This window comes from Canis lupus, chromosome 10 (assembly GCF_011100685.1).
Source record: "Canis lupus familiaris isolate Mischka breed German Shepherd chromosome 10, alternate assembly UU_Cfam_GSD_1.0, whole genome shotgun sequence".
Lineage (NCBI taxonomy): Eukaryota > Metazoa > Chordata > Mammalia > Carnivora > Canidae > Canis > Canis lupus.
The window spans coordinates 31,425,616-32,579,048 of NC_049231.1; the positions used below are offsets into that span (position 1 = coordinate 31,425,616).

The window sequence follows — 1,153,433 nt, forward strand, 5'->3', positions numbered from 1 at the left end:
TGACCTGAGGGGGTTCCTCCGGAAGTTGTTTTCTGTTGTGCCTGGGAAGCAAGGTAGCCTAGTAGGCAAGAGCTCAGACTCAAAAAGTCCTCGTTTTGAATTCAGGATGGGCCACTCCCAGCTGGTCCTTGCACGTGGCGTGTCTCCATTTCTTCATTTGGAAGGTGATGACACTGAGGATCCCCACTTTCAGGGGCCAAGAGGTTTACCCGGGACAGCACCTGGGGCACAGTAGGTGTGCGGCACACGGAGCTGATGCTTCATCTTCCCTGTGTTTTCTCTGCCGGCTTCACACGTGTTCCCTCTAGAATCCTTGACTTAAGGGAGTAAATTCAGGTCTCTCGGCGCCCCGGGGAGGGGGGGGGGGTGGCGATGGGCAGGGGGAGGCCCGGATGGTGGGGGTGGGGGGATGGGATATACTTCCTATGCCAGGAAGAGGAGAGGGGAGGGCGACACACAGAAGAGGAAGAGACGGGGCCTCGCGACAACCTTCTCAGTGATGCCCAGGTCGTGGCAGATAACGAGAAGGGCTGAGGCACGGCTGTCCTGGCCCATAGCCCGCACGGGCCACCGGGACTGGCCAGACTGCAGGAGGCCGGCAGGCCCGGCAGGTAGCGGCAGGCCCCGGGGTGGCTGAGGCTCAGAGCACCGCGCCCTCCGGAGGTCCTGCCACCGCGCCTTCCCTCAGGCCCGAGGCTGGCCCAGAGCCCCGCCCCCAACCCCCCAGTCTCCACGGGGCTTCGGCGGCGGGGCGGCGGGGCGGCGGGGCGGCGGGGCGGCGGGGCGCGGGGAGGCCGTGCCGGGCCGCCTCGCCGGCGAGGGCGGGGGGAAGCAGCCGAGGCCCGGGGCCACGGAGAAGCCCGGTCGCCCCTCGGGGCCAGGCGGCGGCTCGCTCCCCGGTGCCAACGCCTGTGCGTGCTGCCTACGGAGCGGCCCCACGTGGCGGGAACGAACCCCGGCGCTGGGGGGGAAAGGGAAAGGAAGCAGGGGCTCGGCCCCGCCGGCCCGCGGAGCCCCCCGCGACCTCCCCGCGGGGTCGGATCCCCTCGCGCCCCGCCCCCACCCAGCGCCCCCGCTCGGCCCGGCCCGACCCGCGCTCGCGGGCGCCCCCTGAGGGCGGCTCGGGGCCCTGCCCGAGGCCGCCGGGGACTGGCGAAGGGGAAAATCGAAGGCTCCGCGGGGCTGGAGGTTAACGCCTGCATGGAGCAAAGGTCGCAGAGGTCGCCATCAGTCCCCCGCGGCTTTGCGTCGGGAGGCGGACCCCGGGACGGCGACGCGGGAGGCGGACCCCGAGGCGGCGCGCAGAGCAGAGCCCGCGGGGAGCGGGAGGCCGCCGAGGCGGGGCGGGGGGGGGGTGTGCGGGGGGCGGGGGCGGGGCCCGGGCAGGCGGCAGAGGCGTCCCACGTGGGAATCTCCGGGAGAGGCGCCGAGGAAGAGGCCTGGCGACGTAGCTCTTCTTGATTCAGGTGCGGTGAGGCCGGCAGGTGAGATGATGGTTATTGAAGAGTTTGCTCCTCGCAGCTCCCAGGACGAGGGGGCGCGGCGCGCAGGGCCCTGCGGGTGGGTCAGGGCAGGGGCGTCGGAGGACCCCGGGTGGGTGAGGGCAGGGGCGTCGGGGGACCCCGGGCGGGTCAGGGCAGGGGCGCCGGGAGACCCGGGTGGGTGTGGGCAGGGGCATCGGGGGACCCCGGGCGGGTCAGGGCAGGGGCGCCAGGAGACCCGGGCGGGTCAGGGCAGGGGCGCCGGGGGACCCCGGGCGGGTCAGGGCAGGGGCGTCGGAGGACCCTGGGTGGGTGTGGGCAGGGGCATCGGGGGACCCCGGGCGGGTCAGGGCAGGGGCGCCAGGAGACCCGGGCGGGTCAGGGCAGGGGCGCCGGGGGACCCCGGGCGGGTCAGGGCAGGGGCGCCAGGAGACCCGGGCGGGTCAGGGCAGGGGCGCTGGGGGACCCCGGGCGGGTCAGGGCAGGGGCGTCGGAGGACCCTGGGTGGGTGTGGGCAGGGGCATCGGGGGACCCCGGGCGGGTCAGGGCAGGGGCACCGGGAGACCCGGGTGGGTGAGGGCAGGGGCGCCAGGGGACCCCGGGCGGGTCAGGGCAGGGGCGTCGGAGGACCCTGGGTGGGTGTGGGCAGGGGCATCGGGGGACCCCGGGCGGGTCAGGGCAGGGGCGCCGGGGGACCCCGGGCGGGTCAGGGCAGGGGCGTCGGAGGACCCTGGGTGGGTGTGGGCAGGGGCGTCGGAGGACCCTGGGTGGGTGTGGGCAGGGGCGTCGGGGGACCCCGGGCGGGTCAGGGCAGGGGCGCCGGAGGACCCTGGGTGGGTGTGGGCAGGGGCATCGGGGGACCCCGGGCGGGTCAGGGCAGGGGCGCCGGGAGACCCGGGTGGGTGAGGGCAGGGGCGCCGGGGGACCCCGGGCGGGTCAGGGCAGGGGCGTCGGAGGACCCTGGGTGGGTGTGGGCAGGGGCGTCGGGGGACCCCGGGCGGGTCAGGGCAGGGGCGCCGGAGGACCCTGGGTGGGTGTGGGCAGGGGCATCGGGGGACCCCGGGCGGGTCAGGGCAGGGGCGCCGGGAGACCCGGGTGGGTCAGGGCAGGGGCGCCGGGGGACCCCGGGCGGGTCAGGGCAGGGGCTCCGGGGGACCTCGGCGGCAAGCGCCTGGATTGGGGCGGTAAGCGGGCTGAGCACTGGCTAGTTGGAATAACTCCAGGGAGCTCTGGGGGTCGGGCTGTGTGGTCCCCAGCCCTCCCGGTGACTAGAGCAGGGGAGTGGCCCACGGTGCAAGAGGCGATGAAGGCGGTGGTAGGGGTGTCGTTGGTCTGCCTATGGAAGGCCAGCCACGGGAGGGGCCGTCTCTCCAGGGTCGTCAGGAACACACAGTTCTTGCCGAAAAGCAACATTCAACCAGGCAAACAGACATCACAAACCTTCCATAGTGGCTAATAATGATGCTTCTGGGTCTTTTCTATGTTCTGGAACCAGAGAGTGGAACTCCATAACACCAGGAGAGACCTCTCAATTGAATTACCACCATTTGGAGAAGTAAGGATGGGCATTATTTTCAGCACCCTGACAGCAAGTAATTGCAGATCAAATGACCCAAGTGGATAAACTAATTGGAATTAAATGAGATTAATCAGAATAAGCTCTGTTATTCCTGTATCAGGAGTGTCAAGACACTGTTTGCTAAAATGAAGAAGTATATGTAAATGTGTGTGTGTGCGTGTGCAATGCACACACAAATCAGGCTTGCAGAGAAATAGAAGGCATTTGACTGCCCCGGTGGCCAGGAAAGTGTGACATGACAAGGGACTGAAGGAATGTTGTTCCAAGTTATTTTTTCTTCCTTTGGATGGTTCATGGATATAAATAGAAATCGGATCTGCCTCCTGTATTACTTATCCTTAACACTATTTGTCGGTGGGCTTAAAGGCAAGGAATGGAAATAGGAATCAGATAAAGCTTTCAGCACTTCTTAGGGTGAGGATACAATTTCTTATCATGGCTTCTGGGGAGCCACAGACTCTAACTTCTACCTCCATATCTAACCTCATCTCACACCTCGCTCTGCCCAGCCGCCTGATATGCCATTTGCTCCCTCATCCAGCCACCTCAGTCATTTTCCCGTTGTCAACTCCCGGCATCCAGCTGAGGAGCAGGCCTCGACCCCCATCCAAGCCAACACCTCAAACTATGCTGTCATGGCACCAAGGCCTTCTCCGTAACACCTTCTGCAGCTGTGTCTCACAGGTCTTTATGTGGACATTTGCTCAGTGACTCCCTCTCTGACAAGGTTGGAGGCACTAGAAGTAGGAAGAACTGAAACTGGTTTCACTCACTGGGGTAGCTCAAGACCCTAACACATAGGGGATCCTAAATAGATATTTGCTGTATGAATGAATAAATGAGTGAACTTGGATTCTCTTCCCAGACCCATCTCTACACAGATTCTCATTCCTGAGCTAGTCACGTTCCCTCTCTGAGCTTTCCTCTCTTCACCTGTGAACTGGAAACACTGATCGTAAGGGTTTCTAGAGCCTCTCCTGTTTTCTGTGCTGTTAAGGGCTGTTCAAAGGCTTTCTGTGCCCTGTGTATGTGTGTGGGGGAGGGTGGGGGTGGAGGGAGTGTTATTGCCTAGCCAGCGAGGTTTGTTTCCTCCTTGTGGCAAGGAGAAAGGGGCTTCTTAAAGATATGGGAAGGCTATGGAGGAAGAGGGGACTTGTAATGTTAATGGGTGGCTAGGGAAAGCCTCACTGATAAGATCAGAGACTTAAAGGCAGTAAGAGTGAGTCATGTGGATATCTGGGAAAGAGTAGTCAGGTAGAACAACACGTGCAAAGGTCCTGAGGCAGAAGAATCCTCAGCTGGCTAGATGATTAACAAGAATGCAAGGATGGCTAGAGCAGATTGAGTTGGGGAAGAATGAGAAGCAATGAGGACCCAGAAGTCAGGAAAGGAGGTGAAAGAGCACACAGGGCCTACTGGGCCATTGTAAGACTCTGGCTTTCACTCAGAGTGAGATGACAAAACATTGGAGGGCTTGGAACAGAGCAGTGACATGAGTTTGGGACCTAACTGGGTTCCTGGATGACAGTGAACAGATCAGCTGTTGTAAATGGAGCTTGTATTCCCTACAGAAGTGAATTCCCTCGAGACCTATTTCCATGAATCTATGTCATGCCATAAAGACACAGTCTGTACTGGAGAACACAAATAGACACAAATACGTGCCTCGTAAAAGACAGCCTTGGAATTCCAGTCTCTTCTTCCCTACTGCTTTCCAGTGGCCTCCATGTGTACAGTATATACAAATATACCCCGGCTTTGGAGTAAACCTAGAACTTGAATTTTGTCTCTAAAAGTAATCACTATGAGACTCTGAGCAAGTAATCACTTCAATTCCCAGAAATTTGTCTGCAAAGTGAACACACAGAAACGTGTTAATATGCACCACATGGGGCGGTGTGAAGGTTAAAAGAAAACACACATATAACATATAACATCCTTAGCGTAGCACTCGGTGCGTTCTTGTTGCCTAGCACATGCAGGTCTCCTTTCCTCTCTTTGCTTTTAAATGGCTGGAACAATAACTAATATGGGGATGGGAGGCTGGGATTTAGGGCGCATTAAGATTATAACACTACTGTGCCATTGTTTTTTTTTAAGATTTTATTTAGTTTATGGAGCATGTGAGAGAGCACAAGCAGGGGGAGCAGCAGAGGAAGAACAAGAAGCAGACTCTCCCCTGAGCAGGGAGCCTGATGCAGGGCTTGATCCCAGGACCCTGAGATCATGACCTGAGCCAAAGGCAGATGCTTAACCAATTGAGCCACCCAGGCGCCCCTATTTTTTTTTAAAGATTTATTTATTTGAGAGAGAAAGAGAATGTGTGCGTGAGGACGGAGGAGGGGGACTGGGGGGCTAAGGGGCAGGGGGAGAGCATCTTTAAGCAGACTCTCCTCTGAGCATGGAGCTGATGTGGGGCTTTATCCCAGACCCTGAGATCACGACCTGAGCCCAAACCAACAGCCAGACACTCAACAGACTGTGTCACCCAGGAGCCCCAACCATACTGTACATTTAAAGAGACCTTAACTAAGTTTCCAAACACTACCAGACAATTCTGTGAGCTCTCCAGAAGAGAGATTATTATCCCCATTTTATAGATGGGAAGAGTAAACCCCAGTAAGTTCGAGTAGCTCGTACAGGATCACAGAGTGAATCAGTGGCAAAGCAGGGGGTTTGCAATTCACCCAAGAGTTTTGCTTTTGCCCGTTTCCCTCTGTGCTCTTTCCAGCTCCTTTTCCCCAGTGTTTGGCTTCAGTATGTTTCCAAGGTCAACCAATTTCAAAGAATTCAGGGCATCTATGAATGGCTTTAATAGCAAAGGCTTTCCCCATAGGTGTTGTCCACACTATGCCTAAGAATCTCTTTTGAAGAATATCCACATGTGGAAAATCACATTTGAGGGAGTCAAGGAGCTGTGTGTCTTTAGGTAGATTAATTCGGCTGGAAGAATTACTGCTGATAAATTCTTGGCTTGCCTTGCTGGCAGTTCCCTGCCCAGCTGGTGGAGGAAGCAGCAAGAACTGCCATTCCGGACTTGTTTTAGATCAGTAAGAAACAACTGACTGCTTGTCTGGAAATGACAATGAAGGAAGAGAAACGATTCAGCATGGGGTGAAGGGAGGGAGCTCCCCCTCTCCCCAGGCCTGGAACTTTGATAATGCAGATGTCAAACATGAGGCAAAAAATGAACATGGTCCCAGGAACTGATTCTTCACAAAAGCAAAATACTTTGGAAGAAACCTAAAAATGAAATCTGACAATATAATTCAAAGTATTCCTAGCCAGAGATGGGTGAGACACCTTGAGAAATTAATGCATTCGCACAGGTAGGGTCTGTGTCTTAAATAGGATCCTTTTGAGTACGAATTTAAAAATCACTCTGAATTAAGTTTTAAAAATCAAGTAAAGAGGTATCTATTTAAAGCATTCTAGGATAAATCATAAAATCCAAGGATGGCTAAGCCTTTTTAATCTGAAACAATAAACTCAGATAACATGAGAAATATTACAGCAACTTACATCGGGCTTCGCTTCTCCTATCTTGTCAGGTTGGAGGGATATAAAATCTTGGTTCTCTGAGGGGACATCCTTGCCTGCCTTTGTCCAAGGGGGCACCAAAGAACAGAAGAGGCCTCCTCAGTTTTTGATCAGCAGTCCTGAGTTTCCACCCATTGCTCCATTTTTGCCATTGTCCTAATCTGTCACTTGGATGATGAATCAGACAGGATTCAAGCTGGCTGTGCACAAAAGTTAAAAACAAAATAGCAAAGGCTTGATTAAGATAAGTCTTTTTCCCTCCCATACAAAAAAGATCCAGCTACTTTGACATGGGAGGCCAGCTAAAATTTAGCAGGAGGAAGGAAAGAATAGAAATTGGGGGGCAAAAGTAAAGAAATTGAGGGGCAGCTAGCAGTGTGGTTTTCATGCGAGCCTCTGGACGTGGGGACCTCTGGGGAGACGTAGGAGCAGGGTCCTATTTTCTCAGACTCATGAGGCAGCCCTCCTGTCTGAAGTCCTCAGACACCCTGTCAGAGTGTTGCCGGAACCACTGCTCTTCCAGGCCATTCTAGCCTCTACTTTAACTGGTTGGGTTCCTCCCAATATGCTCCAGGTCCTCAGAGGTGCTCCTCGCTCTCTTTCACCTTCTGGGACATGTAGCACTGCTCTTGAGTTAGTTTCGGGCTTTGGAAAAACACACAAACAAAGGTCATAAAAACACCTTGCACCTATTAGTTCTTTTGTGACATGATGGTAATTGTTCTAGGGATTTTACATGTTTAGTTCATTGTCACAATAATCCTATGAGGTAGAGGTAGGCAGCATTATCCTTATTTTACAGATGGGACAGCCGGGTGATTAAGTCACTTGCCTAGGTTCTCATAGCCAGGAGGTGACGTGGATTCTTCTAAACCAGATGGCCTGTCTCAAGATTCTTGCTCTTACCTGCAGCCCTGCACTGCTTCTCCGTTGCCATCAAGCCGTCTTTGCTTTCTGCCCCGTCATGTGGACAGTCAAGGAAGTAGCAATAGTCTAGCTCCTGCCTCGTAATGGGAGTGGGGGGAGCAAAGAATACAAATTGAAATTTCCAGAAATTATCCTGCCATGCTTTACTAGGACCTGGAAAGCCATCAGGAGCTCATCTCCTTGGCTCGGTATCTCCGTCCACTTCATTCTACACATCTGTCCATTCTCCATTCAACATGGCAGAGGAAGTAGGGCATCATGGGTCCAGGTAGTGAGCAACAGTAGGCAATCGAATTGAATCATGGGTCAAAAATCAATGATGACATTTCCAATCTTGGGAAAGAAGAAATGGCAAAATTGAGGACTGATGTTCACTTAGTCAACAGTCTGTGATTCAAGCTAATTCCCTGATCTGGGGGTGGGGGCTTTCTGAACCTGGTCAGAATTTCTAGCATGAGTCTCTCAATTTCTCAGCATTTGCAGAGCACTTTATTAGTTGCAAGCAGAACACCGATTTTATCTTATATCCAGCTTGATAATGAGTAGCTTGAGACATGTCCAGGTCCCACAATCAGCATATTTCCTACTCTTTATTCTTTCTAAATTGGAAGATTCCAATTCACAATTGTAAGGATATTTAAATAATTCTGGGTATTCAAATAAAACATTTGACTCAGAAAGAATAGATTTATCACTGAAGATTGCTTTCCATGTTCCATTAGAAATAAATACATCATAAGCAAAGTTTTAACTTTCAACTTGAAAGATGAATACCAATTCATTCTTTGGTTGAATGTGTCTCTGGAATATATCTCTAAATGGTTTGTGGCAGCATTGGGATATGATTTTTCAAACATTATCAATAATATATCATCAGTTTCTTTCTCTGACAGTGGAAGAAAATTATTAGCCATAATGATCGAAGGATTTCTTCACAATGTATTCTTAAGAAATTCTAATATTGTGTTCTGAACATTAGAAATTATAATCCTTTAGCTCTGAAATGACAGATTCACTTTATTCAAGATACTTATATTTTGAAATATATTAGTTCATTCTAAGTAATTGAAGTGATCAAGTCACAAAGAATTGATTTTTTTATTTCTAACTTTTAAAAATCCATTTATGTTTTTTACCAACCACTATGTGTCAGTATGAAAAAAAAATAGTTTTGTATTCCACCAACCATTTCTCAACACGTTGCAGTGGAGAGAGATGTACATATACCGGCTATGATTCAGTCACATAAAATTTCCCCAGTATTTTCAATCTTGGATCAAAATTGAGAGGCATATTGTTGGCTACTGATTAGTCTCTGTCAATAAAATATTCAAGAAAATATGTGTGCACTGTTGGTATGGGTCCCAGTGTATTTGTACTGTCCTCTTCTTGGCTCACAAAATCATTTTCTTTTAAATTAAGAAGTCTGCTTATGGCACAGGCTTTCAGTGATAATGAGCTGTTGAACATGCCTCTGTCATATATGCAGAGCACATATTCAAGGAGTTGACTTATACTCTGCATACCAGTAGTTTGATCTACATGTAAAGCAAACTTTGTGCTAGAAATGCACACCTAGTGATTTCTCTTCACATTTTTTACCATTGATAGTATGCAGTCTCCAAAAGTGTTATTGGATTAAGGAATTTTTGCAGTTTTCATGAACTTTTTGACTAGTTTAACAGGTTTTTCAGCAAAGGTGGTGATCTGTACATTTTTTAATAATGCCTCTGGACATGTTCTGGACTCTCTTCTACATTTGGATATACAATTCACTTAAATCATACTAGCAAATACTATTTGGTGCAAGGACTGGGGGGGGGAAAGTGACTGGATTACCAAAGAGGTTCTCTTTTATTTAAAAATGTCACATATCTTTGGCTGTCAGTATTTGCAAAGACTTAAAACTGACAGTTCCTGGGGCATCAGAAGCAAATGGATTGCAAGCGTAATAAAATATATTTTCAGGTATGTGTTATTACATTTTACATTTACTTTTTGGAGGGCTGTAGATTTACTCATCACTCTATGTTACATGAAGACCTTTCCATAATTTGTAATATTATTTTAAATTTCTATTCACTCTGCATGTATGGAGATCTTTCCATAGCTTACATTTATAATATCATTATGATTTTCATTACTTTTGTGTTTCAAAGAACTACTTAGAGGCAATGATACATTTTTTAAGGAACATTTTGGAACATAAGGTAACACAGTAGAGTAATATTGAAAAATGAAGCTTTATGAATGAAAACAAGCACACTGATGATATAAATGATGTAAAGTATTACACTATGGCCATGTGTGGCATGCATACAATTTTTAATGAATGCAATGATTTTAAGAAACAATGAGATTTCTATAAAAAGTATAAGTAATTATAATTCGTGTCAAATATATGAGCAAAATTATTTCCTTGTTTTTATGCCTCCCTCTCTGCCAAACCACTTGCAAGTGCATTAACTATTTGGGGTGGGGGTGGGGGTATACTCTTAGCATAGAGATAGGGAAGTGAGAAGGTGAGGGAAGAGGGAGGTCAGGATATGGAATGTGATCTGCTAAGAAAAGGGGCATGTTCCCATGTCGTCTTAGGGATGCCCACATCATCAGGAGCAGAAGGAAGTACCCAAAAGGCATGACTGGGCCATCAAATACCAGAGCGTGGGAATCATATTTAATAATCAAATCCCAGAGAAGGGATGGGAGAAGCTTATTGAATCTTGCTTCAGCTTGTACCTTCTTAGGAGCTGAGAGCTCTCTGAGACAGGTGAGAGCTGGCAGTAGCTCTGGTTTTTGTAACCTGGAGTCACCAGAAGCAAAGGGAATAAAGCAGAGCTATTACTTCAGTTGCTGAATCTTAGATCTCAGAAGGGAAGCTTCTCAAATTTAATGAAAAAGAGATATGAATGACAAAAGCAGAACTCCAGATTATCCTGGCAGGCTAGAATGAAGTGTCTAAGGCAACTAAGTAAAAATTTGTAGGTTAACACGAAACGTGTCCATTTAATTTCCAAAACTCAGTTGCATGAGTGGAAAGGAGACCTAAATGGACAGAATTCTTGTGAGAATGAAAGAGAAGATATTTGCAGGACCACAAATTCAAGAGTACCAATTCAGCATCTAGAATATTAGTGAAACTTCAGTTACATTAATCATTGTGTCCAGACATAAATATGTAAGAAAGTAATGGTAATAATAATGGCTTACCTTTTGGCAATATACTATTAGCAAAAGTATTTCATTCTCTTTGTGTTTTCCCATTGCACTCTGCATAATTTCATCCAAAATGGGATAGTTCTTGTCACTTTATTTATAAGATGATAGCCCTTTGAGTCACCTTCATGAGGTTGTCATAAATAAATTAGATTAGGATATGGGAAGCCAGCACAGAGCACAGAGCAGCTCCATAAATGATAGTAGAGTCTAAAAGAGCTGAATCCATAGTGGTACATGAAAGCATGAGGATAATATTTTTCTTCTAGATTATTTTATCTAGTTTAATCTTCCTAATAACCCCATAAGCTTGGTTCTAGATGCTCCTCACCTGGAAAACTGCTGTATATTCTTAAGGGCTTACATTAAATATTTTTTCCTCAGGGGATGTCTACTCTAGTCCCAAAACAAGGTTCAGTGGTTCCATTCCATGCTCTCATTTAATTCTGTAATTTCCACCTCCTGGTGCTTGTCTCAATTTGTTGTTAACAGTTGTTAATTATCGTTACTCCTCACTGGATTACCTACTTTGTGAAGTTCATGACTGCATCTGTTTTGTTCGATATTATATTCCTAGTACTTGGACAATGCTTGGTTTAAAAAAATAGAGCTTAACAAGATTGGTTGAATGAATGAATAAATAAAATTGAGGTTCAGAGTATCGGAGATGCTAAAACTCTCATAGTTTACAAGTAGTAGATGCCTATAACTACACCCATATTATCTTCCTCCAAATGGTTTGGAAGCTATGTCCTGAGTATTTACTTTAGGAAAGATCTAAATTTTTTCAAATCCTCAAAAGTGTGTCATATACAAGGAGTCAATTTGTTCTGTTACTTCAGTGAACTAATCTGTATCTAATAACCTATAGGGCAAGTAATTTCATCTCCAAATAGGAAAACTTTTTAAAAAATCAAGTAGAACTGTCCCATCACGGCATTTAGTACCTCTGGGGTTTCTTGTCACTGAATGTTTCAGAGCAGAAGAGAATAATCACTGATCAGAGATGCAGATGCTGAAATTAGTAGGGATCCAATCACTTTAAAATTTTTTTAAATTGTGGTAAAATATACATAACATAAAATTTACCATCTTAACCATTTTAGGTGTACAGTTCAGTAATGTTAAGTGTGCTCACAATGCTGTGCAACAGATCTCTAGAACTTTGTCATCTTGCAGAAATGAAACTCTAAATTCATTAAACAACTCTCCAAATCCCCTCACCCAGCCCCTAGCAACCACCATTCCACTTCTTGTTTTTATGAGTTTTTCTACTCTAGCATCTCATATAAGTGGAATTACATAGTATTTTTTTTTTGTGACTGGTTTATTGCATGTTGCATACTGTCCTCAAGGTTGATCCATGTTATAGCATATGTCAGCATTCTCTTGCTTTTTTAAAAATTTTTTTATTTTTTCTTGAAAGATACAGAGAGAGAGAGAGAGAGAGGCAGAGACATAGACAGAGGGAGAAGCAGGCTCCCTATGGGGAGCCCCATGCGGGACTCAATCCCTGGACTGAGATCATGCCCTGAGCCAAAGGCCTCTGAGTAACCCAGGTGTCCCGCATTCCCTTCCTTTTTAAAACTGAATTATATTCCATTCTATGTATATGTCACATTCTATACATCCACTCCTCCATCGATGGATATTTGGGTTTCTTCTACTTTTTGGCTATTGTGAATACTGTTGCTATGAACATGGGTAGATAGGGGAGCCTGGGTGGCTCAGTCAATTGAGCATCTAGCTCTTGACTTCAGCTCAGGTTGTGATCTTAGGGTCATGAGATCATGCCCTACATTGGGCTCCATGCCCAGCATGGAGTTGCTTGAGATTCTCTCCCTCTGCTGCTCCCCTATTTGAGCTCTTTCTCTAAAGTAAATAAATAACTGAAACCTTTAAAATGTAGATTTAGATATGAATATAGATATAGATATATCTATCTTTGAGGTCCTGCTTTCAATTCTTTTGGTATATACTCAGAAGTGGAATTGCTGGATCATATGGTAATTCTACTTTTAAGTTTTTCCATGGCAGTTTTACCATTTTTACCTTCCCATCAACAGTGCACAAGAATTCCAATTTTTCCACAGCCACATCAACACTTTACTTTCTGTTTCTTTGATAATAGTCATTGTTATGGGTATGGGGTGATATTTCATCATAGTTTGATTTGCATTTCCCTAATGGTTACTAAAGTTGAGGGGGGATCCAGTTACTTTCCATTGTCCTTTCCAATTCTGAGTCTATGATAGTGGATTCTTTGATGGCCATGTGTTACATCAGGCTATTCAAGCTTTTTCTAATTGAAGTTCTAGTGCATCAATATAATAGGAAGTAAGTATTGAATTTGTAAGTCACTGTCAGGAATAGGGAATTTTCATTTACTCATTCATTCATTTCTTTACTTATGCACCAAGACAATGTATTGATCTTATTATGGCAGATCATAAGAAAGCCATAGGAACACAAAGATGTAGTTATTGATTAGTTCATGTTGATCAAGAATTTCCCTGAGATAAACCAACAGATCAGAGAGTTTACTTACCATAGGCTAGGTACTGTGCCAAACTCCCTAATATGTTAACTCAATCCATAGAACTTACTTGACAGGTAAGATATTTGTGATAGGCAGAATCATGGCCCCCTAAAGACATCCACATCCCAATCCCTGGGACTTGGAATTATGTTATGTTACATGGTAAAGTGGGTTGAGGCTGCAGAAGGAATGAAGATTGCTAATCAGTGACTTCGAGATAGAGGGATTGCCCTGGATTATCTGAGTAGGCCCAATATAATCACAAGGGTCCTTATAAGTGAAAGAGGGAGGCAGAAGAGAGAATATCAGAGTGATATGATGTGAGAAAGGCTAGATTGGCCATTACTGACTTTGAAGATGGAGGGGTTGCAAGTCAAGAAATGCAGGCAGCCTCTAAAAGCTGAGCAAAATAAGAAAATGATTTATCTCCTAGAGCTTCCAGAATAGGAGGCCACTTTGCTTATGAGTCCAGTGAGACCCACTTTGGACTTCTGACCTCCAAAACTGAAAGGTAACTGTTGGTTTGAAAATTGGCCCCCATACACAGAGGGAAGGAAATTATTGAATAAAGAGACAGACCACTCCAGGTTGATAGGTTGGCAGTTCTAAGAAGCAAGAAAACTTAGGTACAAGGCTTTTCCTGGGCAGCTGCAAGAGGAGTAATCTCTGTAACCACCTGCCAGAATCTTAAAAGTTTATATAGAGGCCTTAGTTGGGTTCCATACTGTATTCAGTCCAGATGATCTCAAAAACACCTTCCTCTCTCCAGACTATGTCCTTGAAAACAGTGCCTATTATGGGAATGATGGGCAGAACATAAATTCCAAGGACAGAGGAAGGAGTGAGAAGGCTCTGATCTTTAGGATTGAGTTTGTGCGTCAACTGAGGATCATATCCTCTTGATTACCTCCTTCAACAGTAATACATCTATGTTGTCTTAAGTCACAAAATTGGTGGCAATAGGAAATGAAGACAGCATTATTATCTATTTTAGATACAGGTAAACTAAAGCTTTAGGAGGTTAAAGGAAATTCACAAGCTACCACAGCTCTGAGAGATGGGGTTCCAGTCAATGTCAAAGCCTGGGCGCCCTACCCCCTCCCTTATGATCAGCTGCTTGGAAAGGATTACATCTTCTGTACACAACAAAGCCTCCCAGGTCTACTGGCAGACCTGGTCAAATGATGCCATTTTGCAGATTTCATCAACTTGCAAAATTGGAAATTGAGGGTTTGGTGGAATTTTTTTGAGGGAAGTTGTTTTTGCCACTGTTGTTGTGGTAGTTGTTATCCACTTCCTCTTTTCTCCATACACTCCATGATGGAAAGCATCCAGGTGGCCACAATAGCTCTACCACTTCTATATTCCTTCTCTGATTATTAACTAATGCATCATCATGTAAGACTTGGTGGTCCAGGCCATCAGTGAGAGATCCTTAACTATGGTAGGTCAAGAATGGGGACTCTTTAATTATTTGACTTCCATCTGCCTAAAGAGACTACTATGTGTTTATTCCCTGAGATCCTCAAAACAGACCCACTGCTCACATTCTGAGGTGCTTAGGTTGTCCTGAAAAGTGCCTCCATCAGTAACTCCCTTCTACTTTGACTCAAAGTGGAATTTTAGATAAAAAGGCACTGGAGGATGGAGCTGAGGAGAAAAACAGCATGATGAGTCAGGCTTGGGTTGATGCTCCAGTTCGGTTCTGGAGAGTGAATTTGCCTCTTTGAGACTCAATTTCCTCATCTGTAAAATAGGGATGTCACCTCTGCCTTATATTCTAAGAGTTTGTGACAAGAATGGAATTAGCTCATAAGTTTGGAGGGTTTGTAAACTAAAGACCACCATGTAAATTCTAACTGTTATAAGTATATAATATTGCAATGATAATACCTATATTTTCACCTGGGATGATTGTTAGGACTCTTATCTAGAGTGGGTAAATCCACAGGTATCTGCTAACCCCAGGGAAGTACTTGGCTGACTTTGCTACTTACAGAATCAAGAAAGGTGACCTCAAAACTGGTTTTGAATGACCCAACACTTCCAATCTTAAGTATTTACCTAAGAGAAATGAAAATGTATGTCTAACAAAAAAGACTAGTGTATGAAGGCTGATAGCAGTTTTACTCAGGAAAGCCTAAAACTGGAAACAACCAAATTGTCCATCAAGGAATGAATGGATAAAGAAATTTTTGGTATGTTCACAGAATTGGATGCTACTCACAATAAAATGTTAGGAAAGGTCACTGAAAAGACATCACCACCAGTTGACCTGTGACCAGTGGACCCTGGCATTTGGAGGCTTTTGACCCCTTCCCCTGTCCTTGGAATGTGGGATCCACTTGCCTTTCCTGCTCCCAAAGGCTTCTTTTAGGACATGGCCTTGAGTATGTGATGCATTGGGGTGCCTGAGTGGCTCAGTCAGTTAAGCATCTGCCTTCAGCTTAGGCCATGATCTTGGGGTCCTGGAATCAAGTCCTATATCAGGCTTCCTATTCAGCGGGAAGTTTGCTTCTCCCTCTCCATATGCCCCCTTCCCACTTATACACTCTCTTTTCTCTCAAATAAATAAACAAACAAAAAAAGAAGGAGGAAATCTGGAATACAAGGAGAAGGCCACATGAAGACAAAGGCAGAGAGATCAGCATGATGCTTGTATAAGCCAATGAATGCCAAAGATTGCCAGCAAACCACCACAGGCTAAAAGAAAGACATGGAACAGATTCTTCCTCATAGCCCTCAGAACAAACCAATTCTGTCAATATCAGACTTCTAGCCTCCAGATATGTGATACAATATATTTTTGTTGATATGCTTCCCAGTTTCTGGTACTTTGTTAGGACACCCATAGAAAACTAATATGTGTCTCTAGAGTTGAGTTTTCAGCCTTGTTAATTGTTAAATCCAATTTATGTTTATTGAATGACATCAAGGTATCCTATACTATCTTAGGCCCTGTGGGAAAACACAAGAAATAAGAACTTTCCTCCATGGGGAATGTATATATGAAAAAAATGGAAAGAGAAACAGTTCTTTCAGTTCCAGCAGGGGTTCTAAGATTGTATCCATGTCAACCAAAATAATATGATTGCTTTAAAAAACAGAGAGCCAAAATACTCATTTACGATGTGCAATCTATCTGCCAATAGGCTAAGAATGCATCCACCAGCCAACACATTTCCGTCCCTTTTTAAGAAATCTACTTGGGAAGTGCATTAAGATTAGAAGACTGATTGGTGCATATAAATTGAATATGGATAAGGGATATTTTTAACGAGTGCTGGGAGAAGAATGAGTCATCTGTCTCCACCACAGGTACATAACTGCCATGATGTCTTTAGTGAGTAAGGGTTCCCATCCCTAGGAGTATATAATATACTGACCTACTGACAGTGTCTACTTATTATTAATTCTTTCATTTATTCATACATTTAACAAATACTGATGAAGAGCTTTGTATGTGCCAGGCAATGTGCTAAATATTGGAAATTGAACAGAGAAAGACCCAGTCCCTACCTTCAAGAGGCATAGTGTAATAAGGGTGCTATGAGGATTTCCCACTGTTGTTGAGAACTCAGAGAAGGGCAGCTAAACCAGCCTGGAAGAATCAGGGAAGGTTTCTAAGCTAATGGGATGGGAGTGGGTATGTCTAGAGAGGGGAACATATTGTTTCAGGAGATAGTAATAGGATATGCAAAGGTCCAGAGGTGAGAGAGCATGTGTGTTCAAGGAGCAACTAATGGCTTATTATGGCTGAAGGAAGAGCACAAGAGAGTGAATGTAAGTGATGTGGCTAGAGAATTATGAAGGACTTTGACCATGTGAGGGCTTGTATGCCACATTAAGCTGTACTCGTGCAAGTATGAGGCATCCCATGGAAGCTGGTAATGAGAATGCTTTGTTGCCAGGACAGAGAGGTCATTATACGGAGTACATAATCTGGGCAGCACCCACCCAGGAAACTGAGTTTAACTGCATGGCAAAGTGAAGAGTATAGGGGGCTCAAATACAGAAGAAAATAAGTAGTGCTGAGATCCAGAGTTAGCAATGGACAAGAAAGAGTTCCCTGAAGTCAATGGCTTTATGATCAATATATAAGAATACCCCTTTCCCCAGATTGATCCATAAATTCAATGCAATACCAACCAAAGCCCCACTGACACGCTTATTCTAAAATGTGTGTGGAAATACAAGGAATTTTGAATGGCTAAAGCAACACTGAAAACCAAGGAAAAAGTTGGAGGACTTAACCTGATTTCAAGACTTACAAGATCGAGACAGAGTGTTATTGACATGAGGAGAGACAGACAGATCAATGGAAGAAAATGGTCCGGAGATATATCTACTCATATAAGGTCCATTGACTTTTTGGACAAGACACAAAGGTCAATCAAACAAGAGTGGGAGGTCTTTTTAACAAATGGTGTAGGAACAACTCAATATTCTTTTGGAAAAAATTGGCAAAGGATCCATACCTAAAATATAAGAATATAAAGAAGTCCTTTAAATCAATGATAAAAAGGCAAATACCTAATAAAAATGGGCAAAGACTTGAAGTAACACTTTAGAAAATAATTTATGAATGGCAGTATGCAAATATTAATCTTCAGGAAATTTTAAATTAAAACCACATATTTCACACCCTCTATAATCTAAGGTAAAAAGGACAGACAAAATCAAACGTTGATGAGGATGTGGAACAGTAGGAACTCTCATCCATTGCTGGTGGGAGTATAATATGATACTACTATTTTGGAGAATAGTTTGGCAGTTTCTCATAATGTTGAATACATTTCTATATTATGATCCAGCCTTTCCACTCCCAGGCATCTATTTTCTAAAAATGAAAACATATGTTCCCAAAATGGCTTGCAAATATGTTTTCTCCCATATCAGGAGAAATTTGCTATGCATTTAACTGCCATAAGATTGGTGTCTGGAGTTTATAATGAGCTTCTACAAATCTAAAAGAAAAATGTAAACAATAGTAAAATGTGCAAAAGATATGAGGGGACAATTCTCAGAAGAGAATATATGGAAATAATGTCAACTTATTAATAACCGGGAATATTCAAATTGAAACCACTCTGATATACCAATTCATGCTTATGCAGCTGCAAAAAAAAAAGAAAAAAAAAACCCAAAACAATGAATAATAAATGGTGGTGGAAGTGTAAATTAGTTATTTTGTAAAGCTGGTTGGCTATATGTATTTAATAGAAAGTACTCTTCAACCTAGTAATTTTACCCGTTCCCCCAAATTCTGGCATGAATAAACTACCAACAATGTTCAGTATAGCATGGTGTTTTATTGTTTAAAAAATCTGCAGATCTGTCCATTGCTTCTCTTTTCATTCCTAATAAGGTTCATTGTCTTCTCTTTTTTAAATTGATCTTTTGTTTGATTTATTAGTCTTTTGAAGATAACTTTGATTCGGTTGGTCTTATTGTTTCTTTGTTTTCCATTTCATTAATTTTGACTCTCACTCTTAGTATTTCTACCATTCTATTTTCTTTTGGGATTATTCTGTAATTTCTCTTATCTTCTTTATTGTAGCAGCTTCCTAAATTATTTTCAGAATTCCTTGTTTTTCAATATACAAATTTAAAGTTATAAATTTCCCATAAAGTACTATGTTAGTAATATCACAAGGTCTCCTGTATATACTGATTTAATTGTTAAACAATTGTAAATATTTTCTAATTCCCACTGTAATTTCTTCTTCAAACCATTAGTTATAAAGATGTGTATTTTCAATTTCCAAATGTGGCTTTAGCAGATTGTATTTTTGTTATTGATTTCTAATTTTATGGCACTGCAAAATATTTATTCTTCATTATCTGCCAAAATCTTACCTAATAGCTACTTTGTGGTCAGTTTTTGCATTGGTTTCTCACGAGCCAGAAAACAAATATATTCTCTGCGGTGGTGAATTCCTCTATTTGTCCATTAGCTCAAGTTTGCTTATTAGATATTTTTAAATGTTCTAAATACTATTAAATTTGGTCTCCTCAATCAGTTTCTAAGAGAGATATCTTAGAATATCTTTTTGTAATTGTAGGTTTGTCACTTTTTCTTTTAAATTATGTCAATTTTTGCAATATGTCAATATTTTGAAGTTCTTTCGTTTAGCCACTAACAGGCTGAAGATCTATTTTGGAATCCTCATTCTACCCTCAATGTCTAACTTCTATTTCACGTTTTCTTTCTCCATATCCTTTTGCTGCATTCTGGCTAATTTTCCCAGTTTACTTGTTCTTTCTTTAGCTATATCTAATTTAATTTTAACCTAACCACTGGGTTTTTCATTTCAGTGGTTCTATTTTCACTTCCTGCAGTTCCTTTTTTTGCTATTTTTAAAAACTAGTTTTTTTCCTCACATCTATCAGTATTTTTATTCCATATTACTTTGTTCATTTTAAGTATACATACAGATCTTTTAGATTTACTATATTATTTCCAATTTAACAGAGGAGGGCAGATAAATTTCCTAGCATGAAGGTTCATTTGCTTATGTACTTTGTAATTTTTTCCCTAGTAAACTCCATTTTGGCAGAATTTTTTTTTTCACATTTCCTTTCTGTTTGAGAATGGGAAGAGGGAACCATAACCCCTTTGTTATGAAAATGTTCCCTCAAAGTAGTTTTACTTTTGATCCTATTTGAACCCTGTCCTGTTGTTTCAATCTTCTTGGGCTAATTTTATTTTTGGATTTTCAACAAGGGCTTCTTGTCATGCAGGTTTTTTTTACATCCATGCATCGCAAAGGTATGGGTTTTTGTCATCTCATGGATGACTTTCTCTCCACCTCCTCTGCCTGCTACTAAATTATCTGGACAGACAGCAAACTTCCTCACCTCTGATGGCTGTATCCATAATGCATTTATATGGTAGTGAGTTCCCTGTTAGTGGAGAGATATGGTAGAAGGATTTGTTAGGAGCTGGAGTCAATCATGATCCAATGCTAAGCATCCATGATAATCTCTGCTTTTATTTGTTACATCTTTCAAAGCTTATCCACATCCACTGTCTCAGTTAACAACGAGATGCCAGTAATTCCATGGTCTTTAAGCTTCAAGCCTTAAATTTCAGATTCCTAGTAAACAACAGGAGAACAGCCTCCTGAGGCATGCTCAGAAGACACAAAGACTTGTAGATACCTCTTCAGTGCTTGGGACACACTCCGTCTTTTCAAACCCATGGGTAGCTGTCGCATATGCCCATTTCCTGTGGTCTTCTAGCTTTGGGCTGGACTGGCCCTGCTGTTTTGTGTGAAGTGGCAGCAACATCCACCAATACTTTGGTGGTTAATTATGGTTCCTTGATCTCAGCCACAGAAATTGTCAAAACTTTAGCTCCATCTTCACATTCTGCTGAGAAAAAGTTTGAAATTCAGTCTGGCAGAAAGGGCAGTGAAACTTGCAGGTTGACGTGTAAACTGTAGCCCTAACCCAGGGGAAAAAATGTTATTGGTTTGTTCACACTCCAACACTTTCCAAAGTTCCTTAAGCAAGGAACACACACATACACACACGCACACACACTGGCTCATAAATAAAAATAGAACATATGAATTATTAAAAGAAGGGGAACCCAAACTATAGCTCCTGAGGCTATTACTGTGTGGGGTATGAAAACTAGTAGCAGGTTGGGTCTTTCCAAAGGTGGCCTTGATGGTATCTGTCATCGCTGTTTTTCTCTTCTGCAATGTGACCTTCACGCTCATCGGGAAGTGGAGTTTCTCCACCTGTTTATTAGTTTTCTAAGGCTGCTGTAACAAATTACCACAAATTGAAAGGCTTAAAGCAATAGAAATTTATTTTCTCATAATTCTGGAGACCACAAGTCCTAAATCAAGGTGCCTGCAGGGTTGGTTCTTTCTGGGGATTCAGAGAAGATGTTCCCTGCCTCTCCTAGCTTCTGGTGGCTGCTGGCAATCCTTAGTGTTTCTTGGCTTGGCAGTACATCACCCCCATCCCTGCCTCTATCACCACACGAGTTTCTTCCCTGCATCTCTGTCTCTGTGTCTCTCCTCTTACACAGGATGCCAGTCATTGGATTAGGGCCCACCCCAATCCAATATGACCTCATCTTCACTATGTACATTAGTAAAGACCCTAGAAGATAAGTTTACATTCCTGAGATTCTGCATGGATATGAATTTGGGGGAACACTGTTGAACCCAGTTCAACCCTCTTGAGTCCAGCCAGACCTTGTCTTTGCTTCAACTATTAGAATATTGTAGATGTGACTCTGTGCTAACTTCAAGCTAGATTCTGCTTTCTGCGTCATGGAATGTTTGGTCTTGGACATCTTCTATTGGAACCCTACCTTCATGCTGTGAGAAGTACATACCACTCAGAGAGGCCATGTGTGGAGGGGCTCAGGTGGAGCTCCAGTTGAGCTACCAGCCATATATATTCGGTGAGCTATCTTATACATCCAGTCTGGTGATGCTTTCATATGACTGTGGCCACAGCTGACATCTGACGGCAACTACATGAGAGGTTATTTCATTTCTTAAGTATGCCAAGCTTATCTCAACCTTGAGGCCATGGAGCTAACTAACTTTTTTGGCCAAATGACTTTTCCCTCAAGCATTCACATGGGTGGCTCCTTCTCTTCAGGTCTGACCCCCTCAAAGTAGCTCCTTTATCATATAACTTCATTTTCTTTTCACATAGTATTATTGGTATTTTCTTGCTTACCTAGTTGTTTCCTTGTTTTTTATTCTAAGTCTCCTCTGATTACCCTAAAATTTAAGCTCCATACAGGAGAGACCTGCCTGTCTTGTTCACTGCTGTATTCCCAGCTTCAAAATACTGCCTGATACATAGCTGGCTCTCATTCAGTAACTGTAAAATGAATGAATAAAAAATGACAGCATGCATTTTAAAATTGGAAGGGTTTTGGAGTCAAGCAGATGAGTTCAAATCTTTTTTTTTTAAGATTATTTATTTTTATTTATTTATTATTTATTTATGAGAGAGAGAGAGAGCATGAGCAACGGGGAGGAACAAGCAGACTCCCCTCTGAGCAGGAAGCCAGGGTATGGGGCCTGATCCTGGGACCCCAAGATGATGAGCTGAGTCAAAGGCAGATATTAACCAACTGAGCCACCCCAGCACCCAGGGTTCAAATCTTAGCTATAGTATTTAGTAGTGTCTTTACACAAGTTACTTAACTTATAGGGGCTCAGTGTCCTTTTCTATAAAATAGGAATAAAATATCATCTCAAAGTGGTGTTTGTAATTATTTGATAAAATAATTTATGTGTATTGTGTACAAATATTAGCTGAAAACTCAGCTATTTATTTATATTTTAAAATATACAATTACTTAATCTTATTAGAACTTGATTTTTTAAATTATAAGTTCCCTGTGTCAGAACTATCATCTCAGAACATATGAAATGACAGGGCAGCAAGGGTGTAGTAAGGGGTCTTCAGCTACCACTTGTATGCCAACAGACAGAGAAGCATTTCCTTTTATCATCAGCGTGGACGTCTTGTTGGGTAGTGATTGATATTAGCTCCAGTCAAGAGCTTGGCCTATGCCTTGGAATCTGGTTCTGCCACTTCTTTGCCTGTAACCAGGGCAAGTTCTCTCCATGGCACAGTTTTCTCATCTGTAAAATGAGGGCAATCATAATAGCTATTTTGTAGAGTTGATGATAGAATCAAACGATCTGATTCAGATGAAGCTATAACCTAGAACAGCGCCTGGCACACAGGAAGGGTCACACAAATGGCAAGATTGGTTATAACCTCTATGCATGCTGACATTCTCTGAGATGCCCTTGTTCGTAGCTTAGTAGAAAGTAGGTTCCTTTTCTCTTTTTCCTGATGACACAGTTTTTAGAGCCTCTGCCTATCTACGCTAGGTCTGACCTGCTCTTAGGTACAAAGGGCTTGGCCCCGCCACTCTGAATTTGACAAATTTTGCGAGGCGAGCTCATGCTTTCCTGCATGGATATGACATGCAGCCATTTCTACTATGGAATCTTGTTGCCTTGCTATTCTACTTGGGAAAGAGAATCTAGCAAATCCTCTGTACTTTCCCCTCTTTCCTTAAACTACCTAAGGTTTTATGGTGTTCCTTGTGCCTTAGGCCATTGTTATGGGCTAAATAATGGGCCCAGCAAAGTTCATATGTAAAAACACTAACTCCCAGTACATTAGAAGGTGACTGTATTTGGAGATAGAGTTTTTAAAGGACATCTAAGTTCAAATGAGATCATTACGGTAGAATCTAGTCCAAAATGACTGGTATCCTTATTAGAAGAGTAAATTAGGACACCACAGAGGGAAAAACCAGCCACATACAAGCCAAGAAGAGAGGCCTCAGAGGAAATGAACCCTACCAACACCTTGATCTTGGACTTCTGGCTTCTAGAATCATGAGAAAATAATTTTCTGTTGCTTAAGCACTCTGTGGTATTTGTTATGACAGCCAAAAAACCTAGTCAAAAAGTCAATGCAGCCAGCTCTCAGGGTGTCCAGCTAGGAGGCTCTTTTCTCAGAGGTCCTCATCAATACCAAAGCTTTGTGTCCTCTCTGATGTTCTCCCTTTACCCTCATCTGGAAACACTCATCTGCAACCTGCAACCATACCTCTATGGCATAACTCACCACACCTTTCTCTATCTCAGAAAATCTGATCATGGTCCTGTGCCTCCCACAACACAGACTTTGCAATTTGAAGCAAAAAAAAAAAAAAAAGAAGAAAGAAAGAAGGAAAGAAAAAAGAAAAGAAAAGAGAAGAGGTAAGGGACTAAAAACAAAGTATGTGGGATGCCAGAGAGAGGAGAAAACTTATGACACCTGTTGTATATGAAGATCCTAGTGTAAATCTGACACAGACTAAATGCTTTGCAGGTCCGAAAGGCTAGTACGGTATCATCATTGTCAGAAGCAGCAGCACCACCACATAGGCTGCTAACAACCTGATGTAGGCAACTCCCTCTACGGGAAGTTTACCACTCCTACATCCTCATCATACTCTCTTTCCCTAGAGCCTCTCAGAATTCCTCCTTGCTTCCTTATATGCTCAGATGCTGGACCTGCCTCAGAAAACCAGCTCCTGATAAGATTTAGCAAATGTTTGGAAAATGAGAATTTGAATGAGCTGTAATAACTCCAAATTCAAAGCACATCCTACCTTTGAAACTCCGCAGAAGTTTCTAAGGCATGTGAGTTTCCCAGCCCAGAAGACAAATGGTGTGCAGAAATGCCACATGAGGCATGAGCATGGGCTCCTGCTTCCTGCTCTCAGAAAGGTGGATTATATTTGGTGTGCAGTCACTTGTTCATTTTTCTCCATCATCTTGAAGCACAATCACCAAGTTCTAAAAGACATATGAGTCCATAAGTCCCACATCTTGCAAAATGGCTACCATCACTCTCCTGTTTTTCACACTGCCTTACAAATAGCCCCCATTTATCTGTGGCTCCCATGCCACACAGCTTTCTCCTCCCCATTACTGCTTTGCGTTCTTGTCAAATAGACTTCAGTGAGGCCATCGTTTTGGGATACACTTTATCAAAATAATTATGCGAAGAGCTGGAATAGAGGAGCCAAAGTGAGAAAGCTGAAGTTTCAAGGCTTTAGAAATACAGGGAGGAAGACAGGACTTATCTAAAACTAATCTTCAGGCCATCTTCTGCCAGATTCCCAGCCCCATGGTGGTTTTATCTTGGTTAGTTTTTTTGTTTTCCTTTTCCCAGCAGATAAGCATGACAGAGCTCATCCTTGCCCTTGGTCCCCAGATGACGTCCACAGACTTGTCATTTGCAGGAAACATTGCAAGTCAGTGGGTGCACTCCACTTTGATGCTGTTACAGTTCTTGGAACAGAGGCATCTGCTGGGTGTAGAAAAAAAACTGTCAGCCTGTGCTTTTTCTAAATCATTAAAACACCATTGGCATTTTGACAAATTGGCACTGATCATCAGGCTCAGCAACTGGGAGCAATCTGTTTTGCAGACTGAGAGAAACAGCTGTAAAACTCTGGCACAAATCTGTTCTATTGTGCTCAAATACATTTAGGTAGAGAGGCAGATTGGTGAAGTAGAAAAGGTATGGTCTTGAGAGCTTTGGGTCTAGGTTTGAATCCTGACTCCTCTGCCCACTGGCTGTGAGTGGTGAGCAAGCTACTTAAGAATTTTCTCATCTGTAAAATGGGGAAATAAGTAAAATTCTTGCAGAGTTGTTGTAATGATTAGAGATAATACATTTTTTGAGAAAATAACTTTTTAAGTGTCTAGTGCAAGGCTGGTGCATCATAAATGGTTTCTAGGGGGAAGGTAGTGAGGCTAACACAACAGTGGCATTAGTTATGGTTGTGGTGATAGAGGCAATAATAGCAGTGGTTGTTGGGTAAGTATTATCAGTGGCTGTTGTTGTAATAATAATAATAATAATAATAATAATAAAAGTGTAAAAGTGCTGATTTGGTTATGAGCCAGGAGACTTGGATTATACTCATGATAAAGCTGATAGAATGAAAGGGAGATTGAGAATCAAAGACCTAGTATCTAGTCCCAGTAGTTTCTCTACATTTTGTGAGTAGGTATAGGATTATAGAAAATTGGAAGATCGTATGGTCCTCTTTAAATCTTCATTTAGATGCCCTTCTCTTACCTGCAACAATATGTAAATGAAATAGCAAATGTTTCTTCCTCATTCTGTGTTGATTAAGTGTTAATAAAAATAATGGCAATGCATGCTAACTTATATTGAGTATGTGCCATGTATCAGGCACATTTTAATTTTACATATATTGCTTCATTAAATTCTTGCAAGTACTATATGAGTAATGCCTTAATTTTATTCCTATGGTTTGGTATTGAGACACAAAGAAATTGTATCTTACCCAGGGTCACAGAGCTAATGGTAGAATCAGAATTAGATCTCAGACCTGCCTCCAAACCTTGCATCTTAAACTTCTGTAATATACTATGAGCTTTAATGAAATCTGTCACAACCTGGAGGTTAGGTCACATACTTTGTGTAATAGAGATTTCTCTTTCTGTACAACCTGGTTTATAATCTATCCACAGCAAGTTAGCATAACTGAGATGCTAAGACATAAGGAGATAGGAATTGTTTTTGTTTATTCAGCCACGCAACTAATCAACCAACAGGCAACCCATATCTATTTAATATGTAGTTCTTAAAATGAGACTTGTTTTCAAGGGTTAGTGAACAGCCCAACCATTTGGAGGAGAGTGTTAGTTTGAGAAGTAGTGAAAGATTATCTTGGAGAAGTTATGATGGGACATGATAGTGAAAGACAGAATGTCAGACTGAGTCTGAACTATAGACAATGAGGAGTTGGACATCTGAGTGGCCATGGCACCTCACTTTTCTCCTTTAGAGCACACTCACTCTTTATGGGAATTATAAACTTACCTATTTCATTCAGTATCTCATAAGCTCTTCAAGACTGTAACAATATCAGAGTTTTCCTGACCAATCCAGGCAACTATGTGTGTCTTCCAACAGGGATTCTCAGGCCAGTTCAATCACCTGCCTGTAATATGAACCCAGCCTATCTCTGAGAACAGATTTAATCTGAGAGGCTGGAGTAGGTTAAGAATCTGAAATCAATCCTCATATATCTGCCATGGGATTCCCATCTTTTTCTAGAAAGAAAAAGATGGTTCTATTTTCTTTGGGGGAGGGGGGATTCTAAGTCCATAAGTACTGGTTTACAGTGATTTCCAGTGTCCTTTTAATCTGATGCTCCATGGGGACAAGGCTTGGACCTAATTACTCTAGGATGCTCACCAATGTACTGTCTCACCACTGCTCTTGAGTATGAGAGCTGGCATTAAATTCTAGGATGGCAGTTATTTTAATAAGAACTTTGAGATCATTTTACTGTTCTTTGGTCTTTATTGCTGTTTATAGGAACTCTGCAGTCAATCTAATTATAATTCTTTCTTGGATAATCTTTCTTTTTCTCTTAGTGTTTTTAAGGTTCAGAAGTTTTACTGTGATATGCCAGACTATGAGGTGGCTATATTTTCTCTTCTCAGAACTTAGTGTGTGTTTCAAACTACCTTTGTTTATTTTAGAAAAATTCTCAGCCATTATCCCTTTATATATTGCTTCTCTCTCATATTTTCTATTCTTTATATTCACTCTTTATATTTATATTCTTTATATTCACTCTTTCTGAAATTTCTATTACAAGTACTCTTAAACGTTCTTATGTCCTCATTTAAAAATGAGTCATAATTTTATCTCTCTGTGACATAATCTACTTTATTTCCTGAGGTTTATCTTCCAGCTTATTGATTCTTTTTGCAGCTGTATCTAATCTTCTACTTAAATCCAGCATGCTGTTTTCAATTTTAATGACTATACTTTTTGTTCTTCAAAGTTTATTTTTTGCTTATTGTTCAAATATGCATATTATTTTCTGCATACTCCTTCTTTTTAAAAGATTTTTGAAATTTATTCATGAAAGACACAAAGAGAGGCAGAGAACATGCGAGGGAGAAGCAGCCTCCCTGCAGGGAGCCTGATGCAGGACTTGATCCCAAGAACTCAGAATCACAACCTGAACCAAAGGCACTTAACCACTGAGCCACCCAGGCATACCATACTCTATTTTTTTGTTTGTTTATTTATTTATTTTTTATTTTTAAAAATTTTAATAATAAATTTACTTTTTATTGGTGTTCAATTTGCCAACATATAGAATAACACCCAGTGCTCATCCCGTCAAGTGCCCCCCTCAGTGCCCGTCACCCATTCACCCCCACCCCCCGCCCTCTTCCCCTTCCACCACCCCTAGTTCGTTTCCCAGAGTTAGGAGTCTTTATGTTCTGTCTCCCTTTCTGATATTTCCTACCCATTTCTTCTCCCTTCCCTTCTATTCCCTTTCACTATTATTTATATTCCCCAGATGAATGAGAACATATAATGTTTGTCCTTCTCCGATTGACTCATTTCACTCAGCATAATACCCTCCAGTTCCACCCACGTTGAAGCAAATGGTGGGTATTTGTCATTTCTAATGGCTGATTAATATTTATTTTTAAAGATTTTATCTATTTATTCATGAGAGACACACACAGAGAGAGACAGAGACACAGGCAGAGGGAGAAGCAGGCTCCATGCAAGGAGCCCAACATGGGACTCGATCCCCGGTCTCCAAGATCAAGCCCTGGGTTGAAGGCGGCACTAAACCACTGAGCCACGGGGGCTGCCCCCATACTCTTTATTTTTAATATGATTTCTGTTTTATCATTTTTGTCTCTACATATTATCTTTTTATTTTCTTGCCAGCTTGTTTTCTTTTTTTCCATGTTGTGTTAATTCTTTTTATTACCTGCTGAATTCCCTATTTCCCTTTGATTTTTAATTTGCAATTGAATAGGGAACTCATGTTCAGAATTTTTCCCCCCTGTGGTAGGTCCATGTGTCCTGGAAGTATTCTTGCAGAGTGGTTTTAAATTTTTAGCTGTTAAGATCCTTGTAGTCACACTAATTCCAAAACAAATTTTGCCTCTATTTCCTATTTGGGTGTTTTCTGAATTATGATAATAATAAGAATTCAGGTCATCTACCATGTGTGCTTCAGGCTCAACATTTCTTTTTTTAAAAAATATTTATTTTTATTTTAGGAAGAAATAGAGTGTGCAGCCAGAAAGAGGGGGAGAAGGAGAGGAAGAGAATCTCAAGCAGACTCCTCCCCACTGAACATGGAGCCTGACGTGGGGCTTAATCCCACAACCCTGGGATCATGACCTGAGCCAAAACCAAGAGTCGGACACTTAACCAACTGAGCCACCCAGGAGCCACAGGCTCAATATTTCTATTTCTTATGGTGATTTTGTTTTCTCACCTACAGTTATATAGAAACTTCTGTGAGCTGGAGACTGATGTTTTATCTCCTTTTCATGGATGCTTTTCATCTTCCTTTTTATAGAATAGTATTCAAAGCCCCTAGCCTTATGCATGGGGCTCAATCTAACTGGGGGTCTCAGTTGCAGCTCAATCTCTCTCTCTCTCTCTCTCTCTCTCTGTCTCTCTCTCTTTCTCCAAAGTCAAGTATCTTGCCCTTGTGTATTGTAAAAATCTCAATCAGTAGTTCATATGACCTATATATTAGACCAGTAATCCTGTGACCTGTACAGCATTATCTCTTACTTAACACTTTTGCTTAATTTCCTTTGTTTCTAGCACCTAGGTATTTCCTTTGATTCCTTTAGAGTACAAAATAAGGTCAAGCACATGGCTGGTATGAGAGAGAAAGTATATATGTTTAAAAGACTATGTATTCATTTTTTTCTAGTTTTAATGTAGCTAGTATTCGTAGCACTAGAAAAGTCCTGCAACATGAGTTCAGTCTGACCTATTGTCAGAAGTTGCCGTCTCCCAACATCATGGATTCTTCATTTTCACATAGAGCCAAGATTGAAAAAAAAAATATGTAGATAACTTCAGAATTGCTTCCATAGCATCCCTCTGATTTTGAGGCACTGGTCAAGAAACAGAACCACTGCGTTGGATAAATTTTTACTCCCATGTTACATTTGTTTAACCAAGTAGAGTCATGGTAAGGATGCACTCCATCTCAGTTATAATGATTAAATTTGAGTTGCAGCCACACTACACTTACCTTTTATCTGTAGAGCCAGTACCTACCATTATGGTTGACAAATGATAATAATAATTAACATTTACCAAGCTCTGATCTATGTGCCAGGCACTGCTATTAGCACCTCATATACCACTTTGCCTTTTCAACAAAGAACTGAGGTGCAAAGAGGTTAAATAACTTGCTGATGGTCTAAGTAATGAACTACGATTCAAATCCAGACATCGCAATGGATGCACACCTCCAGTGAACGCCTAAATAGCCATTAGATGAACAGAACTATATTGAAGGCATTATTATTACTATTGTCATTGCCATATTTGAAGAAGATGAATGCATTTCAGAGAGAGAGCCTCACTGACTGTGAGTAATGGGAAATTGATGGGCAAGGAACATAGGGGCGGAAAGCATGTTAAGGAAGCTGCGCAGCAACATGCCTGGGCCCCAAAACTTATATTCTAATTGTAGCAAATTGCTTTTTCCTTTCACACATGGCTCAAACACAGTACTCATGCAATTAATCACTGCATAATCTTGTCTTTGAAATTTAGTTTTTCTCCTTCTGAACTCTTCAAGCCTTACTTAGCATTGCAGATAAAAGATTAAAAATAAAGCTAATTAAAAAAAAACACAAAAACTATCTTTGATAACACCATATAGACACAGTGCTCTGTATAGTGGAGAGAACATATTCTTTATTTTTTAAAGACTTTTAATTAAATTCAATTTGCCAACATGTAGTATAACACCCAGTGCTCACCTCATCCTGTGCCCTTCTTAATGGAGAACATATTTTTTAAAAAGTCAGACAGGTATGGAGTCAAATCCAAGCTCCACTGCTTACTGTGCCTCAGTTCTCCCAAATGTAAAACTGAGAGAACATACAACTAACAGGGTTGTTATGAACTGGGGAAGGGGTTATAAGACAATATTTCTGAACCTTGATGGTGGAAAGATGACACACTGGACAGCATTTCTTCTCTTTTGCCCCACTGTGTAAGCCTGGGCTTGTCTTTGGGACTAGGTGTCCCTCTGTGTGGATGGGGACCACTACAGAGAAGTGCGATCAAGTAGTTAAGAGCACTGACTACAGAGCCAATAGACCTGGTTAAATCCTGCTCTGCTACTTTCTGGCTGTTGATGTCAGATGAGTTATCCAGTCTCTCTGTGCCTCAATGCCCTCATCTATCAAATGGAAGCAAAAGTAGACAATAACCTCTTATGATTGTTATAAGGATTTTTAGAAAATATTTTATTATTTACTCATTAGAGACACAGAGAGAAAGGCAGAGACATAGGCAGAGGGAGAAGCAGGCTCCAGGCAGGGAGCCTGACATGGGACTCGATCCCAGGACCCCAGGATCATGCCCTAAGCCAAAGGCAGACGCTTAACCGCTGAGCCACCCAGGCGTCCCTGGTTGTTATAAGGATTAAATGGGCTAATATTTGCACAGCACAGTGCCTAGCACTCAGTAGGTGTTATGCAGGTCTGCTAAATACATACATACATACATACATACATACATACATGAATACACAAATAATTTAGTCATTCATAGGTAAAAGCAAATGATGAGTTTCAAATGCATATACTTTAGACTGGATGGTCAAAATTTGTTTAATAATTATAGGGCTGTCTTCATCATGGGTAATATACCTCCAGCAAGTTCCTTTTACCTTTTAAAAAAATCTTCTGTTTCCTCCTGTGAGGCTCTGAGGATGAGGAGAAAGAGAAGGGGCTGAAATTGTAAACATAGGACTTTTAAAAGAGAATTTTTGTCTGAGTGGATAAATAAGCCCCCATGGCATGGTGACCTCATGCTTGCTGTGCTTTGGGGCTTTAAAGAGGATCCTGCATCTACTCTGGTAGTGAGGTGTGTGTGGCAATGTGCAAAGTGGTTGAGAGGCTAGACCATGAGACGTGATTGAGGCAGCCAACATGAACAAACTTAAGTTCAGAAAGCAGCCTGGAGTGAGGCGAGGGGGAAGTAAATGGGTTTTTTTTTTTTTAACATAAAGCAGTCTTTGGAAACCTCAGAAATGCCTGGGAAATGCCCTGGCTTTCCAGCAAGTTCAGGATGAGTGCTTACATTATTTGGTTATCTACAAATGAAGGCTTACTCTGAAGTTTCATAATGAAGGATATACAATGTCTATTCTTAAAGCAGCCAGCAGTGCCTAACACACCTTCTTCCCCTTATTTTCCTGAATTTTTTGTGGACTAAAGTATGCCCAAGGCACCCCACAATTAGAACCAAGAGGGAGACAGCTTCTACAGCTCTGCTCCCAGGCACAGAGTGGCTTCTGTAGCTTTGCTCAGCAAGTCAGGATCAGCTGCCTCTCCTGGCTAGTCTTTATCACACCCAGAGCTATATGACCCAAGGACACCTGTTCCCTGATAACCAAGCAGATGCAGGAAAGCAGTGTCTTTTGTCGGGATGCTGAGCAGAAGCTCTCTCACTGAGTATTGGACAGCCCTGACAACCGATGCCAAGGGGACTTCATCAGCAAGTGAGAGTATGGAATTATCTGGGTTTCCAGACAGTGACTTGGCAGGTGCTAGTTCCCCAGTAGGGGTCATGCTTATCTAAGCATTTCTTGCAAAAGAAGAAAAAAGTCTCTTCCCTCTTCCAGACAAATGACTCTGAATAATTGTTCTGATTCATTTCCTCTGGCTGGCAGGTGTAGCTCTGTCTTCTTTTGATGGAGTTGACAGCTTGTGAGCCTGTGAGCCTGTGGCCTACCTCTCCGAGTTGTTCCAGACACCAGCTCTTCCTGTCCTTTTGCTAACAAGTGTCACAATCTGTACTGCCTTTGACAAGGCCTGTGGGTTGCATTATTCGGCTGGCACCAGGGAGTTTGTTGGATCTTGATTCAGCTCATGGTGGACCCCAGGACCTAGGGCAATGCTTCCTGAAGCGTGATATTTGCACAATAGTTAATACATGACATGGTTTTCCATGGTGTGAGGTTCGAACATTTTAGTAGTAAAAAGATACCAAGATGCTGTTTTTCATTCAGTTAGGAGTTTTACTCAAAACATTTAAGGATAAAAGTGAGTCAATTTAAAGAATACTAACAATATAATAGTTCTGGAACAACATGGGTGTGGGGAAAGGCACAAAGGTGATATATGAATGAATAAATTTTAGACAAATGTGACTCAGCAAGGATGCTGCACTATGTATACATGTGGGGAATTTACCCATTTATCTATTCATTCAACAGCTTTTTTGAATACCTCCTGTGCTAGGCTGTTGCAGAGATGGGGATTGAACAGGGATCCTGACCCATGGCTGGGCTGCATAAGCATTAGTAAATTGTTTGGGGATTGGGTGAGTGGTATTTACCATGACAAACTGGTAGGGTCAGGTGTTTGGTAGTTCTGAGAAAGATATGGTATCTGAGAATACCTAAAAATATCCTAAAATAGGACGACATAAGAGGCTGGTCTGTACAGAATGTGGATATCTTCAGATAGATATCACCATGGATGGCTCCTGGAGCTCAAACTGAGTCACAGGGCAAAGCCAATCCAGTAAGAGCCTCTGAGGGACTGGACAGATTTGCATGAGGGCTGCTTCCAATGAGCAAGGGAAGAAGGAACTTGGTGTATGGGTGTGCCCCTTTCCCCTAAGATGGTGTAGGACACCAGTCTTTTAACTGGCTCTGCCTGAAGGATAGATTGTACAACTCTAAAGGGCGCCAGTCTCATCTCAGGCATTGTCTATTTGCACCCAAATTGTGCCAATTTCCAGAAGATGATAGTAAACTGTCTCATTCTATGTAAATCCTCATATTATGACCATTTTCCAGTAGCTGGATGTAGAGTATCTTAAGGAAGAGGTGCCTCTGGCAAACCCCAAGCTATTTCACACTGGGTATCTGGTTCCTTTTGATCTGGATTTTGCCTACCATCAAAATTCTTGGCCCATTTTTTTCTCATGGCTCTACCTTGCCCTTCTGGCATTGATTTTTTTGAGGTTTTAGGAAGTGATTTAGTAACAGGCTACTTTCTCCACCTGAGAGATGGGCAAAAAAGTCAGATAGACAGAGATTAAAATATCACCCTTATTACTAATGAAGATGAGTAAAATGGACCAAGCCTGGGGCAAAATGGTCTTGCTAATTAACCCTGAGTAAGACATGCTTATTCATCCTGACACTGGCACAAATTCTTCACACTCACATGCCTCTCCTGATAGGGGCAGCAGAGAGCAGATGAAAATATGCACATGGGCAGATCCTGAATAGCAGAAATAGGGAGGGTCTGGAAACTCCATAATAAGTCATTTTGCTTTCTGTGGGAAAAAAGGCCAGGAATGTTACTCGGATGTCCCTACTCTACAGAGTGATGTGCAGATTCAATGCAATCCCTATCAAAATTCCAATTGCATGTTTAATAGAAATAGAAAAGATAGTCCTAAAATGTGCATGGAATCACAAAAGACTCTGAATACGCAAAACATCTTGAGAAAAAAGAACGCTGGAGTCATTACATTTCCTGATTTCAAGCCATAGTAATCCAAACAGTATGGTACTGGCATCAAAACAGACACATAGATCAGTGGAACAGAATTGAGAGCCCGGACATAAACCCATGCATACACATATGGTGAATTAATTTATGACAAAGGCACTCAGAATGCACAATGGGGAAAGGACAGTCTCTTCAATAAATGGCATTGGGTAAACTGGATGTCCACATGCCAAAGAATGAAACAGGATCCCTAAGTTACACCATATACAAAAATCAGCTCAAAATGGATTTAGGTCTTGAATGTAAGACCTTGAAGCCATAAAACTCCTAAAAGAAAACATTAGGGGTCAGCTCCTTGATATTGGTCTTGGGAATATTTGGATTTGATACCAAAAATAAAGGCAACAGAAGCAAGAAGCAACAGGTAGGCCTATATCAAATTATATTTACCTTTTATAATTAACATTTTCTTAATACAAAGAAGAAGCAAAAGTTTTTGCTTCAAAATTATGTCCTGGCTTTCATTCATCAAGTAGCCCCTCGCAGAAGAATATCCAGACTGTCAGGGGAGAGAGAGTGAGAATATAAGAGAAGAAGAGACGGCACAGCCATGTCCCCCAGGTGTTTACAGTTGACCCTGCTAGCCAAGTGAACAACATAATATTTCTAACTAGAGTTGTATGTTGAAATAGCCTTTTCAATGATTCCTTTTTGCCCTTCACTGTCTCTTTTCAACAAGGGCAACGTATTGAGCAGAAGAGAGATGCCCCTTACACTTCTGTTTCCTAACGGTGGGAGATGTCCCCTCCTTCTACATCTAGGTGTGTGTGATGAGGCGCAAACTCCTAGATGCCCCATGGGACGTCCTGCCTGACCTTCCAATGTTTCAGTGTTTCCCTCCTATGGGAGTGGGAGAGGAGAATGGGGCAGATCAGAGTCCAGAATCCTTGCTCTCCCCACGCAAAGCCGGTACCTCTGTCCCCTAAACAGCAAGGGACTGCATGCAGCTGTATTTCTAAGAGAGCAAGCATGAGGGATTCAGTTGAAAGCTTTTCTGGGAGATGGTGAGACACAGAGGAGGGCAGCCGGCACGGGCCAGGAGAAGGCACCAATCCAGAGACTATTCTTTTTTTCTGTGTCTGCACCCTTCGCTAAACAGCATTAGACTTACCGTGTCTCTGGACAGCCTCAGTGCTGTGCTCAGGCAACTAGAAACTCTCCAAAATTATCCCTCAATATCTGCTTCAGATTCAGTGGAAAGAAAAACCAGGGTCACTGACAATTTTGGGGAGGCATCAGGACACTGAGAAGCCATGCGCATGCTCTCCTCAAATGAAAGAGGATGAAGGCAGGACCTAAATTTTCTTCCTCTTTCACTCTACCACGTTTTTCAGCTGTCGATGTACTCTGCTTCCTTTCTCTTTGCTGACTCTCCACTCCCCTCCCTTTCCTTCTCTAGTCTTTTTATCTGGTGTGATTTTTCTTCTCCCTTGACTTTTCCACATTTTAAACCACCATTAAAACAAAACAAAAAATAAAGCTGACAAAAGAGCAGATAAATATTGTTTTATAACCTAACCTCTGAGCCTCTAACAGTATTAGCATAATATCTTTCCCTAGAGAGACCGTCATTTTGAGAAAACAGCTTGAGCTGGCAGCAAACTCAATAAATTCCGTGCTTCCCGAGCGGTACGTGACCTCACAAATCCAAAAATGGCCTTTCTTTGTCTCTTTCCATTAAGAGAGGTGAGCAGTTCTCTCCCCAGAGTCCATGGTAGTGGAATTCAGGGTTGAATCAAATCCACCAACAGTTGGATGATCCTAGGGGTTATCGGTTCTCAGAGAAGGCTCCACAGAAATCAAGCTCACCACAGACTTTTATTAGAAAGTAATCATAGGGGATCCCTGGGTGGCTCAGCGGTTTAGCATCTCCTTCACCCCAGGGCGTGATCCTGGAGTCTTGGGATCAAGTCCCGCATCGGGGTCCCTGCATGGAGCCTGCTTCTCCCTCTGCCTGTGTCTCTGCTTCTCTCTCTCTGTATCTCTCATGAATAAATAAATAAAATCTTTTAAAAAGAAAGAAAGAAAGAAAGTAATCATAAACTTTTTTTCTCTTCTCAGGACAAAGGCTATTTGAGGGGGAGGATTCAGGTTGTTTATGAGAGATGTTACTGGGAACAACTGTCCCTGGTTAACAGTGGGGAGTTTGACCTTTACTGCCTCTCAAAGCTTCAGGCCAACTACCTCTCTGTGGACAGGCTGAGCAATAAGTCCAGCAGGCATGGGGTTCTGGCAGCCTTAAGAAAAGCCTCCAGAAAAAAAAAAAAAAAAAAGAAAGAAAAGAAAAGCCTCCAGAATGAAGAACAGCAGAGGGCCATTCTAACAATGGCTTAATGCCTTCCCAACTTAAGGAATCCTAAATGGCGCCATGCAATCGGGTTTAGGGTACCCGCACTGGATCTGGAATCCAGAAGGTGTGGAGTCCTTTTCTGCATCACTGCCCTGTTGGCTCGTACTTTTGTTCACTGACTTAGGCAATGCTTTTGGATCCCCACTCTATGCAAAGACTATCCGAATTTTTTGGACAGCATTGCTTTAAATTTAAAGAAATTTCTCAACATTTAGCACACACCACGTTTTTCTGGGGAGATTTTTAATGATGCAGATTTCTTTTCACAAATACTAGGGATTTTAATTCAGAAAAACCTGAGGGAGGTCCTAAGCTCACATCTGTTACAGGCACCTCTGACTTTACCCCTTTCTCAATTCTAACGATTTTGAGTTTTTAAGAATCTAATTTCCCATTGTGTTAAAATCCTTTTTACCTATGCCTCTTCCTCTTCTAAAAGCCTTGTATTATCACGAGTACCGTGTCTCATTTATTTTTATATTTCTGTATTATCTTGTATATAGTAGGTACTTAAAGTTGGCTGCATGGAATTGTGCCTAACACAACAGAAAGAAGACAAATTGCAGCATCAATGCCCAGAAACTTCTCATGGTGCCTAAGCTTGGTGAACCCAGAGAAATTCATACGAAAGATGGGGCCCACTAGAATACTGAACATGAAGGAAAATCTTACACGCAAACACTTCACTAGGGAGCATTGTCTCAAGGGAGTAAGGGAAATGGGGCTGTGTGGCAAGGAAGGAGAACAGAGCTGGCCACAGCTTTTTAAGGGGCCAAGAGGTTACTTGGTTTCCAAGGTCGTGCTCAGAGACTGCCTAAAATTACTGTGTCTCCAAATAGCCAGGGAGAAGAATTTTCTACTGGATTCCATCTCACAATTAGCCAAACATGCCTATCATTGGCTGAATTGTGACCCCTCCCCTGCCACTTAAATTCATCGGTTGCAGTCCTAACCCCAAGTACCTCAAAATGACTGTATTTGGAGATAAGGCCTCTAAAGGGTGATTAAGTTAAAATGGGATTATTAGGGTGGCCCTAATCCAGTATGACTGGTATACTTACAAGAGGAGATTAGGACACAGACACACACACAGAGCAGAGACCATATAAAGACACAGGAAGAAGGCAGCCATCTACAAGCCAAGGAGAGAAGAATCAGAAGAAACAGCCAGCCAATACCTTGATCAAAACTTCTAGCCTCCAAAAGTGTGAGAAAATAAATTTATGGTGCTTAAGCCACCGTATCAGTGGTCCTTTGTTACAACAGCCCTAGCAATCTAACATAATGCCCACAGGTATCAACTCCCCTACAAAGGAGGGAGCAGCAGAGGTATCAATGGAAGGAGGTACAGAGCATGGGGAAGGCCTGTGAGCACTTGAAAATCAGAGAACACACCTCCCGTCTGCCCGCCTGAGGGGCCTACCCAGGTGAGCCTGTGTGCACACAAGCACTTGGGAGTTGCTCAGTGGGAATGAGGGTGAAACAGGGAAAGCATGCATGGTGTCCTTGCCAGGCTTGAGGCAAGGAGTTATCAGGCCATGCCTGTGAGTGATGTAAGGGCTGGGAACAGCTGGTCTGTCGGCAGGGCAGGCAAAGCACAGTGAAGGCGAAGACTGAGTTCAGCAAAGATCAAACCTTTTCCTCTGTGGTTTCCAAAAATGCAGTTCAGCCTGGTGACCTTCCTGTAACGTCATTAGGCACATGCGATAGAAAACCATGCCTTAGCCAGTGCAAAGATGCACACAGGCAGGGTTCCACTTGCGACTTGCTCTTAGAATTTTCCAGGAAATGGGACAATTGACAAATTTATTTTCACCACTAGATGTCACCCTAGTGCCACCCAGGCTTCCACTTTCGCTAGGGCTGTGTTAGGCACTGGGGCAAAGAGGGTCTGGCAGGGGCAGGTCCTGTGGAGGCCTGCAGAAGTTTGGGGCAGGGTAAACGACCAAGGATGAGGAGTTAAGGGGAAGGGGAAACGGATAGACTTCTGGATTTGGAGCACACAGTTCTGGAGTACTTTACCGTAGTGTTTCTCAACTTCAGCTGCACATCAGAAACTTCTGAAAAGCCTTAAAAAAAAAAAAAAAAAAAAAAACCAACCTGAAGCCTGGGTCTCACTCTCAAGACCCTCTGTGTAATGAGATGGGTGTAAAAGCCCTCTAGGTATTTTTAAGAGCCAGGATTAAGATTGAGAACCACTGCTGCAGGCTATTATAGTGAATCCTGATATCGCATGTAAAGCAAATATTCATCAATTGAATCATTACTGAAATGTACTCTGGGAACCTGCTTTTATGAGCAAAACAGAATAGAGGGAAGTCTGTGGAATTGACCCCCATACCATTACATTTTCCTATGTTTGAATTCAACTTGAAAGATACCTATTAAGTAGTCATTTTATGTCACATCCTGTATGGATTGCATAACGTAGTACGTTATAGCTCTGAAGAGTGCCAGTGGGGGAGGCAAATTACTATAGATTCCATCTGCTGCCTGTGTAGGTGTCAGCTCTGGAAAGCTAGGGTTATGGAAGAGAACCATAGAAGGCAGTTACAAAATGGAAACTGTAAAGAAAAGAGGTGACCAGGTACACGTGATCTTTTTTGACATGTGTTCTCTGAAGGATGCTCAAACTTCCAATGGCCATCACACTAGGAAAGCCTGGGATGCAATACAAAGAGTAACGATGCTTCTGACGCTACAAAGAACTATTACAAGGACTAACTAGAAGAATAATGATGATGTAGTCACTGTGGACTCCTCCTGTTACCTGCTACTAAGGAGCCCAGGCACCTTCAAAGTGCTAGCTTGCTTGAAGTCTAAAACACCCAGGCAAGAGGAAGGGATGGACATATCCTTATTTTTGGGGAATGAAGTATTGAGGGAGATCTGCCAGCCTGTTCTACATGCTTTGCAACATTTCCTTGGATCTCATTTTCTTGGCCTTCCACTTCTAAGTCCTCACCCTTAATTTCTTTTTCTAGATCATCTGCATCTAAACAGGTTTAGCAGAAACTGCAAGCTAATGCCCTAAAACTGAGCACAATGAGCAATGAGCATCCTGCATTATGAGTACTGCACTCCTCTCCAGGTTTATTATGACGAGCCCCCCCACACACACACACACTACTGTGACCAGCACCCATTCATTCCCTCTCCCATCTATAGAAAGAAAAGACTAGAAATTTGACAATGATTGCCTCAACTAACTGAAATTTGTTAGAATATGGAGTCATTCTTTTCAGGGGAGAAAAGCTGAATTTTTTTTTCCTCTTCCCTCTCCTCTTTATGGCATTTACTCCCCACCAAAGTCAACCTGGGGGGTGTTCTGGAAGGACCATTTATAAAGCCTGCATATGGAGATGCCTGGTGGCTCAGTGGTTGAACATCTGCCTTTGGCTCAGGGCGTGATCGCTGGGTTCTGGGATCGAGCCCCACATCGGGCTCCCTGCAGGGAGCCTGCTTCTCCCTCTGCCTGTGTCTCTACCTCTCTCTCTGTGTTTCTCATGAATAAATAAATAAAATATTTTTTAAAAAGCCTGCATGTGCCTGTAAGATGGAAGCCCAGCATCCCCTTGTCCTGTGGACAGCTGCTGGAGCAGTGGCTTTCCCGTCTTCCCCGTTGTGTCTGTTTTATTCGCCAGCTTTGTTGAGGTGTAATTGACAAATTGGAATTGTACATATTTAAGGTCTATAACTTGACATTTTGATATATGTATATATGTATACATTGTGAAATGATGCCCGCAATCAAGCTAATTAGCACATCCATCACCATACATAGCTATCATTTTCTTCTCTTCTCTTCCCTCTCTCCCTCCTCTCTTCCTTCCTTCCATTTGTGTGTTGTGTGGTGAGAACCCTTAAGATCTACCCTTTTAACAAATTTCAGGTATGTGATACAGTATTGTTAACTATCGTCACCATGCTGTACATTAGATGTCCAGAAGTTATCCGTCCTACAGAAGCGAAACTTTGTGCCCTTGACCAACATCTCCCTGTTTCCCTCCTCTGTGTAAATTTGAGTAAGGGGAAAAGAAAGAAATGGATTGGTAGCAGGGGGACGAGAACAGCCGGTAGAAGAGCAGCCTGAGTCCTCACTTCCTGGTGTGGGTCATGTGGAAATCAAGACTTGGCCAGAGCTGAGCCTGTCTTGCCAGCAACCCCTCCTTCCCACCTGCACAGATCCTGACCAACAGGTGAAACTTGTAGTAATAAGTACTCTGGAGTGCATCCCCTGGGGCAGGTGTTTGGTCAAGTCAAAAGGTTCTCCCACATCCAGGAATCATGCGCTGGGGAGTCCTAGGGACTTGCAGAAGCTCTGAAATATGCAACTCAGTGGAAGTCCACCATAGCCAGGGAAGAACCGTCAACCGTAGCTACCAAGAAAAAAATGATTTTGCCACTTTCCTCTAATTCCTCCTTTGAGATCCTGATCTTGGGGAGGTTCAAAGCATCCAAAGAAAGGGGGAAGATGTATGAAGGAGAAGCAAAAGCAAAAAGGTCCAGTCCCCAGTGTGCAAGGCAGGTCTGGGCTGGTGGAAAGGGGAGATACTTTGAATTGGATTTAAGAATAAGATTTTAAATCTGGGGGACCTGGGATGGACATTTTAACATCAGCAAGGGTCTGGAAAGCTGTGAGATCTTCAGGAAAGGAGCAGGAAAGGAAGAACCAATAGCACTTGTTTGAAAACTGAAGGGCAAAAGATAATCTCTTGTAACCCACCAAGTACAGGCATATCTCATTTATTGTGCTTCACATAAATTGCATTTTTTAAAGATTAAAGGTGTGTGACAACCTCACCTCAAGCAAATCTATTGGTGCCATTTTTCGGACTGTATTTGCTCACTTTGTGTCTCTGTGTCACATTTTTGGTAATTCTCACAGTATTTCAAACTTTTATTTCAAACATTTTTTGTTATTATTATTGTATTTGTTATGGCGATCTGTGATCAAAATCTTTGATGTTACTATTGTAACTGTTTAGGGGTGCCATGAATAGTGTTCATATACAATAGTGAACTTAATTGATAAATGTTGTGTGTGTTCTAACTGTTCCACTAACCAGTTGTTTGCCCTTCTCTCTCCCTCTCCTTGGGTCCTTATTCCCTGAGACACAACAATATTGAAATCAAAAGCTAGAAATGATTAAGCTTAGTGAGGAAGGCATGTCAAAAGCTGGACAGGATGAAAGCGAGGCCTCTTGAGCCAGTTAGCCAGGTTGTGAATGCAAAGGAAGAGTTTTTGAAGGAAAGTAAAAGTGATCCTCTAGTGAACACACAAATGATAAGAAAGCGGAACAACCTTATTGCTGCTATAGAGAAAGTTTGAGTGTCTGGATTGAAGATCAAACCAGCCACAATATTCCCTTAAGCCAAAGCCTAGCCCAGAGCAAGGCCCCAATTCTCTTCAAATCTGTGAAGGCTGAGAGAGGGGAGGAACCCGCAGAAAAGTCTGAAGCTAGCACTAGTTAGTTCATGAGGTTTAAGGAAAGAAGATGTCTCCATGACATACAAGTGGAAAGTAAAGCAGCAAGTGCTGGTATAGAAGCGGCAGCAAGTGACCCAGGAGATCAAGCTAAGATCATTAAGGTGGCTACATTAAACAACAGATTTCAATGTAGTAGAACAGCTTTATTTTGGAAGAAGACGTCATCTAAGACTTTCAGAGCTAAAGAGGAGAAGTCGATGCCTGGCTTTGAAACTTCAAAGGGCACACTGATTCTCTTGTTAGGGGCTAAAGCATCTAGTGACTTTAAGTTGAAATAGCCAATGCTTATCTATCATTCTGAAAATCCTAGAGCCTTCAGGATTAGGCTAAATCTGCTCTGCCTGTGCTCTAGAAATGGAGCAACAAAGTCTAGATAACAGCACATCTGTTTACAACGTGGTTTATTGACTATTTTAAGCCCACTGTTGAAATGTACTGCTCAGAAAATAAGATTCCTTTCCAATTATTACCACTCATTGACATTGGACCTGGTCACTCAAGAGCCCTAATGCTAATGGAGATATACAACGAGATTAATGTTGTTCTCAGGCCTGCTAACACAACATCCATTCTGTAGTTCATGGTTCAAGGAATACATTTTGCAAGGTTATAGCTGCCATAGATAGTGATTCTTCTGATGGATCTAAGCAAAGTAAACTGAAAACCTGGAAAGTTTTCACCAGTCTTGATGTCATTAAGAACACTTATGATACATGGGAAGAGATCAAAACATCAACATAAACAGGAGCTTGGAAGAAGTTGATTCCAACCCTCATGGATGACTTTGTGGAGTAAGTACCTGGAGATGTGGTGGAAACAGCAAGAGAACTAGAATTAGAAGTAGAACCTGGAGGTGGGCTGCATTGCTGCAATCTCATAATACAACTTGAACAAGTGGGGAGTTGCTTCTTATGGATGAGCAAACAAAATGGCTTCCTGAGATGGAATCTATTCCTGGTGAAGATGCTGTGAAGATTGTTGAATGACAACAAAGGATTTAAAATATTACATAAACTGAGTTGATAAAGCAGCAGCAGGGTTTGAGAAGATTGACTCCAATTTTGGAAGAAGATCTACAATCCTATCAAATAGCAACACATGCTACAGAGAAATTGTTCATGAAAGGAAGAGCCAATCGATGCAGCAAATTTCATTGTTGCCTTATTTTAAGAAACCGTCACGCCCACCCCAATGTTTGGCCACCACCCAGTCACCAGACAACAACATCAAGGCAAGATCTCCCACCAGCCAAAAGATTATGACTCGCTGAAAACTCAGATGATGGTTAGCATTTTTTTTTTAGCAATAAAGCATGTTTCAATGAAGATATGTGCATTGTATGTTAAACATAATGCTGTTGTACACTTTAAAGACTATAGTGTAAACATAAATTGTATATGTTTATATAAAACATATAAACACTGGGATATGTAAAATTCATCAACTTGCTTTATTGCCACATTCACTTTATTGTAATACTTGCTTCATTGTGGTTGTCTGGAACTGAACCTGCAATATGTCCGAGGTGTACCTGTGTAAGTGTTCTGATTTTTCAGTCAGTCAGTCAATAACTTTTGCTCATTATCCAAGAAAGGACAATCCTGAAGTGAGTCTTACCATACCCTCCCCATTATGACCACCTTAGTCCTGTCTCTCCCTTCATCTCTCTTCCTCTCTATACTTGTAACAGGAAAGTTGTTGTTCTTGAAGTTGATTGAGGGATAGGAGTGATGTGGAAATTTAAGAGCTGGGTGAAAAAGAACTGGAGATTAAATACTTGGAGATACATTTTATAATTAAAATTGCTTTCTGAGGTTCCCTCCCTTCTTTTGGTGATTAAGAAGGACATGTTGCCTGGGCAGCCAGAGGAGATAATTCAGGCACATATTTAACCTCCAAATCTGAGTTGCTGGCATGTTCAGAATTCACTAGAAATTCAGTTATGGCCCCATTGGAACACATTTAACTGACCACTTGTGCTCGAGGATAGGAGAATTAAAATTTTTTAAATTTATTTATTTATTCATGAGAGGCATAGAGAGAGAAGCAGAAACACAGGCAGAGGGAGAAGCAGGCTCCATGTAGGGAGCCTGATGTGGAACTTGATTCCAGATCCTGGGATCATGACCTGAGTGGAAGGCAGATCCCCAACCGCTGAGCCACCCAGGAGCCCCTCAAGAACAGAAAAAAAACCTTTTTCTGAATCCTGTGTGGCTCACTGTCTTCAGATCCACCTGGGGACTGGACATACAAGAGAAGGCAATCAGAAAAGCTCATTGATAGGGAAGGGTGAGTTAAGAAAAGCTGGATCCTAACTCTGGGAAAAGAACAGGGGTAGTGGAAAGGGAGGTGGGCAGGGGTTTGGGGTGACTGGGTGACGGGCACTGAGGGGGGCACTTGGCGGGATGAGCACTGGGTGTTATGCTATATGTTGGCAAATTGAACTCCAATAAAAGAAAAGAAAAGAAGAGAAAAAAAGAAAAGGAAAGGAAAGGAAAGGAAAGGAAAGGAAAGGAAAGGAAAGGAAAGAAAAAGAAAAAGAAAAGAAAAGAAAAGAAAAGAAAAGAAAAGAAAAGAAAAGAAAAGAAAAGAAAAGAAAAGAAAAAAGAAAAGCTGGATCCTGGGACGCCTGGGTGGCTCAGCGGTTGAGCATCTGCCTTTGGCTCAGGGAGTGATCCCCGGATCAGGCATTGAGTCCCACATCAGTCTCCCTTCAGGGAGCCTGCTTATTCCTCTGCCTGTGTCTCTTCTTCTCTCTCTGTGTCTCTCATGAATAAATAAATAAAATCTTTAAAAAAATAAAGAAAGAAAAGCTTGATCCTCCCTTGCTTGTTCCCTCAAACTTGCTCCTGGCACAGTCATTTATTTGCACCAGCAGCTGCATAATAAGGCTATCTTCTCTCAAGTGAGACAAATCCCTCTTCTGTCTCTAGAGGGTGCTCCGAATCCACTGATCTAGACAGAGGCAGCTTCAGAAGAGCCAGAGCAGGAATAACACAAAGGAGCTGAGAGAGCTTCCCTTCCCCTACAAAAGGAAGGAAAAAAAAAAAAAAAAGAAAGAAAAGAAAAGAAAAAGAATATAGAGCAAAATCCTCCTCCTTTAGGGCAAAAGAATCAGTGACCATTGGTTCTCTGGTCTGTTGGCCCACAATATTTCAATGATCACTGGGCCTTCATTCAACAAGCATTTTTGGAGACAGAACTGATCTGTACATTCTTCAGTGCCAGATGCCAAAAGGACAGCAGTATTTAAGAATGGAATAAATACAACTATCATTAAATGTACATCCATTTTGTGTGTCACTCTTTTCAAGATGCTTTACCCACACACTGTATCTTATTTTCACAGCTACAGGATATGTTGAGTTTTATTGCATTCATTTTATAGATGGGAAAATTCAGTTGCAGAGAAGGTGAATAGCCTGCCCAAAAGAAAAACTGCTTTTTGGTACCGGAATAAATTTCAAATCTACGGCTTCTCCAATACACCGTCCAGCCCTTTTCTCAAGATCTCAAGAAGTCCATAATTGAGTAAAGTAATCAATGATTGACACCCTAATGCAAAATAGCGATGCATGATACAGAATTTTAAATGTAGCATATGGAAGATCTAAAAGCAGAAGAATCTCAGGGCTACCTGACCTCTGAGGCCATGCAGTCCAAAACACAAATCAATGAGTCAATCTTCATCACATATTCACAGGGGCCTCTTCAGCTTCTGTTTGAATGACTCTACTGAGAAGGAATCCACTACTTCACAAATATATCCTTCCACTGATGAACTACTCTGTCAGAAAAATTTTCCTCGTGTGACCCCAAGTCTGTTGCTCTGAAACACTGAACTAGCTCCTAAAGCCATCCTTTGCAGCTATGCAGGTACAGGACCGGTCTTCATTTAATACAGCAACATTTCATACGTTGCATGCCCATTGAGCTGGCCCTACCCCTAAGGATTTCTCATCTCCAGGTTAATAAACAAAGTCCCAGTTCCTTCTCTATTGCCTCATATGGCACAGGTTTGAGACTTACCCCCATTCTAGTTGCCTTATTCATAGCCATTCATAAAGGTGGAACCAGGAATGAACAGGTATCTATTCATCACACACACATAAAACAACTCACCTCTGTCCCATCCACTGCAATTGGTTCCTAGACTGTTTCCCTCTGGGATCATTGTGCCCTTCTCAGTGCCACTCCTCTTTCTAGAGCATAGTGGCATGTAGCATTTCTGGGTTGTAATTATATCTCCACATCTGTTCCTTGAACAAGAATTTGAAGGCAGGAACTATATCCATCTTGACGGTCTTAACACAGTGTCTGGAACATATTGGATGCTCAATAAATGTTTCAGTTCTCTCATGACAGAGATTTTGTCTATTTTGTTCACTGATGTGTTCTCAGCACCTAACCAGAGCCTGGCGCTAGTTCTCAAGAAATATTTACTGGATGAATGAGTGAATAACTCAATATAGTGTTCCAGAAAAAACACTAAATCATGAATTCTTTTAAATGGTATCTGCCAAGCCTATACTACATGTGAGGCATTATTCAATTTAAAATAATTCTATAAATGCAGCTCAGTGTATCACTTCATTATTTTGACTGATTAATATGATACAACAGTCTAGGTTGTTTACAGTAAAGACAAGACATTAGTCTTTTTTTTTTCCCAAGAGTCCTCAGTGAAGCCATCCCTCTCACTTACACTCATGCCAGTGTTTGGAGGTCTAGAGGCAATGTTTTAGATTTATTTCCAGCGCAATTCAACTTGTTATTTTCATTCCTTCATGCCAGGCTATTGATAGTTTTGTGAATCCCAGTTTTCTATTATATAATCCATTTGTTCTTCTCCTCAGCCTTGGTGTATCCTGAGATTTGATTAGAGGGCTATCAATGCTGTCATATGAAACACTGATAAAAATGTTCAAGTAGAAAAGACCAAACCTGGAGCTCCTTCACAGAGACCATTTTTCTAGGTTGACATTGATCTATTAGCATTCTTAGGACACAGCCATTCAGCTCATTCCACTCAGTGGTAATGTCATCAGTATTTTGCCATTTGTTCACAGAGGCATAATGGAATTTTTGGTAAATGCTACACTAAAACTCGCATGCCCTGTGACTCTGGTAATCCTGTCAGTGATTTATTTATGAGCAAACAAACAAATAAGGTGAGTTTGGTATGATTTGCTGTAAGTAAACCTCTGATGTTTCTTTGTAATCACTTTTATTTTCCCAGTCTTCATGTACTATCTTCTTGGTATTCTTAGCTAGAAACTCTCCTAGAATTTCCATTAGGCCACCAACTATGGTTTATGACTTCCATTTTCTGCCTATATTTGAAAATGGGCACCATTTCCCTATATCCCCAGGAATCCAGTCTCAATACCTCTATGATCACTAAAGCTGTTCAAACAAATTAAGCTGCCTTTGAACACTTAATGCTAATTTTAAAAAGGGCAGGGATATAACCTGAGAAAAGTATTCACAATACTATGACTGAGGGCACTGTTTATGTTCCCTACTCTGAGAATCTGCACCAGACCATCTGCTGGCAACTCACTGCCATTCCCCACCGTGTCCCCTCTGTGATCGTCCCTGTGTCACAGGGGCCAGAAAATTATGAAGGCAGGCCACGTATTCCAGAGTCCCTAACAACTAGTTTGCCCATGAGGAATTTTCACAAATTATGGAAGACTGGGATGGATGGATGAATGGATGGATGGATGGATAGATTGATTGATCATAGGTAGTCACTGCTTCTTTGGAAACAGAAGATGTGTGGGCTGCAGCAGATGTGAAATTTTGAGTAGCCTCCAGGCATTTTCTTGCGGCTCACCCACCACAGCACTGAAGATGTTTGTAGTTACTGCCAGCAGCTTCCTGTTGAGGCCCTTAGCCTTCCTGATTGCTTGAAAACTAGCAACATAACTGAAAACTGCCACCTTCCTTGGCTTTTTTCCCCCTCTGGCTCTTACTGCAGTTGTATAAGCATCTAATCTTCTATATAAAATCCCTTACTGCTTACAAAATAGGGAGTGTTTTCTGTTCTTTTAATCAAATTCTGATAAAGGATGCAATCCACCTTCACCCTATGTGAACCTTATGGAACTGACAATCAAGATATCATTTTCTTTCTAGCCCAAGAACAGGTTTCTACCTCAGACTGGCCAATGTACCCCATCCTCTAGTACAGTGATTGATCCAGAGGTAAGTATCTAAACCAAGTAGAGAAAATAAAAAGAGTATTTTAACTTTTGCTATTAGGTCATTGGAAAACAGATTTCCCCTCCTCTGCATAACGGACTGTAAGGATGTAGGGCTGGGAGTGCCAGTGACTCTCTGACCTGCTTCAAAGAAGATGCAGCCAACACAAGAGGAAGGCGGGTCTAAAATATGGAAAGAAAATGTCTTGACATTGCAGAAGCCCCGAAATCCAGATGATTCTGAAGCCAGATGTGTCCTGGGACTTCCGGTTTATATTGTCAATGCCCTCTGGCCAAATATCCCCAGTGATGCACCTGCAGTTGAACAAGTTGGGGTTCATGATTACTGCGGTGGGAAAGGTGGGACAGGGAGAACAATGGACTGTTTCAGTAAAAGGGCTTTAGAAAGGATATAAAGGATTTGACATTGGTTGTGTGATTTGGGGAAGGGTATAAGGAAGTGGGCTTTGCTCTAGATTGGAGATTGTCAAGAAGCAGGGGTTGTTTTCTCCTTGGATATCTTAATAACTCTTATTTACAAGGAAGTAAGACAGGAGCAAGGTTGAAGGAGGAATTGGAAAAGAAGCAGAAGTCACTCCTATTACTCAGGATGTTTGATTATTTTCATGGTCATGCTTTTATCTTGTTCCATGTTAGTTATAGAGTGACTTTGCCTACTATCGGCATTTCTGTGAAATTGTTTGAGTTCAACAGACCTAGCTGAGTTCCAGGCTGGCTTCTAGAACACCAAGCCTTCTCTGCCAGCACCAGGCCAGCTTCTCGATGTCAGAGATTGCTTTTCTTTTTCTCAGCATGCACCCAACTAATGTTTATTAAATATCAACTATATTCCAGGTACTCCTGGATATTGACATTCCTGAGAGAGACATATAATATGTACACAAATAAGATGTAATAGGTAATTACAGATTTGGTTAAGTTCTATACAGTAAAGAAATAGTATGACCTTCAATTACTGAGTAACTTCCAGTGGCCATTTTAAGTAAGATGGTTAGGGAAAGACTCATTGGAAAGGTGACATACGGCATGAGACATGAAGCATGGGAATAAGAGAGATGTTTCAGGCAGAGGGAATAGCAAGTGCAAAGACCCCAGAGCAGACAAAGGGTTTGAGAGAACTCAGAAAAGGAAAGGAGATTCATGTGCCTGGAATATGGACAGCAAGAAGGTAAGACCAAATAAGAGAAAGAGTCAGGAGGCCAATCATGCCAGGTCTTGTAGGTTCTTAGTAAGGACATTCCAACCTCCACTCCTTCTGTCTCCATAGGATGCAACTGGACTAAAAGTTCTAGTGTCCTCCTCTTTCACCTACCCTTTCTTTGGAGGAACAACTTATCCAACATATGACTTTTAGAAAATGAGCCCTAGCCTTTCCTTCTCTTCTTTAGCATCCAAGGTGCCTAAAGGAGGCAGATATTCTCTGTTCCCCCTTGCCATAAATTTTACATGGTCAAGCCCTTCAGGAGGAAGCCTGAGGTTGTCCACATCTGTGTATGAACCTATAAATCAGACTGTCTCTTGGGTGCTGTCTTAGCAACCTCCTGTATTAGTTTGCTGGGGCCACCGTAACAAAATATCACAGACTGGGTGCCTTAAACAACAGAAACTTATTTTCTCACTGTTCTGGAAGCTGGAAATTCCAGATCAATATGATTGGGTTCTACTGCATGCTCACGTCCCCCTCTCTTCTTCTCCTCCTCTTCCTCTTCTTTAAAGATTTATTTATTTATTTTTAAAGATTTTATTTATTCATGAGACACACACACACACAGAGGCAGAGACATAGGCAGAGGGAGAAGCAGGCTCCGTGCAGGGAACCCGATGTGGGACTCGATCCTAGGTCTCCAGGATCATGCCCTGAGCCGAAGGCAAACGCCCGACCACTGAGCCATCCAGGCATCCCTAAAGATTTTATCTATTTATTTATTTGAGGAGGGGTGGAGAGAATCTGAAGCGGATTCCACACTGAGCACAGCCCAACTCAGGGATCAATCCCACAACCATGAGACCATGACCTAAGCCAAAACCAAGAGTCAGACGCTTAACTGAGCCACCCAAGTGCCCCTCTTCTTTGTAAAGACATCAGTCCTATTGGATTAGGGCTCCACCCTTATGAACTCACTTAACCTTATTTACCTCTTTAACAACCCTATCTCTAAATACAGTCACACTGAGAGGGCTTCAACATATGAATTTGGAAGAACACAACTCAGTCTATAATTCCCTCAGATTTCAACCTATTTCTCCACAGACTTATGCCATATACTCCAAACAAATGTATGGAAAATATTTATCTATGGCTTCCTCAGTTCTGAACTCAGGTGGGGAATGAAAATAACATGTTCCAGGCTACCAAAAACCCTCACATAGACCAAGGTAAGGCATAATAATGGGACTGTTTCATGCAATGGGAATATTTCAGAGTTTAAGCGGGAAAACAACACAATGTGATTTATAAGGATTAATCTGGCTACTGTGTGGAATATTCATTTTAAAGCACTAAGTCTTTTTTAAGCCCAGGTGACCAGGTTCAGTTATAAGTGTCTTAAATTACTGAATTTGTCCTTACTACCACTCCAGAGATCGATGTTGTTATCCTCATTTTGCAGGTGAAGAAACTAAGATTGAGGCAAGTAGCCTCCCTAAGGTTGTGCAGTTCTGTGGATCAAGCCAGAACTAACATTCACTACATTTAACCCATAGTTAAAAATGAAAATCACATGGAAACAAGTTTAGATGGTTGTTTCAAAAGTATGAAGAATGAGAGAGAAGCTATTAACAATATCTGCGTCTGGATATGATGATGTTAGCCACCATAATGTAGTGCAAAGAAGCTGCAAATAGCAGTTAAGAGCACATGCTCTGGAATATATGTATAGATAATAAATAATGGACATCAGCACTTACTATTTTCCACACACTGTGCTGAGTGTTTCACAGATGTTAGCTCCTTTATTCTTCAAAATAGATCTGCCTGCCCTTAAAATCCCATTCTTTTCCCTCTATTGAATCTTGTCTGGACAACTGACATTCTTCTAACAAAATAGCATAAGGATGAGACTACTACCAATAATATTACTATCAGTTAACAGTCACTACATACCAGGTACTGTTCTAAGTCTTTAACATATATTAGCTAAGTGGATCCTCACAACAACAGTGGGTACTATTCATATCCCCATTTTACAGAGGAGACACCGAGGTACATGGTTATGTTACTGTTGTTTAAAAAAACAACAACAACATGGATTTATTAAGTTGGAGAATCAGGTTTCAAACCAGAGCACAGCTCCAGTATTTGAGTGCACATTCTGGTTATCATCCTCCCTAAACAAGTGAAAACAACCAAGGCTTAGTGGGGAGGTTAAGTACCTTTCCTGAACTAACAAGTCATGGACATAACTGGGTGACTGTGCACAGCTGCTTACATTCTCTTGGCCTCAGTTTCATTAGCTGTAAAATGGGTAAACCCTACATGCACAATAAGTTTGGGGTGATAATTATTTTTTTTATTTTTAAAATTAAATTAAATTAACTTAGTTTTTTTAATTTTTTTTTTAGAGAGAGAGTGCATGTGTGCACACTTGTGAGGTGAAGGAGGGGCTGAGGGAGAGAGAGAATCCTAGGCAGGCTGCATGTGGGGCTTGATCTCATGACCCCAGGATCATGACTGGAGCCGAAATCAAGAGTCAGATGCTCAATTGACTGAGCCACCCAGTGCCCCTGGGGTAATAATTAAATGACATAAATATGTAAAAGGCTTTATGCCCACTTCTTGCCACAAAGTTAGTGCTCAAAATAGTCCCTATTGATAGCTTGAGAGTTTTACAATGAACATACATTCCTTCAAAATCAGCAAAAACAATAAAGACATTCCCATTTTGAATTGAATGCCTAAACAATAAGACTTGAATGCATTTAACAGAACAAGACACACTCTCAACATTTTTTATTTCCTCCAACCAATGTTAGCTCCCACTCTCCTGACTCAATGATTAATTTTCCTGGCAGGAAGGACAGAGGCAAAAGAGGACTCTGGTCATAGGTTATACTTCTTCTGTGGACTTCTTGAACCGAACTAAAATAGCCTTCCTATCAACCTGGCTGTTTCTGTTTCCAGACCTCTTCAAAGGGGCTCTAGTCTGCCCACCCCACCTGCCTCATTTTGGACACCTCTTTTCCATGTCCTACGTCTCAGGAGAGCTCGCCACCCAGACACATTGACCTCCTTAGACAATAGCTCTCCTCACCGCTCCACTTCCTTCTCACCAGGCCATTTGTACCTTTTAACTAGGATTTCATTTTCCAAAGGGTTTTTCCTTGTAGTCATTCATTGGTTGCATGTGTTACATTCTCTGAGTGCATCCTGTGACGATGGCTGTCACTGCCAATGATGACAAGTGCTTCTACTCACTACATGGCAGACACTGTGCTGTGTGCTCTATGTGCATGATCTCATTGAATCCCTTAACAACTCTAGGACTAGGGCACTATTATTATCCTCCATAAATAGTTGAGAATAAAAACAAAAACAAAATGAAGTCTTAGAGAGGTTCAGTAGCCTGTCCGACACCACAGAATGAACAAGTGACACACAGTCGTCCATCTTCCTCTATACCTGCCACCACTCCCAGATCAAGCCTGCCACTCCATCACCTGACTGGTTCATCAGTTTCCTAACTGGGCTGCCTGTCTCCAGCCTTGACCTTCTGCAATCTATTCACTACTCGGGCAAGTTGAAGTTTTTAAAAACATAAATAGGCCATATTGCTCCCTTGTTTAAAACCCTTCAGTGGCTCCTCATTTTTCTTATGATAATATGCTAAGTCCTTATATGGCTTTGAACTATGTGGATTAGCTTGAGCTCTACAGCCTTAATTATTCCCCTGTCTCTTCCCCATAGCCTACGACCCACCTCCATTAGACTTCGTTTGTCCCTAGGCTTTGCATGGTCTATGCCCTCAGCTCAGAAAGTGTCCCTTGCTTTCCCCCCGGATCCCTGAGAGAAAATAAAGGCATCTCTCCTGCTGCTCTGCTTCATACTTCCTCCAAAAGCACAGGAATTTCCAGGTAATTTAATGCATTTGCCAGGTTTCTACTGCATCGTTTAATTCATCCTCACTCCTCTACAGATGAGGAAGCTGACCTCAAGTGACCCGTTCAAAATCCTAGTTCTAGCAAGCGGCAGGGTAGGGGTGCCAGCTCATGTCTGTCTGCCTCCAGACACTGATCTTTCCTCTGAGCTTTGTTGCCATGACGTTTGTCGAGGTTAGAAACAACAGCAGGTAAACATGGGTACAGCTGGAGGGAGGGATTGTCTATGAGGCTGAAACTGATCTAATAAATGGAAAGAAAAGACATTTTAACCTATGCCACTGACAGTGGGAAGGTCAGGAATTGAGCTCCAGCTGGAGAGTGGGTTTCTGCTTTTTGACCGAGAGTAATTTCCTTGTCTACCTTTGTGTGACTACAATGACAGAAGCTGTTTTATTAATGCCCTTGGCAAAGCGCAGTGAGATGATCTGTCCTTAGCAATGAAGGGGTATCTGAGGTCAGTTCTAAAGAGCCAGAGACTCAACAGGGCACTTGCAGGAGAACAGAAAGGAAATTTGTGAGGCAGGCAGGGATCCTGAGAAACCAGGGTTCTAGAAACTAGCTCCAGAGGCTCTTACCACCTCTCCCACAAAACTGAGTTCTTGCTCTGCTTTAGGACTTTCTCATGTACCATCCAGCTTTAGTTCCTTCCTTTAAAAATGTAATAAGAGTGCTACTACTGCACAGGGTTGTTGTGATTTTCTTGACATCATTATAGTAAAAGGGACTAGCACAGTAGCTGGTACATAGGCAAGTTTTTGGTTTTTCTATAACTTATCTATATGCTGTCACTGTCCTACTCCCAGAGAAGTGAATTGAGAAAATGCAAAGATTCCTGTGTAAGACGGAATGCCTGAAGCTTTGGGCCTATGCCTGCACCTAACTTGCCTAAACAACCCTCATCTGAGTCCCCTCCTCTCCTATCTGAGCATCAATCTGCTTGCAACCACTGAGTGCCCCACTATTTGCCATGCACTGAGAAAAACAGAGATGCATGTAACCGCTCATTGCCTACTGGCCCAGCAGATGGACAACTATCCTTCTCGTCTGCTAGGGCTGTTTCATCTATTAGGTTCCATGGTAACAGGAGCTGGGGCCTACATGCTTTCCAAGGGCCTAGGGAAATCCTTGAGATCGCAAATACAAAATTATTGGCTCTGAAATACAAGAGTGGTATAATTTAAACTAATTAATGTTTTGGTTAGTGTGTCTACAAAATGCATCATATCAATTTTTATAATTTTTTTTTAAATGTAAATTTCCTTTTATTTATTTATTATTTTTTTTAAATTTTTATTTATTTATGATAGTCACACACAGAGAGAGAGAGGCAGAGACACAGGCAGAGGGAGAAGCAGGCTCCATGCACCGGGAGCCCGATGTGGGATTCGATCCCGGGTCTCCAGGATCGCGCCCTGGGCCAAAGGCAGGCGCTAAACCGCAGCGCCACCCAGGGATCCCCAATTTTTATAATTTTTAAACAACTTTTATAGTGTCATTTTATAACTTATCATATATAAATTCTATTTAATGTTGGACGTGGGGGCAATTTAGTATGACTGAGCTGAGGAACCAAAGTTAGAAGCCCTAAAGTTAAAGAACAATTGTACTAGGACCCCAGAATGGACAAACTCCATCTGCTTCCTGATAAACCCTCACTCATTTGGTTTTCTTTCCAGAAATGACTCCTCCCCACTTTGCAGCTAGTACTGATTGGCACTGGGCAGGGCCCTCTACCTCCTCAGAAAGCTGTCCTCTCTTGGCTTCAGCACTCCTCTATCACTCTCTGTTAATATGGTTCAACTTCACAAACCCTGAGCCTACCCCTGGGTGTTGGGGGCTTCCTTCCTCATGGAGAGAGAGCTTCTTTGTCTCTGAAGATCTCACCTTTGCATGAGGGATGTGGATAAATCCACACAAAAGCACAGCATTAAGCCAAACTTCTAATGGATGGCAGGTATCCTCTCTGGCTTTCTCTGTCTGAGAATTACAGGGATTTGTAGGACCTCTCGTTAAAGTTCTGGAATCTCTCTTGGCTGGACCCATTGTTTTCGGAAGGTGCCTTGATTAGGGCATGTCTCTGTAAGGTCCTCTATGGATAGGGGGAAATCAGGTAAGTTTGATAATAGCTACCACCAGCTCCTCCTAATTGATAATCAGGTCTCCAAGGGAACTGGTGCTTAGTGTGTGATAAAAGGCTCAGTGCCTTGCTCTGTCTTTGGCCCAATTCAGTTTAGCATTTTTTAAAACATGCCAGACGCACATCATACAGTTTTATCTTTATATAAGCCTTCCTTTTTAGCAGAGCTTTTACATCTCTGCCTCACATGGAATTTTCCCCTTTGTTGTTTTTATTATCTAAGCAATGCATATTTATTATGGAAGAATTAGACCAACAGATAAACAATGACTCAAGCCACCATTACGTTGGCATTGTGACTGATGATCAAATCTGCCACGATAGCAGAATGCCAAAAGCCTTCTGCCAGATGGTAAACAACTTGGGTAGAAAAGCCAAGTCTGCAGCCAAGCACTGTAGGAAGGCATGGACTGGGGAGTCGCCCTGGTTCAGACCTGGGCTTAGAACCCAGCTCTCTGTTTTGCTGGCTGTGCAGAAATCCTTAGTGGGACCATTTGGAACAATAAGGACATCCATTGGCCCATATCGATGGAAGCTTGAGGGTTAGCTTAATCCAGTAGTGTCTGTGATTCCCCTGGCCATGCCCACCCCTTGCACCATGGGCACCCACCTTCAGGCTGACGGCAAGAGGGCTACAGCACCTCCCTCTCCCCCTGCACATGTTGGAGGACAAGATTATCTCCTACTGAGGATTTCTCTAATGAGTGAAGACAATATTTGCAGAAGGTGCAGAAAACTTTCCAGTGTACCTTTTTGATCCAAATTTACACTCAGCTAATCCTGTGGCCAACAGAATGCTCTGCACTAGTTGGCTTAGGCCTGGGTTCTCCCGCTGGAGACTGGGATATGATTTCCATGATTAGCTGAGATTAATCAAGCCCTGCCCCTGCAGATGGTGTGGACTAGACGTTGGGAAGTCGACAGCAATTCTGTGGTCTTGGACAAATTACTCAACTCCAATGAGCATGGATACTGTTGCTTATAAAACTGGAATAGTGATACACATTGTGTGGTGGAGAACACCTGAGGTAATTCATATGAGATGGCAAAACACCATGCTTGACCTTTAGTAGGGGCTTAATACGTGAATAAGTGTTTGATGAATCCATTAATTAATTAGCCAGGGTCTTGAAGGTGACAATGCCCAAGTAGATTAACATTCTCATTTGAACCCAGAATCTGCAACTTCCTGACCTTGGAAACATGACTCTCTCTCCCCAAACCTCAGTTTCCTCCTAGGTAAAATGGGTCAACAGTGGGTCAACACTCATTAGACATTCTGCTTGACAGGCACCATTCTAAACAATGTACAGGTAGAGTCTCATTCAATCTTTTCCACCACCCACCATCTTGGCATTTTCACGACCTCACTATAAAAGAAGACGACTGAGGTACGGAAAGTTACTTGCCTAAAAGTACCAATTTATTAAGTATGGAGTCAGGATTTTAATATAAATAGTTTAGCCTCAAAGCATAGCTTCCTGATAATTAAATTCTACTGCCTTTCAGTAATAATAGATCTATCTCAGGGATTTTTGTGGGGATTAAATAATAAACGCGGGGGATCCCTGGGTGGCTGTACAATGCTCAGAAGGCTCTGTACACATTATGAATTATTATTATTTGAAACATGTGGTAATGAAAGAGACTTCTATGTAAGCCCAAAACTTCCACTCCACTGTAACAATCATCCCCCTAAAACTTTTTGATTCATTACTTCAGAAAATACCTATTGATCGTTCAGTCAATCATTCCCTTGAATTTGATGAGGTTACATGACCCTGATGGTTCTCCTGTTCCCCAAGGAAAAAGTCCAGTTTCTCCCTGGATTCGGCCCTCACCATGGTGCACCACGGAGCCTGCTCACCAGGCCTGCATGCTCCACTCCCTTTGTTCCCTGTGGCGGAGTATCACCTGTCCACCCACCATGCTGACTGACAAACTCCATCTCCTTCAGATGAATCGCTCCTTCCTCTGTGTCCTGGAACTAGTGGGCAGAGCCGTCTGTTTGTATAGACTGTAACTGATTTGTTTCCTCTGTTTACCTGTCTCCCTCCTGGTCCTGGGATGGGACACTGTGTGCCAGTCATCTTGATACAGAGCTGGCACATGATACAATATTTGTTGGATATGGATATTTGTTGGATATTTGTTGAATAAATCCCCAAATCACAATTAGGATAAATACCCATTAAACACTGACTGTGTACGACGAGGTAACATCCTAGGTGCTTCACATGCTGATTACAGCTGTGGTTATGAATGAAAAATGTGTAATTTACACAAGCTGATGAAAAGGAGGGGAATCTATGTGACAGTATAATCTGGTTTTTTTTAATAATAAATTTATTTTTTATTGGTGTTCAATTTACCAACATACAGAATAACACCCAGTGCTCATCCCGTCAAGTGCCCCCCTCAGTGCCCGTCACACATTCACCCCCACCCCCAGCCCTCCTTCCCTTCCACCATCCCTAGTTCGTTTCCCAGAGTTAAGAGTCTTTATGTTCTGTCTCCCTTTCTGACATTTCCCACACATTTCTTCTCCCTTCCCCTATATTCCCCTTCACCATTATTTATATTCTCCAAATGAGTGAGAACATACAATGCTTGTCCTTCTCCGATTGACTTACTTCACTCAGCATAATACCCTCCAGTTCCATCCACGTTGAAGCAAATGATGGGTATTTCTGACTGGTGGTTTTATACATATATTTATTATATATGGATGGATACATGTCTTATTCGTCTTCTGGATGCTTATTTTTATTCATGTTCCATGTGTATATCTCGAACTTTACTTATTTAATTTTTCAAGTATCAAAACAAAAACTTGAAGGTGAAATATCTCATTAATTAGAAAATCACAAAATTAAATGATGCCTCATGGTAGTATTTGGAATATTAAAATATGTAATTAAATTTTAATATTTGTTTTAAATGTGGTTTAAGATGCAATGTCTTAAAATAATGTTTTAAAATGATTAAAAGGCATATTGGAAGTGCTAGCTGCAGTAAATATATTGGATGGTAGTAAATATATTGGATGGTAGTAAATATATTGGATGGTGATCCTAATAGGACTAGAATCTTCACTCACAGGCATTATTAAATCTTTTACTCTTGGGATTAAAAGTTTTCTCAGTCAAGGGGTGCCTCGATGGCTCAGTCAATTAAGCGCTTGGACTCTTAATTTTTGCTCATGTCATGATCTCAGGTTCTGAGGTCGAGCCCTGTGTCTGGCTACCTGCACCGGGCATGGAAGCCTGCTTGGATTCTCTTTCCTCCTCCCCTCTGCTCCACCCCTTCCACCACTAAGCATACGGGGATGCAGGTGCGGGTGCATGCTCTCTTGCAAAAAAAAAAAAAAAAAAAAATATATCTTAGTCAAGTGGCCCCTGTCACTGCATGTGGATGATTTTTCTTTCAATTATGGGGATACTCAGGGGTAAAAGCCATCCTGAACTATTTTTGCTGTCTGGAGAAAACTATATGGATATTAAAATGTTGAATCATCTGAGGAAAATGAATTTTGACCTCTCTGTTCCTTTCATACTGATCTCTCTCTCATTAAAACTTTTGGTTGAGATGGAGAAAATCTAGTATCAGATCGAAGCCCTCTTCCACTTGGACTACTGTGGACTGTTTCCATTCTGAGTTCCTTTTGTGTATCTTTTAATCAGGGCTTAGTGAGGCCATTTGTGCTACTGGTTAGCTTCTTTTTAAAGAAATTTTATTTATTTATTTGAGAGAGCAGAGTGAGAGAGAGCACACATGAGCAGGGGTAAGGGGCAGAAGGAGAGGGAGAAGCAGACTCCTCACTGAGCAGGGAGCCCAATGCAGGGCTCCAACCCAGGACCCTGGGATCATGACCTGAGCCAAAGGCAGATGCTTAACCCACTGAGCCACCCAGGTGCCCCTACTGGTCACCTTCTTGTTGTTCATATGTCTGTGGACACTCTTGTTTGCTGGACAGGGAGTTTTTGAGGGAGACTTTCTTTTTCACTTCTCATCCCCAGCTGTCTCCCAGATGCCTGGCCCAATAAATCAGTGGATGCCAACTGAGCCTGGTTCATGTAAGCAGCATCTGCCATGGGCCATGTCAGCATTCCTTTCTCCACATTTAACATCCATGCCAGTCTAGGACCTGACAGTGAACCAGGAGACCTGGCAATTGGTAAGTAACTCAGATAAACTGAAAGAACTCCAGAGCCAGAGGGAAACTTGAAAATATCTGGACTTAAGTTTTTATCTTGCAACTGAGCAAAAGGAAACCCAGAGGGGTAAAGAGCATTACCTGATTCAACACAGCTGGTCAGCAGGGAACCTGGGGTTAAACCTCATGTCACTTGGCTTCCAGCCCAGGCTCCTCCTCCCTTGTCACCATGCTTCCCCAGCTCAGAGGGATGTGTGCCTTCCCTTTATACTAGCACAGAAAGTTTCCACACTATGAAGTACCACCATGCCATCTCCAGGAAGGGGAGCTTGCTGCCACCTTGTCTTAGGAGAGCTCATTTTTCAGACTTACAGCTCTTGGCATAAACAACCTGGGGCCTACGGGGGATGTTTCTTACAAGGAGCTGCAATGCAGTGATTGTTCACTCTGAGAGCTCTGACTCACCCCTTTCTCAGCCCCTGGGCTTATTTTAGCCCCACTTTCTGGAGGAGGAAATGAGAACATGATCCTGTGGGAAGAGCCCAGGGGCCTCCAGTTCTCACTGGAGGCTTCTGGCAGCAACTTGCAGCTCCAGCTTCATTAGAAATCCACAGCCAGAGGCTCCTATAGAATTAGGGCTGCTAGCCTGGCCAGGTTACAGTGCACCTGCTTTAAGAAAATCTGCCATCCAGAAATGAGAATTAGGCAAAAGGGATGAATTTGAAGCTGATTATTGACCTAGCAAGGAGCTTCTTTCCTTTCTTCATTAAATGTGGAACAGTAGAATGAGCAAGGCTGTTGGGAGTCCCTGCTTCCATTAATGAGCTATAAAACCTTGAGTTTGGGATTAACCTTTCTGAGATTGGGAAGTTGGGGGTGTGCAGGGGAGGAACCTTGAGCTGGGTCTTGAAAGACAAGTAGGGAGGAGGAGAGGGAGTTAGAGCTGGGGGAGGGGTACACACAAATTCCCAGAGGTGTGAAAGTACAGGGAGTGGTCTGGACCATCTGCAGCAAAGGAAGAGAACCTGGATAGGCAGAGTCTGGAGCAGTCTCCTCCATCTTCCCCAACATAGCATGCATATTCCTGCCCATACACTTTTCCTTAAATCAACCCCCTTACCTAAATGCTTTCCCTGTTCTCTCCAGTTACCAAATCCTACCATCCAAAGCTTAGTTGGGTCACTTCTCAGGGCCTCACATGACCAAAATCAAGGTGTCGACCAGGCTGTGTTCCTTCTTGGATGCTCTGGAGAAATCATTCACTTCCAAACTCATTGAAGTTGGTCAAAATCAGCTCCTTGTGGTTGTAAGCCTGGGGTTTTCTTTGTCAAGGGCTTCTCTGGGCAACTAGAGGTCCCCCATGTTCCTTGCCATTTGGCCTCCATGGGCTGTTTACAGCATGGCTGTTGCTTCTTCTTCCAGGCCAGAAGGAACATATCTCTTTCACTTCATCCTCAATGACCAAGTGAAGAAAACTTTCTGCTTTTGTTTGTTTTGTTTGCTTCGCCATGTGGTTTATTTATTTTTTATTTTATTTTATTATTATTTTTTGCCATGTGGTTTATTATTATTTTTTTAGTAATGCACATTATAAGTAAATACATATTATATATTTATATAGATTTCAATTTGAAAATTACAGATTACATATATATATATATACACTAATCGTCATAGTTATTCAGTGATTTGTTTCTAAAAAGGTTATAGTAATTCCTATTACCATTAGCAATGTTTGAGAGTATGCAACTCCCCATATCCATACTCACAATTGAAGATAAGAATTTTAAATGTTTTGTTTGGAGAAAAGTGACTGTATTATTTTAATATGCATTTGTTTTACTGAGAAATTTATCATTTTCACATGTTTCTCAGTTATTTGCACTTATTTAAATTTCCTGTTTATCTTTTTTATTCATTTTTCTTTTGGGTTATTTATCTTTTCTTGTCCATTTGTTACAGCTCATTTTTCTACTGTAGATATTAATCACTGAGGTATCATTATGTGACCATTTTTTTCAACTTATCTTTGGTTTTATGACATCAAATATATCTACATGTCGTTAATAACTTCTGGGTTTCCAATCTTGGTTAAGATCTCCCCTGCCTGAGATTATACACAGTCTCTTAGATTATACTGTAGAACAATTTTATTATTACTACACTTATGTGTGTAATATATCTAGAAGGTCTCTTTCGATGTTTTAAGGGCAGGATCCAATTATACTTTCTTCCACTTGGATAGCCAGTTGTCAGCACCATCTATTAAGTTACCCATACTTTTTCATTTGGTAAAATCACTTTAGTCAAATACTAAATTATCATATATGTTAGGACCTACTTTAGGATTCTACATTCTGTTCTACTGACTGATAAGTTAGTCCATAGCTATGTCAATGTCATATTTGTGAGAACCCTCTGTTTTCAAAGTGCCCACTTGAATAGGTCAAGCTCCCCTTGAGCTATCCCCCTTTCTTAAAATCAACAACCATGTAACACAACCTAACTACAGGAGTAAAATCTAGCATGTTCATAGTCCTGGACATAATGTAGGGTGTGCACTCCAGGAAGCAGGAATCTTAGGGAACATTTTAGAATTCTGTCCATCATACCCTCCATGCTCTTTTCTATGGAGGAAGGAGTTTTGCTTTCAGGTCAGTTTCTGAGCTCTCTGTTGTAACCCAAGAACTGGACAGATTTCCACCTAGAAGCAGTGAGAGCTACAGCCACACTTTCTTTCCCAACAGGTGGCAAGATATGGAGAAGGCTAGGAGTATATGCTTTCTGAAAGGAAGTGGGCCTATGAACATCAAGACTGGAGGAGGAGGATGTCAGAGGAAACAGCTGACGAGTGAGGGATGGGCAGGTGGGAGAGGCAAGTTCTGGGCCTTACTACATGAGTAGGAAACAGGAAGAAGCAGGTAGGGAAGAATCATGGGCTTGGTTTCAGGTAAGGATTTGATGGGAATATGAAAATGAGGAAAGGAATCAGGAGTAACAGGGAAAAAAGATCCTAAGAAGCACTGCTCTGAGTCACAAATTATATCCTCTAAGACACTTATTAAGAAAAGCCAGTACAGGGGAGCCTGGGTGTCTCATTTGGTTAAGTGTCTGCCTTCTGCTTGAGTCATGGTCCCAGGATCCTGAGATATAGGCCTGCATCGGGGTCCCTGCTCAGCCAGGATTTTGCTTCTCTCCCTGCCTCTGTGCACCCCCTCCCACTCATGCTCTCTCTCTCTTTCAAATAAAATCTTCCTTTTTTAAAAGAGAAGCCAGTAAAACATAGATTTGCTTTTAATAATGTTAATACTGGACTGTCTTTCCTTGACTAGGTCTGTGCAGAGACTGGGTCTGGTGACATATCTTTCAATTGAGTATGTAGGAACTTTATTTTACTGTTTAAGCTACAAGCCGGGTTGCCCTATAATGTCAACAAAAATACCAAGCTGCAGAGTACAAGAGAGGCATAGATTTTCATAGAATGTGCCATCTTTTTCTTATTAAACAAAGTACATAATATCTCATTCTCAAAGACCTATACTGATGCCAGACATCTGCAATTCTACCTAGGAGCCCTTTTAGGTAATGATCATCACTGTGCTTCCTAGTCCCTAGTATAGGGTAGATACATGAGAAAATATGCCTTGCAATAAAATTTATTTGATTAATAAATATAATCATTAACACTTACAAGACACTTCCAAAGTATCAGACATTATAAAATACTATTCTATCTGGATGATAGAAACTGTGGCACAGAGAGGTTAAGTAACTTGCTCAAGTTCACACAGCTAGTAGATTCTAAATTTAACATAGGCATTCTGATTCTTTAATCCATGCACTTGTATAAGCCATGAACTTCTAGTAAGGGACAAAGGGATTAATATATTATGTGTCCTTTTTTACCTTGAAGAAAGAAAGAAGACCCAGGATGGGTGTGGAAGGAGTTAATGCAGAAGCCTCCTGGGCACCATCTCTTTCCTACGAGTACTGGAGAACATGCCCTGACTTCTTAGTCTCTGCTACTAAAGGGTGGCTGGTGAACCATCAGTGTCAGCATCACCAGGGAGCTTAGTGGAAATGCATATTCTTAGGTGCCACCTCCAGACCTAATGAATAAAAATCTGCTTCTTAAAAAGACCCCCTCGGTGATCTCTATGCACATTCAAGTCTGAGCAGCATACGGCTTGAGCCACATTACCTAGGCCCATGCAGCTTAAACTTCCTGCTGTGATGGGAAAGTCCTATATCTGCACTGTCCAATACAGTAAGCGCTAGCCACATGCAGCTAGCATGACCAAACCAGTGAATTTTTCATTTTATGTAATTTTAATAAATTTAGATTTAAATAGCCACACATGGCTAGTGGCTACCTTTGTGAGCAGCAAAGATTCTAGATTTGTTGTTTCCCCTAGGTTTATTTCCCTATGATCCAATAACCCTTTGTGAAGTCTTATTTAAAGAGCTTTGTCTTGAAACAGCCATGTTAGGGAATATAGTGGAGGATTTTGTGTCTCTTCTTGGCTTGGGTCAGAGCATTAAAGGAGGCCAGAAATCATAGCACAGAAGGAATTCCATGGTCTGACTGACCTTGTTGCCTGCCTGACACACCTATGTGCTTCTTCAGCTGTCTGTGCATTCCACGCTCACATAGGTAATATCATCTTCTGGTTACTCACCTGTATTAGCTGCCAAACACAAGCTCTCTGAAGACAACAGCCAAAGCCTGATTAATAAGAGAAAAATACACAAATTTTATTCATATGTGCAGCATGCATACACACAGGAGAAATCCAATGATGAGTAACTCAAAGGGGTGATTAGAACTTGGACTTACATAGCATCTTTTTTTATGATTGTATTTATTTATTCATGAGACACACAGAGAGACAGAGACATAGGCAGAGGGAGAAGCAGGATCCCTGGAGGGAACCTGATTTGGGACTCAATTGCAGGACCCTGGGATCATGACCTGAGCCAAAGGCAGACGCTCAACCACTGAGCCATCCAAGTGCCCTATCTTTTTTTTTTTTAAACTTAAATTTAATTAGCCAACATAAAGTATGTACTTAGTTTCAGATGTAGTACTCAATGATTTATCAGTTGGGCATAACACCCAGTGCTCATCACATCACATGCCCTCCTTAATGCCCATCACCATTTTCTCTTATTAATCTGTCTTTGGTCAGTTTAATATACAAGTCTTCAGCAGGGCCTCCTAGAAAACATAGAGAGTAGAGGAGAAAAGTTTTCTTCCTCCCCTGCGTGTATCAGATGGAAATAAGTGGTACAGAGAAAAATAAGCATGAAAGGTAGATAGGAGTGTAAAAGAGGAGGGTGGTGATTTAAAACAACAACAACAAAAAATACATTTAAAGGGTTTCATGTACCTAGTTATTTATTAATAGCTACCATATGATTGAGTTTGCCACTATATACCATGAGCATTTGAAGCACTTGACAAACATTATGTCATGTAATTTTTACAGTAACTGACAGAGTGGTGGTATTCTTTCAGGTGAAGAAACAGACAATCAGAACAAGTGCATCCACCTTCCTCTCACCTGACCTAAACGCTTGATTTTTGAGTTTGCTATTCAAAAGATATGAAAAGATCTTCTAGGAGCCACTGGAGCTCCTAATGCTAAAATTCAAAGAAAATGAGTTAATTCTCTTGGATAGAAGTGTCTTTAGAGGCCATTAAGACACAGTACTCTGTGCTGACTTATGCTATTCTTGGGGAAAAAATCGAATTAAATTTGATTATCTCTTTTGCTGCCCCCTTCCTCCATATTAATAGTTTAATATGCATGATAAGTGTTGTATGTGCACCGTGGGGCTGTTTACAGCAATTGGTGAAGTGTTTAACATTCTAAAGAAATTAACTGTTGGTAAAGAGGACTCCAGAGACAGAAGAGTAAGAGATAGATAGATGGGATGTCTGATAATCCTGGTGTTCTGGAACGAGGATAAATGAAAGTTTCTTTCTGGTTCTCCTCAAAACTCACTGATCGCTCTCATTTTCTTTCACTATTATTTCTTTCTTTGCTGTGGATGTTCCCGAGGTTTATCTCTGGCTATCCATTCCTCCAATGCTGCACTGTCTCCATTGGGCCTTCTCATCTACCCAGTGTCTCTCAGGAGGCAAGGAGAGGAGCCTCAGATGAGAAGCATCAAGAACCCAAGACCACCCAAGGTGGTATTTAAACATATACCCTTCCATTCCCTTCCCTTTACTTCCTTCCCATTTCCTTTCTTTTCCTGTAGGAAATCCAGAGATTCCAAAATCATTAACCTTTAAGAGAATTCTTTGGGGGTGCCCCAGCCTTGCCCAGAACAGAACTAGAATAATTTGGCTCCAGAAAAAGAACTGTGATCTGAATATGGCCAGTCACCCCACTGCATGGACTCATATACATTCAAAACCCTGCAGAACAGCCAGGAGGCTGCAAACCAAATGAATCCAAAAGCCTCTGGAGAGTTCCTTGGGGATGCTCTGGCCTTGCCTGGCACAGGTTCTAAAACTGTGTCCTCTGAATCTGGATGGACTGGTAAAATTTCACAAATAAGTGACTGATTGACAGCATGCTGCTACCATCTAGAAAAAGAAACATGCCTGGAATAAAGCAACATATAGAAGGAAGCAGAGCAAAGAGAAAGAGAGGCCAGATAATGTAGCATCACTGGGACTCTTGATCCAGCCATGCTTGAAGCAAGACTATCCCAGGACTTTCCAGTGATATTCTTAATAGAATTCAAACCTCCATCTTTTTTACTGTTTTGTTTTAATGTGGCTTGAATTGAACTTTCTATTCATTACCATCAAACGAATTCTAACAAAATTTCCATCTATGTATAGATGACCTCTAACTGGACACCTACCTATGTCTCTTTCTGGAGCTTCAGACCTGGTATTCAGTGACAAACTTATCTGGATACTTCCCTGGAAATCCTTACAACTGAATATGGCACCATCTGAACCTGCCATCCCTTCTCCCCTACTTTTGTCCCGACCCATGATCTGCTTCTATGTCAGTCTTTATTATCCCAGCTCCCAATCACCTAGTTTCCCCTTTTCATTCCCTGCACACAACCATTCATTCATTGAGCTGTCCTCCAAAATAGTTTTTAGAGTTCCTTCTCTCTTCAATTCTCCTTGTAGTTCCTTGAGTCAGCCCACCATCACCTCTTAGCAAAACTTCTGAGTTGGTCCCCATTCTCTGTTTTTTCCTGAGTGTAGCCTACAATCATCCTACTCTGTAGATATAAAACTGTCTCTCTGCCCTCACCCTACCACTTTAAAAGTCTTCCATGTTACCCCATAACTTTCAGGATGAATTTCAAATCCTTTAGCATGGCATTCAAAGTCACTTATAGCCTTCCCAGTCTCCATCCCTAGTCACTGTGCCCACTTCCCCCTCCATGTTCTATGGTTTTGTTGTTCCCAGAATATTCCATGCAAACTGACACCTTTGTGCTTTTGCACAGGTAAAACTGCACCTGCTATCAGTACCTTTCTCTCTGCAGCCATCTCTGACCACATCTCTGAATCTCTGAGTCAAAATTAATTGCTCCTTGTGTACTCCCTAAAGCACTATATATGAAACTTCGTTAATGAAACTTTTCCCACTGTGTTATAATTAATTTCTGTCCTATGTTTATCTCTTTCACTAGACTTCTGAGAGTTCTGTGAGCAATTGAACAAGAAGGGCTTATCCACTTTTGTATTCATGAACCTAACATAGTGTCAGACTTAACAGATGCTGAATAAAAAATACTGACTTAAATTGAAATTGAAGGTGTCATTGACACCATCTCTCAGCTTACATATTTCATGTTCCCTATTCACAAACAGTCCTCATTTATTTGCTGGTCTTTGTAGTAGGACATACACTTTTTTTTTTTTAAGATTTTATTTATTTATTTGAGAGACAGAGGGTGAGTAGAGCAAGAGAGAGCACAAGTGGGGGTAGGGACAAAGGGAGAGGGAGAGCAGACCCCCTGCTGAGCAGGGAGCCAGACCTGGGGCTTGATCCCAAGACTCTGGGATCATGACGTGAGCTGAAGGCAGACGCTTAATCAACTGAGCCACCCAGGCATCCCAACATCTACACCTATTTGAAAAGTTGTAATGTGCTATACATATAGGGCAGAAACATAACTTACTAAGCAAAACAAATAAAAAAAGACATTGATCAGCTGAGTATTATTTGGTCATTTTATTTGGCCTCTGCCAGAGCAGGAGGAGAAATACTGAACAATATTTTGTTCCTATCCTACATCTATCACTTACTAGCTGTAGCGAATTGTAAAGATAAACACAAATCTTCCTATCACTATATTCTTGCCCTTTTGTAAAGTGACCTTAAAGCTCCTCCCATCAAAAGGTGGGTGCTAGGGCAGCCCCGGTGGCGCAGCGGTTTAGCGCGGCCTGCAGCCCAGGGCGTGAACCTGGAGACCCAGAATCGAGTCCCATGTCAGGCTCTCTGAATGGTGCCTGCTTCTCCCTCTGCCTGTGTCTCTGCCTCTCTCTCTCTCTCTGTGACTATCATAAATAAATAAAAAATTAAAAAAAATAAGTGAGTGTGGCATCATGATGAGATTCAGGATATCTGAAGTTACTGGACCCCAAGGGCATTTTTGAACCCTGGGGACTGTCCAGAAGGAAAGCAGGGTCTGCCATCTTTCAGAGTCCCAAGGAAGTATTGTAAAGACTACCAAGAGCCACAAGAACAAGTATCAATATTCAAATGCTTTTCAACCAAGTGCTTGCATCGTATTTGCTACTGTCTCATATGGTCAAGGCTATGTTCAACATAAATCATGTGGTCAAGGCTATGTTCAAGGAGCATATGGTCTCTACCTCTTGATGGGAGGAACTGAAAGGTCACCTTGCATAAGAGTGAGAATACTAGGATAGGAAGATTGTGCATCAAAATACATTTTGAATACCAAATAACTAATAAATTATTTCTGTGTCCAATATCTCAGCAACCTAAAGACTGGGTGTCATCCCCATCTCACAAGTGAAGAAATAAAACACAGAGAATAAGGGTGGGAAGTGGGGACTTGCTTCAAAAGATCCTACAGGTCTATACTCTGTGTAGATGCAGAGAGTAAAACCCTCACTACTGCTGAATGGGAACAGGACCCTGTGATCCTCAGGTAATGGGGGTCCCAGCTGGATGTTAACACCCCTGAACTTACTGCCAGGGAGGTCCTGAATTAGTCATGAGCACTCTGGCATCAGAAACTCTGGTAGGTCTATTTAAAGCTATTTAAAGTTCTTACTCGGGGTTAGCTCAGGATTGTAAAAGATACAGGTACTTTATGGGGAGGAAATGAGGGCTGAAGCCACATCTTATTCTCCTCTGAAACCTCAGCACCTAGCATAGGACTAGCATAGATGAGGGCACACAGTGAATGAGTGTATACTGAGATAACTTATTCTTCCTTTTACTTGTCATTTATGCCTTCACCATTTAATGAGCATTTTTATGTACCTCTTATATGCCAGGCAATGTCAATACATAAATATATAAAAACTGGTGTTTTCAGTAGAATTGTGTCTCCCAAATAAGATATTTTTAAGTCCCAACCCTCCCCAACCTGCAAATGTGACCTTATTTGGAAACAGGGTCTTTGCAGATATAATGAAATTAAAATGAGGCCTTATTGTCAGATTATATGGACCCTAATCCTGTGACTGCTATCTTAGAAGAGAAAGGAGAGGGAGACTTGCGTAGAGTCACAGGGAAGACGGTCATGTGACAACAGAGGCAGAGATTGGAGGGATGCATCTGCAAACCAAGGAATGCCAAGGATTGCCAGCAATCACCAGGAGCTAGGAAGAGGCAAGGAAAGATCTTTCTCTAGAGCCTTCAGTGGGAGCATAGCTCTGCAGACACCCTGATTTTAGACTTCAAGCCTCCAGTTCTGTGACAGAACACACTTCTGTTGTTTTAAGTCAGTATGTGGTACTTTTATGGTAGCCCTAGAAAAGTACTATACTCTGTCCATTCATACTCTAGTGGAGGAGACATGAAGAGATCACTGTAATAGAATACATCAATTATAATGCAATGGAGCTATGTGCAAAGTGTTTTAAGAGCATGGGGGAGGGAGTAATAAACTTTTCCTGAAGGAACCAGTAAGTCCTCATAAGTAAAATGATATTTGAAAAGGATCTTAAAAAATGGATGAGAATTCATTAAGCAAAAAAACAAAACAAAACAAAAAACAAAACTAAAGAAGGTTATTTCAGGCAGGGTTGGCAGCATATACAGAGGATATTGGAGGCTGGGACTTGAACAGTATTTTTAAGGGATTGAAAATAATTTTAAAACCACAACTAATGGGGCACTGGGTGGCTCAGTCATTTAAGTGTCCAACTCTTGATTTCAGCTCAGGTCATGATCTCAGGGTTGTGAGATCAAGCCCTGCATCTGGCTCTGCACTGAGCATGGAGCCTGCTTGAGATTCTCTCTCTCTCTTCTCTCCCTCTGTTTCTCCTCCCTCTTTGTGCATATGTACATTCTCTCTCACTCTTTCTCTAAAAAAATATGAAGAATAAAAAAAAAAAAAGAAAAGAAAAAAAAAGACCACAGCTAAGAGGAGGCTGGTTATAAGGTAGGGAAGTTCCACTGAAACAAGAAAGTGAAGTAGGCAGGAGCCTCTTGATTGCCAGGAGAGCCATTGAGAGTAATGTCATAATCAGAGCACAGGGAGAACTGGGGTTGAGACTGGAGACAGGGACCTAGATAGGAGATTGCTAAGTACAACAGTCCAAGCAAGAGATGAGGAGCTCTCAACCAGGATGGCAGAGAGAAGGGCTCAATTTGGCTAAATAACCAGTCCTCATATTGGTCCTGATATGCTGCAGCCTTTTTCCCAACTCCCCATCTCCCACAGCAGAATGGCTACAGCCCTTCAGGGACAGTGTCTGCCCTTATCCCTTGGCATCAGATGGGCAGTGAAAGTCATATTCATTGCAGAGCTGTGTCCAGGATGGGAAAGACAGTTCTAGTGACATCCTTTCTGCCATATTACAAGGAAAGAGCCCGCTCTCCTGGATTTAGAGTAAAGGCACATTATGTTACAAGGTTAGGCAGCCAGAATGTAGGGGAATCACTTCATCCACTCCTTCCCATAGTATTTGCCCATGACCTCCTGAATGACTCCCTAAATCACCTCTACAGCCTCTAAGGAGCTGGACATTGGGCCAATGAAACTTATTCACTGTATTTTTAAATTTGTTGAAGGAAATAAAACCCCAATAGACTCTACATATCTCCTATTAAGGGATTAGAAGAAGAGCATAAAGAGTATTTCTGCTAGGGACTTAGGAGGTTGTATTTTATGAGATCAGGCTCTGGGAATAAAATGTTACAGAGGATGTGGGGAGGGAAGTGTTGTCAGAAGTACAGAAGAGATTTTCAATAACCAACTTCAAACCCTTACAAGATTCCAGGCAACTATAAACTCATCAAACTACTAAATTTTTGCAACACATCTCTATCTTCACTTCACAGATAGAGAAACAAAGGTTCAGAGAGACTAAACTATTCTCCAGAGCCACACAACTATCAAGGGGCAGTGCTGGGATCTGAACCCATGCCAATTGGTTTCAAAGTCTTCCTCCTTCATTATATGACCATCAGGATGCAGGCCAACACCCAGTCCAAAGATGGGATGTCTCTGTTCTGATCTTCTCCAGCCAGGCACATCTGGGCTGCCTTCTGGCCATAAAGTACATAGAGCTGGAGCAGAGTCAGAGGAGAAAGAGCAGAAATTGCATATATTTGTCATACAAGAAATGACAGCAGGAACTGGATATTGGCTTACGGAAGAGAAAACTCTAGGGATGTGGCAGCTGTCTTCAAATATTTGAAGGGCTGTCATGAGGAAGAAAAATTAGACTTATAGTCTGAACGGCCTTCAGGGGGTAGAAATAAAGGTGATGGATGGCAGTGACAGGCAGTCAGATATCAGTTTGATGAAAGAGAGACTCTTCCACCAGGCAAAACTAGAAAGATGGGTTACCTTGGGAAAATGAGAGCACTCTGTCACCAGGGTATCCAAGAAAAGGCAAGATAAGATGACTCTATGCTGGCAATGCTGTGGAAGGAATTCACAGATTGGTGAGCAAGAAAACTCCATTCTTTTAAAGGTCTCTGATAAAAAAAAAAAGTCTCTGATAGCTCAGAGAATCCAATTTTGCAGTCTATTTATACTCTCAATGCCTGAACTGATTTGGAATCACTATGCAATTAGTAATACTAGGCCACAGTCTTCACAGTGTCCTACAAGGCCCTATGTGCTATGGCCCCACCTCTGTCACTCCACTCCAGACACATTAGCCTCTTTACTGTGCTTTGAATAGACCAAGTACACTCCCTCCTCAGGGCCTTTCCAGTGGCTGTTCCATTTCCTATCATTCTCTTCTTCTAAATAACTCTGTGCTTATTTCCCTGGCCTCCTTCAATTCATTTGCCCAAAAATCCTATTCTCAATGAGACCCAATCTGAGAATTTTGTTTAAAATTATTCCCCACCTCTGTATCTGACAGTTCTAATTTCCTCTAGTCTGTTCAATTTTTTTTTCATAGTGCCATAATTTTCTAACATCCTGAGGATTTTGCTTATTATGCTACTATTTATTGCCCATCTCCCTTTACTAGAATGCAAGCTCCAGGGAGGTAGGATTTTTTTTTTTTTACTATTTTGTTTACAGTTGACCCCCCAAGCACAAAAACAATGTCTGATACAAAGTAAGTGATTAATAAATATTTTTGGAATGATTGAATGAATGAGATTTTCCTTTCATTCTCACTTTCTGCTTCTTGGGAGGAGATTCTTTGGTAAGCCTAACTAAAGAGGCAGAAATTACTTAACAAGATAACGCAGCTAAATTAAGCTATGAAATATGGTCAAAGTCACAGGAAGATTAAATAGATATTCTATCCTGCAGAAAATGAAAGACTTATTGCCGCTTCCAATGATGAGCTGGAGCTTAAGGACTTGTGATTTCTTAAGTTAGAACCAGGACACTGTGTGTCGGACAGAAGGATTAGGGGGGAGGTAGATGGAGAGAAATCATAAAAAGAAGGAAATTCCTGAAAAAGACAGTCTCTTCAATAAATGGTATTGGGAAAACTGGATAGTTACTTGCAAAAGAATGAAACTGGAAACTGGACCACTTTCTTATACTATATACAAAAATAATTTCAACGGATTAAAGACTTAAATGTGGGACCCAAAACCATAAAACTTCTAGAAGAAAACATAGGCAGTAATCTCTTTGACATTGGCCTTAGCAGCATTTTTCGAGACAGGTCTCCGTGGGCAAGGGAAACAAAAGCAAAATTAAACTATTGAGACTACACCAAAATAAAAAGCTTTTGCACAGCAAAGAAAAAGGAAACTTTTGTTTTGTCAACAAAACAAAAACACAATATACTAACTGGAAGAGGATATTTGCAAATAACATATCCAATAAGGGTTAATATCCAAAATATATAAAGAGCTTATACAACTCAACACTCAAAAAATGGATAATCTGATTAAAATGGGCAGAGAATCTGAAAAGACATTTTTCTGAAGCAGATACTCAGATGTCCAAAAGATACATGAAAAGGTGCTCATCAGGGAAATGAAAATCAAAACCACAATATAAGAAATAGTGAAAAGGATTATAAGGGAAAGGAGGGAAAATGAGTGGGAAAAATTAGAGAGGGTGACAAAACATGAGAGACTCCTAACTCTGGGAAACGAACAAAGAGTAGTGGAAGGGGAGGTGGGTGGGGAGATAGGGTAGCTGGGTGACAAGCACTGAGGAAGGCACTTGATGGGATGAGCACCGGGATTTATGTATGTATGTATGTATGTATGTATGTATGTATGTATGTATTTATTATGATAGACATAGAGAGAGAGAGAGAGGCAGAGGAGGAGGGAGAAGCAGGCTCCATGCCGGGAGCCCGACACGGGACTCGATCCTGGGACTCCAGGATCGCGCCCTGGGCCAAAGGCAGGCGCCAAACCGCTGAGCCACCCAGGGATCCCCGAGCACCGGGTTTTATTCCATACATTGGCAAATAGAACTCCAATAAAAAAAAATATACAAAAAAAAAGCACAATGAGACATCACCTGTCAAAATGGCTAGAATCAAAAGGACAAGAAAAATCAAGGGTTGGCAAGGATGTGGAGAAAAAAGAACCCTTGTGGACTGTTGGTGGGAATATAAATTGGTAAAAACACTGTGGAAAACAATACGGAGGTTCCTCAAAAAATTAAAAATAGAAATATCTTATGATGCAGTAATCCCACTACTGGGTATTTACACAAAGAAAACAAAAAATACTAATTCGAAAAGATAGATGCACCCCTATGTTTATTGCAGCATTATAGGTAAGTTATGGGAGCAGCCCGAGTGTCCATCAATAGATAAGTAGATAAAAATCTGGTATATTTACACAATGGAATATTAACCATATAAAGAATGAAATCTTGTCATTTGTAACAACATGGATGAAAAAAAAAAAAAACAACATGGATGGACCTAGAGGGTATTATGCTAAGTGAAATAAGTCAGAGGAAAACAAATACCGTATGATTTCACTTATACATGGAACCTAAAAAACAAAACAAATGAATAAACAAACCAATCAAAAAAACGGACCCTTAAACATAGAGAATAAACTGGTGGTTGCCAGAGGTAAGGTAAGTAGAGGGATGGGTGAAACAGATAAAGGGGAATAAAAGGCACAAAGTTCCAGTTATAGAACAAACAATTCATGGACATGAAGAGTACAGCATAGGGTATATAGTCATTAATATTGTAATAATGTTGTAGGGTGACAGATGGTGACTACACTTACTGTGGTGAGCACTGAGTAATGCATGGAATTGTTTAATCAATATGTTGTACACCTGAAACTAATATGACATTGTATGTTCATTATACTTCAATAAAAAAAGAAAAGGGGGGTACCTGGGTGGCTCAGTTGGTTAAGCATTCAACTCTTGATTCTGCTTAGGTCATTATCTCAGGGTCATGAGATTGAGCCCCGTGTCAGGCTCCACACTCAGCTTAGAGTCTGAGTCTGCTTGAGATGTTCTCCTCTCCCTCATCCTTTACTCTTCTCCCCACTTGCACTCTAAATAAATAAATAAATAAAATCTTATAGAAAAAAAAAGAAGGAAATTTCTAGGTGTTCATCCACAGTACATTCAGCATGGATGATAATCATCATTAACCATTTACTGAGAGCTTACCAAGTATTCTTTAAAACAATTTATAAGGGTTATCTCACTCTTTTATCAACTCTAGGAGTTAGGCCCTGTTATATCTCATCCCCAAGCTATAGATGACAAAAATGAGCCATGGCAAGTTAGTTAATGTGCCCAAAATCATACAGCTGCTAAATCCTAAATCCTAAATCCAGAATCTTAAATCCCTTGGCAGCTGAGCTGGGTAGTCCTGCTTACCACGACATGGATACTTTCTGATTGGTGTGGCAATCAGCCTGAGACAGATTTCCCACTGGCAATGACAAGACAAAAACACTAACATTTGGACAGCGTTTTAAAACTTATAAATAGAAATATTTTTATTTGATCCTCACAGCAAATATGTGAAGTATTGTAAGCAGTCTATTTTTCTTTTTTAAGTAGGCTCCATGCCCAGTGTGGAGCCCAGCATGGGGCTCAAACTCATATCCTTGAGATGGAGACCTGAGCTGAGATCAAGAGTCAGATACTTAAATGAGAGCCACCCAGGTACCCCAATAAGCAGTCTTTTTAAAGGAGGAGAAACCTAGCACACCCAGCTAATGACCTATAGAGTAAAGATTACAACCCTAGTCATTTGGCCTAAGCTAAGGTCTGTTGATTTTCTCCATCATACCATGCTGCCCTCATGGTTCAACTACTCCAACCTCTAGAATCCCCAGTAGTCTACTAAAATTTGGACATTGTCTCTATATCATTGATCTTAGATTAGAGAGGAGTTGAAAATGATGCAACTATGTTTAGGTCTCAGTTTCCAGGGTTCAAATGTAAAGTTGGAGAAAGATATATACCTGAGTCAGCTAATTCTAAAGATGGTTGTTGACTGCATACAGTGTGTTCAGTCTGTGCTGTCCAGTTCAGTAGCCTCTGGTCACATGTGATTTTTGAGGAGTTGATACTAATGTACTAATGTCATTGAGGAATTAAAATTTTAATATTATTTAATTTTTACTACTTTAAATTTTAATTTAAAAATGGAAACAATATAAAATACTTTCTATTAAACATAGGTTTGTTTCAGTAAAAGAATACTTCACTTTAGCTTTTGCATTGCCTAAGACAGTACTGTTGTATAGTAATGTAGTTATCGGGTAAATGGATTGTTTCCACTAACACACATAAACACATCACTGGTCTAGTTAAGGCTGATGGATTGATTCAGTTTGAATGATTTTTTTTCTATACATGCAATATTATAATGTTTCTTAGAATATTCTATGCTGACAGCTCCAGCTACTGTGATAATTATGTGAATTTTAATCAATAATTAAATTGAAGTATTTGCTACTATTTTAATGATAATACCATTAGAATTATTTATTTATTTATTTATTTATTTATTTATTTACTTATTTATTTTTTATTGGAGTTCAATTTGCCAACATATAGCATAACACCCAGTGCTCATCCCATCAAGTGCCCCCCTCAGTGCCCATCACCCAGTCACCCCACCCCCTGCCCACCTCCTTTCTACCACCCCTTGTTCGTTTCTCAGAGTTAGGAGTCTCTCATGTTCTGTCTCCCTTTCTGATATTTCCCACTCTTTTTTTTCTCCTTTTCCCTTTATTCCCTTCACTATTTTTTATATTCCCCAAATGAATGAATGGTTTTTTAATATGAAGAATAAGTATGGAGAAATTTTAAAATTTCAAAACAAAAAGCAGACTAGTGATAAAGAATTAAGTGGAAATGCAAAAGCTAATACTATGATCAGAATAGAAAAGAAAATAGGAGATTGGAAAAAACTTTTACAGGGAATGGCAATTGCAGTTTATTGTAACAGAATAAAACAAGGAAGCTCTCTGTTTTGTTAATAAAAGATAGTAGACAATATTAGGAACACTTGCAGCAATATGGTTAATTTGATAAGATGTTTCTTTTCAATAGTAAAAAAATAATTGACTAAATCACCTAATATCAGAATTAAGCATTAACCAAAAATTTTAAAGATTTTTAACAGAATCTGAGCTTGTAATTCTGGCAAGCCATGCAAGACAAATTTTTTTTTTAAGATTTATTTATTTATTTATTTATTTATTTATTTATTTATTTATTTATTTATTTATTTAGAGAGTGAGAGTGCTAGTGCATGCAGAAGGAGGGGCAGAGGGAGAGGAAGATAATTTCAAGCAGACTCCCATGGAGAACAGGGTTCAATCTCACGACCCTGAGATCATGACCCGAGCCTGAAACCAAGAGTTGGACCCTTAACTGACTCAGCCACACAGGTGCCTCATATACAATACATATACAATACAAATTCTTACATACACAGAACCATTTTTGATAGTAAAATGAATTGTTATTGCATTTATGAAATTTTTTTTAGAAAATTATGAGGAAAATACTAAAAATGAAACTTTTACAAAAGTGGAAGATCTTCAATTAACACACCAAACAATTGCTGACAGACTGTAAGACCTTTCTAACAATAGCAAAGATCAATTAATCCAGATTTGAAAATTTCAAGTATTTTTTTAGCTTTTAATGGTTGGTAAATATATACTGCCTAATTAATACCCTGCGTACATGTTGTCTCAAATTTATAATAAATGTTGTAATTTGTATATGTAAATGTAAATGTTCAAATTTATAATAAATACATAACTTAAAACATCAAACTTGTGGCATATTTTTAAACCTTTTATATCTGTCAAAGAAGAATTTTACTGAGATGTAAAATGAAGTTCCTATCATGGATGATGCTCTAGCTAAAGATTTAAAAAATAATTTTGATTTTTTTTTTTTGGAATTTTGAACAAGAGACTGATACTTTAATTTTTTTCACTGTATGATTTATGTTGAAAATATTTGGACTGGGGATCTCTGGGTGGCTCAGTAGTTTAGCACCTGCCTTCGGCCCAGGGTGTGATCCTGGAGTCCCAGGATTGAATCCCACATCAGGCTACCTGCATGGAGCCTGCTTCTCCCTCTGCCTGTGCTTCTGCCTCTCTCTCTCTCTCTCTCATGAATAAATAAATAAAATCTTAAAAAAAAAAGAAAGAAAATATTTGGACTAAGGTTATAAAGCATACTCTATAATAAAGTGTTATGTTTGTAGTTGTTAAATTCTTTAGTGTATATATATATATATATATATATATATATATATATATATGTAAATGCTGTGAATCATTGCCAGTTTACAGATCTGTTGAACAAAACAGAAGAGCAATGAAGTCAATGATCTGTTGGGGGTTTTTGCCAGTACTTATCAGTTGAGCTTTTTTATATAAAAATTTACTGTATTATTAACTCTAATTCAAGATTTTCGTGAAACAAAATTCAGTAAGTCAAAGACAAAAAAATGTCAGTGTGATACAATATCATACTACAAAAGAACAGGGGAAATTTGAAGTTTCATGGAAAAGAAAAGCTTACTTGTGACCCAGCAAAACCAGTGTGAGAACTTGCTGAAATTAAAAATTCCATTACAGAGAACAACAATAATTTTGTGCCTTTTTCTAATGGGAATCAATATGCAGAAAATTGTCAGTGCAATTAACAAAATTATGTACTTTGGCTGCAAAAATGACAAGAGAAATTTGAAGGTTTTTTGTTGTTGTTGTTACTGGTAAATTTAGACCTGCTTTTCAATTTACACGATATCTTTTGAACCCACTAACACTGAGTTGACAGAGGAGTTGGTGGATCTATTGTGCACATAGTTTTGAAATGGATATGTTTTAGCTTGAAAGTCAGATTAATTGTACTAAAGATGATGAGCCACTTTTTGTTGATGTGGATTTGAATATTAAAGGAAATGACATATTTTTAAAAAATATTTATTTGTTTGAGAGAGAGAGAAAGAAGAGAGAGAACATGAGTGGGGCAGGGGCAGAGGGAGAGGGAGAGAGAATCCTCAAGCAGACTCCCCACTGAGCGTGGAGCCTTATGTGGGGCCTGATCCCAGGACCGTGAAATCCGGAACTGAAATCAAGAGTCAGACATTTAACCAACTGAGACCCCCAGGTACCCTGGAAAATTATATATATATTTTTAGTTTTCTTTTATCTTTTTAAAATATATATATATTTTTTTTATTGAAGTTCAATTTGCCAACATACAGTATGACACCCAGTGCTCATCCCGTCAAGTGCCCCCCTCAGTGCCCATCACCCAGTTACCCCATCCTCCACCCGCCTCCCCTTCCACTATCCCTTGTCCATTTCCCAGAGTTAGGAGTCTCTCATGTTTTGTCACCTCCTCTAATTTTACTCACTCATTTTCCTTCCTTTCCCCTATAATCCCTGGTTTCACTCATATGGGGAATATAAGAAATAGTGAAAGGAAAATGATATTTTTGAATTTATATCAGTTTTTTAGAAAACTTTTAAGAATGTTTGGAACAGTTTGAGCATGTGGTTATACTTTTTTGAGAATAAATTTTGTAAAATCTAAACATAGATCAAGTATTTCTGATGAAAATGTAGTTTCTGTGTTGACATGGCTGTAAGCACAAAATACTCACCAGATTCTGAAGATTTAATGTGATAAACAGAATGTGAAATAGCTCGTTTATTATTTTCTACACCAATTATGTGTTGAAATGGTAATGTTTTGAATATATTGGGTAAAGAAAAACAATTATGAAAATGAATTTCATCTGTTTCTTTTTACTTTTTAATGTGGCTCCTAGTAAATTTTAAATTACATATGTGGCTTGCATTATATTTCTGTTGGAAAATGCTGAATTAGGCAAAGAGGATATAGAGGTAAGACCTAGTTCCTTCCCTTAAAAAGAAAATGAAGCACAGAGACTACTCATGGTAAAACAATATGGAAGCTAAGTGATAGAATCCAAAAGATGTGGAAGAAGTAACAGGGAAAGTACCTAATTAGATTGAGGAAAATCAGGAAGACTTCTTGGATGAGGTGATAACTGGATATGACCTTTAAAAGAGGACTAAGGGGGGATCCCTGGGTGGCGCAGCGGTTTGGTGCCTGCCTTTGGCCCAGGGCGCGATCCTGGAGACCCGGGATCGAATCCCACGTCGGGCTCCCGGTGCATGGAGCCTGCTTCTCCCTCTGCCTGTGTCTCTGCCTCTCTCTCTCTCTCTCTCTCTGTGACTATCATAAATAAATTAAAAAAAAAATTTAAAAGAGGACTAAGGGGACGCCTGGGTGGCTCAGCACTTCAGTGTCTGCTTTCAGCTCAGGGCATGATCTGGACCCTGCTTTCTCCCTCCGTTTATGTCTCTGCCTCTCTCTCTCTGTGTCTCTCATGAATAAATTAAAAAAAATAAAAGAGGACTAAGGATTATATAAATGAAAAAAAATAAAAATGGCTTTCCAATGGAGTATTTATTATAGGCCAAGGCCTGAAGGGGTAAAATAGTATACTCATGTGGGGAATGAAAAGCAATATGGCTTCTGAGGGTGTAAAATGTGAGAAGAATATGGCCAGAGATCAGGCTAGAGAGGTCTGTTGGATCATCATGGGCCTAGTAGAGCATGCTTGGATTGGAACTTATTTTGCAGATGAATGGTACACTTTGCCAGTAAATTATGTAAACTCTAGTTCCAATAGGTTTTTTTCTTTCCTAATCTGTTTCATTGGGGAGGAGTGGGCACGCTGTTCATTTTCACTGAGGGGTTGAATAGCGTCAGCCGCAGGAAGCTTCCCTGCACCTCCCTCTTTTTTTTTTTTTTTTAAGACTTTATTTATTTATTCATGGAGGGGTGTGGCACAGACACAGGCAGAGGGAAAAGCAGGCTCCATGCTCCATCGTGGGACTTGATCCAGGGTCTCCAGGATCCCGCCCTGGGCTGAAGGTGGCGCTAAACCGCTGAGCCACCCGGGCTGCCCGAGAGATGAACTCTTATTGGGCAGCTGGTTTCATGTTAGTAGATTCAGACTATTCCTCATATAACATATTTCTAACTCACATGGCTGATATTTTGGAGCCTGAAGCCTTATATTTCAGCGTTTACTTATTCCACTGATCACTCTCTGCTATAATACATATTTGTTTGTGGTTCAGGTTTCCCCCTTGGAATGTAAGTTTCATGAGGCAAGAGAGATTCTGTCTTGTTCATGACTGTTTCCCTAGCACCTATAACAGAGCCTTTCAAACAGTAGGTATTCCTTAAACAGTTTTGAATATATAGCACATTAGATAAGATGGTGGTACCTACTGGCAGCATGTCATATTGCAACCTAGCTCTACTGCTTCTGTAGATACTTGTATAAGACACTAAAGAAGCCAAATTCCACCAACAGGGCGTTATTATTTCTGAATGATGCTGACCTAACTGGCTCAAAAAATTAACTACAGCAAAAAAAAAAAAAAAATAACTACAGCAAGTGGAAAAGTCAAGGGAGGAAAATGCATATCTAGAGAAATGAGGCAGCCTCGTGTAGTGAAAGAAAAAAGACTTTAGACATGGATTGTCAGGTTTCAACTCTCAGCTCAGGCTTTTACTTGCTGTGTGACACTGTGCAAAGAAACTCACATAGCTGAGCTCAATTTCTTCACCCTGTAAAATGGGTAATAAAAGCAACAGTGTTTTGACATTGGAAATAACATATTGAGAGTGTGTTCTATAAAGGATAGCTAGTAATAGCTTCAATAGAAGACTGTAAGAGGGAAGAAAATGGAGTGAATGATTTGCTTTTCTGTTACCAACTATTCCACCTTCATTTTGGTCTGGGAGGACCCTTCCAATCATTCTCATGCCCTTGCCTTTTCAGAGAAGTTAGTTTCTTTGCTCATCACATTAGAGACTATTTCCTGGCCCTGTGTGGTGAGTGAATAAGAAGATGCATAGATTGTTCAGGCTGATGAGACCAGAAACCTCTCTCAGGAGGTTTTTCAGGCACTAGAAATCAATATCTATTGTCAAGCAGCTTCAAAGTGATTATCTTGAAATGAATGGTCATGATTCCTTTTTAGGTCACCATCCTCCTCTTATTCAAAGGGTTGGCTGTAATACATTAGGTTCCTAATTAAGAAAGATGATGCTCAGCAAATGACTTTTTTTTTGAGCAGAATACTAAACCACTGGACAGTCTTGGAGCAGGTCTTCTGGCTTCCACACAGAGACAACATATGTGGATAGAGTTGGTGCTGCCTTAATTGGTAGTGGTGTAGGGATTATATTTCACTGCTCTGCTGGGAGTAATAAAGACTGACGTTATAATCAGTGTGACAGTAAAGAAATGGAAACAGAATCTGAGCTGCTCTGCTATTCAACTAGAGCCGGTTGAAAAGGAAATGGATACTGCCCCAGCTGGTTGAAAATACAGATCCTCCACCTAATAGTAAAAATACCCTCGGTAGAATGAAACTGGAGCCTACATCTAATGATAATAATAATATCTCTGTAGTGAAGCCAACCTTGATTCAAATTCTTGGTCTTTCCTTTACTACCTGTTTAGCCTACGGTATATTGCTTAGCCTCCCCAATACTTGGTTTCATCATTTATAAAATAAGACTTTGAAAAATGTGTTAAATAAATAAGTTATCACAACTGGCAAAGTTTGTGGCACAGAGAAAGCTTGCCAACAATGTCAGTTTCTTTCTCCCTTCGCTTTCCCTTATGTACTGTTCAAAATGTCTTTTTAAGAATTCAAATTCAAGGGATGCCTGGGTGGCTCAGTGGTTGAGCATCTGCCTTTGGCTTAGGACGTGATCCTGAAGTCCCATCAAGTCCCACGTCAGGCTCCCCGGGGGGAGTCTGCTTCTCCCTCTGCCTTTCTGTGTCTCTCATGAATAAATAATCTTTAAAAAAAAGAAGATAAAAATTTAAATTCAATTAGCCAACACACAGTACATCATTAGTTTCAGATGTAGAATTCAGTTCCTTGCATATAACACCCAGTGCTCATCAAAACATCTTTATATTTTCTACAACTTCCCAACCTGTGGCCTGGATGGACATGACAGCTGGGGGCTGTAGAACTCCTGATATTATATGTAAAATGTTCTATGAGTTTTGTCTTTTCTGGTGAGCACGTCTGTGGTTTTCAGCAGATTCCCAAGGGGGTTTTTACCCCAAAACATAGTGTAAAGTCACTGGTCCATATCTTTCTTCTATGGTCTGGTTTCTGCCTCTCTCTGCACCTTCATTACCTACAATTTTCCTCCTCATTCATTATACTCAAGCTATTCTAACCCTTTCTCTGTTCTTCAAGCATGCCACACTCATTCCTACCTCAGAGTCTTTTGCTTGCAATTCTCTCTGCTCCCTAGATGTTCACATGATAACTCAGCTCAAATATTACTGCTTGAGATGGTCCTTCCCTGATCTCCCAATCTAAAGAACTCCCCACCCTGTCCCATTCTATCATATGTATCATTAGTCTATGCAGGAAGGATATAGACTGCTGCATAGACTGGGGGGTTTAAATGAAAGACACTTATTTCTCACAGTTCCAGAAGCTGAGAAGTACAAGATCAGGGTGCTGGATGATTCAGTTTCTGGTAAGAACTCATGGGTTGCTGATGGCTACCTTCTCACTGTGTCCTCACATGGTGAAGAGTAATCACTCTTTTTCTCTTTTTGTAAAGCCACTAATCCCACCATGAGGAACCCAGCCTCATGACCTCATCTAACCCTAATTATTTCCCAAAGGCCCCAACACCAAATACTATCACATTGAGGGTTAGGGCTTCAATACATGAATTTTAGGGGGACATAATCCAGACCATATCAGTATCATTGTGTTTTATTGGCTTCAAAGCCTTTATCCTTACCTTGTTTATTGATTCACTCCCTTTTTTATTTTATTCTTTACCCAATGCCTCAGAGGGTGTAGAGGAATGTACCCTTCACAAGCACAGGAACTTAGTCTTATTCACTGAATCACAGCAATTAGAACAATAATTGGCACATAGTAGGCATGCCAATTACTGCAAGAATGGATGGATGGATACCTGGACGGATGGATGGATGGATGGATGACTTTTGAGTGTATCCTTGTGATATAGAAGAAATCTTTTTTCCCCATTTTTCCAGATGAAGAAACAAATTTAGACAGATTCAGTGCCTTGGAAAAGGTCTATGCATAGTTAATAGGAGCAGTCTCTAGAGCTGACCACTAGAGTTGAAATCCCAGCTTTGCCATTTAAAAACCCTACGACCCAGCAATTGCACTGTTGGGGATTTACCCCAAAGATTCAGATGCAATGAAACGCCGGGACACCTGCACCCCGATGTTTATAGCAGCAATGTCCACAATAGCCAAACTGGGGAAGGAGCCTCGGTGTCCATCGAAAGATGAATGGATAAAGAAGATGTGGTTTATGTATACAATGGAATATTCCTCAGCCATTAGAAACGACAAATACCCACCATTTGCTTCAACGTGGATGGAACTGGAGGGTATTATGCTGAGTGAAGTAAGTCAATCGGAGAAGGACAAACAGTGTATGTTCTCATTCATTTGGGGAATATAAATAATAGTGAAAGGGAATATAAGGGAAGGGAGAAGAAATGTGTGGGAAATATCAGAAAGGGAGACAGAACATAAAGACTCCTAACTCTGGGAAACGAACTAGGGGAGGTGGAAGGGGAGGAGGGCGGGGGGTGGGGGTGAGTGGGTGATGGGCACTGAGGGGGACACTTGACGGGATGAGCACTGGGTGTTATTCTGTATGTTGGTAAATTGAACACCAATAAAAAATTATTTTATTAAAAAAATAAAAAATAAAAAAAATTAAAACTAGGTAATTTTGGGCAACTCACTTAACCTCTCTGTTCTTCAGTTTTCTCATCTGTAAAATGCTGATAATAATAGTGTATTATGGTAGCCTTAGAGCTGTTCATCAACATTCTGGTTCTCTTCTTTCAGGCACATAGTAAGAAATTTCTTCCATGGCCACTTGAAGTTAGGACTTGAGCAACTGTGTCATTTCTATATGGAAGTTTTTAAGAGCTCATGTGTGATCTGTCCTTTTCTTTTCCCTGCCATGAAATGTGAAACATTCCAGATAGATATTTTTTTATTAGCCCTGGTCCTGGGGTAAACATAATGTGGAACCTACCAAGAACATAAAGCATGAGTTAGAAACAAACCACTGGGATTTATTTGTTATTGTAGCTTAACCTAGCTTAGCTATATATATATCCCCCAAATCACTGAGCTCTTATGAGGATTAAATGAGTTGATGAAAGTATCATGTCTAGAACAGTGTTTGGCACGTGGTAAGTACTACATAAGTAGTTATTATTATTATTACTCAGTTAAGGTTGAACCTAGGACTGGAACTCAGGTTTTCTGACTAGGATTATGATGTGATTATCACTACATTTTGTTATTCCACAATCTACAAAAGAACACTTGAGAGGGAGAAGGGAAAGGATAGGCAGAAGTCTTACCCACACCTGCCAGGTGCCTCTGGTTCTAAGAATCCCAACCCTGGAAGGATGATTGCTCCTGAAGACAAGTTCTGAGCACATGCAAGAGCAGGGTCACCCTAGCCAATGATTTCAGTTTGGGGAGAAGAGCAGTGACCCATTGCCGTGGTTTTCTCCCTCAGCAGAGCATCCTTCTCATCATTTCCTTTCCTTTTTTCCTTGGGGTCCAGAGTGAAACTGTGCCTTGAGGGGAAATTTCTAAGCAGCACTAGTTGGCTGGGATATTCTCAGCAGAAGAGACAGTTGAATTTTTGAAAGGAGAAGGTCACTTCTTGTCAATCTATTTTGTGAAGAAACTGAGTTTGGTAACTGTGTTGATGCTTCTGGAAAGCTGGGACAAGCCTGAAAGAAAATGATAGTGTGTGGTCCAGTCTAGTCCATATGATCTTTAATATAACAATAAGGAATTAATAAAGTAATAAGGGTTGTGGGTTATAAGAGTGATAACTAGCTACTGTGGGGTGCTTTTAAGAAAAATGCCAGGCCCTGCTTCAAGTTATTTGTAGACCTTAACCCATTTAATCCTCACTGCACTATCAGGGAGTTATTAGTTTTACCATCCTCATTGTATGGATGAGAAACTGAGGGACAAATAAGCTAAGGAGGTTGCCACTGGTTACGAGGTAGAGCCAGGATTCAAATCCAAGCAGTTGGGTTCCTGGATCTGTGCTTCCAATCACCATGAGGTACTCTCATCTGTCTCACACTTCCCTGCCTTTGCCTGTGCTGTGTGCTCTGAATTTTTAAAACTTACATCCAGAATCATCTCACTGTGGAGCTTACCCTGACTTCTCCCATCCTCCCCTTTGAAGCTGTCACTTTTTCTTCTGTGACCCTCTCTGCCTTTATTACAACAAATTTCACACTAAGCCATGAGTACAGAAACTACATCTTAATAATTTTAGCATCCTTGTATCTGGCACAGTCCCTGGCATAAAATAAAGGTTAATTTATTGTCAATGAATCGCTGTGTAAAAAATTGAAAACCATGAGTACATAGAAGATGGTAGACATAGCAACACAGAGTATATAGACTCTGGAATCTGACTGTTGAGCTTCAACTACCAGCCATTAATTTTCATAACTCACAAGAATGACCATGGGAATTTTTATTTTATTTTTTTGTGGCTCAGTTTGTATGTCTATACAGTGGTAATAATAACACTACAAACCTCCATGGGTCACTGGATGGATTAAATGAAATAAGGTAGCAAAGAACTTAGCCTGTGTCCTGGAACATAATAAGTTAATGAATGTAGTGCTCAATGTTAGCTCCTCCCGCCTGAGCATCCTGGAACATTTCACACTGAAGGTGCATTATAGCTATGCCTATCACTGACTAATGAGAAAATAGCTCAGACGAATAAGGCTAAATGATGACAACTTGGCAGACTGAGAGATGTAAGCCAATCTATCTGTAAAGCTGCTGTACTCTCGTAATTTAGTGCTTGCCCAACAGCAATCAGCGCATGCTTAACATTTTTCCATTCAGATGGATGGAGGTTGAGCAGTGAAAAATCGGGAGAAAGAAATAACCCTGAGAAAATTGATTATATCATTACCAGTTATCTTCTGGGACCATAATAATGTAGCTTTCATTATTTCTTTTATATGCCAGTCTCTTACTGCAAATTGAAAATAGTACATGCAATTCAGATATCTCTGAAAAGAAGCCTAGTTTTGAAAAGAAATGGATGCAAAACAATGGTGTATAAGCACATCCAGCCTGATTAGACATGAACTACAATCTGTTATATTCAGTGTGCAAGTGGAATTTGAGGTGAAGAATGTTCAGTACTCAGGGTTAGACTATTAACCCAATAAACTCAGAACAGATCATAAAAATTATTTTAATATCTGGATTAGATGTGAGACAGTAAACTAAAAAGCATAACATGTTCTAATCTCTGTGTCAAGATTAGTAGATAAAATATAGTGTATGTTGGGATGCCTGGGTCGCTCAGTGGTTGAGCGTCTTCCTTCGGCTCAGGTTGTGATCCTAGGATTCTGGGATCAAGTCCCGCATCACGATCCCTGGGAGGAACCTGCTTCTCCCTCTGCCTATGTCTCTGCCTCTCTCTGTGTCTCTCCAGAATAAATAAATAAAATCTTTTAAAAAATATAGCATATGTTTAGGACCTACATGCTAATTGTGCTTACTGGAAAAGGAATAGAAAAAATACTGCTTCTTTTCCTATTCCCTCAAGTAAAAAGGCAGAAATATTGGAAATTCATCATGTTTTCTGTGAGGCTATTATACCTCAATATTGAAGGAAGATTTTCAATGTAAAAATCCCCCTTGAGCTACCACTTGATCATCTATAGACAATGCTCCTTCCAGACCCAGACTGCTTTCCATGTTACCAACTTGGGGAATCAAAAATATTGAGAAATAGTAAAGTGTTGTGTTTAAGGGTCCAGATTTTGGATCTAGATAGCCTAGGTTCAAGTCTTAGTTTTATTTTTTAAAGAATTATTTATTTATTTATTTTAGAGAGAGAGAGAGTGAGCAGGGGGAGGGACAGAGGAAGAGAAACTCAAGCAGACTCCATGTAAGTATAGAGACCAATGTGGGGCTTAATCTCATGACCTGAACCAAAACCAAGAGTCAGACACTTAAATGACTGAACTATCCAGGCACCCCCAAATCTCAGTTTTAAAACCGCTATGTGGCCCTGGGAAAGTTACCAAGGCCTATGAGGTAACTTTGTCTATGAGGTTCCTCACTTTATGATGGAGATAATAGGGATGCCTGGGTGGCTCAGTGGTTGAGCATCTGCCTTTGGCTCAGGGCATGATCCTGGGGTCCCAGGATTGAGTCCTGCATTGGGCTCCCTGCAGGGAGCCTGCTTCTCCCTCTGCCTATGTCTCTGCCTCTCTCTGTGTCTCCCATGTATAAGTAAATAAAATCTTAAAAAAATAATGGAGATAATAGTAGCGCCTAGATCGTGATACTGTTGCAAGGAATTAGTAAATTAATATGTCACTTACATAATAATCTCCCAATAAATTTTAATCATTATTATGTGTCTTGACTATCTTTTTCATAAATATCCTTAACAAAAGGCATGGAAAGAAAAAGTATAATAACAATAATGCATAGCACTTTCAATGTTACAGGTTCAGTTCTGAGTAGTTTTTGTATATTAACTCTTTTGATCTTCATAGTAACCTTTGAGGTAGTCTTACCAGGTAGAGGTGAAATGACTTATCCAGGGTCACACAGATAGTGAGTAGCACACCAGGGTGTGAACCCTGACAGTCTGATTTTAGAGGTCTCATTTTTAAGTGTTAAATGTATATTCACTTCTTTTGAGCACTATGCCTGAATGTATTCACCATCCACTCAAAAAATATTTATTGAGAATCTACCCGGCACTAAGTACCAATCTACTCTGAGATATGTTACTAAACAAAGAGAGACACAGGGTCTCTCTCCCACATATTTAATATGTTTAATACATACTTCTATATGTATTAATATATATTAATATATATAATACATACTTTTATACATGTACTGTTTCTTTTAAGCTTGTCTATGTTCATTTTGTTCATAGGGATAAATACTATTTCCAGGTCTATAGCTCTTTATGAAGTCTAAACATTTGGTTTTGTTTCTTTTACCTTTCCCCTACCAGCTTAAAGTATCCACCTTTGAAAGTATTCATTAATGTCTTGTACAATTCAGCACCAGGGACAGCAGACAAAACCTATTAGCATTAGGAAGATATATGAATTTTTTCTCTCAGAATTCATGAAGATTTGATACTTCAGAACACACATGCAGACACACACACACATTAAATATTCAGAAAGATCTTAGGAAGAATCCTACAAATTACCAAACACATAAGTCCCTGGAACAGAGAGGGAAATGCGCATCCACAAGGCCATACATCTGAAGCCAAGAACTAAGTTCCTAGGACTAGTCTAGTTACAATTAATCTCAGTGCACTGTCATCACCAAGCAGAACTGTATATATTCAGTGACATGGATGTGGAATACGGTGACAATTCCTTAAATAGGAATTGAGGAAGAAGTCAAATACTCTGGTTTAAGCTCCAGAAGAATCCTTATTCACTCAGAAAGATTCATTTCCTAATAATGTTATCTATTATTTCATATTCCCTATATACTTCCTAATATATTTGAAAGCATGGGTGGAAAGAAGTTTCAAGGTTCATTAGAGGAGAAACAGATCCAAGTTACTACTGACTCTGCCTTACACACTACATTTTTTTTGACATCATTCAGTACATTAGAATTCTTTCCGGCCTATCAATGTTTATTAGATTTGATGCTGCCTAATTCTGACGTCTCAAAGGAAGGTGACTCACTCCCAGTAAGTGTGTTATCAGTTTCTAAGGACATGTCTAATCTGGATGACATCATCTTGTCTGGAAGACACATTTTAGGTGGACAGTTCCACAGCTCATGAAAGAAAAACTTTCCATTTGCTGTGTTTCACTAATCCCATTCCATTAAAGCAGCTATGAGAGCCTGAAAGGAAAAAGAATGTGATCCTGTGAAGGAATATAGAATTATAGATTTAATCACTCAAGACTATATTTATTATAATAATCAGTGCAAAGCTCTTCAAGGAGTCTCTTTTGATATAAATAAGGATCACCCTAAATCTTTCTCCTCTGAGATACTTTCAACAATTATCCAAGTACTAGCATGTAATCATGGAAAGTTACTGAAGTCCTCTGGGTCTCAGTCACCTCTTCTGTGTAATGAGGGCTATTTGACTTGTGATTCCTCACTGGGGCACTGTGAGGAATAATGAGATAATTTGCTACCACATGGTATAAAACAGTGGCAAGCAGAAGCAGAGGAAATGGGGCACAGGTGGCTGATTCATCTAAGGGTGCTGACATACAGATTTTTAAGAAAAAGAATGAAGGAAATCCCCCTAAAGACTGGAAGAAGGACTTTCCTTGTCACTGCCAAGAAATTTCTTCAACTACTCAAATGTTAAAAAGCCATGAAATGGGACACCTGGGTGGCTCAGTGGTGGGATGTCTGCCTTTGGCTCAGGGCATGATCCTGGAGTTCTGGGATTGAGTGCTGCATTGGGATCTTGCATGGAGCCTGCTTCTCCCTCTGCCTCTTATGAATAAATAAATAAAGCCTTAAAAAAAAAAGCCATGAGATTTGAAGTAAGAACCTTCCTTAAATCTCATCTCTAGCACAGATTAGCTACCATATCTCCCTTCTTCTCCAACTTTTACTTCTTCAGGCTACAAAAAATATAATTATTTCACTGGAATATAGTTACCACCATATATTGGTAAAAGATCTAGCTAGGAGGTGCCTGGCTGGCTCAGGGTTGTGAGTTTGAGCCCTGCATTGGGTACAGACATTACTTAAAAATAAAATCTTTAAGATAATAATAATGATAAAAAGAATCCAGCTAGTTACTTGGATTAAAAAGGTAGTTAATAGTGCAGGCTCTAACAGTGATTGGCTTAAATTCTGGTGCTACCACTTACAAACTGAGTAACTTTGGGCAAGTTCCTTAATTTCTCTGAGCCTGCATTTACTCATCAGTAAAAAGGGATAATATCAATAACCCTCTCATGAGGATGTTATGAGATTAAGAATGTTAATAGGTATAAAGCACTTAAAATGGTATCTGATACATAATAAGGACTCAGTAAATGTCACAATATAGAGAACATGCCAACCAAACATAAAGTAGTTCAGGACCTTCGGACAGGTACCCTCTTTACTTATTTCCCAGACAGGAGACTAAAGCCAGAGAATCTTTTATCCTTTGTAGATCTGCTTATTATGAAACCATATCTTATTTTTCATTTTTTAATTTTTCTTAAGGCCATTCTTTGCTCAGTTGATGATAATTGTGATCATGATTATGAGGGCTATTGCTTCAAAGATATTTTATTCTAAATCACAATGATGTATGAAGAAGTGAATTCAATGGAAGTAAAGGAGAAGTGGAGGGGGTCTGAGTGAAGGAGCAGGAGACCAAGCTATAAAGAAAAGTGAAGAAGAAGGCATGAAACCAAGCTTTGTGCTCTTTTCCTAACATTTACAAATACTAACCTAGACCTCTGTTGATTCAGCCAACTTGTCATGCCTTCCTGTTGACATGAATCCAGGACATAGAAATATAATAGTAATCACTAGAATGAGCAGAGGATCTGGAAGAGCTTAAGATGAGAAGGGGAGAGAGATGCAGGAAGGACGCCTCTAGTTAGGCATGATGAGGGGTCTGAACACCCTCATGCTACTGTGGGAGGATTATAGGAATACCATAGGAATACTATTATAGTGGTTGTCTACAGAACTGTGATCTGTAGTATAGATGATACCCCCAAACACATACATGAAGGATACAAGATTTATTAGTGTGTCCATGTTTCCAGCCTCCATATGCTCTATGTCACCCCCATTAAACAATTTTTCTTATTTGTTCAGCAATCGGTAGCGTTTGGTTTGCTATTCCAGTTACTACGGTTTTGTGACACAAGTTCAGAAGAACAGAAAGAATGTGAAAAGAGAGACAGGTCTAGAGATCCAAAAGAAAGGAAAAGAAAAGAAAACAGTAAAAGCTGTAGGGGTTAGGTGTTGAGGTCTGAGGGATTTCATTAGGATGGGTTCTGTAACACCCATGGGGTGGGATAGAATGGAGAGGATTTTAGAGAGTTGTTCTAGGTTGTAAAATGGACTCCTATTACTGGTTTTCTTTTCTTTTCTTTTCTTTTTTTCCTTTTCTTTCTATTATTGGTTTTCAAGAGGGCTAAGTATAATTTAAAATTCCTTTTGACTGCTAGATTAGACTTTTTTAAAAAAGATTTTATTTATTTATTTGAGAGAGAGAATGAGTGGTGGGGTGGGGCAGAAGGAGAGAGAGAGAGAGAGAGAGAGAGAGACAGAGAGACAGAGGGAGAGAGAAGCAGACTCCCTGTTGAGCAGGAAGTTGATGTGGGGCTCAATCCCAGGACCTAGAGATCATGACCTAAGCTGAAGGCAGATGCCTAAGCCACCCAGGGCCCCAGGATTAGACTTTTATAAATATTACTTTATTTAGAGACTGATGCGGGGTCCAGTAATCAGGGTTATGGATGTGCACACTAAAGTCTAGAACTTCACTCCCATTCACTAAAGACATGGATTGGGACACACAAGCCCCTATATTCCATTAAAGGCAAAAGGAATGGTTGGTGAAGGCAAATGAGAAAATATCAAGTTTTATTTAAACTTTGAGAATAAAGTTTAAAGAGAATAAAACAAAATCAGTCTTTTCTTGAGCAGAAGCAGGAGGAATTTCACTATCACTTCTAACCCCTATGGGGAAGAAAAGTCAGTCAAAAGATGACCTGTTTAAATTGGATGGGACTGACATTATGTGCACATCATCAGGGAAATTAACAACTCTAAGAATAGGAAATGTATATCCCTTGAGACAGCTGCAAGAAAAATTGCTCAGAAATGACTGTGCTGGGGACTCACAGGGAGTGCAGCTGGAATAGGAACAAGCCCTGGGGTTTCTGAGACCAGTGTTTGACAGCCAGGACTGTAAACAGCCTTCACTGGCATAAGCAGAGGATCTGGGGCTATGAATGTAGTCTGCGGCGGGTGGCACTGGGCTGGGACTTAGACCCGGGACAGAGAGAATCAGAGTTGGCTTACAGAGAAGATGAGGTTGTGCCAGGCTGGGAATTGGCTCATCACCCACTAAATGTTAGCCCACACCTGCCAGTTGGGCTACACATCAGAATCTCCATGGACTATCTTTAGAAACACACATTCCTGCACCTTATCTGTGGAGACTCTGATTCAGAAGATCTCAGATGAGGCCTGGGCATGACTCTTTCATAAGCTTCTCACATAATTCTGGTGAAGCTTATTCGCACACCAGAATTTCAGAACTGCCAGTTGAGGAAGTCACAACTATTCTTTTTCTAACCAGACCATTAATGCAATGATTCCATTTGTCACAAGCTAGTTAATTAGGGGCTTTTTTTCATTTCCATAGTAAACTCTCTTCAGGACAAGATGAAGAAGAGTCTCATAACCTCTCTTAAATGACCATGCAATCTTCTTCTCTTCCTCCTTCTCTCTCTTTCCCTCCTCCTCCTTTTTCTCCTCCCTCAACCCCCTTTTCCTTCTTTTTAGTTTCACACCAAACACAAAACAGAGATTTAATGTGTACAAAATCTACATCAAAACATAAATGGGCTTTACCACATAGCTGTCTTCAAGCAGTTCTTGAGAGACAATCTTGTAAACTCAGAAATGCATGAGGGAGTCATGAGTGTTTTGGGAGGAGGTGCTGAGAGGTGGGAACAAGAAGCAAACATCTCACCAGTGTCAAGTAGATATGGTTCCCATTAGGATTTGTGCTATATAGTACCCACAGTGCTCCAAGCTCAGTTCAGAGGATTCTAACAGGATCAGGAAAGTGGGCTGGTGGCTCAGGTGCAGTGAGACCAGGGGCTTCAAGGTCCCAAGTGGCAAGAGTCAAGAAGAGCCAGTATATGAAAGTTGGGGCTGTGATGTCAGGTGGCCAATTGAAGACACATCATCTGTGATTGACAGCACAGTGATTCCCAAATACCAGCTTCTGGACATCAGAAGTAGTCAAGGAACTAGTTCAAAATACAGACTTCCAGACCCCACCCCAATTGTGTTCTTTGACACTCTCTCTCTTATTTATAATATTCATTTAGTCAGTGCATAAACATGTATAAAGTGGCTACTCATGATCACTAGTCTGCTAACTGCATGAGAACAGGAACTGCATCTGACTTGCTCAGCCTCAGTGTCTATCTAGCATAGTGCCAAAAACTATAGCCATTCATTTAAAAAAATGCAGTAAGTGCTTACTTTCTACCAAACTGAGCTAGGCACTAGGACACAGTGATTAATAAGTATGCTCCCTATATTGAGTCTAGTGCGGGAGATAGCCTAGGGATTAATAAGTTACATTAACATGACAAGCGTTTAAACAATATACATAGATATTTCCTACCTTCTGAATCCACCCCACACAGGAGCCAGGGAGATTATCCTAAAACACGAATCCAGCCATGATATTGCTTAAAAAGAGTCAATAGTTCTCCTATGATCCCTCATCCCAAAGAGGGTCTGTAGACTCCATGAAGATAGATGTCTAGAAAAGAAAGAAGTTTCCATGGTCAGATAACTGTGGAAGACTGGGATAAATGAAACAAAATGAATCAAGTTTGTTTAATGCAGGATTTTTCAGAAACTGTAGAATACTAATGAGCCTTTTAAATCTCCAAAAGGTAAAGGGGGGGAGGTAAGTATAAAATGGGGGAAAGGAGTAGTATTCAGCACATTCTCATTCTTATTTGATTGTGACCCTTTTGGGGCACATCTTAAATAACCGGTGCTTAGAGAACAGACTTTAGAAAATTCTTGCTGGCCACAACATGCCCAACATTCACATTAAGCATCATAGGGTCCCCCATAATCTCCTGCCCAAGCCTCTGCTCCCCACTCTGCTTCTTGTATTTTTTTAAAAGATTTTATTTATTTATTCATGAGAGACACACACAGAGAGAGAGGCAGAGACACAGGCAGAGGGAGAAGCAGGCTCCATGCAGGGAGCCCAACGTGGGACTTGATCCCGGGACTCCAGGATCACGCCCTGGGCTGAAGGCAGTGCTAAACCGCTGAGCCACCCAGGCTGCCCGTGCTTCTTGTATTTTAACAAAACCAAACTCCTTGTTTCCAAGCCTTTGCTCACATTGTCTGCCCCCCAACACACACACACACACACACACACACACACACACACACACACATTCTTCAAGCCCTGAAACATCCTCCAACACACATGGAATTTGCCTGAAGATGATACATGTCCTTGAAAAATCAGTTCAGACATCAGCTCCACCAGAAGCTTTTGCTGTTCAGGTGCTTCTTCTGTATGTGCTCAGAATGCTCTGTCACAATTCCCACAGAGCAGTGTGCTGTATTATTGTGGTCCCGCTAGACCATGAGGTTTTGGAGGGAAGGAGTCTTTATGAGGCTTTATCTCTGCTCTGCTATACTGGAGTTTCTCAACCTTGGCACACTTGACATTGGGGCTAGATGAGTCTTTGTTGTGAGAGGCTGGCCTGTGCATGGTAGGATGTTTAGCAGCATCCCTGGCTTTTACCCACCAGATGCCAGTAGTGCTACCAGTACCTGATCCCCCTTCCCCCAAGATGCAAGAACCACAGAATCTCCAGACACTGTCTGATATTTCCTGGGAGAACAAAACCATCCCTCATTGAGAATCACCGTCCTATATCTAGTATAGTGCCTGGTATTCATTAAACAAATATTTACTGAATATATACTACTTGTCAGGCCTTGTGCCAGGCACAGATAATACAACTGTGACCCAAACGCTTGCTCTTGCCTATAATCTTCAGGAATCAGGAAGTAAACATACATGATTATGATTGTAATGATAACCATAGTTCTATGAAGGTTGAGAGAGACTTGTGTATTTTGTTCATTTTTATATCTCTCAGCTCCTAGGACAGTACCTGGTACATCGTAAGAACTCAATAAATATTTGTTGATGAAACATATTATCTAAAATTTACAGAGCACTTATAATGCGCCAGAAACTATTCTAAATCCTTTGTTTATATTAAATTAATTTAGCTCCATAATGAAACTATGATATTCTATTATCATACTCATTTACAGATAAGTAAACTAAAACATACAAATTTTAAGTAACTTAGCAATGATCATGTAATGAGTGCAAGGTAGAGCCATGACTTGAACTCAGGCAGCCTGGTTTCAGAATCCAAGCTCAAGTGCCCCACATGTTACTGCCAAGGATGACAAACATTGATGGAACCTTCCTTTGGACTGGCATAACAACAACACAATAAGTTGTTTCTTTTATCTCATCCTTAGCACCATTTTATTTGAGAAAATGTAAAGCACAGAAAGGTTAAGTAACCTGAATTCTTCCATAAATGGTAAGTGCCTAAACTGTTTTTTTTTTTGTGCTCCATCTGACCATAGGGACCTGTGCCCTTGACCACCATGCTATACTGCCCCAAATATGGAAGCATAATAAATAATGATTAGATGACTGAATAAGGAATGGTTTACATGCTTTCTGCATCCCCCACACCACCAAGCAGAGAAACTAACATAGATGATGCCCTCCCCACCCCCACACATGATTTTTTTAAATGATAGCAGTGAAGTACAAGGAATGGGACACTCAGTTAGGGATCAGATCTGACTTGTCCTCCTGATTCTGCCTTTGAGTTGCTGTGTGACCTTGAAGACTTCATTTCCTCACAACCAGGTCCCCATTTAGTTATCTAAAATGAGAGGTTTTGAATTTCTTGAGTTCCCTTCAGCTCTTTTTTTTTTTTTCCTTCAGCTCTTTTGCTGATTCTAGCAGCCATAGTCCTGAGTGAACCTGGAGAGCTCTCTTTCCAATCACAGACCAACCAGGTAAAGCTCCTCCCCTGACTGTCTTGATTGGTTTGCTCACCTCCTGTGCAGGTGCTGTTTTGGTTGCCTGGTAACACAGTGATAGAGACTGCCAGTTCCCAGAGGAGAAATGAATGAATGAGCAGAGATAGTCACACTAGGAGCAGTGGCTACAGCCAGAGCAGCACATTGCAGATTTCATAACTCCACCTGTCTGGAATGGGCTTTTCACATAATGCTGATACAGCAGCCTAATGGGGATTCTGGAGGTGGCAAAAATCCTAATGCACAATCCTATTTCCCCATAAGGAGGTGACTCTATCACAAAAATTACAAGCACAGAAGTGTGTTTTAGTATCACTAATAAAAGATCTCCCTCTGCTCTCTTCCATGTAAAAGACTACTGTTTCTTGTGTTCCATCCTGCCTTTAAATCCAGGTTCTGTGCTACTGGACAGGTCATGTAAATTGGAATTGATCCCCATGATCACTCTGAAAAACAGGCAGAACAGAAATTCAACAGATAGGGAAGTCTTTTAAAAAGTTCAGAGCAATGAACAGAAATAATGTAGACCTGGGTTCAATTCCTGGCTTTGCCACTTATGAACTGTGCAACTTTGAGTTAGTTTCTTCATCTGTAAATTGGGGGTAATATATCTATCTCAAAGTGTCACTGAGAGAACTAGGTAAGGTAGTAGAAGCTGAAGCACTAGTCCAGATGCTGGAGTATACATGCACAATTTTTATCATTATTATTGTTAGTGTTTAGGGTCACACACCACTTAAATGACAAAATTGGGATTTGAATACAGGTCTCTAGTAGTGCCAAGGCCAACTTTTGTCATTATTTCATTCCTTCTTTGAAAGGAAAAGCCATAACCATGCGTTTTTTCGACAAATACTTACAAGCCACTATGTGATGGTGTTGAAAATGATACTAACTCTTACACAGCAGTTTTTAGACCAAGCAGTGCTTTTGCATGCATCCTCTCACTTAATATGATGGCCACTTCTCTGATGTCTGGATGGAGATCATTCTGGACAAAGCAATTATCTGCCTCTGGAAGTTAAACTCTCCTCTTTCCCCAGGAGCTTGAAAGCCAGGAGAAGCCTCATCCCCCAGTGCAATGGAGCCAGCCCAAGGGCATGCTGGCAAAGGCCACTGAATTGTGTGCTTAGGTTCCTGATCCTTTATGTATGAGTGTGTGATCTTAACAAGTTCATTTACCACTGTAGGCCTCAGTTTTCAAATCTGTAAAATGGGAATCATGTATATGCTTATCTCTCAGAGTTGTTGGGATAATTCAATAAGCATATGACTGCAGAATGCTTAGTACAGTATCTCCTCGGCAGCTGCCACCATGAGGATGACAATCGGCATGATTCTTATGATTCTTCCAGAGGCCTGCCTGCAATATGGGTACCTACCAAGGAAGGTGGGCCTAGGTGAAATACTACAGTCAGCCTATAATCTCTAGGGGTCATAGGAAAAAGAAGAAAGTGAAAGAGGAAGGGGCAAAAGGAACACCTTTTACTGTCTTCGTAGCTGGCTCCAAGAGAGTAGGGTCAGAGGCAGGTGCCAGACATGATCGATACTGTTGCAAAATCCATGGTCCATTAAAACACTTGTAGCCTGGGGGCACCTGGGTGGCTTAGTCCGTTGAGCATATGCCTTCAGCTCGGGTAATGATCTCAGGGTCCTGGGATCCAGCCCTGCACTGGGTTCCCTGCTGTGCAGGGAGCCTGCTTCTCCCTTCTCTCTGTTCCTCCCCCTTCTCGTGCATGTTTTCTCTCTCAAATAAATAAATAAAATCTTAAAGGAAAAAATAAAAATAAAATACTTTTCTGGGGGATCCCTGGGTGGCGCAGCGGTTTGGCGCCTGCCTTTGGCCCAGGGCGCGATCCTGGAGACCCGAGATCGAATCCCACATCGGGCTCCCGGTGCATGGAGCCTGCTTCTCCCTCTGCCTGTGTCTCTGCCTCTCTTTCTCTCTGTAACTATCATAAATAAATAAAAATTAAAAAAAATACTTTTCTGGGACAAATAATAAGCTAGTGGTGCTTAATGTTAGGCTCCACTCCTCTGGGTTGCAGTCTCTTATAACTCAGGGATCAAGGGATCTGCTCATTGTTTGAACTCTAGATGATGAGATCTATGTTGTTCTTTTTGGAGAAATCTTGGATTTGATCATTTCAATGCAAGTAAAATGGGAGCACTTGAAGACCACTTATTATGTGCCAGGGACTGCCCTAATTTTCTATGTTTTAATAGATTTCACCCCCCTGCGACTCCTGAATGTAAATTTATCACCCTCTCTGTGTAGATAAGGATCCCAGGCAAACAGCTTGCCCAGAGTCAAAATCTAAGAAGTAGCAGAGCAAGAATTCAAACAGTCTAGTGCCAACTTTCATGTTCTCAACAGCTACAGTTACTGGCTCTCCATGTTGTCAAAGGAAAAAGAATCCATTCTCTGTCTTGCCTGGTTATTCCTCTAGTGATTGAGCTTGTCTGAAATGGCGGGGGTCTATATAGAGGCCAATCTATGTAGAGTTATTATTCTGTGGGGTTTAGGAAGGAAGAAAAATGATGTGGAAGGGGTAGATTTTGTTATGTCTCTGTCCTCCAGACACTCAAAGTGGTGGAAACGGACAGCAAGCAAGGAGATTTAAAATTTTTTTTTTTAAGATTTTTATTTATTTATTCATAGACACACAGAAAGAGAGGCAGAGGGAGAAGCAGGCTCCATGCAGGGAGCCCGACGTGGGACAGATCCCGGGTCTCCAGGATCACACCCCAGGCTGCAGGCGGCGCTAAACCGCTGTGCCACAGGGGCTGCCCGCAAGGAGATTTTAATACAAAGAAAAAAAAAATGTGGGTTTCCCAATCCCATGCTGGTCCTAAGTCAAATGCAACTCTATTGAAGTTTTGGTAATGGCCAGGCTCCTTGGTTAAGCTTCACAATAGTCCTGCAAAAATGATTATATTACCTTATTTTATAGCTGAACCACCCAAAGCTTGGAGAAGTGAAGACGCTAGCCTGAGACTTTAAGCCCAACAAGAAGCATGGGCCTGGGACTCAAAATCAGCTCAGCAGTGCTCAACCTTGATTATACAAAGGTATCACTTGGGATGCTGACAAAATACATACCTACTGGTGAGAATATATACCAAAATATATACCAGTGATGTGAATTGCTGTCTAGGTGTCTTCATGGCCCATCATGCAGGAGCTGGTCTTCTTTCTGCCTCAATACAGCTGCTTCCCAGTGAGTCGTGAAGGCAGATGTATTAGAACATTACCTTGAAAGTGACTTGATCAGCTAAAACGTTCAAGCACCCTTAATTACAAAGGAACACCCACTGACATCTGCCTCCCCTTAAGGGGGACTCCAAGGATTTGGAAACTTATTTTTCTGGTTGCCATGACAATCTTTTGCAACGTCAGCAAAAATGCTCTGTGTTACAAACAGGCAACCATAAAACCACTCAAAATCTTTAGCTCAGAATTTGTCTCAGTTCCAGACCATGCCATGCCCCCTCTGAGCCTTTACCTAGACTCTAGAAAAGAACTGTAGATATTAGGACCTTCTAAACACTCCTCACATTTTACTAGGGGTAAGAGATGAAGGGAACTGCCTCACGTCAGGGAGTAAATTAATGTTTTCATATTTTCTTTTATTCTATACCTCACTTCCTCATCTTTCTAAGACATTTTTTAATCTAAAGATAAAATAGGTGAAATTGAAAAGTTCTCTCACGTTTATCTTTCTTTTTTTATAAATCAAATTTATTTTTTATGCTTTTTAATTAATTTACTTTAAAATAAAAATTGTATCTATTTAAGGCATACAACATGATTATCTGCATATACATAGTGAGACGATTACTATGTCAACCCTCTTTGGATAGACTCCAGAGGCTTTATACTCCTGTAGGTGATAAGATTTTACATTTTAACTTTCAGAGGCTTATTTGCATTTGTACCCTCAATCAATCTTTAATTATAGCAATTCATCTTTGTGCAGATTTAGGCAACATGAAAGGTAGAGAGGATGATATACTGGAAAATCTTTCTTGTCATCTTAAAAATCTTGCCATTGGCCGCCTTGGTAGTAAAGTGTCCAACTCTTGGTTTTGGTTCAGATCATGATCTCAGAGTCATGAGATCTAGACCCACCTCAGGCTTGAGCTCTGTGCAGGGTCGGGATTTTCTCTCTCTCTCTCTCTCCCTCTCCTCCCCTCCCCCTAGTCTTGCTCATGCACGCACATGTCTGTACTCTCTTATAAATAAATAGAATCTTTAAAAAAAACTTCCTATGGTTGGATAACAAAATTAACTCTGCCCTTTTTGGCAAGTATGAACAAGCCATAGCTGAATAGGTGTTCCAATAGAGTGGAACTTTCCTGACTTGGGACCTGGGTTCCACCTGCACTCTGTCACTCACTAGCTCTGTTACACGATATCAAGCTGTGTGCATTAAAGGCACACATGGCCTTCATTGTCAGACAGCATTTTGAGTTCTCACCTCAATTTTGTGCTAAGTGACTTTGGGCAAGCCTCCATTTCCCCTACGAAATGGAAATATTCTCTCCTTAACAGGGTTGTTGCTTTCTGGGTATGTAAAGCACTTATCACAGTGCCTGGTACACAATAATCAATAATCAATAAATGATAGCTATTATTACTTTAATCCATTAATACTATCTAATCTGCCTACCTCACAGGAGAGCATATGAAATGAGGGACTTTGAAAACTACAAAATTTACATGTAAAGGGGCTTATTTCTACAGTTGTTTTGTTATTATAAGGACTTGCTCACTTTTTTTAGATCAGATAAGAATAGCAGATCTGGATTCTTCTTATCAAAAATAAATATCTTTTTAAACCACCACCACCACTACCACCACCCTGTAGGGTTGGATTTCTCAACTGAGTGGTGAGACAATGTGTACACCTGTCACTGTGGGTGCATCCATATGTATGCAAATTCCTGAGCTGAATTGTTCCCCAGAGAAAGGATCCTATGATACAATATGTTTCTTTCCTTCCTGGGCCTGTCAGGATTCTTGGTTAAAAGTAAGAGAAATAATGTAGGCTGTTAACCCAAGAAGGGGATTTAGCAGAGATGGAACATTCACAAAATAAAATTGGATGGGGGATGGGATGGCATGAAGAATCAAGCTTGGGAAACAGGCAGAAATCAAAGGAATTTGGAGGTTGGCCAACAAGATTCATGACCAAGCAGTAACCACTGGCCCAGCCTCTTTCGGATGCTGAGATGCTGCTGCCATCATCAGTCTGATCAATCTCACAGCCCATCTCTTTCTTTCCATCCTTGTCAATTTCTGAAGAGACAAAGTTCCAGGAGTGTGCATCTAATTGGCCCAACTTAGGTGACATCCCTCAAGTATTTTTGGGGACTGAGAGAAAGCAAGTCATGGGAGGATCTGGCCCCGGGAATTGCCAGGTCCTCACACAATGAAACACTTCCCCTAAAGAAATGTGGAGGTATAAATATCTTCTAGGAAGCCACCTTTGGTCAAATTCTTATTTCATTGATAAAGAAGGTGCAGAGAGGTTGTTCAATGACTGTGTGTCAAGTCTTCCAGCTTCCAACCCCATATTCAGTCACTCTCTTACACAAAACCCAGCAATTTATAAAGTCATAAGCTCTTTCTCCAGCTTTAAGCAACACTCAGGTGGGGACAAAGGGACTGACTATGGAGAGTCATTATCTGTTTTCAGATTCTTTTTATTACATAAGCTCAGCACATAAGAATAAATAATGCTGGCATGCAGCTGACCTCCAATACATGATGGGAGAATCTCATTACTGCAAAACCCTTGGCGATAAATATAGAGAACTGGCTTTGATACATTGAATTTTCAACAGAAACCATTAAACACTTCTGCATCTAACTGCCTTTTCTTTTCTTATTCATAGTGCAATAAAAATAATTTTCCATGCCATAATTTGCCTGATTTTTTCCTCTACACTTCCATCCTACTTCCTGTTTCTTTTCTTTGTTTAAAACTGATACTAGTGAAGCTTTTTGAATTTATAGACCCAGACAAGAACACCCTTTCCATTTTTTTCCCCAAGCAACTCTCCTGTGCATATTTGAAAGCCAATAGTTTTTTATTTTTTTTGAAAACTACATATAAGTCCAAATCTTAGAGTTGGGAGGTATCTTAGGGGAGCTCTTCTCTGACATCATTTCACAGGTGGGGAAATGGAAACTTAGAAAGGATATGGCAGGTGGGTAGAGGCAGAGATGGGCCAAATACCATCAAAGACTATGCTGGGTTTTTGAGTGGAGATTTCCTTGATCCTCTTATGTCCACGATTGTCATTATCTGGGTGTGAACAGAAACTTAGGAAGAATCTGAGGTACTGCCTAATACAGAGGTGGAAAGTAGTAGCCAAAGGGGCAAATCCTGCCTGTACATGGGTTTGATTTTGCTCAACATTCTTGGCTCACACAGTCCTTTAAATTTTTTTAAAGTTAATTGCCAACATGTAAAAACCTGGAGATTTAACATCATTTGATTTTCTGACCCTTTAATAAAACTCAGACCATCTGGCAACTCAGGGTCCCACTATATGGCAAAAATGAGTTGTTTCTCAGTAACAATCTGCCCCCCTTAAGCAGGTACACACATCTCAGTATGCCACAGTCTCTACCCTGCCCTGCTCTATCACAACTTGCCAACTTCACTTGTTACATTACTGCCTGTCACCAAAGTTTGTGATTCCTGAGCTAGTCTTACTCCCTTAGTTACTACAGTTGGGTCACTCCCTCCTGTTGACTGAGGTCACTTACTAAGGGTAATGCAGTAAATGGAGATGTTGGAAGACAAACTTCCAAGGGCTCAGTCCTTGGCTCTCCTCTCCTCTCATGATGCCTCAGGTCAGAACACTACCCCGGGGAACATCTCCAGTCCCAGACTCACGTCTGTGCTTTACACTTGGGTATCCAGCCCTCACTTTGGGCAAGTTGCTTAAGCCTTTCAAGTGCCTTCATTTCCTCATCTGTGATATGGCGACAATGAGAGTACTTTTCTACTATATGATTATTTTGAGAATTATACGTACAATTGGCTAATATATGCAAAACAATTTGAAGAGAACCTGACACTGTTGTTGTTGTAAGTTGCCTCATGGGTCTTTAGAATGTACACGGTAGAGCTTTTAATTTCCTTCTGCCTCCAACCTGTTCCTTCCTAGTCTCCATGTCAGTAACAGCACCATTATCCCATGGATGGCTTGAGCTAAACACCTGGGAGTCATTCTTTGTTAATCTGTTTTCCTCATTCCCTAAATCCAATCATCATCAAGCCTATCCAGGATACTCTAAAAATGTATTTCAATTGGTCTCCTCTCTCCATCTCCACTGTCACCACCTTGGTCTAAGGTGATGTCATCCGTTGCCTGGGTTTCTGCAGTATCCTCCTGTTATGCACTGAACTATGCTCCCCCCATTCACATGTTGAAGCCCTAACCCACAATGGGATGGTATTTGGAGATGGGACCTTTGGAGGGTAACTAGTTTGGATGATGCCTTAGTAACTAAGGGAGTAAGACTAGCTCAGGAATCATGAACTTTGGTGACAGGCAGTAATGTAACAAGTGAAGTTGGCAAGATGTGATAGAGCAGGGCAAGGTAGAGACTGTGGCATACTGAGATGTGTGTACCTGCCTAAGGGGGCAGATTGTTACTGAGTAACAACTCATTTTTGCCATACAGTGGGACCCTGAGTTGCCAGTGGGGACCTCATGATGGGGTCAGTGTCCTCATACGTAGAGACACGACAGAACTTGCTCTCTTTATTTCTCCCTGCCCTGGAGGATACAGGGAGAAGGCAGTCATCTACAAGCCAGGAAGAGAGCTCTCAACAGAAAAAGACCACGCTGGCACCTTGCTCTTCACCACCAGAACTGTGAGAAAATACATTTCTGGTGTTTAAGCCAACCAGCCTACCGTATTTTGTTACGGTAGCGTGAGCAGACTAAAACACCTCCTAAACTGACCCCCCTGCTTTGTCATGCTTTCTCTTGCAAAATCTATTCTCCACACAACAGCATATCTTTTAAACATGTCATGGCCCTCCCTCCCCTAAAACGCTTCTGTGGCTTTTTTTTTTTTTAATTTTTTTTTAATTAATTTATTTATTTATTTATGATAGTCACAGAGAGAGAGAGAGAGAGAGCAGAGACACATGCAGAGGGAGAAGCAGGCTCCATGCACCGGGAGCCTGATGTGGGATTCGATCCTGGGTCTCCAGGATCGCGCCCCGGGCCAAAGGCAGGCGCCAAACCGCTGCGCCACCCAGGGATCCCTCTGTGGCTTATTTTTGTTCTTCCAACAAGCCGAAGCTCTCCGGGGTGGCCCTCGGGGCTCTGGGGACTTCCGCCCCGGCCACCTCTGCAGCCTAGCGCACCTTGCCCTCGCCCGGCGCTCCGGGCCCTCCTCGTCTGCGTTCCGGCCGCAGAACCACGCTGCATCTGCTGCCCCCTGCCGGCCACGCTCTTCCTCCAGCCGGGGAATCCCTTTCACATTTCAACTCTCAGAACAACTCCCACCTCCCCAAGTGGCCGCAGGGAACCATCTTACTCACAGCGTCCCCGACCCCCTTTCTTATTTAAAACCACCTTTCTCTGCCATAACAATCTGACGTGATCTTCTTCGTTTCCCCGCATTTAGCTTGCCCCCACCCAGGCCCCATGCGAGCTACTGAGGGCGACAGACTTGGTCCTGTTCCTGTGGCACCCCGGGCGCTGAGTGCCCCCCACACTACCTGAGACGCGCGCAGACGGTGCGGCCGGGTTTCTCGGGGGCGCCTCCTGAGGTCCCGGGAGGTCAGGTGCCTTCCCCAAAGCTGGCTTCCAAGGGCGCTGCACTCTTCGCGCTCCCCAAGGGGCGTCGGGACGCTAGAGATGCAGCACGATCACGGCACTCGGCTGCCTGAGCCAGGGCAGGGAGCTCAGGGTCTGGGAGCAACTTTCCCCGCGTGGAGGGGTGAGGATCGCTGCGGGGGGAGGCGCGGGGAGGGCCTGTGGGGGCGGGGCCTGCGGGGGCGGGGCCTGCGGGGCGGGGCCTGCGGGGGCGGGGCCTGGCCGCCCGAGCCAATGGGGCGGCGCGGCGCGGCGCGGCGCGGCGGGGCGGCCAGGCGGCCGAGGGGAGACGCTGGAGCGCGGTGGGGCGCGGAGGCTGAGCTCGCGGACCCGGAGCGCATCCTCAGGCGGGCGCCGCGGCCGAGGCACCCCCCTCGCCACCCCCGCCCCGGGCGCCGGCTTCCTGGCGGCTCGCACGGTAAGAGGAGCGCCGCCGCGAAGTAGACTTTGTGGGGCTACGGAAACTGGGAGCCCCTCCTGCCCTCGGCGCCTCAGACCGGGCTGCCGGCGGCGTCCTCGCGCCCGGCCGCGTCCCCCGCGCGCCGGCCCTGTGCCCGCGGGAGGCGGGCGCGCGGAGGGCGCGGGAGGGAGGCGACGAGCCGCCGCGCCCCGCGCCCTCCCGCAGCTGCCGCAGCCCGGCCGGGGCCCGACCGTGCGACCCACAGGTCGGCGCGCGGGAACTGCCTGGGGCCCGGGAGCCTGAGGGGCGCGGGACGGCGGCGTCGGGCCGGGTCTCCGGAGACTTGAGGACCTGTTGGCCCGGGGCTCGGGGTCAGGTTTGCCGCGCTGTCGCCTCTTTGCAGCCGCCCTGAGGCGCAGGAGGTCTCCGAGCGGCTCCCGGCGGAGCTCGCCGCGGAGACTGGCCCTTCATACCGCGCCGCACGTAGTTCTTTATTCAGCGTTTACCCGGCTGCCGCCGTGTGTGCCAGGCGCTGTGCTGAGGGAGCCCTGAGGCGCGAAGACGGGCCTTGGAGGGGCTCCTGCGGCGGAGGGGCGCGGTAGGAGGGATAGTTACCCAACAACACTAGTACCGGGCGCGAGGGGGAGAGCGAGCCAGGAGGGCTTCGGCGCGGGGGTGACCGCCCAGGGTGGACTGGAGGAGTCGGAGGGTCAGCCCCGCTGGGAGCGGGGGGGAGGGGGTGCCGGGGGAGGGCAGGGGGATAGCGGGCGTTCCAGAGAGATTTTCTCGTGCGAAGGTTAGGGAGCCGAAGAAGTCCAGTCTCCCATCGGGTGATCGCGTAGGACCAGGGCTTACTGTGGGTAGGAAACGAGCTGTCGGCGTGCAGGGAGGGGGCTGATCCACGCCCAGGCCTTCGAATGCAGCCTTGGACTGCCTCGGATTTTGTCCTGGGATGGGCTGCAGTGGAGGAATTCCGACCAGTAACCAGGTCCCTCTGGCAGCTCTGTGGAAAAATAGGTGGAGCCTGGAGCAGCGGAGAGCTGGTAAGTGTAGCTGCTGTTCAGACTTGGGAGTGAGTACTCTGGGTGGGGAAGACAGTCGCAACTGCCCAGGAGCCCTGCTCCCCGGCCTCTGGGCATGGATTTGGGCCAGGGACTGTCGTCCGTGTGACACTTGCTTCTGCAACCCGGGGGCCATTTTAATATCGTTTCTGGAGGCTTGGACCTCAACCTTGCTATCAGGGATGGACCCTGGAGGATTGGGAAGGGTACCGCTCCCCTTCTCTTTCTGTCTTACAAAGGCTCAGTCTCAACCGTGAGAGGTTGTAAAAAGCAAGGTGTCACTGAGAGTCAGACCAGAAAGTCACTTTAGCTATGTGCCTGGAGGATGTAATCAATCTTTCTGATTTTCAGTTTTCTGATTTAAAAGGAAATATATAACTACCTTTATTAGGTCAGGTTCCCTGGAAAAAGGACTCAGAGATTCTGAGGTTTGTCTGTAGGGGAACTTTGGGGGAGTAGTTTCACTGATCCAAGGTGGGTGAGGGGTGAGAAAAACAGGATTGGGCAGAGGGAGAAGTGAATCTGTGGTGCAGTGCAAAAGAGGCCTCAATTGAGGCATGGGGGCGCCAAGCCTTTGAAGCCCCATGTTGACCAGCCAGTAGATGCAGGGGCATAACTTTGGTTGTCCCTTCAGCAAGACAGTTCCTGAAGAAGGACTCAGCCAGCACTCCTGGACGTGGAGCATATAAGAGTAAGGAGCCTTGGTCTTGGAGGGGGATTGAGAACTGTACCGCAGCAGCCACCTCTGCAGGGTGGCCTTGGGAAGTAAATGTAACAACTTGACAGAAATTGGTTAGCACTACATCTGGTGCAGAACAGGCATTTAAAAAGTGTTCCTTTCTCTCACCGTTAAACTTCTTGACTGTGTCTGAAAGTAGGTTGGGAAGTTAGAGCTGGATAAATAGACATTTTAGAGGAAAGGACTTTTAACAATAATAATAGCCACAATGACTACCACTTCCCGTTATTGAGTGCCTGGTATCTATATGCATTCTCTCCTAGTTGTCTAGTAGTATTCTGTGTCAAGTATTTTTACTCTTATTTTATAGCTAACCCAGTCGTTTCCAAAACCCAACAGAGTATGTGTCCTTTTGCCATAAAATAATAGCAGTAACAACAGCAGCAATCAAAATAATGATTTGTTACACTTTATGAAGTGATTTTATTGGTGGCTTGTTAATTAATTCATTTATTTATCAATTATTAATTCAACAATGTGCATTGAGTGCTTCCTAAATGGCAGGGTGCTGTCCTAGGTACTGGGAATACAGTGCAGTCTATCAGGGAAGAGACAGACATTAAATGCTTTGATTTTTCAGGAGCAAACATTTAAGGATAGAACATCCCATTGCACAACCAGGAAGGAAGTGATAGAGAGTAATTGGCCCTTTTCCCGATTGACTTTCTCATTCTTCAGTTTTAGTATAACCTCCTCAAAAAGGCCTCCTGGACCATCCTGTGTGAGGCAGGTCCCTCCCTTTTACTCTCCTCTCATAGTACTTGTTCATTCATTTCATTTATTTCCTCGTTAGTGGTCCTCCCCATTAGACCGAAGGCTTCAGAAGGTCACATATTGCTTTATCCTAAGATCCCAGCACAGTGATTAACACATATTTCTTGAATGAGTGAAATGAATGAGACGTCTATCTGTTTAACAGAGTGGCTAGGGGAGGTCATATTGAGGAGTGATGTTTATATTGAGATCTGAGAGATGAGAAGGACCCAACAATGCCAAGCAATGCCAAGATTAAGAGGCAGAGAGAGCAGCTTGTTCAAGGATCATGAGGTGGAGGAATGGAGCCCAGTGCGATTGGGGAACAGCTTGAGATGAATTTGGAGCAGTAGACAGGTCCTTGGAAGGCCATTCTGAGCTTGGATTTTATTCACAGTGAAAGATCATTGAGGGGTTTTAAGCCTAATAATGACTTTGTCCATCATGCCTCTTGGAGGCAAATTCCATGATGGAAAGTGTTCAGTAAATATTGTTAGAGTTAATGGATGATCTGGTTCATGTAACTACCAAGTGAAAAATGGAGGAGGGAGAGGAATGGGTTTTTATCACAAATTAGGAGTTAGATGAGAGAGAAATGTTGGTGTCTTTGCTACAGAACAGCAATGGTGTTGGAGAAAAGTAGAAGGACTAGAGTTGTATTTGGTTATAAAATGGAAAAGGACTTGCTGATACATTAGGTGTTGGGAATAGAGGAAAGGGAAGAAGAATCAAGGGTAACCTGTGGGTTTATCACTTAAGATTGGGTAGATGCCAAATGTCTATCAACAGGTGAATGGATAAACAAAATGTAGTACATACTTAGAGTAGCATATTATTCAACCATAAAAAGGAATGAAATGCTCCTTTTACTACAATATGAATGAACCTCAAAGACATGCTAAGTGAAAAAAGACAGATACAAAAGGTCATATGCTGTATGATTTCATTTATATAAAATGTCCAGAGTAGCTAAATCCATAGAGACAGAAAGCAGATTGGTGTTTGCCAAGGACTTGGGGAAAAGGGTAAATGAGGCATAACTGCTTAAAGGGTAAACAGTTTCCTTTGGGTTGATGAAAGTATTTTGAAACTAGTTAGATGTGGTGGTTGTACAACATTATGAATATACTACATGCCACTGAATTGTGCATTTTAAAATGGTTAATTTTGTGTTATATGAATTTCATCTCAATTACAAAAAAAAAAAAAAAGATTGGGTGGTTGAGAGCACCAATAACAGAGTAGAGGAGACTGGGTAGGGAGCAGGTTGTGGAATTCACGTGCTGTCTTAGAGATACCCATGAGACATCCACATGGAGCCTAGGGGGAGGTCTGGGCTGGAGATATAAATATGAGAGTTGTCAGCACTTAGATGTCAGCCAACAAAATGGATGAGATCTAGGGAGAGACAGTGTAAAGGAGTACATCACAGCCTGGATGGTTCTTTAATTTGGCCTTCATACCTACTTACAAGGGAAGTGCTCTTGTCTTCATTATCAGATGAAGAAACCAGCCGCCTTCCCTTGGCTCCCAAATAAACTTGCCCGGGGTCAGACACTTTGTTTATGTGCACCTTATGGCTTTCAGGGCTTTGCTGTTCCCATCTTGGCATGATGCCATTTAGAACTCTAGCAAGGGCCTTACCTCCCTTCTCCCTCTCCCTCCAATCCAGACTGAGTACTCACAAATGGCAGGCACTGTGCTGGGCATATGTTGGTGGAGAAGGTAGAAATGGCTCTAATTTTGTGGAGTTTACCCAGTAAACAAGCAGCTGCAGTCCACTGATATAGGGGACCTTAGGAGCCTGGAGCAGGGGCATCTACCCCAGGTTTGGGAGTAGGAGGAGGCTTCCTAGAGAAAATGGCAGCTAAGCTGAGATTTGCAGTAGAAGGAGAAAGATGGAGCCCTAGAAAGAGATGGTTCTCTGGAGGGCTCATGATCCCTAAACACCTGCTATGGGAATTCAGTGTTCTCTTCATTCCCCAGTTCTTCACAGGTTACTTGCATTTTCTAACTTATTGTGAGGGTTTTCTGTATTTTCTATAGCTCTGGAGGCAATAAGCAGACAAATGGCTTAGTTTGACTTCTAGTGGGAGCTTCAGAGGGGTAGCCAGGTAGAGTGCAAACAGCCAGGTTTTCAAAGCCAGCCTCCATCTCTTGAGCAAGTGACTTATTCTCTCTGAACCTTACTTTTTATACCTATGAAATGGAGCCAATAATGTCCATTGCTTAGTGTAGGAAATAAATGAAATGATACAGTAAAGTATTGGGTACATAATAAATGCTCAGAAAAACAGTATCTCTTTTATCTTTTGGAGAGGGAGATTTTCTAAATAGACCAGTAGTAGTCCTCCACTCTATACGCTATTTAAAATACAGATACCCGTCTTCCCTCTGAGGGCTCTATGGTTCCAGATGCAGCACAGTGATCTGTATGTTTAGAAAGCAGCCTACATGATCCTGGTAAAAACAAGTCCAGGAACCATTGGCTTTACCAAATACTTGAGTCATTGCTATGATGAACATGAAAGGGTTAAGCACCTAAAAGCAGAATTTTTCCTTCTAGGAATTATTAGCCAATGACAGTGCTGACCGATGATGTAATGGCTTTGGCTGGCGCTCCATTGGTTAAGTGTATTGTTTCTCTCCCTGCTTCAGCTGTGTGAGGAGCAAAGCTGGAGCCCAAGGGTTAATTATTCTGTGGCAGCAGATAGAGCTATTTTTTTCCCATTCCTCTTCTGCTAGGGGTGAGTGTACAGCCCAGCTTAGCAGATTGTTGCCCTTCTCCTTCCAATAAACAGCTGCATCTTCCTCCTTACCTCCTCCCAAGCAGAGCACATGTCTCCGTAGTACTACAGAGGAGGAGGAGGGAGAGGGAAGAAGGAGGAGGAGGAGGAGGAGGAGGAGCAGCAGCAGCAGCAGCAGCAGCAGGATCCTTTAGGGAGGAACCTTTCAAAGTTCCACGCGGCAGTCTCTCCTTGCCACTGGGTACGGGCACAGCCCCCGGCTGCCCTGGCCTGCAAATGTCCCACTGGATGAATTGCTAAACTGCCACCTGCTTCTGGGCATTGTTCAACCTGTCAGGATCCTCAGAACCAGGAGGTGAGCCTAGGGTTTCGGAAGAGGGAGTGGGCCTAGCAGAGGGGAGCTCTAGACTAGAGGTCTAGAGAGAGGGAACAGCTCTAGGCTGAAGGTCAAGCTTAGGCTCCATCTTATAGCCCTGGCATGTGGTGTGAGCTTGGGCAGGACTGTTTCCCTCTTTGGGTCTGTTTGCTCAAGTGCACAGTGTGAGGCTTGGATTAGGGATATCTAAATTCTGGGAGACACTGGCCACAGTGTCTGACCAGAAGCTATAAACAAGCATGTTCTTGTTGTAGCTTTCTATCAAATGATCTCTGTAGTTGAATGCTTTGCTCCGGCAATCTTGGGCAGCAGTGGAATGTCAGGTGAGGGCTTTCTCCCTGGAGCCAGCTATCACCCAGGCCCCTCCTCATATTGTCTGGACTCTCTCTTCAATGCCCCCACTCAGCTGAGCAGCCCTTGGTAGACTCTGGGCTGAGGTTTCTCTAGAAACATCTGAATGGTCTCAGGGATTTTGATCATGTCCTTTGAGGGGAACTTTGGGGTCACACTGACCCTTGAGTTATCAGTGTGCCTTAATTTGGCTTTCCTAGTTGTCCTGTGCTGGAGCTCCTAAGGTAGGAGAATTATTTTTGCATTATTGGATGGCTTAGCTGTGACAGTTTTCTTGTGTGTTTTTAGTGGGGCATGGATTATTGCCCCAGCCTGAAACTTCTCACCTTGTCCAAAGAGGTCCTAGTGTAAGCGTGTCAGCCTCAAGGTGTAAATTTAAAAAAGTAGAAATGGGGTGGAGTGGGGTGAGAAGATGGTGGCTAAATAACTGGAAAAGGCTGATGATAAAAAACTCTGACCTTCATTTCATTGTAATTCAAGAAAGCCTGCATTTTACAGATAGGCTCTGATGCTACTTCCCTCTTGCAACACTCCAAACAATACAGAAATAAAAGCTCTGTTATTTTTATTTTTCGGAATTTAGTTATGTGTGGGGAGTTATCACTTTCCTTGGGGAGAGTAGAGACTTCAAAGTGTTCTGTGTCTTGTATAACCCTTGGTACCAGCTGCCCTGTGTTCTGGGTCAGGCTTTGCTGCTGAAGAACATATGGGCCCTTGGGCAAGTCGCTGTGTCTCTTGGAGCCTTGTTTTCTGCATTTGTCAATCACAGGGTCAGGAGGGAGTTGGACTGACTTTTAGAACCCTTATAGCTCTGGCTGTCTGTGCTTTGGATCACAAAAAGCCTTTGTGATTTGAGGCTGTTGATGAAGTGGGTTGGATAAGTAAAGAATCTTTGAATAAAGGAACATGCAGCATGGGTCCTGTAAGTGTAGGGCTGTACACATGTTTTAACTCATTTCACTCCCTCAGGTAGCACTGGGAGTAGATGGAATTAACCTCACTCTACAGATAAGAAATTACTCAAGATCATCATACAGTAAATGCTGAGACTGGTATTTGTGCAGGTGACCATACTGAGATGGTGGCACGTCTTAGGATAATGAAAGGGCTGGAGCTGGAATCCTTACCTACCTTTGCTTCCATGCATGCTCTTCTTTCTACTATAAAGCAAGTACTGATTTTAAGATTGACTAGTCTGGCCAGATTAATGTGGACTATCCAGTTTAATATCTGGGACAGCAGAAAATTAGGGGACCCTGGGTCTGGAGGTGAATCCTTTGGACAAGGCTCTCAATTTACAGCTGAGAAAAATGGAGGTCCAGAGAAGTTAGGTGACTTATTCTCTGTCACTCAGTGAGTCAATAGATGGCAGGGATGGAAACCAAGACTCATTCACTTAGGTCTTTGAAGGTGTATTGTTATTAATGAGTTTTTTTTTTAAATCTTCATCTGAGAAATTTGGCATCATTTGAATTTAGCTATTCTCACCTTTGTGTATTCTCACCAGAATTTGTGAGATTTGTGTATTTGGCTCCTTTGAAGTGCCAAAGGGTTGAGGTAAGAATCATTGAATACTTAACCTGCACTTGGCATTGTGGCAGGTGTCTGAAACATGAAAGAAGAGTGGTAAGCAAGCTGAGTATGAGATGTGGCCAGTTTCCTTCAGGAGCCTCACAAATGCAAGCTGTATTTCATGAGAGTCTAACTCACAGGTCAGCAATCTTTCTTCTTCTTCTTTTTTTTTTAAGATGTATTTATTCATGAGAGACACACAGAGAGAAAGGGAGAGACACAGGAAGAGGGAGAAACAGGCTCCATGCAGGGAGCTCGATGCGGGACTCGATACTGGATCCTGGGATCACGTCCTGAGCCAAGGCAGACTTGAGCTCAACCGGTGAGCCACCCAGACATCCCAGCAATCCTTCTTAGTGGATGAACTGGGTGGGACTCTGACCCTTTTTCTCGGTATATGGCTGGCACCTAATTTATACCACTACAGGAATACTTGCCACATGACATGTGGTCTCTGTTCTTTGTCTTTCCAACTAAGCTTCATGTTTCCCAAAGTGTGGAATTTAATCAGTGGGGCTGCCTAATGGGGAGGTAGATGTCAATGTCTTGGATATGCAGAGATGTACACTCAGAAATAAAAAGCTATCAAATGATTATTAAGGGCAGCCCTGGTGGTGCAGCGGTTTAGCGCCACCTGCAGCCCAGGGCGTGATCCTGGAGACCCTGGATCCAGTCCCATGTCAGGCTCTCTGCGTGGAGCCTGCTTCTCCCTCTGCCTGTATCTCTGCCTCTCTCTCTCTCTGTGTCTCTGTGAATAAATAAATAAAATATTTAAAAAATGATTATTAAAAAGAGCAATGCAGATACTTGACTCCTTCCTTGATCAATGTAATGAAAGAATCATCTTGGAGCAATGTGAAGAAGAAGAGGCGAGAGCAACCCCTGGATCAGCCAAAGCGCGTGCACCGCTGCATCCCCACGTACAGTGCTTATGCCCTGCTGCTGTCACCACCATGCCCAAAAGAAAGGCTGAAGGAGATGCTAAAGGAAATAAAGCCAAGGTGAAGGATGAGCCACAGAGAAGATCTGCAAGGTTATCTGCTAAACCTGCTCCTCCAAAGCCAGAGTGCAAGCTTAAAAAGGCCCCTGCAAAAAGGGAGAGAAGGTACCCAAAGGGAAAAAAGGGGAAAGGTAATGCTGGCAAGGATGGAAATAACCCTGCAGGAAATGGAGATGCCAAAACAGACCAGGCACAGAAAGCTGAAGGTGCTGGAGATGCCAAGTGAAGTGTGTGCATTTTTGATAACTATGTACTTCTGGTGACTGTACAGTTTGAAATACTAATTTTTTATCAAGCTTCATAAAAATACAGAGAAAGAGAAAGAATCATCTTAATACCATGCTTCAAATATCCTAATGATTATTACAGGAGAGAGGAGTTATAAGTTTTTTGCAGGGCTGAAGGGCAAAGCTAGCAGCAATGGGTGGAAGTTGGAGGGGAGCAGGTAGCAGATAAATAGAGGGAGAGTATACTGATGGTAGAGGCTGTCCAGTGGGTAAGTCCACCTTCTACACTTTTGTCATCAAGATGTCATGTGCAAACTAGTGTGTAAAACACTGATTTAGACTAAGAGAAGTAGCACCACAAAGTCTATATGCAGTTGTTTGGGTCTTTCTACTGCTTTGTCTTTAAAGTAATTATAAAATTCCTCACCTGCATGGGGTAGGGGATGGAGAATTTTTAAGTGTCCTTGCTTGCTTGTAGTTATAATGCTATTCTGTTCAGATAAACAGTTTTTAATACCATTAAATGTGTTTAACAGTTTTTTTTTTAATGATAATGAAAATTAAGTGAAATAATATGTGTAGAAACCTTGAGCCCGGGAACTGTTACAGAGTAGATGCTCAGTATAATTTTACTGAAAAGAAATCAGCAACTTGCTTTGCATACTTGTCTATGCTGGTCTTTGAAAAGTTTTAGAGAAGAGCCTGGCCACCTGTGTCCAGGCTGGCATTTCCTATTTGAGTTTGGCATGTCCTGTTTGGCTCCTCTGCATAGTGTTCACCCTCTTACCTCTGAATACTGCTTCTAAAATCCAAAGTAAAAAAAAAGAATGAGTTTGAAAGCTTCACAGACCTGAGTTCAAAGCACTAGTTCAAAACATTACCTCGCATATCATTTTCTGGCATTGGCCATGTTACTTAACCTCTCCGTGTTTTTTTTTTCACTTATGAAAATGGGATCAGTATACCTCACCTTGAGGGTAGATGGGGGCTTAAATGAGAACCTTAAAAGAGTGCCTGAACATATATAGAGTAGGTGTTCTGTAAGTGGCTAATTTATTTGTTCTCCACCGAAAAATGTTACAGAGACGTGGTTTTTTTTCCCCTTCAATCTTACCTCAAACTTCTTTGCCCACATTAGTAGTATTTCTACATAGTTTTGTATAAACTTTCAGGAAACCTCACGTGACATTATTTTTAGAATGCATTTGCTTGCAGCCTTATTCCCTCCTCACTCACCTTCATGGCTGTCACCTAACTAAGCACTCAGAAGGGAAATGTGTTTAATCCAGTTGTAAAACTCTAGTAACTGATTTAAATATTCTGGGCTGGAATGCTCTTTACTCAGGGGCCAACTGAGCAGGTAATTTGAGGGTTTCTCCCCTCATAGCTCCAAGTTCAAAGCATTGGGGAATTTCATCATTGAATTTTCATTCCTTGGGTTTGTGTATTTATCCATTTAACAAATATTTATTGAGTTCTTATACTGTGATAGGCAGTGTGCTAGGTACTGGGATCAATGACCATACAGACAAGATGTTATATTCTGATGGGGGAATGGAAAATAACTACGAAACAATTAAATTATAGGATGTCAGTGGCAAGGGCCATGAAGAAAAATAAAACAGTGTAAGGGCATAGGAAGAAGGCCATATAGAAAAATCCATTAAAAGTCTCTGAGGAAAGGAGAGAAAATGAGTGAAAATATCAGTGAGGATGACAGAACATGAGAGACTCCTAACTCTGGGAAACGAACAAGGGGTAGTGGAAGGGGAGGTGGGCAGGGGATGGGGGTGACTGGGTGACGGGCACTGAGAGGGGCACTTGACGGGATGAGCACTGGGTGATATGCTATATGTTGGCAAATTGAGCTCCAATAAAAAAAATAAATTTAAACAAACAAAAAAGGTCTCTGAGGAGTTGCTATTTCAGCAGAGGGAAAGTTTGAGAAGGTATAACTAGAAAAGTACCCAAAACCAGGTCTGGTAGGGACTCATGGGCTGTAGAGAGAGGTTTGCATTCTACTTTTCCCCAGAGGCTTTGAGCAGGGAGGTTAAATGGTTTGACTTATTCTTTTGGGTTTTTTTAAATTGCCATATAGAAATTTGACGTTGTTTTGGTGTAGATTCATGGAAGTACCAACATCACAGTGAGGACACAGAACAGTTTCATCACCCAGAAACTTCCTCCTAATGTCCCTTTGTAGTCACAAACTCCCCGTCTCTGACATTTGGCAACTACAGCTCTACTTTCCATCATGACCATTTTGTCTTTCTGAGGATTGTGTGGTCAGGGGAATCATACCATATATAACCTTCTGAGGCTGCTTCATTCCCTGAGCACAATGCCTTAGAGATTCATCCATGTTGTTGCGGGTGTCAATAGTTTGTTTTTGCTGGCTAAATATTGTGTGGTTGTACCACAGTTTGTCTATTCATTTACCCTTGAAGGACAATTGGGTTGTTTCCAGGTTTGGGCAGTTACGAATAGAGCTGCTATAAACATTTGTGCTCAGGTTTTTGTATGAACACACATTTTTGGATCTCTAGGATAAACACCCAACTGTTGGATCACTGGGACATAACAAAAAATTTGCACTTAATTTGTTAAGAAACTGCCAAACCGTTTCCAGTGTGGCTTTACCATTTTGCATTCCCATCAGCGATGTGTAAAAGCTCCACTTACTCTGCATTCTTTTTTTTTTAATATTTTATTTACTTATTCCTGAGAGATGCAAAGAGAGAGGCAGAGGGAGAAGCAGGGTCCATGCAAGGAGCCTGATATGGGACTCAATCCTGGGACTCTAAGGATCATGCCCTGAGCCAAAGGCAGATGCTCAACCGTTGAGCCACCCAGGTGTCCCGTACTCCGCATTCTTGTCAGCACTTGTCATTGTCAGCATTTTTCATTTTAGCCATTCTAATAGTTTATTATTTCTTTCCATGGTTTTAATTTGTATTTACCTAGTAGCCAATGATATTGAATATCTTTTCACATGTTTATTTGCCATCCTTATATCCTTTTTAGTGAGGTTCTGTTCAAGTCTGTTATCCATTTTTTAAATTGCTGTTGTGTTTCTTACTATTTAGTTTGGAGTATTCTTTATATCTTGTGGATATCAGTGCTTTCTTGAATATGTGTTCTGTAAATTGTTAACTTGTTTTTAAGGAATCATTCTGGATTCTGTGTGGGAGGGCTGCTGTAGTGAGGAGGGGTGGAAGCAGAAGGATCAGTAGCAGATTATTGTAGTAGTCCATGGGGAAAGATGATGGCAATTTGGATTAAAGTCATTTGGATGTAAGAGGTGAGAAGAGGTAAAAATCAAAGAAACTTTTGAAAGTAAAGCCATCTGAACTTGATGATGGGTAGAATGTGAAATGTGAGGGAAAAGAGATGTCAAGAATGGCTATAGTGATGGAGGGGCTGAGAATTTAAATATAACTCAGGTATGGTATCTGCCCTTAAGAAGCTCTCAGACTAGTAAAAGGAGACTTACTGTAAGCAGTTTACAGAATACAACCGAGTGTGCTCAGAGAGATCATGTGAAAAGAACTAGGATATTGCAGGTGATGGAAAATTTACTAAGGGTAATATTTGTGAGGCCAGCTCTCTGGACAGCCACTCTCAGACTTCAGTGTCTGTAAGAATCAGGTGAGAAATTTATTAAAAATGAGCTGGTTAGGCTCCTGCCCCAAAAGTAAGAAGCCTGTGGTTAGCAACACCACAGATCATTCTGTGTAGGGGATTGGTTGACCATTATGAGAAACCTTTGGGGGAACTGGGAGGACTTCAGACAAGTGATGCCAGAGTTTCAATGTTCAGTGGGAATTCTGACTTGAAGGAAGCTGTGGAGAGGGCAGCCAGGCATGGCTTTGTGGGAAGAGAAAGAGTAAAGGCTTGGAAGAATGATAGAGACTGGCTGGATCCTAGAGTAGTATAGTATAGGTGGGGTGATGATGATGACTATTGACCAGAGAGCATGTGTCTGGGAGTTAGTGATGAATCATGGAAATTCCTGTGCTCAATGAGTCTAAAGTGGTTGCCACCACCCAGCAGCTGCCCAGATACTAACAAGAGGCCTGCCATAGTGAAAGGTATCTGGCAGTCCAGTGCTGGGTGTGCAGAGTGACTGTCTTGTGACCAAGTGCCTTTGAGGAGAGAATGAGCCAGCTGGGGGTACTGTGTGTAGAGATTTGCAGAAGGATGCCCTGCCTCTAGGACCACACTGGGTCTTCTTTGAAGCTTACAGACTCTGTATTTCCTGTTCACACATGATCTTGCCAACTTACCAAGGTTGCTGAGCCCCATCTTCCTGTAGCATGACTACTACTCACTGTGCGTCAAGCATAGTTCAAAACGCCTTACACGGATTAACCCATTTAATTCTCCCAACAAGCCTGTGGATGAGATAGAATGGCTATTTCTGTTTTATGATGAACAACTGAGGCACTGAAATATGAATGACTGGCTCTAGGGTGCAGTGCTACAAAGTAGAAGAGCTGGCATTATTAAGCAAGTAGTTTGGACTTCAGAGCCCATGGTTTTAACTGTTATGCCGCATACGCCCTCTGGGGGCATCTGTAGAGGGTGAGAGGCTGGAGAAGCCGGAGTGGCAGCAGTAACACATACGCTGTGCTTACAGTATCCCAGTCCTTGGGCGACATTTGTGGGGTTTTCCCTGCAGGTACTATTTCAGTAATACACTTTTATGTCAGAAGTTTTCTTCTTTGATTTTAGCTTTTGGGTTAAAACTTACTATTTTTATTCTTTCTTGTCTAGTTAATAGCAATATGGTATATCTATTGTGAAATTTGAAAGAGTAACATAAGGTGTTGTAGTATCATGATGCTCCTTAAAATTGTTGTTATATGTGGAACTGTTTGCCCATACACTAAATGGCCCCAGGTTATTATGTTTTAGAGTTCTTTTAAATCTGTCTTTCTCCATAACTTCCTGTGCTTCAAGCAGCTAGTGTGTTTTCCTACAGCAAAATTCTTTCTGATTTATCCCGTCTGTTTGGCTGAAGTCAAGGAAGGCAAGCGACCAAATATATGTGCATTGTTTCCTAAGGAAAAATCAATAGGCTCTGACTAACAGGCTTTTCTCCTTTTTTCTGTAGATTTCAGAGAGAGGTACAATAAACTGATGGGTCTGAGGCCACTCCCACTTTCTTTTCTTCTTTCTTTTCTTTCTTTTTAAGATTTTACTTATTTATTTATTGGGGGGGGGGGGCGGAGAGATTGGTGCTAGGATCATATGAGCCAAAGGCAGACACTTAACTGACTGAGCCACCCAGGTGCCCCTTTCCCATCTTATTTCAAGGTTCTAAACTGCTGCTGTACCAAATTTCTGTAGACTGGGAGTTTAAACAACAGACATGTATTTCTCACAGTTCCAGAGGCTGGGAAGCCCACAAGTCAGGGTATTCAGTGTATTGGGTTCTAGTAAGAGCCTTCTTCCTGGTTCATAGAGGGCCATCTTTTTGCTGTCCTAATATTGTGGAGAGCAGGAAAAGAGGAAGTAAGCTTTCTGAGTGTCTCTTCTTAGAAAGGCAATCATCCAATCCCATCATGAAGGCTCTACCCTCATGACCTGATTATCTCCCAAAGGCCTCATCTCCAAATACCATCATGTTGGGGATTAGAGGGGTTCAACACAGGAATTTGTGGGGGACACAAACATTTACTGCATAGCAGTTGAGTAGTTGAGTTTGCTACACAAGAGAACTCCAGACAGTGCAGAAGGAGTGTAGTGTGATCTAGGAGAGTTTTAAAGTTCTCTTAGCAGAGAGAGAGCTGGAGTTCTAGGGAGGCTTCTGAACCTAGAGCTGAGTTTTGAAAGATGAATGGAGTACACTGATCCCATGGGGTGGGGTGGGGCTTAGAGAAGAATAAAATCGGATGCCATTCCAAGAGGCAGGAACAGCATGTACAAGAACACATGGCAAGTGAGCAGATATGTGTTAGTGAATGTAATGGTGCCACATGAGGCTGGAGACAAAGCTGGCACAGATCAGAAAGGGCCTCAGTGCTGCATGGAAGGGCTTGGGCTGACATCAAGGAGCAGCTGCTTTGTTTAAGTAGGATAGTGACCTGGGCAGGTTTTTGTTTTTAAAAAATGTCTCTGACAGTCTATCCTGTGGAAATGCATTTGGAGGAGACCTAAATATATGCAGGGAAACCACACTTCTGCAGTGGTCTATGCAAGAGATTACATGTCCGAGCTAGAAGTTGAGAGAAATGAAGTGACTGTCAAAGCTTCCCTTTTATTGAGCCCCACACCCAGAATAATCTCCTCTGTTATGGGGCTGTCTGAAAGTAAATTTGATATGGTCTCTGTCCTCAAAAAGCTTATAATACAGAAACATCTAAGAAACCATTGGCAGTGCTGAAGATGGATTCACCAAGTTTCTTTGATTCACGAATGTCTTTTGAATGTTTTCTATGTACCAACCCTTTCTGGTTGGTGCTCGAGATGTGGCAGTTAAAAAAAATCAACAAAATTCCTGTCCTTATGGGGATCACATTCAAGTTGTAGGGAGCACAGAAAGGAAACATGACAAAGGTAAGATACATGTTATGTGACAGTGGGTATTACAGACAAAAGAGGGAAGGGGGAGAGGGGTGTTGGAGAAGGGGCTGCAATTTTTTAAAAGGTAACATTTGAATAAAGAGCTAAAGGGGGAAAGGGAATGGTATCTTAAATATACAAATATAGAGACTAAAATACCTTTCTGGAGTGTAACAACTTTGAACATGAGCTTTGGGGAAAGGCAGACTTTAATTTGAATCCTGGCTCCATGCCATGCTGGCTGGGTGACCTAAGACGTGTTATTTTCACCTCCTTGAATGTGGATTTCCTTATCCCTAAAGTAGAGATTGATGACATTCATCTCCCAGGATTGCTGTCAGGATGGAAAGAGATACTTCTTGCTTAGTGCTGAGCCTGGTGCATCGAAAGTGCTCATTGTGTGGTACATACTCAATGTTAGAGATGATTCTGGTAGAGCATCACCAAGGAAAAGGGCCCTGGGAGGTACACCAGGGGGTCTGAAACAGGATTTCCTGACTAGGGCTCTCAGCTCTGCTGTTGCAGAACTGAGCCATGGGCCCTGGGGGCAGAGAGGCAAAAGTTCCAGAACAGCCTTTTCAGTAAAGAGTACAGGAGAGCCTGGAGACCCAGTGTCCTGCTATGTTGTGTGGTCCTTCAAAGTCTCTGCATCTTGGGAAGGATTCTGTCCTGAGGCAGGTCCCAATTCCCTGGGAAAGGATGTGAGAAAAGCTTTATGTGCTTTAAAGAAATAATGGAGGTGAAAATTGGTGGTTGTGAAGGCGAGTCTGGCTTTTGTTCAGCAGTTTTACTGGTGAGCACAACAGAAATGGTTGTTTTCTGCGGGGGCTAGAGGAGGCAGCTGCCAAAAAAGCCCTTCCTTGCCTGCGAGTGACAGAGGAGAGGGCTGCTCTCTGGAAGGAGTCGGCAGCAGCTGCTGGGGAATCTGGGTGGAAATCTAGGATATGAAAGCTCTGCTTCCCGTGGGCGCTTCCCTCTGCCTGTCACATGTCATCAACCATTGGTATCATGGTGCCTGCCTGAGGGGGCATTACTGCCTCTTGGCTAAGGCTAGCCATTTCCCAAGACTGCTTTAGGGGGAGGGTCTGGCAGCAGCAAGCCACTGCAGAGCAGGGGAGTGAGTAAGAGTACAGCATTGGTTGGGATTCCTCTAATCTAGTCCTTTTTCCTTTTTCTCATTGTCCAAGTCTTCTGTTTTCTTTTCATCTATTCTGTTTCATTATTTTATTTATCTACCCCTCATTCTTTTTCTTCTTTTTCCTTCCATCCTCATGTTCTTCTTAGATTTTTCTTTTTACCCCCCCTTTGTTCCTCCTTTTCATCTATTCATTTGTTAATTCATTATTAATCCATCAAGCATGTTCTCTGCACAGTGCTAGCCCGGGGCACTTATAACACCTTTCCTGCACTCAGGAACTCGGCTGCTGCAGTAAGGGGGAGGAGGGGAAATAAACAGGCAAAGCCTGCAGTGAAGGACCTAGACCCTAGAGTCAGACAGACCTGGTTGGAATTTGCCACTTATGTGTTATGTTGGGCAAGTTACTGAACCTTTCTGAGCCTCACATGCTACAGCTCTCAATCAGAGTACTAGACCCTTCTTCCTAGGATTGCTGGGAGTGCAGGAGGGAGTGCAGGTAATGTGCTTAGCAGAGTATGAGGCATGGAGCAAGAATTCAGGCAATGTTATTATTAATATATTCTGGCAAATATTATTAGGCATCAAGATAAAGGAAGGGAGAGAGAGGAAACCACTTTTCTGTGTCTGGTTCTTGCCCCTGAAAGTAAGCATCAAAGATATGCAACAGAGTTCCTCAGTCCTCATTTTATAGATAAGCAAAGAAGCCTATGAGTAGAGAGGTGACCTGCCTTGGGGATGCCTAGGGATACAGTAGAGTCCGCCATCTGGGTCGAATCTTCATACCACACAGAATCCTGGTGGCAGCTGTGCAAGTTACTCTACCTTTTGGGCCTCAGTTTCCTCTGTATGTAAAGTGGATGATAACAAAGGATTACTATTAGGACTAATTGGTTTAATATATGACCAGGGCTTAAAAAAGGACCTAGCACCTAGGAAATAGTATAAAAATATTAGCTGCTATTACTATTGTTATTAGTATTACTGTCATCATTTTCACTATAGTCAGGGTCACACAGAAGGCCAGTGGTAGTGGTCACCACTCACCTCCTTTAGTGGACATATGTATGCTAGCCTTGCCCACACCAGCCCCTTTGTGCGAGCAGTGAGGCTGCCAGCTTTCCTAGCCTGCAAGAGGGAGTTATGTCCCCATAATTGCAGCTGAGCCCGCATAATTGAGCTGTTCCCAGAACCTTCTGAACCAGTGCCTGGATTCAGGCTCTCTGAGGTGAAGGGCACTGCAGAGTCTGTCACAATGCTGCCCAGTAGGTGTCAGGTTACAGGGAGTACCCCACTGAGGTTTAGCACCAGGAGAGTTAGGGGAGAGTAGGCCAGCAAGCCAGGGCTGTGCAGTCGTTGAAGGGCTGCATCTGGAGACAGACTAGACTGATGTAGAGGCAAGATTGAATTTTGCCACTAACCTGGTACATGGTGGTCTGCAGTTCACTTCACCCCCTTCAACCTTAGTTTCTCATCTGTAAAGTGGGTTAATGGTACTATTTGCTTCACAGGGTTCTGTGAGGATTAGTGAGATGATGCTTGTAATGAGCTCAGTGCTAGGAAGCAAGTGGGTCACATGGTGGCTATTACTTTCTGCTATTTAATAGAAGAGTGCTCCCTGTCTGGAGAGGGTGAAGTGAATGACTGGGAACTAAGCATTGATATACAGAGAATCTTATATTTTAATTGTGGTAATTTGGAGTCAGGAAAAAAACACGAGCTAAAGACTTAGGAGACCTATGTTCTGGGCCTGGGCTGGCCTCTACTTCATTGAGTGATCCTAGATAACTCTCTTCCTTGTGTGTGTAGTCTCCCCATCAGGTAACAAGGTCATGGGAGCGGGGCTGCCACACTGCGCAGTTCTGTGTCTTTCACAGGGGCCCTCTCCAGGTCCAGACCCTCCAGGTAACTGTCTCTGCCAGAGCACAGCCCATGCCCCCCGGAATCCCAGAGTTCTTTACCAGATGCTTCCTCAGTGTGCAGTGTGTCAGTCCTGCATCCAAGTGCTGTGCACGGTGCCAGGATGAGAATGAAGTGGGCAGGGTCATGGGGGAGTCTGGCAGGAAGTGAACCCACTCTCAATATAAGGAAAATGCTGCAGGATAAGGGAAGAAGATACACAGTGGGCCCCCCTTATCCGCGGTTTCACTTCCCGCAGGTTCAGCTACCTGTGGTCAACCTCTGTCTGGAAGCAGATGGTCTCCTGTGGTAGCGTCAGAAGGTCATAGCAGCCTCTATGCTGTGTCACCATACCTACATCATCCGCTTCACTTCTTCTCATCACGTAGGCATTTTATCATCTCACATCGTCATAAGAAGGGTGAGTACAGGACAACAAGCTATTTTGAGGAAGAGACCGTGTTCATATAGCTATTATTACAGTGTATGGTAATAATTGTTCTATTTTATTATTAGCTATTGTTGTCAATCCCTTACAGTACCTAATACATAAATTAAACTTTATCATAGGAAGAAAACATAGCATAGAGAGTATTTGATACCATTGGTGGTTTCAGGCACCCACAGGGTGTGTAGGAACATACCTTCTGTGAATAAAGGGGGCCTACTGTAGTTGGTGAAGGGCACTAGGGTCAGTATTAAATGGAATGGTCAGGAAAGGACGCTGAGGAAGTGACATCCTGAATGACAAGGAGGCGGCAAGGGGAAGACAGAAGAAAATTCTGGGCAGAGGGAAGAGCAAGTGCCGAGACCTGAGGGTATTGGGGCAGGGATGCTAGAGAGTGAAGTCAGCTTGTTTGAGAAATAGAAGGGCCAGTTTGGATATAGAAAATGAGCTAAGGGAAGGGAGTCCAGATGATGTGTCTTTTCCTCCCCCCGAGGCCGTGAAAGAAGCTTGAGTGCTATCCAGACCACAGTGGGGACCGCTGAGGGGTGGGAGTCACGGCAGGGAAGCAGGTGCCAGGGCAGGAAGGGCAGAGGGGAGCTTCCTTGTTGGTCCAGGTGAGGATGACGATGGCTTGGACCCTAGTGGTAGCTGTGGAGTTGGAAGAAGTAGATGCACTCAGAGGCTGTATTGGGGAGGAGAGTTGATGGCCTGTGGAGGGTGGCTGGAGAGGGGAGAATTATGGGATCTTCCCACATTTCTGTCTTAAACAACCAAGTGTGGTATTTACTGAGATGGGAAGATGAAGAGAGGGCAGTTTGGGGTGGGGAGATGGCAGAAAATGGAGTTCTGTTTGGGATCTGATAAATTTAAGATGTTTCATAGCATGCTTTTGCTGCTCTCCAGAGTAAACTTGCTAAATTACTCATTAGGATGGCACCTGCCTGCCAGAAGCACCGCCAGGCTGGCCATCTGCCCTGCCAAGCTTAGACAGGAGGCTGCGGACACCTGAAGGTGATAGGATTGGATGTACAGTAATCAGCCTGGTCTCCACGGGCTGTGCTCTTCCCCTGTCTCTCTTTTTCTACTTCTGTCTCTCTCTGTCTCCCTGTCTCTCTCTTGCTCTCTTTCTGTCCCTCTCTATGCCCTTCTCTGTCTCTGTGTCTCCCTGTCTCTGTGTGTGTGTGTCTTTCTGTGTGTCTCTCTGTCTCTCTTTTACCTGTTAATAGCTTCGTTCAGATGTTCCAGATAAAGTTGGCGTTTCCTTTCATTTCAGTCCTTCTTCCTTTCTCCAAGTGAGCCTCTCACTCTCAGAGTGAGCCTCTCCTGTATCTCTAGGAAGAAGGTTATTTATTTGGCTCTGTGTGTTTTCTGATCTGGCACAAGGAAACACCGTGTCTGGTTCCTGGATTGTAGTAATGCTGGCATCCTTCTTGACTCTGGGCTCCCAGCTGTGCCTACTACTATCTCTAACTCAGTGATTCTGTAGCCAGACATGGTCCCTCCCCTCAAACCACAGGGACAAGTGTGCACAGGGCTTTGCAGGGACACAAAGCAGCTCTCTTAGTCTTAGTTGGTTGGTGAGAGTAGTCATGGAAGCCTCCCTAAGGGAGAAGGGAATGAGCTGCATCAGAAGTAACCAGCTGAAGAACATAGAGTGAAGGGAAGGTCATGCCAGGCAGAGGGAACAGAGATGTAAAATCATTGCATGGGGGCCAGGGCGTAGGTGACCAGAACTCTGAGCAGCTCTATACACTAAGCTATGTTTATGGAATCCTAGAAGCCAGATTGCAGATTCAAGGAGGCCCAAGGTACCGTGACATGAGAGAAAATCAATAGGCCCATGCCCTGGGTTTGAATCCTATTACCATCGAGGGGCAGTGCTGCCTAGTGATTAGGATCATGCTCACAGGAGCCTGGTTGCCTGGGTTTGAATAGAAACTCTGCCTCTTAGCAGTGTAACTTTGGGTCTCATTGTCCACTTTTGTAAAGTGTAGGTGATAATAGCACACCTGCCTCATAAGACTAGAGGAAGCATGAGTTAATATGTGTCTGGTGCTTAGAACAATGCCTGACAGAACTGTGATGATTATTTACAAATTGAGTGACCACATAAATTACTTATCATTTTTGGTCCTCAGTTTCTTCCTCTGTAAAGTGAGGGTAATGGCACTTCCTGAGCAGGATTCATATATATTTATATCCTGGAAACAATAGCACTGTGTTTGGCACTTCATAGCTGCTCAGTAAATGATAGCAGTAAGTTTTACGTTACAAGCCCTATAGAAGGGAGTTCTGCATGGACTAAGAAATAGTATCAACTTCCAAGTCCCTTTCAAATTCAAAATTAGGAGCAGCCAGGTGGCTCAGCGATTTAGTGCCGCCTTCCTCCCAGGGCGTGATCCTGGAGAGCCAGGACTGAGTCCCACATCAGGCTCCCTGCATAGAGCCCGCTTCTCCCTCAGCCTGTGTCTCTGCCTCTCTCGGTCTCTGTCTCATGAATAAATAAATAAAATCTTTAAAAAAAATTCAAAATTAGTTCCTGAAAAAGCAGCTCTGATTTAATGGAGAAACGGAAGATAAAGAATTAGGAAGAAAGAAAAGAAGGAAAGGAAGGAAGAAGAGAGGGACGCCTGGGTGGCTCAGTGGTTAAGCACCTGCCTTTGGCTCAGGGCATGATCCTGGAGTCCCAAGATCGAGTCCCACATCAGACTCCCTGCATGGAGCCTGCTTCTCCTGCTGCCTATGTCTGTGCCTCTCTCTCTGTGTGTCTCTCATGGATAAATAAATAAAAATCTAAGGAAAAAAAAAAAAAGGAAGGGAGAAGAGATGGAGGGGGGAAGGGGGAAGGAAAGAAAGCCTCCTTGGAAACACTCTTTGTAAATGGGACAAAGACAAAAAAGACGGAGTTGATGCCACCCAACTTATATTTTCTGAGCAATCCCATATGCAAGATGAAGTACTGGCAGCTCTGCTGAGGGTATCATCAAGGGTCCCCCACTGTATTCTGCTGTTCCCAGCCATACTATGCACCCCACTGGCATACCCAAAACCTCAAAACCTCCTGACTTCATACAGAGATAATCCAAATGTGTTTCCTGGCCTGTTGCTGCAGAGGGAGGTGTGGGCAAGAGGCCCTTCAGGCAGGTGCTGCTCCAAGGGCACAGGCATTGGAGAACAGAGACCCACAGTGATTGTGCAGAGACTTGGATATTCCCTTGAATACTATTTTCCCCATTGTATACAATAGCCAGGTTTTCTCAACAAGATCAGGACAATAGGGGCTTTCTGAGTTTTCACTGGCAGGGATTGAGGGAGCAGAACATTCTCCCTGCAGAGAATGCAGAGCCTGGAAGTGGCTAGCCCTTGAGTTTCCAACCAGGTAGATGGGCATGGCAGCCATAGCACTAGGAGTTACAATGCTCTCCCAGGAGTTAGGAAGTAGATCCTCCTGGGGGAATGCTTGGGGACCAATCCTTGAAAGAGGGCTCTGGGACCCCAGTCATAGATTCAAGGCAGAGATTGGATACCACAGTCTTGTTGGATCACTGGGGGCTGTTGAAGTAGAAACCCCAAATGACCACAGAAAAGAAAACCTAAGCAAGGTCAGCCCTTGGGCCACTCAGATATCTAATGTTAGGGGTAATAGGCAGTGGTATTTTGACCTCAGGATTATACAGGAGCCTGGGGTGCACATGGACAAGCTCTCTGTGTGACTGCAGGAAAGGTGATCTGGGGACCCGAGAAGTCCCAGCCTTTGTAGTTGGTTTTAGAAAAGTGAGTTAAACCTAACCCCTTTCAAACAGGGCCACAGGGAGCATTGATTAGAATTTTCTCAGGAAATAGAGAAAGAATCAATCAATTAATTCTATTATCTACTGAGGTTGTACAAGGTGCTATGGATACAGAGCTGGAGTACAGACCCTGCCTTCAGTGATCCCGAAATCTAAGCCAGTCATTGCTGTATTAGGAGCCAATACATGACACACAATCACAAACTTGATGGTATAGATTGATAAGCATTTGTTTTATTCATGCTTCTTCAAGTTGACTGGGAGCTGACGCATCTTGGTGGGGCTCATCTGGATGACTCTAAGGTACTGCTTGGGTCTAAGTCTTCTTCAGGTGTCTCTGTTCCTCATCAGATCCACGGGACATGTTCTCATGGCACTGGCAGAGGTACAAGAGGGCAAGTGGAAACATGTGATGTCTCTTAGGTCTGTGGCTCAGAACTGGTGTACTATCACATCAGCCAAAATTAGTCACATGGCTGAGCCCAAAGTCAGTGGGCAAAGGAGTCACTCAGCTTCAAGTGGAAACAACTGCAAAATCACTTGACAAACTGTAGATTCTGGGAGAAGTATAGAATTGTAACGAATAATTCAAACTATCAAATTGCCCACCCCAACGTAGGTGTGTTCATCTATGTACAAATCATGAATATTTTACACATATACTGTAACCACAAAATGTACACACAAAAAAGAATTTAGATTGAAAATTTGGAAATAAAAGTTCAAACAATTTTTTACGTACACTGCAGTGCATCATTTTGAAAAGCCTTAGGGGATGCACTTCCCATTTTGGATGTTCTGATCCAGAGAAGTATTTCTCAAAATGTGGTATATACAACAACTGCAGCAAATCATTTGACGAGCTTGTTAAATGCTTATTCTGGGCTACTTTTCCAACCTACAAAATCAGAGCCTCTGAGGGTGAAGCCTAGAATTTGTATTGCTAGGAGCTCCAGGTGATATGGGTATATCACTGAGACTTGTGAACCAACAAAGCAATCAGCCTCTGGTGGAAAGAAATTGAAAAGTGGTTTCCAAGAACATTGGAATACCCCCCTTACCCATTCTGGAGTGTGCTAGGGGTGGTCAGGAAGGCCGTCCTGATTGAGTGGTGCAGGAGGTGAGTACTGAAGGAAGGGGGGATTTAACCATGATGTGTGGAGAAGGCTGAGCCGGGCAGAGGTCTCTGCATGTGGAAGAGCTGTCCTTGAGAAAGGACCTGCCATGTTCAGGGAGCCCTATGGTTAGAACATGTGGAGCAGAGGATAAGGAAGGCATCCTGAAGAGTGAGTTAACAGATAAATAAGGCTGAGCCAGAGAAATAAAAGGACAATGGATTGGGGGCAGAAGTGGTCTGATCCAAGCTGGAGGTGAGAGGGCTGGAGTTTCCATGCCTGAATGTGAATAAGATAAGGATCTTGGAGGCCATGGGCAACCACAGAAGAATTTTCTGCGGGAAGTGACATGATTATATGTAGGCAAGGGATTGGAAGTGGAAGCAGGTATGCAAGCTGTCACACTTGTACCCCAGAGAGATGAGGGTGCCCTGGCACTGCAGGGAGGACAGAGATGAGATTGGATGCCAGAGTTGTTTAGAGAGAATCTGTTGAGCACTAGAGAAGCACCAAAGGAGAACTGGGGAGGTATCTTTGAGTGTTGAGCTTGACGGCGTGAATATGAAGTGGTGATGGAAGCAGAGCTGTTCACCCTGAGAAGCGGGGTTTGCCCAAAAGGGTCCACATTCTAGATGATCACCAAAGTGGGTACCTCTCTGGCCCCAGTTTAGAGTGAAAATCCCTGGAAATAATATTATGAAACACACCCCCAAACTACATATTGTTTATTTTGTAATAAGGTAACATTGCTAAAAATCACCTTTATTTATTTTAAGGGCCTATGACGGGCAGCAATCACAGAGGCAGCCCAAGATGGCCATTTAGTTCCAGACCTCAGGTGATCAGGAGCCTTTGTTTAGATTTTTAGCATGACCTTCAGATAAAGGTCTAGATCAATCAGAGGCAAGCCAGTGTGATTGTCAGGTAACATTAAGCTTGTGTCTCAATCCTGCCTTGTGCTGCCTGGAAAGCTTTATAAATTCTGCCTGTAAATAAATCCTGTGGTTATTTTGTGGGTAACAGTTATATATAGTTGCTTTATAATTGTAGGTTAAAAACTTGAAGCTATTTGATGTAAATGCTCATGTACATGAGTATTTTTTTGTGACCCTGTTTTGACATTTCTCCATTTGAATATAGTTTGAATTGAGGTGGGTGATCTCAAATAAATGGAAGACTCTCACTTCTCTCGATCCCTGGGAGACTCTCTTCCATATAATTTCCTGACATCTGGAGGTGCTCTCCAACAAGGGGAGGGAATTATTGATACAGAAGCCTCTCTCACCCACAAATCCTAGCTTTAAAGCCTGAATCCTTGGCTGGGGACCCACAGTGTCCCACCTGTGGGAACAAGAGTGTTGCCACTCACAGGAGGTAAAGGCCTGTGTGAGTGGATTTGAACTCATCAAAGACAGTGGATACTTTCATGTAGATGTGGCTCAAACAGAGCTCTGCAGATGAAAGACCCCACAGGTCTGTCTGTAGGTGGAGATGGAGCTGCTCCCTTGGCAAAGATGCAGGTTTGACCTTTTTTCAGGAAGTTAAGTATCTCTTAGCTTTGCAACTTGAGTGGTACAGCCTCTGGATTCTCCGGCTCACCCTAGACTCCCACACCGCCAGTGCTCATCAGTATATTGATGAAGCTGAGCCCATGTTGTCTCCATGAATTTTTAAACTTTCTGCTCCTGCAGAAAGGGTTTTAGCAGCTGTTAATTACGCAAATGCTAGTTCCTAATGGGGAAGGAGGAAGAAAAATCTGTCAGCATTCACTGAACAGAAGCTGGAGAGAGAATTTATCATCTTGGTGTGTTTACATGAGGGAAGAGCTCACCAAAAATTAAATCAGATATTCCTTTGCATTATTCCAGCTTAGGCTTATGTGTCAGATGTTCTGATAGTTACTTTCCTTGTATATAATTGTATTTTTAGTCCTCACAAACAAAGGTGAGTGTGGTTTAATTTCATTCATGTTATTTTAAACAAATTCACTCAACAAATATTTATTGATCCCCTACTACATTTTTCTAAATGCTTGGGATATAGCAGTGAACAAATCAGACAATAATCTCTGTTCTTAGGGCACTTTCTATCAGAGGGAGCAGAGAATCAACAATAAGCAAAATAAGTATATAGCTTTTTTTTTTTTTAAGATTTATTTATTTGAGAGAGAGAGCAAGCACGCAGAGGTGGAGAGGGACAGAGGGAGAGAGAATCTCAAGCAGACTCCCCGCTAGGTAAGGAGCCTGCACTGGGCTCAGTCTCACAACCACGAGATCATGACCTGAGCCCCAATCAAGAGCAGGACACTTAACTGACTGAGCTGGTGCCCCCCAAAGTATATAGTTTTATGGAAGGCAATGCATGCTATGGAAAAAAGAACAAGTGGAATGGGGAAGGAGAGAACCAAAGTACCAGACGGTTTAACATTGGGTGGTTAGGAGGAGGCCTCACTGAGAAGGTGACATTTGAGCAAAGATCTGAATGACATGAGGGGGTAAGCCATGCAGGTTTCTGTAGCAAGAGTGTTCCAGGTGAAGGAACAGCCAGGGCAAAGGCAGCTGGTGAGCAGGAAGTTCAATTGTTGGAATTCATCTTCCTTTATTTTCTAAGTTATATGCCAGGCCTCAAATGTTCTTTAGCTAATGTCCCATTGTAAGAGATCCAGGTAATAGCCCCTGAAATATTATGCAATTGACATTTGCAGAGCACTTTAAAGATTAAAAAGCAATTCCATGTGGGTCGATGGAAATATTCTGTACCCTGGTTGTGGTGGTGGTTACATAAATGAGTTAAAATTCATAGAACTCTACACCCAAAAAGTCTATTTTACTCTATGTTAGCTTATAAAATAAATATTTTGAAAAGCAACTTAATACACTTTATTTTGTCTGCTCAGAGACCTGTGAAGTAGGAAGGATAAGGATTAGTATCCCTGCTTTGCAGATCAAGAACCTGTGGCCTGGATATTACTTAGTTGCAAGAGGCAGAGTTGGGTCTCAAAGTCAGATCCTTTCCAAAGCCAGTTCTTATGTAAATACTGCAGTCTCTGCCACTTTGTCTCCCACACTAGTGCTGACCATACTGTTTAGACCTTCAGGCAATGGGACATGCACAATGTTAAAAAACAATCAGAATAATAACAGCAGCTAACACAGATTGCTCATCATATGCCAGCATTATTCTAGATGTATGTAAAGTCACTTAATGCTCACAAGCATCCTGTAAGGTAGATACTATTAGACTATCCCCACCTTACAGGTGAGAAAACTGAGGCACAGAGAGGTTAAGAAGTTTACCTGAGGCCATGTAGGTACTAGATTGCAGAACTGAGATTAGAACACAGGTCCTGTGGCTCCAGGGTCTGTGAGCATAACCTTCAGGCTTGCTCCCTCTGTCCTGCAATGTCCAGCCCCAGAATGGTGAGGCAACGATAGTCTTTAGCCTGATCTTGGTAGAGGTCTTGCACTTAAGAACACCCCCTTTTTTTATCAGAAAGGCATTATATTCTTTTTAGTTTAAGGTTCACGACAAATTAAGGGGAAAGTAGAGATTTCCCATGTATCACCTAACTCACACACAAGTGTAGACTTTCCCACTATCAACTTCCCCACCTGAGGGTACATTTGTTACAATTGTTGAATGTACACTGACACATCATAATCACCCAAAGTCTGTAGTTCACTTTGTGGTTCACTCTTGGTGTTGTATATTCTATAGGTTTGGACAAATGTATAGTAATGTGTATCCATCAGTATGGTGTATGCTACAGAATATTTCTGCTCTCCTAAAACTCTAGGTGCTCTGCCTATTCAGTACCCACCCTTGCCCCAGCAACTCCAGGCAACCACTGATCATTTTACTGTCTTTGTAATTTTGCCTGTTCTAGAATGTGATATAATTGGGATTACAATTATACCATATGTAGCATTTCAGACTTGCTTCTTTCACTTAGTAATGCACATGTAAGGATCTCTGTGTCTTCGCATGGCTTGACAGCTCATTTCTTTTTTCCTACTGAATAATATTCCATTTTCTGGATTACCACATTTTATTTATTCATTCACTACTGAAGGACATCTTGGTTGCTTTTAAGTTTTGGCAACTATGAGTAAACCTGCTAATATAAACATCACTGGTGGGTTTTTGCATGGTCGCAAGTTTTCAGCTCCATTGGGTAAATACCAAGGAGCATAACTGCTGGATAATAAGAGTATGTTTAGTTTTTACAAGAAACCACCAAACTGTCTTCCAAAGTGGCTTTACCATTTTGCATTCCCATTAGCCACATCTTACCCACATTTAGTGTTGTCATTGTTCCATTCTAATAGGTAGTATCTTGTTTTAATTTGTATTTTCCTGATGACATTCAAGGTGGAACATCTTTTCATAGATCTTATCTTCTGCCTTTTACTGTCTTTGGCCCATTTTTAAATTTATCAGCATGTGAACCAAGACTATGGTAGGAGTGATGGAGAGGAGTAGATGATATTAAAGATGTTGGGAGAGACAGCAGTGACAGGGCCTGGTGACCGAGTGGCTGAAATGGTGAGGGTCAAGGAGTGACTATGAGAGTCCAGTTTCTGGCCTGAGTGGACAAATAGTGGTACTTCTGGGAAGAAGTGAGGGATGGGGGCCCAAGTGCAGAAACTCATTTGAGGTTGAGCAAGGAAGTGAATCTGCAGTGTCTGTGAGCCATCTGAGCACAGGTGTTCACTCTCCTATCCAGGCTTATCAGTTGCTCATCTTTTCCCAAAGTAGCCAGTGTTACTTGTGAGGCAGCTCTTATTCTAATGGAGTCTTTTTCACTTTTAAAAAAGATTTTATGTATGTATGTATGTATGTACGAGCATTGAGGGGTGGGGGCAGAGGGAGATGGAGAGAATCTCAAGCAGACTGCCTGCTGAGTGGGGGGGGGGGGCTGATGCAGGGCTCAGTCTCACAACCTAGATAGAGATCATGACTCAAGCAGAAATCAAGAGTCCAGTCTTTCCTACTTCCATGCAAAACTTGTGTCCCTATGATTTACATTTTTCTTCTTTGTTGTGGCTCAACCGACAGTTCTGAGAAGTACCTTATTTTTACTCTTCCCAGTAAAGTCTTCCTTCCTGCCACAGCCCCCAAGAAGGAAGCTTGCGAAAGTTATTTTCTGCAAGTGTTTTTTTTTTTTTTTTTTTCATTTTTCCTTTCTGGTGTGGCCACTCCTGCCCTCTAGTGGCCACTTGTGGGGCAGCATGGGGCTGTGTACTCCCCCTGGCTTACACCATTCTGTCCCAGAGAGATTTCCTACCCTTCTTTTCCTCCTAGAATCCTTCTCATCCCCACCTTGTCTCACTATCAGATTACATTTGACACTGAAGAGATATTCAGTGTCCAATGGCACAAGAAATGAGTGACCCACAGAATAGGAAAACACATTGCAAACCGCATAATCCAACTCGCTTCTTTCACACCCAAGGACCCCAATAATGGCAACAGCCTCCTAACTGGTCTGGCTGCTTCTATTCACACCCTCTACAGTCTGTTTTCCACTCCGTAGCTAGGTTGACTAGTCCATGTCTCTCTCTTGCTTACTTTTGCACTTGAATTAAAATAGAAATTATCATAAGTATGGCCCTTCATGATGTTGTCCCACTACTTCTCTAAACATTTTCTTAGAAAAATCTCCTTCTTGTTTCCTGATTGGGCTGCCCTTCCTTCTATTCTTCAAATGTACCTAGCTCTTTCCTACTTTTGGTCCTTTGCATATGTACTTCTCTTTCACCTTATCTTTCACAACTTAGCTGAAAGGTCATCTCCTCAGAGAAGCCTCCCCTGGCCCAACACCACTTAATCTTTATAAAAGCACTCTATATTCCTTACTAGCACTTGCTGCAATCGAGGAATATTTGTTCACTTTTTTTTTTAAGATTTTATATATTTATTCATGAGAGACAGAGAGAGAGAGAGAGAGAGAGGCAGAGACATCGGCAGAGGGAGAAGCAGGCACCATGCAGGAATCCTGATGTGGGACTTGATCCCAGCATCGGGGATCACGCCCTGAGCCAAAGGCAGACACGCTCAACCGCTGGCCACCCAGGTACAGGATGAGCCTTTGACTAACACTGGAGTTGGTCAAAGGATAATGAGGTGATTTGTCTGCAGGTGTGGAATTCCCAACAGTGTAAGATTGACCAGAGTTCCCAAAGAAGGGGTTGTTAAATAATCTCTAAGTCCAGTCAATTCTAGTATTTTATTAACTTTTCTATCCAGTAGATTAAAAATGGAAGAGGTCCAGATTGAATAATGACTCAGTAGCTCATGTTGGACTAATCCTTGCATAGTTGATAATTATAAACTTTGGGTACAGTATTTGGGATCCCTGGGTGGCGCAGCGGTTTGGTGCCTGCCTTTGGCCCAAGGCGCGATCCTGGAGACCCGGGATCGAATCCCACGTCGGGCTCCCTGTGCATTGGAGCCTGCTTCTCCCTCTGCCTGTGTCTCTGCCTCTCTCTCTCTCTGTGTGACTATCATAAAAAACAAAAACAAAAAACAAAACAAACAAACAAAAAACTTTGGGTACAGTATTTAAAAGACACCATCTGAGGTTCCTGGAGAGAAACAAAAGTAGGTAGAATCTGGAGAAGATATGACCCTTGAAAGAAGAGAATCACACCCGCTAAGTGAGATCTACATTTATGTGCCTCTTTTCTTAAAGCATTCCCCAGTCCACATGGCACGGAGCAGCTAAACCAAAGCAGAAAGCTGCAGTTGTATTGGTTTGACAGGTTAGCAGAGTATAGGCTAAGGAAGTAGCTGGAAAATGAGGAAAGCTAAAAAGATGCCCAGCTTCCATCAATAAGTCTGACTGATGCCTCCTTTAAAACTGTATTGCAGTTCAACTCATTTCTGTTTTTCATACTTTCCCACATTTGCTAATCTTGGGAGCACTCTCCAATAAACTTCTCGCTTGCAAATCACCATAGCAGAGTTGGCTTCCTGGCTGAGGAAACTGACTTGCAGCAATCCAATTGATATTTATGGAACATTACACTGAACAACTGTAGACTACCCATTCTATTCAAATGCAAATGGAACATTCATTAAGATAGAGCCTACTGAGCCTACATGAGTTTCAATGAATGTCAGAGATGTCAAAAGTTTAGAACCTTATAGATTATGTTCCTTGCTCACAGGTGAATCATATTAAAAATAATAAATTATCTGAAAGAGTGGTGGAATTTGAAAATGAAACATGTTTAAATAATACATGAGTCAAAAAAGAATCACAAACAAATTAAGAATAATTTGAATTCAACAGTAATGAAAGTTATGAAATGCCAAGTTTCTGAGATGTAGCTAAAGCAATGTGTAGAGGGAAATGCATTGCTTTAAATGCTTATATTAAAAAAGATAAAAGGTTTAAAATTAATGGTTTATATTTCTATTTTAAGAATCTGGGATCCCTGGGTGGCGCAGCGGTTTGGCGCCTGCCTTTGGCCCAGGGCGCGATCCTGGAGACCCGGGATCGAATCCCACATCGGGCTCCCGGTGCATGGAGCCTGCTTCTCCCTCTGCCTGTGTCTCTGCCTCTCTCTCTCTCTCTCTGTGACTATCATAAATAAATAAAAATTTAAAAAAAAAAAAAAAAAGAATCTAGGAAAAAAATCAAACTCTTAAATCCAAAGGAAGGAGAAGAAAGGAAGTAATAAAGAGCAGAAATGAAATACAAAACAAACAATGGAGAATATTGGAAAAGCTGCAAATTGATTCTTTAAAAGATTAACAAAATTTGTAAATTCCTAGCAACACAAATTAATCCAAAAGAGAGAAACAACAAATTTCTCCTATCAAGAATATCAGGGAAAATATCCTACAGGGAAAAGGATCCTCCAGAAAATGAAAACATAATAAAAAAATTTATGAATAAGCTTATGCCAGTAGATTTCAACAACTAAGAATGGACAAATTGCTTGAAATCACATATTGCAAATACTGAAATAAGAAACAGAGAATATGAATAGATTTATAAAACAGATTGAGTTCATTATTAAAAACTTTTCCATGAAGAGAACAGCCCCAGATGGCCTCACTGTTGAATTCTTCCAATAATTTAAGAAAAAAGATAATACCAATATTACATAAACTTGTTCAGAAAATAGAAAAGGCAGGAACACTTCCCAGCATATTTTGTGAGCTCAACATTACCCTGGTACCAAAATCTAGCAAAGATATTACCAGAAAAAGAAATTATAGACCAGTACTTTTCATGAACACGGATGTAAAAATCCTCAACAAAATATTATCAGATTGAATCCAGCAATATATAAAGCTGGTAATTAACTATAACCAAGTGGATTTATCTCAGGAATGCAAGTTTGGTTAAACATTGGAAAATCGATCAGTTGATTCACCACATTAAGCAAATAAGTGATTTTAAAAACTATAGTCTTCTCAGTTGAAAATCGCTTCGCAAATTCAACATCTGTTTCATGATAAAAACTCTCAGGCAACTAAGACTATTAAGGAACTATCTTTGATAAAGTGCATTTACAAAAATCTACAGCTAACATCTTAGTAATGTGAATTAGTGAACATTTTCCCCCTAAGATTAGGAAAAGGTAGGTGCCTACTTTCATCATTTCCATTCAGTAGTGGGATACTAGACACTGTAATGAAAGAGGTGAGGAAAGGAAAGGCTTTAAGGTTGGAAAAGGAGATGTAGAGACGCCTGGGTGGCTCAACAGTTGAGTGTCTGCCTTTGGCTCAGGGCGTGATCCTGGAGTCCTGGGATCAAGTCCCACATCGGGCTCCCTGCTTGGAGCCTGCTTCTCCGTCTGCCTATGTCTGTGCCTCTCTCTCTCTGTCTCTCATGAATAAATAAATAAAATATTTAAAAAAAAAAAAGGAAAAGAAGAAGTAAAGATGTCTCTATTTGTAGATGACATGATTGCTTAAGTAGAAAATTTTAGGAAATGTATAAACAACCACTAGAAACAATAATTGAATTTATCACATCAACATATTGACAACAATTGGCAAATATATGATACTAGCAGAAAACAAATGGAAATTGAAGCTTAAGGAACAGAGTCTTAAAATGCCACCCCCCCAAAAAAACCCAGAAGAAATATTAGGAATCAGTTTAACAAAATACGTGCAACACTTCTATATTGAAAATTACAAAACATTTCGGAGAGAAACTAAAGAAGATTTAGTAAGTAGAGTGCTCTATCATGTTCATAAAATAAAACATCCAGTAGCGTTGAGATCTTATTTCTACCCAAACTGAGCCGTGGATTCTGTATAATCCCAAACCATATCCCAACAGACTTACATACAAGTTGATTTTAAAATGCATATGAATATAGGACCTAGAATACTCTAAACAATCTTGAGAAAGAAAATCTAAGTTGGAGGACTCATTTTGTCTGATTTTAGGCCTTTAAAGCCGCAAAGCCATAGTAATCAAGGCTGTGTAAGGACAAACAGATCAATGGAGTATAATAGAGTGCAGAAATAGACCCATACATACACAATTCATTAGTGCCAAGAAAGCCACCAAAGCAATTCATTGGAGAAAAAATAGTTTCATAAATGGTGCTAGAAAACTGGATAAATGAACCCTACCTCACACCACTCGAAAAATCAAGTTTGGCTGGATTATAGACCTAAACAAAAAAGCTAAAACTATTAAGTTTCTGTAAGAGATTAGAAGACAGTATCATCATGATCTTGGGGTTGGCAAAGATTTTAAAAGCAGATACAGAAAGGTTTAATGATAAGAAAATCTGGACTTCATAGAATTTTAAATTTGTTTAAAACATCTGCAGATAAATGTAACAGATTTCATATATGTACATATAAATATGTATCCCTGACATGTATATGTATATATATTTGTATGTACATATAAAATACTCCTAATCAAATAATCCAAATCAATAATAAAAATATAAACAACCCACATTTTAAAAATGGACCAAAGACTTAAACCGACACTTCACAAAAGAAGATATGTTAATGTTAAGATATGTTAATGTTAATGTTAAACCCATGGAAATTGCTCAACCTTTTTCAGTATCAGAAAAAAGAAATTAAAATACAATTAGATACTATTTTATACCCAAAGGAATGGCTAAGATTAAAGATTGACAGCAACCAAATGTGTTAAGGATGTAAAGCACTGGAACCCTCAAATGAAATATACAAAAGAACACAACCACTATGGGAAAATTTTGGTGGTTTCTTACAAAGGTAAACATATTTCTACCCTATAATCCAATAAATTCATTTCTAGATATTTTCCTGAAGAAAAGTCTCCTTTCACTCTCTCTCACTTTCTCCCTTCTCCCACAAAAATGCTTAAATAACAAATCCCCGTAACAATCATATTCATAATACCCTCAAACTGGAAACATTTCAAATATCCATCAAAAGGAGAGAGTGTAAAAAGTTGGGTTTATTCATCCAGTGAAATGCTACTTGGCGACTGAAAAACAGAATGACTATTGGTATGTGTAGCCTAGATGAGTCTCAAAACCACTCTGTTGAGGGCAGAAAGCCCTTCACAAAAGATTAGTGCATATAATTACCTTTATATGAAGTTTAAGAAGAGGTAAAATTAATATATGGTGACAGACATCAGAAGAGGGTTTGTCTATGAGAACGTGTGGACTGAGCAGAAAGGGGCACAAGAGAACTTCCTGAGGCAACATAAGTATAATAAATCTTATACCAGTTACTTGTTCAATACCAGAACTCAAAGAGTTGTACACTTGAGAACTGTGTATCTCAGCAGAAGTAAATTTCACTTCAATAAAACTATAATCTCAAAAAACTAGAAGGGATCTAATTGTATCGTTTAAATAATCATTTTTCTCAGTGGGATATCTGGATCTCAAGTGAATAATCTGTTTTTTCTGAACTTATTTTTTTCCGTCCAGAAAAGTAATATATATTAGTCTGCCCGGGTTGCCATCACAAAATATCACAGACTGTGTGGCTTAAAGAACAAAAATTTATTCTTACACAGTTCTGGAGGCTGGATGTCTGCGATCAGGGTCCCACTATGTTTGGTTTCTGGTGAGGGCCTCTTACTGGCCTGCAGACAGCTTCTTTCTCCCTGTGTCCTCACCTGGTGGAGGGAGAACAAGCTCGTTAGTGTCTCATTTTATAAAGGCCCCAATCCCATCATGAGGGCCTCACCCTCATTACCTTAACTAACTTTTGTTACCTTCCAAAGGCACTATCTCCAGTTACCAGCACACTGGGGATTAGGGCTTCAACATGTTTTGGGGGATGCAGTTCAGTCCACACAGTATACTAGAAAATCTGGAAAATATAGGTAAGTGGAAAGAAAGTAAAAGAAAAAAAGCCATGTCATTGCATTACCAAAATATAATTAGTTATTATTCCAATGTATTTGGTTTTCAGTTATTTTATCCCTTATGTGGTAGTTGTTCTGTCCCAATAAACTTGGAGCGCGAGTTTTTTAATTACAAATGAAAAGTTTTCTGTGGTACTAAAATCTCTTTATATGTACCCCTGTCTAATAGCCACAAAAGTTTTCTACTGCATGACTGTGCTGTAGTTTATTTATTCATTATTTTGTGACTAAAGGTTGGAATTCTTTCCAGTATTTTGCTAGTATCAGTAATGCTATGAAAAACATATTTTGTGCAGGAGGCTTTTTCTATAACTGAGATTCCTTTCTTGGATAGAATTCCAGAAAATGGAAATTGTAGGTTAAAAGGTTATGCTCTAATTACATGTCGCCAGATTCCTTTCCAAAAGGATGTCCCACTTTATACTGCCCCCAGTAGTGGAGCAGGAAGATGCCATATCTGTTTGCTCTTAAGGGGAGGAGGTCATTTCTACTAATGTGTGTGTTGGGTTGTTTCCACAGGTTAGCAAAGACAGCTGAAGCCAACTTGTACAGGATTCCCCTGGCTCTTCTGGCTTAAGACCCTACCACCTCCTCTCCTCGGCATCCTGTGTTCTGGGCCTCACCCAGACAAGTCTGAGTAGGAACAAGCCATCTCTTCCATCCATAGCCATGAATTTCCTCCGGCGGCGCCTCTCTGACAGCAGTTTTGTGGCCAACCTGCCTAATGGCTACATGACAGACCTGCAGCGCCCAGACAGCTCCACCAGCTCCCCTGCCTCCCCAGCCATGGAAAGGAGGCACCCCCAGCCCCTGGCAGCCTCCTTCTCCTCTCCAGGATCCAGTCTCTTTAGCTCCTTCTCCAGTGCCATGAAGCAGACCTCACAAGCCCCCGCAGGGCTGATGGAGCCTCCAGGTCCCTCTGCTCCCATTATTCAAAGGCCCAGGATCTTGTTGGTGATCGATGATGCCCACACAGATTGGTAAGCCAAAATCTACAGGTGCTTCCACCTAGGCGCAAGAGAGGAGATGGGGCTTATTTCAATCTTGGAGGGTAGTGGGGGTGGGGAGCTGAGAGGCTTGGTGATATTACAGATAGGCCGGAGGGAAGGAAACTGAAACGATGTTTACCATGTGGCTGCTGTATGCCAGGCACCATGGCACCTTCTTTGTGCTTTACATTTACGGTCCCAATCCTTTACCTGCAAATCCAAAACCCAAAAAGCTCTGACAACTAGAAAATATATTAAAGATTTTATTTATTTATTCATGAGAGACACAGAGAGAGAGGCAGAGACACAGGCGGAGACACAGGCAGAGGGAGAAGCAGACTCCCCTCAGGGAGCCTGATGCAAGACTTGATCCCAGGACCCCAGGATCACACCTTAAGTCGAAGGCAGATGCTCAACCATTGAGCCACCCAGGCATCCCTAGAAAATATTTTATAATCCATTTGGCAGCAAAGCCTGGTCTGAGGGAAAGTGAGACTATAATAGTCTTCATTATACTACTCACTGTGCTTGACCATATGAGCTACTGCAGTCTTGTTTTACATTAGCTATGGGGGTGCTGCCCAGAGCTCATCACAAGTATTACATAATATATGGTATGTGTGCCATATTACCTTCCTAAAAATGGAAAACTTTAAAAATTTGAAATAACTCTGGCAAGTTGCTTACTATCTTTCTGCCTCAGCCATCTTCCATCCATTCAATTAGGTTGCTGTGAGGGTATAAGAAACCAACATAGGCCCATGGTCCTTATCTAACACCCTTAGGACCAGAGTGCCTAATTTTGTATCCCATCTCTTCCATGGACTGGCAGTCTGGCTCCAGAATATATTCTTCTAACACCAAGTATGGGCAGAAATGATGTGCCTTCCAGCCTCTCGTTAGGCATGCTGAGAGATGGTTAGCTCTCCAGAGGCAGAGACTGGGCACGTGTGTCCAAGTCATTGCGGCAGCTATCCCCCGAGTAGTTATTGAGCACAGCAGAGTACAAGTCACAGTCTTAGGTACTCAGGTAAGTGATGAACAGACCCTGCTTGCGTGGATATCTGGCAGTTGGAGAATAAGGTCCTATACCAAATTTTTGGTAGAGATAGGTGATAAATATTATTATCAGTCCTAGTTGGAGACATAGAACTTGCAGTCCAGGAAATAAGTCCAAATGTGAGACATGGAAGCACTCTCTCCAGGGCATTTCTGATAGTAGACCCCTAAATGGTCATGGGGCCAGAGAGTGAGGTTGTATGCTTGTCTCCAAAGGCTGCCACATCACAGGTTCTCAGTAATTATGTCTTAGGTAAAAAAAATTAATGCATTCGGTTCACTGAGCATGCCAGAGGCTCTGCTATTCCTACATGCATGTGTGTACTCACATTCATTCCTTGAGAAGTTAACTCAGGTTGGGAATGATTGAGCTTGTGCTTTGGAGTGGGAGATATTTATAGTATATAATACATGTTCAGGACAGTCAACATGGAAGCATGTTCAGCAGGTGTAGACAGCAGTCTTTACTTTCCTGCTAAGAAATCAGTTCTCCTTAAGCAAGATGGTCATATGCATGGCCTCTTTTCTGATCCAGTCTACATTGTCTTCAGTGTTGCTTGAAGCCTGTCATTGTGAAGCCTCATTTATCTGTGTCTGTGCTTATGTAAAGCACCATCTTTAGGTTCTGAGTGTAGCGGTTGATTTCTGCAGAGATGTTGCTTCCAGGCATTCTTGCCTATATAATCCTGCTGCCTGTCTGCCCAGTAATGAAGATGCCTGCATGGCCTTTGCAGTCCTCTGTTTCTTTTTAACCCAGTGCTTGACCTTGATTTTGAGCATTCTCTGCTGTGTTATCTTTGGCTTAGTCAGGGTTTGCCATGATATGGTGGTAGTGGTTGGGGGGGGGGTGTTATTTAAAAACCTGTTTGTCAGGAAAGTTACTTTCCTGTGTGGAGGCTGAGCTGATAAATGACAGCACAGTACAATGGTGAGGAACACAGACTTCAGAGCTAAGCTGTCTGGGTTCAGATCCCATCTCTACCCCATTGTATCTAATTGACCTTTGCAAGTTACTGTACCTAAATGTGAATAAAATAGTACCTACCTTGTAGAGTTAATGTATGTAATTGGGTTAAAATCTGGGTTAATATAAAAGTGCTTAGGATGTGTCAAGTAGACAGTAGGTGATACTTAGGTGTGAGTTACTATTGGAGACTATTTGTGACCTTCTTTGCAACATTAATCATCTTGATGACAGCCCCTCATGGGCATGTTTGTTTAATCTCTTCATCCCCAATAATGGGCAGAGTGGATTAGGATTTATCCTGTTGTACAGAGTTTTCTATTAATCATTCGGACCTGTTAGCTCCTGAGTGATAAAGTTGGGTCTTATTAATCTGTCCTCCTGATGTCCATGTGGTAAGTAGTATGGTGTAGGGGCACAGTAAATGAGGTTGAAATGCAATGAATGGCCTCACTCAAGTAATATTTATTTATTATTTTAAACAGTTTTTATTTAAATTCCAGTTAGTTAACATACAGTGTTATATTAGTTTTAGGTGTACAATATAGTGATTTAGTACTTCCATACATCATTCACTGCTCATCACAACAAGTGCACTCCTTAATACCCATCAGCTATTTCACCCATCCAGGTAACATTTAAATTTTGACTTGGATCTTCCATCTCTAATCCACAAGCATGACTAATGGATGAATTACAGGCTGTGCATACTGATGAGTGACATGATTTTGGCCAGAGGAATGTCTCCTGGTGTTTTTCAATCATGCCTTTTATACTTACACTTCAATCAGGTCTCAAAAACAGCAGTCTTTTTCTTGCCCCTCAGTGGGTAAGAACAGGGAGAAGGGAGAAACTAACACTCATTAACTTACCTGGGAGCTGCCTCTGCATCCATTGGACATTTGTGATAGAGACTTCCTGCCTGCAGGCACATCAGCTTTTCCTGCAGGACTCCATCCTAGATTCTTCTCCAACTTCCTATATTCTCTGAATCTCAATACATTCCCAGCTTTCTCCAGATCTATGCAGGCAGCCTGAGAATCCCAGTCTTCCTTTGCAGAGTTCCTGAAGGATGCTGGTCCCTGCCACCAGGAGCCGCCAGCAGGTGGCGAGCCAACCCCACTGTCCCAGGCGGCTTTGGCAGAGCCTGGGCTGCCTTGGTCAGCCCCCGCCCAGCCCCTCCTCCATTGTGCAAACTGTCTCCTGAGAGGAAGAAGTTGCTAAAGGGGAGAAGCCAGCTCACAGGGCTCCTCTTTTTACCCCCCTTTGAGATGATAATGAAGGGGGAGATAGCCACTGTCTGGACTGAGAGTGAACCCACCAGGAACAATGCTGCTCCCTTTTTTCCTTCTCAGCCCCAGATCCTCTGTCTTCCCATTCTGGGTCCTAGACCTGCCTGCAGAGTCAAGTTTCCTTGTGGTGAGGGAGTTTGTGGGGAAACCCCCATCCTCTCCCTCCTAATGGGGCCAGCTTGCAGATCCTCTGAACCAGTGTGGGCCCCCCAAGGACTATCTGATACCTGCCCAGTGACCTGACTTTTCATCCTTGGAGGAGAAACAGAGGGCCCCAAAGTAACCTTTGCTGAGGTAAACAACTCATGGCTGAACTTTGTAAGATCACCTTTTGGAGTTGGCCCTGGAGGTGAGCCTGGCTAGAGCAGTGGCGTTTGGGGAACTTTGGACCAGCTCAGTAGTAGGTCTGAACTTAGGTTGGTGTCCTCTGGGATTAGGGGAGATCAGTCAGTCTTGAGAACCACAAGGGAAAGGAGAAATAAATAAATGGATTTCAAGCTCAGTATTTTTCAGCCCTACTATTTGTCTACTCATTCTCCTGCCTAGAAACTTCTAGCAGCCTCACTGGTCTCAGACCTCCAGTCTTGACCTCTTGGTTACCTCCCATGTTACCACAAAAGAGTCATCTTTTTGAAACACAGACTTGATCAGTTTGCTCCCATCGTGCACCCCTAGTTATAACCCTCTGTTGCTGCATCATTGCCCTCAAGTTCAGATTCAGTCATCAGCTTGCCTGCCTCCCTCTAATTCTGTCTCTGGCTCCACTTCCTGCGTATATTTATTCTGCAGGAATAACAAACAACCTGTACTTCTCAAACACACTTGCCTTAGCACATTCTGCTCCCTGCTACCTGGAATACCCTTCCCTATCTTGTTCACTTGTCCAATGTCCATTCATCCTTTAAAAGCCTGCTCAGGTGTCACTTCTTCTGTGAAGTCTTCCCTGGCATGCTCTACCCTGCCAGCAGTGCTAACAACCACCTCCTTTATACGATTTAAACATATGTCATTGTGCTACCGTAATTTCACACTGCATTATCATTGGCTGCTAGGTGGCTGTCTTTTCTGCCAAAACAAGGCCCATGTCTTGTTCTTCCTTATATCTCTGGTGCTCAAAACACGGTCAGTGTTCAGTTAGCATATGTCATTGCCTCCACTCCAGTCCAATGAGGATAACTTTTAATGGGTATAATGGGGCCTGAAAACTGCCTTATCTTAGGAGTCAGCAATGTAATACATATAGTTGAGGGGTTTCTGTTTTTACTCACCTAGGTATAAAATCTTGGCTCTTTATTTTCCAGTATGTGAGGGTAACTATGAGCTGCTATTCAAGATCATTAAAAGAAAGTTGGCACAAAGTTTTATTATTACCCACAGAATGTACCAGAACCCCAGATTTAATTTTGAAATCAAACACTGAATGTGACCAAAAAACAAACAAACAAAAAGATTGCTTATAATTGAGTTTGGGTTGGATTTACCTGTCTGCTCATGATTTTACCTACAAGATCTTCAGAGCCTGGATGGAGTTGAGGAGCGGGGTTGGGGTGAGGTGATAGAAGCAGCTAAGCCTTTGCCCCCAACCCCTCCCTCCAGTGGCCTGTGGAACTCTGGCTCTCCTCTCCTCTTACCTCACCCATGGCCTTGTTCCCAGAATGTCTGCTATTCCATTTCAACAATGATCTATTGTTACCTTCCCTTCAATTCTCCACGCTTCTCTATGTTTCTTTTTTCTTTTATTTGTTGGGGAGGAAATGAAAAAAGTATTCTTGGTTTGAAACACTCCTCTCCTACTGCCCTTCCAGGCTGGAGTGTATCAGGACACTGTCCTACCAAATAATGATCGGTGATACCCATTAAACCATCTGGTGCATTTCTAGATTCACCAAGAGATGCTGTATGATAATTTATGTTCCCACCACCACTCACCCCACCCACTCCCAGATGGTGTCTTTGTATCTCAGCACCTACAACAGGGCAGGCAGTTAATTAGGAAATGTCTGTTGATTGAATGAGTGACTTCGGAAGTGATGAGTTATTGGTAAGGACAGGTAGGTGTGGTGACAATGAAACTAAGGAGTGAATTTGGACATTCTGAAATCCTTTTTTCCCCTCTCATCTCATTCTTAATCCAACAGAAAGTCACAGTATTCACATGAGAGTATTTACACCACAGAAATTGGCAAATGCTACAAAACACAGGGCTTTCAGTTCTCCCCCAGACTACTGGTTATTAATCATCTGCCAACACAGCACTGGTCGTAGGTACTTCCTGAGATGCCCAGGGGGCATAGTACAGGCAAGGAAGCAGAACACAGAGACCATACCCCTGCTCAAAGAACTGTTGGGTGGCTAGGCTGGGACTTGAACAGGACCAGCTTCTTAAAAGGAATTTCTGGCACCACAGCTCCTGGTAACCCTCACAGAGGACTTCAGTGTTTGGCAAGATGTAGATATTAAGAAGTCTTGGTTAAAAAAATGAATAAACACCCAAATGAATAAACTATGAGCAATTTGGGGTTGGGGTCATGTTTTCATCATTGTCATGTGGCAAACATTTGTGTACTTTCCACCACCAGACATTGTGCTAAGTAGTTTTCATAGTTTTCTAATTCAATCCCCCCAACAACTATATGGAGTACTTTTACTATTCCCATTTTAGAAATAAGGAAAACTGAGGCTCTGAGCCCAAAATTGAAACAGATGTCAGTGGCATCGGGGACCCAGCTCAGACCATTCTGGACACCCCTGTTCTCTCTGCATTTTTCCCCCTCCTACCTGAGCATAGGCCCTTCTGTGCTGTGTGAAGCCTCTGGCCTGCAGAGCCTGCCTGCTCAGGAGGCTCGCACATGTACACACACCCACACACACCCAGTGTCTGAGAGTAATGGGAGGAGACCGGGTGGCAGGACTCCATGTAACAGCACTGTGGCCAAGCACAGGATCCCAGTGACCTCACCCTCAGAGGAAAGTGCCCCACCTCAAGCCAGGCAGCCCCACCCTACTGGAGTCCCGTGGGCAGCTGGAACGATCTGGTGCCAGGAGGAAAAGGAGTTCCTATATCCATCCAGACACTCGTGATCTCAGGTTTGGGAATTGGATCCTTCATAGAAACTGCCTTTGGGTTATTATCTTCTTTTTAAGGTTCCAACAGGATCTTTTCTGCTTTCTCCTGCTGTGTTCCCATGTTAAATGTGTAATTTCCTAGCACATTTCAGACATGATGCCTACGGGAGTTAAAATGGGAAGGAAGATGAAATGCAGAGAGCTTGGGGCTGGCAGGCTGCAGGTCAGGGTTGAAGCCCCAGCTTTGCCATCCACCAACTCTGTGGTCTTGGCCAAGCTGCTTTACCTTTCTTTTCTTTCTTTCTTTCTTTTTTTTTTTAAGATTTTATTTATTTATTTATGAGAGATACACACACACACAGAGAGAGAGAGAGAGAGAGAGAGAGAGAGAGGCAGAGACACAGGCAGAGGGAGAAGTAGGCTCCATGCAGGGAGCTTGATGTGGGACTCCATCCCAGGACTCCAGGACCACACCCTGGGCGGGAGGCGGCACTAAACCACTGAGCCACCCGGGCTGCCCTACTTTACCTTTCTGAGCCTCAGTTTCCTTATCTGTAAAGTGGGGACCATAATGCCACTACTCTTGCCATTCCACGAAGCTCGCAGAACTGTTAAAGCCTCCAGTGAGAGCACATTGTACCTTCCCCTCACAAGTATTGTTCCATATGTGCAGTTTGTTTGCCTGTGCTGTGGTCCTGTGTCAGAGCATAAGCTCCAGGAGGGTAGAGCTTAGGGTTCCTTTGTTTGAACACCATATTCTCAGAGGCTAGCATAGTACCTGGCACAAGGTAAGGCAGGATACATGAATGCTTCAATTAGTAAATAGATGCTCTTGCCAAAGGCTGATATTACTGTTAAGGAAGAGTTCAGGATTGAGGATGCCCTGGGGAGAGTCTCTCTCAGAGAACACAACTGCCATGGAACTCGAGAAGACTACCTAAGGTCCACATGCTATGCCCAAGGCTCCCCTTCCTTTTTGTACAGCTGGGAACTCAAAGGCTCCAGCTTCCACTTGAGGGGCTGAACTGCCAAAGGTTGCTTTGACTGAAGGCATGAGGGCTTCAGGGCATCTTGACAGGCCCCTCGAAGCCTTGCAGTGGGCCTAATTGGCCCCATGGTGACCAGGATATTTTGCTTTCCATTGTGCCACCTACAGGGGGTGTTTGGACTCAGAGCTGGTGTCACCTGCAGTACCTTTGGGGTAGGGTTGCTGGATTCAGAAAAAAAAAAAAAAAAGAAAAGTACAAGATCCTCAGTTAATACTTAGATAAATAATGAATCAGTTTATCTCATGCAATATTTGGTATAGACTTATAATATATACTTAACACGTTGTCGGTTAAGAGTTGTCGGTTTATCCAAAATTCAAATTTAATTGGGTGACCTGTATTTTATCTAGATAATCTATTTATGGGGGATGGCAACAGAGAGAGTTGCCACATCTCGGCCCTGGTAACACAGTCCCAGTGAGAGGCTCCCTTTGCACTTCCTTGCCTTTTGGTTGGAGAACCAAAGCAGGCCCCCACATTGATCCCATTCTTGAAGGGCAGCTTTCCCCTCCCATGACAAGGACTGAGGACTGTCAATTACCAGCAGGGAGGAAGCAAAACTAGTAGAGAGTCCCACGGCCTACTGCCTGGGTCTCTTCTCCTTCTCACTGTGTGACCTTGGGAAGTCTGACCCCTGAACCTCACATTCTTCACCTGTGAGATGGGATGATGGTATATCTTTTGTGAAGGGTCATTGCAAAGATTAGAGATGATGGCTTGGCTAGGGCTGGTACAGGGGCTTAACTTGTCATAACAGGCACTGAAATGGTAACTGTACTAACAATTAATTGCAATTACTAATTGCTGATGAATATAATGGTGCTGGAAGCCAGGGGGAAGGAAGCCACTTGGCATGCTTCTCAGTTCAGTTGGATAGGCTCAAGGGCTGTCTTCCAGAAGCCCTGGAGGAGGGATAGCTGGATGCTGGTAAGCTGGCAGGCACTCTACTGTGAGGATGAGAAGACGAAGGCCTGGGTTGGTCCCCCCTAGACTCACTTGGGGGTGCTCACAGCAGAGACATGCACCAACCTGTTGAAGAGACGTGGCTTTGGGAAACAAAATCCTTACATATACCCCCACCACTTCCTCTACCCCTAAACCTTTCCTTGAACAAGGCAGGCCCTGGCTGTTGCCAGTGGGGGAATGTAGGGGTGGAAGGGAGAGGGAGAAAGGAAAGGCCTAATGTCACCTTCCTCCTCACTTCATTCACCAACTCACATAGGCCACCCAACACCACCTAGAGTGGCTCTGGACTTCTGGACTTATCCCTCCCAATCTGGGCACCTGGCCTGCTCTCCTGCCCCTCCCCCTTGCCTCCCTGGCCCTGGCCCTGGTGCTGGGGAAGGGGAGGGGCCTTGGGCATTCCCCAGCAGCCTGCCTAGTCGCCTGGAGACAGGCTCCGTTTTCCCAGGCCCGGCCCCTTTTATCAGGGAGACAATGTGCGCACACAGTGAGGGCCTTGTGTGGCACCCAAGCCCCAAGCCCTTTGACTTGAGGAATTTTTCAAGTGCTGACCTCTCTCCGTGAGGTCTTCCTGCTGTCCAATCCTGAGGCCTGGTGCCCCTGCTGCTTCCTACCCAGCTCTTTCAGGGAGAGAAGCAGGAGGTGGGGGGGTAGGGGAACAGTGAAGAGCTGTCTCTCCCCTGGTAGAGTCTTCACCCTCTGAAACTGGCTAGAAAATCTGGGGGAAATGTCTTTGAGCAGAAGGGAATGTGGGGAGAAATTTGATAGATGCTTTTTCTTCTGGATTACTCCCTTCTCTGCTGATGCTGGATCTTAGTGGAGTCACTGTTCTCTTTGGTCCTCAGTTTCCTCATTGGTCTAATGATGACAGACTAAGATCACATTCCCCAAAAGACTGTTTCTATCAGAACAACATTCAGATTCCCAGGCACCTTCTATATTAGGAAGAGTTCTTTGTTTGCAAGAAAAAGAAATAGACTTTGGCTGACTTAGTCAAAATGGGGATATATTGAATGTGGTAGGCTCACAGAAGCAAAAGAAAATATGAAGACCAAAGTCTCGGAGAGACCAGGACCCAGGGCTCCACTGGGATCTAGGAGGCTGGGACTTGTGGGCAGCCTTCTCTAGAGAAGTCACCTCCTGCTTCCCTCCAGCCATGTGCCTTCTGCTCACAAATCAAATTCCTGGGGAAGAACAAACCTGGCTGGTTCCACAGTGTGTCCTGGGACAGTCCGACCAAGACCATGTGCTGGAGAACTGTTTGGTTTCTTCAATGCAAATGCAAATGGAGGTGCTGTTGCTGGATTGGTACAGGACAGGCCACACTGCCATGTGCCCTTAGAACCACTGAATCAAAATATCTAGAGTGGAGCTTGGGAAACTGTATTGTTTTTAAATGATGACGAGCCAAGTTTAGAAACCATTAAGTTAGAAGACTTCTTTTCATGTGGCTCCCAACTGGTAGAGCCAGGAACAGTGGGGCCACCTAAGCAGAAGATCTGTTTCAGTTCAATATATAGAATGGGAAAGTCATCCAAAGATCAAGTGGGCTGCCCATTGGGAGTGAGCCTCTCATCATTTGCACGTTCAGGTACTGGGCTGGCCATTTGGGGAAAATGTTGCAGAAGAGCCCTGAGTATAAAGGGATTGACCTATAGCCTTTTCAGGAGGTTTGAGCCTAAAGCTTTGTGTTTTTCCTCTCTGCCTTTATGTCTCAGTAACTTCTCTGGTCTTGCCTTGCTTTTCTCTGAAGAGTTCAGCTGTTTACCTTGTGAATCTCTCCTCTCCCTCCAAAATGTGGTTGTCTTGCCCAGGTCCTCTGAATGACCTTTTCAGTGTAGTCCCTCAGATGCCATGCATGGCTTTCTTAGCAATAGGTGTTCCAGTGCTGGAGTCTACAGACTTCACCTCACCTCATGACAGCCTTGCCCTGGGGGAGGCAGGTCACTGGGCAGATGCCAGCCTCATTACAGAATGTCTCTTCTCCTGGGGCCTGTGGAAGCCTGCCTGGGATGTGTTTCCTTGGCAGGAGGGATGCTGTCTGTGATGGCAAGAGAGAGGATGGTGCTTTGTGTCCATTCTTCCTGACCTCCCACCTTGGATCTTCAGGAAGGGTAAGGATGCGGGTTTCCTGAAGATTTGCACTGAGCTAATTGCCAGCTTTACAGGACTTCGTTAACTTAGGAATTGCCTGTGCCACTACTTCCAGGCAGGATGGCCAGTGACTGAAGGGGCAGGTGGTAGGAAAAGGCACAGGCATAGAGAAATATTTCCCTGCTATAAGGAAAACAACAATACATGCTTTATGACAAATGGTATCTGCCCACTTGGTTTCAGCTTCAGCAAAATGATGGCGCGTTGGAGACTGTGTTAGGTGTGAGAACTGGTGTCCCTTCTGAAGGTAGCAGCTGCAATTCACTCACTCAGTTGTTACCATGCAGGAGTAAAAGGCTGGTGTTGCCAAATCATTGATTTTTCAAGGGCAGCCAGAAATCTTAATTTTTTATATGAATTTACTATTTTGAAATTATAAGTATAAAATTTAAGTCCAAATTAAGACTGTGGACTTCATGAAGTTTACCAGTTGGTAACTTCTGATAAAGAAGACAGGAGTCAGGATGAATAATGCAGTCTAGCCCTTCTTCTGGGTCTGTCTCCCAGCTAGATGATATGTACTCTTTTGTTTAGTGCAATACCTAAGGTCTAGCACAATGCTGGGCACAGAGTGAACCTTGGATAGATGAGTGGATGAATGAATGGATAAGTAGTTGTATAGATGGATGGATGGGTGGGTGGGTGGGTGGATGGATGGATGGATGGATGGATGAATGGATGGACAGATGGATGGATAAATGGGTGGATGGATAGAGGGAGGGAGGAAGGAAGGACAGGAGGGAGGGAAGGAAGGATAGAAAATAACTTTTCTCAGCCTTTTTCTTCTGTTCCCTGTCCTTTACACCTTGACAGGGCCCACACCCCCTTTCTAAATCAAACATTCGATATTCTCATGGTCCCCTTCTCATCCTCCTTATACCATCTAAATCCCTTTTCTGGAATGACCAGATATTAGTCACTTGCACCTTGTATGAATTACCTTTCAGTATATTACCTTTCCCATGGGCATTTCCCCAGGTTGGACTCTTAGTAGATGCTCATTAAATGTTTGCTAAGTGAATGGCTTAGCTTTCTAAATGTTAACAAACTCCTTTGTGTCATAAAGATTGTGGACTTTCAGATATTTATAGGAATGAGGGTGACACAGTGTAGTGTCTCTGGTAAGGAAAGGGGTAAAGACTGAGATGACATTCTAGCCTGATATCTGTAGTCATGGAGAGTGGGTGGCAGATGACTTTGTTTGCCCTAAAGGCCTGTACTGGGGAGAAAGAGGAGATCCCAGGGAGTAGTCAAGGCAGGTTTCCATTATGCTAGACATGAAGCAGGAGTTCCATTTAGAGCAAGGAAGATACTGCTACTTCCTCCTCTTAGAGAAGAAATAACATGTCACTTCCCCGGGGACACACCCAACTGGCCTCAGCCCTCTACCCATCCTGGTGAAGGTCAGAGGGGAAAGGGATGAACATTAAATGCCTGCCATGTGTCAGGATGTGTCAGGGATATTATTCATGGGCACTTATAAATGAAACAGGGTTGGAAAGGTTGATGCCTGTCTGAAGCAACATAAGGAAAGAACAGCAGAGCTAGATGAGACCTAAGTCTGTCTCCAATGCTAGCAGTGCCCATCCTACCTCTTTACTTGGAAAAGAGAAGTTCCATCTTTCAGCCCACTGGTGAGCAGCATACTTGCTAGCACATTTTTGGCAGCTTCCCAGAGTCCTCCAAATCTGCATCCTCATTTAAGCCTTATGCTAACCCTGTGGGTAGTCTTCCTGTCCTTATTCTACAGTTGAAGAGGTAAGGGCTTGTCCAAAATCATGTAGCATTTGCCCCAGCTGCCAACTCAAATCTAGGTCTTCTGCTCCATGCCTGTCGCTCATTTTTTCTACACCTTTAGGATATGCCCCAGGAGAATTCATCACTTCCCTAAGCACCCCCAGCAGCTACCCATTTTGTTTACCCTTGTCTGTGCCTTTCACACATACACACACAGCCAGACCCTCTCATATTCATCTTGGTGGCCCTTGGCCTTGACAAAGAAGAGGCCCCAAATATTGGATGCAAGGATGGATGAACTGGGCCACTTCACAAGGGAAGTAGCCCCTGACATTTAGACTAGACTGGGTGTACCTTTTTTGGGCTGATGTCCTGTGTGGTCATTGTCCATTTATGAGTCTCTCCCTCCTGTTAGGTGATAAGCTTCCTTAGAGCCTGCAGGCCCTGGCCCATAATGATGATCAATAAATATGTGTTAAGCATCTTCCAAAGCCTTCCCTGACCAACCTAAGTCAGATCTCCCCTGCTCTCCACATCTTATCCTCTATCACTTTGTGCATTTTATTCTTAGTACTCACCATTTCTTTTTTACCTGGTTGGTTTTCTGACTTTTCTGGGAGCATGAGCTCCACAAGAGCAGGCACCATGTCAGCCTTTTCGCCTTATACCTAATAGGGTGCCTGGTCTGTACGAGGTTCAGTACATAGTGGTTACATAAGGGAGTGAATGGTGACCATATCTACCCATAAAAATCTCCTTTCCTGTTACTGTCAGAAGCCAATGAGGGGACATTTGTCATACTCTGTGGTGTGGAGCTCTAGTTTCTTACCTCCATAGATCTTTATATGGGTACAAGGGGCCTGGCCATGTCCTTCCTCTGCCTGATTCACTGGAGTTCCCTAATTGCAAGGTGGTATGGAGAGGCTGCCCCATAACTGGAGGATCCCCTCTGGGAGTGGGAAGGGGCCAGGCACATTAGCTATTTTTCAAGTAAATAATGGAGCTAGAATGGATCTCTGAATTGGACCTCTGTGTTCAAAAGTCCTGCTTTTGCCACACCTCCATCCAGCCTAGGTGCCATGTGATTCTCCTCATCTTACTGACCGGGAAAGCCTTGAGCATGTCTGCCTCCAGTGGTTTCCTGCATGGTCCGTACTCCATCTCCCCCTGCTTAAGTCCAGGCCATGAATAAGCAACCAATATGTTACATCAGAAATGTGAGACTCCCCTCCTAGGGCCAGTTCCCTGCATCCCTGCCCGCCCTCTCCCTACAGGGGTGACCTGTGGAAAGAGGGCTGTGTCTGAGACAGAACATTCCTGATCCCTCCTCCCTGGGAAGGGCATAGCCAAGGCCCAGCCACATTGACTCTACATCCCAGACACATTTATTAGGAGGGTGCCGCTTGGACACAGGTGGATCCTGTTTGTGCTAATTCTCCTCTTCCTTCTGCCCCTGCTGTCGCCATGAAAGAACTCAGTACCCACTCCTCATAAATCTCTCTCACACACCACATCCCGCCTCCCCAAACTTGGGATTTCCCACCCCAGGCAGCACTGGTTTTATAATATTCTCCTTCCTGGTGCCTCTGATGTGGCAGTAAAATATGAGACCACCCACAGAGAAGGAAGCTTACTGGAATCAAGAGTTTCCCCCACCCCCTTCCCAAGGCCAAGGCCTGAGTGATTGGCTGGGATATTCAGGGAGCTCATTATGAGAATAAACATATTAGGGCAGTAGGAAGAGGTCTGTATTAGGGAGACAGCCTTCGGGCACAGTGAGGCCATCAGTTTTGCCTGAGGTCAAACAGCCAGGCAGTTACAAAGGCAGCAACCCCAACCCCCAAGGCATCTAGAATTCCAAACCATCCCTACCCTTCCCTCTGCCAGACAGAACTGTTCAGAGGCGGCTCAAGCCTGAATGAGCCCCCGGCAAGGAGGCAGCAGTCTGTGTGGCCTGTCAGGAGACAGACTTCTGACTCCCAGCCAGGCAGGGGGATGGACTGCCTGACCCCCAGCTTTAGCCCGAGTCCATCTGCCAGGCTCTGCAGTAAACATTCCAGAGATGGGCAAAACAAGTGTTTCTCCTGGGAAGGTGAGGCCTTGTGAAGGCCAGAGCTGCTTGGGTGGTATTGTTATAGGGTAAAGTGCTCTGGGTTCTGGTTAGAATCGAGTTGAGGGCTACCAGTCAGTCATTCAGGTTGGACGCTGTACAAGGACCCCACATCATAATCAGTGCAGAATTGTAAGTGTATTACAGCGGTGTACCAGTAGATGACAGTAAAGTGTCTTAAGGACAGAGTATGCTGTGACTTATCCCTGGAAGACATTGTTCATTTACTCAGTGCGCAAACGTTTGTTAAACATGTGCGTTGTGCCCTGGCACTTTGTACCAGATACCAGATGCAGTGAACATTGAGACAGTTTCAGGTTTCTAGAAGCTCACAGACTAGGTATGTGGGTGCAAGGTAAAAACAAACACCATGCAATCACAACATGGAATGATATGTGTTTTAATGGTTGTTAGTATAGGATGCTGTATGGAACCCCAAGGAGGAACCCCTAACTCAGCCTCATTGTGGAGGAGCACTTTCAGGGAAAACTTGATGGAGGAGGTAAGTGAAGATCTTGGAGACAGCCAGGCAGAGAAGAACAAGAAGCCATCCTAAGCAGAGAGAACAGCCTGTGCAAAGTTTCTGAGGCGTCAAATGTAGGATGAGGCTGGGGAATCACAGGAAGTTGTGTATGTCCATGAGGTGGGCAGAAAACCAGAGGAGAAATGGGCCAAGTCAGCAGGGTCCAGATCATGAAGGACACAGAGGGTCTGAACAGAATCCCCAAAATCTTGAAGCTTAAGATCTAACTCACCATAACGCTTAGAGATTTTATATGTCATTGACAGAGACTTCACCTGGAACGTGTGGGGACTGATCCCTACCATTTCTTCTCTCAGGGTTGATATTAGAGTCAAATAGGAGGAAGGATGTAAAGGTACTTGCAGGCCTTATATACCAACAGCATCTATTTATTATTATCGTTGCACTGATGGAACAGATCAATGTGATGTGAATCACATTTCTGTTTTGCAACCTCTGTGAGGGCAAGATTATGTTTTATCTGTGGATCCCCACCACATAATACCCACAGGCATAGAGAAAACATTTAATAGTTCTTTGTTGTTGATTCTGTGGTAGGCCCTGGGCTGTGTACTTTGGAGCTAAGAATGTGCAGGAACTGTTCTGAGTGCTTTTATGTATCTTATCTTGGTTAGTTTTTACAGCAACCCTGTGAGTTAGTTACTAGTAGTAACCCCACTTTCCAGGTGGGGAAAGTGAAGCACACGGAGGTTGGAGGTTGAGTGAGTTACCCAAGGTTGCACAGTAAGTGGTAGAGCTGGGATTGCATCCATGTGGTTGCCCTGAGTTAGCTACTCTATTGCCTTGTTGCATAGAGAATCAGGTGAATTTATCCCTACAGGCTTGGCTATAGATGTTATCACCCTTGACAAATGAGAAAACCATGACCCAGAGGGGTTAAGTACCTTGGCTTAGAACATGTGGTGAGTGAGTTGTAGAGCTCAAATTTTGCCCAAGTCTTGCTTTTTCAAGTGTACCAGTGATTGTTCTCATTAGTTACCCTCTGAGGTCTCACCTAGTACTTCTTTTAAACCCAAGCTAGAAGGAACCTTGCTTAAGTCTGATTCCAGCCCTTACCAGCTGTACCCCTTCTGACCATGGAGGAGGTCTCTGCACAGGACCCTGTAAATGATACCTTAGACCATGCACTGGATACACAGAACCCTAGAGTTCCTTGCCCAAAGGGACCCTGGCCCAATTCCATGCCCTCTGGAGACCAGTTCCCTGATTAATCCTCCCAAGGCACAGTTGAGGGGGCATGAGTGAGGAAATGAAGCATGACACATAGGCTGGGCCATCCATGAGCCTGCACAAAAAGCCTAGGTGGTGCAGGACAGAAAGGAGGGTGGGAGGAGGATTAGGGAGGAGGGTAGAGACCAAGATATGGCGATCCCCATGTTGCCTTGTTCTGAGTAGAACCCTAAGAATTCCACGAAGTCTAAATTCTGATCCTTCTAGATCATTATGAAGTTGTATTTGTCAAGGAAGGAAGACAGAAATGTTTTATTTAAATGTTTGCTGGCTTTATATATCAATTATAAATATTAGACATATGATACATAGGCCTTCATTTGTTCTTTTGCCCCAGGCCCCACAAATATTAGAGGTGGACTTATCCCAGTGTCTGCAGTTTGCTGATGCTACCTTTAAAGGTTTGTGATAAAATTCACAAGCTAGGTGGAAAGGTTCCCTTTGCATGAAGCCTCACTGCCCACATGTTTTGTCAAACACCATGCCTGAAAGAAAAAAGACCACATCTTCCTTTCAAGTCATAATAACAGCTCCTATCCCACTAAAGTTTTGCCTAGTTGACAGCTAAGTCTGTCAACATTGTGAGAAAAAGTAATGTTAATATTAGAGCTATCAGTCAGTGATTTGGGCAGTCTTGGAAAGAAATGAACTCCATTGTCATCAGCTGAGTGTAGATAGAAACTCTTTGGAAGCAGGCAGACAGAAGTTTGGTCAGAGAATTTGTAGAAAGGATTCTTTCTTTCCAAATGAAAGGTTGAAAAAATAGCAACATGGATGTTCCAGGAAAAAAGAATAGGGGAAGAAACTAAGAAGATTGTTAGATGACTACTTACAAATTATTGATTTGAACTCAATCACATGACCACACCTAGCTGAATAGAGTTGGGATATTCATTCTTGTGTGTGTGTGTGTGTGTGTGTGTGCGCGCGCGCCAATCCATAAACTCTCTTACTTTGTGAAGGGGAGAATGGGTATTGGAATAAAGAGCTGTCTCTTCCCTAGAAAGGTTTATGGAAATGCTTAACACAGTGCTCAGTTTACAGCAAATGACTAAGAACTGTTAGTTTCTTCATACCAAAATCCAAAAGAGCAAACGGAAACTTTTATTACTTTTGCCTTGTGTGTGGGAGGACGTCTAAACCCAGAGTACCCCAACATTTGCTGCTATTTTTCAAGGTTGAACAAAAACATAGATGTGGAATTAGAAGAACAGGATAAAGTTCTTTAGGCAAAACATTTTGTCTCTCTGGGTTTTGGTTTTCTTTTTTATAGGTTGGAAATAATAATGCTTTCTTCATGGTGGTGGTTGGAAGCATTAAAGGAGAAAGGCAATATAGGTTAAAGCCTACAGCACAGTTTCTGGCACAGAGTAAATACTCAACGAGTGGGTTTTTTTCCCCATCTATCTCTTCATTCATTTATTCATTCAAATATTACTTGAGCTCCTACTGTGTGTTAAGCACTCTGGTAGGTGTTGAGAGTATTTGTTCTTTACCTCAAGAGGCTGTGTTATATAGTATATTGAGACAGAAGAATTAAACACAGTTACTGATTATAACTAATTATAATTGTAATAAGTACTATGAAAGAAGAGTATGAAAAGAGAATTGATATGAGAAGAGAGATGAGGGGGCCAAGATTGGGGTGCTTATAGAGAAAAAATGGGCAAGTGGATGGATTTGGGAAATAATTAGAATATAGAGTTAGTGGGTATGGGGAGAGAGAAAGAGAACAAAAATGATGTCTATGTTTCTTCCTGGAGCAGTAGGTAGATGGGATGCCATTTACTGAGAAGATAGAAGTAGGGGTGTAGAGGAAAGATGATGGAAGGATGGCTGGCTGGCTGGCTGTCTGGATAAAGGGACAGATGAGGGCTGCTTCATTGGACAGATTGACAAATGGACGAATGGGTGGACAGATAATTCATGAAGTATATAGAGTGTAACTCACTAAAATAATAAAATAATTCTCATTACTTATGTAGGATTCTTTATTTCATTTGATCTTTAAAATAACCCTTAGAAATATGTCATGCAGGTATTAATATCTTCCTTTTACATATGATAAAATTGAGGCAAAGGGAGGTCCAGCCATCTGGCAGAACCAGAACCTGAGGCTCCAATCTTCCCATTCAGTATTCTTTCCCTTCTTGCACACAGTACATACAAATAATAAGAAAATCAGTCAAGGTAGGAGGAGAGAGCATGAAGGTACAGATGTGTCTGACATGCACTTCTTGGGGTAAGTAAGGCCTTTGGAAGAAGGAAGAAAACAGTAAAGCAGTCTGCACTCTTACTCAGTAGCTTTCTTCCTCTCTTTCACAGGACCAAGTATTTTCATGGAAAGAAGGTGAATGGAGAGATTGAGATCCGAGTGGAGCAGGTAGGTTGGAGCTAGGTCTTTTATGCTATCGCCTTGATGTTTTCCACAGGGGAGTCATTCCCAGGAGCAGCCTTGATCCTCATGTTATGTGGCTACCATGAGTCAAGATTACCAGAAAATCCTGGCTTATACATGAGAGTTTTATTAAATTCCAGAGTCATTTAGCTTAATGGTTTTTGTTTTAGCAGCAGAACCTTTCTTCAAAGGAAATCTCAAGTAGGAGGCCATTGTGCAAAATAGAGACAAGTAGAGACAAGAGAACTGATGAAATGGGCGCGGGGAACCCAAAAGTCTGTCTGCTCCATCCTGTTCCACTTTCCTCCAATTCCCCCAAAGCCCCCAAGGCATCTCCTTGGAACCACTGGAGCCAGAGAGCACAGTGGGTTTGAATCCTGGCTCTCTCATTTAATCGGTATGGGGCAGGTAACCTAATTATTCTATGCCTCAATTTCCTTGTATCATTGTTGGGATTAAATAATTTAAAACCTCAAAGAGTTATGAATATTGGCTCTAATGTCAACATCCAGGCACCTCATTTATTGGGAAAGAAACACAGACTTGTTCAAGGCTACATAGGAAATCTGTGGCAGAATTGGGACTAGAACTTATGACCTCTAGATCTAGGGCTCCTCCCATTCATTCAGTATATGCCAAGCATCCTGCTCAGCCTTAGGAGAGCTAAGGCTCAAAGCCTGGGCTCTGGAGCCAGACTTTAGGTCTGAATCCCAGTGCCACTCCTTACTAACTGCAACTTTGATTGGGCTGTACTAAGGTCTTTGCAGCTCAGTTTCTTCATCTATACAATTGGGTAATAATAGCATCAATTTCATAGGGTGGCTATGAGGATCAAATGAGTTAGTCTCTAGGTATTTGGAATAGCACCTGGCACTTAGTAAATGTTATTCATTTATCATCATCATCGATGTCATCATCATCATCATAAAAGACAAAGAGTTAACAAGATAGACAAAGTCCCTACTATAAGATGAAGTCAGAAAAGTGCAATAAGAAAATAGAGGGTGTGACTTTTTTTAGCATTCTTTGAGTTTAGTGTGTTAGAAGAACAGAAAGCCTTTCTGAGTATCCAATTTGAGTTGGCTTAGTATTAAAACACCTTAAACTTGAATTTCAATTTGATCCTGTGGCTTTCAAGTCAGTCCAATGTCTACTGGTTTTCCTTCCATGGCAAAGAGTAGGTTATTTTTGTTCACTTAACAAATATTTGTCAAATGTCTACTTTGCTAGTTCACTAATATGTGGGAAAGGAGGATATAGAAACAGAGGCTCTGTCCCAAAAAGTTTGTGGTTTAGGAAGGGAGGCAAGATAAGTCTTCACAGAACCTCAGTGCAGGTGGAGTCCAGGAAAGGGAAGTCCAGACTTAGTGCCAAGGGCAGCAGAGGCCATGGGGAGTAAGAATGGCTCTAAGGAGGAGGTGGTATTTAGAGGGCATCTTGGAGGATGGGTAGGATTTCAATAAGTGGATATAGCCACATGAAGTGTACATGAGATGGAGCAGTGTGAGCAAAAGTAAGGGGGCTGAAGAATAGAGAGTGTGGAATGGTGAGATTCCAGTTTGGTTGACTCCAAAATGGGGCACATCATCTTCTCCTAGCCCCAACTTACTTGTCCTCCCAAGTTACCTCTCTCAATAAGAGTGTCACCCTCTACCTTCCCATTAGTCAGAAACCTGCACAGGCTCCTGGATGCTTCGCCTCCCTCCACCACTACACCCATTCAGCTACCAGAACCTGTTGACTTCACATTCCATGTCTCCAGTCCACGCACTTCTCTCCATCCTCATTACCTAGATCCTCAGCTGAACCATCATCAGCTCTCATCCAATCTTTCTCATCAATAGCCTTCTAACTCTTTTTACCCACTTCCAATTTATTTTTATTATTAAAGCTGCAGTGATCTTTCTAAAAAACCAAATAGATTCTTTAAAGTGTTAGCTTCTTTTAAAAAAAGGTTTTATTTATTTGAGAGAGAGAGAGAAAGACAGCATGAGCAGAGGGGAAGGGTAGAGAGAGGAGAGAAACAGACTCCCCACTGAGCCGGGAGCCCAATGTGGGGCTCGGTGTGGGCTTGATCCCAGGACCTTGAAATCATGACCTGAGCAGAAGGCAGACACTCAACTGACTGAGCCACTTAAGGCCACTAAAGTGTTAGCTTTTAAATCCGTTCCTCAAGGACTCTTCCTTTCATACCTTGATCTAAATCCGCTAACTTGGTTATTCCCTATCATAGCACCCAATTTGGCCTTCTTAGCCCTTATCCATATATTTAGCTGTGGGATTATTTGCATGAGCATAAGGACCATGACTGTTTGGATCTCACTTTGTTAAGTAGCACACGGCCTGGCACATACTAGAACTAAAGAAATATTTGCAGAATGAATGACTGATAGATTCCACAGATTCCAGGCTACTTGTCAGTTTCCAAGGGAGATAAATCATTGCTTCTTAATCCCCCTCAAAAATCTGTTTTTTTCATAAACCATCTGGTAAATGCTCAGTTGCCAGTTCAGCCAGCCCTGTCTCATCCCATTCATGAAAACCCCAGAGACATGTTTTAATTTTACCCATTTATCTCAATGATGCCCCTAGCCCAGCTTATGGGTATAAAATCTATAAGTAGGAGCATCATTGGGAATTGCCCTAAGAATAACTCACTCGGCTCTGGGGACACTCAGCCAATCAATGAAGGCTACAGTCATACTGGAAAACATTGGCTTATTTAGCATCATCCTGATTTCTAGCCACGCCCCTCCATAGAAGCCAGAAGGCAAATTAGCCAAATAGCAGGTTATTTGGGCATTTTTCCCTGAAAGACATGCCTTCCTAAACTCATCTTAGAGTCTGAAATGATTGTTTTTTTCCCATCTGGATGAATGGTTGGGTCACATAAGCAACCCCCCAGGAATCTCACACGTATCCTCTCACACTGAGGAAAAGTCTTAGGATGGAAGCCACTGTTTAGTCTGAGCTGGACTCACATTTTGGAAGTCTGTCTCCCAACTAAGGGCCAAATTAACCAGATAATTGCACTGTCTGGGTTTTGCTGGACAGAGCAAATGAGTTAGTTGTGGTTGGCCTAGAGGAAGCCTCCGCCTCTTCTCTCCACCCTCTTCCCCCCAAGTTCAAAAACTGCTTGCCTCAGCACTTACAGAGCCAGGAATCAAGAAACCCTGGGGAGGCTGGGGAGGTGTGTGTGTGTGGGGGGGCTGCATCATGTTTCATTCCATTACCCAGAATGCCCTATTGACTCTGTGGGACCTCACAGCAGTGTCCTTGGAGGGTCTAAGACGTTTGGGCCAGGGTGGTTGACCTGTCAAGTTCTTTTCTGTTTATATTTGAGCAGAGGGTCTTTTTCTCCATAGGTACAAGTCACCCCTCAATGGGACTAAACAATGAGGTTGATGAATGGATTAATATTGAATAGACTCAGTTCTGAGAGATGAGCAGACTAGGACTTGTTCGGACAGAGCCTTGGACTTCTTTCCTCTCTAATAAAAGACTACGATTACAATGGTCAGTCTTTCCTCAGTGATAATAGAGGTACCAAGGCATAAGCAATGACAGTGTCCTGCTCTAACAGATGGAGGGAAAGACAAGAAGGTGAAGCATCTGACCTTGGCTCCAATGGAGGAAGCTGGACAAGCCACAGATTTACATATGAATGCCCTTGGAGTCCTGCTCCCCCTGTGATATTGGAGTTGCAATAGGGTTAGGTCGATGTGTGCAGATCCCAGGAAAGGTTCTTGATGCAACTGCTATTCACCTTCTGCTCTTTATATATTTCCTCAACTCAGATGTCTTAGGGAAGCAAAGGTAGGATTTTTTTTCCTCAACATATGTAAGCACTCTTATCATAGTTTGGCTATTGTGGACATTGCCGCTATAAACATTGGGGTGCAGGTGCCCCATCATATCATTAGTAGATTTGTATCTTTGGGTAAATGCCTAATAGTGCGATTGAATGGGAAGAAATCAGAGAGGGAGACAAACCATAAGAAACTCTTAACTGTAGGAAACAAACTGAGGGTTGCTGGAGGGGTGGTGGGTGTGGGGGTTGGGGTACCAGATGATAGGAGGGCATGTGATGTGATGAGCGCTGGGTGTTATATGCAGCTGATGAATTACTGAAGTCTACATCTGAAACTAATAGATGTACTATATGTTGGTTAATTGAATTTAAATTTAAATAATAAAATAGTTTAAACACTCAAAACCATCATGTATATAATTTTGCATGCCCACTTCAGCTTTCTATCCACAGTTCTCAATGGGTCAACCTTTCTTAGAATGAATCTTTGCTGTAGATGTTATATTGACCATAAAGATCATGTGATATTTCAAGAAGTAGTTGTCAACAAGATAGAGAAATAGAAGTTGGATGTTAATTCAGATCAGTGAATTGGTAACAAGTTGAACATTACCCCCATTAGGAAATGATTACTTGATAGAGATACACCTTGAGAGAAATACATGTAATAGCAGAGCCCTTGGCTTTATTCTTCTACTTAACTGAGACTTGTCAAATTATATTTGCTGATGACTTGAAGCTGAATAAGAGAGAGAATATGCCATGCTAAGCCTGATACAAGCGAATTGAAGGAGGTTGTGATATAAGGCCCTATGGAAAAACTCAGCTGAAGAGGAGCAAGATTAGGGAGACTTTGCTTATTAAAATCACAAGGAGGGGGAAGGGGATTCCTGGGTGGCTCAGCGGTTTAGCGTCTGCCTTGGGCCCAGGGCGTGATCCTGGAGTCCCGGGATTGAGTTCCGCATCGGGCTCCCTGCTTGGAGCCAGCTTCTCTCTTTGCTTCTCTCTCTACCTCTCTCTCTCTCTCTCTCTCTCTCATGAATGAATAAATAAATAAATAATCTTTAAAAAAATCACAAGAGGAAAGAAAAGACCTAAGATTTGAACAAATTCTTAATATCTGTAGAGGAAGTCTAATGTGGAGGTTAAGATTGTGACTTCAGAGTAGGAGGGACCAGAGGTGGATCTCAGCTCTACCATATTTTTTTGTGTTGGCCTTCTATTTATAACATTTATATGCACGTTTTGTCATCTGAAAAATGAGAGTAATAATTTCTATCCCCTAGAGTTACTGTGTCGATTATATGAGTCAGTGTAAGTTATATGCTTAGCGTAATTTCTGGCACATATGTTAGATGCTCAATAAACTATAGTTATGGTTGCTATTCTCCCAAAACCTGATACCTCTTTAGGCTGTGTTATCAAAGTACAGCATTTAGAATCCGGGAAGGTGCTGGTACATAAACACACATGCACACACACACACACACACGCACACCCTTACACCCCTACACACCTATACTGTCCTGGTCAGACGCTAGGGACAGGTCCAGTTTTGATGTCACATCATAAGGGGGTATTCCACAGAATGCCTTGTGAAAAGAGTGATTGGAGTCTGGGGAATCTGACATCTGTGAGCAAAGGGTATCAGTATAAGGAACTGAAGATGTTTAGTCCAGAGACAAAGGTCTTTCAGAGGATCCCATCTACTCTGTGTAGTGTCTACTACCTGAATAAAGTAGGTGAAAATGGTAACAGTTACCATATGTTAAGCACTTACAAGATCAGGCTAGATGTTTTTCATTGTTGAATGAGCATTGTCATTGCCTCCATCTTAAAGAATCTGAGACTCAGAGGGAGTAAGTGGCTTTCCCAAGGTTGCCCAACTTAAAATTGGCAGGAGCTTGTCTTTGAACCCAGGCAGTCTGACTTCAAGGCCCTCCTATATTATCCACTGCATTTTTCTGCCAGTGGTGCAGGTATTTAGAGCCATAATCGAATGTGTTGGTTAAGTCACATCCATAATCTTATTCCGGCCTCACCACAACCCTTGGAGATGGTTGCTATGATGCTCCCTGTTTGGCAGATGAAGAAAATGAGGCTCAGAAAGGTTCCATAGCTAATCTGAAATGAGTGATAAAAGTGTCATGTGTGAGTGTGCTGGAAAAACCACCCCAGATTGTCTCACTGGGGTTACAGTTCAGGCTAATAGTACTATCCTGCAAGAACATGGATTTCAACTTGGTATGAACAGAAACTATGAAGCAGTACTAAGTAATGATAAATGGGCCACGCCCCTTGGTAGATGCAGAGTTCCAGTAGAAACTGGGTTGATGAATGTAGTGAATATTTCATAGGAAATTTGGGTACCTAATTGGAGATAACCTTTGTTTTTTTTTCTCTTTTATTTATTTTTGGGGTAAAGATAATATATACAAATAGCAAAAGTTGAAAAGATTAAAAATGGTATCTAATGAAAAGTTCACTTCAACTTTGCCCCTACTAATCTGTTTTCCTTAACCATCCATGAACTTCATTTAACCATTATCACTAATTCCTTGGGCAACTTTCTAGAGAGGTTTTAAATGCAATACCAAATATATGTGTATGTGTATTTTCCTTTGTTTTTCATAAATAGTAGTTGGTTTGAAAAACAGAAATCATTGTAGGTATTTCGGAAGAAGACTTAATGGGAAGATTAGTTACAAATGGTTCAAAAGGGAAAATCATATTACCCAGAACCACAGCAGCCCTACATTCACTGCTGCTGTTGTCACTACCACCATGGCCAGTGGAGAGCCATGAGTCTGCCCTCCCACTGCGCTGCAGGAATCGCCACCAATCTGCTCTATCTGCAGAGGCTGTCAGTGAAGCTTCTGTAGCTACCACCAGAAGCAGAACAATTGCTATCTCCTTCTTAACCTGAACTCTTGCATAAATGGCTCCCATTGTTAGAAATTAACTGAAACCATGTGGCAAAAGCATCTGGGATGTGTAGCTTTAGGCTTTCAGCCCCCATAGTGCAGGAAAGAGGGATGGGTGTGGGACTGAGTGGCAATCAACAGTGAGCAGCACAGTCCATTCTTTTAGCTGTTCAAGGTCCACACATACCCTTCTACATACCTGTACTGTTCTGAACCCTGACTTCTCACTTAATATACTGGTTGTTTCTTCCATGAGAGTATGTGCAGAGCTGCCTCATTCTTGTTAATGATTGCCTGGAGCACCGTCATATGGATATCCAGTAATTTATATTCCATAATTTTACTATAACAAATAATGCCAAACCTGTGTCATTGCAGACGTCTGTTAGCATACCCATAGGATTCCTTCCTAGAATTAGAACAACTGGTTCTAAGAGCAACGCATGCCATGAGTGCTGTCACGCACCTGGAATACAGGGCTTTCTGCAGCTGCTGGCATTGCTACCACCCTCAGCAATTAGCTCTCTTCCACCCTCAGCAGTTAGCTCTCTTCTGGAAGTGGCCCAGATGAGGACAGCTGCCTTGCCCAAGCTCACCTCTCTTTCCTGATGGCAGCTTCATTCAATGACCGGGCAATGCAAAGACCTTGCCCATTTACCCCAATTTGGGACAACTCTGAAGGCCCATCCCAGCTTCAGAGCTCTTTGTGGAATTGACAGAGGCCTTTGCTGAGGTAGCAGTGCAGTCTAACTTCTCCTTCTGCCCAGTGCTGCTGCTTTCCATTTTCTTCTCATCTGATAGTGGTGATACCCAGAGCACTCCCTAGTAAGCCCCCCACAGGCTGGTGTCTATCTCAGAGTATACCTCCCACTATGAGTGTACACTTAGGATCCTGATAGCTATTGCCAGATCGCCCTCCATAGAGGTTGTATAGATGATCTATAAGACCCTTCTGATGTGGATTTCTAGGACTGTAATTGACCCATGGGTTCTGGTGTCCAGCGTGCACAGAATGTCCTCCTGGTTTCAGCTTAAGCATTGATGCTGAACACTGAAGTACTTCATAATTTGCTCTTCCTATTTGACCTTCTTGTGTTTGAAATTCACCAGAGCTTGGCGTTTCTCTGCAGGGCTGAGTCCGGCAGAACTCTACCCGCTCTGATCCACTAAGCCTTGTTTTGTTAACACAATCCTGCAAGATTTATTTGTTTGGCTTGGCTTACCCTGACCTCAGACATTCTGTTTTGTATTATTTTTAAAAGCGTGCAGGTCTCCATGGAGGCCTTTTTCTTTTCAAATCTAAGAACCAGCTGGGGGAATGAAAAAAGCAGGTGGGACACTAGGGCATATTAGCTGAAACATAACTCATTAGAGGAGCAAGTGTGTCTTTTCTTAACCATGGCATTATGAATGTGGGTGAGTTAATCACCATCCTGGCTCTATCTTTAGGCCCACTAATTTAAGAAGACAACAGAGAAATGGAGAAACAATAGCAATGGTGATGGTGGTTAACTTTGATTGAACATTTTCTGTATGCTGGGTGCCATGTTAAGTGCGTCCAGTGCCTTAACTCATCCCACATGATGTGCCTATTGCTGAGGAAGCTGAGGCTCCAAGAGCTTAGATAAATTGCCCAGCCTGGGTCACACAGCTGGTAAGAATGTGCTGCCGCTGGGATCTGAACCTAAGTCCAGCTGACATCAGGGGCCTGCTTAACCAAAGTAGATCTAGTAGAGTATATGTTGAGTTTTGAATTTGTCTTCATTAAGCTCTTTTTCAGTTCCCCTCTTGGATCAGGTTCCTCAAGCACATAATCCCACCGTCAATTCCTATCTTACCTTACTCTTTTGATCTGCTGGATAAATTACAATTTCTTAGGAGGTGTCCTTCTAGCAAAAGACTCCTCCTTTTCTTGCTAACCCCGGTGGCTCTTACCCATCATTTGATGTTTCTGGCTTATTGCTGGATAGTCCTCCTGTTAACAGTTCTGTTTGTTCTTTGTTTTCCTCAAAAATAAATATTTACTATTTGTCTCTAAGTGTAGTGGTACACTTCAGACTATATTAAGACTATAATAGCCCTGACTCTGGAGTCAGACCAGGGTTTGAATCCCAGCCCTGCCACTCCCTAAGTGACCTTGAGCAAGTAACCTGACTTCTCTGTGCTTCAGTGTCCTCAAATGTAAGATGAAAATAATAATAGTAATAATAATAACCACAAGATATACCTACAGAATTGCTAAACCCATGTTTCAGTCTCTGGGATTATTCAGAAATGGAAAGGATATAATTCATGCTTAAAGAAGTTTGTTGTATAGTTAGGGGTGGATAAGAAATATAAAACATTCATGTTTATGTGTGTGTTTTTATTATTTACATATATTTCTAATCATATTTCCCCAAACATATGGTGTTCAACTGGCATCTGGTGCAAACTTCTAACTTTTCCTTGATAGCAGATAGTATAGGTCCTGGTCAAGGTATTCAATAAATGCTTGTTGAGTGAATGTGTGAATGAATGGATAGTGTGGTACAGTCATAGTAGGGTAGGGCCAGAAAGGGACCTTGGAAATCATCTAATCCAACCTGCATGTTTAATAGCTGAGGTTCAGAGCAGGGAAGTGAGTAGACCTAGCACACACATCAAATTATTGTAGTTCCATGTAGAGACCCCTGGCTCCCAACTCCCATATCACCCTTTTTCCTACTACATGTCTCCACTTGTCAATGTTATCATTTATCTTCCCCATTTAAGAAACTATTAGTGTCTTCTGATGGTTTTGGTAGCAAACAAGTTAATCTAATTCTGTAGTCAGGAAGTCCATGTTTTCCACATTTACCCACAAGATGCCTTCTCCTTGTGAAGGCAGGGGTGCTAGGATGGATTCTGAGCCACAGCTAATGGCCGAGGCAAGCTCCAAATAATGAGGGCTGGAGGAAGATTGAGACTATGGTTGGATGAGCCCTGCTGATCCTAAATGCAACAGGGACTGCTTTGCCACTTGGATAGTTCTTCATGGCCTACCTCCCTGGTTTGGCTATACTACTCATTAGCCACTTAATCAAAGATGAGAAGAAAGGTTCCATGAGAACGAGAGCAAGTCCATCTTCTTGTGCTGGGAAAGCTGGCTCATGGTATCATAGCCTCTACCTACTCTGATAATTTTCCTGTCCTTGATGCCATCTCCCTCCATCAATATCTGCTCTGCTCTATCACATTTATCATAGATAAATGTGTCTCCAGTGGAAATTAAGCAGCAGTTCTGAAGGAGAACTTAATAACCCTTTAACTTCTTGAGTGGTGTGTATTAAAAAAATAAACAGAACTTGACTTCTCTCAGCCTGCTTCTTAATTCAAGAAAACACTTACTGAGCACCTGCTCTGTATTTGGCCTTAATGACAGCCTTCCGCTCTCACGGTATGCTCCTTCTGGTGGAAAGATAGATATTTGGGGGGAGTGACTGTAATACATTAGAGACCTGTGCAAACCTTAGTGAGCACAGAAGAGGGATTGCCACCGTTGCCTTGGGACATTCTTAGGAAATGCTTCATGGAGAGGTTAATACTTGGTTGGGATTTGGGGAAAAGAATTAGCTTTGCATCAGGCTGCAAAGGAGGCAGATGTGAATACCAGGTCTCCCAGCTCAAGAACATACTTTAAATTTCAGCTTGTCACATGTGGGGAAAATGACTGGAGTATAGGGTGCATGAGGAGTGGGAGTGGGAGATAAAGCTGGAAAAGAAACAGAACAATCTCTTCGGGGTGGGCTTTGTGCAGCAAGGCAAGCAGCTGGAAATCATGTCATAGAGGCAGTGGGGACATACCTGTCAGATTTTTTAAGCTGTGGAGTGACGTGATCATGTTTTCATTTTAGGATGCACATGCTAATAGTGGTTTAGAAGATTGGCTGGGTAGGAGCGGTGGCCTGAGACTGCTTGTAAATCCCTGCCACATGGTCTTTAGCTTCATTCTCTACCTGCAACTTGCATTTGAAAAGGGAGAAGATGACCTACTTTTTCTTTAAAGCAGAGAGGATGGAACCAGAGCCACACAATGTGTTTGAGCTAGCATCCCATAAAAGCAAGTGCTATCAACTGCTTCTTATTCACCACCTTTGTCCCAGCCACTTGCCCAGACCCAGTTCACTCCCTACATTCCACTTTACTCTCAATCTACCTAAGCTCTCGCCTTGTGGTGCCTTCCACTGCTTATGATTACCACTCCTCTGCCCATTCCTCTGCCCACTCCTCCCCACTTTTGCCCCTCCTTACACCCTTTCTGGCTTTGTCCTTCAGCTTTTGCTTGGCTAACTTTACATTTACTGCCAGCTCTGCTGTCAATCTCTACCATTTAGAGTCTGGCTCACTCCCTGATGAAGGGAGCTCCCACTGGCTTCACCCCAGCCCTGCCAGCAGCCCCTGCCCGGATGTGCTTACACACAGGATTTCAGTAGGAATCAAGGGTTATTAATTAACCCAGGGTGGAGCCCATTATGAAACATCCCAGAAAGCTGGAACAAACCAAAGGGACTTCTGAACTCGCAGCAGGGAAAAATGCCTTTTAATTGACTGGGATGACTTCACCACAAAAATCTGTCTAGCTGTTATGCTAAACTGGAAACTAATCTATTAGATTGTCTAAGGAATCTCCCACCCCACCCTGACCAGAATCTCCCGAGGAGGGAAGTCAGGCCCGCACATAAACAGGACTTATGCTTTGAAATGGATTCTTTTGGATCCTACCCAGACTGGCTGCATTTTCCAGTCGCTGGGAAAGAGAAGGGAGACTGGTATCTGAGAATAAGTTTGTATGTCCTATGGTGTCTACCTTTAAGATCACAGGGGAGATTTTTAAGGTACTGCATACTTTAGAATTCAGCCTAGGCTGAACCTGTCTGGGACCTCTTCTCTCAGGAAGTTTAGAGAGTGGCATGAGAGAATTTCCATGGATGGTGTTGTCTTGGGCTTGGAAGGGACTGATAATAGCCACTGCCTAATCCCATGCTTACATGCCATGCACACACTGAGCACTTCGTGTGGATTAGTTCATTTCATCCTCACAGCTTTCCTGTGAAGAGTAAGTATTCTATAGTTTCTCAATTTCCAGATGAGGAAATGAAAAGGGTCAGAGAGGCTATAAGGCTGCACAGCTTACAGGTGGCAGAGCCAGAATTCACAGTCTAATTCCAGATGCTATTTTAGCAGGCAAGGTTTATTACAGGAAAGTGAAATCCAGGCATAACTTGGTGAATTTCTTCTCATGTGTAGAGAGAGCTGGCTTGTGCCTGAGACTTGTTCCAAGGGACACAAGCATGGCATCCAAGCTAGCCCTTGCCTGCCTTTTCTTCTTCATCCCCTCCATTATGTAGCTTAGATTGTAGTACTAGCAAACCCTTTGTGGCTCCTTTCCTGTCCAAACACCATCTTGTATTTACCCCATCCATGCCTTTTCTTATGGAAATCTCTTCTCCTGGGACATGCTTTTCCAAATTTTGCTTGTCTTCAAGATTTAGCCCTGGTATTATTTTCTGTTCTTCCCCTGACCACCCAGAGGAGGCAGGGCGAGTTGCTCCTTATCTGTGTTCTCACACACCTCATGCATATGTCTATTATTACACTTACCATATTGCTTTGGAATTACTGGTCCACCTGCCTATCACTCCCTTTAGACTCTGGGCTAATAGAGAACATGGATAGTACCTTTAGTCATCCTAAAAATGTTTATTGAGTGCCTACTATGTGCTAGAGCTACAATGGTGATTAAAAACAGATGTAGCCTCTACTGGATAGAGCTTAAAATCCAGTGGAAGAGTCGGACATCAACTGCATCTTCAGTCTTTCTCTCTCTCTCTCTCTCCCACACACACACACACACACCCCACACATCTCATAATTACAAGCTGATTAGGAGCTGTGAAAGAAAGATTCACAATGTTATAATAGCATCTGTGGGTAGACTACCACTGGGCACTTGTTCGCATACATAGTAGGTGCTCTGTGTACTCAGATACATGATCTGTGCTCACTTAATATCTCTAACTTATCTGTGATAGGGAGAAATGAAAAAGGAACAGAAAATATTGGATCCACCAAAGAACGTCCCAGGAGATAGACTCACCCAAATATCCTTTTGCCTGGTAAACAACACAGGTCAAGCACTAGTCTGACACCAATGATATAGAAAAGCAGTGATACAGTATCATACAGGGAAGGCAGTGCTTGACATTAAGTGAGCCACCATCTAGGAGTTTACCTCTATAAATTCATTTAATCTCACCACAATTACACCAAAGAGACACTGATGGAAGTAAGACTCAGCAGGGTTAAGTGTCCTGCCCATGGCTGCACAGCTAGTAGGTAGGAGAGGTGGAGGCTCCAAAGATGCTCTGGAGCCCACACCGCTGACCCTACATCTTACTGCCTTACACCCTCCTGTAGAACTGGGACTCATCATGGCATACTTCCTTGCTCTAAGTCATGATGCTGGTAATAGTAGAGCCAAACTACCCCCACTTTGTCTCCTCTATTTTGAAGTCTGGCATTCAAAGCACCAGACAGGTGGCAGAACTGAGCCTCATCTTGGGGGATCTGGGGTTACACGTTGGGGGTTCAGAATGCGTGTTAAAGGAAGGAAGGAAGATTGGCTACTGCAGGTCTACTGTGTGCTCTTCATCACATCACATATATCATGTTTCTATATTCAGTCCTTCAGCAACACCTGGGGTGTGAGTCTTGTTATTGTCCAGATGAGGAAGCAGGCTAGGGGACGCAAAGTAGGTGTTTGCAGAGTTAGTGGCAGAATTATGACTGAAACCTATATCTGTCTGTTTTGAAAGCCCATAATTTTCCCCTTAACTCACCTGTTGCCTAGCCAGACCTGGAAAAAAGGCTTGCTTTGTCTGGCCTAATGCAGTTTTTCTGACTGATTTTCTCGGAGACCATAGACAGACAGCCCATCTGGGTTTTCTGACTTCCCTCTATCTGTGTTGCTGGAACCTTTTTCTGATCTCTGAGCAATAGCCCTGAAGTTCCCTTCATGAGCTTATGGGTGGGTTCTCAGCCTGTTTAAGATAAAGTGAACCAAGTGACTTCCCACCCACCCCAATGGACCTACATTCTGTCCAGACAGGGAGGAGACCAGCAGCCCACCCCTCTGGCTGCCAGGAAAAGCAAGGGAAACGGGTGAATCTCCACTGACTGGGCCAGGACATACCAGGGCCCCAACTTTGCGTTCATTAGACAGAACCAGGTTTTGATCATTTGTCTTAATTTGCTTATTTTTGTACAGCCACTTTGGTCTCCCTCTGGCTGCCTTTGCTCTCTAGGCTCCTTCATGTCTATGGGGATAAAGGGGCCAAAGTCCTCAGGCAGCACCAAGGCTCTTCCCAACCAGGGACCAGCCTGCCTTTCTCACAACCTCTTTGCCTCTTTCTGCTCAGTGCTGCCCCCAAGAGTCTTTGGAGGAGCCAATATTTAATTTAGATAGTCTCTTGTTTATAGCAGCTTTCCCTTTGGTGCTGCATCTTGGTTTCCAAAAATGTTATTTCTATGAATATCTATCCATCCGCCTCTTCTTCCATCCACATACCTATTTGTTTATGTGTTCACCTTCTCTCTGGAACCTAGGTCTCTCACCACTCCTTTTTTTTGTAGTCTCAAAGCAGTTTACAACTAGCCTTCTTTCCCCTGAATACCTTCATGAAATTTAGTATTTCATAGTACCTACCAATAATAGCGATAATAGGACTTTTGTATATTAATCACTTGCTGCACACACACACACACAGCTCTGATACTCTGGCAGGAGCTTGCTATACATACCCTCACTTCATCCTCACAGTGACCTTGTAAGTTGTGTATTACTGTCACAGGTCCCACCAAGCACATTTAAGTTGGCAGAGCTGTTTTGAACCCCTGGCTCCCAAGCAGCCCATACTCTATAAAACACTATATTTTCCTAAATCTCACTGCTAACTCACCCCTCATTCCTGGATATGCATCTACTGCCCATTCTGGTTTCTTCTAACCTTTGCTTTAAATGCCCTTTGCATATCTTTATTGGGAAATGACACTGAGATTCTGGAAGCTAATAGGCTCATTTTTATTAATGCTTATTACTACTGTATATTTTACTTATATAGAGGAAAATTTATTGTTGCCTCAGAAGAAAGAAAATAGTTTGAGACAGTTCGGTGTGATGGACGAAGCTGTGCCTTGGATCAGAAGAGCAAGGGATCGAATCCTGACACTGCCTCTTATTACCTGTGGGACTTTCGGCATGTGACTCTGTGTTCCAAACTTCAGTTTCTTGATCCAAAAAATGAAGATGATGATGATAATAGCAGTACTATCAGCACATTGTAAGAATTTGATCAATTTTCATTAAGTCAGAGGGGATCCTGGATCTAGGTTGATCATTTGTAAAAGGAGGAATTGGCAAATGCATAGAGCACTTTCTACCTGCCAGCCCTCCCCCAGCCACAACAGATACCACTGCTCAATGAAGGCATGCTTCCCAGCCGAGCTTAGGGCAGCTTCATTATTCTTCACACAGCAGCCAGAGCTGGCAGTAAAATGAAACCCATTGGTGACCCCAGAGGAACTTTCAGTTCTCACATTCTGTGGGTTTAAGCCAAGCCTGCTTAGAAAGGATGGCAAATTATGGATAAGGTGGTTGAATCATGAGAGATGAGCTCAGCTAGTAAATATATGAAGGGAATGAAACCAAGAACTCTGAACAGCAGACCTCTGAATCCTATTCTGGTGATCCGTAGCCTGGAGCTGTCTGCTAGAGCAACTGTTTTCCAGTTGTATACCTTAGAACCATGGTCTTCCACTGGGGTACCTAGGGTTGTAGACTCCTGAGCATCTTTGGAAAAGCAGGGGCAAGAAAAGAAGGAGGGAGAGGGAAAGAGGAAGAAAGAAAGGGAAGTGAGAATGAAAAGGAAGGGAGAAGTAGGAAGAGGAAGAATGAGAAAAGGGAGAAAGCTTAACCATTCCTTCTTCTATATCAATAATTCACAACCAGGAGAGATTTTGCCCTCCAGGGGACATTTAGCAATGGCTGGAAACATTTTTGGTTGTCACAACAGGGAAATGCCACTGACATCTATGGGTAAAGGCCAGGAATGTTTCTAAATATCTTAAAATACACAAGCTAGCCTCCCACAGCAAAGAATTATCCAGCTCAAAATGTCAATGCTCCAAGGTTGAGAAACCCTGTTCTAGAGAGAAACAACTCAGAGATGACACCTTTTGTGTGGTGAGTCTTGTTGTTCCCTAAAGATAGGTGATGGTAGTATAATTTATAGTGGTGAGGGCTTCCCAAATCAGACCTCTCCAAGGAAACTTCACCTTCACAGTTCCTTTTAGTCAGCATCGTAGCCTTGGAACAAGGACAGGGCAAGGGCCTTCTCTCCCATTCTTACCTGACAAAGACAGTGAGGCAGAAATTCCTGTGTGACTTCCCCCAAGATCACACAGCTAGGAAATTCCAAGAATGCAGTTGAAACCTAGGTCTATCTTATCCCATGTTGAGTGATTTTGCAACACAATCCCACATAATAAATGTGTCCCCTGGCTTGTACCCAGTAGCTCAGCAAAGGCCTAAAGTCTGTTGAAATCTTTAAGGGCTGGACCAAGCCTGTTGTAAAAGTACCAGGATTTGTTTTAGTTGAATATGGTAAGATGCAGAAGTGACTTACATGAATGATCAAGTTCATTGTATTAGTAGTCCTCTAAAAGTAGGGATGTCACACACTTTGGGGGACCACATGAACACCATGGCCAGTCAGGAGGCAGAAGGAGCTAGGGGGAAACGTGGGCAAGAGCCTTTGTTATGGTCTTGCAGGAAGGAATGGGCAAGCAGGGTAAGCAGCCTTATGACTGGCTAGTTGGAATAGCTTCAGCAGGCTCTGGGGTGTAGGGGGTTGTCCTTGGTTTTCTGGTACCTGGCCCTTGAATCTTAGGGGGATGGTCGCCTAGAGTGTGAGAGCCCCATAGAGCAGGTGGTTGGCACATGGGCTCTGGATTGGTTTTGGCTTGCATTTGAAAGGCGTTCTCTGTGGTGAGTTATTTACCATCTCTGGGAATTGACTAAAATTCCTGTGAGAGGCAGTCTTTCCAGGGTCAGCAAGGCCTCAAGATGTCAAAACATCAGAATACAGAAAATAAGACATGGTTACTACACCTGTGTAAAATCCAAAGCCTCACCATACTACAGCTTTTTTTTTTTTTTTTTTTTTTTTTTAGATTTTATTTATTTATTCATGAGAGATGGGGAGAGAGAGAGAGGCAGAGACACAGGCAGAGGGAGAAGCAGGCTCCATGCAGGGAACCTGACAAGGGACCCGATCCCGGGACTCCAGGATCACACCGTGAGCTGAAGGCAGGCGCTCAACCGCTGAGCCACCCAGGCATCTCTATACTACAGCTTTTTAACAGTCTTTTAAAACAGGACTCTTTTATTTCCAATTAAATCTTATATATAAACCTCACATTTAAATAAATTAAAAAATAAAAATTACTGCTTTTCTTGATTCTTAGCTGGAAAACCCTGAATCCTTTGAACCTTCAGGAAGTGACTAAAGCCCCCTCCTTAGATGGCCTCTTCAGAGGTAATTCTCCCGCAGTAATCCTACCATGACCTCCAGGCCCACTGCTCCCCTTGCCTCAGGTTGCAAGAAGTCTAGTAGAGTAGCTAAGAGCAGGGAGCCTGGAGCCAGACTGCTTGTGTTCACTTGGTCTGTAACCTCCCAGCTGTGTGACCTTGGGAAATAAATGCAGTGTCATTGTACTATAGTGCTCCCAGCTATAAAGTGGGCATAATACTAAGAGGACCTACCTTAGGTAGTTACTGTCCTTAGAACAGTGGCTGGCACATAGGAAGGGCTTAAAAACTATTATTCATTTTAATCATAATGTAAATATAATTTACTATATGCAATTATAAATATATTGCCACTGGAAATACCAGTGGTATTCATAGAGCTACCTCCTCTCGTCCTATTATAGCTAGTCAGTAGTATCACTACTTTCATTTCTGCTTTTCCAAAGACTACAACTGCTGCTTCTACTTTTGCCTCTGTTGCTCCTGTTTCTCCTACTATTGTTTCTACTGGGAATAACCACTGCCACCACCACCACTGAACATTACTACCACCGAGTAAAAGTAATGTCAGCCAGGTCCTTAGAGTCAAAGCAGGTGTGAAGGTGCAAAAAAAGGCATGATCCATCACTGCTGGGCCACCAGTGACACACTCATCCTGTTTCTCTTATACCCTTTTTGCATTCCCCTTCTTCTGGGTTTAGGGGAAGTTATTTATGAAGTCTCCAGACATGTGGGGCCATCATTGATGAGGCTCTGTATGTGATTCTAAATTGATGAGGTGTTTTTTTGGCACTGGATATGGGAGTGCCATTGTGAGTTAGCAGTGCAGAGGTCCACCCTGCTCCTGGAAATGGACAGAAGACCCTCCTTCCCTTGGCTTCTTGACATGGGAATGCATTGATTTCAGGTGATTCTTCTTGACACTGTCCCTTGCAGTCCCCATTGGGAGATTCGGTTCAGGTTGGCCCTGAGCCCTATCTGGATCATGCTGTTTTGGAACTACTGGTGCCCCTGGGGAAGAAAATGAGCATCTGAGAAGAACTTGGCCTTTAGAAACCAGAGTCCCTGCTGAGGAAAAGGAATCGAGGAACAGCTCCTTTGCAAAGAGGAAAGTGGCCCTTGGTCTCCCCCTTTCCTGAGCCCAGCCTTAATTTGGAGATATTTCACAGTGGACTTTTGAAGGGGTGACTGGTTCATACCAAGCTGCCTTAAAGGCTTGGAGCAGAAACCTATGGGGACTTGCAAATCAACCTCGGGAAGAGAAATTAGCTATGTCTTGTCTCAGAACTCCCAAAGCCTGCTCCAAAATAAACACATAAGCTGTGCCGGCAGGGAAAGCTTGGGCCTTTTTTCTTCTTCATTTTAGAAACTCCATGTGTGCATTATTTTAAATAGGCGCCAGCACACGAGGCCCTTTTAACAAGATTGAAAACAGATGGGGCCTCAGGCTGTTCAGTAGCTCTCAGAAATGAACATGGGAAGTGCTAAGCCATCTTGTGTCCAGGCAACGTTCATTTTCTCCTCGAAGCATCAGTCGGCCAGGCCTCTCATTTCCAGGGAGCACAAGTCTGTTTCCTGCATCAGGTGTGTCAGCCAGGGGAAGGAAGTATCTCCTTTCACTGAATTTATCTGTGTTTGCATTTACTTAACCCTTTGGCAGCTTGGGAGAAAGGAGGATTGTGCTATCCTTGGAGGCCCCAGGCTTCTGGAGCTGGTAGCATTAGATTTACCATCCTTATTATCAATGGGATTATGATCCTTCATGGTTCACATCTCTCCAAAGGCTCCCAGTCTTGCTCCATCTATTAGCCAGAGTCCTTCCCATAGCTCTAGACCCTTCGTGGTGTGACTTCTCTGGCATTCTTCCTGCCCTTTCCTGCCTTGTCCTTCTTGCTTACTCTGATCCAGGTACACTAGACTTCTCATGGTTCTTTAAAATCAAGGGACAGAAAACAAGTGTTGGTGAGGATGTAGAGACATTGGAAACCTTGTACACTGATGGAAGGAATGTAAAATAGTGCAGCCACTGTGGAAGACAGTATGGCAATTCCTCAAAAAGTTGAACATAGACTTACCATATGATGAGCAATTCTACTTCTGAGTGTATAACCCAAAGAACTGGAAGCAGGGACTCAAGTAGATGTTTTTAAATTCATGGTCATAGCAGCATTACTCACAATAGCCAAACGTAGAAGTAACCTAAGTGTTCGTTGACAAATGATATGTAAACAAAATGAAATCTATCCATACAATGGAATATTATTCAGCCTTCAAAACTTCAAAAGGAAGGAAATCCTGACAAATGCTTCAGTGTGGACAAACCTTGAAAACATGCTAAGTGAAATAAGCCAGACGTAAAAGAACAAATACTATATGATTCCACATATATTCACATTGTGAATATACTTAATGCCACTGAACTATATGCTTAAAAAACAGTTAAAGTTGTGAACTTTATATTTGGTGTATTTTACCACAATGAAAACAAACTTTAAAAAACAAGTGAGCACACTCTGCTTTAGGACCTTTGCTCTTGCTGTTGTTTTTGCCTGGAACCATCTTCCCCAAGGTATCCTTACCGTGGTTCTTTTTTCTTTCTTCTTCTTTTTTTTTTTTTTTTAAGATTTTATGTGGGATCCCTGGGTAGTGCAGTGGTTTAGAGCCCGCCTTTGGCCCAGGGCGCGATCCTGGGGACCCAGGATCGAATCCCACATCGGGCTCCTGGTGCATGGAGCCTGCTTCTCCCTCTGCCTGTGTCTCTGCCTCTCTCTCTCTCTGTGACTATCATAAATAAATAAAAATTAAAAAAAATAAAGATTTTATGTATTTATTCATGAGAGACACAGAGAGAATGCAGAGACATAGGCAGAGGGTGTAGCAGCTGCCTGGCAGTGGCCTTCACGTCTACATCTCAGTCTCCAAGCCCCCAAATTGTCCATCGTTCCTCTGGGGAAATGTGGGGAAACTTTCACACCTGGTTTGCTTAATCCTATAAATACACTTTTCTGAACATTCAGCAGAAAAGTGTTTGAACATGTGGAGCAAGCTCTGCAATGAGGAGAAGTAGAGAGAAGCAGATGTCAGGGGGACATTAACCATCATTCTCTTCTGCATAGTTAAACTGTGGTCTTAAAATTCCTGAACATTTGCCTGATCTGTTGCAGGAGCAAAAGTTTGTGGCAGGTGGCAAAGTTCTTTCCTAGGTCTCTCAACCTTAAAAGCTCTGGGGGCTGAGGTGGTGCCACCATTCTGTTCCCCCTAAAGGCTTCCCCTCCTTCTCTTTTCCCCTGTCTCTCATTCCTCTTCCCCACTTTTCTCTACCCCCGCTTCTTCCCCTTCTTCTTCATTTCCTTCTTTCCCTGAAGACATTATCAAAAGCTTTCACTTTTTTTCTTTTAAAGATTTTATTTATTTATTCATGAGACACACACACACACAGAGAGAGAGAGAGAGAGAGAGAGAGAGAGGCAGAGACACAGGCAGAGGGAGAAGCAGGCTCCGTGCAGGGAGCCTGACTTGGGACTCGATCCCGGGTCTCCAGGATCAGGCCCTGAGCTGAAGGCGGCGCTAAACCGCTGAGCCACCCAGGCTGCCTGCTTTCTTCACTCTTGTAGCTGACCTGGCACAGGGAAAAGGACGATGGGTACAATGGTTGTTTTTCTTTGATTCTCACTTGCTCTTGTTTCTTGTGGGTCTTTGATTCTCACTTGCTGTTGTTTCTTGCGGGTCCAGTTTTTTTGGGAACCGGAGCAGGAAGGGGTAACTAGCAGGGCAGAACTAGGGCATGCCTGGGTGCTCTGGCTGACATCCATCAGAACCCCACCTTAATCTCTACTCAGTGTACATCTAAGCCCTGGAGAACAAGCAATACTGGGCCATGAAAAAAATTCCTTAGAAATCAGAGTGCCACACTTACTGGTGATTTTTTTCAAACTGGACTTCTTGAATTCTTGCATTGCCAAATATGATGATGATGGCGGTGGTGATGTTGAATCTTCATCATTATCTTTTTTTTTTTTTTCATCATTATCTTCATTGACAGTGTGAAGATGATAATGTTGCTCATGAGGATGGTGATGGTGCTAACATCTTAACCCTGTGATCCAGACGAAAATCCTTACTGGGATCAATCCACTGTCGTTTCTCCAACCTCTTCTTCCACTCACTCCCTCACTATCTCTGTTCCAGCCACACTGCCTGCCTTGCTGCTCTTGAGCTACATACATAATGCTCCAGCCTCTAGGCCTTCCTCCTTGCTATTCTCCCTGCCTGCAGACCCTTTCCACCTCTTATTGTAGGATTTGCTCCCTCCCTTTGCTTGTAGCACTGATAAAGTGCCACCTTCCCATGACCCTCCTTATTTGACATAACGCTCACCTCCCAGCACTCTGTCCTCTTTCCAGAATCTGTTTCTTTCCCTGACATATTGTTTATTGTTAATGGCCTATTTTCCCCACTAGATACAAGTTCCATGAGAATGGGGAGTTTTGCTCATTTGCGGTCGTGTCATTAGATCCTGTCCTTGGCATAGTAGCTGTCAAGTGCATGAATGAATGGATGAATGGAGTCAGAGTTGTAGCTCTCTTGCTCCATAACCTTGTGATCTTGGCTGAGTCATTTGTTCTCTCTGCTCCTCAGTTTTCTCGTCAGCTAGTGGAGATACTAATACTTCGCCTCATATCAAGAGGTTGTTGTAATGATCCAATTAAATAACATAACCATGATAGCTAACATTTATTGTGCACTTATTTTTGCTTATGCACCTTGCTAAGGGCTTTTATCAATTCATTTGATGCTCACAATTACCATGGGAAGGCTTATTTTATAGACAAGGGACTGAGGTATAGAAAGGCTAGCCTGCCTCAAGTTTTACAGCAGGTAAGGCATAAGAGCTCACAGACTCGCAGTCTGATTCTGAAAACCAGCCTATACCAATCACTTTGTAACCTGCAAATCACTGTTGCTGATTTTTTTTGTTTAGTTTTTAAAATGTGGTTAACTCCATCTGATTTTGGATTTTCTATTACTTGAACATTTAAGAATTTAGGGTTTGTCATTTTAACTTTTTCTGTATTTTTATATTTATTTTGACATGTTTTTATGGATTATTGCTCCCTGCCCTGCCTTCTACACACACACACACACAAAGTGTTATGTTTTGATGAGCTGAAGATACCTTTGCGTCTACACATTGTAGCTGGGTGCTTTCACTGAGCTGCCAGGCACTGCTCCTGAGTGAGATTTCCTCATCTGGAATGGGCCACTAAGAGAGTCTGCAGACTCTCAAAGCCTCTTTTGTCTACAAGGTGAATCTGAACTGGTGGAAAAGACTTCAGATGCCAGGCAAGGAAGTCACTGAGCCCACTGGGCCCTCAGAACTAAAAACACAGCCTGTGCTGGGAAATCTACAGGAAGCAGTTCTTGCTGACAGCAGGCCTTGGGCCACCTGCCAAGTGTTTGCAGGAGCGGGGCAGTTGGAAGAGGTAGAGTGGTGAAGGAGGGGCAGGGGCCCATGGGCTTTGCTGACATGGGAAGGTTTGAAAATTAGGGCAGCCACATGCACAAGCAAAGCCCAAAGCCAGCCAAGCAGCCCTTTAGCTGACCCAGCTCTGTGCAGTAGAACAGAGTCACCTCTAGTAACCCACTTGGTGCAGTGTGAAGGATGTTGGCCTGGGTTTGAGTCCCAGCTCATGTAACTATTGGGTTGTAACTTTTAGAAAAATCACTTTGCCTCCCTGGGCCTCACCTCTGACATCTACAAACTAGACATTCATTTATTCAATGATATTTATTAGAGCATTGTGCTGAATGTCAGGTACTGGTTTGGGTGCTGGGATAGAGCCATAAATGAAACAGACCTCTGCTCCCTACTCTGGTGAGAGAGATGGACAATTAAATACTAAAGTGGAATGGATGTAAATCATGTCAGATGGGAAAAGGGTACAATTATGTCATTGGGGATGAATGTCGTAGGGAGAGTTCAAGCAAGGAAAGGGGGCATGGAGTACCGCAGGTGCTTTGCAGGGAGGTGCCTCCTGGGGGTGCCACTGAGTAGAGATGTAGGTAGAGTGGGAAGGTGCCCTTGTTGCCATCTCCAGGAAGCTCTAGGGGTTGGGGGACTGGAGCCTGGAGTTTGCTCAGCATGCTTGACAATGGGAAGGTGACCAGTGTGGCAATGGCAGAGTCAGACAGAAGTGGAGAATAGGGGATGGTGGAAGGCCATCAAGGAGGTCATCAGTTCTTTAGTGTCTAAACCATGTTGGACATTAGAGACCAGGTAGCGCTTAGGTTTTTTGTGTTTAGTGCTACTTGATTGTTGTTGTTGTTGTGCGTCCTTCTAATGAGTCTCTTGGACGTTAGGAAACTCTGTGAAAGAACTTAAGACATGGAGAGGATCAGAGTACATGCAGAATGCTGATTGTTTTTAAAGGAATTTGTTAATGACACAGTTTGGTTCCCAAGAGTAAACATAACAATCTGTTAGGGATTAGAGTGGAATTTTGATGATAACTTGCTAAAGGATGCAGGAATGCCCTAATCCTACCTTGAAAATCACCACCCCTGTTCTAGGTTCCTAAGGTAGCCAAATACACAGGGAAGAATAGCAAATAAGTCCTGGAATACCTTTAATCGTTAGCTGGCCTGGGCCCCCCACCCCAGTGCAGGGCTCTTTGCTAGAGCTGGTGTGAATCCTGCAGTTAGGCTCCAGATCATTTGTGGATGTTATTTATTAAGCATGTGGCTGTTATTACTAAATAGACCCAAGGTATGACAAACACAGTTATGAAGAGAGAAAGCAGGACATCTGGGACTTTTGGCAATCAGAGTTTACTGCTGCCAACTCATGGAAGAGAGAGCAGTAGAGGGAAAGGTGGATGCTGAGATGAGCATCTATGAGGAGCTACAGGCAGAGGAGAGGAATCGACATGATGACCACACACATCATCAAGCACTCAGCTGCAGAGAAGCCAGTGTCACATGTGGTTGCCTGGCTTTTCAACCTAGCAATGACCTTGCCATCTGTCACCTGTAGCATTATGATACCCTGACCTGCAGATTAACAGTTCCTCTGCATAGGGTGTAATGGGAAAGGTTGGAGAATGGGGCTGAGGGTCAGAGGTTGACCACCCAGCATTAGAAAAGGTACTGGAGGCTGCCCACCTTCTCCTGTCGACTCTGTGTCTGTCTCTTTCTCTCTCTTCCTTCTGAAAAATCTGTGATATGCTTAAGGCTTTGAAAAGGGGCACATTCTAAGGTTTAAGGGTACAGTCTCGACCAGATGGGTCTTTATAAACTGGCAGGAATTTCTAGTATCTTATCAGCCACCCTTGGATTCCAGAACAGTCTGTCTGCAAGCTCCTTGCCTTTCTCAGGAACTCTGGACAACATCTTTTTGTGTCAAAATCCTCCTTCAGTCAGGCTTCATGGTCAAGGCTGAAAGCTGCCACCTTTGCATTCCCACACATTCTTGGTTTCTTGAGCACATTCCCATCAGTCATCCAATTGCAAGTCCCACTTTCAGTTTTTCTCTCATCGATCTGTTGGCCTAATAGCATCATTCAGCTTATTGTAATGATGACTGCACACACCATTTCCATTCTATCATCAACATCATAATCACCATAGATGCAGTTATTAATAACCAACCATGAATACCCCATACTTTCAGTAATATTATCTACTTGGCATCACGTGCTTGCCAGGTACCAGTTCCAGGGAGAACACCCTACGGGTAGCCAAATACCCTACGGGAAATTGAATGCATTCTGTCTTTTTCCCTGTGTGCATGCGTGTGTATGCTTGTGTGTGCACATGTCCATGTGCGTGTGTGTTTCAGAACGGGACATGAGTTTAATTATAAAGAGGTGCTTATGTTGCCTTCTGATCTAGGGGGTTGTGGAAGAGATTTTGTTAGTGGATAGGATTCCAACCATATCTAATACCTGTAACAGAGCTTGGAGACTAGAAAATTCTTTGTCAATATTTGTTGTTAAATATGTAACCACTCCCCTCCACTGCAGCCTCTAGTGTTTTCCAGCGGCTTCCTTCCCCCCCCCCCCCGCCACAAAATGTTATACCCTACTCCCTGGAACCTGTGAAAATGATATTCAAAAGGGACTCTGCAGATGTGATTATAGTTATGGACCTTAAGATAGGGAGAGTGACCCTGATTATTCAGGGCCCACACAAGCCCTTAAAAACAGAATTTACTCTGGCTAGAGAGAGAAATGTGGCAGAGGGGGAAGTTAATAGATTTCTAAGAATATGTGACATACAGTGCAAGGGGCCTTAACTGTCTTGGAGAGGCTCCCAGCTGACACCAGCAAGGAGGCAGAACCTCAGTCCTTCAACCACGAAGAGCTAAATTCTGCCAACCACCTGAATGAGCTTGGGAGCAGTTTCTTCCTAGAGTCTTCCAATAAAAGCCCAGATGATTGACACCTTGATTTGGGCCTTGTGAAGCCCACAACAGAGAAACTAGCCAAACTAATATGGGCTTCTGACTACAGAGCAGTGAGATAATAAACTTGTGTTGTTTGAAGTACTTTGTGGTATTTGTTATGAAGCATGCATATATGCATATACTTTGTGGTATTTGTCATGAAGTATGCATGTATATTTGTTATGAAGTATGCATACATTTGTTATGTATACATATGTATGTATACATCATATACATAGATGAATGCACTATACAATGCACAGCAGAGTTCAAGATCCTTCTGGACTGGTCTCTGACCCACTTTTCTACTTCTGCTTCCTATTATTTTCCTCCATAAACTCCATGCCCCAGCTACAAAAGACATGTCACCATTCCATTGATCCAATAGCCCTGTATTCTTACCTGTGCTTTCATTACTAAAAGCTTACATTGGGCCTTTCCCCTCCTTTCTGCCTGGAAACACCCTCCTCAATGTTATAGGCTAATGGATCTGGCAACGGACAGTTTCAGAAGGCAAGCTACATACATAGCATTAGTAGATATCTGCTTATCAAAAATAAAAATAACATTTTATTTAGCAAGCATTTTTGAATACCTACTGTGCTCCTGAAGCTGGATATGAGGCAGTGAAGAGCTTTCTAACAAAAATACTGCTTGGCATTCCTTTTTCATAAGATGTGATGTGATAATAGATTTTTCCTTCAGTGATAATTGAGGGACGCTAGTTGAGAAATAAATATCTGTAAAAATGAAAGGCACTGTAGATGTGATTGACTCAGTTGATTATAACTCTTTCATTTTAAAGATGAAGAGAGGGCAGCCGCGGTGGCTCAGTGGTTTAGTGCCGCCTTCAGCCCAGGGTGTGATCCTGGAGACCCAGGATCGAGTCCCACGTTGGGCTCCCTGCATGGAGCCTGCTTCTCCCTCTGCCTGTGTCTCTGCCCCTCTCTTTCTCTGTGTTTCTCATGAATAAATAAATAAACAAATCTTAAAAAAAATAAAGATGAAGAGAATTACAGTGGATAGTGAAGGGTTTGCCTGTGGTCATTGTCATTAAGTCATTGTCAAATCCAAGGTTTAGATCCCTGCCTCAGACAACAAGGCGAATTCCTTTCCCACTATTCTTTGATTCTTCCATGTACATGTTTTTAAAAGTCATAAACAGGAAATCTCAGGTAATCCAACACTTTCAGGTATTGTTGTGATCAGTGTTGAAAGCCTCCCACACCAGGTCTTAACAAGAGTAACAAAATACAAAAGTCCCTATATGTGCGTAATACTGCAAAAATCTACTTGTCTTTTTTTTTAAAGGTTTTATTTATTTATTCATGAAAGACACACAGAGAGAGAGATGCAGAGACACAGGAGAAGGAGAAGCAGGCTCCTTGCAGGGAGCCTGACGTGGCACTCGATCCGGGTCTCCAGGATCACACTCTGGGCCGAAGGCAGGCACTAAACCACTGAGCCACCCAGGGATTCCCTCTACCTGTCTTTAATGATGTCTAGAGACAATCTCCCACAAATGTATAACATGACTATTTTCCCTTTCAAAACATTCAGCTGGTTTATTTTCTTGGGCTGCTTCCCTCTTAGAATATTATACTACTTGATATCAAGACTCACTGTAAAGCTGCAGGTAATTGAGAAAACTTGGATCAGACTCAAGGATAGACAAATAGATCATATATGAAGTGACTTGATGTTTGACCAAGGTATGGTCAAAAGACTCACTGTAAAGCTGCAGGTAACTGAGAAAACTTGGATCAGACTCAAGGATAGACAAATAGATCATATATGAAGTGACTTGATGTTTGACCAAGGTATGGTCAAAAGTAGAATTTAATCCTTTCTTTAATGCCATTAAAGAAATGCCATTAAATTGCAAGGTATGCAATTCTATTGGGAAGGAATAGTCTTTTCAATAAATAATTGCAAAGTATTTGAATAACCATTTGGAAAAATTGAACCTCAAATCTTACACAAAATATTAATTCTACATGGATCACAGATGTAAATGTGCAAAGACCCTATTTCTAAAAAAGGTCATATTGTGGGTATCAGGGTTAGGGTGTGGATATATCTTTTGGGGAAGACAGTTCAACCCACTGCAGTTTTTACATGAGCTCCGAGGCTCTTCAAAAATAGTTGTTCTTTGAGATTCTACCGAGGGCCATCATGCTATCACGAAGGAGAAGTATTTGGATACCTCTGTGTTCATATACAAGTTTTGTTTGTTGAAATTTTTAAAGAGTAAAATATAGAAGAGTGCCCTCTCTTTACTACTGTGGCTCTCTATGCTTGATCCAATAGAGGCTTGCTACCCCTAACAACCGAGGCATTTACCTCCTGTAATTATTCATAAACAGTAACTGGGAAATAACTCTAGAAATCCTGACCTGAACATGATGAACTTCTAACTTGTATATCTAAACCTGAGTGTGTCTTTTTTCCAGATATCTCTTTCCATTTGGGCAGCAAGACAGCCCATGAGGCTTTGCCACCTTGGAGTTGGAGATTCTATCATTCAAGATTGATTTATTCCTTTTCTTCAAATTTTTGGTGCCCAAATGTTCTGTGTTGCAACTTTCTTCTAACTTCTTTTCTCCACACAGTCAAGCAACAACTTTTATTGCTAATTCTTTTTTGTATTCTCACCAGTGAAGTATCTTAAACATGATGGGACTGAATTTTTAGGGCCTTAGACTTAATAAACAGGTCATTACCACTATTTACTAATCTGGACTCATTAACAGAGCTCATTGCTTTTCACCTTGCCACGACATAATGAGGCTATTAATTAATGCAAGAGATGTAAGTGTCCTGGGTTTTCTTTAATGCCATCTGGGGAGATGACTAGGTCTTTGGTCATAATTCTGTTAAATGTTTCCAAGGGGATACATTTCAGTCACTGTGAAATGATATTTTCCTTCAATATAAACTTGCTTTTCTCTTAAAATGGGCTATTTTAAGGTCCCTAAAATTCGCAGTTGTAATCCACCCGGTGCCTTATTCAGCTAAACAGTGGGGTAGTGGGGTATAGCAGTTAAAAGCATAGGCTGGAGTCAGACTGCCTGGGTTTAAATCCTGGGTTTTGCAAGTTATTTAATCTCTCTTTACCTTTTTTTTTTTTCCCCAATCTGGACAAGTATGAGGATTAAATTAATTCATACATGTAAAATGCTTAAGACAGAATCTGACGCATAGTGAGTTTTTCATATGTAAGAGAAGTTATTTATATTCATTTAATCCTGAGAAATAGCTTTTGGCATCTATTGTGTAAGAGGCACAGTTTGGTAGTATGCATTTTCTAGGATGGGGTTACAAGTTGAAGTGTCTGCACCCTACAGAATTTACATGTTGAAATCCTAAGCCCCAATACCTCAGAATGTGACCTTATTTGGAGATAGGATCTTTATAGAGTTAAGCGAGGTCATTAGAGTGGACCCTAATGCAGTATGACTAGTGTCCTTATAAAAAGGGGATCTTTGGATACAGAGACATGTGTAGGAAGAAGACAATGTAATGAAAAGGGAGAAAGTGGCCATCTACAAGCCAAAGAGAGAAACTTGAAACAGATTTTTCCCTCACAGCCCTCAAAAGGAAGCAACCCTACCAACACATTGTTTTTGGACTTCTAGCCTCCAGAGGTGTGGGAAAAGAAATTTTTGCTGTTTAAGCCACCTAGTGGTGGTACTTTGTTATGGCTACCTTAGGAAACATGGTTATGATAACCTGGAATCACTGTCCCCAGGGAGTATATAACCTGGTAGAAGGGATGTATTCCATAGGGCTTTGGTCACAAGCAACAGAAATTCAGCAGATCTTGCTTAAACGAATAGGAAAACAAAAAGATGAACTTATAAAGATACAGATGTATTGCAGTAAAGCCTAAGGGCAAGATTATAGCTGGCACATAAACATCAAGACTACTCATCTCTTGTCTCTGCCCCTCTCTTAGAGACTGTGACATTTTCCCCTCTGCCTCCTTTTTTTCTGTACTTTCCCAATCCAGATAGCAGAAAACATGGTCTTTGGTTATACTCAGGTTTTGTATATTAAATACAGCCTGTAGAAAGAAACTGTGTGAATCACTCAGCAGTTTTAAATTCTAATACAAGGGCACCTTATTCCTCCACCCTGGGTCAAGTGCCAGCCCCATCAGCTGTGACTGAGGGGCTGAGAACTATTTCAATGCACAGCTCTGGTGCTTCTACTGTAACCATGTAGGTGGATGAGGGAGGGGCTATGACCAAAAGAGGTAGCAGTGGGCAGATGATGAGGAGGACTCCATTAACAGTGATAAGCAATCACTAGCTGTGATGTCATACTACTGCATAACCTGAAGCTGGAGAAATCTAGGGAAAATGTTATATTGAACAGCCTTTGGCCTCATGTAGTCCTGAAGCTGGAGTTGCTTCTTCCACTTTCAAGGAAGTAGAAATTAGTAGTGGCTAATAGCATGGGTCTGTGAATCGGAGACATAAGAGTTTCAATCCAACTTTGCCTTTTATTATGTGACCTTGTACATAGCACCATGCTTGTGCACCTTGGATTCCTCATGTTTCAGAAAGGGAAGTAAAACATTATCAACTTCCTAAGATTCAGGTGAGATATAAGTGTATACTTGGCACATACAAGTACCCAATAAATGTTAATAGTTTTTAGCATCGTTATTTTTTTACGAATCCTTTTGTGTTTTGCTTTCTCCTTCAGGCTGAATTCTCAGAGTTGAACCTAGCTGCCTATGTTACTGGGGGCTGTATGGTGGACATGCAAGTCATGAGAAATGGGACCAAGGTTGTGAGGTAAGGAGGACTGAGATATAGAAAACCTTCATTTGAGAGGCATGTGTGTGGGTACCTCACAGAGCTAACCCCTCTGTCTGCTGCCTCTGACCTGACTCCCACACCACATGTACTTTCACATACTGAGTGTTACTTTCAAAGAGTTTTAGGTGTCGTTGTGATTGGAATTACTAGCCACACAAATAATATGGAGAAGCAATGGTGGTGTGCTGGAACGAGCCCTGAGCTTGCAGAGAAAAGACTGGAGCATTTATGGCTTTGTGACGCTATTTCAGGTATATTATTTAGTCTCTATTACCCTCAGATTCCCATCTGCAGCATGACGATTGCAACACTCAAGTAAGAGACATGTATGTGAGGGTGCCCTGTTCATTCTAAAGTGCTATACAAATGTAAGGGTTTATTAGAATGAGCTACAGCCTGCTTCCAGCATATGGCAGACTAAATGTTCGAAGAATCCCCTCCTAGGACATCAAACCTAAAAGTACTGTATATACCATTTTCCAAAGAATCTGTTTATAATGTATGCTGAGCTTGAAGAGGAGTAAGGGAATTCTGCAGAAGCCCAGAAAAGTCAAGAAAGTACAAATCCACAGAAGAGATAGAGTTGTGTTATATACTTCTACCTATTAACATATTTCTACCTATATTTCTAATATTAATATATTAACCAGAATAATACGGACCAGGTCTCCTGAGGATTTAGCTGGGGGAGAAATAGGATTCAGATTTGGGGAAGTAAGGAAAACAGGAAGAACTTTTGAGGAAGAGGGGGCATTGGTTTTGAGCCTTGTCAGTGGTAGAATATGGGCATTCTCTGCATCATAAGGGTAGGAAACAGTCTTTGTAAATGCAGACAGGCAAAAAAAGAGAGCATGTTTGGAAAATTATGATAATTCAACTAATTCAGCCATCATTTACTGAGAGACTACCATGTGCCAAGAAAGACGTTATTTGGCTATTTCTAATAATGATGGGCTAGATTATTTGGACCAACCTTGCCACTGAAAACAACTTAAAAAACTGGTTTTAAATAATGATCATCTTGAAAGTCTTCAAAGAGTTGGCAAGACATTAAGGAATTACCAAGAAGAGAATAATGAGGAAAAGGAAACCCAGAAAGATGAATAAGTACAAAAGTTACCTTTTTCTTGAGAGCATTTGCGAAGTCTAGCAAATTTGAAAATTGATTTTGATAGCCTAGCAGGAACAAGGGAGACAGAGGTCAATGTCCAAGGCCACACAAGGTGGGGAAAGTAATGATAGCCCCCCCACAATAAGCTGAAACCCCAAAGGACCACATCTTCAAGATAAATGAGAATTCTAAGTACATGAGTCCTCACAAGTAATTGCAGTTTAAATTGCAGTTTGATTGAACTTCTAGGCAGCCTTAAACTTGGTTTATGGTGATCCCAAACATGCCAGACATAAAAGCAAATTGTATGTAGAGGAAGGTACTTTCATCCTAGGCTTGATAAATTTTTTTTAGAATAGCTAGCATAAAGCCAAAGACAACCAGGCACAGACACCACGAATGAGAAGAAACAGAAACAATAGACAACAGAAAGAGACCCTGAAAGATGTAAGGTACTGGACTTATCAGATAGCAGTTCTTTAAAAAAATAATAATTAACTTGAAAAAAATCAGATTTGAAGATATCTTCTAGAAATAGAAAACAATAGTAATAAAAAGTGACACAACCATTTTTTTTAAAAAAACAAATACAACTTCTAGACTTGAAAACTATAATAATCAAAATTGTTGGATGTGTTGTGTTTAGCAGCATATTACACACCATTGAAAAGGTGATAATGAAGTAAAAGTTGAGCTGAAGAAATCTAATGAAGCACAGAGAGAAAAAGATGAGAAATGCAGGAGAGTTGATCAGATCTTTTGAGAAAATCTTACATTTAAACAATCTCAAAATGAGATGGAGCAGAGGCAATATCTTAAAAATTGATGTTTGAGAATCTTTCAGAAAGTTACCAAACCACCAAAACCAGAAGCTCAGCAAATTTCAAGCAGGATCAATAAAAAGAATTATACACCAACACGCAATAGTGTAAGTACAGAAAGATGAAGAAAAAGCATCTTAAAAACAGCCAGAGAGAAAAAGGCAGATTCTTTATTGGAGTAACAGACTGAAAGCTCCCAGGCAGCAGTGGTAGAATGACATCTTCAAGATGCCAAAAGAAAATAATTGCCAAGCTCTAATTTCATCTTCAGGGAAACATTTTTTATGAATAAAGGCAAAATGAAAACATTTAGACAGAGAATACCCTCACTAAGGGAAGAGTTTAAAGAACATGCTTTAGGCAAAAAGAAAATGATTCTGGAATAATATAGAGCTGCAAAAAGATATGTACAACAAAGAAGGTGGTAAATATTAATAAATATTGTCTTCAAATAATATCTATAATAATAATCTATAATGTCTTATAGATTTAAAAAATATGTGAAGAATTAAAATACATGACAGTAAGATAGTAGGGACTGGGAGAAAATAGAATTAAGGTGCTCTGAGGCCATTGTATTGTCAAGGAGGTAAGTAAACATATTGATTAATAATAGGCTTTGAAAAGTCAGAGATGAATGAGGTAGTTATACTGGGGTAATTATGTAAAAAAAAAAAAAAAGAATGCAGTAAAACTTAAAAGCTATAAGGGAGGGAGGGGCACCTGGGTGGCTCAGTCAGTTAATTCTCCAACTCTTGATTTTAGCTCAGGTCATGATTTCAGGACCTTGGTATTGGGCTCTGCATTGAGCTCTGTGCTCAGCGTGGAGTCTGCTTGTTCCTCTCTTCTGCTCCTTTCCGCCACCCTGCTCTTGCTCTCTCTCAAATAAATACATAAAGCATTTTTTTTTTAAAAAAAAAAAGCTATAAGAGAGGGAAAAGAAGAAATAGTAAAAGAAGACATGAAAGGCAAGAAAAACCAACATAGAATGTGTATTACAAATAAAATAAGGCGGTAGATTTAAATCCAGATATATAAGCAGACTGATATAAATGGCCTGTACAGCAGTGCTGGTTATAAAGTACTGAAAATTTTCTATACAAGTTGGTCAATAGCTTCTGCTCATAACCCAATGAATACCTTCAGCTACACTTACCCCATGGATGGGCATGACCACTGGGCTGCTCTTTTGTTCCCCAGTTCACCACACTTCTGTCCTCAAGCACACATCCTTATTCTTCCCATGGTCAGAGGATGCCCAAACATTGTAGGGAAGGCACACCCTTGGAAGCAGTGGTGGAGAGAGAAAATGCCTGGTTTCTTCTGTCCCTTCAAGGCTATAAATGTCTGAGTCCACTGGAGTCGCCCTCTCATGGTCACTTGTGAGAACTACAACCTTCAGAAAGTATCCTGTAAGTTAAACTATTTGCTATCAGGAGTATATATCATTAATTGCATTAAGTATAAAAGGACTGAATGCTGTAATTTATAGGGCATCTGCATCAGAATTTTCACAGTAGGTTTTTAAAAATCCAGCTATATTCTATTCAAGATATTTATCTAAAACATAGGAATATAAAATTTTGAAAGTTAAAGGATGGAAAAAAAATATATATATATACCATTTAACTGAAAAGAAAGCTAGGTGATGTAGCTGTACTAATATCAGGGGGGAAAAAGAGATTGAAAAACATTACTAGGGCAAAGGAAGTAATGCATTATCATAAAGATAAGAAAGAGACTAATTTTAAATTTATGAGCACCAAACAAATGCCTCAAATTATACTTCAGAAATTATCAAATTTATCTGTGCTTATGCCCCACTCTATCTGGGAAAGGAACTGAATTGTCTTATTTTGTAATATATAGAAACAAGAATGTCCATCCTATTAGACCTCAAATTTGGCTACAGATTAGAATTATCTAGGAAGTGTTTTAAAATTCTGATGGCCAGGCAATATGCTAAACCAGTTTCGCCAGAATCTCTGAAGGTGGATTTGGGAATCTGTAGTTTTTACACTCCCTAGGTGTTTCCAGTGTGTAGGCCGATGGAGAACCTCCCCAGAAAGCTCTCACATCGGCCCTGCACTGGGTCTGGGTCAGCTGGGGCTACGTGTGCTGCCTGACACAGAGACAGGGAAAAGTGCCATGTGATGATGAAAACAGAGTGAAGTGATGTATCTACAAGCCAAGGAAAGCCAATGATTGCTATCAGTCACCCTGAGGGAGGGACAGACATGGAACAAATTCCCTCTCAGCCCTCAGAAGAAACCAATTCTGCTGACACCTATATTTCAGAATTTTAGCCTCCAAAATTGTGAGAGAACACTTTCCTATTGTTTTAAGCCATCCAGTCTGTGGTACATTGCTTAGGTGGCCCTAGAAAACTAATACAGTAGTGCTTTCCAAATTTTAAGTGCCTGTCAACTCCCTAAAGACCTTGTTAAAATGCATATTTCCATTCATTAGGTCTTCGAATAATAGCACCTGAGATCCTGAATTACCTACAGGCTCCCAAGTGAAGCTAATGCTGTCAGACCTGAAGCCTCAGCTTGAGCAGCAAGGGTATGGGCAAGCTCCCAGAGGCTGCTAGTGTTGGTAGAAGACCATACCTTGAGTAACCAGAGCTGTGAGGGCAGTGCCAATATAGCCAAAGCACTGGGTTCAGGGTCCATGCAGCTGTTGAGATTTATTCTGTCCAAGTCCAGGATGGTGCTTACAGTCAGATGGACAGCTTGTTTTGGCAAGCCACAAGTTCACAGACCTGAGAGAATGTGCATACAAACCAGGTAGCTCCAGCCCAACTCACGATGTATCCTGCAGGAAGGGACGGAGTCAGTAGGAATCTTCCTCTGCCACATAGTACTGTTTCAAGCCCAGCTGTGGTCTACCAAAGTAGGAACGTTGAGCAGAGTTCTTGACTTGCAATATACGCTTTCAAAGAGACTTAGGTGTTGCACTGAAAATGACTTTAATCACTTTCAAATGTGCAGTATGAGCAAGGCCTACATTTTCTGAAGTCATGCTTATAAGAAGTGCCTTCAGAAAAGTTGACCAGAATGGATGGTAGAGCAGACCACAGCTGGTTTTCTCCAGCATCCATCCTTTCTACTCTGAGGCACAACATCTAGATTTTTCATATGGGTGACCCCTTCCCAGTATACAGTCTGTGTGGTGTCTAGAGCTGATGTCATTTGGTGTCAGACTGAATCAGAATATTGTAATGGGATCTAAGACAAGCCAATGAGGATCCATTGTGAGGCTTTTACTGGAACCCTTGAGTGGGAGACACAAGTGCATTCTGCTGGGGCTGCTGAGCTGGTGGGACGGATACCTCGAGCTGCTGGTGGCCATCTCTTTTTTCCCTTGAGGTTTTGCTAGGGTTGAAGCCAAGGCAAAGGAAAGTATAGCCAAGGGAGGGACAGAGAGTGAATGACCCGATGATGTTATTGAAGGCCCTGGATCCAGATTCATCTCCAAACCTTAGCCAAAAAATATCCCTTTTTGATTAAGCCAGCTTGAATTACACATACAAAATTCATGAATTTTTATTTAACAAACACTTTATAGCATTTCCTACGTGCAAGGCACTGTTCCAAGCACTTAACATGTATTGACTCATTTCATCCTTTCAGCAACTCTATAAGGTATGTACTATTATAATCCACATTTTCTAGATAAGAAGGCTGAAGCACCAGTGAGTTGGGTAATGGAATCAAGGTCTCCAGCCGGTAAGTGGCAAAGCTAGTATTTAGACCTAGGCAGTTTGACCTCAGAGCCCCTGTGGGGCACCACTTCACTGGACCCACCTCTTCAGCACGGGGGAGACTGCTTCATAGAGCTGCTTAAAGAGGCAGTATGTTCCTCCTTATGAGTGTTGTGCAAAAGTACCACAGCCATCTGGTAGGAAAATATTGAGAAGATTCATGCACCTGACTTTTAGTCGGTAGGAATTTACTGAAATGAAAGGACACTAATTAGTGTCCTTAGATAAACATGAAACATATGAAAGAATAAAATTCATCGATAAAGTTTAAGTATTTGGTCAGATGCAGAATATTCTAATAATGTAATACTAGTGTGTAAGTCACTTTTAATGCTCATATAATATTTCGTCTTTTTTTTTTTTAAAAAGTTTCGTGTCTTTTAAATGACTATTTAAAAAACTATAGCTATACTAATTTGTTAATGAATATACAATATAAAAAGATGTGAATTGCAACCTCAAAAACATAAAATGTAGGAAGAGAGAAGTACAAAAGAATCTGTATATGATCAAAGTTAAGTAGTTATGGCTTAAAATAGACTGTTATTAACTATAAGATGTTTTATGTAAGCTCCATGGTAACCATAAAGCAAAAACTTATAGGAGATACACAAAACAGAAAAAAGAAAAATTCAAAACATACCACTATAGAAAATGTTCAGCCATAAAGGAACACAGCAAGAGAAGAAGAAAAGAACAAAAGAACTACAAACCAGCCAGAAAACAATTAACAAAATGGCAATAGTAAGTCCTTACCTATTAATAACGACTTTAAAAGTAAATGGATTAAATTCTGCAAAAGACACAGAGTGACTGAATGAATTAAAAAACAAAAACAAAAACAAAAAACCCCCAAGATCCTGCAATACGCTGCCTATAGGAAAGTTTAAAAACACTTATTTTAAAGATATACATAGGCTGAAAGTAAGGGGATGGAAAAGGATATTCCATGCTAATGAAAACCAACAGAAGTGTCACTATACCTATATTAAACAAAATAGGCTTTATGTCAAAAACTGTAACAAGAGACAACAATGGACATTATATAATGATAAAGGAGTCAGATCATCAAGAGGATATAGCAAATGTATTATTATCTATGCACCCAACATCAGAACATCTAAATATAAAAAGCAAATATTAACAAGTCTGAAGGAAGAAATAAACAGCAGTACAAAAAAAAATAAACAGCAGTACAATAATAGTAGAGAACTTCAGTACCCTTAAGTTACATCACTGAGACAGAAAATCAGTAAGATAACATTGGACTTGAATTACACTTTAGATCAGATAGACCTAACAGAAGGACACAGCACTGCATGCAATTGCAACAAAATATATATTCTTCTCAAATGCACAAGAAACATTCTCCAGGATAGATTATGTAAGTTAGAAAATAAATTTTAGCAAATTTAAGAAAATTGAAATAATATCAAGTATCTTTTTAGACCACAATTGCATGAAACTAGAAAAAAAAATAACAGAAGTAAAACTAAAAAAAAAAAAAAATCTGCACAGTAAAGGAAGCAATCAACAACATGAAAAGACAACATTCAGAATGGGGAAAATATTTGCAAATCACCTGTCTGGTAAAGGGGTTAATATCCCAAATATATAAGGAACCGATACAACTGCAGAGCAAAAGACCAAATATCCAAATTTTTTAAATGGACAAAGGACCGGAGTTGACATTTTTCTTTTTTTTTTTAATTTAATTTTTTTTATTGGAGTTCAATTTGCCAACATATAGCATAACACCCAGCGCTCATCCCACTAAGTGCCCCCCTCAGTGCCCATCACCCAGTCACCCCAACCCCCCGCCCACCTCCCCTTCCACAACCCCTTGTTCATTAGTAGACGTTTTTCTAAAGAAAACATACAAATGGTCAACTGGCACATGAAAAGATGCTCAACATCACTCATCAGGGAAATGCAAATCAAAACTACAGTGAGATACCATAGCACACCTGTTAACATGACTATTAACAAAAATGGCAAAGGGTAGCAAGTGTGGGTGAGGATGTAGGAAAAAGGGAACCCTCATGCACTATTGGTGGGAATGCAAATTGGTGCAGCCACCATGGAAAACAGTATGGAGGTTAAATTTTTAATAAAAAAATTAAAAATAGAGTTATCATATGGATCAGCAATCCCACTTCTGGGTATATATTCAAAGAAAAGAAAATATTTTGAAGCGATATTTACACTCCCACGTTTATTGCAGCATTATTCACAGTAGCCAAGATGTGAAAACAACCTACATATTTATCAGTGGATAAATGAGTAAAGACAACGTGGTATATATACAATAGAATATTATTCAGCCTTAAAAAAAAATAGGAAACCTGCCATTTGCAACAACATAGATAAACCTGGAAGACATTATGCTAAGTGAATTCAGACACACCAGGGAAATACACATGATTTCACTTGTATGTGGATTCTGAGAAAGCTAAACCCAATAGCAACAAATAATAGAATAGTAGTTATTAGGGGCTGGCAGATTTTGGGGAATGGGAAGACATTGGTTAAAGGGTACACACAGTTATAAGATGAATAAGTTCTGGGGACAATGTAGAGCATAGTGACTAGTTGATAATAACGTATACTTGAAATTTGCTGAGTGAGCAGATTTCAAGTGCTCTTAGGAGGGAAAGTGGTAAACTATGTCAGGTGAGGAGAATATTAGCTTGGTTGTGGTAATCATTTCGTAACATATACATATATCAAAACATGTTTTACACCTTAAATATATGCAGTTTTTATTGGTCAGTCACACCACGATAAAGCTGGGGCAGAGGAAGAGGCAGCACTTGGATTTGAACCGTGATTTCTGATTCAATGCCAAGTGAATTTCCAAGTGTCTTTATGTCCTGAGACTCTGTTATTCTCTTCCTCACTGTACCCACGTCCATTCCATGGCCTCTGGCCCTGTCAAGCCTACCCCAGACTGGCATGTGTGGACTCTTGAGTCTATACAGGAAGCAGCAGGACTCAGAGATTTCTCCAGACATTGAGTGTGGTGTAAGCTCATCCTGGGTATAGGATGTGTGTGTTGCTCTCCGTCAGAAATGTGTTGCTCAGATCTGAGAATCCACTTCTCTGAGCCTTCATTTCTTTATCTGTAAAAGGTAATCATATTTTACATAGTTTTGGTGAAAAGTTTACTCATTTGTTCCATAAATATTTATCAAGGGCTTGCTAGGTTGCAAGCTTTATTCCAGATATTGAGCATTGTATCAGATGGGAGCTAAGCAGAAAACAGAATTCACCCACAAATGGTTTATATAAATATTGTAACGAAGGAACCACTTACAGAGAGTAGTGTGTGGGGCTAAGGAAACGTGATGCATCCAGAATGTAACAACAGCAGGAAGCAATTATCATCCCTAGGGATGAAAGGGCAGGAGAGGAAATAGAATTAATAGATTTAATCTAGTAGGTTTCACCTAGACTTAAGCAGGAGAGTCCCGCACTTGAACCAGCAGTGGCGGAGGAACATGGCCACCTCCAGAGTCATGGTACTGAAGCAGGGTGGGCATGAGAAAGAAACACCACCACCCTTCCCTCCCCTGCCCTCCAGGCTCCTGCTGGGGCCTCAGTTCGGCCAAAGAGAAGCAGAGACTGGTGAGCGGGATTGATGCCTTCCACAGATGCCCCACAGCATGAGGGTAGGAGGCTCAAAAAGAGACTCTCTTAGGAAGTCACCACTGAACAAAGCAGACCAAGTCTCTGTTCAAGGTCAGATTCTAGTAATGTTTTATAAATAGCAAAGTATTGCATACAAGTTGGTTAAATCATCAGTAATTATAGCAATTAAAATGATAGAGTCCCTTACTCTGGTTTCTGTCAAATTCCCAAACTAGGGTGCGCTGCCAGGCAGCCCGAGGTGCTTAAGAGCAACCCAGACATCCAGGTTCTCAGTAAAGTTGCAAAATTCTATTTAGAAGGCAGAGCAGGGGCCATCCCAGGGCATGTTAAGATTCATGCTTTGTGATGGCCGTGGCTGTTCTGGGCCCAAATTCAAGACTGGCTCCACAGTGGAGTGATAACAAAGGGCAGCCGTGCCTATACAGACAGATGGGATTCAAAATGCAGGACAGGAGAAATCAGGAATGAAAAATACCCAAGGAGGCAGACGTTAATGAGGCCCCAGCCTAATTACACAAGCCCTGCTCTCAGTTTCCAGCATTAGGCAACACTAAATTACAGGCACCCGTTCAAACCACAGTGGCTGATAATGTGCATCCGCTCATTAGAAGGTCAGACCTCAGAGAGGGTTGAAGAGAGGAGCCAGAAAGCATAAGTAACACAAGACCTTGAGGAAAGGCATCAAAGACTCCGATATTCCCCCTGGTACCCACCCTAGTCTTAACCGTTTCCAGGGAAGATGCTTGGGGCAAGACAGATGTGTCAACCTGTCCCACAGGAGAGGATATTTTATTCAGTCTTAGAAGTCCAGAGTTAGAAGAGTCTCTCTTCCCTTTTCTTTGTGTCCTCATTTTACAGATGGGCAAACAGTAGCTAGGAAGGTTGGGAAGAGGGTGATTTGTTCAAACCACCTATCACATTAGCTCCTGATGAGCTCTCAACTTCCCTGTCTCTGTCCTGGGAACTCTCAAACACCCTATCAGAGCACATTGTGAAACAATGTTCCTTTACTCTTTATTTCACACATAATTGCCTAGAGTCTTCTGACCCTCATGAACCTAGAATTTAAAATTCCATTGGGCACCTGGGTGGCTCAGTCAGTTAAGCATTTGCCTTCACCTCAGGTCATGATTTCTGGGTTCTGAGATCTGAAGTCCCTCATCAGGCTTTCTGCTCATCAGGGAATCTGCTTCTCTCTCTCCCCTTCCCCACTGCTCATTCTCTCTCTCTCTCTCTCTCTCTCTCTCAAGTACACACCAGCAAGTATTATGAAGAGTGAAGGATCTGCTCCCACCTCAGTCCCTGTGCCTGTTTGGAAAAGTTCTCCCTTTAGCTCTCCTAAATGGTTACAGACCCACTGAGCATTCCCTGCTTTCCTTTCATTTATTCATTAAAGATGTGCCGGGCACAGAGGATACCACAGTGAACAAAATAGGCAATAGCCTTTGTGGAGCTGAGATCTAAATTGCAGAAAGTGGAAAACAAACAAATAAACAAATATGCATTCTAATGGCAGGTCATGAGAAGTAGTTGAAGCAAAAGAAGACCTAGAGAGGGACTGCTATTTGAGGAAGTGTGAGCTGGGAAAGTGACTTAAATAGAAATTGAAATGAAGTGAGCAGAGTGAGCCCTATGGAGTGGGAGGAGTTTCCCTCTCTCTTGGTGGCAGACATGCACATGGGTGAAGGTGAGGGATAGCTGCCTGGGGTGGGTCCAAAGCCCACCTTCCACAAGCCTCAGGGCCCTGGACCTCTGCACCTTTCTAGCTCTTGGTTTCCCAGTCTGTAAAGAGGGAAGAAGTGGTCCTTACTCCACTTGAGTGATTTGTATGAAGTAGTGATTTGTATGAAGTAGATAGAGCAGGGCCTAGTGCAGTCTTTACACTTGCTTTCTTCATCCTGAAACACTTCTGCAAATATTACCATGCCCCACCTTCTCACTTTCTTTCAAATTCCTGATCAAATCCTGCCTCCTCAGAGAGACTTGCCAGACTATATATTATCTCTGCTCTCGAGGCCTAACTGAACACTTTTTTCTTTAAGCATTTATTCCTGCTTGAAATTATAGATGATTGGTAGGTGGCCAGCTAGCTAGACAATAGATAGCTAACATAATATAAATAAGATGTAATAGATTTTATTGTATTATTTTCTAGGACAGAAGACTGTAGGCAGGGACTTTGTTTTGTTATTACTGTATTCTCAGGCCCTAGAACACTGCCTATCACATATAATAAGGTTCTCAATAACTATTTGTTCAGTAAGTAAAGGAATGAACCAGCCTTCAACTGATCATTATTAATTCCCCTGTCTCCCACTGGACTGGACCTTCCTTGAGGATCAGGTTAAGGACTCTTTTTCTGAATTGTACCCCCAGTGCCTGGCAAAGTGCCTAAATCTTTGCTGAAAGCATTCAGGACCAGCCGACTCTTCGAATGAATAAGAATCCCACAACTTTGCAAAGTAAAGCAGTAGCTTGCACTGGGCGCGGACTTGCTGACCAGCACACCGCCCACCTCCTCCTCTCCCTGGGAGGGGTTGGGGTCTGGGAGGCCAGAGACAATGAATCATTGAGGTCCCCAGCAGCCTTGGAGGGGGAAGGCTCCGATCTATCTCTTCACCCAGGGCCTTTGCCCTCACCACTGCAGGAGAAAGCAGGATCCCTGGGGACTTGCAGAGGTGGGGCGTGGGAACAGGGAAGAAAGCTGCATAAGAAAGAGACAGTGAGAGTCTGTAAAGAAATGCCAGGCTCTGCTGCCCATGCGTCTCCAGCCAACGGGCCAGCGGCAGATCTGCCAACTCCCCCAGGAGAAGGAGCAGCACTCTGACAGAGAAAAACAGTGTGGCTCCTGATTCCCAGAATCACAGAAATTGGGGGTGGGAGAGGCCTGCAAGACCACGCAATCTTCTGCACCTTCCCACATGCTATAGCCCCTCCTGGGAATGGCTCTGGTGCTGGGTCCCATTTCATGTTCCCTTGGGGGACCCACTCCCAGCCTAACAGTTTACTGTGGAAGAAGCTGCACATGGGGTGCTTGGGTGGCTCCGACTCTTGATTGTGGCTGAGATCATGCTGTCTGGGTCGTGAGACTGAGCTGCGAGACTGAGCTGCGCATTAACTCCGCACTGAAGGCAGAGCCTGCTTGGGATTCTCTCTCCCCGCTCTCTCTGCCCCTCCCCCACACTTGCTCTCATTCTCTCTGTCTCAAAAAAAAAAAAAAAAAGAAAGAAAGAAAGAAAGAAAAAAGAAAAAGAAAAGAAATTGCCCTGATGGTCACTTCACCCTTTTGGTTTCGGTGTCCTGGCCTTTTCTCATTCCTAAGCAATTACTTTTTACTGAAAGGCTACTGGGTACCCGGTACTTCTCAGTGGCAGGTAATTTCATCTGCTTTTGAAAGAAATGGACACTTTGCAAGAAGGGGAATGCCTAGTTGGAGGCCACACAGCTAATGAGTAGAGGAGCAGGGTCCACAGTACTGTGATTTTGTTATCATACAATTCTGCTACCTTAGGGGAAAACCTTAGGGTCAGAGTCAGGTGGTGGTCTTGGGTTCCAATCTTGACTCCCCACTTGCTCTTTGTATGGCTGCATGAGGAACCCCACCTCCTGATTTCCAGGTTTTTCAATTGTGAAATGGAAATAATGCCTACTTGGAGGGACTAAAACAGGGTAGGTCTGCCACCAGTGTCCACTCTCCAAATGCGCACTCTGCCCCTTCCTCGCCCTGCCACCCCATCACTTGTCTTGCACACTCTCTCCTTCCTGGCTTCTCAGGATAAGCCTGGTAGAAGGAGGGAGGGAGAGGAGGAGACGATCTAGGTCCCCCTCCCCACCCCAGGCAACATGGTAGAGTGAGAAGAACCCCACAACATGCATGCAGTGATCATTTATTCTGCTGAACTGTTTTCAGACTCTCTCTCTGCATTTAAGCAAGTCCACCTGCTTCCTCAGGGTGTGTAGATCCACCAATTCAATGACTTTCCAATTTCCTGTGAAGGTGATGAATTTGGGAAACTTCTGCCCTGCTTATTAAAATGCAGATGCTCAGGCCCCATTAGCAGAAAGCCTGATTCCTGGGCAGGGCCCAGGAATGTGCATTTTGTCGAGCTTTCTCTACTAGATTCCAATACCAGTTCCTTGGACCCCACTTTAAGAACCATTGTACAACCAGCCAAATGGAAAGGAGCAGGAGGCAGACAGCTGCAACACAGGATGCTACATGATTTTATTTTATGTAGTTTTAAAATAAGTGAAAATTTTAGTGACATATACTAAACAAATTTGAACTTGCTGAGATGTTGTATGTTCAAAGTCTGTCTCTAGCACTTACTGCCTGTAGGGCTTTAGAGCAATAATTATTTCCTCTCTGAGCTTGTTTCCTCATTTGTAAATGAAGGACAATTGATAGAATCAAAGGAGGTCATATATATGGTCATATTTGATAGACTATAAAGTCATATATAAACATCAGATGTTATATTAAGATGGGCAGTTTTTTTCTGGGACATTCCTACCATAGGCCAACTCACCTTTCTCTGTCTCATGGATTTCTGCAGTACCCTCCTCACCGGTCTCCTTGCTTCTGCCATCACCCACGTCTCAATTGCTATATAACAAACTTCCCCATAACGTAGTGGCAGCTTAAAGCCACAACCATTTTTATTTGCTTGCAATCTATGGGTCAGGAATCTGGACTTGGTCAGGCAGTACTTCTGCTGCAAGCAGTGTTGGTTGGGCTTGCATGCAGCTTGTGGCTTGGCTGGGCTGGAAGGCCCAAGTAGGCTTCATACTCAGGCTTGGTACCTCAGTGTCCCTCCACCTGACTGACCCCTCTTTCTCCACATGGCTAATCCACTTCCTCATAGGAGTGCAGTCTCAGGAGAGTCAGACTTCTCATATGGCAGCTGGTTTTCAAGAGGTCAGGTTACAAGAGGGGTGGAAGGTGTCAGTGTCTTCAAGGCAGAGTTAGAAGGTACACAACATTACTGCTGCCATGTTCTAGTGGCCAGAGACAGGCACAGGGGAAAACTAGATTTAAGGAGACCCCATCTCTTGATGAAAACAGCAGTGGAGAGTCTGAGGACACATTAATTCCCCTTCAATCCATACTCCAAACAGCAACCAAAGTGATTCTTCCAAAATTTAATCAGATACCAAGCCCATGTTTAAAATCTGCCAAAGATTTCCCATCCTTCTTAGAGTGAAATTCACAGTCCTAACCATGGTCTGCAAGGCCCCTACAAAAGTGTTCCTTATCTGTCTCCAGCATGAAAATATAAGCTCTTTGAGTATACGAATCTCACCTGTTTTACAAGTCACTATATCCCTAGTGCTTATAATAGTGGCTGGCACTATTTTGGTTGAATGAGTGACTGATTCTTATATTCCTCCTTTTGTTTTATTTTCTTTGTTTAAGCCCACTTCCCTGTCACCAGGCTGAGAGGTCCTCAAGGGTAGACATGTTGCTTTCATCATTGCAGCTAGCTGGCACCTAGCATTGTACGTGATAACCATTGGGCTTGAGTCCTACCCTTTGTTTGAAGCCTCAGGCTTATGCTTTCAGAAATTCTTATTGTCCTTCTTTGTTCTGAAACATATATTGATCTCTTACTATTCTCCATATAATAAGCTAGTGAGTTACATCCATCTTATCATTTATTTTTTTTAAAGATTTTATTTATTTATTTGAGAGAGCAAGAACAGAGAGAGCGAGAGAGAGAGCACGAACGGCGAAGGGCAGAGGCAAACTGAGAAGCAGACTCCCCACTGAGCAGGGAGCCTGACTCGGGGCTCGATCCTAGGACCTTGAGATCATGACCTGAGCCGAAGGCAGACGCTTAACCAACTGAGCCACCCAGGTGCCCCGTAACTTATCATTTCATTTAATCCTCAACACAACTCATGATATGATATGTCCTGTTGTGATCCCCCTATTACAGATGTGAAAACTGAGTCAAAGAATAGCTGAAAAGCTTGCCCAAGGTCACACAGAAAGTGGAAGAGCCAGGATTTAAACCCAGGCAGGCTAATTCTAATGCCTGCTCTTAACAGCTAAACCATACTGCTTCCCACATGATGTAATCATTGATTGTGGCTGGTCTGTTTGGTGCCATCTTATAACCATTCTGTGCTGGCACAGCCTATTTCCCCAGTTAACTCAAGTTTGTATCTTTCAATCTTTTAAGCCCACTATGTCACTTACACTGTGCAGGCTGATGAATTGTTCTGTGACTCAGTTTCCCTGGATACAAAACAAAGATAATTACAGTGCTTAGTGCAAGGCCTGGTTGAGGAAATGAAATGGGCTTATTCACATAAAACACTTAAAACAGTACCTGCCACAGAGTTAGCTCTCAACAAATCTTACAGTTATTGCCACTGATTTTCCCCAAAGCATGAAACAGCTTTAGCACTGGGGCAGCACTCTGATAAATACTTTTGCCTCTGCTAATAAATGGTGAGATGTGTTTACCTGCTGTGAAGCTACCTGTGTTTTACCATCGCAGGATGTCCACTACCACCACATAAAGAGCTTTTGTGTCCTGACACACTTTCCGATTCTTTACATTGTCATACTCATTCTTTCACATTAGGCTAGTGTGAACTGAATGCCTGTCTTGTGCCAGGCTTTCTGCAAGGTTTTTCCAGTACACTGTGTCACTTTATATGCTTGTCCCCATATCACAGATGAAGAAATTGAAGCCCTCAGAGCTTATGTGACTTGTCTAAGGAGCTCAGCAAAAAAACAAAAAACCTAACTGGTCCTCCCCATTCTCCCTGCCCACTCCAGTCTATTCTGTACATAGCAGCCAGGGTAAGTTTTCCTTTTTTTTTTTTTTCTTTCTTTCCTTCTTTCCATCCTTCCTTCCTTCCTTTCTAACTAATAGACTTTAATTTTTAACTTTTTTATTAAGATTTTTATTTATTTATTCATGAGAGACACATAGAGAGAGGCAGAGACACAGGCAGAGGGAGAAGCAAACTCCTTGAGGGGAGCCCAATGTGGAACTTGATCCTGGGACTCCAGGATCATGTCCCGAGACAAAGGCAAACGCTCAACCACTGAGCCACCCAGGTGCCCCTAGGCTTTACTTTTATAGAGAGGTTTTAGGCTTACAGCAGAATTCAGCAGAAGGTACAGAAGATTTCCCAAATACCACAGGTGCGCAGCCCCTGCCACTATCAACATCCACCACCAGAGTGTTACATTTGAACTTACACTGACATGTCATAATCATCCAAAGTCCTAGTTTACAGTAGAGTTTACTCTCCTTGTTGCACATTGTGTGGATTTTGATAAATGTATCATGGCGTATATCTACCATGTATCCTATAAAACAGTTTCACTGCCCTAAAAATCCCATGTGCTCTTCCTATTCATTCCTCCCCCCACCCAACCCCTGCCAGCCACTGATCTTTTTATTGTCTCTATAATTTTGCCTTTTTTAAAAAAAATTTTTTTATTGGAGTTCAATTTGCCAACATATAGCATAACCCAGTGCTCATCTCGCCAAGTGCCCCCGTAGTTTTGCCTTTTGCAGGATATTGTATAGTTAAGATCATGCAATGTGTATCCTTTTTATTTTTTTATTTTTACTTTTTAAAATATTTAATTTATTTATTCATGAGAGACACAGAGAGAGGCAGAGACACAGGCACAGGGAGAAGCAGGCTCCCTGTGGGGAATCTGATACAGGACTTGATCCCAGGACCCTGGGATCACGCCCTGAGCCGAAGGCAGACGCTCAACCACTGAGCCACCCGGTCGTCCCTGTGTACCCTCTTTAGAATCAACCTTTTAATACTCTGGTTTGATGATGTCACTACGTCAGTCAAAATCCTTTCATGAGGCTATGTGCTCTAGTCCCTGCCCACCCCACCCCTGGCTGCCTCCTCAGTGTCACCAGCTTTTCCTCAGGTCTTCAATCCATTTTTTTCCAATCACTGGTCTTCACAAATTCTGTTCCCTCTGCCTGGAAAGTTGTTTCCTCCCTATTTCACCTAGAAAATTTCTGCTCTGCTTTCAGGTCTCCGGTCAAGTGTCACTCCTCTAGAGAAACCACTTAAACCCTCCTATATGATATTCACTACACCTGGTCCTCAGTGGGCTTGCAGCCAGTCTTCATTACGTGAAAGGACCTATCTGTGGAGCTATTTTAAGCTCTTACTATGTCTCGGGCACTATGCTGGGCACTTTGCATTTGTTATATCTAATTCTTACATCCTCCCTGTATGATCAGTATGATAAGCTTGGGAAATTGAGGCTCAGAAGGGTTCAGTATCTTACCGAATGTCCAACAACTCACAAGGGGTGGGGTTGGCTTTTGAATCCAGCTCTGGCTGAATGTAAAGATTATGTTCTTAAAACGATACCACCCCCCCTGCCTTTTCTTAATGCTGGAGCCAGTGCTTGAGCCTCTGTTGGTGGCAGGGCACAGGGGCTCTCTGGGTGGGTGGGCTGGTGACTACCCATTTCCTTGGGTCAGAGGTCAGGGGAGAGGTTGTTGCCATTTTAATAACATGCAACAGCAGCTCTGCAGTTGGGCAATTGGAGCATTTGTTCACCATATGACGGTTTGGCTTCCATTCAGCTCCCCAGAGAGAGCTATACAGCCATCTTTTATTACCACCCTCCATGCTGAGAGAAAAAAACATAAAGAGATAAAGTGACTGTGTGGCTTGCCTTTGCTTTGGGCGCTTGGGATTACCCAGAGCTTCCTGACTGCACAGCCTGGCTGCATGGTCCCTCCTCTCATCCAGGGCTACTACATGCATCAGGGCAAGTCTGAGACCATCCTTTGTCTCTCATCCAGCCAAATTTATGCTCTCCCTGTGCTTCTCTGTACCAAATACTAAGGCGAGAAAAGTAAGGGTCATTGTGTAAGATTGTGCGGCTTGTGCACTGCTCAAAGGCACGTGGTACCCTTGGAGGGTCTGCCTCTTCTCTCTGTTCACCTGTACTTCTGGCCTTTTTCTGATTTACACAAAGATGTCTATGTCAGTAGGAAAGGCTGGTGAATGTGGCGTGGAGAAAAAAAACCCTGTCAGATAGACTTGGGCTCTGGCAACCACACATCTCCCAGTCTCTGCTTGCGACCTTCATTCACTAATATGCCCAGACTCTGGACCTGTGATACCAAAATTCATATGGGCATAAATTACTGTAGTAATCATTAACTTCCCTTCCACCTAGGCTTAGAATTCCTTATGCAGATTATTATGACTAAGACTCTGACCTTCAGGGTCAATAGCAAAGCAGTTTGTGTTAAGACCACAGTCTGTGCAGTTGAGCAAACTTGGATTCAGGTCCTCCTTCTGTCATTTATGAGCTGTGTGACTTAGGGTCACTCACTTCCCCTCTCCATGCCTCAGTTCCCTCACCTGTGAAACAGACTTATGCTTACAACGATTAAATATATAATTTATGCAGTCATGATAAAAATGGCTAACTACATCCTGCTGCTGTTATAGGCACTATAGAGATTAATTTCTTTAGTCCTCTGAACAACCTATTTTCCAGATGAAGAATCTGAAGCATAGAGAGATTAACCAACTTGCCCAAGGTCACACAGCTGCTAAATTGGTGAAGCTGGGATCTAAATCATGGCTCTCTCTTAACTCTCAAAGTAATGCACGTGGAAGTGAATTCCAGCCCCTGGCACAAAGAAAGTTTTCAGTAAATAAAAGTTATTGCTTTTATCAGCAATGGCAGTGACAGCTACCAGGGTCAGAGGCTGCCAGGGCATGAGATTCTGTAGATCAGCTGTCATGTCATGTGGTTCTTGAACCCCATTCCACAGAGGTACCTCCTGGTCTCTTTCAAATTGTTGGGTCTGAGAGCTGAGTGGGCAGGATTCCCTCTCCCCCCTTCACACTCAACCATCTTTATCCAGAGAATCAGTTCCAATTTCATTTATATATTAAAATTCCAAGTGAAAATTTGTTTTAAAAAGAGCTCTGCTGCCGAGCAAGAGTTTAAAAACACATGGCCCACCTTAACCCATTCATTTTTAAGTAAATATGCCATAGAGAGGGGAGGTACCTTGCTCAAAGATATGCAGCGAGTGAGTTGAAGACCATGCCAGGACAGAGCTACTTCTTGATTCCCAGAGCAGTGGCTTTTTGCTAAGCGTCTTTCAGGGTCTTGTTTTTTGCTAAGCTTCTTTCAGGGTCTTGTTTTTTTCCTCAAGTGCAACCTGGAGAATGTATTTTGCTCACATTTCCCAGAGCCCCTCATTCCAACACACTTCCTCTCAGTTTCTGAGCACACTGCCTATGTCTGTGTCTGACCTGGGTGCACCCTCTCATGTGAATGCTGACAGGTGCTCCCAGTCCCAGGCAGTCTGACCCTGGCACCACCCTGTTTCTCAAAGGCAAGTCCATGAGGCTGACTTCACACTGCTGGCTCCATCTCTCGCTGTGCAGGTCAGACCTGAGCGCAGAGAGGAGGGAGGGCTGACAGGTTCATAGTGTTAATGGGATACATTTGAGAAATGCTAAACCAACAGTGTTTGGAAATTCAGGCCAGCAGCCAGGCATAGAGCCGGCCAAATTTCAGCTGGGGTGGGAGGGGGTGGTTATTCTGAGGCGGAATTAGTGTCTTTTAAAAAACTGGATGAAGACATTGTTTATTCAAGACCCTGGGAGCACAAAGATAAAACATGCATAATGGATTTGGGGTCTTTCAGCAGACAGCTCTCCTAAACTGTCTCCATCATAACAAAGAGTTGCAGCCATCCGCTGAGGCCTGTTCAGTGGCCTGTGCTTGCTAGCTGTGCATAGATCCTCTCCCCCTGTGGTAAACTGTATGGCATAGGTTAGGAGGCTGAGGTTCAGAGAGGTGAAGGAACTCATTCAAGGTCACATAGCTGATGGGTGAGAAGGAGCTAGGATTTAACCAGGTTTCTCCCAACTCTCAAATCTCCATTCTTGATTGAGACTAGGTCCTAAGGCTAGGATCCTGCCCTCTAGTGTCAAGGGCAAAACAACTTAGGTAGAGTGTTTAACCATTGGATTTAGATGAAGACCATTGAGTTTATCTAATCTGGGATGGACAGCATACTGGGTACAGATAATTAAGGCGTCCTTAGAACACTTTAAGCCTTCCCATCAACTTAGGCTATCAGGGCAGGTTACCATAGCAACAAGACCCTGTGAGTCTTGGGTTGTAATGGATATGACAGAAAGGTTAGACATTCCCAGTTAGGGTCCATCTAATCGTTCCTCTAGACTTCATCACAATATGATATGCTAAGGCTTGAGCATTCATTCATTCAGTGAACATTTATGGAGGACCTTCCCTGGGCCAGGCATTGTGCCAAACTCTGGGAAACAAGAAAGTATTGGCATTCATCGAGGAGTCTGTAGCCAGGGAGAGTTGAAAAGTAATAGTCTTCAGAGACACACCTGAGTGCCTAATCCATCTCTGTTCCCTTAACTTCACTCTCTGAGCTTCTGTGCTGATCACAGGGTATTCTACAGTGGTTGAGGGTTGGGCTTATCAAACTTCATCTATTAAGGGCCAGATAGCAATTATTTTCAGCTTTGCAGCTTATATGGTCTCTGTCACTACCACTACACTTTATCATTGTGGCATGAAAGTAGACCTACATAATGCGTAAATGGATGAGTATGGTTGTGTGCCAATTAAACTTTATTTATAAAAACAGGTGGTGGACTGGATTTGGCCAGATTTGGCCTATGGGTTGTAGTTTACATACTTACATACTTCTCTGGTTAAAAGAGTATGGCCTTTGGAGTGTGGCTGCCTGGGTTCAGATTTTAGCTCTGCCTTTTACTGGTTGTGTTGACCTTGGACAAATTATAAAACTTGTGCTTTATAATTTGTGCTTTAGTTTTACCATATGTAAAATGGGGATGATTTCTGACAACAATGAGGTTGTGAGAAATAAAATAATATTTGTAAGGTACTTATAAAAACAGTGTCTGGCATATTGTCAGCCTTCATAATCGTTAGCCACCCAGAGGGAGATTAGTGTATGTGAAACAGTAATGGTATTAATACCTCCCTTTTGGGGCCATTGTGCTAAGGGTGATATCATTTGTTATTGTGAGCTCCATTAGGGCATGCGTTTTTTGAGTGTTTTGCTTTTATATTATTGCCCTCTAATAAAAATTTATTTACAAAAACAGGTGGCCAACCCATAGACCATAGATTGATGATTTGGTTTCTTTAAATATTCCATTTAAATATTATTTATCTTGATTACTGAATTTTAGGGCACCTCTCCCACAAGTTTTATGCCCAAGTTGAATGCTTCACTTACCTCATCCTAGTCCTGGGCTGGCCAGAGCTTACTTAGAACAGTTACTGGCACATAGAGGACATTCAGTGAAAGTCTGTTTAATGCCTGAAGTGCCTGGGCAGAGAATCCAGCACCCAGTGGGTTTTCCATAAATGGAACCTCCCTGCAGTGTGTGTGTGTCACTGGGATTAAGAGCTCCAGTTTGGGAGCCAGATGGCCTGGGTCAGTATTTGGATCAGCCACTTACTGTGTGACTTTTAAAAGTTTCTTAGCCTCTCTATGCCTCAATTTCTTTATATGTAATATGAAGCTAATGGTAGTGCCTATACTATAGGGATGCAGTGCGGATTTTAAATGAGTTGATCCATCTAGTGTTTAGAAGAATATGGGCAGGTGGTGAGCACAAGAGATATTAACCTTTTGATTATTTTTTCCCTACGTTTAAGGATCACTGATGGGCAAAATGGCAGAAATGAGTAGTGCTACTAAGGAAGAACTGGGTGTAATTATTTCAGAGAAGTGGGGTTTTCACTTGTTAAACCTTGGTGAGCGTCACAACTGTCTAATGAGCTATTCTAACATGCAGATTCCTGTTCTCCCCTCCCGAGGATTTAGATTCATTATGTTGTGGCCTGAGAATCTCCTTTTCCAACATGCCAGGTGCATGTGATGCAGGGGGTCCCAGGAGCACACGTTGAGAAACTCCAGATCTTCAGTTTCCAGGGAATGGCTTCTCTCAGGCCTTGCAGCTTCCTGAGAACAGGCAGATCAGCCACTTCCTGTCTCCTTTCCTCCCTCCTTGTCCCTGGAGGAGGCTCTGCTTCCAGATGGGGTCAGTTCATTTCAGCTGCTCCCAAGCCTGTCCCCAAGGCCTCCAGCTGTGCAAACCTCTGGCTGAATTGTCTCAGAGACTTGTCAGCTAGTGTGTTGAGGACTCTGTTGATGCCTGCCCTGCTGCACACCTCTGCTGAATATGGGACCTCTCAGCCAGGGGCACCCTGCAAGCTGAGCTTTCCCCAGCAATCTGACTGTTATTCTTGACTGTCAAAGGGCAGGATGCCAGTATCTCTCCTTCAAGAGCTGGGAAAGTGAGAACAGCTAGAAGAGTTGGGCAGAAAAAAAAAAAAAAAAAGAGTTGGGCAGAGCTGTGCCTAGAGTGGAGCAGGGGCAAAGGGGAAGGCATGCGGGTTCTGCAGCCATACAGACCTGCTTCACATTACCTGAGTGGGGGCTTTGGATTAGTGAATTAATATCCATGTGCCTCTTGTATCACTCTTCTTTGCACAAGGACATTCTTGTCCCCTTAGCAGAGCTCCTATGAGTGTGAAATGAAGTATGAAGACAAAGCACCTCACTAGTGTCTGGGATGCAGCAAGTGCCTGGAATTTAATTGCGCGCATAGAGAATCAGTAATTGGAGGCAGGTCAGGGGAGATAAAGTGGAGGTTTTCCCTCTGCTAACTGACCATCTAGACTCCATGCCTCACTCTCTAGGATGTTTCTTAGTTTTGTACATGTAGTAGTTGTCTTCCCAACTAGGTTGTAGGCTCAATGAAGTCACAAGCTAACAGAATATTCTACATCGGCTTGCCACCCACCTAAAGCATATTGAATACTAACTTTTTGTGAAAAGCAACTAACAGTGAAGAATTCCAATTGCTCTTTTATTTTTCCCCAAAAAAATCTTATTCCTTTTCATTTTGTGACTAAATGAAATAATGTGGAAAAATGACCCATCCTGGAACCAAAATAATTGCTTTTTTGAATGAGATTATAGCAAGTTATAGCTGACAAGAAACTCTCAAGTTCATCTGATTCCACCCTGTGGGGTTACAGATGAGAAAACCAAAACTCAGAGAAGGGAAGTGGCTTGCAATTGGGGGATCCTCCTCTGAATCACAGAACATAGAAAACTATGAGAGTGTCTGTTTTCACAGTTCTCCCAGGCATGGTACATAACTCGTACCCTTGCAGATGGATAGGAGAGAAGTTAACTCATCACATACAAGGATGCCTTTGGATTAAGGGCTTAATTTTCTCCCACAACTGGTTGAGAAGGGTACCTGTTACTATATAATGGGTACCAGAGCTGTGGCTAGCCCAGACACCCTCCCATAGTAGATGAGAGTCACAGCCCAGTGGTTAGTGGTGTGGAAGAAGGGACTGACCCATCACTTGCCCAAATGCTTTGTAAAATCCAAAGACCCTACAAACATAAAGGGTTCTTTGTTTATTTGGAAGAGGGTGGAAAACTATTAGATGTAAAGGCGAAAGGCCTCTAAAACACATGTCCTGGTCTTATTGTGTATCAGAGTAGGCTAATTGTTGTGGGAAAACAAGCTAGGTGGCCTGATGCAAAAGAAGCCCATTTCTCACTCAAGAGTTCCATGTGGCAGAACTTTGTCAGTTTACTCAGGTGCCCAGGTGGGCCCCTCTCATCTTGTGGCTCCATCCTCCCTAGGTCCTCAGAATCCTCTGCAGGCTGTCTGCATCTGCTAGCTGATGAGAAAGAGAAGGAAGCAGACTCTATGGAAAGATCTAGGTCCATGCATCATTCTCACTAGCATTTCATTCCTTCCAGAGGCCTGAACTCAGCCACATGGCTGCCCCCAACCACAAGGGCTGTTGGGAAAAGTAGTCCAGCTTGGTGCCCAGGTGGAAAAGGAAATAAGTTTGGCCAGCAGGTATCTAGTTCCTGTAATGCTTTGTAATTGCAAACAAACTTTCTGCTATTACCCATCTTTAAACCCAGGGAATAAGTCCTGCTTGCAATACAGGATTGTTCCAAGGATAAAGAGACATAAAGGCTGTCATGGTGCTCAGAAGCACTACATACAGGTAAACTTCATTGCCTCCTTGAATGCCTGGCCCAGAGCCAAGTCTATAGTAGGTGCAAAACAAATGTTGTGGACTTGCTCGTCTTCCCACCAGCCTCCTGAATGCATGCTTTGCCTCCGCTAGCTAGCATTTGATTCACACACACATCTTTTCGACAACTTACCCATTGCAATCAGTCATTGCCGATTTCCCCTGCCAGCTATGAGCTGGAACACAGGAAGGGTTTTATCTGAAGCCTGAGACATCCTGAAAGGATGAGGCCTCCCTTCTTGGGTCCCTGGAAGGCTGCCCATGGCACCTCACATTCTTTTCAGCCTAGCGGCCGATGGTAACCATGAGCTCACTGAGGGGCTTCCGCAGCCAGCTTCTGTTGCTGATGCATGAAGCTCAGGGCTTGTGGTCTGGAGACCTTGGTTATTTTCCTCGATCCCTCCATGAACCTTGATGTTACTCAGAAGGAGGAGGAAAAGGCCCCAGAGATGCTGTCAGAACCTGATCATCAGGGTGTACCTAGCTCACCTTACCATATTTAAGTGAGTGTTATGAATGTTTAAGACAAAAGTCAACTCTCAAATAGCAACAGTAGTAATAGCTTACACTTCTGTAATGTTTACTGTGTGCTAGGCATGTTAGCTTAGTCTCCAAGATAAGCCAATGAAATGGGCATAATTATTTTGCCCATCTTACAAAAAAGAAAATTGAGGCACAAAATGTTCACTGGCCTTACCCAGAATCAATCACAGAAGCATTCCTTTGGTTGAGGCATGGACTCTGTAGTTCACTGTAGTTCTCACTACTCCCTGATGTCTCCCAGACAGAGGCTGAATGTCCATTGCCATTTCTCTGTACAAAAAAAGGCAGTCAGAGTGTGATGCTTTAAGACCATGGACACTGAATCCAGATCACCATAGTTTAAATCCTGGCTCTGCCACGTTTCAGCTATGCAAACTAAGGCAAGTAATAAACCACTCTAAACTTCATCTGTAAAGTCTGTCTAAAATCACTGGCTCTCTGTGCCTCCAAGGGCTGTATTTAATCTAGGCTACTAATGTGCAACTTCTGACTTGAGACATATTCAAATCTACTCCATTCGCCAATAGAAGTGCAAAGGAACCTCTGGCAGATGAAAACAGATGTGGAAATTAGAGCTCAGAAAGTTCAAGTAACTTTTCCCATGGTCAGTGACAGTACCAGACCATCCGTGAGAAGTTGGGTCTATAAATCTGCCCACCAGCTGCATCATCCTTTGATGTGCATGTTTTATAAAAGGCTCTGTTCCCAGAATCTGTGGTGGATGTGTTGGAACAACCTGCACTTACTTGCAGGGTAACTTCAAGCAAGGTACTTCCTGAGCCTTCATTTTCTCATCTAAAAAATGGGCTAATAAAAACTTTTCCATAAAGTTGTGGTCTGGAGGGTTGGCCCATCATGTCTGAAAAACCCATTTTGCCCTCTCACCTTCAGAGAATATCCTTGGGCACAGCCAACTCCCACCCATCTTGCTCATTCCCTTTTAATACTTACTTGCATTTAGAAGCCCTCACTGGCTAGGTTTTCCCTCAGTCAGCCCAGCCTGGGATTTGGGAGCTGTGTGGGCTTCCCTCACAACATTGTTTAGAAATGGCCTATGCCCGTGCTTGTCTCCCAACACCATCCCAGACTCAAGGGCTGCAAATGTCTTGCTCAAGAATTTATCTCTAGCTCCATGCCCTGGGCTCCTACAAAAGAAATGTGTGTTGGGAACAGCAACAACCCAGGGGGTGGCATGGGTGTGCCTCTATTCCCTTCCTATGGTGGGGAGTTTGAAGCAGAGCTGGAATATCTTCCCTGACTATGCTGTGCAACCTCTCAGTTCTTATAGGGCTATCTGGGCCTCAGCAGGCTGCACTATTACATGGCTCTGCTCTCCTCAGAAAAACAAAGATGCTGGGAGGCAGGAACCTGGTTGTCCCTCCCTCAAGCAGTTTCAGCTCTAGCTGGCAAAGCTGTGCCTGGCTCAGAGAATGATTGGGGACTTTGTGAGGCAGAAAGTCAGTGTGGCTATTGGGTTCCAGAATGCAGCATTCAGAACTAGGCATACCTGTGTTTGAATCCTCGCAGGATCACTTCCCAGCTGAGTGCTCTCAGCAAGTTACTGAACTCTCCTGGCCTCAGTTTTCTCATCTGAAAAATGGTAACTGACTTCCGAGGGTTGCCCTGGGGACTAGGAATTAAAATCTGCGATCTTCCAGTGATAAGATAAATAAGGACTAGGGATGTAATGTACAGCCTGATGACTATAGTTACACTGCTGTGTGCTATATATGAAAGTTAAGAGAGTAGATACTGAGAACTCTCATCACAAGGAAAATAACATTTTGTATTTACAGGAGATAACGGATATTTACTAAGCTTATTGTAGTTATTTCATGACCTATGTAAGTCAAGTCATTTTGCTGTACATCTTAAACTTATGCAGTCCTGGATGTCAGTTACATCTAAATAAAACTTGAAAAAATCTCTTGAGCATTTAGTTTAGAATAGGATATGGTACATAATGAGTGTAATAAAAATACTTGTTCAATAAAAATCTAAGCAGGAAAAGTAGGGTACATGATCAGTCCCTGTGAGAGAAGCAAATGGTAGGAACAAATGAATGGGAGCTGTGTGATGATAAAAAGAAAAAAAAAAAGATTTGCTGAGACTAAAGAACCTGGCTTAGGGCTGGAGGATGGAGAGGGTCTGCTTTAATGGCAGGAAACAGTAGCAGCTAACACTCATGCAGCTTCGACTCAAAGCCAGACACTAGTACGTTTTTACCATGCATTTGCTTACTCAGGACTCACATTCCCAGTGAGGAAACAGGTGTTCAGGTATCACCTGAAGACTCAGCTGGTAAGTAGCAGAACTGACATTTGGACCCAGATAGTATAGGCTCTGAAGCCCATTTTCTAATAATTAACCTATAGCAGGAATGCAGCCTTTTGCCTTTCACAGCACTGTTTTAGTTGACTGTCAGGTACTTGTTACTGTACTGGAAGACCAACTCCCATTCATAAGTGCCTTCTATGAAGCACATAGCATCTGCTGTGCTCCCATACCCACCTAGACTGATTAGCACTGCAAACTTCAACTTGCATCATTTTGTATCTCCTGCATTTGCCTCTTCATTCCCTAGTACTCATTCATTCAACATTTTTGAGTGCTGTGTGCTAAGTACATGTATCAGATGCTGTTGCTATATCAATAAACTAGACAGACATTTCTAGCCTCATATAGCTTAGAGTGAGGTGGGCAAGGGAAAGATACTACTCAAATAATCAAATGTCCCATCTTAGAATCTAAGTAGGAAAGTGTTAGGCACTGAGTCTTGTCCAGCAAAGATTCTCAATACTTAATAAATGTCAGTGCATTGTTTGGTATGGGGTAACAATAATGGAAGTATTTACTCCCAGGTCTTTATATCATCAGGAAAAAAAAATGTATTAGGGACACCTGGGTGGCTCAGTTGGTTAAGTGTCTGACTCTTGATTTCAGCTCAGATCATGATCTCAGGGTCTTAGGACTGAGCCCCACATTGGGTTCCACACTCAGCACAGAGTCTGCTTGGGATTTCTCTCTCTCCCTCTCCCTCTGCCTCTCCCCACCACCCCCCAATAAAATCTTAAAAAAATATGTACTGAGTATATGCTATCTGCCAGGCATTCCAATGGAGAACTAGGGATGAGACAAGGAGTATATATATAGCCATTGTCCTCATAGAGTATACAGTCTAATAGGAAGGCTGACGTGTAATTTAAAGCCTAATCACACAATTACAGAGGTTTGTGCAAAGGGCTGGATAGAAAATGCTTTCCACGTTAAAATAATATGGCATAGATTTTATTTTTTTCACTGTATATCTAGAAGAATCCTGGCACATAGTAGGTATTCAGTAACTAGTCACTGAATGAATAAATGACATGATATTTACCCTAGGTTTTGAAGGGTAGATAGAAGTTTGTCAGGAAATTTGCCTGGAACTGATGTAATGACCAAGATGTAAGGGATTCCATCAGAGCTGAAAGATGGAAGAATCTGTGAACAAGGATCTATGAAGATGGTCCTGGGCTGAGTGGCATTGTAAGACCTATTCCATTTTGAACCCTCTCTTGACTCAAGTCTATCATGAAGTCAGTCTTCATGCATTGGTCTCAGTTTTGATTGTAAAGTTCCATCAGAGACGGAGCCAGGAGATCACATTCTTTCAGGCTGTTTTAGCTGAAAAAGAAGTTGTTATATTTCACTTCCTCATTTTACCCATAAAGGGGCTGAGGCTCAAGACTTGTTCAAGGTCTTGGGCTGGTTAGTGACAGGGCCAGGACAGGAAGCAGGGTTTTAACTCCAGGCCTGTGTTCTTTCCATTCTGTGAGGGCTTTCCAAGCCTTTTAAATTTATTATTTTTATTTTAAGCAACAGAACCTTTTTTTTTTTTTTTAACTAAGTAAAAGCTTACATGGATAAATGCAGAACTGCCCTGGATAAAGCCACATGGAGGGCCAGTGGTGGACCCGTAATCTCCATCACGGACCAGTTCTCCCCTTTCTACCAGCACACTCCTTCTTTGATAGAGAGAGACAGTTAACATTCTCCCTGTCTTCTGAGGATGAATGCTGTCTTGATGCCCTAACTCCGTTCCCTCTTACAAAAAGATCTTTTCTCCTAAGTCTCACTTCAGAACCAGTGTACTGTAGGTAATACAAGTTAAGCTCTCAATATAGCACCTGGCACACAGTAAGTGTTCAAAACATGTTCATTGTTATAATTTTTATTGTGGATTTGGCTCGGTTCATGCAAATGAGAGAGTGGAGAAGGGATCTGCTGCTCATGGGCCACCAGCTATGAAGTGGGTGCAGGACGAGACACTTACCATACCTATCTTGGTTGATCTTCTGAAAGAGGTCAGTACTACTGTCTGTGTTTCACAGTGGAGGATACTGCAATTCAGACAGGTCCACTACTTGCCTGTGGTCACCCATGTAGTAAGGAGTAGGCTAGGAGACAAGTCCAGGTTTCTTTTTTTTTTTTTTAATTTTTATTTATTTATGATAGTCACAGAGAGAGAGAGAGAGAGAGGCAGAGACACAGGCAGAGGGAGAAGCAGGCTCCATGCACCGGGAGCCCGATGTGGGATTCGATCCCGGGTCTCCAGGATCGCGCCCTGGGCCAAAGGCAGGCGCTAAACTGCTGCGCCACCCAGGGATCCCCAAGTCCAGGTTTCTTAACAGCCTAAAACCCTCTGCAAAACACACACAGAGACTTACACACACACACACACATACACACACACACACACACAGTGAATTCAGCATTCTTTGTCAGGCAAACTGCTATTTATTGTTTCATTCAGCCCTGATAGCAGTACCATTCCTCCATCAAATGAATATTGAGCACCTATTATGTGCTAGGCACTCTAGTAAGCCCTGCGCCAAGCATAGGCAGGATAGATGGGAACAGACAGCACATGAGTAATCACAGGTGTTACTTATTATTACCAAAGGAAGAAAAAGAATGATTTCAGTCTGTGTTATTACTCTCCATTATACAGATGATGAAACTGAGACTCAGTTAAAGACCTGCTCAAAATCACAGGGCAAATGATAATAATTGAAATTCATCATGTGTGTTAACTACATGCCTTCATGCATTTTTCATGAACTCACTTAAATTCTCTTAACAACTCTATGAAGTACTGTTTCTCTCTTCATTTTCCAAAGGAACCTGAGTCATAGAGCATGAAAGTAACTTGCCTAAGACTGCAGGGCTTGGAAATGGTTGAGTGGGGATTTGAACCCCAGCAGTCTGGCTGCAGAGCCTACATTCTCAACCCTTTAAATCCAGATCTGATGGCCCCCACTGCTGCTGTTTCTGCAGGAGGAGGGAGCTAGAAGCAGGTTCAGAGTCCCTGCTCTTTTGGGCATCCTGGACCTCTCTCTGAGTGTCACTGTGTAATTGTCATATCTGAGAGAACCCTGCTCCTGGAAAGCAAGGATGCCCTTCCTGGGCAGTGACAGCTCCAAAACAGCATCCTGCAGCACAGCTTGATCCATGAAGCACCTCCTTGAATAAGTGGTGCTCCCCAAGGGTGGACTTCAGATCGCAGGTGTTCAGAGGGAGATTCATGCTTCAGGAATCTGAGACCTCAGCGGAAAAGAAATCAATGTCTGTGCCACCAGTGTACCTTTAGCTCACATGGGCAGGTGCCACGCCTACGCACTCACATTCCTCAGGGGCACAGGTGCTCAGCAGTTGAGTAGTCAGCTTGGCTGAAGTGGGGTCAGAGCAGCTCCTTCACAGCCTGCCTGGCCCAAGGGGCGTAGAGTTTGGAGGCCCAAAGAGAGCCAGAGAGCGTTCTCTGAGATAGAAGTGTGTTAAACAGGACCCTCAGTAAGGGGATAGGCCCCTTCCAGGGGACTGGGATGGGGGTCGCAGTACAGGCTCCCAAACATCACCAGAGATTATATGATTTCTGAGTTACCACACGGTGATAACCTCACACACTTAAAAAAAAAAAAAACTGTTTTAGAAAAGTTAGAGAGTATATTTCCTCTTGCCACATCCCATGTGAGCCTCGCAATATATCCACGGTCTTTCATCTGTGAAATGAGAATTATGCTCATTATGTAATACAGTGAGGATTAAAAGGAGACCAGGTTTGGAAAGAATTTCACATAGTATTTGCCCTTTCCTCACAAAATTGTTCAAATTCATGACAATGCTTTAAAATTCATGACAGATACTGTTAAAGGATGTTAGAAAGTAATATCTTTTGCTGTTTTACATTGTCACAATTAATATCAAATCCTGAAGCTATCCCCAAATGCCTTGATTCTTTTGTTAACACATAATAATGGTTTTGTCATCCACCAGTTTATCTAGGTCTTCCTTGAAGGCTGAGTTACGTTTTTAGCCTCCTCTCTCTCAGAATAATGAGGTGCTAAGTTTACCTTAGAATGGAAGAAGTAAAGGGGTCTCCCTTTTTTCAGTTGTGGATGTTCAATCTTTAAAGTTTCAGTGTCATATTTGTATATGCATGTGTTTCTCAATTTCCCAACCAGATGCTCAAACCCCAAGGATCTGACCCACGTTTAATTCTTAGCTATGATTAGCATTTATTGAGCCTTCTATGTGCCAGGCACCATTCTGGTTGCCTTACATGAATTCATTGAATCCTCCTGCCAACGCTATTAAAGAATCCTGTTAGGATCTCTACTCTACTAGCAAGGAAACTGATACACATAGAGACTAAGTAAGTGGGTGGTGGAACTAGGCTCCCAAGCCAGAAGATCTGGGCCCAGAATCGCTACTCTTTGATGATAATTCTACTGTCTTCTTGAAGCTGCTCACTCAGAACCCCACATTAAGAGGCACTGGGAAATTTTGTGGGTTTCATTTAAGACTATTCCCTTCCCCTGTCTTACTCTGATTGTATAGCTGAGGAAATGAGGCTCAGAGATGTGAGCTAATTGGGTGGGTCAGGAATGCTTTTATTGCATGTAAGTGAAAACCTGGCGTGTACCAGTGTAGGCAATAAAGACATTGCTTTTTCTCACATAATAAGGGTCTAAATGGAGGTTCATGCTCCTTCGCCACATGTGTATGTATAATTGTGAATCTATGAAGTGTCCACATTGGGTGCAGTGAGAGATTTTGCTGTCAAGGATCTAGATTTTGCTTCTTGTTTTTATATACTGCCATCTTTAGCATGTTGGCTTTTTATTCTCATGTTGAACACCTCAGTGTCTCTGTTAGTCTGAGTTCTCCAGAGAAACAGAACCAATAGAAGCAATATATAAATATGTGTAATATACGTCACATATACATTATGTACTAATATGTATAGATTACAAGGAATTAATTCAAGTGATTATGGAGTTCAAGGCGTCCAAGATCTGTAGTCATAAAGCTAAAGAGCCAGGAGAGCTAATGATGTAGTTCCAATCAGTATCCAAAGGCTTGAGAAGCAGGAGAGCTGATGGTAAAAATTCCAGTTCAAGTCCAAAGGCAAAAGGAGGTTGTTGTCCCAGCTCAAAGTCAGGCAGAGAGAAAGCATTGTGTCTTACTCAACTTTTCTTCTATTCAGGCCTTCAACAGATTGGATGAAGCCCATTCACATTGGGAAGGGCAATCTGCTTTACTTAGTTTATAGATTGAAAAATTAATCTCATCCAGAAACACCTTCACAGACATAACCCCCAAAATACTGTTTAACCAGATGTCTGGGCATCCCCCGTGGCCCAGTCAAATTGACACATTAAAGTAACTGTCACAACTTGTCCCAACTCAGCTGCCATAGTTGGAGGAATCGTGTCAATGTTTGGGTCAGGAAGAAGAGGTCCCAGGTGGCTCTTTTTCTCTCATGCCAATTCTGTTTAAGGGAAATAGAAACTTCCCTAGAAGTCCTTCCCAGATTTCCTCTTTTGCCTCATTGGTTAGAATTGGGTCACACAACTAGAGCTATATATAAGGGAGGTTGGGAAAATTGAGTATCTGACTTTTCAGCCTCAACAATAGAAGGCCAAAAGAGAAGGATGAGTTTCTGAGTTTGCCATCCACTAGCATTTATCATGGTGACCTGTGTAAGGGCACAGGTCCATAATAGAAATTTGAAGTAGGATCCTGGACCATTTACTCTTTTTATAATATGTAAAGGAGAATAACATTTTATTCTCTAGACTATAATTTTACGTCTAAAACCCTCATTCCACAATTCTTTCAATTTCTGTTTTTCACCAGACCCTCGCTCCCAGCCTATAAATGTTTGTTACAAGGTGAAACTTTCAGAGGATAAAATACACACAAACAGGCCAGTGGCAGGGGCCCAGGATCTAATCCTCCTCTAGAAGAAGACTGTCCAGTTGAACAAACACTGAGTGCCTACTATCTGACTGTCACAGTAATAGGCTGTGATAATGCTGTAAAAAGGAAGATACTGCCTATGCTCTGGATGTGTTCCCAACTGGTAGAAAACCAAGTTGCAAAACAAATGTGGGCCGTTGGGGGGCTGAGGGCCATGAGAGAGAAGTGTATGAGATACAGTAGAGCACAGCAGAGAGAGGCCTGTTCCCCTGCAGGGCTCAAGGAAGGCTTTCATTACCAAGAAGGTGATATTTGAGCCGAGTCTGAAAGGATGAGTAGATATTTGTCAAGCAGACTGGACAGAAAAGGCCATTCCAGGCCAAGGGAGCATCATATGCAGTGTGGTGTGAACCTGTCAGGTTTCCCTGACTCTGGAGTGAACATGCTCCTTCCCCACACGTGTATGTATAATTGTGAAGCTATAAAGTGTTGACACCAGCATTCTCTCCCCACAGTGTCTTAATTTCCAGTCTCCTGCACTTAAGCACCCAACCAACCAAAATTTTAAGTCTCTACTTAAAGGTGGACTCCTCCAGGAAACTGTTTCTGACTGTTGTAGGCCTCCCTTCTCTATGCTCCTGTATTATCTCTGCCATTTCTTTATCATTTTAGCAGTCTCTGTATAAATGTGAGCACCTTCCAGTGCTCCATGACCTCCCTGACAGCAGAGTCTGTGCCTTGTTCATCTCTACATCCCAGTGCCTGGTGTTATGCCTATAAGCCAATAAGTAGCTGAGGAATGAAGAGAATGGGCAAGCCCTGGAGGTGGGCATAGCAGACGTGCTATTCCTACATACAAATGAGAGAGCTGAGGTTCAGAGCATTAGGCCTGTGGTCTCACCGGTGGTAAGTGACCCAGTGGGACTGGAACCCAGGTCAGCTGATCCAGTTTTGTTCTGTTTTCACCATGCTGCCTCCAGAAGGAAGTGGGGCCCATTTTTCATTTTGTAAAGACCAGGAATAGATTCCAGTTTATCAGAATTCCTAGCCATTTCCCAGTATCCCAAACAGTGACACCTTCTCCCATATTTCTCTCTAAATTCCCACTTCTCCTATTCTCTAAACTTCTCTCCTTTCCCCCCCCCCCCTTTTTTTAAGATTTTATTTATTTATTCATGAGAGACAGAAAAGAGAGAGGAAGAGACACAGGTAGAGGGAGAAGCAGGCTCCATGCAGGGAGCCTGACGTGGGACTCAATCCTGGGTCTCCAGGATCATGCCGTGGGCCGAAGGCGGTGCTAAACCACTGACCCACCAGGCTGCCCTCCTCTCCTTTTCCCTTAACCTCACCTCTCTGAATTCTGGTTACGCAGCCACCCCTCCATCCCCAACTCCACTTCATAAGTGGGCAGCTCTTCCCAAACGGTCTCCAGTCTGTAACAGGCTGGCATTCCTGAAGCATCTGGATAATCTGAGGGCAAAGAACTGTTCATCATCTTCCTGACCAAGATCTGCATTTCCACTTTCTGAAACTTTCTGATCAGAAGGATGGATAATGGGAGATGGGGCAGGAGATGATTCTGAGGGCCCTAAGTGGCTGTGATGAACAAGCCACATTTAGGATTCTCAGGAATTGCTAGACCACTTATTTTTTTTTTCATTCCTTCCAGATTTATTGAGATATAGTTGACAGATGGTATTGTGCAAGTGTAAGGTATACAGTGATTATTTGATATATGTGTATGAAATGATCAAGACAGTAAGGTCAGTTAACACCTCTATCACCTTACATAGTTACTGTGTGTGTGTGTGTGTGTGTGTGTGTGTGTGCGCGCGTGTGTGTGTGTTGAGAACACTTAAGATCTACTCTCTCCACAACTTTCAAGTATACAGTACAATATTGTCCATGGCATCCCCAGAACTAAATTGTTTCATCCTTCTACCCACTATTGCATAAGAGCAGGGACCACATCTACCCTGTTCAACTCCTCAGCTCCCAGCACAGTACCTGGCACATAATAGGTGTACAGCAAAGCTTTGTTGAATAAGAAAATAGTTTTTATTCTTAGCTAAAAATTAGTCTTCAAGCAATGCCCGATCTTCATGTAATACCTTTTATATAGACTTAGACTTTACTTCCAATTGTATTATCTCCTCTGATCTTCACAGTATTTCTGAGGTAGTTATTAGAGTCCCTACTTTGCATGGAAGAAAAGTGATGAGTCTCAGAGAGCTTAGTTAACTTGCCCAGAATCATGCTAATGCAAGGAAATGCAGCTTGATGCTTGATAAGGAGGTAAGTATTGAGCATCTGCTGCTTGTCTGAGTCTGCATGGCCCTGAGAACGGTCCCCTATATCAGGCATTATCATCCTAATGGTATGATTTTTAGAGATAAGCCAACTAAGGCACAGAGACTAAGCAACTTGCTTAAAGCAGGAATGGCTGAGCCAGGATAGGAACCCAAGCAGGATAGCAAAACCATCCATTTCTATTATATTCTTTGCAAGGAAATCTGCATATAAAGGATGACATGTTTTAGTGGATGCTAGAGACTTTGCAGGGAACACCTGCAGAGAAGAGGGGTGAGAAAAAAACCTGAGCAAGTAAAGAAGTGGCAGGATTCTGAAGCCAAGGGAGATACTAGAAAAATCCACTGGAATTCAGTGCTGGCAACAGAATATACTGTAGGAATTTTTAAGCAGAAAGGAACTTACTATAAGGATTTAGGTATCTAGACCACCATTGAAAGGACTAGAGAAGTGGGCTCCAAGCTGGGCCTCCGGGAAGCTTCTGGAGTACCACAGAAATGACCCACCAGATGTTTCAATTCAAGAGCATTTTGACGTCACTGGGATTCAGAAAGCCAGAATCTGGAAACTTCTGCCGTCTCAATGGCCTCTCAGCACCCAAGAAGCTGGAGCAGGGCCCCAGAGAAACCACATTTATGCCCCCAGAAACTCATCTGCCAGCAGGGAACAGAGGGGGCAGGGAGATGATTACCACCTCACTTCTGCTCTCCGAAGTTCAGCAATTGTTCCAGTCAGCCAAATCTGATTTATATTCAGAATCTTGGCCACAATAGAGTCGAAAATTATGTTCCCAACATTTCATCCTCTGCAGAACAAGAAGACACACTAGCAGGAGGGTAGATTACAAGTTGTGTGAGCATCCATCCCAGGAGGCACAGAGAATCTTTGATACATCTCATACCAATGGGACAGTAAGAGCCAGGAAAGCTAGAATGCCTCCTGGCTTGCTACCAGGTAGCAAGTAACCTCAACTCCATAGCTCCCTGGGGAAAAAAAAAGCCTAGTCAAAGAAATGACAGATTTGGAGAAACTACTGCAAACTATGACAAAGGATTATTACCCTCATATTTAAATAGTCCTTATAACTTAATAAAGATGAATATCCCAATTTAAAAATAAATAGGTATAAACCTAATTAATTAAAAAGATTGGCCTGTGAACAAATAGGTAAAAAGATGCTAAATCTCAATAATTATCAAAGAAAACATAAAGGAAATGAGGAGACATTTTTTCAGATTCAAAAAGATTAAAAGAATTGATTTCATGCTGCTGAGAGAGTAGAGGAAACTGGCTTTCCAATTAACTGTTCATATATAAATGAGATTCTCCAATGGACAGGATAAATTTAAATGTTCTTTGATCCTGTAAGTTCCCTACTAAAGACTTTGGTAAGGACAAAGTTAGAAAGCCCAAACAGAGTAGTAGAGGCATTCTTTCCAGGACTGTTTTTGTAATAGCTTTTAAAAATTTAAATGGGTACCACATATACTATATTGCCAACAAAAAGGTTTAGATGTTTACATTTTGTTGTGCAAAGATCTCTATGAAATAGTGCAAAAAAGAGATTGGGAGATGGCATGTTTGTATAATTCCATCTTATTTAGAAATATGTGCACTTATATGTATGTTTACATATTAAAAATATGGTGGGGGCAGCCCCGGTGGCGCAGCGGTTTAGCGCCGCCTGCAGCCTGGGGTGTGATCCTGGAGACCCGGGATCGAGTCCCACATCGGGTTCCCTGCATGGAGCCTGCTTCTCTCCCCGCCTGTGTCTCTGCCTCTCTCTTCGCTCTCTCTGAATGAATGAATAAATAAATCTTTAAAAAAAAATATGGTGGGAAATACTTTGGAATATCAATATTGTCTCTGAATCTTGAGAGTATTCTTTTACTCTGTTTCTTATATGTTGCTGTGCTGTTTTTTTCTTTAATCACATCTTATTTATTAATAGATAAATCCCTTTAAAACTTTTTTTCCCCCTTTGAGAGAAAATTTGGGCCTTGTAAAGCTTATTGGGCACAGTCACTGCCTTTACCCTTCTCCAGATACTTTAGAAAACCAACCTTCTAAGGCCCCTTGAAGTAAGGGTGTTTAGATTTGTGACATGGAGCTTGGGGCCATGGGATTAATTAGAGTTGGTGCAGGAGGAGCACTGAGGGAGGGAGATGTGCTAATTTTAGCATCTCTGATAGTTGTTCAGGATTCCTGTAATGTCCCCTCACACATGCTTAGCTCTGTCCTGCAGCCCCCTCCCCAGTGATTGCAGGGCTAACACAGGCAGCAATAGACTTTAGATTGTAACAAAATGATCAAAATCTCTGCTGCTTTATTTTTTTTAATTTTTTTTTATTTATGATAGTTACAGAGAGAGAGAGAGAGAGAGGCAGAGACATAGGCAGAGGGAGAAGCAGGCTCCATGCACCGGGAGCCCGATGTGGGATTCGATCCCGGGTCTCCAGGATCGCGCCCTGGGCCAAAGGCAGGCGCCAAACCGCTGCGCCACCCAGGGATCCCTCTGCTGCTTTAAATAGAGGTGTGTGACACCTTTGGGTGGCAGGTCTGGCAGAGCTGGGGCCCTTAGCACTCACCCTACTTTGAGGCTCTGCAGTGAAGCCCCTGGAATGCCAGCCTTCCCTTCATTTCCAATATCTCTAAGACAGAACTCCCCACCATCCCTGTGCTGGGCAGTACCTCCTTTGCATGAAGTCATCCAGCTCAAATCCTCTGGCATTCCTGCTCCACCCCCACTGTTACTTAACTTCTTTCACTCTTTTTCCTCTTCCCCTTCCTCAGGATAAGGATTTAGAATATATTATTAAAAGTACTCTTTGTTGGGGTGCCTGGGTGGCTCAGTTGGTTAAGTGTGTCACTCTTGATTTCGGTTCAGGTCTTGATCTCAGGGTCATGAGTTCAAGCCCTGCATTGGGCTCCATGCTAGGTATGGAGGCTACTTAAAAAAAAAAGAAGCATACTTTGTGGGCCCTTTATAGAATCATAGAACTTTATCTCTTAAGTGACCTTAAAAATAGTATAAGGCATAATAGATTTCTTTTATTTGGTGTCTATTAAATGCCAATCACATTATATATGTATTGCTTTAAGATATCGGGATGGCAATATCTTAAGATTTAAACAGCTACTGACAAAAGAAGATATATAAAAAATGGCCAATAAGCCCATGCGATGACTCCAAACATCCTTAATTACCAGGAAAATGCAGGTAAAAACTATAATGAGATATCGAATTAAAAAGACTAACAATGCAAACTATTGGCAAGGATGTGGAGCAACTAGAACTCTCATATACAACTATTAGTGTGACATGGTACTGCCTCTACAAAACAGTTTGACAGTTTCTTATAAAGTTAACTATATGTTTCACTATAATCCATCCATTCTTCTACTGGATTTTTCTCCTAAGAGAAATGAAACATGTCTACTGAATGACTCATACAAGAATTTTCCTAGCAACTGTATTTATAATCACCCCAAACTGGAAACAACCCAAATGTCTATCAACTGGTGGATAAACAAAATATGATACATTCACATGATGGAATGCTTCTCAGTGACAAAAAGGAACAAACCATTGAGAGATATGTATTAGTTTTCTGTGCTGAGTAACAAATCCCTGCACGTATATTGACTTAAGATAACACATATTTATCACCTCACTGTTTCTGAGGGTCAGAAGTCTGGGCACAGTTTAGCCATATCTTCTGTATGACTGCAATCAAGATGTCATCCAGGGTTTGGATCTTATCTGGAGGCTTGACTGGCAATGGAACCACTTCCAAGTTAATGCAAGTTTTTGGAAGAGTTCTTTTCCTTGTGGCTTTAAAACCAAGGCTTTTTGCTGGTAATCAGCTGAGGCCACCCTCAGATTCTGGAGGCTGCCCACAGTTTCTTGTCACATGGCCCTTTTCATAAACTCTTGTATGATATGGCAGCTTGCTCCTTCAAAGCAAAGGGAAAAGAGAGTGAGTCTACTGGCAAGACAGAGACTTATATAATATAATGTGATCATGAGAGTAATATCTCATCACCTTTGCGATATTCTAGGAAAAAGTCACAGGTCCTGCCTATATTTAGAGGAGGGGATCATATAAATGTATGAACACAGGAAGCAGTAGTCATGTTGGCTACCTTCCAGCCCATCCTCCATAATACACAACACAGAATCTCAAAAATATTACATTGAGCATAAGAAGCTAGACACAAAGGAGTGTGTAATTTATAATTCTACATTTATGAATTCTAGAACAGGCCAAAGTAATCTATAGTCACTGAGAGATCAGTGTTTGCCTAGGGAACAAGGGAATGGAGGGGATTGACTATAGAGGTCACAAGGCAAGTTTTCAGATAATACAAAGTACTTATCTTGACTAGTGTGATGGTTAGATGAGCATATACATTTGTCAAAACTCATCAAACTATATGTTTTAAATAGGTACATTTTAGTTTATGCAAATCATACCATATGAATGGCCATATGAATTCCATATTTTTTATCAGCATTAATCTGTGAGGAAACTGAGGTGCAAAACTTTTGCATAGTCACACAGCTGGTGAAACTGGAATTCTAAGCCAGATCTAACTGCAAAATCCATTCCCTTTTCCTCTATCCATAACATCTTATTTTCCTGCAAGCCACCACTTTCACAAAGGAAAAAAGTAGAGGCCCAGAAGGATAAAGAAACATATCCTAGGCCTCGCATAGAGAGTCAAGAGAGTCTCAAGTTTGTGTTTTCTGATTCAGAGTCAAGAGTTCTTTGTACTGCTAGGTCTCCATTTGTCCTGCCAGACTCCATTAAAGTCTTGTAGCAGATTTTAAGAGTTATTAATACATTTTTAAGTTTATTCATATGTGTCATTATAAATACACTTAACAATATTTTTCTCTTAAAACATATAATGCTCTGAGCCAATTCTTTGAAAGAACAGCATATGGTCATCCATGAAAATAAAGGTTTCAGAAGGTATGCTGTATGCTGTTGGTTGCTTACCTTCTTTCTTTCCTACCAAATCCTGAGTCTATTCAGATGTTTGGTGGCCATATGCTTCAAGGAAACATAGGTCCCTCTCTGATGCCAGGGCATGAATCTTGGTTCCTTTCAGCCAGTTGTGGTCATTTTGTTCCCACTGAGAGATGTGTTTAGGTAAGAGCCTGAGATGCAGTTCTGACCAATGAGGCCTGAGAGGCATGTGCTGGGGGATTCTGGGAAGTCTACCAGGCTTCTTAAAAGTGACAGAAGAAGGGGGCCCTTTCTTGCAGGCATGAGGGTATGACCCAGGGATCTTGAGGCTCATTGATAACATGAACGGACAGTAGGAGGACAAAAGCTCATCCTTGAGAGTAAGAGTCAGAAGGATATAAAGGATGATGTTGAGCCCCTCATGTACTCACCCCTGTGACTCCCTCATCTCAGTGATGTAAATAATATGCTTTTTTAAAAAGGTTTTTTTAAGTTTATTCATGAGAGACACACACACACATGCAGAGAGAGAGAGAGGGAGGCAGAGACACAGCCAGAGGGAGAAGCAGGCTCCATGAAGGGAGCCTGATGTGGGACTCGATCCCGGGACTCCAGGATCACACCCTGGGCCTGAGTGCTCAGGTGCTCAACTGCTGAGCCACACAGGTGTCCCATAATACGCTTTCTTTATTGACTTAGTTATCACTGTTAATTTGTAGCCCAAATCATCTTGCATACAGAAGATATAAGCAAATACTGTCAAATATCTTTTTTTGCACCCAACTCTATGGCACATAAGATTATTATAAATACTTGTTGGCACTACATTACTTTCCAAATTGTACGGCAAGCAATTGATGTTGTATATGCCAGGATTCGTTTCATTCTCAGAAGTGTTTGTAGATAGCTACTGATTAGAAACAACCTAACTGTCCAACTGAGATTGGGTAAATAAATTAGTAAAAAGCCATATAATGAGATACAATTGGAATAAAGATAAAGGAGTATCTCCATTTGTACTGATATGAAAAGATTTCCAAGATGTGCTGCTATGTAAAAAAATAAGAGAACACTATACAGAAGTCTTTGAAGTCCATGGTCATGGAAAAGCATCTGAAACTCATTGCCAGGACTGTGGTGGTACAGGCAAGGAACTTGGAAGGTGGACACAAAATCCTAAACAGAATTTTCACAAGGGGTGGGGCCACTGAGGATATTAAGTGATAATGGTATTGGAAGAAGCCTGTTGCTGTCAACAGCAGGAAATCTGTGGAACCCACTGATGGAGCTACAACATGGAAACAGCTAGTGAGATCTGGCTCTTGAGGGAAAGCATTAAGGATCAGGTGGGCATATAACAGGGCTGATGTATGTGATCTAATATACATGAATTCCCTACGTTTAAGATATTAAAGAACTTTTTAAAAAAGTCATATTCATAGAAACTCTGGAGTCACAAATAAATGCTACCTACCTGTCAGCATCAATATTTAGCTAACGTAACATTAATCAAGAGCTCTCTATGTGCCAGGTGCCAGCCTCAATTCTATCTGGATTGGCTTATTTGATCTTGTAGTAACACATGAGATGCATGTTATTGTTGCCATTCTATTTTTTACAGCTGGGTAAACTGAGGCATCAAAGTGTTAACTACTGTTCTAGGATCATATAGTTGTTAAGTGGTAGAAGCAGGAATTGAGCCCCAAGTCCACACTCAGAACACTCCACTAGTCAACCTCTACGGTTATTAGAAAGATTAAATGAGCTCATGTGTGCTTAACCAGTGTTTGCCTTAGCCAGTGATTCTCAAAGAGTAGTCTATGCACCAGCAGTGTTAAAAATTTGTTAGAAATATCTTTAAATTCTTAGATACATTGGCCAGGTTCAGCCAGACTTGGTTTTATGTGATCACTGCACACTGACATGTCTCTTGGATGGCATTGAGCATGTGAAGTCCCACCCAGCAGGGGAAGGGATAAACCCATGCCCTTGCCAAACCTTGGGAAACTACCTAAGTATTGTATATATAGTTACTACCTTGCATTCTTGTTTAACAGCCATTTATTGACAAGCACTCTGGACTAGGCAGGAAATTACCCTCTGGTCAATCAGTTGTATCTGATGTGGTCTTAGGAAGTACTAAGACCCGACAATTCCCAGTCTGGGTGTGTGATCTGTGCACGCCAAAACCAGCTGAATAATTCATCTGCTCAATTTAGCTGCTCTATGGGACAAAGATCTCAAACTCCTTCCTTCCTCAGTGTCTGTTATATCATAGATGCAAGTGCATTGAATGAAGATGCCATCAGAGTTCACCTGGGTGGTAGTTGTCTTTTTTGCAAAGAACACCTAACAGAAGTTCTCAGCCTTGGCTGTCCATTATAATCACTTGGAGGGCTTCTAAAAATCCCCAGCCTCAAGCCAATCACAAGAGAATATCTGAAGGTGGGGGAGGAGAGGGAAGGAAAAGGTGTGAATAGTTTTGAGAACTCCCCAGGTGATTCCAATATGCTGCCAAGATTGAGGACCCCTAAGCTAGAAGGAAGAAGGCAAATTGCAGAGGATTGGCTTTGGCAACAGCCAAACCAGCAAAGTCACAGTTTGAGATGCAATGGGTAAAGCCCAGATGGCTTCCTCGAAAGCTGCTTCATCCCTCTACATCTTTGATGGGCATGTGAGCTGAGCTGGAAGCAGCCAAGATCCTGTCTTTAGAAGTTCCTGTGCATAGTGAAAGGTGCAGCTGGAAGCATTTATGCTGGAAACCCTGACTGGGTGATAGTCCTAAAAATTATTGCCATATGTCTCCAGCAGGGAGGGCAGGGCCCATGTTTGTTCCCTCCACCCTCCACAGCCTTGCCTCCATCAGCTGCTCAGTCTTCACCCATGGCGGCCCCTGGAGTGGCTCCATTTAGTTTAACAATTTTATGGAGCATCTATATTTCTTGCAATAGGCCAGGCCCTGGAAATACAGATATAAATCCAACATCACCCCGTCCCTGGTGGAGTTCACAGCCCAGAAGGAGAAATGGGAAATAAATCTACAACTAAGATGTGGTATGATAAGGGCCATGAGAATAGTACAGAGAAGAGAGATCTTAGAGGAGGGGGTGAGGAAGGGGCTTTGAGGAGGCTCCAGAAGCTTTTGAGAAGTGGTAACAATGCTGAGGGTTTTTTCTTTTTCTTCTGAAATGTTCATATATATTTTTTAAAGTTTGGAAGAATTTTAAACACGTATAGTTGAACACATCAATTTTAAAAATAAAAAAATAAAAAAAATTTTAAAAATATTAACATTACGCCATGCTTACTTCAGAGCCTTTAAAAAAAATTCTAAACTATTTCAAGCATAGAAAAAGTACAGAGAACTATAACAAACACCCATATACTGAGGTAGTTGAGCTCCCATTCTGGAGCCAGGCTACCTGCCTGCCGTGTGACATTAGTGAAGTTACTTAACTTCTCTATGCCTCTGTCTTATTTAAAAAAAAAAAAAAAAAAAAAAAAAAAAAAAACCACCACCCACCTCAAAAGGTAATTGTCAGGATTAATTAAAGTAAATCTTTTAAAAGACGGAAGGTCCTCACACACACTATGTGCTTAATAAACACGCTTATCTGTGTATTAATGACTCTGCTTGTTGAATCTTAACATTCTGCTCCATTTGTTTTTGATATTTTTTATAAATAGAAGTTTCCTATTACACATTTTTAAAGAAGCCTCTGCATACCTCTCCTGTTCTGACTGCTAAGATAGAATAAAGTTAGCCAGAGGTCCCTGTGGGAAAGTCTACCACAAGGCCCAGGGCAGGGCAGGGCAGAGCAGACCTGGACTTCTGAGGAAACCCTCTGGTCTGGCCAGAGAGGAGGATGACCTCTGGGCAGGGGAGGAGACTAGAGAGATGGCCAGGGCACATCAGGGAAGCCCCCCAAGAGCTCAGACACTGTCCACGAAGCCCATGTCGGGGCCATTTCCCTTTGCAGACCTCATATCCAACTGTCCCTTGCCAGGAAATCCTCAGGGTGTCTTTTAATGGACTCCCTGCAAAACATCAACAAAACAATGAAAAATAAACCTCACCCACACTTGCTCCTCAATCTGGAAAGTTCCACCATGTATGAGCTAGCTTTGAGGAAAGTGGGAAGACCCACTGGGGCAGCAGGATGGGAGCTTAGCCTCCCTGAAGTTATTGCCACCTGAGTGCCCCAGAGGCAGGAAATGAGTGATTTAAGGCTGTAGCCCAGCCCAGAATGTTTAGCTTCCCTGGGCCCCATGACGCTTGCACTGAGCAATTACCTTGGGGAAGGAGTCTTCCTTGGAACTGTGTACCCGCCAGGTGGATACTCATGCTGAGTGAGCTGATAAGAGGGCCCCCTGACTTGTTCGATAGTTAACCTGACAGAAGCACATCTGTGGCTTGTCAGGCATGGATATTTTGGGGAAGCCTTGGGTACAAGCACACACTACCACCCAGCCTGGGTTGAAAATGTGTTCTGTCACCTCCCAGCAGTACCATCATCTTTTATCTCAAAATGGGCTGTCCCCCCATCTTCCCCTCCCCTCCACTGCTTCAGCATCCGTTCCAGCCGCTGCGGAACAGCTGCTCTGAGGTCCGTCTCTCATCAGCTGCCTTATCTCCCTGATGAATAATGTTCCCCTTCCCTGAGCAGCAGCCTGGCAGGAGGCCCGCCCTGAGTGGAACAGGCTGCTGACAGCCCTTGGAGCCCAGGCAGCTGTTGGAGAGCGGGATGGCCCCCTGGCCCCTGCCTGGGGTGAGGGCTGACCCCCACCCCCACTTCACAGAGACCTGCCACCCTGAGGGCACCCCCCACCAGCCCTAGCAAGCGTCAGCTCACAGACTGTCCCCAGTTGCTAGGGCACATGGGGCCTTCAGGGGTGGGGACTGAGGGAGATGCGATTTGTACCTGATAGCACAAACCTCTCTGTACTGCATGTTTAATCACTCCAGGGCTCAGTTTTCCACATCTGCAGAATGGGCTAATTGTCGTGGTGTATAGCTGGCTGTGGTTCTCTGCTCCGATCCCCTTTGCCAGCCAGTGCACCCATCCCCCAGCACTGTGAGTGCCATAGTAACAGTTGTTCCTCTAGCTTCTTCAGAGCCTTTGGCTGATGGGCTGATGGCAACCGCATCCCTGAGATAACCCAAAGGCTAACTCCCTCTGCTACCCTTCCCCTTTCTGTCAGGGGAGTTGGTAACTGAATGATCCTGGAGAGGTGGAAACCCAGGCCTCTGCCCTCAAGGTGGGACAACTTCTGAGCCAGCCCCACAGATGGGGCCGAGACTGGGCTTTACTCACAACTACACCCCTTCCTGTCCTGTTTCCCTCACCCCCTTACAGCTCTGCCTCAAGGGCACACCCTCCCTCCATGAATCATAGCTTTTTAGAAGCTTGTTTTGGGCTTGGGTTCTAGGGGACCCAGCCCTGGATAAGTACCTACTTCACAGGGGCTTTATGTGAGGATTCAAGACGATAAGACTTGAAAAGCCCCTTGTAGGAGCCTGGCACTTGGCAAGTAGCTGATCTCGATTCTTGTCAACTACTGCGGCATGACAGAAGGTCATAAGGGAACTCGGACAGACAACAGAGGTAGGTGTTGAAAGCCTTGATTCCAAGTCTGGATTGGAGGCTGTCATCCCAGGAAAGGACCCTCGGAGGTCATTCAGCCCACCTTTTTTTGTTCTGATGAGGAAACTGAGGCCCAGAGAGAAGCAGCAGTCTCTGAGACTCATGGCAAGTCAGGGGCAGAGCTGGACTGGATGATGTCTTGCTTTTTTCCCCTCACTCTGCCATTTGGCATCTTCAGGCCCTCTTTTTCCTGCCAGTTTTTGAAATGTTTGTTGACTTTAGATAGTCTAGGACCCTGAGAAGTAAAGCCAGAGCACACTTCTTTTCCGTGTAGATCTCTTTAGCACCTACTGTGGACTAGATACCTTCTAGACACTCAGGGAAGGATTCACAAACATATATACCAACCCCTGGTTGTTGCAGAGAGCTTCACCATTTTCATTGTGTGTGTGTGTGTGTGTGTTGATTAGTGAACTCTAGCTTTCCCAAGAAGTGAACAATACCAGCCCATTCTACAGGGGAGATATTAAGAGCAAGCTTTTAAAGACCATTCAGAACAGATGGGTGGGCAAGGAGATTCTTGACTCACTGTGTTTCCATATTAAGCACTTAGAAATATTCTTAATTTCCATAGTGCTCTCTCTGAATGGTCCTTTGATACCTCTTTCATCTCCCCCAAGTCTGTATGGAGTTGCAAACATGAGACAGATCATGGCTGATCTGGGATCTCCCAGATCTGGGAGACAGCTGTGGCCCCACGTGGTTGGAGTATAGAGTGTATCCTGGGGGATGGCCACAGTGGGACTTGAGAAGTAGACCAAATCCATGCCAGATGCAAAACTTTGTGTACCATTCTACTTCAGTCTGCAAACAATGAGCAACATCTAAAACCCACTGTCCAGAACAGTGACACGCTCAGATGTGGGTCCTACAAAGATCTCTCTGGGCACTGTGAAGAGGAGAGTTCTGTCCTCAGTAGAGGACACCTTTGAACAGGTGAAAGGTGAAGTAGGAGGCCACAACTTGTGAGCTGTCAGGAGATATCATGTGGATAATTTCCACATGACCAAGACATGAAGGTGATGGGAATGGAGGATAAGGAGAAATCACTAAGGAAGTGGGATCTGAGTTGAGGGAGTCTTCAAGGGGCAGCTTCCCAAGCATGAGGAATGGTACAGACAGCGCAATGTGAGTAGATAGAAGATGAATATGGAGGGAAGCAGAGCCAGGGGGCCAGGCAGAGGACGTGCAGCTAAGAGGAGACCCAGGCCACTTTCTGGGGAACACTGGATGCCTGGTGAAGAAGTAGGCACTCCCACCTGTAGGCAATAGAGGCTGTTGGAGGGTTTTGAGCAGCAGAGTAACATGAAGAAAGTAGGGTTTGAAGACCAGTCCAGGAGTGGGATACCAAAGAGGTTGGTAGTGGGAGAGTTACTTTCCTAAGTAAGAAGATCACGTGACCTGTCCAGACCAGTTGGGATTGCCTACCCAATGTAGTCCAGCATTTTTAAAATGGAGAGATTTCATGTGAAAGATCTCACATAAAAGGCAGGTTTCCGGCTTCAGGTGAAAAACAGAGGATTTGGTGAGACCAGAGCAAGTATTTCCACGTGGCTGCTGCTGTCTGCTGGAGTCAGGTGGCCATGGTCCCCTTTAGGTGTAGCTTTGGGTTTCATGAGCATTTTCCCATAGAAATCCTGCTTTATTTTTGGTGCCAGTCTGCATGGTGATTTTTAAAACTTCTTTTGAATGAGTCATCAATATTTAAGTTTTTTAGAATTTCATATAAATATCCAGATTTGGGCCTTAACACAGTCATTAGGGCCACCTGGGACCTCATTCATACATGGCCATAAACACTAGAGCTTATGCAATTCTCCCATTCACCAGCCCCCTCCTTCCCCTTGCTCTCTACAGAGGCCTATGTTAGCTGCCATTTATCAAAGAAGTTTTTATGCTTGCCTACAGAAAAATGAAATGTTTCTTGTACTCAAGTCATTATCAAAAGTGGGAAAATGAAAGATGGAGTAAGGTGTATGCCAAAAAGGCCAGAGAGTGTGTTGTGGAAATTAAGAATATTTCTCTGTGTTTACTATGGAAGAGGATATGTGTAGAAGGATACCACCGAAGACGCTACTAGAAAAGGCTAGCCAGCCCTGAGGTCACCTGCTTGGGCCCTGGTATTTAGTTTGGGAGTCCCTGGGGTAGAGGCAGGGAAATTGAGTAACACTCAGCAGTCAGGATTCTGAGCCAGGCCCTGTGCTACACAGAGGAATAAGGTAAAGGATTGTGACCCCAGGGAATGGGATCTGGGGATCTATTGAGGTATCCTGGGAATGAGACAATGGGAGGGACATGAGAGTAACGGGGTACCCTTCTGGAGGGGACAATCAGCAACATTGGTGGGTCCTTACACAGTTGGTGTCAGAAAGAATTGCAGATGACTTCAGGGTGACAGATCCTGGGCTCTTGGGAGCATGGTGGGTAAGAGAAGTCAAGAGATCCACTTTGAGGGAGGCTGATAACTTGGGACCTGGGTGCAGGGAGTTTGAAGTGCTGAGTATTCAGGTGGGTGGACAGTGCTGGTTGCATGGTGGTTATGCATGTTGGCTTTGAATCACTCGAGTCTCTTGTGGACGTTGTTCTTGCTTTGCTTAATCTCTCCATGCCTTAGTTTCTTGAAAATACTTTCCTCCATGCAGGATCATGATGAGGATCAAATACAGCATAATTAAAAGCTTAAAGATGATTCCTGGCACAGGGGAAGTGCTCTGTAAATCTGAGTCATTTTCACCCTTGCCTGTGAGTACAGGGTGGCCAATGTGCTGAACAGAGATGATTCCATAAGCAGAGAACCAACGTGGAAGCTTGGACAAGAGCCACAGGAAGGGAGAAAATGATGAAGTAAGGAGCCAGGAAGAAGCAGCTGGGAAACAATGGGAGAGGGTGTCTTTGAGGCAGGGACGAAAGATTTGGGAGGGGAGGACAAAGATCATGCTACAGAGGCCATGGAGGAGCTTTACAGCAAGAATTCACCACTGGGGGAAATTTACCCCCCAGAAGACTCTTGACAATGTCTCCAGACATTTTTAGTTGTCACAACTGACCTTGGGAGTGCTATTTGCATCTAGTGGTTGGAGGCCAGTTATATTCCTGACACCCTACAATGCACAGGACATCACCCCCCCACCCCCCCCAAAAAAAAGGATTATCCAGTTCTCAATATCAATAATGCAGAGACTGGGAAACCCTTCTCTAGAGAGCCAGGAGGTTCTCAGATTTGACTCATGGTTACATCACACGATGTGTGATTGTGGCGAGTTTCTTAACTATTCTCTGCCTCAGGTTTCCTTGTCTGGAAAATGAGGATAACACCTGCCTCCTGGGACTGCTGTCAGACTTCAGTGAATTAAGATATAGAGAGGGCTTGGAATGGAGGCTTATGGTACATTAGTCGTCATTAGAAATCAGAGGAAGTACTGAGGGGGGGCACTTGGCGGGATGAACACTGGGTACTATGCTATATGTTGGCAAATTGAACTCCAATAAATAAAATTTTAAAAGAAGAAGTCAGGGAAAGTGAGGGCATAGCAGAGGCCATGGCATCTCAGTTTGACATTTTAGAGTGACCTCAATGTGGTTTCATAGAGGTAGAGAGGAGGCTGATCCAGATGCAGAGGGTTGTGGAGATGGGTTCATGGGAATTGGGGCTGGCAGGCTTAGACTGCCCTGTCCAGCAGTTGTAGGAATGGAAGAGAAGAGGCTAATTAGATGACTGCCAGGCCAAGTGAAAGGGCTTGCTTCACATTGATTTCTGTATTGATGCCAACCTAAAGTTTTGGCTGATGTCCAAACCGTATTGTAATTGACCCTTGAACATGTGGATGTTAGAGGTGCTGATCTCTTGCACAGTCAGAAATCTGTGTATAACTTCCAACTCCTTAAAAACTTAAGTACTAATATCTTACTGTTGACCAGATGCCTTACCAATAATGTATACAGTTAACACTTGTTTTGTATGTTATGTGTATCCTATACTATATCCTTATCATAGAGTAAGCTAGAGGAAAGAAAATATTATTAAGGAAATCATAAGGAAATACATTTGCCTTATTGTACTATATTCATTTAAAAGATCTGCATATAAGTGGACCTGAGCAGTTCAAACTTATAGTGTTCAAGGGTTAACTTGGTCAATGGAAATTTTCAAAACGAAAGACATCACCTGTAACCTTACCACCTTAACACATTAGGAAGTTTCCATCTCCTCTTCCAGAACCAGCATTTTTACTGTGTGCCCTTTTCTATTGTTTTATGTCACATGAAATTGTCCCATAAGCATTTTCCATGATGTTCCATCATTGTTATATTTATCATTTTTTTTCCAAAATGAAGATAACCTCATTGTTTTTTCCTGGCTGTTAAAATGCTCTGTTCCCCCCTCCTTTTAATGCAGATAGTACCAAAACGTCTGAAGAAGAATATAACTCCCATTTTCTACCCCACCCTTCAGAGATAACCAGGCTAGCATTTTGGTAAATATCCTTCCAAACTAATCTCCATGCATTTATTGATGTGTTGACTTGTTAATTCTTTCATGTAAATATGAACATTCCTTAACCGTCATTTCATTTTCAGCCTTAAGGCAGAAGTTTCTAATTGTTGGGGTTGGGGTTGTTGTCTTGGCAAGTGGGGAGGTGGCTGTGGATGGGCACACCCAAGAGCAGAGAAAGTCAGGAAGCTCAGAAAGTGGCTAGGAGGAGGAAATGCTGACTAGGTGTGTGGTATACCTGTGTCCTGAGGCTGCTGTGTCCATGCACCACAGTCTGGATGTCTCAAGCAAGACAGATGTCATCTGGCACAGTCCTGGGGGCTGCAAGTCTGTAACTAAAGTGTCGGGAGGGCCACACTCCCTTCTCAGGGATGCAGGTGAGGGTCCCTCCTTGCTTCTTCCGAGCTTCTCATGGTTGCCAGCAGTTCCTGGCACTCCTTAGGGGTGTAGATGTATCATGCCAGTCTTTGATTCCTTTGTCACATGGCATTCTGCTCTTCCTGTGTGTGTCTGTGCCCCAGTTTCCCTCTTCTTCTAAAGACACCAGTCCTGGGATGAGGGCCCAGCCTACTCCAGTGTGACTTCATCTTGACTGGATTAAATCTGCAAAGACCTAATTTCCAAATCAGGTCACATTCATCAGTAACAGGGAATAGGACTTTTGTACCCCAGTGTACCTTTTTGGGGGACACAGTGTAACTCATAACATGTAGGATCCCTGGAGTGATGGAGGAGGAGAACGGAGCAGGGACAGAGCAGTGAGGACTCCTCTGAAATGAAAGGGAAGGAAGAGACGGAGAGACAGAGATTCTTGAGGCTGAGAAGGGAGATGAGGAAGCCTCCTTCCTCCAGCAACTCATGTCTGTATTTTATTAACCTCCTAGTGGTTCACAAAGGGGGCCCTGGGATTCATCAGAGAGCAGTGGCCATCCATACGTCCCACAGGGCTCCTTCCCCACCATCATCATACTGTGCAGCTGGCAGCTGCTGTGCGGGCCCCACAGGCCTCGCTGCAGCATCCTGTTGTCTGCTCCTTGCCAGACTCTTGGTTGGCTGCCACCTAATTTCTTTTCAGCCTGGACTAATTTCTTGCAGTCCTCAGGCTGGCGGGAAGCATCCCTAATTCTCAAAGCCCTTCCATATGGCCCTCCATCTGCAAAGTATGCACAGTCTCCTCTGTTGTATCCTTGTTGCAGGACAGTGGTCCACAAGCCTTCAGGAGCATGGAGACCATTGCTGTGTTTTGATCTCCTCCCTTCTTCTCAGGACACCTGTTTTTGCTGGTGTCCTCAGTTCTTTTGGTCTCCTTTTTCCAGATGCCATACCCAAAGTTGAATTTTCAGAGGTGGAGGGGGACAGAGGATTGAGGAGTGTGGTGACACTTCTGAGGAAACTTGAAGCCTCTCTGCTGGTGGATGCTGATATCAGAAAGTCCACAGCATTCCCAGGTGTGCCTGGGGTCAGATCTGAATGTGATGGGTAGCATGTGACCAAAATGAGCATCATTGATCATCACACTTTGTCATCTAGAATCTTGGGGAACAAGGGACCATTACAAAATTACAGTCAAGTGCCTGAGAATAATGAGGCTTCTGATTATTAACTTAGGTCCCAGGCAAAGCCTAGCCAAGATCTGTTCTTGCCACCACAGGTTTCTGCATATTTGAGGGAAACATTATACTTCTCTGATGGTTAAAAGTCACTCAGCCTTTGGCGTCCTGCCTCTATATACTGCCTGAAGCATCCCATAATCTCCCGGCACTGCATCACCTGTCCCATCTCTGCCATTTAATTATATGTTGTCTTTGGTTTCCTCTCCAATACTGACAGCCACTTCTGAGAAAGATCTGGAATCAGGAACCCAAATAATATAGCTCATATTAAGTCCAAAGCTGAAAGAACAAGAAAAGCCAGATACTGGCTCCAGCCAGGATGTGGGGTATTGAAAGACTTTCTTGCCCAAGTGTGAAAGATGCAGGGCTTGGACTCAATGGGACTATCGAGACAAGGAGGCAAGAAGAGGCTCATGAGAGCCATTAGAGCATCTTACCCAGCCTCATCTCTTGCTACCACCTCATCAGACCTTGTACTCCAGCCATGTAACAATTGCAAACTTTGCCACTTCCTCCCAATATCAGAGCAAGAGTAATGACAAGCACTGAGCCAGTTCAGCAGTGTAGACAACAAAGGGAACTTAATAGGTCAGATAGCTAAGAAGAAAAAGATGGGTACAGGGGCTGTTCCCTTTACCTGGAACACCTGCAAAATGCTACCCATGTGACAAACCCATACTCTTCCTTTAAGACCCAAGCCTTCTGGCACATGCTGATCCACCCCCACCCCCAGACAGAGTTGAATGCATCTTTGGTCCACCTTTGTACACTGTACATGCTTCTGTTATTTCACTTACTTCCTGGTACACTTCATGAATCCTAGTCCTTTAGAACTTCACTCAACTCCTCTTGGATTGTGGGTGTCCTTGCTTTCAAGGATCATGTCCTTGTCATCTCAAGGTCACCAACCTCTACCGGGGTGTTTGGCCCACTATGAGGGTCTGAGAATTGGTGGCTAAATCCTTGGATGTTGGGGTGGTATTAGGATGTGGCCATTCCCTGGCTGGAGAGGGTGGAGTACTGGGTATGAAGAGAGGCACTTCATGCCATAGGTCGCCTGGCTCAAGTCACTAATTTTTCTGTGTTCCTTTCAAATCCCTCATACCACTGTCAGGAGGGACCCTGTGCATTCTATGTAGCAGTAAATTGCAGCATTTGAACTATAACACGTTCCTGGTTTGCCCAGATATATCACTCATAGAAAGTGTTTATTTTTTCACACATTATACCTGAGAATGTTAAGAGGTTCATCTTGAATTCCTTGGGGTTAAAACTTTCTTGATGATGCTAACCTATCTCTGGGAATCAGAGCATGTTCCCTGGTAAAGCAGTCCCTAGTTGTTAGGGCCACATGATATATCCTGGCAGCTCTGGCTATCAGCACCAGCTCTCTTTTCTAGAGCTACAAGTAAAGAGGTCCCTACCTTTTGCAGTGGTCATTTCACTTCATGCCCATTCATTTTCCCCCTCATTTACACATGCATTCATTAACTTAGTCATTCATTTAAAAACATTAGTATGGTCTATTTTGTTCAAGAGAAGCACTTCTGTTCTCATTGAGCTGTCATCTGTAGAGGGAAGAGCAGATAATAAAAAACTAAACAGATCAACAGGAAAAATAAAATTGCCACAAGAGCCGTGAAGAAAGGAAAATAGGGCAATATGGGGTTTGGCACAAATTTCAATAGAATGAGCAGGACAAGTATCTTTGTGGAAATGAACCTGAGCTGATGAGTAAGTGATGGGAATGAGACCTCTGGGGCTACATTTGGGGAAAAGCATACAGGAAGAGAGAGTTAGAGGAAGAGGAGGTGTAATTGTGGCTCAGTGAAGGTGAAGGAGAGACAAAGGTAGAAAGTGAGGATGGAGAGGTGGGCAGGGGCTCTGTTGCCATGGTAAGAAGCCTAGGATCTGCTCTCATAAAGAGGAAGACTTCAGAAAGCTTTTAAGCAGGGAAGGGCTATATAATTTTGAAAGAGCACTTTGAATATAGCATCTTGAGATAGATCTCCAAATCCTTAAAGACAAAAAGGAGGTGACCACTACTTTTATTTCAAAGAATCAGAAAGATTCCAATTGAGAGATTAGTTTTAGAAGTCCTGGAGAGAAAGCACATTATAATATCTGGGGCTGGTATTGGGCCGTCCCAGGACACACCCTCGGATACTCCTCTTGGAAGATGATCTTTGGAAGGGCACCCTCTTTCTCTAGATAGCCAGATTTCTCCCCCAGGCTATGTCTGTCTTATGAGTTCTCCACAAACAGTGAGAAAACTGGCAAACTAACCAGCATGAGACCTTTAATTGTTTCCTCCTGGGGCAGAGTGGAATTATCCCCAGTGAGACACCAGGTTTGCTGCCGCTTGTTGTCTGTGGGAGAGGCCAGACTGCTGGGAGTAAGGGGTATCTCATTGTGAGAACCAGGGCCCTGGAGGACCCTCTGATTATCAAAACAGAGAGAGAAATCAAAAGGGAAAGACTGTAGATTTGACTAGGTGGGAATGGAAAATGGGTTTATATGGTTTTTGGAAGATGCACAGACAATAGAAAAAAAGACAAGCAGACAGCTAGTAAAAATATTGCCATACCAGATGATGTGATAAAGTTAAAGGGAATCATCCTATACACAGAGCTCTGTGAGCAGACTTTTACAGAAAAGAAAATGCACACGGTTAATGAAAGTACTTAAACTCACTAAAGTCATAGAAATGCAAACTAAAACAGCAGTGGGGATACAGGGTATTTTGGGGGAAGTTGCTTATCAAATTAAAAAATGTATTTTTCAAAAACTGCTGTGTTGGTGAAGCCATAATGATATGGACACTGTCATCTGCAATTGGTGGCTTAGACCTTTAGAAAGGGGGCACATTTGGATACTTAAAAATTTTTCGTACCCCTTAAGCCAGTAATCCCACTTCTTAAATTTTATTTTAAGATAGCTTAAAAAGGAAGGCATTGGTTTGTATGCAAAGATGTACATGTGTGAAGTGTGGGAAACAGCCTACTTGATAATAGTGGATGATAAGTTGACTTCATTATGGTATATACATTCAGTAGACTGTTAGGTGGCTGTCAAAAGTGATATTTTGGGGGACGCCTGGGTGGCTCAGTGGTTGAGCATCTGCCTTTGGCTTAGTGTGTGATGCTGGAGTCTGGGGATTGAGTCCCACATTGGGCTCCCTGCATGGAGCCTGGTTCTCCCTCTGCCTCTCTCTCTCTGTGTCTCTCATGAATAAATAAAATCTTTTTTTAAAAAAAGAAATAATATAAGGGATTTTCTCTGAGTCAAGAATTACAGATAATTTTATTTACTTTGTGTTTTTGAAGTTTTTTTTACACGATGAACATATATTCCTTTTCAAATCATAAAGAAACAGAAAATGGTTTTTTGTTTTTGTTTTTAGAAAATGGTTATATTTTGTTAGTGCTGTCTGTTGTCATCAGATCCCTATTAGAGACACAACACTCCTTCCTTCCTTCCTTCCTTCCTTCCTTCCTTCCTTCCTTCCTTCCTTCCTTCCTTCCTTCCTTCCTTCCTTCCTTCCTTCCTTCTCTATTGCTGCAAGAGCCAGTGAAGTAGAGCACAAACAGCAAGAAAGTCAGAGGAGAGACCTGGGTGTTACCTACTGCTCTGGCATGGTTTTGCCTGGGACACATCAAGGCCCTGCTGTGGTCCTTTTTTTTTTTTCCTTTGGTATATTTTTTATTGGAGTTCGATTTGCCAACATATAAGCATAACACCCAGTGCTCATCCCATCAGGTGCCCCCCTCAGTGCCTGTCACCCAGTCACCCCATTCCCCCTTCCACCTCCCCTTCCACCACCCCTTGTTCATTTCAGCTATGGGCCTTAGTTTCCCCATCTGTAAAATATATTAGTTGGACTGGTTCAGCTCCAAGAATGCAATAAGGATATAAACATAATAATTCCAAGCTTCTAACCCAACTCTGACCCTAACTACAGAGTGACATGATTGACCATTTCCATGAACACAACAGTGTCAGCCATACCCAAGATACCACCATCCACCTGGCTCCCCTGGGATGAGTCACAACTTAATGGGGGGGATCTCTGCCATTTTCTTTAGGGATTAGGGGGTGATTTTTGTGTATATCATTCCTTCACCACGCACTTATTACACCTCTGCTCCCATGGCACCAGGCCCTGGGGTTATACAAGAAGACCCAAGCTCAGAAAGATTGAGAAATGTCTGCACCTGCAACACATTCTTTCCTTCTTTCTCCACTGGGGCAAGTCCTCTCCATTTGACCATTATTTTAAGTTACATTCAATTTATTTGAAAAAGAAACAGTTTATTTGAAGCTAAATGTCTAACTCTTATGATCCATAAGCCAAATGGATCATACCATTTTGAGTATAAACCACCTATATACTGTGAAGCTGATTTTCTTGTGTGACCTAGAAGTGAGGAATCTTGATATAGATGGATCCTTGGGCAGTGTGAGTAAAACAATGTTTGAATTTACCTGGAGCCATGTGACGGAGGGAAGAGTATATGCACTTAGAGTGAGATCACCTGAGTTCACACATGGCTCTCTTATTTCCCAGCTTTGTGACTTGGAGAAGTTCACAACTTCTCTGAGCTGCATGTTCCCATCTATAAAGTGAGGAAATAGTCTCGATCTTACCCAGGTCTGCTTGTGGGTACTTATCAGGATTATGTCTCCAAAGGGGCCTAGCAAAGAGCCTGGCATATTCTTGGCCATCACATTAATGCCCTTGCTGCTTTCCAGAGGTTGCTACTTTAAAGGGACAAGACATGTTTGAAGTATATAGGATATATAAAGCATACATATTGTGTCTATATATCTGAGTGCATTATACATACCATGCTGCATGGTGGTTGAGAACTAGGGCCGTGAGGCTGCAGGCACCTGGCCCTGCCGTGTACCTGCAGCATGTCTTTTTGAACAAGTGACTTAATCTTTGTGAGTCTCAGGGTGCTGTTGACACAAAATGAACAAACCTTTTAGAATTTCTTTAAAAAAAAGAGAGAGAATTTTATTCAAGCCCAAGTTAGGACAGCTGCCCGGGATATACAGTCTTCACAAAGAAGAGAGTGCTCTGATAAGGGAACATTTGATGTAGGTTTCTATACATATTTTGCACAAAATGTTGCAAATTATTAGACAAAGAACATTTCAGAAAGTTGCTGGCCTATCTTAAGTTTCTAATATTGGCAGGGCTGTATGACTTGAGTCTTAGGGGAACCAGGAAGTGTTTTACTTTTTCTTATCATTTATGTTCAGAATACTCCTTTTTGATTATTTTCTTTAACAAAGCAGATGTCCACTATGTGCTCTTGGGGCAGAAATAGAGTCTGTACTTTGAGGTTTTGCCAAGTCATTTTGACCTTGGTAAATGTTGGAGTATAGCTTCCCTGGGAGCCCAGGAGCAGGACCCACAAACAGTAAAAGTTGAAAATTTCCTTTATCAGTGCTCCTCTGTAAAATGGAATTGCTGGCAGCATTGCCCACGTTCTTGGGCAGTTATGAGGATTCAGTAAAGTAATATGTATTGCCTAATAAAAATGGAAGTATATTCACTGAGTAATTTCATACATTTTCCTCTGATTGTAAATGAATATTTATTCAATGTAGAAAATCTATTATGCTGAGTGAAGTAAGTCAGTCGGAGAAGGACAAACATTATATGTTCTCATTCATTTGGGGAATATAAATAATAGTGAAAGGGAATATAAGGGAAGGGAGAAGAAATGTGTGGGAAATATCAGAAAGGGAGACAGAACGTAAAGACTGCTAACTCTGGGAAACGAACTAGGGGTGGTAGAAGGGGAGGAGGGCGGGGGGTGGGAGTGAATGGGTGATGGGCACTGGGGGTTATTCTGTATGTTAGTAAATTGAACACCAATAAAAAATTAAAAAAAAAAAGAAAATCTAAAAAAAAAAAAAACACCTAAAAAAGAAACATGAATAAAATATGAGTTGTTTTCAGCCCTTTTATTTTGTAGCTGCTGTGTGTTTGCATCTGACTGTCCCCATTCACACTCCCCCATCCCATCCTCATTCTGAACTGAGAGCTCCTGGCTGGCCCCCACCATGCTGGGTCAGTGCTATCCTCAGCAGGCTGTGGCCCGATGCCCTGGTGTTTCAGCAATGCCCCATGTAGTAATACTGCTACCGGCCCCTCTCTTTGCAGATCCTTCAAGCCAGACTTCATCCTAGTCCGTCAGCATGCCTACAGCATGGCTCTGGGTGAAGACTACCGAAGCCTGGTCATTGGCCTTCAGTATGGAGGGTTGCCTGCCGTCAACTCCCTCTACTCTGTCTACAACTTCTGCAGCAAGCCCTGGGTGGTAGGTGATGGGTCAGGCTGACCTAGAGTGAAGTGGGTGGCAGTGGGTGGTCTCCCAACCCTGAAATGGGCCCATCCTCCAGCATGGAGGCCTCAGTAATGGGTCTTTTTTAAGCAACTTAATAAGCAGATTGGACCCCAGGCCTCTTCTGTTAATTATTGCCTAGCGAATATTCTATAACAACATAGTATGAACATAGTATGACATAGTGTTATCTTATAATAACATTAGTGGTATACTGTTCTTACTAATATTAAATTAGACCATTTGTTAGCAGTGGGCACTATTTATTGAGCTCTTACTATGTACCAGAAAACTGTAGCTGCCCGATGCTCAAACTATTGCTGTCTGGCGAAGTGGACATCATTACTCCATTTTGCAGAAAAAGAAGCTCAGCTTCAGAGCAGCTAAGGAACTCACCCTGGTCATGTAGACCAGGAGGGGTGAAACCAGAACTCGAAGCCATATCTCTCCAACCCCCAAGACTTGATTTTCCCTGCTTTGTAGTCATTAAATTAGTTCATCCCTTGATTTATTTGAATCTCCATTCAAATGTTACCTGTAAGAGAGACTTACTAGGATACTACCCCTCCATTCCCCCAAATACTCTCGATACCCTTATCCTGATTTATTTTTTCCCCAATAGTTATCTCCATATAGAATGATAGATTTATCCATTCTTTTGTGTATTGTCTGTCTTCCCCCCTAGAAGTAATTCATTCATGCAACAAATATTTATTCAGCACCTACTATGTTCCAGGCACTGTTCTAGTCCTAGGAACATGGCAGTGAGCATACCAGACCATAATCCCTACCCCATAGATCTGGTATTCTAGTGAGCAGGGGCACATGCAGTATATTAATAAATATCCCAAATATATAATAAGTCATATAAACACCAACAGGGAAAATAAGGCAGGGAAGGGAGATAGGAAATATGGAGCTGTGGATATGTACAGCATGCTCTGTGGAGCTCTAGCCATCTTGTCTCTTGTTTCCCTCTGCTTGGTCTCTTGGTGGTAGGACAGTGATTAAGAACAGGGGTTATGGAGCCTGATTGCCCAGTTCCAGGAGCCTCAATTTATGAGCTGTCATCCTGAGCAATTTGCTTAACCTCTCTGAGTTTATTTTCCATATTTGTAAAATGATGATAATACTAGGGTCATCCTGGTAGGGTTATGAGTGAATACATTTGGCTGGCACAAAGTGCACACTCAATACATGGTGACAATTATATTCATTCAGTAAATATCGAGTGCCATCAAGGTCTCTGCAACATTGGCATTCAATATTTATTGAATGAATATATACATTAATTTAGTATATATGAATAGTTTTTAACCACTGTTACCATGGCTCTGGTCTCCTCATTCTACCCTGAGATCTTTGGCCTATGGCATCCCATATTTGATGTCACTGTCTGGAAAGGGTCTCGATGGTATTGGCCCACACCCCTTGTTTTTCGATGCAGACATCATGATGATAGCAGCTACTGTCCATCAGCACTGTGTGCTGTGCTGAGCCCTTAACATACATATTGTATTTGATCTTCAGAACACCCTGACAAGTACATATTGCTAATATCTCCATTGTATGGATGAGGAAATTGGAGGTGGGCATCTCCAAAACTTGTGTGCTTGATCATAGACTTATTTTCTCTCTCTCTCTCTCTTTCTCTCTCTGGACTTCAGCATCCTTATCTGTAAACTGAAGGATCTCCTGTGATTTCTCATATTTCTGAGGTCCCTCAAGCCCTCTAAGTGGACTCCCTGTGGGACCACATCTGCAGATTGTACCCCAAGAGTTTGCAGACCAATTCTAGCCTGATGCAAAAAGTTACCCATTCTGTCTGAGACATTAGTGTTGAGTTACTCCTGAGTCAATCTGGTGTAAGACTTAGCACCCCTGCTAGCTATTGGGCATCCACCTTAGGCCACAAACTGTAGCTTACTCCTTCTTCCATACCATACCCTTTACACTTATGGCCACCAGGAGTTCCCTTGTTTCTGGGTAAATTCAAAGCTCCTTGTGCCAGCCTTTAAAGGCTCCCAGTGGTCTCTCATGAATCACCCTCCATCGTCATCTCTCATTGTTCCCTGTACCCAAGGCCACGGCTATGACAGCCACTGTCTCCAGGACACTAGTCTCACTACACACCTGGAGTACCTTTCCATCTTCTCTTGTGTCATCTGCTCCAGGGAGTCATCCTGACCCCTACTCTGTCCCTCTTCCAGGCCCCTCAGTCCCCTTGCTTTCCTCCAGCAAGACATCATTATCTCAGCCATCTGCCCACACTATCTCCCCTCAAGGCCTGGTCTCCCATGCTCAGCTTGTTCCAATATTAAAGCACAGTGCCGAGCACAAAATGAACTCCCAAGGGCGCTGAGTGGTGTGGGGTAATGGAAGAAAATGTAAGTCCAAGGCCTGCCTTCCAGGTGCTTACCCTCCAGCTCTTGGGATGGCAGCTACCTCTATGGCAAAATAAGGCAGTGCTGAAACAAGAGGAGCCAGGTATGGAGGGAATACAGCTCAAGCAGTTGGAAATGAGTGCAATTGTAAAAGCAGAAAAAAAAAAAAAGAGTTGACTCTTGAACAGTGCAGGAGTTGGGATGCCAACACCCAGTGCAGTTGAAAATCTGTGTATAACTTTGACTCCCCCAGAACTTAACTACTAATAGCCTACTGTTGATTGGAAGCTTTACCAATAACATAAACAGTCAGTTAACACAATTTAATGTTATATGTATTATACGTTGTTTTCTTACAATAAAGTAAGCTAGGGAAAAGAGAATGTTATTAAGAAAATCATAAAGAAGAGAAAATACATTTATAGCACTGGCATATAGCATTTATAGCATTTCAGTATTTACTGAAAAAAAGCTGTGTATTTAGTGGACCTGTGCAGTTCAAACCCATGTTGTTCAGAGGCCAACTTTATTTATGATTAATAATAATATCTAGCATTTGAGTATTCCTAGGGACCAAGTACAGCTTTTCATACATTGTGTAATACTGGATCTCTTTTTTTTCTCCATTTACAAATGGAGTGACTTTTCAGGCTACACAGTTAGTAAGTGGTAGAGAATTTGAATCCAGAGTCTACACCATAAACTGTCATGCAGTACAACTTCTCTAGAAAGGCTTTGCAGGCTGGGGACATGGCATGAATATCAGCAGGTTATGCTTGTGTGAGATGCTGACAATGTAGTAAATGTTCACTAAATGTAATTTAGCTGAATTTGGTGGCCTGACAGGAATGAAGGGTTGATGCACCTAGACGATTGAAAAGATGAATTTCCAGCCAAAGAATCTGGTTTTCATCCTGTAAACAGGGACTGACTAGTGCAGCTCAGCTCAGAATTATTAGATACCTGAGGCCTGAGATCGAGTGGGAAATCCCACCATACTATATAAAGATGATTGACCAGTACTCTTCCCCCTTCTTTTCAAGTTCTCTCAACTCATCAAGATCTTCCATTCCCTGGGTCCTGAGAAGTTCCCACTTGTGGAGCAAACATTCTTCCCCAACCATAAGCCAATGGTGAGTGCCCTTTCTTACTCTGATTACCTTCATGATACAGAATGAACACAGATGTCCATGTTTTCCATCCCTTTGGATGGATGAGTAGGCTGAGGGGCCACTCCCTCACCACCTGGGCTCTAGGGAAGAGCTGTGATGTCCTGTAGGAATACCTGGCTTTCCTAGGGAAAGGATTAACTCTTTGGGTAAAATTTCAGGTAGCACGGCAGATGGCAAAGGTAGATGGCATTCCCTGGGACATCGGGTATCGTCAGCAAATCTGGGGACAATCTGAGCTGTCATTTTGGAGCCAAAGGTTGGTAATAAGGATAAAAGATGTTTCAAAGTTTGGAAGTTGTTTCCCCTGAGCACTGGGCAGACCTGATTTCAACTCTTATTTTAATAAAAACAGTAATATTTTATTTGTGTTGATTGTTGAAGAGCAGTTTCTCTGTATGTTCTCTTTGCATATTGACTTTTGGATGTACCTGAGGTTGTCTCTGGGAAGTGGTTGGAGCTTCACTTGGAGCACATGGTAGAGCCTCTCATTTGGAGGACAGCTGGGTGGGAAGGTTAACATCTTTCTGAATAGGGTGGTGAACTCTCCATCCTACAACCAGAAGAAATTGGGTGGAAGAGTTCTGTGCAGCTGGAAATAACCTGTGATGCATCTGCTTGTGTGTTTTGGTGGTCTTCCTAAACTGATCAAAGAAATGCAGGGCCCTGGCCCCATGCTTGCCATGTAAGGAATGTGAATCTTGGGAAACAGGGTAGTTAATAGGGTATCCAAATGTCTCAGCTGGGGACTGTGGCCTGTTTGTAGAATCCCAAGCTCAGGCTGCTGACCTAGAAAATTCTGTTTTGAGACAATGATGGGTAGGACTGTAGGCTCCAAGAAGGAGCAGTCTAAACAGGCAGAGAGGTTTTTCCATTGATTATCTTTCCCTTCTATCTGATCTGCTAAGAGTCATCAAATCCAGGATATGCTGCTTGGATAAGAAGGGTTTGTGGAACCTGGCATATTCCAAAAAAGCATGAACACAGTAGAGAAACTTCAAGGTTTATTACCAAACCAGAATGAGTTTGAATCCTAGTCTGCCAGCGTACTAGGTCTTGAGCAATGAATGGTCTTGGCTTCCTCTGAGTCTTGGCTTCCTCTGAATCTTGGCTCCCTCAGCTGGAAACTATGGAGGACAGTGGGGCAACCTCATTGGGTTGTTGAAGTTTAATGTAATCATATAGAGAGAGTGCTGTGCCTCATATACAATTGGTGATCAAAGTAGACTAGCTTAAAATAGGGGCAAAAGTTATACCCTGGAAAATTGTCAACAATGGGATGAAAGTTGGGTGAGGGGTCTGCAGCCAACCCAGCCCATTGAGGATGACAGATCCAGTTGTAAGCTCTGAGAGGGGCTCACCTGCTAGTGGGACCTCTTGAGTTCCTGGCATTCCCAACTAGGCCAAGCCATAGTTGGAATTCAGGTAGGTATTTGGCATCAGGTACTGATATTTGCAACCTTTTGTTCTCATTTCCGTGGTGTAAGATTCTTAGGAAGAAAACAGGGAAAGCCATACCAGGGCTTCCAACTGGAAATACCTGTACTACTTACCAACAGTTAATTAGATTGAGATCCAGATTCTATAGAGTTATGGAGAACCCTGACCATGGAATCAGGGAGCAAGCTCAAGGCTGGATTAGCAGTCAGAAGGAAATCTAGAAAGCCTCTCCTGAAATCGCTCCTTTCTTGAGAAAGGACTGGAGCTGGGTAGGCTGAAGCTGTAGAAGTGGATGAAGGGAGGAGAACGTGCATGGGCCTGCAGCCAGGACAGGAGGGACCAGCTTCCAAAGCCCTCTGCTGTCCATATTACCCTTAAGGACAGTCAGGATAAACAGGCAAGAGACTACAGGTGTGTGATAGAAATAAAACCATTTTACTGTTTAGAATAAAGGACACACTATAAAAAGTGAACATTATGCAACATTACAGACAATATACATTCACGGAATATAAAATTCATAAATAACATGGAGGAAAACTGTAAACAGTGCTACAAAATTTAGCAACAAATACATTCCTTCCAGATAGGGTTTTCTCTGGTTGGTTTCTCTCCATCACTTCTGGGTCTCAGGACAGCAGACTGGCTAAGGGGAAAGGTGAGAGCCTGGGAGAATCTATGAAGCCCCTCCCCTCAAAGCATGACCTGGTCTTTAAGTTCTTACCCTCCTTCACAACTCCCAAGAGCCAACTTGGGGATTGTTGACATCCACCTCCCCTACACTCCCACATTTTTTTTTGCTTATAGTCATCAGATTTTTAAAGTTTTTTCTTTGTGTAAAACTATTGTAGTGATCTTTTTCCTTTTGGTAGCCAGGAGACAAACACTAGGGTGCCAGCCTGGGGTAATCCATATCAGCGACCATCAAACCCAAGATGAAAGGCTGGAGCAGAGGAGGGTACTATCTCCCAGGAGACCACAGTGTCTCTGAGACAGGATTGTTCCAATAAGTCATTTGTTTCTTTAATTGCTCAAGAATCATTATATGAAAAATGGTGCTCATGGGCTGTATCTCAACTGCCATGATATAGGCCTGGAGCTGAGTGACAGTAAAGGACAAGAGTCTCCAGCATTATCTACTAACCAGATGGAGCATAGGCCTGAGAGGAGAGAGGCTGGGTATAGTGCTTTCTGGATAGGGAGGCAGAAGAGATGGCCAGATGAGGTCAAGAGATCTTGGAATCATAGCTCCCATGGCCCTGGATTTTTAGGAGAAATCATGGCTTCCTAATTGGGTGGTCAAGTTGGGGACAAAGAATGGGAATGGCCAGCAGACTGCCCAGTGCCAGTTGATATAGAGCGAGGACATGAATGTAACTTGCTGTTTTCTCTTCCTACTTCCTACTCCAGAAAGCACTGGGTTGCCAACAAAGGGAGGAGGTTGGATGAGTCTCAAGTGCTAGTTGCTCCTCATTTCTCCAGTTTGCCAGTCAAGCTGCCTGCACAGTAGAAGTATTTTACCCTCCATTCCACGTTAGAATTTGATTCAGGAAAATGGCGGCATGTGGGTTTCATTTTTTTTTCTCTTAAACACAATGTACACATATTAAAGCCTACACATGACACAAGATTTAGCAAAATAAAACGTTCACGATATGATTGAAATACGGAAGTGTCTCAGCTACATAAATGATTTTAAATTATACAGTAAGTGAACAGGTGAAATAAACAAAGCTATAGCTTATAGAAAGCTCAAAAACCGCCCTCTGCCAACATTGCTTTGCAAAGGACCCTTCTTTGCCCAGGACCTGCTGTTCTCTTCGCCAGGGCCTGACAGATGGGACTGTGGTTCCACCAGCATTTCTGCAAGGAAACTTCAGATATGACTCACTCTCAGGCCTCACCCCAGGTCCCGCCTTGTGTGAGTGGAGGTGGCCCCACCAGGGACCAAGAATCACCAATGCTTCATGGAGGGGATACTGATGTCCATTTGTGGGAGGGCACTTGTGTGGGTTGGGTCAGGGGGTCCACCTTATAAGACTTCAAGGTTGAAATCAATAAAATCTCAGGACACCAACGCTGGGGCTTACTCCTTAAAAACCACTGGCCTGCTGACCTCAGATCCTTTTGCTTACACTGCTGCATTGAGAGGGACAAAGCCTCCCATTTCTCACCTGCCAGATGGCATGATTATAAGGTAACAGATATAAGATAATAAAATAGATCCCACAGAAGCCAGATGCCTGTACTGCCTTCCCACTGAGGAGTTCTGCCGAACACCTTGCCTGGGCATTTGTGCGTGCGTGTGTGTGTGCGTGTGTGTGTGTGTACGCAAGACATCACAATGTGTTGTCTGCTTTTTTTTTCTCCTATTTCAATTGGCAGCTCTGTTTCCTAAAGTGGAATGAACTGAAGATACAAATACTAAGAGGATAAATACCCATAATCTGAAAAAAGAGAGCAATCATGTTAAATGTCACCATCCTACCATCCCCAAATCAGTAAAATATACATTATCACCTACTCTTGGCATCTCACTTTCAACACTTAAACTTAAAATACTTTTATTTAATCGGATAACTTATATTATAGTTTTATTTCAAAAAACACAACAAAAACTCTACAGCGGATTGCAGAGTCAGGCTTCCCCAATGACCACCGATTTTAATCCCATGAGGTAAGGACCTCAGGAATGGTGTTCGCCCACCAGTGAGCTGGGGCAAAAAGAGCAGGCTGTCCTGAAACCCAGGAAAATGGCCATCTAGCTGAGGCAGGACACTTTGCAGCTTTCCCTCCTGTGCCCAGACCCCTGACCCACACTAACTCTCATCTCCCACCTGAGCTAAGCCAATAAGGCAATTAAATGAAGGCCCCAAACATGAAGCAGGAGAAAAGGAGAGGGACAGAGGTCAGATGACCCCAGTTAGAAGGATGTTGAGGGTGTTCAGAATTTCAAATTTTAATTAAAATGAAAAAAAAAGTCAACTTGGAATGTCATGATTTTCTTCAAACAAGCAATGACAACAAAATAGAAGAGATTATACTACTGGCATATTTAACAGCATTGAACAGAATTCTGTGTCCTGTAAAAAATTAGCTTATGTCCCCGTGTGGGTATATGCAAATGTGTATACAAACACATCCCCCTAGGTGAGCTAAACCCTACTTTGGAAATAGTACTCTCTACCCAAATCTACTTAGGCTATATCTGTGGATAGTGTATGGTGCATGTATTCCTCCAATTTACATAAAGGTAAGCTCCTGGCCAAATCTACCAAAGAGTTTTCCAGGAGGAAGTCTTGTGGGAGATAGAGAGAGGAAAGACATTCATCTCAGTCTTTCACCTGAGCTTTTGTACAAGGCAGGCAAATTGCCTCCTAACCTCAGGCAGATGTTTAAGTCTTCATCAACTAAGAAAGTTCTGTTATTCTGGTCTGGCTGCTTACCCCAGACTCAGAAACATCTGGTCAACCCAAGCGGCACTGGGCTGGGGGAACTGTGTGTGCTGTATCTTCTCAGACCCTCTCCTGCAGTCTCTTTCTTCCCTCCCTCACTCTTATGTGCAGACACAGACAGACACAGTCTGGTTGGGACATGCAGTAGCATCTCCTCAGTGTATAAGATCTTCTGTGTACCTTGAGTCTATCTGCTTGCTGCCCTGGACTGCTCCTAAAATGGTTCACCTCTTAGCAACTTCCTTGTCTGTGTCTTTTATGTCCTGGGTGGAGAAGGGCCAAGAGAAAAGGATCTTGGAGATGGTGAGGTGGGGAAGAAGAGAGAGGGGTATGTGTTACAATGCCCAAATGGGATAGTTTTTCGATTTTTGTTTTCCTAAAAAAATAGATTATATTATCACGAAGAAGAGGAGTGTACATTCCTCATTCTTCCTGGCATGGCACCAAAAATTCCCACGTGGAAATGGGTGATGTCAAGGCCAAAAAGAACGGGTAGGGTGGGGCCAGGAGGATGGTTCCAAATAAACTCCATATGACAGCATAGACTTTTCCTTAAGTGTTCGAAGTGCTAAATTTGCAAGAAAACAGGCACTAATGTCATTGTCATCATCTGGGAAGAGTTAGTGTCCGAGGGAAGCTCAGCGAGAAGGGAGGGAGGTGAGGTGGGGCAGGGTCTGGTGCTCAGGGGTCTGTGGCATTGATGATGCTTTTGTCTGGGGGCGCCCATCCTCGGTACCAGCTGCAGTAGCCACCCTTCTGCCGGATGCAGGCATAATGTTTGGACTGGTAGCCAGGGTAGCCAAAATTGGAGAGCATGTCGGTCCAGAGGCACTCGTTCTTGGAGGTCACAAAGCAAGGCAGGTAGTAGCAGGATTTGATCTGCAATTAAATAACAGCCAATGGTTGGTGGGCTCTGCCATGGTGGACCCAAGTCTAGATTCACACCAGTGTAGGTGGAGCCTAGGCACATCACTCCCTTAGTAAAATAGAGTAACATTCACTAACACTTACTAAGCACCATTGTATACCAGATATTCTGCTCAGTGCTTCTATGTTATTCTCTTTAGTTCTCATAACAGATTTATTTCCTTTATAGATGAGAAAATAGAGGCTCAGAGGGGTTAAGTAACCTGCTCCAGGTTTCACAGCCAGAGAGTGGTGGAATTAAACATTTGAGAGAACTTTTCCTTCTCAAATGGCAACAGGCAAGGATGTGTGATCTCAGCTGTTGTGGGAATTGAGGAAGTAAGATTAAAGTATAAAGTATGGGCATCCAGCTGCCCTAGGAGAGAAATCGGACTCAGTGAGCTGTGTGACCTAGGGCTAATTAACTTAAGCTTTCTGAGCCTCTGTTTTCTCATCTGCAAAATGAGCAGAGTGGTAATTAAAACCGTACAGAGTTGTTATGAGAATTAGTGAGAGAATTGTGTCGCTCACTCCCACAGCAGGAAAGCTGTGTGCCATGGCGCTGTGCTTGAGTCAAGGAGTTGGGCCTGATTAAAGAGTGACCTTCTGCAGCATGTGGTATCAGCAGTCCTGAGCCAGCTCGCTCACCTGCGGCAGGGGCCACCAATGAAGCAGCTGCCCTGGTAAGCCCACTTGGGACTGCTTGACAAGACCTGAGCGTAAGGATCTTATACCTGCCACAACCTTGAACTACAGGAGGGGCCAGGGGTGCTGAAGAGTCCTTGTGCCCCAGCAGCTGCCAAGTGGGCAGCATGGAGACACCAGATTCCAGCAGAGAGGCATTCTTCCCCTGCCTTCCTCATTGCTCAGCCTGGGAGCAACATTCCTTACCACCCTTGTGCAGACCTGCCCTTCTGCCCTGGCCTGACATGTATGTCCTCGAGGACATATGGCCATGTATACAAGGGCTCGGTGCCCAGTACTGCAGGAACTGGCGTTTCTGGGGCTGTGAGCCAGCACTACCCCTGCCTGCCGTCTCCAGGGCTTACCTTGCAGTTACAGCCCAGGTGATACCTGTAGTTGAGCCCCTTGCGCTGGGAGAGGGTGAGCTGGTCCCACCTCTCCACAAAGTTGCATAGTCCTGTGTACATCTTACCATCATAGACGCGGCCTAGAGGAGAAAAGAGGACAAGGGGAGAGTTGTTTTGTCCAGAGTCCAGCCACAGGTGAAAGAATTCTCACGTCCTTAGACCAGGTACTGTGCTAAGTACTTGCCAGTCCTATGATTTTATTTCATCCTTCCCAATACCTTTGAAGCCAAAAATCTGCCCCCATTTGCAGAAGATCTTAAACCCATGAAATTCCAGAGCTGGGATTAAGGCTAACTCATCCCTTCTCTCATCAGTGGTTTCTTGGTTTTGGTCTCATTTTTTCCTTTTCTACATTGACTGCTTGAAGGTGGGCAGCTTTCAAAGATAGACCCAATAAATATGTTGACTATGAGGTATAGAGGAACAGGTACTAGCAATCCCTTTATATATATGAAGTAATGAGAAACTGCAAAACTAGGCAAAACAAAACTACATTTCCTCCTTGGAGCCAGTGGTGGAGATGAGACTAAACCCAGCCTCAATGTAGAGCTTTGAGTTCCCACCACAGGTCAAGCAAGGTGCACTCTACACAAGATATTCCTTACAATTCACTGGGCATGTGGCCAGGGTCCTAAGGATACTTCTGGGCCTGCTCCTCCTTCTCTATCCTTCTGAAGCAAATGACTGGTGGACCTTAGCCAAACCCTGGCCTAGATGCTAGAGTTGGCTGTTACCTGTCAGCAGGTACTGGTACTTGTTGACCTCTAGCTTAAGGCCACAGAGACTTTCAGAAGCTTCTGTGTGGATGTACTGCACGTGGGGCATCTTGGTGAAGCCTCGGTACATCTGTGGGCAGAAGGAATGTCATGAGAGAAGGACCAGGGCTCAGAAAAGAAAGCATGCTGTCATGTATTCTGTGGAGATGTGACTCCCCTAATCTACCATAGTGTGGTCAGTCACTGATTTACCCACCCCAGGGCTTTCACTTCAGATAAAGCCATCTAGTCTCCTCTTGTCTGGTGCCTTCCCAGAGAAACCTTCCCATCCAGCCAGTCACAATGCCCATTCCAGCATTTCCACAACACTGTACCAGACATATACTCTTCTCATATCCCAACACCTTTTCAGAAATCCAAAGAATTTGTTGTGAAAGGAGTCCTGCCTGCCTCACCAACCTTGGCCCCCAAGTTCTAAGAAGGTAGCTGGCTAGCCTTCTAATGACATCTCTGTGACATTTCTCAGTGTATAAAAGCATTCCACTTACATTCCCCTCATTGTTTCCTCCCAAGAACTGATGGAAGTAGGTATTATTGTACCCATTTTACAGACAAAGACTCAGAAATTGTTTGGTTGATAAAGTTGAACTCAGGCCAGTATTCTCCATGCTTTTCTTTTTCTGAGCATCTGTTGAAAGCACTGGGTTCCTTTACCCCAGACAAAGCATATAAACACATATACAAAATTTCTTGATTTTTAACTGAACACTTTATAAAGTTGAACTGAATGAATATGCTGATATTTGGCCATTTTTATCTACAACATAATCTAAGACGGTGGTTCTCAATGGGAGGCAGTTTTACCCCCACCCCAGGAGACATTTGGCAATGTCTGGAGACATTTTTGATTGTCACAGCTGACAATCAGCCACACAGCCCCCACAGCAAAGAACTATCTGGCCCCAAATGTCAGTAGTACCAAAGTTGAGAATTACTCCTCTAATATTAACCCACTTAATCCCCATGACAGCCCCACGAGGCAAGAACTGTTTAGGCTTATTTTATAGATGAGGAGCCTGAGCGCCAGACAGGTCAAGTGGCTTCTCTAAGGCCATACGGTTGGCAAATGGCAGAGATAGGATTCCAGACCAGAGAATCTGCTCCAGAATCCATGCTCTTAACCATTATCCTATGCTCTCTCTCACTGTGGTCTCACAAGTTCATGCCCAAAGGCCTCTGATACAGGCAAATGCTATTTATAGCTGTTGTGCCTCCTTTATCTGCATGTGCTCAGAGCCACTGGTGTGAACATAATGAAGCTGAACCCGCATGGTGATTCCATGTCAAGACCACGAGTCTTACACGGGTTCAGATCTGTTGAGAAAACTCTATTAACTGTGTGTGAGCTGGCGAGGGTAGGAGAGGACACCAAGGTATGGCCCAATCCCATTATCCCCCTGGTTCTCAGAGCACACAAGCCCTGGATGGCTGGTGCTCTCCAAGAGTTTACAACAGGACAATGTCTCTCCCTTAGTTCCTGGCATGCGTTATTAATTTACTTATGGTAATTAATAAGAAGCCAGACATCCTCTCATTGATGTCTCATCTAAGTGCCTCCCATTTGTAATAACTTCCTGGGTTTTCTCCTTATTTTCTTTTAAGTGGGGACTGGCTGGTGGGGGTAGGTGGTCCACAAGGACCTCCACCATCATAGAGGGTCTCCTGGACTCACAGAGTTTGGGAGCCTCTGCCTTTTTAAGGGGAACATTGTTCTAATTGTGTGCAACCATCAGTGCAGATGGTTTTAATTTACCTGGCCTCTCTTTTAACCCTCTTCTCTTGAGAGGCTCACCAGCTGAATGAGGAAATGCAGCCAAGCACTGTGAGAACTGCTGTCCACATTCAGTTTTCAATTATGCTGCAGGGGATCAGGGGCGGGTCAGATCGTACATACTCCCCACTTCCTCAGTGATGGATGGTGCCTCTCTGGCTTTAACAGGAACCATGCTTAAGAGCACTGCTGTGTGCATGCCATTAAGTGGGCCTTCAAAGAACATTCCTTACACTCTCTCCTGTGCCCAGCAGCTTCTCCTCTGGAGTGGCTCTTCCTTGAGTTCCTGGCAATGCTTCAACTCAGTCCTCACGCTAGGTCCTTTGGACCTAGGCCGTTAGAGCCTCAGTACATCCTTGTCAGTCTTTCCCCTTCATGTCCTCCCTGCTTCATGAGTGAGGATTAAGGCCCTGTGTAAGGTCCAGTGACTTCAGCTGCTCAGTTGAGTTCTCACTCCTTTTGAATTAGGAGGAATTTTGATTTCAACATGGCTTATAGCACTTGGATGCAGAATCAAAACTTTAATGCACTGTGAACAATTAGGTCTGACAAGCACAGTGCTGTCTTTTAGGGTCAATTCTGAGCTTAACAATATGGTAAAGCAGATTGTACTCATTTTGTTATCTTTTCTTTATAATAATCCCATCTTGACCTAAATATCGACCCTGAAAGTATCATTAAGTCTGTATTCATAGAGACTGAGAATTGGTTTGACAAATTTAGGAGGGTTGCGATTGGTTTGTAATGTGCTGACATCAGAGAATCATAGAATCTGAGAATTGGAAAAAACGTTAAAGGTAATCTAATCCAGTCAAAGCACTGGAGGATTAATGGTAAACTCAGGTTCTGGAGACAGACAGCCAATCTGAACGTTGTCCCTGCCACGTATTAGCCACTTGGAAAGCTACTTAACCTCCTTGAGTCTCAGTTTCTTTACCCATAAAATGGGGCAAAGTATTTACTTCATAAGGTGTTTCTGAGAAATAAATGACTTAGAATAGTACTTGGTGCACAACATTCGCCAAAAATTGTCTTAAAACTAGCTCTACCGAAATTCATATTGGCAAAGGAAAAGTTTGGTCCTCTGCTTTCTATGTCTCTTTGCCCAACCTTATCTCTTAATGCAGGAGTTTAAAGCTGATTTGGAACTTAAAACTAAGCAGGTTGTGTTCTCTCTTTCTCTCTTTTTCCAGCTTTATTGAGGTATGATTGACAAATAGAAATGCATATATTTAGGATGTAATGTGATGTTTTAATGTCTGTATATGTTGTGAAATGGTCACCACAACCAAGATAATTCACACACTCACAGAGTTACCTTTTGTGTGTGTGTGATTCTCTTAGCAAATTTCTAGGATTCAATATGGGATTATTAACTATTATAATGCACACCATGCTGTGTATTAGGTGTCCAGACCTTACTCATCTTAGTTCTGTAGAAATGGAACTTTTTACCTTTTGACCAACATATCCCCATTTCCATCACCTCCCAGCCCCTAGTGACCACCATTCTGCTTCCATAAGAAGTTCAACTGTGAGTTCCACTTTTTTAGATTCCACATAAAAGTGAGCTTATGCTGTATCTGTCTTTCTGTGTCTGGCTTATTTTTAGCATAAGGTCCTCCAGGTTCATCCATGTTGTCACAAATGATAAGCTGTCCTTTTTTTAAGGCTGAGTAATGTTCTATCATTTCTAGACACATACCTCATTGGATTCTGTAAGCCTCTGGGCCTTCCCTCTTGGTAGTATGTACACAAAAGTTTGAAGAAGTTAGCTTCCCTTGAGGTGAAGGGACAAATAATGTAAGAAAGAAGTTTCTGAATCTGGGGGCTTTGAATATTTCTTATAGAATGGCTGGTCTTTACCTTGACAGCATGAAATAATCACCATTATGTCAAGTATTTCTGGCATGCCTGCCAGAGATGAGCACTGTCCTGAATGCTCCTTTACATCATGAACTCCTTTAAACCCACAACTTATTCTCATATGCAGACCAAGCAACTGAGTTTCAGAGACATTAGATACTTGACTGAGATACCAAGTGTGCTACCAAAGTCTTTCTTTCTCTATAAGAGAGAAGTCTTTTTCTTAAAGAATACGCTGTCTAACAGAGCGGCCAAGCACGTGAGAATGCAGGCAGTCTCTGTTGAGGGCTAGCTGAGAGACCCAGGCCAGAAAGAGTTACAGGCATCAAGAAGGAGGAAAATGGCTCCCTGTGGGCTGGAGAAGCTTCCAGCTGGAGCTTCAAAGGCAAGACCTTGCAATAGTGCTCATTTGATTAGATAAACCACTAAAGGAAGGAAGTCCCCAGGGACCAAACATTCCAATTGCCCAGCAAATCTGTCCTGCCCAGAGTCAGGACATGCAAAGCACATGACCAGTGGGCCTCCCCTTGGGACCCCCGCCCCTCCAGGACCATCTAGGACATAATGTTCCCCACGTGTTGTCCCCTACTGCGCCAGCCTGGGAGCATATCTCCACTGCACAAACTGCAGCTCCTGGCAAAGCAGACTGCTTTCTCATGGTCCTGATAGGATATAAGGTCCTGATAGATTAATCAATTCTGGCAACTTCTACCTTTGCACTATAGCCCAGTGCCTCTGCTCCAGCTAATCTCCAAGTCTGGGTTTGTAATAAGTTCCCCTAACATTCAAACACTACCCCACACACACACCTATGGGTCTCTGCCCACTCAAGATAGGGCTATGACATTGACCAAAGGTTCTGGAATTAGCATATGGGATTGGGGCTGCCCACCTTTACTCCAGGTGAGAAGTTCAAGGGGGGAGGAGGTGGGAACTCTGAGACAGGGTGGCTCAAATTCTCACGTTCTCCGAGCTCCTTTAGTCCTGTTCTAAGGGAGCCCTTGCTCACCCCGTCTGACTCTCTTGGGTAGACTCTCTAATCCACCAGAACAAAGCCACCTAGGGACCAGTGCCAAAATTCATGCAGGCTCGCCTCTGGCCTCTCCTCCTTCCCTCCTACAAAGAGTTTTCAATACACCCTTTGCAGGATGTTGCAAGTCAAGAGCTACACTGCTGGATGACAAACGGACAGACCCAAGCTAACCTCTTTTTGTTCCTCGGGGGAACTATATACAAATGGGGTGGGGTAGGCCCCCAAGTGTGCAGGAATGATGAATCAGCCTGCTGCTCCACTGCTCTGTAATCTCCCTGTTGGCAAAGGCTCTACAGCTTCCCTAGTGTCTGCCACTTTCTAGTCCTATAAACTTGACTGTTACATAACCTTTCTAAGTCTCAGCTGCTTCACCTATAAAATAGAGGATAATGTGCGTCTACTTCATAGGATTGTTATCAGGACTGATCTGTGCAAAGGTTTAGCAGAACACCTGATACACAGTAAATGCCCAGTACATGTCACTTGAATGGAGTCTTATATTCATTATGACAAATATTATCTTGGTATCCCCAGCTTGAAGCACAGTGCTGATCACAGAGAGAGTGAGAAGGAAGGAGGGAGGAAAAGAGGGAGGGAGGTTGGATGGACTACTCCCATTCCTACACCCCATGCCTGATTAGTAGACTGCTCCCTGGACACCAGCAGAATTCAGTGGTCTCTCAGGACAGAAGGGCAATGACCCTTCTACAAGTTATCTAATACTGGGATGGTAGGAAGGGCAGAGTTAATAAAAAGGCATTACATAGTGATTGATGATCAAAGTGAGATGGCAGGGAGATTTGGGGAGCCATGTAAAGAACACACAGGATTGGGAAGGAATCCCAACACCTTAGCTTGGGAACCAGATCTGTCTTTAATTAAATGCATGACTGATCAAGTCATTTCCCCTGTGAGCCTGTGTCAGAAGTAAAACAAGGAATTTTACTTTCCAGCTCCCAGCACCCTGGTTCTATGAGCCTGGGTGAAGAATAGTGAATGGACAGTGTGATGCCACCAGCCTCAGAGTGGGTGTGTGCTCTGAAGCTGATGGGTAAACAAATGCAATTTGGCCTCTAAACACCCCCCAGCAGCTGGCCTGACACCAGTGAGGGGGGGAACAGGACATTCTGCCCACAGGAAGGGCATCTGATCATCCTGGTGTCCAGGCCCTGAAGGAAGTAGGGAAACTAAGCAAGCTTAGGAACTACTGCCTCCTAGCTCTCGTCTCAGATCTGTTGGCCACATAGTGTCCATAATGTGATGGATTGTTCCAGAGCAGGAGGGGAGTGTTGCCTGAACCTTTGTTTTATCTAACATGCTTTGGCATTTGTTCACTAGCTACTGGGGGCTGTACGGTGGGGGTTTCTTTGGTTGTTGTTGATCTTGTTGACTCCCTGCTCCACACTCTTCTCTCCCCATGGCCATCTGAAGACATAAGCTGGTCCCATGACCAGGCTTGGGCAGCCAAGGGCACCTAGCCAGGGCTGACTCTGGACATTACATAACCAGAAGGCTGTGGATATTTCCAAAGTTTAATCCAAAGCAACAGGTTCCACAGACATAGTACATCAAACCTCAGGCCTCAGGATGCAGGAATAATGAGGCCTGGAGGTCTGCCTCCAGGATGGTCAGGTACCACCTATGGGCTCTCCCCACCTGCATTGAGTTCCACCTGGGTGTCAAGGCTTGTCTCCTTTGGGGAGTTTTCTGGCCAGTAGGGTCTCACTCTCATTTCTCCCTTAGGTGGAGAAACATCCACCAAGTCTCTTTTGTGTGCCAGGTCCTGTTCTAGTTTCTGGGGATGCAAATGTGGGCGGTGAGTAAAGGGCTGGCAGTCCACTTAGACCTGAGCATACCCCATTTTAAACTTATGGTTAGTCACACATATGTGTCTTACGTCTTCTCTCCTGGCCTAATTGTACTTCCTTAACATAGGAACCCCATCTTTCTCTTGGCCTCTATGGCTCCTGGCATTAAGTGCTGTTTCTTGCCAAGGTGGAATGATGGACCAGCTGCTGAGCTATTCAGAGTGAGTGAGTGCAAATACCCCTTTCCAGCACCCAGAGTAGCTCTTGCTTAGAAGAAACACCACACATGTCCCAGGGCACTTAGAATCCTGAAATGCCTGAGCTAGAAGGGCTTTTAGGGGCACCAAGCTCAACCCCATACTGTTACAGGTGATAGAACTGAGGTCCAGCAAGGGGGGATCCCAAGGTAAGCAGGCTATTTGGGAGTGGAGCTGAGGCAAGGAAACAGGTTATGCAGGTTTTACATCTGAGGTTCTTTTTGTTAAGATGGACTTCCCTAGTGGGCTTCATAATGTTAATATGCTCAGGAATATGTTCAGTTATACAAATGTGCTTAGTAAATGGTGCTAACCAGATGGGATGCAAGATCTGGGAAAGACAGGGAAAGAGGGTGCAGTTCCTACTCCGGGATAAGGTTCCTGTGATCAGCCAAAGTTCAGTGTAAGGATTCAAGGAATTAAATGTAAATTGTAACCTCAGCAACTGCATAAGACCAGTAGGCACTATTGAGCTCAGAAGAGCCTGTAAGACAAACTCGTCCCATCCTCTCATTTTACAGATGGATAGACTGACACCCAGAGAGAGGTGGTGACTTGGCCAAGGTCTCACAGTTACCAGGGAACAAGGCTGTCTGCCCTCTGGTTCCAGAGTCAAGCCTCTTTTCAATGGCTTCTGAGGGACTCCACCTGCACTGGCTTTAGGGTGAAGCAGCCACCTTCCCCTCACTACCTGGCATCCCTTTCTTCTGCCTCAGCAATGTTCTCTCCAGCAGTGGGGAAGGGCTATGCACACCCACCTTGCCTCCTCTGGCTAGGACTTTACTGGCAAAAAACCCAAGAGCTCTCCTGGAGCGGGCTTATGTCACTTACCTTCATCTGCTTGATGGTATAGACCAGCGTGCCAAAGGGCCCCTCCTTCACCAGCTTCTTCCCTACCACCTTGGCCCGGATCACTGCAGAAAAAGGCAAGATACAGACAAGAAGGAGATTAGGGAGGCTTGAACCACATCAGAGACCACATCTCAGGTTGGGTGCCTGGAATTGCTTTCTTACCTCTGGGCCAACTTGAATAGACGATTGTATTTATTAAAGCAAGAATTCAGATGAGAGACCCAGGGGTTGGGAGAGGAATGGAGGAAAGAAGGAAGGCAGTCATCATTCAACTTAATTATCCCAAATATTCACAATTGCCGACGCTGGAAATTCCTAGGCTGTACTCACCCCTGGAAGAGTTTCTTGAATCTCTGGTTTCACCATAATCCAAAATCTACTTCTCTTGTTAGAGCCTCTTGCCATCCCCCCATTGTCCATCTGACAGTTGCATGGTTTCCCAGACCTATTCTCTTTCTACCAGGACCTCTTCCTAAATGCTGCCACATTTAGGGGCTCTTCCTTTGCATGCCCAGGTCTTGACATGCCTGCAGGGTTGCAGTGCATTCCAGCCATTCCCCATGGCTGCTCAGCATTCTGATGGGGCCCTTGGTACCCAGCACTTAGATGGCAGGGAATGCAGTAAAGCATAGCTCAATTAGGATGTGATAGAGGAGGGAACAGTTGGGAATAGGGGCTCAGGAGTCAACTGAACCGTTCTAACCCCAACTCTACTCTATGGCTATTTTGGAACTTTGTTTCTGGCCTCCAATTTCCTCTTCTGTAAAGCCAGGATAATGGTGGTACCAATCTCCTGAATTGGAAGGATTAGGTAAGATAATGCAGGTGAAACACCACCATGTCTCTAATGTGGTATATGTTACATAAACATTATTACTATCATTATCATCATCATCAAAAGTGGAATGGGCTTATCCTGGAAGAACTGCTGCCATTAAAGTAGCTCCCATTTATCACATGCTGTGTGCAGTAATACATTTCATTTATTCACTCCTCAAGACCACTTACAAGGGCAGTATTAACATCCATATTATACAGACAAGGAAACTGATAAAGAAGTGATGCCACTTCCTCTTCTGAGCCTCAATTTTCTCCTCTGTAAAGAGGGTGTAAGTCTGTCTACATCAAAGAATTGGAAGAGGATTAAACAAAAGATCTTATGAAATTTCTTAGTACCAACGTCTGGCAGAAAGGAGTTGCTCGGTAAATATTAATTGACTATGAACAGGAAAATAATTAGATCCAATGTGAGGAAGGCTGGAAGACAGGCATTTATTACATGCGGTGAAAACACAGAGAAGGGAAAGATTTACTTTAGTTTATAAGAGGCTATGCATTCTTTTTATATTTTATAGGAAGGAGAAGCACCCAGTAGCTGTCTTCAGATATTTATAGAACTTGCACATGGAGAAGTAATGGACAGATCTTAAGACAATTCAGAAATTGAAGAGAAGTTGTGTTCATTGGCTCAACCAAAAAAAAAAAAAGTCATTTAATAACTAAAACTGGCAACACAAGGGAAGGGGCCTGCCATAGAGTGAGAGTGTCTCCATCAAGGGGTTCTGGAAGCTCTCATGCTAGGACTTGGCCCAGAATGGAATGGATTTTGCATGTATAGCAACCATACTTTGAGTCACAAATTGAACTCTTCCAGCTTTAAGATCCTGTCACCCTTTTCTTACCTCCAGTTGCACTAAGCCCTCAAAAAGAGTAGGTACCCAGTAAATGCCTGTTAAACAGAATACCCTTCACTTATACACACACACACACACACACACACACACACACACACACCTGCCCACCCATTCTGGTAGTTCTGTTATCCTTCCCCATTTCTATGTTTCTCAATTAAGTGACTTTAATATCTTAATTTAAACAAAACAAAACAAAACAAAACAAAAAAACCTTTTTTAGGAACCAATCCTGCCATCCCAACTGGATTCTGTCCTGTTCCTCCCCAAACAAGTTTGGATCCTACTCTTCCAGTCAGACATGAAGTCAAAACCCAGATGAATCAACAGCCCCTCCAGACCTTCTTGCCAGGGAGGCTAAAACACAGAGCCCATTGGAGAAGTTAGTAATTTAGCCGAGGCAACTCAGATTGGGAGGAGGTGAGTGGCTGTTTCCAAGTCTGCTGTAAAAACGAGAGGTTGGCAAAATTCCAGGCCAAGCTCCCTCAAGATTCTGCCTCCACTTCTGTGTCTAACTTTGTAGCAGCATCCTCGGCAGGGAGCCAGGCTCCCAGAGGCCCAGGGACTATTTCCTCTACAGTAACTCCCACAGTCAGGTTGTAACAGCTTAACTGTTGGGCAGAGAGCATATCTGCCAGGACTTTACTATTGATTCTTCCTGAATTGATTTGGCTCCATCCTCTGCTGCTTCATTAACACAGAAGGTAAACTAGCAAGTTGAGTCTCTGCCTTAGAGAGGGAAGAAATAGCAAAAGCAATTTTTAAAATAGCAACTTCTACCCTTTCCTGGCTCAAAAATGGCTGGACTTCTTTTAAATATAACATGTCATAAGCAGACCTGTCCCATAACAACAGTAGGTACTAGGTACTTCTGGAAGCTTCTGCATACACAGTGAGCCAATTCCTTCCTTACCCTGAAATGGCCTGAGCTTGGAACCTTTTCATCTGAGAATAGTTCAATGAAAAAGGAGCAAGTTTCTGTAGTCAGGAAGCCACATTTGAGTTTCAGTTCCACCATTACTATGGCCTCAGGCAAACCCCTGTGTCCCCGACCTCCTTTCTCCTAAATCTTTCTGATTGTCTTGGTCCAATGCCCATCACGTGGCTTACAAGAGATGTCCCTAATTCTAGTGGAGGAGCAACAGAGCAGAGCATTGAAGAGCCAGGGCTCTGGAGCCTGACTGCCTGGGTTCGAATCCTAGCAGCAGTGCCACATGACCTTAGGGAGGTTATTATGCCCTTCCTAACCTATAGCAATTCCTCATTATCCTCATGCTGTGAGGGTTACATTCAGGCACTGAAAATGCTGTGTTTGCTGTCACCCCTGTTAGAGGACCACCACCACTGTGACTTCTGTTGTTACTCGTCTATCTGAGCATCTTTAGTTTCTAACATACACCATAAGCTAAGGCCTAGGAGTTCTCTCTAGGATGGGAAGAGAGGCAAGCTCCTCAAAAATATCTGGCCATGTAAAATTTTAGGGAGGGAGCACACATAAACTGGTCAGAACAAACGTAGAGGTGTTTTTAAGTCTGGAGCACTCACCAGACTTAAAATAGGGACCTGTCCTATCTCATCACTCAGATGTAACCCAAGAGCAGCCTACCAGGACCAAACTCGATCACATGGCTATAGTCCAGAAAGGCTGGTGGAGAAGGCCTAGCATAGAGGCCACACTAGTGTTTTCTTTATAAAAACTAAACTGAACTAAACCGAACTAAAATTAAGTAACATTCTGCTCTCTCAAAGAGATTCACAACGTCCTTCCAGAGTCAAAACACCAGCCAACCTCAAATCTGCCCATTAGGTCTGTGAATTAATATGTCTTTATTTGCTTCGGTTTCTCCTCTGCAATGCAACTGTGTGCTATTTTGTACTTTCTTATTTGGCAATAAGGGTGCTCCTGAGGCATTTGCTGGCCTGGGGGGCCACAGTGGGCAGGGGAGGTAAGGAAGGTCACAGTTCTCCAACAACAACAGAAGACAGTTTCCAAACTTAGACTGGCAGCATGTGGTCTGTTCCTGCCACCTTGGTGGAGTGGCTAGAAGCCAACTTTACAGATGGGCTGGGCTAACAAAGGTTTTCTTTATTCTCCTTCACGATGGAACATGGCCCCATACTGTCTACTCAGTGTCCCCCAGCAGCTAAACCAACATGGGTGTGAGCTGGGTTGGTGTGCTGGTGGGGGTGATGACGAGAAATAGAAGTCCCATTTCCTGCCTCCACAGAGCAGTCTAATGGGAAGACAAAGTTTAAAAGTTCATGGCTAGAGAGCTAATCTCCAAGGTATGAAAGCACAAGTCAGAGAAAGGGGCAATGGTGGACAGCCTGAATCTCAGTCTTGAAGACTCTTATGCTCCTGGGAAAGGAACCTGGGCTTCCGGGGGTATGGAGATCGGAGGAAAACAGAGTAGAGTATTTTAACTTAAAAGTCTGTAAGAAGAAACTGACCAGGCTATGTGTGCTTATGTAATTGGCACATAGATCTGTAAATATGTGTAGGGTCCTCTTAAATATATCATATACCTGAGGATCCAAGTAATAATTTTCTTTCTTTAAATAATTTCTGTGGGGAGAGCTACTAAGAGTTTACAAAATCACGAGAAACAAGGCACATCCCTTCCAGAAATATAATTGTATGCTGCTGGCCCCCACCTCCATCCATAGCAATGTAGAACACAAGCAGCACAAGTTTTGAACAAAAAATAATTCCAGTGGCAAACAAGACTCAGTTTCCAGTGCAGCTTACTGCTGTGTCCAGAAATTGCACATCCGCGACTCATCAGCATATTCAAACGGGGACAAGAGCCCATGAGAAAGCCCCTGACTCTCACCCTCTCCTCCTACCTCCCATGCAACGACCTTCAATCACACCCAGACCTTTCTGCCCAGATCTGATGGTCAGACTTTCCAGCTAGCAGGTTGGAAGGCAAAGTTTGGCTGGGTTTTGGATCAAAACCTTAACTGAATTAATGTATATCAACTTAGACATGGATTCTGCCCGTCTTACATCTTAGGGTCCTGTTGAAAGCACTGCAGATCCTCCCCAGGGTAGAGGAGCTGATGCAGCCATCTAGTGAGTGACATACTTTCAGTACCACACACATGCCCCCACCATACACACACTCTGTCCCATTCCTGTCTCTCTGAAGGCCCTGTGGAATGATTTTGCTGACTTGAGGTATGGTTTTTAGGAGGACAGTGAGGCTAGGTAAGGCACATGTAGCTAGCAGGTAGAATGAATTTCTGCAAAAGCAGAAGTTACTGTTAGTGTCAACCTGAGGAAGGGGAATGTTCTTCTGATGGGATCCTAGCAAGCAGGATCTAGGTAAGCAGAAAGGCCCAGACTGTGGGCTCACCTGTCTTCCTGGATTTGGACTAGGAAATAAAGAGCAGTTGGGAAGTGCCTGATACTCACTTATGTTTATGTCCTGGTTGCCATCCACATGGGCTGCTCTGGGGCTGAGAGCTCATGACAAAGACAATAAGCAAGGGACCCACAGCAAGGCAGGCCCACAGCCCATCTGGCTCACCCCGTTAGGCAATTCCCTGGTCCTGTGCCCCATGGAGAATCCTGCATTTTAGTCAATCCAAAGAGGGCAGAGCCAGGCTCCCTTGCTCCTCCAGCTGCCCACCCATTCATTAACCATCAGCTCCCTGCATTTCATTACATCACATCAGTAAGTCTAGAGGAGAGGGAAGGACTAGAACACACCGATAAGCCCCTCCCCTGTGCTGACAGGTGCTTGCATGCCATCCTGCTCTGTTCTCATGATAACTCTGTGAGATGGCTATTACTGTCCCAGTTTTCCAACAATGAAAAAGAAGATCAGGTACCCTGAGGGTGGTTTTGCATCCCAGCAAAACAAAAAATTGGTGGGTCCCCCAGGAAAGTAGACTGCCTGAGGCCTTTTCATGGGATTCGTACTGATTGCAAAACATTTCATAATTTTCTGTACCTCCCCAAGCCCACTGTCAGCTCTGCTAAGGATCTGAGAAGTGGATTGGTCCCTAGGAGGAAGGCCCCCCTGATAAGCCTCCAGTGACCCCCATCCCTTTGACCACCCCACAACTCTGTCCCAGTCACTCACACACGTTCCCTCTGATTAGTACTAAGAATCTACAAGTAATCACCATTAGCAATAGAATGGAATATCATCTGTTTAGCATACTGTGCTCCCCACCAAGGCTTTTAAGGAAGAAAATAAAATAACTTAGAAACCACAAAAACCTGACAATCCCTGAGGTTTCTCACAACACTATGAGTCTGAGGTTAATTAGGCTGATTAATTAGATGAGACAATGTATATGTAAAAAGGCACTTTGTAACCCTGAAGCTAAACAGATGATATACTATTATGTTGCTGATGGTGATTCTTTGTAGGTTCTTAAATGTGCTAATCAGAGGAAGACAGCAAGAGACCCAATTCAGCATTTCCTCATCCCCTGAGGATCTTTGGTATCTTATCCACCTCCAGTGACCCTTTCCAGAGTTCTTCACAATTTTCTGCTGCCTCTTTGGGGACACTTTGATGATGTCCATCTTTGAGGAAAAGGCCTTAGGAATTAAGGGTGGGTGGCAGAGACCTGAAGGCCTGCCCTAACTGGATCTTTCTGGTTTCCAGCCCATTTATCACCACAACCCCAAACCCCAAAAAGCCTCTCTACAAAGACCCGGAGGTTAAACGGTCAGATCAAGGAAGCCCCTGGAGAAGTGGCTGTGAAACACTGGAATAAACAGGCATGGAGTGCATAGGCCTGGATGCAGTCACTGCCCTGTCACTGTGTAACACTGGGCAAGTCACTTCCCATCCCAGCTTATAAATTGGGGTGATGATTACCAACCTCAAAAGCTTCTTTCCATGACCTAAGCTCCTTCTTTCACTCCTCCAAGCAGCTCTCGTCAAGATCACTTTTGACCTCCACGGTGCTCAATCCAGGCAGTGGTGGGTTCTTCGTCCAACTCTTACTTACACCCAACTTGTGGCTTCATACCATCCATACAACTGGTAGCTCTCATCTTTGTAACCTCCAACCCAGAACCCCCACAATGTGAGTCGACATTTAGTGTATGTTTATACTTGGAGGCCTAATAAGACATCTCCAACTCAACCCATCCAAAACCGAGCTCCTGAAATGCCCCTCCCTCAGCCCTGGTCCAGTTACCTTCCTCATTTTGGAAATAGCCCCATTCCCCTACTCCTTGTTCACCACCCCAAATACCATGTCAGGGCCTTTGCCCTTGTAGATCCCCTGCTAGAACACTCTTCACTTCAGTAGCCACATGGTTCCCTCCTTCATCGACTTTGAATATCACCTGGCCAGGGGGCCTCCACCATCCCCCATCCCTTCCTTCATGCCTTCCCTGTAGCCCTTGGCCAGTGTTCCTGTGCTTCACAGCCCTGACCACCATGACATAGTCTCTATCCATGTGCTGTTCTTTATTTTACTAACTACTGTAGCCTGAGCACCCAGAGGAAAGCCTGGCACCTAGCAAGTCCCTACTATGTATATGCTGAATTCATGAAGTTAAAAGGGCCACATGGAGGGTGATTAAAAAAAATAATAAAGATAAATAACTCCCCTGGATAAGCTCTGGCCTATGACCAGAGTTTCTGAGCCATATTCCATCAGAAGGGGATAATAGCAGGTCTCAGTTCATAGGGCCAGATAAACATCTGTTCAAGAATCATTTACAAAGTACTGTGCTAGGCTCACGGGGACAAGGAGATAAATGAGGCCCCGAGGAATTCAGGGGCTGGGTTTTAAAAGACCGGCCAGGAAATAGGTAAATGATATTCAAATATAGCAAACACGGCAGTCTGAGTAAGAACAAAGAGAGGGCAGGGCACAAAGAGGGGTGAGGCCTGACCAAGGGAAGGGGCATCTGGAGCTCCCCAGAGGCGACAGCGGATCTAGGCCTAAGTGCATCCCAGAGAAAAGATTCAGTACGCTTTATCTGAATCCAGAGGAAGCAGAAGCCTGGACCAGATCGGGTGGGGAGGGTCTAAGGAAGGAGCTGGGAGGGAGGCCGAATCTCAGCCAGACTCTGAGCAGAGCCAGGACTGACTTCCCGCCTTTCCAGGAAGATGGCCCTGGAGAACAGGAGAGGTGCAGGGAGGGGCAGCCAGTGAGGAAGAATGCCCCTTGGAGAAGTCTCACCATAGGCTCTCCCAGAGTCCTACCCTGATCCCCTGAGGGCACTTCTCCTTGTCAGTTTCAAAGGCCTTTTTTGTTGCTGTCAAAGCCACGACCAGACATGGAGATGCACTCCCAATCAAGATAGGGAGTCTCCAGTTCAAAGCCTGTCCTGACTAACTCTTTCCGTTAAGTAAAAATATTAATCTTGGTTTTATTTAAGCAGGTTTTTTTGGCACGGAATGAACCCCTGTGGCTAAAAATAAACCCAAATACACACACACACTCAGAAAAATCTGGAGAGCTGCAAATCATTTCAACCCAAGTTTCCATCTCAGAGAAAGCTATTAAAAGCGGGAGGATATTAAAACCTCTCTGCACAGAGCCTCTTTTCTCAGGGCCTGCCTTGTGTTCTAGGGTCCTCAGGGCAAGGCTGTCCCGGGGATGCCCTGTCCCGGGCCTCCTGGCAAAGGAGGAGGAGGGGCCTTTGTGAGCTTCTAGCTCTCACCTTGCGAGCATTGTGGGTTTCTGCTTGAGCAGTCCAGGAAACATGCTGGGGCCTCAGCCGACGTCAGCTGTGTATGAAATGAAGGGGCCCAGAGCGGCAAGCAAAGGGAACACAGGCTCAGAAAGGTCAAATTGTCTGGAACTTTGAGATTATCCAAAAGGAACACAAGCAAAGTCTATAGCTTACCCCAGCTTTCATGTTTTAAGTGGCAATCTCAATTGTAAAGTATTAAGAGACAAAATGTAAGAGTCACCACCTAGGCATATGTCCTGACTTGGTATTAATACATTTCATTTGCAGTATAATCATTTTCAAAGTCTGCTACCCTCAATTTCTTCCTGTAGCCACAGCCAGTTTGGGAGAAAGGTATGGATCACTTGACCCAGGACAGGGTAAAAGTCCTAGTACTGGTAGGTTCCTGGATTCAGGGCTGACTTACTTGGGGAGTGAGGACCATCAAAGAAGGGAGGTGGTGTTCTTGTGATCTGGATTTCTAAAAGGTTGGTAAGGTGACTACCCTGAAGTATCCACTAAGCTTTCGAATTGTTGAGGCTTTCGTTGTGCCAAGGGCAGCCAGAAGGGGAATATCAGTACCCCAAAGCACAAGAAATAGGAAGGGAGATGCTTCCCTATAGCTTCACCCCCATTCTCTCAGGAACAGATGGGATCAACAACCCTACCCACAGTCCCCCAAGCCTCCCTTGGTTTTGCAATGTAACAGGATTATTTTGAATAGCATAGTGATATATACAGGGCTCTCTGGGGTTCGGGCCTCATCTCAAGTCCCACCACTGCAAAGCCTCTAGCATCCCCTATTGCTTTCCCCCACCCCACTACACTGACCTGTCCTGTGATGCCCCTTGTCTCAGTGACAATGACTTTCTCCCCAGTCGTCTGCCTACGCATCTGTTTCCCTGCAAGACTCATGTAACTGAAATGCCACCTCCTCCAGAAAGCCTCCTGCCCAACCCAGGCCACACTAAATCCCTCCTGTCTTCTCAGCTTCCTTTCTTCCCAAAAATGTTCTACTTTAATGGTCAGTTGCTTGGCACTCCTTAGCCTGAGTTACTAGACAGTAGGCCTGTATCTATGACCCCAGCACCTGACAAGGTGCCTAGAATATGGCAAGGCTTCCCAAAATGTTTGTTGAATGAAGAATGAGGCTACTGGAGGGAATTAAAGGTAATATAATAAAGGGAGACAGAGATGGCTTCAGGTTCAGGCTCTTGGAGTATGGGTCAGGCGTCTGAGTCCCTAAAGATCATCCAGAAAAGAAGAGAGAGAGGCATGTAAAAGTGTGATCTGAGGGACGCCTGGGTGGCTCAGTGGTTTAGCTCCTGCCTTTGATCCAAGGGCATGATCCTGGGGTTCCGGGATCGAGTCCTACATCAGGCTCCCTACGTGGGGCCTGCTTCTCCCTCTGCCTGTGTCTCTGCCTCTCTCTCTCTCTCTCTCATGAATAAATAATAAAATCTTTTTTTAAAAAAAAAAGTGTGATCTGAGAAGCTAAAATGGGCCCCTAATCTCCAAATGCTGAAGATTCATATCTAAAAAGAGGTGAGTCATGGGGTCCTGTTAGAAGAGGCCCCAGTTAACAAATGCCTGTGGAGGTAGAGCAACCAAACTCCACCAACAGATGAGAACCCAAGGCTCAGGCTCAGAAAGGAGGTCAGTGAGACCACCTTCTTATTCAGTCCCCCTCCCTCCTCTTCTTCTTCCTCTTGTCTCCTTGCTCTCCTCCTCCTTCTCCTTTCTCCTCTTCCCTCCTCCACCTCCCTTTCCTTCCATCCTCCTTCCTCCCCATCTCTTCCTCCTTCTTTTATTCCTTCCTCCTTCCTTCCCTTCTGCTCCTCCTTCATCTTTTTTTTCCTCCTCCCTCCTCTACCTTACTTCCCTTCTATCTTCCTCCTTCCCCATCTTCTCCTCCTTCTAACATGAGTATTTGGAATAAATTCATTCATCCACTATTATTTCAGAAGTGTTTGACTACATGCCTTGGATCCTCTGCTTTGCCTTGGGGATTCAGCAGTCAGCAGGTAGATGAGGTCCTACCTTCAAGAAGCTTATTTCTGTCCTGAGACAAAAAGATAAGTGGTTATATACTAGGGAGCCACAGCAGCATGTATTGGACACCCCAGCTAAGCTAGGTAATTTCTGTGCTTTGGGGTATTGACATTCCCCTCCTGATCACCCTTTACAGAGCAAAAGCCTCAGCCATTCCAGTCATGGTTAGTGAATACTTTGGGGTAGTTGTCTTACTAGCCATTTAGAAACCCAGATCACAGAAACACCATCTCCCTTCTACAATGGTCCTTATTCCTTAGGTAAGACCCTGGTGGTACTATGGATGCGTGTTATGGGGAGACATCCTGCCTGAGCTAGGATTTGAGAAGTCAGCAAGAGTCAACCAAGAGAAAGAGAATGAAAAGGCCTTCAGCTCAAGAAGGGAGCAGAGGCAGAGGCAAAGGCCTCGGACCTGGAAAGCCTAGCCCATCAGAGTGACAGAAAGTAGGGTGTGTGACAAGGGGCAGGGGGACAGTGGAGGCCAAGAGGCAGGCAGGAATGCCCAGCTTTGTATAGACTGGGTCTTGCTCCAACACATGTCATTTCTCAGGTGGGCAACATGTGCCCAAATGGGTGCCTAATGGTCGGCTGATAGGAGAGCCTCAAAGCCTCAAGAAACCCCTAAAAACAAGTTCAGTCCTTGTTTGCCCCACTTTGCATCAGACCCACCAATGGTCCCATTCCATTTCACATTTTGTTTCTGATCTTCAAAGTTAAGATTTAAGGAATCCCTGTCTTCCCCAACACCCTCCTCCCAAACCCCTTAACCTCTCCCAGTGGTCTTATCTTGGGTGTTTTGGCTGGCTCAACTCAGCATGTGCCAGAGCCTGGAGGCATCCCGACCTCTAGAAAGCTCTACCCCACTTGGTTCAAAGGCACTGACCTGTTCACTGTCATGCAGGCACATAGGTCAGGAGTGCTCAGAACACACCCCCCTGCTAAGTGCTCCAGCCCTCCCCAGGGGCCCATGGGAAATTTTATCCCACACAAGAGGCCACCAGAATAGCAGCCTGGTCTTCAACCATGGACCCTTTGAAGCAGTGCCCAGAAAAATACCGTGCTGACGAATGGTTCTCAGAACTTCGAGCTTTCAGGTCAGGTCATTTTTGTGAGACCAGAACGGCTGGCAACATCTCAGGAGCTGTCTATAGTATTTTATTTTTCTGCTAATTGGGATTTTGTTTGCTAGGAGAGTCGAGGGACTCCAGGATAGGTCCAGGAATGGAAAAGCCAAGGAACTGTGAAGCAAAGGGACCTCCCTCACTTGTACAGCAGACCTGCAGATGTGTCTTTGCAGACAGACAGTGAATCTGTTCTCAAAATGCAGTGAGGATGGATGGGAGACTTTGTTGTGGTTTGCGTAAGAAGCAATGTCTGCTCTCCTCTCTGTCTCTGAGGATTATTTAGCACAGACCCCAAAAAGAATGTGGTACATTTATAACTTACCCTTGGGTAGCTTTTAAAATAGCCAAGGCTTCCCCCTTCTCTCTTTAATTTCCCTAACTTCAGCCAGGAAGACTGTGGACACCAGGTGGACACAGCGCGGGGAGGGGGGGGGGGGTCCCATAGAAAGCAGGTGCTTCCCTGCCCAGCTGACTCAGAACCTTCCAACCAACTCAGTACCCAGGTAGTGGACACTCAGGCAGAAACCGGTATGAAGAAAAACAAGGCCAGACTATAGATCTTCAAGCCCCAAGACAGTTATCAAAGGTAGCTAATGTTGAAAGTGTGGAGGGATGGCTGGAGATACGATACAAGTCCCTTTAAGGAAGCCAACCTTTGTTTTAAGGAAAAGAAAAAAGTAGAGTGCTAACAGCTGCCCTCTTTGGTCAAAGGGGGTAACAGCAAAATGATAAAGCCTGTCCCTGGTAGTTGCATACAGCCTGCCTTAGCCTGCCAATGTGACAAGAAATGGTGTCAATGGTTAAAAAAAAAAAAAAAAAAAAAGAGAAAAGACTGACCACCCACCGAACACCTTCTGAATGCAGTCCATAGTGCCTTAGCCTCTTGTGCATTTAGTAAGTATTTCTTGAGTGGCTGCTATGTGCCAGTCTGTGTCAGGTGGACACAGGTGGTGGAAACAGTGAACAAAACAGATGCACCTTACAAATATTATAGCTAAGCCTTAAAACTAACTTGCAAGAACATTATTTCCATTGGGTAGATCAAGAAAACAAGACTCAGAATAGACAAGAAACGTGTCAGAGGTCACATAGCAAGAAATTAAATCCACAAATGCCTGCCAGCAAAGCTCATCTTTCTACTGCTTGATATTTCACAAATCTGAAACAATCAGCCAGTCAAATGCATCAGACATGCAGAATAAAGGAAAATTCTCAAGGCTTAGTTATCAGGGAATGCATAAGCCATAGATGGTGAGAACCTTATGGTGGGGTTAACTCCCCAAAACAGAGAAGTCCAGTAACCAGCCTAAAGCCCCATAGTTTGGGGGTGGGGAGCACAGGCCTTAGCTCCAAGGAGAGTGGCAAGGAGGAGACAAGTCAATTTTACTGGACATCTGATTGGCAACCCTGGTCTAACAGCTCAGGTGCAAGGCCCAGGGCCTTTGTACATGTCATTACCTCTGCCTAAGACCTTCTTCTGCTGCCCTTTATTTGGCAACTCCTATTCATCCTTCATATTTCAGCTCCAAGGACACTCCCTCAGAGGAAGCTTTCTGTGACCCCTCCCTCAACATCAGACTAAAACAAGACCCCTGCTAAATATTGTCATATTCTTTAGTTTGAGGGTTTGTTTGGAAATTCATTTGAATATTTCATTTCCCAGCATTACACACTAAATTGGGATCATGACTTGTTTTGCTCATCATTATATCCCCAATACCTCACCCAGTGCCTGGAACATAGTAGGTGCTCAGTAAATGGGTTTTGGGTGAAGGAGGATGTCTTTTCCATCCTGGCACCTATTCATTGCATCCCGAAAACCTCCTGCTCCATCTTCCTCTACTATACAGCTGCTTTACCCACTGGCTACAACTGTCCAAGGCCAGTTCCACATCTATGAGTTGGCCAAGAAGAAATGTGTTGAGTTTTAAATGTGGAAAGAAAAGAAGGGGAATAGAATATGCAAGGGCATGGTAGTCAAACTGAGTCTAGAGTGTGAGAGGTAACATAGCTAAGGGACCCTGATGACCCCAGCTGGCAAGAAGCAGAGGATACTCATTAGTTCGTTCTACCCCAAGGAAATGTGAAGTTCCCTGGGTGATAGGAACTTGAATGGGGGACTTTTCAGGACTGTCTCACAATCTGGGTCTGTAGACAATGATGCTGCTTCTCTGTCCCCAGGATCCTCAGCCCCTCAGATCCTCACTTGGTACAGTTCTGATAACCTTTCACTGGCCATGCTCAGGTTTATGAGTATCTTGGATAATGGACTTCTGAACCCAGTCCACTGACTCATTCCAGTTGGGCAAGATGCATAAACTCTTCAAGCCTCACTTTCTTCATTCTGAAGAAAAGAAACTATTACATTTATGAGGATGAAAAATAATTAAGATGGAAACCACCTGGCAAAGTTTTCTAAAGTAAACCCAAGCCCCTTCTTCTCCCTATCCCCCCAGTTACTCCCTAGTGTGCAGGTTTATTCCTTCCCAACAGAGTTGCCCATGAGCGCAATGAGATCACTGAATGTTAACATAGATAACCTCAAAGGTGGTTTTCATATCTCATGGGGATCTCTGTCCAGCTGCTGGGATGGCACCCTGCACCAGACCATACCTGAGTCATGTTTTCTGGTTCTGTGAACTACCTAAAGTGCCCGTCTCCCAACAAAGTAGGGGTCTGGCTGCCTTCCGCATCTCTCCTCCTCTGAAGAGGGCTGATAACACTGCATGTGCCTGACCATAGGTAGCCCTGTTGCTGGATTCTGGGCAGCCCTCCGGGCAAGTTCCCATGCCACAGAGCATCCCCAGCACAAATGACCTCCCCTGACCACCCCTGCCATACATCTGAAGGCTGTCAGGGCTTCCTACTCTGTCCATGGAAAGCTCACACTCAAAGGTGGGCTAAGATAGTCTCTGAAGCACACCCCCAACCAGTGCTCTTAGATGTTCCTGACTGGAGTAACACAGAGCCAATAGGAACACGTTATCCTTGATATGCCAGGGCTCTCAGAGAATAAGAAATGAGAATATCGGAGATGAACACGTTTGGCCAGACACTTCCACAAAAAAAGCAGAATAGTCACTGGGGGCAGTGCCACCTTTTCCTACTGATAAAAATACTGTTGTCATTAATTGTAATGCTAATTATAAGACTGTGGTTAATTACAGTAGGTTCATCAATTAAGCACTTACTATGCACATTCAGTGCGAAATGCATTACACAGATTTGAACCTCGTTAAGACCTTATACAGTAAGTCTGTCATTAGCCCCATCTTGGAGAAACTGAGGCTTGTAGAGAGTAAGTGACTTTCCAAGATCATGTAACTAGAAGTGGTGGGACCAGCATGCCAATCCAGGGAGCCTGACTCTGAAGTTGCTGCTTTTCACCACTGGGTCCTACCTCCATTGCAGAGCACACGTTTGACTACAGTGCAGTGGGACAGGCACACTTTGCAGGCTTGAGGCTCTAGGTTGAGTGAAACCTTCAAAACCATGCAGTGTAACCTCCTCTGAAATTCTGTACAGTCTCATCGCAGGATTAATCTAGCAACTATGCAAATATCTATAAGCTAGGTCACCTAGCTGGTGCCATGTTGAGCCATATTTTGACCATACCAAAATTATTTAAGCTGCCTCTCTGTGGCCTTCCCCCAACTGGTTGACATTGTAGGCTTACACAAAACAAGATATTTGAACAGCATGGTCATATTCCCTAAATTTTCTTCAGAATAAATATTTTCATCAGTTTTTATGGCTCTTCCCCACCTATGATGTGATTCCAAGTCTCCTTCCATCTCTGTCTCACTCAGGGCCTGTATCCCTCTAATCTGTTGGTGTGTGTGTGTGTGGGGGGGGTGAATTAAAATTTCCTAGGGGTTGCTGCCCAGTGTGCAAAGTTGAAAGAGATTCACCTTCCTCACTCTGGATCCTTTTACAGCTGGCAATGCAGTCTAAGACTCTACCACCATCCATGAAAAACTCCTTAGCATTTTCAAAACAGAATCTGCCTCCCAGCTTTGACATGATTTAATAAATAACCTACTCCACTAAGTAACTGCACTTATTTGGGTTTGGAATTAAAAGGATTTTTTTTTTTTTTGCAGGGGGAGGGTCTTATTATATAGAAACGATTGAGTAATAGGAAGAATTCTGGGCTAGCAGTTGGAAGCTGGGTTATCTTTCTGGTTCTTCTATCCATTTGCTGTAATTCTGATAAATCACATCTCTCTTAGAGCCCTAGTTTTTTTATTCTGCATAAGGGAGAAGTTGGACTGGATGTATCCTATGGTTCCTTACGACCTAGAGGTCTCAGGTTATTTTAGCACCTCCTTTTAATTCCCACATGTCCCTTGAGTTCTACTTTCTCTTCATCAGTAATGATCCTAGATGCCATGTCCTCCCTGTGTTCTGGGTCTAGAATCACATCTCTGAAAAGTTCATCAAACCTAAATAAGTAATCAAGATGCTTCAGGTGCCTCCTCTGGCCTTGCCTTAAAGATCTTCTTTCACCTGTTCTGTCTGGACGATTTGCCCTAACCAGAACTGGCGACAGTGGCAAGTAGGAAACTGACCCCTAAGTTAGCCAACCTGGTCCATCCGCTACCAGCCTGTTTTCTTTATCAGCCACTGCCTGTTCTTGCTGCTATTGTTTATGCAGCAGTCATCCTATTATTTAGGCTGACAGTCCATCAGGGAGTTTATTTTCCCCAAATTCAAACAAACCTGGGATAATCTCAGTGGTTAAAATACATTATGGGAACACTAAACATTAATGCCATCTAGGGTCAGATGGATCCTGACATTAATGCCAGGTAGTGTCTCCTGCTCTGCATGGCCCCATCCCTACTGACAGAAGGATTCTAAAGACTGCTGAGCAGAGGTCTTCTGTCTTTAATCCCCCCAACTGTATATTAATCCAAGGTAATAAAAATGCTTCCAGGATGGCATCTCCATGGGGACTGTGCTCTAATAATCTCACACATACCACCTGGAGATCTGCTATATAGATAAAGATATAGATATGCTATATAGATAAAATTCAGCTACCCTTGCCCTGATGATTTAGTTTAAGTAGCTAAGACAGTGATGGAAGAGATAGGTTGATTCTCCAGCCCATCCAATGCTCTGAACAGTTCACCTCCAGTTTCCTGTAGAGTGGGACAGGGTGCCATCTGCCCCCATCATCCCTGGATGGCTTATTTCAAATGCTCCTTGAGCTCCTCAAAAAAGGAGGAGTTTTTAAAAGAAGAGAGAGCTCTCTTTTCTACCCAGGTTTGACCCCCATTGCCCCTTAAGGATATACTTCAAGGCCAAGTTGCCACCTTGATTCCAAACTTCAACTGCAGTCCAACCTGAACTCACCAAGCTGCGTCCCAGCCCCAGAGGTTTCTATCTTTGAAACAAAAGTAATATTCAATATTTTTCACTCTGTCAATATTTTTACCTTCATCTCCCTCTTGCCACCATGCCCCTGTTTGGGGGGGAAAATAGTTTTTTTTTTAAGGCCAAACAAAAACAAAACTCGGTCCAGGCTAAGGCCAGCAGATCGTGATGTTCTGGACGGATTTTGCTACGTGCCAGTAAAGACTGTCAGCAAGATCTACAGGAAACACCTTGCAGAATCCATTGGGAGAAGCAGAGGCCACCGAGAAATGCAAGGCAGATACACTTTTGGTCTGTGTGACTGGCCTTCTAGGTCAGGGTACAGGAAATGGCTGTGGGATTCCAGGCCTAGGAAGGGCAAACACACAGCTATGGCAGCGGGGGCGGTGCGGGGGGAGGGGGTTGCAGATCCCTCTGGTGTTTTCCATTGGGAATTCCTTCGACTTGCATATCTGTTCCCATATGCCTGTGCATGATCTGTGCTGAGGGGACCCAATAAGAAGGGTCTAGGCAGCTTCCCAAGAGTCTTCTGTTCCAGGGTACAGGCAAGCTGTGTTTTCTGTGAAAGAGGGATGTGCATCACAGTGGTCACAAATGTGAGGACTTGGGCACCAAAGAAACTAGAGTTGAATCCCAGCTTCAACTTGTACAAGCTATGGACACTCAGGCAAATCATTTAACTCCTCATAGGCTTGAGAGTAGAGATGTCATCAGGTCTGCCTCAGAAGGTTGTTGTGAGGTTGAAGTGAGGCATCCAACCTGAGGAACTAAGCCAAGTGCCGGGCACACAGTAACTTCTCAATAGACAGTGGTGATAATTATGATTTAATGATAGCCCCCCTTTCCCAAGGCAGTGAAGAAGCTAGAGGGTGGTAAGAGAAAGAACAAAGCAGTCCCAAGAAGAGAGAAAAGAAAATGCAAAGTACTAGCTGGGACCCATATGGGGCATTGCAAGCTCACAGCCTGGCTGCCAGCTTCCCTCTTGTGAAATGTCGGCTGCCCCACTTACTCTTGTTCAGGACATTGCAATTTCAGGTCAGGTTGAAGTGAAGGACATTAGCTGGTATCAGTCCAAGTGGAATGAACACCCCAGAGTAGTGCAAGAGACAGGGAGAGGAGGCATTGCTAGAAATGCTTATACATAATTAAGCCTTTCAAGGTCACATCTTGGTCCCTTTCTACCCAGGGACAAGGGGAGTTGGTTGTGCCCAAAGTGGTCTGTCAGAATGTGTGGGTAACCCTCCCTAACCTTCCTCGCAGAGAAGCCATGGGTGTGGGAAGCCAGCCCTGATGTGCAAAGTAAGGATTGAGAGCCATGGAGTTGGCAGGCCTACTCGAGCCCGGGTCAGCGGCCAGAGCTCGACATTGTTCTGGCCGGAGGAGGGAACAGCCAGAAGCCAGCATTCTGTGGGGAGGCCATGGTAGAGTGAAGGCCAGATGCAGAGCAATTAGGATATGATGGAAACAAGGGCTGTTTTCCATGAAATAGGATGTGGGCAGCCCTGCTATGGTGGGCATGCTGGCTAGATGAAGCATCTATCACCCATCAATCCTCAGGTCAAACAGCAAACCACCATGTGGGTACAAATGAAGTGCCAAGGGCTCCTGTCTACCCCTCTATCTCTGCTGTAATGAAAGTGCCTGTTGGGATCCAGCTGGGCAAAGGGGGCATGTTTCCTTACTCTATCTATTGTTTGGTAGTCATTATGGTAAAAGGACAATTATTCTTTCAGCACCACCAGGAATAGCAAGCTGGGGGCATTCTTTGAACCACCAGAAGTGATCAAGAAAGGAAGGTGCAGATTAGAGAGGGTACCAGTTTTAATGTGCAACACAACTCATGCCTCTCTGGCTTGGGACTGGAGTCAGCATTGGTGGTTGGGGCTGCTAAGGAGTGCCCAGCTGAATTTAGCAGTTCCTTTTTTTATCACTGTTTCTTCTTCTTCAGTGATACACTTGGCAGGTAGAAACATGCCAGTTTCAGCTAGTCCCTTGTGCCAAGTTCGAGTTCACTATAGGCAGTAAGCCAGTCGTCTCTTCCCACCCCTAAGGCTACTTCTGGGGCAGTGGGCAAGTAAAGACTGATTTGCCCCAAAATACTTGTTTTTTTTCTCCACTTCCCCATCATAGGGACCCCTAATAAGATAGGGAGAGTCTGAATTTCCTTATGTGACTATCTCCCCGCAGCTTGGCCAATGGACTCTTTTGCCTCAATACCATTTCCCTCTGCTGGCCCCAGTATGGAATCTGGGAAGGCTCAAACCAGTGTACTGATGAGCCAAACACATGGTAGAACTGTGTATGGTAGGGTGATAGACTATTTCCCAGGGCCAGCCCCAGGAAGCCTGCAGTGGGTAGGCAAGAACTCTGGCTGAGTTGGGAACTGTTGGCTCTAGCCACATGGACAACTAAGTCATGAAGTAGCCTTTTGGGCAAGTTACTTCCCATCACTGGGAAGCAAAGAGATTGAATAAAAGTCCTTAAAAGTCTGAGTCCATATGGCCCTGCATCTGGTCAAGAAGGCTCATCTAGACAGGCAGGAAAAGCTTCTTTAAATTCTGGTCCTTCCTTCCTGGGTGGGCACCATTTGGTGAGTGGCTGGCTTGCTGACCTCCTTCTGAGGCTCTCTAACACATCAGCTGACAGATGGTAGAATGTCCCAGAGGCTTGTATCCCTGAAAGATCTCCTGCTTCACATCAACATAAAATAATGTTGCCCTGATAGGCTGTTTGTTCCTAAGTGGACTGTAAGAGCTTTCATTCTTGAGTTTCACCCACTCTAGGCTGGGGCATAGGAGCTAAGTTGGAATCCAGCATTGCTGGTCACTAGCTGGGTAAGCTGGGACAAGACACTTCAGTGGTCTAAGCCTCAGTTTCTTTGTCTATTAAAGAGCATTTGTTTGAGGCACCTGAGTGGCTCAGTCAGTTAAGCATCCACCCTCAGCTTGAGTTATGATCCCAGGGTCCTGGGATGGAGCCCTACATGAAGCCCACTGCTCAGTGGGGAATCTGCTTCTCCCTCTCTCTCTCCCCCTGGCTTGTGCTTTCCCGAGCACTCACTCTCTCTCTTTCTCTCTCTTTCTCAAATGAGTAAATAAAATCTTTAAAAAACAACAATGGCAAAAAACAAAGGGCATTCCTTCATGCATTTAACAAATTAATATGTTTCAAATATGTTCTAGGCAGTGAATAAGCAAATGAGGCCTCTACTCTCTTGAGTGCTTAAATAATAATGTAGAAGACAGATAAAACAATAATCTGATGTCAGGTGCTAGGAGAAGAGGATAGAGAATGGTAGTGGTGGGCAGTGATATTTAAGATAGGGTAGCCAGAGAAACCCTGTCTGGGAAGGTGATAATCAAGCTGACACCTTCATGATGATGAAGAGCCAGCCAATGAAAATCTGAGGACAATATTTTCCAGCGAGAAGGGCAGCAGGTTCAAAGACTGAGATGAGGACAAATTTGGAACCTTGAGCATTCAAGGAACAGCTAGAAGGCCAGTGTGACCATAGCAGGGCAAGGGGAGACAGAGGCCACATCCCACAGAGCCTTCTAGAACTTGTTTAAGGAGTTGGGAAGCCACTGAAAGGCTTTGAGGACATTGCTGAAATCTGAATGACATTTTTAAATGGTCATTTTCGCTATTTTTGAGGGAATGGATTGGAGATGGATGGCTGAAGTGAAAGCAAGGGAATTCATAATAGTCAAACCACCCCTTCCCTGCCTACCACCCAAGGTAACTGTAAGGTTCCCATGAGATTCATACTGACACCTAGGAAGGTCCAGAAGCACAGGCAGAGATACGTATCCTCACATGTTTTTAAATCCATTTTTACAAGTAGGAGCTTGTAGAGCCTGGCACCAGCTATTTGGAACTGTGTTCCTGTATGGATTTCAAGGAAACAGGGTAGGGCGGCAGATTCTGCCTGCCTGAGCTACGCAGCTGTCCAGGCCCAGATGAATTCACATATTTAAACTGGGAGCCACGCCTGGCTCTGCTCTCGCTGCTGGTGCCGGACAGCAGTAAGCTAATACCCAGCAATGTGGAGAAGCTGACACTCCATGCAGACTTACTCGCTGAATTCCTGGCAAAAGATAGCTCATCTCTCCTGGCCTCACTTTTCAAGGCTGGGAAGGAAAGAGCAAAAGAAATGGAGATTTGTTCACTTAGGGATTTTTTTTTATTTCAGAGTGGCCCCTTGGAAGGATCATGATCAGTCAAGTCCGGGCTCCCCGAGAGAACTCGTCCCAGTGCTCAGAGAAGCAGGGCTTGAAAGCATCAAGGGTTCCAGCGCTTTTCCTTCTGCTGGGCTTTGGGGCACTAGATTGGAAGCCAGAGGTGTGGATTCAAATCCCATCTCTGCCTCTAGGTTTCCTCAAATGTAGTTAAGAGATGGACAGCAACACCAATCAAGGCTGTTGGTAGGGATCGGGTAGGAAAGCCAATGTGAAAACGCCTAGCTGAGTGCCTGGCTTCATTCACTAACTCACTCACTGACTTCTTCCAGGTGATAGGCTTTGGGCTGAAGAGTGGACATCCTGGTGCTTAGTCAATGTTGGGAAAATCTGAAGATGCATAGTATTTAGCTGTATTCTAGCTAAAATGGAATACTATCTAAAATACCAGGAAGTTCACAGAGGAGAATAATTAGCAGGATGACATGTACTGAGTATCAAGTTTAAAAAAAAATGTTAACTTCTCAGAACCTCAATTCCCCGTCCTCCCTACAGTAGGGACACTGACATCTCCTAAGGCCTCACAGCTGGAACTTGACAAAACAAAGTGTCTTTTTTTTACTGCGGTTCCTGGTCCACACTCTACTTGTTTGTTTCCTGGGACTTTCTCCATGCTTTTTACTTTCTTGTGTTACTTTTGTGTGTGTGTGTGTGTGTGTGTGCGTGTGTGTGTGTGTTACTTCTTTTTTACACGAGTAATACAACTTAAGAAAAGTAAGTTGGGAGGGAAAAAAATGGTAAAAAAAAAAAAAACCACTATATTTTTTAAAAGATGATTCAAATTATCCAAATTCCCACTATCCAGTTATAACTATGCTTCAAAATCATCTGTTACGTTCCAGACCTTTTCCTATGCTCATATAAACCTGTTATGTTTCTCTCCATAATCTATGATGGAATCATCTAGAACATACTTGTTGGTAATCCTGGGTTTTTTCAATCCCAGTATGGCAGTCCATATAGTCCTGCTCCATTCCTTTGAAATAGCGGTGTTGATTTCAATTGCATAGATACACAACAGTTAGACATTTTTATAAACAACTCTGTGATAAACATCCTTGTGTGTTTATGTATATGTACAGATAAATAAAAGTTCACATACATATATACACAAAACATCCATACATATATCTTAGCATACTTGTCTAATTATTTCCTATAGATCTAAAATTATCAACACTTTTAAACCTGTCATTTTTACATTAATTGAATCCAGGTCAGTAGACCCTTCCCACTCATGAGCCAGCTACTTTGGAAATACCTAAGTTTTGCACTGAGCCTCACTAAAGAAGCATTGGGCACAGTTTCCTACAACTCACTCCTACATCCTCCCCATCCTCCCAGCCACAGCTCCTGTCCCTACCCCACCATGGCCAGCTGGTGATCAAGCCTGAAAGAAATTCTATCTGCCTGAGTCCCATCCCTTTTCTGCCCCATTGGACCCAGGCTGCTATTTCACATTTTTTACAGGGTCTGAGTACACATCCCAGGACAGGCAGGGCCAAGAGGAGCCCAGTCTTCTTCTTCTTTTTTTTTATTTTTAAGATTTATTTATTTATTTATGATAGAGAGAGAAAGAGAGGCAGAGATACAGGAGGAGGGAGAAGCAGGCTCCATGCCGGGAGCCTGACGCAGGACTCGATCCCAGGACTCCAGGATCATGCCCCGGGCCAAAGGCAGGCGCCAAACCGCTGAGCCACCCAGGGATCCCCGGAGCCCAGTCTTCTGTGTCATAAAGTCACTAGTCAAAGCTACCTCCCCAAAACAAGGTCTCTTCCTGCCTCCCTGTGCCCCTTTCTACTCATAAAAGCTCTCACTTTTAATGGGCAGTTTTAGTATGCTGCATGGGTAGGGAGCATCCCTTTTCATCAAAGAGTGAATGCAAACTGCCTTCCCCTCTCTTCGCTTAGTATCAAAGGCATTTGCCTCCAACACTGGTCCTGAAGCAAAGAATGACATCGGAAGGAGAGGAAACAGATCAGAATGTTTCTCATGAAAAGAGCTATAAAAATAACACATTCACCTAATTAAAAGTAACTTTTAATTCTGTATGTGTGCAGGGAACCTACACCATACACGCATACCTCTAAGTAATCTGAACTCAGTGATTCTGTTTTCTTTGATTTGAGTGAGCTTTGCCAGGCATCTGCTATCTCCATGCTTTCAGTCCCTGTATGGCTCAGGAGCTCAAAGATACAACGTGTGATTGTCTTAGATTGTGCCCAACACCCCCCCCCCCCGCCCCGCCCCTAGAAACAACCCAGCTCCTCCGAGGCTGAACAGTGATTTATGCCAATGCTGAAGGAAGACCCAGCGCAGATGGAATTTTTGAGATATGGCACTGTGGTTTGGAGGTATTTCAGGGCTCCCTGACTTTCTAAATGTAGCTCTTCACCTTTCTATGTGGTGACTTCCTAAGGGGTCCCTCCATTGCCTTTATATCCAGAGGTGCCACAAGACCTACCCCTGCAATCACCTTGCTCAAAGGACTATAGGGACAGCAGTTTCCTGGGTATGGAGATGGGGGCTCTGAGGTAGAGTGACTTGCCCAAGATTCCATGGACGATGGAGGGTTTTGTGGTAACTGCAACCCAGGTCTTTTCGCTCTGAGTGTACCATTCCCTCCCTGCCCCTGAAAGCTGTGAAGTCTCTCCTGGCCTCAGCTGGTCACCAGCTGCATATCCAGAGCCCAGCCCTCAGGCCCAAGTTCCTCTCTTGGTGACACTTCTCCTTCCCTCCAACTCTTCTTCCTGCTGCTGGTCCCTCAGCTAGTCCCATACTACACTCCTCCACCCCTGGCCAGCTCTGTGCCCATCCTTGGCATCCTGGCTTTTTCTGTGCTGAGATACAGAGGGCCAACTGCATTCTGGTTTCTCAGACGTTGACTCTCTGGCAAACCCCCAGGTGCAAATCTGGTGCATCTATTTAGAAGAGAAGCAGAGGAAACCCACACCGCCCATAGCCCACAATGGGAACACCCCCTCCCTGTATCTCCTATGGCAAGTGCCAGGGGCTCCCCTCCCCCACTGCAGGTCCCGCAGAGACCAGGGGAAATCTAGCACAGGTCCTCAAGAGTGGGACAGATGGGCAGTAGGGGCAGAGGACATGGTAGCCCCTCACCCCCTGGAGCCAAAAGTGAGAGCCCAGGAAAGGCCAGGCTACTATTGGCTTCCCACAGTAGTACTCTAGATCCAATCCAGGGGATCAGCTGAGTCCTTACTTTCCCACCATTGTTCTTTTATCTGATTCTAAAAATAATGTGTCATCGTTGTGAAATTTCATTTTCCTGAAAATAGTGCTCAAAATTAAAATCCCCCCAAATCCTGCAACCCAGAGGTAACTAGTACTGATATTTGGTATCTAGACATTCAGACTTTCCTTTAAGCATCTATATATATATATATATATATATATATATATATATATTCATACTTTTTTTTTTTTTTTTTTTTTTACAAACGGTCTTCTCTTACCCAAAAGTGCAACATGGGAATATTCCCACATCAATATTTATAGACTATTTCAAGCTATTTTATGGCTACCCAGTTGTCCACTGGATGAATGCACCATGATTTAAGCAATCCATTTATGACAGGCATTGAGATTAATCCATTGTGTGTGTGTGTATGTAATTATGAACAATGCAGCCATGGATTCCATTGGTTTATTATTCATTTGAACTAAATCTCTAGAAATGAGATTGCCCGTTAAAGAGTATGCACAATTTTGAGACTTTTGATTCTCGGGGCACACTGTCCCCCAGAGATGCTACACCAATTGCTTTTCCCATCAGCAATCTGTGTAGGTGAGAGACCAAACTCTGTGAGGATGGAAAATACAGACCAAACTCTGTGAGGATGGAAAATACATTCCCCACACCACTCCACCCAGTCCAGGGACACTATCTGGAAATCCCCAAAGACATTAGCATTCAACAAACTCAATACTGGCAGTTAGAGAAAGGACAGAGTGGAGGGGCTCCAATAAGTTCCGGGGCCCATATGAGGCTCCCTCTGTCTCCCTAAAGTGTGCCTCTACTGAGTGGGGCATAGGGTGACAAGAGGGACTCCATGGGGCAGTGATGAGATCTGGCCCAGAAATGTAGTCACTGGAAGCTGCCTTCCCTACTAGCTATGTGACCCTGGGGAAGGGCCTCACCTCTCTGGGCCTCTCTTTTTCCATCTGAGCTGACATTCTTAATTCTTTGATCTCAGAACCAGCTTTTTAAGACCACAGTGGAGGTCTACACTCCATCTTCTCTCCATTCACTGAGTCATTTGCCTTTGATCTCTCCATTATATCCATTTATATAAACTACCTCCCTGAAGAACCACACCAACTTTTTTGGCTTCTGTTTTTATTAGCATAGCCCTGATGACATCGTAGTGGCTTGCAAGAGAGAGAGCAGCTCTTCACTGGAAAGTAAAGGACGTGCTTTTCAAATTCAGCTTCAGCTCAGCATTTGCGAGAGCCCAGGCACTGCTGACATGGCTCCCCCATCTTCCCATCGGCCCTACATTATAAATGGGGCTCTTCTCATTTGCAGTTGGGAAAACCAAGATTCAGAATTTGCATTTCAGTCAAACTTACCCCATGAGTAAAAAGCAGAGTTGAGATTCAACCTCAAGTCTGTTTGACTTCAAGCTCCATCTCTTTCTAAGCTTTCCACTGTCTGTCCAGTCAGCCCTATGGGAGGAGCCTTCATGTTCAGAAACATGGAATTCTTTAATGCAGGGCTGAGAGTTGGAAAAGCATGAAGTCACCTGGATTTCTCAGTTTGGTCATGCTTGGCTCAGGACCGTGAAGCCAATTAACATGTCTCTCCCTATCTTTTATCATCTATAAAATGTGCAGTAAGAGAATTAATTAGCAGTATCTGGCAAAACCTGCTCAGCCTCTTAAAAATCCATACAGTACTTCCCATCCAGTAAGTAAGCAGTAAGTGTCCTTTCCTCCTTCCAAGAACCAGCATCTGCAGCCCCCGATTACAAATAGGTGTGAGCAAGCTTCTGTGATTTCTACCCCGGAACATAACCCAAATCTCCCAGTCCACTCCCACCCTGGTCACAGATGCTTCCTGGCACCTAGTGGTAGCCAGGTCCTGGTGTTGCAAGGGGCCTGTACCCATCCCTAAGCAAGCATGTTGCAGAATCAAGATGTTCCAATGAAATAGGAGTTAGGAAAAATCTCTGGCTGACTCTGAAGGCTGTCTCTCATCCTAAAAGTTAATAGAGTTTAAAAAAAAAAAAAAAAGCCAATGACCTGGGTGCCCATTGGTCCCTGATGTCACATCTTGTCCCCAGGCTCAGCTTTTTCAGGTCCCCAGGTAGTGCCAGGGGCTGCAATAGAACAGGTTGGCAGGCAGAGTGGACACACACACATGCACACACACACACAACAGAGAAAGAAGGGAGGACTGGGGAGTAGGCTGTGGTTGTGCTCAGAGGGAATGAGGGTGGCCTTGGGCATAGAGCCTCAAAGAGTGCCTGGCCAGAAGGGAGGTCTGATTCCCTGCCCTTGCTAAGCCAGGAGCAACTGCTACCCTGCACCTCATATGAATCAGAAAACAGCACCCCCGCTAGGTGTCAGCAGCCTGTATCACACACCACACCAAAAAATACCTCTAAGGTCCAGTGCTCTTGGGCTTCAGGAAAAAAAAAAAAAAAAAAACAGTTGATGGGTTTCCAAAGAGGCCATGAAGTAAGATGGGTACCACAGAAAACCCATCAAAGAACTTCTCGTGGGCCCATGGGCAGAAGAGAAAGTCAGGCAAGGCATGGGCTACAAGAGGACTGATACATTGGCTTCTCCAGAATCCTCTTTTTTTGGTTTTCTGAATCTTTGAAAACCAAAGATGTGGTAGGAAATGAGGGCCCTGGAGCATGCTTCCTGCACATCCTCAATAGTCCAACCTGGAACTGTGGAGAAGGGAGAGCAGAGCCATAGCAAAGAAGAGACAGGCTGAGCAGCAGCTTCAAGGGTGGGGGCCATGGGTCATTCACCTTTGTGACTTCGGTATCTCTCCCAGTGCTTGGAACATAGTAGATGTTCAATAAATCTTTATTTAAGGAACAGATGTGCCCAGAGCAAATGTATTCTTGGGACCTTTACATGGTCAGGAAAGCTATGTGCCCAGCAGGAGGCAGCCAGGTTGGGAGATGATGGTGATCAAGGCCCATGCTTGGTGGTCACAGGCAACCATGTGGCTGGTGGTTGAAGAAGATAGCAATTGGGATGCAGACTTCTGTGTGTTTAGCCTCCCACATGGGGCCAGGCTGAGCTTGGGAAGGAGGCCACAGGTCCTGCCAACATGGCACCCAGCCCTCTCAGTATCCTGAGATGCCTTCTCTTTAAGCCTCTCCAGCCCTGTGGCCCCAGGATCTACAGCCGGCAGAGAGGCAGCTCCTTGCAGGCGTAACCCAGCACCGGGCCAAGGGGGAGGTCAAGCCTCTTCAAGCCAACACAGATTACTTCCTCTTTCACTGCCTCATTCTCTAGTGGAAAAAATAAGAAAACAAAATTCCCCTGAGCAACCTGAAACCTTGTGACCCCTCTGGCTAAGTGGCAGGCCCCAGCTCCACCTTAGTCCCCTCCACTTTTCTCTGGCTCACCTATGCTTAAGCCCAGAGGCCAGCCTCGGAGGTTATTTATAACTGTCAGAGGAGAAGGAGGCAGGAAATAGGAAATCATGAAGGAGGGGGCCAGGAGGAGTAGCAGGGGCCAAGTGACCCCGCTGGCTTGGATCCTCTGCCTGCCTGGCCCGTGGCGTCAGTGCCCCATGACAGGGCTTCTTCCCCAGCTCACACTCCTCCTGGCCCCAGAGCCCTGCCTCCTTCTCTCTGGCCAGCCACTTCTTCCTCAGGCCCAGGTGGAAGCAGTTTCATCCTGAGGCTTCTCTTCAGTCTGGCCACACTCACATGGACTTTTCCAGCTGGAGTTAAGGGCACAGGAGCTGGGGGTGGGGTAGGGACCACCCAACCTTTTACCTCCACCAGCCCCACCCTGCTCTCTTTCCTTCCCTTTTTTGTTTAAATACCTTGAAAGCTAGAGTATGAATAGTCAAGACTTGGGACCAAGGGGCCTTAGAGTCCTCCAGAATTACATAGCTAGAAGGAGCAGAGCCCAGCCTGGGGCCCTATCTCTTGGGGGCTCCAACCCCTTTCTCTGTGTCACCATGCTGTCCTCCAGAACCTCAGCTAGCCAAGACTCTTCTGGTACAAATATGAACATAGTTTATGGGCTGCATAGGCTAGGAGTGTCCATACTTGCATACCCAGAGCCATGAACTAGGAGACGGAATTCCAGCTGGCTACCTCAGATCCTGTGTAGACTGAGGCATAATATTCAGCATTGAGTTCATGCACCAAAACATTCCAAGTGACTGCTGAATTTGCAGTGCCACTAAACTTCAGACAATTTTGGATTAAGTTAGGTTATTCTTGTTTTGTTTTGTCTCGTTTATTTCTTACTTTGTTTTAATACATCATCCTCAACTCAGTGATTCTCTAAGACAAGTGTTCTGAATTGGGTGGATAGGAAGTGATTATAGATGGCCTTCAGGAAGGTGTCAGAAACTCTAGAATTTGTACGTATTCTCAGAGATGCTCCATCCATGAACTGATTAAGATGCTCATCTAAAAAAAGCATAGACCAGAGAGGTGAGAGTTCAAGCTAAGACCAGTGGGGGATCAGGGGTGGGTATATCCCCTTGCTGCCTTCTTTCCACAATACTTGTCCCCTAGACTCTCACGTCTTAAATATGTCACATTCACACCAGCCACAGTTCCCTTCCATCAAGTTTCTAATGGTATCAATAGGATACTAGGATTTTTAAAATCTGGCGTGTGCTCAGAACTGAGCCAAGTAAGATTGTAACACAAGTCATGAACAGAGGCTGGATCCTTAAATCTAGCCAGTGTTTGGCCTTAAAGGTCACTCCTCCCTTCTTCCTTTTTCCTCCAGCCCCTATAAAGTGCCCACTCACTGATGCAGCCATTCTGTTCAGCAGCCCAAGATGAGCATCTTCCCTATGCAATGCAGATAGTATCTCTTACTTTCTTCTTCCCTCCTCAGCATAGTACAGGCAAATGGAAAAAAGTAATTTTGAAGAATCCTCATGTGAGCAGTGTCTTACCAGTGGGACTTAAAGACATTTCTGGGAAAAAACTTGATCAGGGAAACCCTGGATTAAACAGAACTAAACAGGTTACTGTGCAGCAGGACTTCTCAGAGTCTTTACTATGCTAATGGTCATTGTGCATCTCCAAGAAGGAAATACAATAAACAGCTTTCCTAAGTGTGTTGGCTGAATGAACATTTCTTAGGACTGGTGTTTGAAAGATCACACCCTGGGAAACACTGCTTTAGGCTTTCCCACAGTACATGGAAATCTTCCTTGCCCCTATCCTCACAACTCACCTGATAAATTACAAGAGGTGGTGGTGCTAAATTTCTGCCAGGAAAGCAACCTCAATTCTTCCGAGCCAGACAACGAGGTAGCCTTCAGGGAGGACCCAGGAACTCGGTATTGGAGAATGGATAAAAGTCTCAAGACAGATTTGGAGGTTCCTGTCTTAAGGCTCCAAGGAACTATAATCTGCAAAGTGTTGTAGAGAACACCAAAGTCATGATAACAGAACAAAAGGAAGTAATTCCTATCTTTCTAGCCTGGTGGGATAGCAGGCAACAAGCAAACTGAATTTGTCTTTCCTGACATTCTAATTGCCTGTTGTTCACCTGGCCCAAAATAAAAGACATTGGCCTCAAGACAGCAAAAGCAGACAAATAAAAGTAACACAGATCTCCAGCCTGTAGGGAGACCCAAATAACCTTAATCTGAAGTTCTTTTAATATGACCCATTTTCAGTATTTGTTTATTTCTGTACTTTACCTGCATTTATTGAGCACCTACTAGCTGGGATGGCCTGTGGTCAGGAATACCCATCAATTTCCAGGCAACAAGGCTATTCTTAGTTTTCTGGTGTCTATTTAAAGAGCACTAATCCTCTCAGCATCTTCCTCCTGCAATTAGACTCATACCATTTTCCAACCTGGTACTCTGACCTCGCCCAACTGAGAAGGCAAAATGGACAAGTGTTCTTCCCACACTGTTGCATAGGGCCAGGAATCTGGCCTTTGAGGGCTCAGGGCAGCCTGAGAATCAACCAAGCCAGAGGAGATGTGCCTGCTTTGCCCGGACCTTCCAATCAGTGCTGGAGTCCAGAGCCTCCTTTGCTGGTTCTTACTGATAGCACAGTGAGGCAGAAAGTACTAAGAAGTCAGGAGGGGTATGATACAGGCAGCAAAGTGGGACAGTAAGGGAAGACCCTGGACCAGGGAACAGATGTACCAGCCCAAATACCAACTTTGCCATTGCATGGCTGGCTGACTTTGGGCATAATTTGTAATTAAGAGCTTGGACTCAAGTCTAGCATCCTGGACTCAAATCCTGGCTTCATCATGTACTAGCTGCATTTTAGGCAACTTACATAGCCTCTCTCAGCCTTTTTTCCCATGGTGACAATAATGATAATAATTCCTAATGTGTAGGTTTATAGAAAATAGTAAATATATATGTATGTGAAGTTCTTAGAATAGCTGTCAATAGATATTAACTGCTTTAATATTTAATTCCTCTGAGGCCAGGTTTCTTCATTAGCAAAATAGAAATCAGAGTGCTTTCTCATTGGGTGATTATGAGAGTCTTAGGAGATAATGCATGGAAATGTCATGCAACATGACTCCATAAATGTTAAATATTACCAAATGTTATTATTTTTATTCTCTTTCCAGCTCCATCTCGTAGGCCAAACTACTCTACCTCTTTGGATCTTAGTTTCCCCATCTGTCAAGTGAGAGCACTAGATCACATGGATCCTACAATATCAGAGCACAGGGGTTCCCTGCACTGGGACCTACATGGCCTGAAAGTCACTTGCCACAAAGCTGAGTCAGGAGCCTCAGAGTCTTGATTGGCCAGTACACCTACATTTTCCCCACATTTTTGTGCACAGCTCATTAAACAACTGGAAGGAGAAAAAAGATGCCTTGCATTTGCATGCATTCTCTTGACCTGCACCGTCCTATTCATGTGGTGGCCATTAACCAGAGGGGGCTGTTAAGCATTTGAAATGTGACTAGTCCAAACGTAGATGTGCCTAGAGTGTAAAATACATACTGAATTTCAAAAACTTATTAAAACCTTACTAATAATTTTGTAATTGACTACATGTTGAAATGATATCTTGGATAATATTGGGTTAAGATAGTATTAAAATTAAATTAACCTATTTTCCCCCCTTTTTTTAATGTAGCCATGAGAAAATTTAAGATTACATACATTGCCTGTGTTTGCAGCTCTCAATATTATTTGTCTTGGTCAGTGCTAGTCTAGCCTTGGCCTTTCTGTCCCCCTACTTAGGAATCTCCCAATAAGAAACTCTTCTCCAAGGGATATAGAAGGAATTTGAACTATTTGGGGTTAACTTTTTTAAACAAAATAAAACACAGATGTTGACTATCCAGGTGGGGCATTAAATTTTAAGAGTCTCCAGGAATCTACTCTGGCTTAAAGGGGCCCTGAATAAATAAAATCCATCAAGCCGCCAAAGCATCCCATGGTGTTAGCACACTCATGAACACCTGAGGTTTGACATCTGCACTCTGGTTGCCCCAGCCATCTCTTGTCTTCTCTATCTGAAAAGTATGACTAATGGTTTGGGTTTCATTTTCCAAGACAATTACCACTGTTTAGCATGCTATCCTAGCAGCTTAAGACAGCTTTTTCTTATGGAGCCGTTCTGTGCTTAACATGCGAAAACTGATTTCTTTTGTCTTTGTCTGTCTGTCTGTCTGTCTCTCTCTCTCTCTCTCTGATACACACAAGAGCTAAGTACACAATTGCTTGGGAAGGCTGGAATGATATCTTTCTCAAATGTCATTCAAGATACTTTTATTTCATGCCTACTGTGCATCAGGCAATGATCTGGTAAGATGTTACTCTCTGGATTACAGCTGGCTCACCATCTAGGGGGAGGCACCAAGTAGTAATAATATGATGACTGACATTAATCAAAACCCTCACTACATGCCAGGCAGAGGGCCAAGCCTACAACTCCCATTATCTCCATGAATTCTTCTACAACGCTAGGAGATTAAGAGTACTGTTATGGTGTAGTCCATTTTATAGATAAGAAAAATGAGGCTTAGAAAGATTGACTTGCCTGGGATATACAGCTAGCTACTGATGGAGCCAGAGTTTGAACCAGGCAGTCTTAACTCCAGAACCTGTGCTCTGAACCTTCTCAGGAACTGTGGAAAGTGCGATAACAAACAGAAGCAGTATTCTCTGGTAAAACAGAGAACAAGGTACATCATTTTGCCTGAAAAACCAGTTGGTCTTATTTGCCAGAGACCCTAGAGCCTGAAAGAAATTCAGACCATCTAGACTCGGGGTCACAAACTGGTAAGTCACAGGGCTGCATCTGGCCCAACGACATGTTTTGTCTGGCCCACACACATATGCGTGTTTCTCATTAACTGTGCCAAGATTTAAAAATCAAAAGATTTCACATTAAAATTTTGGATATCGAGCTTTTCCTAAAAAAAACGGAAATCTGGTAATATTACTAGGCTCACGTTCTGAGAGACTGGAGCTGAGTACTAGCTGTCCCCTTAAGAAGGTACATGGATGCTTCAGCTCACCACAGTTGCTACCATGCTCTGGTGCCTCCCCCACTGCAAGGCCAAAGGTGAGCTGCTACTTAACATCACATTTGCCCATTGTTTTGTTATTTATCTCAGAATAAAGAAATACTTTTAGTACCCAGTGATCCTTCCACAGTGGGAAAACAAGAGACGAGGTAACCACATATGTGTATATTTGGTAGAACCGAGTAATGTTTCCATATGTTTCATAGGCAAACATCCAGCTTCTATGACTGGCCTCTTTAGGCATTAGGGTTTGTGATCTAACCTAAGTGAAAGGTAAGAAAACCCAGGCCAAGAGAGAATCAGGCAAAGAACAAACTGGAACTCACATCTACACTTGACTATTTCAGGTGCAGGTTTTTTGCACTGTACTCATTTGCTCAGAAAGGTACCCTGAGAATAATATGAATAATATGGATTCTCTTGCATCTCTCAGCCCTTCTGGTAAACATTTGTATCAAGAAGCTACAGTCGGGGATCCCTGGGTGGCGCAGCGGTTTGGCGCCTGCCTTTGGCCCAGGGCGCGATCCTGGAGACCTGGGATCGAATCCCACATCGGGCTTCTGGTGCATGGAGCCTGCTTCTCCCTCTGCCTATGTCTCTGCCTCTCTCTCTTTCTCTCTCTGTGACTATCATAAATAAATTAAAAAAATTAAAAAAAATAAAAAATAAAAAAATAAAAAAAATAAAAAAAGAAGCTACAGTCATGGGAACTTGAGGGTTTCTGTCCTATTGTCAGAGAGGGGAGTGGATTGCAATTGCCCACGAGGGCACATGTTGATCTGTGGGTTCCAAATCTCCCTTTTCATTCATGTGAACTAAGTTCCAGCAGATCACACACATTTTTAACCACAGGTCTTCATGTTAGCCAGGCTTTCACAAGAGAAGTCTTCTCAGCTACATAGGTTTGAGCCAAGCCTTTAGCCAAATTTCCTGGAGCAAGGGACTGCTCAGATAGACTCTGGATCTGGAAGACCTTGTTTTGATGAATATTGAGTCTAAATCCTGCTTCTTATCCATCAGCTTCAGTGGTGGTGTTAATGGGGATCAGAAGAATTTTTACCACGCTCTCCAGACATCAATGACAGATACCAAAGTGACCTTAATTTTAAATTCTAGCCATCAACTAGGTCTGCGAGGTTGCTATCTGTTTGGCAAATCAGCTCTTCTCCAACAGGAAGTTTGGTGGTCAAATATGTCATCCGATAAAGTATGTCTGCTCATTAGTGGTTTTGTCCAATTGAAGCCCTCATCCACTTTTACAACCACAGAGATCCTGGCTCTTATCTTAATAGACATATTTCTAAAGAAGTTACCTTCTAAAAGGTGTTGTTGATAGATGTAGGTACTCAATTATTCAGCTAGACTAGAGAGCCCCTTTGAAGAGAACTTGACATATAGTAAGTATTCAGGAAAATACTGTTACTAGAAGTATATGTGAAAAAGATGCATATATACCACACAGAGCCAATATTGCTCTTTTACAGATAAAAGCCTGAAATCCAGAGAAGTTGACATCACTAGGGTGTTTCCAAAACCAGATGGTGACCCAATTCTAGAACTCAAGTGTCCTGATTCCAAGCCATTGCTCACTCCTGTACACTGTGCATCTCCTAACCCCAGCATAGACAAGGGTAGATGGGGACAGGGAATATGGACTCGACATCCAAGTTCAGTGTCACTAATCCATTTCCCAGGCCCTCCCCAGCATCTTCCACCTGTGCCTGTCAGAGTTTAGGAATATAGAACTTGGCCTCCTAGTTCCACGTGTGGGCTGTGTGACTGAGCTCTGGAATCATACTAGTTGTCACTCTCCACATCTGTTTAACAAGAACAGTGACTCTCCCCATCCTGCTTTTCCCTGGGGGATGTTGTAATTCTCAAATAAGATCAAGTGGACTTAAGACTCTAGAGAACTTGGTTATTGGTTTCAGTGTTTTATGGGAGGCAATGTGGTTAAGTGGGAAAACATTAGACTGAGGGACAGGGGTCAAACAGCCATGATTTTGAAACTTAGCCCCTCTTTATGTGGCCCAAACATCACATCTCTCCAAGCCCCATTTTCCTAACCAAAAATAAAGTGAGAATACTCATTCTGCCATATAATGTAACACCATAACTAAAAACTAATATTTCTTGAACTTTCAGTATGTGGTAGACTCCATGCTAGACATTTTCCTTGAGTTTTTTTCACTTATTCACTAACCCCATGTGGTACTATTATTTCCCCTCATTTTGCAGATGAGCAAACTGAGGCCAGAGAATTTACCCAAGCTCATGAATGGCAGAGCTCACAAGAGCTACTATGTTTCCAAATTTCAAAGGCTATGAGTCTATTCATGATGATCAAGTCCAGGTCAAATGGAAATCCCTCCTAACTCATGAACCATAAGCACTTCAGCCAAACACTGGTGATCCATTAGGTCATCAAACCATGTCCTCATGAGGTCTGACCCAGGTCGTAAGGCTTGCCTTCCCATGCCTTGATCTGGGGGATTGAAGGAGCCCTGAATTTCTGAATTAAACAGCCCTTCTCTATGGGCAACTGGGCTGTCAGATGCCTGGTGCCCCCATTTGAGAGGGACGGGGGTAATTGCCATGTAATATTTAAGGTCTCTGGTTCTAGAATAGCTGTGCTCTGCTCAGGACTTCCCCCCTTCCTTCCCCGCCACCCCTCCCCCCCCCCCATCCATCCCCTGTCATTCAAGGGGACTCTGTTTTTCTACTGGCTGAACTTTACCTTGGGCTCTCTGAGGCCAAATCTCACAGCTTTCCTTCCCTTCCCCACCCCCACAAACAGCCAGGTGGCCAAAGGCCTGGGAATACTTAGCATCTCTCCTCTCTGCCCTGAATGCCACTGTTAGGTGATAAGATTTACGTGAACATAAATCAGAACTGGGTGTTGGGCAGCACGGACCATTCCTTCTGTGGCAGCCAAACCGTCCCAGGTTCGCAGATGGCTATAAATGAATCAGGAAATGTTCTCTAGGCCCCCCTCCCTTCTCTAGACACTAATTTTTTAGCAATCAGGCAAAAACTCTTCTGAGTTCCAATACAGCTGGGACGGACACCTTGTGACCTCCTGTCAAATGCTATTTAGTGAATCCCTTTAGCTAGGATCAGTACATACTTGTCTACTCCAGCCCATCAGAGATTAACACAGGAAATCAAACCCCTGAACCCACATCACCTGCTCTGGAAGGGTATGAAGCTTAACCAGGACATATTAGCTACCTGCTAGCTCTACAAGCCTGTTCTTAGTGCTGTGGGTAAACAGGGAGATGGCAAGAGTAGTGAATGCGTGGACCTGCTCACATGGAGAAGGGATGATAAACTGGTATAAAACTAAATGACTCTCAGAGGAGTGAAGAACAGTTATCTACCAAGGGTCTATCAGCTATTTTTAGCACTTCAGTAGGCCAACCCAAATCATACAATAAACCATCCAGTCACCCATGAGAAAGCTTCTCAGGCTTAATAAGACACCAAGTTTCATTGCTTTTGACTGCAGTTAGTTTGTGTATTAGCTGATTATGTCAGGAAAAAAATGGCTATTATCAGCCATTATAATTATATTTTAACCGGTTTTCATGGAAAAATCATTGACACACAAAATGTGGCAGGTAATTTTTCCCAGCATTGAGAGAATTAGTAAAAATCATCCTTAGCATTGAAAAGGCTGGTTCAGTGGAAAGAGCACCGGGATAGAGATTAGAAATAGGGTTTGAGGCTTGGTTTCATTAGAACCACACAGCAATAAAATTGGGGGCAGCAGGGGAGGCCAGAGCTGGAGAGGCTGGCTATGGAAGAACATCAAAGAGAAGCATAATAAAATAAAATAAATTTAAAAAAATTAAAAAGAAAAAAAAATTAAAAAGTATTTTTAACAGCAGATAATCTTTTAAAAAAAAGAGAGAGAGAAGCATATTGAGTGGAACCCTGGCAGTAGAGAGTCAAAAAACTAATGTAGAGGAGGTTCCAAAAGGAACCCTGGCAGTAGAGAGTCAAAAAACTAATATAGAGGAGGTTCCAAAAGATGTTCCTGGGCTAAAGAGTCATAGCCCTTGGTCTATGCTGATTTAGATTACAAATTTTGGATGGATTAAGCAAGTTTAGATTCTATTTCTTAGAGGTGTGATCTTGGACAAACAATTTTACCCTCTAGCCTCAGCTCACTCACCAGGAAGCTGGGATGGGCCATGTCTACTTCACAAGGTGCAAGGATTTTCTTACAGTGCCTGGAGTACAGTAAATACACCTCAGGGAAAGGTAGTTATCATTTTGAGTGATCCCCTGGTGGAGTGGTATTTAGAAATCTCCAGCTTTTTTCTCTGGGAGTATGAATGGAGTATTATGGCCAGAATATGCAACTGGACTTATCAAGTAATGCAGACAGTAGAGCAGGTTCCTTCCCTCTCAGAGGGTTTAGATGGTCCCTCTGGGTGGTATACAGCCCTTAGATCTTTTCCAGCCCAAGAATGACTCACTCTGGGAATTTTCCATACAGCTTTGGATAATTTGGTTTTTACTAAAGATAGTGTTTTTAAATGTGTTCAAAATTTGAGCAAGGTGTGACTATTCTTCTATGCCAGTGCCAGGGAGTGCATGGGGAAATGGGACCAAATGAGACCTGGAGAATAGGAAGTTGATGAGGGTGTTCAAAACCCAGGGGACAGCATGGGCCAAGACCCAGACAGAGAATCTGAACAGCAGGAGCTGGAAGAGCCAGTGATGAAAGGATGATGAAGACGGAGGCAGGGGTCAGACTGGTCCTCATTAGAGCCATTTTATGACACTTCATCCCAAGAGTTCAATGAAGGGTTTTAATCAGGACAGTGGAATTGTCTGTCCAACCAGACCTTTTAGTTCCTTTAGTTCCTCTAGTTCCTTTTAGTTCCCATAATGACTCTGGCATCTTTCTTGGCTAGAAACCACTGTGCTTTCCCCTCCACAGTCCATCTCCAGTCCCCATGGCCTCCCACCATTCCCTCCAAGCATGATCCAAATGCAATAGCAAGAGTAGTAGGGAAACAAAGGGATAAGTCCCCTCACTGTCACTATGAGTCTGGCTAGGACCAGTCAAGAAGGGGACATCTTTAAGTCAGCACATAAAACCCTGCACACATGTCTTCAACCCTGCAGCTCAGCCTAAACCTGAGCTTACAACAAAACCCCAAAGTCAAGCAACTTAATCCAATGAATGGCCCCCTGCTTATTATGAAAGCAAAAATATAAAACCATATACAACTGAATGACTCCCAAACTGCATCAAGTCAAGAGCCATGGCTTTCCTGGCATGTAAGCCTCTCCCTCCCTATAAAAATACTCCTGTCAGCTTGGTCTAAGTGGTCTTAATTTTGCTCCCTTCCAGAGGGACAAAAGGATAAGCAAAAGAAAAAAAACTTAGAAAATCAGTAAAAATTATAAGCTGTTTTCCATTTGAGAAAGGCATATAAAGTCTCTCCAGGACAGGACTATAATACTCCCTCCATTCCTTCATGTTGCACATCCAAAAACAACTATGTGAACAAAGCCACTCTGGAGGGCAAACTAGCAGGTGCTGTTAAAATTTAAAATACACCTACCTGTGTCCAGGAATTCCAGTTGTATATTTGCTATAAAGAAATATTAGCACACATGAACCAGAGAAGTAGACAACTATTTTTTGCAGTGCTCTTTGTAAACATGAAAAGCTTTTAGAATCCTAGACATCTATCAGTAGGGAAATACATTCTACATACATTCTATACTTACAGGGATATATAGTATAGTAATGTAATAGGATAAAGTAGTATATAATATACCATATTATATAATATACGGTAATTAACATCTAATATAGTAGTTGAGTATATTTTAGAGCCAGCTCACTGGGGTTTAAATATAGGCTCTGCTGTAATCCTGACAAAATCATCTGATTTTTCTAAGCCTCAATTTCCTCATCTGTAAAGTGGGAATGACAGGAGCATGCTTGCCTCAGAGGACTGTTTAGAGAATTAAATGAGTTAATGCATGTTAACTATTTAGAATAGTGCCTGGAACATAATAACCACTCTCTACCTGTTAGCTTTTTATTTTTTTAAAAGATTTTATTTATTTATTCATGAAAGACACAGAGATAGAGGCAGAGACATAGGTAGAGGGAGGAGAAGCAGACTCCATGCAAGGAGCCCAATGTGGGGCTCGATCCCAGGACCCTGGGATCATGCCCTGAGCCGAAGGCAGGCGCTCAACTGCTGAGCCACCCAGGCCTCCCTACCTGTTTGCTTTTTAAAATATAATCCCATGGAACACTATACATAGGATGAAGTAGATATATATGTGTATTAACTGGGAACAAGCCCTAATACATGTTGTTCAATTACAAAAAGCAAAATGCTATATGTGGTATTCCACTATTTATGGTATTCTATCATTCATGTATTAAGGGAAAAACTACTATAAATTTCTCTTGGGTACCTATATATATAAATGCATAGGGAGGAAAGGATCTGGAGAAGAATCTAGAATTAGAGGAAGTGCTCAAAACAAAGGTTACTCTTATCTAATTTTAGATAGATGATAGATAGATAGGTAGATAGATGGATAGATACACATGTACACATAGTTACATACACACATGGATGTCGAATGTATTCATAAGATAACTTTTGATTTTTGAAATGTGGAGAAAACTTAAGGGCCACGGTGTTGCAAGTTATTATTCCCCTTTTATAAATGAGGAAACCAAAGCTTAAAGACATCCAATAACATGCCTAAGTGCGCACCGCCAACAAGCCCCAGAGGAAGGATTTAAACCTAGCTCTGCCCACCCCATGACCTTTCCACCACCCCACACTGCCTCTCAAGGCTGGCCACCCAGGAGTTGACGATAACAAAAGCTAGAAGAAGAGTTCTCCTTGTCCATACTGGCTGGAATGGTAAAAGCCAAATGCAATGGAGAATTGTGTTGTTGTTTTTGTTTTTAATTAATGAACCTGTTGGAATGTGCCATTCAGCAGTGGAGCTGAATGGTTCCTGCTGTTCCTGCAAAACAAACAAAAGTCCCTCCACCCAAGCCACTTCTGTGGCCACTTTTCTAGCCTTATCTATCCAGGGATTGTGAAAGGGACACAGAACTGTGGGAGAGGCACCTTCTCCAGCTAGCTGGGACCCAGTCTCTGATCTTCCTGCCACCACACCAGCCATCTACATAGAGTGGGCATCTTGCCCTGGGCAGCCCCAACTCATCCCCATCAAGAAGGGGAAGAGTCTTGAAGCCCATGATGTCTTGTCTCCATTAGCTTTACTTCTCCCTGGATCTCAGTGTGATAATCTAAGTCATTGTTTATTTTGACCTGGTGGTTTTGAGAATTCTTTCAGTTCTAATAGCCAAAGAACATTAGAAATTTTCCTTTTTCTCTATTTATGTCCTAAACTAATAATAATTTTTCCCTTCCATAATATGATATTTACTTAAAACCTCAGGTCATTTTGGCTCTTTTCATATTTTTAACAAAAACTTTCCCAAATCAATAAGTAAAGCCTTCTTCGAATGTTAACCCTCCATTCCCTTTCAGTCCAAGGAAGGGTTGTTTACCTTAGAATATTAAGGGTAAATGAAAGTCAAAAAGGTTTTGAAGAATTGCCTAGCTAAAAATGAATTCACCTTACCATTTAGTAGCTGGGTGACCTTGGGCAAGCACAACCTTTCCTAGACTTGATGTTTTCCATCTGAAAAAAAATGGTCGTGATACCTACTCTTAAGGTTGCTGGGTGGATGAAGGACATGGAATTTATGAAGTGCTTGCACCCAGTAGGAGTCTGAGAGGTGTCCCTTCCCTCCTTTGTAGAGCAGCTCTCCTCTTTCTGTGGTTCCCAAGATCCGAACAGCCTGGGTCCTCTCTGAAGTCTGATCCTTTTTATTTTCCTTCAGTCACAAAGCCCAGTGTGGATGTGTGTGTGTGTGTGTGTGTGTGTGTGAGAGAGAGAGAGAGAGAGAGAGAGAGAGAGAGTCAGACAGAGAGAGACAGAGAGACAGAGAATGGGTCTGGCTTCTTTGAAAATGGCTTCTTTGCTAAAACCACAACCTCAGATCTGATACCAAAAGAATCTGCTGGCACTGGTCCCTGTCAAAACAATTCAGAGATATCCAAGGACTGTCCTCCAGGGCTGGCAGTGGGCCCCCAAGCTGAGCCTCACTCGTGAATTCCCAAGAGGCTCTGGAGTCAGGCCCCCAACACTCCATGGCACAGCCCCATTCCTCTATGCAAAGGAGGCTGGAGAGAAGGGTTTGGCATTCTAAAGCAAAATTCTCTCTCTCTGCTGCCTGCCTCCTGAAGAAACCACACACACACACACACACACACACACACACACACCAATTTTCAGAAAGCTCTTGGCACTGCCTACCCCTTCCTGAGCTGGACAGAGCTGCTGGAGCAGGATCTGCCCAGCCAAGGCTGCCTTCTTCATTCCCAACCCCCTCTCTTCCCTCCAGAGTCAAGGTTTTGTCAGGAGTTACAGGGGTGCTGACTGGTGGGGAGGGGGTCAGAGATATCCTGGCTGCTGCCAAGTCCTTTTCTTTCCCCCACAGTATGTTTTATAAGCCGGCATGTAGTTTATTCTTCTCCTAAACACTTCACTAGGGTGCAGGGCCTGGAGTTGCCATAGAAACACCTTTTAACTCCTCCCCACCCAGAAAGCAGTGCCAATCCCCAGGGCTTGGGAAGGGGGCGGGGGAGAAAGGCAAAAAGAGACACCTGTGGATGAGGAGAAAGGAGAGGGAAGGTGATGGGGGTTCTTTAGACAAGGCCAAGTCGGGCATACAGTGCTTTGCCCAGCAACATGGCACTCAGCCATGAAGAGAAAACAGCCAGGAAGGTCTGGGAAGAGGAAGCGGGTGGTCTGGCTTGAGCACCTTTAATGGGCTACAGCATTGATTGCTGGGGTCATAAGGGTCAAGGAGAATGGGGAGCTCCTACACATTTCCTTCAGCGTGAGGGCAGGCAGAGCTTCAACCCAGACTGGAAAGGAGAAGTGCTATATGAGCAAGGAAAACTGGGAGCCACCTACTGGACACTAGCAGGGTACTGTAAGGCAGCGGAGGTCAACAAGCAAGCAGCCCACATCCACACCTCCCATTTTTAAAAGCATTATCTCATCCCTACCACTAGTGCAGTGCACCAAACCCAGGCAGAACAGTTCTGGATTGGTGCCAGTGTATCGAAGATTTTTGTTTGCTTCTTTTTTATTTTTGCTACCACAATGTTCTGGTCTATGGGTACTTCCCGGTAACTTAGCTTTCCTCTGGGCAGTTTATTGAGGGCAGGGATTTGTTAAATAAATCCAGAGAAATTACAAGAAACTTTCTGCATCAGCCCAGACCCGCAGCAGGAAACCTGAGTCGACCAGTGCAACCCATTAAAAGCAGGGTCTCCTTGCTGCTGTTTCCACTGTTCTCTGGTGAACTTGCAGGGTGAAAACCCAAAAGCCAAGGGCAAGGGGGAGTCATGAGGTCTCACTCTCCCCACACACCAAAAACTCTGAGCAAACACCCCCAAGCCATTGTCAAGCAGAAGAGGGTACCCTGAGTCCACCTGTCAGCCTCCTGACCTCCTCACTGAGCAAAACCAGAGCCCAGCGGCAGCAGCAGCTCCCAACACTATTCAGGTGGGAATGTCACCAATGGGGTAAGGAGGGACAAGCCAAGTAGAATTTGGGTGGGAGCAGTCAAAGGAGAAGGAAGAAAACCTTCCAGGCCTCAGGCAGCCCAAAAGAATCCTTCAGGCAATCCACAAACCGAAGGGCCAGCTGGATTCCCCTGGGGAGAGGGAAGGGTATACAACATGGGCCCCAGGAAACCTCTAACAAGGGTGACCCCAGGTCACATAAACACCCATGCTTGCCAACTGGACTGACCTTCTGGTCACCACAGCCACCTCCCTGACTTCTCCTAGGCTCAGCAGGGCCCACCAGCAGCGCCCCTCCCAACTTCAGCTGCCTTCCCTGCCAGGCTCCTGTCTCCTCCCCCTCCCCTGCAGCACACTTGTGGAGGCCCTCACCCAGGACCCAGTGGAAAATTTTCCTTCTTCTTTATGACTTAAAACACACACGCTCCATTCTTCACCTCTGAATCGACACAGGCAGAAGAGGGCAGCTAGACTGTGCCCCACCCCACCCCAGCCCGAGTACACACACACACACACACACACACACCACACATACACATACACACACACACACACACACACACACACACCCCGCAGCAGGGGCCACTGGACTTGCATGCTTTATGAGCTGGAAAGGAGAGAAGAGATGTTTTCCAGCTGCTACTCCACCTCTGGCCATCCAAACACAAGTGTCCCAAACACTCCCCAACAAGTTCTCCCAGGACACTTGTGAGGCCCTGGATTAAAACTGGTTCTACTTCTTACTGAGTCTCTAATCAAGACACAAAGTCCAGTTTGGAATTGTCACCATGATGTGATCGTTGGCATCTTTGTTCTTTTGGTGACAAATCTGTTTTCCACTGCTCATTCTCCCCCTCCCCACATGCATTCAAGCAAAAAAAAAAGAAAAAAAAATAACCTTCCTGTGAATTCTCACAGCTATGTGATAAGTGATCCCTCACACACGCCACCTCCTGCTTGCTATCAACACTCTCAAATACAGTTCCTCCGGGAAAGGGTCAACCCACAGCTTTCTTCTCATTTTTCCCTTAAATCCACTCAAACTTGGCAGTCTAAGAAGCTCATTTAGCCTTTGCCTGGGAAGTAGGAGGCTGGGTTGGGTGTCAATGAAAAGAATAAACTAAACGGGTGCAGGAGAAAATGCAAACTCAGAAAACTTCAAGATTCTCCTGCAACTTTGTGCACATGGCTGGCAACTTTTTTTAAACTATTGAACAACTCAGTACTTCAGTTAGTTGGCATTCCAAGTTTTAGGAAAGCCCTCCCACCCTTCTCCCCCAGCCCTTCTCTCTTGAGAGTGAAAAGGGAAATTTTCCAGATGTCAAAAGGACCAATAGGGGCCTCACGCCCTAAAATGAGAGCAAAGGTTGCAAGGGGTTCACTTACCACTGTAGGTTTTCTCTGCAGGGCATCTGCCCCTTCATCTATGCCAGACCCTCTGACTGAAGAAACTGAGTTTCGACCCCCTGCCCCCATCCCAAGCTCAGTCAGAAAAAAGAAACGGGACTCGCTACGCCCTCCAGGAGCTGCACCCCAGTCCGGGCTGCAGCGCAAGACCGGGCACCGCAAAAGCGGGCACCGCAGGGGCTCTGGTGGGGACACCCGGAGCGCTTACCGATGTCAGAGTTGCAGAAGGCGTCCTGGGGGTGGCTGGGCGAGCATGTGCACGCCTCGGCGCCCCAGTGCCCCAGGCTCCAGCTGCCCAGAAGCACCACTAGCCCGAGCCAGGGAGTCATTGCCGCTGTGGCTGCTGAGGCTGCTGCTCGCCTCTCCAAAGTTGTGCGCGCCGCTGGAGGGGCCGCTGCAGCCCGAGCTCGCCTGCCCGGCCTTGCGGGGCAACTTTGGCTTCGGCGCGCTGCCCTCGGGGTGCCCAGTGGGGAGGGAGGGGTGCAGCGAGGCTGTCTCGGCGCTGGCGCACGACTCTGCGGGCCGGCGGTCTCTCCCGGGGAAGGAGCGGGAGCCGGGGCGGAGCAGGAGCAGCAGGAGGAAGAGAAGCCGTCTGAGCGCCCGCCCGCTGCCCGCTCTGCGCCGCTGCCCGGCGGCCGAGTGATATAGTGCGGGTCCCCCCCGGGCAACTCCTCTCGGGCACTCGGGGCCCGCCCCCTGCGACCAATGGCAGAGCCGCATTACCTCATCGGCCCTCCAAAGGGGCGGGGCCGGGGGCGCGGGCCGACGGGGCGGGGCGGCCCCGGACCGTTCAGATCCTTATAGGGAATAATACGGCTGTGGGCACGGGAGTGGGTGAACCGGAACGCGCCTCGGACCTAAGCTTGCCAGGTGGCCCCCGGAGCGGGTCCCCGGGCCCGACCTTGCCAGTGCTCTGACCACACACCCACCCACCCTGCTTGCTCTCTGAGCGCTTCTGACCCAAACCACCCACCACAGCACCAACTCGTCCTCGGGTCACAGGCGGCCCTGGCGACCCTGACCGCGCCTGGTGGAAGGGCGAAGGACAAAGGCTAACTCTCCGGCTTCTCTGGAGAGAGCAGGGTCAGAGGCGAGAGGACCAGCTGACGACCCACACACCTACCCTCCGACTTTCCTGGATGTGAGGGAGCCATCTGCCCTTTGGAGCTGGCTTTAGGGACTGTTGCGCAGCACCCCCACCCCCACCCCACTTGCCCAGAGTAAACTGTGAAGTCACTCAACAAACACTGTTCTGAATGTTGGAATGAGCAAAACAAAGTCCTTGCTTCCATGAAAGTCGCAAGCAGTGCATCAGTGAATTCACCAATATGCCAGGTGATTTTCTATGATGATAGTACCATGAAGAAACAAAACTTAGTAATGGGTTAGAAATTACTGGATGATGGTGGGGGGACTGCTTTCTATGGAATAGTGAGAGAAGGTATATCTGAGGAGGTGACAGTCTGGCTGAGAGGTGAGCAAGGAGAAGGAGCAGGAGGAAGCCCTATGGAAATCTGGGAGGAGAAAATGCCAGTTAGGGAGAACAGCAAGTGCAAAGGCTCTGAGCTTATTTGAAAAACAATGAGTAGAAAGGGCAGGAGAAAATAGTAACCCCACCAAGGCCAGACAAATCTCCATCCTTCAGCAAGGAATTGGGGGTGAATTGATCCAAAACTGGGGTAACTTACACTGGATTCTGGAGAACTATCCAGGATCTTAGCCTACTAGCCATAATGGATGATTGCTAATAACTAATACTATGACTATCCTTATTATTAAGGAACATCTTGATTCTGCCTTATAGTTTCCATGCCACATTTCATTATATCTCACAATTTTTTTTTTTTTTTTTTTTTTTTTAGATAGGAAAAACACAAAGTACTATTCACACTTTCTAGATGAGGAAACTGGCACAGAATAGTGACATGACTTGGCAAGCAGCCAGGAGCTCCATTCACTCATTTGCACCTGAAGAACGATTTTATTTATCTGGACTAAAGCAGTAATTAGCTATCACCGTGCAGATGCCCTTTTGCAGCTGGAGACTTCTGTCTTTCTATTCTTGTGTCTCTCTCCCTTTCTCTCCTAACTCATTCTGTTTAGGAAGGTCCTTGCATGTTTTGGATATAGAAATGCCAAATGTTTGGAACAAAGTGAGGACTGGGAATACTTCTCAGAAATGCAAGTTCAACTTCTTTCTCAGAAACTCTCTTTACACCTCGGATAAGTGGCACTGGGATGGCAGAAGCAGAGCATTTCATTAAAAATGGTATTTCCAGGAACATTTTTTAAACTCCTTTGCCCCTGCTCCTGAAGAATTGTAGCTATAAGGAAGGAATCAAGTTTCCATATTCTCCTGCCCTGTCCCCTTCCTAACTTCTAAGCCCCTTTCCACCTTAACTCTATAGCCTGGCCCAGATAGTTCTTTCCTTCTCTCAATGTTTACTTCAGCACTTAGCTCACTGTTTCATAGAATATAATTGTATCATTTCCCCAACCACACTAGAAATACTTTAAGATCTGAGATACTTAGCCACATTGCTTTTTTGGCCCTCTGAGTATAAAATGGGGTCCCAAGAGACTTAGGTGTGGCTATGGCCAACTGCCCAGAGAGTCTGAAGCAACAGACACACTCTAGGGACCCAGGTTGAATGAGGGCATACTTGGTGGGATTTGAGAGTTTTGCTTATCCTTGCATGGTGCCAGTCATGTGGAAGGTTTTATAAGCCTTTCCAGACCAAGTCCGCTTTGAATAAGCAACTTATGTGATAAAGGCCCTCTCTTCTCTTTTTTCCTTTCACTTGACGGTTTTGTCCAACATGCCAGTATTTTCTCCAAGGGAAGGCTTGCCTAGAACATGAGTATCAGGCAGGTAACTTTTGCTCAACTTCAAGTAGCAGGTTCCTTATAGAAAGCATCTGAAACATTTGATTATGGCAACGACTTAATTATGTAAGCATCCAGAGTAATCTGATTGTTTTTCCAGCTGAAAGGTAATGAAATTGCCTTTTGGTTTATTTCCTCTTGCACCTAAACTGGTCCATGCAGTGTCTTTGCAGTTTAGCTTCCCTTTCAGTTGCAAAGCCCTCCCTAATGTCTAACCCAAGGGGACTCCCCTCTGCCCACCCATCAGAATTCAGTTCAGCCCTCACCCTGAGGAAAAGAAAGAACAAGAATCCTTGTGAAGGAGAGCACAACTGCCAGGGTCAGCACCCCCAGCAAGCAGAGCTCACAGGCATCAATCTGGATGTCATGTTGTCCTTAGACCTAATAATATGTAAGAATTACTTTTTCAAGACTATTTTATAAGCTGGATGGAGCAGACCTGCAGCTAGTGGTAAGAATGACGATACTGGCTCTCCCACTTAGAATAAGAATAAGGATAGGTTTATAAACTTCAGAGGAACTACAGTTTCAAAATCTCTCTGAGCTGTCCTCAAATCTACAACGCTGAGCTGATGTTCTCTTCCCTGGAACTTTTCTAGGGAAGGTGAGTCCACCCCTTTCATTTCAAGTTACGGAATACTGAAATCTATGAGAAGTCTCTCATAGACATTCAGAGGTCCTTAAAAAGGACCTCAGAGACTACCCATCCAACTTTATAGGTGGGGAAGATAAGGTTCAGACAGGTGAGAAAATTGCCTCTCACGGTCATCTTGTGGCAGAGCCAGGATTACTTTACAGTTGCCTGATTCTTTAGCTGGCTCTCTCCCACATTCCTGGGCCTCAGTCCCCCCAGCCACAGCACATGACCTAGTGCTTGCATCCTAGTCATGGAAACTCCAGCCACTCAAGGTCCTGAATCTGCATGTCAGATCTGTATTTCAGGAATTTGTTTCAGTCTCTTTGTATGGTGGATAACACATGGACAATCCCGCCTGCCACCTGCCCTGGCTAAACAGTTCTCCGTCATGATAATAATCACCTCTGAGCCAATCAGAACAAATACCACTCTGTTCTCGGAGGTTTATCTCTTGTGTGTTTATTTTTTCCCTTTCTAAATTATTACTTAATACTTTTTTAAAACATTCCAAACAGATTACTGCAAAGAAATGCATGAAGCTTTATTTCTGGGAGACAAAAAGAGGCTGGAATGAGGGGGAAAAAAAAAAGACCTCAGATTGGTTCGATTGTTGCTGCAGAAGAATAGTTGCTTGCATGTGTGGACAACTCACCTGGCCATACCTCGATTTCTGTGTTTATTGAATGAAAGCTATAACTTAATGGTCTCCAAGATCTCCTTTGGCTCAAAAAGTCAAAGATTCCATAGGAAACTCTCAAGGACAAGAAAGATAGACCTTACCCTTTAAACAGGTTTGAGACAAATTGAATATGCCCAAGACTGAAGCACATCCATCAATCTCTCAATCAACACTTATTGAGTTCCTATTCTGTTCTCTCCTCCAAGGCTCAGGCTGAAAACAAAGATTGTGATGGTGAAGCCATAGGAGAGACTGAAGCCCTTGCCTCTGATAGGGCCCTGTTTAAATTACTTGTTTATCTGTTTACCTCTTGAATCATAAGCACTAAAAGGTCGGAAAATACGTCTTTTATTGCCTTTATATCTTATTTTCAAAATTCACTAAACTACTATTGCAGGTTTTTTTTAAAGATTCTATTTATTTATTCATGAGAGACACAGAGACACAGGCAGAGGGAGAAGCAGGCTCCATGCAGGAAGCCTGATGTGGGACTTGATCCTGGGACTCCAGGATCACGGCCTGGGCCAAAGGCAGGCGCTAAACCACTGAGCCACCCAGGCATCCCCTACTATTGCAGTTTAAATGCCTTCTCCTCCAGAGAGCCTTCTTTCTGTCTTTCTCCCCCAGTCTTCATCAGTCACCCACAGTGGATTTCCACAGGACCCTGTACTCCTTTCTTTCATACCACTTAGCTGGCAATAATGTGATTGTTTATCCATCTCTTTCCCTTCCGGGATAGAGGAAGCCCCTCGAAGACAGTGTTGGTAACAAAGAAGTCAACAAGTACTGGTTGAGTGAGTCAAATTGATTGGTCCCACCAACCCCTTCCCACTTACTCTTATAGGCAGGTGGTAGCTCCTTGGAGAGCTCACAGAGCCTTATCCCTCTGGCTGGTGCTAGGGGGCGCTATAAGCCAGAGAACACCCATTTCCTCAGCCTGCAGTCTCCGCCAGTCTCACTGAGAAGGTGGGAGAGGCAGTTCCACACTAGTTACCCACTCTGAGTGGGTGAAACTAACCCCTCCCATCTGCAATGGCCACAAAGCTGTCGGTCAGCATCTCGTCTGGGTCCGCAGCTGCCCAGCTCCTCCACCCCTGAGCTGGCCACATGTCAACCAAAGGGGAGACATGCTCTCAGGAAGCTGTATACTCATGAATCATGGGTTTGGGGGGATTGGGGAGATCTGGGAACACAACAGACAATGTCATGATCCCACTCTTTCAGGGCATAGCTGGCCTCTGGAAATTAAACCAGGAGAAGGTGCTGACAAGACATGTTGTTTCTGTTGTCTCATAAGGAAACACCTCTTTTCTTCCCTTCCTTTTCCCTTCTAGACCCTGGCCACAATGCCTTCCCCCAAACCCACAGTCCTCATCTGAAAGTCATTACATTCAAAATAGCCCTTTTCAAGCAACAGACAGTCCTGGTCCACCCATCACCATGAGCCCTGGCCAGACCCTCAGTGGGGTTGCTGCCCAGCACTGGGAATTATGAACCTGAGATGGTAAGCACTTCTGGTTCTCTGTGTGTCTGGCACCAACTGGGAGTAAACACCTTTTCTCACTTCCATCTGGAGCTAATTTCATGGCAATAAAATTACAGAGTGTCTCTTGCCCTAGCTCCCCTTAGTCCTGCCATGGAGTGAAGACCCCTTAGTAAGAGTCTCTGGCTGCATACACCTAAATCCTGGGCTTTTCACATTTCCTTCTACCCTTTCTGGCTTAAAAATATCTTCTGGGATTTTTAAGCCAGAAAACACATGTGTACTGTAGAGACATTTTGCTCCCTATGTTTTCTGGTGGTGAGAGATGAGAAACAAAGTTAATATTCCAGCTCTGTTTTAAAATTTTTAATTAATTATTTATTTATTTACTTATTTGTTTTCAAACTGACTATGTGCTCAGTTGGTCAGTTATTTCTGTGAAAGGTAATACTAAGTGGAGGGAGACCTTCTCTTCCTTGACCCTGTCTTAATGTTTTCCTTATGCTGGTGGAGTTCATGTGTTTTTCCTTTAAAACTGAGTAGCTCCTTTGTGGTTTCTTTGAAGGTTGTATGTGCAGCTTTGCAGAGAAATGCATGTGAGTCTCCGCTGGGTGCTCTCATGGCTTGGGAGGGAATAGGATGGACAGTATGGCTGGTCTCCTGTCCGATAGGGCTGGAGATTCTGTCTCTGGCAAGGCACTTGAGCTCTCTTCAAGAGAACTTGCTGGAAATGAAATTGACCTGTCCTGTGTGATGGGGATGTTCCAAAGAGTGTTTGACACCGCTGACCACATCCTTCTTCAAACTTGGCTGCTGAGACTCCAGTCTCTCTGGGTTTTCGATTTCCACCTCTCCAACTGTACCTTCTCAGTCTTCTTGGCAGACTCTTTGAACTCTTCTTGTCACTAGAATGTAGGTGTTTCCCAATTTTCTGTCCCTGGCTGCCTTCCCTTCCCTTTTAGCCTCTGCATTCTCCCCAGCTAATTCTCTACCCTGGTTCTAGCTACTTCTCTGACATGTGCACAGGAATGGGCACTGCAAGCAGCATTATCCCCCTGAGGCCCAGTCTATAGCCAGCTTCCCTCTGGATAATTCCACTTGGAGGTCCCATTGCCTCCTCAGACTCCACTCTTTCCCCTGATGTGGTGTTACCCATACCTGCTGAGGACACTACCTTTTACCAAGTCCTGTGATTCTCACTCCACACATATCTTCCTATCCTCCCTTTCTCCACATTGCCACCATTTCTGCCTTGGATTAGGCCCATGTAGATTCTCTCCTGACAATTTCAGTAGTCACATAACTGGTCACCCTGTCCAGAGTCTTTCTCTGTCAAATGCAACTTTTGCCCTACTGCTCATGTAAAATTTTTCAGATATAAATTTGAAATCATCCTGTCCTTTGCTTAAAATGATTCCTTTGTCCTCCATGGCTTTCTGAACAAAGTCTTAAACCCCCAAAGAAAAGCATACAAGGCTCTGTACTGTGATCTGGCTCTTCCCAGGGCCCCACCTTGGGGGACCATTGCCATGGAATACAATGTGATTGTTCCCCCTATAGTTATGCAACAGTAGGCCCTGTCTTAGCTTATCTCTCCAAACCTATGCCCTCATTCCCATCTTCTAACCCAACATGAGCTTCCAGCTGTCAGTTTCCTGCCTCTGAGGCTTATTCACACTATGCTCTTTGCCTGGAATCCACCCTCCACCAATGTTTTCCCCACCCTCCTCCATCTCATCTGCAAAGATTCTCTTATCTTTCAGGATTCAGCTAGAGTCACCACCTTGTGGATGTTTTCCTGAGCCTCTGTCTTCCTCAACAGAATTGACCTCCTCTCCTTGGCCTCTCTTCCCTCATTCCTCTCCACACACATCGTAGACTCCAGATTTCCACCCAGTACTTCCCACACTCTGTTGCCCCTAGTGGTTGACATGTCTTTCTCTCCTCTTGACAGCTTCTTGGAAGCTTAGCACAGAATCTGCACATTGTAGGCACTTACCAAATATTGAAAGAATAAATAATCAATGAATGGCTAGGGAAGAAAAGATGGGAATGATCAGAGTTATTATCTTCACAAATTCACCATTACAGAGGTTCTGGAATCTGGCTTCTTAAGTCAAGAAACTCATTAAGGTTCGGTCCCCAGACTTGATCAGTCCCGGGGATACTATGATTCATAAGAGACCAGCAAGCCAACCACAACTCCATTGTCTTTGCTTCCAATGAAATACTTGTCACATAGGTTAAAGCACTCATATCAATGTGACCTCCATATTTTCCCCCTTAGAATCATAGAGGGCTTTGTGTGAGGCTAGTTTCTCATCAGAAAGTTGCTTTGCACATGAGAGACACCTAACTCTGGGAAATGAACAAGGGGTAGTGGAGGGGAAGTGGGCGGGGGGTTGGGGTGACTGGGTGATGGGCACTGAGGGGGGCACTTGGCGGGATGAGCACTGGATGTTATATGTTGGCAAATTGAACTCCAATAAAAAAAAAGAAGGTTGCTGTGGTGTATATGGAGTCAGAACACAGGGATTGAGGTCATTGTAAGTAGGTTTTTTTCAGCTGAGATACTATAGAATTTTCCTCACCAAACTGAATGGAAGGCTTTGCCATGGGTATGACAATGTTCACACCCACGGGCAAGAGCCCCTCTTGCTGGAAGGTGACAATGCTGACACATACTGCCAACTTTGGACTCTGGTCTTCCCATTTCTCTGCTCAAAACTTGCCACTCTTCACTTCTTTCACCCAGACTTTTCTGCACTGGGAATATTATAGTCCATTTGGTTTCTGTGTTTTAGATTACAGCCACCATTCTATGATTCCTTCAGGTCAACTAGTTTGGGTTCTAGACTTTGAATGCTTCTCTTACTGTGTCTTGATGTGCTACCACAGACGGCTAATCACATATGTGGTGTGTGAATTTATGGCTTTGGGACTCAAAAGACAAGTAACCTTCTTTCCAAGTTGTGGGTGGACTCTTCATTAACATTGCTCCACTGATCATCTCTATTTGCCTCACATCAGCTCTTTGGAGGAAAGGGGCAGGATTCTCTCCTTTCACCCTGCTTCCTTCAAATATTCCCCAGACACTAATTAAGTGTTCACTGCTACATGCTAGACACTGAAAATCTAACAGTGAACAAGGCACAGACCTACCCTCAAGGAGTTCCCAGTCTCATTATCTCTTTCTCTTGTGGGAGAGTAAGACATGAAAATAAGAGTGGGTGGTACAAACTACAACTAGAGGATCAAGTGTGCCATGAGATCATAGCACTGGGTCACCCAACAAAGAAGTGGGAAGGTGTTTGGGAGACCATATTTTGGTAAGAGCTAGAAAAGAACTGTAGGGCACCAAATCCAACCCTCTCATTTTACAGATATAGAAAAAGGCCCGGAGAGGTAGGGTTTTATATAGTACTTCGTCATCTTTCCATCATTCCATGCCTCTCTAATTTAGTGTAAATAATTCTTTCCCTGCCCTGTAATATGCATCAGCTATAGTATGTAAGCTGAAAAAGATTTCTAAGACAAGAAAAAGGGAGGAAGGGGACTCACATTAGTTCAGTACCAACTATGGACAAGTCATTTCCAATACAGTATTGTCTTCAATCCTCACAACTCTTGATAACAGTTATTACTTTATGTCTGCATTATGGTTAAGAAAACAGGCAAAACCAAAAAATAAAAAAAAGTGCATATCTGTGTTCACTGCCGCATTATGTACAACAACCAAGATGTGGAAATAACCTAAGTGTTATTGATGGATGAATGGATAAATTAATAGTGATACACACACACACACACACACACAAACAAAAACATGGGAATATTATTCAGCCATAAAAGGAAAGAAATCTTGCCATTTGCCAAACAACGTGGATGGACCACATTCAATTTCTCACAAGCAAGGAAGAGGCAGAGCTGTGATTCAGACCCAGGGGCTCTGTCCAAACCAGTACTATTTCTGGAGCCTAAAAATCACTATACCCTCAGGGTCATCAGGACATTGGAAGTGCTAATGATTTCCTCTTTGTCTTTTGGGTTCTCTATAAGGGCTCAGAGTCCTTGATCGTTGTTGGAACCAAGCAGAGGGAGTCACAGTACCTCCCACTGAGGGTTGGAGAAGAACCTTTATCAATAGGGAGGTGAAATACATCTCTTATTTTGCCTGGTTAGCAGTGGAGAGAAGGCAGAAGCAATCACAGAGCAGGCAATTTCTGGGGGTATAGATGTGCCCTTTCTTACTCAAGAATTTGGATGGATGCCACAAGAACATTACATTTGTATTACAAAGAAAGGGCCCTGAATCCAGAAGCAAGCTGATAGAATACTAATCAGTACATTTTTAACAGCCATTGAATATGGCTTCGTATGCACTGAAATTTCAAGCATGAGATTGAGGCAATGTACCAGGTTTTTCTTCTAGTTCTGCTATACACAATATCTGAGTGACCATAAGTGAATCAATGAATCCCCCATTCTTCAAATGTAAAACCAAGGGATTTGACTTTATGATCTCTCTGAACTTCTCAGTGGAATATTTTGGAAGGAGACTGACAAAGGGGTCAAAGATCAACACCTGTGACATCAGTAAAACTGGCTTTTAATCCTTCACTTTTTCCCTCTGACCTTTAACAAGTTCCTTAACCTCTCTGAGCCTCGGATGTTTAGTGGTAAAGTGGCGGAGAGATTCTTACCTCATACCTCATTCATACCTCAATGGAGGAGGATTTTCATGAGGATCAAATGAGGTATGGTAAGTAAGGCATATGGCACAGTGCCTGGCACATGATAAATTCTCACCGAGAACCTCTATGTGCCAGGGTGTGACCCTACAGGTGTAGGGGTGAATGAGGCCTCTGCCTTCAAGCAGCCTGTTGTCTAATGATCTGTGTTGATTAAGGATAAGCAAACTCCCATATCCCCTTTGACCAGGTAAGTAATACCCAGAGAACGGATGGGGTATAAGGAAGAGGAAAAGAAAACAAAAAAATTATAATAATAGTTTCTTCTTACAGAGTACCTACTGGGTGCCAGGTGTTCTTCTAGGCAGCCTACGTATATTAATTCATAGCAAAAACTGTGAGGTAGATGGAATTATCCTCACCATCCCTGTTTTCCTCACATACAGAAACAAAGGTACGGAGAGGTTCTGTAACTTGCTCAAGGTAGCATGGTCAGGATACTGCAGTGCTGGGATTCAACACCAGAGTAGCCTGGCCCAAGAGCCCATGCTTTTAACCATGGGCTCTTAACCCACTAGCCTGCCTTTTCCCAAGGAAGGTGAGCACGCAGAAAGTAACAAGGATACAAAATGGCAGACGTCCAGTGCCTGTTGCCAATGGGTCTTCTTTCCCAGAACGCCTCATAAGAACATGAATCAGATGCGGCCCCGATCGGAAAAGACACTTAGTAGGGCAGAGAGCACCTCTGCAGGCCTTCCTGGAGAATAATACTCAATGGATTCATGGATTCGGTGGGATTTGCAGCCCTCAGAACACTTGTCCAAGTCCCATCTTGTCCATCTACAACATTTCTCCCTAGTTTATATTTATACTCTGTAAAGGGAAAGCAAACATTTCATTGAAATTGGTATTTTCTAGGGTTAACTAATAAATAAATAACACTGACTGAGCACTTATTATGTACTAGGCCCTGTTCTATGTACTTGACAGATATAAATCTATATAACTTCTACAATTCTATGATATAGGGGCTGTTATTATCATGCCCATTTTATAGAAAGAAAAGCTGAGGCACAAAGAGGTTCAGCAACTTAGCTGAGACCCCACAATTAATAAGTGGTAGAACCAGAATTTGAAGTATAGAGTCCAGTTCTATGCTTCTCATTACCTCTCTGTACTCTGATGAATGGTTGAAAACATTTTGTAAACACTAGCTGGTATTGTCACTCTGCTCTCATACCCATGTTCATGCTGTTTCCTTGCCCTGGAGTGCATTTCTTCCTCTCACCTGGCTACCTCTTACTTGTCCAAAGGGCTGAAGAGCAGGCTTTGAAGCACCCACAGGCATCATGGAGCCAGTTTACACTGGTTTATGAGAGCTTGATTGTTAAATTTTCTGGATTTTTTCAAGTCAGTTGTTAAACACAGCCATTATTAAAAATTTAATTACATCAACTTATAATCAAACAAAACATATTAAAAATGTGGTAATGAATACTTAAAATTCATCACTTCCTAATTATTTCGTTGCATTATACTCTCATCTCTAATTTTGAGGCTATGTCCAGCTATTGTGTCTGTGTGGTGGAAGTATTGTATCCTGGCGGGCTGTGCCAGGTTCCTCCCAACTCTGCATTCAGTGACATCACACGGGTAACTTCAAATTGGCCACGATGGGTGTATTTATACCACAGTGATTGGCAGATGCCACAAGTCAGGCTTTTTGTCCTGGAGAGCTAGTTGGTAAATATTCACCCACACACCACTGCCATTTCTTAACTGTGTGATCTTGGACAAGAATTTTCCAGTGCCTCAATTTTCCCACCTAATAAAATAACGACAGCATTAGTGCCTACCTCACAGAGTTGTAAGGAATAGACAAGATGATGCATGGAAAGGATTTAGCAGAATGTGTGGCACAGAGTCAGCCATCGATGAATGGCTGCTGTCAGTGTTAACAGGAAGACAATATTATTATTAGGCATTGTCTCCTACAAGTGGCCTTTCCTTCCACCCAAGCTGGGAGCCACCCATCAGAGATGAGCTCTGACTTGAAACTCACTGCACTTCTTTGGGATTATCAGTTTCTGTGGCCCACTTTAGAAAGTGAGCTAATGACAGAGGTGAATTGAGTTTTCTCTTCTGAGCACTTAGCACAATACCTGACACTCAGTAGGTCCTTAGTAAAACTCTTAGATTAAATTATTAGTGAAGGAAGAGTTCAGAAGTACTGAAAAAGATCACTGAATATCAGAATTAGGACACTTGGAAGCTTCTCTAATCACATTACAAACTTTTAAGAAACGCTTCCTTCACTTCCAAGCATTACTGGAATATTCTGTTTAGGGTTCATGCCTTGGGAGTACCTTATAATGAGGTCATTTTGGAATTTTAAAAACTAAAATCCCCCTGATTTGGTGCCCAGACAGACCCACCACACACTGAACTCTGCTTTATAAAGAAGTTCTCAGTATATAAGGTATGGAGCCCCTATGATAGTCTTAGCATGTCAAGTAGGGATATGACCTGTAATTTTCCAAACTGCTTGAAGGTAGCTAGAACTGCCTCTGCCTCAAGTATTTAGAAAAAAAAAAAAAAAAAAGATCTTGATGTCACATCAACAAACTCTGAAAAAGATTGCACATACCTGGAGTGCTTTTCAAGGTCTGGGAGCCAGTGATTGGTGGCAGTTTCAGGGGGAAAGGAGGGGAGAGGCTGAAGGCATGTTGAAAAATCATTTTTTGTCTGTTGTTCCTTTGTATGAACTGGTCGCTGGCTTATGCAACGCCCAGTAATTAAAATGGCTGGAATGCTTTGCATTTTTACAGCAACGTGAAGGCGGCTTGGAAGCCTGGAGCTAGAGCCAGATGGAGGGGGGCCCAGTGATTCTACCCTGGCTGCCCCTTGGCAGAGGTGGCTGGCATCTGTCTTGGGGTGGAGGGGCTGGCAGGGAGGAGGGAGGAAGTCAAAGCAGCTAGGAGTAACTCCCACTACTCCCTCCTCTGGGCAGGTGCATCCAGGTGCACCGCCTCTAGAATGAAGATAGGCACAGACCACCCACCTTCTAGGAGTCTTAAATGATTAGTGGTGCTGCCTAGGAATGATAAATAATGATAAATCTATCCTTTATTAAATATCCACACTATGCCAGGTCCCATACTAATAGCATCGCATGTATTATCTGCCTTCACACACAAGAATCAGATGTCATTCTTCTGCTTAAAGCTCTTTATAGATCCCTAGTGCATTTAAAATGAATTATAAATTCCTCACCCTTTCACAGCCAGTGTGCTGTAGTCCTTGCTCCTACTGCCCTTCTATTCCCCACTCTCCTTCAAGTTTACTGTGTTCTCACTGTGCTGGGAGCATGCTTTCACCCAGCTGAGCTCAGTCCCTCTCCAGTACTGCCCTGCCTCCTCCCTAGGCCTTCCCTCTGTCTTGCTAACACCAGCTCCTTCTTATTTAGCTTCCAGCTCAGATGTTTATCATCTTCTCAGAGATGTCTGCTATGGCTAAAATAGCACAACTACCTTCGCTCCCACATGGCTCCCATCATCCCATGTTTCAGATTTTTTTTTTTTTTCAGTATTCATCACTATCTGGAAAAGCCTTGTTTGTCTATTTATTTATCCACTGTCTTTTCCAACTAGAATGGAAGTTCCTTGAGGTCAGGGCCCTCATCTGTCTTGCTCACTGCTGTATTTGTAACACCTAGATCCATGTTTAATAAATATCTGTCAAGATAATGGACCTTTACAACAACCCAGCAAGCTGAACATCATTGTCCTCATCTTCCAGATGCAAAAATGGAAGCTCAAGGAGATTAAGTCATTTGCCTGTGGTCATCCCATAGGAACTGATGTCACCAAGGTCTAACTCCAAAATCCATGTTTTGGAATAAGTATGAGCAACCTTCCCCCATGGACATCTACTTTAGAAAATAGTGGGAAGATGGTATCTGTATTTCAAGAGCAGGAACCAGCACTCAATACTGTTAGCCCTTTAGTAGTATAATGATGGTGGCACCAAGAAATGAGGATGTAAACTCCTGATGGAAACCCACAATCCTGGTGTTCTAATCTAAATTCTGCCACCTGTGTGACCTTGGACGAGTTCATTATCCTCTCTGGGTACCGTTTAGAATGTGCAGAGACTTTCTGCTTCTTCTCCCCAGCAGTCAATTACACGATAGTTATGTGAAGCCCCAGCATTCCCATGTCTCTCTCCTGCCCTGGGGTGGAGAGGCTGGTGTGTGCATGGATCACTAGAGTGGAAGCCATACCTTGGGAGAAGAACGCTGTCCCTGACCAAGGGCATCTGCCTGCCTGGGAGTAACTTCAGGAATAAGCAGCTTGTGTTGAGAAGCTGGCTTTGAAGCCTTCATGGGTGTTGGAGGATGGGCAAACATGGCTGAGGATGTCGTCACTGCTCCTATCATTGTTCAAGCACTGCCTTCCTGAAAAAGCCTGACTGCCCAGCCTGGCCTTTTAAACCTCAGCATCTGCCCCAGCCTCACTCCCATTCCGACTTCATTCTCACGAAAAAAGACCTGTGCCTTCCTCATCATGACACAAGTTGCATCTTCTTTCTACCATTGGCTTTTTAAAAGGCATTTTGTTTTGATGTAATTCCAGTTTACAGAAAGGTTGCAAGAATAGTTCAAAGAATTACCAGATAGATACCTTTACCCAGATTCCCCAAATATTAACATATACTGCATTTCCTCTTTCCCACCCTCTCTTCTCCCTCCCCTCTCTCTCTCACACACACTTTAGACACACACACACACTTAGACACACACATACACACTTAGACACACACACAATTTAAGAGTAAGCTGCAGACATGAGACCTCTTTACCTCTAAATATTTCAGTGTTCATTCTGTAAACACAAGGCTGCTCTTAGCTTTTGAAGTCCAGAGCAAGTCAGCCCCTGGAAGTCAGCCCCCAGGGCTTGCATTCCAAACCTCAACTCTACCTGTTACTAACGGAATGCATTTATGCAGAAGCTTTCACTTTTCTGGACTTCAGCTTCCTGGTCTATAGATAGGGGACCCTAAGAGCACCTAACTCATAATACCAATGTGAGAATGTGAGAATTCTTAAGATACCCTGTTTTGCAGGCTCAGCACTGCAACATAGAAAGTAAAAGTGCACAGTAAGTAAATGGGCCGGTGTTTTGCTAGAATGCTTTGGGTTTTTTTCCTCTTTGAAGTTGTTTGGATTCCTTGGATTTCTCCCTCTCTTTCAGGCCAATTTTCTTAAAAAAAAAAAAGCAAGACAGGTTCTGTTGTTGATGCACCCCTTATTTACTGAGCACCCATGCTGGGTTTGACCATGCTCTGGGTACTGAGATACAGCAGCGAATAAGACAGATGCAGTCCCTGGCCTTCGAGCCTGTATTTGCGTGGTGGAGACAGACAGTGGACATGGAAACAGATAGATGAACCATTTTAGTCACAAGTGTCATGAAGAAGGTAAAGCCAAGTGACTGGGAGCCAGAGAGTGTGCAGGGAACTCCGTTAGGGTAACCAGAGATGACTTCTCGGATGAGGCAAAACTACTAGCTACTTTTAATCTAAGAAAGTGCCTTCTGGGAAAATGTCAGACACAATTAATTGCTTGATAAATGTTCCCTCATGACTGAATGCAAGGTAGGATGCATGAGAGTTTTAAATCCTCCCATAAGAACATAATAATTGGAGCATGCCCTTCTCTACCATTTGTTTGGAGCCATGCACCTTCCATATATTATCCTATCAGCCTTCCTGCACTTGTGAAGCAGGTGTCATTAGCCTCATTTAATAGATGAGGAGGCTGAGGTTCAGAGAAGCAAGTTCATTTGCCCAAAAGCAAAGAGAAAGTAAAGAGGGGGGCCCTTTGACAGCACAGAGCTACAAAACTCCACAATGTCAGCCTCTTACTACTCACAAGTAAGAAAATGGCAGGTTTTCCTTTGAGGGAAGAGTGCCACCCTGGTGTTGGGAGGCATGGTTCCGGCCCTGGCTCTGCCACCTATGAGCCATGGAGTCTTGGTAGAATTGTCCGTAACACAGTGTAGTACTGGTTGGTCCCTCATCAGTCCAACTGTAACTGGTAAACTCACCTGTTGGGTTTTTTTTTTCCTTCCTCTGACTCCTCTTTAATGGAGAAAAATAACACAAAGAGGGAAGAGAATTAGGAGGAAAACAGATGGACTACAGTATCATCCACCCCAGGTAATCACTCTTGGAGTCAGAGAGTGGGTCTGCAGTCAGAGGGCAACACAGAAGGGAGATATGAGTCCTCTGCCTCGTGACACCCAGCCCGGTACTATGTACATGGCAGTAGGGGCTCAAGCCCTACTCTCGTATGAATGGGTGCCTTTGTTCTCTTATGTCAATTAGAAGAGCCCTGACATTATTTCATGGCCACATCTTATACAGCAAGCAAATAATGCCTTCTGTGATATGCTGTTCAATTTCAGGAACTCCTGTTTCAAGTAGACCACTAACATATTAGAGAGTCCAAAGTAGGGTGAATGTGGGAGAGTTACTATTGTGGTTAGTTGACTGTTTTAGTTATCTACTACTGCATGATGATATAACCCACACTTAATGGCTCGCTTAAAACACCACACATTTCTTATCTCCTGGATTCTGTGGGTCAGGAGTCCAGGCCTGGCTTTGCTGGGTCTTCTGCAAGGGCCATAGTAGAAATGTTAGTGGGGCTGCAGTTTCATCTGGGACTCCACTGAGAAATAATCTACTCCTTTGCTCACATGCCTATTGGCAACATTCAATTCCCAGTTTCTCTCTGGCTGTAGGCTGGAATTCACCCTCAGGTCCTTGCCATGTGACTCCACAAGGCAGCTTACTATAGGGCAGCTTGCTTCTTCAAAACCATCAGGAAAGCATCTCCTCTCAAGACAGGCATTGCAGTCTTCTACAGTGTGGTCACATAGATATAATCACATGCATCATCCTGTCACCTTTGTCATATTCTGTTGGTGAAAAGCTTTTCATAGGCCCTGCCCACACTCAAGGGTGGGGAGGGATTATGCAAGAATGGGAATGCCAGGAGGAGGGGATCATGGGAGCCACATTGGCTCACCCTCCAAACAGAGTGATCAGAGTGTTGAAAGCCCTGGAAATCACAGACTTAAAATCAGCACTTAAAATGTTTAACCTGGGAAAGAAGAAAATACTGACAAACACTAAGGACTTTTCATATATCAGTTCACTTGACCCTCATACAATCCTATAAAGTAGATATTGTTATCATCCCCATTTTACAGGTAAGAAAACTGAAGCACAGATAGTTCAAGCAATATGCCAAGGTGACACAGTTTTTGAATAGTATTGCTGGCAGTTGAACCAAAGGAGTCTGCCTCCAGGGTTCATGCCCAGTAAGGATGAGGTTGAGTTCCCCCAAAAGACTCTAGGACCAAAGACTAAAAGCCACTAGGTGGTAGATTTAGGGCTTATTATTATAAAGAGCAAATAAAGCTATGAGTTCTGGTGAAGTTTGAGCTCCATGTCATGGGGGAGTGAGAGGTGTTTCAACGGAAGGCTGCCCAACCATATTGCAAAAATGATGTGGAAGGGATTCCTGCATGGCAAAGAATGCTGGGTAAGATATCCTTTAAGCTCTCTTTAAATCAGAGGATTAAAAAAGATTTTTAAACTGCAACCTCAAGGCCAGAGTTGGTCCACAGATGGCTTTTCTTTTGTTTATGCAGCACTTTTGTTTTATTTTTTAATGTAATCCACAATTTTTCAGAAAAATTCCAATTTCCAGCTTCTCCTGAAAACCAGAAGCTCTGAATCCACATTGCCAGGGTATAAAAAGCAGGTGCTGAGGAGCACCTGTCCAGGTTAAACTAGGAAAATATGCTCCTGCACATCACAATCCCCACCACTCCCTCTTGTCTCTTCAACTGAGGCTACAGGTCTGTTATTTCTCCTACTGGCCTGTTTCAAGGCCCCAGGCTGCACCATAAAATCCTGGGCCAGGCATTCAGGCTATATAAACCGTGGTCACAGGAGGAAGCTAAGGTGGAGCTAGGCTTTAGTGACTATGTGAGAAGTTCAGCAAACATAGGAAGGGAGCCGGAGTATGAAAGTATTAGGGGCTCAGCTTCTGCTGTGAATGGAGACCATGCTCCTCACTTCACTGGGAAAGACAGTTCTGATCCCGCTGGTGCTTTGGAGGATCTGGTGATAACCTGGAGAATAGGACTAACTCCTAAACATCTTCCAGTGCCCAGATCCATAGACTTAAGGGAAGCAAGATTTTTTGTGTTACAACTACAAGACCTGAAAACCCATTTGCTTTCTTTCTTATTGGGGAATTTGCCTTTTGAAATCATTTTAAAGGGGGGAAAACAATTTTGAGAAAAATAGGAAGGAGAGGACTCATGGAGGGAAAGCTTCGCTGTGAGGTAGATTTCTTTGCTGGTGCTTTTTTGTTCTGTTCAAAAAAAGAAAGCTATTTTCAAGAGAATAAAAAGGAAAGGGAGGGAAGCATATTCCGCTGCAGATCTATTCAGAAGTTTAAATCTCTGCCCAAAATTCCAAGGCAGGCCCTGGAGAAAGGAAAATGCATCAGAAAAGGAGCTGGGAAACCCTCAAATAGCAGGTGGGTGCCCTGGCCCCACCTCAACGCATCAACAACAATGATGGCTAACACTTACTATGTACCAGATACTAATAGAAGTACTTTATTATAGATTCATTAAGATTCGGTCCAACCCTGTGGGGCAAGCACATTATCATAATCCCATTTGACAGGTAGGGAAGCTGAAACCCAGAGAGGTTAGGTAACTTGCCCAAAACCACACAGCCCATCAGTGGCAGAGCCAGGATTCCAACCCTTGTAGTTTTGCTGTAAGACTTGTGCTGTTAACCATGACCTAGTTGAACCCTCAAGGACTGATTGAGTAGGCACATAGGAAAGGCATTATGCTAGGTATGGTGGCGGGGGCGGGGTGAGAGGGAGCAGGAGGGAGGCATGAGGAAAGAGCAAGACCCTGTTGAGTCTTTGAGGCTAATCCACTTTCTGGCAAAGGGACCTTGAGCAAGACTGTGAGCAACTGGGCCTTGCAGGACATGGAAATTCCAGTGCCTTATACAATTAAAAGTTTATGGAAGGAGGGAGAGAGGGAGACCAACAGGGAGGGAGGGAGGAAGAAAAGAAATAGAAGCAATAATTAACAGTTAGAATAGCAATAACTAATAATTAGCTAAGCAATATGCAATAACTAATAGAATAGTTAGAATAGCTCTTATCAAGTGTTTATTAGGCCAGATACTGTCAAGTGCTTTACACACATTATATCATTTGATACTCATAATAACACCCCTATGATGTGGTTAATTCTATTACTTCCATTTGAAGGCTACAGAAACTGAGGCACAGGAAGTTCAGGAGCTTGTCCAAGGTCATGATGCTGGTAGATTGGAGAGCCAGGATTCTGACCAGGTGGTGTAATTGTAGTGCCCAGACTCTTAGCTGGTAATGAAAACAGTAAATATTTGAGGTCAAGGTGTCATTCTTCCCATTCGCAGGGTACTTGGTGGATTACAAAACTCTTTGCGGTGAGGTTTCCAAGGGTGGAGATGGGGACAGAAATTTCCGGCGATTTCTGGCGAGACTCAGCCAGTGAATCTTAGCTAACATTTAGGTGCAAAATGCCAAGGCATGCAGAAATGTGGAACAGAAACCAGAGCAGCCAATGCTGCACAGCTCAGAGGCCTTTTAGCGGCCTTGTCCTCTCAGGCATGGGTCTGACTTTAACAGCAATACACTGGTCTTCTGTGTTTTTACTCCCCAGGACACACTCTTGAGACTCCCATCTCTTTCGCTCCCTCACCCCCCAGGGCCAGCTGCAGCCCAGGCAGTTTCAGCCCAGCTCAGCAAAGCACAAACCAATTGCAGTGTCCCATAACGAGCGAGCTGGTGGCTGCTTAATTTGTACCCAGGCAGGTAGGCAAAGGGAAACAGAATTCAAAGCAGAAAGCTTCAGGAGTTCAGTCAGGGCACCCCGCCCCGTGTTGGGCTGGGCAATGCCGCAAGCAGAACACAGAGGTTTGCATCGCCTTACCTTCCGGGGGCCTCTTGATTCCAGCTCCCCCTGCCATGTTTGCTCCTCTGCCCTGGTTCTCCCATTGCAAAATGGAGCCCCCGGTACTTGCCTAACCTGTATCATCACTGGTACTGAGGATTGAAGGGGTCAATATAAATGACATCACAGCTCTAATCTGCAAAATTATAGCTGGCAATACAGCTGGTAATATTTTTCCTATTTAATGCATTTCCTGGAGAGGAAGTATGTCTGGGGTGGGGTTGGGGGACATAGTGTGAGAGTCTCATAGACCTGAGTTTCATTTCCAGCTCTGCCACCAGCCAGCTGTGTGTCCTTGGGTAAGTCATTGTGCTTCTCTGTGCCAGGGTTCCCTCCCTTGCCAAGTGAGAATAATGCCCACTTCAGAGTCACTGTGAAGAGTAACTAGATAGCACCCAACTCATGGAAAAAAACGTAATGAGGAGTAACTAGTAATTCTTTGCCTCACATTCCTAGTTCTCTGCCATTATTATTCTCTTAGGGCAGCCTTCTCTGACCTCAGGACCACATCAGAATCACGGTTACCAGCCAGCACCGTGTATCAACCCTCTCTAGTACACATCACATTGTACATTTATCTGGATGACTGCTTGATTAACATCAGCTTCGTTCACTAGCCATATGGAGGCAGAGACTGTGTCTGCCTTGGGCCATCACTCTAACCCCACTAACACAGGCTTGGCATATAATAGGTGCTCAGTAAATATTTGTGGAGTAAATTAACAAAATAAATTAGTGCTCCAATATACTGGTGTATTCCATGTGTTTGCAAGGGAATGTTACAGATAGATCTTTGTTATTAATAGTGAAAGTCCTAGAATTTATTCCTTTTTAAGAAATAATGAAAGCACGCTCAAGATTATCTTTATAATGGTGTCCTCCTCTTTTGCATTTTTTTCAACATGCTTTCTTGGGTGGGGCTACAGTTAAATGCAAGCCCTGGGGATTACATTCCACCCAGTGTAAACCCATGAGAATGTCTCCCTCAGGAATGTCATTTGTCATTGGGTCTGATGGAAGCAGAAGGTTGAAAAATGTGGGTCTTACAATACAGATCCCCATCCCCTTTGCTTGTAGTCTCTAGAAAATTGGTCTAGAAAATTGGAGACAAGAGTGTCCTGTTTCTCCCTCAGATGGCGTGAACGTTGAGAAGTTAATACTTCTAAGATCCTGGGCTGAAAGCAGAGAATTATCTGCTTCCTGCCATAAAACTTCCTGCCTTGAGATGCTGCTTATCAAACTGTTAACCCTAATGTGTCTTGAGCAGACAGGACCTGATAGGAGAAAAGCATTTTCCTCTTGATCTGGCAGCCTGCAGACCTCTACTAGAGCACATACTACCCTTTGCAATAATTCACAGGCTTTAGATAGCGTCCCTATGAACTTTTCATCTAACGGTTAACTTTTCAGTACATTATGTAGTATAAAAAAGTTAGCAAATTAAATCCACAAATTCATGGATATTATTGCTTAGGTAAACCCAATGCTGGCACTTACAAGAAAAAAAAGAGTCAATGCAAAGAAAATCCTAAGGAAATATTAATAGTTAACTGTTACAAGAAAATGGCAGAAATTAATGTTAATAGCTAATGCATCAGTTTCAGGAATGCTGCAGTTATTTTCTTGTTTCTCTTCCCATTAATTTGTGAGTTTCTTTGGGAAAGAGACTGTCTTTTATTCTTTTTATCTCAAGCACTAGTACAGACCCTGGCACATAGGAGCTCAACAAATCTGGTGGATGTGGGATGTGTGGGTGACTGAATGGTGGGACAGGCTTGGCATCTTGGGGTCCAACAAATTCACAGAGGTTGGGGTCTTCCCAGGGCATTGGGGACAACAGTATTTCTGTGTGATAATAATCAGCAAAGGGAGGGTTGGGCTGGCTCCAGCCCATGAAATAAAACTAATGTGCCCAAATGCCAGCTTCCCCACTTTCAGACTGCCCCCTAAATGACTCAAAAGGAGTCATTACGGTCGGGCGTACAGCAATTCTGTGATTCTGGGAGGGGTTAGTTGGAATTTGAAAAGTACAGGGAAGGCAGGTAGAAGGAGGTGCTACTGAGCTGGGGCAAAGCCAGACTCCGGCTTGAAGGAGTGACACTTTGAGGTCTAGTGATCACCTATGCGGTCAGCACCATGAGTGGCTCTGGGTGGTGACATCTGCGAGGTCACCCATGGATATTTCAGGGTTTAGAAGCTTCCCTCTGTGTGTGCTGGGGGATAATTTATGGAGTAGCTTCTACTGCTGGGGTCCCCACCTACCCCAGAGCAGTGGTCAAGCAAGGCAGCCTTGTCTTGCCCAGCCAGGTAAGCAGATTTGCTTCCACTTTGAGTTCTTATGCCTCCCCCTAGGATGGCACTTTACAGTTTACCAACGCGTTTCATGTCCTCTGTCCCATCTGATTCCCCAACAGGATCCTAGAGGAAGCCACTTAGGGTGGTGCAGAGGGAAGGTGGGAACCAAATGCTCAAAGCCATGAGGCTCTGTAGAAAGAGCACCACTTCTACAGGAGGGCAGGGTGCTCACCTCAAGGTGGCCCAGGACATGGGACTTGCAGCCACAGCCTTGTGTTCAAAGGCCAGCTCAACTAGGCACCGTCTGGGTGGCCTTAGGAGAGTTAGCCCTCTTCTCCAGGCTGCAGTTTTCTCTTCTATAAAATGGAAATATAACAATATCTGCCTCCCAGGGCTGTCGTGAATATGAATGACAATTATCTGGCACATAGTAAGTGATCAGATTTCATTACCTCATGATTACTTTGAGGATTTATTAAGGTACTGAGTATGTTCACTTCCTAGAGTTCTCATGACAAAAATACCACAAACTGGTGTCTTCAAACAACAGAAATTTGTTCTCCGACGTTTCCAAAGTCCAGAAGTCCAAAATCAGTATCAATGGCCTGGAACCAAGGTATATGCAGGGCTGAGCCCCCTCTGGAGACTCTAGGGGAGAATTCCTTCCTTGCCTCTTCCAGTTCCTGCCTGTTGCCAGCATTTCCTAGCTTGTGGCTACATCTCCCCAACTTCTGTTTCCATCTTCGCATGACCTGTGAGCACTCATACATGCTTGCGTGTGTTAATTCTTCCTCTGCCTTCCTCTAATAAGGATACATATGATGGCATTTAGGACCCACCCAGAAAATTTAGGATAATCTCCCTGTCTCAGGATCCTTAACTTAATCATAGCTGCAAAAAACTCTTTTTCCAAATAAGAAAACAAGTTTTAGGGTTTAGGATGTGGGTATCTTTGGGAGACCATTTTTCAGTCTATCACGTGGCCCTTTACAAAATATGCTGACCCTATTCTAGAAGGATAGGGAAGCCACTCCCAGGCTGGTCAGCTCCTACCTTCTGACCTGCCTTCTGGAGGCTCCACATTTCGTTCTCCATCTGCATCTCGCCCACACCAGGGTTCTCCATTTTGTTAAACACTTCCTAGGACAACCTATGTCTTCCTCATCCCTGCCCCCTGCCCCTTGCAGAAAAAAAATAATGATAATAATAAAACAACACCAACATCTGCAACATTTTTTGACCTTCTGGTCCTACTTTTCTCTCTCCTGTGGCCCTGCACTGTCTTCAGGAACAGAAGGAATGAGAGAGATTTTAGCAGACAAGTTTTGTTTTCTAGGCTAGGACCCTTTCTTTACCTTATTTTGTAGGCTCAATGGCATTTCCGGATGTCCTAGGAGGATTTTACTTCATCCTCTCTAGCTGAAACTGCTCTCCTGGCATTCTATTTCATCTTTGCCAGCAAATAGCCACCCCTCCCAAGGTGAACTGCCCCAAGCAGCAGTTTGCTAAGAAATGTACTCTGCTTCCTGTTTCAAAGTCTGATCATGGAAATAGATATTTGTTCATTTCCAGGTGTCCTCCTGGGCTGGTAAAACTAGCACAAACAGGGGATCCTTAGGTGGTTCCGTGGTTTAGCGCCTGCCTTCGGCCCAGGACGTGATCCTGGAGACCCGGGATCGAGTCCCACATCAGGCTCCCTGCATGGAGCCTGCTTCTCTCTTTGGCTGTGTCTCTGCCTCTCTCTCTCTCTCTCTCTCTCTCTCTCTCTGTGTGTGTTTCTCAGGAATAAATAAATTTTTTAAAAATACATAAAAAAAAAACTAGCGCAAACATGGTGATCAATGAATGTTTACTGTGGGGATGAATAAATACCACACAAACCCACAGATTCTGCCCCATGTAGACTGTGAATCCATTTGCACACTCCACAGGCTTGACAATGAACAAAGGACATTGTCCATCTTTTGATGGGGTATTTGAAATGGCTAATCAAGTACACTGGGTAGGGGCATCAAAGTTCTGGGGATCAGTATATCACATGACACTCCCCTGCAAGGGGGCAAACAGATACAATTGTCTTTAGTTTACAGAAAGGAAACTGAAGCTCAGAAAGCTATGTCATCCATAGGTGACAGACTTGTCCCATTGGCCCTGGCAGATTGGTCCCATTCCCCACTAGCATTGTTTCTGCTGACCTGGACAGGGTCCATTGTTGTAACAGGCAGTATGAGGGGTGTCCCAGGAGGTGGCTTGACTTGGGAGTTAGAAGGCTGCTTCTGATGTCTTCTCCATCACTAATTCTGTGGGTCAACTTTTTCTCTCTGGTACTTAGTTTTCAGAATTTTACATCTTTGTGGGGAACAACTTCAGGAGACCAGGCTAGTTGCATCATCATCATCATCATCATCATCATCATAGCTATCATTTAATGGAGCACTCACTGTGCTAGGTGCTATTCTATATGCCTTACAAGGTTTAACTCATTTAATCCTCATAACATTCTTATGGGTGTTCTTATTATAGCCACCTTACAGAGGAGAAAACTGAGACACAGAACACTTAAGAACCTTGATTCAGGCCACACACATATTAATTGGAGAAAATGGAGTGTCAGGAATAAAGAAGTTGCTATATTATATAGGTGGGTAAGGAAAGGTCTCTCTGCTGAGGCTGACACATGAAGAAAGGCAAAAAGAGAGAGCCATGTGAATATCTAGAAGAAGGGTTTTTAGACTAAGGTAATATCAGATGGAAAGGTCCTGAGATGGGGGTGTACTTGGGTGTTCAAGTAGCAGCAAATGAGCAGAGGGAACGAGAGGGAGGAGCAGGAGGTGAGATCAGAGATAGGACGGGGGTGAGGAAGGGCAGATTGTGCAGGACCTGTAGCTTATGGGAAAGAATTTTTCTTGTATTCAGAGTGAGATGGAAAGTCATTGCAGGGATCTGAGCACAAGAATGGCATTCAGCTTAACATATGAAAGCATCCCTGTCTGCAATGGGGAGAAATGGTGGTAGGGACAAGGGCAGAAACAGAGAGAGCAGATGGAGGTGATTGCAATGATCCAGGAGAGAAATAGTAGTGACCTGGTCCAGGGAGGTTGTAATTGACATGGTAGAATGTGGTCAATTCTGATTTTATTTTTAAGAGTGGCTTATAGAATTTGCCAGTGGATTAGATGAGGGATATAAGAGAAAGAGAAAAGCTAAGGGTAACACCAAGGCTTTGGGGCTGATCAAATAAAAGGAGTTACCATTCACTGAGATGGGGAAGTCTGCATGTCAAGCAGGCAGAGGGGTGGCTGCTGGCATATTCCACTAGCAATGCCTATTAGGCATCCAAGTGAAGATGATGAAGAAGAAGTTGAATCTAGAGTAGAGGAAGAGGATTATCTGAGGATATAAATTTGGGAGTCATCAATATATAGATGATATTTAAAGTCATGAAACTGACTCGGATCACTATGGGAGGCAGTGTGAATATAAGAGTATAGACCAGTGCTGCAAAATTTAGAGGTCGGTGGCACCTGGGTGGCTTAGTTGGTTGAGTGTTGTCTCTTGGTTTTGGCTCAGGTCATGATATTGAACCCCATGTCCCAGCGGGGGAGTCTGCTTGAAGATTCTCTTCCTCTTCCCTTCCTTCCATGTGTGTCCATGTGCACATGTGTGCTCTCTCTGTCTCTCTCTCTCTGTCTCTCTCGCACGTGCAAATAAATGAATAAATCTTTTTTAAAAATTTGGAGGTCAGGAAGATGAGGAGGAATCAGCAAAGGTGACTGAGATCAATCAGTGGGTGAGAATCAAGACAGGTGTCCCAGAAGCCTAGTGAGGAAAGTGGTTCAGGGAGGTGGAGTGATCAACTATGTCAAATGCAGCTGCTTGGTATAGTAAAATGAGAGTTGAAATTTGGTCATCATATTCAGCATTATGGAGATCATTATAGACTTTGACCTGTGGATGGATGGGAGTGAGTTCAGGAGAAAATGGAAGAAGGGAAGCAGAAGTATAGTATAGACTTTTTGCTATAAAGATGAATAGAAAAATTGGGTGGTAATTGGAGGAGAATGTAGGATCAAGAAAAGGGCTCTATTTTTTTTTAAAGATTTTATTTATTCATGAGAAACAGAGAGAGAGACAGAGAGAGAGGCAGAGACACAGGCAGAGGGAGAAGCAGGCTCCATGCAGGGAGCCTGATGTGGGACCTGATCCCAGGTCTCTAGGATCAGGCCCTGGGCTAAAGGTGGTGCTAAACCGCTGAGCCACCTGGGCTGCCCCAGGGCTCTATTTTTAAGGGAGATATTATAATAGCATGTTTGAAGGATGATCAGAATGTTACAACCGTATAAAAAAAGTTGATACAAGAGAGAGAAAAGAAACTTGTGGAGTAATGTCCTAATATTGGTGAAAGAGAATGATATCTGGAGCACAAGTGAAGGGTTCTCATGGGTAGGAGCAGAGTCCTCCAGAGGAACATGAAGGAAGGCACAGTATATCATGACAGATAATTGGAGGATGAGTAGATGTGGCAGTAAGAGCTTCAGCAGGTCTCTTCTGGTTGCTTCTCAAGTGAAGCAAGGTCTTCCTCACTGAGAATCTTGAGTGGAAGGGTGTATTAAAATTATGAGAAGAAAGGATACAATGTTAAATAGTTGCTTAGAAGAATGGGAAAATGAATGTGCTAGGGACTATCCTAGGATGACAGAGCTGTCCCAAGTCCTCAAGCTAATGGTCATGTTCCTCTCCAGACATGTTCAGATGTGGTATATTCCGATCACCTTAGCAGCTGAGGGCAAGATAAGATGAAACAGAATGACATGTGTAAGTAGGAAGGAAAGATCAATTTTGAACACATGTTTGAGTGCCTACAGGATTAAGTGGCCTGGAGGCGGTGGATAATATGTATGATCTGGAGCTCAGGAGAAGGTCTGGGATAAAGGTAACATCATCAGCAAAGACAGAGTCATTGAAACTGAGAAAGTAGGTGGGATGTCCAAGAAAGAAGTATAAAGAGAAGAGTATAAACTTGGGAAAACAAAAACAGAGAAAGAAGCTGAAAAATTAGAGGAGCATGTTTTTTTCCTGAAGCCTAGAAATGAGACAGTTCAATGAAAACGAAAGAAAATCATTCAGGGAGGCTGGAGAGGCAGCAGGGAGGTGGGAAGAGGAGAAAGTCTCCTGGGTTTGCCCAGAAAGAAGCCAGTACTGGATTATCTCAGAGCACTTAATAGAAATGCAAAGAAAAGGAACTTGTGAGCAAAATATAAGGGGCATGAAAGAAAAGACCCAAGAGAGCTACATACAGATAATAGGAGCTTTAGGAAGAGAAAAAAGAGTTACTGGAAGAGATACTTAAAAGATAAAATAGAAGAAAACATTCCTGAACTAAAGACCTGAGTCATCTGATCAAAGGGGTTTTCTAAGGTCCTAGAAAGAATAATGATGAAATAAATACAAAGACAGAAATCTGATGATAATTCTGAGCTCCAGAATAAAGACAAAAACCTGAAAAGTTTTCAGAGGAAGAAAGATTACATGGCTACTTACAAAGGAAAAAGAAGGAGACTGGCAACAGACCACTCATCTGCAGTACTGGAGTCTCAAAGACAGTGGAACAATTTTCTCAGATTGAGAGAAATATATATTATATAGGATTCCCTTACCCACTCACAACGTCATCCATGTTAGAGGGGCTCTAAGTATACCATCCATATATATACTCTTTCAGAGGGAATGACTTAGGGATATACTCTAGTGAAATGAAAAAATTGAACCAGAACAAAGATCTCAAAATGAAGGAAGACAAAGCATACAAGTAAATATGTGTGTGCATGTGTGTGCGTGTGTGTGTGTATGTATGTATGTATTTTTTTTTAAGTCACCAGCAATTCTTTGAGGGAACAATCCTTGGAAAGTAGTGAGAGCAAAAACTGGGTTGCTCAGAGTTGTAAAAGCAATAGCTAGAGAATACTAGAATTCTCTAGCAATAGCTAGAGAAGAGGAATGGATATAAAACAAGAAGGGAAGATTACTTAAGAAATAAAAAAATACTTGACTTTATGTATAAAAGCAAAGATCAAGCATGTGTGTAGGTAGAGGAGGAGTTGTGAGCAGGCCAAGGTGGAATGTGTACAAACACATGACAGTCCTGAGACACTGTCAGGACTAAGCCATTGCTGGTGATTTGAGAACAGGATCCCTTCATATTATGGAAGGCACTGGCCTTTGAGTAGCTTGGATTTAGGAAGGAGGGAGAAATACTGGAATGGTCAGAAGGAGAGAAGGAAGAAAGGATGAGGGAAGGGAGAGAGTTTCAGGAAACTGTTGTCTACAGATACCCAAAGACCTGTCAGAATTGCATGCATAGGGGTGCCTGGCTGGCTCAGTCAGACAAGCATGCAACTCTTGATCTTCGTGTCATGAGATCAAGTCCCATTTTGGGTATAGAGGTCACTTTAAAAATCTTTAAAAAAAAAAAAAAAGAATCGCATGCATAAAGCATTTATCTTAGTATGAGTGTTTTTAATTCTGTAATCTAGAACTGTAGCCCAGTTGATGAATCTTTCAACTGGGATCTATTACCAATAAACACATAGTTAAAGTGACCTCTGATTGAAGGGTACAAAGGACCAATCATTGTTTGAGGAAGGATTCATTAAAGCATATCTGAAAGTCATGGACTGGGCACCTAGGGAAGAGCATCAAGACATTTGGTTCGCAGTTGGCATGGCAAAAGTGGGAGAGCCCTATGATGGCTGAGATGGGAGCCTAGGACAAAATCAGATAACTTTATAAAACACCATTGCATAAGGATGAGGCTGGCTACATGTACTCTTAATGGTATTATGAGCTGCAGAGATTCAAATCTTGGCTCTCATTCACTGTGGGAGCTTGAGAGAGTGATTTCACTTCTTTGAGCATCAGCTTCCTTATCCATAAAAGAAGAGAATAAAAAAAAAAAAGAAGAGAATAATACAGACCTTGCAGAGCTTTTGGAATATCACATCCACTCAACAGGTTGTTACAGAGGGTCTACTGTGTGCCAGGCATTGTTCCCAAGGCTAGGATTCCTTGGTTAAAAAAAACAACATTCCATATTTCTCCTTCCTGGAGTTTCTATTCTAGGTGATTATGAGAAGGAGAAGAAGAGAAGCTGCCATTACAGAGCCTTTGGCATGAAGAGAACAAAAGGTGCTCAGTAGATACCACTTCCATCCTATTCCTTCCCAAAGTGACTTTCACAAAGGCTCCATCACCCAGAAATGGTGGGCACCCACCCACCCATGGTGGGCAGAACTGCATGGCTCTGAAGACCTTCCCCCAATTTCCATTCCACAAAGATGCAACCTTTGTTGATTATTAGCAAAAATCCTTGAAAGTCAAGCTCTCCCATTTGGACAAGGAGCTGGAGGAGGAAGCCTAGTGCTCGGACCCACCCTCTCACCTTCCCACCACCCCCCACACCCTGCTTTCCAGGACCTGAATCTCAAGCCCCGCTTGTAAAGGATTGTGAAGGATCATTCTCTACAGGTTCTCTGTCTCAGGTTTGGCTTCTTGCCTCTCCCAGACATTCTTCCCCATGGCCTGTATTTTGATGTGTGAGCTCTAGTCACTTAAAAACACAGGATTACACACTCAGTAGTGTGTGTTCTTTAAAAAAAAAAAAAATGCAATCTTTGTATGTGTACAAAGGGGTGCACAGACCCCAGCTTCCCCCTAGCTCCCTTTCCGCAAGCCCAGTGCTTCCCCTGGTCAGTGTGCCTGGTCAGTGTGCCTGGCCACCTGGGCCCAACTCTCCCAGGGGGCCTTCCCGCATGTGGCGTGCCCCCCTTGCCATGTGACTCTCCTGCGCTGTCACCCTCTCACTTCAGTGGGCCTGTCATTTTCTCATTATGGTCACCACCCCAGACCCAAACTTGTCCTCCTCTTTCCTGTTTCCAATTAAACCTTGTCCTATCAGGAATCAGATCACGATGTTCTGCGGTTGCCAGAGAGAATGACAGCATGCACGCAGAGGGGGGGATTCCCACTGACTAGCCTGGTAAGCTTGGCCAGAGATATTCTGGGGGTGGGTTAAAAGCTCTGGAGACCCCAGGGCAGATGGAGTGGGCGAGTCATTTGTGGTGGGTGTGGGCGGGGTGCATTTTCCTTCCTTGTCTCGTGCTTTCTTTTCACAGCTGTGGTTCCCTGGAGCCCTAACATTCCAGTTCCCAGAGCTAATTTTAGGTTCTTGGGACTGGCTTGTTCTAAGTGACCCTGGCCCCCGCCTTTCCCCTTTGCTCGGCATATTCATTCCGACCCTCTGGCTCACACAAGCCACACTCTCTTGCTGGCTCTCAAATCAGTGAAGAGTAATTGTAATCCAGGTCCCCCACCAGCTAGAAGACCCTCAGGAAGCAGGAAACTGAATGGAGGGGGCGTGGAGTGGGAGTCCTGGAAGGACAAAAGAGAATGGGGGTGGGGAGCAACTTCCTGCCTCCCAAATAAGGAGATGATGTTTATTGCACTGGTCCTGAGCACAGGACCTTCTTAAAGCCTTTGAGAGGACCAAGGGGCAGAAACGCCAATGAGGACAGACAGCTGGATGCCTGCCACCTGCTTCACCACTGCTGGTCTCCCTTCAGTATTTATGCAGCAGGTGAACCTGGGCCTCCTGGGGTGACTGAGTTTCTTTCTCCCTGGGTTCTGCAATCATGACAAAAACATTTTATTGAGTTTTAAAGTAGAAGAAACACATGTCATCTTCTTGTGCCTCTGATTCCACAGTGGGGTGAGCCAAGGCCTGGAGATAAGACATGACTTCCCTAAGGTCAGGATTGAGTACAAGGTTATGTGAAGCAAGAACTGGGACCAAGACTTGAACCACGGCCTCAGGCACCTGAGGTTCTTTCAGGCACCAAGCTGCCTTCAGCTGTGGGTTCTGTTCATTTCCTATCATTTGGGAGCAGGCCACCAGTTCCTCTGTCACTAGCAGCAGGGAGATTAGGTACCTCCCTCCCAAACTTACTTTCTCAGCACCGCCTTGACCTGGCTGGCTCTTTACTGAGGGCCTAATGGAAGCTCTGGGAGGAAGTACTCTCCTGGGGAAATGAGCACCACTGGCTGTGGGCCCCACCTGGGGAGCTGTGACCCCTTGGGACAAATTCCATTCCTGAGCTCAATCTTTGTCTCTGCTGATTAGCCAGGAAAGTTGATCAAGAATTAGATCTTCTACATCAAATTTTGGAGACATCAATAATTAAAAACCCTCCCTGGCTATTAGCAGCGACTGTCCCCTTCCTTCAAATTCTCCTGTTGCTCGAACTTGCTTTTCTTTTTTTTAATATAGTTTTTTTAAAGATTTTATTTATTAATGAGAGACACAGAGAGAGAGGGAGGCAGAAACACAGGCAGAGGGAGAAGCAGGCTCCACACAGGGAGCCCAAGGCAGGACTCGATCCGAGGTCTCCAGGATCAGGCCCTGGACTGAAGGCAGCGCTAAACCGCTGAGCCACCTGGGCTGCCCTCAAACTTGCTTTTCTATGCCTTGTTCTCTCTCTCACTTTCAGCTGCACTCACTTCCATGCCCTCTGTTTCAGATCCTGGGGTTTCCTCACCTGGACAAGTAATAAGTTCCCCCTGGGATAGAATCATCCAGTGACCTCTTGGGGACCTCTCAGTTTCCCAGCCACTGGTGACTCCAGCCATTCTCTTGATGTACTGGATCACTGAGGCAGTACCACATGGCTAACAGCATGCAGACAGGCTGGGTTTCAACCCGGCTGTGCCTCACTTTCCACATCTGTAAAATGAGAATAAGCAGTATAGGGCTCTTGACAAAGATTCAGTGAGTTCACATGATGTATACAAATATAAGAATTCATCAAGCAGTACTCTTAAGATTAGATCATTCTATCAACTTACTGTATATGTTATGTTTCTTAAAAAAGATTAAATGAGTTTATACACTTAGTTTATACATTTGACTCAGTGTGGCAGATAGTAAACACTCAATAATGATAGTTGTTATAGTAGCTGCTGTTATTTAACCTTGGCTCTCTGAGGACTAAAATTCATTCCTCCTAAGCATTTAGAGTAATAGTATGTCATATTTGTCCCATGCTTTCCCATTTACCAAGCACTTCCTTGTGCATCCTCTCACTTTGGTTTATCACAGCAGATGGCTTACTATTTTCCCCCATTTTAAAGATAGAAAAAAGGCTCAAAGACAGAGACTTGATCTAGATCATGCAGCCCATAATGGAGAACTAGGATGTACATCTGTGCGTGACTCTCAGGCAAGGACTTCCACCCCACCTTGCTCTGGCCATCAGCAACTCTATTCACAGATCCGTCCCAACTTACTGCTTACACATACCAGGTTCCCTGACCCTGGGCATCTCTGTGTCCTTCTGGAAGTGACCTATGCAAGGTCCTGTGGCTTAATAAACCAAAGCTGAAATAGAACCCACGTCTTCCTACCCACTGGAAAAAAGACAGTCTCTTCAATAAATGGTGCTGGGAAAATTGGACATCCACATGCAGAAGAATGAAACTAGACCACTCTCTTACACCATACACCAAGATAAACTCAAAATGGACAAAAGATCTAAATGTGAGACAAGATTCCATCAAAATCCTAGAGGGGAACACAGGCAACACCCTTTTTGAACTTGGCCACAGCAACTTCTTGCAAGATACATTCATGAAGGCAAGAGAAACAAAAGCAAAAATGAATTATTGGGACTTCATCAAGATAAAAAAGCTTCTGTACAGCAAAAGAAACATTCAACAAAACTAAAAGACAACCTATAGAATGGGAGAAGATATTTGCAAATGACATATCAGATAAAGAGCTAGTATCCAAGATCTATAAAGAACTTATTAAACTCAACAGCAAAGAAACAATCCAATCATGAAATGGGCAAAAGACATGGACAGAAATCTCACAGAGGAAGACATAGACAGGAAGAATCTCAACAAGCACATGAGAAAATGTTCCGCATCACTGTCCATCAGGGAAATACAAATCAAAACCACAATGAGATACCACCTCACACCAGTGAGAATGGGGAAAATTAACAAGACGCGAAACAACAAATGTTGGAGAGGATGTGGAGAAAGGGGAACCCTCTTGCACTGTTGGTGGGAATGTGAACTGGTGCAGCCACTCTGGAAAACTGTGTGGAGGTTCCTCAAGGAGTTAAAAATAGATCTGCCCTATGACCCAGCAATTGCACTGCTGGGGATTTACCCCAAAGATACAGATGCAGTGAACTGCCGGGACACCTGCACCCCGATGTTTATAGCAGCAATGTCCACAACAGCCAAACTGTGGAAGGAGCCTCGATGTCCGTCAAAAGATGAACGGATAAAAAGAAAAATGAATGGATAAAGAAGATGTGGTGTATGTATACAATGGAATATTACTCAGCCATTAGAAATGACAAATACCCACCATTTGCTTCGATGTGGATGGACCTGGAGGGTATTATACTGAATGAAATAAGTCAATCGGAAAAGGACAAACATTATATGGTCTCATTCATTTGGGGAATATAAAATTTAGTGAAAGGGAATAAAGGGAGAGGAGAGAAAATGAGTGAAAATATCAGTGAGGGTGACAAAACATGAGAGACACCTAACTCTGGGAAATGAACAAGGGGTAGTAGAAGGGGAGGTGGGTGGGGGGTTGGGGTGACTGGGTGATGGGCACTGAGGGGGGCACTTGGCGGGACGAGCACTGGGTGTTATGCTATATGTTGGCAAATTGAACTCCAATAAAAAAAATTAAAAAAAAGAAAAAGAACCCACGTCTTCTGAATTTCCAGTCTGGCACTATTTCCTCCACAACCTTTTGTCTTGTTGGCCTGATTACAAATTTAGAGGCATTAAAGACTTTTTTTGTTTTTCCCACTGAATTAAAGGAACCAAAGTATTGCATCAGGAATTGGGATATATTATAGCATGGGTGAAGAACATATGGACACAGGACAAGAAGGTTACAATTCATATTACACTGCTATCACTACAGTGCCTATCATTCAAGTCACTTGTTTGCACTATAGAGTTCTGGGGTGGACTGGGGCAGCTGTTGAGAGTCCTCGCTCCAGTTACCTGAGTCCTTCAGGAGTCCCCAGGACTCTGCTTTCAGGTTTTTCCCTCGTCTTCCACCCCCACCTGGACAATCTCCTAATGCAGTTATTTTAAGGAAAGTTCCACAAGGCAGAAACCTCACAGGATCACTGATGTTTAAGGGTTTGGTTCTTCCTGCCTCCCATTGGAGACTGGTTTTGAGGTTGTTTCGCTGAATCACTGGGCAAAAAGTAAATAAATAAATGAAGGAAGGAAATCTTGCTCAAAAAGAATTCTGTTGCTTCTCCAAAAAAAAACAAAGCATCTCTCATCATCAAAGGAATATGCAGGACCTGGCCTCTCTGGGACTGTACTTCATCCTAGCGGTTCAGAGGCACCCCCATCAGAGAAGAACTGACCCAACACCCCTTGGCCATGCTCAGAACTGGGATGCCAAGCCTCCAAGGCAAGCTGGCTATGTGCCGGGGCCTCTGTGTGGCTCAACCTTGCTGTTGTCCTCTCTCCCCTGCGAGGTAGGAGAAGAACCAGGAGTGACCTGCCTCTGGGGCCTGATATCTTGTGAATGTGTTCTTCTTCCTTTGGGGGTCACCACCTCTTCTGGAGACTTGTGTGCATGGCTTCCACCATCCACCCCTTGTCTCTTTCTCATGTCCTATTACTTCTCTGGGCTCCTCCCACCTCCATAAAGATAAAAGGAAAGCTCTTGATAACCAACTAGTCCAATCCCAACATCTTGCTGACATGGAGACTGGGGCCAAGAGAGCAGCTGCAGCTGACGCTGGGATGTGTAGCACCTTTGCGCAAAAAAATGTAGGAATAGAAAACAGTCAGTGGACCCCAATACCCAGAAGCTGGCAGAGCCACCATACTCTGGATGGGAGAGCTGGCTGGGCCTCCCTGTGCCCTGGGAGCTCCCATGCTAGAACAAAAGGGCAAGGAAATGAAAGATTGAGAGAAACTTTCAAGGAGAACCCTTGTGGCCACCTGACCAGTTTTGAAGTCCATCACTATGGGTAGAATCTTCCTAAAGCATCTCACTGAGCATTTCTTGTCTTGCTCAGAATCATTCTGTTGGCCCCAGAACCAGTCCATCCTCAATATGCCTGGCATTCAAGGCCTCCCAACATGTTCCCCATCTTCCCTCCCAGTCCATCTCTGCTCCCAGTAGGAGCAGAGGAGCCCCACTCTGTGCTTAATGAATCCCAGGAGCTAGGTATTGGGGATCAGGCTGTGGAGGACATATCCATGGTGTTCTGTGTATTCCTCTGTCAAGCTGCCCCATTGTGGTGGAAGGAAGGCCAGCCCCAGCAGGCACTGCCCCAAGCTCACTCTGAGATCCTAGTAAGCAAGTCACTGGCTGTCTCTGAGCCCTTCCCTCATGTGTGAGATGCTTCCCACCTCCTCCCAATTTTTGGAGATTTAACAGCATAGCTTAGGGAAAAATAAAGCTCCTGGTATGTAGGATGTGCTCAGTAAATGTTTGCTTCTCTCCTTCACCTGAATGACAGGGTGGAGGAGCAGATGGAGGGAGCTCAGTCTCCTGGAATGTTTGGAGGGCCTCGGGGATGTGCGAGGCACTGGCCTGTGGTGGGCAAGTGTGGGTGGAGAACATGGCTCCTCACCACCACCTCTGTCTAGACAAGGGCCTCAGAATTGCTGAGTCTCAAGGTTGAAAGGAACCACCTATCCAAAAGGTCAAGTAGTCTAGTCAGAGGCTGATTTGAAAACACTCTTCTGTTAGCTTTTCCATGATCTAGAATTTCATCCCAGCTAAATCAGGACCCTGATTTTCATTGTCAACTCATTGTTGCTGAATTCATTCTACATGCCTCCAAGCTTTCCTGTATTTGGTCACTTAATCCTCTCAAATCAAAGCCCCATAGTATGACCATCATTTCACTGTGAGAGAATTGAAGCTTTGGAAAGTTAAATAATTTTCCCAAAGCCACACAGCTAATAGTTTCATTGTAGAGATATTTATTGAGCACCTAGTTTGTGCTAGGTAGACCTGGAAATACAGCAGTAAACAGTGTAACCTGTATCTTTCTGGATTCTGGATCTTTCCACCTCCTCTTGCTTGCTGCCTTTTCCATCTGGACACTACAACTAAACCGAGGGCTTGAATAACTTAGAAAGATATTAAGAGGTTGGGAAATAATCTTTGATCAAAGCTTAAAAATGTTATCCGTGGTTCTCCACAGGGACAGTACTGTCCAGTACAGTTTGGAAACTGGCAGGAAGACTTTTGGTTGTCGTCACAAGCAATGGGCACTTTGTGGGAGGGGGCAGGGATGTGCATGGAACAGTCCTGCATCCAACAGGGCAATTGACCATCCCACCAGACACAGATGAAAACTCACTTATAATACCCGAACTTAGGACCTAACACCATATTATTCTGTACACAGAACATTGGAACAGGGAGCAATTTTAGTATATACACCCTACCCCCTACCCAAATGTAACCACCATGTAAATTCAGGGCAGATTCCACTTTGTGCTGTTGGAGCCTTAACAAGAGTTGTTTTAGCAAATCATATCACCAATGACAACCCCACTTCTGGCCTTTGAGTTGCCAATTAAAAATCCAAATCAGTCCACATTTGTAGATGTTAAGTTCATGACTGTTTTATTCATAAATGCAAGCATCAGACTATTTCATTATGTCTTCCAGTGTAGTCATGGGCAAATGTTTATAAGTAGAAACATGTTACTTTATTATAAATTATTTCTTTTTAGTTTTTATTAGAAATTATTTCTACTTGATTTCTCTTATATATTACATTTAGGGCATCCTGTTAATTTTTAAAAATTGTGTGTGTAGATTAACCAGGAATTTCATTTCAACATAGGGCATTACATAATATCTGTGAAAGAAAGGAGCATGGGTATGAGAAGCTGGGTGGAGCTTTGTAGTAAGAGAAGGGTCACGTGTGGCCATGAGCTCTTCCTTTTTCATCTATCACTCTTTTGAGGATGGAGTGGGAGCTGTGCTTCCAGGACTTGGAGTAGACATGGGCATGATTACCTGGCCATGAAAGCAGTTAGTCATTAAAGGAAATAACTGAATGGAAAGGGCAGAGATTAGTGACAAAAGATATGAATTTGAATATTGGTTCCGCTACTTACTGAAGATAAAACCGGGCAAAATCTCCCTTTGTTCCTACATGTTAGAGGGAGCGCCTTGAACCAGAACAGGTGATCATTGTAACGTTCTGTGGCTCCAGGATCAGTCTTGAAGGGTTCTCAAAATTCGTTATGCTTCTGGAACAGTGCAGTGGGTCTGGAGGCTGGGTGGTGGGGAAGTGGTAAGAGCATCCACCCAGTCTGAACCTGGATATGCCACCTTTGGGAATTGCTGAAATGACAAATGGCATTTTATTTCTCTTTTAGTTTTAGCCTCAGTAAAATGGGAATGAGAATGGTCATAACTTTTTGGAGTTAAGATGGCATTTTGGGGTGTAACAAAATCTGAAAGGGTGCCGAGCTTAGTAGTTCTCTGTAAATGTGACATGTCAATTCCGTTTCTTCAACCTCCACACCTTCTTAAATTCCCCTGACCAGTTCCCAACCTCTGCCCTCTGCTCTGTTCTCCTGGCCCTTCTGTCCCAGGACAGGACTGGAGAGGGAAGGAAGTGGAGTCGTGCTGAGTCTCCATCTTGTCCTCACATGAAGGGCAAAGGTTAGAAGTCCCCCCACGCTGGGGAGTTTCCACTTCCCTCTCTGGCCAGCTGTGGGATCTATGGGGAGAAAAATGACTAAGATAGGGAGAATTTCTGGAGTTCCTCTGGCCCTGGCCCAAAACCCACCCACGGGAAAAGAGGAGGAAAGTAGTTTGTCAGCCTGAAGATTCTGGACAAAGTCTTGGCTGTTGGGAAATGGAGACTCTCACCTCCCTTTCAGCCAGTGCTCAGAGTGCAAAGGTGTCAAGGTGTAAGACTATATGCTATACTCAGAGAATCTTTGAGAACTTGCTGGAATTCATAACATAGATCCAAGTTAAGGAAGCAGGATCCAGGTGGAGGAACTAAGACCGGCCAGATATAGAAGATCCTTGTTTGCTCAGAGTTGGAGAATTTACATGGCAGGGGATCTGTGGCAGCAGAGGATGGCACAGTAGCTTTGGGAAAGTTCACTAGTCCAGGACTGGGAAGACAAGCAAGTTGTAGGGAAGCAGGAAGAAATAGACATCTGCCATGGACAGCCCCTCTCCCGCAGTGCCCCCTGTAGGGCACCCCTGGCAGCAAGACCTTCAGATGAGGGCTCCTCCTTTCCCAAGCCAGCTCTGGAAGACTTGTTCCAAAGAGGTGTGAATGATTCAAGCCAGCTCTTCCAGAGGCCACTTTATCTCAACCGGCATCAAAACTCTTCCAGGGGAGTAGTTTGCCAACTATGCCATGCCCCGGGGGAAGCATCTTTGGAGGAAGGGGAGGTTGAATCAACAGGCCCTAGGCCTCTGACCCTAGATCACATTGGACATTGGTGACTCAGACTTAAGGGGACACACTGCTGCCCACAGAGACCCACCTTCCAGAGGAGACCAACAGTAAAGGAAGGGCATGAGTGACTCCAGGCATGGATGTGGACCTGGGGTATCTGGCAGTGGGAGGGGCATCTCTGTCAGCCCAGGGAGGAGGAGGTGGGAAAAGTTTCCTAGAGGAGGTGAGGTCGAGAAGAACCTGGAGGAACAACAGGTGATCCGCTGGTTGGAGAACAGGAGGCCATTCCAGGCAGAGGGAGCAGCTCCTGCAAACACCTGGAGGCACGGCCCACCACTGCTGTCTAGGGGCTTCAAGTGGTTGCAGGAAAATATAGGGATGGAAAGAACCATGTTGGAGTTAGACATGCCTGTGTTCAAGTCACTGCTCTGCAGCTCATCACTTCTCTGAACCTCAGTTTCTCATCTGTAAAATGGGGGTGATTCCTCACTAGTGTAAGCTCTGTGAGGATAGGCATCCTGTCTCTCTTATTTGCCCAAGGCCTGGAACAACACCTGGCGAGGTGATCCGTCAGTCTCTGTTTGCTGAATGGATAAAGGACACAATGCCTGTGAAGTGTCCAGCATAAAGTAGATGCTTAAGAATAAAGAAAGTCTTTGAAGTTGGGATCATAGAGCATAACAATGTAAATAAGAATGGTAAAGTGATTTGGACCTTGGATGCTGGTGATTCGGACTTTTTTGGTAAGTAATGGGAACAGTGGAGAATCTGGCGGGCTCCAAAGCCACCAGGTATAAGCTCCTGCTAGGGAGTCTGACTGTGCCTGAGTCCCTTCCTGAGGTGGAGCCAGCCCTCTCAAGACCCTTCCCCCAGGAAGCTTCCCATGAGTCATTGTCACAGGGTGGTCAGGGTCTTCCTGAAGCTCCTCTGGAGACAGCCTGAGTCAGGAATTGGGAATTTCTGGATGTGATCTAATACCAACCCTTGGAGTTGGTCCTTGGACTCAGAAGAAGCACCCGCCTGCCTGATTTGAATGTCACAGACCCACAGGACCCATAATCATTCATCTTTCTGTGCACTCTGATCTACTGACCCTGTTCAGCTCTAATGTTTGGTTTGCTATTGAGAAGGGAGGGCTTAGGCTGAGATGGGGCAGGGCAGTACTGCCCTCTGTGGCATGTCCTACTCAGGGCTCCAGAGGCTCCTTTGGCCACAGCTGGAAGTTCTGGGGCTAGGTTCACCACCATAAGGAAATCCATGTTGTTCAGGGCCAACCCCTAACCTTTCTCATGGCTTAAATAGCCCTGATTCTGGGGGAGGCCATGACTTTCCCCAGAGTTCTCAAATTCTCCTTTGATAAGTCCTGGGCTTTGACTCACCTCCCTTCATTTGTCTGTTCCTCCCTCTACTCCTGTCAGCAAAGCCAGCTCATACACTCCCCTGGCAAAAGGTGGCATCCACCACTGCTGGCACTTCAGCCATGCCCATGTCATCTGTGTCTCAGAGCCTGTCCTGGATCTGGAAGAGACTGACAAAGGAAGCAGGACTCCAGAAGGAATATAAGTTATTAAGCAGAGGTATAGACTGCTTGGTTGTCTGCAAGATAGGAATAATAGGGCCCTTTGAATGTTGCTGTGAAGATTGAGAGGAGGCCTGGAAAGGGATAGCGGAGGAGCACATGGCAAGCACTTAGTAAAAAGATAGGTAGTAATAATAGTAGTAGGAGTAATAGCAGAAATAGTATTAGTAGCAGCAGCAGTAATAGTGGTAGTAATAGTAGTAGTAGTAGCAGCAGCAGTGATGGTGGTAGTAGTAGCAGCAGCAGCGTTAGTGGTGGTGGTGGTAGTCATAGTGGTAGTCACAGGGCAGCAAAACAGCAGCATCAGTAGCAGTAGTTTTTATGATATACTGATATAGAATTAGAGGCACTAAAGAAAGAAAAAGGTTTCACAAAGAAACCTAAGGAACTGAGATCAGGAAGTTCAGGCCCTCACCTTTGTCCTGAAGAAAAGAAACGAGAGGGAGGCTAGATCCAAAGATACAGGAGATCAATCAGTGGTGACGCCATGGAGGGAAGCTCATAACTAAGCAACATTCTGGAAATGAAGAGGACAACTTCTTGGTGAGGAAGGAGGAAGGGATATTCTGAACTGAGTCACTGATCTAGAAACAGCAACCCCTGGGTGGCTGAGGGACAGACCCTGGCACCTAGTATACAGCCAGTGCATAATAAAGGCTTACTACTGCTCCTGGAGTTCTGTTTAGCAAGCATTCACATTAATGATTCATCAAATCATCATGTAGGGGACCTGCAGTTGTGAGCTCATTCAACAAATATTTATGGAGTACCCAAAAAGGTCTTTTATTACAGAATTTCTTTAGAGCAGTTTCAGGTTTACAACAAAATTGAGAGGAAGGTACACAGAGTTTCCACATACTCCAGCCCTCCCACATGCGTGACCTCCCCTGTTAACAGCATCACACACCAGAGCATTACCTGTGTTATGAAGGATGAACCTACAGGGACACATCATAATCACCCACCGTACATCATTTCCAGTAGGGCTCACTCTTGGTGGTATATATGCTATGGGTTTGGACAAATATATAATGACATGTATCCATCATTATAGTATCACAGCATAATTTCACTGCCCCCCAAATTCCCTGTGTTCTGACTGTTCATCCCTCCTCTCCTTCTGTCACCCCAGCAGCTACTGACCTTCCTTACTGGCTCCATAGTTTTGCTTTTTCCAGAAGATCATATAGTTGGAATCATATGGTATGTAGCCTTTTCAGACTGGCTTTCTCCACTTAGTAGTATGCATTTAAGTTTCCTCCACATCTTTTCATGGCTTGATATATATAGTTTCTTTTTAGTACTAATTACTTTTCCGTTGTCTAGATGCACCACAATTTATTTATCCATTCACCTACTGAGAGACATCTTGATTGCTTCTAAGTTTTGGAAGTTACGAATAAAGCTGCTATATGTGCAGGTTTGGGGGTAGACATAAGTTTCAGCTCCTTTGGGTAAATACCGAGGAGCATGATTACTGGATCATATGGTGAGGCTATGTTTACTTTTGTAAGAAACCACCAAACTGTCTTCCAAAGTGGCCGTACCAAAGGAAAAAGGAAAAAAAAAAAAAAAGTGGCCGTACCATGCTGCATTCCCTCCCACCAGCCACAAATGAGAGTTCTTGTTGCTCCACATTCTTGTCAGCAATTGGCAGTGTCAGTGTCCCAGATTTTCACCATTCTAATAAGTGTGTAGTGGGATTTAATTGTTGTTTTAAGTGCATTTCCTTGATGACATATAATGTGGAGCATCTTTTCATATGCTTATTTGCCATCTGTCTATCTTTTTTGATAAAGTATCTGTTAAGGTCTTTGGCCCATTTTTTATTCAGGTTGTTTATTTGCTTACTGTTGAGTTTTCAGAGTTCTTTGTGTTCAGGGATATTAGACCTTCCTCAGATGTATCTTTTGGACACTCACCATGTTTACCCCTTGCCTCACTGTCCTAACTTATTAGTCTCCTCTGCTCATTCCTTCACATTACGTGGGGCCCGGCGTCAGGCCTCAACGCTATCCTCCTCTCTTCTCTACCTGCACCCACCCCTTTACTCCTTTGTCAACCTTGCTGAGTATCATGGTTCTAAAAGCCAAAACACCAGACTCATATATCCAAGATTGCTATGCATTAGATGTCTCCTCAGGACATCCAACAAACAGGCATTCAAGCTCACATGTCCAAAACTGAACTTCTGATCTTTTCCCCCAAATCTGTTTCTCCTCAGCATTCCCCCCACTTAGGCAACTCTCTTCAACCTCAAAACTGTGTCTTCTTCAAGTGCTCCTTCTCTCACTACCTCTTCTTCCTAATAATTGAATCCATCAGGAAATCTATAATCCTTCTATCTAAGGATTATATCAAAATCTATCCAGAATCCAGGATCCTTCCATCTCTCATCTGGCTATTGCAGTCCGTTTCTTTTTTTTTTTTTTTTTTAATTTTTATTTATTTATGATAGTCACAGAGAGAGAGAGAGAGAGGCGCAGAGACACAGGCAGAGGGAGAAGCAGGCTCCATGCACCGGGAGCCCGACGTGGGATTCGATCCCGGGTCTCCAGGATCGAGCCCTGGGCCAAAGGCAGGCGCCAAACCGCTGCGCCACCCAGGGATCCCTGCAGTCCGTTTCTAACTGGTTTTTCTGCTTTTGCCCTGCTGACTTTCAGTATTTTCAGTATATTCAATATATTTATATAAAATATTCAGTATATTTCAATATATTCAAAATATTCAATATATTTATATATATATTCAGTATATTCTCAGCAGAGCAGAATAGCACTGAAAAATGCGGGTTCACCCTTCCACTGCTACAAACCCCCAGGGGTTCCCATCTCACAGAGCCAGTAAGGCTTTACTGCCTATACCTCCTGTTATTTCTACACCACTCTAGTATTTCTCTGACCTCATCCACACTATGTGAAAGGGATTTAGAGTAATAGGAGTCCAGAGACCAGTTATAGTTTTTACACAAGAGATGTGCTTTAATTTCAGGGCCATGGCTCTGTTCTCCCCTATCTAGAATGGTCTTCCAGGTATCCTTGTGGCTCTGTCCCTCACCTAGTTCAGATTTTGACTCAAATGTCACGTAAAAAAAAAAATTATTTGAGGAAGAGAGAGAGAAAGCATGAGTAGGGGAGAGGGCCTCACTGAGCAAGGAGCCCAACATGGCCCTTGATCCCAGGACCCTGAGATCATGACCCAAGCCAAAGTCAGATGCTTAATCGACTGAGGCACCAGGTGCCTAAATGTCACTTTCTCAAGACCTTCCCTGGCCACACTATTTTAACTTGGTATCATCCCAATCCATGGCATTTTCTTTCTTTTCTTTTTTTTTTTTTTTTTAAGATTTTATTTATTTATTTGATACTGAGAAAGAGAGCGAGCTCTCGCACAAGCAGATAAGGGGAGAAGCAGGCTTGATGCAGAGCTCTGTCCCAGGACCCTGGGATCATGACCTGAGCTGAAGGCAGATGCTCAACCAACTGAGCCACCCAGGTGCCCCCATGGCATTTTCTGTTGCCTTTCTCTGCTTTAGTTTTCTCTGTAGTTCATATCCCCACTAATACACGATACAGTGACATTTTTATGTCTATTATTTCTCTCCCACCTAGCCTACCTTCTTTGTCATTGTATCCCTAGCACCTAGAACAAAGCCAGCACATAGTAAGTGTTTAAAGAAATGAGTTTATTGGGCAACCTTGGTGGCTCAGCAGTTTAGCGCCGCCTTCAGGCCCAGGGTGTCATCCTGGGGACCCAGGATCTAGTCCCACATCAGGCTCCCTGCATGGAGCCTGCTTCTCCCTCCACCTGTGTCTCTGCCTCTCTCTCTCTCTCTCTCTCTCTCATGAATGAATAAATAAAATCTTTTTTTAATAAATAAAATCTTTAAAAAAAGAATGGGTTTATTAAAGATACCACTCAGTGTATTGACACCACTCCCAGCTCCTCTGATCGTGGTTCATTGCCTTGAACTCACTTGTATGTATTGATTTTCATTGTGCTTAAGTGAAGTCCTCAAACTCTCATTCAAATACATGTCTATTTGGCCCTGTCTAGTTGCCCTCCAGAAAAGCTTGACATCCCAAGTTTGACTTGGGACTAGTCACTTTGTTACTGTATCCAACCATATTTCAAACCCTACCAAATTAACATATTTCAGAAAGAGGCTAGGTTGGGGGTTAGACCTACAAGTGTTGCCCAGCAGGGATCTTTAGATAAAGCTAAAGTGACATAGTCCAAGAGAGATAAGGGACAGCTATTTGGAGAGGGAATTAGGGGGAGAGAGATGTCCCCAATGCAAAATGTCCCAGAGATTTCAATAAACCACAATGCAGGGAAGCATAGGAAAGTGAACCCAAAGGTGTGCCATAATAGAATTCTAGTCTGGGACTCCTGGGTGGCTCAGTGGTTGAGCATCTGCCTTCGGCCCAGAGCACGATCCCGGGGTCCTGGGATCGAGTCCCACATCTGGCTCCCTGCAGGAGGTCTGCTTCTCCCTTTACCTGTGTCTCTGCCTCTCTCTTCCTGTCCCTTATGAATAAATAAATAAAAATCTTTAAAAAAAAGAATTCTGGTCATCCACTATCCACTAAGACAGAACAATGCCATGGGATGGCTCAGGAAGACAAAGGGAGACAGGGGCTATAAGTGTTCTGAGCCAAAGATCAGAATCGCTAATGTTCCATCTGAGGTGGCCCCATGCCATCTAGAAGCCACCTCTATGCCAGTGAAAGATACAGCATGGGTCTGTTTGCCCACAGCTGCCCTGTTCCTTGTTTGGCAAGGGTGCTTTGCACACAACTCAGACAATCTCAGCACCTTCCAAGTTGTGTCATGATCATACCTACATGGCAGCTGGTCTCCTCCCCAGAGTTAGTGAGCCATGGGGGTTCATTTTGATGCTCACAGGAATAAGCCCAGGGGCTGTAATATAGACAGAATTCCTAAATATTGGATGCATGAATCAATGAGTGAATGAATGGATATACATATTCCCCACTCTAAGGAAGGGAAAAAGAGAATCAACGTTATTATTATTGGTGTTAGATGCTCTTCATTGAACCCTCATTGTACCCATGTTCCTGTTTTCTCAACAAACTTCAGAAGGTAGTTGCTGTCAGCTTTGTTTTATTAATGAGAAAACTGAAGCTCAGAGAAGATATCTGCTCAAGGTTACACAGCTTATCGCTGGCAGTACCAGCATTTAAAACCAGAGCTGTACTACCCCAAGCCCGTGCTCTTTCTCTTGGGCCACCTTCTCTTGAATAAAGAATTACTGAGTACCCACTGTGTAAGCTACTGCAGTAAGACACCTCAGGTAGTTTGCTCTATTTAATCTCCATATTTTGAGATCCATGTTATCCCTTTTTACAAATGGGAAACCAGGGGTCAGTAAGTTTACCCACCTTGCCCAAATTCATCCAACTGCTAAGATCTGGATTAGAACCTGGTTTTGACTCCAAAATTAAGCTTTTTCCACTGCACTACAAGGCCCAGGATGCAAGGCATGGCTGGTTGACTCCTGGTGATGGGCACAGGCTGTTGCTTCTTCCTTGCAAGTATTAGCTTCATACTGTCCCAGCTCTGCAAACTGTAGCCACTGTACCCTCACCCTGAATCACAGGAATCAGTAACCAGGGCAAGTCCAGAACAGGTCAGTCTCCATGTCTAGGGAAACAAAGCTAGCAACATGCCCCTCCTTGGACAATGACTCCTAGGTTCTAGAAGCTACTTACTGCATGATTCCTGCATAGCTGCTGAGGAATAAATCTTAGCAGTATACTGGGTGATTGAGAGCTCAGGCTCTAGAATTTAAGTTCTTGGGTTCAAATCTAGTAGGCTACTCACTGACTGTATGGTCTTCATTTGATTCCTCATTCCTTCTGAGTTTCATTTTTCTCATCGGTAGAATGAGGTTAGTAGTAGAACCTATCTCATAGGGTCACAGATCAGATTGAGACAGTGTTGATAACATGCTTGAAACAGTGTCAGCCACTTTTAATACACATGGGTTAAGAAAAACTGAACAATGGGACGCCTGGGTGGCTCAGTGGTTGAGCATCTGCCTTTGGCTCAGGGTGTGATCCTGGATTCCTAGGATCAAGTCCACATCCGGCTCCTTGCATGGAGCCTGCCTCTCCTCCCTTTGCCTCTGTCTCTGCCTCTCTTTCTGTGTCTCTCATTAATAAATAAAAATTTTTAAAAAACTAAAAAAACAATTCATTAAGCCATGTGAACAGGAAAATAATCTAGAGCTCTCTCAGAGATCATCTTGCACCTTTATGTTGGTCTTAGAAGAACACTGGATCCAGAGTCCAAAGATCCAACTTTAGATCTGGCTGTGTGGCCACTTCACCTCTCAGCCTTTTCTGCTCATCCAGTAAAGAGTTGTGGTGATACTAGAACCTGCCCTACTTAGACTTAAGATTCCCATGAGGTTTAAAGAATATAGTAGATGTGGAAATATTATGTAAAGCATAAAATGCTGGAGAAATTTTATCTATTGTGTGAAGATGGTTTTTCTTTCTTGTCCCCCACCCCACCCAGGCTCTCGTCAGCCAGCAAGTCTACCTCCCACCCTTTTTGGCTCTCAGCTGCCCTGGAATCTCAGTTGGCTCCCAGAAAGGATTCAGAGCACAGCACAAATTGTCCAAAGGTTGCTTCCAAAGCCTCCGGCAGCTAAGCCTGGCCCCAGCCCTTCCTCCTTGAAAATATCTGGCCTAATGGGAAGGAATGTGGGCTGGCAGTTAAATCTCATTCATATCCACAAGCATCCATTGAGTGTCTTCTCCGTGCCAGGCTCTGGGCACTGAGAATCCAGGGTTTGAGCAGGATGGTCTCTGCCTTCAGAAGCTCATAGTCTAGTGAGGAAATAGTCACATCACAGACAAAGACAATAGGGTAGGGTAGCACTGTGACCGGGAGCACAGAGGAAGCACTGTCCACCATGTGGGAGAGAGAAACAGAGAAGGCTTCCTGGAGGAAGGGGGACATCTGACAAGAGCCATACCCCCACCCAAGCATGAGTGAAGCCTTCACCACACTAAAGCCTCCTCACCTTGGTGGTCACAGATTTGTCAACATTCTTAAGATGGAGAAGGCTTTAAAATATTATTTCATTCAGCTGTCATTTTAAGGAGGCCCAGAGAGCTGAGGTGGCTTTCTCAGGTCATCCAGCTAGATCTGCAGGACACGTTGGGCAACTTTTATTTGCTCTTCTTGAGCATCCATTTGCAATCAGACCAACTCTCTGGAAAAGGATACCAACTGGTCTTGAAAATAAATCCAGAGGGGGATTCTTAGAGCTCCCTTTTCTTCTGCCCATTGTCCTTGCACAGCTCTTTACAGTTTATACAGCCTATCATATGCCTCTGAGTCCTCCAGGTGAAGCCATTATCATTGAACATATTTTATAGGTAAGGAAACAGGCTGGACAAAAATCCCTAAGATGCAATTGTGAAACTGGGAAATTAACTTCAAAAGTTAGAGAACCCTGAGTCAACATCCTGATTTGACTCCAAACTGTTAAGTCCATTTTATTACTGAGAAGTGTGTGACTGTTTCCTTGCACACTCCTCTTTCCTCCTTTCTTGTTCTTTTATAACATTGCCTTCAAAGAGGCAGAAATCACTGGTTGGCATGTGGCTGAATGTGGTATCTGGGCTGTTTCTATTTCTTTTGCTTTTTGGTCCTGCCTGTCATCCTTGTCCCTCTATCCATAGCTCTCTCTCTCTCTCTCTCTCTCTCTCTCCCTCTCTCTCTCTCCCCATTCTCTCTATCTTTCCCTTTTTCTGCTCTGTCTCTGCCTCCCTATCTCTCTCCCTTACTCTATCCATCTCTTCTCTCTTTTCTCTCTGTGTCTCTGTTTCTGTCTCTCTCTGCTTCATCTCTGTCTCTCTTTCTTTCTCTGATGTGTATGTCTGTCTCTCTGTCTCTGTTTCTCCTTTCCCTCCTCCTGGTCCCTTCCCCTCCACAGAAAGGCTGTGCAGGTACTTGGAGGTACCACTAAGCTTTGCTCTGACTAGCCCAGGGTTACACAGTTGCTGCCTTTTGCAGACCTTTCTGGCTTCCCAACCTCCAGTTCCTGGGCCAGTGAGAGAGGAAGCTGCCAAGAAATCTGACAAAGCCCTTGCCCAAAGCTGTGCATTCTCTTGGCAAGAAAGGAAAGAGGAGTTCCAGAGAAGAGACAAACAGGAGACATCAGTCAGCGACAGTCCCCCTTCCAAACCCTCCCCTGAACTTCTGGTTTGAGGAAGGGTGGAGTCCACCCCTGCAGATGTGCAGCAGTTTGCAGGAAAAGGCAGTGACTTCACAGATGGCCTAAACAAGGGGAATGGAAGTCAATATTGGTAAAAAGCAAAGCGCATGCTGTTTATCTGTACTGGATGGGGAGCTGGGCCCTGGGTGCTCAAGGTTTAGAGAAAGAAGAATAGAATCCAAGGTGACCCTCATCCATGCCAACTGGTTCCAATCCTGGATCCTCCCCCATGTCCTTCCCAGGCTCCTAATTCCTTACCTAATAAGAACCATCCTTCTTTCCCCCCTAGAGCCACAGTAGCAGTCACTTCTCTAAAGTACCCAGAGCAGAGTGTAGCAGGTACTGGGCACACAGTGCACACTGGTCCCTTCCTCCATCTTCCAGAAAGTCTTCCTGGAAAGCTTGAGTCCCACTACACTCCCGCTTTCTGCTCCCTCCAGCTCGTTGTTGATCTATACGTCCAGCAGTCCTCCTCCAGACCACCTCACTATGGCTCAAGAAGTAGCCACCCCATCATCATCCTATCATCATCGTTACTGCTGTTCCCATTGTTGGTGTTAGTCCTCAGACTGTTTGCTGCTGACATCTTGTTTCCTTGACAACATAAGGAGCCATCACTTCTTGTAGACAGTGCTGACAGGGAGGCACTCACCACAGAGTAGTGGGTGAAAGCGTGGACTTTAGGGTCAGCTAGGTCCAGGCTGGATCTTCTCTACTTATTAGTTTGATCTTCTCTACTTATTAGTCATGTGCCCGGGCAATGATGTAACCTACAAAATGGACATCATGAAAGCTGGATTGGATTCTGAAGATTGAATAGATGAAGAGCTTAACACAGCAGGCACACAGTAAGCCCTCCATGAATCAGGGATCTGACTTTTAGCTGTTATTACATGGCATTTTAGGTCCCTTGGTACCTAACACAGTCCTGTGTATAAAGTGCTAGGCATTCAGTAAGTAAAGATAAAAAGAATGGTGCAGCTGTCACAGATCAATGGCTTGCCATGGAGACTTTTCTATTACAGTTTAGCTTGGACAGGGGCTACTGGGAGTCCTAATACTCAAACTCAGAATGATTTCAGGAGGCAGTGAAGTCTGACACCCATTTCCACATTTAGAAGGGAATGATGAGACCCTGAAGAAGGAAAAATATTTACTCAAACTTCTTATAAACATGTTCATAGAGTTACTTGTTTCCTATTAAAATGAGAGAAGGTAGTATCTGGGCTTTGTGGGTCCTTAACTTCTGAGGGCAGGGTAGTGATTTACAGATGTACTCTCTGACAGCAGGTTTGCACAGAGGAGAGAGAGTGAGAGCAAGGAGTGGCCTGGGAGGACGAGAAATCGGTCACCTCATTAATAATCCCTTCACCAAACTGGCAAAGTATATCCTATTCTCTCTGAGAAGTTCACTTGCTCAAGATCATGCAACTGGTGGTGCTTAAGACCATACAATTCAAGATCCCAGATAGTGAGTCAGGATTCCAATCTGGGTATGTGTGACCTCAGAGCTGGGTTTTTCATGATACCCACTGCCTCTGGATGTGACCTAGTAGAAAAAGAGCCCCAAAGGGGAGGTTTGGACCCCAGGAAGACCAACTCACCACCTTCCCCTGCAGGGTGCATCAGATTGCTCATTCTCCAACCCGGAAGGAACAGGGCAGAAGAGGAAAAAGTTGACAGCCCAGGTGGGCCTTCAAGCTCATCTGTGCTAATTGGAACCCATGATGAGGGGTAGCTGAAGAATCTTGTCACCTGAGACCCAGAGATGCTGACAGCCCTCTTTTTGCCTAGGGTGGGAAAGTGGCTTATTTCTGCAGCTCTTATTTTCAAACATACAAGCACCTTGGTGAAATTCATGGAACTCATGAGATTGATATCTTCCCAAGCAGGTTGGCATCAGCCAGCAACAATAGCTGGCTCAGCCATCAGCCTCTCTCCTCTGTCCTTTTCTTCCCCTAATGCTCCTTCCCTCTTTACTGCCTTTGGTCTTGCTTCCCTGTGTGTGCTGCCACTGGTTAAAAGGGAATCCAGATTACTAGTTGGCTTGGGGCACCAGGATGGCTCAGGGTTATCTGCAGGGGCCAGCCAAAGGTAATTGGTTAAGTCTTGTCCTGCTGATGAGATTGTTCAGAATCAGAGTGGAATATTAAGCATTAGACCATTATGACTTCTACCATGGGCCCCAGCCCCACCACTCCCTCCAGCAAGCCATAGGATTCCATCAGCAATTTCCTGTATTTCCCAAAGCTACATGTGAGTCATACCATTATACTCATGCAGGGGATTACTGAAATAGCTAGCATTAAAAAAAAAAAAAAAAAAAAGAAATAGCTAGCATTAAAAATACCGATTATCTCATATTGATCAACTGATGGATAATTGTAGAGGTCTTTGATTAATCCGAAGGGTTTTATTGACTTGCAATTATTCATTATTATCTAATAGGCAATTAGCCATGTTCCTTTGGGTAAGTTACTTAATGTCTCTGATTCCTCCTCTAAAAATAGAATTATCATACTTCACAGAATCCTTGTGAGGATTAAATGAACTAATACCTATAAAATACTTAGAACACTTTCAAGGACCTGGTGACTTTTCATTGTTAGCTGTTTTTGTGGTTAGCATTGCTATTAATGTCATAAGTAGATGGAATATCTTAAAGCACACTATGCATTCTAGGAGAGTTGTCAATAATGTACACTGCTCATTTTGTGGGTGAGAAAATCAGCCCGAGGAAGTGAAATGGGCTTTGGACTCAGGTAGAGCTGTTTTCTAATCCCAGCTCACCTGCCTCCTCACTGAGTGACCTTGGATGGCTTACTTTTCTACTCTGACCTCTATATCCTCATCAGTAAAGTGACATAAGACATATGTCTCTGCTTGGTCCAAGAGTAGCATTCAAACAAGTTTCCATGGTGATGATTTTCACGTTCCTTCCCACCAACCACTCCTGACCTTTCTCCCCTTGTCTTAACTGCTGAGCTAGCCAGACAGGTTGACTTGAGCCAGATCTTTTGCCCTTCTGTGGTATGCTCTTCTGAAAGTTTCTGCAAGACCCCATGAGAGCCCAAGCTGAGGCCTGGGGTCCACTGTGGGCTGTAAGGTCAAGTGCCAGGAGCTTTAACTTCCTGTTTGGTAAACATGGGAAGTTTTGAATTAGCAAGATAATTATGTGGGCTAAAAAACTAATTTCATATTTGCTTTATCTTATTTATCAAGTAAGAGTTTGAAGCCCTTTGGCTTGGGATACTACTATAATGGTCAATAACAGACTTTGGGGAAGATGTTCCATAAAGAGACCCATATAGTGAATACTGTCTCCTGCTAATTTATCTGTTGGCAAATAAAAGGTCTGTACTGATGCTGAGAGTTCTGTTTAATGATAAAAAATAGAAGCTGGGACGCCTGGGTGGCTCAGCAGTTGAGCCTCTGCCTTCAGCCCAGGGCGTGTTCCTGGAGTCCCAGGATTGAGTCCCACGTTGGGCTCCCTGCATGAAGCCTGCTTTTCCCTCTGCCTGTGTCTCTGCTTCTCTCTCTCTCTGTGTCTCTCATGAATAAATAAATAAAAATTCTTTTTTTTTAAAAAAAAGGAAGCCTGTCCCACAAGGGAAGAGCATACACTACTCTGGTACAATGGTTAAGAACTGAGCTCTAGAGTTAGAATCCTTGGGTTTGAATCCAAGCTCTGGTACTTTCTACAAGTGGCATAACTTCCCCCATTTCAGTTTTCTCACCTATAAAAGAGATACAATTGCAGTGTGGGGGCTGAATGAGTTGACCAATATAAAATGCCAACAGTTCCCATGTGTGTTACCAGCCCATCATTGTCACCTCTTCTCCACACCCCTTCTCCCTCGTGTTTTGGTGAAAGACATTTGGAATCTCTTCTTGATGCTAGAATAGAGAGCCAGAGCCTCCTTTGTTCTCAGCCACCTAGAAATAAAGTTAGCTGAAGCCAGAATGGGAACATTCATCTATAGCACCCGCCTTAGTGGGACTGTTATCTTTAGCTCTCAGCAAAGCCCAAGGTTGCAGTGGATTATCAAGGTCATCTCATCTGACCACTTTGGCTACTGGGTTCTATTTGCTAACCTCTCTTCAAAGCCCCCCACCCATCAGTCTTCGAGTGCTTTCAGTGACAAGAATTTGTCACATCCTGCTCTTCCCTCATTGCCCTTGAGACTGTGTCCAAATTCCTAAGACCTCTTCACTTTGTCTCCAGTTGTGGCCTTTCCCATAAGCCTTTGATTCCAGCCAAAATCCAGGTCTCATTTGTAAATGCTGCACTGTTTTCCAGCAACATTACTTTGCATGTCCTATTCCTTCTCTCTTCCCTTCCCTAACAACCTCCTACATATTCTCTGACTCTGATCAAAATCTGTCTCCCCCAAGAGCCTTACCAGCTCCCCAAAGGGCTTCAGGGTTCCATTCTCTGAATTGAATTTCTCCTTCTGTTTACATGTCTGTATACCCTACTAGTGGCAACCTCTTAATTATTTTCAACATTGTACCCTACCCCAACCTAATTTGACACTAGCAAAGAAGAGGTACCTAGAAACTATTTACCCAGTGAACACATGATGACTGAATTGGCTGGTAATTCCACCCATTGGTGCAAATTTTATCCCTCTTCACACAGCTGCCCTTAAATATATGAAGACAGTCCTCCAGGTCCCTGGAAATCTCTTCTCTAAGCTGACATCCCCAGTTCTGACACCTTTCTTTATATGATATGGTTTCAAGTTACCCTTCAGCCTTCTCACTCTCTCCTAGACAAATTCTAGGTCTTTCATGCTTTTCCCAATGTATATCTTCTGAAGCTGAACCCTGGGCCCTATGGTGGCCTGGCATATGTAACAGGTGACAAGATTGTCCCCATATGAGCTGGGTTTGAAGTGACTCATATCATGGTGAAAGAGTACAGGCAATTAGAACCAGCTGGACATGGATTCAAACTCTACCTTGGGCATCCATCAGCCATTAAACCAGAGATGATACTCTAAATTTTTAACAACTGCCATGGCCCAGGAATTGACCAGTCAGCTATAGCTTTTTAGAAAAGTCTGAAAGAAAAAAAAAGAAAAAAGAAGAAAAAAAAAAAAGAAAAGAAAGAAAAGTCTGAAAGCCCCTGAGGTGCCTGGTGTTAGTGTTTGGACCATAGGAGGGGGGAATGGCAAGGAGGTAGTCAGAGTGGTAGCTAATTAATAACTACTACTGAAATACCTGAATAATTTAACAGCTGGTATGCCAGGTGGCTTTGAGTACTGGATATAACCAGATTCAAGTGACTTCAATACTCTGAGCCTTGGTTTCTCCATCTGATATGGAGTTGGAGGTAGTACCTATTGTTGAGGTCTTTGAAGGGACACAAAAAGTAACACCTTTCTTTCCTGACAAAATTCAGAAGTGATGAAGGAATAAAGAGAAAGAGTGATCAGATGGGAATGAAAATATCACCTTTACTACTGGAGAAAGATTGGAAGGTTTGGCTTGTATCTGCAGGTGAACGGGCTCCTCCTAACTGAACCCAGAATTAGACCCACTCACTTTCAAGGTTACAGGCTGCACTGGACCAGGTTCAGCCTCCTCCACAGTGCAGTCCCCACCTACCACTCCAGGCTTGCCTCTGCCATATCTCGTGTTCCAGCCACACTGAACTTTCTGACAGTCTCTAAACATGCCAGGCCCTCCCATAAGCCCATGCCTTGCCTGCTGTTCTTCATGGAACGTTCTGTCTTCACTTCTCTGACTGAAAAGCTTCTATTCATTTTTGAATACTAGCTTATGTATCCCTTCCTCCAAAGCTTAACTGTACCTATAAACTTAAATTGGGGGCTCTGGACATCATGCTTTATTCTGAGGGCAATTGCAAGCAAGCTATTCAGAATAACCTGATGGGATTCGTTTTTACAGGAAATCAGATTTCATAAAGAACTTTCCTCATAGTCATCGTCATACAGCAAGAGCTTCATTTTGGCACTCTACATTTACCAATGCGTAGGGGGAGAGGAAGTCTACTATGGGGCCCTTTTCTTCCCCATCCAGTACATTTAAAGGCCTTTCAATTTCTATTTCCCATTTGAGCCCTGTATTTCTTGCTCCTTGATGAAGGAGATGTGGATTCTACTTCATGACATAGTGTCCACACTTATGGGAGCAGGCATTTTTTTTCAGGCTTGTTCAGATGTTTGCATTATCTCTGCTAAAGGAATTTAGCTTAGGCCTGAGAATTCTGCCTCCAAGGGAAAGTGTTTTTTCTCCTAGGTCATTAACAAATTCAGAGCTCAGGATAGCCCGCATATCTCTTAAGTCTGTAAGTAAACCAGAAAGGTAAGAAATTTAAGGAATTGTCAGATGTAGAGTGCACAGTGCCTAGGATAAAGTTAAACATTAAATAAATGTCAGTAGTTGTGGTTATCATTACTGTATTCATCAGGATAATTAATGTTCAAAGGCTACAACAGGCAAACTCTTAAAATCTCAGTGGCTTACCACAATAAAGACTAATTTCTTGCTCGTGTGATATCTGATTTGAATCAGGCAGTTCTCCCCAACCAGGAGCTACACTATCTAGAACATGGGCCTCCACAGTCACCACAACAGGAAAGAAGGGAAAGATGGAGGAGGCACATCAGCTCTTAACTACCTCCATCTAGAAGTGATACCGCAATCCCTTTGCACATAGTCCATTGGTCAGAACTGGTCAAAGGCCCCAAGCCTGACTTCAGGGAAGGATGGGAAATGTGGGGAGCACTGGGGTATATGATAATTAATATGATTTCTGCCATAATTATTTAGGTAGGCAGGAATAGGTTTGCTTTCTCACCCCATTTCAAAAAGGATTTGGGAATAATGAAACCATATATAAAGAAGATTCAAAAGGCTTTGCTCAGTCATATTACTTAGCACCACTAACCCTTAGTTTTCTCTTTGGCAAAATGGAAAATCCTAAGAGTACCTACTTTGTGGAGTTGTTTTGGGTCATGAATATGACAATATATAGGACCAGGCTGACCTATTATGACTGCTCTGTAAAAATATTAGTTGGGTCTGGAGCTCTAGCCTTTTAGTTCTATAACGTCATTGAATCTCCTTCAAATTTAGTCTACACACAAACCCTGAACTGTTGTTTGTAGTTCTCTTTCTTTGCTTCTATAGCTGGTTTTGGGGATCCATTGGTTCATTTTCAGAGAGCTGTGCCTGATTGCTTCATAGTGTAAGCAGGACCTAGCACGTTGCCTGGCCCTAATCTGGTAATCACTACATGTTTTGAGTTTGGCATTGAAGAATGCACAGGCTTCAAGCCAGTAAGAACGGGGCCCGCTGGGTTTTTGGGCCTCCTTCAAAGGAGGCTCCATGATATGGGGGAGATCTGGGCCCTTGGATTCCCTAAATATTAAATATTCTGCCTCTGACTTTCAGTGTAATGCTGATCAAATTTCTTCTATTTCTGCCCCTGTTTTTCCATCTGTAAAATGGGAGGTAGTACAGCATGATTCTCAGGACATAGATTCTAGAGTCACATTGCCCTGGTCCGAACATTTGTTCTAACTTTTCCCCACTGTGTGTCTAGGGAGAATTATATTATCTCTCTTGAGCCTCAGATTTCCTGCCCATTAAAAAAGCATGCTAATAATTCTTACCTTGTAAGATTGGTATGAGGACTTGGGGAGAAAATTTGTACAAATCATTAGCACTGTGTTTTACATGTATCCAGTAATGTTGGGAAGTATCATTAAAATGAAAGGGTAGGTATTCTATACTACAAAGTACTACTCATCAACAAAAGAGAGTGAACTATTGATACCAACAACAATATAAATGAATTTCAAAACCTATGCTGAGCAAAAGAAGCCAGATGCAAAAGTACAAACTATTTACTTCTATTTTTATGAAAACTGTAGAAAAGACGAAACTAATCTATAGTGGAAAAAAAAACCAGGTAAGTGCTTAAGGCCTGGAATATGAGTCTGTGATGATTAATGTTACATGTCTACTTGACTGGGCCAAGGGATGCCCAAATGGCTGGTAAAATACTCTTTCTGGGTGTGTCCCTGAGGATCTTTCCAGAAGAGATTAGCATTTGAATTGGTAGACTGAGTAAAGGAGATAGCACCAAAAAAAAGGGGCAAATTTGTTCTCTTTACTTGAGCTGAGACATCCATCTTTTCCTGCCCTCCTTGTTTGGCAACTCCTGCTTCTGGGACTTCCAGACTGGGATCAGAACTCACACCATTAATTCCCCAGGCTTTCAAGCCTTTAGACTTGGGCTAAATTACAGGATCCAGCGTACAGATGGAAGGTAATGAGAGTTCTTGCCTCCATAACTGCATGAGCCAGTTCCTATAATGAATCTCCTTTTATGTCTATCTGTATATATCCTATTGGTCCTGTTTTTCTAGAAAACTCTGAGTAATTTGGGGCCTCACTGTAAAGGGGGCACAATGGAATTTGAGGGTGATGGAAATGTTTTATTTATTTATTTATTTATTTATTTATTTATTTATTTATTTAAAGAGGGAGCAAATAAATAAATTATTTATTTATTTAAAGAGAGATAATCTTAAGCAGCCTCCATGCCCAGCACAAAGCCTGATGCAGGGCTCAATCTCATGACTGAGATCATGACCTGAGCTGAAATCAAGAGTCAGGAGCCTAACTGACTGAGCTACCCAGGTGCCGCAAGTGTAGTTGGAAATGTTTTTTATCTGGATTGTGAGAAATTACATAGGTGTATCCATTTGTCGACACTCATAGACCTGAATATTTAAAACCAATGCTTTTATTGCACATAAATTATACTTTGGCAAAGTAGATTTAAAAACTAAAATAACCAAAAAAAAAAAAAATTAAAGGGTTGGACTAGATGACTTCTAAGTCCAATTCTAGGAGATCCTGCCAAGTATGGGCCCTGCTCTGCCCAGCAAATAAGACTTTCAGACCAGGGGCACTTTTTGCCTGTCCTCCCTTCCTCTGGGCCTCTGCCACGTCTCTGCACATCCTGATCCTATTTTCTACCCTCAAGCCAGCCCACTGCAGCTCTCTGCTGTGTCAGTAAACCAAGATAAGGTTGTAGGCTGGAGTGGTGTGAGGCCCTAGACATGAGTGGGAGCCCCAGTTATTAGCTCATAATGGGGATGAAAATGTTGGCAGCATCCCACTGCCATGAGGCTGGAGGACCCAGTGACCCTTCAGACTGCTAGGGCCTGCTGACCATGATTCACAAGCCAGCATGGGAGGCAGCAGGGGAGTCAGCTGATGGTGATGCTCCAGGATAGGGCCTTCTTTTTCTGAACATTAGCAGCTATGTCAAGAATAAGTCAGAGCCCCCTTTAGCTAATCAGAACTCCCAGAGCCACCAAATCCCAGAGCTAGATGTGGAGGGAAGCTGGAAAGGAGATAGGAATGTTCCAGCCTGTGCTAGGTGATTTGTACAAAATCTTTTGCTTCCCACTGTGATATTATGGGTTTGAACTGCTGATCACAATAATAGTAATAGCAGCTAGCATTAATTGAGGATTTACTATGTGCCAGGCACTTCCTAAAGGACTTCATATTCATCATCTCAGCTAACAATTATGTGACATAGATACCATCATTATCCTCATTTTTCTGGTTAAGAAATTGGGTCAGAGCACAGAGAGGTTAAGTTAACTTGCCCAAGGTCTCACAGCTCTAAGAGGCAGATTTGGGACTTGAACCCAGGTCATCTGATACCAGATCCTACAGAAAGCAGATGCTTTTGGTGTCCTGCCCTTCAACATACACAAAATGAGTTACTAGACCAGAGTCCTCTGTGAATCCTTCCACAGAAGAATCTAGTGGCAGAGCAGAGGCTGCAGGAATGTGGCCTTCCCCCACTTCTGCCTCCCAAATCTTGCACAGGTGCATGTAATCAGGGAAACCCAAACTACACTTAAACCCTAGCTCTAAAGAAGTCTAGGGATGTAGTTTTAACTTTTCCTGATTCTTTCAGAACAGGCAGACACAGTAGAAGGAAAGTGAATGGATGCTAAAGACCATATTACCCTGAGAGTCAACTCTGAGAACTGGGAATCAAAGGCCATGGAGTGGATACATAGAGTATTAGATGGGTCTCTGGGTAAGAAATAGCAAAAACCAGTGTTAGGAAGTATGCTTAAACAGAGATTTAAACTAAGACATACAGAGAATATCTCATGGCATCCAAAAACAACAATAAGTCCAGAAATGGTCTGGAACCGGGAAACATTATCACCTCTGGTCTCAGCCCTGGTCTGTGCATCTGCTTTATCCTTCTCCTGCCTTGAAGATGGGATTCCTCTACTTCTCAGATCCACACAGCAGGAAGCATGGCTGTCCTTACAAGGCCAACCTCCCAGAGTAATTGTTTGTCAATCTCTTTCTCTCTCCTTCCACTAATTCCAAGTGCCCAGGGTATAGATTTGGTTGGGCTGGGCTAGTGCCTGCCCCTGGTCACATGTATGAAAGCTAGGATAGGTGGGAATATATTGTACAAAACAGTAGGTGCGTATCTTCTCTCCCCACCCATTCCCTACCACTGGAGGTAAAGGTGGGGAGTTAAGATGCTGGGGAGGGGAGAGTTGTTGGTCCATAGGCTAAGAACACTCATATATATATACTATACACCATTCACTGGCCTAATCAAGGCTCAGAGATTTTTCAGATTGCTCCCATGTGAAAATATGCCTCCAAGCTGTTGACATTCAGACACCAGGCAAAGGATTACATCTGTTTACCCAGCTCAGGCCCTTTAAGGCAGCAGATTCAGCCACTCTCTATACACCCACAGATCACAGCAGCAATAGCCCTAGACAATCTACATTTATTTTTGGACCTTTTCTCACTCAGATGACATCTCTATAGTCTTGGCTCTTTGTTCAGCTCAATCCTGGCTTCTGGCCCTTTAGACTAATTGTCAGTTTTTGGTTTCCACACTCTACATCTCTGTTCTCTCAACCAGGCTTTGACTAGGCTTGGGCATGTGATCATATAATGTCCCTTCATGTCAAGTATCCTCAGGAAACCCATCACCCACTACCTTAAAACTGACCTCCAGCTCTTGTTCTCCAGCAACCTGTCTGGGCCAATCTGAGATGCCCAGGTTGAAGACTTCAGGAACATCCGTGGGCTTTGGCCATTTGTATTTGGCCAAACTCTTGGGCTTTGGTTCAACATTCTGTCAGTTTGAAATCTGTGCCAAACCTTGTGCCAGACAACAGGACACAGAGATGAAGAATATAAGGATGTTGCCTTCAAGGATACCACAGATATGGCAAAGGTGGAGCTCCAGCAGGCACTGACCATGTTAAACGTTGGATAGCAATCAAGAACCATCTACAAGGAACTGCTCTCCTAGGCCCAGACAGCCAAAGGAGAACTCACGATAGCCCAGAATGTCAGAGATAATTCTGATCCTGGCATAAGAATCTGGAAGATAAGAAGTCTTTGTTAGTTCCTCCTCCATGGGTACAATGAGGTATTCATGCTATTCCCCTCGGGACTTGGGAAGTCTTTTAGGCCCAAGAAAGGTCCGTGCGTCATCATAATTGTGTAATATGGCTGCCTTCTTTCCGCCCCACCCCTTGACATATCCTGGTCAGGCAAGATAAAGTTCTCTTGATGCGCTTGCTTCTGCGGCCACCATCAATCAAGCTTCCTTCAGTGGCCTTTGATTTGGCCTTCCAAAGAGCTGGAAATCTGGGGGCCACTTCCTTCCATCGGTCTCACCCCCTGCTTTTCAGCCACCATGTAAAGGGACTGATTCCATTTAAAAAGCACAGCCTCAAGTTTAACCACCCTGAGTTTGAATCACTTACCAGCCATGAAGACTTGGACAATTTTCTTAACCTCAGGGCCTCAGGATTATGTTTCATTTTGTTTTGTCTTTATCCAATGTGTAAAATAAGACTTAAGGAACAGCTTCATAGAGTTGATGGCCAGATTAAATAAAACAGTACATGTAAAGTCCCTCAAGCTTTACCAGACACCTAGCAGATGCTCAATAAATATAGTTCCTATTTATAGGTTCTAGGTTTGGTGAAATAAATGGACATGGTCTCCACATTCAAGAAATTTAGGATATTTATCATAAAAATAGATGGCTTCTTTATCATAAACATGGATGAGTAGGCCTACCTGTATAATTGTAATCTATAAATTGGACAATAAGATCTACTCCACAGGATGTGTAGGCACTGTTAGCCCCCACTTTACTGATAAGATGATGAGGCACAGAGAAATTGAGTGACTCATCTGTGGTCACAGAGCTGGGAAGTAGTAGAACTGGGATTCGAACTACCCTCTGGCTTCAGAGCCCATGTTCTTGCCACTTCACTCTGCTATCTGCATCATCTTGCTAAGCTAAGTGAATATGAGGAGTCACCAGGAAGCAGAAGGTAGTAGAAAGAAGGTCAAAAAAAAAAAAGAAAAAAGAAAGAAAGAAAGAAAGAAAGAAAGAAAGAAAGAAAGAAAGAAAGAAAGAAAGAAAGAAAGAAAGAAAGAAAGTCAAATTTGGAGTCAGGAAGGTTGGAATCTGACTTCACAATGATGGTGGCTGTGGGCAGATTACTCTGTTTCCTTATTGGCAAAATTATACCAGGAATAAACCCTGTCCAAGAGTTCCTATATAGATCTCACTAGGCCCATTGGTTCAATAAGTGGTTGTTGGAAGCCTACAGTGTGCCAGGCACTGTCCTAGGTGCTGGGGATGAAGCTTTGAACAAGAGACATAGCTGGTCTCAGATCAGGTCCCTGCCCTGCTATCTAATGAGAGAATAAGATTGTGTGCTTGGCAGTATTTCCCAAACAGATGTTTGTCATTAGTAATAAGCAAATGAAAATGTTTGCATCTCTACAGGGACTGGATTAAAGCAAAACAACAACAATAATAACAACAACAGGTACCATGTATTAAGCATTTTCTCTGTGCTAGGCACTATGTTAAGCTCTTCGTGTGGATTTTCTACAGCAGTCCCTTCAAAACATTGCATAGAGGCATGATAATAGGTTCTCATTTTACCAAGGGAAAAAACTGAGGCCTAGAGAGGTTGTTAATTAGCAGCCAGTTGAGCAGTGGAGCTGGTTTTCAAACATAGGTGATCTGCCTTCAGAGCCTCCAGTCCTAAACATCACACCATATGGCTTCCACTTCATCTTACTGCTGCTTCTGGCTACTTGTATCAGGAATATATTTAGAGACATCTGGAAGTCTTGTGAAGGGCTTTATCTTTAAGTGTGGGGAATTTAGCTCACAAGCCTCCATTGTCTAGTCAAGCCTGGCCTTGATCCTGCACTTACTTTAGACATAAAGACAGATGCTCAGCTGAAGGTCTGGGGAGCAGAGCGCCATGGCATTCACTGGCGAGGCCTCCAAGAAGTTACCTCACCACTGGTCTTTACATCACTGCTGGCCAAGCCAAGAGCCTGGGTTGTGTCCTGAATCTAAAAGCCTGACCATAGGCTTTTATGAAGCTGTATCTTGCTGAGAACTTCCTGGGCATTACCTCACTTGTCCTCTATCAGCTTCCCCAGAAACTGTGGCTGGAAGCCTCATCCTAGATTTATAGATTGTGGAGCTACAGGCTCCAGAAAAAGGAAGTGACCTTTTCAAGGTGTCCCAGTACAAATGGGTACAGAGATGTGATTCCCAATCCCAAAATGTCATCTGCAGCGTTAATGGCCAGAGACCTCAAATCGCACCACTAGGGGCAGCAGAGATCAAACAGGAAGTCTGTATTCCTGACTTAATCCAAGACCTTTTCCCTGCATGGAGCTACATTCATTCTTTCACTGAACAGATATTTGTTGATCACCTACTATGTGCCTCAATAGGCACTAGGAATAGCAAGGTGGATAAGGCAGATGCAGTTCCTGCCATTACAGAGCTCAAAGGCCAGCAAGGAAGAGACCTGAATGTTCTGAAGAGAACAACACAGAAGGCTCTGGGACCCATATCTGGTGACCTACCTTGTACAGGGGATCAGAAGAGACCATCATTGAAAATGATGTTTATGGGGCAGCCCCAGTGGCGCAGCAGTTTAGCGCCGCCTGCCGCCTGGGGCGTGATCCTGGAGACCGGGGATCGACTCCTACGTCGGGCTCCCGGCATGGAACCTGCTTCTCCCTCTGCCTGTGTCTCTGCCTCTCTCTCTCTCTATGAATAAATAAATAAATCTTTTTAAAAAATCCAAGATCTTTAAAAGAAAGAAAGAAGAAAGAAAGAAGAAAGAAAGAAAGAAAGAAAGAAAGAAAGAAAGAAAGAAAGAAAGAAAGAAAGAAAGAAAAAGAAATGATGTTTATGGTGACACATAGGATGAGGGAGATTGTTTCCAGTGAAGAGGAGAGAGTGGTACTCTAGGCAGAGGTATTACATACAGAACCAGAAAGAGGTTCATTTGAAGAAACTGAAATATGGTGAAAAGGACAGTGGCAAGAGATATGACTAGTGGGTAGGTACAGGCAAGATGAGGAGGACTTTGAGGTCTGTATTATTTTCTGTACTGCATAACAAATTACCACACATTTATCAGCTTAAGACAATACCCACTTATTACATCAGTTTCTGTGGGTCAAGAGGCATCAGAACCCAAAACTGCCAGCAAATCCTGAGCGAATATGCTATTCAGGGGTGGGTACATGTTAACCAAACTCACATTATAGCTTAAAAGTGAAATGCGATCCATATGGTTAACACTTAAATCAGAACATCCTTGAGGACATCATCAATTCATCATCTTCCACCAAGATATATGGGAAATCTAATTGCAATCAGAATGCCAACCTCTTAATTCATAATAATAGTGTCTGCTGAAAAAAGAAAATCCTGGAATCTTCATGTCCAAGACATTCTCTGAAAGTGGAAACACATGGGAAACCACAGCATACTCAGGTGGCTGTTTAGCAATTGTCTTAGAAGTATCAGTGATGGGAATTAGTTCAACAGAACCAGACTAAGATATCCTGTTGCAGCTACTTTATAGTAGGTTCATTAGGGCCGATGGGATGAGACATTTTTGAAGTATACCCTCAGTAAATGGCAGCTACTATGACTATGACTATTCTTTGTTTTAATATCACATCTGAAGTCATTAAACTAAGTAACTTCCAAGTTCTCTTATAGTACTGATGTACTGTGGTTCCAAAAGCAGCTATTGCTTATCCTAGGGTATAGTCCAGAGCCAGAGCACATTGCCTCCTGAATAGTAGAAGCCTTTGCCATCACCATCAACATCAACATCATCATCATCAGTAGTAGTAGTAGTAGTAGTAGTAGTATAGAAAGCAGTCATTATCTAGGGAGTTCTGCCTACCTTTAGGACATGCTATTAAGTGCTACTGATGTTATCCCATTAAATATTCACAATAACTCTGCTGGGTAGTTATTCTTGCTCTCAATATGCAGATGAAGAAGTAAGAAACTGAGGCTCAAATAGATAGTATAGTTTGACCACCAAGGAAATGAAAGAGACAGAATTCCAATTGCATCCAACCCACTGCCACTCTGCCACACAGATAAAATGGATCATGCTTTGCATATGTTCTGAGCAAGTGCATGCTGTAAATTCAGCCTCTTCTCTCCCACTCAAGAAAGTAAATTGGATTGCAAGTGAGTGAGAATGATGTCATTATAGAGATAATCTTGAACCTACTTTAATTTATTGAAAGAGGAAGTATTTATACAAACATTGGTAGTTATTAATATGATGACTGCTGGCTTCCCAGCAGGTCCCAAATACCTGATAGTCCCCATCAGTGTAGTCCTCAGTTATTCTAGAGGGTCCCCCAAAGATGCATTACCCATAAAACAACCTATCAGCTGTCATCATATGTGGGTATCAGTCACTTTTTTCTCTCGTTTCTGCCTTCCATGTTTATGTCCATCATCCACATGGCCCCCTGGAGTCAACTTCCCACTGAGCTGGGGCCATGCTTTCATACCCAGGTCATGAAGTGGCACATTCATTTACTCATTCATTCATTAATTCACTCAACTAATATTTATTGATAGTCTACTTTGTGCCAGGCATCATTCTCAAGCCTGGGGAGAGAATGGTGACTAAGACTGACAGATCCCTGGGGAGAGAATGGTGAATAAGACTGACAGATCCCTGTGTAGCTAATATTCTAGTTGGGGCTGAGAAGAATAAACAATTAACAAATGGGTAGCTGAACAAATAAGAACATTTTAGATAGAGATAAGAAATACAATGAAAATAAGACTGCCAGGGTGGAGAAGAACTAGATAGGATGGTATAGAAGACACTGTTGATGCCTCACCCCACATTTCCTTGGCCCATCTTTGACTTCACTGGCAACTGCAATGGTCAATTCCCAGGCACAAAGACATCCCACTTGCCTCTCCCCATTTTTCCTTCTGAGGGCGTTTTCTGGTGCCACAGGATTATGCTCCAGCCACACACAGAGATTAACTACTCCAGGGCCAGCCTTTAACCAAGGAGGCAATAGCCAGTGGATAAATACTCTAGCATCTCCATCTCTTGGTGGGACAGTTCTGAGACATGTTCTACATGATATCCCAGAGGTCCCCAGTGGGACTGATCCTTGATTTCCTATAGAAGTAGCCGACTCAGTAACACCCTGTTAACACACCCATCTCTCTTAAACTGTTCCAATTCCCTCACTTGTGCTTTCTGAGATCACTTCAAAATAAGCCACCTGCACCAAGTCTCTTTTAATGTCTGGTTGTAGGGAACCCAGGATGGCATCACTGAAAAAGTGATGTTTGAGCTGAGACCCAAATAATGTGAAGTACTCAAGATGTCAAGATCTGAAGAAGAGAATTTTCCAGGAAAACGGAGGAGCAGGAGCCAAAACCCTAAGGCTTGAAGGAGCTGGTGAACTCAGGTTACAGAGAAGGCTTGTGTGGCCTGAGCACAAGGACAGATAAGAGCCGGTAGGAAGTAAAATTGGAGAGGCAGGGAAAGGCAGGCCATGGCAGAAAGCTTGGATTTCATCCCAAGTTTAATAGAAGCATTGGAGGATGGTAAGCAGGGGAGGAACCCCACCTGATCTGCATTTGGTGCATTGTTGAGAAGAGATTGTGGGATGGTGTAAGTAGAAGCAATGGCTACTTAAAAGGCTAGTTCTGCTGTGACCAGTCTCAGAATTGCCCTTAAATGGTTCCACTGAGTTTTGCCTCTAACACCTCCTCTCCTTTGACGATGCAAGACAGAGTCCAAACCCAGATGTTCTTCTGATCTTCTATTTTCCTAAGCAAGGTATCCTCCCAGCACCTTCCACCTTGCAAAACATAAGCTCCCATATATGAAAACGCAGACTGATATAGGCGTATATGGTGAGGGAGGGAAATGTGAGCTGTATCAACAACAGCCAAACCACAATCTCTCGTGTATTGCTAACAAGGGTGTCGCCTACCTTTCCTCCAAGTCCTGTGTCACACACTCTGCTATCATGGTTGCCATAAATGGCCATGTGACAAGTGCCACATGACACTAAGGTCAACATGGATCAGAATTCAGAGCCCCTCTAAATATTCCAAAAGAGTCCACATGGGGTAATTAGTGAAAAATCTAGACTTTATTGAATATCTCATAGGTAAGGTGGAGAAGAAAGCTTACATTGCACACCTATGTATTCCTGTTTTCCCAAAGACTCTCTCCTGAGATGAGAGAGGTGAAAAGGAGGCAAGTGTCAGGGAGGAGCCAGATCAAGCAGGGCCTTTTTTTAATTTCTTTTTTTTTTCTCCCTCTCTGATTTCTTCCCATTCAGTTTTCCCTCCCTTCTCCTATGATCCTCTGTGCTATTTCTTATATTCCACATATGAGTGAAACCACATAGTTGTCTTTTTTTAATTTAAATTCAATTAGCCAATATATAGTACACCATTAGTTTCAGATGTAGAGTTCAGTAATTCATCAGTTGCATATAATTCAGATTCAGATCACTACATTTATATTTTGGGGGTAAATACCCAATAGTGCAATTGCTGGGTCATAGGGTAGCTCTATTTTTAACTTTTTGAGGAACCTCCACACTGTTTTTCAGAGTGTCTATATCAGCTTGCATTCCTACCAACAGTGTAAGAGGGTTCCCCTTTCTCCACATTTTTGCTAACATTTGTTATTTCCTGACTTGTTAATTTTAGCCATTCTCAGTGATGTAAGGTGGTATCTCATTGTGGTTTGGATTTGTATTTCAAGCATGGCATTTTATGTCATACTCAGGAGCACTTGTTTTGTTTTTGTTTTTTGTTTTGTTTTGTTTTGTTTTGTTTTGTTTGGGGGGGTTATGCTAAAATAAGACCCAAACTACACATAACAAAGCACAGGGCTGAGATGGCCAAGGTCAGATTAAAGCAGAGTCACGACAAATGCTGACTATGTGTCTAAGTTTCTTGTACCTGCTGTAACGAATTACTATCAACTTAGTGGCTCAAGCCAACATAAGTGTGTTGTCTTGCAGTTTGGGAGGTCAGAATTCTAAAATAGGTCTGCAGGGCTAGTTTCTCCTGAAGGCTTTAAGGGAAAATCCCTTTCTTTATCTTTTCTAGCTACTGGAGACTTCCTGGGTTCTTTGGCTTATGGCTTCTTCCCCACAGTACTCTAACCCCTCTACTGTCATCTGCCAGTCTCTGCTTCTGACTCTGATCCCCCTGCTCCCTCTTTTGAGGGCCCTTATACATTGGGCCCGTAATCCATAGTAATCTCTCTGTCTCAAAATATTTAAACTTAATCACACCTGCAAAGTCTACTTGGGCATGTAAGAATATATTCATAGGTTCTGGGATTTAGTTTGTGAACATCTTGGCGGGGAGTGAGGGGCATTGTTCTGTCTACCACACTAAGTAAGCGTGTTTTTAGATGAAGAATTGGAACGTAAATTTTGTGCTGAGTTTTATTAAGAAATAAATTGATTCTAGTTTCGGCCTCAGTTGGCATCCTAGCACTAGCCAGTCAAGGTGGCGGCAAAAGAGTAGGGACAGGTCTGTGCAATGTCTCTCCAGTCCTGGGAAACCAAGGTATATGCTACTGTCATCATACTCAAAAGCAACAAAAAAAAAGTTGTTGCCGTAAAAAGAAACCTCCGGACCTGGGTTCTGATCTATTTACATAATAGGTGTTTGACAAATGTTGGCCCACTCACTATTCTCAGAAGGTGTGAATGAGTATTGCTTAGGAGCAGTGAATTAGGTACTAGAAGACGTAGGCTCTTTCCTTGCTCCACCACTCCTTGCTGGGTGACTTAGGAAAGTTGCTTCCCCTCTCTGGGCCTCTGTTTCAACAGATACAACATGAGGGGCTTCCAAAGAAAAGAGCAAGTTTGCTCTAACACTAGCCTCCCAGGTTTCTAATGCCAGTAGCCCATCTGACCACCTCACCTTGAATTGACCGGAAAATATCATGCCCACAAGACGTGGCATTTGCTGTCACATGGCCACATAGGGCCTGCAGCACTAGGGCCAAACTCCTGAGGCCCCTTCACGTGGCATGACCAACAGCTCCCCCATCCCTGGGACCTTGGGCAAGGATGCAGGCAGCAGCCGGCAGCCACAAGCATGTGCTATTTCTGTGGTTTCTACTTAGAACAGTTTCCTACTTCAACCTGCCAGTTCCTTAAAAGCATTAGGCTGAGGTTTTCCCGAATGACTCCACTCTATTTTCATAAAGGGGTGGAGGGGCTCCTCCTGGGAGCCAAGCCCAGAGCAGGAATTCCACATGAATTAAGGGTATAGAAAGCTTGGAAGTCTGTCTCCTGGAGAAAGAGAAAAATAGCCTGGTGGGTGGTGACTTTTAGAGAGTAAAGAGAGTTTTTCCACTAGCCAGGTTCATGGGCTCAGTTTGCTTAGGTGGCTGCTCTATTTCTTTCTCTGGTCCTCATTTCCCGTGTTACATGAGGGGCTTGGGTCCTCCCTCTACGTTCTAGGCACTCCTAGGCCTCTCAATTAGACTGTTCGGTATAGATTAAGGTAATTTTAAGAGTAGTAGCCAATACTTCTATAAAATTTTCTGTGCTGTTCTAAGCACTTTATAAATATAGTTTCTCTTCTCACTCATAGTAACGCTCCTAAGAGGGCACTCTTACTATCCTCATTTTACATATGAGAAACAGAAATAGGGTTGACAAGTCAGGATTTGAACCCTGGTAGTTTAGCCCAAAGTCCACCCTGCTAGCTCTCTTAAAATAAGACCTTTCTGGAGGCAGACAGCTTAATATTGGGAAGAATGCAGTCGAATTAGTCTCAGAGGGCCTAGGTTTGAGTCCTGGACCCATTTTGTGGGTGGTCTTGGAGGTGTCACTGAATTCTTTGGAGCTTCAATTTTCTCATCTATAAAATAGGGCCATTGTCCCCAGGCTGATAATCTCCCAGATCTGTGAGGAATCTGAGGTGATGATTATTCATAAAGAAGCTCAAGAACAAGATAAGCAGTCTCCCAGCAGAGACTTTTACTATTGTTATTATTCCCATAGAAGCCTCTACCCACAGTTCCCTCCACACTACCCCCCACTCCTCCCCCCCCCGCACACACACACATAGGGCTGCTTCCACTTTGAAGGGACTCTGGGAGGAAGGCCCAGTTGACATCCTAGCAGTTCCAAAGCCCACTCCCTGGCCTGGAGGTAGGAGGGAGGCAATACCATTTTAGCAGCCTTGAGTCAGAGCCTACAGTCCTGTGAGGGCTGGGCGTCTCCCCCTACCCTGTGAGTTTATGTGCAGGCATCTGTGTATGTGCATCTGTATGACCAGCCTTGGCCACTGACCCCAGACATCTATCCATCTGCCTTCTAAGAGGCCTCTCCAATTTAATCCACCCAAACAGAACTCTTGATTTCCCTCTTGAAACCTGCTTCTCCTGATCTACATCTTGGTAAGTGCTACAACCATCTACACAGGCTGCTCGGGCTAACACCTTCCAGACCTCTTCCTCTTTTATGACCCATATCCAGTCCATGAGCAAATTATGTTGACTTTCCAATTCTATCCCCCTGTTTTTTCTGACTCTGCCCTCTCTTGTCCATCATGCTACCACCACCATGAGCCAGGGGAGAGATAATGGTTTCTCTCCATCTTGTGGTTGGTCTATCCCAATAGCCTCCAACAAGACTCCCTGTGTGCACCTTGCCCCCTGCCTCTTTCACATCTCTTCCTGACATAACCGGAGGGATCTTTTGAGAACACAAAACACTCCCTGTCAACCCTCTGCTTATAACTCCCCCGTGGCTTACATAGTCAAAAATTAAACTTTTTACATGATTTAAAGCCCCCTTGAGAGGTACTTAACTGTCTGGCTTTATCTTGTACCACTCTCCCTCTTCTTGTTCATTTGCTCCTGACACACAGTCCTTCTTTTGTTTCTCAAACAAGCCAAACTCATTCCCACCTCAGGACTGTTTGCATCAGCAGTTCCTCTGCCTATAATGCTCTGCCCTCACATATTTCTATAACTGGCCCTTTGTCATCACCTAGATTTCAATTCAAATGCTACCTTCTCAGAGGGACTTCCCCAACTACCTTGTTTAAATATGTTTCCTGCTCCCAACCACTCCTCTCAGAGAGATACCTCTCTTGGTTTCATTAGAGTATTTATCCATCATCTGACTTTATTGTGTTTATTTCTTTGATCAGTCATTTACCATCTGTCCCCATTGCTAGAATGATCATGAAGGCTCAGATATGTGCATTGTTTTTTGCAGTTGTATCCAGAGTGTATCTCCAGTTGGAGTGGGGATCTTGCACATGAAAAAGACTCAGTAAATATTTGTTGAATGGCTACAAGTTAACTCTCTTGGTTTCAGTTTCCCCATTAGTAAAATGAAGAAGGAGAAGGAGACAAGTCATTTGAAAAGACCCTCCTGGTTCTAACTCTGGACTTTCAAGTTCCCATTGGGATGATGGGTGGTAGATGGATGGATAGATGGATGGATGGATGAATGGATGGATGGATGGATGGATGGATGGATGGATGAACAGACAGATGAATGATTCCAGGGGTTTTATTGAAACCACCTAGGACAAAGGGAGTATCAGGAAGAAGATGGGGAGAGAGAAAGAGGGTAGGTCACTCCACTGGGAGTTTGCTTCACCTATACCAGTTGAGAAAGGGGCATGATTCCTTCCATCCTTTCTTACCCTACAGACCACCTTTCCCCATGGCTGTACTGGGAAGATGGCAGCAGCAGCTGCCTGCCCAGAGCTCCACCCAGAAGATAAAAGGAACCAAAGGAATGTGCTGGCAAGGCTGGTGTCCCTGTCTCCTCAGGGGTGTAAATGGCTTTCCTGCTCCCACAGGTTCAAAGAGCACTTCATTTCACAGCAAAAGTACAGCTAATGAGAAACAGATTTTCTGGCTCTGGCCACAGCACTGAGAACCCAGGAGGCAAAGGAAAGCCCCCAAGAACCTGGATATGAACATCTGTACCACAGGGCCTTTTCCTCTCCTTCTCTCTCGGGCCATCCAGCTGTCTCAGCCACAGAGGAAAGGGGTTGTTGAGAGGTGGGGATCAGGACAGGAGCAGAGTCTACATATAGATGGTTGAGAGGGGCCCTCAGGAGGAAGGCTTCTGAACTATGGACCTTCTAATCATTCTGAGTTGGGTTGGGTTTTTTTTGTTGTTGTTGTTGTTGTTTTGTTTTTTTGGTCTGGAAGCCAAGTTGGGCAATACCTAACAAGAACAATAGTTTCCTTGTTCTTGGGGCTGCCAAGGTGCCAGCTACAGGGTAGCCCAGCGGGAAGGCCATTGGCTTCAAGGCCACAAGACCTGATTAATAGACTCTGGGCCTTAGTCTTCTCTGCTGTCTATTGAGCACACTAGTAGTGATCACTGAGAATCCCAGAATTGCTATCCATCATGCAGTGCAAATAACAGATTGAGGCCCAGAAGACCTGGGTTCTAGCCTTGGGTCTGCCATGTGTATGACTTTGGGCAATGCAGACTGGGACAGTAACTCTTGGATGATTCTTTTAAAAGAGCCTAAGTTCAAATTCTGGTTCTTTCTCTCATTTTTCTGGTAGTGTTTGGGCAAGTTAACTTGGCATCTCTGAGCCTGTCTTCTCATCTATAACCCACACCAATAATATCAACTTCATGGGCATGGAGTGAGGATTAAATGAGAAGAGACACATAAGCTACTATACTAAGTAGGTGCTTAAGGACAAGGATAGAAACTTGTTTGCTCAAAGATCTTAGAAGGAACAGAAAAATCTGTGCCCAAGTCAGAAGACAAATCCAGGTTGGACCCATGGCCAAAAAATCCAATAAAGGCAACAATAGTAGAGTGATTGCAATGTCACATACTATAAGCTCAGAATCTTAGTCTCTCCAGAACAACATGTAGGGCAGGTACTACTGTTTTCCCCCAATAGTTAGAACCAGGACTTACAGAGAGAAAGTTGGATTCCAGAATATATGCTAAATCACCTCTTCTTCAAAGCTTTTCCCTTGTAGCCTTCTCCCCCATCCTCTGGGTGCCTGAATACCTCTGGGGGCCTAATCTGTGTCCAGTCTTCAGTGGGCACAAAGTTCCCAATCTAGATCATTAGCTCATCCCTTTTACCCACCTCACTTTTCAGGGTATTAGAAGGAGTATTTCATTCATTCAGCAAGCATTTCCTGAACACTTACTATATGTTGGGCATTTGAGACACAATAGTAAACAGAACAGAAAAAGAAAAATCCTCTGTCCTCATGGAGCTTATATTCTGAAGGGGTGGGAGGAGGATAAAATGAACAAATGGACAAATAAAAAGTCACAGTTTCACTGGCATTAGTTTGTTAAAGATTAGTAAGATACTTATTTGTGGGGTCCTGAAATAATTTGGTTCTTGCATTATTCACTGTAACGTTTAACACTAGCTATGTACCAGGCATTATGCTACGAACTGAGATTTAAAATATGAATAACGTATGTTATTTGGTGAAATTCTATGCTAGAAGGAGAGATCAAAATATTACATAATTGTAATACATGGTGCTAAGAACTGTTCTGGAAGAATTTCCCTCAGTGTCTCAAAGAGGGGATGAGGGAAGAACCAGGAAAAGTCTGAGAAAGGCTTCACAGAGAAGATAACATCTGAGCTTGTCCTTAAAAGATAAGGATGAATTCACCAGACAGAAATGTAGGGAAATACTTCCTGGAGTAAGAATAGTCATAGAAGGAAAAATATGCAAAAAAAAAAAAAAAAAAGGGCAAAAATATGCACAGCATGTTTGAGAACTCAGAATATACATTTCTATGTAGGTAAAGAACAGGATGAATGCAGGGGAGAAATGAGACTGGGGAGTACTATAGGAACTCTAGGTGCCAGCAGGTAAGTAGTGAAGAGTCATGGGTGATTCTTTAAGAATGTGACCCAGTCACACATGTATTTTACTTACCTGTCTTCATCATCACTAATCCCTTCTTCAGCTGTGTCTAAACTGATGCTAAATCTATGTTTTGGGTATACTTAAAATGGGTTATTTCATCTTTTAGTTCTAGAATTTCCAGTTGATTTTTTGTCAGTTTCTTTTTTTTTTTTGTCAGTTTCATTTCTCAGTAGAAATTTTTCGTCTTAAAAAAAATTTTTCATCTTTTCCTCTATTTCTTTTTTAAGTAGGCTGCATACCCAGTGTGGAGCCAACATGGGGCTTGAACTCATAACCCTGAGATCAAGACCTGAACTGAGATCAAGAGTCAGGTGCCCAACCAACTGAGCCACGGCACATCCCCCCACCTTTCCTCTATTTTCTTAACATATGAATCAGTTATTTCCCAGTCTGTGGCTGGTAACACCAATATATGGATTTCCTAGAGTCTTTTCCTCAGCAGACCATTGAGGGGAGAGCAGTATTCCTTCAAAGGGTATGGTGGACATGATTGATATATTTGTTGGGGCAGGATCTGGAGAGATTCTGATGGAAGAGGGTAGGACAGCAAGGAGGATTTCAGAAAGGGGATGTGGAAGAATGTGGGTGACAAGGGTGTGGACTCTCCAGCCTGGGCCCCCTCCATAGTCATTGCCTACCAGCCAGACTGGGAGTAGTACAGCATCAATCACTTTCCCCTCCACCCTGCTCCAGCTGGGAAAGACATCCTGGCTGTGTAAACTAACCTTATGAGTCTAATTCCAAGAAGGCCAAGGAATTTGACAGGAAACAACACAAGCTAGTCGTCTTAGATCTCTGTCTGGGCTTGACGTGATTGGGTCTGAAATAGCTACAGAGAGCTTCATTATTAGACATTTTGAACCCACAAAGATACACACATGTTTGCATGCACAAACAGGAAGGTTTAAAACAAGGCCACCAAAGGGGTAAGGCCATACAGGCCTCTACACAGGAACTGAGACCAAGGCTTCAATTTCAAGTCAGATCCCCAGTGGAGGGTGTTTGACAGGCCTTGTCACTCAGATTCCAAAAATCTGTCTCCACAGCCAAGAATCCTTCATCTCTGTCCCCACTCTCCATCTTGACTATTCTTGTGCATTGCAGGCGGCTCAGAGGTGGCTGTTTTCAAGTGCAGAGTGAGCCATCTCTGCCAAGAGCTTGTCTTGCCAATCACTTCCTTGGCCCTGGCCCTCAGCTCATCCAAGTCTGACATCACCCTTAACCCCCCACCACCACCCCCAGAATAAAGAGCCACCTCAGAGGCTGTGACTGCCAGACCTAGTCCCACTCTGTCCCAGACATTTCTAGCTGACAACTCAGAGACACAGAATCCCTCCCAGCCATATGCACAGCCCTCACTGCTCAGGGTGGTCTGAATACTCCAGATTTACTCTGCTGGGAGCTTGATCATCTGACATGGGAGGGATGGACGGTGTCAGGTGCTGGTCCCCCAGAGGCTAAAGGGTCCTAGCCCTCATGCACCCAGGAGCCTCAAGGGGCCTTAGAGTGGTCTTTTCTCTTATTGAGTCTGGAATGAGTGCTGCCTTAGGTCTGAGGTAAATAAGAGTAATCACATCATGGACTCAGGAGCTGGATCTTGCTGACTTCACTTACTGGCTTTGTTGTTCCTAGCTCTGTGGCCTTGGGCAAATTGCTTAACCATTTCTTCATCTTTTCATTCTTTATGTAAAGTGGAGCTAGTTACCTTATAAGGTTATATTAGGATTAAATGAGTTGATACATGTAAATTTCTTAGAACAAGTGCCTACCAGCTAAGAAGTTGCTAATAAGTAATATCAGGAGAGGCAAAAGGAGAGTAAGTAGTTTATAGGGACAGAGTTTCAGTTTGGGGAGATAAAAAAGCCCTAAAGATGGATGGTGGTGAGGGTTACACAACAAGGTGAATGTATGTAAAGCCACTAACCTATACACTGAAAAATGTTTAAAATGGTAACTTTTATGTATGTATATGTTACCATAATTTTTTTAATTAACAGCTGTTATTACTTGAGGGGCTACACTTTCAGGTCCTCATGGGGCTCTGAGATAAACATGGTATTTTTGCTGCCAGGAAGGGGGAACAGCCTTCTCCTTTAGTATGGAATTTAGGTTTCTCATTGGGCTCCAGCACCTTTTCCCACAAAAGACAATTCAGCTCTCAAGTCTCCAGGGTTCCACCAAGAAATTTGGTTACCTAGGGAGCTCTCTGAATTGCAGACACTTGGACACACATACACACAGACATATCAAAGAGATGGACACATAGAAACATGCCCAAGGAGGCAGACAAGGAAGAGTTGCAAAAGGATGAGGTAATCTAAGAAAGAACTCTGGTGTCTGGAGATGGATGTTCCAGGTAAGACCCTGAAGGAAATTGGATGAGAATGGGGGTGGAGTGACCAACCACATGCTCATTACATTGTCCAGGTCTTGATTCAGGCTCTACCTACTTGGAGTAGCCTCTCTGATCCTCTCCAAACCCTTCTAAACCCTCCCATGGTCTCAGCCTTGGCTAAAGGCTCCCTCCAGCAGAGGGCCCTCCCTGCTTCTCTACCCTCTTGAGGGCCCATTGCATCAAAGCCTCAATATATTCCTCAGCTCTTGTTCATCAATTGCTTTGTGTATTCCCCCTCCTTAAAGATGGGAGCTGTGGCTTTTCTTCCCTGCACTCCTCTCCTTGCACACTACCCCTAATGGAGCAGACCTCACCTATGTCTTTTTAAATGATGACATATTGATGAATTTTTTGAAATACACACACACACACAGTGTATTTGCAGGAACACCAGTTCCATGGGATATCAAGAGGTATTGCAAGAAAAGAAGGTTCCATAGTCTAATATATTTGGGAAATACTGAGCTAAGTAAAGTTAAACAGGTTTATTATAGAGGACATATCAGAGACTATAACATGCTAACAATTATTTCAGTAGTGTGTTGGAGCCAGCTCTTACCAGCCCATTCGGCACATCTCTTCCCAGTTTCACATTCAATGATGCAACATTGGTAACTTGACTTGGCTTTGGTGGAAGTATTTACACCACAGAAATCAGCAAGCACTACAAATCTGAGATTTTGGGGTTTTTTTTTCTTTGTTTGTTTGTTTTGTTTTTCCAGAGAGCTGGTTTACCAGCACATTACTAAATATCACTTCAGGAAGAGATTACAGGATGCAGGTTTTCCTAGTGTATTTGACCATAACATTCCTTTGTCCTCTGGTGGGAAGCATCATGAGAGAAGTAGTGTTCCACAGAACATTTTATGGGGAAAGTTGTCCTATACAAAGATGCTTTAACCTAATGCCAAGGGAGATGATTCAGAGGAACTTATATTAATTGAGCCTCTGCTGTGTGCTCAGCAAGATATTGGTACTTTATGTACATTATCTCACTTAATTCTTACAACAACATTGGAAAAGCTATAAATATTGTCCACATTTTACAGATGAGGAAACAAAAAATCAAGGAATTTCCCCAACTTCACACCACCAGGAAGTGGCAACACAAAGCCGGTCTCAATCAGAGATTACAATGTCTAATGGGGGAGTATTTGCAACAAGATTTAAGTCATTTTAGAAGGGTTTGTTAAATGATTAGTAGACAAGTCATGAGCTGTACTTAGAATCTAGTCATCTAGAATTGCCAGCGACACTTCTAGAAAATAACAAAAAAGTTACTGAAAATCTCAGCTGGCCCACATCTTGTCTTCTTCCTACTTGTCATCTGCCATGGGCTGACACTGCAGAATATCACAGATTTCAGAATCTCCAGGGCACTTAAGAAAAAATGCCCAGGACCTGAGCTCAGCCCTCCCCCAGGGCAGTTCTCACCTGCAGCCAGGATTGAGAACCACTGAAAATTATATGGAAAGGCCCTTAGAGACCAGCCAGATTAATTCATTTTAAATATGGGGAAACTGAGGCCCACAAAGGGGAAGTGGCCTGTCCAGAACCATACACCAGTCAGCTGCAGAACGTTAGACCAGTGCCTAAGCTTCTTGGTCCCTGGGTGATTCCCTTTCCACCTAGCATAAAGGGTCTTCAGAACTCATTGCCTGGGATGCCTGGGTGGCTCAGCGATTGAGCTCCTGCCCCTGGCTCAGGGTGTGATCCGTGGTCTCAGGGTCAGGTCCCACATCGGGCTCCCTGCCTGGAGCCTGCTTCTCCCTCTGCCTTCATCTCTGCCTTTCTCTCTCTGTGTCTTTCATGAATAAATAAATAAATAAAATCTTAAAAAAAAAAAAAAAAAAGAACTCACTGCCTAAAAGAGATTATGTCAACTGAAACCCAAACTGATTTTGGATAACTGAGAATTGGTTACTTTTCCACCAAGGAAGAACTAACCTTATCAGCTAACAGTATTCCAAGTGCAATGGGAAGCGCCTGGAGAGTTTGAAGCTCACAAACCACACCAGATGTCCTAGGAAATACATCAGAACACCAAATCACAGTCTTATAAGCTAAGGAACTCACCCCTGTCAGGCTGACCATGGTAAGACCAACCCACCTTTGCTGCAGTGACTTTTCTTCCCATCATTAATTAATTAATTTGGTCAGTCAGTACTGGCTTACCTGGAGGGCATTGTCCTTGACAGTCCTACAGTGAGCAAAATATACTAGACAAGTTCCAAGGAGCTTACATCTAGTGGGGGAGAAAAACAATGAAAATTAATCATATAATAAGAAATTGTGGAACGTGTTATGTGGAAAATAAACAGTAATGTTATGAAGAGTTTTGGGGGAGGAGGAAGTCACATCAAGTGAGCTAGTCAGGGCAGAGGGAAGAGCAAGTGCTACGCTGGTTGGGATTATCAGGCTGGGGTTAAAAAGCCACAAGGACCAGGAGATAGGTGGGAATCCACATGACTACAGTCAGGTTACCAGGCCAGAGTCCGTGCTGGAAAGGGGAGGCAGGTTGCCAAACTGAAGAGCCAGCATCGGATACCTCATTAGAGGATCCAGCAATTCTTGTCCTGTACCTTATTCTTCACTTGCCCTGACCCACAGACTAAATCCCAGAAGCATGAATTTCCAAGATGTTCCAACTTGGTTTTATTCAAGATATGCAAGTTTTAATGAAATTGAGTGAGAGGTCCATTTTGGCCAGTCAGGTGGATGAAAGATGAAAATGATGGGTTATATCCAGGAGTAATGATCAAGCCTCTTGAGTTGCAAAGAACTAAGATTCCTTCAAGTGAGTTTCTAAGAGGGGGTTTCTGAGAGGGCATAGGTGATTACTTTGGAGGACACTTACACAGGAACCTAGAGAAGAACAAGAAAGCCCTTGGGAAATGCAAAAATCCTATTTCTCTATTAACACACACAGTTACTCTGCTCCTGACTCTTCTTCTTGCAACCAGTTCCTTACTCCTACTTTCCCCTCCTTCATTACTTTGACCCCTTTGTCCACTGTTTAGTTCATGAACTTTCAGACTTACTTCCCACTGCTCATTGATACATTCCTTCCCTCTCCTCAAAGCAAATTCCCAAAAGAGGTCTGATTGATTGGCCCCAGACCATTCCTGTTTGACGAGTGATTAGACACCCTTGGCTCAGGTGTACACTCCCGGTCCAATCAGCTATAGCTAACTCAGCACTGGAGTATGTGAGGCTCTCATAAAAGTCCTGGCTGCACAGCTAGCTAGTATATGGTGACCAACTCATCCCAGTTTGCTTGGGACTTTCCAGGTTTTAAAACTGAGTTATGTCTCAGAACCCTCCTGAGTTCTGAGCAAACTGGGACAGTTAGTCACCCTATGGTTGTGGGTGGGACAGTTCCCTCTGGAGTCCTTGAAGGACAGATAGAGCAACAGACATCTCAGCATGTCAGTGGTAGAGTATGAGGAAGTCAGCATTTTTTTTTTATCCACTGATGGTGGGAGTGAAAATTGTTATGACCTTTCTGGGGGAAAACCTGGAAATATGTGTGAAAAGTAAAAAATATGTATACTCATAGAAACACGTCAATGATTTCTCCAAAATAATCAGTCCAGAGTGCAAAGATTCCTGAACAAAACCATTCATTGAAGCATTATTTATAAAGGTAAAATAATGGAAGTGCCTAAGTTAATTACCAACAGAGAATCAGGGAAATAAAACAGGATATGTCCAATGAATACTTTGCGATCATTAAAAATAATAATGTGCCTTTCTAAATGTTGTTGTAGTATTTTTCTAGGAGGTATTCTTAACAAAAAGGAGATGAGCAAATATTTATCATTCCATAAATAATTACATTTATGTAAAAGGGGGGGGAGGTACATTGAAAAAAATCATAGAAACATCCCAGTGGTGAGATTGCAGATGATACTCATCTTTAAACTGTTTTACTTTTTCTGAATGTTTTTCAATGCATAATTATTATTTCCATATTTGGATTTTTTCCCATTTTTTTAAAAACATAAAACATCCTGGTCCAACAAATCTGATGAAATGGTGTTTTCACTCAAAGATGTTTTTATTTTCCAATTTTGTTCTGGTCCATTAATTTTAGAACACATAGAGGTTTGATTCAGGTTCCAACTGATCCAGTTGGGTTTGGTTTTTTTAAAAAACAAAAACAAAGTTGATTCCATCTGAATTGCATTTATAGAAAATTAATATTGGGATTTGGTTAAGGATTCAACCAATCAAGTGGTTGGTTCCTATTCTTGGTTCACAGTTTATGCAGTTCAAGTTGTTCCTCAGAATTCCCACAAGAACCCTGAATAATTGGAATGAAAGCAGAGAGAGGTTTGAAAGCCTGAATTATCCAGAAAATTGTCGTGTCTCTCAGCCTGGAAGGGCCTGCAAGCAGCCATTTCCCAAAGGCACAGAGCAAAGCCACAGCTGGGACATTTCCAGGAGACCTATTGGCCCTAACCACATTGTGGCTAGAGCCATGCTGCCCCGGGACCTTGGTGTCACTGCTCTCTTACCCTCTGCTTGCTCCCACATGGCAGGAGCTGGCCCTTACTGCCCAACAGTGCCTGGGAGCTTCCTTCTTCTAGGCCAGGCCCTTGCATGGTCAACCAAAGCAGTTTGATTTGGGCCGTACAGCCCAAGGTGAAATTCCTGCAGCATGAGGTCATTCTTCAGCCATGCTGTTCATGCAAGGTCATGGCTTACTTGAGGACAGTGAGAGTGGTGACCAGAGGCCTCACCAACAAAACCTGCACTCTGCTCTTTTTAATGCTTTTTGTTGACGGTGGGCACCCTGGCTCTATGGAGAACTCTTAGAAGCAAGAGACAAGTGTGGTGAAGGTCAGTTCCCGCCTCAGGCAAACTGCTTCCATGAAGTAGGCTAGGGCAGCACACTCACCCAGTTGCCAGACAAGGTCCCCAAAGCATCCCACTCCTTCATGCTTTCCTTGAGATCATCAAAGCCTTAGCTGGAATGGTTTTAGAGCTGTGTTACCTGGAGCCACTAGGTGGGTGACCTTGGGAAAGCATCTTCAGCTGCACCTCAGTTTCTTCAGCTGAAAGCATCTTCAGCTGCACCTCAGTTGTGAATAAGCAGAGAAGCATACCTCTTTCCTAGGGTTGGCATGAATATTATATGAAATCATCTTTCTGGAATCACCTGCCACATAGCCTGCCACCAGCGGAGCCCCAGGGACAATGGGAATGGTCCACCTAGGGTGCATCATCCATGTTGACAGCTTCAATCATTCCTCATACTCTACCACTGACATGCTGAAGATGTCTGTTGCTCTATCTGTCCTTCAAGGACTCCAGAGGGAACTGTCCTACCCACAACCATAGGGTGACTGTCCCAGTTTGCTCAGAACTCAGAAGGGTCCTGAGACATAACTCAGTTTTAAAACCTGGAAAGTCCCAAGCAAACTGGGATGAGTAGGTCACCATATACTAGCTAGCTATGCAGCCAGGATTTTAATGAGAGCCCCACATACTCCAGTGCTGGGCACACCACTGCTTGCCACAGATGGCACACTCCACAAATGGCAGATACTTCTCTTGTATTATTGGATGTTAGGAACAATATATAATTGGCTCTCATTCACATACAATGATAATCTTTTATTTCAGATGTAAGTACTAAGCTATAATAGATGGGGAGATCCTGAGAAGATCAACTAATGGTTCTAAAGGTTTGTTTCTCACCTGATTTGCAGAACACTGGCAATGTACAGAGTGTTTTCACAGGCACAACCCCTCCTAATGCTCGCATGGCCCTCTGAGGTAAGTGCGGTTGTGCCCATGTTATAGATAAGGAGACCAGCCCAGGGGCATTTATGGAAATTAGACACAGTGCCTCCAAGCCCCTTCCCCACCAGCCCTCTGTGGAGCCCAGGGCTTGAAGGATTGTCCCCAGAGATTATCAGTAGGGAGAGAGCAAAACAACCATAGCACTTGGGGCTAATTGGTAAAGAGAAGAGAAAGGGGAAATCCTCCTATTTCCTATTGGGGCCCTCCCACTTACCTCGTTTGGGCATCCTGGAAGCCTCCCAGTTAGGTTCTTCCCATTCACAAGAAAGAATACCAAGTCTCTGGAAGATAAGATTTACTTACCTGGAGGCAGATGGACAAGTAAGAGGCAGAGCCCAATAATGAACCCTGGTCAATGTGAGACTAACACTCTACATCTCCCTCTTACCTCAGTGACCCAACTGGGTCAAGGGAAGGGCCTGATAGCATGGTTGACCAGAAAGAATGAAGATTCTGAGCTTCTAAGTAAGGGAGTATTTAGAAAAAGGAAATGCTGAATCCTATGCTTCTCAGAATCATAGTGGTTCTGAGTTGAGGTCTAGGGACAAAAGGTTTTCTCCATATGCCCTGGGTTTTTCCTGCCTTACACTCCCACGAGTCCCTGATCAATTGTGTGGCAAGTGCCCACGGCTTCTGGGGAGGCAGAAAGATATGTCTGTATCTGCTCACAGATCCTGAGCTTGCATAATTTGAGGGGGGATTGATCATCCTCATTCATTTGTCCCATTAGTTCAATGCCCATTGTGGGTTACTATTATTATTATCATCATCATCATCATCATCATCATCATCGTAATATATGCTCATGTAAGATTCAAAAGATACTGAACGGAAGTCAGCAAAAAGCAAGTCATAGAAGGAGATCATCTTAAAGGGAGAGTGAACATCCCAATATGTGTACAAGGCATAGGAAACAGCAGGAGGAAGATGGTCTGTTGGAGAAGAGAGGCAGGGAGGCCAGGAGAAGTGTGCAGACTTCCAGGGAATGACAGGGACCAGGGAAGAAGTCAAGGGTCAGTAAAGCTATGAAGTGGGTGATTTTTGGAGGGGAGAGGAGAAGAGGGAGCAGGTTTGGGACAAGATGCAGGACCCTCCTGAAGATGCAGGACTCTTTTGGAGAAGGAACAAAAGCAAACAGAAGTGGTGTGATAAGAATGGCTGGTCAAAGGCCAAAGAGAACCTCAGTACCAAAGGGCTCAAAGTCAGTGAAAGAAATAAACATCAATTTGCTGCAAATTAACTCCTCAGTCTCCCTCCTCAGATCCTGTATCTTTTCTCCCAGTAGCCCCATCTCTTCCCTTCAATCTCTTCTTTACGTCTTAAACTCCCTCTTCTGCCAGGAGAACTTCCTTTACCGTTTCTTTTCATACAGATTTGCTATCAGTGAATTATCTCACCTTTTGTTGATGTGTAAAAGTCTTCAGTTTGCCTTAATTTGTCAAAGATAAGTTTTTGGGTACTGAAACCCAATTTGACCATTTTTCTGTTGCAGCATTCTGAGGACATTGTCCTGCTCTCTTCCAACCCATATGGCTCCTGCTGTCATTCTGCTCTTTGTCCCTCTGTACTGAAGATGTCTTTTTCTCTGCTTCTTAAATTTCCTCCTTTTCACTGGTTTTCTGAAACTTAATTTTAAGTTCCTCAGTATACTTGTCTTTATGGGTTCTTTTTTCTATTTGTGGTTCACTGAGCTTCTTGTGCTTAAAATGTCCATCAAATTTGGAATGTTTGCCTGCTGATTTTCAAAAATTTTCCTGTACTCATCTCTTCAGGGATTCCAATTACACATATATTAGACTGTGTGATATTGCCTCATGGCTTATTGGGGCATTGCTGTCTTCTTTTTCTCTCTGTGCTTTAAATCAGATAGATTCTGTTGCTACATCTTCGAGTCCACTAATCTTTTCTTCTGCAGTTACAATCTGCTAATCCTATTTAATGTATTTTTTTCATCTCAGATATTGTGTTCTTCACTCTAGACATTCCAACTACCTCTTATTTATATCTTCCATTTATTTCTTCATCACATTCATGTTTTTCTTTGTATCCTTGGACATATAGATAAGACTTATAATAGCTTTTTAGCAGTCCTTGTCTCCTAATTCAAACATCTTTGTCATTTCTAGATCTGATCATATTTATTGGTTTTTCTCCTGGGTATAGTTCATATTTTCCTGCTTCTTTGCTTATCTGGTAATTTTTTATTGGATAACAAATACTGTGAATTTTATGTTCTTGGGTGCTGGGTTTTATTGTATGTATTCCAAGGGCATTGGATATTGTGCTGGTGAGCAGTTAATTAACTTAGGGTCGATTTTATCTTTCAGGGAATTTCTTTTAAGCTTTGTTATGACATATCAGCCTTTATTTGGGGACTAATTTAGTCTACATTATTGAGGTGTTATACCTTTAAGGACTCTATTCATTGCCTTTGAATTACAAGTTTTTTCTGCCTTGGGCTGTTCAGAACACAAACTATTCCCATCCTTGTGTGAACTCTAACAATTGATTGGCTTACTGCTTTCCAGTGTTTCAGCCCCCATATCTGGTAGCTTTCTTTCATGTGTGCTTAGGTCAGTATTCAGTCAAAGATTCAAGGGGATTCCTCTGAAGATCTGGGGATTTTTTCTTTCTGTCTCTGTCTTTGTGTGTGTGTATGTGTGTGTAGAGTGCCCTCTTCTTCGAGTGTCCTGCCCATAAATTCTAGCCCAGCATCCCTTAACTTCATTCTCTGTCTCCTTAACTCAGTGACACTGTCATGTTCTGTTTCAGTTCCTCCTCCCTGTGCAGCCTGGGAATTGGCTCCAAGCAATAAGCTGGGACAATCATAGGGCTCACTCTGTTTGCTTCTTTTTTCACAGGGACCACAGTTCTTTGCTGCCTATTGTCCAATGTCTGAAAACCGTTGTTTTATATGTTTTGCCCAGTTTTCTACTTGTTTGCAGGGCTAGGACAATTCCTATAACAGTTAAATCGTTCATGGGTGGAATTACAAGTCTCCATTGAGACTTTTTAAAGCAAGAGGGTGAACAAATAAAATGCATATTTAAAAAAAAATCAGTCTCACTGCTTTGTGGAAAATGGAAGTGATAGCGTGTTATAGATGGCCAATTCTGAGTCTGTTGAAGGCAAGAGATTCTGTTAACTAACATTCAGAGAAGCATTGGTTAAGATGGGACAAATAGAAGTGTATTTAAAATGTTTTGAATTTATAGGACTCCATGATTGATTAAATGTGAGAGGTTGATGGAGGAGGAAGTAATTATCAAGGATGACTCCCATTTCTGGAATAAACAACTGAGTGAATTATAGCATCACATACTCGAGTAGAACAATGAAAATTTGGGATGAAAGACCATGAGTTCTGTTTGAAAAAGTTATGTTGCCTGTGAGACATTCAAGCAGTGATGCTGTGTAGGATTCTTCTCTGGAGCTCAAAAGAGGGATCTAGGCTGGCGCTGCTTAATATTATATAGTATTTAAAGCTACAGAGGATGGATAAGATGTTTTTCACGTAATGCCTAGAAACATTAGCCATGTAAGTGTTTCTCTAATCCCCTTAAATTGTAAGATTTTAGGGGTCAGGCTTGGTTTGTTTTCTCTTTTGAATCCCGTCAAAGTGCCTGGCACATTGGCTGCACATGGTAGGTAGGTAGGTTTTAATTCATGTTTGCGAAAGAGACAGTGACAGTCAAGGAAGGGACTCCTTCTTTCATGCTGTGAGCTTTCCATTGCCTCCTGGTTGTCTAAAAGGTTGCCTTAAGTTTCATTGTTCTTATTTGTTTTTCTAGTTGCAGGCAGACTTTTCAAATTAGCATGTTAGTCATCAGCAGAGGGTCATGACTCTCTTGTTCATAATAGGGCTTGTGTCATGTCAACTTGGGTCTCATGTCCTATCCTGGAGCTGGAGTTGGGACCGCTATGCAGGAGGCCACATTCCTTCCAGGGTGGCTGCTGTCCAAGGTTTTGGCTGCTTGGGGAAAATCTTTAGAAGCCCCAAGGGATATTTATGCCTTTGGATTTCACAAATTTCACATAAGCCTAAGACTCTCAGATTCTCCTTGGTCGATCTGAGTTAACCCTGAAAATTGCTCAAAGGAAGAAAGAGATAAACCTGTTTTAAAAAATATGAAAGCCTTAGATTTCAAGCCTTAGAATTGCAGAAAATTTTAAGCATTAAAAACAGTTTAATTTGATAAGAGATTCTGAATTCTGAGTCTGAGATTCATTATACAATGTTGAGAAAATAACCTCCTGTCTCTAGTCTCCAGTTTCCTCATCTAAAACTGGTAAGATTGGACTAGATGATCTCTAAGTGCTCCTCCATTTCTGACATTAGAAGAATTTTATGTGCTGGATAGTATGAGTCATAGACCTTGCTTCAAGGTGTTTAAAATCCTAGAATTGAATTGAGGGGCAGACTGTCTCTCTGATACATAAAGAAGATATCTTATTTTTGCAAATGTGCTTATATAAAAATCTGGAAAGGCCTTGTACATTGAAAACAAAAATCTCACCTTAGACTTCACAATGAAAACAGTTTTTAGAATCTTAGAACTTTATCCTGAAATGAATCATATATATATATGTATGGATCATATATGGATATTATATATATATATGGATCATATATGGATATTATATATATATCTTGAAGATGAAGAAATGGGATCCCAAGAGGGGATATGACTTGTCCAAGGTCACACAGTCAGTCCATGATTGAACCTAACTCATCTACCCCTCCCCTCCCCTCAACCCCACAAAGCTATTTCTCTACCACCACCACCCTCCTTTTGGCACCACATCCTGTCTCTGCAGCTCTGCTGTCTCTGCAGTGGAACATTCCTTCACATAGGGGATTAAAAGAGCAGGGGTGGAATGCTAAATCTCCCTGCCCATTGGCAATAGCTTCTTTCCTGAACTGAACCCAGCGGGCCTTGGCTTAGGGGAAGCCACCAGCCCATGTGCAGCCCTGGATTGTCAGAACCAACTTCAGTCCACATGCCAGGGGCTGTCCATGCACTGTTCTCTGTCAGGTAAAGCCCCCCAAACAAATGTTCTGTGGCGGGAGCACTGCTGAGTTTGGGTGCTGTCCTGGAGCCTTTCTGGGCCAACTCTGTCAGTGTGCCCCGCCAAGCTCAGTGGAGCCATTGGAGACCCTGGGCCAAGCTTTGTGTGAAGGCAGGCCAAGTTTCAGAGTGTCCAGCGCCAAGGCTCAATGTCTGGTTCAGTGGAGAAAGTAAGAGGTCCAGACGCTTCTCTCCAGTTGACCTCTTCTTGGCTTTCTGACCTTGGACCTCAGTGACCTATTGGGGCCTCATGACCATGTGTGGATAAATGGATACAATGTCATCTTGCCATCTTTGAGCACATTATCCCATCTTACTGAGTATTTACACAGTCTAATGTCTCATATCTTATTCATGTAGACAGAGGATAAATAATGTTTATTCTTTATAGTTAGCTCTCATCTACCCATTAGAGAGTAGTATTAAGGATATGGATGCTCTAAAATCCTTCCAATAACATTGAGTATTTCCAAAACCATTTACAACTGCCTAAAATGACCAGGGACTCTGCTAAACAAGCTTAGCTTAGCTCTACTAAGGATAACAGAGCTAATAATACACCATCACTGCCTTCAGCAGGCTTCCTAATGATGAAGAAAAACGAAGATTATTATTATCTATAGACCACTGGCTTTTTTTTTAAGATTTTATTTATTTATTCATGAGAGACACAGAGAGGGGGGCAGAGACACAGGCAGAGGGAGAAGCAGGCTCCATGCAGGGAGCCCAACGTGGGACTTGATCCCACATCTCTAGGACCACGCCTTGGGCTGAAGGCGGCGCTAAACCACCCGGGCTGCCCTAGACCACTGGCTTCTAAGGAGGGTAGTTGCCACAAACAGAAGGACTTGGGTCTGGAATATCTGGGACAAGTCCTAACTGTTCTATGGAAGAAAGAGTGAGATTTTACAGAGGGGAAGAACAGATGGGGAAAAGAATAGATAAAAGCTGGCAGAATAGTGTCCTGTGTGAAGTAAGAGTAAAGGAGAAACTTTGGTTAGCATTTCAGCCAAAGAAATGGGAGAGAAACTGTATTAAGTGGAAGCTCATGATGCTATGTGATGTTAAAATCCCTTTAGACTTTCCCTTGAGGTCCTTAGTAAAATCTACCATATGCTTCTTTTTCTGAGGAATATGAAGAGAATTTTTCAGAGTCTTATGTACTGGAGAGCTTGAGGCCAAGGCAGTGTGTATCAGTTATCCATTGCTATAGTAATGGTGTCTAACAAACAACCCCCAAACCTCAATATACAGGAACATTTGTTTATTGTTTATCAAAATGGCATCAACTGAGGCTGGCTAAGAGGCCCTTTTGATCCTTTTTGGTCTTGCTCATATGTATGGGGTCAGCTAGGTGTGGGCTGATTCAGGGTAGCCTTGACTGAGTAACCAGGACATCTTGGCTTTACTCCATATATCTCACTTCAGCAGCTAATTCAGGCATGTTCTCATGTTGATGGCAGAGTTATGGGAGCTCAAGCAGAAATATACAAGTGCTTGTTCAAGTTTCTGCTTGCTTTGAGGAACCTAACATCCCATCAGCCAGACTCAGTGAGATGACTCAGATTAAAGAAGTGGAAAATATTCTTTGCCTGTTCATGGATAGTGAGTGACAGAACTCCACATAGTGGCTGTTCCACTGAGGGTTACTTGGAGCAGAGCCCCATCTGACCCTCTGTGGACATGTAGCATGAGCAAGAAACCATGTTTTTCTAAAGATAGGAGATGCTAAGATTTTGTTACTGCAGTAAGCCAAGCAAACCTAGCCTGTCATTACTGATATAATCATCTTACATTGATGGCTTATAACGTACTAGGTACTATGTTAAGAACTTTATGTACATTTGTTATTTATTCATTCAACACATATTGAATGTCTCTTTCATGTTTAAGATTGAACTCCATTCATCTTTATAACAACCCAGCAAGATAGATATTATTTTATCAATGTTATACATGAAGAAACTGAAACTCACATTGCTTAAAAATTTGTACAAGATCATACAGCAAATGGCAGAGCAAAACTTAAACACAGGTATGTTGGATTCTAATGATCAAGCTCTTAGCTAGTCTGTTCTACTATTTTTCTGGGGACTGTCCATTAAAAAAATAAAAATAACTTGTCACAAGAAGTGGATTTGAATATAGTAGTCCACTTAGATCAGAGCATTGAAAGCGGGGAAGAGTCATTTCCCTGGTCAGTCTTTTTCTCTCTCACCTGTGTTTGATCCACACCTTAATCCCACTTAATGTCCATGACTTTTAGCACCAGCTGGAGTGGTAGCACACCTGGCATCCTCTCCAGTGAGTTCTGTTTCCCCAGACAGAGATATTTTCTTTCCCCACTGTCAAATCTTACAGCCAAGCTGCAATGAGACATATTGGTAAATGTTGCCCTGGCAGCTCTAAGAAGCCTGCTGAGCCACAGGCCAGGCTCTAACCAGACCTCACCCAGGGGAGGGTTGAATCATTGCAGGGAGACAGGAGACACAAGCCTTGAGCCAAACCATGAGGGGAAGAGAAAGTGGAGAAGAGAGCATGGAGCAGCCCTCAGAACAGAGAGGAGATAGACAGATTCAGTTGAGAATAAAGAAAGTGGGAAGAGTAGTTTTTACCCAAACAAGAATTCATTCATTCTTTCATCCACAAAGCATTTATTGACCATCTACTTTGTTAACCATCATGCTGGGTGCTGGAAAATATCAAAAGCTTAAGTCATGGCCCTCATCTAGAGACCACAGATTACTATAGGAGAGATAGATATGTAAACAAGTTACAAGATGTTTACTGTACTCCCTGCTCTGAAGCCCATTGAATACAACACAAAAAAATGAAGAACGGAAATAGTAAAGAAAATGTCATCTTCAATTAGGAAATCACTATGGGGCTGAGATGATTAACTACTTGCCAGAGTTCATTCTTATCTTTCCATAATAGAGAGGAGTGGACAGGGAACAGCTGCTCAGGCAGAGACCACAATTCCCAGTCTTTCTATTGCATTTTGTTGAGCCATGTGACTAGTTCTCATAGTTGGAATGTGAATAGAAGTGGCCAAGATGGATAAGAGATAGTTAAGATTTCTTCTCTTCTCTTCTCTTCTCTTCTCTTCTCTTCTCTTCTCTTCTCTTCTCTTCTCTTCTTTCTCTTCTCTTCTCTTCTCTCTCTTCTCTTCCTCATCAAGCTCTCTCTCCACCTCCTTGTCTCTCCTCTTCCTCTTGATCCATAGAGGGACCTCTAAGACCAGCAAAGTAGGAGTGCAGGCTCCTGAATCACCATGTGGCAGGCTGCCCATTGACCAGGAACATCTATATCGGACTGCTATGCAAATGAGAAATGAACTTATACCATGCTAAACCATTAAAAATTGGGGGTAGCGTTGTTATGTTATGTTAAAATAATGTTATTCTTAATAAAATAGGCTAGGATGCCTGGGTGGTTCAGTGGGTTAAGCATCTGCCTTTGGCTCAGTTCGTAATCCCAAGGTCCTGGGATCAAGCCCTGCTTTGGGCTCCTTGCTCAGTGGAGAGCCTGCTTCTCCCTTTCCCTGCCTCCCAGCTCGTGCTCTCTTTCACTATTTCTCTCTCTCTTTCTCTCAAATAAATAAAATATTTAACAAAATCTAAAAATTAAAAAAATAAAATAGGCTAAAACCCATACATGCCACATTCAGCGAAGCTTGGACTTCATCAAAGGAAGACAATTAAAGGAGTCACATACATTGCCAGATATCCTTGAAAGTAATAAAGAAGATCCCTAAAAGCCAAATAAATGATCATTTGCTGGAGAGCAAAGGAGCAGAGGTGGGGGTAGGCCATGGAAGAATGAGGTCCCCTATAATGACTCAGGTCCACAAGGTGGGAGGGCAAGGGAGACAGGGCCAAAGGAGGTAGCTAGTATTACTCCTTCATCCCTGACTCCCATTCCTTAAATGTCTTAGAAGTGGAGCAAAAGAGAGAGAGGGAAACAACAATTAGCCTTGCATCTAATCACCGGAAGAGATACATGGGACCCAGCAGCTTTGGATCTTCCTTGTAATCCATACAGACCTCATCCATGGAGAGATGCTTGAAAACTCAGGATAGATGCACTTCCAGGGCAGAACATATTTGGTAACAGATCCTGAGACAAGAAAATCAAAGGTAATCTGTTAGCAGCCCAGCTAACTCCCCCATCCTATCATTATATCCCTGAGAAAATAACAAACCAGAGTAAAACATTTCCAAAGTCAAACTACAAATAAGCAGACAGGATACAAAAAAAAATAGAAAGAAAGAAAGATGAGGGACACTTGGGTGGCTCAGTGGTTTAGCGCCTGCCTTCGGCCCAGGGTGTGATCCCAGAGTCCTGGGATCGAGTTCCACATCAAGACTCCCTGCATGGAGCCTGCTTCTCCCTCTGCCTTTGTCTCTGCCTCTCTCTCTCTCTCTCTCTGTGTGTCTCTCATGAATAAATAAATAAAATCTTTTTAAAAAGATGATTTCTATACACACACACACAGCATACAGGATCCAATGTGAAAAATATTTTTTAAATAATATAACTCTTATAGAGAGAAAAAATTAACATCAGCAAGATATGGAATTCATTTAGTTGAGAGAAGAGCCAATAATATAGGGAATAGGGATTTAAAAATGGAAGAAAGGGGAAAATTATAAAGACAATGAAATAAAATAGAAGACAATACTTGCAATAAAAGGATATTCAAGTATACATACCAGGCATTCCTAAAGAAAAGAAAAGAAAAGAAAAGAAAAGAAAAGAAAAGAAAAGAAAAGAAAAGAACAGAACAATGGGCCACAAACATATTCAAAGGTATTACAGAAGAAAACTTATGAACTAAAGAAATGCCTTAATCTACAGAATAATAAAAATATCCTTAATATGTTAATGGAATTTTGATGGATAATATTCAGATAGTAAAATTAGGAAATACTCTAAAGGAGAAGTCAAACTGGCCTGTGACTTTACACTAGAGTGCCAAAAGACATGGTAGTGATGGACACAAAATTCTAAAGGTAATCAGTATGTTCTCAAATTTGGTAGCCAGTCAGGTTGTCTTTCATGTATAAAAGTAGATGAACGGGTAAAGAAGATGTGATATATATTTTTATATATATACAATGGAATATTACTCAGGCATCAGAAAGAATGAAATCTTGCCATTGCAACAATGTGGATAAAACTAGAAAGTATTATGCTAAACGAAATAAGTCCATCAGAGAAAGGCAAGTATCATATGACTTCACTCATATGTGGAATTTAAGAAACAAAACAGATGAACATAGGGGAAGGGAAAGAAAAATAAGATGAAAACAGAAAGGGAGGGAAACCATAAAAGGCTCTTAAACACAGGGAACAAACTGAGAGTTGCTGGAGGGAGAGGTGCGAGGATGGGGTAACTGGGTCATGGGCATTAAGGAGGACACGTGATGGAATAAGCATGGGTGAATAAACAGGTATTATATCCAACTGATGAATCACTGAACTCTACCTCTAAAACTAATAATACACTATATGTTAATTAAATTGAATTTAAATTTTTAGAAAAGAAAAAAAGTAGCTGAAGGACATTTACCAACAGACTCAGAGAAAAGAGCACATAGCACTCAAGTTTACAGGGAAGGTCAGGGGGTGGAGGACTTGATAATAAAACCTAGTTCCCCCCAAAATATATCAAAAATACCAACTTAGGAATGAGTAGTGAACATTATATTTGTTTAAATATAGAATGAAGGCTGAACAGCTGTGGAGATTATGATCACAGCACAGAATGTAAATGTTCCAAACCACAGCAGTACACAAAGAAAAGCTTAGCCAACAACAATGGTAGAGGAAGGATGTGAAGATGTATACATACCCTGAATTCTATATCTTTGGTGGCAGAATGTTTGTGGATTGGATACAGAGTAAAATTGATAAATCCAGATGTTTATGGATAGTGTTTAAAGTTATAAGGGTGATGACTTCAAGGATTAAAAACAGACTATAAACCTTCCAAGGCACTAGAAGAAAAGAGGGGGTAAAAAAAAGAAACCTCACAAATAAGACAAAACGGGGGGTGGAGGGAGGAGGAGAAGAGAGGGAGGAAGAAGGAAGGGAGAAAAAAAGGAAAAGGAAAAGATTACATGTCAAAAAAAATAAAAAATTCAGTAAACCTTTTATTAAAAAATAAAATAAGATGATGGAATTTAGGTCAAGTACATCAGATAGAACATTAATGTAAAGTGTTTTTCTGCAAAAATGAAGATGTCCAGTAAGGGAAAAGGGCAAGTTGCAGAGCAATAACTTTATATGACCGATTTTGGATCAAATAACTGACTGTACATACCCACATCCTCATATATACTTGATTATAAAAATTTCTGGAAGCCCTCCAAAGAAATTGCTAATAAGGATTAGCTTTGGGCAATTGTCCTTGAAGAATGGGCAGTGGGTAGGGGAGAATTTTGTTCTTCCCTTTATACAGAAAACACGTGTTAGGTCTGTGTTTTAAAAAGTAACTTAAAATCAAGTAAGTAGAAGGCAATATGAGAAATGCCATCACGGCAGAAATGCCATCATGGCAAAGGGCTTTGGGAGGTGACAGGAGGGAGGAACTAATTATGCCCAAGGTGCTGAAAAAGGCTTCAGAAAGCAGATGACCTGTGAGCTGGGCCTTAAAGAATGACCATCAGTTTTTGAGTACAGATCAAGCAGACAAATCAGAGGCTGCAGAGACAGAAGTATGCATGTTTTCCACAAATGAGGAATTTCCCAGGGTGGTGGGAGCACACTGCATGTGGGTCAGAGCAAGGGTCTGCTCCTCCCGGTGCCTGAATGCATGCTAATTGACAAACCCTGCAGAAGTCTCAAAAGAAAGCAACAGAAAGAAGGGGCCACTTCTGTGTTGAAGTGGAGGCTGGCCATTCTCTGAGCTCTGGCGGGAAGGCAGGCATGCAGAAGTGGTTTCCCAAGGCTCCCCTGCACCCCTGGCTGCACCCCCCTGACACCCTCAGGCGCAGAGAGGGTTGCACAGCTGATTCTGAAAGGAAAGCAAGAGTTTTTTTCCTGATCTTGAATCAAGCCATGTGCATGTTCCAGAGTCTAGAATATGGGTTTGGGGACTGGAGCCCCCAGCAAGGACCCCCTGGTCAGATTCGGTGAGACTTCAGGAAGGGAAGCAGAAGTTCTGGAGGAGACAGGAGAGGGCACAGCCATGGCTGAGAAACCAAATGTGAACTAGGAGCTCATCCACTAATGCATCAACCTCAGGCTCCCACTTCATCCCCATCTTGGCTTTCCCTGCAGTGTGAGCACACTTCTTCCCCATTCTATAGGGCTCAAATTCAATGCCACCTCCTCTTTCCTGGTAGTCCAGCCTTTTGTCCTATAATGTTGAACACATTACAACATTTAGAGTGAGCCCCCACATGAATCCTCCCACATGGGCAGCAGAAATGAAGGTAAAGTGGGGCCTCTGTTCTGAAATCAGAACCTACCTTGGTGCCCTTCTCTAATAATCTTTAACTTCTCACACCCTGCTTTCCTGGGAGTACCTGATCCTCCTCTGCTTGCCAGAGCTCCCACCTAACGGAGGGATGCAGGACAGGTAGAGAATCCTCCCCTCCAAATCCCTGCTTGACATGCTGAGGACAGTGCAGAGAGTGAATCTAGGACACTGGGAAGCGGAAGGGGCTCTTGAGTGCAGGAACATGGTGAAACTGCTGCTCCCTTTGTGAGTGGCTGGAATCCAAAAAAGGTCATAACAGCTGGCCTGAACCCATCTGAGCCCCAGGAATCCAGGAAGCCCAGAGCAGTGAAAAGGGGGTCAGACAGGAGGTTTGTATGGCGGAAAGCTAGACAGCTCCCTCATGAACCTGCTTAGTGACCTTGAGCAAGTGGCAATCTCAAGTTTGCATTGTCTCCCCTGTAAGAAAAAGAACTAAGAACAGTTGAAACTTAATAAAAGGTAGCTGCCATAATGTTTGTTATTTAGGAAACAGAGAATGCAGGTATGGATCCCAATTCCTTTTGTGCCTTGCCAGGGAGATGCCCTGAAACAAACTCAGATCCAGGTGGCCCCCAGGCCTTTGGGTGGGAGAAGCCACCAGAGCAAGAGTCACTGGGCAGGGTGAATGGCTTCCTCTATTTTAGTTGCAGTCCTCGTGATGCCCCTTGACATGGAAATCATTGTTCCTATTTTACAGATGTGTCAACTGAGACTCAGGCTAGTTGTCACCCAGTCACCCAGCTAGGATTTGAACCAGGTCTGTGTAGCTTTAATGCCCAGAGGCCACTTCCTACGTCTGACTGGCATTCATCCCAACACCCAAAAAGGGTGCTTTTGCCACTTCTCTAGACTGGATCTTTCAGCTGCCCAATCTTAGCAGAGACCCTCCCTTCCCTAAACCATGTTTCTGATCTTCTATCTCCACCAGCCCCAGCCCTACCAAAAGCTAGAGAAGGGGCAAAAAAGAAATCATGTTTTTAGTGCCTATAATTTGCTAGGTTTTTCTACCACTAACCCTAAATGAGATATTACCATTCCCACTTTACAGTTAAGGAAATTGAGGCTTGGGGCCTTAGGTCAGTTGCCCAAGGACCCAGCACTAACATCATAAGAGCAAAGACTCAAAGCTGGCTTTGCTCACTCCCAGGCCCTTATCTGAGGCCACTTTTCATGGGACACCAGCCCATACTCTGCTCTTAAGGACTGCCTCAGGATACACACAGGACTGAAAATTGAGAGCCAGAGCCCAGCATGGGAGGGTTCCATCCAGTGAGTAAATTGGGAAGCAAGCATGGTTAGACAGTCCCCAGGTGGTGAACTGGGGAGGAATGGGGGCAATAAGGGATAGGCCTCTGCCTGAGGGCCAGGTATAAAAAGTCTTTCTGAAAAACTGGGTACAGAGACTTGGAGATAAAACATGGGCTACCATCCAAGCCTCAGGATTTAGGAGTTGTTTTCCAAATTCCTATCAGAAATCCCATAATTAAACAGGATTGAAAGCAGGTCATTACATTCAAAGCAGCAGACAGTGGGGATCAAGAGTTTTCAGACTGCCCAGAGCTAGCTAACAAAGGGAAAAATACTTCTCTTTCCCCAAATGCTAACCAAATAGCATCTCCCCAGGGCAAGACTTCCTGCCACTGGAAAAAAAAAAAAAAATACACACACACACACACACACACACACACACACACACACACACACCAATTCTGATTTGGGACACAGCAGAAGTCAAATATCAATTGAGCCATCAAGCCAGAGGCAGAGCAGAGCAGAGTCCTGCTAAGCTCAGGACTTAGGGAATGGGGGTTTTATGTTCCCATGTGCCACAGACCATGGAGCCACTTACTGACCCCACTGATCCTCAGTTTCCTCATCTGTAAAATGGCCAACATGGAAATGGTATTGAAAGCTCCATTGGATGTTCTGATGTCTAGAGGTGTACAAATATAAACAAGTATTTACTCAGTATCAGCGAGTAAATATTTATTGAGTGCTGTATCATGCTCTCTGACAGTCACTGGGATATAAAGATGTTAACGAGACACATTCTTTGAGCTGAGGGTACCCTGAAGTCTCATGGAGCCAATAGATAGAAAACAAGCAAAAGCAGTTTGTTACGGAACTGTGATTATGCTGAGTGCTATAGAGGTGAATCACAGGATGGGCTGACCTGGGAAGGAGTCCTCAAAAAGGGGCCATTTGGCTGAGATGATAATGAAAATCACAATAGCTGTTACTTACATAGTACTTAGGATGGGCTAGCACTGCTCAGAGACCTGGAAGGTTAGTTGGGATTAATACCAAGAAGAGATGCATAGAGAGAATTCCAGACACATGGAATGGCATGGACAGAAGCCCTTAGAGGGGAGGAAAATGGCAGGCTAAAGGGGCTGAAAGGCTGGAGGAGAGAGATACAGGATGGGAAGTGGGGTCTTGCAGGATCTTATAAAACTTGGAAGGCAGAGGAACAGTGAGACTGGAGAGTAGTTATGAAGCTATTGCAGTTAGGTGGTAGTGATGGAAAAGAAGAGAAACAGGATATATGCAAGATGTATTCTCGAGGTAGACTTAATAGGTCTTCATCCCTGACCTGTACCAAGGGTAACACCCAGGATTCTGGCCTGGGTACCTGATGGGGTGCTAGCACCGGTTCCCAAGTTGGGGAAAGGTAGAGGAGGCCAGGGATGGTGAGGAAAATCCCAGTTTGGTAACAGCATGGTCTGAGAATCAGAATCCCTTTGCTCTAGTTCTGGTTCTGCCAGTACTTATTTAGGTGACTCTGGGTGAGTCACTTCACAATATCAAAGTCTTATGTAGCATTTAGACTATATTACCTGCAACTATCTTTCCAAGCTCTAACATTTCATGGTTTTACAGCAGACATTTCCAGTGGGTAGCTTGGGGGCTAGTTTCAGGCCACAGGAGAGTTTTATCGACCCACAGAGAGTTTATTCATTGGTAAATTCCCATCACAATTCAGATTTCTGGCTTTTTTTAAAAAAAAAAGAAGATCCACAACACTGGGTCTGAATCAGATCCCCATGTGGTGACAGTGAGCCAGAGTTGAATGGTAGCTGCCAGTTTGGAGAGCCTGGGCTCTGCCTCTCACTCCGTGCCCAAGGATCCCACCACGCTCACTCAGATGCATAGTCTACTTGAGGACTCAGAGTTCAGGGGTCATAATTCAGTGCGTTAAAGCGCAGGAAAGTTCTTTGTAAGGTGCCTTGTGCTATGAAGTGTGAGTCCTACTGGCAATATTTAAAGATGATGTGCTTCTTCTTTTTGAAAAAAAGCTTGATGATGATGGAAGACAGCAGAATTAATAAACTCTTTCAATAGAAAGTAGCAGAATATTCAACTCCAAGTATTTTTTTAAAGATTTATTATTTATTCATGAGAAGCACAGAGAGAGAGAGAGGCAGAGACACAGGCAGAGGGAGAAGCAGGCTCCATGCAGGGAGCCTGACGTGGGACTCGATCCAGGGTCTCCAGGATCACGCCCTGGGCTGAAGGCAACACTAAACCGCTGAGCCACCCGGGCTGCCCATCAACTCCAAGTATTTAAGAGAAGAAGAAAATTCAATGGTCCTTGCATCTCAGAGTCCCAGAGGTAATGGCTTCAGGCACAGCTGGATCCAGGGCTGGAAATGATGTCACAAGGGTACCGTCACTTTCTCTTCTCTCTGCTCTGCTTGTTCCTGCATCAGTGTTTATGGAGAAAACAAGAAGTCTTCTGCCAGGCCCACCTGTGTTAAAAAAAAAAAAGGGGGGGGGAGATACCCTCTTGACACCATATTTCAAAATTTCATAAAAGGACTTTGATTGTTCTTTCATGGGTCATGTGCCCACCACTGGATCAATTATTGTGCCCAAGAGGATGCAGCAGTCTGACTGACCACAGTTGTCAGGAAATCCACCATCATATTTGATCCTCCATTAGGACGCTATGCGGTGGGAAAGGGGTTGTTCTCCTTGGGAATGTATAATAGCTGCTCAAAGGCTACTATGGAAGAAAGACATTGTTATGAATTGAAATGTGTCCTCTCAAAAAGATATGTTGAAGTCCTACCCCCCCCCCAGTACTTCAGAATATGACTTTATTTGGAAATAGGGTCATTGTTGAAATTAGTTAAGATGAGGTCATATTGAGTTGGGTGGGTCCCTACTCCAAATGACTGGTGTTATTATAAGATGACCATGTGAACACAGAGACATGGGAAGAACACCATCTGGTGATAGAGGAAGAGAGGTTGGAGTGATGTAGCTGCAACCCAAGAACACCCAAGATTGCTGAAAAGGACCAGAAGCTAGGAAGAGGAAGAAAGGATTCCCCTACAGATTTCAGAGGGAACATGCCCCTGACAACCCCTTGATTTCAGAATTCTAGCCTCCAGAACTGTGAGACCATAAATTTCTGCTCTTTTAAGCCACCTAATCTGTTACAGCAGCACTAGAAAACTAATATAGTAATGCTAAGCAGAAGAAATTATTTCAGTACTGGCTGAAGGGATAAAAAGTATGGCCATAGAAGCCTTGAGAGGAGAGCATTCCAATAAGTGGCGTGGCCAGCCTGATCACCTGTCTTAGGATGTGGAGGGTGATAAAGATGGAGAAAAGGTGCACCAGCGATATCCACTGCACTAGTCCTCTCCCCAACAGAAGTAGAGCAGGACCATAGTATTGATGTGACCATGAATTATTCCACTGGCATGACTGAGACAAGTTCACTTTCATCACTGCTTAGTATGAGTCACCATTCAGGAATTTTATTGGCTCAGCTTCCTGCTCTCCTTCAATGGCCTGCCTCCCTTATATATGCTTGTCTGGTCTTGTATGGATGACTTTCCAATCTTTGGAGAAAAGACCCTAATATAGACATTTTCAAGGGGTTGGCTCTGCTGGGAAGAATGGTATCAACTCCTTCAGGTGCCTGGTGCAAGTGTCTATTCTTAGCAGAATGTGTAATAGCCTCTTCAAGGTACATCCCAAGGGCATGTTTGCAGAATGATAACATAAGGGGACCACAAGAGAGTTCCACCTGGGTGTCTCCAACAGATTTCTTCATGTGCCTCTGGAAGGGCATGTGCCTAACCTGCAACCAGGCTTCTACTCTATCTGTTGGTAGAGAAATAGCATCATCCAGAACAAATTTTCTGAATGGCCAACAAGTGTAAAATAAAAACATTTTCTTTCTACTGAAATTCTTGTTTGCATTCAGGGATGTCAAGCTACTTAACTCCAATCTAAGTGCTGGGGCTAATAAAGATCAGATACAGGGGCGACTGGGAGGCTCACTTGGTTAAGTAAGCATCTGCCTTTGACTCAGGTCATGATCTCGGGGTCCTGGGATTGAGCCCTGCATCAAGCTCCCTGCTCAGCTGGGATTCTGCTTCTCCCTTTCCCTCTGCTCTCACCCCCACTCGTTCTCTTTCTCTCTCTCTCTCTCTCTCTCAAATAATAAATACATACATACATACATACATAAATATTTTTTAAAAAACAAAGATCAGATACAGTCTAAAGAGGTAATGAACATGAAAGCTTGGCACTCTCTGGGTGCTCAGTAATGTTACTTCCCTTCTTACCTGGCTTCCAAGACCTTCCAAGAAGGGGATGAGTCACCCCATATCTCATGCCTGGGGTATGGTGGTCACCTCCAGGTTTTGTCTTCCTGCTTCCTCCCTTTCCTCTTCCCCACAGTCTATTCATTCTCAACACAGCACCTCCTTTCAAAGTATAAAGCAGAGGACACTCCTCTGTTCTAAATTCTCAAAAGATGCTACATCTGACACACAGCAAAAGCCAAAGTCCTATAGGGCTCTACACCAGAGTTCCTCAGTCTCAACATTATTGATATATGGATCAGGATAATTCTTTTTTAGAAGGGAAGAGGAGTTTCCCATGTAATGTAGGATGCTTAGCAGCATCACTGGCCTTTGTTCACTATATGCCAATAGCATCTACCCCTCCAATATTGTGACAATCAAAAATGGTTCCAGACAAATACCCCCACCCCCAGGGTCAGTATCATCCTTGATTGAGAACCACCATTCCACACATCTGCAGCCCCTCTGATCTTGTTTCCTATACCTTCTCCCCTCTCACAACACCAAGCTACATCGACCTTCTTGCCATTCCTTGAACCATCAGGTAGGTTCCCACTCCAGAGTCTTTGTATCAGCTGTCTGTTTGGCATGCTCTTCCCCAGACTGAGTTCCCCAGACTCTTTCCCCAATCCTACATGACTGTCTTATTTCTTTCAAATATTGGCTTAAATATCACTGTCTCAACATGACTTCTCAACAACTTTATTTTGAAACTGTGTTTACTACCACATGATCTCAGGACTCTCTAGCCCCCTCACACTGTTTTTTTTTTCCATACCACTTATTACTTTCTATTACTTCATACCTTTTTAATTCTGTTTATCATTTTTGTGTATCTCCTTCCAGTAGACTATGATTTCTATAAAGGCAAGGGCTTTTGCTATATTCACTTGTATCTTGATTCCTTAGAGCAGTTCCTGGCACACAGGAGGTGTTTGATTAATATTTGTTGAATAAGGTGACATGCCACTGAGGATGGTGAACTGAGTCAGCAGCTGTGACAGGAAAAGCATAATCTTCCCAGTCAGGCAGAGATGAACTTCAGTCTTGCCTGGTCACCTACTAGTTAGGTAACCATGGTTGAGCACCTCTGCTTCTGTGAGTCTTGGTTTTCTCATATGGCAAATGGGATGATATGTAAATTCCATAGCTGTTGGGAAGAACAGAGGTTATATAGGTGAAAGCATTTAGGACAAGGCACATAGTAGGTGCTCAATTATTCCTAAGATTATTATGACAAAAGTGGGTAAGTGAAACATGGAAAAGACTGCATTGTTCTGAGCTCTACAGGGTGAGTAAAATGTAATAAATGAAGATATGTGGAGAAGAGGAAGAACCATATTTGCTGAGCTTCACAACTTTCTTCTAGAAATGGAAGGAGTTATTTTGCCCAGCCTACATGCCTGGAACTGGGATTTTTAAACTTATTTAAATTCAATTAGTTAACATATAGTGTATCATTAGTTTCAGATGTAGACTTCAGTAATTCATCAACTGCATATAACACCCAGTGCTCATTATATACAGAAGGAACCTGAAGAGAGGAAAATTAATTTTGGAAACTCTTCAATTCTTGACTTCAAATGTTGATTTTGAAATACACCATGAGCCAAGAGAGGGCAATGAATGGAGTTGGAATTGTAGTTTGGACGTTGACATTTACAACTCTGAATAAATAGGAAAATCTGAATCCAAAAGGATGAAAACCATCTAGCAAGCTGAGTAGAAAAGGACAGCCTCTGAAACAGGGAGTCAACCTTGGCCTAAAAAGAGGCTTTATTGGGTAAAGCAAGTAAACGATTGGCCAGTCTACACAAGCAATGCTGTGAGAGTGCCATCAGCCAGATTCCATCCCATTCAACAAGGTGTATTGAATTGAAATATACAATGATCTGGGAGGATACAGAGAAACATAAAACATGTACTCTGTCCTCATGAAGCTTACAATCTGTTAGGGGAGACAAGCAAGAAAACAACACATTTTACTATCACAGAATTTATTTTTTAATATATTTTTATTGGAGTTCAATTTGCCAACATATAGCATAACACCCAGTGCTCATCCTGCCAAGTGCCCCCCTCAGTGCCCGTCACCCAGTCACCCCAACCCCCCGCCCACCTCCCTTTCCACTACCCCTTGTTCATTTCCCAGAGTTAGGTGTCTCTCATGTTTTGTCACCCTCAATGATATTTTCCCTCATTTTCTCTCCTCTCCTCTCCATTCCCTTTCACTATTTTTTATATTCCCCAAATGAATGAGACCATATAATGTTTGTTCTTTCCGATTGACTTATTTCACTCAGCATAATACCCTCCAGTTCCATCCACATCAAAGCAAATGTTGGGTATCTGTCGTTTCTAATAGCTGAGTAATATTCCATTGTATACATATACCACATCTTCTTTATCCATTCATCTTTCTTTTTTTTATTATTGAAGACTTGGACTCATTTATTCATTTAACAAATACTCTTAAAGGATCTACGAAGTGTCAAATTTTTCAGCTACATCCTAAGGATACAGTGTTGAATAAAACATAACCTTTACCTTCTGGGAGGTCATAGCCTCCTACCATTGCCTCATGAGATTACACAAATTAAAATGCCCTTGTGTTTTGGAACTACTGAAACAAAAGATGTGAAGAGAAGAAATGATAATCTTTTGAAATGTTATTGCCTGCCTGCCAGGCACAGTAAGAGGGGTATCCCTAGCTATGCTTTCTTTTTTTATATATATAAATTTATTTTTAATTGGTGTTCAATTTGCCAATAGAATAACATTCAGTGCTCACCCCGTCAAGTGCCCACCTCAGTGCCCATCCCCCAGTCACCCCCACCCCCTGCCCACCTCCCCTTCCATCACGCCTAGTTCGTTTCCCAGAGTTAGGAGTCTTTCATGTTCTGTCTCCCTTTCTGATATTTCCCACTCATTTTTTCTCCTTTTCCCTTTATTCCTTTTCACTATTTTTTATATTCCCCAAATGAATGATACCATATAATGTTTGTCCTTCTCCAATTGACTTATTTCACTCAGCATAATAACCTCCAGTTCCATCCACGTCGAAGCAAATGGTGGGTATTTGTTGTTTCTGATGGCTGAGTAATATTCCATTGTATACATAAACTACATTTTCTTTATCCATTCATCTTTCGATGGACACTGAGGCTCCTTCCACAGTTTGGCTATTGTGGACATTGCTGCTATAAATATCGGAGTGCAGGTGTCCCAGCATTTCATTGAATCTGTATCTTTGGGGTAAATCCCCAGCAGTGCAATTGCTGGGTCGTAGGGCTCATCTATTTTGAACTCTTTGAGGACCCTCCACACAGTTTTCCAGAGTGGCTGTACCAGTTCACATTCCCACCAACAGTGCAGGAGGGTTCCCCTTTCTCCACATCCTCTACAACATTTGTGGTTTCCTGCTTAATTTTCCCCCATTCTCACTGGTGTGAGGTGGTATCTCATTGTGGTTTTGATTTGTATTTCCCTGATGGCAAGTGATGCGGAGCATTTCCTCATGTGCTTGTTGGCCATGTCTATGTCTTCCTCTGTGATATTTCTGTCCATGTCTTTTGCCCATTTCATGATTGGGTTGTTTGTTTCTTTGCTGTTGAGTTTAATAAGTTCTTTATAGATCTTGGATACTATAATCTTTCTTTGAACAAGATATGAACAAGATAATTTCAGAGAGCGATAAGCATCAAGAAAATTACTGTGGAAGCTTGGTTCCTCTCCCAAACTCTCCAAGTAGCATTTCAGTAGGACAGAGTAAGGAGTCGGGCAGGAAGCTCAGAATATTACAGAAATTTTCCTCCTCAAGGAAACACAAAGAAGAAACATTCTTTGGCCCTTCTCACAAAATACTAGATAGGAAGATAGGATTGCCTGGGGAGAGTGTAGAGGGCTCATGAACGCATGTAGAGCTGCCAGCATTAAGATTTTAGATAAAGCAAGAGAAACCAGCAAAGAAGATCAAGGCCAGTATGGGAGAAGAAAATGCAGAAGAGTATCCTATCGTACAAGTCAAGAGTTCAAAGCATTTTCATGAAGGAAGGCATGGCTCCTGAGTCAAAACACTTTTGTGGAAAGAAGAAAGAGAAAGCCTTTGGGAGACATTGATGATCTTAGCAAGAGCTCTTTCAGTGGAGCAGTAGAGATAGAGATGTGTTAGAGCTCATTGTCTTGCTGGGGCTAATTGTTAAAGGATCTTTCCTGGGTATGGTATCATGTGGGATCTGACATCCCACACTTTGAGAGATTTGGGAGTAGACAGGAAAAGTCTAGAGAGGGGAAGGGACTCTGGAAATCCCAATAAGTCTCTGCTAGACTGGACTGAACCACAAATGCCTGGATACCCTGGACATTTCCCCTACTTCACCAACCACCTCATCTCCCATTCTAGGTCCAAATTCAGTTTTGATCTGCTCTCTACAACTGACCCTTGCAACAGCAAATCCCTGTTGGAATGCAGCCTTGAGTCTTCTCAGCTCAAGCCAACACCAGAAAATGCCTGTCCAATTGCCAAAGTAAACCAACCCTCACTCTAACCACACCTGCTTTTCAATTCCTGGGAACCTCCTGATTCCCTCTGAGGACTCACCTTCCTTATGACACTAGAGCAGAACTGTGCTCTTGTTAGTTCCCCTAATAGTGGTTTACATCTCCTTGACTTTGACCTGACTATGTCTTTGCAAGGAATGTGTATGGATTTGTGCGTGTCCATACATGCAAGCACATGCAAAACACTTCTGCAACTTTCTATTCACTCAACAGATCTTATGTCATTTGGATACAACTCTAATCCACTCCTTCTAATGGTTTCAAAATATTCCTTGGTGTGATTGAACTGCAGTTAATTCAGCCATTCTGCTACCAATGAGCCTCCCAAATCTTCTGTGAACAAGGGTATGGTAAACATCCTAGAATGTATGTCTTATATACATTTGGAAGGTTCTTATCCTCTAGAACACTTCTGCTCATTGTTAAAAAGTCTCTCAGGAGTCTCTCCTTCTGAAAAAAAGCATCATATGTTGGCAAATTGAATTTATTTTTTTATTATTTTTTATTTTTTGCAAATTTAATTTAATTTTTTTTTTTAAAAAAAAGCATCACTGATTACCCAGAAAGAGTGAATCCCTGCCCTGCTCATCTATCTTCCTAGTCCTCTATGCTTACATCTCTGCTATAGCGTTTTAGGAGTATGTTGAAATTTCTCTTAAGTGTATTTGACAGGAAGCTCCTTGAGTGCTGGGACAGTCCTATGTATCTCGGAATCCCCTGAGTCTAGAACAGTGCCTGCCTGCTTCCCTTATGTGTCTGATAAGTATCATATTGAATTATATTGCAAAGAGTTTGAGCTTTTGAAACCAGACTGGCTGGAGTTTGAATCACCATGGTTCTGTCACTTATTGTGTCACTTAGCTTCTGAGCTTAGTTTTCTCCTCTGTGTAAAGGAGGAAAATAATCTGTGTAAGTTGAATAAACTGGGTAGAGTTGAGATCATGTAGCACTTGGCCTGGCATATGGATGGTGTTAAAAAATGGATGGTATGACTCCTTGAAGAAGGAGGCCAGATTGAGACTGAGTTGGCACTGGGCCCTTTTGACACACCTTCAGGCTTTGCAGATAGGGAAACTCCCTAAAACAAGCTGACATTTCCCTGACAAATGCGGAGAGAAATCTTGTAGGTGCCAAGCTGTCTGGGACCTGTTGCCATTCTTCTAAATACCAAATCACTAAGTACCCAGGTGGAGATGACTGGTTTCCAATCCTTGTGACACACCTTGATGGACAAGCATTGTGGACATTACTCAAAATTTCTCTCCAAGCCAACACATTGTGCTTTGAAGGTGAGGGGCAATGAATATTGCTTTTGATACACATGCAACTGGGGCAGGAGCTGGATCCTTAGAGGAGATCTTAGGCTGGTGTCATCTAAGATACCTGTCAGGTGTTGATCCAGATGGGGCATTTGCTTTTTCTTTCCCTGTTTCACTCCACCTTTTCCTCAGTGTCTATTCTGGGGGCTTAAGAGTGTCCTGGATCATTGAATAGGGATTGATCACACAATGGCAGTTTGGTAAGAGGTGAACAATGACTTGAGGGCAGATGTTTCCTCTGCTGGGCAATCCATCTGGGTCCTTTATAGGACAGCAAAATCAGGTTACCTGAGCACTGATTTAGCTTCTGGCCTCTCAGGGGTCTTCCAGGCAGAGGAAGCTTCTGCCCCCCTCACTTGGTCCCTGCCTGTGGTCTCACTTCAGCCCTCATCACCATTACAGGGCAGTTTTCATCCAATGTGCAGTAAAAAGAACACAAGCAGGCAAGTGAATATGTCACCCTTCACTTAGCCATCATTTAGCTTAATACTCATCAATGTGGCACCACCTTTGATCTTGGGTTCCATAGCAACCTTCCCCCAAAGCTATTACTCATCTCTGCAGAGGGTGTCCCTGGATGCAAGAGAAGAAATTTGATGTTCTAGGGCCAGGGTGAAGGTACAGAGTTGTATAAAGCACATGTTTCTAACATGTCCACTGTCTACCTATCATACCAGACAGCCACCATCATTTGACCCTGGAATCACCCCAGGCTCAGCTGCTGGACAATTCCAAGTGGCCACCCTGTGATCCCTGTAGGGAATATCACAGGCACCTGCTCCTGGCTCTCCCCCCTGGGGGACTCAGAATTAGGGTAGTTTCAGATAGAAACTAAGTGTTGTGCAAGGTGAGGGTTTCTTGGTGTTTTGTCAGTTCTGGAAAACTATATGACAAGGCCTGCATATAATTTCTTGATAAAGAAACCAACCAACAAGATACAACTTTCCACTGACTGCCCAGCCTGGCCAGGGCCCAAGCAGATCTCTCCAGCCCATTCAGACTCTAGCAAACCTGAAGGTCTCTTGGGACATTGCAGGGATTTTTCTTTTTTCTCTTCCAGCAGTCTCTATTGCAACCATAACTTTTTATTTCTTATCTGAGAAAGGAGCTTGGAATAGAGGGAAGGTGACCTTAGGAGTCAGAGAGACCTGTGTTCATAGCAAGATCTACTCCCTAGAGCTATTGTAACAATTGAAATAGTGTATACAGAACATCTATGAGTTTGGTTCCTGGTGCACAGGGAGGTCTTAGTCAAAGCTGAGGATGGTGGTGATGTTGATGATGACAATGAAACTGTTACTCAACTATCACTATGTGTGTATTTACTTATTGATTACCTAGGCTATGTACTACATATATTCATATGTGCATATAAATGCCACCATTCTTCTCCTCATCCAGTTCATTTCCACCATCCTAGTCACCCTTTGATAAAGGAGAATGATGAAACCAGAATCATTTTATGACGTTTCTGTGACATCTCAAAGGGTCCCAATAATTTCATTCCACTAATTGGAGTGGCAAATCCCTTGACCCTTTATCTGTAGCCTCCATCATTTTTCCACTGAACAAATATTTTTTTTGTGAGTTTCCTGTGTGCTAGGCATTATTCTGTGCTAGGCAACTGGGATACAATAGAGAACAATACAAAGTTTACAGTCATAGTGAGAACATTTTGATGGGGAAGACAGATGATAAATATGCAAACCATAGTCTGTTTCTTTCTGTCAGGACCACTGTCTTTGTGGGAACATCCCTTCCCCTGCCCCCTAGCCCAACCCCAGCTGCAGAACCATTCCTCAGGGACAGATGGGCTGCAAAGCTGGCTTCATCAGAACTAGAAGTGTACAATTCACAGCTTGGAAATCTCAATCTCTATTGAGCCAGAAACTTGGAATCACCTTTGCCTCCCCTTTCTCCCTCCCCATCACCCCCCAGAGCCAGCCTTTCCCCTCACCTGGCACCCAAATCCCACTGCCACTGACAGTTTAGTAACACTGGGATGAATCTGAAGCTCAAGTGGCATGGTCAGACATGAGCTTTGGGAGGCTCACTGTGGCTATCTATGGACATTGCATTCTAAAGGGATAATACTAAAGGCTGGAAGGCCTTCGCTGAACCCAGGCAAGAAATGCTGAAGATGTGATGATATGGCTCCTGACAGCTTCCATAAGTTCTGGTGAGCTGTCACATTGCCCAACATCAACCAGGAGTGAGGGCGATGATAAAATGATCATGAGCCGATGCCAGACTGAGATTGGCCCTCATATCCTCACCATCTCTTGCCTGGGTTTCGCGATAGCCTTCCAAGCCTTTAGTCTTACCCTTTTCAAATCTAGCATCCAAAGGTAGCCACAGCAAGCCCTCCAAAGCTCACATCTTGATCATGCCACCTGGGCTCAGTATTCGTAAGGCTCCTCTATGGCCCCAGGATGATGTCCAAACTCCTTGACACCATCCTGCCTGATTAGGCCCAGGCTCATTTCTCTAGCATCATATAACCTCTCTTTGACTTACATAGAGTAAATCTTTGGCCATATTGAAGTCCTGGAGCATAACTTCTTCCTTTCACCACCAAGCTTTTGTAGGTGCAATTCCTTCTTTCTAGAACACCCCAACCCCTTGTTCATCTGACTAATCCCACTTTATCCTTGAATTCTCAGCTTAAACACTGCTTCCTCCAGAAAACTTCCCTGGCTCCTGAAGTCCTAAAGAGGTTTACCTGCCAGGATCTGCACAGCACCCTGTGCTACTCTATCATAGTGCTATATCAAATTTGCCTGTTGGCTCATCTGCTTTCCCTACTAGATGGGGAACTCCTTAATTTAGGGGGAATCTCTCATGTATTGTGTCTGGGACATGGAATACATATTCAGTCATTTCATCCACGTGCACTGACAAAACAGTCAGTGATTTGCATCAAGGCCCATGGTGGTGAGGGTCCTGACTGGTTCTGTTGGGTGAACAAACCTTAATTCATGCTACTAGATCCCTTTCAGGAAGAGAGGACAGTGAATGAAGGAAAAACCACCTGGCTCATCCCTCTCCATTTCTGACACAGTGTCCTATGCATAGAGACCTCCTCTCTTCTCTCTCCTTCACCAGGTCTCCATAGAGCACCCCTTTTTCCAAAACATGACACTTACTTTGCCAAAGAATTTCTCACCTATTCTCAATCCCAAGAGATTTTGTTTGTTTTTCTAAACCTCCTCTATTGCCTGGAGGAAAAAGGAGTGTTTTCATTTTGTTTTGTAACATCACCCAATCCACATCACACTCTCCATACAGTTCCATGTCATGCCCAATTTACACACCATCCGGGGCCCACAGAAGGACAGGACTGGGCCCCAGCCTAGCCAAGTGATAAAACAGCCAGCCACTTTTCTCTGCCCACATCAGTGTCAGGGGCCAGCCAGTCTTGGCCTGATGGGAGGGGACCTTCTCCACAAAGCTCTCTTTCTCTGGCCATTTCTGAATTATATAGAATTCCCAGGGAGGAGCCTTGGTCTGGCTCCTCCACCAAGGCCAAAGGGTTCCCCAGGCCCCACCCAGTTTCTCAATGTGGGAACCACCCAGCTGGCTGCCTCCCTGGCTCACAGGCTGCAGAGAGAAAGAAAAGGGCTCTTGAGAGTGGCTTTGAGTTCCCACGCAGGAAGGTGCCAGCTCGAGACAGCATGGCTTTGTGCTTGACAGAATCTGTCCTCTTACCAGGCAGAGGGAAATCATGTCCTTAGGAGGGATCAGAAAGACCAGTGAGGATGATGGACTCATCCCTGCCCCAAGCAACAAACTGCAAACATACCTGCCTTTAAGGGGAGAAGGCTCCTGACCCAAACTTAACTCTGAGAAAAGCTGTTCCCAGCCTTCTCCAAGACTACCAAAGTTCTCTCAAACCCCACACACCAGAGTTTCTCTACCTTAGTAACTGTTGATTCAGAAAATATCCCCAAACTAAAAAATACAATACATCCTAATTTTGTTCTTAATCTACATATATTTAAAGATAGAGAGATCCCCGTAGATGGGCAAGATACTATGTATAATAAGACTTATGCATAATAAGACTTATGCAGATCTTTTTTTCATAAGTGCAACACCTCGGAGGTATACAGATTACACTTTGTCTTCTGCCACTAGTAGAAGACACAGGCTATAGCAAATGGGAGAGCAAAAGCAAAGGAGACTAGAAAGTCCTAGACATTTGTTTGGACCTTCATAATCATTATTACTTCTCTCTGTATCAACTGCTGTTCTCTAGAATTTTAGGCTCAAAGCCTCAGACAGTTCCCAATGTGTATAGACTCATGGACATTCAGAACTTGTAAGGGACACATGAGATCATGCAATCCAGCAAACTGATGATTCACAGTCCACCATATGTGTGTGTATGAGTGTATGTGTGGGGGCGAGGGTGTAAGGTGTGTGAGAGTAAGTACATCTGAGTAAACGTGTCAATGTGTGTATGGGTATGAGGATGTTTGTTTTTGTAGGGAATGGAAAGAAGGCCTAGTGAGGATCCCCAACACCCTAACCGATACCCCCAAGAACTTCTGTAAATTAAATTTAAAACTTTGAAAACAATGGAGCAAATTCAAGCTAATTTAATCTCACCACTTTACAAATGTGGAAACTGTGACCTGCTGAAGAAAGGGATGTGCCAAATAGTTTTATGTTGTCAGAGCTAGAAACCAGGTCTCCTGGGTTCCAACTGGTCCATGATGCTTTGCTGCATTACCAGTAGAATCACTCTCACCATTCTTGAACATCTGTAGTATTCACCTAAGGGGTATGCTGTCCAGGTTCATCTCTTTAGAAAATGTGCCCACTCACTTATGCCCTCCTACTCCCCAGTCCCTACACTTATCTCATTGCTCCAAATATTTATCTCACCATTCATTATGAAAGTAACACATACTCAATTGTATACAATTCAGTCTCCACATTGTATTAAATCCACATAAACACATTCTGCAGGAGTTCTCTTGCACAGCATACTTTCTGGCAACAACTGATTGGTCTCCAGGGAGAGCAGCTGAACTAAGATGGGCCAGTCAGAGTTCTTCCCTGAGAGTACTGACAACAGAATAAAGAAAGAGAGTCATCCCTTTCTATTCTAAGCTGTAAAATTCGTCCATGAAGACCTGAGGACTCAAGTCCTTCTAGCTTATTGCCTTCACTCCCTTCTTAGTTTCCTTATATGCAAAATGTAGATATTGATGTATTATGACCCAAGATGGCTGCTTCTGTCTCTCCCATCACATCTGCATTTCAGCCAGCAGGAATAAAAAGGCTAAAGAGGAAAAAATATTTGTGTCATTTCCCCCTTAAGGAATTTTCTCAGGGGCTGTCATATGACACTTCCACTCAAATCTCACTTGCCAGAAAATAGTTATATGACCACATCTAATTTGAAAGGAGCCTGGGAAATATATCCTTGAGTCTAGGAAACCAAATATATGACTATAAATTAGTAGCTTTTTAACCATGGAAGAAGAGGCTGGATATTAGAAAATAATGTGCCCACCATTATTATCATTTTTACTTTTAACAGTTCTGCCATTTTTTCTAGTGGTTACTTCAGCTGTTCCAAGTGGAAAAGGTGGTTTTCTCAGAACCTGTTCTCCTTTCCCCACTGTCTTCTTTGCACTTAGTGTTTACGACTCCAAACTAGTGGTTTGCAGAGATGAGGAGAATAGAATGAACCTCACTTGGAAGTTAGGGCCAAACAGATCTGTTAGAGAATTCTGGAACAGAACCTATGGTTCAGTTTGTCTCTTTCCTAAAGAATTTTGGCCCTAACCCTAGCCAGGCTGCTGGCTCACAAGAGATGACAAGCTAGAAAGTGTGAATGACTCAGTTCCTACACATGCTACTCCCACCCCCATTTTATTAGGGAAATATCTTCTGACAGGACCTTCATAAGGGCAGGTCTGATCCACTCATCATGCGTTTATTTATTCAACACATAGTTTCTTTGGAGGCAGGATGGTGGTTAAAAGGACTAGCCCGAGTCAAATCCTCTGGGATTTGAAACTACCTAGTTTCAAATCCCAGATCTACAAGCCTGGGGAAATTACTTAACCTTCCTATGACTTGGTATCCTTATCTGAAAAATACAGATTTCTGTACCTGCCTCATAGGACTTTGGGAAATTATAACAGGTAACCCAGATCAGACATATAATAGTAAGAGCTCAATAAATGCCAGCTATTTTATCAAGTGCCTACTAGATGCCAGGATTGTGCTAAGAGTGTGGGAAACATAAGATTGAGTCCTTGCAGTTATGGAAGCATAGGCACCATAGGCTTGGAGCTACTCTGGATCCAGTGGGAGCAATTGGCAGCAGCATCTGAGCACTGAGGCCTTTTATGAAGGAAAGAGCAAGATCCTGGAAGCCAGAGGGGTCATGGGAAGCAAAACACCCTACTACCTTTTTCTTTTCCCTGCCCTCCTCCCTAAATAGATGACTTAAAGTGTTTGTGTGCACCATGCATTGAGATGGTCCTAATTCCATGCCCAGGGAGTCCCTTTATATCAGCTCTGCAAGGGTCTGGCTGCCTCCTTGAAATACCAGCAGCTTTCAGCAACACCAAAAGCCACCGAAAGGAAAGAAGGGGGGGAGAAAGGAAGAAAAGACAAAGCCAATTGTCATTTTCACTGAAAAGACAATAACAATGAACAATTCTACTTCCACAGTGTCCCTTTTTTCCCATAGTACACAACTGATTACTTTAAAAGGAAAAAAAAAGCTAATTTAGAATCTTGACATAAGCTTTATTTTCTGCATCTACAAGGTGATCTTTCAAACATTTATCTCATTCCTCATTATAATAAAAGTAATATGTACTCATATAGAATTCACACACTGAGAATAAAAGTAAAAAGCAAATGGCACATACATACACACAGTAGAGTCACACCAAACACATTTAATATGCTCAGAGGAAAGAGAAGTGAAGAGAGCCAGAGATAAGCAATTTAACTAGTGCAGGAAGTTCCTCCCTCCTTTCTCCTCAATGAGAAAATACTCAAGAGGAGGCCCAAGAAGAGAGATGCATCCCCTTCTGTTCCAACAGGAACTGATAACAATTGAGGGACAATTAGCATTTTACAACACAGTGAGTAGTTCTCATGCAGCGTAGCCCCATAATACAGTCTAATAGTTATTTTATCTGGTGGTCAATGGAAAGACAAAAAAAATCTGTTCTTCTTGGAGGAAAACATTGAGAGATGTTGGAACTTTTATACTGTCTCTTACAGGTGATATTAGGGGATTTCCAGGGTAGTTTTCACCACGTGCATCATTCTGATCTTACTGCTCATAATTTAGAACCAAATTCATAGAACATACAACCCCTTCCCCTCCTTCCTTCTGTCCTCCCTTCCTTTCTTTTCTTCCATTATTCTTTCTTTAAAACCAATGAAATAATACCTTGCATACTATTTGGCAATTCTCACCTAACAAATATCTTGATATATGTTTCCATCATCATGGAGTAGTCTATAGAACTAAAGTTTATTAAACCAGGCCCCGCTGACAGTACAAAAGTGCTACAAAGTCTTGGCACACATATCTTTGTATACTTGCTCAGGATTTTTGTAGGATAAGTTCCTTGAAGTGCATTGCTGGGTCAAAGGGTATGCACATTTTAATTTACTAAATGGCCAGTTGCCAGATATATACCAGTGTGTGCTCTGGTGTATATTCACTTTCTTCCCCATAAGCAGTCATTTAAAGGCTCTAACTTGTTTTTTAGTTTTTTATTTTATTTTTTTAGTTTTCTGGAAGAAGAGTAGATCAATCAAAGTGAGGGAAAGTAAAGGTCAAGGAAGGCTTCTAAGAGAATATGACTGTTAAACCAAGGCTTGAAAGATGGCCTGATTTTCAACACAGATAAATGGGCAAAGCACATTCCAGGTAGAGGCTAGAATATGAGGTCAAAGAGGCTCATGGGGCATGGCTGAGTGGTCCATTATATCTGGGCAAATCATTGGCCATAGGTCATCTTTGCCTTAGCTCTCATGAAAGGCTCAGACACTTGAGTAAAGTGCACAAAAACATAAGGAGTTACATTGTTTTGAGAGAGAGAGAGCATGAGTGGGAGAGAACAGATAGAAAGAACAAGCAGACACCCCACTAAGCAGGGAGCCCAACGTGGTGCTCTGTCCTAGTACCCTCGGATCATGACCTGAGCAGAAGAAGGCAGAGGCTTAACTGACTGAGCCACGCAGGCACCCCAAGTAGTTACATTCTAATGGGATAAATGAACATGGACAATGGATAGAACACAAAGCCAACTAACTACATTACATAATAAATGGTAGTAAGCACTATAGGGAATAAGGATCAGAGAAAAGGGACAGAGAATGTTTCTTGGGAGAGGAGCAGGTTACAGTCTTCAATAGGTGATCAAGAAAGCACTCACAAGAAGGTAGGGGGTGAGGGGATTTTTTTCCTTAGAAATCAAGCCCTGCAGATTTCTGGGGAAAGAGCATTCCACAGAGAAGGTACAAAAGGAGAAAGACCCAAAGGTTTGAGAGACTCTGGTAAATTTGAGGAAGAACAGGGAGATCACATGACTCGAGCAGAGCCAGGAAATGAGGGCTAAGGTCTGAGAGGACTGGATGCTGGCAGGCTTTGCAGCCATTATAAGGGTTGGGCTGCTTTTCGGAGTTAGCTAAGAAATCATTGGGAGGTTTGAGCAGAGGAATGACACAGTCTGACATATAGTTTAAGGAGATCATTTTGGCTAACAGATGAGGGCCCAAATGGGGAGATCAGTCCAAAAGTTATGGGAATAATTCAGGTGAGTGATGGTAGTGACTTGGGCCAAAGCAAAGCAGTGAGGGTAGGAAATGGCCAGATTCTGGATATATTTTGAAGGCAATATATCCATAGGTTTTGCCCATGGATTGGACACAAGATGTAAAAAATAAGGAGTCAGGACAACTGTTAAGGTTTTGACCTGAGCAGTTGGCATGATTAAGCTGCCATTAAGTGAGGTGGGGAACACTTTCAGGGCAAAATTTGAGGTCTTTAATGTGTGATTCTTATTAGACATTGGAGCGGAGATGTCCAGTAGGCCATCAGATATGTTAGAAGGAATTCAGGGAGAGGTTAGGGCTAGAAATATAAATAGATGAGTCATTAGCATGTAGATTGTTTTAAGACTCATTAGACTAGATGAGATCACTTAAAGGAATGAGTGTGGACAGAAAAAAGAGAAAAGGTCAGAGAACTGACCCCTGAGACACTTTAATGTTATAAAGGTGGAGACCTCCCTTAGGAGGTGGAATGTGGGAGGCCAAGCAAAGCAAGTATTTGATTGACTATTGTTGCTAAGTCAAGAAAGATGAGGACTAAAGCACTGCCCACTCGATCTTCCCTGGAACACAATGTATTACTTTTAACCAAGTGCTGGTCAAGCCTCCCTGGCCTGGGATGGAAAGCATATTACTTTGCATATTAGCCCCCATGTACTGAGTAGATGATTTAACTTCCATAGAAATATCTTATTTCCAAGTCCTAAAGTAGGATTCCCAACAGAAGGAAGAGTACATATCATGTGCAGAACACTAGACTTAAGAATGGAGTCAAATGACCTGAGTTCTAGCCCTGGCTTACCCATTTGCATCTTGGGTGACCTTGAGACCACCTCTAGCTCTCAGCTTCTTCAAATGCAATATGGTCGATGATAAGCAGAGGAGGCCTGACCAGAGTACCACTGAGATGCTTTTCGTATCCGCTACTCAAAGCTATAATTCAAAGCCACTTCCCTCTCTCTCAATCCAGTCTAGCTACGTAATTTGGAGGCTTCCTTGTTCAAAATGCAAGAAAAATGTACCATTGAAGGTACTATAACATAAACTTTTCCTTTCTTCCACGGTCTCTCTAACTTGTCATGGTTTTTTTATTTGCTATTTAACATGCTAATTACAAATGTTAATAAACAAATATTTAAGTATAAATTTATTTATTTATTTATTTATTTATTTATTTATTTATTTATTTATTTATTTATTCATGAGAGACACACACAGAGAGAGAGGCAGAGACATAGGCAGAGGGAGAAGCAGGCTCCATGCAGGGAGCCTGACGCAGGACTCAAACCTGGGACTCCAGGATCAAGCCCTGGGCTGAAGGCAGGGGCTAAACCACTGAGCCACCCAAGCTACCCAAATTTTTAAGTTATTAACATCAATTTTACCACTTGCTTTTAGATTATGCAATGCCAACTTTATATGGATATATAAGAGCGTTTAGCTCATCCGCAGAATCAATGAAATTACACAGTTCATTATTCATAGCTCACATAGGCATATGTATATGTGGCTGAATAGTGAAAATGTGGCACAAAACTAACTCACCTGTTTTATTCCACTTCTCAATATGCATGCATTCTACCAACTTTCCCTACTTTGGCTGACTGATGAGTAAGGAAGGACTGAAAAAAAGAACTATTGGTTGGTTGCCTTATCTTTTCCTTTCCTTCTCTGTTATCATTTTCAGCAGAAGTTGTTGGCCAGCAGGAAAGACTATGAGAGAATTTCTTGGTTGTTTTTCTTAGAACCCCATTGTCTTCTTTCTGCATTTGAAGCAAGTGTTGGTTCATACAGCAAGCATGGCCTCTCAGGGTTGTCAGCACTCCCTACTTATTCAGCCGTAGATGTCACACACTTAGCTTGTACTCACTTTGAGTCTCACTGAACTCCCATGCATCCACCTGAATCCCAGGTCCACTGGGATTCCATTCTCATGGGGCATCAAGGAGGCTGTCTGCGAACAGGAAGACAAGGAACGGCAGTGGACATGCACATTGCACATAGCCCCTTTGCTCATGTACATGCTCCATTGTCACCACTTACTCAACACAGACTCAAACGTGAAATTATTAAGGACTTCAGAGTGGCAATAGCAGAGACTTAAACCAAGCACGGGGCCCTTCTGAGTGTGGAGCTCTGTGCACCCACTTAGGACACACACCCAGGAAGCCCACCCTACTGTAAGTCTCCCTTTGCAAATACCACCATGGCACTGATCACACTGCCCATGAGGCTTGCTCTTCCTTGTCTGTCTTCCCCATTAGACTGCAAGGCATTGGCTCAGTTATAGTACCAGTACTTCGCACAGCACATGATGCATAGCAGTTACACATCAAATGTTTGTGGGAGAAGTATCACTATAAGAACAACTCAAAAAAAAAAAAAAAAAAGAACAACTCATTCTCTAATGCCTAGCCCATAACCAATAGTGGATCTTTTCCTTGATGGTTCCCATCTCCTCTCATTTTATCCATTCAGCATCTTCAGAAGCTAAGTCTGAAGGGAGAATAGACACTGAAACAGAAAATTCATTCATCCATTCATGCAATCAGTAGCCAGCACAGTGCCTGGCACATAGCAGATGTTCAATGAATATTTGTTATGAGTAAGACACAGTAGTCTGATGGAGAAGGCAAATAATTCAGCATTGAAAATGCAGTCCAGTGAGTTGTATTACAGGAACTCATTGAAGGCCCTATGGAGACAGAAAAAGGACAGCTAACCCAGCCTCAGGGTTGCTCAGAAGAGGTATCTTCTTAGAGGATAATGTGCTCTGATTAGAAAGGCCTTCCAAGCAGACCAAGCAGCACATGGGAAGGCCTCACGATATGCAAGAATATGTCTACCTTGGGCACTCTATACCTTTGGAGCCAAATGTGATGGAAGAGGCAGAGAGAGATGAGGCTGGAAAGAGAGGTAATTAGGACACTGTGTAATAAATGCTATGACAGGGGAACAAAGTTCTCTATAAGAACAAAAGAATGAGCTGCTAATTTCTTATAAGGGCAATTACAGTTGGACTCAGTCTGATGGATGAGTAGGAGTTTGCCTCAGAGAAGAGTATGCATAGCATCCTAAATGAGGAGAATGGCCTAGAGTAATATAAGAGCCTTTTGTCTTTAAGAAATGGTAAGAATTCAGTGTGGCTCAAGTGGGGAGGGTGCTGAGATGCAAAATAAAAATAACAGCTCACATGTATTGAGTATTTACTATGTACCAGGCATTGTGCTAATGCTGTTGAATTAACTCATTCCCTCTTAATGATAATCTTATGAAGGTGGTATTTCTATTATCCCCATTTTACAGATGGGGAAATTGGAGGTTAAGTAACTCGGTCAAGGCCCCGTGCTAGTTAAGTGGCATATCTGAGAGTTGAGCCCAGGTCTATGAGATTCCAAAGCACATGTTTTGAAATATTAGCTATCCTCTTCCCAATGTTGTGTGGCACTAAAGTCAAAGCAGTCAGTCAGCTTTGGAGGAAAATGGTGAGTTTAGTTTGGGGCATCCAAAGAAGGTTCTGAGAAGGCAGCTGTACATATATATTTGGAGCCCAGGAAAGATGAACAGCTGTAGCAAAGATCTGGGAGTCATCAATAGTTTTTAGGCACTGAAAGAAAGCATGAATATGGATATGGGCCTAGGACAGAACCCTCTAGTGCTTGGACATTTCAGAGCCAGATCGGAAGCAAAGAATGCCAACAAGGAGAAGCTAGAGAGGTAGGGAGGCAAAACAGAGGGGTGCAGCCTGCAAGCCAGTGGGCACCAATGCCACACATGCTACAGAGGCAGCCAGTCAGAACTGCAGGACTGCAAAGCGGCCTGTAGGTTTTGCAAATGACCTCACAAATGACCTTGTGCAGACCAGTTTCCTGAGACTGGTAGATAAGGAGAAAGAGACAATTGATAGATTTATAATGAAATTTAGTACAACTTCACACTTTTCACTATTCCTGAAAAAGAAATTCATCCTTTGTCAACTACATTTCCTGATTTGGGGTACAGGAAAATGCAGTCACTGCAGCAAGACGTCAGCTGTAATTTGGCTGTGCAGTATTTGGCAAGCCACTTACTTCCCTTCTTGAGGCATCAGTTTCCTTGCCTGTAGACAAAGGTATTGGAAGAGACATACTCCTAGGTTTTCTCCCGTATCCAAAATTCTATTCTCCTCCATTCCAGATGCTCTTTGGGGATGCCAGTGTTGATGGGGAAGGTGAAATAGGACTCAGGTGCAGGGAAAGAGAAGGGCCCCCTTTAACTGCTGCAGCTGCCCCATGGGGCTTGTTTCTTCTCGGTCTTGTTTGCTCCCCGGTCCTCCAAGGCAGCTATTGGAGCCAATGATGAGAAACACATGTTTCTGGGCAGACCTGGTGTTGCGCAGTGCCGCCAAGGGGAGGGCAAAAAAGAAAAGGAAAAAAAAGAAAAGAGAGAAAGGAAGGAAAGAAAAGAGCTTTGGTATTCTCAGCCTCCACAGACAATTCCCCCATTGATGTGCTGTGAGTCACGGCGGGCCGCCAGGCCATCGCGGTTTCTGAATCACTTCCTCCAAGAGGGGCTCTCCACTTGTTCCCCTGGCTTTGGCCAGGGCTGGAATGCAAGGAGGTTGGGCCCTTCAGAGTGCCTCTGACTGCTTTCTTCTTTGCTATAACTCTAGCAACAGAGGTAGAGGTGCCAGGTGGCAGGACAGGGGGCCTCAATGGAAGATGGCAGAGGAACAGGTTGAACTTGCTATTCCGACTGATAGACCCTCTTACAGCACTAAAACTCATGCCTCCCTCTCGAGTGAGATGGAAATGAAGTAAAAACCCAGATTAAAGGCCACAGTTTCCTGCAGTGGGCACCAGACTCAGCCAGATCTGGATTTTCCATCTTCTCCACCTTGATTCTCTGGGTATGTGAACAAGGCTGATCTCTTTTGGGTAGAGGCAGACATAAAGTTGATTTTGACCATTCCTTCACAACCCAATTAGGGTATTTTAGACTGCATCTCTTGATCTCCCATCTTTTTCATTTCCATTGTGAAGGACAAGGATATTAACAGTCCAAGATGGCCTCACCTGAGTAATGATATTCAAGTGAGAGTCTGTATTAAATTCTTGCTTAGGATAAACATCGTTCATTCAACAAAAAAATTGTGCTCACTCTGAGCCAGATTCTGTGTGGGCATCAGGGATTCTGAGAGGAAACTGACATGGTTTTAACTGGATAAAAGAGAAAGACTGATGAATCAACAATGCAAATTCAATATGGCAGGTGCTCTGGTGGAAGGGTACAGAGGAGATCATCAAACACAAACTTGGAAATGGGGGAGCTCAGGGAAGGCATCCAGAAATATTTGTTGAATTGAATAAGGCAACATTTTTGTGCCATTTCCCTTTGTCTAGCCAGTAGTGCTTTTCATCCCCCCAGGACTTTCCAGAAGGTCAGTACCTTCACTGAACACTGGAGATAAGACCTACTCTCAGCCCTTATGAGATGAAGTGGTCTCTCCTCCATGCCAACAGAGGACACTGTTTCCAATGACCTTAGCCGTTCGGGAATATACTAGAATGCCGCCATCTTGTGGGCAGGCTGAGCCATGTTCATTTTACAACTCTATGCTCCTGGGGCACTTATCAGAGATGGGTCGACCTGAAAGCAATGCCTCTGATTGTAGTTACAGATGAAGGGTAAAAGCAACACCTTTTAAGAAGTCCCTTTGTCCACGTTTAGCTAGCTGGTCTCTCCTTAAAGAGGCGGTTTTAGATAAAAAGCTTCTTTAGAGCAGGCACCATATCTTAATCTTCTCTATGCCTCTCATAGCCTCTACCAGAAGATAGGAAAGTAATAGGTGCTCAGCGCATGGATGTTAGATGGAATCACTCACTATAAACAATCAGCCAGAATAATAGTGCCTTGTACCACTGTGTCCCTAGCACCTAGCACAGTGCCTGGACCTACAAAAATATGTTGAATAAATCCGTGAAATCAGACTCTTGAAAGTAAAGCTCTAGAAACAGCAAACATTGTTTGCTGGAGGAGAATAGAGACCTTGTCTCTATTGTCTACTAGAACCTCCTCTTTCTTGGGTGCAGCACAGAAAGGTACAATGATTTGCCCAAGGTCACACAGCTAGTCTTAGAGCTGGGACTGGTAGGCGTGTCAGCTGACTTACCATTATGATTGCGTGGCAGAGTCAGCCCACACTTACATGAGAAACAAAGTAAAGCAGTGTATCTGTCTAGAGCAGGCGCTTGTCTAGAGTTATACCTGATAGAAGAGCTTTCCAGTGGGAATTTCTGAAAAATCTTCACAAGGACTCTAATACTGGCCTGTGCTTCTGCATAAATAAGGAAGCTAGCTAGTGTGCTGAATATAGAAGTGAAGGATATCTGGTAATCCAAGGAATATAGAAATAGCTGAAATGCAGTCACTAGACACAGAGAATGTTATGCAGAAGGTGCCACAGCCATATTTTAGGGGCCACGTGGGGCCTTTGCCTCCCAGGAAAGCTTGTAACCCATGTCCTGATGGTGTATGAACTTGAGCTTCAGAGTGGGTAATGGTTATCCAGGTGGAAAGAGCAGCTTAGCCCACATGTCAGAACAAAAGATCTGGCTATCTCCCCCAACACACCCCCAATGACCTCATTCTCTCCAGGTCACCCTCTGCCCAGTGTCACACGGATTTTTCTAACAATCCCCTGCTTAGACCATCAGTGGCCCCCCATTGCCAACAGGACACACTCCAAATACTTTGCCTTCCTTTTTCATCTGGCCCACTCCACCTCTCTAGCCATATGTTTCATCCCTTACCGCCTAGCCCTTAACACCTTGATCACACTGTTTGCCTTCCAGTCCTAGACTCACCACCACTCATTACCACTGTGACCTTAAGGAAATCACTTAACTCTCTGCACCTCCATTTCCTCATCTGTAAAATGGAGCTCTCAGTAACATCTACCAGACTGGACCATTTGAGAATTGATTGAGTTCTGTGTATGAAGCCTCCAAAATAGTTCCTAGCACATGTACATTGTCAGTATATGTTAGGGATAGTTACTATTACTATCACTAAATCCACCATGCTTCCTCCCTATGCTTGAAAAGTCTTTCCCTACCTTCTCCGTGAGATGGACAACAGCTCACCCTTCAAGAACCAGCTCAGTGTCCCCTTTTCAGCCACAGATGAAATTAATTGCACCCTCATCTTTGTATACAGCCTACTGCAGGTTCATAGAAAAGTCATTGACACCCTGAAACTCCCCATCAGTCACACAGGGGTAATGGCATCTATGGATCATGATGCCTCATGGATCAGATGGGTAACTCCATAGTCGTCCCACAGGCTGTACAAATCACAAAGCCCTTGAAAACATGAGAGATGTGTATTTTTGTAATTTGAGAAGGAATGTCAGCTGCCCTGCATCTGACCTGACAGAGCAGGGCCAGCCTGTCCCTCGCTGTGGTGACCCAAGACCCAGCCTCCAGCGGCAGTGCCCCTCCCTCTCATACACACTAGGTCCCTCTGCAGCCCTGCTCACCCATGCTTGCTTCCTGGGTACTGGCAGCTCCTGGCCCTCCCATTCCGGGAAAGGCAGGCACTAATTGTTGTTAGCACAAAGAGCCTGGGGAGCCCCAACCACCTCTTCACTGCCCCCTTCTTCCTGTTTCCCCCAAATTCAGCCACCCTGGCTGCCCTCATCTCCCCAGTAAGTTTCTGCCTTACCTTTAAAAAGCACTTTGTTTTTGTTTTTGTTTTTTTTACTGTATTTGCCATAAAATGGAAAGATCCCCTCCTGGATCTCCACTCATTCTCCCTTGCTCCTCCCTCCTCTCCCACAGCTTGTTTTAATGTCCTTTAATAAGCCTTCCTCCATGTACTCATTAAGCATTATGTGAAGCACGTCCTCTCTGCAAGGCATTGTGGGAGATTTCAGCAATGAAGAAGATGCAAACCCTGCGCTAGGTGGAGTGGAGGGGCAGCAAACATTTGTTGAGGGTTCTGCTCAATGCCAGCACCATGTCAGATACTTAGGTTACTCCCCTGAATTTGCACACCTTGGAGTAGATTCTATTACATAATCCCCACTTGATTGCAGACACGACTGAGATTAGGGAATTTACCTGAAGTTACACCACTACTCATTGGCAGAGATAAAATTTAAAACTTGCATCATTTCCCTAAACCGTACCTTCATGTAGCACATGGCACAGTAAGAGAGGTGCGTACAATAACTGATAAGTGGGATCCAGAGCCCAGGGATAAGCATTCTGAAGGCTGTGTCAGGTCAACTATCATCTGTGTCAACTATCTTTGTCAACTATCATATATGCCCAAAATTGCCGAGTTTCTCCCATATTCTTTTGCCTCAAACTTGCTGGAGAGAACCACAGATCGAGCATTTGAGTTATATGATGTCTCCCTGTTCCCTAAACCAGACACCAGAGGACTGGGTGGCACCAAGAATGCTAGCAAAAACTTACAAAGAATGCATCGCACATGAGAGTGTCGAGTAAATGCTTTATGTGCGCTAACTCAATACAACAACCTGATGAAGTTAGTACAATTATTATCAGTGATAAAGAAACAGGTAGAGAGTGAAGAAACTTGCCTAAGGTTACACAGCTAGGGGGCAGCCCAGGTGGTTCAGTGGTTTAGTGCCGCCTTCAACCCGGGAAGTGATCCTGGAGACCTGGGGATCGAGTCCCACGTCGGGCTGCCTGCATGAGCCTGCTTCTCCCTCTGCCTGTGTGTCTGCCTCTCCCTCTCTCTGTGTGTCTCTCATAAATAAATAAATAAAATCCTTAAAAAAAAAAAAAAAAAAAGATTACACAGCTAGAAGTGGCTGAGCTGGGATTTGAGCCCAGAGAGGTTGGCTTTGGAATTTGGGCTCTTAGGGACTTTACTGTACTGCCTCTTAATGGTTTAAAATGTAAATACTCTATGGATGGGGCACTTGCTGTGTGCTGGACACCGTGCTAGATGCTGGGAATACAGTGACAAATAATTCCACATGGCCCCTACCCTAACATAGTCCTATCTCAGGGGAATCAGCTAGCTATAAACTGGCAACTTCAATATAGTTTGACCAGTACCCTGGAGGCCAGTGGGGACGAGGTTAGGCGTGGGCTCTAGAGTCTGCCTGAGTTAGAATCTCTGTTCCTCCACATCCCCATGGTGTGATCTTGGGCATGTTAATAAATGTCTCTATACCTCTGTAAGGTCAGTATCTACACCTCAGAGCATCATTCTGGGAAGGATTAATGAGATAATATGGAGAGTTGGTTACCCTAGTACAACATATTACTTAGGTTTGATTCCTGATTCCATCACTTGCTAGCTAGGTGACCTTGAGCATATTACTTCTCTGTGCCCCAGCTCCCTCATCTATAGAGTGGGAACAATAGTATCTACCTCATAAAGTCATCATCAAAATAGAATGGGTTAAGGTAAAACATGGAACCTGTGGGCACTTATTATAGGATAACTCATTTTTTAAAAATATTTATTTAATTGATGGAGAGAGAGAGCATGCATGCACAAGCAGGGGGAGCGGCAGGCAGAGGGAGAGAGATAAGTAGGCTTGATCCTGGGACCCTGGGATCATGACCTGAGCCAAAGGCAGATGCTTAACTCACTGAGCCACCCAGGCATCCTGATAACTGTCATTAATAGTTGAATCTATCCTCCCAGATATCACCAAGTGTTACCACTAAATCCACCATGCTTCCTCATGCTTCCATCTCTTTGTGCATGCTGTTCCCTATACCTGGAATGCCCACCCCTGCCTTCTCTCTCAGATGGACACAAACCTCATTTTTCAAGGTTCAGCTCAACATCCCCCTTTGCTGCTTCTTGTAGCCCCTGCAGGGGAGGTTATTTATCTCACCTTTGCACATACCCCCTGGTTTCCACCATCCTCCCTTGTGCCTGGCAAAGACAGCTAAATGCTGAGGAGTCTGTGACACTTTTTTTCTACTTCTACATTGAATTGTGTTGCTTAGGATCACAGAGGATTGTTAGTGGATTCTAAAGTTTAGTAACAAACTTGAAAATTAGATGCCATATAAGGGAGTTCTCAGAAACTGTCCCCAAATATAGTGTCTATCTATTATTGAAGATGCAGTTTAACCCATTTTTAATATTACTATTAGGCCATTGTGTAATGTTATATATTGGGCTATACTCTAGGGCATGTTGTTTTCTAATACAAATCATTTATATTCTGGTTGGGTGTATTTTGTTTGTTTCTGAGATCCTGAAGAAAGAATTAAAACAGGTATTTAGCAGGAACTGAGAAACAGTCTTACAACCAATCCTACATTCTGTCCTGTATTCATGCTTGCATCTCTCACTGGCACCACCTACCCACTGAGGTCTGCCTGGACAAGACTGTCTCTAACTAGGCAGACTGAATGTGAGTGGCCCCTGACTGAAGGGTCACTTGGCCCTGGTGGCAGCAACCTTCCTTGAGCTCCAGCCAGCTCTCTACTTCTAACTAGCTTCTACCCCTCCCCCCTCAGGTACTTATGGAGCCTCTGATTCCTTTCTATGTCGCAGGAGAATTAAAGGTGTCTCCAGAGGGCAGACTCAGGCTCTCTCAGGCTCAGGATGACAGGGTGGGAGATATTGGAGGTGGAGAGGATGTCTGTGAGGTGGTCTCTTCCCAGAAGTCCAAATGAGAATTGGGCAGAAGCCTCCCACCTTCCTCATCAGCTCTCTCCTCAACCCAAAAAGGTCCTCAGAGATGGTACTTCAATTCAAAGGTGATGCCCAGCTGCTCACCAGCCCCTCCCTCTGCTTTTCTCTCTCTCTCTCTCTGTCCTCCTCCCACAATCCCTTGAAGTGGAGAAGGCCAACTTTATTCTTCCTCTTCTCTGGACTTCCCTACACCATGTCTTTCTCCGATGGGCATTTGCCATTATGGTTCAGCCTAAAAAGCAACTTATGCACCACTAACTATAATATGAGCTAGAAAGTGGTAAATGCCAAAGACATTTGATAAGGGACAGGAACTGGAAAATTCCAAGGAGTGGACCCCACCCCTAGCATAGAGAAGCATACAGGTCAACAAGGAGGAGAGGGCTAGGCCCAGCATCTTGGGGCAGCCTGTTTTAAGCTGGATATTGACCTACGACCAGGAGAGAGAGAGGGGGGCCCTTCCAAGAGTAACACAGCAGGGCAAAGGCTCAAAGACAGGAAGGCATGAGACAAGTGGTCCTGTTGGGATGGTTTATGGGGGACATGATGGGGACCAAAGGAAGATAAGGTAGGAGCCAGGCCATAGGAGGCTTTGAATATGGAGTCAAGGAACTTGATTTGGGGGTTGCTTGAAGAAGTTGCCAATGATAGATTCACTTTTTAAATCAGGTAAGACTGGAGCCAGGCTTTGAGAAGGTGAGAAGATACCTGAATGAGCAGATAGAGTTGAGAGTAGGAGTTAGAGTCCAGACAAAAAAAAAAAGATGAAGGGGAGTAGAATGGTAAGGTGCGTGAAGATATAAAATAGACAATAAGTTTGAGGCAACCTGGCCAGTCCAGGCTGCTCCTAACAGACTTACCTGGTTGCTGTGACAGCCTAGTGTCTCAGACATGAGCCCAGCAGGAAACATCCGGGCATTGTAGCTCCTGGTATGGGTCCCAGGAGCTGGCGTTAAAGCCAGGACAGGCAGGTCCTCTGCACCTGTCCAGGTAAGCAGATTCTGGAAGAAGTCATGGGCAAGGCCAAACAGGTACTGAAGGTTTGGTGTTACTTGCTCACAGAAAATACCTATCTCTTTCTTACATTCCACGGGCCAGAGAGCAAAGGGTGGGAAAGGAAGCCAGGATATGGAGACAGATATGTTTCCTAAGCACTCACTCTAATCAGCAGGTGCTATTTGCATATTAGAAAACATGGGGCTCAGAGATGTTGAGCAATTTTCTCAATGTCACATAGCTAGCAAATGGCAAAGTAAGAATTTGCACCCCAGTCTTTCTGGCTACATCCACTCAGGACACTGTCTTCTCCAAAGCATGCTTCTCACCTCCTGACCCCCAACCTATCTCCTCCTGCATCTCCTGACTGAAAGCTCTCTGCCATGGAGGAGCAAACTAAAATTGTCTCCTATTGGAAGCCCTTCCACAAAAACATAGTATCAGCCTGGTCCTTGCAGACCCTGTGCCAGGATTTGGTTGGAAGTAGGGTCCCAATATCTTTGTCTTAATTTGTTTTCTTACCTTCTTCTTATTTTTTTTCTTACCTTGTATTTTTAAAGGAAAGAAGGAAAAAATGTACAGGGCTGGGAAAAAGCAGTGACGGGAAGGCAACTTGATAACTGATGATTTTCTGAGTGCTTCAGCCTGAAGGAAGCCAACAGCTGCAACATATTGGTTACATGGAAATCATTAAGTCATTCTGGGAAGGAATGACAAATGTGTGTGCCTGTGTATATATGGTAGACATGTGTTTACGTATGGAGTGAGGCACCCACAGAGGGAACTACTTCAATGCTGCATCCAGGCCAAGAGAAGAAAAGAGAAATTCAAATAAAGCCCCATTGCAGGAGATGATTCTGAAAATCAAATTCTTGTTTAACATGAAGCTTGAGCTTAAAATTTAGGGGAAAATCATCTATTCCTTGACATCTAATCTGATAGGGCCTCCCTTTATCAAGAGGTGGCATGGTGGGGTGAACCAGCCTGGACAGGGTGTGAGATCTCACAACTAGGATGTGATTCTGAGGAAATTTCTCTCCCCTTTTGGGTCTCAGTTTCTCAAGTGTAAAATGAGGGAGTTTGACAAGGTAATCTCTGACATCACTTCCTGCTCTGACATTCTGTCAATGGGCAATAAATTCTTAGAGCATAAATTCTGAGACTGAGCTACTGCTCTTAGAACAGAGCTGCCCGTTCCCCTCACCTCCACCCAAAAAAAGGGTTTCCTTTAATAAAACCAGATTTCTATATAAATTTCATTTGCTTAGTTGCATATATCTGTTTGCATTCACAATTATGTTATGCCCCAAAACTAACTCCCCAGGGTATAAGACAACTAAAGAAAAACAATTAGTTACTTCCAACAAAGGTGCTTACTTCCCAGACCTGGGTGCACAGAAGGACTGAGCATATCATGGTTCATGAGACAAGGAATTACATTCTTCAGTCTTGGCCTCTGAACTAGTAATATATGGACCTGGAGGTGCCTGAACCCTCATGAGGTCTGTCCCTGGACCATAGAGAAACCTGCCAGTCCGTGCTACTTTAAATGTGTGTGTTGGGGTGAGGATTACAGGAAGCAGAAAGCAGGACCTACCTAGTTGTTGGTCAGACCTAATTTAATCTTCTTGACCCTAAAGGTAGATACAATTTTCATCTCTGTCTTGAAGTGAGTGGCAGAGGGTGGACCCAAACTGGTTCTTCTACATTCTGGTAAGTATGCTCTTAACCATAACACTCTAATGCAGGGTCTCTTAACCTCAGCATCATTAATATTTTAAGTTAAATAACTCCTTGTTGTGGGAGTGTTATGGACTCAACGTTTTCATCTCCCCAAAATTCATATGTTGAAGCCCTAACCTCCAGTGTGATGGTATTTGAACATGGCATTTGGGCTTTATGAAATAATTAGATTTAGTTAGGTGAGGAGGCTGGTACCTTCGTGATGGGATTTGTGCCCTTATAAAAGTAGGAAAAGAGAGATTTCTCTCTCTGTTCACATTCACACACCTGGGAAAGGCCACATAAGCACACAGCAAGAAGGCAGCTGTCTACAAACCAGAGAAGGCTCTCACTAGGAACTGAATCTGTCAGCGCCTTGATCTTGGACCTCCCAGATTGCAGAACTGTGAGAAATAATTGTCTGTCACTTAAACCACCCAGTCTCTGGTATTTTATTATAGCAGCCCCCAGCTGACCACAACAGGAGACTGTCCTTTGCTTTGTAGAATATTTAGAAGCATCCCTGGCCTCTACCCATTAAATGTCAGTATCAATCTCTTTAGTTGTGACAACTAAAAATATATCTGGATATTGCTAAATGTCTGCTGAGGGAGAAAACTGTCTCCGGGTGCGAACCACTATTGTAATATCAAGCCCACAATAGGAGGAGAAAAGGGCCATACAACACCATACTCAAATTCAAGTCTAAGGAATGAGTCCAGAGATATAGTTGGGTGTGGCATCAGTAGCAGTCAGGAAAGCAGAGAGTAGGTCAGGAACATGTCAAGCAAGTCCATAATTTCAGATATGAACAAACTAAGATAGTCAGAGTACCCCCTTTGTGGTGAGATGTTAAGAATGGCTAAATTGGGGCAGCTGGGGTGGCTCAGGGGTTTAGCGCTGCCTTCGGGTGATCCTGGAGACCCGGGATTGAGTCCCATGTCAGGCTCCCTGCCTCTCTCTCTCTCTCTCTCTCTCTCTCATGAATAAATAAATAAAATTAAAAAAAAAAAAAAAAGAATGGCTAAGTTGATGGAGTGCCTGCCTGGCCCAGTCAGTAGAGTATGTGGCTCTTGATCTTGGGGTTGTAAGTTCAAGTCCTACATTAGACATAGAGTCTGCTTAAACACCCACACACACTCACAAAAATGGCTGAATTGGCATACATCTGAGCAGGCACTGTTGACCCTTAGTTCAAAGCCTTTTCATTCATTCACTCAGGAACTGTGTGTCAAAGTCTTGCTCAGTTCCAAACAGTAAGTTGGCCCTGGGAAGCCAAGATGAATGAGCAGTGCCTTCTAGGAGTGTGCATTCTGTAGAGAGAAAAGAATGTTAATAATGACATTGGTAATAACAACCTTACCCAGATGTCAGATGGAGATCTCCTGATCCTTTAGGATCTAAGAAAAATTCCTTGGCCTCCCTTGGATTTTTGCTAATCCCTGGTGGACTCATCTTCTCTAGTACACAGTCTTTGGGGCACTGGCATCCTGCAGGCCATCATCTCACAGCACATCAAACAAAACATCAAGTTCAGCTGCTTCTCCCACTCCCACCACAAACAGCAATCTCTCCCATAGGAATGGTGTATTTAGTAAGTGCATGGACAACCATAATCGGGTCCTAGGAGGGGGTCTCATATCATGACACAGAGTCTTCCTTGCCCTCCCATCTTCATCCCCAACTCCCTTCCAGTTCACCAAATCTCATTTTCCTGTGCAGGCCATTCCCTGCCACCCAGGAAGCCTTGGCTCTAGCTGACTCCAGGCCCTTAGGAGGTTTACCTTCCATCTCAACCACTCACCAAAGTATTTTCCCCACAAAAACTTCCCTCCCTAAAGAGAACTGTGGAAGCAGCTATTAGAAGTTAATAAATAAATTCATACCAATGTATTAGGACTTGGTATTCATAATATTTTGGGAGCTCTCCCTAATGTTAGGCAAAGTGCTTGATGTGCATTATTTCATTTAATAATAGAATAGGACCATTACAATCCCGTGCAGTAAACACACAGCTGAGTAATTCAGACCATACTCTAGCATTCAAATTTCAGTCTAATAGCTATATGACCTTGGGTTTTTCACTTCACTGCCCTGTGCCTTTTTCTCCTTCATTTGTAAAATGGGGGTAATAGGAGTATTTCCTATTCCTGTTAGAGTTGTGGTGGAAATTGAAAGAATAAACAAAGGTGTAAACTGCAGAGAACAGTGTCTAGCACTTAGTACATGCTCAGCAAATGTTGACTGTTACTTCATCACTGAATAATTAATAGAGGGATTTGGGATTGAGTATGCATATGACAGGGACAGATCTCAGAGCAGGGAAAGGGGGTAGGGTTCTAAAGGATGAGCAAGAGTTTGCCCCTAGGAACATCTAATGCCCTGAATTTTATGAAATCAAGCCCTGCTGGTTATGCCTTAACCTTGTCAGCTTTCCCTCTTGGCTTTCCCCATCACTTTCTCATTCCCACAAGGTTCAGTGAGACACTTGGGAAAATATTTTCCAAAATAAATTTCAGTCATTATTTGACCCAAACCACCCGATTCTGTGACCCAGCCCTGTCTACTAATGTTACCACCCTGTCCCTATTTAGACTGAGGTTTTATAACTGCCCAGCCCTCTACCAGGGCTTCCCTGTCCTACCACCTCCTGCCTGAGTCATCCTGTGATGTCACAGTCCTAGCTTTATGATGTTGGCCAGTGTGGTTTCAGGAATGACTATGGACGGGAACAGCCTTAGGCCCAGCTGTGAAACCAGTCACATTGTGTTCCACTTCCCACCACCCCATTCTTCCATGATGTAGTGGAAAGATCAAGTTCTGAAAGTCTTAGTTACCTCCAAGCTCTGTCTTTTCCCTGCATGACCGTGGACCACAAGGGCTTTCTCCAAGTCTTAGTAAGATGGGAATGTTTGAGGATCATTTTAAACACCTAAGAAAAAGCGTCTGTGCAGGTACATAGTAGAGGCCATCAACATCTATCAACACAATTCTTGTTCATTAAAAGCCACTCCAAAACTCAGTGGCTTAAAAAACAGCCACTGGGTGGGAATTAGCTGATGCAGATGGGCCCAGCAGGTCTTAGCTCCACATCGACTAGCAAGCCAGCAGGGCAAGGGCAGAGGGACAGGAGGACCCACCTGAACACACAAGTATGTTACTCCACTGTTGGCCTCATGCCTACTAGCATTCCATTGGCTAACACAAGTCACATGGCCACATCCAAAATTAAGGGCGGGGGATGATACTCCTCCTTAGTGAAGGAAACTGCAAAGGCACCTGGCAAAAGGGTGGGATACAGAGAGGGGTGAGGAGTTAGTAACAACGATGCAACCACCAACAACATATGGTCAGGACATATATGTTTCCTTATTTCCAACTTCATTCTGCCACACACACATACCCAGGGCCTCTTAGTTTCATGTTCATCCAAACTCACTGCAAGGGGGAGAAATAGGTGAAGGGGACAAATAGTAGTTATAAAATAAATTAGTCACTGGGCAGCCCGGGTGGCTCAGCAGTTTAGTGCTGCCTTCAGCCCAGGGTGTGATCCTGGGGACCCGGGATCGAGTCCCACGTCAGGCTCCCTGCATGGAGCCTGCTTCTCCCTCTGCCTATGTGTCTGCCTCTCTCTCTCTGTCTCTCTCTCTCTCTCTCTCTTTCTCTCTTCTCTCTCTCTCTCTGTCATGAAAAAATAAAATCTTTTAAAAAAATAAAATAAAATAAATAAGTCACAGGTATGAAAAGTACAGCATGGGCAATATAGTCCATGATATTGTAATAATGTTGTGTGGCAACTACACTTATTGCATAGCTGTTGTGTAACATATACAGGATTGAATCACTATGTTGCACATCCAAAGCTAATATAACATTTTATGTCAACTATACTTCAATTTTTTTAAAAGGGTTTTTTTCTTTAAATTCGATTAGCCAACATATTAGTTTCAGATATAGAAATCAGTAATTCATCAGCTGTGTGTAACACCCAGTACTCAGTCACATCACATACCGTCCTTAATGCCCATCACCCAGTTACTCCATCCCCCCACCATCTTCCTTCCAGCAACCCTCAGTTTGTTTCCCAGGGTTGCATCTCTCATGGTTTGTCTCCATCTCTGATTTCTTCCCATTTGGTTTTTCAAAAAAAAACTCACTGTGAGGAAAGAATATAAAATTCACAAGCTCATCATATAAGTAACCGGTATGGGTTGGATAGCACTTCAGTGTTCAAAGGGTACTACTTTTCTAACATCACTACCACCAACAACAAAAATCATACTTGTTAGTATTTACTGTGCAGCAAGCTTTGTGTTCAGCCTCTATTCTATATGTTTTGTATATTTAATCCTTACAGCAAAACCCCATAAGATGGTACATTCTCATTTTTCTTCTTTTTCTTTTTTTTTATTTCTTTAAAATCAATTAACACATAGTGTATTATCAGTTTCAGAGGGTGAATTCAGTGATTCATCAGTTGCATGTAACATCCAGTGTTCATTGCATCAGATGGGCCTTCCTAAATGCCCATCTCATTTAATGGCTAAAGAAACCAGAGCTTTGAGATGTTAATCAACCTCCCCAAGGTCATACTCCAAAGGGGCCTTACAAAGTCAAGTCTCAAGTGCATCTATATTGCACCAAAGCTGTGTTCTTCCCATTAATACCTTTGAGGACAGAGTTCTAACTAGGGACAAAACTTCAAGTCAAGTGTCCCCAGACTTCAGTCATCAGTCATAGCCGGTAGCTTTTACCATATTCATGTACTACCTATAACTGTAATGCATTCAATTATTGATTATTCTTTAAATTTGATCCATTTTAACTTAAATATATTTTATAAGAAACTCTATGTGACCACCATAAATGGAAAACCAGCGTCTCCTGCCTTAAACAAAAGAAGGTTTACAAAAACAAAGCAACATTATGAAATTCATGCTGGAGACCCTTGTCTGCTGTGAGCTCCAAGAGCAAGTTAGAAGTTGGCAGGAGTGGGGAGGTAATAAAGAACACGAAGCTGAGATTCTTCTTGATGGAATCTGAAGGCTGGAAAGGTCACTTCGACAGTAACCTTCTTATAATGGACTCCAGTCTACAAAGTGCTACATCTAAGCATCACCAATATCCTTGCAGGGACCACCAGGAACTCCAGCCCAGCCTCATATGCCTGCAACCTTAGAGGAAGAGCCCTCAGTAGGTTCAGAAAAGACCACCAAGAGATTTTCTTGGAGGTCCTTTGAGTCCTCTCCTGCTGACCCTTGGGTTTGGTCTTCATAGACTGGGAGAAGGGGCATTCTTGATAGCCTCTTCCAAAGGCAAAGGCCAGTTTTCCTCATGACATAGAGAATAAGTGGAAGAGGCAAAACAAGTGACCAGACCAACTGCAAGCCTGTAGTGGTCATGGGGACATACATACCTGAGCTGATTCAAGTCCAGAGAGGTCCCCTTGGTGGCCCAGCCACACAGGGCAGGGGCTTTGGGGGAATTAGCCCTTGTCTTTCACCCTGATGCTTCTTACTGTCTGTGCAAAACCGCTTGCCAAAAATCCCTCCCAGAAGCCCAGCAGGTCTCCACTCATATCAACCCACCATCTTGTCTCCTCTGAAATAGAACCACAAAGGGAAAGGGACATTCATTATGTGCTGTCCCTGTACCTCTGCAATATCCACCTCTGTTCTTCCCACCATGTCTTTGTTTCTCAGACTCTGCCCACAAAGGCAGTCCCATCAGAAGTACCTCAGCCCTTCACTCAAACCTAGGAAAACCTCACCCAGAGTTTGCAGAGCCTGAGATCTTCTTGAGGTCTCCCTGTCTATAACACTGCATTTGCAACCCTTCTGGAGCACCTCTTATAATACATTCGGCTGTCTTTATTCATCTATTATCCCAAAAATGTTTGTGCAGATAAGTTCTCAGGAAATGTTTAAAACTCAGATATAAGCCTTTATTACAACTGCCAACACCAAGCAAGCGTGTTAGTAGAATCTCAGTCCACGGCAATCCCTGGTTTAGTCAGATGTAAGAAATGGAACTGGATTTTTCTAGGGTTCAACAGATTTTCTACTTCAAGTACTGGCATGGACAAAACCCAATCAGTTTGAGGTTCCCTCCCCTTCTCCTAGAGCCACACCAGAGTTTTGGAGCTTTGGTTAGTTCCAAGGTATTGGGGAGGGAACAGTTAACATCAATGTCATTGGTCCAACTGGCATCCACTGAGATGTCCATCACCTGTGGAGTGGACGGTCCACACAGGTTGAATCCAATCAATTCCATTCCTGTGGTCCCTTTCTGGACCTTCTACTGCTTCTGTGTCCCCTGTGGAAGTCACAGGAATCTTTCTGTTCTTCTTAGACCTCTCATTAGGCACAGGAAGTTCTGCTGAAGGCTCCATCCACCTAGACATTTTATACAACCATTTTTTCTCTAGAGCCTTGCTGCCTCCCCAGTGATGTAGTTCTGCCAGAAAAGAGTGTACAGGTCCCCTCTGCCACCTGGATCCCACAAAACCTCTTTGGGATTTGCCACCTGTCCCCCAGGGCCCATGTTCTGGAAGCAGGGTAGAGCTAGCTCCCTATTCCCTCCCCCACAAAAATATCCACATTTATGGTTTTACCTCCTCATCTCCCCTTTCTCCCAGACAGGGGAATTCTTTTTCTCATCTCAGAGGTGAGAGGCTTTGCTCTCATTCACCCTATTTCTCCCAAATCTATGGCCTGCTATGCCAAGAGTGGTTTGGGTTTTCCAAAGGACTTAGGCTTTGAAAAAAAAAAAAAAAAAAAAAAAAAAAAAAAGGACTTAGGCTTTGAAACTCAAAAGCCAGAAGACACTTCCTTTTCTGTGTTTTTTGCTGTCACATCCCTTTCCTTAGGCAGTGACCACAGAACAGCCAAATGTCTCAAATCAGAGAGGATCTCAAGAGCAAAAGGACAAACCAGAGCAAAAAAGAAAAAAAAAAAAAAACAGTTAATTTTTCAGAAATATTGCCCAGTCTCACAAACATTAAACAAACATGAAAGCACATGTGACTTTTAGAGCAAATGGTTAAAGCAGCCAAATTTAAGATACAAGGAGATATTTTTCTGCTGTTCCTACACCCTTTGCTCTCTCTCTTTTTTAAAGATTTTATTTATTTATTAGAGAGAGAGCACGAGCAGGGGGAGAGCAGAGGGAGAAACAGATTACCTGCTGAGCAGGGAGCCCAACACGGGGGGCTCCATCCCAAGACCCCAAGATCATGACCTGAGCTGAAGGCAGATGCTTTTTTTTATTATTTATTTATTTATGATAGTCACACAGAGAGAGAGGCAGAGACACAGGCAGAGGGAGAAGCAGGCTCCATGCACCGGAACCCGACGTGGGATTCAATCCCGGGTCTCCAGGATCGCGCCCTGGGCCAAAGGCAGGGGCTAAACCGCTGCGCGCCACCCAGGGATCCCTGAAGGCAGATGCTTAATCGACTGAGCCATGCAGGTGCCCCTCTTTACTCTCTTTTAACCTTCCTATAGCCTATTCTTTGCCTTTAGGAAAGATACTGGGTCCCTTGTATGTGACTTTTTAATTTCTAAGAAAATGTTCCAGTGTGTTCACTGTCAGAACACACACACCCCTTACTTATTTTTTATTTTATTTTTTACCTCTGAGCCCTTTCCCAGTCCTCCATCTGTATTAGAACTGGAAACATCTTCTCCACCCCACCTTGCCATCCTCCTATCCCCCGGTGGTTTTACACCCTGACATTAGAAATCATTCTCAAGAATTGAGCTTGGGGGACTCCTTGGTGGCTTAGTTGGTTAGTATCTGACTTTAGCTCAGGTCACAATCTCAGGGTCCTGGGATCAAGCCCCACATCAGGCTCTTTGTTCAGCAGGCAGTCTACTTCTCCCTCTACCTCCCCTCCCTTTGCCCGCGCTCTCTCTGTCTCTCTCTCACATAAATAAATAAAATATTTTTAAAAAAGAAAAAAAGAATTGAATTGGGGTTTGAGATGTGAGGCTCAGAGGTATAGAGACTCCATGATTCCTTAGACTCGAACCAAGCTCTCCCCTACTGCCTCCACTTTTGGAGGACAGTAAGAAAGAGAATTCCTCAAGGCTTCGACACTGGGAAGCCCCCAGGCTGCCTCCCCAAGAATGGAAGGAGGGAGGAGGCCAGAGGTAGAGAGAGGCTCTTCCTAAGGGGATTTCTTTACTTCCTGGCAGGCTCCAGGACACAAAAAAGTTTGTTTAGACGAGAAAGGAATGTCATTGATTGCTTGTGGTGGTGAGGGGAAAACAAAAATAATCTGCCCAGCAGTTCACTCTACTTCCTGAGCATGCAGGCCTAGCAAGCTCCATGCTTGTTTGGACTGGAAGGGATTCATTTGGGAGTGTTAAATGGAGCCAGAGTCTGCTGAAAAGGCACCCCCAGGACACCTGACACTCACCTGGCAGGACAGCTGCCACCTGGCACCCAGAAGAAGGATCTTTATTCTTTGTTATAACTTTTGGGAGTGGAGGAGGTGCCTCCTCCTCTCTCCTCCATCAGAGTCTGGCCCAGTATGTATGGCCTTACATGATTCTCTCTTTATGTCTCTTATCTCCCCAGTAAACTGTTGGCTCCCTGAAGGGTAAATGCTCAGTATATGTTTGAGGAACTGAACTCTGCCTTTTCTTTCCTGCCACCATTTGTCTTATCTCTTTTCTTCATCACAGTCTCTCAGTTAATGCTCTGAACAATCCTATATGGTCAGTACTGTTATCCCTATTTTATAAATGAGAAAGCTAAGCTCAAGGTCACCTTCACCAGCTAGTAAATTATATTGGAGCTTTAAAACACTGGGATTTGAACATGGGTCCTTCTGATATCTTCAGCTAGAGCACTCCCCGTTAGTCCCTCCCCTGTTCTCCTATTGTCCTCCTTTATGAGCCTGCTCTGCCTACCCACGCATACATCTCTAATTCCCCTCCTAAATATTCTTACACACCTTGATTGTTGATTTCAAGGACACTCTGGGCCTCCAATCTCCGGGATGAGATTATTGGGTGGCACAAAGAAAGTGTGAGCATAAATTTCATGCAGCTTTCTGCTCAAATATCACCCCCTCAAAGAAGATTTCCCTGTTCCTTCTTTTTAAGTTCATCTTGTAAAATGTAAATCACATGCATATTTGAGCATGCTCCTAGTGGATCTGCATAGTAATACAAGTATAATTGTTAAATAGATAAACACAAATAACCTCATACGTTGAGATGCATCTGCAAATTGTTTTTATTGCGCATCTAATCAAAAAAACTCAGAATGGGACACTGACCAAGGTCCAGGCACCTCACAGCACCCTTCTGGAAGATGGAGGGAATGCTTAGCCAGAAGCACAGTGAGAAGCTTTCCAGGGGAAATGCACTGGATATGGGGACTCCCATCTTTGGAAACCAAGGAGGAGCAGTCTGCACCCCTGTGAACCCAGCACTGCTTAATTTGAGAAAAGGGTTTCTCAAAAGTGGGACCCTCCCCTTCCTTCAGAGGGCACCTGTTTGGCTCTTCTTCTAACAACTTTATTGAGATATAATTAGCATACCATACACTTCACCTGTTTAAAGTGTGCAATTCAGTGGCTCTTAAGATATTCACAGATATCTTGCTACCATCACCACCTTCACCTTAGGAAGATTCCCTCACCCTGAAAAGAAACCTCGTAGCCATTATACAGTCACTCCACACTCCTTCCTCTCCTCTACTCCCCAGCCCTAAGCAACCACTAGTTTGCTTTTTGTCTCTATAGGTTTGCTTTATTCTGGACAGTTCCTATAGATGGAATCAGACAGTATGTGGCCTCATGTGCTTGGCTTTTTATTTTTTTCCACTTATAATCTTTTCAAGGTTCATCCATGTTCTAGCATATGTCAGCATTTCATTCCTTTTCAGGGTGGAATAATATTCCTTTATGTGGACATATAACATTTTGTTTATCCATTTGTCAGTGAATGGACATTTAGGCTCTGTCCACCTTTGGGCTAATATGAATTATGATGCTGTAACCACTTGCATACAGATGTTTGTGTGGACATATATTTTTATATCTTTTGGGCATGGAAGGGAAAGGAAGGGAATTATTGGGTTAAGTGCACTTGTTTAAAATGCACATTCTTGGGCCTCCAGAACCTCTGTAGCAGACCCTGGGAAGAGGCCTAGAATGCACAGTTTCACACGCTTCCTAGGAATCTAGAAGTGCATTAGAGCTTCAGAACCACTAAGCACATGAGCCCCACCACTCAGATCACAAGTCAGAAGGAAGCTCACCCTGCCTGACAGCTTGTATTTTAATCACCACTCGCCGACATTTGTGAGCGATTTATTTACACTTTTCTCTTACATGATCATGCCGTGAAACCACATTTAATCCTCACAACCGGTCTGAGAGACCAGTATGATGGCCTCCATACTGCTGTAGAAAAACAGATGAGCTGACGCCCAGGCACACCCAGCTGTAAGCTGCAGGGCAAACCAGGGCTTCCTGACTCGAAGCCCTGTGCTTATCCAGAGTACCTCCTCTCTGTTTTCTAAATCAAGGATGAACCCATGTGCTATGACAAGTGTGAGTATGTTTATGGAGACTGTGAGGGGCTAGGGTCTGGAGTCCTGCCTGCTAAACCCCTTCCCTATCCCAACAGTGGCCCCTCCAGCCCCCCTTAGTGGGACCCCTAGTGCTCCGAGGAACCTCTCTAAAGGTTTTAAGCTAAATGAAATAACCATTTCATTAATTCACCAAACATTTCTAAACAACTGCCTTGGCAGGCACTGTAGTAGATTCTGGGCACATTAAAAAAAATTGTTCCCAAGGGGCTTATAGTGTAGCAGGGGGTCAAGTAACAATATAAGTGATAAATTTTGATACCAGCAGTTCATACCTGGGAGTATGGGCAGGAGAGGCAGCTAACATGGCCTGGGGATAAGAGGGAAGTCTTCCTGGAGGAGGTGAGACCTTAAACTGGAACCTGAAAACAAGATAGTCTTTTAGCATGTAAAAAGCACCATGTAGATGAGTGCTCCAATTTCCCAAATGTCCCTGTTTCAAATATTTAGCCTCATTGCTACAGATATGCCCTGATTTTGGTTGAGAAAATTAAGTCAGTGGGATGATACAGTATCAGCTATGAATAAATATCTCCCTCTATCAGACTCACTGGGTATTCTGATCTATTTGTTGCAGCCAACATCTATGGAGCCCCCAAATGTATGCCAAATACAGTACCAGACTCTGAGGATAAAAATAAAGAAGATGGAAGATAGAAAATAGATAGGCAGACAGATGATGGATGGATAGATGTTGGATGGATGGATGAGTAGATGATGGATGACTGATAAATTAGGAACAGGGAGTTGAGAACATGTGAGTGGTTCTGATCAACATCATTTCTGCCCAAAGTGTGGGATGGAGGTGGGCAGAGGATTCAACATGGCAGCATAGAGGGCCCATGGAACCCAATCTAGGGAAACCATGGAGGGCTTCCTGGGGAGGAGGCAAGACCTAGGGGCAGTCCTGGAAGATGAGTAGAAGTTGGGTGAGGAAAACAGTAAAGGGAGAACAGGCAAGCAACAGCATGAGCAGCCCCAAAACCCCTTGGGGTAAAGAAATCACCAACACATGTACTGTGAAAGGCTGCCTGAATTTAACAGGGGAATAAATTTAACAAGGGAGTACATTTAATGAGGGAGTGAAGTGGTCAGATCTATATTCCAGAGCCTAGTTAAAAATCCTTGTCAGGGATGCCTCTGCACCCTAGTCCATGATGCACTGTCTGTCTCCTCTGTGAACAGAGGAGCCAGTATTTTTACTCAGTTCCATAGTATGTAGCAGGAGATGCTGAGAATCATGAATTGATTTGGATAACCATGCTCCTGTTGAGTTGGGCTGTGTAGCATAGTGATTAAGAACATAGATTCTGGTGCTAGACTGCCCACTCAGATTTGAATCTTGGCTCTGCTATTTGTCAGCTTTGTGACCTCAGGCAAGTTACTTAACCTCTCTGTGCCTCGACTTCCTTATCTGTGAAACAGGGATAATACTAGTCCCTACTTGATAAGGTGACTGTGAGAAATTAATAAGTAATTACCTCTGGAGTTCTCAGAACAGCACCTTATAAGCATTCAGTAACTGTTAGCAAGTATTATTTCCATTCTTATCTCCTACAGCTTTCCTCCCAGAATGTTCTGCCCCAGGGGACAGGGTCTTGACTGTCCTCTAAATAGGCTGTCATTCTTGAACTGTCAGTTACTGCTCACGCTGCCTTTTCCTCTCCTTCGTCCACAGGTGTCCAAACCTGCTGTCCTCAGAATCCCACCAAAGGCCATCCCCAGCCACCAGGATCCACCCCCCTTTACTTAATGCTTAAGCACTTGGGACTAACCTTGCTTTGGGGAATACTTAATCCAATACAACCTTATTATTCCCCAAAGAGGTCAGGGGCTTGGGGGACCATGAAAATGGCCTGCCTTGATTTCAGAAACTGTGGGATGGAAACCATGGGCTCTGCCACTTATTGTCTGAGCCAAAAACAAGAGTAATAAAATCATACCAGCTTGATGGAGTCAATGGGTGTGTCAAACCAGAAAATGAATATGAAGGGGTGCCTGGCTGGCTCAGTCAGGAGAGTGTATAACTCTTGATCTCAGGGTTGTAAGTTCAAGCCCCACATTGGGTGTAGAGATTACTTAAAAATGAAATCTTTTCTTTAAAAAAAGAGAGAAAGGTCTCCTGGGTGGCTCAGTGGTTTTGCATCTGCCTTTGATTCAGATCCTGATCCCAGGATCCTGGGATCGAGTCCCACATCGGGCTCCCCGCAGGGAGCCTGCTTCTCCCTCTGCCTATGTCTCTGCCTCTCTGTGTGTGTCTCTCATGAACAAATAAACAAAAATCTTTTTTTAAAAAAAAGAAAATGAATATGAAGTGCTTTGTATAAATAATAAACAATACGTTAGATATTACCACAGGCCTGATGCTAAAAGCTTCACAATGTTATATCAATTAAGCCTCAGCAGGCCTATGTGCTATTTTTGCTCCCATTTCACAGACAAAGAAACAGAGGTACAGAGCGGAAGAAGTAAATTTGTCTGGAGTAATACACCTCTATGTGGAGGAGCTGAGATAGAACCAGAGGGTCATAGCTTCACAGCCAACACTCTTGACCACTATTTAAACTGTCAAGTGCTGGCTAGACGATGGGCTTTGTATTATTATCTATAACGACCCAATGAACTCATGGAAATGAGTGCCAAAGACATCCACAGCAGTGCCTTACTCTTATGCATTATATAAATAGGAAATGAAATTAAGAAAACACAGTGAAGCAGTGATTGCCCTGGCCTTTTGTTTATTTCTCCATCAGTAATATAATCAACCGTTGAGCCAAACTGAGAAATAAATAGGAGGAAGGTTAAGGAGGGTTTTTGCCAGACAGCTGTTGCAGGGCTTGAGAAGGCTTCTACCCCAGCAATGAGCTTCCTGCCCCAAGCCCCTGAGCACAAGACTATAGATTCACAGTCATAAAATCTTAGGGCAGGAAGGAACTTTGGAGATCATGTGGCCCTTCCCTGATCACAGATAAAAATGTGAAGGCCTCCAAGGGAAGATATCTTGCCCAAGGTCACAGTGTTTGTTTCCTACTAATTTAGGACTTACCAAATACTGCACGCTCACAAATATAGTCACATTTACAGATGAGACCCCGAGACTCTAAAAGAGGGAGTGGCAGATCTGAGATGCCGGATGCCCAGGCAAGTGCTCCAGCCACCCTAGCACACTATTTGGGGGGGGGGGGAGGGGACTCAGAACCCCATGTCCAAGGTGCCATTTCCAGTCTCTTCTTAACACCCAGCTCCAGTGGCCCCAGCAATCCACTACTCCCTATTACTCCCACGTCCCAGAAGCCAGTGCCAGAACACCCAGGCTCCACGATGTGCCTTATGATATGGGAGCACCCCCACTCACATACCCCGAAGCCCCTGCATTGTGCAATGAACCTACCCATCCAAGTGGTGCTGTAATACCTTTATCTGTCTAGGGCAACCCCCATCTGCCAACTATAATGTCTCTCTGGCGCCTGGTGAACCAACAGAAGGGGCGACATGATCCTGGCCCTTTGTTTGATCTGGCTTGTTTTTGTAAGAAGGAAAAATAAGAGCCAAAAGCAAATTCCTCACTTCCTAGACCATTCATTCCCTGCCTTTGGTGGCATAAATAGGGCTCTGGCTTGGGCAAAGCAGACCTTAGAATAGAGGTGCTAGAGTCTGATTACTCTGGATTCAAATATTACATCACCTTCTGTTGCTGTATGACTTGGGCAAGTCACTTACCCTTTCTGGGCCTCAGCGTCTTCATCTATAAAACAAAAATCTTAACAGTGCCCACCTCATAGGGTGGTAGGAAGATTAAATGAGATCATGAATATAAAGCACTGTGATGCCTGGCACACAGTGGCTGTTCAGTAAAAAGCATAATTACTCTTGAACCTTAGGAAAGACACAGCACCTAGAAGACTGCTCATCTTTGAAAGCCTGGGGTTGTGTCAGGTGGTTTCCAATGGTCCCTCCTGCTATAAGGATCTGTGACTTATTGGACTCCATGTAGATTTTAATTCTCTTCTGCTTGCCCCTGGAGGAACTTCAGTGTCCCCCTTCTTAAGCCTAGAGCAGAGCTGTGCAGGAGATGTGCTCAGGTGACTTCAGGGCCCAAAAGCTGAGGATTTCAAAACAGGTGCCAGAAATGACACCGCAAACATCATCTGGCCTTTGAAGGATCTTAAAAATGCCCCTCCAGCTAGGGTTAGAGTTAAGGTTGGGATCAGTGTTACTCTTGAATTCAGGGTCAAGTTTGGCCTTGAGAGTCTCAGAAGTGTGGTGAAACACACCTGTATCTGGTTCAGACAGAAAAGTAAGGGGACACACTGCAGTCCAGGAAGGAGCCATGGCAGATAGGTCTTATCTTCACCCTAGCAGCAGTAAGAGCCTACTGAAGCATTTTAAGCAAGAAAGGGTGTTCTAGAGGGAACTTTCTGGAGTTTTGGGAATGCCCTGTATCGTGATGGTGGTAGTCACACAGCTGTGCACATAGGTAAATAGTTTTGGAACCGCACTCTCTAGATATATTCATTTTACTGTATGTAAACTATACATCAACTTTTAAAGTATTATTTTATTTAAATTCAGTTATTTAACATATACCATATTATTAGTTTCAAAGGTAGAGTCCAGGGATTCACCAGTTGCAGCACCCATGCTCATCATATCACGTGCCCTCCTTAATGCCCATGACTCAGCCACCCCAGCCCCCCACTCACCTCCCCTCCAGCGACCCTCAGTTTGTTTCCTAGACTTAAGAGTCCTTTATGGTCTGTCATCAACTTTTTGAAGGTGTGCCCAGAAAAGTGTGCCCACCTAGTAAGAGGCAGAGCCAAGACTCAAATCCACAAAAGGCCAGGATTAGGGGGAGGCAAGTGAGGTAGGATCATACAAACACAGGCTTGGATTCTGCTTTATTTAAAATGTCAGTATTTTGTTCATTGGGGATTTACTTGCATTGAATTATATTTTTAAAAATATTACTCAATGTATTTATTTTGATTACTGAGTTTGGGACACCCCCTTCTATTTTGTATCTGTGGCAAGAGCCTCACTCTCCTTACCCTGGTCCAGGCCCTGATGATCCAGCCGTGGCCCACTCCAGGGTGCATGCTCTTAACCACCCCACAGGTGGCCTCCTTTGCCCAGCTGGCCTCACCATCATGGTGGCTCAAGGAGCTTTGAAGAATATATTAAGAGGTACTTAGACTGAGGAGCTGGCCAAGAAGGAAGATTGCCACAGAGACTCCCAGGGAGTGGCTCTAGCAAAATTTACAGAAAAGCATTTAGAAAGTGTTTAAATAAATCTTTGGATGACAAAAAGATAGTGAGAGAAGGGGAAGCAATTTGGGACCAGGCTGGTAGCAGGGGCTAGCAGCTCAGGGAACAAGTGAACTCCCACTGGCCAATATCCACCACCCCTGCCCCAGAACACCATGCTGCCTGCTCCAGCAATTCCAAGCTGGCTGTCCCAGGGACCTGGCCCAGGGAGTCTGCCTTTCAGTTCCTTTCTTAGCAATGTTCATAATCATCAACCACTCAACACAAACATTTTGAGTATAGTTCTTGTGTGTGTTAAACAGGATAGCAAATGCTTCTTTGCATTGGATGGCGCTTTAGAGTTTGTAGATGCTTCTACACATGCTGCCCAGATGTCTGTGGGCCTTCTCTTCTGGCCTCTCTGAGATCTAGATCTCATTTTCTTGAACCTTCATCCACACCATCTCCCAGGAGATTGACGCCGATCCTGGAGGACCAGGGGTGCCACTCTGCTGTCCCTGAGCCCAGGCCCTCACTGGAACCTGAAGCAATTCCTGAGGATACTGGATTTCACCAACAGTTTGGGGGGCACAGTGGAAAGGCACATGCCTGGCAACTTCAGCTTCCATATCCCAGGCTCCAAGTTCCTTTACCTTCCTGGATTTCCTGGCAAGCCCCAGATTCCCTTTGTCACAGGCAGAGCGGTGCCTCAGTCCCCAGGTGTGGGGAGCCATCTGCATCTAATTCCCTCCAGTGGGCCCCACAGCTCCCCTGGGACTCCCCTCAGAGAGAGAGGAGTCTCTGCTCCCCTAGAAAGGCAGAGGCATTTCAATTTCCATTTCAATTAGGAAAACTGAACACGCACCAAAGCAAACATTCCAGTGACAACACAGGTTGTAGAGGGAGAATCAGGCATCTCCTAGGTGGTAGATAAAGATTCGAGTGATTTTTCATTTTCTTTTCTTGTTTTGTTATCAGAGGAACTATGGAGCCCACCCCTTAGGTCTCCTCTTCAACCTTCTTTTCTCCAGCCCCTTCTGGGCTACAGTTGATGAGCACTGTGAAAAATATATGTAAGTCCTCCAGGGCAGGGTAGATGACTTGCTGCTCCAGCCAGACCCAGATGCCTCCTCCTGAGGCCTCTACCGGCCTATCTCCCCTCACTTCTCCTTAATCATAAAGAGTTTACTTTGTGAAAGAAGAATTCAAACATGTAAATTATATGAGGACACTATGTGGAATATTCTAGGAACACAAACACCACAGGGAAGGGGGAAAGGCAAAAGGACTTGCTGTCTATACCATGGGGCCTTTTAAAACTTTGTCTTGCCTGCCCACTCTCTCCAGAGGGCAGAGGCCCAGGGCTAGCCAAGTGGGCAGCAAGTATGCTGAGCAGAAGCTGTCGGTCTTCTTTAAAGATACTGGTTCCTGGGGAATCAGGGGGTCCCTCTGACCCCTTGGAAAAATATTCCTCCGTGTTTGTCCAGGAAGACCCTGGAGGTAAGAAGACATGAGGACATGTGTGTGCTCAGTCTGTGAACCTTTCTGTGAGAATGGCTATCGGAGTTTCCAAGCGTGTCTCTGTGTGTCATGTGTCTGGATATCTTGGTGTGATGATGTGTATGTGCTGTGTGTCTTGGGGCATAGGGATCTCCACATTTCTAGATAGATGTGTGTATGTTTTCCTTAGCCATATGCATGTGTGGCTGTCCCTCTGTTGTTAGGTTTGGGTGGTGTCTACACATACAGAGGTCTCAGCATCTGGGACATGTGTCTCTGTGTGCCTGAGGAAGGTGCAAGTCAAGGGGTGTGTATGTATCTGGATGTGCAGGTATGCACATGTGTACAGGGACTGGGTGCATGAGGACTTACAGAAGCCACAGCAAGTGTACATGCTGTCTTTGCGAAGCAAGCCATCTGTTTTCCTGGTTTTGTTTTTTCTCCTCCCCGTGGGCTCCAGACCCCACTTGAAAACAAAGGGAGCTTAAAAAACGCAGCCCTTCCTGTGTTCCCAAATGTTCAGAATGCTGCGGTGAGCTCACATGGTGCCAGCTCGGATGCCCAGCCCTGCCGCTGCTGCAGGAAGCCACCAGCCTGCTGGGCTACCACCACCCACTTACATAACCCTCCAGGGAAAGAGGTGGGCAGGATGGAGGGGGGCAAACCTCACTGTACCCCAATTCTTGAGCCAGCATTGGGCCCCACAGGGGACCTGACAGCTCACATGGGGGCATAAGTATCACTGAGGTCTTCCTCCAAAGAGGAGGGCTCACTGGGAGTGGTGGGAGGGGAGATGCATGGAAATTATTACTAAGCATGTGTCCAGGGACTTTCCAGTTTACCATGTCCATTCCAGGCAGAAATCAGCATTTTAATCATGCAACACACATTTCCTGAACACCTACTATGTGTCAGACACTGTGAAAGATAAGAGTACTCAGCTCTGCACTCCCGGGATTTGTGTCCCCTGTTTTCCCCTCCCTGCGGCTTCTCTGTGTCCTCCAATGTAACATGAGGAGGTTGAGCTGGATGTCTCCAAAGCCTTTTCCAGATGGACAACTCCATGATTCTTAGTACAACAACTTGATGACTCTGTGCTCCCACGCTGCTTCTCCCTTCACCATTCCCTTGTTGGAGCAGGTCAGCAGTATCCCCTTCCCTCCCACCTTTGCCCAGATGCTCATTGCCTTTCCTCCCTTCCTTCCTTCCCTCTGCAGAACAAGCTGTCAGTCCTTCACTTGGAGGTATAAATAACTCCTCTCCCTTGTCTACACTTTCATGGGGTTCCCAGCCTTCATCTAATCCCAGCTCCTTCCAGGCCAGTCAAAGCCTCACAGCCCTGCCTCCACCCATCTCTCCAGTCTTAGGTCCCACATGATCTCCCACCTGCCTCTGCACCCAGCCACACTCTGCTACATGCACATCTTTCTCCCCACCCCAGCCTTTCCTCAAGCCATTCCCTCTGACTACCTGGAACACTCTTTCCTCCCCACCCCAACCAATTTCCATCTTTTGAGATCCTAGTCATCCTTTGAGGCCCATCTCAAACACCTTATCTTCCTTCCACCAGGCCTTTTCCTGATTCCTCCTGTCCCTTCCCCAGGAGGTAGAAGCTGTCCTTTTTCAAACCTTCCAAATGATCCAGAAAATTTGGCCTTTACTTCTGGTCATCTGTGTCTTTGTCTGTTGCCCACAACATGCCTGAGATCCTTGAAACTATAAGTCAGAAAATGTATCTTTCTCATGCTTGAATCCCCAAGCAGTACCTCTCTCACAGGTGGTCAGCAAACATCTGCACGGTACAGTGGTCTGGATGCAGCACTCAGCCACAGAATGTTAGGAGCTGAGTATTCCAGGTGGAAAGAATGGCATTCCTGGGGAAGGAGGTGGGCAGAGAGGAAAAGAGAAGCCTCAGAAATCACAGCCCAATAGTCAAGCAATTAACTGTCCCCATGATGGGCCTGAGACCTACAATGCTTCCCATACCGAAAAAGGGCCTGAAACTGGGGAGAAAGATCGTGAATGCTGCAGTGTCCTGTGCACCCCATCTAGATCACAACTCTTCCAAGGAACAAAAAAGCTAGGGAGTGTCATGTGACAAGAAGACTCTGGTCCTAGGGTGGTGGGCCAAGGGTGGCAACCGTGAGCCCCTCTAGGCCAGCAAGTGCCTGGAGCCAGCTGGAGATCTCACAGGAGTGAGTGTTGGCAAACAGAATTACATGCCCCAACCAAAAGGTGCTGGCCCTGCCTCCAGAAACATGGGTGCCTAGGTGGCCAGATCCCTAAGATTATTCAGAAAAAGCCTCATATCCAAGTTTTTATATAAAATCTCCCACTTTATGAGTGTTGGCAACTTATTTAATTTTAAAAAATCAACAACACGGGTTAGGCCAATGAAATAGATCTGCAGGACACATTCAGCCCATGCACTGACAAATCCAGACCACTGCTAAGGTCCATGCCAAGTGTACTGAGTAACACTGATTGTGAATGACTCCCTGCCGAGGCAAAATCTGACACCCACTGAAACTAGAGAAAATGCCTCCTGTTCTACTAAACCAACCATGGGTGCCCAATGGGAGCCACCGAGGGGTAGAAGAATGTCTGGAATGTCTTCATGCTCCTTGAAGCCAAATCCTTGCTCACCCTGATTATCATGATGATGCTACCACCTCCTTCACACTAGCTTGTCACTGACCTGCCCCTGTGAACATTCAGGATTCCTGTCCCCTGGCCCAGAATTTTCTCACTACCTGGTGCCACCTTTCTTTTTGTTTAAGGGTAAGTTGTGGAGTACAGGAGATGTTACTTTGGGTATCATAACCAAAAGGATGGAAGGAAGGCTTGGATCAGCCCCCAACCTGCTGTGACCTGGACAAATAATTTCCTCTTTCTGAGCTTCAGGTTTTCCTCGGCAGATTGAGTGGACTGGACTAGAGCACCTCTGAGCTGCCTTCCAGCCCCTGGCAAAGGAAGCATTAACCCTTGACTACATGAGGACTGGGCCCCACACTGTGGCAAAAGGGAATTCCTGTTAGCAGTGGCCAGGCCTTGCCCCAAACTCACACAGCCATGTCTTCCTGCAGGTGTCTGGCCACCGACGGGCCAACCACAGTCCCTGCTTCCCTTTGCAAGGAGTAGTCACACTTAATATGCAGTATGGCACAGGCATCACCATTGGAAGGCTGCTGGATAGGGCCTAGAGGTGTTTAGTGGTAGGAATTGTGAGGAGTTGGCCCAGGGAAGAACCCAAGGCAGCTGGAATGGCAGAAAGGCACCCCAGCAAATGATTACCAATGGAAATGAAAGTCTTCCAACATTTTACAATGGGTATAGCCAGGCAGGTGCATGTCCACTGACCCATACTCAGCCCTTGTCAGAATGCTGCCCTTCCTGTGTACAGCAAGGCAGACCCAGATGCTGGCAACATATTGGAAAGTGAACCCTCCTCCCAGCCTCTGGGGACCTCGCGGACCCCACTCCTCCCTCACAAGCTTGCTTCACTCCAGGGCCCCCACCCCAGGCCTCCCTGGGCATTGGCAAAGAGCAGGCACCACTCCAAATCCTGACTTCATGCTGACCATCAAATCCCCAAGCCAGGGAGGGAGCAATGATGTCATTGTCCCTGTGTTTCAGAAAAGCAATAATCAGACTCGGAAGAGGATCAACTTTCAAGGCAGAAGGCCAAACAGTTTATCTTGGCAAAGGCCTCCAAGGATTGCCTCATAGAAAGAAAGGGCTGGCATGCTCATGAGCATCATTTATTATGAGCTGGGAATCTGCAGTGTCCTTGGAGTCAGGAAAACCTCCGGGGCCCTTTTGAGTTGGAGGATGTCGAATCTTAAACAAATGACCATTAGTGTCATTTCTTTCCATCAGAACCCTCTCTTAAGGAAGGAGGGAAGCACCTCAAAACTCAAGGTGGAGTCTCTTTCCGACAGAGTTGTGCCACCCAACCCTGGGCTGGAGTCCCCTCTCGTTATTATAAAGATGTCACCAGTTTTCTCAATTTGAACAAGTTCCATGAAGACAGAGACCTTGCTCACTACTGTATCCTGGCATCTGGTACGGAGTTGAGAAATCTATCGGTATTGGCTGAATGAATGGCAAGGAGGAAAGAGCAATGAATTGGGAAGTAGTGTTCCTGGATCCCAGGCATCAGGGGTGTATCCAAGTTCGCCAGCTAGGCTTGGACAGGCAGGTGGGGGGAGAAGGGGTGTTGCCATTGATTGGCGCAGGTGTGTATTAGGTATTTTCAAGGATCTATCCTTTGATAACCTTTGACTCCCTTCTTTCCCTGGATCATAAATCTTGTCTTTGCACTTCTGCTAAAGTCATTATGCTTACTTTTAGAGCCATCTGGTCAAGACTTTTGGGTGAAACACTGTGGATAAGGCCCCACTTTGGGCAAATATGTTCAGAAAAAACAAGTCTCTCCACCACCCATCCTAAATTATACTTCTGCTGCACTGTAATCTGAGCTCAATCACTGCAATGACCTTGAACATGACACTTCACCTTTCTGGGCCTCAGTTTCCCCTTCTACAAACAATACATATTAAGTAGAAGTGTCCTATGTTCTTAACTTTTAGAGGGCAGTGTCTCAGACCCCTTTTAGAAACAGAAGAAGCGGGATCCCTGGGTGGCGCAGCGGTTTGGCACCTGCCTTTGGCCCAGGGCACGATCCTGGAGACCCGGGATCGAATCCCACGTCAGGCTCCCGGTGCATGGAGCCTGCTTCTCCCTCTGCTTATGTCTCTGCCTCTCTCTCTCTCTCTCTCTCTCTCTCTCTATGTGACTATCATAAATAAATAAAAATTAAAAAAAAAAAATAGAAACAGAAGAAGCCCATGGAGCCTCTCCCTGAAAAATACAGTTTCTCACACGTAGAGAGGAACATTTTTGCACCTAGTTTCTGGAGGTCCACAGCCCCCTCGCAGCTGGTGACAGAGCCCAGGGTCAGAGCCTTTTGGACATGCTGAGCTGCGAGTCCCTCCTGGCTCTGAGTTTCTGGAATGTTAACCCAAATGTGGCTGTAAGAAAACACATTCCAGCTGCCCTTTCCCCAGGTCACCTCAAGCCCCCTCGGAGCTGCCCCTCGGAGAAGAACTTGGGCTTCACTGATGGCCCCAAGCACAGCTGGCAGCTTCCTCAAGACCCACGCCTCAAAGCCATAAAGGTAGGCCTCACGGAAATGAGGCAGGAAGCAAAAGGAACTGCAGGCAGCTCAGCCTAAAAGGAATTTCCTCCTCTGCTTCTCCTTCTAATTTGGTCTTTCAAGAGTTTGACAAAAGTGGGGATGGAGGAGGGCAAAAAATGTTGAGAGTTTTTTTTTTTTTTTTTTTTTCTTATTGAGGCCCAGAGAAAGAGGTGGAGATGGGCCACAAAACAGAGAGGTCAGGCATGGGGACACAGGGCAGAGGACACTGACGAGCATGGGTGGGGCCTCAGTGCATTCTCCAGGACAAATTGGACTTTTCCAGCCTGCTGGTTTTTGAAAGCTATTTCCGAAGCTGGACTAATCCAGCCCAGCTGTGAGATGATAAGTAAACAGGACCTTTTGTAGAGGTTCCGAAAACCCCTTCTTAGCTTGTACTCACAGAGCTCACTCCATCCTTTCAGCAGGGAAGGCAATGAGGTGTCAAGGGCAGGTAAAGTTGAATCTGAGTCCAGGACTCATGCCTACCTGTCACCACTCTCAAACCTGGCAAGTGTCACCTGGACATCAGGATAGTCACACAGATCTGAGTCCAGATGCCTGTTCCTCTTCCTGTTAGCTGGGTAAACTTAGGTGTGCTTCTTAATCTGTCTGAGCCTCAGTGTTCCCATCTGCAAAACAGCCATAATAATACCTACCTGGTGGAGTTACAGGGCAGAATCAGTAAGAAATAAAGGTGAAAGTCCTGCAGGCAGTGCTCAATCCAGAGTTGGTCCTCAGAAGATGCTACAGGTCTCTCTTGGCCACCGCCATAGCTCCTTTATCCTTCTCTCTGGAATAGAGATTAAGATATATGGAAACCAAAAAAAAAAAAAAAAAAGATATATGGAAACCTTGAGTGAATTAGAAAAAAAAAAGGCACCCCCTTTAAGGGGGAGTGACTTGGAAAAGGCTGCATTCCTTCAAGCTGAAAAGCAGTCTTCACCCCCCAGATGCATGCATGGCTCAGCAACCAGGTTCCCATTCTCACTCCCCTCAGCCAGGCAACCTGGTGCCAACCACCACCCACACAGCTGTGTGCAAACAGCAACCACAAAACCCAGGTGTCCTGCCTGCCCTTGGGCTGAGATTTTTTCTATTAGAGCTCCAGTCTTTTAGCAAAGTCATTGATCCCCTTTTAAAATGCCTGGCAAGGGTTAAAATTGAAGCAAGACATTTTCACCTGGGTGTAATGAGTTCTTTGTTCATTCCTGCCCTAAGAAGGAGGCAGAAAAAGACAAAGGTAGCTAGGACCCAGCCTTACCTGGCACTCAAGACCGTGCTGTCCTGCCTCACTATCCTAAATGGGCTGCCTCTGTCCTTCAACACAGGTGCCTTAGCAAAGGAAACTCTCTTGCTGCTCTCATGCTATGCCCAAGCACACAAGGCTCAGAACCTAGCATCACTTTTTGCTGCACTCACAAGGCCATCCTGGATTCAAGGGGTTGGAGAGATAGACTCCATGTCTTATTGGTGGGACCTGTCAAGTCACACTATAAAGGGCATGGGCACAGCGAAGCCAGTAATTGAGAACATCTAGATCATACCATGAGTTGGGACCGTGTCTCATGCTGCTGGAGCCTGTTTTCTAAACCAATATTTGAGATTTAAGAGTTGATAATGTGACACAATATTTTCAAATGGGGCTGTCTAGGAGGCATGGTCATACTTCCATCTCTACACCACGCTAACAGCCTGGCCCAGTAACCTCCCCTAAACACATGTTTACTGGTTATCTGGCCACTTCAAAACCTGACATTTTAAACAGGAACAGAATGCCTATGTACATTTTGGAATCAAAGGCTGGTATTTATTAGCAGGTCTTGAACTTTATAGGATTTCAGATCTAGAAGCTGTTTAAAACAATACCTTTTATTCTTTTATACAAGAATAAAGTTAAGAGGTAAAGTTACTTAGCCAAGATCACATGGTCAGAGAAACCAGTGTTTCTCAACCTTAACGTGTACACAGATCACCTGAGCATCTTGTTAAAATGCAGAATCTGAGTAGTAGGTCTGGGGTGTGGCTGGGGTTTAGCATTTTTTTAAAGATTTTATTTATTTATTCGTGAGAGACACAGAGAGAGGGGCAGAGACACAGGCAGAGGGAGAAGCAGGCTCCCCATGGGGAGCCTTATGTGGAACTCTATCCCAGGACTCTGGGATCAGGACCTGAGCCAAAGGCAGATGCTCAACCACTGAGGCACCCAAGCATTTAGCATTTAGCATTTCTAACAGGAGCCCAGGTAATAGCAATGCCACTGGTCCCAGACCCACACTTTGGGTGCAAACCTCAACACAACAGATTCCAGAGAGAAGGTGGTAGGTAAACACCTGCATTTAGAGCCTTTTTATTCTTTTTCATTCCTTCAGTTACACCCATTTTACCAATGAGTAAACTGCAGTTCAGAAAGGAGGTGTTGGTATTGGACCAACTCCCTGAAATTTTTCAGAAGAGGACCCACTTTCCTCCATTCAGTAAGCAGTTGTCAGAGAGGTGAGCCCAAGGAGCTATGGACCTCTTTGAGTTTCCAGTTCCTCAACATAAGGGTGTTCTTCCTGGCTGAGGCCTTGGGCTGTGGGCCATATTTTCACTTGTTGGGGACTAGGTGCTGGCCCAGGGGTCTCTAAGTCCCAAGAGCTGGGATTGTCCTGTCTGGTTAGTGATTTAGGAGCTTGGCAGCCTCTGTTGTTCTATTATGTGGCCTCTGAACATTCCGTCCAACGGCCTTTTGGCATGCCACACATTTTCAAAATGAAAGGAGGAAAAAATGAACATTCTCCTTGCTCATTTGCCTAATTTAAAAGCATCAAGAAGCTTTTTTTAGAGGGGGGAGAAACATCATCCATCTGAAATGGAGGAAGTATCTCATCAAGGAGCCAAGAGAGAGATGGAGACATAAGTTTCAAGGGCTGACATATTAATGGACAAACCCTGTGCCTGATTTGTTTTTTCCCATCCCCTTTAAGCTCAGAAATCACTGCTTTTTTGGAAGCTCTTGCACTGAAAGGAAATTTCTTTTTTCCTAAGAGGAGATCTGAGCTCTCCTCACCTACCTCTGGCCCCAATGTCCTGCAGTTTCACATCAGTTCAGACCAACCCACAGACATTTACTGAGGGGCCACCATGTGTCAGGTGCTGTGCTGGATTTATTCTTTCATTTCTCAAAGATTTAGTGATCAGAGACTACCCCATGCTGTACATTCACCCATTCATTCAACAGTTGGCCATTGCCAGGCATCGTGCCAGCTCTGAGGATAAAGAGCGGCACAGACTGGCCACACCTAGTTTAGCCAGAGAGACAGTAAGAATTCTTACTGACATATCATAATAAGGAATTACTTGTGACAAGGAGCCATAATAGAGCCTGATGCTGGGAAAGCGAAGATAAAGGAGATCTTGCTCACGTCCATCCCTCCTTTCTGTCCCATGGCTACTGACTTTGCTTGGGTCCTCCCTGGTGGCATGGCCTAGGGACAGTGTGGATGAGAAGCTAACCTGCTGTCTCTAGGCCTGGGGCTTCTCTGTGTCCCTGGAACTGATGTGAGAGGCAGAGTGGTCCTCTGCTAACCTGGGCAAGATGTTTAATTCGGTCTTGGATTTTCCTTTGCAAATTAGGGATAACAGTAGCACTAGGACAGGGCTCTCATGAGGATTAAATGAGATGTGTCCATTCAGCTGCTGTGCAGCCTGCCTTGTGTAGACATTGAGTAATTGTCAGCCTCTATCATCAGTGGCCATCATGGCTCCTTCCTTAAAGGGGGCCCCACATCCAGAGACACGTCTTACTCTTTGGCACAAGGTCCCAGTGTCTGCTCAGATCCTACGAGTTTTACCTTTTGGGAGAGGTGGTGGAACTTTCCCTGCTCATCCTGAGCCACAGGCTTTGAAGGGCTTCATAATGGCTCTCAGCAGCGCTGCCCTGGACTCCCGCTTGCCCCACATTCTGACTCTCCATCCAGGAATGCAAGACCAGGGAACCCTGCCCCCTTCCTTCAGGGTCCCCTCCATAGACTGGGTAGTGTTGCTCCCCTTCACTTCCCAGCTGGTTGCAGAGTGCTCCCGTCTTCTCCTGCTCGTCTTCTCCTGCTTGCACAGAACCCTCGTCAGCCAGCACTCCCTGGAAACGTCTTGCAGGCCAGTTGAGACCCTGGGTGGGACTCACAGCTTTTCCTTCAGCTGAATCCACCTGCACACCTTCAACAGAGGGCCTTTTGGAGACGTTAGGCCCCACTGCATGCCCCCGACTATTGTTAGATGCCATCCCAGTGCTGCCCGGGCACCCACCCCTTCTCCCAGGGGTGTCAGGGGGCCTCCTCTGTCCCACCTGAGAGGCATGGAAGGGAAGATAAGAACAAGTCCCAGACTGGCCCTCCTCAGCCCACATCTCCGCGTCTGCAGGCAAGTCAAGGTGGAGAGTCTGCCTAATATCTTCTCTGATTATCTGGGCTTCAAATTGGCTAATGGCCAGTGTTTGAGACCAAGATCCCTCCTTTATCCGAGTGAGCATTCCCCCACAGCACAACTCCCCAAATCGAGTGCAGTGTTTCCACCTGGTGGCTGTTCTTACTTTCTCTCAAACAGGCAGGGCTGGCATGGAACCACGGCCAGATCCGGATGGCTGTGGCTGTGCCTGTTGTCCACCATCTCCTCCCTCACACTCTTCCCTGTCCGTCTTCACATTTCAAAGGTTGTTGTTTGGTTCCAGTGGAAAATGCACATCAGCACTGAACACAGCGTCTGTCTCAGGCAACCCCCCCCCCCCGGCCCCCCCGCCCCCAGTAAAACGCAGGCACAGTTTTAAAGCTTCCCACAGTTCTTCTTTATGGAACAGTATTTTTTTTTTCAACATTTGTCTGACACTTGCAGGATAAAAGCCTCCTTGGAGGCAAGGGCTGCCTCCATGTGGCAGGCACAGCGTGTGTTCCATTGAAGACATATTTTAAAAAGTGGAGAAGACAGAGGCTGGGGAAGAGAAACTTCTGAATTGGCAAGGGGGCCTCACCCCAGAGTTTAAGGGTTGGTTGGTTTCACAGATTCATTTTGTAGCCTCGAGCAAGTTACTTCTCTCTGCATCTCTGCTTCCTTATTGATAAAGCAAGGCAACGCCCTCCCTCTTTTACATCTCATTAATAACCACTGAGGCCCAACAATGCAGAGACTGAAGGGTGTTAGTTGGTGACGTGACCCTGCACAGGATCTCTGCCTCTCTGGCCTGTTTCCTCATACAGTGAAGGAGCTCTGTTGTGCTGACTGATCCCTTCCCACGCCTGAACCCCTTTGGTGGGACAAAGTTCATCTCACTGTCAGATCAGACAAGAGACACTGGTATAAGGTGATAAAGTGGAGTGGTCTCTTGGTGGCTGGGGTGACCCTCAAGGGCTATCAGATCCCTCCACTATGTCCAAACAGAGCTCCCGACTCTAGGTCAGGAAAGAGATAGAATGACCGTCGTCCATCACTCTCTTTGGGTTCAGATTCATCACCTCAGGGCCTTCCCTGTTGCCAGCAGACATCCATCGGCTGCAGATTTTTGACCACGTGGGTAACCCTAAATAAACCTTTGCCATCCTTTAACATGGAAGCCTAGATTCCTCTTGGCAGGTGTCACCTTGGAAAGCCTGGAGCAGGGAAAGAGGGAGACGCAGCAGCAGTTGGACAACAGCAGGGGGTTAACAATAATACCGACAGCCAGCATGGTTCTAGCCAGCCCCACATGCACAGCTAAGTGCTTTATGTATATTAACTCACTTTAAACCCCAAGGCAACCTATGTGGTACATAATATTTTTAGCCCTATACATCAATGCAGAAATTGGGGCACAGAAAAGTGAAGTAACTTGCCCAAGGACTCACAGCTTAGCCGTAGTAGAGCCCAGTCAGTGCTCAGCCCAGGCAGCTGTACTTAAGCGCTCACTATGCTTTGCAGCCTCCTCCATAGATGGAAGGAAGCAGGACGAAAGGGCTAAAGAAAGAGTGGGTGCCCTGCTGGGGCCTGAATATAGATAGAGATATACTGGGCACTGGAATGACAGGAGGTTCAATGCAGTGGAGAGGGCATCTCTAAAAGTAGTGCAGTCAGTACATACTGATAATGATGATGGTGGTGATAATGACAGCACCTAATATTTTTACAGCTCTCAGCACTGTTTCTACATTCATTCGGTGAATTCTATCAACAAATACTGGACACCTGCTGCGTGTTGGGCAAACAATGAACAAAATGAACATTGGCCTTGCCCTCATGGAGCTCAACAAATAAACATGAAAATAAACATTTAAGGGCAATCATGATTTTATTAGCTTTGTTGGCAGGATTATAAATTTTATACCTCAAAGCTTCCTCTCTGGATGGCTTCAAAGTTAACCATGAGCATTTGGGAAAATACGCTCATTTTTAGAAGGGAAAAGGTAATGGTCTTATAAAGGGAAGGGAGAACCAGAGATTATTTTCTATTATTCTGCTCATGGATACCCAAGACTAGCATTTCTTGAAACTTTCTTCTTTGGCTCCTAAACATTCTTCTTTCTTAGCCTTCTCTTTATCTACTTGTTTATGGGATGACAAAGTCAGTAAGAATGTGCTAGAAGCTGAAGTCTTGGTCGCCCCAATAACTGGACTAGTGATCTGGCTCAGGCCTTCTGCTTGGAAGGGCTGAAGAAACAGTGGGGAGTAGAGCAGACAAGGTTTCATACAGGATGTAGATACCTGCAAGCCAGTGTTGGTTTACCAGTAAAAAATCATTTTCCCTCCCAAATATTATATTGATATTTGAGATACCCAGCTGGATATTATCATTCTTTCTGATCCAAAGTATTATTGTTGTTCATTGAAACATGCTAAGACATTCATTTGCCTTCATGGTTTGCAGTCACTGGAAACACATCCAGGCCATTCTAAGATATATTTAAAAATCAGACACCATCCAGACAATGAAATATTATTTTGCAGTAGAAAGAAATGAAGCCCTGACACATGCTACAGTATGGATAAACCTGGAAAACAGGGTGCTCAGTGAAAGAAACCAGTCACAAAAGGTCACATGTTGAATGATTCCATTTATATGACATTTCCAGGATATACAAATCTATAGAGACAGAAAGGAGAGCATTGGTAGCCAGGGGCTAGAGGGAAGAGCACTGAGGAGTGACTGCTGATGGGCATGGGGTTTCTTTTTGAGTGAGGAGAATGTTCTGGAACTAGATAATAGTGATAAAATATGCACAGCTCTGTGCGTATCCTACACTGAATTGTATACTATAAAAGGGTGAATTTTATGTTATAGAAATTCTAACTCAATAAAGCTGTTATTAAAAAAAAAAAAAAAAAAGTCATGGGCAGCCCGGGTGGCTCAGCAGTTTAGCACCACCTTTGGCCCAGGGCCTGATCCTGAAGACCCGGGATTGAGTCCTGCGTCGGGCTCTCTGCGTGGAGCCTGCTTCTCTCTCTGCCTGTGTCTCTGCCTCTTTCTCTCCCTCATGAATAAATAAAGAAAATCTTTAAAAAAAAAAAAAAGTCAGCACAGCTGGGTGGCTCAGTCTGTTAAGCAGCTGCCTTTGGTTCAGGTCATGATCTCAGGATCCTGAAATTGAGCCTCGAGTCAAGGCTCCCTGTCCAGCCAGGAGTCTGCTTCTCCCTCTCCCTCTGTCCCCCCACTGCTCGCTTGTGTGCTCATGCTCTCTCAAATAAAAAGTAAAATCTAAAAAAAAAAAAAAGTCAGGCAGCATTACTGTAGCTGTGATGGGTCAGATCTCACTGTATTAAGTGAAAAGTTATGGAAGATTTACAAGATAAAAACCAAGTGATATGCAATCATCAGAGGTTGAGTGTATTTCTGTACAAGAAAATAAGTACAGGGACACCTAGGTGGCTCAGCGGTTGAGCATCTACCTTTGGCTCAGGTCGTGATCCAGGGGTCCTGGGATCAAGTACCGCATTGGGCTCCCTGGGGGGAGCCTGCTTCTCCCTCTGCCTGTGTTTCTGTCTCTCTGTGTCTCTCATGAATAAATAAATAGCTTAAAAAAAAAAAAGAAAAGAAGTACATAGAGTCATTCTATGTAAGGAATATCAGATCAATCCATTAATCAACTTAATGATAATTTTTACTTAATTTCAAAGCAAATTTTCGCATTAAATAGTACAGAAATGAAAACTTTAAAAGAAATGTTCATAACTGCATCAGGTGGTAATTAGGGGGGTTTTTAGTAAGTGACTGTGCCAGTTCAAATTATCCCTGGGGAATCTCTGGCTGGGATTCAGCTACAGATAGCATGTTTTTAACATACAAACTCAAATCTTCACAATAACTGTAGTTGCTGATGTGCCTCTTCCCATTTATAGGAAAGGCAACAAAGACCTGAGAGGCTAGGAGACTTGCCCCAGGGTGTGCCCGTAGGAAGTGACACCAACACTATTTAAACGCTAGTCTGTCTGGCTTCAAAGCTTGCATTTGTTCTTCTTCCTCATGCTGTGGCATTCCACGAACACAGCTTCCCCAAACCAGAGAAAGTGGTATTATCCCTTTGCTCACCGCCCCAAGTAAGCAGTGCTCATTCTGTACAACACCAAGTATACCTTTAACCAAAACTTTAGATTTATCTTTAATCTTAAGACATTACATTGTGAACATAAACTGAGACACAGAAATGCAGACACCGAAATAGTGCAGTTTTTATTTAACTATCTTCTGAAGTCACTGAGAAGAGGAGCCATATTAGGCTCATCAGACTTGTAAGGAGGGGCTTTCCCCACCTGGAAATGAAACTGAACAGCCTGTAAATAGAAGAAAGTTACATGGAAAAGCCAAGGGCTTGGAAATGCCACGGCAGCATGTCCCCACAGGATTCAGAGTGGTCGTAGACACTTTGAGTCGTTCAGATGATCCCAGAGCCACAGTTTCACTGGGGATGTTGTCTGAACTGTGAACAGCACCCAGGAGAATCCTCATGGGAGACAGGCTGACGGCCTGAGCCTGTTTGGTGCCATAAACATCATAGTAAGAACAAGAAAAGCATATCTGCAGACAAATATTGCCATCCTATCGCTTTGTTTATTTTTGACAATTCCGTTTCTCAGGGAAACAGGAAATGTAAGAGAAAGGAATGTTTGTATTTTGGTAGGGTAGGTTTAGTTTAATTTTTCTAAATATGCCACCAGTATTTTTCCAAGACACACTAACTGTAGGAGGAGGTGAGGCAGAGGGTTCAGAGGTGGGGATTCCAAGGGCAGAGAGTGTTAAGCTGGCCAGTGAAACCATGGACCTCACTCAGCAAACATTTCCTGGGGCCCCTCCCGCATGCCAGACCTGGTCTAGGGCAGTTTTGAGAATGAAGAAGGCAGGCTGGGTCTCTATCTTGGGTACCTGGGTGGGTGGAGGGACGGATGACTGAGGTTAGGATACTGGAGGAGGAGAGAGCATTTTGGAGGGGAAGTTCACGAGGTTGCTCGGAAATGTTGAGCTGGAGGTGCCTGTGAGACTACCTGGGGGCTGGTTCAGGAGGCAGGTTTGCGAGGAGAGGCCCCAAGCAACAACAGACACAGATCCACAGCTCCTTATGGAGCCTACAGTCCAGTGAGGGAGTTACACATTTGTCCAGCCATCACACAGATGAATTAAGAATGGCAGAAGTGCTAGGAAGGAGAAAGTGGTGAGCAGGCTGTGACCTCAGCAGGGAGGTGAGAGCCAGCTTTTTGAGGAAGCAACATCAGAGCTGAGATCTGAAGAATGACTAGGAGGAGCAGGGACAGTGTTCCTGTCAATGATAACAGCATATGCAAAGGCCCTGTGGCTGAAGAGAATAAAGCTAGTATCAGGGCCAGAAAGAAATCCAGTAAGGCTGGGACAGAGAGGCTGAGGGGGGAATGTGGGTGAGATGGGGGTGGGGAAGAAGGCAAGGACCAGTTCACACAGCCCTGTAAGCTGTAGTCTCAACTTGTCTCATTCATCTAGGTGGTAATTTATGAGTTTGTCAGAACAGGATAGAATTGGAAAGGACTATCAAAGGTCATCTTATCCATTCTTCCCCCTCCAGACAGGAGTGTCTTTGTGTGCAGTGCTTACATTCCAAGGAGATTCGGTCAGATACTACATACGGAGGTTAAGGTTTATCAGGCAGCTGTTGGGATATTTCTGTTCTCTCTTCTGAATGAATCTTTTTTGAATGCCCCAAACAAGCCCTGTTTCTGGGCTGCCCCGTTTCTGTCAAAGGCTTCATCATGTTCCCTGCTCACAACCTGGGCATTAGGCTTCCTTCCCCTCTTTTCTTCCCTTCCTGCATCTGAGGACTGAATGAGTCCTATCTATCAGCCTTTAACATCCTCCCAACCCAAGTCCCCCCAGGATCCCAGATGTGAAGGGAATAGGAACCAGTGTGGACCATCACCCTACTCCATGCCAGCTCAGACATTCCCTGACTTAGTGTAAGCCTCTTCACTGGCAGTGAGCATTTAATGACTGACATCTGTTATAATGTTAATTCTTCAATGATCTTCCTGTTTGGCAATTGAGGAAATTGAGTCACAGAGTGGTCAGTGGCTAGCCCAAGGGCTCATCTCATAACCAGAGGTGTTGGAGCTAGATGTGAACTCTGGGGGTCCTTCTGGCTCCAAAGCTCATGCTATTCCTGCCACACACTGACCGGCCTTGTCTTAATGAGTCTGCTGACCTCCACCTACCTATCCAGTCAAATCAAATGAGTGGACACCATTTCTGGGCACATGGGAAGCATTTGATGGTGCATAGAATGACTCTCCAAAAGTAGCACCATGTGGAAGCAGGGCAGTGAGCTCTGGCCAAATCCTAGCTTCCCCACTTTCTTACTGAATGATCCTAGGCAAGAAATTTCACTTCTATTGGCCTTCATTTCCTTGTTTGTAAAATGGGGGTAAAAATAGAGTTATCTCATAGAAGTGTCAAGAGATTTAAATGAGGTGATATACATAAAGTGCTTAGCACCATGCCAGCTACATTGTAAGTGCTCCAAAAATGGAGCTGTTTTTACTATGACCTCCATAAGAGTCTTCCTAAACCTAATTTGTATATGTCTACCTTCTGCACACAAACCCTCAATAGCTGCCTAGTGCCCACAAAATGCATCCCCCAAGCTTACTGCTCCCCAGATTTCCATCCTAATTCACTCCACTTCCCCAACAAGTGCCTGCTGAAACTAACTTTATCAACAGTTTCTCCCCAAATTCTTTCTGACTCTGCCTCTTTGTGCATACCATGTCTCCCCACATGGGAGGCTTTGTCTAATACCCACCCAACAATATACTACATACACAGCATCTACTAGATCCAGTCCTTGTGTGGACCCTGGAGATACAGTGGTAAACAAACCGTAAGAGATGCTGACCTCTAGGAAACAAACTGAGGGCTGCTGGAGGGGAAGGGGGGAGGGGTTCACAGGGTCACGGGCATGAAGGAGGGCACGTGATGGGATGAGCACTGGGTGTTCTATGCAACTGATGAATCACAAAATTCTACCTCTGAAACTAATAATGAGTAAATAAATAAACAAGCTAATCACAGTGTTTTATCAGAGCACCTATAGGGGAGTGGAGAGCTGGACACAAAGGAAATGGACATATAATTACAGTTGGTGCCTCCCAGTATGAAGGGAAAGTTCAGAGTGCCATAGAGAAGACAACAGGAAGCACCTACTTTATTATTTTCACATCTTTTTTTTTATTTATTTAAATTCAGTTAGCCAGCATATAGTACTACATCATTAGTTTTAGATGTAGTGTTCAATAATATAAGCACCTGCTTTAGACCAGTGACCAGGGGAACACTCTCTGGGGACAGAGCATCTCAATTGCTACCCCAAGTGTGGGAAGGGATTGGCCTTTCTCAATCTTATGTGTGTCCTGCACAACACAAAACACAGTGCCAGCCACATGGTTCTAACTCATCTAGTGGCCACTGAATTGGTTTGAATTAATATTATTTTATTGAACATTAGGCAGAGTCTTTCAGAGAAAGAGATCAGCATATACAAGGCCCTGTGGCTGGAAATAAAGTGGCCCATTTAGTAAAGAGCTGAAAGTCCTGTGGGTTGGTGCATAACTGGGAGGCAGAGGTTGGAGTGTAGGAGGGAGACACACAAGACAAAACTGAAGAAGTAAGCATGAGCTACATCAGGCGGAGGCTCACAGGCTTGGAATGAAGGCCCAGCTCCTCATTGGAATCTTTCCAGACTTCTTTAGTCCTTGCTTTCCTCCTCCAGACTCTTCCTGGCCTTGTTTTCTCCATACTTAGCCAGGACCAGACACTGAAGGCGTTTAAATCTCTAGAGACTCATGAATGCAGAAGGAATTGCCTCCTTCTGGGGAAAGTTGCACCAGACCACTCAGACCCCAGCCTTCCGACTCCATGGCTTGAAGAGGAGGTCGCTACAGTGCTGATCTGGGCTCCTACTGTTCTGACTCCAACCCCTCCAGAGAACAGCCAGCATGAGCACTGGGCCACCCCCACTTATTTTGGCTTCTTGGGAGACTCTTTTGAATAGGGCTCTTATCAGGGTGGGGATCTCTGGTTTCAAAAATTGATCTGCCCCTTCTAACAGGATGTCAGGCCTCTCACGCCATTGGGCAGTGCTGAACTCTGGAGCAGCCAGGGCATGTGAGCAGGGACAAGGAGCCTGCCAGAGGCTGGTGGGGCCTCCTATCCCCAAGGGGACTAAATAAAGCTATTGTTGGGAAGAGAAGAGAGAAAATAGCCGACAAGATGTTTTTTGTCCTCTGTGACCTGTGTTAGAGGAGGGTCTGGCATGTTGCAAATGATTGGAAAGGGAATGGCCTCTGGAACCTATTTGAACAGCTCAGGAAGAGAAGGAGCTGGAAAGGGGAGAAAAACTCCACCATTCCTCACCTGTCTGACCTTGGACAAATGGCTTGCCTCTGATCTCCTATCTGTCTCATGGGGCAGGGAAGATGCTACCCTATGTGAAATACCTAGTAGCATTCCTGGCTGTGACAAAACACTCCATAAGTGCAGTTGTCATTAGCCTGGAAGATCACATGGTGGGAGGTCTCACCCACAGTTACAATACCATGGCACCCACTCTCATTCCCTGAGCTCTTAGAAACCACTTAAAAAACCTGCCAGAATGCCTCCAAATTCTACCATTTCTCCCCTTAAAAAGTTCTTGGCCTGGCCTCTAGGAATTAAGACACTTGTTTGTAAGGACATCTGTACAAAGATATTTTGTGGTCTTGCTTAGTAGTAAGTAGTAAGTAGGTCTCAGTAGTAGATGAGAGAGAGGGAGAATGTTACACAAATGTCAGTTAATAGGAAAACATATGAAGAATTGTGGCACCTGTGTCCTGTGGAACACTGCGAAGCTTTAAAACCATTGGGTTAGAGATGTACCTTCTGACATGGGAGAGGAAGTGTGCATGGCATGATATTCAGTGAGAGGAGACATTTTAGAAAAAAGCAAATGTCAACCTTGACCATATATGTGTATATGTGTTTGCAAAGATTGAGCATGAAAAGCGATAGGCAGGAGTACCCATTAGACATACCAGGCAGGTGAGATCAGTTACCTCAGCTGGGAAGTGGGGGTGGGATATAAAAAAAATAAAAAAGATTGTGGCAAGATAAAAGGAAAAAGCTTAGGGTATAATATTAAATTGAAGACAGGTGTAAAATTCTATCTCTAAGATTATTGCAAAATGTCCCATTTTTAAATTGGACATTTTTAAATTTAAAGCGTCACTTTAAAAATAGAAAAGAAAAACTCTTGGGAGTGCCCCCACTTTCTCCACCATCCCCAGCCCAGCCCAGCCTCAACCAGGGGCACTTGGTGTTGGATGTAATCAATTCCAAGATGGTCTGTGACCTGTTGGTAACTACAGATACAATTCATCCTGTGCACAGTGAGCAGGTCACTCTCCTGTTCTAGAACTGAATTATTTTTCCCGACCCCCCGCCAGTCCAAGTGACCTAGATAGACTCTTGTCTTCAGCCTTGAAAGCCCCCCAACAACCTGGCCCCACATTGCCTCTTTCTTCTCTGCAACACTAGCCTAGAGCTTTGCCAACCAGTTCTAAGAAGAATGCTGTTCTCGAGGTGCCTGGGTAACTCAGTTGCTTAGGCATCCAACTTTTGGTGTTGGCTCAGGTCTTGATCTCAGGATTGTGAGTTCAGGTCCAATGTTGGGCTCCACGCTGGGTGTGAAGTCTACTTCAGAAGAAAAAAAAAAAGAATGCTGTTCCCAACTAAAGTAAAAAATGGCAATGAAAATTTTCCCCTACCAAGAAAATGCATTTGCTTTAAATAATGTTTCAAAATACTTTCTTTGAAATTATCTTCCTACAAATTTTCAAATTTTTCTACATTGACTTTCTGTGTCTTGTAAATCTAGACATAATTTCTCATCCCATTATTTCTGACAATGAGTATATTCCTTCAAGTTTAGTTAAAATGGTGGAAAAGGGCACTTAGTTCAAATATATAATTCTATTCAATCATGTCCAAAGTAACTTTATTACAGATAAACTCATTTTAAGTATCATAAAATAATTCCTCCCTTCTGGTGGGTCTTTGGAGCTCATGAAAATTAAGACACCTGCCATGGGAAGACCAAAGTATTCTGCACCATTCACCCCTTCAGGTATGCTGAGCCTTCCATCGACCCATACTTGTCCTTAAGAATCCTTGTCAAAGCCTTCCTTTCTTATGGAGACTTGCTCAGGATTCCATGCCCCACCCAGATTTGGCCACCATGCCACCTTATTCTGCTCTTTGACTGTACAACCCACCTCTCTAAAACAAGAAATCTTGTCTCAGTCTCCTGTGTCCTACACAGCATAAAACACGGTGTCAGCCACATACTTCTCACTCAGTTAATTGATTTGATTTGATATTATTTTATGGATCGTTATGATTAGAAAGAATTTATTGTACCCTAGGTATGCATGTGGTCCCCAGGGAAGTGTGCCTTGATAGAGAAAGTGCTTAATTGAGAGTCAAAACTCATGATCTTGACTTCTTTTTTTTTTTTTTTTTAAGATTTTATTTACTTATTTATTTGAGTGAAAGAGGGAGAGAGCATGAGTAGTGGAGGGGAGGGCAGAGGAAGAGGGAAAGAGAATCTCAAGCAGACTCCCTGCTGAGTTCAAATCCCAATGTGGGCTGGATCCCATGACCAAGATCATGACCTGAGCTGAAATAGAGATTCAGATGCTTAACTGACTGAGCCACCTAGACACCCCAAAACTCATGACCTTGACTTCTCATTCTGCTGTTGTGTGGCATGAAAACAATCACTTCTTACTCTTTGGGCTTCAGTTTCTAGGAGGACACACATACGTATTAGTTTCCTATTGCTGCTCTACCAAACTAAGCTGTCAAAAAGAACGTCTTTTTACTATCTCACGGATCTGTAGATTGGAAGTCCAAGCTGGCATGTCAAGGTGCTTTACTTAGAGTCTCATAAAGCCAAGATCAGAGTGCCAACACACTGCATTTTCCTCAAGAGCTCAGGGTTCCCTTCCAAGCTCATTCCTGTTAGGACAGAATTCAGTTCTTTGCAGTATGATACACCTCAGGTCCCCACTTCCTTGCCAGCTATCAGCCAGGGGCCACCTTCGGCTCTGGGAGGCTACCCACATTCCTTTTCAAGTAACCACCCCATCTCAAAGCAGGAACAGTGTGCTAAGTCTCTCTCCTGCTTTGACTCTCTCTGCCTCCTTCTTCTGCCACCAGCCTGAGATGGTTCTCTACTCTTAAAGGCTCATGTGATTTGATTAGGTTCTCCCAGATATCTCCATATTTTAGAGTCACATGTGACATATAACATAAAACAATCCTTGTGTGACTTTATTTGACAATCTCATCACATTTGTAGCCTCCAGAGATTAAAATGGGATACCTCGGGGAGCATTCCTAGAAATTCTACCTACCACCACATGGCAACATGGGGGTGAGGCAAGATAATTGCTAAGTTCTTTCAGATTTCCCTTCGTGGCCTTCATGTCACCCTCTGCCATACTATCACAGACTGCCAAGCAACAGCCTCTGTTCCTTCCTCTATCATCCAGGTTTCCTTCACCTCTGTCCTCATTCCCACAAAACCAGTGTTAACTTCTTCCTTCCCTCAGTCCTGCTCTACACTTTTAGTTTGAATCTCCCCTTGGTGCTAAGCAGTTTGACAGTCCTTATTTCATTTCTTCTTCCCCCAACTATCAAATGAGTTAGGCATGACCATTCCCACTTTGCAGATCAGAAAACTAAGTTTTGGAGAGGCTAAAGATCTAGCCCCAGACTAGAGAATAAGTTTAACTCCAACATCCACGTTCTTTCCAATATCCATCAGTGTGTGGAGAGATAATGAGGCCGGGAGAGGTGGAGGGGAAGACAGAGCACACTGATTTCCCCTCACCTCACACTCCACCTTAAAATGAAATGGAGACCTCATCTCAAGCCCCAGTAGTGACCCAGGCAGTTCTCAAACTGCTCGAGATGTCCAGGATCTGTGAGTGGATGGCCAGGTGTGATGACCCTGTTTGGGAACAAAGGCCACTTGGTGAAAATATACCCATTCATTCCACTTTACATCACTTGGGTTGGTGAAATATGTCTTTCAACCTCAGGTGTTGGGAGCTCTTTCAGTGCCTATGAGAGTGTAAGTCAGTGCAACCACTTTGGAGAGTTAATTTGGCAATATCTGGCAAAACTGAGAAAAGCATTGCCCAGCCCCAGCAATTCCACACCTGTGCATGTGCCCTGGGGAAACTCCCCTTCAAGTGCAGGGAGGATGGAGTTTGAGAATGTCTGAACTAATACTGTCTATCATTGGAGAAATAGAAATTGCCTAAATGTTCATCAGGAAAGTGGGCAAATGGTAATGTGTTCATATAATAGAATACTATGCAGCAGTAAAAATGAATCCAAGCTAAATAGATGAGCACACGTGAATCTTACAGACATATGTGCTAAAAAAAAAAAAGATTGTCAAGAATCTTTTGATTCTTTTGATATCACTTACATAAAATTTAAAAATGTGGAGTGTATATTGTTTGAGAACCATATGTAATAGTTAAAATATGAATAGATGCAAGGCAATAATAAACACAGAATTCATATAATGATGATTGCCTCTAGGTGGAAGGGAAAGGAGGGTGATAAGAAAGTATATCAGGGACTTCATCTATGTGGGCAGTGGTTTATTTCTTAAGTGAGGTAATATCTACAATATCGCTCTTTAGGTCTTTTTTCATATGTGAAATATTTTGTAATAACTATTAAACTGACAAGTAATCACCACCAGATGCTTACCCCAGAACAGTAAATGGAAAGAGCAGGAAGCAAAAATGGATATTCATTATACTTCCAATATAGAACAAATGAAAAAAATGTGGATTACCAGCAGATAATACACCAAAACTGTTAAAAGTCTGGGGGCGATCATTATTGTCTTCTGTATAATAACAACATAGTGCTTTATTATATTTTCCAAACTTTTTATATAATGAGTACATATTTGCTTTTGAAATCAAAATAAAATATTGCCCTTTTTAAAAAAAAAAAAAAAACATGTGTTTGTTCTCTCTAAGCATTGAGATATGATCAATTTTAGCCTGGGGGAGCCTAGGTGGCTCAGTCAGTTGAGCATCTGACTCTTGGTTTCGGCTCAGGTCTTGATCTCATGGTTCATGGGATCGAGCCCCACATTGGGTTCTGCACTCAGCGGGGCATCTACTTGAGGATTCTCTCCCCCTACCCCTTCACCTGTCCCTCCCCCACACTTGTGTGCTCGTGCTCTCCCCCTGCATCTCTCTCAAATAAATGAATAAATCTTAAAAAAACAAAAAAACAAAACAAAACAAAAAACAACTTAGCCTGAATAAGGGATTTTTTTTTTAATTCAATATCTACTGTAGGAAGCCCTGATAGGCTAGATCTTAGGAGAAACCGTTCATGTCAGGCTTCAAGTCTGACAGGCCCAAGTTTGAGTCCCAATCCACCCCTTCTCAGCACCTGCCTTGTGTCTCAGTGTTCTGTTTATGAAATGATGACTAAAAATCTTCCCTGGTTGCCTCCTGGAGCCACTGTGTGGGTAACATGAGATGAGATCCAATGGATCCATGACCCACAGCAGCCCCTTTCCGAAGCACCTACAGCAGCGCCTCCATGTCAGACTATACTCTGGGCACCAAGAGAGAAGATCCGGGTTCCTCCTCTCAAGGCAGACAGAGGGTCAGGACAGACAGCACTGCCAGAACCAAGTGACAAGCCCCAGGATAGACAGCACAGAGAGTAGGACATGATTACCCCTGGCTGGGCTGATCCAAGAAGTTATTACTAAATAACTAGAAGGGATAACCTTTGCCCTCGAGCACCTCCAGACAGACTTGCAGACACCAAGTAAACACATCTCAAACAACATATGAACAGAATGAAGGAGGAAATGTATAGCTAGGTTTGAACCTGGTGCTCTCACTTCCTAGCTGAGTGACCATGGGCATGCATAAGCACCTAATCTTTTGAGCCCCCTCTCCTCCTCTATCATAAGAAGAAGCATGCATGTCTCATAGGTCTCGCTGAAAAGACTGGTTGAATGAAACACAGATTCCACTATCAAGCACCTTCCCTGGGTCAGGCAGTGTTCTTGGAGATGAGGATGCTACAGGAAACCAACCAGACAAGTAGCATGACTCTCCAAGGGAGATGATACAGGGCATTTGCTCAGAACAGTGCCCAACACAGTGTGGCCAATAAATGCACGTGCCCATGGTGGGCATGACAACTATTATTAAGAAACTTCATAGGGCAGCCTGGAGAAGGCTTGGCAGGGGCGGGGGAGGGGCATGCATTTCCAGATACGTGAAGGTTTTTTGAGGGATAATATAAAGCAGAAATGTGATGGGAGTAACAAAGGTGCTGTTCATTGGGTACTTAAAACATAAAGGTTTCATGTGTGATAATGTGTTTGATTGTCATAGCAACCATATGGATGGATACTCATCATCCCTATGTTACAGATGAGGAAACTGAGCCACAGATCCATGTAGAGCTTGTCTGAGGTTGCCCAAGTGATAAAGCCAGGATCTGATACCAGTCGGTTTGCTCCCCACTGCCATCTCTCCAGATTGGTGGGTTCCCCAGCCAGGCTGGGTTTTAAGAGCTCAAAACTCCTTTTGGAAGCCAATTTCACTGGCATTTCGGGTGTTCAAGCTGCAGCAGGATGACCATCTGTCAAAGCGTTCTTGTGGGGATTCCGAGTAATATCAGATGACTGGATCTTTCTACAGAACAGATGGTGCCCAAAGTCTTGGTGGCAATGCTCTAGGATGCTAATGAGTGATTTCCTCTTATCTCTTACAGCTCACAGTGCCACACTTCCCTGTGGTGGTCAAGCTGGGACACGCCCATGCCGGAATGGGAAAGGTATGAGAAGCTGCTCTTACACTTGCGTTCACACTCATGCGACCTCCCCAGTCTACTTGTTCCCCTCTCCCTCTGTCCTCTGCCAGCCTCTCCTTGACTCAGCCACCCAGAACAGTGTGAGAGGAGCCCAGGATGCAGGACGCACCCTGTCTTCCCCACCCCACCTTCTTCTGAGCTCCTGTGGCATGGAGCTTCTATCCAGCCCCGTCTGTACCGTCTGAACCCTACCTGGAATTGCTAGCTAATTGTTTCCTGTAATTGTGTATTTGGAGAAACGAATGTAAAGCATTTTATAGATGGTGATTCTTTTGTTCCCATCATCATTTCCACAGCTGCTCTCTAAGCTTATGTCTTACTCATCTCCCCACCACCCACAGGGCCAGAACCTAGAAGGAGGTGAATATACATGGCTCCATGGAGGAAGCTCATGGAGTCAGTTAGCTTCTGCAAGAGTAAATCACATATTTCACCCAGTCACAGGTGATATATTTGTCAGAATTGGTCAGATCCTTTCAGTTGCACTTGTAGAAACTCAAATCAGGAGACAAAAGATAATCCATTGGTTCAAGGCATCAGGAAGTCTGGGAGAGTTCTTGACAGGTCTGGGCAGAGCTGGATCTAGGAGCCCAAGCAAGGCCAGGAGAGCTTGGTCTCCTGTATTTCTTGACTCTGTTCCTCTCTGCCTGGTGTTTTCTTCAGGTAGTTAAGATGGCTGTGGGTGGCCTTTATTCTGGTCCCCAAACTCACTTCCTGGAGGAAAAAAGATGGTGCCTTTCCAGGCTCTCTATAAATCCCATAGAGGAACACTGATTAACCTTTCTTGGGTTCCTGTGCTACTAAGATGCACGTGTAGAGATGTGGAGATGTATGCAGCCCCAGTCCAACCCACTGGATCAGGGTGCCCACAGGAAAGGGAGACTTACTCCTAAATAAAAGGAGTGGGAATATGGGGAAGTGTGAGGGCCCCCACAGGCCCACCTCTGAAGCCTCTGACTCAAAGAGATAAAAACCTTGATCTGAGCAGGCACAGCCCAAACATAAATAATCCTGCATCTGGCACCTTTGTTCTTCCCCACCCTGTGATGCCTTCTGTGTCATCTGTTCCCACATAAACTGCATGCCCTTCAGGCAGCAAAGAGTGGAAAGAGCCGAACAGGTCAGGGCATGACCCATAGCTCCGATATTTGTGTGAATTTGTACAAGTTGCCATCTGACCTCTCTTGGCCTTCTCTGTCGAATGGTGATGATTCTAACAACCGTCTTTAAAATAAATCCTCCCTCTAAAATAGTACATCTTCCTGAAAGTACACACCATGAGGGCAGGGGTCTTGCCTATTGGTCCACTGCCATATGCCTGGTGCCGAGTAGCCTATTGGTTTGTTGGGCAAGTGGATGAATGAGTGATTCCCTCTTTAGATGTGCCCTTGTGTCTGTGCCCTGCTCTGTGCCTTCCTCCTAATGCCTCCTGCACCTCTGCCACTGAGCTGAGGCCCTTCCACTCTTCTGGGACTGCCCTTGCATTAGTCCTCAGCGACCCTATGCTGCTGAATCAGCAGACACCTTTCGGACCCTACAGGAGCTGACCTCCCTGTATCTCTTAAAGCTGCTTGCTGTCCTTTCTTTTTTTTTTTTTTTTTTTAATTTTTTTTTTATTTATTTATGATAGTCACAGAGAGAGAGAGAGAGAGGCAGAGACACAGGCAGAGGGAGAAGCAGGCTCCATGCACCGGGAGCCTGACGTGGGATTCGATCCCGGGTCTCCAGGATCGCGCCCTGGGCCAAAGGCAGGCGCTAAACCACTGCGCCACCCAGGGATCCCCTTGCTGTCCTTTCTGTCCCAAAACTCCTTTTCCAGTGGCCCTTGACTCATGCTTCTCTCCTGGCTCTCCTCTGTCTCCACCACTGCTTCACAGTCTCCTCCATGTTGGTTTCTTGCTGCAGCATCTTCAATGTGTCTGTGCCAACAGCACATGCAATCTGAGCACTCATCTGCTCTCTTGGCTTCTACAGCCACCTGCATGCCAACAGTCCCCCGGGTTGCATTTCCCATCCAGACCCTCAGCTCTTATACCCAGCTCCCTCCTCTACATGCTCCCCTTGTCTCCCATGAAAACTTATCCCAGACAACCTGCACTCCCTCTTGTCTTTCTCCTCCCCCACCCCCTCCTGTGGTGTTCTCTACAGCAGGAACCGCCAATCCCTCCATCATCTCAAAACAGAAATCTGGGAGTCATCTTCCTCCTCCATGTCCAATAGGTCATCAAGTCTTGTCACTTGCCTTTGTTAATGTTTCTCAAACCCATCCCTTTCTTTCCACCCACTGCCACCATGTTGGACAACTCTGGGAAAGTTAAAAGAGTTCCCAAGAATTAAATTCGGTGTCTAAAGCTTCAAAGTATCCCAGACAGGAAATATTTAAAGAGACTGATGCAATGCTTGGGGGAAGGGGTGCTCTGAGAAACTCAGGCCCAAAAGGGACTCCCAGAGCATGGAAAGAAGGCCATGTATCCAAGGATAAAAGCCACTGGCTAGAACAAACTACAGTTCGCCGAAATGCTGACACCAAGGGAAAAGGGCTTTTCTCCTTCAGTTTGGAATGAGAAAACTATCAGGGATGGCCTGGGCATGCCAACTGAGCCAATGATGTCATATTCGTGTCTGAGAGGGAGAAAAACAAAATTGGTAACTTCCATGGTACTTCTGCTTCTCTCAAGAAAAAAGATTGTCTTCCTGGAGACCAGCAAAGAGAACATTCCTAGGAAGAAACTAGTGAAGAAGTTGCCAATGGACTCAGTGTTGTTGGAAATCCACCTGCATCCCTGCTGATCCACCCTCAATTATATTTTGCTGCTTTTGTTCATATATATATATTTTTTTTATTTTAATAGAAGCATTTATTAATGAGGAAATAATTAGTTTTGATTAATAAAGATGAACTGAGAAAACAAAGACAAAAAAATTTTTTAAAAGAAGAACTGAGGATTGGAACCCTCTTTCATAGCTGGTGGAAATGTAAAATAGTGTGGCCCCTTTAGTAAAGTTTGGTAGTCAAATTGTTATCTATAGGAGTATCATATAACTCAGCAGTTCCACCATTAGGTATGTGCCCACAAGAAATAAAAATATAACTCCACACAAAAACATGTTCATGCAGGCTCATAGCTGCCTTATGGACAATAGCCAAAAAAGAAATAACCAAAGTGTTGGTCAACTAATGAAAGTATTAAAAAAATTTATTCTATCTGAACAGTAGGATATTATTCAGTCCTGAAAAGGAACTAAGTACTGGTACATACTGCATAGACGAACTTTGAACTCATTTTGGTTTTTTTTGTTTTTTTTTTGTTTTTTTTTTTTAATATAGCAATTTTTTTTATTTTTTTATTGTTTTATTTTATTTATTTTTATTTATTTTTATTTTTATTTTTTTTATTTATTTTTTATTGGTGTTCAATTTACTAGCATACAGAATAACCCCCAGTGCCCGTCACCCATTCACTCCCACCCCCCGCCCTCCTCCCCTTCCACCACCCCTAGTTTGTTGCTTCAACGTGGATGGAACTGGAGGGTATTATGCTGAGTGAAGTAAGTCAGTCGGAGAAGGACAAACATTATATGTTCTCATTCATTTGGGGAATATAAATAATAGTGAAAGGGAATATAAGGGAAGGGGGAAGAAATGTGTGGGAAATATCAGAAAGGGAGACAGAATGTTCATATATATTGATTAGTGCCTACTTGGTGCTGAGAATCAGGAGATAAATAGGACCCACTTTCTGCTGTCAAGGAACTGGAGAGACAGGCAGATAAATAGGTATAATATGTGTTGGGGTTCTGATAGGAGAGTGTGTGGTGAGTACGAAGATTGAAGAAAAGAGCTTAATTCCACCTAGAAGATAGAAGAGTAGAAAGAAGTTCCATGCCTGAAAATAGAAGGAGTTCTAACAAACAAGAAGGACCCAAAGACAAGAGATGGAATGATGCTGTCTTAACAATGAATAGAGGCTGTCACAAGGCACAGAAATCAAAATATAGGGAAATGCTATGCAGTTTGGGGAGCATTTAGGTAGGAGGTAATCATGGGGAGCACCAACAGGTTCTTTAGAAATCAGTCAGACTAGACCAATAGTTCTTATGGTGGGGGGAGGGAATTCTGCCTCCCATGGGGCAATTTTGGTTGTCACAACTGGGGGTTGGGTAAGTACTACTGGCATCTGGCATCTACTGAGTGGAGACCAAGGATGCTACTTAACAGCCCACGATGCCTAAGACAATCCCACAATAAAGAATTCTACAGCTTAAAATATCAATAGTGTCTGAGTTGAGAAACCCAGGAGAAAACTAATTTTATTTCCTTTGTTGAAGGTTTTACCAGTCCAGAAACCAGAGGAAGCAGTGGTTATTATAGAGTTTAACATGCTTCAAAGTCTGTTCCAAAGAATTATAATTATTCAAATGCTAAAGCCTATGTTGGTCAAAGAGGCTTGGAAAATGCTGCGTTAAAGTAAGTTTTTAGTGTGGAACTTAGGAGTCCTAAATTTGCTTAGATACACTGTTGGGGTAAGAGAACATGAAAGATGCGCTGAATTTCCCAGACTTACCTGACCACAGAAACCTTTGGCTGTTTTTTTATTGTGTCCTTTAATGAATTTGTAAGAACTCTTTCCATATTAAGCACATAAAACCCTTGTCATGCTGTGCAACTCTTTTTCTCCTTTTGACAGTTATGTGTCCATTTTATTATTCAGTTTTTAAGCATTTTTAAAGGTTTTTTTTAAATATAGTCAAATGTTTCCATCTTTGGGAGGCAGTGTGTTATAGTGGCTAAAGGTACTGATTTGAATATAGGTTACACACCTCGTCATGAGATGGCAAGTAAGATATATATATATATATATATATATATATATATATATATAACTTCCCCCAAGGTTTCTTCATACGTACAATGCAGATAATCCTAGTAGCAACCTCGTAAGCTGGTTGTGAGGTTTAGGAGACGTGATGCATATCAAGCATATAGCTCAGTGCCTGGAACACAGTGGACACTTGATAAATATTAGCTATTAAGAATGTTCAGAGGTGCCTGGCTGGCTAAGATAGTGAAGCATGTAGTTCTTGGTCTCAGGGTCTTGAGTTTGAGCTCCGTAATGAGTGTAGAGATTACTTTTTTAATTAATTAATTAATTAATTAATTAATTAATTTTTAAAAAAGAATGTCCAGACATGCTTTGGGGACCCAAAATCCAAAATTGAAGTCAGTAAAGAAGATATGACTAAACAGCATCATCTGTCAGAAACTGTATTTCATTTGGCTGTAGTTTCAGTATGAGTCAGATGAGGAGTTGCCAAAGCTACTAAACCATAAATATGCAATAAATAGATGAAAATGGGCTCACCCTGATTAGTCATTAGGGAAATGCAAATTAAAACCACAATGAGATGCCACTATATAACTACCAGAAGAGCTAAAATTAAAAAGATTAATAACGCTCAGTGTTGGCAAGGACATGGAAGAATTGGAACCTACACACACAACTACTGTAAGTGTGAATTGGTACAACTGCTTTGGAATGTAGGTTGATAATATCCACTGAAAAGTTATACAGTTCTGTTAAGTATAGCCAGCTTAAATGCATGCATGTGCACACCAATATTTATGGCAGCTTGTTTATAATTGTCAAAACCCAGACTCAGCCATTAGTAATAGATGAGATAAATTATAGTGTATTCAGACAAGTGGAAAACTTTCAGCAATGAGAATGAATGAACTACAACTATATATAACAACAGGCAGGTATCTCACACACTTATTTGATTGAGTGAAATAAGTCATATACCAGAGAATCCCTATTTTAATGGTTCCATTTATATAAAACTCAAAAAACAGGGAAACTACACCATAGCATTAAATGGGATACGTATTTAGATGATAAAATTTTAAAGGAAAACAAAAAAATTATTACCATAAAAGAGTAAAGGTTGCCTTTGTGGAGGATGGGGGGTGGGGGGTTGAACAGAGGAGGAGGCAGGAATGAGTAAAGTTCTAGTTCTCCACTTAGATGACAGTTTGTGGATGTTTATTTTGTGATAGCTCATTGGACTGTTGTTTTTGTACTATGCAATTCTCTGTATATGTGTTATATGTCAAAGTAAGAGAAAGTTTAAAAAATGTAATCCACTCTTAGGACATATTAATGGAGCTCTAATAACGAGAACATAGTGAGAGTCCTGCACTGCAATGGTCAGTCCATGGCCAGAAGATTGTTTTGGGTTCTGGGCCATACATTCATTCTGGATGTTTGAGAGAGCCATTGACAAATGAGACAGTGTCACCAGCATCTGCAGAAACATGGAGAATTATCATGAGCACCTGGATGGGACCAATTCGAAATAATATCTAGCAGACAGGACTGGGACCAAAGTTAGGAGGAAATGAACAAATGTTAATTGTGTCGATGATGCAAATTTCTAACGATCAGAGGTGAACATTATTGGAATGGACAGTCTTTTAGGTAAGAGGCTCTCATCAATGCAGAGTTGCAGCAAAGATGAATGCTTACTGGAGAGTTTCAAGAGATTTAAGCATTGCATGAGCTCTCAGCCTGAGATGTTTAAAACCCCTAAAACCGAGACAAATCTGTATGTATATTTTTAGTGTGTGAGTGTGTGTTTATGTGCAGATACAGTACAAACTTTCTGGGTGGGAAGGGGTCCATAGCTTCTTTCAGCTCTTCATAGGAGGGTCTGTCACCCTTCCAAAGGTTAAGACAGGGATCCCTGGGTGGCTCATCAGTTTTGGCGCCTGCCTTTGGCCCAGGGCGTGATCCTGGAGTCCTGGGATCGAGTCCTACGTCGGGCTCCTGGCATGGGGCCTGCTTCTCCTTCCTCCTGTGTCTCTGCCTCTCTCTCTCTCTCTCTCTCTCTCTCTTTCTCTATCATAAATAAATAAATAAATAAATAAATAAATAAATAAATAAATCTTTACAAAGGTTAAGACACCCCAGAGACGATTCCTGCATCTCTTCCAATGATGAAAGTTTGTGGTTATAATCAATACTGTGAGTAGGAATGGCACAATATCATGTTACTATCAGAGGATTGGAAGTCAAGTTCAAGGCCAACTGCCAGTATAATGTGCTAGTATAAAGTTATAGCATCTGGAGTCAAGGTTTTGGGTTTGGGTCTAGATTGGTCATTTCCTGGCTGTTTCCTTGGGGATGTTACTTAATATCTTCATACCTCAATTTCCTTGTCTCTAATAGGAGAACAATATTATCCTCTTGGAGGTGTAATAAAGATAGAATAAATCACAAGAGCCTTGGGAGGGTGCCTGGTAAACACTCAGTGAATGGGAACTTTAAAAACCTACTACAAATGTAAACTGTTATTGTGATTACTTAACTGCTTGTCTCGGCAACATCCCCAGGAGAGGCCAAAATAACAAGCTAACTCCACCCTTGGGAGTTGCCTTATCCTTATTTCTTAGATTCACAGACTCTCTGGGCTTGAGTCCTGGCACCTCATCTAGACGATAAGGACGTGAGGCCTCAGAATGGAGAAGCCGTTGCCCAAGGCCACACAGCGAGAGAGCATCCCCAATAACAGAGCAGGAAGGGAAAGAAAGACCTTTCAGATTCGGCCATATTCCATACTTTAGAGATAAGAACAGTAATAATAGGGGCACAGTTGGTTAAGCATCTGCTTTTGGCTCAGGTCATGATCTCAGGGTCCTGGGATCGAGCCCCACGTTGGGCTCCCTGCTCAGCGGGGAGCCGACTTTTCCCTCTCCCTCTGTCTGTTGCTTCCCCTGCTTGTACTCTTTCTCTCTCAAATAAAGAAATAAGATCTTAAAAAAAAAAAAAAGAACAGTAACAATAATACCAACCTAATAACCCCAATAATAATAAAAGCTAATGCTTTATAGAGTTTACTCAGTGCAGGCACTGTCCTAGGGGCTTGAAATATATTTACTCATTGAGTGTAATCTTTATAACTACCCTGTGAGGTAGGTATGGTTGGTGCCCCCACTTTACAGATAAGGAAACTGAGACACAGGGAGTAGGTAGTGGAGTTGGGGTCCAGTTCTGGACAGTCTGGTTCTAGTGACTGAGCTCATAGAGGTGAAGGACATCGACATGGTCATAGTCTCATAAGTCCAGACCCAAATATCCTAACACTTTCCCCTGTGGCACAGGGTTTGCTGTCCTTCTAAGGCTGGAGTAATGAGTGACAGCATTTGGGCATCCCTGTATCTGGTCTGGAGGGTCAAGGTGGCAGTTCCTAAACTCCATGTTTCCAGCAGCCCAGGTGTCTCACACACCCACTGAGCCAGGGCTGCTGCTGTCATCAGTTCTGAGCAACCCGGACTCTGGTATCATCTCTTGGGCTGACTCATACAGCAAGCTTTTCCCACCCTGGTCTGCTTTTTAAGTAGGAATAGTGGCCTAAGAACACAATAGTGGAGGAGGGAGGAATGAATAAATGGACAGATGGAAACCAGGGGAGCAGTTAAGAAAACAGAAGGTTAGATACCTAGGAATAAACCTAACCAAAGAGGTAAAGGATCTATACCCTAAAAACTACAGAACACTTCTGAAAGAAATTGAGGAAGACACAAAGAGATGGAAAAATATTTCATGCTCATGGATTGGAAGAATTAACATTGTGAAAATGTCAATGCTACCCAGGGCAATTTACACATTTAATGCAATCCCTATAAAAATACCATAGAGTTTCTTCAGAGAGTTGGAACAAATAATCTTAAGATTTGTGTGGAATCAGAAAAGATCCCGAATAGCCAGGGGAATATTAAAAAAGAAAACCAGAGCCGGGGGCATCACAATGGGAGATTTCAGGTTGTACTACAAAGCTGTGGTCATCAAGACAGTGTGGTACTGGCACAAAAACAGACACATAGATCAATGGAACAGAATAGAGAATCTAGAAGTGGACCCTCAACTTTACGGTCAATTAATATTCGACAAAGCAGGAAAGACTATCCACTGGAAAAAGGACAGACTCTTCAATAAATGGTGCTGGGAAAATTGGACAGCCACATGCAGAAGAATGAAACTAGACCACTCTCTTACACCATACACAAAGATAAACTCAAAATGTATGAAAGATCTAAATGTGAGACAAGAATCCATCAAAATCCTAGAGGAGAACACAGTCAACACCCTTTTTGAACTTGGCCACAGCAACTTCTTGCAAGATACATCCATGAAGGCAAAAGAAACAAAAGCAAAAATGAATTATTGGGACTTCATCAAGATTAAAAGCTTCTGCACAGTAAAAGGAACAGTCAACAAAACTAAAAGACAACCTACAATGGGAGAAGATATTAGCAAATGACCTATCAGATAAAGGACTAGTATCCATGATCTATAAAGAACTTATTAAACTCAACAGCAAAGAAACAAACAATCCAATCATGAAATGGGCAAAAGACATGAACAGAACTTTCACAGAGGAAGACATAGACATGGCCAACAAGCACATGAGAAAATGCTCCGCATCACTGGCCATCAGGGAAATACAAATCAAAACCACAATGAGATACCACCTCACAGCAGTGAGAATGGTGAAAATAACAAGACGGGAAACAGCAAATGTTGGAGAGGATGTGGAGAAAGGGGAACCTTCCTGCACTGTTGGTGGGAATGTGAACTGGTACAGCCACTCTGGAAAACTGTGTGGAGGTTCCTCAAGGAGTTAAAAATAGATCTGCCCTATGACCCAGCAATTGCACTGCTGGGGATTTACAGATGCAGTGAACTGCCGGGACACCTGCACCCCGATGTTTATAGCAGCAATGTCCACAACAGCCAAACTGTGGAAAGAGCCTCGGTGTCCATAGAAAGATGAATGGATAAAGAAGATGTGGTCTATATATACAATGAAATATTACTCAGCCATTAGAAACGACGAATACCCACCATTTGCTTCAACGTGGATGGAACTGTAGGGTATTATGCTGAGTGAAGCAAGTACATCGGAGAAGGACAAACATTATATGGTCTCATTCATTTGGGGAATATTAAAAATAGTGAAAGGGAATAAAGGGGAAAGGAGAGAAAATGAGTGGGAAATATCAGTGAGGGTGACAGAACATGAGAGACTCCTAACTCTGGGAAATGAACAAGTGGTGGTGGAAAGGGAGGTGGGCAGGGGATGGAGTGACTGGGTGATGGGCACTGAGGGGGGCACTTGATGGGATGAGCACTGAGTGTGTTATGCTATATGTTGGCAAATTGAACTCCAATTAAAAAAAGAAGAAGAAAACAGAAGGTTCCCCGGCACCTGGGAGACTGCCAGAGTGCGTGACAGAAACCAAACTGGGTGAGAACAGGAGAGGGGAGCCAGCCTGCCAGATGTTCCCAGGGAGGAGTGTTCGAGGTCCCTGCCAGGCTGTGAAGAAGGACAGGGAGGGAGCCCCATCCACTCCATTGCGCTCCCTCTCAACTCCTACCTCCCCCATGTCCTCTCTCATCTCCCCTGCCACTCCCTTGAGATGACCACTGGCCTCATGTATTCTCTGCTTCTCTTGAGCAAGATGGACCCTTAGCAGAGATCAATCGGTCCTTTACACCTTAATGAAAATTTTAAGTGCTGTGCTCCCCTTCTCAGAGCCTCTGGCCTGAGGTTGTCCTCTCTACAAGCACAGTATATACCATCCATCCTCATTATGCATGGATTCCGTATGTACAAATTCAGCTACTCACTAAGATGTACTTGTAATGCCAAAATCAATTCTTATGGCACTTTCACGTTCATTCACAGACATGTGCAGAGCAGCAAACAGTGTGCACGTTCCCAGCTGAGGTCAAACAAGGCAACGTTCTGCCTTCTTGTTTCAGCTCTTATGCTATAAACAATGTCCTCTTCTCCATCTATTTAGAGCCACATTTACACATTCTTGCACTTTTTCGTGGTGATTTCATTGTTTAAAATGCCCCCCTGCCCCGCCCCACCACAAGTGTAGTGCTGAAGTGCTGTCTTGTGCAAGAAGTCCTAAGTTCAAGAAGGCTGTGATGTTTCTTACAGGAAAAAAACGTGTTAGATAAGCTTTGTTCCGGCATGAGTTATAGTGCTGTTGGCTACTGGTTCGATGTTAATGAATCAACAATATATATTAAATAAGATGGCTTTAAATGGAAGCACACAAAACAAGGTTATGTATCGATCAGTTGAGGAAAATGTTTGTGACCAGAAGCTTCCAGAAACCCTGCATTTCCCCTAGGAGCAATGGTTCAGTATTCACTAAATCAGTATTTGCTGCAATCTTATAGAACATAACTACCAGAAATAATGAGGTTTGACTCTGTGCACCCATGTGCATGTGTGTGTGTGTGTGTGTGTGTGTGTGTGGTATTTGTATATATGTGTGTATATCACATACACACACATATATTCTGGAGTCCTAAAGGTTTCTTTCTTCCTTTCGATCCCAAAATGCCAAGATCTAAGAACAAACAGAAGCAAACTAAAATGGTCATTTTATGATTCTATCTACCCTGATGTTTGTCATATTGAAGGCAAAGTCACCTTGATCATCGACTCATTTTTCTTATGAGAGTGTCAGGCTTAGATCTCTCATGGTGGCACTTCCTCTACAATTTCCACATCCTTGTATTGCTCTTGGTTGGCCTGGGTTCAAGAGACCTGAGTCCTCCTTGTCAGCACCATACTTCAGAGGCCAGCAGTATCCATCTGGGCAAGTCATTTAAAAACATCAGTGCTGTCATATATGTCAAATATTCATGGTTTTCCTCACCTGATTGCTCAGAAAAATAGTGAGTAAAAATGTTAAAATTAAGTGTGAAATGGGAAGTAAGTAAAGGAGAGTATGGTCTTTGAACTTAGACTTCCTTGGGTGCTCATCTCAACTCTGCCATTTACCAGCATTGTGACCTTGAACAAATTATTCGACTTCTCTGGGATCACTCAAAGCAGACTAGGTGTGAGGATACACAAGGAAAAGTGAGAGGGTGTTAACAATTCTGAGTACCTATGAGCCAAGACACATGCCTTCAACACCTCCTCTGACCCTCAGAGGTACTCTGAGAGGTCTCCCAGCTTTGCAGAAGTTCCAAGAGTTGTTTCTCCCAAGGTCATGGGTAAGTGCTGGAAGCAGGATTTGAATCAAGGTCAGCAGGTCCTTCCGCCCTTTCCTTCAGGCTGCCTAGGGACACTTGGAAACTCACTGGTGGAATCATCTCTTTTCTTGATAAGGCGACCCGCCAACTTCATTGGAGAGTTGACTTATAAAGAATTTCACAGGGCTCCACCCAAAAAACATGTCAACACCTTGGAGACCAGCACTGACCTTTTCATATGAACTGCTCTTGTCTGGTGGGCTGATCTCACCCCAGGCCTGAAGCCAAGACCCGGAACACTGATGCAAGACAATGAGAAGGAGAAAAAGAAAACTATTACTCCTGGCACTGTGTTTTAAAGACAGTGTTTTACTCCCATCACATACAAGACCTATTTTGTCAAGAGGGACAGAAGCCCAGGAACAGATTGATCTGGAAAGAATCAATTACCTGCTTTTGTGGGTACTCACCATGCAAGTCTTCCATGAAAAAGAGAATATTCTTGAACTGACAGACATTGAAAAGCAGTAAGATTTCCTTTCTCTCTCTCTCTCTTTCTCTCTCTCTCTCTCTTCTCTGTTTTCTTGACCCATCTTGGTTTTGTGTGAAACAAAGACCAGAGAAGTCATCCCCTTAGGAGCCCCTCAGATAGAGGAGGGCACATGTGTTGCCTGCTTAGGTGGGAAATGCTCTGTATCATTGACCACAGTGTGATTACTGGCTCCTTGCTTTTCTCCTGGCATTAGATAGTCATGTACAGTTTACAAAACACTTGCACAATGGAGGCCTATTCAAGCTCCAGCGGTAGTTTAGGGTGGGTAGTGCTATCCTGATACCCATTTCTCAGATGAGACAAGCAGAGATCAAGGAGGCAACATGCATGATTCACACAAGGTTGCACACAGCCTGCTGTGAAGGCTGCACAGTCCTGCACAGTCCGCTGGTCCTGGCACCCATGCTGAGAGGAGGGCTGCCTCCAGGCAGTTCCACTGGGCGCACAGCCTGCTGTGCCATCCTCAGGCCAAATATGCAGGTGTAACCCATTTCTACTGTTGGCAGGCAGGAGAAGCAATGTCTTGAAACAAGCAGAGGCTGCCTGCCTCACGGAGCCTCCAGCCTAGGGTAGCCTCCTACCAAGTTTCTCACAGCCAGCCACAACTCTGCCTTTTTGGAAATCGGTCCACTTAGGGGCAGCTGGTATTGCTGCTGACAGGTGGCAGCAGCAGGGTTGTTTGAGAAAGAAAGCCAGAGAAGGAAGGAAACAGGGAGTTTATAACATTTTGAAGTGCACATGTCTGTATGCACATGTGTGTGCACGTGCTTGTATGTGCATGCATGTGGGTATATGCATATTTGCGGCAGGGTAAGCAGATGCCTTAAACACAATTATCAGCAGTCTCTACTAAGCCTCCTCTGGGCAAGCAAGATGCTATTGGCAGACCCTGTCCTCTTGCCTCAGCTCCAGACCTCTAGTTCCAAGAAGCCTCTGAACCAACACCCTATCCTCCAGGATCAAGGCCAGAAGATGCTAAGGAAGCAGTGTGGTGGGACAGTGGATGCTGCTCAGGCTCTTTCATGTCATGACACTCGTAGGAAACGGCTGTGTTTAGAGGATTCAGGGGGCTCATCAATGGAGGAGGCCATTGGCAGCTAACGAAAAGGGCCAGGGGCCTTCAGCCACTCTAAGGGATGAGGAAACAGAAGCAAGGGCACCCAGAGATGCTCTGGGTGATGGACCAACTGAGTGTAGCCCTGAAGTCAGACAGGCCTAAGCTCCTCAATAGCCTTGCTGCTCAAAGTGAGCTCTGTATAAGGACTGGTAGCCTCGGCATCACTTGGGAACCCCTCCAAAACAGAACACAGGGCTGTCCCCACACCTGCTGAATCAGATTCAGCATTTTAACAAGATGCTCAGGGATCCAGAACAGCTGTTCTGCACACCTAGAGGATGCCAACTCAGATGCCCACTGGATCCAGGCAGTCCCAGGAATGAGTCAGGAGGCCCAGGTAGGGGCTGTAATGACCCACAAAGGCCTGGCCAGCCTGGATGGGCCACCACAGCTTAACCCCAGCTGGACAAAGCCCTGAGACACCACACCTGATCATCTGAGCCTTTCATAAGAAGCCAGTTCTCTGGGGCCCTGATATGCATTCCTCTGATTTTAAACGTTGGCAACTAATTTTAAAATATTCAAAACACCATGTAGGCTGAAGAAAAACATACATGTTGGCCACTGGACACCCTTGGGGCACCAGTTGGGGCTCTCCAACTTCAGACCATGAGTGTGGTCTTGATCTCTTTCCAGGGGGCCATGCAGCCTCAGGGTTAAGGCCACAGGTCATGCAGTAGACCCACAAGTTCAAATCCCAGTTCAGCTACTTCTTAGGTATGTTACTTTGGTCAAACACTTGGTGTCTTATTTTCTTATCTGTGAAATAGCCCTAATAGACCTCCCTAGTAGGTGTGGGGTTGCCCTGCTGACCAAGATAAAGCACTTGTAAAAATTTATAGATACTTAAGAGATATTGATTCACTCCCTCTAGAACCTAAGTGCTTCCTGCATTTTCAGCCGCTTCCAGATCACTTGTGAACCTTGTTAAAATGCAGATCCTGATTCCCAAGGCGGGGGGCGGTCAGGGAGGGCCTGCCTGGGAGTCTGACAAGCTCCCAGGTGATATCTGCACTGCTAGTCCATGTCAACTAGTCATGCTAGTCAGGGCTCAGCAAACTTTTTCCATACAAAGACAGATGGTAAATATTTTAGGCTTTCAGGCCATATGGTCTGTTGCAATTACTCCACTCTGCTCTCGTAGAATGAAAGCAGCCCTAGACAATACGGAAATGAATGAGTGTTCCAATACAACTTTATTTATGGACACTGAAATTTCAATTTCATATAACTTTCACATGTCATAGAATATCACCCTGCTCTCAATTTTTTTCTCCAACCATTTAAAAACTCTTCTTAACTCACAGGCTGCACAAAAATTAGCAGAAACCCTCCGGCTCTAGTTGGAGACCCCTGCTCTGGGTCATCTTAAAATCTGAACCAGCCTCCCTTGCTGGATTATAAACTTGCTGGGTGCACAAGCTGCACCCACGGACTCCATCTCTCTTCCTGGCCAAGGCCAGGCCCTTTCTTCATTGTGCACAATGCACAATGAAGAAAGGGCAGCTGAAGTGTTGCCTTACAGAGCTGACACTTGTCAGGTGCCTCCCTTCCCTTCCATTCAATCTTGCAGTCACGTTGTAACTCTATAAACTTGCAGGCAAAAGAATCAGTGACCTGGGAACTCAGGAATAACAGAAGGAGTTTTGATTTATGACGGGGAAGAGCAAAGGAAAGGAACCAGCGAACTGATAAGCAGGATAATTAGGCAGTTCCCTAAGCAGTCCATCAAAGACTCCCTGTTCCCATCACTTCCCACCACTCCTTTTGACACATGACCCAATCCAGCTGGAGCGAGGACATCCTTTGGGCTCCAGGTCTCAGCCTTTGGAAGGATTGGAGGAAGAGAAGACGCTTTTGAAAAACTTAAGGCCGAGGGCTCTTGTAGTCATTCAACGATTGCTAATGGATTTGGTGCCCAGCCGTTCTGAGTTGGGGACTCAGTAAATGTTTATGAATATTTTGGCAAATATTTATGAACATCTGTTATGTGCAAAGAGTGGGCTAGACTCTGGGATGGAGAACTTTTGGTTAAAATCCAGAGGTGAAATTAAAATAAGCCTGTATGTTAACTACACTGAAATTAAGATCTTTTAAAAATCAAGTAAATAAAATTTAAAAAAAAAATAAATTTTTAAAAAGATCCTGAGGTGAAAAAAAGACATGGCTTCTGAATGGAAGGAATTTATGCACAAAACACATAGGCTCACACTAGACTATAGTCTAGTGTAGAGCTTGGCAAACTACCACCCACAAGCCAAATTCAACCCCTGACCTGGTCTTGTTACTAAAATTTTATTATAATATAGCCCAGTCCAGTTGTGTGCATATCATCTATGGCTGTTTTCGAATGACAACGTCAGAGTTGAATAGTTTTTATGGTCCACAGAGCCTAAAATATTTATCATTGCACTTTTCACAGAAATTGTTTGCTGATTCCTGGTCTAGTGCAAAGCTTTACCAAAAATTTGTTTAGCAAACCACAGTAAGTACTAGATTTTGTCTTACCAACTGTTTCTCAGATATTAAACATATGCTATGTTAAGTTTAACATAACAAGAATAAAACTTGCCTTTTCTATGTATGTCCAAGGCATTCTGATATGTATTGTTCCAGTCTTTTATTTTTTTTAATGTTGGTTGTGACCCATTTTAAACCCACAGTTTGAAGAATCCTAGTTCACTAGAAAGCACAACATGTTTACTCATTCATTTATTCAAGAAATATTTATGGAGTGCTTTCTACATGCCAAGGACTATTCTGGACACTGGAGATGCAGTAATGAACACCGTAAAGTCCCTGGCCTCATGGACTTTACATCCAGTGGTGGGAGGGAGACAAAAAAAAGAATAAACAATTAAAAACTATGATATGTCAATGATGAGAAGGACTCTGAAGGCAAAAGAAACAGGATGAGGGACACAGAATGATGGGGATATTAAGGGAGCCTTTCTGTGAGTTGACATGTGGAGCCAATGGGCATATGGTGGTCAAGAGCATGACAGCGAGGGAAGAGCACACACAAAGCCCTGAGCCAGGGCCTCTGTGGTGGTCCAAGAACAGGCAGAAGGCCCGTAGGGCTAGAGTGAGTGCTTGAGGTGAGAAGTGGCATGAAATAAGGCCAGAGAGTTGGGGAGAGGTGGGAGATCATGTAGACAGTTGACTACATTCCAAGCCAATGAAGTAAACCTTCCAGCAGAAATACCAGCCAAGTGCTAAGAAGGGAATCCAGATAAAATTGAATGAAAATGGAGGGGGAAATGTCATTCATCTACTCATTTGTCCAAAAACCAGATATTGTAGGGGTGTGTAGGTACTATACTGAGCAACAAGCTTCCCCTTCAGGAAGCTCCCTTTCTAATAGAGGTGGCAGCCAACTAAGCCAATAATTAAGTCATGATAGAGGGAAATGCCAGGGGGAGTGAGAGCATCTTCACGGGGTACCAGGGCGACTGAGAGGAGGCCGAAGCTTTAGCTGCATCTCAAACAATAGGGAACAATAGGGACACACACTTCAGGTCAACAAGACTGAGAAAAGCATTCCAGGCAGCAGGACACACACACACACACACACACACACACACACACACACACACACACACCATGGCATAAGGGCCCAGGAGAACATCACAAGCTGTCAGATGTGGCAGGTTGTCAGGCTTAGTAGTGCTTAGAAGCACCCAGAAAGCTCCGAAATTATACCTCTGCCTGGGGCCCACCCCCAAAGACTCTGTTGTGATTGGCTGGCATAGGACCCAGGCACTAGCATTTTTTGATCCTGGATGATGCTAACACAAAACTCTGGGCTGGAGTGAGACCTGGACAAGTAAGTGAGGCCAGAGAGGGGACAGGGCCAGATCCTAGATGCATTTTATGCTGCACTCTAAAATTTGCACTTTATCTTCTAGCTAGGAGGGAGAGCCACTGATGGGCTGTAAGCAAAGAATGGGCATGTTTGGATTTGTACACAGTAGTGTGAGAACAGAGAGGAGTGGGGGGCCGAGAGGAAGATTAACACCCTTCAAACCCATGAAGAAGAAACTGTAGCAGTGCAGAAAAGAAATTAGGGTTGGAACCAGGCAGAAACCAAGGCAGTTTGCAATGAGATAAGGACATCATCCAGAGATACAGGAAAATCAAAGCAACTGGATACTGGACAGGAGAAGAAAATTGAGAACATGATGATTCCATTTACTGAAATGTAAAATCAGAAAGGACGGGCTTGAGGGGGAAGATAGTGAGCTGTTTTCAACATTTTGCATTTGAGGTACCTGTGGAAAAGGACAACCATAAGAATAATCACAAGCCATCCATGGAGGCCTCATGAGATGCTAGGCCCTGTGTTTCATGTGTGTGTCTCGCATAATTATTACAACAGCTCTCTGAGGTGGGCATTCTGATTATCTTCCTTTTGCAGAAGGAAACACCAAAGCTCAGAGAAGCTAAGTCAGTGGCAAGAACGATGCTATCTGTGATTGTGTACATAGGCCGCTTCGCACTGAGCTGGGCACATGGTGAGCACTCAGAAAATGTCACTCTAGCCAATTATTCTTATCTTCTCTCAACCATAGGAAGGAGATATGGGTCAAGTCTGCAGAGGAGGGGAGCCAGTTGTATTTCGGGGCCCTGTGTATATATAGATGTATATATAAATGCCTCAGTGTGTGTATCTATATTGCTAGACCCAGTCTGTTGCTGCTTTTTATTTTTGGCTCTTTAATTAGGCAACTCAGATGCTTCTTGATCTTACTCATTCTCAAGCTCGATCCCACGCCCACCCCATAATTATTTTATTTTGTACATTTCTTCTCCCAAAGTTAAACTGAGGCTACTCACATTTGTTCTGTTCTGCGAGGAAAATTGTGTGGCTGGCCATGCAGCCAGAGTAGGTTTTTTTCTTGTGGAGAGAAGGGAAACTTTATTTACTTTTTTAATATAGCTCCTCTCGCCTATTCCAATGCCAAATAAACAAAGCTGCTATTCATTTCAGCATCTCCCCATCTCTGTCGTACCCAGAGTCATTTTATCAGCAGAGCCTCTTGAGCTGTCTCTCTGAGAGCCTGGAACAGCAAATAAGAATGTTCTTAAAATGTGCTGTGAAAATAGAATCCTGTTTAATGAGGCCACCGAGAGCAAGCCTGTTGCTTTCTTGGTCAGGGCAGGAGCAAACATTATGTTTAAAGTCGTGGTTGGAAAGTGCTGTGGCCTCAGCAAAAAGCCTATCTCTGGTTCATGACTCAGGGGCAAAGATCTGAGACAGCTGGAAAGATAACTTAGAATCAGGTCACCACTCTCCCAAAGACCCCATCCTCATGCCTGGGACCCCCAGATGATATATCTGCCATGTCCTGCTCTTCCAGCTAGCACCCCTCAATATTGCCCCTGTGTCTCATTGATAAGCCCCCAAGTATCAGGTTGAAGGTCTAGAGCCCAAGCTTCCATCCAGTGCTTCCTCCCCAATGACCTGGCCCTGCTCTTTGGTCCCTGAGCCTTCTGTCCAATGAACGATAAAAGCATTCAATATATAAACTATATCCATGTGGAGCCACTAGGATGAAGGGAGGAGATCTAGATCTCATCCAACTGGTCTCCTTGCATGGACCCATCCCCCAAAGAAGGAGCCCCCAAAAATCTCCATGGTGTCCAACTTGAAAACCACTCCCTGAGGTCAACAGAGTGCCCAGTGACCATCCATTCCGTTCATTTATTCTTTAGGAAAATAGTTCCCAAACACCTACAATGTGCAAAGAGCAAGGGATATAGTAGTGAATCTAAGAGACAAGTCTCTGCTCTTTCAGAGCTTTATATTTTTGTAGGGTGTATAGGCAAATACAAGAGAATTTGAGAGCATAATAAGTACAAGAACACAAGCCAGCGTGATGCAATAGAGTATGAACAGGGAGTGGAAGAGCTACTTTAGATCAGATGATCAAAAAGAGGCCTCTCTGAGGAGGTGACAACAGAACAGACACAATGAGAAGGAGCCAGCTATGTGACAGATCTGCAGAAAGGGCTTTGCTGGCAGAGGGAATGACAAATACAAAGACCCTGAAGCAGCATTGAGTTCTGCAAGTTCTAGGAACTGAAAGAGTCAATAGGCAGGTGGCAGGAGATGAAGTCAGAGAGGTCAGCAGGGCCAACGCACGTTGTGCCTTATAGGCGCAGGGATGGGTTTCCTTCAGATGTTTCTGGCACCCACCATGAGGGTGATGTGGTTCCCTGCTGAAATAATGAGAACACATTCCTTTGCCATAATGCAAAGATGCTGGATGGGGGACCCAAGAGCCCTAACTTAGAAAATCCTTTCCTCCCTCCAGGGTTTTCCTCTCTTCCTTTGCCTTTCCAGAAGCTACACCACCAGAAATGACCTTGTCCCTCTGGGGTGGCTTCAGTTTTCTCTCCTGTAACATGAACTGACTAGGCAACATCAGGACCCTCCTTTCCCAATGAAATCCTACATGGAGCTTAAAATTATGAGACACAAAAGTAGTATTGTATTAGCTATAATTTTATTCTGCAACTTTTAATTTAAAACATTTACCACTACGTCCATCAGGAGAACACTGAAGGTCTTCCAATGAAATTGGGCCATATCACCCTCAGCATCCAAATTACCTTAATGTTTTGTGTTCTTGCAGACCACAGTTTTGAGAAAATCACCAGCATTTTACCAGCTTACTCTACAATCTCAGGTTACTTTCTGAATAGAAAAGACTTCCACCAAGATGGAAGAAGTCTTAACTCTGAGGGCTCCACAAAAAACAATTGCCTAGGCAGCTCAAGTAAATGTATATTAAACATCTGAGTGTGTTTTTTTGCATGCTTTAAAACGAAGCTTTTAAATATTTTATTTTAACAAAACAGTAATCCAACGTTTATTGCAACACTCCAGATCCTTCCATGGAACACTGAAAAATAGCCAGTATGAGTCAGCTCCAGGACACCACTGCTCCCAGCCCTCATACATAGTTGGTGTTTCTGTGTAGAGCCCCCTTGAATGCCATTACCCCAAAATAGACACCTACAGTGACACACAAGATCCTGAGGCCTTGGGCTGGAGCCAGGGGTGGGCAACTAGACTGGGGTGGAGAGCAAAGGACCAGAAGCACAAGAGCTGGAGTACTTAAGTCCAGAGGCTAGTTTATTGTGAGAAATTTTCCAAGTGTGACCCCAGGGACAGGCAGGGTGACACCTTAAGTCAAGTCTTCCCAAACTTACCTGCACTTAATACATTTAAAATCATACACTGAGATATCTCCCCCCATGGGACTCATCCTTCTAGACTTGGCTAAAGCAGCTTCTCCTCTTTAAAGCCTTCTCTGTCTTGCTCAAGCATGATGATCTGTCCTTCTGCCCTCCTTTGAGCCAGCTCTGAACCTGACACAGCTCTCACTCATTGCACCATCTTATTGTCCTACAGTAAATGTTCTAGGCTAGACCTTGTCAGCATTCTAGGCTAGACCTTGAGAGCAGAAACCATGATTGGAGCCCCAATCATGGGGCCTGATATTTTTGTTAATTTACTCAGTAAATATTAATTGAGCCCCCTTCTATGTGCCAAGCAGTGTTCTGGCCACTCTTGGTCTTCTCTCAGTGGAGAACAAATCAAAGTCTCTGCCTTTATGAGGGTTTTGATTCTGGGAGACACTCAATATACACTGAATTATTTTCTGATAGACCTTCTGATTACTACTCTTAGAAACACTAGGGGAGGAAGGATTTCATTTTATTTTAACCCCAGCATAGAACTGGCACATAAATAGAATCACCCTTCATAGTCTTTTTTTTTAATAGACTTTATTTTTTAGAACAGTTTTAAATTCACAGCAAAAGAGAGCAGAAGGTACATATTTCCCATATACCCTCTTCCCCCACACACGCATAGTTTCCCCCACTATCAATATCTGCCACCAGAGTGGTACATTTGTTACAATTGGTGAATTTTATTCAGCGCTAAAAAGAAATGAGCTATCAAGCCATGAAAAAAACATGGAAGTAACATAAATGCATATTAGTAAGTGAAAGAAGCCAATCTGAGAAGGCTACATATTCTATGATTCCAACTAGATGACATTCTATAAAAGGCAGAACTGTAAAGACAGTAGAAAAGATCCTGGTGCCAGGGGCTTGGGGGAGGAAGGGATCAATAGGCAGAGCACAGAGGATTTTTAAGGTAGTGAAGTTTTCTGTGTGATTCTATAAAGATGGGTACATGTCATTATTCATTTGTCAAAACCCATAGAGTGAACCGACCAATTAGTGAGCTCTAATATAAACTGTGGATTCTGGGTGATAAGGATATATCATTGTGGCCTTATAGTCTTTTGATTTTATTTTTTATTAGGACTTTGGGATATCTGAAGGCCTATTAATGTACCATTGTCATGATACATTACATATGCTGGTTACATATTTATCTACTAGAACCCCTTCGTATCTTAGGCCGAGTTGTTTCACAGGTTAGGCAGCCCTGGCAAGAAAACGAATAGATGAATGAGCTTGAAATTCCTGGAGACAGGAGGCGAAAAAGGCCCAAGGCTCTCCCCACCAGTAGCCAGCGCCCTGTATGAATCCCAGATCCTGGAATGGGGAAGGCTCACTGATTAGCCCAGGAGCAGCCATTCTCACTGCTCACTAGTTATTCTGGGCGTTGGGTTTCATAATAAAGAAGATAAAGTAAGAGAGGGGAAAATATAGTGATAGGATGAGGTGGTGGAGAAGGGAATACAGGGGGTGGGAGTGGGAGCAGAGATTTGCTCCTACACAGACTAAAAATACCAAATTCTAGAAAAACTAAAAGGACCCTCAGTCTTCTCCCTGAAGCACCAATCCCTAAAGATAGGGGACTGTGGTCATGATTTATAACAACTCTACAGGTTATGTGTTCTGTTCTTTATCCAGCATTTTAAAAACAATACCTCCACACATATTCATTCTCTCTCTCTCTCTCTCTCTCTCTCTCTCTCTCTCTCTCTCATGCTGTTTCTTTTTTTTTTTTTAAGGTTTTATTTTATTTATTCATGAGAGACAGAGGGAGAGAGGCAGAGACACAACACAGGCAGAGGGAGAAGCAGGCCCCAGGCAGGGAGCCCAACGTGGGACTTGATCCCAGGTCTCCAGGATCAGGCCCCGGGCTGAAGGCGGCGCTAAACCGCTGAACCACCCGGGCTGCCCTCATGCTCTGTTTCTTAAATGAGTAAATAATTCTTTTAAAATGCCATTTAAAAATATACTTATTAAAAAATAATAATTAAAAAAAAATAAAATAAAATGAAAATATACTTATTTAAGCAGAGAGAGAGCACACGCAGAGGGGAGGAGAAGAGGGAAAGGGACAAGCAGACTCCCTGCTGACCAGGGAGCTCAATGCAGGGCTCAATCCCAGGACCCTGAGATCATGACCTGAACCCAAGGCAGACACTTAACCTTCTGAGCCACCCAGGCGCCCCTTAAATGACATTTTATGTGACAGTCATAAATTATGCGTTTTATGGGCCAGATCATTTTTCCTAATACACATTGAAAATAAATAGCTGTTAAAATTTAAATGTTCATCTGGTGTACCCTTTAAGTCATCCTGTAAACAAGTCACCAGCATCACACACAGGGCCCCATGACACAACTAGCAGAGAGAGGTCAGGGGCCCTGGCACTGAACAGACTTGGAGCCAGTCTTTGTCTTTGATTTTTGAGCAGCTAGGGCAAGTCACCTGTTCTTCCTTGGGTGTCCCCTGTTCATCTCTAAAGATGACAGATGTTGACCAGATGCCGTCTCAGGTCCCTTCACACCCTGAGGCTCTGAGTTGTTCATTCTGTAAGGGTGACACACCCAGGACAGAGTTCTCACAACCCTGCCCCTCCCCTCCTTCCTGAGATTCTCCCTACCACCCTGTCACACCCCCTTTCAAGCCTGCACAGATCCAACCCCCAAATTAAAATTAAGTTGTTAAATTAGAAGAAAAACACTCTAGTTTTCCCAAACCTCAGCACAGCCCTCTTACACCCTTGAAATTTGGTGAAGTGAGTGATACCCTTTGCCAGGGAGGCACATCCCAACCCACGCAGAAGAAATCTCTTTGTTTTTGAAAGATGTTTATGATGACCTTTCATATCTCAGGCTTTCACAAGGGAGCCAGGCAGGCAAGGAGTCTAACCATTCCCAGGCAGCACCCCCACTCAGTGTCCTCCTCCACTGTCTGGCTGTAGATGACACCCCCCAAGACCTTCAGGAAAGTCAGCAGGTTTCACACCCTCCCTAAAAAGGCAGTGTGTGGAGGGAGGGGGGTTAAGTACGGTGTGTAATTGACCACAGAATCTGCACATGAGCGAGATTCGGTTCGGCATTGCTGTACCAACCCACCTTCAGCACAGCCCCTAGTAAAACCTCTTTATAGACAGCTGGCAGAGAGGCCTCCACAGCCAGAGAATGGGAGCCACCAGGTCCAGAAAAGTAAAGGAAATACCTTGAATTCTATCCGTGTGTCTCAGATTTTATGAAATCTCCAGATACATTATTATCCAGAAAAGTACTTCTAGTTAATGACAGGCAGGCTATATCCTCTGCTTTGTGCCAAGCGCTGCTGAAATTGTTTACATTGTTTATTTCACTAAATTTTTGTAGTAACTCTGTGAGGCATGCATTGTTATAAACCCAATTTTACAGACTAGAAAATGGGAGTTTAGGGAATGTAAGAAATTTTCCAAGCCCACACAACTGGTAAATAGTAAAGCCTGATTCCCAGACCCAGCTGTGAAGCAATACCTTCCATTTGTAGGTCATTTTGCATCTTTTAGTACTCTATGCACATCATAATAACCGTCACTTAGAGAAATAGATAGATTATTAATTAGACAAAAAGATATAGAGTTATAATTTCTGATTCTCCCAATACTGTGAGAATAGATATAGATATTATCACCTCCATTTTACACATGAGGACATTGAACCACAGAAATATTTAAGAACCGGTTCCAAGTCATGGCATTTATAAGTGCTTAAGCCAAAATTTGAACCTAGATCAGCCTGACTCCATAGTTTGTGCTTTCACTGTGCTGCCTGCAGAATTTCATCTGATTTTTCTAACAACTTTGTGACTTCTGTAAGAAAAAAAAAAAAAGTGTGGTATAGTAGAGTCCAGATCCTATGAAATGGAATTCTACAAACCTGGCTGATTGCTTAGCTTCAGGAGGTCCCTAAAAATTCAATCAATGCACAGTCATACATCTTCTATCACTTTCTGGCTTGTGTGCTTCAAAGCACTTGCACACAGCTCCTTCTTACCTGTTTACTACCTGTCTATCCATCAAATCACCTCTTTATCTATCTGCCTATTTATTCTTTGCCACTCTAACTAAAATATTCCCTTGTATCTGTCTTACTTATGACTGTATTCCAGTACCTAGCACAGTGCCCTTAATAAGTATTTGTGGACTAAGTGAATGAGCACATGCTCAGAATTAAATGACTAGTAAACACCCCAAGTGGCAGAGAGCCCTGTGGAAGTTCAAAGGAGGAAGGAGAAACCTTGAAGTGGACCAGAAAGGCTTCCTAGGGGAGAGGAGATGGGTTTTAGGGCTTTGTTGGGGGGAGTAGATATTAGGCAGAGGAGCAAGGAGAGCACCCCAGGAAGGAAAGAAACCAGAGGGAAAAGCACAGAGAGAGCAGGCTGGCATCCTCTCGTATCCTGAGACAGAAGTGCCTCTGAGCAGCTAGAAGCAAAGTCTGACTATGCTTCTGCCCTGGGAGCCCCAGGAAGACCCGAACAGCCTTGCCCTTACCATAAGGAGCTTGAATCATCCAGAGGACTTTATTTACCTATGACTGACTAGTCCCCTCTGAAACTGGGGATCATCCTCATTAGTGAGCTTCCCCCCCACCCCACCTCCATTTGTGTATAAAATGGTCATGGCTCTGACCCAAACCAGGTTGGCAAGAGCAGGAGGGAACAGGGAACCCATGTCAGCAAGGGGCTCAGCAAACCTGTTCTTCCTGGGGCTTCATCAGTTTGGGAACATGGAGAAGTAAAAGCAGCAGGGTCTGGGTCCAGACGTCTTCCCACTTTTCGGCTGCGTGACCTCAAGCTGGTTACCTGCCCTCTCTGTATCTCATCAGTCCCATCTGGGGATCTGGAGATAGTAATCCCTGCCCCCATGACTTTAGGATCAGAACCCACTGTCCAGAGTGGCCACCTGCTCCCCTGGTCACACAGTGGGCCACGTCAACTCCACATGTTCAACTTCAGTACATCCCAATTTTATGTAAATCACACCAAGGCCCAACACAGAACATTTCTCTTTCCCTTCTGTGTTAAGAACAAAAAGAGTATGGCGAGAACCATTCTCATCACACACATCTAATTCCAAAGACCAGAAAAGGAGAGCATAATGTATCTCATTCCTAATTTTTTATGAAGATTACACATAGAAATGATAAACATTTTTATATATTAGATTAAATAAAATATGTTCTTAAAATTAATTTCATCTGCTTTTGTTTTCCTTTTTAATGTGGCTCCTAGAAAATTTAGAATTACTCATGTGGCTCTGGGAACAGTGATGCCTTAGACAGTCACGTCCACTCCCTGGTCCCACCTGGATCCCAGCAGTTCAGCATGGTGATAAGGAGTGCAAATCCTGCAGCTCCACGGTTGGGTTTGAGTCATAGCTTGGCCACTTGTTCACTGAATAACCTTGGGTAAGTTACTTAGAACAATGCCTACATATGGAAGGCACTTGATAGAAGTTGTTTCTTCCCACAGAGAGGCAGCCCTGGGAAGTATTTACAGCTGAGAGCTCTGAAATCAGACTGCTGGACAGGCATCCTTCTTTGCCCACTAGCTGTACGGCCTTGAAGTTACTCAACCCTCCCCATACCTCAGTCCCCCCCATCTGCAGCCTAGTAGGAGTGCCATTGGGAAGGACTCCCAGCCTTGGCTGCCATGTGGTAGCATTCAACAATCAAGTTCTATGATTCTGTGCCCTCGCAGCCCCTCCCACCCACCACATGCTTCTCCTGCATCTCCCCCCTCCTCTCTCCTCCGCCCCTCCTCTCTCCTCTCCTTGTCCTGCCCCAGGACAGCTCAGCCTCTCTCCCAGTCTCATTGGCGGCAGTCACTGTCCAAATGATCTCCAGCCTCCTGGCTGGCCCCTCCAGTGCATTTTCCACTGTGGCTGCTGAAGCGCAGGTCCTAAATCCTAGAACTGGCTGCATCACTCCTTGCTTGAAACCCAACAGTGGCTCCATCTTGTCCACAGGTAAAGCCTACAAGATCCACCAGGGTCCACCAGATCCTCCAGGTCCTCTCAACACAGACCCCCTCACCCCCTCCCAGAACTCCAGCCCCACCCAGCTCCTCTCCAGTCCCCAAACATTCCAGGCTGTTCAGGCCTCTCTGCCTTTCCCTCCTCCTTTTATCTTCCATGAGTGCCCCACACCTGTGTCGGACCCATCAACACCAGACCCAGCTCAAGAGTTTCCTGAACTTCTCCCCAACCCCTCAGTGGATGTGACACCCTCCGCTGACTTTGTGCCCATTCTATGCTCATACAGTTCTGCTGCCCCCTGGGGCACCTGGGTGGGTGGCACAGCTGGGTGAGCATCCAACTCTTGATCTCCACTCAGGTTGTGATCTCAGGATCATGAGATCGAGCCCGGTATCAGGCTCCTTGCTCAGCGCAGTGTCTGGATGAGATTCTCTCTCTCCCTCTGCTTCTCCCCCGTTCCCCACTCCCTACTCACACACATGTGCTCTCTCTCATGCTCTCTCAAATAAGTAAATTATTTTATTTTATTTTATTTTATTTTATATCAGAGAGAGAGCACAAACTTGTACAGGGGTAGGGGCAGAGGGAGAGGGAGAAGCAGGCTCTCAACTGAGCAGAGCCTGATGCAGGTTCAATCCTAGGACCGGGGAATCACGACCTGAGTCAAAGGCAGATGCCTAACTGACTGATCCACCCAGGTGCCCCTCAAATAAATAAATAAATCTTAAAAAAAAAATCTGCTGCCCTATCTCTCAGTACAACAGTACAGCCTGAGGACTAGACACAGTTAACTTACTCGACTTACCTGTAACACCTCTGAGTTGGGTATTAATGACCATATTACAGTTCAGGAAACTAGAAGACAAAGAAATGGAGTCAACCCCCCTAAGTCCTTGATGAGCCAGAATTCAAAGCCAGGCAATCTCGCTTCAGAGACCACTCTTCACCTCAGTGTATTTTTTAAATTGAGATATAATTGATATATAACATTGTGTAAGATTAAGGTGTATAACATGTTGATTTGATGCATTTATGTATTGCAAAATAATTGGCACCACAGGGTACTTAAAACCTCCATCACATCACATAATTATCATTTCTCTTTTGTGGTAAGAACGTTTCAGATCTACTCTTAGCAACTTTGAAGTAACCTAATACAGTATTGTTGACTCTAATCACTATGCTGTACACTAAATCTCCAGAAATTATTCATCTTCTAGTTGCATATGTGCACCCTTGAGCAACGTCTCTCCAGTTACCCACACCACCCCCAGACCCTGGTAACCACAATTCTGCACTCTATTTCCTCACATAAGTTCAGCTTTTTAAGATCCTATGTACAAGTGAGATCATCCTGTGTTTGTCTTTCTCTGACTTATCTCACTTAGAGTAATGCCCTCAAAGTCCATCCATGTTGTCACAAAGGGCAGGATGTCTTTCTTTATTATTAGCTGAATAGTGCTCCAGTGTGTGTGTGTGTGTGTGTGTGTGTGTGTGTGTGTGTGTGCGTATGCACATAAAACGTCTATCCATTCATCCAAGGATGGACACTTAAGTTGCTTCCATATCTGGACTATTGTGAGTAATGCTGCCCTGGATTTGCTTTTTTTTTTTTTTCCATGAGATACAGTGGTGATGGCTGGGCTGACTTGCTTTTATAACCTAAGCTAGCATGGTTAATTTTTGAAGTCAGGAGTTCAGAGAGGGAAAGTTACTTGCCCAAGGTCACCAGGGAGGTCTCTTTCCAGCCAGAAGTGGAGTCTGAGTCTCATAGCTCTCAGTGTTCTTTTTCTCATTTTTTTGCTTGGTCCTGTGTCTTTGCCACAAAAGCCCAGGTTGACGCACCCCAACAATGGGCAGGAAAGATCCTGGGCACTTGCCTACAGACATGGCCCGAAGCAATGAAATCTCCACAGTGAGACAGAGAAAGAGCACAGCCATGGGAGCATCTGCTTTGTTTGCTTGGCTTGGTATGTTTTCATTACAAACAATCTGGAATCTGATCCTGCCTGGGAGGCATGAGGCTTCTTTTATTCTCCTGTAGGGCAGAAAAGAGAGTAGGGTGGAGCAGCTTAGCTAACAAGTGCTGACAGGAAGGCAGAACCGGTCAAGTCCAGGGTCGGGACACTCCCTGTGGAAGCCCAGACAGAGGGGATGCTAGCCAGGGACTCCCGGGGGGTGGGCGGGGGGCGGGGGGCGCGGACAGGCTGTCTGTCAGGGCCTGTCACTCAGGGGGCCATCATTTCTCAGTGAGTAATGCCCCTCCAGGCCAACTGAGTAATGCCTCTCCAAGCCTTGCCTGAAGGTTGAGAGTCCTCAGACCCCAAAAAGGAGGTTTACTGCAGATCACATTGGGCAAGAAAAAAATCAGACCTTGAGGAGCTCTGTGAGAGAGAGCCCACAAAGTGGGGCTAGCAAGAAAGGTAGAAAAGGGCAGGAGATTCCAGTAGGGCCAGGGGAATTTCTGGCAACTTCTTTAAAACCGCTGGTAGTGGCGCTATTTGTTATTCATTGTGCCAGTTCTCTTATGAGAAACCATTGAATAAATGCATTTCAGAATTAAGTGTTAGGGGACCAAAAATTTGTCTCTTCTGCAGAACTGGCCCCCTTCCCTTTGTCAGATATCAGAATCTTCAGGTCTCAGACTGGAAAAAAGCATTAAAGGTCATCTGCCCACCTTGCGCTTAACTTTGCTTCTACAGCCAGTCAGCTATGTTGCAGGCTCTGTGTGAGGTGTTAGCATATCATAAGGACTTTGAAAAATAAAATGTAACACCTCAGTACGAATAGAGCTACCAAACAATGTGGCTTAGGTGTGCAGGCAAATGGGTTTCTCATTAGTGAACCCCAGAATTAGAATTACCCATCAAACACAGACAGTGTTGGGCTGCCTCAGGCTTCCCCACATTTGGGGCCTGACCTGAAAAAAACTTATAATCTGGGAAGCAGAGCAGATTACATGCTGTTTGTAGGAAAGACAGCTCCCAAAGAGAAAGGAGAGGAGAATTGGCTGGGCTACTTACTACACTTGCACCATTTCTCCTCCAAACCCACTGATGGAGTAGGTGACTCCCTCTGAGGAGGACTGGGTGGCCAGGGGCAGATGGGCCAGGGGTGTTGCTCCCCTCACATGGAAGGACTTTGGAAATAAGAGATTTCCCCCCGTAGCTTGTCCCCATCCTACAGTTACTCTCTTCTGAAGAAGGACTCAGGGGCCCCAGGTCCCTTCAGAATAAATTTCCACCTCAGATAAGCCTTGGTATGAATATCTTCCCACAGACACACCCACAGGCCAGCAAAGCAGGTTTAGGCAGCCAGTAGCCACTAAATGCATGCACCTTATATCAGGATCATTTTGGCTAGAAGTGACAAAAATTCTACCTTTATCTGGCTGAAACACTCTGAAGACCTGGGGATTAGCATCTCAGTGAAGTCACCAAGGTCCTAGGCTCCTTCTGTCTCTGCTGGCCAGCCTCGGGCTCAGCTTCATTCTTGGACATGTCCCTTGTCCTGTGCAGGCTGGCTGTGGCATTCTGGGTTATATGCCCCATGCTTCCCTGCTCATATCCATCATGGAGTAGGATGTTCTCTTACATCTGATTGGGATTCACAGGTCCGTCCCCAGACCCCAGAGAGAGGAGTGCTGTGTTCTAAGTAACTTAAGATAATCAGTATCTACCTTTTGTGTTGGGAGTAGGGTCAGTTCCACTGAACCCCGTGGCTGGGTGGAGGGAGTAGAAACCTAAACAGAATGGATGGAGAAAGTGGGGGAATGGATGGTGGGCAGAATCTGAGGTGAGGATTTACTACAGGGTGTTTACTGGGGTCTGCTCTGCCAACAGACTGCACTTGGGAATACCAACTTGAGCAGTGATGGAAGTAGGATTGAGGGGAGTGTGAACTACAAGGTGATTACAAGAGGGACCTCAGTTGATCCCACTGGGGTCCTAGAGCTGAGAAGGCCCTTCAGAATGGTCACAAATGGTGGCAAGAAAGCCAGGCCTTTGAACTCCTGCACCAACCAGTCTTGCACATGGCCTGCCCTAGGAACATGGCATGAACTTGGGCAAGGCCCTGCCCCTTAGCTGAGGGCAATTCCTGGAGTCACTCAGCCATGAGCCATCAGCAGCCACCATACCAGACATCAGGGGAATGAGCACTTCTGTCCTGGAGGGGGCATTCAGGTGGCACCTGCAGCATCCACTGCAGAAGGCAGCAACCATCTCAGAGGACCTCCACTTCCATACCTTTTTTCCCTGCTGGGAAGTCAAGATGGAGTCCTGGGATGACATGGCGGTCCCTCCTTGATGCCCTGCTCTGAACACCCCAGGCTTCCCTTCAGCAACCACAAGAGAGAATCAAAAATGAAGGTGCTTTGTAAACCACACAAGCAAAAGAAATTCTGAGCTTCTGGGACATTTGCATTATGATTCCCATCCTGCCTGGTTTCAGTTAGTTGTTTCTGGTCTTCTCCTTTCCTCAACTACATTCCACCCCATGGCTCCTGGCACAGAGGAGACACAAGTGGGCATGAGAGAAGGTACAGGTCTGTGTTGGGGGAAGTCAGGCAAGAAGTAAGGCAGAGAGGAGACACGGGGAGACAATGGGAGGGAGGGGCTTAGACTCACTTTAATGATGAGAGAGCTGATGAGCAATCGTGTGGCCCCTGAGTGACCACCCTGCTCATTCTCCTGGAAAGAAGTTAAGAGTTCTGGGGACGCTAAGCCCTGCTTGGCTTTCCAAACAGGATGGCGCTGTGGAGAGCACTCAGGCTCCCCTGGTTCTCCTGCTACACCCTGTCTATGCCTCACCCAGTCACCTCTGCTGGTTCCCTCTCATGTTCCTGACCCCTAACCTCTGGATCCCCCTCCAGTTCTCATCTTCCTTCATTGGCTATTTCACTCAGTTCCATGGCTTTCCATACCACCTGCATATCCACAACTTCTCAAATTAAATCCCCAGGGGAGTCTTCCCTTCTGAACTCCAGACTTCTTTGTAGAAATGTCCATCAGGACGTCTGACCGTGGATACAACTGGGCAGTTGGGTTTTCCACAGCCTTTGCCATTTGAGAAGGGAGCAGGGGAAGAGAGGGGGATCCATGCTTCCAGCTACTCCAACCAAAACCCTTAAAGCCATTCTGCAGTCCTGCATTTCTCTAGCATCCTACCCATCAGCAAATCCTTTCCACTCTGCCTTCAAAACTGTTCTAGGATCTACTGCCCTGGCTCAAGCCACTGTCATCACTAATCTCTATTATTAAACTAGACTTTCAACAGATCTCTTGCCTTTTTAGCCCTTGCTTTGGTCTCCTCATAGCAAAGTGAATCTTTTATTTTATTTTTTTAAAGATTTATTTATTTATTTATTTATTTATTTATGATAGTCACACACAGAGAGAGAGAGAGAGAGGCAGAGACACAGAAAGAGGGAGAAGCAGGCTCCATGCGGGGAGCCCTACGTGGGACTCGATCCGGGAACTCCAGGATCGCGCCCTGGGCCAAAGGCAGGCGCTAAACCACTGAGCCACCCAGGGATCCCCCAAAGTGAATCTTTTAAACCATAAGTCAGATCATGTCATTTCCCTACCCCAAACCCTCTCTGGATCCCCATGTCATTCAAAGTAAAAACAGAAGTCCTTGTGTTGGCTCTGACATCCTTGACTTGCATCCTTCCCCACTGCCCTGACTTCCCTCCATCTTTCTGGCCTCAGCTGCTTGGCTGCAAGCACACCTGCCTCCTTGTGACTCGTTAATTAAACACAGTCTCGGCACTTGCTCTTCTGTGCCCAGGGTAGGCCTGTGACTCGTTCCTTTGCTTCCTTCAGGTCTCTACTACATACCCCTTTATTAGGGAGGACTCGAAAGAAAACTCTGTATGAAATAACATCCCCACCCTAACTTCCAGAAAGCCCTACCTACCTTAGCTTGGTTTATTTTCCCCCATAACACTTGTCTCCACCTAATATGTCATATATCTGCCTGTTAATTTCTCACCCAACCCTGCATTGTATCCCTGGTGCCTGCAACAGTGCCTGGCTTATAGGAAGGGCTCAGTAAACACTTGTCAAATGAATGGCTGGGCTTTGGAATCAGACATACCTTGGTTAGATCTCAACTCTTCTGTGTGCCAGCCCTCTTCTGTGTGTAATTGCCTGCAGCCAGTTACATAACCTTGCTGGGCCACAGTTTTATCATGTGTGAAATGGGAAAACAATTGTACTTACTGCATAAGATGGTAATGAAGACTGTGTGAATTAATATTTAGTTGTTAGAATAGCACCTGGCACATAAAAAGCACTCATTAAAGGTGACTGTCATTGCCCATCATTGTTGTTACTACAGTCATCATCATTATGTATTCACAGGATGAGACACATGGTCCCAGCCCAGTGCCCCACCCCAGCCCCCAGCCTCTTCTTTTAGCCAGAGGTGGAGGCAAGTGATTCAGGTGGTGGCAGCCTGCCCTGTGACTTAGCCCTGAGTCAGCCACATCGGGGTACCCTGGCATGGGCTGCCTTGGCCAGGGGGCCCTTGGGTTGAATCATCAGGGCCATGATTCCAGCTGGGGGATACCTTGGCTAAGGAGTTCAGCTCATAGAGCTTGCCCTCCCTGGATCCTTCCAGGAGGAGACTGGGCATTTGCCCCATTGTGTGCTCAGGAACTGCACTTTGCCAGCCCAAGTCCATCTGTCAGTAGGGCTTGAAAAAGAGCCAAGTGGGGAAAGGAAAAAGTAGGAAGAGAAAAGTCACTTCAATCTTTTGCCATTAAACAGGGCAGGATGGTGTTGTGAACAGATCATGGGGCTCTAAAGTCACCACGGCTGTATGTGAGTCTCCATCCCTCTTCTTACTAGCGCTCAAGGTTAGTGGGAGAATACACAGTGGACAGAGGCTGTCTTCAAGTCCCAAATCCCTCATGAACACTTTTCAGTGACTGTTGTAAAAGGAAAGAGGTATTCCCTGTCTCCCCGTCCTTCCCACCTCCTTCCCAGGAAGGGAAGGAAACAATTTCATACGTCCTTCTTTCTCCTTTTTAAGATTTTACCTTATTTATTGATCTGAGAGAGAGAGAGAGAGAAAGAGAGAAGAGAGTGTGTGTGTGTGTGTGTGTGCATGTGAGTGAGAGGAGGAGCAGAGGGAGAGGGACAAGCAGACTCCACATGAGTGTGGAGCCCCATGCAGGGCTCAATCCCAGGACCCTGAGTCGAAATCAAGAATCAGATGCTTAATCAACTGAGCCACCCAGGCACCCCCTTCCTTCTTTCATTCAAGAGCCCTTTATTGAGCACCTGCTGCATGCCACGGGCTGTGCTAGGCACTCGATACAGAAGTCATGAGCAGGTAGGAGAGGCAGACAGTGTATATAAATGAGCAGTTAATACCTGATTATTAAAAAAAATTACCTGATTATAAACTGTATTCAGTATGAGGCAGGAGAACAGGCTGTTAAAAGAGAAAACAACACAGTGGAGACAGAAAAACCGGAGTGGTACCATTTAGACAAGGACAAGAATGGCAGCAAGCCAACCATATGAGCCACACAGGGAAGAACCTTCCAGAGGGAGAAAATAGCGCATGCAACAGCCCAGAGGCAGGAAGCATTTAGGGAGTGCAGGAGACCCTGTGTCAAAGCGTCACAGGCCAGCACAGAGTGACAGATGTGGCTAGGAGAGGGCCAGGTGAACATGGGGCACCCTCTTGAATTTCCCTTTTCTGATGGATCCCGGGCTTGCAGTGCCTACTCCCACCACCTCCAACAGTCGCCTTGTAAACTCTTTTTAGTCTTCTAGTTGTTTACAGAGACCGGGCTTGTGTGAAGACATCATAGCCATAGGCATATAACCTATGTAGTACCATTCCTGACACAGTTAGTGCTCATTAAAAAACAGATTAGAACCCTTGAAAGACTGTGTGAAAATACTGAGAGAAGGAAAGCCCCATAACAATCTGTGAGTTGTTGTATTGCCATTTCAGAAAGAAGAGAGAACTTTGAATTTAAATGCATCCTTCTCCCCCTGACCATTACAAAGGGAATTGGGTGGCCTCTGTCCCCTCATGTGGGAACCCTTCCCCACCCCACCCACCCTTCAGGCCTCAGGGTCCCTCCACTGCATACCCAGGGCAGTCTTCTGTTGAATTGTCTGTCCCTGTAACTGTCTCTTCCATGGGCTCCTCAATGATGGGGACTGGGCCTTCATTATCTGTTTAATACAGCCCTTGGATGACATGTTATTTCATTTCAGGTATGTTTAAGGACCCTTCTAAATACCGAGCTGACTCTAAACCACCTTTGCACTAAAAACATGGTCCTTTCAAGCCACTATACCATCTTAATAAAGTGTAACATCCTTTTAATTTTCCTAAAGTGTGGACTGGTTTGAAGTATAGATTGATTCATTGGCTATTTCCGCCTCTGTGGCTTTCTCAAGACCTCCGGTTTCCATGAGGAGCAGGCAGGCTTTTCGCCAGGGATATTGCACCAGAGGTTTGTGTTATTTACTGCTGGGGAGAATGCCAAAAGTAATAACATTAGACCCACGATTCCCAAACCCTACATTCAGATACCCTGGGGACAGCATGGTATATTTTGAATTTTCAAGGAACAGCAGTTCTAGACATCTGTCAGACACCGTGCAGATTGCTAGCCGAGGTAGTTCACAGTTTCAACAGCAGATTACAACATGTTCCTCTCAGTGACATCACATCTTTACAAAGCTGGGGTTTTGGTGGTGGTTACGCTAAAAAAGTAAGTACTCTATGAAAATCAGTGTGGAACAGGAAATGAGGGTGATGGTGTCCGGTTCGGGACCAAGGTCAGGAATTTGTGCAGTGCCCAACAAGCGCACACATCGCATTAATAAGTAATTGTAGTTACTTTAAAGGAAGTAAAAACATTATGCGTATGTTTTCCAATTACCAAGTTGTTAGGGCATAAGTACTTAGTAAGCTATTTGGCTCTAAGTACTTAATAAGTGAAACTGTTTGATATTTCTTTTGGCCTAAAAATGCCGTGAAATAATTCCTAAGATGGAAGCCATGAGCCCAAGAAAGTCTGAGAACTTCTCCATTACATTATAGTGACTCCCACTTACCTCTTTTAGGCTTTCAATGCTGACCTCAGGAATTAATTCTGAGCTAAACCCTAAGCATGGCTTAACATTAATGACCTACACACACAACCTGTACTTAATCCTGCCTCAAGAGTCTAGGAGCTGCGAGACTGGTAAAAATTTACTGGGAGGAAAAACAGAGATGCAGCCCATCCCTGTTCACCCCATCTAACTAGTTTCTTAATGAGCGAATACCACTCTGGAATGAGCTGGATGCACGCCTTCCTGTTATAAAAACAGAAAAACAAGCATCCATTTGTGTGCCAGGGTTACGGTTTATTATCTCAGGCTAGGAGTGGCCTGAATCTCCAGCTGGCCCTGTGAGCTGATTACTGCCAGAAACACCACAGAGCAAGTGTTCTGAAGCTACAGTTATTATTGTTGGTAGCTGTCCTCCCAGCTTTTAGCTTATTCGTAAATAACCTCGTTCAGTAAATTGCCTCATGTAGTTAGTTATCTTTGTTTCAAGAAAACAAGGTTGTCTGGGCCATCACACCAGGAAGGAACATGTTCCACACTGAGCCTTCTATGGGAACTTGATGGAGATGGATTTGGCTAGGGTGAGCTGCTGGTCACATTTGCATGAAATGTGTCCTAGGCTATTGAAATAGGGCAGTGGACTTCAGTCACTCATGTCTCTTGGACGGGTTGATTCCAGACCATTTTCTGGGAAGGATCTTGGCCCCAATCCCTGTGTTCATCTGTATAGGGAGATAGGGTTGCCTGTGTTCAAGCATGAAACCCTATGTTCCCTCAGCTTCCACGAGAAGGTGTTACAGCTCAATTATCTGTTGTTTGTGAGTCTCTTTTCCATGGGTACCATCAGCCTCAGGGCCACTGCACCTGCTTTTCCCTCCTGCCTAGGCTCCCTGCACTCAGCTATTACCATGACTGGGCTCTTCATCCATTCTTTCAGCAAATATTTATTGAGTTCCTCCTGTGTGCCAAGCACTAGACTGGGGTGTTCAGGGTATAGGAGGGGATGATAATAATCATAACAGTTAACATTTACTAAATTCTTGTGAACTAAGAACTAAGCCTTCTTCCAGACCATTTACATGTAGTGTATTATTTAATGCTTGACAACAATCCAATGATGTTCAACAGTAATCCAGCAAATTATCCACATTTTGTTGTGGATCAGCTCCTTTATATCACCAAGGTACCCAACATTTTTCTGATAAGGAAAGTGAGACACAGAGAGGCTAAGTAACTTCCTCCAAGGTCACGCAGCTAATAGGTGATGGACCTGGTGTTTGAGCTTACATTCTTAAACACTGTTACATTGTCTCTCTAGCAACACACAGAAGGCCACTGGTCTTGTTGGCTTTCATTACTGTGGAGGAGAGAGACAATAAGCACGTTAGGTGATAAGTAATTTCAGATCGTCAAAGGTGGTAAGAAAAGAAGTAGTAACAATAAACCAGGGTAATTGGGTAGAGACTTAAGAGCGGGCAAGGAAGAGTAGCTGCTTTACATTAGGTAGTTGGAAACCCCTCCACTAAGGACTCATCTGGGCCGAGACCTGAAGAAGCAGGCCTTGGGAAAGTATTCAGGAAAATTGTTCCAAGCAGAGGGAATAGCAAGTCCAGAGGCAGTGAAGCAGAAACAAGTTTGGCTGAATGCAAAAGAGAGATAAGCAGAACCCAGATCACATAGGGTCATGCTTTGTGACCTGGGCTGCACACAACTGCCTGAGGGGCTTCTAAAAATACTGATGCCTTGGCCAACACCCAGAGATGCTAAGGAAACCAGTCTGAGGTTTGGCCTAGGCAAGAGGAATTTTAAAAGAAGATGGTCACAGTGGTCCAATGACATATGATGGTGGCTTGGACCAGGGTGGTGGCAGTGGAAGTAGCCATGTCTCCCCTTCAGCCACTGCTCCCTCCATGGGGGATTTTAAATGGCTCATGGCTGGGGTCTCTCCTACACAGACCACCTGTGGTTTACAGGAAGTGCTCACATTCTTAGCCTGGATAGACCAAAGTCTGGGGTGCCTAGCTGCAGGTAGCCTGGGAGCACATCAGCTCCAGCATACCAGCTCTGCCTTGCTGCTCATACACACATCCGCCTTGTCCTGCTGATGCTCTTACCAGATATATCAAGAGGAGCAGTAGACTGGCACAGCTTTTTCCAAAGAAATCATCACCTCAAAATCTCACATCTCCAGCCACCCAGCCTTTTAAGGCTCACACAATTATGGGGGGAGGTTGCAGAGGAGGCTGGTAGGCTGAAGATGCTGAATATTGATCTATTCAGGCCTTTAACTGATTGGATGAGGCCCACACCGATTATGGAGGGCAATCTGCTTTACTCAAAAGTCCAGAGATTTATTTTATTTTTTTATAATAAATTTATTTTTTAGTGGTGTTCAATTTGCCAACATACAGAATAACACCCAAGTCCAGAGATTTAAATGCAAATCTCAACCAAAACCCCCTCACAGAAACATCCAGAATATTTGACCAAATACCTGAGCAGATGCATCTTATATCATCTTACACTATTATATTCATAGAATATTTCCAAAAGAGTACAAAGAAATCTTTTCACCAAGGGGCTTGGAGTTTAGAGTAAAAGACATACTTATTTTTTCCCATATATTATTTTTATATCTTTGACTTTATTTTTTGCTCTGTGAGTATATGTATTCATTTCTCAAATAAGAAATAAACTATAAAATTTGGATCAAAATGATCACTGGGTTGCATTTATTGGCTATCTGTAAAACTGCCTTCCTCAAATCATACTTTAAGGAGATGACACAAGTACATGAGCCTACCCTAAGGAGTATCATAAGAAACATCAAACATCATGGAGCATTGTTGACATTTGTTCCACATCACAGTGTCCTCTATAGGAGGAGCCCGGGAGATGCCACATGAATTTTAATTCCAAAAATGGTTGTGGGGTACCAGGGTGGCTCAGTCGGTTAAGTATCTGATTCTTAATTTCAGCTCAGATCGTGATCTCAGGGTGGTGAGATCGAGCCCCGCATCAAGCCCTGCATCGGGCTCCACACTCAGATTCTCTCTTCCTCTCCCAAGCTTTCTCTCTCTCTCTCTCTCTCCCTCTCTCAAATAAATAAATAAATCTTAAAAAAAATAAAAAAGAATGGTTGCAATTCTCTTAGGTATCTGCTTGCATTTCCTCTTCAGGAGACTGAATTTGTGTGACTGACCAAAGTTTCCTACAATGAACCCTACAAAATGGGGTCACATCTCTAGTCAGATATTACCAGATAGGTTTTTAGCCTCCTTTGAAAGACAATTTTACATTCTCACTCTTACTTGTCTTTCTCTTTTAGTCCTGCCTTTGCTTAACCTTTTACTACAGAAATTTTCAAATATACACAACAGCAGAGAAAATAGTAAAGTATATTCCCAGGTACCTGTCACCCAACTTCAACCATTATTCACCGAGTCAGTTTTGTTCTACATACTCCTCCACACCTCCTCTCAAACACCACTGAATACTTTTTCATTTTTTTAAGATGAAATATCATTTTAGTTCTATAAAACTCATCCTTATAAAGTGTATAGTTTAGTGGTTTTTATGTATATTCACAAGGTGGAGCTATCACCATTATATAATTCCAAGATATGTTTATCACCTCATACCCAGCAGAAGTCATTCTCCATTCTCCTTTCACCTCGGCTCCTGGCAACGCCTCATCTACTTTTTGTCTCTATGGATCACCAGATTATTTTAAAACAAATCTCAGATATCACATAATTTCACCTATAATTATTTCAGTATGTATTTCGAATACATAAGGACTCCTTTCTTTTTCCTTTAATATAGACAAATACCATAGGATACCAAAAAATAGTAATAATTCTTCAATATAATCTAATATGTAGTCAGTGTTCAATAGTTCCCTATTAATTGGTTTGTCCTCATTGTATCCAAACAAGGGCTTCATACCTGCCATGGTTGGGATGACATGAGTCTCTTTTGATCTATAACAGTTCCTCTTCCTGTGGTTGATTGGTCACTTATTTGTTAGAAGGGGTGGGGGGAGATCATTTTCCTATAGGATTTTCTACATTCTGAATTTGGCTAATTACAGATCCACTGTGGGTTCACTTATTGCCTGTACATCCTATAAACTGGGGGTTGAATATAGAGATTTGATATGACTCTGGTTCTGGGTTTGGCAAGAATACTTCCCGGTTGGTAGTAGGTGTTTCTCTTGCACATCTGTAGACATAGTCGTGTCTGACTGTCTTTTGCGATTTAAGACTGATCTGTAAATTCAGGTGCTGTCTGCCTGACCAACACATCAGGAAGTTGGCCATCAGCCTTTCCTGAAGGTTTTGCATTGATCACTGTTGCCTAGATTCATTCTTGCCTTAGGGAGATTTGCAGAAGGATGATGCCCTAGTTCTCTTACTCCTTCCTCATTATTTAGCTGTGATTAATCTAAAAAATTTTTTCCTCATCAAGTTAGGTGATTATACAGGAGGTAGATTTTGTAGCTGGATGAATAGTTATGTAAAAAAATATGTAAATAATTATGAAAAAAATCCAACAATGAGTTAAAGAGAACCAACTTTTACTGAGTATCTTCTAAGTGCCAGACACTATGCTAGATAGTCCTTTGATATTCATTATAATGTAATTTAAAAATCATAATAATCTAGGGTGCCTGGGTGGCTCAGTCAGTAAGAATCCAAGTCGTGATTCTGGCTCAAGTCATGAGCTCAGGGTTGTGAGATAGAACGCCACATCAGGCTCTGCATTCAGCAGGGAGTTTGCTTGAGATTCTCTCTCTCTTCTCCTCCTGCCCCTATCTCTGTTCTCTCTCCCTCTTTCTCTCTCTCCCTCCATCCCTCCAACATAAATAAATATAAATAAATTCTTTTTAAAAAATAATAATCCTACAGGACAGTTATCTCATTTAACAGATAGGAAACTAAAACTCAGGGATCCCTGGGTGGTGCAGCGGTTTGGCGCCTGCCTTTGGCCCAGGGCGCGATCCTGGAGACCCGGGATCGAATCCCACGTCAGGCTCCCGGTGCATGGAGCCTGCTTCTCCCTCTGCCTGTGTCTCTGCCTCTCTCTCTCTCTCTGTGTGACTATCATAAATAAATAAAATTTAAAAAAATAAATAAATAAAAAATAAAACTCAGAAAAGTGATTTAAATCAGGTCAAACAGCTGGAATTAGGTATAGGAAAGGTGCACCAAAATTATGAATGACCTGTTAACCATCTAAGTTAACAGGTTAGATGGCAGAGTCAATACCGGGGAACGAAGGGACAGATGGAAATATAAGAGCTTTATATTTACATAGGAAAATGTAAAGTCCTGCTCTGGGACTGAATCCACTCAGGTTCACACTCGGAGAGATGTGACTTATCAGGATCTTGTGTTTCAAAATGAGTGGGAAATACCAGAGAGGGAGACAGAACATGAGAGACTCCTAACTCTGGGAAACGAACAAGAGGTGGTGGAAAGGGAGGTGGGCAGGGGGGTGGGGGTGACTGGGTGACGGGCACTGAGGGGGCACTTAATGGGATGAGCACTGAGTGTTATGTTGGCAAATTGAACTCCAATAAAAAAAACGACCTGGAGACATTAGCTTACAACAAGCTCCATATGGATCTTAGAAAAACTAACATTGTATTAAGCTGCATTAATAGGAGCAAGTAATGAATAGGCTCAAAGCTCCATTTGGATAAAAATCATAAATCTCTTTTTTTCTTATTGTATCCTCAGCCTCCGGCATAGTATCTGGAAAAACAGTCAGTAATTATCTGGATATAATGGGCACTCAATACAACACCTGGAAACACTTAGATATATTTATTCAATCATTAACCAAGTCTATTGGGTGCTTGTTCCCTGAGTGCTGCTATTGGTGCTTGAAATCCAGCAGTGCTCTTGCAGAGCCAACATTCTAGTAGAATGGTAGGGAAGAGGGACGACAAACAAATAGAGAATAGTGTGAAGTAGGGGTGGAAGTGCCATGGAGAAAAATTAAGCAGGGCACAGTGGATGAGGAATGCTGGGTGGGAGGAGTTGGGGCACATCTGAGGGTCAGGGAAGACTGCTCTGAGCAAGTATGTGCAGCAGAGACCTGGATGAAGCGAGGGTGTGGGCCATGCAGGCAGGGAACAGCAGGGCTGGCAAGGAACAGCAAGTGCAAGTGCTCTGAGACAGGCGTATGCCAGATGCATTCCAAGCAGAGGGAAGTGACAGTCTTCTACAGTCTTGGCTAGTGAAACCACATCCGGAGCTGGGTGTGATTCCAGGCACCACATAGTTTAGAAGATTGTCCAATGAGAGCATTTCAAGGTAGTAAAGGGTCTAGAACCTGCTCATGTCAGGGTGAGTTGAAGAAGACAGTATCTTAGGCATACCTGGCTGGCTCCTCAAGTGCGTGAAGAGCAGACACAAGGCTGAGGGCTGAGACTTACTCTTCATGACCAGTAACTGGGACTACTCATTTACTCCAGGTGTAATATACAGTAGAACAAGTTCCCCAAGGGGAAATTCACTTCCTTGCCCAGTAGTGAGCTCCCTGCTCTCAGAGGTGTTCAATCAAATGCAGACAGTCTACCAAAGATGGAAAATGACTCTCCTGTTTCAGGCTGGAATAGGAGACTTCCGAGGTGAATCCCATCAAGGAGATTCAGAACTGTAACCCGACTCCTCCCACTTTCCTCCCTTTCCATCCTGTTTCCATGCTCCCACCGTGCTTACCCTCAGGATGAAAAACACGTGTGCACACAAACACATAAGAGCAGGTACAGGGGATCCCTAGGTGGCTCATTGGTTAAGCACCTGCCTTCGGCCCAGGGTATGATTCTGGAGTCCTGGGATCAAGTCCCACATCGGGCTCCCTGCATGGAGCCTGCTTCTCCCTCTGCCTGTGTCTCTGCCTCTCTCTCTCTGTGTCTCTCATGAATAAATAAATCTTAAAAAAAAAAAAAAAAGAGCAGGTACAGTAGGATAGAGGAGAGGGAGAGTAGTCAAGGAAGGCAGAGAAAGAGGGAAAGAAGAGACAGGGAAGGGGAGATGGGGACGTGGGAATGAGGCTTCAGAGTTAGGGAGGCCTCAGTGACCCCATTGCAGGTCCCCAGAGCAGCAAATGGTAATTTTGAATCACAGCTCATTTAAAGCTTCCGGTGTTCAGCTTGTCTCTGTGAACATTTGGAGAAGTTTCCAGCTAGTAAATACAGCCGAGTGCCAAGACTCCCTCCCCAGCTCAGCAGCCACTTCACCATCCCTGTGGCTGCCTGGCCTCGTACCCTCTGATCCCGCTGTCCTTTCGCCTGAGGACCATGCCAGAGTCCCCTCCAGCACCCACCACACCCAACTCCAGACCCCCTGCCCGCCTCTCTGCAGTTCCTGACTTGCTCAAATTCTCACAATCGAAAGATAAACCTTGGAGCACCTGGGTGGTTGAGTGTCTGCCTTTGGCTCAGGTCATGATCCCTCGAGCCTGCTTCTTGCTCTGCCTCTCCGTCTCTCTCTTTGTCTCTCATAAATAAATAAATAAAATCTTAAAAAAAAAAAAAAAAAAAGATGAACCTCTGAGAGCCCAGGATCCAGGCTAAGCAGCTACAGAAAAATTCACCTTGTAAAAGACAGGTTTTCCTGGGACACTGTTTCTTTGCCTTTTCCCAAACTCCTGTATTCTGTCCACCTCTCTACTCCCTCTCAAGTCACAAGTGAATCTTTAACCAGCCTTAAATTCAGTCCAGCAAACATGCTGGGTGCATCCGTGCCAGGCACCTGTGTTATGACTGGTTGTCTGTCCCCAAGAAGCTGGCAGTCTAATGGGAGGAAGACATGGGTGGAGCTGGGGTGGTGCTGGGGTGGAGCTGGGCTTCACAGGACCGAGACATAGCACAGTTTGAAGACTCTCTCTAAGGAAAAGAACTTAATATTGCCAGGACCATAGGCCAGGGTTTGTCCTAGGGCTTTAGAAGGGTCGGTATACACGAAACCTGGATTATATCCTCACTCCTAGAGAGGGCAAGATGAGCACCCCACCCCAAACCACCCAGAAAGGTACACAAGGAGAGGTTGGGCTGACCACAAATTAATTAGCTAATGAATTCACTAAATGCCTCTGTCTACACTGTCTCTCTTTGATCTCTTTTGTCTATCCTGTGAAGAGATGAATGCAGGCATGATGCATTGAATAAATACTTACTTAGGGCTCCTACAATAATTGGAACAAAGTTCAGCTGTGTAACAAAGACCTAAGGTGGCTTCAGTAAGCCAGGACTTTCTCTTTCACACATGGTCTGGGTGAAAGCAACCCAGGGCTCTCATAGAACTTCCTCAGTTTTAAAGACCCAGGCTCCTTCCATCTTGTTGATCATGCATTCCTGGGGTGTTGCTCTTCAGCCACAATGTCAAAGATGGTCTACACTGCAGCCAGCAGGAAAAGCAAAAGCCCTCCCCTTCCTGTTCGTAGTAGGCCTAGAAGTTCAGACTCTGCTTCTGCTTGCAGAAGCAGAAAACAGGGTCACATGGACACACAGGTGCCAGGGAGATGGGGGAGCGTAATGTTTATTCCATGAGAGGTCATGTGGCCCCAGATCAGGGTGCTTCATTACTGTAGAAGGGAATGGGCATTGTAGACAGATAGAAGTGTCCAAACATCCTGCCATGTATGCTGTGCTGTCTAGGAAACTAGGATGCAGAAGGTCTGGTACTTTCCAGAGCCACCCAGTGACAAAACTGAATTAGACAAGCTGCCCCTGCAAAGCTTCCCCTACAACCACCACCCATTCTTTCATTCTGGTACCTCAAACTCTTCCGGACCCCAAATTTTGACTGAAGATGAAACACTCTGGTCATTAAAGATGAAGTTGGAAGAAGAGGAGGCAATAAGGTGAAGAAATTGCAGAAAGAAAGAATCAGAAGAGAGTAGTGATGTAGAAACCAAGTGTCAAAAAGTTCAGCAATTTCAGATGTTGTGGAATGCCAAACAGGATGCTAATCAGGGATGCCTGGGTGGCTCAGCAGTTTAGTGCCTGCCTTTGGTCCAGAATGTGATCCTGGAGTCCTGGGATTGAGTCCTACATCAGGCTCCCTGCATGGAGCCTGCTTCTCCCTCTGCCTATGTCTCTGCCTCTCTCTCTCTCTCTCTCTCTCTCTCTCATAAATAAATAAATAAATAAATAAATAAATAAATAAATAAATAAAATCTTTAAAAAAAAGAATGCTAATCGAAAGAAGGGTATTGTATTTGCCAGTGAGGAGGTGACAGGTGACCTTGGCCAGCTCAGTTTCAGCAGAGTGATGGGAAGTGAAATTTGAAGATGGCAGTTTAGGGGTGAGTGAGAAGTGAGAAGGTAGAGACAGAGAGCAGTGAGTACTTGGATTATTGAAAAGCAGGAACAATTTGAGGAGAATGGAGGACCCATGATTGGACTGACCCAAAGAATAATGAATCTTCAAGGCAGAAATATAATTTGACAGCTTTAATGAAGACCAAAATAACAGTGAGTTAAACAAGATTAAAGTTTACTTCTTTCTCACATAAGAGTCTGAACATGCACAGTCACGGGCAGACTGGGGACTCCATTGTGTTGGGAATCTAGGATCCTTCCACCTCCTAACTCAGCCATCCTCAACATGTGCCTTCCATCCTGTGGTCCGAGGACCTAGCCAGGTGGAAGAGGGAAAGGAGAAAAGGAAGATTCCCTTTGTGGTAAAGGCACCACCCAGAGGTTGCTCATAGCACATCTACTCACGTGTTCATTGACCAGACTCTGAGACTTGGCCACATCTATCTATGAGGGAGACTGGAACAAACAATCTTTAGCTGAGAGACTAGATCCCCAGATAAAACTAACAGGTCCTATTATTGAAGGAGGAGAGGGCAGTGAGCAGTCAGTCTTAGAAGACCTGGAACAAAGGGCAGCTTCAGCCATGAGTGGGAGGAGCACGCTGCAGCCTGGAAGAAAAGGCAGGAAAGCTGGTGAACTTGGGAAAGGATGGCAAATAGGACTCTTGCTTGGTCACTTTTATTTTCTCCTCAAAGTGGGACTTAGTGTCATCGCTGAGAGGCTGGGACTCTCAGAGAGCCAAGAAGAGAGAAGGTATGCCAAGCCTTGCTCCCCATCATTGTTTCCCATCTGTTAGGTCGGGACAGCAGGCATGCACTTGTAGCTGCCCTCAAGATGGTTTGGAGAACAGCTGTGCTCTTGGACTCCTGAATTTCATTCCCAGCTCTGTGCTTAGCTGCCACATGGCCTTGGACAAAGCAAGAAATAAGTTTCTGCATCTGTTAAATGACCATAATAATGCCCACATCGCCCACCTCACAATCCCGTTTTGTGTCCCATGAGAGAGCTGTGAAACTTCTTTGTAAGTTGTGAGGTTGTGGGTGGGCATCATTCTGCAGGGATGGAGTGGTCAGGGCACTGGTGAGTCTCCAAGGGAGATAAGAGAGGGGCTAAGAGAGATTATAAGGACAGGACAGCCTCCTGCACGAGCTGCCCCACACCCACCCCAACACCCCCCCGCCCCCCCACCAGGGGATCTGAGTTCTGCCCACCTCTGGCCCAACATTAGACCCCCTTGTGCTGTCCCGGTGAGGGTAACAGGGGAGGGGGCAGCACTCTTAACTGTCCACAGCTGGTGGCAATCAGCTTGTGTCCTGTCTTGAGATCACAGCCATAGAGCATTGGCCTCGTCCCCTGCATTGGCCTTGGAAGTTCTCCTGGGACCTCCCCCTGACCCCAAGGCACCACTTCATGTTCCTGGCCTCAGCCCAATAAACAGTGAGTGTCTCCCCCAGGCCTTTGGTTGGGCACAATTAGCCTTTTCCAGTGTATATGCACGTGCACACACACACACACATGCACACGCACGCACACACACTGCTTACAAGCACCACATACAACACGTCACACATACATGTACCCCCCCACAAACTGCACATACATGCAACCCACATGCACATACCCAACACATACATAGCACATGGACATATGCATGCACTGTCTTTTTCCCAACCGGGCTCTACCCCATGTCACATTCAACCCACCATACAACTCGCCATGAAATCCTCCATGTAAGTACTTGAGGGATTTTTCTAAAACACAAATTAGGCTACTTTCTTGTTTACACTCCTCTACTTCTTCCAGTGGTTTTCCAGAGCCTTCAAGCTAAAATTCTAGACCCTTACCAAAGCAATTGAAGTCCCCCAAGGTGTGTTTCCTGACAACCCTCTTCAGCCATCCGTCATCCTGCAGGCCAATCACCCAGTCTGAACCACTTGCACAGCCCTCGTCTCCATGTGGCTCCTCCTGCCTCGGCTTTGCCCATCCCCTCTATCCTCCAGAGAAATGCTCCTGCTGAAAACTGTACTATTCCAAACCCTGTTCAGAGCTTACCTGTTCTGTAAAGATTCTCTTGACAGTCCAAATGGAATGTTCTCTTCCTCATCTACAGGTATGTATGTAGTAGAATGACCTGTTCTCCCTGCTAAGCAGGTGACTTTCTCAAGGTCACTCTATAGATAGAACACTGGGTCCTGGCATTGGGTCTGTGCTCCGTGAATACTGGTGGCTGGCACTCACCCCCTGATCCTCCCACACAGATCAAAGTAGAAAACCAGCATGACTACCAGGACATCACCAGCATGGTGGCTATGGCCAAAACCTATGCTACCACTGAGGCCTTCATTGACTCCAAGTACGACATCCGCATCCAGAAAATCGGATCCAACTACAAGGCTTACATGTGAGTCCCTGAGCAGGGGCTGGGTTGCTGGGAGGAGAGGTGGGAGGAGAGTGTAGGAGGAACAGCGATTAGAGATGCAGGTCCAGCCCTGTCTCCTCCACCGCAGGGCAGAGACCCTTCAGCCCATCTTTACTCTCCCTTTATGTCCTCTTTCTGCCCTTCTTCTCCAGTCAGTACGGCTAAGTGCTGATGCTTTCTCAGAGCTTATCCCAGGGTCGAAATCTGTCTACCCAAAGAGAGCTGTTTCTCTCAGAGGAAGAAAGATACTTGGCATGTTTGGGGGAACTTCAAGTATCCATGGGATGTATATCATAGGAGACCAGACTAAAAGAGAAACTTTGAGGATAAATCAAGGAGGGCTTTGCATGCCTTGCTGAGGGTTTTGGGTTTTGTCTTGTTTTCTTCTGAGCAGAGAAGTGGCATGATCTGACCTGTATTTATAAAAAGCTGGCTCTGGGGCCACAGGCTGCCAAGGGGCTTCTCTAGAATTTTTAAGACCAATTAGGAGATTACATCAGATTTCTCCAGCTGCAAGCAACAGAAACCACATCTGACCACACTGATGGAGTTTTCAAAAGGAAATTTATTAGAAAGCCATGAATGATCAGAAACTCTGAAAACAGTTGAAACCACTCAACTGTCAATTTCAGAAATATTAGGATTTAGGGCAGCCGCAGGAATCTGGGTGGTGAGAATAACAATCTTCATGGTACCCCCACTGGAAAATGAATCTGCTGGAATCATTTTCAGTGCTGAACTCAAGGTTGTGATGCCACGGAAACAGCACTGATAAACCCAACTTGGATCACATGCTTGTTGGTTAGAGAATGGCAGAAAAACAGTATGGAGAGTCCCACCAAGATAACATACAATATGGGCAGGGTCATCCCCCAATGGGAACAGAGGTGCTGTGACAAAGGGAAGAGGAACGAATGCCAGAAAATTCAACACATTCACCCCAGAGGTGGTTCTGGCACAGGATGCCTCACACTCGAGCTGCTGGGTCGTCAGAATGGAAGTTCTTGAAAAGGTGGGAGGTCTTATCTGCTCCAAGGTCTCTCTATGTCTCACTTTGGAATGTTGTAGATTCCCCTTGAAGTAATCTACCCCCAGAGAGCTAACCTGTGCCAGGTTGCCAAGTGTTAATGGAGCACTGGCTGTGCACAGGCTCCTATCTGAGGGCTGCAGTGGCTGGCTCTGGACAGTTGGAAATCTCTCTGTGCGCTTTTGTGCAGTGGAACTCATGCTGTAGGTCAGGGTTAGCAAACCACAGCCCACAGGCTAAATCCAGCTGCTACCTGTTTCTGTAAATAAAGTTTTATTAACCACAGCCAGACACATTCATTTATGCATTATCTAGGGTTGCTTTTGCACTACCTAGATTGCCTCCACTATGGGTCAGCAGAATTTTTCTATAAAGGGCCCAATGGTCATTTTAGGCTTTGTGGGCACACAATGCACAGCAACTACTCCACTCTGCCATCACCTGGGGAACTGGAGAAGATGCAGGCAGTTGACCTATCAAGGAAAGCTTCCCAGGAAAGGGGTGGAGCCAGTCCTCAAGGAATACTTCTGTCTTGCCCATTCCTCTCTTCCACCCCTGAGCCAGGCCAGACCTGTTCCTGCTCTCAGATACCCTCAGAGTCATAAGGTTGGCTCTCCTCTGCCCCCTCTGCGTTGGGGAACATTCCAGTGCAGCCATCCGATGCATTCCTGAGGCCTCCGCCATCCATCATGATATCATTTCCCTCCTCTCCTCATTGTTCGTGTTTCCACTTGACATTGACGACACCTTGTCCCAGTTTCACTTCTTGAAGATTAGCTCACTGCTGCATTCTTTATGCTGAGACTTTCTGCCCTGGCAGCTCCGGTTTGTCATTAGTTATGGATTTTCCTGGACCCTGGGTTGGCCCCTGTCCAAGGGAGGGGGTCTGTGTCAGACCTCAATGTAGAGCATCCTCTCTGCCTGCCACCACCACCACCACCACCATTACCAACCCCGCCGACCATTCAGCCTCCTTTCTGGCCCACTTCCTGCCCTGTATTCAAGGCCTTTGTACTTGCTACTGGGGTGTCCCTGTTACTAGGGCCTCTCAGCAGACAGAGCCAGGAAATACATATGTGTGCCTTAACCCATGTGTGCACATATATCTGTAATTATTTCTGTATGTATCCAGCTCTATCTAAAGCTAAAAAGAGTTCATATTGATATCTCCGACTTTCCTCGGGTACCACATGATTTATTTCAGCCTTCCCAGATTGCTTATCTATAACTTCCTGCTCCAACAGGGAAAACCTGGCTCCTACCATCTGCCATCTATTTACTTATTTGTTCAGTCCCAGTACAATTGCAGAACCATTAACTTGGAGCTCTGTGGGAAAGAGCTTTACCCACGGCAGTACAGTGCTCGTGCACAGCTCCTTCTATGGTTAGTCAGACAGCCTCCCATCCAAGGTTACTTGGGTCCACACCTTATCACCCGCCTCCACCCTCTTCAGCAAGGAGGTCAACGTCATACATTTGCAATATAGGTAGACTTTTCTGTCACGGTCTACATTCTGTCCCACATTCCAGTGGCTGAATCACCTTTGGGCCAAGTGACTCTCTTCCCCCAAGCCTGGGATGGGCTCTGCCATGGAAAGTCATAGTTAGGAGCTTGGAGTTTCTCAGATGGGGATTGGTGGCTTCTGCCGCTCAGTGAGAATGGTAATCACAGTAATATCTGTCTCATTAGTTCTGTGAGCCTGAATGAACCAGGACTTCTAGAGCCCTTAGACCCAGGTCTCAGACAGAGAAAGCCCCCATCAAATAGCAACTCTCACTATTATTATTTTCTTGGCAGGAGAGCAATCTGGCTTGTGCTCCTGCTGCCTCTGGCATTGCAATGCCTTCTTTTCTTGTCTCCAGTGACTGAAAAATAATGGTAGTGCCCCGAGGGCTAAGCCATTTATGGGAATATTTCCTTTAGTCCACATAATGTGGGAGGATGGAGATCATTCCCATTTCACCAATGAAAAAAATAAAAACTCAGAGATACAGCAAGAAAATTATGGAAACAAGATTCAACCTTGCATCTGTCTGACTCAAGTCAGTTTTTCCCTTCTCTTACCACCATGCAGATCCTGCTATGCCAACCCTACCACCCTCTGAGGCACATTCATTGGTCCCCTTCTGGGGTCATGTTGAATGACTCTGGTTTCTCCTTTGCTTTCCCAGAGCTCTTCACTCCTTTGAAACTGGTCCACCCTTCCAGGTAATGAGCAGCCTTAGGATGGGGTCATCTCTGCATACCAAGACAAATCTAAAACCCAGGACATAGAGCAGCCCAGTGAGAGTTTGCTGAATTGAATTGAATCAAGCTAGGCTGAACTGAACTGACATAAAGCTTATCAACATCACTGCGCCCCTTAGCAATTCTAGCTCCTGTTGGCCACCATCTATTTTCAGCATCTGCTGTTTTCAGATACAATTTATTTTCTGTTTTAAGAAGATATATTTGTGTAGCAATTTCTCCCACTTCACCCTTTAATCTCAACCATATACCTTCCCTTACATGCCTTCCCTTGGCCATAAAATGAAAAACTTTACCTCTGCCACTTTGCTTACACTCATTCAGTCTTTGCTGAATCCAGATATCTGGATTTGGATAATCCAGATTATCCAAATAATCTCACTGGAGATTATTTGTCTTGATTTTTTCCCCTAATATAGTCCCTTACCCACGTAGGGGTATCTAGGCACGTAGCTAGTTACTAGGTATCTACTACTTGCCAGGTCCCACTGGACAGCGTGGGGACAGGGGATGAGTCTAACATTTCCCCTGCCCTAGGGAGACTGGACACTAAAGGAGTCTTTCCAAGTGAGATAAGCATTACTAAACATTGGTTTAGGGGCATCTACTCTTGTTGGGGGAGGTGGGCTGTTGGAAGTCACATGTCATATGAAACGTAAAGGATGAGTAGTCCTTAGGGAGGCAAAGATGGAGACATAGACTGAATCAGGCAAAGGGAAGAATGTGTGCAGAAGCCTTGACATAGGAAAAAACAATAGCATTGGAGCACTGCAAGGGAGGTTGGTGTTGCTGGAACAGAAAAGGAAAGACGAACCGAGAGGGTATTGAGGCCAGAAGGCCTTCCTGCCCTTCACCATGAAAAAATGATCACTTCTCTCCATGGGTCATTTTTCCTACATTTTGGAGCCCTCCAGGAATTCCAGAATCATGAGTGGCTCTATTGCTTTGGTTCTCCTTTTCAAAAACAAGAGGCCAAAGCTTGGGGCATTTCATCTGATGGTGTAGACATTTTTTAAATTTAAATTTTAGAGGCACCTGCACCCCAGTGTTTATAGAAGCAATGTCCACAATAGCCAAACTATGGAAAGAGCCCATTGACAGATGAATGGTTAAGAAGATGTGGTCTATATATACAATGGAATATTAGCCATCAGAAAGGATGAATACCTACCATTTACATTGACGTAGATGAAACTGGAGAGTATTATGCTGAGCAAAATAAGCCAATCAGAGAAAGACAATTATCTTATGGTTTCACTCATGTGGAATATAAGAAACGGTGCAAGGGATCATAGGGGAAGGGAGGGAAAACTGAATGGGAAGTCATCAGAGAGGGAGACAAACCATGAGAGACACTTAATCATAGGAAACAAACTGAGGGTTGCTGCAGGGGAGTGGAGTGAGGGGAGGGGGTAAGTGGGTGATGGGAATTAAGGAGGGCAGGTGATGTAGCACTGGGTGTTATATGAAACTGATAAATCACTGACCTCTACCTCTGAAACTAATGATGTACTATATACGGTCTAATTGAATTCAAATTTAAAAAAATGAAAAAAAAATCTTTAGATCTCAAAGAAATCTAGAAAAAGATACATAAGATCCAACAAATAAATAAGATAATCAACATAAAGGAAAATAAAAGCAGGCAAATAAAGCTGGGGACCAGACATGTACCTAATGATATACACCAGCACGTGAGGCAGGTATTTGAATTGGAGCGTCCTAACAGCCAAAGCAAATAAGGAAAGCAGAGCAGTGACAGGGGTCCTAATGCCCTCAGTGTTATTTTTCTGATACAGGCGAACATCCATCTCTGGAAACTGGAAGGCCAACACAGGCTCTGCCATGCTGGAGCAGGTGGCCATGACTGAGAGGTAAGAGACAAGGTGTGAGAGGGTGTGGCACCAGCCCCAGCAGGAGGTGGGGGAGGAGTACCACAAGAGGCCTGTAAGGAGTGCCGCCTCACCCTCCTGCCAGTGCTTCACCACCCACAGAGCACGTTCCTAGGCACGTCAGCTGTTGATTGCTCGGCAACCTGCTGGGTAGATGTTACGTTAATCCCACTTCACAGATGAGAGAAGAAAGTTCAGAGAGGGAAAGTGACTTGTCCAGGGTCACAGAGCTGAGAGTAGATCCCTGATGTCTTAACTCCAAGTCCAGGGGTCTTTCCAGCCCTGCCCAGCTATTGCAGAGAGAGCAGGGAGTCCTTACCAGTCCCCTCTGTGCTCTGACAGGTACATAAAAGATCCTTATTAGGGCACCAGGGCTACTGGAATGTCCATCCCTCTCTCAGACTTATATTTTCAACTCAGTGTCAGGAGGGAGAGGTTATTTCTACTGAGTCATGAATGTGGTATGTGCACCCTGGCTGAAGGCCCCTCAGGTCCCTCTGCCTTTCAGCACTGCTGGGCACTCTCTTCACCTGAAGAAGGGCCAGTCACCTGCTCGCAAGGCCAGCAGCACACACACATGCTTCCCTGCGTGCCTGGTGACCTCTGTGTGCTGGCATGCAACAAGAGTGCATGGAGTGTGGTGCTTTGGGGTCAGGTCTGCTGGGTGAACATTTATTGAGTGCCTACTGCCTGCCATGTTGTGCCAAGCACTAAAGGAGCCAAGATGAAAAAAGGTCCAGCCTTTCCCTTCAAGGACTCTGGGTCCACTCCAACCATCACAACACAAATCTCATTGATCAGAGACAGAAGGTAGATTGGTTGGCTTGTGGCAATGAAAACTGCAGAGGTGCAGCTCTAGGTAAGGCTTTAGGGCTCATTCTACACACCTCAGCTCAGCTTTCTTCTGCATTAGCTTCATTCCACACGGCGGGCTCATCTGGTGGCCCATCGAGGCCCCAGACTTCCATCCTGACCATGTCAAGGAGGGCAGGGACAAAACTTCTCTTTCCCAATCATCTCAACCAAAGACTGGAAGGGAGCCTTGATCATGGATTGGCCTGCTGTGGGTCACATGACCATTGCTGAGCCAATCACTAGACCCAGAAGCGGCACCTGTGAGATTGCTCCGGGCCTACATCTTGTCTCCACCCATTGGAGATTGCCCTGGGGCCAGCTATCGCAGCAATGGGGTGGGGAGGCTTGACTCCACCGAACATCAAAAAGGAATAAGAAGGGAAATCAATGTTGTGCAGACTAAACCTACAGAGGTCCACCCCTGGCTCCCCAGTCAACATAGGAGACATAGTGTGGTATTTTGGGGTGGAAGTGAGCTGTGGTGCTTGCAGGGGGAGCACAGAGAAGGGGCACCCAATGCAGATAAGGGAGGAGTGAGGTCAGAGAAGGCTTCCTGAAGGACGTGGTTCCACAATCACCTTGTAAAGAGTGAGTAGGAGTTGGGAGGCATCCCTTCATTTCCTTGTTGGTTATCTGCTGAGCGGGAGCTGGGAGCCAGGTGTTGAGTGAGGCCCTGGGGGAACTGTGGCAGACAAGACAGACATGGTCCCTGCCCTCATGATCTGCTGGCTCAGGGCCTCTAAGAAGCAGGATGTGAATGAAAATGAGTGGTCCTGTCCCTTCCAGGCTGTGTTACCTGAGGCGAGTTAACTAATCTTTGTGAACCGCTTCAGCCGTTAATCGGAGGTGATCAACTAGAGTGCTGCCGGGGAGAGGGATGGTCAGTACCTGACCCCACAGCCACCGTGGCAGGGTGGGGCTGCCCTCCCTTCCTGTCAGCCCTGGTGGCAGCTGCCGCCTTCCTCTGGGAGCCCGCCTATATCAACTAGTCTCAGGGAGGGCGTGCTTGTTACCTGGCCCACCCGAATCATCTGGTCTGAGGCAGTCGTTTCCTTCCCCCAGTGAACAGCCATGGGGCACCGTGGTCCTTTTCTCTGTGGCCTCTCCAGAATGTGAGCCCAGCCTTCTGCGATGCCCCATGAACTGCTCTCAAGTGTCCCCAGCAGGCCACCACATCCTAGCTCCAGGTTTCTTGGGCCATTCCTGCCAGAGCCTGCCTTAGGCCAGGGTCCACTTAGGTCTGGAATTCACTTTCCCTTCTGTAAAGTCATAGACAGTATTCCCAAAGCCTGAAGCAAAGCTCACCTATCCCACCTCCACAGTGGGAGGAATTCTCTGGGGGCCCATAAACAGGCCCTGGCTCCTTTTTCCACCTGGCTTACCTGTTTGCCAGGTAACCTGACCCCTCAGCAAAACCAACAACGTGGCTTGGTCAGTGCTAGTCCCACCTGGCTAGGGCAGGGGGTAGCGTGACCCATGTTTTCCAGTCTTTCCTGTCCTGCTCCATCCATGGAGCCCCTTCCTGGGCCCTGGGAAAGGGGACCTGTGCCCCATGGATACAGCCAGTAGGTATTCTGGAAGTTCATCATTGGCAAACAGCCTCTAGAAACCAGCTTTCTCTGGGTCTTAGTCCAGGCTTCTGTCTTCCATTGAGAAGAAACCTGACTCAGGGGTGTGTCTCAGGGCACAGGCCTCCCTAAACTGAAGGAGCCTCAGCTGTGAGCCACTACTGCCAAATACAGGGACCCTGTCAGAGAGCCCAGGGGGATCTTAGAACTCTGAGGACCAAAGAGATTCTCATGTGTGGCTGCACATGAGAATCACGTGAGAAGCTTTAAAAGTGTATAGAGAGTATTCTAGCATAGGGCAGGGCCCCCAAATCTGTATGTTTATGTTTGTTTGCTCTACCCTCTGGTGATTCTGGGACACAACTAGAATCATACGTAGGCCTGCCCATTTTTCAGATAAGGAAACAGGCTTCAAGAAGGAGAGGATTACCCAAAATTATTGAGGACTTTAGTAGCAAGACTCCAGGTCACTGGTTTCCCAGGCAGAGGGACAACAGGCTGCCATGTGTCCCAACTGAGAGGAAGGGTCGCTTGCTTGGCCTGTGGAATCACACAGATTCTAGGTTTGGAGGCCAGCACAGTGGCTGGTGAAGCTCTCTCAACCTCAGTCTCCTCATCAGTAAGATGGGTTAGACCTTCCTGACAGAGTTGGGTGGGGGTTAGAGAATGAAGGGTCACCCCCCACAGATGGCCTGGGACCTGTTGGTTGCTGAATATGCATGAGTTTTCATCCTTCCTTTTCCTTCTGTGATCTCACACACTCTCTGTTAGAATTGAATGAAAAAAGCCAGAGCCAGGAGCCAGGAGATCTATGTAATCCTGGGGGTATTACAGTCTCGCTGTGTGACCTGGCCAAACTGCTCTCCATCTCTGGGCCTCAGTGGGCCTTGGCGGTTAAGATGAGAGGGTTGGTTCTAAGAGCACTTCGGCCATGACCTCTCCTCATTCTAGGCCTGTCGCTCAGAGACACAAATAGATCTCAGAGCAGGCGTGCCCTGTGTGACCCTGGAGAGTGAGGGCAGAAGCAAGAATATTGACACCAAGTCCCCGGTGACTCCCAAGTCCGGCCCCCACAAGAGATGCCAAGTGCAAGCCCGGGAAGACTTCTCCAGATACAACCATCCCCTTGTTGTGGGGTCAAAATCCAGTGTCGAGATCTTTCCCCTGCAAAGCAAACTGACCTTATAGCCATCAAGTGGCTGGAAAGGGAACAAAAGCATTGGGTCCAGAGGGCCAGGCCCAGAGGGGAGAGCGGCCTGCCAGGCTCCCCGGCCTGCCCGCCCCAGGCTCAGGGCAGAATGCGCCCTTTGTCCCCCGCAGGCTGTTGTCTAGCGTGCTCACTGGGGCTTGGAGGGTGGCCTGGGAGGGATTCTGAGCCCTTCCAGCAGCTTTCCCAAGGGAAAGGGCCGCAGGAGTGGCTGGGTGTTCAGGATGGCTCCGGATGGAGGCAGGGCAAGCTCTGTGGAGCCAACATGGCCCTGCCATGGCCGGGTCCCTGACATCTCTCCCTCCTCTCCTTCCTTCTGCTCCTCTCCCTTCCTCTCTCCGGCTTCCTGCCTCCCTTGCTAGTCTCTCTGTCTCTCTCTCTGCCCATCCGTGTTTCTGCCTTTGCTTGTACCCCATTCTGTCCCTCCCATTGCCTCTCTGTCTCCCTCTGTGTCTCTGTCTCTCTCGCTGCATCTCTGTCTCTTGTTATTTCTGACCACCTCTCTCTGTTTCTGGATGTGTGCACGTGTCACTGTCCTATGGCCTGTTTGTCTGTGTGTCTCCCTGTGTCTCTTTGTCTCCACCTCTCTCTCTCCCTCTGCTCCCCCTTCCTGCGCTCTCCCCCCACACTCACAGTCTATCTCTCCGTCCCTGCAGGTACAGGCTGTGGGTGGACAGCTGCTCAGAAATGTTTGGCGGCCTGGACATCTGCGCTGTCAAGGCGGTCCACAGCAAGGACGGCAGAGATTACATCATTGAGGTGAGGGCTGAAGCAGGAGGTCCTCCTGGCCTGGTCCAGCCTCTGGGTGGGCATGCCAGAGGGACAGAATCCACCCATGGGCTCCAGCGTGGTCGGCCGTGCCCTGGCCCATGGCCTGGGCACACGCGGCTCCCAGAGGCTTCTCACCCACCGCCCTCACAAACCTCCCCATCCCCATCCTCGGCAGCATCTAGAGCATCTGTGTTCCGACAGGCAGTTTGACAACCCGTGGGCCTAAGGATGGTGGGGGTGGGGAGCATCAGTCCATGAGTCAGCAAGATCTGTGCCATTGGGCCTCTTAAATTTTCTGTGTCCAAGTGTGTCAGGAGGGCACACTTCCCTAGTCACCGTGCAGAGATTCCTCTTCATTCAACAGACCTGTCCTTGGGGTTCCCCGGGGCTAGGCAGGGGTGTGGTTCTGGGGACAGAACTGTGAACCAGACAGACATGGGGTGTACAGGCTGGTGAGGAAGAAGGATGATAAACGGGTCATGGAGGACACTGAAAGTTAGGACAGGGAGCACGGCGCTGCAGGGGTAGGAATGGAACAAAAGACGGAGGGAATTAGAATTGTGAGAGATGCTGCAGAGGAGCTGAGGGTCCCAGAATCTCCCCAACGACCCACCTACAGCCCATGCCTCTCCCAGGCCCACAGCCCGCTGCCCCTGCCAGCAGGACTGTCCCTACCCATCTACCTCTAATCCCCACTCTCCTTCCCCTGCCAGCTTCCTGTCCATGCTCCCTGCCCCCCGACCCCACAGTCCCCCTGTCTCCTCCAGGACTGCCCCCCACACCAGGCCTCCTGGTCCCACAGTCCTCCTCTGCACCCCAAACCCTCTCCCTGCCCCATCTCTCTACCCCACCCCCCGCAGCTCTGGCTCTCCACTGCCCTCCCCTGAAAATGCCCCTATGGCCTCAGAGTCCCCATTCTCCCCCCAACTGCACATCTCCGTGTTCACACTGCCCCCGCAACCCCTTCCCGGGCTCCCCTTCTGTGGCCTTCAAACCCCAGCGGATGGGTGGTGCTGACACAAGGCCAAGACACGTGAGGGAGAGCCCTGTGGCCGCCCCCTCCCAGGCTGTAGGCGGCTAATGGGAAGCACATGGCTGGGCGACCACAGGAGCCAGCTAGTCCCCGGGCCTGCGTGCCTACGCCACTCCCCAGGACCCCCAGCGCAGCACTACCGGTGACTCTGTGGGTGGGGGCCCTGCTATTTTTTGTGGCTGACCCAGGAGAGCAGCAGCCTCCTGCCCAGGGAGTGGCCACCACGGAGGTGTCGGGAAGGATCCAGGGCGGACACCGTCCCTCCCCAGAGAGGCCAGAAAGCTCCCAGGAGGACTTGCATCTGTATTTGCAGGTTCCATCTTGCTCTGGAATATAGCTCTCATCTCAAGTCCAGGAACCACTTCCCTCTGGCTGCTACCATAGCCGAAACCACCCCCACCCCTGCCCCCTCCCCCAGGACACCTTCTCAAAGGAGCAGTACTGGCCTGCACACTTGCTTCTGAGCCAGAGAGAGGCAGGCTGCATCCCAGAGGAGTGGGTGCCCAGCCTTCCTGAGGATGCCCTGGGTGCTTTGGACCAGGGACGGACCAAGGGCCTTCCTGCCTGAGGTCTTGCATCTCTTGAGACCCCTCCTGGCCCTGCTACACCTACATGTCCTCACAGGGACCAGCAGACACGGACACAGCTGTGGCACACATGCAGTCATCCAGCCTTCACTAACCAGTCCTGGTGCTGGGCGCCAGGCTCCAGGCCAGGAGATGGGGACTCAGCAGCAACCATGGCGGCCGGGACCCTCCTCCTAGAGCTTCCATCCAGAGAGGTGACAGCCATCATGGAGGAAGGGCTCCTTGGCTCCCCCCTCACACACACACACCCCCGAGTTTAGCCTCCTCTCCCTTCCATTCTCTCTGCCCCCAAGAGCTCCTGCCTATTTGAGTTTTCTCAACCTTTGTATTTGTAGGCCTAGGCTCCCTGCCTCCAAACATTCAGAGGGTCAGGGATGAAGGACCTCTTACATTAAAAAAAAAAAAAAAAAAGCAAAATTAGTGGTTTTGTACTTTAAAAAACAAGAAAACATCTTCTCAAAATGTTCCAGAAAAAAAAAAAAAAAAAAGATGACTTTTCAGACTGTTTTTTCTCTCAGAAACATTGCAGAGCTGTTTCCCTTGCTCTTGGGTTTACAGTGGGGTCAAGGGAGATGAGGAACTTGCTACCAGGAAGATAAAAGGTATTTTTTCCCCAGTGAGGAAAAAAACAGCAGAAGAGATCCAAAAATACTGTTTTCTTCAGCCACCTCTGTGGTGAGAACATAAAATTTGTATGACATGTTTTGTGATGATCCTCACAGTAAAATACTCAGGGGAAAGACCCTTGAACTTGCCCTCCATGGCCTGTCCAGGGAATGACATTGCTCACTGGAAAAATATCTCCCTGGGGAGACCAGAGTGTCCACTTCCTTTGGCTTTGTCCACCACGGGGATTCGAAACTGCTCTGACCTCAGGTTCCTCGCAGTGGCTGTTTTCCACTGCAGGGAGTGTAGGAAACAGAGACCAGAGCAGACAACGGTGGGCAGGGGCAGGGAGAGGAGGACAGGCGTGTGTCCACGTAGACAGACTCCACGGTTACGACCCAGTTCAGCCCACGTAGGCCAGCAGGCTGTTGGTGTGCCGGGCACAGAGAGCTGGGATGCCAGGGACTCAGGCCCAGCCCACGAGGAGTTAGGGTTGAGGACAGCGCTCAGGACCAGGCTGGAATCAACATTCACATCCTTGAGTTTGCTTTCCAGCCTCCCAACCACAGTGGGTGCTTTGGACACATGGACCCCTAGGTGCCCCAGCTGGGTTTCCCAGCCACCTAAGGCCCTCAGTTTACAATTGAGGAAGAGTGACCTGCCCAACATCACACAGCAAGTCTGTAGCAGAACACAGGCTTGGATTCCAGGTTTCTGTTCCCAGTTTTCACCACAGAGAGCTGTTTCAGTGCTCGGTGAGAAATGGAAGGACTGTGGCTTGCTAGTCACGTGTTCTCGAATTTACTACTTGTTTGATGTCTTCACCTTCCTCATCATTTTGATAAAGATAATAGTGGTGCCTGCCTCCAAGAGCTCTTCTGAGACTTGTATAAGATCATCCACACCCAGTGCTTGGAACAGTGCCTGGCCTGTAATCAGTGCTTAATAAAACATAGCGCACACAGTGTCCTGATCATCACAAGCAGGACTCAGTGCAAGGACCTTCGTTTTTCCATCGTAGGGGTTATTGAGGGCATATCTGTTGATCAGGACCCAGGGTGCATCCCTGACCCAAGGACTTAGAGTCTGGTTGAGAGACACAGGGAAACAGGAGAGGTCAGCACTCCCCTGGGTAAGCTCCCCAAGGCGGGAGTGCGGCTGAGCAGCTGGTTAGAAGTTGCTCAGAGGGAGACGAAGGGCTTAGCTGGGTGTTTCCAGAGGACAAGAAGGAGTTAAGTGAAGAGTGAGCAGAGGGAATGGGTGTAGGTAGGGACCTGGTCAGAAGACAGAGCCTGGTAAGTCCAGAGCCTGGAGGAGGGGAAACAAGGCCATGTGTTTGGTGGCCGGGGCAGGTGAGCAGGCTGGAATCTGGCGGAGGAGAGAGTGTCTGTCTGGGCCATGCTCCACTCCACACCTTCTACAGCTGCCCATGCACGTGCACGGTTGGCCTGTGTGACTTTGGCTGAGTCCCCTCCCATCCCTAGGCCTCAGTTTCTCCACCTGCCAAAAGAGCAGGTTGAGCAAATATGATCTCTCAGGAGCCACCCCCCAGCATGAGTACTTTGCCTCCTTTGAGAAACAGGCTGTTACCTGTGGACGGAGTTTCTCTGCAGGCATAGGCTCTGCCAGAGGCCCCAAGGACAGGCTGCTTCTCTCTGAACCCAGGGCCAACTGCAGCCCATATCAATTTTTGGTCCAAGTTGAGCACCCCCCACCCTTCACTGCTTCTGGCTTTGTGGAAAACCTTGACCTTGGACCAGTGGCCCAGAGGTCAGCCCCAAGCCTGGGTAGGAGCCAAGGTGGGAAAGGAGTGGGCAGAGACCGGCTTCCCCAAGAAAAGAGCAGAAAAGGTCAGCAAAGGCTCGCTGGCCCTTGGTCACATTTCTGTAGCCCAAAAAATGGAGGTTGAATTGAAGCGAAGCCAGAGAGTTGATTGAGACAGAACTGCGGGGACTTGGGTGACTCCAGGGGAGCAGACCCAGCCCAAGGCCGAGACCAGGTTGGCTGGAGAACACCGCCACCCAGCGGCCACTTCTGTGCTGAGCCCTGAGCCAGCCCTCCTGGACCTCGCTAGCGATTTGCGATTTGGATTTGCTGGGGCTCCCTCGGGCCTCCTTTCTCTCCCACAGGTGATGGACAGCTCAATGCCCTTGATTGGCGAGCACGTGGAAGAGGACAGACAGCTGATGGCCGACCTGGTTGTCTCCAAAATGAGCCAACTCCTCCTACCCGGGGGCACTGTGCCCTCACCACTGAGGCCTTGGGTAAGGTTCTCGGGAACACAGGAGACTTTGTGGCCGGGAGAAATGCCAGGCTGTCCAGAAATGAGGAGTCCCTCGGAATCAAAGGAGATGCCCCTAGAATGGCACCTCCCTGGGGAGACAGGAATGGGGTGCAGGTGGAGGTTGGCGTGAGGGCCTGCACCCCTGCTCCAACCAGACAGGGGCTTTGGGAGGCTCTCAGACCTCCCTCCTTCCATGTCATGGGGGAAAACACTCGGGAGATCATTAGCATGAGAAGCCAGTTGTCCCTTCTGTGCCCTCCATGCTGGGCCTGAGCAGGGAGCAGCGGGTGTGTGTGGCCATGTGTGTATGGTTGTGTGCGTGCATGCACAGATGTGTGTACACACATGCCCTTTGTGTGTTCCCAGAGCACCAGTCAATAGACACTATTGTGTCTTCTGTTTCTCCATTCCCCAACCTCCACAAGCTCCCACACAGCTCCTCCATTCCATGGTCCTCAGCATAAATTACCAGATCATTCTCCACAGAATTTGCTAGCTCCTAGTTTTATGGAAAAGCAAGTCTCAAACCTGCTCCCCTCCCCCTTTCCCCCAAAAAACAAATCTATCATAATAGCTGTGGGAATGATGGTCATACTTGAGGGGGTTGTGGGCTGGGAAGGGGCATGGGGCAGCCTTCTCTGCTGGAATGTTCTGTCCTGATCTGGGTGGTGGCTACCCAGACATATACACATGAAAAAAAGTCACGATGGTGTGTACTCTTAAGAATTATGCACCATATATAAGTTCACCTCTGTGATAACAAGATCTTAATGAATCCTGCCTTCTGAGGAAGCAGGTGGCTGTGGCATCACAACAGGTTTCTTTCCTCTCCTGCTCTAGGCTCCACAGACTAAACCAGCAAAGTCCCCAGGGCCAGCCCAGCTGGGGCCTCCGCTTGGACAGCCCCAGCCACGCCCGCCCACACAAGGTAAGAGCCAGGACAAGTCACCCAGAGAGATTATACAGGGAGGATGTTTAAATGCCCCAAGGAGTCCGTGTGTGGTCTCCAGAGGGCACTCGGGAAAAATCCACCTTAATAGTGTAGCCACAGAATGCGTGTACTCTGTGTGCAGAGCGAATGGGACTGGGATGTGTGTCACCCCCTTCCACTCGGGAGGGAAGGACGGGAAGACAGAACTCACGGAGCACCTCAGCATGCCAGGCACCGGGCGAGGGACTTCCCCATCTATTTCCTTCCTTTTTTTTTTTTTTTTTTTTTGTCTCCCAGTCACTCCACAGTGAAAACATCAGTATTTCCTTTCTACTAAGGTGCACATTGAGGCTTTGCCCAAGGAAACACAGCAAGAAAATGCAGGTTTATAAGTCTGGCCTTTTAGATCTTTGAGAAAGTGTTTCTTAGCCCCTAGTGGCGCCTGTTTATGGACTGATGAGCCAACCAGCCAGAGTGAGAAAGAGAGAAACGCAGAACATGATATAAGACCTTGTCGATGGAAATTCTCCCTCAAAAAATATTCCGGCATTACTGTGTAAATGCCACCGTTTAATAGAGAACGGATAGACTAGCGATGACAGGATGAAGCCGTGGCAATAACTAACTTTCTTACGGAATGTCGCCGCTTGAGGGTTCTCCCACGAGGGCCTGGGGAGGAAACTCGCCACAGCGCTCACTCGCAGCCAGAACCTTCCAGGTGCGCGCTCACTGCTCTAGCACCACCTTGGAGCTTCCAGGCAGCTCTGCATCAAGAAGCCCCGCCAGGGGGTTTCACAGCGATCTTTTTAAGAATCTGCTTAGAACCTATCAGGGGAAAAAAAAAAAGCATTAATCTCATGCTCTGGCCTTTCTAATCGCTTTTATTAAAATGATATATTCATTGTTTCTTGGGGAAAAATTTGACCCTGGGCATTTAATGGCTTCCCATTCCACAGGTGTCAGATAAAGTACCCCATCCATCTTTCTCATGTGTGCCAGAAAGTAGGGGCTCCTGGAGGCTCAGTGGTTGAGCATCTGCCTTCGGCTGAGGTCATGATCCTGGGGTCCTGGGATGGAGTCCTACATTGGGCTCCCTGCTCCTCCCTCTCCCTCTGCCTCTTACCCAGCTTGTGTACTCTCTCTCTCTCTCTCTCTCTCTCTCAAACAAGTAAATAAGATCTTTTTTAAAAAAGGCAGAAAGTATTTAAGAAAAGGGAACTGCCTAACTTCTATAACCATGTACATGGACGGCAGGATTCTTCTTGAGGCAGATAAGCGTGTTTATGAACCCTCCTCCGCATGTGAGTACCCTAAGGTCTTGGGCAAGTTACAGGGCTTCTCGGAGCCTGTGTCCCGCAGGTGATAGAACCACTGCCCTGTGTGGTTATGGGGAGGCCACCGTGAGGCCATGCAGGTGAAGCAGCTAGCAAGGTGACAGCACGGAGGTGACGCCCAGGAGGTGCTAGCTCTTCCTACTAATAGTTTACTAGGAATAACTATCTATATAACTTTTACTGTTAGAAACTTATTATCAATAACGTGTGTCTTACTAACAATTAAAACACACATGTTGTTCTTAATGATTGTTACCATTAACAATCCTTATAAAGCAGCCCCAGTGCCCTGCTCCCGCCTGGCGGTAATTCTATCATTATAAATGTTCAAAAATGATTTATTCATCCCCCTGCCAGGCTCCTGGCTGTGCCTCTGCCCTGCCGTCTCCTTTCCCGCTCTGCCCCAGGACTTATTTTTTAAAACACATTTGAACAGAGCACTTTTAAAACAGAGAGCTACTGTATTCTGGTTTCCTCTCCGGACCAGAGTACAGACATGCTTGATAAAGAGATATTATTTTACAGGACGTAAGGCTAAACACACTTTTAGTGAGTTGAAAAACAATCGATTTAAAATCAATTAAGATAATTAAAGCAAACGCTCATTGAATTAACATTCAGATTAAAAATAACAAAGCTAATTAAAGAACAACGCTTTCATTGAGTTCCCGAAATAACAGGATCACATTGTTAACTTGTTTGTTTGAACTCACCGTGAAAAGTGAAGTTTTCTTTTAACAAACCTCATAATTTTTTAGCACCGATCCTGTGCTTAGGCAAATACTTTCTATATATAAGCTAATGGGTTTTTGTATGTGCTGAAATTAAAAATACTGAATTGTTTGCTTTGCCAAGATGCTGAAAGAAATGAGTGTCCCTTGAGGAAGCCCGGGTGTCTAAGAGGGACTCGACAAATAGTTACTAACTGAATGAATGAGGATCCAGATTTTCCAAGATGTAATTGGCCCCAGGATAGGGGTGGGGGGACGGGAAGACTTGAGATAAAAGTAGAAAACAGAGGTTTGCTTTGACTGGAAGTGGGTTAAAAACACAGAAGAGTAGGCCAGCATTTAGAAGTCAGGAGCTCTTGCACAAATATCTTGGTTGCAGGTTCTCGCGACAGAGCAGAAGCTCTGGAAGCCAGACGCCTGCGTTCCTTTCCAGAAACTGTCCCCAGCAGACATTTTCTTTACTTGCACCTCTTTAGAGAAAGAGTTGTCTCAACTATGTTTTTATCTCAAGGAAAAAAATTTAAAGCCAAATGATTTTTCGGACACTTGCCAGCTTCATTTACATATGTCCCTGCTGGTCCTATCGGTGTTTGGGTTTGAGAACCCCGGGCCCTCCAAGCCACCAGGACAGACAGCGAGGAAAGCCACACACAGCAGATCAAGGCCACGTACAACCAGTTGCTGAATCGGTGCCGCCACCCAGTCCAGCGTAGAAAGTGCTGCACCGGCTCTCAGGAACGTTCGCTTTGGAAGGAATGTTGAGTGGCTGGTCTGAGGACTTCATTTTACAAACAAGGGCCCAGAAACACAGAGAAAAGTGACTTACTCATGGTCACATAGCAAGGTAATGCAAGACTGGAGTCAAGACCTGGGGCTCCTGGTGCCAGTATGGTGTCAGGGCCACCAGACATGCAGGTTGTGCCCTCGGCACATGTGCTGGCTGGGATGACGTCTGAGAGCAAAGGTCAGCTGAAGTCTAGGCCCAGCTCCTCCTGCACCGGGCTCAGAGCTGCCACCCCTACAGGAGAGCAGCTTTCCTTCATTTGCACAAAGATGTGAGGCTTCGGGGCAGCCCTGCATGGCATAGTTATTTGGGTTTGGGATTTTTTTTTTTTTTTTTTTTTTTAAGGAAGAACGAGAAAATGAAACAGAGCTTTTGAGTCAAAGAGATCTAGGTTTGAATTTTGGCTCTTCCCCTTATTAGAAGTGACAGCTTGAGCAAGTCACAGTATGTCTGGGACTCAGCTTCTTTGCAAAATTGGGGACATTTATGGGGATGATGCCTAACCACAGTGCTACTGCCAGGCTGCCCAGCCCTAGGCTAGGGATGACGTAGTGTGTGCTCAGTTAGACCTGTGGAGGGCAGGTGAGCGGAAGTCACACTCAAGGTCATTCCCGGGGCAGCTAAACTGTCCCCAAGCTCATGATGCTACACACTCCGGGCAGGGGGAGGGAGAAGCCACGGCCCTTGTGAGCTTCCTGTGGCTGCCGCTTGTAGTTGAGAGACCTTGAGGAGGCTGAGTGTCCACCTCTCCGTGACGAGAAGGATGGCATCTTCCCTGCCAGCCTCTCTCTAGATCGAATGACATACTGCCTTTGAAAGTTCTTAGAAAAGTTCAAAGAGCTATCAAAAAGTAAGGAATAATCCATTGTTTCAAGTCCTACATCTTTTTTAAAAATATTTTATTTATTTATTCATGAGAGACAACAGACTGAGAGAGAGAGAGGCAGAGACACACAGGCAGAGGGAGAAGCAGGCTCCATGCAGGGAGTCCGATGTGGGACTCGATCCCGGGTCTCCAGGATCATGCCCTGGACCGAAGGCAAGCACTAAACTGCTGAGCCACCCAGGGATCCCCAAAAGTCATACATCTTCAATGTGGAAAACATCAATGAGCAAAAGGAAGAGAATTAACCCCACCACTTTGGTCACCATCAAGCTGTGGCTCACTTCTCAAAGTGCAGAGAGTGGAGACATCCCCGGGGAGCTTGTTGGAGATGCAGAACCCAGAGCCTGCCAGTAGCCATGTGCTCGGGCTCCATAGCAAATACCATAGATGAGGTGGCTTCTACAAAAGACGTTTATCCTCTCTCAGTCATGGCAGTCCAAGGTCAAGGTGCCAATAGGGCTGGAAGTTCTCTCCATGGCTTGCAGACAGAACCTTCTCACTGGGTCCTCACGTGGTCCTTCCTCTGTGTGGCCCCTGGGGTCTCTCTCTTCTTCTAAGGGCGCCCGTCCTATTAGATGAGAGCCCTACCTATGACATCATTTAACAATAATTAGTTCCTTTAGGGCCCAGTCTCCAAATGCAGTCACCTTGTGGGTGAGGACTTCAAAATAAGAATGGAGGGGTGAGAGGTGGAGGGGACACAGTTTGATCCACAACACTGTCCCGGACCTACTGGATCAGAACCTGTATTTTGACAAGATCCCCAGTGATTCGTGCGCACATTAAAGTTAGAGACTCACTGGTTTGGGTAGACAACTTCCCAGTCTTTATTTTTTATATGACTATATACGTAGGTGCTAAAATGGAATAAAGCTGTACGTGCTCCTTTGTAAGCTGCCTTTTCTGTTCCCGGTGCACATTCAGCACGTGCTGTCAGTGGTCCTATACGTCACTTACTGTGCCGTCATCGATGGTGGCCACAGCGTATTCCATCCTATGACAGATCTTAGTGTTGCTGACCACTTCCTCGATGGGGCGTTTATACTGTTTTCAGCTTTTCACTGCTACAAACACCACTGTAATGAACATCCGTGATATGTTTGTGCACCGCCGTGTTAATCTTAAGAAAAACTTGAACATAATAATTTTTCGCCCTGTAGGGGGCCCTCGCCAAACTCCATCCCCGCAGCCTGCGCGATCTGGAAGCCCATCCCAGCAGAGGCTCTCCCCGCAAGGCCAGCAGCCCCTGAGCCCCCCATCTGGGTCTCCGCAGCAGCGATCACCCGGCTCTCCACAGCTGTCCCGGGCATCCAGTGGCAGTTCTGCAAACCAGGCCTCCAAACCAGGCGCTCTCCTCACCTCCCAGCCCCGGCCCCCCGTTCAAGGCCGCAGTGCCTCCCAACAGGGGGAAGAGTCCAAGAAGCCAGCACCTCCACAACCTCATCTCAAGTAAGTGCTCTGGGGTTGGGCAGGGTAGACGGTGGAGATGGGGTGTGGGCAGAGCCTGGTAGACTCAAGGCAAGGACTCAGAGGACGAAGGAGGACCCACTGAGGCCTCACCCACATTTTAAGTGGATAGGAGGCCTCAAGGATGGACTTGGGTGTGGCCGCCAGGGCCCAGGAGGTCCGAGGAGAGCATAGCTCCCCCCACGATCCTCCAGATACTCATGCACCAGCTATCTCTTTCTGCGTAACAAACCTCCCTGTAGCTTAGTAGCTTACGAAAATAGCCATTTTCTTTGTTCGTAAGTTTTTGGTTCACCCATTTATTCTGAGTTTGACTCAACTGGGAGATTCTTGTGCCAGTCCCTCCTGTAGAGTTGCCAGATAAAATACAGGATGTCCAGTTAGATTTGCATTTCAGAGAAGTGATGAATAATTTTGAGTATAAGTATATTCTCAAACATTGCATGGGATATACTTATACTAAAAAAAGTATTCTTATGCTAAACCAAAAGTATTTTGTTTTTCTATCGGAAATTCAGATTTAAGTGGGTATCCTCTATTCTTAGTTATGAAATCTAGCAACCCTACTCTCCTGGGATCATTCATATGGCAGCAGTCATCTGGCATCTTCACTGGGGCTGGATGGTCCAAGAGGGCCTTACACACACATCTGCTGTCTGCTGGGCCCCTCTCTCCATGGGCCACAGGCTCCAGCAGGGTGGGCCCCGCTACCTCAGAGGGTAGAATTCTGTTCCCAAAGAACAAAAGTGGAAGCTTTAAGGCCTCTTGAGGCCCAGCTTTGAAGCCACACAATGTCACTTCATCCCACCTCATGCTTTTAGTCAAAGCAACTTCCATGGTTGAAGACTTGTGGCAGGAGGACCTGCAAAGCCATGTTCAAAAGGCTAGACCCCAGGGACGGGAGGGACTGTTCCTGTCATGCCACGTTTGTGGACGACCCATCACGACACACATGCTCATCCCCTTTCCACTCAAGCCTATCACTCGGTTCGAGCTCCCAGAGGTCCCAGATGTGTTTTCCTGGGAAAGCCCCTCCCTTCCTTCCCTGCCAAGCACTAATGTTGATAAGCAGAGTCTTACTCCCAGCATCCCTTGTCCACTTACCACGTGCCAAGCACTTCACGTAGTCGGGTTTTTTTTTTTTTTTTTTAATTCTCACAAGCTTAGGAGTTAGTAACTCTTATTATCCACATTTTACAAATGAGGAGGAAATGTCCAAAGTTCCCACTGTTGGTGAGCGGAAGAGCTAGGATTGAACACAGGGCATCCAGTCCACGGATCGGGCTAACCATGTGTTCGGACGGGTGATACATTCACATGGCCCAAAGATCTAGACGATATTAACCATATCAAAGCTATCCAGTGAAAACCCTTCCTCCCACTTTGTTCCTGACTGGTGCTCTCGTGGCCCCTGCTCCCCAGAGGTGACCACTGCGGTTAGGTCCCTGGGTGTTCCCCAACATCTCCTTGCACAAATACAAAAATATGTATTGGTTCCTTCCCCCCCACACACACTTTTTACAAATGGTTTTACTTACTATCCACCCTCTTCTCCTGCTTTTTACATTTAACAATAAATCCTAAAGCTCTTCCATCAATTCACTGAATTTTTTTTCCTTTCCACAGCTGTATCATACGCCGCCGTCTAGTTAGTTGTACTGTAATCTAACTCCTCCACCACAAATGGAAATTTGGTTTGCTCTTTCAGAGAAGGCTGCAGTGAATAACCTTGCACACGCACTGTTTCTCAGATGTACAGGCTCAGCTGCAGAGATGCCAGCAAGTGTGTTGTTGGATCAAAGGAGAAATGCATTTTGAATAGATATAGATATTAGCACGTGGGCCTCCAGGCAATGTGGCGGCATAGTTGACCGCAGACTCCAGAGTCAGATGAGCTGATTTCAAATCTCAGCTCTCCCGCTTAAAGCTGCGTGGCCTCAGAAACATGACTCAACCTGCCTGTGCTTCTCCTTCCTCACATGCAAAATGGGGACAGTAGTACTTACCCCATAGGGTTACTGTGAGGATGAGAGTGAGGTCCTGCCCAGTTAGTGCTTAGATCTGAGTATCTGAGGCAGCCTCTCACATGTGAAGAGGTGCAGCCCAGCCAATCACAGGACAGGCGAGGGCTTTGGAATCGTGGACAGTAAGTACTGACCCTGTAGTAACCCAATGACGCTGAAACCCCCAGGTTTGTTGCTTTAAAGTCGTACGTGGTTCAGTTCAAGTCAGCAGGTACTTATCACATACCAGAGTGCCGTGGACGGTAAGTACTGACCCTGTAGTAACCCAGTGACGCTGAAACCTCCAGGTTTGTTGCTTTAAAGTCGTACGTGGTTCAGTTCAAGTCAGCAGGTACTTATCACATACCAGAGTGCCGTGGACGGTAAGTACTGACCCTGTAGTAACCCAGTGATGCTGAAACCTCCAGGTTTGTTGCTTTAAAGTTGTACGTGGTTCAGTTCAAGTCAGCAGGTATTTATCACATACCAGTGTGCACCGAGGCCTGGGTGAGGCCTGTGCAGAATTAGCAAGGGGAACGAGACAGTCCCCACCTGGGAGCGGAGCTTGGTTCCTTTATGGTGACGGCAGGACTGTGTGTGGCTTTTACAGCATCTCTTCCTGGGTCTGTCACCTCCACTGGAGTGTGAGTCTCCTGAGAGCAAGGCCCCAGTTCTATTCATCTCCACAGCCCTGTCCCCTGGCACCAGGCGGGCACCCTGAGGATCCTGAAATGGCCGGCCGGTGGGCTAGACCTGCCCTCGCTTGTCCCGATGAGGGGAAGGAGGCCCTTGCCGAGGCCAGAGGGGCAGGTGGCACCTCCTGATTCTCAGGCCTGAGCCAGGAGGTGGAGGAGGGGTGGCCACCCCAGATGGGGTCCAGCCCTTCACAACTGGCCATACAAGTCAGTGCGGGGAGGCGGGCAAGCGGTGGAGTGGCCTCCAGTAACGCCTGCACCTGAGCAGCCTGGGTGGCTGGGAAGCACGTCAGCCCTGGGCACCCCTGTTACTTGGCATGAGCCCATTTCTGCACCTGAACCTGGAGGGTACCAATAACCCCCTTGCACATGTTAAAGACTGTGTGTGAGCGTCGGGACGCCTGGCTTCTCCCTGGGCTCACCCTGCCGTTCCCAGGAAGGCCCCTCAGCCCTTTCCCAGGCCTTGTCGCCCCCCCCCAACCCCCCTTGCCTTTCTGTTTCAGCAAATCCCAGTCCCTGACTAACAGCCTCAGCACATCCGACGCCTCCCAGCGTGGGACCGCAAGTGAAGATGAGGCCAAGGCCGAGACCATCCGCAACCTGAGGAAGTCCTTTGCCAGCCTGTTCTCTGACTAACCTGCCCGGGCTGGGGTGGCAGAGAGTTCGGGCGCACTCTCCTTCTGCCTCATGGTCCTTCTCAGCCTTGGTTCCTGAGGGGAACAGAATGGAGGGCCTGCGAAAATACTCTCTAATGCCTCTGACCCAGGGACTGAGGATCTCTGCGTGTTCCCACCTCCCTTTACCATGACGTTGCAGCGTCATCCAACCATGGTGGGCCTTTGAGGGCCCCTGGGTTCCTCACATCCGGCCCTAATGGCAACACATCGCCCTCCCACCCAGATGCTTGCTCCCCTGCCTCAGATAACCAAGTGAAATGTGCGTGTGTGGCTACTTTTCACATTTCTTGTTAGTGTTTTGCTTGCCTTTGGGGGACAGCCTGTCCAGGCCTGGCCTCACCCCTCCAGATGCAGGCGCTGTAGTGGGACCTCAGCAACATGGGAGGCAATAATCTTTTGACAGTGTTTTGCAAACAGAAGGACAAAAGCCCAGCCAGGGGAACCTACCACCTACCTGTGCTAGTTCCATCCAGGCTCCAGTTCGCCCCTCAGACCACAGGCCAACGCCCATCACCTGTGGCCACCAGTGGGCTCTTGAGAACCGTGGGAAGAGATCAGATGCCATGTGACCAGCGGGGGCTTTCAGAACATGGCAAAAAAGAGGGGAAGTCTTGAAGGGCCGCCCACGGCCAGACTTGACCACCAAGAGCCAACCTCGGGCTCTTTTATGAAGCATCACTTGTTCCCAGCGCAGGACGATGCCCTCAACTTCCCGAGGAAGGAGTCCGTCAGGGCTCCTCCGCCCGTCCCGTGTTACACACCCCAAGAACTCTCTGCATTCCCGTCAGGAAGGCTGTCTCCTCCTCAGGGACAAAGGAGGAACCAGAGTCAGCAGATCAGTGGCACAGGCTGAGAACTCCTAGGCCGCCATTTCCGACCGTTGACAGCAAGGCACGGGTAGGTCACTCAGAAGAGGGTCCCCTAGTCCCACATGTTTAGGAAACACTGTTTCTATTTCCTGTTTTGAGACTGGTAGGTACACATTACATGTCTCTCGGGCTTCCTGCAGTAAAGGAATGAGCTTTCACCTGGTTAACCCAAACTTATTTGGCTAAACAAGTTCAGTGACTCCCTTTCCAAGACCCTTTCCCTACATCAGATGAGGGGCAGGGTTGCCCCGAATCACCATGCACCCGGTGCTAGAAACATGGTAGGTGCCAGAACCAGCCTCCTGGTCTCACCAAGAGTCCAGGACGTTAGAACATAGCCGCTTGCTCTCCCTGTACAGCCGACTTTCCTACTTAAGACATGTCCTCCCCTCCCTGTTGACAGAGGAGAGGATGCTCACGAGAAACATGTCCTTGGCCTGGAGCTACATTCTAATAGAGGAGTGAGAGGAAGCTGGTAGGACAGGGCAACACCAGGCAGCCTGCATGTCCTGGGGAATCAAGAACACAGAGACCACCCGAGGCAATCATCCCTCTTCCACGCTGGAGGGTAGGGTCAGAAAAAGTCAGTCTCACTTGATTCACGCTTAGTGATAAGATGCAGCTCAAGACACAGCGCAGGGTGGTCATGGGCTGCACAGTTTCTCAAAGTGTGGGCACAGCTAGCTTCATTTCAGACCCAGGGAGTCAGGATTTCTCATCATAAGGCCCAGACCTTACGATTGTCTGTCTCCCCAAGTATTTGGCATTTATGCTGAGGTTAGAGCAGCAGCCCTGAGCCAAGCTGGTGGAGAGGCCAGGGACCCAGTCCTCTGGTGAGCAAACCCTGCAGCTCCGTAAACAGTGACTGCATGGCTTGAATTTTCCCCTTCCTGTAATCTGTCCCTTGTCCCTAAAAACATCTCAATATTCATGCGCTCTCTCCCAGATACTCCAGCTACAATAGCACACACTTCTATCAGGCCGGGCATCCGGATTTTATGACCATGTACCCGTGATCCATGATGTGACACTGTAACTGGCCCATGGGAGCACATTTTCCCACTGGTGTGTGTATGGGGGTAGAGACCAACGATGGATGGCCTCGGGAGGGCACAGATCCCCTCTGGCGTCGGCTAGCTCCCATTCCTTCCACACATTCCACCTTCAATCGCTGTGACAGTTTTGAGTGGGAAAGGGCAAAACGATGTGAGGATGGGAGTCACTCTGGGGAGATTCTGAAAGGATGTTTGTTGTGTTTCGCTTTATGTCACAACTTCAACCCAAAGCCAGACTAGCACTTTCCCTCCAGGCTGACCTGCGGAGGCTGAAACAGCAGCAGGATCCATTTGGTTTGTGTGAACGTGGAGCACAGTGAATGGGGGTTTAAGGACATAGTCGCAGGGACACTGCCACCAGCACAGGGGAGACTCTTGGTCTGGTCTCCCTCCTGTCACCGTGGTAGGATGGCACCGTGTTATCTAGGTTGTGAAGTCAGCTTTCCAGGGACACTCAGTCGGCATGTCCTCCCTCTTCCATCACCTCTGTGTTCTCTTCATCATTACTGTTCTCCCTCCGAATGTTCAGTGCCTCTGAGGAGGCAGGGAGGACGGGCCTCACCCACAAGGTCGCACATACCGTGGCAAGACCCAGGAGCCCCCTCCGGAGGTTCTCCGGCATTTGCAGCTGAAGGAGCCTCATGAGCCAGGCACCGGGCACACTGCTTGGCACCCCGGCATTTAGGACATGCTTTAGGAAACTAGGAGACTAGTCAAATGTACATGAAGTGTTCAGATTGGAGAAAAGGGCGGTCTTTAAAGGAATCTCAGTGTGAGGAAGAGTCGCACTGACGTATTAGGAAGCTGAAGAAAATCTGTGGCAGTTTTCTAGCCTCAGAGAGAGGGCTCAGATTCCCCAGGGAGCCTGGGAAGGAATAGGAGCGAGCCGGATCAGGGATCACACAGCCCAGGGCCACCAGGGCGGGAGCCAAAGGGACCAGGTGCCAACTTCAGCGTCGGTCAGATGAGGCTCGCAGAGCAGAGAGCAGGGCCGTGGAGCCCCACGCAGACCACGCACCACAGCGCAGAGCCGCATGGTCACCGTGGCCCCCGGAGCCTGCCTGTCCCAGCGCCGGGAGCGGATGGCTCGGGCTCTATTCCACTTCACCTAATGGGTCAGGGCTCGTTCTGCTTCATGCGCTTAGCGCTGCTGAAAGGACAGGGCCGAGTCCCAGGTTAGGCCGGTCAGGTGAGCTGGCAGGTGCGGCAGGGACCGAGCCAGGTGGAGGAGCAGGTCAGGACCCATGTGCACTTTGCTTGTCCCACACGTTTCTGGATGTGCCTGGAGAGCGTGCTGGGCCGGGACTCAACTGGATTGACCGGTGTCAAAAGCTGTCCCGACTCCCACACGGCCCCTGATAAAATTCAGAGATTCGGTCTAATATTTGGACTCTAAGAGAAGGCAGCATTTGGGGTTTGGTTGGAGACGATTAGAAGTCTGGGCAACAAGCAAGTCGCATCAGTCCGTCAACCAGGCACAACGCAGCACGGGCACAGAGGCTCCCTCGTGTTGCAGAGACAAATAGGCGGCCCCAGTAGGTGGGACCGCGGCTCTCCGGGCGGCCGGCCGAGAGGAGAGCACGGCCAGGAAGTGATTTCTGAAGGCAGGGGGCACTGCTTTTAAGGCGACACCAATCAGAAACGAAACGTTCCTTCCACGAGGCACGCGTGTGAATCCTTTCCATTCCCCTTTGCCCTCCATCGTGTGTTCCGGTGGGTCCTCCCACCTGCGAGTCCCATTTCCAGAGCCTCCCGGGGGAAGAACCCGCTCTCTGCGGCTCCTCCGCGGAGTCAGGGGCAGGAGCGGGCGAGGCCCGGGCAGCCACTGCCCCCGAAAGGAGACACGCCAGTCTTGGCGCCGCCGGAGCCGAGGGAGCCCAGGGAGCCGAGGGAGCGGAGTCCAGCTCCGTCCGAAGAATTAGGGAGACGTGAGGCCCAACAGCGGTCTCAGAACTGGAGGGCCACGCGAGCGCGGAGCACAGAAGTCCACCGTTCTTACGGAGGCAGTCACCGAACCTTACGGGAAGGAAAGGGCCCCTCCCGTGGTTTGAGCGCAGCCACGGCCAAGCGCATCTCCACTCAGAGGGAAGGGGGGAGAAAGGGCAAGCGCCCGTCCGGGAGATCGGCGGGGGAAACACTGGGCGGTAAAGTCGTGAAGGCTCCGCGATGAAGAACCGCGTCTTCCCGGCCCACCTCCCGAGCGCTCTAAACCGTCTCGCCTCCATTCCAGTGTTACCAGTGATGTCAGAAGTCACACAGCGACCGTGCTGCTGCCAAGCCGTGAGCTCACTCTCATTACACACCAGCAATACATAAAGCTCCAGTTTCAGCCTGATGAAAAGAATGTAGGATTTGACAAGCTTCTAACTACAAATTTAGCCGCTCAAGAGGAAAAGCTAGGAGGCTGGTTTAAGAATTTAGAATTAGAATAAGCCACTGTTCGAGGCCTGCAACCTCAGGCCTCGGCCCAGCGCCAGCATCCTCAGCTAGATCGGTCCTATTGCCAGGAGGCCTGAGGGGAGTGTCAGAGAGGAGCAGCACCTGCATCCGTGGGACACAAGCACCATCCGCGGACCTCTCAAGGACCATCCAAAATGACTGCATTTTACAAACTTGTCTTCTAGTATTCGGTGCTTCTGGTCATCACTCCGTCCTTGCACTCCACACCACCCCCCAACCCCCAGTGCAGCCTGACACCCCAGGACAGCCAGAGACAGAGCAGGGTAGACCCACCAAAGCTTCTGGTAGTTCTTCAGCCCAGACCCAGTTAAAGCCACACAGCATCTAGTGGACGCTTTTTTAAAAAGCTCAGATAAATAGCTCAGATACTATAAAATACCACAGAAAGAAATGTCAAAGCCCCAATCCTTCGCCTATATACATTAAGCTACTTAAAAGTGGCATGGCCTCTAGAAAACCCTATTATTGACTGAATTTTCTTCACTGTGATGGGAATAAAGACTATATGTGTAGCAAAAAAATATTTTCACATGTAGGACTCAAAATATTCTTGCAGCATAGAACATTCCAAGCCATTTCCTTATATGCAAAACAGGTTTTTTAAAAAGCAGGAAAACATTGACAATATTCCTAAATATTGTCTGCAAATACTAATAGTGTTCTATTCCTGTGTTGTGATTTGGATTTTAATTTGTCACAATAGCATGTTTCTATAGTTGTATGAGAAGACATGTGTGTTTGGCCTTTCTCTTCTAAAATGAATAAAACCTGAATTTTGTGTATTTTAAATCTTAAAAGTAAAATGTTCTTCAAATAATAGGAGACTATCTTTGAAAAACAAGTGCCTGACCAGCACTTAAAGCAGTAAAACTGATGTTAAAAGATGTCACCTACTTAGATTACAAGTTAGGCACCAAGTGTTCCAAACACAAGGAAAAAAAATTCCACTCCAGGAGGAGCCAGAAAGAGTCCCTAGAACCCAATGTTTGTCAAAAAAAAAAAAAAAAAAATGCTGCTACAGAGCCCAGAGGTTTCACTACTGAACCCGAGAAAGACCTGCAGAGAGAGGAGGTGACGGAGCAGGTGGGTGTCCACAGCACCCACCCCAAGTCCAGTTCAACCGAACTAGCTTGGTTTTTACTCATTTTGTAAGTCAGTCTTCTGCAAATGATTTTGTTTAAAGAAAGGGTGCAACTAAAACATAATTTTTTAAAAATCCCCTGCAACAATCTGATGACATTGAATAGGTTTTCTGATCATTCTGAAATCTCCAAGTAATGTTGTGAAGCTGTTCTGAGTATTTATTCTCTTTCTGTAATAAAAATCAAGACTGCCACGTGACTTATATGTTTTGTTTTTTTTTTTAATCTGGTGCAGAACATTATCGATGAACCACCTTCATTCACTCAAGAGGGGAATTCGGGGCGGGGGGTGGGGGTGGTGTAGGTCAGTAGCTAGCTATTCCCAAGGTCAACCTGGTCATACAGTGACCTCTGGGCCCTACCACCCCTGGAGCTTTAAACAGATCTACTGAAAGGCCACTGTGAGTGCATTCCTCACCATCACAATCAGAAAACACTAGAGATCAGCACCCCAACAAGATGACATCAAAACCAAACAAGCTCCAGAAGTGAGATTACAAATCAATCACATGAATGGTGGCCTGCTGTCAGTTGGCCAGCCCCTGCTGGGCCTTAGGGGAAATCTGTCACTCGGGCCACCCCGCCCTGGCAAGGTGGGGCGAGGTCCCGGAAGCGGGCCAACAGGATCAAAACGTGGTCTGAGTGGAGGGAACTGGCTGGGGGTCTCCCCAGGCCCGGGAATGAGTGAATTGATGGGGTCCCCAACAAAGGGAAGTGTTAATCTTTCATCATATTCTCCACCAATAATTCCTGGAGGAAGGAGAGAGCTAGGAGGAAAAGGCCTGGGGTGCCAGGGGCTGGGGCCAAAGGGGATGGGGTGGGGCGATGAAGGCGGGAACATCATGTGGCGCGCTCTCTGAGCTTCTTTTCTTTGTTTGTACCTCTTCCTGTACAGCTGTAGAAACACAAGAACGAGATACCGTAAGTGATCTGGATGTTTCCCCAAAGTTCCAATTTGCTTCCACTGCGCTATCTACACTTTCCTCTTCCCACACTACGAAGCAGACAAAGGAACCAGTGCACACGAGAGAACGGTTAGCAGTTTCCCTCCCCACGAGTAGGTAGGAGCTGGGCATACAAGGCCGAACCAACTGTTCTCTTCAACCACAGGGCAACCAAGCAACTGTGCCCATTTGGAGAAACACTGAGTGACCTGTACTGTAAAGGTTCTAATCCAGAGCTAACCAATACACGATTTTAGGTCAGCCTTTCCTGAACATGGAAAACATAAATATATGTTGAGAAATATCATGCCACAGAATATAAAGTTAAGTTACTGGGGGCAGGAGGAACAGCATTTAAGCTCACTTTTTCACCTAAATCATGTTCCATCTCAACTTAAACCACAACAAAAGAAAAATGCCAATTTCAGAGGCTGGCACATCTTCCTAAGGAGCAGTGCTGTGCACTGAGGATAGTCTGAGGACCCTCCAGCCCACGAGCCTCCCCGTTTCTCTCAGTCCCGTCAACGTCTTGTACGGCAGGCATCTGCACGTCAAACAACATTCATTCTTTTCACAATGTACTATTCTAATGACTTGAACAGCCAGACGAGTCCAGCACAGAAACTCAACTTAAAATTTTTTTGCAACAGAGAAAGATAGAATGTTTTTTATAAAATCAAGGTGAAAAACAATGCTGTGATAAGACTCCTTTTTCTTGAGTCTAAAAGTTAAAAACACCTTTACTGAAAATGAGCAACAAATAAAAACAGATTTCATTACATAACAAAAGTAATCAATATGCCCTTAATGTATTAACTCACTAGTTATTGCTGTGCTTATGTTAACATTAGCCTCGATATTAATACCTACTTCTTTCCAATCTGTGTCTCGAGCTCTAACAGTACCATCTATAAAGAAAAAAAAAAACAAAAAGATTTAAAATGCTTCATGCATCCAGCATTAAAGAGCAATTTTGCTTTTGTCCTAAGGAAACTGAAGCTTAGGATTCAGCACAGAAAGGAACATGAATCACTTGTTTACCACATCCTGCAGGACCTGCACCTCTTGCGCCTCACTCAAACCGCTCTTGCTGAAGGCACCAGTCACCGTTCTGTGCTCGTGGGAAGTCTGTGCAGGGGCACCCAGGGGACGTGGAGGAACATGAGCTGTCCCTGCCCCTCCCTGCCCCAGCAATCCCCTGCTGCGCCTCCTCCCCTGTCCCATCTGAGTGCAGCTGCTGCCTCTAATCCCGACTCTCTGTGACACCTACTGGGTGACAATCTCTGCCCATCGCAGCCCATCAGAACTACAGGGAAAGCGGACCTGAAGTTTCCTTCCATATCTGGGTATTTTCCCCCAATCAGAGAAGCATGATCCAGACAACTCAATATTTTTTAATATACTTATTTACTTGAAATATGTGAAATGAGGAAAAAGGAAACTCTTCAATTTAAGTCTAATGAAGAGTCTCCATAAAAGAGAGGCTTCCTGAGAAGCTATTACATGGGCATGGAAGGAAGATTTTATAAAAGTTCCAGTCCCATAACATGGTGGCCATAGGGAAATTCATTAGAAAATCTGAACCCTCGGCTTACAGACAAGCTTGTGGACCACAATCTGGAAATGAAATAGAGACTAACTGTATTTTTAACCTGAATTTGAATATGACATAAAAGGGCTTTTTTGCCTATTTTTTATCATAGCCTGGTTTTTTGGTTGGTTCCTCTATATACTCTGGTCATTCTTTTCATTCTTGACTATAATTATTTTTTTAAAATTTGAGATGACACTTGCTGCCTCCTAGAACAAAATGATACTCTGAACCCCGGACTCGGCATAAATAATGTCAAACAAGGACCTTAGGAATCAAGGGGGAGGACACGGAAAAACCAGGTCATTCACTTCTTACTTTTGAAGGGAAAAAAAAGGTTTTTTAACAATCCAAATGATTCTACATAATATTCCTAGTACAAATAAGGAAGGGAATCTACCCGCCAGACTTTTACAGCTGCCAAGATGGTATGTTATACATAGCACCATCATTTGCATTTTCTTGATGTGAACCACAAATATTTTTTACATTGCAACACAATATATACCTATATATACGTATACTGAAATAGAAATTTTTAACTATTTCATAAAATACATACTGATTTTTTTTTTAATGACCCATTACATCAATTTCATGACCCACCTCAGAGTCAAACCAGTTTTAAAAAACACTGATATGCAGAAAAGAAATACCAGTCAGGCTTCTAGGCTTCTATCTGGGAATCTTGATACACCAGGTAAAGGGCTTTTACATTTGGGGTAACATCTCCCCATCCCCAAGTTCCACTGTCATCACTGCTGCAAAGATCACCAGGTCCCCATAAATGAGATTACATGAAATAAAGCTTCCCCAGCAACATGCCACAGGGAAGCAAGCAGGGCTCTCTTAACTTGTGCACAAGGTCACAACCATGGAAGTCATTTGGAAATGCGCCAGACCGCTAAGTCAGATACGGAGGATAGTCTAAAAAGAAAGACCAAACTTGAAATTTTTACTATCCTGAAATATTCTAGTTCATCTACTGGGCTATTTGTGTTATGGGGAACACACACACACACACACACACCAAAAAAAAAAAAAAGCGAAGAATTTTCAGGATACAGGCAAAGTATACAAGGCTTAGAATCTTCCAATAAAGCTGTTAGGATTATTTGCAACTCTTTTTTTAAAAAAAAAAAAGAACCTACAACTAAAAACTTTTAGCAAGCTAAATAACTATGGTAAGAGAGATTAGCATGTCATAACAATCACCTCGAAAATCCCTCAGATATAAACACCTCCAGAGCAGCTGGTCATTTGAAGCAATAAGGAGGTCACGACAAACCGCAGACAAAGAGAGAACAGAACGAACATCCAAAAGTCGGAAGATCCGCAGCTTCAGCTCCAATGGGAGGACCACCAACCCAAATACGTCTGGCAGGTTCAGGGCTACAAGGAAAAAAGGAACAGGTATCACTGAGTAAAGAACATCTGGCTCTCCCCACATAGTTATTAACAAAGTTACCAACTTGTTCCTCAATTGGAGGGTAGTCTTCCTCACCCAAGTATGCAACACCTACAACAAACTTCAACCCCACAGCGACCAGATTGCTACTTCTAAGTCCCTTATTCCCTATTTTGGTGGAAAGACAATTTCCATATCTGTAAGATGGGTTAATAGTACTGTCTACTTCACTCAGTTGAAAATTAAATGTGTGAATACATGCAGAATTAGCAAGTACTATTATTTGAGGTCTAGCAGACTAGAAAAAAGGAAAGGAGATAAATTTCAGAAGCAAGCTAAGAAGGGAAAACAATAACAATAACATACTCCAGTCAAATGAAAATTATTATTAGCTCCTTTAATAGATGTGATACTGTTCTCCACTAGCAAAGATAATCAAAATCAATAAAGGATTTTAAAATTCACATTTTTCTCTTCATCACCACCACCTAAAGACAATGACTGTGGTAACAACAATCTTGGCCCAGGCAACTGGAAACCTAAAATATTGCAATACACAGCAGATAAAAGCCACATATCTGTATAAATCTGAAGTTATTTTCCAGCTGAAGGATTGTGGTAGACTAGGATTCTCATTTTTCTAGCCTATAATTACACTTCCTCACCACACTGCCATCAGGCTCAGCCATTTTGACTGGTTTTGTCCAATGAAATAGGAGTGGAAGTGGCATACCACTTCCGAGCAAAAGCTTTAAGAACCAACACATGGCTGGGCCACTGGCCCTCTTTTCCCTCTGCTACAAGAAGGGCATATCCTGGAGGACTACTCCTGTGGCCACAGCTAACCCACACACAACAGGTACATGAGTGAGAAGAATAGGTATTTGCTTTAAGACACTGAGATTTTAAAATATTTTTGTATTACAACACAAATAAGAGCTAGCTAATATAAAAATTTTGAATGAATTCTAAATCTCACTAAAATAGCTTCATTATCTATAAAATGAAACTAAAATCTCCTTCAAAGTTGTTAGCATTAAATAAGAATGCATGTAAAATATCCAAAGTACCCATAGAGCCCAATAAATCATATTTAAAAACCTAATACCCAACTTACAGGCTGTATATTATTTATGTGTTTACTGAACGAACACCTACGTAAGGACCAGACCCTGTGTTGGGCCATGAGAACACAAAAGTGGACAAGACCTGTTCCCTGCTCTCCAGGTATTTAAAAGCTCAAGTGGAAAAACCTCATATCGACAATATTGATACAGCAGAGGACAGGCTGCAATAAAGATGCACAAGATACTGAGGAGACACCAAGAGGGAGTAAAAACCACGTTAAGGAATTAACATTGAAGCTTATCGCTTCTCGGCCTTTTGGCTAAGATCAAGTGAAGCTTAGTTGTAAAAAAGCAGAATTTCACTAGAAGGAGAAAAGAGGCAGAGGAGAATTTCACTATGTCAGAGTCACAAGCAGAACATATAAGCTTTTCCTACTCTTTCTAGCTGTCTGACCTGTGATCTTTTATCATCTCTCACCTTGTCGGGTAAAAGCCAGAAGAGGATACACCAGCTGGTCTTTGAAGAGTCGAGAGAGCTTCTGAAGATCTTTGTATATCTTGGCTACATTTTCCCCTAGAAGATATATTTTTAATGAAAAAATCAAAACACAAAATTAAGTGGCAAAACTTGAAATGGTATCCTCTACTTCTGCCAAGCCAAAGTGGTAAATTTTCACAAATCATTCCTACATGAACAGATATGAACCAAAGTCTCTAGAAGAAGAAGAAATATATAGTGTGTGGCTCTGAAAACTAAATCTTAGATGTAAAGCTAAAAATCTCAGTTTCAAATAGCGCTGCAGGCAACTTATATAGCTCACAGGCTATAGTTATGGTAGGAAATATTGTGGGGTGTGAATTGTACACACAACACAATTTCCTGAGCACCTGGCTCAACTGCCCAGGTGCTAGGAGTGTACGGTGGGGGACCACTCTCCAGATTTCAGAAGGAGAACGGTATTTGTCACCTTGATGACCAGGTTGGCAACTGTGTCAAGCATTCTTCAAGCTCTCTCTCAACATAAGTAATTCTCCCTAAGTAAGAGACAAATACTCTGACCCCCATTTTAAAAACAGGACAAGATAATGAAAGCCTGTCCAAGGCCTTACAGTAAGTGGCAGAGCAGGGTACAAAATCTAAGTCCGGCTTCCACGCACCCATTTTAGCCACCTCACTGCTACTCCAGAGTGTGTGTCACAGGTCACCAGACCTGGCATCACCTGGAAACTGTTCAGCACTACTGAATCTCAAACCTATGTTTTCATAATCAGAATCTGCATTTTCATAAGATGCCCAGATGATTCACCTGTACACTGCATGGGAAACACTGCCAAATACCACTGAAGTCCCCATTGCGGTTCCACTTATTTGTACCAGGTATATAACCTTGAACTCTCTGGCCCACATTGGCTTGCTCACCTGTCTAAAGGAGACACCACCACTGCACCAAAGACTCGTTAAGATGTAAAGTGAAAAACAGATAATATGCTTGCTCCCTCCCTATTCTGTGACTAGCTCCTTCACTATCTCTAAGAAATAAACACTCCTTTTAATTTGATAATGAAACGAGAAAAGATACATAGCAAATCTCTAAATCTTCACTGCATGAACTACAATCTTGACTTGAAATAAAATGTCAAGATGTTTTAAAAAATCAATTTGGTTTATCGCCTTTATTCATGTGTGAAAACTGACCTTTTTAAACAAGTTTTTCCTTCAGTTATTTATTATAAAAGTAATTGGGAACTTACAAATAAGTATATATGAAGTACCCTATTATAAACCACAATAAAAAGTAATTAAAATGACTTGTCAGATGAGCAGCGCTATATAACCTTACCCAACATTAAAGTACTATATTAAAAATATTTAATTAATACAGTCCATAACCTACTGTAATAGAACAGTATTAATTTTCTTCTTCCCCTTCACTTCCTGTCTCTTTAACAGAAACCAGATAAGAAATATGGATCTGAACTACATTCCTATAAAAGTTTTCTTTAAAAATAGGCTCAGGAGTCAAATCTATTCCAATCTTGAATTCCACCATTTATTAGCTCTATGACCTTGAAGTAATTTAACCTCCTCTAGACATGTCTGCTAATCTGTAAAATGCACATAATAACCTCTGCTATTGTGGAGTGTAGAGTATTTCTACTCTCAAAGCAGGTCCTCCCTAGTGTGAAAGGAATATAGGGTTGTGGCCAAGGAATTTCAAGTTTTTCTGGTCCCAAAGGTAAGACCATCTTCAGAGCTTTATCAGTCTAGTTTATACATCTCCAACAGGGGCAGCATCATGCACAATGGGACAAGAACTGGTTCTTAAAGGGCAAACAAAACAAAACAAAAGCCCTAGCTCTACCATTGGTTTGACCTTCCAAAGGACCACAGTACACAAATGAAAATACACTCTATCTATGGTATTAAAATTTGGGAGAGAATAGATGGAGGATGAATTTTCTACAAAAGCTCCTCAGGGAATTGATCATGAAAAGAGGGCTGAGAAAACACTGGTCTAGTGTGATGTTACATGTTCAGAGACCATTATAAACATGTATCTGCCCATCCCCTTTTCCCATCAGTTGGGGTTCATGGAGATTCATGGAACTCATGGCCCGAAGTCCCCAAGGAACCAACAAAAGTAAGTCTCTAGGCCTTCAAAGCAAAGACCTAGATCTAGGCAGCCTTCTCTCAAGGACACCGCTGTTACTGCCACCACCACAGGGCACCACCCTATGCCACATCTGGATTTTAAAACCCTCTTAAATTTACTAGGAGAATGAAATGGAATTGCATCTGTCAAGGCACAGGTCCAGCACAAAACGAGCACTTAAAGATGTGAGTTTCCCTCTCATGTCCTCTCCTTCAACTGCCTACCTGCATCTCATACTTGGATTTAACTGAAAAAACAAAACTTGTCTCTGCATTTATTAATAATCTTATAGGATACAAGCAAAACCGTGCCTAGAATGGCAACTTCTCGTAAAGTTCCAATCTGATCAAACAGCAACCAAATCTATGCTGGTTTAAGCCAACATTCTGAGTAGTTTTTCCTCCAATAATCTTCACTAATGATGGTGCATTGTACAGCTTCCACAAAACACAGATCCTCTCCATATTGGTTAAATATGATGCTGGAAAAATCCAAAGATTAATTCAGAAATTAGAATATCAGCATAGTGTGGGATGAATTACATACTTCTGTCATTCCATAATGGCAATATAAATATAACCCAGCACTCCAAGACTCTAAGAAAAGCAGGAAAGAGATACTCTGCAACATGTCTTAAATTTGCTTTAATCTCATTCAGAAAGTTTCAATCTCTCAGACATTTCCTTTCAGGTGTTCTAAAGTGAGCATCTCAAAGCTTCATCCCCAAAGTTCAATCATGCTTTTCTTACCTGGTTCTGCTCTGCAAATAAATGATTCTGGCAGCAGCTGCAATCTTTTCACACTTCTGAGCTCAGTGTTGATCTTTAGAGTAGCTGTAAATAAGGAAAAGAGAGACACACAATTCTTTTCAGTTCATTAATGGCCTTCATGTTTTAGCATGGGTTTGCATTTCCCTGTCCCAACATACAAAGGACACGTTACAGAAAACAAAGTGCTCTATGTTTATTTCCTTTCCCTCACAGCAAAGTGTAAAGCTGCCATCACATCAAGTAAAATCACTCTAAAACACCTTTAAAAACTAAAGTATGGGGAAGCCTGGGTGGCTCAGCAGTTGAGTGCCTGTGTTCAGCCAAGGGCGTGATCCTGGAGTCCCAGGATCAAGTCTCACATCGGGCTCCCTGCGTGGAGCCTGCTTCTCCCTCTGCCTGTGTCTCTGCCTCTCTCTCTCTCTCTGTCTCTCATGAATAAAATCTTTAAGATTTAAAAAAAAAAAAAACTAAAGTATGCACCCTTTATATAAAACCCAATAGGTATTACCAATAGCACCTTATTAGTAACTTAAAGATATACAGCAAGGTTAGTAAGAGGCAGTGAAACCATAATAAATCCATTACTTCTAACAAAGTCACTAAAAACTCCACTTATTTTTTTATTTAACCCCTGGCAATGAATCTTTCCTTGTTTATTAAAAGAATCCTGCTAGGTTTTCACATCATCTTTCTAGACCCAAAGGACCAATCTTCTTGACATCACCAGAGGGTTCAAACATTAATCATATATACAAAGGCGCACTTCATCTCATTCCATGAAAGGCCAGTGATGTGCTTATGCACATGTGCCCTGAACAGGAGGTCTTGGGTGAAGGAAAGACTTATGGACACACTGCTCCTTTTCAAAGAATCAAGCCTGGAGTGGCTGGCTGCCACACAAGTCTACAAGTAGCTGATGTGCCAAGAACAGTAAAAGAACAAGATAACAGAAACTAAGAAGCCATGGAGAGATCTAGCAGCCATTCTCTTTATGTTACAGATTCTGACACCAGTGAAGAGAGGCTATTATCCACGATGTTAAAGTGCTTTTCTAAGAAACAGAAGCAAAAATGAGCATGAGCACCTCCTATGTACTGCTGGGTAGCTTCAGCCTTGCAGTTATGATGGGATGGAGCAGAACGACGGGGAAGCAGAAACTACTGATGTTCCGTGTTAAGAACTCCCAGTGGGAAGTTTCACTTGCTCACTGTAATGAACACTGAGGAGACAGAACTAGTCCTCCTGCCACTGGAAAGTCACATCCTGACAAATGGGGATACCACCAAAGCTGTTAAAGCTGTTCAAATCTGAGACTTGAAAGGAACATTTCAAAGAATCTAGTTAGTGATTAAAGGGAAGTAGCAGAAATCACATCACGAGGAACCTGGAACTATCTTTCATTTCAAAGATCAAGACAGTGTAGGATGATGGTTTTCAAAATAAATTTTTGCAGAACAAACATTTTTCAAACAAAATTTTACAAGAGACCTCAATAAATGTAACAGACAAATATGGTGCTGCTCCAGGTTCAAGTGGCAATACGGGGTCTCCTAAGCCGCCTCCTCCACCTCAGCAGAACCAGTAGCTGCTGAGACTAGGGGCTAAGGTGTATGGAAGCAACTGCCTTTGCTCCATGAAAGGTGAGCTCTCCTGGAAAATTGAAAATGCAGTCATTCCAATCTCACCATACTATCTTATCCAGCTAAGGGGATAAACCTTAAAAATCAAAGCAGAGCAGAAAAAAAAAAAAAAAAAAAAAAAGGCAGAGCAGAAAGGAAAGATTCCAGTCACTCCGCTAGCTCTCCAGAATGTGTGATTATGGGCTCGTTCCACAGATCATGGGTAGATAGAGACTTCTGATGGCTTCGAGCTAAAATGAAATACAAAAATGGAATGCAAAGCAATCCCTGTGAAACTGCCAATATAAAAGAAAACTACACAAAGCAACTACTCAGAGTGACCTTCCTGATGGCGCGGGTGTGGGGGACAAGCGCACACACACTAAGGCAGTGCTTAGCTGTGTTTGTAAGCATCACTGTTCAGAGACAGGATCAAAAGTGATCCCCACTCAATCACCTCTTACCACCTCTCAGCTCCAGACCTCGGTCAAAAAAATAAACATAAAGTCATCCACAGGCAGACAGAGCCCATATGTAATAGATCATCTCACTCCAATGATTACAACACCCCCTGAAGCAAAAGCATCACAAGGGTAAGATAGCTGAAGGGCATGGCTGCCCTGGGAGAGAAGTCTGCCGGACTGAACATCAACCCATGTATCCTATGACCTTTCAGACTCGTGTTATCAGCGGCCTAGGGATTAAGAGACAAGAAAAACTCAACTAGATCACGACAGCCAGTCACTGAAGCAGCCGGAAGATGTCTGGAGAGGAACAGGTAGGTCAGCTCTGTAAACTGACAACTGTGGCCGTGCCATCCAATTACCATTTATGACAATCAGCGTTCCCAAAGGCACACAGGTGAGAGCAGCAGAGCCGCCCTCGCAGAGAGGATGCGTGTACTGCAGCTTATACACACCACCTGACTTCCAGTTCTCAGGCATGGACAGAGCTTTAGCCTCAGTCCCCTGGGGAATGAAATGAAAGAAACAAATAATGAGGAAAAGTATTACTCTCATAAAGACTAAAAATCCAAGAGGCCCCTAACTTGTCTGGAAATAAGCATTCCATACAGTCCCCTTAAATAAAGTTTGTCAAATCATTACTATCGTTAGTAAAATTTTGATAGAAAAATGAGACAGGGATTGATTTCTCTCTTTAAAGACTCACATCTCTGCCCAGCAAAGCCCTATCATTATTCAAGACCTACAGCTCAAAGATCATTTTGTGAGTCCTTAAAAAAAAAAAAATCCTGTTTGTCATTCTCTTCTACACCCTAACATTCTGTTCATACTCCTATTGCTACACACTTCTATTATGTTAGAATACATCATATTTTTCTTTTTATTTGTTTCTCTCCCCCGCTTACAGACTCCTTATATCCTGATTTCCCAGCTCAGAGCACTGCATGCTGCGGGTGTTCAATGATCACTGAATTGCTGCTCTACAGCTCTGTTACTCATAACATGGCCCACAGACCAGCAGCATCACTACTGTGTGGGCATATGCAGAGGCTCAGGCTTTATCCTAGACTTACTACATCAGAATATGCATTAGTAAGATCCCCAGGTATCCTCAGGCACACCGAGACGCTCTGTTCTCCTCCATGACTCTCTGGCATCTCAAATACACAGATATCTGTCCTAGAATTTAACCAATATAGTATGACAGATTGTAGACTGCCTCTCTCCCCCACTCCTGGACTACAAGCAACCTGAGAGCAGGGACAAAAGCACTGCATCTGTCACTGGAGATACTTACCAAATGGAAAATGAATGAATGAATGAATGAATGAATGAATGAATGAAAGAAAGAAAGAAAGAAAGAAAGAAAGAAAGTCCCTCTCCCTCAATGAATCTTACTAGATTACTGGCAATTCAAAGCCATTAACATCAGAAATAACTCAGTGAGCCATCCATGTACACATGCCCATCCCACAGTCTTGACCCACAGTTTTACTACGTTATCCTACATCATCTTTTGTCTTTAATACAGAACTCTAGAATACCACAGTACCCCAGTGATGTTTATTAATACACCACCATTCCCAACGGGAAACCCTAATAAGACATTTGATTTCTGCTCATAGTCTCACCTGAGGTATGTAACCTGACTCCAACATGAGAAGATGTATCGATATTATCAAGGCATCATTGGGATTAGAGCAGTCAGCTGACTGATACAGGATCTCTAATGAATGTGGCACTTGCCCTTCCACCGATTCACTGCAGAGCATCGGTTCCAAGGGAAAGACACCTGTGCCCTCTTCCATATCCACAACATCTTGAACTGACCCAGCTTCAAAATTCTGACTAGGTCCCGACTGAAAAAGATAACAAAAAGTATGAATTCATTAAATAGACTTTTATTTTTACACAGTTTACATTGTATCCTAAAGTGAACTCAAATGAGTACTCAAAGTCAAAGCACATTATTAGTTTCAGAAATGGGACACATTTTAAGTGAGCCCTCCTAATTATGAGCCAGCAATCTACTCCTCCATCTTGAATTCCCTATCTCCATTAATTCTGGCCAGTATGCCAAAACCTGGAAATCAACCTAGCCTTCTCCCTCCACCATACTAAACTCCACCTCTCACGTGACTGGTCTTCAAAGTTCCACTGAATCAACCTCCTAAACATCCCTAGAATCTGCCCAACTATTCCCCAATGGTACTTAAGACTCTACCTTCTGGCTTCCAGCAGCAGCCTCCCCAAGTATCCCCGACTCCACTTGGTTTTCCAACATATTCCACCCACTGCTGCCAGAGTTTTTGACAATTAAGAATCCAACTATGTCGCATGTCCCAGCTTAAAATTTCCCAGTATTTCCCCAATGCAGACAGCAGCATTTCCCGAAATTGTGCCTTGGAATGTAGCCCTAGATGTCCTCAGGAAAAGAGTTCTATAATCAACTAGGTTTGGAAACTGCTACATGCTACAGCACTGAACCTCACCCTCCATATTCACAAAATACACAGTGGCATTACAGAGCTCTGACAAGTCCAATCCCAATAATGCGTGCATCATACTTAGCCAAGAACCACCACACTCCTTCCTCAATGCTCAGCATCCCCATAACACCTTCACAGACAACATGTTGACCAAACACAGGCCTAGAAAACGAAGTCCAAACTGCTAAACCTCCTTAGCATACAAGGCCTTTTATCACTTCATCAGGTCCCTGCTCTGTCAAGCCCACTTCCTGCCAGTCCCTTCCTCTGCAAAAGAGGTAGTACAGACTACCAACCTGCCTTGCAAACGCCTTAACTACTGCACACTGCATTGCACTTTCCTGATCACACATCTACATCCCACCAGGACTGCAAGCTTAGAAAGGAACAGACTACATGTCACCCACTTTTGCAGTCCCAGTACAGTATCTGGCACATAGTAGGTGCTTAGCAAATGCTTGCTGCACCAATGTTAAGGACAATATCTTACAATTTCCTAAAGGTTTTGTTTTCAGTGTCTTCTCATTTGCACCATACAAAAATTCTATAAAACAGGCAAGTCAGCTGATGCCTTTTTAAACATGTTTCAATGGTGACTCAGATTTAAAAACAGAATCAAGGGGGATCCCTAGGTGGCGCAGCGGTTTGGCGCCTGCCTTTGGCCCGGGGCGCGATCCTGGAGACCCGGGATCGAGTCCCACGTCGGGCTCCCGGTGCATGGAGCCTGCTTCTCTCTCTGCCTATGTCTCTGCCTCTCTCTCTCTCTCTGTGACTATCATAAATAAATAAATAAATAAATAAATAAATAAATAAAAAAACAGAATCAAGGTTACCAGCTAATAAAAACCTGAAATCAACCAAGATCTCCAGATTGGCAGTTCAGGCTTTCAGACACAATATGCTGCTTCAGTAAGACTGTTACCTATATTAATTTTGCTCAGATTTGTTTCTTACTCATGTGCTCCAACTTGATATAAAACACATGTATCTTCTCTTTAAGTTCATATTTCCATTAAAGAAGGGGCAGAGGAAATTAAAATTATGTAGGATTAACGAAAGGGTGGCTAAATTTATAGGAGCAAGAGGCTGGTCTTCTGAAATCCTTGAGGACCTAACCCTTACTGGCTTATGGAAAAGCTTAAAATTCATTTGTTAAAACCTAGAGGCCAATGAGAATTTGCACTACCCAGAAAGGAAGCTCTATCATATTTCTGATAGAAACTACCTATTAAAACCATTTAACACTTAAATTATGAAGTATGTAAGCTCTTTGCTTCTTACTTACCTACTCTACCTAACTTTTGGCTATTTGCTACTTACTGACAGTTGTGTAGGAGACAATATATGTGGAAAAAATACTAAAAAAGAGTTACTCTAAACTAATAATGCCATGGGAGGAAGATATCAGAATCCCCTGGTGGACTTATCAAACCTTACTCCCTCTCCATGAGAACCACTGACATTCTGAGCCATTCTGATATGAATATTTATCATATTCTTCATGCATGTGGAATGGGAGAAAAATGTTCAACACCACCTCTCTAAACAGATCATTTGTCATGTTATTTACAAATGATAGAACAAGTGATTAAAATTAAGTTTAGGGTTAACATTAGGGTCTGATACCAGGCTATCCCTTTCTCCATTAAAGACTCAACAAGTACTAAGAGAATCCCCAAATGTGTGAAATAAGAAAATTAATTTACACTTAATTAAAAGAGTAAAACTTTCCTATTGCTTCTAGTTTTACCTATTTTCCTTTACTAATACTTCATTCTACAATTAGCAGATCTCTGTTTCAAGCACTTAATGTATACTTATGAGATTTCAAACTCACCTTCCACACTAAGATTTTACAGTCAACCTATACAAGTCTTAGAATACAAAACATGCTTTTAGAATTGAAATGACTAACCTGAAGCAACATTAATTTCTCAAAATTTTCCAAAAGGAAACTAGTAAAATAAATGTCACAGTGAAAAGTTCTTACAGGACATTTTACAAGTACACAAAGGTAAAAGGAATGGACCCTTCTACTAGAATATCTGAATGAGTTTATCAGCAAAGAAGATTTAGAAATTTAATTTAAATATGTGCCTAAATATTCTATTACTTATTCCCTAGATTCCCTCCATGAACAGAAAAATGGATACATAATAAATTTTTTTAAAAAATCAGGGGATTCCTGGGTGGCTCAGCGGTTTTGCGTCTGCCTTTGGCCCAGGGCGCGATCCTGGAGTCCCAGGATCGAGTCCCACGTCAGGCTCCCGGCATGGGCCTGCTTACCCCTCCTCCTGTGTCTCTGCCTCTCTCTCTCTCTCTCTATGTCTATCATGAATAAATAAAAAATAAAAAATAAAAAAATAAAAAAATCATAAAAACATTTTGAGCCTTATAAAGACTTCTTAAATCATTTAATCTCTCTGGATACATTATTAAAAATCTCTGAGACACCTGAATCAGTTAAATGTCTCTTGATTTTGACTCAGGTCATGATCTCAGGGTCACAAGATCGAGCTCTACACTGGGCTCCACACTAGCTAGGCATGGAGCCTGCTTATTAAGATTCTCTTTCCCTCTTCCTCTGCCCCTCCCTGCCCCTGCTTCAGCGTGCGCAGTCTCTTAAAAAAAGAAAAAAATCTTGACATAGATGATTTTCATACTTTACCAATCTTTTAAAAAGTGTTTCTTAATATCTGTCCTGTACTTAATGCCACGACAGCACAATGCATACTTATACTCACAAATGTTTAAGGTCTGAAAGAAAGAAACTAAGCTGAAGTGATAAGTATACACAAAAAAACAATGAACACAACAGCACAGTCTTAAAAACTAAATAATACATGTGATCCAGAAATAAAAAGCTTTGAAATCAATTGCCTCGTAAGCACCAAGGCAATAAGGATCATCAATACAAAGAAATGAGACAGTCCCTGGGCTGTGGCTGGCAGGACCTTGGAAGATGGGCAGAGACAGGAGAGGGAGGAAAGGCCATGCATTCCCAGCTGGGGGTATAGCAAGAGCAAAGGCATGAAACAGTGGGTAGGCTCTGTGTGTGTGTGTGTGTGTGTGTGCGCGCCAGTGAGAACATATGAATGTGCTGGCTGGTACAGGGAAACTGATAAAGGAGTCTGACTGGAGATGATAGTTCACTGGCGGGAAGAACACAAACTAGCCCCAAAAAACCTTAAAAGCTGGGTACAGGAAGAGAGGCAACATTTTCCTCCTAAGATGATAGGGTTAAACACAGACAGGTCTTTTTCAGCTCAAAAATTATAAGCACAGGTAGAATCAGTGACATAGTTACGGGACAAGCAAGGGAACCACATAATCAAAACTGTGCAGGGAAAACTTGAACACAAAAAGCAGACTGAAGGACAGACATTGGAAGCCTGGAATGGAAAGGAAAAACTGACATGGCTTGTTAAGAGGTTGGATATAAAGCATCAAAAATCACTCCAGGGTTTTATTTTATTTTTTTTTTTTAATTTTATTTTTTTTTTTTAATTTTTATTTATTTATGATAGTTACAGAGAGAGAGAGAGGCAGAGACACAGGCAGAGGGAGAAGCAGGATCCATGCACCGGGAGCCCGATGTGGGATTCGATCCTGGGTCTCCAGGATCGCGCCCTGGGCCAAAGGCAGGCGCCAAACCGCTGCGCCACCCAGGGATCCCTACTCCAGGGTTTTAAACTCAAGGAAAACAGTGGTGCCACTGACAGAATGGCTGGTTTGAGAAGAGAACATTAGTTCATATTTCCAAATTGATGTTGGCACAAATGGTGAGACAGCAGCGCTTAAAATCCAGGTAATAAATGTCCTGCAAATAATTTGGAAATAACTGGACTCTAGATAGCCTGAACGAGTAGAGCAGACAAGAGTGGTGAGGCTGGGAATCACAAGCTCATAGGCAGCAACAGGAGCCAAGGGACAACTTATCTGAAGGAGAAAAGGTCTGAACGAAATAAACAGGTAAAAACTGGGTTCTCTCGAATGGCAGTCAAGTAATGGTCCAGGCATTTAGCAGTTTAAAAAATTTCTACAAGACTATAATCTACAATCTACTACTAATAATTATCCTGACTGATACAGAATCCAACTGAGGTATTCAAGTATGCTTTGTCAACCACCTCATTTCTCATTTTGCTATTAATACCTACCATATTGTCCTCATTCCAGACATCAGTTTGGGCTGCCTGTCCTTGGAATGAATTACTGGGCTGTTCATTCTGTATGCTGGACCCATTGGAGCTGGCGGCCAAAGAGGGTGGGTCATTATTCTGGAGTGAGGAATGCTCTGAATCTGTGGATGAAGGTAAGTTAGGTGCTGGAATGGCATCTTCAAGAATCAAACATATCAAGTCCCCAGAAACAATCCCATATGAAGCCAAGGTCTCTTCATCTCCAGTGAGGGCATCCTTGTTGTTCAATGTGATTGCAAACCGGGTATCAGAACTGCCAAGAAAGATGGATAAGGATAGTAAGAGCTACCTACCATTACCTGGGAACATACGTAAGGTACATGTTATGATCCTAGGAGAATAAAATAATGAAAACAAAAATAAAAAGGAAGCCAAAGCTTTACAAAAAACTATCAAAATTATTTGTTCTTAGCACCACATTCCCTGGGTTATAGATCTCTAATGGCTACAATTCTAGCCTGGGGGACACAATATGGTAATTCTCTATCAGTAATCCATCCATGTTCTCATCAATTCTAACATACATATTTTACATCTTTTGTAATTATGCTATCTTCAAAACAGGGATGCTTCTTAAAATTGATGACAAAAAAAAATTGATGACACATCACAACTTAATTGCCAGCATTTTCCCCTTTAGCATTACATAAAACAACATAAATCTTAAGATTGACAGCAGCTTAAGATTCAGTCAATGAAATATAGCCCTTTTAAAATACAAATCACGTCATTCCTCTGCTGAAAATCCTCCAAGGGCTTCTATTTTGAAACCGGAACAGAATCTTTAACATGGCCTTCGACACTTAACATTTGACCCTTCCCCAGTGCTCCTACCACATCCACTCCATCCCCTCAGTTACTGTTCTCTGCCAATATAAGCTTTCTATCCCTTCTTCAAAACAAATCAACCTCACTGCAGCCTCTGGTCCTCAGCATTTGCTCTTCCAGATCTTCAAAGGACTGACTCTCATCATTCCAGTAATTCAAATACCACCTCTTCTGATATTCCTTCCACCTAGCCTCCATCACTCTATTCCACTCTGTTTCAGTTTTATTTTAACATCACTGTTTAAAAATTCCCTATTTATCATCTCTTCTCCACCCCCACCACTAGAATTTAAGTTTTTCATAAGGTCGTTATCTGTCCAGTTCAAAACTGTATCTCCCGCTCTTGGCAAGTAAAAGTATTTGTGGAATAAATGCGACCAACAGGGCACCTGGGTGGCGCAGTGGTTGAGCATCTGCCTTTGGCTAGGATCGTGATCCTGGGGTCTTGGGATCAAGTCTCTCATCAGGCTCCCCATAGGGAACCTGCTTCTCCCTCTGTATGTGTCTCTGTCTCTCTCTCTCATGAACAAACAGATAAAATCCTCAAAAAAAAAAAAAAAAAAAAAAAAAACAACCAACAACAACAACAAAAACCTGCAACCAACAAACATCAGTTGGTAAGATGGAAATGAAACTGAAATAAGGGCTCCCTAGTCAATGTATTTACAGGACAGTCAGCTATGTCTCTTCCAAAACACTAGACCCATGTCCAAGATAAATACTAACAATCACAAAAACATGAGAATATAGAGGACCGAGTATAAATGCATCCCTCCCACTGTTAAGTACAAGGTCGCCTTTGTTACTGATAACGTTATGTATGATGTCTTTTATAATGACAACAGCACAAATCCCAAAGTCCACTGCTAAACAGGAGCTCAAATTAGCCTGAAACAAACTCTCCTCCCTTCCACATCATAGGCTCTCTGATTTGAGAGAATATCCATCATTTCATCACATAGTGGTGCGGAGTAATTAACAAATCGCTGCACATTTTATAAGACACTTAGACTCAGCAATGCTAACTTCATTAACTTTTTGAGAGGTTAACCAAGGATTTGAAAATCATGTTCTGTTTATTCTTGCAATGCTGCATTTTCAAAAGTACGCAAAATAATTCATTTTCTTTCACATGTAAAAACACTTTTTCTTACCAATTAAAGTGTCTTTGGTAGAGAAATTACTAAAATTTTAGAAACTACTCCTGCTTATTAGGAAATAAATAGCTATACTTCTGTTTTCAAACCCATGAATAAATACTGAAGATGCCCCCCAAAAAAACACTATCCCAAGAGAAAAATGTCTCATATGAACTATGTGTTTATGGATCATCTGTCACAGCAAAAGGTTTTTTTTTTTTTTTCAAACAATGTCAATACAATGTTCATCCAAACAACCACCTGTAGAAAAGCTAAAGAACCATATAATTAATAAAAATGCTGGACTTCCCTCCCCATTTAGGAAAAGGGAAGAGCTACTTCTAAAGTAACATATAACTTTCCAGTGGAGGGGTTAAAAACTGAAAAAATTCAAATTCATCAGAAAATGCTATCTTAGAAACACCAGGCCTTTAAAAAATATTCATGTCAGACCCAGATCCACTTGCTCAGTGAAGACACTTAAAAAATAATAGTGTCCTACCGTTGTATTTTAGAACTACCCATTTATTATAAAGTGAACATATTTTCAGAAGAATGAATTTACTTTCAGAAGCTGAAGCTTACATTCCTTCCAGTTAACCAGCCTCAACTATAAAAACAAACCCAAAGGAGAAACTAACTTGGGCTCTTAAACAGTCCTTTCAGGAGTGCCCTTAATTAAAAAAAAAAAAATATTAATGAAATACACATACATACATATGAAAAAATATTTTAAAAAGAAGGTCCTTTTGAGATTTCTGGTGGGGTGATGACATTAACATACAAAATGCTTAGGCTTACCACCAGGAAATAACAATAGGCGTGTCACTTAATACAACACTCAACAGTTCAAATCTCATTTTTGATTTGGAGAAAAAACAGGCTTACTTTTAATATAGTAAATGAAAATGAAAAATGAAAGGTGACAAGTTCATAACATGGCCTCATTTTATTCTATTCCCTAAAAATAAAGTCAAAATCTATAAAAGTCTCAGAAAAAGGACCCACTTAGGGGCACCTGGGGGGGGGGGGCCCAGCTGGTGATCTCGGGGTGCCCGGATCAGTACCGCACCCGGCTCCCCGCAGGGACCCTGCTTCTCCCTCTGCCTGTGTCTCATGAATAAATAAAATCTTAAAAAAAAAAAATCCGCTTAATTAACAGAAAGGTTTCCTTTTGAAGAATTCACCTAGAAAGCCCCAGCGACTACCCTTGTTTCCTCAGCACGCTCAAACGCCCAATTCGCTCGCTCAGTTCGCGAAGAGGCCCACCCCTAGCTTTGTCCCTCGGCCCCCAGACTGTCATCCCCGGAAAACACTCGGTGGAAACGAAGTCTCATTTGCAGCCCCATTAAATTAATAGCGGATTCCGGTCCTTGATTTCTCAACGTCACTGCCCCCAAACCGCAAGCCCTCCAGGGTCACCCCAAGACCCACGTTTACCTTAGTTTTAGCAAAAAAGCAACAGCTCGGCCGGGGAACCAGAAGCACCGCAGCACCCACACCCTGAACCGGGTCCCGCCGCGGGCCGCGCACCGCCCGGCGCAGCCTCCAGCCCGCTCACGGCGGCCTCGGAGCGCGGGCCGGTCCCTAACTTCTGGAACTTTCCCGACGTGTTCCCCGGAACCCTGCGACCGCCGGGGACGGTGACCTGCGACCCCACCGAGCCCGGGAAAGTCCCCCCGGAGCCGAACCCCCGCGCCCGCCCCGGCCGGTCCCCGGCTTCCCCTGCGGCAGAAACGAAGGCGACGGCTCACCCTGCAGGGGGACCGGGTCCCCGGGACGCCGGGCCATGTCGGCCGCAAGCCGGGGGCCGCCGAGCCGCAGCGCTAGCGCCCGCGCCGCCCGGGCCTCCGCGCGTCACAGTCCCGGGGCCCTACCCCCGCCGCCCCGCCGCCCCGCCTCACGTGACCGCCCGCAGCAGGCGGGGAGCCCCCCGCGCCCCCCCGCGCCCCCGCGCCCCGCCCGGCCGCCTACCCGAAGCCCCAGGAGGGCAGCAGGGCCTGGCTCAGGTGCGCGCGCAGCTGGCCCAGCGTCGGCTCGGCGTCGGGCAGATCCAGCGGCCAGGTCCGCTTCTGGAGCCGCACCCGCAGCTTCATGGCGGCGGCCGGAGGCCCGGGGGCCCGGGGGGGGCGGGGGCGACTACCGGAGCCGCGAGGGTGCCGAGGAGGAGCGGAGAGAAGGCCCCGCCACGGCCCCTGCCGGCCGGTCTCTGGAACAGGAGCGCCTGCCCCTCGCGTGAGGGCGCCCCCTGGAGCCACCCCGCGGGCGGGCGGGTGGCGGGCGGCCCCCGCCCAGCCCCGCGGCTCGGCGTTCTGCGATCGATGACTCGGCGCGCAACGGCGCCGCCTGGGCGTGAGAGGCTCGCAGTGCGCAGGTGCCGCGGCCGCCACGCGGGGCGGGGGCGGGGCCGGGGGCGGGGCCGGGGCCTGGGCGGGGCGGGGGCGGGGGCGGCGCGGCCCCTTCGTGGCCAGGGCTGTGCCGGCTCCTCCCAGGCGGCCGCGGAGGACGTTCCGTCGAGGGCGCGGCTGCGGGGTGCGTGACTCGCCGCTCTGCGGGCCCGGGCGTGCCGGGCTCGTGCCGCCTGCGCTCCGCGGCGCTCAGCTCCAGCCGCAGGCCTCGGCTCTGAGAAGCCTGCGGTGCAGCCCAGGCTCTGCCCGTCTCCTCGTGGAACAGCAAAATATGAAACAGCTTGTGGTCCCCTGATCTGTGTCGGAGACGAGAGGAGTAGTGTGTCGCTCAGCAATCACCCCAAAGCTTCGCAGCCTAAAACTACGAATATTAATTGTCCCAGAGGTTCTGTATGGGCACGGCTGGGTGGGTGGGTCTGTCTTGGTCTCTAGAGATTCCAGGCAAGATGTAGGCCGGGGCTGCAGTTACCTGAAGCCTTGACTCAGGCTGGAGAACCTGCTTGCAGGAGAGCTCCCCCGACTGTGGGCGGGAGGCCTGGTTTCCACGGCGTGGACCCCTCCGTAGGGCCAATGGAGTGTCCCCGCGACACGGCATCTGGCCTCCCTCCTAACACGTGGTCCCGGAACGACCAAAGCAGGAGCTGCGATGTCTTTTGTGCTCTAGCCTCGGAAGGCAGGCACCACCACTTCTGTCATTAGAGCCAACCCTTCAGTGTGGGAGGATCAACCCAAGGGCATGAATAGCACTGGACAGGGATCACTGGGAGCCGCCTGGGAGAACCCTATCCTGGGGAGTCGGACAACAATGATGATAACTTAGGGAATGGTCAGATTTCATCCTTGTATGCTAGCCATTGTCCAAATCATTATTAGAGTTGAATGAAGTTTCTCCCAGTAGGTGGCAGTACTTGTCCACGTCCTGATCTTCAAACAGGCATCAACACCTACTTTGGGCCAGGTATTATTCCAGGTGCCTGGGGACTCAAAGAATGAGTGCAGAGTTTACAGTTGAATGAATCAACTCTTGTAGTAGAGTGTAATGATTTTTTTTATTATAAAGAACAATCCCGAGGGGTGGGGTACATACAGAAGAGTGATTGTGCCCCTAAATTCTTTAGTGGCAAGCAATATGAGATTAAGGAAGGCTGGTAGGAGCAGGGTGGCTCAGTGTGACCAGAGGGAAGGACAGAGTGGGTACTTTTCCAGATAAAGCTTTGAGCTAAGCAAAGGATTTGAGACACATTCTAGAATGTATGGGAAGCCAATGCAGAGTTTTAAGCAGGGGATTCTTTATCAGGTTTCTTGGTTCTGAGCAATAGAGATTGAGTCTGGCTGACTAACAGGGAACATGTTAAAAAGGATACCGGATAGCTCCGGGAATTCTGTGAAGGACTAAAGAAGTGGTTCCGGGCTAATTCCAGAAGTGAAACTCAGAACCACGCTGAAGAACTGGCCTGGTGAGGAAACTACTATGACTGATTGGGATTGCAGCTGCTGCTGCTGCCGCACCCCGCCCCAGGATGACACTGCTGTCACCCTGACAACCACTGCAGAATGGCTGCCACCTTCAAATGCCACAAGTTGTTACAGCCTCCTGCACCAACAAAATGCCAAGCTTCCAAAAGAGCCTATTTTCTCACCTTACTTCTAAATCAAAGGCTCATAGGGGGCATCTAATTGAGGGAGACTGAGGCCCACGTCTGAGTCCTGGCTGCAAAGGAGACTGAAATTGGGGGTCTAAACTCTTCCTTAGAAAGGCAGGACCTAAAATAATTGGAATTTCCTCAGTGCAGAAAGGCCATTCAAAAGACGGTAGGAAGCCATGAGTCTGACAGATATACACCACAAGGGGCATAGCTGAGATCTGAAATGTGAACCTATCACCTATTGAGTGTAGGGGATATATTAGATCAGGGTTCCTCAACCTTGGCACTGTTGACATTTCGGGCTTCCTGAGTCTTAGTTGTGGAGGACTCATGTATGCCTTGTAGGATGTTTAGCAGCATCCCTGATCTATCCACAAAATGCTACTAGAAACCTCTCCCCCAATTGTAAAAACCAGAGCTGTCCTCAAACTCTGCCACATACTCCCTATAGGGCGAAATTGCCTTGAAAACCACTGGATTGGAGACCAGCTGAGTTTGAAGGCTCTTTTGGTAACTGAGAGAAAAAAAAAAAAGGAATTAGTAGGATGACAGTAAGAATAGAGATGATGGGTGGACAGGTATGATATTCCAGAGGCAGAAATAATAGAAGCTGGAAAATGGCTATATTTGGAGGCCTTATTAGTTAAGGATATAGCTTCAGCTGCCCTAAGAGATCCGAAATAATAGTGACCAACAAGATGTTTATTTCTCTCTCAGATACCATTCTTGGAGAAAGCAGTGCAAGGCTAATATGATGGCCATCTTTAAAGACCATCTACCGCAGTCTACCTCTTAGTACGATGTAAACCTGGATAAGTTATTATCAATAAAAATGAAAATAGTAATAAGAATGTATCAAATATATCTGTGTTTTATTTTTTATTTTTTTAAAGATTTTATTTATTTATTCATTAGAGACACAGAGAGAGGCAGAGACACAGGCAGAGGGAGAAGCAGGCACCATGTAGGGAGCCTGACGTGGGACTCGATCCCAGGACTCCAGGATCACGCCCTGAGCCAAAGGCAGATGCTCAACCGCTGAGTCACCCAGGCGTCCCATATCTTTGTTTTAAAGATTGAGATAATACCTTTACTGGTTTTTTTTTAAACCACTAAATTTGTGATAATTTATTAAAACAATAGAAAACTAAACTAACTGGGATCTTTGTCTCAATCATTTGCCCAACAGGGTATAACCACCAACATGGCAGAAATAATCCAACCACAGAGGTTTAGAAGGGTCCTGGAAGAGAACCAGAACATCACCAAGGCACCAGCAAGATTTAAGGTACTCTAGAGGATAATCCTCCAAAACTTCAAAGATCTATGACAATGTTATATACCCCTTCTCTCAACTATTTCCCTCCTTGAGAACTTTTTAAAATTTCTTGCAGGATGTCACTTTAATGTCTGCAAGCGACAATTGCTGCAACTTTCAAAGAGTTCAGAAACAAAAAATGTTAATGGACCATTTTATAGAATAATAAAAGGGACAATGTCGCTGTTCTATGGGAATACATACCCTTCCTGTAGACTTTTTTAATAAACATTTTATTTTAGAATGATTTTAGATTTATAGAATGATTATAAAGACTTATATACCACATCCCCAATTTTCCCTATCAATAACATATTAGACGAGTGTGGAACATTATCACAATTAATGAATTGATGTGGATTCGTTTGTATTAACCAAAGGCCCTACTTTATTCAGATTCCCTCAGTTTTTTCTTAATGTCCTTTTTCTGTTCCCAGATCCTGTCTAGGACACCACCTTACACTTAGTCATCATGTCTCCTTAGGCTCTTCTCAGCTATGACAGTTTAATGACCTTGACAGTTTTAATGATTACCAGCCAGGTAGCTTGTAGAACATCCCTCAATTGGGATTTGTCTGATGTATTCTCATGATTAGACTAAGGTAATGTACTCCTGGGAGGAAAACCATTGAAGTCAAGATGCCATTCTCAACACATCAACAGTGCATACTGTCAATATGACTTCTCCCAGTTGCTGTTAATTCTGATCACTTGGCTTCTCCACTGTAAAGTACTCCTTTTTTCTATTTTTCATATTATAGCCTTTGGAAGAAAGCCACTATGCACAGGCCACACTTAGAGTGGTAGTTATGCTCCACCTTATTAGGGATGAAGTATCTAAATAAATTATTCGAATTTCTTCTGTACAGGAGATTTGTCTATTCTCTATTCAAACCTTTACATCAGTGTGGACTTTTTTTTTTTAAAGGTATTTATTTATTTATTTACGATAGTCACAGAGAGAGAGAGAGGCAGAGACACAGGCAGAGGGAGAAGCAGGCTCCATGCACCGGGAGCCCGATGTGGGATTCGATCCCGGGTCTCCAGGATCGCGCCCTGGGCCAAAGGCAGGCACCAAACCGCTGCGCCATCCAGGGATCCCATGGACTTATATTTATTTTATACTTTGGCTTATAATCCAATACTACTTTGTTTTGTTGCTCAGATTTTTCCAGCTTTGGCCACTGGGAAATCTTTCACTTGGCTACTGTATCCATTTGACATCATTGTGGATTTTTGTTCTTCTGTTCTGTTTTTTAGCACTTTCTTATTTTCAGGCATTGTAAGATACTTTAGGACCATTTTGGATCTAAGCTCCTCCCCCAACCCTATAATCAGCCATTTTTCCAAGGTGCCCTAGTTCTTTTCACTGGAGAGTGGTATTAGAAACCAAGATCTGAGTGCTACGTGTGGTCATTGCTATTGAGGTATTATTGCTTCTAAGCCTTTCACCTGACACAGCAAGGAGATACGTGTATGTATACACCGTTTCCATACATAGCCATTTGGTTTTTTTAAAAAATTTTTTATTGGAGTTCAATTTGCCAACACATAGCATAACACCCAGTGCTCATCCCGTTAAGTGCCCCCCTCAGTGCCCATCACCCAGTCAGCCCAAGCCCCTGCCCACTTCCCCTTCCTCTACCCCTGTTCATTTCCCAGAGTTAGGTGTCTATCATGTTTTGTCACCCTCACTGATATTTTCACTCATTTTCTCTCCTTTCCCTTTATTCCCTCTCACTAATTTTATATTCCCCAAATGAATGAGACCATATAATGTTTGTCCTTTTCTGATTGACTTATTTACTCAGCACAATACCCTCCAGGTCCCTCCACGTCGAAGCAAATAGTGGGTATTTGTCGTTTCTAATGGCTGAGTAATATTCCATTGTATACATAAACCACATCTTTATCCATTCATCTTTCGATGGACACTGAGGCTCCTTCCACAGTTTGGCTATTGTGGACATTGCTGCTATAAACATTGTGGTGCAGGTGTCCCAGCAGTTCACTGCACCTGTATCTTTGGGGTAAATCCCCAGCAGTGCAATTACTGGGTCGTAGGGCAGGTCTATTTTTAACTCTTTGAGGAACCTCCACACAGTTTTCCAGAGTGGCTGCACCAGTTCACATTCCCACCAATCATGCAAGAGGGTTCCCCTTTCTCCACATCCTCTCCAACATTTGTTGTTTCCTGTCTTGTTAATTTTCCCCATTCTCACTGGAGTGAAGTGGTATCTTATTGTGGTTTTGATTTGTATTTCCCTGATGGCCAGTGATGCGGAGCATTTTCTCATGTGCATGTTGGCCATGTCTATGTCTTCCTCTGAGATTTCTGTTCATGTCTTTTGCCCATTTTATGATTGCATTGTTTGTTTCTTTGCTGTGGATTTTAATAAGTTCTTTATAGATCTTGGATACTAGCCCTTTATCTGATAGGTCATTTGCAAATATCTTCTCCAATTCTGTAGGTTGTCTATTATTTTTTTTAAATTTTTATTTATTTATGATAGTCACAGAGAGAGAGAGAGAGAGAGGCAGAGACACAGGCAGAGGGAGAGGCAGGCTCCATGCACCGGGAGCCCGACGTGGGACTCGATCCCGGGTCTCCAGGATCCTGCCCTGGGCCAAAGGCAGGTGCCAAACCGCTGCACCACCCAGGGATCCCCATGTAGGTTGTCTTTTAGTTTCATTGACTGTTTCTTCTGCTCTGCAGAAGCTTTTAATCTTGATGAAGTCCCAATAATTCATTTTTGCTTTTGTTTCTTTTGCCTTCATGGATGTATCTTGCAAGAAGTTGCTGTGGCCAAGTTCAAAAAGGGTGTTGCCTGTGTTCTCCTCTAGGATTTTGATGGATTCTTGTCTCACATTTAGATCTTTCATCCATTTTGAGTTTATTTTTGTGTATGGTGCAAGAGAGCGGTCTAGTTTCATTCTTCTGCATGTGGATGTCCAATGTTCCCAGCACCATTTATTGAAGAGACTGTCTTTCTTCCAGTGGATAGTCTTTCCTCCTTTATCAAATATTAGTTGACCATAAAGTTGAGGGTCCACTTCTGGATTCTCTATTCTGTTCCATTGATCTATGTGTCTGTTTTTGTGCCAGTACCACACTGTCTTGATGACCACAGCTTTGTAGTACAACCTGAAATCTGGCATTGTGATGCCCCCAGATATGGTTTTCTTTTTTAATATTCCCCTGGCTATTTGGGGTCTTTTCTGATTCCACACAAATCTTAGATGATTTGTTCCAACTCTCTGAAGAAAATCCATGGTATTTTGATAGGGATTGCATTAAATGTGTAAATTGCCCTGGGTAACATTGACATTTTCACAATATTAATTCTTCTAATCCGTGAGCATGGAATATTTTTCCATTTCTTTGTGTCTTCCTCAATTTCTTTCAGAAATGTTCTGTAGTTTTTAGGGTATAGATCCTTTACCTCTTTGGTTAGGTTTATTCCTAGGTATCTTATGCTTTTGGGTGCAATTGTAAATGGGATTGACTCCTTAATTTCTCTTTCTTCAGTCTCATTGTTAGTGTATAGAAATGCCACTGATTTCTGGGCGTTGATTTTGTATCCTGCCACACTGCCGAATTGCTGTATGACTTCTAGCAATCTGAGGGTGGAGTCTTTTGAGTTTTCTATGTAGACTATCATGTCATCTGCGAAGAGGGAGAGTTTGACTTCTTCTTTGCCAATTTGAATGTTTTTTATTTCTTTTTGTTGTCTGATTGCTGAGGCTAGGACTTCTAGTACTATGTTGAATAGCAGTGGTGAGGGTGGACATCCCTGTCTTGTTCCTGATCTTAAGGGAAAGGCTCCCAGTGTTTCACCATTGAGAATGATATTTGCTGTGGGGTTTTTGTAGATGGCTTTTAAGATGCTGAGGAATGTTCCCTCTATCCCTACACTCTGAAGAGTTTTGATCAGGAATGAATGCTGTATTTTGTCAAATGCTTTCTCTGCATCTATTGAGATCATATGGTTCTTGTTTTTTCTCTTGTTGATATGATCAATCACATTGATTGCTTTACGAGTGTTGAACCAGCCTTGCATCCCGGGGATAAATCCCACTTGGTCATGGTGAATAATCTTCTTAATGTATTGTTGGATCCTACTGGCTAGTGTCTTGTTGAGAATTTTTGCATCCATGTTCATCAGGGATATTGGTCTATAATTCTCCTTTTTGGTGAGGTCTTTGTCTGGTTTTGGAATTAAGGTGATGCTGGCCTCATAGAATGAGTTTGGAAGTATTCCATCTCTTTCTATCTTTCCAAACAGCTTTAGTAGAATAGGTATGGCTTCTTCTTTAAACGTTTGATAGAATCCCCTTGGGAAGCCATCTGGCCCTGGACTTTTGTGTCTTGGGAGGTTTTTGATGACTGCTTCAATTTCCTCTCTGGTTATCGGCCTGTTCAGGCTTTCTATTTCTTCCTGTTTCAGTTTTGGTAGTTTGTGGTTTTCCAGAAATGCGTCCATTTCTTCTAGATTGCCTAATTTATTGGCGCATAGCTGCTCATAATAAATTTTTAAAATCATTTGTATTTCTTTGGTATTGGTGGTGATCTCTCCTTTCTAATTCATGATTTTATTAATTTGAGTCTTTTCTCTCTTCTTTTTAATAAGGCTGGCTAATGGTTTCTCTATCTTATTAATTCTTTCAAAGAACCAACTCCTGGTTTTGTTAATCTGTTCCACAGTTCTTCTGGTCTCTATTTCATTGTGTTCTGCTCGAATCTTTATTAATTCTCTTCTTCTGCTGGGTGTAGGATCTATTTGCTGTTTTTCTCCAGCTCCTTTAGGTGCAAGGTTAGCTTTTGTATTTGAGTTCTTTCCAGTTTTTGGATGGGTGCTTGTATTGCAATGTATTTCCCTCTCAGGACTGCTTTTGCTGTATCCCAAAGATTTTGAATGGTTGTATCTTCATTCTCATTAGTTTCCATGAATCTTTTTAATTCTTCCCTAACTTCCTGGTTGACCCTTTCATTTTTTAGCAGGATGGTCCTTAACCTCCACATGTTTGAAATCCTTCCAAAATTCTTGTGATTTAGTTCTAGTTTCAAAGCATTATGGTCTGAAAATATGCAGGGGATGATCCCAATCTTTTGGTATTGGTTAAGAACTGATTTGTGACCCAGTTTGTGGTCTATTCTGGAGAAAGTTCCATGTGCACTTGAGAAGAATGTGTATTCAGTTGCGTTTGGATGTAAAGTTCTGTAAATATCTGTGAAATCCATCTGGTCCAGTGTATCATTTAAAGCTCTTGTTTCTTTGGAGATGTTGTACTTAGAAGATCTGTCAATTGTAGAAAGCACTACATTCAAGTCACCAAGTATAAGTATGTTATTATCTAAGTATTCTTAACTTTGGTTATTAATTGATACACTTGGCAGCTCCCACATTCAGGGCATAAATATTCATGATTGTTAGGTTCTCCTGTTGGATAGATCCTTTAAGTAGGATATGGTATCCCTCTTCATCTCTTACTACAATCTTTGGGATATACTTTAATTTATCTGATATAAGGATGGCTATCCCTGCTTTCTTTTGAGGACCATTTAAATGATAAATGGTTCTCCAACCTTTTATTTTCAGGCTATAGGTGTCCTTATATCTAAAATGAGTCTCTCGTAGACAGCAAATAGATGGGTCTTGCTTTTTTATTCAGTCTGAAACCCTGCGCCTTTTGATGGGGTCATTAAGCCCATTCACGTTCAGAGTTACTATTGAAGGATATGAATTTAGTGGCATCATGATACCTATTCAGTCCGTTTTTGTGGATTGTTTCCTTGGACTTCCTCTTTCTTTTACAGAGTCCCCCTTAATATTTCTTGCAGAGCTGGTTTGGTGGTCACATAGTCTTTCAGTTTCTACCTATATTGGAAGCTCTTTAACTCTCCTTCTATTCTGAATGAGAGCCTTGCTGGATAAAGTATTCTTGGCTGCATGTTCTTCTCATTTAGGACCCTGAATATATCTTGCCAGCCCTTTCTGGCCTGCCAGGTCTCTGTGGAGATGTCTGCTGTTATCCTAATACTTCTCCCCGTAAAGCTTAGGGATTTCTTGTCTCTTGCTGCTTTAAGGATCTTCTCTTTATCTTTTGAATTTGCAAGTTTCACTATTAAATGTCAAGGTGTTGAGCGTTTTTTTTATTGATTTTAGTGGGGGATCTCTCTATCTCCTGGATCTGAATGCCTGTTTCCCTTCCCAAGTTAGGGAAGTTCTCAGCTATGATTTGTTCAAATACACTTTCTGGACCTCTGTCCCTTTTGGCGCCCTCTGGAACCCCAATTAAATGTAGATTTTGCCTTCTGAGGCTGTCATTTATTTCCCTTAACCTATTCTCATGATCTCTTGTTTTTCTCTTTTTTCCTCAGTTTCCTTCCTTTCCATCAACTTGTCTTCTGTGTCACTCACTCATTCTTCTACCTCATTAACCCTTGTCGTTAGGACCTCCAGTTTGGATTGCATCTCATTTAATTGATTTTTAATTTCGGCCTGATTAGATCTAAATTCTGCAGTCATGAAGTCTCTTGAATCCTCTACGCTTTTTTCTAGAGCCACCAGTAGGTTTTTAATTGTGCTTCTGAATTGGCTTTCTGACATTGAATTATAATCCAAATTTTGTAACTCTGTGGGAGAGAGGACTGTTTCTGATTCTTTTGTGGTGAGTTTTTCCTTCTAGTCATTTTGCTCAGTGCAGAGTGGCCAAAAATAAGTTGTACTGGAAAGAGGAGACAAGGGGAGAAAAAAAAAAAAGGGGGGGGACAAACAGAAAACAAAAAAAAAGTGGGGGAGTATCCTCTGATTCTATATACTGTAAATTCCTTAACTTCCCCTGGAACTTTCCAGGGCTGCTTGGTCAATAACTTGCTTTTCCCCTGTCCTTCCAGCTGGTCTTCTGGGGGAGGGGCCTGCTGTGCTGATTCTCAGGTGTGTGCACCTGGAGAGCTGCCCAGCCCCCTGCCAGGTGCACGGCTCAGTGGGAGCTGTTTATCCTGTGAGGCCCCTGCTCAGTCCCAGGTACAAGGTGACACCAGGAGGAACAACACCGGTGGTGGTGGCCAGGTCTCCAGCTCTGGAGTCAGCAGTAACTACTGCAGCTCCCAGTCCGCAGAGGCCTGGATGCTCCGGGGGCGGGGCGCCGATCTGCACAGCTCGGGGCTGCCCAGCGGCAGGAGCGTCCTTGCTGTCTTGTGTCCCCCGGCGCCCTGGGCTTCGGGGCCTGCACCACTGGAATCGTGCTCCTGGGGCTGCGCAGCCCCCTCCCCGGGGAGCCTCTGCCAGAGCCCCTCCGAGCTACTCCTGGGTCCAGCCGGGCGCGTACTGCAGCCCTTTAGGGAGCTCGGCCGCGGGGTGTGGTACGCTCTCCCCCGGGGTGCAGGTGTGTGTTAGTGTCCCTGGGAGCCTGAGGGTATCCGCGCCCCTCCTGGGATCCTGCCCGAGCTTCCTGAGAGCGCCTTTCCGCCCGGGAAGATTGGTGAAGCTCCTGCTTCTCCGGGACGGGGCTTTCCTGTCCTGGAGGCTCTCGCCGGGCGGCCTGAGCCCAGCTCCTCGCGGGGCCCCTCCCCCTTGGATGCTTTTTTATTTCTCTATTTTTTTTCCATCTTCCTACCTTGATAGAAGCCCAAACGCTTCTCACTGTAGCATTCCAGCTGTTCTCTCTTTATTTTATTTTTTTTAAGATTTTATTTATTAAAAAAATTTTTTTAATTTAAAAAATTTTTTTTAATTTAAAAAAAGATTTTATTTATTTATTCATGAGACACAGAGAGAGGCAGAGACACAGGCAGACAGAGAAGCAGGCTCCACGCAGGGAGCCTGTTCTCTCCTTAAATCTCAGACTGAATTCGTAGGTTTTCAGGATGATTTGAAAGTTATCTAGGTAAGTTGGTGGGGACAGGTGACTTGGGGACCCTACTCCTCTGCCATCATGCCCCCACAAATATCCATACATAGCCATTTGTATCTATATTAAGCTGAGCATAAGTTCTTTCTGATATTTCCACCTATAATCCATTACCACCTGACCATTCTGGTCTCCTTGCTTATCTGTAACTTACTAACCCAACTGTGACAAATCTAGCTCCCCCCATCCACCATCCATTTACGTAATCATTCATTTCCAGCATCTGTGTATAATAGCTTCAGGATTTAACCCATTGTCCACTGGAGTACAGTGTTCCAACAACTGTTCCTTCATCTTACAGACTTCATTCATTCCCAAAGTGACACAGGTCAGCACCTTGTTTCCCAGTCCCCTTCAGCAAGGTTGTTTCATACATTTATAAGACATTTAGATTCTTTTCTCACATTCTGCACCCTTTCTTGGACCCCTCAGTCTCCTATGTGATTTTTTAAAATTTACATACGTTAAGATTCACTCTTTGACCTGTAGGTTCTATCAGTTTCGGCAAATGCGTAATGTCTTGTTTCACTAATATAAAAAATCCCCTGTGTTCAGCCTTCTCCACCATCACCTGCTCCCCAACCTCTGCCAATTACTGATCTCTTTACCATCTCTTTAATTTTGCCTTTTCCAGAATGTCATATGATTGGAATCATAATGTATGTAGCATTTTCTGGCTTTGTAACTGATGTCTTTTACTTAGTAATACGCAGTGGAGATTAATCTGTCTTTTTGTGGCTTCATAGCTCATTTCTTTTTAAGGCTGAATAACATTCTACTGTATGGATGTACTACAGTTTATCCATTCATCTATTGAAGGACATCTCGGTTGCTTCTGGTTTGGGGCAATTATGAATAAAACTGCTATAAACACTTGTAGTTTGTGCAGGGTTTTTACATGAACCTCAGTTTTCAAATCAGTTATATAAACACCCAGAAACACCATTGCTGGGTCCTATGGCAAGACTAGGTTTAATTTTGTAGGAAATGGCCAAACTGTTTCCCAATATGGCTGTACCATTTTGCATTCCCATTAGCAATGAAAGAGAGTTCCTGTTTCTCTACATCCTCACCATTGATTTGTATTGTCGGGTTGTTTTTAACTTTAACCATTCTAATAGATAGTTGTGTCTCATTGCTTTAATTTGCAATTCTTAGTAATGATGTTGAGCATCTTTCTGTATGTTTATTTGACATCTATAGATCTTCAGTGAGATGGTCCTCAAATTTCTTGCCCACTTTTTAATTGTTTTTTTCCTTATTGTTGTGTTTCCTTTAGTTTTCTGAATATAAATGAAATTTCTGTGCATGATGAAAACTCTTCGTAGTCCAGCTAGAAGCCACTTTCTTCAATCTACCCAATGACCCCTATAGAATACTCACACTGCATTACTCCAAAATGCTTCTTCCCCTGCTTTACGTCCTCTCCTACCAAATATGTTTGTGTGCTCCTGTGCTTCTGCACATGCTAATCCTTCTTCCTGGGATATTCTTCTTAGTGCGTTGCTCCTTTTTGTTCCAAGAACACTTGGAACATGCTTTTCAATGTTACCCATCATATCACAGTGCAATTATTTGCACATCAGGCTTTCTCCAGTCTTAGGTTATGTGTTTCTCAAGGGGAAATATAATCCATCTTCACAAAGTTCAATCCCGACCCCCAAGTTAGGACTGGTTAAGCAAAATTTTTAAATGGCATTAAGATATCCATGTTTATATCTGAATTCTTGATATATGTGTTTGGAAAGTAAGGTTTTCATTCTGTCTCTACCAGAGAGAGCCATATTGGCCTTAGTCTGAGTGTTTACTTAAGTCAAATCCATTTTCCTGAATCGTGAGCTTTAATTTACACAGAGTTTCTGATTTAGCAGGTCTGGAGAAGGGCTTGAGGATTTGCATTTCTAGTGATTTCCAGGTGATGCTACTGTGAAGCCACACTTTGGGAACCACTGGTCTATACCATGTGGTCTTGCTATGTTGTTTTGGGTTTTCTCAACACTTATAAAACACTATGAGGTAGCTGCTGTGCTTGATGAGAAATTGAAATGGACCTTAAAAAGTATTGTGGAATGAAATTAGAATCATGCAAGTTAGGAAAAGGATGTTTAGAAGTTGTTGAAATGATTAAAACTCTATCCAAGGACCAAATGAAGATGTCTGGAATCTATTGAAAGAAAGAAATAAAAATATTCTTGGAGGGACGCCTGGGTGGCACAGTGATTGAGCATCTACCTTCAGCTTAAGGCATGATCCCAGGGTCCTGGGATCAAGTCCCACATCTGGCTTCCTGCAGGAAGCCTGCTTCTCCCTCTGCCTATGTCTCTGCCTCTTTATCTGTGTCTCTCATGAATAAATAAATAATATTTTAAAAATATTCTTGGAAAGCAAACTAGAGGGAGGTATACAGAAGACAGGGATAAGGGGTGGGAGGAACATCAAGGATTTTCACATCTTGATACATAAGCCTCAGTATTTGAATCGATGACCAGGAGAATGTATTCAAATATGTATTTGAAAATTAAGAATATTATTAGGAATATTAGAATCTGACATACACCCCACCCCCCAGAGGTGTGCCATTTTCTATAGCAAGGGCTAGATAGAATACTTTAATATATTTCATTTTCTTGATTCTAATCAAGGCCTGTCCAAGGACATTAGCCATAGTCTGGAGACATTTTTATCACAACTAGGGCAGGAGAAAGTGGTGCTAATAACATCAGGGTAGAGGCCAGGGGGCTACAATGCATAATAAGACAGCCTCCACATCAAAGATTTATGGCCCAAAATGTCAATAAGCATTGAGGTAGAGAAATCCTTGTCTGTCTGAACTGGGCTCACAGTGGTGGTTCTCAGACATTTCAGAGTTATATCACACTGTCTTGTCTGGTTGGTTCCACAATATGTCTCATAAAGACATATGTATGTTCATATCAAATTTAACATGAATTTAAATTCACTTTGAACTGCAAATAATAAAATGTAACTCCCTTTTAGACAACTGATAAGTGAGGTGAATAAGTGGGTTTGTTTATTTTTCAAAACCAGAAAGAAGTGGACTTCCTATACTATACTTTCTTACTATACTTCCTTACTATAAACCATTCCAGAATGTGACTAGCGGGAGAGCCATGGTCTGGGTTAGTCATCACAGGCATCAAGAGAGGGTGGCCTGGGACAGAGCTGGGAAGAGAGGGGGAGATGCTGCCGGGTGATAGGATGACTCTGCCAGATGTCTCCTGAGCCTGTCCAGAGTGAACGGTAGGGTTACTGATCTCTCTCGAGAGCCACACAAATTCCAGACCGCTTCCTCCATTCAGGACTAAGCTAGCAACTTCAAACAAACACATATATCTGTGTCACTCTCACAGATTCAGTTAGCAGCTTGGAAAAAGCAGATGTTATTGCCTAGCAACAGCATCCTTCTCTCTCCTCACCTTCCGCGTCCCCTGGGCTGTGGGTTGCTCTATAGCGACCTTCTTGAAGAGGCAGTTTGGCATTAGGGTTAAGAACACAGACTCTGGAAAGCAAGACACCTGGGTCCTGAGTCTTGGCTCTTCCACCTAAGCTTAGGCATATACTTAACCTCTTGGTTTCCTCACCTATAAAATTGAGATAATATTAGTACCTCATACAGTCTTGATGGGTATTTAGCAAGGTAATATATGGCTGGTGCCCGAAGCATAACAAAAAATGTTAGCTCTTATGTTTTCCTACTTCTTATTCCCTCTTCAGGGTGTCCCTTTAACCAGATCTCACCAACACAAAATGTTGGTTCACACCCCCCCCCCATATACAGATGATCCCTCTCCCCTGTCACTTTATTCTCCTGCAAAGAATAGTAAAATTTGTCTTCAGCTAAAAAAAAAAAAAAAAAAAAAAAAAAGCCTGGTATTCAGATTGCTTTTTTTCTATATGAGAATAGCCCAGACAAGTCTAGAAACCAAGCAGTAGGACACTCAGTTCCTCAACACTGCACTTTGAAATCTTTCTTTAATGAACAATCATTCTACCTAGTTAATTATGATGTTTCTTTGGAGTTTTAATTAAAGGTGTCCCTTGATCTGCAGAGACTAACATGCTGTCAGCCATTAGTAAGTGAAATAATTAATCTTGCCTGTAGATTGCCATCGTGGGTAGGCTGGATAAGCAAGAGTTCCCAGCAAATTTTCAGTTAAATCTGAAAAGTTAAAATAAATAGTGAAACTAGACATAGTGCTACTTGATTTTGTTGTGATGATGAATTCAGCAAATTCGCCTGAAAGCCACTCCCTGAGTAGAAAGGAGGCTAAGGAGCCTACTTCTCAGGCCCCTTCTAAACAAAAACAAACTAGCTGCCCTCTCTTCTGCTATCTTTGTTTCCTAAACTCAAATTATTTGAGCCTCTTTTTCTAGAATTATTCCATGTCTTGCCTGAGCTGCACCATTATTTATTTTCCTTCTCTATATAAGTCAGCCTACTTCTTAAACTCTATGTACAATTATTTAGGGGCACCTGGGTGGCTCAGTCAGTTAAGTGCCTGACTCTTGATTTCAGCTCAGGTCATAATCTCAGAGTCGTGAGATTGAACCCCAAGTCAGGTTCCACACTCGGCACAGAGTCTTCTTGATTCTCTCTCTCTCTCCCTCCCTCTCTAAAAAAAATACTATTTTTAAAAAACTGTATGTACATTTTTTAAAGGGAAGCTATGTAAAGGAAAAACTTACAAATTTCCAAATAGAAGGTAAATGAAAAAATATATACCATGGAAACTAAACTTTGTATGTTTAAAATAAAAATAGAGAAACATAATAATGCATCTCATTAATATTGTATGAAAAACCATGTGCTAGTTCATTCAGTTTAACTCTCATTGACTCTGAAAAGTAAGTGTGATCTCCACTTTTACAGAGGATGACTGAGACCGAGGAGTGGAGTAAATTGCTCAGGGTCCCCAGTGGAGTGGGCAGGGCAAGTCCCTGTGAGGCGAGAGCCCCAATTTACTATCTTCAGGCCACACTTCCTGAGAACTCCCCTCAAATCCTGTGCCAGATGCCCCAGAATGAACAACAATGATTCAGGTTTCCACCAAGGCTTTCAGATTTTCCAGGACAAAAGGAAAAGTTAATATTTGCATCAGAAAAATACTACTGTGTTATAATGTTTAGCTTCCCTATAACTCTAGCAGATCCTATGCAGCTGCTTAATAGATAGGAGAGGCAAATAGGGGGCTGAGCAGGACAGGGATCTTACTGACAGGGAAAAGGAATGAGGCAGTTGGGTAGTAGGGGAGCAGGGGAAGAAGATGGGGCCAAGCAGCCACTCTGGGCAGGACAGATAGAGGGAAAACCTAGGACCAGGGGGGAGGGTGGGGAGAAACTGGTACTGCCACCCAGGGAAGATTCTGAGGAAGGGACAGAAATATATAAGGTATTTTATAAATTTTTTCCTTGTGATCTATGATGTCATGCCTCTTCTTCCATGTCTGGTTGTGTATTTTTGTTCCTCACACACTAAAAACAATAATAATACAATTTCAAGTATTTATCTGTCAAGCACCTGAGATTATCCCACAACCCTCCGTAGTACCTGCACTGTGGGAAACTGCCTCACATGTACCTGTCCACTGCTGGCCTTTCATTTCACCTCCAGAATTATGACTTAGAAATTCATATTTCTGGCCAAACTTTCCCCAGAACTTCAACTACCCACCTGACACCTTTTAGGTGCCTAATACCAGTATTTCTATCCTTCATGCAGCACAGGCATACTGTCCACCTTTGTTGTTCTCTCCTCCCATTCCCTTCAGAGCTCAGATTTCAGCTCAAATTGACCTCCTCAGAGAAGACTTCCTGGACCATCCCACAAAGCGAGCATGCCTCCTACAGTGACAGCACTCTGCCAATTACAAGACCACCACACCAATACATTCCCTTATTTCCTTAATAGCATGTGTCACAATCTATACATTTTTATTTATTTTGCTGTTTGCTTGTTTGTTTGTTTGTTTTATATCTTTGTTTAATAAACTTCACCTGCCTGGGGATCCTATTGTTTTTACTGAAGAGGTCCTTGCACATAGTAGGTGCCCAATATTTATGGATTGAATGCGTAGGATCTGTGATGATTGACAGTGATTCTATGAGGAGAGAATGTTCACCCTGTATCACCATTGATAAGGCCACATACTAATGAATAAAATTTGATAGCATTTCTCAGTTTTAAGAGCAAATTCTTACAGATTATTATTATAATCTGGATGTTTGTGTCCCTCCAAAATTCATATGTTGAAATCCTAATCCCCAAAGGTGATAGTATCTGTAGGTGGGGCCTTTATGAGGTGCTCAAGTTATGAAGGTGGAGCCCTCATAAATGGGACTAATGCCATATAAAAGAGGCTCCAGAGAGATCCCTGGCTCCCTCCACTGTGTGAGGACACAGCCAGAAGGTGCTGACTATGAACCAGGGAAACGTGATCATGCTGGCTCCTTAATCTTGGACTTCCCAGCCTCCAGAACTGTGAGCAGTAAATTTCTGTTGTTTATATGCTATAGCAGCCCAAACAGACTGACGGTTACCAACATTTTTTTTCACCAGAACGTATCAAGGTAGATACTATTTTTTTTTTATTTATGATAGTCACACACAGAGAGAGAGAGAGAGAGAGAGAGAGGAGAGAGGCAGAGAGACCTAGGCAGAGGGAGAAGCAGGCTCCATGCACCGGGAGCCCGACGTGGGATTCGATCCCGGGTCCCCAGGATCATGCCCTGGGCCAAAGGCAGGCACTAAACCGCTGCGCCACCCAGGGATCCCCGGTAGATACTATTTTTATCCACGTTTTGTCCCTAAGGAAATACAAGTTAAATGGATAAGCATAACTGGAGGTGCCCTAGGTGAAAAACCTGAAAAGCTGTCAGGAGTTAGACAATGCCAAGTAACATGCCTACTATTCATTTTAAGGTTACCAATATCCTGGGTTTCCCCAGGACTGTTCTGGTTTTATTTTTTTTAAGATTATTTATTTATTTATTTATTTATTTATTCATGAGAGACACAGAGAGAGAGAGGCAGAGACAGGCAGAGAGAGAATCAGGCTTCATGCAGGGAGCCCAATGTGGGATCCCAGGACCCCCAGATCACGACCTGAGCCAAAGGCAGACACTCAACAGCTGAGCCACCCAGGCATCCCTGTTCTGGTTCCAGTACTGAAAATCCTGCATCCTGAGAAAACCAGGGCAGTTGGTTGCCCTATCTTACCCAGAAGATTATAAATAAGATCTTAGATACTTCATGCAATCAGATCCCTGGCCATGTAAAATGCAATGACTGAAGCATGGGGGATGGGAGGGCAGATAGGGTTTAGAACCTACCGATGTGAAGTCACATAGGAGTCCAGGCACCCACCCAACTTAACCTCAAAGAAATGCTGGGAGCGGAAAGCACTAACAACCCCGAAAGGGAGCAGACACTTAGAGATCCCATCTGTGCTCCTACCCTGAAAGATAAAGGCGGTAACTAGGTCAGCCCGGTTATCAACCCTCACACTTTCAGACTGAATCTGATCCACCAAAAGTCCAAAAGGTATTCTGGATAGTGGTGGAGCCATCCACTTTAGGTACCCTGAGCAGGAGAAACTGGCTTATTATCCCAGAAAGGAAAATTCTTCCTCTTCCAATTCAATGCAATTTGACACCTTTTTCAGTACATTGAAAGTCATGACTTAATCATTCTGGTAATGTAGTCATAATAGTTGTGTGTGTGTGCGTGTGTGTGTGTGTATTACAGGGAGTAATCATTGCATGGGTGGCATTGTCTGCTCATCTAGGTAGAGACTGTAGTGTTCATTCATGCTATTGGGCAATTGAAGTGTAGCAATTATGTATCACATTTTGAAAGAGGCATTTAAAAAAATCCACCTGTAGATGATTCAGACTTAATTATCTTGTCTTTTCAGCAGCTGGGTTCAAGGCTCAAGTGGGGAACACATAGTTTCAAAGGCAGAAGGAATCGAAGGTACTCCCCAGCTTTGGATGCTTCCTCGGCTTGAGGTAAGAATCGTGAGCAAACTTCAGATCTCTGCCAGCGCACAATCTCCCAGCGGGGATTACCCTCTCCACTGGCGATGTCCTGGTCAGTCCGCTGTCATGTGGCTTGAGTCATTGTCTGCCTAGGTTTTTCTGTTTTGTCTTTTATGTCACTTAGGCCGACCCAGAAGGCTATGAGCAGGTCTAAGAAAAGAGAGTTGGTGTGAATGACAGATTGACATTTGCCTCATTCAGCAATGTTAAGACAGTCACTCAATCTTCTGGACTTATTTTTGCCTTCATTTCAGGGGGGAACCCAACTCAATGGAAGAAAATTCTAACTTGTCTCTAACTTGAACCAGTGTGGATTTAGGAAGAAGGGGCTGCTGTGATGTCTGTGTTCTGGGACCCAGGTCTCAAACCACATCAGTGACCTACATCCTGCCAGAGCTAAGGCCCTCCCACTTGTTTAACCTGTTTGTGTTAAGTAAGGAGTTTGGGGAAGGCTAGGTGTAAATTTTCAATGCCCTTGTCACTTGAGATCTTGGTAAAAATCAGATGTGAGAGCTGAATTCCTTGAAATAGCCTCCAGTTCTCCTCGTATCCTATACCTATTGATTTAGATGTCTTATACACATTTTGTTTTAACCATTAGGTTGGAATATTCTGACAGTTTAGGCTTCCTTAAACCAATTGGACTTAATTTTTCCAACCTTTGATCCTGTTTTAAAGGCTGCATTTCATCCATCATCTCCTTTAACTGATTTTTCCAAAGCCTATAAAACTCCCCTCAGTAAATACCAATGGTAAGTCGACCTGTCTCAGGAATTTTCTAAGCTGTTCTAGAGTTTTCTTGTTTCTGGTCATCAGAACGGCAAGGGTCACCTAATATATTTATGTCTTTGTTTCATTTTTATTTTAATTCAGGTTAGTTAACATACAATGTAATATTAGTTTCAGTGTACAACATAGTGATTTCAACACTTTCATACAACACCTGGTGCTCATCCCAACAAGTGCACTCCTGAATCCCCATCACCAGTTTCACTCATCCCCTCCACCTCCTCTGCTAACCATCAATTTGTTCTCTATAGTTAAGAGTCTGTTTCTTGATTTGTCTCTCTTTTTTTCCTTTGCTTATTTGCTTTGTTTAATTCCATATATGAGTGAAATCATATGGTATTTTTCCTCCTCTGACTTATTTCATTTAGTATTATACTGTCCAACTCCATCCATGTTGTTGCAGATGGCAAGATTTTGTTCTTTTCTATGGCCAAATCAAATTCCACTGAGTGCATGTGTGTGTGTGTGTGTGTGTGTGTGTCTGTGTATGTATCACACCTTTATCCATTCATCTCTCAATGGATACTCGGCTGCTTCTATAATTTGGCCATTTTAAATAATGCTGCTATAAACATAGGGGTGAAACATAGGGGTGAAACAAAGGGATTCATATCGCTTTGAATTAACATTTTGTATTTTGGGGGGTAAATACTCAGTAGTGCAATTACTGAATCATATGGCAATTCTATTTTTAACTATTTGTGGAACTCCATACTGTTTTCCACAGTGGCTGCTCCAGTTTGTATTCCCACTAATAGTATAGGAGGGTTCCTTTTTCTCCACATCCCTTGCCAACACTCATTGTTTCTTGTACTGTTGATTTTAGCCATTATGACAGGTGTGAGGTGGTATCTCACTGTACTTTTGATTTGTATTTCCCTCATGATAAGTGATGTTGAGCATCTTTTCATGTGTCTGTTGGGCATCTGGAGATTGTCTTCTTTGGAGAAATGTCTGTTCATGTCTTCTACCTATTTTTGAATCAGATTACTGTAAAATTTTGGGGTCCTGAGTATATAAGCTCCTTAATTATTTTGGATACTAACCCTTTATTGCATATGTAATTTGCAAATATCTTCTCCTATTCCATAGGCTGTTTTTTAGTTTTGTTGATTGTTTCCTTCACGTTGCAGAAGCTTTTTATTTTGATGAAGTCCCAATAATTTATTTTTGCTTTTGTTTCCCTTGCCTCGGGAGACATATCTAGAAAAACGTTGCTATGGTAGGGCCATCTAGTTTAGAAGTGTTATTCTGTCCATTTATTGGTATGGAAATGTAATGACTTTTGAGGTTTTGAATCTTGGAAAGAAATAATTCCTTAAACAACAAAATAGGTGATTTGTCGGCAGGGTTTTTAAGTCATCTTGGATCCCTTCCTTTAGCGGGCAACTCATCCTGCCCTTACTTGTCAGCCAAATTACTTAACCTTTTAGGACTCATCTCCTTGCTTGACAAGGTTCCTTCCCTCCTCTGCCCATAAATTATCATCCTAACAAACACTTCACCTGAAAGTTACGTACAATCCTCTTATAGCTCAGTAATTTCATTTACTCATAAAATTTCTAAAAAATATATGTTTTTCTATGTGCAATTTTGAGTTCCTGGACCTTTGTCAAAGTAGACCATTTCAGAGACTTCCTTTACCCAGTGAAGAGAAAATAGAATTTTTGCAGCTGGAAAGGCATTTAAAACTCTATTTATGCCCAAGAAAATATGAAAGGATTTGCACTTTAATGCTTTAAAATCTCCAGATGCTTAATGATTTTTTCCACATAGAAGATGGCATCAAGCATCTCCTAAAGTTCCGAGATGAAAATGAAAAATCCAACACTTACCAAGTAATAAAATTCATAAACACTAGAATAGGGAGTCAGAAGAAAAAGGTGTGGTTCCCAAGTGCCTCACTTACTATATGGTCTTGGGTCATTCAGACTCTCCAAGTCTCTGTGTCCACATGCTTAAGATGGAGGTAGGATAATAGTAACATGAACCTCCAAAAATTGTTGTGAGTTTTGTAAATGGTGAAAAAAAAAACCAAATTCATTATTTTAGTTTTTATTCCATTAACAAATAATAGCTCTGCTTTAGTTTATTATGCTTTTTCACTGTAGAAATGGAGAGTTATTTATATGATGGTTTGGTTTTCTCATTTTTCCCCACACTTTTCTAGAACCTTTCTTTGTTAACCAGAATCTTGTAAGCCAGTCAGTTGGTCAGTTAGCAAATATTTATTGAAGCCCTACTACATGCCGGGCAGAGAGATTATTTCAACCTTAATTTGGATACAGTCTAATACATACAGAATTTTTGGTCTACCTTTTTTTCCCTTCACTTTCTACTGCTATGAAAATGTTTTCCACTTTAAAAAAAATCCCTCTCGTGCCTGCCTTGGCATGACACATCCATTTACAGTTCTTTGCCCACGGCAGTGTCAGAGTGACTACACATCAGTATGGCCTCACCATTTGTTAAAATGTGGACATACTTTTATATCAGTTGGTGAACAGCCCCAGGAGTGTTGCTCTCACTCCCATAGTTTCATCCATCTCTGCCTATCCTCCTCTCCAAGACCCCTTGACCACCACCACCACCCCTGCCACCCCAGGATCAAGGAGGGCCTAGCACAGATGGCAACTATACCTAGCTCTTGCATCCATTCTAATGAAGTATAAGGTGTTAACATCACCCTGCGTCTCGCTTGCTTATCCCACTCCTCACATTTCCACCAACCCTCAGATCACTTGCTGCCTGACCAGAGACAGGTCTCCTACACAAGTCCTCCCCTGTGGCTCTTATTGTCATGACTCTAGGCTTCCCTTGGTGTCCTCTGCACCTGACCATCTCCAAGTCACCCCTCCATAGCCCTGCCCCCAGCATGGCTGCTCAGGTTCTTTCTGTGCATTGTCCAGCATAACCCAAACCAATTCTGTAGGGCAGAAACATCACACTGAATGCTAAGGCCATAGCACTGTTAAGGTATTGAAATGCCTCTTTCTAAATAGTCACTACTCAGAGTCCTCCATCCCATTCCCAGTACCCCAGCCACACTAGCCAGTCCTCTCGAGACCTCTCCCTTCCCCATGATCTGGTACCTAACCTCCCTAACCCTGCTCCTGACCTGTGGCCAATATCTGTTCTAATGGGAAAGTGAAAAAAAAATAATGGGAAAGTGTATTCCACTAGAATACAAATGCTTTGTTAGTCACCTCTGCAAAGAACTGTAATATAGTGCAGAACAGGGTATGGTTCTTCCTTCATTTGTGATTCCCTGATTCATTCTTTTGTTGTTGTTGATTCATTCTACCATTACTTATCAATTGCTCTATACCTGAGACACTAAGCCAGGCTCTAGGACCTCCAAACCAAATGAGGTCTCTACCCTCATGGCACTTATATTCTCATAGAGGAGACAGACAGCACATGAGAAAATAAATATACACACATGAATAAAAATATATATTTTGATCAAGGATTCAGAAGGAAATTAGATAAGCTTAGGGAAGTCAGAAATGGCTTCAGAAAGAAGGCTGTATTTAAAATGGACCTTAAGGATGTACAGAGTTTCCACAGGCCTAGGTGAAGATGAACAGCATAAGCATAGGCATTATGCAGGAAACATGGTGAGTGTTTAGGGACCAGAAGTCCAATTTGTCTGGACAGAGGTGTCCTGGGAGGTCAGATGACAAATGTAAGCAAGTTGACTGAGCCTCACACCTGAAGGTGGATGTATGCATCACAGGACAGGTCAAGACCCCAATTCTCAACCTCATGGGTCTCCAGCAAAACACCCACATGAACGTTCACTAATCTGAACATAGATCCCCTATGTAAATTGGGCAATGTGTTCATTAGACAAAATACCAGCCCATGGGGCGCCTAGGTGGTTCAGTTGGTTAAATGTCTGACTCTTGGATTCAGTTCAGGTCATGATCTCAGGGTCATGGAATCAAGCCCCATGTCAGGCTCTTCTCTCTCTCTCTCTCTCTCTCTCTCTCTCACACACACACACACACACACACACACACAATAAATAAATCAAATCTAAAAATTTAAAAATGCTAGCTCAAGGGGTGTGTAGGGAAGCCCTTGCTCTCCCTACAAGTTGGGCACACTGAACACACTAGAACATTTTCTGCTTGCCCTATTTTGTACCAGAAAGCTGGTATATCTCCAAAGGGCACCTTTTCCCATTCCATACTAAAGGCCAAGTTAGGCTAGCAACAGCCCTGCATAGATACTCCTCTCTCTGGTCAGACTGTTCTATTCCTCTCAAATAAATTCTCTGGAACACCCCTTTTGTCTACATCATCCCATTCCCACCTCTATGGCCTTATCCATAAAGCCCACACACTTCCTTTATCAAACCTTTTTCTTTTCTTGGCCAAACAACCCTCTCCCCCCCCACACACACACACCTCTTGCAATGATTTTTTCCTTCATCCAGACTGCTCCTGAATCCCAGCCCTTCTGTGAATCCTTCCCTGCCACACCTGGCCTGACCCCTCCCTTTGCATGGCTCCCAGAACTTCCTCTTCCTTGACCACCCCCACAAATACTTCCCTGATTTGTCTCAATTTTGTATATTAACTCAGTGGGTATCTGTCACCTGTCAATCTTTAGCACATATGAACGCAGCAAGGGTAGCTCACCAAGATTGTAAACTGCCAGAACTAGAAACAAGGCCAGTGAACGTATCACTCAACTCAGCTGTCATTAAAAGAAACCCATGTCAGTGTTGCTATTTGTAACTGTGCTTCATTCATCAAGAAAATGGGCTGGGGGCTACCTGGGGAGCTCAGTCAGTTAAGTATCTGACTCATAATCTCAGCTCAGGTCTCAATCTCAGAGACATGAATTCAGGCCCCACATTGGGCTGCATGCTGAGTATGGAGCCTACCTTAAAAAAGAAAAATAAAAGAAAATGGCCTGGCATTAATTCATTGGGTCCATTAATTAAATAAATATACATTGAATATTTAATATATTCCAAGCACTAGCAATATAACAGCAAAAAAGATATAATCCCTCCCTTTGGAGTTGAGATTTTTTCTGTGTATATCTACTGTGTGCCAGACATTGTACTAGATTCTGAGGTGAGCCAGGTATGTGTGTTAAGGAAGGAAGTCCATGAGGAGGTAGAAGTGTAGAGCAGGGCAGGGCCTTCCACCTGGGCTTTAAGCTTAAACCCTGTCCTGTGGGCAAACAGGAGTCATTAAGGATCTTTTTTTTTTTTTTTCATTAAGGATCTTTAAGCAGATTGTCCCACATTCTCTGAGGCCACCTGCTTAAACTACTGACTTGTGTTCTAAAACTGTCAAAATTCCTGCATCCCCACCCCCTTATCCTTCCCAAGGCATATCACAATTGTTACATTTACAGTAAGGCTCTTGTGTTGCATTACATTGTATTGTGTTGTACGAGTCATAATCATCTGTGTGTGTCTGACTCACCCACTAGTCTGTGAGAAGCAGAAGTCAAGGGCACACATAGGTCATCTCGCATCCTCAGCACCTAGCACATATTCTGGTGTGTTCAATAAATGATTACTGGATGGATGGATATATGGATGGAAGGGTGGATAGAATGAGTTCTGGAAGTAAGCAGTGAAACAAGAAATCATAGAAAAGCTAGATGGAATTGACCAATGAAAGTCAAAAATAATAAAGGAACCATAAATGTTGGTTAATTGCAGATGCGTACAAAGGCAGTTCAAGTCCTCTGGGGATGTTTCTTCCTGTGGAATCTCTGCATCTCATCCACGCAGACCATTTACCCTGGAATCAAGGCCAGGGTTACTCAGCGGGCTCTGGACTATGGTGAGTCGAGTGCTTCCAAAAGCCAAACTACAGCCCCCCAGGTGGAGTTTGTGATCCAAGCTCATATTGGACGATCTCATGACTAGGGGAAGCTCTACTATGGGATGATCCAGCCCCTTTTGCAGAGTCTGCTAAGATAGCTGGGAAAGAAGTGGTGTCTGAAAAATAATCACCTTGATGATAGGCCTGTCCAAACCCAGCCACAGATGTGCCTTCTCTCCCCACCCCCCTGCCACCTGTACCCTCTCATGCACATACAATGAACATCCCTGCTCTAAAGGAGGATACATCACAGGGTAGAGGGGAGGAGATATGAGAGTAAAAGTAACACCTTAGACCTTCAGAAAAGGCTTGGTTCCAAAAGGAACTTAGGGTCACCTAAAATTGTGTGCCAGATTTAATGTAGATTATGATCGTGCATTTTTCTTGAGAGAGGTTCAATACATTCATTAGACGCTAAAAGGAGCCTGAGACACTGAAAGATTAAGAAAAACCCCTTTGGAGGTATTTATAAACACAGGAAGAGAAGCATGTTGAGCAGAGCTAGGATGAGGGCAGATTGTATATGGGAAAGGAACTGAGAAATCAAAGTGTGTAGGCCCAGTTTTCTCCTGTAAATCTTGGCCCTAGGTTAGCTGAATGCTGGCAGATAGAGTCACTCTGATGCTTTCTTAACTAAAGCAATCAACCTGAGTACTGCGAATATACCCAAGTGTGACCAGGAAATGCCTCACCCACTACACCAAAAAAGAAATACAGGAAGGATAGAGGGAAGAAGGAAAGGGTGGAAGAAGGAAAGACTGAGTTTTGGGCAACTCCCCCAGCACCTCATCTAGCACAGGAAATCTAAAATCGATCCATCTTGCACAATTGTAATATGAGCTGGCTATAATGAGAAATACATACCAGGAATGCATGTGCATGTGTGTATGTGTGTGTATCTTGTTACTATATTAATAACACTTATATACACAGAAATACATATCAGAACTATCTCATAAAGGTATTAAAGTTGTGAGAATAGCTTATTTTACCCTCAAGATCAGAGCAATTAAAAGAACAGATCTAATCAGTTCATATGGGTATGAATTTCAGTCCTGTCCCTTTCCTCAATATGTAGGGTTGGGCCAGTAGATTTTCTCATCTGGAAAATGAGGTGAGGGGAATGACAGTAATGTTGCCCCCCTGTAGTGATGTGAGGACCAAATGGGATCATCTGTCGAGATATGACATGGGTTGATGGGGAAGAACAGGCTTTAAAGTCAGAACCAGGGAGAGGAAATGTGTGGGAAATGTCAGAAAGGGAGACAGAACATAAAGACTCCTAACTCTGAGAAATGAACTAGGGGTGGTGGAAGGGGAGGAGGGCGGGGGGTGGGGGTGAATGGGTGACCGGCACTGAGGGGGGCACTTGACGGGATGAGCACTGGGTGTTATTCTGTATGTTGGCAAATTGAACACCAATAAAAAATAAATTTATTATAAAAAAAATAAAGTCAGAACCATGCCTTGATTGAGCATCTACCATGGCCAAGCTCTTTGATATGTGCCTTACAGGCTCTGGGTTGATTTAATTCCCACAACCACCCTACAAAGAAAGGATAGTCATTTTACAGAGGAGAAATCTGAGTCTCAGAAGCGCTGAACTGAATTTGCCATGTCACACAGCAGTAAGGGGGTGATGCAAGATCAGAGCTCAGGTCCGCCCTGCCTGATTTCCAGACCTGTGCTCTGTTCTCTGCACCCCATTCCTCCTCAAAGCCTCAATAATGATGTGCAGTAGTTGTGAGCTCTTGGGCAAGCCAGTGAACCTGTCTAATCCTCAACTGCCTCCTATGTTAAATAGGGATAATAATACCTATGTCATTGGGCTGCTCTAAGGATCAAAGGATAGAATATGTGTAGAGTGTAGACAGTCTGGCATACATGAGCACACAATTATTATTAAATCATAACAGTGTTAGGATTTGAAACTAACCTGTCTGATAGTGCCTTTGGTTCCATCTTTATATCCTTTACATTCTATCCCTGCAGCCCTATATTACAACATTATTCATGGTATTATAGAGGATAAGATCTGCTCTCCATCTCCACAAAGATAGCCTAAGTAAAAATGAGCTTAAGCTACAAAATAAGAGGCAAAGGCAAAGCTTCCCTCTCAAAAAGATTAAAATGAAAAGATCATTCTTCATCACTATGTCAGTTACTTTTCTTTTTATGTGGAAGAGGGCTCTTTTTCTCCATGAACTCAGAAAAATGTGTTCTGTGGTGCTACTCTGTAAAGACGAGTTTATTCCTGAATTACACAAAAGCAGGGCTTACTAACCTTTTTGGAGTCCTGGGATCCTTTGAGAATCTGATGCAAATGTGGACCCTCTCCTCTGAAAAATGAGAGACAAATGTACATGTACACACACATCCTGCTCACAGTCTTTTACTAGAATTTCAGGAGAGTTAAGAGTGGCCTACAGTCCATGGGCCTCAGGCCAAAACTTGCTGAGCTTAAAGAATCTAGGGGAAAGGAGACAATGTACAATAATTTTCTAATAAGACAGGATTCTGAAGCCAAATTGCCCAGATTTGACTATCATAATGCCCTGTAGTAGTACCCTTTAGTCTTGGCCATGTAATGAGAATCTCTTGTGCTATTAGCCCTGGGGTCCTGGGGTCTTTGTTAGCCTCTCTGAGGACCTGTTTTTCCTTCTGTAAAACAGGGACAATAGCACCCACTTTGTAGGGTTGCTGCTTTCTAAATTTCTCTCAAGAGCATGCCTTACTCAGTAAACCTCACATATACGTTTAATAATGTTATGCCATTGTTGTAAATAAATGTTCTCTTTGGTTCCTTCGTAGGCATTCAAGCTGGAATGGAGATGATTGAGCAAATGATTAAGGAAAAAAACATCCCAGACCTAAAAGGTTCTGAATCTCTAGAATTTCTGAAGGTTGATTATGTGAACTATAATTTTTCAAAGTAAGTAGAAGAGTATTTTTAGCTGTGAAATTAATCTTTAAAATCTTAGGGTTGTGGATGTGCCACCATGTGTTCTGGTGTAACACCAGCACCTACAGAGTAGAAGTTAACCCACCTTTGGTAAGGGGCTTCTCAGACGAATGACCCAAGAAAGAGGGGTCATAAAGCTGACAGAGAGTGTAGGATTTCGGTCAGAGCACCTGGGTCCGAGTCATATCCCTGCTGCACACTGGGTGTGTACACCTGGTGTATCTGCCCAGAGTCTCGATGTCCTTGCCTCTTTTCTAACATGAGAATTCCTTGCCCCTTGAATTCTTTTTTTTTAAGATTTTATTTATTTATTCATGAGAGACAGAGAGAGAAAGAAAGAGAGGCAGAGACACAGGCAGAGGGAGAAGCAGGCTTCCATGCAGGAAGCCCAACGCAGAACTCTATCCCTGGTCTCCAGGATCACACCCCAGGCCGAAGGCGGCACTAAACTGCTGAGGCAGGCTGCCCTGCCCTTGATTTCTTTTTTTTTTTTTTCTTGTATATTTTTTTAATTGAAGTTTGATTTGCCAACATATAGTATGACCCCAGTGCTCATCCCATCAAGTGCCCCCTCAGTGCCCGTCACCCAGTCACCCCCACCCCCTGCCCACCTCCCTTTCCACCATCCCTTGTTCATTTCCCAGAGTTAGGAGTCTCCCATGTTCTATCTCACTCTCTGATATTTCCCACTTATTTTCTCTCCTTTCCCCTTTATTCCCTCTCACTATTTTTTATATTCCCCCAAATGAATAAGACCATATGTTTGTCCTTCTCTGATTGACTTATTTCACTCAGCATATACCCTCCAGTTCCATCTATGTCGAAGCAAATGGTGGGTATTTGTCGTTTCTAATGGCTGAGTAATATTCCATTGTATACATATACCACATCTTCTTTATCCATTCATCTTTCAATGGACACCGAGGCTCCTTCCACAGTTTGGCTATTGTGGACACTGCTGCCCTTGATTTCTAAGAGAAAATTGTATCCATCCCATTGTTACCCCTACCCCAGAAGGCTAGATTTAGGATTCAATCACAGTCTCAAACACGAATCTACTCCATCAAGCCTTTCCTTATTTTAGTGAAGTTTAGTTGAGATTTCAGAGGTCATAGAAATGGACCACAAATAAGACTCATAAGGAAGAGCAGAGGGGAGCCCGGGTGGCTGAGTCAGTTAAGCGTCCAACTCTTGATCTTTACTCAGGTCTTGATCTCAGGGTTGTGAGTTCAAGCTCTGCATTGGGCTTCACACTGGGCATGGAGACTACTTAAAAAAAGGGAAAAAAAGAAAGAGGGATCCAGAGGGATCCTATGGAAGCCCCACAATTTTATTAGAACCCAGCCTTTTTGTATTTCTCTGCCCCACCATCCTCAGTTCTGGCTTCTGTCCTCAAGATTGACCACTGCAGCTCAGCCACAGGCATTGCAGCTTAGCCATCAAATCCATATTTCAGGTGCAAGAAGGCATAAGAGGGCTCTTGTAAGTTGGCTTAGTCTCTTCACTGAGTTGTTTCCTTTAGCCCCGCTCTAGTAATACTCTACCTATACAATAATGAACAGAACTTAGCCTTATGATCATACTTATTATTATTAGCAAGGGAGACTGGAAAATTCACTTTCTAACCAGACATCTTTGCCATCCTAATCAAATTCAGAGATGTTTGGGAATGATAAAGGGAAAGTAGATATTCAGACAGCAGCTGGCAACCTTTGTGGGGTTGCTCCAAAGGCAGTGTAGGGAGAGGATGTCTTTGTCCATCTTGACTTCAATCTTAAAGGTAAAGCAGAGAGTCAAGATTTTATAAGGAATTATCTGTGATTCACAATTTGTCCCAAAGCTTTATCAATCCAGTGATAATTCCCTGCTGCTCTAACCCTTTGGAGTAATAATTTCTCTGTTATCAAGGATAACATTCTATAAAACCATGAGTTTTCGGGGGGATTGGGAGTGGGTGGGGAGAAGAATGGTGATCAAGGGAAAGCTCTTATGAATGTTCTAGCTGTTAATAAAGGCAGCCATTCAACAAGTATTTATTGAGAACCTACTAGGTACCAAGGCTTGTTCTAGGCATAGGGGATATTGTAGTGAATGGCCCAGATATCCCCTGTCCTTAATGTCCAGTAAAAGTGATGGATATTATATATTTACAAAATGAATTATTCAATTAAAGTGATGATAAGGCCTCAGCAGAAAAATCGAAGGTTAATCATATATTATGAAATGTAGGTGAAGATGAGGAAACATAGGGATTGTCATGCATTGCTAGTGGGAATAAATAAACTGGTACAGTACTTTTAAACCTGTGCTGCCCACACAGGAGCCACCAGTCATATGTGTCTACTGAGCACTGGAAATGGGACTAGAGCAAATAAGGCACTGAATTTTTACTTATTTAATTTTAATTAATTTTAATTTTAAAATGGGTACTCAATTCAGTTATTGAAAAGCTTTTAACTATGTGTGGAACAATTTAAGTATGGAAGTGTACTTTTTCAGTTGAAAATTTTATCCCATCTAAATATAGGACAAGTATTTCTGATGAAATTCAGTGTCCAGATTGAGTCATATTATGAGTATTAAAAAAGACCATATTGTGAACACAAGACTTATTTTGAAAAAAGGGAAATAAAATATTTTTATTTTCATCAATAATTTTTATATTATGTGTTGAAATGATGCTATTATAGATATATTGGGTTAAGTAAAAAATATTAAGAAAATCACTCTCACCTGTTTCTTTTCCTCTTTTTTTTAAAAAAGATTTATTTATTTATTTATGATAGACAGAGAGAGAGAGAGAGGCAGAGACACAGGCAGAGGGAGAGGGAGAAGCAGGCTCCATGCAGGGAGCCTGACATGGGACTCGATCCCGGGACTTCAGGATCGCGCCCTGGGCCAAAGGCAGGCGCCAAACCGCTGAGCCACCCAGGGATCCCCTCTTTTCCTCTTTTTTTTTTAATTTTTATTTTTTATTTTATTTTTATGATAGTCACACAGAGAAAGAGAGAGAGAGCAGAGACACAGGCAGAGGGAGAAGCAGGCTCCATGCATCAGGAGCCCGATGTGGGATTCGATCCCAGGTCTCCAGGATCGCGCCCTGGGTCAAAGGCAGGTGCCAAACCGCTGCGCCACCCAGGGATCCCTCTTTTCCTCTTTTAAATGTGGTTACTAGAAATGTTTTGACTATGTATGTGGATCATATTCTGTTTCTATTGGACACTGCTCTTTTAGAAGGTAAAAGGACTTTTTTTTAAATGCCTGCGCTTTTACCTACCAATCCCACTTCTCAGTATCCTTACTAGAAAGACATACACATAAACAGCATGTATGAGGATATTCAGTGTGGCATTGTTCATAATACAGAAATAACTGGAAACAACCTAGATGCCCAGCAACAAAGAAATGATTTTCGTTAATGATACATCCATAGCTTAAATACAAAGAATGCATTAGACCTATATGAATCAACCTTATATATGAAATATTTTCATATTTCTAAGATTTCTAAGATCTGTCAAGTGAACCTCCACCATCTTCTTCCCACAGTGGGACTCAGGGTGTGTGACAAAGAACAGGTAGGAAAGAAGGAAAATAGAAGAAACACTAAATAAGCATTTGTTATCAGCTATAACATTTATGTTTTATATTTTTCCTAATCTTAGTTCATAACAATGCCTTTCTCCTGTGCCACAGTTATACATCAGTGATCTCATTTTGTCTTCTCAACCTACCCATGAATAACCCTTCCTTTTAGTGATTGACTGGAAGAAATTAAGTGTCTTACCCAAAGTTGCACAGCTACCACAAAACTCAGTTCTAAGCCAAGTGCCCCTTGCATAATACATGAAGTGGCGTAGCCTACTGGTTAAGAACACAGTCTGAAGACAGATTGAGGAGGGCTCCAGGTCTGGTTCTACCGCTTATATAAGACTTCAACCATGTTCTTTATCTTCTCATCTCTGAATTGCAGATTGCAAAACCAGCAACAACCTCATGAGATTATTGTGAGGATTAAAATGAGCTAATGGATATAAAGTGCTTACCACAGTGCCTGGTAGGGAGTAATCACTCAATACATGAGCCGCCTACCTGTATAGATTGCATACAGCCCATTGCCTCCTACCTGTTGACAGTTCAGAGAATCCTACGTAAAGTTAATACTCTAAGTTTCTAACCTAGGGAAGATACTGTCCACATAGAGGGCATCTGGGAACAGGAGGAAGGCACCCTTGTGATTATCCCAATGATGGGGGGAGGGGCACTGCTGGCATTTTGTTGGCACATATGCCAGGTACCCTGCAATGTATATTAACAGTCCTCTACACAAAATAGTTGTCCCAAAATACTAATGTCCTCCCTATACACCTTGAAAAATACTGGAATAGCTGAAGGGAAAAATTATGATGGCAGTGTTGTATTTCATACTGTCTTTAATGAAACTAAAGAAATTGATTATTTTCTAATTGGTTTTTATATTTCTCATTTCCCCCTCAATTAGACACCAGGGAGGTGCTTCTTGGCAAGGGTTAAAGGGGAATTAGAAGGCAGTGCCCAGAGCTGCTTAGGTGGGTCAGTCAGTTAAGAGTTTGACTCTTGATCTCAGCTCAGGTCTTGATCTCTGGGTCATGAGGTGGTTGTTTGTTTGTTTGTTTGTTTGTTTTTAAAGGCAGTGCCCAGAGGTAGCACCTCAGACCTGAGGTTCACAATTGCTTCCAGGAGTTCCATAAACGTCCTTTCTGATGTTGCCATATTTAGAGATGTGCTAGAAGACCTCTCTAGAAGACATGTGCTAACCTCCTTGTTTGTTTTTTACAGCATAAAAATCAATGTCTTTTCATTTCCAAATACTTCATTAGCCTTTGTGCCTGGAGTGGGAATCAAGGCACTGACCAACCATGGCACAGCCAACATCAGTACCAACTGGGATGTCAAATCTCCACTCTTGTGAGTATTCCCTTCAAGGCTGTCTGTGGCTCTTCTGGGGAGAAATGGAACCAAAATTGAAAGTACATAAATTCACAGACGCTTTTGATATTAGGCTTCTTTCCCTCAACCATTAACAGTCTTTCTTAAGAACACTTTCTTCCAGGAGAGATTTAAGTCAGGATATCTATGCTGGGGGCTGGGTAGAGGAGGAGGAGGGAGGGCTGAAAAGCATCCTTCCCTTAAAGGCAGAGCAAAATGTCACTTAAGATTTCCCAAGGGCTAAAAGGCCCTGACAGTTGGAGGATCAGACATGTGCTCAACATTTTAGACCTTCAGTGAGTCACTGTATGATCTTGAGCCATTCCACTCACTTCCCCATCTACAGGGGCAACTGATGGAGAAAGGGGGCCTTCTTACCTCACAAGAAGATTCGAGGATAATAGCTTGTGCCCAATTCTCTCCCTAGCAAAAGACCTTTGCACCCTCTTAGAAAAAAAGAGGGATCAAATTCAAGTTACACTTACAGACCATCTGCTGTGTGCAACTCACTGTCCTAGGTATAATATTTAGGTCTGCCTTGGTTGGTGCCCCAGAACAGCGCATCCAGTCATCCACTTAGTCATTCAACAACCACTTATTGAGTGCCAAACAAGTACCATTTATCTCCATCTCAAGAACTCCAGTCTTGTGCATCATAGAGAAATTATATTTTCCCATAAGTAACATAGATTCAGGTATTCATTCATTTTCTTTGCTGACTCATCAGCATATATTAATGCCTCTTCTGTGTGCTCATCCTGGGGAGGGGAGGTAGAGATGAATAACCCACACTCCACTTCCTCAAAGAGTTCACAGACTGTATCTAAGTGTCCCACTCCATCTGTGCCCATCATAAATAAGGCTACCCCATGTCCTCTCTCCACACAAGCATTGTATATGAATGGTGCTTAATATATATTTGGCCTCTATGGGGGACAGAGCACTCAGGATTAGAAAGCTAAGCTAAAGCTGTTACCATTCACATACTCATTGCCTCATTTGTCTAGTAAACATTCAGTACCTACTCTGCTCCTACCTCTTGTTGATGCCAGGAATCCAGAGATGAGAACGTTCCTGCCCTCCAGGAGCTTAGAGGCTGTGGGAGGTCAGAGAAACAAACAGTACATCTCCCCCCTACCCAGGACTGGGTAACCTTATACTTTTTCTCTCAATAGTCAAGACACAGGAGAAGCTGATTTGTTTCTGTCTGGGGTCTACTTCACTGGTATCATTGTCCTCTCCCAAAATGACTTTGGTCACCCAATCCTGAAGCTCCAAGACTGTTATGCCCAAGTGAGCCATGCCCACGTGTCATTTTCTGGAGAACTCAGGTGAGTGATAGCTCCACAATGGGCAATTACAGTGGGGCTGGATTCTCCGGCAGGGTCAGAGCAGATTCACAACCAGCAGATACAATCCCTGAATAAGCCCATGTTTTGTCTCTTTTCCCCAGTGTCCTGTACAACTCCTTTGCTGAGCCCATGGAAAAACCCATTTTAAAGAACTTAAATGAAATGGTAAGTCTTTAAAGGTTATGCAACCACAGTAAAATGCTAAGCAGCAGTACTGCCATGCTTTACCTTAGTCAGGAAACTTTTATGGAGCCCCTGCTGTATGCTAGTCATCATCCAAGGCACTTTCATGTACATTATTCTTTGCAACCTACCAAGTTTTGCAAGTTGCCTACCATGTCCCAAACATTGTGCTAAGTGCTGAGGATACAGAGATGAATGAAACAGCATTCTCTCCCTCAAGTGCTCAGCACAGGCTGAGAAAACAACCAACAGGAGTTTATTTATTGCATACCTACTGCATGCCCAGCACCAGGCTACAGGCTGTTAGGGATATAAAAAAAGGAATAAAATTACCTTCTTTTTAGAAAAACCCAATTCAGTCTTGTGGAACAATAACTTAATGAGTATTTGAATTTAATACATAATTACATGATCATTGGACTGAACCAAAGGGGTTCAGAGAGATGGAAAGATTAAATCAAAGGGCCTGAAAGAATCCTAGAGGATATTATTTAGAGGATGCAGGACTTGAACTGGGCCTTGAAGTATAAATTTGATTTTGATAGGTAAGGAATGGGGGAGAAGAAAGGATATTTCCAGAAACAGTCTGAGTTAAGATAGCTTCCAAAGTTACAAGTGTCTTGGGATCCCTGGATGGCTCAGCAGTTTAGCTCCTGCCTTTGGCCCAGGGCATGATCCTGTAGTCCTGGGATTGAGTCCCACATCAGGCTCCCTGCATGGAGCCTGCTTCTCCCTCTGCCTGTGTCTCTGCCTCTCTCTCTTTCTGTGTCTCTCATGAGAGAATAAATAAATAAAATATTTAAAAAACAAACAAAGTTACAACAAGTGTCTCGATTTCAGAAATCAGTGTTTGACGAAGGGCAAGATGGAATTGGCTGTGTGTGCCTCTTTCCAGTCTAGGCCAGACCATTGCTGCACCCTTTACTCACAGCTGAGGGGAGACAAGGAGAAGGATGAGGACAGGAAATGAAAGGGCAAGAACAGTATCTAGAACCCTCCATTCCCCTCATGCTTGATAGGCAGTCAGTGCTTGATAAACATCACCAAGGGAATCAACACTCAAACACATTCAGCAGCTTGTCCAAGGAGGTTACCTGCTGCTCAGGGGACTCCAAAGTTGCACGGGCCTTCTCCCTTCTCACCTGGCGGGTAATGAGCACCAGTGCACATGCCTGTTGGAGAATGACAGGGAAAGCCTGTCGGCTCAAGGACCCCATACTCACCATCCCTCCTCTGTTGGAGACCAAGTGTGGTTCTTTGGCCTCTAACAGGAAGCCAGTAGCTAAGTTTACCTGAAGTTTGCCTAAGACTTAGAGATCATGGATGCTTTGTTTCTAGTATTCCCTTTGTGCCACAGGAAAACAGAAAAGAATGCTTAGACCACGACTATCTAGGTTCCAAGTCCCAGTTCTGCAACTCACTAAAGATCTCTAAGCTTCAGGTTTCCCATTTATGACAGGGGACAAGGGTGCTCACCTGTCAGCATTATCATGAGGCCAAAATGGGGTTAAAACACAACAGTTGACATTTATGGAATGCTTGCTATGTGCTAAGCAATAGTACATGGATTACTTCTTTTTTAAAAATATTTTATTTATTTATTCATGAAAGACACACATAGAGAGGGGCAGAGACCTAGGCAGAGGGAGAAGCAGGCTCCATGGAGGGAACCTGATGCGGGACTCAATCCTGGGACTCCAGGATCACGCTTTGGGCTGAAGGCAGGCACTAAACCACTGAGCCACCCAGGCAGCCCCAATTACTTCTATTTCTCCTCACAACAACATGATGAAATAGGTACAGTTATCATCCTCATGTTGCAGATGAAGAAACTGAGGACAGAGTACAAATAACTTACCAAGGGAGTCGACCCCAGGCTTCCAAGCGTCTGCTAGTAACTGTCATACTGAGTACTTCGCACACGCCTGGCACACAGAAGCCCACCCATGTCCCATGTCAGTACTCTTCCTCCTTCCTAAAGACAAGCTTGAGCCCAATTCAAGATTGATTTTCTAACTCCAAAAGGGGTTCTGATCCAAATATATGTCTGACTACTGGGCTCTCAAGCCAGCCAAGTGGGAAAGTGAAGCCCCCAGCTTTTACCTCTCTGAGCAGAGAATGGAACCACTGACAGAGGAGGCAGGAGGCTGTGGCATCCCCGCAGCCAGGAAAGGCATAGCCAAAGGTCCTCAGATGTGACCGCACCAAATGCACTGGGCACATGTCCTGTCATGCCACAGGAAGAAAAGCCGAGGGCCCATTCTTTTATTGGACTAACTGGGTATAGTCCTGGTTGCTCTGAAGTTTAGCCAGCATTCAATGACATGCCATCCATACATACATAATGTGTGGCCCAGAGGCATCAATTTCAGGGAAAGTCCTTATGACCAAAGGGAGAATGGCTCCTAACCAGAAGGCCTTTGTTTGCAAGGTCTAGGCCCATAAATAGAGGTTTCAAGTGCAATGTGATAACCTACAGTTCTTTTATTCCTTTTATGGCCAGCTCTGTCCCATTATCACGAGTGAGGTGGAAGCCCTGAATGCCAATCTCAGCATGCTAGAGGGTGAGTCCCAGAACTGCCTCTTCAGGATGGTTCTCTTACTACCTTCTACCTGCTTTAGTCTCTGCAAACTAGAGCCATGGGAAATGCCAGCTCTGACACTAAATTCATCCTCTTTAGAATGAGTCATGCTAGTCTCAACCAAGTTATCCCCTTCCCACCCCGTTCTAACTCCTTTAGTGATTCCTTTTTGCCTCAGGATCAAGTCCAAATGCTTTAACATAAAGGACTACAAGACCTGCCCATCATGCTCTGGCTCAACTTACCTCTCTCGGCCTCATCTTATACCTTTTTCTGCTCTCACAAACTGCTTCTACTGCCCCCATGCCCCTTACTTGGCTCATGCTGCCCTCCCTGCCTAGAAGAGCTTCCCCTCCCCTTTACCAATTCATTTGTTCATTTATGAGATATTTATTGAACACCTACTTCTTTGCCAGTACTGCACTAAGCCCTGAGGGGTCCAGTCCCTTCCACTTCCTACCCCTGAGCCATCCTTAGTCTTACCCACTCCTCATTATCTTTTAAGGCTCAGCTCAGACATAGCTCAGACATAGTGTTATCTGAGAAGTCAAACCCGATAGCCTGCACCCCAAAGTTTTGCCTCCTGTGTGCTCACATGACACTTTGGGCATATATCTCTCTTTGCTCTCCATCCATTCATTCATTTACCAATAGTGTACTGAGAACCGGTAAGAGCCTGGGTGGGGTGCTGTTCTTGGTACTGGGAATGCAACAGTAAGCCCAGAAGATAGAAATCCCTGCCCTCATGGGACTAGTCAGAGGAGACAGACAGCAAGCAAGATAATAAGTTAAATCTATGATACTGATGAGCTAAGTGATAAGAAGAAGGATAAAGTAGAAAAGGAGCTGGGGAAGTGTTTCTGTTAAAATCAGATGGCCAGGAAAGACATCACTGAGCAGGTGACATTACAGTAAGAATTTGAATGGAGTAGAGAGTGAACCACTCCTAATCTGGACAAAGAACACTTCAGATACAGGAATGGGCAAGCTCAAGGGCCCATGTAGGAACATGCCAAGTGTGTTGGAGAAACTGTGAGGAGGCCATACTGGGAATAATATGAGGGGGAAGGGCAGCCAGAGATGAGGTCAGAGTGGGGGAAAGCACTGCTCAGGTCTTCAGGACTCTGCAGCTCCATACAAAGACTGGCTCTTAGTCTGAGATGAGAAGTCTTCAGAGAGTTCTGAACAGGGCTTGCATGATCTGACTTATATTGTAAGGAGATCACCCTGGCTTCCATCTATTCACAACAAACAGGAATGGGGCAAGGGTGGAAGCAGGGAGACCACCTAAGAGGCTACTGCATTGACCTGCGTGAGCCGTGATGGCAGTTGACCTGGATGGAGTGATGAAGATGGCAGAATATGCTCAGGTTCTGGTTGTACCTTGAAGGTAGAGACAGTAGTATTTGCCAACTCTGCACGTGGGTCATGAGGGAAGTCAAGGATGACTCCATATTTTCATTTATGTGACTAAAAAAATGGGGAGAAGGGAAATCACCAGTTACCAAGATGGAGAAGATTATAAGCATAAGTCTGTAGAAGGACCATCAGGAGCTCAGTTTTAGACCTACTCTTACTATCCTGTATTATAATAATGTCTGACTCTTCCCCCAGGCTAGTAGTCCCACAGGCACAGGGACTTTGACCATGTCCCCAGCACCAGGCAAAGTGCCTAACCCACACTAGGTGAATGAATATTGGGTCAATGAAGGGTTGCACAGTGGCTGGACAAGTAGATTGGACTGGGTGCAGATGGATGAAAAAAGGATGGATTGGGGAGGTAGGGAAAGAGGAATATGTAGTAAGGAAAGAACTTGTTAAAGACTCCCATGCTCTAGCTTGCCATGGGCAAGTTTCTCTACCTCATTCTCTCATCTGCAATCGTGCTTCCTACAAACTCCACTTACTGTCCTTTGGTCCCCTGGCCTCTTCTGCTGTGCTCTGAAAATGATAATACAAAAAAATGAACTGAATTAATAAACTGTGCATGAGAATTTTCTTGGCCTCTTTAACTTAGGGAATTTTATCCCTGTCTATCTTTCACAACATTTCTTTTTAAAAATTATTGCTAATGATAACAGTAATACAGACTCATTGTAAAACATTAAAGTTCTAACTATATAGAAGGCTATAACATAGAACTTGAAAGTCTCTCATTACACCAACCTAATATGTGGCTTAATATTAACAAGTGACTTTTGTCTAATTTTCTTTTTTAAAAATATGGGTATATGTGCATTGTGTTTGTATGTACCTGCACATAAAAGGCTATACAACAAAATTTTACTGATGTTTCCCTCAGTCTAATGTGATGAAAAAGGGTTTGACTTGGCATGCCTGGGTGGCTCAGTGGTTGAGTGTCTGCCTTCGGCTCAGGCCCTGATCCCAGGGTCCTGGGATCGAGTCCCGTGTTGGGCTCCTAGCAGGGCACTTGCTTCTCCCTCTGCCTATGTCTCTGCCTCTGTTTGTGTGTCTCTCATGAATAAATAGATAAAATCTAAAAAAAAAATGCAGATTATAATCTTATAATCTTCCCTTTGACTTTCTTTTTTCGATTTACTTACCCATCCTGGGTTTTGAAAAGCAAGCATGTATTACTTGTGAAATAAAGGTAATTGTTATTTTAAATAACAGAGAATTAAAATTATATTGCTCTGATAGATAATAATCAGATGCTATACTATATCTTTAATAAATATAAATTTTCATTTTTATTTGTTTTTTAGTTTTAACCAAGATTGACAACTATACTCTGCTGGATTATTCCCTCATCAGTTCTCCGGAAATTACTGAGAATTATATCGAGCTGAATTTGAAGGTAACTATATCATCACCAGAATCCGCATCCTGTAAAGAAGATGTGGTTTATGTATACAATGGAATATTACTCAGCCATTAAAAACGACAAATACCCACCATTTGCTTCAACGTGGATGAACTGGAGGGTATTATGCTGAGTGAAATAAGTCAATCAGAGAAGGACAAACATTATATGGTCTCATTCATTTGGGGAATGTAAAAAATAGTGAAAGGGAATAAAGGGGAAAGGAGAAAAAATGAGTGGGAAATATCAGAAAGGGAGACAGAACATGAAAGACTCCTAACTCTGGGAAACGAACTAGGGGTGGTGGAGGGGGAGGTGGGCAGGGGGTGGGGGTGACTGGGTGATGGGCACTGAGGTGGGCACTTGACGGAATGAGCACTGGGTGTTATTCTGTATGTTGGCAAATTGAACACCAATAAAAAATAAATTTATAAAAAAAATTCACATCCTGGCTATCAACAGCCAGTATTCGAAAAACAAATATTATATGCAGAAGGAACTATCACTACATACCCTTCAAATAATTTAATGTCCTTTCAAGCAATTTCCTCATGCATATGCTCTTTCAAAGACCCTTCAACATTTTATTGATTGGTAAATGATGGTTTAGATTTGCCCAACATATGACTGCTTTCTCCAAGCAAAGTATCATGGTGACTCTGTCTCTGGGGATAGGTCTGTGGCTAAGAGGCAGCAGGTAGAGTGGCTCTGCGTGTATCAGAACTTAACACATCAGTAGATTATACGTATCAATACCCCTGTTCCTGTCAGGTTAGCCAATTTAACAGAGGGCTCTTGACCTCGTTCAGAGCCATTCACATGCGAAGATGGTGTTTGCTGATTCTGGAAGAGAGATTAATTTTCTTTATGCTTAGTTTTGCCCCAAAGTTAATATCAGTGTTTTTTTTTTAAGTGCATATTGACTTATACTTCAATCACTTAGAGTCACTAAACTCAGCTAAACGTTACTCAAGGCACCATTTTAGAATAACACCCTATAGCCACTGAAGGCAGCATCAGGAATGCCACAGAAATGCTTTAGCCCATTGAGAGTCCTGGGTCCTTCTGAGTCTCTGATACCCCAGATGCTCAGCAGTCATAGAGTTTGAAGGTCAAGGGTTTAGCATCTTTACATAGCACCTCAAGAACTAGGTAGATCTGTGCATCCAGTTAAAATGCACCTGCTTTCTGAGAGAAGGTTACACCCCAGCATGGACAGACATGTCCATATATACTCAAGAAGTCATCAGAGCTGTGAAACCACAGTCATTGATCAAGGAGTCAAAAGGCCCTGTGGTCTTTTAATCCCTACTGAGTTTCTGGTATTTTCCTGATTCTGACATAAGCAGATCCACCTTCGTTAGTGCGCTATACCCAAGTCTTGAACTGATACACTGATCTTTCTCTCTGTTTTCCCACAGGGTGTATTCTACCCACTGGACAACCTCACTGACCCCCCCTTCTTGCCAGTTCCTTTTGCACTGCCAGAACGCAGTGACTCTATGCTCTATGTTGGAATCTCCGAGTTTTTCTTTAAATCTGCATCCTTTGCTTACTTTATAGCTGGGGCCTTCAACGTCACTCTCTCCATGAAAGAGGTGAGGAGAGTTAATGGATGGAACAATCAACACTAGCATTTAGTCTTATTATAAGTAGCCCATTATGGGAATTTTATGTCATAGTTTCTATTTCCTGGCCTTTTTAAGTCTAAAAACTTAGACTATCAACCCTAGCAGGCCATGAATGAAGTAATTGTGAACTGAATACTGTTATTAGCTGGGGAGTTGTTGGGTCTCCAGATCTGCTAATTTCAGTTGTGTATGATACCAGGTCACTGTTCTAGACTGATGTTAAATAATGCCAAGACTCCCCTCCGCCACTCATGGCCTGTAACTTTGGGCATCTTCAATTTATTTAATTTCTCTGGGCCAGAGCATCATCATTTTAAAAATGGGAATAATAATTCCATACTCACAAGGTTGATATGGACTTTAGAGAGGTTTAAATATATGTAAAGCATTCAGAGCAATGCCTAGCACAGCATAAGTATTCTTTAAGTGTTGCTTATTATTGTTGTTAGTATTATTATTATGCCTTGTGTTATGCCAATACAAACTTTTCCTATTGGTAATTTCAACTGACTTATCTACAATGACTGGTAATAGGACACATACTCATGAATTCTCTTTGCCATGCCCCTCCCTTGTATGATGAGAACACTCTCTCCGGGCAGTCAACCAATGACTTTTATTAAGCATCTCCTACTAATCTTCTCATTCCATGGGTCTTCATTATACAAATGGTTATAAAATTTGAATTCAAAATTCTAGGTGTGGTAGCACTGGCTGCCATAGACTACTGAGAATTAGAAAGCTCTAGCTTCAGATTTGGAAACCATCCATCCATGAAGATAAATTACTTAAGCATCCTTTGTCAGTAATCTCTGAAAAGATGGGCAATAATACAAGACTTATTGTTAACCACTGTCGGATATTTACACCTGGATCATACATATATAACATAAACAGTGTTGCCAAGTTTAAAAGGCACTTCCTGTGTGACCTTGGGCAAGTTACTGTACTTCTCTGGACCTCAGATTTCCTATGGCTAGGCTATAAAATGATAGGCCACCTTTAAACACTAATTGATTGTTGGTGTAACAACTTCATGACTCATAAAAATATAAGGAAAGTTAAGTTTTCCCTAAAAAGAGAACAAGGTAAAAATCTTAGAGTAACATGATGGTCTTGATTTTCCAGATTTCCAACCATTTGGTTCAAAACTCTCAAGGTCTTGGCAACATGCTCTCCCGGGTAAGTACTGAGAGTTTGGCTCCTTGGTGTAGTGTATTTGGATTCATTGCAGTTACTTCTGGAGGATTTATGGGTTCTTTCTCTTGCTTTTTGGTCCAATCTGAGTCCATCTTTCCATTCTGAAGAGATTTTTTTTCTTTTTTTAAAGATTTATTTATTTATTTATTTATTTATTTATTTATTTGAAAGAGAGCATGTGAGTAGAGGGTAGGGGCAGAGGGAGAGGCAGAGAGAGTCTTACGCACACTCTACGCGGAGCATGAGCCTGAAAAAGGGCTTGATGTCACAACCTGAGCTAAAACCAAGAGTCAGACACCCAACTGACTGTGCCACCCAGGCACCCCAAGACTTTTCTTTTCTTTTAATAAAACAGCCACAAATATTTACTAAACAAGGTACTATTAAAGGCATTATAAGTTTACAAAATAAATCAACTGTCCCTTCCATAAGGTTTACATTTGAAATAATCAGTTTGAATGGGAAATGGGGGAATAGTGCCCATGTTTGGGCACTAATTAATATTTTCAATGTTAGAAAATATTAATATCATGCCTTCACAGCACCTGGATACTGAACACAGTGTACTGAAAGCTCAGGTTTGGTCTTGAGAACAGAGAGATGCTCTGAGCATCCTAGTTTTAGAGCAAGGATCTTGAGTCAGACAGACCTGGTTGTGAATCCCAGTTCTTCAATTTATTCATTCAGAAGTTAAGGAAATTATTTAACAAAAGACCCCCTGTCTTCAGCTGTGAAACAGGGATTCTGACAGCATCCACCCAGAGGGATTTTGTGAAGATTAAACCAAATAATTTGTATATATTCAGTGAATGTCAGCTGTTGTTATTATTTGTTTTGTGTGCTGGTGTCATGATTATTAAAGAGTTTTGTTTGTATTCTAACTGCATGATGTCAGATTTAATCATCCAGGCACCCCAAATTTGTGATTTCCCCTTATCAACTCAACTCCCTGGTCACTTCTTTCCCTGAACATTGGCAGATTGCAGAAATCTACATCTTGTCCCAGCCCTTCATGGTACGGGTCATGGCAACGGAGCCTCCCGTGATCAGTTTGCTACCTGGTAACTTCACCCTGGACATCCCTGCCTCCATCGTGATCCTCACCCAGCCTGAGAACTCAACTGCTGAAGCCATTGTGTCCATGGATTTTGTAAGCCTGCAAGAGGGGCAGGAGGGCAGACTGTGGACACCAGTCCTGTTCCTACAGTGGGGCCACTGACCAACAGTGCTCTGCTCAGTATCTGGGGGCGCAAGGTCTGATTCATCAATTAGGGGTGAGGACAGAGGTGAGACTGGGCTGGGAGCAGTATGGGAGGCCAGTGCTCACACCCCCTCCAGGGTAAAATAGCTCTTCCCTTCCTCTGCTTCCTGTGTGCCCTTCCTGCCACTGCAGTTACATTGATAACTGACTCTTTTTTTCCCAAAATAAGTCAATCAGGATGGAATTCAAGGTTATTTGAGCAGATGAAGGCCAAATGCAATACAACAGAAAAGGACTACTATGAATCTAAGCAAAATGTCACACACACATGTGCACACACAAACACATACACAGTACATGAGAAAAGACCTTAGGAAAAAAATAGAAAAATAATTTAAGGGAGATCCTTAAAAAGTCATTATAGTTAGGTTTCCTATCTGCAAGAGTACATTTTCAAGCTATTTCTTTCCAGTACCTCTTAGCAATGAGAGGGAAAGTGGAGCTACTACAAGAAATGATATTTGTGGCCAAAATAGACAGAGTCAATCCTCTTAGTAACGAACGCTTTTGTTGTCTGCAGGTTGCTAGTACTAGTGTTGGCCTGGTTATCTTGGGACAAAGACTGGTCTGCTCGTTGTCTCTGAACAGGTAAGTTTAGTTTATTCGACTGTTGAAAACCTTAGTTATAAGTGATTCAGCAGCCCATAGACACAAAGTGAACATAAACAGAACAGGGGAAGTTACCACTAGATAGAACATGAATCACTTAGACGCTCCTCTTGTCGTGATCCAGATGATTTTAAAGTATGGGCTTCACTAAAAACTGTGGTGTGGAGCCTTTCTTTTTTTCTTCCCATTAGATAATGTTCAGATAAAATGAGTGGCCAAATAAGTGTAAATATAGTTCCATAATATAAACTCACATTCTAATGGTACCATAATATACATAAAAGATCCTCATCAGGGCAGCCCCTGTGGCCCAGTGGTTTAGCGCCGCCTTCAGCCCAGTGCGTGATCCTGGTGACCTGGGATTAAGTCCCACGTCAGGCTCCCTGCATGGAGCCTGCTTCTCCCTCTGCCTGTGTCTCTGCCTCTCTCTCTCTCTCTCTCTCTCTCTCTCTCTCTCTCTCTCTCCCTCTCCATCTCTCATGAATAAATAAATAAAATCTTAAAAAAAAAAAAGATCCTCATCAACAACTTCAGGTAGCATGCTATTGAGGAAAGAGCATGAAACTTTGAGGTTGAGGAACAAAATGTCAAATCCCTAGCCACTGGTTCTAGAACCATGATCAAATTTATGAACCTCTTTGTGGCTCAGTCTCCTTGTCTGTAAAATACTGAAGTTGGACTGAGGTCATCTATGAGGTACCTTCAGGCTCTGACCCTCTGACCCCATTACTAGAACATGGAGTTTAACAAAACCATGCGCAGTGGCCTAGCTGGCTCTCAAATGAACTCCATGCGCTATGAAAGGGATCAGAGAGGTCACGTCCACAGACAATTGGAAAGTAATTGCCATTGAGAAGAACTGTCTGCAAAGCCCATTTTCCTTGGCCCTGTGAAGGCAACAGTTGAAGCTATGAATCAAACTATCTGGGGGGAGGAGGAATGATAATCAGAGTGACCAAATGGCCCAGATGAAACCCACAGAAGGGAAAAGAAATTCTATAAAAATTCTCTGCCAGAGAAAGCAGAGTCTGGAAAAAAACAGGAAATCAACAGAAAGGAAAAGTAAGTCAATAACCGTAAGTCAGATGGATGGTTATGAAGCTGTTATTACAGAAACTTGGAAGGTACTTTCAATAAAATGATATTAAATAGGACAAAGAGAATACAAAATTGTGTGAACACAGCAGTCAGATATGTAAAATAGCTTTCCATCTGGATGAGAAACTGAATCACAAATGAAGAGCTGCGTTAGGATATGGATTGAGCAAGGGTTTTCTCCTTAAGATTTTCTTTGTAACTATATTATTTTCCCAATAAAAGGAACAACAACAAAAAAGGCAGTATGGTTTCCCAGAGATAAAAGATTTCAAGAAGGCTTTATTACATTTTACCCAACTCTGCAACACAGGGCTGATTTCTCCGTTAGTCTCAGCAGGCGCAGAGCCTAGAGCCCATGGATACTTTAGGGACCCCATGAAAGTGTTTTAATATATTTTAAAATAAGAATTTAAAAATGAACAGAATCCTGCTGGATTATACTTATCTTTATAACAACATAGCCTTCCAATATAATTTTAATATCTCTTTATGGAGGAAGGAGTCCCAGAGGCAAAAGTACCTAAGGCCCCTGAAGTCATAACATGTCCCTATCTCCACAAGGTCAAGGCTGATGAAATTCTGAATCTTGATAGGTCATCTTAGGGATGGCAGTTTTAATAGTTGAGAGGATGGAAGCCAGAGCACAGGAGAGGAGGAGGAAAGGGGTGGTGGATGAGGGAGAGGCAGCATCTGAGAGGCCAGAGTCCTCCATCTGCAGCCTGTGGACAGGGCTGATAGGAAAGGGGGACTAGAAATCTGGAGGGATGGGGGATGAAGGGGACAGGGCCACTGATTGAGGCAGCAAGCTCTTGAGAAGGGAGAAACCATGTGTGCCCTTGAGCAAGGGTCTGCTTTACTGGCAGGATGGAAGTAAGGATTTCATAAGTATGGGGCTTCAGGCTTGTGGCCAGTAAGAGAAACCTTAAGGAACAAAGAAAGAAACCAGATTCACTTCTCTGCTTAAATCAGTCAGACTCTCCTCTCCAGCGTTCGTCTTGGTTAGAGACTGCATGTTCAGAGGCCTTTAGGTTTACTTATAGGAGTAACTGCAAAAAAGGATTGCAACCTGCTCAATGCATGTCCCCCAAAGAAATATGTGGATCCATTCTCTGGCTTCCTACGGCCTATAAACATGCTTTGACCTGGCCAACACAGGCTGAGATTAAGACTCCTGCCTTCCTGGAGTGTCCTCCGCATTCCCCTGTGGTCTCCCTTAGATTCTCCAGCCGGGGAAGCTTCCTGAGACCTTAGAGGGGTCTGAGCAGGACTGGCTACCTAACTTGCAAGGCCCACTGCAAAATGAAAATGTGGAGCCCCTTGTTCAAAACCTTATGGAGGATTTCAAGATGGAGACAGCAGGGCATTAAACCAAGCATGGGCCCTTCTGAGTGAGGCCGTGTCCCACTGCACAGGTCACCTGCATTGTATTGGGGGGTGGCTTTGGCAGGCGGTTCTACAGCAGACCTCGGGCACTAAGAGGACAAGGAGGATAGACCAGGCATCACTCAGTCCCAAAGCAGCCCGTGAAAGACTGCTGAAGAGCAGAGGCTGTGCTGAAGGAGTGTCTTCACCTGTGGCCCCAGGAGGGGCAGCCCCACCTCCTGCAACTGCCCTGGCCAGTGCCTCCATTCCTGGTCCCAGAGGTGCTGCTTTTCCAGACAGATGGCCTGATTCGGTCTTGGGTGAGGTCAGAGAGACACAGCACCAAGAGGTGTAAAGGGAGGTGGGGATCAGTGAGGCATCCCTGAGAAGACCAAATTAGGCTCCCAGAATACTAACCCCCAAAACACCTTTCTAAACATCCCCTGCCTGAATGTGTCTCTGGAGCTGCTCCAGGCTGGCTACACAGGCAGCAGATACACAAATCAAGGCCAATCCAGTGTGGTGAGTTTAAAGAGGCAGTGAGATCATAGGCTTTAGAGTCAGACTAGCTGGTTCAGATCCCCACCCTGCTGTTAATTAGCTGTGGGGTCTCAGGTAGGTTACTTAACCTCTCTGGGCCTCCATTTCCTTCTCTCTAAAATGAGGATATAATACAATCCACTTCAGGGGGTTATTGTCAGGAATACATGAGTTAATACATGTAAAGTGCTTGTTAAGTGTTCAAGGTTGGCTATGGCTATTATTTAAAATTAGGAGCTGGCCTCAGCCAGGGAAAGATCATTTCAAGAGTTCTCCTATTCAGAAAAACCCTGTTCAGGAAACCCCTCATTCCCGTTTTACACCCAGTGATGGCTATTATAGAAATTGCCTTTTGTTCTACTACTTATGACTACTTTATTATTGAGCCTTTACTGTCTACTGGTCCTGTGCCAAGAACTTCACATTTATTACTTTATTTAAACCTCACAACCCAGTATGTCTAGGACCTGGCATGGTCTTCAATCAGTGTCTGTAGATTTAATGAACAGACCTGGAGATAGCTTATTATCCCTGTTTTACAGTTTATAGAGGTCAAATCACTTGCTCATGTCACAGAGCTATTGAATGGCAGAACCAGAACTTGAACCTGGATGAGTGGTTTTCACAGCCATGAATGTTCACTTACGACATTACACTGTCTTTGATGTGGTGCCTAGCAAAAACTTAGAAGATTTAGACAGTAAATATCCTTCCTTGCCCAGAAGAGGAAACCCATGAGTGTGAACTCACAAAATTGAAGCAGAAAGCCTGTCCTTTCTCAATGTGAAGATTTGATAGAAGATGAGAATCCACAGGCAGTGGGTGACCTGCAGTGGAAGAAAAAGCACATAGCTTTCCACACAGCTGCGTTGAGAAATAGAGTGAAGGGAGAAATAAAGAAAGTAGAAGCAGAGAGTTCAAGTAATCATCGTGACCTCTATGAGTATGTCTAATTAAGAGCACAGCCCTGTAGTCAGGCATGTCTAATTTTGAATTCCATCTCTGTCGTTTGCTAGCTGTGTGACCCTGGGCAAGTCAATCAATTTCCCTAAATATCAGTTTCCTCATCAGCAAAACAGAGCACCTATCCACAGAGCGGTTGTATGGGTAGACAAGGTAATATCTGAAAAGTGCAGTGTTCCCCACATAACCAGTGCTCAAGAAATATTTGTTACTACTAACAGTCGAGTTTTATTCTCTTTTCCCCTTCTGGGATCAAATTTTGACCAAATAAGAGGGAGAAATTGGTCCCAAAAGACAGGATAAGTCAGGACAGCCTTAAAAAGGCCTTAGAGTTGGCCCTCAGTGTCATAAACCAATTCGTACTGGTCTATCTACAACTGAGACTTTTGTTCCAAACACAGTTCTATTGGGAGATAACCCCAATGCAGGTTGATTCACATAGAAGACATTTCTGAGACCAAATTAAACAACACTTACCCTTTTTTTGGTCACCATATAGATGACTAAATTCTAACCCTTTTTCTTAATTGCATGCAAAGATCAAGTCAATCAAATATACAGTATTGTTAGGCCATTTAGAACTTTGGAACAATTTTGACATTGCTACGAGTGAAGCATTGGACACTCCTAAACTAGGCCCCCACCAGTAACATCAGCACACACACAAACACACACAAACACACTACAACCCCTTCCAGGTCAGAGAATGCAAAGATAGCTGGCTACAAGCAGATAGAATCACCACCCGATTCTCACAGCTTGGGCAGATAAACATTTCCCAATGTAAGCCATCCGAAAAGATACCCAGAAAGGAAAACAGTCTGGGAAGAATGGATTCAATTTTTGTCAGAACCATGTTTTAGACAAGTCATCAGAACACAGGCTTAGCACCTGGGCTAACCGCCATCTCCACCTTCCCTCTGAGCTACTATGAAAGCCAGGGCAGGGGAATGCCACCGTGGGAGGCCGCCGTCAGAGGAGGAAACTCCAAATGACTTCTTTGCCTTCTCCCAAATTTATTGGGGGAATTTCCAGAATGTAGAAGGCAATGAAGATAAAACACTGAGGATCTCTTCCTCATCAAGAGGGTTCCTTTAATACCAGTGTGGGTTGAACACATTCCTCACATTAAAACCTTTCATTGTTGGGAGCACCTGGGTGGCACAGTCGATTAGGCATCTGACTCTCCTGGTTTTGGCTCTGGTCATGATCTCATGGTTGTGAGATTGAGCTCCATGCTTAGTGCGGAATCTTCTTGGGATTCTCTCTCCCTCTGCCCCTCCCGCTCATTCTCTCTCTCCCTCCCTCTCTAAGATAGATAAATAAATCTTAAAAAAAAAAAAAGCTTCATCGTGGATTAAATCCACAGCCTGGGCTTGTCAGGCTCTCCTACTGCCTTCCAAGCAAGCCAGTCTTACCTCTCATAACTCCCTAAAGTGAACATTCTGCTTTAGGCTGGCTCACTCTCAGAGTGACCCCAATTCTACTAAACACTTCCCCACACATCCTTTATTTGCTCACTTATCTATAATTCATTAATGACAATTTATTGAGCACCTATTATGTACTCTATACTGTTCTTAATACAGATAGTAAAGAGAAAGGCAATTGTTTCTACCTTCCAGGTCCATGGCCTGGTGAGAGCAGCACTCAGATTAAAAGGCAAAAACTGAGTCCTAAGGGAAATGGTGGAGTGCTTGTACATGGTACTGTACAGAGTGCTTCTATCAAAGGGCAGTTTATTCTCCCCCACCCCAAATCTTATACACACACACACACACACACTCACACTCCTACCTCCAACCCACACTGGTTTCTTCACCTTTTCGGACCTTCTTAGAAGGTCCTGCAGTAAGTCAGTGTGCTGTGTAAACCCACAAAGGAGCACCAAATACATGCTGCTTTGCATTGTTCCCTAATTGATTCCTATACATACAGCTTCTGTCTGTCCATCATAATTATAATTAAAATTCTTCACATAGCCTAGAGCATTACTGAGCATAGAAGGGTCACCTAGAAAACCTCTTGGTCTGCCTATCTTTTCTCCATACTGCAGCCAGACTGATCTTTACAAAACACAGACATCATCTCCTTTTTTTAGAAACCCTCCATAGATTCCTTGCTCTTAAGATAAATAGAGAGGGAGAGCACCACAGGCAGAGGGAGGAGCAGGCTCCATGCAGGGAGCCTGATATGGGACTCAATCCCAGGTCTCCAGGATCACATCCTGGGCTGAAGGCAGGCGCTAAACCGCTGAGCCCCCAAGGATCCCCATCCCAATTTGCCTTTTTACTCTTGCTCACCCTTCATATGTCAGCTCAAGGAAACATTCCAGCTTGGAAACCTTCCTGCATCTGCCAATTTAGATCAGGTTCCTCTCTTATTTGCCTTACTGAACTTTTTCTTTCCTTCGAAGCATTTATCTCAATCTGTGATTAAACCGTCATCAGTGGGCTTACTTGATTAATGTATGCCTCTCCCCATTAGGCTTTGAGCTACCTGAGAGCAGTGGCTGTTGTTTGGTCTCACTCAGAATCGTTATCTCCAGAACCCGTCACAGGGCTGAAATATATTAGGTGTTTGATAAGTATATTCTGGGCAGATGAATGATTGATTGAATGAATAAATACTAAGTGCCTAAATGTGACATGCTCTGGATTCAATAGAGTTCCGAGTCAGAGGGCAAATAGACAATTATTGTATAATATTGAGTGCGAGAATTGGTTTTCAGTGTCTGCTATGGCCACAGGGTTGGAGGAATGGCATTGTGAGTGCCTGTGCCTTGGTCCACTTGAACTTCATTATGCCATATTTGCAATATGGACCCGGATCATGACCCCACCATCATTTGACATGCTAAACTGTTTGATTTTTGCTCTGGGTTTCAATCAGGGCAGTAAATCTTCTCCAAAACTTTTTAAATAAGCTATACTCACATATGTCTGCAAGGTAGGACTACTTGAGCTCCCTTTCTCCCCAACAACTTTGTGGTTCTGTAATAAAGTTTGTAGCAGTAGTGCATTAAGAAACAGATTGAGGGGCTCGGTTTGAGAATGAAAAGACTGAATTCAGTCGCCACCTAGTGGGCAGAGTTGCACTTGAGTGTTTTTCAGAAGGGGGACAGAGTGCTCTTTGCTCCGCCAGAATTTCTAACCTGGCTTGGGTTGCCCATCATAAAAGGAAGTGTAGCCAAGGGGAAGCATCCCCCTCACATTTCTCCAGCAGTGACTTCAAGTGTTTGTTCAGCTGCTCAGCTTACTTCCTTTATTTTTTTTAAAGATTTTATTTATTTATTCATGAGAGACACAGAGAGGCAGAGACACAGGCAGAGGGAGAAGCAGGCTCTCCACAGGAAGGTAGATGCTCAATCACTGAGCCACCTAGGTGCCCAGTTTACTTCCTTTAAAGATGCCCTAAAGATTCTGGTCCTCGATTCTGACTCAGTTTGAGCCACAATGCCATTGATGCCATCTCTGATCTTTGTCAGATTTAACTCTTTTTGGTTTTTACTCTTGCCTATCGCTTTAAAGCAGTCGCAAAACTCAATTCATATTAACGTGATATTGGCTGGTAGTAAGCAAACTTACCTCTCCCATTAATATCTGTCTCCTCCTTAAATGTAATAACAGAAAGAGGTAACACCTGAGTTAAATCTTAAACAATTTTAAAAAGTTAACCAGTCAACAAGAAAAGGGAGGAACAATTTCAGAAAGAGGGAGCAGCATAAGCAAAAAACACAGAGGCCAGAAGTATCATGGAATATTCAAGGAAATATTTTACAGTTGTTTTAAGATCTTTATGACCTTATCCACTCTAATTTTGGAGAATCCAGCCCCAAATATATTGCATATATTCAAATGCATTCCACATTAAATATAATGTAAATTTAACCACCAGTGGAGTTGAGTTAAAGTGACTAGTCACCATGATGTTACTTGTTATGGGCATGTGTTAATTTTAATTTTTCAGGATTTTAGTTTTGAAGCCAACACATTTTTTAACCTCTGATATATAGTGCCTGACCTTTTTTTAAAAAAAGATTTTTACTTATTCATGAGAGACACAGAGAGAAAAGCAAGTTCCTCACAGGGAGCCCGATGCAGGGCTTGATCCCAGGACCATGGGATCATGACCTGAACTGAAGGCAGACAGTCAACCGCTGAGCCACCCAGGCGTCCCTATAGTGCCTGAGTAATAAAACAGCATAGGAGTGCCTGAATGGCCCAATCAGTTAAGTGCCGACTCTTGATCTCAGTTCAGGTCTCTATCTCAGGGTTGTGGGTTCAAGCTCTGTTTTGGGCTTCATGCTGGATGTGGAGCCTATTCAAGAAAATAAGATAGGGGCACTTGGGTACCTCAGTAGTTGAGTGTCTGCCTTTGGCTCAGGGCATGATTCTGGACCTTGGGTCCGGGGATTAAGCCCTACATCAGGCTCCCTGCAAGGAGCCTGCTTCTCCCTCTGCCTGAGTCTCAGCCTCTCTGTGTGTCTCTTATGAATAGATAAATAAAAATCTTTTTAAAAAAATAAAATAATAAATAAAACAGCATAGCACTAAGCAGTTCAAGGTATAAATGAACTGGTAGAGAATGAAAAGAAGTATAAAATAAAGTATAAAATTCAAGGTAGAGAATGAAAAGAAGCAAGAGCAGACAGGCAGCTGGGCACCAGAATACAGAAAGGTTTGTGTGCCATATAAGTGACTTGGACTCAAGCCATTGAATAACTTTGAACAGGAGTGAGTCCTCATCAGACATGCTTGTCATTTAGCTCACTCTGGGAATGATATGGAGGACAGACTGGGGAAGACCAAGATTGGAGATGAGGAGCCATTAGAAGGCAAATAAAGAAGTAAGACTCTTCCCCTGGCAAAAGTGAGCCATGGAAAGCTAAGGGGGAAAGCAAGGTGAGGCAAGATCCTATAGTAGAAGGAAGGTTTGGGATGGGCATCAAGAGATCTGAGTTCTGGTCCTAAATTAATTGGAACTGTTTCCCCATCTGTGAAGTGAAGGGATCCTCCCTGTTGATTACAAGTGCTTCATCTTATTATTACAATGCATGAAAAATCAGGTGTGTATTCTGGGAGTTCAGACCAAGAAGACCTGTAGACTATTTCTCCCATCCAAGTGCTAACCAAGCCCCACCCTGCTTAGCTTTGGAGATCAGATGGGACTGGGCACGCTCAGGGTGATATGGCTGGAGGCTGAAAACTGTTTCTGAAGATTCCTCTGCAATCGGGTTGCCAACAGTAAGTCCCATATAGCAAATGCACTTGGGGAACCCATCCTGGTTACGAATCCAAGCCTTCTGCTAGGAAGCTCCACTTCTTAAGCAGCAAATGTCAGGGTAAAGTCATAGTGGAAATCTATATCCTTACCGGTCTGTGTGGTTTTTTTAAAATAGTGGCTTATGGACCTTTAAAAAAAAAATCCCCTTTCCTTTTTGTTCCTTTCTATTGAGATGGTTGTTTTTAAATCTTCCACCCTTTAAACTTTTCCTGTTGATGTTTGTTGTTTTGTTTTGTTTCAGATTCCGCCTCTCTTTGCCAGAGTCCAGTCGCAGCAATATTGAGGTAGGAATCAGAGCTCAGAGTTCCCTGTCAAGGGAAAAATGATAATTTTCCTCTATAGTAGCTGGATGACTATTTCCTAAGCCTCTAAGTACTTGGTTTCTCCATGAGTGTAGGTTTTAACTTTAAAACTCCTTGTGTAACTTCTTGTCCACCAACTCCATTAACTTTTAAGCAGGACAGCAACTCTCCAATTCACTCTTCTCTATTCAGAAAGACTTTTACAAGAATTTTTTAAAAACTAGGACCTATGTAATATTGGAGGGAAAACAGGCATTTTCAGGGAGATTTCATTTTTTGGAAAAGTAATCTTCAAGAGTTAAATATAAGATCTGGACTCCCAAAGGATAAGGCTATCTGTAAATTATTAAGGCCATCATTAAGTTTGTTTGTTGAAGCCTTAATAAGCCATCTCCTAAAATCGCATCAAGCCTGGTTGTGCAGATACCTTTCTGGGGGCCCCAGCCTAGTGACCTCCTGATTGGAATAGCATATCCCAACAGTGACTTGGAAACAAACCCCTCCCCACAAACTACAGGAAGATCAGCCAAATCACTTATTGGTGTCCCTACCCTTCTGGCACTTATATTCCAGAGCAGTGGCTCTCACCTAGGGCCAGTTTTGCCCCCAGGAACATTTGGCAGTGTCTGAAAACATTTTTGGTTGTCACAGTCTGAGAGGTGTTATAGGCACTTAGTGGATAGAAACCAAGGATGCTGCTTACCATCCCACAGTGCACAAGACAACCCCACAGCAAAGAAGGATCCATCCCAAAATGTCAATAGTGCTGCTGTTGGGCACTCCTATTCTGGTGTGTGTGTGTGTGTGTGCATGTGCGTGCACATGTATGTGTGGATATGTGTGAGATAGGTGAAGGGTGGAAGACAACAAGCAAATATATATTATATCCTGAAAAATATTACAGGGAAAGATAAATCCAACCAAGAGAATGGCCAGTGCAAGTAGCTGGGGATTACAGCCTTGGGGTTGTTGAGATGATTAGCTAGAATTATGTGTGAAATTCATTTAGCACATTGAATACATGGTAGGTATTAAATAAATGATGGCCATTATTTTTATAAAAGTTAATTTCAGTTATTGCCACCTCTATGTCAAGGGACAGCATAGCATAATGGTAACATACACAAACTCTGAGGTCAAACCGCAAGAGTGAACTTCCACCTACTGGCTGTATGGCCTTGGTCAGGTCACTTGATCTCTCCCAGGCAGTACTGGGACATGATAAGTACCGAATTTATTATCGTGTTTAACAGATGCAGCTATTAAGAGAGGAATAGATTTGAGGAAAAGAGCAAGGAAACCCAAGAATTTATCCAGCAGACCAAACAAGATGTTTATTTCTTTAATTTTAAAGAAGATGGGAAGATTAGGAACAGGGCATTAGTGTCAACAAGCTGGAAAATAAGTTACATCTTTCATGCCAGATATTGACATTTAGTTAGCACCTCCAGGCATAGCCATTTGATGGATGACAGACTATAATCAGTGAGAACACCTAGCTGACTTTCTCATAAATAATATTTATGAGAAATAATATTTCCTGAGCCTAGAGGGGCGAAGTAAGTCCAAGTCTTCCAGGAAGACCCAAAGAAACTGCTTAGTATCAACAACAGGGAGTGCTAATAATGACATTTCTGGAAGAAAAAAAAATGACAGTGGTATATACTGGGCATTTAACATAATATTAACTTGTTTAATCCTGAGACCAACTCTATGACATTAGTGCTGTTATTTTCATTTTACAGTAGAGGAAACTGAGGCACACAGAGGTTAAAGAACTTTCCCAAAATCACAGAAGTGGTAAAAACAAGAGCTAAACCTAGGAAGTCAGCTTCAGAGTCCTCCTTGCTAAGCTGCAAAGCTTTGCTAAGCATGTAGGATGTTCAAAATATATTCACTGAGTGAATTGATATTCATCATAGTCCATTTATTTTTTTTAATATTTTATTTATGAGAGAGACAGCTCACTCACACACGTGCATATAGAGGGGAGGAGCAGAGAGGGGGTGGAGAGGGAGAGAGTCTCCAGCAGACTCTGCACTGAGCAAGGCACCTGACCCTGCCAATCCTATGACCCTGAGACCATGACCCCGGGATTGTGACTGAACCAAAACCAAAAGTCAGGTGCTCAACTGACTGAGCCACGCAGGTGCCCTATAGTCCATTTATTTTTAATACCTGAATCTCTCCAGGAACTAACACTTTGCTAAATTTTAACAACTTTATTCAAGATAAATTGGACATTCTGGTGATACTGTTAACTATAGAGCATCACATAATACAAAGGACCTCAAGTAAGGAAAGACCACTAACTGGAATACTTAATAATTGTTTATATTGTCTTAGTAGATATCTAAGCTGCCATGTTTGCTGGCACCATGTGGTCCCTCTGCATCTGTTGTCACCATGATCCACCATACAGGAGAGTAGAAATGTCCGTCCTCAAAGAGGAAAAAAGATTGGGAAACTGTGTAATATGGTTTCCCAGAAAATAGCATTCAGTGTCTGGAAATCTAGACTATCTCTATGAGGAGATTCTAATTATTGCCCTGTGTCATGATTAGGTCTGGGAAAGTGCACGTCCAGACCAGGCACGGTACTTTCAAAGGCCCTGACTTGGCAACTGATTTAGTATCCCCTTTCATTTTAGGTCTTGAGGTTTGAGAATATTCTGTCCTCCATTCTCCACTTTGGAATCCTCCCACTGGCCAACGGTAAGGGGATTCTTGGGAAACATTTGACTCTGACATTAGCTAAATGTTGGGGATTGTTTTTCCACCCCAAAGCCTGTACTTCTATCATATGATTGTGTGAATCTAGGCCAATGCCAGAATTTACAGTTTGTACCATCAGGGAGGTGGTTGAAAAATTAGTTACTCCAGGTCCAAGACTTGTTAGTAACACTACCCACAGAACTCAGAAAGAATGGCTAAACTCTGGTTGAGTTAAGGAGATTGAAACCGCTCTCCTGAGGCAGTAAAAGAATCTCCTTCAGGTCTGCCAGAAATGAGATTAATCTCCCCAGAAGACATCTCTGCAGTTCTTACGCACAGACCACCATCTGGATAGACAGATTTAATGAAGGACAATTCTAGGTCCTCTCTCTTCATACAGTTGTTCACAAACTACAGCATCCTGAGTTTGGCTTCGTTAAAATACATTTTGTATCAGAGAATAAAATGTTCTCAGACCCACTAATAAGGATGTTTTCAAAATATAAATTGGACAAGTTGCCAGCATTTTTCTACTATCCAAATGCACCTAATTGCTTGCGCATTTTTATTAAGCACTTTATTAACAAAATAAGCATTTATACCAGGAAAATGTAAGGAACATAGAATGAAAATACAGAATCGGGAAGAAGGAAAAGATAGATTATTTAAAAGCTGCTTATTCACCTTTAACTAAACAAAAAGTTTGCCAAAACTTCTGTGTCTGTGCCTAGTTATCTTACATTCTGTTCTGTATTTTAGCAAAATTGCAGCAAGGAATTCCTCTGCCCAACCCACACAAAATCTCATTTGTCAATTCAGATGTTGAAGTTTTTGAGGTAAGAATGTGAATATTCTCTTCACTGCCCCCATTTCTTTTCATAGTACAGTAAGCCTCATCCTATTTTGCTTACTCTGTTTTATGCCACTTTGTTCTCCTTTGTGTTTTTCCAGCCCAAGGAATTTTATAGGCAAAAGATTTAGCTCTTAAAGCTTATAGTCAGGGCACCTGGGTGGCTCAGTGGGTTATGCATCTGCCTTCAGCTCAGGTCATGATCTCAGGGTCCTGGGATTGAGTCCCATATCATCGTTGGACTCCCTGTTCAGTGGGGAGTCTTCTGCTCCTTCTCCCTCTGCCCCTCTCCCCCTACGCTTGTTCTCACTCCCTTGGTCTGCTCGCTCTCTCTCTCTCTATCTCTCTCCCTAAAATAAATAAATCTTAAAAAAAAAAAAAAAGCTTGCCATCAACAATGAAAAGCATTTAAACTTGAGTTTAAAAATCAGACCAAGTCCCTTTGCAGCCAGGCTTATTCACACCACACACTATGAGAAGGTGCACTGTGGTGTTCTATTTCATGCATTCCACAAAACAACCTGCAAGGCTGGGATTAGCAGTCCCATTTTACAAATGAGAATACCGAGGCCTGGCAGAGACCTGACTGGCTCTTCTGATTCTCTCAGTGAACCTTTGCTTGAACCAAAGGACTCTCCTTGAGGTTCAGGGATCTGTTGTGAGCTGTTTCCTTATTAATCATTATCAGCAAACTCCAGAACACCTTCCCCCCCCCCCCCATTTTGGTGATTTTTTAGGGGGAAAGGGTAGAGGAAGTAAGATTCTTTTTTTTTTTTTTTAGATTTTATTTATTTATTCATGAGAGGCACACAGAGGCAAAGACATAGGCAGAGGGAGAAGCAGGATCCCTGCAGGAGAGCCTGATACAGGACTGGATCTCAGGACCCTGGGATCACAACCTGAGCCAAAGGCAGATGCTCAACCACTGAGCCACCAAGGTGCCCCAGGAAGTAAGATTCTGATGAAATTCTCAGATCTCATACACTAGCCTGCCCTCCTGCTTCCCTCCCCACCTCCTCTTCCATAGCTGCTTAAGTCACATAAGGAGACCATAATCCCAAGTGGCTTGTCCCTATGTCTAAGGCACTCAGAAGAGGACAGCGGGGGGTAGGGTATGACACAGGAGGACCTGGTCATGACATTGTCTTCACCATTGCCTCCTTTTCAGGGTTTCCTTTTGATTTCCACTGACCTGAAGTATGAAACATCCTTAAAGCAGCAGCCAAGTTTCCATGGTTGGGAAGGTCTGAGTCTCATGAGTGGACAGTGGAGGGGGAAGCCAGCCGCCTGACTGCCTATTTGACATCCACTCCAGGAAGTAAATGGCCCTTAATCCCACAGCTGCCGAAGCCCAGGAGGGGAAGACAGTACACACTGGATTGTAAAGCTCTTGTGAAGTGCTTCGGTTGACAGTTTTCTTTCTCAAACCCTTGGGGACAGAGGGAGGCAAACTGAATTAAAGAGCTAAATCAGGGTGTGTGTCTGTGGGTGTGTGGAGGGGTGGGTGTTTCAATGTGTGTTTATGTTCGGATGCACATTGTGTGTTTCCTGTGTTTATAAGGTGCCGGGGCCAAGAGTGAGGCATATGCCTCTGAACAGGTGCAGGAGAAACTCTGAATACAGGTTTGCATGAATGTTTCTGGAGGAACTCCCTTTAGATCTCCTAGCAACCCAGGGTTTCCCCCACTTCCCTGCTTTTTGGATTTTATGTTTTATATTTACAGCTACTGCCCCTTGTATTTAATTAAACTTGTTTTCTATCAATGCCAACCTTGTCTTTTTATTTGAAAACTTATCTGCCCTGGATTTTTTTTTTAATAAAATAAAGATGAGAGAATTTAGCATCTTTATTTTTTTTAAGATTTTTCATTTATTTATTCATGACAGACTCCCAGAGAGAGAGAGAAAGAGGCAGAGACACAGGCAGAGGGAGAAGCAGGCTCCATGCAGGGAGCCTGACGTGGGACTCGATCCCGAGAGACTCCAGGACCAGGCCCTGGGCCGAAGGTGGCACTAAACCGCTGAGCCACCTGGGCTGCCCAATTTAACATCTTTAACCAAGTTGACAAAAAGTGAGGGTGTGCAGACTTCAAGGCTCGATTTAAAAAGGAACACCCTGTCTCTTGGATGTTTCTGGTAAGAAATAGTGGTCACAGGAAGCTCTGGAAGTTATACCACTTCTTTAAGTTTTAGGATTTTCCCTCCCAGATGAAATGAAATGACAGTGCAGAGTCCTAAGCCTAGATCATTTGTAGTTGGCAATATACCTAATCATTGGGGTGAAATGGGGTCAGAAGAGGAGGCAAGGGGCACCCCCATGGATAATGTAAGAATGACTAGAACCCACCGCTTCATCTCCCCGGAGCTGACAATCTAGGAGCGAGTGGAAGACGGCGGGTTCCTGCAGGGCCAAGCCCCGCACTGGTTACTCCACACTGCCACCCACTCAATGCCCACAGACACTCGGAAGAACTGTGGTCCCATTTCACAGACGAGGGAACAGAGGTGACGAGGGATGAATCCTACAGGGCTGGTAAAGCAGCCTCTGCGTGCAAGGCAGAGGTAGAATCTGAATCCAGGTCTTCCCAAGTCCAAAGTCGCCGCTATTTGCATGAGGAAGGACTAGAGGCCGCAACAAGCACGTCAAAATCCCCTTCTAGTGTGAGCAAGAGACGTGCGCATAAAGAGCGTGAGCACAGGGCCCTTGGGACCCCGGGAGGCGGTGCGGGGGGCGCGGGGGGCGCGGGGGGCGCGGGGGGCGCGGGGGCGCGGGGGGCGCGGGGGCCGGGCCGGCTGCGCTCCGTTCGCCTTCCCCGCGCACGCGCGGCCGTACTAACCACCGCAGCGGCGCTCGCCGGACTCAATGATAAACTGTCACTTTCGTTCTTTGGAATGACAGAGACTTATTGAAGGTGCACCCACAGATTCATTCTCAGGCATTACGGATTTCCAGGAACATGCTTCTCGGCTGCAGACAGCTCCCCCCTCGCTGCTGCGGACGTAAACACCCAGCAGATATTCACTACAGCGCTCGGGCCTGATCCGCATTCTTCCAGCGCTGAAAAGCACTCCCAAAACGAAGGATGACTACATCTCACTAAAAATGACTGCCTTCAGGCTTAGCTTTCAGCCGGGAAGGAAAGGACCCGTCAATATCCGGAAAGGTGCACACTAGAGGGCAGTCTAAGTTAACGAGAGAAAAGCGATTTGGCGCTACGAGTTTCGAGCCTCGGCGCTCGCCGTCGCCCAGCCTGCGGCGGAGCTGGCCGCGCCTGCGCGTCGGGCTCCGGAGGGCGGTGCTTCCGGCCGCGGGACAGCGCGGCAGCGGCTCTTCGAAGCGGAGCCGGGAGTTCTCGTCAGCCTTGTCGCCGCCATGAGTCGCAGCTATAATGATGAGCTACAGTTCTTGGAGAAGATCAATAAAAACTGCTGGAGAATCAAGAAGGGCTTCGTGCCCAACATGCAGGTGAGGCGGGGAACGGGAGCCGTTGGCGAGGCCTTCCCGCCTGGGGGCCCGCGGCGCCTCCCCCTCGTCCCGACCCCCGCCCCCTCGCCCCCCCGCCCCCCCCGCCCCGCCTCCTAGGCCCCCCCCACCCCGCGTTCGCGCGGGACCGCCGTCGCCCGCACCCCGGCCGGCCCCACCTCCCGGCAGAGCGGGACGTCCCCGGGGAAGCCCTAGGGGTCGCCACATCGGCGCTTGTAAGGCGCTTTGTCATGGAAGTCTCGAAAACGCACCGTAGGACCCGACGCTCCCGAGCTTTAGGGGACGCCAGTGTCCCTTTTTTTTTTTTTTTTTTCCCCCCTTTCCTCGGTGGCACAGCCAGCCCAGGGCGGAGTTGCCGGCCTGGAGCTCCGCTCCCGAGTCTCGCGGGCCTTCTGCGCGGCGCGCACGGACCTCGGTTCGCTGAGGCAGTTGTTAGCGGCCGCCGCCTGCTAAGGCGTGTTTGGGTCTCGCAGCGTCGAGAAAGTTCACAGGGCAGGGTGGCTCGTGTCTCGGGTGATAGTCCCCCGGCTAGGGCTGGGTCGGGAGCGCAGCTTCCGCCCGGTTAGTAGCGGCTCAGCCCCTACCCGACACCTGCGTTACGGTTACTGGTCCTCCTCGGACAGAATGATGCGTTCCCGACGGAGACCTGGGAACTCCGTCCGTACCAGGGGGTGCGAAAGCCTGGGCTCACCGCCGCCCGGGCTCCCTGCCACTTGTGCCTGTTCCGCGAAAGTGAAGGAAAAAGTCAGGTTTGGGTGCATATGTTGTTAAATAGGTCTTTGAAGTCTCTTAAGGTGCCCTGTCCGGGTATGGGAGGTTTGTGGCTCTGTGTCCTTGGTAAAAGTTCCTGACAACGACTCTACTCGTTTACTCAGTATCGAAACTTAACTGAGTGTCGCCCATGAGCAGAGCTAGACACCGAGAAGAAAGGGCCACAGACATAAGGCTCCTTTTTGCTGTTTCCCATTTAGCCGGTTTCTGTATGTGGACTCTGGCTCCCTGAATGGAGGAGCAGGAGAAACCAGGCCGTGGTGGTCCTGATGACGCACCGTCAAGGTCTGGCAGCGGTTCTGGCCTAACGTTTGATAGACGCACTGTTGCTGATCCTGCCTCGGAGCAAGTCTTGTTTTGCTAGGCAGTTCTGGTTTAACCATTTGTAAGACACATTACTACCACTTCCCTAAGAGTGGAGAGTTGAAGTCTTGATATGCTGCTCTTAAAAAGTCACCTTTATGCCTTATTACCTCTGTTGTATTCCCATTCTCATGAGATGAGTGAATTTCACAGTGACATGGTATCTTTCTGTCTTCATCTCCATTCCTCGCGTAAGACGCACAGTCTGCACTAAAACTTCTTCCCCAAAACACTCACTTCCCAACTTGATGTCGTCTTTGTGTTTCCTTTATATCTTCTAAATGTCTTGCAGCTCCAGTGACATCTCTTGACTCCGAAGAGCTGGTTCAAATAGTGAACATCCCAGAAACCTCCAGCTCCCTAGGATGCTGAGCCATTTCATCAGTTTCTTCCATAACACTCACCTGTCATAGCACTTGCTTGCTTCATTGCACTCAGTTTTCCAGTCTGGGCTGCATCATGGACCGGAAATTCCTCAAAAACAGGATCTTACATGTTCTTCATATCTTCCCTAATGCCCAGTACAGTGCCTAAAGCATACTAAGTCCTCAGTAAATGTTTGGTAAAGTAATAAATGTAGCCCTTAGAAAATTGTACTGGAAACATTTTCCTTCAGCTGGTGGTGTTATTCACACAGAAGTCTTCTTTCTGATAAAGAAATTTGTCCAGATAATTAAATGTTAAGTCTTTGTTTCTCTATTAGCGTGAGTGGGCCTGTGGTGTTACAGAATTGTGTCCTCCATCGTCTTTTGTATTCTTTTATCAAGCTTCTTTATCCTCTCAAAATTATGTAGATTATAGAACTAAGCACACAGTTGAATAGCTATATGTTAAAACTTTTTTTTTTTTACTCCATATTTACCTACGCGTAGATTTGTAAATCAGCACAGGACACAAGTGTAATGTGCTATTATCTTAGGCACAGGAAAAATACACTAAGATCACATGACTGCATATTTATATTTAGAATCCTATTTTTATTATTCATCTATTTATCAAGACCCACTGATTTTTAGAAGCACAAGAGTATTGGGACTTTTGGCCTCAATGAGAGCATAGTTCACACATGCAAAAAATATTTTACCTCTTGAATTCCTAAATGCCACTTTAGAAGTAGGAGAAAATACAGAACAATTTGTGAGCATTACAAATCAATTTTTAAGACATATTTAAAGATAAGAACATGTACTCATTGTTAGGAAGTTTTCTGCTTCCTTAAGGTAATGAGAAGTGTTTCAGAAAGAGCAAAGCAAAATAAATATATAGAGAATGTGTACTCTACCCATTGCCTATATATCATGGATGTGTGTTCATAGTTTTTCCTTTTTGTTGGTACCAGGTGGAAGGCGTTTTCTATGTGAATGATGCTCTGGAAAAATTAATGTTTGAGGAATTAAGAAATGCCTGTCGAGGTGGTGGTAAGTGCATTAGTCTTTTACATGTGGTTATATCAATAGTAAGTATCTTCCCTGTGGTCTGAAAATGGTAGTTCAATTATAATTTTAAAATACAAAAATATTGTCGGGTAATGACCAAGATTTAAGTGAGATCAAGGACACCTGGGTGGCTCCGTGGTTGAGCATCTGCCTTGGGCTCAGGGTATGATCCTGGAGTCCCACATTGGGCTCCTTTCAGGGAGCCTGCTTCTCCCTCTGCCTGTGTCTCTGCCTCTTTCTCTGTGGCTCTCAAGAACAAATAAATAAAATCTTAAGAAAAAAAGACTTAATGAGATCAGAAACCTGTTACTTATTTGTGACCACATTGTTAGCCACCTGGCTTTGTAGAAACTGTTTAGAACTAGGTTAACATGGTTGGTTTCAAAGTTAACCTTGGACAGTAATAACAAGCTACCATTTATTGTGCACTTATTATGTGCCGGGCACCTTGCTAGGTACTTAACAGAGATTACTTCAATTCTTAGAGTAATTTTAAGAGGAAGATGTTTTCTCCATTTTACAGATGTGTAAGTCAAGGCTTAGTAACCTTAAGTACTTTTAATTTGTCCAATTGCATAGCTTCTCGGTGACAAAGGTGGAACTCAAGTCCAGAATACAGACTGATTCCAAAGTCCATATTCTTAACCAGTACACTGAGTAGCCTCACAGCTAGTCTCATCTGTAAAAAGGAGTTGATTACACTTATCTCGCCAAAGTACAGCAATGTTTAGAGCTAAGTGTATAAAGCTCTAATATAATGCTCCAACAGTGTTGATGGTATTCAAATGGAACCTGTTTTTAACCCTTTTATTTTGAGCTCAACAATCTAAATCCCACTTCTCTCTCCACTAGGACATCGTGACTTGCCTAAAATGACACTGTGACCGAGTTATAGAGCTGGGATTGGAACCCCATATGCCCTGCCCCTCAGTCCAGTGTTTTCCCAGTTCATCTACCTTGCGCTTTTTTGTCACAGTAAAACCGTTGTTGATTTTTTTTTTTTTTTGGTAAATAATATGAATTATTCAAAGAATAAAGTGTTTTTTTTTTTTTACATCAGCATCATAACATTTATTAGTTGTTTTACATTTGTCAGTAGTGTTTTCAAGTAACCTTCTCATAGAATGCACAGGATGCTGACAGCACATTTGTAATTATTCTGGTTGCCATCACTACCTTTCTCTGCCATCTTGATGGCACTTCACCTCAAGTGTCCTGTCATGCTTTGTTGTTCTGGTAGTCCTAACCACTGCCCCTTCATTTAATGGAAGGTAGAAACATATGAATACACTTAATGCTAGAAATCAATTATGTCCCCTTTACTAATATTGAATTTTTTTGTCTTCAGGTGTTGGTGGCTTCCTACCAGCCATGAAACAAATTGGCAACGTGGCAGCCCTGCCTGGGATTGTTCATGTGAGTCCATGTTCAGAGTTTTAATCATTTATATTTTCTCTTAGTCTAAAAGTTTGCTGAGTGGATGAATGGCCATGCCTCACCGATAGTGGTGTCGTTTAGGTAGTGACCTTCAAACATCTAGAAATAATCATGGAACTTAAAGAAATAATTGAGTCTGGATAGCATCTCAGTTTCTGGTTGCCTTTTGATAGAATCTGTAAGCATTTGAGAATCTGAAGTAGTTTTGTTTTCTTGTTTCTTCGTCACAGTACATCATTATTCCTGGATCAGGGTACCACCATTCAAAGTTTGGCTCTGGCTTCATTCAGGAAGATGATTGGAGAAAGAAAGGACAAAAGTTTAAGGGTTAGACCTGTGAGGAGGGAGAAAGGACAGTATAGATGTTACAGGCATGATTGGTAAAGGAGGGAAGTGGCAGTAATGGGTAGGCCTGGGTGGTGCAACTGGGGCCCCCTCCATGGTCTAACATTCAGGCTCCACAATCAAAGGAAGGTGTGAAATCCAAACAGACATTTTTTGAGGCCTTTATACTATTTACTATGCTGGCACTTGGGCAAAAAATGAAATGTCTTGTGCATTTAAGAAACTCGTAGTGTGTAGGAGTCTGCATACGTCCTTACCAAGCTTGACCTGCATTCTTCCCAGGTCAAGGCCCTTTTCTAGGCCCCGGATATAGAAAATGTACAGTATTCATGCCATCAAATGCGTTACATTTGCCTCTGATTGCTTAAACACTAAGGGCCTGTATAAATCAGATTTCACTTAGCCTGACATGACCACAATTTGTCAGTGTGTAAAGATTGTCTTTAAATGTAATACCACTGGGGATCCCTGGGTGGCACAGCGGTTTAGCGCCTGCCTTTGGCCCAGGGCGCGATCCTGGAGACCGGGGATCAAATCCCACGTCGGGTTCCCAGTGCATGGAGCCTGCTTCTCCCTCTGCCTATGTCTCTGCCTTTCTCTCTGTGTGACTATCATAAATAAATTTTAAAAATTTAAAAGTAAATAAATAAATGTAATACTACTGGGAATCCCTGGGTGGCTCAGTGGTTCAGTGCCTGCCTTTGGCCCAGGGCGTGATCCTGGAGTCCCAGGATCGAGTCCCACGTCGGGCTCCCAGCATGGAGCCTGCTCCTCCCTCTGCCTATATCTCTGCCCACCCCCCTCATGAATAAATAAATAACATCTTTTAAAAAAATAAAAAGTAAATGTAATACTACTTTGAGGTACCTGGGTGAGTCAGTTGAGTATCCAACTCTTGATTTCAGCTCAGGTTATTATCTCAGGGTCATAAATTGAGCCCTGTGTTGGGCTCCACACTCAGTGGGAACTCTGCTTAAGATTCCCTCCCACAGGGATCCCTGGGTGGCGTAGCGGTTTGGCGCCTGCCTTCGGCCCAGGGCGCAATCCTGGAGACCCGGGATCGAATCCCACATCAGGCTCCCGGTGCATGGAGCCTGCTTCTCCCTCTGCCTGTGTCTCTGCCTCTCTCTCTCTCTGTGACTATCATAAATAAATAAAAGAAAAAAAATATTAAAAAAAAAAAAAGATTCCCTCCCACTTCACCCCACACTTGCAAGCTCTCTCGCTCTAAAATAATAAATCTTTTTTAAAAATAATATTAAAAAAAAAATAAAATAAAATAAAAAAAATAAAAATAATATTTAAAACGTAATACTTCCTTAAAGTTAGTATGTATTCCTCCTGTGACATGTTCTACTGAGGGTTTTCTGTTTCAGTTTCCTTAGTTAATGGTCAGACTTTATTAAAAAAATTTTTTCCTGTTATTTTTAGCTTTATGATTAGGAGTTTTTATACTTAGTTTCCACCAATAGAGAAGGTTTCACAAAAACAGGACCTTGATTTGGGGAAGGCTTCAACCCACAGCCCCTTTGAGAATTACTGTGATCTCATCAGGCAACCAGAGCTGTATTTCATTTTCTAATTCTCTTTCAGAGATCTATTGGGCTTCCTGATGTCCATTCAGGTTATGGGTTTGCTATTGGGAATATGGCAGCCTTCGATATGAATGACCCCGAAGCAGTGGTATCCCCAGGTAAGGTCACTGTGCACGTCAGCTGTCAGGTGTGAAACATAGCTCTTCTGAGATAAGAGTATGGATATTTCTCAGTCTCATCATGTTCTGTCATTTTCTTGTGCCCTTATTCACTGAAAGAATTAATTGTGGATGCTCCAAGAGGTAATTAAAACATCAAGTAAAGCATACATTTATGGAAGATTAATTGGGCTCCTACTATATGCCAGGCACTTTCTAGACATTGGCTACAGAACAAACTAAAACACTTCGCTGGCGAATTGTGTGTCTTCTTTGTGTCCCGGTTAACTCTCGGGCAGATTGGACCTAGTGATGTTAACTCCACATAGCATTACCGTGAGGAGTAAATGAGTTAGCCTGTGTAGAATACTTAGCACAGTACTAGGCACTTAGGAAGTACTGAGTAAGTGAGTGCTCTTATTATCATCATTACGACTGACTTCTAGTTGTATGCATCTTTTCTCCTGTGGGGTGCTCTCACTGAAAATATTTCACACCAAAAGTAGTATCTTTGCTTTTAGGGTCTGAAAAAGAAATGAAATTTTAATTGTATCTTGACAGTTCTGCCTTTAACAGTGATGGATAAGCTTGTTTCAGGGCAGTCCTCTGCCAAGAATAACAGGAAAGGAAGGCTAAGATAATGTTTTCAAAAGACAAAAACACATCTGTTTGAAAGCATAGGAAAGCTACTGAAACTAAGAATTTGTGAGGCAGAGACCAGAGAAAAAGTACAGATACATGAGCCCAGCATTCTTATTTGTTTTTCTCCTGAGATTCTGGTAAATTTCAGTTAGTAAGGATGTAGATGATTTGAGCAATCCAGTTGACCGATATGACCATTTGACTACTGATATATATGTGTAGTGTGTGTACACACGTCACAGTGTGTCCAAGAACTCTAGAATATAGTTTAAGTGCACACAGAATGTTTATCAAAATTGACCAAATTGGGATCCCTGGGTGGCGCAGCGGTTTAGCGCCTGCCTTTGGCCCAGGGCACGATCCTGGAGACCCGGGATCGAATCCCACGTCGGGCTCCCAGTGCATGGAGCCTGCTTCTCCCTCTGCCTGTGTCTCTGCCTCTCTCTCTCTCTCTCTCTCTTTGTGACTATCATAAATTAAAAAAAAAAAAAAATTTTTTTAAATACTTAAAAAAAAAATTTTTGACCAAATTGACCATATTGCAGACCCATAAATCAGTACTCAAATTTTAAAGCATTGAAATTATAGAACGACAGTTCTCAAACTTTTCAAATTGAGGTTGATCTCAAAGGCTTTTAACAATGTTTACCTTGCCAGAAATTAAGACTGAGAAGTATTTAAAAGAGTAACACACAGGTACATATTTCATTATCTATCGGGTCAAGGAGCCTTTGGAAAACTTTGTTGTGCACTCGAGAGAGTAAGTTTGAAAGGCTTATAATGCATTAGCATTATTATTTTCTTCTCTGGAAGCTTCTAGGTATATAAACACCACTGGTATAGAAGGTATTACCTACTATAGTGTAATTAAGTGGGAAGTCATTAACAACAACTAAGGGGAAACTCATATATTTACAGATAAAGCAATTTGTGTTTAACAAGTCAAAAAAAAATAGTGGAAACTAGAGAATAACTGTGACTGATGTTAATAGAATACTGTGTCTAAAAATTATGGGCTATTGTTAGTGCCATACTTGACATATAGGAATATATAGCCTGAAATGCACAAATTAGAAAAGAAAGGCTAAAATACTAGTGATCTAAGCATCCATCTCAAAGTTAGAGAAAGAACAACAAATTAAACCCAAAAAAGACAAAATTAAGGGGCACCTCAGTGGCTCAGTCAGTTAAGCATCTGCCTTCAGCTCAGGTCATGATCCCAAGGTCCTGGGATCAAGCCCCGCATTGGGCTCCCTGCTCAACGGGGAGTTTGCTCTCCCCCTCCCTACTCCCATTCATGCTCTCTCAAATAAAAAAATTAAATCTCAGAGGAAAAAAAAAAAAAGTAATGAAACAATACACAGTAGAAAGGATGAACAAGGCCAAAAATTGGCTCTTTGAAAAGGCTGATAGAATTCATAAACCCCAACAAGAATGATCCACAAAAAAACGAAGCATGTAATCTGTAGTTTAGATGATACTCATTGTTCATCGCTGCCTTCCTGACCACAAACTACCCATAGTATGTACATTAATTTAAATGTTTTGATGTCATCAGACTTCACCTACTTTGTGGACTACTTTTAAAAAGTTCTCTTTAAAAGGGTAGCTGTCAGGGCCCCTGGATGGCTCAGTTAGTTAAGTGGCTGCCTTTAGTTCAGGTCATGATCGCAAGGTCCTGGAATTGAGCCCCCACATCTGGCTTCCTGCTCGATGGGGAGTTGTCTCCCTCTGCCCTTCCCCCTACTCCTGCACATGTCTCTCTCTCTGTCTCTCTCTGTCTCTCAAATAAATAAAAATGGTTTAAAAAAAAAAAAAACTTGCTTTCAAAGCTTGCATTAATGATGAGAAACCCATAATGCCTGGGTGGCTCAGCAGTTGAGCATCTGCCTTTGGCTCAGGGTGTGATCCCGTGGTCCCAAGATCGAGTTCTGCATCAGGCTCCCCTTGAGGAGCCTGCTTCTCCCTCTGCCTATGCCTCTGCCTCTCTCTATCTCTCATGAATGAATAAATCTTTTTTTTTTTTTTTTTTTCAATTTATTCAGAGGCAGAGAGAGAGGCAGGCAGAGAGGCAGAGACACAGGCAGAGGGAGAAGCAGGCTCTATGCAGGGAGCCCGATGTGGGACTTGATCCCGGGTCTCCAGGATCACACCCCAGGCTACAGGCGGCACTAAACCGCTGCGCCACCGGGGCTGCCCCTGAATAAATCTTTTAAAAAAAATGAGAAACTGTAGGTAACATTGCCCAACTACTTGGTTTTGCTAATCTATGACTAACTTCTGTATTTTGTAGGTGGTGTCGGATTTGACATCAACTGTGGTGTCCGCTTGCTAAGAACCAATTTAGATGAAAGCGATGTCCAGCCTGTGAAGGAGCAGCTTGCCCAAGCTATGTTTGACCATATTCCTGTTGGAGTGGGATCAAAAGGTGTCATCCCCATGAGTGCCAAGTAAGAGCACAAGATTCCGATAAACAGAATGGAAAAGAAAGTAACCACATGACCCTCATACTCATATCCAATGTAGGATGCTTAGGGGATGGGGATGTTCAGTCACTTTTCAGGAAGTAATAATGAATTGTTCTTTTACACAAGAGGTTCCTCTCCCCTCATTTATTAGAGACATTAGTCAACTGATGTCCATTAGAACAGTCTTAGACACACAGAAATTATAATAGAATAATACGCACTGACGATTATCAAGCGCTTGCTACATGGAAGGCACTGTGCTATTGTATATGTATATCATGTCATTTTGTCGAGATGATAATCTAATATTCTCCACTGACAAGAAAGGAAAGGGAAGTCTAAAGAGGTAATAGGGTGCCTGGGTGGCTCTGTCGGTTAGGTGTCTGCCTTCGGCTCAGGTAATAATATCTAGGTCCTGAGATAAAGCCTACATCGGGCTCCTTGCTCAGCAGGGAGCCTGCTTCTCCCTCTCATGCTGCTCTCCCTGCTTGTAGTCTGTCTGTCTGTCTGTCTCTCTCTCTCTGAAAAATAAAATCTTTAAGATAGATAGGTAATAGTAAAGTCAGGATTCAAATCAAAGATCCTTTGGCTTCAGAAGACTATATTTTAGAAACTTAAGGACGCCTGGGTGGCTCAGTGGTTGAGCATCTGCCTTTGACCCAGGTCAGGATCCTGGGATCAAGTCCCACACAGGCTCCTCACAGGGAGCCTGCTTCTCCTTCTGCCTATGTCTCTGCCTCTCTCTGTCTCTCACAAATAAATAATTTACACAGAAGGCTGTATTCTGAACTGCCTTTTGTCAGCGAACCTATATTTAGCCACAGCCTTCCTTTTTGAATGATAGCATAGAATGTTGTATGTTTAACTAGGATGTTAAATATTTCAATTGGTAGAGAATGAAATTAAAGGCCACAGCATAACTGCCTTTTCAATGGCCATTGATGGTACTGTCGTGGCTCATGTAAAACTGTGCGTCTTTTTTTTTTTAAGATTTTATGTATTTATTCATGAGAGACACTGGCAGAGGGAGAAGCAGACTCCCTGCGGGGAGCCTGATGTAGGACTTGATCCCAGGACCCCAGGATCACAACCTGAGCCAAAGGCCAACAATCAAGCACTGAGCCACCCAGGTGCCTCAAAGCTATGTGTCTTAAGCTTTGCAGAATATGTGCTTAACAAGGATGTTTCTTTGGCATCTTCTTTAAAATTTATCTTTAAAATATCTTTAAAATTTATGTGACTTTGTATTCTAGTTACCTCCATGTACATACATTAATACCAGCATGTTTCTAATTATTACGTATTCTACCGCTCCCCTCCAGCAAAAAACAAAACAAAACATTGGAGTAAAATTGATACACTTGGAGGATTTGTGATTTTTTGTGGTCCCTGACATGCAGCCCTACTTTGAAAGTCATACCTAGAACGTATAAATTCCAAGATACTCATAAATGTTTTAGATAGGAATTTTGTCTTGTATAATAATGTTTGAAATGGGCTATCATGGGGAGATGACATGGACAATTGTAACCTTCTGGATAGCATGTTGGGAGGGATGGCTAGATCTTAGGTGAAAACCAAGGCTTCTTCATTCTAGGGGTTTAATGTATGTGCATCTACCTTCAAAATGCATGTGTGCTGAAGCCATGTAGTACTTGTGCGAAGGTACCATAAAATGTATCCTGCGCCCTCTGAAGGTTTTTACATAGGTTTATTTATTATTTGGCCATGATTTTTCATAAATTATTAATGAAGGTGAGTAGCTGTGGTAGTTAGTGGTAGGTGGTAGTATCTGATTAGTTACATATTTTCTTTGCCTTTCAGAGAGGCAGTCTAATGCAAATGACATTGGAAGAGTACAAGGGACTAAATAAATGTCTAAAGAACTATCATCGTCTGTAATATGGCACTCACAATTTTATGTCACAATTATTTATGTAGCTGCTTTCCTCAAAAAACTGAAGTTCCTGAGAGCATAAACTTTGGATCTAGCACAGTGCCTGGTACACAGGCAGTAGTAAATGGACTGCTTCCCTCTGCCCTTTTAAGACATGGTCATCTTAGCTTTTGCTCTACCATGGCTGTGAAATGACTGGGCCTTATTACTCACACAGAGACTTGGAGGAGGCCTTAGAGATGGGTGTGGATTGGTCCCTGAGGGAAGGCTATGCCTGGGCTGAGGACAAGGAGCACTGTGAGGAGTACGGCAGGATGTTGCAGGCCGACCCCAATAAAGTCTCTGCAAGGGCTAAGAAAAGAGGCCTTCCTCAGGTAATACTTGGGAGGGGCAATGTGCTCAGGGGGAGGGGAGGGGCACGTTGGTTATGTTTTTGTTGAGGGGGAAAAGGTTATCTTCTATGTAGCAAATATATCCCCAGGTTTTTCACTGTATATCAAAAACACAGATCTGTTGGCTTTACCCTTCATTCTTACTCTTTTAAAAAGCTGTTAGGAACTTGCCAGATGTTCATAAAATAAGACATGCTGAATTAGAAATGGATGAGAAAAAAATGAAATACGATTATAAGGCTTAAAATGTATGCCCAGATTACATATATATGTACTTTGATGGTTCACAGATTTGGCTGAGTTTTCTGGAGTCTTAAGATGAGAAGACATACCTTGTTAGTTCATGGTGTCCATGAGATAAGAATATACCGGAGATCCCTGGGTGGTTCAGCAGTTTAGCCCCTGCCTTCTGCCCAGGGCGTGATCCTAGAGTCCCGGGATCGAGTCTTGCATCTGGCTCCCTGCATGGAGCCTGCTTCTCCCTCTGCCTTTGTCTCTGCCTCTCTCTCTCTCTCTCTCTCTCTTTCTCTTTCTGTGTCTCATGAATAAATAAAACCTTTAAAAACAAAAAAGAGGTAAGAATATACCACATGTTTGAAATATGCAGCTAATTGCAGTGGCTTTGCCATTAATTCACTGTGACTGTGAGCAAGTTTCTTGCTTCTCTGAGTCTGGCTTTCTTAACTGAAAATCAGAGTAGTTAAAACTTGGCAGCTTCTAAAGACTTCTGGCACTTCTGTGCCATGATCCCCATGGCACAGGGATTATTAAACATCTATTAACTCCAGTTACAGGATATATTCTTCAGTGGTAGGTAAATGGTAGGTGTCAACAAGCTCATAGATGTTTCAAAATCATTTGAGCTTGGACCTTGTGTAAGAGTCAGCATTCACCAGAGTTCATCTCAAAAGTTGACCCTTCTATCTGCAATGTTTAAAATGTCCTGTAGGCCAGATAGTGGTCTGAGTTTGGGTTTATGAAGCTTTTAATATCTATATATCTCAAGCAGATAATGATACGATAAACTTTTGGAATTGCCATATTTTCATTGTGTATTGCTTTAAATGCATGAAGCATCTCTGAGGTTCAGAAATTTCTTTGTTATATAAACCAATATAAACCACTGTGATTATTTTTTGTTATTGGTTGATTTTACCAATTTGCTTTTTAAATGCAGAATAGAAGCAGGGTGCCTGGGTGGCTCAGTCGGTTGAGAGTCTGACTCTTGGTTTCTGCTCAGCTCATGATCTCATGGGTGCTGAGATCAAGATCAGTGAGTGTTAGGCTCCATCCTCAGTGGGGAGTTTACTTGACTCTCTCCCTCTGCACATCCCCCCACTTGTGCATGCACACTGGTGCTCTTTCTCTTGCTCTTAAAACAATAAATCTTTAAAAGCAGAATAGAAGCTGTTTTATCAGACATTCTTATTTTTGCAGTTGGGAACCCTGGGAGCAGGCAACCACTATGCAGAAATCCAGGTTGTGGATGAGATTTTCAATGAGTATGCTGCTAAGAAAATGGGCATCGACCATAAGGGACAAGTGTGTGTGATGATCCACAGTGGAAGCAGAGGCTTGGGCCACCAAGTAGCCACAGGTATAGTCTGGATCTAATTTTAGACTCAGTGCTCAAACGCACATTTATGGGGAACCAAATAGAGATTTCAGGGAGAGAGCTCTGAAACTATATAATGCATAGATTTTTACTATTTCACATGGTATTGTTATAAGAAATTAAATACTTCACATAAACTATTTCATTTATACACTTATGACATATGCACATGGTTCTCACATATCTATATGCAAGGTTAAGTGTTATAGTGGACTCAGTGATGAACTTGGCAAGGACCTCCCCTCAAAAAATCCTGTCTCAAGAAGGATGTCACGTTCATTAAAATGAAAAGGTAGTATCTGATAAAATACAACAGAATAGTCTATATAGTAAAGTGTTTAGGAAAAAAATTTTGGAGGTGGCATCATGAATACATACTGTTTGCAGTTTGGACAGTCATGCACAAAGGAAGTTTATGACCAAAAGACACCATGAAGAAAGGAGAAGGCAGGGGAATAGCGACAAGATCACTTTGGACATGTGAAAGGCTTTTATGAATTTATGAGAAGACACATGGAAATTATTATAAACCTTAAGATGTGTATTATGTAATTTTTTTATGTAATTCATCCTTGTGTGTACATTTCATTCTATGGGAATTTACTAATTTGGGACATCCTGACCCATTAGAATATTAATTCTAGCAAATATATGGAGCACTGACTAGTAATTCTGAGCTTTACTGAATAACTTTTCTACACTTTGCCAAGAATTTGATTTTCCTGGGGCAGCCCGGGTGGCTCAGCAATTTAGTGCTGCCTTCAGCCTAGGACCTGATCCTAGAGACCTGGGATCGAGTCTCACATCAGGCTCCCCACATGCAGCCTGCTTCTCTGTCTGCCTATGTCTCTGCCTCTCTCTCTCTCTGTCTCTCATGAATAAAATAAAAATCTTTGGGGGGGAAGAAAGAAGAATTTGATTTTTCTGCTGTTCTAGCAACTTGCCTCCAGCTCTTTTCTGTTAAGTCACTAAAAGATTACTTTTTAAAACCATGATGGTAATAAGATGTATTTACTACCTCTGTTCATCTTCATGCCAGGAAAGGAGTAATTAAGACCATGTTGTTGCTGTTTGTGTACACATCTTATTCCCTTTGTAAGTTATCCAGGGAAGGTGTTATCTTTGTAACCCCCAAACTCCAGGGAAGTGTGTTATCTTTGTAACCCCCAAACTTGAGTCACACAACACTAACAAAAGGTTCTCAATAACTACGTCTTGACCAAGCAAATAGATGAACTTAGAAAAGCTTCCAAGGGAAAGTTGTATTTTATTTGCATTTTAAAAAGTGGATTTAAATGTGTAGCCTCTCTTTTTTGCAATAAATCTGAATTATAAAGGGAAAACCAGCTGTTTTAGACTCACTCTTTCTCTTGTCCAGATGCACTGGTAGCTATGGAAAAAGCCATGAAAAGAGACAAGATTATAGTCAACGACCGGCAGTTGGCTTGTGCTCGGATTGCTTCCCCAGAGGGTCAGGACTACCTGAAGGGGATGGCAGCTGCTGGGAACTATGCCTGGGTCAACCGCTCTTCCATGACCTTCTTAACCCGTCAGGTATAGTTGAAGTTGCTCATCTGTTTCTCATGGTGAAGTTTTAAACAACCTATAAAATCCGGTTTTGGAAATCTATGTAGTTAATATTGGAAATATTACCAAAGTGTCCAGGCTCTTCATGTCTCCTTAAACTAAGCCAGCAGAGTATCAGGTATGGGGAATGAGAGAAGAGGAGAAGCCAAAATTATTCCTAGAATTTGCCTTGAGCAGCAAATGGATAGAAGTGCATTCACGATTAGAAGGCTGAGGAAGAAGCCGTTCTGAAGGGTGGGATCAAGAATAGCTCAGCAGGTTTTCATCCAGAGTTGGAATTTATGGAGTGGTAATTGTAATGTGAGGGGCTCCTGGGTGGCTCAGTCAGTTAAGCGTCTCCCTTTGGCTCAGGTCAGGTACTGGGATCCTGGGATTGAGCCACACATCGGGCTCCCTGCTCTGGGAGGAATTTGCTTCTCCCTCTGCCCCTCTCCTCTGCTTGTGATCTCTCTCTCTCTCTCTCTCTCTCTTTCTCTCTCTCTCTTTCTCTCAAATAAATTAATAATTTTTTTTAAAAAGGAATTTGCAATGTGATGTAAAAGATGTTGTCTTTCCTGTGAAGGTTAATAATACTACTATATTTGAGCTCTTTAATCTCTCATTCCCTATAGGAATAGATCCGCTGAAATCGATGAGTTTTGAAGAGCTGGTTCTGGTTGCTTTTAACTTGGGCTTTTCCCTTTAGGCTTTTGCCAAGGTCTTCAACACAACCCCTGATGACTTGGATCTACATGTGATCTATGATGTTTCTCACAATATTGCCAAAGTAGAACAGCACGTGGTGGATGGAAAGGAACGGACACTGTTGGTACACAGGAAGGGATCCACTCGGGCTTTCCCTCCTCACCATCCCCTCATTGCTGTGGATTACCAAGTATGTACTAAGCCATTTGTGGTTTTAAGCCATGGAGGCATGATTTAGGTATTTCTAACATGGGTGAATTTAAACAGGCAGCAGTTGTGAAAAGAAAAATCTGTCCTCCATGAGAACAGTCATTTCCAGTCTTCTCTGAGGCAGTGACTCCCCCCTTATTTATGCTTGCAGTAAACTAAAACATCCCGCATGGAGAATCTTTTACCCCATAAATGTGATCTTTTCAAGGCCTTTAAATTGATTGGAAGGTGAGATTAAGATTAAACTCCGTCTGTTCACTTTGCCTCTCCTCTTGGTGTCTGGCTGTGATAGAGGTAGAAGGGCCTATAGGCTGCTCTCATTTTCCCTGTGATAAGGAAATCAGAACCTGGAGAGGTCAAGTGCCTTTCCTGGAGAGGTTCCTCCTAATGATGCTATCCCAGACATTTGAATTTGGCTTTGCTCTTGTATTGTCTGTCTGCTTCTGCCTTCCTGGTCCCTGCATTTTCACTCCCTTCCACTTCCCTCTCAATTATCCAAGAATTGAAATATGTCGTCATAACAATTGTAAAAGCAACATATTTAGAGCCCCAGGTTTCTCCCACAGTCCTGCAATGCAAGAGGATGTGTAAATATCAGGCATAAAAACCTCATGCTTTTCTACATTGTGATGTGTCTGATTTGTGTGTGCCTTCAGCTCACTGGACAGCCGGTGCTCATTGGTGGCACCATGGGCACCTGCAGTTACGTTCTTACGGGCACCGAGCAGGGCATGACGGAGACCTTTGGGACCACTTGCCATGGAGCGGTAAGGAAAAGACTTACTTAGAAATCCTCTCTTCAGTTTTGTCATTTTTCATTTTGATGGGTGAATGTATTAGACTGAGCACTAACCAAGTTGAAGTTTAGTCTGCCTTGGCTTCTACCTGAATTTATTCCCATAATATATACCATCCAGTGAACAGACTAAGGTCACCAGTATCCACCTTAGTGGAGTCATTTTAGGGCCAGGGACTGTTCCCCATCTCTACAAGTCCATAACATCCAGACTGGGAAATTGCCATATTAGCATAACGGACAGAGCCTTAACTGATGCAAGTTCACATCACAGCTTATCTCAGTGATTCACTGGACCTAGTCATTTGCATCATTTGCTCCTTACTTAATAGGTCCACTCAAGATGTGGAGGCAGAGCCCGCACGTAGACTACACACCTATCTCACCATATCACCTCCTCTAAGCCAGGGGTTGATAAACTTTTTTTGTAAATCACCAGATGGTAAATATTCTAAGCTTTGGGGCCATATGGTCTCAGTAGTAGCTACTCTATTGTGCCATCGTAGCAAAAAAAAAAAAAAAAAAAAAAAAGGCAGCCATAGACAATATATAAACCAGTGGTAATTACTGTGTTCCAATAAAACTTCATTTACAAACACAGGTGGTAGGCCAGATTTGGACCCCTACTAGCTTGCCAACCCCCTGTTGTGAGCCATGAGAGACTTATTAGCTAGTGAGGGAGTGAAGAATAGAAACTCTATAGAGTACCTTCTCAGAGAGCAGACCCTCACAAATATATTTGAACCTTTTTCTCTGATCCTCTCTCATATTACCAGTTACCTCCCAACTCTTCATTTTAACACAGTGATCAAAATCAGCACATCTCACACAATACGTTAACAACACCTGGAAGCTTTTTTCTTGGGTTTCTTTTATTTTTCTTTTATTTTTTTTGTTGGTCACAATGAGGGAGGGGAGCGTTGCTGCTGGCTTCTAGTAGAGGCCAAGGATGCTGGTAAACATTCTACATGACAAAGAATTATCTGGTCCAAAATGTGAGTAGTGGAATGTTGAGAAACTATTTTAAATCACAAACCACAAAGGTATTGTGATTACAGATATGCTATTTACAATTAAAATAAATTTATTTATATTGAATTGGTAATAGTATTTAGAAATACAAAATTAAAATTTTCAATACTTAATGTTTTATGTAGATGGCAATTTGTTGTCTAGAAGGATATGATGAGATTTTTAGTGGAAGACCCCTTATAAGGTTGATAAAATAGAAAAAGATGGTTTTCTAAATAAAGAAGTCAAGGAAAGGGCATATAATCCCAAGGGTTTAAATAATTGCTGGAGTTGAACATAAGTTGTAGCTCAGAATTTATATAGTGAAATTTATTCCTTTCCCAATCTAGGGCCGTGCATTGTCCCGAGCAAAATCTCGTCGTAATTTAGATTTCCAGGATGTCTTGGACAAACTGGCAGATATGGGAATCGCAATCCGAGTTGCCTCACCCAAACTGGTTATGGAAGAGGTAAGTGAAGCTTTGATAAATGTTCAGCATAAAACTGTGATTTATGCCACTATATAGAGAGCATAATTTTTGGTTTTACTATTAGGTATTATGTTTTGTTTTTGTTTTTGTTTTAATAATCTCAGTTATAGTTTATCATTGTTTTTTGTTTGGAGATTAATTACAAGCCAAGTCCATAGAAATAATTCTTACCTTTCTACATATTAAACTTTAAAAATTGTTTGAGCACTCATTTTAAGCTTTCTTTTGCACAGCTATTATATACTTATATTTAAATTTGAAAGCAGATTTGGAAAGGAAGATAACCATTTTGTTTGATTCAAGGGAGCCAAGATTTTGTTTAAATTATATGTATGTGTATGTACATATTCAAGTTAGAAGCAGCACAACTTGTTTTAAAAGTTTAAGAGACAAAAAGTCATGCAGAAGAAAACTCAGTATCCAACGCAACTGTTACTTCCTTTTCTAGGACACTTAACTATCTTCCGTTTTTTCCCTGAATGCTTTCTCTTTAAAACTAATTATAATCATAGTTTACAAATATTTTGTAGTCTTTTTATTTATTTATATCCTTTTGTTCCTTTTTGTTGTTGTTTTTCTCCCCTCTCCTTTTTTTAATTTAGCACAGTACTATACTATTGTTTGTGAGGTCTGTTTTTTTTTGTTAAGATTTTTATTCATTTATTCATGAGAATACACAGAAAGAGAGGCAGAGATACGGGCAGAGGGAGAAGCAGGCTCCATGCAGGGAGCCCGACATGGGACTCAATCCTGGGTCTCCAGGATCACACCCTGGGCTGAAAGTGGTGCTAAACCACTGAGCCACCCGGGCTGCCCGAGTGTCACTTTTTAATGATTGCCAAGTCATTCTTGCCAGCTAAGGATCATAAGTTTCTGCCCATATTGGACACTTCATTGGCTTCCAAATTTTCCTACTATAAATTAAGTGATACCTTCACACGTGAAGCTTTTTTTCCAGTTGTTTTTTTTTTTTTTAAGATTTTATTTATTTATTCATGAGAGACACAGAGAGAAGGCAGAGACATAGGCAGAGGGAGAAGCAGACTCCTCTCAGGGAGCCCGATGTGGGACTCTATCCCAGAACTCTGGGATCACGCCCTGAGCCAAAGGCAGACGTTCAACCACTGAGCTACGCAGGCGTTCCGAGCTGTTTTAATAATCAGAATGAAATCCTAAAAGTAGACTGAGTCACAGAGTATGACAAAGCCTTATTTCTTAATAATTAATTTTTCTGGGCAGTCTGGGTGGCTCAGCGATTTAGCATTGCTTTCAGCCCAGGGCCTGATCCTAGAGACCTGGGATTGAGTCCCACGTTGGGCACCCTGCATGGAGCCTGCTTCTCCCTCTGCCTATGTCTCTGCGCGCCTCTCTCTCTCTCTCATGAATAAATAAAATATTTTTTAAAAATAAATAAAAAATAATTTTTCTCTCTGATTTTAAGAATAACACCTGTTTATGGGGTACCTGGATGGTTTAGTTGGTTAAGCATCCGATTAAGGTCATGATCTCAGAGTTGTGAGATCAAACCGGGATCCATGCTGGGCATAGAGCCTGCTTTAGAATCTCTTTCTCCCTCTCCTTCTGCCCTTCCTTCTTTCCCTCTCTTAAAAAAAAAAAAAAAAAAAAGAAAAAGAAAAGAAAAGAAAAACACCTGATTCATTAAGAGATTTTGGAAAATGCAAAGAAGAAAACAAAAACCATCGAAAATTCCACCAAGCGCAGATAATCTCTATTGACGTTTGGCATTTTTTTTATGTGCATGTTTTACATACGGTTTTTTCATTCACTCAGACATGCTTATTTAAACATCTATAGTTAGGTCCTATTGTAGGTTCTAGGGTTACTGCAGAGAACAAAACTAGCAAATCTCTTTCTTATGAAACTTAGCACATAGTAAAAGATCTAGTGTGTTAGATGACATTAAGTGCTACAAAGCACAGATGGGACAGGGAAAGATAGGAACTGGGTGCAGTTTTAAATAGGGTGTAAGGTGTAGTTTTAAGTAGGGAGTAGTGATACTTGAATGAAGACCTGGAGTGAAGGAGTGGGCTATGTAGGTAACTAGGGACAAGCTTTCCAGGGAGAACAGCCCTGTGCAGAAACACTAAGGCGAGATTATACTGGGATGTTTGAGAAATAGCAAGGAGGCCACTTGTGACAAGAGCAAGCAAGCGGGAGATGAGGTCAGAGGCAAGAGTGCCAGATTGTATGAGTACTTGCCTTTTCCTTGACAGAAGGACTTTTGCTCTTCTTATTCTGAGTGGAGTATTGGGAAGACATTGGAGAATTTTGAGCAGAAGAGTAACATGATCTGGCACACTGATGAGGAGAATCTGGAAGAAAATTGGTGATGCAGGAAAGAGGGGGCAATTACTGGAGTGATGTCCTTGGATAGATAAGAGGAGATGGAATTGGGTGTCCAGGTGGATGAGGTTGGTCTTTCTTAGGAGCTGAAATAATGAGTCCTTAATAAAAGGAGAGAAGGTAGGATGCAGGTAGTCAGGGAAGAGATGGTAAGATTTTAGGGAGATTCTGTTCTAGTTATTTCTCTTTTCAGGTGTAATAGACAGTAGTGCCAGAAGCTAAGAATGAGGCTGCAGGAGAAGGGATCAGATAACATTTAAGAAAAAGTAATCAGCCTGGTGAGATTTTTGGTGGTTGCCAGCATAGCAGCAAGGGCCTCCTTGAGCTAAATTCAGTGATTGGGTGTTTTTTTCAAGAACATTCAGCTGTACAGGTATAGACAGGAAATAGATGTTGAGTTAACTTGAACTAGGTTTACAAATATGGTACAGTGGAAGGAAACAAGGCCGTTGAGGGTGTTGCAAAGAGATTATACGTCTCATGGGGTTAAAGGATTGTTGGAGATGGAGCACAGGAGGGAGGGAGCTGGAAACCCAGCTTGATCACCAGCCTGACATGCTTGAAACTGAAATTACAGAGGAGTTGTGGTCACTGGTAAGGACAGGTTCTAGGGTATGGCCCTAGCTGGGAATGAATGATCAGGGTAAGCATTGAAGGAGCAAAAATCAAGGAACTATAAAGCCAAGATACTGAGAGGCCCTCTTCCTAGATATTTAAAACATTGGAATTATATATAGCAAGACAGAGTGACAGTGAGCCAGGAGTGAGAAATCTTCAAGTAATGCTAAGGTAAGGAGTGATTCCGAGTCTAACAGATAACTGCAGGAAGAAGAGGTAATGAAACGTGAGGACTGCAAGACTCAAAACTGGGAGTGCTTAGGGAGAAGTGAGTGCGAATGGTCTGGAAAGAACCAAGATAAGCAAGGACGCCTGTCACACTCCTAGGCCTGATGACAGGACCCCATTTAGGATGAAAAATAGCTACTACTACAGAAAGTTGGAGGTGGAAGTAATATCCCTAGGGGAGATCTGTGTTTCAGAATGAACACGAGGGTGAAGAGGATGCTCAGAGAAGAAGAGAACAGGGAGAGGATTCTGCACATACTCCCTGGAAAGAGTCCAGAGGCTGCTGTTGGAAAGTTAGAAATTGAAAGAGAATGGGAGAGGAGCTAGAAGGGGATATGTACAGGGCCTTTGGGAATCTGCTCGGAGGCCCGAGCTTCTGCGCGGCCATGAACAGGGAGAGAGGTATTGTGATGCTCTGTTCCAAATGGCAAGACAGTGACTGGATGGGAAGGGAGGGTGGAGGTCTTAAGGGAAACTCAGAAATAAGAATGTGCGTATACATGTGTATACACATGAACATATACACACATGTGGCATTAGTAATATAAATGCGTTGAATAATTTTCCCTTATTGTGAAGGTGATAGCTATTCATTCCAGAAATTTGACAACTATAGAAATAAAGGAAATCAAAGTGGCCAGTAACTACCAACCAAATATAATTACCCCTAACAGGATGATTTGGTGCATTTCCTTTCTGTTGGGTATTTGTGTATGTGTTTTATTCAGTTACATTTACTGCTTTTCCTAGTTATACAAGTAATATATATTCTATGGGGAAATTATGAGAAATACAGAAAAAGATAAAAGTGTTTTTCATACTATCCTCTTACCAACATGGAGTTCAATCATCGTCTTTATTTGATATACAGCAAAGAGAAAATTCAATATTATTTTAATGTGCATTTTAATCCCACATGAAGTTTAATACTTTCAAGGATTACATTTTAAGTAGACTTTTACAACGTTGTAACTCCTTTCCTGTAGGCTCCTGAGTCCTATAAGAATGTGACGGATGTGGTGAACACCTGCCATGATGCTGGAATCAGCAAGAAGGCCATTAAACTGAGACCGATTGCTGTGATCAAAGGATAGAATGCTGACTGCAGCCACCAAACTCCACTGCCCCTCATGGGATGGAGGTGGACTGAAACTCCTCAGACATCAGACTCGAGACCTGACAGGTTCCAAAGTGCACAGCTGTAACTGTCCATTCCAACGTGGCTGGCGGGCGGCTGCTGCCTTCAGGAGCCAGTGTTGTAACATTACCTTCCGGGAAGAGTAACATTGCCCTCATTTGGAAAGGAATGTATGTGCTTCCTCCCTGATTATCCCACATGTTTTAGGAAAATCTGTTAGGGGGTGGGGATAGATCAAGATACTGCCTAACTCCTCATAGAAGTCTTAGTCATGACAGTGAGCTTCTTTACACCAAGCTCTGTGTTTATATTCTCAGAGGTATCATGTAGAGCGTTCTATTAAATAAGAAGGTTTTGAAATGTTTTCTTTCCCTCCTCCTTTTGTCAGTTTGTCAGTTCATCCACCCATCCACCCTCTTCCCCTGAACCCAGCAAAACCCTAAACACCACTCTCATTTGGAAAGTAGGCACAAAGTCCTATCCAGATACAAGAGGAAAGGATAATGGGACACGTTGAGGAGGGAATATGTATAGAGGTGTAGAAATAGGGGCCTAAAAGAGCAGTTTTTCATAGACTTGCTAATTTCTCATCCTGAAATATGAGGCAGAGTTTTGACTTACCTGCATAGCAGTGCCTTTTGGTACCTGTCATAATTAGGCCTGGTCTGATAAACTGATTTGTTTTTGGATGATTTCTTGCACAGCAGGAACAGAGAACCTGCACGATACTGAATATTTTTGTTTGTGATTGAATTATAAAAACATGCAATGACCACAGTTGTGATGTTAACAGTTGCTCTTTTGGGCAAGTTGACTGCTCTTGTGCCATCTAATCACATTTTGTGTTCTGTACTATGACACCTGAAGATGTTATAAGTTACAGGTTGCTAAGGCCTTTGTTGAATCCAAACAGCCAGTAAAATAGAAAAATCTAATAAAGTTGCAATATGTTGTTTATATCTTGTGCCTAATAGTTTATAGCTTAGGAAATTCATATTTGTGTTTCATTCACTTTGGTTAGTGTTGCTGTTTCCCCATTTTATCACAGGTTTCTTTAAGTGACTCATCCTAAAATCCCCTCTCCTAAAACTTCTCCTTCAACTTAAAAACCCTCCTTAGAGTATCTTCTGAATGCTGCTGTTTGGAAGGCAGAGAAGATAGACTTCCTCTGAAAAATGTCTGATATGAAATAGCATGTCTTTACTCTGAGCACCCAGTAACCTAAATATTTTGATGGTAGAGTTTGAAAATAACCAACAAACCAGTTAAGACTCTTAATGTGATAATTATGGATTATTTACAACTTCATACTGGACCGGCCACTGTTGTGCACACATGATGTAGGATGCAGGTTACCAGGGAACGCTGGAGGGCACTTTAGGATGAGGAACAGGCTTCTGGGAGGCACTAGGTTCTCTAGAGGTGAATAGCATTGGAGTATAGACTCCCCCTAACCGGGCTTGCTTAATGACATGTTGTTTGAAACTAATTCAAAGCAAAGTCCCCTCCCAAAACTAACTGATGTCGGTGCAAGAAATGCTGTGCATCATCTTAAATACATAAATTGAGTTTTATTAGATGCTTTGAAAATATTCCAGGGAGGTATGAGGAGGAGCAGATGAGAAGGAAATAAAAAGAGAATAGTTTCTGTGTTGGCGTTTCTGCCATATGAGCTTTTCTTGTATGTAGCATTTGTAATGAGCTCGGTCCCATTGATGACCACAGAAAGTAATGGTTAACATTCGAGTTCAAAAAGAAAAGTATAGGGATCCCTGGGTGGCGCAGCGGTTTGGCGCCTGCCTTTGGCCCAGGGCGCGATCCTGGAGACCCGGGATCGAATCCCACATCAGGCTCCCAGTGCATGGAGCCTGCTTCTCCCTCTGCCTATGTCTCTGCCTCTCTCTCTCTCTCTCTGTGACTATCATAAATAAATAAAAATTAAAAAAAAAAATGTTTTAAAAATATTAAAAAAAAAAAACAAAAAGAAAAGTATATTGTTTTCTTTATCTAGAGATGTTATTTTCCCATTTAAGGCAGAAGTTCACTTAAAAATAAATATTCAAAGCAGATGTTACCAGCTGTTTTTATTACCCTAGGTAACAATCCCCTCGGCCATGCACACACAGCTAAAATACCCTTCAGTAAGGCACTGTCTGGCTCTTTCAGGCATGGAAAGGAGTCCTTATTAACGCTGTACATCTCGGTCTCTTTTTAGGGCCTCTACAATCAGTCCTTTTTATAATTAATAATCTCAAAACCTCACACTGATGATGGGGCTTTATCATCCCTGTCATCAGCATATGGATGGAAAACCAGTTCATGAGACGTAAGCAAAATATGAAGAATCATTAATTTTCTAATTGGTAACTTTAGTGGAGCAGCAAGAAAATGAAAATTTAAATACTGAATTTTAAATCTTGAAAATCTCATTGTGATCTCCAAATTATACTTCATATAGCCTCCAAAAACTTAAGCACAGAATAAAGATTTTTTTTTTAAGCTTTTCTTATTTTTCCTGCTCGAGACTGCCAGTCTCCCCATGTTCATTATAAAGGTTTTCTGTCTCCTTGAAGACTTTACCTGTGTTGCTGAGGAACTCCCTGTGCTTGGAATTCCAAACACACAGTTTACTTAAGCTCATTCTATACTTTTTACTTACATCATTCTTCTTGCATCTGCTCTAGTGCTTGATTATTGAGATTTTTATATCCAGAGAGCATGATTTGTAGCCATCTGGATTTGCTGATTATGAAGGTGGTGTTATCCGTCAGGCACGTTGGAGTATGCCAAGTCATTTTAATGACTACGGATCTTTAGAAGCTCTTGCCCTAGAACTGGTATCTGATCTCTGAAACGCCAGTGATCCATCGAGAGGAGAATGTTACAGGGAAGGGGCACGTCAGAGAAGTAAGTGGTGACTTAAGTTGTAGTTTGCAGTAGTTTGCAGATGTAGTGAATAAAGTGCCAAGAATATAGTAGGTACTTAACACATTAACAGTCACCATTCCTGCTCTGTAGTTTACGCAGTGTTTATACATAGTTTTAGTTCTTACCGAATAAGGAAGGGTGGATTATCTGAGCCATTCCCTGGTGCTTAGTTAGAATACAGCCTCAGAAAGGTCTAGCAGCTAGCCCAAGGGCACCCAACTAATGACATAGAGGCACAGAGAACTAGGTCTTTTGGCTATGAGGTTTAATGCTGTTTTCCTGATGTCACACTACCTCATGTAACCATTTTGTGCTGCTTTTCCTATTCAATACAAGAACCAGCAAGTCCAGTCTGGGACTTCCAATTCTCAGAGGACTCACCAAAATTTATTTTATTTTATTTTTTAAAGATTTTATTTATTTATTCATGACAGAGAGAGGCAGAGACACAGGCAGAGAGAGAAGCAGGCTCCATGCAGGAAACCTGATGTGGGACTCGATCCCGGGACTCCAGGATCACACCCTAGGCCAAAGGCAGGCGCTCAACCACTGAGCCACACAGGCATCCCCCCAATTTTTTTTTTAAAGATTTTATTTATTTATTCATAGACACAGAGAGTGAGGCAGAGACACAGGCAGAGGGAGAAGCAGGCCTCACGCAGGGAGCCCGATGTGGGACTCAATCCTGGGTCTTCAGGATCACACCCCAGGCCACAGGCGGCGCCAAACCACTGCGCCACCGGGGCTGCCCCCCAAAATTTATTTTAAATTAGATGGCTTGGCCTTGCTGAGGCAGGTCAGATGCTGGCCACAGATGCTGATTGATTAGCACAAAGCATATGTGCTTTAGGGGAAAGACACTATATTCTGGCCTATCTCCCAGCACAGCCAAGCTCCTTCAGAGGGATGTCTTTACCCTATGGCCTATCCTTCTCCAGTTCCCATACCATCCCTGATTCTCCTTAATCCTGACTTGTGCCATTACCATTCCAATGAAACTACTCACCAAAGTCACCATTTACTTTGTAGTTGCTAATTAGATGGACCAGTTTAGCTTTTACTTACCCTCTGCAGTATTTGAAGCTATTAACCACTCTTGGCACACTCCTTAAAATGTTTTCACTAGGGGAAAAAAAAATGGTTTCACTGGGCTGAGCTTGGCCCTCTTCTCACTATGTATGTTCATCATGTCTCTTTTTCACTCATTTCCAAGACTCCAATCATCACCTATGGCTGGGGACCCCATGATCATCTCCAACCCACATCCATTGGACATCTCTACCTGAGGATCCATTAACATCTCAAATTTACCATGTAAACTCAGTCATCACCTTCAAAATGCCTTCTCGGTCTCAGGAAAGACACTACCAACCCACCAATCATCTAAGCCAGAATTGGATTCCTGCATATCTCTCTCTCTCTCTCTCTCTCTCTCTCTCTCTCTCTCTCTCTCTCTCTCCCTCTCTCCTCACCTTCGTATAAGTCTTGTCAATTCTAACTCCTGGGTATTTATCTCTAAGATACTTCATTTCTGTGCCTACATCACTTACCTGTTCAGATCCTTATCTGCCATCTCAAGACTGGCAGGTGTCTTCTTAGATGAAATCCTGCCCCACATAAGTCCTCTTTTCTCCTGGTGATAGAACCCATATATTTATTGGACAACCATTCCAGCCCCATTCTCTATTCATGTGGTTGGGGTGAATCGACTCCACCCCTAGACCCAGACTCTGCATCACGTCCTCCACCTCAAGCCCCCAGCCCCAGAAACCATTTGATGAATTGGCACTTGATCCAGTTAGAATAAAAGCTGATCCAGGAAGTGTTTCTAGATTACCTGAGAACAGGGTGCTCTCTTCCCCTGCTGTTGTAAGGATATGATGTAAGGCGGGACTTGTTGACAGCCATCTTGCCACATGAGCAAACTTGCCTGAGAACGGAGCCCACATAAGGGAAAACAGCTGAGAGAGAAAAGCAGGAGAGTCCCTGTGACTAAAGATTTGAAATCTGTGCATGGAAGCAAGATATCCCTGGATTTCCCAGAGATGTAGGAGAGAAAATTTTTTATTTGTGCCTAACTCAGTTTGAGTTGGGTTTTCTTGTAGCCAAAAGATTCCTAGCTTGTATAGCAGTAAGACTGACAACTACTGCCATAGAGGCACAGAGAACTAGATCTTTTGGCTAGAGTCTAGAAAGAGGAGTTGATGTTGAATCCAGGACTTTGTGCCTGAGGTACTGAATGCAGGCAGTTCTCTCAAAAACCCAGAAGTGCTGGGGAAAACTGATTTCCAAAGGGCTGTAAGAAGTTAGACCCGCTGGGGTGCCTGAGTGGCTCAGTGGTTGAGCATCTGCCTTCGGCTCAGAGCATGATCCTGGGATCCAGGATCAGGTCCCACATCAGGCTCCTTGCAAGGAGGCTGCTTCTCCCTCTGCCTGTGTCTCTGCCTCTCTCTCCGTGTGTCTTTCATGAATAAATAAATAAAATCTTAAAAAAAAAGAAGTTAGACCCGCTGAATTCAAGGTGCCAAGGACATGGAGGTGGCAACTGAAGTTGTATTACAGGAGCTCAGAAGAGAGACTCTAAACAGATGATTAGATTTTAGAGAAAATGAGATTTGTGAGAGAACCAGGTCAGGGATGAGAGGACTGAGGGTGCAGCTCTGCTTACTGATGAGAGGGGAAGAGGAGCCAAGGCCAGGACACAGGGCAGGCAAAGCCATCTCTCCTTGGTGGCACACTGTCCGTCTTTCAGCAGCTCCTGAGAACCAGTGAGCCAGGCTCTGTCCTGAGTGTGGGGCTGGCGGCCTGGTCCCTGTCCTCCAGGCCCCCAGGAACGGATGTATAGACTATTATCAAACTATGGGCACCGAAATGGGAGCAAGTGTCTCCATTGACCTCGTTCTGTGCTGCAAAGATCCCCTGGACTTAGTGACCAGCAAATCACCAGAGCAGTTTCAATAGGATATTTGGGCAAGCGGCTATTTTAATAGCAAAACAAGAGCTACCATTACATGACATTCACTGTGTACCAGGCACAGGTCTCAGCCTTTTACATATTGTGACTCATTTTGATCTCAGAACAATTCCATGAAATAGATACTATCCTTTCCATTTTTCATACTATTCTTATTTAATTATCCTTTTGCCCTAATAGGGTAAATGCTCTCCTACCAAACTTTTGGAAGAGCACATATTTTAAAGATCCTCAAAGTAATGTTTATGTGATTCTCAAATGATTTATGCCCTTAACAGATTTCATGTTAGTACAAACCCACTAAAAAAAACCCAGAGAGGGCAGCCCCGGTAGCTCAGCGGTTTAGTGCCACCTTCAGCCCAGGGCGTGATCCTGGAGACCTGGGATCGAGTCTCACATCGGGCTCTCTACATGGAGCCTGCTTCTCCCTCTGCCTGTGTCTCTGCCTCTCTCTCTCTCCCTGTTTCTCTCATGAATAAATAAATAAAATCTTTAAAAAATATATCTCCAGAGAGCTTACCTTGCTAAATGCAGCTTCAACTAAAGAATACTCTGAATATTTGTGCTCTCCTATTTCTTTTATTTGAAGTATAACTGACATATAAATCCTACTAGTGTCAGGTGTACATCCATGATTCAATATTTTTAGACATTACAAAATGATCCCAGTAAGTCTACTTACGATCCATCACCTTACAAATCTATTACAATATATTTTTAATTGAAGCATAGTTGATATACAGTATTACATTAGTTTCATGTGTTCAGCGTGGTGATTGGTTCAACAATCACATACATTTATACATCATGCAGGGCTCAGCATGTAAATGTAGTCACCACCTCTCACCATACAAAGTTAATACAGTATTACGAAATTCCCTATGCTGTCCTTATCCCTGTTACTTATTTTATACCTGGAATTTTGTACTTCTCTTTCTTTTGTCTTTCCCAGAATAATATGGGTACCGTGAGAGCCGGACGGTGCCCACCTCTCCACTGTGTTCTGTGAATACTCTTCCAGGTCCTGGGGACCCAGCAGAGAACAAAGGGAGACAAAGTCCCTTCTCTCAGAGAGGAAACAGGCTTCAATGGTGCTCTTCATTTATACGTGGAAACAGGATAAACATCTGAAAAGTCAAATACTACAGGAACTACATAAAATGGAGTCACATAATACTACGTGTGACAGCCCATAATCCTGCTGCCCCTGCCAGATAAGGAAACAAAGCCCAGGAACCCCAAGGAACTGAAAGTTTGCTTTCACCCAGCAAGCTGCGGCTCTCACTTTTGGTTGAGAGTTTTTCCCATGTCTCACATTGTTTTGCGATTAAAAAAACAAAACAACAACAAAATCCCTAGTCCTGCCTACAGGAAGCTTCCAGAAAATGATCTGTGAAGTGAAATAAAGGGAAATGAATGCCATAAAGCAGTTCACAATGCATTGAAGATAACACTGCACAAGCTCTGGCCTTTCGGGAAAGAGAGAGCAATACCATCTCAGGTGTGACATGGCCAGAACAGCAATGTATTTTCCATCTTAACTGCAAGAAACTAACCACTGCTAAACTGGGGGTGGGGAGGGAGGACCCTGAAGCAGGCAGGACCACCCGGTGATTCCACTGTGCAACATCCAGTCCCAGGGCTGTCATGGTGCTGTGCTGCTCAGTTCCTAAGACCCTGGCACAGCAGGAAGTAACATCTGCCTCCTCGCTGTCCAAACAGCAACACCTTTTTTGTTATTTATTTCAGTAAGTTCTACAACCAGTCGAACTGGAAATTCCACTTGGATAGTCAGGACTCAGACTCTGAAGGGTCTAGCCCCTGAACATGAGGATCCTCCCTTACAGTCCTAATGCCTAACATTCACCGAGCACATCCCATAAGCTGGAGATTGTTTTAGGGTGGAAGTAATTAAGATAGCAAGAGGGCTAACCCCCAATGAGAAGGAACCTGAAAAAATCGTAGGAATTCCTTGAGATGTTAGTCGGGGTCTTTAAACTTTCAGAGGTCAGGGACCTTCTCTGAGAATCTGATGAAAGCCAGGCTAGACTCTCCTCCCAGAAATGTACAGTCACACAAAAGTTTGCATGTCATTTGTGGGGTTTAACCCTTGTTAAGTCCGCGCGCGCGTGCGCGTGTGTGTGTGTGTCTGTGTGTGTGTGTACATTTACATGTGAGAGAAAGAGGAGAAAGAAAGCTCAGACCAAAAAATAATGAAATGCTCAATGAATGATGGGACAGATCAAAAAGAACTGGCTTGAAGGGCTCCTCCCCTCCCCCTGTCAAATTAGAAACAATTTCAACAATTAACAATAATATTTAAAAATATTTAAAATAATATTTAAAAATAATAAAAATATTTAAAAATAATAAGATTAGGGGCATCTGGGTGGCTCAGTGAGTTAAGCATCTGCCTTTGGCTCAGGTCATGATCCCAGGGGCCTGGGATCTAGCCCCACATCAGGCTTGTGCTCTCTCTTGCTCACTCTGTCTCTCAAATTAAATCTTAAAAAAAATTAATAAGTTATAATCAACTAGAATTAATTCCAAACTGAGCCCAACATGGGGCTTGAACTCACGACTCTGAGATCAAGACCTGAGCTGAAATCAAGAGTCAGATGCTTAACTGACTGAGCCATCCAGGGACCCCAAGGAAGCCCTTCTTTATAGAGAATAAATAAGTATGGAAGAACTAATAGAAATAAAGAATCAGCATTTGGCAACCACTGTGGAGGTGACTGGGGCAGATGGGAGTTATGAGTGAATGTCAAGGTTAGTTGGTGGGAGTCTGGTGAAGAACAAGATATTGACAAAATATTAGACTACCTCTCCCTCCCCCAAATACTAATCAACTACAAAGGGGAAGGTGGTGGATCTAAGGTGGAGAAACCAGGCAAGCAGCAACAAAAGTAGGTGGCCATGGCTAACACAGTCACTAATGGGACAAGTCACCACTGCTGGTGTGAGGCCCTGAGAAGGGCACAGCACCATCTCTGAGAAGTTCTGTTGCAGTGCGTGACCGGAGTCTGGTCATGAGCAACAGGCTGAGGGGCTTCCTACAGAATGAAGGTATGAACCCTCAGAACTGTCAGGGAAAAGCTAGGGAAAGGCTGACACACTGTTCCAGACCGAAGGAGTCTGAACGACACAACTAAAGGCAATGTATACTCCTGGGTAGGATCCTGGCTGGACCAAAAAAGAAAAACTGACATTGTTGAAACAGTGGTGAAATTTGAACAGAATCTGCAAATTGGTCAGTAGTGATGTATAAATGTTGATTTCCTGAGCTGGTGTTCGTACGTGTTCGTATTTTTGTGTGATATTGTGACCTACAGTTAAGAAATATATACGCTTGGTCTACATCCTGGTTTCTGGCATAAAGCTCCTAAACTCTTTGGAATTTCCTGAGATAAGAGCTATAAAGGTGTCTGCTATTCATAACAAGCCCCTTTCAACCACACCTGAGTGTAGGTTAAGGCAGGAACTTTGGAAAGCCCCTCAAGATGGGGGCTGGTTGCCTGGGAAACCAACCAAGTGATTAGAGGGTTGTAACTTTCAGCTCCACCTCTGATCTCAGGTTGGGGAGAACAGCTGGAGATTAGCTTCAATCACCAATGACTGATGATTTTATCAATCGTGTCTATGTTATGAGGCCTCCATAAAAACTCAGAAGAACAGGGTTCAGAGAGCTTCCAGGTTAGTGAACCAGTTTGCAACCACATGCCAGGAGGGTGGTGTACCCCAAACTCCACAGGGTCAGATGCCTCTGTGTTCAGACCCTTCCAGACCATTCTCTACCTCTCTCTGAATTTTTTCACCTGGCTATTTATTTGTGTCCTTTAATGTCCTTTGTAGTAAATCAGTAATCTAGTCAGTGAACTCATTTCCTGAGTTCTGTGAGCCGCTCTAGCAAGCTGGTTGAAGCAGAGGACAAGGGGGCGGAGTCATGGGAACTTGTGATTTATAGCCAGAGAATCGAATGAATATGGGAGACAAAGGCAGAAGGAAATGTAGATAAAATTAACTGTCCTTATAACTTGCAACCCATTGACAAATACTTGAGCAGATTATAACACTCCTCCAGGTGTGTATAATCACTTGCTCCTCACAATCCTGGGGCAGCAGACAGCAGCTCTTTCTGCCCATGGGGCCTGTCCCCAAGCTTTAATAAAACCACCTTTTTGCACCAAAGATGTCCCAATAATTCTTTCTTGGTCATTGGCTCCGGACCCCACCAACTTCACCAACATTCAAAAAAAAAAAAAAAAACTACATCAGAGGAGCACCTGGGTAGCTCAGTGGTTGAGCTCAGCATGATCCTGGGGGCCTGGGATCAAGTCCCACATCGGGCTCCCCATGGGGAGACTGCTTCTCCCTCTGCCTGTGTCTCTCATGAATAAATAAATCTTAAAAAAAAAAAAAAACTACATCAAGAATCACAGGTAACAACCTGGACATCTGTATTGGGAGCAGTGTTGGACTGAGGCTATCACCAGGTAGATCGGGTCAGAATCTACATTGTAGGACACCCATTAGTGTCCATTGAGAATTGGAGAATTGCTTGGTGGTGTTGGAAAAATACACATCAGATCTGGTTTGGGAAAAATACAGACTGGAGTGCTGAAGGGTGATGGGACATCATTTTTGAAGATTCCAAAAATGACTAATGATTATTAGTACTTAATTAGAGTGGGCAAGGGAACAAATGTAAAATATGAACAACTGGGGAATGTGAGTGAATGAGGATGTGAGAGTTCTCTGCACTGTTCCGGTAATGTTAATGTAAGTTTGAAATCATATAAAAATAGATTGTTTCAGGGGTGCCTGGGTGGCTCAGTCGGTTAGGTGTCCAACTCTTGATTTTCAGCTCAGGTCATGATCTCAGCATAATGAGATTGAGCTCTGCATCAGGCTTTACGCTGGGCATGGAGTCTGCTTAAGATTCTCTCTCTTGGGCAGCCCCGGTGGCCCAGCGGTTTAGTACCGCCTTCAGCCTGGGGTGTGATCCTGGAGTCCCGGGATCGAGTCCCATGTTGGGCTCCCTGCAGGGAGCCTGCTTCTCCCTCTGCCTGTATCTCTGCCTCTCTCTCTCTCTGTCATGAATAAATAAAATCTTTAGGGAAGAAAAAAAAATAAAAGATTCTCTCTCTCATTCTCCCTCTGCCCCTCCTCCCATCCCTCTCTAAAATAAGAAACAAATGAATAATTTAAAAGATTGTTTCAAAACAAAAAATAACATATAAAGATATTTGTGTAGCTCTATTATCAACATGGCCACAGAAATTTCTCCTACCCTGGACACCACTTTGCAGTCACCTCACATCAAGAGGTGGAGTTTCTTTTCCTTCTCTGTTCTGCACTGGCTCACTGACCTGCTTTGGCCAAAAGAATGCAGACGTTGTGTGCCTCCTGAGCCTTGGCCTCCACAGACTGGCAGCCTCGAGCCTCGTCCTCTTGCTGCTCTGAAATCATCATAGAAAGAAGCCCAGATCTCCTTGAGGATGAAGGACCACCCGGAGAGAGGCCCTGTTGGGCCATCCATCCAGGAGTTCTAGCTGCATTGTGACAGCAACTGTGAGCCTCTCGGAGGCCAACAGATGAGCCTCCCTGGATGAACCTCCCCGTCAATCTCACAGTCTCCATTGTGAGAAATAACACATTGCTGTGGTTGTTACATTTTGGAATGGCTCGTTACACAACATGAGAAAAACTACTACAGGACTATTTCTGTCATTCTACTTAAGAATTTAACCAATTGACTTTACGTTGAGTAGAATTTCCCTCAGACTGCAGAGAGTAGTCCCACTTCTCTGCAAAGCTCTCCCTACCTTCCAGAGAACCATGCAAATCAATAGTGATGACAGCACTTCCCGGTTTATAGGGATCTTTGACTTACGTAGCCTCCTTTCCTCATTAGCACAACCCTAGGACATGGAACAGGTGTTACTAACTAATCTACAGTCTACAGATGAGGAAATAGGGTCAGAGAGGTATATTTCTTGCCCAAGGAAACTCAGCCAAGAGGCACTGACGTTAGGATTGGATTCCACCTTCTTTCTCCCTTGTCAAGGTTCAGCTGAAGTCATGGGCCTTCTGTAGAGAACACTTTACTCTCCCTTCGGGTCTCAAACTAATACATACCAGGAAGTGTTTTGATGTCTGCACGAAGCTTGGTTGTTGTGAATGTGAACAGGGGTTGATTGGGATCCCCTCATCAGCCAGGACCCCAAACACACTTTGTTGTACTTGTCCCTCATTTTTTTCTAACGTGGATATTCAGCGGTCTGGTAACCGTGGGTCTCCAACAAGAAAAGCTTACTTAGTGGGCAGCCCTGATGGCTCAGCGGTTTAGCGCTGCCTTCAGTTTAGGGTGTGATCCTGGAGATCCAGGATCAAGTCCCATGTCAGGCTCCCCGCATGGAGCCTGCTTCTTCCTCTGCCTGTGTCTCTGTCTGCCTGCCTCTCTCTCTCTCTCTCTCTCTCTCTCTCTCTGTCTCTCATGGATAAATAAATAAAATCTTAAAAAAAAAAAAGCTTACTTAGTGTCAATCTTCAAATATGCTGTTATGATTCAAAGTTGTCCAGTCATTTGAATCCGCAGGGCGCTGCTTCAGAACTGTGGAAGATGTTTACTGACAGCAAGGATGAGTTATAAAAGTCTTTGCTTTATTTTTCTTCTTAGCCGTTGTCACCACCTGAAACATATTTATGCTTGTTTGTTGACGCTCTTCCACTTCCTAAAATTAAGCTCCATCAGGCAATCAGTTTCTTCTGATTGACGAATGGATGGAGGAAGACCTACCAGACACAGTTTGCTACCACTTTTGTTACTTGGCCTCTCTGAGCATCAGCTCCTCATCTTTAAAATGGAAGTGACATAAAATAAATCCCTTGCAGGACGGCTGTGACCAGATGAGAATTCTATATATAGGGGCTAGCCTGCCGGCCAGTAGGCTCTCCAAAAATGTTAACTGATGGGGAGTTTCTGTCATTAGAGGTCTTTCAGGAGAGAAGAGATATGTTTCTACCTTGCACAATTTAATCCTTCATTTCACTAATTGGCATCAGGCCAATTTCCAAGGCTCTTTCTAGTCCCATGACTATGAGATAGGATTCCTCCTTCAGTGATTTTTTTTCCCCACTGTCAGGGAAATGAGAAACGTCTTCAGGAGTGGCCCCCTCGAGGCTTGCTCTGTAGGAAAAACCAGTTTGGAGAGTTTTATTGTCTGGACGCACTTCCCTCTGCAACATCTGTGGTTTCATTCTGGCCATGGTTAATGGCAGTGAGTAACCCTACATGAAAAGGCTGCTGACAGGTTTGCACCAAAGGACCCAGCTAAGTAACTACGGAAGGATTAAAAACCCATCTCACCACCCAGGGAGCCTGCGAGTAAAACACACGCAACACGACAATAATAATCAAAGAGCTGGAAATGGGGGATCCCTGGGTGGCTCAAAGGTGGCGCCTGCCTTTGGCCCAGGGCATGATCCTGGAGTCCCGGGATTGAGTCCCGCGTCGGGCTCCTGGCATGGAGCCTGCTTCTCCCTCCTCCTGTGTCTCTGCCTCTCTCTCTCTATGTCTATCATGAATAATAAATAAATAAATAAATAAACAAACAAACAAACAAACAAAGAGCTGGAAATGGTTCTATGGTTTTGCGGGCCAATAAGGAGGCGCTAAAGCTCTTCCAGGCCCTCTGCTCTCTCCCAGCAGTCTGTCTGCCTGACCAGGAGATGACAGGGTTAGCAGTGTTGATAGAGAAGGGTGCGGAGAGCTCCCCCAGAGATAGAGAGTCTGCCTTAGTGATCACGTCAGAGGTCCCACCAGACCGCATTGTCATCAAAAGTCTTGTTCCCTGGGCAACAAGTAGGATTGCTACCCATTTTGGGGAGATGACAATGATAACTTTGGGGGCTTTAAAAACAACCTTTGTCTAGACCAAAACAGCTCAGAAGCTTTTTGAAAGGCACCATCTGACATCTTGGTTGGTTTGGTTATAGCTGGCTAATGCTGACTCATCCTATGAAACACTTTCCTTGGCCTCCTGGGACTTTGCTCTCAAATTCAACTAAGAATTATAGCCCCTGGAGTCCAGAGGATGAGAGTTAAGTTCACGTGTCCAGGGTTAATGTTATGTGACCCTCAGATCAAAAACTGTTGGCCAAAGGAGCAGACGCCATCTCTCCACATCAGAAGACTGAAGGGCATCCCATTTCTACTCCCCAAACCCTGTTCCTTTTACCTTGGCTACTTTATTCTCCTTCTCCTGTCCCCAGAAATTCCACAAAGGGAAGAAAATAAGGTACTATATTCTTTTTTTCTCCAGCCCTTGATTTATTCTGTACTCGTTCTGAAGTTTTTCTACATAAGAAGAGTATACTTTTTTCAACCTGCAGAAAACACAAAGGAAAATAAGTTATTGAGCATCTTTCTTAGCTGCTGGACTCTTGGGCAAGGTATGCTGTATATATTACTCTTATTTCATGTACTAAATGCTAGTGAACTTTCCAGAGTTACTTTTTTTTTTAAAGATTTTATTAATACATTCATGAGAGACACACAGAGAGAGGCAGAGACATAGGCAGAGGGAGAAGCGGGCTCCCTGCAGGGAGCCCGATGCGGGACTTTATCCCGTGACCCAGGGATCACAACTTGAGCCGAAGGTAGATGCTCAACCACTGAGCCACCCAGGCATCGCAACTTTCCAGAGTTACTTAATGGTCACAAAGAGATAAAATATAAAATAAATACAAATATCATTTAAAGTGTGGTGTCATCAGAGAGGGTTTTGTGGCAACTTTTTAACCAAGCCACGAAACTCAATGCCTTTGAAGCCAGGCAAAGCCAGGTTGTTCACCTAAGGAACAACACGAAACCCATTGTCCTACTCCCATACAACGCGCTTCTCATGCTCATCACCATTGTCTACACCCGCTCCAACTTCTTCAGTGACTTAAACACCTTACTTAGTCTCAACTGGTTACCTTCCAACTCCCTGCCCTTCCGATTCCTTTATCTCCCCAATTCCTAGGACCCTCCTCTATGGAGGAGTGACTTCAGACTCCTCCATGCCTTGCCACCCATGAGCCTCTGAATCGGCTAGAACTGTTTCACCTATAAGACCTCAGGCTCAGACCTGCCTCGATACGCCATCTTTGCCATCTTCTCCTCCATCGGGCTTCCCATTACATCATGCCAGCTCTCTTGCTCATTTGCTGTAAAGCGTCTTGAAAGAGCTGGCTTCAACCTCACCTCTGCTTTCTCCTCCCACCCCTTTTATGCCCTTACTAAGGTTTCTAGTGGCCTTTCAGTGGCTAAATCCAATGGGTCCCCCTCACCCCTCAACTCCCTGACACCTCTGATTTATATGATGTCGTCAACCAACTCCCTCCTCCTTATAAAAGGATGCCTGCTTGTAATTGCCTTGATCTCACACCAGCTTGGTTCTCCCTCCTTCTTAGTCCTCTTCAAAGGCATTTCTTCCTGCTGCCAACCCTCAGCGAGGCCTGCCCCAGCCTTCTTTTCTGGTTCTCTGCCACGCCTACTACTGCCCAAAGGTGATGACTCCCCAGGCTACCGCCATCTTTGCCTTCCCTCCTGACTTGACATTGGCATCTCCAACTGCTTGTGGACCCAACTAGCCTATTTGTAAATCCAGCGTCTCCAATACACAACTTTTACCTTTTAAATCTGCTCCTCTTTCTGTGTTCTAGGTTTCAGTCGATGGAAACTCACTAGAGTTGTCTTTTTATTTTTAAGATTTTATTTATTTATTAGAGAGAGAGAGAGAGAGAGAGAGAGAGAGACCGATCAGGGGAGCAGGCAGAGGGAGAAGCAGATCCCTGCTGGGCGATGCAGGACTTGATCCCAGGCCCCTGGGATCACGACCTGAGCCAGGCTTTCTGGGAACTCACTCACTCCAGTTGTCTTAAACATCTCCCTCAACCTGTCCCCCACCCCCAGCCTCCTGGTGGCCATACCTGTCCCTGTTACTCCCACATCCCCTCTCAGCCCATCCCTCCTCCCCATTTCCAGGACCACTGCCTGGGCTGAGGCCCTCCCTCCCTCTCTCTTCATTACCACGATGCTTCCTGCCACCAGACTGATCCTCAACCACAGCACTGAACATCTCAGTCTTTCTCCAAACAAACAAACAAACAAACAAACAAAACAAAAAAACAAAAGAAAAAAATTTTTTTCAATAGCTCTCAATTGTCTAAAAATAAAGTTCAAGTTTTTTAGCCTGGCTTTCAATGCCTACTAGAATCTTGTCTCAGCCAGTGTCTAGTCTCCTGTTATTCAGCTTCTATTTCCATAGTTCCTGCCTTCCAGGCACCTGTTCCCCCACCCTTGGATCTTCTGCATGTCGTCCCCATTCCATCCCACTTACCACATACTGCACCTCCTAGTTTTCTACTCACTTGAAGGTGCGATAACTGCCTCTTGTCTCTAAATCCTGAGCACCTTTTTATCATTTTCGACATGAGTTATACCATGCATTCCCTTTTTCATCATACTGAGGCGAAATAGGTTAATTTTCCCTTCGGACTGGGAGGTTCTTCAAATTCCATTCAAGAGAAAATTACATAGCTTGCATTTTTAAAAAATAAGGCATTGTAACAGCAATTAGGACTCAAAAAAGAGCAAGTTGCTGCCCGGAACTGGATCTTTCTAGTGGGAAAAAGATACAGAAACAACTGCTATACTATGTGGCAGGAAGCAGGCATGTCTTAACTTTTGTCATCTTGAGTCTAGACTGGGCACACATTAGGTGAATGACATTCTAGAGCCTAAAAGATCATGCAATCTAACCTCTCATGTCCTTGCATAGAGAACTGAGACCACAGCAGGAAAGGGCCTGCCCATTCAGACCAGTGAATGGCAGTGCTGCACCAAGTCCTAGGCCAGGGCACACTCTGCCACAACCCCTCCTCCTTTGCACCCTCAAGTGTTGCAGTCATTAGAGTTATAAACCACAACAAATTTTCCCAAAAAGCAATACAGGATAATCAATGGCTATGTCTGGGCTGAGTAGCCAAAAGAAACAGAAGATCATAAAGACTGTAAGCATTGGGCAGCCTGGGTGGCTCAGCAGTTTAGCACTGCCTTCAGCCCAGGGCTTGATCTTGGAGTCCCGGGATCGAGTCCCATGTCGGTCTTCTTGCATGGAGCCTGCTTCTCCCTCTGCCTGTGTCTCTGCCGCCCTCTCTCTCTCTTTCTCTCTCTGTGTCTCTCATTAATAAAATCTTTTTTAAAAAGTTATTAAAAAGGCTGTATTTCTCCTGTCATGAATGCACAGTTTCCATAAAGCTCCGCTCACCACATTGCTTCTACATAACTTTTTGGTCATTTATTTTCAAGAGTCAAATTATCTATTGGTTAATTAAGCATTCATCCACAGGAAAAGAGAAGATTAAACATTTTTAAAAGGTCTCATTCCTGGATTAGTACTCTTCCTGTAAACCATCCGGAAAGTTCCAGAAAAACTGCCTGATTTTTTTTTTCTTCTAAAAAATGTTATATGACTGAGATGAAATTTTATTGCTTTTTTTCAAAAGGTTTCTCAAAATCATTGCCTTATTCTCGGTTGAGCTTCAAAGAAAACCAGATGAAAAAATCTCTCAAGGCATTTTTATCCAGAATAAATTTGTCTTTTAAAGATTTTATGTAAATATTTGAGAGAGAGAGAGAAAGAGAGAGAGAGAGAGCAGGGGGGGAGGGGCAGATGGAGAGGATAAGAGAGAATCCCAAGCAGACTCTGGTGCTCAGCAAGGAGCCTGACTCTGTGCTCCCATCTCACAAGTCTGAGATCATGACCTGAGCTGAGATCAAGAGCTGGACACTCAACAGAATGAGCTGCCCAGGTGCCCCTGGGATAAAATTCTCTTTTTAAATCAGCTTTATCCTTTTCTTTATAAACCGCCCATCTCAACAAGGTATATTTATTTACACATTTTATGCATCGATTTTAGAGAAATAAATGAAGAAAAAAGTTTTTATTTCATTTTCCTGCAGTCAAAAGCAACCATAGTATATAGATTAAACAAAATCTTCCTTCTTCTTCTTCTTCTTCTTCTTCTTCTTCTTCTTCTTCTTCTTCTTCTTCTTCTTCTTCTTCTTCTTCTCCTCCTCCTCCTCCTCCTCCTCCTCCTCCTCCTCCTCCTCCTTCCCCTCCTCCTCCTCCTTCTTTTTCTTCTTCTTTATTATTATTATTTCTACTGTAGAAAAAGAGAATGTCAAGGTGCCAACCATGGCTGGAGCAGAATAAAGGAATGGAGAGTGCCATTTGTGTGTACTGAACACCTGAAAAAAGTTTCTGAACATTCTCAACAACTTGGTGAATCACCCTCTCCTCCAGCTCAGCCAGGAAGGTAACATGGGTGCTTTCCTCTTTCCCCCCTCCTAACATTAAAAATATATCTCACTTAGGCTTGTTTCACTGAAACCTCTATATGGACAAACAACCTGCCTGAAGACAAAAATGATACATTACAGACGTCTGTGAGTATGTAACCAGGTAATGGGTAAGAGCAGGGTTACGTCTTGCTCCTTTAATCCAAAAGGCTCTCCCCAGTTCTTAAGAAAAAGTAAAGATTTGCTGTGAATCACTGCAAAGCATTTATCTGTGCAGCCAGAAACACAAAATCCATTATAACTCGTTGTTATAAATATTAGTAGTTACACGTTTTAACGTGGACTCAGTTTCCACAGGTCAAATCACGTCTTATGATAGAAGGTAAAATCCTAATACAACGTGGTTACTCTGTCCTCCTAATACACTGAAGAAATCACACTAATTCCACCTAGAGATCATTTTCAACCAGGCTTTAGTCCCCACAGAACTGAGTAATAATATTTTCTCCAAAGAATGATAACACTACTAACTCATCATTGGATGGCATCTTGCAGATCACCGTGGTCTTTCATCTACTTCTCCTGTGTAACAGTATAGATGAGGAAACTGAGTCTCTGGGCAGTTAAATGTTTGCTCTGTCATGCAGCTAGCAAATAAGGACATGGTACAGAGCAAGGGAGGACATGGTAAGCGACACAGCAAGCCTGGGCTTTAGGGTCAGACAAACTTCAGGATTGAATCTCAGCTCAACTAACCATAGCAACACAAATCTGGGCAAGACCTCCTTTTTTTCTTTAACCACAACATATGTGTGATACTCACCTCACGGATGTATGAGAATTAAATAGGACATGTAAAAAGCACACAACAGAATTCACGGCACATAAAAGATATTCATTGCACGTTAGCTTTCCTCAGTAAACACATCTTTAAAAGGGAGGTACTGAAACCTACCCCATGAGACCAGTGTGGGGATTAAATCCTGTCCTGAGAGGGCTTACCATGGCCCCACTCCCCACCCCACACCCATACCAGCACTGCCTCCGTGGAAAGGTCAATTCAGGATATTAGAAAACAGCTTCAGAGAGAGGAAGTTTATCTTCCTATGTCGACAAGCATTTGACTTATCTACTGAATTTCATAATTATCTCTAAGACAAAAATGACCGGAATTAAATGTTTTTCAAAGACCGAGAACAAAGCCAAAGTCAAAGTCAGGAGTTAATTTCAAGATACCTAGAAGCCCTCCTGGTGTTGAAAGTTTAAGATCATACTAACTTCAGTCCACTCTATTCAACCATCTATGCATTTCCTTTTTTTTTTTTTTTAATCAGGGACGTCATTAAATTTAACCAAAGGTTAGATGGAGTGAGAAGAACAGAGCGGGGTGGAAAGAAGAGGAAAATGAAAAGCCAGCGGACAGAAACAAGTGAGAGGAAGGTACGTTTTCATACAAATCTCATACAGTCCTCTCTCGAAGCCATCACCCACACTAACATATGTGATTTCCTCAATGCTTTGAATTTCCTTCCCCAGCAGCCCGGCTCGCCCTCAGCCCGCAGCGCGCTGTCTGTCCCGCAGGAGCCGGGGCCGCGGTGTGTGCTCCAGCGTCAGCTCGGTCACCTTCGCCCAAAGTGACCGTGTCAATTAAACTTCAAATGCAATCCTCACAGGGCAGCACGCAGGAAAACTTTCCTCTCGTCTGAAGGGCTGTCCCCTGTTTTGGAAAGTTCTTCTTTGGGCGAGGTTGGATTTAATTGGATATCCATGTACATAAGGTACCCACACCGCGGGCTGTGGGAAACGGCTGCTGTGGTCGTCCTCTGGGTTTCTAGAATACTCGGTTTTTAGAACGAGGTGCTCAGAATCCGGTAAGCGTGCATCTGGGCAGCACCGCAGAGGACCTGCCCGAGTGCGCACCCTTAGGTCTGCAGGCGCAAACCCAGCGAGGGGCGCGTGCGGGGAGGAGGCGACCGGAAGGCCAAAACGCACTTTCCCCCGGAAAACATGCCTTTCTTTTTTTCCAAAGAGTGAGTCCTGGAGAAGAACGCCAGGTCAAAATGCGCAGCCCCCTGGGAGAGACCCTCCGGCCAGACTCCTAGGGTGCGCGGGGCGGCAGGCGCGGGATGGGCCGGGGCGGGGGGCCGGGGAGCGCGGGCCGGGGGGCTGGGGGGCCGGGGGCCGGGGGCCCGGGGGGCCGGGCGCCAGCTAGCTGCCCGCCTCCTCGGGCTCGCTGCAGGGCGAAGGCGCCGACGAGGCCTTGGACTCGCCGTCGCTGTTGCAGTCGGCCGGGCGCGGGGTGCGGGCGGCGGCGGGGCCGTCCTGCGCCCGGGCCTGGCGCTCCAGCAGCTCCTGGAGGTGCCTGATGTAGCGGATGGCGGCGCGCAGCGTCTCCACCTTGCTGAGCCGCCGCTGGGCCAGCTCGCGGGGCAGGTGGTCCCGCAGGCGCGCGTAGCCCTCGTTCACGCCGCGCACCCGCTGCCGCTCGCGCTCGTTGCGCCTGCGGAGGAAGGCGGGCTCCAGGGCGCAGGCCAGCGGCAGCGGCAGCGGCAGCGCCAGGCCCGGCCCGCGGCCCCCCGGCGCCCGCGCCCGCGCCCAGCACGCGGCGTGCAGCCGCAGGGGCACCCCGAGGGGGTCCGCGGGAGGGAGGCGGGGCAGGGTCCCCGGCAGGTCCAGGGGCACCGGGCCGAGGCGGCGCGGCCAGGGCAGCAGGCCGGACGCTCTGCGCGTCTCCATCCCTCGCGGAGAAGCAAACCGATCGCCCAGAGACTGACGTCTTGCAAGAGGAGACTTAAAACCTTCGAGGCGTGGATGCGGGTCCGTTCAGGCAGCCTGGCACAGCTGGTCTGTCTTTAAAGAAGTTTCTGGTTCCGAGACAGGCTTCAGGGACACTTCGCATGATTCCCTAAATTCATGTCACTCCTCCATCGTTTATAAAGATCCAGACGGAGGTGATAGGCAAACACTTAGGATCCCGCTAATCCACACTTCAAACCCCGTCTTCCCCTCTGATCTTCTTACTTCAGCAGATAACAAAGGGGATTCCTCTGCTCGGTCCCCTAGCCTGGAAATGTGAACATACACCAAACAGAGTAATCTTGCAAAATCACCCAAGCGCTTCAATTACTGTAATCCACCGCTCCGAGTCTTCAAGAGCCTAGGAACCTTCAAGGTTTCAAAAGAGCCCCTCCCAGGAACCAACAGATCTGGCCGGCTGAGCGAAAGTTTTACCAGAGGCTTTCTCCTTGAAAATCAAAACTTGCCTGCCCTTTGTGGTTTCCGGCGTCCAGGGCTAATGGAAAAAGCTTTCAGACTGTTTGCAAACTTACACTTGCTCTTCCATTTCTGCGGAGGTGGAGTGTAAGACCTCATCAAAGGGAAGACTGCTCCCTTGTGGTTATAAGATGTGTCAAGGAAAGGGGGGCCTTGGGGGAGGCTTGAGGGTTTCCTTCTCCCAAACCAAACCTTTTAAAAACTCAATTAGACATTTTTTGAAGAGAAGAGGGAAGGAATATACCTTAGCAACGAATAGAAGGGTCTGAGTATTATGCTCCTGCTTATGTTGAACGCACGTCGTTTTATGCATGTGTGGTTGTTTTTAAGAGCACATCAAAAGGTTGCACAGTAACAAACACTTTTAGCCAGTTATTTCTCACAGTGCTTACTGTAAACACAGGTTAAACACTGCTTCCCGACCTCTTCTAATCCCACCCAGGATATAAGAACATTTCCCCATAGTGCAAAAAGTGTATTTTTATTGTATTCTTCTTTTTGTCTTAAAAAACAAAGATACATTTACTTTCTCCCTTGGGGGCAGGAAAGCAACATTTGAAAGGTGAAGAGCCCCAGTTCCAAGGATAAAGGATGATGGCTTTGAAGACTTGTCTTTTTAACACACAACAAGAAAGAAAGAAAGAAAGAAAGAAAGAAAGAAAGAAAGAAAGAAAGAAAGAAAGAAAGAAAGAAAGAAAGAAAGAATAATTAATCCATCCTGTTGGTGAAAGGCTTTGAAGATGAAAGTGTCATTAAAAATCCAACAGTGGAAAAAAAAATCCAACAGTGCTGGTTAATGTCAAAAAATGTGTTATCACTTTGAAAATCAGATTTCTTGTTCTGCAAACCCAGCACATTAAAGGCAGCTTCTACTTTTAAAAGTCCAACTTAAAAACGAGAAGCAAAAACCCCCTACATTTATGATCAGACTTTCTGCCTATTCGTCAGGAGCCAGGGTGTCGCCCTGACATGTTTTTTTGACAAGTGCTACGCTTACCTGTTTACTCCAAATGATCTGCCCGAAGCAACCGGAAAAGCACCTGCATCAAGGCAAATAAAATAGAAATAATTATTCCTTTTAGGCATAAGTTAGTCACATTTTAAAAACTCCCTATGAGGCTTGTACCAGCAAACAACCTAATGTGTCACCTTGATTTCTCAGTAGAGTTGAGAACAATCCAGAGAAAGCCCTTCCTGTTGGGAAACAAGCCCACCAGAGAGGTAGAAAGACTATTACACCATAAGGTGCTTTGGGCCATGTTAAGGATTTTGGCCTTTGTTCTAAGAGTGATGGGAAATAAATGATGTGTTTTAAGCACAAAAGGCGACAGAGTAAGATTTTGCTTTTCAGAAACATCTCTCTATCTGCAAACAGGAGAGTAGATTGGAGAGGGGAAAAAAGGAAAACAGATAAGAGATACCATTTTTCATTCTCAGATTGGAAAATGTAAAAATTGCTAACATCCAAGGCAAGCAAGAATTTGGGGAAGGAGCAGAAGCAGGAATTGCTACAAGCTTTTGGGAAAGTAACTATTAAAATTAATAGTGTACATCACATGTCCTTTGACCCAGAGACCCTACATAAATAAATGCACTGGTGTGAATTTATATATACAACAATATTTAATGCAACGTTGTTTGCAGTGATTTTTTAAAAGATTTTTTGAAGATTTTTTAAATTTATTCATCACACACACACACACACAGAGGCAGAGACACAGGCAGAGGGGGAAGCAGGCTCCCCCCAGGAGCCCGGTGTGGGACTCAATCCAGGGACTCTGGAATCATGCCCTGAGCCGAAGGCAGACGCTCAACCACTGAGCCACCCAGGTGCCCGTTTGTAGTAAATTTTAATTAGTTTTATTTTTTAAAAGATTTTATTTATTCATTCATGAGAGACAGAGAGGCAGAGACACAGGCAGAGGGAGAAGTAGGCTCCCTGCAGGGAGCCCGATGTTGGACTCGATCCCAGGATCTCCTTAGCCTGAGCCAAAGGCAGACGCTTAACCAGTGAGCAACCCAGGTGCCCTGTAGTGATTTTTAAAAGGAACAAAAGGAAACAGCTTGAATGTCCATCAATAGAGAGAAGGCTGATACTTTAAGAATATTATGCTATTATTAAAAAGAATGAGTTAGAGCTCAATGTAAGAAGTTGCAGAGCTGTACATAATGTGTCAAGTGGAAAAAAAAAAGCCAACTAAAGAGTAATATATGCAGTGCGAATTTAAAACGAACTATTATACATGATACATATGTCTTTGTATGTGCTAATGCAAGCATAGAGAAGGAAGTGAAAAGATACACCGTGCATTTCTGTCATTGGTGGCCTTAAAAAGGTGGCTAGGTATGTTATAGATAAGTCTAGATCAAGTGACAGATATGCCAAACCTCCACGACACTCGGGACTAGGTTTGGTTGTCCTTTTTGGATCTGCTTGTAAAAGGGGAAATGGGAATTCACTAAAGATCTGGCTCAGTAGATTCACAGGTATCTCTGAGGCCAAGGAAGACTGCCACCTCTGAAACTCAAGTCCCTCATCAGCTGCCTGAAACATGTGAGATGAGGACTTTGGATTGGCTCTTCTTCCAAAATGTTTGATATCACATTATAGATTTTGGTTTCCTAGGCTGGTGGCACAGAGGTGATCTGTCCTCACATCTGGAATTTGCATCAGCTGCCTCATGAGGGAACAGGAAACCGGATGTGCCAACCTCATTGGTAGAAATAAGATTTCTCACAGGTGTAGATAACTTAATCTCTCTTTCTCTTTAAGATTTTTTTATTTATTCATGAGAGACACAGGAAGAGAGGCAGAGACACAGGCAGAGGGAGGAGAAGCAGACTCCATGCAAGGAACCTGATGTGAGACTCGATCCTGGGAATCTGGAATCATGCCCTGAGCCAAAGGCAGACACCCAACTACTGAGCCACCCAGGCATCCCTAGATAACTCAATCTCAAACCGAGTAGATCATATGACTCTATTCAGTTAGTCCTCTCCTACTAGCCCAGGTATAAGCTATCTCTATTATCATGCACAATATCTCCCAGGGGTCTTCTTAGGTTCAGCTAAATATTGGGACTACCGGGGGCCACATTTGGTGTCAGAATCACTTGGAAGGGTTTAGATCAAGAGCAATGCTTGGAGCAGGGCTGAACTACGCATCTCACCTCCCTGGGGTCCCTCCAATAATCTGCGCAGCAATGCACATGGGTGCTTCTCCCAAACTCCCTGTGTAACAGCTCAGATATGAGCAAAGAAGACTCACATCAGCCCCACATGGTAGCTGTCCTGACTTAGAAGTCTCGTACCCCTCATGAGCCAGGTTGTTCTCTAACGACCCCACAGGCATAGCTTCCGGGACCCCACTGAAACCCAAGGAAAGCGTCTTCATCCTCAGAGAAGCCCAAAGCTATGCTCCCTCATCAGGCATTTATAGTTGTGCTGGGCCAGATGCAATCAACCAATCAAGTAATTGCTTTAATAGAAGTAAGTAAGGTTGCCTAATGGCATAGTTGACATTCTATCTTTATCAGGTTTCAGAGGACCAGAAAACAGAAAGTTAACTGAAGGTCAAATTGTCACTGTAAAACTTCCATGAATCCTTTACCTGCACCATTCCATTCTATTTTAAAGATAATTTACAGCAAGATTTAAAGAACCCCAAAACGCTTTGCGCAGCGGCAGTATCCTAGCCAATGAGGTTCATCTTAGGCACAATTATTGCTAATTGAAAACTTAAAGAACCACATATATTTAGGTACAACGTATTCCTAGCTTTTCGTTCTTCTCAAACACTCTTTCCATGTTAACCTTGTCTATGCAGCCTTTTGTCAGACAATAATGTGAACTTTTGCTGTAGTCCAATACATTCATCTTTCCTTGAGGCTTTTGTCTTTTCTCTCTTCTTTAAGGCTCCCTTCTCCTGCCACAAGTTTTGCAAAGCATTTTCCTTGTCCGTGTCTGGCACGTTGGTGTGAATTAGAGAAAGGCACCAAACTCAAGGCTTGGAGAATAGATGGCTGACTGAACCATTCCTCTGGAGGAACAATTCTTGAACGAAGGTGTCCACATCTGGAGAAGAGCAGAGAAGGCAACATGCACTTTTCATTTCTGTAAAGAAACAAAACAAAAATTGGGATTCTAATTGGGACTGTGTTAAATATATGGACAGATTTGGAGAGAGAGTTGACTTTTTGAAACACTGAATCTCTCCTATCTGAACATAATAGAATTCATTCATTCAGTTCTTTTTTTTTTTTTTTTTGCCCTTTAATGAATTTTCCAGATTTCTTAGTGTAGATTTGATGTGTTTCTTATTACGTTAAGCTCAAGACATTTCATAGGTCTGGATGCTATTGTGAATAGAATTTTTTCTAGTTTTTGAAGCTACTGATTTAGTGCATGTTATTCTTTAGTCATTTAACTGGCCTCTTGTTAGTTCTACTGGTTTATTTTTTTTTACAAGATTTTATTTATTTGACAGAGAGAGAGAGTGCACACAAGCAAGGGGAGCAGGAGAGGGAAAAGCAGGCTCCCCACCAAACAGGGAGCCTGATGCAATGCAGGGCTCTATCCCAGGACCCCAGGACCATGACCCAAGCCAAAGGCAGACACTTAACTGACTGAGCCACCCAGGCACCCTAGTTCTACTGGCTTTTAATTGAGAGAAAATCTACATACAGTGAAATGTACATATATTAAATATACAATTCAGTGAGTGTTGATAAATGTATGCACTTGTGAAATAATGCCCTACTCAAGACAGTTCTAATAGCTTTTTTATAAAAATGATTTTCCAGGATTTCTTAAATATAATCATATTATCCGCTAACAATGATAGTTTTGTTTCTTCCTTTCAATGTAACTAACTTATTTTTCTTATTAAATTTCACTGCTTAAGATGCCCAGCCCAATGCTAATTGTAGTAGTGGTAGTAGCTAGCATCCTTGCATTTTTAATGGAAAACCTTCCAATATTCCACCATGCAGGAGATATTTTTTATCAAATTAAGGACATTTTCTTCTACTCTTAGTTTGCTATGAATATTATTAGTATTTATTGGCTATTAAATTTTATTAAATGCATCTGTGAAAATAATCATGTATATTTTATTAATTTAGCAGTACAGTGAATTATGATAGTATATTTGCTGCAGTTGAGCTGTCTTGTATTCCTGGGATTTAACCTGATGGAGTCATGATCCTTTTAGGATACTGCTGGATTCAATTTATTAACATTTCATTTAGAAATTTTGTTTCTACAGTCCCAAGTTGTATTGGCTCATAGTTTTGTTTTCTTGTGGTCTCCTTTTCTGATATTAGGGTTATTTCGAACTCTTAAAAATAAGCTGAGTAGCTGTCCATCTATTTCTAGGCTCTGGAACCATTTGTGAAAGGTAGAAATTATCTATTCCTGGAAGATTTAGTAAAGCCCATCTTAAAAACCACATGGAACTTCTTTAGAGCTAAATTTTCAGTTATTCTTAAAATTTATTTTATCATTACTCTTGGAATTTTTGGAGGCCATTAGTAATGTTCTTACCAACCCCCCCCCCATTTTCACCCTCCTTCAAAGGCGACTACTACTCCTTTGTGTATCATCCTAGAATCGCAGTCTAGCTTTTGCCCCTTAGAAATCTCTAAAATAGATCAGAACTGTACATTAGTTGAATGAACTCCAGAACAACCTGGTGCACTAGAGTTAAAAACTCATTCCTGATTCTTTTCTTTTCTCTAACAAAGACCATTTCCAATATAGCTGCCTGGAGGTTATATAATCAAATAAATCATCAAGAGTGAATACTGCAAATTTAAAAATGTATCTCCCATTATCAAATTGCTAGGGATGAGTTAAAACCTAAAGTTTAAATAATCTTACCTTATGGGTTCAGATTTGAAGGTAACAACATGAAAATGTCTTTAGTTAAACTCCACAGATCATTCCTCCTAATTTCTTATTCCACTCAGGCTCAACCAGAAGGGTCTTCCTCCAAAGCCTGAGCAGAGTCAGGGTTCCTTCAATTAGCTACAGCCTGGGTGCTCCTCCACTGAAATTAGTATAGTCCTTCAAGTCTAAGAAATTGAATTCATTTGGTGTCACATGTGTTCTGCTTCTGAGGTCTCAAGAGTTAACAGAACACACATGATTATGTCAGCTCTAGTGCTACATGTGCTATGTTTAGAAAATAAGCTATTCTGCACCTCGTAGAGAAGTGAAACCAAGTACAGGCACACCTCTGAGATATTGCAGGTTCAGTTCCAGACCACGACAATAAAGTGAATATCACAATAAAGCCAGTCAAATGAATTTTCCCCAAGTGCATATAAATGTTATCTTTACCCCATATTACGATCTCTCAAGTGTGCAATACACAGCATTGTGTCTTAAAAAAAAACAATGTACATATTTTATTAAAAAATACATCATTGGGGTGCCTGGGTGGCTCAGTCGGTTAAGCATCTGCTTTCAGGTCAGGGCATGATCCCAGGGACCTGGGATGGAGCCCAGAGTCAGGTTCCCTGCCCAGTGAGGAGTTTGTTTGTCTCTGTCCCACTCCTCCTCTCCCTGCTCATGCTCTCTCTCTCAAATAAATAAATAAAACCTTTTTAAAAATAAAAATAAATAAAAAATATAGTATTGTTGGGGCACCTAGGTGGCTCAGTCAGTTGAGTGTCCGACTCTTGATTTCAGCTCAGGTTCATGGTCTCAGGGTTGTGAGACTGAGACCACATCAGGCCCCACACTTAGAGTGTGAATTCTGCTTGAGATTCTTTCTCTCTCCCTCTGCCCCTCCCCCTGCTTGCATTCTCTCTCTCAAATAAATAAATAAATAAAATCTTTAAAAAATATTTTATTGCTAAAAAATGCTAACCATCACTGAGCTTTCAGTGAGTTATAATTTTTTGCCGGTAGAGGGTCTTGCTTCCATGTTGATGGCTGCTGACTGATCAGGTGATGATTGCTGAAGGTTGGGGTAGCTGTGGCAATTTCTTAAAATAAGACAACAATGAAATTTGCCACATTGACTGACTCTTCCCGAATGATTTATCTATAGCATGTGATGCTGTTTGATAGGATTGTAGAGTTTCTTTCAAAATTGAAGTCCTCTCAAACCCTGCTGCTGCTTTATCAACTCAGTTTATGGAATATTCTAAATCCTTTGTGTTCATTTCAACAATCTTCACAGCATCTTCAGGAGTAGATTCATCTCAATAAACCCCTTTCTTTGCTCATCCCTAAGAAATAACTCTTCATCTATTCAAGTCTTATCATCAGATTGCAGCAATTCAGTCCATCTTCAGGCTGCACTTCTAATTCTAGTTCTCTTGCTCTTTCCGCCACATCTGCAGTGACTTCCCCCATTCAAGCCTTGAACCTGGCAAAGTCACCCATGAGGGTTGGGATCGACTTCTTCCCAGCTCCTGTTCATATTGATATTTGGACTTCTCCCAAACAATTATGAACGTTCTTAATGGCATCTAGAATGGTGAATCCTTTTCAGAAGGTTTCAATTTACTTTGTCCAGAACCATCAGAGGAATGAGTGATGTGTTTGTTTGTTTAAATTTTAAGTAGGCTTCACACTGGGAGGGGCTTGAACTCTCGATCTTGAGACCAAGACCTGGGCTGAGATCAAGAGTCAGATGTTTAACTGACTGAGCCCCCCAGGCTCCCTGAAATGTATTTCTTAAATAATAAGAATTGAAAGTTGAAATTACTCCTCGATTCGTGGGCTGTAGAATGGATATTGTGTTAGCAGTCACGAAAACATCATTAATCTGGTTGTCCATCTCCATCAGAGCTCTTGGGTGACCAGGTACATTGTCCATGAGCAGTAATATTTTGAAAGGAGTCTTTTTTCCTGAGCAGTAGTTCTCAACAGTGGGCTTAATATATTCAGTAAATCATGTTGTAAACAAATGTGCTGTCATCGGGCTTTGTTGTAAACAGATGTGCTGTCATCGGCTTTTGTTGCTCCCTTTCTAGAGCACAGGCAGAGAGATTTAGCATAATTCTTCAGGGCCCCAGGATTTCTGGAATGGCAGAGGAGCATTGGCTTCAACCTAGAGTCACCAGCTGCATTAGCTCCTGACAAGAGGGTCAACCTGTCCTTTGAAGCTTTGAAGCCATGCATTGACTTCTCCTCTCTAGCTGTGAAAGTCCTAGGTGGCATCTTCTTGCTAAATAAGGCTGTTTATTTTATTTTATTTATTCATGAGAGATACACAGAAAGAGAGAGAGAGAGACAGAGACACAGAGACACAGGCAGAGGGAGAAGCAGGCTCCATGCAGGGAGCCTGACGTGGGACTTGATCCGAGGTCTCCAGGATCAGGCCCTGGACTGAAGGCGGCGATAAACCGCTGAGCCACTCGGGCTGCCCATGTTTTATATGCATTGAAATCTGTTGTTAATGACCTTCAGTAATGATCTTAGCTCAATATTCTGATCACTTGCTGCAGCTTCTACATCTGCACTTGCTGCTTCACCTTGCACATTTATGTTATGGAGACAGCTTCTTTACTTAAACCTCATGAACTAACTACTGCTAGCTTTAGACTTTTGTGCAGCTTCCTCCCCTCTCCCAGCCTTCACAGAATTGAAGAGAGTTAGGACCTTGCTCTGGGTTAGGCTTTGGGTTAAGGGAAAACTGTGGCTGGTTTGATCTTCAATCCAGACACTCAAACTTTACCTATATCAGCAATAAGGTTGTTCTGTTTTCTTATCATTTGTGTGTTCACTAGAGGAGCACTTTTACTTTCCTTCAAAAAGTCTTCCTTTGCATTTACAACCTGGCTAACTGTTTGGCTCAAGGGGCCTCACTTTCAGCCAGTCTCAGCTTTTGACACGCCTTCCTCACTAAGCTTAATCACTTCTAGCTTTTGATTTAAAGTGAGGGATGTGTAACTCATCCTTTCACTTGAACACTTAGAGGTTATTAATTGGCCTAATTTCAATACTGTTGTGTCTCAGAAAATAGGGAGGCCCAAGGAGAAGGAGAGAGAAGGAGGGACAACCAGTTGGTGGGGCAATCAGAATACACACATTTATTAAATTTACCATCTTATATGGGTGAGGTTTGTGGCACCCTCAAAAATTACAATAGTAACATCAAAGATTACTGATCAGGGTGCTCCAGTGGCTCAGTCGGTTAAGCATCTGACTGTTGATCTCAGTCCAGGTCTTGATCTCAGAGTTAAGAGTTCAAGTCCCATGTTGGGTTCCATGCTGGGCATATATCCTAGTTAAAAAAGAGAAGAAAATAGATTACAGATCACTATAACAAATATAATAATAATGAAAACTTAGATAAATTTTAAAGATTTTATTTATTTATTTGAGAGAGAGAGAGCATAAGTAGGGAGAGGGGCAGAGGGGTAGAGAGAAGCAGATTGCCCACTGAGCAGGGAGCCTAATATGGGGCTCGATCCCAGGACACTAGGATCATGACCTGAGCTTAAAGCAAACACTTAACCAACTGAGCCACCCAGGTGTCCCTCAGCTTTTTTTAATTATTTTTTTGAGAGAAAATGAGCTGGGCACGGGGTGGGGGATAGGGCGAGGGGGAGAATCTTAAGCAGGCTCCACGCCCAGCACAGAGCATGACACAGGGGTCGATCTTACGACCCTGAGATCAGGACCAGAGTGGAAATCAAGAGTCAGATGCTCAACCTGACTGAACCACCCAGGTGTCCCAATAATGAAAACTTTTGAAATATTGGAATTATTACCAAATGTGACACAGAGACATAAAGTGAACAAATGCTGTCAGAAAAATGGCACCATTTGCAGCCACTCTGGAAAACTGTGTGGAGGTTCCTCAAAGAGTTAAAAATAGATCTGCCCTACGACCCAGCAATTGCACTGCTGGGGATTTACCCCAAAGATACAGATGCAGTGAAATGCCAGGACACCTGCACCCCGATGTTTCTAGCAACAATGTCCACAATAGCCAAACTGTGGAAGGAGCCTCGGTGTCCATCGAAAGATGAATGGATAAAGAAGCTGTGGTCTATGTATACAATGGAATATTACTCAGCCATTAGAAACGATGAACACCCACCATTTGCTTCAATGTGGATGGAACTGGAGGGTATTATGCTGAGTGAAGTAAGTCAATCAGAGAAAGACAAACATTATATAGTCTCATTCATTTGGGGAATATAAAAAATAATGAAAGGGAATAAAGGGGAAAGGAGAGAAAATGAGTGGGAAATATCAGAGAGGGAGACAGAACAGGAGAGACTCCTAACTCTGGGAAACGAACAAGGGGTGGTGGAAAGGGAGATGGGTGGGGGGTGGGGGTGACTGGGTGATGGGCACTGAGGGGGGGCACTTGATGGGATGAATACTGGGTGTTATGCTATATGTTGGCAAATTGAAGTCCAATAAAAAAATGAAAAAAAAAAAACTTCATTCAGAGATACTGTTAGAAGTTGAATTGTGCCTCTAACCCCCAATTCATATGCTGAAATCTTAACCCCCAGTACATCAGAATGTGAACTTATTTGGAAATTAGGTCATTACAGTTGTAATTAGCTAAGATGAGGTCTTTAGGGTGGACTCTTTTCATTTTTTTTGAAGATTTTGTATATTTATTCATGAAAAAGAGAGAGAGAGAAAGAGAGAGAAAGGCGGAGACCCAGGCAGAGGGAGAGGTAGGCTCCATGCAGAGAGCCTGACATGGGACTTGATCCCAGGTTTCCAAGGATCACGCCCTGGGCCAAAGGTGATGCTAAACTGCTGAGCCACCTGGGCTGCCCACGGTGGACTCTTTTCAATATGACTGATGTCCTTCTAAAAAGGGTAAATTTGAAGAAAAAAAAAAAAGACAGGCATGGAGGAAAGATCATATGAAGAACACAGAAAGAAGACAAGCCAAGGAGAGAGGTCTAGAACAAATTATTCTCTTAGGCACTCAGAAGAAACCAACCCAGCCAACACCTTCTTTCAGACTTCCAGCTTCCAGAACTATGAGACAATATATTTCTATACTTTAAGCTACTGAGTCTGTGGTATTTATTTACAGCATTCCAAGCAAACTAATATAGATTTTGATACCAAGAAGTAGGGTGCTGCTGTAACAAATACCTAAAAATGTGGAAGTGGCTTTGGAACTAAATAATACTAAAGTAGAGTGGACCCCTAATCCAATATAACTGGTGTCCTTATTTTTAAAAAGGGGGGGAATCTTTGTATAAGGGCAGGTGTGCACACAGAGGGAATGTCATGTGAAGATTGATGTTGTGCTTCTACAAGCCAAGGCAATACTAGAAAGTGGAAGAGAAGCAAGGAAAAGATTCTCCCTCACAGCCCTCAGAAGGAGTCAACTTTGCTGATACCTTGATCTTGGACTTCTAGTCTCCAGAACTGTGAGACAATAAATCCCTATTCTTTAAACAACAGTTTGTAGTGCTTTGTCACTTCAGCCATAGGAAACTCATACAAAAAACTAATGATGTGGAGAAAGGGGAACCCTGTTGCACTGTTGGTGGGAATGTGAACTGGTACAGCCACTCTGGAAAACTGTGTGGAGGTTCCTCAGAGAGTTAAAAATAGATCTGCCCTACGACCCAGCAATTGCACTGCTGGGGATTTACCCCAAAGATACAGATGCAGTGAAATGCCGGGACACCTGCACCCCGATGTTTCTAGCAACAATGTCCACAATAGCCAAACTGTGGAAGGAGCCTCGGTGTCCACCGAAAGATGACTGGATAAAGAAGCCGTGGTCTATGTATACAATGGAATATTACTCAGCCATTAGAAATGACAAATGCTCACCTTTTGCTTCAACGTGGATGGACCTGGAGGGTATTATGCTGAGTGAAGTAAGTCAATCAGAGAAGGACAGACATAGTATGGTCTCATTCATTTGGGGAACATAAAAAATAGTGAAATGGAATAAAGGGGAAAGGAGAGAAAATGAGTGGGAAATATCCATGAGGGTGACAGAACATGAGAGACTCCTAACTGGGAAATGAACAAGGGGTAGTAGGAAGGGAGGTGGGCGAGGGGTTGGGTTGACTGGGTGACGGGCACTGTGGGGGGCACTTGATGGGATGAGCACTGGGTGTTATGCTATATGTTGGCAAATTGAATTCCAATAAAAAAATTTTTTAATGAAAAAAAAACTAATGATAACTTCAATAAATAAATAAACTATGCTTCCTGGGAAACATAATGTTGTAAAAATGTCAGTTATCTCTGAATTATTTTAAAGATGAAATGTAATCACAAATAAAATTCAAACATTTTATGTGATATTTGACGAATGATTCTAAATATTATGCAGTAGTACAGAATGTTGAGGATGCCAAAAGAGAAGAAAAGGTAGAAGGATTTTTACTAGTACTGGCAGTCCTTACTTTGCATGGTGGTTGAGGGCCACGCAAGCTGGAATAATACAAAGCAGTTTTAATAATAAATAGGAAAAATCATCATTGTTCTGTGAGCATTCAACATTTTTGTCAAAAGTTAAGAACTCTCTTACTTTTGGTTATCAACATAAGGGAAAATTTAAAAAATAGTAAAGCAGTCATTTAAAACATTAGAAATATTGAGAATTAAAGTTTCAAGTATCTTTGAGTTCCTCTAATATGATGGGGTTTTTTTGTTTTGTTTTTGCTGTTCATAACATCATTATTCAAAATACTCCCAAACTGGAAATAACACAAATGCTCCTCATTATTAGTACTGGGGAATATATGCTGGAATGTTCAATAGAATGGAATTTGTACAGCAATGAAAAATTGAAGAAATTTACAGCTACTAGCATCAAGATAAGTGTATTTCATTATTGTGAACAAAATTAGCAAGTCAAAAGAAGTGAATATACAGTATAATTGCATATTAAAAAGTTTAAGAACAGGCAAAACTAGTGTGTAGGGGTGCAAAAGGAGATGGTAAAGATATCAATCAGAGCAAGGTAAAGATTATTCTAAAAGTCAGGAAAGGAGTTACTTTAGGTTGAATGGAGTGGGAGATGTATTTGAGAAGGGGCATCCTAAACATTTATAAATTACATGAAGTGTTCTATTCTTTGTTAGGTATTGTTTACACAAGTGTATGCTTTATAATGACTATTTTAAGTGCCATGTATGTTTTATATCATATATTGCAATTTACTGATACATATTTAATATTATCTTTAAATTAGAAATGAAGACAGACTTAGTGAGTGTGAAAGGAGCGCAGAAAGCATCTGGGAGGCTGTAATATTCTATTTCTTGACATATACACATGTGCATATATATATGTATTTATATGTGTGTGTGTGTGTATATATATATATATAGTGTATTTTTCAGAATAAAAATCATCTTTTATCCGAAAAAAAAAAAAGAAAAATGGCACCATTGACTGACACAGTTTGGGTTGCTACAAATCTTCAATGTGTAAAAAACGTGATATTAGCAAAGTGCGATAAAACAAGGTATGCCTGTTCTTGGACATTAACCCACGGGAATGTTGCAAATGCTAGTGCTTAATCTTTCATACCCATGTAACAGTTACCAAAGCTCTGAGCAGAAAATCCGCGGTATCCAAGGAAAGGAAGGCAGCCAAGGAAGGCAGCCTCCTTCAGAGTGGCCACCAGGTACACTACCCCAAGACTCAGTGGCTCAAGGCAAGAAGTATTTATCTAGTTCTCAAGCCTGAAGGGCAATGATTTAGGCTGAGTTCTAGTGAATGTCTGGTATGGCCAATTCAGAATCAAGGGGCAGAAAAAAAGGGCTCTAGGTGATACTGGGATGAGCTATTAAGTCACCTTGCGAAGGGCATGGTGACAGGGAGGAGCGCCAAACTGGAGCCATTAACACAGTCACTCTATTTAATTCTCTTGCCCTAAAATTTGAAGTAGGTACAATAACCACATGTGGCTAATGGCTGCCATGGCGGAGTGTATAATTCTACTGTCATTGGTCTCCTTGCAATTCCTCAAAACTGCCAGACATTCTCTTGCCTCAGGACTTTTGCACTTTCGCTTACCTCTGACTGAAACTCTCTTCTTCAGATGTGAATATGAATCACTCTCTCACCTCCTTGGTTTAAATTTCACCTTTTCAGGGATGATTTCTTTGTCTATCCAATTTTAGATATTTTAGATTGTATCTCCTATCTCTAAGCGCTTTCTTCCCTGCCATACTTTTACATGCTATTTATTGCCATCTGGAATATTATATATTTTAATTGGTTACTTGTTTATTATCTGTATTCCTCCACTATTATGTAAACTCCATAGGAAGCTCCATAGGGACTGGCATTGTTTTGCCCATTTAATAAACTGCTGTATCTCCAGGTATATAAACTACTATCTCTCCTAGAGGAATACCTGGCATAGCAGGTACGCAATAAATATTTCTTGAATGAATTCTAGCTTTCCTATGCCTGTCTTCAAATATCATATAAATAAATGAGCCAGTTAGAATCTGATACAATAGGGGCCCCTGGGTGGCTCAGTGGTTGAGCGCCTGCCTTCAGCTCAGGGCGTGATCCCAGGTCCTGGGATCGAGTCCTGCATCGGGCTCCCCACAGGGAGCCTGCTTCTCCCTCTGTGTCTCTGCCTCTCTCTCTCTCTGTGTCTCTCATGAATGAATGAGTAAAATCTTAAAAAAAAAAAAAGAATCTGATACAATAAATTGTAACTGTTTCCAGCTTATGGGGAGAATCTCAAGAATGCCAAAGAACAGGTTTACCCACATGAAGTTCTATTTCCAGACTCTTCCTAACACGAGAGATCAAAAACAGGATTTTATACCCTAATTAGAGTCAAATGAAAAAAAAAAAAAGCTATCTGAGCAGCCGAAAAGAGGCCCAAATTTACCCATTCTGCCATATCTTTAGTGCTAGGAGATAATTTTCCATCCAGCAAAAATATAAATGGCTGTTACTTGATTGTCTTATATATGCTTATCTCTAAGGTTTACTTTTTGGTCGCAAACCAACATCTGTGTTTCACAGTCATTTGAACATTTGAGTCGTAAAAGAACAGCTACACCTTCATTTCCGTATGAGTGGTCAGCAACTCTCCCACTGTTTTTATTGTTTTACTGACCCCTCAGTGTCTCCTTAAAGTGGCAAGTCACCCTAAATCAGCTCCTTAGGCAACCTTTGGGCCTTCATTTTGCTGTATGTCTCCAAGTGAAGTGATATATAATAAGCAAAATTTAGTATTATACCAGTTTGATTTTCATTTATTAAATATTTATTGAGCACCTAGTATATGTCAGGTATTGTGCTATCTCATATAGCATTAAATCTTGTTACCAAAACTTCAGATGTGCATATGAATCTTAAAACTTAAAATGTACTTTGAGGGCAGCAGGGGTGGCTCAGCGGTTTAGCACCGCCTTAAGCCCAGGGCGTGATCCTGGAGTCCCGGGATCAAGTCCCACGTCAGGCTCCCTGCATGGATCCTGCTTCTCCTTTGTCTGTGTCTCTGTGTCTCTCATGAATAAATAAATAAAATTTTTTATTTTTTTATTTTTATTTTTTTAAAGATTTATTTATCCATGAGAGACACAGAGAAAGAGAGAGAGGCAGAGACACAGGCAGAGGGAGAGAAGCAGGCTCCATGCAGGGAGCCTGACATGGGACCTGATTCCGGGACTCCACAATCATGCCCTGGGCCAAAGGCAGGCACTTAACCACTGAGCCACCCAGGGATCCCCAATAAAATCTTTTAAAAAAATAAAAAAATAAAATCTACTTGGAAAGACAGAAAATTAAACAATTAATTATAATAAAGGTTAAAAATGATGAGAGTATACCGTGGACCTACGTTAAATTGACTTTTTAAAACCTTTTTTTTTTAATTTTTTTAAATTTATTTATGATAGTCACAGAGAGAGAGAGAGAGAGAGAGGCAGAGACACAGGCAGAGGGAGAAGCAGGCTTCATGCACCAGGAGCCTGATGTGGGATTCAATCCCGGGTCTCCAGGATCGCGCCCTGGGCCAAAGGCAGGCGCTAAACCGCTGCGCCACCCAGGAATCCCTAAATTGACTTTTTGAGGTATTTTTACATACAATAAAACTAACCAATTTCAAGTGTACTGTTTGATAAATTTTGACAAAAGTGTACAGTTGTATAACCACTGCCACAATCAAGATAATTTTCATCACCCCCTAAAAGTTTCCTCATGCCCCTTTGTAGGCAATCTCATCCCTCCCACTCATCCCCAACCCCTGACCATCACTTATCTGCTTTATATTAGTATAGTTTTTCCTTTTCTAGAATTTTATGTAAGTGGACACACATAATATGTAGTCTTTTGTCTATGAAACATGAGATTCATCCATATATGTGTAGTTTGTTCCTTTTTATTGCCGAGTAGAATTCCACTATGTAGATATACTCCAATTTGTTTATTCATTCACCAGTTGACAGACATTTGAGCTATGTACAGTTTGGGATTATTACAAATAAGGTTTCCATGAGCATTTGTGTACAAGTCTTTATATATATATTTTTTTCTTTTCTCTTGAATAAATACCTATGAATGTAATTACTGAATTGTATGGTATAAGAAATTGCTAAGTTGTTTTCTAAAATGGCTGTAGTATTTTGCATTCCCACCAGCAAAGTGTGAGGGTTCCAGTTGTTTGGCATCTGCCCCAACACTTGTTAGAGTCCTTTAAATTTTGCACACTCTAGTAGGTGTGAAATGTCGTCACTTTATTGTGTTTTGATTTGCATGTCCCTCATAACTAGTTATGCTGCTCATCTTTTTGTGTGCTTAACTGCCATCTCTATATCTTCTTTGGTAAAATTCAAACATTTTGCCCATTTAAAAAATTTGGCTTGTTTGCCTTATTATTGAATTTAAAGGGTACTTTATATATTTCAGATAAAAGTCCTTTGTTGGGGATGCCTGGGTAACTCAGCGGTTTAGTGCTTGCCTTCGGCCGGGGTTCTGACCCTGGAGACCCAGGATCGAGTCCCACACATCGGGCTGCCTGCATGGAGCCTGCTTCTCCCTCTGCCTGTGTCTCTGCCTCTCTCTGTATCTGTGTCTCTCATGAATAAATAAGTAAAATCTAAAAAAAAAAAAAAAGTCCTTTGTCAGATATTTGTTTTGCAAATATTTTATACTCATTTCTGGCTTGATTTTTATTTTGTCAATAATGGTTTTTCAAGACAAAAAGTTTTAATTCTGATTAAGTTCAATTTGCTAGTTTTTTTTTTTAGTGGTTCTGGATTTTTGCATCCTAGCAAAGTTACAAAGATTTTCTACTATATTTTCTTCTGGAACTATTAGTTTTAGGTCTAAACCAATGTGACCTGTCAATGTTCAGTGATTAGTTCTCACAAATGAAATGTGCTTTCCTTTCATGAGAAGGGAAGGGAAACATGATGTGAGTTGACACTCCTGCCTCTTGTTTAAAACACTGTGTGTGGGCTGCCCCAGTGGCCCAGTGGTTTAGCACTGCCTTCCGCCCAGGGAGTGATCCTGGAGTCCTGGGATCTAGTCCCATGTCGGGCTCCCTGCATGGAGCCTGCTTGTGTCTCTGCCTCTGTCTCTCTCCGTCATGAATAAATAAGTAAAATCTTTAAAATAAATAAATAAAACACTGTGTGTGCCTTTGCCCCTTCACCTGGGATTGAATTTTCAAAACCCAATCCAGTCTTCACTAGACTACAAGCTGTCCAAGGTCAAGACCTATGTCTTATTCTTATTTTGTATTTATATGTTTGAGCTGCGATTCAGTAGATTTGCGAATGTAAGGAGGAATTCCTGGGTCTCTACTGTTCTGCTGGTGTATGGAGGGTACCAGGCCGTTTGTTGCAGATTTTTTTTTTTAAGTATTTTATTTATTTATTCTTGAGAGACAGAGAGAGAGAGAGAGGCAGAGACACAGGCAGAGGGAGAAGCAGGCTCCCCGAGGGGAGCCCGATGCGGGACTGGATCCCAGGACTCCCGGGTCACCACCTGAACAGAAGGCAGACAGACGCTCAACCGCTGAGCCACCCAGGCGTCCCACCCAGTGGCTTTCGTGCATCATGATGCCAGAGTGGCTGAGGCCAAGGACAAAGAGAGGGACAGATGAGGTCCAAGGACCTGATCACCCAGCCCACAGCATGGTGTGAACTCTGGGTGGTACTTGAAGTGGGATGTGAAGTCCCGGGAAAGGAAAGGTTTTCAAGCAGGGAGGGAGTGAGCTGATCAGAAGTTTTAAAAACGAAACAGAGATGGGGCCGGTTGGGCTGCGGATCTCCAGGGACACTGGAGACGTCCAATGGGCCGTGTTCCTGCAGAGGCAGTTCAGTAGGTGGACCGAGAGCCTGGAGATACAGAATTAGGTGCCACCCAGGTGCCCCCGTTCATTGTAGTTTTAATGTCTAGTCCTCACAAACATGACTTTCGAGAAAAATTGTCCCATCTCAGTTGCACAGAAGAGAAGAAGGACAAAGAGATGAGGGGAACCAAATCCCACACCACCGTTTATGACTTGAAGCAGGGAAACTGCACAACCTGCGGGTGTAAGATAAGGTGAAAACTACTCAAGATAGACTCTCAATTCCTCCTGGGCAATAGCGCCCACATCTTTTGGGCTAAGTCCCTTACTTGGCCCAAATCTGTGGGGCTTGCGTGGATCCGCTTCCCTAGTCGGAGAATGCTAAGGAGACTGAAACCCCGAGTGTGGGGACGGAGGGGACGCAGAACTCCCTCGCAACCGGCACTGCAGCCTGGTTGCCTAGCAACTGCGGGTCGATAGCTCGGCGTTCGACGCAACCCCGCCGGCCTGGGCCGCGGAGCTCCCGGCGGCGCCTTCCGCGGCCCCGCACCCTGGGGCCCGGGGCCCGCCGTGCGCAGGCGCGGACGGGGCTCGGCGGGGGGAGGGGCGCCGGAACGCAGGCGCGGCTCGCGGGCCCGGGCGGGAGGGGCGCACGCGCGGGGGGCGGAGCGGCAGGCGCCCCGAGTGGCTGCGGAGCCGGAAACGTGCCTCGGAGGGTGCGGCCCTGAGGAGACGGCGGGCTGGGCCGGGCCGGGCCGGGCCGGGCCGGGCCGGGCGGGGAACCTTAGGCCAGCGGCCCCCGGGGCGCGGGGGTGAGCGGGCGGGGAGGGCCCGAGGCGAGCTCTGCCCGGATGAGGAACAAAGCGGTGGGGCAGGCGCGCGCGCCCCCCGCGCGGCCGGCAGGTGGGCTGCGCTCGGGCCCGGCCGGGGCGGGGCGGGGCGAGGCGAGGGCGGCGGGGCCTGCGGACCCCACGCCGGCGGGCGGGTCAGCCGGCCGGCCCGGGAGGCGGCGTTCGCTGCGCCCGGGCTCTCGGGGGCCCGGCCCGGGGACGGGGACTGCATCCTCCCCTGTTTAGGTGACCGCCCTTGGCCTTCCCCCCAGGTTGGGCAGGTCCCTCCCGAAGCTTCTGGAGGAAGAGCCCCGGGTGCCCCCCGGCATGCCCCATCTCGCGGCGGGGTGCGCGGCCGCTGGCCCTAGGGACAAGTTGGGCGGCCCCGGGCGGCCGCGGGGCCGAGCGGCCGCGCCTGTGCAGCGGTTGTGAGCAAGATGCGGTAGCACGTGACCCTGGAACGCAGACCCTGATGCCGGTTCCCCGCCACCCGTGTGTTCCTTTCTCTGACGCTTGGCCCCAAGCAGATGCATCACAGGTGAGTACTTGGGCTCCGCGCCCGTGACATCTTTGGAAAACGTTTAGCAAGCGAGAGTTCAGAGTGCCTTTCCTTGGTGCCAAGGGGGAAGTTGCAGCGCAGGTGCGATTTGCAAATGGGTTTAAGCCCCAAAGGGACCAAGAAATCCAGACACCAGAGTTGGATTGAATATACTCTCATTCAGCCAAATTTACTCCAAATGTGAATAGCCAAATCCATATAGCCACACGTTGATTGTTGGCTCATTGACATGTTTTTCCCTATGCCTTTGAGTTATTTGAACGTTTAGGATTTTGATCTGGATTCCAGGGTGTATTTTTAGCTTAGCACCATGCTTCCACCTTGAATTTTGCTGGTTGCCCTATGGCTCGGATGGTAATGTGCAGAAATTAAGTTGTTAGTTTTGCAGGTAGAAATTATTAGTTTTGCAGATTTCATGATGTTTCAAGTACTTAATGATAACCATGCCAGTGCAGAAATATGCCAGATAGTTACACTTGGCTGTTCTTTTGGGGCCCTTTCATAGGCTCTATGTTTAGGATGAGGAAGGTAAATTCATTGAAGTTGCTGAAACTGTCCATTGCATTTTGCAAAGTGGCTGCGTTTCAGTTAGCTTCTAATATGCCTTTTTTTTTTTTTTTTTTTCATGAGAGACCCAGAGGCAGAGACATAAGCAGAGGGAGAAGCAGGCCTCCTGTGGGGAGCCTGATGCAGGACTCACTCCCAGGACCCCGGGATTATGACCTGAGCCAAAGGCAGATGCTCAACCACTGAGCCACCCAAGCGCCCCCTAATATGCCATTCTGGAAAGAAGTTAGAAGACTCAAGAAAGTCATTAAGATCAGCAACTGGCAAATGATTTATTCGTAGGTTAGTTAGAAACACACACAGAAAGTGTAGAAGTGTGAAGGAAGTGGTTTTACCAGGAATGAGGAGGGAAGAAGAGAGAGGTAGGTTGGTGTCTTGATTTTGGCCCTCCTTCCAAGATTGCTTCCCAGAAACCCATATGAGAAAGGTAGGTAGAACAGAATCACGCTTTAGAATGAGAGTGTCTCATGAGGATCATATTGTAAATTCCCTTCATCTGCTTTCTCTCTTCTGAGATTCTAGTTACCTTTGGTTTATGGCTGCTGAGGTCATCACATTTTAGTGACTCACTACAAAGCAGAAATCTGCTGAGCCTCTCACATTAAACTCTGGTTTGAACTGGTTTGAGAAGGCCTAGGAGTCAACCTAGAAACACCATTTTGATTTTTATGTGGAGATTAGGTACACAGATTAATATTCAGGAATTTTTAGAATGAGATTTGAAGCTAGATTTTTAGGTGTACTTTAAGAAAATTATTGTAACCCATTTGTTGTGGGTCATTACTGCTCTAGTGGTTGTAGAGTTCTAGTTACATTTGGAGCCATAAAAAGTTACAGGAAAAGTCTGTTTTTAACCAGCCCATGTGTAGAAACTTGCAAGATTAAGTTAGCTGTTGTCTCTTTAGGCTATAAGGATTTTTTCATTCTTTTATAGCGTAAATACTGCTGTTAATGTGCTGTCCTTCGTAGGTATACCTCGTTTGTCTTTTGCCTCTTTAGTAAGATTGAAAATGCATTGCTCCATCCAAAGCAGATGTTTCAGAGTGCCTATTCTCTACTGTTGGCTTTGTTCATTTTATTAATGTCTGAGAGTTTAGTTTTATGAGATACCTGGCCTGGGGTAAGATTAAAGCCTGTGAATGTAGAATAATGCAGGAACAGGTCTATGTGGGACTTTAAACACAACCCACAATATAAATATACAGCTCCTAATTACTGGAACTATGTAAAAGGCAAAATGGTTCTATTAGTGTAACTGTCTTTCTAATTATAGTTAAAAGCTTGAGTTTTTTTTTTCTTTTTTTTTTAAGATTTTATTTATTTATTCATGAGAGACAGAGAGAGAGAGAGAGGGAGAAGCAGGCTCCATGCAGGGAGCCTGATGTAGGACTCGATCCCGGGTCTGCAGGATCAGGCCCCGGGCTGAAGGCGGCGCTAAACCGCTGAGCCACCGGGGCTGCCCAAGTTTTTTTTATTGTAGTTGTCCTACAGCGTTATATTGATTTCAGGTCTTGATATTTAATGTTATGTTAGTTTCAGGTGCACAACATAGTGATTCAGCTTAGGTTTCTTAAATTGGCAGACCTGGATTTAAGTCCCAACTTTGCCACTTGTTATGTAATCTTGGGTTAAGTTTCTTAGCCTCTCTGTTTTCTCATCTCTAAAATGGGATCAAGAATAGTACCTACCTCACTTACAAGGATTAGGTGAAATAATTACATGTAAATCACTTAGGTCAGTGCCTAACACATGTAGTAAGGGAGTAGTAAGTATGAGCTATTACTATTTTCAGGTTTATTGGTGGCTGATACTGCCATTTTTCAAATGAAAAACCTATTTAGGTTTGCTCTCAATGCTAGGGAATGTGTAAATCCATTTGATTCCTCTTCTCCTTTACTCTTCCCATGTACACAGACACAGAAGAACTTGCATTACTGTTCCCTATACTTATTCTCAGTATAAGGAGTAGAGGTTTTGTTTTTTTTTTTTAAGATTTTTAAAGATTTTATTTATTTGAGAGAAAGCACACATGAGCATGAGCAGGCGGAGGGACGAAGGGAGAGGGAGATGCAGATGGCTACTGAGCAAGGAGTTGGACCCTGAGCTTGATCCCAGGACCCCAACATCATGACCTGAGCCCAAGGCAGATGCTTAACCAGGTCTTTAGTGACCTTTGGATAACCTATTGACTAGCCTCTTGAAATTATAATGTTTATAGTATGGTAGTCTCTAATTTTTTTTTTTTTTTTTTTTTTTAAGATTTTGTTTATTATGAGAGACAGAGAGAGAGAGGCAGAGACATAGGCAGAGGGAGAAGCAGGCTCCATGCAGGGAGCCCAAAGTGGGACTCGCTCCCAGGACTTCAGGATCACACCCTAAGCCGAAGGCAGACACTTAACCCCTGAGCCACCCAGGTGTCCCATCTCTAAATTTTGATATAGGAACTAATAGTTATTTGATAGCCTCCAATAACGTCTTGTTCAAACCACTGTTATTCTGATAACATTATTAATGACAATGTAACGTAGATTGCATAGAAAGGGCGATTCTCAGATTTTTTGGCTTGACAAAAATGGTCTAGATTTAAAAAAAAAGATTTGATGTATAGAAAAACGTTTTGGCAGTGTTTTGCAGTATGATCTGTGCTATGATTTGGGGCATAGAACATGTCTCTGAGCCTGGTTTCCTCATTTATTTTGAAGACTTGGTGAGAGAATATGAAGTAAGTTTTTATAAAGTATGTGTAGCAAAGCTTACATAATAACCTATTTGGTGGCTATTAAGATTTCTGTACAGAATTTTATTTATTTATTTTTAAGATATTTTATTTATTTATTGAAGACAGACACAGATAGAGAGGCAGAGACACAGGCAGAGGGAGAAGCAGGCTCCACGCAGGGAGCCTGACGTGGGACTGGATCCTGGGTCTCCAGGATCACACGCTGGGCTGAAGGCGGCGCCAAACTGCTAGGCCATCAGGGCTGCCCTCTATACAGAATTTTAATAAAATCTAATCCATGAAGGAAATATGGTGCTTCTTCACACCATTAATAATTGAATTCAGACCCACTATTGCTGTAACTCTTAGTAAAAAGAATTAGTAAAAATTATTTTGAGTGGGTTAAAACAAACTGTATACAGAGGTCTGGTTTGAAGTAATAGACCATTTGCATAAAATACTGTGAAAGAAAACTTGGATGATTTGAAACAAACTCTGCCATATGCTCTAAGAATTGCACTTTTCTTCAGGCAGGTGTACATAGGGTTTGGAACAAAACCCCTGAGTTAAGTCCTTTTCTGTTTTGTGACATTGACTGAATTAATGTCTTTGAATCCTAGTTTCCTGATCAGTAGAAAGAATAACTCTATCTTAGAGAACTGTGAGCATAATAAAAATTAAGTAGTAGTTAGTCAGCTCCCATTTCCCTCCCCCGATCTTTTCAGGCTCTTCAATAACTTCTTTTTTTTTTTTTTTTTTACTTGGAGTCATTAATTATGTATACTTGTTTTTATTCATAATCTGTAATGTCTGGGGATACCAAAAGTAATTCTAATGATGGCCAAATTTAACAGAAATTTTTTAACCTCATCTTAAAACTTCCACTGATCCTTCTGGTTCAATGGCAATTTTCAATGTTAATAGGAACATAACAAACATGCACACAATTACACAGTTTTCATAAAGGTCTATTTCATTATTGGTGGGTAGCGCATTTAACAGTTAAATATATTTAAATAATGTATAGGTGACTGGAGGACTGCAGTATTGGTAACTAGATAACCAATTTAACTAGAAACCAGCTAACAAGTAACTGTCTAAATATTTAAAATACAGCTCTTGTTCAGATCATCCTTTGTTTTGATCACCTTCTTGGGGGAGGGAGGGGGGGAAGCCTGCTGGTCACACTGGAAATATATTAAGGCCAAATCCTCTGATAACCATTCCCAGAGGTTTCTTTCAGCTGGATTAAGCCTCCAACTCCAGGGCAAGCCCAAGTTTGTGGCCTCCAGCATTAATGCTCTTCCCATCTACCAGGGTAGACAGTGTAAGCTTGACACCAGGCCTCAGAGTCTGAGTGTAGCCCACTCCAGTTAAACTAGAGTTGTTGACTTTTGCCTGATGTCCAAGCAAGGTTTACTGAAGTATCAAGATCTTCACATACTTTCTGATTAAATTGATCCTCCAAATTCTATCCTGTCATTGACATTAGTGTGTAGTTGGAAGTCCCCAGTCCTGTAGCCTACTGCAAAGTTATGTCTTGTCAGCTTTGATTTGGCACTGTCAAAAGTCATCTGGTAGCCAGCAAGCCATAACCAAAGACGGCTGAACCATGGATTGCAGGTCCAGCAAAATCAAAGTCAACGTCACAACCAAGGTTTATACACTCCCGCTTGTAAGAAGGCTTGATTTTACTATTTTTCTTTCCTGTGTTTGGTGAAAAGATGGTATCAAATGTCAGTTTCAAACCTTGACAGATCTGGTCTTCAATTGCGATTTCTGTTCCCAGAGTGTTATCGGTGTTCCACTTTTCTGTGAAAGTCAGGCCATACTCACACCATTTATATCTGGTCTCCAAGGTTCCAGTAACTTTACCAGTGTCTGTATTAGATGAACCAGATGTTGAGAGTTCCACACCACTGCATGACTTTGTTTTCACATCCAGTTTCACCAACCCAAAACCAAATCCTTTGTTGAAAATATCTCTGGCAGCCTTGCCAAGGTCAACATAGGATGGAGGAACACACATTGGCTGCGCACAGCTCTGCCCGTAGGTCGCCATGGTGAGGCCACAGGAAGGGGTGATCTGGTGGTCTCCTGAGAGGAGCCGCTACCACCGCTCCACTCGCAGCTCCAGCTGCTGGGCTTGCTCAGGGTCAGGCTGCAGCTACCCTGGCTGGAGGGCAGTTACTCTTCAGTAACTTAAATGGAATTACTGAGGTAAGATTTTGCCTAATGGGTCATGTGTGCTCTTTCTTAGGATGAATGAAATGAACCTGAGCCCAGTGGGGATGGAGCAGCTGACTTCATCCTCTGTGAGCAATGCCTTGCCAGTCTCAGGGAGTCATCTAGGGTTGGCTGCCTCACCCACTCACAATGCCATCCCTGCCCCAGGTGAGTAGTAAGGGAGAGCCACTGAATTTCAATACTTAATTGCATTATCAGTTCTTGGTGGAGCCTAAAGGGAGACAAAGCCCCTTTAAGAGTGTAAAGGAGAAGCCCAGCAGGTCTGAGCAACAGTTCCACATGTGGCAGCATCATGGAAGAAATGTTTTTGTGGACTACTGGAGTTGTAGTGGATAGGAGTAGCAGTTTTTTTTATTAGTCCTCTTGTGGGGTTGGTGGCCTTTATCTAGAGATGTAATTGACTTGGCATTTTATCTAGGTTTATCTGTTCATCTGGTTCACATCTTTAGCACTCTGTCCCTGGGTTAATAGAAGAGAATGAAAGTTATTCTACCAACTGTTCCCAGAAAGTAAGAGCGCTTGAGCTTCATTTTTTATTACCTCTGGAATTGGCAACAACTGCAAATACACCAGGCTTAAAATTAAAAGAGGAGGTACCAGAGATCTCCTCTGTGGAAATGCTGTTAGCCTCCGTACTCAGAAATAGTATAGAAAAAGCTCTCATTTTCCTCCATCACTGTACTTTAAAAAACTTTTATTTATTTTCTTTTTCTTTTGGAAGAGAAAAGAGATAAGCTATTGACTCTTAATGATCTATGGCATTGTAATGTATTGGACTTTATTTTTTAAGGTTTTATTTATTTATTTGTGAGAAAGGGAGATATCACAGGGAGAGGGAGAAGCAGGCTCCCTGCTGAGCACAGAGCCTGACATAAGGCTGGATCCCAGGATCCTGAGATCATGACCTGAGCCAAAAGCAGATGCTTAACCAACTGAGCCACTCAGGTGCTCCTGTATTGGACTTTCTTTATCACAATTTGAGTTAATGGAGATGCCTGTCTGTGGAGCATGTGATTCTTGATTTCAAGATTGTACATTTGAGTCCCATGTTGAATGTAGAGATTACTTAATAAAATTTTTTTAAAAATGTTTAAGGGTGTTTTAAATCTTTAATTTGTTTAAATAGTTCTCTGTAGGGATTACCTGCTTAGTTACTAAAATGCAGCAGCTGAATAAATTCATCTACACTAGGGTCTCTACTTTCTTTTCAGGTGTCCAAAAGAAATTTAAAAAAACTTATTAGTAAACTCATTTGATTATCTCTTAGGCATTCCTTTTAGTGAACACTCTTGTTAAGGAGTAAAGGCCTATTAAAAAATATTGCCACTGGCAAAAATAATGCAAATTAGCACTGTCCAAGTTTGTGAGTATTCATTGTTATACTTAGGCATAGTAAGAGTCACTTTGACACTTTGCAAGTATAATCAAAGATAAATATCTAAAATTTAACTTTTTTAAATTATGAAATATAGGAAATACACAAAAGAGTACATGAAAGTATATTTGTGCAGTTTTGCATTTACCTTCCAAGTATAAGCATATCTTTGAATTTTTAAAAAGCAAAACATTCTCACCATGTAAAATGGGAAATACAAATAATACAGGAAAAGAATTCGTAATATCATTACTCAGAGACCACTCCTGTGAACTTTGGTATTTTTTCCCATTATTTTTATCTCTATATGATTTGTTCTCTTAAACTGTATTTAAACTAGTTTTTTAATTGTAATGTTTTAATACTTAAAAGCAATACAGACAACTGGAAGATCAGCTTGACCATTTTAAAACTAACTTAACTCCCTTTAGACCTATTTCTGGATATTTGCACAATACTGTCTATGGAGATAAGGGGCTACTAGGTGAGATTTTTCCCCCCATATGTAGAAACCTCCCAAAGAGTTTAGCTAGTGATTATAGAAAGAGTTTTTAAGTACTTACTTTCTTTTAATTGAGGAAAAAAACATTTTTTTGTAGGCCTGCCAGTGGCAATTCCAAACCTGGGTCCCTCCCTGAGCTCTTTGCCTTCTGCTTTGTCTCTAATGCTCCCAATGGGTATTGGGGATCGAGGGGTGATGTGCGGGTTACCCGAAAGAAACTACACCCTACCTCCACCACCGTACCCCCACCTGGAGAGCAGTTACTTCAGAACCATTCTACCTGGTAAGTAGTACAGTTATTTGGAACATTAGAAGAAAGCCTCCTCTTAACCTCCTTTCTTGAAGACTTGAATAACACTTTTTCTGTTTTTCAGTATTGGATATTAATATCTAGGTGGGAAAAAATATTTTTGTACCTTTCCTCTTACAATGTACAGATAACACATTATTAATATAACAGTTAGACTAAGTTTTATTTATTAAGGGTGCTTAAGCAATTTTTCTCCTTCTTTCCTCCAGTATTTCCTTGATTCAGTTTTTATAATTCTGCAGTTGTAATTCCTATCAACCATATATCCTGTTAGTGTCATTATTATAAATTCAAGTTTATAGGTTAAGTTTATTGATATTTTTGTTCTAAATATTTATTTTAGAAACTTTAGCAAATAGGGAGGAGAACCACTCATACATAGTTCCATCGTCCATCTTTTTGATGTACTTCCCTCCTTTTATCTCAGTGTATAGTTTTTTAATATTTTTTATAATTAAGACTATACTTTCTATATGATTGTGTATCCTTTTCCACTTTATATTTTTCTTTCCTTTTTTTTTTTTTTTTAAGATTTTGTTTATTTATTCATGAGAGACAGGCAGAGACATAGGCAGAGGGAGAAGCAGGCTCCCTGTGGGGAGCCTGATGGGAATCCCCATCCTAGGACCTCAGGATCACGCTCTGAGCTGAAAGCAGACGCTCAACCACTGAGCCACCCAGGTGTCCCTACTTCATTTTTTTCTGTAGTTATTTTCCATAACTGCTGCATGGTTTTCATAATTATTATTTTTAATGCTGCATTATAGTCTTCTGAATGGATATTCCATGGTTTATTTATAATCAATCTTTATTGTTGGACAGTTTGGTTTTTCTAGGTTCTTATTACAGGAATGTCTTTGTATATAATATCTATAAAATGCATTTAGGGAAGATTATCCTCAGTGGAATTTCTTGTGCAAGAGCACATGAATGTCTTTTGGGTTCTTAATATATATACTTTCCAAGGAAGTTTTAGTAATTTTCATTCCCACTGGCAATGCAGCAGGTACCATTTCACCATATCCTTACAAGCATGTATATTCAAGTATTTCTTTTGGTTTTAATAAAGCAGATTCGATTGTGACTTTGTTTTGAATGGAATGTAATATGCTATGATAGTTTAATAACTTAAAACTTAGTTATATTTCTTTTTTATTTTTACTCTTTTTCAAAGATTTTATTTATTCATGAGAGACATACAGAGAGGCAGAGACATAGGTAGAGGGAGAAGCAGGTTCCCAGTGGGGAGCCCGATGTGGAACTCGATCCCAGAACCCCAGGATGCCCGAGCCAAAGGCAGATAGGTGCTCAACCACTGAGCCACGTAGGCATCCCTGGAAGATCTGCTTTTAAATCATTTTACCTTTTAATTTTTATAAAACAAATTTCAGCATCTTGGGTCTCAGGAATTCCAACTATGTATATATTAAAGGCATCATTTAAATGTTTAATTTCCATGGACTTCAAAGGAACATAGTTAATCTTTTATAGTGTCTGAGTTTCACAGGGATAATCTTTTATAGTGTCTGAGTTTCACAGGGAAAACTGAATTATGGTATATGTATGTTGCTATTTATAAGGTATATATATCAATTTAACCAAATAAGTAAGTAGAAGATTCTTTTATCGTCTATTTATGTTGCTGTTTTTATAAAGTATATCAGTTAAGCCAGAGAAGTAGGTAAGAGATTAATCTAGTTATTTGTAAGGAAAATAGTTTCTAGCATTTGGAATTTCTTATATTTAATGCTGTACTAAAAAATCTCTGATATCTCATCTTTTCCCTTTCCCAGGCATTTTATCTTATTTAGCTGACAGACCACCTCCTCAGTATATACACCCTAACTCTATAAATGTTGATGGTAATACAGCACTGTCTATCGCCAATAACGCTTCAGCTTTAGATCCCTATCAGTCCAGTGGAAATGTTGGATTGGAGCCAGGCATTGTTTCAATAGACTCTCGCTCTGTGAATACACATGGTGCCCAAAGTCTTCATCCCAGTGATGGCCACGAGGTGGCCTTGGACACAACAATCACTATGGAGAACGTCTCTAGGGTTACCAGCCCAATCTCTACAGATGGAATGGCAGAAGAACTTACGATGGATGGTGTTGCAGGCGAGCATTCCCAGATCCCAAATGGCTCCAGAAGTCATGAACCTTTGTCTGTTGATTCTGTGAGCAGCAATCTTGCAGCAGACACTGTAGGACATGGTGGTGTGATACCCATTCATGGGAATGGCCTGGAGCTCCCTGTGGTCATGGAGACGGACCACATTGCAAGTCGGGTCAACGGGATGTCTGACAGTGCCCTCAGTGACTCCATTCACACCGTGGCCATGAGCACCAACTCTGTAAGCGTGGCACTCTCTACCTCACACAACCTCGCCTCCCTAGAATCTGTTTCCCTCCATGAAGTTGGCCTAAGCCTAGAACCTGTGGCTGTCTCCTCCATCACCCAGGAGGTTGCTATGGGGACAGGTCATGTAGATGTATCTTCAGACAGTCTTTCTTTTGTACCACCTTCACTGCAAATGGAAGACTCCAATTCAAACAAGGAAAATATGGCAACCTTGTTTACAATTTGTGAGTGTATTTAGCCTTTTTCTTTTGGAAATATTGGTAGAAAGGGTCATCATCTCTAATAGATTTAGTCCAAAGTCACGTGTTAGGGAAGCATAGAAAGTAAATTTTGGAATTTTTCTTTGTGTATTGTGCTTTATTAATGTGCCTTTTCCTCCAGCTGAATGACATACAGACATTTTGTTGGTTCTTAAGTATTCTAAAATAAGGAAACCAGGGTCATTTCCTTCTGTATTTTACAGATAAGGTCAGACCAATATATTCATGATATTTCCCTGGGTTTCAGAAATAGAGTTATTATAGAAGTAAACTTCAGTGAGGTAGTCTGTGTTTCATGCTCAGTGAGGTAGTCTGTGTGTCATGCTGTGTGCTTTGTCAATATAAGACAAATTTATTAGATGATATGTACTATCTTATCCCCATGGAAAAAATGTCGGTTGATACGAACACAGTTTTTATTTTTGCTCAGAATGCATGTAAATTACTATTATTTTGCTCAGAATGCATGTCCATTACTATAGTTGGACATGTAAGAATTCTTTTTATGGGGCAGTGGTAACAAAAAGCAGTGTAAAGACTGTTCATTTGTTGGTGTTACTACATGCTTCATTCATGCAGGAAACGTGTCGAGTGCTTTACTCTGTGCTAGAGGCAGGGTAGAAAACAGTCTGTGAGAGATGACACATGCCTTTAAAGAGCTTATGTCTGATGGGAGGCATAGGCAAGTAAACAAGCTATCGTAATACAACATAAGTGGGAAGATGGGATTAAATATTAGGTTTAAGAGAGCCTAAAGCGGAGCATCTAACCAAGCCATGGAAGGAATAGAGAAGAGTTACCAGGGGAGGCAGTGCATATGTTAGTTAGCACAGACTTGAAGGACAAGAAAGATGTTGGTAGCTGAGTATCAGGAAGAACAGTGTCCCAGACAGGAGTTGGCACCTGTAAGTACCTAGGACTAAAAAAATTTTGCATGCTTCAGAATTGCTGAAGCATAGTATGTAGGTGATGAGAAAGAAGTAGGAGCCAGAACCCAAAGGGTCTTCTAAGAAGTCAGTGGTCTTAAAGAGTGCAATTTGGGATGGGGGCTCTGTTGCAAAAGTGAGACGAGTAGGCAGGTAAGGAAGATGATGCCAAAATTTAAGTGGAAGGTGATTTTCTAACCTGGAGTTGAGGTGATGTTGAGGAAAGTGGGGAGTATTTACAAAAAACTTAGTAGAGCTTGCCAATTAAAGTTGGGGGAGAGAAGGGTGAAGGAGATATCCCCTGGTTTCTGGCATGGGAAACTAGGTGGAGAGTGGTACTACTTCTTAGGATAATGAATGGTGGAGGAGGCCTCTTTTTTTTTTTTTTTTTTGAGGAGCTGGTTTCAGACATGTTGATTTCAGTGTCTATAAAATACCCAATAGAGTTTTTTTTTTTAAGATTTTATTTATTTGACAGAACACAAGGGGGGGAGGGGCATAGGAAGGAGGAGGAGACTCCCCATAGAGCAGGGAGCCAGTGACCATGACCTGAGCCCAAGGCAGATGCTTAACCAACTGAGCCACCCAGCCATGCCTCAATAGAGATGTCTAATGAGAATTTTAATCTGGAGCACAGAGATCTGTCTGCAAATACTCAGGGATCCTCAGCATTAGAATGTCAATCATAGCCATGGAAGTGGGGTAAAATTATCTCCTAGTGAGAGTGTGGAGTATAAGAGAGGGTAGAGGAAGAGCTTCCAAAGTAGACTGAACAGGAGGGTCAGAAAAGTAGGACAAAGCTTCTGGTGCCTCAGAAGCCAAGCAGTGAGGAGAACTTTTATGTTAAACTTTTAAAGTCTGAAATCAATATTTTAAAAATATTTTAATTTAGGGATGATTAATGGAGGCTCATTAACTCAGCAGAGGATAAGAGAGGCCTAAATAAGCCTGTTGATTCTTTTTTAAGTGGTCATGTGGAATCTTGCTCCTGTGTGTGTGTGTTTTAAAGATTTTATTTATTTATTCATGAGAGACAGAGAGAGAGAGGCAGAGACACAGGCAGAGGGAGAAGCAGGCTCCTTGCAGGGAACCCAACGTGGGACTCCATCCTGGGTCTCCAGGATCACACCCCGGGCTGCAGGTGGAGCTAAACTGCTGCGCCACCAGGGCTGCCCTCCTGTGTGTGTTTTTTAAAAAATGAGATAGAATTCACATACACATTTTAAAGTGTACAATTTCGTAGTTTTTTTGTATACTGACAAAGTTGTGTAACAATCACCACTATCTAATTTCAAAGCATTAACACCCTGTAAAGATACCCCACTAGCAGTTGCTCATCATTCCTGCCCTTCCAACTCCCTTCCCTCCCTGCCACGGTCCTCAGGCAACCACTAATCTACTTTCTATCTATAGATTCACCTGTCCTGGACACTTCATATAATGGAAATATATGATATGTGGCCTTTGTGATTTGCTTCTTTCCCTTAGGACAATGTTGTCATATTTCATTCGTGTTGTAGCAGGTGTCAGTGCTTCATTCCTCTTTATGGCTGTATAATAATATTCCATTGTTTGAATATACCACATTTTGTTTATCCACCTTTCACTTATGAACATTTAGTTTCTCCTTTGGCTATTATGAATACTGCTGTGTGAACATTCATGTACAAGTTTTTGTATGTACATATGTTTAAGTCTCTTAGATATATATTTAGGAATGGAATTACTCTGTATTTAACTTTTTGAGGAAATGTTAGAGTTTTCTGAAGTGATTGCACCATTTTCAATTCTCAACATCAATGTGTGAGCGTTCCAGTTTCTCCACATCTTTTAAACACTTTTTCTGTTATCCATCTTACCAACTGTGAAGTGGCATCTCATTGTGGTTTAGATTTTTTTGTTTTTTTTTTTTTTTAGATTTGGATTATCAGATTGATAATGATGGCAAACCTCTTCCTTTACATGTTCTAATTGGCCATTTGTGTATTTTCGAGAAACCTTTAAAGCATTTTTTGCAGTATGAAATCTGAATCTCCTTTGGAGATTTAGCATAGTTTCTTATTAAGAGCAGTGAACAATCAGTTCTCACTAGGTATAGGGGATCTCTAATCTGATATTCAAAGTATTTTTAGTCAAGTAATGGTTGAAGTAAGATACTATTTCTGCTTTGCCTAAATATGAAAATGTACTGATATTTTATGTCATTTAATGAGAAATGTTCAATAATTAGGAAAAAAAGATACTTAGATGTCTTTGGTTCTGAGGTTGATGTATTCCATCTGTTTTGTGGATGAATTTGGAAAGTTTGAACATAATCATTGACTGATAGGGTCATGTGTGCTATTCCTTAACAGAAATGAAGCAGATTTATGGACAGGGATACTCATGAGCTTCTAAAAGTGAAGTTACAGTAACCAGGGGATCCCTGGGTGGCTCAGCAGTTTAGCACCTGCCTTCAGCCCAGGGCGTGATCCTGGAGTCCCAGGATTGAGTCCCACTACAGGCTCCCTGCGTGGAGCCTGCTTCTCCCTCTGCCTGTGTCTCTGCCTCTGTCTCTGTGTCTCTCATGAAGATATAAATAAAATCTTAAAAAAAAAAAAAGTTACAGTAACCATAGACAGCAGTATATATAAAGACAGACCCTTTCTGACAATGCAAAAAGAAAGACTATATGAACAGTAAGAAATTAAAAGTCTTAAATACTGCAAGAATATGACTACCTACTGTCCCTAAGAGCATTTGTTTTTTTGTTTTTTTTTGTCTTAAGAATCTGTCATCAAACCTGGGCAGCCAGTTTGTTCATAATGAAGCAAAAGTTGGCAGTCATGCACCTAGCTCTGACTCTTTAGATTTTATTTATGCAGGAGAGACACAGAGGTAGAGACACAGGCAGAGGGAGAAGCAGGCTCCATGCAGGGAGCCCGATGTGGGACTCGATCCCAGGACTTGAGGATCACACCCTGGGCCGAAGGCAGGTGCTAAGCCGCTGAGCCACCCAGGGATTCCCCCTAGCTCTGACTCTTGACCTATATTGTCATCTCTGTTTTGGCTTTGTATGATGGCATTTCAACTCCTATTTGCTCATATAGTTTGGTAGAATTGGAATCTTAGGACTTTAGGTACCATATCTAAAAGTATTAGGTATTTACTTAACGTAAAGAACACTACTCTTTTTTTAAGATTTTATTTATTTATTCATGAGAGACAGAGGCAGAAACATAGAGGGAGAAGCAGGCTCCCCATGGGAGCCCAATGCAGGACTCAGTCCCAGGACCCCAGGATTGTGACCTGAGCTGAAGGCAGACATTCAACCACACTTGAGCCACCCAGGTGCCCCAAGAACACTGTACTTTTTTTTTTCTTGAATTAATATACTGTTACTTTTTGATCAGTCTCTTCTGGACTGAAACAGTAAAATTGTTCTGTGAGATTTGATCTGCTCTTACTGGAAAGAGATGTAAGAGTGGGATATGTATCTTAGTGTAAGAAAGTGATTCTTTGACAGAGTATTTTTACTAGAACTTTGCTTCTTACTAGTTACACTTTAGTAATTAGCATTTAAATAAGAAAGCAGGTGGTACTTTAGGCTGCTTGAACTAATGCCATTTCTGTGTCTCAAATTTCCTACCCACAGGGTGCACTCTCTGTGACCGAGCCTATCCCTCAGACTGCCCCGATCATGGACCAGTGACTTTTGTTCCTGACACTCCAATAGAGAGCAGAGCAAGGCTTTCTCTCCCAAAGCAGCTTGTCCTCCGCCAGTCAGTGGTTGGAGCAGAAGTTGGTAAGAATCTTGGAAGCATAAAACCCCATCTCTTCTCTTCTTCCTTTGTAGGGGAGAGTTCTAAAAGTGGATTCATATGTGCTTGATTCAAAAGTCAATTGACAGCTCAAGATTTATCTTTCTAGGAACATTTGACCAGTGATAGCAATAAATCAAGTTGAAAATTTATTGAGAAATAAATAAATTAAATAAATTTATTTATTCATAAATAAATTTAATGAATAAATAAATAAAATCTTAAAAAAAAAATGAATAAAGGAGAAAATCTTGGCCTGAGTCTGAAGACTTCTATTCTTGGCTGTATTATTCTCTAATGATTATGACAAAACAGTCCTTGAAACTTGTTTCTTTTATCAGAGAATTCATCACTGATAACGCTTTGTCACAAAAGGGTTGTCTAATACTCCTTAGGAAAAAGGAATAAGAAACATAGACTGCCAGAGTTTGGTTATCCAGATTTAAATTTACAATCGTTTCTGAATTACTGTGCCATTTCTTTGTCGATATTAAGCTGGGTTTATTATTTTTTCAGCTGTAGTTTGGGTATGAGTCAGTTGAAAACATTAAAATAGCTTAGATAATATTGAGCAATGCTTTAAGCACAGATGCTTGAAGTTTGATTTACTCTGTAGTAATTATATTTTTATAATTGAGTTACATCCTATAAGCCTTTTTTATGTATTAACTCTGAAATAACACTTGGAGGGACTTGATTTGGTTCCTTCTGTGTAACACTGGGTTTAGGTATTTCTTTCTTTCTTTCTTTTTTTTTTTTAAAGATTTTATTTATTCATGAGGGACCAGAGAGAGAGGCAGAGACATAGGCAGAGGGAGAAGCAGGCTCCATGCAGGGAGCCCAACACGGGACTTGATCCCTGGACTCCAGGATCAAGCCCTGAGCCGAAGGCAGACACTCAACCACTGAGCCATTCATGCGTCCCAAGGGTTTAGGGATTTCTGATACTGCTTCTTACTCTGCACTTTTCTTTTTTCTTTTTTTTTTTTTTCCCATGAGAGACACAGAGAGAGGCAGAGATACAGGCAGAGGCAGAAGCAGGCTCCTTTTGGGGAGCCCAATGCAGGACTCGATTCCCAGACTGGGATCATGCCCTGAGCTGAAGGCAGACACTCAACCACTGAGCCATCCATGTGTTCCTTAACTCTGTGCATTTCTTCTGAGCCCCATTTAATCTGATCATTACATTTTCTGTATTTATGGGATAGAACCCATAAGACTGTAGCTACATCACAGGAGTGCTGGAATAGCCATAGTTCTTAGGTTCACTGAATATTAAGATTCTTTAAATGAGCTAAGCCACTCTGTCTTGTGTATCCTGTTAGATGCTTAATCATTGATTGGGTAGTTGATGTCTTTTCACTGATAGGAGTGTGGACTGGAGAAACCATTCCCGTGCGGACTTGCTTTGGGCCTTTAATTGGCCAACAGAGCCACTCCATGGAAGTAGCAGAATGGACAGACAAGGCAGTCAACCATATCTGGAAGGTCAGTGTTCATGAAGCTTTTCTCTGGCTTTTGGATGTTTTTATTATAGTGAGGTAGTTAAAAGTGATGTAAAAGCAAAACTGGCTAAATTTCTATGGTGTCATTCACCTGGCATTTATTTAACATTATATCCTTTCTGTTCTTTGTAGCCAAATTCTAATATTTAGCAAAACACCAGCTACTAAACTTAGAAAAGAAACTGCTTTTAGTCTTCCTTTTGTTAGATAATCCAGCGATTCCTCATTTTGATTTTTTGAGGCAGCTGAGGACATGGACTTTGTTTATATGATGAAAGTCTTATTTTGTAATCAAAACATTCCTCAAATAGGTTGGCAAACAGTTCTGGGATTGGAAGCTAAGATCATTTCTTTAGTTTTCTTTTTTAAAGATTTTACTTGATTTTGAGAGAGAGCGAGAGAGCCAGTGAGCACAAGCTGTGGGGAGAGGGAGAAGCAGACTCCCTGTTGAGCAGGGAGCCTGATGCGGGGCTTGATCCCAAGACCCTGGGATCATGACCTGAGCTGAAGGCAGATACTTAATTGACTGAGCCACCCAGGTGCCCTGGATCATTTTTCTAGTTTTCTAATGGTAAAATTTCAGGAAAATGCAAGGTTTTATATTTTATTTTTTATTTTTAAAAAATTTTTATTTATTTATGATAGTCACACAGAGAGAGAGAGAGAGAGGAGAGAGGCAGAGACCTAGGCCGAGGGAGAAGCAGGCTCCATGCACCGGGAGCCCGACGTGGGATTCAATCCTGGGTCTCCAGGATCGCGCCCTAGGCCAAAGGCAGGCGCTAAACCGCTGCGCCATCCAGGGATCCCAAATGCAAGGTTTTAATGTAAATAGCTATTCGTATAACACATTTATGTAGAGTCACTTGTAGTTAGTAGATTGGAAATGATGTCTGCAAAATTGAAGTGAGAAGAAAGTTGATCTTGTGATCATTGGAAAGGTAAGGTGCTGCCAGCATTGGGGACATGAGTTTTGGTATCCAAAAAAAACACAGAAGAATGCTAGGTCCATTAGAAGAAGAATGAGAAGAGATGGTTCTATGACCTTAATGTCTCTTTAGTCACTCATTATCACCAAGTGGTAGGTGATGAAAACAAGTAGACTGTTTTTGTTTTTTCCAGTCAAGCCAAAATGTGAATAATTAAGATCAGGGTCATTTTGTACCTCGAGCACTAACTGTTGGTCTCTAGTGGTCTTTATTACATTGCTGGAAATGGGGGCTGGGTGAAATGACAAATGTGTAAGAAGGCAACCATGGAGTTCTGCACTGACTAGGAAAGCTGTAGCCTACTGTGGAGTAAATGAAACTGTTGCCAGCCTAACTTCAGTAGCACTTTGTATTGCCTGTCAGTTCATTTGACATGTACGTTTGCCTTTTGTTGGCAGATATACCACAATGGTGTCCTAGAATTCTGCATCATCACAACTGATGAAAATGAATGTAATTGGATGATGTTTGTGCGTAAAGCCAGGTAAGAGTAGTCTTGGATGAAGAGATAGTTACGATTTGGATATTTTTAATAGGAAGCTTTGCATAAAATAGAGCAGAGCCAAAGATTCCAGATTATACTGATGTCTGAACAAGACTTCTTACCTTCTTTACTCCAGTAGTTGTTGACTAATGGTGATTATAAATCAAAACAGAAAAAGCTATCCTTTTTAAAAATAGTTTAATCTACCAGTGCAATAGGGAGTAATAGGGTCTTCATTGAATTTGTAAGTGGGTACCTTTTCTCTATATCTGCTGTTGGTCAACCATTAGGCCGTAAGTTAATTATTATTCAGCTACCTATCTCTGTGTTTTTGTCATATTGCTTTTTTAAAACTTAATTTTATTTAGTTTTCTTCTGTTGATAAGTTCTCTAGTGTTTCTGACTGTAAAGGGGAATCAGCTGATGTACAGAAAAAAGAATTCTGCTTCTATACAAGTCCCTCCTAATACGATAGAGAATTAGAAAAAATGACCCAAAGTAAATAGTTCTCTAAGTTTTCATATAGAATTTTGCTCTAGGGATAGGATGTGTTTAGTATATACCTCAAAATTAATATACTTCATCTATTAAATGTGATAACTTAGGAACCGGGAAGAGCAGAATTTGGTGGCTTATCCCCATGATGGAAAAATCTATTTCTGCACCTCACAGGATATCCCTCCTGAAAATGAACTGCTTTTTTATTACAGCCGGGATTATGCTCAGCAGATTGGTAAGTTACTATAAGACTTGTTTCTCCTGAATCTAGCATAGTAAAAACACCCTGAGGACCAGTAGTAGTTTTGGTAATGACTTACATGTTCACTGAAGTAAATCATATACCTTTGTATAAATAAAAGCAGGATATTATCCCTGTGTTAGAAGGTTACAATCTGTGAGGTTCTTCACAAACTGAATGTTATTGATCATGCAGTATTCATGTGAAAGTTACTTTTGTGGTAAAATTTTGATTTGGGGTATTTGAAGTTCCTGAGGCTACTTTTTTTGAGCCAGTACCATTGTAATTTACGTTCATAAAGAACAGTAATTACGTTCCTTTAATTGACTTAACCTGCATAGTCTTTTTCTTTGCATTGTGTCATGATGACAAGCTATGTTTAAGAGTTTGTATTACAAAAAAAAAAAGGTTTTTGCTTAGGAAAGATGTATCATCATCTTCCTTTGTGCCCAACATGCTGTGTGCGATGCGGGGAATAGAGGATTAAACTATACATTTTAGTTTTACAGGTAGTGGGCAAGATGGAAATTTTGGTAGAACGGAGAAGTGTAAGCAGCGTTATTAATATCAAGAACGAGTTTTACAGTTTAAGTACGAGGAGACATTGAGTCATTTTTGTTTTGAAGGTGCTCCTGAACATCCAGATGTGCACCTCTGTAACTGTGGCAAGGAATGCAGTTCCTATACAGAGTTCAAAGCTCACCTTACCAGCCACATCCATACCCATCTTCATAGCCAGGGCCACAGCAGCAGCCATGGGCCGAGCCACAGCAAAGAAAGGAAGTGGAAGTGCTCAATGTGCCCCCAGGCTTTTATCTCTCCTTCCAAACTTCATGTCCACTTTATGGGTCACATGGGTATGAAGCCCCACAAGTGTGATTTCTGTAGCAAGGCTTTTAGTGATCCCAGCAACCTGCGGACCCACCTCAAGATACATACAGGTAAGTTGAATTAGACCATCAAAATGGAATTGTGCAACAATTAGAAATTGCGGTAGTAAAGAAATTGCAGCTAGCTAGTCTTGCAGGTGGAGTTAATACGTGAGAAAATGAATCCATCTGGCTGTCAGCAGGACTTCATTGGGTGATAGATAAGTCTTGGTGCGGTAATTGCACTTCCTCAGAGAGTGTTAGCTCCTGTTATTACGATGTTTCACATTCCAGGTGCTGCCCCCACCATGGTTTGAAGGTGACCGGGAAAATGGACTTAATCGGGAAGTTGATGCATGTGTTTGGCCTGAAAGCAAAAGGAATGCTATAGAAACATTCTGAGCCTTGCAGAGAGCTCATTCTGAGTCACCAGCCAGAGCCTATTTCTCTCCTGTGAATATTGTCCAGTAAATACTGCCAAATTTTGTTTTTTGAGTTTCCATTTACCAGATTCCATGCAAGCTAACCCCTTTCTTTTAGCACTTAATTTTTTTTTTTTTTTTTTAGCACTTATTTTTAAAATACATTTACTACAAAATAACTGATGACATTTTAGTCTTCTTGGCTGGGTCATTGGTTCTCCAAATCTTTGAAAGTAAAATTCTTTCTTGTCCTTTTGCATTTAAGACTGGTTACAATGAAGACTATGTAGCCCACAAAACTTAAGATACAGATTACACTTTACAAAAGGTTTGCTAACCTCTGACTTAGAGTAATCTTATTTTTGCATTCTTAGGAAGATTTTATTTCATCTCTGGTTTATGAGGTTGTATGTTTAAAAAAAGAGATAACGATAAATGTAGGTTGTAATAGTATGTTTTGCTCTATACACAAATGATATAATTCATGAGGTTTTTAAAAACATAATTGAATTAGGTTGGTTGCTAGGATTAGAAGTAATTTTTTTTTAAATTTTATATCATGAGCTATAAACACTAAAAGAATATGTATAGATATTTAGTTAAGTGGTCCTAGAAGGAGGTCAGATTTATTAGCTTCACTGGCTTTTGTTGAAGAACATAAATTTGTTTTCTCTGACTGGTTCTAGATAGATAGATAGCCCTAGAAAGTGATGTGCCAATTATCAGTTCTGTTTCAATCCTGCCTCTGCCACATACCCATACATGTGTCTGTTCACCTTGAGAATGCTAGTGATTGATTTATTCACAGTATGGCAATTTGGATTAATGTGCAGGTCAGAAGAACTACAGATGTACTTTGTGTGACAAGTCTTTCACCCAGAAGGCTCACCTAGAGTCCCACATGGTTATCCATACGGGTGAGAAGAATCTCAAGTGTGATTACTGTGACAAGTTGTTTATGCGGAGGCAGGACCTCAAGCAGCATGTGCTCATCCACACACAGTAAGTTACCCACAACCACTGTGCTTTCTAGGTTGGTAAACTTGAGTGCTTGCAAGTGCTGACTCATCATCTTCTCCGCCTTTGCACCCTGGTAGCCACTTCCTGTGTTCATTCTGAGCAAAGCAGAGGTTGGAAATCTTTAAGTTTTTGGTTTTATCCTGGAATATTTCATTTGTTTGCTTTATTCTTCTTCTTTTCACTTCTCTCTGTATTTTTTTTCCAACATATAATCTCATTTAGTTTAACAAATAGTTTTTAAGTACCTCCTTGATGCCCAGCATTATGCCAAGTGGCAAAAATATAGAAATGAAAAGATATGAATCTTGTCTTTAAAGAGGTCAAAGTCTGATAAGAGAGGCAGAACAGTAAAGCGCTACCATACCATGTTACAATTAGAGTGAGCATTGGATCCTGAGAGGTTGTGCCAAGAGCGTCACAGACCTGGCCAGGGTGTCCTGGAAAAGCTTCCTGGTAGTCTGAGCTAAGTTTTTTTTTTTTTTTTTTTTTTTTGAGCTAAGTATTAAGGAAGATAAATTAGAATTATTCAGGGAGGCAAAAAAGGGTAAGGAGTGGGAATAGTATTCTAGACCTATTTAGAAACACACATAAGAAAAAAATAGAAAGAAACATAAGGACTGTGGAGCACAAGTGGTTCTTTACAGTTTAGAGCATAGTGTGCATGTGCAAACGATGGAGAGAGAGGTGACAGTGAAGTCCTGAATCTTTTCTTTTTTTAATTAATTAATTAATTTATTTATTTATGATAGTCACACAGAGAGAGAGAGAGAGACAGAGACATAGGCAGAGGAAGAAGCAAGCTCCATGCACTGGGAGCCCGACGTGGGACTCGATCCCAGGTCTCCAGGATCGCGCCCTGGGCCAAAGGCAGGCGCCAAACCGCTGCGCCACCCAGGGATCCCGAAGTCCTGAATCTTTTATCCAACTAGGAAACTTAAGTTTCATTCTAGAAATAATGGGGAGCCCCTGAAAGATTTTCCCTCCCCATGTAGCAGGTACTCTGGTGGCTGTGTATGTTAATTATGGTAAAAAAAAAAAAAAAAAAAAAAAACATAACATAAAATTTACCATCTTAATCATTTCTAAATTTTATTTATTTATTTTTAGAGATGGGGAGGTGGGTGGAGGGAAGGGCAAAGAGAGAATTCTCAAGCAGGCTCCACACCTAGCACAGAGCTCAACGTGGGGCTCCATCTCCCAACCCTGAGATCATGACCTGAGCTGAAATCAAGAGCCACCCAGATACCTCATTGTCTTAGCAATTTTTAAATATACTGTTCAATAATGTTAAGTGTATTCACACTCTTGTACAAATATTGAAGGAGTTTAAGGAAGGGGATGTCATGGTGAGATGTCCATTTTATAAAGATTACTCTGGCAGCAGGACAGGATGATTGAAGGAGAAGGTCACATTGGGAGATCCATGAAGAATTTATTGCATGAATCCAAGTGTAATTAAATGTCTGGGCTGTGTTAGTTATATAGTGGTAAAGAGAAAAGAACATTTTGTGGTCCTGAGCTTTTATTTAGCAAATGTTAGAAGAGGGAGAAGACATTAGCTTGTATTATGGGGGTAGTGTTTAGAAAGTCATGTTCAATGGAAACTTGATATTATTGTAAGGTTTAGTTAAGTACTTCGCTTTGATTTTAGCTCTTTTGTCTGATTCTTAATCAAATGCAACCTAAGGAATGCATTAGTTGGCTCAGTTGGTTGAGCATCCAACTCTTGGTTTCGACTCAGATGATGATCTCATGGGTCATGGCGAGCACTACTTGGGGCTGCCCACTCAGCGGGGTGTCTGCTTCTCTCCTTCCTCCTCTCCCTCTGTCCCTCTCCCTGCTCTTGTGTGCTACTCTCTTTCTCTCAAGTAAATAAATCAGTCTTTTAAAAATGCAATCTGAAACACTAAAACATCCAAGAAGTTTGGATCTACATTTGTAATTCCTAAAGTGACTTTTTAAAGTCTTCATGAAGTAGCTTCATTATTAGTGTAAAAATTTAAAAGTTAGATGTACGAATTTTAAAATACTATATAGAATTGTATATCATTAGAGGTGAAAGAGCTCTCTGGGATCATTTAGTCCAGCTGATTATGTTAGTCAGCTTGAGCTACCATAACAAAATACGTTTTGGAGATTGGAAATCCAAGGTCAGGGTGTTAGTATGATTGGATTCTGATGAGGGCCGCCTTCCTAGCTTGCAGATAGCTACTTTCTTTCTGTGTCCCTACATGGGGAGAGAGCAGGTGAGTTCTGGTCTGTCTGCCTTTTCTTGTGACACTTATCCCATATTGGGGGGGTGGGGGGTCAGTCTTAATGACTTTATCTAAATCTAAGTACTTCCCATAGGCCCCACTTCTAAATCTCATGATGTTGTGGTTTAGGTCTGCAACATGTGAATTTGTTGGGGAGTGTGGCACACATTCAACCTATGGCACTGCTTATAATAATCCCTTGAAAAATGTGGAAAACAATTGGTGCCAGAGCCCTACCTCCAGAGATTCTAATTTAGCTGGTTAGGGGTATAGCCCTGGCCTTGGTATTTTTTAAAGGCTCCCCAAATGACTCTTGTCCAGCTAGGGTTAGGAGTTACTGAGTACCTCAAATGAAAGACTTGTTTCTATAGTATCTCTGTCAAGTGGTTGTATAGTTTCTTCTAGAATACCACACAACTGATTTAGTTTTGAAGAAAAAATTTGCTTGAATCAGCTTATGTCAAGCTCTATCCATTCATTCTACACATGCCTCTAGAATGATGCATGTAAGTTTAATGTATCTTAAACTCATAGCGTTTCATACTTATGAATTGCTATCATGTTCCCTTTAAGCCTTCTTTTCATCAGGCTTCATGTCCCTAATTTCTGCAGCTTTCCCTCTTACTACCTGATTTCAGATTTGGTACCCAGAAGTGAGCGTAGTATTCCAGATATGATCTATCCTGTGCTTAACGAATGGAGTTATTTTCTTCTTCTTTTTTTTTTTTAATTTTATTTATTTATTCGAGAGAGAGACAGAGACACAGGCAGAGGGAGAAGCAGGCTCCATGCAGGGAGCCTGACATGGGACTCGATCCCTGGTCTTCAGGATCACGCTGTGGGCTGGAAGTGGCACTAAACTGCTGAGCCACCAGGGCTGCCCATTATTTTCTTCTTTGACCTTGACTTTCTCTTCTTTCAAGTGATGCCTAAATTTGCACTTGAATTTTCTATAGCCATTTCACAGCATAATGCAAAATAAATTATTTTGAGGTTAGCGGTATAATTGTTTCTCTCCATTGGGGTTGAGAATTGGCTTTATCAGGTATTCACCAATGAAAACAATTCTCTTAAATGTGGATCTGGACTTTTTGTCACAACGATGAAACATCGTAACCCTCTTTGCCAAACTCCCATGGGGTAAAGAGATTTTAGACTATCAAGGCTTTAACCTAATGTGTAAGTCATTCATAATTAAAAAGCACTCTTCAGGGACGCCTGGGTGGCTCAGCGGTTAAGCGTCTGCCTTCAGCCCAGGGTGTGATCCTGGAGACCCAGGTTCAAGTGCCACGTCGGGGTTCCTGCATGGAGCCTGCTTCTCCCTCTGCCTCTGCCTATGTCTCTGCCTCTCTTTCTGTGTGTGTCTCATGAATGAATGAATGAATGAATGAATGAATGAATGAATAAAATCTTTTAAAAACACTATTCACTCAAAATATTTTTTTAAGATTTATTTATTTTATTTATTTATTTTTTTTAATTTAATTTTATTATTTTTTTTAATTTATGATAGTCACAGAGAGAGAGAGAGAGAGGCAGAGACATAGGCAGAGGGAGAAGCAGGCTCCATGCACCGGGAGCCTGATGTGGGATTCGATCCTGGGTCTCCAGGATCGCGCCCTGGGCCAAAGGCAGGCGCCAAACCGCTGCGCCACCCAGGGATCCCGATTTATTTATTTTAGAGAGACAAAGAGCAGTGTGGGGAAGGGCAGAGAAAATCTCAAACAGACTCCCCACTGAGCATAGAGTCAGACATGGGGTTCAGTCCTATGACCCTGAGATCATGACCTTAGCCAAAATCAAGAGTCGGATGCTTAACTGACTGCCATGCAGGTGCCCTCACTCAAAATATTTTTGAATGAGACTGTGTGTCCTATGGAGATCATAGGTAAGATTTTGAGATGTTTGTTTTTTTACCTTTTGACATTTCAAAATGGTATAGTAGTATTGAAATTCATTTTGTTTATCCGCTTGGGAAAAAGCCCAGCTATAGCCCTAAAGCCAAATGCAGGAGAAATTCCTCTCGCATGTTTAAGGAGATAAATGCTTTTATGTCCTATAAAAAAAAGTCTGAATTGAGGGGAGCCTAGGTTGCTCAGTCAGTTAAGCATCTGACTTGATCTCAGTTCAGGTCTTGATCCTCAGGGTCATGTATTCAAGCTCCCATTCGGCTCCATACTGGGCATGAAGCCTACTTTAAAAAAAAAAAAAAAAAAAGGTCTGATTCTAGAGAGAGAGAGCTCCTCTGACAAAGACCTGAGGTTGTCAAAAATAAGTGTGTGCCTTACTTATCATTTGTAACCCCAAATCTAATGTTTTTTTTCTTGTGTTCCTCTTAGAGAACGCCAGATCAAGTGTCCCAAGTGTGATAAGCTGTTCTTGAGAACAAATCACTTGAAGAAACATCTTAATTCTCACGAAGGAAAACGGGATTATGTCTGTGAAAAATGTACAAAGGCTTATCTTACCAAATATCATCTCACCCGCCACCTGAAAACCTGCAAAGGTCCCACTTCCAGTTCATCAGCACAAGAAGAGGAAGAAGAGGATGACTCAGAAGAGGAAGAACTAGCAGACTCTGTGGGGACAGAAGACTGTCGGATTAACAATGCTGTGTATTCAGCAGATGAGTCTCTCTCAGCACATAAATAAAAGCCAACTATTTTGGATGGAAAATGCAAAAGGGAAAAACATATACAACCAGTTACCCACTTTGGTGATTTTTATATATAATGGTTTCTGATTTTCTTCCTGTCAACAGTCAAAGCAAACTGAATGGAGGCGGATAAAGCACTTATAGAAGAATATCCTAATGAAAACACTTTAGAACAGATGGGGAAAAGAGAGCAGGGAACCTAATTTTAAGTGCTGTATGAGGAGGAAAGTGTTAGCTTTTGAAGTCTGTTCCTTATTTATACAATGAACTAGGTGATGCATTTATACCTGAGTCAGAGCTATCCTCTGCCCAAACAAATGAGATTTATTTTAAATTCTTTCATTGTTGCATTTTCCTCCCAGCCCTATGACGTGGTAGCATTCTAAACTTGGTCCCTGCCTCATAGTCATCCCGATTGCTAATAGTGGTTCTGGAGCTGTGTTTTATGTAGACTGTTGTGACTCAAGTCATCTCAGATGGATTGGAACACAGCAATGTAAGCTTGTTACTTTGACTTCAGCTGACAAGTTTAAGCACCACCTGCCTTAATCTCTCTTGGCTACTTGGGAGTTTAGGGTAGATCTTGCTTCCCAAGATTTCAGCAGATGCCTAGAGGGTAGATGAAAAAAGGACCAGCCAGGCAACAGGCAATGGTGGATGAAAGAAAAGGAGAGACACCAGGGCCACTGTTCAAAAAAAGCTTTGATGGAAGCCAGGTTGAGACACATGGTTATTGTTCTTTAAAATCTTTGTAGGTTTAGACATGTCTCTCTCTGACTCCAGTAAAGCCTCTAGAAAAAGGGGACCTGGAAGTGTAGTGAGTCAAATAATGCCTGCTTAGTTGTCTCCTGTCAACAAGCACATGTGGACTCAGGTGGCAAAGTGGTACCTTGGATCATGGAAAGAAGGGAATGATCCTTTGTATCTGGCCTATCCTACAAAGAATACACCATTAAATGTTGGCAACTCAGAATGACAAATGATTTCAATCACATTGGTGCATTTGCAGGGTCAGACCTTCTCAGTTGTCTGATGAAGGATCTCCTCAGTTACGCATGGTGGGTGCCAACAGATTTCAAAGGTATAGAAGGCTTAATGTTCACCACATGGGTGTGTTTTCAGGGTCCCAGCTTAGTTAATTCATCCATCCGTCTGGTCTTTCACCTGGTCTCACATGTATATCCTGCTTTTAGCAAGAAGCAGACACATCCTTGAAATGATGGTTGATGGAACATGCTCCTGCTCTTTGGTGCAACCTCTGGGCTGGAGAAGAGAGGACTCTGGTGGGAGGGTTTTGCTGCTAATGTATTTATGGAATGAATGTATTTCATTCAAATCTGTATTCCTCTAGGAAGGATTAAAATAAAGACCTTTTTTTAAATACAGGATTCTTCTTGTAATCTCATTTTGTGGAAGAAAAATGAGTCATTTAGGGAAAAATTAGGAATAGCTTGGTTTTGTTTTCTAAGGTTAGAAGTGGAGAAAGTATTTTCTAAGTAGCATAACTCTGGGATAATATTGTAATGTATTTCTGCATAACTGTGCTTAAATGAACTATGCTTCCTGTGTTTTCCACTCTCCTGCCCTCATCCTCCCTAAGGGAGGCCCTTTACTCTGCTGTCTTCTTGGAGAAACTGCAGCAGGTGTACAGTTGAGGGATGGGGTGAGGTGGTGGTTAGGGCTGGCTGCTGATGCTTGTCATGAAGCCTCTGTCAGTGCACAGGGGCAGCTCCAAACTCAGCCTTTTGCCAAAGGCATCCTGGTGGCAGGCCACCTGTATTCCCAGGAAACCGCTGGCGCTGGAGCTACAAGCTTTTGTCTCCTTCCATCTCACTAGCTCATGCTGGGTTAAATGCCTTCATTTCGCAGCCTTGGATGAGATGCCATCCAAGATCGTTAGCCTGATAGGAAAACAGAGGAAGCCTGAGAAATAGTTTGAGAATGTAGATGTTGATTATTTACAACTGTTTCCTCCATGCTTTACCTCTTAGACTTAAATGGCACATTTTAAGTCATTCCCACAAAATGAATCGGTAACTGCCCTTTGCCAAGAGTTTACTCAGCCATCTGTACCTCTGCAGGTACCCTCATCTGCTGCTGCTGTCGGGGTCAATCTGTTGGAGATAGTCATACTGAGAGACAGGACATGAGGTGAGCCCCTGCTGAATGTCTGCAATTTGGGCTTTGCTGCATGATGGTTTGTATCCTTAGTCAAGTTTTGTGACCTCTTTATGCCTCTGTTACCTGTAAAAAGAATAAGAGTTCCCATTTATAGTACTGTTTGATGTTAATTAATGTATGTGAAGAGCTACCACAGTGTCCCACATACAGTATACAGTATTAGCTAATCTTCAGTTTTAAATTAGCCCAGCATAGATAGCTAGCCTTAAAAAGTGTTGGTGACCCCAGAAGCCCCAGGTTTTAGTAATACAAGTAAAAGACTCATGATTTAAGTTTTCAAGGCCAAGCCTTAGAAGCTAGTTTGCAGTTTTCTTGTAGATGAGTGTATGATGCTTGGTGTTTCTTTCCTTAAAAGGGAAGTTGTTCATAAGCTTGTGTGTGCTGAGCTGAGGTCCTCAGCACATCAAAGCACAAAGAGGTGACAGGAATCAGCCTTTTCACCCTGTTGACCTATCTAGTAAACACTCCCTTAACTGTGTCCTTGAGCAGAAGCATGCTAGAAGCTGCCAACCTGTCATCAGGTATGTAAACTTGCAGTCTGCTCACCAAAGCTGCATCGTAGAGTCAAACACTCAAAAATGGCCTATCTTCAAGAATATAAGTGATTACTATCTGTTATGGGTTGAATTGGGTCTTCCCCCCCAATTCATATATGGAAGTTCTAACCCCTAGTACCTCCGAATGTGAGCATATTTGGAAATGAAGTCTTCAAAGAAGTGATTAAGTTTAAAATGAGTTCTTTTCATCTGTATGGCTGGTCTAATAGGAAATTTGGACACAGGGTGAAAATGGATCATCTGTAAGACTAGGAAGGAGGCCTCAGAGGAAACAACTCTGCTGATACCTTGATTTCAGACCTCATAGTGGTATATATTGCCACTGGCAGATTCTTATACTTTTGAAAAGGATAGAATCATTTTTCAACTCTGTTTCTATTCTTCATTTTTCTTGGTTATACACACTTGAGAGTCATGAAGTCCTCTCAGGGCTGTGTAGTCCTCAGGCAAGAACAAAAGTTCTTTTTAAAAAAAATTTTTTTAAAGATAATTATTTGAGAACACATGTGCACAAGCAGAGGGCAGGGGCAGAGGGAGAAGGAGAAGTAGGCTCCCTGCTGAGCAGAATGCTTGGTGCAGAGCTCCATCCCAGGAACCTAAGTTCATGACCTGAGCCACCCAGGTGCCCAAAACTTTTTCAAAAATTGTTTAAGTGCTGGCTCAGTTTAAGGCATTGTAGAGGAGCAAAAAAAGCAGCCAGGACTTTGCCCCTGCCCTCTAGAAACAAAATCTTGAAGAGACCTGGCTGTACAGCTGGATCACCTAAGGAGCTAAAAAAATGTCAGGTGTCCAAGTCAGCCCCAGACCTACTGACAAGTCTCCTGGGCTTCCCCATGTGATCCTGAACCAGTCCACTGAAGTCTTCAGTTAGAGACCACGGAAGATAAGTGCAGATGTCTATAACCTAATGCAAGCTAGACTGGTGAGTGTCATAGATACAAGTATTATTAAAATCCAGGAACAAGAGTGAGAATGTCCTAAGAGAAAACTAGTAAAGAAATGTGGGGAAGACTAGCCTGGATCCAAGTTATAATAAATTAAAGATGGGGCGATGCATTTGAGATCCAGGACTAAAAATTTTCCAATACCTGGTTTTCAATCAACCTGCTTTTGGTTATTTTTAATTACAATGATGCTGTTTACTTGTGGCAGGCTTTGTTCTTCTAAATGCTTTATAAATAACATTTAATCCGCACAGCCGACCTGTGATTATCCCTACTTCACATAAGAGGCTGAGGTACAGAGAGTTAAATGAGTGGTACACAGTTCTATAGCTAGCTAAGTAGCAGTCTGCCTCGCCAACCAAGCCTTACAGATTATTCATTAGTGGCCCAATTAAAGTTGGGATCTCACCATGGTGTATATCCATTACATGTCTTTAAAGGAAGTGACAAAATCTATTCCATTAGGCAAAGCATATTTATATACATGAATTAGGGAGCTCATGAGAAGTATGCTTTGGTTTTTGTGTTTTCTGCTCTACTGCAGCACATCCCCTGACCTTTTGTACTGCTGCATACTGAGCCACAGGCTGCAGACAGGCTTTGGGGTAGGACAAACATCAAGTTCAGTTTATAGTTACAATAAGAAAATCACTTGAGGGAAAAGGTACTGATGTTGGGAAAGGTTGGTCAATAGACAACTTCCAGCCCTTAGCTAACATGGTCTAGGGCATTTTTGACACATTTACTTGCACCTATAGCCTGGAATTATAGTAGTATATTTTAGTTTAATGTTTGTTTAGTCTTTCTAGAGCATTATGAGCATTATCTCATAGATGGTAAAAATGAAGTTCAGAAAAATTAAGATTTTCTACATTTTGTATTCAGAGATTTTGCTGCCTTGGAGCACTTGTTAAAATATATATGTTTCAAGGTGCCTGAGTGGCACAGTCAGTTAAGTGTCCGATTCTTGATCTTGGCTCAGGTCATGATCTTAAGGTGGTGAGTTCAAGCCCTGTGTTGGGCTCCATGTCCAGCGTGGAGCCTACTTAAAACAAAACAAACAAACAAACAAAAAAACAAACAAAAAAAAGGTGGGCAGCCCTGGTGGCGCAGCGGTTTAGTGCCGCCTGCAGCCTGGGGTGTGATCCTGGAGACCCAGGGTCAAGTCCTGCGTCGGGCTCCCAGCATGGAGCCCACTTCTCCCTCTGCCTGTGTCTCTGCCTCTCTGTCTCTCTGTGTCTCTATGAATAAATAAATAAATAAATAAATATATTTTAAAAGTACATATTCCTCCTCCAGGGTTCTCGTTCATGTTAATCTGATGATGTGACACCTCATTTCAGGGTGCATCACATTGCTACCTATAGTAGTTGCATGTTTGCCCTGGGGTTGTGAAATGCATTTTTATAAACAATGTCTTTGTGGGCCATTGTGCTTAATTGGTTTAGAGAACTGACACTCAGCTATGAAAGATGAATTATTCAAAAGTGTGGGAGATGACATAATACTCTTAGGAAATTTTTCAAGATGCCTGACCCAGATATGTTGCAGCAAAAAGAAAATCAACCAGTCTATTTTGCATCTGAAATTCCCAAAATGCAAATAGTGTTTTAACATATACTCTCTTGGATCCCTGGGTGGCTCAGCAGTTTAGCGCCTGCCTTTGGCCCAGGGCACGATCCTGGAGTCCTGGGATCGAGTCCCACGTCAGGCTCCCGGCATGGAGCCTGCTTCTCCCTCCTCCTGTGTCTCTGCCTCTCTCTCTCTCTCTATGTCTATCATAAATAAATAAATAAATCTTTAAAAAAAAATAACATATACTCTCTTTAGGAATGAAACATGTTAGACTTTAAGGATGGTAGGGGATAAGGGTGCATATGTAAAGAAAAGCAATGGCTTGTGACCAAGATAGCCAATTTTAAGCTTCTAAAAAGGAAAAAAAGAAAAAGGTATGTACAGCATCCTCATCCATTTTCATAGAGCTGTATGGTTTGGATGAAGGACTGCATTAGTGTTTTTAACAGTATAGATCTAAGTGTCCTCCAGAAAGGCAATGTGGACTATATCATGGCACATCCATACGAAGCAATATAATGCTATCAGAAAGGGTGAGAGACTCCATATGTTAACACAGAATTATCCCTTAAACATATTAAGTAAAAAAGCATGTTGTCTGACCTATTATCTATATATAATATAGTAACCTCAATTGTATAAAGAAGATACTACAGATTGTCAATCTGTTGTACAACAGATTAAATCAACTTTTATACTTTCCTGTGCTATAGAGTCTGGAAAGCTAAAACCTGCTTCCCAGACTCCCTTAGAGCTAAGATTCCAAACAAAACCATAGTTGTCTAGTCAGATGCACTTGTATGAAAATTTGATTCAGAACAGAGTTCTGTGGGAACAGCAGCAAGGCCTGAGGCATCTACTTATTCTGCAGGCTTGGATCTTACCAAGGGTGATGTGATTTTGGACCTAATGGCAGTGATGTATGGAGGCTTTCTGATGTGGCAGGTAGCTTCTTGATCATAGAAACAGCAGCTGTGCCTTGCAATTTCACTTCTGTGGTTATGGGATTGGGAGTCCCTCTAGAATTCAGCCTAAATTCCATTTCAGACCTTTTCAATGATACTATGAGTTAATGATACTGCTTAATAAATTCCTTTTGCTTACACTAGATTGAGTAGATTCTGTTGTCTGAATATATAAATGCTGATCAAGTAATTGGTATCAGAAATATTGCAGGAAACATATCCTCAAGGAAATGTGATCGTAGTTGAGTTATATGATCTGGCTGGATTTCAAGGCAGTTGAGAGAATCCAGCTACTGTTAGAGAATGGGACACAGAATTGTAGTGGAACGTAGTTTAGAGCTTCACCTTTGATCAGTTGGAATGAAATGTACCCTTATCAATAAATTTAGCTTGATCTAAACTATGTTTGCCTTCCCCTGGCTTAGCATCCTCAGAGTTGGGTTGGTTTGCTCTTTTGGACATATATTCCTCAAGAGTTATGAAAGTCTTGCAACTCTGTTAATATGTAAGCCTTCCAGGGGTTGGCATTGGAATTATAGAAAATTTGAAGGTTTGTCTTAGGGGTCAGAGGCAGTAAGAGGTGTAGGGGTGGTAAATGAGAATTAGAATCTTACTTTGGTATGGTCATTGGAGAGTGTTGAAAAAAGTCAACCATCCTTATTAGATAGGGGAAGAGGAGCTGCTTCTGTTGGAAGGGAAATCTTGGGGGTTGGTGCTTGGTGCTCCTCACCATGCCGTCTTTCAGGTTTTACTTTGCCTCCAAATAGAATAATTCTCATTGAAGAAATCTGTTGAAACTGAGTCCAACCTGTGTTGTAAATCAGTAACCTGCAGGATCAGACTCTGCCTCTGGTTTATCACTGTATCAGCCTTAAGGCTACAAGAGGGAAGATACTATTCAGGATAGTCACGGATGATTCCTGGTTCTCTGACCTAGCCTCGATGTCCATCAGGCAGTTGGATGGGAATATGAAGTGTGCCTTACTGTTAAGTTTTTCCATTTTTTCCTGTATCACTTCTTCTGATAAGTTACACTTTTTTAGGAATTTGTCCATTTTGTAAACCTGTTCAAATTTAGTCACATAAAGTCATCCTATATTAATGTCTATAGCATCTGTAATGTCCCTCTTTTTTTTTTTTTGCTCCTGATGATAATCTGTGTGTTTTTTTTATGATCAGTACTGCTCAGTTTATTAAGTTTCTTAGTATTCTAAAGAATCACTTTTTTTGCTTTGATGATTTTCTGTATTATATATTTGTTTCATATGACATTAGTTTCTACCTTAATTCCTTCTGTGTACATTTTTGGGTTTAAATTGATGTTCTTTTTCTTTTTACAATGGCTACTTAAATAACTGAATTTTTTTCTTTTCTCATGCACATTTAAGACTCTAAATCATCTTTTCAATACAGTTGTAGTTACATCCTACAAGATTTTTTAAGCCTTACATTCATTATCATTCAGTTAAAATTTTTTTCTAATTTTTGCTTTGCTTTCTCCTTTGACCTTTGGATTATTTATAAATGAATTCCTCAATTTCCAAGTTTTCAGGAGTTTTCTAGTTTCTTTTTGAATTGATTTCTAGGTTAATTCAATGATGATCAGGGAACATACTCTGAAAATTTTCAGTTCTTTAAAATTTATTGGTATTTGCTTCATGGCCTTGTATCAGGTCAGTTTTGGAAAATGTTCCATGTATATTCAAAAAGAATGTATATTCTTTTATTTTGGGGTATATTCTATGAATAACAGTTAAATCAACTTGATAGTTTAGTCAAACTTGATTAATAAACTTGATAAAGTCAACTTGATAGCTTACAGAATTTGTGCCCGAGAAAGGAATATTAAATTATCCCACTCTGTACATTTGTCTATTTCTCCTTTTAGTTCTGTCATTTTTGCTTTAGATATTTTAAAGCTATATTTCTTAATGTTTAAAAATTTAGAAATGTATCTTGTGGGATCAATCTTTTTATCATTATAAGAAGGATGCTATCTTTGGGGCACCTGGGTGGCTCACTGGGTTAAGTATCTGCCTTCGGCTCAAGTCATGATTTCACAGTGTCCTGGGATTGAGCCCTGCGTTGGGCTTCCTGCTTAGCAGGGAGTCTACTTCTCCCTCTCCCTCTGACCCTCCCCTTTGCTGGTACTCTCTCCCAAATAAATGACTAAATAAAATCTTAAAAAAAAAAAAAGGATCTTTATGATGTGACCTTCTTTTAAATAAAGTCTATTTTAATAATAAAATAGCTCTACCACATTAATACTTGCATAACACATATTCTACTTTAAGTTTTTAATTTTTTAAAGATTTTTTTTATTCATGAGAGAGACAAGGAGGCAGAGACACAGGAAGAGGGATAAGCAGACTCTATGCAGGGAGCCTGATATGGGATTAGATCCCTGGACCCCAGGATCACACCGAGTCAAAGGCAAGTGCTCAACCACTGAGCCACCCAGGCATCCCTCAGTTTTTAATCTTTTTAAAACGTGGTCATTGAGTACCCTAAAACTGTTCTCAATTTGCACATATATATTTTCTCTCTTTCATTTGCTCAGTTTGGTTACTTTCTATTATTCTGTGTTCCAGGTCATTAATTAAATCCTCTGCTTCCTCTAGCTTACTATTTATTCCGTCAAGTATATTTTAAATTTCATTTGTTGTGTTCTTCATCTCTGGTTCTTTTTTTTTCCCATCTCTTTGTTAAGATGTCCTCCACTCTTTTCTCAAGTTCAGTGAGTATCTTTATGATCATTACTTTAAATTATCTGCCAGGCATATTACTTATACCTGTTTTGCTTTAGGTTTCTTGCTGTGGTTTGGTCTTTTTCATTTGGGACATATTCCTCTGTCTCATTTTATCTAATTCTCTGTTTCTGTGTGTTTTTAAGTCAGTATGTCTTTTGCTTTGGAAGGTAATGGGCTTATGAAGATGAGGTCCTGTAGTGCCCTGCCATGTAGTGTCTTTGGTTCCCCAGGATCTGGCACTTTGTGGAGTGTCCCCTTTGCGTGTTGTGTGTGCCCTACTGTTGAATCCTGGCTTCTTTTTTTTCTCAATCTAGTTGTCTGCAGTAACTCTCTTTGCCTGTGTGGGCCGTGTTGATCCTTCAGTAGATGGGGCATGGTGTTTTAACAAGGTGTGTGTTGGTCTGCTCATGAAATGTGACCTGCTGCCACCACTGCTGCCAGAACCAAGGCCCCACAAAAGGCATGGGTCAGGAGACAAGATGGTGGGGTTTGCACCTATGTTCTGGGGGAGGTGGCCCACAGCACTGGGACTGAGGGAGGCATAAGTAGGAGGGGCAGGTAGCACAGAGGAGTGGGGCTTGGTGTAAGCAAGTTAGGTAGTGACAGAGATCATTCCTGCAGGTGGCCATACATTTATTTATGCTGGGGGGGCGGTGGGAGAGGAAAGTGGCATATGCCAACTCCTTTGTTCCCTGCAATCCTTGGCTCTCCAGGATATACTCTGAGATGAGTAAATAACTCTCTCTCCCATCTGCGCCTGGCATTTTTCAAATTGCTGCTTCTACATTACAGCTCTGCTGGCTGTTTGAGGGTGGGGACTCTGATTCCTAACATCCTCCAGCCTCTCCCAGACCTAACCCTCCCCCCCCAATTTTATAATTGCAGTCTTTAAGTCCCACTGGTTGTAAGAACTCACAGTTCAGCTGCTCTTGCTTTCAGAACCAAATTTTATGGAGATTTGTCTTCCCTGTGTGGACTTCCCAGTGAGATAGTCTGTTTCTTGCCTTCTCCACAACCCTGGCCTCCTCTCCAGTATGGATGGCCATGTCCATTTTACTCCCAAACCATATCTTCACCCTTTGTACCTTCTTCAGTGTGACCTCTTCTCTGCCTTTAGTTCTGGAGTTTGTTCTGCCAATCTTTGGCTTATTTTTTGGATTATGTATGCTGATGAGAATATTATCTTGTTGTATCGTGAGCTGAGGCAATTTAGAGTCCTCCTACTCTGCCATCTTCCTAGCGTCCTTTTGTTTTCAACCTTTTAGTATTCTTAGTTTACGTGTGCTAATTGCAAGCAGCATATAGTTGTTTATTTGGTTTTTATAGATTTGAATAAACTGCCTTTTAATTACTTAGATCATTTATACATAATATACTTATGAATATATTTGGATTTAAAGCTTCCATCTCACTGTTCATTTTCTATTTATTTCCCTCATTCTGTATTCCTTTTTCTCTCCTTATGTCATTCTGATTAATCAAATATTTGTTATTTATACCCCTCCTCCTTTTTGGCTTGTGTGTTTTTTCACTATTCTTTTAATAGCCTACAAATCACCACATGCTTTCTTTTATTATTAGAGTTTAATATCCATTGCTTTTTTTTTTTAGAGAGGGAGGAAGGAAGGGCCAAAGAGAGAGAGAATCCTAAGCAGGCTCCATGCCCAGTGCAGAGCTAAACATAGGGCTTGATTTCACAACCCTGAGATCATGACTTGAGCCACCCAGGTGCCCTACATCTATTGCTTTTACCCATTCCAAAATAATGTTGGTATCACAGAATAACTTACTCTATTTGTCCCTTTCCAGCCTTTTACGTCATTGTCGGCGATTTTAATTTTTTTAAATATATTTTTTATTGGAGTTCAGTTTGCCAACATATAGTGTAACACCCAGTGCTCATCCCATCAAATGCCCCCATCAGTGCCCGTCACCCAGTCACCCCATCCCCATGCCCACTTCCTGTTCCACTACCCCTTGTTCGTTTCCCAGAGTTAGATGTCTCTCATGTTTTGTCACCTTCTCTGATTTTTCCCACTCATTTTCTCTCCTTTCCCCTATAATCAATCTCTTTCACTATCTCTTATATTCCCTGTATGAGTGAAACCCTATAATGATTGTCTTGCTCCGATTGACTTACTTCACTCAGCGTAATACCCTCCAGTTCCATCCACATTGAAGCAAATGGTGGGTGTTCATTGTTTCTAATGGCTGAGTAATATTCCATTGTATATATAGACCACATCTTCTTTATCCATTCCTCTTTCCATGGACACCGAGGCTCCTTCCACGGTTTGGCTATTGTGGACATTGCTGCTATAAACATTGGGGTGCAGGTGTCTTGGGTTTTCACTGCATCTGTTATCTTTCAGGTAAATCCTTGTAGTGCAATTGCTGGGTCATAGGGTAGCTCTGTTTTTAACTCTTTGAGGAACCTCCACACAGTTTTCCAGAGTGGCTGCACCAGTTCACATTCCCACCAACCATGCAAGAGGGTTCCCCTTTTTCCACATCCTCTCCAATATTTGTTGTTTCCTGCCTTGTTAATTTTCCCCATTCTCACTGGTGTGAGGTGGTATCTCATTGTGGTTTTGATTTGTATTTCCCTGATGGCCAGTGATGCGGAGCATTTTCTCATGTGCTTGTTGGCCACATGTATGTCTTTCTCTGTGAGATTTCTGTTCATGTGTTTTGCCCATTTCATGATTGGATTGTTTGTTTCTTTGCTGTTGAATTTAATAAGTTCTTTATAGATCTTGGATACTAGCCCTTTATCTGATAGGTCATTTGCAAATGTCTTCTCCCATTGTAGGTTGTCTTTTAGTTTTGTTGACTGTTTCTTTTGCTGTGCAGAAGCTTTTAATCTTGATGAAGTCCCAATAATTCATTTTTGCTTTTGTTTCTCTTGCCTTCATAGATGTATCTTGCAAGAAGATACAAGTTCAAAAAGTGGCCAAGTTCAAAAAGGGTGTTGCCTGTGTTCTCCTCTAGGATTTTGATGGATTCTTGTCTCACATTTAGATCTTTCATCCATTTTGAGTTTATCTTTGTGTATGGTGTAAGAGAATGGTCTAGTTTCATTCTTCTGCACGTGGCTGTCCAGTTTTCCCAGCACCATTTATTGAAGAGACCGTCTTGTTTCCAGTGGATAGTCTTTCCTGCTTTGTCGAATATTAGTTGACTATAGAGTTGAGGGCCCATTTCTGGATTCTCTATTCTGTTCCATTGATCTATGTGTCTGTTTTTGAGCCATTACCACACTGTCTTGATGGTCACAGCTTTGTAGTACAACTTGAAATCCAGCATTGTGATGCCCCCGGCTCTGGTTTTCTTTTTCAATATTCCCCTGGCTATATATGGGGTCTTTTCTGATTCCACAAAATCTTAAGATTATTTATTCCAACTCTGAAGAATGTGCATGGTATTATGAGAGGGATTGCATTGGAAGTGTAAATTGCCCTGGGTAGCATAGACATTTTCACAATATGAATCCTTCCAATCCATGAGCATGGAATATTTTTCCATCTCTTTGTGTCTTCCTCAATTTCTTTCAGAAGTGTTTTCTAGTTTTTAGGGTATAGATCCTTTATCTTTTTGGTTAGGTTTATTCCTAGGTATCTTATGCTTTGGGGTACAATTGTAAATGGGATTGACTCCTTCATTTCTCTTTCTTCAGTTTCATTGTTAGTGTATAGAAATGCCACTGATTTCTGGGCATGGATTTTGCATCCTGCCACACTGCTGAATTGCTGTATGAGTTCTAGCAATCTTGGGGTGGAGTCTTTTGGGTTTTCTATGTACAGTATCATGTCATCTGCAAAGAGGAAGAGTTTGACTTTTTTTTTTAAGTACTTATTTATTCATGAGAGAGAACAGAGAGAGAGAGAGCGAGAGAGGCAGAGACACAAGCAGAGGGAGAAGCAGGCTCCATGAAGGGAGCCCAATGTGGGACTCGATCCTGGGTCTCCAGGATCACACCCTGGGCCAAAGGCGGCGCTAAACCGCTGAGCCACCCGGGCTGCCCGAAAGTTTGACTTCTTTGCCAATTTGAATGCCTTTTACTTCTTTTTTTTTGCCTGATTGCTGAGGCTAGGACTTCTAGTACGATGTTGAATAATAGTGGCGAGAGTGGACATCCTGTCGTGTTCCTGATCTTAGGGGAAAGGCTCTCAGTGTTTCCCCATTGAGAATGATATTTGCTGTGGGCTTTTCGTAGATGGCTTTTAAGATGCTGAGGAATGTTCCCTCTATCCCTATACTCTGAAGAATTTTGATCAGGAATGGATGCTGTATTTTGTCAAATGCTTTCTCTGCATCTATTGAGAGGATCATATGGTTCTTGTTTTTTCTCTTGTTGATGTGATCTATTACGTTGATTGTTTTACGAGTGTTGAACCAGCCTTGCATCCTGGGGATAAATCGCACTTGGTCATGGTGAATAATCTTCTTAACGTACTGTTGGATCCTATTGGCTAGTATCTTGTTGAGAATTTTTGCATCTGTGTTCATCAGGGATATTGGTCTATAATTCTCCTTTTTGGTGGGGTCTTTGGTTTTGGAATTAAGGTGATGCTGGCCTCAAAAATGCGTTTGGAAGTCTACCATCCCTTTCTATCTTTTGGAAAGCTTTAGTAGAATAGGTATTATTTCTTCTTTAAACATTTGATAGAATTCCCCTGAGAAGCTATCTGGCACTGGACTTTGTGTCTTGGGAGGTTTTTGATGACTGCTTCAATTTCCTCCCTGGTTATTGGCCTGTTCAGGTTTTCTATTTCTTCCTGTTCCAGTTTTGGTAGTTTGTGGTTTTCCAGAAATACGTCCATTTCTTCTAGATTGCCTAATTTATTGGCGTATAGCTCCTCATAATATGTTTTTAAAATCGTTTGTATTTCCTTGGTATTGGTTGTGATCTCTCCTTTTTGCATTTGTGATTTTATTGTGTCTTTTTTCTTTTTAATAAGGCTGGCTAGGGGGTTAGCTATCTTATTAACTCTTTGAAAGAACCAACTCCTGGTTTTGTTGATCTGTTCTACAGTTCTTCTGGTCTCTATTTCACTGAGTTCTGCTTGAATCTCTGTTATCTCTCTTCTGCTTGGTGTAGGCTTTACTTGCTATTCTTCTCCAGTTCCTTTAGGTGAAAGGTTACCTTGTGTACTTGAGTTTTTTCCAATTTTTTGAAGGACGTTTGTATTGCAATGTATTTCCCTTAGGACTGCTTTTCCTGTATCCAAAAGATTTTGAATAGTTGTATCTTCATTTTTATTAGTTTCCATGAATCTTTTTAATTCTTCTCTAATTTTCTGGTTGACCAATTCATCTTTTAGTAGGATGCTCTTTAACCTTCACGTGTTCTAGTTTCTTCCACATTTCTTCTTGTATTGAGTTCTAGTTTCAAAGCATTGTGGTCTGAAAATATGCAGGGGGCAATCCCAATCCTTTGGTATCTGTTGAGACCTGATTTGTGACCCAGTATGCAGTCTATTCTGGAGAAAGTTCCATGTGCCCTTGAGAAGAATGTGTATTCAGTTGCGTTCGGATGCAAAGTTCTGTATGTATCTGTGAAATCCATCTGGTCCAGTGTACTATTTAAAGCTCTTATTTCTTTGGTGATGTTCTGCTTAGAACATCTGTCATTTACTGAAACTGCCATGTTGAAGTCTCCCAGTATTAGTGTATTATTATCTAAGTATGTCTTTACTCGCCTGGGTGGCTCAGCAGTTTAGCGCCGCCTTCAGCCCAGGGCGTGATCCTGGGGACCCGGGATTGAGTCCCACATCGGACTCCCTGCATGGAGCCTGCTTCTCTCTCTACCTCTGCCTCTGTTTATGTCTCTGCCTCTCTCTGTGTCTCTCATTAATAAATTCTTTTAAAAAATAAGTATGTCTTTACTTTGGTTATTACTTGATTGATATACTTGGCAGGTCCCACATTAGGGGCATAAATATTCATGATTATTAGGTCCTCTTGTTGGATAGATCCTTTAAATAGGATATAGTGTCCCTCTTCATCTCTTACTACAGTCTTTGGGATAAAGTTTAATCTATCTGATATGAGGATTGCTACCCCTGATTTCTTTCAAGGCCAATTTGAATGGTAAATGGTTTTACAACCTTTCATTTTCAGGCTGTAGGTGTCCTTATGTCTAAAATGAGTCTCTTGTAGACAGCAAGTAGATGGGACTTGCTTTTTTATCCAGTCTGAAACCCTGCGTCTTTTGATGGGGTCATTAAGCCCATTCACATTCAGAGTTACTATTGAAAGATATGAATTTAGTGTCATCATAATACCTATTCAGTCCCTGTTTTTGTGGATTGTTTCCTTGGACTTCCCCTTTCTTTACATTCTTTTACAGAGTCCCCCTTAATATTTCTTGCAGAGCTGGTTTGGTGGTCACATAGTCTTTCAGTTTCTGCCTATCTTGGAAGCTCTTTATCTCTCCTTCTATTCTGAATGAGAGCCTTGCTGGATAAAGTATTCTTGGCTGCAGGTTCTTCTCATTTAGGACCCTGAATATATCCTACCAGCCCTTTCTGGCCTGCCAGGTCTCTGTGGAGAGGTCTGCTGTTAATCTGATACTTCTCCCCATTTAAGAATCTCTTATCTTGCACTGCTTTAAAGATTTTCTCTTTATCCTTGAAATTTGCAAGTTTCACTATTAAATGTCGAGGTGTTGAATGTTTTTATTTTTTTATTTTTGTGTGTGTGGGGTCCTCTCTATCTCTTGGATCTGGATTCCTCTTTCCTTCCCCAGATTAGGGAAGTTCTCAGCTATGATTTGTTCAAATATACTTTGTGGTCCTGTCTCTCTCTCAGCCTCTTCTAGAATCCCAATTAGATGTATATATTCTTCCTTCTCAAGCTGTCATTTATTTCCATAAGCCTTTCCTCATGGGCTCTTATTTTTTTTTTCCTCAGCTTCCTTCCTTACTATCAGCTTGTCTTTTATGTCACTCCTCTCTTCCACCTCATTAACCCTAGCGGTTAGAACATCCAGTTTGGATTGTATCTCATTTAATCTATTTTTTTCAGCCTGATTAGATTTAAATTCTGCAGTAACAAATTCTCTAGAGTCCTTTATGCATTTTTTCCAGACCCACCTGTAGTTTTATAATTGTATTTCTGAATTGAATTTCTGACATTGTATTGAAATTCAAATTCTGTGACTCCATGACAGAGTATTGTTTCTCGTCATTTCTTTTGTGGTGAATTCTTTCTAGTCATTTGTCCAGTGCAGAGCAGCTGTATGAGCGGGCTGAGTCAAAAATATCAATGAAGACCTAAGTAAAAAAAACACCCTAGATGATTCTGAAGAGGTCAGAGACCAGAAAATAAAAGGAAAAGAACAGAAGAAAATAAAACAGAAGGACGACTAAAGTGAAAAACAAATTTTCAAACAAAGTAGTAAAAATAAAAAGCAAAAAAACCCAAACCAAAGAAGAAAAAAGAAAAAGGAAAGGAAAGAGTAAAACGGGGGAAGGGGAGGTGAGGATGGTGGTGGTGAGAGAATGTAGTCTCTCTGATGGGTCCTAGAGGGTGATCCTCACTTGGTTCTGAGTGTATTTTGTTCTGTATGTTAGAAGATGCTCAATCCTAAATTTACATAAACCAGCAATACTTATAAAAAGCCCCAACATTGAACACAAAAACAAAAGGAGGGGGGCAGAATGGAGAGAAGGAAAGAATATAATCTCACAGAATGAACCAGTATACCACTTGGTTCTGGGTATACGTTGGTCGTGTTTTAGAAGGTACTAACTTCCACCATTGTAAAACAAAACAAGGCAGAAAAAATAAAACACCCCAAATCATTAATCTATCAAAATTGAATACATTGAAGGGAATCCAGAAATGAAATGAAAAATATATCTAGGACATGTAATTGTAGAAATATGAATGTCAAAAAGGAAAAAAACTTAAAAATGAAGAGTTGGTAAAATATTGTAGTTAAGGTGGGAAAAGAGAAAAAATATTGGAAACTATTAGTCTGATATAAAAACGAGTTGTGATGGAAAAAGAAAAGAGAAAAAGGACCCTCTAGTTCTATATACTATTTTCCCTCAGTCCTGGAGCTTTCTAGCACTGCTTGGTCAAGAGCCTGCCTTTCTCCTGTCCTTCTAGCTGGTCTCTGGGGGCGGGGCCTGCTGTGCTGATTCTCAGGTGTGTACACCTGGGGGAGATGCCCGCCCCCTGCCAGGTGCTGGGCTCAGTGGGAGCTGTTGACCGCATGAGGCCTCTGTTCCCTGGCGGCCCCGCCCCTCCCAGGCACACGGTGACGCCAGGAGGAACAACAGTGGTGGCAGCCAGGTCTCCAGCTCTGGAGTCGAGCTCCCCATGAGTGACTACCCGTAGCTCCCAGTCCACACTGGCCTGGATGCTCCCCGCGGGCTCGGGGGTGCTGAACCGCACAGCTTGCAGGTGCCCAGGGCCAGGAGGGTTCTCCATGTTCTGTGCCCTCCCTGCTTTTGCCTGTGTCGGGGGAATGCAGGGTCGCTGGCTTTGTCCACTTGGTCGCCCTGGGACCTGGGGCCCTGTGCTGCTGTACCCGCACTCCCAGGGCCGCCTCTCCCGCAGGGAACAGGCCTCAGCCACCTCTGCCTGGAGTCGGCCGCCTGACTGGCTTCTCCCAGGTGCCCCAAGGGCTGCGCACTCCAGCCCTTCACCGAGACCGGCCAGTGGTTGGCGTGAGCCCTGTCCCCACCCCGCACCCCTCCTTTTACAGCGACTCCAGGAGTCTGGGGGCTTCCCTGGCCCTCCTGCAGTTCTGCCTGGGAAAACAGCCACAGATTTTTAAAGTTCTCCTTGGTCCAGGGCTGGGCTTTCCTGCTCTGAGGCTCTCGCTGCTCTGCTTTAGCCCGGCTCCTCGGGGTACCCCTCCCCTATTTTATTATTTTTTTCTGCCTTCTTACCTTGTTAGAAGCGAAAAAACTTTCTGTAGCGTTCCAGCTGCACTTTACATCTCAGGTCGAATTCATAAGTGTTCAGGATTTGGGGGCCAGGTGAGCTGAGGACCCCTACTTTTCGGCCACCTTGCCCCTCCCTCCAGATTTTCCATTTTAAGTTCAATTTCTAGTTTTTGGCCAAAATTATCAATTTTTAAATTTCCCCAACCCTGTTAAACCGAGTTTTTACAAAATCTGTTTCTGATAGTTCCTTTATTTGGATCTCTTATTTGTTCCTATTGTCTGTATTTTTCAGCTTTCAATTATGTTTTGTTTCCTTATGTATCTGTTTTTATGCCCTGATTTTTACACGTCAAAAATTATAATAGAAATGTGTGGCCCAATATATGTTCTTCTTCCAGAGAGGATGTGTTTTTGGTAGGCGGCTAAGGGTAGCAGCAATCCTGGATTACATTAGTGAATTATAATTCAGATTTAAAACTGGTCTTCAGTCTGGAAGAGTCTCTGGTTAGACATTATTGCTAGGCCAACTCAAAGCCTTGGGTGGGGGGATATTCAAGCACCGTCTACTTGATCCTTCTCCATTCTGGTTTTGTTTCTCATTAGCACTGCATGGTATACAAAAAAAAAAAAAAAAAAAAAACACAAAAACAAAAAAAACTGTTATCAGTTTCTCAGGCCCTTAGGTACTTTTCTAGAATCTACACATATTCTTAGGGAATATATTGTCACAATGCCAGGTTCCTTCTTGGGTTATGTTTCCTCCTGGCTATTGGTGCAATATTTCCTCCATGACCTCATTCCTCAGTGCTTCTGGGCTATGACCTGTATTTCTTAGTCCAACATTTATGGAGTTACATGTTGAACTTTGCAGTGGATGCTGGGATGTACCACCTACAATCAATCCCTTTCGTGAATAAGCAGCTCTTTCCAAAGGTGCTCGCTGACTGCTCACAGCTAAAATTTTCTCTGGAAATGGCTCTCAGCTTATGGCAGCTGCCTTGCCGGGGCAGACTGTTTATCTCCGGCAGACGGCCGGAAACAAATGACTGGTTGAGGCGGGGGCACGTCTCAACCACAGTGCATCGATTCCAGATTTGTGTGGAAGTCAGGTCAGCATTAGAGCTAGAGCTTTGAAAGGGACACCTGTTGCAGCTGTCCGAACGGTCCAGCGTTTCCCTCTGCCCGGTTCTGCATCCCTGATTTCCTTACAGGCTTTGTTTCAGAGAGTATTTCCCAATTAATCTATTGCAGAGTTCCATGAAATCAAATTTACGGGTGTTTAATTTGCTTTTATAATCATCATGTATTATTTCTTTTTTGTTATATTTACGTCAATTTGAGGGAGAGAAGTTAGCGTTAGGAGCAGTAAAACATTTGGGAATGTGTATTACTTTACACTTTGGCCAAGACAGAAGCAATTAAGATATGACATTGTCTTTTGCCTCAGGGGCAATCTTTGTGTTTCATATTCTTTTTTTTTATTGAGATATAATTGACATATAACATTATATTGGTTTCAGTTATATGACATTAAGATCAGATTTCTGTATATATTGTGAAATGCTCACAACTCTAGTTAATATCCATCCACATATATACTTACAAATTATTTTGTGATAAGAACTTTTACAATTTACTCTTAGCAACTTTCAAATACACAATATTATTATAGTTTCCATGCTGCACATTACGACCTCATGACTTATAAGTGGAAGTTTGTACCTTGTGACCAACTTCACTCATTTTACCCAGCTGCTAGCCATCTGTTCTCTGTATCTATGAGCTCAGGTTAACAAAAAAGACTGCACATATAAGTGAGATCATATGGTAATATCTTTCGGACTTATTTCACTCAGCATAATTTATGCCCTCCAGGTTCATCCACGTTGTTACATACAGCAAGATTTTCTTTTTTTATGGCTGAATATTCCACTGCACATAATTGTGTGTATACACACACATACTTTCTTTTCCATACATTGATGAACATTTAGGTTGTTTCCCTGTCTTGGTTGTTATAAAGCTGCAATGAATATGGCAGTGGAGATACCTTTTTGAGTTTTTGTTTCCTTGGATAAATACCCAGAGGAAAAATTTCTAGGTCATATGGTAGTTGTATTTTTAATTTTTTGAAGACCCTCTATCCTGTTTTCCACAGTGGCTGCACCAGTCTAGTTTCTCACCAGTAGTTCACAATGGTTCCCTTTCTCAACTCGTTATTTCTTGTCTTTTGATAATAGCCATTCTAAGGAGTATGAGATCTTGAGTCACTGTGGTTTTGAGACATAGTTCCCTGATATTAGGTGACATTAGGTGCATAACCATGCATCTTTTCATACTTCTGGCCATCTGTAGGTCTTTTAAGTATGTCTATTCAAGTATTCGCTCATTTTTTAATGTTTTTTTTTTTTTTGCTATTGAGTTGTAATCCTTTATTTTGAATATTAACCCTATTATCACATGATTTGCAAATATTGTCTCCCATTCTGTAAAGTTGCATTTTCATTTTGTTGGCTGCCTTCATTGTGCAGCCAACAAAATTATTTTGATGTTATCAAACTTATTTTTTGTATGTCCTTGCTTTTGTTGTCAGATCTAGAAAATCATTGCCAGAACCGTCAAGATGGTCACTTATGTTCTAGGAGTTTTATGGCTTTAGGTCTTATGGTCAGGCCTTAATCCATTTTGAGCTGGTTTTTATATATGGTGGAAGACAGTGGTCCAGTTTCATTCTTTTCCATGTAGCTATCCAGTTTAACCAACACCATTTATTGGAGACTGTCCTTTATCCATTGTATATTCTTGGTTCTGTTGTTGTAGGTTGCCCATGTATGCATGGGTTTCTCAGCTATTCTTTTTCATTTATCTGTGTCTTTTAATATGCCAGTACCATATTATTTTGATTACTATAGCTTTGCAACATAGTTTGAAATCAGAAAGCATGATGCCTCCATCTCTGTTGTTCTTTCTCAAGACTGCTTTGGCTAGCAGAGCCTGGCTGGCTTGGTGGAGCATGCAACTCTTGAACTTTGGGTTATGGGTTTGAGTCCCATGTGGCATGCAGAGATCATTTGAAAATCAAATCTTAAAAAAAAAAAAATTGATTTGCCTATTTGGGGCCTTTGTGGTTTTAGGGTTATTTCTGTGAAAATGCCATTGGAATTTAGATAGGGATTGCACTAAATCTGTAGATTGCTTTGGGCAGTGTGGGCATCCTAGCAATATTCTTCCATTCCAAGAGCATGTAAGGTCTTTTAACCTATTTATGTCTTCAATTTCTTTTTTTTTAATATTTTATTTATTTATTCATGAGAGACTGAGAGAGGCAGAGGGAGAAGCAGTCTCCATGCAGGAAGCCCAATGTGGGACTCAATCCTGGAACTCCAGGATCATGCCCCAAGCCAAAGGCAGATGCTCAACTGCTGAGCCACCCAGGTGCCCCTATGTCTTCGATTTCTTTCATCAGTGTCTTAAGTTTTTCAGTGTACAGGTCTTTCCCCTTCGGTTAAATTCTTTTGTTCTTTTCTGTGCAGATGTAAGTGGGATTAAGAAATTTCTCTGATAGTTCATTGTTAATGTACAGAAATACAACATATTTCTGCATATTGATTTTTGTACACTGGAGCCTTATTGAATTTTATTAGTTTTAAGTATTTTGGTGGAGTCTGACTTAGATGCTTTTTCTTTTCCCAAATCCGAATCACTCTGGTTAGGGCTTTCAATACTATGTTGGTTAAAAGTGGGGAGAATGGGCATTCTTGTTTCTGATGTTGAGGGAAAGCGTTCAGTTTTTCATTATGTTGGCTGTACACTTGTGATATATAGCCTTTATTATGTTGAGGTACATTCCTGCTAATCCTTGTTTTTATAATGGATGTTCAATTTTGTCAGATGTTTTTTCTGCATGTTAAGGTGACCTTATGATTTTTATCCTTATTTTGTTAATGACATGTATCATATATCAGGTAATGAGCCATCCTTGTATCCCTGGCATAAATCTCTCAGTTGGTTACAATGTATGATCCTTTTAATGCTGAATATGGTTAATATTTTGTAGAGGCTTTTTACACCTATGGCCATCAGGATACTGGCCTAGAATTTTCTTGTGGTGTCCATTTCTAGTTTAATACCAGGATAATGCTGGCTTTATAAAACAAGTTTGAAGTATTCTCTCCTCTTCCATTTTTTGAAGAACTTGAGGACTAGTTAGGTATTATTCAAATGTTTGGTAGAATTCACCAATGAAGCTATCTGGTCCTTGACTTTTGGCAGGTTTATTTTTTTTCAATTTATTTTTATTTTTTGTTGTTGTTGGGAGGTTTTTGATGACTTGATTCAATCTCCTAATAATTGGTCCCTTCAGATTTTTTATTTCGTGATTGAGACTTGGTAATAGTATATTTTTAGGAATTTTCCATTTCCTCTAGTTGTCAGGTTTGTTGTACTCTGTTCATAGCAGTCTCTTATGATCCTCTATATTTTGGTGGTGTATCAATCATGACAATTTTTGTTTGATTTTGCATCTTTTTTCCTTAGTCTAAAGGTTTGTCAGTTTTCTTTTCAAAAAACCAGCTCTTGGATTCATTGATCTTTGATTCTTTTTAGTTTCTATTTCACATATTCCTACTGTGATCTTTATTTCCTTCCAACAACTTGGGTTTTGTTCCTTTCTTTGTAGTTCCTTGAGGTGTAAAATTAGGTTGAGAGGCTCTCACTTCTTGATACAGACATTTAATGCAGTGAACTTCTCTTAGGACTGCTCTTGCTATATCCTTTCAGTTTTGGTATGTTGTATTTCCACTTGTCTCAATGTATATTTTCTCTTTTGATTTCTTCTTTGACCCACTGGCTGTTCAGTAGCATGTTATTTAATCTCCCATGTATTTGCAAATTTTCCAGTTTGCATCATGTAATTTTCTAGTATCATATCACTATGATCAAAAAAGACACCTGGTATTTCAATTTTCTGAAATTAAAATTTTTTTTTTTTGTGGTACATGTGATCTATCCTGGAGAATTTTCCATGTGTGCTTGAGAAGATGCATATTCTGTTGCTTTCAGAGGGAATTTCTGTATAGTTTCCATTAAGGCCAATGTTTCCATATTGATTTTCTGTCTGGTCTATTCACTGGTGAAAGTGGGATAGTAAAGTCCCCTACTGTTATTATATTGCTGTTTCTTCCTTTAGGTCTATTAACATTTGCTTTATATATTTAGGTACATATTTAGGTTTTCCTATAATATTTACGAAACTGACACCTTTATCATAATAATGTAATGCCTCTTTTTGTCTTTGATTACAATGAATATACCATGCTGGGGGGAAAGAGGCATTTAGTTACTGAACTTTACAAGTAGCACTGAGAACAATTCTAAAATCATGAACACTGATTGGAAAACAGTTAAGTCAGGAAAGAGCAATTCCTGGGGCACCTGCCCGTTTATGGTTACTGTGCCAATCATGGCAATATTGGCCAAATCACAGCCATTCTAGGCTTGAGTTTACCCATCTTTAAGATCAGAGATTTTCTTCTCCTAAAATTCCATAAATTATTACCTGTTTTGCAAACCTCTAGATTACCTATGACACATGGCATATTTAAGGAATTATTTTTTTAAAAAACTTCTTTATTATCCTCTTCAAGAAATGCAGTAGGATCCCTAAACACCAAACATTTAAAAGGCAAGCACAAAGACCAGCCCTATTTGTGTTGCCACCATAGCTGCAGAGGAATGTCTGGCAGTAGGTAATGAATTTAGTTTCTGTCATTACATGGCTCCAACTACACATGGATGTTTTTAGATCAGTTTTTTAAAACTGAGTTAAGGTAATAAACAGGAAATTTTATACTCCTCGTTAAGACTCCATTGGTGTGTCTGAGCTCCTGCTCCCAAAAGGGCCACTAATAGATGAACTTCTTGTATTGCCAAGAACAAGCCTCTCTCGTCTTCCAAATGCTTCATTTACTAAAACACAAATAAATAAGAAATTAACACCAGGAAATGAAGAACCTGTAATATAAAACACAGAGGTGTAGGAATGAACAGTACTGTTTTCTGTCCTACTGTGGACATTTTATGAAAATATACTTAACACTTTATAAAAGGGAAATGAAATAACCAACTAAGAAGTCCAAGTTAACATTCTGAATGAGGTTAATCACATTTTAAGTTGCTCTACCATTTAATTTTCTTTGCCTTGTCCTTGGTTTTATTTATCATGATAAAGTGACTATTTTTTCTTTCATTTTTCTCTGTCTCCTAACCAGCAGAGACCTTTTTTTGGATTTAGAACCTTTTTTCTACATGGAAGATTCAGGAATCAGTGAAGCTATGTCCTCTACCCCAAGGTAATAAACAGCCAGGTTCCTCTGAAGGGAGGGGAGTGGTCCCTCAGAAAGTTGGATTTTGTAAGAATATTGAGAAAAGGCAGATTATTTACACTGGGAAGGGGAGGGCTGTTCTTTGAGACCACATAATATTTCCCTCCAGCTTTCCCATAAATTCAAATTTTGTCATAAATATTTTTTAAATGGTGTACATTTAAACTGTGAAGACAAATTTGTGAACATGAGCAACTCCATATTACATGTGATCCTATTTCCCAAGCGGAGGACATTACAGTATGAACAATAGATCTAACTTATTCAAGCCACACATTTTTCTTGTTTAGAAAAAGGAAAGTAAGATTCTTACCTGATGAGACCGTGCTTATATCCCAGACCCGAAGCCCTTCTTTCTGACCTCCAAAGGCGTAAATAAATGGCAAATCGGGGCAACAGGAAGAACAGAACAGAACTCCCTAGAAGAAAAAACGGAAGGTCAGTGCTTTCAGTCCTTCCAGAAATTCTTGCTCCTATACACGAACTTATCTGAATCCGCTCACTCAGAACCAGCTCATCAGTATCTCTTTTTAACAAGCTTGTAAAGTAGTTCAGAGTCCAAGTGGCAAGACGAAGCCACAAGTTCAGCATGATGGCCGTTCTGCAAGGATGTGTGTACTCTGACTACTCAGGTCTCTAATCTGCTCAGTATTCCCAGAAACTTTTATTTTCCCTTTTAAGCAATGATGTTACTACAGGTCACCATTAAGTAATTTTTAAAATTATTTTTTAAATTTCTAAATTTTTTAATGCTTATTACTAGGTACACGAAAAAGTATCAAAATCACTAAGATAATCACCATTTATGTTTCAGGATAAGATATTCTAGATTTAAATATAAACATTTAAGCATTTAAATATAAGCATGGGATAGTACTATATAACTGTGTCTGTAACTTACTTTCCCCACAAATATTTGTACATACAAACAGATGTGCAGTGTTCTACATCTGCAATTATATTATCTCAGTGCCTGGCATATAGTAGGTGCTCAATAACTATTTGCTAAATGAATTCACGTTTAAAAAAGAAAACCATCGTTATTCTGCTTGAGTCCTAGAAAATCCTCTTGCCCACCCTTCTTACCAAACAACTGTTAATGTTAATCATGTCAGTTGGGAAAGGAATCAGACAGTCACTGATTTTCCTCTAAAACTGTCCTAAGTCATAAACCTCCCATCAAATTTGACTAAGCTCAAGATGAACTTCAACAAATATTCCTAGGGAAAGACGTCAATATAGGTCAGAAACAGAAAAAAGCAGAAAAGAAAGGTGCCCAGAGATTCTTACCATTTTCATGTCCCTAGAGTGAACCAGACTTGGCCTGTCTCCTAATATGTCCCAGATCTTCACATATTTGTCAGCTGATGCTGTCACAAGACAACCCTTGATTTGACTACTTAGATCAAGACCTAAAAGAAGATAAGATTAGTTGTGACTCTGAAATATAGACTTTAATTCATCATAAGTTAATAAAATGAAAGACTATTTGTGCTCACCAGAGATTTCATCATTGTGTGCATTAAGTGTAAAAATTGGCTTATCTGAACGTGCATCCAAGTTATATACAAAGCCATCATCTGTACTAGCCTGGAAAGAGTAAAAAGGGGCAAGATCATGCTACATGGCAATATCATTTAGCAATGGGTAAGCAGTATAAATTATAGTGAAAACCAGCTATTTACCTGAGGAGCTTATTAAAAAATACTGTGAAAGGGCAGCCCTGGTGGTGCAGCGGTTTAGCACCACCTGCAGCCCAGGGTGTGATCCTGGAGACCCGGGATCGAGTCCCGAGTCAGGGTCCCTGCATGGAGCCTGCTTCTCCCTCTGCCTATGTCTCTGCCCCCCCCCCCCTTCTCTGTTTCTTATGAATAAATAAATAAAACATCTTAAAAAAAAATACTGTGAAAAATTTACTTATGTATAAGCAGCATCTGTTCCTGCATGGACTAATTCAGCTAGTAGGTCTACTGTGCAGTAGGTGTGAGGATGAAGCTCTGGTTATGGTGTGGACAAGTGTTAGCGATGTGTAAGCATAAGTCAGATTCAAAGGAACGGAGGCCTGGAAGCACAGCCACTTAAGGTATAGGCTGAGCAGGAGCTCACAGAAGAATCAAAGAGAGGGCCTAACAAAGGAGGTCAGGGAAGCCAAGGAAACAGTGCTTCTGACGAAAGTGATGGATAGTGTCAACATTTTGGCAGAAAGGTTTAATCAGATAAGAGGCAGATCACAGTGGGTTGTTACACTTCTAAGAAAGGGGAGGAAAGAAGGAACCATGAGACAGACCTAGTCAAGGATGAGACACTTGAGCCTGTATGTAGATTGGGGGCAATAGCCATTACTGGAAACAGGGAAGGAGAAAAGGACAAGTGATACAATCTTGGCAGGTGGGCTGTGTGAGGGAACACAAACAAAAGAAGACAAGGTCTCATCCTGGGGAGCCTGGAGGGAAGGGGTAAGCCATTTTATTGTAACTTTTCATTTTCCTAAATATTTTTGATTTAGTACCAATGAAAACTTGTTAGCAAAGAGCCGCAGGAAATGGGTGTGTTTGAGTGTTGAGAGACAACATATGACACAACATTCAAATACAGCTGGGACTTCACTCCTAATCATCATAAAATGGAACTTGGCTTCAGGCCAACAGCGCAGCACCCCTGAACACAGAGATGAGATTAAGTGTGTTCAGAATCATTGCTTCAGGAACCTTATTAAAACTGTCCACAGGGCAGCCCCGGTGGCTCAGAGGTTTAGCCCACTTTCAGCCCAAGGGGTGATCCTGGGGTCCCAGGATCGAGTCCCACGTCGGGCTCCCTGCATGGAGCCTGCTTCTCCCTCTGCCTGTTGTCTCTGCCTCTCTCTCTGTCTCTCATGAATAAATAAATATTAAAAAAAAAAAACCTGTCCACATATCTTAAGAAAGCTGTTTTGCCTTCATTCATAAAGCACTATATATTTTACTTTAGGAAAATTAGGAAGTTCATGGATGTATCATAATTTCTTTAATCTTCTTTTTTTTAAATATTTTTCTTAATTTTTATTTATTTATGATAGTCGGGGGGGGGGGGGGGAGAGAGAGAGAGAGTCAGAGTCACAGGCAGAGGGAGAAGCAGGCTCCATGCACCGGGAGCCCGATGTGGGATTCGATCCTGGGTCTCCAGGATCGTGCCCTGGGCCAAAGGCAGGCGCCAAACTGCTGCGCCACCCAGGGATCCCAATTTCTTTAATCTTCTGAATGAAAGTTGGGATTTTATTTCTCCATGGATTGAAATGTCTGTGGAATCTTTGAATGCTATATAGAAAACTGTTATCCTACATATATTAAGGCTAGTTATAGAAAGAACTTACACTTTTTTCCTATTTGGGAGACTGCTTTTTTTTTTTTTAAAGATTTTATTTATTTATTCATGAGAGACACTGAGAGAGAAAGAGGCAGAGACACAGGCAGAGGGAGAAACAGGCTCCATGCAGGGAGCCTGACGCAGGACTCGATCCCCGGTCTCCAGGATCGCACTCTAGACTGAAGGCGGCGCTAAACCGCTGAGCCACCGGGGCTGCCCCGAGACTGCTATATTAATCAAATAGGCTAGCATTCTCATTACTGGAGCTCCATTTAATTTAAATAAAAGAATATCTTCTTGGATGAACTTAACCATTAAAAAACACAGATTAACCATGCTTAAGATTTCAAAGAAACACATTAGTAATACAATCAAAATCAGTAATTAAAATGTGGCTGAAAATGGCTGGAAATTAGCAAAATCATGGTGACTATTTGTGGCCGATCCACTGTTGTTAAAACAATTTTTTTTAAGCCCTAAAATCTAACTATTTTACAACGTTAGTACAGAAAAAGCAGGGCACCTGGCTGGCTCAGTTGGCAGAGCACGTGACTCTTGACCTCAGTGTTGGAGTTCAAGGCCCATGTTGTGTGTGGAGCCTACTCAAAAAAAAACCCCAAAACCCAAAAAAATAAACACAACAGAAAAAAGCTCTTCAGAGACTCTCTCTACAATGGAATTAATGTCAGTCATTAGCAACCTAGATAAGCAAAACAGTAGTATGCAGTCTTACCAAAAAATGACAAGGTGAAAAGTGATTCCAAGTCACTCTCTCAATCTGCCCACTGAATCGCCACATTCGATGGCTTTCATCTGGACTTCGGCAGTCATACAAAGCCACTGACCTGGACACAGGCAAAGTTACAGTTTTAAGAGTTCAACTTTATACATTTTATGTTTGTTTATAATGAAATGGTAATAAAACAACACTGTGAACTCAAGATCCAATTATTTAAAGCTTGTTTTAAGGTTCTAAAATAAAGTAGAAAAGAGGAGTTGATTTTCACTAACCGGTGGACTCCGGTTCTGTCACCTGAAGGCACTGGTGGCCTCTTGATTTAGTAGCAGGCTTGACTGTATCCAGGCTGAGCCCTCCACTTACACAATGAATCTTATTTCCAAAAGACCAGGACAACTTCAAATTTCCCTGTTCCTAGCAGTGCTCAGAGCCAGATAATCCATGTCTTAGCCAAATTTACTCTCTACAAGCAGCTTACTGTGTTGGGGGAGCCAATGGATAGACGTTTATAATCTGAATGAATCCCAACTAAAAATATAAACCTATCACTCTTCAAAAGAATAAGGAATCAAAATAAAGTCTGCAAGTTGGTTTCTGCTTCTACTCTCTCCCACCTTCAGACCTAATCTGTAAAAACATGCACACATGTGACTGGAAAACCCCTGTGATGGACTGTCAGGGGTCTAATTCTTCACCTCTCCCTATATCCACACCACATCAGTAATGTAGGAATTCTTCCATAAAGGCAGTTTGTTTTCTACTCCGTATTACCTGTTTCAGCTAAGAAAGTAAGAAAGAGTGTACTAGTTCTGAGCCTAGGTCTCAAGAGGCCTTGGTATCTCCGCTTCTGACCTCATCATGAGAACATGGGTGGGCTAGCCCACTGCTCCTATGAGGATGTGAAACACAAGAGAGCCAAATCTCCAAAGGCCCACCAAAACAAGCCAAGATAAGCAGACCTACCAGTTGAATCTAGCTTAAATTAGCTCAGTCTTGCAGTGGCATAAGAAATGTCCCTGAATTTTGAGATACCTATTTCAAAGCAATGGCTAACTCATATGCCCTCTAGGAATCAAAGTAGTTGCTAGTTAGGAACTACATTATTATGACAGAACCACATTCTCTTGCAGACTGAAAGGACCAAAGTTGAAAGGGAAAAGTTTTACTAGAAATTTAAACAGTAATATATTGTATCTGAGCATCGTGATACTTTTTCTGAATTACAGGATAAAAACAGCAGCAATAATTCTTGCAGTGTTTTCTTACTTATCATAGGATCCAGAAATCAGAGTCTGTGCTTCAAATGGATGAAACTGCAGAGTCTGGACCTAACCAGAAAAGACATAAATGAACAGAACTATGTTTGTTTGGTTTTGATAAAACTGCTTAGTAAGAGAACCAATTTCGTGGTATTTGTATACAATTTTCCCTTTGAAACTTAGCACTATTTAAAGAAACAAATGTACTACATAATCAAAAGGACAACACACTTTCAAAGGGGACCCTTATAATGCAGGATTTCTCAAGTCGTGTTTGGCAGAATATTTACATCCCTCAAATGTTAAATATATTGAGAACAAAAAAGGAAGCAGTCAAACTTATCTGGGCAACTCAACACTCTCTGGAAGTCCCACCGTGTACACCAGCTCACTGGGTCCCTGAGTTTGGCAGTAACAGGTCTGTTACATTCTTTAACTTCATCTGGTGACTGGTGCCTGTCTCTTTATAGAGTCTCTGTAAACATGCTACAAAGTACTCATGTTTTTAGTCACTTCATTTTTCTGTCTCCACATTTGCTTTCTAAGATGGGTAGTTCTAACTATCATACAGGGCTCTGTGAGGATGCAATAAGAGAGCATGTCAAAGCACTTTGTAATTCATAAAAAACCATATATAAATGTTTGGAATTATTGATAGCCAACATTTGTCCCATATTTTTTAGAATCCCTTTTATCCACTCAATCACCATACCTTGTCTGTGTGTACGGCAAGGCTAGCTGCGGGTTTCCCCAAGGACATATCCCACAGAATTACAGTGTTGTCAGCTGATGCACTTGCCAGCACATTTCTAAGAAAGGGAGAAGACAAATCAGGTAATCGTTTTTAAAGTCAATAGCACTAAATATAAATCCCATTTTCAATAACATCAAATGGAATAAAATATTAAAGAATAAATTTAACAAAAGCATTCAAGATTTACATATTGAAAACTATAAAAGCCTGAGAAAGAGTATCTGAATGACAGAAAGACGTCCCCTGTTCATGGACTAGAAGACCTAATTAAAAAAAAAAAAAAAAAGGATTATTTTAAGTAATCTCTACACCCAAAGTAGGGCTCAAACTCAAGATCAAGAGTTACATGCTCCACCAACTGAGCCAACCAGGTGCTCTGACTTGATGTTAAGACAGAAATACTACAATTTATAGACTAATCTATAGATTCAATCAATACCTTTCAAAAATCCCTGCAGACTTTTTATTTTCTTTTTGGAGAGAATGGACAAGCTGGTTTTAAAATCCATATGGAGGGGCACCTGAATGGCTGATGGTTGAGTATCTGACTCTTGGTTTCGGCTCAGGTCATGATCTCATGGGTCATGGGATTAAGCCCCGTATCAGGTTCTGTGCTTGGTGTGAGTCTGCTTGAGATTCATTCTTCCTCTCTCTCTCTGCCCCACCCACCTATGCACACACTCTCTAAAATAAATAAGTAAGTAAGTCTTTTAAAAAATTCACATAGAAATACAATGGACTCAGAATAGCCAAAATAATCTTGGAAAAGAGAGCAAAGTTGAAAAGTTCACAGTCTGGATTTCAAAACTGACTGAAAAGCAACAATAATCCTAACAATGTGGTACTGGCTTAAGGATAGCCATACAGGTTAACAGAATAGAATACAGAATAAACCTGAAAATTTATGGTCATTCGTTTCTGACAAGAATGTTAAGATTATCCACTGTTCAATGGGGAAAAGAAGGATTTTTTTCAACAAATGGTTCAGGGATAACTGGGCATCCTCTTGCAAAAGAGTGAAGTTAGACCTCTATCTCATACTACCTCAAAATAAAACATGTTATTACTAACAGAAGAGCTAAAACTATTAAACTCTCAGAAGAAAACAGGTATAAATCTTCATGACCCTGGGTTAGGCAATGGTGTCTTAGGTATGACACGAAAAGCCTAAGAACCAAAAGATGTAAATGAATCAGATATCATCAACATGAAAAACTTTTGTGTTGCAAATGAGATCATCAAGAAAGCGAAAAGACAATTCACAGTATGGGAGAAAATTATTTGTAAATCATGTATCTGATAAAGGACTTGATTCTAGAATATATAAAGAACTTTCAACTAAAGAATAAAAAAACAACCCAGTTAGAATATGGGGAAGGAATATGAATGGATATTTCTCTAAAGAAGATCTATAAATAGCCAATGAGCATGGGAGAAGTTGTTCATTAGGAAAGTGAAAACATGGGATACCACTTAATACTCATAGGACGCCTATAATGAAAAAGATGAACAAAAACAAGTGCTAGCAAAACAGAAAAATTAGCTACCTTGCTGGTGTGAACGGAAATGGTACAGACACTACCATATGACCCTAGCAATGACACCCTTATATATCCTAGAAAATGAAAACACAGACCTGTGTAAAAATCTGTTCACGAATGTTAACAGTAGCATTATTCATAATAGGCAAAAACAAACACAAACCAAATGTCTATTAACTGGTGAATGGATACACAATATGTGGTGTATCTGTTCAAGGGAATATTATTCAGCACTAAAAAGGAACGATGTACTAATAAATGGACCTTGAAAACATTATTCAAAGTGACAGAATCCAGACACAGAAGGCCACATGTCCAGATAGATCCACAGCCAGAAAGATGATTACTGGTTGCCAAGGGCTGGAAGGACAGAAGAATGAGTGACTGTTTATGGGTTGCGTTTTGAATTGATGAAAATGTTATGGAATTAGAAAGTAGGGAGTTGTGCAATTTTGGGAATATACCCCAAGTCACTGAATTATATACTTTAAGGAGTGAATTTTATGATATGTGGTATGTGAACTTATAGCTCAACCTTTTTCAATTAAAAAAGGGCATTAATTACCATTAATAGGAAAAATCAATATGCCTACCTCTTAGGGATCAAGTGCTAATAATGTCATTCTATAAGAGAATACAGGCTTTAAAGCCTAGGAAACCTGAAATGGGCTCCTGGTACTGTCGTTTATTAGCTGTCGGTCTTAAAAGTAAGTCACACTCCCTTGCCTGCCAGTGAGAATGTTACAGCCAGCTTTAAAAAGTACGTGGCTGAGTGACTAGACTATAGCAGGCCCTTGATAAATGTTAGTTGCCTGCCTTTCCTCCTTGTAAAAATACAAATATTCATGAAATTGAAAGCTCATTCTTCAAGATGTAGTTTGAAAGGCCTGGAACAGAAGTCATTAGTGATAGTAATATCTGTCCAGAAAACTAATATGCTGTTAAAATGTTGATGGGTTCATTTTTAAATACTATTTCCTCAAGAAATACTTCCATTACACAAACTGCTTTCAGTTTTATAACTCACGATTTCAGTGACACAGGTAGGGTCTCTTAAGAGGATCATGTATATTCAGATCATGTTACCTTTTTTCTACTCCATGAATTTCAAACTTCTACCATTCAGTCCCATGAACAAGTCATTAATATTTAAAGTCCTTGGCATGTCACAGATTCAATGTTATGTAAATTCCCAATATTTTATTTGTATTCAATGCTTGCCAACAGCAAAAAGTTAAAATTTCACAGTACATTTTTAATCTTAGTCTTTGCCCAAACATCTGAGATTCCTTTCACATTAAAATTCTTGTTTCAAGAGGCTTACAAATAAATTACCACTCTCCCCTCTAAACTCCCGAACACTACACCCCAAGAAGAGCGCTACAATGACAGGATGAATGAACAGAGTACATGCATTTGGTTACTGGCAGCATTTTACTAGAAACCAAGGTCCTCAACTAGCAACAACAACTTGTTACTCTTCACATGATCCCAAACTCTATGCACCAGGATATGTATGGAGAATATTTAAAAGCATTCTGTACGAAGAGAGGGGAAAGGAGAACCAAGGTCTAAAATAAGACAAAGTGGAAGAGTTAAGGAACAAAGATACATGTGGCACTGCAGTCAAGATGTGAGTGCAGCTGGGGTGGGACAGGGGTATAGGTGCTGGCAGTGTCTAAATGGAGCCAGGGGATTGTGGCTGGGGAAAGGCACTGCTGAGAGGCTGTTCCCTCAGAACACACTTTCAGTTATTCAAATCAATAGCTGCTATATAAGAATTTAATACATATATAATTACTGTGACAGTTCAGATTTGTCAACGAGTGGATTCCCAAAAGCATGACACACTCACAGTCGGCCTCTTATTTATCTGCCCATTACAATAGTCAGGAACAGACCCAATTCAGACAAAATCTGGGGAAGCTTTAAAAACAAACCACCACAATAGATTCTTGGGCCCTTGCTCCAGATATGACTCAATCTTGAGGGGATTAGAGCCCAGGAACTTGTACTTTATTTTTTAAGTTTTATTTACTCATGAAAGAGAGAGAGAGACAGACAGAGACTGGTGCAGAGACACAGGCAGAGGGAGAAGCAGGCTCCCTGTGGGGAGCCCAATGCAGGACTTGATCCTGGATCCTGGGATCAGGACCTGAGGTGAAGGCTGACGCTCAACCGCCAAGCCATCCAGGCATCCTTGTACTTTACTTTTTAAAAAAGATTTTGTTTTTTTTAAGTAATCTCTACACCCCACATGGGACTTGAACTCACAACCTCGAGATCAAGAGTTGCATGCTATACTGATTCAGCCAGCCAGGTGCCCCAGGACTTGTACTTTAAAGAGTTACCCAGAAGATTCTGACTTGCAGGTAAGTTTGGGAAATACCAACATAATCTATTATCTTAGGTCCATTTCATCAAATGGTTTTTTTTTTTTTTTAAGATTTATTTTTGTAAGTAATCTCTACACCCAACCTGGGGCTTGAACTGAGATCAAGAATCACATACTCTACCAAATGAGCCAGCCAGGTGCCCCTCACCAAATGATTAACTCCGAAGACGTATGAACACAAACAAAAAGACAGGATATCCCTAGGTAAGCCAGCACTCTGGGATCCGTTTAAGAATGCTCATAATTACAAAGTATCCTGTAAAACAGAACTGCTAAGAAAATGTGCCTTGGGCAATCCAGTTCGTTCTCATTCTTCAAGTAAACTAAGTTAATGCTCACCTCCCTTGCCTCAGTAGCCCCTCAAACCAGTTATGCTGTTAGGAAAATGGCCTTTTGGGGGTCCCTGGGTGGCACAGCGGTTTGGTGCCTGCCTTTGGCCCAGGGCGCGATCCTGGAGACCCGGGATCGAATCCCACGTCGGGCTTCTGGTGCATGGAGCCTGCTTCTCCCTCTGCCTATGTCTCTGCCTCTCTCTCTCTCTCTATCATAAATAAATAAAAATTAAAAAAAAATTAAAAAAAAAAGGAAAATGGCCTTTTGGACTAATTGTTGTTTAAGGATCAGGATAAAGAATATATGGATGACACATGCAAAACAATGAAGTGGAACTCTTATGCTGCATATAAAAATTAACTCAAAATGGATCAAATACCTAAACCTAAGAGTTAAGACTGTAAAACTATTAAGGGAAAAACTTTATGACAAGGATTTGGCAATCATTTCTTGGATTTAACACTAAATGCACAGGCAACAAAAGTAAAAATAAACTGACTACATCAAAATTAAAAACTTCTGTGCATCAAAGGACACTATCAAAAGAGCTAAAGGTGATCCACTAAATGGGGGAAAATATTTGCAAACTGTGTATCTGATGAGAAGTTATATCTGGAATATACAAAGAACTACAACTCAATGAAAAACCAAAGAATTCAATTCAAAACAGGGCAAAGGATTTTTTATTTTATTTTATTTTTTTTTTAGGGCAAAGGATTTAAATAGACAGTTCTCCAAAGATATACACAAACGGGCCACAGGCACCTGAAAAGTGCTCCTCAAAATGGTAAACACAGACCTGCCATGGGAGCCAGCAATTTAACTTTTGGGGATAAACGCAAAAGAACTGAAAACTGGACTTAAAAACCGGTATTTGAACATCCATGTGCATAATGGCAGCACTGCTCACACAGCCAAGAGGTGGAAGCAACCCAAGTATTCATCGACAGATGGATAAACAAAATGTGGGCTAACTGAACAGTGGAATGTCATTCAGCCTTAAAAGGAAAGAAATCTTGTCGCATGCTGCAGCATGGATGAGCTTGTGCTAATTGAAATAAGCCAGTGACAAAGGGCAAATATTCTATATGATTCTACCTATATGAGGTAACTGGAAGAGTGGATTCACAGAGACACAAAATAGAGTGGTGGTTACTAGGGCCGGGCCTGAGGGTGGCAAGAATGAAGAGTTATTGTTTACTGGGCACATAGCTTCAGTTTTGGAAGATGACAAAAGTTCTGGAATTGGATGGTGATGATGGTTGCACAGTAATGTCCACTGAACTCTATAGCTAAAACACAGTTAAAATGGTAACTATTATGTATATTTTACCACAGTTAAGTCAATTAAAAAAATGTGGATGAGATTTTGTGCAAACTAAATAAACCGAGAGAAAAATCTTCCATGAAAAGAAGTACAATTCAGCACCACTGGCACTGCAGTACAGTTTTATCCTAGTGGTGCTGGGAGGGCACTTGGTCACCAAATATGTAACGAGCCCAAGCTCCTACCAAGCCTCAAGCTGGCAGGTGATGTAGGGGCTGCACAGATACAGAGAGCAGAGCTCCTGCCTTAAGTGCCATATACCGTGGGAAAGGGAAATAAGACATGGACACAGAGACCCCCAAAGCACAACACAGAGAGACAGGTGTAGGCATGAGGAAAGATGACAGTGGTTATAGTCTCTAACAATCCTCCAAATGTTGTTTCTTTTTACCTGATCAGCTTATTCCAAGAAAGGTCCAGGACAGCATCGGTATGCCCCTCTGCTGAGGAACTCTGTAATAATTGTTTAATTATTTTTTGTATTAAAGTGCTCCCTATAATTGATATGTTAATTTGAAAGATTCTTTAAATCTTAAAGGCTACTGTTTGATCTTAAGCAAACGTGCTTGAAGACCTAAAGAAAGAAATACTTTGTCTTCCTGTTACTTTAGAGATCCATGATAAATACTTTTTACAGAAAAGAAACTATAATAGTTCTTAATCTAGGTGGTACAGTTCTATAAATACCAATCCCCACCCCCAAAGTTAAGTTTAAAAGCTACAGGAATTAATACATAGATATTTAGAATTCAACATACTAAAGGCTACAGAGAAATTTTTCAAAAATTCAAACCAGCATATTAGTGTGAATAGTTACTATATATCAAAAAAGATCATAACCTGAGAGTAAATTATTTTGTGTCAAGGATGAATAATTGACGAATGGAAGTTCTGTGCAATCAGAGATCAATTTTTCCTTGGAAGGACCTTTTGAAACTAGAAACTACAGTAATTTTATAACTATCTGTCCTGTTCCACTCAAGTATCTAAATGAAAAAGTCTATGTTCTCCATCCCATCAGTAAACTTGTCATTAGAGTTTAAGTAATTATTAACTTGATTACCTTCTTTCCTTTCTTTTTCTTCTTTTTTGATAGCTTACTTCCAAGTGTGAAGACTGGCTCTAAAGAGTCTACTATATCAAGGTCCCACACTTCAATAACAGGGGTCATATTTCCCACAGCAATATAATTTCCTACAGGAGGAAATGAATATTTGATTTAAAAAACTTCTAATGAAAAATACTGCACTGTAGACCGAGTAATGGCTTAGCGTACTTTCTCTCAAACTTTCATATGCATGTGTTATCACTTGAATATTGTTAAAATGCACAGTTTCAGGAGGTCTTGAGTAGGCCCCTACATATGCATTTCCAACCAGTTCCCAGGTGATGCCAATATGGTGCAGCTGACTCTTGAACCATAATGTGAATAACAAGGGCACAGTCTCTTGGCCCTAGGTCCCTACTTAGGTCCTGAGAACAAAATCTGTCTCTACCGGGCAGCCCCCGTAGCGCAGCGGTTTAGCGCTGCTAAGCCTGGGGTGTGATCCTGGAGACCCGGGATCGAGTCCCACTTCAGGCTCCCTGCATGGAGCCTGCTTCTCCCTCTGCCTGTGTCTCTGCCTCTCTCTCTCTCTCTCTCTGTGTGTCTCTATGAATAAATTAAAAATCTTAAAAAAAACAAAAAAACCTAAAAAAAAAAAAATCTGTCTCTTTCAAGACCTTCACCAGTGTCTTGAAAATGCGGATTTACTCAGACCAAGAATGTGAATAAGCATGGCAAACGAGGCATTAAGGTAGGAGTATTATCAGATTTTACTTTTATTAACAAGTAGGATGGAGCAACTAGTAGTGTGCAGCTGTAGCCAAAAATATTAACATGAGAACCTACTTTCCACTTCATTTTGGTTTTACCTGATGCTGAGCAAGGTTATGCCACTGAACTCTCCAGACACATGATGCTAGTTTATGCTGGGTTTTATGATAACTTCACATAGTTTTGCAACCCCTAATGCTGTCAGCCTCCTGTCTACAGCAGAGTAGCTAACCTCTTTATCTGAAGTCTGGAGATATACAGACTCAAAACAATTAAGTGATTGTGTTTTAAGAACTATGTAACTTTATAAAATAATTTCATAAAAAAATCAACAATTCTGAAAACATTCATATAGAATATATAACTTATGTGGCTAGGAGTAACAGAAAGGACTAGGAACCACTGAGTAATCTTAGCTTTTCTAATTACCTGTAGAATCATCTGGGCTAGGATCAAAATTCAGCCATTCCACACTCAGAGGATACGCAGACAGTAGTATATCATGATGCACATAAAAAGAATCTTCTTCCTGATTATAAACTGAAAAAAATAAGAACGAGACTTTATTGAGTCAGAATAAGATATCACATCCCACTGAAAAGGACATACTCTCCCTGTTAAGCCTACTGGAGCCCATGTGCTTCAAGTGAGACACATTTGATGGCATGGAAAGGAGCCTCTAAAGTCGTTACTGCTAGGCAAAAATTCTGCAGATCTCATCCATTCCTGGTGTGTCCAAGGGAACAAGAACAGTGACAAGAGAACTAACGGTTGCCTGAACACTCTACCTGCATGTGCACTGGCTATCTCTTGGTCCACCCACTACAGAAAACAAATGTTTACAGAAGCTCTACAGAGAGTACTTTATTATTATCTTTTAAAGGTCTATCTGGCTACAAGAATAAACAAATAAAAAACAACACTGGAGAGAAATAACTTATATTTAGAAATCTAAATGCTTGTCAGAAATTACTTCTTTAATATTTAAAGATCAACAATGTAAATAAAGCTCTTGAGAACATTCTTTTGGAATATGACAACTAAAAGTATCGGCTCTGGGCAGCCTGGGTGGCTCAGTGGTTTAGCGCCGCTTTCAGCCCAGGGCATGATGCTGGAGACCCGGGATCGAGTCCCACGTCAGGCTCCCTGCATGTTGCCGGCTTCTCCCTCTGCCTGTGTCTGTGCCTCTCTCTCTCTCTGTGTCTCTCATGAATAAATAAATAAAATCTTAAAAAACAAACAAAAAAAAGAATTGGCTCTTTATCCTTCAGAGTTATAATATCAAGGAGCAAAAATACTGTTAAAATCAATGACTAAGAAATCTTTAAAAAATCATATAATGGAATACTGATAAAACAGAGCCTAAATAATCAGAAGCTCCCCCCAAATATGCTTTTTATTAGAAGGAAGCAATCTTAAGAGAGGCTACAGATATTTAAAGAAATTCCTCAGACCACTTTCTAGATATGTCTTCTGAGACAAAGGAAATAAATACTGATTTATTTATATATATTATATATTACATATATTATATATGTTATATATATTATTTATTTATTATATATTATGTATTATTTATATTATTTATTATTAAATAAAAATAAACTACTGGGACTACATCAAAATAAAAAACATCTGAACAGAGAAGGAAACAATCAACAAAAACCTACAGAATGGGAGAAAGAATTTGCAAATGTCATATCTGATGAAGGGTTAGTATTCAAAATATATAAAGAACATATAAAACTCAACACCAAAAACCAAATAATCCAATTTAAAAATGGGTGGAAGACATGAATAGACATTTTTCCAAAGAAGACATACAGATGGCCAATAGATGGAATGATGCTCATCCTCACTGTTCAATCAGGGAAATATAAAACAAAACTACAATGAGATACCACCTCACATCTCTTAGAATGGCTAAAATCAACACAAGAAACAACAGATGGTGGCAAGGATGTGGAGAAAGAGGAACACTCTTGCACAGCTGGTGGGAATGCAAACCCATGCAGCCACTCTGGAAAACAGTATGGAGGTTCCTCAGATAAGTTAAAAATAGAACTACCCTAACTATCCAGCATTGTACTACTAGGTCTTTACCTAAAGAATACAAAAATACCAATACAAAGGGGTACATGCACCCCAATGTTTACAGCAGCAGTATCTACAATAACCAAATTATGGAAGAGCCCAAATGTCCACCAATTGATGGATAAAGAGGTGAAATATATACATATACACAATGGAATATTTCTCAGCCATAAAAAATAAAATCTTGCCGCTTGCAACGATGTGGATGGAGCTAGAGAATATGCTAAACGAAATAAGCCAGAGAAAGACAAATGCCATAGTTTCATTCATATGTGGAATTTAAGAAACAAGCAACAGGAAAAAAAAAAAGAGAGAGGCAAACCAAAAAACAGACTCTTAACTATAGAGAACTGATGGTTACCAGAATATAAGTGGGTGGAGGGATGGGTAAAATAGGGGATGGGAATTAAGGAGTACACTTGCTGTGATAAGCACCAGACAATGTATGGAGGTGTTAGATCACTATATTGTACACCCGAAACTAGTATTACATTGTATTATTAACCAACTGGTATTTAAATAAAAACTTAAAAAAAAGTTTCCTCAGACCTCTACATCTGGGTTAGATCCTAGATCAGCAAATTCCATGTCATGTTCTATCATATCACTTTACATATGCATATTCAAAATGATTAAGCCTAGGGTCCTGCAAGAACCTCAACTATGGTTAATGTACTCATCTTACATTTTAGATAAAAAATGATGATGATGCTTTAGAAGAATCTTCTTTTAACTTCTTAAACCCCTAATACTCAGTAAATTCAAAGGAATGGCTGCAGTAAGCTCTCACAGGAGGAACATGTGTGTAAAAATCAATGGCAAACTGGAACAGAGTTGTCAATTTTCTGAAATTAGAACTGGTTTCTAAAAAATTTCCCATGGTTTTCATTTGAAATGTGTAAAAATGCTCAAAGATCATTAGAAGACTAACTTCACACTGAAGTATCTGTTATTTAAAGCCTTTTCATTTTAAAAATAGATCCACAACGGCCCTGGATTAAAATGGCCTAATCTACAGGCTTCCTGAAAGGAAGCCTTAAAAAATGTAGAGTTCCAGAAATCCAAGCTACAAAATGGAGTGACAAAGTAACCTAAAAAATGTCAAAGAACATTAACCATAATTTTAATTTTTGAGCTATGCAACTGTATTTCCTATAATAAAGGGCCTTAGCCTAATATCTGTAAAGCTTCAAATTTTAAAGACAAATGACTAGTAGATTGTTGCGGAAGGACAGACATGTCTGAGGATGCACGCAGGAGAAGGGGCAAGAAAAACAAAAGGGGAAATCTAGAGGCAGAATACTGTAGACATCTTGACGGTCTAGATTTTTTTTAGAAAAGTTCATTCAATTAATGTTTGTTGACTCAGTAAACAGCAACATTAAACATATCTGATTTAAAAATCCAAATGAAAAAGAAATACTCCAGTGTCTACTTTAGAGTCAAAGCATTCACCTCTGGTGGTGGTGCGAATATTCCTTGAACTGGGAAAGACAACCAGAGGAATGGAAGCCTCTGCATTGAATTTTGTGAAGAAACAAATGGGAAATACCTGAAATGACTCTGTGGAAAAAAGCAGAATAAAAACCTGTCTATTGTGTATAATCTTTGCCACATAAAGAAAAAGTACCCAGAAAAGACACTGGAGTAAAAAGCACGTGCAACAAGTTATGTTGGAGTAAAAGGACTGTAATTGTTTCCTGTATTTTTATATGGCTTTACTTCTAGGTTTTTCTCCAATGGGGGGAGAGGGAGAGTGAAAAATTGGCAAAAATCTTCAAATAAAAGACTAAAAACCCCCATTAGCACCTTTTGGGAGACCTATATCCATAAATAAAGTCAGGTACCAAAGCAACAACCAGGATACCTATAGACTGTATATAATTAACCACTTAACTTAATGAGATCCAGCAGGATCTGGTACCTGAAAATTCACAACAGTAACTATTTGTGATTATTTTCATCTTAGAGAACCTTTCCATAAGGGCTGGTCCCCACTTACCGTGCACCTCTAAATTGCACTGGTCTTGTTCAGCTCTGCCACACACTATGAGATTGTCGCTGGGCTTGATCAAGAAATCTTCACGTTCATATTGTTCCTAAGTGGAGAGAACAAGTCATTAACCAGAAGCAGATACTTGGTAAGGTTTTCCAAACACTTAAGAAGCATAATTAGAAAAGCCACACAAACATTTACCGTATCTTTTAGAGTAACATAAGGATCTTGATCATTACTTCCATAGACTGTAAGACCCAAGAGAGATTCACCAAGAGTTTCAGTATCTGTAAGAATTCATAAATTGAAATGACATGTTATTTCAACAAAAGCATTTTCCTAAGGTATCCCATCTTTAGACTTAGCTCCAACTGTCTATTTCATAACTAACTGGATCATCCATAGTCAGAAAATACTGAATAAACAACAGGAATTTAAAAGCCATTTATAGGGGCACCTGGGTGGCACAGTCAGTTACATGTCTTTACTCTTGGTTTCAGTGTAGGCCATGATCTTAGGGTCTGAGATCAAGCTCCACACTCCTCTCTCTCTCAAATAAATAAGTAAACCTTACAAAAAATTAAATAGAAGCCATTTACATTCGACCTCAGAATGCATACTTGATAGTTTTGGTATTCACAATGTTCTAATAAAGGAATTAAACTGTAAAGCTCTTAGAAAAATATTAGCTCTCTGCTCAGATTCTCTAACTTGCTCCTTGTAGTCATTATCAAAAGTATAGTCATGGGGCGCCTGAGTGGCTCAGTTGGCTAAACACCTAACTCTTGATTTTGGCTCAGGTCATGATCTCAGAGTTGTGAGATCAAGCCCCGTTTTGGGCTCTGTGCTGGGCTTGGAGCCTGCAAAGATTCTCTCTTTCTCCCTCTCCCTCCATGGCCCCCACCCCAAGTATAGTTATTATTGAAGTCATTATTAAAAGGAGGTAAAATTACCCTGAAACACTGGAATTGACACAGAATAAGGGTTGTCTGGTCAAATAAAAAATGATGGGTTTCACAAAGTTAAATGGGTTTATTACAAGATTTCTCAGAACTGCTGATATGTTAATTTGCTGTATGACTCTGAAAAAGGTACTATTATGCCTTTTTCACTAAACTTTTCTCAAATTGGATTTCTCTTACAGCATATCTGCAAGGGTGACCTAGAGGAGACCCCAAATAACAAACTCAGGGAAAGAAATATATTCTAATTGTTAGGGAAGCTACTTTAAGGAGGCAGGACTAATTGGTCAGAGATGGGAATTTCAACTGGATAAGAGTGAGCCAATAATCCACACAGTGTAGGATATTAATGAGCAGTTTTCTTTTTAAAGATTTTATTTATTTGTGAGAGTGAGAGAATATGAGCAAGAGAGCAGGAGGAGAGGGAAAGGGACAAGCAGACTTCCCACTGAACGGGGAGTCTGACGTGGGGGTCAATCCCAGGACCCTGAGGTCATGACCTGAGCTGAAGTCAGATGCTTAACTGACTGAGCCACCCAGGTGCCCCAAGCAGCAGTTTCTGAATGCCATTTCTCCAGGCAGGGTTAACTTTTCCTTTCTTTGTGTTCCCATGACACTCTGTCATAGCAGGACTAGGACTCAACCTAGTCCTAAGTTTAGGGGTACACAACCCAGAGTCCAATGGAAAAAACTATTCTCTGCATCTAATGAAATGTACTGCAACAGTAAAGGCTTTAGAGCAAGAGAATGTTCAATCCTCAGCTCCCCTGTTCACCAGCTGTGTGGCAGTCATTTCATCTTTGTAAGCCTCTCTTTTCTCTATAAAATGGGGGTAATAACTTCTCTCTCATTATTGCAAAGAGACAGGACCTACAGATTAAAAAACATTTTTTTTTCATTAGGGTATAGTTGAAACATGTTAGATTCATGCGTACAACATAACAATTTACCATCTCTTATAGATCATTCCATGCTCACAAGTGTAGCAACCATCTGTCACCATACAATGCTGTGTATATATTTTTTGACTATATTCCCTCTGCTGTACCTTTCATCCCCATGACTTACTCATTCCATAACTGGAAGCCTGTATCTCCCACTCGCCCCCCCTTCACCCATTTTGTTCATCCCTCAACCTGAGTTACAGGTCATACCCACTACATGCAATAAAATATACTGCTTTTTCAAATCTTAGTTTAGTGGGTTAGCTGATTTTCTAAACCAGTTTAGGAAACATGCTATCTGCCCTAGTCTTGAGCCAGATTACTTAACTGGCATAAAGGACAACAAAAGCTCAGAGTAAAGCTCTGGGACACTAGAGGCATGATCTAATACAAATACACTGAGCTTGTGATTAGAAACCAGAAGTGGGGGGATCCCTGGGTGGCTCAGCGGTTTAGCGCCTGCCTTTGGCCCAGGGCGCGATCCTGGAGTCCCGGGATCGAGTCCCACATCGGGCTCCCGGCATGGAGCTTGCTTCTCCCTCTGCCTGTGACACACTCTGCCTCTCTCTCTCTCACTCTATGTCTATCATGAAAAGAAAGAAAGAAGAAAGGAAAAGAAATAAAGAAAGAAAAAGAAGAAAGAAAGAAGAAGAAAGAAAGCAAGAAAGAAAGAAAGGAGGAAATGAAGAGGAAGAAGGAAGAAGGAAGGACGGACTAAATACTAGTAAAGAAGAAATAACTAAAGAAAGAAGAAAGAAAGAAAGAAAGAAAGAAAGAAAGAAAGAAAGAAAGAAAGAAGAAAAGAAAAGAAACGAAACCAGAAGTGGGGGATCCCTGGGTGGCTCAGCGGTTTGGCGCCTGCCTTTGGCTTGGGGTGCGATCCTGGAGTCCTGGGATCAAGTCCCGCGTCGGGCTCAAGGCATGTAGCCTGCTTGTCCCTCTGCTTCTGTCTCTGCCTCTCTCTCTCTATCATAAATAAGTACATAAATCTTTAAAAAAGAAAAAAAAAAAAAAAAAAAAAACAGAAGTGAGTGAATTCTAACCTGGGTCGCCTTCCTCATCATATTTATCTAAGTCGTACTCAGCCAGCTCATCATCATCCAGCGTCCTGTCGTCCTCTGGGTCACCATCTTCCAGGGGCTCCCTTGGTCGTGCCTGGGTACGTGCACTCTGCATGCCATCTTCTGAAGGATCACCTGTCTCCTCTTCATCACTGCCACCTTCTTCTCTATGCCAAGAAACAAAAAAGATAAATCACCCAAATGGTACTGATCAATAATAGGACCACCCTGTCATCACTGTTTAAAATTTAATTTCATCTGGACTTGACTTTAGACATCAGCAATCTTAAACTTACTGTAATTTTTCCTTTGCTTCAGCAATGAGACGTTTTACTTCTTCTTTACTAAGCTCTACCTATAAGAGAGCAAACATTTCATTACAATACAGTTAAGGAAATCATTATAAATCTCAAAACGTTTGCAAACTAATATAAAATATAACTTCAAAAGACATAAAAAAAAATCAAACTTCAATCTAGACTCTCTAAATTTACTGTAAACGGAGTTTTTACCATCCCTTTTAAAAAATCCCCTTAAAGGGCCGCCCCGATGGCACAGCCGTTTAGTGCTGCCTGCAGCCCAGAGTGTGATCCTGGAGACCCAGGATCGAGTCCCACATCGGGCTCCCTGCATGGAGCCTGCTTCTCCCTCTGCCTGTGTCTATGCATCTCTCTCTCTGTGTGTGTGTCTCTCATGAATAAACAAGTGAAATCTTTTTTTAAAAAAATCCTCTTTAAAAAAAAAAAAAAAAATCCTCAGTCTACTTCCCAGACTTTTTGAAAAAGACTAACTTTTTAAACTGGCTTCTAGGATAGTCCATCTCATTTTCATTCAATTATTCTGATTTCTTCTTGGCTACTTCTCATTTTCCTTATGGGTACTCCTAAACAAACCATCCTTCCTTGGTCCCCTGCTTCTTCCCAGTTTTCACTGCCAATTATTCACTCATTACACTGTCACTTCCTCACAAAGCACATTCATTCTGAAGACTAAAACTATCACCTCTGAACTGATTATCCCAAACTCACCCTTCTCTAGTCTCATACCCCTGTTCCACCTAATTTTCCTTCTCTCTCTCTTTTTTTTTTGAAGATTTATTTGAAAGAGAGTAAGCAGGGGGTAAGGGCAGAGGGAAAGGGAGAGAGACTCTCAAGCACACTCTGTGCTAGGCTGGGAGCCTGATGCAGGACTCAATCTCACGACCCTGCAATCATGATGTGAGCCAAACTCAAGAGTCCGATGCTTAACCAACTGAGCCATCCAGTTCCATCTTCCCAGCTACCTTTATGAATCTACTTGAAGATCCTGTTCAAAAGGATCATTGGAATCATTCTCTTTACTTCAAAGCTGACATTCCTTTGCCTAATCAATGCTTCAATACCTTTTAAAACAATCCCTGCTAACCTCTAAGATCCTTGAAGACAAAAATCAACCTGTCATTGTGTTTACACACATAGTTCAGTGTTCAGCCCATGGTAGGGATGCTTGATGATGATAGGTGATGAATCAGTCACTCAGTTTGCACTAAACCACCTCTAGTGATACAGAAATTCTCTTGAGGGATGACGTTCATTGTTCCAACAGTTAAGGGCTTTTAAGTTTAATTAAAAGATATTTCTTTTTATTTTTAAAGATACTTTCCTAATTACTCTCATTGATCCCAGTTTTGCTGGGATTTTGTAGAATAAACTCAGTATCTTCTTCCTATTTTGACTTTGTAGAATAAACTCAGACTCTTTAAGCAGCGGTTGCCAAATTTTTCTGCAATCAGAATCATGGGGGAACGGGGGGGGGGGGGGGGGGGGGCGGGGAAATCTTCTAAAACTCCAGACCAATTAAACTACAATATATGGGAGTAGGGCACAGGTACTGTGTGGCACTGGAACTCATCCTCTGGAGATCAACCAGGCTCCACCAACAGAGCCAGCCAGGTGCCTCAGGCATCAGTATTTTTCAAAGCTCCCTAAGGGGTTCCAGTGTGTAGACATGTTGGGAACTTATATAGTTTTTAAAAGCTAACAAGTCTCTCTCTTTTTTTTTAAAGATTTTTTTTTAACTTTTTTTTTTTTAATTTTTATTTATTTATGATAGGCACACAGTGAGAGAGAGAGAGGCAGAGACACAGGCAGAGGGAGAAGCAGGCTCCATGCACTGGGAGCCCGACGTGGGATTCGATCCCGGGTCTCCAGGATCGCGCCCTGGGCCAAAGGCAGGCACCAAACCGCTGCGCCACCCAGGGATCCCTTTTTTAAAGATTTTATTTATCCATTCATAGAGACAGAGAGAGAGAGAGAGGCAGGTAGAGACACAGGCAGAGGGAGAAGCAGGCTACATGCAGGGAGCTTGACGTGGGACTCCATCCCAGGTCTCCAGGATCATGCCCCGGGCTGCAGGTGGCGCTAAACCGCTCTGCCACCAGGGCTCCCCTTGTCTCTTTTTAATCAATAATTAATTTCTAATGAGATAATTTCCTGGCACTATTCTCTCTCTATATATATGCATTGAGTATCTACTGGAGCCGAACACCAGAGAAAATGGTGAATAAAATAAGCCCAGGGGCACCTGGGTGACTCAGTGGCTGAGCATCTGCCTTTGGCTCAGGGCGTGATCCCGGGGTCCTGGGATCGAGTCCTGCATGGGGATCCCCCAGGGAGCCTGCTTCTCCCTCTCCCTGCATCTCTGCCCCTCTCTCTTCTCTCTCGTGAATACATAAAAACCTTAAAAAAATACCCCACCAAAACCCAAAAAACAAGCACAGTCTGCGTGCCCTGGTGGAAGCTAAACCTTCAAGGGCTCTGCCAATCCCTCATTCCTGTTAACTTCACCTCCCGATACTTACATTCCTATCACGTTTCAAGGCCCCCCTTTCATTCATAGCATTTACTCCCACTGACATCTACATACATGTCGACTCCATACAGGCAGGGAAGTTTTGTTTTTATGCCTAGCCCTAGACCCTGAACAATGCTGCAAACATAGAAAGCCCTGAGTAAAGATCAGGTGAACAACTTAAGTAATCTTCATCTCTCCTCTGGACTCGTTGTCGAACTTCTGCAGGTTTTTCCTTCACGATGTGCCATGTTTACCTCTCATCCCCCAATGCCACATCAACATCTCACTTGGATCCCCGCGAGACATTACTATTCAACTCCCAGCCTCAGGACATCATGGTCTCCACAGCAGTTTTCTACACCGCAGCTCCCATCCTGCTCCTCCGGACTCCGAGCCCATGAGTGGACGCTGGTTTCACACACGAGCTCCCTCTTCTCGCTGTGCCTGGACACGCCCTGGGCTGCGTGTGAAGCTTCGGGGCCGTCAAGAAGGGGCTGCGGATTTCCCACTCTGGGCAGCACCCCGCCCCCTCCCGCCGCCAAGGCCACGTGCGCGCGAATTCGGGGGGTAGGGACCGAGAGGGCGCGCGGCCCCCCTCACCACACCCGGGCCGTCACGCCCGCCAGGCCCGGCCGCGTGGAGGGGGCCCAGGTTCTCCAGGCGGGCCTGGACGAGGATGCCGCGAAGAGGCCGCTCCCCTTCCCTCCCGGCGACCGGGCCTCACCTTGTCCGGCGTCTCTTTGGCCACGCCGCAGCGGACCCAGGCCACGCACGTCACCTGGCGACTGCGGTTCATGGTCCTCACCTCAGGGACGCCTCGCGCTACAGACTCGGCCCCAGCAGCACTGGGACCCCCGCCGCCCCGCGGCCGTCGCCGTCGCTGACAGCCCTGCGCCGCGGCCCGCACACAGCACACGCGCACGCCGGCGTTTCTGCGCGTCCGCGCCCGCTTCTGACGTCATTCCGCGGCGCCGCGGAAAGGGCTGGAAGCGGAAGCGGAAGCGGCTGCGGCAGCGGCTGGGCGCGGCGTCCAGGACGTGAGTGACGCGGGTGGGCTCTTGACGACGTCACTCCTGTGACGGTCTCTGCGGGCTACGCGGAGGCCGCAGGTAAAACTGGAGCCGTCGGGGTCAGAGACTTTCACTTTGCCTGCAGTTCCTTTTTCTTTTTTTTTTTTTTAAGATTTTATTTATTCATGAAAGAGAGAGAGAAGCAGAGACACAGGCCGAGGGAGAAGCAGGCTCCATGCAGGGAGCCCGACGTGGGGCTCGATCCCGGGACCCTGGGAGCACGCCCTGAGCCAAAGGCAGGCGCTCGACCACTGAGCCACGCGGGCGTCCCTGCGCCTGCAGTTCCATAGGCTTTTCACTGACAAATGGTGGCTTGTGGTTTTCTCCTTTTAAAGCTTTCTCCCGAGTGGACTTGTCCTCCCAGGGCGACACCTCCGCCGTTACATTTCACTACATTCTTGGGTGTGACTTCCTCACCGTGAAGCACGTAGCACGGATTATGAACCTAAGTGCGCACGAGGGGCTGTAGCAGCTGCAAAGGGCTTAGTATGCGCCAGCTACGATCTAAATGCCTTATGTTAGCTTGGTTACTTCTTAAGCCTGTGTGGGAAGTCTTTTTTTTTTTTTTTAATTTTTAAACATTTTTATTTATTCATGAGACACACAGGCAGCGACACAGGCGGAGGGAGGAGCAGGGTCCCTGCGGAGCCCGATGCGGGACTCGGTCCCGGGACCCCGGGGTCACGCCCTGGGCCGAGGGCAGACGCCCAACCGCTGAGCCGCCCCGGTACCCTGGGGGTCCTACTCCCCTCTTACACACAGGGGTCCCACAGCCGGTGATGGTGCCGCTAGGACGCGACCCCTGGCGGTGTGACCCTAGAGACCCCTTGTTACCTGTGCCGCGCTCCTCAGCTAAGGTCAGAGTCACCTATTCCAGGAAGTGTCCGTGGCTAGAGGGGACTGCAGAGTGGCAAGTCTTCGCATCTGGGTTTGACTTCCTTCTTGGCTGTGTGGCTCTGTCTAGCTCATCTGCCCCCTCTGAGCTTCCATCGGGCTCTCCTACCTCAGATAGGGAAGCAAAACCAGGAGAGTGGCTACAATGGGAAGTATATGGTCTGCCCCTGTTGCATCGCCAAAGTGGGCTGTCCACCCGTGGGGTCAACTCATGGACATTTTTGCAACAGATCTGTCTTCACGTAAAATATTTTACATGGTTCTCAAAACAACACTGATGAGACATCAAGAATTACCTCCATTTTTAAGGTGAAGTTCGCGGTCACTAGCCTTACTACCCTGAGATCGCCCGTGGGTGGAAACTGCAGAACTCCAACCAGGCACCATGGTCTCTCCCCACTTGGCCGAATCCCCTTGGGCTCTACCAGCCTGAGGAGGGATCCTCTCAGGAGTGAATCTCACTCTGAGGGCAGGCAGATGATGAGTTCATGAAGACCGCTTCCAGTGCTATTTCTGTAAACCGATTCTTCTGTGGTTTCTTTGCTTTTGGCTCATTTAGAAAGGTAATGTGGCAGGGGATCCCTGGGTGGCGCAGCGGTTTGGCGCCTGCCTTTGGCCCAGGGCGCGATCCTGGAGACCCGGGATCGAATCCCACATCGGGCTCCCGGTGCATGGAGCCTGCTTCTCCCTCTGCCTTTGTTTCTGGCTCTCTCTGTCTCTCAGTCTTTCATGAATAAATAAATAAATAAAATCTTTAAAAAAAAAAAAAAAAAAAAAAAAAAAAAAAAAAAAAAAAAAAAAGAAAGGTAATGTGGCAGATTGTATTTTTCCAGAAGTGGATGCAACAATTATCTTCCTTCACACAAGTTTTTCTTCCATGTGAGATTTTGATACTCTATCATCAAAGCACGGAGTCTAATTCTGCCCACCCCTCACCTTGATTCTGGAGGCGTTTATGACGACTTTGACTCATAGAGTACAACAGAAGTGACACTTCCAAGGTTAGGCCACAAACAGGATGCAGGTTTTGTCCCCCCCCTCCCCTTTTTTCTGAAATACTCATGCTAGGTGCTCTGAGCTGAGGGGTGCCTGGGTGGCTTAGTTGGTTAAGCATCTGATTCTTCATCTCGGTTCAGGTCTTGATCTCAAGGTTGTGAGTTCAAGCCTTGCGTTGAGCTCCACACTGGGTGTGGAGCCTACTTAAAAAAAAGAATAAAAATGAAAAGTTTGACTATTCTGAGGCCACTGCATTGTGAGGAATCCACACATGGAGAGGTCACGTTTGGGGGCTCCAATAGCCAGTCCTAGATTTTGAGTCAGCCCAGGCATGTAGCTGTAAGAGCCTTTGGATGACGCCCGCACCGAGTCACCCTCGGCCTTCAGGTCTCCCTAGCTGAGGCCTGGTACCATGGAGCAGGACTGAACTGTCCCCACTGTGCCCTGCCCAAAGTCCTGACCCCTGGAATTTGTGAGCTTAGTTAAATGGGTATTTCAAACCATTAAGGTTTTTTTTTTTATCTTCTCACATTTTTTTTATTATGGCAAAATACATATAAAATTTACCATTTTGACCATTTATATTTTTTAAAGATTTTATTTATTTGAGAGAGAGAGAGAGAGTGCACAATGAGGGGCGGGGGAGGGGCAGAAGCAGAGGGAGAGGCAGGTTTCCCACTGAGCAGGGAGCCCAATGTGGGCATTTATCCCAGAACCCTGGGGTCATAATGTGAGCTGAAGGCAGATGTTTAATTGACTGAGCTACCCAGGAGCCTCCCCCCACATTTAAACCATTTTTAAATGTACAGTTCAGTGGCATTGAGTACCAAACCCCTGAATACTGAGGTCATTTTTTAAATTCAGCAATAATAACTGGAACAGGCAAGAACCTGTGCTATATTTAAACTAGGGCACATGAAATGACTTATCAGTGGAGGCTGATCTTTTAACACTTGGCTGGGCTCAGCCAGGTGTGCACACGGGAATACACGGAATGGCTCATGTTTGAATATTTGCCTCTGGATCTGTTCCCTCTGTGTGAGCCAGGTGCTGCTCTATGATGGTGCCTGGTGCAGAGTGGGCACCTGATAACTATTTGTTGTTGTTATTGTTTTAACGATTTTATTTATCTGACAGAGATACAGAGGGGGTGAGAGAGCATAAGCAGGGGCAGAAGGAGAGGGAGATGCAGACTCCTCGCTGGGCAGGGAGCCTGACGCGGGGCTGGATCCCGGGACCCTGGGATCATGGCCTGAGCAGATGCTCAACTGACTGGGGCACCCAGGTGCCCCAATAACTATTTGTTAAATGAATGAGGAAATTAAATCATAGCAGGTAGAGTAGAACTCCGGTTATTTGGGGCCTGCTAAGCTTGCACTTGCACCCAGACTTCTACCACTTCAACCCAAGTTGTGAATTCCCTTTAAAAATAAAGATCCAGCTTCAGTTGGCATTATTAATTCTTTATAACAAGAATTGAAAGCGATTGAGCTTAACTAGCTCCATTGCTAAGCCTGATTTTTGGGAACACTGATGAGCATATTTGACTAAGAAAAGTCTCTTTGCCAGAGGCCAGGAAAAATGTACTTGGTTGCATGTTGACTATTCTTAGAGCTGAAGTCCCAAAGGATAGGACCCAGGCCCAAGCAAGGGTCTTGTTACCCCCTCTAGCTCAGGGCTGTGTATAATTAGGCTCATGAACGTTAGTTTGGATTGGCTGTGAGCTTTGGAAGGGAAGGGAAGTCTGGGTACCCTCCTCCCTGATCATCCGAGGCTGTTTCCCGCCCCTCCTCCAGTTAACCCCAATAGTAGCTGATGAGTGGAAGAAATAATGATTGCTACCAGTTACCAAGTGCTGGAGACTTGTACCACAAACAGATTTCCCAGCGACAAAATCCGGTATGCAGAAATGCGACTTCGTTTTTCTGGGAGTGAACTTCATTTCCGCTTTCTTGAGAACAGGAACGATGAGAGTTTTGCTACCATAGACGAGCCAACACCCAGCATGTGTCTGGCATGATTAATGCCCATAAATGTTGAATAAATGAATGATATCAGAGTTCTCAACTGAAGTTCAGAGACATCAAACAACTCACCCAGTGTCACACAGTAAATGGCAAGACCCTGTTGGCTCCTAGCATAGAATCCTTTCCTCTCTGCCAATGTTTTCTCATTCATTCATTCATTCATTCATTCATTCGTCTGACAGGACTCTTTTGGTTGCAAGTGACAGGTAACTCAACTCTAATTGCCTAAGACAAGAAATGGAAATTATCTGCTCAGATGATCCATGAATCCGGTGATACAACTGGCTTCTGACTCAGCTGGATTCAGGGGCTTAAAGCACATCACCAGGATCTGACCTCTCCCATCTTGTCTCCATCTTCGACTGTGTTGGCCAATTCTACGCCTTCAGCAGCTTCACTCCTGCAGCATCCTTACTTCTTGCATCCTTAGCCGAAGAGCATTTGCCTTTATGTCCACTTCTGTTTCCTTTGTCTCCTAGGTTTTAGAATGGTCACTTGCCCATCCCTGAATAAGCAAGTGTGGTCAGGATAAAGTGATGCTTTGCTTGGTTGAGTCTGAGCCATGTGTCCAGCTCTGGAGCCTAGGAGGGAGTTGGCCCTTTCGTGGAGCACATGGGTGACAGCAGGCAAGGGTGCGTGCTCTAGAAGAATATTGGGGTGCTGCCACCACGTATGGCTGGGGAGAAAGACAGTTGCTCACAACACTCAGCAAACATTCTCCCTGCCACCTTGGTGCAGAGTTCTGTGTGGGAGACAAGGAGCTACGAAGGTGAGTATGTAACAGGAGTTTCTACCCTAATGGAGGGTCAGAGCCGTAAGTCAAGGGAAAACCAAACAAGATGTGCAAGCAAATCCAGTTGCTGCAACCTGATGGGCTCACTCACTGTTCACTCTCTAGCTGCGGGATGACGGCTGAGGTTTCTGATCACTTAGCTTCCACCAAACGCTGTGTTTCTGCAAGCCTATCCTCCTTCATGCTGTCACCATCTCCTCCTCTTAGAAAAACTCCTCCCAGGGGCACCGGGGAGGCTCAGGGATTGAGGATCTGCCTTCAGCTCAGGTCGTGATCCCAGAGTCCTGGGATCGAGTCCCACATTGGGCTCCCCACAGGGAGCCTGCTCCTCCCTCTGCCTGTGTCTCTGCCTCTGTGTCTCTCATGAATCAATAAATAAAATCTTTAAAAAACCCTTGTTTTCATGTCATTTGCTCTCCTGTGTGACATGAATGTCGGGGGCAGAGTGACTGTGGGGAGAACCATGGGCAGAATCCTCACAGCTAATCTAGGGGAAATGATGTGATGTGGACGAAAGGGTGGGTGGCTCGGGGATCCAGGGAAGTGGGACAGACACCAGCTCCTGCTGGGAAGATGTGTAAAGAATTTGTGCCCATATTTAGTCTACCACAGACGGGAGGCCAGAAAGAGAATGTGACGGATCCACGACCCCATATCATGTTAGGTTCAGAGCCCGGGCCTCTGACATTAGTTTATGAGGCTCCATCTACACCCACAGAGCCTCTCTTGGAGGGGGAAGCAGAAATGTGTACCCAGTAAAGAGTAAAATGCTTTCGCTTAATCCAACTATAATGAAATCAGTCTTGGGGCGCCTGGGTGGCTCAGTTGGTTGAGCATCTGAATCTTGGTTTTGTCTCAGGTCATGATCTCAGGGTTGTGGGATTGAGCCCCACATAGGGCTTGTCGCTTAGTGTGGAGTCTGCTTGAGATTCTCTCTCTCCCTCTCCCTATGCCCTTCTGCCTGCTCTCTCTCTTTCTCTCTCAAATACATTTTAAAAACCTTTAAAGGGATCCCTGGGTGGCGCAGCGGTTTAGCGCCTGCCTTCAGCCCAGGGCGCGATCCTGGAGACCCGGGATCGAATCCCACGTCGGGCTCCCGGGGCATGGAGCCTGCTTCTCCCTCTCCCTGTGTCTCTGCCTCTCTCTTTCTCTCTGACTATCATAAATAAATAAAAAATTTTTAAAAAAACCTTTAAAAAATTCAGTGTCATTCTTGCCATTTCAAGGCCCCATCATGGTGGCACTAAGAGATTTCTAGGGGGGCAGCAAATCGGAGCCAATTGTTGATAAGAAGCAGAGAAAGTATGGGTGGGGCCAAGGTTCTGAGCTTCCGTTTCAGGATGCTGAAGGACAAGGACTTGACTTTGTCTTAAAGGATCCTGAAGATGAGTTCTGGGCTTTTCCAGCCTGCCTTTGCAAGTAGCAGTCACCGCCCAGGGCAGGCTGACCGCAAACCGGTCATGTGTGTCTCCTCCACTAGCCTGTGTCTGATCCCTCTTAGTGTTCCCAGAGCTTGGTGGAAAATACATGCCAAATAAATATTTTGGAAAGAAACCTGGGCCCCTGCTGAGGATGGAGTGGTTTGAAGGATAAAGTTACTGCCTGGCTGTGAGGTTCATTACAGCAGCAGAGAAGTTGTCAGATTCTAATCACGTGTTCATAACTACAGTGTGCTTTTTTAAAAATTATTTATTTATTTATTTATTTAATTCATTTATATGAGAGAAAGAGCGCATGAGCAGGGGAAGGGGGAAGGGGAGGGGGGCAAGAAGGGTGGGGGGAGGGAGAATTAGGCTCCTGCTGAGCAGGGAGCCCAAAGAGGAGCCCGATCCTGGGATCATGATCCAAGTTGAAGGCAGATGCTTAGCCGGCTGAGCCACCCAGGTGCCCTTGCAAGCGTTCTCTTGAAATTAATATTACTCTATATGTTAATGAACTTGAATTTAAATTAAAAAAATAAAAAATAACTACAGTGTTTACTGTTGTATCATCATGCCTGTGCACAGAGTAGGTGCTTAGTAACGATTGAATGAATGAGTGAGTGAATGAGTGAACCTTCTCAGTCCCTTACTTAGGAGCCAAATTCACGCTCTAACCTATGGGTGAAAAAGAAAATGTGGGGACTCTGTGAGGGGGGAATGTGGGGACTTGGTGAATTCTCAAGTGTGGCTCCACCTAGTGGACACTCCAGGATTATACTTGGAATTTAAACCTTTCCCCCACCTTCTTTGAACTGTGTTTTAGCTTCTTATTTGCTTATTCCCACTTCACCCAGTTTGGCACAGTCCACCAAGTATGGCAGCATAGCCCTTGCAAGCGAGAGAAGCCTCTCTGGAGGTCTGAAATGGGCAATTTGAAAAAGACACTGTTAGCGGATGGAGGGGGGCCAGATGGATGAAATGGCTTAGAGCAGCTGATGTGTAAGGAACACTGGACCAGGTATTGCAGAGGCTCTGCTGTGTGGCCTTGGGCAACACACTTGCTCTCTCTGACCTTCAGTTTTATCATCACAATGGTGTGTGATGCATTGTGCCCCTCGTGTTCTGGGGCTAATGCTCAGACCCTAACAGAGCCTCATTGGACATGTAGGGGCCACCGTGCCCACATTACAGCGGAGGAAACTGGCTTTATGATTTTTTATTTAAAAAATCTTTAAATTTAAATTCAATTTGCCAACATATAGTCTAACACCCAGTGCTCATCCCATCACGTGCCCTCCTCAGTGCCCATCACCCAGTCACCCTCCACCACCTCCCTTTCTGTAGCCCTGTGTTTGTTTCCCAGAGTTAGGAGTCTCTCATGGTTTGTCTTCCCCTCTAATTTTTCCCCATTCAGTTCCCTTCCTTCCCTTATGATCCTTCTTACTATTTCTTATATTCCACGTATGAGTGAAGCCATATGATGACTATCTTTCTCAGGAAAGTGGCTTTAGATTAAGTAAGGAGCCCAAGACCTCAACAGCAAAGAGTGTGAACCAGTATTTGAATTCAGATCCATGTGCCTCCAACACCTGTCCTGTTGGCATTGCCCTGTACCTCCTCTGGATGCTTTCTAAAGCCCTTTTATGGTGCTACACATCTTCTTGAACCCGCATCTCTCCATTTGAGAGGCTGTCAATTGGCAGAGTTAAAGGTGTCTCTGGAGTCAAACTCCCTCAGTTTACTTCCATACTGATTCTACTCTCACGTACCTACTGGCAAGGTATGTAACCTTGGGCGCCACTTCATTTCTATTTTGGTTGTCCTGCCTGTCACATGGGATTAACAACAATAAAAGGTTGAGATTATGTATGTGTGTGTGTTGTGTGTGTGTGTGTGTGTGTGTACACATACTCAGAATACCACCCAGGACATCCAGTAAGTATTTATGTTTTAAGTACTACTTTTTGCCTTTGGGCTTTTGTTGCCCCTATAACATTGCCTCAAATAGCTATACATTTATATCTTTTTTAAAAAAGATTTATCTATTTATTTATTCATAGAGACACGGAGAGAGGCAGAGACACAGACAGAGGGAAAAGCAGGCTCCCCGTGGGGAGCCCGATGCAGGACTCGATCCCAGGATCCCAGGATCAGGACCTGAGCCAAAGGCAGATGCTCAACCACTGCTACCCAGGCACCCCCTATATCTTTAATATTTTTCCAAGTGAGGCCTATTCATGGTCACAGAGACACTCTGGCAGGAATAAAGAAGGAAAACTTTCACTGGGCACTTTCAGAATTGGATCCCATTAATGACAACCCTGCTTGTAGGGCACTGTGAATTAATATATGAAATGTACAGAATTACAATTATGTTCTGAGTGGTATGAGTATATTGATTCCGTTATTTAAGGGTAGAAGTACTAATTTCTCATTTGCAAATATTTAAAATAAATTGAAATTCTTATAATCTTATTTTTGCCTTTCTTCATTTTTGCACCTGGAGCTTGCAAAACAGACGTGACCTGGGTTTCTCTTGGCCTTCCAGAGGCCCCAATCTACGCCAAAGGAGCAGGACTGGAAACTGTTAAACCTCAGAAATCCCCTGGAAGAGGAAAATATAAGTGAGTGAGCTCTGCTGTCTGAGGAGGCATATGATGACCAGGGGAACGTGATCGGTCTGGGTCCTGGGGGTGCAGAGAATCTGAACTTGTGGCTAGAGACTGTTTGAGTTGACTTTCCTGTGATCCAGCAACCTACGGGGAAGAATTCCTTCCATACCAGCACGCTGAGCAGTGACTGGAACCCAAACCCATCTCCCTAGAACAGAACTTCTCCACTCTAGCACTACTGACATCGGGGGCTGGATAACTCTGTGCCGTGGAGCCTGTCCTGTGCATTGAGGGATGGTGAGCAGCATCTTGGCCTCTGCCCACTAGGTGCCAGTAGCTTCTCTTTCTCTCGATTGTGACAACTACAAGTGTGTCCAGACATTGCTAAATGCCGCTGGGGGAAAATCTGTACCCCTCCCCCTACACCATGGTGTCACAAGGCAGAGGTTTGCTAAACCAAGTCCCAATCATGGGGTTAGTGCCCTGGTCAGAGATTCCTGGAGACCTGGGAAGCTGTCCTTGAATTATCTAGGTAATTGATCCCTTCTCCTTCTCCATGCGGCATCGTGGGCAAAGCTGTGGTCTCCCTGGGATGAAAAAGTCACATTTCGTTAATAGGGATATAGGGCTGAAATCCTAGCCGTTTGGGGCACTCTGTAAAAATCACAGCTTCTTGTTATAACTTTCATGCTCTCAAAGACATTTCTAGGGAAGCCGTTTCAGACTGTCACTGGTCCCCTAGGTGCACCACTCAAACATCCTCTTTCAAGCCTTCACATTTCTCTCCTTCAATCCTCTTCTCCATTCCTGCCTGTGGTGGCCTGTCTGCCCTACTTGGGACACAAGCTGCTTTTGGCAAACCTCATGCATGTATCGGTGGTTTTATTTATTTTTTTAAATTTTTATTTACTTATGATAGGCACACAGTGAGAGAGAGAGAGGCAGAGACATAGGCAGGCTCCATGCACCGAGAGCCTGACGTGGGATTCAATCCCGGGTCTCCAGGATCGTGCCCTGGGCCAAAGGCAGGCGCTAAACCGCTGCGCCACCCAGGGATCCCGCGTTCCAAGGTTCTGCCCCAACATCCCCCTTGGTGAGAGGCAGCAGGAAAGAAGCGCGGAGGGTCAGGCAATTGGCCGCACATTCGCAGCCGAGGGAACATCTGAGGCCTCCAGTGTGTGTGTGTGGATTACTGGCAGAAGGATGCGCTCTCCGAAACTCCCAGAGGGTGTGGTGGGCTCCAAATGGCTCATTACTGCTGATTGACTCAAGCACCCTAAGAATCTTCTCCCACACCCCACCGGGTCTGCTGCCCAAGTCCTGGCCATATCCACATCATCTCTTCAGGCTGGTTGCAGGGTCCTGAGAGAGGCAGAAGGGCCTGATGCGGTCACAGCAGCCTGCCCTTCCCAGACCACAGTGTGCTGGGCATTCACCCAGGCCTCCGGGTAAAATGCAGATTCCAGGGCAGGAGATGTGGGGTCAGGGGTCAGATTCTGCGCTCCAACAAACTCCCAGTGAGGTCGGTTCTACTGTCTGTGGACCCTGCTGTGAGAAGCAAGGATCAGAGCACTTCTTTTAGGACAAGCTGTAAGCCCTTACACAGATGGAGAGGGGTGGTGGACTCGTCTTGAGGTGCCCCCACCCTGCAGGGGTGGATGGGGTGTGGGGCTGGCACGCTGCCTCAGGAGCCGGGGTTCCAGGCTCTGGTGCATGGTTTTTCTCCATGGAAATAGAGAAGGCCCCAGAAGGAGCAGCAGCTGGACCATACCTTGGACAATTAAAGGGATTCACCCCATCAGAAAACTCCCCAGTGCACATCCCGGGCTACCTGTCCTCTCTCGCCTGGCACGTGATGATGGAGCAGGGAAGTGACCCCCGAACCAGGCCAGCCCAGCTGCCCCAGGCTGGTGTTCCTGGCTGACCCTCCTTCCAGCTCAGCTCCAGCCAAGCCCACAGCCCACAGTGCCAGGGGTTCGATGTCCTGACATCCTGCTGCCTCGACAACATCAGAACTAGTAGTTACCTATCTCCTGTTTTCTTTTGTTTTTTAAAGATTTTATTTATTTATTCATGAGAGACACAGAGAGAGGCAGAGACACAGGCAGAGGAAGAGGCAGGCCCCCTCCGGGGAGCCCCATGTGGGACTCGATCCTGGGACCCTGGGGTCACGCCCTGAGCCCAAGGCAGACGCTTAACCACTGAGCCCCCTAGGAGCTCCCTGTCTCCTGGTTTTGCTAGTAGAAAATAAAACACCAAACCCCCTGCATGTCCTGGGCTTTCTCCGTCTGCCCCTGTGCTCTGCCCCCCAGAGTTTGGATGCTGTGAAGGTGATGGCTGCACCTTCTGAACTGGGAGAAAACAGAACTGGGTTGCAGGTCTAACTGGCCCATTGGAAGAAACAGCTCTTGGGGCACCTGGGCGGCACAGTGGGTTGAGCATCCAACTCTCTTGGTTTTCGGCTCAGGTTGTGATCTCAGGGAGGTAAGATCGAGCCCTGCGTCGGGCTCTGTGCTCAATGGGGAGTCTGCTTGAGATTCTCCCCCTCTCCTTCTGTCCACCTTCCTGCTTGCTCTCTCTCCTCTCTCTCAGATAAATAAATAAATCTTAAAAAACAAAACAAAACTCGACAACCATGAAAAAAACAGAACGCCCAGGTAAGTTTGAGGAGTTTCTAGTGGCTTATTTTTGGTTCCTCTGAGAGGTTGCAGCTAAAAGCCAAATTTGTTTTTCCAGTGCCCGTGGTGGCTGAAGGCCAAGGAGCCTCCTGTCCTCTGTGCAGAGGCCACACGGAGCAGCCCTAGATGCGCCACAGTCACCACCGCAGGGTTCACCTTCTTCCCCCTGGGACGGGAATGAAGGAGGCCTTGCGTCACATGCTCTGGGGCCTTCCCTCGTCTACAAGACTCTTCAAACCTCACACACAAAAAGCTGCCTCCAGGGGAACCTGGGTGGCTCAGTGGTTGAGCGTCTGCCTTTGGCTCAGGGAGTGATCCCAGGGTTCTGGGATCGAGTTCTACATTGGGCTCCCTACAGGGAGCCTGCTTCTCTCTCTGCCTGTGTCTTTGCCTATGTATCCCTCATGAATAAATAAATAAAATCCTAAAAAAGAAAGAAAGAAAGAAAGAAAGAAAGAAAGAAAGAAATAAAGAAAGAAAGAAAGAAAGAAAGAAAAAAAAAAAAACTGCATCCAGAGGAAGCTGACCTTGGCATCACAGCGCACCACAGATACACAACCATTAACCTTCCCCTGACCCCCCAGAAGGCTTTTTCTTCCTCTTCTGAATAGGTTTCTGAATGGTGAAAAATAAATGAATTTATTTTTTTAAAGCAGCAGAAAGATCTCATTTTTCCACCTCCCTCGAAAGGAGGCATTTTATTTTTTTAATTTTTAATTAAAACTTTTTTAAAGATTTTATTTTTAAGTAATCTCTACACCTAATGTGGGGTTTGAGCCCTCAATCCTGAAATCAAGAGTTGCACACTCCACGGACTGGGACAGCCAGGCACCCCGAAAGGAGGCATTTTAAACAAAGAGCTTGGCAAAGAGCAAAACCTCTCATAGAAGTCACCAACGTCGTCTGCATCGACGTCCCAGCCCTGCACTTACTTTCAGCCTTGCTGTCGGCACCTCAGTTTCCCTGTCTGTACAATGGGAATACAAATCCCCATCACGTAAGAGTCACCGTGAGGATTGAGGCAACACACAGAATGCATTTGGCACAGTATCTGCCACGTGATAAATGCTCAATAAACGTTAGATCCCACTGTGATGTCCAAGTCAGAGCAATGCTGGATTTTACTTTTTTTCAGATTTATAGACATTGCACGGTGTCTTTCCGTGGCACATATGTACAGGACTGAGCTGTGCTGGTCCTTCCTCTGTCAGCATCTCATTCTCTCAAACCGAGCGGGTCCTTCCAGGCCAGTTTCTGCGCTCCACGCCGTCCAAGGGGACACAGGATAGAGAGGAGGGGGAAAGACCGCCCGCGTGTGCACTGGACATGACACTTCAGCCACACAGAAGCATCTCCGAAGCAGCACACAGGGGCACGCATTGCTTCCACCGCCTCTGGGATGAAATGTGGCAATTGACTGACAGTCATCTAGTAAAATTCTGTACCTAAGAGCTCAGAGCACAGGAGAGGAACAAAAGGCTGGGGTGCCCCTGGGGAGGGGCGGGTTCTCGGGAGTGAGGCTGTCAAGGGAGTGTTGTGAATTAAACTGGACCCTGGTGACTTGATGGGATGGGCACTGGGTGTTATACTATATGTTGGCAAATTGAATTTAAATTTAAAAAATGAAAAAAAAAGGAAACAAAAAAATTAAAATAAACTGGACCCTGGGGGATGAGTCTTGGAACTCCTAGTGTGGTAGGAGGGGAGCTGTGAGGCTGCCCAGGGGCAGGATGCCCAGAGAGCCACTGCTGCCCGCCCCTACCCCCACCTGAGGCTGCAGGCAGGTGGAGTCAGCCAATCGGCGATGAGACGATGAGTCCCATGGCAGTAGCTCCAGGGGGGGAGCAAAGCCAGCTGCTTCTCCCTCTTGCTTCTCCCTGCTTGGGGAACAAGGTTTGGTGCATTATGACAGAGCCTCACCTCCCACCATTGCTTCAACCTCTCTCTCCCTTACCTGCTGGGTCAGTGCAGCGACACCCCCCATTCTGTGGGAGGGAAGACCGAGGCTAGCTGGTACCTGTGGCCAAACTGACGCACGACTCATGGTTTTTCTCTATTGAATCTGGTTTTAAAAAATGTACAACTGATGTGGTGTTGACACATGCAATGTCACATACCCGGATTTCATTCTATTCTCAGAAATGGCCTTTCCCTAACTTGATTGCTTGACTGAAATCCATTCTTTTCCCTTTATAAGAAGAAGTCCCATTTTTCAGTAACTGAATTAATTTCTAGCTACTTTTTCTATTTCTAGCTGGTGAGGTTTTGGAGACTGTTTCTCTTCCTCCTGTAGTGGATAAGTAAGAGTAATGAATTGATCTGCTGCCTCACTAACATGATGAGGATAAATGGGGTGGCAGGCTTTAATAAAATGCCGCACTGGCAAAAAATGAAGGCAAGGAGGTCATTACAAATTTTACATAAGATATATCAAGATGGATGGGTTTTCTGAGCCAAATAGATGATTAATATCAGAAGGAGAGAACTGATAATGACAATACATCTGAGTCGTAAGGGCCGTTTAAATTTTTCCCCCCATTTATTGGTTGAATCTCTATCAAGTGGTTGACCAGCACTTTCTGAAATGCTTCTTGTGATGGGGAACTCGTTACCCCCATGTCAGCTCATTCCATCTTTGGAAGGCTTTGCTCAGACTTTTAAAAGTTTTTACTGATACTTTGTGAAGTCTGAATTCTTGAAGAATTAGGATATCATTAGGATAGCTGTAATCCCTGCGGCCGTATTGAATGAAGCTATTTCTTCTTACCTATAAACCATCTCCCACTATTGAAGACAACATGATGGTCACCCAAATCTTCCCTTGTATGGGCCAAACACCCCAGTTCCTTCAGCTGCCCTTTCAATTTTTGGTTACCTCCTCCTCTTCCTGCTCCTCCTCCTCCTTCTCCTCCTTCTTCTTCAAGTTTTATTTATTTATTTGAGAGAGCTAGAGATAGTGACAGAGAGCATGAGCAGGGAGGAGAGGGAGAAGCAGGCTCCTCACTGAGCAGGGAGCCTAATGCGGGGCTCGATCCCAGGACCCCAGGATCAAGGCTGACAGTTAACCGATTGAGCCACCCAGGCATCCCTGGTTAGTTTCTTCTGATAAGTCTGTGAACTTTATTGAGTATAGGGGACACCTGCCATGTTCATGGCCACCTATCATCTTTCTCCATAGAAACCCCCTGGTGTATGCCCCATCTCCCAAACACAGCAGTAAGAGCTGAAACTTCCCCCCTGCACACCCCCCCACCCCCTTGCAAGGCTAAGCACAGTCACATGACCCAGGCTCTGCCAGTCAGCTGTGCTGGGATGAAAGTCTGATTCTGAAAGGGGCACCACGAAGGAATGGGGGCTCCCATTTCATGGGGCAAGTGGAGGCAGAGGCGTTAAGCTTTTTGTGACAGGTTGAGGTCACCTGAGGCAGGGGTGGTTCTCTTGCTCGTAGCAGTAGTGGTCATGGAAACCAATGTCGCCATCACTGCGGAGCTGCCATTACTGATTTCTGCCCTCACAGCATGTGGTGGCAGCAGTGGCAGCATGAGTTCATCAGGCCTTTCCTGTGTCATGGTTTGTCAGTCATCCCTAAGAGCTCTGCCTTTTTTTTTTTTTTTTTATATTTTATTTATGCATGAGACACACACACACACACACACACACACACACAGAGAGGCAGAGACACAGGCAGAGGGAGAAGCAGGCTCCATGAAGGGAGCCCGATGTAGGACTCGATCCCGAGACTCCAGGATCATGCCCTGGGCTGAAGGCAGTGCTAAACTGCTGAGCCTCCGGGGCTGCCCGAGCTCTGCCTTTCAAATGGTTTCTCTAGCCCATCAACAAGTGTCTGAATTGCCTCATATCTTTGAATAAATCCCTTTCCTTCTTAAATTAGCCAGAGGTGCTTGTTGCTAGGAACCCCAACTCATGCAGGCCCTGAACTGAATGCAGGACTCTAGGGCACAGAGGAGCACCCTCACCTCATTCTAGTGATTATGGTTCTATTAATGTACTCTACAGCTAAATGAGCTCTTCTAAGCAACCATATCATATAGCTGATTTTTTCCTTTTTTTTTCTTTTTTAAATATTTTATTTATTTATTCATGAAAGACACACACACACACACACACACACACACAGAGAAGCAGAGACATAGGCAGAGGGAGAAGCGGGATCCTTGTGGGGAGCCTGATGTGGGACTGGATCCCAGGACCTGGGGATCATGACCTGAGCCAAAGGCAGACAGATGCTCAGCCACTGAGCCACCCAGGTGCCCCCATATCACTGATTTTCATTAAACTCACTGATCAACAGAAACCCTCATATATCAGGGGTAGAGATTCATCCCCTGGTCTAAGGAACTTCTAGAAAAGAAAAAAAAAGACTCTGTACACTTTCTTATTACTTGTTTAACAGAAAACAAAGTCTGAGGGGCCCCCAACCACAATATTTAATGTATGAGAGCAATTCCTTTGAAGTGCTAAAAATTCAGTCATTCACTTGACAGAGAAAGAAAGTAATGAGTAATTATGGATAAAATCTGCCACTCTTTTCTTCTTCCCACCCACCCATTCCCCATAGCAAATGGCTGCCAGGCCTCAAGGTCACCCAGCAGCCATTTGGAACCAGATGCTTCACTCATCCTGCTCCACTATCAAAGTCGTTTTAGGGAAGATGGGAGGGACAGCTATCTTTTGATCATTCCCTTCTTGGTCCTCCTGGGTGTCCCTGCCACTCTTGGGAGGGCCTCTGTGAGTGCAGAAAGAAGTCTCATGAAACAGTCTTAGAATAAACAAGAATTTTCTTCTTTCCTTCTACTACCAATACTGAATGAAAACCAAAGCGAGAGAGGGTGGGTGCTTTGGCTATAGCAGAGAGGTGGGTCACATATGTGTGCCAGGCCATCAGTAAACACCCGTGGAATTAATACATTTGATTCGGACTAAAAGAAGACCAGGAACAGTGAAGGTAGAATGGGGTTGTGGGTGAATAATTCCTTAGGTTTAATTTAGACTCTTTGAACTCTCCACCTAGGAAAATAGAATTTCAAATGATTTCCCCAGATGTATTGCTAAAATGTCTTCATGGTCTGGGACAGAAGGAAAGGCTCGTAATAACCCACAAGGTTTAGATTCCAGAGATGCAGGTGACAGGACAGAAGCCAGGGGTTAGTCTGGCAGCAGAAAGAGACGGAGATGAATCCTTGATCTCCATACCTGATGCCTTTGCGATTCAAGGGGTGGTCCCTGGATTGGCAGCATGAGCATCATCTAGGTGCTTATTAGAAATGCTGGATCTCAAGCCTGACCCAGCTCTACTTAACCAGAACCTGCATTTCAATGAGATCCTCAATGATGTGTACAGGGAGTGAGTCTGAGAAGCACTTCCCTACACCATGAGTGAGATGTTTGGAGAGGTCAGTCAATGGTAGAAGGATCTTACTGCACAGTTGAAGACTATTTAGACCACTTGAGAACAGTGGTCTGTCCTCTGCCATCCACCACCAACACCAAAATGTTGGACTAACAACACAGAACACACTCCCCTCGATGCTGCAGGATGAGAAAGTCATGTCTGGTGCCCAAGAGACATCACTGTTTTCTGGGAGCTTCGACCAGAGAGAATCAGCTGTCAGAGCCAAGCTGTCTTACTGCCACACTTCCCAACATGCACATACATTTGGTTAAAAGGAGATGGGACACTGGGGAATACGACTCAGCAATAAAAAGGAATAGACTCTTGATACGTGCAACATCCTTGGATGGATCTCAAGGGCATTGTGCTGAGTGAAGCAAGCCACTTACTGTGCAGTTCCATTTATAGGATATTCTCAAAATGACAAACCTGCAGAGGTGGAGTACAGATCTGTGGTTGCCAGGGCTGGGATTGTATGAGAGGAGGAAGGGTGTGGGAGTGACTGTGAAGGGGGAGCACAGGGACACCTTTGTGATGTGGAACAGTGACTGTGGTGGTCAAATGGATCTACACACGTGACAAAATGGCAACGAACTAGACACAAGCATTGTGCCAATGTCAATTTCCTAATTTCAGTATCATACTAGAGACACTTATGATCCCATCACTGGGGGTGGGGGAAGTGGTAAAGGGTACAAGGACCTCTCTGTACTATCTTCTCAACTTCCTGTAATCTGGAATTATTTAAAAACAGAAAGCGAAAAGAACAAAACAAAAAGGAGATGGGGATCATAAGGCTACGGTTTGGTGAGGTGCATCCTCAGAATAAAACATCCTTGGAGCCTTGTTGTAAACCTTTTATTTGACTTCTTGCCTCTTTTACCGAAGACATCATTGTATTACTGAGGTTCCTTTTCCTACGTCCTCCTGGATGCAATCCAGAATGTTCTATCCCACCAAATGGTATTCCTGCAAGGTTCTAATACATGAGTGTAGCAAGAGGAGCATGGCACGTTCAGTGGAGGTGCACAGAACATCAGCTGAGAAAGGCTTTCATTTAGAATTGGTCTGGAATGGAAAAGAGGCTTGGCCAAGGTCACTGAGTAGCCGATGGCAGCAACAGGACCAGAGGCGGGATCTGGTGCCCAGCCCAGAGTCCCTTCCTTCTACCACCCGCCAATTCTCTCCTGGCAGCTCTTCATCCCAGAGTTTTGGGGTGGCATTAAAATTCAGAACTCATCTGAGGTTAACTCTGAAAAGCAACATCCAAAGAATGCATCAGTGCCATCAGGGCATCTCTTTTAATTGCCTATTCACGCAGACAGATTGTCTTTTCATATTCGGAGCTAAACTTGGAGGCGTGTCCTTTCATAGGGCACTCATCATCCCACTGCCTCATCAGTAATGGAAACTAATGTGCAACATGATTGCTGAGTACGAGTTCTATTTTTTGCTACCGAGCAGGAAGTTTAAAATCTGCTGGGTTATTTTTAAAGAGGGTGAAAAATATAGGCACCATACCAGCTTCCCAATGGTTCTGTCCCAAGACATATGCTGCTTTACTCAAGGCACTGGCCAGGTTGGGAGGGACACAGGGGACATGAAGTTTCACCAGGGGGATTTCTCGGTGGAAGATGAGTGTCCACACACTCAAGTGGCAGGAAAGGACGTGGGCTTACAGCTGGCTTGTGAAAGACAGCAATCCCGGCATGTTCTGGAGGTGACATTTGGTGTTTGTTTCCTCTGGAGATTTGTGGCTACCTGTGGCTACCACAGTCCCCAGCCTTGGACTGAGAGTCAGCCCCATGGGTCTGTCCCTCCTGGGTCATTTGTGGGGCCCTGGACTCATGTCATATGAGTTACAAATGTGAGTCTCATGTTCCTGAGTAGATGAGGAGTTTGGGAGAGCCAATCCCTGCAACTCCAATATTTAGTAAATATAGTAATAATGTGAGAGTATTTTTAGTACTTACATTTAGTATTTATAGGAAAATATTTTCTATGAAATATTTACAGTACTTATATGAAAGATAGAAATCTAGTTGAACTTGGCTTCCATTGACTTAAACATTTCTTGATCACTGACTTTGTGTGAGACACCACACTAGGAACTAGGACTGCAATAGAGCTGTTTTGGGGGGAATTTCTTCACATCCCCTGGACCAAGTAGCACAACCCTAGAGATCACAAACCACCATGGGAATGGCTGCCATAGAAAGTTCTAGAAATGAAGCACAAGTGATAGGCATTGAGGAAGGCACTTGTAATGAGTATTGGGTGTTAATGCAACTGATGAATCACTGAATTGTACCTCTGAAACTAATAATACATTATGTGTTAACTAAATTGAGTTTAAATAAAAATAATAAAGAAATGAAGGGCAAAATTGTTAACCTTCCCTTCCTTGTGCAAATCATCAGTTTCTCCTGCCCTCTGCTTACTTAGTCTTACAAGTTTGAAAGGGCCTTTCCCTGCTACTAACTGTACAGTGAGTCATATAAAACACCTTGCTTAATCTTCTCAGTGATGCTATTAACTAGTTGTATTTAAACCAACTTTCAAAAAAAAAAAATAAACCAACTTTTCAGGTTGAACATCTGCCTTCGGCCTAGGGCATGATCCCAGGATCCTGGGATCCCCCTGCTTGTGTCTCTGCCTCTCTCTGTGTCTCTCATGAATAAATAAAAATCTTAAAAAAAAAAAAAAAAGCCAACTTTTCAAAAGAGAAAAACAAACACTAGATTTTGTGAATGACCTGCACAATGTCTCAGGGCAAGTCAGGGGCTGTACTGGTGTTGATATATGCAACTTTTCAGACCTACTTGGAGCCTGGAGTCTGGAGCCAGGCAATGGCTGAGCATCTCCAGCCATTGCTTGACTTGAACCCTCAAGCCAAGAAGCCCAGGATCGAGTCTTGGAGGCTGTCTGCTAGGGCCGGCTGGAAGGGGAGTCACAAGCGGCAGGATGGGGATCCTTGTGCACCCATCCATCTGTGACCCCAGCTAGCGCCCGCAAAGCGAGGGCTGGAGGCGTTGAGCATGGAATTTGAAGACAGGGAACGCAAGACTAGTGAAATAAAAGATTTTCTCCACCCACTGTGTGGGATCCAAACCCCTTTCTCCACCCACCCGTGTGGGCTGCCTGAGCTTAGTGAAACTTGGAGGTAACACACGAGGTGGGATGAAACAATGCCTAGCGGACTCACTGTCCTGGGGGCTCCACAGGAAAAAGCAATGCAAGCTCCAGAAACGGAATTACAGAACTAAAGCATGTCTGAACTAAAGTATGTCAGGGGCGGAGATCTCTGGAGCCCCTCCATCCAACGGGACCCTGAGGGGTGGCTAACACTGTCTTACAGCTTCTGCCTCCCGTGATGGGAGCTCACACCTTGATCCTCATTTTGGGTGGGAGTCTCCTTTTGGGAAGTGTGGCTGACGCTGAAATACGGTACCTACGAGACCAATCGCACGCGTGCGTCCTGGGGGCAGCCGCCGCCTCAGCTGGTTCCTCCTCCCTCTGGTTCCTCCTGGCAGTGGAAGGGGTGCGTGGAGGGAGCTTTGGGGCAGGCAGGTGGGCTCACCCTCTGCCCCCGAGATGCTAAGGGCCTCAGAAGCTGCAGGCTTCATGAAGGATGGAATGACAAAGCTGTCCACCAGACAAGTAAAAGGCAAATGTGGTAGCCTAACACTTTATCTTGGCAAAAGGAATAAATCAAATGGTGTACTTGCCCTGAGGCCACACAGAGGGTGATGCACAGTCAAAAATAAATCGACCTTCTGTTCTCCAGGACTGACTCAGAGTTCTGGCCCCCAGCACTCAGATGCTTCAGTTGTTTCTTAAAGAAACAGAGCTTGCCTGCTAAGCAGGGCAGAGGGGCTGGTGATGTCAGCTGTTTACCTTCTGGGGCATGCTGGCTTCCTGTAGGCCTTGTGGATGAGTCAGGGGTATCAGTCTCCACCCAGACCCGGGCTGGGCCGGAGCGGACAAGGTGGGGCCTCGGTTTTGACCTCAGTGATGATGATACCCAAGAAGAGAGCCGCTTGTACCCTTGTGGTCCCACCCCAGAATGGTGGTGGGGGACATGCCATGTGGGTAGAACTTATTTTCCTCCATCTTCCCACCCCCCAAAAAGCTTCATCAAGGTGCACCAATGACAGCCAGAACTACACCCTCTGGAGGTGGGTTAGCTGCATTAGGTCAGTGGCCAGGGTGGCAGCACGCAGAGGCCAGACCTGGGGCCCTGGAGCCTGCTTGCGCAGCCAACCTCTAGTAGACAGAGCCGACAGGTGGCGGTTCACTGCCAACGACATGAGCACCTATCTTTTACCTGGTGTCTTCATTTCCCTCGACTTTTTCTGCGGGGCCACCTCGTCCAATCTTTCAACTGGATGAAGCTCTCAGGCTTCACCTGTCAGGTAAAAAGCTCACCCGTACCATACAAAGGATGCGCGGCTTGGGAAAATCATTTAATGACAGAGGAAGCACACAAACCATAACAGAAGCCTGTTGGGAGTTGCCACTGTACAAATCAAAGGGCAGAGGCCCCAAACTAGCATAAGAGACATTCACAGGGAAGTCCGTTGTTGTTAAGGGAGCGTCACACAGCGTTTCTGAGGACACAGAGGAGGTGGGAGGCAGCGGTGATGCCCACATGGGCTGTGTATCTGGAACTCGGCCACCTCTGCAGAGTTTTTCCCCTCTGCTTCTTCATCTGATGAGAGGGCCTGGGAGGTTTGCAAATGACCATGGAGAAGAGAGGCCTTGTGTATCCAAATCACCTAAGGGCCAATGTTGTAGGCAGACGTGGGTCACACGCGTGTAACTTGGCCTTAGTCTTCTGGACAGTGGCTCAGGGAGCAAGTACAATGGATGACAGGAGCTCCTCTAGAGTCTAGGGTCTGTGCACAACTTCCCACAGGCATGCTAGGAAGGAGGTTTACCGATGAAACTTGGCCAACCCCAAAGGGTAAAAGTCATTCTCGTTTCTAGCTAGGTTTCAAATTAAAGGACGAGGAAAAAAAAAAGGCAGCAACTCAAAAATTACTTGGAATATTGTGGCACTTCACCGATCTCTTTTGCTTATAATATATGGCAGAGCAAACGGAACCCTGTCGATATAAACTTTCATTATAGATAACCCTATACTGTACACTCTCAGAATACAGAAAGAATCTTGCCTATCATACATGTTTCATCTTTAAAAATAATCTAACATCGTCATATTCTCTGGCTAGTAGCAAACTATTAACATCTTCTGAGAATACAGAGAAAACTTTGGGATTAATAGTAAATTCTCTGACGTGCGCCCTCCCCACCCCCCATCAGCATCACCTATGAACACATTTCTGCAAAAGCATCCCAGAATCATTGCTAGAGGAAAGGAATATGTTTATAGTTTTCACCAAATGGATTTTTAGCAAGAAGTGATGGAACATTTTTACCTTGGCAAAAATGAAGCACAAACATAACATTTCACTGGTTTGGGCCCATGCAAATGCATGTTTTGATATGTGGGGGTGTTTTATTCTCACCCCGAAATCACGATTAGCATGCACGTTGTTTTCAACTATTGAGTTAGAGATAATTATTGGCAGTGCACCTCTTTTGTGTAACCATGATCACTAAGGCAAGATTATTATTTTACCTTGTATAGAATGTCAGCAATATTTTGTCAGATGCATGTTTATACAGTATAGACCTGCAACTTACTGTTTTTTTTTTTTTAGAAAAAACAACAAAACTGAAAACACAGATCCCTAAACACAATTCAATTGAAAATGAACTGTTAAGCTTTTAGAAATAGATTTTAAACTACAAGGCTGCCCTGTTTTTGTTTTGTTATGAACACTTTAAAAAGTTCCCACCCCTAAAAATTTGCCAAATTATTTCTTCGTTATTGGTAACGGTCTCATGAATTTGCTACCATGGTTGACTCTCCCTGAACTGCAGTGACAAAGGTCCTTAGTGAGAACACAACGCTCTTCAGGGTCAGATGAGTTAAGTTCTCCAACTGTCAACCTGCAACCAGAAAGACCTTTAGTCCTCAACTCATCCATTTGACTGTGGTCCCGGCGACGGGTGTTCAACTGCTCCAGGGGTGCTTTCGGATGAGCTTGGCTTGGCTGCCCCATGTTGACCTTCAAGCTCTGGACCCCACCACAATCTGATCTGCAGACCAGTGGAATGTCCTTTGTTTTTCAACAGGAACACATGGGAGCTGAAATTGCTTATTCAAGAGAAGCTGAGGCAGTAGAGACAGCTCCTTGGCCTAGCCAAAAACAGACGCCAGGTGAACTCTGTATGTGTTTGTGTGAAGCCAATGCAGCAGCAGAACTGGGAAGTCCTCGGGGACCATTCCCTGTCCTCGACGTTTCATACAACAGAACCTTTGGAAGATGACAAGTGGATGGACTGAATCCTGATGGCCAACGTCCTCTGTAAGTCCTGGAGCACATCCTGGCCCGTCCCTTCACCATTTTTGTCATAGAGGAGTTGCTTGAATGCTTCGTTTTCGATGAGGACCATCATGTTTTTGAGGAAGTAGCCTTCACAATATGCTGAGAGCTCTGTGACTCCAAGAAACTGTGGAGAACGACAGGAAGCAGGAGAAGATTATGTTTGTGAAATGCACCCGACTGCCTGCATGCCTAGGAATGGCGAACACCCCCTACTGTAGGTCGAGTACAAAGATGGCCCTGATTCTCTACCCTCTGCTGCATTCCCCCACAGCGCTGGAGTCCATTTCTCCACTGCTTGGCCTTGTGAGTAGCTCAGGCCAACGGCATGTGGCAGAAGTTAAAGTTGCCGATCTTGAGCTAGCTTCAGGTGGCCACGTGGTACTTGGCACTCTGGCCCAGGGCCCCATCTCTGCCATGGGAACAAGTCAGGGGGAGCCTGCTTGGAGGGTTAGTGGCTCCAGGAAACTGAGAGGAGACAGTGACAGAGCCCAGCCAGGGTCAACAAACCCAAGCACAGCTGACCAGCCAGCTGACTTCAGAAGCAAGGCCCGTGGAGACCAGAGGGAACTTCCAGCTGTCTTGTCGACTCATGTGCTGAAGAAGGGCTTACTGTTTTAACCTCTGGGCTTTGCGTTTCTTTGTTGTACTGAAGCTGTCACATGAATGGAGTTACAGACACAGCTCTAAGCTCTTTGAGAATTAACCCATTTGACTCTCACAGCAATCCAGGGTGGGCACTGACTACCCACTCCCTGTGTTTAGGGCAGTGGTGTCTCAACCGGGGGCAATTTTTGCCTCCCAGGTGACATTTGGAAAAGCCTGAAGGCAGTTTGGTTGTCACAACCGGGTGGCGGCAGTGATGTGCACCACTGGCATCTAATGGGTGGAAGCCAGCGATGCTGCTGCTGAACCTCCCACGATGCACAGGACAGCCTCTCCCCACAGCAGAGAATCCTGCGGCACAAGCTGTCAATGCTGTGGTTGAGAAACCTATCTAGAGACGGGGTTCCTCACAGACTAAACCAGTGGGGAAGGGATTGCTGCCCTAGCTCAAGGGCCAAGCAGAGGGCTTGGCAGATGGCAGACACTTAGAATTTGTTGAATGTATGAGCGAACAGTTAACCAACAGACTAATGGGCTAACAGTGAACATTTACTGAGAGCTTCCAATGTGCCAGGCACCTTCTAGGCACTTGACATGCATCATCTCATTGAATCTTTAAGTTTCCTGGAGGCAGGCATATTAGCAGCTCCAATTTATAGATGAGAAAACAGACAAGACAGTAACATACAAAACAATCACACAGTGTGTCAAGGGCAGAACCAGGAATGGAACCCTGGTAATTCAAGTCCTTGGGGCTTTGTGCTTAACCACCAAGGCTCTGCCTCCAGCCTGACACCATTAGCCAGAGGATAGGTATTTAGCCTCATGAGTGAGCCTGGTGGAGGAACTCATGCTTGAGGCACAGAAGTCAATGTGGATGTATGGGTCGGCTGTCTTCAGAGTGGATGCTCAGAAGTTAAGTACTCCCTGAGATGACACCTGCTGCTTTATTTAGATGCTGAATTATCTAAATTATCGAAATGCTGAATCATCCCTAATATCCTGTCCTTTAAACTAGAGATGCACTTTAACTTGTAAGGTGTGTGTGTGTGGGGGGGGGGGTCCAGTAGAATGATAATGAGGCAGAGCCAATAAGGTTGCAGTGGAATGAGCTGGAAGGCTTGGATTCAAGTGGCAGCTTCACCACCTTCTGAATACATGACCAGGACTGGGGTCATTTCACCTCCAGCTTTAGGTTCATCATCTCAACATGAGAATGAGGACATCTGCATCTCAGACTTGTTGGGGTGATTTATGGCATGATTCTGTCATTTGTCATATTTAAGGAAGGCAGGTTAGGAATGTAGCTAAGGGACAGTCTCTGGGATCCCCCCCCCCAGATTTATGACTTTAGCCACTAGCTGTTGGACAAGTATATAAACCCTCTTTGCCTCGAAATTCCTATTCATAAAATGGGGATGATGAAAATACCTAAGGGGCACTTGAGTGGCTGTTGGTTGAGCATTCGACTTTTGATTTCAGCTCAGGGCATGATCTTGGGGTTGTGAGATCGAGCCCTGCATCTGGCTCCATGTTCAATGCAGAGCCTCCTTTGAGATTTTCGCTCTCCCTCTGCCCCTCCTCCTCTTCTCTCTCAAATAAATGGATAAATCTTAAAAAAAAAATACCACTGGACAGTCTGTTGTTGAGATTAAATGAGATAATGCATGGCGTGTCAGAGCAATGGTCCATTGTAGTCAGTACTCACTCAATGCTAGTTGTCATTGTAAATGTAAACTATTTATAATTATCACTCTCCTTCTCACCAACTGGTAAACAGTGACCCACATGGACAAAGCAGGTGGACAGGCTGGGATAAAGGGAAATAACTGTATCTATAGAACCTAGCCCAGGGGCACCTGGATGACTCAGTTGGTTGAGTGTCCAACTCTTGGTTTGAGCTCAGGTCATGATCTCAGAGCCGTGGGATCAAGCCCTGCATCAGGCTCTGCACTCAGTGGGGAGTCTGCTTGAAGATTCTCTCCCTCTGCCTTTACCTCCACTCTGTCTCTCAAATAAATAAAAATAAATCTTAAAAAAAAAAAAGAACCTAGACCAGCTAACTGGCCCTTAGAAGGATCAGGCCTGTAACCATGAACTCATTGATGCCATGTGCTAGTTCACTGAGCCAACAGCAACTATATGCATAAAAACCGTGTGCAACCTTGCGCAAGTCAAATCACTTTTCTGTGCCTCAGTTTCCCCAGCTACAAAATGAAAGGAGTGAACCAGAGGGTACCCTGCTCTTTGGCACATATAGGACGCAGATGCACTAGGTAATTATGTGGTCTCTGAGAGACCCAGAAGACGTGGTGAGATTTATCAGGGGAGAGGGCTCGTTACCACCCAACATTCACATCCTGGAGCTGGGAGAGATCTTAGGAATGCTTTCATTCTTTCAACATGAACCCTGCTCTTAGAGTCACAGAGTACAGGCCCTCACTGTACAGGTGGGAAAACTGAGGCTCAGAGTTGCCTATCTTTGATTCTGTGGGCCCAGAGAGCACCCCCCTTTCCCACCCCTGGCCACTTGCTTTGTACATGAATGTCACTCATCACTAGGTAGTATATGTGGAGGACAAAGAACACAATAAATACCTATATTTCTATTTGGTGATATTTATTCAATAATAACTATGTTACTATTAGATATGATATCTTACATATATTATATATAAAATATAATTAATGACAGAACTAGGGCGGAAACTCTCATCTCCTAGACCAATGGTTGACAAACTGCAGGCCTGTAGGCAAAATATGGCCCACTACCCGCTTTTGTAAATAAAGTTTTATTAGAATACAACCACATCCATCATTTATATATCGTTTACAACTGCTTTTGCATTACTGCAGCAAAGTTGAGGGGGTACAACATCAACGGTATAAACATTTACCTGGCCCTCCACAGTAAAAGTTTGCTGACCTCTGTCCTTAGAGTATACTTTTTCAAGGGCAGAGATTGTATCTTACTAATTTCTTATGATATTCTAATTCTAATATAGTTTCTCTAATGAATACAGTGTATGCTCAATAAACACTAATGAACGAATCCCCTGGTTTCCAAACCTCTGTTCTTTCTAGCACAGTGCATTGTTGAGCTTGCTGCATTAGCTTTGATTCAATTCCAAGAACCAGCCTTCTTTTCCCCCAGGTTGAAAGATACCCTGAAAGAGCCATCAGAAGCTCCAGGGCCCCCTGGGCCCCTCTTTTTTAAAGATTTTATTCATTTATTTGAGAGAGAGAGTGAGTGACAGTGATAGTGAGAGTATGAGTGGGGAGGAGAGGGAGAAGCAGACTTCCCAACGAGCAGGGAGCCCGATGCAGGGCCCAATCCCAGGACCCCATGATCATGACCTGAGCCAAGGGCAGACGCTTAACCAGCTGAGCCACTCAGGAGCCCCATCAGGGTCCCTTTTTCATGACTGAATAAATTGGGATGGTTTTGCCAGGAAAAAAAAAAAAAAGATGGCTAAGCCATGCACTTATGGGATGGGCTTCTCATCTCTATACAATTCCACAGCTGTCTCAAACAATTAGATGCAGTATAGAGGTAATGATGCCAAAAGCTTGTTAACATTTGGAGCATTTTTATTAGCATGTAAACATCTGTGTTTCCTGAGGTTCCAAACCAAGACTAGGTTTCTTTCTTTTCCATCTTTTACTAAACTAGCCTCAATTTGTACAATCTGCCAGGAATAGAACCCGCATGGCATGTGACCATTAGTGGTGTTGCAGCATCCAGAGCACAGGGGATGCAGTGTATAGCTAGGGCAGGGGCTGGCCAGCTTTGCCCTGACCTTGATGCAAATATCATGAAGGGCAGACTTGTGCATTGGAAACACACCAGGATGAGGCCTGGGAGGCTGTGGCAGAAGCTGGTGTCTGTAAAAGGCAAAGCTCTGGCTGCAAAGATGCACACACAAAAGAGGTAGTTCCCTGCCGTAGGTATTCCAAGCCCTTAGCACAAATGTATTCCCAGCCTGGGCTCACACTACATCAGGCTGCATTATTAAATATGAGAGCTATGGAAGCCGCCTGTCAGGGAGCCTGGAGGGATTAAAATGGAATGTAGTCCAGATGACAGGCCAAGGCAAGTCCACTTGTGGATACCAGGTTCACAGGGCACTTTGAGGGTCCATGGTCAGAGGAGGGGAAGGAACCACAAGACTAATAATCAGGCTCTCTTCTTGGGTAGAGATACTTTGCTTTCCTGCAAAGTCATCAGTTTAAGATTTTTTTTAAAAAATGTGCTGTGTCCTGAGAAAACAGATTTTTATTTATAAATTTATTTTTTATTGGTGTTCAATTTGCCAACATATAGAATAACACCCAGTGCTCATCCCATCAAGTGCCCTCCTCAGTGCCCGTCTCCCAGTCACCCCCATCCCCCCACCCACCTCCCCTTCCACCACCCCTAGTTCGTTTCCCAGAGTTAGGAGTTTCTGAGAAAACAGATTTTGGTAAAAACCCCAGGTAACCAAAATACCTAGTGTGTCTGTGTACATATAGGAAGTAGCCTGTAGTTGTTGATTTACTGATGACCAAGCAGATCTTTTCTGTGGATTAGCAATTATTGCACCTATTTCAAAACATTTATTAGGCCAGACAGTAAACACAGGGTTAAGAATTTGTGCTTCAGGGAATGCCTGGGTGGCTCAGTGGTTGAGCGTCTGCCTTTGGCTCAGGTCGTGAACCCGGGGTCCTGGGATCCAGTCCTGTGTCTGGCTCCCTGCAGGAAACCTGCTTCTCCCTCTGCCTGTGACTCTGCCTCTCTCTCTGTCTCTCATAAATAAAACAAAATATTAAAAGAAAAAAAAGAATCTGTGCTTCGGAGTAAGCCAAATCTAGGTTTACACTTCTGGGTATAAACCCCAAAGAACTAAAAGCAGAGACTTCGTCTCCAAAGGGTGGATGCCACCTAAGTGTCCACTGATGGGTGAAGGGATAAACCTAGTGTGGTCTCCCTGTACAATAAAATATTATTCAGCCTTAAAGAGAAATGAAATTCTGACATGGGCTACAGCGTGGATGAACCCTGAGGACGCTGTGCTGATGGCAATAAGCCAGTCACGAAGGGCAAATACTCTATGATTCCACTTACATAAGGTTCCTAGAGACAGAAGGTTAAGTGGTGGTTTCAGGGACCAAGAGGAGAGGGAGATGAGGAGTTAGTGTTTTGTAGGCACAGAGTTTCAGTTTGGGAAGATGAATAGTTCTGGAGATTGGATGCTGGTGATAGTTGCACAGCAATGTGAATGTGCTTCATGTACCTGAAATGTACACTTAAAAATGGTTAGGGACACCTGAGGAGCTCAGCGGTTGAGCATCTGCCTTCGGCTCAGGTCATGATTCTGGGTCCTGGGATCGAGTCCCACATCGGGCTCCCTGCAGGGAGCCTGCTTCTCCCTCTATGTCTCTGCCTCTTTCTCTGTGTCTCTCATGAATAAATAAATAAAATCTTAAAAAAAAAGAAATTGTTAAAGTGGTAAATTTCATGTTATGGGCATTTACTACAATAAAAAAAAAAACTCCATGATAGCTGTGTGATCTTAAGCAAGTCACTTCACTTCTCTGTGCCTCAGTTTCCTTTTATGACATGGGATGAATGATAGTGTTTACCTAAGAGGGTTGCAGTGAGGGTTAAAAAATGTGTGACAAGTCTGTTAGCACAGGTGTCTGCACACTAAGAGTGGCTGTTGAGTGTTGGTGGGAGACAGAAAACATCTCAAAGGCAGCCTGAATTTTCACAATGAGCAATGAGTGGGTAGTCCCCCTCTATTGTCACTCTATAGCACTGTGGACATGGGAGATGTGTCCTGCCTGGGCTCCAGTTGCACACAAGATGACTTTTTTGTTTTAATTCCTGATCTCAATTCATTTCATGCTTTCTTCTTAGCAAATGCTAATCTGCCTGTCCTGGGCGTGTGGAACAAAATCAAGTGGCTCCTGGACAGAGTATTTGAATTCTCTCAGTCTCAGTATCCCCACAGGTGAAATGAATCGGATGAGATCAGTAGGTTCCCCAAAACTGGAGTTAAGACTGGCATTAGGGCTGACATCACAACAGTGACCCTAGGAGCCTGTGAAAAATACAGGTTCCTGGGGCGTCTGAGTGGCTCAGTCGATTTAAGTACCTGACTCTTGATTTCAACTCGGGCCATGATCTCTTGGTGGTGAGATGGAGCCCCACGTCAGGTTCCACACTCATCTCTGAATCTGCTTCAGATTCTCACTCCTTGTCCCTCCACCGCCCTGAGCTCTCTCACTCTAAAATAAATAAAATCTTAAAAAAAAAAAAAAAAAACAGATTCCTGAGCCCCATCGCAGAGACCACTGGGAGTAGGAAGCTAAAGAGCCAGAACTCTACCCCAGGTGATTCTGATTAGGTGCTGGGTCCACCTGACCAGAAGGTCCCCTATGGGCATCTCCAAGGCTGCTAACCTGTTCTCAATCTTGGCCATCTCTGCAATCACCTGGGAAGATCTGGAAAATACATCTTCCCAGGCTCCACCCCCAGAGGCAGATTTAATTAATCTTTGCTAGGTCCCGGGCATAGGGAGGTTAAGTGAGTGCCCAGGTGATTCTACTGTACAGCCAGTGCCGGGAACCCAGTTCTAGAACAGCAGTGCTCACCACATGTACTCAGAGTTGCCTGGAGGGCTTGCAAAGCCATAGATGGTAGGCCTCATCCCTGGAGTTTCTGATTCAGTAGGTCTGGGATGGGGCTCTAGAATATACATTTCTAACAAGTTCCCTGGAGATGCTGACGTTTCTGGATTGGGGAACACACTTTGAGAAGCACTATTCCAGCACCTTGCTCTCAAGGTGCGGCTTAGATCAGCAGCAGAGGCTTCACCTGAGAGCTTGTTAGGGATGCAGAACCCAGGGCCCACCCAGGGCCTGCTGAGTCAGGGTCTGCAATGTGATTCGCGTGCATGTTACCATTTGAGAAACAACTCAGTTTTTGAAACTTCTGAGTTCCTGCTTCTGTTGTATTCCGGAGGGGCGAGATGAAGGGAAGGGCACCTTTTCTAGAGCAGGAGGCTAAGCGGGGAGGAATGCAGGCAGCTCGGCCCTCAGTGGGCAGGCCAGCATCAGCTCTCTGCCCCGACTCTGGGGCTGTGCAGGGGGAAGCCTGAGCTGCTTCGGTGCATGGCGCATGCTCCGCGCAGCCAGGGTGGGACTGATTACCTTGGCGTGATTGTAAATATCCACACAGTTGTCAGTATTAATGCTCTTTGCGCAGATAATCTCACAGTGTCGCTGCAAGGCCTCCAGCTGGAAAAATTTAGCGGCAGACAGAAGCTAAAAATCATAAGAAGAGCCTGTTAGAGGTTGGGCGGGGGGTGTGGAAATAAAGGGATGACAGTAGTGGGGAAAATCCTCATCTTCCAGAGAGATGTCCCAAGGAGAAGGGCTGGGTGTACAGGTGTGGGTTTGACACTTCAAAGCACAAACGGCAGATGGCAGAGGGAAGGGGGCTAAAGTGAATCAATTCACATCTATTCTAGCAGGAGGTCAAGCAAAAAAAAATGCCTACAGTTGCTATGTCCGGAAATAAGGGGGAACACCGTTAGCAAGACGGATATGGATGCAGCTCACTCCTTCTGTTCATCCAGGCGTCCACACAAGTGTCACCTCAGAGAAGCCTCCAGGACCCCCTGCCTCAGGTCACTTCCCTCTATCACTGTCTGGCTTCCTCACTCGGCCTTAGTTGTCCTCTCAGCCCTCCTCTCACCAGACATGATGTCATGCCTGTCGCCCTCACAGAGCCTGGGAGGGCAGGGATCTCTGTGCCTTTGCATCACTGCTGTGGCCTGGCCTTGAGAATTCAAAGGGACTGCCTTTGTGGGGACAGGGTGGGGAGCAGGGTGAGCTGCTTTGTGACAAGCTCTTCTGCATTATTTACACGATTCACATGTTCATTATTTTGATTTTAAAATAAAAGCAAGTGTGACAAAAGAGTCCGCATCCTCAGATGGTAGCTTGGTCTGCAGGTAGAGAAGTGTCAGAGGAGTGGTCCAGAGAGACAAGAGAGTAACTGTGGCTGGGTGGCAGCGACTGTGTGTGTGTGTGTGGGGGGGGGGGGCGATGACCCTGAAAGGGTTCACAGAGCACAGAGGGAAGGATAAACAGGTTCCACAATGAATACACAGCCCTCACGGCACTCACCAAGCGCCATGCATGGTTCTAGGCACCTTATTCTACATAGGAACTCTTACCATCTTAAAAACCCAGTGAGGTAGATCTTGTTATTCTCATTTTCAGGTAAGGGAATGGAGGCTCAGAGAGGTTAAATAATGTCCAAGATCACACGGCTCAGAAGGGGCAGAGCTTGGATTTAAACCCAGTTTGGCCCAGAGTGTGGGTTTTAACCAGCCTGTGGAGTCACCTTTTGAACGACTGATGGTGCTCTGATATCTCTAATCCACTGGGTGCCCCAACCTTCGGACACCTGAACAGGATCCTGGCTCCTTTGCTCAGGATTATCAGAGTGATTTTGGCTTTTGGCTTCTGGTTCAAAGCTCCCAGCTTTGAGTAGGAAAGCTGACAAGGGATCCAATTTTAGGAAGGAGCAGGGCCTCTTGTCCTCGGGTGGAAGGGGAAGAGCCAAGGAGCCTCGGGAAGGAGGGATGGTCATCCTGAGCCCTTATAATCAGCTCCTGGCATCTGCATCAATGGACACGCTGTGATTTGAGGAATGTTTTCTGATGACAGAAGTCACCAAGGATAGCTCCTGAGGATAATATCTGAGCCCCAGCTGTGCCTAGAGCTAGCCTCAGCCTCCTCTGTAAACCTCCTTTACCCCACCCCCAAAGCTAATTAAAACTGGATTTTGCAGAGCTGCTACTGCAAGTGCCCCAAGCACCCTGGCCTTCCAGGAAGGGGCTCTGATGAGGAGCCTGTGGGAAGTCCAAGGAGGCAGGTAGGAAGGACCCCAAAGCCTGCACCCAAACAAAACCCAACACCGGTGCCCCCAGACACTGCCAACACATTCGAGAGCCTGAGCTGACAGAGGTGCTACCTACGTGATGACACGACAGATTCCTTACCTCCATTATCTCGTTGTTTTTAATGAGAAGAGATTCTGGGCCACCATAGTAGAGATACTGCATGACCAACTGGAAGAAAGGACACAGTGTGCAAAGTGTCAGGCCAGTGTCAGCACACACACATAATCCTCTTACAGCCGGGCAATCTATGCGTCCCTCTAGAACACCCGTTCCCAATGTTGCTATTCCCGCTAGCTCGCGGCCTACAGGAGACGTTCCACTCAGGACATTTTTCCTAGCTGCGTATTTTTCCTTAGAGCATGCTGTAACTGGTCTCCCTGTGGTCCTGCTGGGCTCCAGGTGCACCCCCAGGGCCACACTAAACAATTCGGAGCTCTGCTCTCCATCTACAGCTGGCAAGCATGGCTTCCCTTCCCCCTCCCACCCCATCCGGCTGCCCCCAAACACTTGGCTTTAAGAACCTGCACCAGCGGCCATTCCCCCTGGGAGCATATCCCAGTTTGGCTAGAAGATTCTTATTTAAATCCCAGGGGGTGACTCTGGGCTACCAGGGGACCACCTGTTCCTTTTTATAACACAACAGGATCCAGTATGAAGCCGTTAGGGGTCCAGGCTTTCAACGTTTCACTGATGGTGTGAACAGTCCAAACCCTGGAGGCCTGAATGGTGTGGCAAGTCCCAGAGCTTTGCAAACTGGTGTCCCTTTAGAATGAGGCTCCGGGACATGCAGAACTGGCTGTCACCACCTCCCATGAAGCTGTTAATTTTTAGGTGGTGCATATGCTTTCCAAGGGAGCACGGTCCTCTCCACCATTGCCTTCTGCCTGCCTCCTGACACACGGATTACCTGCCTGGCCCCACCGGAGCTGTGTTGAAAACATCTATAGACTGGTTACAGCCCGTCTTTGAGCACTTGTAAAATGAGGCATTGGGGATGGGCTGTCCTCTGTGCTCCCTTCAGGCCCCAAAGGTCTGTGACCCACACAGGGCAGTGGTCAAGAGCGAGGACCCTGCTCTGGGGCTGCCTCTATTTTGGACCAGGCCCTGCCACTTAACCACTGGGTGACCTGAATTAGGTTAGGTGCTCTGTGCCTCTGTTTCATCATCTGTAAAATAGGGATGACATTACCTACTTCATGGGGTTGTGATGAGGATTATATGACACGTAACAGGCCTAGCAAGGGCCTGCGCACATGGCAAGAACTCAATAAATGTTAGTTCTTTGATTTTCTGAGGTGGAAAAATCTTTCCCCAGTAGCGCTTCGGCTGCGTACCGCCACATTTTGACTCAGGCCTTTTGAGGCCCTTTGTGACTTATCTCAAGCTACCTTCTGCATGTGTGTTTAAAAATAATACTTTTCTTTAAAAATATGTTGTGTACAGCTTTATTGAAATATATTTCGCAAAATGCAAACTGCTTCTGTTTAAAGTGTTTTAATGTCTTCACCATATTGTGCCACCGTCACCAGTGTCTAATTCTGGAACATTTCCAACACCCCCGGGAGAAACCCTGTACCCATTACCAATCATTCCCATTTCCTCCTGGAGCTGATCCTGCCAACCATGGTGGATTTGCCCATTTTGGACATTTCATATGAATGGGATCCTCCAACACGTGCTCTTTTGTCTGACCGCTGTCACTTTGCGTCGTATTTTCAAGGCTCACCCATGCTGTCATGTATCTCTCCTTCATTCTTTTTGATTGCTGAACGATGTACCACATTTCGTGTATGCATTCATCAGCCCAGGGACATCTGGATTGTTTCCGCTGTTTTGCTGTTATGAATCCTGCTGCTATGGATCAATTTACTCTTTCAGATCTCATCTGTCACTCTGCCCTTCTCTCTCTTTCTAATCTTGACAACATCTGCCTTTTATACTCTGACCACTCCCAACCACTTGCCTTTAACAGAACCTACCACCTCTTTCAGTCCCATGCTTTTGCCCAAACTGTTCCCTCTGGATGCCCTTCCCTTGTCTACTTGTTGAACTTGGCCCCCTCTTTTGGCATCTCGCTCAGGGGTCACATCTGTGAAGCCTTCTCAGATCTCCTAGCTGCAACCCCAGGGTGGGCAGCACATCATCCACAACTTCCCACTAGAGCCTGAGGGCACAGGCAGGGTCTTGTCCATCACTGCATTCCAGTGCCTAGCACACCGCCTGCACTCGGCCGGCGCACTTTAACCAGAAACACGAGTGCTCTCCTCTTTTGTATTTGAGTCTCCCATGGGCTGACTCTGGGCTTCTGTGACTAGCCCCCTGCCGCAGGGATGGCGGTGTGTTGATGGTGGTGGCTGAGACTTTGTGAAATGGTAACACAGCATTACAGGCCATCGCCTCATCCTCATGGGTCACGGGTGTCTAGAATACCATGTCAGGGAATGGTGGGCTCCTGTTCTTATGAACGTCAATGGATTTCCCTAACACCTCTCTTTCACACTGGCCAAACGGACAGTAACAGCAGTAAGAGCCATAGCAAGAACTGCCCCGAACACTGGCCTCTGTATTCACAAAGCCCTGGGCCACCACATTATCTCATTTATTCGAGGTCGGCTGCTGATTTGAAATGCAGCCCCCTGAGTGGATGGAGATCCTGGGGCTAATGGGATGGAAATTGGGCTGTCCCTAGTCGCCTTCAGACTCTGCCAACACAAGCCTTTTCTGCAAGGGGGCAAAATGAACCTTATTAGGCCAAGGGGCATGTTTATGGAGTTGTTTCTCTCCAGGCAGCTGTCGACCTGCATGAAGCCCAGAGTTAAATGGCATCCTCGGTGGGCCTCGCTTCCAGGCGCAGCCTCAGCCCCGTCTGTCTCGTGCCTGTGTGTGATGTTCAACAGTCTTGCAGGAAGGAAACTCGAAACAGCCTCATTTACTAAAATTTTTCTGTCAGCACAGAAGTGGAGTGAACAGGCCCCTGGGAGCCTCCTTCTGGGTTGGATTCAGCCCTACTTGGCCTATTTCAAGCCACAAATGAGGCTTTTCTTCTTTTATGGGGAAGGGACAGGCACACAGAGAAGTCCCCGGGGCCTGCTAAATCTTCCCCACTCGTTACAGTGACTCGAGGCTAATGTGGCCAGGAAACCTTCCCCAGTCAAGAGCAATTATAGGCCTTGGATTCCGCTGGGCCCGTGCTTTCCCACATCGGTCCCTCAGTCACTGAATGCACAGAGCAAACATTTGCGGAAGGCCTACCACAAGGTTCTCATTACAGGAACTTCCCAATTAGTTCCAGGCTCTATGGAGCAAGTGCCCGCCTCACGAGCACCTGGGAGAGCTGGGGACATGTGCATTCTCCAGCACTTAGTTCATGCTCAGACTCAAGGGGCCTACGTTTCCTTCCTCATGGCTGGGCGAGTCTTTGGGAGGGCCCAAAGCCCCCGTGCCCCCCACTCCCCCTTTGGGAGGCAGTCTGGAGATCAGGTGTGGAGTCAGCCAGGCCTGACTCTGGGCCTCAGTGTGGCTGTGATGGGCAGCGGGGGCTTGGGCCACTTCCTTCTCTCCCGGAGTCTGGGTCTGGGTCTGGGTCTGGGTCTGGGCTGTAAGGTGGGAGGAGAGCTCCCTGGAGGCGCAGCTGAGTGAGGTGGTGTACAGCAGCGGTGCTCAGACTGGGCGTCCCTGGACCAGCGGCGGCACCCGGGTGCTTGTAAGGACTGTAAATTCTTGGGTCCCAGTCCAGGCCTACAGAATCTGGGACTCTGGGAACGGGGTCCAGGGCTCTGCATTTCAAGTGTGGTGTCTTACAAGCACCCACTCTTCCTTCCCCTGCCTGGAGATCCTGCTAACGGTGGCAAATCACTGTGGTGTGGAGCACGCGGGGACAATGGGAGGGAGGCAGAGACTTCAAAACGCTGATTAACCTGATAACCTAGTGCCAGCTGAGGTCAGTGCCTCGTTGGTGGTTGAAGCCCCAGAGACATTTCCTCACTGTTCTCCCACCCCTAATCCTAAAGCAGAGCAGCAATTCTTCACAGAAAACTTCCCACGCCACAACCACCACCGTTCCAGAAAGGGCTGTGGCCACTTTGCTCTCCGTCGGACGTGTGGTGAGGGGCTGGGGTGAGAGGCTGCGTGCAGGGCGTGCCTGCGCCCTGGTCCCACGTGGGGGCTCCAGCCTCCTCTTGCTGCCACCTCACCTCAGGGGGTAACTCACCTAGATTGGCTGGCTTTGTCCTAAGAAAGCTCTTTCACCCTTCCCCCAATGCTCAGTCCAAAGTAACCTATTCTACAGGGTCTCATGCTGAGTAGGTGCGTTACCGGCTCAGAAAACAACAACCCACTTAAAATGCTTCCTCGTGTTGTCCTACTTGCTAATCTCTGCAAGAACCACCGACACAGAGGTGGTAATGAATAACTTGTTAAAAATGGAGAAAATGAGGCTCAGAGAAGAGTGCTTTGCCCATAGTTACTTGGGAAGGATTCCTTCCTTTGAAGTTTCATCATAACCAAGGAAATGCATCTCTAATGGTGGAGATGCAGACACCTCAACAGGCTTTGGGGGCTAGTGTGAGGGCATGGTGGCTCCCTGGAAGCTCTCTAAATAGCAGGATCTGGGGGACCAGGATCAATGGTGGAAGGAAGAGCCACCACCTGGCCTGCCTTCTCCCCTACTTGGCTCAGACTATGTGGTCCCAGGGAGTCTTCAGTCTCCAATATACCTTAGAACCCAGCCAAATAGACTGATAACCACTTTCCCTCAAATGCACCCCATTGCTTTCTACTGCTGTGCCTTTGTTAAATGCTGTTCCACCCCCAGCGGCACCCCGTCTCCACCATCCACCAGATGAGGAAAGGGGCCTTGGAAAGGCTGGTGAATTGCCCAAGGCCCTGTGACAGACACTGATTTTAAACAGGAGGGTGTGGCACTTCAGTCCCAGACTATTCTCTGTCCCCCCAAGGCCAGGTCAGGAGCCTGTCCCACTGCCCCAACCACGATCACAGCCAGCCTTATGTTCCGCACCCCCTCCCCACTCCCCATTATCTCTGAGTTGTCTCAATTCTCTTAGAACACGAGTCCCCCATGGGGCCTGAGCCTCAAGCCACCTGTGTGCTCTTCCCAGGGCTGTGCTGCCCCAGCTGAACCACAGTTAACAAGGTCCTGCTCAGAACCCCACAGATTCCAGCCCCAGCCACCCCTCCTAGCCCCCGCCCCGGGCTGATGGGAGGACAGCTCCAAGGGAGCACAATCTCCTGATCACACCAGGCTCAACCACAGCTCCAGAACTTCATCCCTGCTGTTCTCTGCCTAGGATCTTCTAATCCCCCTTTTAAGCCCAAAGCTTCCTACGGCTCCCCAACTTCTCCTTAGCCTGCATTCTTGCAGCTGATGTCCTCATCAAGAGGCCTCTCCCATTTCCCTGGTCTGAGTGCCTCAGAGCATGTGGACTCCCCCTTCTCACATGCATCCCCACATTATACCCTAAGTGATTAATTACTCAGAGTCACCCCCTCTGGACTGTGACACCCCAGGGGAGAAAGGTCCTTTATCCTTGTGTCCCCAGGTCCCAGCAGAGTATGAGGCATACAGTAGGTGCTCAATTAATGCTGTAGGGATAAAAGGATGGTGAACTGGAGAGGGTATAAGGAGGGGCCCAGAGTGTAGGGGACTGATGGCTCTGCAATGGCCCATCCACAGGTGGATGACTGCAGGGAAGGCCCAGGGCCCTGTGCCTGCCAGTGTGCTATTCCAGGCCTCGGCAGGGGGCTTACCTGAAAGATGGGGTACTTCACATAACCAATCTCTATGCAGGTGCTGTCATTTGTTGGTTTGCTGGATAGGAGTGCTTTGAACCTGAGCAAGGAAACAAGGGAGAGAAAGACCACAAACACATTCATGGTTTGCAAGAAACTCCACTCTGATGAGAAACATAATATCTTGCATCCCCCTCCCCACCAATATATCAACAATATAGTTCCCAGATGTCTTCATGCAACTGCCAGCCCAGTACGATACCCTAATCGAGTTTGAAGTTACAACTTTATTTATTATGCTTTTAAAGTTTAAGTAATGTCTCCACGGGACACTGGGGTGGCTCAGTTGTTGAGCATCTGCCTTCAGCTCAGGTCATGATCCCGGGGTCCTGGGATCCAGTCCCACATCGGGGTCCCTGTAGGGAACCTGCTTCTTCCTCTGCCTGTGTCTCTGCCTCTCTCTGTGTGTCTCTCATGAATAAATAAATAAAATCTTAAAAAAAAAAGTAATATCTCTGCTCAGTGAGGGACTTGAATTCAGGAGCCCGAGATCAAGAGTTGCATCCTCTTCTGACTAAGCCAGCCAGATGCCCCTGAAGTTAAAACTTTAAAGTTAAAAACAGAGGTTGGGGGATGCCTGGGTGGCTCGGCAGTTGAGCATCTGCTTTGCCTCAGGTCGTGGGTCCTGGGATCGAGTTCTGCATCGGGCTTCCTGCAGGGAGTCTGCTTCTCCCTCTGCCTGTGTCTCTGCCTTTCTCTGTGTGTCTCTCATGAATAAATAAATAAAATCTTTTAAAAAAAATAGTGGTTGGGTTGTCTGGCTGGATCGGTCAGAAGAGGATGCAAGTCTTGATCTCGGGGTCGTGAATTCAAGCCCCATGTTGAGTGGAGAGATTTCATACACATACACATAAAGCGGTTTGAACTGTTGCTCTCGAGCAGGTGCCTGGTACAGGATGAACACCATGTAAATGTCTGTCTGTCCATCCGTAGGACTGCCTCCTTCATGGGGTCCTTCCTGAGTGCAGGCTTCAGGGCCCCTCTGGTGTTCACGGAGCACCCCCCACCCCACACATCCTGTCCCTTCACACCACCTTCACCCCAGGAGGGCAGGGACTCTGCCTCCCTGGCTCCGCCGCATCCCCAGAGCCCACGCCAGCCTGGATCCGCCGCATCGAAGGTGAGTAATCAACACCTGTGGACTGCCTGCCTACCTCCCTACTGACGACCACTCACTGGGTTTTCCATGCGCTCTCCTATGATCGACAAACCTGTAAGCTCCTAGCAGGTGGAGACCCAGTCCGGGGAACACACGGATAGTCAACATGTTTAGGAATAAGCTGTGTCTCTTTTCTTAAGCTTTTAATTTTGAAATAATGATAGATTTGCAGAAGAAGTGTGAAGACAGTACAGGTCTCCCATACGCCCTTCGCCCAGCTTCCCCTGGTGTCCGCAACCCACACAGCCATGGTTGTCAAAACTAAGAAATTCACATTGGTATGACATCTGTCCTACATTGTAATGGAGAACCAAGGAAAGTACAGTTTTGTTTTGTGTGTGTGGTGGCAAAGCAGACATCTAGGGCTTGTATTTAGTCTTGGGGGGAGGCAGCGGTGAGGCCAGGGTGCTTTTAGGAACCCAGGGAGTGTTGGTCACACATATTCATCAGCAAGTATCCTAGAAGTGGGATCGGTCCTGGGTACCCACTGTCCTCATCCCTCTGCTTGCTCTGGCGGCCTCCTCATTCAGCATCCTCCTTCCCCGGTTCCAGTTCAGGTCTCTGGATAATGTGGTTCTAAATGGCCAACTTATTTCAACTCAAATCGAAAGGACAAAGGGCAGTAGCAAAGCTGGAAGGGAGTGGGGTATGCCACTGTCAACTCCATAGTTAGGGAAAAATCAGGTTCAAGATGTGTGTCTTCGGGGTGGCTTATGCCCGAGTTCTGGGAAATCTGGAGAGCAGGTTTGTGACGTGTCAGGCTGGACACTGTGTGAGGACACTGGGCCGGGGAGCTCAAGTCCAGCCCACACTCTGCTCTGAAGCTCTGCACCTGGAATACACTCCATCTGCCTAGGGGAATGAGTGCTCTTGCCTGGGTCATACAAAGGCACTGCTGCTGATGCCAGTGGCTGCTCTTGAAAAAATTGTAAAAACATAACAGAAAATTTACCATCGTAACCATTTTAAGTGAACAGAAATGTTAAGTATAGTCACACTGTTGTGCAACCAATCTCCAGAACTTACTTAGTACCCACTACACAACAACTCCCCCACTCTGCCCTGGCCCCAGCCCCAGCCCCAGCCCCAGCCCTAGCCCCAGGCAAACACCATCCTACCTTCTGTCTCTACAAAGCAGACCACTCTAGGAACTGCCTATAAATGGAACCATACAGTATTTGCCTTCTTGTGACTGGCTTATTTCTTTGCATGATGTTCCCAAAGTTCTGTTGTAGCATTTGTCAAGACTGCCCTCCTTTTTAGAGTGAAATAAAATATGTATATACCATATTTTGTTTATCCATTCATCTATCGATGGACTCTTGGGTGGCTCCTACCTTGGCTCTTGTGAACAATGCTGCTGAGAGCCTGGGAGCACAGATGCCCTCTGCCCTTGAATTCTTGATTTTGAAAAGATAATCTTCCAGTCCAGGGAAGGTACCACCAAAATTGAATTTCAGAGAATAGTAAGAACAACAGCTACACGCATAATTCTGCTGCTTTCGATATGGACGGTACATACCTGGGAGAGGCTGTGAATAGCAGGACTTTGTGAGCATAGAATGGTCTTCCTTCTACCAGAAAGGTGACATCAGACATTTCTTTGTTGTTGAGGAAATGAGGATCTAGAATAGGAAGGTGGAAAAGGATAGCTTTAGTAGAAAGAAAGGTGAAGTTTCCATTCCTCTTCTGGGAAGTGCATAGAAGAGCTGACAGGGAAACCATGGTGACAAAATATTCACTGGTGGGACAGTCACCAAACCAGGGCCAGAGCCAATCGAAGGAACACTCAAATCACTGAGGTTCAGTTTGGCGTAGGAAATCTTCCTAGCTCACTTGGGATTGAAAGTAGCATTTCCTCAGGGGAGACTCATCCGCTGCAGCCTGATGCAGAGGACTTTGGAGTGTGAAAGGTAAAGGCGCGCACTTTACCTTAGAGGCAAGGTAAGAGTGCCTCTAAGAGTGCCACCCCATCCCCCCACCTTTGCTCCTCCCTGGGCTCAGTGCTTTCCCTGCCTGATGGAAAGGCGGTGAAGCACTGGCCCCCTTGGCACGGCCCAGGTGATTCAAAACCCACACCCTTTGCTTCCAGAATCAGAGGCACATGAGCCAGTTCCCTGCTCTCATCTCCACCGATAACAAAGAAGGTAGAGCCAGCGCTACGTACTGAGCACCTAGGACGTGCCAGGCACCGTGCAAGCTGGCACATACACGTGCATACGTGTTCAGTTCCAAGAGATAGGGACCCCTGCCAGTGGTGCACTTAGGGAAGCAGGCATGCAGAGGCACAAGCTAGTGACAGGTGGAGGAGTCAGGATTTGAACTCGGGCTTTGGGATTGGAGGGCCTCCATTGTTAAGCAGTAGGATCCCACCCAGATCCCAATGTGCCTATCATTTTAGCCACGGAGACCTGGGGCTCCTGAAGGGGCCAGTCTGTCCTCAGCTCAGCACTTCCGCTGGTTAGGAACATCCACTAAGATCCCTGCACCTACTGGGCTTGGGCCTGCTGGGGTCCTAAGTCAGTCTGGACCCAGGTAGAGGGCAAGGTGGCTCTAACCTCCAATGGGGCTTCCTCCCGGGGCAGCCGCCTTGAGCCCACCTGAGCTGCAGTGCCCGGGAGGAATGCAGGAGACTCTGAATGGAAGACTGCTGCCCTAGGGCGTCTGCACCCAAGGCAACTGCGTCTGAGATGTGCTGTGTTCTCAGCTCATGTGAAGACTCTTTCTGCACAATGTGTCTTGCCTGTGCCTCCGGCCCGTGAACGGCACCAGCATCGGCCTGCTGCCCAGGCTGGGGGTTTGAAGGCAAAGGGCTCCTTCCTCTCCTGGGCTACCCAGACCTAGTCTATCCCAAATACGGTCCTTTCTTCCTCCTGTTTCTCGGTTCTCCCACGTTTCTCCATTCTCATGCCACTGCCCTCGCCAGGGCCACGTGGTCTCGTCAGGTCTCCAGGCAAGAGCCTCTGTTGGCTCTGCCTCCACTTGGCCTCTCAACCCGATGGTCTACCTCACCACAGTCTTTCTTCCTAAAGGCAGATCTGATCATGCCCCTCTTCTGCTATAAACCTTTCCATAGCTCCCCGGTGCTCCTGGGATAGAGTCTAGACTCCTCAACAAGGCTCCTGGTGACTGGGCTCCTGCCGCCTACTCCGGCCTCTCCCCACTCACATCCCCTGCCAGCCTGCCTGTGCTCTTGAGTCGCACCAGTGCTGCAGGCTCTCACCTCTGGCCTTCACACGCTGTTCCTTCTACTCAGGACACTCTTCCAATTCCTTCCAAACCTGGCTTACCCCACTGTGGTCTTCAAGCTTCAGTGCAGACACCCTCCAGCCATAACCCTTGCCTGATTCCCCCTCCTCAGACTGACCGAGCATCCCCCACCTGTGCTCTCACAGCATCTGTACTGCACCCTCCTCCCCTATATGTCCTCTTTTGCTACCGTGTATCCACTATGTTATCTTGCCTCCTGGAGTCTGCACGCTTGGGAGGTCAGGACCTTGTCTGTTCTTTCCACATCCTTGCTCTGTGTCTAGAACAGGAAGGTGATAACACACAAGTAAGAGCATGGGCTCTGAAGCCAGAAATCTCAGCACTGTGACCGTGGGCAAGTTAATTAACCTCTCTGAGCCTTCTGTTTCCCCTTCTGTTTAATGGGAATGGTAATATCCACCGTATACCTACATCAGAGTTTCAGTGAGCATGGAATGAATTTTTGCAAAGCACTTAGCAACCTGGCTGACACACAGTACTCCTCAAAGAACATGGCTGTCATAGTAGATGCTCAATATTATTTTGAGTGAGTAGAGAATGCCTTGACCCTTGTTCCACAGTCTTGTTCCTAGAGCCTGTGGAGGGCATAAGGCCCCTTCTTAGCCTGGGGACCTGCTTGTTGCTGGGGGCCCTTCCCCAGGGCTTAAAGGGTTGTCCTGAAATGAAACTCCAGCTGCTTCCTTTGGCTGGGTTTAGGCTGTCCTAACCACTGGGGGTGGGGACCAACCCCTGGACTCCTGGGGGCCATGACCCCAGCTGCTGGCCCCATGCTGACAGCTGTATCTTGGACCCCTGGCCTGGCCCCATTGTGCCCAGACCTTGCAGTAGCCTGGACACAGAATTTGCCTTCCTGGCCAACTCTCCTCTTCCAGCCTTCGCAGGTGGGGTGACCCCTCAGCCCCTGTGCAGCCCCAGACGGTGGTCCTCCATTCATATTTGTCAGTACATATAGCTACCTCACTTCTTCCTGTTAACGAGAAGTTTTAACTTCCAACACATCAAAAAAAGCATTAAACAGTCAAAATCCATTGTAATCCTATCACTAAAATTTTATTTAAAAAACTCACACACTTCTAAACAACCCTGATGAAGAGAAGAGAAGCCACAGGAGAAGTCCTTGGAGTTAAAATTCACTTCTCCACTTGCTTTAAAAAGTTTGGAGTGATGTTGTCCCTCTTCTCAGCAACTTCTCCCTCTCATTCTTACTGTCCACCTCCAACCAGCCCCACTCCTGTCTCCCAAATTGCTAATATCTCCTACCTGCGAATCTTTGAGCCATTCTCTCCCAGAACTCATTGGAAAGGCAAGAGGACAACATGTCACAGAAAGTCAGGCAAGCGCTCTCCAGTGAGCCACAGTCCCACCACCCCCTCCTGTCTTATATGGAACCAATTTCACTCACTTATATGGCCTTCCTGGCCCTTTAGAGATTCTAGTTTGGGATCCTTGTCACTCATCACTAATATCTTTCCTTTAAAGCAGGTCCCTAAAGAACCACTGCTTGGCAACCTTTAGTTATCCTCACTTGAAATGCTCTAATGAAGACGCAAACCCTACACGTTCCATATTCCACTTATTCATAATTATATTCTGCCCATTTTCTCCCATATTGTGAGCTTTCAGCCTCTCAGGCCTGCCTTTCTTCTCTTAGTGCTAACTCCTGGAATTCCAGTGCTTGGCCTGAAAACCAGGCCCTTTTAATTGCTGGTGAACGAAAGCTCAGCAAATTCAGGAGGAAAAAAAGGTCCCCTCCTCGCCTATAACTAGAGGAAAGCAAATTTTATGCTGTGTCATTGAAACAGCCCTTGCAAATGTTTGCTCTAACAAGGCACCCAGACGCCAGACATTATTGCTATGGCCTGGGAATGTAATCTTCTGTCTCTGAAGTCTGTTAGTGTGGTCCTGATAACATTTTAATTAACACCTGCTTTCTACAAAGTAGAAATATATGTGGTTTTGGTACATCATAGTTTGCCCCACACAAATAGACATAAAGCAAAACAGAAGAGATTTGACTTGGCTACTAAGTGTTTCGTTTTAACAAAAAGTTGTATCCTTTACGTTAACAAATTATTCACGACAGGAACAAAAATACTTTAAAACAGTCCACAAATTCAGACTTTTCACTAATTTAAACTAGCTCGGGCAGCCCAGGTGGCTCCGTGGTTTAGCGCCACCTTTAGCCCAGGGTGTGATCCTGGAGACTGGGGTGGGGGGTGGGAGTTGAGTCCTGGTCGGGCTCCCTGCATGGAGCCTGCTTCTCCCTCTGCTTGTCTCTCTGCCTCTCTCTCTCTCTCTCTCTCTCTCTCTGTGTCTTTCATGAATAAATAAGTAAAATCTTAAAAAAAAATATTTAAACTAGCTCACCTGTTCTAAACATAACCGTTTCGCTAAAGAACAGCACTTTCAGATGCTTCCATTTCTCAGTCTTTACAGGAAAAGTTAATAGGAAGTAGGAGATTCCCCAACCTTGATTGGAAAAGGAATTCTTTATCTTTAATATTTTATCATTCCCCAGGCAGCAAGGAGAAAGGCCCTTGCGACAGAAGTCTCGTGTTTCAGGCTTCAAGACAGCCAAGCATTTCTTTGTTTTTTCTCCCCCAGACTGACCAGCCAGCTTACAGCAGCCCTGGGATCCTCTGAATAAAATCAATGCCTGATGGAAAGGTTTCTCCTGGAAAGTTCGAGAAGCTAGGACTCAAATTCCAGAAGAGGGAAGGAATTATGGCTTTGGGAGGAGCTGGGAGGCTCCAGCCCCATCCGAAATGATCGTGCAGGCAGCGCCGACCTTCCCTTTCAGCTGAACAGAGCAGTGTCTGCCTCCTGGGGTGGCCTGAGGGTTACCTGTGATGGCACAGGTTGAGTGCTAGGCTGGGGCCAGCCCCACACAGTGTTCGAGGAGAAGACAAAGAGGTTACTGTTACTCAGATGGGATTTCAGAGTTCCTGGTCTCCTCAGCTCAGGTATGTTCCCCACGTGTGTGTGTCTGTGTGTGGCGGGCACTTGTCTGCTCTCCTCACGGGCCCCTGCAGGATTCCATCAGAGGAACACTGCGGGCCTGTCACTGTCACCTGCCTGTTCCTCCTCAGGGAGAAAGAGAGACTTCTTAGAAGGGAAGTGTGGGGAGGACCTGCTGCACAGATCAGCCTTCCTTCGGAATGGGGCAAATCCACCTGTCTGCAGGAAGTGCATGGGCCCTGGGCGGTTTGTCTCTGTGGGAGAAAGTCCCTCAGTTGGAGGGACGAGGTACCAGCCAGTCTCCCTGTCCACATTTCCAAGGTAGAGTCTCCGGCTATCACGTGATAAAGGTTACCACGGTCTCCACTTGCCTGACTCCTGTACCCACCTTATGTACCCTCCCATACCGCCTACTTTCTTTGGGGTGTCTGCTACCTCTGTGTCTTCAAACCACAACACAACATCGCAGGGCTGGGCGCGGTGAGGCACTCACCCAGGCGCGAGGTCTGTTTGCGCTTGATCTCTGTGAGCTTGGGGATGGGGTAGGGCCCGTAGCAGTGAGTGAAGATGACGCACAGCTGCTGGCTGATGACCTCATTCTGCAGAAAAGAACAAACAGTTCACACTGGTGGCCCCTGCACGGCCTCACCCAAGCTGTCAGCACAAATGCCTGACCCCAGGCTAGCGGGACCCACAAACTTCTGGCAGGTTCCAAGAGAAGCACCCCCCGCCACTCCACCCCCAGACTTCATATATTCAATTTGCTCAGCAGGATCTGGATTTGCTTGCCATGTTGTCTGTTGTCTCTTTCTGGTTTGTTCACAGGTGAAAGCTTAATTTGTAATTAAATCCTTTCTTCTTGCTTCAATCATTTACCACCCATTGGAAAGCAGTTTGACAGCTCACAGAGTGGAAAATAAGGTTTGTTTTTTTTTTTAAACCCCAAACACACCTTTATCAATACTCCACATTTCTGGAAGCAAGGAATTATCCTGAAAATAGCAGCAGGAAGCCCTTGTGATCCCGTGACTGTGCTCGCCATTACCCAGACACAAATGCTCCTGATTCAGCTTTCTTAGGAATATGATTTTTGGTGCTGAAGCATATCCGGATCCAGGAATGCTCAGCTGAATCATGATCTCCAAAAAAAAAAGGGGGGTTGTGGGGGACAAATTCTGTGATGCAGGACTACAGCTGCCTCCGATCACTCAGGCACAAAGGAGCCTGTTTCAGTTGTCCTGTGTCCTTCATGTTTTCGCCTCTCCCCCTTGGGACCCACTGCTGGTCATTAATCTCACTTCAACCGCAGGTGTGTGGGAGGGAAGCCACGATCACAGCATTTGATGCTTTTCATTGGGTGAAGGGGGTTGAGGCTAGGGGCTGAAAATGGGAATGAGGTAGAAAGACATTTACAATATATTAAGAAAAGTAGGTTACAACACAGTTTGTACCATGTATTTTTGGAAATAAACCCCTCTATATATATATACTTAGAGTGATGGATATGCATAGGGAATGTCTGGAAGAGTAGAGTCACCACCTTTGGGTGGGCTTATGATGTTTCCCCTTTTCTTTTTATCTGTATTTTCTACAACAAATAGGAGTTTTTGTAATACAAACAAATATTATTTTTGATTTTAAAAGATGGGTTGGGGACGACTGATGACGTCAGCGGTTTGAGATATTCTTGAATTTGTTTCATCATGCTCCCGAAGCAGAAGGATACAGCTCAACACATGAAAAGAAAATCAATCATTTGATTAAAGGAGATGAGATCCCACAAGGCACCATGTTGCCTCAGACATGATCCACAGAGGCGCCTAAGGGGATGCAATCAATATTGGACAAAAGGAATTCTGCTTTCAAAGATGATGCCTTTTGACCAAAAGATGCTAAATGTTCCTCTCAACACTCAAAAAGTGACTGCCTGTCTCATGGCTTTATGCAGGTGTACTCAAAGTGGCAGCATCAGCATCAAAGGGCTGGAAATTCAGATTCCCAGGTCCCATTCCAGACTTTCTGACTCAGAAACACTGGGGGTGGGGTCCAGCCAAATTGGATTTTAACAAATATTCTGGTAATCTCTCAGGCTTGAAAGCCACAGGTTTATGTATGAATATTCTCTCCTGAGTTTGACTTGAGCTGGAGGCTGATATTTGTTTCTCCTGGTCTAAAGCCTGCCACTTACGATGTGTTTCATAGACCACCAGCAGCAGGGTGGCCTGGGAGCCTGCCAGAAATGCAGATGCTCACTCCAGGCCCACTGACTCAGAATCCATAGCATTGGGCTCTGCAGATGATTCCCATGCACACTAATGTTTGAGAAGCACTGTGGGGGATCCCTGGGTGGTGCAGCGGTTTAGCGCCTGCCTTTGGCCCAGGGCGTGATCGTGATCCTGGAGACCCGGGATCGAGTCCCACGTCCGGCTCCCGGTGCATGGAGCCTGCTTCTCCCTCTGCCTATGTCTCTGCCTCTCTCTCTCTCTCTCTCTCTCTCTCTCTCTCTCTGTGACTATCATAAATAAATAAAAAATTAAAAAAAAAAAGAGATGCACTGTGTTGTCAGCACTTCAGCCCCCTAGAATACTGTACCCCCCAAATCCTGAGACTGAGAGTATTGTGGGATACCATGCCTGTAAATATATTACATTACAGGGCAAAAGGTGCTCTACTGGAATGATTAAGGTTACTTGCTAAGCTTTATTTATTTTTAAAAATATTTTATTTATTTATTCATGAGAGACACAGAGAGAGGCAGAGACACAGGCAGAGGGAGAAGCAGGCTCCCTGCTAGGAGCCTAATTCAGGACTTGATCTCAGGACCCTGGGATCACCATCTGAGCCAAAGGCAGATAGATGCTCAATCACTGAGCCACCCAGGTGCCCCCGCTCCTTTTTTAAAGATTTTATTTCTTGCTAAGCTTTAAATTGATCTTAAAATAAGTATATTATTCTCGATGAGCTGAGCAGGCCCAATGTAATCACATGAGCCCTTAAAATTAAAGGCAGAAGAAGAACTCAGAAGGATGGGGGAGAATAGGAAGCCACAGGGATTTGAAGCCCAAGAAGGACTGGATGTACAGAGATGGAGGGGACCACACGGCCAGCTTGAGTGGGGGAGTGTGGGTAACAAAACTGGGAGTAAAAGGGGACCCCGAGCTGGCAGCCAGCAAGGAAATGGGGCCTTAGTCCTATAACCACCAGGAACTCAATTCTACCCAAACCAGAATGAGTTTGATTCAGGGATTCTTCCGTGGAGCTTCCAGGAAGGAACACAGCCCTGTTGACACTGATGTTGGGTCTCTGTGAGACCCTAAGCAGAGAGCCCAGAAAGATACTGGCCTTGGTTTCCGACCCAAGGAAACCACAAAATAATAAGCAAGTGTTGTTTTCGGCCTCTGCGCTGTGGTAACTTGCTCTGTGGCGATAGAACACTACTACATCTCATCCAGAGTTGGCCCAGGTGGCCTCATATTTCATGATCCTTGTGACCCCAGCCCACTAGGGTGAGCTTTCACTGTGAAAGCTCAGTGAGTGCTTGGGGATTGCAGAAAAGAGGCGGGCTGTGTCTGCAAAATGTGCTGCCCAAAATGTGCTCTGTGATGATTGGCATAGGTCTTGCTAATCCCCAGCAGGGTATGTCTAACCACCTCGGGTGAAGGAATGAAGATCTACTTCCTGGACTCCGTGGCCTGTGACAGAGGCCTAAGCCTCTGTGGGGACTGTGATGGATTGATTGGTGGTGGTGGTCTAACCTCAGTTTGTGTTGTGTCACCCGAGAAAGTAAAGACAAGGATTGACCATGTCTGGTCCAACGGGACAATCCTTAAATACTTGTAAGTTATTTGGGAGGAGAATCACTGGCCACTCCTAGGGGGAGGGCTGCACATCATGACTCAATTCCAAGGAGAAGATTGGGAAAAGGGGAAAGGAATAAGATTTTCTCACTGCAGGTGAAAATCTTGACAAGTGCCAACCTCAGCAAGGTGAACAAGGTCAGCACCAGCACTGAACACTCACATGGAGAATATGTGCCCTGGATGTGGTGGGAATGGCATTTGACCTCTGTAGTCTTCCTCTCCAAACCCAGTCTAATCATGAGAAAAACATCCCCTATTCCACTAGGGGGCATCCTTGATGGTATATCTGACTATTACTCCTCATAATTTATCAAGGTCACCAAAAATGAATCTGAGAAGTGGTCTCTGTCAAGAGGAATAATGTGGGGCAGCCCAGGTGGCTCAGCAGTTTGGCATCTGCCATTGGCTCAGGTTGTGATCCTGGAGACCTCAGATCGAGTCCCACATCGGGCTCCCTGCATGGAACCTGCTTCTCCCTCTGCCTGGGTCTCTGCCTCTCTCTGTCTCTCATGAATAAATAAATAAAATAATAATAAAAAAAGAGGAATAATGTGGGTCTAGGATGGGATCCTGAAACAGAAGACATTAGACAAAAGCTAAGGAAATAGGGGGACGCCTGGGTGGTTCAGTGGTTGAGTGTCTGCCTTTGGCTCAGGTCGTGATCCTGGGGTCCTGGGATGGAATCCTGCATCGGGTTCCCCACAGGGAGCCTGCTTCTCCCTCTGCCTATGTCTCTGCCTCTCTCTTGTGTCTCTCATGAATAAATAAATAAAATCTTAAAAATAACCTAAGGAGATAAGAATCAAGAATGGAATTTAGCTAATAATAATGTATCAATGTTGGCTCATTAATTATAACACATGTATCATACCAGTGTGAGGTGTTAATAATAGGGGAATGTGGATGAGGGGCTGTATGGGGAACTCTGTGCTATTGTCTCAATTTTTCTGTAAATCTCAAACCATTTTAAAAAATGAAGTCTATTATTGGAAAAAAAAATCTGCCCAATGAGGAAACAGGATCATTATGATGAAAATATTAGAAGTTCAAGAGAAAGGGAAAGAGGAAGATTCAAGGGTCAAAGTGGACACTGACAGTTCCCTGGGCCTTATTCATTCATCCCCTCAAGTCTTCACGAATGTGAACATGACCCCGTGTGATAAGGGATGCAGCCATTCAAGCATTAACTCTTTTTTTAAGGATCTATTTGGCATCTGCTAAGTGCTGAACACTATGTGATGGTTGATGGTGATGGTTCCCATGTCAGGACCCAAAATGCTGCCTTTCTCAAGGCTTTCTGGCCACCTCTCTTTCAGATGCCAGAATCCCAAGAGAAGACTCCCCACTCTGTCCTTGAATTCATCTGTGTTTGTTGAGGCATCTGTTCTGTGCCCCTCTCTGTGTGTTTCCTCAGGGAGAGGGATTGTTGGTATCATTCGATCCAGGTCTCTGGCACCCAGAATGAATTAGGACTCCAGGAGGGCCCCTCTGAGCAAGACGGGGTGCTGTAATTAGTATCAGTTAATAGCTCCAGTGGGGTGAGAGCCGCTGGGTTAGATGGTCAGTTTGGGGCAGTGAACTGGGTTATCTTTTGAGTTTGGTTAACTCTGGACCCAAACCTGAAGACAGCAGAATGGAATTAACCAAACTCGAGGCTCACTCTATTTTAGAGGCATGGGTAGGTGGGGTAGTTGTGCTGGGAAGATGCCTATATCCTCCTCTGAGCTGCACATGGAAGAGACGTGCTTTTAGGGAAAGGCGCCACAAGGCTTGACTCTCAGGGGCAGTGTGCCAGTCTGTGCATGCAAGCTCTGACCTGGGAGGCCAGGGCAAGCCCCCCGGAGCAGGAGGAGGAGGAGGCAGGGGCTGGGGCTGAGTGGGCGTCTGCCTGAGCCCAAGGACACAGCACCTGGTTAGTGGTTGTAACTGGTATGCTGCTAGGTACCAGCCATTCAGGTCTCTCATAGAAAATGCTGGGTGGACGTATAGAGTGAACTTGGGTCCTCAGGATTCAGAACTATGGCTACATAGAACAAAAGGGGAATGAAGTGAAGTTCTTAATGTCATGGTTGGCAGGTGATTCCTGAGACGGGCTCCTGTGAATGTGGGATGACATCTTTCCTCTTTTCCTCTGACCCTCACTTCTCTCCTAAGAAGGCACCAAAACATTTTCTTTTCTTCAGAAAGGAATGCTGGGATTGATCCCAAAGGTCCTTTTTAGGTGTGTTAGGCAGGGGTTCTATGAAGTGGTAAAACCATGGACAGCAGGACCAGATGAGGCTGGGTCCCGGTCCTGGCTCCTCATTCACTAGCTCTGTGACCTTAGGAAAGTTACTCAGCGTCTCCGGGCTTTGCTGCCCTCTTCCAAAGTGGATTAAAAATATCTGCTCGGTGAGGTTGCTAGGAGAGCTAAAAAGGATTACGCATCATAACATACCATTAGGCTGAACCAAAGGAAAGTGCTGAGATTTGACCATTCTTAACCCCCCAAACAGCAATTTCTTATAATTCAAACCAATTTCTCTTTTCTTCTAGATTCTAAAATGTCATACAATTAATGGCAGCTTTTAGGAAGAGAAAAAAAACCCACCTCACTGCATTAAATACACACATTCATGTTCAAAGACCCACTTCAAGTTGTGAAATGCTAAAAGGTGAAAAAAGCCACATCTCAAAATCTGGAAATGGTGGAAATACTGTTACTTTCAGGGGACAATGGCAGTGAGTTCTCTGCCTCAAGCCATCCTCAACAGTGGTTCATCCCTAGACGGGTTCTCCCTTGTGGAATACACTAGGTTGACCTGTGAACAATGAGCCTCTGTCTGCTGGTGCACACCTGGGAAAGGTATTAGGAAGGGGTACCAAAGAGATGGGAGGGGCACCAGACAGAGTTCCATGAGGACAGTGCCCAGTCCCATGTCTGTCACTGAAACTGGGTCTGAGATGAAATCGAACACACAATAAATTGCTTTTAAATAGTCACCTGTGTGTTTTGGTATGTACCCTCTATTCATGGCAAGTAATGCAGGCTCTCTTTATGGTAGTACTACAGCATTTCCTAAGTGCATTTAACAGCTGGTAAGTTGATTTAAAGGAAAATATCAAGCAAATAATAACCAGTGAAAGTATCTTTTAGTAATGAAAGGGAAATCAGACATTCTCCGATGAAGGAAAACTAGAGAATTTGTCACAAAGAGGCCTACGCTAAAAGAATGGCTGAAGAAAGTTCTCTATGTTGAAAGGAAAGGATATAAAAGTAAACTTGAAACTTCAGGAAGAAAGAAAGAACATGGTAAACAAGAATATGGGTAGGCATAATAGGCCCACTTTCTCCTCTTGAGTTTCCTAATTATGTTTGATGGTTGATGCAAAAATTGTAACAGTGTCTGATGCAGTTCTAAATGTATGTACAGGAAATATTTAAAGATGATTATGTCATAAGTGGAGGGGGGTAAATGCACATAAAGGGAGGTAAGATTTCTTTATTTCACTTGAACTGGTGAAATGATGGTACCAGTAGACTATGCTGTTAGGTATTTGTAATACTGCAAACAACCACTAGAAAAGCTATATGAAGCTATATAAAAGCTATCAAAAACATTGCAGACAAATAAAAATGGAATTAAAAAAATATTCGAGTAACCCACAGGAAGGCAGGGAAAGGAGAACCAAAGGTAGAGAAACCAAACAGAAAACAAAAATAAGATGGCAGACATAAGCTCTAAAGTAACAATAAAATATAAATGGTCTAAATATACCAATTAAAAGACAGAGATTGGCAAAGTGGATGAAAAAGCCCAACTGTTTACAAGAAAATCACTTCAAATATAATGAAAAAGGCAGGTTGAAAGTAAAAGGGTGAAAAAAATGCAAATATTAATCAAAGGAGTATGAGTGGCTATGTTAAAAATATTAGATAAAGTGGACTTCAGAGCAAAGAAAATTGACAGAAGCAGAAAGAGGCATTATTTAATGATAAAGGGGTTAATCACAAAGAAGACATTTTAGTTCTAAATATGTATGCACCAAACAACAGAGCTGCCTTATATGTGATTCAAAAATTGACAGAATTGACAGAACAGACAAATTCACAATTATAGTTGGAGACTTCAACACCCCTATTTGAATTGATAAGATAGAAAAATCCGAAGGATATGAAGAACTCAACACCACCATCAACCAATAGAGTCTAATCGACATTTATAGACCACTCCTCTTGATGACAGCAGAAAACAGTATTTTCAAGTGTTCATGATGATATCAAGAGAGACCATACTTAGGGCCATAAAGCCAAACTCAGAAACTTAAAATAAGTAATACAGAAGGTATTCTCTGACCACAATGGAGTCAAACTAGAAATCAATAACAGATAATAAGAAAGTCTCTAAACATTTGGAAACGACACAGACTGTGAAATAATCCATAAGTCAAAAAAGGATTCCAAAGGAAATAATAACACTGAACTGAATGAAAAGTGAAAACAACACATCAAAATTTGTGGTACAGAGCTAGAGCAGTGCGAAGGATATGTACAGTATCCAATGTATATATAAGAGGAAGAGTCTCAAATCAATAATATAAACTCCTACTCAAGAACCTGGAAAAAGAAAAGCAAACCAGGCTCAAAGCAAGCAAATAATAAAGATAAGAGTAGCAATCAATGAAAGTTAACACAAAAATAGTAGAGAAAATAATGAAACAAAGAGGGATCCCTGGGTGGCGCAGCGGTTTAGTGCCTGCCTTTGGCCCAGGGCGCGATCCTGGAGACCTGGGATGGAGTCCCACGTCGGGCTCCCAGTGCATGGAGCCTGCTTCTCCCTCTGCCTGTGTCTCTGCCTCTCTCTCTCTCTCTCTGTGTGACTATCATAAATAAATAAAAATTAAAAAAAAATAATGAAACAAAGAGCTGGATCTTTGAAAAGATGAATAAAACTGACAAACCTCCAGGAAGAATGACAAAGGAAAAAGAGGACACATTAAAAAATCAGGAATGAAACAGAGTCTATCACTACAGACTGTAGACATCAGAAAGATAATAAGGGGGATTATGATGAACAACTCTATCCACATAAATCTGTCAATGCAGATAAAATGAATCAATTCCCTGAAAAAAAGTACCCCATCTCAATATTAAATAGATAATTTGAATAGCTGTATAGATAAGAAAGAAATTGAATTCATAATTTTAAAAAATCTATCCCCTAAAGAAATCTTCAGGGTCAGACTGAAAAGGAAGGTCTTTATTTGCAGGTGACAAGATTATCCCAGTAAATCGACAAAGAATTCCTGGAATAAACAAGTTCAACAGGGCTGTAGAATACAAGATAAACATACAAAAATCAAGTGTATTTCTCTGTGTTAACAATGAACACATGGACAAAAGAAAAATAAAAATACTGTATTTACAATTGTTAAAAATATATTTATATATATATACTGTATTTACAATTGGTAAAAAAAAGTATATATAAATCTAACAAAACAAGACTTTTATGCAGCAAACTCCACAGTGTTCATGAAAGAAATCAAAGATGATTGGGATGCTTGGGTGGCCCAGTCGGTTAAGCAGCCAAATCTCGATTTTGGCTCAGGACACGATCTCAGGGTTTTGAGGTCGAGCAAGCATTGGGCTCCCCTCACTCAGCAGGGAGTCTGCTTTAGGATTCTCTCTCATCCTCTGCCCCTCCCCCTGCTCTCTCTAAAATAAATAAATCTTAAAAAATATATCAAAGACAATCTAAGTACATGAAGAGACATACAATTCATAAACTGAAAGATTTAATACAGTAAAGATGTCAATTCTAACTGAATCAATATAGAGGTTTAACACAATTCCCATTAAAATATCAGCAAGATTTTTGTTGTTGTTGTTAATATAGCAAGTTTATTCTAAAATTTATATGGAGGGGTACCTGGCTGGCTCAGTCAATAGAACTGAGACTCTTGATCTCAGGGTGGTGAGTTCCAGCCCCACATTGAGGGTAGAATTTACTTGAAAACCCCCCCACAAAATTTATATGGAAAGACAAAGAACATAGCTAAAATAATTTTCAAAAAAAGAGAATAAAATGGAAAAATAAGTCTACCTAACTTCAAGATTTATGTTTTAGCTATGCTAATCAAGACTGTATAGTAATGGTGGAAGGATGACACATAAATCAGTGAGCAGAGTGGAGAACCCAGAAATAGACCCACACAAATATGCCCAACTCACTTTTGACAAATGTGCAAAAGTAATTCAATGAAGGAGAGACAGCTTTTCCAACAAATGGAGATGAGATACTAAACATCCCCTGGCAAAAACGAGCAAACCAAAGCCAACAAAAACACACAAACGAAACCCAGAAAACCTTGATGTAAGTCTCACACCTCATACAAAAATTAATACAAAATCAATCACATCAGTATAAAACATAAAACTAAAATTTCTAGGGAAAAAAATATGAGGACATATTCACGATTTAGGGCAAGGCAAGGAGTTCTAATACTTGATACCCAAAGCAGACTCTCCATTATAATAAAAATTGATCAATAAGATTTCCTCAAAATTAAAAGCTTTTGCTCTGTGAAAGACCCTGCCAAGATGATAAAAAGAAAAGCTATAGAATGCGAGAAAATCCTGGCAGACCACATTATCTGACAAAAGATAAGTATCACTCAAAAATCAGCAGTTAAAAAGCAAACAACTTAATTAGAACACAGGCAAAGACACAAAGAGGCATTTCACTGAAGAGGATGTACAGATGGCAGATAAGCACATGAAAATATGTTCAACACCATTAGCCATTTAGGGAAATGGAAATTAAAACCACAAGATGTCACTTCCATATCTATCAGAATGGCTAAAATAAAAAAGAGCAACAATACCAAACAGCGAGGATGTAGAGAAACTGGATCATTCCTACTTTGCTGGTGGGAATGTAGAATGGTACAGCCGCTCTCGAAAGCAGTTTAGCCCTTTATTTAAAAAACGAATCACACAACTACCATACCACCCAGTGATGGCACTCCTGGGCATTAATCCCAAAGAAATGAAGACATACATCTGCATAAAAACCTGAGTGTGAATGTTTACAACAGCTGTATTTGTAATAGCTTGAAACTGGAAACAATTCTACTGTCCTTCAGTGGGTGAGCAGTTATACAAACCATGGTATGTCCATGCCATGGAGCACTGCTCGGCAATGAAAAGAAACAGACTATGAATACATCCAATGACCTGATGATTCTTCAGGGAATTATGCTGAATGAGAAAATCCAAATCTGAAAAGTCACATACTGTATGATTCTACTGAAATTACGTTTTCTTAAAAAAAGACTTATTTCCTAGAGACAGAGACAGAGAGAGAGAGAGAGCAGGAAAGGAGGGGCAGAGGGAGAGAGAATCTCAAGCAGGCTACACACTGAGCGTGGAGCCTGATGCAGGTCTTGATCTCACCACCCTGAGATCACGACCTGAGCCAAAACCAAGAGTTAGATGCTTAACCAACTGTGCCACCCAGGCACAGTTGAAATTACATTCTTAAAATAAAATTAGAGAAATGGAGAACGTATTAGCAGTTCCCAGTGGGTAAAGATGGGGTGGTGGCACAAGAGAAATGGGTTTGGCTACAGGAGTGCAACATGAGGGAATCCTGCAGGTGATAAAAATTTTCTGCATGTTGACTATATCCCATCAGTATCGTGGTTGTGATATTTTACCATAGTTCTAGTAAGATATTGCCAATGGGGGAGACTGAGTAAAGGGTACTGAGGGCTACTGCTGTATTTTTTCTTACAACTGCATGGAATCTACAATGACCTCAAAATCAAAAGTTTAAAAAACTAAGCTATTTCAATTAAAAATTGAGAAAAAGTAAAAAGGTGTATAAACTACAAGAAAAAAACCCCAAAGATCGGGTCTTGTCTCTGTCCAAAACCTCCAGTGGTGTTCTATTCACTGCACATGGAGGGACACCCACACTTTTCACCATGGAGAAAGAGTTTGTGCAATCTGATTTTTATCTACAGTACTTCTTCCTGTATCCCACTGCCTTGGTCACCTTGCTGATTTTCCTGTTGCCTCCACACACCCAAGCATGTCTCCACTAAGAGCCTCAGCAACTACACTCACCCACTTGGGATGCTTTTGCTCTAGACCTCTGCATGGCTGCACTTTCCCCCACTTTGGTGATTGTTCAAATGCTACCTTCTTAGGGAGACCTTCTTTACATCTCTTCTTTACATCTTTACACCTTGCCTGCCCCACCCCCAGAGATTCGGTCATTGTCTTAATTTTGCCTTTTTTTTTTTTTCATAGCATTTATCAAGCTCCCACTCTCTTCTGATCCATTTCCTTGTTCCCTGTCTGCACCTCCCCTGGACACAGCAAATTTCAGGAGGATAAAGAAGGTGTCTGTCCTATTATTGCATAGTGAGCCCTCATGACTGCTGAATGAATCAATGCCCTGGGGCATTATGCGTGGGAGAAATGGGCCAGGAACTTTCTTTAAACAGATGTATACTAAGAAATGACTATATTGTTCTGCTCCTGGGAAATCTAGAGATGCTGAATTCTTTGGAAATTAAAATTAAGAAGAAGGAACAAGAAGCCCATCTGCAGCCAGATTTCAAGGAATGTCTAAAGGAGCACAAGTCAAGGATGGGAGGGTATATGCTTCACTTTTTAGGACAGCTGGATATTTGTAGCTAACCATAAAGAGAATTTATTTATGGGATTTCTAGGTCCTTATCCACTATTACTGATCATCTGATAAAACCAGGTACCTGTCCACACAGAATGGCAGATGCGATCTGAACAGGAATCCTTTAATGGAAGGAGAAGGAATACTGCTGGGCAGTTGTGTGATGTGTGGCTACTACTATTCTCCAATAGGACACGCTGGAAGGCACAGCTTTACAGCGCTTTCTCAACTCTCTGAATTTTTCTGCCACCATCTCTCTCCAGTCTTCTTTTGACCAGAGGAATACTACTCATGCTCTGGGACTGCTTGGCTTCACAATGCAGCCCTGGGAAATGGGTCACGCCTTCTTCTCTCTTCCCTTCGGGGTACATGGTGCGGGAATATCGCAGTTCACCAGTAGGGGTCGCCAACGAGCCCCTAGGAAAGCAAACCCAACTTGAAAGCACAATGTTCCCAGACTGCTTGCTCCTCCCTGGGACCTGGCTCCCTCCATCCCTGAAGATCAGGATCGCTGGCCCAGGGCGGGTTCTAGTCCACATTCCCCGGCAAAGGCCCCTCCCAGCTACTGGCTGCCCTTTAGTGGGTAGCTGAATAAGACTGAAAAGGCTTGCTAGGGCGCTAGTAATGTTCTCTTTCTTGGCCTTGGTGCTGATCACACAGTAGGTTTACCTGTGGAAATTCATTAGGCTCTATAGTTATGATCTCGGCAATTTTCTGTATGTCACACTCCAAAACACCAAAATAAAGTTTAATAAAAAAATTTCATGGGCAGCCCGGGTGGCTCAGCGGTTTAGCACCGCCTTTAGCCCAGGGCGTGATCCTGGAGACCCGGGATCGAGTTCCACATCAGCCTCCCTGCATGGAGCTTGCTTCTCCCTCTGCCTGTGTCTCTGCCTCTCTCTCTCTGTGTCTCTCATGAATAAATAAATAAAATCTTTTTAAAAAATTTCATAGACTAGGTTTACTTAATACACAGGATGCCTCAGTAATCTGTGGAATTCCCATTATAGCCTGAAAAAAGGAACAAACAAAAACCAAGGAACCAAAAACAAACAAGTGAGAACAAGTTAGAACACCTACCCCTGGGAATTCCAGACTTAGAAACGTTTTTCACTAAAGTGGTTTCCTAGGTAATTGCAGGTGAAAGCGCCATTCATTCCTTCATTCATTCATTCATTCAAAGTTGGAGGGGTAAAGGGCATGGGGAAGTTTGGTCTTGAAATGCTTCCATCAGGTTTTGCTGCCTGTGGAATCACTGCGGCTCATTACCCAAGGACTGGCACTCCCACTCCCATTTTGGGTCCTGGTGGGGCTTCCGTCAAATCCAGCTGCAGTGAGCCCTGAGACTGTGGATTAAGGCTAGGCTGCGGATAAGAATACTTCATGAGCGCAGCTCTGGACCCCAGGCCAGGTGCTTGAGGCTCAGACAGCTGAGGGGCCATGCTGCTGCTGCTTTGCTGTTGGGCCACCCCTGCCATCCAGAGAAGGCAGCTCTCTGCTCCCCTCTTCACTCTTTGGGCAGCCTGGCAAGGGGAACCCACACTGCCCTGCAAGTTTACAGGCCCATTGCCCCAGAGATATCAGAGGTTCCATGGTCTGAGAGGGACCCTATGCTTCTATAAAAGCTGTTCTGGAGCAAAGTGATGAGAAGCTGGTGCTAGAGCCAGGCTGCCTGGGTTCAAGCCCAGCTGTGCCACACAACTGTGTGGCCTTGGGCAAGTGATCACCTTCTCTGTGTCTCGGTCTACCCATCTGTTAAATGCAGATAAGAACATTATCTCCTTCAAAGGTTGTTTGTGAGGATTAAATGAGTTAATCCTTAGAATGTGCTTCAAAGAGTGCCTGGCATATAGCATATATATGGCATATAAAATACGTATTTTAGCTTAAAAAAAATCCTTACTTGTGTCTTGAGACAGTTCGTGATAAAAGAGTTCCAAGGTCAAATGAGTTTGGGAAACACCTGATTGCCTTTGTGAATTAGGGTATTCAAGACTCCGCAGGAGAGAAATTGTGAGTAATCCAATGTTAGCCTGCAGAAAGAGCTGATGTTTGGCCCGTTCTCAGGTCAGTACTCATGGCTGGTTGATATGTGCGCTGCAATGGGGTGCTAAATATTTTGAGGGGATGGTTTTTACAGAACACCTTTGGGGACATCCTGGAGGTGCCACATCCTCTGGTGAGGCCATCTTTATGACGTATAAAGCACTCACGGAGTTGCAGGGACAGTTTGAAGGGCACTGACTCATTTTATCTTCACAACCACCCTAAGAGGTTAGTATAATTATTGTCCCCATTTTCAGGTAGGGAAACTGAGGCAGAGGGAAGTCAAGTAACTTGACTGGGGTCATAAGGCTGGTAAGCGGTATAGTGAGGTTTAAATTCCCACAGTTTGGCTCCAGAGTCCACGCCCTGAACCACTGTGCTACGTGGGCTCTTGGGACCCACTGAGGAGCCCTCGGTATGTGGTACTTGATGCACAAACTCCTCAGAGCCTCTCAGGCAGACTGGTCACCTTTGGCACTTCCGTGGCCACAGTGATGGGGCATCTGTCACCTCCTCCCTCTGCCCCTGGCTCCGCACTCCAATGGATGGCTGGGGGCTGGGCATGCCACGGCTATCCCTCCTCAAAGCGCTCCAGTTGCTTACACAGTAAAGCCACAGGGCCCGCTGGCTGGGACCGGACATCCATATGGTATCGCCAAGCAAAGGACCCCAAAGAAAGTTTTCAGAATTGATCTCATGATGGCCCATGGGCCGGACTGATGTTCTAATGGGGTGACAGCATCTCCCTGTTGCAGGAACAGGGAGACCTGTGAGGAAGGGGTGACACTCATCTGATCCTCTGTACCCAGAAAGCTTTCTCCAGGGTCTGGCTCTCCAGGATCCTTGGCAGGGTCTGTATCCCGTTGATCAAGGGTGCTGTACCGTTTCCCTCTTTCCACCAGATTCCTATCTGTCCATTCGGGCCTCTCAAGTCTCAGCACCTCTGTGACACCTCCGTGACACCGACTCACACCTCTCAGAGCCCACGCCACCCAATTTAACACTGTTTCATAAACCTCAGATGCCCTTGGGGCACATGTGTTGGCATGATCACCCCAGCTTTCCTGTAAATTCCCTGGGTTAGAAGGTGTCTCTCCACTTTGTCTCATGTGCCCAAGGGCCTTGGGACATAGCAGGTGCTCCGCAGAACAGCGCCCCACAAATGACTGCACAAGTGGCTTTAGCCAGCCGGGCACACGTGCCGCTGGTGGCCGTGACTGCAGGATTCCTGCCCGAAGGGCGGGACCAGGCTAAGGACTGCTGAGCTCGTGAGCCTCCCGCCTTGCTTGCTTGCTGCCGCCAGCTGACCGCAACAGCATTAAACTTCTCCTACCTTGCTCGCTTTCAAGATCTCAAACATCAGGGGCAGGCCTTGGGTAATGAGCTCCTCTGTGTACTCCTCCTCCTGAATGGTCTTAAACTCCTTCAACAGGCACTGGATGAGGGGCCTGCGGTGCTGCTGGAAGGCGATCCGCAAAGACTCCAGCCACGTGTGCAGTGTCCACGGGACGCCTGGGAGGGGGCGGGGAGGGTGTGCAGGGGAGGAGAGGACAAGACAGAAAACAACCACAACAGAAGGCGTGTTTTTTTATCTGCAAGCTGGCCTTTCCCCAGGACATCACCAAATTACGAGCCCAAGAGCCTGATGTGGGATGAACTGCGCCAAAGTTGCTTTTTATTCCCCCTGAAGATTTGCAGATGTTGAAACTAAAGATCAGAATTCAATCCCCTTAGCTATGGCTGTCCATCTGTGCACGCTGTTCACTTACTAGGAGCTGCATTTTACAAGATCTCACCATCGTGCAGAACACAGAATGTGACACACTGCTTATGCCTACCCCATACTTCTGGGTCCTGACGTTGCTCCCCTCTATCCCTTCTGCCTTCTGGGGAGACAGAAGCTCAGGGGGGTTAGAGTCCTGCTCAGGATGAGCAGCACATCATGCCCAAGTGAGAGCTCAGAGCTGGTGAAACCCATCGGTGGGCCTCACCATCTACTGCCCTGGCCAGGATGGGCGCAGACGTCAGAGAAAGGCCTGGAAGGTACTGCTGCCGCTCCCCTGGGCAGAACAACTCTTCCCGCTGTGGGCGCTTCATCAGGCCTTCCTCCTTTCACAGAAACCTCTCCAGCAGCTGACTGCTGCGATGTGCTTCTCCTTCCCCATGGAGAGGCACGGAATGAAGAGCATGCTCCACTACTGGGCATAAGGAGTAGGCCATTCAGAGTCCGGAGCTTCAGCGTCATGCTAAATAGGCCCTCGGCACAGTGGCACAAATGTCCCACATTCTGAACAGTCACTCGGAGAGAGAGGCCCACGTCCAGAATGGCGGCAGGGGGGCCTCTCCTCAGGCCCTCTGCCCACCTTGACCTGCCATACCAGAGGTTGAAGGCCCATGCTAGGACCTGCTGTTCCTGCCCCCATACTGGGAAGGCTGAGCTGGCCTGCTCCCTGGACACACAGAGATGGATCTGAGCTAGCTCCCTCAAGGAAGAGCCAACCCTAGCTTTTCTCAGGAGTGGCTTTGTACCCTGAAGCTCAGTGGGTGAGCCTCATCCTACCTGTTGCCTGGCCACTGCTTCTTGGATATGGGTGCTCTAAGGCAGTGATTCACCAACCACTGGGAACCACCTGGGATGATTGTTAAACATAAAGATTTCCGGCCTTTGTCCATCCAGACCCTCAACAGCAGAGCCTCTGGGTGTAGGGCCTGGCAATCTGTATTCAGACAAGCTCCCAGGTGATTCTAATTCCTTAAATTCTCAGGGTCCAGAGTTTGGGAATCATGAGAAAATGACCTGAGGATCAGCCTTTGGGGGTAGGGAGGGATGCTGCTGTCTTTGAGGAGGTGTGGGTGTTTTAGCTTGGAAGTGATCCAACCAGCAAATGAGAAGTTCCCTGGGCCCATGTGTATGTGTGTGTGTGTGTGTGTGTGTGTGTGTGTGTGTGTAACCTAGAGCTGGGCAGGGGTGCTGTGCCCAGCGGTGGAGGGTGCCAGACTGACCTATGCTCCTGATATCAATTGTGACATCCACGTAGCCATGCTCAGCGCTGTGATACATGGCCTCCCTCAGAGCTCTCAGTTTGGCTTTGCTGTTGCGGCTGGCACACAGGGGAGGCGGGGCTGTCTCCGCCAGGTCAGTCCCCTCGGCCAGAATCTCTTCCAGGGACAGGATATCACTCTTCTCCTTCTCTGGCTGAGCGAGCAGTTTGCGGAACACATTCCTGTCAATCATAAACCCAGAGAGGAAGACACTCAGAGATGGAAGGGCTTTTCCAGGGCAGGGATGGGGTGTGGGAAGTGGGGACCCCACTCATGTGAGAACAGGGGGATGATGGGAACAACTCTGGGGTGGTGGTTTCAGAGCCCTGACCACCGGCGTGATGTTTTGAGGACGGAGATGGGAGAGGCGTGACTGGCTATGTTTCCTTGAGGGCAGCCTGGAGCTAAGTGCTTTCCTCAAGTATCTAGAAGTATCTAGAAGGTTCTAGGACTGTGCCCTTCTAACCATCAGCCTGCACACGGGGTCCCACAGTGAATCTGCTTTACTAGGGTTGTGTGTCAAAAAACTGGAAGGGGGTAAACCCTGAAGGAAATGTAGATAAGTGGTAACTTAGGCTGGAAGGGATTTTATTATTTTTAAAATGGTTCTTCTCACTTCACGGCAGCTGAGGTGACAGGCTCTGACCAAACTGGCAAAAAGTGGTGTCTCTGTGAGGTGAAAGCTGACAGGGCAAGGACAAAACAAGGTAGCCTGAGTGGATGTGCGCTGCATGGAGTTGGCTCTGAGCAGAAAGCTGGTGGCTAAGGCCACTCTGGCCAGGCCTGGGGTCTGGCCTGCTTCTGGGCCCCACATCCAGAGATGTAATGGGTCTGGGGTAGGCCTGGGAATCTGCATTTTTAACAAGCACCACTTGGGACCTTGTGGCTTTGGCCCATCCTAGCCTACCTGTGTCCGTGGGCTGCGGCCTGGCTGAAAGAGTTCATATCACCCTGGGGGGTTGTAGAAATTCCATTCCTGTACATGGTTCCTATCAGGGGATCCGCACCACGCTCCAACAGCAAACTAACCAGCTCAAAATTTCCTGCAAGCCCAGAGAAGGGGGTTTTATAAGCGGATAAAGCAAAGATACAGTCACAGACACACTGAGGGCGCAAGGTGGTGGAGACCCTCGGCCGGGACGAGGCTCAGCGGCTCTTACCTACGGCAGCTGCCAGCTGAAGGGGTGTTTCCGAGTAGTTCTCCTCGCCGTGCTCCACGGAGCCTTCCACCTTGGCCCCAGCGTCCAGGAGCAGCTGTGGAGGAAGAGTGGCCACTGAGACATTTAAAGGACATGCACTGTGAGGACACATCAGGAAAAGCTGGCAGAAGTCAGTGCGATGCCAATGTTCCTGCCCTCCCTCTGGGTCAGTGGCCGTGTGCACAGGGTGAGGGCAGCTGTACATAGAGGGTGAGCTGATGGCCTCTTGAATGTCCTAGAACCTCGGACTATCAAAGCCTGGTCTTCGGAAAGCAGCATCCGCATCACCTGGGAGCTTGTTGCAAATGTGAGCACTCAGGCCCCATCCCAGACCAATTGAATGAGAGTTTGCATTGCAGCAAGATCTCCAGGTCATTTATATGCACGTTCAAGTCTCTAGAAGCGCTGCCTTGGACTCTTGAGGCACCAGAGTGTTGGAAGACTCTTTTTGGGTTGGAGACACAAAGCCTCGGAGAGCATTAGAGTTGCCTCTTAGAACCACGGAATCTTGAGTTCCAGAGGACTTTGGGGACCATCTGGGCCACCCGGGGCATGAATCCCTTCTAGAACATTCTGGGTGGCTCTGAGGATAGTTTAGCAAATGCTAAGTTTCCTGGCCAGCGAGATCAATTAATCAAGTGGCAGAGGGAACTCTGAGGAGTCTACTCCATTCTGTGTATTCCCGAAGATGTCTGGACTTCATAAAGATGGAGACTGTCCATGCCGGGTCTCACCCACAGTGAATGTGCTCTTAGCACTGCTAATGGAAAACGAGGAGGAACATTCTGCCTTCTTGACTACCTACCCAGGGCTCCCTGAGGGCACCGCCAGGAGAGGGCTGGCATTCCATGCCATGTGTACCTGCAGTGGAGAGGTGGCCTGACTTCCATGGGGCTTTGCTTGGCTGCCTGCTGCTCCTATTCCTGATTTGAAGGCTTAGGATGCCACTGCACTTTAAGGGATGGCATTTGTGTCCACTAGGCCGCCCCTCTGATCCTTTCTTTCCTAAACTCCTCTACCAGGAGTGAACTGGGCATGACATTCTACAGCAGAAGTCAGCTCTCAGTGTACCATGTCATACACTCCACCTCCTGGAACATGACTTTGGATCTTTCTGAAGGAGTTCCATGACCGAGAAAACAAGATTCCTATGGATCTCCAACATCGCCCAGTGGTCCCCGTAACTCTTTCCTGCTCTGCATACTTCTAAGAGGCTTGGACCACATAAAAACAAGTGTTCCTGATTATACCCGAAGTTCGGCATTATGAGGCCATGTGTGGTAATGGACCTGGATGCTTATTTCTTTTTTTTTGGATGAACTAAAGACCAAATTTAAGATCTAGAATGTACTAGATGGCTAGTCATTGAATATCAACTGTACAAAAACCAGAAAAGAAAGTGCAAGCAATACATACTTCAATGCCCAAAGGACCTTGGATGAGGACATCTCTCCATACTCAGGGAGCTGTTTCAGAAGACACATGCAAAGGCCCTACTCTAGACCTCTGGGATCAGATTCTCAATAGGTAGGATCCAAGCAAGTGTCTTTTAGAACCATTCCCTTGGCGACTTGGGGATGCTTCTTTCCACCAGTCAGAGACCCTAGACTCTACACAAACACCAGGGTCACACCTAAGGGGAGGTTCTGAGGTCTCACACCAGCCAAGTCTTATGTTTATGTTAACGACAAGCAAAATGAACAAATCCACAAAATCACAGCTCAGGCCCCACCCCCGAGCAACCAGGAACAGCTTCGGAGATTTGCCACTCGTGTGTGTGAGGCTGCGTGTGGGTATGTGATAATTTCATATTGGTTAAAGCCAGGCCATATAGATCATTACATATGATATTTTCATTTATATGATATGAATGTGCTATACTTAATTGCAATTAACCAATATGAATCCCTTAGGGAATGTGCATGCTGGGAGAGGTACAGATTTGCATAATGAAGGAGGTAAAATTAAAGGTCAGACGTGGATAGGGAAATCCATTAATACCTGAACTACAGGAATATGTCCATGCAACACAGCAAAAGTCAGAGCCGTCCAATGGCGGGTCTCGGGGTGGACGGATGGATATTTATGAGGAGTACTGACAACCTATAAACAAATTGAAGTTATTTTCAAAATGTGACCTTCACAATATTTAGACTAGCAAGTCTGACCTATCTGTGGCTGGGCACGTGGGCTGGAGATGTATGGAAGGACATTCTGAAAGTGCTTTGGGAAATGTTGGTGATAGTAAGGTGGTGACTTTTTGTCCTCGATGTCTTGTAGGGAGTCTTTTTTGCTTCTCATCTGAAGGGAGTTAAATGGATGATTTAACCTTCTCTAAGGTGCCTTGGAGAAGCTGTAGTGGCAGCTACCATGAGCCAGCTCCCCAGCCTGTCCCCTCTTCCTGCTTAAGTGCGGTGCTTCTGGGGGCCACAGGAGGACATCAGCGTGAGATGCCATACCACTACATACACACCTTTAGGGGAATTTCTCAGCAGCAGGAAACCTCAGGCTAGGTGTGTGTGGGGTGTGTGTTGTGCTTCAAGCTTTCAAGCCAGGGAAGACTACCGCCCATCCAATGGAGTGACATTCCCAACTGGTCACAGCTCACCTCACCCTGTCCTCATTTCACCCTTATTTTGGCTTCCTAATTGACAAGGAACATCATGCTTCTAGAAACATGGGCACAAAACCTTCCCTGGACACACCATGAATGTGCAATCTGATATTGGTCTTTCAATACATAGGCCTCAACATACCCTAGGCCAAAAGAGAGGCAGCAAGGCAGCTGAAGGCTGGGGTCCTGCAAGACTGGCATCCGCACATGGCTTTCCTCCCAAACACTCCTGGGCCCATACAGCTATGATGCCTGTTTCCTCCAGAGCAGCTGAGTTCACTAATTGCCTGCTGGGAGAAGGCCTTGAGCTGGGAGCCATGGGATGGGCTAGAGATGACCAGAGAAGCCCACTGGGACCCAACGATGAGGAGCCCCTGCAAGGTCTGCACAGTGCTGGGGGTGATGGTGGTTCTTAACAGGCAAGAAAATCCCCAATACTTGAAACTTGTAATATCCAAAAGGGTTTGGATGCAAAACTCTGCCTACTGCCTGTTTTCCTCAGATGAATATCAAATTCACTAATTTAAAAAAAAAAAAAAGCACAGCACTAAGATTATGAAAACATTTAATTTTGAACTAACAAAGTTTTATAGGGTTGCTGAACTAGGATTGCAGCATGCCAACCTTCCCAGCCTCTGGGGCTGCCAATAGCTGGCTGCCAGGAAGACAGGATAGAACATGGTCGAAAAGCATGATTTCACTTATGACAAGTCTCATGGTGTGTGTCTGTGGGGGACCAGTATTAATTGAGTCTAACTTCTGCTAGGTAGTCTTTGCGATTATTCTCCCCCTGTTGCTGATGGGGACGCTGAGGCTCCAAAAGGCTAAGCCACCTGTCCAAGCACAAAGCAAGTGGCTAAGACTCAGCAGTTTCAGAACTTGAGCCCAAGTGTCAAATTCTAAAGCCCGTGGGGGGGGGGGGGTACGTTTTCTGCTATACACCACACTGCCCTAAGGAGGCTTTGCAATGGGCTTTAAGACCTGTGGCTTCAATTCAACCAACAGGTGAACTGATCAGGATTTGGCTGGCAGGGCGGAACATCTGGGGGAGCGACATCTCAGATCGGGGGACATGGCCCAGCGCTGTATTAGGCAGAAAGGGTTGATGGCTCAGAAGAGGGCTTTCTGCCCTGATCCCAAAAGGAATGGATCAGCAGTAAGAATCAGACTCAGTACAGCTGAGGCAAGGGGAAGCTGATGCTCCTTGCAGCTTCGTTGGTGGGTTTTTAAATGAAACGTAGTTATGGGCAGCTCCTTGGAGTGTGGTTGGGCTGGGGCCTTGGGATGCAGGAAATCCACCACCTGGTCTGACTATTTGCTGGACTGAGTGATGGCTCTCGGGAGAAAAAGCCCCCCTCTCTTTGCTTATTTCCCCCAGGGGGACTGCCAGGCCAAGGGGCCCTGCAGCCCTCTGCACCCTCACCTCGACATTCAGGTCAGCTCCGGCATCCAGCAGCATCTGAACCATCGCCTCGTCCCCACGGACGCAGGCATACATCAGTGGGGTCATGCCCTGCGGTGGGTTAGAAACCAGAGAATGGAGAGAGTTTATAAGGCGGCTGTGTCACTCGACAACACATGGAAATTTTTACTTGTGTGTAGGTGGCTATGCTTGTACTCAAAATCCAGCATTAAAAAAATAAATATGCTGCCCTATGACTCATAAGGGCACAGTCCTTCATATTTTGAAAACCAAAAAAAAAAAAAAAACCCAAACCCAAAAAAACCCACCAACAACTGGAGGGGAGAGGGAGAGGAAAGGAGGATTGCCTTTTTTTTTTTTCCAATTATCTTTGTTTAAGTTGGTGTTTTTTCATTGATCTCTCCTAGGCTGCAGCAGACCTAAGAGTACGTGCTAAAACAAGTGGCTGATTTCAAGTCTTAGGAACTTTCTGGATTCTGTGACATTTGTCCAAGTTACCTAATTCATAAACACGGTTTCCTTGACATTTTCTCCTTCACAATATAACAAGTGTCATTTTTACTTTATATAAGCTGCTGGTCAGTGTCAAGGGAAATTGGATGCCTCTGAGCATGTCCCCATCACTGACGTCTGGTTTGACATTATCATTAACAAGCAAAAGGCAAGTGAATGAAGAATGGCTTTTAGGGATTCCATATTTGCCTGTGACTCCTGCTTAGTTTGAGGGTCCACAACCAGCAGAAGGAAGGGATGGATTTTTCAATAAATAGTGTTGTGAAGGTGACTATTTGGGAAAACATGCAAATTAGAGCCTGATCTCATACCATATGCCAAAATAATTCATAGTTTGATTAGAGATACAGAGAAAAAATTAAAACCATAAAAGATATGTACCTGGATCTGCTTCTAGGTGTAGAAATTAAAGGAAGAAATCATGAACAAAAATCATTACAGCATAGAGGACAATAAAATTGAAGATATTATAAACAAAATTTAAAGGTAAACAAATTTACACTGGATGGGATGAGCACTGGGGGTTACACTGTATGTTGGCAAATTGAATTTAAATAAAATATTAAAAAATAAATTGAGACATATTTGTTAGATTATAACAAAGGGTTTATATCTAAAATGTAGAGAGCTCTTCTAAATAAGAAGATAGTAAAGCTCCAATGAAATACTGGCAAAAGGGAAACGCATATACTGTTGAAGATTGTGTATATGGAAACAAAGTCTCTGAGAAAGTAATTTGAGATTGAGAACCTGCAGAAAGGTTAATGTGCTTGAGCCACTATTTCCATTTTTAAGAATTTCCCTAAGGATGAGCATAGCATAACATACAGGATTGTAGAATCACTATTTTCTACACTTGAGACTATTGTGTCAACTATACTTCAATGAAAATAAGTTCCATAATGAAATCATCAGGGATTTGAACAAAGACTCGTATGTTTAACTTCTCAGCTTTACTAATCAGCATTGTTGACATACTACGTAATTGGAAACAACCTAAATATCCAACAACTGAGGATGGTAAACTGAATAAATAATATGTCCATTTTATGTAGCCATTAAAAGTGACCGAAAAAAGAATATTTAATGACATTGCAAAGTGCCTTTAATATAAGTTATTGGAAAAGGCAAGAGATTATAAATCCCAATTTAAAAAATAATAAAAGTGTGTGTGTGTGTGTGTGTGTGTGTGTGTGTGTATGTTAGGGTTCCTTGTTGCTCAAGAAAATTCCTAGCTGCTGTTCCTTCCCTGGAACTTGCTACACGAGCTGCCCTATGCGAAACGGCTCCATCTGTCCCTTGTGACTTTCCACCTGGAGCTCATCTGTTTGTTTTCTCTGTCTGTGACATCTTCACCCACATGGTGTCTCTTGGTTGGTGGGCACAGGAGCCTTTCACTGCACCTCAGTTTGAGGATGTTGGGGGGCAGCTGCCTATCTCTGAGGTGCCTCAGAGGGTTCCCCAGAATGACTTCTGTGTATCTCAAACATACCCTGAAAGTTTGGTAAAAATACCCCTGGAGTTGTTCCGTGATGCAGTAATAGACAGGCAGGCAGGCAGGCAGAGAACTAATTTTAACCCCGCTGAAAAAAATGACTTGAAGGACACATACTAAATATAAATGGTGGCTATCTGGGTGATGGCATTATTTCCTTTCTGGAATAGGCCTATTTTTCTGTATTTTCCATTTCAGCTGCACTGATCATGTGCAACTTCTATAAAGATGAACAAGGATATTTTTATAGTTTAAAAACTCAAACTAAATGAATAAAATAAACATCATCCTAAGTCACCAGCAGGGGGAGTGTGTGTCCAGCGCCTGCTGTTTCCATCTTGGGTGGGGGCAGTACACCTGGTGGAGGGGTGGGGGTGAGGTGTCTGTTCAGACTCTCAGACCCTGTACCTGTTCGCTCATGGTATTGATCCCATCGGGCCCCAGGAGAGACACTGCCTGCTTCACCAGGTCCGTGCGCCCACAGTTCAGCATCCGGAAACCCAGGTCCTGCTTAAACTTGGCTTCGATGGCCACTGCATCCAGCTTCCGAGAAGCACAAAAGCAGTCGTCGGCCCTAAGGAAGGGAGAGGTGGTCAGGTGGGTGTAGTGGTTTCCCCGGGAAATGGTCCTTGAAGTCCATGAGAGCTAGAAAGCACCAAGGATCCCTTGCATTCGGTTTTCATTGTCAACTGCCTATTCCTCGGCTCCAATTAAAATATGGATGTCTCGATCCTTTGTCCTTTACAACTGCTGCTGATCTGTCTTCCTCAGGCTTCTGTAGCATCCTGAGCTAAACATGGTGAGAGCTACTAACGATGGGATGTTTACTCTAGGCTAAGCACTCAGCTAGACTCTTCACGTGAATTAGTTTGTTTGATCCCCCACACAACCCCAAAGGCAAGTACAATCATTACCCCTCTTAACAATGGGGAGACAGACAGACAAAGGACTCACCCTGGGCCACCCAGCCAGCAGCCTGGAGTAGACCCTATCCTAGACCCCTTTCTGTCCCTTCTCTGTGCAAATTCAGAGAGTGGAAACCAAAGAAAGGAGTCAGGTGCTCAGAATTCCTGGTGCCGTTCCTGCTTCTAACTAAGCCACTTTGTGGCATAAGGAAAGGTTGTGAGGGAACTACCTTCTTTTTGGGGGGGCGGTTCTTCTTGATGGTTGGAGGAAATGAGATGGGCTATAGTTCCAGAAGGTTTATGGCACCAAGGCTCCTGTTCATCAGCAAGGCTAGGACCTGGGGGAGGAGCACTTGAGGGGTGAACCACTAAGGGAGCCTCAGGGAGTGGGTGGGATGGGTATGTGCTTGACTCTCCTTTGCATTTCTGATGTATCATTCACCTCCGCTTGGGCAGAAGGCATCCCTGAAATAGGAAACCCAGGGTAGGAGCTCTTAGGGCTCCAGGCAGGAGATAGAAAGTTTGCTTCTGGCCACCAGGGGGAGCTGATGCAGTGGAGATAGAAAACTTGGTGCTGATGTGGGGTCTCATCTGCCGGAAGGCCTCAGGAGCTGGGTGTGGGTCAAGGCCTCCAAGAGTCTATTTGTATGAGCATTGGGAGAGACCAAGAAAGGCCCACGGTTGACCAGGACGCTGGACTCCAGGATTAAGACCTTTCCATGGCAGGCAGGGGAGCCAAGACACCCAACATGGTTGGAGGACTCTCTAGGGAAACCCCATAGGTGGTGGGGGAGGACTGACGGACCCTGGGCTTGGCATTCAAGATGTGAACTTCTAGGGCACCGAACAGGGCTGTGCCATAAGGCATGGTGTGTGGGGCTTTGCATTTGGGACTCTCACAGCGAGGGGTGCTAGATTTAGCAAATAAAAGTACTTTAATAAACACTGCATGAAACAAATGTACATTAAAACACTATTCACAGCTTACCTGAAACTGAAATTGAAATTAAAAAAATTTTTTTTTTAATTTGGGAAAGGGCAGAGTCACCTGCCATGATTTGAAAAGAACACAGGGAGAGACCACGGATCCCAGCATCTCCAGGGGACAAGAGGAAACCCCTGGTGTGGTGGTGGGCTGCATCTAAGTTTCCAGAAAAGAAATGGTTAAGGAAGAAGCTTCAGGCCAAATGGACAGGACAGAGCAAGAGAGTGAGAGCAACAGGGCCAGGTTCTGGGGCATATAATAGAGGCTTCTGGAGAGGAAAAGGTGGGGATCTGCGTGTGTCGTGCTGACATGTCTGGAGCCTTGATTGGGTGGGGTGTGTGTGCAGATGTTGGGGAGGTATTAGATTTTTTAAAAAATATTTTATTTATCTGATACAGAAAGAGAGAGGGCAGGAGGAAAGTAGGTGGAGTGGCAGGCAGAGGGAGAGGGAAAAGTAGACTCCCTGCTGAGCAGGGAGCCAATGGGATGTGGGGCTGGATTCCAGGACCCCCATTGTCATGACCTAAGCAGAAGGCAGCTGCTTAACCGACTGAGCCACCCAGGTGCCCCCAGATTTGATTAACTCTAGGGAAAGCTTTTCTTCTAACAGACCACTATCTAGTTGGGAAAGAGGCTGATTTGTGAAATCAAGAGCCTCCTTCCTGAGAGCAAAGATGCTATGAATTGTCATTGTCAGTGAATTTGCAGTTTCCCCTCTGTGTCTCAGTCCCTTCTGCTCTCCTCCATGCTTGACTGAGTCTCTCAAATAAGCATTTTGTTTTCTGGAGTCAAGCTGCATTTCACCTGACTAGATAAATGTTACTGAGCACCTACTGTGTGTGGGCATCACACCAGGGGCTAGGAGGAGGGAGACACAGACCCCCGCCCCGTGTTCCCTGAGCACCCAGACTCATAAATCAGTAACTCCAAGAACATCAGCACAAGTGTTTACCAGCTACAGAGAATCTTGATTTTAATTACAAAGAGACAAATGGCAAGGAAATTACCATAGCTAAGATGGTGATGATAATAATTGTTATTATAGGAGGCTAATGTTTACTGAGTTCTTACTACTGAAATCTAAGCTCTTTCCGTGTATCACAATAAGCCCACAATGGAGGTGCTATGGGGAGCCCCATTCTAGAGTTGAGGAACCTGCCCGAGTCACAGAGCTGGTAAGCAGTGAGCAGGGATTGGACCCCCCAGCCTGACCCTGCTCAATGGGACCCGGCACTTCTCCATTGTGCTGGCATACCCACATATGCAACTGCCTTCTTGAGCGCATCTCTTGGATGTCTCCCAGACCCTCAAATCTAACATGTATATTCTTAACATGTTCACCCCCCACCCTCCAAACCTGTCTCTAAGTCATCCCATCTCTATGAATGGCACCACTGTCCACTCAGGTGCTCAGGCCAGAACCTTCTCCCATGCTCATGGCCATTCCATCAGCTATTGACTTTGCCACCCAAATCCCAAACCCATCCACTGCTCTCCAGCCCCACTGCCCATACACTGGCTCCAGACATGGGTCTCTTGTCTAGATGAGTATAGTGGCCTCCTCACTGGTCTGTCAGCTTCCATTCTGTTCTCTGTCCAAACCAGTCTCTCTCTTTCTCTTTTTTTTAAAAGATTTATTTATTTTAAAGAGAGATGGAGAGAGAGCACATGCCAGCAGGGGTAGAAGCAGAGGGAGAGGGAGAAGCAGACTCGCCACTGAGCAGGGAGCCCAATGTGGGGGCTCCATCCCAGGAACTGGAGATCACAACCTGAGCCAAAATCAAGAGCCAGAGACTCAACCAACTGAGCTGCCCAGGGGCCTCCAAGAGTGAGCTTAAAATGTAAATAAGACTGTGCTGTGTTGTGTCTCTGCTTAATACCTTCCCGTGTACTGAGACTAGAATCCAGCTCCCAGGCATAGACCACAGGCTCTGCAGGGGTGAGACCCACCCTCCTCTTCCACACTTCCTTCTGCATGTGCCACTCTCCGGTGGCCAAGGTCTCTCCTACCTCAAGGACTTCATTCTTGCTCTTCCCTTTCTTGGCTCTCTGTGGGGCTGGCTCCTTCTCACCCCTCAAATTTGAGCTTGAATATCATGTTGAAAGGAGGCCTTCTCTAAAGGAGGGTACACCTCATTTCCTGCCATTATATGCCCCATCTCTGGCCAATTTCATCCTTCCCTCTTACCACTTTTCCCAATCTGTGACTATTCTATTCTATTCTATTCTATTCTATTCTATTCTATTCTATTCCATTCCATTCCATTCCATTCCATTCCATTCATCCTACAGTTTGTTTGCTGTCAGCCTCCTGGGGGCAGGACCACATCTATCTTGTCATTCCTCTCTTTGTGCCTGACGCATATGGTTATTAACTGTAGGTAAGCCATGCACGACCTGCCATTTATTCTTGAGAGCAGGCCCCAGGAAGCACCTGTCTTCCAGAATCCTTCAGTCACACAAAGTGAGTAATGGTTCTGGTTATTTTACCAGCTAAAGCAGGTAAGAACATTTTCCATAAAAGTTTGTGAAAACACGGCTTTCTGTTCAACCTGGTTTGTTAGAAAATTTAACTTGGTAGCATTTAAATTCCTGCAGCATTCCTGTAAACATGGCTCAGAGCTCTGTTTACTCCTTCTGGAAGGCCTCCCCAAGAATCTGCCACTGAAGACCAGTAGGTTCCCCTGGGGCCTGGGCAAGTATGTGTGCCCTCCTAAGGGTGGGACTTACTTATGCAGAAATCTATTAAGCCAGTCACCCAGGGCTTCACCAGAAGGTGATCAACTTTGTGCTTTTCCCTGCCAGTGGCTTTCAACGATGCCATAAAAAATCTGATCAATTTAAGTAAGAGGCCAGCTACGGAAGTAGTCAATTTCTCCAATTTCTCAAGGGCCCCGGCCCCAAGACTTGGGCTCCATATCTTCCACTGCTTGAAGAATGTGACTTCAGAAAGATGTTTTCCAGGAAGCCTGCAGGCCTGAGCACAGCAAGCAATCACATTGCCTTTTCTCCCCCGAGGAGGAAGTATTGAGGAGGGATGCTAATGTATTCTGCTGATCTCCCAGTGACAGACATGAGCAGGTGAGGCCTCAGACACATTTTACTCATAGGTTAATTCTTAAAGCTAGCGTACATAGGAGTGGTGAGCATGAACTCTAGTTCCCCATTCTGCTACTCAGCAGCTGTGTGATCTTGGGGCAAGTTATTTAACCTCTCTGTTGTTCAGTTTTCTCATCTGTAAGATGAGTTTAGTAGTAATACCATCCTCCTGGGACTCTAGGTGTGGATAGTCCATGTACAGTGTGCTCAGAGGAGTACAGGGCTGAGCACGAAGCTCTCATATCACAATCATTACTGTAAGTCACAAAGCAAGGTGTACACTGGAGAGAACACACTGTACTTGGAAGAACCAAATTCGGGGACATGGAGCCTGAAGCACACTGTAGTACAAAGCGCTTCCTGGGGTCTCAGGTTAGATACTGCATCTAACAAATTCCACCAGAATGAAGGCAGTCCTCTTCCAAGTGGGGAAACCCTGGCTCTCAGAAAGACTGCGTGCCTTAGCGTGGTTTTGCAAGCAAACTGTAAGTGATGACAGAGGCTGGGGGGGGGGGGGGGCGGATGGGGGTCCCACTTGATGAAAGCGCAGTTTCTGGAACAGTTCAACAAGCAGGAAATGGTAGAGCAGAGTTACTCGGGGTGCTGGGGTCTGCCCCAGCCAGTCTCCGAGCCCCTCTTTCCTCCCCTACCCCCAGGACCAGTCCTGACCCCACTGGTGCTAGAAGGTGCCAGGCAGTTCCCAGCTCCTGAGCGCGAACCTAGGCTCACTCTGGGAAGCCCGTCCCCAGTGGTGTGGGCTTGGAAGCCTGACAGCCTGGGTTTGTCACCTGGCTCTGCCCTCACTAACTGCTGATGCTGTGCACTGAACCCTGCACAGGGAACTTAATCTCATTCTATTTTCAAACATGAAAAATGGGGACATTAACATTTTTACACGTTTTACCGATTTAACAAATACTAGCTCTTACCATGTCTAGGCATATTATACCTTTCTGCAAATATTAACGTGTTTAAGTTCTCACAATAACCCCACAAGTAAGGCACAGTTATTAACTGTACAGACAAGGAAAAATGGGGCACAGAGAGGCTAATTAACTTGTTCGTTGTCGCACAGCTAATAAGTAGGAGTCAGGATTTGAGCCCAGTCTGTCCCACTAACCACTCTGTACAGCCCAGTTCTTAGCAATGTGCTGGCAGTCACTGGGCTTCTGTGCATGACTCTGGGATCTGAACCTCAAAGGCCCAAACAGTCCTCACAACCGTGACCTTCCCTCACCAGAAATAGAAGCCACCCCTTATTGCATGCTCACTGTGTGCCAGGCACCCTACTAAGTGCCCAACTCCTACCATGTCAGCCGACCTCTCCTTGCAGGCTTTGTTATCATTATTCCCATTCTCTGGACAAGGAAACTGAGGCGCAGGTCTGAGTGTTCGACATGGAAGCTTGTCTCCCACGGAGCAGGCAGGGCCTAGTGCTCAAGACCAGCGCTCACATCCCTTTGTGCTTCATACCGGCTAGCGTGGGTTGGTAACTGACCTCTCCAAGCCCCTCTTTTCCCATCTGCAAAGAGCAGGGATGATGATAGTAGCATGTATGCCTCTATCTGCCATGAGGATTAAGAAATACTTTTGAACCACTCAGCACAGGGTGTGATGCTAACCACTCAGTACACAGAATGCATACTTACTTGTACTGGGGCATGCAGACTGTTCTGCAATGATAGGGCCTCTTCCCAGGATCTAACCAGGCCGTCTGGAAGCTCCCACCCCCATCCTCCCATCGCACACTTCCCCAGTCACAGGGCAGGGGGGCCTTCCCTTCCGCTTGCCGTGGAGCCCAGCCCTCACCGGGGCCTTGTTTGCAGAGCCTGTGACAGCTCTGCTGTTGCTCCCGTGGCTTCTCACTTCCCCCTCTGCAAAGATTTATAGTTTTCCTAACACGCTATCGTTAATACTAATAATGGCATTTGTTGGTAGCTTTCCCTGTGCTAAACATTTCACGGGAAATAGCTCACCGCATCCTCAAAATAATCCCGTGGGCTGGGCACGATTCTCTTTATTTTACAGATGAAGAACCTGAAGCATGGAGCTTATGTCACCTGCCCAAGGTCACACAGCTCGTAGGTGGTAGGGCTGGCATTCAGTGGCGTTCGTCTGGCTCCTGAGCCCACGCTCACATTCTGCTTACACCCTCTGTGTCCCCATCTTTCAGATGAGGAAGCAGAGACTGAGAGGCAGTAGGTATCCTGCCCTAAAATCACTTGGCTCCTTCTACCTTCACTGCAGCCCACGTGTGTCTCATCTCAATGTCAGACGTGGGTTTGTGTGTGTTTCCACCCTGTCACAGCCGAATCCCACAGAGCCCCATGGTAAGCATGCCTACTGTGTGCCACACACATTGCGGGTGCAGAGAGCCCACCAGGGTGCGATTTCTGCCCCATGAGGCTCGGGGCCGAGGGGAAATGCCATGGTTCATGCATTCGCACATCTGCTTCCTGAGTGCCAGCGACAGGCAGGTACAGGGTCAGGTGCCTGGTCCAGGGGCGAGCGAGCCAGCCCAGCCCCGTGCTCCCAGGCTGCACGGAGAAGGATATGCACGAGAAGGATATTAGGCAGGCTATGCCGGAGACCACATAATTGAAAACGGAGGTGTCCGGGAGAAAAATGAGAAGCATAACCCTAACTCAAAGTCCTAACCGAGGATCAAGTCACTGGCCTTTCATGTTCCTCGGAGGGATTTATGATGTTGAGAAGGAGACAACGATGCTGATTTCATTTCTCTGGACCCTCAGGAACTCACTGAACGGTGGCAGAGAGAACTATCGATGATGTATATGCCAGCACAGCCTCTAGTTCCTGGCTTTGTAACCCTGAGCAACGTCCCCCATCTCTCTCTGGCCTTCCACCTCCTCATCTGTAAGGGGACATATGCATTCAGGTTTCATTAGGAATAAGGGAGACAGTGCACACAAACCTGTTCTTGCTACGCTGGAGGCCCTGTCTGAACATGGACACATGCCTAGAGAATGTGGGATGTATGATGCTGCCAGAGACTTTGAATCTCTAGAAGATGTGGATATAAGTCAGCCATCTGAAATGCAACAGAAACATTATGGACAGCGAACACCCCAGTTATCTCCTCAGGAACGAGGGTAATGTGTAGCTACGAGATAACACCTAAGTCAGGCATGGAAACGGGGTTAATCTCAGGCACCAACTCTGACTCATTCGTATGGCTGGTTGGAGTATGATGTTAAGGAGGATTCTGAGGCCAGGTCTAGGCTAAGCCAGGCATGGGAAACACTGAGGGCCCTATAAACACTTCTGAAAGCAACTGGTAAGGCAGGAATAGGGCCAGGGTGAGGCTCAGATGAATGTGGATTAAGTCATGGCTGTACCACTCACCAGCAGTGGGACCTTGGATAAATCACAGTTCCTCCAACAGCCTCAGTTTTTCTCATCCATAAAATGGGGGTAGTCAGGCTCTTGGGGGCCCCCAATGAGGGACAATCTCTGAGTTGATCCCATGTTTTCTGGTGGTCATGTACCATTCCTTACCATGCAACAGCTTTCCTCCCTTACTCCATCCCAACATTTGGGCTTCTCTGTTTCTGCTCTTACCTCACACAAACACTTGCTCATGGCCAAGAGGATTGTCTGGGAAAGAGATGTGTGGCAATGAATGCTGTCCCCCAGGATCCGTTCTCTACCCCTCTCCTTACAGCAATACAGAATCTTCTGCCCTGAGTTTTGGCCTGGCACGTGGCTCCCCTTGTGGCCAGTGACAGCCATCTGACTAAGTTCTCACCAACAAACATGAGCAGAAGTGATGCAGGGAACTTCTGTGTCCTGTGTGTGGTGAGTTGAGCCAGCTGGTACTGGCTGGGACAGCCAGTTGTGGGCCTCTTCCCCACTCTGCATTGGAGTCATCTCATTGCTCACCTGAGATCAGCCACAGTGGAAATATCTATACCATGGAAACCGATAAATACTGCGAACCATGCTCCTTCTGTTAAACATTTACCAGCATACCTCTGTCTGTGTCACTTGATTAAAAGGAATTTCCTGGCCCTGGGATAACAGCCCTATTTCCCTATTTCCCCATCCCCAGCTGATAAGCAGACTTGCCAATGACTGAGCGCTGACCACGCAGGTGACCACACCCAACACACTAAGGCAGGGTTGGCAAACTTTTTCCTGGTAAGTGAGGTAGTCACTAGTCTAGGCTTTAGGCTAGAGGGTCTCTGTTGGGACTACTCAAGTCTGCTCTTGGGGCTTGAGGACAGCCATAGATAACACGTAAACAAATGGGTGTGACTGGTTCCCATAAAGTTTTACTTAAAAAACAAAAACAAAACAAAACAAAACCCAAGCTGACTCATGGGCCATAGTTTGCTGACGCCTACTCCACAGGAACTGCAGAACAACAAGATGGAAGGAATGAGGTCTTCAAGGGATCGTGTGGCGCAGCATTGCCCCATCAGCCTGCACCGGCTGATCTGTTACATGACAGAGAAGTAAACATCTATTTTAGTTAAGTCATTGTACTCTGAGTTACTCTTGTCATCTAACTAATACAGAAGCTAAGACAGTAACCGCCCCTTAGGGCTACTCTCCCAATACAGCAGAATGGAAACATGTTTCCTAGAATGGAAAGGGTCAGATTTGGCTGCTTTCTCCCATTTCCTAATTTCTGTGTCTCTAGATAAGAATATAAGAGTCTGTAGGTCCAAGGCAGGGGCACACTCCTATCGAGTATATAGCGGAGGAGGTTCCTGGGCTTTGTTTATAAGGGTCTGGTGACCCACAGGACAAAAGCAAGACTGTGCTCTGAGCGTGCCTGTGGCTGCACTGGCCAGGCTGCTGGGGATGCAGGGAGGTCCTGAGGGGTGCATCAGACCTGCAGGTACTCCCTGCAATGCCCAGCTCTAGTTTCCCAGTTTATTGGGCACCTGGATGAGGTCAGCTTAGGGAAGGCGGTAGGGGTGGAGGTGGGGAGGAGCAAGGCCAAGAATTTGCTGGTTTACACTTTTAATGCAAAGCAGCTCTGTGGTTCTCAAAGAGCCGGGAAGAAAGGCCCATTCTGTTCTCACTGTGAGGTTCAGGAGGTCTGAATGGAAGAGAACTTCAGGGAGGGGGAGAGGAACAGGGTGTGGGTGCAGAGGGGCAAACTCTAGGCCAGGGCAGGCCTAAGACCTATGCTGCTGGCCAGCTTGCAGTTTGAAAACAGGCTGCAGGATGCCCGGGTGGCTTGATGGTTGAGTGTCTCCCTTTGGCTCAGGGTGTGATCCTGGGTCCTGGGATCGAGTTCCGCATTGGACTTCCCTCAGGGAGCCTGCTTCTCCCTCTGCCTGTGTCTCTGACTCTTTCTCTGTGTCTCTCATGAATAAATAAATAAAATCTTTAAAAAAAGTTTTGGAAACAAGCTGCAAATAACTTCCATGGCACACACATGCCCAGTCCTCTCTGTACTCCTGTATCACGCTGGGTCCACTTGTGTGTTCCCTGCCTGGCCCTGGGCCTCTGAGTTTGAACCTTGGACTAGCAAAGGATGGATGTGGTCATTTCTAGAATCATAGATAGATATTAAGTAGCTAATATTTTAGGAATTCTTCATTAATTCACTCTGATCACCTATTATATGTCAGGCAGTGTGCCAGGTACACTAAGTGCTTCCATACTCAAAATACTATTTTTGGTTCCCAAATAATAGCAATGATGTTGATAATAATAACAACAGCAAATACATATAGCATTGATTGTGTGCCGGGAACCATTTTAACTGTGTATATCTATATCTATATCTATACACACACACACAGATACAAATACATCCTATGCATACCTGTGAATGAATGTGTATACATATGCATACACACACACACACACACACATTCACATATACGATCTTATTGAATCCTTACTTTAACCCTACAAAACTTACCTGCATCTATCAGAAGAGGAAAGGCCAGCAGAGAGAGGCTAAGAAACTCACCCAGGTCCTAGAGCCAGCCGATGGTAGGAGTGAGATTTGAACCAGGCAGGCTGTTGCTGGAGCCCTGTTCTTCCCAGCACCCCCACTGCCTGTCTGCTACCAAAGGTCTTCCAGGTTCACTTAGATGCTATCCAGATGCCACTCAGGTCACTATTAGATGCCACGTCCAGAGCCAGTGCCAAAGAAACATAAATTCCTACTCTCAGGCCACAAACTGGAGGCCCTCTTGCAACCGCCCCTCCTGAGAGCTTCCCATCATCTAACCATTTCTTCTCACCATCCCAGCCAACAAGGCCTGCTATCCATGCCGCACACAAGCTCCCTATTGCCTTCCTGCCTGCATGCATGGTGTGCCCTCACTTCAAATCCTCTCTCTGAAAAAAAAAAAAAAAAAAAAAAAAAAAAAAAAAAAAAACAAATCCTCTCTCTGAATCCTGCCCTCTCCTAAGTCCTCCTTGAGACATAAGTCCCACTAAGCAGCTTCTCTCTTGCACAAGCCCAGAAGGTCAGTGCAGAAAGAGCATTCAGGCCAACTCCTAACATTCCTAAGATCAGGACACTGGAAGCCTGAGAAGCATTAACCAGTCTGAAGGGGTCACAGAAGTATTTAGGTCACTTAGCAAGTCCCTCTATGGATATCTTTTTTTTTTTTTTTAATTTTTTTATTTATTTATGATAGTCACACAGAGAGAGAGAGAGGGGGGCAGAGACACAGGCAGAGGGAGAAACAGGCTCCATGCACCGGGAGCCCGACGTGGGATTCGATCCAGGGTCTCCCAGATCGCGCCCTGGGCCAAAGGCAGGCGCCAAACCACTGCGCCACCCAGGGATCCCTATGGATATCTTTAGACTTGTGTAGAGCAGTGAAACTCAACCAGGGGTGCTTTTGTCCCCCAGGGGCATGTAGCAATGTCTGGAGACAGTCTGGGTTGTCACAGCTAAGGAGGTGCTGCTGGTGTCTGGTAGTTAGACAGACGCTGCTGAATAGCCTACAATGCACAGCACCCTCCTCCCTACCCCCCTGATTCCAACAGAGAATAACCCAGCCCCAAATGTCCACAGTTCAGAAAGGTTGAGGTTGAGAAATCCTGGTGGAGGGTAATCACATTTTTTTGCATCGTCTCTTACGTATCAAGCAGTTCCCATTATGGGATTCTGTAAGCGTGACAATAAAATGGGGCCTTCAGAAATGAATCGTGAAATGACAATCCAGAGACCGACGGGCCTGACTTGGATACCAGCCCCCAGTGCCCCCCCACCTCCTCAACACACTTTCCCAAAAAGCTGAATTTAATTTCATGGGCTTCCAGGGCCCTAGCTGATGAGTCTTTCCTTCTTTTGGGTAGTGAAAAGATGAACAAATTGAGACTGTTTTGTGCTAAAGTCAGTCACACCAAGATTCTGTGCACCTATATATATATATATATATATATATATATATATATATATATGGCAAATGGAACATGTAGTGATGCAAAGATCCTAGAAGAAATCTGTGTCCAAAAACTGTGTCTACTTGCTTTTTAACGCCACTGCCAAAGTACAGAGAAGGGCCAGCTCATTAACCTGCCTCGTATAAGGTAAAGAAAGTGTGATTCCATGGCCCCCTCCCAGCTAATCTTTTCTGCTTTGTCAGAGATCCCAAGGGGCCTGGAACCTTTCTCTTTGTTAGAAGTAGATGGCCAGTTAGTGGCGAAACCATCATGTCTGCCTTCCCCGCAAAATAGAAATTCTGGGTCTGTCCAGGTATGTGAAAAAAAGATCTTTCTCAAATGCAAGGGCTACAAACACCCAGGAAGATGAAACTAGTGTGCTCATTCCTGAATGTGCTGTCATGTGACTTTGAGTAGAAAATAATGAAGCATCATCACACATCTCTTGCTTTGTCATCATGGCCTATTGTAAAAGAAGTCGAAAATGAGGCCTATCCTTTAGGGAAGGGTCACCCCTGATTTTGGCGAGCCCTGAATGTATCCATTTATGGCAGAAACTGATTGGTGTCCTCCAGAGAGCCCTTGATCTCGTTCATGTATTGATGTAGGACCTGAATTCTTCACGGCTGCTCAGAGAAGGATGATATTCCCCAGTTTCCCTGGCAATTAGATGTGGCCACATGATCGACAGGAAGTAAGGGAAGTGATGTGTGCAATCTCTGGGGCCCGGTCTATCCTCCTACTTTCCCTCTTCCCTCTAAAGAGAGGAAGTCCTAGTGGGTGGGGTCAGCCATATCACGCTGTGCAAAGGAAGGTACTACCCAAGGGGTGTGAGAGCAACAAGAGGGAAGGTGCCTGGGTCCTAGAAGTGGAGTTGCTATTAGAGCCCCAGACTGCGTATGCCTGGACTATTGGACAAGGATGAATTTCAAGCTCCTGACTCACCCGAGCTACAGGTATTCTGAAGGTCTATTACAGCTAATGAAGCTGGATCCTAATGAATCCATCCCACAAATGGTTTTTTAAATGAAAATCAGTTCAGGGAAGCACACAGGAAGTGCTAAGTACACACCGGCTACTGTGTTAGGTGCTGGAGATTCAAAGAGAAAAGTACATCATCCTCTAAGGAATCCAGAAAGGACTAAGGGTCTTCTATATAATAATTTTCACAAATACACACATGCACCTGTTGCTGCAGTAAAAGGGCGGCATTCGAGTGTTACAATTCCAACATTCCCAGGGACACCAGTCCCCAAAGATGTTCTATGATGGGCACACGAATGTTTTCTGTAAAAGGCTGACGAGTAAATATTTTAGGCTTTGTGGGCCATATGGTCTGTGTCATAACTACTCAACTCTGCCACTATGTGAAAGCGAAGTGTGAAAGCAGCCACAGACTATAATAAGCAGATGGGTGTGGCTGTTAGTCCAGGCAATTTCATTCATAAAAATAGGAGGCACACAGCTCCCGTTTGCCAACTCTTGCTGTACAGTAAAATATTTAAATAGGATAACCTTCTCTTTGGGACTTACAAGAAACCCAGGATGTTCAAAACACCAAGAAAGTTTTTTTTAATACCTATTCGATTTTATTTAGGCCAGTATTCCCCAAATTTGCTGAACCACTTGACACCTAAAAATAAAATAAGGCGGGCAGCCCCAGTGATGCAGCGGTTTAGCACTGCCTGCGGCCTGGGGCGTGATCCTGGAGACGTGAGATCGAGTCCCACGTCAGGCTCCCTGCATGGAGCCCGCTTCTTCCTCTGCCTGTGTCTCTGCCTCTCTCTGTGTCTCTGTGAATAAATAAATTAAATCTTTTTAAAAAATAAGGCTTATTAATATGCCAGAACTGGCCTTCTTTTTATTTTATTTTTTCAGAATTGGCCTTCTAAATATGCTGTTGCAAACCCTGGCTAAGGAACTTTTATGGTTAACAAATTAATTTAGGCACTCATAAATAAAAAGTAACACAATGTCCACCTATATGCTTACCACCCAACCTTGTGGAAAAAATAAGCATTATAAGTACAAAGAAAGCACTGTAAGTACTACACACCCGTCCTGATTCCATTGTCTCGCCCACCTTCCTGAGATTGTTTTCTCTCTTCAATTTGACATTTATCATCCTTAGGAATGCTTCGTATATTTTACTACTTTTACTGAATTTCTGATAATATACAGACTGTTTTGCATATTGGTAAACTTTATGTAAAATGTCAGCACACTACACAAAATCCTGCCTTGCTCTGCCTTTTTTAAAATTTATTTATTATTATTTTTTTTACACAATATTATGTTTCTGGGATTTGGCAATGTAATAACATGTAGATCTGGTTCATTTACTTTCCTTGCCACTTGGCATTCCATTGAATGAATATTTATTCATTCCTTTTCTTGTAGACAGTTTGTTTCTTTTCCTTCTTCTTTATTTTGATATTATAAACACAAAATGAACATCTTTGTATATGCCTCCTCATTTCCATATGGAGGAGTTTCTCTAGGGTATAGACCTAAGACCAGGATTATGTGCTTTCAAGTTTACTTGAAAGTGGATTCAGAGTGCCCGCCAGTGGTATAAGGGAGGTCTCACTCTTCTACATCTTTGCTCAAATCTGGTATCATCACACTGTAACGTTTTGGCTGATCCGATGCATATGAAAGGCATACCTGGGTGTGGTTTTGAAATGCGTTTCAGGATTACTAGTGAGGTCATTTTTATATACATCTCAGCCATTTGGTAGAATATTTCCACATTAAGTCTTCATGAGGATCTTTGGCCTGGTCCACGCTGACTCTGTCAGTTTGGCACAAGAGGCTGCCATGCACCCAAATTTCTAAGAGGAACTAAAGCTGAAGGCTGAGCCTTTTAAGATGAATCTGTGGGCCTTGTTCAAAGTTATAGTCACATGTCCCGATGTTGATTTTTGATTGGAGTGACCCCTTTGACAGAGAGAACTGGGGTTTGGAGTCAGACAGGCGTGGTTCAAATCCAAGATGGGACATATTCTGCATGTGATGGTGGCAGGTTTCCTAACCTCCTGAAGCCCCAGTATTCTCAGGGGTGCCAAGGAAATAAAGCCCTCTCTTCCAGCTGAATGAAGCAGAGCATGAAAAGCACCCAGGACAGTGTCTGGCCCAGACAGGTTCTTGATTGTTGGTTCCTTCTGCCATCTGCTAATACAGGAGCAGGCATGAGCTGAAGCTCCACTTGTTTCTTCCCATTTTTTGTATGACTCAGTTTCCCCCACAGGTAAAAGTGTCATTCCCATTTGCACTTTTATTTTTAAAAGATTTTATTTATTTATTCATGAGAGACACATAGAGAGAGGCAGAGACACAGGCAGAGGGAGAAGCAGGCTCCCTGCAGGGAGCCCCATGCGGGACTCAATCCCAGGACCCGGGATGATGACCTGAGCCAAAGGCAGACACTCAACCACTGAGCCACCCAGGCACCTCCCATTTGCGCATCTAATGGCAGGCCACAAGATGGAATAATCTTCAGGGTAGAAAGGCCTTTGGAGACATCAGCTCTTGTGGTTCTTAACGTTTCATAGAGCAATTTAATGAACTGATGTAAGGGAAGTTCATTCTGGAAAAACAGCACACACACGGGATGTTGTGAAGACGACAAATATGCTGAAGGATGGAACTCTCTCCTTCACTGTTACCCGAAGCGCCTGTGTTATCCTGGCTTTGTACTAAGTACTCTGTACTCAGTACATACCTTTGTAATAAGTACTGATTGCTTGACTAATCCCTAAGGGAAGATACTGTTCCTATGTAAATAATATTTTAAATGAGAGTTCAAGAGATTTGCTGGCAGTTAAGTAAAGAAGCACCCTGGGCAGAAATTTAACAGACCCAAGAGGATGCCAGAAAAAAAAAAGTCCGTTCCCTGGAAGCCAAATCCCATATGGTAAACTACATACCCTCAAACTGCCAGCTTGGATCGGAAGCTCCGATTTGGAAGTGAGCCTCAAATGCCATTTAAGTTGTAGTTTTCTGTGTTGCTGTGAGCATCAAATGTGTTTCTGTTTTGCTTTTAACACTTTGAAAGCTTGGAACAAATTCCAAGTGTTGGCAAACCGTCTGGTGCCTGCAATATGGTCTGTGCCCAGGCCGGGCTGTGGAAAGCCCTGACGCAGAGGGTACTGTGATCCTCATGGCCACGCCTGGGGGCTTCCTGCCATCTGCACCTTCTGTGCTGGCTGCTGCCTGCGGTCCTGGTCCCCCTTCCCACCTGGGTTCCCTCTTCTCTGACCCAGGGCCTCTCTCCCTTTGTGTCATGGTGACTCCTCTTGTTAGGCCCTTCCCTGGGTCACTCTCACCCACAACTGTGACATCAGTGGCCATCCATTTGCCAGTGTCTCCCCCAAAGACCTCTAGGTAGGCCCCAGAATTCAGCTGTATCTGATTTCTGCCCCAGCTCTAACATGATAAGTAAGCCAGCTGTCTAAGAGTAAATCAATGCTGCATGACCCTTTCTTCTGGAATATTCTATGCCCCAACCTCTTCCCTAACTTCTACTCACCTGGGGCAAGGCTCTGCCAATCAGGAGCTCTATGTGCCTTTGTCTGCACTCATCCTCCTTTCCTTCTTCTACCTCTTCCCACCAGTGACCCCACTCAAGGTGGCAAATGCAACTGGTGATGGGTGCTCAATTGCTTTGAAGAGGTGCGGTACTCCAGTCAATTTTGACCTTCAAAATCTCCTGCTTGTTCCTGGGGTGGGAAGAGGGGCCGCTCTGGCTAGTTGGTCAGATTGATTCTCTTCTTGCATCCTGGGGTGCAGCCTCAGCAGTAGTGAGAAGAGGGTGGAGAGGTGCCCGGCCTCAGTCTGGGCTACAAGCCATACCTCGGTGGTATACCAGCACCTCATCAAGATACTTCTTTCCTCTCTCTCTCAGAGGAAGTTGAGGCTATCATTTTTGGCAACAAGGAGGAGCAGACCTTCTTGGTCCAGAGTGGCGGAATAAGGATAATCACTAATATTTAATGTGCATTTACTATGACAGAAGTGTACTACATGGTTTATATGCCACATGGTGCTAATAAGTATATATTATTTTATTTGATCCTTCCCACAACTTTATGAGGTGGGCATATCATTGCTCCCATTTTGCAGATTCAGAAATTGAGTCAAAGAGAGGCGAGCAACTTGCCTAAGGTCACATAGAGAGTAAGTGGTCAAGCCAGGACTGGAACTCAGGTAGTCAGGCTGCAAAGCCTACACTCCTAACCCCTGTGGTTTGCTTCCTCTCTATTAGAGGAGTACCTGACTCCCTGGCAAGCTTGCTCTGGTGGAAAAGCCCTACATGGACTCGCCCGTTTCTGTGGACAACCAGCTGGAATGGCAACTTGCCTTTGGCATTTTCAAAACTGAATCTGTTATTACTTATCTTGTCCTTGCCCTGTGTTTGTCAAAAGCATCCCCACCTACACACTCTACCGAGGCAGAAACCCCAAAGTGACTTTTTAATGTAAAAATTTGGTGAAGGGAATAGGTACCACTTACTACAAAATCCAACAGTGAAGTGAGTTTCCCTCCCATCTCTGTCCCCAAGGTGATGGGTTGAATTAATCCAGGTGATGGGTTGAATTAATCCAATATGACTGGTGTCTAAGAGGATGAAAATTTGGATGGAGACACAGAGGGAAGAAGGCCATGTGAAGAGGAGGCAGGGATTGGGGTCATGCAGCCAAGGAATAGCTGGGGCTTCTAGAAGCTGGAAGAGGCGAGGAAGGATCCTTCCCCAGAGGATCTGGAAGGAGCACGGATCCATCGGCACCTTGATTTTGGACTTCTAGCCTCCAGAACTGTAGGACCATACATGTCTCATTTTTAAAATTTTATTTATTTATCTTACAGAGAGAGAATGAGCAAGGAGAGCTGTAGAGGGAGAGGGAACCTGATGAGGGGCTTGAGCCCAGGACCCAGGATCACGACCTGAGCTGAAGGCAGACACTTAATTGACTGAGTCCCCAGGCGGGCCTGCCTGATGTTTTAAGCCATCTTGTCCACAGTACTTCACTACAGCAGCCCCAGGAAACCCACGCACCCAGGCTGCCAACCCCTTCCTCGGGTACCGATCCCACCCTGGGTAGTAGTGGTTGCACAGCTACCCTTCCAGAGACAGCTGAACACGGATAGCAAACACACATGCATTTGTCACACAAAGGCGACACCTTACATGCTATTCTGTGTGGTCTTTTGCGTTTGGTAATAATAAGCCATGGCCATTCAAAAACATTGTGGTAGGGTACAAATAGTACAGATTCACCATTTGAAGCATTTTAAAATTTGCAGTTCCATGGCATTGAGTACATCACATCCGCCTATTGTGCCATCATCACCATCACTCATCTTGGGAGCTTTTTACATCTTCCCAAACTGGAACTCTGTCCCCAGGAAACATGAACACCCCACTCCCCTCACCTCTCCACCCGGCTGCTTCCAGGGCCACGCCTAACGTCCCTCGCTCCCTCACCCCCAAACAGGTCACCAAGTCTTGCCCCTTCCATCTGCCCCGTGTCTCCCCGCACCCATCCTGCTGCCAGCTGCTCTCATCTAAGTTCTTGAAACAGCTTCTGGAAATCTGCCCCAGCCCCTGGCCACCTTGGCCGGTTATCCATACAGCCACCAAGCCCCTCTTTCTAAAATACAAATCTGGGGGCACCTGAGGGGCTCAGCTGGTTAGGCATCTGACTCCTGATTTCAGTTCAGGCCATGATCTCAGGGTCCTGAGATTAGAGCCCCACGTCGGGCTCTGGCCTCAGCGTGGAGTTGACCTCAAGACTCTCTCTCTCTCTCCCTCTGCACCTCCCTTCCCTGCTTGTTCTCTCTCCTCTCTAAAATAAATCTTAAAAAAAAATGAAATACAAATCTGATGTTGTCTCCCTGCTTAAAAGTCTGTGATGGTTGCACCTCCTGCATACATCGTCAGAATTCTTTGGCACAGCCTGAGGGACCCCACGCATGGAGCTCAGCCCTGTGCCCTGGGCTGTATCCCCACCCGGTCCGGGGCCTAACCCATAGGAGGTGCTCAGAACCCTGGAGCTCCAGTGGTCTGAAGGCTTTACGTTTCCTCCGACACATGCTCCCAACTTGAGGCACGTGTGGTTCCCTCTGTGTGGACTCCCCTCCCTTCCTCTCCTCCTTCTCCTGCCCTACCTGCTCAGTCGGTTCCTTCTTCAGCATTCACATCAAAGGATACCTCCTGCGTTTCTAGCTCTCCTGAAGTAGGTCTCTACTGCTCTCTATTAGAATAGTTACCCCATTTTTCTGTAATTACTTGGAGACCTCTTTGTCCTGCCCCCCCCAACCCCCAGATGGGGGACACACCTGGTATGCCAGCCACACAGCAGGTGCCGGGTACAACCCCGCTGAGTGCAGGACTGCCCTGCTAGCTCAGCTCCTGGACCAGGCTTCGTGGCCTGTCCCTGACATTGTTAGAGAGGACAGCTGAGCCCCAAAGTGACTCTCCTGGGATCAGGGAAGGCTGGTTTTCTGTCTTCCAGGAGGCGTTAATGCTCTAACATCAGTGTGGGGGTGGCAGTGGCTTCCCCGGGTTACCAGGGGGCCTGCAGCATGGATTTCATGTCCACTGGAGGCAAGGAAGGGGCTGGCATTCCATGGCTGCACTTTCAGGCCAGCCCCATCGGAGAGGCCATGGGGAGCTGCAGGAATTTTCTGGAGCCAGGCAAGGACAAGGGCACTCCAAGGAAGAAGAGACGGTGGGTCCTGATTCTGAGAGTCTGGTGAGAGCTGTCCGGGGCCCACAGAGCCATGCCGGGGCCTAGGTCCTCTGCTTCCACAGGTGACCTTCCAAGAGAGAGAACGGGGAGCCCCCAGGTCTGGATCCACGGGTCCATGTACAAGTGACCCAGGGAAATGGCTGGTGTGGACGTGGCTCCAGATCCTTATCCCCTTCCTTCCAGTGTCTCCCGCCCATGATACTAAGTATACCTTTAAGGCAGAAGCATCACACTGTTTTTCCTCTTTGGAGGCCAAGGTTCTCTCTGGACACCGACTGTCTGTCCCTCCCTCCTCAGTTCCTATCTACCCCACACCGGTCGGCTTTCTCTGTCCCACTCAGACTCTGTGACATCATCTTGCTCATCTGTTACTATGGTTTATTGTCTGCATCTCCCCAGTGGTACCTAAATGCTGGTACCTAAATTTCTGTCTCTTCTGAGCCCAGAACAAGGCCCGGCTCCAAGCAGAGGGGGAAGACAATGGAGAGCATCTCTTCTGACACCAAGGGCCAGAATTCCTCCACCTAGCCGATTCTCTTCTAGAAGGGCCCAGATGCTGGGGGGAACACAGGCCAACAAGCTCCAGCAGCACTAGGTCTGTCTCCTAGGTGACTTGGTGACCACCAGATGTGGTGGCCCTGGCGTGGTATCCCCATGTCCCCCACAGGGCCTGGCAGACCATCAGCATCCTATACATGTTTGCTAAACAAACCCAAACTTCCAGCTGTCATTATAGGGCGGGGTGGGGGGTGCCAAAATCTTAGGACAGGTACTGTTGAGGTGCAACCTTCACCTTAGAACCCACTTTGACCCAAACTGGACAAATGACAAAGCCTGCTAACCTCAAAAGGTGTCCAGGAGACCTGGAAAGGGGATCAAACAGTGTGCAATTCTTTAAATTTATCCTTGACTCCCATCTGGGGTTCCCCACCCCTGGAAGCAGTCATCATCCCCATCTTTACAGGGAATGAATCTCAACCCATGAGATGGGTGAAGTGACTTGTCCAAGGTCACCTGTTATAAAGCAGCAGACCCAGATGAGATCATTGAGAGTGGTGTTTGGCACTTAGTAGATGCTCAATAAACACATAATGACCCTGGTATCCCTTCCTGACACCCTTTGTGTCATACTACTCCCAAACTTATCCATTCCAGAACAGCTCAAAATCTGGTTTGAATTTAAGAAACACACTTTGCAAAAAGAGTAACCATCTCCTGGAGTGAGCTCACGGTTCTAACAACCCCCAAATCCTGTTGGTAGGTGCCATTTATCAGTTAAGTTAGGATTTGAGAACATGCCTTATTGCTATTATTTTAATACAGCCCCCCTCAGGAGCAGAAAAATTGTCTCTTACAAATAAATACAGGGAAATAAACCGTATTTATCCTTTGTATTTCTAAAATGTTTTGAGACCAATTATTAATAAGAAAATGTGCAAACCCTACCCAGATGTATCATTTGCTCTTTATTTCCTTCTACTGCCCTCCTCCTCCTTCACCTCCCAAAGGAGAGGAAAAAGAAAAGAAAGAAAAGGCTGAATGTCCCAGGTTTAGATGAGCTGATACTTTAATTAAGGAAAAATATACGGGTCACCCCTGTCAGCTTACAAGCTGCAGCCGCATCAAATGGTGTTCCTTTTGAATAAACCTGATCACCATGGTGAGGCTTTACTGTAGCTGAATAAAGACAAAAGAAGTGCTCTGGCTGCATTTGGCCAAGGTCATTGTGAAGATAAATCAATGGCTGCACTAGCGTCAGACCTGAGAATCCTTGACTCGGTTGCTCTGTCCCAGCTGGTATCCAGGCTGCCTCCCACCAGGACACCTCGGCCAGCTGGTAGGTAATTATGTGTGCTAATAGTCACGGGCACCCTAGCTGCCAACACCAAGATCCCACGTTCCTGCGTTTGTTAGAACATCCAAGGACCTGCACCGTTCCGGGCTGTTTCTTGAGAGATGTGAGCTCAGATTTGCTCAGATTGAGGAGCCTACCTGGCCACTGGGAAGATCACTGTCTGGGAGGTGGGAGGGGAGAGGGACAAGGAGACTGTTGTTACCTCCATTCGCTTAGTCCTCCATTCTAGAACTCACCTGCCTCACAGTAGCTGTGTGACCTCAGACAAGTTCCACAGCCTCAACCTGGGAGCCTCAGCCTTCCTATCTGTAAAATGGAATAATAAAGCCTGCCTTGCACAATTGTTGGGGACGGCACTCTATGAAGACTGCGAGTGCCGGGCATGGGGTAGGTGTCCAATACCTATTTGTTGGATATCTGAATGGACAAAACCTTCCAGCAAATTGACGACAGCAATACCTGCTTCACATTACATGCAATGAGGTTGGAAAATACGTGTAGGGATGTGTCTGTATGTTGCCTAGACTGAAAGATATTCTTTTATTGGGGTAAAAATTGGTGCATCCTTCATGTACTGAATTTAGCCTAGTTAATGGAATTTCTGAGTCTTACACTTACTATTTAGGAAAGCTAATGAAATACTGTATTTTATTTTTCTCTTTGAAAATGATTTCCAAACTTGATCAAAATTTAGCTTAGGACAATCAATGGGTCTATCTTCTACACACAAATCATCATTCTGGAGACAAATGAGTCACGAATTGAGAGATAAAGGGCAAAAAACAGCGTGGAGAATGAATGGAGCTGATTTCCTTTGTCTCTGCTCTTGACGTGTGGTTCTGGCCTGCCAGGGCATCAGGCTCATGTTCTGGATGCCAGTGTGAGCTACATGCTGGATGAGGGGTACAGAGATGGACAGTGAGCCCTGGAAGCTCATGGCCAGTCTCCAGAATTGTGATAAGGAAAAGAAGCATTTAGAAGAGGGTCGTTAGCATCCTCGAAGAGGGCTGAGTCTAGGTCTAGGGCTGGAGACCAGAAAAATTGGTTGTATCCCAGAAAAATTGGTTGTATTGGTTGTGTCTAGGTTTGATATCTGGCTCCTCACCCTGTCTCTTAGTATCTGTGTGATGCTGGAAAAGTTACCTAATCTTGCTGAGCCTGGATTTCTTCCTCTATAAAATGGGACAGCACTTCTTCCTGGATAACAACAGTGTCTGTTTTGAGGTTCACATGAGAAAATGTTAAAAAGCCTTTAAGAATTATAAAGCAATACATAGGTGTGAGTCTCCATTGTTATTTCAGGGATACTAGAGGTGTGGGGCAATGCTAGCGAATAACAACCATGTCATGAGTACTTTCTTCCCTTCAGGCACTGACTGTACAGGAGTCTCATGTTCTTGGCTCCACTCTGTGCCTGCACCAAATTCTAAGGGGGGCTGCTTTTATTATGTCCATGTGACAGGCCAGGAAGTCAAGGTCCAGAGAGCTTAACTAGCTTGCTCAGAGCTAATTAACTGTGGTGGTGGGATTTGATCTAGGTAATGGGACTCTGGAGCCCAATCTCTTAACATTTAAGCTATGGAGTCTCCTGAGAACATGACAAACAAGGAATATTTGGGCAGCCACAATTGAGGAAACATCTTCCTTTCCCTGCCACCCAGGAGACTTGGGACAATGAGCGAGGTGGTGGGAGAAAGCCTACAGGAGGTACCACTTGCAGGTAACGGGACAGGGGAGTCTTATGGGCAGAGGCTGGGCCTCAGGGTATGAGCCCTGAGGACCTCATCCCCAGTACTTCCATCTGTAAACCATCCCAACAACAGCTTTCTAATCTGTAAAGTGTGGAGATGATACTCCCCTCAGGAGGCTGCTTCAGGGATTAAAGGAGACATGTAATGAATGTGAATCTCCTGTTGGAATTGATAACTAGCACACAGTAGGTGCTCAATAAATGGCTGCTCCTTCGCCTCTCCCCAAGACCTGCTGTTATTCCAGGTGACAAGGTCCGAGGGATGGCAGGGCAGGTAGAAACTGCCTAGACAGAAACCCGAGGATAGTACAATTCAGTGGTCAGAACCCTTGGGCCTGGGGGTCTGGGTCACCTGAATCCATATCCTGGCTTCACCACGCACTAGTCCTATGACCGAGGGCATGTTACTTAACCTATCTGTGCCTCAGTTTCCTTATCTACAAAGTGGGCATAATTACGGTACCCACTTTGTAAGGTTTGGGAAATATTAGAGATTAATCAATCTGCGTAAAGCACGCCCAGCATATGGTAAGCATTCAGTAAATGCCAGCAATGATGACTTAGATCAGCCCTCTGTGTGTTGCTGGGCTGCGGGGCACCTCTGGGTGTTCAGGGGGGCTCTGTCGTATGCTATAAGCCCTCCATTTCCTTGTAGACCCCATAAGATCCTGGAAGAGTGGAAATCTCTGCAGCCTGGCCACATGATTGGGCTAGATGAATTTCAGGGGAAGGGCAGTTTCTCATCAGGCGTGCAGTGGGGATTTGAAGATGGTGACTCTACGTGTTTCTACTCTACTGTGTTCAGTGTGGGAAGTCTCTAAATTCTTTGAGGGTCTGTGTTTGAAGTTTGAATCTACAGCATGTGGGGTTCTGTATTCAAGGTGTGAGGTCTCTGAACGTATTAAGTGTGTGGGTTTTAAGGTCTGAGTCTGAAGTAACTCAAGTATGTCTAGCGTGTGAGGCCTCCACTTGTACACATTGTGAATTGGTCGCCACCATAAGTCTAGTTGCCATCTGTCACCTTACAAGTTAATAAGTATTATTGAATATAGTCCCCATCCTCATGACTTATTTATTTTATAACTAGCAGTCTGTACTTCTTAATCCCCTTCACTCATTTTGCCCCCCTGCCCCATTCCTCTGTCCTCTGGCCACCACCAATCTGCTCTTTGTATCTATGAGTCTGAGGGGATTTTTGTTGTTGTTGTTTTGGTTTTCTTAGATTCCACATATAAATGAAGTCATGTGGTATTTGTCTTTGTCTGACTTATTTCACTAACCCTCAAGGTCCATCCATGTTGTTGTAAATGGCAAGATTTCATTGTTTTTTATGGCTAAGTAGTATTCTATTGTGTATACAATATTATATATATAATCTTTATTTATTTATTCATCAATAGACATAGGGTATTTCCACATCTTAGTTATTGTAAACAATGTGCACTAAACATAGGGGTACTTGTATCTTTTTCAACTAGTGTTTTTGTTTTCTTTAGATGGAATTTCTGGATTCTATGGTAACTTTATTTTTAATTTTTTGAGGAACCTCCATACTGTTTTCCATAGTGGCTGAACCAGTTTGCATTCCCATCAACAGTACATGAGCATTCTTTCTCCACATCCTTGCCAACACTTGTTGTTTCTTGTCTTTGTGGTAACAGTCATTCTGACAGGTGTGAGGTGATACACATTGTGGTTCTGACTCACATTTTCTTGATGATGGGTAATGTTGAGCATCTCTTCATGTGCTTGTTGGCCATCCGCATGTTTTCTCTGGGGAAATGTCTATTCAGATCCTCTGCCTATTTTATAATCAGATTGTTTTTTGTTTTGTTTTGTTTTGTTTTTGAGTTGTAGGAGTTCTTTATGTATTTTAGACTCATACCTTAAAACACAGGTCACCAAAAAGTTTGGAAACCCCACTTGTCAGCGCAAATCCCCAACAGCAGATGGACATTAAACACTTAACAAACAACTTGGAGACCTCAAACTGCGATGAGGACCCTCCAACTGCTCAGACAATTCATGCCTTGGACACAGACATCAAACTTCTCAGAGCTCTCATTAGACAGAGATGCCCACACAGCTTGTAAATGGAGATCTACGAATGGCTCAAGGGATTCACTCCACTGAACACAGATACCCAAGTGTTCAGAATGTGATACTCTGGATACAGACTACACAAATACTTCCAGAACCTCACAATCTGAAGATAGATACAGAAACGGCACAGAGATCTGTGAATAGATGTATTTTGGACACAAACCCAAAACTATCTTGCACACCATATACCAAGAATACAAACTCCCAAACAGCCAGAGACCTCACACCCTAGGAAAAAACCTGCCAGCTCAGGGCCCTCAGGAACGAAGGCTCCAATCAGCCAATGGGACTCACACATTGATACCCTTTAAACAGCGCTCAGGGAACCTGTACTCTGAGTTCTGAGACCACGAATCTAGCATGAAGAACCCACGAAGAACCTAGGGACTTCCAATCCTGCACAGACCACATCAAAATATCTGGGAGATTCAAACCTGGAATACAGACCCTCAAGTAGCCAGACAGCTCAAAATGTGAACACAAACCTGCCAAGAGCCCAGAGACACTGTGACACTGACTTCTCAGCAATTCGAAGATCGCACACCCAGGGATACAGACACCCAAACAGCTCAGAAACATTACATCCAGGGACACGGACACTGGAGGAACTCAGAGCACACTAAGCGAAAGAAAAATCCCCCAAACTTAGAAACTCCACATGCTGAGAAATGCAAATCAAAACCATAGTGAGCTATCACCTCATGTCTGTTAGAATGGTTCTCCTCAAAAAGCTAAGAAATAATAAGCGTTGGCAAGGACGTGGAGAAAAGGGAACACTCGTGCATTGACAGTGGAGAAAAGTATATTGGTACAGCCACCATTCCACCAGTATGAACGTTCCTCAAAAAATTAAAAATAGACCTGCCCTATGATCCGGGAACCCCACTTCTGGTTTATATCCCAAGGAAATGAAAACAGGATTTCAAAGACACATTTCACACCCACATTCAACTGCAGCCTTTGTCACAATAGCCAAGAGCCGGAAACAACCTGAGTGTCTGTCAACGGATGAATAGATAAAGAAGATGTGAAAAAATATATCCATACATAATGGAATATTATTCAGCCCCAAGAAAGGAGGAAACCCTACCATTTGCAACAGCTTGGATGGACCGCGAGGGCATTATGCTAAGTGAAATAAATCAGACACAGAGCTAAATACTGTGTGCTCTCACTTACACGTGGAATCTAAACGGAGCTCAGAGAAAAGGGGAGTAGAATGGTGGTTGCCAGGGGCGGGGCGGTGGGGGAAAAGGGGAGACATTGGTCACAGGATACAAGCTTCCCCTAATAATGTGAATAAGGTCTGGGGATCTCATGTACAGCATGGTGATTATAGCTACTAATACTGTATCCCATACACTTGAAAGTTCCTAAGAGCGTGAGCAGGTCTTAAATGTTCTCCCTGCAAAAAAGAAACAGTCGCCGCGTGGTAGGACAGAGGTGTTAGCCAACGCTGTGGTGGCCGTCAGTTTGCAATATATACGTGTATCAAATCAACACCCGGTACACCCAAAATGTCCACAATGCTATATGTCAATTGCATCTCAACAAAGCTGGGAAAAAAAAAAGGAAAATGGTGACCAGGAGCAGCTGGACGCCAGCAGGAGCCTGGAAAGCGCACACGGGCACCCACAGCCCCTGCTTCCCGCCTCTGCATTTAGACCCAGGTTTGGATTCAGCCAAGGGAGTGATGGCACTTTTTTGGCTTTGGGTAAAAATGAGCTCCTCGGGGTGCATGGGGCCCCAGAGTGGCCCAAGGGTAATTCCCGGCCCCAAGGAAGGGAGACGGGGTTACAGACCTAGGAAAGAGGGAGCCACGCCATCCGCACGTATGTGGGAGAGCAGAGATGTGCTCTGACCCAGCCTGCAAGTGAACCCTGCACGGCGGCCCTGGAAGCTACGGGAAGACCGAGACCGAGACCGTCCTTTCTCTCTCGGGAGAGGGAAGGAGGAGGGAGGAGGGAGGGAGGGGACGCGAACGCGAACCAAAGGAGCCGCCGCTCTCGGTAACCGCAGAACCCGAGCACGGGTTCCCTGCACCCCGCCGCCCGCCGCCCCGCCGCCCTGCCGCGGGGGGGGGGGGGGCGCCCCTCGCCGGCCGGCCCGGCCCTACCTGAGCTGGCGCGGCTCGCAGTCCACGCCGGGCAGCAGCAGCCGGGCCGCCTGGCGGACGTCGTCGCTGTCCATGGAGAAGCTGCGGCGGTGGCCGGCGTGCGCCACGGCCACCCGGATCCACTCCATCAGCGGCGGCAGCACGAGGAAGGGCCTGCGCGGGGACGAGAGCGTTAGGGCGGGTGGGGGGGGGGTGGCCCAGCCCCACCCCCTCCTCGCAGGTCCCCCGCCCCAGCCCGGCGCCCCCACCCCCGCTTTTCCCGGGGGACCCTGCCTCTGAGCGCCCGAGGGGTGGGAGAGCCGCTGGAGGCATCCTGATCGCACTGGTGACCCCACCGGCGACCCCACCGGTGACCCCGGGGCGGGCTCTCCAGAGTCTTTGGGCCTCAGTTTCCTCATCTGCAAAGCAGGGATGCCATGTGACTCTCCTGCGAGTGTTATCTCCCTCAGAGATCATGTGAGCACACAGGAGATGGCTCACTTAAAGCACCAAGCACAGGGGCTGGCCTTAGTAGAAAACCCCCAAAATGCCTGGGGTTAGAAGTCCTTGGGGCTCCGATTCTGGGCCCAACCCTAAGGAGTCCCCCGACTCTCCCTTCCTGTCTTCCCACCTCCCTCTGCAGAGCAATGCCAGCCCCAGCTCTGCCTGAACACTGCTGCCAACGGGCTTTTTAGCACCTGGGACAGGTGCAAAGAGCCAAGTGGACAGGCTGTCTTCCCACGAGCCAGGCCAGGCAGCTGCCCGGTCACAGCCAGCAAACCTGCCTTTGTGGGGGAGACAGGGGACATGCCACACCCCTGAAACTCTGGGAGCCTCAGGTTCCTCCTGCGCTGAGACCCCAGCAGGGGACAGACAGCTTGTTGCAAGAATTGAGATGATGCCCATGGCTGAACTATATACTTTGTAATGTAATGCATTTGTGCCAATTTCCTGTTTCTTTGGGTGATAATTATAAACTCTGTCCTCCCATTAGGATTACTGAGTTGGTGGGGGAGCCTTTGAAGGGATTCTGATTTAATTCATCTAGGATGGGGCTGTTTACTGGTAGTTTTTAAAACCTCCCCCATGTGAATTTCACGTGAATCAGAATTATCTGGAGGGCTTGTTAAATGCAGATTCCTGGGCCCCATCCCCAGTGTGTCTTGATTCAGTAGATTGGGGCTGGTAGACAAGAATCTATGGGTAGAGGGCCTGGGAATTGTGTGTGTGTGTGTGTGTGTGTGTGTGTGTGTGTGTGTGTTAAAATGCAAATCCCCTGACCTTATCTCCAGAGATGCTCATTGTGTCAGGTCCATGAATATAATTTTAAGAAGCGGCTCTTATGATACTGATCTAAGTAGACCAAGGAACTCACTTTGAGAAATGCAATGTGTAGACCAAAATGATTTCCTATATTCAGCAGTTCCCCAGCTCGGGTGAGGCAAGCAGGGTGCTCAGAGTCCCAAACTGAAGGAGGCCAGGCCATGCAAATGTGTGTCTCTCCTGCCTCACCTTGACCCTGGCTGCCATCTGCTCATGGACCTTTGATAGCATGCCATTTTCATTCCTGCGCTGAAAGGCCTCCAGCCCTTTAAAAATTCACACCCCACTTAACCTTCAAATCACAGTGCAAATCCTATCTTACCCTAACCCTTTCTCCTGATAATCCATCCTATATGGACCCCTCCTATGGGAGTCCCCAGCCCATTGGCCTTACCCACTGGCCTTGCCAGTGTCCCAGGAGAATGTAAACTCCATCGGGACAGGGCCCTGGGACTGCTAGGTTCACTGCCCCAGGACAGCCCCAGCAGGCTGGAAGCACTAAATAAATATTTGTTCACAAGACAGACTAAGGGATCCCTGGGTGGCGCAGCGGTTTGGCGCCTGCCTTTGGCCCAGGGCGCGATCCTGGAGACCCGGGATCAAATCCCACGTCGGGCTCCCGGTGCATGGAGCCTGCTTCTCCCTCTGCCTGTGTCTCTGCCTCTCTCTCTCTATCTGTGTGTGACTATCATAAATAAAAATTAAAAAAAAAAAAAAAAAAAAAACAAGACAGACTAAGATTTACCCATTTCCTGCAGGGTGAAATGGAATGCAATCGAATTTCTGGCCCTGTGGACCTGTGGGGCAGTCTCCCAGGGAATTTCTGCCCAAGTCAGCCTGCTGCTTAGGCTGTCGCCCTCATTCTCTCATTCTCTCCATCACCTAAACTGAATCAGGCACTCAATAAACACACATTGACTTGAAATTGAATTGGATTCTACTGTCTCAGGTGAGCAGGACTTATTTTTGTCACCATGTCTCCATCACCGTAGAAACCAGCCCCAAGCACTCAGAGAATTCTCCTCTGGGAGAACTCTCCTCCTCGGAGGCAGCACCCCCAACCTCGTCCTGCCTTCCCTTTGCTCAGTGCCCCCTGAAACACAGCCCACAACTCCCAGTCCCTGGGGGCGGGGGCTGTGTCTCTTCCGCACACTGCCCTTTGGCTGCTGCCTTTTTTTTTTTTTTTTTAAGATTTTATTTATTTAAGAGAGACACAGAGAGAGGCAGAGACATAGGAAGAGGGAGAAGCAGGCTCCCCATAGGGAGCCTGATGTGGGACTCGATCCCAGGACCTCAAGGATCACGACCTGAGCAGAAGGCAAATGCTCAACCACTGAGCCCCCCTAGGTGTCCCCAGCTGCTGCCTTTTCTGTGAGGGGCTGAGGCACAGGGCACACCGCCAGTTCCTGAGGAATGCTAAGGAGAGAACGAGGCTGTGCTGCCTTCAGAATAACACCTGTATCGAGACAGCTGGCGAGCACCAGAATAAGAAACCTTGAACCCCAGGATTCCAGCCTCCTCTGGAATTTTCTGTGTACCTGTTCTCCTTTCAACATCGCCTTCTCTTCGTCACCCTGACCTCAGTGGTTTATAAGCTCATGAATTCTTTGCCAGCAACTCATTTAAAAACCTTCTTATCTTGTCTACTCAGAGGGGGGGAGAAAGTGTTATTTGTGATGTTTCTTTTGGAGGCACTGGAGATGGGAAAGAATTCTAGGGCCTTGAATTAAGGATTGGGTAGAGAAAGCTGCAGGAGAAAGACTGCATTCTCCTTATGTATTTTTATTCTTTTAAATTTATTTTTATTTTTTAAAAAGATTTTATTTGAGAGAGAGGGTGAGAGAGTGTCAGCAAGCAGGGGTAGGGCAGAAGGAGAGGGAGAAGTGGACTCCCCACTGAGCAGGGAGCCAGATCCCAGGACCCTGAGATCATGACCTGAGCTGAAGGCAGACACTTAACTGATTGAGCCAAACAGGTGCCCCTCCTTATGGATTTTTAAAGAGAACAATGTTCTACTGGCTCTTGACTTTGTTCTGAAGCTGTCTACACTGACTAACACCTAGAGGATACTTGGAAAGCCCATGGCTTTGTAAAGTACCTCTCAGACCGTGCTCAACACCAGAACCACTGTGTGTGTGTGTGTGTGTGTATGTGTGTATGTGAATTCCCAAGGCTCCAAGTCAACCCCAGAGTTTGGATTCAACAAGTCTGGGGTGGGGCCTGGGCATGTGCATTCTAAACAAGCTCCTCTGGGAGTTTTGGAGCAACCTGGGTTTGACAACCCCAAATGGGTGGCCTGAGGTGAACAGAGCAGGGAACATGGTCCACTCAATCAGCACAGTGGCCGTCGAAATCTTTGCCTCGGTGCTTGAACAGAAGGTCTGTGGGGCTGGGACCAGAGATTCCAGAAGGGAAGGGCAAGCCTAAGTGGGCTTTTTGTAGAGTCAAGAGAACAAATCAGCTCAGGAAGGTGGCTGGGCCCAGATTCAAGTGGGAGAGGGAGAAGATATGTGGGCGGGGCCCTTCTGAATCGGTGGAGAGAAAGCTAGTGAGGGGGTGACCACCCAGAATTGGAAGGGAGTTTGGTTGGGGAGGGGCTGGGTGCTAAGGAAGATGGTACAGTCCGTGGGAGAAGCCTGGATTGTTTGGGATTCTGCAGAACTGGATTTCAGTCCTGAATCTGCCAAGTGCTCAAGTAGGCCTCTGGCTCTGGTCTGAAAATGTTTAGGCTCTCACTGTCTTCATCTGTAAAGTGGGTGGGCTTGGATCAGAGGTCTGTTTGGTTTGCAAGCCTCTTCTGTAAAGGGCTGGATAGTCAGTATGTCAGATTTTGCGGGCCGTACAGTCTCCGTCTCAACTACTCAACTCTGCATGATAGTGGGCAAGTCGCCCCAGACGACATGTAAATGAAAGAACCTTGCTGTGTTCCAAGAAGACTTTATTCACAAAATCAGATGGTGGATCATAGTTGGCTGACCCTGGTCTCTTGGGTTCCTTCCTCCTCTAAAGTTCTTTGAGTATATTGACATAGCCAGCTTCCTGGGGGCTTAGGAAGAAGCCCTGGGGACAGGAAGATGCACAGGAAGGTCCTAGTGTTGGGAACAGAAAGCTTTGGAGAGATTAGAAAACAAGACCCTCCCACAAAGAGGTCCTGATTGCATCTGAGGAATACCGAGTTACAGGCATACCCTGAGGTCGTACCTCGAGAAGAAAATGCAAATCTGGCCCTGGGTGTGATGAAATGTTATCTGTTAACATCACTCATTCATCCAACAGTCCTTTATGGAGCACCCATCTTGTAGGCACCCTTCTGGGAGCTGCAGACAGAGTAGAGAACAGGACTTGTCAGGTCCTTGTTCTCACAGAACTAACAATCTCACAGGGACACAGATAAGAAATACACAAGCCAACAAGTAATAAAGCAATTACAAACTGTGATCAGTTTCAGGGTGCTGGGATAGAGAAGAGACAGGGTTGAGGGAGAGTGGTGGGAAGGCCTCTCTGAGGAGGTAAGAAAATCACAAAAATGTGAAGGAATTGGCCATATGTGAATGTGGGTGTAGAGAGATGGATGTTCGAGGCAGCAGTGACAGACTGTGCAAAGGCCCTGAGGCAGAAAAAACCCCTTCACAGCTCACCAAGGCCTTTCCTGTGCATCATCTCCTACTTGGGCCCTCCGGGGCATATGGGGTGGCTAGGACATGAGTCCTGGTAGGCAGTGGATATGAGTCTGCTGTGGTAGGGCTCAATAGCATTGAGTCCTGTTCCCTGGAACCTGTCAATGTTGATGGCAAAAGAGACTCCGCTGATGTAATTCAGTTAAGATCTCGAGAAGGGAGGGTGACCCTGGATTATCCAGGTGGATAATCCTAAATGCAATCACAGGAGTCCTTATAAAAGGGAACCAGTGCAATGTGACACAGGTGGTCCTGAAGCAAGATGCTCTGTTGCTGACTCTGGAGCTAGAGGAAGGAAGCACGAGTCAAGGAGTGCAGCTCTAGAAGGTGGATGAGGCAAGGAAATGGATTCTTTTGTCAGAAGCCTCCAGAAACAAACAGCCCTGCTGACACCTTGATCTTGGCCAAGTGAAACTGATTAGGGACCACGGACCTCTGGAACTGTAGGCAAACAAATGTGTGTTGTTTTAACCCACCAGGTTTGTGGAAACTCACCACAGCAGCCCCCAGGAAACTGATAGGATCACAAAGCCAAGGGACTGGTAGGGTCACCGCAGGTTAGGACGGACATATGCTGAAGAGGGAAGAGCCAACATTTAAGCTGAGAATGAAGGCACTCACGGGCTCTGGGATCCCCCTCAGACACCTATCAACTGCCTCGTTCCTGAGGTCAGAGAACACCTCTTGATACAGCTAAACTGCACCCCCTCAAAATGCTTAGTTGAAGCCCTAATCCCCAGGACCTCAGCATGTAGCTATTAAAATGAGGCCATTAGGCTGGGCCCTAATTCAGAGTGACGGAGATCCTCCTAAGAAGAGGAGGTCATTCATACAGGGAATATAAAAAACAGTGAAAGGGATTAAAGGGGAAAGGAGAGAAAATGAGTGGGAAATATCAGAGAGGGAGACAGAACATGAGAGACTCCTAACTCTGGGAAACGAACAAGGGGAGGTGGGTGAGGGGAGGGGGTGACTGGTGACTGAGGGGGGCACTTGACAGGATGAGCACTGGGTGTTACACTATATGTTGGTAAATCGAACTCCAATAAAAAAATATACACCCCCCCCCAAAAAGGACACTGAGGGTGTGGGGCCGCTGTGGGAAAGGGGGTGGTAGCAAGAGGACAGCCATCTGCAAGCCAAAGAGGGATGCCGCAGAGAAAAACCCCTAGACCTGCTGACACCTTAATCTTGGACTTCCAGACTTCAGCGCCTCGAGAAAACACGTTTTTTTTTTTTTGTTTTTTTTTTTTTTTGTTCAAGGCACCTAGCCTGTGTTGGTTTGTTAGGAAAGCCCTGGCTGAGCGGTACACCTGTGGTGTAAGTCCTGCCTGGCCCTGGAGGCATTAGTCTGTGGTAGACCAGCTTCGGTTGGAAGCTCAAGCTTTTTAGAGAGCAGATGATCATCAGTTCATTTCCTACTAACAACAGTGTATGAGTTCAAAGCCATCCGGAGGCCGAGCACTGCAGAGGTCAGAATGAGGAACTCGGGCTTTGGAGAGAGGCTGACAAAGAGCTGGATTCCAGCTCCACTTTCTCACTATGTGACTGTGAACAAGGTATGTCCACTGCCATGCCTGAGGTTTCTCACCAAGAAAATGGGAATAATACCAGCACTTACTTAACAGGGCATGGTGGGCTGCATGATGGCCCCCAAAAGAGGTCTGCATCCTAATCCCCAGAACCTGTGAATGTTGCTTACCTGGCAAAATGGACTTTGCACATGTGGTTCTAAGTTACGGATTTTTTTAAAGATTTTATTTATTTATTCATGAGAGATGCAGAGAGAGATGCAGAGAGAGAGAGAGAGAGAGAGAGAGAGATACAGGCAGAGGAAGAAGCAGGCTTCCTGCAGGGAGCCCAATGTGGGACTTGATCCCAGGACCCTGGGATCATGCCCTGAGCCGAAGGCAGATCTGAGCCCCCCAGGTGTCCCCTAAGTTAAGGATTTTGAGAAGTAAGGACTAGCTGGAATTAGCCAGGTGCGTCCTAAATGTAATCATGGGGGTGCTCAGCAGAGGGAGGTGGGAAGGTCCAGGGAGAGGGTAGGAGATGTGAGGATAGAAGAAGTAGCTGGACAAATGGAAAGGGGCCATGAGCCAAGGAATGCAGGCACCTCCAGAAGCCACAAAAGATGAGGAGAGTCTCCCCTGGAGCCTCCAAAAGGAACCAGCCCTGCGGACACCTTCACTTCAGCCCAGTGAAACTGATTCTGTATTTCTGACCTCCTGAACTGTAAGATAATGAATTTGTATTGTAAGTTTTCACATCTGTGACAGTTTTTTTTTTCATAGAAGTCACAGGAAACCAATACAGAGGGTTATTTCCAGAACTGAATGGGATGGCATCTCTTCAAGAGGTGGTAGCTATGCTCATCGCATCACCGGCGTGGTTTTTAGCATCACTCAAGTGTTTCTCTGCTGGTGGAGGAAAAGCCTAGCTACACAGAACACTACTCCTGCCTTCTCTTTTTAAATCAAAGCAAACCTCTGCAGTTGCTCTGCCTCTCCTCTATAAATTGTGTGGCCTTGACTTGGCATCTTCGTTGTTTGTTAAGTCTTAGGCTGGAGAGGAATTCAGATGTTTCACTATGCTCTAGGAAGCTCATAATTCTAGAGATACAGGGAGTGAAGGAAAAGCAGCAAAATTGACAGCAGACAGTATCCAAGGCTGGTTTCCATAGCAATAGTCACTGTAATCTCACTGTGTTTGTGGGCACCAAAGCTAAGACAATGCAGAGGTCAGAGGTGGCTTGTGTACTCTAGCGACTGTGCAAGGTGCAGTCAGACTGCTGAGGGTGGTTCCTACAGAAGGATCTGGAGCCAAGGCGTGTGCTCCAGGTCAGTGCATCGCCAACGTTAACGTGCACGTGAATCACCTGGGATCTTGTTAAAATGTGGATTTGGGTTCAGTGGATCTGGGGTAGGGCCTGAGATGCTGCATTTGTAACCAGCTTCCAGGCAGTATATGGACCACATTTCTAGGAACCAGGCCCCGGGGCAGTATTATGACTCAAGCCAGAAACAAGAGAAGGTGAATGCTCTTATTATGTTTAAGGAGGAGAAAGTGAGTCCAGAAGTGAGACAGTTGCAAGAGGGCATAGAGGCCCAGGAGACAAGGGAGGGGAAGAAGGTCCAGAGCTCCCGAGGCTCTCATGGGCCTAGTTCTGAGCCCGCGCCAAGTTCCAGGGGAGGTGGGCCAGTAGGGGTCTGGTGATTTCAGCTTTCACCCTGGGAGGTGGGTTCTGCTTCCCACCAGGATCCTCCCAACAATCTTATGAAACCGAAGCTTTCCGTCTCGGGGAGGTGGTTCTGACCCCAGCACCCACTCCATTCATTGTCTAGTAAGTATTTGGTATTCGTGACGGTGTTTATCATCATCCCGGAATGTAAATACTTAAAAAACAACAACAAAAACCCTTTTGATGGTTGATTTTATGTATCAACTCAGCCAGGCCTGGTACCTGGATAGGTGGTCAAATGCTAGTCTGGACATTGCTGGGAAGGTATGTTTTAAGACAAGATTAACATTTAGATCAGCAGACTCTGAGTAAAGCAGATTATCTCCCAGAGGGTGGGTGGGCCTCATCCAATCAGCTGGAGGCCGCAGGAGAAAAAAACTGAGCTGCGAAGACCTAGCGATTCGGCCTTCGACTCTGCACTGTTGACAGCAGCTCCGCAGCCTTGTCTTCCTGCTCTGATTGGGCCCCTGTCACCATCACACACCTAGGGGAGGAGGCTTGGGGGCTGGGTCCCATGGAAGACGGCTTCCCAACACCTCGAGTGTGCACATACCCTGCGCAGGGATGGTGAAACAAAGGCCTCATGGGGAGAATCAGTGCAGAACAGGCCATTTGGTACCGACAGGACAAGTCCTTTGAGTGTGAAAGTCAGCCCCACTAATGGGTGATTATAGAATTCCCCGAAATGGGCAAGGGCCAAGGGCCAAAGGGTGCTGGGTGAGAAGAAGACTTCCTTCCTTCCTTCCTTCCTTCCTTCCTTCCTTCCTTCCTTCCTTCCTTCCTTCTTTCCTTCCTTCCTTCCTTCCTTCCTTCCTTCCTTCCTTCCTTCCTTCCTTCCTTCCTTCCTTCCTTCCTTTCTTTCAAGATGTTATTTATTTATTTGACAGAGAGAGAGAGAGAACGTGCATGAGGAGGGGCTGAGAGAGGGAGAGGGAGAAGCAGACTCTGTGCTGAGCAGGGAGCCTGATGTGGGGCTACATCCCAGGACCCCAGGATCATGATCCAAGGCGAAGGCAGACACTTAACTGACTGAACATCCCAGGTGCCCCTAAGAAGGGGACTTCTACTCACAGTGCCAACAGGTCCTTGTGACTGACCTCGGAACTTTCTTTGGCTTTCCTGTTACACGTTCTGAAGCAGGTGATGTAGGGGGCTAGAGAGCTTGGAGGGTTGAGGCACAAGCAAGTAAAGGCAGAGCAAATATGGTATGTGAGTAGCAATAGTGTCCTCCCTGTGCTCTCACCCTGCCTTCACCTCCCCTGCCCTCCTGGGGAGGAAGGTTCCCCCTCCACTTGCCCTCCTTTCCTCCCCTGGGGAGGAGGCCCCACCACTTGCCTCTGCCTCTAACTCTGCCCCCCTGCACCTTCCTACCCGCATCTAAGCATCCGACGCACTTCCGTCCCCGCAGCTTGAACAGGACAGGAGCAGAAACAATGGAGAGCAAGAATTCCCAGCTCTCCCGGAGTTTCTGTCTACATACTTGGCCTAGCTCTCCATTTTGGTGGTGGTGGTGGTGGTGGTGGTGGTGGTGGTGCGCCAGAATTATCCAGGGAACTGGTTAAAACCCACATTCCTGCGTTCCTGCCCACTTGCTGGGTATATGGGTTTCCTTGGGGCTGCTGTTGCAAAATACCCCAAACTCGGTGGCTTAAGTGACAGAAATATATTCTCCCCGAGGGCTGGAGGCCAGGAGTCCCAAGATTGAGGGGGCAGCAGGATGGTGCACCCTCCAGAGGATCTAGGGGCCTCATCGCTTGCCTCTTCCAGCTTTCTGGGGTTGTGGGTGTTCCGTGGCAGGGGCTCCATCTCTCTGTCTCTGCCTCTGTTTTTACATCACCTTGTCCTCTGAGGCGTGTGTCAAATCTTTCTCTCTCCTCGAAGGACATGTATGATTGGACTTTGGGCCCACCCAGATAATCCAGGATTATCTCACCACTTTAGGACCCTTACCTAAAAATCACATCTGCCAAGACCCTTTTCCTTTGCAAAACAGAGACTGCAGAGATGGGATCTTTGGGCACCATTGCAAGACAACCACACTGGGCATCGGCTCCTCATTCATTCTCTGCAGCGTTTCTGATGCCCACTGAAGCTGAGCCCCTCGACATCAGGAGAATGCCAGCTCCCAGCTGCAGGATGCTTGGCAGCCCTGAGGTCCTTCCTTGCTTGCCACGCGGGGATTGACGGACGAGCCCATACCTCTCCTCTCTGGGCTGTGAGCTGCACAACAGCCAGGCCGGGCTTAGGGGCACAGAGCCTCTGCGGTGGGAACCTGATCCCAAGTGGGTAGAAGATGATGGGGCTCAGGATATAAATGGCCCTGGGAGGGAAGCCGGGGCTTCAGAAGTGGGTAAGCCACAGGCTCTGTTTGAGGCTGGTGCAGAACCTTCCTAGCAGCCTTGGCACAAAAGATAAACATTTGGGAGGTGGCGGGGGCTGCACAGACTTGTATCCTGAGAGCAATGGCTCCAGAAGCCTAAAAGGGCAGGGTGCGCAGGCTGGTGCAGGCTGAGAGGCAAAGGCCAGGGATGGGCCTGCAGGGGTCATCTGGGCCTGCCCCTGCTTCCAAAAGAATTATCATAAAAGTCTGCAAAAGGCAGCACACAGCCTTACAAAGGAAACCCACGGCTGGTGTGGTGCTGGTGGGGTGGAAAGCACATGTACTCTAATGATCCTACATTTGAGCCCATGACTTGCTAGCTGTGGGGCTTGGGCAAGTTACTTAACTTCTCTGTGCCTCAGGTTCCTCATATGTAAAATGGGAGCAATAGCGAGGCCACCCTATGGGATTGTTGTGAAGATTAAGAGAATCTCTGTAAGGTGCTTAGCACATAGTAAATGCTCAACAAAGCCAGCTGCTATTGAGCATTTGTCTTTCATTGTCTCGCTTGACGATGACAAGAACCATAAAGTAAGTACTATTACTATCTTCATTCTACAGGGAGTGAAACAGAGGCACAGAGAGGTTATACAAATTGTCTAAGGGCACACAGTTATAAGGAACAGCACTGGGATATACATGTAGGCAGTTAGATCCACGGCCAGGGCTAGTGGCCATGTGTTCTAGCATTTCCAGGCAGAAGATAGAGCACATGCAAAGATCCAGAGGCAGGACTGCAGTCGAAAAACACAAAATCAGAAAAGTATTAGAAAAGAAATGTCAAGAATGAATGGATTGATGAGGTGCCTGGGTGATATTGTGAGTTAAGCATCTGACTCTCCATCCAGTTGTGATCTCAGGGTTGCAGGATTGGACTCCATGCTCAGCAGGAGTCTGTTTGAGATTCTAGCTGCTCCCCTTTTCCCTCTGCCCCCCCCCCCTTCAGGAGAGAAAGCATGCACTTTCTCTCTTTCTAAATAAATAAATTTTTTTTTAAAAAAGAACGGATTGACAAAAATACCTCTGAAAATGCAAAACAAAGGGTTCACTGTTTACTGTTTAGAAAGTTAATGAAGGATATTTTTATCCTCTAGTAAGACTGCTGGGTGTCCCTCATTTTGTGTTTTCCTCTTCTTCCTTAATCATAAAACCCCCAATCGTTAGCTGGGCTCACGACCACCTAGCACACATTTTCCAGCCTCCCTTGCAGCTAGGAGACCGGTTCTTTTTTTTTTTTTTTTAATTTTTATTTATTTATTTATGATAGTCACAGAGAGAGAGAGAGAGAGAGAGAGAGGCAGAGACATAGGCAGAGGGAGAAGCAGGCTCCATGCACCTCGGGATCCCGACGTGGGATTCGATCCCGGGTCTCCAGGATCGCGCCCTGGGCCAAAGGCAGGCGCCAAACCGCTGCACCACCCAGGGATCCCTAGGAGACCGGTTCTTAACAGTGATATGAGGAGAAGTTTCTTGTGAGACTTCTAGGAAGGCCCCTAAAAGAAGGAAGGCCAATTTTGTCTGGTCTTCTTCCATTCTGCTGGCAAAACCGTGGACATGCTGGCTGGTGTTAGAGCAGTCAAACTGGACAAGGAGGTGGAAGCCATGTGTTGATGATGACAAAGCAGAAACTGTAGAAGAAGGACTTGGATTTCTGACAACTGCTTCAGTGGCCTTACCTCTCTTGGATCCTCATTTCCAGACTTGTTTATGTGAGAAATAAACTTCTATCTTGTTTAAACACCTGCTATTTGGGTTTTCTTTTTTTTAATCCCTCACAGCCAAATCTAATTCTAACTGACACTAATATCACTTCCCTATAACATTTAAGTTAAATCTGTATTTTTCCATTATTGTGTCACCATGGATTTGAGTTTCTACCTACCAAAAAGAGGCAAAAACCCTTCCTTTTAATAGTTACCCTCTAAAGACTGTGGACTTGGAAACTTGAGACTGTATTTTTGTTCCTTGAAGCTACATGTATTTAAATATTTGTTACAATGAATTGTTCATTTTGAGGTGTAAACCATGCCAGAGGAGGTTGAGTTGGCTTATCAACTCTGAGAAAATATGTTGACAATGGCTTTGAGCTCCTCATAATTAACCTAACCAATAAAAATAACAACGCCGATGCTCTTGAGGTCAGAAACATACCTGAAAGTCTTCATCCTTGCAGTTCTCTTGCAAGGAAACGTTGTATCTTTAAAATTAACGCATCATTTTTATTTTATTTTAGCTATTTTCTCCCAGCTTTATCGAGATGTTACCGACATATGACACTGTGAAATGTGAGGTGTACAGCATGACGATCTGATGCACTTATATACTGCAGAATGATTACCAGGGTAGGGTTAGTTCACACATCCATCACCTCACAGAAAATTACTATTTCTTTTTTGTGGTGAGAACATTTAGGATCCACTCTCATCAACTTTCAAGTATATAAGACGGTACAGTTAACTATAGTCACTGTGTCATAGATTATTGGAACCTCAGAACTTACTCACCTAGCTGACATTTGCACCCTTTGACTAACTAGCCTCTCCTCATTTCCCCCAGCCCCTCACGACCCCCTCGTTCGACTGTTTCCATCAGTTCAGCTTTTTTAGATTCTACATATATGTGAGAGTGCACAGTATTTATCTTTCTCTCTCTGATGTATTTCATTTAGTCCTAATGCCCTCAAGGTCCAACCATGTGGTAAATGTCAGGATTTTCTTTATTTTTCTCAGGCCTGAATAATATCCCATTAACAGATCTATTTTATTTTACTTTATTTTTAAATTTATTTTCTAAAATTTTATTGATTTATTCATGAGAGACACACAGAGGCAGAGACACAGGCAGAGGGAGATGTGGGAGCAAAGCCAGATGTGGGACTTGATCCCAGGACCCTGGGATCACGCCCTGAGCCGAAGGCCACGGAGCCACCTAGGTGCCCCAACAGATCAATTTTAAAACACCATCTCTTTCTTCCCTAAAAAACAAGAGGATAAAAAGGTGAGACTGTGCATGGTCTAAGAGTTTCCTCCATGACGTCCTCAATGTCTATGCCACTGGACTGTGGCTTTGAGAAAATGATATTCTTGTTCTCTGGTAATAAACCCTTTGAACTCACATTACCCTGTATTTGGCAGATGACAAGCCAGATTAAATTCATACTCCAGCCCTAATCAATCTGAACCCTATGGAAACACAGACCTAAGACAGCCAATTCCCCAGGTCTCCTGGGCCACCAGAGACTGAGTCAGAAGCATGCTTTGGAAGAGGCTGCTACTGACCAGCTATGTGACTTGTCTATCTTTGAGGCTCCGTCGGCCTCAAGTGTGCTCACCAGTAGCCTTAAGAGACCAAAGAACCTTTTCTTCTAGCTTAGAATAATTGCATGATATATATATTTTTAAAGTAGGCTCTGTGGGGATCCCTGGGTGGCGCAGCGGTTTGGCGCCTGCCTTTGGCCCAGGGCACGATCCTGGAGATCCGGGATCGAATCCCACATCGGGCTCCCAGTGCATGGAGCCTGCTTCTCCCTCTGCCTGTGTCTCTGCCTCTCTCTCTCTCTCTGTGACTATCATAAATAAATAAAAATTAAAAAAAAAAAAAGTAGGCTCTGTGTCCAGCACGGAGCCCAATGTGGGGCCTGAAGTCACGACCCTGAGATCAAGACCTGAGCTGAGATCAAGAGTCAGATGCTTAACTGACTGAACCACCCAGGTGCCCCAGTAGCATAATATTTTGAAATAAATACATAAATAACAAAAACACTTCACATCAGGAAGTTGTGAGGGGGCGAGGGGTGGGGGGTGGGCGGAAGCCATGAAGGCAGCTTCCAGCAGACCTTTCTACTATGACACAAATGTCCTAGATCTGTGCTGTCCAATACAATAGCACGAATCATACATGGCTACTGAACACTTAGAATGGAGTTGGTGTTACTAAGCAGCTAAAATACTAATTATATTCAATTTTAATTAACTTCACCTTATTATTTATTTTTAAAGATTGATTTATTCATGAGAGACACAGAGAGGCAGAGACACAGGAAGAGGAAGAAGCAGGCTCCCTGTGGGGAGCCCGATGGAGGACTCGATCCCAGGACCCCAGGATCACGACCCGAGCCAAAGGCAGATGCTCAACCATGGAGCCACCCAGGTATCCATAACTTTATTTTTTTTTAAAGATTTTATTTTACAGACAGATTGTGAGAGAAAGCATGAGTAGAGGGAGGGCAGAGGAAGAAGCAGACTCCCTGCTGAGCGAGGAGTAGGATCCCAGGACCCTGAGCTGCAGGCGGATGCTTGACCGACTAAGTCACCCAGGCAGCCCTAATTCAACTTTAAATAGGCATTCGTGGTTAGCAGCTGCCCTACTTGGGTACTGCCGTTCTAAGGGATGTCCTTCAGGTCAGTGTAATTTCAGAAGGAATCCTGGTCGAATGGGGTAGTGGAAAGAGGGCTACAAAGTAGGTATTAGGCAACCTAAGTTTTGATCCAGTTTTTCTATATGATCTACATCATCATCATCATCAGGATTTTATAGCGTCTGCCATTTCTTGAGTGCTTACAACATTCCAGGCTCTGCACAAAAAGCTTAAATGTGTATTATTTTATTTAATTATAAAAACAAGGTAATTTGGAAGGAAATTATTACTATCATCCCTATTTACAAATGAGCAAACAGAGGTTTAGCAACTTCAGAAGCTAAGTAATTCATATAGCATATAGAATCTTGAAGCTATTGGACCAGAGTTGGGATTTGATTTTAAGTGGTCTTGAACCCGAAGTCTACGGGCTTAGTCATTATACGAGTTCTCTGAAAAACAGTGCGGCATTGACTAAGTCATTGAACATTGAGAAGCTACAGTTCTTCATCTGGAAAGTGAGGAAGCTAGGCCAAATGAACGCTAAGATCTGCTCAAGTAGGCAAAGGTCATGTTTTTCATACTTGCCCTCCAGGGCGGGCTGGAGGGCACTTTATATAACGGATGCCATTGTTTACAGATGTGGCCATGTGACTTCAAAAGACCCTGACCTGAGCGTAGTCAATAATTTCCCTAGAGGTTAGTAACTCTAGACCATGTTATAGGTTGTTTTATTTTTTTAAGATTTTACTTATTTATTTATTTGGGAGCGAGAGCTCGCAAGCAAGTGCACACGCACTTACCAGCATGCAAGCACCACAGAAAAGGGAGGGGTGGAGGAGGAGGGATTCCCCTTGACTTGAGGCTCATCTGACAACCCTGAGACCACGACCTGAGCCGAAACCAAGCTTTGGACGCTTAACCAACTGAGCCACCCAGATGCCCCTAGATTGTTTTTTAAAAACTCCCCAGGGGGGGATCCCTGGGTGGCGCAGCGGTTTAGTGTCTGCCTTTGGCCCAGGGCGTGATCCTGGAGACCCGGGATCGAATCCCATGTCGGGTTCCCGGTGCATGGAGCCTGCTTCTCCCTTTGCCTGTGTCTCTGCCTCTCTCTCTCTCTGTGTAACTATCATAAATAAATAAAGAAAAAAATATTAAAAAAAAAAAAAAAAAAACTCCCCAGGGGACTCAGATCACCAGAAAGATCTAAGAGGATTAGCCCTGGTTAGAACTTGCTAAAAGTCAAAAATGATTCTTCTGTGAATAGTTTCTTTCTTTCTTTCTTTTTTTTTTTTGGTAAAGATTATGTTCTGTGTGTGTTTAAATTAGATGATGAGAGCTATATAACGTATGTTTCCTTTTTTTTGCCTTAGAGGGCAGGAAACTCAAAGCTAAATTTTGCATTCAATTGCAATGATAAACCTTAGGAGAGTTTTTTTCTGGTACTTTTTCTGGTCTTCTTTACTGTTAATGATATATTGTGTGTATTGCTATCCTTGTTTTGTGGTTCTGTTATGTTGAACTCATACTGTGAATCTAGCTGAAATCCTTTTCAGAGTTAGCTCCGTTATAAGTGATTACCAGATAAGCATCATCGTCTCAGAGTATACCAAAGCCCCAAGAATAACTGGAAAAATAAAGTAAAAGAGTGTTACCATGTAGAATGGGGGGGGGGGGGGGTCCTTTGAGAAGGTAGGAGATGGAAATGGGATAGAATTTCCCAGTAAGGGGATCCCTGGGTGGCGCAGCGGTTTGGCGCCTGCCTTTGGCCCAGGGCGCGATCCTGGGGGCCCGGGATCGAATCCCACGTCGGGCTCCCGGTGCATGGAGCCTGCTTCTCCCTCTGCCTATGTCTCTGCCTCTCTCTCTCTCTCTGTGTGACTATCATAAATAAATAAAGAAAAAAATATTAAAAAAAAAAAAAGAATTTCCCAGTAAGAAGAGAATAGAAAAAGAACATGGGGAAAGGAAGGAAAGAAAAAAGAACTTCCCAGAGAGCCTTAAAAATCAAGGAAGAGACTAAAAAAAAAAAGGTAAAAAAAAAAAGGAGGCAGTTTTGATGCCCACTCAAAACAACGTTGTGGCCAGTTAGCAGATTTATGGGATCTCACATGCGTGAGAAGAAAACATGTGTGCAACTTAACTTCCCTAACTAAACATTACCAATTTTATATTTTGCTAGATCTGGAAATGAGAGATGACAGAAACCAGAGAGGGAGCTTTTGATTTTAATAAAAGGAAATGCCAAAGGGCTATTTTGTAGGCTGGACTCTGGTACTTCCCAGGAAAGGACTTCTCGAACAGGGCAGTGCTGCAGCGTGAGACTCCATCTGCACATGCAGAATGTTCAGGGCTGCTCATCTGGCAGGTGGCAAGAGGATTGGGTGTGTCTGCACCCCTCCTACCACAACCTATCCAATGCGCTAAGGAGAGGTCCTGAATGAAGCTCCTCTCTTCACATCAGCAGGTGAAGGAGTTGAGTTCTAGGACCACCTCCAGGGCAAGCAGAGAAATCCCAACCAGAGGGACTAAAGCAAACCTCATCTGGGGATGAACCTGGGTGGGGGAAGGGAGACCCAGCCTGATCAGGAGCAGCACTTCTCGGACCTGGAGGGGATGCGGGCTGGCAAGCAGGTAAGGATGTCTGGATTTGGCTGGGGTGTGGGCGTGGCTCTGAATGGAAGCTGGTTGCACGGTGAATGATGAGGCAAAGATGCCACGTAACCCTTAGATCCCTCTCCTGCCTAAACGGCGAGGATAATGCCCACTGGTCCTTCCTCGCAGGGCCACAGGTGTACTACAGGTGACACAGGTGTGAGAGTGCAATTGTGGGGAAGATATACGTTCATTTTCATGAGCATCAAATTACCTAATGCATATAGTCTAAGTTGTTAATGATTTAAACAGCAGGGTAAGAAAAACACAACTGGGAAGGGAAGTCCACTAACTCCTCACTTTGTCAGTGTCCTATTCCCTTTTAAGGACCCCCCCCCCCCCCCCCCCGCCCAGACTGCAGCAATACCACAGACTGCCTGAAGGGGGAGCCCCTGCACCCACGCTCTGTGCCCAGGCTCCGTTCCTGTGGTTTTTCTTACACCTGTTCTCATTCTGCTTCCAGCTTTTCAGTCTTGCTGTATTCCTCTCTGCTCACCACTGGGTTGTGTCCAAGCTGAAGTTTTGCTTTCCTTTCCTCAAATCTGATTATACACACTGGTTTCACGCCTTCCACCTAAGTGTATCCCCCTCCTGTATCTTCCCGGGATACAGCCTTCTTTCTCAGACATGGACTCTGTGGGGGTGGCTCCTGCATTGGGCTTGCCTGAGTGCTACCAGCAGGAACCAGGCCCATGCAATGAACGAAATGTAAGTCACTTTCTTCTTCTGAAAAAGCCACCCTGCAAGCCAAAGCCAAGGACACGTTATCACACTGCTTGGATGTTGACTCCACTGTCTAAATCACTAGAATGGGGAGCCCTGGAAATTATTAACCGTGCTTCTTTACTTTAGGCTTCCCTCTATGATACCAAGGACAGGGATTTTCATAGTAGTAGGTGCTAAGTATTTGCCAAGTTAAATTGATAGTTACTTCTAAGAGTACAGGCTCTGGAGTCAGACAGCCTTGGGTTTTTATCCTGGTGCTGCCAGTTAACTAGGTCAGGGCCCAAATCCCAGCAAGTCATATGAACCCCAGGTTTCCATCTGGAAATGGGGTACTTTGTGCCCTGCAGACTTGCCTGGCACACAGAAAGTGCTCAGTAAATTACAGCTGTTTTTAAACAGTGAAATGTTGCATCTGAATTAGGAGTTGGATTGATTCTAGAAGCCCCAAGAAGCAAAAGGAGTAGTGGTGGCAGCTCCTGGGAGCAGATTTCAGCTGCACAGAAGTAAGACCTCAGAGGAGTCTCAGTAATCTGAAGATGGAATGGGAAGGAAGCCTCTAGGACTGGGGCCTTAGTTGGACCATCCCATGGGGAGAGCTTCAGGAAGGAGATCCAAACATCCAATGGGTGGTTGGACTAGAGACTCTCAGTCCCTCCACACCCTATGAGTCCCACACTCCAAATTTAGCTGATTGACCACTTACATACAGACTCCTAGAACTGGACTACTGCATTCTTTTCTTTTTCTTTTTTTTTGCATTATTTTCATAATAATTTCTTCATTCTAGTTGTTCTCTCCAATATTTTCACATTGCTGCCAAGATGCATGTGCTAACATGCAAATCTGATCATCTGATAAAAGTATAAATTCTTTGGCCTGGCCTCAATCCACATGTTTTCATTGTCTTGTTCTCAGGCATTGTCCATGCCTGTCCAGTGCCAGTGTGTTCTGGCCACACCAAATGACCAGTCTTTTCTGGAACCCCCATGCTTGCTCTCATCTCTCTGCCTTTGCTCTACTCTTGTTTCCTCCCTCTTTCAATCCTCTCCATCCAGCTAAGTCCTAAGAGAGTGATCAAATGTCACCTCCTCTGGGAATTAATCCCTAAGAGTCCACCCCCCCATACAATATAGCTAGCTGCTTGTTCCCCTCTACCTTTATATAGCACTTTGTACATGATTGCATAATACCACTTGTAACATATTATTGTTATAATTTATGCCTTTATAACCATCCCAACCTCATTGTAGAGGCATGAACTATTCACCTTTGCATCCCCCAAACTTGCACATAGTAGTGCTTGCCACTACTCAAGATGACATTTTATATTAGTGACCTTGCTTGTTTACTCTCCTTCATGAGACCATCAGCTTCATGAGAACATGGACCTATCCTGTGCTTTGCTGTATCCCCAGCACTTAGTATAGTGCCTGGTTCACAGGCTCTTAATATTCTTTGAATGAATGAACAAATGTTTTTTTGCTTAGCTTAAATTCCAGGTGGGTTTCCCAGTTCATTGTGGGTGATGGTTCACTGGAATGTTTGCATAAGAACCAAGTAAAATTATAAAACTAGCTAACTGTGGTTTATTTTCAGTTGTGTTAAGGGTAGGAATCCACATAATTAAGATTCAGTGAGAACCAGGCTTGGGTAAAAACTATGTTAAAAGTCTGGTCCAGAACCCTGGCCAAGGGCCCAGAATAAATCCTAGTGACCTCGAACACTTCAGATCTAAGAAAGTCAGAAATGCAACATAAACGATGGGCAGGCATTAGGACTACAGTCCTCTTGGGTTTAGGTGTTCCCTGTACCCCATCTGCCACCACAGTGAAACTAGAGCATGTCGGGGTGGGGTGCTGGCAAGAGTGTCACTGTCCACAAGGCTTTTGCAACAATCTACAAGGCTGTGCCAGTTCCAGAACAGGTGAACTCATGCACTAACAGGTTTTAAAGTTGTTTAGTGGGATTATTCATCGAGCTTTTCCAATCGTAGGTAACAAGGATGGACTTGGGATATTCCATGGTCCAGAAACTGTATGCTGTCCACAGTAACAGGAGACCAATTCTGTTCAGTTCAGCGAAACCTAATTCAGTTCAGTTCCATTCAACTAAACTCAAATAATTCGATGTAACAATCATTTACTGGGTATCTCATCACACATAGAATAGAAACCAAACTACTTCGCATGCCCAGAAGGCTCTGTAAGATTTGGCTGCCGACTCTGGACTTCATCTCCTACACTCTCCCGGCCCACTCATTCCATTTCAGTCTTACTGGACTCTAGTGCCTGTATCTTGCTTGTGCCAAGAATGTTCCTGTCCCAGGGCCTTTGCACTTACTGTTCTCTCTGCCTGGCAAGATCTGTGCTCAGATATTGACATGGCTACTGCTTCCCTTCCTTTAGGTCTCTGCTCAAATTCAGCCTCTTTAGAGAAACCTTCCTGGACCTAAAACGGCAACTTACATCACTCATACATAACTTGAATACCCAGTTTTATTTCTCTTTATACCATTTATCTATGACTGATACTCTATTATTTATGCATTTGTTCCTCGCCAGGCATATATGGTGTATGTTCTATATTTGTTGAATGGATGAGTGAGTAAACAAGTGCCTGCTATGTACCAAACTCATACACTTGGTGATACTGGAAATGGTCCCAGTCCTCAATAGACCCTTGGTCTAATGTGCAAAACAGGAGAAAAGAAGCTATTTAAAAAACCTTATGCATAAAATCTTATGGGAGAGTAAGTCAGAACCCCTGCAGTGAGAGGGGGTGGGTGTGTGATGGGAAATGCCACCCCGAGCCTGGGAGTGGGGAGAGAAGGGCTTGGAAGAAGAAATCCTGGCAGAGGAAGTTAGTTGAGCTGATGCAGAGACTTTTCTAGAGCAAATCTCTTTTAAGCAAGTTCAGGAGATTCTGTGGACCGAAGCAGCTGAAGGGATAGGGGACAGGAGGAGGGAGACCTTGTGGCGGGTGAATGTGACAGATACTAAATGCGCCAACAGGGAGGCATTTAAGGAGCAGGTGATTGCTTAGTCTGTGCCCTGTTCGTTGACCATCATCTTGGAACAGGGGTTTGTGCTGGGTTTGTGGAAGACATGAGGATTGAAAACCTGGATGCTGGAGGTCAAGGTAGCAGAAGAGTTCAGTGTGGCCACGCATCTCCCATTTTCCAGGGCAGTCCCGAGTGCTCAAGTCTGCTTAACTGCCCTCTATTATCCTGGTATACTTGTCCCATCAAGTCTTTGGATGGGTGGACTGGAGCATAAAGTGGCCAGCCATCAGGGAAGGAGGGACAGATCCCACAATGCCAGGCTGACGTGGGAAGTGAGATGGTCTGACAAGGTGCTCTGGGGTCTGAAGAGGGATGGTGTCTCCAGGGAAGGCTCTGAGACCGTGGAGCATGCCGTTAGTGTTTTCAACAGGGTGGTCCTTGGTGTTGCATGTTTACTGGTGTCTTTCTTTCTTCATAGAATGCTCCTTCCAGGGACACCTGGGTGGCTCAGCGGTTGAGCATCTGCCTTTGGCCCAGGGCGTGATCCTGGAGTTCCAGGATCGAGTCCCACATTGGGCTTCCTGCATAGAGCCTGCTCTCCCTCTGCCCCCCTCTCCCGTGTATTTCGTGAATAAATAAATAAAATCTTAAAAAAAAAAAAGTTTATAAAAAAAAAAAAGAATGCTCCTTCCACATCCTCTTGCCATAGGGTCTCTAAGTAAAGGGTGAGATTCCGTATAAGGATCTAGTAAGGGGCAGCGTAACAGAAGACTGCCGCACAGGCTCACTCCGGCCCAGGAGTTGGAACTTCTCAGTGAAATGGCAGCCTGGGGAAATATCCACCTTCTTTTGTCAGCACATTCGGCCTAGAGTCCTGGACCCGCCTGAACCTAACTGGCTGAATCTTTTTTTTTTTTTTTTAAGATTTTTTATTTATTTATGATAGACATAGAGAGAGAGAGATAGAGGCAGAGACACAGGCAGAGGGAGAAGCAGGCTCCATGCCAGGAGCCCGATGTGGGACTCGATCCCAGGCCTCCAGGATCATGCCCTGGGCCAAACACAGGCATCAAACCACTGAGCCACCCAGGGATCCCCCTGACTAGCTGAATCTTAACAGAATTCCTCATGCCAATTTGAAAGAACCGAGGAAGCCCTCACGGGCAATGTTTCTTATATATGGGGAAAACGAAAACAGAGCAATTTAAAATCCAGAATAATAAACAAACACAACCACTAAACAAATGATTCCTGGAATTGTGGAGACTTCCTCATCTTTGGACACTGCCAACTGCGTACACCATGAACTTTGTCAACGGTACCAGCTCAAAACTTGCCTTCTGATGATGCTGTATGAAGGCTCTTCTCCATTCTAGAAGCAGTACAGGAAGCAGGGTGGGGATTTCCAGAGATCCCTGGAGCAGCTCGTTGGTTTCCCTTTGGCCACTCATTGCATGGCTTGGGTAAATACCTTGACTTTTCTAGAGCAAGTCTCTTTTAAAGTTGTGAAAGGCAACCCTGGCTAGTCTTTCCACTCCTAGAATGCAGGGAGACTATATGCATGGAAGACTCTTGGAGACCATGAAGGGCTCACTTAGGAGATTTTTATATCGACTATGGCCAGACCTTGCAGGCCAGGTGGGGGCCACTCCTCCCTACATTTTCCACAAGTTTCTTCCTGCAAAACAAGACATGGGATCTGGGATCGGGCTAGGTAGGGTTGCCGCCCAGAGCTCTCCTTTTCTGCAATTTCTCACTCAAAGGGGCCATCAGGAGCCTCATGAGTGAAGTCCTCAGTTGCTCTACTCCAAAGAGATTATTCTTTTTATGTCCGTTCCCTCTGCACTGACGTTTTAGCCATGCTACTGTGTGTAGTTTTAAAAGAACAGCAATTCACAAACTGGCAACAACCCAAATGACCAGCAACCTGGGAACCATTAGGTAGATAATGGTGCATCCACAAGAAGGAATATTTTGCAGTCATTAAAAATGATGTTTATGAATGTTCTGTAATAGTAGCAGGAAAAATGCTTATGGCACACTAAGTGAAATAAAAACAGATATAAAACTATACACACATACACAGTACAGCTATTTTAAAGAGCCTCACTATCTGTATTAAAAACAAAGACGAGAAAGGGTACCAAATAAATCATTTGGGTTACCTCTGCACAGCAGAGTTGTAGATGATTTTAATTTTCTTTCTTATGGTTTTCTGTATTTTCCAAAATTAAAAAAATGAGTATATATAACTTTTTGGTAAAAAAAATATAATCTAAAAATTTGAATGTATAGCATCTGGTATTACAGTTGTGAAAAGGTACCGTCCATGAGGAGAGCAAAATGGAAGGAGGTCATTTTGTGGTCAAATCAATGAAAATCCAGGACAATGGTCAGCTAGGAGACATGTGGACATGTGAGGGTTCATGGGGGAAGCCAGACTTTGAAAAATGCAAGATCAACTCAGATACTATGTCTACTGGGCAAATGACCAGATTTTACTGCCTGGGCTGTTTTCCATAACATGTGAAACTCAGGTATGTGCTGGCAGCTGTCAATATCACTGTTTCTGGAAGGATAAAACAGAGCAGAAACTTGGCACTGGACAGATGGTCTGCAAGCAGGCTGAACTCGGGGAGTGATCCCTCTCTACAGGCCTTTCTGGCCTTCCCGGGCACCTGGGGTTCCTGCTGGCTCTGGTCGTGCTGGGCCCTCAGTTTGCAGGTTTGAGGGCTAATTTTTGGGAATGTTCTTTTAAAAAAATTTTTTCCTACATGTACAGCACATTCGTGCACAGTGCCCGAGGCCCCAGACATGGGGCACACGGAGGGCTGCCAATTCCCAGCAAAGGAGAAGGAATCAAAAATCCAAGGAGGCTAATGTAGCTTCCCTTGGGCCCATTCAGGCCAAGGGAGGAGGCCAGTTGGCAACTTCTCTCGCTGGGGGCCACAGGAGATGGCACTTGGTCAAGCCACATGCTTGTCATCTGCCTTTGGGGCTCTTGCAGGAAACTTCCAACCAGTTCCCGCATCATGCCAGGCTCGCTCCTCCTGCTGCCATGCACTCAGACTGGTCTCTGTGTCGCTGTCCACCTTGTGCCAGGCCCTGGCTGGCTGCCAGAGAGAGCACACGCTGATCAAAGCCCGGTCCTTGCCTGTGACGAGCTCAGACACGGAAGCAACTGGTAGCAAGCAATGGCCAGGGCGCCTTGGGAGAGAGGCGGTCAGGAGGACTCCGGCTCTGGGCTCACGGCGCTTGGATGCAACCTCCAGCCTGGCCACTCACAAGCGTAGCTGTGTGACCTGGGCAAGTCCTTGAACTCCGCTCAGCCTCACTCCTCACTGAAACTAGGCAGAGTTACAGCATCTGCACTGGGGCGTTGGGTCCGAAGCCTGCTCATCCCAGGGCCTGGCACACGATGGCACCAAGTGTTGTTACAATTTGCCACAGACGGCCTCACAAAGAACAGAGGAGGCCTTGTCCTGCAGGGGCAGCAAAGGTTTCACAGCAACCGTGAGGATGCAGCTGCCTTGAAGGATGAGCAGGTTATTTGCATTGGGCTTAGGCTTCCCCCTCGGTTGGAACCTCCACCACACCCTGCCGTTGAGGGAACAAAGACCCAACAAAACCTGTAAGGACATAATTTTCTCCCAGGCACTTTCAACTCCGCAGTGATAAATACTTATCTCTAAATAAGACTCAGGTGCTACCTACGTCCTGTGCTCTTGAGTCGGCGGGACCCTGTGCCACGGCCCCGGGTGCCTAGCTGCAGGTGCTGGAGGGCAGGGACTTGTGGCCCAGCAGTTCTTTGCCAACTCAGAGAAGTATCTCAGCATTTGGACAGCTGGCCAAACAGCTGCACCTCTGTGACCCAGCTGAAGGTCAGCCCGGCCTCTGCTGCAGTTGGTCTCACTGGTCTGTGGTACATAGGAGACTCCCCGCCTTGGAGTCCTTGCTGGTGGCTCTTCCACCTGGAGTGCCTGATCTTACCCGTGCTTCCGTCTGCCTCAAAAGCCAACTTCCTGGATCCCCTGAGGCAGTTTATCTGCATCCCCCTCCTGACTCTTTGCCCTTTCTTTCTTTGATGATAAATGATAAATGAGCTGCACAGGGCAGGAGCCATGCAAGGTTGCCTGGGTCCTCGCTCCTCCCACGAGCACCGGGCCTGGCCCACGGCAACCAAGCATACTGGATGTGAGCTCTGGAGCCAGGCTGCTGGGTGTGAATCCCCGTGCAGCCCCTCAGAACCCTGTGACCTCTCTGCCCCCCTTTCCCCACCTAGAAAGTGGAGATGAGAACAAGAATGCCTACCATCATGAGGTTATCCTCTCCTATCCCCACAAGTACTTGCAGCAAGTGGTGCCTGGCACACAGAAGATTTGATCAAAACTCTTACCATTTCTGCACTCAGGCACGCGATTCATGTTTGCTGAATAAATGAATGAAGAACGAACAACTGAAGAAGTTCGATCATAAATCATAAACACGTCTTAAAAATTAAATAAAAAATGGAAAGTTCAAGTAGCACTGCGGTGAAGACTGAAGAGGTAGGTTCTGTGTTTATAGCAATGTTTGCCAGGGCTGGAGCATGTTTCTCAAAGAGGTTTAAAGGCTGTCTAATCAGATGAAGTGATTTGATTATCATTATTCCATTTATATGAGCAATATTTATTGAGGCCTAAGCCAGGGAAAAACTCAGAAGGAAAAAAGAGGAGGGGGAAGCATATTAAAATAAGAACATTCCTGGTTCAAGATTTCCAGGTTTTTGACCTTCAGAGGGACCCCATCCCTTCCCTCTTAAGCCTGATGACCCTTCCCATCCGTCCTCGTGGCACAGCGCTCCGTGGAGAGAGCCAACTCTGGACTCAGGCGGCCTATGTTTGCATCCCACTCTGCCCCCGACTAGCTGTGTAACGTGGGCAAGCTACACAGCCTCTCTGAGCCTGACATTCTGCATGAGAAGGGAGAGACATGAGTAGTGAAAGGAGGTGCTAAAACACTAACATTCCTGTGAGGATTCAGTGAGCCAATGCGCTTAAAAGGGAGACTCGTACATTACAACTATCTTGTCAAATTTGGGGGTGATGATGGTTGTTTTGAAATACTGGGCTCTAAGATCATCAAAACATGGGGACAAGGCATATGCTTCAGCAGGTGAGCTGGTCCCTGGTCTCTACAATCACTCCTCACTTATTGCTTTGGGAGCGCTGATTTTCATAGGCCGCTTTTCTAAGGCGGGGCGGGGGTGGGTGCAGGAGACCTGCTTTGAGTCTCCGGATCAGCACTGTCCAATAGACAGTGGAAGATGGAAACTTCTTCTACGTGTGCTGTCCAATACGGGAACCACTGGCCCCATGTAGCTATTGGGCATTTGAAATGAGGACAGCAGTTCTGAGGAACTGAAGCTTTGGTTCTGTTTAATTTTTATTCACTCATTCGTTTATTTATTTTTTTCATTTATTATTTTTTTAAGTAGACTCCACGCTCAGGCTGGGCTCGAACTCATGACCCTGAGATCAAGACCTGAGCTGAGATCAAGAGTCGGACACTTAACCAACTGAGTCACCCAGGCATCTCTGATTTGTATGCATTTAAATTCAAACAGCCACAGGTGGCTGGTGGTTAGCATACTGGGCAGCGCAGTGCTAATTCCTCAGTCTCTGTTCATGAAGGTGAGGTCTTCCTTCCTTTTCCCGTATGATGAAGAACTGCTGTGTCAGACGAGACCAGATTACTGTGGCAGCCGGTTAACTGGGATTCAGAGAGGACCTGGATATTCAAACGAACAAGCGCAGTGCATGCATCTGATCAGCCTTAACCCTGCATGTTGGAGAAGGTTGTTTTTGAACTTGAGCCTCTCAGCTTGTCACCTGTGGTTAGGAGCAAATTCTGCCCCTTGGTCTGGGGGAAAAGAACCTCCTGAGTCGAAGCCATGTGACTAGCCCTGGAGCCTAGAAGTGTTCAACAGTATTGAGCTGGGGAGCCTTTTTTGGGTTTGCCCTGCCGCCTTTCCAGACAGGACCCCTGTGAAACCTGGCCTCACCTCTGCCTCGCATGCTTCTCGCTAATTTGCTATCCCCGAGCTGCTTTAGACGAGCCACCTTGTTAGGCTGAAGATGATTATTAGATTCAGACACTCAGTGTCTTCCCCTGGCTGCTGCAGCTCCAAAGTTCTGCAGGCTGGCCAGGCCTGACCTTGGGGATCCGTTCATCTCGTCAAATTACAGAAAGATCCAGCATCTCACAAGGCTCAATCCAGCCCCCAGAGCCCATTATGTGCCCAACTCTACCAGAGAGACAAAAATCATCATAATAGCTTATTTCTTGCTCTCACGTAACTTAAAAATGGGAGTTGGAGTGAGTTGGGGAAATGAATGACAAACACACAGGAACTACGATGTCTTGTTATTCACAGTGTGGCCCCTGGACCAGCAGCATCACCTCACCTGGGAGCTTGTTAGGAATGGGACATCTTGGGCCCATCCCCCGTCCTATGAATATAATCTGCATCTTAATGAGATCCCAGGGGATTCAAAGGCACATCACTGATTCCGTTTTGAGAAGCCCTGCTAGAGCATACAGCAGGTTCCAAGCCAACTATGACAACGAGAAGAATAACGGCCATTATCTATAACGCGCCCAATGTGTGCTGGCAGTGCTTTCTATACATGAACATGTCTAAGAAGGTGTCAACCTGAATTAAGAGAGTAATAATTCCTATTGTTTACAGATCATCTCCTAGGTGTCAGTTGATTGTGTATGGTACGGACATAAGTTAGTTCATTAGTCACTGAAATAGCCCATAAAGCAGGAATTATTATTTCTTGTTTACAGCTGAGGAAAAGAGGCCTGAAGCACATGAACGGTATAGCAGGTGTCAAGCTGAGGGCTGCCTGAGTTGGAACACACAGGTTTCAGACCCAGTTCTGTTAGTTCTGTAAGCATTTATTGAGCACTTACTATACACTATGCACCAAGCTAGGTCCTCAACACTTAGTCTAGCCTGAGGTGGTGGGGAAGAGTTCCTGAAGGAGGTGATGCCTACAATCAGTCCTGTAGGATGAACTGACTAAATCAGATAATACAGAGGTAGAGAAGAGGCAGTATTTCAGGAGGAAGACAAAGCCTGTGCAAAGGCACTGAGGCACTGCCCTGCAAATCAGCTGCAAGCGCATTTATGACCCCTTGCATTTATAACAAGTCCACTCATCCCACCAGGGCTCAGTTTCACCTTCATGGAACATGTTCAACATGCCTGTTTTCTGATCTCTCTTGACTTTAAATGTCCGATGATGAAACAGTCCCTTGAAAAATTGTGCTTTTAAAGTCTACTCAGTGACACGAGTCAACAAAATTGCATGTGCTCTATGATCCTTATTTTGTGAAACAACCAAAGTACCTTGATATAGGCAGAATATATGCCCTCTATGGTCATAGTGCTTATGGGTGATTCAAAGTGTCTTCTGTCTCTATTTTTTTTGGAGTTACCACATTTTGTTTAATACATGTACATGCTAGTTTTATATCCTATAAACAATCATGAAGATTATAAAACAAATTCTAGGGATTAGAATTAGAATCTCAAACATTATTTCTTTTGAAATCATAGCCTACTGATAGCAGAATAGCCTAATGAATCTGAGCATAGACCAGGACCTGACTCCGAGGGTTCAGACACTAATTCTGCAACTTTGGCCACATGATCTTGGGCAAAGTAAGCAACTCCAGTAAGTTAACAGAACAGAAAAAAGGAAGTTTCACAAAACATACTTACCTTACTTCATGAAAGCTACTTGGATTTTTTTTGTTCAAGTTCATTTTTTAAAACTTTAGGTTGTAACCATAACATCAGGGGTCAGAAAACTTTTACTAGAAAGAGCCAAAGAGTATTTTCAGCTTTGTGTGCCATTTGGTCTCTGACAAAGTGCAATCAAAAGTGTAAAAGCAGCCATAAATGATATGTAAATAAATCGGTATGGCTGTGTTCCAATAAAACTTTATGAAAACAGGCAGTGGGCCAGATTTGGCCTGTGGGGTATAGTTTGCCCATCTCTGCACCGCACTGATTTAATGGCACATTAATGAGCTGTAACCCACAGTTTGATAAATATTGGGATTAGAGTTGCTTTTACCTTGGCCAGATGAAATGAATTACAGCAATGCTTATGTTATGAATGGATCATGTTTTAAAAGCTTGTTTCTCAAGTTAATTATTCAGAGTTCAACATGCACTTCCTTCCTCTCTATATGATTGTTGGGATTCCAGGCCATTCCACCAAGGCCCACCTATAGCCCTGCGGGACACAGGTTTACTCTGTGGCCCCTCACTCTAGCATGTTCCCATGCATCTGTTGACTCTGAATTTCTCCAGGGCCCTGGAGCTGGGCACTGGGTTGGGCATATGATGGGTCTTTTGTGACAGACGTGATCATTGGCCTTGGGAAGATGAGGAAGCAGCCTTCTTCCTCTGTGAAAAGGCATTCAACATCCCTGCTTAAACAGTCCTCCTCCCTTCTTCTCCTTCCTATCAAGGTTCCCAGAGTGTTAGTCTAGAGAGTCCTTATGAGGCAGTATTTTGGTTCTCAGCTGTGGTGTCCATCAGTTGTGAGATGTGTGGCTAACAATGGTCGAAAGTACTGAACTGTACAAGTGATTGACTTGTGTGTTATTTATATTAAAAACAAGTAAATTAGAAGAGTGTATCACAACTTTGTCAACTTTTTTGGCTGCTGATGACTTCATGTGCACCTTTGTCAACTTTTTTGGCTGCTGATGACTTCAAGAATTTCCCATATTATTAGTCCCTGGTTCAACAAGGTAGAAAGTCACCTTCCCAGGCTCCCTTGTGGCTAGGGTGCAGGCATATGACCGGGGCTCCATTGATTTGGAAGCAAGTAGTGTGACATAGGTGGAACATGAGGCTGACTAGGGTGTTGGTAGAAAGCTGTTTCATGGGTAATGGTGCAGAGATCCTGCTAGGAATGTCCATTGTGCAGCCTTGGTGGTGTCTGTGCTGGGGTGCAGCTTGGACATTTGGACACTGTTCTAGATTGTGCAGCCCTGAAGCCTGGTTCTCTGGCTTTAGCACTCACCAGAAGTCTTTTTTAAACTCTACTAAACATTTAGACTCATGGGATTAACAGACCACACATGGCCCAGCAGGACGACATCAGATGTTCCTTTCAGCAATGCCTTACAGCAATTCACCCAGCCATCCTTGAGCTATCTTCTGCCCAGGTAACACACAGGTGCAAGAATGTGAGATCCACTTGGGTGACCGTGGGAACTATCCTAGTTTATGAACCCCAATATCTCTTGTAGCAACTCCACAGATATAGTTTTCAAGGTACCTGCAAGGACACTGCCAGTGACAAGAGCCAATGAACTCAGGGAAACCCAAAGCTCTGGATACTTATCAAGTATTCACAGTGCCAGCAGGCCAAATCAGATTAATCTAGAGTTACTCTGACTATAAGCATGCTGCTTGGTAACATAGTTGATACACCAATTTTTAAAAAATATATTATTTATTTTTTTGAGAGAGAGAGAGAGAAAAAGAAAGAGAAAGAGAGAAAAAGAAAAGCAGAGGGAGTGGCACAGGGAGCGGAAGAAGCAGGCTTCTTGCTGAGAAGGAAGCCTGATGTAGGGCTGGATCCAAGGACTCTGAGATCATGACCTGAGCCAAAGGCAGACACTTAACTGACTGAGCCACCCAGGTGCCTTGATACTGCAATTTTTATCATGTTTCCAGGAGAAGAGAGCTAGAGAATTAACCTAAGGTCCAATTCTCATACAGAAGGGAAAGGATCTGGTAACCTTCTACCTCCACAGGGCCTCCCAGAGGTCTTCTTTCTGCTTTAAGCAGTCATAGTAGATTTCACCTTTGCAACTAAACATTTTGACTGGTGGTGCTGTTTGTGTCAAGGATACCTCTGCCTATTGCATTCTAATATGCACTCCTTAGGGTGAAGGAACAAGAGTTATAATAGCATGCCAGAAATTTTGTTTAATCCTGAATATGTCCATTGGAGTATGTTAGCATTTGACTATCACCTGTCCATATGTCACGGATGAGAAAACATCAAGAACTGATGTGTTGGAGTGATCTTTTGACAGGGTGAGTGTATGTACTTGGGTACCATTAACTTCTAATGTCTATTATGTTTGCTTTATTAGCTCTGTTTCTTCAAGTGTAAATTTTTCTATTTGTTAAGCTTTGTTTCATTTCTCCCAAACAACTGGTGATTGGTGACTGTAATTCATGTTTTCGGTTCAGCTGCCCCTGGGAGGCAGTACACCACATCTGTTTATACAGCTCTGCTTGCAAAAGGGGCACGAGCTGCCACTGCCTAGGTATGTGTTTGCTTTCAGTGAGACTGGTAGAGGATAAAACTACCTAATTGTGTAGTCTTCTGCATAAAGCCCATCTTTGATCTTCTCAGGCAACAAAATAGTCCAATTTATCCTACTATTTTTTCATTTTGTGGTCATTACTGAAGCCATCCATGGCCACGCACATCTAGGAATCACTGATATTTTCAATAGTGATATAGGGGAGGAAAATCTTGTCATAAACTGAAGATGATTCTATTTAAAACCCACAGCCTCATATAGCTCCTACTATCAATATTAAAGTGTTTACACTTACCATTAGTAAAATAAATATTGCCTAAATAAACCTTATAAAATATCTCTTAATCATAAATACATATTTACACATAAACATATATAATAAAAATTGCCTAATTATAAATCTTTGAAAATCTGAGTTTTTTTTAAGAATATCTGAAGTACCTAAAGATGTTATTGATTGATGATATTATGATATGTGTTTATTTAGATATGTAATGTAAACTACTGAAGGTTCTGTCCCAGGAAAAAATTAAGTAGAATTACCTATTTCTTAGACATTTCTTAGAAATACTGGATAAATGAAAATCAGAAATAAGGATGACATCTGAGCTAAGATTTCTCTGTAAAACATCTGATGATCCAATACAAAACAGGCTTTGTTGATGACATTGATTGTGTTTATTTTTAACTAACTTGGTAAATACTTGTTGAGCATGTGTAATGTGGGGCACCTGGGTGGCTCAGCAGTTGAGCATCTTTGGCTCAGGTGATGATCCCAGGGTCCTGGGATTGAGTCCCCCATCAGGCTCCCTACAAAGAAGCCTGCTTCTCCCTCTGTCTATGTCTCTACCTCTGTGTGTCTCTTCATAAAAAAATAAAAAAATAAAATCTTAAAAAAAAAGCACATATTATGTGTAATATGTCAAAATAATATGTTGGGCTCCAGAAAAACATATAAGAGGCAGACTGCCCTCAGGGAGCCTTTTTTTAGGGAGCTTTATTATACATTGAATTAAGGAATTAAAAAAAAATTAAGTCACAAACCAGTGAGGTGGGCTGGTGTCAAGGCTGAGTACCATAATTAATAGCAATTTATTTCTTTTGATGGAATCTGAAGCCACTCTCTTTCCTGGAGGCACTTGCAAGGTCAGCATTGTTTTTTTTTTTTTACAGAGCATCATAAATCTACCAGCCTTTGGCACACAGAAGATTCAGTGATATCAAAGATCAGATTCTCCTTGATAAAGAATGTTTTCCTCCATGTTGACTTTGCAAACACCTGACTTGAATGGTATTCCAGGTATGGCCTTATAGTCTCAGTCTCTAGTTCATGTGGTCTGGGTCATGCCTGTCTCTCTCATTCTGGAACATCAGCTCTTTCCAGGACTTGTTCCCAGTGCATGCTTCTAACGCCCCCAAGAACTGCTCTGAAAGATTTTAGAAGCTCCAAAGCTAGTAGCCAATGCTCTGGAAAAACTTGAACTATAGAAATTTCACACTGGCACTGAGCTGCTTCAAAATCCGCAATGAAAAATGAAACTATCCAAAACAAATGTAGCAACTCTAAAGCTAAGCCCACATGAAAGAGGAGAACAGTGTCTGTAGGCCTACTTCCAAATATTTGGGCCAGCAAAGGCTCTTCTGACAAGCAGAGATGATTTGAGGCACAAAACAAGCCATATTTTAAGTCCACAAATGTTTCCAGACTTTCTGCCCAGCATGGACACAGGCAAATAACATTCAGCCTTTTTCCTGAAGAATATAGTCTAGTGAAAAACCAGACAAGCACTATGGCCCTACTTGACATTGCCAGAGTGAAAATAAAGAGTTAAGGAAATGTTGGTTGATTGTGTGTGTGTGTGTGTGTGTGTAGACAGAAAGAGAGGGAGAGAGACAGAGATAAACAATTCAAAATCAGAGTCCACCTCCCACTGGAAACTTCTTGTTCAGAGGTTTCTGTTTGGAGCTGGTGTGCATACTTGACCGGAAACAGGAGTCCATTCTCCTCTGAAGCCTTTCCGTGTGTGATTTCAGATGGTAAATGCCAATGCCTATTCTATCAGGAAACAGGAGAAAGAGTGTTTTGTCCAGAAGGAATACACACACAGGATTTTGTAGGGACAATGATAACAGCATCTCGGAGCTGCTTCACCAGATAAAAAGATGTATAATATCAGCTACTCTCTTGGGGGATGAGGAGGAGGAGAGCTGCTCTCATGCCAGGCATGGTACTGGGGGCTTAGCTACAATATTGAGTTCGTGGCTTACACCAGTTTTGGGAGGCTGGTCTCAAACTCATTTTACAGTTGAGAAAAAGAGGTTCAATGAGGAGGAGTGGCTTGTTCAAGGCCTCAGAGCTAGAAGAAGCAGGGCTGAGATACAAAGCCAAATGTCAGTCTTGTTCCCATATCCATACTCTTTCTAGAGGCCCAAAGTGGCTCAAAAAAAGGGCAAGTTCCACTTTGCACTTTGCGCTGACCCCTGAAAAATCAACCAAAGAAGATGGGAAAGATCGAGACAGAACTGATTCCCACATATTTTGGGCCATGTTTTCTTTCCTCTGCTCTCCCTCAAAGCTTGTGTGTCTTGACATCTTGTCCCAGAGAGTCTAGAAACCTCAGATGGTCTCCCCAGACTTACAGCCACTCCGGCTACATGCTGAATCCTGAAAGAGATTCCAGAAGGGAAGATGGAAGCCATGAAATGGAAGATGTAATGGGGCCATGCACATGTGTTGAGTGGGGGGCAAGGAGTCCAACATGCAATGAGATTCAGATTCTAGAAGTTTCAGCCTAGTGCCCACGAGGAGGATGGAACTGACCAGAGGATATTAAGCCTCACATCCTGAGAGACCATATAGAAGTCAGATGCAGTAACAGAAGTAAGAGGGAACATGGTGCCAAGCACACAGTGGCAGGAATCTGGGGGTGGCAGGGGGATAAGAGATGTCGTAGATGCAGCATCAGCAAGACCTGCTGACCAGCAGCTGTAGGAGGAAGTGAGGGAGAGGAAGAAGCGTGGGGCAAGGTCTAGTTTTCTGACAGCGGTGACTAGGTTGGTGGAGATGACATTCTTAGAGACGAGGGAGAGAGGAAGAAGAGCTGGTTTTAGGGGAAGGAGGATAACTTCGGATTTGACACAGTTGTGAGCACACCCAAATGGAAATGTTCCAAGGCCGCTAGATCGACAAGTTTGCTTGTGCTTTGTACAAATGTTTACTGAACCCTGACCGTGCACCAGATGTTGAGCTTGGCATTAGGTGTGGAGTGGCAACCAACCAGATGTGTTCTCTGCCCTCACGAGGTATACGGGCAATAAACAAACACCTAACAGAATTACGATTAGCGACTGCAGTAAGCGTTATGCAGAATAGCATAAGGTGCTATGAGAAGAAGAGCCATCTGCGTGCGTGAGACTCGATGGGGAAACTGAGGCAGAGTAGGGCGAGAAGGTTCTGGAGCTCAGAGGAGGCACTGCCTGGCTGGAGATAGAGGGAGGAGGGTCCCCTGGGGGTCATGTGCACAGTGGTGGGAGTGAGTCACAGCCACTATCGCACAGGCTGGTGGGCTTGGGGGAGGCAGGAGCTAGATGCCCCACGAGTCGAGGCTTCTGGCTTCATTTTGCTTAGAGCCCAGGCTGTACACTCGCAGCAGGCTCAGTGTCTCTGACTGAGGTTACAATCCGCCCAGGGACAGTGAGCATTTTGCCACCTCTCCAATTTGGTCATGTCTGGCACCTGAATGTGCGTACAGGGTACCCGCTGATTTGACCTAGATCGCCATCAGGAGGCCTGTCGAAGCTGACTCCAGGAGGGATTGAAATATTCATGCTAACTCAGGATGCTTCAAAATCAACAAGAACAAAAACTCAGCGACTTTTGTCTAACTCATGCTCCATTCTCTTCCCTGAGATGAAAGCCAAGAGACGTGGTTTCAGAAGGGAGCCCAGTTCAGCCCCAGTCCATCCCTGTAGTGGCCAAGCAGCCAGTGAGCAGCTCAAAACCGCCTGGAACCATTTAACAGAGAAAAGAAAACCGCATTGAGCCCAAACTGGGAGTTGTTTGCCTAAGTACAGATGGTGTCTTCGATAATAGGAACAAGAGCCAGCATTTACTGAGCACTTACTATCTGCTGGGTGCTGTTTGGTTCACTCAGTCCTCTGACAGCCCTATGCAGGATTTATTTTCAGTAGCCCTATTTTGCAGATGAGGAAGCTGAGGCACGGGAGGGAGATGGGTTAAGGCGATTTCCCAAGGCCCTCGCCCTCCTCTGACCTTTAATTGGAAGAGCCAGGATCTAAAGCCAGCAGTCTGGACCACAGAGTCCACTCTCTTAACCAGTGTTTTTCTTTTCTTTTTTTAAAATATTTTATTTATTTACACATGAGAGACACAGAGAGAGGCAGAGACACAGGCAGAGGGAGAAGCAGGCTCCATGCAGGGAGCCGGATGTGGGACTTGATCCCAGGACCCCAGGATTACGCCCTGAGCCGAAAGCAGAGGCTCAACCGCTGAGCCTCCTGGGTGTCCCAACCAGTCTTTCGCAGTCTTTGGAGCAGACAGGCCTGTGCAGTGGCGGGGCCTGACTGGTGAGGTGCTGTGGGGAGACGGACTCTGTGGGTTGTTCCCCGGGGAAGAGGGGTGCCCCCAGGAGTCTGGTTGCTGACAACCTGCCTCTGGGAGGGTGAGACCATCCTCAGAGAGTCCTGGAGTCTTCCAGGTAGAAGGGCACCTGGGAACCGTACAGTTGAGCTGCTGGTTTCCAGATGGGGAAGCTGAGGCAGGGGAAGTGGAGGAGCCATGCTAGGGAGGGCCAGGAGCTGGGTCAGAGGGAGAGTCCTCTGCCTCTGCCTGGAAGCCTTCTCTCCCTCCCTCCCCCTGAGGAGTCTGCTGGAGCAAGCTGGTCTCCGGCGCACCTTCAGGACTCACTTTGGCTACGAAGAGGTTTAGGGTCGCCCCCAGGGCAGCCATGAGGAAGTGAAGACCCCCCACCCAAGGAGCTGGCATCTCCCATGGCTGCCTTCACAATGAAGCCACCCTGAGCAGCAGGGCCCCTCACCCCTTTGGCATCTGCAAACCCACCTTCCTGACTCAGGCCATTTTTATCCTTGACTGACTCAACCCTATGCAAACCCATTTCAGAGACCCCACCCAGGTCTCAGACACCCCCTCGGGCCACAAAGTTCCCACCTGGACCCCTCCAGGGACTTTCTGGGAACTGTGTAGCTCTGATGGCCAGCCTGGCTCCCCTCCTGTACCCCTGCCCATCCTAGAGGAAGTGCCCACCCACCACAGGGTGGTGGTGGCCAGAGGGGAGCTCCTCTCTTTGGCCATCCAGGGCCAAGGCGAGTCTTACCTTTCCACCTGGAGGTTGACTTTGGAAGGCTCCACGTTGGGATTTTCCCATTCCATTTGCGGGCAGTGCATGAAATAGCAAAGGGTATACAGGGCCTCAGGCTCCCAGTAGAGCGCCCCCTGCTTATGGTGCAGGGGGGTGCCGTTGCCGTGGTGCTTGGCATTGAGGGGCTGCAGGTGATGCATTGCTCGGGACACCAGGTCACCTGTGGACAGAAGTAAGATTTCAGATCCTTCAGGCAGCCACGCCTTGCAGAGATGTGCTGAAGATCTCTGCAGTGATTCTGATCCCGAGACTCCCTCATTCCACTGCAGTGACCGTCTGGGACCATCAGGTCACACATCGAGCAGAAAGGAGAGCGTCTGTCCAGTCACCGTATGACCTCTATGATGCTTACCAGGTTGGAGCTGCGACTTCAAGACAACCACGGTCCTGCCCTTCTGGAGGCCACGGCTTCTAACAAGGCACCTCTGTGTGCATCATGTTGGGACACACCCTCTATCACATCTTTTGCTGTAGCCAGTACAGCCTTACCTGCAATCACAAGTATAGTCACAGACTATACTGCCTCTTGCCTCTGAGCGTGTGCATATTCTATTCCCTTAATCTGGAACATTCTCTCCCTCCTCTTTTCCAGGCTAACTCCTACCGATCATCTAGGTATCTGCTGATAAATTAATTTCTCCAGGAAATCCTCCTGGAATCCCCCCCACTCCTTTGTGTGTGTATCACATTGCACTTCCTTATCCCAGCATGTGGGGCACTGTGTTAGAGCTGCCATTTCCTTGTGGGTCTTCCCCAGTGGCAGCAACTCATTATAACTCATTCCCCAGCGGCAGCAACTCATTACAAACAGACACTTATTATTACTGGCACAGTTCTAAGCACCCCAATTCATCACCCTAAAATGAGTATCTTTGTAAACCCATTTTATGGATGAGGAACGAGGTCAAATAACTTCTAAAAATCATGAAGCAGCCACACACGGCAGAGCCAGGATTTGAACCCAGGCAGTCTGGCTCCAGAATCCATGCAAACCAAGCTCCTTGAGAACATGGGCTCTTACTCTTCCCAGCACTAGCAAACTGGGAAGACACTCTAGTCTTTCTCCTACTTTCTCCGAAGGAAACCAGGCTTCTGCTTCATCAAACCAAGCCTGCATGTTCTCAGGTTGGCCGCACAGGGAGATCTTCCCGTGGGGAGGCTGGCTGGGCCTGGAAGCACGGACTTTTCTGGGTTAAGGTGGTATTTCCCAAACCTGGGTTGTTTGTGTGCTACCTTCATTCATGAGTGCAGCTGTAGCCAAGCACCATCTGTGCCATGATTCACCTAACTTTAAATGGATTCTGATTCAGGTATTTTAAAGTATTGATATCTAAAAAGGAATGTTCTGTCACTTATCTTAAATGGAAGACCAGATCACTTACCATAAACAGAAGTTTGCTGTAAAAGTTAATCAGATGAAAACAAAACAGTATAATTAATTTATAGCTGAATTCTGGTCCTGTTTGTTGTTGTTGTTACAAATAACAAGGGTTAGATAAGTGTTAGGGGCTCACACCTAATGGACCCTTTCTCCTTGAAGCAATTAGAATTAAAATAGAGTTTAAAAGGGTCACTCCATGAGCAACGTCATTGCGTGCACCGCCCTGTCCCACTCGCCCAGTGGGATGTATTGCATGCTCTGGGAAACACCTGAGCCACTTGTGATGTGTCAACTGGGTGAGGCAATGGGGCCCAGTTTTTGGGTTAAACACTGGTCTATAGTTGCCAAGAAGGTATTTTTTCACATTCACTTTTAACATTTAAATCAGTAGATTTGGGGAAAAGCAGACTACCTTCCAAAATGTGGGTGGGCCTCAACCAACCAACCAGCTGGAGGCCTTAGGAGACAAGATCTTGAAGAAGAAGGAATTCTGCCCTCAGGCTCAAGACTGAAACATCAACTCCTGCTGGGCTTACTGCCCCTGCCCCGCTTCCCCCCCCACCCCCACCCAGGAAGGCCCTGGTCAGGGAGGGAGACCGTCTCCCCCATTCCCAATCCTTCACTGCCCAGTTGAAACCAGGCCTGCAGAGCCCACCTTTTCTCTGCCCTCCACCTGTACCTTTTAACATGGCACGTTCTTTCTTTCTTTCTTTTTTTTTAGATTTTATTTATTTATTCATGAGAGGCACACACACACAGAGAGAGAGAGAGAGAGAGAGAGAGAGAGAGAGAGGCAGAGACACAGGCAGAGGAAGAAGCAGGCTCCCCACTGAGCAGGGAGCTCAGTGGAGGACTTGATCCCTGGACCCTGGGATCATGCCCTGAGCCAAAGGCAGATGCTCAACCACTGAGCCACCCAGGCGCCCCTGAACATGACACTTTCACCTCAAATCTAAACCCAAGAAAGTGAGGCTCAGTGAGACGCAGGAGTTTCTCCTCTGAAGGCCCAGAGCCCACTTGCTAGTCTGAGGGTGGGGCCACCTCCTTGAAAGAAGATTGACAAGAAGGTAATTCAAAGCCCCCCTCCCTTTAGGGGAATCAGCTATGGAGCTGTACTCTCAGCCAAGGGCAGAAATAGCAAATATTCCCCTTTCTAGTCCATGTCCCTGGCAGACATGGTTAACCAATCACAGAGCTCTTATACACTGAGTGTCCATGTCGCTTTTAAATCCTTCTTGAGACAAGATCCCAAGGGGCCACTATTTCTGAGAGAGGAGTTTTCAGAGGAAAGGAAACTTCCATGTTGTCAGAGTCCTAAGGCTTTAAAGGGACAACCAAAGCAGAGTGCAATCCACCAAGCTGAATATCTGGACAGCAAGCAGATGCACGGATTGAACAGAGTAGTGGGGAGTGCCCTTCCCGCACCTCCCTGCATGTACCATGCCTAGCTCAGAGCCTCAACCTCCTTTGTCCATTTCCCACAACAAGAAAATATGCCCAAGAAGCTATAAAAAAATAAAAAACCAATCAATAGGAGAAGGAAATTCTCTGTTAGAGGCAGGTAGACTGGGAAGACCCCAAGGGGAGCCTGCAGATGGAAAGTATGGAGAACCAGTGCTCTAAGTTAGGGAGGAGTCAGAAGAAGGAATTCAGATATCAGCTCTGCTGCTCATCTGCACACATGCCAGCAAGTCACTCAACCTCCCCATCAGGTGGTTGTGAGGGTTCAGTGCAGAACCCGGAAGGGCCCGGCACACTGTTGGCCCTAAATAACCAGCTCTCTTAGGCTCAGGGCCCGCCTGCTCTTTCTTCTCTCTGGATGGTGAGACCTGGAGGCTGGGTGCCTGGGCCACGCGGGGACAGTCCTGCCAGTGCTCCGACCCAGTGTGCTACTTGCTGCTTCATGCTGGGGTTGACATTTTTAGGAACCTGTGCTACAAAGCTGCTCACTCCAGGTGTCTGTTTGGGGTGCATTTAGGTCCTTATTTTCTCTACGCTTTCATCTTTTAGAAACCTTGCTCCTTGGGAGAGAGTTAAAAAAGGAAGCCAGATGCCTGTCTCTGGCTGGTCATATCATTCAGTCTCATAAAGGGCAGCTCCAACCTCTGGTAAAGTAAGAGAGCCTGATCAGTGAATGTTGAGAAAGAGCGTGGAAGAAAACAACAGCATGGCACGTCTGGGGTGGGACTGGGCACAGGGATCATGTTTTTAATTTTCTGATGAGGATGACATGAAGTGGAGGCAGGTGGCAGCAGAAGTAGGAATTGCAATATACTGAGAACCTGCCATATCTCAGGCCATTTATGCACTTTCTGGTTTAATTACATAAGAGCCAAATGGGACATGAACCCACTTCAGAGATGGGAAAATCAAGGCAAGGGGCAACTGGCCCCAGGTGTCATGTAGGAAGCAGGCTGCAAGCCCTGCTTCCAGGGCTCATGTTTTCCATCATGACACCCCAGTTCCTCCAAAAAGGCACTTCTCTAGACTCTACCTCAGGGTGCGGCCTTAGAAAAACTCTGGTGAATAGTTTGAGGCCTAAATCCCGAGTCTCCCCATATATATGCTATTGCAGATTCCATGGTAGGGGCTCAGGAGACTGGTCAGCCTCTGCTTGCTGGAGCAGGGCTTCTGGTGGAAGGGTCTCAGAGTCCGACCTGTCTGCAGGAGGGGTGGTGGCTGGTGGGTCAATCTGCCTTTGTGACCACACACACTCTCAGAGTACTGCCCTCAGGGAAGAGAGCCCAGAGGGACATATGAGTAACCAGCAATGACGTACGCAGGAAGCTAGTTCTGGAACCAACAGAAGCCTGGCCTCTCAGATCAGAACTTTGGCCCAGGCCCCAGCAGAGCTGAAAGAGCTTTCCTTGGAGAGCTGTGAACATGGGGAGGAGCCCAGCAGCTGGGCTCTGAGGCCACGGGGTGAGGCTGTCTATGGTGGGCACCAGTACACACATATGTAGCACTCCTGCGTGCAGGATGCTTCTGAGAGCTTTACCTATATTATATTCCTTTGGGGGCACGCAGCCCAACAAGGTAGGTCTGGATAGCATATCCACTTTACAAATGAGGAGACTGAGATCCAGGGAAATAATTTGGCCAAATCACACTGGCAGGGAGTGCAAGCACTGAGCTTTAAACCATTGCCATCTGGGTCTCTTAGCCACTGCACCAGGCTGCCTCCAGGAGGGCAGGAGAGAAAGGGTCTTCATTTGTTGGTAGCAGCGAGTACACTGGGAGCTCCAGAGATCATCATGGGCTTGGACACACCCAGCGTTTTGGCAGAAAAGCTCAGTCCATCTCTACCTGGCACCTGTCAGTAACCACATCCTTGGTGGCACACAGAGGTCAGAGCAGATAGGGCCGACGGCCAGCAGCTTTGGAACGGGCTGCAGACTTTCCAGTTCTGCCCTGGGCTATGAGGTCTGGGTCCTCAAAGGTGGCCCCAGCCATGGGCAGAGGCAAGGTGTGAGGTTTCATGAGATTCGTGGGAGGCCAAGACCTCGGGCTGAGCCACGGCAGGGCAGGAGGAAGGGATGCCTACATGCAAGATGCCACCTGAGGACTCTCAAAAACTGTTGGGCAAACTCTTCAGAGGTGCTGGGTTTCCAGTGCGTTGGCATGTGCGGGCACGGTTTGAAGGGGCCTCCCTCATCCCCAGGGACACGCAGGTGGAAGGCCTTGGACTCACCAGTAACGGACGGACTCAGCACAGCACTCACAGTCCTGCAGGATGAAAGCTGAGCCACAAACAACAGGGGTGTGTGTGTGGAGGGCAGTGAGGGGAGAAAGACTCCTGTCAGGAAAACATGACAAGCAATTCTGGGGCGCGTGGGAGGCTCAGCAGTTGAGTGTCTACCTTCAGCTCAGAGCATGATCCCAGGTCCTGGAGCCCATAACAGGCTCCTCACAGGGAGCCTGCTTCTCCCTCTGCCTGTGTCTCTGTTTCTCTCTGTGTCTCTCATGAATAAATAAATAGCCTTTAAAAAAAAATAGTAGGATGCATGGTGACCACCGGAAGTAGCAGACAGGGAAACTGCTGGATACTTGGCCAAAGAACCAAAGACCCAGAGATTCCTAGAGCCGGGTGTGGCCTCCGAGCTGATCCTGTGTGGCCTCCTAGGTGTCACCTGGGCAGCATCCAGCCATGGGAAATGTCACTGTCACTATTATTATGAGCAGCAGTAACAGGTGCCATGCACTGAGCCCCAGCACTGTGCCAGGGACGGCGAGTAAGCACCTCACGTGCACTGCGTCTAAGTCTCATGTGCTCTGCAAAGCATGCACATTAGATCAGTTTTGCAGCAGTGATCTGCAGCCGAGTGGATTCTGCCTCCCAGGGGACACTTGGCAAAGTTTGGAGCCATGTGTGGTTGTCACATCCAAGGGCCTGCTACTGGCATCCAATGGGTAGAGGTTACAGCTGCTGCTAAATGTCCTACAATACACAGGACAGTCCCCCCAACAAAGAATTTAGCCCCACATGTCAATAAGGACACGGTCGAGAAACCTTATTTTACAGATAAGGAAACTGAGGCACAGACAAGAGTCCAGCCTGGGTCTGATTCGAATGCCTGTGTTCTTCACGTACACCCTACCCTTCTTTCAGAGACAGCCCAGCACAGCCACGGTCAGCTCCAAGTCCGAATCTGGCATGATGTAGCCAAGGTGCTAATGAATACCCCTTACCCTTGATTCAGTAACTCCATTTCTGGGAATCTTTCCCAGCCTTAGAATGCAAAATGCAGCAAGTCTTTACACACAAGGATTTTCACCCAAACCTTATTTATGCAATCCAAAATTCGACGAGGAAATATATGTTTAAAAATAACAGTGTGGTTAAATAAACTCTGATACACCCATTGGTAAAATAATAAACGTATGTATTTATTAAAGATGTTTACCCAGAACTGTGATTTCACACACACACAAAATCCTCTTGTTAAAATGGTAAGTAGAAGAAAAGTGAAATTCACAATCGCATAGCATGAGGACCAGGATTATGTTATTTAAAAACTTTGCACTTAAATACAAAACTGCCCCCCTCAACCAACCCCCATGATGCTAAGGATTTCTCTGCTAGTGGGATTGTGGGTGGTGTTCCCTTCCAACTTGTCTGTAGTTTCTGAAGTTTGAATTACGGCATGTGCTACTTGGTATTATGAGAATAATAAGTGTATTAAGGTGATTATGTTTTCTTTCTTGTACCTTCCATCTACGTCAAGCTGGAGTATCATCTTTCTGTCTGTCTTTCTCAAAAGCTCTAGTGAATAAGCTCAGCACTGGGGCACCTGGGTGGCTCGATCGGCTGGGCATCTGATTCTCAATTTTGGCTCAGGTCATGATCTCAGGGTCGTGGGATTGGGCCCCACATTGGGCTCCATGCTCAGTGCAGAATTGGCTTGAGATTCTCTCTCTCCCTCTCCCTCTGCTTCCCTCCCCGCCCCTGATGCTCATGTGCCTGTATGCTCTTTTTCTAAAATAAACAAATAAATCTTAAAAAAAAAAGCTCAGAACAAGAAAACTCAAGGGAGTGAAGAAGAGAAGGTCCACGTCTTGGGGCCCTACACCACTCTTCTAGTTCCCCAGAGTGCTGGGACACCTTTGACCTTGGCTGGGCTAAACTACCTCCACTGAGCATCATTCAGCTAAACTTGCACTTCCAGGTTCCCTGCTTTTTGCTCCTATTTTCTCACCTTGGAGTTGCCCTTTCCCTCCTCCCATCTACCGAAGACCTTTAAAGCTGTGATCAAGTATTACTTCTTCCATGCAGCTCTCCCGGATGCTCTCAGTCGGCATCTCCTCTTTCCCTGTGTACCCACAATACCTGATAATAAACATGTTATTCGTTTAATTCTGTCGTGTTTCATATCTGCTTCCCCTACTGAGCCTCAAGGGCAGAGGCTGTGCCTCATTCACTGTCCTGTTCCTGGAGGGGCAGTGTGTGTGGTGGTTAGAAACACGCTGTTTGGACTTAGACTTCCTGAGTCTGAGCCTCCAGTCTGCCACTAACTTATTGTGAGACCTTGGGTGAGTTATTTAACCTCTCTGTAAATGGGGATTTTTGTGATCTAATGGATTTGTTGGGTGGATAACAATAGTACCTACCTCACAATATTAAATGAAGTAATGTACAGAAGTCCCTTAAAACACTTGGGAGTTTAGCATATCCTAAGTGCTTAATAAATATTCAGCACTACTTCTTTTTTTTTCTCATCACCATCATCATCATCATCACCACCATAATCACCACCACCACCACCACCACCACCACCACCATCACCACCATCACTACCATTACCACCACCACCACCACCACCACCACCACCATCACCACCATCACTACCATTACCACCACCACCATCACCACCACCACCACCACCATCATAACCACCACCATTATAGTCTTCACCACCATCATCATCAGCCTAGTTCCTGATCAGAGGCCCTAAGGACATCTCTGAGGAGGGCTGGCCATGGGAGATGGAACTGGCACAAGGATTCTGTAATCACTAGCTCTACTTCAGACCCCATTCTATGTACATGCTATCCACTTCTTCACCTGTTTTCACCCCAAACAGCGAATCCACTTGTCACTAGCTGCTCTGTGTTTCAGCAGCTGGCACTGGTTCTAGAAACCTGATAGAATCCATTCACAACCGGGTTTCCCAAATGTCGACACTTGGGACTCACCATCAGGACTTCTCTCATTATCTGTGGGCTGCAGGTACAATTTATCTACTTAATATTTTTCTTTAAATTGGCTCATTCTTTCACTCATTTAAAAAGGAAGTTTCCTATCAGTGCCATAAATGGGAAACCAATATTTTTCTAGTGCTCATTAAAAATTCATAGCAATTAAAAATAAAAAGTGTTTTGTGTATCACCTACAATCATCTTCTGTCCCGCCATTGGGAAATGCTGCTCTAACCTGCCAGACCCAAGTTATCACAGTAGCTCCCACCAAGCCATTCCCCTGCATGGAAGATATGCTCTCCCGGGACCAAGGGCCCACATTCCAACGGTGGTTCCTTCTGCCCCAAAGAAAGCAACTGAGACAGCAACTTCATCTTCTTCCCTCACCCACAGTCAGCTGCCACTTACTACAGTCGGTTTTCAAAAACTTCCTACAACCCTGGGGGAGGCAGTATCATCACCTCTTGTCATACATGGTAAAACCAGAGATCAGAGTGGCCAAGTCACTTGCCTTATGTCACACAGCACAGATGAGGAAACAGAGATGTTTCTCCAGCAACATAAACTGCTGTTTAACTTTCCTCACCCAAACCCCTTCCCTTAGAAAAGAGAATGAAAAGATCACGGGTAATCCAAGTCTTTAGGTACAGTGGAAGACTTAACTCTGGATTGAGCAGGAAATTTACCATTCACTCATTCATTCATCAAATATTTATTGAGTCCTACATTGGCCAGGAATTATTTCAGACCCTGAGGATAGAATGATATTAAAAATAATATAAAATAAAATAATAAAATAAAACCTGCTCTGCTGTCATGGGTTTATCGTTTTGGAGGGGTGGACAGGAAATACATAAATAAACATACAGTACACCAGGTGGTGGTAAGTGCTATGATGAAAATTAAAGCAGGAAGAGCATACAGAGAGCAGTGGGGGAGGGCTGGATGGGGTGGTCACAGGAGGGCCTCTCTGAAGAGGTGACATTTGAGCAGGGGCCTGAATACAGTGACAGAGGAGCCTTGTGAAAACCAGGGGAAGAGCTTTCTAGGCAGAAGGGGCAGCAAGTGCAAAGGCTCTGTGGTGGAGTGGAGTATCTGAAAAATACCAAGAGGCCATTGACCACTTTGTCATCAGAGGGTCATGGGTGCTGCCCAGGCACTGGAGGCAGTAGGACTCTTTGAGAAGAGCCCACCGTCATTCCAAACGAGGGGAGAGATACTCTTGTCCAAGCAACAAAGACTAAGGTGGTTTTTTTCCTTTCTGGTGACACCGAAGAGAGAGGACCCAGAAACCTTTTTTCCTCACTGTTGTAAATCAACAGCTCCATTCTGATCGCCTCATTGCATGGGAGCAACAAGTTCACAGTTTAGCGTGAAAGCCTTAGTGCGACTACAAGGGGCATTTTATGACACGGCTCACTTTTCCCCCTTTAACCCACAGAACAAGCACTATAATTAATGACTGTCCAGCGGGGTTTCCCTGGAAGCTGGTGGATGAGGCTGGGACGTCAGGCAGAGAACGAGACAAGACCTCAGAGGATACAAATGTAGAATCGGAAGGAAACAAATGTGGAGTCAAGTTGGTTCAAAAGTGAGAAAAGCCAGGGGGCCTCTGCTTTTCCTATGGCCTCAGTGGGAGAGCCTGGGTAGACCTGATCCCCCAGAGCTGCTTACTGGTTCAGGGAAGGAGAGCCGGAAGGGTCTGCCCGTGGGTCTCTAGGTGAACTGGGAAGTTCAGCATATTACCGTGTAAATTTTCTAGGGCTCACAGTTTAAAAAAATCGCCAGCCTTTGTCAGTCTGGGGGACTCTGTGGCATCCTAATTTAGCTTAGCACTCAAATATTTTAGGCATGCGTAGGTTCAGTGCCAGGTCTCTGAGATCAAAATCCAGTTCCATAGATACTTAGCATTTGACTGGACTTTCATCAAGAATTCCCCTCGTTGGGAGTATTTTCTTCTGATCTTGTCTCAGAGACTAGTTGGCCGTGCGTCATCCCTTTATTCCCTGTCGGATGACAGATATCTCCCAAGTGAGGGGTGATGTGTTAGGGGCTCACAGTGCAATGCTGAACCGAACACAGCCCAGCAAGGGAGAAAAAAAATAAAAAAAAACTGGGTTTGAATTATGACTCTGCCATTTACTAGCTGTGTGGACTTGGGCAAGACCTCTATCCTTCCAAGTTTCAGTTTTCTTACGTGTGAAGTGGGGATACCTTTAATGGACTTACAGCACTTGGTACACGGCAGGTGCTTCAGAGTAAGTGGATATATTTTCACCCTAAGCCACAATAGGCTAGACAAAGGTAAGCACTCTGAACATCCTGCTTGACCAAGTCCTGGATTTTAACATGAAGCTTAAGGATACAGGCAGGGGTTATAGGGAGAAGTCTCAGCCTCCAGGGTGGTCCCCTTCTAGGTGATGTCCTTGGTGACTCTGCACATCTCCAATTATGTTTAGAGGAGAGCTTCCACGATGCATCCTACAGAACAAACTGCAGATCCTCAGAGCTGGCAGAACACAGCCCTTACTGCACCTGTAACGTGTAGAAACATCTGCTGGGCTTCTCCCAGAGGGAGGGCAGTCTAGTGGCAAGGCCTGAAAACTCTGCCTCGAGAACAGCACTCCGTCTCAAGCCCTGAAGCTCGTGGGTGCAGTTCATCTTAGACAAGTTTTTCATCCTCCTCTTGCATCCACTACAGTGTGGATAATAGTGGTTACACCGGAAATAACTCATGTGGATTCATCATAGTTCCCTGGTTCAGTAACATCTCCTGGTGTGGATTATTACTGACTACTAAGTAGGCCATGGGTTGGGGCTCTGCCCTGACCCTGCAACATCCTGATTCCAGAAGAGCAGGGATGTCTGGGAACAGACTCGCTCCATCTCACCTTTGCAGGAAAACAGCAGTTTCTACAATCCACACTGGTGGAATAATCTTTGAATATGAAGAGCAGCTCTCTATGTACACAGAGAGAGCAAGTCTCATATTGATTCAGACCACAGAGCAAGACAGGCTAAATTACAGTCAGATCAGAAAAGAAGGCAATTTTATTACCTCCAGTCACCAAGGTGGCTTATCAATGTGCTTCCTCATACACGTTCTATGGGACTGACTTAATGAATGTACAAAACCCCTTTGTAATTAGCAGCACCATTTGTGTGCCAACAATTCATATGTGAAAGTCAACATTCAGTGAGAACGACAGCGTCTAATTTACAGAGCAAATTGTCCTTAAAAACAATTTATGCGGTAAGCTGCTCCTGCAGCCTGCCTGCTTGGGCCGAGTACAGATTTATTTAGCAAATCCTTTCTCCGAAGAGTGCTGGAATTGAGCAGAGCCCCAGCCCAGGTGCTAGACTCTAAATCTAAAAGGCTTCAGATTTTCCCAGGACAAACCTTTGAGACCCCAGCGGAGAGTTGGTGAGGAAGCTCTTCCCAGGTTATGCCCACGCAGACATGACCGGACTCTGTAGCCAGATTCTGCATTTCCAGGGTCGTGGGCATGTCTTAGAAATTTGGAGAGTCCCAAACACTGTGGGGTTTCTTCTTAGAGCGATGCTTCCCCAACCTGGACCCTCTACATCCAAATCCCTGGGGAGCTGTTAAAATGCAGACATTTTCTTATCCTTTTCCAACTATTGAAGATATTTCAAAATGTCATTCACACATATCGCTACCGCCCAATAATGGTGTCATCGAAGCCGCTGCCAGATTCTGTTATGCAAGGTGCTACTAAAAAGTCTAGCATGACTACCTCACGATTTTGAAAAAAAAAAAAAAATTCAGTAACTCAATTTCAATATATTTTGGTTCCTTTGTAAACATATGCATTTATTTCATGCATTTAAAAATATCATTCTGAGGCAGGGGCCCTAGGCTTTACCAGACTGTCAAAGGGTCCAGGGCCCCTAAGAGTTTAAGAACAATTGTACAGCTGATGTACCGGTAGCTGGAAGACCCTGTGATGGGCAGCATCTTGTGACTTCTGGGTTTGATGAGAATTGATGTGCAATTTCCAAACTCAGGTGCCAGGAAAGTAGCTCCCTAATGACCATAGGGCCCAACAGCTTGATTCAGCTACAGCTTCCCTTTCCGGAGGGGCATGCTACGTGCTAAACAGAGGATTTCTGACCTGCGTGTATAGGGTCTTCCTTTGGGAAGGGGCACAAGTTGCCTTCTGGACCCTAACTCCTTTTTATGGTTCAGAATTTTCTAGAATGTTGCACCAACTCATACTGCAACATAATTCATTATTTCTGAGATCAATGCTCAGGTCTGATCAGGAACACAAAGCCAGGTAATGTGACAATCAACAGAATCCTAAGTAAATACAGTTTTATTTTCTTTTGGTTGGCCACACTCAGAGGGCACAGCCCTGACTTAGGGGGTGCACAAGCATGGCAACTCACCGCCCAAACTTGAGACACCCAACCTTCTTGACAATCCCTCCTTTCTCTCCTCCTCTTTCCCTGCCCTTCCCCCTTCTCTTCCTATTTCCTGAAGGCACACTGTGTGCCAGGCAGTATTCTTGGTGTTGGGGTTCCATCAATGAACAAAAGCAAGTATCTATTTTCTGTGAGAATATATTCTAGTAGGGAGGGACAAATTAAAAAAAAAAAAAAAAGAAATGAATAAAATATAGAGTATGGCCAGGCAGAAGGGGAAGGATAATGACTGCTAACGGCTACCAAGTTTCTTGTTGGGGTGATGACAACTGGTGTTCCAAAACTGATGCTGGTGGTTGGCTGCCTGATGGTTTTCAGTCATTTACCTTAGTAAAGTGACTGAATAAAAATTATATCTCCGTGAAGTTTTATTAAAAAACAAAAAATATATGGGGGAAAAAGGTCATCAGGGTATCCTAATTTTGTCTTTGTTTTTTAAAATATTTATTAATTTATTTTGGCGGGGAGGGGCAGAGGACTAGGACCTCAAGCAGACTCCTTGCTAAGCACAGACCCCAACATGGGGCTCGATCTTATGATCATGAGACCATGACCTGAGCTGAAGCCAAGAGTTTGACGCTTAACTGACTGAAACTCCCAGGTGCCCCTACAGTGTAGTATAATTTTGGGTGAGACTTGAAGGTAATGAGGTAGCCAGCCATGTGGCTGTCTGGAGGAAGAGTGGTTGAGGAAAAGGGAAAAGTAAGTGCAAAAGTCCTGAGGCATGTCTGCTATAGTCAAGGAAAAACAGAGGACCAGGGTGGCTGGAGCTCAGCGGGTCTTGGAGGAGACTGGAAGAATAAGAGGGATATGTGGGGTGGCCTGGAAGCAAATCTGAGGACTTTAGCTTTTCCTATGGGTCAGAAGGAAAGCCAGTGGAGGATGCTGAACAGAGGAAAGATGTGATCTGACATATGCTTTAAATGGATCTTGCTGGAAATCAACAATGAACAGCCACCATTTACAGAGTGTTTATTGTGTGCCAGTCACCATGGCAAACCCTCTTTATGGCCTCGTTGAATCGCCACAACTAACTTTGAGTTAGGTAGTATTACTTTCTCTATTTTATAGAAAAGGAAACTAAGGCTCAGAAAATATTAAGAACTTGACCTACCACAGTGACAGTGGTAGAAAATTTTAAAAGGCCTGTCTGACTCCAGAGTGCTTGCCTTTCCTAGGGCTACCCTGGCCCTGTTTTGTACACACAGCAGGTGCTCAATAAAAGTTGACCCCCAGCTGGTTACTAAGCACTGTCCTGAGGGGAGTGGCATGTTGGGCACGGAGAAGGCCAAAGAACCAGTGTCCACTTACTCAGTTCTGCGATGCTGCCAACACGGGTGGCCAGCAGGGACTGCTCGATGGTCCTCAACTCCGACTGGCTGAACATGGGCAGGTCCCCAGGCTTGCTTGACCGCTGCGGGTCCCTGTGAAGGTTTAGGCTGTCTGGCAGGCACAGCACTCCTACAGGTGGTGGGAGAGACAACGAAAGAAAGCAGATGGTTATTTTTCAGTTAACCAAGGGTGGGGCATCAAATCTTACATGACCTCAGACTGCACGAGGGTTGGTGCCGCGAAGCCAACATGGGGCCCTGGGTTCTGAACTCCTGTTAGAAGTGATGTGTAGCTATTTCAAAAGGTTTCCTCACAATCCTGACCTACTCGTTTTTAGCATGTGGGCATTCACCTGCATGCACATGTTGCCAAAGGACACAAAAGAGGATCCTTTCCTCCAGCCTGGCTTCTATCCACTCAGAGATGCCTCTTAAAGAGCCAGTGATCACTGTCCATTGTCCCTCCCAGAGGTAGCAGCCACCCCTGCACATCCCTGAGCAGAGGAAGAGTCTCTGCTGGCGGTTGCTTCTGTTGGCTTGCTTTATATTCGCCCAACAAACTTAACTCTGGCTGTTATTTGTTAGACAAAACTCTGGCTTTCTCTGTGGAGGTGTATGTCAAGCAGTAGAAGAGACCCCATGGACTTTTGTAATTTCATGGTGAAAACCTATGGGAAACCTCTGGCATCTAATTATTTCTTCCCTTCCTTTCCATCCCATGAACATTTAGCAAGAGTCTAAGAACTTATTTTGGTAGGTTATTTACAGATATTATTCACTTTCCCTTCACCATCCAAACCTCTCTAGGCAGAGCAAACTTTTGTGCTCCTTGACTTTGGGCTTGACTAATTGACTTATTTTGGCCAAAAGTATACGAATGCACTCAATCGAACCAAAGGCCTGAAAAGTGCTTGTATGGCTGAATTTGCTCTCTTATACCTCTGCCACCAACATAAGAGGAACATCCCCTGTCTGGCCTGCTAAAAGAAGGAGGGTGAGGAGACGCAGAGAGCAGCTCCAGTACCAAGCTGTAGGTTAGAGCTGCTCCACAGAAACAAACATCGATTTGGCATGCCTTTGAGAGAGTGGAGGTTATCTGTTACTCAGTGTTGTTATGGTGATAACTAACAGATACAACCACCAAGTGCAGATCACTGAGGACACGAGGAAGATGGCAGGTGGGCAGTGTGCTGTGCTAGGGGCTCAGGATACAGCGATGGATACAATACACACTCTCCTGGGGCCCCTGGGTGGTGGCTCAGTCGGTTGAGCATCCGACTCTTGGTTTTGGCTCAGGTCATGATCTCAGGGTTGTGGGATTGAGCCCTGCATCAGGCTCCATGCTAGATGCAGAGTCTGCTTGGGATTCTCTCTCTTTTCCTCTGCCCCTCTCACTGCTCACTGGCACATACTCTCTCTCTCTAGAATAAATAAATAAATAAATAAATAAATAAATAAATAAATAAATAAAATTTTAAAAAGATCTTATTTATTTATTCATGAGAGACACGGAGAGAGAGGCAGAAACACAGGCAGAGAGAGAAGCAGGCTCCCTCTGGGGAGCCCGATGTGGGACTTGATCCCAGGACCCCGGGATCACGATCTGAGCCGAAGGTAGACGCTCAACCTCTGAGCCACCCAGGCATCCCAATAAGTAAATCTTAAAAAAAGAAAAAAGGATATACACACTCCCTGTCCTCAGTGGGCTCATAGTCTAAGCAAAGGAAAAGACTGTTAATGCACATAACCACAAAGCCATATGGGACGTGCTCTACAGGAGGAAAACATGAGGAATGGAGGGATATCTTAGCAGGGAGCCGAACAATGAGTAGTTGTCAACGCAGAGGAGCATTTACTGAGTGCCTACTCTGTTCACAACCCTGCAAGGCAAAAATTTTGGATGCAAAAGCAGCAGCAGATATATTCAAGTAGTACATAAACTAACCAAAGAGACAGCCTGTCAATAACAAAATAGCACGGGAACAATACAACACTACCCATATAGAGGTGTTGAGTGACTTCAGCCAGCTGGCAGGGTGAGAGGAGACAACAGAGAGGTTAGCAGTGCGAGCCCACTGCTCACCCTGCTTAAACCACAAAAGCTCATCAAACAAAGGTTCTTGCTGTGAAGATGGGCAGGCATGAGTGGCACCCGTCACACACACACCTCTTCTGGCTCCTGCTGCCCAATTCACAACACCTGCCACATTGAGCTAGTCACTTGTTCGTGGGTGTTTCCCATTCACACCTAATAGGATGACACAGTGGACAAGGCAACTGTAGTAGATGACTTTTGGATGAATATCGAATAAATAGATAAATAATGCAAATAAATAGCCATTAGATTTTAATGTTTCTATAATCAGGAAACTGGCCAAATACGTGTCTTTCTAAAATTATTCTCTATTATTTTTCAAACACTTTGTGCATCAGAGCAAAATTGTATTTTTTAAAAGATTTTATTAATTTGTTGATGAGAGACACAGAGAGAGAGATGCAGAGACACAGGCAGAGGGGAAGCAGGCGCCCTGTGGGGAGCCCGATGCAGGACTTGATCCCAGGACCCCAGGATCATGCCCTGAGCCAAAGGCAGATGCTCAACCACTGAGCCACCCAGGTGCCCTAAAAATGTATTTTATATCACAGACCAGTGTACACACACACCACCACCACCACCACCACCACACACTTTTCACCAAAAAATTTCACATAAAATAATCCTGATCCTTACTATGTATGATGCACTCTTATTCTTTTTCCTTTTCATTTATCTTCTCTTCAATCTCATTAATAAAAATGCTGGTCTGCAGCACCAAAATGCTGGTCTGCAGCACCAGGACATACTCATGGGTCATGACTAACAATCTGAAGAACACAGTGGACTGTACTAGTACACAACCTGGCATTAATTGGACAGTACAGATTCACCATTCACTGGACACTACCTAGCACTGTGCGAGGCTCTGTATGGGATGGAGAGATGACTGAGAGGTGATTCCTGCATTTCAGAAACCCTCAGCTTTGCAGGGAAGACAAAACCTTCACAGAAATACCCAACATCCAAGGCGGGTCTCCTGCCTGCCTCCTTTCTCCTCAACAGAGGAGTCATCCTCCAGTTCACCCCAGGCAGAGACGCCCTGAGTCATCCCTGCTTCCTCCTGCCTGCTCACCTGCTGAGATAGTTGGTCAGAGGCCAAGTCAAGAAGCCATTGCCATGGCAATGAATGTTGGTCCAGTCCCTCACCGGATGCCCTCGATGTCCCTCTTATTCAGGAATTTACTGCCCATGGAGGGCTCACTGCAGATGGCAGCAGATGAACATGACCCAGTGTGATAAGTAGCCCAAGGTTCCAGGGTGTGAGGTCTTTTGCTGGGAGAAGGGAGGGTTGGTCAGTGGGCTTCATGGCAAAGGAGCCCCACAAGTAAGCCCCAAATGTTGGGGAGGGCAAAAGTTTTCTACTTCATTGTGGGAATGGCCCTCACATGTACTCACAAGATTGCCTTCTTGGTATCTGCATTACATGCAGCAAGTTCTAATCTTAAACATGTATCTGAAACATTGCTTCACACACTATTTAAGGTACAAGCACATGGCCTGGTCTGGAACCCAGAGCTTCAATCCTGACTCTGCCATGACCTACCCATGTTTAACATTGAGCAGGTCACAGGGCCTCTCTGGACCTCGGTTTCCTCTTCTGTGAAATGGAGGTCATAATAATGGCCTTGTCTCCTTCAAGGAGTTGCTGGGGGTGAGCAATGAAATGAGGTAATATGTACTAAAGTATTTTGCATGTGTTGGGCAAGTAATAGGGGCTCATCATATGTTAACTGAGATGAAAATCAGTTAATGTGTATAAACCCAGTTTTGGACTACTTTATGCTTCATCATAAGAATAAATAATTTCCCTTGGAACTTTTCCTCCTTCTTTTAGAGGGTTATGAAATTTAAATGTGAAAATGTAATTATTCAAAGAAACTTTGAAAGCTCGATTACCAAGATTTGGAAAATCTATAATTGGTCTATTATGCAAAGATTATACACCAGTGTTTTCTTTCTTTCTTTTTGAGGACTCTGTATGAGATATACACATAAGCTGGAGTTATTTATTTTTTTGTATAAAAATCAGCTAGGTCAATAAGAAGGTCCCAGCATCATATTTTAGTGTCAGATGTAGGCCTGAGATTTGGACTACTCATCAATTTCTATTACTAGAGCCAAGGACAGCCACAGCCTGGTGATTAAGACTCAAGTTCAAAGACAGGGAGAAACCAAGGTTCAGATATGACTGCTTTGGACCTAGAGGAAATATTCTCCCTGGGGAGCAGGTGACCATAAGCTACTGTCAACAATGAGTGTGAAGGGGTCACGGTCTCCCTGAAATTCTCTTACTTTGGGATGGGTTGTGCATTTGTCTAAGGGGGAAGTTAATTCACATTCTCAAAGGGGTCTGTGGATCCTAAAAGATGATGAATCAATGCCTTCATATGTCCATGCTCCCAGGTCTCTGCTGTGGGACTGGCTGTAGGTGGGGTGGTGTGGACTTCGCAGAACCATGGACTCCAATTCCCCAGTAGCCCCCGTGCAACCTGGACAAAGAACTTTCCAGATCCCTAGATTCCATGTCTGCAAAGAGGGGTAAAATTTCTCCTTCATCGGTTTCTTGCAGTGATTACACAAGATAATACTGATACTTAAAGCCTCTGGCCTATAGTGCCTGCGAACTAGCCTGTTCCCACAAATGTGCAGTTTTGTTTATTTAATGTCTGGATTCAAACAGTCTTGAGGATCATCTTTCCAAAATCTTGTGGGACTGGAGACAGACAACCTTTTGGTTAGGTTGCTTAGAATATAAAATATGAGAACTGCTGCTCTGGGCCAACCACATGGGAGTTCTGTCTCTGATGGGGACAACCAGAGCTGCACTCTTGCCTTCCTACGTGACTACTTTCCTGTACACATTGGACAGCCCTTTGATGCCCATCCATCCTTTCTCTTTTCTAAGCTTTTCTTGAGTCTCCATTCTATCATTGGACCTGGATGCTATTTACCCATCAAGAGAAAACCAATAAGACAGCCACTAGCCTTTAGCCATTCTCCCCTCCCAGGTGGTGGTGATGACCGTGATGGACGAGAACAAGGAGATGACATGTGTCTTCATGTCTTGGCACCCAGGACACAGGCTTCAGTTCTGCCCAGCCTGTCTGGCTGCAAGAGGAGAGATCAGATTCTCCAAGGCTCGCCTGCCAAGCTAGACCTTGTTTGCTGCTCAGTTATCCCCAGAATTTAAGGTAGAGGGTCCTGGCATCAGCACCAGCTTTAAGAGACAGGAGGGAAGCAGCTGGTGTTCAGCAGACCAACCCTTGATACACACCAGTGAGACCTAGTCGGGTTCAGATTTCGGTGCTGTTCTACCCAGCTGTGTGGCGCAGGGCTTGTGACTTCTGAGCCTCAGTTTCTCCCTCTGGAAGATGTCTGACACAATCTACCCCCCAGTGTGGTGGGGAAGCCATAATGGGATGATATATGTGGGCAACCTGGCACAGAAATGGGGGTCGATAAATGTTTGCTAATAATCTGAGTGAAGTTCTTTGAAGCTAAAGATTTAGGAATTCAATAACATGATGCCAGAAAGCTTTCCTTTACTGTTAAATTTACTAAGCAGCAAGACAGAAGTTATCAGATATTTGAAAATATTTACACAACTGGCTTGGAAATCCCTTTTTCCTTAAGATCCTTGGAAGTGGGAAACAAATTTAGGGCTGGCTTGGCGAACCCATTCGTCTGTGAGAGGCATCCTACTTGCCAATTAGGAGAAACCCAGACCATGGTTCATTCTTGTTCATAACGAATGATATTCAAAGAGAAAGTTCTTAGGACTTCTGAAGCCAAACCATCAAAAGAAATAAGGTAAAAAACACAAAGATGGGAGAATTTTCATATATGGTCCCTGAAGTACATATGAGGAAGAAGCATGTTGACCTTGAAAGAACATGAAGATATTTATGGATCAACTGCAAAAACTGAACCCACAAAGACAGCAGGACACATTTCTGCCCTCAAAGGCTCCTGGTTGGTAGGGGAGACACCCCACACCACTAACTGAAACACTATGGGAGACACATGAGGGCAGAGGTGTGCCTGGGGTCCCACCAGGGAGCATAATGGGGTGAGCCCAAGTTGTTCTGGGAGCTTCAGGGGTTGGGACCCGGGGAAGCAGACACCTTCCAGCAGAGTTCACAGCGTGGAATCTGGAGCCCATGTGAACGCTCAGGATGAACTGTAGCTGTGATACTTCACAGCCATGTCACCCAGGCATGCTGTTAGCGTCCCTGTGCCTCAGTTTCCTTGTGAATAGCAATGGTAATAGTGGAATCCTCGTAGGGCCAGTGGATGATCAAATAAGTAAACACATGTGAATCTTGGCTCACTGTTATTATTATTATTACTAGACAGACATTCCAAGGAAGAACAAAGGCCTAGAGGCACATGGTCTGTATCTAAGAGTGGCTGGAGCAGAGGGAGCAAGATGGGAATAGATGGTGTAGAAGGAAGGAGGAGCAGCAGGGCTGGGAGGCAGGGATCATAGAGGGCACTGGGTCAAAAGAGTCTGGACATAAAAACTAAACCTTTACCTTCTAGCCACTGTGCTTCTCTCTCTTTGCTTTCACCGCCAAAATTCTAGAAAGAGTGGTCTGCACCAACTATCTGCACTTCTTCCTGACCCTCACTGTCTCTAAACCTTGTTATCTCCATTTGTTTTTGCTGAGTGCCCAGCAAGTTCATGTTCATCCTTCAAGGCCCAGGGCAAAGGTCACTTTTGAGATTTCCCAAGACTCAAAAAAAAAAAAAAGCCCGTGTGCTGAGGCAGAAAGAGGCAGGGGCAGGGTAGGCTCACAGAGGCACAGAGGAGGAAGTGGCCCAAGGGGATGCCAGAGGCTGCCCTCCCCACATGAACCAGGTGCAGCTAGCTCTCCCCAGCAGCCAGCTCAGAAGAAACAAGGGAGCTAATCAGATCTGAATTTGGTCGTGTGAGCCTTGAGAGAGACAGTGGGGCGATGGTGCAGCTCTAACACTCACAGCATAAATAAGAAAACCAACTGTTACAGGACCGCGAAGAAACAAAACAAAAGCAAAATACTCTGTTCGGTCATTCATTCAGTATTTGTTGAGCACCCACTAGGTGCCAGGTGCATTTCTAGGTGCTGGAAATCCTGTAGTAAAATACTGGAAGTCCTTGCCATCTCAGTACATTTGTTGCAAACACACAAGTAGAATAGGCAGCTGGTTGGGTGGTAAGCGCCACAGAGAAGAGCAGAGCAGGAAAGGAGGATGGAGATGCTGGGTCCCGGAGCAGGTCACATGGAGAAGGGGACAACAAGAGACGTGAAAGAAGTGAGCATGTGAGCCCAGTCGATATCTCGGGGGAAGAGCAGGCCAGCAGAAGGGATCATAAGGGGAAAGGTCCCAAGAGGGTGGGCCTGTCTTGGTAGAGGAAGCAACAGAGAAGGTGGGAAGGAGCAGGCAACCAGGCAGGAGAAGTGATAAGAGCAGTTTGAGTAGAGCCTCGTGGGCAACTCTAGACTTTGGCTTTTACCCTAAGTGAGACAGGAGCCACTGGAGGATTCTGGGTAGAGAAGGGATGTGTCCTGGCCGTTTTGGAGGGTCATTTGACCCTCTAGGGTCAAGAACAGGCTGTTGGGAATGGCCAGGGCAGAACCGCAGTAGAAACGGCGGAGGTGTGCCAAAGTGAATCTCGATACAGTGTGAAGGTAAAGTCAATGCAGTCACTAATTGGGTACAGGGTGTAAGAAAAGGAGAGGAGCTGAGAGAAGCTCCAAGGTTTCTGACCTATACAACCATAATGGAGGGGCGGGTTTATGGACAAGAGTTCATTGTTGGTCCTGTTCAACATGAGACACCTGCTGGACACTCCAGTGGAGAAGCTGGGCAGGCTTTCTTGTGTCTCTCCTCACCTCCTATGACACATGTCATGTCAGGTCCATGGTGGCTCATGCTTTTCCTCCCTCTTTCTTCTTCCCTGTCACTAGGGAGCACTATTAAATATCCTTACAAGGTTGTTGGATGCTTCCTTTGCCCTCCTTCCTCTCTCAGGGTTTTCCTTTTATTGCATTATCCTTGCAATGTCGCCCCAGAGAGTTCCTGAGGTACATCCATCTCATAGGGGCTTAGGAGGAGAAAGAGAGACTCCTCTTCCCAGTGTCCTTGTCTCTGCGGTGACAAATGTCAGCTCCCTGCAGGGCTTGTGAGCATCCCTGACTCCTCCTAGGGGCATTTTATTTTTTTTTAAGATTTTATTTATTTATTCATCATAGTCACAGAGAGAGAGAGAGAGAGAGAGAGAGAGAGAGAGAGGCAGAGACACAGGCAGAGGGAGAAGCAGGCTCCATGCAGGGAGCCCGACGCGGGATTCGATCCCGGGTCTCCAGGATCGCGCCCTGGGCCAAAGGCAGGCGCCAAACCGCTGCGCCACCCAGGGATCCCCTCCTAGGGGCATTTTAGACCTCCAGCTAGGTCTTGGATACCTGTGGAAATGTCAGAGGTTGGTCAGATTTCAGAGACCATCGTACTCTTAGCATGAACTGTGGCTTTTTGAGAGTTCTCTGAAATACATCCTCCTTGCTTACTATACAGCAACTATTCTCATGGGCATAGTGTCACATGGGAGGGGGATAAAACTCGGGTCTGGGTGTGACTGACAGCGAAGTTGTATGTTCAAGTGATTTGAGTGAAAAACTGGCCTCTGGCATTTCAGTCAACACACAGCAACAGGCCAGAGTAAACTAATGAGGCAGCATTTCAGACCATCTCCTGTCTGACTTCTAGGTGGCCATGCATCTTCCTCTTGAATACTCATAATGTAAACTCACCCATCAGCCTATCCATACAACCATCCATTTAGCCCTCCATCCAAACTTCTGTTTATATAATGGACTGTCATACTTATAATGCAAATTCACCCATCAATCTACCCATTCAACAATCCATTGTTTATATAATGGTAGCTATTTAATTAATTTAAGGGTAATTATTTTTAAATACCTACTATGTGTTACACATTGTACTAAGCAACAGAGGTAGAGCAAGAAACAAAAAATAGCAGCTCTCCTGAAGTTTAATTTCTATTTATCTAACTACTCATCCACCCATCTACCCTTCCTTCCAACCAACCATCCATCCATCCATCCATCCCATTATCATTTGCCAGACTGGGATTATAATGAAGAATAAGACACAGATCCTGTCCTTAGGAAATTCGTAATCTAATGGGCTAAGTACACAAGCTTGTGATTGTCACAGGTGCTATAATAGAAGCCCATACATGGTAAGTGGAGGACACCAATTAGATATTCCACCTGGGTGGAGTGTCAGGAAAGGTTTCACAGATGAGCTGACCAAGGATAAGTATTGAAAGATGAGCTGATGTTCACTAGGTGACCTGGACTAGGGGTGAAGGAGAGAAGGGAAAACCAGAGAAAGCAGCAATAGCCAAGGCATAGGGGCAGGAAAACTCCTGGTGCACTGTAGGGACTCTAATAAGCTGGGGCGCTGGACTGACAAGAATCACAGTGAGGTTGGGACCAGGAAGGTGGTTGGAGACTGGATCATGGGTGGGCTTGAGTGCCTTGCCAAGGAGCTTGTACATCACGAGGGGAGGGGCAGTTGAGTCCCCCAGGACATAACTCTGATGCCTCATTTCTTGCCTCCATGAGGTCAGGACTCACTGATGGTGTTCCGGCCAGGATAACCATCAAACACCCAGAGACACCCGTAGTCAATGGGAGATATGACAGAGACAGAACATAGCACTCCGCTCAGGCTGCCAGCAGACCCAGATCAACACGTTGCCCGCCTCATTCTTTCTAGATATCCTGGACTCAGAATGCTGCCTGATGATCTTTTCTGGCTCAATGGACATCTCAGATCTGACCTCTGGCTTTCCTGGACTCTCAACGCCCACTTGATCCTTCTCCATCTCTGTTCGAGTCTCAAGATCTCAAACAGTGCCTTGGTGTGGCTGAGCAGGGCACCTGGCTGGATCTCCTGCCCCCTGAGCACTGTCCTGACAACATCCAGCCCAGACTGACTGCTTACTTATCACCATGCTGAGATGATGTAGTGAGTTGAAACTTCACCCCCATGTATCCTCTGTCCCTCTCCATCACCCACTCCCATCTTAGGACATTCATTTAAAAATGTAAGCTACTTTCAAATCATTAATTATAAAACCACACATGCCCATTTCACAAGCGTCAATAGTAAGAAGGGAATAAAATGGTAAACTGAAAGCAACCTCCTTTCCTCTCCTCCAATAGTCCTACTTTGCCATAGTAATGACTGTTCTATTTGTTGTGTGAGGTTCCAGAATTTTCTGTTTTCATTTATTGACTTATTCATTCACTCAACAAATATTTACTGAGTCCAAACAATGTGCAATTTGTAGACAACACAGAGGTGGTGTGAGCAAAGCAACACACAAGTCCTACCCTTATGTAATTCAAAGTCTGGCTGGGACAACAAACAGCCATCAAGTAATCACACAAATAAATGTACAGGTGCAACTGTGTGAAGTGCCATGAAGAAAAAGTACCTGTGTGTATAACCTGATATGCGAGCTAAAAAATTGTATCTAATTTAATTTGATTTCAAGTAATTATAAGCAAGACAGTTTTATCACAGTCACTAGCATCTGTTTTCCTTTGTTTGGGAAGTGCTTTGGCATACCTTTGCCTCTTTTTCTATAGAAATGCCAAATTCTTACTGATTTGTACAAGTTCTTATATTAAAGGAATTAGCCCTTTGCCTGATGTGTGTCATGCACATGTTTTCCTAGTCTGTCATCTGCCTTTGAGTATTTTTACAGTATTTTTCCAAGTAGAATTGTTTTCCTTTAACACAGGCAAACTCTCTGAGTTCTGGGTTTGGGGCAGTACGTTTTAAATTTAGGTATACAGGTGGTATCAAGAGCTCTTGAGGTTTTATATTCTTTATCAAGTTGAGCAAATACCCCCATTTCCTAGTTTACTGAGAGTTTTTATTAGGAATAAGTGCTGGATTTTGTCAAATGATTTTCTGTTCTTTTTTTTTTTAAAGATTTTATTTATTTATTTATTCATGATAATCACAGAGAGAGAGAGAGAGAGGCAGCGACACAGGCAGAGGGAGAAGCAGGCCCCATGCAGGGAGCCCGACGTGGGATTCGATCCTGGGTCTCCAGGATCGCGCCCTGGGCCAAAGGCAGGAGCCAAACCACTGCGCCACCCAGGGATCCCGATTTTCTGTTCTATTGATAGGTTATGTGATTTTTCTTCTCTAGCATGCTGATGTGATGGATTACATTAATTGATTTTTGAATGCTGTACCAGCCTTGCATACCTAGGATAAATCCCACTTGGTCATGGTATATAATTTTTTTAATACATTATTGGATTTGATTTGCTAGTATTTTGTTGAGGATTTTTTAAATCTATGTTCATGAGAGATACTTGTCTGTAGTTTTCTTGTGATATCTTTGTCTGGTTTTGCTATTAGAGCAATGCTTGGCTCACAGAATGATTTAGGAAGTGTTACCTCTGCTTCTATTTTCTGAGAAAGATTTTAAAGAACTGGTATAATTTCTTCCTTAAATGTTTGGTATAAGGCACCTGGGTGGCTCAGTGGTTGAGCGTCTGCCTCTGGCTCAGGTCATGATCCCAGTCCTGGGATTGAGTCCCACATTGGGCTTCCTGCAGGGAGCCTACTCTCTCTGCTTATGTCTCTGCCTCTCTCTGTGTGTCTCTCATGAAAAATAAATAAAATCTTTAAAAAGAAAAAATATTTGGTATAAATCATTGAATGCATCTGGCCTGGTGCTTTCTGTTTTGGAAGGCTATTGTTGATTCAATTTCTTTAATAGATATAGGCCTATTCAGGTTGTCTATTTCTTCTTGTGTGAATTTTGGTAAACTGAATCTTTCAAGGTATTGATCCATTTCACCTAGGTTATCAAATTTGTGGGCATAGGTTTATTCATAGCATTACTTTATTATTCTTTTAACAACCATGGAATCTGTAGTGATGTCCCCTTTTTCATTTCTAATATTAGTAATTCTTTTCTTAGTTATCCATTAGCCTGGCCAGAGGCTAAGTTATCAATTTTATCCATCTTTTCAAGGAACCAGCATTGGTCTCATTGATTTTCTCTATTGATCTCCTGTTTTTAATTTACGTCACCTCTAATTCTTATTATGTCTTTTCTTTTGCTTACTTTGGATTAATTTGCTCTTCTTTTTCTAGTTTCCTAGTGCAAAAGCTTAGATTATTGATCTTACATCCTTCTTTTTTAACACATGCATTCACTATAATAAATTTCTTTCTAAACACTGCTTTCTTTGCATCCGACAGATTTTGATAAGTCATGTTTTAATTTTCATGTTTAAAAACATTTTTAAAATTTCTTTTGAGATTTCCTCTTTGGCCCACATGTTATTCAGAAGTGTGTTACTTAACCCTCAAGTATTTGGGACTTTTCAGTTTTCTATTACTGATTTATAGTTAATTCCATTGTAGTCTAAGAACAGACATTGTATGATTTTTATTCTCTTAAATTTGTTAAGGTGTGTTCCACGGCCCAGAATGTGGTCTCACTTGGTGAATGTTCCATGTGAGCTTGAGAAGAATGTGCGTTCTGTTGTTGTTGGATGAAGTAGTTCATAGATGTTCAGTTTTGTTCAGTTAATGAATGAAGCTGTTGAGTTCAACTGTGTCCTTACTGCTGGATCAGTTCATTGCTGATAGAGAGGTGTGAAAGTTTCCATTTATAATAGTGGATTCATCTATTTCTCTTTGCAGTTCTGTTTTTGTCTTTTGTTTTTGAAAGGTAAGTTGAGGCTATTTTTACTGTTTCTTTCCCATTTTAATTTTAACTCAGTATCTTAAGTATCTGAGTATGGATCAATTAGTGAAATGGTCCCACTAGAAAGGGAAGGAGATGATGAGCAGTAGGGGTGGTATGGAGGTATATACCCATTTATGAAAACTTCTGGATTCATATTTGAATATACATATGTGCCGTGAAGAAAATTCAGCTTTACCAACCTATTGTCAACTCCCTGATTCTACTGTGTCTCACTGAGACTAAATAGATAAACACATGTTGAATTAATGAATGAGTTCTTGATGGGAGAGAGAAATAAGTTAAAAAAAAAGAGGTAAGTTTTAAAGAAAGGTGTTAATGATACATTAGCACCCTACTGAGGATTTCTCCCTATTAGAGAAATTAAAGGGGGCTGAAAAAAGGAATTTCACACCAGCTGTCAGAGCATTTTATGCCAAGGACAAATATTCACAGATTTCTTATCCCCGGGATACCTAGAAAGCACTTCCAGGTAATTGTGAGGGTACCTTCTATGGTGGAGGCCCACGTACTTGGCAGGGTTTCAATGAGAAATCTCTTTCCAAGGGAGTTTCTGCAGAGTAAGAGTGTGAGGATCATTTATATTCATAACGAAGGCCCCCAAGGCCTGTAAGATCCTGAATCACCCAAGAAAGATTAAATCATGTTCAACCAAGCTTTAGTGTTAAGTATATGTAATTGTATTCTAAGTCTTCCACGACTGATTATCTTTTATTAAACAGCCTGGTAACTACAGACTTATCATTTACTTGATACGTTATAGTGAGGAACTATTCGGTAGGATGTTTTAATAAGTTGAAATACCCTATGGCTGACCACATGGAATGACAGGTGTATGTGTGAGCGCGTGCGCGCGCATGTGCATGTGTGCATGCGTGCGTGCGCGTGTGCGTGTGTGTGTGTGTGTTTACAGGCCTAGAGAGATGAGGCCAACATTTTGAGATCTGGCTAAATGCTGCTGTTAACATAGTGTAGATGTTAATGGCACATAAAAGCATAAATCTGCCATTTGCAGCCATGCATGTGTACGCTGATATAAATAACTAATAGGGCTTTCACAATCCATCCAAAATACAAAGATTACTAAATTGGCTTTTAAAAACATTAGAATCCCATTAGGCCAAATTCAGCAGCTGATTACTGAGCAAAATAAACCACAAGAGGACTCTAAATTCTCCTTTGTTGCTGCTGTTAAAAGGTACTGTGCTTCCAGGGAGGCCATGGGCCCCTGGGGGAGTGAGCATACAGCTCTTGCTGGCACAGAGGGGCTCCATCCAGCTAAATATCTGGGTAGGGATGCTTCTGGAGAGATACCTCTTCCTAGCACCTGGTCTGGGAGTTCTGTCAAGGAATATATGAAGGAGACCAGATTTAACTCAAGTCACCCAGATAGAACTTCTCACCTCTCTTTATTATGGTCCCATCCCCTCCATAATTTTTTCTGCATATTTTCTTCCCTCCCTACCCCCAACTTCCACTATATTCCCCACCTGTTTTGCTTTTTGTATTCTGATGCTCTGACATCTAGGGTCCACAGGCCCTGGAGGGTCTACCTCTCCCTGGGTTAGCCAGTTCCTGACAGCAAATGGCTTGCCAGTGAGAGTGCTTTTCAAATGGGAACCAACCAATCCAGAGCCCACAGATTAAGATTTATTTATTCATGAGAGACACACAGAGAGAGGCAGAGACACAGGCAGAGGGAGAAGCAAGCTCCCTGTGGTGAGCCCAATTTGGGATTCAATCCCAGGACCCCAGGATCACGATCTGAGCCAAAGGCAGACACTAATCCACACTCCTTAATCAGGGTCTCAAGCTCCAGGTCACTATCCCCCCTGCCCTAATCACCCCAGGGCCAGCCCCGGTACCCCCGAACCCACTGAAACTACTCAAACCACATAGATCAATGGAACAGAATAGAGAATCCAGAAGTGGACCCTCAACTTTATGGTCAACTAATATTCGATAAAGGAGGAAAGACTATCCACTGGAAGAAAGACAGTCTCTTCAATAGATGGTGCTGGGAAAATTGGACATCCATATGCAGAAGAATGAAACGAGATCACTCTCTTGCACCATACACAAAGATAAACTCAAAATGGATGAAAGATCTAAATGTGAGACAAGATTCTATCAAAATCCTAGAGGAGAACACAGGCAACACCCTTTTTGAACTCGGCCACAGTAACTTCTTGCAAGATACATCCACGAAGGCAAAAGAAACAAAAGCAAAAATGAACTATTGGGACTTCATCAAGATAAGAAGCTTTTGCACAGCGAAGGATACAGTCAACAAAACTAAAAGACAACCTACAGAATGGGAGAAGATATTTGCAAATGACGTATCAGATAAAGGGCTAGTTTCCAAGATCTATAAAGAACTTATTCAACTCAACAGCAAAGAAACAAACAATCCAATCATGAAATGGGCAAAAGACATGAACAGAAATCTCACAGAGGAAGACACAGACATGGCCAACACGCACATGAGAAAATGCTCTGCATCACTTGCCATCAGGGAAATACAAATCAAAACCACAATGAGCTACCACCTCACACCAGTGAGAATGGGGAAAATTAACAAGGCAGGAAACCACAAATGTTGGAGAGGATGCGGAGAAAAGGGAACCCTCTTACGCTGTTGGTGGGAATGTGACTGGTGCAGCCACTCTGGAAAACTGTGTGGAGGTTCCTCAAAGAGTTAAAAATAGACCTGCCCTACGACCCAGCAATTGCACTGCTGGGAATTTACCCCAAAGATACAGATGCAATGAAACGCCAGGACACCTGCACCCCAATGTTTATAGCAGCAATGTCCACAATAGCCAAACTGTGGAAGGAGCCTCGGTGTCCATCGAAAGATGAATGGATAAAGAAGATGTGGTCTATGTATACAATGGAATATTACTCAGCTATTAGAAATGACAAATACCCACCATTTGCTTCAACGTGGATGGAACTGGAGGGTATTATGCTGAGCGAAATGAGTCAATTGGAGAAGGACAAACATTATATGGTCTCATTCATTTGGGGAATATAAATAATAGTGAAAGGGAATAGAAGGGAAGGGAGAAGAAATGGGTAGGAAATACCAGAAAGGGAGACAGAACATGAAAGACTCCTAAGTGGGAAACGAACTAGGGGTGGTGGAAGGGCAGGAGGGTGGGGGTGGAGGTGAATGGGTGACGGGCACTGAGGGGGGCACTTGATGGGATGAGCACTGGGTGTTATTCTGTATGTTGGCAAATTGAACACCAATAAAAAATAAATTTATTATTAAAAAAAAAAAAACTACTCAAACCAGTCAATTCTGAATCTGCTTACCTTCCTCACCAGCTCCTTTCAATGGAAACTGCAATAAAGACTCATTTGCCCACATTCCCACTTTCCCTCTGCCTCCTGACCTGTCCTGGTGCTTCCCTGTGTGCCCCCTCCCTTGAGGGTGTGACAGCCCCCTCCGCCCCCCCCCCCCCCCCACCTCGGGAACTGAGAGTCATAAACTATCTTTTCAAACTATCTCTCTTGATCTGTTGGCCTCACTGTACCTCAGATTTCCTATCAGTGTACTACATTTTTAAACACCCTACCCCATGGAATTTTAATACCAGAGACACGCTGTGTGTTTATATAGTGGTTCTTTGGAGCATCACAAACCATGGTAATGCCTAAGGGTCATTTTGCTCCACCATGAACCAATTTTCATTCCTTGTCACTATATTGCCCTCACTCTAAACCTGGGAGTTTAACCCTTGCTGTACATGAGAACAATTTGGGGAGTTTTAGAAGGTACCTACACCTGGTCCCCCACCCCAGACCAATTAAACCAGAATCTCTGGGGACAGAGATTTTTTTTTCTTTTTAAAAGCATTCTCCTGGGTGATTCTAATCTGCATCCAGGCTGAGAACCTTAGTTAGCCCAAATCAGCACTGCTGCTCCCCCCATCCCCCATCTACCTTTACAGAAGAGAAGAGCCACAGGGAAAAAAACAAATGACTCGGGGCTCTACGGCACTTCCACACTTCTGGAAGCTCTATCCCATCTGATGGCAGGAGCATGGTATTTAGGTGTGTAGATAAGTGCTGGACAATTGTTACAGCCAGTTGTAGTAGGCTGAGTGGTTGCCCCCAATATCTGTGTCCTAACCCCAGAACACCTGGCACATGATCTTCTTTGTTAAAAGGGTCTTGAGGATTTAAGTAAGGATTGCCAGATGAGCTCATCTTGAATTTAGGATGGGCCCTAAATCCAATGACATGTGTTTCTTATAGAGAAAGGCAGGGGGGATCTGAGACACAAAGACAGAGATTGAAGGAGGCAGAACCTGGAGTGATGGGCCTCCAAGCCGGAGAAGAGCAAGGAAGCTGGCAGAGGCCCCGCTCAGATTTACCCTCAGAGCCTCCAGGACGTACTAATCCTGCAAACACTTTGACTTCGGACCTCTGGCCTCCAGAACTGTGATAGAAGACATTTCTGGGATTTTAAACCTCTCAGTTTATGTTTGTGATGGTTTGTTTAATGCAGCTGGAGGACTGATTTCTCTGTGATTTTAAATCTCCTTCTAGAGCCAAGCCCTGGAGCTCATGACCACCTTCTCTATTTCAACAACTTTCCATGGCTTCCTGCTGCCTGGCGGATAAGATGGAAAGTTCTCAGCCAAGCACTGAAACACTTCTAGGACCTTTACCCTACCTAGCTGTCCAACCAAATGTTGTAGGACTTCTAAAGTAACAGAGGGACTCACTTCCCTTGCTATGGCTCCCACCTCCATGCCTCTGCTCGCAAGGTTCCTCCTATTTCGAAATGCCTTTCCTTGGCTTTTTACAGGGAGCAATTCCATCTTCAAGGCACAGCTCAAATGCTACTTTCTTCAGCAAGCTGCCCTGATTTCCCCAAATGGCTAGGATCCTTCTTCCCACAGCAGGGTGACTTATGGAACTTCTACATCCATCCAGTGTTGTGTCAAGACAATATCACTGATGAAAAACAAGAGTTAAGATTTTGTGGCACTTGCCGCGAGCCAGGCATCATTCTGAGCATTATACACGTATTAACTATTTTAATCCTTATAACACTCTTTGCAGTTGGCATTATTAAAGATTAGACTAAGGCATGTGTGCAAATGTGCAAACACATACATACTCTTTCACTCTCTGTATGTACATCTACACACACATATATATATATATATATATACACACACACACATTTATAGCCTACCCATTGTGTGTGTGTGCATGCATGTGTGTATATGCATGTGCAAGCATGGATAATCACAATGCCTTCTAGGGGTGCCTGGGTGGCTCAGTGGCTTAAGCATCCAACTTTTGACTTTGGCTCCAGTCACGATCTCAGGGTCGTGAGATTGGGCCCCATATCAGGCTCTGCACTCAGTGGGGAGAGTCTGCTCAAGATTCTCTCCCTCTCTCTCTGCTCCTCTCCCTATTAGCACACAAGTATGCTCCCTCTAAGTAAAACCTTTTTAAAAAATGTCTCCTAGTACAAAGATTTGTGCCACATAGAAAAATGACACACTTTCTGCCTAGAAGGACTCTCTCCACAGATAGGAATACCCATTTTGAAAATCTGTGTTTTGTTGTTTAGGACGATGTCATGAAATCATGGGCCTAAAAAGCTGGGAGTGCTTAGACAGCACTAGGTTCAGCCCCATCCCTGAGTCAGCACAAATATTTTCTGAGTGCCTGTTACGTGCCAGACCCTTGGCATGAGAGATGGTGAGGCAGGGTCACTCATTCTGAGAACTTACAGCTAAACTCTTTGTTTTGGAGATGAGAAAACAAAGGTTTAACCAGGGAGGTTAAGTAACTTCCCTGAGGTCACACTAACTTGGTTTAATCCCATTTCTGGGTAATGGAAAGCCACTTCCAGTTCCAGGCATGAATTGCCACTTTTGAAAGAATCAGAATGCAATTCTATATTCCTAATGTCACATGATAGGCAAGATAATGATTCCCCCAAGATGTTCACATCCTAATCCCTTGAACCTGTGAAGATATTGAGAGAGAGAGAGAGAGAGAGAGAGAAGAGAAATTGAAGTAGCTGATGGAGCTGAGGTTGATAATCAGCTGACTTAAAGGTAAGGAGATTGTCCTGGACTATCCGAGGGGGCCCAGCACACTCATGAGAGTCCTTCAAGGGGAGAGAGGCAGGGAGAAGAGCCACTGTCGGAGTGATGCAGTGTGAGACAGACTCAATGGGCCACCAGCCAAGGAATGTGGGCAGCCTCTAGATGCTGGAAAAAGCAAGAAAAGGGATTCTCCCCTGGAACCTCCAGAAGATAACACAGCCCTGACGACACCTGTGAGACTCGGCTTGGACTCTGATTGCCAGAACTGCGGGAGAATAAGTTCTCTTGTTTTGGCCACTCAACTTGTGGTGATTTGTTACAGCATCCACAGGAGACTAATGCTCCCTGCAATTAGGCTGAGCCTGACAAAGCTCCTCAGGGGGCCTGCTGGGGTCATTCTGAAGTAAGCAGCACTTATCTTTCTAGAATCCCGGACATTCAATCTCATGTTAAATCTTATTAGGATTTGTTTTCAGCCAGGAGACTCCCATCAGCCTTTAACTTTTTCCCTTGATAGGTCTATTTCAGAGTTTAATGCAGAAATAGAGATGACCAAAGAATGCCATTTTTCATAACTTTCTTTCTCAATTCTTCCAGACACTTCTTCCTTGGCCTCTAGATCTCTGTCATTTTATTTTTAGAAACACTCTCTGTGTTCATTCCTTGTAGCCCATGGAAGAAGTGACTTTCAGGGGCCCGTGTTGCTCTCTCATGCCCCCTAGCCTCCTTTCTTTTCTCAGTTTCTGTGTCTTTTGAGACGGTCTTCAGCTTTGGGGATGTGCTTCAGATCCCAGGCCCTCCTGACAGGGACGGAAACAAGAGAGGCTTACAGAGAGGAGCCAGGCTTCAGTTTTTGGCATGAGGAGGGGGAACCACTCCTGCCCACTGATGCCCATCTGGGCCCTCCGATGTCCTCTCTAGTGCCCATCTGGCCTCTGTCAGGGATGGGGCCAGACAGCTGAGATGGGAATGGGCCACTTCCAGGAGAAAGAAGGGTGTGTCTGCCGTTTCAGTGAGGGAGGTGGGCAACAAAGGGCTTCTCTAGGGACTTAGAGAATCAGAGCACCGGCTGACACCAAAAAGCTGTTCCTCCTGGGAATGTGAGGGATTGTGAGAAGTGCCTCATCAGTCATCATTCAACAAAATGTTCACTGAAAGCCTTCTTAATGCCAGGTTCTGTGCTGGGGATATAGATGATGACAGTGATCAGGGTGATGGCGGTGGTGCTGCTGCTGCTGCTGCTGCTGCTGATGGTGGCGCTGATGGTGATTATGATTATGATGATGATGATGATGATGGTGATGATGGTGCTGGTGCTGGTGGTACCTGATGGTCATGATTATGGTGCTGATAATGACGATGATGATCATGGTGATGCTGATGGTGCCACTGGTGCTGATGGTGCTGGTGGTGGTAGTAATGGTGCTGATGGTGCATGACAGTCATGAAGATGACAATGGTGGTGCCTGATGGTCATGATGACATTGCTAATGGTGATGATGATGATGAATGGTGAAGATGCTTATGATGACAGGGCTGCTGCTGCCGCTGACGGTGATGATGGGAGAGGACACCCACCAGGTATCAAGCACTGTTCTAAGTACCTGCCAGATACTCATACATTTTGTGTTTTCAGGTGGCAGGCATGAAATATTTGCTGAACTAATAAATCAAGGATGACTTGGTCCCTACCACCCTAAGCTCACAATGAGGGGCAAGAGCATGCAGAGCAGAATGAAGGGAAGATGGGAGAGGGGAAACAGAGATAGAAATGGTAATGAGACACAGAAAGACAGAGCAGTGGTCAGGTGTATAGGCTCTTGAGCCAGACTGCCCAGGTCTAAATCCTATGAACTCTGTTAACTCTCTGGCCCAATTCATAACTCTTTCTCTGCCTGCCTCCTCATTTGTAAGGTGGGGGTGATAGGAAAGTCATGGGGTGATGGATATGTATCCACACTGAACAGATCTGGTGCACAGTAGAGGCTCATAACCCGTGTTTCTTGTCACCTGCTCAGTAGAATTCACCTAAGCCACTCAGGGGCAGACTTGGTTGCTTCAGGTTTCTATTTGGTTTCTCCCCCAGACTAGTTCTCAGCATCTAATTGGGAGTCTTTCTCACTTCTATTCTTGCTGCCATCCTGGACACCAAAATCCCCACTTCTGATTAAACTTGGTTTCCCATTTTGCATCTTGGTCTCTCTCCCACCAAGTAAGGACTTCATGTGACATTTGAGCTGAGACTTTAGGAATGTGTAATTTCAACAAGGGAAGGCACTATTTAGAAAGGAGCAAGGAACTGTCCAGCTAGAAGGAGAAAGTGGGGTAGGAGAGGTACACTCTTGATGGAAATTCTGGGCAGCGGGCTGTGCCTGAGGATGAGGCAGGAGCCTGGGGGCAGGAGGCAGAACTACATATGAAGAGCCTTCATCAGGACACCTGGGTGGCTCAGCGGTTGAGCAGCTGCGTTCAGCTCAGAACGTGGTCCCAGGGTCCTGGGATCAAGTCCCACATGGGGCTCCCCACAGGGAGCCTGCTTCTCCCTCTGCCTGTGTCTCTGTTTCTCTCCCTGTCTTAAATTAAATAAATAAATAAATAAATAAATAAATAAATAAATAAATAAATAAAATCTTTCAAAAAAAAAAAAAAAGAAAAGTCTTCATACCATGCCACTGTAACATTTTAGAAGGTCAATGGGAAACCATTAAAGTTTCCAAAGCTTTATAAACTTACAGTTGTTATGGACATCCTAGAGGGTGGTGTTGATCCTAGTGGTAGCATTCATCCCAGCCCCAGTGGAGGTTGCAGTCATAATAGATTAAGAGCAGCAATAATAATTATAGGAGCATCAGCACGATAGAGATTGAGCACCATCGTTTTCATAATTAACTGTCATTGCACTTGTCATGTGCCATTCTAAATACTTGGAGTTTCAGCTCATGGGATCCACACAATAATCACAGGAGGTCACTACTATCATTATCCCCGTTGTTCAGATGAGAAAACAGAGTCAGGGAAGAGTGATGTGACCTGGCAAAGCTGCACTGGAACCCAGACATGCAGGACTCAGGCACAGTGAGAGGCTGCCTTGGCTTGCCTGGTGAGAAGTGGGTGTCAGGAACCCGATACCTCATGAGGCAGGGAGGACTCCTGGAGGAGAGGCCCTGAGAGGTGACTGTGGGGTCCTGGCTGAGCCATGGAGGTGGTGGTTGAGGGGCTGCCAGTCCCTGCCTCTCTGATGCCAGGGAGGGGCCCCGGGACGGCTGCACTCTGTCCTAGTCAGACAGGCCTGTGATTAGCCCCCTCTGTAGGCCTCCAGCCAGCTGGGGCTGGCCTGCCTGGCCATCACCCCCAGGGTGTGGGGGTCGGGCTGGGTCCCCGGGCCTCACTGCTGTCTGCCTGGGGTCTGGGGTACTCACAGGAGCAGAGCAACATCACAGCAGGGCTGGACGGGTCAACTGAGCCTGACTCCCCGCCCCCCCCCCCATCCCCAGGCTGGACGAGGGCCAAGTGGTCCAGCAGGAGGCAATGACTAAGGCAAAATGTAATTACCTCAATTGCAATTTAGCTCTGCTCTCTGCAAAACATGTCACGTCCCCCTACCACTCCCCCTTCCCTGTCGCGGAGGAAAGAATGTTCCTGAGGACAGCTGGAAGTACATGGAGCCTCAGGTGCCAAAGGTGCCTCAGGTGCTTCTGAGAGAGGACCCTTGGGCAGGTGGAGGTCCTGGCCCCACGCTGCCTTCCCCTGGGCCCTGAGAAGTGACTACCCGCCTGCTCCCTATCTATCCATTCCCCGGCTCTGGTAGTGACAGCTCCCCTGTGTCCCCCATGATCCCGGCAGGAGGCAGAGCTTAAAAGGCCTGTTCTGCAGGCTCCAGGGGGACTGCAATGCCATCTTCCGTGCCTTGATTAAGAATGATCCTGGGGCCCTGCTGCAGGAGAGGCTGGCTCCCCTGACAGTGCCAGGAACAGGAGAGGAGAGCAGCGGTGCAGGGCGAGGGCCCCTCTCCCCCAGGGCCAACTGCTCAGCCTGAGGGAGGGGGCACAGGAGGGGAGCCCGAGGCCTGTGGGGGATAATTAGGTATTCTAGAGCCATGGGGGAGGGCCCAGGCTTGGATAGCCCGCAGAGAACATTGGAGAGAGGGAGGGGCAGGTGTCCAATGACCTCTTGGCTCCTGGCCCCTGTGAGGTGGAGCCTTGGAGCAGGGGCCACTGGCTCTCTGGCTACACCCAGCCCAGGCTGAAGAGTCTTGTGGCCCCCGGCCTTTGGTCAACTGTTGGCAGGGCTCCCTCCGGTATCTGGTCAGCTCTCCTTACCCCTGACTTTCCCAGACGCTTCACCAGCATTTCAGCAACATGGGTTAGTCCTGCCTTTTCTGCCCGGCCCCGAGATCGTGGAAGAGAGGGACGTGACAGGACTCATCCCACGAAGCCTAGTGCTTTCCTGGGAATCCCACCATGCTTCCTAGATCTCTTTTGCTTCCACCCAAGAACCAGGATTCAATTCTTGAGAGGCTCCCACACAGTCTGTGTGCCTGAAGCCGAACAGAGCTCGGCTCATGTCTGCCTGCTGCCTGCCTCTCTCTCTCTTCCCTTTCTTTTTTAAGATTACTTATTTGAGAGACAGTGCACGTGAGCAAATGGGGGGAGTGGCAGAGGGAGAGGGAGAGAAGCCCCACCGAGCACAGAGCCCCATGCGGGCCTCAATCTCAGGACCCTGAGACTATGACCTGAGCCGAAACTAAGAGTCAGATGCTTCACTGAATGAGCACCCCCACCCTGGCACCCCTGCCCTCCTTTCTTAATGACTGTGTGGCTTTGGACAAGCCACTTGACCCCTCTGAGCCTCAATTCCTACATCTGTAAAATGTGGATAATAATACCTCCCTTTGCAGGCTTGTTGCAAAGTCTAAGAAGGTAACATACCGTTTCACTTTCCTAGGGCTGTCAGAACAAAGTACCACAAACTCACTGGCTTCAGCAACATGCTTATGGTCTCCTAGTTCTAAGGCTGGACATCCAGGATCAAAGCGTTGGCATTGTTGGTTCCCCCAAGAGCAGTGTCAGAGAATGTGTCCCACGCTTCTCCCCGAGCTTCTGGTGATTTGCTGGTGCTCCTCCGCACTCTTGGAGAGCAGAAATCATCACCCAATCCCCAGTTTCATCTTCACATCTGCAAACCCTGTGTGCATGTGCACGTGCACCTGTGCCCAGAGTCCCCCTCTGTTAACAGGATGCTGTTATCGTGGACTAGCAGTGCACCCTGCTCTGGGATAACCACATCTGCAAGGGACCTGTCTCCAAATAAGGTGACAGTCTGAAGGACTCTGAAGGGTCACAGTTCAAACCATAACCCCCGTATGTGAAGACACCAAAGATGGAAAAAGTTCTCAAGAAATGCCAGACCCTCTTCCTTCCCCATGAAAGAGAAGCTAGCCTCAGGGGCGACAAGTCTCCAGCAATCTGGGGCTCCTTAGCTGAGGATGCAGGTTCCGCCAGGTGGGAAAGTGCTGCCCCCGAGTGCTGTCAAGGGCTCTGCCTTAGTGCCCTGGCCTCACCCTCCCACCAGGGATGCCTTGCCCCAGAGAACACGTCCTAGTTCCACTCGGAGGCCAGTCTCTGCTTGACGGCTTCACTCGCGCCGGAGAGCCAAGGGACAGGGGGAGAGGCCAACCCTGCCCGGGGCTTTCTGCCCAGGTGGCCCTGCAGGGACCCCGAGCTGGGAGGCCCAAAGAGCTGCCCCGGGCCCCGAAAGCTACTCCTCTGCTCTGGAGCTTGGCCTTTTCCCTCTGTTTTCTATCACGAAAGAGCCTTCTTTTCTCTCCTCCTTGGCCCTGGGGAAGCATAGCTCCTCTCTCCAGCCCGGGAGGGTTCACATGCTTCCTGTTTGTCGAATATCATTTTGATCTTAACAGCAGCACCGTGAAAACAATACCTACTAAACACTGATGCTCGTGGCAGTACGACCAGCACCAGCACGAGTTCCTTCCAGATTCTCAGCCGCCCTCCCTCCAGGGGGTTATCTCCTGGAGGGCGACTGGCAGCCCGAGGGCACGGAGCTAATAAATAAGCAGAGAAGTCAGCAGGAGGTTTCCCCCCATGACTGTCCCTGCTGTCCCCAAACCCCAAAAGGTGCCGGCTTGAACTTCGACACTGTTTTCTTTGGCTGTGTTGAGTGTGGTTGGTTGCCCTCCTCCAGGAAGGGCTGGGCAGACCTCGCAGTGGGGAGAGGGAAGTGTCTAGAAGGGAGGAAGGAGAGAGGATAGGGAGGGAGGCAGGGGACCATCTGAGGGCCTGGGGCCCAAGACGTAGACGTGGGGGGGTTGTGTGTGGTCCACGTGGCTAAATTGTGGGCAGTGGCACCTGTGTCTCACGAGAGGCGTGGGGCTCTGGTGGGAAAGACACCACCCATGGCGCCCTTTTCTCTGGACAGGCGCTTTGTCCCTGACGCCCAGCCTCCCCACCTGTGAGGCGGAGAGGGCCAGTGCATGCCACGCGCGGCTGCGCCAACACCCACTTCTCAGACGGGAAAGCGGTGCGGGCTCGGGGAGTCGCAGTAGGAGGTGCCAGGGGGTGGAGGTGGAGGGAAGCTTCCAGGAAAGGGGCAGGGGACAGGGATCGTTTCTACTCTCAAAATCTCCATTCTCCTCCAAGGGCTTTAGAGACCTAATTTTAGAGTCTTCTGGGAGAATTGCTCCTTCTTACGACCCTGCCCCCGCAGCCCCTGGACCCCAACAGGCTGGCACCACGACTCGGTCGTGTTATTGGCTGAAATGGTCTATCACCGTCAACGCCTCCATCCCACCCATCGGCAAGGACTGGGTTCCAGTCCGCCTGCAGCTCTGGTTCTCAGCTCAAGGTCTGGGACAAAGGGAACGTCTCGCTGACATCTGTTGGATGAACAGATGAATGACTGGGGGAAAGAGGGAACAAATGCCTTTAGAAGGAAACGGCTTGCTTCTGCGGCCACATTCCCTCCTGTTTATTAATGTTGTGAGCAGACTGAGGACAGAGCTGAAGACCCCGCGTGTGCACCTGCTCTCATCCACAGGACGCCAAGGGGCGAGGCACGTAGCTAAGGGCTATTATTCACGTTATATTACGAACCAATGATGGATCCGTGGAGAGCTGGTCTTCTCCTTATCCTTGGTCTCAGAGCATCTGATCCCTTGGCGACAGGAGCCTGCCTACTCAGAGGTCCAGGTACCTTAGGAGGTGTGGCCCCAGCAGGCTTTGGAGCCAGGTGGATGGGAATTCTAATGTGGTTTTGGCCAGTGACTCAGGCTCTCTGAGCCTCTTTCCTCACTTACAAAAGGAGCCATCCAGAGTCAAGGGTGGTTATAAAGACTGAATTTAAGTGAGGCAATTATTTAAAAGCTCCTGGCATGGTCCTGGAAACACTGTCTGTGGCTAACACAGGACAGCACCCTTTCTCCCCTGATCCTCACTGTAGGTCAAGAAAGCAAATTGCTTTGCCCAACCACGCCTCAGTTTCTCCCTCTGTGAAGTGGGGCCAATAATAGCTGCCCAGCCTCTTCATAGGACTGTTGTAAAGAGATGAAGAAAATGAAAGTGCTCTGTAACATCAATGTACCAAGGGGAAAGGTGTTTATGTTATAGTTGACACCTACGGGCATTTGTTCCAACTCAATTCCTGTGGGCGTGAGAGTGTCCGGGGTTGGCTTCCCTGCTGAGTACCACATGCCTCTCCCTCAGCACCACCATCTCTGATCCTGTCGTCTAAGAAATCTGGGGGCAGTCCTATGCCACTATTTGTGTCCATCCCCCCGGTCTGGATGGAATAATATTCTTACCAAAGTGGATGGTGTTCTTACCAACCCACTGCAGGGACAATTTTTCCAGTCTCAGTGGTGACAGTTGGGCTTGTCACCCAGGACAGGGTTGTCACCATCCACCACGGGCCTGTGATAGCCTCCCTCTCAGGAGTACTGACTGGCCGTGGGGACTGGGAATACGTGCAAGTGCCACCCCACTATCTCCCCAAGCAGCCCTGCATTCAAGCAGTAAACCCAGGAAGGCGGAGGAGGGCTGAGGAAAGCTGCCCCTGCGTGTACTAGACCCTGGGGACGGTCACTCCCTTCGGCATGTTAGGGCAGCCCGAGCAAGACAGGGGTAGATACTCAGTGTCTATGGACACAGATAATTAACAAGTGGGTTTTACTTTTGCAATGGGTCAATTATTCCCTAACTGTTGCATTTAATATAATTTTTGTCAAAGCATATCTTACATGCTTCAGGGTAGCTCCCTATGCAATGGAGCCCTGCAACACATTCCAAAAAAAATTTTTTAAGAGCTCGAGGCTGTGGTTTATTGAACTGTTTCATTAACTGGAGACAGTCAGGTGGTTTCCACTTGGGAACGATTACCCAAAATGTCAACAACCGAGATTCGTGGGTAACAGCACACACACATGCACACACATGCACACACACACACAGAGCTTCTCTGAAGTCTGGATTATTCTGAGGACGGCTTCTGGGAATTCACAGCACTGGATCAGGATAAGAACCATTTTTTTTTAAATGGCTTCTGACCTGTGTTGCCAAATTCATTTTCTATAGGTTGTGCCCCAAGGGAGAGACAAGAGTGACAATCTCACCATATTTTGTCAGCACTCTGTCTTGTTCCGGGATCGCCAGAATCTGAAGCCAGATACTATGCTGTGAATAGAGGTATTACAAAGAGAGCTTGAGATATCCTTTTATTTCCTCTTGGAAATCACAGTCATCTTTGATGCTTCTTTCTTTCTTAGACCTCAATGATAGTCACTCACCAAATCGAATGGTTTCTTCTGTGCTAAGTCCTCTTACACATCTTTCCCATCTCTGTACATTCATCTCCAGGCCAGGCCCTTAACCTCCCTGCATGCACTGTTCCAATGACCTCTCTGGGGACCTCCTGTAGGGGGGGTGTCTCTCTCATCTGGGTCATCTCACCCAATTCCTCTCTTAAAACAACATTTTGGATGGTGGTGGTGGTTGCACAATACTGTGAATGTACTTAATGCCACTCATCTGTACGCTCTGAAAATGCTTAGAGTGGTAAACTCCATGTTATGTTTATTTCACCGCAGTTAAACAAAAAATCTTTTGATTGCTTCCCCGCTCAGAGAGCTTCAGGGGCCCTGTGTCTACCAGACACAAGTTCAAAGTGTTCAGCCTTGCTTTCAAAGTTCTCCACAAATTGTGACGTAACAGTAATCCTGACGGACGCTGAGCCAGTACTGGGGTAAGCGGTTTACAGGCCCTGTCCTGGTCAATCCTCACGTGGCTCCCAAGAAAGATGGATGATCAGGTGAGGAAATCAGGGCACAAAGAGATTTCTTCCTTTTAGAATCAACGGTATTGTGGGATAAGCATTTACCGACAAGACAACATCCATTTTAAGTGTACAGACGGATGAGTTTTGACAAAGGTACAACTTGTATAGCTAAGCCCCTAACCATCCCCCAAGCCCAAAGAGGTTTAGCCAGCCAAGGGTATACAGCTAACAAAAGTGGCTGAGAATTGGAGGCAGGTCTGATTCTGGAACCAAATACCTGGCCCCTCGTCCCCCTTGTATCTTCCAGTACCTTCTAGTTAGGACTTCTCTGACATGTCTCATTGATGGCAGCCCCTTGTACCTGAACCATACCCTCCATCTCCCACCCTGCACTGGAATGCCACCCCTTCTCCCCCGGCTTGACCCAATCCCACTCCTTCTTAGGACCTTGGTTCTAATCTTTTCTCCTCCAGGAAGTCTTTTTGCCTTGACCCAGCTGGCCCAAAGGCAGGTCCCCTCCCCTCTGAATGCCTGTTGCCTTGTGATCTGTGTCACTTTTTTTTTTTTTTAAGATTTTATGTATTTATTCATGAGAGACAGAGAGAGAGAGGCAGAGACACAGGCAGAGGGAGAAGCAGGCTCCCTGCGGGGAGCCCGATGTGGGACTCGATCCCAGGACCCCAGGATCACTCCCTGAGCCCAAGGCTCAACCACTGAGCCACCCAGGTACCCCTGTGTCACCTCTTGGACTCTGCTCAAATACTCAATCGATGGTGATCAAATACCATTGTTATTTGGTGGATTAAAAAAAATTGTCCGTTGGTGGGAATGTGAACTGGTGCAGCCACTCTGGAAAACTGTGTGGAGGTTCCTCAAAGAGTTAAAAATAGACCTGCCCTACGACCCAGCAATTGCACTGCTGGGGATTTACCCCAAAGATACAGATGCAGCAAGATGCCGGGACACCTGCACCCCGATGTTTACAGCAGCAATGTCCACAGTAGCCAAACTGTGGAAGGAGCCTCGGTGTCCAACAAAAGATGAATGGATAAAGAAGATGTGGTCTATGTATACAATGGAATATTCCTCAGCCATTAGAAACGACAAACACCCACCATTTGCTTCAACGTGGATGGAACTGGAGGGTATTATGCTGAGTGAAATAAGTCAATCGGAGAAGGACAAACATTATATGTTCTCATTCATTTGGGGAATATAAAAAATAGTGAAAGGGGAAAGGAGAAAAAATGAGTGGGAAATGTCAGAGAGGGAGACATGAGAGACTCCTAACTCTGGGAAACGAACTAGGGGTGGGGGAGGGGAGGTCGGTGATGGGCACTGAGGGGGGCACTTGATGGGATGAGCACTGGGTGTTATTCTATATGCTGGCAAATTGAACACCAATAAAAAATAAATTTATAAAAAATAAAATAAATAAATAAATAAATAAATAAATAAATAAATAAATAAATAAATAAATAAATTTGTCCTTTACCTCTCCTGGACCAGTTGATCCCCTGAGTCTTTCTGGCAACGACTGTGATTTTGTGACTACAAAAATGTAGCTGGGATCTTGGTCAATCAGTCAAAGACCAACCCCACTGGAATGAAAGGGGAAAAATTATATTTGCTGCCATAGTTCCTGGTGCCAGAATTCATGGGGTCTTACTCCTTATGAGCAATAGGTGAGGTCTCTGAAAAGGCAGCCAAGTCACACTGAATACCAGTGAACGTGGCAGGTACCATCCTTTCCTTCTCCTGGGAAAGCCTCCCAGCCAAGTCAAACAGGCCCTGGCAGAGAGCTTTGGCCTTTTCCTAATGGTATTTGGAAAGTAGAGGCCTCATGTCTCAGGCACCAATATGAGGCAGAAATAATAAGCCGAGAGGAATGAAGGAAAGAAAGAACACAGCAGCCAAAAAAGGAGGGCTTCCTATTCCAGAGGAATTCTCTCCTTCCTCACCCACTTCTTTGAGGCAGTCACCATGTAGGGCACTGGAGCTCCAGTGATAAATAAGCTGATCTGTGCCAGGCACTAGGGTGTGGAGGGAGGAAGTGCGTTTCTGCCCTCGAGCAAAAACCGAGAAGAGATGGATGTGGATGCACTTCATTGCAACACAACAGAGTGTGTGCTATTTAAGAGCCTCTGTTTCCCATCTGTAAAATGGGGATAGTAACTACCTGGGGCAAAATGGTGAACAAACTGGCCTCGGATGATAGATTTCCTGGGTCCAAACTCCCAACTGGCCTGTTTCGCAGCTGTAGGACTATGGGAAAGTCACTTAACCTCTCTGTGCCTTGGTTTCCTTATCCGTAAAATGGTGATGATTAGGTGCCTACCACTTAGAACTGTTATGAAGGTTAAATTAGTTCATCCATGTGACATGCTTACAACGACGCCTGGAACAATGTTCTAGAACAATGTTCCATGAACAACAGTGATTATATGCTCTTCAGAGCCCCTTGCAGGGCCTGAGGAGGATATGGTTAGCTTTGTCTTGGGCTTGGGTGGCTAAAGGGGTTTCTCAGTAGGGAGGCTACTGAAGTGGACCTTGCAGGATGCATAGAAGTTTGCTACATGGAATGTGTGTGTGTGCGTGCGTGACTGTGTGTGTGTTAGAGGTTGGCCATCCTTTCCTATAAAGGGCCAGACAGTAAATACTGTCAACTTGGTGGGACCACATGATCGCTGTGGTAACTATTCAATTCTGCTGTTGAATGAGCACGGCTATGTCCCAATAAAACTTTATTTACAAAAATAGGTCCTCAGGCCATACTTTTCCAACCTCTGAGTTGGAGGATTCAAGGGACACAGCCCTTATTTATGGTGGTAGTAGGCCTGGCTGTGCTCCATTAGATAAATGGATTTTTTTGTTGTTTTTTTTTATGCAGAACTGATCCTCGGGCTCTTTTCCATAGCAGAATTATAAATATTTCTTTAAAACATATTAAAACTGGGGATCCCTGGGTGGCTCAGTGGTTTAGCACCTGCCTTCAGCTCAGGGCATGATTTGAGTCCTGGGATCAAGTTCCGCATCGGGCTTCCTGCAAGGAGCCTGTTTCTCCCTCTGCCTGTGTCTCTGCTTCTCTCTCTCCCTCTGTGTGTGTGTGTGTGTGTGTGTGTGTGTGTGTGTCTCATGAATAAATAAATAATATCTTTTTAAAAAAACATATTAAAACTAACTGGCAGGGAAATTAATGCCCAGATAATCATCCCTTTATGCTGTGTGTAGGGGTGGGGGGAGAGGGAGAAAGAGAGAGACAGACAGACAGAGATACAGTACACCTGCATCCCTGCCCATGCCAGAGAAAGCATCCCAACATCTTCCCTCCCTGGCTGATGTTCCTGGGAGCCATGAAGTCTCAAGAGGAGGTAGCTCTGGATGGCACGAAGTCTGCCCTTTTCAGAAGTCCTCAATGCCGGCCACCTTGAGGAGAGAGGCTGGACAGATGCTGGTGCTCTGAACCTCCTCCATCATATCCCAGTCGGGTCATGCCCTCCCCCCCCCACGGGTTCTACCTAGAGAGGCTGGGCTGGTATGTGACTGTCCTGTCTGCCTGCATCGGAGCCCCGGCTGCATCCCCTGACCCCACATCTGGGTAGAATTTTCAAATGTTGTCTGTGGAGCCAGGATGGGATTTACAGATGAGGCATCCTAGAAAGAACATGAGCTTTGGTACCAGGTTCAAATTCCACCTCTGCCATTTACTAGCTCAGTGATCTGGGACTTCTCTCCAAACCTCAGTTTCTGATCTATAAAATGGGTTGCTGTGAGAATTTAATGAGGCAGTGGATGCTAAGTAACCATGGCAAGCACATTATTGAGAATCCAATGATCTTGGCTATCTTCATGTCATCCATACGAACTCCCAACCAATTTGTTTCCGTGCCCCAGACTCAGACAGCTCTGCCCTCTCTGGCTCGTGTGTCTGTCTATCAGGAACTTAGATCAGAGAAGACCTGTCCCCTCAGCCCGCATCAGAGAAACATTTAGAGAGTACAATAGATACCTGAAGTCATTGATTTGTTCACATCAACCACAGAGACAATATTTTCTTTCATGAAAATAATTTCAACCATAGTTTTGTGCAGTCCTGGAAACACTGCTTTCCAGAGAAAGTTATGTTGTATGTCAAGAGAATATGGAAAATAATAATAATAAAAAAAGGTAGAAAGAAAACACTGATCTCACTTATTGCCCTGCAGGTATAATCCCCCGTGGGCTGGTTGAGCAGCTGATTTATTTGCAAGGTTGTTATTCATTTCACAAGTTCAAGCATTCTGCTATGTTCATTGTTCTGGCTTACAGTAGGTAAAAACATGCAGACACACACACACACACACACACACACACACACACACACACACACACACAGACATACCCTGAGTCTCCCTTTCAGGAAGCAAAGGGCAGAGAGCTAGCAGAAAGGGGCATTAAAGAAAAGTCAGGGAAGCCTGGGTTGAGCGTCTGACTCTTGGTTGCGGCTCAGGTCATGATCTTGGGGTCATGAGATCGAGCCCCACGTCGGGCTCCACTCTAAGTGCAGTCTCCTTGAGATTCTCTGCCTCTCCCTCTCCCTCTGTTCGCATACATGCACACACGCGCGCTCTCTCTCTCAAGTAAGTTGATCTTTAAAAAAAAAAAAGCATCTGCATGAACCAAATGGCCCTGCTGCTCTGATTTTGGGAGTGGTTCTGTGCCAATATCACCCACAAGCTTGCCTGCCCGGGACACAGCGGTGGCAAGAGAAAGACTAGGGTCTGGGTCTGGGGCTGGAGGTCTCCTCCCTTAGTGGGGACAATGAAGATAGCATTTCCTGGTTATCTGTTTCTCCACCAGGTTTTTAACCTCTTGAAAACTGCAAGTGGAGAGCAGCAAGTGGAGAGTAAAGAGGAAATGGATTTGAAATCAGAGGGGCTGAGCCTGCTTTACTATATGCTCATCCTGTGACTTTGGGCCAGTTACTTACTCACTCTTGTGACTCTCAGTCTCCTCACCTCTGAAATGGGCATAATTGTATCTATTGGCCTATGGTTCTCCTACACATTAAAGGAGCGGATGTGTATGAAGGTCCTTCTGGAACCCCCAGAGCACACCTCCTTCAGGCTTCTTCATCTTGGTGGATGCGCCCAGGACATCACCCCTCAATGTCAAAAGGCATCTTACACCAAACATGTCCCACACTGACCTGCGACCTCTGACTGTCCCCAAACCTGCTCCTCCAGCCCCTTCCCCATGCTTCCAGTGCTCTGGCCCAAACCCAGGCCTCAGCCTTGACTCCTTGGTCCTATTACATCCCCATCCAATCTGTCTGTTGCCTTCTTTGTTCAGCATAAGCTCAGAATCCAATCACTTCTCAATGACCCCATGGCTACTACCCAGGCCACCATGTTGTCTCTGACTGGGACTCCTGCCATGGCCCCAGGAGTGGTCTCCCTGCTTGTGTCCCAGCCTCTACCCCCACCTGGGGTCTACTCTCCACACAGCAGCCAAGTGATTCTGTCTAAAAAAACATGTTGGAGGCAGCCCGGGTGGCTCAGCAGTTTAGTGCCACCTTCAGCTCAGGGCGTAATCCTGGAGACCAGGGATCGAGTCCCACATCGGGCTCCCTGCATGGAGCCTGCTTCTCCCTCTGCCTGTGTCTCTGCCTCTTTCTGTGTGTGTGTGTGTGTGTGTGTGTGTGTGTGTGTGTCTCATGAATAAATAAATAAAATCTTAAAAACACACACACACACACGTTGGGTCAGGTCCTTCCTCTGCTCAAAAGCCTCCAGTGAGTGGACTCCACCCCACTGGGATAAAGGCTGAAGTCTTTGCAATGCCTGTGTGTGGGTGGATCCATTACCCTTGGGGCTCACCTGCCATCTCCTTCCCGGCTGGATAGGTCCCATATACCATGACCTGGCCCTTCTGCTTTTCCTTGAAAGTTCAGGTGGACTCCTCCCTCAGCTCACCCTTGGGTGAGATACAGACTCAGGCTCTGCCTGCGGCCTCTCCCGGCACATCACATGCTCTCTCCTTCCCCTCCTTCAGATGTGTCTGCAACTTCCACCTTCTCAGAGGCTCTGGAACTCCCTGGCAGATGCCACAGCCTCCACCCCTGGCATCCTCAATCCCCCCACCCATGCTGTTCCTCCCCACTGAGCTTTTCCGATCTGCCATCCTATCTGCTTGACCTCTTGTATATTCACGGTCAGCTCCACGAAGGCAGGGATGGTAGTGTCTTGTGTTTCCTTCTCCATCCCCAGTGACCGAATACTGTATGGCACAGAATAAGGACTCAACGGACACCCATGGAAAGACTTCCAGATGTTTCTTTAGAAGAGGCACACTTGATATTCATCGTTTGTACTGGACTAAAAAGAAACAGCCTGGACCCATCTAACTAGTGCCATCTTGTCTATATCTGGAAAGAGCTCTGGGCAAGCATTTTGGAATCAGACCAACCAAGTTTGTTTGGCTTCTAGCTGATGCCAGTAAAGGAGCTGCCAGTAAAGGGGTCTGCCGGGGAAGAGGAGGAGGCTGCAGGGAGCGAGGGTGGGGTGCCCGGGAATGCGCAGGGAATGTCTGCCATGCCACGGGGTCTGAGAACCCACTGGCACCTAGCAAAAGCAGAGGCCAAGGGACCCACATGGTGACAGCCATCCTCCCTCGGGTGCCTTACCGATGAAATGGGATTAAAGTAACCATCTAAGGGAGCTGGGGGTGGGGGGTGCGGGGAGGAGCTATCCTACACCTGACCCTCAGCCTGGAGCAGAAGATAGAGAAGGCAGTGTGCGCTCTATTCATATGCACCGGAGGGAAGGCCAGGAGTGACGGTTAAGTCATTTCCCAAGTCCTGGATCCACGCCCTTCTTTTCCTCCATCTCCGAGTCCCTGCCCAATCAACCCCACCTGCTCCTACTTCCCTACCCGAAGTCTCCGATGCCCCTGGGCTTAGCTCTCAGCCCTGGGCCATCCTCCCCCAGCTCCCCCCTACCTCTTGCTGCCTTGGGCCAGGTGTCAAAACCAGGGTGGGACCTGGGGAGGCAGCGGCTCTGCCTTAGGAGGCTGTGGCACAACTGAAAGGGCAGGATGCTTACTGGCTGGGGGTGATACCATGTGTCATCCTGGCCCACCCAGTGTCTACTCCCCCTGCTTCTTGAGGCAGCATCCCCCAACTCCCCATGGAGGACCTCTCCTGTCCCACTCCCTGTGCAGCAATGTGGACTCTGTCTGGTTTGGGCTGGGCATCCAAAGCACCACTTCCCTCCAGCAATAGGGGGTTGCATCAGAGGCGGGCATGTTCCCTAATTCAGAGTCAAAAGCGCACTCTCAGGGACCGCAGAGAGAGAGGCACTTTACGTCCTCCTTGCTTGAAGCTCTGAAGGGATAGCCTGGAAACCCCGTGATCATCTTGCCTCCAAAAAGGGAGGCAATGCCCCAGGTGGCCAGCAGAGCTGAGGATGGTAGAGCAGAGTCAAGAGGTGGCCAGAGGCAGGACCTAATGACATTGTCAGTGTCCCTGGATCCCTCTGTGTCTGAGCTGGAACTCTGGATGTTTGGTTATTGAACAAAGACACTTGGCTTAATCTAGTCCAAGCAGGATTTCTAATTGCCAGTAGAGCCCATGTGGATACACATCCAGGGGGTGGGCAGGTCAGTTCACCTCCCTGGGTTTTAGTACCTTTGCTCAATGTGGGGGTGGTTGAGGCGGGGGGACTCAGTGATCTCCCAGGTCTCCTCCAGCTCTGTGCTGTGTCTGTGCAGAGAGCCACTGCCATCAACCCAAGTCCTGAATCCCTGCTAACGAGGAAGAGAGGCACCCCGGTGTCCAGAGGGAACCAGGCCACGTGGGTGCTGGGCAGGGCCACCTGGGTCAGGCCTGGGTCCTGCACGATCCCTTTTGTACAGAGAGCTAGGGGATATCACAAAGCCTTCCGGGTCATTCTGTCACCCTACGGAAAGCTAACTAGCCCTAAGCCTCTTCTGGAAGCTTAGCAGTAGAAGGTATGAAGCCAGTGGTCCTGCTCAGCCTCTGCATATGTGTAAGGCAAGACTTTCTTTTCCTCTAAAGCAGGGTTCTGCATCCTCAGCACTATTGACATTATAGGTCAAACCATTCTTTGCTGTTGGGGGTCTGTTCTGTGCATTTTAGAATGTTGAGCAGCATTCCTGGTCTCTAAGCACGAGATGCCATCACCTCCCCTAGTTATGACAGCTCAGTATGTGTCCGGACATTGCCACATGTTCCCTGGGGGGCAAAAGCACTCCTGGTGGAGACCAGTGCTCTAAGGAATGAGGATTAGCCAAGAGGACAACACTCGGTTCCTAAACCTTCCTTCTTCCCACCAAAATCAATCAATCAATCTCTCCTTGTGTTTCTCTATCCTTGCTTTCATGTTCCAGGCATCGCTCCTACAGAATGCTGGGCTGCATGTTTGGGTGTGACCCTTGGGGCATCACCGTGGTGCACTACTGTGGCTCGTCACTGTTTCTGCAGTCAGGGATTCACCTAAGAAGCTGCTGAGCGGACCATCGCCCAAGTCAAATGCCACCACTGCACAAGCTCGAAGGACACACACGTATCCTGCTCTGACTATGATGCCAGAGTCCGCAGGCCCCTCGTAGTTGGAGGCACAGCCCTTCAGAGTTCATGGGGCTTAACCCTTTCAGACCTTCTAATGGGCTCAGTCATGTCTTTGCCTGATAGAGCAGAATGAACATAGAATTTGGGAGTCAGAAAGCCTGGCTGGAGTGTGGGCAGTATTACTTCATTTCGGATAAGTCATCTGACCTCACCAAGCCTCGGTTCTAGAAAATTGGGAAGACCTCACTGGCTTAGGGATGCAAGGAAAATAAGGCAGCATCAAATCCAACCATCTCCCGGTGTCCGTTCTCTCCACTTTTCATTCCACCTGATGTTCCTCTACGAGGCTAATTTTCCTAGAGCACCAGTATGGGCATGCTCTCCTCTCCTCAGAAGCATTCCATGGCACCCTATTTCCTAGAGGATAGTGTCCTTTTTTGTTATCCAGTGGGGTCCTGTTCTAACTTTCTACCCTAGCTAACTACTGTGCTTAAACCTTTTCTGAGGTTTTCACCTTTATATCTTTGTTCATGCTGTTCCTGGACCTGGAAAACCTTTCTCCACCCTTACTTCTGTTTATCCTCTAGAAGGCCTGGCTCAGAGGCCAGAGCCTCTGGAGGGAGACACAGCCTCTTCCCATCCTCAGTTGCTGTAGCACTTGGCATCAGAGATTCTGCTGTATCCCACAGCAGCAAATTCAGACCGAAGGTCATCTCTCCGTAGCGGTTGAGAGCACGGGCTCTGAGGCCGACTGTCCTGGATCAAGTCCTAGACACTACTTGCCTTCTCAGTTCCTCTCTGGGCCTTCTCTTCCTGAGCTGAAAAATGGAGCTAATAATAGTGCCTCCTTCCAAGAATTATTGTGTGCATTAAATACCATGTCAGGCATTAAGCCAAGCTATAGGATCTCATGCAGGCTATATATGTCAAATATATATCAAATGCTTATATCACAGTGCCTGGCACTGAGGAGGTACTCAATAAATTTCAGTACTATCACTGCCATCATGAGCAGACCCTGGGGAGAGATTAGGAAAAAAGACTTCCACGGGGCTAAGGTAAATTGATAACGACCAATTAAAGGATGTGGACCAACTTCTAATTCCTTAGTGGCCTCCAGAGGAGAAGAAAATTAGAAATAATAACAGCAAATAGCTACTTTGTGCTGAGTATGTGCCAGGCACCATCCTAAGCACTGTGTATGAATTTACTCCTTAATTCCCACTGCAGCCTCAAAGGTGGAGACAATTAGCTCTCTTTTAGAGACGTGGACACTGAATCCAGAGAGGGCAAGCAACTCACCTGAGATCACATAGCCGAGCTGGGACTCGAGCCCAGGCCACTGGCTCTTGAGCCCCTCTACTCTCCTGCCCTAACAAGGTGTGTCTGTGATATTTCTCGGGATGGAGACCCTGGGCAGCTCTTCGTGGGACATCCTGGGTCTGGGGAAGACAGCAGCAAAGCCCATTCAGGAATCAAAAAGCTGCCTTTATGTGGGGCTGTCTGTTGTTTAGTCTGAGCTCTGTCCACAAGCACCTGGGATGGGCTACCACACAGCAGGCCCAGAAAACATCTGGAGCCCAGATGTGCCCACCATTCCCAGGGCCAAGAGAATGTATGCACAGTTTTCCAAACTTGTTGGTTCTCAAAATATTTAAAAATACTCTTTAGGAAGAAGGGAAGAAGCTGGGGGGGGGGGGGGCGGGTGGTGGGAGGCATGGTTAGAAAGAACATCTCCAGGAAGAATCTCAAACAAATCCCATTTCCCCTATTAGCTTCAAGCTTCTGCAGTCTCAGGCAGTTCAAAGGCTACTATTCCTGGTTCGGTGTGTGTTAGGGCACACCTAGAGCCAGCTGGGCCTGAGGCCATTCTGGGGGGCGGTCAGAGGCTGAGAATCTGGGGAATCTGGGGCAGCCAAGGCAAGAACTCCTCTCAGATTCCAGATGATGTTAAGTCAAGAGGCCTCTCTCTGAGATGTGAGATGGGAGTGGCTCCAAGCCCCTGGCACCCCAAACATATTAGTTACATAATATGTAAGGATGGAAGAATGGGGCACCTGGGTGGCTCAGTCGGTTAAACATCTGCCTTTGGCTCAGGTCATGATCCTGGGGCCCTGGGATCAAGTCCTGAATGGGGGGAAAGTCCTTGCTTAACGGAGGGGTGTGCTTCTCCCTCTGCCCCTCCTCCCTGCTCATGTGCATGCTCTCTCTCTCACACTCTCTCTCTCTCAAATAAATAAATAAAATCTTTTTTTAAAAAAAGATGGAGGAATGGAACTAGATTATTATCTGAGATCCCATCCTTCCTGAATTTAAGTCATTGTCTCTTTATTCAGACTCTTCAAATGGTTAGGAAAGGAAAAATGGTTCAGCAGTTTCCACTCTCACTGTCTTAACCTGGATCCATTAATTCTTTTCCATTTTCTTCACACACTTATTCATTTGCTTGTTCAAGCCCCGTCCCACCCCATTCATGCATCGAGCACCTACTTACTGTGTGCCAGATGCCCGACAAGGCTTGGAGGACAGGATAAACCAGAGTGAGTGGTCCTCTCCTCAGGCCTGACCAAGGGGCCCGGTCAGCGGGCTCCCAGCCCTGCACCCCCTCAGCTCCACCACAGCCAACGGTCACAACTTTCAAAACTCCAACAAGATCATGACTTCTTAAAAAACAAACATGCATGAGGTATCTCTAAACACCAATTTAAAAATCACTGCATTTACTTTCAGCTATGCGACGAGAATCCCTATGCTAAACCAACCCAAGTAATAAGCAGGAGCAGCGGAGTTGGATGTTTGTGCTTTGAGGGAGACCTCCCTAGGCTGAGTTAGTACTACAGTACTACAGCGGATGAGCTATTCAACACAAGGCCGGGCTCTTTCTATGGATTTTTCTAGGGAGGCTTTTCTTCTCCACAAAGGGCTCAGAGGAAATCCCCTCGGGTTCCAACTTGAGCCATGGTTCTGCTTGTTCTGATCAACAGTCTTGTTTGATGGCCGCTGGGACAGTATAACTGACCAGGTTCCCCTTTTCCCAATGCCTCCCAGGAAGCTCAGAGCCCTGCTTATAGCTCACCAGTGCCAGCATAGGGAGAGGGTGGTAGAGTGTTCATTTTTAAATCATCTCATTTCTGGCTCCTTTTTGTGTCTTCACCTCTGGTTTTCTTTGATTTTTGTCACTGAGTTCACATTGAGTTTATCTTTATATAACATTGAAAGCAAACTTTAATCCTTTTTGGAACATGTTGGTAGGTAAAATAGAATTAAATGAAATGGAATGAAATAAAATGACAGTTTTGAGCTTGAATTTTTTAAAAATTTCAGGTCTACCCATATACCCAGATGACATATCTATAGCATTCACACTGAAATATAAAGAGTACTGGGGTCCCTGGGTGGTTCAGTCAGTTAAACGTCCAACACTCAGTTTCAGCTCAGGTCATGATCTCAGAATCATGAGATCAAGCCCCGGGTCAGGCTCTGTGCTCAGTAAGGAAACTGAAATTCTTTCTTGCTCTGCCCCTCCTCGCACTCATGCTTGCTCTCTCTTTCTCAAATAAATAAATCTTTTTAAAAAAGAAAGTACAAAGAGTACATTCTAGCATCTTCTTTGCAAAGGCCCACCAATATGGAAATAGATGGGTATTCACCCCAATGGATGCATCAAACAGAAGCAAGTTGAAGGGCTGGTATGTCTGCTAATGACCTTCTCATCCCAAGAAAAGAATAGCTTTCATTGCCATTCTCCCACTAACTATCATTAAAAGGTGGTCAGTTGTCCATTCTTTTGTTTGTCACAGTGATGTCTCTTGACCTGCTCGCTGAACTCTGCATGGACATGTGTAAAAGGCAAGAGCTGGAGAGAGGGCCGGGCCCCCCTGACCTTACTTTTGTCAGAGGTAAGAGACAGAAGTGGACTTGTGCCATCTTTCAAAGCACGAACACCAGGGCCTCATTTTTTTTTTTTTTTTTTAAGTAGGCTGCATGCCCAGAGTGGGGCCTGAAATCTCAACCCTGAGATCAAGACCCGAGTCGAGATCAAGAGTCAGGTGCTCAACTGACTGAGCCACCCAGGCGCCACACCAATGCCTCGATTTTAAGCTTGAAGGCCCAGCACGCTCAGACACAGAGCACAGATTGATTTAATTGCCCCTCATGAGCCAGCATAGAGCACTGGGAGTTCTGGGCACACAGCTCATGCAGATTTCTTCTGAAAGCTGGACCCCCAGCTGGAAAACAAAACTGCTTTCCCTTTAGTTCAATCCAGCAAATATGTATTGAGAGCCTGCCATGCGAACCTCCTATTAGGCACAAGTATGTGGATACAGTGAATAAGGAGTAGATGTGTGCGTTTGTCCATGCACGAATCAGCTACCTAGCAAGCAGATCCATGCACACATACCTCACACATACAAGTCCCCTGCCTTCAAGGAGCTCTCAGTCCAGCTGGGGGCAGAGGGACAGACGCTGGCCTACAATCCTAGCTCTCTACATTCCGCCAATTTTTATGGAAACTCTCTAATGGAGCTTAAATATCGCCTCCTCTGAGAAGCCTGTCCTGATCTCCTCTCCAGCTTATCTCTGCCCAAAGCAGGTCAGGTATTGCACAGGTCTAGTGACAGTTATTGATGCTCTGGGATATACCCGATGCTCAAGCTGTGCTAGAGAAGAATCTGCAGAATGGAAGAGTGAACAAGTATTTGGGTGAGTGAATGACGTTGCTGTTTTCTCCAGTGACCTGAACCAGGACTATCGTCCTTGAGCAGATGCTGTGAGTCAGGATGGTGCTGAACGCTTTTCATGTGTTAGTTGCTTCTTACAAGAGCCTTATGAAGTAGGAGCTATAATTATCTCCATTTTGCAGATGGCAAAACTGAGACCTTATGAGACTGCCTGATGTGTCTCGGTTTCCCCTCCAGGCAAAGGAGGAGCCAGGATGAACCCAGGCCTCTTGACACCCAAAGGTGAAGATGAGGAATAGGGTGATTTCCAAGGTGCTCATTTTCCTGTTGGCAACTGAAGTCTCTGGACTACTGTTGTTTAGAAGGAGGGTGTAGGGTGGGGGAGAGCCAGTTTGGTGGCTCCTGGCTTGTACGTGGCTCACCAGGAAGTCTCACCAGGGAGGGGCAGTTAATGGGCTGGGTAGTCTGAGTCAGCCCTGAGCACAGTCTGTTCAGCCTGGATGGCCAGGGGCCTCCCCAGCCAGCCCACCCCCTCTGCCCTACCCCTCATCCAGCGGGGCCCCTTCCTTCGCTGTCTCTCTCCCTACCCAGTCTACTGAAGGAAGTGGTGATTGGATTTTGCAAAACAAATCAGGGATCCGGCTACAGGAGAAATGTTTGCATCTCGCCCCATCCTGCAAGAAATGCAATTGCTTTAATCCCCAGGCACCAAGAACCAATATCTCAGATGCCAACACAGTGGCTCCGGGGGCCCGGGCAACTGTAAAGATGTTCTCTGGCCAGGCCAGGCCTTCCTATTCCTGAGGCGTTTTGCAGCCATCACCTGGCATGGCACGCTCTGCTGTCAGATACTTACCCACAGCGGCCGGGGAAAGGCCAAAGAACAAATCAGTACAAAGGAAGGTACACAGGCTTCGGTGTCAGATCTGGGTTCTACTAGGATCCCTCCTTGTGGAGGGACCAGAGGCGACAAGGCCGGAGCAGGGCTACCAAGCAGGAGGCTGGCACAATAGGCCCCGGTTTGCGCCGACCCTCGGGTTCTGTTACTGGTGCCCCAAGCACCCAGCTTGTCAGCTGAGTCATGCTTGGCATCTCATGTCCATCACATCCTTTGGTAATCACAACGGATGAATCTAGGTTTTATCATTATTTCCAATCTACAGTTAGGGAAAAATAGGCTGGGAGAGGTCATGGTCAAGTCAGACTTCCATTGAACACATTAGCACACAGAGACTGCTTCCTGATCCTGGGCTTGGGGTGAAACTGTCCCCCAAAAGATACCAGGGGGAGGTCAGTGTGAGAGGGTGCTACTTAAAAGCAGCCCGAGGGAGTCAAGCTGGGATGGAAGTTCATTGCTGAGTGGGGTTCAAGCTGCAGCCAGGTAAGGTGCGTGGGAAAAACATCATCCTGAGAAACCTGGTGTTGGGAGAGCCGGAAAGTCAGGGCGTGGGCGGAGGCTGTGAATGTGACTCAAGAAAGCTGAGTCCCTTTTTGATGGGGCCCAGTGTGGGCCAGAGACTGGTCCCTCAAAAAAGGTGGTTTCCAGACGTGGCCCGGCATCAGAGGCACAACGGGAGCTAGTACAAAAATATTATTCCCATGGTCCCAGCCCAGGAGAACGTGATTCCGTGGACGGCCGTGGATCAGATCTCTGTCCCAGTCACGTCCAGGGGCACTTCTGCAGCCCTGGGGGGCCGGGAACCAAGCACTCTGCTAACGGTTGGTAAAATATGGTACCAAGTACAGGTTCATCATATTATCTGCCTTGATTCAACATATGTTTGGCCTCTCCCTCCTTATCTATCCTTCCCCGCCAAGGGCATCCTAATCTCAAAACTTTCTGATTTGTCTCTAATGCCCTGCCTCCTCCATGTGGCTGACCACCCCCTTCCCAACATTGTCGGTCCAGCAACAAGTCCACAGTCCCAGCCCAACTGCCCCAGGGTTGAAGCCATTTCAGAAAACGGGCTCTGATTTCTTAATCTTCGCTCAAGCATCCCTGCCTCCCACAGCTTTTAATCACTCGGAAAGGGCCTGCTGTTCAGAGCAGCACTCCCTTCAATGTGTCGATATCTTGTTATAAATCTTTGGTGCTGCTCCATCCCTGGGGCCTGATTCAGGTTCACACCCGCATTAGAGAGACAGGGAGCTGAGCTGGTGCTCAGCAGCCGTGGCTGGCTGGGCAGCCCTGCAGAAGATTTAGCTCAGAGTCCATGCTCAATAAATGTGGGTGGAGGGGCTCCCCACAAGCCTGAGGAATCAGCCGTCCCACTTGCAGGAATATACCCAGCGGGACCATGGGACTATCACCAAAAACATGTTCTAGAATGTTCACAGCAGTACCGTACATGGTAGCCCCAACCTGGAAACGACTTAATGCCCACTAGTAGTTGAATAGATAGATCAACGTGAGGTTTCCTTCTCCAATGCAGCAAAATACAGCGACACACAACAACATGGATGCATCCAATGAACATAATATTGAACAAAAGAAGCCAGGCGCAAAAGAGTACACACTGTAGGATTCCATTCATGGGACATTTACCAAGAGGTGACGTAATCTACACTGTAGAGGTCAGGATAACATTGCCCTGGGGAGCGACAGTGACTGGGCGAGGAGACAGGGAAGGGGATGCCATGCTCTGAGTCGTGGTCTGGGGGCAGGGGACACAGGTGTGCTCCAGTGGTGAGAATTCACTGAGTTATACGCTTTTGATGTTTGCACTTTCTATATGTATATTGCACTTAATATATATAATATATATAATAGAATATATATATAAGTTAAAAACAATCTCACCCCAGAGATGTCCATGAATGGAAAAAAAAAAAAGGGCACCAGGGATCTAAAAAATTGCCACATGGGACTCTGTCCTCACTCAGCTGCTAGCCTGTGGTGGCCTCACTTTGATCCCTGGGCCTCCAGGGGCCTCAGTGTCATCCTTCACCCATATAGTAGAGGCACTAGAATGTGATGACCTCTGGCACCTGGTGGGGACCATCTCGATGATGGTTGCTAAGGGACATCCAAAGGCAAAGGTCATACCCCAGATACCTCTGGCTTCCTCAAATAACTCGGGGGAATATCCCCGGAGTCAGCCAAACCTCCTCAGGGCTCAATTTTGTCATTATGTCCTGTCTCACCAGCCTGTGAGTTCCTCCAGCTACCATTCACCTTTGCACCATGAGGGCCCAGCCCCAAGTACAGGATCTGATACACTTCTGTGGAACCGAGCAGCCAATGTTGTCACCAGGTGCAGTAATGACAAGAGGAAGAGCCAATGTCTGTACAACCTTTACTACGCTTGTGCTGGGCACCGTTCTAAGCCCTTTCCAGGTACTATCTTATTTAATCACCGGAGCAGCCCCGTAAGGCAGGTTCTACCTACTGGCCCATTTTATAGTTGTAATCCGAAGAACAGAGGGGCCAAGTGAGCTGCCTAAGGTCACACAGCTAGTAGGGGGCAGGGCAGGGGCGTGAATTGAACAGTCTGGTTCCGGGGTACCTTCTCCCTAAAGCTGTGCATTGATTTGTCCTGGCTCTGGCATTTACCATCTTGGTCACCTGCCCTTTCCTTCGACACCTTATAGGTCGCCATCTTGGCTGCTTTTGGCCTTAGTCCCCTTAGACCGGACTGGTCTTTAAGTTTTATCTGTACACAGTTGTGGCAGCCACTCAAGAGCTCTTCACCACGTAACTGCCTTGCTCTAGACTTGGCCAGCCTGGATCTGTCTTTGCCGTAGAAACAACAGGGATGGATGGAGAGGCTGTGTCATGGGCCCTGTCACACCAGACATGCGCCAGAGCCCCTTGGTGTTTTCTCTTTGGTTCCCAGCATCCTTCCTGGTAATGGCCAGCTACTCTATCTCTAGCTTCAAGACGTGTTGAGGAGCCACAGAAACTACATGGAGCTGAGAGCCCTGGGTTCTAGTCACCCCAAATCCCTGTTCTAAAAAGCAGCTCTCTCTACTCCAAAGGGCAGGGTTATAACCACGTCCAAGGGGAAGGTCTGGGAACCTCCATGACCGGAGCCCATTTGCAGCGGTCTAGAAAGCTTTAGGGGAAGGGAACCAACATTTCAGAATTGCAAGCACTAGGGGGAAGTCGGCCTCCCAGCTTTGTGAGGGAGGCACTCTGAGTGCCATTTTGTAGATGAGGATAGTGAGGCGTGGAGAGCTCACCCTGTCATGGTCGTCAGGACAGATCAGCCCAGGGAGCCGCAGGGGCCCATCTTAAAGTCTCACCTGCTGGATCACAGAGGGAGAAGCTGCTGCTGTATCTCTCTCCTGGAGACTCCAGGGCCATTTGCCATGAGTCCCATTGGTAAAGGCTACACCCTGGGGACAAACCTCGAACAAACCTCACAGTATTATTACTCTGAGGATTAAATAAATTGAAACAGCTCAAGGCTCGGTACAGAACTTGGCACACAGTAAAAGTTCAATATCTACTAGCATTACTAGCAGTGGGAGCTCCTACTTCCGTCCCTGATCCCAAGAATCCAGGAACATGATGAGCAGACCCTGGAAGAAGACTCACCCATATAACTCCTCTAATCATGTGATCCTTCTCTTATCCCTAACACTCCTTAGTCATATGACTTCACATTGGTTAAAGTCTCTGTGCCTTGCTCTCCTCATGCATAAAACAGGGTGATAATATCTTTCATAGAGTTCTTATGAGAATCCATTGAGTTAAAATATGATAAATGCTTGGGGTAATGCTGGACTTAATGCACTCAATGTAAGGATTTGTATTCTAATGTATATGAAAAAGCCTCTGAGCACCAGCTGTATACATACAGTCCCACCCACCATGCATCAAGCCATTCAACAATCTATTATTTATCGAATGACTCCTTCATGCCTGGCACACTTGGTATTTCACATCTGTTCTCTGACAGCAGCAGTTCCCAACAACTGTTCTAAGGCACCGTAATACCAAGGGGAGTAAGACCTCCACAGCTCTCTCTCCCTCCCCTGCCACTCCCCCATTAGACCAGGCTCTCATTTCACCCAGATGGCCAGTGAGGCGTCTGGCTAACTCCAGCCTTCCAGATGGCTCAGCACCTTCTCCCCCGAGTCTCCATTCTGGGTGGGTTTCCTCCTCTCTGGCCACCATCCCAAGAAGCAAAGGCAGCCCCTCCCGGCTGAGGTCCAGCCAGCTAGAGACAGAGCCAGAGCCAGGCACTGGGCGAGGTGCCACCAGACCGGGGCGGTCAATCTTGCCTTTCATTAGCATATGCGCTAAGAGACAAGGCCAAGGGGTGACCCTACAGATGGTAGCCTGCTTGGCCACGAGTGATAAATTGGGTGCATCCAGTTCTGTGAAGGGCCGTGTCCATGCTGGTTTCTGTGACTGCATTTCTCACACCTGCTGCTTGGGCACCATGGCACTGGGGGGTAGTGGGGCCAGCCCAGGTCCTCCTCAGTGCCCAGAGCCCAGGCTCATGACCAGCAGCCCAAGGGACATGGAGCCAAAGTGGAGGCAGGGAAGGTGGGAATCTTATACCAACCAGATTCTTCAGGAGGAAGGAACCAAACATTTAACTAGCCCCTGCCACAAGCACCTTGCTAAGAAGTAATAACTACTGGGCCAGACCATAGGAAGTTGCCATGTCTGTAGGTAAAAAAAGAACTGAATATGGACAACCTCATATGGTCAAAATTATTATTATCTATCAAGTGCTTTCTATGTGTCAGGCAGTGTTCTCATATAACCAGCTGAATCTTCACAACCACACTCTGAGGTGGGCGCTCCTTGCAGGTGGGGGGACCTCCTCTCTCTGCCTTTGTGCTTCTGAGTAGAGGGCTTCTGTGGGAAGAGCCATCCTGCTTCCCTCACTCTCTCCACCCCGGTGTGTTCCAGGCCCTGTCCTAGGTGACTGACGTGTCACCTCATTTACTCCTCATAGGAATCCTATGAGATGGGTGCCCGTGTTGTTCTCATTTCAAGGGTGAGAAAAGCGAGTCCCAGAAATGTTGAGCACGCTTGTTCCAGGTCATGTGCCTGGTAAGGGGTAAAGCCAGTGCTGTAAGCCAGGATACATCCTGTCAGTGGGAAAGAAGCCGAGCCCCTTCCTCCCTCCTTTCTGGTCTATTTCTGGGAGCTGCCAACAGGAGACACACGTTCTGCCAGTGGGATCCCTTTATACAAAACATCACAGGGATAGGCTCCATGCCTGTGGGGGAGGCCCATGTCCATCCAGAGCTGCTGAGGGCTGGGGTGTAGCAAGAGGAAGCCCACTGTGGCCCCGTAGGAAGGCTACCTCCTCCCACCCTGCCTTCCCCCATCAGAAGGGAGATATCATTATCCTTGTCTGCCTGCCTAGTTGGGTGTCTGTCTATCTATCTATCTATCATCTATCTATCTATCTATCTATCTATTCCAAATTTAGGGGGTAAAGGAAGAGAAGTGTTATTTATTGAACCCCTAAGACACTAACTGTCCCTGGTTCATAGATGAGGAGGCTGAGGTATGGAATGTTTGTGTGACCTGGATGAAATTCTCTGAGGTCAGATAGCCCTGCTCATGTCTGCTGGGCCACATTTCAGGGAGGTGACCTGGGTCTAATGGCTCCAAGCCATTATGTATCTGTGTACTTAGTCGACATCCTTCCCCAAACACACAAATGTAAGCTTCATGATGCAGGGTCCTCAATATCTTATTCATCTCTGCATCTCCCTTGCCTAAAACAGTGCCTAACACATAGATGCTCAATAAACCCTTGCCGAACAACCTTATGTATTTATAACTGATGCTCCTTTCCCTTTCCCGAGTGTGAAGAACACCCAGCTTACAACCCACAACCCAGGAGCTGCTCCTCCTTACACCTCGTCCTTTCCCACCCAGCCTCACCCACAGTGGACTTTACAGAGGACTGTGGCTTCTCATGGTCATCCTCAAGGTCTCCCTCTGCAGCCTGCAGCCCCCAGCAACGTGCTGCTCACACTTGCGACCCCCGCGCTCTGCAGCTTCCACGGCCCTAGTGGTCCCCTGCCAGCCCTCCCTGCTCCCGAGGCCCCTGTCTGGCCAGCTTCTCTCTCTCCCAGCACAATGGAGGAAGCAGCCCTTTCTCCCACCAGGCCCACAGAAGGGAAAAATGAACACCCCACGCTGCTGCCTGGCTCCAGCTTCACCTTCACTGCTGTGAGGGAGCACTTGGTCTGTAGATTTTCCCCTTTTTGGCTTGATTAATACAACGCCAGTTCCCTGCTGCCCAGCCTTCTGAGAGGCATGTTTCGCTTTTAATTCAGCTGCCCTCAGCTCCTGCTGGAAGGGCTCCTATGTGAAAATCTGGGGGCAAAGGATGGATTTGGTGTGTCCCGGCTATAAAAAGCATGGACAAGTTTTAGCAAAGCCCAAGAATCTTTCAAGTCAAGGCAAAGACCAGGGGGTCTCTGCTGGCATTTCCTTTTGCTTTTTCCCTGCAGATGCGATGGGGGGGTGGGGGTATTTCTGGTTCCTTCAAGCAGATCACATCTGGAGGGATGGGCTGGTGGTCCCATCTGGAGCCCCCGAAGCCAGCCATGCCTCTGCTCTTTGTTTACTCATGGGCGGCAGGCAGCAGAGAGGCTCCAGAAAGGGGGGAAAAGTGCATAAGGAAACAGTTCTTTGTAAACAAAAGGTGGTGATGTGAAACAAAGCTTGTTCTCCTGGGCCTTTCCCTAAAGTCTCTTTCTCTGATAGAGAAAAGCAGAAGACACAAGAGCATCACTTCAAGAAACTGGTGTCTCCCCATCCCTGAGTGGGTCAAGGTATGGAGCAGGTCCTGGCCTGTGCTTGTGTGCAGGTGCACGTGAGCGCGTGTGCATGTCTGCAGGCTGCGCAATAATGCAGCACCCCAAGCAGCTCTAGAGTTAGCGTCTGCTCAGAGTCAATAGATAGGATTCAGCCCAGTGAACAATTATCGAATGCCCCAGCTGGCGTGGAGGACAAGAGGGTGACAAGACAGCACAGGCTGCCAGGAGCTTGCAGGCTATCTGTAGCATGCCAGGCCAGGCCGGTGTTGCTGCAGGCACGGGATGCCCACTACGGAGCACAGGATGCCCACTGGGAGCACAGATGCCCACTGGGAGCACAGGATGCCCACTGGGAGCCCGGGCCAGAAGTGGGCACGACTGCTGGTCTCCACCACCTGCACAGCACAAAAGCCTGCTTTTATATGGTCTCAGCTAAGCCAAGGCCGGTCGTCACACAGATGCTGTACTATCCCACCTGGCTATTCTGTTCACAGCACCCAACTCTGCAGACAGTGAGCTTCGGCTAAGGCTCCGGCTCACCCCACTAACAACGTGGACGGTTGCCATGTATTGAACGTCCACCATGTGCTGTCTGGCACCGCTCTAAGGGCTTGGTTTGAATAAACTGCTTTTTATCCCCCTCAACAACCCGATGAGATTGACGTGACAGACGTACAATCCCTTTTCCACAGCCCATGGGGCCAGATGTGGTTCAGAATTAAGAAATTTTTGAATTTCAGAAGGATGATATAGCAAATATGGTGCATATCACTAACATGCACAGAGGATCCAGAAAGTCGCTGGTAAACAATCACCTTAGAGCTTTTGGGGCAGCTCGTAGGAATACCCTCACTTGGAATAAGACAACTATAGAGAACCCTGTGTCTTTTGGGCCAGGTTGAGCTGTCAAATGAATTTCTGCCAGTGTATGGAAAAAACCTTTCTGGTTTCCAGAGCTTTCTGGGTTTTGGAGTTGCAGATAATGGAGTACGAGGCTCTGCTCTGCAGAGAAGAGTGGAAGGCAGAGAGGCAAGCTGGGGAGGAGAAGCAGGCTTCATTCGCAGGCCAACCAGCCTCAGAACTGAGCTCTCAGTCTCTGCACACTGCAGAGCCTCGGTTACATGTATGTGGAACTTCTGAGAGTTACCTTTATGGATGCAAAGGCCTGTAGCTACTGCTCCCAGCATAGCTCCCCAGACCTAGTGCTATTCACCCCCTCTTCTTCCTACCCTGGTAGCCAACCACACAGGCTTCTGAACACACCAGGATCTTTCATTCCTGTGGCTTTTGCAAATACTGATCCTATTGCCTTGAATGCTCCCAATCCCTCCCACACTGTTTAGCCAACTCTTATGCATCCTACAGGAGCCACTCAAATGGCCCTTCCTTGGCGAGCCACATATGGATCCCAATGGGCCCAGAATGATTGGTTGTATCCTTCTTGGCCCTGATCAGAGCTTCAAGGCTCCTTATTAACCCTCCAGGAACACTTTCCACTGAGCATCTAACCAGATGCCAGGAGACTCTGACTGCTTTTGGGATCTGGACAAGCCAGGCACTAGCTCCCAATTCCATACCCTTCTGAAATCCCAAGGCTCCTAAAGGTGGCCACAGAGGCCAGGGTCTGCTACCCACTGCAGCCCCCAGTCTCCTTCCTCTGGGCTGTCTCATTCCAGCCATGTTTAAAACTCATGAGTTTTAAATGAGTTAAAATGTGCCAAGTTTTCATGGTAGCCAGCGCCTTCCCAAGGCCCACCCATCCACTCCACAGAGCATCTGTGAGCGCAACGGCCTTTGCTGGACATCTGCAGTGGGGGGTGGGGGTGGTGGAATAGAGGCGATGTTTCCACTGTAGGAATACCACGCATCTCAAACTGAATGTAGGGTCCTATTCTTAAATGTCCCTATGAGAAGTGTCACTTTAAGAAATTGATTTCTCCCCATCCTTGAGTGGGTCAAAGTATAGATGGGGTCCTTGAGTGGGTCAAAGTATAGATGGGGTCTTGGCATGGGTTTGTGTGCACATGCATGTGAGTGCATGTATGTGTCTGGGGGTTGCACAATAATGCAGCATCCCAAGCAGATCTAGAGTTAGTGTCCCAAGCCTTCCACCATCTCGCTGGGGTCCCCCACACCCCATACCCTCTTCTCTGCTCCCTTCTTACCTCTGCTCCACCTCTCAGGAGCATATCTGACTCTGACTCCTGATCTTACTCTCCCCTACTTTTCCCTCTCGCAGGCCCTTCTCACCACCCTCCCACCCCAACCCCTGGGTCTCAGGCTCCCACCTTCTAGCACAAGCTGCTCATCCAGACTTTTCCACCAAAGTAGGCAGCATCCTTCTGGGGGATTGGTTATTTAATAGCCTATTATAAAACAGCTCTGCTTCTTACAGTTGTCTACTGTCTTCCCCCCTGCACTGGCCTGCTTTTGCTCAGCTGGGCATTCTAACCTGTCTCTAGCACAATGCTGGATGCATAGTAGGGCTTTGATAAGTGATCTTGTGGAATCAATGAAAGATGACTGAATAGCCCTGTGAGGCAGTACAAAATGCAGAGTTATTTCCAAAACAGCATGGAAAACAAACAGAGGAGTGTGTGTGTGTGTGTATGTGTGTGTGCGCCCGCGCACACATGCATTGTGTTTTCTGGGAATGGGGGTCATGGATGTCCGGCCTAGGAATATGTAAGTTGGGAAGAGACGAGACAAGGTGAACCCATGAGATCAGGGAGACAGGCCCAGAGCCTGAGGCACGAGCCACCAAGAGCAGCCTAGTGATCAAGAGACAAGGGTGAGTAGAGGTCCTGGTTGTGACTTTTCCTGCCCAGTGTGTAAATGAGGAGAGATCTCACCCACCTGTCCTTCAGCACTCCCTTCCCCTAGGTCGATGCCTATACTTTCAGAATGAAGGGACTGAATTTGTTTTTAAATCTAAGAACTGCACGCCCATTTATGTGTAATAAGCCATGAAGGAGTCCCTACCATTTGCCAACCCCTGTGCTAGGTGCTGGGGATACAAAGGTATTAAGGGTCCCCAGGTGTGGTGGAAGAACAGAGACACACACAGATGACCCTAAGACAGATAGGGGAGCCCAGTGGCCATGAGCTTATACTCTGGAACCAGACTGGTTCTACCACCTATACATGTGACCTTGTCAGAGTCACTGCACCTCCTTGCCTTGGGTCCTTCATTCATAACATGGAGAATAATGGTGCCTACCTCACTGGGGAATTATGAGTTTTAAATGAGTTAATATGTACCAAATTTTCAGAACAATCCATGATTTGAGCATACTCTGCATGAGTTTGATCTACTCCTGCTGATGACAGGCATTATTATTACATCGTGACAAACACTATTGCAATCTTTGGGCCCCATCTAGCCCCTTCCTGACCTCAACTCTCAACAATCCCCCCGCCCCATCACTCTAGACCAGAGTTTCTCAATCTAAGCATTATTGATACTTAGGATTAGAGATCATCTTTGGGGGGCGCCTGGGTGGCTCAGTGGTTGAGCGTCTGCCTTTGGCTCAGGTTGTGATCCCAGGGTCCCAGGATCAGGTCCTGCATGGAACTCCCCACAGGGAGCCTGCTTCTCCCTCTGCTTGTGTATCTACCTCTTTCTGCGTGTCTCTCATAAATAAATAAAAAAAGAGAGAGGGAGAGAGATGATCTTTGGTATGTGTGGTGGGGGAGGGGACTGTCCTGTGCATGTAGGATATTTAGTAGCATCACCCTCCCCCACCCAGTTGTCATCTAAAAACATTTCCAGGGATCCCTGGGTGGCGCAGTGGTTTGGCGCCTGCCTTTGGCCCAGGGCGCGATCCTGGAGACGAGGGATCGAATCCCACGTCGGGCTCCCGGTGCGTGGGGCCTGCTTCTCCCTCTGGCTGTGTCTCTGGCTCTCTCTCTCTCTCTGTGAGACTATCATAAATAAATAAAAATTTATAAAAAATAAAAAATAAAAAATAAAATAAAAAATAAAAACATTTCCAGATATTGCCAAATGTTCCCTGGGCAGATAAAATGGCCCCGGGATGAGGATCACCACTCTAAATACACATATCTCCTTGCTACTCCTCAAATAGATAAACCTACTCAGACCCCAGGATCTTGGCACCTGCTGTTCCCTCTACGTGGTGTCCTCTTCCTCAGATAACCGGATGGCTCAGGTCTCTACCCAAATGTCTCCACCTCCTTAGGGGGGGCCTTCTCTGGCCACTGCAATATGCAGTGCATGTGTGCGCATGTGCGCACATGCACATGCACACATGCGCACACGCACACACACATACACACACTTCATAGGTTTCAAACTCCTTTGCAGCCTTCACCCTGTAGCTAACCTACACCTGGCCAGAGTTCTCACAAGCCTGACTTAGAAGGCTGTGGGTCCCACACCAGGTAAGATGCAAGGTGAGGCTGCAGCTGCCCCCAAACATGGCTCCACCAGCCCCTCAAGCCTGTGCTTCCCTGCCCGGGCTGACTCCGATAAGGAGCTGGTCTCCCCCTTATTTTTAGCCAGAACAGCGGAGGGCCAGAAATGGGGCAGAGTCCCCCAGAGTGACAATAGGGACCAGAATCCCTGTCTCTTCTGATCCCAGGCAAGAATGGCATCCTCTAGAAGCAAAAACTGAAAGAGAGGCTGGTTGAGGCCCTTTAACACAGCATTAGGGCAAGCTCTTTATCTGCAAAATGAGGGTAAGCCCCTTGTGGGGTTGTTGAAGAGATTAAATGGGAATGTTTATGAAGCACCCAGCACATGCCTGGTGCAAAGTGGCAGCTTAACAGATCACATCTGTTATTGCTGTTCTTATCATTGTTATTGCAGGTCCTTATCTCATACCGAGTTTATGTAGCTTAGGTATAGGCTTTGGAGTCAGCCTGCATTAGTGCGAATCCCAAATCTGTTACTTCCTGGCAGTGTGATTCTGGGCAAGGTTTTTTTTTTTTTTTTTTTTTAACTCTTCTGTGCCTCAGTCATCATGTGCATAAAATGGGGCTAATTATAGAGCCTACTTCATGGGAAGCTTACAAGGATAAAATGAAATTATGTATGCAAAGTACTCAGCACCATAGCCAGTGCTCATGAAAGGTTACCATCGCCACCATCATCAGTGACCACAGCCATGACCATGACTACCACCACCATCACCACGACGTTCTCATTATTCCCAAGTGCTCATGCAGTCTGGCACCATGCCAGGCCCCCAGAAGGGCCATAAAACTCTGGGTTGCCTGCCTTTCAAGTTCCCACCCCTTGGTTCCCGGGAAGCTTTTGCTTCTCCCAAAACACCTGCTCAGAGGGTTTCTCCACTCTCAAAAACTGCTCTAAGAGAAATCACAGGAGGGCCTCAGAATCCACTCAAGATAGTTTTATTCATTGAATATTAAACTAATACTAAAATCTCACTTCTTTCAAAGGCATGAATGAAAATATGGCTTTGATTTTTCTGCAAAAAAAGAGTGCAACATTTACAAAGATTCCAGGGTTTGCAAAGCCCCACCCAGTCCTCTACGGAAGGGATTTCTAAACTGCAGCTGATTGAAGGCTTGCAATTCTCCCCCCAGGGACCTCCAAAAGGAAACAACCAACAGAAAGGGCTTGGACTCCTCTTAGTCTCAGACCATCTTCTCTTGGGACACCCTCTTCTTTGCCCCAACCCATGATGCAAAATCAGATGGAACTCACCAGAGAAACCTCTGGCTCCGGTCGGCTCTTCTTATTTATTCATTAGCAACATTAAGTCTAGCTGACTGTGGAATCATGCCAGGAGGGGAACACTTGATTATGCTCAGAGCTTCTCTGCTCAAGGTTCTCGGCCCCAGGCCCGGTTTCTTTTCTATCTCTGGAGGCTTCAGGTCTGCTGTGAAATCTCCGAGGTTTGAGTTTTGGTGTCCTTCCCCTCCCCGACTTCCCTACCCTCAAAGCTGTCTTTCTTTTTCTGGGCAAATAGAAAGTAGAAAGTTGATTATTAGGAAGCCCTAAGAGTCAAGGATTTGAAACCAAGGGTAGAGGTGGGGATTCGTCTTTCAGGGCCGCTGTGAACAAACTCCCACAAACTCAGTGGCTTAAGATAACAGCATCTATTCTCTCCTAGCCTGGAGGCTACAAAGCTGAAATCAAGGTATCAGCCAGGTTATTCCTCCTGGAGGCTCAGAGAGAGAATGGGTCCCAGGCCTCACCCAGCTTCTGGTGGCTCTCAGCAGCCTTAGAGCTCCATGACTTACACTGTATCCCTCATGTGTGCCTGTCTTCACGTGGCCTGTGTCTGTTTTCTGAGTGTCCTCTTTTCTTTTTATAAGGCCACAGGTCATACCGGATGAGGGGTCCACCCTGGTCCAGTACAGCTGCATCTTAACGAATTATATCTGCAAAGCCCCTAAGGTCACTTTCTGAGGTTCCAAGTGGACATGAATTTTGGGTGGGGATAGTACCTAACCCAGTACAGGGGGCAAGGGATTAAATCATCTAGTACCTCCCCACACTGGGACCCTCTCTGGATGCCTCACATAGCCCTCAATCCCCCAAGGTAGCACGGTTCCCCCGTGTGGCCCCTCCGTGGGAGAACGTGGAGTGTTCAAACCATTTGAACAAACCAGTGTGATCTCATGATGACCGCGGAGGGAGCTTGGGCTTCCTCAGCTTCCAATGAGGCAAAAGCTCAGAGAGGTTAGGCCACTTGCCTAAGGTTACACAGCTGCTAAGTGGAGAGTGGGGCCTAGATCCCAGGCCTTCTCCCCCAAATCCAAGGCTCCTTCTATCTCTCCATTTTCTTACCGGGGAAGACACAAGGCTGGTGAGTTTGCAATAGAAAACAGGTGGCTTGGAAACCCATTTGGGGCCTGGGGAGAAACTACTTCTGCAGAAAGTAAAAGGGAGTAAGGGAGTGTCCCAGAACATAGTAGCAGGGTCCTGGCCGGGGGGAGGGAGCCGGCTTGTTTTCCCCACAAACGAAAAAAATCAAGAGGAGCGGGAGTCTGGTGGTCCCCCTTCCTGCAGTTCCCCGCAGAGGCTCTCCTCAGGATCCTGCTGCAGGCTCCCCTGTGCTAATTCTGTCTTTACCGCAGTGCAGCTCTGCCATCTGCGGAGGGTGTCTAGGGGCTCGGGAGGCATGAGCTCAGCGCGCCTGCAGGGGGCGCTCGGAGGGCCGGCCGCCTCCCTGGACCCCCAGCAAACAGGGCTGGGCCCCAGGGAGGCGCCCCAGAGCCCAGCCTGTTTCATAAACGTCTCTAAGCTAGAGTCTAATAACCGGCCTCTGTGCTCCCACCCGCCTTGGGTCTGCCGCACCTGCTGTTCCCTCTGCCCAGAACATTCTTCCCCTAGACGGGCACATGGGTGCTTCCTCACTTGCTTCAAGGCTCCAAACCACCCATCCTGGAGGTTGTCTCCGACCAGCCTTCTTGAAATCCAACCCCCAGCACTCCCTAGCTCCCTCTTTGCATTCTTCTCCAACGTCTTATGTATTTTAGTTTTTATTTTTGTCTATAGCCTATCGCTCTACATCAGAAGGTCCAGGAAGGGCAGAGATTTTCATCTGTTTTGCTCACTGTTGTAGCCCTACTGTCTGTCATATTACCCACACCTCAATAAGTATTTGTTAAATAAGTCGATATGTGAATGAGTGAATATCCTACAAGATTCAGCATGGTAATGTGAGACTCTGGATTCAGATTCTCTAGAATCAAATCTAACTCCTCACTGCCTGCTGTGGGACCTTGGACATATTACCTAAATGTCTCTGGGCTTCAGTCTCCTCATCTGTCAAATGGGGATCACAAGAGGACCTATGCCGCAGGGTCGTGAGGAGGTCAACTGAGTGAATGTGAAATGTCGATATACTGCCCACCTTTTGTGCACATACCGGCTATCATTATTATTGCATTTTTATTATAATTTGGGAAAGAACACTGCAAAGTTCTACAGGAGACAATGAAGTGAAGGAGACATGCCCCCTGTCCTCAGGGGCCTTAGGAATTTCAAGGCACCCACCAAGCTACCCACATCTCTCCCAGTGCCTGGCACACAGTAGGCCTGGGGGGCGGGGGGGAGGGCGCAGATAAAGAGAATGTGCCTTATGTCCTGACAAAGGATGGTTCCATGTTCCATGGCCCTATTCAAGGGAGGCAGCAGATAAGCTCGTGGGGAGGGTGGGACGTGTCTAGATGAAGTGGGTCACCTGTTGGCTTTCCCTTACCTTTGCCTGGCCATGGAGGCTCCCTCAGACATCTGGGGTTCAGGTTCTGGCTCTGTCCCCAGCTGGCCTGATCTTGCCAAGTTTCTACCTTAAGGACTTTCAGAAGCAGACCCATCCCACCAGCTCCATGCTGACCCATTCGGCAAGTATCCTTAGGGCTGGTGCTCTAGGTCCAATCCCACTCCCAACTGCCTGAATGGTGTGGATCTTGGTCTTAGCACCAACTGGGCTCCAATCCCAGCTCTGCCCCTGCTTGCTGAGAGGGATCCTAGGCAAGTCACTCAATTTCTCTGACCTTATTGCTTCTCTTCATCTGTCAAAAATTAAAAAAAAAAAAGAAAAACGCTCTAAAAAACCAAAAAAAACGCTTCACCCCAAAGAGGGGTGAGACAATAAAACAACAGAGCCTGCATAAAACACCCCTGATGGTGTCAGGCACATGGCAAGGGGCTCGGAACACAGGGCTTCCCTTTTCATACAGCCTGGCAGGAAGTGGGAGTCTGGAGGTAGCAAGAGAACAAAGAGAGCAGGAGTGAGCAGTCCTCGCCTCCCCGCCTTCTCGAACCCAGCCTTGCACGAAGTTAAATGCATTGCCCATTTAAAGACCTTTGCAACCTTAATATTCCCATTTTACAGTAGAAGACACAGAGGCCTGGCAAGGTCAAGCAAGCTGCCCACGGTCAAATGGACAGGGCAGGGACTCAAATCTATTTCTTCCTGTTGCCAAAGCCAGGGTTGCAACGCACTGTCCTGCCTCTCAGGGATCGGGCCCCGAGCCAGCGGTTCCCCCAGCCCATTGGGCCAAGTGGGAAGGAGCTGGGGATGGGGTGGGGGTGGAAATAGGGCAGGAGGCCTGGCACCCAACGGGTGGCTGAGGTCATGCCTCCAGGGCTGAGGGCGACATTGCAGCTTTTTTTTTTTTTTACGCTTCAGGCCATGTTCTCGCTGTCTGCCCAGAAAGACTCTGCTCCTCGGCTGGGAGCTGGGACAGCTCCGAGCTCCCAGAATCCTTTCTGCTCTAACCAGATTGAACACTGTGAATCTGTGCCCAGAGATCCCATCCATTAGTTGATTAAAAGCCATAGATCAGCATGCCTGGGACCCGCCAGCACCATCATGAATAAGAAGTGTCAGGAAATCTTTGGGCATAACCAATGTCTCCGAAATTGCCATGGTGACAGTTCATAAACTTGGGAGTCTATCTTTGGGCAAGCTGGCTCTGCCGCCAGGCAGCAACATTTGGGATAGCCTTTGAAACTATTTGTATTTAAATGAGCCGTGAGTGCCATATCTCAAAGTTCCACGCCCTCCAATTTAAAACAACCACTGTCATCAAAAATGAGCTTGTCAAGCAATTATTCCCAGCCAACAGACGCAGCTGTGAACAACATTAAGGGTGCCCAGGATTAATGAGAGGCAGTAGGCCTACCTCAGTGGCCATATACATGGTTACCAAGAGCCAAACTGCTCAAGTTCAAATCCAGTCTCCACCCCCTCCCCACCTGTGTGAACTTGAGTAAGTTACATAACCACCCTGTGCTTTAGTCTCTTCACGTATAAAATGGGGTTAAAACTCAGTAACTATTTCAGGGGGCTGTTGTCAGAATTCAATATGTTAATACTGATATCTTAGTCTACTTGGGCCGCTATAACAAACTACTATATACTGGGGGGCTTATGAACAAGAGAAATTGAGATCTTACAGTTCTGGAGGCTGGGAGATTCAAGATCAAGGCATTGGCACATTCAGTGTCTGGTGAGAGCCTGCTTCCAGGTTCACAGGATGTTGACCTTTTACTATAACCTCACATGGCAGAAGGAGCAAGGGAACTCTCTGGGGTTTCTTTTATAAGGGCACAAATCCCATTCATGAGGACTCCACCCTCATGACACAATGACCTCTTAAAGGTCCTGCCTCCAAACACCACTGCTTAAGGGATGAGGCTAAACAAATTTTGCAGGGGGTATAAACATTCAGTCTATAGCAATGAAAAAGGCTTAGAATGGTCCCTGGCATATGTTTAGGGCATATTCATTTACTTACAAAACATTTATTGTGCACTGTGTCTCCCATTTCTCATGCCTCTCTGATCCATACTCTCTGGTATCTACCACGCTGACTCTGTGCTGGACCTGGTGACTCCATTTGGCTAAAGAATGCAATGGATGCGATGGTGCTCTGGTTCTGAGCCTAGACCTAGAGATCTCTGGTTAAATTCTCCTCCCTCTATGGGGGCCTAGCACAGCCCTGTGAATGAACTTGACTAGCCTGCTTCAGGGTGATGGGCTGTGGAGGAGAGCCCAGCTGACTCCTACACCTGTAACAGCCCAGCCCAGAAAATAGGACAGACTTCCCCCCGACCTATAGCTGATTCTGAGGATGCATCAGAAACCATAGTGGAGACCAGAAGAACCATCTAGCTGTCAAGAGCAGAATAATTAGCATCCACTTATTATTATTATTTGTTATAAATCAAAGTAATGTAATTTAACAGAGAAATAATTTAATATTAACAAATATTAGAGGAGGGGTGCCTGGGTGGCTCAGTCAGGTAAGTGCCTGCCTTCAGTTCAGATCGTGATCCCTGGGTCCTGGGATCGAGTCCTGCATTGGGCTCCCTACTCAGCGGGGAGCCTGCTTCTCCCTCTCCCTCTACCCCTACCCTCTGTTCATGCTTGCTCGTGCTCTCTCAAAATAAACATGAAATCTTTTTTAAAAAACAAATATTAGAGAAAAGGGGGGAGAAAGGGAAAGGATGAAAACGCATCCCCTCCCCCAGCATGGGGGCTTTGAAGGTCAAGGGCTGCTGCTTCGTCCTGCCCCAGGAAGGACAACTGCCACATGAGGGCCTGCCTTCCCACCTCCGATGTGGCTCCTGCCCGCTGGACCAGGCCTGCCCCAAGAGACGGAAGGACACATGCCCAGGAGAGACTCACAGCTGGACTGCTCCCCGAGATGTGCAGCTGCACACAGTCCGTCCATACTGGGCTCCCTGCACATCTGGGCTCCTGATGCCTCTAAAGAAAGTTCTTCAGACTTTATCTCAGAAACCCTGGGTAGACTCATGTTTGCCTTCAAGAGGTAGGTGTCCTACCTAGAAGCAGAGCTGGCTCCTGTCCCACAGCCTCGCATGCTGGGTTGATGCTCTGCTGCCACTGACTTGAATGTCTTAATACTTTCTAGCCATAGGCCCTGCATTTTCTTTTTCTTTTTCTCTTTTTTTTTCGGGCCCCACATTTTCATTTTGCACCATGGCCTGAAAATCACTTAGACTTTCCTGCTTGCAGGCTGTTCAAGTGCGGGTCCTCTGGGCATCCCCAATCAGATCTGCAACAGCAGGTGTCAAGCTGCAGCCCAGTAGACTTTGGTCAGGTAGACCTGGGTATGTACTGATTCAACAAGCATTTAGGAGCACCTACTATGTGCCAAGCCCAAGCTACGTGCTGGGGATACATACAGCAAAGGAGACAAACACAACCTCTAGGAACTCGGCACACCCCGGCCGCGCTCTTGCCTTCCTTTCATCCAGCTCCCTTTCGCCTGCCCCTGCATGTCTGCCCCTCAGTCAACAGTGTCATCATCCTCTGAATCTCTTCAGCTGGAAATCCAGAATTCATTGTGATTCCTCCAGGCACCTCACCCCTGCATGCAGAATAACAGCAAGTCCTCTGGGTTTCACCTTCAAAGCTTAGCTCCCATCTGTGCATGTCTTTCTATCCTCACTGGTATTCCTTGCTCCAGACCACCAAGCTCGCTCACCTGGGGGCTCCAACAGCCCTCATCTGGTCTTATCACATTCATTCCTGCCCCTTTCCATTCACTTTCTTCTTCTAGAAAAATTAACATGTAAATAAATTGTATCACTCCCTTGTTCAAAGCCCTCCAATCATTTCCTATTGCCCTTAGTATAACATTCCTGCTCCTAACCTTGGCTCAAGCCCCAGTCTCCCAATGTCACCATATGCTGCTTCCCCTTGCTCATGATTACCAAGCCAACAGGGCCTCCTTTCAGTTCCCTGAGTGCAGCAATCCCTTTCCTGCCTTGGGGCCTTTGCACATGCTGTTCCCCAGATCTGGACCACTTTCTGTGGTCCTGGACCCTGCTGTCCCTTTCTCTCCTTTAGTTAATAGAAACATCACAGTCCAAGAAGTCTTCCCTGCCACTCTGTCTAAAGGTATTTCAGCCCCGCCTCATTACCCCGTATCCCATCTTGGTTTTTTCCAATAATCTCTTATCATGACCGGTGATTATTTTGTTGATACAACTTTATAAATTTTTAAGAATCTCTCTTCCATGACCCATTCCTGGAGACTATAAGCTCCATGAAGGCAGAGATCTTTTCATCTCTGTGAGTCACTCTTAATCCTAGTACCAAACACAGTGCCTGACACAGAATCGGTGCTCACTACTTTCTTGCAAAATGAATGAATGAGTGAATGGATGAATGAGCCCATAGCTCCATGCAGGAGGTAGAGAAGTAAAGCAACAGTTACGATCCAGTCTATACCAGGGATGCTGGAGCACAAAAGAGGCACATCTTTATCAAAATGGGGAAAGCGAGAGTTAATAATGGTTTGACTATTCCCATTTGACTTCCAGTTTGGCCGTGGACACTCCACAAGTGTAAGTATATATGAAGTGCTTAGCTCTGTGCCTGACATGCAGTAAACACTCAATACCTGTTGGCTATTGTCATCGTGTCATTATTATTATTATCCAATATGTTGATTGTCAAGCAGTCTCGAGGAGCAAATGGGATTTAAACAGAGAGGGTGGACAGCAGAGAGGCCATGGAGAGTAGGGAAGCAGGATAGGACAGCTAGGGAAGCAGCAGACCTGAAAGCCTCATCAGCCATACTAAGGGGCCCAGACTTTGGGGCCAGTGGGAAACCCCTGGAGAACTTGAAATAAGACACGATCTGTTTTTGACAGTGCGTTGTGGTGGTTGTGCAGAGGTGGAATTAGAAGGGGCAAGGCGAAGATAGTTATTTCTGAACTCCAGGGAGTTCATGCATCCATTTCATGTAGCCCTCCAAAGGGCTGAGAATCACGTACAGCAGCAGGGAGGGCGATGGGGTGTCACGGACAACCTTGCCTTCAACGTGCTGTAAACGGGCTCACCTTTGGAGTCTCAGCCTCTAGCTGAAATAGAAATGAGGTTTCCACCTCACATTTTGCAAGGAAGAGGGTGAAGAGAGGTATCAAAGTGCACCAACCTTATCCCAAATTAAGCTGTGAACAGGGAAGAAAACCCATCCTCTATGGTGCCATATTCTTCTCTCTTTAATGCCACTTCTTTCAAACCTATCAAAGCAAAACGTGCTGTACACAGTGGTTGTGTGATACCTTGGGAGCTGCTACATGGAGTCCATCTGCCTTGCAAAAGGGCACCATTCATTTCTAATGTCCAATTCCTTGATCTGAGACTCTTCAGAATCATTTTACACGCTCTCTCTCTCTCTCTCTCTCTCTCTTTTTAAAGTTATATGTATCTTTAACCCAGTGGGGGAATTCAAATTTTCTTCTGCTTTCTTATGGGAAGAGATGGAAGTGTGAAGGAAAGAAAGAAGAAAGAAGAAAGAAAGAGAGAAAGAGAGAGAGAAAGAAAGAAAGAAAAGAAAGAAAGAAAGAAAGAAAGAAAGAAAGAAAGAAAGAAAGAAAGAAAGAAAGAAAGAAAAAGAGAAAGAAAGAAAGAAAGGAAAGACAGAGGAAGGAAAGGAAAGGAAAGGACTAAAATGACAGCAACATCAGGAAAGGAAAGAACGGACAATTAAGAAACGACTGCCCCCCGAGGACAGCATAACCCCCCTCCTCGCCTCCCTCCTTCCCTCGCCTGCCTTCGAGCTCGTCCCTCATTCTCTTGCGGGAGGAAAGTGGGAAGGAGGATGGGAAGGAGGGGAAGAGAGAGAATCAAGAAATCAGTGAATAAGATAGACCAGAGAAAAGTGACCTCCAAGAAATGCTTCCAATCACTTCCTACCCATCTCCGTGGGCTGTTCATGACTCAGAATTTCAGCAACCATACACAAATCATTTGGACAGCAAAGGGATTTACTATTAAGGGAAGCAGAGCGCTGACATTTATTAAGCACCTGCTGTATACCAGACACGATGCTAACCTCGCCATCTCAATTAAACTTCCCATCTTATCACCCTTATTTTCAGATGCACAAACATCCTGCTGAAAGATTAAGTGATGTGGCAAAGGCTAGTGCAGATGGCATATGACTGTTGATGCTATTAAGCTCCCTGGCCAACATGGGGTGGTGCTTGGAAGGCTTCCAAAGACGAGGAAGGCGGGGCCCCTCCCTCGAGAAGCTCAGTGCCCCGTGGGCCAGTAAGGAAGGTGCAGGCAGTGCCGTGAGAAGCAGAGGAGCGGTTCCCCAGGGCCTACACTTTGGGAAGTCCATTTGTGACTTGTGCCACAGGCCACCTGGAGAGAGGATGCTGATGAGGGCTGTTTAGGTATCATGTGAGCTACTTTATCGAAGCACACCAGGCCTGGGGGTGCTCTGAAACAGGCCCCGCGCAGGAGGAAGAGAGCCGACCGCAGAGCCTCCCCCTTCCCCAGCGGCCTGGGCCTCCTGGAGCCTCACACGCTGGCTCTAAGGGCTCTGGCACTTGCAGTTTTACAAGTGGGAAACCTAATGGCCCAGACACGTGAATGTCTCATCCAAGGTCACGCGCTTGGCAAGCGGCAGCCCAAGAGTGGCTCCAGGTTGTCTGGCTCCAGCCAAGGCTTCCTTGTATTCCTCTTCATGCCTCTTCCCTCTCAGTACCAGGCTTCTTCATGACTTCTCCATGATTCTTCATGACTCATTCATTCATTCATGCATGCATTCATTCAAGAAACCAACGTGTGGTCCTGAGGTACCACAACGAACAGCTAGATGCAGGCTCTGCCCCAGTTCACAGGCGTGGCTGATGGGGGCTCTGCAGGCCTCGCCTCTGGCTCAGTTTGGAGCTCTGCTCTAAGTTGAAATTACCTTGTTTCCGCGCCCTCTAATTTCTCCCGAATCCGTCCTCCCTTCCTTCTGGGTGCCACCTAAGGTGACCCCAGGTGGCATCAGAGCTCAGACTCTGAACGGCGCCCCCTGGGGGCAGAGCACGGAACGAGCGGCAAAGGCCCAGGCGGAACCCTAGGGTGGGACTCCGGCAAAGGGACCGACCACACAGCTGGCAATCCCCGGAATTCCCACCCCAATGCCGCGCTTTCACTCGTTTGTCCTCACAGCAACCCCTGAGGTCAGACAACGGTCCTCATTTTTGCAGGCGAAGAACCCGAAGCCGAGAGGACGGGTGCTCAGTGCGAGTCACACAGCTCGCCTGGGGCGGCGGGAGGCAGAGCCTGGTTTGGGAGATGGTTTCCAACTCAGGTCAGTCTTGCTTCCACCCCGGCCTCGTTCTTCTAACCTCTAAAACGGGGGCTGCAGGACCTACTTCTACGGAGCTGCTCTGAAGTGCATTTAAGACAGTTACGGACGGACACCCGGTGGCTCAGTCAGTGTCCGCCTAAGGCTCAGCCGTGACCTCAGGGCCCCGGGATCGAGCCTCGGGTGGGGCTCCTCGCTCGGCGGGGAGTCTACTTCTCCCCCTCCCTCTGCCCCTCCCCCTGCTCATGCTCTTTCTCAAATACATAAATAATAATAAAATAAAATAAAATAATCCCAAACAGTTATGGAGAAGTCTTCCACCCATGCTTGGTTATCAGCTCTTTCATGAGTACTTGGGAGAGGACAACATCCCCAGTCTTGGGGGAGTGTGGGGCCCCTGGGGCATGCCCTGGCCACCATCACTGGGCCTACATGAATGTGGCTCCAGTTCTCTCTCGACCTTAATAAGCAAGTTCAAATTCGCATTTTAGCTTGCAGGAGGACTTAACGAAGAGGCTGTGCCTGTTGCCTCTCCCTCTCTCAGCAGAGACCAGGGCAGGCTCCATAATTCATTGGGACAAAACCCATACATGGGCTGACCTTTCTTGATGGTAATTGTGAAAGTTAATACAGTCTGGGGAAGTGCTACAGCTATTTAAATTTCAAATGTGGCCAGCTGCCCAAAACATCCTGGAGTGCAGACCGGGGTCCATTTCACTCTCTCACTACCCCTACCCCCAGTCACTGGCTTGGGGTGGAGGTTTGGCGGGACCTGGGTTCTCAGGTAACCACCAACATGAAGAACCAGGCAGGGCTTAGGGAGGCAGAGAGAAGATTTAAAAAGTCAACCTGGGCTCCTGGGTGGCTCAGTGATTGAGCATCCACCTTTGGCTCAGAGCATGATCCTGGGGTCCTGGGATCGAGTCCCACATCAGGCTCCCCAGAGGGAGTCTGCTTCTCCCTCTGCCTGTGTCTCTGCCTCTCTCTCTCTGTGTCTCTCATGAATAAATATATAAAATCTTTAAAAAATAAAATAAGATATAAAATAAAATAAAATAAAATAATAAAATAAAATAAAATAAAATAAAATAAAATAAAATAAAATAAAATAAAATGTCAACCCAAGGGCCTCTGCCTTGTCTCAGCCAGGGAGCAGAGGACTGGGGCCACACATTCTGTTACCATGAATGTTCTGGAACATGCTGCTCTAGAAAACACGAGCAAAGTGAGAAGAGCTATAAGATCCTGAGTGGATGACCACCTTTCAAAGAATTAGAATATGCTTTTAAAAACTCTACTCTTAAAAATTATGAAGCTGTTATTTGGAGGTACTTCTCAAAGCATTAGATCATCAAATTTCCCTGGAGTCCCCCTTGGAGTAGTATTTATTAATTCCATTTTTTAGATGAGGAAATTGAGGCTCAAGGAGGTTAAGTAAACTTCCCCAGGGCCACACGGTATGGCAGTGAGACCGTTGGGATCTGGGCACAAATCTTCAGAATTTGAATCCAGCCTCTTCCTGCCCACCCCCCCCCCCCCATGTCTACTGGACACTGCATTTGGAAGGCAATTCTTTTCTCTGGGATTAAGGACTTTACTGACATCACTGGTCACTCTGGGGACAGACACAGAGGCTGATGGAGCTGGGCTGAAGCTCTTTCAACCCCAGGAAGGACTGAGGAGCTTCTCTGACCTCCATGTGGTCACCTGGGCCTGCCTCCCTGCCCACATGGTGAGGGACACAGCGGAACAAATGATCCCGGTCTTTTGAAATGTCCTATTTTTTTTTTTAAGATTTATTTATTTATTTGAGAGAGAGAGTGAGTCTGTGTCCATGAGTAGGGGGAGGGGCAGAGGGAGAGAAAGAACCTCAAGCAGACTCTCCTCTGAGTGTGGAGCCCAATGTAGGGCTCTATCTCATGACCCATGAGATGATGATCTGAGCTGAAATCATGAGTCCATCACTTAATCAACTGAGCCACCCAGGTACCCCTTGAGGTGTATCCTTTCTTGAATTTGGCATCCATGCTCTAGTGCACATTGGATTTCCAGTCTCTATAATTTATAAAACCTGACCAAAGATGTGCCCATCCCCCCTCCCAGTCTATACAGGACAAGGCCTTCCCCTGTCTCCAAACTGTCCTCCCTTCATAAACCACCACAAATAAACACACCATGCAAATAGAGACAGCAGACTGGATGGACTATGGTAGCTTTAGAACCAGTCCCTGGCCCACCTTTCTACCCAGACCAGCTCCCAGGCCTTCCTATCTAGGAACTCCAGAAAGCCAAAAACCACTTCTCACCTAGGAGGGAACCCAGAAAGGCTCTAAGTCTTCTTCCTGAGCAGTCACATAGTACTGACACCACATCCGTCCTGCCTCTGTTAAAGCAGTTTCTCCAGTCTGGATGCCTTCCCATCTATGGCAAGTGGAATAATGACCCCCAAAGATGGGGCTGGAACCTACGGAGATGCTATCTAACGGGGCAAAAGTGACTCTGCAGATGCGACTTTAAATTAAGGACCTTAGTTCAGGATGGAATGATTATTCTGGATTGCCTGGGTGGCTCGGTGTAATCACATGGGTCCTTATAAGAGGGAGGCAGGAGGGCCAAATGCAGAGAAGAAGATGGGACAACAGAAGACATCTGAAGATGCTTCCCTACCAGCCTGAAAGAGGGAGGAAGGGGCTGCAAGCCAAGGAACACAGGTGGTCTCTAGAAACTGGCCAAGAAGTAGATTCTCCCCAAAGGTCTCCAGAAGGGACACAGCTCCACCTTGATTTTAGGGCTTCTGACCTCCGGAACTCTAAAATCCTAAGTTAGTGTTCTTTTTAGAGCCACTAAATTTGTGATCATTCTTCACGAGAATCTCTGTCTCAGAATTGGCTTCTCCAGAACCCAATTCCCACCAACGATTTTGCTCAAATGTGAGCTTCTCAAGGAGACCTTCCTGGGTGCCACTTTCCCTGTCCCAGCCACTCTCTGCCTCACCCGTTCTGACTTTTTCTCCATACAACTTATCAACATCCAACAAGTTTTGCATTTTACTTAACTTATTTACCCAATTACTTATCTATGCATTTACGTATACATCTATTTTCTGTCTTGTCCCCTAGAATATAAGCTCCAAGAGTACAGAGACTTTGTGGTGTTCGTAGCTATAATCTTTTCTAGGCACTGAGGCCAAGGCAATCAATAAAACGATGTGGGAGTTGATCAATAGCTGTTGAATTAGCAAATGAATAATGAGTGAATGAGTCAGTGGCTTGTCCTTCCAGCCACATGCTTCCTTGGTTGACTCTTCTAGTTTCTGGCTTCCTTCTCTGCCTGTTTCTTCCTGATGGGCAGTATGGGGCACCCCAGTCCCTCCGTCCCACCTGCTGCTTTTTCTCCCCAAGTCTCTCCCTTGCTCTTGAGAAACCCAAGAGAACAAGTCATGCCATCTTATTTTTCCAACTCCTTCTGACCAAATGCATCTCACTCTTTTATGGATTTGTCACAGAAACGTGGCTGCACTGGGAACTGTGTATACCAAATGAACAAAGAGAAGACTCGAGGATGGCAAGCAGGCCAAGGGCCCCCACCTCTTCCATGCTCTTTACTTAAAAGTCCTCCTGGGCCTCCAGGAAGCACAATTATCTCACAGGAATTTCCATGCTTTATGCTTTTCAGGAGTCCCTTACTGCCTCTACTGGAACCATCACCAGCTGGGAGGAAAGGAAAGGGAGGAAAAATGGGAGAAAGAACAAAAAAACCTCGTAGACCTCTTTACTGGTTACTCCACTTCCTAAAACTTTGGAGCCTGGTTACAAAAAGCTAGTAGATATGAGGATATTTGGCAAAATAACAAATAAGGCTTCAAAGTCAATCCTCTGTTGTTCACAATATGCCATCCAATAATACCAAAAAAACCTTTGGCTTTCAAAGGGCAAAAATGAAGCTCAATCTATAGTCTTCTCTACTTTTCAAACACAAATTAGGTTATAGCCCAGAAAGGAGGAAAGTGACTGGAGCGAACATTCTATTAAATTCTAACAGGACCCAAATTACTTTAGAAATTTCTAGCTTAAAAAAAAAGAAAAAAAAAAAAAAAAGAAAGAAATTTCTAGCTTAATTGGAAAACAAGGATCCAAATGGAAAACCTTCACTCCTTCACTCATCCATGCATTTAGCTGATGTTTACTGAACACCAGCTATGTAACCATGCCAGACCATGGGAATGCAATGACAGGATGACCCCTCACTGTCCTCAAGAATAAGAGAAGAGTATAAACCAAGGATGTTTAAAAAAATTAATTCTAGGGCTCCCATTCCAGACCTACTGAAATCAGAAATTCTAGGGTGAAGTTGGAATTCTGCATTTTAAGTAAACACCACAGGTGATTCTTAAGCACCTAAAAATCTTAACATGAAGTTTGAGAACCACTGGCTCATCATCCCCACAGGAGCAGGGGCTGGTTCTGTCTCCTCCTCCAGTGCCCAGCTTCCAATTTAAAGCCTCAGTCTCCTCTTCCATAAAAGGGGAGAAATGCTAATGTACAGGTCATTGTGGCAATTTAAAGGAGGCTATGTATGGCATGCCCTTGGTTCAGGGTCCAGCATGGTATAAGCATCCACTCAACGTAGCTGTCATCTTTATTGGTTTTGTACTGGTGGGGGCCACCCCTTCCACTCACACTGTCTCTTTTTCCCCTTTCCCTGGCCCCCTTTCTTTCCCTCTTCCATCTGAGAAATAATTATCATGTGACAGCGTAGGTTCCCAGCACCGTGTTAAGCAGTTGGGAAGTTCGAATGTGATTATCACAACATGGATCCAGGCCTTATCCACATAAATGTGGAGCAGACATTCTCATGGGGAAGTTGATAATACCATGCGGACAAACAGACGAAGTCCTCAAGACTGTGCTAATCTGCACTAAGGAAAAACCGAAGGCACAGAGATAGAGAAGGAGGGTGGGAGTCTAACTAGGAAGCATGGTAAGGAAGGCCTCTCTGAAGAGGCAACAGCCACACGCAGGCTGGAAGGATGAGAAGGGTTCGGAGATGGGAACCTCCCAGGCAGGGGGGACAATGTGGGGAGTACTCTGGAAAGCATGAGTGAGCTCAAGGTGTTTGGGAGCCTAAAGAGGTCAGTGTGGCTGAATGGAGGAGGCCAAGCTAGAAGGGGAAGCTGAGGCCAGATGACCAAGAACCTTAATGAGTGGGCAGCGGGCAAAATGTTGAACAGGCCTCCAGGGCCTGAAAGGATGCTGACCGCGTGCTGAGGCAGAGGCCTCAAGGGCCCAAATGCTCCAGGTGCTAACCCTTTCTGGTGGATTAGGAGGAGCTGAGCGGGCGGAGGGATTCCCAGATCATGACCCAGACAAGACTTCAGGTGGCCGGTTTGCAGCCTCAGTGAATACCAGCTAGACATCATGCTGGCAAACAAGTCATAGGAAGGTGTTTAGATTTCATTCTAGGCCCAACGGGAAGCCACTGATGGGTAAAACGATAGGCAAATAAGACCAGCAGGATGACATTTTAAAAACCCATTCCATTTGCTGTGTGTGGATGAATGGTGGGGGCCAGAGGTGGGGGAGGCAGGGAGGAAGGCCTCTGTGCTGGTCCAGGAGAGGTGGGGGGCCCACACAGCAGATCAGGAGAGGCAGGGTCCACCTGCATGGTCCCCAAGGTGCACTGGAGCCCAGCCCACTGATGGGCTCCCAGGCATCCACGAGGGATCACCAGAGAGGAACGTGTAGCCCGAGCATCCCGTCTGGCGACCGGACAGACAGGTAGAGGTGAGATTTCAGACCCACTGATGCCTCTCTGGGAGTCAGAGGCCCAAGCTGAGAAATGAGAGGCTAATTGGTCTGAATGCTTCCTTACACATTCCAAACATTCCCAGAGCTAAAGTTCAAACCCAGCTCATGTCAAACAGAGACAGCCAACCTTATTATTAAACCAAGCATGTCTGGCTAAGGTTAAATCCTAGAAGAAGGAAAAAAAATGCAGACATCTGAAGTGCTATCATCTACGAATTACAGCACCATTAAAGACGTGCAATTATTAGCACTTTGTGTGTGTGGGTGACTGTCTTTATGTTCCAGCAACAAACAGTTTGTTCTTCAAGAGACAAATGTTAGCCACACTTCTATGGCTGTTAACAACCACAAGAATAAAATAAAATGGGTGATGCCTTATGTTTGCAAAACACGTTAGCATTGCTAATTGCCTGATAAAGGTACAAGCAGGAATGCTTTTTGTAGCTAAACAGATATTAAATAAGAATATTTTGAAAGGCGGTGTGATTGTTTGGAATTCAAAGTTATTTCACCTGGAGCAAGTGCCCTCTGGGAGGCAAGCAGCTGTAGCCTCCTGATGCCAGCATTTATTTTTCCATCAAGATCATCACTACAAAGGACCTGGTGCTAATGTGTCGTTTTGTCTCATCTTTGGTGAGAACTCTGGGGTTGTTAAATGAAATAGCTCTGAGAACTCAAGAGGGAGTTGGGGCAATGATAGTGGTTTATTGATTAAAAAAAAAAAAAAAAGAGAAAGAGAGAGAGAAAGGGAGAATTCTCAGAGGGCTGATGCCTTTTATCTGTTGGAAGATGTGTTTCCAGAAAGCATGGGTATTTTGCATTTCCTGAGGACAAAGCACTAAGCCTGTAAAGAATATCCTAGTGTCTCTCAAGGATGCAACACACAAATTTCTGACAGGCTAAGCAGGAAAGCAAGAAAAGGGCAGGTTCCGTGTGTGTCTTCAGAGCTCCATTTGAGTTCAACACCACACTCCCACCTAAAAGAATCTGTCAGAGATTCCACAAAGTTGGAATAAGACATTTTTAAGGCAAACTCATTTCTGTAGCCTGGAAAGGCATGATTTGATGGCTCTCCGTCCTCAGGAGGATGGCTTTCAGACAGTCCCCTCCACACCTGCCAATGCATGAAAAGGGGGTGCCATGTGGAACCACCAGGCCCCCTTCACATTTCCAGAAAATACATTGCACGGTGTTCACGGTGACTGTAATCCAGAGAGAATTGGTGCCTTAAAGCCAAGCTCAGAGTAGCTCAGAGTTTCTGGGTCACCTTTCCATGGCCTTCCCGATAAAGTATATCCGCGGGAGAGACGAGCTTCAGTTCCAACTGAGCAGCTTCCAACCAAGGTCAAGGCTGTTTAGGGGTAGTGCTGGGAGGATGGTAAGAAAAGGCAAAAAAGCCCCTGTTCCCACTGTAGTAAGCTGAATGGTGTCCCCTCCCCTGAAAAAAAAAGATACATCCACATCCTAATTCCCAGAACCTGTGAATATGACCGTATTTGGGATGCAATTAAATTTAGGATCTTGAGATGGGAAATCATCCTGGATTATCCAGGTGGGCTTGAAATGCAATGATAAGTGTCCTGATAAGAGGAAAGCAGGGGGGAGACTGGAGATAGACAGAAGAGGAGGAGGTACTGGGACCACAGGGGCACAAACTGGACCATGTGGCCTCAAGGGGAAAAAAAATGCCCCAGCCACCAGAAGCCGGAAGAAGCAAAGACCTGATTTTCCCCCAGAACTTCCATACTTCCTGCCAACACCTTGATTTTGAACTCTTGGCCTCCAGAAGTGTCAAGGAACAAATTTCTATTGTTTTAAGACACTCAGTTGGCGGGAATGTGTTACGGCTGCCAAAGGAAACCAATACATGTCATCAGAATATGCTACCGAAGATTGCTGGGCTGCTTGGAGCCCAAATTTTCTCAGGAAGGATCCACGGACCCCTAGATGCTCAAGGATGGCTTTCTATCCCTGAAATCATACACAAAATTCTGTGTGACTGGGCATGCAGACATTTGGCATTGGGGGCAGGAGGGCAGGAGTATCAGTTTTTATCAGACTCTCAAAAGGGACCAGGACCCCCAAAGTACCAAATACCACAGATCTCCATGAAGGCCCAGGGCTGTCCAGGGTCACACAGCTTATCATTCATTCACTGACTTATACTTGCAATCATTCTGCAAAGATTTCTAAAACAACTATTATGTGCCAGGAGCCCAGCTGTGTGCTAAATAAGCAGAGCTAGATTTCCCACTACGTGCTGGCAGAAAAATGGACAGAGACAAGCTCAACATCTGCAGTCTCCGCCCACTAGGCCCAAATTCCCTTAAGCTTTGACTGCTTGTTGCCTCTAGAAGACTATGGCAGGTAGGACAAGGCTGCCGCATGCTCTGAGTCCGTCACAGGCTTGCACATGTGGCCATGGAAAGCCCTCACACCCTTACAGGTTCCAGAAGTTCCAATATGGCGACCATACTCCTGAACACCTGTCTCAGGCCAGAAGTGGCCCCAGATCCTTGTTCAGACCATGTGATCACATTAGTGGTGTAGAAAACACAGCTCCAGAGCTAACTGCAGGCCATGCTCAGAGCCCCAAGGCCAGCCCATCCCTTCCTCCTTAGCACTCCCATCACCTTTGATTAGGCTTCTTAACATCTGTCACATCATTCCTGAAAGGAATATGGCTACTCATCGATAAGCTGCCTGATGGAAGAGGTTGAGCACCTCTTCTGAACTGTCTTCTCTGAGCACCACATCTGACACCTCGGAGAGCATTCAGGGGCATTTTCTGAATGAAGAAATGAGTCAGTGAACTGTCCCCCTGTTCCCATTCCTTCCACCATGGCTGAGGGAAAATCCTGGAGACCCCATGTGGGCAGATGTGGGGACCTGGGTACATGGGCACTGTGCTGTTGGCACAGTAGGTTGGTTGCATTCTGAGGAGGATGCCCTGGAAATAGAGAGAGAGAACTTAAAACAGTCTATACCTGCATAGTCCAACATGACACCCACTAGCCACATGTGGCTACTTAAATTTAAATTAACTATTAATTTAAAAAGTTAAAATTCAACTTCTCAGTCACACTAGCCACACTTTAAGTACCTGATAGTCTCACGTGATTATGGCTGTCATGCTGGACAGTGCAGACACAGGACATTTCCCTCAGAGCAGGAAGTTGTCTTGGATGGCACAGGGCTCTGCCCTCTGGCCCCATGTTTCCACTTCAGGAATTATATCCTGAGGAAATCATGAAGGGAAAACTAAGTACCTTGTACAGAGGGCACCATATAAAACAAGGGAAGGTTGGAAACAGCCCAAATGCTTCCACCCAGGAAGCAAGCTCTACAAACACGCAGGAAAAAATAATGACCCCCTCACATTTGTTATTTGCTCACTCAACAAATATTTTTTTTCGCTTGACAAATATTTATTGAGCACCTACTATGCACTAGGCCCATGTGCTCGCTTTGGCAGCACATATACTAAAATTGCACCAGGCCCTGCGCCGAGGACACAGATGCCAAACGAGGCAGAAGAGAGCTCTGTCCTTGTGGTTCTTTTGTTTCCGAGTGTGGGAGGCAGATGATAAAGGTCCATGATTGAATAAGGAAGATTATTTCAAAATGTGTTAAGTATCACCAAAGATATAAAAACCCTGAATCCACAGACAGTGATCATGGGGGGAAGGTAATGTTAACAAAGTTTCCTCCTGAATATGGCGTCCCTAACCCTGTGGAAACACACTGGCTTCTCTCAGAACATGTGGATGAAAGTCAGAGTCCTGGAATATGCACACACAAGTGTGGAGTGGAAGCAGCAGAGAAATGGGCAGGGCACACTGATTTCTGTTCCATTAGATCATGTGTATGTCAAACAACAACTGAAAGAGAGCTCAGAATTAACATTCAGCAAGTATGGCTTTGGTTCGTTTGTATTTGAAATGCTTGAAGTTCCCTGCTTCAAAAAAGACACTTCAGCTAAGGAGAAAGTGCTCCCAAATTAGAGCTACACGGATGTGTTCATGGCGCACAAGGTGACCACCTGGGGATGGTGCTGGGCTCACTCAGGAGCCTCTTTGCATCTCCTGGGCTACCCATCCTGAGCAGAATTAACGGTCCTCTCTTCCACATTTCCATAGCCTTTACTCCTAATGCAGAAATAATGAGGAAACGGTCCTTGGACATTGAATTACAGTTGTCTGCATCCCGGGTCTGCTTTAAGTATTTTTGGATGGAGCCTCTGAGGCTGATGGAGGCTGGTGTATGAATACCCCAGCTGCCTTGCCCCACAAGTAGGGTAATCCTGAGACATGTGTTCTATGCTGGCTGGAAAAGAGCTGCAGTCCACCCACTGGTAGCTGGCTTGCTAACACACCCCTCATCTGGTTCTCTTCCCTTCATGACTCGCACCTCCACTCCTCTACCTTCATCTCCCGTGTACGTTTCAGGCACTCAAACTCTTGCTCAGAGTTGGCTCCTGGGGGACTCCACTGAAGACAAGGTTAGGTTAGAAACCTACCCTCCGTGAGGCTGTTGGGAGCACTCAGAGGTGAGAACAGATACCATGTACCCAGAGCGGCACCCAGTAGGCACTTGGCAAACTGGACATGTGGCTGCATCACATGGGGGCTGCTCCTTTCAATGTCTCCGGCACTGCCTTCCCAGCAGGCCTGTAGGGCCTCCCCGGGCAGCCTGTGTCCTGTTCTACTATTTCCCCAACAGCTGTTTGGGTAATTACAGATTCTAATTATAACTCATCTTTGTGATTTGGATAAATCCATTAGCGCCACCTTCAACAAACCTCCATTGCTCTTCTTGTCTTGCATTGTTAACCCTGCTCTGCTGCGAAGAAGAGGCGGGCAAATCGGTGTGCTTGTCCACACAAGGGCTGCAAACAGGAAGCTTTTCATAACATAATCTCATTAAGAATCATCACCTAGAGGGAGGGCTTCAAATTAAAGAAGGCATCAGAACCTCCAGGGCTGGGGGGAGACTTGTTATCAATGCAAATTCCCAGGCTCCTCCTGCAGAGACTCCAAGCCAGAAACCTGGACAGACATCATAAACATGCATTTCAACAACTGCCCCACCTCCAGGGATTCGGCCACGGGAGGACCCCCAGCAGCACACACTCGGAAACACAGTCCTCTTGGGCCCTACTTGCACTGGTGTCCACGGCCCCGTGCCTGGATAGAGGAGCCTCCCATCCATTCATCTCTCAGCATCCCGCAGTGCACACCTCTGTCCCGGCCACAGGGCTGGGCACTGGGACCCCCAAATGAGAAGAGGGTACGCCGCTACTTCCAGCACACCAGAAACCTGCTTTAAACACACAGTAGGTTATCTGTGAAGACTTATGGGGTGCTGGGGCCCTCCTAGCATAAGGGGGGTGGTTACTGTCTCTATAGGAGTTGAGGGGCCTGCTCACTGAGGGCTCTGCAGGTTTATGATGACTCCAAGAGGTAAAAATGTACCTAAGGGTCTTAGACACGAAGTCAGCACACAGCCCACTTCCCTCACACACTTTACCCTTTGCTCACAAGCAAAAAAGGCTCTTTCCCTCTCTCCTAATCCCCAGTAGCTTCCTCAGCCTCAGAGTGACCTTTGACCTGTAGGGCTTTCTCCCACCCTCTCAGTACCATGGAGCTATACAAGGAGGAAGAAGCGGGTGGAGGGATTTAATCCAATCTCACCTGTCTCTGGCTACATGGACCTGACTTACATACCTGTTCAGAAAAAGAAAAGCATCACAGGGACACCTGGGTGGCTTGGTTCAATGTCTGACTCTTGCTTGGCTTTGGCTCAGGTCATGATCTCAGAGTCGTGAAATCGAGCCCTGCATTGAGCTCGATGCTCAGCGGAGACTCTGCTTGAGATTATCTCTCTCCCTCTGCCCCTCCCCCTGCTTACACATGCTCTCTCCCTCTGTCTCTCTAATAAATAAATAAAATCTTTTTTTTTAAAAAGGTGTCACAATGTAGTTCTTGGGTTGACTTTTTTTAAGTGCCTACTATGTGCCAGAATGCTCAGGAGTGCAGAGGTAACCAAGCCAAGCCTGCTTATGAGTCGGAATGAGCATTCTCCTCCCACTTGTCGTTGTTTAACAAGAATAGAAATCACATCGAGTGAGTCATTTTTTCAGCACATGAACCATAGCCCCCACCTTCCACTCACCCAGGTCATACAGGTCCTGACTCACTTACTAGAAATATCTAGCAGAAGCACAAGCAGGTACATGTTCACATGTTTATGGTGAGTGTTTCTGAGAATGGAGGGCCAGGAAGCTTCTCCATTTATTTTATAAAGTTAACAAACTTAAAACCATATGCAGTGGTATGTCCTAAAAATTTTAACAATAAGTCTTGACCAAGAAGAGTTTATTCTAATAATAAAATATGGTCCCATATTAGGGAAAGAATATAGTTCAGTTGCACTGCTTGATCCTAGGAGAACAACAAATAATTTTCTCTATAGATGACAAAAGATATATCATAATTTGCTCTAAGATTTTAAAAAACCAAGAGCATAGGAGATTTTCTTACATTGTGGGCAATGTATCTCCAACTAATAATCAATTTTGTACTTTATAATATGATATGACAAATTCTAGCACAAGAAAAAGTGACTGACCACCATTACTTGTCAACATTATTCTGGAAGTTGTAGCCAATACATTGAGGAAAGGATGGAGGGATGGATGGATAGATGGGAGGAAGACAAATATTGGAGAGAAGGAGCCCAAGTCATGAACATACACAGGTGAGGACTGTCAATTTAGAAAGCTGAGCAAGGAAATGGGTGCTCTTAAACACTGGTTATTAGAGGGTAAATCATACAGAATTTTGAAGTATAGTATTTAAACAACAAACATCAAAAGCAAAAGCCTTTTCCACATCTTTTAATCCAGTAACTGCCCATCTAGAAACATGCTTTCAGGAAATATTCTGAGATACATGGGCAAATGTCATGTTCAAGCATGTTGACCATTATGCTACTTATAAAAGTACAAAAGAAGAAACAATTTCAATGTCCAGCAAAAAGGGCCTGGTAAGTAAATAATGATTTCCCTAAAAGATGGATATAATATAAAACAGTATTTTAAAATTGTATTTTAGATGAGCAAGACTTACTGCAAGAAAGAAGGCATGGTAGTATAAAATCCGTGTAACTGGATTTTCTAAGTTGTAGCTATAAGCAAAACCAACAAGAAAGATTCCCAGAAATGTGGAAATTCACTATCTCGGTGTTTTTTTTTTGTTTGTTTGTTTTTACCTTTTCTTTGTGCTTATTAAGTAGTTAGAGGGGCACCTGGGTGGCTCAGTAGGTTAAGCATCTGACTCTTGGTTTCAGCTCAGATCATGATGTCAGGGTCCTGAGATCAAGCCCCACATTGGGCTCAGTGTTCAGTGTGGAGTCAGCTTGTTCCTCTCCCTCTGCTCCTCCCCCACTCATGCTCACTCTCTCTCTCTTTCAAATAAATGAATAAATAAAATCTTTAAAAAAATAAGTAGTTAGAAAACGCAGTGCTATTTAAAAATGAATATGACACATTTATGAGCGGTAAGTATGGTGTGCCATGCTCATTAAGGACACGCTTGTATCTCAGAAGGCCACATCTGCCATGGGTGCCCAATGCCACAAATGACAAAGCCTGTCTATGGGCCAGTGACAGGCTAATAGATTTTTATAGTATTATGGCTGGTTTGGACCATACGTATCTGTGAAGTAAAACCAGATCTAAACAATCATGAAACAGATGATTTTGTGCACCAAGCCCTGAACAAAACTGATACCAATGGCCAAATCTCTCATAAACCCCCAACTCACTCCACAGCAGCTTGAGGAGTTTTGAGAAATCAGCAGTTTCTGTGCAGCTGACCTTGCAATTCAAACCTGGTAGGTGAGGACAAATGCCAGAGCTTCAGAGAGCCCAGCCCACAGGTAAGGAAACTTTGGGCCCAGGTGAGCGGATGAGACAGCCGTGATTCACCGCACACTCCACTTCCCTACCCCCCAGAGGGCAGACCAAGCATGAGGATGATAACTTAACAACTGGCATGGGCTGACAAGTGTAGTCGACCAGCTGTCAAGGTTGACGGCTGAGCGGGTCTCATCTCAAGCCCAGAGGAAGGAGGAGACACAGGGCTACCGACCTGGGCCTCCAGGTGGAGGGGATGGGAGGGGAGCATGAGCCCTGGTGGGGGTGGGAGGAGGTTGTGCAGCCCAGGGTCATCTCAGCAGCTGGTCCCGCTCCTGCCACAGGCACCACCCAGGCCAGGGCAGCTGACTCAACTCTGATGCAGAGGAGAGAAGGGAGCGAAGCCTGCCAGCTGGTGCTGAGAAAATACCAGCACATTTTCCTGTGCTTTAAACCAGAGAAACACCCCAGGTCTCCTTCCACCCCCACCTCTGGCAACAAATTTTTCCTTTAGGGACGGGCCTGCCCTCCCTCTCCTTCCCCTGGACCTCCCTTTTCTCGGCACTTGGTGCTGGAACTAGAGGAGCAGTGTGGCAGCTATGTGACTGGGAACACATCTCCTCCCCTCCAGGTTCTCTCATCTGTGGAAGAGGACTGATGGGCAGCACCATCTCACAGGGCTGCTGGGAGGACCAAACGATAGGATGTTGTTGGTTTATCACAGTGCCTGGCACCTAGCATGCGCTCGGTGACGTTAGACTTGATTATTTTAGCCTGATGCAGCCTCTTCATGGTATGTACTGTTTGGGTCTTGATTCTCCAAATGCAGATCCTCAGGCCGGGACTTAGGTGTGAGTTGCTGATTTGGGAGGTGACCGTAAGGAAGCAGGGAGGAAAACCCAAGGAAGCCTTCACGAGAGGGTTGCACTTTGGGTAACTGGAGTTCCACCTTGCTGGGAACCCTCTCAGGGGCTGCGAACAACACCCCAGAGCTGTCCCACCCAGGAGGCCAGGACACCAGGTATTTATCCACCAATTCCCATCCTTCCTTGGCGGAGGGTCGCTCCTGGGTGTTAGCTCCCAACACTTGCAGCCTGCCGGGGTGTAGGCTGCTCCTGGGGCCAGAGGACATGTAGGGCAGATATGCAGGAGCAGATTGTTGGGGGAGGGGGCGTTGAGGACATGGGTGGGCACTGACAGCACCTATTACGGGGGGTGAGTGATGCTGGATAGTGTGATCCCTGGATGCTGCTTACACTGAAGTTGGCCAGGCATCTCAGAGCTTATTGGGTGAGCTGGCTTTCCTTGTCCATTTCTTCCATCCCTCATCCAGCCATTTGCTAAGCATCTACTGAGCCCCTCTTGATGGCTGTGTGCCAGATGCTGCAAGAGCCGGAGGAAGGAGTTGGGTCTGAAAGGCAGAGATGAGCAGGAGGGGGCGTTCCAGGCAGAAGGACCAGCACAAGGGAAGACCGGGAGAGAGAAAACCTTCATGGTGCCAGGGAGGTGCAGGTGGTGTGGGCTGGCTGGACCTGGCACCTGTGAGAAGGTGAGGTGGAGACAAGGAGGGCCAAGTGGGTTAAGGGTGTCCCAGGGGCATCCTACTCTCCCGGGAAAGTGCTAACATGCTGGGGACATGCAGGCACAGGGTTGACACTGACTCCATGGTGACTGTCAGAATAAGACTTGGAGCTGTAACCAAGCGGGAGCCATCCTTAATTTCTACAGAGGGACGTGGTTAGTACAGAGCAAGCTGGCTGTGGTGGGCTGTGGTGGGCTGTGGTGGGTGCCGCACCAAGGATGCCTTACATTCTCGTTGCTGGAATATGTTACCTTGCAGGGCAAAAGGGACTTTGTAGAGGTGATTAAATTCAGGATCTTGGGATGGGGAGATTATCCTGGATTACCCAGGTGGGCCCAATGTAATCATGAAGGTCCTCCTAGGAGAGATGCAGGAGGATCAGAAGTCAGAGAGGAGAAGGCCATGTGATGGCCTCCATGATGGAGGCAAACTGGAGGGGGTACGGCCACAAGCCAAGGAAGGCCGGCAGCCTCTGGAAGCCAGCAGAGGCAAGGAATGGATCCTCCCATGGAGCCTCCAGAAGGAACCAGCCCTGCTGGCACCTTGTCTTCAGCTCTGTAAATCTCATCTTGGACTTGTGTCATCTGTGAATGTAAGAGAATGTATGTGTGTAGCTTTGAGCCATGGAGTCACAACAGTGACAAAGCTCTGGGACTATTGCAATGCCCTGGAGACAGTGGGAGAAAATGGAGGACATGGGGGTAAGAGCAGGAGAGTAAGGGGCCAGTGCCAGGTCACAGAGGATGGTGATCGAAGGTGGGGGCCGCAGCAGCAGGCATGAAGGATGATGGATTAGAGGAATCCTCAGGACTTGGCAGAGGCGGGAGAGGAGTAGGAGGGGGCAAGGCCATGCCCAGCTTTCTGGTTTGGGGGATGGAGCGGAATGTGGTAGAAGGTGAGAAGGCAAGCCTGCATTCCAGGCTCTTCTACCCCCCAGGGTAGAGGCCATACTGACCCTGCTTCTCCGTATCAGCTGCCTTTCTCTGTGGTCTGTCTACAAGGTTAGTGTGTGCCAATGAGCTAATCCAGAAAACCAACCTTGTTAAGAGGTGCAAGAGGGCCACATGGGGGTCTGTAGAGGACATCTGGATGTTGCCCAGTGCCCGGTTGACCAGGAAAGGCAGGGAGGAGAAGTTAGGTTGGGTACACAGCAGGCTAGAAGCCCCCTCCACGGCTCTAGCTGGAACCAGTCCACATGTGGATTCGAGGACTACGTCCTGCCAGGAACAGGGAAGGCCACCCAATGGGATCCACACTGACTCACAGCAGGCTGGCAGGCACCACAGCAGGTCTGGAGTCACTCCTCCTCTGTCCTTGCCTCCATCCATCCACCTGCAGTCTGCCCAGACACAATGGGGCCAGGGGGCTACTACTTGGCCCTGGTTCTGTCCTTAATCAGTCGAAACTGCTCCAAAAAGAGGGACATGGCACCGCTGGGAAGTGCTGATGGCACAAAAATGGAGAGGATAGTAAATAAAAAGGAAGCACCCAGGAGAGAAGCCGAAAAAGGAGATGCCAGCATTTATACAACTAGGCCCAGAGCTATGGGGTGGGAGGGAGGTGGGCCAGGAAGCCACTTGGGGTGGGGGAGGCATATCTCCTAAGACAATGATGGGTGATCAAACCTAAGTGGGCACAGGACTCCTCCCTTCTCCAGAACATGAGGCCTTGGAAGGTTACAACCTCCCCCAGGAAGACACGGTGGGGGATGCAAGGTTAACACTATGTGAGATGCCCCCGCGGGCGGGGCCCAGTGCTAGCCACAGGGAGGGTGCAGATGGGATGGAGCCGGATGGATGCTCTCAAGCTCACAGGCCGCTGGGGGCACAGATGTGGAAACAAATGAGTGCAGTGAAGTCCCAGGGGACGTCTGATCAAAATCTAGATGGCAGATGGTGGGCAGGGAGCCACTAGGGGAGAAGGGTCTGTTCCACCTGGGTGATTCAAAGTCTTCTTGAACAGGTGATTCTTTTTGTTTGTTTAATTGAGGTGAAATTCACATAACATAAAATTAACCATTTTAAAGCGAACAATTCAATGGCATTTAGTATATTCCTAATGTACAACCACCAGCTCTATGTAGTTCTAAAACATGTCATCACCCCAAAAGGAAGTTTTAGACCCATTGGGTAGCCCCCATTGCCCCCTCCCTGAGCCCCTGGCAGCCACCAATCTGCTTTTTTATCTCTATGGATTTACCTTTCCTGGATATCCCATATAAATGGAATCCATACAATATGTAGCCTTTTGTGTCTGCTTTTACTCACTTAGTGTGGGATTTTTGAGGTTCATCTGTGTCATAGCACGTACCAGTACTTCATTCCCTTTTATGGCTGAGTCATACAGCAAGTGACTCTTGAGCTGATCTTGAAAAATGAGTAGATGTGTGCAAGCCAGGGAGACAAAAGGGGAAGGAGGGGGTACTGGCAAAGACATGGAATCATGAAACAGCAGGGTCTCCTCTGGGGACCCCATGGAGGTCAAGATGGCAAGAAGGCTGTGAAGCAGCAAAAGATGAGACCTGGAATATAGAAGGGGCCCAGCAGGTTAACGGGCTCTGTGCTTGGGTAATGGGAGCCATGGAAGGCAAACCAGGGTGCCCTGTGACTAGATCTACATTTTAGGGAAGATTTTCTGGCTATAGTGTGGACCAGCAGGGAGCCCAGCTGGATGCTACTGGGAGGTGATGGGGCCAGGACTAAGGTAGGAGCCACAGGGACACAGAGAAGTGACCCAATGGGCTTGGCCCACCCACCTTGGATGTGAGGGCAACAGATATATAGGAGCCTCAGATGAGTTCAGAGAGGAGATGCCTTGAGGGTGGAAATGAGGGAGATGAGGTGATTGGCTGTGGGTGAGTTAAATTTTAGAATTCTGTGGCTCATTCAGATGACCCTCCAGCAGCAGCTGGGTAGTTCCTTGGACTAGGTCAGGACAACTGTCTGGACTAAAGAAGAAGGCCTATGAATCTTGCTTCGAGTATTTCTCATAGCAGTGTGCATAGAGAAGGGGTGTGCTCCCATTCTAAAGACAGAGAAATAGAGACTCACAGAGATGAAGCCACACAGCCATGGCCACATAGCCAATTAAATGCCAGAGCCAGGGTTCGAACCTGGGTTTGGCTGGTTTCCAAAGCCTCCCCAGCTTTCTATGAAGCCGAACAGCCTTTCAAATCCTCTTATCACAACTCCCACCCCTCTCCCCAAATTCTGAATTCACCCAGCACTTCCCTGCAAGAAGGAATATGGGCCTGAGCAGCTGCTATCTCAATGTTCCGCTGCAAGGGCGAGGAGGGCAGAGGTAGGGAGGAAGGCACTGTTTTCCAAGTAAACACTTAAAATTCCCCAGGACACCCTGGAGACACCGCTGAACCTGAATCAGACCCCAGCGTGAAGAGGACACAGCGGCCTCAGATAAGGTAGCCAGGGAGCTGTCCCCGGGGTGGAGAGTCGGAACTGTGTGTGTTTTATGACACTCAAGTGCCCACTCCAGCCTCTCAAGGTAATGGCATTAGCCCATCCCTTCCATGTCACGTGGCCCAGCTTATGGTGCCATGGTGGGGAGCAAGATGCAAGGTAACAATTTCATGGACAAATGTGGGGCTTTGGGGAGCTTCTTAACTGGCGAGAATAAACCGGCCCTAGAGGCAGACAAAATCCAGGCAAGAGCACAACTACCCAAAGCAAATAACTGGAGGATGTGATTAGGTGTCATTCTAAGCAAGAGAAGTGACGGAGGAACCGTTATTTTAATGAAACAGAAACAGCATCTTCTCAGAATGTTGCCGTAAATGAGTCCGGCTTGCATTCTCAAGGCCAAACCTCCCGGGCTGCTGAGCCCCAGGAGCCGTACCCCATGGTCACTAAACTTGCATCTGAATCATTCAATGTGACTCAGCCAGCCACTCTTTTGAACAGAAAAGCCTGATGTCCGTGGGTCAGTAAGGCATCACTGGCTCAACACTGGGGGCTCTAGGCCGGGCCCCCACCGTTTTCAGAACCAGCTCCCCACCCGCCGCGCCCCCAGTGCACCCCACTGCTGTTATGGCTCTCCCTCCTCCCGACACAATAGCCCAGTACAGTGTTCTGTCCCTTCTGAATACAGGAAAATATTGTGCTTCTTTCTGCTTTCACTGGGCTCATCAGGTGGCCAGAGGACACGTGACTGTCAGCTTTTCAGGTTCAAGTTCCTTTTCTTGGAGTGGAGATATCATGTTCTGTAGCTGCATCATGTGCAGGAAGTATGGTCAAAGCTGGTATCCAGAACACTGAAGTTTTCATCACTACAATTACCTTCTGTGGTTCTAGGAAAGCACAGTTTGTGACACAAGAAAAATGAGAAGGAAAAATTCTCATTTATTAAACAAAACATTTCTTATTCCTAGGTATTAAAAGTCGGTTATTTTTGCTTACAGAGCATCCACTTTCCATCGTCCTAGCAATGCACAATTACTGGGGGTCAGGGGGGTATGGTTCTTCCCTACTGCCATCCCTGATTCCAGGTTGGTTACATGGCAAGGGTTGCCAATCAATGTGTCCTATTTCCTTGGACAGAATAACTGGGTTAGGCATACACAGATGACTTGAGGTTGGTGAACAGTCATTTTTATTGAATCCATTAAGGAAGAAATACCTTTTTCCTCCTCACCATGCTATTTGTGTGGTTCATGTAAGCCAGGGGCTGCTGGGGGCCATCATGTGAGAAATGAATCAAACTAAGATATAAAATGAGAAAGTAACTAAATCCTGAATTTAGGATTTATGCTCCTGGAACCCCATGTATAGCTATACTGTTCAGTTATGGGAGCCACTCTGAGTTGGGCTTATGTACTTACAAGCAAAAGGGTCTCAACTCCTCTAAACCTACCACCGTACTTTGTACAGAGGAGGTGTAAAAAGTTTTCTTTTCATTTAATCTACTAGCAAATTTTGCTGGATCTGACTTCAGAACATATCGTAAATCATACCACTTCTCCTCCCCTAAAAGGTCCAAGCCAACAGTATCTCTCACTACTGGTTTCACTGTTCCCCTTTTCATCCCCTTATAGCTGATTCTTCACCTAGGCAGGCAGAGAGATCTTTTTGCAATCTCATGCAGACCACGTCATTCTTCTGCTAGAATCATCCAATGGCTCCTACTCCACTTTGGATAAAATCCAAAGGCTTTCCATTGGGCCAGCTCCCTCTCTGATCCTCTCCCATTGCCCCCTCCTCGCTCTCGGAGCCCTGGCTAGGCTGGCCTTCTGGCTGGTCTTTGCTTGTGTCAAGCACCTTCTCATCTCAGAGTGTTTGCACCTGCTGCTCCCTCTGTCTGCAACCCTCTCCTCCCAGTATTCCTGCCTTTCTCTTGGCTCAAATTTCACTTCTTCAAGGCCTTCCTTGATCATCCCATCAAGCCCCTCACTCCTTCCCCCGGCCTCACTTTACTGCATTCTCTCGCACTCTCTACGACCTGACACTGTAAGTATTTCCATGTGTGCGCCACCTGTCCGCCCCCACCCCCTCCCGGACTGTAAGCTCCACGACAGGGTCCAGCACAGTGCCTTGCAAATTAGACACCTGATAAACATCTGTCGAGAGCTCGAGTGGGTGCTGAACAGTAAGGAATGACCTCGGACAATAAGCAGCCTCTTTGGCTTATCCATTTTGCTGTGTGTGAAGGAAATGATGGGACAAGATTTGCAGTCTTCAAAGTACATTTTGTCTCCAGGCTGAATGGGGGCAGAGGGCACCTTGGAGCTGCCTCCCCGCTTTAACAGAGCAGCTCGGCTTTGATTTTTATATACTGGGGTTCCACAGAAGAAGCCATCGTGTGCTGCTGTTAAGAGGTGGCTCCGATGGTCTTCTGGGTGACTTGAAGGCTAGCCGGGCAAGTTTCCTCTCCCTCACATCATTCCAGAACTTGGGACATTCACTTCTAGCAGAACAGCTTTGTGGGCTCTCTCTCTGTGCCTTAAATTCTGAAAAGTCTAAGCGGATTCTCTCTCTTCATTAAAGAAGCACAGAGGGGTTACTGTCTTCTAGCTCCAATATATTATCTGGTCGGTGCTGCCCAGGAAGGTCCCAGCAGAGAGGTCCCTGTGCTTTGGATGTTTAAAGGAAATCCTCTCACTCCCCCTCACTTGGCAACAAATCTCTCCTTTTTCTCTTACCGCATGCAATTTAGAGAAATTGGCAAATTTCTCTAAAGCCACAGAGATGTTAAGTTTAAACAGGAAGGGAAAATCGATCTGGGTATGAGGCTAATTAAAAAAGCTCTCAGTAGGACTGTGATTTTGCCTATTCTTGCACCTTCTCTTGGAGGCAAAATTTTCCTCCATAGACTCAGCATATTGAGAGATGTTCCTGGGGGGTAGGGGGGATGCTGAGAGTAAACCTCAGAATATAAGCCTCCAGTGGATTTCCCCCGGGAAAGGGGCTCTGAGACCCCTCTTCCCTTTGACAACTGCTTAGAAAGTTGATAGAAGACACAAGAAAAATTGGGAGCCAGGACTCATGTAATCTGAGCAATAGTGATTCAGGCAGCTCTGCTGGAGAATTCCTAAATGTAGGGCAAGAGGAGAGACTGAAGGGAGGAGAGAGAAGAGGGTGGGGTAGGGGAGTGGCTTCCATGCCCTTCACTTCAATTCCCCACCAGGTCTTTTTTTTTTTTTTTTTTTTGTATTTTTTTTTTTATTGGAGTTCCATTTGCCAACATATAGTATAACACCCAGTGCTCACCCCATCAAGTGCCCCCTCAGTGCCTGTCACCCAGTCACCCCATTCCCCTGCTCACCTCCCCTTGTTCATTTCCCAGTGTTAGGAGTCTCTCCTGTTTTGTCTCCCTCTCTGATATTTCCCACTCCTTTTCTCTCCTTACCCTTTAATCCCTTTCATTATTTTTTATATTCCCCAGATGAATGAAACCATATAATGTTTGTCCTTCTCCGACTGACTTACTTCACTCAGCATAATACCCTCCAGTTCCATCCACACTGAAGCAAAATGGTGGGTATTCATCATTTCTAATGGCTGAGTAATATCCCATTGTATACATAGACCACATCTTCTTTATCCATTCCTCTTTTGATGGACACGGAGGCTCCTTCCACAGTTTGGCTATTGTGGACATTGCTGCTAGAAACATTGGGGTGCAGGTGTCCCGGCGTTTCACTGCATCTGTATCTTTGGGGTAAATCCAACCCAATTGCTAGGTTTTAGGGTAGCTCTATTTTTAACTCTTTGAGAAACCTCGACACAGTTTTCCAGAGTGGCTGCACCAGTTCACATTCCCAGCAACAGTGCAAGAGGGCTCCCCTTTCTCCACATCCTCTCCAACATTTGTTGTTTCCTGTCTTGTTAATTTTCACCATTTGCACTGGTGGGAGGTGGTATCTCATTGTGTTTTGATTTGTATTTCCCTCCAGCCAGGTCTTTTAATCTCCAGAGTATGAAGGGGCTTCTGAAAGTGAGAAGTTGGGGGACTTGCCTACAACGGAGACCCCAGTGGAGCCACAGTTCCAACTCAAGACCAAGGTGGGTTCATTCTAGTACCACGCACTGCCTCCCAGGACTGCTAGTAACACATCAGGCAAGCCAAGGACACAGAGGCTCAGGAGGGATGGCGGGGACCACTATCAGGTGCAGCAGAAAGATCAAGAAGGACAACACCTTAAGACTCACCACTGGGTTGGCAAACCAGGGCCCCTGCAAGAGCAGTTTCAGTGAAGTAATGGGGACCCTGAGGTCACAGAGTTTGATCTTCCTATAGGGAATATGGTGCAGGGCGATCTCTCCAACATGCAAATCTGACCACAATTTCTCTGCCGAAAACCCTTCAGGGGTCTCCTTTAGCCAGCCTCCCAGCCTGGTCCACAGGCCCACCCTCACCTCCACCTCCTTCCTCAAACCTTCTACTTTATTGCTGTCTCTCTCCACTTGCCACACTGGGCCTTGCCTTTGCTCCTACTGCTCCCTCTGCAGTTCCCTCTGCTGCCCCAACTCTCCCCTCCCCAACAACTCTGTTCCTTCCTCAGTACCCTTTTCCTTGCAACATGTGTGCAAACGAGTGTTCTCTGAGGCCTCAAGTGGTAGCAGGTCTCAGCCAGAAATAATGAGAGTGATAACGAAATTAATTAACATGTACCCAGCAAAACCTTCTCTGTGCCAGACTCTGGGCTGAGTCTTCCTCGTGTAGTAACTCACTCACTCCTCATAACCATCCCCGTGGTCAGGCACCATCCATTCATAGTAGAGGCCAAGGCACAGAAGGGGTAAGGAGCCGAGGGTGACTGGACAGACAGTGGTCGGGCAGCCACAGGGAATGTTAGGGACTAAATATCCAAAATTCAGATGCTGAAGCCCTAACCCCAATGTATTTGGGGACAGGGCATTTAAAGAGGTAATTAAGGTGAAGTGAGATCATAAAGATGGGGCCCTGATTTGACAGGATTAGCACCCTTATAAAAAGAGACACCAGAGAGCTCTTTCCCATGAGCTCTCTCTTCCTCTGTCCCTGTCATGCCCTTAGGGTTCACCCCCTACCATCTGCTGACCAGGAAGAGAGCTCCCACCAAACACCAAACTGGCTAAAGCCTTGATCTTGGACTTCTAGTCTCCAGACCTGTGAGAAAATTAATTTCCGTTGTTTAAACCATCTATGGTTTTTTGTTATGGTGGCGCAAGCTGACTAAGTTGGGGGGAGAGGGTAACAAAAATAGGGTTCTGGGGAGTTCTTCCCAAGGAGCTAGGTAACCTTTCAGCTGAGCTCTGCGGGGGGTGGTCATGGGAGTACCTGGGAGAAGAACAATCCAGGTAGAGGACCTAGCAAGTGCAAAGATCCTGTGACCATCTCTGCATATTGGAGAAATAGAAACATGGGGGGCTGGTACTGAGAGAGGCTGGAGAGGCAGGCAGGGGCCCAAGGCTAGAGGGCCTCTCAGGCCACAGAAAAGAATCTGGATTTTATTCTAAGTGCCCCACTGGCCTGCACCAATCTTACAGGTAGACCAAGCAGCTTAGCACCTGCAGGAGTGGAGTGAGAGAGGGGAAGGTCACAGAACAAACATCTCTCTCTTCTGCAGAGGCCACTACACACTACCCCTGAGGCCATGCTCCACACATCTCCGTGGGGACCGTTCACCTGGGACCCTGCTCACCCAGCCCTCGAATCTGAGAATAAGCCTTCTCAAAGTGGTGCTATTTTATAATTAAATTCCAGTGACCTGCTCCCCTTAACTGCATTAAATTACCAGGCCATCTGCTACCTGGGAACAGAGGCACAAGGAAGCAGCCTGAGCTGGGGGGAGCGGAGTACCCAGGAGAGGTCTTAGCACTTCCTCCTGCAGGCATTCTCCTCATGCGCATCCAACCACTTCTGTCCAGAAACACAGGGAGGGAGAGAAAAAAGCAATCTGGAGAGTGTGGGCAGATTTATCTACAATTCTGGTTAATGTGCAGACACCTGGGAATGAGTAAGAGATGGGCAACAGGAGCCTGTGGTTCCCAGGGGGTTCAGTTGTCTCTTGGAGGTGAGCATCTCAAGCCCTGGGTGTGATGCTACTCAGGGTAATTTTGACGATGAAACTACTTTCCAACCTGACACCTGGGTGAGGTGTGGTTTCACCAGGTAGATGGGAGGCTAGAAGTCTGTCAGCTCTTCTGTAACCACTGAGCCCCTGCACTGTACCGGACATGAAAATGTCATGTCAGGGGGCACAGAAGAGCAGTGGCGGGGGGGCGGGGGCTGGTACTTAAGATGCCTCTTGAAGGAAAGACAAATGCAACAAACTCCTCAAATATTTGACTATGGAAGACGTGGAGTCCCAAAGATAAAAAAGTCTCAGCATCTTGCTTCCAAGGGGCTCACTTTCTGCCAGGGGGCAAGGCCATATTCAAAGGACCATAGTAGCAGGTAGTATATACTGCAAACAGAATGATGCTCAAATGCTATGGACCGAAAGAAATATGGAAGACTAATTCTATCTGGGAGGCACATGGGATGCTACAGGCAGGAGGGAGTATCTGAAATGCCCCTGAAGGACTAATTCAATATCTAAAACAAGGCAAGTGATGTAGGTGGAATAATAATGGCCCTTCTAAAGACATCCATGCCCGAAGCCCTGAACCTGAGGATATGCTACCTTACAAGGCAGGAGGGACTTTGCAGGTGTGATTAAATCAAAGATCTTGAGATGGGGAAAGTATCCAGGTGAGTTCAATGTAATCCTAAGGGTCCTAATCAGAGGAGGCCAGGAGGATACGAGTCAGAAAGAGACGATGTTGGAAGTAGTAGTTGGAGTGATGCCACATGAGGAAGGCCGGTGGATCATTGTTGGCTTTGAAGATGGATGAAGGCACTACCAGCCAAGGAACGTAGGAGCCTCTAAAAGCTAGAAAAGGCATGAAACAGGTTCTCCCCTTCAGTCTGCAGAGGGAACACAGCCTGGCTGACGTCCTCGACTATAGCCCAGAAAAGACCTGCCTCAAACTTCCAGCCTCCAGGACAGTTAAGATAATAGATTCCTGTGATTTTAAGCCATGGAGTTTGTGGTGATCTGTTACAGCAGCCAAAGGAAACTAATACAGTGGGGAAGGGTATTCCAGGCAGGAGGAACCACATACACAGAAGCACAGAAGCCTCACAGACACAGCTGGGTTTGGAAAATGAAGTGAGAGGCTTGGCCACAGCGTACATGTTGGAGGGGACACTGAAAAAAGTAGTCGGGGCCAGGGGGTTCCAGGCCTTCGAAGCCAAGCCTGAAATGTGGGCATGTGCTCTGTAGTCACTAGGCACAGAGATTTTTTTAAGCCTGGGGTGATAGGGGAGAGTGGGATGATCAGATCTATAGTTAGAAAAGATAACTCCAAGAGTAGTAGGGAAAAGAATCTGAAGGAAAAATGAGATGAAAGGAACTAAGTTAGCACCAGTAACGCCAACACCCATAACTTGTGGGTCATGGCCCATGACCTGTGGAACTCCTGCTTCTGACAGGCTGTGGAAGCCAGGCCACAGCCCTGCAGTGGCATCCACTGCCCCAGTCTCTCTCCTCCCGGTGGTGAATGGGAACGGCCAGTTTCAGGGCCACTGGGGTTGTGGTCTCACTCAGGCTCTGTGGGGAAAGTGCTGTGATGGATTAGTCATGTCTGCTCTGGGCCCCAGGTGCGGATGGTGGCACCTGCCCTGGGAGCCAAATGGGGGAGAGGAATGTGGCAGTGCTGATGGGGGCTGAGAGTGGGCACGGTAGGGGGTGTTGGGACACGCATGATGGAAGCATGTTAAGAGAGGGTAGAGAGAGACGGGAAGGGCGGGGCTGAGGCAGCTGGAGGGTGTTTGGTCCAGCTTGGGCCAGGCTGTGACCCCCCCACTTGTAGCCCCTTTCCATCTTCAGGAGGTCTATAAAAATTCTTGGAGTGAGGGGGAGCTCTTGGAAGAGGGAACAGGGGGTGAGGTCTGCATCCTGATACTGGGGAGGTACTTGCCAATGAGGAAGCAAGCAGGGATACTTGGATAAAATCAGGGGGATGCCACTGGCCCCGAAGAGGGGTAGGACCAGGGACAGGAGCCTTCTGTGGACATTGGGCCACACAAAATGGGATTCTGGGAAAGGTTTTAAAACATATGTACTATTTTTGTTTTGTTTTGTTTTGTTTTGTTTTAAGTTCAAATCAACCCCACAGATCTCTAGCTGAATATCTGGGCCTTAAGGCAGCTCAAAGTCTTGTCCAAGGTCATACAAAGGAAATGAAGGGCAGAGATGAACACTCCTGCCAGCTCTCTATCATCAGGCCAATTCCCTCCCTGGCTGCCCAGTTTCTAGGCCACAACATACCGTTCGCTACCCTCAGAATGTCCACACCCCTGTTGTCTGTGAAATACCTACCGTGTGGGGAAAGTAGTGTCCTCATCAATTCCACACCCTGAGAAACAACCATGGTGACTAGGGTAGCTGGGCTGGGTGGGGGACAGGGTACAGGGCCAAATGCTTTCCAACAGCCAGGCAATGATTTCCTCTGTTCCCCTGAAAGGTATCCTAGGATGAGCTGAGGAACTTTCTAGAAGTGTCTTTTCCCTACTAGTGGGTCATTCCACACACTATTTTCCCTACTGGTGGGTCATTCCACACACATACAGGAGAAGTGGGTTTGGCAGAGCTGCTGGGCACTTACTGGCCTCAGGTGTACATAGGAATTAACAGGTTCTGCAGGCTCTATCATAAGGGGTGTGGTCTCACTTCTCAGGAGGTACGGTGTGAGCTCAGCACAATATCAGCACCTGACAGATGACGCTCAGTGAGTAAGAGTAACTGCCACTGATGGAGCATGAGCTCTGTGTGGGCACAGAAAAGGTGATCCACATCTTATCCCTGTGAGGTATAGAACAGAGGCATCTCCATCTCATGGCCAAAGACACTGAGACTCAGAGATTTAATAACACGGCTAAGGTCATACAGTGGGTTAAATGGTGGGATCTGTCAATGCGGAGAAGCTTCTGCTAATGTAATTAGGTTAAAGATCTTAAGATGAGGTCATTATGGATTATCTGGGTGGGGGTACCAAGCCCAATGACAAGTATCCTTGTAAGGGAGGGAAGAGGAAGTGGCCATGTGAAGACGGAGGTAGAGACTAGAGGTCTGCCTTCTGGAGCCTGGAGCCGTCAGAAGCTGGAAGAGGTGAGCAGCTCAGCAGACTCCACTCTGATTTTAAACATCTAGCCTCCAGAACTATGAGACAATACATCTCTGTGGTCTCAAGGCACCAGGTGGGGACTAATCTGTTCCAGCACCCCAAGGACACTAACACAGGCCCCAAGGCCAGCGCAGGGGCTGAGGTGGGTCTATCTGATCCCAAAGGTGGTACTTTTAACCACGAATGAATGGGTCCACAGGTGGACAGATGAATGAGGGAAATCTCCTGGTAGTGGAATTATTAATACTGCTTTGGTGACAGGACAGGGAAGAGGAAGATCCAGCAGGAAAGATCAATTGCCAATTTCTTTGCCTTCCGGTGTCACATGTTGACACCCTGGCTGTCCATTCATCATTAGGGTTCCTGTGCTCCACACAAGGAGGAAGGGGCTGGCAGGCCGTGTGCCAAGAGGCTGTCGGGTGAACTGAGGATGGAACACCTGTCTGGGCCAGGCAAGCACATGCTTATCAGTTCCAACATGAAGGGGTCACTCCTGGAAAGAGACAAGGGGGTAATGCAGGGAGGTGGCAGGCTTCTTTTCTTTTCCTTTTTTAGATTTATTTATTTATTTATTTATTCATGAGAAATGCAGAGATACCAGCAGAGGGAGAAGCAGGCTCCCTACAGGGAGCCCAATGCAGGACTCGATCCCAGAACCCCAGGCATTAAAATGAATGACTCCTTCAGAAGGCCACGGGAAATATCAGAGAGGGAGACAGAACATGAGAGACTCCTAACTCTGGGAAATGAACAAGGGATGGTGGAAAGGGAGGTGGGTGTGTGTGGGGGTGACTGGGTGACAGGCACTGAGGGGGGCACTTGATGGGATGAGCACTGGGTGTTATACTATATGCTGGAAAACTGAACTCCAATAAAAAAACAAACAAACAAACAAAGGCCACAGGGCCTCAGCAGTTCCTCCCCTTTTCTGCAAACTCTCCACCCTCCTGCCTCCTTCCCCGGGTGTAAGGAATGGGTGTGGTGCCCTCAGGGTAGAGGAAGGACCAGCAGGTGGGATTTCCCCGATTTGCTATGCTAAGAGGTTCTCACCCTGCAGGTGCTCAGCAGAAGGAAGGAAAGTTATTCCAGATCTCTCTATCTGGGTGTCCGTGCTTGACATCCTGCTTCAAAATGGCACAAGCAACGGAAGAGAAGATGAAGGGCTTTCTTTCCTATGACAACAGACACATCTACCCTGGAGCCTTTCCTCAGATTCTGGGCTTTCTTTACCACATGTGAGCCAAGCGTTTCTCCAGGCTGCTTTCACCTATTGCGGTTCCTGACCACAGACTTCCAATTTGCAGCTGGGCCTGCCTGAATTATTTCAGACTCCAGAATTATTCCAAACTCCTATTACTGGCTGGCTGTGAAACAGAGCGTAAAATGCCAGTCATTTTTTTTCCTTTCAAATTCCATAGTCATCTGACATCATAACAGATTTCAAACTCAAACAATCCGTCTGGACTCCAATGGGCAGCCACTGAAGGGCAAGAGGCAGCTGGGCATGAGGCAAAGCATCTTGACCTTGGGGTCATGAGGGCCAGAGAGCAAATCTTAGCTCCACCATTTACAGAGGGCACGGCCCAGACAGGTGCTTTAACCTCTGACTCTCAGGGTGTGTGTTCACCCCATAACAAGTCACGGAGCTCTCTCCCACCATGACCAGCACAATTTCTCTGCCAAAGGGGGCAGGCAGCAAACAAACAAGAGAAACATCTGATGGTGATAAGTGGTACGCAGACAACCAAAATGATCAGTGTCAGAGAGAGTGGTCAGTTGCAGCTTTAGATGGAGGGCCCCTCGGAGGAGGTGATGTTGACAAGAGGACCTGTCAGGAACCAGCCATGCTAAAGCAAGAGGAAAGGCATTCCAAGAAGAGGGAAGAGCTGGTGGTGCCAAGGCCAACAGGCTGAGCCACGCCTAGAGATCTGAGGGGGGGGGGGGGGGGGCGGGGGCGGCTGGAGCATAGTGTGTAGCTTAAAACATCCTGAGCGTAGGATGCTGAGGAAAGGCGGGGACTAGGTCTTGTTGGGCTTGAAACCAGGCTGCACCGGCTGATGGACCAAAGTGCAGGAAAAAATGTGACAACTTTTAGCGACATCTATTTTTGAATCTAAAAATAGAAGAAGGAACTCAAACTCAATCTCACCATGTTATTACTAATAGCACAGATATTTCCAGATGAACATGCATAGAATTAGGGTACACGTTCAATTTGGGTGGGGAGGAGCATGATAAAAAAGTTTAGACATTGCTACTGCAGGGCTTTGGAGAGTGAGCAGTGGGACGGTGAGCCTTCAAAGAGCTTTAACTGGGAGGACGACAGGAACTAGTTGATATTTTGGAAGCATCACTCCCTGCACAACGGAGTTCACTTCTCTGGTCTGTATGACCTGTGCAGGGTGTTTAGAGCCCCCGCTATGATAACATATGTAGAGCTATTTTTACTGCTTCCAGAAATCCTATCTGCATAGCCTCCAAGGTGTTGTAACTATTATCAATTACCATATTATCCCCATTACTCAAATCGGTCTAAAAAAAATTCATGCTTATTTGAGTTCAAAAATTCTACTAGCCTCTGAATTTCACTTTGCCTACCACCATCTCCTCTTGTACACTCTCTCTCCATATTACCGTACCCTCCCTTCTCTAGCCACACCTTCCCTCCTCTCGTCCACCCCTGGTCACAAAGCTAAGAAAACCATCTATGTGTTTCTCTTTTTGGAGATTCGTAATGTACATTGTGTTTTAAAGGCCCTGAAAAGTTCTGCAGTTGAAAAAAAAAAGTCTGTCTAACTCGGTCTAGCCTAATGGCTTTCAAACTGGCCATAAATTAGAATTGCCTGAAGAACTTCTCAAACCTATTATGCCTGTGTCCTATCCCTAAAGAGAGACTCAGGAATGTAGCCTGCATATTGGGAGTTATCAAAACTTCCCATGTGACTCTAATAGGGAATAACTCTGCTAACTCAATAGTTTCCAAACTTACTAGCCTGGAAGACTTTTTTTTTTTTTTTTTAAATACATAACACCTATTAATGTCTCCAGGAAATTAAGATGGTGTTCTATGGAACATGTGGGGATACTGGACTAAGACAGCTGTTTCCAAATTTGACTACACATTAGAATCAGTGGGGATTTTAAAGAAGTCTCATTTCCCAATGGCAACCCCAGACATACCACATCTGGAGCTCTAGGGCCATGGCCTGGGAATCTGCAGTTCTAACAGGTCCCCAGAGTACTCATGATCTTATGAGTCTGGGGACCCTCAGTCTCTTAGGTAGGATGGAGGATGGGGGCAACCCAATGAGGGTGAGGTCCCTCCATTCACAGCTTCTTTAATGTGGGGGTTTCTGATCCTCATACCTCCTTGATCCCTTGCTGCAGCCCCCAGCAAGAGCAGGGGGACCAGGCTTTGATTTGCCAGGCTGGTCAGGGAAGGGCATGTCTTCATTAATCTGTGTGTCATCTGGCATACCTTTCATTATTCTGGGCCTTGGTTTTCTCATTTGCAAGAATAAGAGGGATTTCCGAGGCCCTGTCAAACCTTCTACATCTCTGTGTTCCTCTGCTGATGCAATTTCATGAATGGCATCGTCACTGGAAGACCCTAAGCCACATGGCTCCCTTTCCCTACCTCTTTCAACCTTGTGAGACCCACGTGTCCTGCTTAGATAGATAACCTCCAACAGGAAGCATGTGGACTCGGCCTCTGAGCCAAGCTCAGACTGTAAGACATGTGGCCTGGAGCATATTCTTTGAACTTGCCAAGCCTCCATTTCCTCATCTGCAAACCAGAGACAAATGTTAGTAGCTAGGCACAGCACTTGGGCTGTTGCAGGAATAAAATGAGGCACTGCGTACATGATGTTAGCACAGTGCCCGGCAGCATCCACCAAGAGGTTCAATAAATGTCTGCTGGTGGTGATAGCAGTAAAGGAGAGTACTAGAGGGCCCCCTATAAAGATTGTGAACTGCTGTCTTAAGGCCAATAGCTCCCAGAGGACACTGAAGTTGCTTATCTCTCTCCAGGAGTCAAGGATTGCATCTTGGAAGTAAGCATAGATGGAGTCACTGCCTCTATAGCTCCTAGCATGACGGGCCACAAAGGGACTTGCTTTCAGCCCCCAGAACCACTGGCCAGCACAGCTAGATGGAGCTCAGAAGTTCATAAACCATGCCATCCACTCATTGAGTTAGATCTCGCCCCACAAAGCATACCAGATCAGGCCTGCAGGGCAGAGAGAAGCTTGAGTCTACACAGCCTCTTAGGGTCCCCTACCTCAGAGTTGATGGCTCCAAGGCTTGAAGTCCTACCAATGAGAAAACCGAGGGCCAGAGAGGTAATGAGAGTCACCAAGGCATCCTACCATTTAGTTTCAAATAATAGCTTAGATGTAGGCATTAAATCTACACAAAACCAAATAACCGAAACGCAGGGAGGAGAAATGGCTAGAACACCTGGTACCAAAGCCAGCTTTGCCACTCAGGAGCTGCGTGACCTTGGCCAAGTTACTTAACCTCCTAGTGCCTCTCTGTACTCATCTGCAAAATGGGAATGGCAGGTTTAAATAAGATAAAATATACATGTAAAACACCTAGGACAGAGTCCAACACTCAGTGTTCAGGGAATGCTCGTTATTCCAGGTCTCTCTAAATCAGCCCAGCTCTCCTCCTCTGCTCCCTGTGGTCTTCCCAGACATGAGCCCTTGCCACTAACCGTCGAGCTCCCCAACCACGTCGGTGTTGAAGCCATTTCCCGACAATCTCTAAATTTGCAAATTAGAAATGTCAACACACGACTTGAATGAGATAGATACGGAAGGAACAGCAGCCCGCTGGACTCCGGATTTTAATAAAAGAAAAATAACCAACAATATCAATTAAAAAAAAAAACCTGATGTACAATTTCCAAATTACTGCTCTTTGGATTTCTCTCCTTTATGCACGGTGCAGTGAAATTACCTTTCTCAGAAAATCTTGGCCACACAGTGCATGCTTGTCTCCTCACAAAGCTGCACACATTTTTAGCATCCACTTGGGGTTTTATTGTGGAAAGTACAATACCCAGCAAGAGACAGTTTATCATATTTGGTCGGCTCGCCCCTCATTTTTCCAGCTGACAGTTTTACTTATTTCACTGAAAGGACAGGTTTCATGGAGGGGTGGGGGTGGTGAGAGGCATTCCTGGGCTTTGCAGGCCAGCCTTCCTGTGCCCATCTTCCATCTTCCCACAACACTCCCGGTAAGAAAATCCCATACATCCCTGGGGCAATGTGGGGGCAAAAAAGGAAGTCATCTTCTGGAACAGTGATCCAATGAGTGTTTTGGGGCTACTGTCCCCATGATACAGTTAAACATACCCTACCGAAATCACGGCTCCTCATTGGCAGCCCTTACACTGGCTGTCTCCTGGGGACTTCTGGGGCAGCCCAGCAGGTCCCATTAATGTCCTGAGTCTTAACTCCTGCCTTTACTCACACCCCCTCATATCTGACTTTGCAGTTCCCTCCACTAAAGGACTAGAGTCTATTTCTCTGCCTCTTGACTTTGGGTTTGACCATGTGATGGCTTTGGCTACAGGATGATGTGAAAGGGCCGGGACTGTAGCAGCCAAACCTCAGGAGGCCTTGGATATTTACTCTCCTGCACCTCTGCCTCTCAAGGAGAGATGTGTCCCCTGGGAGTTTGGGAAGCTCAACTGGCTGAGTGTCTGACTCTTGGTTTCAGCTCAGGTCATGATCGCAGGGTGGTGCAATCAAGCCTTGCACTGGGCTCTGTGCTCAGCAGGGAGTCTGCTTGAGATTCCCTCTCCCTCTGCCTCTCCTTCCATTCTCTCTCTCCATCTAAAATACATAAATCCTTTTAAACAGAAATGTGTCCTCTGTATGGATACTGCTCTCAGACAGGCCCCAGGATGAAGCCCATATGGAGCAGATCCAAGCTCAACCCTCCTCATCAAGGAGACACATCCCCCCCCCCCCAAAAAAAAGGAGACACATCCCACTGGATACTCTAGCTTAAAGCACAGTGGCCCAGTAAGCCTAGAAGCCACCTGTCTCACAGACTCGGAAGCAACTGAAAATTGTTGTTTTAAGTCCCTGGGTTTAGGGTAATTTGTTACACAACAATAATAATTAATCCAGGGGAGGAGAAAGAGCATCTACTCTTCGCCAAGTATTTTACATATATTATCACATTTTGGCTTTCCATGTGCCCCCTGTAAATTAGGTACTATTTTCTGCCCAGTTTACAGATGAGCAAAGTGAGGCTCAAGGGGTAACTTGCCCAGTCATACAGGGGCAAGCACTGTTCTAAATGCTTTGTGTAGCATTACAGTAGTCCTCTAATCCTGTGAGAGTTCTTTTTAGGATGAAGGCAATGTTATTTTAAAGATGAGGAAAAAGAAATGGAAAGGTTAAGTGACTTACCCAAGGTCAAGCAGCTAGGGAGTTGCAGAATTAGGATTCAGAGCTTGAGCCACTGATTCCAGAGCCCAGGGTCATGGCAGAATAATGGAATGAGGACCTAATGTGGAGCATGACTCTGAACTCCTGTAGGAACAGAGTAGGACTTCATAGGCCAAGGAGTCTCAATTGGGAACGAGGTGATAGGAATCAAAAAGTCACCTCCGGTTATCCCAGAACAGTACACAGAGATTCCCGCTGCTGCTCTGCTCGCTCCGCGTTGGTGCCTGTACCCCCCACTAGGCTGTACGCTCCCTCAGGTCAGGGATCTCCACCTCAGGGTCACTCACCCACGTCCAGAGCCTAGCATGGTGCCCAACTCATCATGGGGGCTCCATGAGCAGCACAGAAGGACTGAAGGAAAGACTTCCCAGCGATAAGTGGCCGTGCATTGGCTGAGATGACCCCGGCACTCTGAGCTGACTTAAGGCTGCACAACAACTGGCCCCTGAGTCCTGATGATGGGCAACTTCAGGGAGTAGGTGTGGGGAAGCAACAACTGGTGGAGCCCTGCTGGCGCCAGGCACCATTCTAAGCACCCCATTCATAAGATCTCATAATCCTCGAGACAGGTGCTATCACAACCCTACAGCCAACCCATTTCACAGATGAGGAGACCAACACCCAGAGAGGTGAAGTAACCTGTCCTGCAGCTAAGAAGTGGCAAAGTCAGAATCAGGAGCCAGGAGTGCGAGTGACTCCACCCACCCACGCACCCACCCACTACCTTATGCTGCCCCTCCCCGCCTCACAACTCAGAGGAGGGAGAGGAGATTTCCAGGGTCATCTAGAACAAGCCCTCATTTACAGATGGGAAACTGAGGTTACGGAGTGGAAGCATTGTGCCCAAGGCAGGGATCTCTCACTACCTGGTTCAATCCCTACTTCGTAGGACACGCGGACAGAGGCCCCAGGGAGGCGGGCAGGCAACCGAGAAGGCGACTCCCCAGCGGCAAGCGGTGAAGCCTCCCGGGGCTGGGTCGGTGCCCGCCCGGCCGTGTGTCTGAGCATGAGCACAGCGCGGCCGGGGCACGGGCCTGGGACGCTTCCCTCCCAGCGGGTGCAGCCTCGGGTGCGGCCTAGGCTCTGGCCTGGACTGGAAGACTTCCTGTGTCTGCACTTGACACGGCTCTCCTGCACCCAGAGGGCGGGACACCCAGGCGGCTGTGCCAGCTCCGACCCCTGGCCTGTGCAACACCCCCCCACCTCAGGCCGTGGCTGCCTTCAAGCAAGAATGAGGCTCAATAAAGGAGATGTGTGCAGATTTAAAGAAAAATGCAAGTAAATGCAAAAGTGACCACTGGGACTACTTACTATTAAGGACTACTTCCTATCCACCCTCACGATGACCCTACAGGCTGCTGTTACCATTATCCCACCAAACAGATGTGGAGACAGAAGTAAAGAGCCAAAGTCCCACAGCTGACGGAGGAATCAGCACTTGCAGCGAGCCAGGGATTGTGCCAGATGCTCTCTGTGTGTTAAATCATGACAACACCGTGGGCAGGCCCTGCTATCACCCCCACTGCCCAGAGGAGGACAGCGAGGCTGAGAGAGATTAAGTACCCGGCCCAAGGCAGCAGGTGGAAAGGAGAAGACCCAGCAGCCTGATTCCGAACACCAGGCCCTCCTGCTCCTTTGCCACAGATGCACCCAAAAATCATGGCTTAGAGCTCAAATTACTGGAACTTGGGAAACTGCCCTGGTTCACTGTGGCCACTCTGGGATGCCAGCTCCTCAGGGGTATCCTGAGATCTGGCCTTTTTGGCCTTTTCGGGGACCCTTCACCCCAACACGAATACGACCCCTTAGAATAGGACATCCCAGCACACAGACCCAGACTCTCCTGGGGCTTGTCCAGGAGACCCACCCAGGCTGCCCCCACCAGAAGCCTTTAATCAAAGTCTCCCACAGAAATCTGATAAACAGAACAAGTTACAGAGGTCATTGCTCTGGCACCAGCGCCTCTGAGCCCTGCCCCCATAGGATCCCAGGACTCTGTGGAACCCACTCTGAAAACCACTGCTCTGTACCAAACCCTCACCTTATGGACAAGAAAACCAAGCTTCAGAGAGGAAAAGTGACTTTCCCAAAATCACACAGCAATTGGGAACACAGCCAGGATAAGATCGGGCAGCCTCTTGGGCAGGTGGGCCAAGGGCAGGGTGGCAAAGCCCTGGATGTAGCCAAGGGGAGGCAAAAGGGGCTAATGACCAAGGAGCTGGGATCTGGCACCCTGAGTCTGGGTCCAGATCACAGCACCATTGCTTCTGGTGGCACGGCCTTAGAAGAGGTATTTCCAGGGCTTCATTTTTCTTGGTTGTAAAATAAAATGAACACCACATAGGGTTGTTTGCAGGGAACAAAGGAGATGGAGAAGCTTCTAAGACACTGTTACATGGTAGGTGTTCAACAAGCATCAGCCCTTATGACGGCTTCTGGGCCATAGCCTGAGACCTCTCAAGATGGAGCCCACGTATATTCATCAGTTTAGGGTCAGTCTGTCTGTCTCTGTGTCTGTCTGTCTGTCTGTCTGTCTCTCTCTCTCTCACACACACACATACACACACACACACACACACACCTGCAGACCAGTCCACCTACCCTCTGGGGAAGAGATGGCCTTCCCTTCACAACTTCAAATGGATCCTTTGGAAGCTGTGAACCTAAGCTTTTTCTGGGCCAAGACCTTAGCTCTGTCTGGAAGGGGCCTGCCCATCTGCTGGAAGATCCGGCTGCCCTCTGTTTCTTTTTCATGGGCTGCTCATAGCCTCGTTGTATGCAGCTTCCCCTCCTGCCAGGCCCCACTGTGCCCTCCTCGTCTGGACCCTGATGGTCCTTAGTGCCATGTGTTACTATCGCAGCTCTGGTCCTATTCTCTCCCTTAAGACAAGAAGAGAAAAGTGAGCTCCCTTCAGATGCTCAACTATTGTCACCACTTGCAAAGAAAGAGAAGGAAGGACCCTTGGCAATGCCCCACACCAGCACAAGTGTCTGCAGCAGCCGTGCCTCTTCCAGCAGGTGGGCCATTTCACCCTGTCACAGTGTGTGCTGAGCGTGGTGGGCCCTCCCTGCCCGAGCTCCCGGACAGCAGAGCCCGCATCTTCCCTGCCTGCCTGGGCTCAGTCGGCACTCCTGGCAGGCCTGTCCAGGGCCACTCTGAGGCAGACACTTGGCTTCTCCCACTGCATGCCAATCCTCATAGATCCCGGCAGGTAGCAGCCTCCCTGCAGCATCTGCAGCCCGAATGTTAGACCTTAGGTGGGCCAGATCTGAGAGGCCCACGATGTTGGCTAGGGTGGCCCAGGGACCAACAGGGTAGGAGAGCACCCCCATTCCATGACTATCTGGGGCCAGGCTGGGAAGGCACGAGTTCCTCAGGAAGAAGAAAGGGGTTATCTCTGAATAAGTGGATTCACTCACTTCCAGGAGGCAGCCACCACTGGACAGTGGTATGAACACACAGCCCCTGACACACGGTCACAGGAAGGTGGGTTCAAATCGTACCCACCAGTTTCACGTCCTTAAGCATGGTACTTGCCCTCTGAGCATCTCCCGGAGCTCTGTGAAGATTAACAGGGATGGCCAGTAGTAGATACCCAGCCCCTGGGACAGAGCCTGGCTCCTGGCCAACTTTCTCCACTCATAAACTGTATTCTTCTTATCAACCCAGCAACAATCCCCTTCATGCTCTTTGCCTGAATGCAGAGATATCAGGAGCAGCATGAAAAAGGGAAGAAGACATGCAGGAACTTATACATGATTATACCCACTGCATGATTCATAGCAGGCAGAAAGTGGAAACAACCCAATGTCCATCAGCTAGTGAATGGAAAGTGAAACTGTGGTCTGACCACACAACGGTATATTATCCAGCCATCAAAAGGGATGAAGCTTGGGCAGCCCGGGTGGCTCAGTGGTTTAGTGCCACCTTCAGCCCAGGGCCTGATCCTGGAGACCCAGGATCGAGTCCCACATCGGGCTCCCTGCATGGGGCCTGCTTCTCCCTCTGCCTGTACCCCTGCCTTTCTCTCTCTCTCTCTCTCTCTCTCTGTCTGTCTCTCATGAATAAATAAATAAAATCTTTAAAAAAAATAAAATAAAAGGGATGAAGCTCTCACAGGGCACACCTGGAGGGCTCAGTGATTGAGCATCTTCCTTGGCTCAGGTTGTGATCCCCAGGTCCTGGGATCGAGTCCCACATCGGGCTCCCTGCATGGAGCCTGCTCCTCCCGCTGCCTGTGTCTCTGCCTCTGTATCTCTCTGTGTCTCTCATGAATAAATAAATAAAATCCAAAAAAAAGGAGGAAGTTCTCATATGTGCTACCACCTGGATGAGCCTCAGAAACAGAATACCAGGTAAAAGAAACCAGACACCAGGAGTGACATATGGTATGATTCCACCCCCCACAAAATGTCCAGAAGAGGAAAATCTAGGGACAGAGAGTAGGCTAGTGGCTGCCAGGGGCTGAGGGAGAGCTGAGGTGAAGGCTGATGATGAGCACAGGGTTTCTTTCAGGGGTTTTGGAAATGTTCTAGAAGGAGACACTGCTGGCTGGGCAACTCTGTACATACGCTCAAAACAACTGAATCATGCACTTAAGCAATTAAAAAGAAACTAAAAAAAAGAAGAAAAGAAAAAAATGAGGTCAAATAAATAAATGATGACTATTTGTATTTTAAAACAACAACAAAAGAAGAAAAAGATACCTGGTTATGTGCATCATATGGAAATTTCCTGGGGTTAGATGACCATTAAGAGGACATTAATACGTCCATTCAACTAAAGCCACAAACCATTTATCAAAGATCTACCATGTGCCAAGCCCAGGGGCAAAGCAGACTAAGAGGCTTGGCCAAATCCAGTGGTGGTGCCCTCAACCCGCTTGGAGACTAGCAGGGGGACACTTCACCCAGTGGCACGGCTGTCCTGTGAGTGCCCTCAGGGAGATGCCGCGATGTGCTAGGAGAGATCAGAGCAGGGCAGGGGGACCCCCTCCCCGGGAAATCAGGGAAAACCCCATGGAAGAGGCTGCACCCGATTACACCTTGTAAGTAGAACTGGAACACAGTAAGAATTTGGGATGGCATTCTAGGTGTGGCAAATAACACAAGCACAGACACCAAGATGGGAAGGCGGGAGGAATGTATGAGGAAAGAGAAATCATCTGACTGGGCGGGAGGGTGTTGAGTGGTGAAAGGGACAGTAGGAGGTGAGGTTGGGCAGGTCATAAAAAAAAAAAAAAAAAAAAAAAAAAAAAAAACCGCAAACACGAGCGGCCACCATTCACGGTGCTTACTGTGGGCCGGAATTGCCCCAGTCACTGTGGATGGGTGAACTCATGTCATCGTTGCACCGACCCTCAGAGAAAGGCAGTGCTATTATTCCCCACTTTATAGACTAGAAAACTGAGGCCCAGAAGAATTAAGGAATTTTCCCTAGGCCACACAAATAAAAAGTGGCAGAGCCTGCTATCCAACCCAGAGCTGATGAAGCAGCGCACACTCTCCTGAGTGAAAACAGCTAGAATCCCAGAGTGGACATTTTGGTCGTGCAGCTTGTACACTGCACAATTCTAGAGGGCACTATGCACATAGACTACACTGTGACTGGTAACTTCTAGAATCATGCGGTGTGCAACCTGGCCAACTGTATGCCACGGTCCAGACAGAGGTGCCTCCTGAGGCTGATGAATCAAATCAACACGTTATTGACTCCCATCACTAACTCCCACAACTAATATCAGTCCCAAGATCTGCTCACCAAAGCACAGTGTTATGTCAAAACAATAGGGCCCTAGTTTCAGACCAACCTGGGTTTGCACCCTGGACCTGCCATCTCATATTGCTGTGAGGCCTAGAGAAGTTCCTGATCCTTACCAGACCTTAACTATCCTTCGCTAAATGGTCCCCCTTCCCTGAGGGACACGAGAACAGTGCGCCAAACATAGCAGGCACTTGGAACACCCGTAGCCACTGTGATGAATAGGGCTTGCAGTGGGGACAGGGAGCCCCAATCCGGGCTGCCCTGGCCAGGGAAGAGGCAGTACCATTCATCAGGGCTGGCGGTGGCAGTGAAAAAGCACCTGCCTCGAATGAGCGTCACAGCACCATTAATCAGTGTTCCCCAAACCGGTAGAAAAACTGGATATGCATTATTCCTAGAAGCCAGGGGAAAGTCCCAGGAGAACCAAATCCAGAAAGTTATTCACAAAATACTCCATCTTTCAGGATACTATGTAAGATGGTAGGAGTTGCTTTCAAAGGCAATCTTGAGTGGATCTGTCTCTATTATGCATTTTAAAGAGATGGGTACAGTGATGAGGAGGAGCTGGGGAGAGGCAGTGGGAGCCGGCGCAGCTGCTCTGCTGTCTGTCCAGAGCAGAAACTGTCTTCATGGGGCCTATTCCCCAAACTGCAACATTGCCGGCTGCTCTCCCTCTGCTCAAGAGAATACAGAAAGATTTCACTGTAGAAACAAGTTCTTTCCAGCAGATGGGACACAGATCATTAAAATAAAATCTGGTTGCCACTGATTGTGTTTTCTCCATGAATTCCAAAGATTCTGGGCATGTTTTTGGGCCCTGTCTGCCCCTTCCAATTTGGGGAGAGAGGTGGGGAAAGAGTGGTCTCTCACTGACATCCTTAGAGTTCCTACTAAACATGCAGTCCTTTGGAGAGGGGCACTCCTTGCCAGGCATTTCCTCTGCACTGGGATCTGTGATCACAAAAGACTCTCTGACCATCCAGTCTGTGTCCCTAGAGAGCTGTATTTTTTTTTTTTAAAACAAGAATGTAGCTCTATTGATGGAGGGTTTTGTCAACAGTAAGGGGAATAACATTTATTAAGTGTTGACTGTTGGTGAGCCTTTTGCAGACATGACCTCATTTTATTCTCCCTACAGCTCTAGGAGGTATTATTAGGGATCTGAAGGCCCACTTGGAAGAATAAGAAAACCAAGGCCCACTGGAGGGGTGTAGGCACACCTGGGGAGAGGTAGCTGGGAGGGAGGTGATGCTCATCCCCCAAACTTTCCAGATGGATTCTGGAAGCAGTGTCTGCTTCCACAAGCCACCACACTCTGGCCTGTGTCATGCCAGGCATAGAAATATTTAGAATCGGGAAGGCTTTGGCAAGTCCAGATCTGTCAGTAACAGACTATGGGTGATACGCACATCTCTTCACCCTCACCAGGCCTTGCTCTGCTCATCTACCAAGTGAAGGTTCATGGGACCCACCTCTCATGCAGTTAGCAGGATCTGCTTACATGTGTGATCTACAGGCCACGCCTGGGACACTCCTGGGGCATTACAGGTGCCACATTAAAGGGCCTCCATGTAAGCGGAACTTGTAACTTGTGTCTAAGGCTGGTGGGAGCTCTCTTAGCAACTTGGAACAAATTGGGGGTAAGAAGGAGTAAGGATCTGTGCCTAAGGCATGTTGTGGCTGGGTCCACCCTCTCCCCTCCCCCCACCACAACAGCACAGCCTGGGAAGGGGGCAAACATACCATAGGAGAGATTCAAGAGCCATAGCTCCTCTCCTAGAACCTGTGGGCTTCCCTTTCCAATCCACTGTTGGCTTTAGAGATGCAAATCCAGGAAGAGGAGATATCTAGGGGTTAGCAGAGGGAGCTCGAGGTCATTAGCTAGGAATTCTATCCTTAAAGCCTTGGGTACTGTAAAGCAGGGTTGGGGGGTGCCAGGCACCCCCACCTCCCACCAGTCAGAATCTTGGGGGTGGAGGTAGCAGCTTGGGTGCTGCTCAGGACTTGAGAGAGGTGATAAAGCAATGTGTGGGAAGGAGGGAAGCGGCACCTTGGTTGAATCACTGTGGGAAACAAGCTGCAGGACTGAATGGCAATAAAGAGGTCCCAGGGAGCCACTCGGAGCCCAGGGTGTGTGGCCGGGTGAGGAGAAGGAAAAGGAGATACCCATCCCAGGAGCCTTCTATTACCTCACTGTGTCCTCAGCACATCCATGGGTGGCAGCTGTTAGGAGGCCACTTCACAGATGAGAAGACAAAGGCTCAGAGAGGTTAGGATCCAGTCCTAAAGCAGCAGGGCCAGGGCTTTGAGTCCAGGTCTACCCTTAACCCCTACGATGCTTTCTCACAAGGAAGCAGTGTAGTGAGTAGTTAAGTGCATGGGCTCTGTATCAGGCTGCCTAGGTTTATAAATCCTAGCCCTGCTGTTTAGGGCTGCGTGGCTTCAGGTAAATGCTTTAACCTCTCTGAGCCTCAGTTTCCCCAAATGTCAGACAGGGATGGCACTGTTGTTCATAGCACCCATCTCCCAAGTATTGTGAAGACTGGATGAAGTATGTCAAGAGGTTAGCTCACGGTAGAGATGCAGCTGGTGGTGGCTGCGTTATAGTGACTTTTTTACTCCCAGATCCCCTGAGACTGGCTTAAGGCTCAAGATAGGGCTGGGCCAACAGGCATGGAGCTTCCCAAGGACCTGCTCTGGATGAGGAGAAGATGGGGAAGCTAGACAGGAGGAGCCAGTGAAGAATCCCTGAGCCACTGGTACCTGCTGTGTAAAGAGCAGAGGCCAAGACTAAAGGTCTGTGCACAGGAGATTAAGAGAGGAAAGAGTCCTTTTATATCATATTATTCTGTTTATGACGTTATTCCTCTAGATACAGAGCAGTGGTTCTCAGACTCAGGAGTTTTTCCCCAAAGTAGAGAGCTCATAAATGAGAGACCAAGTTTGTGTTATAGCAAAATGACAGAAGCAACCATTAATTATTATCACCATCATTTCAGATTTTTAAAAGGATGTTATTCACATCAGTTCAAGATCAAGCACCAGCCTCTCAACTGTACAGATTTTGCGGGGGTTTTTTGGGGGGTGAGTGGGGAGGGAAGAGAAATCTCACTTCTGTCTCATTTTGCCACAGACGGTTGGGACCTTGGGAGGGACCGGGGTGCAGGCCAGCGATGGGGCGTTCCTGGTATTGAATATCCCTCGTCCTGCCACTGGGAATGCTGGTGACTGGAGAGGTGTCTATTTCCTATAATTACTGAGTGTTAATGTAATCACCGAAGCGGAGAGCCAGCTGGAAAGGATGGAGTCCGACATCCCGCAAAGATAGACAGCTAAATAAGTCATAGGGCTTGCAGACAGCCTGGCTGCTGGGGTTATGTAATCACTTCCCTTGGCTCCCTTTCCGTTGGTCTATTTCTCCGTTCGGCCTTTTTGTGCTTTTGCTTTTGCCTTCTGAGGCTGAGCCTCTACAATAGGCCGGGAAAATATTGGACATGAAAGAGAACCCATTTGGGAACATGGTACAGACAGCCACCTCATTTGTCTCCAGGCTCAGAACCAAACCCCAGGTTTCCATGGGAGCCAGGATGCGGCCACCAAAGAAGGCCTGGTACTGTGGGGTTCAGCATGTGAATGTGGCATGGGCAGTGGCCTAGCACACATGGGCAGGAGGCAGGGGACGGGCCTTCCCAGATGGCTGGTGGCTCCTTGACAAACTCAGTTAATGCATTTTAATTTGACCAGGGCCTTTTGAAACCAGGCTACTGAGGGAGGCAGGAAGTAATCAATTCTCTGCCAATCCATTTTTCTCTGGGCACCGGATCTCCATGTAAGAACCGGTGAAAGGCGATTAGCTTGAGTGTATTCCCAGCAGTCAACTGAGTAAAGGCCACTCCACCGGTAACACGACGAGTGTGGGGGTGTGAGTCCCTCCGTGTGCTCTGTGCACCTCCAAGTAACAGTAATAACAGTAACGATGGTAACACTGGCCACTTCGGTGCCAGACACCAGTTTTGGACACTCTGTCTCACCGAATTCTCACACACCCTGGGAAGTAGATCGTATGACCTTTCCCCTTTCACAGAAGAGGAGACTCCGACTCAAGGAGGTTTGGGTCGGGGGTGTAGCCGCATGCATGCTGACTGAAACAAACTTCACCCCACCGGCTCTGCAGAGAAATAAGGACAGAGAAATAACGATTCTGCATTTCCAAAACCAACTGGTATATACACCTGGAAGGCTGTTACAAACACAGATTCCATGGGCCCTGCCCCAGATCTACTCAATCAGAAACTCCAGTGGAAAGGCCTGGCAACCCATCTGATTAGTTAAGTGTCCCAGGCGACCTTATCAGGGGCACACTGGGACACATACATTTGTCACACATACATTGTCAAGTCAGTTAATATATATAAAGCACTTAGAAGGGTGCTGGACACATAGTGTTAGCTGCTGTAATACTATGGTATGGGGAACCCTGGGTGGCGCAGCGGTTTAGCGCCTGCCTTTGCCCAGGGCGCGATCCTGGAGACCCGGGATCGAGTCCCACATCGGGCTCCCGGTGCATGGAGCCTGCTTCTCCCTCTGCCTATGTCTCTGCCTCTCTCTCTCTCTCTCTCTCTCTCTCTCTCTCTCTCTGTGACTATCATAAAAAAAAAATACTATGGTATGATGATCATTGTCATTTTGGGGGCAGGTAAGTCCATCCACTCTTCAACTGATGAGTACATGCCCAGAGTACAGGGGGGATGGGCATTATGAGTCTGCTGCTTCCCCCGCCCCGCTCCCGCCCCAAGCTCCCAGGGACCCAAATGGTCTCCCCTCCCAGCCCCAAGTATGAGTCTGCTGTTCAAAGACAGAGGCAGAGCCAGGTTCTAATACTGGAGGGAATGGATTTGGGGGCGCGGAGCTGTGCCCCTTCTGGGGAATCTTCTCGGGGTCCTGTCTCCACACTGCTTCCCTCTTCACGATCTTAACAGGCCACCGAGTGACTTAAATATTGTCACAGGGCAGCCCAGGTGGCTTAGCAGTTTAGCGCCGCCTTTAGCCCAGGGCCTGATCCTCGAAACCCAGGATCCAGTCCCACATCAGGCTCCCTGCATGGAACCTACTTCTCCCTCTGCCTGTGTCTCTGCCTCTCTCTCTCTCTCTCTCTCTCTCTCTCTCTCTGTGTGTGTCTCATGAATAAATAAATAAAATATTAAATAAATAAATAAATAAATAATAAATAAATAAATAAAATATTGTCGCAATAAATAAATAAAATATTCTCTGAGTCACTCTCAGAGAATGTGCTCAGTGGGCACCTCTGCACCCCTCCTCCCCAGCGAGCTGTGCTTTTGTTTAAAGATCACTGGTTTCCAAATGCATCCCCTGTACACACACGCCAACTATTTCATCTGGTGCTCAAGCAAAGAAACGGCACTCTGCTCCCGTGACGGAGGAAAGACTAACTGTGGTGGACATGTTTTGAGAATGCTATGTCTGTAGCTAAACTTTAGAGACTATGCAAGGGATTCTGCAGAGTAAGATGGACTCTTACTGAATATGCTGATGTTAGACCTAACCCCCTGCATCCCCACCCTAGGGGACAGGGGTGTCCACTAGAGCTTGTCTGGGATCACAGAACTCAATGCCAAGTCTGATCCCCAGAGTCCAGCATATTAATGTTTTAGGGACTGTCCTGATTCTTAGAAAGTGCTGGGAAGCCAAGCCATGCTTTGTAAATTGTTCTGTGAACTGCCTGCTACCTGAGTCCTGTGCTGCGTGAGTTCAGACCCTCCATGTAAAATGTAAATGACCACCTAACTCCCCCAACCCACTCCCAGCCCTGATTGAACTGGTCTCTTAAGTCGCACGCCCTGGATTCTAAGGACAGACTGAGCAGCACAGGAACTGTGTGCCCATGCCACCTCCTGGAAGGCACGAACCAGAAGCGGGAAGTGATGAGGCAGGTCTGAGCGCCCTGCAGTGCAGGCAAATGCTGCTGCACAGGGATGTGGCGACATGAAATGCAGTCTCTCTTGGGGCGGCCCAGGCAACCAGTGTGTTTGCTTTTCAGCAGATGGGCTCTGCTCCTGGCCCAAGGAGAACCCATCCTGGGAATTTACTTCCAGCTTCCTCTTTCAGTTGGAATATGCTAATCTGTCCTGCCAATGAGTTTGGAGATGCTAAATTTTTTCCTTGGAGCCAACTGAGGCTGTTGTGTGGACAGGCCTGCAGCCGTGGTGGAGTTGCTCTGAGAAATGGCTCTACCCCAGGGAATGCAGGCATGCATAAATACCAGCTTCATAAACAAACTTGGGACTTGCTTGCACACAGTCACCCTGGGTGCCACTGCTCAATGAGTCAGGCTTTCTTCTCCCAAGTGGGTGCCCACCTCAGCCCCAATGCAATGCAAGGGTAGACAGTTCACACAAGGTGGCTAGGCTATGTAATAAAAAGTCCATAATTCTTATAGCTTAGCCTATAAGCTAAGAAAGCAGAATAGAGAGAGAGCAAAGAAATGAAAGGCCTAGCCAATCCCCCTGCTCTAAGTTTCCATAGATAAAATTTCATAAAATACTGTGGGCTTTTCTAGCATAGCATTTGCCATAATTATGATTAAGTAATAATTTATATCCATAGAACAAAACAATGAGCCTAGGAAAAGATCCACATACACGTCACATCAGTATAAGACAGAAATGGCATTTACAAAATAATGTGGGAAAGATGGCCTGTTCATACCAAAGTATTGGGACAAATGTCTTTTCTTAGGTGAAAAAATTAAATGAGATTCCTATGTCATACCACACACAAAAATAAGTTCCAAATCAATTAACCACCCACACATGACACTGAAACACACACTTCAAAATTATAGAAAGGAAATCTGGAGAGTTTCTTTACAGTCTTGGGTCTTAATCAAGATGAGAATTATGATCATAAAAGATGGATCAATTTGACCATAACAATTTAAAACTTCTACATGACAAAAAAAAAATCCTAATGAATAAAGCTCAATGATAAGCAACGCACTGGAGAAAGGCATTTGTAAGCTACATAACAGATAATCAGTCCCCTGGATGTATCAAGAAATTACACACACAAACACACACACACAGATAATAAAAGGCAAGCGTCGCAGTAGAAGGAAAAAAATGGGTAAGGAATTTGAACGGGTATTTTATTGAACAGGGGACCTCAATATTCAGAAAACTTGGAATAATGTTCAACTCAGTAGTGATCAGAGATTTGCAGATATGAGATGCCATCCCACACCCAGTCAGATTGGCAAAAATTAAAAAGTCTAATAATACCAAGCATTGGTGAGAACGTGGAGAAGTAAGAACTCTCATCACGTTGCTACAGTAAATCAGAACAAACACTTTGGAAAACAAGTTGGCACTGGCCAGCCAAGCTGCAAACGTGCACACCCTATGAGTCAGCAATTCTACTTCTAGGAACACCTCCCGTGGGAGCCGCAGGAGAGGCTGCCCTCGGGTCCCTGCAGCCCTGGGAGATGGCAAGGGTGGAGAATTTACGGAACAGCATGTGGCAATCAAAGGCAATGAGCAAACTCAGGTTTCAACGTGGCTATATCTGAAAAACAATACTGAGTTTAAAAAAATTGAGTTGCGGAATATCACCCACAGTTTGATGCTGCATATATATATAAATGTAACACAAAACAAGACCATCTGTGATTTATGAGCACACAGAGAAAGCAAAATATAAAGACAGACTGCAAGGCTCGCCCCAAATTCAAGCCTCTAGGGAAGGAGGAAGCACCAAGGGTGGCTAACAAGAGGAATTTCAGCTTTAACTAAAATGTTTTCCTTCTTTCATTTGAGAAAAATCATGCAAATATGTGAAATTCTTAACCGCTATTAATTCTAGTGGAGAGGTTTATATTCTCTGCATTTTTAATTATTGAAAAGAGCATTAATCCTCAAGCAAATACAATTAAAATTCATCACGTGGGTAAAATCATTGATGTCACTCCTGATTTTGGGTCTACTTCCTCCAAGGGCAGAGTTTGGGACCTTGCCTTTTGCTGCAAATCCAGTGCTGAGAGTCCTGGCTGCAGTCTATCCCTGCTGAATGAATGAATCTTTCCAAGGCACCACACCTCATTCGGTCCTCACATTTTAAGTTCCCCATTGTACAGACGAGAAAATTGTGGTTTGGGAAGGTTCGAGGACTTGCCCACGCTCACAAGGCTGGCAGATTTTGAACTTGGGTCTACGGACACGGGTGGGGCAAGTCCGGAGCATACAAGAGAAGCAGGAATTTGGGGAGAAGGTGGGGCAGAGTGCATGAATTGCAGGCATTGTTCTAAATTCTCCATATGGATTAACTCATGAAAACAGCACGGTGACCCTATGAGGAAAACAGTATCATTAATGTGCAGAAGACGATGAGGAGAGGCCGAGGGAGACTAGGTTGGGTTGTATGGGTTCTGCAATGCAAGGGCTGTGCACACTTGGCCCTGGACCTCCCAGGTTTAGGCAGGGTGGTGCCAGGAAGACCTGCTGGGGTCAGGAGCTATCAGGAAACATGTGCTTGCTGCTTACTCCCCACTATAGGGTGGGGCCCAGGCCCTGGTCCTATCATCTCCAGAATCTTTCCAGGCCCAGCCTCCTGGTGCACGTCACACCATGCTCTGAGTGTCTCTCTCTGGTCATCATCCTTCTGTGAGTTACTTACCCTACACAGAAACAGGAACTTAGGAGATGGGTGGGAGGGGGAGGCATCTGGGAGTGGATGGGCCTGGAGTGAGGGATGTGACCAGGGCTGCCCCTGCTCGGGGTGGGGGGCACTCCCACAGCACCAGGGGAGTGTGGCCGACTTGGGAGGCCATGGACATACACAGGAAGATCCTCTGATGGGCTGGGTGGCAGCACCCACCTGACCAGGGTTGAGTGGAGGGTGCCTTCAATTAAGAAAAGACTTGTACACACTTGGCAGTTGGTCTGGAACAGTGCACAGTGCAGGTGCCCGATACACATGTTTAACAAAACTAATTTGGAGCTACTGGCTAGAGGATGCAAGCAGCACAGGTGTGTGGACTGGAGGAAGGAGGAATGTCAGAGTCAGAGGCAAATAGCCTCAGCTTCTAGACAGTGTTAGTAGGGGACCTAAATACCAAATCAGGAAAGCAAGGCAAAGCCCAAAAGCCCCAGCCTAAGAAAGAGTAAGCCTAGTGGCAGTGGGGCAGAGAATAAAGCTCTGGGTGTGTGTAGGTGGGTGTTTGGGTCTTGACAGGTAAGGACAAGAGCACTTCCAGATGCTACCTGCTGATGAGGGTGCTGATGAGGGTGATGAGTGGGCTGCTAATACACTGGCCACCCTGGCCAGATAGCAGGGAAGGGCAGGCGTACAGGTGGAAATGCTCAGAGTTCCACAGAGAGGCCAGAGAAGAGAGTAAAATGTAAAATGAGACTGAGGACCCTGGTAGAAACCCCAGGACCTCTGCATAGAGCTGCTGTCCAGGGCTGCTCACAGGGCTGCACTGGTTCTGCTGGGAGCCACCAGGCCACTGAGGGAAGCCCCCAGGCTGCCTCTGTTTGGGGGAATGATGTTGTTGACAATCATCATAACGATGGTGACAGTGACAATGGCTCCGACTCTGAACTCACTCTGTGCCAGACACTGTTCTAAGTGCTTCACATACATTCACTTCCTTGGACAGAGCAACCACCCCATGAGGAAAGTATTCTCTTTCAGGAGAAGAAACTGAGGCACAATGAGGTGACATAACACTGCTGGCCTCAACTGGGGAGTGAACCCATCACTTGGCTCTGAAGCCGATCCCCCAACAGGCTATGAAAACCAGCTCCTGTGTGAATAGCACCGCTGCGTTCACAAAAGCACATCTGCGTGCCTGTCCTCATTGGAGCCTAAAGGGTCTTCATGCAGGGATGCTCGGCCCCTCACTGCTGGGGGATTGGGGCTGTTGGTGCCAGAGCAAACGCTAATCTAACAGGATGCAAGACTTCCCAATAAAATGTCTTCATAATTCTTAGTTTGAGTCCAGAGCTCTGTCATCTATCACTCTGTGATCCCAGGTACATTAAGCCTTAGTTTCCTCCTCCGAAAAATGGGCCAGCACAGGATGTGTTCAACATCCACTGGAAGAATGATGTGAGATGACAGGTACTCACTGCCTGCAGAAACCCCAGCTTGGAGGTGGGGCAGTATTTGTGGGGCTTCAAGAAGTATCGCTGTGTAAGTTCTATGCAAAAGGGCTCAATGGACCAATGGTTAAGGACCCTGGCTTTGGAGTCAGGCAGCTTTGGGTGGGAATCTGGACCCTGCCAGCTGTGCAACTTTGGGGAAGTGAAGTCACCTCTTTGTGCTTTTGGTTTTATCATTCATTCAACAAACATTTACTGAGCACCTAGCATGACCCAGACACCACAACAGGCATGACTCTGTAAAGGGCAATGGAGCAAGAAGGTAGATCTGTGGTGTGGGTTCCATGACGTCACCTCTGGGGAGGGCATCCCACGGTGCTTGGCCACAGTCACTGCCATTGGGCAGCCCCTGTAGACGCTAGAGCTCAGAGCCATGTTGTTTTTTTGTCTCCTGTCCACATTGCTATGGAGCACAGGAACTGAGGAAGGGAGGCCCTGGATGCTAGCAGGTCTCCACTTCCCTGGCTCTCCTGGTAGCCCTGCACCACGGCGTCCCTGCCCAGGTGTGAAATGAGACCCAGAGATCGTCTCCTCCACCCCGCTCATCCTCCTTACTAGAAAGCATGGTGTTCTTTCTGTGACCTCATTAGCAAACCACAAAAGATTTATTTTTAAGACAAGAGGTGATGATTGCACTCTGCAGAGCAGGAGCTGCAGTCAATGCCCGACCCCCCCACCCCTGGGCACCACGGGGAAGCATCTCCTGTGTCCCCTGCATGCAGATCATGGCATCCTCAACGGCTACGGGCGAGGCCATGCGGAGGCCCCCGATGGGCACGTCCTGCACACCTGCTTCCCTCTCCACGTCCGTCTCCGGTAAGTCTTGGCCTCAACACCAAATTCCCAAGGAGCCCAGAGGCCTCCTGGTTTCTCAGCCGCTGTGGCCTCTGGCCTTTCAGCGGTCTGTCCACTGTGAGTCTGTAAGGGCAGAACTTTCCTGAGTCAGAGAAAGTCTTGCTGATTCGCCTTTCTCCATCAACGTGACCTAGGCTCTCCACTTTGGTGCCTGCTATGTACCTGATGCCGGGCCTGGTTCACGGCAGGACAGGATTCCTGCCCGCCAGGGTATACAGCCTTGGAGAGGAGACAGACACCAACGGGGAGCTTGGTCCGGCATCCTCACATGTTGGTCACTGTGATGCTCATCTCTCCCCCACAGGCACCCAAACTTTTGGCCAAACCATTTAACCTGCCATGTCCCCTCAGAGCCCCCCTCAGAGCCTGCCTGTCCTTAGAAGTGGTAAAGCCTGATGATCAGGATTCCTATTTGGGTGCCAGACGGCCAGGGTTTGAATCCAGCTCCATGACTTTAGGAGCCACAGAAACGTGACCAAGTTAATTCCTTTCCCTGGGCCCCCGTCTCCTCACTTATAAAGTGGCAATAATGATGGCACCCACATCTCCAGGTTGTTGGAGGGCTAAGTGAGTGAATTTAAAGCTCTAAGTGCCCTGTGCAGCACACAGTATAGATTATGGAAGTTCAATTATTACCACCCCAGAACTCAGACTTTTTTCCAAATCCCAATCGCTTCCTATGGTCCGTGTAAGTCCCTCTTCCTGAAGAAGCACCACCTGAGGCTGCCAGCCACGGACTCTCTCCATCCTCAGATGTACAAACCATGTCAGCACTAACCAGCCTCGCTGTGGTGACTGGTCTCCAGAGGAGGCCCTGCATGGGGCCATCATTTCAGTGCTGAGCCTTTGGGTAGCCTCCTCCCTGAAATTGGACAGGACTCTGGCCAAAGAATAAGGCTTGGCAGCTTCTGCTTTTGAGCTTCCAGGGTCTCTGAACGTCCATGGAAGAAGGCCAGCTATCAGGTGAGAAAGACCACACAGAGAGAAAACGGGTGTCTCACTGTCCCACCTGATCTCACACCTGCAACCACCTCCCACGATGACATCAGGCAGGGCAGTGAGCCATCCTCGATGTGCCAGCCCAGCAGGGCCCGAGCTGTGTGCCGTCCCAGTTGACAACACTGGAGAGAAGAACCACTCAGCTGAACTCAGTCAACACCCAAAATTCCAAGAGGTAAGACAGTTGTTGTTTGAAGTCACTATGCTCCTGGTGCTTGGTTACATAGCATTTAATAACCAAAATGTTCACTCTGAACAGGAGGAGGGGGGAGACGCACCCCAGGAGCCTGAGTTGCCATGTCAATTTCTGCATCTGCAAAGTAAACAAGTTCTTACTGGGGACAGGATGTCCCTGTGGGAAAGTGTGTGGCCTCAGGTGTCAAACAGCCTGGCTGTGAATCTGGGTTCTGTCAATTACAAGCTGTGCAATCCCTGGGCGTATTCCTGCTTATACCTGTTTTCTTATCTGTAAAATGGGATTACAGAGGTTGCTATGAACCTAAATGAAAGATACAGAATGCCTAACACGTAAGAATTAAACATTTTGAGCTATTATGGGGGAGAGACAGGCAGCTACAGTCTGAGTGACACAGCTTCTTTACAGAGTCTTGTTTAATTAAATTTTTTCTCCACATATTGTTGCAAATGTGCCAAGGTGAATCCCATTAGCTTCTGGCTCCGTTGCCAAGCCCAAGCATTCATACAGAGCTGGCTTGGGGTCCCCCAGGTGCAGAGGTGCAGGCCCACTTACCACAGGCTAATTCACTGGCAGCTCACATGGTTTCTTTGAAAAAGAAAATAAACAAAAAACTGAACTCTGGTGTTCCTTGTTGATTCACTCCAACACAGGAAAATGTAAACTCTTAATGCTTCTCCAAGGAACACAACATCTGAGCATCTGACCCTTGTTAAACTAATGTATCCACAGGAGAGCTGAAGAAGAAAGCTTAGTTCCTAATGACCCTCATCACTGTCACCAACATGGTCATGACGATTATCTGTTTTTGAGCACTGACTATATGCTAAGCACTGTGCAAAGCACTTTACTCCCATTACCCCAGCCTCAGGTGGACCCAGGTTGGGAGGCGGGGAGATAAGGAACACCCAGCACAGGGGACGTTGTGGTGCTACACAGATGACACTCGCACAGTCTCCAGCACAGGTCTTCAAGGGCTCGAGGAAAGCCTGCTATATGGAGCGGTCCTAATACGCATTTTTATCAGTGCTACATTGAAACTGACTGAAATAAGTCAAAAGCCCCCAGGTCCCCGATGAGAGGGGCACGTGTTGTGGGCTGTTCAGAGGAAAGTCACTACCTTCTGGCCTGGTGGTCTAGGAAGGTTCCAGTGAGGAAATATGCGTATTCATCTAGCACCCTGCCTAACACAGAGCAGGTGCTTCAAGATACTGTTGAACAAATAAATAAATGGACTGAAAAGTGAGACGTCCATTCTCTCCCCCTTCTTTGCAGCACCTGGAACACTTATTGCTCTATTATTACTACACCTGCTGATTCATTTAACATCTGTGTCCCCATTGAACAATCATGTGCAAGCAGGACCCGGCCTCCTTGTCACTTAGCCTGACACATGGCACACAGAGGTTGTTCAACAAATACTCAGGGACTTATGGATAGACTGACAAAGGGACAGAACGTACCTACTGTCAAGAGAGGCAGGAAGAACCTGTCTGCAGGAGCAGGTTTGTGAATGTTTAAAATGGGTCTGGAATACAGCTGCCTGTCTTAGCCACACCATGCCCTTGTGCATTCACACCAACACACAAACACTCCCCCCCCAGACTTTCCAGTTCTCAGCCTCCCACCCGGGGAGGCTCAGACCACTGTGACACACCAAGGAGATCACCGTGACATGACACAATTAGAAAGCTGTGTGTGGCAGCTGCAGGGAGACACTGAGTAAGCCAATCTGCCACAGGCCTGTTCTACAGCAAAGGCCAAGTAATGATCAGTCAGTATGGTTGGCTCACTGGGCACAGGCTGACTCAAGACAGAGCCAGGCAAATGCTCTTTCAAGTTCTAGAAAAGCTAACCCCAATCTCTGGAAGAAACTGAGAGGCTTCCCCCAGGTCAGTGCTATTATCCCCCTGATAACAAAACACCTCCCTTTGGTGTTTACATTTACATTTAGAAAAGGTCTTTACCTACCTAATCTCATCTGGAGAGCCACTCAGTGACAAAAATTTACTAAGCCTCTACTATATGCCAAGCACTCTGCTATATGTTGGGGATATAGCCACAGACAAGATGGCAAGAAGCCTGCCCTCTTTAGGGCATATAAAGATGTCACTGGGCAAAGAATCCCACAAATGTCAACTGACAACTGACCGGTGATAAACGGAAGGAATGTAGCTCTAAGTAGGCTTAGGAGAGTGGATAATAGGGAACTGGCCTGTCTAGCAAGTGTGATGATTCAGCAACACCTGAAAGAAAAGCGGAGTCCATTTAGGTATGAGGGAAAGAGGTGCAGAAGAGCATTCTAGCAGAGGGAAGAGCCCTAAGGCAGAAGAGAGGAGGGAGTGGTAAACAAGAATATATTTACCTCATCCCCACTTTACAGAGAAAGGACTGAGACCCAGAGAGCCAGGACCAGACTGCAGACCTCTGACTCAAACCCTGGCTTTGTGAAACTCCACGGACTCTTCAAAGTCCCCAGGGTCCCTGTCCTGGGCCCTGCCATGGTCCTGGCTCAGGCCGGACTGGGCCTGTGGGTGGAGATGGCAGGAGGTGGGGGCAGGGGGTTCCTCCGAGGCCCCGCGGGCCTGCGAGGGGCATGAAACGGCACCAAGTGACGGTCCGACTTGAGTCCGGACTCAGGGCTGGCAGATCGGGAGCTGCCCTCACCTCTAGGTACCCGGGCAGGCACCCAGGAACAGGGGAGCCTGCCAGGCCGAGGGCACCACGCCTCAGGAGAAGTGATCACCCACCCTCGCCAGCAGGAAGGAAAGGCAGGCTCCTCGGCCCTGACAGTGACGCTTAAGCCAGATTGTCAGCTAGTTATGTTCAAGTAGCTAGTATTCGTCGCCCTCTAAGAGGCAGAGGTCATCAGCCTGTTTGTCCCCGGGAAGCCCCCAGCCGCTCTCTCAGTACCTTGCTGGGTCTCTATCGCAGCGCTCGTCACTACCGATGTCATCCACATGGCAGCCTGTGCACTGGCTATTGCCCAGGAGAAGGCACTCTCAGAGAGGACAGAAGCCATCCTTGTCCACCTTCCCACTGCTGTATCCCAGAACCTGGCATGTATTCAGTAAATAGCGGGAGGGGATGAGTAACAGGGAGAAGAATGGGGACACCTGGGTGGCTCAGTCGGTTGAGCCACCTCGGGATTTTGGTTCAGATTTTGATCTCCAGGTCATGAGATAGAGCCCTGACTCAGCAGGGAGACGGCTTGTCCCTCTCCCTTCCCCTGCTCTCTCTCTCTCTCTCATAAATAAAATCTTGAAAGAAGAAAAGAAAAAAAGAAAGGAAGAAGGAAGGGAGGGAGGGAGGGAGGGAGGGAAGGAGGAAGGAAGGAAGGAAGGAAGGAAGGAAGGAAGAGAAGTAATACTGCCATTACGTTCCTTCACTCCCCTCCCCTCCCTCCCTCCACTCCCTCCCTCCAAACTCGGCCGCTCCCTCCCTCCATCCCTCCTCCCCCCCCAAGTCCCCTCCCCCCCCGCCTCCCTCCCTAAACCGAAATCAATAACAAAGAAAAGCAAAGACAATACCCAAACGAACGACTGCCTTCAAGAAAAGGAAAAAGAACTAGTGTGGAGTTTCTAAACGTGCCAGAGCCAGGGCTGGAGCTTTGTACCTCATCCCACCCACTCCAGCACCTCTCTGAAAGGCCAGGCTCATTCCCATCACCCAGTGACTGAGCCTGAATGCGATCCAGGGAGAAGTGCTGAACCCAGGAGGGCAACCCAGAGAAGCAGGGACAACCACAGACATGCAGAAGGAAACGCAGCATGACAGGTGACGCCACGTGGGGCTGGGAAAGAAACAAGGTCCTGGTTATGACTCCCAATTCCACAGTGATACCATAATGACTTCACAGCGATTAAAACACCACAAAATTGATCACAGTCAGCAATGCCTTCGTAGTGGAGATTGTGGGGCTTCCTCCCTCAGGCCTCTGGTTCAAGGCTCTCTGTCCCCCGCTGCTGAGCCCCTTCTCAGGAACTTGACCCAGTCACAGCCCACCAGGGACAGCTGTATGGAACAAATGGCCAGTCCCTGTGAAGGTACAAAGGCCTGGCCCCCTTGCCTGAGCTGAAGAGAGGTTTAAAGGGACATTCCAGCCTCAGAGCTCCCCATGCTGTTGGCTGAGGTCCCCATGGCGTTGAGACCAGTCCCTCCCTCTGTCTACTTCTGCTTCTCAGAGTTGATCCCAGCAGCTCCCTCCAAAAATCCTGCAGGCAAATCTTAGACTTGTTTTCTCTGGAAACCCAACCCAGGACACCTCCCAAGATGCACTCTAAAAAACAAAGAAACCCAACCAGGATGTCAGTGTTGGGTCAGTGCCATTGGCTCCCAGGCAACCTGTTTCTCTACCCATTGAGACTTGAGGAGCTTCTTCCTTCTGGCTAGAAATGGTCACATGCTGGTTAAGGACCTTGTTGGCTCTGGAGCCAGGCTCCCTGCGTTTGAATCCCAACGCCACCCTCCCTAAGCTACGTGACCCTAAGCAAGTCTTCTTTTCTGTTTCCTCCTTAATAAAAGGGAATTCTGTCTCCCAGGACGTGAGGACACACAGGTCAATACAGAGAGGCCTTCAGAACACGACCCTGTGCTCTGTTAAGAGCCCCAGGCACATCAGCTCTCAGCCACCACTGATCTTACATGGTGCACACTTGTCTTCTCTCCCGCAGGGACCACAGTGGGCAGGTCTGCAGCCCAGTGAGCCCAGCCCGGCCCAGGCCTGATGCTCATCCTGGGTGGAGGGGTATATGGGCACGTGCCCACCTGCACTTGGACAGGCGCCCCCTGGTTTCCACCTTACCTAGCCTTCCAGAAGCTTACAGAAGGAAAGACCTGGAGCAGATGGAAGATACTGTTATTATCTAAACTGTCTGAAACTTGCTTATCACTAATTCAGATCAACTGGGGACGCGCCATTTCCATAAATCAACCAACCACACAATAGGCCCACCCGGCAAAGCATAAGATGACAATAATAATCATGTGTATTTATGCAGTGCCTTTGTTCTGCGAGGCTCCCAACAGTCGACAATCATTATTCCTGTTAATACACAGCCATCTTGGAGAGGCAGGCAGTGAGCACGCGCCTCTCCCCCTGAACAGGCAGGAAAAGAATACTAATAGTAATAGTGAATACTTATTGATCCTTTATTCTGTGCTGGGCCCTATTTCAAGTGCTTTATAAATATTAACTCACTTGTAACTCTGTGAGGTAATTACTATTATTATCCTCATTTTACAGAGGAGGAAACTAGAGAGCAGAGAGGAGTGGGAGCAGAGAAGCAGGACTCCCCACCCTACACAGCCTGCCTCTGGGGCCTGCTCGCTTACTCCCTACACCAAGCTGCCTCCCCAAACCCAGAGGTCAACAAGGCATGAGGGACAAATGCAAAAGTCAGAGCTGTAGGTAGAAGGGGCCTCAGTGGGGAGACCGTCCCAGGCTAGCTACACCTGCAGGGAGAATGGAGAAGGCCTACAGGCCCAGGCTTCAGGAGTGGGCCTGCACCCCAACTGTGGCATTCACTTGCTAGCTGGTCTTGCCCCCATGTCAAGAGCCACCAAATGGCTGACTGAGCAGTCATTTGAACCTTTGCCTGACTGAGCATCAGAGCAACACAGGGCAGAGAGACAACAAGAGGGCACTGGTAGCAATGGCAGGCTAAGGTGCCATCCAGGGGGTGAAGGGACTTGAGAATGAGGAGACAGACGAGCCCTGCTTTCTCTGGCTCATCTTTTCCTCCCATTCTGCCATAAATTCAGGCAGTGGCCACATGGGATCTTTTGCAAAGGAGCCTAATCCCATCAACACCTAAACCCTCAAGTGCCTTTCCACCCAAACCCCTTACCTTGCTAAGGCTGGGTCCTGGGCTACCTCTCCAAAATCCTCCCATCGCCTCCCCTTCTCCCACTACACCCAGATGCACTGGTTCTTTGGGGCCCCCGAACACACCCAATCTCACAGCAGGCAAGTCACCTCCTCCAGGAGGCCCTTCCGCGATGCACCACCTGAGGGACTCCCAGGCACTTCTGTGTAACCCTGTCCTAACCCTCTTCCTAGCCTTCTCATTGGCTGATCTGCTCATGTTAACTTCTTTATTCATTTATTATTCTTCTCCCCTAATTAGAATGCATGCTCCATGCCAGGGTGGTTTCTGTCTGATTTGGTCACGACTGTATCCCCAGCCTGGAGAACAGCATGATGCTCAATTAATATTTGTTGAATGAATTATAATAAGTAACATTTGCTGAGCAGTTATCCCATGCCAGGAACAATCTCTGTGATTTACATAAATTAGCTCATTTAATCTTCACAACCCCCTATGGAGGCTGGTTCTATTATCATCCCCATTTTACAGATGAGGGAGCTGAAGCAGAAAGGGTGAAACCGCCTTCTGAAATGACAGAGCCAGGATGCAAATCCAGACAGCCTGCCTGCTAGGTCCCGGCTCCATACCACCCCGAGGATGAACCTGTTCTCCTTGCCCTCAGGATCCAGCCTCAATTCCTGAAAATAATGAGCGAGACTTCGGTGACCTATGTGATCTCCATTCTAGCACCATTCCCTGATGCACACACTAAGTTCTGGCCCTGAGAACCTTCTGGAAGACCCTGCCCTCTCTTGTCTCCACCATTTGGCCTTGCTGTTCTCCACCTGGAGCTCTCTTCGTTCTTGACCAATGCCTTCCTCACACGTCAGGGTCCAGCTCAAGCAGTCCCTGCCTCTGAAACCTGTCCTAAGGTTTGGGCCAGACACTCACTTCCTCGATGCGTCTTAGGCATCCTGCACTTCCCCTAACCCTGTACCTAGTCCACTCTGATGGCCATGTGTATTCACCTGTCTGCAGAGACACCTGTCCAGAGCCATTCATTTGTTTCAGCAATTATTTACTGCACGCCCACTACATGCCCAGCCCTATACGTGCCAGAGAGCCTTTGGCAGGCAAATCAAAGTGTCCAACCATGTAGACTTTTCTAGTGGCAGTGGCAGAGACAGACATGAAGCAAACAAGAATGCAATGTAACACCAGGGAGAATAAAGGAGATAGAAGCAGAGGAATGGGAAAGGATTATGAGGTAGGGCTATAACCTAGACAGCATGGCCAGAGACAGCTGAGCATCCACTAAACCCACAGTGTCCAAATTTTGGGGGGATCGCCACCCCTACAATTCCTAGGGATACCTCCCCAGTATATGGATATATGGTTACATTTAATTACAGACAAAACCTAATCACTGCTGTATTATACAGGTCACTATAAAATATACATAAAATATAGAAATACCAAACAGATGAGCCAACAATTAGTAGGAAGAGATGTTCTAGAATGTTCTTCTTGCCCGCCCCGTGCATCACTCTACACACTTGTGCGTGCACTCTGGTTTAGAGACTATTGTGCCAGAACATCAGCTCAGCTTAGTGTTGAAGAGGAAAAATGCAAATAAGGATACAAGGCTACTCTGTGATCCCAGTTAATTACACACAGCAGGTGCCCCAAAATAATCTGTCAAATGACTCAGGAGGTAGTGTTCAGCGGGTGCTAGGTAAGTCAGCCTCAGACGGGTCATTTCCTAATTCTTGGTCTCAGTTTCCCCATCTATAAATAGAGGGTGTGGTCTGAATCCCCAAGGGTGTCCGTGGGTCTACCCTGGCACAGAGCAGGCCATAGTTCAGTGAGCCCAACCCACACGGCTGCTCCCTGCATAAGAAGGGGGCCCAGGCAGTGGTGGTGTGACAGGCAGCTGAGATCTGATGTGGCAGGGCTTTCCTTGGCTGGCCTTTTATTGATTTTTACTGGTTTACACAGAATGGAAAAAAAAAATGCCAACAAGGAAACAAAGGCACTCCATCTCCAACCCGAGCCAATTATGCAGAGATTCAAGAGAGTAATGAAAACCATAAAGCATTCACTGGAATAAGAGCTCCCAATCTTCTGTAATCTTTGGTGATAAAACGCAAAATAGCAGGCCAGTGACACCCATTCATAAATCCCAGGTCCGTTTACTAGTGCTCAGTTCGGAACACATCTGTGGGTGCTGAGACCCCATTCTGTGCTTCTGCACGCCGGAAGTTGGAGCAGGTCCTTTAAGGGTCATGCACGAATCTCAGCACCGTGCGACAGCTGGCAGCAAAGAGCCTGAGGACTCTGTGGCCACAGACACAGAGAAAGCAGGAGGGCACTTCCCCTCTGGACCGCAGCCAGACACAGCACTGTCAGGTGTTCATGTGGATGTGACTGAGCCTGCTGCTGGGTTAAGGAATCTGGGGCTCAGAGAAATCCACTTGTCCCTGAATCACAGGCTAGTGGTGGAGCCCAGCCTTCAGCCAAGGTTTCCTGGCAGCCTGACCCGTGATCTTCACTCTTCTGGAAGGCTCTACAAACTCTTCAAGGAGACCTGGTAGCAGGTGGTGGCTGACAGTGAGGAAGGAAGAAAGAGAGCGAGAGAGGGAGGGAGGGAGACGGGAGTGTGGAATTCAATTTATGGCTTGTTTGCCAATACTGAGAACAATGCTGAAACACAGACAGTCACAAAGCCCTTACTCTGCACCAGCTAGAGCAGCCACTGCTTTAAAGGCAATGTCTCATCTACTCCCCAACACCTAACAACGGATGGGGAAGCCGCTGGTGCTATCCCCATTGTACAGAAAGGGAAATGGAGGCTCTGAGAGGTTCAGTAACTTGCCCAAGGTCACTCAGCAGGTAGGTGGTAAATCCAGAATGTCAACTTTGACAGCACTGGTGCTGGACCACCACCCCCATGCTGCCTGCCACTGAAGAGCAGAAATCTACTTCTTAGATGCTTCTGAGCACCTTTTGTTACTCTGTGCCATAAAGAGGGGTGAGCCTCACATCAGCGGAGGCAGCCTCCTGGTGACTCCCATTTTACAGCCTCCTGGGGAACAGGATGCCTGTCCACAGGGCAGGGTGTGCAGCCAGAGCCCCGTCATGGGGCATTTTCACAAGGAGAGAAGATCCATTCTCATTCCCAAAGGCAGAAGGAACAGATACAAGTGTAGATTTGGGCATCACCAGTCGGGACGAGGATGAGAAAGAGGAAGCAGAGGGAAGAAGGGCCAGTGTGCAGAGGCAGAACCAGGAAACTCAGGGGGTAATGAGGATCTGCTTCTGGGGCATGTCAAGGTGCCAAGGTAGAAGCCAAAGTGACAGGAAGGTGGGCATCCCCAGGTGGAGAAGTAGCAGGACAATGGGCTGCCTACCCAGATAGGCCTGGCTCCATGGCTTACTTCTATGAGACCCTGGGCAAATTCTCCTCCCAGTGCCTCAGGTCCTCATCTCTCAGATAAGGATAGCAGCAGTACCCACCTTACAGAGCTGTTACGAGGATTAAATAAAACGGGGCATATAACTTGCTTCCAGCACAGGGAAATGCTGCATTACGCCACAGAGACTGGTGGTGGTGGTGGCACAGCCATGCCAGCTGTTGTGTGAAGTAAGGGGGCAGGGGCAAAGGCACAAGCAGGTGAGTGGGGGGCCGTCATGTTGGCCCCCATCGCCAAGTGATACAACGCTCACAGACCCTGTCTGAAGACAGCCAAGCTGAAGAGAGTGACCCAGTGACAAGCCTGAGGCAGAGTCCCAGCCTCCCCTGGGCAGGGGCCCAGCTGAATGATCTTTAAGGCCAGCCCCTGGCATCGGCTTTGCACTCCACTAATGGCTGAGAAATGTCCAAGCGGCTGAGGCTCCTGAAGTCTCTGGTGAGCTTGGCCTCCCTTCATCCTCTCTTCTCCTGGCTTCCTTTTCCTTCCCTTCCCACTGATTTGTTCACCTTCTTCCACACTTCCTGAGCACCTACTGTGTGCCTGGTCCTCAAGGACACCACCACGAGAGTATTGAAGGAAGTCCAGGACAGGGCTGCACTTGACACGACCAGATATAAACGCTGAACAAGCAGAACATACATTATGTCTTCGGCCTGGTGTGTCCCGCCACCTGCCAAGACAAGGTCTTTCCCCTGCCCATGTGGGCTCCGTGTGAAATCGTGAAAGGGCCATCCCGTCTGCCTTTCCCGTTCCCAAACCATCCGGTCCCCAACAGGTGATTGCCTAAGGCCACGGTGTGGGCTTATGGTGGCCCAGCAAAGACCCATTCATCTCAGCAGTGGAGTATGACAGCTCCGAACCCAGCGAGAGCCGCACTGAGGCTGTGGGCCAGGCCCTGCCCTCCGGCCATCACCAGCACGGCCAGCCCTCCAAGACCCAGGCCATTGCCAAGGGTGCAGGGGGTGTCTCTGTAGCAGGCTGGGTCCCCTGAGAAGCAGAAGACATGGAGGGGCCCCTGGGTGACTCAGGGGTTGAGCATCTGCCTTCAGCTCAGGGCGTGATCCCGGGGTCCTGGGATCTGAGTCCCATATCGGGCTCCCCACAGGGAGCCTGCTTCTCCCTCTGCCTGTGTCTCTGACTCTCTTGTGTCTCATGAATACATAAATAATATCTTTAAAAAAAAAACAAGAGGAGGAGATGGATGTGAGGATGCAGCTATACACAGAGATACAGATATATATACAGGAATATATATTTCCTCTATATCATGTTCACATCAGATACATATACAGATCTATCTTCTACATATACATTCAAAGGAGTAGCTCTTGGGCTTGCCCCCTGTGTAAGGAAAGGCGAGAAGCAGGGCTGGTCCCAGGTTGAACCTGGGATGACCCTTCAGAACTGTCCTAAACTGGTGAGTGGGGGGTGGGTTTTTATACCTCTATGTCTATTGGTCACTGGGTGTGGGCTGCCCAGGAAGGATGCCTGGCCTCACCACCGGTGCCCTCGTGAACTGGGGCAATTTTCAAAAAGGATAGGAGCCGAGGGCTGTGCCCTGAACATGGAAGGTCCCTGAGTCCCGTGCAGCCCTAGGGTCCCTGGCAGTGCATCTCGGGGTCGAACAGTCCAGGGAACAGTCACGGACCCCTTCACCCACTGAACAGCAGGCAAACACAGGGCTGGGGTTGAGGTGTTGGCCTGCACTCCAGGGGAGAACCTGTCCTTACCCCTCTAAGCCCCTCACCTGTAAAACGGGGCTGTTAGAAGCGCGTTGCCCGTCGGCTCCCGCAGGCCTGCATAAACAAGGCCTGTGCCTGGCATACCATAAGCACTCAAGGAGAGGCAGCTGTGGTCTTTATCACACACCCAGAATCGAGGAGGAACTGCTTGCCTCTGGCCACCGCTGTCGGGTTTCTGTTTCTTAGCCTCAGCCCACCGTAGGTTGTATCAAGAACCATCTCGGGGAGGTTCGGTGGGCATGGCAGCTGAGGTGTCAGTTGCTAAACAGTTTCTCTGCGTCCTGACTGGCCTGTCTCTGTTCCAAACTCCAGGGAAGGCCAATGAGACTTAGCCTTTCCCCACAGGAATCTGTCCTCCTTCCCAAAGCACTTACTCAGAGCCCAAGAGAGAAAATAATCCTGTTCTCCAAGGCTTCTGGATACCAGGGAGCACGGGAGTGTCAGATCACATACCACGAAGGGTAACTGCTCCTAAATGTTTCAGCTGGGTGGCACCTGCAGAAAAATGTGAGAAGATTCAGGGCCAGAAGCCACAAGGCCACTAGCTTGAGTCCTTCTTAACTGTGCCAGGGTCCCGGACAGCAGATGCTCTCCTGGGGCTCGCTTTCTGGACCCGAAGCATCACTGGCAGGCAGGGTGGCCAAGAATCTCTGGCCCAGCAGCAGCCACTGTTGGGGACAAAGAATGCGGCTCCTTTGAAAAAGGCCAAGGAGGATGACAGCTAGGGAATGTGTGTCCCTCCAGCCGGCCAAAGTGCAAAGATCTGGAAGCCAGATGTTGGGCTTAGTGTGGGGAGGGTCTCAGCCTGGGAGGTGAGGAGGCGGGCCGACAGCAGCAAGGCCGGAGCCCACCTGCCAGTGGGGCAGGGGAGAAATCTCCGCAGCTCCAGGAGGGGCCTGGCCAGCGTGAGCAGCGGGGGCACGAAATGTAGGTTAGACATCTAGGACAGTTCTGAAGCCTGGGCTGTGTCTGCCAGGAAGTCAGGCAGGGGAGGGGAGAGGTGGGAAGTAGAAAATGCAGAGGACCGAGCGGCCTCAAAGCCTCTGACTTGGAAAAAGAGCCCAGGGGGGAGAAAAAAGAATCCCTGTGATGAGCCAGGAGGAGGCTCAGAGCTGCCAGTAGCCCCCTCCTCTGCCCACTCTTGCGGCGGACGCCAGGGCTAAGTGATACAGGGCTGGGCATCCCCTGCCACCATGGGGACTCATGGAGACCAGAGGCCTCTGCTCAGGAGACACCCCGATAGTTCCTCTCTGCGAGAAATGAACATCTCTCTGTGGAGCATCCTGAGTCCTCTGCACAGACTCCACTCCAGCATTTATTCTGACTTCTATTTGCTGGGCTGTGCACTCAAATCTTCCACAAATATTTACTGAGCAAAAATAAGGCTCTGGGCTGGTGGCTGTGAAGGATGCTGTTAGCAGATCATCCCTCTCTCAAGGACCATCGGGATCTCAAGGCCGGTGGGGTTGCTTCCTGGCTGTGGGACCTTGGGCAAAGTCTTCTAGCCATCTCAATTTCAGTTCTTTATCTGTAAAAGAAAGGGGCTTGGGGATGGGAGTGCAAAGCTCACATCCCAGAAAGATGGACAGAGAGTAATGAACAAATAACAAGTAAATGTATAGATGTCTGTTGGTGCTACATGCTCTGGAGAAAAGAGAGCAATGGAGTCACTGGGGACATAATGGGATGTGTGAGAAGAGACCAGAGGAAAGTGAGGGTGAACCAATGACCTCCTGATGTGATGGGCATGGGCCATGGGCAGGGCACAGGGGCACCCTCAGGTGTGCCGGGAGGTCATGTGGCCGGAGGTCAGGGAGCACGGATCAAGTGGTCAGAGCCAAGGTCAAAAAGTTACTCAGACAATTTAGCTACCTGTGTGGACACTCCTAGAGAGGGTACTCTCCCTGAGGACACAGGTCATGCCCTTGTATGCAACCCCTCAGTGCCACACGTTTGCTGGAACTGAGCTGAGGAAGACACCAAGCTGAACTGCATTTTGGCTCAGGGGAGGCGGTTTCCTGTATTGCAAAATTTACATGAGACAAACTGTCCCCACTTTGTTCTGGTTTTGGGCAGGAAATGAGTTTAAATGTGCTGTCAGCTTTTATTTTATAATTATTGGTCGGTTTTCATTCATTTCAGGAGAGAGAGTCTATAATGATAACCGAATCTCTGATGCTTGGTACTGTTAGGGCTGTTAGTACGGGTGCCAACCCAGATGTGTGCAGACAACAGAGACACACCACCCTCTGATGACGTGAAGAGGGAAATGCCTAAGCCAGGTACATATTGGGTCATGGGGGCCAAACTGCGACCGTGCCATTACTAAATGATGATTTGCCATATCGACCGCCTGCAAAATATTTGTCTTATGCACCACCACCACCCGTCCCCGACCTCACAATGCTGAAGTCCCTTCCCATTGTATCAATAAACATCTTATCACGGGCCACCACTGACACTGAAGTTCACAATCATCCCACTGCTGGGTCTGCAGAAAGGAACTCTTTTCTGGGTCACTGGGAAACCACAGTTCTATGTGTTTTCTTTGGTCTTGCATTAGTATTGCTGCAGTGGTGTTGGGATAAGCACTGCCGAGGAGAGGGCAGCAAGATGTAGAGCTGAGTCTGAGAATTTCAACACTGTCTTCTTAGTTTCAACGAGAAGGCAATCGTTCATTGGTTCAATGAGTAGTTGTTGGAGATGACCAGAGAGCAGAGCTGGGATGATGCAAACATGAGTCAAGCAAATTATGGGGTAGCAGAAAAATTAAAACATATATCTAATTAACAATATAAGGTACAAAGTCCCAACTGAGGAGAATTAACAAAGAACTATGAAGAGGATGATTACATAGAAGGCAGGAAAGCGTGAAGATTTCATCTCACATGCCAACTCTGATCAACAGTGGTTGCCGAGAACAGTGTTGAGAAGGAACCTGAAGTCCCGTCTGAGCTCAGTGAGAATAGGTGCTATGCCCAATTGATTGTGTCTGCCCTAAACAAAGAAACCACGTGGCAGATGTACCAAGTGTCTGTCCTACAAGCGTTAGTAGAGACCAATTAGGTGGATGTGTAGCTTTAAGAATGAATTCTGTCCTTCTTTTTAATGTTTAACACAGAAACATAATAACTACATTACACTGTTAAAGTAGAAATGAAGGAGGAGTAACAGACTCAATTTCATCATGTTAAGTATGTATTTACCTTCTAAAAATCAAGAGAAAGAAACTCAGCCAAGGTGCCACCACTTGAAATCAGGGGGTGGCTGGCTGAATCAGGGTGGTGCTCTGGGCTCAGGGCCCCTCCCCTGCCCACTGTCACACTTTCTCTCCCCTAAGCTCCACCAAGGCCATCTCGGGAAGCTGACAGGGAGGCAGTGAAAAAGTCTCATCCTAGAACCAGATTTGCCAGTCAAATCCTTCCTTCACAAGGACTGGCCAGAGAGGGTAAAATGTCCTTCTGCTCCCAACCAGTCCTTCAAGAGAATGTTCAGCACAGCTCTTGGGCAGGCTTCCTGTCTCCTTTGACCAGGACCCTGCACAAACATGTTTTGTGGGCTGTTTGAAGAACCCTGTGGGCATGGCCAAAGCAACCCAGAGACGGGATTTAGTCGCATTAAGACACACCAATGATCTTCCAGAATGATCTTCCCACTTGCTAGTCAAGCTGCAGTGAAACCAAAGGCAAGCATACAGGTCTCAGAATCCAGAGAGAGATGGAACTGCTTTATTAATATCACAAAGTGGAGGAGAAAAAAAAAGAGTGTTCTGGATTTGCTGTGCCAGCACTGCTTCAAAGCACAATCATTAGGGAGGAGAAGAGGAGGTGGGTCAGGTGGATTCACGCCCTCTGAGGGCCACCATCTTGGGAGGAGGTGGTGGCCCTTCCCTGCCACTGTGCTGTCAAGAGGAACTGCTGTATCTTCTCACCCAGGGTGACGGCCCTCCAAGACTCAGGAAAGAAGGTGACAGAACAGATACATGACCAAAGGATTAAAAGCTTAAATTATACATTTTTTTCAAGCCTTTTTTTTGAAAGGCAGCCAAAAAGGTACCTTCACAAAGCCAGCTTTGTGTGAACTTTAAACAAAACCACTTCCAGCAACTGAGGTTGAGCAGCCCTAGCAGACTGCCCACCCCAGAGCCTCATTGTAAAACCTTTGGTACTTCCTTCACGTATGTGGCCCAGACACCTGGCTTTATTTTGTTTTTGTTATTTTCATTTCAGGGGAAAAGGCTGAGGTGAAGGGAAGGAGAGCAAAGCAGAAATACTACATGTCCCTAAAGATCATATGCACAAATGGCCAGGCCACAGGAGCATTCTGATGACTCATTCAACATACTTAGCTAAGCATCTACCATGGGCTGGGCCCTTGTCTCCAAGCCTTGTACAGCTGGACAAAGCAGGTGCTCCATGGAAAGCCTGCCATGCCCACAGGTGTGCTGGTGGGAAGCCCAATGGGAAGCTTTCATGAGGCCACATGGGCCACCATGGAGACTCCCAGAAACAACTGAGTGCGAGTCATGGATTAACAGGTGGGGGTAGGGGCAAGACATTTGGGGAGTTGGAGTAACATATACCCATAGCTTGATGAAGCCTGGGGAAATGGTTTACAGCATCATTAAAGTCATCATTGGATAATGATGATCAAAGAGGAAATAACATTTATTAAGTGGTATGCATTCGCATATATCATAACATTTAATTGTTAGGACACGACTAGGAGGTGCATGTTATTATTCTTGTTTAACAGATGAAAAAAAAAAGAGGCTCAGAGGAGTTGAAGAAGACGCTCAAGTTCACATGGCTGGTAAGTGATCATCAAGGCTCCCCTCCTCAGAACACACCATACAAATTCTGCAAAACAGAGCCTTCTTCTGCCTCAGTTTTTGAATGGTAAAGCTCAGTGCACTCAGAAGAGAATAAGAATCTCAGAAAGAAACTCATGCATAGAAGAACCTGATTTATGATAGAGGTTGCACTTCATATCAATGGAGAAAGGAATGATCCTCTAGCAATGTTGAGAAAACTGGAATCCCTAAATGAATTTGGATCCTTCCTGTACATCATACATAAAAGGAGACTCCAAATGGATGACAAATGTAAATGTGAAAGGACAACTCCGAACCTAATGGAATAAAGCGTGAGACTCTTTTTCTGAACTTAAGGTATGGAAGAGCCCCTTAAATAAGATCCCCCAAAGCACAAACCACAAAGCAAAATAAGTTGGTAGGTTTGATTACCTCAAAATTAAGGGATCCTGTTCAACAAAAGACACCATGGACAAAGTTAACAGAAATGGCAGAGAGGAAAAAGGTATTTGCAGTGTAGTTACAATATTATTGCCACATTAGAATGGCAACATGAGAATGCTGAGGCCTCCAGAATGGTTGGGGGGATATGGATAAATGGGAACCCTCATGCACTACTGATGATGGCTGAGCTTTGTGCAACCATTCTAGAGACTCATCTGCTGGTGATTCCTGAGACCAAGTACGTATAAATCCTTTGACCCAATAAACCCACACTTGGAGATAAAGCCCAGAGAAAGAGAGAGATTGCCCAGGTTCCTAAGGGGACAAGTAGGAGGATATTCATGTGATAGTGGGGACTTGAAGCAACTAGGTGCCTTTCACTAAAAAATGAATAAATGCAATATAGAGTGGGGTACCTACTATGTGGTAGTTGTTAGCACCATTCACTAATTGTTTTCAGCCTTCCTCCTTCTAGATTCATGGTTGGATTATAGTTTCTACCGCTTATGACGTTGAGAATGACTACATGACCTTTTTAGGACACTTCTGGGCCATTGTGCTGTTTGCTGCCTTCTGAACAGAGTCTTTACGAGCCAGGGAGTGGCCACTTTCCCCTCTTTCTGCCATGGTGAATGGTGGAGGCTCCATCAGCCTAAGCCCCCGAGTGAGATGTGAAGCAAAGCTCCTACTGACCTGATGGGCACAGAATATGGCCAAACGGTAAACCTTCATTATTTTAAGGCACTAAGATTTTGGAGTTGCCACTGCAGAATAACTTAGCCTACCTTTAATGATACAACTCTGCAGCTGTTAAAGCAATAAACCAGATATACAGCCAACAACAGGGATAGATCTTAAAATCACGGTGAGAATGTGGTGAAATGGTCAGAACAAAAGAAACTCCTAGGGGCAATATCATTTCCATAAACCAACAACACACACACACAGCAACAATACATGTTTTATAGACACATACCTGTTTGAGGGTGTCAAACACATGAGATGTGCCCCTTTAGGGGAGGGAAGATCACAGAGGAAGAGAAAAAAATTAAGAACTAAAATGGGAGAGAGCCTCACACTGAGGATGATGAAACTTCCATGAATCCGCAAGCATGAATAACTCAACTCTCTATTCTATCTAAGATCAAAAAGAAAAGGAAAGTGGAAAGAGTGTAAATAACTATTCTAGGTTGACTTCGGTCGGCATTTTGAATCCTGCAGGCCAATCAATCTTCTATTAGCACAGTGCTTCTATTTCCCCCACCAAGTTTTTGGTTTCTCTCTCTCTGTCTCTCTCTCTCTCTTTTTAAAGATTTTATTTATTTATTCATGAGAGACAGAGAGAGACAGAGAGAGAGAGAGAGAGAGAGAGAGAGAGGCAGAGACATAGGCAGAGGAAGAAGCAGGCTCCATGCAGGGAACCTGATGTGGGATTCGATCCTGGGACTCCAGGACCACGCCCTGGGCCGAAGGCAGGCACTAAACTGCTGAACCATCCAGGGATCCCCTCTCTCTCTTTTTTTAATATTGAAGTATAGTTAAGAAACCCTCATGCACTGGTGCCAAGAATGTAAACTGGTGCAGCCACTATGGAAAACAGCGTGGAGACACCTCAAAAATCTAAAAAGAGAACTACCATAGGATCCGGGAATTCCCGTACTGGGCATTTACCCAAAGAAAATGGAAGTGTTACTTCAAAAAGATACATAACCACCCCCCTTGGTTATTGCAGCATTATTCACAACAGCCAAGATACGGAAGCAGCCCAAGTATCCATCGATACGTGAATGGATAAAGAAGACTGGTACACCTGCATGTGCGCGCGCACACACACACTGGAATATTACTCTTCCATAAAAAGAATAAGCTCTTCCCCAAGTGCTAATTGACCCAGACAGGTTTTCGCTTTACAGTCCCTGTAGCATCTACACCTCCTGGGTACAAAGGCATAAATTACAGCCACAGCAGCTACCACCAATCTCTCCCATTTCTCTGTAATTGAGAGAAGATCCCTCCTGACTGGAGAAACAAGAATGGAAACGCGCCAACTGTGACCAACTCCAAGCCAATGGCATTGATCGCTGTATGCTCCCCAGTGGGGAGTAGTCCTGGCTCCTGACAAGACCTGAGTTGAGAACAAATGACCAGCCCAGGTCCACACCTGCAAGAGATGATGCAAGGCTCTCGGGCAAGTGCTCCCCACAGCCTGAGCTTCCCGGGTTCTGGCAGGTGGAGGGATGGGGAGCAGGCTGGCTTGGAGCTCCACTGCCCAGCCATGTCATAGCGATGACTATGCACAACACCCTGAGAGACAAACACAGCTCAGCTCCAACAGCTCACCAGGCAGGCTCCCTGCCATCATTTTCTTTCCCCGGTGTAGTGCAAAGGGGCTGGGCTTGGAGTTAGGCAGACCTGAGTCTGAGTTCTCTCCCACTAGGCACTGAATTAATCCAGGGCACTGAGCTATTTATCTCCACGCCTGGTCCTGTGTCAGGCACAGCAGCAGCTTATAAATATTTGTTGAACGGAACTGTTTATGTGCTTCTTGCTCATTTTCCTGAAGAAACCACCAACTTAAATAAATACATTCATTTTATTCGAGGCACCCCCTCACAGAACGTAAACAATAGTAATTCTTTTCAATTATCAAATGGGTGATACAAGGTTCTTTCACATTCATTTTCAAGATTAATCTTTATAGGAAATCTCTTATTATGCTCTTTATATATAGATAAGTAGGATAAAGCTCAAAGAGGGTAAGTAATCAACCCAGCGTTTTCTGGAATGCAAGCGAATCAATGTGGAAGGAACAATAGAATTACAAAAGCAACAATTTGCAATCCTCAGCATAAGATTCAGCTCAGGTAAGGATTCGCAACAGATGCCTGGGCTTCTGGGAGAAAGATGGCTGGAGAGCAGGATTCTCACATGCTCTCCAAGTATCACTATGGATTACTGAATAGCTACAAAAGGTAGCTATTGTGTCTTTACAGTGGGGCGATCTTGTAGTCACCTCCTTTAATCAAGAGATCTAAGTATGTCTCCAACTGCAGGACAGCCAGGTGCTGTGGACTCCCAGTGGGACGCAGCAACAAGTACACAGTAATGCCTTTGGGTATTCCGGCCAAACATCTTTCATTTACTATAACCAGGAGGAAGCCATCGAACAAATCCAGCATGTGGGACATTCTGCAAGACAAGTAGTCTGGTTATTTTTCAAGAACAGTCAGTTACGAAAACACAGGAAGACAGGGGAGCTGTTCTAGATTAAAAGGGGCACCTGGGTGGCTCAGTTTGTGAAGCATCTGACTCTTGATTTTAGCTCAGGTCATGGTCTTAGAGTTGTGAGGCTGAGCCCCACATTGTGGAGTGTGGAGCATGGGGCTTAAGAACCCACATTGTGGAGTGTGGAGCATGGGGCCTGCTTAAGATTCTCTCTCTCACTCTTCCTCTGCCCCTCCCCTCTCCCTACCTTAAAAAAAAGGCAGGAGGACTAAAGAGATAAAGTAGTCAAATGTAATGCATTGCTTTTTAGGCTTTTTTTTTTTTTTTTTAGATTTAATTTATTTACTTGAGAAAGAGAAAGTGAGTGAGAGAAAGAATATGAGTGGGGTGGGAGTTTTGGAGGGGCAGAGGGAGAAGCAGACTCCCCACTGAGCAGGGAGCCCAATATGGAGCTTGATTCCAGAATCCTGGGATAAGGACCTAAGCCAAAGGCAGTCGCTTAACCAACTGAGCCGCCCAGGCACCCCAGCTTTCTAGACTTTTAAAAAGTTACAGAAGTCTGGGCAGCCCTGGTGGCGCAGCGGTTTAGTGCCGCCTGCAGCCCAGGGCATGATCCTGGAGACCCCGGATCGAGTCCTGCATCGGGCTCTCTGCATGGCGCCTGCTTCTCCCTCTGCCTGTGTCTCTGCCTCTCTCTCTCTTTCTCTCTGCATCTCTATGAATAAATAAATGGATTAAAATCTTTTTAAAAAAAAAGTTACAGAAGTCATTCTTGGGGCATTGGGGGAAAGTTACATAAGGACTGAATAGTAGATTTATTTATTATTGAATTAATATTAATTTGGGGGGATGTGATACTATTATTAATGTTAGGTCTCTTGATTGTGATAACGGTCTTGAGATTTTATAGGGGAATGTCCACATTCTAAGGAAATGCAACTGCAACATTGGGAGTAAAGATTAGGAGTAAACTGTCATGATGGGTGAGACTTCCTTATAAATGGTTCAGCAAAACAGAAGAGTGTGTGGGTGTAAAGGGAGAGAGCAAGGGAGGCCAGGCATGCAAATGTGCCAAATGCTAGAAGCTGGCGAATCAAGGTAAAGATAAAGGGCATATAGGTATCCATTCTCCTATTGCTTCAAATTTTCTGCAGGTTTGAACATTTTCAATTAAAATACAGTTAGGAGGAAAATATAAACGCTCTGATTTTAAAGCCAAGGATTATCTAGGACACTGACCCACCTCTCTAGGAGGTTTTTGGTAAGCAAGCAATGTCCCTCCTCCCTGTCCCCAGGACTACCACCAAATCCCTTTCTAGCTAGAAAGAATAATCAGTCATTCAGATATAGGGGGTTGCTTTCCTTCTCGTTCATTAAAAAAATACTTTCTGTTACAGGGTACCAATATATACTCAATATGGATTATAAAATGAAGTCTATTTTCCACCCCATTTTAATTTTAATAGTAAAACACATTTGCTAAATATCCCAATTAAAGGTTGGAGAAAAGGCCATACTTCACTGCTGAAGCTGCATTTTCACTAATTTGGTTGCTAGTTAACGGTTGAAGAGAGATGGCAGTGTCAGGCAAAAGCGCTACCCTCCTCCACACCCTCTCCCCAGCAGACATGACTAATCAATCACCAAAAGCATTTCTCCCCAAGCCTGAACCTTTACTACAGCCTCACGAGGTACCCTGCAGTGCTTCCTGGTGGTAGGGTTTTCCTTTTTTACTTCCTTTTATTATTTTTTAAAGATTATATATATATATATATATATATATATATATATATATATATTTTTTTTTTTTTTTTTTTTTTTTTTTTTTTTAATGAGAGACACACAGAGAGAGGCAGAGGGAAAAGCAGGCTCCCTGCAGGGAGCCCAATGTGGGACTCGATCCCGGGACTCCAGGATCATGCCCTGGGCCGAAGGCAGATGCTCAGCCACTGAGCCACCCAGGCACCCCATCCTTTGCCTTTCTTTATTTCTTTAAAGACATCAGAAGAGAAAAATATTCACTCTTCCCTTCCCAGGAGACTCCTGCAAGAAATTTTCTCTGGAAAATAGTTATTTTCAAGGTCCCAGATTTCCTCCCTCAGTTATTCATCCAATAATCACCTGTGTGCTCTTTGAGTTGATTGCAACACCTACTGTGTGCTGGTGTCCAGAGTGCCAAGATGAATGTGATCCAGTTCTGCCCCCATAGGCTCACCAAAAGATATTGATAGAGGTTCCAATAGGGCTCAGAGCAAGGACTGGCCAACTGCCTGGGTAGGTGAAGAAAAGGCTTCAAAGAGAAGGTGGCACATTCTCAAACACCTTTTAGAAGAGAGAGTATGGCCTAAAAGGTGCTGGTGGCAGCAATGCTTTCAGGGATTGTGGTGTGTTCTCATGATGCAGTATCCCTACATTGGTTCATTGGCTCCCATAGGCACCTACCCCAACTGTTGGCCGATCCCAGTTTGAGGTGGTTGTTGACTGCCAGCCCTCCTTTGGAAGTGGTTGAGTTCTGTGAATGCTATTCTTTCCTAGATGAAATACAACCTTTCCCTCAGTTCACCACAGCAGGTAGAATGGGCAGTCAGCTGTTGTGATTTGTGCAGTGCCTAGCCTGGGCCCACCTAAGATCATGAAACATCTCCCTCCCCGATGTCTAGAATTCCATCCCATCATGGGAATAGCACTTTATCAAGGAGTTGGACATGGTGGGACAGGGGAAGGGTGATGGAAACCAACATTTACTGAGTAGCTACTATGTTTACCTCTGCTCATGTACCTCAATAACCTTGGAAGTCAAGGAAGGAGTGAAACCCCCCAGATGGCTCCCCTACAGTTAGACCAGGATCAAAACCTGACATAATTATGAAGCACGTGGAGAGAAAAGGAAAAAAAAAAAACTTTGTCATCTTGATTCTGTGTATTAAGTTTCCGCGTATGTGATCCAAAAAGCTCTAAGAGGTAAATATTACTACTCCCACTTTGCAAATGAGCAAGCTGCGGGTTCAGGAAAATTTGTTACTCACCATCGTCATCGCCATCACTGCACAAGCGGCAGGCACACTTGTTCTATCAGGCTCTGCAAACACTTTATATCTATCACCTTACTAACTTAACACAGCAACCCTGTGCCAACAGCATTATTCAGACCACTTGAACTGTGATTACACTGAGTTTAGGAAAGGTTAAATCACCCGGTCAAGGTCTCACTCATTCAGTAGGTGTTGGTCTGGGATGCATCTAACTCTGAGCCCATGTTCTCAAATGCTGCTCATGCTACCTCCTAAATGTGTGCCATCTACTAAGTGCCAGAGCACCAGAGCAACCACTGTGACAGTGTACTCTCTACCCACTGCTTCCTGAGGGAGTCTATTTGGACCTGTTTGAGCACATGGAAGTTATTCTTTAGACCAAATCTACCAAGAAATGAGAAACAGCCTTAATAACAATTAAAATTATATTTTGGCAGCGGGAGCCCTCAACAATAGCTTACACTTGCTTCATGCTTGCTACGTGCCGTGCACTGTCCTCGTGAGCAAGTATACATGTGGTGGTACACACAGAACAGCTCACCCATATCCCTGGCCTTCTGGGCCATTTCTGCCACCTTGAATTTATGCACGGCCATGCAGTTTGCTCTGGCCAATGAAATGCAAGCAGAGTGATTTGTGTCACTGTCTGTTGAAGCGTTTGAGAGCCAGTACATAATTCCCCATAATCTGTCTTCTTTGCAGGAGCAAGCATGGAAGCATGCTGATATGGAGGGGCTGTAAAACGGAAGCAGTCTGGACGTACAGACAACACACAGAGGGCAGCTGCACTGGGAGTCATCCAGGTCTTCAGAGGACTTTGCATGAGTAAGAAAGAAACTTCGGTTGCAATCAACTGCTGAGATTTAGGATTTGTCTGTTACTGCAGCAATAAGTAGCATGAGCTAGCCTATTCTAAGAGTCAACGAATCTTCCTATCAGTTCTATGATGGGGGTGCTACTATCCCCATTTTACAGACAAACCAGCACAGAGAGGCTAGGTAACTTGACAAAGATCACACGGCTATGAAAAGGTAGAGCCAACTGTGAACCCCAGGAACTGAGACTCCAGAATCCATGCTCTTTCTCAATACCCTGTTATTTCCCCACTAATACTTTTAATCAAATATATTAATGCATAAACATCAAGGTCTATAAGTGTCTTGATATATCTTAGCCAATGTTTAAAGAATAAAAGAATTATAAGAACATGTAATTAAAGAAACACCAAGATTGCTTGCTTTAAAAAAGAAGAAAAAAAGAAAACCAGCCTAGCTTCTGCTTGTAAGAAGCAGTTAAAACTGAAAATGGGTTACAGCAGAGGTGACTGTTCTTTGGAGAAATGCCTGGAACTAGGGAAAATCACTTAAAGAAAAACCCTGTTTCTTTCTTTACCCAAATCCTTAGAGTTTGCTCTAAAGGGCCCCAGGCACAATTAGAAGTATAATTAGTGTTCTCACCCACCCCCCAAATACATGTTTTTTCCTAATTAAAAAACACATATATTTCTTTAACAGATTCATTATATTCTTCCTAAATCAAAGCAAATCCTTAATGAGTGGCTGGGAGATCCCCCAGATAAAATGGAATCATCAGAAACTCGCACTGGGAACTTGAGTGTGTCTCTCCCAGTCCTCTCTGGGGCAAGGACACTTGTCAAGGTCCCCTCTGTTTTGTGCAGTCGTCATAATCGCTGCTGGTCGTAATTTAGGACACTTGGTTAAGTGGTTCTTTCCAAAGCAATTAATGAGTTTCATGGGAACAGGGCTGGTCAGAAGGTCTGCCGCGTGTCATGAGGGGTGTGCCCTTTCAATCTGGGGACCCTGACAAGCCTGCCAGTCGGGCTTTTGGCTGACGCTTCCCCCAAGTTGAGGGCTTGTCATCCTTTCAAAAGTCAGATGATGCCAATGACAAGAGACAGATTCCTAATGGTTGCCGGAGTGGTCTCTGGAGTCAGGCTGCCTGGGTGAGAATCCCAGCTCTTCCCACACCAGCCCAGACAAGCCCAAACCAAAATTTGGGACATACCGCTTAATCCTCCAAAACCTCATTTACAAGATAGGAATGGCCAGAATATCTATTTCATTGTTAGCAGGATCAAAGGAGTAGATGCACACAAAACGCCTAGCAGAGTGTGCAATACAAATTAGCTGTCATTTTAAGAATAATTATTAGAGAACACTTACTGCCGTCTGTGGTTGTTCCCTGCCTTGTGGGGGGACATCCATTTGTATAACTCTCCTGGCTTTTTTTCTCCCTCTTACTCATTCCTTCCCTAGGGAGGTGGAATGATTCATCTGGCTGGTGAGTTTGCCTGGAGAGCTGGACAGGCAAAGCTCAGCCTGCCGCTCACCTTCTCCCTGGAAGCCAGCCGCCCAAAGGAAGCAAGCATCCTGCAGAACTCCCACATCATCACAGCTTTCCCGGAAGAGAGCTGCAGCGTTCTAGAAAGGCTCACAAGTAGGCACTTACACCTGATTAGTTGCAGGGTCTAGCATCGGGAAGGACATTGTTACTGCATGTCCAAGCTGTGTTCTCCAGACTAGAGGCTTTATTAGTAATAAAAGGAGTATTTTCATCTCCACCTGCCTGGCGTCTCCGGTCTCCACCAGCTGTATTAGAACTGGTGTAGAGAAAGGAGGTGCTGTTTATTGGATTATCACCAACCTCAGCGAGTGTCACAGCAATCTTACTGGCAGGCATTCAAGGCCTTTTATGAGCTGGCTGGTCCAACTCCACAATCCCACAGGTAGCAATTTATCCTTAGGATATAACCAATCACATATGAAGAGTTATATTACAGGGTAATTCACTACAGAGCAGTTTATAGAATCAAAGATGGGACAACCTGAAGGTCTGCCACCAGGGAACCGACCATAAGACAGAACACAGTATGACAATTTTAAAGGACGCTGCCAAACAGTATTAATGATATATACGGGGATCCCTGGGTGGCGCAGCGGTTTGGCGCCTGCCTTTGGCCCAGGGCGCGATCCTGGAGACCCGGGATCGAATCCCACATCGGACTCCCGGTGCATGGAGCCTGCTTCTCGCTCTGCTTCTCTCTCTGTCTCTCTCTCTCTCTGTGACTATCATGAATAAAAAAAAAAAAAAAAAAAAAATGATATATACGGATGTTCGTAATCTGTTAAGTGAAAAAAACAAGCGTAGGACAACATGTACTATTTTGTAAGAAAAATATTAAATGTTTAAAAATATTTGGAGGGGCGCCTCGGTGGCTCGGTGGTTGAGGGTCTGCCTTCAGCTCAGGGTGTGATCCCGGGGTCCTGGGATCAAGTCCTGCATCGGGCTCCCTGCAGGGAGCCTGCTTCTCCCTCTGCCTGTGTCTCTGCCTCTCTCTGTGTGTCTCTCATGAATAAATAAGTAAACTCTTTTTTAAAAATTTGGAAAAAATATATCAGTTGTTAACACTTTAGATGGTGGTATAGTGGGTCACTTTAATTTTTTCCTTTATTGCTTATGTAAAAATGCTCTAATCTCTCCCTGTTGTATTTCTTCTAAAATAAGCAAAGAAGATATTTTTCATTTTTCTAAAAGCCAGGTACACAGTGGCTGATGGAGAAAACTCCTTTGAGGGGCTCAACTTTTGCCTCTTGCTTCTTTGGAAACAGAGCCATTAGGTCAATAGGACTGTGCTCATATAGTCAAGAGTCTCCCCTGACGGGCCAATGGAGGGTCTGGTTGTTCTGGCTGTTTTGAAAGAAGTCAGGGAAGGCTCTGTAGGGCCCAGGAGCCCTTGCAGGACTGGCAGTGCTGGCTGGGAAGGAGAAGTGATGACCCAGAAGCCTGGCACGGCCTGGCAACAACTAACAGGAGACAGGTGCCTGGGACTTGGGGGTGCCTGCTAAAGGTTAAAGTCCCAACTGCTTGGTGTGGCATTTGAGGCCTTTCCGATCTGGTCCTTATACTCATCCCACTGGCTCAGCTTCAGACCAATAAGACACATCCCTCTCCTCAAATGGTCCATACCCTCGTCCCTCAAAGCCCCTGATAAGGTGTGTCTTCTTCCCATCCTCCTCCAACCAGCTCCCATCTCTTTCTGAAGCTCTCCTACACCACCGCCATCCCCTATGCCCATCTATACTACCAATGCTCCCTACATCTACTTAGGCCACCAACACCCTCCTCATCTATCCAGCATCAGTGTTCTCTGGGTACCACAAAGCTCTGAGCCCAGAGGCACAATCTGGAAAGGAGCAGGTGCCGAAAAGTCCAGATAACCTGCAAGAACTCCACACATACCTCATTAGGAGTCATTTCCTGCCTTGTAGGCTTTGATTCTCCAACCAATTTGAGGCCAGGATTGGGTGTCCTCAGGCCTATCTCCTCTAACCATCAATGACCCCATCTCTGGGGCATCAGCCCATGCCTCCCTGCTTCCCACCTCCTGTCCCCTACAGCCCACCCAATTTTGGTTTAAGCACAGGCTCAGCATCTAACCTTTTCTATTAGTGTGAATGTCAACTTCCAGAGACTAAGATTATGGCATTTCTTGAAGTCAGGAGATAACTCAAAGATGACTGCCCCTCTGTCTTATTCCATAAACCAGAGGGAACAGCAGACTCTGTAGGGATGGTCAGGAGTAGCTTAAATGTTTGATAGCAGTGGCTCTCACAACAGAAGCCCACAGGAGGGCTTGTTTAAATAAAGGTTATGGATCCCGCCCCCAGAGTTTCTGATTTAGCAGATCTGGAGTGGCTCTGAGACTACATTTTGAGAACCATTATTTGGGACCTTCCAAGGCCTGGTTCCCACCCCGTTACTTGTCTGAACTCATCTATACTTTCCCCTTGCTTGACCAACTCCAGCCAGATTCCTCACTATTCTTCAAACATGCCACACACATTCCTGCCCCAGGGCCTTTGCACATACTATCCACACTGCCTAGAAGGCTCTTCCTCTGTTATCTGTGTAGCTCTTCCCTAACTTCTTTGAAAGTCTTTACTAAAATGTCACTCCCTCAGTGAGGCTTTCTCTGCTTTATTTTTCTCTGTAGAACTTACCCTCACAGCATACTATTTATTTTATATCACTGGTTTTATTTCTCTCTATCTCCCTGACTAGACTATGGGCTTTGTGAGGGCAGAGATTTTTCTTGGTGTGTTTACTGCTATATCTCAGAATAGCATCTGGTGTATTGTAGGTAACCTGGTATTTGTGGAAGGAAGAGGGAGGATGATGAAAGCAGAGAGGGAAGGGAGAGGGAGGTGGAGGAAAAGAAGCAGAAGGAGAGAGTACGAAGGGCAGAAGGAAGCAAAGAAGGAAGGAAGGAATTTTACAGACAAGTAATATTCTTTTAATAGTTGTGATTAGCAACATGGCTGCCAACTTTGTTATTTTGCCAAGTAAGAGCTTTAAAATCTCAGAAACTCCAATTAACGTCTCCTGTCTAATCAGGGACCCATATGGTGGACCAGAAGCCTCTGAGCACAGGGTTGCCTGCCTGGGTGAACGGTGGCCCTGGACATGAACGATCACAGCTAGTGTGATACCGTACAGTGCTCTAAACACCACCATTTCATGAAAGAAAGGATATTGTATTTATTTTTAAAAAGACTATTTATTTATTTATTTGAGAGAAAACAGGGCAGGGGGGAGAAGCAGGGGCGGGGGAAGAAGCAGACTCCCTCCCAAGCAGGGAGCCCCACACGGGGCTCCAACCCAAGATGCTGAGATCATGACCTGAGCTAAAGGCAGATGCTTAACCAACTGAGCCAATATGGTGCCCCAAAAAGGACATTTTATTTTTTATTTTTAAAGATTTTTACTTATTTATTTGAGAGACAGAGTACAGGTGGTCGGAGTGGTAGAAGAAGAGTGAGAATCTCCAGCAGACTCCCCGTGAGCATGGAGCCCAACGCAGGGCTCGATCCCAGGATCCCGAGATCATGACCTGAGCCGAAGTCAGACACTTAAGTGGCTGAGCCCCCCAGGCACCCAAGAAAGGACATTTTAACAACACTGCCTTTCAAGTAACAGCGCAGAGGCTGAAGATTTCACTTCAGATACCAACTGTGAAGGCCTCGCACTGCAGGATGCTGAGGCCACCTCTGAGACACCTGCCGTGGAGTAACTGTCGGAATGGGAGCTCATGTGTGCCATACATTTGCCATCCTTGCAGAAGATGCCCCATAAATACTGGCTGGATTCATGAATGACACTCGCCTGCCTGTAATATGCTGTCTCTCTAACGGTACAAATTACAGTGACGTTTCGAGACACGGCCAAATGCATATGCAACCTCCCAAGCTGTAATTCAGTAAGATTCCTCTAGATCCTCTGAACTCCTGGGAGGCAGGAACTCATTATCTTTGTATTCTCAGGGCTGAATTCAGATTCTCCCCATCCCCCCATTCAGCTGGGCTTTGATAAACATTTGTTTTTTCTTTTAAAATCAGAAATGAAGCTCTGGCTTCAGTGCCTGTGCCTAGTAAGAGGGTCTGATTCTGAAGTATGAGGGAATTGAGGGGGTACTGAGCCCAGTGCTTGGCACAAGCAGGTCCTAACAAATGCTGACTGATTGGTTCATGAAGAGATCTTCAGACTTATCCAAATATGAAACATGGCTCTGCGGTCTTGGCTGCTCCTGAGACTGCTGCTCCCTGCACTTTCCTCTAGAGGAGATGGTGCAGAATCTGTCTGGGGTGTTGCCAGACTTTGCAAACAAAGGTAGATGAAGAAGGAAAACAGCAAGTGGCACACAGGGTGGGAAGTGGCACACAGGGTGGGTACTCTTCTGGCTTCAGACACAACCAGAGGCTGGCTGATTTTCCCATGTTCAGGGATCAAAGTAAAGTGGCTGGAAGGACAGTGATAAGATGAGAGTGTGCACAGTCCTACAAAGCAAGAGCACAGGAGGGCTGGATGGACTTCACATGAAGAATGCCAGCCTCCCAACATCTCCACGATGGCTGCAGACATCATCCCTTCTACACACCCGTATCCACCTGGCACCAGGCCCCAGCACCCTGCCAGCCTTCCTGTCTCAATGGTCAGGGAAAGAGGCTGCTTTCCAGCCTCTTCCATAAGGAAGGCAGAAATGCCACTCATTCTTCACTGTCCTTTCACCACCCACTCCTTCTGTCACTGAGTCATTAATGATGTAGCAACTTAGAGTGCCTGGTGGTGGGGATGCCCAGATAAATGCAGCACAGGCCCATCCTCCTTGAATCTCCCCACTGAAGGGAGAAATGCAGACCTGTAAACAATTCCCGGCATATCACATCCTGTGCTTCCCCCAGGTGTGGTCCGCCTATCGCTGGTGGACACCATCTGGTTTTAGGTGATACAGAGATAAACACTTCTACTTTGGGTTATGTGTTTATTTTCATATATATTTATTTATTTTTTTTTATTTTTTATTTTCATATATATTTAAAACATACAGCTAGTGCATCCAATCCTCTATGTGTCACATGCTTTTGTGCACTGGACGTGTTTTTGATAAAACTTGCAAGTGTGAAGTTGATTATAATAAAGACAGATAAATAAAGCACAGGTGGTAGAAGGGACTCATGAAGTGGCAGGCAAAGGACACATCCATCATGGATGAGAGCACAGATGGGGGTTCAAATTCTAGTCCCGCCGCTAACCAGCAGGGTGACTCTGGATGAGCTGCTTACTCACCTGGGACCTTGATTTCTTCCTGTATAAAGTGATCATGTCTACCTCCTGGATTCTGATGTAGATAATTAACCTTGTAGGTGCAAATTCACTGTTATTTTATTATCTTGCCATCATATTCTCCCAGTGCCTGTTAATAGACGGTTGGAAAGCTGCCGCACCCGGATTTGGGGAGAAGGAGGCGGCCAGTGCTCAAAGCCCTACGCCCAGAGCCAGCCATGAAAACAGATAAGGGAACGAGAAGATGGCCTCATTAATGAGCCCCAGGAGCTGAGGGGCTCCCTAATGAGAAGGGAGGAGGCCAGACAGCAGGCCCAGGCTCCCCAGCAGCGGCTGTTGCAGGGGCCCAGGCCCCACACACCACACAGGAAGACCCCTTGCCATGGCATGTCGGAGCCACAACACAGAGATTCTAATCCCAGTGGGTCTCCACTCCCGAGGGACCCTAGATTGCTGACTTTGGACACCAGCTCAGAGGGACCCACAAGAGGAACAGGCTGGGTATCCTGTTACACTGGCAGCCAGGGGCAGGGGGCAGGGGATGCTTAGAAAAGGCCTCCCAAACTATAAACACCTCTGGTGAGGGGAGAGACTTAGTCTTTGATTCATCGACCCATTTGGACGAGGGGTCCCTCCAACTTTGTTGTCCATAAGAGCAGGGGCTCACTCCCAGGGTGAACCACCCATGCGATGGGATGCAGCTCAGCGATGAAAGGGAGCACAGTGACATGGGTCAATCTCAAGTGCATTATGCCAGGTGCAAGGAGGCAGAAGCAAAAGGCTGGGTATCGTACGGTCACAGCTCACACATTCCAGAAAAGGCAAAACACTAGGGCCAGGGAGTAAGCCAGTGATTGCCAGGGGTTAAGGGTGTGTATGTGGAGATACACGGAGATATCACTCCATACCGACTAGGATGGCTATGATCAAAAATACGGATAATAACAAGTGTTGGCGAGGATGTGGAGAGGAAGGAACCCTCATACACTGATTGTGGGATCATAAAATGGTGCTGCAACTGAGGAAAACAGTCTGGCGGTTCCCCAAAAAGTCATCCAGTTACCCTGTGACCCAGGAACTCCACACAAAACCACGCATCTACACAAAAACGTGTATGCCAACGTTCATAGCTGCATTATTGCCAATAGCCAAAAAGCAGAGGCAACCCAAGTGCCCATCAACTGACAGTTAAACAAAATACAGCATATCCATATGCAATGGAACATTATTCAGCAGTTAAAAGTAATAAAGTATAGCTACATGCTATAGCACAGATAAACCTTGAAATATGCTGTGCAGTGAGAGAAGCCAGTCAACAGAAGCCCAGATCGTCTGAGTCCATTTACACGAAATGTCCAGAACAGGCAAATCCCTAGAGGCAAAAAGTAGATGAGCAGTTGTCAAGGGCAAGGAGGGCATAGGTAGGGGGAACAGTCTGTGATTTCTAAAGGTACAGGGCTTCCTTTGGGAGTTGAGGAAGGTCCTAAACCTGATGGTGGCGATGGCTGTACAACTCTTGTGAGTCCGCTGAAAACCACTGAATTGAATACTTTGAACAGGTGAATTGTATACTATGTGAATCATATCTCAAAAAAAGCTGTGACAAAAAACTAAGACATAATCAATTACCACAAGTTAAAAAAAAAAAAAAGTACAGGGAAGGTTTAACCACAAAGGGATAAAGGAATCTGGGGGGAGGAGGTACGAGAACTGTCTAGATCTTGTTTGTAGCCCTGGTCTGATTCTGTGCATTTGTCAAAACTCACAAAACTGTACACCCAAGATACAAAAATAAATTGGCCTGTCCCAATCCATATTAAAAATGGTTACCCTCAGGGCACCTGGGTGGCTCAGTCGGTTAAGCACGGACTCTGGATTTCAGCTCAGGTCAGGATCTCAGGATCGTGGGATGGAGCCTGGTATGGGGCTCCATACTCAGCAGGAGTCAGCTTTACATTTTGTCCCTCTGACCCCTCTCCCCTCCCCTCCACCAGCTCAGGCACGCATGCAAGAGCACTCGGTCTGTCATTCTAGAATAAATAAATAAATCTTTTAAAAATGGTTACTCTCTTGTAGACACTATGCTAAGCCCCTTACAGGCCTTGAATTGTTTAATCCTTAAAGCAAACCACTTAAGTATTACTCGCCCCATGTGGGCAAACAGGCTCAGAGAGGTTACGTGACCTGCCTGGAATCAGTCAGGAAACGTTTTCAGATTTTGAACCCAGTTCTATCTGACTCCAGATCCCACATCAGCGTCCACTGCGTTATGCCCTCTACATACTGATCATCTGGAACATTCCCTGAGCACCTCTCAGGTAGTTGTCAATGGTCACCTGCCTGATTACTGCCCCACTGGTGAGTTCCTTGAGGGCTGAGACTGTGCCTGAGAAATGTGTGTCGCCCACCATGCTGGGCACAGACACAGGCACCCTAATAGGCAGTCCACAGATGTTTGGGGATCAGGGTATAACAAAAGAGAGGCAGGGTGAATGCCATTTGGAAACGCAGATGAGCAGCCTAAGATGAGTTGACTCTGGGCCTCCAGTCTGGCCAGGGGGCCACACACCCTCACTCAATGGGCCTCCTGCCGTTGGATCAGATATCTGAGCCTAAGCTGAAGAACTGAGAGACCACACCTACACTCCAGCTCTCTCAGCAGCCTGGGGGCAAGACACTTCTCCTGGCTGCATTCCTCAAAGATTTAGTACTGCTCCTCCTAGAATGTCCTCACCTCACTAACTCACAGGAGGCAATGAGAACCAGGTCGATCCTACAGGCCACAGACTTCCTCGGTCTCTCAAACCCATTCCCTTCTCTCCATTCCAGCTGGCTCCCCAGGCTGCCATCACCCCTCTTCTGCCTACAAGCTCTCTCACTACCCCCATCAGTCTCCTCCCCAGCCCTGATGCTTCACCCAACAAATCCCACAGCCAGGGAAAAAGCTTGAAACATGAATCTGCTCACATCATTCTCCTGATATCAAGGATAGCATTGACCCTTGAGGGAATGAGAATGAGATAAGAATGAGAAAAAGATGCCCTCCTCCAGGCAGGCACGGGTCCCATACTGGGGCCCATATCCTGGTGAGTCAAGAGGCAACCCCTTAGTCGGCATCCTTGTGCAGGACACATCCTGGGTAACTGACCAGGTCACTGCTCTGAATGCAAACACCAAACTCTTGCCAGGGGCCTCCAAGGTCCTGCACAATGTGGCTCTGGTTTATTTCTGCAGGCTCTTCCCCCTTCACTCTAGGCTCACCCCCGCCCCCAGCCACTGCACTCCACTCTCTGTCCAGACAGTTGGTACAGCTCTGGACTCCCCAAGCATTCCACGTATGCCCTCCCTTTGCACAAACTGTTCCCTCTAAACCCAGCCAACTCCTGCACACCTTTCAGTTCTTACCTTAGATGTCCCTTCTTCCTTCACCAAGCCTCACCTGACCCCACTACCCCAAATACTTGCCTCCCTCCCAATATCCTCCTTTACCCTGTACCATAAGAGCCTATCTACTCGGCTGTCTGTCCTCTGGACCCCAAGCTCTGCAAAGGCAGGGACCTGCTGTTTATTCACCAGTGTATCTGGGGCATATGGGGCATATACTTGGCATGAGATACTTATTGAAAGAATTAATCAACTAACAAAGAGGTGACGGAGTTAAACAAGATGATTTATCATCAGTAGGACAACAGGATTTCAGTTTGGGAAAGGGCTCCTGGGGATCCCTGGGTGGCTCAGCGGTTTGGCACCTGCCTTTGGCCCAGGGCGCGATCCTGGGGCCCCAGGATCAAGTCACGCGTCGGGCTCCCGGCATGGAGCCTGTTTCTCCCTCCCACTGCATCTCTCTCTCTCTCTCTCTCTCTCTCTCTATCATAAATAAATAAATCTTTAAAAAAAAAAAAAAAAAAAGGAAAGGGCTCCTGACTAACTCCGTTGGACTGATCATTGTACTGAGGCGGCGGCTGATGCCTTGGGGAGGGCCCATGACTTTCCTCAGCTCCCATGCTCGCAATCCCCAGAAGCCACACCAACCCTCCATCCACTACAGTAGGCAGAGAACAGAAATCCCTGCAGCCCCAATAGGAGACAGTCTGATGGCCAAATGCAGTGGAACACAGTAGTTAAGCTCCAGGGATTTGCGTTGTGATAAGAAGGCCCAGGGCTACTTATGAGCTGTGCGGCCTTGGGTGAGTAATTCATATATTTTGGGTCTCCAGTCTGTAAAAAGGGAACCAGGGACCCATGATGGATGGGCAGGGATGCATGAGATATGGCCCGGAATGGAAGAGATTCGGCGTGAAAAACACTCAGCAAAGGCCCTGGCACATGCTCATCAATTAAAATGAGCTGTGCATCCTGTAGCTGATCAGTGCTTCCTATCTCACACTCCCTCCTCCCCCACTGGGCCCCAGGTCTAGGGTTTCCCCCTTTGCCAATCCCTCCAGCACAAACCTTACCCCCAACTCCCTTCCACCATCACTGCCATGCAATGGACCACTCCAACTTCACCAAAAGCAGAGAGAGGACTCCAGAACAGTCTTCAGGATTTCGGGGTTTTCAAACAATCCCCTCAACTTCAAATATCCCCTTCTATGTCTGGGAAAGAAAAGGGAGCCTTCAGGAATGCAGATGAGGCCACGTTCAATACCAGGCCATTCATCTGCTGGGAAGACAAGAATATGTCTGGCAGATAGCACCTTTTAAAAAATATTCCCAACCTGTTTCCCCCAGTATCTTGATGCTTGCAGCTTTGGGTAAATTTTAGTTTGGAATCAAAGACTCCAAATGTGTGTCTCCTATTAAATCCTTGGGTGGCACCTGGCAAATTTACCTCTAGGTCTCCAGGGAAGCAGAAAAATGAATTATTAGCATTTTATCTGTGAGAGGCACATCTCATAAAGTCGGGGAACAATGTAGTTTCCCCTCAAATTAATTTCATTTTATTTTAAAATGGTCCATAGAAAGTGAGCAGAAGAAATAGATTGTTTGCTGATCAGCAAAGATCCTCCTGTGCTTTGAGAGGGAAGAAAACAGTTCATTTTCCCAGATTACTGGATGGAAAGCAAATGTGAACTCTCCACCTCACCTAATGCGCTTGCATTTTGTGCTCTCGTGGCTTTAATCCCACCATCATTCGGTATGTTCAATAAGCATACCAGACTCGGCAAGGGGGAGTTTGGGTTTTTTTTTTCTTAAGAGCCCAAAGGGGGCTGTCTGTGTTTCCACAGCACAGTCTATACATCTGACATGAGTCACATCGCCCTGCACTGCGATTCTGTTCTCCACTCCTGTCCCACTGTGCCCCTAAAGTCAGATATTTCTCCCCCCGCATCTTTATCCCCAGGTAGGGTTGCCAATTAAAATACCAAATGCACAGTTAAGACTGAATGTCAGATAAGCCTGCAGTATTCTGGACCTAACTTACACTAAAAAATATTCCTTGTCTATCTGACATGCAAAATTTCATTGGCACCCTTTTTGTTTGCTAAATATGGCAATCCTAACCCCAAAATCCCCTCTCATCTCATCCACCTGACTCTGAGAAGTCATACCCATTTTCCCATAGCTGAAGAAACAAAGGCTCAGATGGGCTAAAGATCCTGCTGAGGTTACCCAGCTAGTGGGTGGGAGAGCTGAGAGTGAGCCTCTATCTTTCCACCCACGTGCCCCGTACATGTTGTGGAGTCAATGAATGCAGCACGCATGCATGCAGATGCCAGGCACCCAGGGAACCCGCTATGCACCTTTCTCTGAGTCATCATTCCCTCCCTGGAATCCCAGCCACACTTCCTTATTAGTGAGATTGCTGCCCCACATTCCTCTTCTTGGGAAAGGGCCAGCTTCCCGGGAACAGCACTGATGCTGTGGATGGGGCCAGGTTCTCCCTAAGTGAAAACAAATCTCCTGGTGCCAGGAGCAGCAGGGGGGGGCAGGGTGGCTGGAGAGAGCGGGTGCTCACCATCCTGAGAAAACAGGTGCTGGGTCAAGGCCTGGATGCTGACCATCCCCCATGGCAGCCTGGCCTCCTGCGCTCCATCCAGACAGGCAGAGAACTCGGGGCAGGTGTCCCACCCCTACTGCAGCTGAGTGACCTCAGACAGGGCTGACCATGCAGGAAGGCAGGCTGGCCCAGAGCAGCACAGTGGAAGGCAGAGGACACCCACAGCTGTTCCCTCTGCCTGGAACTCTGCCCAAACCCCCCACCTCACTTAAGTGTCCCCTCCCCATAGTAAACATCACAAACCGTAAGTTCATGAGCAATTTCTCTTGTTCAGCACTTTTGTTCTCTTTGCCACCACGGCCGTAGCACCTATAACACTGTCTGGGGGCCTCTGGGTGGCTCAGCAGCTGACCGTCTGCCTTTGGCTCAGGGTGTGATCCCGGAGTCCTGGGATCGAGTCCCCCGTCGGGCTCCCCACAGTGAGCCTGCTTCTCCCTCTGCCAATGTCTCTGCCTCTCTCTCTGGGTTTCATAAATTAAAAAATCTTCAAAAAGAAAAAAAAAAAAACACTGTCTGGCAGACATTGGGTGTTCAGGACATACCCGGTAAGTGAAAGACTGAATGGAGGTCTCTGTTTAAAAAAATAATAATAAGTAATAAATATATATACACAGATATGGATATTTTATATGCATATTTATATATACATACATAAACACACATGCACACATATGTGCCCATACACACACACGCACACACATAAACCCAACTAAAATTAAATACAAGTAATGCAGCATGGGGATGCCTGTGGTAAACCCTCCAGAGGACCCTACCACACCCCTTCACACATACCGTGCCCTCTCCCTGAATTTCACAAAACTATTCAACTTTCAAACCCCAGCTCAGGGGGCGCCTGGGCGGCTCAGCCACCTGAGAGTCCACGTCTTGATGTCCCCTCGGCTGTGGTCTCAGGATCGTGGGGCTCTGCACTCCACTCCACGATCGATGGGTCCGCCTGGGAGTCTCTCTCCCTCTGCCCCTCCCCCTGCTCACTCACACTCTCCCAATAAATAAAATCTTAAAAAAAAAAAACCTCAACTCAGTTGCCTTTTTCTCCCAGAAGAGCTCTCTGACCCTCTCGGCCCCCCCACCCTGTGGGGGAGCCCATTGCCCCATCCCCTCTTTGACTTACTGGTGCCGTCACTGTTGTGGTCATTACCCTGCATCGTAATTTACTAAACTGCACATTTTGAGGTCCTTGTGGTGGGCTGCGTTTCGCCAAAGACGGCTGGGGCAACCTGTCCCCCACACGTGCTTTTCTGGAATGTGACCTTGACACACACACACACACACACACACACACACACACACACACCGGCCGGTGGAACTCCTCCTTGCTCCCTGGGAAGTAGGCTGTGTCTTGTGGGAGACTGTGGCCAACCGAGAGAGTGATGCCCTGCTGGTCTGGGATGCAGCTGTTAACTGACCCAGAAGCTTCTACTTTCTGCCTCTGGGAAGCCGGGCACCACGGAAGAAGGGCAACTACCCTAAGACTTCCCTGCTGCACAAAGTTCAAGCTACACGGAGAGAGGCCCCGGAAGACGCTATGTGGAGAGAGACAAGCATGAGGGCACCAAACATGGGACTAAGGAAGCCATCTGGGGAGTAAATTCTTGAGCCTCGGCAACCGCAGAGATGTGCATCAGAGATGAACTGCCCAACTGAGCCCTTTCCAGATCCTAATGCACAAAACCAAGAGCAAAATCAACGGGTGGCTTTGAGCTGCTAAGTGTTGGGGTAGCTTGTTTTGAGTGATAGTTAATTGAAACATCCTTGAAGACAGGAACTCTATTTCATTTAACTTTACATCCCCTAATCTTAAAACAGTGCAAGGCTCATAGCTCAATAAAATTCAGCTGAGTTGAACTGGCTCAGACTGAATTTAATTTTCCCCAATTTAGAAGGACTACTTTGGTAAATAAAGCCAAATGTCCTCAGTCACCAGCTGAAACTGCTACCTGGCCCATGTGAAAAATGGAAGGGAAGAGCATACATGGAAATGTATAGACTATTATATGGGACTCTAAACAAAAGACTTTTTATGGGAATGAAATAAAACTATGATTATCCCTAGCAAGTTTTAGGAATATTGCCGGCATGACAGCCACTGTAAAAAACATCACAAAAAAATACTCCCATTTTTGGGTCTGGTGCCAGGAAGCCATGACATATTTCTCCATTCCCTGCAGGACCAGAATGGAGATGTGATCCTATGGGCTTGGCTCTTTCCTCCCAGGCATTCGGAGACTGAGTCTGGCAAGTCAGGGACTCTGTTGCCAGTAAAAATCGCATTTACTTTTTTTTTTTTTTAAGATTTTATTTATTTATCCACGAGAGTCACAGAGAGAGAAAGAGGCAGAGACACGGGCAGAGGGAGAAGCCGGCTCCATGCGGGGAGCCCGACATGGGACTTGATCCCGGGTCTCCAGGATCACACCCTGGGCCAAAGGCAGCGCTAAATCACTGAGCCACCCAGGCTGCCCGCATTTACTTTTTATTGGCTGACACTTTGGAGCAGCCTCAATGTGGAGGGCTTCCTGTTCAGTGATCCGGCTTCAAGACATCTCACTGGACCAACAACAGCTGTTCCCTGGTCTGAGATGTCCCTTCATGTCCTCTACCCTCCGACTTGCCTCAGGGGGGTGGGGACGTGCTTCTGCAAAATCCTCTTAGGTTAGCACCCACCTTAGACCTTCCATCTTTCTGAGATCACAAACTCAGAACCAAAAGGGACCTCGGAGTCACCTATGTCATGCTCTGGCCTAATCCCTGCTTCAGAACACAAACAGGCCTTTTCTTCCAGTGCACTCTCAGGACAGCTGGGAGGGAGTAGGTGTGAGTCGTGATTCCACTATTTGTAGACAGAGGCACCTTAGCAAGTCCCATGACCTCGCTGGGTCTAACCAGGCCAAGGATGCTCACAGGATACCCATGGAGACTGCATGACATATGGGTGTGGGGTGAATGAATGAACGTTGCTGATGAGTCCAGAGCTCACGGTAACAATCCATCAGCTTCAGCCTGAAATAATGTCTTTCTTGCTGTAGCCCCAGCAGCTCCAGAAAGCAACCCCCCCACCTTTGACAATCTAGATCCTGGCTTCATTCTCTGGAATTTCTGGGTGTTGGAAGTGCATGGTCTCCAGTTCCCTGGGAGCACCCTGCTTTGGGAAGAAGCCTCATATTGACATGAGCAAACCCCCACCATGGTGATGGGTCAGAGCTGGGCCCTACCCACATCCAGTCAGAACCAATTTGCCCAGGACATATTTACGAGGATGGAGAGAAAGGAAAGCTCTTTCTCACTTGCTGATATAATCTGAGGAAGTCAGGGCTAGGGTAGTGACAGCCAACTGACTGGCACATGAGAAGCTGAGCTAAAGATAAACCCACCAGGAAGGAAGGTACAGCTGGAAAGGGCAAAGGGCAGCTGAGGTCATGATGGGGCCCTCAAGCAGCTTTAGCCCTGTTCCTGGACTTCTCGTTTACATGAGTCAGTGTTTTCTTCCCCTTTATGTTCACATGAGTTTGGGTTGGATATTTTATCACTTGGAACTGAAACTGTGCCCTTTCTATCTATGCACAAAATCAAAGCTCCCTCTAACTCTCTTTGTGGGGCAAATTCCACAAAACTCTACCTTCATAGAGTTCTAAAATCAGAGAATGAGCATCTTTCTGGTCTCACACATGGCCTCAAAGATATGTTTTTCAGGCCCACCCAAGGACCTACTTATTTATAAAGGGTCCCCTGCCTCCATCACACTTGATTTTACCTATCTTTTCAACCCTGAGGCAGTCCATGGTGATTCACAGACAAGATACTTCACACTCACCTCCAAACACTAAATAGTCCATAAACATGGGCAGTCCGGGTGGCTCAGCAGTTTAGCGCCGCCTTCAGCCCAGGGCATGATCCTGGAGACCCAGGATCGAGTCCCACATCAGGCTCCCTGCATGGAGCCTGCATCTCCCTCTGCCTGTGTCTCTGCCTCTCTCTCTCTCTCTGTGTTCTCATGAATAAATAAATAAATAAAATCTTTAAAAAAAATAGTCCATAAACAGAAAACAGGGAGGTAAAGAGACTCCCCTTCCAGACAGAGAGAACCTCCCAAGCACCAGTAAAAGCAAGAGAGGTATCCAGCTGAAGTCTTACCTGGGAAGTTGGGATGAATGACCAGACCAGCCTGGAAGACCACTGTCTTTCATTGGCAATAAACTGGGTCTGATGGAGAAAGTCATGAGCACTTTCCAACTACAATTTCTTCTAGAGTCCCTTTATGCACCAGAGTGATTATAAAAGCCAATCAGTCATTTTGGAAAATCAGCACTTATTAATATAATCAGGTTGTTCAATTAAACCTTACTGAAGTATTTTTTAAAGATTTTATTTATTTATTTGATACACAGAGAGAGGGAGAGAGAGGGAGAGGGAGTATGCATACAAGGTGGGGTGGAGAGGGCAGAGGGAGAGGGAGAAGCAGGCTCCCCAATGAGCAGGGCTCAATCCCAGGACCCTGGAATTATGAGCTGAGCCAAAGGCAGATGTTTAACTGACTGAGCCACCCCGGTGCCCCTAAACCCTACAGAAATATTAAATTAAATCTGTATTGAAGTTTAAAGTTGTATGGAATCAAGATCAGGTTCACTATCAAGTATGGGGACAATGACTTTAACACAGAGGGCATAGCCTGACCCCATGTTTGCTTTAGCAACTCCTTAAAGTGATCCAGAAGACCAGGACCACTCCTCAGTGCTCATCAAAGGATAAGCTGACCATGACAAGGGTGTCAGCCATCACCCCTTTATGAGGCCAATTATATTGGGTGACTTTGGGGGCTCAGGGTGTATCATTCAAGAAATACTTGTCTGAGGATGAGCTTTTGGAGAAACATGACCTCTGAAGTCCTGGGATTCGCTGGCAGAAAATTGCAAAGCATTAACAGGAAATATCTGTTGCCTTCTCTGACAGGTACTTACTTAGCGTGAAAAACAACAGGTGCCATTAACCAGCTACAACAGGCACTGCTGGCTGCGAACCCAATCAATATCCCTTTCCTGTGCTCTTCCTTAGGAAAAGCACTCAGATCAGGTAGTCATGGTGGGAAAGACATGTCCAGCTAAAGAACTAAATTTCTTAGCTTCCCTTGGAGAAATGGTGGCTGGAGAGGGGCTAAGTGTTGGTCAAAGAGATATAAGCAAGATTATTGGGTGGGGCATCAGTGAGGCTCCTTGAAAGAAGAGCTGAATTCACTGGCAGGCACCCCTTCCTCCACCCTTCCTCATTCTTCATTGTGCTTAAAATGTAGAAGCAATGACTGGAGCTGTAGCAGCCATCTTGAGACCTTAAAGTACTTTGAGAATGTAAATCATGTGCCAAAGATGCCAGGGAAGAAAGACAAAGAAGCCTGAGATGTTGTAGAACCACCTGCCTGACCTTGGACTGTCTACCTGCCTTGGGCTGTTACAAGAGAGAAAACTAACTCCTTGTTTGTGTAAGTCAGTTAGTTTGGTCTCTGATACTAGCTGCCAAACACAATCTGACATCAGATTGCCCAATTAAAATCAAGTGTTCTTATTGGTCAAGAATGACAACTTTGATTCACCTCTGGCCACCTCTAACAATCAGAATGCTCTAATTGAATGATACATAGGTTTGTGCTCTAATTCTGGAAGAGCTGATCAAGTAATATCTTCACTGAGCACAGGGCAGGAAAAGGGGCAAAAGAACTGAAAGATCCAGACTCTGCCCTCAAAGAGCTTACAGGTAATGGGAGAAGCAGGTCATGGCCACACAAAAGGCTTCCAACAAAAGGAGCCATGTGATCCACAGCTGAAGCACCACAGACACCAAGCAAAGGCTGTAGAATTTCAAAGAAGGGAAAATCTGCTTATTCTGGGACAACCCCAGGAAGGATGTAGGGCTTGATTTGGAGCCATGAGGCTGAGAGGAAGGGGAGAAAGGAGCCATTCCAGGTGGACAAGCTGCTTGAGCAGAGGTTCAAGATTAGGCATGAAAGTGTTTGGGGGAGGGTGGGAATAGCCTGGGAAGCCACCGAGGTTCCACTGAGGCAAGAACAGGGGGTGACAGGACGAGGAGCTTGGGCTTGACTCTATGGCCACTAACAGAGGCTAATCTGGGGTGCCAGGAGGAATGGACTGGATGAGAACAAGCCTAGGGTGAGACTCCCATAAGGAGGCTGACTGTGGTCTGTAGGCCCTGAGACATTCTGAGTAGGGATGGCATTTGCCAGCTCTGGCCCATGTGGCAGACAGAATGACAGTGGCAATGGCACAACCCCAACCTTTCCAGCTGAGAGTAGCTCTGAACAGCTGGAGGGACAGGGCAAGCCCAGTGCACATCATCCCTCCTCCCCTCCCCTGCAGGCAGGCTTCCCTTTTGGAAGATTTGGCATTTAGCCTCCTCCCATTCCCCAAAGAAAGGACACGAATCTGGCATCCAGAGGCAGAGAAGGATGATGCCCTCCATCCAACAGAGGGTTCAGGACTCCAGACACAGGCTCACAATGGCTCAGAATGGAAGGGACCTCACCTGTCATCAGGAAACCACAGAATTCTAGAATAGTATGGGCTCCTGGGAGGTCCCTCAGGGATAAGCTCACCCACTGGTTTTCAAATTGGGTTCCATACGGCTGTAGGGTCCGATGTTCAACAAAGGGGATAGTGAGTGTGCCAAAACAACTCTACTTTTTTGTGTTTCAGATATTGAGGTTCCCAGAAAGGCTGCATTTCAAACCAAGTCTGAAACCCACCACCAACCCAACCCCCTTCTTCTTACAGATAAGGGAACCGAAGCACACAGAACCCTGAACCCTTTTTCTTGGAACTCCCATGGATCCTGTGATCACTGGTCAGTGTTACATTTCCAGGACAGCCTCACAAGATTGGGGCAATGCTGTTCCCACTCACTGTGGGAGCCTCAGTTCCCAGCACAAGACCGGCCAGCCACAAGGTGCTTCCTAGACACCTAAACAGAGCTCGGATTGAAGGTTAGAGGTGGCTTTCAGTGGCAGAGCCACAGTGACTCAATCCCTGCCACGCCTGTGGCTCAGCGTGGCCCAGTTATGCAGGCGCCAAGCTCAGGCATGTGCTAACAGAGCATCCTCAGCTGCTCTGCACAGAGTTCCCAGCCACCTGAGTCGGTGTCCCCGCCCTGCCCATGGCTGGCTGTCTCCAGCTTCCACATCATCCTGTCCCTGAGCAATGGCATGAGCAAGTGTGTCCCTCTTCATGGTTGTTTCTCCAACACTCAGCACTGCCCTTCTACTTCTCTTCACTGAATTCCTAATTTAAAAAAAAAATTTGCAGGACACCTAGGTGGCTCAGCGGTTTAGTGCCTGCCTTCAGCCCAGGGCCTGATCCTGGGGACCTAGGATGGAGTCCCATGTCAGGCTCCCTGCATGGAGCCTGCTTCTCCCTCTGCCTGTCTCTCTCTCTCTCTCTCTCTCTCTCTTTCCTGTCTCTCATGAATAAGTGAAATCTTTAAAAAAAAATTTTTTTTTAATTTTTGCCAAATCTTTAAAAACACACTTGGACCATGCAGATCGTTATAGAGAGAGCTAGGGAAGGGCTCAATCGTGGGAAGTCTCTGGTGAGCCTCCCAGGAATGGTTTTTCTGTCTGGTGCTCATTTTTCTCCTTCTCTCTAAAATGGGAAGGCTGGCCACTCAATCAACCTCCTGAGAGCCGTATCAGGGCCCTATGTAGCTGTAGGAAAAGTGACCCATGAATTGTATACATGAGGGAGCACACGGCAGGCCACCAACTGTGGTTTCATCCCACATCTCTGAGCCCAAACACCACTGGCCCAAAGTTCCTATCCAGATTTGCAGACAACACACGGCCCCATCAGCAAGGAGAGGCTGGAGAGGGATCACCATTTGATTTTGCACTAGATTGTAACTATCTCAACAACCACATTACAATATGAATGTGAACATGTGTGTGAGACCGTGTGTGTGTGTGTGTGAGAGAGAGAGAGAGAGAGAGAGACAGAGAGAGAGAGAGAGAGAGAGAGACAGACAGACAGACAGAAAGAGACACAGAGAAAAGAGAGAGAGAGAGGCCTCAGTTGGGCAGTGAAACTCGCAGAGTGGCCTTCTGAGGCCAATCTCAACTAGGTTTCTTGATGTCAAAAGCACGGGATAATTTTTTCCCAGTAGGCAGCTCAATTCCTGGGCCTCTTAGGGCTACAAACATACCCAATGCCTTAAAAGTGAAAATTATCAGCTCCAAAATGTGAAAAGAAAACTGCAAAGCCATAATTAATAGCTGTGTAATTAAGTGGCTAAAACCTATAACATGAAGTCAATATCATGAACTGTTGACATCAACACTCATCACAATTTCATGACATTTGGGGGAGGGTAAGCCTGGTTAGGTCTTTCTCACTCTGCAGGAATTCCCGAGGACACATGATGACAGCAGAGAAACCAGAGCCCACTGAAAAATGAGACGTACACAGAGCAAAATAATTCCCAAAGCAAAATCATTACAGTTTTTTTCTAGCCATAACATAAATCCGATGGGGTCTGTCTGAGTGTGATGTGGGATGGTGGTGCCCCAAAGATGGGGAGGCTAGAATTGAAGATGCTAAAACTACCTACATGACCATCTGCAACTTTCAGCTATCACAACTCAACCCAAACTTAGAAGCCTTGGCAAATGTCTGGATTCTGACAATCCCACTGAACCTGTGTGCAAACACAAACGCACATACACACACTAACTGCCTATTTCCTGGTACTGCTGCAGTTAAGAAATACTTGCCCTCACTTCTTCCAAATGGAAACAAACTGAATCTTTCCTTGATATACGATGTACAATCAATAACCTCCTACTTCTCCTTTCATAGAAAACTCATTTTACTTTAAGGAAAACATGATGAATGATTAAGCTCCATAACAAAGACCCTGTGCACGGAATACGTAAGGATTTCTAGTTGTGACAAGTCTGCAATGGAAAACTTTTGGCAAATGGAAAACCAAGGTAAGAAACGTGCCCCGGAGCATGTCTCCCCTGGGCACACCCCCCTCTTTTCCAGTGCCCGGTGCAACATGGAGCAACCTAGTCTATGCAAGCACAGGATGGATTTTACAGCTGAGCTGAGGCACACGAGGCTTTGTGAGCCTCTGTGCTTGTGTTTTCTTCCAGAGGAAGTTTGCTTAGGCTGGGCCAGATTTCTCTAGAAAGTCTGCTAGTGGAGATGCTCAAGTAGCCCATTCTTTCTGGGCCAGCGGGAAGCTGGGGGAGGGGCCATCTGTGCTCTGCAGAGCCCAGCAGGAACACTCCTCCTGTCTACGTGGACATTCCATGCACTTCCTGACATGCAAGTAGCAGCATCTGAAGCCTGAATCATAATGCTCCAGGGAGCCCAGGAGGAGCCCCCCACCACCACAGCTGAAGGTGCAAAGGTAGAGGCTGGTCAGATGCAAGGTCTGACCAATTTCAGGGGAGGGCCCTATATCCAAATAACTCCATATATCCAAAGGCTGGGAGGGCAAAAGCTGGGGTAACCTTCATATCCCATCCTTCCGATGGGATCCCTGTGCACTCTTCCTTCCCACCCTGGAATATTCAATCCAGGATGTCAAAAACACTTGAGTACCAACAATGCACAGAGTGGCCTTAGGAAGCACAGAAAGAGCACTGGACTAGGAGTCAAACAGTCGCCCGGTGCTGCCACTTAACTTGGTGACTTTGGGCAAAATATGCCACCTCACCCTTAATACGCAGGGCTGTTAGGAATATTGATAGGAATAATTAATGGAATTTTGTCAACTGTGCAAGCCTAAAGAATTAATCACAAGGATTGTGGGATTCACAATTATAGTTAGTGCAGCCTGGTAAGTAGCAGACATCTCCTCCCATCTTCCAGCGGCCCTGCTTCAATTCCACTCAACTGGCAGATGACTGTGTTCTCCAAGGAAGGGGGGAGAAGGGCAGACCTGAGTTAGTCAATAGGAGGATTAGGTTAAAAAGGCTCAGATTAAGAACTGAATCAATAAATGTCACACTGTTTCTGAAAAAAAAAAAAAACAAACAAACGTGGTCCTGGTCTTTCTAATCACAATACTGGCCTGGATATTGGCAGTGGTGTGTACTTTTCTTCCTACACCAGCACCTGGCATTTGGTAGATGCTGAACTACTTCCCAAATGAAGGACCAGGAGAGATGGAGAGAGACCCACGAAACCACAAACACTGAGTCACAAGGGGGAGAGCCAGACATGCGGTTGCTTTACCCTCACAATCCCACATTGCCGATCTGATTAAATTGATTGCTCATCTAATAGCCGATGTTTTTAATCCCTGTGGAATTGACCAGCTACCTCATCATGGTCTAGACACAGCCTCAGCGTTACTAAAACATTTAAGAAATTTTCAACTGTCACATTGCACCCTCGAAGCAGATGGCCGGCAGCATTCACAGGACAGCCTGCGGATGGCGCACTCAGCGGCCAGGGTGGGACCCCCAGCTCCTGCCCCTGGACAGAGTGGCCGTCCAGAAGCCTCTTTAGCTTCTCTTAGTAAGGTCCCCAGGCTGTACAAGAGAACTGGAGACACTGACCTCATGGATGGGGTCAGAGAACGTCTGGAAAGTAGGCTACACATATTCCGACACATGGCAGGCCTCAAAAAATAGGACCCAGGGTGAATTGCAATTGAGGAAAGGGGGAGAAAAAAAGCCTTGTTTCTTTTTCCCAGGGCAGCAGGGCATCATGGACACACACCTGGGTGATTCAGGATGCTAAGGTCCAGGCCCAGGCGAGAAGTGAGGACCTTTCACTTGGAAAGCTCAGGATTTTCCATTGCCTGCTCATGTAGCAGCAGCTGTGCGGCCCCACACACACCTGGAAAGGCCCCCAGCCCTCGGTGTCTTGTTTGCAAAACCCACATAATACCCAGACTGAAGGCAGCAGGCCTGCACCAGGGGCACTGTGCAGGCTTCTCCCAACGCTAAGATCCAAGAGTCTACGCAGACATAGCTTTCAACTCTGAATTAGAGCAAGGTGCCATCTCACAGAAAGAAAGTGGGTATAAGGGCATAATGAGCAATCATCCTGTTTTCTGTTCTTCAAAGAGAAGCAAGCTGTGGAAAGGAGAGCTTCTCAGGGCTGGGAACGTGGGAATAGAGGGGAAGACTCCCAGCCAGTTAGTTCTAGGCTCTTGGCTTCCCTGTTAGTGAAGTTTCACTGATTCATGGTGCACTTCACAGACTGCAAATATTTAGAGTGATCACTATATACGGACGCTGTTCTAAGTCTCGGGGCAAGAGTGGGAAATGAAACACGAATACCCTGCTGCACGGAGCTTACCTTCCATGGCCTCATTTGCTCATTGGACACATCTGTGTAAGTGCCAACTAGGAACCCAAAGATGAATAAGAAACAGTGGGGCCTGTAAAGACGAACAGGTAAGCTGGTGAGTCGACCGTGGAGGTGGCGGGGGCGGGATGAGAGTCCCAGCTATAACAGCAGAGGTGATCAGGCACTTGCTGCTCCCACACTCAGTCACATCATGGCATTTCGTCTTAGCCCCAAAATATTTCTATGCATTTGGGGGGAAACTGAAGCCGAGACATAAGAATCCACCCGAGGTGGCACAGCCAGTAAGGGATGATGCCAGAATGTGAACTCAGGCTGTCTGACCTCAGACGCTTGGTCATACGGCACAGTATACCCTGTTAGCTCCTCTCCAGAACATCAGCAGGTTAGACATCCTAGTGAGTACGTCACTTAGGCCACCACACCCCCAAAGTCCCCATCTTCTATACTGGGGTTCCGGCATTTAGGACCGATCCTTTCTGCAGATACAAAATTGATTTGGTCACAAAACCTCTTAGGAAAAAATATACATATTTCTTTCAGACAGAAGCAAGCCAGTTTTAAACCTCAGACCTCTGAGAGCCATAGGTGACTGTGCCAACTCTGACAAATGAAAGCAAGCACTTTGGCCTAGAAGGCTGGGACGTGTCTGGCTGGACAGGCTTATTTTTGGTTCAGAGATAGCTTTGATGAGTTCCACCTCTGCTTCCTTGGATCAGAAATGGCACCTGGGTGGTGAGGAGACAGCGGTGAACAGGGAGAAAAAGAGCTTAGCATCAGGGAAAGAGCAGAATTGCAAATCATCAGGAGATGCTTGGAAGCATCTAATTGGACCCTGCCTCCCACCAGCCCTGTGTATTTCCAACACTGGCTCTCCTCCTTCCCTTCCCCCCAACCCTTTGGGGTCCTAGAACTACGAGGTTCCAGGCACATCACCTGCCCCCCGGCTCCCCTCCCCCATCCCACCCAGCCCAGCCCTCCTCCAAGCCTCAGGGGGCACACTCTCCTGGCGGGTCCCCATAACCAAAGACAAAAAAGCACAGGCATCTTGTGGGATCCCTGCTCCCGGAGTTGCGGAGCCTCCTGGGATGTGAGAGCAGAAAGGACTTGCTAAATCATCTGGGCCAGTGCTTTTCAGACTCTATGTGGCAACAGAACCCCGCTCTCAAATGTATCTTTATGCAGAAGTCCAACGTATGGAGGGCAAAGGGAAGGACAGCCGCTCTGGTGAAGTGTGTGCAGGGCAGGCGTGGAAGCAAGCCTCCCCACTGCAAGGCCCTTTACGGAACCTTAAGGTCATGATGGTCCAGTTGGAAGTTACTGATTTGGCCTAATCCCCACTGTAGAGATGACATACAGAGACCATTTTACAGCCCCAAACATCCTCCCGGTTCACAATGGCCAGTGCGGTTACTTCCCATCAGGTGCCTTGATGTTGCTTGTCCATCAGTCCTATAATGGTCCTAAAATGGTCCCAGGGGTTACAGGCAGCGACCCCCCCCATAGCTCGGGCATGATGGTGCTCAGTACTTGGCAGGCCACACGACACAATGGGGCGCTTGCTCCTCCTGGACGCCTCCTCCCGCTGACTGGGAGGATATTTCCTCTCACTGGCTGCTCCTCCTTGGCCTCGCCCAAGTAAGGGCCTGGGCCTTGGTCCTCCTGTCTCCTCTACGCTCACTCCCTGGGTGACTTTGTCCTGTCCTCTGGCTTCAGAAACCATCTGTATGCTTCTGACTCCCAAATTTATACCTCCAAACTGAGGTCCCTCCTGAACTCAACCACGTAGCTGACATCTTCACCTGTGGTCCCCAAAGGCTCCTCAAACGCACACATGTCCCCAACTGGACACCCAGCCTCTCTGCACCTGTAAACCTGCTCCTTCCCCAGACTTCCCCAGCTCAATTTATGCAACCCCAGCCTTCCAGCTGTTCAGACCAAAACCTGGAGTCATCCTTGACTCCTCTCATGTCCTGACAGCCCACACCCAATGGGTCAGCAACACCCTGTTGATCTTCTTTTTCATTACGGCCCAAATCCAACCACTTCTAGCTCACCTCTGCTGCTACCACCCTGGTCTACTGTCCCATCACCTTCTGCTTGCATTATTTTAAGGACCTCCACACATTGGTCTTCATTTCACTCTTGCTCCTCTAGAGCCTATTTTCTTCAACCAGCAGCCAAAGTGATTAAAATCATAAATCGTAAAATCAAACCTGAAAATCCTTACTCAAAACTCCTTCAAAGTCTTCCCAGTTCACTAAAAATAAAAGCCAAAGTCTACAAAATAGCCTATGAGGACCTACCCAACCTGACTTTCTGTGATACTCTGCTCTCACCTCTTGTTCCTCTTGGCTCACTCACACCTCTCTACCACACTGGCTTCTTTGCTATTCCTGTCTCAGGGCCTTTGTACTGCTGTTCCCTCTGCCAGGAACACTTCTTCCTCAGTTAAATCCCTCACTTCCTTCACCTCTCTGCACCAATGTCACCTTCTCAGTGAGACCACCCTAACCATACTATTTATAATTACAACCCACCATCCCAGCCCTGCCAGGCCCCCTCACTCTGCTTTATTTTTTAATATGGCAAGTATCACTTTCTAATCCTATACTTGCTTACTTAGGTTTATTGCTCAGGGTCTCCCTCCACTAGAATTCATGGTCTATGCAGGCAAGGATTTTTGTCTGTGCACTGATATATGCCAAGTGCCCAGAACCATGCCTTCTACATAGCAGGCCCTCAATAAATATCTGTTAAGTGAATGAATGGCTGAAGGATTATTCTGCAGTTTACAGATCCCTTTTACATCTGATGATTCCTTTGAGCCTCGAAACTCTGTGGGGATGGACTTTTCAGAAAAGAAAACAAGTCCAGAGAGGTAAATCACTAGCTCCAGATCACACAGCTTGTTCTAGAATGAACCTCATGTCCTCTCTGTCCTTAAACCCTCAAGATCAGGGTTTCTGACCATGCTGGTGCCCATCTCTCCAAAGCCCAGACCCTTTCCAACTCTCTTCCCTCCCCAAACTCACACCCATGTTTGCTGAACACTGTATTTGTAGGAACAGTGCACAGAATGCTTATTTTTCTCCCAGAGGAGCACTGATATACTTTTACTCCAATGAACTCCTATCTTGTCTCCAGGTGACACAGACATAAGCTTCCGGGCCAACTTGTGGCCCTAAGACCCTCGGCCAGAACACAGGAGGACACTGACAAGCTGTCCCGTCCCTGACCTTTGGTTTCCCCGCATATCACAATACTTGGACGTTCTGTAAGGAATGAAGGAGGGGGGACAGCGGGCAGAGAGAGACACTTTGTGATTGAGAGGAGGCTCCCTTTGTTCTTTCTTGACAACCACAGGCTGAAATGTGAGGTTGCTAAGTACAGCTTCATAACTGCTTCTAGTGCCCTGCTGACGAGTGTCTTCCAGGTTCAGGCCCCCACCACAAGAATGGCTACGGCAGCTGCTGTATTTCCGCCTCCCCCATCATACAACAAATTGTGTAGCTGCTCACAATTGCTCTTTTTGCACAGGCCACTGGGAAGCTCGGAGGAGCAGATCCTGGTTCTCGGGCCTTTGGACTCTAGGACTTACACCAGTGGCCCCTGGTTTCCAGGCTTTGGGACTTAGACCAAATTACACCACCTGCTTTCCCGGTTCTCCATCTCACAGGTGGCGAACTGTGGGACTTCCTGCACTGTGTGAGCTGATTCCTGTAACAAATCTTCTCATATGCAGTATTTTTTAAAAATAATTTTTATTGGGATCCCTGGGTGGCGCAGCGGTTTGGCGCCTGCCTTTGGCCCAGGGCGCGATCCTGGAGACCCAGGATCGAATCCCACGTCAGGCTCCCGGTACATGGAGCCTGCTTCTCCCTCTGCCTGTGTCTCTGCCTCTCTCTCTCTCTCTCTGTGACTATCATAAATAAATAAAATTAAAAAAAAAAAAAAATAATTTTTATTTATTTATGATAGTCACAGAGAGAGAGAGAGGCAGAGACACAGGCAGAGGGAGAAGCAGGCTCCATGCACCGGGAGCCCGACGTGGGATTCGATCCCAGGTCTCCAGGATCACGCCCTGGACCAAAGGCAGGCGCCAAACCACTGCGCCACCCAGGGATCCCTCATATGCAGTATTGATATATCCTATTGGTTCTGTTTCTCTGGAAAACCCTAACACAGTGGTAAACCCTCAATACATTTCACCTTTGCCATTAGAAAGTGCCGGGCTTTACAGTTTCCCACAGCATTGTCTTGTTTGACACTCGTGACTCTGCACATACCAGAACCTGGTATCGTCATTATTTCCCATTTCTATAAGAAGATCCGGATTCATAGAGGTCGGGGGCCTGTCTGAGGTTGCACAGCATGTGTCCACCCTGCTGGGCCTGAGCTGAAGCCCTCCTACTCATTAGAGGGTGAGGGCACCTTCCTGCACACCCTCTTCGTCTCCTGTGGCTTCAGCTGCCCCCAGCCAGCAGCTCCACATTCTGACACCACCAGAGGCCATGAAATCGCCAGCTTACTCTTCGTCTGTTCTTGGCTCTGGCGCCGAGAGCAAGGGAACCGTGGAGCAGCAGGGTCAGCAGCAGGTTGGGAGAGGGGTGGGAGGCTGAGAGAAGAGAGGCAGGGGACACCCACACCTGGCTGCTCACCTGGCCACCCACCTGGCTGCTAACCTGGCCGCCCACCTGGCTGCCAACCTGGCCACCCACCCGCACCAGCCTACCTCAGTGATTGGAAGCAGCACATGAGGAGACTCAGCAACTGGGAGCTGCAGATGGGGCGGGGGGACGGGCAGGGCAGCTGCAGATGGGGGTGGGTGGGCAGCAGGGCAGCTGCAGAATAGGGTGGAGGGGGTGGGGGGCAGGTTTCCAACGAAAGAGGGGCACACACAGAATTCAGAATTGAGAGACGAGAGTCTCGGCTCTGTTCCCTCCCCACCCCCATGACACCCCAATGACACGGGTCCAGTGCAGGAAGGACAACCAGGAATCTAACCCCCCTGAATGTCTGGTAACCTGGTGCTGGTCACAGCCGCCCCTGGAGGCACACGGGAGGGGCAGCTGGGCCTCCCCAGACTCCCCTCCCAGTCCCCATCTGAGGAGGCTTTGCCCTACAGCCCCTGAACCCGTCCTAAGGGGCTCCTGCCACAGGCACAGTTTTACCTCTGGGGGGTTATTTGGGAGCCAGCCTAACCCACCTCAGGCCTGCGGCTTCATGAGGGCCAGAGCCATGTCCAATTCAGCCCACAAGGGTGAACCAGGCCCAGGCCCTCGGAGTCAGCAAAGATGAGGCTGCAGGGGGGCAGAGGCAGGAGGCCAAGGGAAGGAATGGCTGTGTCTGTTCTCCAGTACTTGAAATGCTCTGAGGCCATCAAGAGAGAAAGAAAGAGAGAGAGAGAGAGAGAGAGAGAGAGAGAGAAGAGGTGATTCGTGTCTGCTCTCATGCACATCCTGACGTCTGGACAGTGCTCTGCGTTGGCATCAGGAAGAAACAAGGACACGTGCCACCCCCCCAAAAAAAAAAAAACCCAGTTAAATCCAAGCAGCCTCCCTATCAGCTTCTGAATACTGATGCACTGGGGAATGGCTACCATGATTCTGCCCTGAGCACACCTGGTCTTTGCAGTGATTGCTTTCGTGGGTGCTGCCATCAGCTAATGGGGACCCCCATGCTCCCGAACTGGCATTTCTTCTACTGTGATACGTACAGTGAGAACCAGAGATACTACAGCCTGGTCGTAAATTAACCTCCAAACAATGCAGCCTCCTAGTCCTCGCTGCCCCCAAGGACTGATCTGGTTTGGAGGAAACAGTGCTTCACAGAGGACAGCGGGTGGGCTAAGAATCCAGAAATCCAGGTACCGGTTCCTGCTCTGCCCTGTGACCTTGTGATGCTGGGCTAGGAGGGCCTCACTCTGAGCCTCATTTTCCCCACCTGTAAAGTTGCAAATTGAACCAAGGGCTCCCCAGGGAGGGGGGTGTTGCACAGGTGGGAGGCAGGGAGAATGGGAAGTCCCTTAAGAGCTGAGCTCAAATCCCCACTCTGCCATTTACTGCCTCAGGGACTCTGGGCAAGTTATGAAATGTGCCATAGCCTCAGATTCTTCTTGTGTGGGGTGGAGTGACAATACCTAACTGGCCTTCCCACATTCACCTTCCTGTGTGTTCTCAGTACAGCAGCCTACATGAGCTTCTTAGAACACAGATCTGGTCTTGCATTTCCCTCCTTAAAACCTTTCAAAGGCTTTCCAATGACCTCAGGAAAAGAGAGACTTCTCAATCTGGCAGACGGCTGGGTCCAACCTCTACCCAGTTCCCCTCACTTTGTTCTCCCAATCCAGCCACACTGGCCGTTCTCCTCACCAGGCTCCCTTCTGCCGCAGGCCCTTTGCACATTCTGTTTCCGTCTACCTTTTCAACCAAATGGGCCATTCTCCCACTTCTCTCAAGCCTCACTGCCAGATCGAAGTCTTCTCTTACTCTTGATGGCATCAAGAGCCTCAGAAAAAGCTCTTCCAGCCCTGGGTATCTTTCCTTTGTAGCAACCATCACAGCTTTAAATTTACCTCTACCTGATTATTTGATGAAAGAAATAAGTTCACTACAGGCCCACAAGCTCCATGAGGGCAGGGATCGTGTTGCTTAACATCTAATTCAGTTCCTGCAGTAAAAGTCGTAATGAATATAGTAAAATTCAACAACACCAACATTTATCAAGGAATTTCTACAGAGCAGACACTTCTCTACAGCTCTAAGAACTAGGTTTTATTATTAATCTCACTTAACAGGGGAAGACTGAGTCACTGTGAGGTTAGATAACCTGCCCAGTATCACACAGCTAGTAAGTGGTCAAACCCTGGAGGTCTGGTTACTGACAGATGATTTGAGGACTTTCACTCCATAGGAAGCAGGGTTCAGGAACCAGGTCTTTCAGCAAGGAAGCCAGCGCCTCTTCAACATTTGATAATACTAATAATAATTGCCAGCAGACATTAAGCATTTATGGTATGTCCAATACTACATATTCTAGGGATGTTTATATGAATCAACGCATCTTCCTAATGATACCATGAGGAAGTTCTACCATTATCCTCACTCAACAGATGAGAAAACCAAGGCTCAGAAGCTTCATTGGCTTTCCCAAGGTCATCAGAGTTTCCACCTTGGTCCGCTAAGTCTAAAGTCTGGGAAAACTCTCGCTCTGGGATTCTCAGGGAGGACTAGGACAGATTCTCCACCATGCCACAGATTTCTGCATTCAGTTCTAGTGAGAAGGACCATGCTCCCTCGGCACTGAGCCAGCTGGGCAGGGAATGGACAGAGCTGTCCTCTGGAGACAACAAAGACACCCACTGCCCCAGGGGCCTCGGCCAAGGAGGCTCCCAGCAAGCAACCGCACAGGGCAGCCAGGATGGAGAAAGCCCGCAGAGGCAGACAAAAGACCTGTGACCATGGGTCCTTCTACAAAGGACAATCCTCAAGCAGGAGCGCCAGCACCCAGGCAAGCCGCGCCCTCCACTGCACACAACCTTCAGGCCGCACTGGAGTCCTTCTGGGGTCCCCTCAGAGGCTCATCTGAGCCAGAGTTCACCACCGTGTGTGGGCCTTCAGAGCCGAAGTTCTGAAACCCAAACCCCAATTCTACCCCTTAGTATGTATGGCAACTAAAATCAGCTACTGTCTGAGCCTCGGTTTCCTCACCAGGAAAATGGGATTGAGAAACACCCACTTCACAAGAATGGTGTGAGGGCTTAACGAAGTATTACATATGAAGGCCTGCTGGTCCAGGACCTGAGCCAGCAAGTGTTAACAACCTCTACCGTTGCAGGTAAAATGCAAAGGATGGCAGAGGGGAAAGGACGAGCACATAATACAACTTGCCTGGGGCTCCCCCTCTTTTGGATTCACGTTTTACCCATGCCTGAGAGCATCATGCTGATTCACTATGAATCCATATAGCACCCATTTCCACAATAGAATGACAATAACAATAATAAACATAAAAGATGTTAGGTATCAAGTCTTTACTTACCATGAGACAGTGGGGGAAAACACTTTGTATACACTACATATTATTTTAATCTTCACAAATATCCTACAAGGTGGCCCAGAGCCAGACTGCCTGGGTTCAAATCTGAACCAACCACTTGTTAGCTGTGTCACCTGAGCCAAATTCTTTAAGCTTTCTGTTCCTCAACTTTGGAATCCAGAATTGCAGTTGGGAGTGGAGGACCTGCCAGAGACCATCTTCCCCTGCCCCCTTGTTTCTACTTGAGGCCATGTGATGGAGTTCTGGTCACTGGAATATGGCAGGAGCGGATACAGTCACATCCAGACTGTCCTCTAAAAGCTTCCTACACAGCCTTCTGCACTCCTGTTGTCCCTGAGCAGGACGTCCCCAGAGTAGAGTGTTCCCGATGGCATAACTTCCATCAACATCCACAGGACAAAGCACCTCCCTGCTTTGCCACCAATTAAGTTCAACATGAATGAGAAGGCTACTTTTACTGGGTTTAGCCACTAAGATGTTAGGGTTTATCTGATGCAATAGCTGGCATCACCCTAATTACTGAAGACATCGGTACCATAAGTGAGTGGAGTGCTTAAACATGTGGCCTTGGTTTAGAGACAAGAGTAGGTTTTGGGACACTAGAGGTGCATGATGTACAGTGAAAATGTTTGGTTAAGCTGTCACCTCAGATAACTCAGAGGCCCAAATTGGGCCTGCCGAGCCTGTAAGCTCCGGAGAAAGAGGTTTGAAAAAAAAAAAAAAATAACAGGAATAACAGGAGCTTGTTGGCCCCCGGCTGAGTTTAGCAAGGTATTTGAAAGAAAGCGGAACTATGGCACAAATTAGCCAGTTTGCAAGTGGAATTGGAAAAGAATAGTGGAGAACTGAAAAGGACAACTATTTCTAGATCCCAAACAGTAAGAGTCAAGACTGAGAAGACTTTTAAGTGAAGTAAATGATCAGATAAAGGACATAAGCTTCCCACTTGAGCCCCGTGGCCCCAAGGTAGCCATCATTAGATGGAGAGAGAAAGGAAGGTATCCAGCTAAGAAAGTGAAGAAATCATCCAGGCTTGATAATGAGCTCTAGGAGATGACTATGGGTGTGGCTACTGGCTCACTAGATGGCACAGATGAAAATCCTACCAAGTTGTTAAGAGAGCTACACTGGCAAAATCAGTAAGTATCTTTATGGTGACAGCCTTAACACAATCCTTAGGCCCCTAAGAGATCAAGGGCAGGAACTAGGTCACAAAAGATTTAGAGCTTCAGGTTGGTCATACTCCCCAAGAGCCACTTTTGGCTGTGGATATATGGACACAAGTGATGAAGATCCCTTCCAGGGATCCAGGCTTAGCCCATAACACCTTTCATAAGATCCTCTACTCTCTCCTTCTTCCTCTACCTGTTGGCTAGATGAGTGTCCTGAAGGCCACGTACTGATAATAAAGAAAACCAAATCCATCAGTCTTGGTACCTAAATGACTCTCTTGCCACCTCCCACCTCACTCCTCTCCCAATAAGACTTTATGATAGGAAACAACTTCCTATCATATTCAATTTCTAAGATTTGAGGGTTGGCTTTTAGAATAGTTAATGTCATTGTAATGATCATAATACAGAGAAGCAGCGCCTGGCATATAATAAAAAGCATGATACAAGTGTAGCTATGATTACAATACCCATTTTACAGATAGGAAAACTGCAGGTTGTGAGTGTGTTCAACTTCGAAGTTAATTCTTTTTTTTTAATTTTTAAAAAATATTTTATTTATTTATTCATGAGAGACACAGAGAGAGGCAGAGACACAGGCAGAGGAAGAAACAGGCTCCCTGTGGGGAAGCCTGGTACAGGACTCCATCCCAGGATCCCAGGATCACAACCTGAGCCAAAGACAGACTCTCAACCACTGAGCCACCCAAGGGGCCCAAAATCAATTGTTTTTTATCTTTACCTCTCAGTAGATGATAATCAGACCTACCTTATAGGTGAGTTTGGCTCCAGGTCACAAATGATAATGGATCCAGAATTAGAGGTCTTCCCCCTATTCGAAAGCCATTAGCATGCCACAGCTGACCCCGGGTCTCTAGACTGATCCCTCCTCATCTTATTTTGCTGTTATTTTTATTTTCTGTTCCATGAAACACCCTACTTGCAAGTGCCCCAGCACTGAACTGGCAAGTCTGCATCGAAAACCAAATAACCCTCCACTGACCCAAATTCTGAGTTTTAATTTACATTCAGCCAGTTAATTAAAAACGTGCTCTGTGAGCACAGACACTGCCATGGCTGACTCTTGAGATAGTTTTGCTATTCTTCCTAAGAAGCTAGGTTTCTTCTGTGACATTTTTGTCCAGCACAGTAACACCACACCACGGAGCAGTACCACCAGCTAGAGGACAGGAAAACTGCCAGGGAAGCATTTAGTGCAGATCAGAGTCTAAGTGGGGGCAACACTGAATCACAAACCTGAAAACCGTCCTGCCCACCAAGCCAGTGCTGCCTGGGCGAGGGCCCCTGTTAATTAATGTTTATAAGGTGATTTGGGAATCCTTGAATGAAAGGAACTATTCAAAATCCCCAACCTGAATAATCAGTGTTTTAAGAGAGCCATTATAATTGAGTGCCTACTATGTGACAGGTGTTTTCACACACTTGATCTGATTTAATCCTTTAATCACTGTATGTGGTAGATTTGGATTTTCTTCCTTTTTTATGCCTTTTGTTTTGTTTTGTTCTGGTAATTCCTCACTGTGCAGATGAGAAAACCAAATTCAGCAAAATTAAGTCATTTGCTGGGAAGCAGCAGAGCTGAAATACGAGGCCAAATCTTTCCCAGTGTAAAGTCCTTACCCTTTCATCACACCACACCGCCTCTTCCAGTCTTTCCTTCAAACTCCTTCTGCATTTAAAACAAAATTTCATTCAAGGACACATATGGCCTTTTTTTATGGCTTTTTTTTTTTTTTTTTACTGCAGTGCATTTTAAAATACAGTGAAACGCACAAATCTTAGGTTTACAGTGCAATGAATGCATTTTGACAAACGCCTGCACCTCTGAACTCTGGCACCCTATTAAGTTCCCTAGTGCCTCTTTGCTAAGGATGCCTAAAAAAAAAAAAAAAAAAAAAAAAAAACACAACACTGTAAATAAAATAAACTACTTTCCTTTGACCAAAACATTCTTTTGCCACCTTGGCCATGGAGCCAATCCCTGAAATGAGCACGCTGGATTATTTGACTTTGGGAATATCGGGAAGGGGGATCCAAGTTAAAATTCTGTGCTCTGCTGGCTCTATCCACACTGGAGATGAATTAATCTGGATGAGCTAGAGATGGGATATACCATTGTGCCTGAATTATCACAACTACCATCACCATTTTGGCCCCTACCATGTGTCAGGCAGCAGATTGTAATACCTTTATACACATAATCTCATTTATTCCTGCTTATTACCTCTATTATATAGCTGAAGAAACTGGGCTCAGAGAGGTTAGGTAACATGCCTAAGAACACACAGCTGTAACACAACAGCCTTGAAATCCAGGAGGTCTGACTTGAGAGGTCTTTAGAAAGGTTGATTACATATGTTGGTGGGTGAATTTTAAATCCTAAAGATTTAGTGGGCCACTTATATTCATTCAACAAATAGTACTTAGCATCTGCTATGTGCCAGGTGCTGTGCTGAGTGATATAAGAGGAGAGACAAAGATGAATACGACACAAGCTTGCACTGAAGGTGCCACAGTGAGATGGGGAGTCACTTAAAGCAAGGTCAAGGTCAGGATTCCCAAAGGAGGGGGAGTGGGGAACGGGTTGCATCAGGGAAATCCTCACAGAGGTGTCAGAAAGAGCCTTCTCCATCAACTCTTCAGGGATGAGTGAGAACTAGCTAGCTCTGAAGTGTTTAAGGTAAAACCACAAACAAGGGCTTGCTAAAGCACTTCTGCTGGCCCCTTGTATTTAGCTTTAGGAAAATCAATCAAGCCAAATTTTAAGACCCCACAGAAAGCCAACATTCACTGGGGTCTATTAGCTCTTATCCCAGCTCTTCAAACCAGCTGAAAAATCAAAGTAAGAAAAAAGCCAACTCTTAAAACAGTCCCCACAAAGTACATGCCCTAAACCCAGTCATATTATTTTTGAGAGCCACCAAGCCCTTGCTTATAGCTCGTTATCTTCTGTTTTCTGAACGTAGCCCCATGCAATTAGTTTCATAATTCCTTGGGCGTGGCAGTTTAGCAGCAGCAAATTACAAGGGTGGACAGGTGTAGAGATGGCAGTGAGAAGGGGCAACCAAGGTAGAAAGATTTGAAAAGATGATTCAAGAAACTCAAAAATCCGTAGCTTCTTTCAGGACATCACTGTATAATATTATACAACAGCTCATTCAACTGAACGGGCATCTAGGAAGCTCCAGCTGTGTACCAGGCTCTCTCTTAGACTCAGCAGAGGTTATAAAAATGTAAAATCTACATTTTATAGATTAAAACTATATGGCCACTACAGCCCAGTGCAGCTTAAAAGGAACAAAAAGTGGGCAGCCCAGGTGACTCAGCGGTTTAGGGCCGCCTTCAGTCCAGGGCATGATCCTGGAGACCTAGGATCCAGTCCCGCGTCGGACTCCCTGCATGGAGCCTGCTTCTCCTTCTGTGTCTCTGCCTCTCTCTCTCTCTCTCTCTCTCTCTCTCTCTCTCTCTGTGTGTGTCTCTTATGAGTAAATGAATAAAATCTTAAAAAAATAAAATAAAAGGAACAAAAAGTGTATGAATTGGGAGAGAAAGGATGTCAGGCTATAAAGGGTCTCTGTTCAACTGGGTAGGTAATGACGGACAGGTGGATAGCTTAAAGGCAGAGAATTCATCTGCCGGTAAAGAGCAAAACACTAAGTCTCCTGGGCCTCCGTTCCTCCTCTGTGTAATGGGGATAATGGTAGTAGCTTTCCAAGGGAATGCCGAAGATCAAATGGATCAACGTACAGAGCAGTATTGGAGACACATTGGCAGTTATTTCCTCTGGAACTGCAGTGCTTGCTTGCTCCGTCCTTAAATTTACTAACTGCTCAATAAATATTGATGAATAAACAAATTCACAAATGAATAAGTGAGACCGCTGAGTTAAAGGGGTAAAAAAATTGATCACGTAAGGTATGGGCTCCTTAACAAGGCCTGCAGATCAGAGAGACTGCCCTGCACAACAGTTTAATAGGTTTGATGTTTAATGTATTTTTCAGAAACCTAAGAAACTAATTGCTCATTCCTTACCTTTCCGCATAAATGACCTGCCATTTTAAACATGCTCAAAGAAAGGAGATGGAGAGATCACAACGAAATTGCAGTAGATCTCATGCTAAGAGATGGCTGAAGGGCCCTGGAACCCAGGAGTTAAAGCTCTGTGGTGTGGGAACCCTTTGCATGGCAGCAAACTCCAACCGCCACACACTCACCCTGCCCAAAACCGACTCTGTGGCCTTCTCCTTCCTTAAATTATACTTACTCCGAAAAAGATAAACACAAGAACGGTCTTTAAAATATGTTAAGGATCATAAAAGTAAAACCAATTTGAAAAAACCTAAAGGCTACTAGTACAGCCAGAGCTACAGGAGGCCCTTGTTTTACAGACCAGGACACTGAGAACCAAGGGGAGTCCACCAAAGTCCTAAATTCAAGAGAATGGCAAAGACACAGGTGGAGGAGGATGCCCTGATTCCCAAACTGGTGCCTTCTCTGGGGAATGCTCCTTACCTGGAAGGAAACACTGTGACAGATTAGCAAAAGCAGGTTCCAGTCCCAGCAGGGCGATAAGGGCTTGGGGGCCAGTAAGAAGTAAAGGACGACCTTAATGGGAGAGGTAAGAACAGTGGAGGTGGGGCGCACCTGGTGGGAAGAAAATTAAGCCCTCTGCGCTTTTTGTGGGCGTAGGGCTCCCGAACAGAGAGCAATCCAGCCTAGAGCTCCTGGGTTTTTCAGATGAATCCTCCCCCTTCTGAAGAAGCTCATACAAAGGCCAAGGCCTTTCCCTAGATGTTTCCACCTGGGTCAGGATTTCACGTGCGCTTGGGGTGGGGGAATGGGGAGCCCCGCAGAGGCTCTGCGCCCTCGACCGGCAGCGGAGGGGGGAGGTCCCCGGCCGCGAGAACCCCAAGAGCCTCCAGATCAACGCGGAAGTCGCGATCGCGCCCCTCCCCCTCCCCCACGCCCACTTTGCTCCTTCCTTCGCCTCCCCCAACGATGATCAAAACCAGGTGAAAGGACCGAGAGCTGGGGGGCTGGGTTCCCTGGAGCCCCGCGTGGCTGCGCTCTCCCGCGCACACTCACAAGCACACTTCACAGACACACGCACACGCTCGCCAGCACACGCTTGGCACCCCCAGAGGCCGCGCCCGCCGCATCTCTCTTTCAGCCCCCGGGAAACCGACAGGCAGCAACATGAATGAAATCTACCCAGAAAGACTGCATTTCGGCTCCAACCACGCAATCTCCGGCCAAACCGCCGAATATGTAGCAAAGTTTTATTTCGCTTTTAGAGTCTCCAGTTACGCTTCTACCATTTCCTGTGGAAAACTGAAGCTTTGAAGTGTCTAGCTCGGGCTTTCGCAGACAGGCAGGACCGCCAGCTCGAGCTCTCGAAAACAAGAGCCCCCGGCCCCACCCCCTCCGCCGCCACAACTGCAGGTTCAAACCCACCCAGCTCCCGCCTCCCAAACCCGGGGGTGTGTGGGGGGGGGATGGGGGGGACAGAACCTGCTGGAAACGCCGCCCTAAACTGACAGCCCTCTCCAGAACTCCGCCCCACTCCCATCCTGCCCAGGTCCCTAGTGGCGCTCCTTAAGCAAAGTGGTGAGGGCTGCAGCTCCCTGCCACTGGGAGCCCAGAGGGGCGAGGGCTGGGGGTCGGGAAGGAGGCAGGGGGTGTCCACCGCGCAGCACCCACCAGCTGGGCGCTCTGGCCTTCAAAAACGGCCCCGGGAAAACTTGGGACCTGGAAGTCTTCCGCTCCACCCTCTCCGCACACACGCCTCTCCCGACTGTTTCTAGGCCAAACGTTCAGCCTTGGCGGCCGCGGGGCCCCCCCACGCCCGCGCCAGGACCGTGTCCCGGGGGCGCCGGGAAGTGCGCGAGCCGGGCGGTGGCGGGAGGAATGCACCTCCTCTGGAATCCCAGGGAGCCAGACTCGTGCGCCCCACAATGTGGCATCTTCAAGGTCAAAAAGAAATAAAAAAATAAAACACACAGGGCTCTGGCGGAAATCTGTACCAGGGGCGAATGACGGAAAGGACCGCGTCCCCGAACGGTGATGGGTTCCCCGCACCGTCTGCGGGCGGCAGCCGCCGCGCCCCGCCCCGCCCCACGCGAGCGGCCGGACTGCGTGCGCGCCCGGACTCCGGGGCCCGAGGAGCCGAGTCGACTGCGCGGATTCCGAGCGCGGGAGCGAACCGGCTGGTTTCGGGCAGCCTGCAGCTCCGCGGCCCCCTCGGAGGCTCGGGACGAGTGCGGTGGCCGGGACGCCGCGGCAGGGAGGGCGGGAGGCAAACTTGCCGCGAGAGTTGGCGGGCTGCGGGGGAGGAGGCGGCGCCCGCGCGGCCACTTACCGCTGGCGTTCTTCCCGCAGATGAGGTGCTGGTAGGGCTGCAGGAGCCCCCAGATTTCGGAGTCGTTGTTGACCGTGTGCTCCAGCGTCTCCACGGTGAACCTGGGCGCCTCGTGGAGCGCGTGGTGGTGGTGGTGGTGGTGGTTGGCGGCGGCGGCGGCGGCCGGGGGGGCTGCGGCGGCGGCGGCGGCCGGCGGGGCGCAACAGCTGCTGCCTCCGCTGGCGCTGCTGGCTGCGCTGCAGGCGCCGCCGCTCGCCGCTCCCCCTCCGGGCGCCTCCCGCTCCTTGTCCGCCGCGGGGGCCGAGCCGGGGCCGGAGCCCGGGCCCGGGCCCGAGCCGGAGCCCGGGCCAGGGCCGCTGCAGCTCCGGGGCAGCCCGGAGGCCACGACCCGCGAGTAGATGTCCCGGAAGAGGCTCTCCATGCAGGCTGTCAGGTAGATGGCGGCGTGTTCGTGGATGCGCAGCGCCACGCGGCTGTCCACCATCCAGCGGTACACGCGGCCCACGGAGAAGGTGAGGCCGCAGCGCGCAGACTTGCCGCGGCCCAGGCGGTCGCCGCCGGCGCTGCTCATGTTGTAGAGGGACAGCGCGGCCAGCGCGGCCGCCGTGCAGTGCGCCGCCAGGCCCCAGGACAGCACTATCTCCATGGCGCTCTGGATCTCGTACTTGGTGCACTTGGCGAAGCGCAGGCTCAGGCGCTGCGCCTCCTTGGCGATGCGTACCAGCGCCCGGCTCACCAGCGTCGACAGCTTGGCCAGCGCGTCTTTGGGCAGGCCTCCGGGGGCCGCCGGGCCTGCCCGGGGATCCCGCGAGCGCAGCAGCAGCGCCTCCAGCTCCTGGAGGGTCCAGGGGACCTCGTCGAGGTCCGGCAGCAGCCGCGAACAGTGCTGGCCGGCGCAGTCCAGCCCCTCGGAGTCTTCCACCAGGGCAGTGTTGACGGTGTCAAAGCTGTTGTGCCGGCTGTGCATGGAGTCAGCTAGAGGCGGCCAGCAGCTCCCGCCATACGGGGACGCCGGGTGCGAGTCGGAACAGCACAGGGACAAGTTGGAGGAGCGCACCGAGTCCGCCGCGCCACCATAACCCGAGTCCAGCGTCAGATCCTCCAGCGTCCGCACCACAGGCTTCTTACCTCTCCTGGCCATCGCTGCGCCACTTCATGCTGCGGCCGCCGGGGAGCCGAGGGGAAGGAGCGGCGAGAGCAGCGGGCGCCGGCGCGCGGGGAGAGCCGAGTCCGCGCCGCCTCGGCTCACTTTTCCACCAGCCGCCACTGCCAAGTGTTACTACTTTCGGCTGCCTCCCCGAGCCGCCACCGCCGGTAGACACCGGGCAGACCCCGAAGTCATCTTCCGGAGCCCGGGCCGGAGCTGGGGCGCACGGGGGAGCGAGCCAGGCCGGGAGGGAAGCTCTCCCCGGGACTCGCCCCTTTCTTCCAAAATAGAATAAAAAGTGTCTGACCCGCTCCTCCCTGGGCCCTGCTGGGCGCAGAAGCCGCCGGCCGCCGGCCTCAGTGTTCGTAGGACGGAAATGGACTCAGACGCCGCCGCCGCAGCAGCCCGGCTGGCAGATGGCTCCCCACTCCCCGCTCCGGGCTCCGGGCTCCCGGCTCCCCGCTCCCGGCCCGGGGTTCGCTGGGCGCCCGCCCGGCACTGAAGCGCAGCAGCTACCGCGGCGGCTGCAAACCCGGCCGAACCCCGCAAACCCCTGGCAGCCAACGGGGCGGGCATATGCAAAGCAGGGCCGGGGGAGAGCCAATGGGATCAGAGGATGCTAATTACCCAGCTTTTTTTTTTTTTTTAATTCCTCAGCTCCACGTAGCCCCGCCCCTCACACATGCCCCCAGCGGTGACCAGTGCTGCAGGAAGTGGGGGGCAGCGACCCGGGGACTGGGGGAGTTGTGCCAACGTAGAGACACGGATGTTGTCTCCCTGCTGCTGCCCCTGCCCCTCAGGCTCCTGACTTTGGTACCAGAATGGGAGGGTGGTAGGTTGAGCAGGTGAGCCCCCACCCATCGAGGTGTGCTACCCGCCAGTGGTTCAAAAAGTGTCTGCCTGGGGTCGCTTCCTGCCCCTGAGTTTCAGATTTCACTTTCCTTTTTTTTTTTTTTTTTTCCTTTAATAAGCATAGCATGTTTTTTCTCCCTTCCCCCTTCCCCCACCTTCGGGTCCCCAAACCAATTAAGGCAGTCCTCCTTCAGCCCTACATTTCCTCAGCGTGGAGGGAAGGTTAGAAACCAGGCCTAGTGAGCTCAGAGGCCGGGGGGGGGGGGGGGGGGGGGGGGGGGGGGGAGGGCCTGAACACCTATGGAAGGCTGACCTGCCACCAGGGCACATTAACCAGGTTCCTTTCAATAGCCAGGAGGCCGACCCTGCACCCATCCTTCAAAGGCCTGGCTGACGCGCTGGAGGAAAGGCTCCTGTCCCACCTTGCCCTCTAGGTGCACTTAATTCCAGACAGCTCAGCCAAAAGGGTAGATTTGCACGGGGGAGCGTTTTCTTTTTTAACTAAAGAAACGTACTTAGCTGCATATGTGTCAAATTGCATTGTCTTGTTTATTTGTCACCATCCACCAGGGCAAAAACCATACCTTTTTCACTGGGGGATTCCCAGCTCCCACACAAGGTCTCTGCGGGAGGTTGGGTCCCCTCTTCCTCCAGCTGGCCAGAATTTTCAGCTTAGAAGTCCCCTCCTACAGAAAGGTAGCCCAGATCCCCCAATCCCTGCCTGGATACTTTACCTGCCCACCCCTCTCCTGAAGCTGTTGATCTCTGGACCCTTGTAACACTAGGTTGTTAAAATATGAATGTGTCTAGATTGCATAGTGGACTGGAGGATTCACTGAGCATGGGCCTGTCACAGGGTAGGCACGAGGTAAATATTTGCTGCAAATAGGTGGATGAAGGAAAGAAGGACATGCTTTTGCACAATTGGTTTGGATGTCAACAGTGGATTTTCTTGGATAACCCCATAGATTGTCTGATGTTTCCCATATCTGTCATACCAAATACACGCATCTTTTCACCCCAAATAATCCACCACCCTTTGTAGGTACCATCCTAGGACACATGATACATGTGCTCATCACCTCTCAGGTTGACTGTTCTGCCAAATATTCTCCTCCTCTGCCTCTTCCTTCTCCAAACCATCCAGTCCAGGATCTTGAAAAGCCTAATTCTAATCTTGTCATTCCTTTCTTGAAAAAAATTCAAAGGCTCCCCATTGCCTTCCAGATAAATAAAATTATACTGATTAGCTGGCCTTCAGGGATCTCTCCACTCTATTCCCAGACTCTCTTTCCATAAAATTCCAGACCTTTTAATAAGGGATTGTGATGATTAATTTTACGTGTCAACTTGACTGGGCCACAGGTGCACAGTTTAAACATTGTTTCTGGGTAGGTCTCTGAGGGTCTTTCCAGAGTGAGATTAGAATTTGGGCTCAAGGAAGTAGGTTGCCCTCCCAATGTGGTTGGGCATCAGCCAATCCAAATAGAAGAAAAGGTAGAGGAAGAAGGAATTCATTGGGGTTTTTTTCCCACCTCACTGATTGAGCCGGGACATATGTCATCATCTTCAGCCCTCGGACAGGGATTTACCGCATTAGCTCCCCTGCTTCTCAAGTCTCTGGACTTGGATTAAATACCACTAGCTTTCCTGGGTCTCTAGCTTACAAATGTCAGACTGTGGGACTTCTCGGCCTCTATAATTCACATGAGCCAATTCCTCATAATAAATCTCCATGTATTTGTTTTCTCTGTTTTTTTGCCAAAGAATCAGAACCAATAGAGTGTATATATATCTGACTCTCTGGAAAACCAACTAACACATGGTCTTTATGACCTGAAGCATGCCTTCCTCTCTAGATTATGTATCATCACACTAGCCTCCTGAACATACATTCACACTCATGTTGACACACACCCACACACGCACACACTATGCTTTAGCCATACTAAAGTCACTTGCTGGTTTTCCAAATTAGCATATTATCTCTTGCATCGCATTATGCTTTTGCAGATGCTAATTCCCTTTCCTTGAGACATTTGTCTCTGTCTTCTCCACCTGGCAAACTTCTCATCCTCTAACGTTCAGCTCCAAGATTGTTACCACTGTGAAATTTTCCCCACCTACTGTCCACTCAGCCCAGACCTAGGAAGGCATCTCCATCTCTGTCGCTCAGGCTTTGTTCCCAGGGCCCTTTGTCTTCTCCTATGAATATTTCCCTGGTTATCTCACCCATTTTTATGCCTTCAGTTACCACCTATGTGCTGGTAATGCTTGAGTAAGAACCACCCAGTGGTGCAGGTAGCAAGAGGACCAAGGAAAGCCTCATGCCTAAGGATGAAAGAAAGACTGAAAGAATGAGCTTAAGCACTGATTTATTTTCTTCGGTAGCACCAGGTCAACTTGTGTTCCAGCACTGCTTCTGCCAATTCTCCAATCATGTACCCGGCGTTCACTCATTTAATCTTTTAATCTCTTTTCCTTGCTTTTGAAATGCACAAAATAATCACACCCACCTTTATAAGGTTGCCAGGGGTTAAGTGAGATTTTTCCACATGAGGATTGAATGCAGTGTTCCACATGTGATAATAACCCTGTAGATGTCTGTTGTCATCTTATACATTTTCCTATCCTCTACAATAAACACCCATTTCTTATAGAATCAGTGGGGAGAATGACAATTGTTACCTATAAAATCCAGCTTCTCCTTCCAGGATAGGCTGAAATCCTACCTCCCCTAGAAGGTTTTCTTATATCAGCAGACGTGCTCTCTCTTTTGCTACAGATGTTACGCACCTGCTGTCTCCCACCTTCCGGGGAGCACACTCCTTGAAAGCCAGGATCTCGCCCCAGTGCCAGTACTAATGGACATATTCCTTAGTATTATGGATAAACCAAAGCATATGTCCATTTAGTTCACTAAAATAAGTCCTTAATGATAATGTATCTGTATAATGATAATGTATCCTAAACACTAGGAATAGTGAACACATCAACCAAATGTTAAAAATTAGCCCCTATATTAGAAAATTGAGTGATGAAGAAAATTTCAATAATCCAAAATCCCACTTTACAGAGATCATCCACATTAACAATTTCATATATTTCCTTCTTATCTAATTTTTTCCCATCTTTTTTCTTCTAAACTTATATTTTAACAGAATTATTTTGTAAATTATTTTTCATTTTGCTTTCTTTCCTCAAAAAATTTCCTCAAACATTATAGTATATTCATGTCCACATGCTATTACATATTTACCCAAAATATTTTTGTGTGTGTGGCTACAAAATCTTCCAAGACTTATTTATATCTTAATTAGTGTATTGGTTCCTCATTTGGCTGTTTCTGTTTTCTAACTAGTACAGATGTACAGATAATGTTCGGATAGACCTCTTTGCATATAAGTAAGTCTCTTCTTTGAAACCAGAAGTCTTATATGTGTTATCCTCTAAGAAATGAGGATAGAGAGTAAACATATATGAAAGATTAAAAAATAAGCCAAAAAGAAAAAAACAGAAATTAAATTCCTGGAATTATTTTGCCTATCAGATTAGCAAAGATTTATAAATTCAGTCATGATGAATGTGTGTCATGGTGGGGCATAAATTAGGGCAATCTTTTGGGAGGGCAGTTTGCCAATAATATCAAAATGTCCATGTGCATTCCTTGTGATTTCCCAGAAATCATATCTTCTGATTACCCAAGGTGATTCTTATGAATTTTTCAGAAGTATACAGAATGCTCTTGGTAATGTTTTCACATAGGACTTTGGGAAATGATCTAAATGCCTTTCAATTAGGTCTGATGAAATGTATTATAGTAATTCATACAAAGGAAATATTAAGCAGTTACAAAGAATAATGGTGGTGATCTTTATTTCCACATCATTTTGATGAGTGAAGAAATTTTTGAAAATAGGTTTTGAAATTGCATATCTAATATCATCCCATTTGTGTAAAATGCTTTATGTAGAGCTAAATATGTATATAAGTATGTAAATTTGCCTGAAAGGATGGAAATAATAGCTATAACTAGTTTGTTGGATTTCTGGTGGGTTTTTCTTTTTTAAAGAGTTTTATTTATTCTAGTTCTATCCTTTTTTTTTCTTCTTTTTGTCATTTTTAACTTTATTCTTTGCACTTTTGAACTTGATATGATACACACTATATCAAAATACATATCATTTTTTACCAGAGCCCAGAAAGCTATCGTCAAAGGAAAATTAAATTATTTTCTGCCTGCTATTCTGAAGCCTATTAGTTAATCAAAGTAGTAACATAATCCTTTGTCCTTCAGCATTCTAGAAGCCAAATAGCAAGCATAGCAACTAACCTAACAGCCACAACATGAACCAGCCTCTTTCGGCTGGGTTCACACATGTTGGATCTTCATCACGTGCTTCCCTCACGTCTACTGTGCAGCAGGGCTACTTAGATTTGAATCTAGCTCCACAACCTCCTCGCCATGTAACCCTAAGCAAATCCCTCAGCCTCTCCATGCCTCAGTTTTTCATTTTAATTGAAGACAATAATACCACATGCCTCAATATTTGCCTGTGAGGATTAAGAGATCTTTAGAACAGTGTCTGGCCCCCAAATGATACATAGTTATTATTTTCCACTGGAAACACTCCATCTCCTAACTACATTATCTGATGGGGAACTCCAGGTAGTGACTAGGGAAAGTGGGCAGGCTCCTTCTCTCTCCAGTGGCGTGTTGCTGCACCTCTACTAAAATATAAGCTCCACAAGGAAAGGATCACTGCTATATCCTCAGCACCTAAAAAAGTGCCCAGCATTTACTAGGTATATATGGTTGTGGAATGAATGAATGAATGAATGAATGAATGAATGGATCAGTAGGTGGAAACTGCACCATACCTCAAGCAAAGTACCAGGAAGACAGAACTAGAGCTCCTTTCCCTTCCTTGTGTCTCTTTGTCTCTTCTCCTTTCAGATTCCTCACAAGGGAGTTCATGAAGATTATCACTGGGACCCTTTCTTGAGTGATTGCTATATCCCTCTTCTCGGAACTCTAAAAATGGAGAGGGGCACCTCGGTGGCTCAGTCAGTTGGTGTCTGCCTTCAGCTCAGGTCATAATCCTAGGGTCCTGGGATCGAGCCCCACGTTGGCCTCCCGGTCAGCAGAGTCAGCTTCTCCCCTTCCCTCTGCCTCTGCCCCTTCCCTCCCCCACTCATGCTTGCTCTCTCTCACTCACTCTCTCTCTCTCTCAAATTTAAAAAAAAAAAAAATCTAAAAATGGAGAAGTACAGTCCCTATCCATTAGGAACTTCTCCCGGTTGGGGATCCGTCCAGGAAACAGACCCCACTCTAGGTGTGGAATCTAATTCAAAGAATCAGTTACAGGAAAAAATGGGAAAGCTGAGGAGCTACATGGCACAGGAAGGAGACAACCAGAGAAGCAGCACGAGCCAGAAGGTGCTACGAGCCCTGGGACTGGAGAGACAGGAAGAAGATGGTGTTACCGGAACTCAGAAGCCAGGCCAAGCCAGACAGCCTCTGGAACCACAAAGGAGGCTGAGTAGGAGTGGGTGCTCCATGTTGGGAGGGGCTGCCTGGCAGGGTCTGGGCTCAAGGAGAAGGCACAGCGGCTGCCAGGAACACAACCCGAGGCAGGCAGAGAGGGACTGAAAACCTCCAGGCTCTTTGTGATCTCCCACCCCCATGTTCTGTCCATACCTCCTGTTAGTCAAACTGAGCAAGACCCTGGAGGGCGAGGGAGTCTGGGAAAGGGAGTTTCTGTGACACAGAGTAGACAAAGCAGGTCAGGAGAAGGGCATAAACAAGCAAAGGACCCGGAAGATAAGATATTTCAAGACCCGTGTCTATTATGGAGTGACTCAACATGATGCTACAAACATCTAGAAGTAGAAGCTTTGTTTTTGTCCCCTCTTCGTTCCCACCATCCTTATCTGGTAAAATAATTCATCACCTCCTCTTGGGACTGTCCAGGAGCCCCCACTTGGTCTCCCCAGTGCCACTTTCATTTTCCCCTCACTCACCTCTGTTCCGCTGCCAGAGTCCTTTTTCTGAAACAGCTCCATTGCCACTAGAAAGGAGGAGTGCCGGGCTCTATCCAGTCTCATTCACTGCCCTCCACCCTGGTTTCCCGCTTCCACATGCTCTACAAACTAACTGTAGTTTTTTAAATACACTGTGTATCTCCATTCAAGCTATTCTCTCTGTTTTTGAATACTTTTTTTTTTTTTTTGGCCTATTGGACTCCTATGCATCCTTCAAAGCCCACCTCAAATGTTACCACTTGGTAAGAACTACCACACTCATCCTGTCCTGCCCTGTAGAACTAGGTTTTCCCTTTGCTCTGCTTCTTTGAAATATTAAATCTGTACTTCCACTACAGCCTTTATCAAAAATAATTAGCAACTGATATCATTGCCAGCAGCTACAACAGCCTTCTGCTCTTTTTTCTGTGCAAAAGAGCAGTAGTTAAGAGTGTAGACTTGAGGTCATAAAGATCTATGTTTACCAGTGGCTGGCTGTATGGTTTTTAGATAAGTTTTTAACCTCTGAGTTTCTATTAATATTTTATGTGGGGAAAATCATAATGCCTTATAACCTCATAGAGTTTTAGCTACATGAAACAATGCATGTAAATACTTGGCACAGTGCCTGACACAGAGAAAGGTTTCATCCAATAAATACCAGCTACTGGTATGTAATCCTAATCTTTTAGCTAATAATAATGATGATGAGATTATATTGTATATATTGATTTATAAGTTATTTTTTTTATTAAAATGTATCACTTTTCCCCATCCCTGAGGTTTTTTTTTTTCACATTTTCTCAGCTTTTTATTTTGAAATTTTTAATTTGTTATTATTTTTTTAAGATTTTACTTATTTTTTCATGAGAGACACAGAGAGAGAGGCAGAGACATAGGCAGAGGGAGAGGCAGGCTCCATGCAGGGAGCCCGACATGGGACTCGATCCCAGGACTCCAGGATCACGCCCAGAGCTGAAGGCAGGCACTAAACTACTGAGCCACCCAAGCATCCCAATTTCGAAATTTTTTAACAGAAAAGTTGATAGATATACACCCCATCCACCCTTCACCCAGATTCACTATTGCTAACATTTGCTTTCTGTCTCTCTTTCTCCCTCTGTGAAAGGGGTGTGTGTGTGTGTGTGTGTGTGTGTGTGTGTGTGTGTGACAGAGAGAGAGAGAGAGAGAGAATGTGCATGTGTGTTTATGATATAATGTTCCTTTCTTCCTGAACCATTTGAAAGTTAGCTGCAAAGATCATGACATTTCAGCATGTAGACCACAGCATATATACATTCTCCTACAAGCAAATCATTATCATACCCAAGAAATAGCACTGATGTATTAACGTTATCTAACATATAAATCATATTTCAATTGCCCCCCAAATATCCTTTATGGTGTTTTTTCCTTACATAATTTAATGACTACATAGAATTTTACTGAACGGATATTCAATAATTTGTTCAATGAATCTATTATTTTTGGACATTTAGGTTTTTTCCAGTATTGCATAATTGTACACAGCTCTGAAAAAAATCTTTACAGCTATTTTTTAAGTATATTTGACTCATTTCCTTGGGAAAAATTCCTACAGTGAAATTTGGTCCAACGCAATGCTTTATCCTAAGAGCCTGATGCAGGAAGCTAACTTGCCCTGGGAAAAGCGTGTACTACTTCATACCCACTAGCAGTATACAAGCATGCATCTCCACACCTTCGACACCACTGCTATTATCTGTCTGCATCTATCAATTGAATAAGAGGAATAATAACTAATATTTATATTAATTCCTAATGCACAAGGTGCTATTCCAAGATATGACATACAAGTTGTCTTGCACTTGTAGTTACCCTATAACCTTCATTTTACACATGAGAAAACCAAGCAAAGAGAATTTCAGCTGTTTGCCCAAGTTCATGCAGTTAGGAGCAACGACCTGGTGAGGCCGAATCCAGAGACTGTGATCTACCTAAGCTATTACCTTTTAATAGAGGTCTAGCATTTATTTAATCACCCCTGAAGTTGCATTTTTTTCACATATTTGTCTTTTATATCTTTGCTTATAAGAATATCCTGTTTACATAATTTCCTTTTTTTTTTTGGTGGGGGGGTGGTGAGTGTGAGGTAGGTCCTAAGATGTTTGTCTTTTTCTCAATAATTTTTAAGAACAATTTATAAAATAAAATATAATGGTTTCTCTGTATTGCAGGTAATTCTCCATGGCTTGATATTTTCCCCCTTTAAATTTATTTATTTATTTACTTGTCTTTTTGTTTATCCATCTAGCATAAGATTTTTATTCTCTTATAGTTAAATGAATCAATTTTTTTTTTTGTAAATGAGTCAATTTTTCTGTTTAAGTTTGCTAAGTGAAGAAAAGTCTGCCCTATTTTCTAGACAATAAATATTATCCTATATTTTACCTCGTATCTTCACTTTGGACTTTGAAATCCTCAATCCATCTCATGTCTCTGTGCCTTGGCCGACAACCAGCACTACCTTATTTCTAAACCAGACCCCAAATACCTTCCAGGGGTAGAAAGGGGACATCGTTTGCTGAGAGGTCGGTCCAGGGGACACTTACTACTTTATTAAATCTAGAAATGTCACGTACATTCCTAAGGGACAGTGCACCAAAGACAAAATAGGATTGCCATCTCACTCTGTTTCCTGAGCTACCCTTTTTCCCTCCTGCTCTCCATCCCAAATATGAAACACTTGGTACACGTTCATTAGACAATTAAGACAAAAGCCCTGTTTCTCTGGCCTTCTCTGAAGCAGGCTGTATGGGGAGAGGATTGCTAGTTGAGGAAAAAGCATGCCAAGAATTCATTTCAATTTGAAAGACCTTTTCAGGGCTCTATTTATTCCAAGAGTTCTTTAAACATTTTAAATACAGTCCGATGAAGTGTTTCAGGCACTGTTTCAATAACGATTATGTCTCCTCTCCTTGAGGACAATGCCTTGCTTCAATGCACATTAGTGTTTTCAGCAGACCTTTGATTTTAACATTAGCCAATCCCATTCTTCCTCTCCTTTGCTCTTTGCCCAAATATTGTGGCTGAAACCATTACTCACAAAATGAAACAATTCGTGTATTTCCAAAAATACTTCATTAGAAATACAGCAACCCCATCACCCAAGCGATTTGGTGCTTGCAGGGCCTTACAACATAGTAGATAATCAGTCAATGTTTGCTAAGCAAATTAGCAAAGTGTGCATAGAGTCCAGGGAAAGAAGAATGGCTATTAAGTCTATAATGAACAAAGGGGGCATACTCTGAAATTTTTGCAGAGGAGCTTAAGCCTTTGAAATTACAACGTTAATTCATTTACTCAGTTAGCTAATAGAGAATTTTCCAGTGTGGGTTCCATAAAACATTTGCCCTATAAAATGCAGAGGAAAAAAAAAAGTTGAAAAGTTACAGACCCATTCTGCCTCTCTTAGAGACCCGGGATGAACATTTGCATATTAATAGCTCTGTCTCTTCCCACAGCTTAGAAACAAGTCTAAATTAACTTAAACCCCATAAGAGCGGAAGTCAGGTCTGTTGTGCTCACAATGTGTCCCAGAGCATCATATAATGCTAGTAGGTATTGATTGAATGAAAGAATGTTCAAAATATCTATTGCTGATAAAGAATTACCCCAAAGCTCAGTGGTTTAAAACAACAAACACTGGTTACCCTACAGTTTCTGTAGGTCAGGAATCCAGTACAACTAAGACCCTAATCCTTGGCTTAGGGTCCCACAGAGCTGCAGTCATCTTTAGGAAGGAGATGACTTCATTTAGGAAGGACCCACTTTCAAGATTACTCACTGGGCTGTTGGTGGCCTCAGGTGCTCACTAACTGTTGGCTGGAGACAGCAGCTCCTTGTCACATGGGTAGCTCACAAAATGATAGCTGGTTTTCCTCTGAGCAAAAGGGCAAGACATGATAGCCACAAGAGAAGACAAGACGGAAGCCACAGTTTTTTTATAACCTAATATCAGAATTGACATGCCATCACTTCTATTATGTTCTGTTAGATGTGAGTCAATAAACCCAACTCGCAGTGGTCTGATTACTGGGAGATGGGATCACTGACAGCTTAGGCTGCCTACCACAAAGAATGACTGAATGAACCCAGCATTTTCCATTCTTATTCGGCCTCCTACCTTTTTTTTTTTTTTTTTCATGTAATAGCTTTTCATTTAGAAAAACACTTCAGGAAACTTGTAGAACTAATATACACTAAGTATTATGTATGAGGGTATAAGAGTAAATAAGGCACTTTTTTATTTATTCTAAAAAAAGATAAATATATTTTGAGGACCTAGCACTGTCTCCTTGAAGAGCTTAGAGTTTAGCCCAAATCTGAGAATCCCTTTTACAATATATCACCTTGGGAGAAGCGTCCTTAATTGATCAGCAGTACAGATACCACTGAAAAAGTTGGAGAAGAATTCTATCATGGTTGTGGCCTTCTGATTGACTAGCATGTGCCCTCCCTCATATGTCTCCTTGATGGAGCACTGGACATAACTTAACCTTGGCTGGAGGGTTACTTCCAACCAGGATTTTGAGTTTTTTAAAGTGACTTCTACACCCAATATGGGGCTCAAACTTACAGCCCTGAGATCAAGAGTCATGTGCTATATTCATGGAGCCACCCAGGTGCCCCAGGATTTTGAATTTTAAGAGAAACAAGATACAGAGCTAGTGAGCAAGAATTCATGGTGGAAATGGCATTGGAGCTTGTGAAGTCACCAAAGTTGACCATAAATATAAAAATTCTTATTTATGAGCACTTCATAGAATTGCATTTCCCAACAACCCCAGCCCCCAAATTGGGCATGGCCACATGCCTTGCTTGGGTCATGGAAATGTGAGGGGAAGTAGCATACACCACATCAAAAAGAAGCTTTAAGAACTGGTTAAACTGGGCAGCCCCAGTGGCCCAGCAGTTTAGCACTGCCTTCAGTCCAGGGGTGTGATCCTGGAGACCCAAGATCGAGTCCCACATCAGGCTCCCTGTATAGAGCCTGCTTCTCCCTCTACCTCTCTCTCTCTCTCTCTCTCTCTCTCTCTCTGTCATGAATAAATAAAATCTTTTTTAAAAAAACTGGTTAAACTGGTGGGCTGCAATCATCCTTCTCTTTTCCAGATTCTGGGATCATGAAGCACAAGGGCCTTCATTGGCATGGAAACTTGAGTGACTCTGATGAGCAGAGTCACCCTGCCCACCACTGTAGAAATATAATGGGAATGAGAAATGAAACTTTGTCATTTAAGTCATTGAGGTGTTCGGGTTGTTTGTCACTCCAGCATAGCCTTGCTGGTACAGGGGTCCAGCAGTCAGTGTCCAGAAATGACAGAAATGAATGTCCAGTAGTGGTGGCACCAGTGGTATCAGCATAAAAAGTTGTATTTTTTCTAAACTTTCTTTGTTCCCACCTGGCTATGAAGCTGGTTCTGTGAGTTATCCCCTCCGCATGTCCCACCAATGAGTCTCTCTCCTCTATAAATCCCTCAGGGGAGGTTTCTGTTGCTTGCACCCCAAACCTTGCCCGATACTAATTCTATTTCATCCAACAGGAGTCTGCTGAACCTAGTGAGGCCATCATTGTCCTAACTACAGGCAAGCTTATGATTGAAATTCAATAATGAATATGATATATTCCTTAATCTCAAGTAATTTATAATCTCATTAAGCAAAAAGTATGCACATGAATGAAACTTGTTGAGAAATTTAAAAATAAATGAGCCATGTGACACTGAAGGCACAGAGGTGAGTTCTTTACCTAGAAACTTTCAGAGGACACATACAAATAAAAAAATAGGGTGTATATATTTTAATCTCTTTGTACTACCCTTCACTGGCCAAAATTTACATCTTTTGATTTGAAAGATATTTTTCCAACACAGGAAGTACGATTATTGCAACAGTACTTGACACACTGGAAGCTGTAAGTACATATTTGTTGAATGACCAAGTGAACGAATGTGATTAGGAACACAGCCTTCAGAATCACCAAGCTGGGGTTCATGTCTTGCCTCTACCACTTCTCAGCTATGTGCTACTGCACACCTTCCTTATGGTCACTGAGCCTGGAAACAGAGACTCCTGTAATCCTCGCCACAGAATGGAGATGCTAGTACTGGTTCCCCAGGATTGTTGCCAGAATTGAATATTTATAGGAAGCTAGCAATAAATGGAATAAAGGTATTTAGACACCCACATAAATGTACCTAAGTGTGTGGGCATACATACTCCACAATTCATTTCCCTTCATTTGTTAATTCATAAAGAAATAGTTCCTGAGTGGAGAGCCTGGGTGGCTCAGTTGGTTGAGTGTCTGCCTTTGGTTCAGGTCATGATCCTAGGGTCCTGGGACCCAGCCCCATATCAGGCTTCCTGCTCAGTGGGAGCCTGCTTCTCTCTCTCCGCCTACTCCTCTCCCTCCTCCTTCTCTCTCTCTCTCTCTCTCTCTCTTAAATAAATAAATAAATAAATAAATAAATAAATAAATAAATCTTAAAAAAAAAAAAAAAAAGAAATAGTTCCTGAGCATCTGCCATATGCTGCATGCAGTGCTAAGGACAGGGGATCAGTGGTGAGCAATGAGATAAACCTTATGAAAAGTGGCATGAATGTCAAGGAATGTTCAGGGGGCTATGAGGCCTCACAACAGAGAGTGTTGGGACTGACCTCTTGTGAAAATCCATCCTTTGTATTTTGCCAAAGTCCTGGAAGTTCTCCCAAGCTCCACCCTCTACACTTCTCCCAGGGGAGAAAAAATAAAAATCCAGAAAAAAAAAAAGGTCAGATGTGGCAGATGCTGTAAGTCACGCCTCCCATACCACTTCTCCTTTCTCTTACCATGAACTTTGATTTTCTTCAAGATAGTCACGTGTCCTGCTAGAAGACCACATTTCCTAAACTTTCCGGCAGCTGGAGGTGGCCATGGGGCTCGGCTCTGGCCTAAGAGATTTAAGAAGAAGTCTGCAAGGCATTTCTGGGAAAGATTTGCTTTCTTGATGTGCATGTCACCTCCTCTTGGCCATCACTTCTTTCTTTTACCAGCTCAGAACATGAAAGGGAGGCCAGAGGCAGAGTGAACACCCTGCACCCACATTGACACCATGGGGAAAAGACAGCCATCCACCACAGGTGGCAGAGAGGAAAGCTGGAGGAGCCAAGGGACGATGATGGCATTGTGAGCCACCCTCCTGGCTTGAGTCAGCCGAGGTGGTTTGGGGGTCTTCTGGGAGGCAGACTTTAATGTTATGTTATGTGTCCCCATTTGACAAACATATATTGAGCACATACAATGTACAAGATATGATTTTAGGCTCTAGGGATATAGCAAAGCAAAAAGATATGGAGGGGAAGAATATTCCCACAGAGGGAGCAGCTAGTCCACGGTCAGGGTGGAGGCACACGTGCCTCAGAGGAATAGCGATGGGCTGGGTGCGGAGGGAACAAAGTGAGCAAGACGGAGAGCGGGAGGAGATGGGGTCTGACAGGTGACAGTGGCAGTAGGGATGAGAGGGATTATCTAGGGCAGGGGTCAGCAAGCATTTCCTGTAAAGAGCCAACAGATTTGAGCTAGATTTGAGCCTTAGCAGGCCACGTGGTCTCCACTGCAACTGCTCAAGAAAGCAGCCCAAAACATCATGTCAACAAAGAGTGTAGTGATCCTGAAACTTTATTTACATCAGGCAGCAGGAAGCTAGGTTTGGCTGGAAGGCCACAGTTTGCAGAACACGAATGCAGGCCATGTAGATCAGGATAAGGACTCGGACTTTTACTAGAAGTAATTGATTGGCTCTTGGAAGGCTTTGAATATGGGAGTGAGAGGGTCTGAAATGCATCTTAACAGGATCACTCCGGGTGTTGGGTAGAGAATAAAAGTTAAAGGTAGGGGGCATGAGGGGAATCTGGGAGACCTGTTCAGAGAGGACTGCAGTAGTTCAGGCTCATGTCACATAAAATATTTCCTTGGTTTCCCAATCATCGGCAAGAGTATGACAGTGTTTCTCAGATGACTTATTCAACCTGCCATGTGTCCTGCAGAATCAACAATACCCACCTCCCCTCCAGAGAAGAGGACCCCAAGTGCTTTGCAACTTGATTTGCCAAGCAGAACATGAAGAATTTTGTATCTAATTGAAACAGTGAGGGGAGCTCTTAAATAGGCAACATGCAATTAGCCAAATTGGAATAGACACAGGACACCAAGGCTCATACACCCACAAAAATAGAAACCAAGAGCAGCCCAGCCCCGATCTCAGGTGAGCTACAGGTGAATAAGACCTGGAACCAGGGCGTTTTGTTGACTTGATGGTAGAACAGGTTCATTACAAACACTGGGATTTGAGCAACAATAATGGAGAAGCTATTTTTGTCCCATCTACTACATGCATTGTGGTGGCCTTGGGGACAGGGAAGGCTCATGATGCAAAGCAGCTATGTCGGATTCAGGTCTAGCTGAGAGACACATGCTCAACAGCCACCTGTTGGTACAAGAGCCATGTTGGGTGGAGAGAGGGAGGAGGTGGACAGACACAGGTGTGGCCTCTCCATTCTCCTTCCTTCCTTCCTTCCTTCCTTCCTTCCTTCCTTCCTTCCTTCCTTCCTTCCTTCCTTCCTTCCTTCCTTCCTTCTTTCCATATACTGAGAGGAATACTCACCCTCATTCTCCCTGCCCTGAGTGGCCAAGTGCCCAGGCAGGCCCCTTCCCTGCCCCAGGGAGGAACCCTTATTGGTCTGTGCCAGCTGTGGGGTGCTCATTCTCTTTCTAAACTCGGTGGCCTTGAGAATGTGCCTATGAGAGTCCCTTACTGGAGGGAGTGTAATTGAACATCAGCCCATCGGCTATGCTTGAAAATCCATCCCTGCCTTGGCCATGACTCATGTCTCCCTTGGGCTGCTCCCAGCCAGTGACAGAGTGTGGCAGGGATACTAAGGCAGGGAGACCCGGGACTCCTCCCACAGGTAACTGCCCTAAGTCTTACCAAGGGCCCAACTGAACATTCCTTAGGCTGCACTGCAGTGCATTCTTCACGCCACCTTCCTCCTGCCCTCTCTCCCTCACTAGGGGTCAGACCCATGTTACTATCTGCTGGCCCCAACCCCATCCCTTCCAGCTCCTCCCCACGTTCTGTCACAGACATTCCCCCTCCTACATTTCTAGCATGTTTAATCCTATCCCAGCATCTGCTTCTTAGAGAACCTAGACCAACACATCAAGTAGCAATTAAAGCATGAGCATGTGTTACAATTTGGCCAATGAGACGCAAAGGGGAGTGTTGGGAGGGCAGCTTCTAGGAAGCTTTTCTTTATTCTTAGAAAAGGGACCCAGGTTAGGACAGTTTTTGTTGTCACTGCTATTGTTTTGTTTGTCTCTTCACTGCCTCAGGACCAGGGGTGGGTCAGGATTTTGTGGTGTATAATGCTTGTATAATTTGAAGTGTCTTCTTTAAGTAAGAAAATGTACATACAGTTTCTTTCCCAAAACTTCACAAAGGTGTGTGGCCACCTGAGCACACTGCTAGGCCTTGAAGGGGCCTGTGAAAGTGAGAGACCTTGAAGTTCAAGTTTCATTAGTTTCATGGAAATATTCCTCCACTTCTGATGTTGCCATCAGCATGTGCTGACTGGAGCTGGGGCAGCCGTCCTGGGATCACAAGCCAACATAACAGAAGGAATCATTGGTGGTTCCACTGATTTACTGAGCTCCCTGAGTCCCCAACTCTGCAAACACCCTACTTCTAGATTTAGGGTTAAGCTAAATGAATGAATAAATGTCCTACTCTTTAAGTTAAATTCAGTTGGATTTATTCTTATTTGCAGCCAAAAGTATTTTAACTGATTTCAGATTTATTTCTGAAAAGGTTTCTTCTGCCAACCCTATCCCATGTTTTGTACTAGATGATGAAGAGTGATGTGGGATGAGAAAAGACAGGAGAGAAGAGGTGGGAACTGCCTTAGCCATGGGGTCCCCACAGCTGATGTTTCCTTAGAAAAATCCAGAAATCCTTCTAAGCAGACACAAGTGAATGAATAATTGAGTTAGAGAATACACTTGATGGTGGGAAAACGGTGAGTGTCCTGACAAAGAGGAAAATGTTCGAGACTTTGGTTTTGATATGGAGCTGTGAGTCACTGGAGAGGCAACAGGGGAGGTCCTCAATCACATCAAAACTGCTGGGCCATCCCAGCTGTATCACTGTGGAATACAATGAGAACATCTCAGGGGACAAAGAGCTAGCATCAAACCATAGGGTTTCACAGCACACATAAAATTTTTCTACCTGAGCCAATAATATTTTAACCAAAAAAACTGGTATCTTTGTGGCTGTCAGCTAATGGTGGCTTATGGCATGTACCAAGCCCTGGCTTTATGTCCAGGCGCTATGCCAGCACTTTACATAGAGCATTTCATTTCATTCTCATAGCAAATTTATGATGGAAACATTCATATTCCCAGGAACAGGTGAGGAAATTGAGGATCAGAAAAGTTGAATAACTCGCTTGAATGCACACAGTCAGGAAATGATGGAACCAGAATCAAATCCCAATAGTGCAGATCTAGCACTAGCTTTTTCTTGCCTCATTTTTCTCTTCTCAAGACCTTCACAATTTCCCACAAACTTTTTATATTAAAGGCTATATCCTATATATTTTCAGCTTCGTGTGCCAGACAGTCACTATTGCAACTACTACTCCACTCTGCTGTTGCTGTGCAAAATCCACCATAGGCACTACGTAAATAAATGAGTGAGGGTAGCTGTGTTCCAATAAAACTCTACCTGCAAAAGCAGGCAGTGAGCCTGATGTGGCCTTTGGGCTATAATTTGCTGACCCCTGCACCAGGTCGTCACTCACTTCTATTCGCCTTTCCCTGCCTTCTAACCACCCCTGCGCTGTGATGCCCATTGCTAGTGACACACAGATGTTAGGTTAGTCAGATGACTCCAGATTATGTGACAGAATAGGTGGCTTACCATGAAGTCACTGAGGCTTCAGCTCATAGGCTCACCTGTAGGGGTTTCTTCCAAGACTCTGGGTGTGTCCCTAGCAATGGGACTGCATATAAATGAAAGAATGAGTAAACAAATATTTCAATTGCCTGATGATGATCTTTCAATAATACTTCCTCTCCCACTTGTTTTTCTTCATTTCTGGTGGCATTGAGACAGTCGTGGGCATTTTAGAGATCCAGGTTAAGAAGAGCCATTTAGTTTAGGATCTAGTGGGGTATTTATGCTATTCACCGTCATTGATGTGTCTGGTTCGGCTATTGCTTGCTGCCGCAGGATGGAAACAGCTTCCAGGGCACTCCCACAATACACTGTGACACCCATCCATGGTTGTAACCTGAAGTGCAGGGCCAGAGAAGATGTGGTACCATCAGAGCGTCCCACAGAGTCTGTTACTGGAAGGGAGTGGGTGGAGGGAGAGAAACAAGGTTTAAAATGTAGGGAAACAGAACCCTGTCAGTGGAAGATTCCTCTAAGCATCAGACATGTAAATTCCTAAGTGGAGGATTGGGTTCTCATCCATGCCTAATCAAAACAGAATTTCTCTCTTTTCAGGAAAACACTTGATTATGCAGCATCCATGATTGTGAACGCACTACACATTTTTTATGAGTACTGAACAAAACAGTAAGGGACTTAGTGAATGTTAGCTATTTTATTTCATTTTCCCTTCATTGTTCTATAAGAATGAATGGAAAACAGAAAAAATGGATAACATTGATATTAGTGCTAAGAAATATAGTTCTCAGAAATGTAACACTATTAAGAACCAAGAGGGAAAACAGGGAGCAGACATTCAGTCAATTTTTAGGTTGAATTGGACACTTACTGATATAAGCTGGCCAATCATATTCATTTGTGAAGGAAACGAACTAAATGGAAGAACATGCACCTAGTATAAGAACCACATCATCAAAGATGATGCATAAGTAGGAATTCTACTGTAAATTCTTTGTAACAAAGAAGCCTCTCGTCCTTCTTTCCATATAACATTTGACTTATGCACACATTTTCAGTAGCTTATTTGTATAAAAGTCAGACACTAACTACGGATGCTTCATGTCCCAGAGCCTCAGTTTCTTGATCTGTAAAATGGGGGATAATACCATGATTACCATGAGACCTCCATTAGGAAGATTTGTGAAAATGCCTAGCGGAGGGTCAGGCCCCAATGAGTGCTCAATACACTGAATTCTCTTTTCCCCACCAGCGCGTTGAACATGGGGTGATGAGTTAAACAGTGTTGAAGGTCTTCTTTGCCAGTTTGCCAACATCCACGCCATTTCCCAGTCTGGCCAATGGCTTCGGGACAATGCTGAGTAGCATCCTTACCCTTGCTCAGAAATGATTTCAACAGAAATGATGCAGACCCCTGGTCTGAAATGAAGATGTCTGGTAATCTGTGGTGCCAGAAATGGGCCTGGAGCGATAAGCACACCAGAGGAGTGTGGGAAAGAAGACAAATACGTGCAACCTGTGTGGAAAGAGGAAACAATGGGGAGCCCAATTTTTATTGAACTTGGCCTGCAGTGGGGTCCTCTGAGAGATGTGCTCACATCATGTACATTTTACCCTCACATCAGTCCTACAAGCTGGAGGTCATTATCCCCTTTCACAGATGAGGAAACTGAAGCAAAGTGATTCCAGGGAACTCGCCCGAGGATACACAGCAGGACAGCAGCAGAGGGGGACTAGAGCCCCAATTCCCTAAATCCAGCTCTAGTGGTCTGTGATACTTACTCCTCCCCCATCACGGATTCCATGGCTCTCCCAAGGCTTTGGGATGGCTTCCCTGGTCCTGTTCTGCTCCTACTACCCACCACCCACCAAGCAAGAGGGAGAACATTCTGTAATGTTGCTTGTACTGATAAGCCAAGCATCTAGAAATTTTAAGGTCACAGGGATGTCTCTGAGGATGCCAGACCAAGAATTCCAAGTCCAGAGAGTTCTATTTTTAGTTTATCTGCAAGAAAACACTCTACCCAGATCTTCATTTGTTCATTTGCTCATTCATTCATTCATTCACATGTGAATTGACTAGTGCCGTGCTGGATGCAGGGATGCAATGGTGAACATGACAGACATGGATCCTCTCTTCCTGGACCTTACACTCCAGTGGAGAAGACAGACAAACAAATAAATAATATTAATTACTGCAAAAGGTGATGAGGGTTAGGTAGGAATCCAAACAGGAAATTGAGATGGAGACGAAAAATTTGGGTCTGGAGGTACGGGGAGGCCCCTCTGAAGAGGTGACATTGAATCCTACTTCTAAGGGATGAGGAAGAGGCAGACAAACAACAGGTGAAGAGTAGGGGTGAAGCTTCTCAGGTGAAGCTTCTCAGGTGAAGGAAAAAGCATGTGCCAAGTCCTGAGACAGGGAAGTTGGGCCTGTTGGGGTTACTAAGATGGCCAGTGTGGTAGAGCATGGGGAGAGCTCGAGAGAGAAGTCAGAGCTGAGTTTGAAGAAGTTGTCAGGGTCCAGCTAATGGAGGGTCTTGTAGTCATGGGGAAGAGCTTGGGTTTTTATTTCACATGCCATGGAAAGTCACTGAAGTTGAAAACCATTGCCTTCTAGCTGTATTTTAATGGAATAGTCAATCTGTAGAAATAAGAAAATCTCAATCTGGATGTTCATCTCCAAATGGTAGGCTGACTGCATGAGTGGTCCCTATTCTTCACCCCTCTCTATATCCATGCCCTTTGCATGTCCTTTTCCAATTCTTCTCAATAAAGATTCACCTAGAATCTGGACTAGATGTCACTTACGCTGGCCAAAGGACTGTAAGCAAATGTGATGCAAGCAGAGAGTTGAAAAAGTACTTGTGCCTTCTATTTCCTCTGCCATCACCAGAAAACATAGCTGGCCTATCTGGAAGGAGAAAGATATGTACCAGAGCTGAGACCCAGTCATGTCATTGAAGGCCATCCTAGATTAGCCAACAATAAGCCAAGTCCTATACCTGTGAGTAATTGGGGGTAAATCAGCTGAGCTGATCACAGGCACAGGAGTGAGCCCAGCCAAAATAAGCCCAGTTGGGAACACACGAACCATACAGACTTCGGAGCTAATAAATGTTTATTGTTATATGTCACTGAGGTTTTGTGGTTGTTTGTTACATCGCATTACAGTGGCAGTAGGTAACTGATGCATCAAACTCAAACTGCCTAAATCTAAATTCCTGAAATCTCAAAATTGATTGTTCAGATGTAATGTTTGAATGCCTTAGATCCTTCCAGCATGAACTCTGAACTTCCCATAAGGAACTTTGGATTCCCAGCTCAGCTCTGCTATTTATTGCCTGTCAAAGGTTGCACAAGATATTTCACTTCCCTGAGTTTCAGTTTCCATATCTGCAGGATGGGTTTAGTGATCCTACCCATCCTATGATACTGAGACCATTAGAAGAAACAAGTGAGAAAACGCTTTCCAGATATTAAAAACTCTCTCTGCAACCCTTAGTCATAACCATTGTCTTTATGGATGGAGAGGAGAGAATAAAATGAAACAGAAAAGAGAAAGCATGGCATGGAGAGAGGGATAAGAGCTTTCACATAGCCTTGAGTTGAGAGTGTGCTGTGGTTAGTATCAAATCTGTTGTAGGGAAGAACCAGAGGGCATAACATGTTTTGGTTGTAAGTCACTTTTCAGGTGATGAGTTAAAAAGGATAATCAGAAGCTCAGAAACCAGAAGTCCATGGGGGCCCTCCTGGGCTGGCACTGCCCAGGGATGTTCCAGTGGGCAGATATACATGGTCAAGGTGTCCTACCTATTAACATGGTCCCGAGGCCATGAGGGCTAGTAAGAGTAAAGACCCTCTCCCTGGTCAGGCAACAATTGAGGGTGGCTCTCCGTCCTGTGCCCTGATCCCACGTACTCTTTCCTAGGAGGCCCTGCTTCATTGATTCCTCTCTCTCTCTCTCTCTCTCTTGCCCCTTAAAGCCCTACCTGGCCCTGAATCCTCTTTAGAATAAAAAAAAGCTCAAGCCCCTCAATTCTGAAGTCATCTCTCCTCCTGCCATGCTCTCTCCACTCCTCCGCTTGCTGCCGCCCTTCTTCACTTCCTACTCCCCAACTCTCTCCATACACGCTTACTTCTCAGAAGCATTCCGTTCAAGTTGTTTCTTGGTCTCTAGCAACCAACTGCTGATAAAATATCAGAGACATTACATCCTTAATATCACCCACTTCCATTGTTGTTCTGAGGGCTATGACTTTGGTTTTGATACCTATTACTTTTGATTTAGAAAATTATGGTAATCTCTGGTCTCTCTCTTTGCATTCCATGTCATTTCTGGACTCTACGCTCTGAATCATAGCTCTGAGCCTGGCTCTCCCTTGCTCCAAATCTCTCAATGGCTCCTCATTGTCCATAGAAATAGTTTAAACTCTCTCAAGTGCTTCAACAGGCCATTATGCTTTGGTCTCATCCAGCTTTCCAATTTTATTTCCTACCACTCTCATTCATGAATCCTGTGCTCACATCAAACTTAATTATTGGTCATTCCTTGTATATACTGAATACTTTAATGCCTCCACACCTTTGCTCAGGCTCGTCCTCCTTCCTAGACCATCCCTGCAATTTCTATACACCTGAATTATACCAAATCCTCACAGTCCAGCATAAATACTTCCTCCTCCATGAAGCTTTATTTTATCTTCTGAGAATCAATAAATCTTTCCCTGGAAATTGATATTTTGGACCATTTTTGTATAGTTTTGTACATATTATATCTCCCTCATTGGACTGAGGACTTCTTGAGAGCACAGGTCATCTATGTACCACCATAAATACTCGGCATGGTGCACTGAACACAGCAAGTACCCAATTAGCATTTTTGAACAAATAAATGAGTATATTTCAAAGTATCATTGGCATAAAGATGGTAGCCATAAATCATAATCACTAATTATACCATATACTAAAGTCACTTTTACCATACTAAGTAACAGAGGGGTTGCAAACTCAAAAGACTATCAGGGTCAGGAGAATAGCATAGACAGTAAAACAGGCTTGGGTAAGTCTAGAGGCGAGCATTATAGTATCTGCTGTATCTGACGGGGACAGCTACTATTCAGCAGCGGGCAATCATTGGTGGTTAGAAACATGGGCCCAGCATTATAGGTCATTTGATTACCACAGAGACAGTAGAAATACAAATATTTACATGAAATCTTCCAGTTTTTAAAAGTTTGCAACTAGCTCAGTTTTTTAACAGCTGGGCTGCCAATTTGCAAGTTCTGTCTTGGAGAACACTGTATTCTGTTTAAGTGAAAACACTCATTAATTGACTTACCAGATATAATATACCCTGTCAAAGACGGCTGGCTCTCTGAGAATCAGAGCCTCCTGCAATGCATTTAAGGCCGGCTCCATGGTTGATTCAGAAGGCACTTTGTGGCTTTGCCATGTCTAGGCATCTCATTTCCAACATCAGTCATCATCAGGAAAAACAGAGAAGAGCTTTCTGGGAGCTGAAACCCTCTGCTTGTCTGTATTCTAGAGACAACTACATTGCTTTTTTTATGACTGCATCTATTTGCACGCCTGTGCTCATTTCCTCTCAGCCTCCTGCACTGAGCGATTGCTCTGCTGGCCTCTGGGCAAGAATCAGAGAACTCCGAGGCCAGGTTTCCCAGCCCTTTAGACTTTGTACAACCTTAGTGGCTTGGCAGAGCCCAGACCCAGGGAGCTGAGGGCCAGACAAGGAACCACCACACTCCTCCAAAGCCCCATATCATGTTTCTACCATTCTTATGGGCATTATTAATACTTGATGGTAACAAGGATTATGTATTGAGCCTCCAAGCTAGGCATTTGATGAGCTTGCTGAACTGTCACAACAATCCTGCAAAGTAGATAGTTGCACAGATTATCAGGAGAGTTAATGGCTATAACAAGACAACAGCAAAAAACCCTGTGGTTGAGCACAAGGAAAGTTTATTTCTTGCTCACCTCACAATCCAATGTGGTTTGGATTAGTGGGGGTCGGAGAGCTCTACTCCATTAAGTTATTTGGGGACCAATGATCCTTCTTCCACCTTGTGGCTGGGCCCTCCTCTGGGATCTCAGGATTCTTTCTATTCAGTGGAGGATGGGGGAAAGAGAACAAGAGTTGCACATGGGAGATGTTTATCAACTGGTCCTAGAAGATCACTTCTCCTCCTGTCCAATGGACCAGAACTCGGTCATGCAGCCATACCAAACTGCAAATATATTCAGGCTATGTGCTCAGGAAGAAGAGGGGAGCCAGAGACTGGTGAGCTCTAGCAGCCTCCTCCACAGCAGTTATTCCCATTTCCCTGCCAAGGAAAATAAGAGTCTGAGAAGTTACATCACTTGCCTAAGGTTTATATGGCAGAGCTGGGCCTCAACCTGGGCTGGCCTGGCCCTAATGTCCTGTTTTTCATTGCCCTACTTGGTCCTTTTTGCATGTCCCATTCCATCTTATACTGCCAGTATTAATCAATGTGACATACCCACTCCCCTAAGAGCACTTGCATCTGGAGATGCTCCCCCTTTCTCTCTCAATAAATATTTTTTAAAAACCATGTGTTTTTTATTTACCATTTGTATTGGTCAGCTAATGCTGTATAATAAACAATACCCAAACTTAATAAATTTTACAAGTTATTTATTATAACTTACATATTCACAGATCAGTTGGGGTTTGACTTATTGAAGCTGGTCTTCACTGAAATTAACTCTGAGATGACAGTGTTTCTTTTTTTTAAAGATTTTATTTATTCATTCACGAGAGACACACAGAGAGAGGCAGAGACACAGGTAGAGGGAGAAGATGAGAGACTCGATTCCAGGATCCCAGGATCACAACCTGAACCAATGGCAGACACTCAACCACTGAGCCACCCAGGAGTCCTGTTGACAGTGTGTCTTATTCTTTAGAACCACTGGTATGTTTTTCTCATGGCAATGACAGAAGTGTGAGAGGGAGTGAAAGCAAATTATTTAAGGCCTAGTCTTAGAACTGGCCACTTTTGTACACACTTTATTGATTAAAGTGAGCCACATGGCCAACCCTGACCTCAGTAGAGTGGAAAAATATACTTTGCTTCTAGCAGGGCAACTGCAAAGTCACACAGCATAGGGTGCAAATACAGAGTTGGGTGAATAATGCAGTGTTTCACATGGCTGTACCTGTAGTACCTGGCGCACTGCATTGTATATCGGAGGTGTGAAATAAATGTTGTTTGAATAAATCTAGAGGGTATTCCTAGAAATTAATCTCTCTGAGTGAATAAAAACCCCACCAGTTGATAAGGATTGACTAATATGGAAGGATCATATATAAAAGACTGATTTGTATTTGTTCTTTCTAAATCTTTCCCTTCCTGCAGTTCAAGCAGGGAGCTGGGTGGACTTTGTGTGCCTACTTACAGGGTGGAAGAGTTGAAGCAAACTGGAGCTAGTTTTTTCCATCTTCTGTTCATATCTCAGCCATTTGAAGAGAAAAATGACAGTCTCCCCAAAAAAGAAGAGAGGAAAGATAGACTTTTGAGAGGGGAAGACTTAACTAGCCAGGAAGAGGACCACTGAGCATGGAATGCAGCAGACACCCACACACTGCTCTGTGGCTGATTCTGAGAAGACGTAGGAGCTTCAGGGAGGGCAACTGTTCAAAGTTCCTAAGATAGACAGATCCTGGGCCCATCCACCAAGATCTCCACACCCTGTGACACCAGACACAAGTAGTTCTGAATACTAGAGTCCCCACAGACTAGGACAGTGAGAACACCTGATCAGTTGAGCCTCCCAAATCCTGTTAAGGAGTCCTCGGTATGGTTGGTGACTAAATTTCCCACATTGGGTAAGGGTCTAGTATCATAATTAAGATGATTTAAAGAAAATCATCTTAATGATTTTAAGGAACGCTACACATGTGAGTTAGGTAAGTTATTCACACTTGTTAAACTATGAAAATTGTAGCTGGGAATTGGCAAACCAAGGCTCTTTGAAAGCTTAATGTAATAATAGTATTTCAACATTTTGAGGACATTTGTTACCATTTTCACTTGAAACCTTGCAGATCCATACAAAGGCCTGCAGGAAGTACTAGGGGAGAGATGCTAATAATAAAATCAAGAACCTTTCTCCCTCCCTTGCAGGGTTTGGGGGCTCTTTTGTAAAACCCACACAATCCCAGACTGTGAAGTTAAATTGGCAACAATGTTTAAATTATGCAGGCTTCCAGCTGTGCTGTGATATTTGCACACTTTCTAGGAAGTGACTAATTATAATTATTGCTTTAATACAAAAGATACCATCATTAAAAGAAAAAGAGAAAATAAATCTTACGTGTTTAGATCTTATTCTCCTAGCATCGGCTATTTTCATTCACTTACGCTGGGATTGCTAGCTAAAGGACAGAAGGGACATGCTGATCTTCACACTACATGTGAGGAAATGGATTTAAATGTTTGTGGGTCAAGTGAGGACACCAGACACAAAACAATTCCGAAGACTAAGAATCTGATGTCAGCCGGTCACTTCACCAGGAGGAAAGGAGGGAGGAGCAGAAACAAGGAGCAAGCCATCAGCAGAGCTGGGTTCTCACCCCGGCTCTCCCCCTCATCATTTGTGGAAATTCATTTAGCTTCTCTGTGTCTCAATTTTCTGACCTGCAAAGTGGAACCAACAAAGCCTGCCCTAGTTGTTTGTTAAGGGCTGTGTGTGTGCGCGCACATGTGTGCATGTGTGTGTATGAGAGAGAGAGAGAGAGAAGAGAGAATATTTTTTCCCTAAGACACAACCACTATTTTTTGAGGGCTCACAGGGTGCCAGGCCTTAGGCTGGAATCTGTGGGTTTGAGTATAAAGAGGAAACACACAGCACTTCCCTTCCTTTGCCCCTTCAGCCTTCCTACTTATCTTTATTGTGGTGGTTTTCCCTCTCACTACTAGGGACAGGATCCAGGCCTAGTCCCATCCCCAGCACCTGCCATTGTGTCTACACAAGGTAAACACTCAATAAATATTATTTGGAAGAAGGAAGAAAGACACATTGTCTCATACTGATAGAGAATGATTTCAGTGTGTTGCTCTTGCCTCATCTCAACCATCAACTCTTTGAAAACAAGGGGCGTGTCTGACATTTCTGACTTACTACAGTGCCCCGTGATTCTGCACATGCAATTGTTCATACATTTCCATGAATACTAATTGAGTCCTATCCTGAAGAAGGCTCTGTAGTAGGTGCTGAGGGCACAGCACTGAACAACACAGTCGCCCATCCAGGCTCGAGGGACTTAAATCAGAAAGGTGGAGACACCAATTGTCAGTGAATCACCTAACCAAGAAAAATCCACCTGTAAATTGTGAACAGTAAATAATGCAGCAAACAAGCACTAGTCACTGCCTATTGAAGACCACACTCCTTCTTTCTTTTGCTAACACAACTCTGAATTTGTTTAGGAGCCATATCCCCAGTTCTAAGTAACTCAAGAAAATGTAGAGGGGTTGAACTAAACTGTCTGGATACTTCCATTTCCCTGCCACTCATGGGTCTGGAGTGGACATGGGACCCAGTCTTGGCCCAATAGGCTGCGAGGAAGAGTCTTCTGGTGGCTTCTGGAAAATATTCTCCTCCCTGATAAAGGAACAGCCCTTTTGCACTTTTTTCTATCCTTCCTGCTTGGGTGCAGTAGTGTGACAATATTTGCAGCTATGGCAGCCACCTTGTCATGCTAAGGGACATACTGTTGACACACGGATGATGACTGAGCAGCCATACTTGGGTTCCTGATGGCATCTGTTGGTGTCTCTAAAGAAGCCCCGTGAGTAGCTTCCTTTTTTCCCATTCTGAGTTCTGAACAGATTGAGAAATCAGATAATGGAGAAAGATGAAAGGAAAAATATCTTGGCTGCTAATAAGTGCTTGGGTATGAGATGTAACTTAATGGGACACCCAGTTGGGTTTGAGCCCCCAAGTTAGGCAGACTTGGCACTAGAATCACAGATCACAGCCCTAGAAGTAGAGACTGAGTCCTGCAGGGGGCACACTCAGCCCCAAGGGGTGCTTGGCCAAATTTACCAAACCCTTAAGCCACTCTTCCTCCCCAAGGATGAAGAGAGCAAAGGCGAAGAAAGAGATCAGGAGTTACAATGATTGAGCTTCTTCCACACAGAAGGAAACTTCAGGCAGGGTTACCAAACTCTGCTCCCTCACCCCAACCACAGAGTTGAGCCATGGCACCAACTCTAGAATTGCCTTCAATTCTCTTATTAAATGAGACTTATAGTCAATTGGAGAAGGACAAACATTATATGGTCTCATTCAATAGGGGAATATAAAAAATAGTGAAAGGGAATAAAGGGGGAAAGTAGAAAAAATGAGTGGGAAATATCAGAAAGGGAGACAGAACATGAGAGACTCGTAACTCTGGGAAACGAACTAAGGGGAGTGGAAGGGGAGGTGGGTGGGGGTGACTGGGTGACAGGCACTGAGGAGGGCGCTTGATGGGATGCGCACTGGGTGTTATTCTATATGTTGGCAAATTGAACACCAATAAAAAATAAATTTCTATAAAAATAAATAAATAAATAAATAAATAAATAAATAAATAAATAAATAAATAAGACTTATAAACCCTGATTCTTTTAGTTACTTTCAAGCAGGTGTTCTGTTCATTATAGCCAAAGTATCTGAAGGGTCTAAGCACCATAAAGGAAATGCAGAGGACAGTGAAAGGGCTGATACAAAGGGGAATTTCATTTTCATTTGCACAAGGGTGTAGGTAGTCATGGAAATCATCTCCAGACTTATGCTGTCCAAGCTGCTCTTGAAGGATGGGGCGGGGAAGGCTTCACGGACAAAGAAAACAGAAGAGAGAAGACCTCGAGGCATCAAAAGAAGGTCCATATAGCCTAAGTCGACTCAGTGAGAGTGAAATTTATGAGATATGACACCAGAGTAGGAGGCAGGTCCTGAATTATAGCTTCATAGACAGGATGTGGCAGGCTGGGCTTCGAGGAAGCCGGAACCCAGAAGTTTAGCATGCAAGAATTTTTTAAAAGATTTTATTTATTTATTCATGAGAGACACAGACAGACGCAGAGACATAGGCAGAGGGAGAGGCAGGCTCCCTGTGGGGAGCCTGACACAGGACTCAATCCCAGGACCCCAGGATCATGACCTGAGCCAAAGGCAGATGTTCAACCACTGAGCCACCCAGGCACCCCAGCATGCAAGCCCGTGTATTAAGGAGTACCTTGGGACCTCTCAAGTGTGTGAGAGAGAGAGAAAAAAAGGCAGGTTGGGCAGAGATAAGTTGAGCTATGATTCAGGTCCAACAGCAGCCTCAGTTGAACCATGGGGGAGTTCTGGATACAGATTAGCCTTCATCACTGTACCAAGATAGGTCAAGACAACCAGAACTTTGTACCCCCACATGGATCTGTCATCACATGTGGGTTACCTGGGAAAGGTGGCATGAAGCTGGGATTCTGCCTGAGGGGGCTAACAGCTGAGAGGGAAAGTTGCCCACATAAAGAACCACTGTTGGAGCCTCAGATATTTGAATAATTTGCCGAAAAGCTAAAGCACACCCTATGTGGCCTTGGCCTAATTTTTCAAGATCTTTGGGTTTCTGCTGCAAGATAGGGTGGGAGTTGGGCTTAAGGAACACTTAATGACTTCTTAGAGAGAGGATTAATGATTCCAGCAAAACTTGCACACCTTGAAAATCTGTACAGGTACAAACCCCTCCACTTGCCCTTTAGCCTGCTCACAAGCCGATGATTTACTGGTCTTGATGAGTTTTGTGAATAAAAGCAAAATCATAGCTACCAGGTCTTTCTGCTTTCTCACTAAACAGATTCACTAAACAGATTCATTGTTTTCCCTTCTGGCATTTTCCTTAGGCTTCTTATCAAGGCTGACTCAGCCATTGCCTTCCTTCAGAATTCCCCACCTAGCTTTGGACTCTTTGAATCAGGCTCCAGCACATATTCTCGGTGCCTTTATTAATATGCATTATGTCAACTTCTCCTGCAAAGAATTAGCCACCCAATTTCTGAACCATTGCCTCCATGATTGGAAGGGATGCCTTACAGCAAAAACACTTAGACATTGGAGACTGAGTTCTGTAGTTGGCATCTGATGGGATTTTGGGTCTCCACAGCTCTCCCTTATTCAACTGGTAACTGTTCCTCCCATCTTTTGGGGACCCACCCCTTGGTGTATGTTATCAGTCACATTCCATACTCTGGCCTCTGGGGTTGCCAAGGTCACATAAGATGCACCAATAAGAGGATTAATTTCTTCTGGACATGGCGATTGGTTCAATAATGAGCATGTGGCCTCAGGTGAACTAATCACTGCTCAGCTTCTTCTATTCTAGTCACAGTTTTGGATGAACCTGGAGCTGCTGGTGGCTGGCCACCCAGCCAGAGGAAGAATAAAGCCCCCACAAGAAGGGATAGCAGAAAAAGGAGTAGAGAGACAGGACAGCATTTGAGATCCCTTGTGACAGATGTCCTGGAGGCCAACCCATTCCTCTCCTTGATTATGCAGGGCCCCAAATTCCATGTCTCTCCCCAACCCCATGCTTTAAATTTTTTTCTTAAATGAGTTTTAATTGAGTTTCTGTTACTTGCAGGGAAAGATTTCTGACCAATACAGACCCCAAGCCATGACCCCATATGTGTAGTCATATCAAATATGAGCACCAAAAGATTCATGTGATTCATTTATTCATGTGATCATTCAACAAATGTCTATCAAGTGCCTAGTAGTTCAAGAAGATATAAAAATAGAAAATTAATACAAAGAAGATGAGCAAAATCTCATAGACAATTCTATATCATCTAAGTCAGTGCCAGGCATTTTCTCTGCTATGTCTGTGCCACAGGAGACAGTAAATTTTTCAGTGACAAATCCCAGCAGACAGTGAATGGCCATTTGGCAGGGGAAGATGCTATAGATATTTTCAAGCATTAATGGAGAGTAAGAGTCAATGAGTTTTAGGATTCTTTCAATTATGACATTCTAGGGTGGAGGTTTCCATGTCTTGACCAACCAATTATGAATTCTGTCCGTTCCAGCTCATGGAACAAGGGCATTCTGCATTGCAGCACGCAGTAGGTGCTCAGTAAATGTGGGCAAGCGTTAGGTGGGAATCTCCTCTCCCCCCTGCTTCAAGCTTACAAGTGGAGGGACTGTCACTAGAGTTAACATTTTGCCCTCCTTCCCCAGAGGAGGATTGCCCTCCTTACCTGATTGGTAAATTTAAGCTGAGGTAAGCATCCTCAGTTTCATCTTTCTCTCTCTCTCTTTGGGGTCCAGGTGCTCACAAAACATTCTCATCAGCTCTAAGCAGATCTATCCCTGCAGGAGAGGCCTACGTTTTGGGAATTAAGGTTTAGTACTCGGAGTGTTCGCAAGCAATTTGACCAGATCTAAGCCATGCTTATTGTTTTATCAGCAGTAAAGCTGACATTTTTATCTCCATCTGCCTGACTCCTTGGGGTTTTTCTCAATTAATTAGGAACTTGGGCAGGGAACAGGGGTGTCATCTATTAGCTGCCTAAGTCCCAACAGTAGAATTATCTTACTATCAGACAAGGCCCTCCCAATTCAGTTTACCCACCTTGTCAGCCTCTTCCCACTACCTCCTGTCCTCCTTTCTATCCTCCAAGAACATCAGGGTGCTGGTCATTTCTTTCATACTTCTTGCTATTTTGTGCTTTTATGTCTTTAATTATGTTATCCCTTCTGCTGGCATAATGGGGTGCTCAGTGGGGTGAGATAGTGGGGTGGATGATATAGTGGGGTGCTCAGCCCCACCCCACTATCTCATCAGCTGATGCTTATCCATTATGTGTCCATAATGCCTCATCTCAAGGAACACTTCATCCAGGAAGTCTTCCCTGGCTGTCACCTTCCCACCAACCTGGGCTCAGTTTGAATACATTTGCCATATTGTTCTAAAATGTCAATCTCTCACCACTAGATTGTGAGCTTATTAAGGTGATTGTGACCTTATTATTCATCTCTGAATCCTTCAGAATTCAGAACCTTTCACAGAGGACATGCATGGTAAATGTGTGTTAAATTGATGCATAAATTAGCCAATAGTGGGCAATACCCATTGCTGAGGCCACGCAGAACTGGAAAGGGTATTTCCACCAACCAGAGGTCAGGAGCAGAATCAAAGTTATAGACAAGATGACAAGGTCAAGAATTTAGTCCTTAGGACAAGACAAGGCAAAAAATGACAAAGTAAACAGAGGTAAAAACAGACAGATGGAAGAAGAGGCTGAAAATGAACACAGTATAAGGAATAGGCCAGGGCAAGTAATACAGAACGAAGGCTGTGAAGGGCAGGGGAGCCTGGTACTCACCTGTTACATAGTGCCAAGTGTGTGGTCAAGGGAAGGGACAGAAATCCCTAATATCACAAGCAAAGATATGATGACAGTGGAGTGCAGGGGAAAAAAATCACAAGAGCAGAAGAATGTGGAGCCTGGTCCCAGCTCTGCCACTAACCACTCACATGAGCTCGGACAAATCACCTCCTATTCCTCCAACAGAGTTTTCTCATCAATGGGCCTGAATAGCATGTCCTAGATCACTTCTTACTTACTTCCAAGTCAAATGACTGCAGAGGATTCTTCTGTTACATAAATAATATTTAGTCACCATGTTAGTCTTTATATTCAATCAACCAAAAGTACTACCTCTGTTTTGATCTCAGTTCTGAAGTCAAGGGGATTATACTCCATTATTTTTGTGATCCCTTCCAGCTATAAAATATTTAGTGTGCTATAATTTTATCCATTCCTTGAGCACATAGTTTTTGTTCCTCTCTGAACTTGGCACTGCGGCACTCTCTGTTCTGAGTGAATTTATAATCTAGTTGAAACAACAAGAGTAATATCTTCAAAGTGATTGAGAGGTAAATGCAAGTCATTGTATAATTTGGTACTAAATTATGTGTTCAAGACAATAAGAAATTGATAGAAATGAAGAGGATCAAGAGGGGTTGAAGGTAAGGTCAAGGAAGGTTTCCTGGAGGGAGAGGGCCTGCAAGGGTGAATAAGGCATAGTAAGAAAAAGGGGAGATAGAGACGGCAGATGGATGAATGGATGGATGATAGATAGATGGATGGATGGATGGATGGATGGATGGATGAAGTAGGACGTTCTTAAGAGGTATAGCCTAAGCAAAAGCAAAAACTTAAAGATGATCATGAATTTGTGTGGGACTCACTATGGAAACCTGCCCTGGTAGAGTAAGAATAAGGAAAAGGATGGAGGTTAATATTGGCTGTGTTCCTACTGTGTGCTGGGTGATTGTAACTGAGATGTTTGATGTCTGCACTCCTACAGGCCCTCAATCTAGGAATCACCCCTGTAGAGAGCTGAGGAGGCGTGCCTACCAAGGGTCAGGTTTGTACCATTGACCAGTTTCACACCTTGGTCACAGATGACTGGATCAGGGATGGACATTGGACCTAAACTCAGTCAATCCAGTTCTTCTTCCAGAAACACAGTATTGGACACAGGAAAACAGAACAGGACTTTTCAGTGACAAGGCCAGGGTATGGAAAGTTCGAGAGAAAGGGAAAATACTGAGAGATGGAAGGGAGCTGAGGAAAGCTAAGGAGACCAGGCTGCAGAGAGCAAGGACAGGGAGAATATGCACAGAGGAAATGTTGGGGCACCCTTGACAGATTTGCTGGCTCCTGGAGATGAAGCATGTACCTGGAATCTGACAATCCCATTCCTCTGTATTTTATTTCCTATTCCTTGATTTTGGCCAAACCGATGTAAGTGGTTTCTTGTTCCTTACAATAAAAAGAGCCTTTACTAGGACAGTCTGTTCACATTTTTCCCAGTTAATCCTGATGACAATTTAATGAGATAGGTATTATTTCCACATTATTAAAATGGCTACCAAGACTTAGAGAGGCAACGTGACCTGCATAAGCATTCAGCTTAGTAAGTGATTAAACTGGGATTGGAATCCAGGCCTGTTGGCCTCCAAAGACCTTCCACTTCACCACACACCATCCTGAGGGACCTTTGAGAATGTCAGAATCAACAGCAGATCCCAAGAACACTTTCTCTGTAACTTGCACTAAACATCTCCACTCTGAGGAGTATGCTGTGTTTATTCACAGGCCCGTTCACTAACTTTCACTAATTCTGAGATTCTCCTGTGGTGACCTAGAAAGCTTACTTAAAAACACACTAACTCAGAACTTATGAAAAGTCAGATACTGTTATTAGTGACTTTTAACGAGTCAAATTTAAAGCAATCTTGTCTTCCAAGAATATCCAGAGTCTAGTGAATAGAGAGAAGCTGGTTAAAATTAGTGGAATTTTTCCAAACCAAGGATATTAAGAATTTCCTTAATGTGGGGTTCATTCATTCTAAGCAATATTTATTCCATGGTAGCTATGCCTAATTCTTATATTTTAATGACCCATGACAAATACACCTTCTTCGTGCCGTATTCATTCTCGTCAGACTCAACCCTTAGAATCCTCTCAAATACCGTATTACTCCAACCTCTAAGCCATAATATGTGTGAAAATTCATTTCCCTCTGCCTGTCCATTTGGAAAACATCCATTCTTCCCTCAGGATTCAGTTTAAAGAGTCACCTCCTCCACCGAGCTCTGGCCACTAAATATCTGCCTCTTGCAGGTCAGGTGTTTCCTCTAATGACCCAGGAAGCTCTGACCTCAACTCTCATCCTTCTATGTTGTGATTGTCTCTTTGCTGACATGATGAGATGTTCTCCCTCCCAAGCTGAAACCATGCCCCATAGGGTTAGTGAGGTTGAAACTAGCAGAAAAATTAATGCTTGTTTTTCAGAGAACTTTTCCCCTAATCAGCTGTCATGTCTTTTCAAACCCTACTAGCAAATCCACAAGCTGTCTCTGCAGAAGCCTGGACTCAAGGTCAACAGATACGGTCCCAACCTAGGAACAAGCAGGGCCCTGCATTCCCTACCAGAGATACCAAGCCCAAGACCCCCTCTAGTTCCTAGTGGCTCTTGGAGCATGCTCACAGCCCCTTCTCCTTGTGCTAAAATAACTTCCTGAGGTCAGAAGCTGAATTTTGCCTCATTCTGATGTTAAGTCTCCACCCTAAAGTGAACATGGGATGTATGTCACATATATATTTGTTCTATGTGCATGCTCCATCCTTCCTCATGAGCAGTTATGTTTTCCCACACTTTTCATCAATATGTACATAATCTCAACATCTATGATTACAAAAAACCTCTATGATTATACTTGTTCTTTTCCTCTTTGAGGAGGTGGATTTGAGGCTTGCCCTCTAGTCTCCTCATTTGGCTGTCTCTTGCATAATCCCCTTCCTTGCTGCATACGTGACGTCTCAGTGATTGGCTTTGTTGGGCATGGGGTAGACAGACAGGGTTCAATAACATTGCCAGAGCATCTCTCTTTCTTTCCCAAGTCCCACCTTTCCCACCCCAACACCCCCTCCCCTGCATCCTCCACCTAATGGGAAAGTAATTGCTGATCTGCTGCACTTGAGAAGTTGATTAGGCCACATTTCATTAGTGAGTGAGGTTGCCATGGTCAAGACCATTTTAGAGGTGGTTAGGAGGGTCAGGATTTTCCTAGGCTTCTGCTACCAACAGAGGGTCTGGGAAGTGACTCAGGCAATCTTCTTTTCTTCTACTTCTTCTTTTCTGTACAGTTGGTAAAGTAAGAGAATACACAGCCATGCGTGACAGAGACTGGGCAGCCCTGCCCTTGGCCCAACCATCTGCTCTCTATACCTGTGCCCACACAGGTAAGCTGGGTGGGGTGTGCTCTGTGGGCTACGCTGTTTTTTAGGGGGGAAAAGCAGAAAGTTCTTCTCAGATTTCCCTAGCTGAAATCCATTGTTCCAGCTCTGCTTGCAGAGAAACCCTAATTTGCATGAATGGTGGTGGGGTAACTGGACACCTGTTCATCTATTAATGAAATAGAACTTTGTTTTCTATTTAGGTCTTTTTACTTGTATAAATAGATTCTTAGAGTTAGAATTCTTGGACTAGAAGACTCACAGAGCAGGATGTGGCACTAACTTCTCACCCCACCACCCCTACAACACCCTTCTTTGTGAAATGGTCTAGTCCAGTGATTCTCAGTCCTGGTTGCATGTGAGACCCACCTTGCTCACCAGAAATCCCTGATTCTAATGTGAGGCTAAATTTGAGAACACTTGGAAAGGAGAGCTGAAGGATTCCTCTCACCCCATCCCACCTGAGAGCATGAATTCTGCTATGAAGCAGTAAAAGAGAAGCTTCAGGAATCACTAGATTTAAGTAGAGCTCTGAGCGACTTTGACTTACTGCATCTCCTGTGCCACAGACCCACCATCTGTAAAGTAAAAGGTTTCCCTGAGAGCTCACCTGTTGACATACTGGAAGTCATGGATACCCTTGAAATTTTCATTGAAAACTATGGACATTTCCCCAGGAAGAAGACGTTCGTCCACACTCATATATTTGCATAGGCTTCTAGGGTGCTTGGACTCCCTGAAATGCTGGACTAAAGGACATTTATCCAGCTTTCAAGTCCATAATCTCAAACTTTTCAGCCCCTACCAGATAGGAGCACTGGGCCAGCCCAACCTCATTCCCTTTCCACAGTGATTCAAAACATATATGCTGTATCTTTGAACACCAGCATCAGCAGAGCGCTCACACGGGAGCAGTGCGAAGCTTCTGGTGACAGCAGTGGGAACCGCAGAGCCAATTTTTAATCAAATATTGAGACCTATTAGGCACCAGGCTCTGGGGGTATAGTGGTGAAGAAAACAAAACTGGGTATGATACTATATGTTGGCAAATCGAACTTCAATTAAAAATATATAAAAAATGTATTTAAAAAAAGAAAACAAAACTGAATCCCCACATTTATCCCTGATGGGGGATTTGTATGAGGATGTAGGCTCATTCAGTGGAATTCCTCACTCTACTTAAAAATATGTTTCAAATGGCTGAAAAAAATATAGCTGGCTTTTTATAAATAAATGCAGTATTTTCCTTAAAACTAGACAGGTGACTTTACACTTGGCCCACACTTTTGAAGGTCCCATTCTGACCCTCCTCTGCCCCTGTCCGTCTACACAGAGTGAGGAGGAGTCCATGAGGCTAAGGCCCCATCTTCATTCAGAGGTTTCATGCCGCCCTCCTATACCATGCTCTTGTTATCGATGATCCACGTCCCCCACAATGTCCCTGAGTCGGTTTCCAGAGCCTTGCAGTCTTCTCCTCCAGACCCATCCTCCCAAAGCTGCGCTACAGGATGGGTGGCCCTAGGGGAGCTGTTTGTTAGGGGTGTGGAAGCAGCTAGCATGTGCAGGCTGGCATGTCCATGGGAATGCGTGAGGCTCCCTGCACAGATCCAGAGCTGGTAAGGAGTAGGAAACAGAACATATCTAGTTAATAGTCTCTTAGCTGGATTTATAACTTTAAAATATTTATATAAATGGTGTTTGGGCCTCTCTGTATATCTTTGTTTCCAGGCCCCTCAAATGTTAGGGGAGGGTCTGAGGAAATACACATGCGGTATGAATCCACCCAGGCTGCTTTGGCTTCTCACAGCTTTCCCTCACCAGTCCCTTATAATTATGATGGTGATGGTTAACCTTTTAAAAGTAAAATTGCCAAACTAAAGTAACATACACTGCCTGTCAACTATACTTCAATAAAAAAATAAAATTCTTATCAAAACATAAGATAATACAACTCTTATTGAAGTGTAACAAACATACGCAAAAGTGTGCAATCGTAGGGTAAAAACATCCTCATAACAACCAACTGGATCAAGACACAGAATATTACCAGCCTCTGTGTCCCCTTCCATGACTACTCCCTCCATCCTTTCCCAAGGTAACTAACATTCTGTCTTACTTTCGGCCTATTATTGAAATTTATATAAATGGAATCCTATGTTTTCTTTTACGTCTGGTTTCCTTCCCTTGATATTATCTTTATGATATTCATCCATGTTACTGCAGGTAGAACTAGATCATTCATTTTTACTGTTCTCTAGATTTCCATTGAATGAATATACCCCTCTCACGTGCCTATCCTATTGCTGACGAACCTCTAGATTGTTTTCACTTAGAAATGCTAAGAGTAATGCTGCTATGACCATTCTTGTTCGTATCTTTGGGTGTCCATGTAGACTCATTTATGCTGAGTATATACTCCTAGGAATGGGGTTGCAAGATCTTAGGGTATGTAGAGATTCAGCTTTACTAGATATAGCAAAAAGTTTTCCCAAGAAGTTGTGCCAATTTCCATCTGTACCAACAATGTATGAGAATCCTGATTGCTCCATATTCTTGCCAATTACTATATCAAGTATTATCAAGTAATATAATCAGGTTTTTTTCATTTTAGACATTTTGGTGGGTGTGTAGGAATATTTTGCTGTGGCTTTAATTAGCATTTCCTATGAATATTGTTAATATTATCAATATGTAATAATAATGTGTTTGCATATTCAGTAGCTATTTGAATATCCTCTCCTTTTGTAGCGTCAGTTTACAAAAAATTGGGTTCTGTTTTTTCCTTTCTGATTTGTAGTTCCTAATATAGTCCCAGATACAAGTGCATTGTTGGTTGTATCTAATACAAATATCTTTTCCTATTCTTTGGCTTACATTTCACTCTCTTAATGGTGTCTTTAGATAAACAAAAATTCTTTATTTCAAAATAGTTCACTGTGTTAATCTTTGCGTTTATGGCGAGTGCCTTTTGTGCCATGTTAAAAAAAAACAACTTGTGTGCCATGTTAAAAAAAAACAACTTGTGTGCCATGTTAAAAAAAAAAAACAACTTGTGTCCATAGAGACTATGAAGGTCCAAAAATATTCTTGAATGTTAATCTCTAAAGACTTTATCATTTGTATTTAGATCTATAGCCGACCTGTACTTGAATGTTGTGTGAAGGGGAAGCCCAAGATTTTTTATAAGCATAATTCCTTGACATAACTGGACCATTTATTAAAATCCCTTCCTTTCTCCATTGCTCTGCAGTGCCACCTTTACCATAAATCAAACGCCCACAGATGTGTGAATGTGTTTCTGGATCATTTTTTCCTTTCATTAGTATATTTATCTATCTCTGTGCCAATTACCATATTGTCTTAACTACTTTAGCTTTATAACAAGCCTGGATTTATCAATGTTGTTCATCAAGATGATCTTGGCCTTGCTGAGCACTTTACACGTCCGCGTAAATTTCAGAGTCAGCTTGTCACATTCCAGAAAGAAAAAAAAAAAATACCCTACTGAGATTTTGATTGGGATTGTATTGACCCTGTCGATCGATTTTCTGAGAATTGGCATCTTTACTAGAATGAGCTTACCAATTCATGAAAAGGGAACATCCTTCTGTTGGGGCATTGTTTACTTTCTCTCAGTAATAATTTGTACTTTACAGCAGAGAGATCTTGCATTTCTTTCATTCCATTTATCCTTAGTATTGGATATATTTTGGTTCTATTGTAAACAGAATTTTTTAAAGTAATTTTTAAAAGATTTTATTTATTTATTTGAGAGAGAGAGTGAACAAGTGTGCACACAGAGTGAGAGGGAGAAGCAGACTCCTCACTGAGCAGGGAGATGGGGTGTCTCTGCTCCTCTTGTCACATTTGGGGCTTGATCCCAGAACCCTGGGATCATGACCTGAGCCAAAGGCAGATGCTTCACTGACTGAGCCACTCAGGTGCCCCTAAAAAGTAATTTTTATCTGTAGTGCAAGATAATAGAGATACAATTTATATTATACATATTATATTTATTACATTCAATAAACTTGCTATAATTCATTTGTTAATTCTGGGAGTTATCCATAGATTTGTTCAGACTTTCTATGTTCATAATCTTGTTATCTATGAATATGACAATTTCCAATTTTTAAGCTTTTATGTATTTTTTCTTTTATTTTTTGTGTTTATTCTTTCTTTTTCACCAGACAGTAGTATGTGTTGAATAGGAGTAGTGATAGGAAACATCCTTGTTTCACTTCTGACCTCAGGGGCAAAGCTTTCAATATTTCATCATTAAGCATGATGCCTGTGGATAGGTTTTCTATAGATACCTTTATCAGCTTCAGGATGTTGACTTCCATGATACATTTATTCCAACTATTTGCTCCTGTGTGGAATAAATGTGGTAGAGCCCATATAGCTTTGCTGTTGCTGCAAGCAGACCAGAGTGCATTTCTACCCCTCTTGGATTTGGGGTTGATCATGGGACGTTCTTGCGGTTGGCCGTGTGGGGTGTCTTGACAAATGGGATCTTAGTGAATGTGACATAGAGACTTGAGATATGCTTGCGCTGTGAGTTTGCATTCCTGTACTCCTGCCATCACCATGAGAACACACCTGGGTAGCCCAAGCCATAGAATGTGATAAGGGGAGCAGAGACACCCCAGCCAATGCATGGATCCATACATTCAATCATAGCCACTCCACTCAACTCTCAGATGTATGAACAATAAGTGTTTATGGTTTTACATCACAAGTATTTCATGATTGTTATCTAACAATAGCTGGTGAAACATCTTTTATCTCTAGTTTGCTAAGAGTTTTTAACATGAATAGATGTACAGAAGCAGATTTATACTATAGCTAATGAGGCTTTAGCTTTAGGTTGCCTGACTTCCAAGGACCCTCTTCAAGGCTCAGGGAGAGGCCCTAGCAGTGTGTTTACATGAACAGATATTTTGTTAAATGTGAAAAAGATATACTTACTACAATCAGGTAAGATCACTGTGTTTTTCCACCCCAGCTTTGATTACACTTCT

At 44.7% G+C, this 1,153,433-nt stretch overlaps 9 protein-coding genes, 12 long non-coding RNA genes and 3 pseudogenes across 49 annotated transcripts; 12 read left to right on the forward strand and 12 right to left on the reverse strand.

Moving 5' to 3' along the window:
- Positions 1-20,257: 20,257 nt before the first annotated feature.
- On the reverse strand, positions 20,258-24,633 carry LOC119876723. The gene is made up of 2 exons (XR_005365646.1): positions 24,447-24,633; positions 20,258-20,656 (listed from the first exon to the last, which is right to left on the reverse strand). It is a non-coding gene; the product is annotated as an uncharacterized LOC119876723 (long non-coding RNA).
- Positions 24,634-24,928: 295 nt separating this feature from the next.
- LOC111097668 lies at positions 24,929-106,050 on the reverse strand. Of its 2 annotated transcripts, none has more exons than XR_005365647.1 (4): positions 105,806-106,050; positions 94,558-94,698; positions 64,578-64,624; positions 24,929-25,147 (listed from the first exon to the last, which is right to left on the reverse strand). It is a non-coding gene; the product is annotated as an uncharacterized LOC111097668 (long non-coding RNA). The 2 variants fall into 2 exon arrangements; XR_005365648.1 differs by having other exon boundaries at positions 24,929-25,150.
- Positions 50,813-62,764, forward strand: LOC111097669. The gene is made up of 3 exons (XR_005365649.1): positions 50,813-50,884; positions 59,762-59,919; positions 62,646-62,764. It is a non-coding gene; the product is annotated as an uncharacterized LOC111097669 (long non-coding RNA).
- Positions 106,051-106,206: 156 nt separating the features above from the next.
- On the forward strand, positions 106,207-560,106 carry SYN3 (synapsin III). Of its 3 annotated transcripts, XM_038550748.1 has the most exons (15): positions 106,212-106,320; positions 124,989-125,150; positions 141,968-142,428; positions 160,931-160,988; positions 191,504-191,595; positions 250,103-250,259; positions 253,711-253,800; positions 482,851-482,913; positions 530,631-530,773; positions 535,866-535,940; positions 540,245-540,347; positions 544,715-544,849; positions 545,710-545,797; positions 550,696-550,984; positions 554,204-560,106. In XM_038550748.1, exons 3-15 carry the CDS (start codon positions 142,118-142,120, stop codon positions 554,334-554,336), a joined length of 1,737 nt encoding a protein of 578 aa, XP_038406676.1. In that variant the 5' UTR covers positions 106,212-106,320; positions 124,989-125,150; positions 141,968-142,117; the 3' UTR covers positions 554,337-560,106. The 3 variants fall into 3 exon arrangements, with proteins under 3 accessions (XP_038406675.1, XP_038406676.1, XP_038406677.1); XM_038550747.1 differs by lacking the exon at positions 124,989-125,150 and having other exon boundaries at positions 106,207-106,320; positions 554,204-554,336; XM_038550749.1 differs by lacking the exons at positions 106,212-106,320; positions 124,989-125,150 and adding an exon at positions 111,537-111,957 and having other exon boundaries at positions 554,204-554,336.
- Positions 114,855-115,478, forward strand: LOC100684425 (annotated as a pseudogene).
- Positions 129,208-194,874, reverse strand: LOC102154248. Of its 4 annotated transcripts, XR_005365656.1 has the most exons (6): positions 147,234-147,355; positions 142,577-142,647; positions 142,327-142,456; positions 141,296-141,393; positions 141,091-141,196; positions 129,208-129,344 (listed from the first exon to the last, which is right to left on the reverse strand). It is a non-coding gene; the product is annotated as an uncharacterized LOC102154248 (long non-coding RNA). The 4 variants fall into 4 exon arrangements; XR_005365657.1 differs by lacking the exon at positions 142,577-142,647 and having other exon boundaries at positions 147,234-147,353; XR_005365658.1 differs by lacking the exons at positions 142,327-142,456; positions 142,577-142,647; positions 147,234-147,355 and adding an exon at positions 194,708-194,874.
- Positions 199,649-231,431, reverse strand: LOC102154205. 2 transcript variants are annotated; one of them, XR_005365660.1, is made up of 6 exons: positions 231,245-231,431; positions 230,869-231,155; positions 220,024-220,110; positions 216,799-216,914; positions 200,634-200,706; positions 199,649-200,439 (listed from the first exon to the last, which is right to left on the reverse strand). It is a non-coding gene; the product is annotated as an uncharacterized LOC102154205 (long non-coding RNA). The 2 variants fall into 2 exon arrangements; XR_005365659.1 differs by having other exon boundaries at positions 199,650-200,439; positions 220,024-220,310.
- TIMP3 (TIMP metallopeptidase inhibitor 3) lies at positions 259,208-313,357 on the reverse strand. Its single transcript, NM_001284439.1, is given in 5 exon segments — positions 259,208-259,610; positions 260,687-260,808; positions 261,463-261,574; positions 269,071-269,153; positions 313,232-313,357. Coding segments are annotated over 5 exon segments (636 nt in total). The 5' UTR covers positions 313,353-313,357; the 3' UTR covers positions 259,208-259,412.
- Positions 528,572-530,478, reverse strand: LOC119873638. Its single transcript, XR_005365661.1, has 3 exons — positions 530,425-530,478; positions 529,347-529,458; positions 528,572-528,980 (listed from the first exon to the last, which is right to left on the reverse strand). It is a non-coding gene; the product is annotated as an uncharacterized LOC119873638 (long non-coding RNA).
- FBXO7 (F-box protein 7) lies at positions 560,107-581,382 on the reverse strand. 2 transcript variants are annotated; one of them, XM_038550750.1, is made up of 9 exons: positions 581,053-581,382; positions 577,070-577,364; positions 572,052-572,279; positions 570,783-570,924; positions 568,317-568,400; positions 565,392-565,487; positions 563,654-563,830; positions 561,718-561,755; positions 560,107-560,798 (listed from the first exon to the last, which is right to left on the reverse strand). In XM_038550750.1, exons 1-9 carry the CDS (start codon positions 581,172-581,174, stop codon positions 560,409-560,411), a joined length of 1,572 nt encoding a protein of 523 aa, XP_038406678.1. In that variant the 5' UTR covers positions 581,175-581,382; the 3' UTR covers positions 560,107-560,408. The 2 variants fall into 2 exon arrangements, with proteins under 2 accessions (XP_038406678.1, XP_038406679.1); XM_038550751.1 differs by lacking the exon at positions 581,053-581,382 and adding an exon at positions 580,833-580,960 and having other exon boundaries at positions 577,070-577,212.
- BPIFC (BPI fold containing family C) lies at positions 581,331-641,520 on the forward strand. Of its 12 annotated transcripts, XR_005365651.1 has the most exons (19): positions 581,669-581,871; positions 584,322-584,420; positions 600,299-600,392; positions 606,904-607,027; positions 609,881-610,001; positions 614,850-614,978; positions 616,175-616,330; positions 616,453-616,516; positions 619,038-619,098; positions 621,843-621,934; positions 623,362-623,538; positions 624,700-624,753; positions 625,751-625,921; positions 626,553-626,620; positions 636,132-636,174; positions 638,843-638,906; positions 639,666-639,742; positions 640,925-641,230; positions 641,318-641,520. XR_005365651.1 is itself a non-coding variant. In XM_038550753.1 (18 exons), the coding sequence occupies exons 3-18, from the start codon at positions 600,375-600,377 to the stop codon at positions 641,045-641,047; spliced, it is 1,542 nt and encodes a 513-aa protein (XP_038406681.1). In that variant the 5' UTR covers positions 581,331-581,452; positions 584,322-584,420; positions 600,299-600,374; the 3' UTR covers positions 641,048-641,520. The 12 variants fall into 12 exon arrangements, 9 of the variants coding, with proteins under 9 accessions (XP_038406681.1, XP_038406685.1, XP_038406683.1 ...); XM_038550753.1 differs by lacking the exon at positions 581,669-581,871 and adding an exon at positions 581,331-581,452 and having other exon boundaries at positions 640,925-641,520; XM_038550757.1 differs by lacking the exon at positions 581,669-581,871 and adding an exon at positions 581,331-581,452 and having other exon boundaries at positions 600,302-600,392; positions 640,925-641,520.
- Positions 641,521-643,033: 1,513 nt separating this feature from the next.
- Positions 643,034-666,383, forward strand: RTCB (RNA 2',3'-cyclic phosphate and 5'-OH ligase). 2 transcript variants are annotated; one of them, XM_038550762.1, is made up of 12 exons: positions 643,034-643,222; positions 645,714-645,792; positions 647,159-647,226; positions 649,186-649,285; positions 652,221-652,377; positions 654,510-654,666; positions 656,122-656,281; positions 657,678-657,853; positions 658,572-658,760; positions 659,437-659,547; positions 660,938-661,057; positions 665,275-666,383. In XM_038550762.1, exons 1-12 carry the CDS (start codon positions 643,130-643,132, stop codon positions 665,380-665,382), a joined length of 1,518 nt encoding a protein of 505 aa, XP_038406690.1. In that variant the 5' UTR covers positions 643,034-643,129; the 3' UTR covers positions 665,383-666,383. The 2 variants fall into 2 exon arrangements, with proteins under 2 accessions (XP_038406690.1, XP_038406691.1); XM_038550763.1 differs by lacking the exons at positions 643,034-643,222; positions 645,714-645,792 and adding an exon at positions 647,036-647,081.
- Positions 666,384-667,403: 1,020 nt separating this feature from the next.
- LOC111097670 lies at positions 667,404-672,680 on the forward strand. Its single transcript, XR_005365662.1, has 2 exons — positions 667,404-668,333; positions 672,281-672,680. It is a non-coding gene; the product is annotated as an uncharacterized LOC111097670 (long non-coding RNA).
- Positions 672,681-685,891: 13,211 nt separating this feature from the next.
- On the reverse strand, positions 685,892-687,061 carry ASCL4 (achaete-scute family bHLH transcription factor 4). The gene has a single exon (XM_038549526.1). It carries the CDS (start codon positions 686,417-686,419, stop codon positions 685,892-685,894), a length of 528 nt encoding a protein of 175 aa, XP_038405454.1. The 5' UTR covers positions 686,420-687,061.
- A 3,564-nt stretch (positions 687,062-690,625) lies between these two features.
- On the forward strand, positions 690,626-690,826 carry LOC119873807 (annotated as a pseudogene).
- Positions 690,827-705,985: 15,159 nt separating this feature from the next.
- On the forward strand, positions 705,986-733,977 carry PRDM4 (PR/SET domain 4). 4 transcript variants are annotated; one of them, XR_005365663.1, is made up of 12 exons: positions 705,986-706,097; positions 706,297-706,562; positions 712,130-712,263; positions 714,091-714,276; positions 716,097-716,891; positions 721,488-721,637; positions 723,002-723,141; positions 724,543-724,628; positions 725,234-725,361; positions 725,994-726,308; positions 726,531-726,703; positions 727,492-727,624. XR_005365663.1 is itself a non-coding variant. In XM_038550764.1 (12 exons), the coding sequence occupies exons 2-12, from the start codon at positions 706,552-706,554 to the stop codon at positions 732,583-732,585; spliced, it is 2,427 nt and encodes an 808-aa protein (XP_038406692.1). In that variant the 5' UTR covers positions 705,995-706,097; positions 706,297-706,551; the 3' UTR covers positions 732,586-733,977. The 4 variants fall into 4 exon arrangements, 3 of the variants coding, with proteins under 3 accessions (XP_038406695.1, XP_038406692.1, XP_038406694.1); XM_038550764.1 differs by lacking the exon at positions 726,531-726,703 and adding an exon at positions 732,273-733,977 and having other exon boundaries at positions 705,995-706,097; positions 727,492-727,660; XM_038550766.1 differs by lacking the exon at positions 726,531-726,703 and adding an exon at positions 732,273-733,977 and having other exon boundaries at positions 705,999-706,097; positions 723,023-723,141; positions 727,492-727,660.
- On the reverse strand, positions 710,906-714,242 carry LOC119876724 (annotated as a pseudogene).
- A 693-nt stretch (positions 733,978-734,670) lies between the features above and the next one.
- On the forward strand, positions 734,671-758,635 carry LOC119873640. Its single transcript, XR_005365664.1, has 3 exons — positions 734,671-734,740; positions 756,734-756,814; positions 757,138-758,635. It is a non-coding gene; the product is annotated as an uncharacterized LOC119873640 (long non-coding RNA).
- On the reverse strand, positions 756,072-781,197 carry PWP1 (PWP1 homolog, endonuclein). Its single transcript, XM_038550768.1, has 15 exons — positions 780,967-781,197; positions 777,707-777,765; positions 777,393-777,577; positions 774,645-774,730; positions 774,450-774,546; positions 770,783-770,893; positions 769,601-769,731; positions 768,929-768,990; positions 762,900-762,996; positions 762,195-762,256; positions 760,923-761,034; positions 758,347-758,437; positions 758,138-758,259; positions 757,161-757,266; positions 756,072-756,431 (listed from the first exon to the last, which is right to left on the reverse strand). Exons 1-15 carry the CDS (start codon positions 781,036-781,038, stop codon positions 756,322-756,324), a joined length of 1,503 nt encoding a protein of 500 aa, XP_038406696.1. The 5' UTR covers positions 781,039-781,197; the 3' UTR covers positions 756,072-756,321.
- A 21,394-nt stretch (positions 781,198-802,591) lies between these two features.
- On the reverse strand, positions 802,592-1,112,701 carry BTBD11 (BTB domain containing 11). 3 transcript variants are annotated; one of them, XM_038550769.1, is made up of 17 exons: positions 1,111,561-1,112,701; positions 931,120-931,269; positions 917,238-917,442; positions 880,192-880,344; positions 852,644-852,809; positions 850,228-850,317; positions 848,192-848,293; positions 846,152-846,245; positions 845,899-846,034; positions 844,953-845,173; positions 843,283-843,461; positions 827,853-827,958; positions 822,654-822,756; positions 819,931-820,012; positions 814,264-814,332; positions 812,402-812,515; positions 802,592-804,728 (listed from the first exon to the last, which is right to left on the reverse strand). In XM_038550769.1, exons 1-17 carry the CDS (start codon positions 1,112,699-1,112,701, stop codon positions 804,519-804,521), a joined length of 3,321 nt encoding a protein of 1,106 aa, XP_038406697.1. In that variant the 3' UTR covers positions 802,592-804,518. The 3 variants fall into 3 exon arrangements, with proteins under 3 accessions (XP_038406697.1, XP_038406698.1, XP_038406699.1); XM_038550770.1 differs by lacking the exons at positions 844,953-845,173; positions 845,899-846,034 and having other exon boundaries at positions 804,519-804,728; XM_038550771.1 differs by lacking the exons at positions 802,592-804,728; positions 812,402-812,515; positions 814,264-814,332; positions 844,953-845,173; positions 845,899-846,034 and adding an exon at positions 814,669-816,018.
- Positions 905,936-913,690, forward strand: LOC119873641. Its single transcript, XR_005365670.1, has 3 exons — positions 905,936-906,077; positions 910,657-910,767; positions 913,057-913,690. It is a non-coding gene; the product is annotated as an uncharacterized LOC119873641 (long non-coding RNA).
- On the forward strand, positions 959,377-971,889 carry LOC111097672. Of its 2 annotated transcripts, XR_005365666.1 has the most exons (4): positions 959,377-959,454; positions 967,810-967,985; positions 969,221-969,370; positions 971,791-971,889. It is a non-coding gene; the product is annotated as an uncharacterized LOC111097672 (long non-coding RNA). The 2 variants fall into 2 exon arrangements; XR_005365665.1 differs by lacking the exon at positions 971,791-971,889 and having other exon boundaries at positions 969,221-969,607.
- LOC119873642 lies at positions 985,776-987,315 on the reverse strand. The gene is made up of 2 exons (XR_005365671.1): positions 986,108-987,315; positions 985,776-985,868 (listed from the first exon to the last, which is right to left on the reverse strand). It is a non-coding gene; the product is annotated as an uncharacterized LOC119873642 (long non-coding RNA).
- LOC111097673 lies at positions 1,091,195-1,094,899 on the forward strand. 3 transcript variants are annotated; one of them, XR_005365668.1, is made up of 4 exons: positions 1,091,195-1,091,286; positions 1,091,404-1,091,473; positions 1,093,477-1,094,035; positions 1,094,743-1,094,899. It is a non-coding gene; the product is annotated as an uncharacterized LOC111097673 (long non-coding RNA). The 3 variants fall into 3 exon arrangements; XR_005365669.1 differs by having other exon boundaries at positions 1,091,206-1,091,473; positions 1,093,477-1,093,610; positions 1,093,776-1,094,035; XR_005365667.1 differs by having other exon boundaries at positions 1,091,206-1,091,473.
- Positions 1,112,702-1,153,433: the final 40,732 nt, after the last annotated feature.

Bases quoted from the DNA above. Each gene is read 5' to 3' on its own strand.
- BPIFC (XM_038550753.1), top strand. The intron at 610,002-614,849 runs GTAAGTAGAAGA...TGTTTTTTACAG, and splicing joins GTGAACTATAATTTTTCAAA to CATAAAAATCAATGTCTTTT. The intron at 614,979-616,174 runs GTGAGTATTCCC...TTCTCTCAATAG, and splicing joins GATGTCAAATCTCCACTCTT to TCAAGACACAGGAGAAGCTG.
- BTBD11 (XM_038550769.1), bottom strand. From the start codon at position 1,112,701: ATGGCCAGGAGAGGTAAGAAGCCTGTGGTGCGGACGCTGGAGGATCTG. The intron at 814,333-819,930 runs GTAAGCCCCCTG...CCTTTCTTCCAG, and splicing joins TGAAGTACCCCATCTTTCAG to TTGGTCATGCAGTATCTCTA. The intron at 812,516-814,263 runs GTAAGGAATCTG...TATGATTTTTAG, and splicing joins AAAACAACGAGATAATGGAG to CTTCTGTCTGCCGCTAAATT.
- ASCL4 (XM_038549526.1), bottom strand. From the start codon at position 686,419: ATGGAGACGCGCAGAGCGTCCGGCCTGCTGCCCTGGCCGCGCCGCCTC.
- PWP1 (XM_038550768.1), bottom strand. From the start codon at position 781,038: ATGAACCGCAGTCGCCAGGTGACGTGCGTGGCCTGGGTCCGCTGCGGC. The intron at 770,894-774,449 runs GTAAGTGGGGAC...TATTTTTTTCAG, and splicing joins GTGCAATTTAGAGGTGCACG to TTTATAATCAGGAAGAAGAT. The intron at 762,257-762,899 runs GTATGGTGATTG...TTTTCTGGTTAG, and splicing joins TTGCCGTACACACAGACAAG to GTCCAGACTCTGCAGTTTCA.
- FBXO7 (XM_038550750.1), bottom strand. From the start codon at position 581,174: ATGAAGCTGCGGGTGCGGCTCCAGAAGCGGACCTGGCCGCTGGATCTG. The intron at 577,365-581,052 runs GTAGGCGGCCGG...CTTTCTTGGCAG, and splicing joins CTGCCCTCCTGGGGCTTCGG to TTCTGATACCCGGTTTGCAA. The intron at 568,401-570,782 runs GTAATTGGATGG...CCTTATTTACAG, and splicing joins AACGCTGATTGTCATAAATG to CTACTCTAAAGATCAACACT.
- RTCB (XM_038550762.1), top strand. From the start codon at position 643,130: ATGAGTCGCAGCTATAATGATGAGCTACAGTTCTTGGAGAAGATCAAT. The intron at 647,227-649,185 runs GTGAGTCCATGT...ATTCTCTTTCAG, and splicing joins CCCTGCCTGGGATTGTTCAT to AGATCTATTGGGCTTCCTGA. The intron at 661,058-665,274 runs GTAAGTGAAGCT...CCTTTCCTGTAG, and splicing joins CCAAACTGGTTATGGAAGAG to GCTCCTGAGTCCTATAAGAA.
- SYN3 (XM_038550747.1), top strand. From the start codon at position 142,118: ATGAATTTCCTCCGGCGGCGCCTCTCTGACAGCAGTTTTGTGGCCAAC. The intron at 250,260-253,710 runs GTAGGTGATGGG...CTTCTTTTCAAG, and splicing joins TCTGCAGCAAGCCCTGGGTG to TTCTCTCAACTCATCAAGAT. The intron at 535,941-540,244 runs GTAAGAGACAAG...CCGTCCCTGCAG, and splicing joins CAGGTGGCCATGACTGAGAG to GTACAGGCTGTGGGTGGACA.
- PRDM4 (XM_038550764.1), top strand. The intron at 716,892-721,487 runs GTGAGTGTATTT...TCCTACCCACAG, and splicing joins GGCAACCTTGTTTACAATTT to GGTGCACTCTCTGTGACCGA. The intron at 726,309-727,491 runs GTAAGTTGAATT...ATTAATGTGCAG, and splicing joins CCACCTCAAGATACATACAG to GTCAGAAGAACTACAGATGT.